The following is a 1153433-nucleotide window of genomic DNA, read 5'->3' as shown; positions in this document are numbered from 1 at the left end:
TGGCCAACACTTTGGAGTCAGAGGGTGGAGGGAATTCATTTTAATAAGCTTTCAATGTATTATTTAGAAAGAGAAGAAAGGTTGACAGCAGAAATGCTCTAATGAAGGCATCAGCCAATCTGGGTGGGATGAAAGGAAATCTTTAAAACAACAACTATACATACACCCAGTAGTTTTTTTTTACCTTTCAGTTGTGAATTGATAATACTAAATTTCTAATTCTTTGGCAGACGCTTCCCCAATTAGGAAGCAATATACAGCCTGACTCTAACAGGAGAGGGTCAATGTCACTTTGGCAAAAGCATAAAAATACTGAGTTATTGACTATTTTAAGAGAGATATAAAGCTTTATTTTGTAGACATTTTGCCTGCATGTACTAAATTCTTACCTGAATTTAATAATATTACAATTTAATAATACTATAATAATAGCACAATATTACTGTACTATTATTATTAATTACATTAATTAATTAGTAATACATTATTATAATGTAATATAATATTATATTATATGTTACACATTACATTATCTGTTATTATAATACATTACAATACAATATTATATTAATAATATTATTAAAATATTATTGTAATATGTTAAATACAATAGAATTTAATAGGATTACATAGGATGAATTTAATAATATTACAATAGGATGTAATATTACAATAATAATATTACAATAATATTACAATATTACAAGAGGACAGAAAAGAATTTTTATAATCTCAAAAGTGCCAGTTGAGCAGATTCTCAGAGATATTTGTAATGAGCACCTTCTCTTCCTTACCTGTCCCTCATTTAATACCCCCAACACTGAGAAGGAAGGGACTGTTCTGTCCCTCACCACTATCCATGTACTTCTTTTCTATCAATAACACCAGGTTTACTCTGGGGACTGCCAACCATGGGGTTCTCAGCTTGGGACTGGGTTTTGATTAGATTAAGCTAATCAGTATATGTAGTAAATTTTATTTTCCAAAGATGGCTGTTCTTCTACATGTTTTTCTAGAACCTTGTGCCCTTCCATTGAGAGGTTGGGTCTGTGTGCCCTTCTCTTAAGCCTGAGTGGGTTTTTGTGTTTCAACCAGTATAGGGTGAATTGACACTATGTGATTTCTGAGGCCAGACCATAGAAATGCCAAATGCATCTTATTTTCTTGGGACACTGATGCATCCACAGTCTGACCTTCCCGAGACCTCCATGATGTGGGCAACCCCAAACTGGCTCAGAGGAGAGGCCCCAAGACCATGTGAAGAGAGAGGCATGCCCTGCCAGCTCCCAATTTCCCTGCCCCGCGGTGTTCTAGCTTCTAGTATATCCAACTACAAGCCCATAGGGAGCCCCAAGCTGGCGTTACCCAGCTGAGTTTACCCAAATTCCTAAATCACAGAAACCATGGAAATACTTAGATGATTATTCTTTTAGTCCTTAAATTTTGGAAGGATTTGTTCCATAAGAACAGATAACCTGAACAGTATATCTCATCTCTTTGGCTGGCCATAATGATTGTTTTGGGGTGGACATGTAACCCAGTCCAGTCTAATCAGTGTAAGCATTAAGCTGTTTGCCAGGAATGATGGAACTCAAACTTTCTCTTCTCCTCTGGGCTTGGGGATGTGAGCACACAGGCTTAGTCAGATGCTGTCAGCTATCTGGTGGTAGCAAAGAGACACAGGCTGAGGGGGAAACCAACACACAAAGGAAGCAGAGCAGAGAGATCAGAGTGACATCATTGAGTCCTGAATCAAGCTGCTCCTCAACTAGAAATCATCACTGGGAATCATCTGTGGTAAAAAAAAAAAAATTCATATTTGCAAGTCACCAAACAGATTACAAAATTAGGTCTCTGCATGAGACCTATTTTATTCCTGATCCATGACCAGTCGGACATTTAGAAAACCTTCAAAGGCAGAGAGCTCACTGCTAACTTGGAGCAGACATTCTACATCCAAGAAGCTCTACCTTTGGAGTCAAGTCTGTCTTTCTGTAACAGTTTTCATGAGGCCAGCTGGGAAGTCTAAGAATGCTGTATGTAAGAAGACTAATAAACCTCAGCAAGTTCCTTTTTCAATTTTTATTTTTCCAGTTTTATTAGGATATAATTGACATACATCACTGTATAAGCTTAAGATAGACGGCATAATGGTTTGACTTACATATATTGTGAAATGATTATGACACTGAGTTCAAGGAACATCCATCATCTCATATAGTTACAATAAGAAGAAAAAGCAAAAAAAAAAAAAAAAAAAAAAAAAGGAAAGAAAGAAAAAGAAAAAAGAAAAAAGAAAAATTTTTTTCCCTTTGATGAGGACTCTTAAGATTTACTCTCTCTTTTTTTTTTTCAGAGAGAGAAAGAGCACACATGCATGAACAGGGAGTGGGGGTGGTATAGAGGAAGAGAGAAAATCTTAAGCAGGTGTCATGCTTGGCATGGAGCCTGATGTGGGGCTGGATCTTAAAACCCTGAGATTATGACCTGAGCCGAAACTAGGGGTTGGATGCTTAACAAACTGCGCCACCCAAGGGTCCCAGGATTCATTCTCTTAAAAAGCTTTTATATATTATCATTAAATAATATTAGCAATAGTCATCATCTTGTAATTTACGTCCCTAGTGCTTGTTTGTTTTATGACTAGAAGTTAGTACCTTTTGACCACCTTCCCCCAAGTCCCCCTCCCCGTACCTAGCCAACATCCTTAGGAAAGAATTTTGTGATATTCCAACTGCCAAGATGGAGATATGTGGGCTAGCTGCTATGACAGTCAACTGGATCGCCAACTGGCTGAACACTTTCTGCCTTTAAAGCACTGATTCATTGATCAAACTAAAATAGCATCAAGTAGGAGGAGCTGCTAATCTTTGATCTCCTCCTGCTGAGTGTGAAACCATGGACTTGGAGAGGCTATGGTGATCAAGCCCACAAGGGGGCATGAAGCTGGGAGGGACAACTCCATACATTAGATGAGAAATCAGGATCCTAAAATATAGTGATATGCTAAACAATCACTGAATCCAAGACAATAAATTTTAAAAGTGATAAACATAACATCCTGCCCTTTAGTCTTCTCAAAATCAGCTGTGTAAGTGTGAGAGACAAGAAAGTGACTGAGCCTGGAGGTAGCACATGGGAAGATGCAGAAATTTTACTTATCAAAAAGACTTGATGCAAGACAGAGGGTTATTTATCTACCAGAAAAGTTCCCATGATCTGAGGTTGTATCAGCAGAAGCACGGCACCCAAAATACGGCTGGTCATCCTCTTTTGTCTATGCTGGTCACACTTGTCCTGGAATACAAGGCTCGCTTTGTGGATGCCATATGTATGACAGACCAGCACATACATAGAAGCAACTGGGGTATTGGTGAGAAAACTTGAAACCTTGTCCTAAGAGAGACGGTTAAAGCCAATGGATGTTTGCCTGGAAAAGACTCTATACAATATCTGGGCTTCTGGAAAGTCTGATAAAGTCACCATTTTATCCTAATAAGCAAAATGCCCTGGGGAAAAGATTCAAAATCGCCTGCCAAGCTAGAACTTTAAAGCTCAGGCTTTTAAAATATATTAGCCGGATCTGCAGTTGTTAATCTGCCTTCATCAGCAGGGCTGGGAAATCTCTTGTGACACTGAAGGGAATGCCAGAACCATTCCCCAGAAAAAAATCACAGCGGTTTAATAATTTGCAAAATTTTCAGGTTTCTGGATCCATCTGAGGTGCACATATCCCATGCTGAGAATGGCTGATGGGAATAATAGGAGGCCAAATGGAATAATCATACATGGGTCATATCATCGGAAAGCATGCAGTCCTAGTTACATGAGGTCATCGTATTGTATTCCTTGGACTATCCATTCATTTCCTTCTGCCTGTTTTCTCTACTCCATAGAAGCAAATGTCATAAAGCTGTTGCTTGAAATTGCTAAGAGTGAAGGGGCTTCTCTTGATGGTTTGATTTCACCTTCTCACCTTCAGAGCAAAAGGCCACTTAAAGACTTTTCTTTCCCACCAATTTCCTTTCATTTACTCCTTAATACTTTTTTCATTTCCTTTTATTTTTCTTCTCTCTCACTTCTTCCTCAATAAGCAGAAGAAGCAAAAAAAAAAAAAAAAAAAAAAAAGCAGAAGAAGCAGGGATGTGGTGGTAAGGGCGTTCCAGGGTAAGGGGTAAGATCAGAGGAAGCTGGGGCCAGCTGGGGGCTCTTCATCTTCCCTTCTGACCTCTGAACCCTCCTGTTCCTGTCTGTGTGCCCTCTGCCCTCTGCTGGTCCCCATCTTCACCCCAGAATTCTGGAGTTTCTGAGACACTCAAACAGAAGCTTCCATGCAGTAGCCACACTACTTCATCATGGGAGAGATTTTGGGATTTCAAGATGGTATTCCTCATGCTGGTCTTTTTAGGACAAAATTCTGAGCTTTGATAAAATATGCTGTGATTTTAATGAAGATTATTCACTGCCTTGAATTGTAACTTTGTTTAATTAGTTGTATGCCTAGTCTGTACACAAATGGATTATAGATTTCTGATCAGCTGAGGCCTTGTGCTACATTACCTTTGTGCTTTCCCAGGAAATTGTAATGTGGCTGATTTCCCTGTCTCTGCTTGTGTAAACTATTGGCATATGCTACTCACATAATAAATGATAATACCAGGTATATATCCAAAGGAAATGAAACCAGGATGGCAAAGAAATAGTTGCACCCTCTTTTTCAGTGGGACATTATTCATAATAACCAAGACTTGAAAGTGATCTGAGTGTCCGTCAGCAGATGAATGAATAAAGATCTGCAGTGTGTGTGTGTGTGTGTGTGTGTGAGTATATAATGGGATATTGCTAAGCCACAAAAAAGAAGACATGTATGACAATGTGAATGGACCCTGAGGGCATTATGTTAGGTCAGACAGAGGAAGACAAATACTGTATGATGCTGATTTTATACAGAGTCTGAATAAGCTGAACTCGTAGAAACAGTAAAGTAGTAGTTTCCAGGAGCTGGGAAGAGGGAAAATGAGATGTTGGTTAAAGAGTACAAACTTCCATTTACAAGAAGAATACGTTCTGGGGCCCTAATGTACAGCAGAGTAATTACAGTTAATAATGCTGTTAGGGGCGCCTGGGGGGCTCAATCCATTAAATGTCTGACTCTTGATTTCTGCTCAGGTCATGATCTCAGGGTCATGAGATCAAGTCCCAGGTAGCGCACCACATTGAGAGTGGATTCTGCTTAAGATTCTCTCTCTCTGCCCCTCCCTCCCACCTGTACTCTCTCTCTCTCTCAAAAAAAAAAAAAAATACTCAGTAATATAGCTAATAACAGCTGAAAGCTAATGTTAAGAGAGTAGATCTTTAATGTTCTCAGTACACTAAGGACATGGTAATTATATGATATGGTGGCCTTGCTGGCTAATGCTATGGTGGTGATCATTTTATAACATATAAGTGTATTAAATCAGCATGCTGTACACCTCAAACCGACATAATGTTACATGTCGATTATATCTCAAGAAAGCTGGAACAAAAAAAGATGACACCAGGTGATCTGCCTCTGGATAATTGAGGATTACCTAATGATCTTAGGGACCAGGAGCCCATGCTGTGAGGTCAACTGCCAGGAGCTGAGCTTCTGTGTCACCAGCTACCTGGTGTGTAACTCTGGGAGAGTTCTGGGGCTTCTCCAGGTCTAGGTTTCTCACACATAAAATGGAAATCATATTATATAATGAGGTTTAATAAGGGTTAGGTGATATAACTTATGGAAAGCACTTAGCCCAGGGCCTGGCCCATACTCAGAAAATGTTAGTTATCATTATTTTAGTGAATGTGGTCTCTACATACCTTCTTGGGAGCCTCAAGAATTTTTAGCAGGAAGCAAAATTTGTGTTAGACTCAGTTGTGTTTGAGATGCCAGTCCTTCTGTAACTTTCTGGTACAATGCAGAAGGAATACAAATCCAAGGGAAGAAGTGAAACCACTTTGTTGAAGATTAGCTGACCATAGAATTGAAGGTCCATTTCTGGGTTCTCTATTCTGTTCCACGAATCTCTGTGTCGTTTTTTTTTTTTTTTTTTAAGATTTTATTTATGTATTCATGAGAGACACACAAAGAGAGGCAGAGACAGAGGCAGAGGGAGAAGCAGGCTCCCTGTGGGGAGCGTGATGTGAGATTCGATCCCGGTATGCTGGGTTCACGACCTGAGCCAAAGGCAGATGCTCAAACTCGGAATCACCCAGACATCCCTATGTGTCTGTTTTTGTGCCAGTACCACACTGTCTTGATGATTACAACTTTGTAATATAGCTTTAAGTCTGGCATTGTGATGCCACCAGCTTTGATTTTCCTTTTTAACATTACTTTGGCTATTCCATTTTTTTTTTCTGGCTCCATACAAATTTTAAAATTGCTTGTCCCAGTTCTGTGAAAAATGCTGGTGGTATTCTAATAGGGATTGCATCGAATGTGTAGACTGCTTTGGGTAGCAAGGCATTTTAACAATATTTGTTCTTCCAATCTATGAGCAAGGAATCTTTTTCCATTTCTTTGTTTTCCTCAATTTCTTTCATAAGTGTTCTGTAGTTTTCAGAGTACAGATCTTTTACCTCTTTGGTTAGTTTTGTTCCTAGGTATACTATGTTTTTTGTTTGTTTGTTTTGTTTTTTGTTTTTTTTGAAAAGGTAGACTTTTAGAAAATTTGAAAGGATATTGTTTTAAAAAAAGCTCATTCTTAAATAAATAATATCTAGTACTTCATCGGGACCCTACTGTTCAAAAGGCCTTCGTGAAATAACTCCCAAACAAAACACTCAACCCAAGGTTGTTTCCAGCCCAGTGGTAATGAAGCTGTGTGCAGAATTCAGGCCTCTCAAAGAGGACACTGAGTCAGGCCGAGTCAGGGCCGTTGGCAGGGCTCAGAGCCGCCAGCTAGACTCCAAAGCGGGAGTCTAAGAGGTTTTTTTCTGGGACACTCTACTTGAATTATTGTTTAATTAGACAGCACAGTAGATCTTCAGAAGAGAACAATTAATTAACATGATAAGGAGGTTATTGCACTCTTTGGACTCTATGTCGTAATTGCAATTAGTAAATTCTGACAGTCTTAACAAAAATAGCTTCCACCATTGGCAGGTATGAAGATAACTTAATTCTCCATCGGACTTCTTATTCTTTGCTGGGCAACAATACATGATTGACAAGCTATAAATGATACTGTTTTATATTATAAAAATACTAGCTTCTTTTCTTTTATTATGTTTATAGGCATTCACTGCTCGAGTCAAGGTTAGGCTTGGTAAGTGATTAAAGGCAATTTTATTACAGCAGCATGTACTTATTTTATTCTAAGAGAATAAAATGCATAAAGAGAAACAGCTTTTATCTTTGTTGCAATCTGTAAAACTGAGTTATTTTGCTGATGTAAAATACCAGTAAGTCACTTGCGGACCATGCCACCCTCTGAAAATGCCCCACACCTGCTGTTCAGAGGCGTCAGAGCTACCGCAGGTGTCAGACTCGTCCAGAGCCGAGGCAGTAAGCCACTGGCTGCTCCTGGGCAACAGGTGCATTCCCGGCCCCAGGAACCGCCCTGGGGATCTGACCTACGGGGAGCAGCGGCAGAGCAAGGCAGCACAGCCAGATGGAAGAGACCTTTCATTTAAAGGCAAAAATACCCAAATGGCTCTGTGGCACAGGTCATTTCTAGTTCCATATTCATAAGCTTGTACATGATCCCCTAACCTTAATTTCTCTTTTTCTCAAAGGGGCGGATTTGGACTGACTTGTTGAGCATGATGTCCATTATCTAGTAAGTCGAGAGAGAGCGAGAGAGATTTCTGTGGCTACATGTAAACCTGTGAAGGGTCTGCAGACGAAGGGGGGAAGAGGGCGGTGAAGGGGTCAGCCACGCCGTCTATGTGAAGGTCACCCCAGCTTCATTGTAGACCTTGAAGACCTTCTCAGTGGCGTTGACATAGGCGGCCAGTATCCTATGGTTTTTGGTGCAATTACAAACAGGATCAATTCCTTGATTTCTCTTTCTGCTGCTTAACTATTAGTGTATAGAACCACAACTGACTTCTGTGCATTGATTTTATACCATGCAACTTTGGTGAATTCCTGTATCAGTTCTAGCAATTTTTGATGGAATATTTTGGTTTTCTTTCTTTCTTTTTTTTAGAAGATTTTATTTATTTATTTGAGAGAGAGAACATGCCAGAGAGAGCACAGGCCTGTGGGGGAGGGAGAAGAGGGAGAGGCAGGCTTCCTGCTGAGCAGGAAGCCCAATGGGGGGCTCAATCCCAGGACCCTGGGATCATGACCTGAGCTAAGGCAGACGCTTAACCGACTGAGCCACCCAGGTGCCCCTCGATTAGCTAGTATCTTATTGAGAATTTTTGCATCCATTTTCACTAGGGATATTTAACTGAGGGCTGCTGGAGGGGTGGGGGGTAGGGGGATGGGATAACTGAGTGATGGGCATTAAGAAGGGTACTTGATGTAATGAGCACTGGGTGATCTCTGCAACTGATGAATCACTAAATTCTGCTCCTGACACTAATAATATACTATACATTAACTAACTTCAATTTGAATTTTAAAAAGTGAAACCTCATGGAGATCCTCCAAAAATCCAATTCTCATGAGTATCTTACAAAAAGAGAATTGAAATGACTGACTGAGTTTACCCAGTTTATTTATTTATAATCCGACTTCTGGATTTTCTTCATGTTCTGTTGACTAGATGAGCATGTTCCAATTTGTATGGTTGTTTTAAATACTATTCAGAAAAAAAAAAAATACTGTTCAGCCCTGATTTCATTTAGAACTGTCAGGTGTCCCTAAGCTGCCTTAAGCAAATAAAGCGCTCATTCCTTCCAGGCTCCCATATTCAGTTTAATACATCCCATACTCTAGGTTCACTTTCTTGCCGACATGAGCGTGCCCAGTTTTTCTGCCAGTTAAGCACTTAAGGTAAGAGAAGTCAGTGCTCAGCAGTGGGCTTGTGGTGGTTGGGCTCTGGGGGACCCAGAGCTCTATCTGATGATAATGCATGGTGGGTACAGAACTTTCCATATCTGCAGCAGTGAATCCAAGACAGTCTTTTGCATAAAGGGGATCCTGTAAAAATCTCATTTGTCTGAAAAAGGAGAGAGCTCTATCAGGGGTTTGGGTGGGGAACGTACTTTCCCTCCATCTGCAACCTGTAGAAACACCCCTGGCCTCTAGAACAGGCTCAGAAAGGGCCCTGTCTGGCCTGTGGCAACACTGGCTCCATTGGAAATAAAACCCACATGGAGAAACGTACAGAGGAAACTATTCGGGAGAGGGAACTGGGTGTGTTTCAGACGTTAAGTCTGCACAGAAAAATCTCTAGGCTTTTTTTTTTTTTTTTTTTTTAAAGAAAAACAAGCCCCTGGAAACGAACTTTTTGAGACATCATTTATGCAGGAAATCTTCCCAGAAGGGGAAAAAAAAGAAACGGAGCTAAGAAGCAATTCAAATAATAATACCCTCTCCCTATACGAGGGACAGAAATAACGACAGCAGTTGAAAAACAGAAAAGTTCACTGAAGCACAGATGGAGACCATGCATGTGCTGAGCAGAAGGCTTTGTGCTCAGTCATTGGGCCTTTCTCTCTGTGTAGACAAGGTGGCTCTGGGTATTTGCATCTCCTTGCGGCCTGCAGGCTGTGTTTGCATCTGAGATGTTTCGCTGGGCCCTGGGTGAGTTTCTTAACTTCTCTGTGCTGCTGCTTTCTTATGTATTAGATGAAGGTTCCAACAGGACCCTCTTTATAGAGGTGTTGTGAGAGTCAGCTGGTGAATAAAATCAGTCTTTCCAGCCTTATTTTCATTATCGGATACTCTGCTCCCTAACTGGTCCCCCCAGGAAAATTTAATCCCACAGGTGTGCTATCTGGAGACGTGCATGCTTGTACGGAGGCACAGCTTACACCTGGGCCAGCTTTGTTTTTTTCCATGCCCTGTCCCCCTACCCAGTGCCCGAGGATCCAGTGCACAGTAGACAGGGGGCTCGTGGAAATGTTTTTATCCCTAAGTGACTCACGCCAGGAAGAACTCAGTGAACAGAGCCCCATTCCGGGGCTTGAATGAGCATATGTGTGTAACCAGTAACTGTCTGGCTTCAGGGGACTTTCAATGAACTGTGGTGGGAGTCGTGCCTCCTGGTGGCCGTGGAGCTGTGGCTTGTGCTGACTCCCGCGGCTGGCCCTGCGCCTGGCACTACCATCTTCCTCCAGACACCCTGTGGGAGTCTGGAGTCTGGACACCTCCTCCAGGGCAGATCTTCAACGCTTATCCTCCCCGCTCCATCCTCTCAGGGTTCTGGCTCATTTTTGGTGCTCCTAAGCCCCCCGAGCTGAATTCCCTGTGCTCATAAGGCCATGCCTCCAGAATTAGAATAATGACGGTGGGCACGATGGGCACATCACAATACTGTACTGGAAATGAAACACCCCAACACATTGGAACACTGGGACAAAAGTAACCATGATCGTAACATATGCCAGAACATTTTAAAACAAGAAGTGGCCAATAAACTTGGTCAAAACTGATGGAAGAGATGTGTGTGTCTGTATAATTGTGTGGATATGTATGTTGTGTGTGTGTATGTGCATATATCTGTGCATGTATGAGTGGCGTGTGTATATGTGTGTGCATGTGTTTGTGTGTGTATGCGTGTGTTTAAAGTCATACATTCAAAATGCACTCACCCTCCCTGAGGCTGTGCTTGCATAGCTGCCTCTCACCGTGTTTAGAAGAACCCGCATCTATCACTGTCACCTCGGAACTCCTTGATGGCATTTTCCTGGGCTCTCCCCTCTGTGTTGCTCCAGAATCTCTGAAGTAAGCCCAGAAATCTGAAATTTAATCAACATCCTGAGGGAATCCTTTTGCAAAATGAAGCGTAGAACCATTGGCTCTAAGATGCCCCAGTAGTTAACTGAGTGAAAGCATGAAATCAAATTGATATGTCACACGGAAAAAACAATTCACTTGCTTATTGATTCAATGAATACTTCAGAACCTTCGTATATCCCTGCACACATTTTGCATGGTCACACTAGGAATCTTGTATCTTTAATGCACTTCAGGTCTCAGAGGCAAGAAAAGAGACAAAATTATCAAGCAAGGGACAACTGTTAACACCTCCAGGGGAGGAGTCCACCCCACCAGGAACAGTAGTCACAGATGTCAACCCCCTCCGTGGTTCAGGGTCGCCAAGAAAGGCAGGACTCACATCGGCCCTGGATGGATAATGCTTTACTCATGTGGAGGAGACACAACAAGACCAGCCACAGCTGATGTGGGGCCATGGTCTGTGCACACCTGCTTATGCTGCAGGTGGAGACCCAACACCTCTCTAGTGGATCTGTCTAAAATGCAGAAAATCGGGGCATGCCTGAAGGCCACTAGGGCACACATCTATGCGGGACAAAGGAATACAGAGTGGGTCTGAACCGGGGGAAGATACTCCCAAATAAAGAGATCAGCCTCCCACAGGCTGTGAGGGCTCCCTTACTGACTGCCTTTCAAAACAATTTGAGTATGGAAAGTGGTAGTGCATGACTCAGAAATGAGATGGAGCCCTAAGAGATTTCCAGAATCCCTTTTGGCATCTTGAAGGCTGATAGGTAGAGCCTGGGATGGGAGGAAGCCTGAAGGAAAGAGCCTGAGACCATGGCCATTGACTGGCTAAGATGGGTGAGCACGGGCAGCTGGAAAAGCCATGCCTTCCTGAGGGTTAGCAGGAACAGAGCAGGAGGGGCTTTGGGCTCCCACTAGGAGTTGGGGGGCAAGGCAGGGACAAGGTGAGGCTTGCTTGGACATTATTAGGAGTTGAATTTTGTAGCCCCAAAAGATATACTGAGTTCCTAACCCCCCTGTACTTGTAAAGCAATTAAGTTAAGATGAGGTCCTTAGTGAGGGCTTTTATCCAGTGTGACTGATGTCCATCTAAGAAGAGAATTGACACAAAGACAGACATGGACAGAGGGAAGATCATGTGAGGAGACGGGGGGACAATACCATGTGATGGCAGGTTGGAGTGATGTGTCTACAAGGATTGCTGCCGACACTAGAGGCCAAGAGAGAGGCATAGGACAGATTGTCCCCTGGAGCCTTCAAGAGAACATGGCCCTGAGGACACCTTGATTCTGGCTCTCAGCCCTCTAGAACTGGGAGAATACATTCTTATTGTTTCTGCCACCCAGTCTGTGGTGTTTCGTTGCAGTATTCCTGGGAAGGGAACATGGAGATGTTGGTGGAGCTCATCCCTTTGAAATGGGGCTATCCTCATGCTGTGTGCATGTCGAGTGACATGGGGACACTGCTGCAGCTGCAGGAGCAGGTGTCGTCATATGCGTTGGAGAAAATCCTCCTGGGTACCTTTTGTAGCATCAGCAAACTTGCTCAAGAGACAGTTATGGTCGTGACATTTACCACTCCTTCCCCTGAATATCTGTGAGAAATCACGCAAATCACGGGGCCTCTGTCCGCGGTGCCTCTGTTTTACAGTGCTTTCCTGTTTATATTCTTTTTCTCAGGCTCTACGAAGATATAATTAAAAACTCTATTTACTTTATCTTAAGGAAAACACATTTGTAAAAGACCTGTGTTTGGAAAACTGGGTGGCTCAGTCCGTTAAGCATCTGCTTTCGGCTTGGGTCATGATCCCAGGGTCCTGGGATGGAGCCCGGCCTAGGGCTCCCCGCTCAGCAGAGAGTCTGCTTCTTTCTCTCCCTCTGCTGCTCCCCCTACTTGTGCTCTCTCTTTCTCTTTCTCTCTAATAAATAAATAAAAGCTTAAAAAAATAATAAAAGACCTACGTTCAACCGAAAAGAATAACTCACAGTAAGGGGCCAAAACATAGCCTGAAACGCCTTTATAATCCGTGGCAAACAGCTGCTGTGTCTGCTGGCTCAGCACCCAGCCCTCCGGGGCGCATGGGGGGCAGCCAGGCCTGCACCTCCCCACATGGCTCAGCAGCTCTGGTGAAGTCCATTCAGAACCAGGGCCCGAAGCCAATACAGACCACCTCCAGGGAGGCAGAAGAATTTGTTATAAGTATACGAGTGGTGCTAGTTGCTCCAAGAACAGACCAAGATGCTCCAAGATGGTGCTTAGAGCATCAACAAAGCAGAAATAGAATTTTTTAAAAATCTGATACATGATTTTTCAAAAGTAAAGCGGTCAGCGGCATGGATAACGGTCCTGTGGGGCCTTTTTGTGCTGGGCTTATTGTTGAGGATGATTCTTGTCTTTAATGATTTATGCTGAGTCAAGGAGTCCCCACTCAGTCTTCGCTGGTTTGGGCCTCTCAGGTGTTAACGTGGCCCAGGTTCAGAGGGGTCCCATGGATGGGCGGCTGGCGGTGCAGGTGGGTGGGTGGGGGGCAGCAGCCAGTACCTCAGGCCTTCTTCCCGTGTGTGCTCTGCCCTGTGGGGGTCGCCTGTCTGCACAACTGTCCCCATGGATGGGTTTCCTCATGCTTGGCCCTGTTTGCATTGCACAGTGTGGTTCTTCATGTGGTATCTCTCTCTCACATATGCACAGTGTTTTAATTCTAAGCATGTAGATGGACAGAGGACCCTTTCCCTGCTGGGGCAGACCCACCGCCGACCTTCAATGAACTTCAGCCAGAGGTCGAGATGTGCACATATGGGGGAGGAAAGAGCGTGGCAGAGAAGAGTCCGACCTCCTGGATTCTGACCTTCACCCCACCCCATCTCGTTAATACATTACCACATCACGAAACCCTTCCTACCTGTTTCCTCCTCTGTCAGGTGGGGCCCAGAGGAGCATCTACCTCATGGAGTTTCTGTGATTAAATGGGCCACTGAATATACTGTGCCTGGCACCTGTAGGTACTCAGTAAATATTAGCTGGAATTGTTAAAGCTCGTAAGAGACCACTGTCACCATCTGGACCAAGGAAAGGGCAGTTCCTAGAGAGGTGTGCTAATGGCTCCAGAGGGGGCAGCTGGTCAGGGCCAGGCGTGGCAACAGTGTGAGCCGTGTTGTGGAGGGGACACTGCCCACGATCGGTGTGCAAACCATGACCAAAGGGGGAGATGGAGCGCAGGACCCAGCGGCCACGGTGGATGGGCGGAGTTTCCTTCCAGCTGTGTCGTCCCTGGATGACAGAGTCCATATGGAGGCTCTGAGAAGGTTACTGTAAAAACGTCTCCTGTCTCTTTGACCCTCGGCCTGAGTCATCCAAAGATAAGACTGTGTGGGTTGATCATGTGGGAAATGGGTTAAGAGACATTTACATCAAAAACACTTGACTCTAGAGAATTAAAGAAACCCTCCTCCTTAGCGTTGGCATCGTTGGTGTGTCTTGTTTGAGAAAGTGAGTCATGAGTGTGAGGCGGCTCTGGTGACCCACAGCTGTGTCATTGTGACCCCTCGGCGCAGGCCTCCTTCCTCTGCTGGAAGGCTTCAAAGCCTGTAGACACTCAAAGAAAGCAAAGCTTCTCTGTCTTGGAAACGGAGTAAATGCAGACTGCTGAACTTGGCTCAGGGCCGGTGACGGGGGAAAGGTCGGCTGCAAGTTCAGCCTTGTTCTAAGCATTGGAAATGCATGAGCTCCTCAATTTTTCTTTTTAATTTTTTAATTTTAATTTTTTAAAGATTTTATTTATTTATTCATGACGGACACAGAGAGAGAGGCAGAGACATAGGCAGAGGGAGAAGCAGGCTCCCTGCAGGGAGCCTGACGTGGGACTCGATCCCGGGACCCTGGGATCACAACCTGAGCAAGGCAGATGCTCAACCATTGAGCCACCCAGGTGTCCCAAGCTCCTCAGTTTTTAAGACCACTCTCCTTGGCCCATGTGTGAGGGGTGCTGAGCATACCCTGTAAATGCAGGCTCTTCCTGCCTCCCTCCAGAGGCTGCTTCCTTGCCCGATGCTTCCTCCAGTTCCACTGGGGACTTTGCCCACATATGGTACAGGCCAGTCACACTGGGACCATTGTGGAGCTGTGGCCTGGGGATGTCACCATGCTGGACTTACATGCTGGGGCAGGAACATCAGCCCAGGTTCACACTGTCTTACACGGCTGGGAGTCCTATCTCAGTGCTCCAGCTTAGGGTGAGGCCACCATGTCTTGCTGCACAAGCTCTCTGGACAGCATGCTATAATTCAAGGGACCCTGACCAGGACTGAAACCAGTTGCCCACAGTGACAACCTGCACATGAACCATACCTGATTACCTCTAGTCCCTTTCCTGAATAACCTTCTGCCTCCCTTGTCGGTGTTTCCTGGGATCCTCCCTCAAAGCCACCCACACAAAGATAAACAAGTGCCTTCTTGGGAAGCCTTCCCTGACTGTGGAGGTGAATAGTACGTGGCTGGGCCACAGTGCCCAGATGTTGGAAACACCAGTGTAGCTATTGCTGTAAAGGTGTTTCTTAGATGTGATTAGTGTTTTGTAATTAGTAAACTTTCTAGGGGTGCCTGGGTGGCTTAGTGGTTGAGCATCTGCCTTCAGCTCAGGTTGTGATCTCAGGGTCCTGGGATCAAGTCCCGGATCGAGCTCCCCAGGAGGAGCTTGCTTCTCTTCTGCCTGTGTCTCTGCCTCTCTCTCTGTGTCTCTCATGAATAAATAAATAAAATCTTAAAAAAAATAAAAGGCTTCTAGTAAATCCAATTACCCGCTGTAATATGATAGGCCTTGTCCAAAAAGCTGAAGGCCTTAAGAGCAAAGACTTGGGTCCTAGAAGAAGCAATCCTGCCTCAAGACCGGTTTTTTTTTTTTTTTTTTTTTTTTTCCAAGACCGGTTTTCTTTCAAACTATCCCAAACAGGGCTCAGTAAGGTTAGTGTCTGACTCTTGATTTAGGCTCAGGTCATGATGTCAGGGCTGTGGGATCAGGCCCTGTGTCAGACTCCACCTTCAGTGGGGAGTCTGCTATTCTCCTTCTCCCCCTTCCTCTGTCCCTTCCCCTGCTTGTGCTCTCTCTCTCTCTAAAGTAAATAAATAAATCTTTAAAAACAAAATAATCTGTCCCAAACAGTGAACTACTACTTTCTCTATGCTACCACAGCACTCACACACCCCTCTATTTGTGATTCACTTAATGTGCTCTTTTTACTTTGCACTAATATTTAATTTTGGTTTCCGTCTTTCCTGTTCTTTTAATAATCCATTGACAAATGTGCTGAGCCCCTTGAAAATAGAGATTGTCATGCTCAGCTTTGCCTCTGTGGCCCAACACAGGGCTTAACCTAAAGAAGGCACTCTATCAACATCTCCACGAACAGATGAGGGACCATGGCATTATTTGTTGTATGGAGAAAGAAGAATCCTGGACAAGGAAGCGAATGATGTCAAAGGGCCTTCTGCCTTGTGTCCGATTTAGGATCCTTGTGGATGGTCTGGATGGCTTGTGGCAGCTTTCTTCGTGGTCACTAGTACTTCTTTTATTTCGTTATCCATTCACACATGCCAGTCTCAGCTTGAAGACATCATTCGTGGTTAGCAAAGCACATGTTTCTGATGAAACCACACGTTCAGCAATTAATCTGTTGTGTTATCCACTAGCTTAGCCAGGAGGCCCCCACGAGGATGGGTGGTCTGAACAATGGGCAAGCAGGAAGGGTATCACAAATGAGTAACACAATTGAGATTTTGTTCGCCTCAGCTTCAGCTATTTATGAATGGCTGGAGACGTGAATCATGCCCCTCCTCCTCTGGTGGGACACATTTTAATGAGGAAGAACACAAGGAAGGCAGGCTCAGTCTGGGACTTGGTGTGTATGAGGCAATTTTCTAGTCTCAACTTGACTGTGTTAGAATATCTTCTCTCAGGTTCCCAAACGCACTGTTCTGAAAGCCTCAAGGGAAGTTACTTCTCCACCTGGTCTTCACCCACAACTTCTTTAAAAAATGCACCTTTCATTCCAACAGAGAAAGCATTGTGAGATTTTTTTTCCCCTAGCGAATTGCTTTTGTCTTGGGACCTGAAGCCAGAGCTCTAGTATCCTTTATTCACATGGTCCTTTCATAAACATCTGAGATTTTTTGATGCAGGTTTCTCTTGACAGCTGCGTAACTGTGCCATAGAAGAGAAAACCAAAGTACAAAATGACTGTTCCTAAAAACTGACTTGTGTTCAATTCCTGGGCCATCCAATCATTTGCTCTTATCCAAAGATGTTCATTAACAACAGCTGTTCTTGAATATTTATGACATGTCAGGTCCTATTCTAGGTGCCTTACAGGAGAGCCAATTTACACGCTCAACAAATTTGTTGTTTTCAGCCTGGGAATCGGAGGCACAGAGAAGTAAATTTTGTGGAGCCTGTACTCTCACCCCCTCTCCCCTCCTGCCAAAATGCCACTGATTGCAAAGGCTCCAGCTCTCAGTTCTCCCTTTGGAATTTTTGGCCTACATTTCCAGCTGCCTATGAGGTGCCTCCACCTGGATGTCCTAAGGTACTCTCAAAATGATCTTCCCTAGCCTGAGCACATTATCTCTCCCTGCACTCCTGCTGCTTTCCCAGAAACCAGGGCACCAGCTCTGCTTCCTCTCCCTACCTCTCCCCTCACAAGCAACCAATTCATCACTTGCTTTGCCCTTCCCCAGAATGCCTCCTTCTTACTACGCTAATGATCTCTTGCCCAATCCAGGCCACCATCTTGGTAGTTTCCACTGTTTCTAGTAGTGTGCTGGGCCATTTTCTTTTGTATTTATTTATTTACTTTTTCTAGAGAGGGAGAAAGTGTGCACAAGAGAGTGCATGCATGCATGGGGTAGGGACAGAGGGGGAGAGAGAGAATCTTTTTTTTTTTTTTAAGATTTTATTTATTTATTCATGAGAGACACACACAGAGAGAGGCAGAGACACAGGCAGAAGGAGAAGCAGGCTCCATGCAGGGACCCCGATGTGGGACTCGATCCTGGGACTCCAGGATCGCGCCCTGGGCCAAAGGCAGGTGCTAAACTGCTGAGCCACCCAGGGATCCCCCTGGAGAGAAATAATCTTAAGCAGGCCCCACAGCCAGTGCACAGCCTGATGGCAGGCTCAATCTCACAACCCTGAGATCATGACCTGAGCTGAAATCAAGAGTCAGAGGTTCAACAGGGCCATTTTTTTAAAAGCATACAAATAATAGATACATATTTATCTATTGATGCATAACAAGTCACCCCCAAATCTAGCAGTTGTAAACAACAAACATCATTTCATAGCTCCTGATGATCAGAAATCCTGAAAGAGTTTAGCTGGGGTTCTGGCTCTGAGTCTCTCATGAGGCTACTATCATCCCAGGGTGGAAGACATCAGTCCTTTGCCATGTGGGTCTCTCCATAGGAGAGTTCACAGCATGGTATCTTATTTCTCTTCTCTCAATGAGACGGAGACAAAGACAGAAACAGAGACAGAGACACAGAAAATGAGATGGAAGCCAGTCTTTTTATACCCTAATCTCAGAAATGAACTTCTTTTACTTTTGTTGTGTTCTTTTCATTAGAAGTAACTCACGAAATTCAACCCATTCTCAAAGGGAAGAGATGGAACAAGGGTGTGAATATAATGGGAGGTGGGGGATCACTGAGCCATCTTAGAGACTGCCTACCTCCCCACACCTTTGCTTAATATGTTTCACTGAGCACCCACTGACTTTAGGATGTAATTCCAATGTGATGTACAAAGCTCCAAGACGGGAAACCTGCTCACCTTCCCACATATCTTCTGTTCTTTCATATGAACACACCAGCCATACTGACTCACCAAGCTCTGTACAGGGATGCTTCCATGAACTCAGCACAAGGGAAATCATCCAAAGCCATGAGACAAACAAGAACATTCTTCTTTGTCCTCAGGATTAAGTGGCCACTTATGTGGTTATTTTAATCCAACTTTGTTTAATGATTGCAAGTTTTTTTTTAACCTTACAAAAAATAAATACAATGAATTATAAATGCCTCGCTAATCTTAAGAGATGTATGACATTTCCTTTGTAACAACTTTTACACTTAATCTCAGTTACTAAGGAGTTTATGTTTAGAAAAAGCCATTATAGAAAATGTTCCTATAAGGGCACCTGGGTGGCTCAGTTGGTTAAGCACCTGCCTTCAGCTCAGGTCATGATCCTGGGGTCCTGGGTTTGAGCCCTGTGTTGGGCCCCCTGCTCAGTGGAGAGCCAGCTTCCCCCTCTCCCTCTACTGCTCCCCCTCCTTGCGCTCTCTCTCACTCTCTCTCAAATTAATAAACAAAATCTTTAAAAAAAACAAAAAAGAAAATATGCTTATGTATAGGTTCCCATACTGAAACGGTATTGTTATTTTCTCGATGTTTAAAATACTTCCCCCAAAGATCCAGAGGATATTAATTTAAGTCTCTTTCTCCTTTCTGCCTTTTTTTTTCAGTCACTAAGATGAATATCATCATGGGAGTTCAATGTTCTCATTCCAGGCACATTGCACTTTTCTTTTTTTTAACAGAATGCAGAGAAAGTGTGCCATTTCAAGCCCCAATTCCCTGTGGCTTTTGTCCCCCTCCACAATAAATTGTACAGCTGCTCTGGAAAACTGTGTAGAGGTTCCTCAAAGAGTTAAAAATAGAGCCAACCTACGACCCAGCAATTGCACTACTGGGGATTTACCCCAAAGATACAGATGCAGTGAAAAGCTGAGACACCTACACCCCAATGCTTATAGCAGCAATGTCCACAATAGCCAAACTATGGAAGGAGCCTTGGTGTCCACTGAAAGATGAATGGATAAAGAAGATGTGGTCTCTGTATACAGTGGAATATTCCTCAGCCATTAGAAACGACGAATACCCACCATTTGCTTCGACATGGATAGAACTGGAGGGTATTATGCTGAGTGAAGTAAGTCAATTGGAGAAGAACAAACATTACATGATTTCACTCATATGGGAATATAAAAAATAGCGAAAGGGATCATAGGGGAAAGGAGAGAAAATGAGTGGAAAAAATCAGAGAGGGTGACAAAACATGAGAGACTCTTAACTCTGGGAAATGAACAAGGGGTAGTGGAAGGGGAGGTGGGAGGGGGGATGGGTTGACTGAGTGACGGGCACTGAGGGGGGCTTTTGATGGGATAAGCACTGGATGTTATACTATATGGTGGCAAGTTGAACTCCAATATAAGAGTATACGAAAAATAAATAAATAAATTGAGCAGTAAATAAAGTGAGGCAGGGAGTGGAAGTCATCTGCTTTATTGCAGGGATCTACAGAAATTTCTCAGGCAGCAAGACTCAGAGGCATGACTTGCTAATGGGGGTGCTGGTCAGGGTGAGGCATACCACACGAGGTCAGTGTAAGGCATACCAGTCAACACACATTTCTACCTACTTCTGGGGCTGCATATCCAGAAGTTGGCCTCTGGTTCTGATCTGCACTCCCTACCCTGATAGATTTGGTTTATGTTCCTTGAGGCTCTGAGGTCAGATACATTATTGTAATCCCACCTTGTATAAGGTACGCTGTTGGAAAGTGAAGGGAAGGTGGGAGTAAGCCCCAGTTTCTATTCTCAAGGAACACGGGGACAATAGGTGAGGGACCTGTGGCACTTGCCCACCCCAAAACAATACAGTAGATCCTCAAATAAAATTTCCAGGGTCCTCTTTTCTACTTTAAGTTCCTTTAGAACTTCCGACAGCCCTCAATGAGCAACTTACAACAGTGGCTTGTTGCTTGACCATTCCTTCCACCCCAGCTTCCAAAACCTCAGTGCCAGCATATCAGGCTATGTCTGCTTTGGTTTAAATAGAACATTAAAAATCTTTCCCCTAGTCTCTGTCTGCTTCTTGCTTTCTTTCACTAGGTACCATTTGTTCTAGAACTCAGAATACTGCTTGTCCCTTTGTTTAATATCATAGTTTATAATTTCCCAAGTGTTTCTTCAGAGCTACCAGATGCCTCGAACAAATCTTTTTTAGAAAGAGTGATCAGGCTCCCTTCACATGCAGTGCTGGGCTGGGGTCCCTCAAGGGTTTGGTTCAGAGTGGAGTCCTAAAGCCCCTTTTACCTGAGCTGAAGCAAGACTGGGAATGCCTTCTTGACTCCTCCAACCACACTCAGTTCAGTCTTAAATTGTCATGGATTTAAGTCAAACTTAATGGGGTGATAGAGGTTTTATATAAAGGGACTGATTTATGACTTGGGGGAGCACTAAGGGTCTATAGACATCACCTCCATGTGCCCCAGATGTGGCTGAAGCTAGAATGTGAAACTGATGGTTTGTGTGGCCTCTTGTCTGCTTTCTCCCATGAGACCCCTGACTTGGCAGTTTAGTGTAGCCTCATAGGTCTTGGCTCTGGAGTAATCAAGGCCAGAGTTTAAATTCTGTCTTTGCCATTGTAGAGTAAGTGATCTTGAGTGAGTTATTTATTTAGGATGCATTTTCTTCCTCTGTAATACAAGGATAGTACTAGAATTTACTGCAGAGTTGTGAGGATAATCTGCTATATGCAAGCAGAGCACTAAGAACAGCAACTGCCATACATAAGTCCTTAGAGTTATCCCTCATGTTAGGGGGTTGCCCAGGCCCCCCTCAGGCTTTTTTTCCCCAGGCCTAAGTCACACTTGGTGCTTCTCTTTCTATCTCACCTGAGCCCATCAATGTCTCATTCCTTCACTATGCACTCAGCTTTTCGGCAGGGAGGACAAAGCTAATAAAAAACCAGAGGTGTAGGGATCCCTGGGTGGCGCAGCAGTTTGGCTCCTGCCTTTGGCCCAGGGCGCTATCCTAGAGACCCGGGATCGAATCCCACGTCGGGCTCCCGGTGCATGGAGCCTGCTTCTCTCTCTGCCTCTCTCTCTCTCTCTCTCTCTCTCTCTGTGTGACTATCATAAATAAAAAAAAAAAAAAAGAAAAAAAACCAGAGGTGTAAATAACAAGACGCTGGACTTAGCGATGTCAACCCAAGGACATTTTATGCTACAGGACATGCTTTTAATTAAAATATTAAATTCTCTTAGTGAAAATTCAAGGAATGAGGCAGTAACAGAGTGGAGACTCATATCTCTCCTCTACAGATACCTAAGCTGTTGACTGAGGGCAACTTACTAAGTTGGGGGTCTCCTCTTTGGGAATGTGTCCTTTGTAGGGTCATGCTGGAACTAATGCAAATAAGAGGGCTTGACTGCTAGAGGTGGTCTTCTTTATAAACTCCAGAATCTATGGCATAAATGATAGGTGTTGAAGTCTTTGAGGGCAGAGTACAGATGTGTGCAATTTATTTTGAAATGAATCAAAAAAGAAGATGGGTGGAGAGATGGATAAAGGGACAGATCGATATATAGATAAAACAAGTATAATAAAATTTTAATGGTGGAATCTAGATGGTGAATTTATAGGTGTTCATCATACTTTCAATTTTACTATATGTTTGAAATTTTTATAGTAAAAAAAATTTTTAATGAGAACAAAATTGGACAATTTCACATGAATCAGAGTTTTGTAGTCTTTTTCTAAAAGAAAGACTGGAAGAGACAATTCTAGAAGAAAGAAAGTGATCACAGAATGAAAAATGATATCTGAAATACAAGAAGAATAATCTATGATTTGGGAGAAGAATGTTTGGAGTTAATGTGTTCTTAAGTCCTGAGTATTGTTTAGAGGGGTTAAGCTATTTACTTTAGACTTTGTTAATACTTCCTATCTCACAAGGTTGCTGTGGGGTTTAAATAAGTTAATATATTTTAACACTTAAAACACAGTCTGTTATATGACATTTGTTTACCATGTATATATTCATATATTATTTACATATATTTTACTACTATTATTAATATTATTTCCATTTAGCAACTATTAAAACAAAGAAAATAAAGTATATGACTTTCAGTCTTATAAAGGGTGGAAAAGGAATTAGGAAACACAGGAAGAAAAAAATCTCAATTCCAAAATGGCAAAAATGTTTAAAAAGCACAACAAAAGTGAAATAACCAGAAAGCACAAAGTAGGGAGGTAGTGAAAAATTATATATATATATATATATAATATATTTGTGATTACTGATATAGATGGACTAAACTCTCCAATTAAAAAACGAGAGATAGGCAGATAGGATAACAACAATAGTCCTTAAACCAAGGTGAGTATTTGTTATTCATAAATGACACAATTAAAACTTAAAGACATGGAAAGCAAAACAAATAAGATGGAAAAATATATACCAGGCAAATGTAAACAACAACAACAACAACAAAAAACATGCAGCTAAATTAATATCCAACATATAGACTTAAAGACAAAAAACATTAGCAATAGAAAGGATCACTACATAAAGAGTAAAATTCATTAGAAATATACAATTCTAAATTGTTTGCCTTTGATAGCATAGCTTCAAAATGTGATAGATTCACAGAAAGAAATAGAAAATTCACCATCATGGTGTGAGAATTTAATATACTCTCAATCTCAACATATATAAAAATATAGAAAAAATTGAGGGAAACCATTAGCTTGCTAGATTTAATGGAAACTTGCAGAATCAGAAATTAGGAATACACGTTTATTTCTACATTTTACACATGGGATATTTATAAAAAACTAGACTTCATGCTAAGCCATAAAGCAAATCTCAATAAATTCAAAGAACTGGAGTCGTATACAGCATATTTTTCGAAGAATTGTTTTTTAAAGATTTTATTTATTAATGTATTTATTTATGATAGATATAGAGAGGCAGAGACACAGGCTGAGAGAGAAGCAGGCTCTATGCAGGGAGCCCGACGTGGGACTCCATCCCAGGCCTCCAGGATGGTGCCCTGGGCCAAAGGCAGGCACCCAACCGCTGAGCCACCCAGGGATCCCTTTTTTGAAGAATTGTAATCAGGCATACCTGGGTGGTTGAGTGTCTGCCTTTGGCTCAGGTTGTGATCCTGGAGTCCTGGGATTGAGTCTCACATTGGGGTCCTCGCAGGGAGTCTGCTCCTCCCTCTGCCTGTGTCTCTGTCTCTCTCTGTGTCTCTCATGAATAAATAAAATCTTAAAAAAAAAAAAAAGAACTGGAATCATATACAACATATTTTTTACTAATGTGCAATTAAATTGAAATTAATATCAAAAATACAAATTAAACAACACTTAAAAATTTAAAAAGTAGGGACACCTGAGTGGCTCAGTGATTGAGCGTCTGCCTTCAGCCCCAGGCTTGATCCCGGGATTCTGGGATCGAGTCCCACGTCGGGCTCCTTGCATGGAGCCTGTTTCTCCCTCTGCCTGTGTCTCTGCTCCTCTCTCTGTGTCTCTCATGAATAAATAAATAAAAACTTAGAATAAATAAAATAAAATAGAATTTTATATCAAACATGGGATATTGTCAAAGAAATATTTTGAGATATACTTATCAAAATATGCCTTAAAAATTTGTATTAGAAAAGAAGAAAAGGGGATCTCTGGGTGGCTCAGAGGTTTAGCGCCTGCCTTTGGCCCAGGGCGCGATCCTGGAGACCCGGAATCGAGTCCCACGTCGGGCTCCCTGCATGGAGCCTGCTTCTCCCTCTGCCTGTGTCTCTGCCTCTCTCTCTCTCTCTCTCTCTGTCTCTCATGAATAAGTAAATAAAATCTTAAAAAAAAGAAGAAAAGCCGAAACCTGAGGAGCTGAGTATCCAACTTAAAAAGTTAGAAAAGTAATTCCAGAAAAAAAAATCAGAAAGAAGGAACAAACAAAAATAAATGAAGTAGGAAGTAAAGATGTATTAGAATCAACAATATCAGAAGTGATTCGTTTTTTAAAAAAAAATAATTTATTTATTTATTCATGAGAGAGAGAGAGAGAGAGAGAGAGAGAGAGTCAGAGACACAGGCAGAAGGAGAAGCAGGCTCCATGCAGGGAGCCCGATGCGGGACTCGATCCTGGGTCTCCAGGATCGCCCTTGGCTGAAGGCAGGGCTAAATCACTGAGCCACCTGGTCTGCCCTGCCCTCAGAAGAGATTCTTAAAAGAGATTAATAAAGTAGACAAACCTTTGCTGAAATTGATCAAGAAAAATATGGAGAAGCCACAAATAAAAAAATTTAATAGTAAAAGAGTAACATAAATACAGATAGAGACATACTTTTTAAAGATGTTTTTATTTATTTTAGTGGGGAGGGGCAGAGGGAGAGGGAGAGAAAGGATCTTAGGCAGGGCCCACAATCAGTGTGGAGCCCAATGTAGGGCTTAATCCCAGGACCCTGACATCACAATCTGAGGTGAAACTAAGAGTCAGACATTTAACCGACTGTGCCACCCACAGGCCCCAATTAGAACAGAGATATTGAGAAAGTACAGTGAACAATATTATACCATAAACATGAAAGTATAGATAAAATGAATGAATTTTAAGAAAGTTTGATAGTTTATCAAAATGTACACAAGGAGAAACAGAAAGCTTTGGTAATTCTATCATCATTAAATAACAATATAACAACATATTGTGTATTACATACAATACAAATCATGACTGAATTAAAGATTATAAGCTTTCCTCAAAGACCTACATGGTTTTATAGGTGAGTTCTAAAATATACTCTTAGGTAATTGTTCTTTCAATCTTAGATGAAGTCAAAGCAATTGATAAAAATTTTAAAAATGGTTAAACTAGGAGTGGAAGGAAACTTCTTTAATGATTGGTAAATGGTCTCTACTAAAATGATAGCCAGTATCATTCCCAATGGTGAAATGTTGGAGGTGTTAATTTTAAATTCAGAAACAAGACAGGTATAACACGGCCATCATGCCTCTGATAGTAGAAATCCTAACTAGCACAGTAAGAGATTGAAATTCCAAATCACAAGAACAGAAAAAGAAAAAAACTCCCAAACTATCATTACTATCAAGTGGCAGACTTCTGTCTACATTAAAAACCTCAAAAAATCAATTTATTTAAATTAAGAATGTTTTTGTAAGATGACTGGATTTAAAATCAATATAAAATATCAATTGCATTTAGAGATGTCAGCAACAATTTATAAAATATCATAAAAATAAGCTAACTACTAGAAATGAAGCACTAGAATTATTTCTAACAAAAGATGTACAAGACCTGTATGGAAATATAAATGCTATTAACAGAGATCAAAGATCTAAATAAATGGAGAGATAAAGTGTTTTTAGTTTAAAAGAGTACCCAAATGAAGAAGTCAATTGTCTCAAATACCCAACAGTTTTTCAAGGAAGATAACAGTGTTTTTCTACAATTTGGGTGGAAGACAAGGGTGCCAGAATAGTCAGGATGCCAGCAAAAAAGAAAAATAAGATTGAGGAACTTATCCAAACAGGTATTGGCTCATTGTCAATGAGAGACATACCGATCCATGGAACAGAATAGAGAACCAAAGAAATCCAGTTCCACACCTTTTCTGAATTTGAAATATGATAGAAGTGACAGTGCAGATTATTTAAAAAAAAAAAGGTGGGGGGGACTATACATAGATGCTCTTGGGACTATTAGCAACATGGAAAAAAAATGAACCCCAACCCCAACCCCAAACCATACACAAAATCAATCCCAAACACATTTAGAGGCTTCAATATGAACCAAATCACCCAGTGACTTGTTGGTCATGCTACAAGTTTTAGACCTCATTCTCTGCTCTTATTTATCTTCATTTTTCCAGTCTCATTTCCCGTGGGACTTCTCAGCATCCGGATGATCACCAGGCGGATTGTGAGTCAGCCCATCATGACTCTGTGAACTCTTTTGGTTGGAAAGTATCCCCTGCCACTGAGCCAGCACCCCTCTTCTCTGCCTAGCTCCCTACAAACTGAAGACCCTGCTGACTGTTGGGAAAAACATTCTCTGAGCAGATCTCTTGTTCAGAGACTCTCCCATCATGCATTACCCGCCCTTGGCAGAAGGATGGCTGTCACACAGCTCCACAGTTGGAGTGATCCCCGAGCCCTTTTGTAGGAGTGGGGGCTTTACAGCTTATCTGAACCAAAAGCCCTGGCTGGGCCTGTATGTGGGGACCCACCTGCCTCCTCACATCTGCCCCTGGTCATCTTTGTGGACTCTCTTTCTCTCTGTCTTCGTTTGTCTTTCCTTAAATGAGCTGTGATCACATTAGCTGATTCTCTGGGGCCACTGAGATTCATAATGAATGAAACCCACTGGAAATGTAAACCAGAAGTATCCACAGAAGCACATGGGAAAGGACAGCAGAAAATTCCACAGCCAGCTCCCCTGGTTGCCGCACTTCCACCCCGGGATTAGGTCAGCTTGACACCTGCCTCGAGAGACCCAGGGCCACAATTCATCACCATCACTAGCAAAACTAGGATCAAGATCTTTCCAGCTGCTGCCTAGGGCAGAAGTTAATACTTCTCATGTGAGCACTTTTCAAACAAAGCAAGTGGGACTCAGATTTCCTTCAAAGGCAACTCATGCAGGTACGTGCAACCTGCAACTGTGAATAACTCATTAGTCGGCAAAGGTTGAAGTTCCCGACTGGGTTCTGAGACCAATGACTTATGACCGTGATTTAGCTAAAAGAACTTTCTCTGTCCGTGGAGGAAACCTGAACAGGGAGAGTTGAGTTCAATGCGCTGAAAGGATGGCTTGGGGTCAGTGCTATGGATGAAGCAAGGGGCCCTGACAAGGAACTCTGGTCAGGCCAGGGACCAGAGGCAGGGGCTGGAGCAGGCAAGCCACTGGCAGTGTCCATCCTCAGCTTCTCATACCAAGGTCTGGGTGTATCTCACTTCTACCCCCGGCAGGTGGGTCTCAGGTGAAGGGGTTGGGCACACGGGCTGCAGTCAGCCAGACACGTTTCTCTGGGTTCTCAGCAGAAGCTGATGTTGGGAGAGTTGCTTATTCTTTCTGGGCTTCAGTTTTGTCATCTGTGAAGCGAACACAACAGTGCTGGCTTCCAAAGGGGTCATGAGGCTTCACGAGAAAAGATTCAGTACAGGGCCTGGTGCATGTTGAGTGTTTAATATTGGCAAGTTGATATATGTATCATGGGGTCAGGGTGCAATTCCATGCAGGTGCCCCTATGCCACCCCTCCTGGTGCTGTCGGGAGCCCGCTGATTCCGTCCTGGCTGCTTCTGTGTTTCTGGGTACCACACTCCTCTCCCAAAGCAGGAACACTCACACAACCTGGAAGGGTTGATACTTAGACTCAGGCCAGCTGCAAGTCCCATTATTTTAGCAGTTGGATGATGGCAAATAGCCACTTATGAGATTATATTATTTTACCATGGTCGTTTGGGAAGTTTGTTGTTAGAACTTAAAAACATTACATAGGTTCATCTCTGAAACTGATAAAAAACTATCTTCAAGGAATTAGTTATTGTAAGGACAAAAATACTCCAACATTACATGGTGAAATATCAATTTTTCAAAATGCTTTCTTTCACTCTGACTGGCCCCATTTTTGGAGAACCGTATCCACGCACAGCCTCTGTGAGGTCAGGTAGCAAGCATTCCAACATCCACATAGCAAAGATGTAAAGCCAGGGTTCCAAACACAGGCCCTACCCCAGGCTGCACGCCCCAGTCCGTGGGGAGAGGGGAGCAGGGAGCAAGGAGGGGCTGTGTACCTTACTGCTTCCAGATTCCAAGCTCTTGATTTTCCCTTTATTTCTTCTCCTAGATACTCACGGTTTTGTCTTTAAAAAAAAAAAAAAAAAAAAGATTTTATTTATTTATTTATTTATTTATTTATTTATTTGAGACACAGAAAGGGGGGGGGGCAGAGACACATGCAGAGGGAGAAGCAGGCTCCCTGTGGGGAACCCGATGCAGGACTCCATCCCCAGACTCCAGGATCACGCCCTGAGCCGAAGGCAGGCGCTGAACTGCTGAGCTACCCAGGGATCCCCTACCGGCTTTGTCTTAGTCAGAAATTAAAAGATCTGTTGAATGCACAAACTCTCAATAGTTTCCATTTGAATCTCATACAGCACGAGAGCGTGCAGGACTCAAGGTGGCTTTTTGGCCAGGCTTGGGCTGATGTACATTCAGTGCCAGTTTTCGTGATATCTCAGCCCGGTTAGTTCAAAAGCTGTGTTCTTTCTAAGTTTCTCTTGATCTGTGCATGAGTTAGTGAAGCACTGCCCTTTGTGGTAAGCTGTGAGCATCTTCTAAGACCATTGATTCAGGGGGAAGAATTCTTTGACCAGGAAAAGCACAACCCCAGGAAGCCACATGCATGGGCGCACCTTGGGGTGGTGAGTGGGGCCGCGGCCCGCAGCCTAGCCTCTCCCCGTGTTCAGTCGGCTGCATCAAGGAGGAAATTCATGTCTCAGCAAGGCTATGAGGGTTCCTGGGGCAGGGCCAGGGTCATCCTGCCTACAGTCTCATCCCATAAAAGGGAACATCACATATTTAGCAGGTGTGTTCTGCAGCCAGCTATGAGCCCTGCCTCTGGAGGCACCTGGAGGGGGAGGTGGTTCTGTGTGACTCTGAAATAGCCCAGGTCACAGGACCATCTTCACCCTGTGCACATTCCCACCCATGCAGCTCCACCCCATTAGGCAACGGTCTTACCTATCTCTCATACATTCTTACCTGGACCCTCTCAAAGTTACTCTTTGGTGCCTTGTACCCTCTTTTTCCTGGATGGAAGCAACATGGGGAGTGTATGTGCCAGGTGCCAGGTGTGGGCCATGGCTGCAGGTCCTCCCTGGTTATCCCCTCAGCCCTCACTCAGCCATGGATACCTGGACAAGGAGGGTTGGAAACCTAGGACTTCACAGGAAATCACCCCTGCCTGCAGTGTTTTCTCACACCTTTGATTTTGAACTAGAAGTTCTGTTGTGATAGGGGAGGATTTCCAAACAGAAGCTTCTCCATCAGCAGCCAAGAGATACCACAGTCACAATCCCCACCCTTGAACTCAGTTCCCTGAAGATGCAATAAGATCAGAGGGGCCAGAGAGAACCATGGCCATCCCTGCTCAGTTTCCAGTTTTGGAGCCCTGGCTCTGTGGGAAGCCTGTGGAGATCTCCAAGTGTTCCCGGACCCCTTGGTGTTGAAATGGTCAGTGGGGGGTAGAAGTGGGGTTTGCTGGAGATGCCAGGGAAAACAAGTCACCTGAGGAGGGCCAGTGTACAGCTGTGGGATTGCTGAAGAAGCCTCTGAGTGAGGAGGGCAGGAGGAATCAGCACAGCTTCCAGAAAAGCACAGGCCAGGTTCCTCCACAGCATATGACCCGTCTGAAAATAATTCATCTACGGGGTTATAAGAAAGTGAAATAGCACATGCGTGAGGAAGCATGCACAGAAATGAAGCAATTTGCTGAGAAGGGAGGGTCCTGTGAAACGTGGGTAATTATATGAAAGTTTATGATGAAAATAATAATGATTTACTGAGCACTTGCTGCTTACTAGCAACTCCCTAAGCCCTTGACATGTTTTATCCCAGAGCCTCATAAAAATGCCCAAAAGGCGAGAATTCTTATCACCCTCATTTGATGGGTGGGGAAGCTGAGGCTAAGTGAGATGGTTTAAGATCACAAAACGGCTGAGAGGCAGAGGCGGGATTTAATTTGATCTTGTTGCTCCCTGTACTGCTCACCTATTGCCTCTCCTGGGTAAATACGTTTCGTCTTTGTCAGGACTTAAAGCTCAATTGTTTGAGACTACCAATGATTTCCATTTAGTTTTTTTTTTTTTAAGATTTATTTATTTGAGAGAGAGAGACAGAGCTAAGAGTGGAGGGGCAGAAGGAGAGGGAGAGAGAAACTCAAGCAGACTCTGCACTGAGGGCAGAGCCAGTCTCGGGGTTTGATCTCAGGACCCTGAGAGTTGAAACCAGGAGTTGATCTCTTAACCAACTGGGCCACCCGGGTGCCCCGCATTTGAATCTTTTAAACAGAGCAAGAGTAGGGCACAGGGCTTGAAAAATAGGACTTTTCCCCTCTGAATCCCTCTTTTTCCCCTGAAAGAGATGAGGTCCTAAATGCATGCTCTGGAGGGGTTATTTCCACCACTCAGGCTCCTGGCTCCTGGAGCAGCCCAGGTACCAGAACTGCAGCAGATGCAAAGCCCTTAGGAGCCACCACGTACAACGTGTACTACGTACCATGTACCAACTGTGTACTATGTCTGCAGCTGCCACTAGCTTCACAGCAATGGGTTTTGTTTAACTTAGCAGGTTTCACCCATCTTGCCATGGGGAATGGCCATCATAGACATGGTTACCTGGTGTCAGAGCAGATTTATGACCATTAAGCAAAATGCTAAATGTTTGAGATAAATGAATATTTGCTTTGGGCTGGTTTTTAAATTTGGGTTTCACAATATTGGGCAAACACTCAATGAATGCAGATAGTATAAACATATAAGCTGGCTTGATCATCAGATATTGTCCCCATGTTCTTGTTGAGGAAACAGAATCTTTGACAGGTTAAAATGACTTGTCCAACATCAGAAGCTGGGAACCAGAAAGCTGATGTCTTATTTCAAACGATGATATGTTGTGTTGTTTTTTTTTTTTTAAAGTTAAAGATGATGTTATTCTAAGCCTATGACATGTGCTAATAACATGAATTAATTACAGTGAAATTCAAGAGTAGCAATTCTACAGAACTCTAGAGGCATGATTCTTAACGTATATTCTCCTTCCTTGTAAGCACCGGTAATTCTAAGTTGGACTTTCTTCTCATAGGCTCACCTCATTTAGCATGTTAACGGGTCTGACTAAGCAGCTACAAGGAACAGGTGGGGACAGGTGGGTAACATGTGCTAATTAATGCTCATTTGCCAGAAGCAGCCATGGACAAAACTGCTCCAGCAACCATGTACCATGTCCACAGGAGTGCACAGAACTAACTGACTCAATCTCTCAACAAGCCTCTTGGTCTATAGAGGCCAGGCAGTCTCTGGGTTCCTGCTGCAAATAAGTGGCTGTAAGGAGAATCCAGCTGGCTTTTTTCACTGTCATGCAAGGAAAAGGAGGGAATCAGGAAATCAGACGCGGTCAGGACCCCAAGCTCTAGCTTCTCTCCTTTCTGTCCAATATGTGAAATCCCAGTCCCAGTCCTGTGCTTTATCCCTCCACACCAATCCCACTCCTCGTGAGTGCTTATGTGTGTTTCTACAGTCCCACTGTCCATACTACTCATCTGAGCCCTTCCTTCCCATCTTGTGTGGCCATGTGATCTCTTAGGACTATGATTCATTTTGCCTTCTTATATTGCTCTTCAGTCTCTCATGGCTGTATATCCATTTGGTCCTCATGCATTGATATCTGGTCTCTTATGCCTGCATATTCATTTTGCCTTCTTGTATGATGCTACAACCTCTCGTGATGGTATACCCATCTTGCCCTTCCGAGAGAACTGTGAACAGTAGAGGGTGGTTAAAAGCCGGGCTTTGGACTTAGGGGTGACAAGACCAGCTTAGTCACAGCATTTATCAGGTTAAGACAGGGTATGTTATAGTAGCACACAGACTCGAACATTCTAGTGAATGAACACAATAACTATGGCTAGAAGATCAGACCTCTGTCAGGGTAAGGTTGCTGAAAATAGAGCCCTCTCTAGTTGGTTTATACAGGACAGAACTTATTACCCGTCTTCAAGTAGCTTAGAGAGTCACTGGGAGTGCTGAAGAAACAGATGTTATGTTCAGTTTTTAGGAACGTGTCCCAAAGGCATATTGCAGCACTGATTTTTTTTTTTTTTTTTTTAGCACTGACTTTTCAGTGATTTAGAAGCCACTGGCTCCAGAACTATGCCCCCACGATAAAGGGCCGCCACGAGGAAGAGGCAACCACAATCAGAAAATATGTGTGTCTACTGGCTCCAGTACTTGTTATGATCCACAGTAGCAAAAAGGATGCCCTGTTCCTTTTCAGTGGACACTCAAGATAATTACTAGTGCTAACACTGCTGTGTGGCTAACACTGGTGTTAAAAAACGCAAATGCCTCTTTGTGCTCACCAGCAGAAGCAGCAGATAGAAAGCTTCTATCTCACTCTCACCTTCCAGATCTCACTTGAGAACATCAGATTGTTCTTGGTCACACAGAAGACCCTGGATGCAAGAGAGTATGCAAAACGTGAACTATAGATCTCCAAACTCCAGAGCACAGATCAGTGTTCTGAAGCAGGGTGAAAATGAGAAGGAATCAGGAGTTAAAAGAGAAAAACATGCATATGTACATACAGATAGCTTCTATGGATATTTGTATGTCCTCATTTTCAATAGACTCTTATTTTCATGAGATGTCCCTCTTTATCTTTGGTAATATTCCTTGTTTTAAAGTCTACTTTGTCTAATATTAATGCAATCACACTAGTTTTTGTGTGCCTACCATTTTGCTTGGTATATCTTTGTGCCTTTATTTTTAAAATATGTCTCTTACAAACAAAAGATAGCTGGGTTTTGCTTTATAATTTCTGCCTTTTAATTGGAGTGCCTAGTCCTTTTTACTCAACACAATTTTTGGTATGGGGGATCCCTAGGTGGCGCAGCGGTTTAGCGCCTGCCTTTGGCCCAGGGCGCGATCCTGGAGACCCGGGATCGAATCCCACGTCGGGCTCCCGGTGCATGGAGCCTGCTTCTCCCTCTGCCTATGTCTCTGCCTCTCTCTCTCTCTCTGTGACTATCATAAATAAATAAAAATTAAAAAAATTAAAAAAAAAACAATTTTTGGTATGATTGGGTTTAAGTCCTGTATTTTACTTTGCATATTCTAGTACTTTTAGTCTAATAGTTATTTATCTGTTACAAAATTTAAGAAGAGAAAAAAAACCTGTCTTTTGTATTTATCCTTGTATTTAGCTTTCTTGTGTTCTTCGGTCCTTTATGTAGATCTGAGTTTCCATCTGGTGTTATTCCCATCACACTAAATAATTTCTTTTAATATTTATTGTAACAAAGATCTCTGGAAAATATATTTTCTCGGTTCTAATTTATTTGAAAATATCTCCTCCTTTTTCTCCTCCTTCTTCTAAATTTCGGAGCTTTAAAAATTCTATCGCATTGTCTTCTGGCCTCCATTATTTCTAATGAAGAGTCAGCCATTATTTGAATTGTTGTTCCTCTGAATATATGTCATTTCTTCTTGCTCCATTTTTATTTGCTCCCCATTTAAAATTTTTCTGTTTACCTCTGATTTTCAGAATTTTGACTATGATCTGCCATGGCTTGGTTGTTGGGACTTGTTGGTTCTGTAGGTTGGTGTATTTTCACCAAATCTGGGGAAATTTTGACCACACTTTCTTTTATATGCTTTTCCTCTCCCATTTTACTTTTCTCTTCTGAGACTTGATTATGTGCATGTCAGTCCACTTGATATCCCACAGATCTCTGAGGCTATTTTTGATTTGATCTTATTTCTCTGTTCTTCAGATCAGGTAATTATGGAAATGTTTTTGAGTTCACTCATTATTTCTTCCAACACATAGTCTGGTCATCCAATTAAATTTTTTTTCATTTTAGATTTTGTGTTTTTTATTTCTGGAATTTCCATTTGTTTCCATCTTATAGCTCTAATTTCTCTGCTCAGATTCCCTATTTTCTTGTTCATTAAGACTGTATTTTCCTTTGAGACTTTGAACATATTTACAACACCTGTTTTAAAGTTCTTATGTACTGGGACGCCTGGGTGGCTCAGTGGTTGAGCATCTGCCTTTGGCTCGGGCCATGATCCCAGGATTCTGGGATCGAGTCCCACATCGGGCTCCTTGAATGAAGCCTGCTTCCCCCTCTGCCTGTGTCTCTCCCTCTCTCTATCTCTCGTGAATAAATAAAATTAAAAAAAAAATAATAAAGTTCTTATGTACTAATTCTAACATCTGGGTCATTTCAGGGTCTATTTTTGTTTACTGTTTTTGTCCTTGATTGTGGGTCAAAATTTTCTGCTTCCCACATGTTTAAAAATTTTTGTTAATGTGTGGGTGACACAGCACAGGGGGCCTTTAGTTTCTAGAGTTGTACTTATACTTAAGAAATGGACTTTCTGGTACCCTAGCTGAATACCTGGGATATTATTGAGGTCTCTATGCTGATGGGGCTAGAATTTCACTGTCTTCCAGAACTTTAGTATCTCCTTCCTCTCTTAACCCTGTAGCAGATCTCTCCACTAGGGTCCTTGGAGAAAAGTGCAGGATGCTTTTGATGAAGGACTCACAGAGAAGCATCGCACAACTTCTGTCCCTTCTGCTTCTATCTGCCCTCTCCCCCAGTGCAACTCCTTTCTCTCTGATATCCTGAACCCTGAACTCAAAACTGTGTTTTCTCAGTGAGGCAGCACTGCCCTGCTCTGTTTAAGTTCTACCTTCTGATACTTAAGTTAAGAAACTGTCCTCAGTCAGAGAGCTATGGTGAATGTGGGGCTCACTTCACATATTTCCCTTCTTTCAGGGATCCTGGTTCTGCAATGTCTGTTGTTCAGTTCCTCATATGTTTGTCCATATATTATGACTGTTTATGGTGAAACAGTGAGTTTGGCCCGTTACTCCAATCTGGCTAGAAATAGAAGTTCTTCTATGTGTGTATTTGAAATGTTACAATACAGAGAAACATCAAAAAGTAAATCATTTTAAGGTAGCCCTATTAATTTTAAGCCAATCTGAGTTGAAAACACTCTGCAAGTACGTGCAGATGATATGTGAATGTTACGATTTGAGAAACTATCTAAATATAAGATATATCTACCAAGACTGTTGTACTTGGGTGTGGCAGGCAGGAAAATCCTTATGTTGCTAACAGCTCCTGGAGATTTTAGCATGAGTGGAAGGACTTCATTTTCCCATTGATATAGTTTCCAAGGATGAGGTGAATGTTTCCTTTAGTCCTAACACTAGATCATGGGTTGGCCAGACCTGCGAAGCTGGGCTGTTATAAAATTAACGACTTTAAGAGAAATTATTTAAATAGAATGAGAGTTTAAGGTGCATATAGGGAATGAAACTGCTGTTAAATTTTAGATACTAAAGGAAGTGTGATTCAAAGAGGAGACAATTATTTATTTTAGCAACTCTAACTGTATGAGGGCAAAAGTGTGACTGACATCCCAGAATACTATACAACTATCATCCAACCATTGTGAGTCATACGTGACCCCTCCAGGAAGCTCTTTATTAAATGTTCTCTTTGCTTCAGTGGTCAAATCTGGACTCTCCAGGGACAGCCTAATGGGCCAGCAACATTTCAAGCTAAAACCCAATAAATGCAATGAAACTTTAAATGAGTTCATATTTAAAGGACTAATAAAAAAGATGTGCTTGTGTTGCCAAGTACACTTAAGAAAGTCTGATCCTTGACATAGATGAAAGAAAGTGTCACTCTTAGTGGTTAATTCAATTTTTTCAGTGCCTAATTCAAATGATTATTTTCTATTAAAGTCAGCTGAGACTTTTAGCCCAGGCAGCATGTGTTATAGCAACAAATCCTGAGGGCTATTTAGGGAGTAGGCAAAAGGAGACCCTAACCTGGGCTGTGAAGACTTATTAGGGCTTAATCTGAGGCTAACATGGATGTGAGAGAATGTGTGACTTACAAAGATCATTAAAGGTGGTGGCTAAGGCTGACCTTTTGGAATCATACTGACCCAAATTACAATCCTGACTCTGACTTTGGGCAAATTAACTTGGCCTCTCTGAAAGCAGTTTCCTCATCTGTAGAATGTGGTCATAATTGCATTGGATGCTCAGAAGCCATGTGATGCTTCAATGAGATGATCATGTTTGTAAGCTCCTGAGCACAGATCTGGAAGATAATAATGCTCAATATATGGTGGAAGTTATTATGAACATGCATGTCCCATGCCTTCTCTGTGCAGTCTATAAGTCTGCACATCACTAGTAAGACAGCACATCATTAACAAAATAAAGCCAAGCACTATGGTTTCTGCATTTTGTTGAGGTGCTAGTGGATCATAGGTTAGATATGAACAAATGTTCTTTTTCCTTTGCCCCCTCCTTTTTCCCTCACTGCCATGCCTTCAGAAGATCTTTGATCTCTGCAGTAACTGTGCAGCCTCACATTCATACAGTGATTAGTTAGGATCTGTCAATGTTATTTTAAAATGCTTGTGTTGGTTGTGATATTAGCCAGACATTTGCACACACTGTTTAGGATAAGGGCAAAGCACAGTTGATTCATCCTGGAATTTGTATTGAGTGGGCAATACAAAGCTTTGTTAGTCTGAAAAAGGGGACCACCTTGGCCAATTGTTTTAGTGAACTCAAAGGATGCTCAAAGGATGCTTTCTGGAAAGTGGGAGGCTGGGAAAAGCTGATTTTAATGCTTGAAATTTATTTGCATGAGTAAACATAAACCCCAGGGATATTGACTTTATTATCCATTCATCAAATGTTTAATTAATTAATTTAACTAATATAAAATCAACAAAAGTAGTTGTATCACCTGGCCAACTTTGCAGGACTGTGAAGAATGGGAAGGGAGTGACCTCAGGGAAGTTGTCTCAAAGGTCCTTAACAATGACCCAAAGGAGATAGATTGGTCAGAGTTGTTTTTATTTGTTGTCAGTTTTCCCAATGGATCTGTTCTAGACAATGTAATGGGGTGTCTGTCCTGGCTTCTTTTGTGCTCCCTCCTTATAGGACATTGCCAGCTTCTCCATCATTCTCCCTCTATCAAGGTGATCAATAATCTCACTTCCCTGGGATCACTCTGGTTTTGAGATCTCCCTGCACCCATCCTCCATATAGTAGACTGTTCCTCTTTATTCCCCTTTCCAAAAAATTGTCCTTCAGCCTTTTCTGGCATTTTTCTGTGTGTTTAAGCAGCTCATCTGTGATAAATGAAGTATAAGTAGTACAAGAATTACCTGCCCTGCCACACAAAATGTATTCACAATTTAAGGGAAGGATATACTCCAAAGTAATGACTATGCTTCCTCAGGCAGGTGTAGATTTTTAGAGGGAGCATGTGTGGTGGTGGTGGTCACTTTTTGGGTTCCTTCAAATTGCATTCTATATTCAGCCTCACAGAGAAACACAGGCTTTGGATTCACACAAATGAGCTTCATAGTTCTAGGCCCTGGAACTATACCATGTGCTTCAGTGCAGGGTGACCCCTGTGAGTGCTGCATCCATAGGCTGAGGCCCTGAGCCAGGAAGAGGCCATTCAGGGTCAAGGAGAGATAGAGGGGGGCAAAGGAGTCCAGTAGAGATGCCATTCTGCACCCCCCCGCCCCCCAATCTCTTCCTGGGCTCAACCCCACACTGGTCACGACTCCTAGCCATATTGATGTCCTTAAGTGTGACATCACCATGCTACTGGTGGGGTTGGGAATAGGAAGCCATTGAACAATCCCACTGCAGCTGCCTGGGCTCCTCTGTAAGGAGGAGCTTACACAGACCTTAGGCTCTCCTAAGGTCTGTGTAAGGGAGCTGCCATTCACCAGGAACTGGAGGTGGAGGCCGAGTGCAGTCTTTTCCCCAATGCCCACCCTCTGAATCCTAGTGGGTATGTGAGTGCAGTGTCATGCTTCTCAAAGGGTCTGCCCCATGGTCTCCAGCACCCAGGGAACCCTTCAGGGGGAGAAATGGTGGGAGGGGTTGAGTGGGTTGAGCCATACACTGGCTGTTCTGGCCTAGAAAATCTAGGTCCCTTCTTCTTACTGGTCTCTGGAAAAAAAATATAGAATACTGAGGTACTACATAAAACCCAGCTGTGTTAGTTTTTTTGCTCCAAACTTGGTGTTTCTATGAAAGAAATAACACTGTGGTTACTCTTTGGTGGAATTGTCATTAAAGTTGTATAAGTTCTAAGACCAATAACCAGCAAGTAAATTGAAGCAGTCATCAAAAGCCTCCCAAGAAACAAAAGCCCAGGGCCAGATGGCTTCTCAGGGGAATTCTATCAAACATCTAAAGAAGAAATAATACCTATCCTACTGAAGCAGTTTCAAAAGATAGAAATGGAAAGAAAACTTCCAAACTCATTCTAGGAGGCCAGCATTACCTTGATCCTAAAATCAGACAAAGACCCCATCAAAAAGGAGAATTACAGACCAATATCCCTGATGAACATGGATGCCAAAATACTCACCAAAATACTAGTCAATAGGATCCAATAGTACATTAAAAGGATTATTCACCACAACCAAGTGGGATTTATCTATCCGTTGGATGTGGGGTGGTTCAACATTTGTAAATCAATCAATGTGATAGATCACATTAATTAAATAAAAGATAAGAACCATATGATCCTCTTAATTGATGCAGAGAAAGCATTTGACAAAATACAGCATACTTTCCTGGTTAAAACTCTTCAGCATATAGGGATAGAGGGAACATACCTCAATATCCATCTACAAAAGCCCACAGCAAATATCATTCTCAACGGGGAAAAACTCAGAGCTTTTCCCCTAAGGTCAGGAACATGACACGGATGTCCACTCTCACCATTGTTGTTTAACATTGTACTAGAAGTCCTAGCCTCAGCAATCAGACAACGAAAAGAAATAAAAGGCATTCAAATTGGCAAAGAAGTCAAACTCTCATTCTTTGCAGATGACTGTATATGGAGAACACTGTATATGGAGAACACAAAAGACTCCATCCCAAAGTGCTAGAACTAATACAGTAATTCAGCAAGGTGGCAGGATATAAAATCAATGCACAGAAGTCAGTTGCGTTTGTGCAACTGATAAGACTGAAGAAAGAGAAATTAAGGAATTGATCCCATTTGTAATTGCACCAAAATCCATAAGATACCTAGGAATAAACCTAACCAAAGAGATAAAGGATCTGTACTCTAATTACTAGAGAACACTTATGAAAGAAATTGAGGAAGACACAGAGAGATGGGAAAGCATTCCATGCTCATGGATTGAGAGAATTAATATTGTGGAAATGTCTATGATACCCAGAACAATTTACACATTCAATGCAATCTCTATCAAAATACCATGAACTTTCCTTTACAGAGTTGGAACAAATAATCCCAAGATTTGTGTGGAACCAGAAAAATCCCTGAATAACCAGAAGAATGTTGAAAAAGAAAACCAATGCTGGGAGCATCACAATGCTTGATTTCAAGCTGTATTACAAAGCTGTGATAATCAAGACAGTATGGTACTGGCACAAAAACAGACACTTAGATCAATGGAATGGAATAGAGAACCCAGAAATGGATCCTCAACTCTATGGCCAACTAATCTTCGATAAAGCAGGAAAGAATATCCACTGGAAAAAGGACAGTCTCTTCAATACATGGTGTTGGGAAAATTGGACAGCCACGTGCAGAAGAATGAAACTGGACCATTCTCTCATACCATACACAAAGATACACTCAAAATAGATGAAAGGTCTAAACGTGAGATAAGAATCCACCAAAACTCTAGAGGAGAATACAGACAGCAACCTTTTTTTTTTTTGTTTTGTTTTGTTTTGTTTTACCTCAGCCACAGCTACATCTTGCAAGACATGTCTCCAAAGACAAGGGAAACAAAAGCAGTAACGAACTATTAGGACTTCATCAAGATAAAAAGCGTCTGCACAGCCAAGGGAACAGTGAACAAAACTAAAAGGCAACCTACAGCATGGGAGAAGATATTTGCAAGTGACATATCAGATAAAGGGCTAGTATCCATGATCTATAAAGAACTTATCAAACTCAACACCCCAAAAATAAACAATCATGGGCAACAAGCACATGAAAAAAATTCCCCACATCACTTACCATCAGGGAAATACAAATCAAAACCACAATGAGATTGCACTTTACACTGGTGAGAATGGCTAAAATTAACAAGACAGGAAACAATAAATGTTGGAGAGGATGTAGAGAAAGGGTAACCCTATGGCACTCTTGGTAGGAATGTAAACTGGTATAACCATTCTGAAAAACAGTGTGGAGCTTCCTCACAAAGTTAAAAATAGAGCTACCCCACGACCCAGCAATTGCACTATTGGGTATTTACCCTAAAGATACAGATGTAGTGAAACAGTGGGACACCTGCACCCCAATGTTCATAGCAGCAATGTCCACAATAGCCAAACTGTGGAAGGAGCCTCGGTGTCCATCGAAAGATGAGTGGATAAAGAAGATGTGGTCTATATATATAATAGAATATTACTCAGCCATCAGAAAGGATGAATACTTATCATTTACACAGACATGGATGCAACTAGAGTGTATTATGCTGAATGAAATAAGTCAATCAGAGAAAGACAATCATCATATGGTTTCACTCATATGTGGAATATAATAGTGTAAGGGACCATAAGGGAAGGGGGAAAACTGGGTGGGGAAAAATCGGAGAGGAAGATAAATATGAGAGACTCCTAATTCTGGGAAACAAAGAGTTGCAGAAGGGAAGGTGGGTGGGGCTTGGGGTAATTGGGTAATGGGCACTGAGGAAGGCACTTGATGAGATGAGCACTGGGTGTTATATGTTGGCAAACTGAATTTAAATAAAAGAATAAATAAATGGCAAAAAAAAAAAAAAGGTTGTGTAAGTTCTAGATACCCTCAGTCATCTCCTCCTTTAATTGTCCTGTTATTCCCTCAGGTTGGGTCCTCAGATCATCCAGTCATGGGTTCTCTTGACCCTGCTTCATTCTTCCCTTGGGTCTCAGGACACATTTTGTTATGATATGAGCCATGCTGTCCTTGACTTTATATCTAAAACCACTCTTCAGTCACCAAGTATCTACTGGGACCCACTGAGTGCCCACCATGTTCCTCAGTCTGCTTGGGGCCCTTTACCCATCACCATGTCACATTCTGAATCTTGCGTGAAAGATGAGAAAATTTTAGAACATCACATGGTGTCATATATACCAAAATGTGCTCTTCACAGAGTGTTTTAGAAACTAGAAAAAAAGAAAATTTCCAGATGACTTCTTACTCACCTGAAGATCTGGTGAGAAGTGAGCTTGGAGGCAAAGACAACACCTGGTCAGTCAAAACTCAGCTGGTATCAGGTTTCACACGTTGGACACTTATGGAGGGAAAGGTCCTCAAGGATCAAGTCAGGACAGTGAGAGCCTGTCAATTTGTGGAGGAAAAGCTCTGATAAGAGGCAGGAGGAAAGGCAGCACTGAATCTGGCTTCCCTTCGATGTTCACCCTGAGGGCCCACTCATGGGAAGTCCCTGATCCAGACCCATGTAGTGCAAATGCCCTGGGACATTTTAAATTCCTTTTAAGAGGTCAAACCATAAATTTCTCTGTGATGTCACAAATTTCCAGAGTGAAGGAGCTCTCTCAAGTGTCTCCATCAGAAGATGTTTTTGTTGGGGCTGGAAAAACAAAGGAAAAACCATAATCATCATCACACATGGGGTTGTGTGTGAGGCTCTGTTGCCAGCCCCAGATGACACGCAGGGGCCGTGAATGAGGAGGCCAAGAGTGACCTCAGCTCTGCTCCCCTTTTTTCTCCCAGCCCAGGTCACGGGGGCTCAGGGCCTCGGCCTTGACAAGGCCATGCACTCTGAGCCCCCCAAACCCCAGCCCCAAACCACAAAGCTCCCTGTCCCAGCCTTTGAGAAGGTCAGAGGTGAAAACTTTATTGGCTCACTGTGGGACTTTCCAATTTGGAAGCCAGGATCTTCTTCCCGTATATTACAATAATAAAAAATAATTACTCCTGCTATTGAATTTTTATACTAACCACACCAGGTCCAGACATCTGCATTAAACTAAACTGTAGAACCTTTAGTGGAGAGTTTTCCACAGCTGTGAAGCTCTGCAAAAACTAGAAAATGTCCAACAGCTGCTGCAGCCACAAAACTATTACAAGAATGAAGACATTTCAAATGTAAGAGAAATGGCTGATGATGCATATCAGAGCAGCCTTAACGAATAGTAGTTTCTTTTGGCTTAAGGCTACAGAAATGAGTGATGAGCTATTAGTTGGAATTAGGAAGATAAAGTCTTTTCATTAATCATGTAGCTGATCTGAGGGAGGAGAAGAAATGGTTGGTCCTGAGTTGGATCTAGGAGATTATAACCAAATCAAGAGGCAACCTGAAAGTCATGGTACCGATTAGTAGTACTTAGTTCCTGTCAAAGAGGAAGAATCAGCTGCAAGAATTTTGGAAGGGACCTATTTTCCTGCTGTTTTTGAGTATCCAGTTTAGTGTTATGTGATGTGGGAAAGAAAGGCAAAAGAAAAAAATCATATTTCCTTACTACACATAGACCACTGACAAATCCCTAAAACAGGCAGACTGACATTCCTCTGGGAGCTCAGCTACCTTGATGTTAATATTTTGCAAAGAGCAAAAGGCAATCCTAGCTTAACATTATCCTGACCCCCTAGGATCCTGTAAGTCTACTTTAAAAATTCTTTAGAAACTTTCTTTATCTCTGCCCTCCCCCCCAACCAAGATAAACGTTGGTATCATCCCCCAAGCATATGACCCACCGATATACATCTGAAGGGTCTCCTGACTTAGGTTTTATTAGACAGTAATAAATGACTATTTCCCAATAGTAGCTAGCCCCCTCAAGGTCCCAGAAAACTTGCTTCCAAATTCCTTAAAGACTTAATCTGTCCCTAACCCCCTCCCAACTTGGAAGTATTTAATGGGCCTCTCCTCATGACCCCAGTGCAGCTCTTTCTGCCCACAGGTCCTGTCCCAGGGCTTTAATAAAACCATCTTTTTGCACTGAAGATGTCTCAAGAATTCTTTCTTGGCTGTTGGCTTTGGACCTCAACATTTTCTACGTCATTATGGAAAGTAATAAACATTACCATTACGTAATACTCTTTGTTGTAATAAATAGACATAGTGGTCATATCTTAGAGTGGGATACTTAATTAAATGGGAAATCAATTATCTTTTGTAAAGAGCATCAACTTGTAACATTTGTAGACGTGTCTCTGCCTCTCTTGCTGTATACACTCAGAGATCACCAGGCCCGTGTGGTCTGGACCGAATAGAAGTTCTCCTACCTGACTCAGCCACCCCTCTCCCACCACAAACTCCTTTCATCTTTCCAAGTTACTCTTTTCCTGGGTCCAGGAATATTATTTAGGAGGTCAGGATTCTCTGGAGAAACAGAACTAATAGTATACACACACACACACACACACACAAGCAAATGATATTTTAAGGAATGGCCTTGTGATTATGGAACTGGCTAGTCTAAAATCTGTAGGGTAGACTAGAAGGCTGGAAATTCAGGCAGAGTGGGGCCTACCCACATCATGTTGAGTAATCTTTACTTAAAGTCAACTGATCATGGATGTGGACCACATCTACAAAATACCTTCACAGTGACATCTAGACTAGTATTTGACCAAACACCTGGGCGCCATAGACCAGTCAAGCTGACCCATAAAATTAACCATCACATTTTGTATCTATTTCAAAAGCATTTCAGAACTCTTGAATTCCCAAGAGAATCTGGTCCCCATAGTCATACTTGGCTGAGCTTTGCATAGAGCCAGTGGGGTCCATGAAAAAAGGTGGGTGTGCAGGATAATATTTTTAATACTATTTCCCAAAGGTGGAATAAATGTCATGTTCCTGTGTTCAACTTCTAGCAAAATTTCCAAATTCTAGAACACTGAAAGGATACAACAAGCATGAGGGCTAGAAGGAGTATGTCACCTAAAATTTATCAACGGGTTGCTACTGCTGTGAAACCAGATTGTGGAAGTGTGAAAATCTGCCTCTCATTTGCTCCCTCACACATACTGTTCACACAATGGGACATGAGGAGACCCACTGGAGAGGGAACTCTCTTTCTGCTAAAGTCCTTTGTATGTTGAAGCCAAGGCACTGCCTGTAGAGCTATAGAGTGGCTATCTATTTGTGGAAGAGGAGCTGGTTAAGGCTTTTAGGGATTCTGTATTATGTAAAGTGCCTGCCAGTCATCAAGAGATTGGGTCACTGGCCACCAGCCAACCTGGTGCCTCTGCCTGCAGGACCCCACCCTAGTCCTTGCTCTCTGTGACTTGATCCATTTCTTGCCTGTGGAGCAGAGCTGCCAGCAGAATGGAGTTAACACAGGCCCCAGAGCTCTGAGAGGGACACTCATTACTTCTTGACTTCTGGATTATTGCATGCCAAATTGATGAAGAAAGATGATATCTGGGATTCTTTTTCTCTTTTTTGAAACAGCATAATTGTGACTCTGTTCCTTCTCTGCCTGTTGAATTTCCTCTTCTTTCCAGAGTGAGTGCAAATCCACATCTTCTGTTAAGCTTTCCTGGCCCACTTTAGTTGGGGCTAAGCCCCTTCCCTCACAACTTTTATTCTTTCTATCATCATGGTTTTTTTAGGTCAGCTAATTTTTAGGTCCAAATTTTACCTTTTCAGCAAAGTTGGAAACTCCTTGAAAGCTGAGCCCAACTGTCCCATTTATTTAAAACCTGCTGCATACTGCTCCCTCTTTCTGCAACCCCCTCATGTATGCATACATCCATACCCATCCAGGCATGTGTGCGTGCACACACACACACACACACACACAGCCCCAGACAGAGTAGAGGTTTAATTGACACTTATAAGTGGGGTTGATGGCTCACTTCACTACCTAGCACATGATAATTCAGCATATGAGAATGACAATTTTTATAGGAAAGAAGTTTACCTTTAGAGGGTTATCTTATGTGGTTTTACTACCTTAAAATTGAATTCTGTGAGCAATTCCTATGTGCCAAAGACTACCCAAGGCTCTTTTTTGTATGTTGTCGTATTAAATCTCACAACAGCCCTGAAAGATAAGGCAGGACCACGGTTCTAGCCACACATTTTATCTCTCAGTCAGCCCCAGATATCCGCAAAAAATTAAAGAAAGTCGAGGAAGGCCCTCAGACCCCCATTTCTGACCTAGTGAGAATGGCATTTAAGGTCTTTAACTCCCGTGAGGAAGCCGCAGAGCTGAAGCGACAGGCCAGACTCCAGCAGAAGGTTCAGCTACAAACCCAGGCCTTGGTAGCAGCCCTGCGGCCGGCCGGCTCCAGGAGCCAGCAGAAAGGGGGAACCACCCGCACCCCTCCGGGGGCCTGCTTCAAATGCGGGGCTGAAGGCCATTGGGCCCGTCAGTGCCCCACCCCGAGGGCACCAACCCGACCATGCCCTCTCTGCCATTTGATGGGCCACTGGAAATCCGACTGCCCTAGCCTCAGGGAATCCTCGGCGCCTCAACGCGGGGGAAGACCCGCGACGGTGAGTCCAGCCTTCCAACTGCTCGGGCTGGAGGAGACTGACGGAGCCCAGCCTCGGCCGCCCCTCTCACCCAGGCCGAGCCCAGGGCCATCCTCCAGGTAGCGGGTAAGTCCATCTCCTTTCTGCTGGATACGGGGGCTACCTATTCTGTTCTGCCTTCCTACCCGGGACCTACTCGACCCTCACCAGTCGCTGTTATGGGGATCGACGGGAACCCCTCCACTCCTAGGGCCACACCTCCCCTTACTTGTAGCCTGGATGGGTTCCCCTTCTCTCACTCATTCCTGGTGATTCCCTCATGCCCAGTGCCCCTGCTGGGTAGGGATATCCTCCAAAAGCTAGGGGCAACTATTCATTTGTCCCCCTCTCCTCCCTCCTCACCCTCAGCTCGTCTCATCCTATATCTCTCCACTCCATCTTCTCCTACCCCTGATCAATTACCCTCCGTGAACCCCCAAGTATGGTATACCTCGGAACCTGTAGTGGCCTCCCACCACCCTCCCGTCAAAATAAAACTCAAGGACGGTTCCAAGTTCCCCTCTAGACCCCAGTTCCCTATCTCCCTCCTCCATCGCCTCGGCCTCAAACCGATCATAGAACGACTAAAGCGTCAGGGACTTCTGATTCCCATAAGCTCTCCCTGTAACTCCCCCATCCTGCCGGTCCGTAAACCCTCCGGAGCTTATCGATTGGTTCAGGACCTCCGACTCATTAATGAGGCAATAGTCCCTCTCCATCCAGTAGTTCCTAACCCTTATACCCTGCTATCCCATATCCCTCCAAGCACCACTCACTTTACGGTGTTGGACCTGAAGGATGCCTTTTTTACTATTCCCCTACACCCCGATTCCTACTTTCTTTTCGCCTTCACCTGGGAAGACCCAGACACACATACCTCTGGACAATTAACCTGGACTGTCCTACCCCAGGGGTTCCGGGACAGCCCCCATATTTTTGGTCAGGCCTTGGCTGCGGATTTACAGCAATACCTCCTTAAGGCTAGTACCTTACTACAATATGTAGACGACCTCCTCTGCAGCCCTGCCCTCACCATCTCCCAGGATGACACCACCTCCCTACTTAACTTCCTAGGGAGCAAAGGGTATCAGGTCACACCCTCTAAGGCACAACTCTGCACCCCTTCGGTCACTTATCTGGGAATCCACCTGACCCCCACCTCTAAATCTCTTACCGGAGACCGTATCCGCCTCCTACGAGAGCTCCAACCCCCTCAGACGGCAGATGAAATACTTTCCTTCCTCGGGTTGGCTGGCTTCTTTAGACACTGGATTCCAAACTTTTCTATTTTGGCCCGCCCCTTATACCAAGCGGCAAAGGACACTCCCCAGGGTCCTCTCACTGATCCCTCTTCGGTCCGCCGCCTTTTTTCCAAGTTAAGAGACTGTCTCACCGCTGGGCCGATACTAACTTTGCCTGACCCTTCAAAACCATTCCACCTTTACACTGAGGAGCGGTCGGGTTCAGCTACTGGCCTTTTGGCCCAACCGGTTGGACCTACTTACCGGATTATAGCCTATCTATCTAAGCAGCTAGACAGCACCGCCCGCGGATGGCAGCCCTGCCTTAGGGCGCTCGCAGCTGCTGCCTCCTTAACTAAGGAGGCTCTCAAATTGACTTTGGGACAACCCCTCGTGGTTTACTCCCCCCATCGACTTGGGGATCTTCTTAGCCACCGATCCCTGGCCCACCTAACCCCCTCTCGTCTCCAACTCTTCCATCTGCTATTCATCGAAAACCCTCAAATCTCCCTCTCTACCTCTCCCCGCTTAAATCCTGCAACTCTGTTGCCCACACCTTCACCTACCTTTGAACCCACTCACTTCTGCCCGCAGCTCATAGAGGATCTCACCCCTCCCCACCCTGGACTCTCTGATCAGCCATTATCCAACCCTGACCGTATACTCTTTGTAGATGGCAGCTCCTTCCTGGCTGCGGATGGTCGGAGACACGCCGCCTATGCTGTAGTCACCCCAGAGACGGTAGTGGAGACAGTCCCCCTCCCAATTGGGACTACTTCCCAAAGGGCTGAACTTATAGCTCTCACCAGGGCTCTACATCTATCTAAGGGACAACGAGTCACCATCTACACCGACTCAAAATATGCCTATCTCATCGTTCATGCTCATTCCGTCCTCTGGCAGGAGCGGGGATTTTTAACCACCAAGGGGACGCCTATAGTAAATGGACCTCTCATTGCCAAATTGCTTGAGGCCCTTAGTCTGCCCACTGAGGTTGCAATCGTTCACTGTAGGGGCCATCAGACTTCTAAAGACATGGTCTCCATAGGAAATAATAAGGCCTACTCAGTGGCCAGGGAAACGGCCTTAAGTAACCCAATATCTCCCATCCTCTTCCTTAATACCCCTCATCAACCTTCCTACTCTATAAAGGAGACTCAAGCCCTCCAGGCCCTGGGAGGAAAGGCAGAAAGTAAAGGATGGATTTACATCGGAGGGAAGATTGCCCTCCCAGAAAACCTGGCCCATACCCTAATTACTGATATCCACCAATCTCTCCATATTGGCCCAAGGGCACTGAACCAGTTTCTCCAGCCCCTGTTTTACTATCCATCCCTACCTAAGGTGATTGAGGCTGTCCATAGGGCTTGTAAAACCTGCTCAGCCGTAAATGCACAGGGAGGAATCCGCAGGCCGGGGCCTAACCATCAGCTCCGAGGCCATCAGCCCGGTGAAGACTGGCAGCTGGACTTCACTCACATGCCCCGCCATAAAGCCTTTCGTTATCTACTGACTTTGGTTGATACTTTTACAGGATGGATTGAGGCATACCCCACAGCCAGAGAGACTGCAGATGTGGTGGCCACAATCCTCATCGAGCACATCATCCCGAGGTTTGGGTTATCCCGGACCCTACAGTCAGACAACGGGCCGGCATTTATCTCCAGCGTGACCCAACAGGTGGCCGAGAGCCTCAACATTACCTGGAAGCTGCACATCCCCTACCACCCTCAGTCTTCGGGTAAGGTGGAAAGGGCCAACGGGCTACTTAAGGCTCAACTCACTAAACTTACCCTGGAGACTCGCCTGTCGTGGCCCACACTGTTACCTATAGCTCTCACCAGACTCCGGGCATCCCCCCGAGGACCATCAGGTTTGAGTCCCTTTGAGTTACTGTACGGTCGGCCCTTCCTTATCAACCACAACCTCCCGGCCATTCCTCCACCTCTTTTATCCTATCTGCCTTAACTTACCCTCCTCCTGGCCCTCTTGAGAGCCCATGCCGATGCTGTCATTCCGGCCCCGACCGACAATGCCTCCGAGGAAGCCTCTCCACGAGACTTATCCCCAGGAGACCAGGTCCTTCTCAAAAATCTGCAGCCAGGCTCCCTGCAGACCCGATGGACCGGACCTCACACGGTCATCCTCACCACCCCAACCACGGCAAAATTGCTGGGACATACGGCATGGGTGCACATCAACAACCTTAAACGGGCACCCACAGGTATCGAATGGACCTCCCAGATGGTGGGACCCACCAAACTCCGCCTGGCTAGGGCTCCTTCTCATACTTCTCCTGAGCCCCCCGATCCAAGCGGTAGAATGTGATTGCATGAAAGGCAGCGGTACCTCGCGCTACTTTTCATCTTATACCCACATGCCCAGAACTTGTTACTCAGGGAAGACACCCATCACCTGTACTTCAAGACATGCCGAAGGAACCTTTTGGATGTCTAAACTTTCTCAAACCAACCGATCCCCTTGCAGCCGGTACCCCAAGACTGGTATGGTTACTTCCAAAGTTAAAGAACTCAGAGACCGAATCCAGACCAGGCGCCAGGGCTCGTCTTTCTGGGGCCTAGACCCCCACACTTGGGTAACATGGCTACTCCCTTTGGCGGGACCCCTATGCTTAATCCTTCTTCTCATCTCTGTCGCCCCTTGCTTGTTTCGATGTTTATAGGAACACCTGCAAGAACTCACCCGGGTATCTGTCAACCAACTTTTACTTCACCCATACTCTGGCCTGCCCACATCCAACTATCCCTACAACGACGCCCCACCGTCAGCAGGAAGTAGCCAGAGCAGAGTCGACGCCCCCGACACCATTATATAAAACAAAAGGTCGGAATGTTGGGGCCAGGCGGGAAGGGAAACTCCTCAAGATGGCGGATACGCCAAAATGGCTGAGGTTCCTGTCACCACCTCCACTTGGGACGACAGCTTGAGCAGACCCTTACACCTCTCCTTTGGACTTCCTCAACCGAACCCAATGCCCTTCAAACCCCAGAGGAGGAAGTCACCTTTGACTGGTCGAATGGCAATCCTTCCTTTGCATAGTGAGGGTCACTCTGACTGGTCGAATTGCAATCCTTCCTTTGCATAGTGAGGGTCACTCTGACTGGTTGGATTGCAATCCTTCCTTTGCATATGAGCCAACCAATAGGAAACCGTTCTGCCTTACAACGTTATGTAAACCCCCGACCACCTTGTCTTGGCGCGACTTCCTCGACTCACTCTCTTTCCCCCGTGAGTCGTGGAACCTCCCCGAGGGTGCCTGCAATAAAATCTGTTCCTGGACCCTCGCTTGCCTTGGCGGTCTCATTTCCGTCTAGTTACTAAAAAACTTAACACTTCATATGCACATTTTTAAAATGGCCAGCTGTGACTCAGAGTGGTTAAATAATATGCTCAAAGTCATGCAACTGATAAATGGTGGGATGAGGGTTTACACATATTTGCATTTACCAAACCATCAATGTACAAAGCACAGTGTAGGCCAGGGAAGGAAACCACAAGAAATTTTCCATCATTGAGATACACTTCCATGTGGAACAGTAGGAAAAGCATGGGTCTAGGATTTGGCCCAGGTATCTATTGGAAGTTGTACAAGCTCACATGAAATCTTAGTCATCTGAGTCTAGATTTCTTAGTCTGTAACATGGGAGTCAAAATAATTTTCCTATGCTACACATAGCATCAATTCTGCAGAAAGACTGACCATAGCTTGAGGAATTATTTAGAAGCATCTTCGATCACCTTCACGGGGCATTCTTGATTTTGCAATCTACCCAAGATACTAAAACCTATGTAAGAAGTGATACTTGTCTCTGGAAATCTTTGCATCAAACAAACAAGCATCCTACCTTCCAGAAGCTGAAAACTCAAGGTAGATGAATCCAGGACTGCTCAAGATGCATTTCTGTAGCTATGGTTCATATCAAGAACTATATCATGTGATTTTGCTCACATGTTGTCTTGCTTTCAAGCCTGCTCCTCTTCGCACCAGCCTCTTGCCCTGCTTCCTTCGCCATCATGTGCTGGCTCTGGGGACTCAGGATTCAATGTTGTCCTTTCCTGATTGGTATTTTTGGTTCTGGTCTTCAGAATACCTCCCCTATGCCACTTGATCTCCCTAAGGAATGTCTCTATGAATCACCACAAGACCCAAGTCACTTAACCTCTGGGTCTCAACTTCCCTGTTTTTAAACAGAGGAATAAAATACCCAACACATAAAATTGCAAAGACATTAAATGACAAAAAGTTTATTGTGAAAGGACCTGGTAAACTCTAAGTCACATACTAATATAATACATGACTATGCTCATTAAATTTAGTTAGCATATAGGATAAATATAGACAACCATTTGTCTTAATAAGAGTTTGGTGTCAATCTGATAGGAGGCAGGAACCCAGTAACTTCTGGAAGGCTCTGCTCTTATATTTTGAAATAAGAGTAGTAGAATTAGTGGATGCATTTAGGAAAAGGAAATGGGGAACAGACCTGTGGGTTTATAAATAGTAACAAAGTTGCATTCAGTTAGCCTCCCTTGATGGGTTGTTAAGTTAAAAACAGAAGCAAACCATGTAACAGCTCAACCATGATGGTACAAAGACCCCTAAAAGCAAAGTCCACACACAGGTTCTTGCTTACTTTAGTGTGGACCTAGCCCATAGCACGGTAAAGGTTGAGAATGGAGGGTGAAAGGATGCAGTGGGTTACAAGGCAGCCCTCTGCTTCCAAAGGAGAGACAGGAAAGAGCTTGCAAATGCTTCATGATGAGCTCTAAGTAGGAATTTGCTTGCCAGGACATTTAAAAGCAATAAATACTTGGTGAGATCCATTCAGGATGGGGTTTCTTGCAGGTATTTTACAAATCTGACAGGGGTCTCCTGCTGAGTCCCAAGCAGATCTATTCAGGTGCAAACAGTGGGGAGAAAACCCAATGGCTTAGTTCCATTTGGATTTTCAATTAACTATCAAAGCAGGGTCTTGTATTCTGAAAAGTACTGTGGACATAACTATCTGATTAAATCACTCAAGCATTCTTTTAAGTTCTATCCCACATTGGGGTTAAGTTCTAATTCTGCAAAAGTTCTAATTAAGTTCTAATTCTTTGCAAAACTGTCTATATACCATGAAACTTTAGTAACAACTTGGTAGGACTGTTGTATTTATTTGGAATGCTGTAAGCTCTAAACAACAGAACACCTGACTAAGAGGGATTTAAACCCTAAAATGGCTTAATTTTCTTACCTAATAAATTGGAAAATAAAGATCCAAGCTTAGCACAGAAGCTCAAAAAATGTCATCAAAGATGCAGACTCTGGTCTTGCCGATCCTTGGGGTATCAGCTTTTTATCCTTAGGCTCATACGTCCATGTTGCAAAATAGCAGTCACAGTTTGAACACTACTCCCCTTGCGCAGGTACATTTTTATATAAGAGAGAAAAACATGGTGAAAAAAAGGATTTCCATTTACAGTAGAGGAAGATATTTCCTAGAGGGCCCTCCAGCAGCTCCCTGCTACCATCTCATGACCAGACCTGGATCAAATAGCCACCTATAGTTGCAAACGAGTCTGGGGAAAAAGGGTACGTGGCAGAGATGAATGACTGTAGTAATTGGCCTACACCAATCATGAATCATTGTCTGGAGCTGGTCAAATTGCCACCCTGAATAAAATCATGGTTTTGTTAGCAAGGAGGAAGGCTGGAAATAAATATTGGTAGACAGAAGATTTTACCACAGCTGAATAACGCAGCTCTAAGGTTTTAAATTCCAATGGAGATACAATCACCTTTACTTGGCTACAAGTAAACTGTAGGTCCCACAGAACTAATCTCTTAGCCAGTGATAATTGTGATGGAATTTAATATTGTTTTCTTAACTACAGAATTTAAAATAACAGTAAAAGACAAAGAGTTGGTGTTATAGACCAACAATAATGAGACTGAGGGGGAATCAGTAGTCTATTATAAATATCTCGGTATATTCATAGCCATGAACAAGCTCTTCTAAATTAATCCCAAAGAATTACTCATACATTTCAATTTTGGTTATTATTCTTCAAGATAATGCAATGATAAATGTTAGTGGAATATTCCTGAGAACAAGATGGCTTGTGAATTCACAAGTGTGGAGGCATAAATATTGGCACAAGACAGGAGGAACATTTGCATAAAAACAAATGACTTCTAAAACTCTCCTGCTGGATAGCTGATCCCAGAGGTTAAGTGCTACAGGGAAATGCAGCCCAAAGAACCCAAGTGTTACTCAGGTTGTGAGTCTCAGGCATGGGATAAGATTTAGTCCCCGTATGGATACCAGGCACTTGAAAAACTGCATCTGCTTTTGGTTACACTAGTGAGCCAACAAGAAAGTAGAGACACTTAGCAAAATTCATCACTGTTATTGGAAATTCTTATTTCCCTTTGCCTTACTTTCCTTGGTTAATTTTTACTTTTCTTGCCATAGTGTATACAGCAGTTAAATCATCTCTAATCATGTCTGATGCAAGGGGTAGAATGTAAACTGATTAACCAAACAGACTCAAAAAATATATTACACATATGCTCAGTGACATTCTGAATATAAAGGAAAGTCTTTACCCCCTGCTATAGGCCATTTAAACAATTGTAAAAATTGTTCTTTGTTTATATAAAGCATACCTTAAAAAGAAATGAGAACTGTATATGTACTTTAGCATTCTACATCAAGAATGCCTAAGTGAGGGCTGTGTGATCTCATTCCTCTGCAAAACAAGGATAATTGATGAAAATGATAATGAGCAGCAAAAGCCATTTAAAATCTCTGGAAGTTTTTCTTTTCTTTTTTTACAAGATGTTATTTATTTATTCGAGAGAGAGAGAGGTAGTAGGAGAGAGCATGAGTGGGGAGGTGAGGGAGAAGCAGGCTAGCCATTGAGCAGGGAGCCCAACGTGGGACTCAATCCCAGGACCCTGAGATCATGACCTCAGCCAAAGGCAGACGCTCAACCAACTGAGCCACCCAGGTGCCCCTCTGGAAGTTTTTCTAAGGGTATGCAGCAAATGAAGAAAATTTCCTGGAGAAAATCTATCAAGAGTCTGTAAGAACATGAGAGTCTGTGGCATTTGAGCCACGACATCTCTCAGCTTCTTCAAGAAACACAAATTCTATAAAGCAGGAAATTTTGCTATGTAATATTGAATTTCCAACCTAGGTCTATATTTGGTATGTGTGATAATTGTAGAACACAAAGAAGGGTAAGGAATAAGATTACTCCTGAGACGTTTCTGTATTTCATTGGAACTAAGTTGGTATAAATCTGAGGTAGATTCTGATAAGACACGTAAACTCTAAAATAACCACTAAGCAAATAACTCAAAAAATATAGTGAAAAGTCTTTGAAGGAGTGTAAATGTTATACTAGTCAATATTTGCTTAGTGCAAAGGGAAGCAGGAAGGAGGAAAGGAAGAACAAAAAAACATGAGACATAGAGAAAACAAGGAAATGCCAGGTATAAATACAACTCTCTCTATAATATCATTAAATATAAATGGATTTTCATTGGACAATTCAATCAAGAGATAGATCATCAGATTGGATGAAGATCCAAGATCCAAGTGTATGTTGTCTGCAGGAGAAAAACCATAGATTCAATGATACAAATAGGTTACAAGTAGAAGGATGGAAAGGGATATGCTATGCAAACAGCAACCATAAGAGAACTTAGAGGCTTTACTCTGGTCAGACAAAGTTGACTTTAAAGTGAAAAACATGTTACTAAAGATAGAAAGGAACATTTTAGAATGATAAAAAGATCAATCCATTGGGAAGATACAACAATTCTGAACATACATGCACTTAGCAAAAGAGCCCCAAAACACATGAAGTAAAAACTGACAGGCTTAAGGGGTAAATAGACAAATCAACAATAACAACTAGAGACATTTATACCCAACCTTCAATAATGGATATAGAAGAACTAAGCAGAAGATAAGCAGTGAAATAGAAGATTTGAGTAACGCTTATGAACCAACTAGACCTAACAGACATCTATAAATTATAACATTCTGCCCAATAGCAGCAGATATACTTTTTTTTTTTCAGAATATAAAAAAGACCTTCCCAAATATTGGCCATATGCTAGACCACAACACAAGGCTTCATTCACTTAAAATGACTGAAGTAGAGCAAAGTCTGTTTTCTGACCACAATGGAATGCAATTAGGAATCAATAACAGAAAGAAATTTAGGAAACTAAAAAAAAAAAAAAAAAAAAGTGGAAATTAAACAACATACTCCTTAATAGCAGTGAGTCATGAGGAACTCATTAGGGAAATTAGAAAAATGCTTTCAGATGAATGAAAATGAAGACATGACATACCAAAATGTATGGGATGCAGCTAAAGCCATGCTTAGAGGGAAATGTATAGCTATAAATACCAATCATAATATAAAAGATCTCAGATTGATAACCTAATGCTCCAGCTTCAGGTACTGAAAAAGAGCAGAAATATAAACCTAAAGCAGGCAGAAGGAAGGAAGGAAGTAATAAAGATTGGAGTGGAAATTCATAAACTACAGGATATAAAAACAAGGAAGAAAGTCAACAAAACCAACAGTTGTTTCTTTGAAAAGACTGACAAATGGACAAACTTTAGCTAGAAAAGTATATGCGTTTTAAGAAAATGTGATCAACTTTCACTTTGTAACCTGGAGTCCCCTCCCTGCACATTCTCAGTTTTCTAGACAAGGTAGCGCATAGGATGAACAGCTGAAGGTCACAGCAACAGTAGTAAACGGCTGGCATGGAAAACAGCACAACCACTGCTTTTAGTGGGCTCTGTAGAACTTAGCAGGAACAAGATAGGGGACATCTGGACCCTTGGTGAACTGTTGAATCAGAACAATGTGAAGGTCCTGGCCAACTCCTAGAGTTTCTGATTTTATAAGTTTCAGCAAAATGTCCAAATTCACATACCCCAGATATGATCCCATAAATCTCTCCTAGTAAGATGTTGGGAAATATAGCACCATTTAACAATAATGCTTAAAAAAATTCCAGGGATATACAATGCTGTGATTTATTCAGTTAATTTGGCCAACATTGTTGAATGGATGCCATATGTGAATGTTTGGGTATGCAGTGTAGCCAACAGGCATGTCTTCAGGAAACACAGATACACAGCTAAGTGAGCAATATGGAGAGGAGACTGGCAGGTAGTTTGACTCCCTGGTGGTCTGGTCTTCTCTGAATATTTCAAGGACCATTAAATCATTGCTTGCCACAGCTAACAATGTCACTCTTACCCTCTTGTCCTGTTTGAGAGGAAAGCAGCATTAGTAGCTGTCACCTTCTGCGGCAGAGATCAGCCTGCTTCTTGTATGTGTCCCCAGTACCTTGTACCAAACCTGGCACACACAACAAAGGTTTTTTGGTGTAAGAACAATAGCCATGATATTTTGAGTACTTACAATGTGCCAGCCACCTGACTCCTTCTGAGTTACTCGCTTTGTGCTGGTGAGTGAGTCTTCATTATCATCATCGTCTTAACATCATCATCATCATGTATCACAGGCTGGATGCCTGATGGAATCCTGGCACATATCCTCCTTGATGTTAAAAAGGTACCTGGAATGATTCCTGGCTCAGCCATCTCCTAGCTGGGTGGCCTTGGGCAAAGTACTTAACTTCTCTGTGCTTCAGGTTCTCCTGGAAAATGGAGTGAATGCTAATACCTACCTCTAGGTTTACTTAAGAATTTAATGAGGGGTGCTCAGTCATTTAAGCATCCGCCTTCCACTCCAGTCATGATTTCAGGGTCCTAGAATGGACCCCTGCCTTGGGCTCCCTGCTCAGCGGCGAACCTGCTCCTCCCTCTCCCCCACTGCTTGCCCTGCTTGTGTTCTCTCTCTCTCTCTCTCTCTGTCAAATAAATAAATAAATAAATAAATAAATAAATAAATAAATAAAATCTTTTAAAAAAAGAATTTAATGAATTGAAACTTACAAAGCACTCAGAGTAATGTATGGCAGACAATAACATGTTTCTTTTCTTTTCTTTTTTTAAAGATTTATTTTAGAGAGAGAAAGAGAACATGCACAGGGTGAGGGAAGGGGCAGAAGGAGAGAGAGAGACTCTGCACTGAGCATGGAGCCCAGCATGGGGCTCAATCCCACACCCTGAGGATCACAAGCTGAACCAAAACTGAGAGTTGGATGCTTACCTAACTGAGCCACCCAGGCGCCCCAACACTAGGTGTTTCTTAAATAAATAGAACTAGACAGTGAGTTAAATCTCCCTTTCCTGTATGAAAAAAAATTAATTTGCTCCAAACTTCACAATTTTTCTGCCAATAACCATGAGCTTCAGCCGGAGGGCAAAGGAGAACAGATCTCAGTTTCTGATACCCCTCCTTCAGCTGAAGACTTTGTGTATCCTCAGCTAGGATTTATTCCCCCCGAACACTAGCTTGAGGATACCCCCCCAAAGCTGCGTTGCCCCAGCAGCGATGCAAACTTTTTTGCTGGCTCAGATACTTAAGCATTTTGCCAAAGCAGAAACAGCCTAATGAAACCTGACAACACAGATACTTGTGCCAATATCCTGTTGCCCCTTCTAAAAGGAAGAGACCCCAAGCAGGAAACATGGTGTCCTACTTGAGCCCCCTCCCCAGTATGGTCACTGTTTCCGTGGAACTTTCTGCAGTGTCTGCACATCTAGGACTCATCTGCCTAGGGCCTCCAGACCCACAACCTCCTGCCAGCGCTGCACCATTTCCATTTCTTCTGATCAGTATTACTACTTCAGGTACCGTGGTGGGATGCGATCAACTTTTCATACCCTCTATGCTCTGGGTAAGTTTGCTGTGGGAACATAAATGAGAGAGCAGTAAGGCCTCAATAATACCCAAAGCATATTATGCTAAATGTCATGCTCCTCAGGATGCCAGATTTAGTGAAAACAAAGACAAACAAAACCCCAAAAGGATACTCATTTGAATTTGAATTTCAGATCAACAGTAAGTAAATTTTTTAGTATAAGTATATCTCATGCAATATTTGGGAGATACTAGGGTTGTAGAAGGGGAGGTGGATGGGAGGATATGATAACTAGGTGACAGGAATTAAGGATGGCACATGACAAGATGAGCACTGGGTGTTATACTATATGCTGGCAAGTATAATTTAAATAAAATAAAAAATATTTGGAAGATACTTAACTAAAAAATTACTTGGTGTTTATCTGAAATTCATATTTAATTGAACATCCTGTAATTTATTTGGCAACTGTACATGTCCTAGGAAGGAAGAAATCCAGGAGAAGCCCTATAAGGCTAGTTAGGATTTGGTGGGGGGGACTGCCTCTCTCTATAAATGATTTTTTTTTATCATGGGACCATGTTGTCTCAGAGGTAGGGTTGTGGACTCAGCAGCTCAGAAGCAAAAGGAGAGAGGTTATACAGGGTTTCTTGTGCAAGGCAGCGTACGCCCTGTGTGACCTCAAAGTTGGACCCAAATCCCCTCTATGTGGCAGTTTAGTACTACCATTTATTTACCCCTCCGGAAGAACTGTCTTATATTTCAAAGGTACATAATTCATCTGGAATCCTCCACATTGTCAACACTCTAGCCACTCTGAAAATATAGCATGCATACTCAGCCTGGGAACCCCAAAGGGTGGGGATTTCTTTGACTTGAAGTCACCAGGATTGAGCTACAATGAAGTGATACTCATCAAAGCACAGTTATGTACTCATGCACATGCTTTTATATATTATCTTTTAAGCTTACTCTGGCTAAGGCTCGTGTATGTTACCCAAGTAATCTCAGTACCAGCCTCTGAGATGTCTCTGGAGAAAGGGGAGCAGTGTCCTGCATAATTGAGTTTGATCATAAAGGTTGTCATCTTTAGATGTCCCACGAGGGCCACAGTTAGAATTCAAAATTTAGTTATATTATACAGACAGTGAAAGATGCCTGTGGGGAGCAGGGGGTAGAGGGAAGCAGGGAGGACAGAGGAAAAAAGAGATCTGAGACAGAGACACAAATAGAAGTCGAGAAAGGATGCCCAGTACCAGGGCATCTGGGTGGTTCAGTGGTTGAGCGTCTGCCTTTGGCTCAGGTCATGATCCCAGGGTCTTGGGATCGAGTCCTGCATTGGGCTCCAGGCATGGAGCCTGCTTCTCCCTCTGCCTGTGTCTCTGCCTCTTTCTCTGTGTCTCTCATGAGTAAATAAATAAAACCTTAAACAAATAAAAATAAAAAGATGCCCAGTACCTAATTTCTCCTTAAGTTGGATGAACTTCTCTTTAACAATCAGGCTTCTCAACTTTTTAGTCTGAACTTCGAAGAACTTTGAAAAAACAAAATCAACCTAATCCAAGAATTGTTTGTGTGGAAACACAAGGAAAAGCACCACTGAAGTCAAATGGCAAACCCAGAGTGCTCTGATAGAGTGATTCGCTCTCCATATATTGATACAGGGTCCATATGTAAATCTATTTAATACATTTATCTTTTTTTTTTTTTTCAAGATTTTGGTTTGTGCAGGATGGGCTTCATGGGTGTGTGGCCTGTGCAACCACACAGCCCCAACTTGGGAGAGTCTCTTGCTTAGATGACTGCTCTGTTGTCCCAAGCCTGAAATACGTAGTAATTTTTGTACATGGGCCTCTCGTGTTCATTTTGCCCTGGGTCTTGCAAATTATGTTAGCTGTCCCACACGTGTGTGTTATCATACAAAAAAAATCAAAATAATAATTGTGTTTCCATAGAGAACTTATAACATGCCTCCTGAATTATTTAAGTATTTTCATATCTGTAACCTCAAATGGCTAGAAAGTTAGAAGACTTTTTTTTTAATGGGGAAACTGAGGCTGCAAGGGATTATGTCTCTTTCTGGCTAACACCCATTTTTCCTAAACCTCATGCTGTATTTCTCAGATTTGATTACTTCACCTTTGTGCTTCCCAGAGCTCATCTTTTCTTCTCCTCATTCCAGCTGAGGACTTAACTAAAGACGGAGGGGCTCTGAGCTCTGTTCTTGCCACTCCTCTGTGCATTAAATCGGAAGTTTTATAACCTGTGGGACTTAGGTAGCTCTTCACAGCCAATAACTTTCCAATCATCAAATTTCATTGTGGTTTGGCTGACGGCAAGCATATTTCTACCTCTTTTCTCTAGGTTGTAGAGAACAGGAGGAAAAACAAGTTAGGGATGAAGCCGGCAGGAGGAATCAAGTTTTCCTAACTCTGGCCTTCGGGTCCAGTAAGCTGGACCAACCAGGCATCAGTCACGAGCCACAGATGAGTAAAGTCGTGGTTGCAGGAGACTCGAACCTTCCGGCCACTGTCGATGTGCAGTGTTTCTGAGTTACCATTCTGGGAAGCCATGAAGAGTCTGGTCCAGCTACTTCTCGCTATTACTTTGTTTTTGGGCTCCTATAACTTGTGCTTATTTACAAATTTGTGTTCTCAATAAATGACTATTGTGGTGTAAAATATATCACAGCTTTACTTTGCCAGGATTAGGTTAAATCCGTTATTGGGACTGGTGTTTTTCGAGGTATGATGATATTATCCCAAATAATGATCAGATCTCCAGAGGTGGATGGAAGAATGAGGATTTTCCTTGTCTGTGGAACTGAATCTCTTCTATCTTGTTATCAAGCTTCTATGGCCTCAATTATATTTTCTTGTCTGTGTTGTATCTGTGTGTGTATCTGATATATACATACATATACACATCATGTATATACATATATATATATACAAACTCTCTCTATATATACATATATCACTTATACATATGGTTCTGACAAAGAAGAAGTCTCAAAAAATGTTTGCTGGATTCGAATCTATAATTAATAAGAAATACACATCTACACTTACACTGCTTGAAAAGTTTAGAAAAGAATGTGGTCATCTGTTGCCTGGCTTCCCACTGAGACTTTCTCTTCTGGGACCCCAGGGAACAGGTATCCTTCTCCTGCCTCAGCTATGGTTCTTATACATATGATTCTGATGGGGGGATAGTCTTTCAGTCCTAAAGACTTGCATCTCACCCAAGTCAGGTTAAATTTGACTGAGATACAACACCAGTGCATTGTAATGACCTACTTTCTACTTTGCAGTCCATAATATTCATTTTAGATAAATCACAAAGATTCCTATAATAAAGGCTATGCCTCTAACAAAGTAGAGATAGAGTGATCTTCCCTTTTCTTTCTTTCTTTCTTTCTTTCTTTCTTTCTTTCTTTCTTTCTTTCTTTCTTTCTTTCTTTTTTCTTTCTTTCTTTCTTTCTTTCTTTCTTTCTTTCTTTCTTTCTTTCTTTCTTTCTTTCTTTTTCTTTCTTTCTATACAAAACCCACAACTTTCTCATAGAGAAAGAAGTCTAGTGTACATGATCTGGACAGTCATTTCAATATATAAAGACAAAGACTCTCCCATCCCTAAAAGTACCCCCATTTGCCCTTATTGAGCTCTAAACTTTCCTTCTCTATTCTCAGACTTTGTTTTTTTTTTTTTTCTTTTTTTTTTTTATTATTATTATTTTTTTTTATTATTCTCAGACTTTGAAAGCAGTTCTCGGATTTTCAGGAACAATGGCAAATTTTCAAACATTCCCTCGAAAGGGTGGAGCCCTGCATTTCTCATTTATCTGCTCTCCTTACATCAGTGCATCAGCTCAATGTTTGCAACCCCAGGCATTTTTTACTGCAGTTCATTCAAGGGTGAACCAGAGATGACAGGCCCACTGGGCTATCAAGGGGAAGGCGTGAGAATCAAAGAGCAAGCAAGTGCCCTCAAGGAAGAAAGCTTGATAAAGCTTGAGAAGTCCCTGCTCTATGATTTCTATGCTTTCTACAAAGCTGTTTTATTTCCAATTCATTTTCTTACAAGTTTTGACTTTTTTGGAAAAGTCTTGCTACTTTCCTAGGAAAAGTCTCCAGGGGAGCAAGCTTTCAAAGCCTGCTGCTAAACATGTGCCAGGCTAACATGTGGAAGGGCCATTTGTTTACCAAAATGGGGTAAAGGCATAGATTGCTCCTCACCAGGCCCTATACCCCCACAGTCACTTAACAACCAGCATGGAGACTTGTGGGCGTCTAGGGAATATACTGTATTGAAGCCATTTCTTCTCTGGGATTCTTGACTGTTATTATGATGTCATGTATGTTCCTCTTGTTTTGTTCCAGATGTATAACATTAACACAAAATGTTGGAGGTCATGACAGCGCTGGGCTCCAAAAACATTATTGCTTGTCTTTTCAGCGCCAGTCCCTGGAATGACTTGCTAAAGAAGGAGCTGGCATCCATTCTAGCATTTATACAATTGGAGGTCTGGGGTGTTTGGGGTGGGCGTGGGGATGGAGTCCACTTCATTGGGGACCCCAATAATATTATAGACCTAAGAATGTGTCTAGTTCTCAAGGAAGTAGCTTATTTAACTATTACTATGGGTAAATCAAAATGGCTTTGGATTGCCTTCACAAAGTTCTGGAAGAAGGGCTATAAAATACAGTTATAGGATCGGTCAGTTGCAGAGATACTTGCATAGGTATAGAGTTGCCAAGTAGAAACATTACCAGTGTCTGACCTCCAGTTGCCCCAAGCAAAAACAGTGGGCTTTGTATGCAAGCATAGCTTCTGTACAAGTCCCTTAGACCCTTCTTCTACAGACAGCCAACCACCAGCCCCATTATTTACTGTATAGAGATTCACATATGCTGGCAGTGAAAACAGAGTGATCTCAAGAAGTCTGTGCAATAGTTATCTGTTGCTGCACAACAAAAGACCCCAAAACTTAGTAGCTTAAGCTACAATCATTCTTTATTATTTCTCACAGATTCTTGCACCAGGAATTCAGTTAGGGCACAGCAGGGCTGTCCTGTCTCTGTTCCATAATTTCTGGGGCATCAGATGGTAGGCTCAGAGACAAGGGACTGAAAATCATCTGAAGCCTCATCACTCATAGTTGATGCTGGCTGTTAGAAGGGGGCTGAGCTGGGGCTATGGGCCAGAATGTCCCCATGGGAACTCCCCATATGCCCTGGGCTTCCTCAAAACATGGTGATTGGCTTCTCAATGTGACCATCTTGAGACAAAGAGAGACCCAGGCAGACCTGTGTCATTGTCTTTTATGACCTAACCTTGGCAGGAATGCAGCATAACTTCTACTGTGTTCTATTGGCCAAGGCAGTTACAAAGGCCTGCTCTGGTTCACAGACTCCACCTCTCATTGCAGAAGTGTGAAATCACACTGTAAGAACCTATGGGTTGAAAAGTATATTGATTCAGCCACCTTTGAAAAATATAAACTATCAAGGTAGCTTCTCTGTGTATAGTGGCTTTTCTGCAGAAGTTGTGGATTTTCTATCAACATTAGCAAAAGCAGCTCCTGATCAATATTAATGGAACCCTGTGAGAGGTACAGTGACTCCATCCTCAGTGGGATGCAAGAGCCATCAGAAAGCCCAACCATTCTGTGGAAACTCTAGAAGAACTTGCTGACTGGAAAGAGAGGAGAGCTGATTGCTGGATTCTTCTCCCAGCTATGTTTTTCAATAAATATCTGGAGAGCATAGGGCTCAGCAAGTCAAGAGCCAGTGAAACTATACCATAAAAACAACAGCCCGAACGTTACTGCACTTGATGTTTCTCTAAGCACTGTCCCATCTGACTCACCAGAGAGCAAGCTGAGTGAAGTGCAGACGACTTTTCCCAGAGAGTCAACAGTAAACAGGGAAGACCCTTCTATGTCCAAGGATTTGCTCTTGAGTAGGAGGAGATGGACAACAGACAAAGCAGAATGAAAAAGTGACAGGAATGAACAGGAATATAGAGGCTCGTGATAGGAACTGTGGGAACACAAGCATAGCTAGTGGTGGAAATGTGCCCACAGTCATACTGAGCACAGCAGAGCATTTTCAGTATTCAGTGAAAACCTCTCCCAAGGATCCCTGGGTGGTGCAGCGGTTTGGTGCCTGCCTTTGGCCCAGGGCGCAATCCTGGAGACCCGGGATCAAATCCCACGTCGGGCTCCCGGTGCATGGAGCCTGCTTCTCCCTCTGCCTGTGTCTCTGCCTCTCTCTCTCTCTCTCTCTCTGTGACTATCATAAATAAATAAAAATTAAAAAAAAAAAAAGAAAGAAAACCTCTCCCAGACTCCTTGGATATGCATCAGACACAGCTAAAGTCTGTGGATGGAGGAATTCAAGTCACTGGGACCTCCTGTTGTAGCTGGTCAGGGCCTGGTCAATCAGTAGAGGTTTCTAGGCTGGGCTAGGTACTGTCTCCACTTGGGACCTGGAAGGTGTGCCAGGAGTCCTTTCAGAATAGAGAAATCAGTGGGTAACCAACAGGAAAACATGAACTTCCCTAGCTGTTTAGATCAGGAAATGAATTAAAATGATCTTTCTTTACATAGTAGATTTGGTCATGAAAAGCTAGACGTAAATGCAATCTTTGTGGATTAAATTGTATTTTAAAAGCTCTCTGACATCAGGATTAGCGAACTATTGATAATGGTTGAAGTTGAACAAATGATAAACGGGGACTCACTATACTATTTTATTTTGGTGTGTGCTTAAAAATTTCTCAAAAAAAAAAGTAAATGAGCAAATAAATAGCTGTCTTTCTGGCAGTGGATCTCTCTTTCTCCCTCTCTCCTTCTCTTAAAATGAGAACAATTAATTCTAACTAATCTTTTTTGAAAAAGTAAATTTTGCAAAAAAAAAAATATATATATATAACCTTTCAAATATATTTGGCTTTTCTAAAGCCAAGCAATAGCATATTGAAATAATTTGCAGTATTAACTCCACCTTTAATTTCTGTGATAGTTAAACAACACGAATGGGCATGTTTCTACCTATTGAGAACATATTTACGAAGTATCAGAAGGAGGCAGCAGTGTGGTTGGTGTGGTTACTCTGGAGATGTAAGATGAACTGGGGAGTTTTGGGAGTAGGGTCTGGTCCCTCTTCTCCTCCAGCAGGTCTGTAACTTGGGGCAGGTCTCCACCCATCTCTGGCCTCAGTGTTCTCAAGGAAAGGAAGAGTTCACTCTGGATCACTTCAGGAATCCTTCCTCCCAACAACGGGAAGAGGAATCTAGGGGACAAAGCATATCTGGACTGAAAATACCAAGACCACTTACAACAGAGGACAGGGAAGATGGCTTAGAATTTCCATGTCCTTGGATGAGAGTCAACGTAATACCTCAACGGCCATTCAGGATGTTCTTATCATCAGAGGCTTCTCTCTCTCCCTTGTCTCCTCATCCCTCCTCAGGCTAATGTCTTAGACAGTCTGAAAAGGAAACTGATGAAAAGATGAGTAACAGCTTCTGGCTATTGAAAATATTTCCACAATATCTTTCAATTTCTCAGATAACACAGCCTATGAACGTCATTCTTTTCATCTGGAGGAAGGGAAACAGAGCTTGTGGCAGGCCGCCACTACTTGGTGCCCTTGTGGAAAGTCTGTGCTTGGGCTCCCACCCCAGAGCTGCCTTTTCTTTTCCTTTCCCCTTGACTGATGACGGGACCTCTCTGGGGTCACTGTCCTCCTCAGCTCCTGACAAGAAACCAACCAGCGTATCTATAAAAGACAACAAGGAAATGCTCACGGCTCACAGTTGAATATGCTTAGAATTCCTTCTGGGTGGTCGCATTGTGACTTCTAATTTTTCATAAATTTTATTTATTTTGACTTTTTGGTGTTTCTGGACACTCCAATGTTTCTTCAATGATCACGCATACCGTTGTACTCAGGAAATAAACCCCAATATACACGATTTTTAAAAAATCTGTGGTTACTCCCCAGTTTAAAATCCATCACTGGTCCTTCATTGACTGTCCAACGCCTAGTGCAGAAAATGCAGATGCACCAGCCTGGCCCCTTGGCCTCTAGGACTGGGGTCCTGTAAGGACCTTACCTCCTGGTCCCCCGGCCCCTGCCCTCCGGCCATCAGGCTGCCCGCTGCTTGCACCCACGCCCAGCACCCACAAGCACCTGGCCTCTGCTCCAAGCCCTGCCATTGCCCTGCCACCACCCTGCCACCAGCGGCTCCACCTGTGTCCAAACTTCTTCTCCCTCTTGCTGGGGCAGGCCACTGTGTGCTACATGCTCCACACCTTCTTCTGGAGGCTTCTACAGCACTTCCACAGCCACCCTGTCTGCCAGCACTCTCCAGCACCCTCCGGCACCCAGGCTGTCACAGAAGCAACCTCATACTGCAGGGCACAGTGCATTTCAGGGCTATTTCTTTGCCAGCCAGGAAATGTCCTGATGCCAGGCTCAGTGTCTTTCTCTAGTTTTTGTTTTCTTTTTTGTTTTCTTGGACTTCTCAGTGTTCAGCAGTGTCAAACACACAGCAAGTGACCCATGAAATTACTGAATGTTTGGGTTTCAGGATGTCTACTCAGCAATTATAAATCACTAGAAGTCATTCCTCTCCACTCCCCCAGTAAAGGCCACTTAGGAATAAAACTACAAAGAGTGTTGCATGCAAAGGACCAACCTAAACACAAATGACTTTTTTGGGACAGACGTTACCTGAAGCAGAGTTTCTGCCTCTACTTGTGCTGCATCTGGTTTTCACCTGGAGCCCCTGCAGGCTGCAACCCAGAGAGCGGGTGACACGGATGACAGTGTTGTACGTGCATCTGTGTCCTCCACCAGCATCTTGGGGACTCTCTGACGGGTATACTGTAGGTGCTCATTCAATGCTCATAGAAGGAATGAATTTCAAACACTTAGGTAGCCTGTGAGGCAGGATGAGTTCAGTCCAAATGAATGAGGGCATTAAGCAGGGGTGCAGCGGGATCCCCTGGGGGCGGTTTGAGGCTGGGTTCCTGCACAGGACAGGGGGCACCTGATGGGGCAGGGCCTCAGAGCCACCCACTGGGCCCTGGGGTCACCTGATAGGGCAGGGCCGAGAGGCTGGAGCTCCGCGCTGGGGACTCAGCCAGGGTCCTGCCCACTAACAGTTTGAAAAATGCTTGCTTTTCTTTCTTCCCACATCAAGCTGCCGATTCTCCGTTATTTTTGAATTCTCCTTCTCTGTCCTCTCTCCAGAGCTTTGCCAGGCCCGAGACTGAAGAGTCTCAGAGCATCACCCTTTAGGAATGTGAAATGATTCTGGTCCCAACACAGCTTTGCTTAATAACACACTTTACAAATTCAGGGAGCTCGTTTGGGTAAAACAAAGTTTTTCCTTTTCGTCCGTTTTCTGCTTTCACCAAACAAATTCTAAGAAAGACTGCAACATCAGCAATTTGGCAATTTGGAACTGAAATAGAGAGTCTAGAGTCTGGAATCTCATGTCTTTCTCTGATTGAAAAAATAAAAATTCTTTGAAGTGTATAAATTTGTGCTTGGCAGTGCTTCCATCTGGCGTTGTTTCATTTTTCACAGACCAAGCCAAAGCAGGAACACTATTCCTCAACCCTTCAGCACGAAGATTTTCTGCCCTGTAAACCTTCACAAACCAGGGCAAGAGTCTTCCTGAAAAAGAGTTGTAAGCCTTCTTCCATCAAGTCTGACCACAGAGAGGAATCCCCCTAAGTGCCTCCTTCTCATCTTCCTAACCATCCTGTCCCCACCTATATACCATGGAACCCAACACCAGGCAATCAGTTAAGTGCTCTCTGAAGTATTGGGTGATGGGAAATGAGACCACGATTGATTAGGTGGCCCCTAACCTAGGTATCCCATCTCGAAAGTATCCGCTCTCTCTTTCCCGGGTGGCCCAGGCATGGGGTTGGGCTCTGCTGGGGAAGTGTGTGATTTAAATATGTGTGTTGTTTAAAGTTATTATTATTACTTTGTGATTATTTGTTATGTAGCAACAGATAGCCTTGCCTGGAATTGCCACCATTCATGGATGGACCCCAAAGATCCCATCTGGTAAAAGGACCGCAGGCCAAGGTGACATCGCCAACGTGGATTGGCCTGTACTCCAGCCCATATTCTATCCTGAATTCCTTTTGAACCAGCAATGGCAACAAGCAGGCTGTGTGGTGCATGTCTGTCCTCCAAAGGCTTCAAATTTAAGTCATATGATACTGATCATGATATGCAATGATTTGAATATCGTCCTTTGCTCCTGTTACTAACTCATTTTAAATTGATTATACTTTAATTACTCCAAGTCCTTCTTGAACAGAGGCAAATCATGTCTAATGCCCTCCCGGACATGTGAGGGCTCTGAGGTGCTATTTGGGATATGATGTCCCCAAACCCAGCCCCGAGCACAGAGTGGTTGTGGGGGATGGGAAGTAGCACTCGATCCCTATGTGTAGTGAGAGGAGCCAATGGCAGCAGATAACCAATGCAAGTAGTACTTAAAAACACACTAAAAATAACTGGGGTGATGTAATCAGGAGTGTTTTTACTGCCAATTAGGCACTAGGGAACTCCTATAAAAATATGATATTAGAAGGGAATATAATTTATTTCATAGTCACAGGTCGATGAGGCTAGAAAAGACTGGTTATTTGGGAGGTAGTTGTGAATTACTTATTTCTCAAAACTATGTCTCTTACCCCTTGCTTAGAAACACTCTTCCTTGCTTATTTTCCCATTGCCTCCTACCTGGAAGCTGATTTCCTGCCTTCCTTGTTGGATCAGTGACTCAGTTGAACCATCTTCCTGCCTTTGACTTTAGTTTCTCCAGAAAGAGTGGACTCTCATTGGCTCCTCTCACTGCACTTAGAGATCTAGTGCTGCTTCCCATCCCCCGCATGGGGATTTGAGGACATCGTATATCAAATAGCAGCACCAGGACCTCAGAGCCCTCACATGTCCGGGAGGGTGTTAGACATGGTTTGCATCTGTTCAAGAAGGACTTGGGGTAATTAAAGTATAGTCAATTTAAAATGAGTTAGTAACAGGAGCAAAGGACGATATTCAAATCATTGCATATCATGATCAGTATCATATGACTTAAATTTGAAGCCTTTGGAGGACAGACATGCACCACACAGCCTGCTTGTTGCCATTGCTGGTTCAAAAGGAATTCAGGATAGAATATGGGCTGGAGTACAGGCCAATCCACGTTGGCGATGTCACCTTGGTCTGTGGTCCTTTTACCAGATGGGATCTTTGGGGTCCATCCATGAATGGTGGCAATTCCAGGCAGGGCTCACCACAAGAATCTGGAGAAAGCCCAGGGGAGCTTTGCCATCCATCAAGCTCTACCTTCTACTGCACCATACTTTTCGACTTTCCTCAGTCTGATTAAGACCAGGGGCTAATTTCTCAATGTGTTTTTACTTGATTGGAATCCAGTAGAAGTGGAGAATTTGGATGTTTTACCTCTTGAAGTTGAAATGCTTCTACTGGCTTTTGAACTTAATTTCTGAGTTATGGTGCCTGATGGGCACTATCTTTTAAGTTGCTTTTGTGATGTTGCAAGCTCTGCTGAGACACCTTTAAGGTTTGATGAAACATTGGAGAACATTTCTATAATGAACAAAATGCTGTGTCTAGGAAATCACCCTTATTTTGTTGTCAAAAATATTTTTTTCTGTACGATTTGTTTTATATCAAAGTGCTTGGGTTAAGTTGGTTGTAAACATTAACTGTTTAGAAGGTTTTCTTTAATGCACTAGCCATTTGTATCTCCTCCTTTTAAAAGACAAAAAAACCCATATCACCACCTAGAAGTGAGGATGGAAGGATCCACGTGCAAGATCACTTTCTCATGCTTGACCTTCACACAGATGTTCTGGAACAAAGATTAAATCAGACAGTGAGGCCTGCAGAATAAATAATCTCTTCCAAGTTTTTTTTACATGGCATTTTTGGCCCTGGAAAGCTGGTTGGTTTCTAGACCAGGCTAGCTGGGTGGATCCAGGGGTTACAAATGTTGGGTTCTGCAGGATGCTGAAGATGCCACAGCCTTAGCCTGAGTATTGGGTCAGGCAACTCTCAACTCTTCTCTTCTGATAAACTTAGTCAGCAAACCCTATCTTCATACCACCCTTGGAAGATGAGCCCAGGGAAATTCTGCAGAGACTGGATGTGTTCATCTGGGGCAATAGGAAGAAAGGGGAAAGGGGAAAGGGCCAAAGGGGAAAGAAAAACTGAACTGTGTGAGCCCAAACTTCTTTCCTTGGCAGTGGGTCTCCAGGGATCTGGCCTTGGCCTGGGCTCTGGGAGCTGGCCTAGCATGGAGGAGGGTTGGGGCTATAGATCTGGAGCCAAAAATCTACATTCAGAATCAAGCAGGCAGAGAGGTGTTCATGTGGTTCAGCTGGTCAAGCACCCAATTCTTGATTTTGACTCAGGTCATGATCTTGGGGTCATAAGATCAGGCTCCGTATCGGGCTCTGTGCTCAGTGGGGAGTCTGCTTGGGATTCTTTCTCTCCTTCTTTCTCTGCCCACTCCTCTCTTTCAAATAGATAATTTTTTTTTTTTTTTTTTTTTTTTTTTTTTTTTTTTTTTTTAAGAATCAAGCAGACAGAGTAGGAATAATAAGAAGGGACTGAGCAGAAAAGTTACGACTGGGAGATTGTCACCCGGGACCCCAGCATAAGTGAGGACAAAGTCACACAGAGAAGAGAAATCAGAGCCCCAGGAGATTCTGTGAGGGACAGGGCCTCGTTAGGGCCCTGTGATCTTGTCTCTGGGGGGAGAGGGGATGTGAGGGCAAACTCAGAGCAGCAAAACCAGGGTTCCCAAGCCAAGAATGGAAATGAGACAGTTGACAAGACAGAAAGGAAGCCAGAAGTTGGTGTCACAGCCACAGTCTAGAGTTGGCAAAACAGACCAAGTTCAAGTCAGGACTGTAGTGAATAAGGTGGCCTGGTCCAAGAAGCAGTTTTAGTCTCTGCTTGCATTAATACACCAGCCAGGTCATGGTTTATGGGTAGATCAGGTATGTTACTGATAGGACCAGGGCTGGAAGGGATACGTTTAACCTGGACAGTCCCTATACAACCAACAAGGGAAAGGAATGGCAGTGGCTCAGGACAATTTCATCCCCTTGGTGGGAAAATGAAACACAAACCATAAGGCCCTCAGACCCTGGGTCTGTTGCTCCCCATTTCAGGCTCCCATTCCTGGGGGAATAGCATCGGCCTGTGGGGAGTGAGCCTTCTCTGGGGATCGCAAGGCAGAGGTTGGATTTCATACTCTGGCTTGCAGCTCTTGCAGAGGGGGCAGGCAGGTGTTGAATTCAGATATGTAGCTGACATTTACTGGAAGCCTGTTTAGTGCCTGTCATTCAGGCTGTGCCCCGGGGATGCTATCGGTGCTAGAAGGGAAACTTCTGAGCAGTGAGGGTGCAAACCTGTAGGCAAGAGAATTCATTTTTCTTTGCCAAATTTTAGCCATTTTCAAGTTTTCCTTCTTCTAGTTATATTGTTGTAAGATTTTTTTTTTTTTTTACATTTTTTTCTCCCTTGCCAGTAGGAAAATATGTGTTTCACATTTCTTTTGAATGTCATTCTCTTCTTTCACCCAAGGGCAGGGGTGGATCTGGTTTTGTGGAGCTTGGAGATTGTACAGTTTGGGAGTGGTCCTCTTTAAGAAAAAGACTATGAAATTTTAACACAAAATTAGGTGCATAAAAGTGAAATTATTAATTTGGAATGAGAAAAAGAAAGAAGTCACAATATATTATCAATTTTAAAACGCTGTCAAATATAAAACATCAGATCTAGAAACTATCACACTGTTTTTATTAATTAGTTGCCTTACTGTAATACTCTTTGACCTACATTTTTGGCTGGATAGTCCAATCATCTTTTAGCTACAATTTTTATGATATTTTCTTTAGAGAAAACCAAGAGCTACTTCAGTCTTGTCTTGAGCATGATTGTTTTACCACTGATAGGTTAGAAAAATTTCCTTTAGCTTTTCAACTCTTTTTTGATGGTGCTGTGTAAAGTTTTAGATTCATTACCAAATGTGAGAAAATCTCTATCAATTTTCCTTCCAATAGGTGCTGCTATGGACACACTCGACTTTCTGGAGTACTACTATAATTTGTGCCTTTCAAATACAGGAGTTCTGATAAATTCTATTTTGCATGATTCCCATCAAAGAAGAAAAAAGCTCCACAACACATTTCTAATTCCATACACTGCATTATGGAGTATATTCCCAGTAGGGGAAAACTTTAATCTTGAATAGGCATTGGTGAGAACTAACTCCTTGGCTCACAATTTCCAAGCCCGAAGTTGCAAAATGTACTGTGGGATAACTTCTGATTCTGTACATGTTGAGCTTTGTTTCTCTTTCACTGCCCACCTGCATCCCAGGTCAGGCACTGGATGACATTCACACTGCATTAGCCACACATGGGAAAGACTATGAGGATCTTATATATGCATATCTCCAACTCAGCTGCTCTTTGGACGAATCTCAAAAATGCCCTGGACTATCCAGTGCTACTTCTTTTTTTTTTTTTTTTTTGTATATATTTTTTTGGAGTTTGATTGGCCAACATATAGTGTAACATCCAGTGCTCATCCCATTAAGGGCCCCCCTCAGTGTCTGTCACCCAGTCACCCCATCCCCCCACCAACCTCCCCTTCCACTATCCCTTATTCGTTTCCCAGAGTTAGGAGTCTCTCTTTTATCACCCTCCAGTGTGACTTGACATTGGGGAAATGTGAAAAGGACAAGTAGAGTGCAGAGAGATGATGGTCTCGACCATGAACAGCCAAAGTATCCCACACATGCTCATTTTACCAGAAACATGTGATCTAACAACCATGTCGCTAGGGTCCACCCAGGGTTTTAGGAGAAGCTGAGCAAATGCAGAGCCCAGGGTTGATGTAACAATGTCTGGAGAATCAAATCTTCCCAAATATACTAATTTTTTAGAAGTCATGGTTTTGAGCTCCTGGATGTCATTTTTCTCCTAAAGAAGCGTTGATTTTTAATTCCTTCTCTTTGGGGCAGATTTTCTTATTTTCCTCCTTGTTTTCACAGCGGGCACTTTAGCTGGCTTCCAACATGGTGACATAAAGTGCTTTGGGCTTGTCATTAATGCTTATTATTGATATTTGAAAAGGGAAAAGTTTCCAAGTATAGTTAGTAATTGTTTAGGTTAACCCAGGACCGAAACGCGGGGAGCCAGCAGCTCACCTGCCAGCCAGGTGGCAGGCACCTTATTTCTGTATGAGCAGCTCCTGGCATGGAGTCAGGACAGTCTGCAAAGCCACGGTGATGGAGCGCACAGAGAAGGATGTTTACTCCCAGGGTTAAAGCTCAAGTCCGTTCATTTTAAATCACCAGATTAAAAAACCGTGTGAAGAATTTAAACTTCTAGTATTTCTAAAATGTTGGACAGGTTAAAAAATAGGGTGTTGGCCAGTGTATGGTTTCCTAACCCCTCCTGTTCTCACTCGTAGCTGATGACTCAGGATGCAGGGCGAACAGCATACTTGGCTCTGCATGGTATCCCGAGGGGCCTGGACTCAGGGCCAGCAAGGCAACAGTCTGGTCCCAGCCTGGCAGCTTAGAGTGGGACACAAAGTCACCTCCCCCATGGTGTAGGCTACATGGCTCCTGGGCGACCAGGAGCAGGGAAGGGAGAAGATCCAAAGCCCTCCTGGTTCTGTGGCTCCTGGTTAGAATTCAAGCCTCGTTTAAAAATCACATTCCAGTATTTCAGTTTCAGCTTCTTTCCCTCCTCCGCCTTCCCCTTCCTCCTCCCCCCTTCCCCTATCCTTTTCCCCCTTCCTCCCTCCCCTTCCCCTCTTCTTCTCCTTCCCCTTTTCCTTCTTCTTTTCCTCCTCCTTGTCTCCTCATCTCCTCCTCCTCCTTCTTTTCCTTCCCCTCTTTCTCCTTCTTCTTTGTCTTCTCCTCCCCTTCCTCCTCCTCCTCCTCCTCCTCTTCCTTCCCCTCCTCCTTCAGCTTTTAGCACCAGCACAGAAGAAAAACCTTCAGTAACTCCTTTTGGCAGCAAGAAACAGATGTTTTGTTTGTTCGAATGAGGGGGTCTTTTGAGGTAAAGTAGTTGGATATTCATTCTCCCTTCAGGGCAGGATAACAACACAGATCTTGGAAGAAAGGAAACTGTTGTCATTTAAGAACCTCCAAACAAGAAAATTCCAGACCAACTCGAGAAGGTCATTTCAGTCATCTATGGAGCATCTGCAGGTGTCTCTGGTGAGGTGTTGAGAGTGGGGATGTCTGAGGCAGCCTGTCTGGGAGGTCCTCAGCTGGAGTAGCGGAGGGAGAGCCTCCAGGAGAGCAGGGGAGAGGGAAGGGAGCCACTGGCTGTCCACAGGCCAGGTCTCCTCCTGACATGTTTGGTTTGACCTAACAATTGTGCTACATTAGCTTCTAAAATTATGAGATAGTTGCCAACATTTAAAAATTCAGAAAATTCATGCACCTTCACGTTTACTCACTCCACACACACATTTGCAATTCTATTTCCAATAATTCTTAAAAAACTTAGGTGATACTTCAACTATACTTCAATTAAAAAAAATAAACTTAGGAGAGCTAGGGACAATTGAGCCCATGTTCCTGCCTAGCTGAAGGCACATACTCCACGGTCCCCCCAATGACCGCCTGTAAACATCCCAGAGGGACCACACATGCTACCAGCCAGCCTCTGTGATCATTTGACTCGGTGACCACAGCTAGAGCCATGCTGATAGAAATATAATGCCAGTCACAGGTGCAGGCAACACAGGTAATGTACATTTTCTAGCAGCCACATTTTTAAAAAGGAGAAACAGGTAAAATTAATTTTAATAATGTATTTTATTTAACTCAACATGTCAATAATGGGATGCAATTAATATAAAAATTATTAATATGATATTTATATTCTTTAATCACATTATGGCTTCAAAACCCACCTTGACCCTCACAGCACATCTCGATTCACACTCACTCCATTGCAGATGCTGCAGGTAGGTGGAGACTGAACAGTGCTAGATTGTAGCATGCTACATGGAGGAGGCGGGCCAGCCACGGGAGGTTAGGTTGGAGAGAGGGATTGAGGCCAGATCTTGACCTCAGAGGTCTGGGTTAGGCAGAATGCTCAGCTCTGGGTGGCCTTACAGGAGGAGCTTTTGTATTTCCTTTAATCCACAGTTAGAAGCCACTGGAATTCTGTTTGGAGGCTTCTGTGCAATGTTTCAGAATTCCTTTATTTTATCTGACATTCTGACTCCCACATTTCAAGTCCATTTACTCTGGGACCGTCTTCAATGTATATGGAAAACAGCTGAGCAGATGCTTCTAGAAGTTTCCGAACTGTTTTCTTTAGAGTGTCACAGTTCTAAGGAAGGACCTCAGTGGAATGGTGTGTGGCAGCGCCAGACTGGGGACCCATCTGAGCATCAACAGGAGAAGCTTCATCAGTTTTGTATGTGGCGTGTGCAAGATTTTATTTATGGAAAGAGTTCTACTGAAAAACACTCCTTTATGATGTAATCTTCCAGAATGCATAAAATAGTCTCTTCTGTATTAGGTGTTTAAGGGTTTGGTGTGTTTCCCATTACCTTCATATGTCTTTTATGGATCCCTTTATCCTGGGTGGTCCAGTGTAAGTTGGGTACCAGACATGGTCATCATATGCTGAAGGAGGCTTTTTTTTTTTTTTTTTTTAAGATTTTATATATTTATTTAGAGAGAGACTGAGCACAAGCAGGGAGAGGGAGAGAGGGAGAGGAAGAAAGAGAATCTCAAACAGACTCCCTACTGAGCACTGAGTCCCACCCCCAGCTTGATCTCATGAACCTAAGATCATAACCTGAGCCGAAATCAAGAGTCCAACACTTAACTAACTGAGCCACCCAGGCACCCCTAAAAATATAGTTATAAGTCATGCTTTAAAAACTTCAAGGAATTATTTAGTTGCTATGTATCTTCACAAATCTCTTGTTAATAAGTGATTATGGATCTGACGGTCAATTATAAGCTTTTAAAATAAACTCCATTTTCTGTTACATAAATCTGGACAGCAGTCTTTTATAGAAACAGATTTCCCACAAAAAGGAAATGGACTATGAAGGAAGAATTGGCTCCTGAACCTTCCAATCAAACTGACCACGCTTACCCACCCCCTTTCCCCTAAAGCTGTTTGTAAGTTGATCTCTTAGCTTTCTGTTTTTATGACTTACATGGAATAAAAAGCTATGTCTCCGTCTCTAGACTGTGACCGTCTCTGACTTTACTGTGATCTGTGGTGAGAGTGGAATTCACAGAGGAACGTTCCCCGGGTGGCTACAGATGGGCTTCTCAGGACCATTTATCTGCCTATATGGCTGAGTTGTCTGCTCTCCTACTCCTTCCTCTTCTGCTTATGTGTTTCTTTTTATTTGAGTTCATAATTCATCATTCTTTACCTGCCAATCAATAGAAACATTTCCTGGTGGTTCCAAACCCAACTGCACAGCACCACGTGGCTTCTTTTATTGAATTCCTTCAATGTGAATCTGATGTGTCCAGGCAAAGCCTGTGATGGAAACCCACCCCAACCCAGTAATAGTTGCAAAGAATTCCCCAGAGTGTGTTCAGTTACAGAGCTTCTGTAAATGTCCTTGGTGTCCCTCACTGTCTTCTGAAAAGGCAAAAAAGGAAGTCAGATGTGTCGGTGAAGTAACAATGCTAATGTAATGAGGACAGGGGTGAGGAAGGTATTCTTGGGGGCTCTGAGTGGGACAGAGACTGTGCCCCAACACTAGTGTTCAGACATTTAGTCATTCATTCCAAGAAATGAACTGAGTAAGGAGCTCATTGATCCAAGAATGAAGGCACAGGGTATCTGTCAGAAAGGGGATCCAGACTGGGGAATCCATTCGGGGGAGACCTTTGAGAGGACACAAGACAGTGCTTCCATGATATCCCACTTATAACAAAGTTACTGCTGTCATTTCACCTTTGTTCTTGCATGAGAAAGTGTAGAATAATGTCAGGGAGAGTGATGCTACCTAGGAATATATTTTAATCCATTCCAAATTACATTAGAAAGTAGGTCATTTGCAAACTTTGATATTTGAATATCAACCTATTATATTCCCTGGAAATGACCCTGACAGCCCATGTCTTTCAGCACCAAGTTCAAAGGCAAAGTAGACTTCAGGAATCTGAGCAGACAAGATGGCATATTAAATGGTGATAATGAAGGGAAGTTTAATGTTGTGATTATTTGCAAAAATATGAATAAACTTAAAAGAAATGAACACAGAACGATGAAGCACAATTGAGCCAGCTATAGCAAGGAGACGTTATCCCCCTGAGCCTGACAGAAATGCTCCCTGGAGCACCTTGTGACAGGGGGGAGGGTATAAGTGCTCACTGGATTCCTGAGGGAGGGAGCTACTGTCTTTGGAGAAGCCACCAATACTCTGTGACTCAGCTCCTCCTATCTTCCAAATTGTTGCTTATAAATGCCACTGTAAGCTGAGGGCGAGGGATGATGTTCAAGCTGCTCATAGAATCCTGCTGGACAGTCAGAGAGTCAAAGGAAAATGCCTAGTATAAGCATCAGTTTCTACAGGATGGGGCTGTTCATCAGTCGGAGGACCAGGGAAATAAGGAAATCTGGCTCACTTTGAATGATCAGAATCTGAAGTAACAGAACATTCTCTCCCATGCATCACTGTAAAGCAAATGCTACTCTGATAAATGACCCACTGTGTGTTCTTTTCTGATTGCCAGACTATGAGATCCTTGAGGGAAACACCTGCCTTTTCATCTGTACATAGTTTACTACCGAGCGTTTGATATATAACAAATGCTCAACATATGTTGGTGGATTGAATAAGTGAATGTCCCAGGCCACTACTAAATTGAAACTCTTTTAACTCTCTATTTTAGCCAGAATCCTGGCCTAAAACAAGGAGTTTTTTGAAAAGAGAAACCAAATTGACTAACTTTTAGGTAGACCTATCAAGAAAAAAAGAAAGGACTCAATTAAGTAAAATTATATGTGTAAAGAGGAGACATTACAATTGATACCACAGAAATACAAAGGACCATAAGGAACCAATATGGGCCAATTACACAACAACAAATTGGAAATCCTAAAGAAATGGACACATTTGTAGAAGCATACAACCTATCAAGAATGAATCATTAAGAATGAGAAAATCTGAGCAGACTAATAACAAATAGGAGATTGAATTAGTAATCAAAAACTTCTAGGGGATCCCTGGGTGGCTCAGTGGTTTGGCGCCTGCCTTTGGCACAGGGCATGATCCTTGGGTCCCGGGATTGAGTCCTGCATCAAGCTCCTGGCATGGGGCCTGCTTCTCCCTCTGCCTGTGTCTCTGTCTCTCTCTCTCTCTCTATGTCTATCATGAATAAATAAGTAAAATCTTTAAAAAAAAAAAAAAAAAAAAAAAAAAAACAACTTCCAGCAGGGACCCTGGATGGCTCATCAGTTGAACCTTTGGCTCAGGGCATGATCCCGGAGTTTTGGGATCAGGTCCCACATCAGACTTCCTGCATGGAGCCTGCTTCTCCCTCTGCCTATGTCTCTGCCTCTCTCTCTCTCTCTCTCTCTGTCTCATGAATAAATGAATAAAATCTTAAAAACAAAAAAAAACTTCCAGCAAAAAGAGCTCCAGGATCAGATGGCTTCATAGGTGAATTCCACCAAACATTTAAGGAAGAATCAATACTGGTGCTTTTCAAACTCTTCCAAAAAACTGAAGAGAAGGGACCACTTTCAAACTCATTTTATAAAGTTAGCATTACCCTTATATTAAAACCAGATAATGATACTGCAAGAAAAGAAAACTGCAGGCCAATATCCCTGATGAATATGGATAGATGCAAAAACCCTCAACAAAACACTAGCAAACTGAATGTAACTGTACATTAAAAAAATAACATACTATGATCAAGTGAGATTTATCCATGGGAAGCAAGGATGGTTCACATATGCAAATCAATAAATGAGATATTCTACATTAGTAGAAAGAAAGATAAAAATCATGATCGGGGAGTTAAATCAGTTAATCAGTTAAATGTCTGCCTTCAGCTCAGATCATGATCCTGGGGTCCTGGGACAGAGCACCATATCAGGCTCCCTGCTCAGTGGGGAGTCTGCTTCTCTCTCTCCCTCCCCCCCTGCTCATGCCATCCCTCTCTCATAAATAAATAAATAAATAAATAAATAAATAAATAAATAGAATCTTTTTAAAAAATCACATGATGATCTCAACAGATGCAGAAAAAGCATTGGATGATTCAACATCTTTTCATGATAAAAACCCTCAACAGGGGTTGTCTGAATGGCTTAGTGGTTGAGTGTTTTCCTTCAGCTCAGGTTGTGATCCCAGGATTCTGGGATTGAGTCCCAAATCAGGCTCCCCGCAGTGAGCCTGCTTCTCCCTCTGCCTATGTCTCTGCCTCTTTCTGTGTCTCTAATGAATAAATAAATAAAATCTTAAAAAAAAAAACCCTCAACAGAGTGGATATAGAAATAATATATCTCACATAATCAAGGCCATATATGACAAGCCCACAGTTAACATCACATTCAATGGTGAAAAACTGTAAATTCTTCCTCTAAGATCACTAGGGTGCCCATTTTCATCATCTCTATTCAACATAATTTTTGAAGTCTTATCTAGAGTAATTAGACATAGAAAGAAGGAAAGACATCCAAATTGGAAAGGAGGAAGTAATTGCCTTTACTTATAGATGATATAATCTTATATAGAGAAAATCCTAAAGATTCCACCAAAAAACTGTTGGAACTAAAAAACAAATTTAGTAAAGTTTCAGGATTCAAAATCAACATATAAAAATCATTTCTACACAAGAACAATGAACTGTCTGAAAAAGAAAGAAAACAATCACATTTACAATGGCATCAAAAACAGTAACTCTTAGGCATATATTTAACCAACAAGTGAAAGATCTGTATACTGAAAATTCTAAGACATTGATGAAAAAAATGCAAAAAGATATAAATAAATGGAAAGATAACCCATGCTCATGGATCAGAGAAGTTAATGTTAAAAGATCCATATTTCCAAATCCATTTGTAGATTCAAAGCAATCCCTTCTAAAATTATGGTGGAACTTTTCACAGAATTTTTTAAAATCCTAAAATTCACATAGAACCACAGAAGACCCTGAACAGCCAAAACAAGCCTGAGGAAAAACAAACCTAGAGGCGTTACATTTCATGATTTCAAACTATTTTACAAATGGTATAGTATGGTAATAAAAATATAATGGTGCTGGCATAAAAACAGACTCATAGACCCATGGAATCAGAAATAAATCCAGGCATATACTGTCAACTAATATTTGACAAGGAAGCCAAGAATACTTAGTGGGGAAAGGGTAGTCTCTTAAATAAATGGTTTAGGAAAGTTGGATATTCACAGCAGAAGAATGAAAGTGGGAAGATAAATACAATATAAGAATATAAATAAGTATTATTTGGCCATGAGAAAGAAGGAAATCCTGCCATTTGCAGTAACATGAATAACCCTTGAAGGCATTGTGCTAAGCAAAGTAAGTCAGACAGAGAAAGAAAAGTAACGTATGATATCACTTACATGTGGAGTAGTAAAGAGCCAAACTCATAGGAACAGTAGAATGGTGGTTGTCAGGTACTGCGGGTGGTGGTGGGGGGGGTTTGTAGTGAGGGAAATGGATGGTGGTCAAAGGGTACAAACTGGTACAAACCTCCAGTTATAAGTTGGTTAAGTCCTGGGGATCATGGTGATTATACTTAACAACATTACTGTATACTTGCAAGTTGCTAAGAGTGTGAGTCTTGAATGTTCTCATCGCCATCATCACACAAAAAAGGTAATTATGTGAAGTGATAATGTATTAATTTATCGTGGTAATTATTTTGTAACATATACATGTATCAAATCATCATGTTCAACTTACATAATCTTATACATTAATTATATCTTAATAAAGCTGTAAAGAAAAGAACGGTGTAGAGCTCACCTAATAGTCAAGGTTAGAGGCATTTACAAAATTTGGGATTAAGATGCTTATTGCTATAGCTGAAATAGGAGGCAATATTCAAGATCCTGAGATTATGGGATCAAAAGATATGTTGAGAAGGTCAAGGAACCCAAATGCTAGCAGGTAGGGATCTCAGTGGGGCGTGGAAGGTTTACTTATCACAGCCAACAGGAGTGTGGACAGGTCTCTCTGTAGGTTGAACTATAATCTATGCACCTTGGTAGAACAAACTGAAGGCCTGTTGATATAACCCTGACAGCAGTGTGGACTAAAATAAATGGAATAAGCCAAGTAACAAAGCTAAGGAATTCTATGCCTGAACTTGAAAAGCATATTCTGAGTATATAAACATATAAAATATGCATGTTTATAGGACTGGGAAATTACAATAATTCATTCATTTTTACCTAAGGATTTAGGAAAATAAATTGGGTCATTTTTCAAGCTAAATTTTGGGAAAAGTAACATGCATGAGCACAGATAAATATATGACTATTTGCAACAATTTGAGGTTTGCCACAATACTTTGTAAAACTTACAGTGGTTCTGCCTTGAGGACATCATTTTTACCATGGGCTGGTGTCTTTATAGAAATGCATTGGGGGCATATATTCTTCAATAAAAGAACCACCACAAATTTGGTATGGCTTAAGTGAGTCAGTTCTTCCAGAAGCTGGGGTCTTGGACCCATGAAACTCTCTTTCCAGGCAATAAGACCTTCACACACGTAATATTCTTAATAAAATTGTAGGGCTATCATCTTTGGAGACCACATTTAAGACAGTTACAATCTTTTACCATATTTCCCTAGGAAAGACATAAAAGTCATCAATAAAATTAACCATAGAACACTTCAACCAAAAAACCTTTCAGGAAAATTATAGAGAAACCAGTAAGGTATAAAATGGATTCATAAAATGGATTCCAGCAATGCTGAACTCCTTGGTAGGATTGTTGAAATTGACCATGCTATATAAAATCTATAAGTTAAAATACAATAATGAGGACAACTGAGGGAATCAGGGCAAATGTCAGCATATTTTATATTTACATATGACATCAATAGTCACAACAATATTATTCTAAGATGTAGTAGGTTGAATTGTGTCCCTCCAAAAGATATATTGGGGTACCTGTGAATGTCCATCTTATTTGGAAAGAGTATCTGCAAATATTGTCAAATAAAGATGAGAGCATGGGATCCCTGGGTGGCGCAGCGGTTTGGCGCCTGCCTTTGGCCCAGGGCGCGATCCTGGAGACCCGGGATCGAATCCCACGTCGGGCTCCCGGTGCATAGAGCCTGCTTCTCCCTCTGCCTGTGTCTCTGCCTCTCTCTCTCTCTCTGTGACTATCATAAATAAATTTTAAAAAAAAATTAAAAAAAAAAAAGATGAGAGCATAATGGATTAGGGTGGATTCTAAATCTAATAACTGATATCCTAATAAGAAAAGGACAGAGAGGTTTAGACATGGAGACAGAACACACTTTGTAGGAAGGCCACATGAACACAGATGCAGAGGTTGGAGTGAAGCAGGTATAAGCCAAGGAGCCAGAGGATTGCTGGCAACTCCAGAAACAAGAAGAGACAGGGAAGGACTGTCCCCTAGAGGCTTCAGAGACAGCCTGGCCCTGCTGACACCTTTATTTCATACTTTTGGTCTCCAGAACCATCAGAGAATAAATGTCTTTTCCTTCAAGCCACCTAGTTTGTGGTAATTTTATTATGGCAGCTCTAGGAAATTGATACAAATGTAAACAAAAGTAATGGAAAAAACTGGTATTTCCCACTCTGTGCACAGTAAAAACCTAGAAGTCATCCTGGGCACGTCTTTCTCTAGCACTTCCCTATGTCCAATCCATGGCTGGGTAGGTCCAGTTTCTTTCTTTCTTTCTTTCTTCTTTCTTTCTTTCTTTCTTTCTTTCTTTCTTTCTTTCTTTCTTTCTTTCTTTCTTCTTTCTTTCTTTCTTTCTTCTTTCTTTTTTTCTTCTTTCTTTTTTCTTTCTTTCTTTCTTCTTTCTTTCTTCTTTTTTTTTCTTTCTTTCTTTCTTTCTTTCTTTCTTTCTTTCTTTCTTTCTCTTTCTTTCTTTCTTTCTTTCTTTCTTTCTTTCTTTCTTTCTTTCTTTCTTTCTTCTCTCTTTCTTCTTTCTTTCTTTTTTTAAATTCAATTAGCCAACATAGAGTACATACTTGGTTTCAGATGTAGTGTTCAATAATTTATCAGTTGTGTATAACATCCAGTGGTCATCACATCACATGCCCTCTTTAATGCCCATCACCCAATTGCTCCATCCCACCATCCCCATCACCTCCAGCAAATGTCAGTTTGTTTCCTGGAGTTAAGAGACTCTCATGGTTTTTCTCTCTCTCTGATGACTTCCCACTCAGTTTTCCCTCCCTTCCCCTATGATCCTCTGCAATGTTTCTGATTATCCACATATGTGTGAAACCGTATGATCATTGGCTTTTTCTGATTAGCTTATTTCACTCAGCATAATACCCTCTAGTTCCATCCATGTCAACATAAATGGTAAGTTATTTATGGGCTCCTTCCAAAGTCTGTGGACATTGCTGCTATGCACATTGGGTGCAGGTGCCCCTTTGGATCACTATATTTGTATATTTGGGGTAAATACCAAGTATTTGGTAAATACCAATTGCTGGGTTGTAGGGTAGCTCTATTTTTAACTTCTTGAGGAACCTCCACTTTGTTTTCCAGAGTGGCTGCACCAGCTTGCATTCCTACCAAACAATGTAAGAGGGTTACCCTTTCTCTGCAACCTTGCCAACAATTTGTTGTTTTCTGTCTTGTTAATTTTAGCCATTCTGGTGGTATCTCATTGTGGTTTTGATTTGTATTCCCCTGATAGCAAGTGACATGGGTGGTTTTTTCATGTGCTTGTTGCCCATGTGTAGGTCTTCTTTGAAGAATTGTCTGTTCATGTCTTCTGCCCATTTCTTGACTAGATTGTTCGTTTTTGGGGTATTGGGTTTGATAAGTTCTTTATAAATCGTGGATACTAGCCCTTTATCTGATATGTCATTTGCAAATATCTTCTCCCATTCTGTAGGTTGTCTTTTAGTTTTGTTGACTGTTTTCTTTGCTATGCAGAAGCTTTTTATCTTGATGAAGTCCCAATAGTTCATTTTTGCTTTTGTTTCCCTTGCCTTTATAGATGTGTCATGCAAGAAGTAGCTGTGGCCGAGGTAGAAAAGGTTTCTCTGTGATCTCCTCTAGGATTTTGATGGATTCCTGTTTCACATTTAGCCCTTTCATCCATTTTGAGTTTATCTTTGTGTATGGTATAGGAAAACGGTCCAGTTTCATTCTTCTGCATGTGGCTATCCAATTTTTCCAACACCATGTATTAAAGAGACTGTCCTTTTTCCAATGGATATTCTTTCCTGCTTTGTCAAAGATTAGTTGACTACAGAGTTGAGGGTCCATTTCTGGGTTCTCTAATCTGTTCCATTGCTCTAGGTGTGAGCCAGTACTATATAGTCTTGACTATTACAGCTTTGTAATATAGCTTGAAGTTTGGCATTGTGATGCCCCCACTTTGGTTTTCTTTTTCAACATTCCTTTGGCTATTCAGGGTCTTTCCTGGTTCCATACAAATTTTAGGATTATTTGCTCTAGATCTATGAAAAATGTGATGATATTTTGATAAGGATTGCATTGAATGTCTACATTGGTTCACCATTTGCAAATCAATCAGTGTGATACATCACATTAATAAAAGAAATGTGATGCTCTCAATTGATACAGAGAAAGCATATGACAAAATACAGCATCTTTTCTTTGTGTGTGTGTGTGTGTGTATGTTTTTATTGGAGTTCAATTTGCCAACAGATAGTATAACACCCAGTGCTCATCCCCTCAAGTGAAAAATATGGAATGCTTCACAAATTTACGTGTCATCCTTGCACGGGGGCCATGCTAATCTTCTCTGTATCATTCCAATTTTAGTGTATGTGCTGCTGAAGTGAGCACTACAACATCTTTTCTTGATTAAAACTCTCCACAGTGTAAGGTTAAAGGAAACATACCTCACTATTATAAAAGCCATCTACAGAAAACCCACAGTGAATATCATTCTCAGTGGGGAAAAACTGAGAGCTTTTCCCCAAAGGTCAGGTACATGATAGGGATGCCCACTCTCACCACTTTTGTTCAACATAGCACTACAAGTCCTAGCTTCAGCAATCAGACAACAAAGAGAAACAAAAGACATTCACATTGGCAGAGAAGTCAAACTCTCACTCTTCACAGATGATATGATATGTTGAAAACCCCAAAGACTCCACCCCAAAATTGCTAAAATACAGACAGCAATTCAGCAACATGCTAGGATATAAAATCAATGCACAGAAATCAGTGGCATTTCTATACACTAACAAAGAGACAGAAGAGAAATTAAGGAATCAATCCCACTTAAATTGCACCCCAAACCATAAGATACCCAGGAATAAACCTAACTAAACAGGTCTGTACTCTAATAACTACAGATCTGTACTCTAATAACTACAGAAAACTTATGAAAGAAATTGAGGAAGACTCAAAGAGATGGGAAAACATTCCATGCTCGTGGATTGGAAGAATAAATACTGTTAAAATGTCAATGGGTGGTTCCAGTTTCACCCCTACATCTGCTGACTGCTTTATTTCTCTTTCTCCCTGTCCCCTCTCCAGACTGGAGCTCAGACACCAACTCAGCTGCAGTGGCCTCTCTCAAGCTTCCTGTCCCAGAGCTTCCTCAGGCTCCAACCCTTTCTCCTGCAGCCAGGCTGACCTTAAAATGTAAATCCAATTATTCTCCCACCCACTGCCCTCCCAACCTGCCCACTCACATTTATATGGTTTTAACCATTTTGCACTTTTCACTTCTGATAGAGTAAAAATGAAAACTTGTACTGTGAATGCTGGTGCCTTGTGTGGTCTGGTTCCTTCTGGCCTCTTCCCTCATCTCTCTCTGTCCCTCACTCCCTGCTCTCAATATGTTCCAGCCTTCTTTCTGCTCCCGGATTTCTCAGAGTTGTATCCTCTCCCAGGACATTCACACATGCCTTTCCCTAGGTCTGGAGCACTCCTGCCTCCTCTCTCATGCTAGCTTTACTCCCTGTCCCTCTCACAGAGTTAGTCAATCTGCACCTGACAGGCTCACAGCAGCTCCCGAACTCTCTAACATTTGGCACAACTCATAATGGCACATTTGCGTGGTATTTGATAAGTGTCTATCTCCCATGTTGCACTGCTGCTAAGCTGTGGCCAGTTCTGTTCCCAGGGCCTGACTCAGTGCCTACTCAGAGGAGAAAATTAGCAAACTGTTACTGAATGCCTGAATCTTTTACAACCATTCAAATGCTTCTTTTGTCTACCTACCACTGTTTTTAGAAGGAAAAAACCCACAAAAGATGTACATGTATGTAGTCTTGACCCTCTTTACTATCCTTTCTCTCTCTTTTTCCATCAAATGTGAAAGAATTTGTATATGAATAACCAAAAAAAAAAAAAAAAAAAAAAAGCCCAAAAAACAAAAAACACCCAAACTGAAGAACTATCTAGCTACAGATTGCAACCCCAGGCTTGTGGGATTACTGAGTGATGAGCGCATCAATTGCAAGAAACATTTTCTCATTAGAAAAGGAAAGAGATCATGAAAAAGATCTTATCTTGTCTCTACAGCTCTTTGTAAACATTAAGCATCACAAAGCAGCAGCTCTTCACAAATGTCTGGTAGGCCTCCATGTGGGGGAGTTTTTCAACTACTTTACTGATAAGAAGATTGGCTCTGATTAAAAGTGAATAGTTCCTGAGACCCGTGGACAAAAGAAAAATAGAAAAATGTGCTTTAGGTCAGGAACAAGAGAGAGTTTCTGAAAGATGCTGACCTCCATTAAATGAGCCACGCTCACTGGGTGGTGCCTGGCGGGGCTCTGTCCCTCTCTGGTCAGGATGCATGATCCTTTCCAAACTGAGCTGGCAGTGCTCCCTCCACCCCTAAAACTTTCCTTCTAGGCTCTTCCTGAAGTGCTCTCCTGTCTAGAAGAGTGGTCCCCAAAACATCTACCTTCTCTCAGCTCAGGACAATTTGTAATTATTTGCAGGTGACTAAATGTACTCCAAACGTACGTATGTGTTGGGTGCTGTCACTTCTTGGCAGCAGCTGGAGGTACAACACAGAGAGCAGTGTGGGCCTTTTCTCCACGCTGGGGCACTGGTTCTGGGAAGAAAGACCACTGCTGGGGGGTCCTGCTGCTCCCATCCCTTCCCTGGGTCTCCAAGGCAGCTACTTCTGTCCTCAGCCATTGGCTCAGAGATGGCAACCATGATCAATCCAAGGCCCCTAGGGAGGCTAGGACATCTGTGACCATGATGAAAGGAAGGTGAAGGCCCTGGACACAAGAGGGAGCTCAACCTTGCCATTGACCCAGGGGCCTTCCAGGCCTCCCCAGCTAAGACCTCCATTTGCGGTTCTAAGGAGAGAGGGTTTCTGGGAAGGGGCTGCTGAGAGGTCTACAGGGTCAATGATTGGTTCATTTCTACCCACTATGTTGTAAAATATAGTGTCTAACAAACAATGCAGCCCACGTAGCTACAAAGCACCCCTTCACCATCCCAAACCACCTATTGCTTTGATGGCAACCTACCCAAGGGCAGCTTTGCATTTTATTTGTTGGTGGTCTTGTATTTTATTGCTTGGCTTATACCTTATATTTGCTTGATGGATGCAAATAGATATTCATCTGCTATTTGAGGTTATATAAAACATATAGGCCTATATGTTATAGGGTTTACTGCAAGGACCGAAAGGGGACAAAGAACCCCATGAGTCACTCCAAGTCCCAGGGCTTCCAAGACAGGGATTTATAGGAGAAAGAGGTTTCATGGAGGGTCAGGATGGTTGCTCAAACATATTGAGAAGCAGGCCAAGCATCTAGTGTGTGCATCTCCCTCAATCATACCAAGGAAGGGAGTCTGAGTGGGCTCCACTGCTCAGCTTTATCCAAAGACGTCTCATGTCCTGCTCGGATCCTCATTGTCTTTGGCTTGTGTACCTCTATGTCCACATGGCACCATTTTGCAAGGACCACCAGCAGCAAAAATCTCTGCTTGGAGGGGCTCTCCCCAGGAGGGAAATGTGGCCTGGCAGGTACCAACATCTAATGGAAACTTCGATTCTAGCACTTTACAAATTTTCCAATACCTTAACTCTCACAGAAAACAAAGCCAAATATCATTCTGGCAGTTCTGAATAGGAGGTAGCAGCAGCCCTAGGGATATTTGGTCAGGCGTGGGACATCTGGGATTTGAACCAGGCTCAAGATTGCTCCAAAGCCCACACTTTGTGCACAAGGCAGAGCTTCCAGAAAGCTCTACAGGCTGCCTGATGCCATCCTAGTTATTCATACATGGTCTTGTAAATCCCCACAGGATTTTTTTTTTAAGACTTTATTTATTCATGAGAGACATAGAGAGAGAGACAGAGACATAGACAGAGGGAGAAGCAGGCTCCCTGCAGGAAGCCATATGTGGGACTTGATCCCCAGACCCGGGATCATGACCTGAGCCAAAGACAGAAGCTCAACCACTTGAACTACCCAGGTGCCCCAATCCCCACAGGATTGACTGGTTGAGTTTTGTGTGGCAGCTACTTCTCAGAGTCCCAAGCTGGTGTGGGCAAAAATGAACTTTATTTTTCATAATTAGAATGATAAGATGTATTTCTGGTTCTGAGCCCCATTCAGTTAAAAGCTAAACACATCCAGACATGATTCTTGTCTCATCCTGTCTGGGAAACTCCGTGACATGTATTCCCTGCTTTTGTCCTGGCCTCATCCTCAACTCTCCACGCCCATCCCAGCTCAAGGAATCGTGATCAAATCTGGGTGCCAGGAATGAAGGCAGTAGACGCAATTACCCCAGATCATATCTCCCTTCAAATCCTTTCTGTTTTACACCCTGCTCAGTGGCTTTGGAAGTTAATAGTGAATGACTATTTTTGTTTTCTGGCCCCAAAGCAGTGGAGTGTCCTAGGCTGAGCTGTGTGGGCTGAGGTCCGGTGGGGTATGGGAGGTATACAGCAATCCTACGGTGGGGCAGGGAGGGACCAGTTGGCTGACCATGGCTGAATTCCACCCTTTCTTCAAGTCCCTGCTTAAATAACCACTTACCAGAGGTTCGTCCTGAGTGCGCCCACATGAAACAAAGCCCTGTCCCTGCCACCCATCACTCTCTCCGTGATCCCATTTTGTTTTGTTTTCTTCTCAAGGATATGTCTACTAGCATGCACAGTTATTTGCTTGCTCCTCCTCTGTCTCTAGTTACCCTCTTCTCCACAGATACTGAAATATTATCTCGACGGGTGGGCCTCCTTACCTTCTCTGCTGAATCTCTAGCACCCAGAGCAGTTATCAAGCTGAATATCAACTTTCATGACATATTTATTGAATAAATTAATGAACTGAACTCCATCAACTCTCTCACATAAATTGGTTTTACAATAAAAGTCTTCATCTTAAACAATTACTCTGTTAGTGATGTGCTGTTTATACGTCTCATTGACTCCAAGTCCACCAATACGTGAGCAGCATCCCAAGGCTTTGGCCATGGAAGGCCATCTCTCATCACGGCCCGTCAGACTTGAGGGCATTTTACTTCTCTACCACATAGCAATGAGAGAAACTAATCAATAAAACCAGTTTGTCTGTTTTTAGTCAAGTCTAGTGTCTTGCAGTGTCCAAAGGACTTAACCACCAAGTAGGTGGAAGACAATAAACAATGAGGATAAAACAGAGAAGACTCCTAGACGGTGTACAGGTTGAGAAGAGAAGCTGTTAGAAAGCTAGTTGGAAGTCTGCATTAGGAGTGGAAGTTCATCTTTTCCCATTGTCAGCCAAATATTCTTTCCCATGCTAGAAACATCTTCAAGCCAGTGCTGGTGTCAGCAGGTTACCCCAGGATTATCTGCCCATCCATATCCATGGTAAATACTGTAACTATGGAAAAATAAAGCATTCCAGTTCAAGCAACATGATTAATTTCTCTCTGTTGATAATATTTTGCATAGTTTTAAAAGATAATAGACCAACGAAATGAACAAGCAAACAGGCAAATGTTATGTAGCCATAGTTGCCAAAATCCAATACTTCAGATATGCAAACACCAAGGAGTAGCTAGATCTAAATGGGAGAATTTGAAAACATCAAGAAGAGTGCCGTACCCAGGAATCCCTCTCTGCTGGATTTCAGTTGGGCTGCATGGATTTCCTGTTACTTCTTTGATCGTCTCAATTTTTAACTTAGCAGATTCCCAAACTGGATCCCTAATATTTTCTTAGCTATTTGCTTTTAACAGCCTGTCAATCAGCAATTCTTGCTTGTCCCCCTTGACTCTGCTATTATAGAAAATTCTCCCTTTGACTTCCCACTGTTGCTTTTCTGATTGGGCTTTTATGCTGTTGCATAATCTAGTTGTATGCACTGACTAGTTTGATCTGATAAGGGTCATCTGTGCTCCACTTGACTTCAGTTTTTTAAAGTGTTCCCAGCAAGGGCATACCTGGATGGCACAATGAGTTAAGGGACTGACTCTTGGTGTCCACTCAGTCATGATTTCATATGAAGTCATGAGATTGAGTCCCATGTTGGGTTCCAGACTCAGTGTAGAGTCTGTTTGAGATTCTCTCTCTTCTTCTGCCTCTGCCCCTCCTGCTTGTGTGTTCTCTCTCTCCTTCATAAATAAATAAATAAATAAATAAATAAATAAATCTTTAAAGTAAATAAAGTGTTCTGAACAAGTATAAACTCTTTTGTCAGACAATACATTTTTGGGGCTGTATGGGAATGACCATATAGTATCAGTTGCAAACTGAATGCTCCGTGTCCATTAAGAATTTCATTTTCAAATAAGTAAAATTGATACCAAAGATAATATGATGTATTTGGAAATAGGCAGACTATTTCCCTTACTGTCTATATGTTTGACGTTAATGTTAACTCAAACCTGGCAAGAAAATACTGGTAATATCTTTACACTGTCAGCTGGCAAAAAAAGTGAATCTGGGGTGGAGGAGGTAATTTTAGCCTATGGCAAACATAAGCTTCCTTAACAATGAGGTGCCTGTTCAGCAGGGAAGTAAGTGGAGGGAAGGCAGGGGGTGAGTGGAGCCCACAGGCACAAGGACCAGAGCCCTTGGCTCTTGGTCCCTGCATCTCCTCAGAGACCAGATGTGTTAGGAAGGCCCCAAATGCACTTGACACTGTGGCTGTGAGACCTGGCACAGTTTCAGGGGGTGAGATGGAAAGGGCTTAGAAACTGTGCAGGATTTAATATAATGACTCTGGCTCTTCATCTTCTAGGATTTGATGCCCTGGATCAAACCTGATTCCCTGCTTCATCATGATTCTGGAGAAATGATGGAGCATTTATTGTCCTTAGGTCCCCTTCAGGGGAGGGAAGAGACACTCATGCTCCATTTCTGTCATTAGGAGAAGTTGCCATTCCATCAAAGGACAAGACAACCCCGGATATCTGTGTCTGTGCCAACACAACCTTGGTGCTGGAAGGAGAGTGAACAATGAAAACACAGATGTCTTAGGAACATGGGTTCATTCATTTATTAGTGCCTACACTCTTAGACTCAGACCTCACAACAAGTATGGCTTGTCTGAAATTTTAAGAGGAGAAAGAAAAGTGTTTGCTAATTACTTAGCTCTAGGCCTTCGTGCTCCCTCATGCTAGGTTATGGGCTGTGGCCAGATGTTATGCCACAGGCTTGGCTTAATTAGCATTGGAATTGCAGTTTAAAAAAAATAAAATAAAAATTTTAAGAAAAGGAATTGCAGTTAAATATAAATAGTAATTGAATTTTGAGCTAAACTAAATGAGTACATGAAATTGAGGTTACTAATAAAAGCTGAAAATTACTGATAAAAAAAAAAAAAGACTAAGAGTTTAAGAGCCTCTGTGGGCACTGGAATGAAATCAAATCAAATCTGAGTTAAACACGAGCTCAGACCTGCTCCACTCTATTGTCTCCATCTTATAATCATCCATCATAAATCATGTTGACTGCTCAAGTCAGAGTTTCAGATCCCAGGGCTCGCTATGTAAAAAGCATGGCTCCCTTGCATTAAAAGGCTAAGACAGAGAGAATGCATCTTTTTAATGAGAGAAGTCACAGAAGACAACTTTGAGTCCAGTCTTCTGACTCTCAAACTGTTCAGAGCAGCTAAAGGAAGAGAAAAGTATCAATTATGGGCTGAGTTGCATATCCCCCTCAGTCATATATTAGAATCCTAAGCCCTGGGACCTCAGAGTGTTATTTATTTGGAAATAGGGTCATTGCAGATGCAATTAAGTTAAGACAAAGCCATACTGGAGCAGAACAGGTTCCTTAATCTAATATGATCTTGTCTTTATAAAGAATGCCATGTACAGAATGGCACATACAGAGGGAAGACAACGTGAAGGCACAAGGAGACCATTGGCTACAAAGCGAGGAACCTCAGAGTTGGTCAGCAAACCACCAGAATCTAGAAGAGAAGATAGAACAGAAGTTTCCTCACAGCCCTCAGAAGGAACCAACTCTGCTCGTACTTTGATCTCAGACTTCCGGCCCCCAGAACTCTATATTTCTGTTGTGTAAGCCACCCAGTCTGTGGCATTTTGTTACAGCAGCTCTAGTGAATGGATACAGGGCCAATTTGAAAGGGTAGGGAAGCAGCCACATGGTTGGGGGGCTGTGCTACTGTGAGGTACCAAGTTCCTTTCCTGCTACCATCTCTCTCAAGTTGGAGGTTAAAGTTTGGGGTTACTGCTGGAAAGGAGCAGAAGTAACTTGGCAGTGTAGCATATTTGAGGTAATTCTTGACTTTCCTTCCCCTGTGACTCCCTGTACCCATGACTTGCCCTCCCACTGGTGACATCAATCGTGTGCTTGGTGCAGAAACCTCAGGGGAAGGGTGGATTAGCCAAGTGTAGACTCAAAGTCTTGGCTCTCAGTTTCTGACAAGAGCTGGAAGTTTGCAGGAGAGTTTTCTCTAGAAATTAATAAGCTTGACCTGGACTATAAGGAGGAAAAAGATCAAATGGAATTGAGGACGTATAATTTACATACGTGGCATGGGAAGAGCATGGGATGATGTAAGGATAGTTTTCCGCAGAAGAGAAGAGAAGAATCTCTGCCAGCCATCAGTTTGGGCTCAGATGCTAGTGAGTTCCTGAGGAAGACATTCCATTCTGCTTTGGGCCCAGCCCTTGATGATGGGAGAATGAAAACAATCTCAGAAAAGTTGGGCGTGGTGGACCTAGAGTTGGGGCACTGCTTTGTCTCTGAATGCTGAGGGGCAACAGGCCTTCTGGAAAGGCCCCTGCATGACAAGGAGCAGCTTTGATAGAGAAGAAATGGCTGTGTGGGCCGCTGAGGCAGAAGGAACCCAAGAAGGGCCCCACGCACAACTCCCATCCACCCCACCTTGGAAAGGACACGGAAGTGTTCTGTTCCTCTGAGAGGAGTGCAGGGATGCCAGGGAGATAGGCAGCAACACCACTGCAAGGGTAGATCTAGAGTTACATGCATCCCCTGGGGCGTGGGGGAGGGAAGTAATATGCAATGCTTTAATCAGGAGGCAGGTCCAGGATAGTCTCCTAGTTGAAGGTCAGAGTGGAGCAGTGGTCTGTGGTCACCTTGTAATGATTGAATCCATTCTTACTCCCTTTCCATGTCATTGCCCTCTACAAGCACAAGCACATGTCCTCTACAAATGCATGCACACAGGACCTGTGTAGAGTAGTGAGGTGGGCAGGGCTGGGGTATCATCTTATCTGAGATGGTTGTGCTGAGCTGTTTATAAAGAACCAGGCCATAGCCTCCACCAGAAGCTATGCTGTGGACCATAATGGGCACTTTCACGAACGCTTCTCCATTTCTCTTATTCCCACCATACTTCAGCAGACATGAGGAAGAGTTCCACAGACCATCCTGTATGGCTAACTGGGGCCTGTGTTTTCCCAAGTAAGTCTTAAGAAGAAAGTATATCTCTTTCTGCCTTCCCAAACTGTGAAGGATTATTGCTTATGAGCCCTTTTATGCTGTAAACCTAAGAAATGGTGAGGGATCCATGAAATTATATTTTAAAAAATTCTTCTGATCTGCAGCTTGCATACCTATCCTTTGTCCAAGCTTCTCTTTCTCCCCTGATTACAACAAATCATTGTGAGATGTGTGCACTTTTAACCCGAGATACAGGTCTTACATAGTTAAATGAACTTTGAAGATCTAGTTCACATAAATTGGATTGGAAACCAAATAAAATTTGCAGCAAATGACTATTGATGGCCTTACTAGACTGCTTCTATAGATATACTGTATGCTCCAATCTCTGCAGAGTTAGAGAAGATATTTGGGTTAAGAAGAATTTTTTTAGGCTTTATCTACCAGTTGCAAAGCCTATATCCTAGACAAAATATACTAGTAACTATGAAAACATAAATATGGCTTGCCATATATATGGACCACTTAAAGTTAATATGCATTTTGAGTGGTTTAGCAAGAAGAGGAGGATAATGTTCCCATATTATCCATAGGAAATACCATTTTGAAACTGGATTATTAACAGAATTGCAATTGTCTTTTATCTGAAAGATATTTTTGGCCAGATGCTATTAAATGTATGATCTACTGAGTCCTGAAGTTAAGAAACATAACTGGTAGTCATTTCTCACACTCAAATGGATTCCCAAATCTAGCTCACTTCCCACTGGGGAAGTAGTTTTGTTGAAGCCCAAAGCTTCCAGAAGTATTTTCAGGAATGGCCAGCTCTTGACTAAAAGTTTGAAAGAGTTATGCTCTCTTCCTTGAGTCTATTTTACAACTAGACATTGTTATACAGCCATGGTATTTCGTAAATACACACCTGTAAAATCTCAAAACTTTTATAGCAAAATGTACATCAGATATTATCTTTGCCATTTTACAAGTGATAAAACCGAGATTCACAGAGGTCAAGGAACCCACTACAAGAAACCTATACCCCTTGGAAGTGTGATGCAGACCAAGCTAGTTCAACCCCCTGATGCTTTGTCATCTCTGCAGAGCTTTCCCATTCCCAAGTTAAAAATCAAGCAGTTCTTGGGAAGAAATCTGCCTCTGGTATTTAGAGAAAGAATACCAAAACAAAAGTACTGGGTGCTTATTAATTCAATCTAGTTATGCGTATATGTGCCAAGCACTTCCTGAGTACAGTAGGGACCACACTGGTGACACGATACAGGCCCTACCACATAGAATCTTATATTTTGTGGGGAAAGGGGAGAGGGGAGTGGATATGTGAGGCTTCTACAGAAAGAACTCAAAGTTCAGATTATAATTGTCAAAAAGGGATTTATGTGGAATGCTTTGAGGGCCTGTTGGCCTTGTGTTCATAACTGTCAAAGTTGGGTGACGGGCATGTGGGGAAGACATTCATCATGCAATTCTCTTTACTTTGCTTAATAATTTCCATAGTGAAAAGTTTTACAAAATACTCTGGGGTACATGGAAGAAAGAGTTTGCATCTGTATGGAAGGCTGGGAAAATGGTTTCAAAGGAGAGGTGATAATTATGGGAAAGATTTGAAAGACGGGAAGGATCTCAATGGGTGGAGATGGATACAAGTTTGTTTCTACCATTTCCCCGGGAATGTCACTCCTGTCTCCTAATCTCATGAACCAGGCCATGTCATTGGGTTCTGTGGTAGTCCTGCCTACTTCGCTGTATCTGGCTTGGTCCGCTTAGCCCCACTGATACCAGTAGCCATAAATCGACCAGGGGAATCCAAGTGGTGACAGGTCTATTTTTGTGGTTCTGCAGAAGTTCCCCCAGATTTTGCAGAAGCCGCATCTTCCTGGTGCTGCTGAATGGAAATGGAACAAGCATTCTGTTTCAATTCAACCCATCTGGCTATATATTAGCAGAAATTCCAACTCCACTCAAATTTTCAGGAGGTTGTTTTCCGTGAGCACAGTTGCAGTTGAAACCATGTGTTCCAGCTTGACGGAAGAGGAAGCCCCCCTCACTCTGCTGGAGCTCCAATCCCCCATGCTCTACCATATTCTGTGTGGACGTCCTTCTCACTCTCTTCAGGCTCTGACCCTCACTCCTGCCCACCACCATGCTGGGCTATCTCATATCCTCTGTGGTTAGCCTCCTCGTGCTGTTCTGGATCCTAGTCCCCATGCTGGATCACTCCCACCCTGCATATATATCCCCTTCACCTGCTTAGGTTCCAGTATCCTCATTCTGGGCTTTCCTCTCCTATGGAAATACTCTTCACCTCACTCATCCTGTGACATAGATGACATCCATCATCTATGAAGCTTTACTCCCACCCATAGGATCTGACTCCTCACTTATGTGGATGCCACCCTCACTCTCTTTGGGCTCTGACTCTCCATACCAGGCTACTCCCATATAATAACACCCTCCTCATCCTCTTGAGCTGTGACATCTCACAAAAGGCCACAACTCAGACCTCCTATATGCTTCACAGACTCTAGGACTCCACTTGGACCAATTGTGGCTCCTCCACACAACATGCATGTCTACTTTGCTGAGCCTACTAGAGTGACTCTACAACTTAATTTTTCAACAAAGAAGGGAATAGAAAAGACGGAGGGTAGAACAGTCTTGGGAGATTATTTTTTGTTCTTTTTGAGGGGAAGGGTCAGAGTTACTGAAGTATAATTTGCATACACTAAAATTCACCTTTTCAGGAATACACCTCTAGGAATTTTTACTATTGGTGCAACAAGTAAACAAGTAAATATATCATCCCCCGAAATTGTTCATACCCTTTTATAGTCAATGCTTATTAGCAATGCTTTCTTTTTTAAAATTTTCTAGTGATTGTCCTAGGATTTTATACATCTTTAATTTATTGTTATGTACCTTCAAATAATATTACACACCACTCTACATACATTGTAAGAACCTCACAACAATATACTTCTAATCCCTCTCTTTATGCTTGGCACAGTGGTTGTCATTTATTTTACCTTTGTGTATGATACGAACCCAACAGCCAAGCTTTGCCTCGTATCTGTGGCAGACATTGATCAGAAGAGAGTCTTCTACCCTCAACCAGGAATAGGTCTCTACCTATATTTGTATAGAATCCTGGGCCCTGGATTATTTCCTTCCCCTCTCCAGGAATCAAGAGATTTTTTTGTGTGTTGTTATTCTATCTTTTCCACAGCAACAACAAATCTTTATCTGTGCCCTGTGGATGATACGCTTTGCTTCCCATTCCTGAGAAACTCAAGATATTTATTCCAGGAGAAAAATTCCCAGTCAAGGGACAAAACTTCAAGCCTTTGTCCTCAGGACAACAGCTCTAGCTCCCAACACCTGTGCCACTAGGGGGCGCTCTCTTTGTCTCCTAGTCTGCACCTAAGCTTTCTTGTGGGCACCCAACAGAGGTCTACAGAGGTCTGTGCATTAGTACAAACTCTACTCATATCTGGGATCTCCACAGATTCTGTACTGTCATGTTAGCCTACTGTTGGCCCTTAGAAGTTCTGTAAAACTATGGATGGTTTATTTTCACCTAATTATGTGGCAACTACCCCTTCCTCCAGTGCTTTCACATGTGAGCTACTCTGTGCATCCTGACTCTCCAGGCAAGCCTATCCTTCCTTGGATTAAGGGTTCCTTGATTGCCCTGTGAGGTCAGCTCTCTGATAAGTTCAAGAAATGCTGTGATATTACTTTTTTTCCCCCTGGATTTGTCTTATTACAGTGAGTCAATACTCTTCTAGCTTCCTACCTTCTAGGTGAAAGTAGAACTCCAAGAAGATTCTTAAAACTTGAAATGTTTTCATTAAAATTGTGTTTTTGGAGACATAATGCAAAGTTACTATTAATTATATAATGATGTGGGAGGAATTTTTAAACCTATGACCGAAAGAATCACAAGATAACAAGAAAGAATAAGACTGTATACTCTAGAATTAATTTTCTGATATGGGATAATTCTGTAAAATTACATGCATGCATAAATATGCATATAAACAATAATTGATTGATGATTTTTGGAAAGCAATACTGTTTGCTAACTTTACTTTTAATTGATGTTAATTTACTTTTATATTTAGAAATACACATCAGCATAGAATTCAACAAGACTATTTTTAAAGACACATCTAACTTCTAAATATATCCTTGTGCTATTAGAAATTGACCATTGTTTTCCATGTGAAGTACTCAGCTCCCATAATAACAAGTACCAAAGGAGAATGGAAATAATTATGTTGGAAATTGAGCTGATCTGTAGTTTTGCATGACATCTTTTATTTCTCAACATATTTTCCCAAGTCCCAAAAACTTCTTGGATAAAGCTAAAACCTCTTGAGTATATTTTGCCAAAAGTTGAACAGGAACAGGAGCTGCTACAGTTGGAAGCAAGGACTTGAATGAACCTCTCACATTCTTGCAAGAGAAAAAATTGCCCCTTTGGCTGGACCTGGGGAACATCAACTCTTCTCTTGTCACCTTGCTGGTGGTGGGTTATGGAAAATTAGGATATTCACTCTAAATCAGGGGAAAAAAGAACTTTGGCCTCTCTTTTTCCTCTTGGAACCAAATTTACCCTGGGAAGCTTCTATTTCAGACAAAGGGTTCTCCTAATGATATTCACTCTGGAGAGAGGATTAGTCCTTTTTATGGAACTTGAGCTTCTGTGGCTGACTTTGCCCCTTTGAATGTGTGGCTGACTTTGACTAAAATAAGAGATTCTTTGCTGAGCAGCTGCTCTCCTTTAATACTTCCTGGGAATCAATCAGTGTCCCCTAGAAACACTGCTTATTAGATTGTGTTTTTAAGATCCTTGTGTCTGCCCTTACTTTGTGATGTGATTCCCATCAGGCCACCAAGAAACATCAAAAGAAGATTTAACAGACCTGGTTTGACCCTACTTTCCAATAAGGGTAGAAGAGTTCCTTGGGATTCCTGTGTTCCTTCAGAGAATTAGTCTGTGTCTAGGTTTTACTTTTTGTGGATCTGTCCAATATTTAATTTTCTCCTCTAATACCTTAAAGAATTGTCCCTGATTTTCATCCTTCATCAGCGGATTCATTCCCAAATTGAGTAAGCCAAAATAAAGAACTTGAGGTCAGTTTCACTCTGGAGTTGAGGCTCTGCTTGCACCAGTAAAGAGAAAAGGGCCAGAGCCTACAGAGAAGGTTTGTTTCAACTGCCTGATTCTTCTGCTAGAAGCATCAAGCCAAATCAGACATTGCTCCCCCAGTGAAGTAGGTCTGGGAAGCCATGGACTCCTACTATCATCTCAGGGTAAACTGAGTCAAGAAGGATGAGGTTTCCTGAATGAGACATGATAGATAGCTTGTAATCCACCTGGCTTTCTCCAAGCTTGGAACCCAAACTCTCCAGGGACAAAGAAGCTCAGGTCCAATGCTGGCTTTAGGTTATGGTTCTGTCTTTAAGCACAGAAGTTGAAGATCTGATAAAGAGCACTCATTTCTCACAGGAGATCCAAAATTGTGTTGCTTAAACTCAGCCCTTTAAAAGAGTCATGTGGACACGGGTGATTAACAGCCCTGATTTGAACCTTGGATGAAAGCCTCTAGAATAAAGTTGACCCCAGTTAGAGATCTTTCTTAAGGTGGCTCTTTGCTCTTGCCCACTTATTTTTGGAAGATTGACTCTTCTTGCTGATTCTGCCTCTGCTGGTCAGCCAGGCTGGCCTTTATATTCCTGGTCTATCAGCCTCTCCGAGACTCTGGGCTAGCTCACCCAGGATGGCCCTGGCTGTGCCCTCTGTGGACTAGCTCACCCAGGGATGGCCCTGGCAGGTATGATGAGCTCTTCCAGATTATTTCAACCTAAGAGCTTCTAAGTAGCTCTGAGCCCCCCTTCCACTGGTAAAGTGGCATAGATATAATCTGAATGAAGACATAAAATGCTTCTCCTTTTTCACGCTCAAAATTATGAACTCTGGTTTCTCTCTCAGTTAAAATATATACATTTTTCTTATTACGAAGCAATAATTGTTATCATCCTATGAAAGAGAAATTATAGATGGTTCATACTCTTGAAAATTACTAGGTGAAGCTGTGCGAAATGGCGAGGTTTTCAGTAAGGTCCTCTTCAATTACTCCTCTGGGCACCTTTGGACTCATTCTGCCCGAGTTCTGGGGGTGCTCATGCAAAGAACATGCTTGTGCGGCTGATGTTAATGCCTTTTAAAACTACATTTACCTTGAGATTGTTTTTCTGCATCAATATAATCAGCCATGGAATAAAGAACTTGCTTCTAAGAAGTTTCCATTTAGCGAGTGAAACAAATAATTTGGCATTTGATAACTGCTAGTCTGAGTCCCATGAGATCTACACACATGAGCCCAAATGCCCTTCTTCTGACTTCACATGGTGTCTTTGTTCTGTATCGCCATAAAACGGACATTTGTGTTAATGAGCTTCTTAATCCTGGGCAAGTTTCATGAATGTAGGAATGTAGTATGGCTTTGATTCACATGTTCTTAAGTAATTCATAAGAGCTCTTATTTCTGAAGTCCTGGCATGGCGCTGAAGACCATGGTCTTCCCCACAACCCTGTGAGAAGGCGGGGGGGGGGGGGGTTATTACCTCTGTTCTGCACACCAGGAATTTGAGAGGCCCCTAGGAAATGAGTAAAGCCTCGAAGATGGGATAGCTGGGAAGTGGCAGCCACTGGGCTTGGTCCCCAACTAGTGCCAGGACCCAAGCTTGTGTCCTCACCCCTGTCCTTCTGGGTTTGAGCCATTACTCCCAGCTAGAACCCAGCAGCACCCCACCCACACCTTTACCCTGCTAACCTCGCAGCCTCCTGTCTCTGTGCCATTCGAATGGGGACTATCGTGGCTAATCTAGAGTTTGCCAGCCCCCACAGCACAACTCACAAGGATAAGTAAGCACCCCCGACCAAGGAGCAGGAGTGCTCCAGGGAGGCACATCTGCCTAACTATTAAGGGAGTTTCTCTCCCAAAGAGTGCGAGGTTTTCCTAGTAACTATTAAGATTCCTTTCTGGAATCCAATATGCTTGACAAATGGTCCTGGCTTCAGGCCCCCCTGACTTTCCACATGGCTGGGGTTATTTAAACTGCAGCAACAATTTAGGGATTTTATTTGGTTCCAAGCCCCCACCCCCACTCCCAGGCCCACCCCCTCCCTTGGTTCCCAACCCCTGGCTGAGGATACAAGCTGCAGGAGTCCCCTGCCACCAAGCAGAACAGGGCATCTTGTTTGCATTTGGCTGTGGGGACAGGCCCAGGACTGCGTGAGAGCCAAGGTGGAGACCCCTGAACACACTTCACAGAGGTGGGGACTTGGTTGCCTCTCTTGACAGAGTTTCAGACCCCGGCATTCTCTTTCCTGGGGAGTTCCGTTTACACAGGACTGCACGTTGTTCAGCTTGGATGCAAAGATAAAAACAAGGCTTCGTTATGCCAACCCAGGATCTGTTTTATAGCTTTCTGTAAAGAGAAAAAATCTATTTACCAGGGTTTGAGGCAAGAATGTGCCTTGAGGCTGAAGAGCAGATCCCCTAAGAGATGTTACAAGGATTTCTTTTATTGCTAAACTTTGCTTTGCTTTAAAAATCATGTACTTCTTTGAAATTTCAGCTTTTAACGTGTACACACATAGGAAGCCCATGTCATCCTTTTTCAAGGCTTGACTATCCCTTCCCCAAAGTCCCCGATTCCCACACATTCTCCAGTAGAAACCCCTTTGTCTGCAGTTTTGGTGAAGCAGTTTTTTTTTTTTTTTTTTTTTTTATGGAATCCTTTCAGAACTGCTATTTCCCTATGTGAAGGGCCCAAAGGCTAAAGGAGAGAGAAGTATGGATTAAAACTTTAAAAAAGGAAAGAAAAGTCTGTTTTCAAAGTCTTAAATATGGTTTCAAGTAGTTTGTGTCTGTTATTGTTGACAAGGCTAAACTGACCATTCACTTTCTTATTCAGGAACTCAATTAGCATACATTCTCCAGGTCAATCTGTGTGTGGTGCCCAAGGCAACCTGGAAAAACGCACCACGATGCATCCACCACGATGCATCCGGATAAATGCACCAGGATGCACCCAGCAGTGTGTAATAAATAAATAAGCAGCTGTAATAAAAGTTGTAAAATTGCAAAAAAGAGTACTTTGGTAAGTTGTCTGCAGGATGGGGATCATTGCCAATGGGTGCCAGGAGCACCCCATCCGGGTGTCCACGTGCAGCCCCTCCCAACCAGAGGCAAAGCCAGTTTTCCTCCCCTGAATTTAGGCTGCTTGGAGTCTCATTTCACCAACAGGTTCCTACCCAAGAGCCCAGACTTCAGGCCAGCCCCTTGGAAGCCAGCTGCCAGGTTGGATCGCTGGATGGTGAGAGATACAGGGAAAAATGGAAGTTGAGCCACCTACTGACCCCAATGGGGGGGGGGGGGGAGAGGAGATGAAGCATTGCTTTAAAGTCCTATCCAGTTCTTGAAGCACAGGGTGGCAGGCATCTCTTGGAGGCTCCTACGTTTCGGGGTGGCTTATCCTAGACAACAAAAGCAATATTGATGGTCACCTATAAGATATGGAGGGAGGAGAAAATACTTAACTGTATTAATTCTACCTGCATCATCTGGGAAGGCGACCAGGGCCACAGTGTGCACAGTGACAGAGAAACACCTCCGGAAATGTTGCCGTTACCAAACTTCCGACTCAGGGAGCAGACTCCTGTGTACTGACAGTGGATGGACCCTGAGGTGATGCGTGGTCCTGCCAGGTGTGGTTCTGTTCCCAGTGCCTTACGCACTAACTCATCCGGGCCTCCCACCACTCTCTGCGGCAGGTGTGCAGCTGTCATCACCTACATCTTACCAGTGGGTAAACTGAGGTAAGAAGGGGTAAGGATCTTGTCCAAAGTCAAACCAGCTAGTAAGTAGCATGGCAAGGAGTCAGCTCCAGACCCTGCAGGACCAGAGTCTAAACTTTAATAGTCTCACTGCCTGAAGCCAGGGTTCAGGATGGCAGCTCTGGCCTTGTCACATTGTAGACTTTGGCAGGTCACTTAGCTGCTCCAGGCGTAGCTTTCAAGTCTATAAAAGCAGGGAGGCATATTAAATCAGTGGTTTTCAAATTGTGACCATTGGCGCGGGCTTGGCTTTTGGGACCTGGAGAAGTAGGAGCTCGGGGTTTTCAGCTTCCAGAGGCAGGTCTCCTGGGGGCTGACTTATATGGATGGTTCCACACTACCATTCCATCAAGGGGAGGATTCTGCTGCTGAAGACACATCTAAGAACTGCCAGATTCCGAGTGATGCAATTTGATTGACTGCCCCTTCAGACCCCAGCAGCACCCCTCCTCCCACCTGGCTGACTGCTGGACCCCAGTTTCCCCATCCCACCTCAGCTTGACTGGCCCAGAGACACAGTCAGAGCACCAGCTCTGCATGGGATCCTTGCATAGGGCAGGCATTACGGGGAGATGAGGGTCCCTTCCTAGAATTTGATCTTTACCTTATCGTACCCAACCTTGGCTAGAGTGCAGTCCTATTATTCAGTATTTTGCTAAAAGGCTGCCTTCCCTGGGAGTGTGAGGTGAGAATGAAGAAGCCTCCAATATCATGTTGGGCATGGGTGGGCCAGATCCAGGGCTGGGAGGACCCTGTCTGGCCCCACAGGGATCCAATACTGGGACCCGGACTCCAGAGAACCACATTCTTTGTTTGTTGCTCTGACACTACATCATCGTGTGGCTTCCAACAAGTCACCTTACAAGGTAAAGATAATCATATCTGCTCTTTCAACTTTATGAAATAATTATAAGGAGTAAACGAGAAAAGGCAAAAGTAAATATTGTCCATACTGTGTATGATGTCATTGTTACCGCTTAAGTGGTAGTCATGAGGTACTTAGGGAAAATTCTCTTCTCCCATGAAGTGGCAGGCTTCTTTGGTTCCTGTTATTATTATTATATTTCTGCTAAGTTTAAAAATATTCATCTCATTTCAACCTATTTTTTTTTCTCGTACACTACTCATAAAAGCCAGTTCAAAGTTGTTTGGCTGCAGAGAGAAGCAATGTATTGGCATCATGATCCTAAATCAAAAGGTCAGGTGTCCTCCTACCCTCTTCTCCTTTTTGGTAAACTGAGTTATGCCTGTTCTCAGGTGCAACCTACCGCTTCAGGAGCCGCAGGTGGTGAGAAGGGGTTCAAAGCATCTGCGGGGATCCTAGAAAAAGCCCCCAAGGCAGCAACAGTGGCCAAGGCCGGCTGCCGCAGAAGGGGACTTTTATGGGTCAAAAGATTACAAGGTGGCCCCCAGCCCTGTGGTAGGGACAGTAAGACCCTGATTTCACCGGCAAGTCAGACAGCATTGGTCCTTCATGTTCTCGGAGTCATTTTGCTGGAGGAGAAGCCCCAGGCCTGCAAGGCTTGCCTCTGCGGAGGCGAGAATGCTCGTCTGGGAGACGACAAAGCTAAGGAAGTTTGTGTTGGAAGCTGGAATCGGGACACGTGTTCCTTGGCTTAGAGCAGCACCCGCAGAAGGGCGGTTGCACTGACCAAACCCCTGCCGGAGCAGCAGAAGTTAGAGCCAAAGCCTGTTGCTCTGAGGCTCACCTCCCACCGAAACATGATTTCCTATTATTTGCCCAGAAACTTCTTGTGTCTTGGAGTTGGCGAGACGGTTGTTTATCTGCTCCCATCACAACCATCTTAAGGGACCGGTGGCCGATGAGGACAGACCTTCTCCCCTGGGCCCAGAGCCAGTTTCAGGAGAGGCGGATGCCCCAGGGGTGGAGCCCTGAAGCCCTGTGGCCTTCGTCAAAGCAGACCGTCTGTTCTTCTCGCCTGTGGATCCTATTGTGGTGTGTGCTACTGGGAACTTCAGGACAGTTTTAGTCTTCTTTTACCGTGCTAAAAAGCTTTTTTTCTTTTTTTTTCTAGTTGGCATTCTGAAATACTTTACCTTGTTTAAGGTGATGTCTGGACAGTAGGTTCAAAATGCCCCTGCCCCGATCTCTTTGCTGCCTCTCCACACCCCATACTTACCCTGCTACTACATCAAGGGAGCTGACGACCCTGGAAGAAATGTCCCCAGGGTGTGTCAGGACAGTGGGAGGCGGGATGGGGGCAGCAAGTGACAGCAAAGAACAGTCCCTCATGTCCTGTGTTTCGCCTGTTGCCTCAACTCATTTTCAAATCTGAAAACTTTGCAAACGTTGCTACAGCCCCAGTTGAAAGTTTTGTCATGGGGATGAAGATGGGCCATTGATTAGAGACTCTTCTCTCTGAAGGTGGAAGGGAGGCCGTTGGGGCACCTCAATGCCATGTGGGCCTGAAGCTGGCAGGCTCTCAGCTCTGTTGCCACAGGTGGGGGGTGGGGGGCAGCTTCCACAAGACACACTCACCTCCTGGAGCTGTAGGAGAGGAGTCACACCTGAAGGGGGATCCTGAAGCAATTCGGGATGACACAAAAGCTTTGTCTGAATGTTTACTTGAAAGGCAGCTGCTAAAAATTATGTGCTCTGCTCCACAAACACCTGTGTGAGGCGTACTGTGTGCCAACGCTCGCTCAACACTTTCTAAGTGCTAACCCAGTTCTTGAGACAATCCACATGGCAAGTACTGGTTTTGTCTCCACTCCACAGAGACTGCAAACAGTGTCCAAGAGCAGAGCTCCTGAGGGGCCCCACCAGCCCCTTTTGCCCAGGCCTCAGGATGTCTGTGGGCAGAGGCCCCGACGGGGACTCCACTTTGTCATAGCCCAGCTATGGGGAGGCCTCCCCAGAGAATCAATGCCAAGCTGGGATAACCCTTGTCAGGTTTTTTATTGTGTATTAGTGACTGTGACCTTCCCATCACCACCACAGGGGCCAGCCGCCAACAAGAAGTGTCAGGTGAGCAGCAGTGCTGGTGATGGAGAGCAACCTCTTTGCTTCTTTTGGGGAGTATGAGGAAGAAGAATCGGCAAAGTAGGGCCTGTGAAGGTTTGGTTCTAATATACCCTGAATCCTCAGCTAGAAGGGTTTCCACATCTGTTTCCATTGTCAAGCTGGATGTTTGCTTTTTCTTTCTTTCTTTCTTTCTTTCTTTCTTTCTTTCTTTCTTTCTTTCTTTCTTTCTTCTTTCTTTCTTTCTTTCTTTCTTTCTTTCTTTCTTTCTTTCAGATTTATTTATTTATTTGAGAGAGAGAGAGATAACATGAGCAGGAGGGCAGTGGGAGGGAGAGAGAATGTCAAGCAGACTCCATGTCCCGTGTGGAGCCAGATTCAGAGCTGAATCTCATGACCCTGAGATCACAACCTGAGCCAAAACCAAGAGTCAAAGGCTCAACCAACTGAGCCACCCAGGGACCCCAAATCGGATGTTCTCTCCTTGTTATTTCCCACTGTTCTTCCTGGGGAAGGTCAGTCTCTGCTGTTTCCGGCTCTAATCTCGTGTACTTTGAAGCTCTGTGATTAAGAGCATAAACATTTAGGATTCTCTATCATCTTGGTCATTGGAGCCTTTACTATTATGAAATTACCTTCTTATCTCTGAGAATTTTTCATTTAAAATGGACTTTGCTTGATATTAATATAGCCTGCCCACTTCCCAGTTTTCTTTGATTAGTGTTAGCTTGGCATGTCTTCTTCTAGGCTTTCATTTACAGCATATTTGTGTCTTTATATTTAAACCGTGTTTCTTGCAAGCAGCAGAGAGTTGGGCCTTGCTGTTCAACCCCATCTGACAGCCTCTGCCTTTTCGTTGAGGCAAAACCCTTCTGAGGACTCTTCTCGCTGCTGCAGCAGGGGTGTATCTAATCTGGCAAGAGAAACAGCACCATGACCGTCCCGCATCAGCCCCAGCTGCTGTTTCCTCTACCCTGTGTGGGTCTTCTTCTCCTGCAGCTTCTGGGTTGTGTGTGCACCAGCTGATGGGTTCTCTGCAGAGCACCCGAGCAGACTCCATGGGTGGCTCGCCCTCTCTCCCTGTGAAGTCCTCCCCTCCCTGCCCTGCATCCCAAAGACTCTCAGGGCCGCACACCAGGGCGATCATGGGCCTCAGTTTGCTGGTTCCCTGTTTCTCAGGGATCATTGTCTTTTACTGCCTGACGCTTAGTGCCTTGAAAGCAATTGTTTCATATATTTTTCAGTTCTTTCATTGTTTGAGGAGGGAGGGCAAGTCTATCCCTGTTTCCTTGTCTTGTTAGAGGTGGAAGTGACCAACCTGGGCAGAACCCACCGCTCTGGATGAGCAGAGGCTGAGCGCAGACGGCAGAGGTTGAACCGGAAAGGAGTCTGATGAGCGCCCCCCCTATTCAATTTTGAAGAACAGCGTGCTATTATTTTTGAAGCAAGCCCGAAGCATTTATAAACTGAATTTGGCCACTTACTTATTAGCTATTTCCATCTCAGATTTTACTGTCTCGGTGATTTCCCTTTTCTGTGAAACATAAAGAAAATCTAAAGTCATGGGGAAAAAATATATTTTTTACAGACCCCAACAGACAAATTGATGCATAAAACCTCAAGGGTATTGGCCAAGCATGTGAATCAATCCTGGATATATCTGTTTCCCCTTATAATCGGGAGAAAATCTGCTTCATGTAGAACTACTGTCATACCTCATAACAGAACAAAATATCCATGCTATCCAAATATCCAAAATATCCAAAATATCCATCCAGTGAGAGGACATGACTCTACTGGCAACTTTCTTTATATTTAAGGATTATCTCCATGTAGAAAAAAAATGGACAATTAAATCTTTCTGCAGGGATAGGAAAAATTAGATTTGCTGCAGGTTCTCTCTTATCTCTGTTAAAAAGGAATTGAAATGTTTCTTGATTTTGTAAGGACCCCAGGGATCGGGCCTTGCTACTTGCTGCAAGAGGGAGCAGGATCCCTCTCAGAGACAAATCAGAGAGGTGTCAGGTTATAAGTACTCAGCAAACCTTACAGAGGCCGGAAGGATACTTGCAGTGGGAGCAAATTGTCTGGCATTAGGAAGAAGGAGGAGACCAGGAAATTGGAAACAAGGAGGGTCTGTACTGGGAGTAGCGATAGGAAACAGGAAAGCAATGACTCTGAGCTGTCAGAGAAGGCCTGAGCATGCTGCTGGCGGTGAGACCCAGACCATCAATCGAACTCACTCCAATTTCCTTTGTTGTTAGAAGTGAGACATGTAAACATAGTGTCTCTAAGGGTGTTTTAACTGCTCAGAACATTTGTTTAATTTAACGAGGCACCAGGTCCCAGCCATCCTCCAGCTTAGCCTTCTGTAGGGCATGATTCTCATACCACCCGATTTTGAATCATTCATTCCAACTCCAGGCAGAAGGGAAAAGATCAAACAGTGGGTGGGACCTTAGGGAGGTCTTCATCTGAGAGGGAAAACACTTCCTGTTGTCCTGCTGTTTATCAATATCCAAGACAACCTTCCTTCCCTGTGCCACAAAATGCATCTAAGACTAGACAGCTGTAGAGGCCAGATCTAGATGTGTATGGAACAGAGTTTTGGAAGAAAGCTTTATTCTCGACTCTAAAAAGAAAGCATGGGTGACTAGAATATTAAAACAATCACAGGTATAAAAAAAAGACACTGTTTAGGGTAAATTTTCTATTGCATTAGACTCCTAGATAAGTGTGTTGATTTTCATATCCCTTGAAAGATCCACTGGCAAAAGCAGCGTGTGTCTCCATCCCCGCTGCGAGTGAAGCTGATTCCCTTGGGCTGCACTATGCTGGGCTCTTCTGAAACAATGCCAGACATACTTTGTCATGGCTCAGGTCACACTTTGTCTCCTCCAACCTGCTTTGACTGGGTTTGTAGAAGTGGTTACATCCATGAGTGACCACCCTATCAAGACCACTGTAACGGCACCCCCAAAGGCTCTCAGGAGAAGCAGCTCTTCAGGAACTCACACTAAACTTTGGGCCATGCCTAATAATTTAGCTCATTTACTGGAATGAAGAAGTTGAGTGGATTTCATTAGCTGGAACTATACCCTGAGATTGCTCATGACAGTTCTCCCTAAGTGATAGTGTCTTACTTAGTAGTGCTTAGTAGTCCTCATTGCTACCAGCTCAGTACTCGTTTTTTTGAATATTCCAGAGGTGGCCTGAAGTGATTGGCAGGGAAAAGCATGAATCAGCATCAAGTGAAATCAGACCTAGTGGAAAGCTCACTAAGCAGTCATCCTTGGGGTGAAACAGACATGTCGATGTTTTGCATGCTTTTCAAAAATACTCTGACAAGTAGGACACAATTTGGGAAAAGTTCTCTCAGTAGTGAATAATGCCAAAGGAAAGACAATAAAAGTTCTAAAATTAGTAATAATCACCTAAGATGGGCAACTTGATGTAAAGACCTAAAGTAAAAGCTTTACTCATGTGATTCTGAACTTTGCAACATAAAATACATTTCAGGGAATCACTGCTTCTACCCCCAGATGTATTATTAGTGTCCACTGAGTCAGAAATAGGACAACGTTAAAAAGCAATACTTTTAAACTAATTTATATTTTGCTAATTCTAAAAACATCTACATACATTTTAAAAATATTATATGATGCATTTATTGTCCATATGGCTTTATGAACCCCATGCCCTTTGCCCAGAGTTTGGGGATAACTAGTCCATTTGATGCAACATCAATGATACTAAAAGGTTAACTATAGGAGAAAGTGAAGCCTCTGGGATTCACTTAGCTGTGGTTTCTGTAATCAGTGGTCCACTTACCTAGGTTAACTCTCAAAAAAAAAAAAAAATGATCTCTAGAGATGCACACTTTCCTCTTTGCTAACCACATTATCTTGGTTGACTTTGACCTGAAAATCCTAAAAACATTCTCTTAAATCAAAGATTGCAAGGGAATCCCAGTTCTTTAGGCAATTTGGTTTCCAGACAAGATAAGAATGGAGATTATGTTTCTAGAAGGAATCCATTTATTCCAAACCTGAGCAGATCCAAATTTGTGTTTGTCTAGACAATGCTAGGCCCTTTTACAGATAGTGCTGTAAAGTTTTATGCATAAATTGCTCTTATGAAATGGGTTTTGCCAATTATATAAATGTTTTTCTAAAAGTTAAGACATTTGTTTTGCTTTTTAAACTTCAATAACTCATATTTCAATAAGAAAACATATTTCACATAAAGCACCATTTTTCAAAAGCCTGAACATATGTAGTTATGAAAAAGTCATAGCGTGCTTTTTTGTTGATTTGTTTTATGGGTCTTAATAAAATAGCTGGTTTTTATTAAACTGCCCTAGACACTGTGGACAGGTAAGAAACCTTACTGCAGAGCTCCAGACAGGAGCCAGGGCTACCTGTGTATGGCTGACGTTAAAGCTACGCACATGGCCAGACCATTTGTATCAACCACTGAGACCATTTTCAACCACCAAGATGGTGTTGGACCATTTTGCCTATACAGCACCCTGACCGAGTCTCAAGGTGAGTTCTCAGGCATCAGGGACTCTCCCTGGGAGTTAAATGTCCCCTCGTAGACATGATCTCTTTGGAAGCACACTGAAGAAGGTCTGTTGGGGAGAAAAATATGTAAATATGTTTTCTCTCTCTCTGGGCATTGTTTGCAAGGAACGAGGAAGAAGTTGTAGATGACTGAGGGCAGGAACAAAGAGAATCTAGAATGAGGGGCTGAGAGCAGAATGAAAGGAAGCTAGGTAGAGAGAATAGGAGGAAGCAAGTAGAGGGGATGCCTAATGCAGCACCACCTTCCATGGGAAGAGGACCTCCCAAGCCACCTGAGTTCTGCTGGAGCAGGGGACACAGGGTCATGGGCATGACAGGCACCACTGGGACCCCACCCCTCAGCATGGCCAGAGCAGAAAGAGTGGGATGCCCATGCTCATATGCCACAGAGCTGCATGGGAGCGACACATGCCACAGTTGGGATTCCCTGGACTGCCATGGGAGAGCTGCCGAGTCCGCCAGAGATGTGCCTGCAAAAGCCACATCAGCAAAGGCTGGAAAGCTGAAGGCAACTGCATTGTCCCTACAAAGCAGCCAGCTGTCTCTCAGCTGCCCACTCCCACATGGGGGTCCTCGAGGGCTGGAGAAGGGGAATAAAAAGCCACTGTCACTGGATTAGGAATTGAATAGGACTCTTTTGCCACAGATCACAAAAGCCTAGGATGCTCTCTTTGGCATGGCAAACACTCACTTGTGGCCCTGCTAGTACTGTCACCTACTCTGTCCTATTTCTCTGGGGAGCATCAGGGAGAAAGCAACTCAGCTGACAGGAAAGCGGAAACCCACTTTTGTTATTTCTGTGCTGAAATATGTCATCATTTCTCCCCTTTCTTGCTACCTTGGCCCCATGGGCCCTGTGATACTGGAAAGGGCAGGGGCACCCTGACACTTAACTCCATCCTCTTCTACAGCCCTGTAACACCAGGTGTCGGAGGTTTGCAGGACAGGTGAGATCCGCTGGAGACTGTGGACACAAGAACAGGCTGGGAAGAAAGCCCTGGGCTTTAGTGGTGGTTCCCAAGGTGGAGGAAATTTCTGTAGAGTCAATGTCTTTTTTATAGCCATCCAGTTCCATCCAGTCTCCTTCTAAACGGCAGCATTTCAGAACATTAAGGCTCAGAGAGGGTAGCTGACTTCCAGGGTATCACAGAGTGTGTTCAGTGGCAGAGCTGGGGTTGGAACCTGCATCTCTCGTCTAGTTGCAGGGCTCTTTCCAACTAAGCCACTTTTTCCAAATGTGGTGAGTCTCGACAGGAGAGCTTCCCACCCCCGCCCCCCTCTCGCAGCCTCAGTGTGCATTCTCTGGTGTCTACTGTACTTCTATTCTGTTTACAGAATTTCACATCTTTGCCTGCTTTCAAGCACACAGCTTCCTGGTCCATCTCTGATTGCTCCCTTTTCACTCCTCCCAATTCTGGAATGATTTACATAATCCTTGACTGGTGGTGTTCACAATGCAAGGGCTGCCAGCCCCACAATATCACACGTAGACTCACATGCACACAGGCAACCGTGCCCACAGCTGCCACCACAGCCTCCATCACTGAACCTTGGACCTACTCAGCCATTCCAATGAGAACACTTCACTGGAGCATCAGAGGAGGGCTGTCCCCACCCCTCTCTGCATTGTCCATCTGGCAATGGGGGTGCAGCATGAGGGGGAGTGGGACAGGAAGAAGGAAGGGAGAAGATGTGGATGTAGCCTGAAATCAATGAGAAGTGGGGCTGCATGCAGACCAAAGCCACCCCCACCTCTCATCCAGATCACGGGATAGTGTCCCCCTCTTGTACACAAGCACCTCCTGATCCAGTGGTTATGATAAGGCACCAGGAAGCAGCACAGCTCAGGCGCAGTACATCAGTGGGCAAGGAAACACAGGGTATATTGTCTTTGTGGGCTTCTGCTCACAAAACTGTCTATAATCTCTGCTGCTGGGAAGCCCATTCAGTGATTAAGGGCCTTCTTTCCTTTAGTGGCTCATCCCCACCCTTCCCATCCCCTGAACCACACACGTGTCCCTGTCCGTCCTGGTCCTCCTCTGGTTAATTTCACAGCTATCGGTGGAGGGGCAGCCTCCTGCCTTTGAACATGAGCTCTGGGCTTTCCTTCCTCGTGTCACAGTCAGCCAGCTGCCAGCGAGGCCGGCTAGCAAACAGGGCGATGGAAATTCAGCTGACGAGTGGAGGAGTGCCAATATAAATTTCCCTTTTCTCGCCACAATTTTATAGAACTTTGCAAAGATGCACATCAGCACTTTTGCAAGCCTGGGCTTCCTTCTGAAAAGAATCAAGCCTGTCAAAGCTCTAAACTTTTATGCTGTTATTTTTAATGGTTTGATCAATTACCCAGCACATTATGTTCCTGTAACCCTATCCTATGCCATAAGAAGAGGGTTTAAATTCCAGAGTTCCAGAAAAGTCTGTTGGCCACATCAACCCGAGTTTTATGTAACCCACCTTTCAAGCTCAGGGACTCTTAATTACATTTTCTCTTGCATTCTCAGATACTGACCTCCTTTTATCCTGACATCTCATTACCATTTCTTTAGTATATGGGAGTACATTTAAGGCCTGGCTATACAAGGCAGCATTTCCATAAACCTTCTTTCTAGTCTTTGTTCATAATTGAATCTCCAGCAGGGAGGGCTGGCTTGCTTCAGCTGACCCATTCCATGGGATAGGACTGAAGTGAGAAAGGGTTAGCAAAGAGACAGTGCTAGATAAAAACACAAGAAGTTCTAGCAAGTTCCAAAAATGCTTTAGAGATTCTTGATTGCATTATGCCCTCTGTGGCAAAGGAAGTTACTGTGTACTTAACTTCACATTTCTGCACTTCACAGAGGAAAACTCAGAGTTTTCAAGGGGGAAAGTCGACTTCATTGTCTTGACCTTAACCCTTCAAAGTGAATCAAACAATAGTGAGTGGCTAGAACACACTTCACAACTGATCATGGAGATTTCTTTAAGTTGTAACATTTTCTCATTTAATGTGCCGAAACAAAAACTTGGCAAAAAAAACTATTTTGACTTAGACATCTTACTGGTCTTATACAAATGAGCTCCTCAAGGGCAAAACTGATGGGTCATTACCTTGTTGTGTGGACATCTCAAAAAGCAGTTTTTGTAACTGAATGGAACCTAACACCAAAGGCTGGACAATCTCCCAGATCCCAGGAAGTCACAGCATTCCTCAGCCCCTGGCCTTGACTTGCCTCCCCGTGTGTGTCACCTGACAAGGCAATACCTGCTGTCTTTCAAGACCTCCATTTTCCAGACATCTTCCTGGAGCCCCTCCCATCCTCTTGCATAGAGGAGATGTGATCACCCTGCTTGTTGAATCCCCATTGCATCCTGAGCAGTCCTGGTACCATCACATACTTAACACTGTATTGCACTTGTAACTCTACCTGTGCATTCCTCTTTCCCAAACAGGGGTTCTCAATCTCTCTACTATTGACATACTGGGCCACATTTCTTTGCTGTGGCGGCTGTCCTGTGTGTTGTGGGACTTTTTTTAAGAGACAGAGAGATAGGTCACAAGTGGGGGTGTAGGGGCAGAAGGAGAGGAGAGAGACAGAAAAAATCTTAAGCAGGCTCCATGCTGAATGCAGAGCTTGACATGGGGCTGGATCTCATGACCCTTGGACCATGACCTGAGTCAAAATTAAGAGTCAGACACCTAACTGGCTGAGCTACCCAGGTGCCCCTATTGTGGGATATTTAACATCATTGCCAGCCTCTACCCCCTAGATACTACTAGAACCCCCTCCGTTAGTAGTGACAACCAAAACTATTGTCAGACAGATGTCCCGCAAGAGGGAAACTCACCCCAGTTGAGAATCACCATTCTAGACACTAAGGTCATGGGGTGATAACAACATTTTATTTATCTTTAAATCCCTCACACCTAGCATAATCCATGCTCTATGGTGGCATTTGGTGAGTATTTGTTTAATTTTGAGAATCAAGTAAACAATATATGCTCAGACAGTATTAATACTCAACATATTTCTATTACTTTTTGCTGCTACAATTATCCGGAACTATCAGCCAATCTAAGCTACAGGTAGTGATGATGACACCTACTCAGTAATAGGGGTGAAGATTTGCTATATGGTGCAAGTGCTTAGCGCCTGTGGTGTGCAGTATTGATTGACTCTGAATTTGGGCTGGCCTCTGCAATGGGTCATGATCATTGAACCCAGACCTCTGGTGATCCTGGCTTCTGGTCTTCATCATGGTTACTGGCTTTAGTTTCTAGAGCTTGCTTCTGACTTCTGATGGCAGGCCTGACCTAGCTCTGCAGCCTCCAAACCTCTCACCTACCCTGACTGCTCTTGATCTGAACCACTGCCCATGCTTTCCTGTCCCAGTGGAGCGAGCCCATGTCCTACACTGATTTGTCTTGCCACCTTGTGGGCCCCAGAATTAAGTTCTTTGCAAGCTGTACAAAACCTGCAAGATCTCATATATTTGCCTTGGCCCTGTGTATATCTCCTAAATAGAGCCAATTGAAAACTATCTGGTTCTGTTCAACAATTGAGCTGGGGGGGCTCAGTACCATGTAAAATAACCAGACCAACTGATATTTTGGTATCTGACTGCCTTGGCGCTATGCAAACATCATCCATGACAGGATTTAGTAAAATACCTAATGAGAACTGGTGATCTAACGACTATTGCCACATTATAAAATTACCACCACAGAAACTCCACATTAACTATTCTCCTTTGAGATCCAGGCTAATGTAAGACAAATGATGAGCTAGGCTCTCAGCCTGGGCAATATTGGTCTCCAGCAGACATCTATGGCCCCTATTAAGCCATAAAACAACAAGCAGTGCCTACTCAGAGGTGTCACCTTGACAAAAGTTAAGGTAATTTGTACCTTTCTCCACTTTGCAACCTCCACTCCTAATGCTTACCCCCTTTCCCTAGTCATCATAGCAGCATGCATCCCACAATAAGGAGTATTGACATCAGTAGAGATTGGAAAATCTATCCATAAATGGGACTTTCACCCCTAAGAGCATTCCCCACACTTGGCTGTTCATTTTTTTCATTTCTTTGGCCATTTATTTATTCATCCCCTGTCTATACATTCACTTATGTGTTCATTCAGCAGACATTTATTCAATCACTGAGGTGTGCCTGCTGCTGTGCCAACACTAGCATGCTGTGGCGAGTGAGGATGATCTTGTTCCTACTCTCCTAGACTTTTGGATGAGTGGCAAAGACAAATAATAACAAATAACCATGAAAACAGAGGTACAATCAGCCCTGCAGTCAATTCTACCTCAAAGTCAGGGAAGGATTCGCTGAGGAAGCAATGCTGAAGCTACACCCTGAAGGACAGGTAGGAGTTCACTAGGCAAAGTGTCAGAACAACAGAGGCAGCTTAGAAAACATACTAATTTCTAGGAGCTGCCTTCAGCAATTCTAATTCAGAAGGTTTGAGGTGGTCCCAGAGTGGGGTATTCCTAAAGACATGCTGGAGGACTGCCTCAGTCTGTGCAGCCTTTACAAGGGGCAGGGTCCATGACCAATGAAGGCTCATCCCATCTAGGTGACACATGTTGCCTAAGAATTGGAAGCACATCCATGTGGAGACCGGGTGAAGGTAATGCAGGTTAGAATAAGCCTGATATATCCACCAGCTACAAGACCCCTCTTCCTAAGTGAAGAGCCCAAAATATTCTGATTCTCTTTGACTCTTCCCCTTTTAAAGACAATTCCCATTAAAAAAAAAAATTCTAATGCTCTTGGCCTCTAGCTCAAGTGAGCATTGTTGGTGTTGGTTTCCCATTCTGTTGGATATTGGCCAAGCTTATTTATCCTTTTGTTCTTGTTGCTACCGTTGAGTATCTGTGTGAGGCTCTGGATCCCATGTAAGAGAGCCAGTTTCTTTAGAACCCTAGTGCTTGAAAAATGTGTTATGAAAACTTATCCCAGAAAGGGAGTCCAGAGTCCTCTTTAGATATTTATGAGTGAGCAATCAAAAAGCAGATTTGGTTAAATGATTTAATTTGTCATTTTTTCCTTGTGTGATTCCAAGTTCAAATCCAGCAAGACTGAATCCACAAATAGTATGATGTAAGTAACCTGTAAAGGCTCTCCAGCACTCTCACAGCCAGGTCAAGGTCTAAACAGCTCTAGACCCTGTGAAGCAAGAATCCAATTACCAGACACCTGTTCTGCTACCATTATAGCACAAAGATTCTATTTCTCTTTATTCTTATTTTTTTTTTTACTCTTACATGTACCAGATTTAAGGAATGTAGTCAAACAGTAAGTTCCAGAGGCCTAACTCTGACATTAATGGTTCAATGAAGTGCAGAATCCAGTAAGTCCGTTTAATGGCATTATGATAAATATGGCCCCTGGAAAGTCTTTTAATGTGTTACTGAACTGGTGTCAAGAAGAAAATGTCAAAATACTAAAAATGGACTGAAGTTAACAATCTGGACTCCAAGTCCACTAGAAGTTTATTCGTTCTTCTTATTTTATATATACAGAGGTGATCTCACAGTCACATGGTAATGGGAGCAAAGTAATATGAAAACAATCAGATGGGCTGCAGAAAGGTCCAAAACCAGGACCTCGTGAGTACATGACGAAGCAAATGGCCCTGAGTGGTGCTAAGGGCTGACTATGTGCTCAATCTGCTCAAATTTTCCCTCAGGATAAATCATTTCCACAGTTTGTTATTTTTATCAATTCCCACCACAACTGTATGAATCATATCTAGCTGATTTACGTTCCTTAACATGTGTAGAGCTGGAAGGATAGCCAAAGATCCTCTCATCTAGGAGTTTTCAAAATGTGTTCTTCAAATTGGTAAAATGCCCTGCAGATGCTCCAGGGGCCTTCAGAAGACTGAGGTGGAGGCTGAGGGGAAGCGAGATGGGAGTCAGCACTCAGACTCCAAGCTTCAGTTCCAACAAGAAACATTGTGTTTTTGTTTGTCATTTTTATTAAGGTGCTGAATTTGGATCATTTTGAAAACAAATGCTTTAAAAATATTGTCTTCGCTAACCCCATCATGAAACTCAAATATATAGAAGGGTTGAGAATTGCCCATGATTATACAATTGATTAGTGGCAAAGCACAATGGAATCCTGCTCTTCTGAGTCTCAATACACTTTGCAGGTTTTGAAATTTTGATCTCGATTTCCAATTTCAAAACTCTGATTAAGCTCTCAAATGCTTCTTTGCAATAGTGTATGAATCTATGCTATGAGTTGTCCGGAAAAAATTCAGTAAAGATTCATGTTGTTTTAATTCATACTCAACTGACAAAATCTTGTAATTACCAAGCCACTTTATTTTCTTAAGCACAAAGCCTGCAGGCCCAGACCCAGATGAAATTCTCCAATTTGGAATCCATCTGAACATTTATATAATTTATTCCAGGGATGGATAAAGGTTTAGTTAACATGCCAACACTGATCGATTGGTAGTGACTAGTTGAGAAAGATCCTGGGGATACCGCTGATTACAGAGAAAATGCAGCAATGATTAGCAATGTCTGCCATGGACATGGGAGTGGAGTGTGGTATGATTGTCTTATCTGTGTCACCCCTTCTGTCCTAAGAACCACTCTTTGATTTATAAATTATCTTGAAATTTTCTCCTTTCCCTATTAGACTACAAGTTTTCAAATTTAGGGACCATGATAGAAATTCTTAACAAATTGTTATATATAAATGTAGGTGCTAATAAATATAAATCAGTGAGATGGAACTGAACCACGTTGAACTGAATCAAATCAAATTGAATTAAACGGTTTATTTCCAAGGGACATCAACATAAAACTCAGTGAGGGAGGCACATTTATCTACTCAGTGACCAAAAAGATATTTTCAGCAAGCCTTAGAAGTCAAAACATTCTATATTTCATTTAAGAATATCTCCCAACAAGTACATTTAAATTGGCCCATGATTTCCAAAATTTTTTTTGTCTGTAGGGTATCAAAGCACAGGGTCTTGGAACAAAATTAAATCCAAACAAAATTAAATGTATTTATAATTGTGCTTTCCTTGGCTGCTGAATTACCAGTAGTCATGAAAAATGGAGATGTAATTAATGGAAAATGGATTCTCTGACACTTTTTAAAAAATGATTAGAAACAGGAATGAGTTAGATCACAAAAAGAAGCCAACTCTACAGAGATTTGCAAGCATCACGAGGATAGGATGTTCTTCCCTGTAATGTTATTTTTGAGAAAATTATCCCTTCTCATACCTTTACTCTCATCTCTCCTCAAAAGCTTCCTTTCGTCTAAGCAAAGTGGAGAGTAGAGTGTGTCTGAGTCAGTTCGGGCTGTTATAACAAAATACCATGGACTGGTGGCTTAAACAACAAACATTTCCCTCTCACAGTTCTGGATGTTGGAAGTCTGAGATGCATGGTCAGGTTCTGGTGAGATTTTCACTTTCTGGCTTAAAGCCAGCCATTTTCTGGATGTGTCCTCACATGACACGGGAGAACGAGCTCTCTGGCATCTCTTCTTACAAGTGCTCCACCCTCATGACCCAATCACCTCCCAAAGGCCCTACATCCTAATACCGTCACATTGGATTAGAGAATTCTGGAGGGACACAAACATTCAATCCGTTGCACAGCATGGAAAAAATGGGGGTGAGGTGTCTAGGGCCAACCTTTAGGGCAGTCTAGCTCTTCCCAACTCATCTGATGAGGGCGCATCAGCAAAGGGGCAGAAGAGGTGAGGTCACAGAGGTGGGAGGGAAGCTGGGAGGGTGCCATGTCACAGAGGCCATGGAGAACCACCTATCCTTCCCCTTCTTGCAGTGGTGCCGGCACCCTAAAGCATCTTTCTGTGCTGAGTAGTATATGAGTCTATGCTATGAGTCGACTGGAAAAAATTCAGTAAAGCTTATTTTTGGCTTACAGATGTGTTAAATGTGCTTTGCTGCTCTTCAACATGGGTTTCAAGTACAGAATATCTCTAGGAGGAAATCTTATTTGTAGCTAATAGATATAATTCTTAGTCTAGTATATGAATAAAAGCATCACTTTTGTTTTGAGCCTAGCAGCCCCTATTCCAGTGGGTGGCAAAAACTGAATCTTAATTAATTGGATCCCCCCTCCTCTTACTCCAGGGGTTGTAGCTAAGTTCTGTGGGATATACATTGAAGCAAGCCACCATGCATGTGGGAGTGTGGCAGAGGACATACTGGTCTCGATGTTATCTGTCCAAGAGTGTCTGCTGAGATAACCATCTTCCCGACAAGTCTGAGTTAATCAACTCATGTAGGTTCCACTCATCTGACCCATTGCAGACACAGGAGCTTAGCTGTCACTTCTATCCATTGTTTTGATGCACAGGGATTATTCTGCTCCTGGCTTGGAAACCTTGGTGAAACTTGCCCTTTCTGCCTGGATTTGCTGATCCTTTCTCAAGACCCAGCCATTTGGGCAGGACTCTTGCAGGCCCAGCACATAGATTCCCTTCTCAGATTCTTCTGATCTACCCCAGGTTTTGTTGCCTTGCCAGGAAGCAGAGTGCAGGACCACTATCCAGGGGAAAGAGAAGGAAGACCAGCCATTGTCTTCAAAGCTCCTGTCCCCAATGTCTCAGTCATGCTTGAACTCTGATTCCCAGTAAAGATGCTGGAAGCACAGAGCTAGAAAATAGCATGGGCTCCATTATTCATAGCTTAATCATTAGAACTAATATCTGTGTCAGGCACGTAGCTCAATAAGTATCTATGGAATGAGTTCATACCTGAATAAATGAGTCAATATCTGCTCTCCACACCACTACACCCTCTTGAAACAATGAACACAAAAGCACCAGCCCTGCCATTTGAGGGGAAAATAGAAGAAAGAAATCTTGGGGAGGAGAGGAGAGGATAATATTTCTAAAATATTATACAATCACATGTACTTTGACCTGGGTTTGTAAGGAATTCAAAGACAAATCTCTGTATTTTAAGATTCCACTTTTAAAATAAGTTAGACATCGCCTAGAAAATAGTTTCCTGTTGACTAGGATTTATATTTAGGTGAATTGGGAGCTAATCCTAATATAAGAGGATAAATATTATCCTCTCCTCTCCTCCCCAAGATTTCTTTCTTCTATTTTCCCCTCAAATGGCAGGGCTGGTGCTTTTGTGTTCATTGTTTCAAGAGGGTGTAGTGGTGTGGAGAGCAGATATTGACTCATTTATTCAGGTATGAACTCATTCCATAGATACTTATTGAGCTACGTGCCTGACACAGATATTAGTTCTAATGATTAAGCTATGAATAATGGAGCCCATGCTATTTTCTAGCTCTGTGCTTCCAGCATCTTTACTGGGAATCAGAGTTCAAGCATGACTGAGACATTGGGGACAGGAGCTTTGAAGACAATGGCTGGTCTTCCTTCTCTTTCCCCTGGATAGTGGTCCTGCACTCTGCTTCCTGGCAAGGCAACAAAACCTGGGGTAGATCAGAAGAATCTGAGAAGGGAATCTATGTGCTGGGCCTGCAAGAGTCCTGCCCAAATGGCTGGGTCTTGAGAAAGGATCAGCAAATCCAGGCAGAAAGGGCAAGTTTCACCAAGGTTTCCAAGCCAGGAGCAGAATAATCCCTGTGCATCAAAGCAATGGATAGAAGTGACAGCTGAGCTCCTGTGTCTGCAGTAAATGTATTAAATGTGGTGAATGTAGCAAAGATTGGATGAAAAGGCCTTTACTGCTAACCAGCTGTGTGAATTCCCGGGGCTCAGATTCCTCATTTGTAAGTAAGACAGTTGGACTTTTCTTTTATTCATTCAACAAATGTTGGTTGCCTACTTAGAGCTCCAGGCACTGGGCTGGGTACAAGGATACTCGCTCCCAACTTAGAGAAGACATCAGCAGTTAAACAAACACATAGTTACAATATATGTCAGATGTAATGAAGAAGTCCAGAGGATTGTGAGGAGACCCAAGGCCCCTCCCAGCTCCAATAGTCTGATTCTGTAGTGATTTCTGTTGTTTCCATTCTGAGGTCTCCACATTCTCACAACAGGGGCTCTTTTAAGGTATTGTGGGTACCATCAGAGGCATGAAGAGATGCTGGAGTCTAGTGTCCTGCTGGAATGCCACCAAAGGCACGTCTCATGAAGTCATCTGATACATTTCTTTTCCTCAAAGCCTTACAAGGAAGATAAAAGTCAGCTGTATTTAAAATATTTTCTTGGATGAGAATGTGACATTTCTTAGAAGAACTTTCACCATTAAATTCTTCCTTGGCTGTAATCTAAATCTTTCTAGTTACATCATAAACCCATCTGTTGCTGCTTGTCCCTTTGGAGATGGAGAACACCTGGCTGTGGCCCATTATCACCACCCACAAGGCCACTCTCGAGGTCACCCCCCTCTGCCTTCTCTGCAGACATGCTACCATTTCTGTAAAGCTAACTTTGCAGGTTTCCTTGTCCTTTCCTTTAGACACTGCTCCCCCTTCCCATTCTTTCCAAATCTTCACAGGGACAAGAGCAAAACTAGGTCCAATATCTTGGACAGGCTTTCACCAAAAATAAAGAGCATTAGGTCTTAACTGTCTTCTCTGCTCCTTTTTAAACTTTGGGCAACAAATATTTCTTGATCTGCTAGATCTCAAATAACATTTATACTAGCTGGATTATTATTCATTTGCTAATATATAACCTCCTAAATACTGGCATTCAAAGTTTAAGACTTCAAAACAACATGAAAAGCCAATAATACAACCATAATCCCATCACCAGAATGGTATTGGCTTGGTAAACAGAAGGTGCTCTGGACAGGTCTATGTCACATTTCTGAGGCAATGAGCACATAAGTAAGTCATCATCTGTTTGTATTGCAACCCAAAATTTGGCCTTCAGAAATATATCCAAATCAGTTAAGACAATAAAAACAAGAGACCTTAGTTTGGCATAGATTTCATTATGAAATGCGACACTTATATTTTCTCAAAAAGTCTCTGGATAAAATCAAAATTTTTGTTAGTCTGTTTTTAAATAAAAATATACTCGAAACTTGGACGATTCTGTAGTTTCATATTATTCCTTTCCTAATTCTGCTTTACCATCCTTCTAAGGATATTAATACTGGGCAACAATGAAATTTGTAGACTTTTTTTTAAAAAATTTATTTATTTGAGAGAGAGAGAGAGCAAAAAAGAGAGAGTGTGCAAGCAGAGGGTGGGGCAGAAAGAGAGGGAGACAAGCAGACTCCCTGCTGAGCAGGGAGCCTAACATGGGGCTCAATCCCAGGACCCTGAGATCATGACCTGAGCAGAGATCAAGAATCAGATGCTTAACTGACTGAGCCACCCAGATGCCCTGAAGTTTGTAGACAGTTTTGAAGATTTCTCAAGTCAAAACAAAAGTTGTAAATAGAGGAATTGAAATTGAGTAGAAAGAAAGTATTCTTTGCTTTACAAGCTGTGCTCTACAAAGTTAAGCAGCCCTACAAACTGTGCTACACAAAATGTATAAACCTAAAGTCCTATGTGATCCATAAACACAGTAATGTCAGGTTCAAGGAGCTTAGTTTAGAGGCCAAATGCAATTTAAAAAGACTTCCACCCTTCCAGTATCTCTGAAGAATATTAAAGAAGATCTAAATACATGATTTTATACTCTAGAATCTTTACTAGATTTACTAGTAAATTTACTAGAACCTTCCCATCCCCTCCTCCCCTCAGCTGCCCCACCATCTCTGCTTCACTCATGAACTCATCCTGTAAGACTCATCCACCCGAGCTCCACGTCACTCAGCACCCACCATGCCAAGCCATGTAACCTCTCTTAATACTTACTTAATAATGTCTTAGGGAAGTTTAAGACTCAGGGGAGTCTGTGAATGTCTCACCAGTCATGTTTTTCCTGGGTCTATTAGTCAGGATTGCTTAAATCTCAAGTCTCAAAAGTCCAACTGATATATACACAGAAAGCTAAGCTATTGGCTTGTCTAACTGTGACATTACAGAGTGTGTTCCTGCAGACGTAATTAGATCCAGGTGCTCAAGCCATGTCTTCAGGAATCCATTTCTCTTCATCTCCTGATTTTCTGTGTGTGTGTGTGTGTGTGTGTGTGTGTGTGTGTGTGTGTTAGCTTTGATATGTAACAGGCTTTTTCCAGTTGGTGGCAAGATGGCCACTAGCAGCATTAGACTCATGTCCTATCGGCCTGATGACCCTGGTGGAGAGAGAGCATCTCTTTAAAAAATGTTACAGAAAGAGTGCTAGGCTTGGGGCTCATTAGCTTACTTGAATTAGGGACACCCTGACTTGTAAAGGATGATATACTCTTTTTTACCTGGCTCTTCTTATCCACCCATTCCTGGAGCCAGAAGATAGTACATCTCCAGATCAGATGGGCAGTGGATGGAATCTTGGTGGTCTCTTGGAGAAAATGGAGGAGCATTTATTTGAAAAACAAAAACAAATACTGTGGATGCCAAAACAACAGATGGAAGTTAGGATAGAACTGGCTGATCTAGGGGTAACAAATAACCTCCAAATCACAAGAAAAACCCAACAGAAGCCGATCCTTCCTCCTGCTGCACATACAGTATAAGTTGGTGGGAAGCTCTGCTCACTGTGGTCACCTAGAACCTGGGTGGTCAAGGATCCATGACAGCACTTGTCTTCACAATCCCCAAAGAGGAAGAGGAAGTGTTGGGATGCCTCACATGGGCGATGAAACACTTCTGCCTGGAGGTGATACACATCACTTTTGCTGAAAGGACTAGGAATTGCAATCCTACCAAATGCTGGGAAAGAGGAGAACCAGAATATTTAGGAAGAGCTGCAATGATAGCCACTGTCCACTTATTAATAAAACCATAATGTCTATAACAGGGAAGGACTCTGGACACTATGGACACCTTTCTGCAATGTTCACACAAGCCTTACATCCTACTGTCAGACCTGAATTGACTTCTACAGCCAAAGATGCAACTCAGAGAATGAAAACAACTCACCGGCCAGAACTCTCCTACTTTCCCCCTTAAATATGCAGGCTCTCACATTCCTACAAGGATTCTCAATGCTTTGTCATATCTGAATTTTCTCCTCACTCCAAAAGAGCAAAGAAACTTTGGAGGAAATGAGATTTAAGATTTTCCTTGCAATGCCTCCATTTGGAAGGGCCAGAGGTTCCATTTAGCTCTGTTAGCTCTCACATCTGGTCAGCAGCCAAGATGAGAGCAGCCAGTGGTTCTGGGGCATTTGAGTAACTTGGTACATTTAATGAGAAAAGTACTTTGTATATTCTAGTCTAAGTGAAAGTTAACAGTTCAATTTTACTTCAAATTTGGCAACAGGTTTTGATTATTTGAAATATGAGAAACTAATATAAAGTGGAGACTGAGTTCTTAAAAATCTTCTTTATAAACCTGTCTTCCCACATTTTTGCTTGGTGTGCAGCCTATACACTGCTACATGCATAACTATAGCAGCTCAGTCTACCTATTGTGCAACCATTTTTATAGATCATTAAGGCATCATTAAGTATAAGTGTCTAGAAAATTCTCCCAATGTTCAGGACTGGCTGCATGCTGGGTTTACAATGCTAAGGAAAGTCATACATGTAGGATTCACCCAGGATGGGTTTTGAGACCTTGTACAAGTAACTTGATTTTTCTGTAGAAACAGACCTGTGTAGCTTCATAATTCCTAGCTTACGTATGATATTTTATTTCCATATTTACAAAATTTAAGAAACTCTTTTGTGATGGCGGCAAAATTCAGGTGATTTTCTTTAATTAAGTAGGTTCTATCAGCAATATTTGATAACACATGGAAAAATCTTCCAGGATCTTGGTGGCTTTTTGGAAGAGAACGAAGCTAGAGATATCTACTTTGCACTCGTTACCACAGCAGAAAACAAGGATACTAAGTATGAATCTTTCATAAACTGAGGGCTGCCCATATTGGCCCAGATCAGAAACCAGTAAAATTAGTGAGGTCACTGTTTTAGATGGAATTAAGATTTTTGTTATTCTCCAGGTGCAAAAATGTAACTTTTGCATTTTTTTCACAAGGAAAAGACCATCTTTTGGCTCCAAGAAAATAGAATTTTAGTCAATGAGATAGAAACAGATTATCAATGTAGGGATCAAGTTTCTGTTAACAGGTGGATGGTATGCAGAAGCATAGAAAGGGGTGCACAAATGCATTTGGAGTTTTAATCAAACCCACAGCAGATGATAATTTCTCAGTGATTGATGAGCCCATAACTATGTCAGGGTTTCATCTGCCATAACATGGCAAGAGACAGGAAACAGCAGCAATCATGAACATGTGGCAGGCTGTGACAGACCATAGACCTGAGTAGAGACTGTTCATCAGATAAAAGTAGTTGCAATTTACTGAATAGTTACTATATGAAAAGCACTAAGTACAGTAAACAGGTTCTATCCGGAGCCCTCACCCTGGTCTCCTGAGGAATTATCCCAGTTTCACTCCTTCCTACTGCGTGTGTCACTTTGGGAATGTTACCTCACCACTTCTGCCTTGGATTTTGCACATACAAATGGCCTGGAACAGAATCTGGCATGATTCATTCAACTATGTGCCAGACATTGTTCCAGGCACTCAGGATACCCCAGATCCTCCCTGCCCTCTTGGTGTTTCCATTTGTGATGGCTACTTTTACACGCAGCATTGACTGAGCTTGCGGGGGCCGGGAGGGGGGCAGATATCTGGTAAAACATTACTTCTGGATGTTTGTGAGGGTGTTTCTGGAAGAGATTAGCATTTCAGTAGGTTCCCTGCGTAAGGCAGATGATCCTCAGAATATAAGTAGGTATCATCCTCATCCTTCATGGGTCTAAATAGAATAAAAGGGTAAAGAAGAGCAAAGCTGCTCTCTGTATGAGCCAGGACATCTATCTTCTCCTGTCCTCAGGCATTGAATTTCCCACTTCTTGGGCATTCAGACTCTGAATTGCACCACTAGCTTTCTTGGTTTTCCAGCCTGCAGATGACAGACCATGGAACTTCTTGGCCTCCATAATATTGTGAGTCAATTTTTATAATAAATCCATCCATCCATCTCTCCCTCCATGCATCCATCATCCATCCATATCCTATTGCTTCTGTTTCCCTGGAGAAGCCTGATTAAAACACCATTTCTGGTGTTTTAATCTGAGACTGACAGTAAATAAACATAGTGTGTTACAAGATGGTAGATGTTGTGGAAAAAAGAAAAAAGGGCAAGGTAAGGAATATATGGAGTACCTAGATGAATACAGAGGTGGACATGGGAATTTTAAATGGATAGTAGGGATAGACCACACTGAGAAGACCCATCTGAGCAAGGACTTAAAGGAGGAGAGGGAGTTAGCTTCACAGATATCTAGAAGACTATTCCAGAAAAGGGACCAGTCAGTACAAGGCAGGACTGACATGCCACGGCTCATGCTTTAGAAAGCCCTACACATCACAAACACTCTCACAAAATAAATCTATTGAAACAATGCCCAGGTGCCTGGGTCATTGGGCATCTGGTATGCAGAGCTGGCACAGTGCCACCCATAACCCCAAACATCTGCCGTTATAGCAAGCACTGTTCAGGCTCTAGGGCAATGCCTCTCCATAGGTCTTGCTGTATGTCTTTGAAACAAGAGGCAACTGTGTGCCAAAGCACCAGTGTTGGGCTGAACTTTGGCCACCATCAGAGTGCAGAGAGGCTGAGCATGTAGGGAAAAGAAAAGACAAGGTGATTAAAACGATCAAATCCTCAACATGAATGCACTAGATTCTGGAGTTTTTTGTTTTTGGGTTTTTTTTTTTTTAATGCACTGGATTTCTGCATAACAATTTTTTTTCTTTTCCCAGTGGTGTCAAATATCTATTTTTCTTTCTTCTCTTCATATTCTAATTCCTGATCTGGAGTTCTCATAGATGACTGTGGTGTTTGCAATAGTTTCACATGGAGGTTGAAGAATATTTTACAATGGTAATTCATCTGACTCCTCAGCTTGTATATATATGCATTAACAAGCATGAAGCACTGCACCAATTCTTTCCATTGACAATGAAATGTTGAATCTTAAATTACAAAATGGTAAAATTTCTATTAAAATATTCAAGCTGCCTTTATTAAAATCCCAAAATATTTTGGCTCTACTTAACTGATATTTTTTAAAAACTGTGATATTAATAATTATGTTTTACATTTTGCCTTAAACTTCAATAGATAGTTCTGAATAATTTAAGAGAAAAATGACTGCTGAAAACATGAAAAAGTTTTCAGTTTTCAATTATTTACATTTAATTTATATTTGATGAAAATGCCTTAAATTTTTATATACTTTGATTATAATCAAATGTTAATTTTTTTACATTTATTTTTCTTAAGATTTTATTTATTTATCTGAAAGAGTGAGCAAAAGTGAGAGAGAGAGAGCACAAGCTGGGGGAGAAGCAAAGGGAGAGAGAGAAGCAGGCTCCCCACTGAGCAGAGCTTGATCCCAGGACCCTGGGATCATGCCCTGAGCCAAAGGCAGACGCTTAACCAACTGAGCCACCCAGGTGCCCCTCCTTTGACTGATTTTTATAGATATACCTAATTTTACTACTTTTGTGCTTCCTACTCTTCTTATTCATAATCCTTTTTCACTCAAAAAGTCCCATTTAACTAAAGGCTGTTTTAGTGATGAAGAATTCCTTTAGCTTTTGTTTGTTTAAGAAAATTTTTATCTCTCATTTTATTCTGAATAATAGCTTTGCTGGATAGAGTATTCTTGGTTGCAGGGTTTTTCTCTTTCAGCACTTTGAATAATTCATGCCACTATCTTCTGGCCACAAAGATTCTGCCAAAAAATCAGGTGATGGCCTTAGGGGGTTTTCCTTTGATGTAACTGTTTTCTTTTCTATTGCTGCTTTTAAAATTATCTCTTTATCACTACATTTTGCCATTTTAATTACCATGTGTCTTGGTGTGGACCTCTTGGATTGATTTTGATGGGGGCTCCTTGTGCCTCATAGGTTTGGATTTCTGTTTCCTTCCCCAGATCTGGGAAATTTTTAGTTATTTCTTCTTCAAATAAATTTTCTATCCCCTTTTCTCTCTCTTCTCCTTCTGGTATCCCAATAATGTGAATGCTTGATGTTATTGTGCTTGGTGATGTTGCTGAGTTCCCTTACCTATTTTCATTTTTTATTTTTCTTTTTGCTCCTCCCTGTTCAGCTTGATTGTTTTCCATTACTCTGTCCTCCAGGTCATTGATGGGTTCTTCTGCTTCCTCTACTCTACTATTTCTTCCAGTTAGTATATTTTTAACTTCAGTTACTGAGTTCTTTGTCTCTGATTGGTTTTTATATTTTCTATCTCCTTGTTGAGGGTCTCACTGAAGTCCTCCATTCTTTTCTCCAGTCCAGTGAGTATCTTTTTTTACCATTACTTTAAATCTTTATCAGGCATAGTTCTTATCTACATTTAATTTAGGTCTCTTGCTGTGATTTTATCCTTTTCTTTCATTTGCAACATATTACTCTGTCTCTCCATTTTGTCTAACTCTGTGTCTGTTTCCATGTGTTAAGAAACTCAGCCATGTCTCTTATGTGGTGCAACGTCTCCTGTTCACCAGAACCTGGTGCTTCAGGCATGTCTCCTATGTGTGTTTCATGTGCCCTATTATTGTGGTTGAACCTCTTTAGTCTTTTGTCCAGTCATCTGCAATGGCTCTCTTTGCCTGTTGTGGCCAGGGTTTGGTCCCTGTGTCATTAACTGGCCAGTCTAGGGCCACTTTATGCTTGAGTTGAGTCAGACCACACATGTGTTAGAGCTGTGGTAGCACCAAACTGTAGGGTACTCTTCCTGTGTTGTCCCTTGAGAAGCTTTTATTGGTGGGTGGAGCCTGCACTCAGACCAGATGTCACCACCCAGCCACAGTTGAGCTGTTATGTATGATTTTCTTTCCTTCTTCCCTTGACAGGAGTCACTTTGGAGTGGTGCTGACTCCTGTTGGAGCTGCTGGCACACTGCCATTCTTGTGGGACCTTTTGGATGGACACCTGCCAAGGGTGTGTTGGAGGGGCCAGGACCACAGAAGAGTGTGGGGACAAGGCACACTGTAGACAAGCTAGGTGAAATGTTGGCACTGCAATGTTTCCTGCAGGTGTCTAAGTAGTTAGGCTGGGGGGTGGGGTGAGGAGAATAGCACCTGCCCACTCTTTTATTCTTAGAGAAGTTTCCCAAAGATCCATTCCCCTTTAGAACATGCTCTGATATTAGTAAACAAATCTCCCTCTTGTATCCCCCCTGCACTTTTCAAACTGCTGTATGTATGCTGTATCTCCATAGGCTATTTGTTGTGCTATTTCCTTAAGGGAGGGAATTCAGTTTCCTATCCTCCTCTGGCTCTCCTAGAGCTGAACCTACTGACTTTTAAGTTCCAGGTGTTAAACCCCAGTGATTGTAAGATCTCATGAAGTTAGGCCCCTCTGGTTTTCAAAGCTAAATGTTACAGGGGTTCATCTTTACAATGCCAGTCCCTCATGCTTGGGTTGCCTGATATGAGGTCTGCTCTTCTCCCCTTACCATCCTTCCCTCCTCCCCACAGATAGTGCTATGGTTGGATAGTGCTATGATCTGGAAAGATTGGGAGTGTTGCCTTGAAAAAGTTGTTTGGTATAGCCGAGTCTCTTTCCCACCTTGGAAAATAGAGCTGGTAGATCCTGTTCTATAAAGTAATGTGGAGAGGAGAGGATAACAGATTGAGGACATCCATTCTGTCTGCTGGAAAATATCTCCAAAGTTTGAGGAACTCTTCTCTTCCAAGCAATTCATTTAGGGCTGATTCCATCTCCTGGCTTCGGGGGGCTACATGGGCCTAGGTTTTCCAGGTCTACCAGTAAAGAGTCAATCCCTGGATTTTTGTTGAAACCATTGGGAAAAATCCATTTCAAATAAACCTGCTGAGTGTCCCCCCCCCAAAAAAAAGTGGTTTTTTTTTTTTAAATATTAGAAACGATTTATTAGAAAATTCTCGCCCTGAACTGGTGTAGCATGTGATATGGAAACTGCCATTTACTAAAATTGACTGGAAATACATTCATTTACAAAGTGGTCCTTGTACAAAATGTATAAAAAGCAGCTTCTGGGGTGACTTGTGCTCTGCCCTTCAATATCCCAAAATATCCCACCAGTAGCTCTGGGTACCCATTTTACAAATGGGGAAGCTGAGGCACCAAGCTGGCTCTTGCACTGGTGGTTACACAGTGCAGTGGGCGTTAGAAGCTGCCTTTCTCTGCATGGCCCAGGCTGGAGGTGATGGGGTAGAGGTTGATGGGACGGTGAGGGCAGGTCTGTGTGGTGTCTTCCCCAGTCCCTGAATCCAGGAGAGAAGGTGCTCAGGGCAGGACCACCATGTAAGTGGGGAACTTCTCAGGAGCCACCGAAGGTCTGCAAGGGACAGTCTTTGGGAGAGGCAGGGAGTTGGGTAGGTGAGAGGCCTGTGCTGCTGTGTGTTCTTTTAGTTGTGTTGACTGTGTCTCCACCCTTCCTACCCTCTTCAGGATCATTCTTTCTTTACATTTAAGTGTGGGGAGTCTGTTCTGTCATCTTCTGGTTATTTTCTTGGTTATTTACATTGATGTGGGTGTTTTATAGGTATATCCTTGAGCTGAGGTGAGCCTAGGATCCTCCTATTCCACCAACTTCCCTGGAAGTCTCCAAAAGCTATTCCTTTAAAATGATCAATCAAATTAATAAAGATATAAACAGACTAACCAAGAGAAAGAGAAGGCAAAAATTAGTCTTGTTATAAACGGATGAGAGGATACCAGTATAGACCAAGCAGATATTAAGGCAATAATAAGAGAATGCTATGAAAATTTTATGCCATGAATTTCACAACTTATGTAAAATTAATTAAGTTTTTGAAGGCACAAACCATCAAATTTTATGTTAAAAAAAACAGATTAAATTGAAGTGTCCTCTATCTACTAAAGAAATTGAATATGTAGTTAAGAACCTTCCAACAAAGAAAACTCCAGACCTAAATGGACTCATGGGAGAGTTTTATTTAACACTTAAGGAAGAAATAATAACAATTTTATGTAAATTCTTCAAGAAAATAGAAGGGGATGCAACTTTTAGAACTTATTTTATGAGGCCAGAATTACCCTGATATCAAAAGAAAATTAGAGTTCATTATCTCTCATGAACATAGATACAAGAATGGTTAACAAAAATACTAGCAAATTGAAATTATCAAAATAATAATAATATATTATATATTATATAATATATCACATAATGTATAATAATATTTATTATTATTATTCATCACGGTGAGATGGGGTTTGTCCCAGGAATGCGATAGTGATTATATATTTAAAAAGCTGATGATAAAATTCAATATATCAACAAACCAATAAAGAAAAGCTATTGAACTATCTGAGATGCAGGAAAGTTTTTGAAAAATTTAATATTCAATGTGATAATAACTCAAAGGAAACTAGAAATACAAGGGTGTATCTACAAGAGAAAGGGAATCTATAATGTTAACTTACAGCTAGCATCATACTTAGTGGTGAAACACTAAAAGCTTTCCTCCTAAAATTAGGAACAAGGCAAAGATGCCTTTTTTCATGATTCTTGTTCAACATCATACTGGAGGTCAGCCAGAGTGATAGACAAGAAAAGGAAATAAAATGTATATAAACTGAAAAGAAAGAAAGAAAACTGTCTCTATTCACAGATAGTATGACTGCTTATGTAGAAAGTCCCAAGATGTCAACCAAAATATCTCCTAAACTAATAAGTGAGTTTAGCAAGGATGAAAACACAAGGCCAACATACAAAATACACTGCAATCCTACATATTAGCAATAAACAATTGGAAGTTTTAAAAGTTTTAAAGTACCATTTATAGTAGAAAATCCAAACAGAATGTGAAATACATAAAGTCCAATAAAATATATGGAGGATTTGTATCCTGGAAACTAAAAACACTGATGAAAAAAGCAAGCAAGTTCTAAATAAATCAAAAGCTATACCGAATTCATGGATTGTGAGACTCAGTTTGTTAGGATATAAATTCTTTTCAACCCTATCTTGGACTCAATGCAGTACAAAATCTTACAAGGAATTTTTTTTTATAGAAACTGACAAACTGATTCTAAAATTTATATGGAAAGGCAAAGGATTCTGAGTAGCCAAAATAATTTTACAAAAGGACAAAGTTATACAACTCATATTACCTGATTTCAAGACTTATTCTAAAGCTACAAAATTTGTTTTCAAAGACTGTGGTATTGGCATAATGATAGGCCAAAAGACCAGCAAAATAGAACATAGAGTCCATAAATAGACCTACACATATGTGGTCAACTGGTTTTCTTTTTTTTTTTCATTTTTTAATTATTTTTTTATTGGAGTTCAATTTGCCAACATATAGCATATCACCCAGTGCTCATCCAAAGTGCTCCCCTCAGTGCCCGTCACCCAGTCACCCCCACCCCCCACCCACCTCCCCTTCCACTACCCCTTGTTTGTTTCCCAGAGTTAGGTGTCTCTCATGTTCTGTCTCCCTTTCTGATATTTCCCACTCATTTTCTCTCTTTTCCCCTTTATTCCCTTCCACTATCTTTTATCAAATGAATGAGACCATATAATGTTTGTCCTTCTCCAACTGACTTATTTCACCCAGCATAATACCCTCCAGTTCCATCCATGTTGAAGCAAAAGGTGGGTATTTGTCTTTTCTAATGGCTGAGTAATATTCCATTGTATACATATACCACAGCTTCTTTATCCATACACCTTTCGATAGACACCAATAATAACACAAAGGCAATTGAATGAAGAAATTTTTGTTTTTCAACAAATAGTGCTGGGAACATCATTGAATATACAGAAAAAAAGAAACCCATACCTGTATCTTACATAAAAATTAACTCAAATTGGTCTTTTATAGACCTAAAAGCTAAAGCTATAGTTATGAAACCACCAGAAGAAATTATAAAACTTCTAGAAGAAACTATTTGTAATTTCTTATATATTTCCCTTCAGTCATAATCCGTAAAAGAAAAAACATGATGCATTAGACTTCAGCAAGATTAAAAACTTTTGCTATACAGAAAACATTGTTAAGAGAATTAAAAAGTCAAACTATACCCTGGAAGAAAATCTACACTAATCATATGTCTGACAAAAGACCTGTTTTCAGACTATATGAGACACTTTTATGACTCAATATAAGAAAACCAACAAACTGGTTAGAAGAAATGGGTAAAATATTTTAAAAGACATTTCACCAGGGAAGATATAAGTATGGTAAATATGCACATGCAAGGATGCACAATGTCATTATACATTAAAAAAGTACAAATGAGAGACGCCTGGGTGGCTCAGTGGTTGAGTGTCTGCCCTCCACTCAGGGGAGGATCCTGGGGTTCCGGTATTGAGTCCTGCATCAGGCTCCTGACTCAGGGAGCCTGCTCCTCCCTCTGCCTATGTCTTTGCCTCTTTCTCCGTGTCTCTCATGAATAAATAAATAAAATCTTTTTTTTTTTTTTTTTAAAAAAGTACAAATGAAAACCACAGTGAGATACCACTCCACACCTGTTAGAATGGCTAAAGTTTTAAAAATAAATTGACAAGTCCAGGGCTGGCAAAGATGTAGAGAATCTGGAATTCTCATACATTACTGGTAAGAATGCAAATGGTACTGTCACTTCGGAAAAATAGTTTGACAGTTCTTACAAACTTAAACATGCATATATTTACCACATTACTAAGAAGTCTCCTCCTACAGAAATAAAAACTTATGTTCACACAAAACCTATACATGAGCATTTATAGTATGCATTCATAATCACCCCCAAATTAGAAACTAATCACATGTCCTTCACCTGATAAATGAATAATTAAACCATGACACTTATATAATGGAATAGCAACCTACCAAATTGGAGAAAATATTTGTAAGTCATATACCTGACAGGTGACTAATATCCAAAATATATAAAGAACTCACACAACTCCAAAGAAAAAACCTCCAACCCAATTAACAAGTGGACAAAGGATCTGAATAGACATTTAAAAAAAAAGATTTGTTTTTCATGAGCGACACACACACAGAGGCAGAAACATCAGCAGAGGGAGAAGCAGGCTCCCTGCAAGGAGCCCGATGAGGGACTCAGATCCCAGGATCACATCCTGGGCTGAAGACAGATGCTCAACCGCTGAGCCACCCAGGCGTTCTGACATTTTTTCTAAATAAGACATACAAATGGCCAACAGGTACATGAAAAGGTGCTCAACATTATTCATCGTTAAGGAATGAGAAAAGTAAATGAGGTACTGTCTCAAAGCTATTAGAATGGCTAGTATCCAAAAGGCAAGATATAACAAATATTGGTGATGATGTGAAGAAAAGGGGACCCTTGTGCACTGTTGTTAGGAATGGAAATTAGTGTAACCCTGTGGAAAACTGTATGGAAGTTCCTCAAAAATTTTTTTAAAATAGAAATACCATATATCCCAGTACTTTCACTTCTGGGTAGTTATCCAAAGAAAATGAAAACACTGAATTGAAAAGATATATGCATCCCTATGCTTATTGTAGCATTATTTACAATAGCCAAGATTTGAAAGCAATCTAAGTGTCCATCCATAGATGAATGGATAAACATACACAGTGGACTATTACTCAACCATAAAAAGAAGATCCTGTCATTTGTGACAACAAAATGGACCTTGAGAGCATTATACAGAATGAAATAAGTCTGACAGCAAAAGACAAACACCATATAATTTCATTTATACATGGAATCTAAATAAAATAAAACAAAACAGAAACCAAAAAGCTGAACTCAGAGATACACAGAACAGATTGGTGGTAGTTGAGAGTAGATGAAATGGGTCAAGAGTCTAAAGGTATAAATTTTCAGGTGTGAATAAATAAGTCCTAGAGATGTAAATCATGGTAACTATAGTTTAAAAAAAAGAAAATAAATAAAATCATATGGTGCTTACACACAATAGAATGTTATTCAGCCTGACGAAAGAAGGAAATTCCGCCATTAGCAACAATATGCATGAATCCAGGGGCCATTAGGCTAACTGAAATAAATCAGATACAGAAGGACAAATACTACATGACACCACTTATTTGAGGAATCTAAGAGTCAAAACCATGGAAGTAGAGAGTAGAATGGTGGGTGCCAGAGGCTGGGTGAGGAGGAAATGGAGTCAAAGTGTATAAAGTTTCAATTATGCAAGATGAATAAATCCTAGAGATATGCTGCCCAGAACAGTGCCTGTAATTACTGCTACTGTGTTGTATACTTAAGATGTTACTGAGAGGGTAGGTCTTCTGTTAAATGTTCTTATCACACACTTGCAAAATAATAATAAATAAAGAGGGTGGAGGGAACTTCTGAAGGTTATCAATATGTTTATGGTATGGATTATAGTGATGGTTTCTCAAGTATATTCTATCTCCAAACTCATCAAGTTCTATACACTAATTATATGCAATATTTTGTTTTTCCATCTTACCTTAAAATGATTTAAAAGCCAAATAATAATAATAATAATAAACAAACAAGGAATGAATCTGTATTTGGAAGTCTTTGGCACTTGGTAAGGACTTACTGAAATTAGATGAATATGAATGTGTGTATGGATGCATTAATAGTATTCACCTTGTATTTGAACTGTGAACCAATCTATACATAATCTATATACAAAATACAATCTATTTTACAACTCAATAATTACCAATTAACTCAGAAATATCCTGACTACAGATAAAACCCTAAATTAACATCAAAAAAATCTTCTGGCCTGGTCAACAAGTGTTGTACCTCCCAGGACACCATTTGTTTCTCATTAACTAGAGCATTCCCAGTGGGGAAACAGCATTTTCTAATTCACTATCAAAAACAGAACAGAATTCTGGTCATCAAATAAATATTTCCTATAAAACAAGGCGACCCAAAAATGCTGTAAATGGAATTTAGAGTCTGAAAGCAGCTGTGCTTCACATGAAACAGAACAATCAAGATGACAACACAGAGATACAAATAAATACAAAATATCTATCATATAGGTGCAATTTTCCCCAATCTTTTAAAGAAGTCCAGTTTTTCAGGTATTGTTTCAGGGTAGACCATGAACCCTGAGATAGGCATGAGCTATGTGTATTTGTTATTCATTCAACCCCCCTGGCACATATTGCTGTTGAAAATTTGTTGAATCGAAGAAGGGACAGGTCGACACATTGCTTCTAAACATCACCATGTGCTGAGGGCCCAGATGAAATTGCACCCACTCTCCCGACATTAACTTAAGTCTTAAGTTGAAGCCCTTGAAATCCTGTGTCAAAGTGAAGTGTAATGCCAGGGACTCTGCATCACTCATGCTTATTCCTGAATGAACCTCAGACCTCTACTAGAGTAGGACTACTTCCCATACAGAACTTTCAAGATCCATCTTGGAATTCATCATCAAATTCATGTTTTTTCAACTGAACCAAGTCCATAAATTTCCAAACCTTCAAAGGAGATGGTAGTGTGATGGGGCTTGTTAGGGTCTTATAGGGTGGGCAGATGGTCTGTATGGAGCCTGTGTGGAGCCAAGTGGGAGAGCAGTGAAAACAGTGTGATGGCTCCCCACTGAGTTAGGGACAGAAGGAACACAAAGCTCCTCTGAATCTGACATCACAGAAGGTGGCTGGAAAAATGGCCAAAAGTAATGCCAGGGTCAGCCCAGCCACAGGGAGAGTGGAATGTATGCTTTTCTCCTTAAATTTGACTAAACCTGTGAGGGCAACAAACACACCTCTCTCCCTTTGGCCTTAGCGGCAGTAGCACAATACCAAGTACATAGTAGTGGCTTGTGAACAAATCCTTGATAAATTGAATTAATCGAGGACCTAGTGCTGAAGAAAGCCAGAGTTGTCAACTAAACCCCCAAACTGAACACTGTTGGGGAGAAAACACTAATTTGATTCAAACTATCATCCCCCTCCCCCGCCATTCTGACCACACATCAAGGAGCCCTGAGAGTAGATTAGTTCTTGCCAAAAATCCAAACAAAGAGACATTCACAGCACAAGATGGCAAACAGGTTTGAACTTGACTGCTGGCACTGTTCAGTGAGAGAACTGGCCAGAGTGATGCCCTGGTTAAATGCAGGTTGTTGGGGTAAAACCGCCTTGATTGATTAGCTGTCTTCATGGGTCAGGGGAAGCCGAGTGGTAGCCTCTGTGCTCATATTTGTCACTCCTGTCAGTGAGTAGAATGGGACCCGTGACTCAGCGGGTGGCTTTGGCACATTATTTCAGCTTTCAGGGTCTCAGTTTCAACTCTATAATGATTTAGGTGAGATGCCTTGTGAAGTCTCTACCAGCTCCAGGAAGAGAAGGGAGTTTGAAGTCTCTTTCTATTTAAACGAGTGCTCTAAAAGTTGTCCTTAACTCATTTTTGCTAATGATATCATAACATGCTAAAAGTAACTAATGATTGTGAAAAATGAGTTATCAATTCCCAGATGTGGTGCATGCTTCTAATTTTCTGTCTTCAGTTACGCTCGGTTGCTTCCTCCACCCTATTCTCTGCTGCAGGGCCGACCTGCTTCAACCTCATCAGCCAGCTTCCTTGTCACCTGGCTTCCAGATGGGTTTGGGCAATGGGGAGCTGGCAGGAAATAGGAAGAAGTGGGAAGGAAAACAGAGGAAGCCAGGAGTGGCCCCTTGACTGAGGTCATGCTTCTCTAAAACTGGCCTTTTCTATAGACCCTCCCTCTGGATTCTGCTAGTCATTTCTTCCTCTGGCCCTTCAGACTCAGGCGCAGTCACAGCCCACTGCCACAGTATTCCTTGGGGGCCTCACCCACACCTGCATAACTACTCCCTTCCTTCAACCTCCTTGAATGATTCTAATTTGAATGTGACATCTGTTTACCATTGGAATGCTGATCCACCATCACCGTGCCTTATACAAGTTAGTAAGTCATAAATGTTTGCTTAATTGATGAAATATCTATAAGATCTGTGTCTGCTTGGATGGTTGTATCATCTTTGAAAAGGTCTGACTAAGGTTGTGGAGAATAAGGATAGAGAATTGTGAGCAAACATCCTGAACCAAAAAGCTTGGCTCTTCCCATGTGTCTCTTAATGTCTAAGCCTCACTCTTGGTGTTACTGTTGAAATCATGGTGGGTTTCACCCTCTGTACACCTATTATCTATCTATCTATCTATCTATCTATCTATCTATCTATCTATCTATCATCTATCTATCTATCATCTGTCATCTCCCTAAAGGGATAATCTGATGGATGCATTTGAGGGTCCCTACAGTCACCCTCTAGTTCCAGCATCATCCTTGTCCAATGAGACTTGGATAGGACACCTCTTTCACAAAGCTTCTTTTCTCAGAGAGGGACAACAGGTGAAAGTGTAACTTGCAGGTGCTTTGAGGAGTCCTGGCCTATCCAGTACAAGTGGACTGCAAAAGAATGAAAACAGGCCAAGGGAGGAGTAGGAAAGCAAGCAGTCAGTACAAAGACCCATCTTTAGAATCCTTTCTAGCCATGCCTTCCCCAGTCTGAGACCCAGCTTCAACCCAGACCCTCCTGCTACCTAATGTCAACTGGCCTTCTGGAAGACTAGGCTAGGAGAAGATTTTAGGGGGCTGCTATTTGCGTGGGGTTTCCTTTCCTGCTCAATTGTTCTTGCCCTTAACTGCAAGTTCTCCTGCTTTTCTGGAAAAAAGAAAGGAAACATAATAGTCTTGAGTCACCAAGTGTTTATATTCCAGGTTTTATGTTATAATGGTATATAATGCTATTACTATTATATCAGGTCTCCAATTTCCAAATGGAAAAAATTGCATAAATGAGAAACATTATCACAGAACTGGGAATAAGCTAACTGAAGACCTAGAGAAGATACTAACTGGAGACACTGGAAGAATTTCTCCATGTTAGTGAAACTTCCTTGAGAGAATGATCCTGGCCTCATATTCTTTGCCCTTTGAAAAAAGCTGAACAGAGCCAGTAGATTGAAAAAAGCAGCACACCTAGAAGAAATGCAATCAGAGGAGAGCAACAGAGAATGCATTCATCTATTCATTTGCTCATTCATTCTTTCACCAAAGACTTATTTATTGAACACCTGCTATGGGCCAGGCTCTGTGTGTGATGCCAAGACATGACAGTAAATGAAAGAGCAGATGTAGCCTCTACCTTTATGATGCTCATAATTCAGTGGTCAGTGGAGACTGATATGGCAAGTTCCCCCAAAAGATGGACATCAATTGATCTCTCTGTTTAAGGGGAGATACCCTCTGTTTTGAGAAAATTACAGAAGAGGCCTTCAGCCATCCAAACATAGAGTAAGTACCCAGTCTCTATCTGAAAGGAGAATGAGGTCTAGCTCTCTGATCTCTGGATGAAAAAGCCGGGCATCCTGGGTGGCTCAGCGGTTTAATGCTGCCTTCACCCAGGGTGTGGTCCTGGAGACCCGGGATCGAGTCCCAAGTCGGGCTCCCTGCATGGAGCCTGCTTCTCCCTCTGCCTGTGTCTCTGCCTCTCTTTCTCTCTCTCTCTCATGAATAAATAAATAAAATCTTAAAAAAAAAAAGAAAGAAAGAAAAAGAAAAAGACTCACTGTCCCTCCCCTCTTCCCTGGCGATGTCTGGGCTTGAATATGGGTGACTAGTTCAGTGAGTGGATCTGGACTGTGGTCAGCAGTCTCTTGGGTGGGACGGGATCTAGACTCCCTTCTTATGGTGTTAGGATTATAGCAACATAATCAATGAGGATAATCCTACTGCGTTCAAAGACCAGGAAATGAGTATTATTTTATTTATTTTATGTGTCAAGTCTGAGATCCCATATGCCCAGGTAGAAGCTCTTTAGGTCCAATAATTACTGGTGCTTCCTCCTACATCCCACTTTCCTTCTCTCCCAGCAAATGGTATCCTAAGTCTGTCCCAGAACAGAGCATTTGATGGGCATTTCCTGCCCCTAGCCCTCAGTTGCCTGTGACACAATCATCTTCTCTATTTATGTTCATTCACTTTTATCAGCTTACATCTGGTATACTTGTTTGCATATTTTTCATCTGCTCCATAATATATAATCTCTGTGAGGACAGGGATTGGGTGTATAGCCACAGTATCTAGAAGAAAGTTTGGCACTTATTTTGATTTTAACTGACATTAGCTAGGTGAATGAGAGAAGGAATGACTTGTTCCTAACTCTGTGTTCACTCCCAGGCCAGCACAGCTGAAGGCAAACACCCTCTTGCTCCCTGCTGTGTGTCAGTGGAAGAAGGCTCAGGATGGGGTCAGCTAGAAACCTCCAGGAGCCCAGCTCTAGTCTTAGTGGCTCACTGTAGTCATCCTCAATCTACCACAGCTCCAGGCAGGCAGGTAGGAATGGCCTGCAGGGCCCAGATACATCTACCTACCATCTTGGGGGACATATCTCCTTCTCTACTGTAACTTGCAAGGCAATCATCCTTGCCCTTGCATATCTCTTTAATATGCCTGTATTTTTTAAAAGAAAGTCAGAGGAGAAAGTTGTCTTCAGGTATTGTCGAAAGTCCCTTAAACAAAAACCGAGAACACTAGGGTGGTCTTTTGGATCCACAAAAGGAAGAACCATGTAGAGAATGGTTCAAGAAGGACACCCTGGTCAGCAGTCAAGTGTTCCAAGCCTCAAAACTGGAAAAGACTGAGCAGTGTCCACTGGGTTGAGCTACCAGAGAGACTAGGACCTGGGAGAGCTGAGTGTGAGGTGGGTCACAGAAGCCGGGGTTTGGTGGTGTTGAGACAAACATTTAGGAATGAGGTGGAGGGCCAGGGAATGGAGTGCAGGTGATTAATTTAGGGACTCAGCTCAAAGGAAAGCACAGCGTGAGAGTGGCCGAGGGGTCACCTGGGGTGGTAGAAAACATTTTTCAATTTAAATTTAAAACTTTTTTCTAAGGTGAGAAAGACTAGAGCATATCTGAATGTTGAGGAAGAGTCTTTCAAGACAAGAGGGAGGCACCACAACATAGAGATCAGGGCACTGAGCCTGGGCCTGGGGGGCATCTCAACAATAGGATGGGCATGCTGTAGGCTCATGGGAGACCAATGGCTCCCAGAAGTGAAGAGAGATGAGGAGTCTCCTGAACGAGAAGCAGCAGAGGATGCAGGTGAGTGCTGATGGGGAGTAGATGTCAGGACCCTGATAAATGTTTGTGGAAAATTGCAGGGAGCTGAAGTAATCCGAGACTGGAGGGTATGTTTTGCTCATTGATAATCTTGGACTGAAAAGTTTTGTCTCCTTAATTCCCATCTATATCTTAGCCATATGTTTACTCATTTGATGGATATTTACTGTGAGTCCACTCTGTGCAGCAGATGGGTAGGCAAGCGGTCAGAGTAGTGGCAGGATTGTTGGTGTCAGTGGGTATGTTGGGGGCAGGTGTGGGGTGCCCAGATCATGGAGCATCTTGGAGGCCATGTGAAGGACCTAGAAATTTACCCTGAAGTAGCTGGATATCTCAGATCACTGAACAAAGTGCATCCTCTCATTTCTCCAGAGCCTGGAGTAACCACCTCCCACCCCCATGGGTGTTCTGGGTCAGTTACTTCCAGGGCTTTCAGAATTTTATTTTCTTGGGACGCCTGGGTAGCTCAGTGGTTGAGTGTCAGCTTTTGGCTCAGGGCATGATTCCAGAGTTCCAGGATCGAGTCCCACATCAGGCTCCCTGCATGGAGCCTGCTTCTCCCTCTGCCTATGTCTCTGCCTCTCTCTCTGAGTGTGTCTCTCATGAATAAATAAATAAAATCTTTAAAAAAAGATTTTTTCTTTTTTTTTTTAAGATTTACTACTTGTTTGAGAGACAGAGTACATGGGGGAGGGGCAGAGGAAGAGGGAGAGACTCTCAAGCAGACTCCCTGCTGAGTACAAAGCCCAACACAGGGTTCATTCCCATGACCCTGAGATCATGACCTGAGCTGAAATCGAGAGTTGGATGCTCAATTGAGAGTTGGACGCCACCCAGGAGCCCCTCAAGAACTTTCTATCACTGGTAAATTCATTGCATCTTGTTCAGGAAGACTACGTTAACATCAGTTCATTCATCATTGGCCTGGTAACAGAAAGCTTCAGAAACACTGTGTATTGCTTTCTTATCTCTCTTCAAAATTTTAAAATTTCCTGGAGCATCTCAGACAGCAGAAGGAATGTACTCATTTTTTTCTTTAAAAACATAGGTGTGGTAGAGTGCATCTAGTCTATAATTTAATTATAAATATTTGAAATTGTTCTCAAACTTCTTTCAGTTAAGAAGGAAGGCTACCCCAACGGCAGCTAAAAGGACTAGAGATTATGAAATGTAAAGTCTTAGTGAACAATCATGAAATTTTGTGATTTCCTATGTGAAATTTTAAATGCTCAGTTGCCTTATAAAATGACTCACTTTTCTTATTTTATTTCTCATTCACCTATGTATGTTTGTCCTAAGATATCAGTCATTATCTTTTTCCACATGCAAATAGCCCCTGTGCAAGGGTAGGCATAGGCAGCCTTGTTTCCACCAGGTGACAGTCCCACATAGGAACAGCTAATTAGAGCAGCTGTTGGGCCCTTGCCCCAAATCTCCAATCAGAGCCTGGTCTGGATATTTAGAACTGGATGCCGAGGGACTTAGAGAGTTAGCTGACAGAAGCAGAGTTCCAAGGTCTTGTAGACAGATCTTTGCATACAGTGCAGCAGCTGGACACTGCACTTGTACATGGCAGCCCTGTGTGAAGCTAAGGTCTGGTGGCATTTGAGCCTCATGAGTCCAGAGAAAGCCATCTGTAGGGAAGAGAATGGGGCCAGGCATATAGAGCTCGAGAGAGAACAGACTAGAGAGAAAAGGAGGCAAGAGCAACTACTCGTCAACCTGTCAATCCCTGCAACCCCACAGTATCTTCTGCACATTACTGCCTGTTCTGAGACTGTGTGGTCCAACCTTACGTAAACCCTTGACTTAACTCTGGAGGTATTTCTATTTTTGGCCATCAAATCGTCTGTGCCTGAGAGAATGTTGCTTTTCCAATCTAGACCAAGATTTGTGTGTGTATGTGTGTGTTAAATTTATTGGCTTCCAATTTTATGTCAAATTTATTTCCCCTTTATCATAAACCCTGTGTGCTTAGCTCTCATTATGATTTTTTAAATTTTGTACATTAATAATCTTACAACTAAGATTTAAAATCATACCTTCATTCATACAAGTATGCTCTGTGGTTTCATACAATTTTATTGAGCTCAGTCTGATCTAAGAATGATTGGAAATGGATGGTTGGGAAGATACCTTGCTTTCTAAATTCCCTTATCTCCAACTGCAAAACAGTTACACCTCAAGGAGATGATTTGAAGGCATCCACAACATCCAAGATGCTACACAAGTACGGGCTAGTTGATTCTATCAGCAGAATCCTCGTACTAGAGACTAAGAGCTGATTTCTGTGCTGAGAGGAACACCATTGTAACTGCATTCGTCAGCACATTCCCAAATTCCCCAGCCCCCTGAACTGAGCAGGACACGTGGCTTGAGTAAGTCAAAGGGGAGAAAATAAGTCAAAACTCATTTGGTAGAAACTGGAAATTATGTTTTAACCAGATGGTGATAAATATGCATGAAGTCTCCCAAAGAGCTTGTCACCTCCTGAGACCTTAGCACAAACAAAGGGCTTGCCAAATGGAAAAATTGGGAACCCAGGATCCAACCACTTGGAGAGTTCAGGCGTTAGGTGCTAGAGATATTCAGAAACAAATCTAACTCCAGTAAGAGAAAATGGAACGGGCATCTATTAAGTAGTATGTGCTAGTATTTAAATTAGGACTATGCCTTTCAACCTCAAGAAAACGGGTACACAAACTTTTCCTTACAGGATAGGATAGCATTTTAGGCCTTGCAAACTACGTAATAGGGTCTCTGTCACATATTACTGGTTTTTTGCTCGTCTGTCTGCTCCGTTTACAACTCTTTCAATGTGTAGACACCGTTCTGAGCTCACAGACCGAGAAAAACAGGTGGGGGCCTCTCGTGGCGAGTTTAGATGTTTCCAGGTATACCTAAGCTTTTTGGTGATGGACATTGCGCTATTTTTTGACGAGGCCCATCTGCTAATGGACTTTTCCAAAACTTCATCACATTGAACCAAATATTCTTTTAATTTCCACTTGTACCTACTTTTGACCTCTAGAGCTGGCAAGCTCTTCTCTCTCAGAGCCTTTGAAATAGAGGAAGCCTTCTTTAGGGAACCAGTACAATAATTTCCTCCTAATTTGATACGAAATGGTTTTGAGACCTGTGCCCTCCAGATCGGACACAGAACTGGAAACTTGATGTGGCCACTGTGCACTCATTTGGACGCTTATGTAACCTACTTTGGACCGAATATCAGTAATGATACCATCTACCTATGCTTATATTCAGTGGTTGGGTTTTTTTTTTTTTTTTTTTTGGCTGCATTTTTATCTGGGGTTTGTAGTCATTTCCATCAAAAAAAAACTGCAAACATTTTTTTTTAATAGAAGTTCTGATTTCTGTAACGAAATACAGTCTAAGGATCTAGGCAGGGCTCAAAAATCATTGCACGAGTGAATGCCGGGGAATTTCTTTGTATTTCTGTGAGGTGAGCATAAACTCCTTTCTGAGGGACACATGTCCTTTAGGATGTACATGACCATACAGCCCTTCGGGGGTGAGGCAGGGAACGCGCCCTTCAGTGTGTGAGTCACAAAGGAGGTGGTGCCTGCCTTTCAGTGCTGATCTGGATCTCTGTGTCTTCCAAAGGGGGCCCCATCACCAAGACAGGCTTGTGGAACAGACCAAATGGCTCTTCTCTTGCACATGCTAATGAATTATTTATACCGGGGGAGGCACTTTCAGGAAATGTGCAATCTGCTGGTGCTCTCCCAGACGAGGGCCTCATTTTGGCATCTATTCTCTGGTCTCCGATAGCAGGCAAGTGGAGGCTGAAAGCAGACAGAAATTCGGAGGGGTGGGTGGGAGAAATGAAGGAAGCAAGCTGTGTGTTTATCAGGAAAACTCACTTCTATTTAAAGCATTGTGACATCTGTTTGAATGTTAATTTGTGTGAAAAACAAGGTTTTTAGGCCTTTTTTTTTTTTAAATAATCCCCCTTTCATGGACAAGAGCCCTAAAAGCTACTTAGAGGTTCCCATCCTGGTTTGCGAAACTGTAACACATTAGAACTGGGTATCTAATCTGTCCCCCTAAGGAATTCTAGTATCTTCCCAAGCTGTCAGAATGCTTGCATTTTCTTTACTGTGGCTTATTGTGGAAAGGGGATCGTGGAATCTGAGGAGAACATTGGTTTTCACAGCCCCATGGAAAGGACCCTGCTAAGTCACTTGTTTCCTTGGAAGTTTTCCCTTCAAACCCACCAGATACACCAGGTTGCACCTCAACACAGTACTGGCAGTGAAAGTGACCCCAGGAGGCTGGACTGCATTCTGCTATTAAATCATGCATTACTGGTACAGTCTGGGGGCCCCAGAAAAGGATATGCTTCTAGCTCATTCCCCCCACTGCGTCTCCGATGCTGAAAGCTTTATGAAAGAAAATAAAACCTTCATGCCACAGAGCTGCCTGAGGACACAAGAGAGCCAAGCACATGGAAAGGACACCATGTTTTAAAAAGAATTAGAATAAAATGTGTCTTTAAATAAATGTTCTTGTGTTGCAGTCAAAAGGGACAATATGCTCGTATTTCAAGGAGGAGATACTCGGGCAGGAAAGGGGAAAGGATTTTTCTTCAACTGGATTTTTAAATCATTTGGGACCTCAAATCTTGATTATTCTGGAAACATACTGGATATGTCCCCATAGAGGCAACTAGCCATTTTCACCCGGGTCTGGAAAGATCATCTCCTCAGGTAGAAAGCACTTGGTTTGCATTTAGGTCACTGGTGTTAACTGCTGTTACCGCCAGCTCCCCATCACTCCCAGAGTCCAGCAGCATTCGCTCCGTTGTTCTCATCACATGGAGTGCAGATTCTTTGGACGCTTCTAAAAGATGTTAATAAACAGCACCTTTGCTCCAGAAAGTCCCACACACATTTATCTAGTGAACAAATACAAATTTAGCAACTTTAATCAATGTTCTTGCAGACAAGTGAGGATATGTATATGCCTATATACATATATATAATATCAAAATTGAGAATTTACAAATATGATTTGATACATTTGGTCTAGCAGTGGGTAAGTCCGCGGAATAAATCTTAGGATATATTTCCTTTGGTGGTGTTTTTAGTAACTCAGTTCTACCGCATAGTGAGACATCTGAAGCTTAAATTCGGCTAATTTTGGAAGAGTCCAGTGAGAAAGAAGAAAGCGTGTAGCATTCCACGAAGCAAGCACAGCAAGTTTATGCTGTTCCCTGGAGACACCGATGTGTCTGAATTTTGGGCCTAAAAAGTAGGAAGCCTGCACTGAGTCAGTGGGCATCCCCTGTAGCTGTGTGTTTCTGCTGTCTCTGGAACGTGCTATTACAATCCAAACCTATGGAGAAGCCAAGTTAACAGCAACACTGAATTCTGTGTGTCGTCCAGGCCAAGAAGTAGGACTGAGTTCCCGGCTGAAGATGCTTGAAATGTGCAGTGTCCGTCACATGGCCTTGCTGGTCCCAGGGTCAGTGGGGCGGGGGACACTGTCTTTTCCTGCTCACAGTCTCTAGTGCAAGTTAGTCAAGCGGGTTGGACGGGCGAGCCCTTGGCACGATTGTCCCGTGGTTACCACTTCCCTGGAATGGAGACCCCACACTCATACCAGCCCACATAGTAGTAGGGAGTTCCAAACCCGATGTTGCCAAAGCTGACCGGCTCCTGGCGATACTGGCGGAAGTAGCCTAGAGGGTAAAAGAAAGAGAGGGAACAAAAATGGAGTCTGTGATATTGTGATTTATAATAAGAACTATATATTTGGTCTTCATCCCTGTTCCTGGCACACAGCTCCTAAAGCCCTTGTATTTCCTAAGTGATAAGAGTGGTAAAGGTATCCTGATATTCCTAACAAATCCCTTTAGACTACACCTGAGTTTATGTTAATGGGATTACTTTCAGAAAGCATCTTCGGATGGTGCATGCCTATATAAGACAGTTATCTTATATAAATTATAGTAAATAAATTATCTTATGTAAATTGAATTATATAACTATAATACATGAGATAATTATGTTACATAAATAATAATAACAAGAAACCCCAAAGCGCAAGGTTCTAAAAGCTCTAGGTTGGTGAACATGTGCTCCCAGAGAGAACATGGATGCTCTGCGTCCTTTCCCCACATTGTGCCCTTTGCAGCTCTTCCATCCAGTTGCTCCCAAATTGTACACTTTTATAATAAACTGGTACGAAGCCTAGTAAGTAAAACATTTTTTCTGAGTCCTGTGAGCTGCTCTTCCAAATTAATCGAACCCGAGAAGGGGGCAGTAGGAATCTCCAATATGTAGCCAGTAGGTCAGAAGCTCAGGTGGCATTCTGGACTTGTGACTGGCACCTGAAGTTGGTCAGGGGAGGGCGTCAGTCTTGTGGGACTGAGCCCCTAGCCTGTGTGATCTGACGCCACCTCTGGGCACAGTATCAGAACTTGTGTGAATTGTAGGACTCCCAGCTGGTGTCCAAGAATTGCTGTTGCTGTGGGGGGGAAAAAAACCCATGCTTGGAACTGATGTCACAATTGTAGCATCAGAAGTGCCCAAGCCAACAGAAAAAATTCTCATCCTTACAAACTCCATTCAAACAGAAGACCTCTGATAAATTGTTTTTATGAAAAATACTACTTCCAAATAAACACTACCATTTTACGGGAAGGGTCAATAATCCCTGAGGCTTATACCAGGCATGATTTGGAGGGATAATCCAGTCCCCACATATGTGTGACACAGGTAGGAAAGAGTTCATTAGTGCCCTATTTCTCTCTCTCCATAAAGGAAGATCATTGTAGCCGCTTGCTGTGGAGCACTCGCTGCAGGGCGGACAACTTTGGGCAAAATTCCCACTTGGTCCTCACAGCACGGAGGGCCCCCGACGTGCCTAGAACTCAAGCCTCCAGGTTTAGTTCTTGAAGTCTGTGGTAGGCTTTTAGATCTTTCAGGTAAATCTCTCAAAGGAAAGAATTTTTGAGTATTTTGAGCAACACCTCTTTGGCCCTGTTTACTCTTGCCAGATGAACAAATACCCACCATCCTACCAGGCAGCATGCTGATTAAGTAGCATCTCTGCTCAGGGCCAAAACTGTGACCATGGTCATGGAAACACAGTAAAATACAAGTAATGCTAAGTAACCAGGTCAATGCAAGATCTTGAAAAAAAATGAAGAAACATGATAGATTTTATGTGACAATGGGGCTAGGCCACGGTACCCAGATATTTGGTCAAGTATTATTCTAGATATTTCTGTAAAAGTATTTTTATATGAGATTAACCTTTCAATCGTCAGACTTTGAGTGAAGTAGGTTACTCTATAATGTGGGTGGGCCTCATCCAATCAGTTGAAGGCCCTAATGGGAAAAGATTAACCTCCCATGACAAAGTGGGTATTCTGCTAGCAGACTGCCTTCAGGTTCACACTGCAACACTGACTCTTCCTTGGGTCTCCAGCCTACTACTGGCCTGCTCTGCAGATGTTGGACTTGCCAACCACCATAATCATATGAGCTAACTCCTTAAGACATTGCTCTCTCAGTCTCTCTCTCTCTCTCTCTCTCTCTCTCTCTCTGGTTCTGTTTCTCTGGGAACTCTGACTAATATACTTACTTTACTGTTCTATTTTACCCTATCTTAATTCTTTGAAAACAAGTAATTTGTGTTTACCAAACTATAGTATTTTTTTTCCAAATTAAAAAAGTTGATAGAACATCTCATGTCTGGAAATCGCCAGATCACTGAGTTGAGTGCATAATGGAAACAGTGCTGGACTTCATTCAATTGTTCTGTTTATTTTATTTTTTTGTTTTGGCAATTGAGGGAGTTCATTAAATACTGTGAGCTGTTAACCTTTGAGATTAATATATTTGTTCTCACCCTGTGATACCATAATGAAATAGTTGCTACATTACCTACTGAAGTATATGGTAAGCTACAGTTGGTTTTCATGTTTGTTTACCTTTCCTTCTCTGTACCCATGTTCATGTCATTCTCTGCCCCCAAAGACTCTAATCTTTGCATGCCTAGTTTTCTCTATGACTCAGCCCAGACTCTACTTTTTTTCTGATAGCCTCAAGCAGCCTGCCTCCCTTGAATTCAGAGGGTGACTACAATCTGCAAAACTACCTAACAATGGGACAAATATGTGACATAACTCCTGTCATTATCTGTACTTTAAGTTGTTCACTCTTAGTTACCTTTCACATATTTATTTTCTTTTCCCAGTTATGGAGCAGGAAAGAGATTTTTCTGAGAGTAGGGACAATGTCTTATATTCCTTTTATCCCTGCCTCTCCTAGGTTCACCTCAGTTCCAGCACATGGTTGGAGTATTCTGTTGGTTCCTTATTTGTATGATTCAAAATGCTGTTAACATCCATCTTTAAATGATAAACAAAATGGTGGTTTTCCCTGTATATTAGCTGACCTCTCCCAACCCGCAGGATAGTATAATCAGGACTTTGTCTGAATTACCTTGAATGGTAGGGAGAGCTTCTACGTAGGACTGAGGCCCTGTTCTTCCATCAAGGTGTGAATCCACAAACTGGCAGTGGTCTTCCCCTCTTCCCCAGCTGTCCCCAATGCTGTAGAATGTATCTGCATAAGGGAATATCATAGGTTAGTGAGTAGTTGAGAAATATACTTTAAGAGTTTTCCCGAGCTTTGGAGAACATTTGAACTGTGTACTTAAACTTGGTGTGTCATATTTTCCATGTTGGAAAAACAGTGATAATAGCACCAATGTCAAAGTGTTGTAAAGATTCAGCAAGATCACGTATGTTAAATACTTAACAAGTCCTCAATAAATGGAAGCTATTAATATTATAGGCAATTTCAGCCTATACATGGCAGGCCTTTTATACTCCTTGGTTTTAAAAAAGGAATAGATGAAACTGTGATAGATGAAATAAATTACAAAGGGCATGAAGATCTGTAAAAAAAAATAGAAGAACCTATTTTCATACGTCACTAGAAGTGGGGGGTGTATCTGTGGCATAAGGTGCTGTCCATGGTGCTGTCCATGGTCCATGTGGTATAATGTCCTGCTGCACAGTAGGGCAGGTGTTTCTGTTGACACTGGAATACTGGAGCTGCTGTGTAACTGCTGCCAGGAATTCTGATGCAGGGGATGGAAAGTACAGTAGTGGGAGAGAAAAGAAAGAGCAGAGTGAAGCATATAGGCAGTAGATATTGGGAGAGGCATGTACATCGAGAAAGTGGAGAGTGGTAGGAAAGACTTTGTTTTGACATTGTCTTTAAAAGATCACCACTAGCAAGAGAAAAAAAAACCTATAGCAGCTGAGAAAAAGTTTTAAAAATATATGTACTAAAAATGTAAAAGGTTGCACATTTAAGAAAAAAAAAAACAAATTTGTGTAGGTGAGTGAATCAAAGCCAGCTGGGTAGAAAGGGCATTTTGAAATGTTAGTAGTTCAAGGTGTATATGGTATTGTTTTAATCCCCTCCCATAATGAAAACAATGTAATTTTTATTCAGACACAGAACAAGTAACACCATTTGTATGTTTCACCATTTACATTTTTTCTTCATAAAGGTGAAGGCAAGGAAGGAAGAGTGGTGGATTTTTCCTTGATACTTCTAGCTTACACTCATATTTATTATTATTGAATTAATGTCAAAGAAAATTGGCCTTTAAATTTTTTTTTAAGATTTTATTTATTTATTCATGAGAGACAGAGAGACAGAGAGAGAGAGAGAGGCAGAGACACAGGCAGAGGGAGAAACAGGCTTCACTCAGGAAGCCCGATGTGGGATTCGATCCCAGGTCCCCAGGATCAGGCCCTGGGCTGAAGGCAGTGCTAAACTGCTGAGCCCCCCGGGTGCCCAGCCTTTATATTTCTAACAGAATTTTGGATCTCATTTCTAAAATATAGTGGACTTTTAAAAAATTATATGTATATAAATGTATATATTTATATTTATTTATTTATATATTTCTAAGTGTCAAAGTAAAAACAAGTAACTCCAAAGTAGAGCCTGAAAAACTGATTTATGTGTGAGCCACTGTGAGATATAATGGGTCCACAGCTCAAATACAAACGTTCTGATGCACCTGTTATGTCAAGTTAGTACCAAATAAAATAAAAAATTTCCATACCTTCCCATACCACACCATTCTCAAAGACCTACCTTTCAGGTTGTCACTGAGGTAGATCTTATACCGCAGTGAATTACAAAGAACAACTCCCACAAATTTTCTATACCACGTCCGCTTCACATACTGCCGGCCGTGGCAGTCGGTGTAGCTAGGGTCATGTTTGAAAGCAAATGGGATCCAGATGGGCTCACCACCTTGACAACACAAGACACACGCACTGGGTCACAGCATTCCACGGTGTTTCGTCTCACACAAAATATCAGAAAACTTGACTTATTCATTGACCCTTCCCTCCTCTCTGGGCTTTCCCACCTTCCCAATGGGCACTCTTTCCCCTCATTCTCCTTCTTTCTTGGTCCTGAAGTACAATTAAGGAGATCCTTTTACCTGAACATATTTAGTATATTTGAATTTCTATTACAGGATTCTTAAAAGTAATAAAAACCCCTTAAGTCAAGGAAAATAAGATATAATGACATATTTGATCTTTTGGGACATGCCATCCTACCTGCTCCCTCCAGAAGTCCCTCAGCATAGACTCTTACTGTTCTCATCACTCCTAAGATCTGTCTTGAACTTAAACAACAGGGCTTTCACAGTTTGTTTGAAATACAGAGTAGAATTCTATTGCATATTTAATGCATTTGGTTATCTTTTCAGCAATTTCAATTTCATTGAATTTTCTATTAAATTTCATATGAATTCCAATATTCAATGAAATTATGTAAATAAAGTTATCGATTTTATAGCCATTGGCCACCACACAGTGGTTTCTTTTATAGATATTGGTTGCTATGGTCCTATAAAAAAATTCCCAGGTCACCCTTTTCCCTAGATCAGGATAAAGGGTACAAGGAAACCAAAGAAGTTGTCACGAAATCATAAAAATGCAAAAGTGGTCTAGCATTTCTACTTGTGAGTAGTCACAGCAATCTCATATTCAATATCCAACTTGATTACTAGAATATCAAGTTTGTCAAGAAAAGAAACTTACCTGGTGGCCTCACAACAAGCAGAGGATTGTCTGCAGAATGAAAAAGAAATAATTGACTTCACTGTCATATTTCACAACCATGTAACTGTCAAAATGTTTATTGTGACAGAGAGAGCTAACCAAAGAGCTCCCTGGAATACATACAAATGTAGTTAATTTGAACTATGCCAATGCTTTCCTTTGTTTCCTAGGAAATATCCTTTGCTAGTTAAACTGCCTTGTCATTTTATAGAAGTTGTAAGTCAATACAGTAGGATTTTGATTTAGGGTACTACAGAATAATTCAGTATTCAGCATTTTTAGAAGATGCATCTGTCTTGAGAAAACAGTTTGGTGGTTTCTTAAAAAGGTAAACATATACCTACTATAGGATCTATCTATTCCACTCCTAAGTATTTGTCCAAGAGGCATTAAAACGCATGACCATGCAAACACTTGTACAAGCATGTTCATGGCAGTTTTATTTGTAATAGCCAAGAATTAGATGTAGCTCAAATGCCTATGAACAAATGCATGGGTAAGTTATGGTACAGCCATATGACAAAATACTGCTAAGTAAAGAGAATGAACTATTGGTAATAAAATAATATGGATGGATCTCAAAATGATTTTGCTGAGTGAAAGAAGCTAGACAAAAAAGTTCATACTGCATTATTTCATTTACATAAAACTGTAGAAAGTGCAAACTAAAGTGAGAGAAAGCAGATGAGTGGTTGCCTGTTAACAGAGGAGAAGATGGGTGCATGGTGTGGGGCAGGGGAGCCGGGCTGAATAGCAGCAGTGAGTATATTGGGGTGACAGCGATGTTCACTAATTTGTGATGACAGCTTCAAGGGGGAAAACATACTTTAAAACCCACTGAGTTGGGGACGCCTGGGTGGCTCAGTGGTTGAGCGTCTGCCTTTGGCCCAGGGTGTGATCCTGGAGTCCCAGGATCGAGTCCCACATTGGGCTCCCTACATGGAGCCTGCCTCTCTCTCTGCCTACGGGCTCCCTACAAGGAGCCTGCCTCTCTCTCTGCTTATGTCTCTGCCTCTCTCTGTGTCTCTCATGAATAAATGAAAAAAATCTTAAAAAAAAAAACCCACTGAGTTGTACTCTGTACACGTGCACAGCTGATTGTAGGCCACTTGCATTTCAATAAAGCTGTATGTGAAACATCTCTATATCTTAGCCCAAGCAATGCCACTTGAGAAAATACAGTGGCACCTGGGTGGCACAGTCGGTTAAGCGTCTGACTCTTGGTTCCGACTCAGGTCACAGTCTCAGGGCTGTGAGATCAAGCCCTGCATTGGGTTCCATGCTCAGTGGGGAGTCTGCTTGAGATTCTTTCTCCCTGTGCCCCTGCCCTCCACTCTCTTTCTCTCTCTAAAAATAAATAAATAAATCTTTAAAAAGAAAGAAAATATAGAACTAGTTTGTAAGGAATTCTGCTTTAGAAAAAGTTCATTTTTATAAAATAACATGGGCCATTCTCCTTTTTTATTTAAAAAAATTATCATTGAGTAAAATTACTCTTTTTAGGCAAATATCCTATGAGTTTCAACACATGCATTGATTCATGGAACCCTACTATAATCAGGATCCAGAATATTTCTATCACCCCCAAACCTTCAGGCTATCCCTCTGTAAAGACCATTCATTCACTTCCACAGAAGAGTGGCCTTCCATTAGCTGTAAGTGTAAATGCTCATTTTGCTCTCCTGCTCTTACATTTCATTAGTCTGCCGAAAAATTTTCAAGTGCTCCAGGATGGAGGGGAGGGGAACTTACAGAACAACAGCACAACACAAACATGGAAAGTTTATCCCGTGGTGCAGCCTACGCTACACATATACATCCGCTTCATGTATTTCTATCTTTGGCAAGTGCCATAATTCAATTACCTGGCAATTTTCCTGTTGTTGACCTAACTGCTTTCAGCAGAGTTGTGCAAAGCGAAGGAGGAATTTGAACAAACTGACTGAATAAAGTGAAGATGGCCAGAGCAAATAATTGTCAAATTCCAAGTAACTGTCAAATTGTCAAATGGTGTGCATGAGGATCTCCTGGGAGCTGACTACAAAAGAGTCTTATTCAGAGGTCTGGGTGGGGGGGCCCTGGGGTTTCATCACCCACCCTTTAGAAGCCACAAAGAATAGGGTGGGTGTATGGTGGGGCTTTTCTGAGAGGGGGAGTAGAAAAGAGGGGTCTTTTCCAAATTATACTGCAGTCTCAGAAATTACATTTATATTTCTGTTCTCAGATTTTGGGACAGAATTTCTTGGTAGCTTTCTAGATTTGAATTATTTTTTTCTTATAGATTTGTATCATGTTAATTCTGATCATTGCCAAAGATCCATTCTTTTTTAAGGAAATGTAGCCATGAACACAGACACGTTTCTTACTTTAGCAAATTAACTCTTGAAAATGGTTTTCTTTGACTCTTTCTTAATTGCTAATGAGGAACACACTCCTTAAATGAAAAAAAATGAGAACACTTTTGAGGTCCTTTGTCAACATTTCCAATATGAAGCATATTCTCAGGAAAGATTTTATTTTTTTCCCACTTACTGTGATTTGGTAGATTTCAAATCATCACACTTAAAAATATCTTCCAATTATAAATGTTCTGGGGTCAAGCTACATGTGGGAAACAATCTAACCAAATAGAAGCTAGAGCAACTTTAGGGTACAGCTGGTTCAGTCGAACTTCTGAAGGGGGCCTGGCATAGAGGCATAGGTACCAGCTCCCAGTGTGACTTCCTATGTGGAAAGGCTGCTAAGCCAGGACTGGCCAGCTCTGTGCATATCGCTTCAGACCACGACCTCAGGAACATCTTACAGAAGGGCCAGAGAGCTTTTCTGTATACTAGCATCCCCCAGGGCAGAGCCATCCTCCAAGTGACACTGCTTATAAGACTGGATAGTATTCTAATTAAACTTTCCTTTTTAAGTAAAGACATCTTTATCTCCTAGTAACAGAACCATCATGGAGACCTGACTAATTGGAAGAAGCAAATGCCTCTCAGTCCCCATGACATTTATATTCTTCAGCTGTTTGTAATAAAAAAAAATTAGCTCTGCAACTAAATCTTTCACAGAGAGATTCAAACTTATCTTTCCCACATGGTTGAAAACTAGATTTTTTTCCCTTTTATTGGAATGTGACCTTTCCACTTTCCAGGCAGCTCCAGTGAAGATTACTATTAATTTTATTATCCAGATTTTAACACAGCACAAAGAAAACGATGTTTCTATTATAAAGTGATATCCAATATGAACTTATTAAATAGAAAAGTAAGAATTTTACTTCTTCAGTTTTTGTGCTATTATAGTCATGATTCCAAAGTATTTGTCTTTGAGAAAAAAGAAAAAAATGAGAATGTGAAGGCGCAGATACCTGATTCTGTAACAAATGAGACCGAAGGGCTGATGGGTCCGTAGCCATGTGGATTTTTGGCTTGAACCTTAAAATAATACCTGAAATTAGAAGAAAACATTTTTTTGAAAGAGAAGCTTGTTTAATTTCTGTGTAATAAGACAAATTCCCAAACTATTGAGCACTTACTCTGTGGCAGGGTTTGAGTGTTATTTTTTTTAACAAATGTATACATCATGGCAATTCATATTTTTGGTGGAGCTTTCTCATTTCCCAATAACTTTTTGAAATAATACAATTAATAGTATTGACTAATGTGGCTCACAGCAGCAGGAGGAGCATATCAGGCAAATAAGCCACTGGGAGAGCATATGTTCCTTAGTGCATCAAAGCTGCATGGCCCCATGCAGGCTTGTCCCTGGATGAATGCCCCTCTCATCCTGTTCTCAACCCACTTGAGTTCCGCAGCTTAGAGTCTAGAAGCTGGAGCAGCAAGACACTTACAGAGCAAAATTCACATTTAACCTAATTCTTATCACTGCACTCCATGTGAAAAAGCAGGATGTTTGACCCAGTAATGATGCAACTCGTTGTTGGCGGGAGTCGGGCAAGCCAGTCCCGACGTTGGCCTTCTCAGTGGAACTAACATGACAGTGATGTTTTGGGTGCATGCCACGTGCTATGGTTGGCTCTGGAGCTTTAAAAGTCACTGAGTTTTGAGCTTCTGTGCCTCAAGTAAAGAGAAGCAAGTCCAAGAAGTGGAAGTGGAAAAAGCCCGGAGAGCTTTTGCTGCCGGATTAATCCTTGTCTTGGAACAGAGACTGTCCTCCATCATCTAGAAGGAGACTGATAGGCCAGGCAGGTTGGGAGTCCCCAGATATCTTGCTCAGTGCTCTTAGGAGCTACAGGACAAAAAGTGGTGGCGAAATACTACTGGAGACCAACACCGCAGTTGTGACCCACTGACTATGCCAACTGTTATCTTCGTGTTTCATGTACCTCTGGGACTCCAGATATTATCTGTACTCTCGCAGTCCCAAGCTACTCACAGGTGAAGAAGAGGGTAAGAGGGTAAGAAACCCCTGCAAGTGGTGGCACTCTGCCACTTCAGAGAGCTCCTAACAAGCTTTCTCTGCCATGAGTCTTGGCACACGGGTTCTGTGCACTAATTAAAGTACACTAAATGTTCACAAGGTGAGTTATTTAATCAGAGAGCAAAGGTGTCTGTCTGTTACCCCACTGTCCTGGCACCAAGCCTCCAAAGCTCCTAAGATCATCAAGGGAGCCAGGCTTCACAGTTACACAGAGATATTTGACTTGGGGTTTGATTAAAGAGAGCCAAGAAAGGCTCATTTGGTAAATTTAGCCTTCTTTTAAGCCCTTCAAGAAAGTCATTCACATCTCATTTAGAAGAGAATCCTTTTTAAATTTCATTAAAAAAAAAAAAAAAGATATGCACAATTAAGTACATAAGAGTTTCCAAGTCTCAGTTTGCTCAGTAGTCCGTGTTTTCCCAATTATGCATACTTTATTCAGCGGTTATGGAGTTATTTAAGGCAAAATCCTGCAGGCAGTGGGTTTGGCATACGTCAATGATACTGGTCAAACTTTACAGATACTTTTTCTTTTTCCTTAAAAAGGGAAATTAAAACCTAAGGGATGACATATCCTCAGAGGCTACATGGGATATTGCTGCTGAACATTTCCTCAGCTGTTGCTTGAGTGGTCCTGACACCAGAAGGAATCAGGGCTTGACGACTCTGGAGATGGCACAGGATGCCAGACTGGGCTGACGCCTTGACTGTATCAATTCTGTCTCCCTACTGAAACCCAAGCATTCTTCTCGTCTACTTTCTCCATCCACACACTCTGTCCTCCAACAAAGTCCACAGTGGCCCAATTTCAAAGATGTATTTCCATTTGAACCTCACCTAATGTGTTAAAGCAAATTTAAATACACAATGCTGAAAAACATGAAATTATGAGGGAAAAATAAGGTTCCTATGTTCAAAACCACATTACATTTAGTTTCTTCCAGAAACCAAAATATATATCTCACACTCCGAATAATCTCTGCCTCACCCAAGTTACAAGAGCAACCCATGCCTTATCTTCTTAGATGAGCTCTTGACACCTTCTTTTGAATAACCTCCCACAGTTGAAATCTTTGTGTTTTAAGTATTGATGAAATATGCAGGTTCAGAAAGTGATCTAGGACAGAATTAGGTGAACAAGGTGTGCAATGCCCCCATAAAGTCAAAAACAACATTCAGTTATAAAGAACCAAAGCTGGTATTTTCTATTCCAGATCATCTTGAGGGGACTGACTTCTTGTGTTTCCTATAGGGACTCTGCGGTGCGTTCCTGAGAAACCCTGAGGACAGTACTAACAGGCACATGCAGCCTCCATGGAGGCTGGATGGAGGCATGGAAGAAGGTCATGGATCACTAACATGGGCCCACCAGAGCTGTTCTGCATCAGTGTAATGCAGGGAAACAATGAGCATCCTTACATCAGGCTGTTCACAGGGGTTTTGAGGAAATCTGTGGAAGAGCCATGTGTGGTCTGTGCCCCGGCCAGCACCTTCCATCAGAAGAAGGAATAATTGAGCAGGCATACCAGGGAGAAGCTACAGTAGCAGCTGCTGTTCCTAACCTGTCTATCAGGACACTGAACATGGGTGGAGGGTAGGACAGAAACTACAAGAGACTCCCAAGCCCACTGGGACCAGCCTGTCCAGTCTCCTCTCCTCCTGCTCCCACCATACTAGCTTCCTTTTCTTCCTAGAACACACCATGCTTTCGGCATCCCTTTTCTGCCCAAAGCTTGGCATCACCCCACCCACCTTCCCTAAGTTAAATGCTGCTTATCTATTTCCCCAGGGAAGCTCACCTGACTGCCCTCCAATCCCCACAAGCTCAGGAAAAAAGTCTCTCTTAGGATACTGATTGGTCAAAGTTTGTATTTGTGCTGTTGCTAAATTATCTGTCTACCAAACTGTGAGCTCCATGAGGCCTGGGCCATGGTGTATCTTACAGCCCACGCCTCCCACCCTACTGCACTCCCCCATCCCCTCCCCCTGCTGCTCCCACCCTGGGTCTGTCCTCAATGCAAAACCTGGTGCCTGGTGCAGAGCAAACTCTAAGTGCGGATTGAAGGAACGGTGGGCACTCCTCTATACCTGTTCAAATAGTGACTACACAACCATCTCCTGATATTCAAAACTCAAGATCAGCCTGGCAGCAAAAGTTGTAGAAAGAACATTGGCAGGAGGGGTAGGGTGGGGTGGGTAGCGGGGTCAGGAGAGGGGGATTCAAGTTCTACCCCAAGGCTGAGATGGGAAAGCACTGTCACTCTGCAGACAATGCAGAAAATCGAGTGTTGACCCCACTGTCTTAAATGTGTTGTTTTTGTTTGCTTTAATTAATCCATTTTTCCTCACTATTAGGGAAAAATAAAGAAAAGTATTTTCTCAGGTTCCTGTGTTGGTCCTTGCTTTTTATTTGTCAGATCCTCAAATTCATAATAGTTTGTGAATGTTCAGCTCAGGTAAGCTCACATGGCACCTCCAATGCCTGGAGAAAAGTTCTCAGCTAGTTCGGAAGTGTCTCGGTACCCATGGCTATTAACCAGTTTTTATCTCCTTTGGCACATTTCTATCGAAGGAGAGTGTTTTGTTTCAATCTTCTCCATGTTCCTACAACTATATAGGAAATGATAGGTCTCAGGCTCACAGACCCATCACTTAGAGCTCTTTGCTCCATAAATTTAGGGGTGGATGTGACCATGGGATGCTGGACTCATTTGCTTGGGCTTGAGAGAGACAATCATTAAATATTCAAGAACCTGCAGGCCCCCTGGAAGCCTGGAATTGACCATGGTGGAAGTATTTACACTACAGAAAATGGTAAGCACCATAAACCAGGGATTTTTTTTTCCCCAGAGAGCTGGTTTGCACACACACCATGCATGACCCTCACATGCTTGGTGCTTTGCTCATTTTCACCCACCAGCAGAGCTTTCCTGATGATCATTACTATCAAAACCAGATAGTGTAAAGGAGGGAATATACCCACTCTCTTTGTAACGGTGGAAACAAGCCTTGTAGCTTTTATACTGAGCGCCACGAACTCTGGCTCCTACACAGACCTCTGGCCAGCCAGCGCCACCCAGTTCAGTAAGCCATGTTTGTGCCCTTATTAGTGTGTAAAATTCACCTTTCTAAATGGTCTTAACTTCCACATCATAGAGTCTGAGTACCAGTTAACTTATATGTTTAGCAATCGCTGCCCCATTAATGTCACATATGATACACATAATTTCACAATGAAAGCTATGCTGCCTAATGCCACCATCTGCACATGGATCGGTTCTCTTTCAACACACAGAACAACTTTTCTTTCCCCAATGGTAGGGAGCATTTAGTCTCTGTAAAATCAGTAACAGGATATAAACACAATAGACTAACAACTATAATGATACAGTATTTTCTTCTAAGAGAGATATAGTGACATATGGTGCATATTCATTGATATTCCATGGGAAGTAAACAGACTACAAAATAAATCATAAAACCTTTGCATCGATCTTTTCATTTTCAACCTGAGGATACCTGTGACCACACACCCAGATCCTTCTCTGTCTCTTTCTAGTGACTGATACATCATACCTTGTGTTTGGCTTCAGGTTCTCAATGGGCAAATGAGTTACTGAGGAAGCTTGGGTGGACCACTTGTTCCTAATGAAGTCTTCATAGGATGCACTGTAAACCAGGTAACCTGCAAGTGGAGACAAAGAAGAGCCTGCTGAGCATCAAGGAAACCACATCACCCAGGAGGCATGCGTGATGGAGGAGGATGGGGAGGAGGCAATGGCACAGAAGCATTCCCTTCTGAGAGAACAGTTGAAGAACAGGAGCAAGTGCATGTTGCGTCTGGATGGGGTATAAAGTTGGTACCTTCTGGTGAATTCAGATGTGGATAACAAAATTGCACACACTTCTTGACAACTGCTGGTTCCCTACTTCTCTTCCTTCTCTTTATCTCCTACATTTCCTGGCCTTCTTCATTTCCTCAGAACTAATCACCTTGACTGACCTTGACAGCACAGAGGAAAGGGCGGCAGAAGAAAAAGTGGTGACTTCCACACAGGCATTTAAGAATTTCCTGGCAGAGATATACACAATTGTCCTTCACATGAAATGAAGGGATTGTTGATGGTGAGTGCTGTGTGTGTGTTTGTGTGTGTGTGTGTGTGTGTGTGCACATGTGTACAACTGAAAGACCCCCAGACTCTTGGTGGCCTCCTCACCCATCTGGTGAAGGCTCTCCTTTGGTTGCTAGTTGTTGAATATCTGTGACTGTCCCTGACCTCAATGTCTGGTGACAGCAGTCAGGCAGCTCTTTCTGCCCTCTTTGCTATGTATGGACGCCAGCGGGCCCCTGACACATGCTCAGCCTTCAAGGAGGCCTCAGAAGGGCCGAATGAAATTATGTCGCAGCTCAGCACCTCCTCTACATTAGTCTCCCATGTTATACACAAAGGAAGAAAACATTTGTGAGGCATTTCCTTTGTGCCAAATATTATTTTAAACACATTCAACCAAGTTTTATTTTGATTAGTTCTCTGGCTCCTAATATGTAAGCATTGATATCCCCACTTTGACACAAGAGACAACTGAGTCTTAGAGATGTTAAATATTTTAGTTCACATCCATGAATTCATTTAACAGATATTTACCATGTGCTTACTATTTGTCAGGCACTATACTCAATGCTGGAGTAAATTGATAAAATGGCAACTCATTTTATCAGAAACTGAAGGAGCAGCAGGGCAAACAGACAAGCAGAATTATACGGCTGTGATGAGAACCACAAAAGAGTAATCCATGTGCCTGGAGGGGTGTTCTGAAGGGGTTCTGAAAATAGGGCCAAACGCTGAAGGATGGAAGCACTTAAGGAGCATGATAGGAGGTAGGGAAGACTCCAGGTGGAGGGAATACCAGGAAGGAGGATAACGAGGGAGGAACCAGTAGGAGATGGTCTCAGAGAGATATGGTGGGGGAACAAGCATGAGGTGAAGCTAAGGAAACGCAGAATAAAGAAAATGGTCAGTCCCCTTGGGTCATACAGGTTTTTGCTTTTCATTCTAAAAGAAAGGGGAAGACATTACAGGGTAGCACAACCACATTGTCCTGGATGCCTCCCTCTGGTGCTGAGTGAAACAGATCAGCTATGGAGTATGGATTGGGTGGTCTAGCCAGCCAGCCACTTTTAGAATATCCAAGTGACAAGTGGCAACAGCCCAGGTTAACCTGGCAGTTAAGGTAGAGAAATGGATGGTTTCATGAGAAACTTGGAAGGTAAAATTGATAGGATTCAGTGATGAATTGAATATGGTGGGGAAAATTAAAGAAGATCTAAAGACAATCCCATGCTTACAGAAATGGGGTGGGGAGTGGAGTCATTCTCTGAGACAGGAAACCCAGATCAGCAAGTTTGGGAATAAGAAGGATCATGAGTTTGATTTTGGATATGCTGAGTCTGAGATGCTCTGGAGACATCCTGGTGATGATACCAAGTGCCGATCCCATTTTAGTGTTTGAAGCTCGGAGGAAAAGCAGGCCTAGCCTTGAGCTATAAATCAATGACTCATCTCCAGGATGAATTAAAACCATGTTCCTTGGGTGAGATACTGGACAGAGAGAGGATGGAGCAAAAAAGAAAGAGGAGTTGAGACCAAGCCTTGAGAAGTTCCAACATTTAATGTTGGGGCAAAGCAGACAAGCCTGGGAGAGAGACTCAGAGGTTGAGAGAATCAGGTCACAGGTCGAGGAGGAGGAGGAGGTCAACAGCATTGAATGCATCTAAGATGCAAGCTACTTTACTGAGCAACCTGTGACTGCTGATTACTTTCGCAAGAGCAATTTTGGTGACATAAAGAGAATGGATTGGAGTCACGCAGCTAACCAACGGCACACCGGAACTAGAAGCAGGTGTCCTGGGCCCTAAAGCCCTTTCCACACTGTTCCCCAGAGGAATTCATTCTTCTCTTTCTGAAACAAATACTGTGTGAGAACTTGTGAAGAGCTGCGGCTCTCTGCACAGGATTTCCTCCTCTGATGATGACAGTGATGTCAAGCCATGTGTGCTTATAGTGGTGCGGTACGTGACAACGGCTGGTGCTCATTTCATTTACTGATAAAGAACTCCCATTATTTCCTCCTTTAGCCTTTTGGGGTATGTTGCTTTTCCTGCGCATTGCAGGGCTGTCATGTGCTGAAATGTTCTATGGTAATCAATTTAGCAGCAGCTGGCATGGCTTTAAATTGGGAATGTCCAAGTCCCTGTAAATACCTCATCCACATTATCTATGCTAGGGGCATGAGTACCTGTGATTAGGGCCCTGAGGTTTAGTTTCAGATTAGGTGTAGGATATATGATACCAAATTTTCCAGGGAGCTTTGGACAGCTTGGGACTCACATTAATAAGAACACGTGGGAAGGGAGAAGAAATGTGTGGGGAATATCAGAAAGGGAGACAGAACGTAAAGACTGCTAACTCTGGGAAACGAACTAGGGGTGGTGGAAGGGGAGGAGGGCGGGGGGTGGGAGTGAATGGGTGACGGGCACTGGGTGTTATTCTGTATGTTAGTAAATTGAACACCAATAAAAAATAAATTAAAAAAAAAATAAACAGAAAAAAAAAAAATAAGAACACGTGGTTCCAAAACATACCCTCTATAGGGTAATACAGGAATCCCATCTGAATTAAGTCCAGAGACAGTCTTGGTCCCAGGGTTGACTCTTATACGAAGCTGGTGCACATTATGAGGTCTTTCATCACCTGTGCTGCAGGATCTGACCTTACAAGTGGCTATGTGGACTCCCTGACCATGTGTGGGATTATAGAACGTTAGAGATACAATCATATTTTGTAAGGAAGAAACCAAAGTCCAGAGAGATGAAGTAGCTAGTTCAAGGTCATACAAACCAATCTGGGACTGAGATTCAGAACTTCTGACTTCCACCCAGTACTCTTTATACTACTTCACAAGGCTTCCCTTGTGGCCTATATTTCATCCTTTTAGAAGGAGGCATTTGCATTCATCCAGCCAGCCAGCCAGCCAGCCATCTACTTATCCATCATCTATTCATCCCTTATATTCTTGATTTTCCACCTATAGATCAATGGGAACTCTGAGCATCTGCCTTGGACACACCTGTTACCACATCTCCTGGGGTGGCTTTGTCCCAGTCCACAATGACAAAGGAGTGGCAGCCTTCCACAGCGACCACAGTGATGTTGCGAGGGGGATGCTGAGGAGCAAGGTCACTCTTCCTCATGTCATTTGGAATGATTTCATCCAGGCTATCCACTTGAAAGTGATCCAGAGCATCCGTCAGAGAACATGGGGCTGATGGGTCTTTACTTAGGTATGTCACATAAGGAGCTGGAAAAGAAGAGAGATACCCAACTGTATTGTTGGAAGTTTTCTCCAGAGGCAGAATCATAATGTCTGGTCCATGGAGCAGATCCACCATTCAGTCTTTCCATGCTAGACAGAGGCTCCAAGTGCCATCAGCCCTGATGCTAAACTCAGAAACACATCCTTAGCTCTCCTTATTTGATCCACACGTTTACATCTTCCAATGTAGTAGTTTGTAAAGATCCTGTCAACTCATCAGCATCAATGACTATGTGTTCAAAGTAACTCTGAAAGACTCCCAAACTATAATTCAATGTAGTATAAGTCTGCAGCATTCTGCCTTTTGTATGCCCAGACATTTGGGAAGGTATGTGTTGGGTCCAACTAAGACTTACCTAGAGCTCTCTTGGCACCATTCACTCCCTAGACTGTCTTGGAACAAAATATACAAACAAACAAACAAAAACCTTGATCAGGATATATAGCTTCTAGCCTTCCATCCTGGGTGGCCTTCCCTAGAGCTTCAGGGATACCCATAACCATCTGGAATATTTGCACAAGGCCAGGTCTGATCAGCCTTTATAACATTACTGCTAAATACAATAAAGTTATTCATATTTATGGACAGGTTCAAGGTTTTCTACACACATTATCTCATTGGATACAATTTCTACACTCTATCCCTGGAAATAAAGCAGGACATGGACTGATATCCCATGTTTCAGCTGAGCCTACTGATGCTGAGAGGGCCCACGAAGTTAGGGTCAAAAAGGAGACTACATCCAGCCCACATCTCCTTATTATATACCCTCTTACATATAAGAAATGTCAAGGAATGGGAGCTGGGGCTTCATACATGCAAGACTCTCAAGTGCTTTTAAGTAACAATTTCTAGTACTTTCTAAATGTTCCATTGCATCTTTTGGTACAGATTCTCATTCTTGGTGGCCACTGGGGCTAAAAGCAATTTTTAGATCTTCTATTTTCCAATAATTTGCATGCAATCAGGTCTTGAGAGCCTGTCAATGGATCTAATCAGGAGGTTCTGGGGTTTAGATGAAACCACTAAAATCTTCTGTGCTACAGACATAGGACCAGCCAGACAAAAGTAAGCCTTCTGGTCTTCGGTAGAGTTCTGTGGAACAGCAAATGATAGCGCTGAAAGCATTTTCATTTCTGTCCTGGAGCCACAGAGAGGAAGACCAGAACATCCAGTGAATTCAGCCAGGCTGCTTAATGCCATGGGCCAGCATTAGCGCTTGCCTCAGGAATGCTACCTCACATTAATATTCTTGTTCTTCAAGCACATGAAATTTAGACACTCAATACTACATCTTGGCTGGCAAGAGCAGTTCTCTGCTTATGGCAGAACATTTGTTTTGGAAACAGAAAAGTGTGATATTGGTTTAAGCTGTTGCCTGTCTCCACTTGGTAATATTTTTTTCCACTTAGTAGTGTATTAATCTAACTGTCTCGTTAGTGAAGTTCATTAAGGGCATGGGAAAAGAAGACTCCCGAAGGGAGTGAAGCACAGTTTAGTGAAATAGAGTTTTCTCTCAAAATTGTTTAATAACTGAGAAAGAAGAGTAAACTTCTAGATCCCAAGTCCCCGAGGCTAATGAAAATTACAGAAACAGAAGAAAACCAGCTTTGGCTCTGTGGCACCGTAAGAAGTATCAGTAGCTCAATTCAGTAAGCTGCTCATCTTTTAGGAAGAACTTAACAATGTATAGGCAAGGCTTGGACACCCCAGCTTGGGGAAAGTTACTGGAACAAAAATAGTCATGTGTTCTGGTCCTGAGGATGTTTACGAGTGTTCCTTCCCCTTGGTCTGTACGAGGCAGCCTCTCAAAGCTCAACTCTGTTGGATACCAAACATTTTCCTGTATAATCCCCTCCCTTGACTCCTGCAGAAAGCAAGCTTATGTGCCTTCAAGCAGGACTGACTCACTGAGTCACCCCAAATGGAAACTTCACTCTGGGAAAGCTTCTGCTCCAAATGCGCTGCCTCAGCCAGGCCAAGAAATTAGTTATGCTCTTCCTCAAAGAAAAAAAGTTAAAAATCCATGTTTCTCTGATTAAGGAAGTTCTATTTACCAACAAATCGTTTCTTTCCAGCCAGATCGAACTCTTCTCCAGGAAAGGAGCTGATGGAGCCTTCCACCGGGATGACCTCGGGCACCGCAGCCGTGGTGGAGGGTCTCGTGGTGGTCGGTGGCCTGGAGGTCTCAAACTCATAATCTGAAATGATATGAAGGCTTTGCATTTGGGCCCTTCCAGAAAAGGAGCACCAGGAACAGCCAAGAGATACCATCTCAACATTCAACTCAAAACTAAAGCGCACACACATACACCCCAAAATAAATGCTGTGCCTGAACATAATCTGTTCCTAATGAAACAATATTCTTCCCACTCAGTCCCCTCAGAAAAGCAGCTGTAGATAAAAGAAAGGAAGAGGAAAAGGAAACACGTATGAGCAGAAAAATGAGGTTTTACAGTTAGAGCTGGAACCTTAGCATTCAACCGGTGTAGCATGCTCCTGTTCCTGGCCCCTGGCCATTCTCCGCCTACATAATTTTCTCTTTCAGAGCCATAAAAGATTCACATCAGAAAATAAACTTGATTTTTAAAAAATTTACCTTCTGCCTATGGGCCTCTTTGCTGGGGAGGGGGTGAGATGAATTCTATTTTAAAAACTAATCCTTTAATGTTTAAAAAAGAAAACTCTGCTCCCTTTCAACTGCTCAAGATAATAAGAAAGTAAGAAACAAGCACAGTATTTTCAAAGGTGCTAAGAAACTTTTTTCTTCTGACATCTGTTGTTTTTAAGTTAGTTTTTTTCTTAAACTGTGAGATGAGGGGCACCTGGGTGGCTCAGTGGTTGAGCATCTGTCTTTGGCTCAGATCTTGATCCTGGGGTCCTGGGATTGAGTCCTGCATCAGGCTCCCTGCAGGGAGCCTGCTTCTCCCTCCACCTAAGTCTCTGCTTCTCTCTGTGTGTCTTTCATGAATGAATAAATAAAATCTTTAAAAAAAACAACTGTGAGATGAAACCACTAATTCAAACTTCACTATGACTGCATCAAAGGTGACATTATTCTCACATTGGTGGTTTGATGGCACTGGAGCCACATATATCAGCAGACAAGGAAGAACCAAAGTGAGAATATCCTGAGTGTCAAAGGCCAGCCTTACAGTGGGGACAAGATGCCCAAGCAAAAACTGCAGACACAACTTATAAAACACACAGAACCGCCACAGAGTCATGAATAGAATAACTGCACTGGTTACATTTACTGAATGGCTGCTCCAGATTCTACCCAAGGCAATTTGCATTCTTAATCTTATAAGCTTACCCCTACTTGAAAAAATTCTGTGATAAAAAAAAAATCAATATTTCCATAGCATTACTTTTTTTTTTTTTTTTTTTTTTGAGAGAGAGAGAGAGAGAGAGAAAGTGACAGAGCATGGGCATGCTCACAAGCCAGGGGAGGGGGGGAGAGGAAGAGGCAAAGGGAAAGAGAGAATCTCAAGCAGGCTCCACACCCAGCACAGAGCCCAGCGGAGGGCTCCATCTCATGACCCTGAGATCATGACCTTACCCAAATCAAGAGTCAAATGCATAATCAACTAAGGCACCCCAGCACCCTCAGAGCACTGCATTTTTAAAAAGAAAAAATCTAATTAGAAAAGGAGAAAAAAGAGAACAATGAAAGGATCCAAGAGAGAAAGCAGAGTGATGGGTTCAACCAGTGACAGTAGAAGTTCACAAATGGCGGTGGAAGTGGAGGTCCAGACAAGCAACCCGGGAATTCCACGGTAGGGAGAGAATGAGAGCTACAGTACGGGGGCCACATTCACATATGAAGCCCACTGTTTTTCTTTGGATCAAATATGAACGGGGATGGTAACTTATAAGCTGGGTTATAGCTACCTTCCCTGAGTATTGCCATGCAGCCCAAGTTCTGAAGGAAACTCCAAAAATTGAGATCATCCACTTAGTAATCAAAATGAGAGAAACTGTGTAAAATCAGTTCATACCTTCGTCATAGATAACGTACGCCTCTTCTGTGGGCATTGCAGTGTCAGTCTCCAATCCGGAGAAATCATCTAGTGAACAAAGAGGGGTGAAAGGCTTCTTCTCAGTGGCTGGGAATTGTGCCTGGGGCACAGTGTTCAACCCCTACCATCCTTCCACAGGGGTCAGCTGCCAGGCCAGGGCCACCCAGCTTTCTCAGAAGGAAGACTTCCTCTCCTGTACTCTCAGAGAAGGTGCTCAGAACACCACCTGGGCATCAGAGGAAAGCCACCTCTCTCAGCAGCCCACTCCCCAGTATAAAGTGCCTTCTGACCTCCCCTCCACACACCGTGTCCACCTACCCACCTGCCCAGGCAGCTCTCAGGAGGCTGGCTCAGCAGGTCACAGGCCTGAGAATAGGCATTCTCAGAAAGCAGGAGAGTGGGAACTGCTGCCCAGGGTGGGGATAAAAATCCTTCAACCTGTGAGCTCCCTCGTTCATCACCCCTTCATCCTCTCTATGCACTCAATCTTGCCACAATCACATGTTCTGGAAGCAAGATGATTTTCTGCCTCTCCTACATTCTACCTTCGGGCAAATCACACCAATGTAAGTTCCCTATGATTCACTGCTTGCCTTCTAACCCCCCACCCTTTCTGGTAGGAAGCCCACAGCCCAGGGCCTGTGAGATGCCCTGACACCTGCTTCACTATTGAGATGGTGACCCTCGGTGTGTTCTGATGGGGCCAAAGGATGTCAGCAGGACAGAGATTGTAAATTACCATCTACCCTTCAGGGCTCAGACCTGTCATTTCAAGAACTATTAAGACATAATCTTTCCTTAGGTCATTCCAATGTCAATATTCTTGGATCCAAGAGGAATTACTTCTGGGTTGTTTCAAATCAGACAGTTTTCAAGTTCACACCACCCAGTTTGGGGCTATCTTGCCTTTGTTTCCTTGGATGCCATTTTCTTTTCCTTGTCAATTTAACTTTTAAGAACATAATCTTGTTTTTCTTCATTCTTGGTTCACATTTGTTTCTTTTCATTATTATTTTTAGCCAAATCAAAAAGGAATAATTGAATAAATGAATACTTTTTACATCCCAGAGTGAAAAAGAAAAGGGAAAATGATAACATTTCCTTGCTGGATTCTCTCTGTTGAGTGTAATTCCTGAGGTGCTGGAATACTGGAGTATGCACAGCAGGCCACAGAAATGATGCCTTTTACCTGCAAACTGGGATTGCCTCTTCAGAGAGTGTCGGTTAGGTCTTCTGGCAAAAGTAAACATCCTACTGAGAGATTTAGTGCTCTTTTTTTCCCTTAAGCTCAAAGTCAGGCATAATTTTCCTAAAATAGCACCATCTTAGCTCCAAGTAAAAGTAACTTCCAAATGTAAGAAAGTGTATTTTTTTAAAAATTGGCCATAAGAATTTGTCCCACCTGATTGCCATTTCGAAGCATTTGGAACTACATAAAACTAGATGCTTTCTACATCAACTCAGCGTCAATGTCAAAAGCTTCCACTTCTTCACATAAAAGAGCCACCAACATGGTAGTATGGTTCATTCTCTTGAGCAGTGTATCCAAATGGTCATGAAAAAGAATGAGTGTAAGATGTCACCAAATAATTAGGGCTTAGCTCAAGAGATATTTAACAAAACTATTTAAAAAATTCTGAGTAGAAGTTTAGAGAAAAGGTAAAAGCCATTTGAAAACCAAGGATATCTGTAAACTGTACAGTTGGTCCAGTTCCACTGAATTTTCAATTATTCTCCTTGTATTTTCTGTCTTGAGAGTGAGCTGTAGATGGGTAGAATGGTTTTCCATAATGACTGATATTTTTCTGATATTTTCTGACACATGTTCCAAGATCATGTTACAAATTATTGAAGATGTTCAGCTGGCTCAAGCATGCATGATAATCCACTGTAGAAATGGAACCTGAAAAAAAAAATCACTGACTTTTACTTCTCAATTAGAAAAATGGAGAATGCCTATAGCTTCAGATATTGCTTAGATACCTGAAGATAAGTAATTAGGTATCATGAAGAATATGAGATGAAGTAGAAAACACTGTCTCTACTGCAAGAAGTTTATTATCTAATGGGGAAGTCAGATCAAGCAAAAAGGTGTGTGTGTGTGTATGTATGAAGAGAGGGAAGTGTAAAATCAACAACTGAAAACAAGCATATAATTTACATCTGTGCTTCCAGGAATATACATAAACATATGGCATCCATAACAAATGAGGAAGTACATAAATACTGCTTGAATTCCTGGAATGACTGAATGACACCAGGTTATTCCTAGAATGTTATTTTAAAGTAGTGCTTTAAAGGAAAAGGGGTGCATGATTTAACCAGAGGAGTCAAGACTTTGATATTTGAAAAGATTATTTTAAAATTGGAGGGCTAGAAACAAAAATTTTGGACTTTGCCAGGGGAATGTAATAACAAATGGGTGACTAGGTGGGGGGTGTGGAGTAGGGGGTCTTAAACGGCAGGTATTCATTCAGTGATCACTAATGCAGGTGCTAGAACATAAGCACTATGACAATGAACATTTCAGGCTACTAGCCTGCAAAGTGCCATGGCCAAAATGTTGCTCACTAAATGCTGGCTATGTATGCCTGGAGCTCCAGCACTAATGGACTGCACTAATACAACAAAAGAGAAAGTGCATAAGGAAAACACAAACTTGAAAGCACAGTTAAGAGGCATGGAGACAGGATACAGGTAGTTCTGCAGTTCATGTGTGAGGGGGAGTCTTGGGACTGTCCCTCAGCTGACATCAGAGCCTCTTAATCTCTTTGCTTTTGGTATCATTACAGGAATTACAAAATAAATATCAAGGCCACTACGAGGTGTTTGACCAAGAAATGACAAACTCCACCGTATTTCATAGATAATGCACAGGATTTTCCAGAGTAATTGTGACTGCTTTTCATATTATAAGCGATCTTTAGAAGCTAATTCCCACTGAAGATGCCTGCTCCTTTGCTTCTATCCAACATTGGCCCTGACAAGTTTCATCCCAATGATGAATGAAGCAGGGACTCTATGTGGTAGCCCCAGGCAAGTGGAGGCTGGTGGAAGGAAGCCCAAGAAAGAATAACAATTTGAGTATTGGGCCAAAAGGGCCAGCCTAGAGATGGAGAGAATAATGCAAATGTAAGAAGTATGATGAAGGGGAGCAGATGATGGCAGAGTAGGAGGACCCCTAAGCTCCCCTTGTCCCATGAATACAACTAGATAACTATCAAATCATTCTAAATACCTCAGAAATCAACCTGAAGACTGACAGAAAAAAACTTCACAACTAAAGGGAGAGAAGAGGCCACACTGAAGAAGGTAAGAAGTGTATAGATTCAGCTTGGAAGAGAAACAGATCATGGCTACTGTGGTGGAGAGGGAGCCACCGTCACAGAGAAGGGCAAGAGACATACTAGCATGCATGGGAAAAATGAACCCCCATAGCAACTGGCTTAGAAACTGAGAAGGGCCAAATTTCGTGACTTCTAACAACCAGTGGAGCTTAAAGCCTAGAGTTTTAAAGGTCAGTGGGTTTGGCTCTGGGAGAGCCCAGAGGACATTGAAGCTGCCCTTGAAGAAAAGAATGAGCAAACAGCCATGGATATACAGCGTGGAAATAATGATCTGGAGAACACCTGGAGCACATAATGAAGAGGTTATTTACTCATCTCGGAGTGAGTCCCAGAGAGTCAGCACTCACAGAGAGACCACTCCAGGAACAAAGGAACTGTCAGGCATTATTTCCCTCCCCTGCCTATCCACATAAGCACAAGGCCACCTACAGGAAGCAGCTCACAGACACTAGCTACCAGACTTGCTTACGCCAAGCCCCACCCCCCAAACTCTGGAAGAACTGCCCTTCTGAGTCACAGATGCCTCATTCCCAGCATGACAGGCCCCCTCCACTAGAAGACCAGCCCAAACTGCCGCCAGCACCTCATCTTCTGACCCAGGAGTTTTGCAGTGCCTCAGTTCTGGCAGTGGTGGTGACAGGTCTCATTTCACAAGCAGACCAGGACATACCTGGTCGAAACTTGCCAAATTCAGGCTAGGGACCAAACACTACCTACAACAGACAAAGAGAGCTTATGTAGATGGCTGGCCTGAAGGACAAAGTGGCCAGGACACAATAGCAGTAGAGCACATACAGCCCATATTGGAGATACTCTTAGAAGTACCAGGCCCTGATGAATAGGGGATACTGCTCTGCAGGGCACTAAAGGACCTCTTCTTCATAAAGCCATTATCTTCGAGAGCAGGAGACATAGCTGACTTTCCTAATACACAGAAATAGGCAGAGAGACTTAGACAAAATGAGAAGACAGAAGAATGTGTCCCAAATGAAAGAATAGAACAAGGCCACAGCCAGAGATCTAAACAAAACAGATATAAGTAACATGCTTGATGGAGTATTTAAGGCAGTGATCATAAGGATACTCATCAGACTTGAGAAAAGAGTGGAAGACATCAGTGATACCATTAACAGGGAGATAAGAAATAACATAGCAGAGATAAAAGGCTCAATAAATGAAATGAGAAACATGCCTGATGGAAGGAGTGGCAGGCTGGAGGAAGCATTGGGATGAGTTAATAACCTAGAAGACAGAATAATGGAAAGTAATCAAGCTGAACAAAAGAGGGGAAAAAAGAATTATGCAAAGTGAGAATAAACAGGGAACTCAGTGGCTCCATCAAATGTAATAATATTTGTATTACAGGGGTCCCAGAAGAAAAGAGGTAAAAGGGGGCAGAGAATTTATTTGAAGAAATAATAGCTAAAAACTTCCCTAATCTGAGGAAGGAAACAGAAATCCAGATCCAAGAGGCACAGAGACCCTTCCTCTGCCAAAAACCAACAAAAGCAGATCTACACTTAAACATATTGTAATTAAAGTGGCAAAATTTAGTGATAAAGAAAAACTATTAAAAGCAGCAGGGAAAAGAAGACAGTTACATGGAAAGGAAATCTGATAAGGCTATCAGCAGATTTTTCAGCAGAAACTTTTCAAGCCAGAAAAGAGTGGCATGATATACTCAAAGTGTTGAGTGGGAAAAACCTGCAGCCAAGAATACTGTATCCAGTGAGGCTATCATTCAGAATAGAAGAGATAAAGAGTTTCCTAGACAAACAAAAACGAAAAGAGTTCATAACCACTAAACCAGCACTGCAAGAAATATTAAAGGGACCTCTTTGAGTGGAAAGGAATGACAGTATGAAGGTAGGAAACACAAAAGCAGTAAAAAGGAATAATTCTGTAAAAAATAAGCCAGGGAACTCACAAAATAAAATATGTAAAATATGACGCCATATATCTAAAACATGGAGGGGAGAGGAGTACAGAATGGGTTCAAACTTAAATGACCAGCAACTTAACATAGACTGCTACATGCAGATGATGTTATATATAAACCTAATGGTAACCACAAATCAAAAACCCCTAATAAATATGCAAAGAATAAAGAGAAAGAAATCCAAATATATTACTAAAGAAAACCAGTGAACATCGAAGAAAGACAAGAAAGGATCAGAGAAAATCTTCAGAAACAATCACAAAACAAGTAATAAAATGGCAATAAACATATAGCTATCAATAATTACTTTGAATGGAAAGGGACCAAATGCTTCAATCAAAAGACAAATGATGACAGAATGGATAAAAACAAGATCCATCTAAATGCTGCCTACAAGAGGCTTATTTTAGACCTAAAGACACCCGCAGATTGAAAGTTAAGGGATGGAGAAACATTTATCATGCAAATGGATATCAAAAGAAAGCCAGAATAGCAAAATTTAAATCAGATAATATAGACTTTAAAACAAAGACTATGATAAGAGACAAAGAAGGGCACTACAAATAATAAAAGGCACAATCCAATAAGAGGATACGATAATTATAAATATTTATGCACTCAACATAGGAGCACCTAAATGCATAAAACACTTAGAAACAAACACAAAGGAACTACTCAATAATAATAAAATAATAGTAAAGGACTTTTTTTTTTTTTTTAAGTAAAGGACTTTAACATCCCACTTACATCAATGGCCAGATCCTCTTAACAGAAAATCAATAAGGAAACAATGGCTTGGAATGACACTAGACCAGATGCGTTTAACAAATACATATTTAGAACATCCCACCTTAAGACAACAGAATACATATTATTTTCAAGTGCACATGGAATATTCTCCAAAACAGATCATATATTAGGCCATAAAATCAGCCTCAACAAATTAAAAAAAATTGAAATCATACCACACATTTTTTTCTGACCACAATATATGAAACTAGAAGTCCACTAGAAAGACCACAAATACATGGAGGTTAAATAACATGCTACTAAACAATGAATGGACCAACCAGGAAATAAAAGAAGAAATTTAGAAAGTACATAGAAACAAATGAAAATGAAGCATATATACACACAAAAAGAAAACACAACAGTTCAAAATCTTTGGGATGCACCCAAAGCTGTTCAGAGAGGGAAGTTTATAGCAATACAGGCCTACCTCAAGAAGCATAAAAAAAAAAAAAGTTTCAAATAAACTTATACCTAAGTGAGCTAGAAAAAAAGAAGAACAAACAAGACATAAAACTATTAGGATAAAGGAAATAATAAAGATTAAACAGAAACAAAAATAATAAAACAGATCAATGAAACCAGGAACTGGTTCTTTCAAAAGATCAACAAAATCGATAAACTTTTACCCAGATTCATAAAAAAAAGGGAGAAAGAGGACTCAAATAAATAAAATCAGACACAAAAGAGGAGGAATAATAACAAATGGTACAAAAATACAAAGGATTATAAGGGAATATTATAAAAAACTTTATGCTAACAAATTGGACAACCTAGAAGAAATGAGTAAATTCCTGGAAACATATAACTTCCCAAAACTGAATCAGAAAGAAATAGAAAATTTGAACAGACAATTACCAGCAAGGACATTAAATAAGTAATCAGAAAATTCCCAACAAACAAAAGTCCAGAACCAGATGGCTTCACAGGCAAATTCTACCAAACATTTACAAAATAGTTAACACCTATTCTCTCAAACTATTCCAAAAAATGAAAGAGGAAGGAAAACTTCTAAATGCATTCTATGAGGCCAGCATTATTCTGATATCAAAACCAGATAAAGACAGCACAAAAACAAAAAGAACTACAGGCCAATATCTCTGATGCAAAAATAGATGCAAAAATCCTCAACAAGATATTAGTAAACTGAATCCAATGATACATCTTTTAAAAAATCACTCACCATGATCAAGTGGAATTTATGCCTGGGCTGCAAGGGTGGTTCAATATTTGTAAATCCATCAACATGATATATCACATCAGCAAAAGAAAGGATATGGGCAGCCCCGGTGGCTCAGCGGTTTAGCGCCACTTTCAGCCCGTGTGATCCTGGAGACCCTGGATGGAGTCCCACTTCAGGCTCCCTGTATGGAGCCTGCTTCTCCCTCTGCCTGTGTCTCTGCCTCTCTCTCTCTCTCTCTCTCTCTCTCTCTCTGTGTGTGTGTGTGTGTGTGTCTCATGAATAAATAAATAAAATCTTTTAAAAAATAAAATAAAAATAAAATGTGTATGGAACTACAAAATATCCTGAATAGCTAAAGCAATCTTGAAAAAGAAAAGCAAGGCTGGAGACAACAGTATTCTGGACTTCAGAGTTGTCTTAATCAAAACAGTATGGTACTGGCACAAAATAGATACATAGATCAATAGAACAGAATAGGAAATCCAGAAACAAGCCCACAATCATATGGTCAATTAATCTTTGACAAAGCAGGAAAAACTATCCAATGGGAAAAAGACAGTTTCTTCAACAAATGGTGTTGAGAAAACTGGACAGCAACATGCAAAAGAATAAAACTGGACCACTTTCTTACACCACACACAAAAAGTAAATTCAAATGGATAAATGACCTAAATTTGAGATCTGAAAGCATAAATATCCTAGGAAAGAACATAGATAATAATTTCTCTGACATTGGTCATAGTAACTTTTTTTCTAGAAACGTCCCCTGAGGTAAGGGAAACCAAAGCAAACATAAACTACTGGGACTACATCAAAATAAAAAGCTTCTGCACAGCAAAGGAAACAATCAACAAAACTAAAAGGCAACCTATGGAATGGGAGAAGATATTAGCAAATGACATATCTGATAAAGGGTTAGTACCTAAGATATATAAAGAACTTCTACAACTCAACACCAAAAGAAATCCAATCAAGAGATGGGCAGAAGACATGAACAGACATTTCTCCAAAGAAGACATCCAGATGGCTAGCAGACCCATGAAAAGATGCTCATGATCACTTATCATCAAGGAAATGCAAATCAAAACCACAATGAGATATCACCCCACACCTGTCAGAATGGCTAAAATAAAAAACACAAGAAACACAGGATGTGGCCAGGATGTGGAGAAAAAGGAACCCTCGTGTACTGTTGGTGGGAATGCAAGTTGGTTAAAAATAGAAGGACTCTACAATCCTGCAATTGCAATGCTGGGTACAATCCTGCAATTGCAATACTGGGTATCTACCCAAAGAATACAAAACTAATTCAAAGGGATGCATGCACCATTATGTTTACAGCAGCATTATTTACAATAGCCTGGTACCCTGCTGGTGGGAATGTATAATGGTGCAGCCTCTAAGGAAAACAGGTTAGCTGTTCCTCCCAAAGTTAAACACAGAGTTACCATTGGACACAGAAACTCTCTTACCAAGTATATGCCCCCAGATAATTGAAAATGGTGTTTTAAAAAATTGTACACACTTCTCATAGCAGCATTATTATTACAGCCAAAAGGGGAAAACAACCCAAATGTCCAATCAATAAATGGATAACCAATAAATGGATAAAATGTACTTTACCCACACAACAGAATATTAATCAGCAGTAAAAAGAATAATGTACAGATCTGTTTTACAACATGGATGAAACTTGAATACAAATCAGGCTGAGTGAAAGAAGCCAGACATCTTGTAGGATTCCATTTATATGAAATGTCCAGAATAGACAAACCCATAGAGACAGAAAGTGGATTCGTGGTTTCCCAGGCATTAGGAGGAGGAGGGAATGAGGAACAGCAGCTGATGGATATGGGGCTTCTTTTAGGGTGATGAAATTGTTCAAGAATTTGATGGTGGTGATGGCTGCACAACTCAGTGAAAATACTAAAAACCACTAAACTGTACACTTCAGAAGGGCGAACTTTATGGTATGTGAATTAAATCTCAAAACTATAATTTAAAAATTTTAAAATAACTATGATTAGAATTAATACAAGAAAGAAAATAAATTTGTTAATGGAGCAGCGTAAATAAAAAAGGGAGATCAGCCATATGGAATATTTTTTAAAATAATAATTATCGTACATCATAACATTATATAAAGATTATATGTTCCTCTCCGTGAATTTACTTTTTTCCCAAGACTTTGTATTGATTTGTACTCATTTTGAAAATGCTGCCTAGAGGCAAATTAATAATTAACATTTGGCTACTAATTGGGCCTGGGCTCGGGAAGTGAAAGGATGACATAAGTGAAGTGAAAAACATAACCATATATCATGATTTCCCCCTCAAAAAAAAAGAAGAAACAAAAATACCGATAAAAACATGGACTTTCATGCCAAATAAAAGTCCAAAAATCCGAAGTACATGAAAAGAAGATGCCATAAGCCCTCCATAAATGTAGACCAAAGAAAATGCAAAATATTCATAATGGTTATAATTCAATCCAAATCCAATATAGTTACTCTTCTGTTTGCAATTATTAAATAAATAATTGTTCCAATTATACTTAGATTAAAAAAAAAAAACCAACACATCAATGTATGTAGAAGTAAAACGTCAAGGGAAGCACATAATATTTTCATACCAGAAATCCAAAGGTAAATTCCAATTCGTGCTCACTGGAGAAAATGATAGTGTGCGAATCTTCTTCACGATGGCCCTCCTATCAGCATGTTTCCTTGTCCTTTGGTGTCAATTTTTAGATGTGTCCAATGTTCCTGTTTATTTGGGGCTTTTCTGTGAGAAGACTGACTTCAAACAGAATTCCCATTTTGAATACAGCATTCAAGTTCAAGCTTATTACAGTCAACAGGGCTGCGTAAAGAATTCTGGGCGTGCAAAATGATTCCTGAAACGAAGCACCTTCACTCTGTATCAGCTTAAAAAGATGTAAGTTTCACAGCCTACATTGTGATTCATTTCAACCTAAGGGAAAGAAGGTGAATTTGTCTCCTCCGAGCCTGACATAGATGCAAGATGACCTCTTCCAAAGCAGCCTGAACAGAGACTAAGCCTAAAAGATGATGACTTTGCAGCTCCACGATGACCCGGCCAAAGTGTCCTTGCTTCCATTCTTCAGGGGGTACTGGCCATTTTCAGCAGGAAGACCCGGCGGGGGCAGAGGACAGTCCTGACTGGGTGCCCCACAGCAAAGGAAATAGCACAGTCCTACCCTGCTGCCCCCAGAGGCCACCTATGCAAGGATTAGCATTTTGCAAAGGGAGAACTGATGGAGAAAGTGTTCAGCTGGCAAATGCACTTAGAACATTCTACTTTTCTTGGAACTCACAAGGAGCTTATTCAATGATCTGAACAGGGACACCTGGGTGGTTGGCTCAGTGGCTGACCATCTGCCTTTGGCTCAGGTCATGATCCCAGGGTCCCGGGATCAAGTCCCACTTTGGGCTCCCCGCAGGGAGCCTGCTTTTCCCTCTGCGTATGCCTCTGCCTCTCTCTCTGTGTCTCTCATGAATAAATAAATTTTAAAAAATGATCTGAACAATCCAACAGTAAGAAATCATTAACCTTGTTTAAATCTAATCACAGAATCTTCTTTTAAAATAAAATGACATGTTGAAATCTACAAATGTCTAGTAATGCACACTTGGGGAAACGCTAGTGTATACTCGTAATGTTTCACATTTTAGCTAAATTTTTGACGTGGGTTATGATAAGGGTTGCCAGATAAAACACAGGATGACCACTTACATCTGAATTTTAAATGAACAGTAGATAATTTTTCATATTAAGTATGTCCCCTGTCATACTTTTATTTGCTAAATCTGACCACCCTGGTTGTGACACAGGACCCCTGAACGAAGCTTGGGTGACTAGAAACGCCTCTAGTTGCCATCCTACTGTGCCCCCTCCTTACCCCTCCTGGAGCCTTTGGGACCTTACTCTGAAATGCTATATGCTAGTTGCTCAGGCCACCATGACAATGAAGGCTGTTACCTTCTTCAGGGTAGCACTCTGGGAGCCCACTGGAGCCCGTTATGAGGTTGCCATCTTCATCATGCCGTTCTAGGGTCCCAGGGGGACAAGTGGGAGTGGGGGTGGTGGGTTCAGGGGTGGTGGTGGTGGTGGTGGTGGTGGTGGTGGTTGTCTGTGTAGTGGTTCGAATGGTGGTTGTTGGGCGCGTAGTGGTGGTCGTGCGGCGGGTGGTAGCAGTTGTTGGCCTCGGGGTCGTCGTGGTAGGTCGTGTGGTTGTGATGGGGGCACGGGTGGTTGTTTTGACAACCTCCAAGCCCACTAGAGGCTTCCCTCCAAGACTCAGAATAGGCTTATCCTGGGCACTGGCCAGGGGTTTGCCGTGCCGCCCCTGCCCAAAGAGGGGCAGGCCATCAGGGCTCACCACAGGGGTCCCTCCCAGATCTGAAACAAAATCAGACAAAAGCTATCTTTGGAAATCATCCAGAGAAAGTAAAAACCAACTGCAAAGCATCTTCTCAAAGTTTATGGCTTCTTAGATTTGAATCAGTAAAAAGCAAAGGAAATACTAAAAGCATATCCAGCAAGGGTAGCAGTATCTGCTGCGATCCAGAAATTTCTGGCCTTAGTATATTGTCCCTTACTCTGTATTACCTTAGATACTGTGTGAATATTTCATCAATATGCCCATTACCCTGAAACAGCTCTTAGTCTCTAGTCCGGAAAGTAATTCTTTCCTCCTCTTGACTCCTACAACTAAGGAGGAAGAGTGTTACATTGTACTCAGGGTGGCAAACTTAATCTGTCAAGGGCCAGAGAAGATAGAGGGCCAGATATTTTAAATTTCATGTCTCAGCCTCTCAATTCTGCCATTATAGGGGAAAAAAAGCATAGAGAATATACAAACAAATGAGTGTTTCTGTGTTCCAATACAACTTGGAATATGGATACAGAAATGTGAATTTCATAGAATTTTCACGTTACAAATATTATTATTCTTTGATTTTTTTTTTTTTTTTTTGCAATCATTTGAAAGTGCAAAAACTATTTTGAGCTCACAGACAGTACAAAAACAGGCAGCAGACAGGGTTTGGCCTTCATGCTGTCATTTGCTGACTCCTACTGCTCTACCCTGTCCTATCTCAAGAAGGAAGTCAAGCATCACCTTTTCTGGAGGGTGGAGTCTGTAGGGTGAGGTCTGTAGAAAGAGTAGAACTATAGCTGTATCAGGGAAAATGCTAAGCTCTTCCCCTTTGGGGTACTCCTTTCCATCTGGCTAAAAGTAACTGGATCAAGGGCCCCCATTAAAAGTGAGCAGGGGGTTGTTATTCCACAGCTAATTCAGAACACTTTTGTTGCCCTAAAACCATCCTCACTTACCCACAATAGTGCGACCGTCTCCTCCTAGTTTAATCCGAAGAGGATTTCCTTGTGAATCCTGGAGGTACCTTCCTTCTGCATTCAATACTAACCCACGATCGAGATCCACGACCTAAACCCATGACACAGATTACAGAATATTCTGAGCGTGAATCCACCTACACAAACATAGGCACGAAGCTTCCACAGAAGGAAACCATAACAGGAGTAAGAAACATTATTTTTGCCCACATCATTCACAAGGTTTAATAAGAACAAAGTGCAAAAGGGTCCCCTTTCATATGATAATTGCTTAGAGAATATATAAAGAATATATAAATTGAATATATAAATTGAGAATATATAAATTGTCTTAAGTTTCTCAAATAATGCAAAAGATGTTGAAAATACTGCTCTCATTTAGTATGCTGTGTGTAATGCTGAAAAGCAGCAAATAACTAAGTGGTCATCAGTGGAGGGAACGGATTAAATAAAATATGGCTCATCCATACAGTGGAATACTAGGGGCCAATGAGAAGGATTTGGAAATTCTGCATATATTGACATCCACTGCTATGGACTCATATTACGGACTGACCATTTTGCAGAATAAAAATATAATCAGGGTTGCTTGGGTGGCTCAATCAATTAAGCCTATGACTCTTGGTTTTAGCTCAGGTCATGATCTCGGCATCATGAGATCGAGCCCCATTTGGGCTCTGCACTCAGCACGGAGTCTACTTAGGGTTCTCTCTCTCTCTGAACTCTCTCTCTCAAATAAATAAATAAATAAAATCTTTAAAAATATTTTTTCATTTGTGTATATAACATATATTCATTTGTGTACGTAAGCTTAAAATTGCAAAGAAAAATAATCTAGATGGACATATCCCAAACTGTTAGCAGTGGTTCTCTCTGGGGAGTGGTTTGGGGTGTTTATTAGCTTAGAAATAATATTTTCCCTATATTTCTGAATTGTTTCAACTTCTTGACATGAACATGTATTGCTAGTGTATTAAAAACATGAAATGTTTCTGTCTGGCTGTTCATGTTGAAAACTGAAGTTGCTATAACAAAGACAATTTAATTTGTCATTAAATTGCCCAATACAGAATGCAGGCAAAAATTCCATATTCTAAGGAATTATAAAACTTTTGGGGTGGGGGAGAGAAGCTATTATTATCCCTGTTAGGGATAAGCTCATGCTCTACACTGGTGGTGTAATGAAAATTGCTTACAATGACATTTTGCTTTAATATACATTCTTCCTTTGTAAATTCCTGTTCCTTTGAGAAATGACAAAAATGTATCTTTTTATCAGTGACTAAAAATTTCCTGAAGTCTCTCAGTATGTCTTCCTAAAACTTACTGCCATAAACGGGAAGTTTTGACTGGGAATCCCTAGTCGTGATTCTCTGAAGAAATATTTTAAATCTGGTGAACATTTTAGTTGTTCTGCCCATTACCCTCTAACCTGCTAAAACAAACAAACAAACAAACCCTAAACAGCCCCAGGAAGTGAAAGTCATTTAGCTTAAACTATATAGAACACTAGCAGCTTTTTTTCAGCCAAACAACAATTGTTGGAAATATTCAAAAGGTGATCTGATAAAAACTGCCCATTTGATCCAGGGTTTTCTGGTTTGTTCATTTGCTTTTACCCTGCTTTCTTTTACAAAGGATTTGGGACAATTTACAGAAAAATGTGTATACACATTTGGCACCGCCTGCAGCCAGGGCGTGATTCTGGGGGCCCGGGATCGAGTCCCACATCGGGCTCTCTGCATGGTGCCTGCTTCTCCCTCTGCCTGTGTCTCTGCCTCTCTCTCTCTAGCTGTGTCTCTATGAATAAATAAATAAAATCTTTAAAAAAATATTTTAAAAAATGTGTATATTAGTTAATCAAATAATAAAAAAATAAAATAAAATGAAAGCTATCAAAGGTGGAGGAAAAGAAGTCCATTTGAGAGGCTAAGCATTGGGGCCCATGTAATTGCTGTGGGGTTGGAACATACATTTGTGTGATCTTCCTAACCAGTCAAAGCAAACAAGAAATAAAGGCCCACTTATCTTATTAGCTATGAGAAGAAAGCAAACCAATTACTCAGGAGAATAAAATAAAAGATCTTTCTGAGTACTGGAAGAAACAATATACAAGTATATTAATGTATGAGTGGTTAAAACTGGAGAAGAGAAACGAAAGACCATTTCATTTATTTCTACACAATGCCCACCATTTTTCTCTTCCCAGCAGCATGAAAACAACTGGTATGTGTAAAGAAGTTTACCCTACCCACTTTGTTCCTTGTGGGCCATTGATAATTCTTTGTCCACTTGGTTTTCCGTTACTACCAGGAAGCACTTTCCCTTCTACATTTGGACTGCCATTATAACCTACATGGCACACAAAACAAAACAATAGCAACAACAACAACAAAAAAAAACCAACAGAATCTGGTAAGTTCAACACTCCTGTAAAGTTGGCTTCATACCACACTCTAACTAGTAACATGTCATTTTGAACAGAAATACTAAACAGAATTTTAAACCAATAACTGGTATATATTAGATGACAGTCTTAAATCAGGACTTCTAAATACCAAATACGGACATCTATTAAAAGTACAATAAAGTCACAGTTTTCTGACAATATTGAGGAGAGGAGTCCAGCATAAGTAAATTTTCTCAATAAAGCTTAAGACGGTAGTGGCTATAGCGTTATTTTAGCCAGTTGGAAGATAGAGGGAAGGAAGGTTAGAAGGATCAAGAAAACTATCTCTAAAATAGACTAGATGCTGTCCTGGTCTTCCCAGCAGCTTATACTAAACCCAACATCTATTTCTAGCTGAATCAGGTCCAATCATCAATCACCAAGTGTAAATGCTCAGTGCTGACTTCTGTGGGCCTGCTTGAGAAACGTTTGCTCAGAGCAAAGTAGAAGGTCCAGTTAGCTGTGCCTTCATTTGCTGCTCTTTCTGTTCCTAGCACCTGCCCTTCCTCTTTATCTCTGCATTTCTTATCTGTTTCAGTTAGTAGAGGTCTGTTCTGGAAGCACTGTGATCCAGCCCCACCCATGGCACAAAGTATTTGGGCTTTCTGACAACTATTTGTAGGTCAGAGACTTATTTTTCTTGCTCAAATCGTTAACAAAAATTAAATATTTATTGAATTCCTGCTATCTACAAGGGAATGTGGATTTTATATCTGTTATCAGGGTCTTAGGTTTGCTTAAAATAGTCCATTTTAATAGAGAACTGACCTCTATATAGGGCATTGTTCTATGTCTTTACATTGGGCTAAACTAATAACAAAGTACAGAGTAATAAACACTAATGCATTCATTCAACAATCTTCCATTAAGTACCAATAGCATGCAAAGAGAGTGCAAGGTGTCCCTAAACCAAACGCTGACTTGGAGTAGATACTGTAGATCCCTGGGGTCTCTAATTCATTGTGTCCTCAATGTAAGTCACACATCTGCCTCTTACTCCTCCGTGTGACAATCATCTTTAACATGCATTTTCTGGAGGCTTTAAATAACATTCGCTGATTGCAATGTCTAAGTAATTCACACCCAAGACGTGAGTTTAATCGCAGGGTATGTTGAGAGTTTTTACATGCAGAATCAACAAGAACAAAATCCAGCCTACACAGGTACCCACTTCCTTACTGTGGATTCTTTGAATATAGCCTGGCAGGTAAGCAACTAAAAATAACCTAAAACACAGGAACCCTAGTATGGCATCTGTGACTCCTTTTCACAGATTAAGAGCATATGTTCGTGAATTTAAAGAGGCAGTATGCGGTGGAGGAATGGCAGAGGACGGGAGGGCTGCAGCCCCGCCACATAGCTTGTCTGACTTCTGGAACCGCTCAGATCCCTGAGTCCTAGTCTCCTCCACTGAAAACCAGGACAAACAATGCAAGAGGTGGTTAAGAGGCCGAAATCCCCTTACATCTGTAAAGCTCTTCAGCAGTGCTTGGACACAGCAGACACTCCATAACATAAAATAAAAGCCTCCCTAGAATTGCCATGAACACTACTACTGAGAACCGCAGAGAGAGTTCAAAACGAAATTACCTTGTCTGGTGGGGGATCTGGCAGGCTGGCGCGAGAGAGGGTTCCGGAATCTCGAGTTCATCATGCGCTGGCGCAAGGACAGCATAGGGGTGGTGGAGGCATGGACGGGAGGGGCGCGGGTGGTGTACCGCACCCGGGCCGGGGTGCCCACGGTGGGGCTTGGCGTGGCAGGGCTGCGGTGGGGGTGTCTGGGCGGGGCGAGTGGGGCTCTCGGGGAGCTGCCAGGAGCGGGCGGAGGGGCGCGCTTCTCCTCCTGGGGGGGGCTCACCCTGGGAGGCGCGAGCACAAGGGCAGGGTCGGTCTTGTCCTTAGCGATGTTCCCATCCACATATTTGCTGCCCCTGGGGCTGGAGGAGGGCCACTTTGGAGCAGAGGAAGACAGGGGGTCCCCATCCTTTCCTCCTTTAAAAAACATCGTGCCTTCACCCTCCTCCTCTGCCGAGACCGACTGCTGAGATTTGGCGGTCAGGGGCTCCTTTTTGGACGGTGCGCCCTGGGAGGCGCGCTCGCTCTTGCCCGCAGCCTGGGGCCCGGCTCGGCCCGGGACCCGGGGGCGGGCAACGGGGTGCGGGCGGGGGCCGCCGGGCCTCAGCAGGGAGCCCGGGGGTCTGCGGAGGTGACTGTCGCCCGCGCCCCCCGCGGGAGCCTCTGGCTGCCGGTGCTTGGGAAGGGACAGGGTGGGATCCCTGGCCCGGGCCGGGTGTGCGGGCTCCCGGGCGCCTCGGGCCTCTGCTTCGACGCTGTCGTGGTGCTTTCCGACAGATCTGGCCTCTGGGTCCTCGTCCCGACTGTGGGGAGACGTGGGGAGCACCCCTCGGGAGCTCGCCGCGTGGGGGGACTCACTGCCCCTGGCTGCGTAGGGGTCCGAGAAGGAGGCGCTGTCCTGCGCCCGGGGGTGGGGACGCGCAGCCTGGGGCAGCTCGGGCTTGGGTTTGGACAGCGGGCGCCCCACGTCCTTGCTCTGGGGGCCGCGGGGCTGCGGCTGCGACGCGGAGACGGCGGGGGAAGGCTGCCCTTCGGGAGCGGCGGCCCCGGCACCCAGGCCCTGGCCGGGGGCCATCCTCTTGGGCACGCCGGGCCCGGGGTGGTGCTGGGACCGCGTCGCCGGCCGCCTAGCGGGGGCCAGGTGCGCCTTAGGGTAGCCGCCCTCCGCACCCACTTCTGTGCTCTGCTGGACGTCCAGCGCCTTGGCGGGCAGGGGCTTGCCCTGAGGATGCGCACCTGCCACAGGCCCCGCGGATTTGGGGTTCTCCGCCAAGGGCTCCTTCTGCTGAAGGCTCGCCCCTCTCTGTGGGCCTTTCCTTAGGTGGTCCACGGCCAGGGAGGCAGGCTGCCTGGAGGAGGAAGACACGTGGTCGTTTACCACGGTGGCAGGGAGTGGCTTCTCGTCTTCTGCTTCGCTCTCTGCAGCGACCCCGTGAGAATTCACCCTCGAGTGAACTCGGGGGGACACAGTGGATGGTGGGGAGCTAGAGGGATGCAACCGGGGTCCTCGGCCGCTGCCAAACCGGCTTGGATATCTCGTGTGGGCAGCAAAGGGCTTGTTTCTGAACAAATTGAAATGTCCAGAGACAGGCGACCCTGCCGGCAGCCGCGCCCGAGAGGTGGGGGCGGTGGCCTCAGCCTGCCTGCCTCTATCTTCCGTATCATTGTCACCATCGCCATCAGAGGCATCCTCTCCCTCAGAGCCCTGTGTCCTAGAGGAGAGACCAGAAGACGAGGAAGACCTGGACTGTGATGGCACGTTGGACTTGGCGGCTGCGGCGCCGTAACCATCCTTCCAGCCCCTGGACAGTGGAGCCCCGCGGTGTGGTTCGGTGGGTGGCAGCCGAGATGACCCTCCCTGGGGCGGAGAAAGTCTCGAGGGTGGGACTGAAGCACCCGAATTGTCCTCCCTGTCCCCCAAATGGGGTGCTCTCCGCGCGGGCAAGGCTGGTTTGGTGCCGTGGTGCACGGGGCTTCTGTCCCGCAGGGCGCTGGAGGTGGCCTGGCGGCTGGGCCACAGGGCCGGCCGGGCGTGGGAGGTGCTCTTGGGAGGCAGCCTCTGGGAGGCGGCGTCCTTGGGGTCCCGGGAGCCCGCGGCTGGCTCCTCCTCCTCTTGGCCCACCGAGTCATTGTCAGTGGAGCTGGGGGGCGGGTTGGTGGAGGGCCCCGCTGAAGGGCGGCGAGGGCTGCCTTCCATGCGTATGTGGGGTGCAGACGAGGCTGGGGCTGAAGGGGACACTCCTGGCCGAGGGTAAGAAGCCAGAGACGAGCTGCCCCTGTCGATGCCCTCCTTTCGGGGCAGCCCGGGTGTCTGCACCCTCACTGGGGTCCTCCCAGGAGCAAGGACCGAGGGTACAGATCTACTTGGCAGCCTCTGCTGTGGCTTCTGGTCTTGGGTCTCTGAGGGCAATGTTGGTGGGTCCCCCGGGGAATCCGGCTCCTCCTCATCAGTGATTTCTGTTGACTGCAGATCCAAACCTTCAGTCTTCTTAGGGTGAAGCTGGGGTTTTCTGGGCACCCCGCCGTTGGCCAGTATTTTGTTCTTCAAGTCAAGAAGAGGGTTCTTGACATTTCTGCCTCGGGGAGAAACAGGCAAATGAGTGTGTTTCGAGGAAGTGGGAGCTTTGGGAGAAGTCTCCGGCTTTTTAGATTTCCAGTTATCCTCTGGATGGGTCTTCTGCTGCACATCGGACTCACCAGAACTGGCTATAATAAATTTTAAAGATTTTAGCCGTCAAAAAAAAAAAAAAAAGAAAAAAGAAAGCTGTGCAACATCAGGTGAGTATTTAAGAGGGCAGTGTGGAGGCATTTGTAATTAGTCATTATAATTAATAACTTCTCATTCTTTAGACATTGAATACATTTTCCAAATTATGGCAATCTTTTAAAGATCTTTTTTGCTTTAAGTAATGATACAGTCCCAGGAGATGTGTATTAGATTTCTATTAATGTAATCAAGTTATGTCACAGCTTATTATTTGCAGGAATTTTTCAAAGGAGTACTTTAAAGTGACCCATTGATTTTGTAAATGCAAAAATCTTATGTAGGATTTTCTTAATGTAACTGTCAGGATACTACAGATGTCTTAAGCCACTCTTAGCCATGTAGGGAAGAAATACACATAAGTTTGCTATAAAATGATGAATGTTAAATGATCTATACTTAAAAATAAATGGGGATGTGTTGTGTGTGATTTGCAAGTGATAGGGGAGCAACAAATACATAATTTGGGGGGCATTACAAAGAGTTCTCTCTTGCCCCTAACATGTCTGTACTTGTTTCCTCCTTCTTACTTAAAATTCCTTTAATAAAGTATACATTTGTAATCCCAAAATAAAGCTTAAGATTAAAAAGACTCCTGGGGTAGGCAGAGCATTATATTACATGTGCTCTATAATTTATCCTTTCCTGAGAGCAAGATTGAACCAGGGATGCTGTAAGAAGAGGGGAGTTTATATGGCAGTGGAGGACCCAGAGGAGCAAACCTCATCTATTCCAGTTTTTCCAGCACAGAACTGTATAATGTTGTGGTATACTGTGGATCCTCACAGCACACGGTTAGGGAGACAGCTACCAATATCTGATGTAAATATGGGGAAGCAGAAAAGAAAATACAGTCCAAAAATACCATGCTCCAATTTGGGAACTTATTAACCTGCTCAATCTTGATAGTTATCTTGATAATTTATATATATATATATATAAAACTCCAGTTATAAATGAGGTAACTGGAGTTCTGACTAAAGCTGCACTCCAAAATAATGGAATATAAATGAAAAATCTTAAGTGCTTTCTAGAAATTGAAAAGAGCTAACAATTAGGGCAGCCCCGGTGGCACAGCGGTTTGGCGCCGCCTGCAGCCTGGGGTGTGATCCTGGAGGCCCGGGATCGAGTCCCGCATCAGGCTCCCTGCATGGAGCCTGCTTCTCCCTCTCTCTCTGCCTGTGTCTCTGCCTCTCTCTCTCTCTCTGTGTCTATGAATAAATAAATAAAATCTTTAAAAAATTTTAAAAAAGAGCTAACAATTAAAAATGTCATGTGTATTATTACACCTGTAAAAATGTCCTTTCCCTGTCAGCATAAGCCCCAAATTACTCAGTGATATAAGATTAATCACATAATTGATACATTCATGTTACTGTAATACTGTAATAGTAATTCATGTGATAAGCAATCAATAATATTTTAGTCTCCAGGAAGACTAATTTCTAATGGGACAACAAAAATATTTTAGAACTCAACAGACAACTTTAGCCCAAAAAATCATCAACAGAGTATGATCAAAGTAACACACCACAATTAGCGGTAATGAAGAGAGACAGAGAAAGAGCCACAAACACATGATGCTTACTTGTTGGTATAGCGACAATGAAGGCTTTGGAGTGAGGCCCCAGTCCTCTCCTGTTTGCCGCCCGGATTTTGAAAAGATAGCGTTCCCCAGGCTGCAGACCATCCACTAGGGCAGAAGTAGTCTCTCCAGGATAGGTGAGGGACTTTGCTCCAAATGGTTTGAGAGCCGGGGCGTATGAAAGAATGTATTCTGAAATGATTTGGCAGACGGTTGGAAGGAGGAAAGTGAACACAGTCCTGTGTCCAGCAGACAGACTGTATGGGCAGGATGAATTAGAACGTGCATTACTAAAATTAATACTCTAGCAATGCACGCCAAGTCAGCAGCTGGAGCATAGAGACACGGTGGAAGGTGAACTAACATTCGTTCAGGCTACCAGACAGGGCCACGGAGGGAACCTGCTGGCAACTTTCCATTTTCAGCAAATTAAACATATGGAGCCCAGGAGGCCAGTCTTCATACAACATACCAAGACTATTTACACTGCGTCGGGAGTTTTTCTTCATTGTGCTTATTTACTAATTTACTATGTCAGCATTACTATAGCCCAAGTAGAAGAAGCTGCAGCAGATTTAACTGATGATGGTTGGAACTGAATCTGGAGAGCTGCCAACGCCTTTAGGACTCTCAGTGTATTGATCTGGGCTATTTTTCTTTGCACGTTAAGCCAGATAGATCTCATATTTGGGGTGTAATTTCACTTCCACAGGAATTACAATCGTGGCTTAATATACGTAGGTCAGGATATTTCACAGTATTTAAAACTGTGAGGAAAAGTTGCTGGTTCATAGATTGATGGGATGTCTAACATTTCCATCTTGAATCAGTGATGTTACATTACAAACATGTAATGCCCTTGAACTTTGAAAATCAGAGCAAATTCAGCCCAAAGAACTAATATATAGCTCCAGGTTTCTATGGAAATACTGCAACTTAAGGAAGCCATATTTTAAAACAGCATTTCCACCCTCAAGTAAAAACCGTCATGTCTGTTTTCCTCTCAATGAACTCAAGACTTACAAAACTTATCAAATTAATGTGGGTAGGAACTAACCATGAAAAAGAATTTGAATCACAGAAAAGCCAAGCAACTGTCATATTGTCTATGTTGTATGGAGAGGAGCACAGAAGACCTTTTCTCTTCCCTGAGATCTAATCTTTAATAAGCACATTAATTAAAAAACTTCAACCAAAAATGCTTTTGCAGCATTTGTCTTTAAAAAAAAAAAAACACATTCTTTTCTCTTTGAAAATGAACAAACTAGTCATTTATGATGGTCAAAACTAAGAATTAAAAGAACCCACTGTCTATAAAATTTTGCAATACAAACTTTTTTTATGAATTCAATTCATCTGGAAAAAATGTAACCATGTCAAACTATATTCTTCTATTATGTTTTATATTTGTCATATATATAAATTCCCCAGTGGGGAATTCAATTATGAATTTGCAATCCCACTACCATCCCTTTATGAAAACTGCCTGAGCAGGGTTATGATACATGAGTTCTTTTGGACACAAAAACTCAGTAGCTATTATTATTTCTAAAAATATTTCATTGACTACCAGGGAGGTTCATTCGCCAAGGAGTTATAAATATAAACTAAGATGTGGGAGAGGGAAAGAAAGCAAATAAGTAGCATGATAATAAAGTCATAAAAGGAGGAACAATTGACTTTTTTATAACTAACAAAAGTCGTCAGCCAAAAATGTCTTTATGCAATTTTCAGAATCCTTGCCAGCATCACGACAAACTGTCATAAAAAAGGATGATTAAAGGGGCCAACTAAATATGTCTTGTCTTCATTTGCTTCTGATTTATTCCACTGGAAAAAAAATGAGTAAGAACAGTACAATATATTCTTTAAAAACTGCAAAGTGAGAAAGCATTAAGTTTAGAAACTACTACTCTACAACTGCCTTCTTTAACTTCCATTGTCCTATGGAAAGACATCCTTACAGGTCCTCAAAGATAATTTACAGTCGAATACAAGAGAACCTGTTAGTTTTTTCAGTTAAGAAATTCTCAGGGCACCTGAGTGGTTCAGCCCCTTTAAGCATCTGCCTTCGGCTCAGGTCATGATAGCAGGGTCCTGGGATCGAGCCCCACATCGGGCTCCCTGCTCAGCAGGAAGTCTGTTTCTCCCTCTCCCCCTACTGGTGCTCTCTCTCTCTCTCTCTCTCTCTCAAATAAATAAATAAAATCTTTAACATATCCTTAAAGTACATCTGTATAGTCAATGTCAGGTGAAATCCTCCAGATAGCCTTCTAAAATGTCTCTGAAAAGACTTCTGGAAGGTTCTTGAATGTTTTTACACTAAAAAGAAGTAATCTGTGTTTTTATTTCATATTCTCAACAATTTTTAAATTTAAGAATAGCTGTATTTTATTCTAATTCTTTTTCATCTTTGATCTTTTTTAATTTTAAAGTCATTATTTTTCCTAACCAAAAAATATTAATTAAAAAGGCTGACAAGAAAAAAATCAATTTTTTAATTTCATTACTTGGTTTTTCAAACCCATTTTTATTATATCATTCAAGACATTTGTCATTCCACAGGGTTCCTGCTTATTCCCATGTTCCACGATCATATTGGTACAATGAAAAGACCCATAGCATGCAACACAACGTTGTTCCTTGTATGTGTAAAGGTTATGATGTCACACCCATACAATTAAAAACACCCCTCCTGAGAGCAGTACTGAAATCACTGGGATAGACTTTTCATCTTTCATCGAAAGATGGCTTTTCATCTTCATGACCACCTGGATCTTACTGACAATGAGAACCCATCATGAAGTACCCTTGTCCATTGGGTTAGCGTCCCATATACGTATGTTGCTTCCCTATTGATCTTCCAGTCACCAAGCTTGCTATTAGAACGTTGTTTATCAGAGTCAACATACACATCTCTATTTGGGGTATGTCACTCTTGTGTGCACCTGACACCTTAAATAATGAAGTTCCTACCTTTCACTTTTCCCTCGGTCTCGGGCAGTGCATCCCAAGCTACAGTGACAGCTGTAGGTTTGCCATTGACTGGCCAGACATTTAAGTTTTCAGGAGCTGTTGTCGGAGCTGCAAAAGGACAAGGACCCAAGGTTTAAACATGCCTTTATGGATATTCTGAAAGTAAGTGACAGATGGTTCCTACATATATATTTTCCACTGAAGCACTACTGTGTTCATTTTTATTACACATGACAGAAAGCTCTACACTCTCATTACTCCTTATGCAAGATAGTGATTTATGTCAGTGCTACTGACTCACGTAGCAAGTTTAGACACATCTAGGGCAATGCTTTTAGAAATTCAAAATTTCTTTCATTGTTGAATAATGAAATACATAAAGAAGATTAAAATCTAGTTCAAACTTCTTTTTAATAAAGCTTTTAAAGACATTGTTTAAGATAAAATAATTGATACAGAGCAAAATTCTCCCCCAGAATCAAACAGAAGCTCAGCCTTAGGAAAGAAGAGTACCCCCTACCCTCCAGAACCATGCATTACCCAGGGACACGCATGCATATAGCAGTGATTTATGATTATGCTATCCTGGGATGTAATGTGCTCCACATATCAGAATAACATGCTAATGAATATGGCCAGCAAAGGATAAAACATGGACCCAAGGTAATAGTTCCTGAACTTCTTTGTATTAGTACGTAGAAATAAGTCCCAGAATTAGGGTCAACATTACTTTAAAAAACCTCTCTGCTGGCTTTTATCACCATTGGCTTCTTAAACTATCTTTAAATCTTATTTTCAGAGTAATTCTCAGTTTGAAAATCCAAAGGCCATTTTAAATACAGACCAGATTCTGGTGTTCTCTGGAAGACAGACGTACTCCATTTGCCATCTCTTTCACCCTGTGAAATACGGACTGCGAATTCGTACATAGTGTCTGGAATCAGGTTCTCCACCAGCACACGTCTGTTGGAGGTCTGCTTGTGATCCCACCTTGCCAATTCCCCCTTTTCTCGATAGCGCACAGTGTACTGTCTACAAGAAAATGCAAGGCAACAATGTACCCAGTTGATCACTTTTCTGGAACTGAACACTAGGCTCCTTGCTATTTTTTTCTTTCCCATGAATAATGAATTCTGGAGGTAAGTAGAGAAATTAAAGAGAAGAAAAATCTAAGTTTTTGACTATGTTATTAAGTTAAAGAATTTATTCTCAAGTTCCAGGAAAGATGTTTAAAGTAGGCTAGGAGAGATGGAACTTACTGTGTCTTACTGCACATGAGATCAAGAGGAGATTGAGAAGGGAAGGGACAGAAGGGGGACAGCTTTGACCAGGCAAGTGCCTTCTGAGGGATGTGTGTGTATGTGTGTGCATGTATGTGGTGTGAAAAAGCAATAGCAAGAACTGAAGTTGGCCCAAGGTATCTTGGCTCTCAGGAAAAAAAAAGATAAGAAGATAAATTTCATGCCAAAGCAGGCATGTTTTCTATAGGTTCAGAAGGAAAGGCAACATATGGTTTTGAGTAAACTTATTAGCGTTGGAAGAAGCAAAAATGTGTAACAAACAGAGCAGGATAGAGGAGTTTACCAAAGAAACTATACTGTGTGATTGTCAGGGAGAGAAACAGTGGGAACAAACTTGGTAATAACAATCCCAGACATAAGACATCTACCACACTCTAAGAGTTGCAAATGACATTTATTGTATTCCTTTCCCTAGAAATTTTCTTTGCAGCCACTTGGCAGTAGAAAGTATTTGAAGCATTAACAAGGTGATATTTAATAAGTCAAGATAAGACTTTAGTTGCAGACACAGCCCAGCCCACCAGTTAATACAAGAGTCCTGCTAAAAAAACTCAAGCCCTCTTTTGTTTTCATCAAGATGTTGGGAATCAAAGTCCAGTGGTAATCAGGAAAAAACAGCTAGGAGGAGAATCACTATGAGCTTCCGGAGGTCTTTCAAAAGAAGGAGATGTCTTTTTGTTGTTGTTGTTGTTACTAACAGACAGTGACAGAAACTATATCTAATACAAATAATGGAATATATGTAAAATACATATATAATATCAATATTCCATTCCATTCATCTTTTTAAGGGACATTCACTTTTCCTGGTTGTAGATAGGTTCAAAAGTTAATACATAGTGCCCTGGTGGCCACCAAATCTTTGGCTTTCTCTTGGTAATATAAACTATTCAATCATTTAACACATAAAATTTTGATGGCTATAATAATCTACTGCTAACAAGGAATGGTGTTTTCCAGTGGCTTTTTTAAACGCAAAAATTATCTTAACCTTATGATTAGTTTTTCTTCTACTGTTATTGCAAATCAGTATAAAAATCTGAATGGCATAAACTCATGGCTTGAGGACAAAATAGTGTCTTTTGCTGTGCACATCTGAGCTAGATATAAAGCAATTCAGGCTTTGAAGGATGTCTGAAGAACTATGGTGTGGAAGGCATTCGACAAATGTCCACCTCTCTACATAAAAATCCTTCCTACTGCCATCCTTCCTGGATAACAGGAGGAAAGATAAGATTCCTTCTAAGATGAGGCCATATCTTGTGCACACAAATAGATTGTTTTGAGGCAAAACAAAACACAAATTGAAGAAACAGAATCTAGGGAATTTCCAGACACAAGATAAAACTCTGAGCAAGTGAGAGGCAAGGTTATGCTGTGTGTGTTACACACGAGGCCCTGGTAGTATCTGATCTGCAGAAAATGTGTGACCACACCTGAGATTAGCCAGTTTGTCATAGAATAGTCTGCCCTTCAGCTACAGAAGAGGCCAACATTCAGATATGTCAAGAGATACAGTCATTCAAATAAACTCATGTCTCTTCAGGGTCAGAAAAACCACATCTCTCATACTTAAAGAAATAAGGGAAAGTACCTTGATGCGACAACTTTCTTCTGTTTTTCCAAAACAGGATCCACCCAGGCTACAAGCACAGATTGGGATGACATGACCCGGACATTGATGTCTTCAGGCACGTCTAGCTCATCCTCTTCTGAAATAACAATGGGACACATTAAAGACTACTCTGCCCTGAGTTCCTCTGGCCTCCAGAGCTCATTATTCATGCTGTATAATTTTTAAATTGCTTATACTTAAGGTAGATAAAATGAAATGCATAGAAAGCTAAGCAATTGTTTGATTGGTCAATGCAGAAAAACCAAAATCTCCATTCTTGTTTTTCTTACCCATAGTCTAAGAAATGGGCAGTTTACTTGAACAGCTGACCAATTCAGTGGACATAAAGAACAGTGCAGAAGGGATGCTTTGCCTTGGTCCAAGATACTCCAAGTGACTCAGTGTTTTCTTAACACATACTGTAAGTTTCTGGGAAATAATACAATCTTTACAGGAAGCAAAAGTTTTGAGGGGAGAAAAGGTCAAGTCATGGCATTTCCTTAGCGATCATGGCATGAAATGAGGTTCTGGTTCAAACAAATGCATAAATCACATTGGGTTCAATATCCTTACATTTTAGAAAATGTGGCTCCAAGACAGATTGCAAGTTACATTGAGGCATAAAATAGAACTCAGTTTGCCAATTTCCAAGAGAATACCTCGTACTCACAAAGCCTATAGTTTCTGTCCAATCTCTACCATAAATGAAGACTTACAGGCTTTGGTTTTGCATTTTAGTCTCTTGGGGATATCGTTTGTTGTGTTTTTTCTTTTCCTGCCTCAGGGACCATGTTTCAAAAGGATATGACTTTTGCTACAAGTGGGGGGGAGGTGTAGAAATAGCCTGTTAGAAAAGCAATACAGTCACTTCTACTATAGCAGTGAACAATGAAAAATGAAAATGCAGCATCATGCATTTGAGACTTTTGTCACACAACGTAAGCAACTATAATCATTATAAAAGTAAAATGATAATATAGAAATATACATAATAATTTAATGCCTGCTCTGTCCTATAAAACTGTAATCACAAATACATTGTGAATTCATGAAAATAGCCACACTGCAGGTTGTCTCTTTAAATTGAGGCATAAGATCCAGAATAGGTATGTGTAATTTATTAAGGTGTGAGTGATATAAAAAAAAAAAATCTGTGAATGGATGGAGGAAAAAAACATCTCTTAGTAAATGACCAATGATTAGGCTATGAGCAAACCTCACTACATTTTTCTCACTCTTCTCAAGGTTATGTTTGGGAGATTTTAGCTAAAATGAAGTATGAGTGTAGAACTTGCACACTGCTTCCTCCACACTTCTCTTATTTCTCTCTGCTCAGGGTCTGCCACCAGGGCAACTGATGTGTGGGTTACGCTGTGATTTTAAATGGAGCCAAGGCTTGGCTGCACCTATTGCAGCAAATCTGCTGCAAAGGAAAGCCATTCAAGATTATAAAGAGAAATATACTTCTTCGGGAGCACACTCTCATCTCCGAGTAAAAAAGAAACGCACTCGTATCCAAGATGTGGCCAAGCCTTGGGGTTTCCTTCATACTCAATGAAATCCATGTAATTCTCACTCAGGCAGCATCATTTGGAAACAACAATGCATCCACACAGACCATGACATGAGCAGATGCATCCTTGAAAACATACCTGAAATCTTCCGTTTCGTTAGGGCAGCCCTGTAGACAGGCTGACTCTGGCCCTGTGAGTTCATGGACTGCAGGGAGACCACATACACCGACTCCGAGGCTGTGGACCAACCGGCAAGGGATGAGGCTCTGCACTTGGCTTCCCAGAACGCACACCCTCACTCTCTGCATACCCCCTCCCTTCCCATCTCGTCCTTCTGGGGTATTCCAACTTCTTCAGGACAATTAAAGATGAGACCAAGAAAATTAGAAAGTAGGCTCACTGTTATGTAAGAAAATGCAGAAGTAATTATTACTTATAATTTTTTTTAAGATTTTATTTATTTTAGAGAGAGAGAGAGAGAGCAGGAAGGGAGGGACAAAGCAAGAGGGAAAGAGTCTCAAGCAGACTCTGTGCTGAGTGTGAAGCCCGACACAGGGCTCGATACCAGGACCCTGAGATCACGACCTGAGCTGAAACCAAGAGTCAGCCGTTCAACTAACTGTACCACCCAGGCACCCTTATTACCTGTAATTCTTAGGAAAGGGGTCCTATCTCAACATCAAAGAAAGATGAACCATGTTTAAAAAATAAAATAATAATGTATTTGCCCACAGAATTCCCCCAATTTCTTTTTACCTCCAAAATAGAGAAGAGAGGTCACTCAGTTTTTTATCTGTCATCAAAAAGAAGAGAGCGAGACAAGAACAGTGAGTATATAGGTTAGCAGTCCAGAGAGGATCCTAGGCCCTTAGAAACTGAAATCCTCAGAACTGAGCCTCCAAAGATTTGCTAAGAGCAAATGTAAGAGTTTAAGCATGTCCTTTATTTCTGGATTGTTCTTTCAGTTAATTCCCTCCACTCTGCTCCCCAAATCATACACTGGGCCCACTAGTATCCAAATGAATCTAAACTTGAAAACTATATTTTGAAAAAAAAATTACAGTGATGAAATAGAACTTGAAACTTTCAAGTTACCACAGAATCTTAAAATCTGGGATCCAGATAAGACTTTGATTAAATTCCAATTTGACCTTCTTGTTTTGTAGGTAAGGACATTAAGACATGAGAAACTTGACTGATTTGCACACGGGCATGCCCTAAGAAGGACCCATAATCTTCTCTGAATCCAGAGTAGCTAATGCTTAACTCCAGGCTCTATTGACTGAGCTTTCTGCAGCAGCCTTAATCAGTTCAAGAATAAAAATGAGGCGATATGACATATTTCTTTATTTTTATTTAATTAATTAATTTTTTTGAGATAGAGTGAGCACAGGGAGGAGGGAGGGTTAGGGGGAGAGAGAAAGAATCTTAAGCAGGGTCCACACTCAGCAGGGAGCCCAACAGGGGGCTCGATCTCACAACCCTGAGATCATGACCTGAGTGGGCTCAGTCAAGAGTCAGGGTCTGACTGAGCCACCCAGGTGCCCCAATATGATATACTTCTAATGCAGATGACAACACCATCAGGTAATACCTAAGCAAATGAGCAGAGGTAACACTGAGATGGTAATGAGAGCTTGCAACACTGGAGGTCTTCCTTTAGGCATTGCAAACCTTCACAGTAATGGGAAAATAAACCTTTTGTTTTTACAAACAACATGTCAACTAAACATAAAAGGAGACCAGTGTTCAAAAACCTCACATGGAGAAACTTATTTATGTAAACTGCTGTGACCAGTCACATTTCAGGGCAAGGGGATAATATCTGACAACCTTTGAACATCCTCTATCTCTACACACACACACACACACACACACACACACACACACACACCAGGTGAAACTCATGCTGTGAATGAGTAACTTAATATTTAGGCTAAGGCTCTGATGTCTTATTCTACTATCAAATTTTAAAATGTATGTTTTATAAAGGGGAAAAATCAAGTTTGTAACACTTGGATTCAGAGAGCATCAAACTAAACTTCCAAAAAAGGGAGTCCCTTCAGGTCAATTTCTTGGTGCCATTAACAAAGGAAGCAGCCAAAGTTCAGCAAAGAACTCTACTTCTAAACTTGTGATCCAGGAACATGTATAAAGAAACTTAAAAAGCAATGGCCCATCATTTATCAAGAGCCACCAATAAAGGACTAATTTCCCACAATTGAGGTGTTTACATATTTCTGATGTATTTCTTAAAGTTCCTAGATTGTTTTTAACACCCAAATTCTTGATTTGTGAGCTCTCCACTGTAAACTTGGCCCAAGATTATCATGAAGGAAGAGTAAACCACAACAGTTCACATATCTGGGTCTGGTCTCTTGGCTATGTTGAGTATGTCCCATCAGCTCCTCATTTAGTTCCTACAAAAGCCCCATGAGGAAGCTACTCTTATGGTCTCCTTTTCAGAGAAGAGAAACCAGGCTCAGGGCGATGAGATGACCTACCCATGGTCATGGACTAGGTGGCAGGGCCAGTCTGACCCCCCAGGTTTTGCTACAGTGGGTGAAAGGGGAGGAGGGCCCAGAGCCAAGTGCTGGCTGTGGAGCAACCATCTCTTTTTCACAGAAATAATGAAGACTCACTGGAATAACAACACACTGCATTCTGGGCCCCTGATTATTGTTGGTAGTCTGGAAATAATATTTCCAAAATGAGCCCGGCATCACCAGCTCAGCGCTCCCTGAGACCCCAGGTACCACGGCCACTCTTTGCTGCCAGTGTATTGGCTCACTTCCCCAAATTCAAGTGTATGACTCAGCAGAAACTCTGGACTTCAGACTGGTGTAACTTCTGGAAGGTCCCCCAACTCATGCGCTCTTTCTTTATTACTCTTCAGCTCCCATACGAGCTCCGGTGCTTGCCATGTCCTCTGGCCTCTGGGTCCTATGGCCACCCATGCTTTCCTGGATGGGACTCGGCCCTGGGCACCCACCACAGCACTTCCTGCCTCCCAGGCCTGTTCTATTGCCTCTGCTCTCAAGACACACTCTGTGGTTTGTCTCCATGGGGGACTGCTGGGACTCCAGTTTCCCCCAAGGGGCCTGACACAGAAGATGTTCAATCACATGTGCTTCATGAATGACCGAGAGAGTAGGATTTTTGCTGACAGGACCTTGGGTCCACCTTTCTCCAAGCTTCCCTGGCCATTTTCTGTGGGCACCATGCTTTCAATGGCATCTCAGAAGTGGAATTAAAATCCTACGTAGGATAAAATGAAGACCCTGGCCTCCTATGACACAGCAGGCCCACTGTGATGTCATCCCCAGAATTCCCTGCATCCTCCCCACTATGATGGAGCCAGAATCAGGGATATTTTTTTCCTCCTCATGGCTCGGAGATCATTCATTATGGCAAGTCCAACATTTTCTTGTTTGGTGAAAATTCAAAAGCCAACATGTTGTCATGGAGACACAAGAAGCTGTGTCCATCAGGCTGGGACTGGAGCCCAGCCCTGACCTCAGTTTCCACATGGGCTCAACTTCAAGGAGCAAACAAATCCTCCTGCTTCCTTCAGGTGAGCCAGGGGTCACTACTGAGCCAGTGAAGAGACAGCAGAACCAGTCAGATGAGGAACTTGTCTGCTCTGAACAAGGTTTTGCCACATGGCATCTAATGAAACGCTCAGAACAATGAAAACCTCCCCCTGAAAACATGCTCCCTTATAGTATCAGGAATGCAGAAAGAGTGACTCTCCTCTTCTGCTGATATTCTGGATAGAATTTGGCCCAAGTCACCAAAACAGAGCCTCCAACACACATTCAGGGCAAGAGGTAAGCTTGGGAGTGAATGACCGAGGAATCTCCAGATGACTGGGCCTCTGGCTCTAGGTCTCGCTGCTAATACTGAAGCCTCACAAAGCATGTGCAGCTCTGATGTCTCCACTTTCTTCTGCAATCCCATGTGGCTTCCAGTGCACTGGAGCAGAGGTGGCTAGTCTTCTTTGGGAAGTCTGGAGTGTGAATTTTGAGATGGCTTGGATGCTATGCCCAGCAGAACACCCAGCAGACTTGTCCAAGGGTCTTCAGCAGCTGGCTGAACAGACAGCAGAATAGGATGATGACTTCTAGACCAGAAAGGGAATCCAGCCTGGCCTTCCACTAGTGTCTCCAACCAGATCAAATCGGCCCTGATCAGCACCTGCCATGCAGCCCAAGGGGCCAGCCTTGGGAGTCCTGAGAAACTGAGAGCTGCTTGTCCAAATTCCAGAATCTGTAGTCTTGCCTTGAGAGAATGGATTGTGTTCTTGGAGCACCTGGGGCACCTAGGGCAGCAGGCCTTCTTCCCACAGGCAGCCCCATTTCCACCACCACCTTTCTCACCAGGCTGTCTCCTGAGCCCCGAACTGCCGTTCATTGGTGCTGCGAGCCAGGAACCCTCACTCTGGGTTCTCCTCTCCCTCACTTCTCACATTTCTCTATCTTGTCTCCCCAGTCTCATTTCCCACCACTTGCCTGTCCCTCGTCATGTCTGACAGAAGACTTAGGTAGGTGCCACAGGCAAGACACATGTCTTGTCATGGGTGACTCTGTTCACAGCACAAACCTTCAGCTCTGTGCCCTTCTGGGCTCCTTTGCCCAGAGCCCGTCCTCCTTCCCACCTCCAGCCCACTTCACTGATGCTGGAAACTGAGCGAGGCCTGGCTAACACAAGTGAAGAGACCACCAGATCCTACTGGAGTCTTCTGGGAGGACCCAATAAATCACCCCTCCTTCCTTGCCACATACTGATCCACTTTGGAAGCGACTGAAGACTAAGCAGTGTGGCCAACATATTTATTGCTGGTATGATCTATGTTGGAGAACATGCAGCAAGTGTGCTTTCTAGTATGAGCCCCAGAACTATGCAGACTCTGCTGCCCAGCAGCCCTGGGCCCTACATGACTTAGGCCCAGAGGAGCTGAGCAGATCGTGTGCTCTCTGCAGCTTGGCTTCCCCCAGGAAGAGGACCCATAGAGGGACAACCTAGCACCTCCCGCCAAACTAATCAGGTAAGTAAGGGGACGTGAGGAGAGGGGGAGAAAACCAGGAGTTTGCAGCATCGCCTCACTCAGACCATGGCCTGCGCCACTCTCCGGGCTTATCAGTGAGTATGAGCAGCAAAGGTCAGGCCTTGCCCTGAGCTAGAACCATATGCATCATCTCTTCACGTCCCAGCAGACATGGCCAATGCTTCCTTCACCACAAAGGGTTTGCAAAAAAGGAGGAGGGCAGGCCTGATGTGCAGACTCCAGCAGCTGCCATCACATCTCATCTTGAAAGGACCCAAGGTCCAGTGTCCTGGGATCTAAGACAAAGCTTGAAAGAACAAGACGGTGAAAGCAGAGGCAAGATGAGAAAAGCATTAGCTTCCCTCCCACATCCAGAGAAACGGCCCAGCTCAAGGAACTGTTCTAACGGGTCAGGCAGCAGTTGCTGGGCACTGGGAGGGAGGCCTGGTCCTGCCACCGAAGGTTGAAAGGATGGAGGCACAGATGGAGGACACAGCAAAGAGTACAGTCGTGAGTAATCGTCAGACCTGGAAAACGAACACAGCACCTCAAATACACCTGTCTGTCACGAACGGGCTTCTAAGTATTGGCATGATGGCAAAGGTCAGCAAAACATCGGATACCAATTAACGTGAAACTCACCCAGCTTTTTAATTTCGTGTGTCCGCTCATCCCTTGTCAGTGGGACATAATTCATCTTGCGGCCACTTTCCCCGTAGCCCAGAAGGAAACCCCGCGATCTGCGTGGACTCTTGGCTCCCGACAGGCGCGGTGCCTTCCACGCAACGGACAGCCGGTCGTCTGAGGATCGGACACGGACACGCAAGGGCTTGTTGGGCACTTCCTTTTCTTAAAGAGGACATGACACAGACATTATTAAACAGTATACCCCTCAGAGTGAGCCACTGAGTATATACAGTCTGTCCGAAGACTGAGCCACAGCAATTAGCAGTTGGGCCCAAGCAGCCGGGTTTTGACAATCAATTCTAATAGGAACACTTCTCCCCCAAGGGTATCGACTCTCCACACACGTGTCCCTCCCCACATTTCAGACCAAGGGGTCTCAAGAACTTAAAGCAAAAACATGCCATTGTGAGGCTGCCAGCCAGAAATCTTGGATGTTTTATAACATTCTTTCTCATCCATTTTGCCTTCTTAAGGCCAAAATTATATATTCTCTGGTGAGAGCGAAAGGTCAGTGTAAAAATAGAGCAAATACACTTCTGGGCTCTTTATAACGGTCCTCCAGGAAGCTTTCCACTCTAAGGTTCAAAAAAGACAGGCTTTCCTTGTCTTTACAGTAAATCGCTAAGAGCTAAATACTAACTGGTTTTTGCTTTTTATCTCAATTTCTCTTACATGGCTGTTTTGCCCCTCCAGACAAATGATGCTGTCAACCCCAGTCTCTGCTCTTTCCTTCTCGTGAAATCAACGTCTAGAAATTTTCTTGCTAAATGATAATCTCAAGAAATGCCCCGATCGCTAACTTTTCCAAAGCAATGCATTCTGGTGGCCAACGCTTAGTGGTTAAAGTCTTGCTTTTATATCAGTTAAAGAGCTGATAAGTTTGGGAACAAGGGCAGGAGGGCCCCATGATGACCACACTGCCTGGACCACACTTCAGCCCTACAAGAGGGATACAGGGAGGCTAATAAGCATCTCTCCAGTTCCAGAAGCCAAGTTCTTCCCAGGTGTTGTTCTTCAACCATCTACATTGGCCCCATCATCAATTCCAACCTAATGTTTTAGACCGGAAACTTCCCAGCTAAGCAAAGACATAAAAACAAAATCTATTGTCATGAGTTAGTACAAGCTTCAATAACACAATAAATCAATCGCCATTAGAGATGGTTATTCTGAAAAGTCAGACACATCAAAAAGAATATCCTTTTGTACATCAGCTGGAGTTACCTACTCAATTATAGGGCACTCCTATTCCTAAAGGAATACCATGTTATGGTATTCAATAGAATCTTCTCCAATACAAAAAGTAGTTATTATTAAGATTTTTTGGTTTTTTGATCCAATAGTGCAGTCAAAGGATGAAGTACATGAAACTTGCCCTTGCACCTGGTGGTGTGAGTGTAAACCACTTGCCCTGGGGTTTTACTAAACTGATCTTGGTTTTGTTCCAGGTTAAGAGGTAGGCTCTCAATTTCAAGGACTAGCCTCTATAAAAATTAGGGACCACCAAGTGATTATAGAAATGATAAATATGCTCATTTATATAGTCCAAAGGAAAATAATTTGCCAAATGTGTTCAGTATTGTTAGCCCAACTCATTAATGGCACAGCATCGATGAACTGTATGAGGTCCTATATTAATCCTACAACCTGGTTATCCGTATGAGTTCCCTTCATACTTCATACACTTCATACCATGCCCCATGGTTCTAGAAAGATCCAGGCTGCCAAAACTTATTAAGTGTTTGGACTATCCACAGGTGACTGTGCCACACAGGTGGACACGAAATTTCCTTCATCAGCATGGGTCACTGATGAACAGACCTTGTGTGGGGCCTGAGGGAGAAGAATTTTTTTAAATACTGGGGAAAATGTCTTATAAAAGCCACGTATGAAAAGCAAAATCTGAATAATGAGCAGCATGCTTAGTCTCATTTATCAACAATGACATTTTAGTTTGTTTTTAAAGTTAGCAGATTGCCAGAGGACATTCATCAAAGCAAAACACATAACCAAGTTTACTTTCTCAGGAATAGTGTTTGTGTCATTTTCAGATTTGTGCGAAAGTCATGAAACAGACTTGACATGAGCCATGAGTGAGGGCATAGAAGTCAAGAGAAAATTTCACAGGAAGCAAAAACCTCTCTTCATTCTGTCTTCACAGCTTCCAAGTCATGTTTCCCTCTGTGTGCCTCCAACACAAACTGTCACCACACACACAAAATGTAGTTTTAAAAGAAGACACTCTCATGAGTCATTACACAGAGTCTCTGAGGGTGAACCACCTGAGGTTGGGGTTTGATTTCACGGGGTGCCCAGCTTTGGGCAAAGGTCAGTACTATGTTTTTAAAAAGTTTACAAAGTGAAAATGATCTCTGCCAACAACATAGGATGTTCTTTTTCTTCTATAAAAAGCTCATACCTCCTTGAAGGAACCTCTCGCTGATAAATGATGCCTGCTCAGGCTGCCACAGGCCATTTGCACTGCTTGTTTTTTGGGCAGAAATGGCAGGGTTACCACCCAACCATGGCTGCCACAGTCTATTTCCTGAGGCACAGCAACAAACAGGACACATGTCTATGGTGCTGTTACCAACTTGACTGCCCTCAGTGTTACGCCTCGCCCCATCTCTTGTCCTAAAGATGAGAGTGGCCTACGGCAACACTCTCACCACTGCAGAAAGCAACACACCAACATGGAAGTTCTGGGACGATCTTCAGCAAGATGGGCAAATGTACCGAACACACACACACACACACACACACACACAGGTCTTAAAGGGGTCAGATCAAAAATAAATTTTTGAACAGAGAGGGTATTCTCTGCCCTGTGGCTCTGCTTCAGTCCTGGGACACTTCCAGCCACACACGCCACAGTGCAAAGTGTTCCTGGAGGGCGCACCGTCACTGCTGGGCCTTGGGAACGCGGCAGGTCTCTGCTCCACACAAATAACCCCTGACACTCAACAGTAAAGTCCTGACAAAACCATAATAAGGGAAAAGATCACTGGAAAAGTGACAGGGTCCCTGAGGAAGCAGGAAGGAGTAAGATTCCAAGGACAAGGAGTTCAGTCTCAGACGGCGCAAGTTTATTGCCTGAAGTCCCCAGCCCATGGCTCTGTCTTGACCCACGCCAGGCCCGCCCCCCCAATGGCAGGGACAGTAGCTGCCCCCTCAAACTCTCCAGGCTTTCACCCCAGGCTCCAAGCTGCTGTGTTGCCACTCACATGCCAGGGCTGGAGAATGAAGCTAAGCCTACTGAGCAAGAAACTCAGGGGGGAACAGGGCCGAGGCTAGCCCCCGGCCACCAACCACACTGCCTGCCTTACAGAGCTTCACAGTTTGCCACAAGTCCTCACATAGTTAAATCGTCCTTCCAAGAACTTCCAGGTTAAGTAGGATACATGTCATAATCCCCAACAGAAAATTGAGGTTCAAAGAGATGAAGTCACTGACCCAAGGCCACAAAGCTACTAGGTGCTAAGTGGGGACCTGACTTCAAGCTCTGAGGGCCGAGTTCCGTCTTCGTCTGACTAGATGCCTTCCAGTTCTGCTCTTGCCCCACCCCGTGTGCCATCCCACCAACCACCTCTGCCAATGAAGGTGAAGCAGGTGCTGAACTGGATGAGCCCCTTACCGGGTGTGAGCATAATGCCTGGCACGGTAGGCATTAAGTGTGTGTCTGTGTGTGTGTTTGTATGTGTGTTTAAATGGACCAGACAGTACACACAGCAGGTAGCAAATGAGTAAAAGAAGGCTTCTCGCCAGACTGTTCCCACACTACACAGAGGTCACCGACTCTGAAAACCAGAGTAAGGTGAAAATGCCCCCCTCAACAAAGCCCTCTTGTCTTTCAAATCTTGGTTTTAGAAAAGCCAACCGTAAACCTTTTCCAAGTATTTTGAAAATTTCCTTTCTTTAATATTCTGAACTACGTACCATCAAACACCTTTTATGGATCTTTTATGGATCATCTGGTATTCTTCTTTTAAGCTGATGTACACATTTTAGAAAAACTATCCATATGGCGCAGATTCACTTGCCATGAAATGATTTCAGTGTTTTCTCTGAGTCATATGCGATAGCTTCACGGAAGGCCTGTGAAATCTTTCTGATAAAGCTCTGTAAGTCTTTCATCTTGAAAACAGGAAGTCACAATTGCCATGCGTAATCACATTCACACCGACCAGTGCAGGGTGTATTTTAGACTTGGCAGGACACATTCCCTCCGTTGCTGTGTTTTACAACATAATCAGGTAGCTCTTACTCAGAACTGGCCGATCACAGAAGACCTACAGCGGTTAATTACACGTTGCCTACTTGGCCGGTCAGCTGGGTGCAACAATCACCACCTGGATTACAGCAGCCCTCAGAAAGCTAGGATTAGAACATCTCTCCCGGTCTGTACTGCCAGCTATGCAAATTGGCAAATATTCTGAAATTAAATGGAATCAAAATTGGTTCTTTTCGCCAAAAAAAAGAAATAAAAAAAATCAACATGATGCTGTGCCCATCTGCAATCCAATGCTAACTGAACGTGGTTGCTTCTGCATTGGGCTTCCATAGGCACTGAAGTCCAAATCTGAGTCTAGGACTCCCTGGCTGTGTGACTTTGAGAACTTTCGCTGAAGCTCCATTTCCTCCTCTATGAAATATCTCTAGCATATTGAGTTTTATAATATAATCCACATAAAGCATTTAAAACTGTACCGGCATCCATTAAGCACAAATTAATTGCTAGATGTGTTTGTGGTTGTGATAATAATGAAACCCCTTATGTATTAGACTCACTGGATGGGTGGGCCGCCCTCTCCAGAACGTGAGCCATGGTCACACCACAGAGCTTACCTCGATGCCTTTCACACAAGGGATGCTAAAAAAAAAAAAAAAAAAAGGTGTCTCAAAGAACCAGACATAAGCAGAAGAGATGCACTATTGTCAAAAACTCTTTATGTTGATAACTGTCTCAAATATGAGGCGGTCTCATCCAGACCTCTTTTTCTACACCATAAACTGAAAGCACTATTCTTCATCAACATCTAACAATCATCAATTGCTCTGAGCAAGTCCCTATTCTTTGTTGGCATAAGAGAGTCCATAGCCACTGCTGTCCTGTGACTATTTTCCTCCACCTGGTTTCACCTAATAGGACATTCTCGTTTTCCAGCAGCTATCGCTTGATGCACGGCTCCACTGACCAATCTGACACCCAACTTTACCACCCTCCCACCTTCACAGGGACAGACAACCCTTATCCCCATCCCCGTGGCCTGAAAGGGCAGGCCTGTGTGCTTGCTGGCCTTCCATTCACCCATCCTCTGCCTCTAGCAGCTTCCCAACAATGCCCACACATCAGACCCCAAAGCAGGCAGGGACACTGGTTTGTACAGCAGGGAACAGTCCAGCCCTCGAGGCTAGACAGGTGGCCCTCACACTGCAGTATCCAACAGGGTCACCTGGAAGGCTTGTGAAAACATGTCCCAGTGCCCACCTCCATCAGGGCAGATGGGAGTCCACAGCTGATGTGCACTTTTGATGAAGAAGCATGATAAGGAAGAGGACGGAGGGCAGGAAGAGGAGAGGGAGCAAGCAAGCATTAGAGGGGTGAAGATGAACTGTGGACAGCCAGAACAGGACATAGGCTTTGCCAGCCCTACTCAAAGCATGGATTCCTGGCCAGTGACATAGGCCCAATGAATGACATTGGGCATTGGATGACATCTACTACGGGCTCCTTCCTGAGTGGGTTCTGACACATAATCTCCTGAGACACCTCTGAACACTTCACAAAACCCTCCTTCCACACACTAACATTTGTAACACTTGCTGCTCTGAAGGTTTTTTCTTTTCCAGGGAATATCCTTAATACTCTGACCACTTGGCTTTTGTGTGATATTTGGAGAGGCCCCGCTATTTAACAATAAGGAGAAAGGCTATCTCATTTCTTGATTTTAGAACAGTGTCTGTTGCCACATCACCAATCTTCATAAGTTATTGGGTCCCTACCAGGCAGAAGGCATTTGACAAACATCTTCAGCATCACCCAGTAACTTCCCATTTACAGACAAAGAAAGTGAGGCCCAGGATGGCTAAGGGGGAATTCTGAAGCCAGACGGCAGGGGTGACAAGCCAGCCCAGAACTGCGGTCTGGTGGATCTGTAGCCCTGATTCTCCCCACTTCTCTCCTTTTCAGGCTTGGGAGAAGACAGATGGTCTTAAAGGAAAAAAAAGAAAAGAAAGAAAAATAATCTTGATCTCCCCCAAGCTCACCAATGCAATTACTACTAATGTTACGGATTGTGGAAGCCCAAAGAGCCCCTTTTCTAAAATATCTAACACTAACTCTTAAAACAAAGAAGCCAACCTGAGTGCCTTTGGTCAAGCTTCTTCCTGCCCCCAGCCCCCGGACATGTCCAGTTCTTCATAGCTCTTCTCTCCTGCTCTCTGGGATCACGCAGTGATGTCTAGGTGTCACCAGATGAGGAACCACAGGGCATCCTACTCTGCATGGAGTCAAGAAAGGATGGAGTAATCACAGGCCAATCCCACAGGCTGGTGCAAGGCTGCCAGCACTTTCGCCCTCACGCGTGACACTCAAAATCCAGGAGGACTGTCTCAGAAACAAAGCAAATACTTTAAGCCATCCTGGGACCACTCCACGGAGGCCATTTGATTTTGTTTGGCTGGCTGTTTCACAAAATTGTGGAATCCCCTTATCACTTAGCAGAGCTCCTCAAACTCTTCATCAAAGGAACGGTGTCCTCCCAGGTTCTAAGAAGCCCAGCTCTTAAAGCCCCGGCACATCACCATCTTCAGTCTGGCATCCAAAGTGTCAATCAGGGGTGACTCTGACCCCAGCAGTGCTGTGAACATCAGTGAAAACTACTTCATGCAATGGATTCCACCCACACAGGACCAGGGCTGCAAAATGCCAGGTCGCCCAGGACAGGACTCTGAACAAGTTGGCCATGAAGCCCTGCCACAGGCACGAGAATGAAGAGGTACAGCAACCACTTGCAGAGGGACATGTCCCTCAGTTCTTATCGATCCTAAGCCTCTTGAGGGGTTTCTCCCTGCACTAAGCCGGTAATCTTACTGTGTAGACAGGGAGGGTCTGCTACCTTTTCGTGAGAGTGGCTCGTCTAGAAGCTAGAAGAATAGTACCAGCAACCGATATCCTCGGCCACCTGCGACGGGAGCCTGGGAGGAGCCCAGCCCTGGCCCAGCCCCACTGACATAACATGAGGGAATCAGGGAGCTTCTCCAGCTGTGGTCTCCTCCATTGGAGGTGGACAGGTGCAATCACTGGAAGCATCTGCTCTAGATCCCTCTGGGGGTGGTGTCGTCATCTCCAGAAGCACTTCCTGAGGACCCATGAGAGTCACAGAAAGCAAAGGGAGCAACAGCCCTTTCCTGATGTCCTTAGCGGCTGAAATGCAGCCATCCGGCACTTCTTCACCTCACAGCATAACATAGGGACAGCCTCGCAGACTATGGAAGCCAACACGAAGGAATGGGAAATATTCTGAGGAAAATTATGTCTCAGTTCCAAGGTTCATTTGGTTTGGTTTGTTTGTTCTAGTCTAAAGCTCTTCTGCATTGTTTTCATTCCAGAGCAGGACAGTAAGTAACACACTAGGTTTTCTGGAAATGAAGGACTTGTTTCTGGTGAGTGGCTACTGAGTAATTCAGCTTCTTACTATGATCCAACATGCCCTTTGCAAATGGAAGACCCAATTATTATACATGAATGGCTGATGGGTTAAAAGGGAGAAAGCTTGCTTTCAGGACCAACATCTGCATTCGTGATCCCATATAAGGACCGTATCCCTCTTCCACAAGCTCACAAGGCCCATGCCTGCCCTCTTTTTCACTCAGACATGAAAAGAAAAGCTCATGATGGGGATGCAGTCAGACAGTGGCCACTGGTCCCAAGATGGTGACCTCGTCAGAAGCATTGGGTTTATCAACAAGCGCTGGACGTGAAGGCAGAGTCACCTTCACTCAGGGCCACACATGTGGGGGCAGCTCATCTCTCCAGCGTTCGCCACCCTCCCTGGTGTGGAGCAGTCACTCGGGGGTCTGAAGTGGGCACCTGCCCCACACCTGAGGAAAAGGCCTCACTCCTGTCACCAGCTTCCAAGCAGCTCACTGGTGACGGGAAAATCTGTGAGCACGTACTCACATTCATCTGGGGGGAAGCACCCCAGAACGCCGCTGGGAGCCCCTCCAGTCAGCAACAGCTCCTGGTTTCCTGCCAGGGCATTTCTGTGGGGACTGGAGCCACTGAGGGCTTTGCTCCCACCCAAGAACATTCAGCTTCAGGAGAAGTCACACAGCTCCAACAGCCTCCACAGCCTACTTTTTCCTTATTGAAGAATGGGCTCAGGGCTCCTGGGTGGCTCAGTGGTTGAGCCAGAGCATGATCCCCAGGGTCCTGGGATCGAGTCCTGCATCAGGCTCCCCACAGGGGAGCCCTCCCTCTGCCTGTGTCTCTGACTCTCTCTCTCTCTGTGTCTCTCATGAATGAATGAATGAATGAATGAATGAATGAATGAAATCTTTATTTGTGTGTGTCTCTCATGAATAAATAAATAAAATATTAAAAAAAAAAAAGAATGGGCTCGAAGGTTGGGAAAGTCTACACTCTAATGTGAGAGGTGACTTTGAAGCAGGCACCCTGATAAGGATATGGGAGTCCCTGAGGAAGAAGGTGCAACCTCACAGCGGACAGATCATGCTGTGTACACATCTCGCCCCCACAGACAGCCGCCTGGAGGCATTCCAGTCCACAAATGTACCTGGTGTTATTCTAAGAATCAGAAGGCAAGAGTTAGGATCTTGATTAATGGCAGCACTGTTTTGTGGCCAACACGTTGGCCGGCCCAGGACCACCCCCAGCAGCAACAGCTCGGCTAGACAAGGGTGACCGTGACCTTTTGTCACACAGGTCTGTACCTCGCAGCATCCTAGCTCTGGTCACTGCTCACCTCCTCTGCCAGGGCACAGACACAGAGTGGAAGCAGTCTTCAATGCTTTTCTTCCTTTCCTTTCCTTTTCTTTCTTTCTTTCTTTCTTTCTTTCTTTCTTTCTTTCTTTCTTTCTTTCTTTCTTTCTTTCTTTCTTTCTTTCCTTCTTTCTTTCTTTCTTTCTTTCTTTCTTTCTTTCTTTCTTTCTTTCTTTCATTTATTCATGAGAAACACAGAGAGAGGCAGAGACACAGGCAGAGGGAGAAGCAGGCTCCCTGCAGGGAGCCCAGCGTGGGACTCGATCCCAGGACCCTGGGATCACAACCTGAGCCAAAGGCAGATGCTCAACCACTGAGCCACCCAGGCATCCCCAATGCATTTCTGTGTAACAAACATTTATGGAGCACCTACTGTGTGCTTGCCCCAGGCCATGGAGACACAGATGAGAAAATCAAAGCACCCTGCCCTTGAGGCACTCACCATCCGGGCTGTAAACCCGAAACTGATTTTTGCCCTGTAAACTGCACTTAATAAAACTCATGATTGCATGAGAGGGCTACTGAGAAAATCATGCCACAGACATTATTAATTGCCTGTTGGCCAGGATGTTAATTGAAACTAGCGTGTGAAAAGAGGACCATCTGATTATAATTAATTTAAAAACTCTGAATTGGGGTACACTTTAAGCACAAGTCTGGCACACAGCAGCTCCATGGCCTGGCTCCAGCATTATCTGACAGAGCCCCAGAGGCAGCAGCTCCGTGTGTGATTTGCCCACTGGTGGGCTACACTAGCAGCTTTTACCCAGAGTGACAACGACATATGTCAGTTTAAATAAGTTAATGGGGCCTTCTTCCTGGCTCACGTGGTGGTACTCCTGCCGTCATACACAGAGAAGGGGAGGGTGGCACAGAGAAGGGGGCCGTTGGGAGAGGTAAATCCAGTGGATCACTAGAGACAATTCTTCCTTCTGTGTACCTCTGTGTGCTCAGGCACAAATCCAACTCCCAGAAACTGCAATTCAGTGTTTCTCCCTTTACTAATATGATATTTTAGTTTGCTGATCTAAAACAGTCAGAGTAGGTTGGGAAAAAAAAAAGGCACGGAGCCATTTCTCAGGACTACAAATGGTTCCCAATTGCTTACAAAGCTTAAAATCACCCAATAAAAGTGGCAGAATCAATCTGTTTAGTGTCTTAAATTCACCAAATCTCCCAAGCTGAAAGGAACCTAGAGCCATGGCATAAAACTTAGAACCTGAGACAGTTCTTAGAAAGGAGCTTAGAAACTTCTCATTAAGTCCCAGCATTTTAAAGCTGCTGAATTTTATAGCTACAGATCCAAGAATGTGCTGGATCTGCACCCAGGGCCAGCCGTGCAGGAGTGGACTGGGTGGGGAGTATAGATGGTGACTATGGAAAGTCAGGAAAGGGCCCATCGCAGGACACCTAGGGTTAGAATCTCCACCTTACACATCATTCACATTTAAATAAGTTGGCAAGAAGATATACCTAAAGGTCAGTGCTCATTTTGATGAACTATTGATAGAAAAGAGTAGAATTTGTAATTCTAGATTATGAAATATCCATTTCTCATATGCCCATAGCTATTTCCTATGAAAGGAATGCCCTGGAAGGAATTAAAGGTGCCAAACTGGTTTGCATGGTTTCTTAATTTCATCGTTTCTATGTCAAATAATTGGACACTTTTCAACAGCAGGTATCAGCTTTTGAGGCAGGCACTAAGGGGAATAGTGAGACTCCCATGATGAACACAAACCCAGCCCTGCTTTCGGGTCTGGCCATGCATGCAAAGTAGCTTCACATGGATGAAGCCAGCCTTAAAAAGTCATGGAGACAGCAGTTCCCCTCAGAGCCAAGAGGAAGGAAGGGAGAGGAGGGTTTGGAAATCATGGGAAGTAAGAGAAGCAGTGTCATGCTGATGAACTTTATTTCCCAGGGAGGCAGAAAGCAAGGCTAGAAGCAAGAAGAGGACGGGAGGAAGGAGCTTGAGTCAAGTGGCAACATTCTGGACCAGCCAACCTATGGAAGAAGGGAATAACCTGAGTCAGGCCACATAGAACAATTGCCAAGCAGCACTGAGGACCCAGTTGGAGTTCGCAGACCAGCTGTAAGGAGTCACAATGGTACAGATCAGCTTAGCTCTTTGCTTTTCCCACAAAGCTCAGCAATTCACATGCAGGAGGAAAATCGGGGAGGTAGGGGCCCTGGTATGGGGACTAGCAGGCTGCTGAGGCTGTCCCATGGTCAGGGGAGCTGGCTGAGCAGACATGAGTGGGACCAGGATAAGACAAGAAATGAGCCAGGAGATGATTCTGGACAGTGGAAATGGGAAGAGTCTATGGACTCAAAGCCTGAGTAAGTCCAAAAGGGAGCTCAGGACAGTTAGGGAGTTGAGAAAGTGGGATGACTGTGGACAGGAGCCATTCTACCACAGGCAGCAGGTGGAGGCAGCTGGAAACCATGAGGAGAGGATGTTGCATGGGCCACCATCATGGGGGACATCCGTGTGGACAGGCCATCATGAGCCAAGCACCAACATGCTATTTGTATTTTGAGAACAACCAGAGGTCAGGGAATGGTTGGGCCACTGATACACCAGTGTTGGTTGAGAATGGCCAAGGAGAACTGTGAACTCAAGTCTAAGCTATAATTTGTCTAAAAAATGAGCAAATTTCCTGGACTAAAATATAATGTAAGAAAATACAAGGTATAAATTGGACTTTTATCTGAGTACTCTGTCTATTTTGAGCACCATTGCTTCAGGACAGCATGGATGATTAGATTTTTAGAAAACCATCACCTCGGACGCCTGGGTGGCTCAGCGGTTGAGCATTTGCCTTTGACCCAGGGAGTGATCCTGGGGTCCTGGGATTGAGTTCTACATTGGGCTCCCTGCATGGAGCCTGCTTCTCCCTCTGCCTGGGTGTCTGCCTCTCCCTGTGTGTCTCTCATGAATAAATAAAATATTTTTTTAAAAAAAGGAAAGAAAATCATCATCTTATTAAAAATACACATGATCCTATTGAGAACTAAAACTTTTCAGATGAAGAGCCTGGTGAAAGCAGAATGCCCTGCACACTGAGTCCCTGGGTTGGTGGAAGCAGAGCTGGGCCGTGGTCTTGTCCTGACCCTCGTGTCTGACTCAACACAGACCAGATGACCCCACATCCGGTCACAGAGGAAAAAGAGCTAAAACCACTTCAGAAAAGAAGTCTGCCGGGAAGGTAGATAATAAGATTCCAATATCTGAATAGACTTGGGACCTCTCTTCCCTGGGGACAAAACAAAGAGATATGGGTTTGCATCTCAACGGGAGGGATTTCACATAGAAATACAAAGAAACCGGGATCCCTGGGTGGCGCAGCGGTTTGGCGCCTGCCTTTGGCCCAGGGCACGATCCTGGAGACCCGGGATCGAGTCCCACATCGGGCTCCCGGTGCATGGAGCCTGCTTCTCCCTCTGCCTGTGTCTCTGTCTCTCTCTCTCTCTCTCTCTGTGACTATCATAAATAAAAAAAAAAAAAAAAAAAAAGAAATACAAAGAAACCTTTCAAACTAAAAGATATAAGACGAGCTGCCCAAAGCCAAAGCCAAAACTTCTGCCAAGAACTTGGCAGTTCTGCTTAGTCCTCCTACTTTCTGAGCCCTAAGGGCTTTCAGATTTGGACGAGTGGCCGTCTGAGGATCACTCAAGCCTGCCTGGCATGTTTTTCCTCCTCCTCACGCTCCCCCCAGCCAGCAGTCCTCATTCCATCTCTGCCTGGTACCACCATCTTAGCGCCTCCTGGGCTCCCCCACTTGGCTTTGTCTATACCTCAGTGTTGTTCATTTTTCAAAGAATCTATGATTCTGCGACAGGCTGAATTATGTTCCCCCTCAAACTCATATGTTGAAGTCCTGACCCTCAATTACCCCAGGATGTGACTGTCTTTGGAGACTGGGCCTTTTAAGAGGTGATTAAGTTACAATGAGGCCATTGGAATGGGCCCTACTCCCATCTGGCTGGTGTCCTTTTAAGGAGAGGACATTCAGACACCTAGAGACACCAAAAATGTGCGCTCACAGGAGGGAGACAAGCCGAAGAGAGGCCCCAGGGGAAATCAAGCCAGCTGATACCTTGATCTTGGACTTCTGGGCTCTAGAACTGTGGTATTTTGTTATATAAATATAATATATATATATTATGTATTATATATAATTACCCTCTGTGGTATTTTTTATGGCGGCCCTCATAAACTAATACAGATTATATGCATTATTTTTTGCTTACATGTTTATTGTCTTTCTTCCTCACTAGAATCCAGTCTTCGTTAAGGCAAGCCCTTGTCTGTCTTACCCACTATTGGATCTGTAGCATACAGACCTGCGCCTGGAAAGCCAATGGCACTGAATGAATGATCTAATGATTAAGGAAAGACAATGAGGTCAAGCTAGGTCCTAGCCACAAAAGGAGGTCTTCCAGAATTTGAACTGAAACTATTTCCAGCAAAGCAAAAGGATGGATTTTCCTCTGGTTTCAAATAAAATACTCAAAGAAAGTGAGATGTTACCAGTCAAAGCACTAAAGGAAACCCTTGGGGCCTTCCACCAGGAGCCAATGCCAAACCCTCCCTTTGAATGAAGATACCTGGGATTCAGAATACTTATTTTGTTTAACAGGATTGTCAATTATTAAACCATTTCTCAGAACAGCAGCAGAGCATATTTTCCAAGCCTTACAGAAGAGGCATAGATGTAAAAAAGAAAAAAAAAAGAAAAGGCATAGATGTGCATGCTGATCAGTTATTGATAACTTCTCATAAATTACTCTTATTATTTTTATTAACAATGAAATAGAATTTTTTTCTGGAGCACTGTAACCAAGTCTGTGCATTCTGGATATTCTTTTTTTAAAGATTTATTTATTTATTCATGAGAGACACACTGAGAGAGAGAGAGAGAGAGAGAGAGAGACATAGGCAGAGGGAGAAGCAGACTCCATGCAGAGAGCCCAATTTGGGACTGACTCGATCCCGGAACTCCGGGATCACACCCTGGGCTGAAGGCAGATGCTCAACCACTGAGCTACCTAGGCATCCCGGGATATTCTTTTTTTTTTTAAATTCTGCTTTATATCATATGTTGCAAATGGTTACAGCTAGCAATTTTTTCCAGTGTCTTTTAATCATAATGTATAATAAATACTGTATTCCATATTATAGAAGAGTGCTCTTTGGCACCTAGGACATACAAAGTCTCCTACAAAGAGAGGTCAAATGATTTCACAGTACATAAAACCAATAATGAGTTGGAGCAGGATTGTCTGTGAGTCCCAAGTCCCAGCATTTCTGTAATTTGTGCTCACTCAGAAAAGTTACAGACATACATACAAATACAGATACACACACACGTGTTTTTATTAAAGAAGGCATAAGAAATTACTTAAGAAAAAGCAAAAGAAAATCACTTGTTCTAAAACTACTGTCATTCAGAAAACTTTATCAGAAAAATTATAAAAAATAAAATGGTAATTTAAAATACAAGATAAGGCATTGAACATCTGTCAGTAAAAAATTTACCTGTGCCTCTTCAGGGGTGGACAATCTTGAAATAAACACCCATGCCTATTTTGCACATTTCCTAGCTGTGCTACCATCTTGGTTGCTCAATTGTCATCATCCTCTCAGATTTGACCTTGGCCTTTTGCTCTTGACCCTCTTGTCACCCTCATACACTCTCTGCTTCCACTCTCACTCTGGAGCTTGACCCCAGAATCCATGCCTGCCCCTTACTTCTCTCTTCCAACTTTCATCTCCTCACCTCTAATAGTCTCCAAGATGTCTCCCTTCCAACACCCCGTGGTTGCCGCAAGCGCAATATATTGGAAGGGAAGCACATCACCTTTCCTTGAAAGTCAGCCTCTTTTTCTGATTGTTTCATTTTTTCCACCCCTTTTTTTCAGAAAAGGGACTTTGAAACTGCCTACACCCATCAAATCTGACCGGAGATGCAGATGACAGTCATTGATGTCAAAGTACTCACCTTCCTCTCAACAACAACACCAGATTGAAGTACTTAAAAACACCGTTCATGAAAACAGTATATAGGTCCTCACCATATTGCCTTAGAGATATTATCCAACCATATTCCAAAACAACTGCATTCATTTTGCATTCTTTTTTCACCATTAATTAAATATATTCAAAAAAACATACAAGAAATATAAACACTTCTCTCAACAAGTGAAACAATATGACTAGACAACATTAACATCCCAATGGTAAAACAGACACGTATACAAATATGGAGCAGAGATGGAAGGCAAGTGCTCTAACATATCACAAAATATCCCATGCTTATAAGAAAAGAGAGAAGAACTCGATGTAACATATTAGCCAATAAAAGCCACTTCTTGGTGGATTCCATTCATTTATGCATCCACAGATAAGAACTGTAAATATCCTCATCAGGCCAGGACTGCCATCTCAACCACCATATTTGCCTGTTAACAGTGCAACAGTATCCCCAGATGTAGACGCAGACACGACCCCACACCAGAACATGAAAGAACAGTGTGAAATGAGCAACACCGGCTGGCTGCAGTCTGGGCCATCAGGTGCAGAGCAGATTGACCAAAAACCATGTGGCATGTGTGTTAGTTTAGCGATGGGAACTAAATGAAGGTGGGTGAGCACATGTGTGTGACAGAAGCACAACCCTCTTGCAAGATGGTGCTTCAGTGAAGACATGAACCGAATGAGCAAATAGTACCTGTGACGGTTTCATTAAATGGTCCTGGACCCTTAATGGGAAAACCATCAATCTGGATCCATTCACCTCCTAAATGAGGAAAATGCAACTTCATAGTTAGAAACGAGGACGACTGGATTTTCCACATTTCAGTGCAGCTCTGACGTACGTTTAATGGTCTTTTCAACAGTCCTCAAAAGGCTCCTCTTGGGCCACATCAGTAATGAGGCACCTAAGCTTTCTGGACAACACGTCTTTTTGGTCTTTTGCACATGGTTTACTCGAATGAGTACTCAAAAATTTAGAACAAAACACTAACAACAACCTACATTAAAATTACTTTAAAAGAAGGGCTAAGTCTCTCCTACTTTTCAATCTTTCAGCTTGCTATACAAGTCTAAAAGAAATGCTTGCTCAGGAACTCTTTAAAGATTCTATATTTATACAGATCTGAGAAAGGAGGGATGTTTCTCCCCATCCAAGTAACAAAAATACAGCCTCGGATTCTAGGTAAGACTTACCGGGAGGGCTTTCAGCTCTGTAAACTGGACGGCTCACTCCATTGTGGTTTTCTGCAGTAACCAGCACAAAGTACACTACCCCCGGCTCTGAAACATATGGTTTATATCAAGCCACCATTTCAAATCTCCAAGAATGACAGTTTGACTCACTAACTGTCTTCCCTATGTATAACCAAAAATAAAATTCTGAATTAAGTGACAAGTCTAACTACAGCTCTCTCGCTTTGTTTAATCAATATCACTAACATGCCTCTCATGCAACGAAAATACACCTGACCCAGAGAACACGGAATTTATTTAGCAAAGTACAAAGTACATGGCATATCTAATAAACCTGAATTCATAGTCAACAGAAAAGGCTTTTGAGCTTCTTAATGTGAAATTAATGTAGGAAATAGGAACACACTGTCCACTAACTAGGTGTTTTAGCCGATAGCATTGGTAACTGCAAATAATATCTTCCCCTGGAAGTTCCACACAGAAACCTCAAAAAAAAAAAAAAAAGTATGAAAATGTCAGTGTAACTTATAAAATTTAGCACATGGGACATCTCATCACAACACATAAAGCTTCATGAAATTTTCCCCTTCTGGCAGTAAACTACTCCCTTTACTAGGTCTCCATGTTGTCTTTGACCATTTCAACAAAAATCTAGAGAAACAACTGTTGGAACCTTGGACATGCTAATTCTGAAATAACTGGGTTTCACTTTTTTATTTGCATCTAGGGGTCAAGGTCAAACAGCCATGGTCTCTTTGGCTGAGCTCCTGAAGTCAGTGGGACAGGAAGGGAAGCCAAGAGGCCACATTATCAGGTGAATGCATCCTGAGTTTGTAGCTACAGAAAGTGAAAATCCAATAGTGCTGATTTTCCTCAAAATGAATCACTGTGAAAGGTGAGTGGAGGTGCCAATTGCTTGGAGTGAAGGTGAGCATTTGCAGGAATTAGATGGGATGGATGTTGGAGAGATAAGAGGCAAGACGGGTCATGTACATTTCTCAAGGTGAGGAGTGTTCCTGTAATGGAACTTCGGTTCTCCGGCCAGAGGCCCAGCAACAGGGACATAGTAATGCCAGCTACCAACCCTGCTGTGCTCGAGGCCAGTAGGACTTCTGTCTACTGCGGCAGGGCCTGGTGGCATTTAGGGTTTGGCACAGCCTGCCAGACTAACTGGGAAACCCTCTCTAGAGTCAGACAGAATGCAAAATCATGCTTCGCCAGGCGCTTTCTCTCTTCATTCTGAGGCTATTCGTATTTCAAAGAAATTTAATCCACATGTCTCTGATTCCCGTTAACTCATCAGTGAGTTACTTGGAATACACTATTTGATTTTCAGTGAGTTCTAGGGCTCTCTTTTTGCCTGTTTTTCTTCTCTGCAGCAATGGGAACAACCTCAGGTTTGAACTAGCAAAGATGACCCTGCTCATGCCTTTGATCCAACAGAATCTCCATTTAACCTCACTGTCAGACTTTGTAGGGTCATACTAATGTAGAAAAGATTCAGAGGAATGTATGTTTAGCTGGAACTATGAAAAAGGAAATCTGGCTTCCTTTATGTCCCTTCCATATACTTTCTGCTCCATTCCTCAGAAAGCCTAACGTTACAATGCAGGAGGTGGAGAAGAAATGTGTGTAGACCATGGCCAAGAATCTGAGGAGCCGTGAGTTGATTTTGATCCACTAAAGGGAGGCAAAAAAATGCTAACCTGGCACATGGAGACCTCGTTGTCATAATGCTGACCTGTTACTTCCTTATGATCCATTATGAGGTTGGACTGTAGAATAAATGGAATTTCAGGCTCATAGGATCAAAAAAGCAAAAGATAGGGGAAGCTCAAGGCTAAATTCAAAACCACCTACACCTGCACTTATAATATATTTAGGTAAAATTTTAAGTATTACAGACTCCCGGGATCAAATTTAATGGGGAGAACATCACATCTTTGAACCAGATGTGGCTAAGCATGACATATCACACACACCCTCAAGGGGACATATTATTTGAGTAATCTCTGATTGGTTTATAAATTAGAACTCTCAAGATTAGGCTGCAAAGTAGTCAAGTTTCTATACAACAAAGGACCAACATGTCTTCCAAAAGCACATTCAGAAACCAAAAAAGGGCCTCCTCCATCCATTTGAAGAGCTATCCAGAAATACCTGAGTTCAAGTGCAGAATGAGGAAGCCCAGAGGCAAGATAAAGGTTAAGCAACAGCCTCATGACCTTGGTTACCTGTTCCCCCAAAAAAACATGAGGTCCCTGGAGCCTGGCCACACTGTGTTTCACAAACAGCCATCCTACCTACGAAAGGGACTGAGAATGTCGGTGTACAGTTAGTTCTGACTGGGAACAAGACCAGAGTGTCACTTACCCACATCCTCAATAAGGAAGGAGTGCGTCTCGGCATTCACCTTGATGTATTTAAGACTTTTCAGTGACTTCCCATAGGCAATGTTGTAATGCTCCACAGGTCTACTGGTAGCATCTTTGGGTGGGTCCCACGTGACTTTCAGGCCCATTTTAGTGGACAGCAGTTTCACGTGCCTTGGCTTCAGTGGGTGGTCAGCTATGCAAACAGCGCAACTATCAACTTATGGGAATGGCAGACTGAGAAAAGGAATTTTTTTTTCCAATGTTCTCTGATATTATTATCAAAAGAGCAAATGACTTTTGTCTGGTCCAAAAGACTTTAAGTACAGTCATGTTTGAACATCGTTACAGTATAAGAGCAAAACAAACATACCAAACCCACAAGCTTTTATGTATTTTGGATAACTGTGGGTGGTAAATTTAAAACAAAAGTGAAACAAATCAAAACAAACTCTAGGCATTCTCTGGCTTGATTATGCTGCCTTGCTAGTGCAGGAATAACGAATTCAGAATGTGACATATTCTCCAGAGGCATTCATATATCAAATAAGCTCTTAGTGTTCTATATGGTACAGTTAGACAATATTTAAAATAGCTCCAAGAAGAACAATGTAAAATTGTCATGATGAGGACAACTATCCACTGCATCCAAGGTGAGATAACAGAAGCATTCATTTCCACAAAGAAAACAAGCCAAGATCACCAACACCTTAAAAGGAAGATAAGCCTCTGGTTTATCTGCACATAGCTAATTTAAATGTTTCCATATTTGGTCCCAGAAGAAGAAAAACAAGTTATTAAGAAACACAATTATATTTTAATCTTCAGTTATGAGGTTCCATAAAAGTATTCATGACTTTCAAAAATGACCCAAAAAAACATAACATTTGTCAAACAACATCTCTCAGCTCACATTGTAATGGATCCCACAACATTACATAGTATAAATATACGCTAAACGTTCACATAACAGTCAAATTTTAGGCAAATCTGGATCTGAAACTGTTTATTCAATGATGCAAGACACTCTCAGGAAAGAGAAAAGTAATCTTAAAAACCCAGAAACCTTTAAACTGAGTAGCATGAAGAAAAATGAATTTGGAACCTCATGGAAGAAGAGGAAGGAGGGTTTTGTGACAACACGTGGATTGGTTAGTATGTGACTTTAATACCAGGTGAAAATTCTGACCACAGATGATGCTAGCATGCATCACTCATTCCTCCCCAGACTGTCCCACTACCTCAGGAGTAAACGGATGAGAAGAGGAGAGAACACGTGCAACTCCACTCAAAGAAATCTAAGAAATGAAAAAGAAGAGAATGAACCTGATCATTTCAAAGCAGTAAAGAAAGGGGTGCCTGTTTTGGAGATAAAAGCATGTTGTCAGACTATGGGCACGAACCAAAACCTCCAAAGCTTCCCCTCCCCAATTCCAGGAATGAGGGTCCCATAAACCCACAATGGGAGAAATCATAGACCAGAAACCTAGCGCTTTATGTGAAATGTGGAGCTGAGGAGACCGTACGTGCAGCATGTTGGTGATTTTCTGGGCACTTACTAGCAATCGTGGCTACTCTCTACAATAATTCTCATGTACCCCCTCCTCACCCACAAGAAACCTGCCAGGACTTACTTAGCCAGAGGACTGGGGGTCGGTCGCTTCTCTTGGTTCCCTTTATTTCTCTCAAGGCTTCACTACAAAAACCTCTCCTCCTTCCCTTCCATCTGACTAGCTTTTTCTAGCTGTGATCCCTCTTTCCCCAGTAGCAGCACTCAATCCCAGGAACCCAATATTTCACACTGACAAGGTGTGCAAGAGCAAAGTAGGGTCCCCTCAAACTACAAAGGGATGCTCCTGGTTGGGGGGATACTCCCAAGGAAGAAAATAAATGAATGACTACGTGAACAACGTTTTTCTTTACAGTTCGATTCCAAATCTTCCTTAAGAAAAGTTAGTTCCCAGATGGACAGCTAAAACAAGAGGCCTGTGACACCCCCGCACCGTTATGTTTTTTTCTTGGGTGCTCGAGATTCCATCAGTACACAACTGCCTGGGCCTGAAAACAACGGACTTTCATTACTGATCATCTGAGAAGAAGAACAGTTGATAAATATCTTCATTGCTCTTCCCAGCTCTGCTTTGCATCTATCCTTGGACGCAGCATAGAAGAACTTCCAACTCGCATGAGAGTCCACATTCAGACGGTTGTATCTGAATACAAGCCCCGCATATGGGGAGACACTCAAAACCTCCAAGGAGCTCCAGTTAAGATGCACAAAATAAAGTGCAAGAGGGAAGGACCTCCAGGTTGCCAAAACCCAATGATTCTCATTTCACTGTGCTGACACGATCAGAGCTTCCAACTGGGTCCATGCACAAATTTGTTTGTTCTCCCACTGCCAATGATCAAGCACCATCACTGTGTCTTCACCTGATAATTGCCTGAGCCAACATTTGTCTGCTGAGAGAAAGGCCATATGGTGTGCAACTACTTTAAATGGGAGAGGACAGTGGGCAGGCAGAGGGGGCTTTGGAGTGCCCACCATCCACTGCCCACTGATCCAAGCACCAAACCCTACATGACATGAGGTGCTCAGAATACACACAACCTGGGAGGGGTCATTTTCGAACTCCATACTACAGAAGAGGAAAGAAGGCTGGGAGCAAGGAGGTTAGGGTTCACCCAGAGTCACACAGCTGCACCCGGGCAGGAGCCAAATGCAAACCCTGCTTTGTCCAGTTCCAAAGCCCGGCTTTCCCTGCCGCTCCCCACAACCCAGCTTACGGACCCTCAGAACCCACCCCTGCTCAGACATGACCTGTGATCATTGCCATTGAAAATTAATTAGGAAAAAAAATAAAAAAAGAAAAAAAAAAGAAAATTAATTAGAAAGCCACCACCCTTCTGAAACAAACTGTGAAGCCTCCATAGTTGTGTTTACCATCTTCTCCACCACACCACTTTCCTCCCTGGGGAGCACTCCTGCCCCCCCATCCCACACACACTCAGGGCAGCTTGTGCTAGGTTTTCTCATCCTCCCCTCTCTCCAGAAAGAATGGAAGAAGTGGACGAGGTGCTCTTTCAGGGGCATTTGCATTCCTATGACAAAACCTATGACCAAATGACTTTTCTAGTAGTGACATTTGAAGCCTTAGAGAGTCTCCTAACGAAGGTGATTCTTTAGCACAAAGGCCTTTGGGAGACCCGGAAATCACTTACAAAGCAGCCTTAGGGTTACTCTCCTTAAGATCTGTCCTGAATTTAAGGTTTTCCTAAGGCCTTAGGCCAATCTACCAGGACGCTTCCTCCTACCCTTTCCCCAGCACAGGCAAACTGGGTCATATGTTGGCTTGATTAGCAGATATTTCCACTCCCTGGATTGTCATCAGCTTTGCTATTTCACAGTGATGTCATTTTTGATGCTTTCTAGTGAATATCATCTGCGTCCCGCTCAGAAAGAACTAGAGGCAGAGAAGAAGAGGGGGCCTGGATAGAAAGCAGTCTGCTGCCTTGCCGGCCCCACCCAGAGCCCCTCATGCCTGAGCTCTGAGCAAACTCATCAAACCAGCATCTATCTGGGCAAGCACAAATCAATGTGCATGCACTTGGATTACTTGACAGAAAGCTTCTTCTTGGGACTAGAAATGTGACAGCACGTTCTACTCCTGATGATTGTTTTCTAGTTCTCCTGATTTCATTCCTTAAATGTAAAGTAAAGGCAGAAAAGCTGTGAAATTGGTCTCTGGGTCTGCAGATGGCCTTCTGGTTCTGTGTTGTGGAATCAGTATTCTGGGAGCATAAGGGTGAAATATGACCGAGTGATTCCTGATTTAGTCTAACTGTTCTTAGAAACTTAGAACAGACCGCCCTCTCTGCTAGAGAAATGCAGCACACAACCTTGTGTAATAGTTTTTCATATTCTTGTCTGATAAAGATGATACCAGGTACATCCTTTAAAGCTATATATCCCATGGGGCAGCCCCGGTGGCTCAGCGGTTTAGTGCCGCCTACAGCTCAGGGCGTGATCCTGGAGACCCAGGATCGAGTCCCATGTCGGGCTCCCTGCATGGAGACTGCTTCTCCCTCTGCCTGTGTCTCTGCCTCTCTCTCTCTCTCCTCTCTGTGTGTTCTCATAAATAAATAAATAAAATCTTTAAAAAAAAAAAAAAAAGCTATATATCCCATGAACTGCTTCTCTAAAAAAGAAAAAGGACAAACCCATAAGTCAATACAATAGGAATTCTATGGCCCAAGAGGGGGAATGCTGGGAGGTAGCCTCACGGAGCCTACACGACATGTTAGGGACTTGATAAACTGTTTTTTTCCTTCTCCCCAGGATGCAAAATGAGGAAATGAGCTTAAGCTGCAGCCTAAGTAATTTTAGGTTAGGTAAAAAGAATTTCCTGTCCATGTCTTTTCCCATTTCTCACCATTCAAGGCGTCTTTGAATGGAGCAGATGGAAGCTAGAAGAGTATGCTATGACTCCAGCAATTTCATACCATGACAAAGTCACTTCCATAGTTCATGCCAGTAAAGATTATCTAGATTCAAGAATATTTTGACAGGTTTCAAGTGACAGTAGTATTTTGGTGATCTTTCAGATACCCGGCAACTGCCCAGCCAGACATTTCTGAGCCACAGCTCCTATGAGACCTCTACTGGCTTGTGTGGGAACAGACATCAAGGACAGAGTCCTCACCTAGAGCTGTTATTCTGGTCCAGCTCCAAACTTTAGGTTTTATCCAAATGGGCTCTTGGAGGCCAGTTTGGTTCAAAGGTCAAAGTATGGATCCATTTCTGCTCAAAGATGGATACCAAAATTCCAATGGCTCTAGGATGTTTGCCCTTGGAAGGTCTTCAGCCTCAAGGGATTCTCCAGGACTGACAAATGCCCTCAGGATGCCACAACTAGGTTCCCAGGACCAGGCTGGCCTGCCCACCATCTGCAGGGCCCATTTCTCCCAGTGGACAGAGGCATAATATCTCATCTGCCCCTTGCTCACCTTCCCACTCTGGCATCTTTCTTGACACCAGATATTGTCCACACACCTGGTGCTCACTTAAATGGCTGATGGACTGAAGAAAAAGATGTTAGATTTCAGACTCATAAGGTCAACCAGGATTTCCAATCCAAATGTCTCTAAAGACTAGGAAGATCAAGCAAAAGGAGTAGTGTCCACTGTGTCTAAAGGTACAATTTAGTCACACTTTAGGTACAGATCAGTTCAAGGACTCATATCTCACTGCCAAACCTCCCTCAGTCCCCTGAGAGGTGTAAAGGCTCTGAAAAAAAAAAAAAACTGGCCTGGGTTCCAAGGAAAAAAAGAAGCTCCATCCCAGGATGGCCTTGGGGAGGGGAATGTGGGATGCTACATAGTCCTTGGCTACTAGGAAAACCAATGACTGCCACATGTCCAGCACTGGCTTCACCATCCCAGACCAACAGTCCCTACTGCCTATTAGATAGTCTCATGTGAGTTCCAAATGGAACATGTTTAAGGTGAAACTCAGAGTCTCACTTCTCACTACCTTGGTTCAGACATCACTGCCCATCCTTAAGTGTATAGGCATATCCATGACAATTAAAAATACATATTTTCCTAGAAAGGGAATTCCATGAAGGGCTATTTCTCAGAATAAAGGGAAGGAAGATTCAGAATCAGCTGATAAAATGAATCAATGGTAAAAGTAATCCAAAATGGACATATAGAGAAATCATGCTTTGAAGACGACTCAAAACACTAACTGGATCTATCTGGATCCATAGCGTTGTTTTTGTTTGTTTCTTTGTTTCATTTTACTTTTAAAAAAATAACATAGTGACTTCTGTTTACTCCCCTTATAGGTGAAAAATCAAAGTATCGGGTTTATTATTGGTAAGGTTACATTAGAGAGGATGGATCTAATGTGTGACCATCCCCATGCTTCCTATCTCCCTGTCCTCTTCACTTCCAGGCCCTCGGGTGAACACAGAGGGGAGAGCTGAGCCTATGGAGCAGATCCCCTCAGGGTCGCTGCCTCACAGGTGGGGAGAGAGCAACAGGCCTGAGCCACAACCCAGTGCCTTCCCACGTGGAAGCAGGAATGGAGCCTAGTGCAGCCTTCCTGCAGGAAGGCAGACCCGAAGAGGAGACTCTCATGTCTATGTCTCCTAACCCATTAATGCCATGGAGTAGGGAAAGTAGACCAATGGGGACTGGGCTCTAACCACTCACTCCTCAGATATAGCAAGCCTCAAGGAGGACAGGATAAGGACAGATACCAGAAGCCAAACATGAGAAGAAGAAAATGGAAATCCCCTGAACATCTCTGGAAGGCTATTCCCTGGCCCCAGTGGGCATGACCATTAACCTGAGGTCAAGTTGTGGCTGCCTCTTCAGAGTGAGGATCATGACCACTTGCCCACCTTCATGGGTCTCCCCAGTACTAATCACTGTCCCACTATTATCCTCCTGGGGTTACAGATGGGAGGACCCCTCCAGCCCCCAAAAGGCTCTGAAATGAGGAAGGCTCATTCTTTAGCCAACTCCAAAGCCACACTGCCCTTTAGGCTGAAAATTCACCCCTACATGTCCTTTCCCAATCCCATATTTTGTCTGGTCCATGCTCTCCAAAATAGCCCACCAGAGTTTAAGCAATGAGATGAAATGATTTCATACACATATTCTGATAATACAACACCAGCACTATAAAAATGTTCCAATTTGAAGTCCTTCTCATTTTGAAATTCCCAAGGAAAATTCAGAGTCCAAGAGTGAAGCTTTCCTGGTCTTACAGCTTACAATCTAAAGAAATTAAAGTCTAAGTTTCCTTCCACTCTAGCTTCCTGTTTTGTCTAGCACCGGCCAGAGGAGATTCATCAAGTGCCCAGATGGATCAGGACTCCCTCGGCAACTGCAGCCCCCACCATCTTTCACTGGAATGGGTGTGAATTCTTCGGAATTCCCTGAAGTCAAAATAATAAAATCCAAAGTCTTCCACTTGCCTATATTCTCAAAGAGCCCCAAGACCTTAAAGTCTCTGTGAAGCAGCAAATCCAAAATGTGCAGTATAAAGGACACATTATTTTTGTCTATCCAATGAAGCCTCCTCCAATTTTGGCAACAGACTTCTGTTCATGTGAGCTTGGATGGCTTGGAGACTTCACTGGAATCATTCTAACTGGAGCTAGACCTTGGGCACCGCCTCTGCTTTCCAGTCATGAGGCTGTGAAGGGAGCATCCTAGAATTGCTGGTGACAGCTCTCATGTCACATGGAGAAGAAACCAGAGACAGAGAGAAAGTCCACAGGCAGTTAGAGCCCTGGTTCTAGGGCTTAACCCTTAAGGCCAGCTTAACCCCTGCACTGCCCAATGTACAGCTCCACAAAGCAATGAATTCTGGGATTTAAATGAGCTAAAGTTGGGTTTCTGCCCATTGCCATCAAACCCTGATTGATTAATTAAGATCTTCTCTGAAAGTCAAAAATAACTTTTTGAAGCTACCCCAGTAATCAGTACATTTAAGTTACAACAGGCTGCCAGTGTGCAGACACACCCAAAGAAACTAAGGCAAATACCAGCCAGGGATGACTGCCATTCCTAGCTGAGTGCTCCATGCAGCCCACCCAGTCTGGCAGTCAATGCTGAGGAGCAAGAGCGGACAACCTTGGTTAAGAAGGAAACCCCCCAAAGGAATGTTAAGAGCTTTTGAAATAAACTAGTCCCTTAAAATCCCCAAAATTCTAAAATTATTTCTTAAGTATACTCAGGATTGCTCTTTAATGCAACAAAACCTTCATGTTTATGTAAGTCTCCCTACTTTGTCTTTGTTTGAAATTCAAGTTTTACTTTCCACTGGAAACCGCCAAATACTTCCCAGACTCTGAAATGAAGAAAACACAGATCTCACTGCAACCATGAGTGTTTGACCAAAAATCCAATCGATAAACCAGAAAAGGTAAGGATGTAAATGAGAGGGTAGGAATCAACGTGATCTACGTCGTGGAGACTATAATTCCAAGGAAAGGTGGAAAAATCCAGCTATTGTCTATAAGATACCAGACAGCAGAGGAATAATCACAAATATAGAAATATCCAGATGGTTGGCAACACATGGGCAAAACACTGGAACGCCCAGCCAACTTTTAATAATTTGTCAAATGGATGGAATTATATTTGCCAAATAATCATGACGCTCCCTTCAAAAACAAACAATAACAACAACAACAACAAAAATAGGGCAAGTACAGGTTGTTTTGCAATGGTGTAAGGTAAAACTGATACAAGTAAAACCTACATATGGCTGGTTGACTGCATTTTCCACCTGGAAGATTGGGGCTGGGTTGACACAGTCTGAGTCTTAAAATAATGGCCTGGCTCCTCTTCTGACATTTCACAATATGAATGGGGTTCAATAAAAGTGTTTTCCACAGTTGGCATGGCTCTCTGTGGATAACTGCTTAAAAAAATAAAACCTAGGTCTGGGAGTCTAGGTCTTTGGAGTCTTTTTTTTTTTTTTTAAGATTTTATTTATTTATTCATGAGAGACCTAGAGAGAGAGGTAGAGACATAGGCAGAGGGAGAAGCAGGCCCCCCATGGGGAGCCCGATGTGGGCCTCAGTCCCGGGACCCCAGGATCACGACCTGAGCCAAAGGCAGATGATCAACCACTGAGCCTCCCAGGTGCCCCTCTTTGGAGTCTTTAAACTTAAAAAACACTCCACAGAGCTGAAAGAACTCTGATGGAGCAAACAGAACCTCTGACCCCACCACAGGGAAGCCACACAGCACTGTCCTCACGTCAGAGAGAAACACCAAGGCAAGCAGATGTCCCGGGTCCTTTGGGGGATTGAGAGCAGCCAGGGCTCTCCAGACTCTATCCCTGGCTCACATTCCTCAAAACCCAATCCATCTTCCCCTGTCATGACGCGCTCCCCACGTTACAGGGCTACACCCCCATGCCCAACGTGTCCTGTCACGTACTCGCGCTGAGGATGTACACAAGTAGAGACTCAGATTGCCTGGGGCAGCTCTGGTTCATGACTGGAGCATCCTGGCCCTCACTGCCCGCAGTCTCCTAAGGATCAGAGGGACAAGCGAGGCCACTCGGCTCAGTGTGTGCTCTGCTCACCTCTCCCCAGCCTCAGCTAAACCTGAGTTCCCTACAGTTGTCCCCAGACCCTCAGGCATATTCCAGTATTTTGATCACAACAAAGCATCATTTCATTCAGACTAAATGGTCAAATTCACATGCGTACATGCCAATGAGCTTATAAGGGCACTAGATGGTCACTGAATACAATTGTGAATCACATTTTTTCTCCATCAGCTCAAAGAAGCCAAATGGTGAAGCCATCCAAATCTCAAAATTCAAGCCACTGGCTAAACTTAAGTAGAGTTTGTCTGGGTCTGTTTCTATCCTCTCCAGACAGTTAGCCCCGCCATCACCCGCCTCTGCCTCTGTGCAAGCATTCTCCACCTGGGGTGAGTTTCAGGTGGTCACAGGTCAAGAAAGAGGCATTCTCACAAAATTGCTCTGCTGGGTCACTGGGGGGTAGGAGGGGACAGTGTCCGAGCTGCACATAAGCTGGCCATGCCCTAGGCTGCCAGCACTCCTGTCAGGGTATGGGAACTTCCCAAGGAATGAGCTGCAATGCTGCATGGGCTATACTATAATTCTTTCCTGTGTCCCCTTCTCCTTAGGAGTTGGCCTCCAAGCCCCCACCCAAGGCCACTTACACCCAACAAAGGCTGCCATTCAAATGCTATCTCATTACCCTCAAGGGTTAATGGCTTCCTATTGGAAATTTCTGCCTAGAAGATTCTAGATTCTAGGTAGCTTGTTTTTATTGGGAAGAAAGTGAAGAGAGACCAGCAGAATGTCTATTAATATAGTTTACCTCACAGTATTCCCTTTCATTATCTTCCTTCCTCTCTGTCAATCACCTTGGGAAAGATCTATAAAGTGAAAAAACACAAAAATGGAGACAACAAAATGAAGGAGCAAGTCATATTTTCAAGACAAGCAGGAAGTGGCAAAACTATAGTCAAATTCTCCAGCCCAAAGAATACTCTTAAAGTGAATCCACCTTCTCTCTCAAGATGTCTTCTGAGATGCTATAGGTTGAATTTTTATTGTCTCTTTCAAGAATGTCCAGTTTCCTAACTAATTTGTAACAGTTTAGAACTTGCCCTGAATTCAGAAAGTGTTCATGGTAGACTCTGTGGGTTGGGTACACAAGATCCATTCCTGACTTCTTCTTCCTCCTTTGTTTTCTTCCACAATAGAAACTGGGATGCTAAATATTCATGACCCTTCAGCCTTCCAGGTAGCTAAGGGTGGTCATGTGACCAATTCTAGCCAATGACACAGATGAGAAAGTTACTACTACCACTTTTGGGGAAGCATTAGAAAGGGGTCAGGATCTGCTGTGGTGCGCTTTTGACCTTTTGCACCTTCCTGCCTTTCCCCCCTCTGGGATGTCAACATGACACCTACTGATTGATGTGCAGCCTTCTGGGAACCTGAAGTGACAAGCCTGAGTATGATGACCTGGCCTGGGATGGCAGACTGGACAAACGGAAAGTTCCTGGTTAGCCTCTCTGCTCCTGAGTTTATTGAGCAGTGAGATAAACAATTCTCCTACCTGTTTAGCCACTGTTCATCAGATACTGTGCTTCCAGTAACCCAGTACACTGCTACCTGGTATCATCATTTCTGGACCCATACAATCAAGTTACTTTTCCCCTTGATTTTCTAAATGAGAGCTGCTTTGCTTTAACTTTATTTCTGTTGTTGTTGTTAAGGGATTCACTCTGGGAATTTAATTTTGACAATGTCAATGCTTTATTTGTCAGTCTGCCACAGACTTGAGTCAGTACATCTGTCCAGAAAATGATGCAGCCAAAAATTAGAGTAAACTTAACCCACAGTGTGGGCAGAATTTGATCATTAGGATTTAGGGTTTGAAGGCTCTTGGCCATTTTGTTCAGGAACTAATATAAGCAAAAGCTACTGTTTCAGAGAAAAAACAAGAATTCTTCCCCATCTAAGCCATCAGCTTTCCAAAATGACTTAGGAAAATGGAATTGGAGGGATTCCATAGATATATTTATTTATAATAACAATAAGAAAGCAAGAGACCCTAAAGGGCAAATGCCTATGGATTGGAAAGGAATACAGGACTCATGCCTGCTGTTGACTGGCATCGGAGATCCCACTAGACACCAGTACTTTCCAGGTTTTTGTGGGATCTTTTGCACATTCTTCAAATTCAGTTCGCAACTGAGAAATAGTTTCTCAAAGAATTACCATTGTTTGCTGGTCCAGCTTAAACTCAGCCTACTATAAACTGCTTGACATGCCAGCCAAAAAAAACTCCCTGAAAATTCATTCCTTTTCCCAAAATGTGAAAGTCATTGTCTAACTATGTTAAACACTCGGGCATTACTGTCACTGAAATCACCACTCATCTTACTCAGAAAGCTCCCTGAAAAATACCCTTAGAAGACAAGCCAAGCAAATGTTGTGGAGAGGCAGGTATGAAACAGAGAAAATGAAACAGACAAGACCAGAAGCCAATGACCACATGGACCCAATGACAGCTAAGACTGCTAATAGTCATCTTTTAAGATATGCTTTAATATTTTAAAAATAAATATTTCAGATAATCCATTAATGGTTATGAATGGGCATAGGCAAATAATCTATCAATGAAGAGAAAAAAATGCTCAACACACCTCATGAGCAAGGAGTTTAAGTTTTGGAATGAGGCCATTTGTGATCAAGAAAAAACAGAGAGGGAAGTAAAGAAGAAAGGAAGTGAAAATTTGTTATATACCCATTTAGTAAGAGCCTGACATCTCATTTATTTCTGCAAGGCATATATCGAATATCTACTATGTGTCAGATTCTGAGCTAGGCATTGGGGACTTAGAGGTGATTAAAAATAATTCTATATTATCATAAGGTAATCTTGAATCTCCATAAAAATTGTATCGACTCTACTTTGGTATCCTCATTTTTATAAATTTTTATAAATGACGAAACTGAGCCTCATGGAGTTAAGTGACTCCCCAGGGGCACACAGCTACTAAGTTACAGTGGTCAAACCCAGACCAATCCAAAACCAAATACCATGCTCTTTGTACTAATCTTTGTTGCCTCTCAGTTGCAGTTATAACTAAAAGGGATAAATGTGGGCCTGGAGAAAAATCAGAACCAAAGGTATAAAACTGAAAGTTATTGAGGTGCCTGGGTGGCTCAGTCGGTTGAGTGTCCAACTCTTGATCTCAGCTCAGATCTTGATCTCACAGTTGTGAGTTGGAGCCTGCATTGGACTCTGTGCTGGGCATGGAGCCTAGTTTAAAAAAAAAAAACTACTGAAAGTTATCAGTGGCACCAAAATTCATGGAGATACATGAGGTCATGTGCTGAGTGAGCACCTATAAATATTACGAAGAGTCCAGGTTGCCAAACCTTCATCTCTTGGTCCTTGACTTATTCTATGTCCAACAGCAGCTGAGCCTTTCTCCTAGAAGTTCTCCTATCTTTCCTGTCCCCACAGTTACCTGCCTTCCAGGATATCATCCTCCCTGGTTTCTCTTCCACATCTCCTCCACCAGAATTCAAATGTTAGAGTGCTTCAGAGTCCAGCTTCTGGCCCTTCCTCTTCTCTGCATGCACTACCCTCCCTCTGTCTTTTCTCCCTCCTTACCACATCGAGTTCTTTGATTGAAAATTCCATCCATGCAATGATGGCCCCCAAATTCACAACTCTATCCCTGGCCTTTCATTTTTTTTAAGATTTTATTTATTTGAGATAATGAGACAAAGACAGCATAAGCAGGGGGAAGGGCAGAGGGAGAGAGAGAAGCAGACTCCCCACTAAGCAGGGAGCCCATCACGGGGTCCTCAATTCCAGGACCCCAAGATCATGACTTGAACCTAAGGCAGATGCTTATCCAACTGAGCCACCTAGGTTCCCCTGGCTTTTCCTTCAAGCTCCAGTGTGTCCAACAGTGTATGTGACATCTCCAGTGGGACCCAAAGAACATAGATGTCGGAAGGATGATATCTAATTTGAACTACTAGTTATAAAGAAGAGAACCAGGAAAAAAGTTCCATCATGGAGAACAGAAGTGGAGAGATTTATAGGAAGAAGGGAATGTCTGTTAGTGCCAAGTCCAATAAAGTCTGAGAAGAGTCCATTTTTCACCACGTGTAATTAGGACAGGTCCACCCCCACTCAAGTCCTCAAAGCAAATATGCCACCAAAGTTTCTCTCAGAAAATATCAAACGTAATTACTTCCTTTTCTACAACTAATCTCAAAGGACTGATAGGAGAATAAAATGTGAAAGAAAATTGTAAGGCACTCAACTAATGTGGGAGAAGGAAGAGCCATAGAGGGGCTGATGTCACCAATTCAAACCCAATAGAAAATGACCCAGCATGACTCCTAGCATGGGGGCTCTTGGTCAATTCTCTGTCCTCATGTGGCAAGACTGGGCTTGAGGTCTTCATTTTCCTCAACCTTAGGAAATAGTCTCTGAGTTAAATTTTAAAATCTTAAGAGTTGAAAGGAAATCTAGATAATCTAATCAACATCCCGTTTTCAATCTACCTATCAATTCTGTGCCTACAATGGTCTGCAGTAGTTTCAGTGATCAGACAGGTCTACCTAGTTCACTTCCCACACATTCCCCCATCTTCAAAGGTAAATTTCTGTGACTGTGTTCCTCAGCTGGGTGACACAGAGTTAGCATGCCAGATGCTGCCCTGGAAATACAAGTGAATAATTTCACGGGTGTATAAATAAGAAAGGCAGTGGTCTTCAATCTTCTGAGGGAAGCACTGTATGGGCACATGAAAAGAAGGGGAAGCATATCCGACATTTAATACCAACTTAGTGCTCTAACAATGAACGTGATCAGGGCTCAGAGGGGTAAGGAAAGGAAGTCTTTCTCGAGTTAGGATGAGCAGAGAACAAAGTATGACATTGGTGGGATTCAGGGAGGGCCTTTGCCGGAGACTTCACCCATGTGTGGGAGACCTTCCCTCATTTGTGGGAGACCTTCCCCCATGTATGGGAGACCAGGCCAGTGCTTTCCACAGCTTGAATTCTAAGAGGACATTTAATTGAGTCCTTTCTGTAACTTTAACCCAGCTTACCCTTTACACCTGAGAATGTTCTGAATTGCTTCCTATAATGATAACTCATTACAACTTCAGAGCATCAGCGGATCCCACAGAATTCATCCCAAAGACCCCTAAGTCAAAATCCTCGTGTTCTCCAAGAGATACATGTGATTAATCTGCTCAGACAATAGCCCATGTCTCACCTCCAAGATTTCTTTCTTCCTAGGTATTAGGGTCAAAATGTGGTGATTACGTGACTATAAAATAAAATCAGCCTGGGTCTCAGGGAAGTTGGGGAGCATAGTGTTCTCTGCCCTTCTTTTCTCTTCCCCTTGACTGTGGTTTGCTCAGCTATCTGTAGGTACCTATGTGGATTCTGAGCGTTATTAATCATAAGAAGGTTTCAATTCTCCCCATCTATCAGAAAATAATAGAAGGAAATCACTAGGTAAGGTGAAAAATGTTAAAAAGAAAGAAAAAAGAAAGAAGAAAGAAAGAAAGAAAGAAAGAAAGAAAGAAAGAAAGAAAGAAAGAAAAAAGAAAGAAAGAAAGAAAGAAAGAAAGAAAGAAAGAAAGAAAGAAAGAAAGAAAGAAAGAAAATAGAGCAAGGCCAGTGCATGTTACAACAGAAAAGGACATGACATTTTTTATAATATAAAGAATGTCAAAAAATTAGATATTCTATGAAGGGGAAGGCTGCCTTACCTCACCACCTAGAGGTCTCGACTAGAGACTACATTTAGATAAGAGAAAGACAGTGGTGCGTCTCAAATGTAGATGGAGTGAACATTAAAGTGTGAGGGAAAATATAGATTGAGTGAATATTAAAGTGCGGCCACCAGGCAAAGTTCTCACACTAATTTGCTGATTTCTCTTGCTAATCTTACAATTTTATGTATGTCAGTGTAAAAACATTCAGAATTTAACTCTATACCTGACAAGTAGAAGTTGATTAGAAAGTACTAGATGATCCTGTATTGCTCACATCACATTCAATGCCATAATTTATTGCTACATCAATCCCCACTTTAATATTAAGTCTTTGTATTCTATGCCTCAGAGCCTAGCATAGTCACTGGCCATAGAAGATCTGAGTTAATTACTTAATTATCTACTTTATGAATGAAGGATAGAGCCAGGCTTGATCTATGAATTAGGCCTACTGATTGTGCATAGGTCTTTGGAAATCTGGGTTGGCAGGTTGACAGTTCAGCACAGAGTACAATGCAGTGACTCATGTCTTCCTACGGCTCAACTATGGCCCACTGTTGGAAGCCGCTAGAATTCTTTCACCTACTGAAAAGGAATTGTGTTGGTAGGCATACCATATGTTGTGGGTTGAACTGTGTCTCCCCAAAAGCTATGTGGAGTGCTAATGCCCAATACCTGTGAATGTGATTTGGAAGTAGGGTTTTTGCAGTTGTAATCAAGTTAAGATGACATTATGCTTGATTAGGGTTGGCTATGATCCAGTCTGACCAATATCCTTATAAGAAGACACACAGGGATAAAACCATATGACAAGGGAGACAAGAGAATCGAGTGACACGTCTATAAGCCAGGGAACATCAAGGATTGCTGGAAACCACCAGTCGCTAAGAGGAGGCAAGGATGGATTCTTCTCTAGAGCCTTCAGACAGAGTATGACCCTGCCCTGCAGATTTCAGACTTCCAGCCTCAAAAACTATGAGAGAATAAATTTATATTGTTTAAACCCACCCCGTTTGCAGCCCTTTATATGGCAGTACTAGGAAACTAGTATCCCATGTAAATATAATTCTTCACTCCAGCTGCTTATGGACTTTCAATACAACACTCTTCAAAACTCACTGGCTGGCCTCACAGGGTTATGGTAAGAGGCAGGGCGCAACAGCAGGCTGCTGTCAGGTCATGTACATAAATATATTTAGTGTATATCACATGGGATCAACACCAAAGAAAGCACATTTAATCATTCAGCAAATATTTACTAAGCATCTACTAAGTTCCAAAGGCAGCATTCTAGGCAATGAGACTTCAGTGAATAAAACCAACAAAATGTCCTGCTCTTATGGAGCTGATTTATGGTCCAATGGAGAACAAGCAATTCTCAAATACAAAAGTAAAATAAATGAACTATCAGATGGGGCTAACGGTTGTGGAGAAAATAAAACCAGGATAAGAAGTGCTGGGGAGTAGGGGTAGGATTATACTGTTAAATTGGGGAGGAAGTGGTCATGTAAGGCCTTCTGAGATGTTGCATAAAGAATCTGAAGACAGTGAGGAAAGTACCTATAGATGCTTATGCAATGTTGTTCAGGCAAAAAAAAAAAAAAACACCCCAGTAAGTGCAAAGACACCGGAGCTGGAAGGTCCCTAGCACATTAGAGAACCAGCAAGGAAGCCAAGGAATTGGAGCTGACAGTGAGGGAGGGCATGGGATAGAAGATGGTCATGTATGGCCTTGAAAATGTTTTAGGATTTTGGTTTTTATCTAAGAGAGATGGGAAGTGACTGTGACTTCTGTGTGACATCATGCATGATGAGAATCACTGTGGCTGCAGTTTTGAGAATAGGGGGTAGGGAGAAAAGGCAGAGGCAGTGAGACCAAGGATGAGGTTCTTGCAATAATGCAGGTAAGGTGGCCTGGACCAGGGTGGCAGCAGTACTCTCCTCCTATGCCAAATTATTTACCATGACATCTCACTACATACAAAAACACTGGCAAGCTAATTGTGGTGATCTCAAGCAGAATGGGCAAAAATATTTTTTTAAAATATGCTTTTACCAATCTCAGAAGGTGACATATCATACAGTTCCATTTATATGACATTCTTGAAATGAAAAAATACATAGAAACCCACACAAGCACACAAAACTGGTAAGATGGGAATAGTCAGTGTCGATGTCAGCTTCCTGATGGACACTGCACTATAGTTACACAAGGTGTCACCATTGGGAGACACCAGGTGACAGGCACGTGAGATCTCTGAGTCATTTCTTACAATTGCATGTGACTCCAACTACCTCAGAAAACACATTTTAAAATGCTGTTTTTAGGAAATAGTCTGTTATGCCTACAGTGGAGTCCAAAACCCTGACCGTATGCTTGGGGAAACAAGCACACCAAGGTGGACTCCTGATAAATGATCACGGAAAGTATGCTCAGAAACTGAGCCACGACAAACACAACAGACCACCTGGGTCTCTGTGTCCTGCTCAAAGTGTTCTGCTTTCTAGGTGGAAGCACCTGCGTGGCACCATCACGGTCGGGAGAGACTGAGCCTTCTGTGTAGGGGATTTTATTCTATAAAATGCTGCCCCACTGAGATGGTGCCACTAAGAAGGCAGTGTGCCCCCCAGCAGCAGCCCCTGGCCGGGGTCTTTAGAAGGCCACCCTCACCTGTCTTGGCTGAGCTTGCTGCTCCCCCTGACACTAGGGGTCCCTGGCCTCTCCACCTGCCCCACACTGTGGGTTCTGGTTGCGGTGACTGGCAGTGGGATTTCACTCGCAGACAAACGTGGCGTCACCCCATATTAGCCATCACTGGGCTCCCCACCCGGCTGGCTCACTGCAATGAAACCTAGTCTAGCCACAGCCTTCTGCCAAGGACCCTACAGGCTCATCCTCCTCCACGTCCACTGGCTTAAACCTACTACCTGTCCACAACATAACAGCTGTCAGACCCTGGAACCAGTGGATGCTTAGGTGGCCCTCAGAGTGGAATGTCACTATTTAGACACTAAAAGCCTCCATAAATTATACACATTGATTTCCTCATTTCCAAGTCACCCACCGCCTGCATGAACTCCTAAAATTACTCACGTGGTTTTTTTCCCTTGGAAACCGCACTGAATTCTGTCCACAGAACCACCCTCGACCCCCAAGCCATTGTATTCAGCTGTTCAGTACTCCCATCTTAACTAGAAAGTCTACCACTCTGCCCACATGTGAAGGCATGAGTCTCCCAGTAACTTGGAACCCATTCCAAAATGGCACTGTTCTAGAACATTTCAGATAGGACTGAAGGTAAAGACAGTAGTTAGGAGCTATCAGCTTGGCCTATAATGTAATGAAGAAACCCCCAAAGCCTCAAGTAAGTAAGCAGATGTCAAAGAACCCTCTCCCCACTCCTGCCTCTACTCAGTGGCTGTGCGACCTCCCACCATGAACACACGTTCAATGGCCATGGCTACTTTGGACTATGGTCCAACTCCAGGACCGTGCTGAGCTGCCTACTGCTGACCCTTCCAGTCCTGAATGTCACCATTCTCCCAGGATGTCACTTTACAAGAGCCACCAGAGAACTCATGTTTCTTCAAATGTGTCACAAGGCTCCTCGCCCCTCTGTGCCCTCACACACGACACGGTGTTCCTCCCCCTGAAATGTCCTTCCTTGCTCTCCTTCTCTAACTAATGCCCAGTCCCCTCCTCAAAGCCCAGCTCCAACATGGCTGTCCTGGATTTCCAGTCCCATCCCCACCCAGGGACTGTCCTAACGTGCACCATCCTGTGTGCACCTCCCCTCCACCTGCCTCCACCTATGCATCTGGACAGAGGGACTACGTATTGGACTTGGTCGCTGCACCGGACATACACTGATGTTGCCGATTGAATGAATGAACGGATGGATGGCCTTTAAATGGAGACTCACACAGAGTTCGAGCCAGAGGGGCCCTTAGCCGCGTCCACAGTCCCGTCCCATCCTCTCACTTTGCAGATGAGAAACAGGCCAGCCGAATTATGACCCGCCCAAGTTCACACACTGCAAATTAGCAGCTGGCTCAGGCAAAGTGAACATGGGCGGAGAGACGTGACACTATAAAATAATCTCTCAAAAGCCAATCCCAGCCTTTACTTTTTAAAAAGACTTTATTTATGTGTTCATGAAAGACAGAGAGAGGCAGAGACAGAGGCAGAGGGAGAAGCAGGCTCCATGCAGGGAGCCCGATGTGGGACTCGATCCCAGGATCGCGGGATCACGACCTCAGCGGAAGGCAGACGCTCAACCGCTGAGCACCCAGGCGTCCCAAATCCCAGCCTTTAGAGAACACTTTTTTCTGAGACGTTCCAAACACCTTAACTAATGCTATTACAGTCTTGCCACCTGTAGGAGAGGTGAGGATCTGCCAACCGCACAGATCAACAACTGATGGCTGTCACCACTGTTCCTGGATTTAAATGGTCTCCTCTAAACAAACTTGAATTCTGGGAACCTCTGGTTCCAACACAAGGCTGACGGGCTCCGTCACAAGGATCGGACGTCCTCAGAGAACCACTGCCCCGAACACTGAGGGGCTCCTGTAATTAACAGGAGCACAGAGCACCGGTCTCAAGGGCAAGTTCTAACAGGAGCCACTAAGGAACGGACGTTGCCTCCAGTGAGGATCGTGCTTATACCCAACTGCCAAATATATTTTGTAACAGGGAATGGGTTCACTGCAACTTCATCTGAAGTTAAGCCCCTACTGGAGTTCAACACGCTTCCATGCGTGACGGGATCATTTCTCAACAGCCAACGGCAGTGTTACCGGAGCATAGACCCTGGAAGGGCCTTCTGAGCAAATCAGAAAGGTTGGTGCCAGCTCCCACCGCCAGCCCAAAGAAGAAAACGGGGGAATGAAGCGAGCACCCACACAGGAGCTGGGAGAGGCTGCAGGAAGCACAGAGGATGCGGATTCAGAAGACTGGGGGGCGAATCCTGAGATACCGCGGCCTACACGGTTGACTTGGGGAAGACCAGCCAAGTCCTGTGAACCTGCTTCCCTCCTGGTGAGGGGAGGATGCTACCAACTGCACAGGTGGCGACGGAAATCAGATGACACGACATACAGAGACATGGTAAACTCCGTGGCACTTTTAACTGCCGGTTAGTATTAAAAAGAAATTAAAGTGCACGCCGGGAGAACTCCATGGAAAAATGAAAAAAGAATTGTGTAGGTTAGACCATAGAGATTGTGATGCTGTTAGAATTTAATCATTTTCCCCACGCACAGGTTCCCTTGTCCTTCCCCGTCTTCCAGCTGCTGCAGCTCTGGGGGACCGGCAGGATGCCAGGGGGTCCCCCAGCGCCCCCGCTTCAGCTTTAGGCTCCAAGCTCCTCCTCACCAAGGATCAGCTGAAAATTACTAACAAGCCTCAGTTCCACCCTGAATGCACGATCTGTCCCCGACTTACTGTCCGAAGCTTCAATGAGGAGCAAAGCTGACAAGAGGCAGGCACTAAGGGAACCCAAAGCAGATTTCTAACTGCACATTTGTCCTAATTTTCTTATCTCCCGGGAAGCCGCAGCTGCTCGGCGCCCTGCAAGGAGGTCAGCGGGCGGTGGAACCGTCGCCAGCAGGCCAGCAGCGCCCTCTAAGGGCCGCGGAGCGCAAGCGCGGCCGCCCGCGGGGCCCGGAGGCAAAGGAAGGGGGATGGATGTCTTCCTCATGAGGTCACCTAACTTAGCTCAGTGGCACGAAGGAAGACACCTATTCAAAATTCCTAAATTCTAACCATCTGGCCCAACTGGAGAAATTTCCTTAATGAATAATCAATGATAACACAATTCCCAAAGATAGGATTAAATTCCTATTCTTTGCAACAAGACAAGGCTAAATTCTAGAAGGTAGGAAAAGACGTGGGCTTCTATGTTTAACCAGTACCCTCATCCAAATGCCCCATATGTGCTCCCTAAAACTGGCACAAGAAATAAGCAATACTTGTCCCTGCCCCCAGCTACCCAGCTCTCGTCAAAGGCACCTGAAGTTTCAGTTTTGGATGTATTTTAAGACAAATATTCTTTGGATTAACAAGTAAATATATGTATTTTTTCCTCTCTTTTATTTTTTTTAAAGCTTTATTTATTTATTTATTTATGATAGACAGAGAGAGAGAGAGAGAGAGAGAGAGAGAGAGGCAGAGACATAGGAGGAGGGAGAAGCCCGCTCCATGCCGGGAGCCCGACGTGGGACTCGAACCCGGGAATCCAGGATCGCACCCTGGGCCAAAGGCAGGCGCTAAACCACTGAGCCACCCAGATGGAGGATGGAGGATCCCTCCTCTCTTTTATTTTTATACCTTTAAATACTCTCCTCTCTATTTTCAAACTGAAAGAAGATCTCCTGATAAGAGATTTAATGATAATTTAAGAAATTCCCCCAAGTCCCCTAGGGAACAATGAAGAGAGCATTGCTCCTTAATCAGCAAAGGGTGCTGGGGTCCTTCCTGAAATGTTTGCTTCTAGACTCTCCCCCACTACCACCCTCACCCATCGGAGTAATAGAATAACAGCCCTCAATGAGGTGCACACCCCAACCCCCGGACCTGTGAATGTGTGACCTCACATGGCAAAATGGAGTTTGCAGATGTGATTGAGTGAAGGATCTGGAGATGCGGAGATTATCCTGCGTTATCCCAATGGGTCCAACATAATCACAGGGTCCTCGTCAGTGAACGAGGGAGACAGGAAGGTCAGAGTCAGAGAAGGCAATGTGTGGGTAGGAGCAGAGTGAAGGACTGCTGGCAGGGGCTGCTAGAAGAATATGGGCACCTCTAGAAGCTGGTAAAGGTAAGGATCAGATTCTCCCCAAGACCCTGCAAGAATCACAGTCCTTCATAGTAGCCCAGTGAGACCCATTTCAGACTTCTGACTTCAGAACTACATGATAATACATCTGTGTTGTCTTAAGCCACTAACTTTGTGGTAATCTGTCACAACAGTAAATAGGAAACTAATATGCCCCACACCACACTCCTCGCCTCCTCCCCTGCCTGTTTTCCAGGGAATGGGCCTCTATGACTTAACTAGAGATATGAATGGCCCTGGTAAGACGTACTGATAATGCTCTGGAACCGTCTGGTGATAACTTGCCAAGGACAGGAATTGTCACTCTGTAATTCTATTACAGCCTCTGATTCCACGGTTACAAATTATATGCTCAGTTGGTGAATTAAACAGTTCTCCCATCTGGGTGGGCTCCAGTGCACAAGATAAAAGGTAAGGGTATAGTCACCCTCTCTTCTCAAAGAGGACAGAAGTAGGAGGGAAACCCTACAGAGCTGGGTGCAGGCTGGGCCACAGGAAAGCCCCTGAGGACTTCTAGAGATGGAAGGAATCTTTCCATTCACTCAGACTAGTGGAGACTGACCAGCTGGCCCAAGGCTGGCCCCACAGCTTGTGAATGACAGTCCTGAGACTCAGAGCCAGGCATCCTGAGGGTGGCCCTACTTCCCCTCTATGCCAGTGGTTATCAACCTTCCTGCTCTCTGGATTCCTTCCTACTCTTAAATGAATGAGGAGCTCACAGAGGTTACATTTAGGTGGGTTTTATCTGCTGTTATCTACTGACCAGAAATGTAAACTAGGCACAAGTTCCTATGTGTATGTTATGCCATTTTAAAATAGCAGCAGTAAGTCACTTCACATTGACATGAAAAATCAGCATTTCCTAAAACAAGAAGAAATTGAAAAGTGGCAGTGTTTGGCACATCTCTTCAATAGGAGACAGCAGGATCTCCTCTCGCTTATGCCTTCAGTCTATTGCTATATGTTGCTGTGATTGAAATAACTGAAGAGGATGTTGGCCGGCAAGATGGCGGAAGAGTAGGGCCCCCAAATCACCTGTCCCCACAAAATTACCTAGATAACCTTCAAATCATCCTGAAAATCTATGAATTCGGCCTGAGATTTAATGAAATAACTGAAGAAAATGCAGCCTCACACAGGTCTGTAGTTGGAAAAGTGTTTTGACAGCCTTAGGAATAATTTTGGAAAAGCTTCGCTACTACACCAAAACTCATCAAGTAGCAGCTTCTGAAAGGTTAGTTGTGATGTAGAATCTGCAACCACATAAAGAATTTTTCACACTTGTTACATGAAAAACCCACCGGGTCATCTTGCACTTTGGCTGGATCTTTTAGCCAGGCAAGACTTGATAACATTATGCCTTGGTCACTTGGAAGGAATTGACTGGCTCACTTGGTTATGCAGGTCATCTAAATGCTGACACACTTTTACTTGACAATATTTAAAACATCACATTCATTTGTCTCACCACCGATATTTGTTAGAAAAGTTTTTAAGCACTGGGCAGCTTTCAAATGATGTTGGAGATGATTTGGCAAAATTCTAATTTTCATCTGAAGGCTCAAATTGTATCACTGGCAAGACATACCATCAGTTGTTTTACTAAAAGTGGCAGGCCCCTTGTTCATTTTTGAAAAGATGTCTGCCAAATACCCAAGTTTGTCTATGGTCATTCTTTCTGATAAATACGGAGCATCATGAGAAAAGAAGCTACTTCGGTTCACAACTGAAATTATCACACAAGAGCTTTTCCTCAGGATTATCAGGATTTCCCTCAGGATTTTTCTTTAGGATTGCCACAGAACTTGGGCAGCCCATAGATGTATTTTATGTCTCTTTCCTATTCCTTCACACAGAATATTAAAACAACGTGTATTCAAGGGTAGAGATTTGGTACAATTAATAACTTTTACTGTTGCATCAGGACATTCTTAATTGAAACTGGCATATCTTTTCTTCACTTCAATGACTACTAGATCATTATGGTGCCAATGCCTCAATTTACCCTAAGCACCAGTAGTTTCACCCACCAAACTTTTCTCCCTTGCTGCAAACATCAATACTGTAAAAAAAAAAAAAAAAAAAAAGGCAAATGGCATCTTAGTATTACTTTTAAAATAGTTTTGGCCTTGCAAATTCCCTGAAAGGATATTTAAGTTTCAAAGAAAAAAATTAAGGCCACCATAACCACCCAAAGATAACTGCTAGAAATGTATGTGAGTGTGCGTGTCCTTCCATTTTTAGAGACCTGTATCCTATCGGACTGGCAAGTGCCACCATAATTTCAATGGTCGCCTAGTAGTTTTTTGTAGGGATGGCATCACTTGCTTATTTTGTTTTGTTTTAATTGACCACCAAGGTAAAGGGTTTACTTAGATCTTTAATATGCCCTGCAAATCTCCTCTGTTTTAAGGCAAGTCCCTCTGAGCTGTGGTGGCCTGCCATTTAAAGTGGCTCTGGGTGCTTTCATTATAGGGATTCTGGCCCCCAAAGGTCTGGGGGTGAAGGGTAGGGGAGGGCTTGACTTGAGCAATTTTCTGGGCCCATGCATTCATTCAGCCAGAGAAGGAGCGCTGTGCCCATGGCCTTGCTGTCAGACCCAGAGTACAGTCTGGAGCAGTGACTGTAGCTATATACGGCAGGACAGGCAGGACGCCTTCCAGGGGAACAGATGAAATAAATTATGTGCCCCATGATTTCTTTCACAGCACCGGGGAGCTATCTGCAGATTCTGTTTCTTTCCTTCTATTATTTCATTTAAAGGCAGTAGATATTCATTTCGAAATGTGCTTGTCCATTTCTAGTCTGATCATCATTTTACTGCAAATCCCACGTCAACACAGTAGAGAGAAGTGCCAGCAAGCATTCCAGCTCCCACATTCCACAGCTCAGTGGATTTACAGAGCAGAAGGCAAGAGAAGGAATAGCAGGGAACATGGCAACATTTCGGGAGCTACCTCAAAGAACCCTGACTCCAGGCACACTCAGATGTAACCCATTGGGCAGGTGGCAGTGGAATCTAGCAGGAATGAAGCTGGAATCATCCTGAAGCCAGTTTAGCATTACTTCCAGTTCCAGCCCACTTTCTGAAACAAAAACTCTTTCAACATTCAGAAATTTTAATTTCGGGGGGAGGGGGGAGGAGGAAGGCATGGATTGTAGATGGGGAAGTTGAAAGGCTTTTAAAAAGCTTTATTCTTGTTAACTGCTGCACCCAAGTATTCAGCGAATGCTTTCCTAGAGATTGCTAACAGAGGAACACAAAACCTACCAGTGGCACCACCTTGGCACCCCAGCATGGGCACAAACCCGCCCCGAGTGTTAATGCAGGATGCACCCACCAAAAAGAACTGCAAGACAACGTGGCCTCCCTCCAACTTGCCCTCATTTCCCTCCTATACAAGGGCAATCAGGACACGAAATAGCATCAGAGAGCAAGTAGCCTCCCTTGGAATCACATCTGAATTTTTATAACCCAGCTGGGAGTGAATACTATCAACAAAAATGTGGACTTCTTGGATTCCTACAAACTGATGGCATAAATAAAAGCCACACCGTTTCAAGTGTGAAAAAATGCCCGCACAGGAGGTGGGAGCAAGGGGGCCGCGCCACCAAAGGCTTAGGGATGAAAAACCCCACCGCAAACTTAACTCTCTGCGGGAAACGTTCACCAAATCGGACACCAGCACGCTGGCATTTTCTGAAAAGCGCTGCTCACATTTCAGCCCCGAAAGCAAGCGTCCATCCCACCTCCAGTCAGTCTCTCGGGAAAGGGAGAGAACCCCAGGTGGGTTCTCCCACAACGCACCCCACCCCCCAAGACCCACGTCCTCTCCGAGCCGCCAAGTTGCCACCGGGAGGTACTGGCCGCTGATGCTCGGGCGCCGGGGTACCCGCCCCCCCTCCCCGGGGCCGCTCGCAGCCTTCCATCCCCGAGGGCTTCTAGAAGAGTCCTGCTTCCCTGCCTCCCCGCCTCCCTTCGGGTCCCCCGACTGCCACTTTCCATCAGGCATCCCTGCCTCGGGGCAGGTGAGCTGGAGAAGGATGCAGACGGCAAAGGAATACATCACCCCCACCTCCACCGCAACGCCCAAGGGCGGCTTGGCTTTTCTTTTCTTTTCTTTTCTTTCTCTCTATTTCTTTCTATTTCTTTTCTTTTCTTTTCTTTTCTTTCTCTCTATTTCTTTCTATTTCTTTTCTTTTCTTTTCTTTTATGTTTGTTCCTTTGTCCGAATCTCTCCGGGAAGCTGGACTCGAGTGTCCGGATTCCGGATTCCGGGGCGTTGGACGGCAAGGTTGAAACCAGGGCGCTGAGCTCGCGGGCACCAGCGCTGTCCCCGCGCCCGCCCCGGTGCGCCAGACCCGCGGCCCCCGCCCCCGCCCCCGCCGCCCGCCGCCCCCGCCCCGACCCGCGAGGGAGGAGGACGCACAGGTTGGCGACACGACGCGCACAGCACAGCGCGGGACGGCGGTCCCCGGAGCGACAGGCAGGGTGAGGGTGCACGGAGGGCGCGCAGGGAAGCGGCGGGGAGGCGCGGAGAGCCGGGCAGCGGCGCCCGGGGCTGCGCGTACCTGGAGCCCCCGCCGGGGACACGACGGGCAGCAGCGCCGCCAGGAGCAGCAGCGCCGCCCAGGGCAGCGGGCACCGCGCGCGCGGAGCCGCCCCGGCCTCGGGCGCCATCGGGAGCCCGGGGTGCGCGGCGGGCGGGCTGGCGGGTGGGCGCGGGGCGGGCGTGGGGAGCGCGAGGCGCCGCCGTCGGCCCCGCCGTCCGAGTGCGGGTGCGCGCTCTGCGCCCTGCCCGCGGCGCCCTGGCCCCCGCGCGGAGCTCTCCGCCCGCGCTCCGGACGCCGCGCTGCGGACTGAGACCCCGGGCCGCCCGCCGCGCCTTTTAGCCGCGAGCGGGCGCCCCCTGCCGGCGGCGGCACCGGGAGGCGGCGGGCCCCGGCGGGCGGGGCACCGGGGGCGCGTCCCGGCTCCGGGGGCCCGAGCTCTCCGGAACCCCGCCTGGGGGATCCGAACCTTCGGGGATCGCGGAGCGGGGGCGAAGCGGCTTGGGAAGTTCCTCGCATCGTCTAACCTGTCTCACTTGCTGCCTCCGGGAATTGGCTCCTCGCGTCGGATCGCTGCGGAGCCCGAGTGCCCGGGGGTCCCTTCAATAGATACCCCTGGTCCCAACGCTGGGGACCGGAGCCGGGTCCGTCCCTCTGCGCGCTGCGGCCTCTCCCGCGGCTCGCCCCGGCCTCCCACCCCCGCGCCCGGGAAGGGGCGCTGCGGGCCGTGGACTCCGCGGGCCCTGGCTGCGGAGGGAGCGCAGCAGCTCGTCTCAGAGGAATCGTGTTGAAGAACGGGAAGCCTCCAGCCCGGGACTGGACTGGCCTTGCTTCCTCCAGTATCCGCGGTGCTAACGCCGCTCACCTGCGGGTCCGCCCCTGCCCTCGGAAGCCTCGCCGCCCTCCAGGCGGGCCGGGAGCGCCCCCAGAGGCCGCCAGGACACCTGCGCCGCGGGGCCCACGCTGGGCGCCAGCGCAAACCTGATCCGCTCAGGCTCAGCGCCTACCCCTGGCTCAGGTCTCCATCGGGACACCCCAAAACTTGACCAGATTAATTCCCTTGTGCTCAGTCGGAGTGGGATTTCCATCCCATATAACCACTGAGTCCTGACCGGCAAGTACATCCTTCCTCGTGAAATGCACGTGCATGCCCCCGCCTCTCCACTCGGCCAGGGGCTGAGATGTTAAATGAACTCCCTGACATTTATAAGCCCAGATGCTGATTTGATTGCAAATTTGAGAGTGCGTTTCACTTTAAAGTCCTAAAAGGAAACTTCATACTTGAGGTTTAAAAAATCTAAAAAAAAAAGAAAAAAGAAAGAAAGAAAAGAAAAGAAAAAGGAAAAAAGAAAAAGAAAAAAAAAACACAAATACAAAAAATGGGGGGAAAAAAGACCTAAAAAAAAAATCTGACCCAAAGTCATAAATCTCTATCCTCAGTGTGACCACCTCAAAAATACAAGCTCTCTGAAGTATTCTTCTTCTCTATTTTTCTATTGTCCTGATAGACTTTCCTACTTTCTCCACACAATTTCTTAAACTCCTGGTTGTTGCTTCTATGTTGTTTATCAAAACAAAACAGAATGGATATCACTCTCAGGCCAAACAGACCATCAGCTATTTGGTTGTGACCCTTTCCCAGCCAGCCTCCTAGTTATTTCTCTGGCTTATTTCTAGCTGTATGAATCTGTCCATTTCCACATCACTATGTCTGGTCCTAGTTATTTTAAAAATAACCATACATTCAAAGAGTTCAACACTCTCCATACACATTGTCATGGCATTCCAATGTGGCTGGCGGGTAGATTACAATGCTCTTCTCATGTGGGTAAGGGGAAACCAAGTTCCAATCCCCATCCAGTCTACACCCCAGTATAGTTCTGAAAGTGCGTGTCTCATACCACCATTTGACATCAAATCTGGTTCCAGCTTCAGTTTGACTCATATGGCTCTTTAATTTCCTTTTTTAAGCAGCACACTTGAATATACCTATATGGTGTGACAGGAGTAGGACATGATACAATCCCCATTCCACAATGGTGATGGGCACACAGCTTCTTTTTTAAAAATATTTTATTTATTTATTCATGAGAGACACAGAGAGAGTAAGAGACATAGACAGAGGAAGAAGCAGGCTCCCTGCGGGGTGCCTAATGTGAGACTCAATCCCAGGACTCCGGGATCACGACCTCAGCCAAAGGCAGATGCTCAACACCTGAGCCACCCATGTGCCCCAGGCACATAGCTTTTAAAAGACTCTCCATGGTACAGAATGAAAGGGAGGGAGTACCCACAGCCCTTGCAATGACTGGGTTTTTTGCTGATCCAGGCACAACACAGCTGGAGAATGGATGCCATAAACAGAGGAGAAGGGACAAAGAAAAAAAAGGGGGGTGGGTAGGCGACTAGACTTCAGTTTGACATGAGGAGGGAAGATGGAGATTGCTTCTAACCAGCAATAAAATAAAATAATGCTCTACCAAACTTTTCTGGAGGAGTATCTATTTTGTTCTGATTCCCACAACAATCTTAGAGGCAGTACTCTGCTCTGACAAAGAGAAAATCAAGCCTCTGAGAGCTTAGTTTGTGTGGCTTGTCCAACCCATGCTAGTGACAGGTAAGGGCGACAGTCCCACCCTCCATCTGACTCTAGATGCACATCTTTTCCACGACACCATGGCACCTCCAGATGTCTCCCATGAGATTTTCAGCAAAAGCATCAGGATCGAAGCAGACAGTACAAGTAAAAGTATGTTTTACACGCCCCAGGTCCAGTACAGATTTATCAGAGACAACCTCTTTATCATCCAAATGGTGAGTAATTCTTGTTAGCAAACAATTGCACAATGATGTCACATTCACCTTCTTAAGGTTTGGAAGATGCAAGAGAGAGGGGTGGTTACATGTCCATAAATCCATCATTGCCTGAAACATGCTTCCTCTGGGCAGAAGTTCTGATTAGTTTCCACTGCGAAGCGGTGCCAAAGCAAGTTCTCTTTTGTGCAAATATACTAAGAATTAGTAGAACAAAAAGGATTAAGATGTCCGATACATGACCTAGCCTATGAATTGTGAAGATTCTGAGAATGTTTTGATTGCTGGAATAGGAAAGCCCACAGACCTCACCGTAAGTTTCTGTCTAGGGTCCCGGCCATTAGACAAAGATACTGTAAATGGAAGCAGCTAGATATTCCAGTTGATCACCTACCACTTGTCAATGGGCAGAGGACTCGGGCTAGATCAAGAGAAATCATCCATTAATCTATTCTTTTATATGACCTTCGTTGAACAGCTGTTTTTGCATCAAGCAGTGTGTTAGAATCTAGGGATGAAAGGTGACTGAGGCTCAGGCCGCCCCTGGCCTCAAAGAGCTTACAGTCAAAGTGAGATCGAAACACACACACAAAAATTACAATCCGGAGCATCGTGCTATTTAGGCCGTAAGGCTACAGGCATCGTTCTAAATGCCGCCTATCTCTTCTCTGACTTTATTCTCTTTCTTTTCCCAAGCAGGTCTTTAACCTTCCTTGTGTCTTCTGTAGGCAGACATCACTCAGGATACACTCACTCTAATCCAGCAGAACTAATAAGTCTAGTTTGGGGAGAAGGCTTTAGTAAGCCAGAGTACAACAGAAGCTCAAAATCTTGAGCTTCAAGCACCAGTCTTCAAGTCACAGGTGGCAGTTTGAGAAGCTGGCTCAGGCACTAGGCCAGCAAAACACTCCTGGCCTGGCCCGGCCTCCTGTCAAGAGCAGAACAGGGCTGCAGTTCCGTGGGTACTACAGAGGCACAGGCCGCAGAGCTGCCATGCACAGAGCATGTCACACCAGCCACACATGCCTCAGATCCCATGTGTGTAGGTAGGTACTCGTGCTCAAAACTATTTCTGCAGTAAGCCTTTACTGAGCTCCTACTGCATACCCGGCCTATATTCAGGGGCACAGACCTGAGGTCACCTCTGAAATGTCACGGACCAGCTGACAGCTGACAGGGGTTTTGCCATCAGCAGCCCAGCGGGCTACCCCTGGGTGAGGCACAGAAAGGCCCAGGATGATCCAGATGCCCAGCAAGACCCTTCTGTCCCCAGGAACACACACCTCTAGCTTGTAGTATTACACTACCCTGCGTGACAGGCCTGGAGAAGGTGATGAAGAACAGACCCCCACCCTCTTTCCTCCTGGGTGGCACCCTCTGTCATACTGCTGACCCCGGCACACAGTACCCATGGGCACTGTGCCAACTCCCCCCACACCTGCACCACCAAACCTGTCTTCAAGGACGTTCTTGTACCTCCTTCTAGCTGAAGTGTAAGTGACTGAGATGGCTTCAGATACTCTTAACTATAAGCATGTGGTGCTTTTCAACTCACAAGGCATGATCTCGTTCACCTTCACAAACGATGAAGGAAGAAGACACACTATTATGCCCATTTTACAGAGGTATAAACTGAGGCTATCCCCCCAGCCCATGTATATACTGTTAGTAAGCGGCAGAGCCAAAGGGCAAATCGTGATACTCCCTTTGCAAACTCAGCGCTCTCTGCGTTTTAGGCCAGTCCAAAGAACACTTCTGTGAGTTACCAGCAATAAACATCAAGGGGGGCATTTCAGACCGAGCCTCTTTTATTTACACTTTAGAAAAGGCACCATTTTTTTTGCATCAGCTTTATTTTTTTTTATTTTATTTTTTATTATTTTGTGTTTTTATTTTTATTTATTTTTTTTGGAGCTTATTATTTTTTTTATTGGAGTTCAATTTGCCAACATAGAGCATAACACCCAGTGCTCATCCTGCCAAGTGCCCCCCTCAGTGCCCATCACCCAGTCACCCCAACCCCCCGCCCACCTCCCCTTCCACTACCCTTTGTTCATTTCCCAGAGTTAGGTGTCTCTCATGTTTTGTCACCCTCGCTGATATTTTCACTCATTTTCTCTCCTTTCCCTTTATTCCCTTTCACTAATTTTTATATACCCCAAATTAATGAGACCATATAATGTTTGTCCTTTTCCGATGGAACAGAATAGAGAATCCAGAAGTGGACCCTTAACTTTATGATCAACTAATATTCGACAAAGCAGGAAAGACTATCCACTGGAAAAAAGTCTCTTCAATAAATGGTGCTGGGAAAAATGGACATCCACATGCAGAAGAATGAAACTAGACCCTTCTCTTATACCATACACAAAGATAAACTCAAAATGGATGAAAGATCTAAATGTGAGACAACATTCCATCAAAATCCTAGAGGACAACACAGGCAACACCCTTTTTGATCTTGGCCACAGCAACTTCTCGCAAGATACATCCATGAAGGCAAGAGAAACAAAAGCAAACATGAATTATTGGGACTTCATCAAGATAAGAAGCTTTTGCACAGCAAAGGATACAGTCAACAAAACTCAAAGACAACCTACAGAATGGGAGAAGACATTTGCAAATGACCTATCAGATAAAGGGCTAGTATCCAAGATCTATAAAGAACTTATGAAACTCAACAGCAAAGAAACAAACAATCCAATCATGAAATGGGCAAAAGACATGAACAGAAATCTCACAGAGGAAGACATAGACATGGCCAACACGCACATGAGAAAATGCTCCGCATCACTTGCCATCAGGGAAATACAAATCAAAACCACAATGAGATCCCACCTCACACCAGTGAGAATGGGGAAAATTAACAAGGCAGGAAACCACAAATGTTGGAGAGGATGCGGAGAAAAGGGAACCCTCTTACACTGTTGGTGGGAATGTGAACTGGTGCAGCCACTCTGGAAACTGTGTGGAGGTTCCTCAAAGAGTTAAAAATAGACCTGCCCTACGACCCAGCAATTGCACTGCTGGGGACTTACCCCAAAGATACAGATGCAATGAAACGCCGGGACACCTGCACCCCGATGTTTATAGCAGGAATGTCCACAATAGCCAAACTGTGGAAGGAGCCTCGGTGTCCATCGAAAGATGAATGGATAAAGCTGTGGTCTATGTATACAATGGAATATTAGCCATTTGCATCAGCTTTATCACCAACTCTTTCAGCCACATTTGAGAAGCAAAGGAAGCCCATTTCTTCCTACATCCTTGAGGATCTGCACAGAAGTGGCACCCAAAAAGAAACTTTCCATGATTTTGTACCATTCAAATCAGCATGCTTCTCTAATATAATTCATGAGCTATACTCAGTAATTATGTATACGATGTTCTTGAAAAGAAAAGGTGCAGTTGAGCTATTTCATGGGTTATATCCATCCCAGGAAGGAACCTCCATCCTCTGCTCTGGCTTCAAGCAGCAGCAGCCCCACAACCTCTTCCTCCTTCTAGAAGCATCCTTTCCTTGGCCCCCGACACTCAGGATTGTCCTGGCTTCTCTGCTTCTCCTATACAAAGTCTCCATCTTCTTTGCTTTCAGGGCCTTTCCGGCTCTCCATCTCTTCTCTCAGTGGAAGAACCCCCCCCCATCCCCGGGGGCTCCTGCTGCAATAACCATGCCCCCAGGCCACCAACCCTCCCTTGGTCCCCGAGTTACCAAGTCACTGTGATGCTGCCCACCACAGGGCTTTTGCACCAGCTGATCCTTTTCCCCCACTCCTTTCTGCCTTCCTTCTTATCCTTCAGGTCCTATCAAGGTCCCCCAGACCCCTGCAGGCTGGCAAAGTGCCTCCTGCCTACCCACTCGAAGCACCATATGACTTTCCTTTATGAGCCCTTCTCACAGCTGCATGTTTGCACTTCTCTGGGTGTTTATCCATAGTGCTTGACTGGAAGCCCCAGTAGGCCAGAGGCCATGCCTGGTTTCGCTCCCCTGTAGCCCAGCACTGGCATGTGACCTGACTCACACAGGGCACAGTAAACACCAGTTGAGTGCACATTAGCTGGGGGACGTCCTGAATTCAGTAGCACCAGGTTGGTAGAATGGGCATCTGCAGGAAGGAAGTGGAAGCTTGGACCTCTGTCCCTGCCACTCCACTCCTGCTCAAATCCTGACTGTACTGGACACCTTCCATGCCTAACTAGAGAGTCATTGTATCAGCAGACAGATGTCCTCACTGTCTGAGAGACACTCCTGCAAGCACAACTTAGAAAAACTAGGTTTCCTGGGGTGCCTGGGTGGCTCAGTCAGTTAAGCATCGACTCTTTTTTTTTTTTTTCCCTGCAGCACTTTATTTTCCTCACACAATGACGCGTTGCTGGGACCTAATGTTCTCACATGACAGTAGAAAACCAAAATTTGTTGTCATCTCTAAAAGAATTGAGAATTGTGTACAAAAACCTTACATAAATTAAAAGGATGGATAAATTTACAGTAGTAAATGCAAACCTTTTTCCAACTCAAGGCAATTAACCACCCACGGTGTTCTGGCAGGAAAACATCAGATAGGACAGGAAAGTGGGTCCTAAGGCTCAGACCTTCCCAACCCTGTTAGACCGGCAAGACAGAAATGACAACTGGCTCAGACTCTTGCCAGGCTCTAGAGAAATCCTGGAATAGGGGGCTCTTACACGTGAATACCCTGCACAGATCAAGAACCCGATGGTCTTGCACATTCTCCAAATCAGTAGATTTCTCTCCCATAAACACATTCTCAACCTCAGCCATGAAGTGACCGAGCCGCATGTGCTAAGGCTAAAGGGTTTAAATCAAAGATATGTACAGGGTATTAAACATATACCAAGGGAACAGTTAAGTTGGATACAAGGTCAAGATCAGCAATAAGTTCTACAATCCAGTGCTGATATCAGATACAAGCTTCAAGGACAAATTTCTTTTCAAAGGCTTCTTCCAGTTTCACGAGGCTAGCATGAGGTGTATACACTTGCCAGGGCAAACTTATACTTCGGAATTCACTCACGCAGCAAATGCTACACATCTGCGCCCAGTCCATTTAGAAGCATTTGCAGTGGACGATGGAGGGGCCCGACTCATCATACTCCTGCTTCTGAGCCACACCTGCTGGAAGGTGGACAGCGAGGCCAGCCTGGAGCCTCCGATCCACGCGGAGTACTTGCATTTGGGAGGAGCAATAATCTTGATCTTCATCGTGCTGGGGGCCAGGGCTGTGATCCCCTTCTGCATCCCATCGGCAATGCCGGGGTACATGGTGGTTCCACCAGACAGCACCGTGTTGGCATAAAGGTCCTCCCAGATTGCCACGTCACACTTCACGATGGAGTTGAAGGTGGTCTCGTGGATGCCGCAGGACTCCACACCCGGGAAGGAAGCTGGAAGAGCACCTCTGGGCAGCAGAACCACTGGACGGTGATCACCTGCCCCTCGGGCAGCTCCTAGCTCTTCTCCAGGGAGGACGAGGACGCAGCCGTGGCCACCTCCTGCTCGAAGTCCAGGGCAACGCAGCAGAGCTTCTCCTTAATGTCACGCACGATCTCCTGCTCGGCAGCGGTGGTGAAGCTGTAGCCACGCTCGGTGAGGATTGTCATGAGGTGGTGGGCCAGGCCGCGGCCAGCCAGGTCCAGACGCAGGACGGCGTGGGGCGAGGCGTACCCCTCGTCGATGGGCAGTGTGGGTGATGCCATCCCCAGAGTCCATGACGATACCAGTGGTGCGGCCAGAGGCGTACAGGGAGAGCACAGCCTAGATGGCCACGTACATGGCTGAGGTGTTGAACGTCTCGAACATGATCTGAGTCATCTTCTCATGGTTGGCCTTGGGGTTCGGGGGGGCTTCGGTCAGCAGCACGGGGTGCTCCTCAGAGGCCACGTGCAGCTCATTGTAGAAGGTGTGGTGCCAGGTCTTTTCCACGTCATCCCAGTTGATGACGATGTCATGCTCGATGGGGTACCTGAGGGTCAGGATGCCCTGCTTGGTCAGGGCCTCATCACCCACGTAAGAGTCCTTCTGGCCCATGCTCACCATCATGCCCTAGGGCTGGGGTCGCCCGATGATGGATGGGAACACAGCTCGGGGGCGCCATCCCCGGCGAAGCCCGCCCTGCACATGCAGAGCCACTGTCGAGAGCGGCGATCTCCTCTTCACGGCGATGGGCAGAGGTGGGGTCATGGTCAAGGAGAGCAAGCAGCGAGTGAGGAGCATCCGACTCTTGATCTCAGCTCACGTCATGATCTCAGGGTTGTGGGCATGAGACCGAGCCCTGCATCCGGCTCTGCACTGCGTGTAGAACCTGCTTAAGATTTTCTGTCTCCTGGGACGCCTGGATGGCTCCGCGGGTTGAGCGTCTGCCCTGGGCTCGGGTCCTGATCCCAGGATGGGGATCAAGTCTTGCATCAGGCTCCTTGGGGGGTGGGGGGGGAGTCTGCTTCTGTCTCTGGCTCTCTGTGTGTGTTTCTCATGAATAAATAAAATCTTTAAAAAAAAAAAAAAGATTTTCTCTCTCCTTTCTCTCTGCCCTTCTCTACCTTATGTCTCTCTCAAAAAAAAAATCTAGATTTCCCATCTTGGACAATCAGTGCCATGAGTTTATTAATTGCAAGAGGATACTCATTTATTATTTCCAAGGTGATGAAGGAATGGGTAACAATTAATTGTGTGACCAATTCAGTTTTCTTTATTGATGACACACATCCTGTTTGTTGTTTCTTTAATTCATTCAGCAGGTGGGTGTTGAGGGCTTTGGGGTTTGCATACACCATAATTTCTCCAATCAGATCATGTAGCTGATTTGGTATAAACAATATTAGCCTCTGCTACCAGGGAGGAGTCCATGCACTCACATAATTTAATCATCATCTTGACCAACCTGTCCTGTCAGAAAGGCAGATTTAGGGACACTCTCCACATGGTCTCCTTCTCTTCTAGTCCATGACTCAACAATTACCCAAGTATATGTCAGGTGTGGGATTTTTCATTTGTTTGTTCTTTTTCCAGAAAGTTTGTATTCCAGTTAATTCCAAATACTGGCGACTCAAAGCAGTGCTCATGTGTTGTCCCTCACAGCTCCTGTGGGTCAGGAATTCACAAGCAGTTAGGTTAGGCACTTCTAGTTGGAGATCTCTCCTGAGATGCAGTCAGAAGGTCAGCTCGGGGGCGCTGTCATCTGATGGTTGGCTGGGGCGGGAGCACCCACTTTCAAGAGGATTCACTTGCACGGCTGGAAGTTGGTGTTGCCTGTTGGCTGATGGCCTCGGTTCCTCTCCAGCTGGGCTGAGTGTCCTCAGAGCATGGCGGTTGGCATTCCCTGCACAAAACAGAGCAGAAGACCCAAGAAGAAGCAGCACAGCCTTTTATGATGAGCCCTGGAAGTCACCTACCTCCTCTTACATCACATGTTATGGGTAACCCAGACCAACCGTGATTCTGCACAGGAGGCGACTACATAAGGTGTGAAAACCAGGAGGCACAGACCATAGAGGGCTGACCTGGGGGCCAGCCACCACAGGTTGATATGGTTGCCATGTCCCCGTTTTCCTGCCAAATCCCAGGTTCACTGACCAATGGTTTATTTCTCTTTGAATCTTAACTCTAAGCTCACTGCCCTTTCTTCCAGCTGAGGCCATGCTGCTGGAAAAGGCACACCACCTGCCCAGGCCCCAGAATGCCTCCTCCACAGGGTCACAGAACTTGACAGCCTACCCTCCATTGCCTTCTCTTATTTATACTGTTGTCTCTGCTGTCTGCTGTCTGTGTGTCCCACTAACCTGTGTGCTGAACATGTTTTTTTGCTAGGTTATGACTTCCTTGTTTGCTTTTCTGGCAAGGATCCTTCTTGTGTGCTCATAAAATATGACATATATTGTAGCTTATAAATGCTGTGCAGAGGCCCATCAAGGACAGATTCCACTTGCAGCCTCATTGCATTTAGCAGGGCCCCCCATGACAGCACCCTGTGAATGGAAATGATGCAATTTCCCTCCTCACTGCTCCTGTTGGCCTGGCCACCCCTCCTCTGTACACCTCCCTTAATCTAGAAGGCTCCCACTTGTTTTTGTTTCATTTTTCACCTAATTAGTTTGCTTCAACAAATGTTTTCTTGCAGCGTGTATTCCAATCTTATGCCACCTCCTCCTGGAAGTCTTCTCTGACTAGATCCTCAAAGAATTTTTTCCTGAAAATTCCTTTAACATCTATACCTGCATCACACCATTCATAATCATGTGTTATTGCTCCTGGCTTGATGGCAAACTCCTATTCCTCTTTGGTATCCCATGGAACCATGAAGGATGTAGAGAACACACCGGGCCTTAGAAATCATTTTTAAATATCTTAATTGACCTTCAACAAACAAATATAGGAGGCACAAGCGTGAGTAAGACTCAGTGTCTGGAATGATCTTTCAGAAGAATGATATTTTGGTGGCAAATTGCACAAGGCTTAATCATGTATCATCCACTGTAACGTGTGACTCATCTACATGGTTTAGTAAACTTTATATCAAATAGAAGTTCAAATGTAGCAGTTCAAATGTGGTCACTTTGCATATTGCAATAGTTAGTAAACTCCTAAATAAGGCTAATTAATCAAGCTGGATAGTCTCTTCAGGCACTTGTTTGCATGGTTTGCAGAGCCTAACATGAAAATGTCACTGGAATGTATTTTTTAAAAGCAAGATGTCTTATTATAACTGTCGGCAAGAAAGAAAATATGTAAAGTTTCAAATATCACAAGGAAAACTTGAAACTGCTGAGCCACCAAATTAGAGCTTCTTTGAGAAGAGAGACTGCCAGAGTTCCTCAAGGGAGGATGGAGAATCTCTCTGGCAAGCATGATCCTCTGCCCACTGCCCTCACTCTCCTGCTTTGCTCTGATGTCCTTCTGCTACTAGCCCTGAGTTCCACTCACTTATTTAAGATTGAATCATTCATTCAAGATTGTATCTCTGGGGTTCCCCCCCCCTCCATTTTCCATATAAAATACACATCAGCAGAGAGTCCTTAGCCTTTTAGCTTTTCAGAATTAAGTTCCCTGAAAGCATCCACTGAATACACCCCACTTCCAGTCCAACCCTCCACCTAGAGAGCCTTCAGGGAGCCATTGGGCATGATTATACAGTTACAGCCACCACTGTCTTCTCAGGGATGTTTCCACCATGCTCCCTTTAAAACACATGGGAGCCTATAAACACATTTCACCTTTATGTGGAAGAATTATTACAGATGGGATTGGAGTGGAAAAGCCAGCAGATTGGATACAAATGAAATATAGGGGCGCCAAGTTGCTCAGTGGTTGAGTGTCTGCCTTCAGTTCTGGGCGTGATCCCGGGGTCTTGGGATTGAGTTCTGCATCAGGCTCCCCATAGGGAGCCTGCTTCTCCCTCTGCCTATGTCTCTGCCTCTCTCTCTCTCTCTGTGTGTGTCTCTTATGAATAAGTAAATAAAATCTTTACAAAAATGATAAGAAAGAAATATTACCTGACCTAAAAAGCCAGTTCAGAGTAGTACGAAAGAGAAGAAAAGAAACTCTGAGACACAGCTCCAAATCAATTAGTTCCAGAGGGAAGGATATGACTATGTGTGTGCCTGCCTGTGTGTGTGTGCATCTGTATGTGTGCATCCCTGTGTGTTTGTATGTGTGCATCTGTGTGTTTGTATGTATACATCTATGTGTATACACATAGATGTGTGTGTGCATCTGTGCATGTGTGCACGTGTGTGTGTGTGTGATGCTTAATGCACAGGAGACACAAGCTTGCTAAGCTGAAGAGATAATAAAAGGTGTCTTAAAAGAGTGAAAATTTGAGCCAGACCTTGAAATAGAGGTATTGCAAGTGGAAATGGTGATCACAGGACCTAACCAGAGATACTGAAGTGAGGAAAGAGAAAGAGAGCTTTGAGAAGTTCAGGTTGGCTGGACCAAAGGATGTGTGAAATGCATTCACAGACAGGATCTTGGGAGGTAGAATTAACAGAACATGGTATATGTGTGATGGAAAGAGGCTTTTAAGGGGCCCCATGATTAATCTTTGGGCTTACCACAAGCCAGAGACTGAATCTGAGCACTCCCAAGCCCAATATCAGCCTGGAGTACTGAGTGTCCTAAGTCAGAGACATTTTCTGCCCCTTGCAGAACCAAACACAAACCCTCTTCAAATGAAAGCATCCCCATTTTAGGCTCTCACAATTTCCACAGTCTAAGGTTAATCAGACAGGAGATCACAGACCCTATGAAAGGCTAAGTTAACAACAGATTTCTCAACAACAGGAGGTTGAAAATGGTAGAATAATATCTTCAGACTTTGAGAAAAAATAACTATAAATTTAGAATTGCATACCCAAAGAAATTATCTTTCAAGAATTTGTAAAATAAAGCCATTTTCAGATAAATAGAACTTGAGAATACGTACTACCTACAGACTTTTACTACAGAAACTTCTTTAAAAAAAAAAAAAAAAAGATTTATTTAATTATTTATTTTAGAGAGAGAGAGCAAGGGGGTGGGGGTTGCAGAGGGAAAAGGAAAGTGTGTTCCAAGCACACTTTGCTCTAAGCATGGAGCCCAAAGCAGGGCCAGATCTCACAACCCCAAGATCATGACCTTAGCCGAAATCAAACCAGGTGCCTCACTATAGAAACTTCCAAAAGTATATCAGGAAGAAAGGCATGACCTCAGAATGAAGGTCTGGGAAGCAAGAAAGAATGAAGGTCTGGGAATCAAGAAGGAATAATGAGCAAAGGAAACATTTGGAAATATGTAGGGAAACTAGACACCCATTGTATAATATAATCAAAACAATGTCTAATCATGGAGTTAAAAAAGACAACTAAAATACTGGATCACAAAAAAATGAAATGAAGTTGGTGTAATTGTGTTCAGAGGGTTAAAATAAACTTGTTCAGAGAAAGATTTGGGAAATTAATTTTGAGTTTTTCAATTAAGTATAGCAAAGTTTTAAGAGTAACAAGCAAAACTTAAAGTGTGTAGCCTTTTTCTTCTGTTTGTAACTTCTAAATCAATAGGAATGATTGCAACATTGATTTTTCAATTATGGGTGTATAAATCTGATAAAGTAGTAAATCTGTAGAAAATTTGAATAATAGAAATTTTTAAGTGTTCAGAATTTGCACAATAATGTTACACATACTGTAATTTGTAGAATGTTGCAAAACTGAAAAATATATAGCTTTAAACACCTATATTTAAAATTATAACAAGGGACAGCTGGGTGGCTCAGTCAGTTAAGCATCTGACTCTTGGTTTTGGTTCAGGTCATGATCTCAGGTTCATGGGATTGAGTCCTATGTTGGGCTCTTCACTGAGCATGGAGTCTGCTTGAGATCCTCACTCTTGCTCTCCCTCTGCCCCTCCCCCTGCTCTTGAAAGAAAGGAAAGAAAGAAAAAAAGAAAGAAAGAAAGAAAGAAAGAAAGAAAGAAAGAAAGAAAAAGAGAAAAAGTTATAAGATTGAACTTAAGCTGAATGTCCAATTAAGAAGTTAGGAGAACAAAAGGATAAATTATTTTTTTAAGATTTAATTTATTTATTAATGAGAGACACAGAGAGAGAGAGAGAGGCAGAGACACAGACAGAGGGAGAAGCAGGCACCATGCAGGGAGCCTGATGTGGGACTCAATCCCGAGACTCCAGCATCACACCAGGCACACCTTTAGCGCCAAAGGCAGGCGCTAAACTGCTGAGCCACCCAAGTATCCCCAAGAATAAATTATGTAAAGGAGAAAGTAAAGAAATGAGCAGACATTAAGGAAAAAGAACAAAGGTACAACAGAGAGTATAATCAAAAAACATTTGGGTTTATATTATATTATTGTAACCAAATCTTTAGTGAGATTTATCAAGATAAAGGGAAAGAAGTCACAATAAAGAGTAATGGGAATAAAAAAGAAACTACAACTATACAAAGAGCAGATATTAAAGGGAAAAGAGAATATTATGGATTATCATAATTGTTTGCTCATCATTATTTGATCTGTTCATAAATACAATGTTAATATATTTGAAAACTTCTATGAAATAAATTCCTGGAAAATTATAACTTACTAAACTTGACTCAAGAAGAAAGAGAAGGCCTAAATGGTCCTACAATTTTTAAAGAAGTTTAATATGTAGTTAAATATCTCCCCAAAAACAAAATAGCAGTTTAGCCAATTTTAAGAGTCAATCCAAAGAAAGATCATTCCAGTCTTCTAGAAGATGGAAATGAGGGAGTACTGCCTCAGTAACATTCTGTGAGGTTAACAGAGCCTCAATGCCAAAACTAGACAACAATGGTATGATGAAAGAAAATTGCAGATGATCTAACTTGTAAACACCAATACAAAAATCTAAATAGCAGAACAAATCAAATCCAGCCAAGTATAAGAATGAAAATATCTCTTTTCCAGATTTGCTCAATCCCAGGAATTGAGGCGAGGTTTAACATTAGAATATATGTAACTAACCACATTAATAAATTAGAGGAGAAAAACCATATGGCTTTCTCATTTGACTCAGAAAAAGTATTAGATACATGGCTTTAGGTTTAAAAAAAATCTTAAGAAACTCAAAACACAAGGGAGATTCCATGAATCTGCATACAGCAACACCTTTCTTAATTGTGAAATACGAGAAGCATGGAATGTCCACTCTCATCAGCCCACTACACTGGAGGCCTTGGCAACTAGCCTTTATTTCAAGCACTTGGCAATTTCTCTGCCTGTCAGTTGCACTGCTTGGCACATGAAAGGCAATCTTTTCCATGTATCTTAGTAACAAAACAACACAACTTTATTTGCTTAAGCAATCTTCCTTTCTAAGATCCTATAAGACACATGTTGGTAATTGATTTAATTATCTCCAGCTCCTATACATAATCTTGCAAAGCCCCTGTTCCCACATTATAATTCTCTCTCCTCTGGACATTTTCTATTCTTTAAATTTCAACAAAGGTAGTTACAGTGAGAAGAGGGGACAAAAGTCAAATGTGTACATTTTGCCCATTTATTCATGATGTGGGAAATATTTCAAGAAGTTGGTGGTCAGCATGATTCCTTTTCTCCATACTCTTTCTGGTACCTACAGTTCTTGGTGATTGTTCACTATCATTCATTCTTATGTATGGATCCCATTGTCTTTCAATAACCTGGACATTTCTCTTCACACAGAGCAATGAACTCTACCTGTATTGCTTTTAATAGTGGCATTGCCCAGTTGGAGAATCTGATTTTTTTTCATGTACCTTCAATTCAAATCACAAATTATTCTACTTCTACAGCTGGTTTTTCTAATATATATTTCAGTAAGAATAAAGTAATTGGCAAACATGATATTAATTAAAGGAACTTTTTGTAGCATGCTTGACTGTTCTTTTTGCTGGTATTTGACGATTATGTCACTATTTACAGTTGCTAAGGTGATCATGCGAGAATACTCAGTTTTAGAACACTTGGAGTCCAAGTTTGTGGCTCATAGCCTTGTGAATCACTCCACTTATAAATAAAATTAATTTGACACTGGGCCATTTCATCAACTTTACCTCTGGCAAGTTAAATACAAGCCAGTTGCATTCTAGCAATAATAAATGAGTTATTTGTTGGCCAAGCCTTTGTAGCAATTATCATTTAGCTCATTTAGAAACAGATAAAAATCACTCCACCAGGAAACCTAAGTCATATTGTATCAGGAAAATGGAATAAAAGAAACCCTCTTCTATACCACCACAGAACTGCTAAAAGCAAATCGAAATAAAATGAAGTCCAGGAGTTCCAACTATTTGTGGAGATTTAAGCTGCTACCTCGGATTGGAGGGCAACTAGAGACATTTGCCAAAATATTATGTCTTATATTCTTTATATCATCTACAAATAATAGAGACACACTCGGGCTAAATTAGGTAATAATTTAAACCAGTGTTCAAAATTCACTGGATTGAACAAAAGGTTGAATAACAAAGTCTCGAGAAAAATAGGACTCAGGAGATCTAAGGGCAGAAACATTTGACCAACTTCTATAGGACATCCCTTTTAGGACAAATCATCCCTAACCCTTTTCCAATTTGTGTCACTCTGTTCAAGAATCAAGTTCCCAGGAGGGAGTATCTGATTGGCTTAGATTGCAGGACAAATAGGCAGGATGCAGTTTCCTCTCCAGGAAGGGCAAGCATTGGCCCCTCTTTGTATTTGCTTTTAAAAAAAGCACAGTGGGGGGTACCTGGGTGGTTGAACCAGTGGCTCAGTGGTTGAGCATCTGCTTTCAGCTCAGGTCGTGATCCCAGGGTGCTGGGATTGAGTCCCTCATTGGGCTCCCCACAGGGAACCTGCTTTCTTCCCTCTGCTTATGTCTCTGTGCCTCTCTCTGTCTCTCATAAATAAATAAATAAAATCCTTAAGAAAAAAAAAAGCACAGTGGAAGACAACGATTTGAGATGCTTTCTTATTATATCTCCCTTTCCACAAAGGAAAATGAAGTGCTGTTGTCAAAAAACAGAATAACAGATAGGTAGATAAAGGCAACATGAGGTCATTGTCTTTGCAAGAGCCCCTGCACATCAGAAAATCTATTTGTCTACATCACATAGATGGTGAAAAATGTTGACTAATGGTAAAAAAGAAAATTAAAATAATAGGAATGCTCATCAATAAGGGAGTAGTTAAATTAAGTATCATACGTCCAGATGGGAAATCTGGGTTGTCACTGGTCAGTGAAATTATAGGACACAGGAAGATCTCTAACATACATCCCTCAGTGAAACAAGGGAGTTCCAGAAGAGGATGTAAAGCATAATAATGATCATGTAAAAATTTTAAAAGATGTATATGGAACAGGAAAGACTCATAAGATCTAATGAGAAAACATCCCTATTTTTGTCTTCCACCAGTCCTTTAAAATAGATACAATGGAAAAAAATAAAAATAAAAATAAAAATATATAAAAGATACAATGGGAAAAGTTCATTCTCTACGTAGGGGAGAAATTCAGGTGGTGTCATGGCCTCTGTAAACTCGTAGGTAATAAACAAATCCTGTGATTGCTTTAAGTCATAAACACAGCATCAACTCAGCAACTGGAGATGTCTGGTCCTATATATTTAAAAAAATCCCAACCTTGACTTAAATTAGATTTTCTCACAACCTGTTCATGCTGAAGCCTGGTGAACTTGGAAGCCTGCAGACCTTGAAGCTCCTTCTTCTGTTCTCCTTCTGTATGGTTTTCCAACCCTCAGCTTTCTAAAGGATTCTGACCCCTCCAGGTTCAGAAGTAGAGAATTCTTGCCTAACTGGAGATCTTGTAGGCTGGCATCATTCTCTCCTGGGTGCTTTTGGGAATACCTCACAGGCCTCCTGTAAAGCACATGCAACAAATGTTGGCTGCATTTTGTTTTTTTTTTTTTTTTTCTCTCCAGATGGCTATTCCCTCATGCTTGTTTCTTTGGGACTTGGAGCCATAGGGATTCATGTGGTTGGTATCTATTGCCCCTCTAGGTGGCCCTCATGGACACTATTGAAAATGACCCATTCTCTCTCCCATATGGTCCACATCTGGTCCTTGAGAAGCACTCATATACCCGCCTCCCACCCTCCCCACCTGCCATCTCTAGATGCGTACAGTGCACCCAGGTTCACCCTACTCCACTGCCTCTGGCTGAGAGAACCTCTTCATTTTTAGCTGTGTGTCAGAGGCTGGTCCCCTCACTCAGAAGGGCCCCATTAAAGCTCCCCCATTGGCTTGAGATAAAGGAGAATCATCTCCAAGCTCCCACCCTTAGGAGACAGGATAGATACTCAGAGCAACTTGAGTTACATCTTTTCAAACTAATCCTCCTGACAAGTACTCTCTAATCTGCAATGACCTAGCTCTACCACCCGCAGTGACCTAGCTCTTCATGTGAGCAGTTCAACCAGTTCTTGACCACCGATTTAAAAATACCTGCATAGTAATTTATATCAAATACCACTCCTTTGCCTTGTCTTTCTCTGTCTCTCTTTGTCTTTCTTTTTCACCACACACCCCTTGATCCAGTTTACCATCTTACTACTCATGCATGTGAGCAGGTGTGTGTGTATAAAGTAATAGCAAAATGTGGAAGGACATACTCTGTCTCTATCAGGATCCTGGCATCAAAACTGGATACTTTGAAAAAAATTTGATAAAAGTACAGGTGGAATTTGGGGAAAGAATAAGATTTAGCGCAATGCCCAAGACTACTAAGAGCAAGGAACTATTATAATTCCCAAGCCTGGCATAACCTGGAGAAGGTGGCTTTACGGACAAGATCACTTTGGCTTTTGGCAGAGATGCAACCAACTCATGGTAAACCAACAGGAAAGGAACAAGAGGGAATAAACACCCCGATGTCTTTCACCTTCCACATTCCCATCTCCTACAAGTGCCTCCCTTTGGCCAAGTCCAGCGAGAGGCCAGAGAGCGAAGGATCATTCATGCAGTCTGCAGAGGTCAGCCACCCAGAAGCCAGGTAGAGAAGGGTAGGGTGCAGATCAGAAGGGCAAATGGAAGCTGTGTAGAAACACATTCCAGAATGCTAATAGTATTTATCTCTCTGGAGAGAGAAGTGAAAATTGACTTTCACCTTGTAGTCTTTCTAGTTCCGTATTCTGCATTTGAATTTTTTGTAACAACCATATCTTGATGTATTCTTTTTGTAATTTTTTTTTAAGTAAAAAATACGTGGAGTAGTTATAGTCACAACTCTATGATTTTAGATCATAGATGGCGCTGTGTGTAGTATCGGTGATGCTACTCTGTGAGTTTATTAGTTTCCAGCTAATGAGCTCAGATCTAGCTCATGACTCATGCCCTCTAGCTTGTGTCACTTAGTCGAGGCTTACTAGCGCTTTGAGCTGAGTACACTCCAGCGATCCCCAGAGTCAAGCGCAGGGAATTGCGGAGTTCTCACACGGGAGTGTGACAGAAGTAGTTAGAAAAAAAAAAAAAAAGAAGAAGTAGTTAGAAATCACCCTTTGCAAGAGCAGAGTAACTGCCTCCAAGAATGTCTTGTCTGCCTCCTAATCTCTGTGACCCATGAATATGTTACCTTAGCATGAAAGAAGCCTCACAGATATGAATAAAGAATCTGAGATGGGGAAATTATTCTGGATCTTCTGGTTGGGCTCAGTGAAATCCCAAGGTCTTTAAAGGGTGGAAGAGGGGATGCCTAGATGGCTCAGTGGTTGAGCATCTGCCTTTGGCTCAGGGTGTGATCCTAGGGTCCTGGGATCGAGTCCTGCATCAGGCTCCCCATGGGGAGCTTGCTTCTCCCTCTGCCTGTGTCTCTGCCTCTCTCTGTGTGTCTCTCATGAATAAATAAATAAAATCTTAAAAATAAATAAACAAAGGGTGAAGGAGGGAAGCAACAGGAAAGTCAGAGAACAAGGTGTGACCACGGAAGTAGAGATCAGAGTGACGTGACCACAAGCCAAGGAACAGGCAGCCTCTAGAAGCTGAAAAGGCAAGGAACCGATCTGATGCTTCTGAAATTATAATCACGAATGTGCATAAGAAATCAAGGACCGAGGTTCGGTCAGAGCCAGAGCCTGAAGCCCAGGTGCTCATGCTTAGTGTGACAGTTTTTGGCTTCTTCAAACAGCAGGTAATACCAGCACTTGCAGAGTCAGGGGACACAAATAAAGACAGAGAATTTTTTAAATCTGCTTTGGTTTCTGGAAGAAATTAGATACTTGGAGCCAAAGTAGAGGAAATATTGCGGTCAGATTAAATTTGGCTAAAATGTATAGTCAGGATTAGTCCAGACTTCACCAAAGATGCAGAAGCACTTCTGAGACATCTGATAATCAGGAATGCCAATTACCATGAATCTCGGTGACTCACTCATTGACCGTTGATAGAGAGAGAAATGTAATTTAAGAAAATATTCCAGGGGGATCCCTGGGTGACTCAGGGGTTTAGTGACTGCCTTGGGTCCAGGGCATGATCCTGGAGTCCCGGGATTGAGTTCCACATTGGGCTCCCTGCATGGGGCCTGCTTCTCCCTCTGCCCCCCACCCCCTCTCTCTGTCTCTCATGAATAAATAAATAAAATCTTAAAAAAAAAAAAGAAAAAAGAAGGAAGGAAAGAAAATATTCCAAATGCAAAGTGGAAGTGCGATAATGAGCAGAATGGTCAGGTGCTCTAAAAGCTGCTTTTACCTACTTCCAATGTCACCATTAAAGCAGCCAGAGCTGCTGAGTCCAGTTTCAAAGGTTCCCAGAGACATGTTGTCCCAAATACACACAGGACACACGTCATTTCAGTTAAAGGCAAATAATCCTATGTATGGTAAAAGCCACCTGACATACCTAAGTGTATGTGGTGCACACAGGGTTACTGTCAACAGTGCATGTGTATCTTTGGGCCTCTGAAAGACTACTGGTATGAATTCCTGAAGATGAGAAGAGCATTTTCATCTTTGAATCTATAGTCTGTAACATAGTTCTCCCACAATTTGTGGGTATTTGATAGAATTTTTTTGATATAACCAAAATCTCAAAATTTATGAAGCTCCATCAAATCTGTACTGATCAAGCCAAAGCCTTCTCTCCTTTCATGTTGAAAATGAAAAATCAAAGGGAAAAAAGCAAATGAACAGCAACCTAACAATCCAAAAAAAGTAAGTGAAGTGATGAATAGAAGAATATATGGTAAATAAAAATTTATGGTTTTCCCATGCATACCAGCAATAATCTATTAACGATCAAAATATAAAGGATTCCATTTATAAAGCAATCAAGTCATAAATTATCTTAGAATAACTTTAATGAGGCCTACATATGGAAAATTGTAAACCTTTAATTAGAACTTTATTTTTTTTTAATTTTTTATTTATTTATGATAGTCACAGGAGGGGGGGGTGCAGAGACACAGGCAGAGGGAGAAGCAGGCTCCATGCACCAGGAGCCTGACGTGGGATTCGATCCCGGGTCTCCAGGATCGCGCCCTGGGCCAAAGGCAGGCGCCAAACCGCTGCGCCACCCAGGGATCCCTAATTAGAACTTTAAAAGAAGGTTTGACTAAATGTTGAAATACTTTATTCACCAAATACAAATTGCCCAGGAGCATTGGAATGTTGCTATGAATAACTGGATAGCTAGACAGGGAATTCTGTTCTCTTCCCTAGAGGTCCTGCTTCTCTGAGCAAACCCTGATTGCTACAAGGGGCTTATCAACATTGTCATCGTCAATGTCATCCTCAATATTATCAATCATAAAAGCATTGGTTTTCTCAGGTAATACTCTATGCGAGCCAAAGACTTTAAAAGGATTCATTTACTTTCTATTGACTTAATAACTAGAAAGGCAAATCTCATTCTCCCTATATTACAAATAAGAAAATAAATTGATTAACAGAAGTCCCTTAAGGAACAAGTGTCTGATGTACCCATTTTTCATTCCAAAAGTTACCACGAAGGAAAGAGGGAGGAAAGAGGGAGGAGTAACTAGCCAGGCAAACAGGTCTCCCACCTTTGTTTATCTGGAAGAAGTCAAGGGACCACCTTAGGTGGAGGGGTGGGGGGGAACATATGAGGGATTCAGTAAATCTAATGCATTTGTCTGCATAAAAATGCAATCTTTTGAATGTTTTGTTTTTAAAGGGTTGACCTCCCTCTGCTTTGTTAAACAAAATTCTTCTGATTAGTTCTAACCAGCCTTGAATTGAGGATCATTTCGCCTCAGGCAAGCTTAAAAGTAGAGCAAGTCAAAGCAAAGCATATGAGGGTGTGATTTTGCCTACGGTTTTCCTCATTTATTGATTTAAGCAACTCTTTCACTTCCCTGAAGGTCTGAGATACTAAAAGACTTTATGCAAGAAAACACCTGTGTTGCAGAGCCTCCCTGGACCCAGGAAAGCTGCACATGCTCCCTGTCACGGAGCTGCCATCTGCACCACCCATCTGTGCTTGGAGGATCTCAGCTCTTGTTTTCTGTATCACAGCTGGATTTCTCATTTCATGCCTCATCCTACCACGGTGAGGAGAAACTCATGCAACCTCATGCAATGTCAGTCAGGGTCTCCCTCCCTTTTCCCTGGAGTTGCATGTAAGTGCAGGAAGTTTAGAGGGTGAAGAGCCTTTAGGGAGGTGTCATCAGACCCTTGGTTCATCTGTTCACACAAGTTCCCCACTGAGACAGCTCCTGTCCTTGACCACACCAACCTTCGGAATGGTGGGTCTCCCTGTGGCCTGTGTCACACTTAGGACAAAAGGACCATCTGGCTGCTCCAGCACGCCACGGTAGGAGGGAGAGGCTGGCAAAGAATGCCCTGAAGATGAAAACGTGGGCCAATAGGTCTCAAATAACATCCTGCACCTGCATATTATTAACCTTTGTTCTACTCGTTTCCATCTCTCGAGCAAGAAGTGTATCCTACCAGGACGTCAGCTGGGCCTTACATCTCTATATGTGCTCACGGGTCAGCAGCGGGCCCAAAGATACACGTGCACTGTTGACAATAACCCTGTGTGCACCACATACAATTAGCTATGTCAGGTGGCTTTCACCGTATATAGGACTCATGTCTCAAGTCAAAATCCCCCAAAGTGGACCCTACGATGATTACTGTGCAAGTGATGTATTGATTCTGGCAGCAGTGCTCCTAAGGCCAACTGGGAAGCAAGGAAAGCAAGATGAAGGGGCGAGGGATGGGCAGCACAGGCTCAGTCTCAGGCCAAAGCCCCAAGGAGGGCAATTGCAGCCTGATCCTAATAAACTACTTCAGGATTGTCCCCAAGGGAGCCCTGGGTACTGAGTCTAAATCCTGGCCCCAGGACTCCCAAGGTCAGTCCTTTAAAAAGTTTGGGGGGCACCTGGGTGGCTCAGTGTTTGAGCCTCTGCCTTCGGCTCAGGTCGTGATCCCAGGGTCCTGGGATTGAGTCCCGCATCGAGCTTCCCACAGGGAGCCTGCTTCTCCCTCTGCCTGTGTTTCTGCCTCTCAGTGTCTCTCATGAGCAAATAAAAATAAAATCTTTTTCTTAAAAAAAGAAAACCACCTACATGAATTTAAGCTTATGACAGAGAAAGGGGGGAAAGTACATAGGAAAGAGTTCTAATTATCTACTTAGAATTAAGTTTCTCAGAAAGCTTTACCTCATTGAAGCAATACACAAGATAGATTTTAATTTTTAAAATATTTTTTAAATTTATTTGAGAGAAAGAGAGAGCATGAGCAGGGGCAGGGGCAGAGCAAGAGGGAGAAGCAGACTCCCTGCTGAGTAGGGAGCCTGATGTGGGGCTCGATTCTGGGAACCAGAACTGACCAAAGGCAGATACTTAACCGACTGAGTCATCCAGGTGCCCCAGGATAGATTTTATTTTTAAAATGACAATCCCTTTAATGATTTTCTGATTCCAAAAATTTTCATGCTCATTATTTTAAATGTCAGACAATACAGAAAGAAATTATGTATTTCTTCATATATATACATACATATATCTGAAGAATGGAATGTGCCCTTAAATCCTACTACTTAGGGAAAAAAATCAGTTAAAAATTTTGGTGTCTGAAAAAAAAAAAAAAAATTTTGGTGTCTGTTATTCCATATTTTTTCCATGCATAGATACATAGAGTTTTATATATATATATATATATATATATATATATATATATATGATGTATATATATCATATATATATGATATGATATGATATATTATCATATTATATGCCATATAATATATTATATATATGATATGGATTTATATCCATATATATATGGATCATGCATATATACATAGATAAACATATTCCATACATGGATACATAGAGTTTTATATATATATCCATATATATGGATCATATATATATGATCAAAAAAATGGATCAACTAGACATGTTCTGTAAATTTTAAGGCAGTAGTAAAAATTTTTCCAAAGTACTTTTCAAATTTAGATCGTAGAGGGACATCTGGGTGGCTCAGTCCATTAGGCATCCGATTCTTGATTTTGGCTTAGGTCATGATCTCAGGGTCCTGAGATCAAGCCCCTCATCCAGCTCCATGCTGAGTGTAGAGCCTGCTTAAGATTCTCTCTCTCCTCTCTCTCTCTCTGCCCCTCCCCTCCTGCACTCATGCTTGCTCTCTCTTTTTCAAAATAAAATAAAATAAAATAAAATAAAAATATATCATAGATCATAGATCTCTTTAATGTCAATAAGTAGAGGTCTACTATGCTATGTTAATGTCTGCATAGTATTTCATTGGAAGGAAAACCACAATTTTTAACTACTGCCTTATCATTGAACATGCCAATTATTTCCAACATTTTACTATTATAAACAATATTGTGATGAGCATCCCTGTAGTAACTCCTTTGTGTGCTTGGCTGAGGAGATGTCCTGCAGATCTCCCTCTCAAATTATATAACCCTACTTCCACGTGTAAGCCACCATGCTGGAGCACACAATGCCATCACCTCCTTACCCCTCTCTTGCATCTTCTAACAGACGCTTCCCTCCTTCCCTCCCCCCAATCTCTCCCTCTGAACTCTCCCTCGAGCTCTCTCTACCCTCCTCTCCTCTCTCAGCCTCTCCTCAAGGAGGAGGAAACTATCTAGGCTCTGCCTACCTCTGTGCCAACCCTAGAATAGATGCTAGACTCCAGTGGGAGGGGAATGCACCCAAGAAAAAGATTGTATTAGGAACTCTGGTTAAACATTCCTTGTATTTTCTCTTCATCTCCCAAGGAAACTCCTGCCTGCCCTTCTGGAAAACTGGCCCACATGGTTTCCCATCCCAACTGAACCTCAAGGTGGCTCCTGTCAGTATCTCATGCAGTTAGGGACTTACAAGGACACAAGAATGGCCACTTTGTCTTCAAGGGTAAAGCAAGGCAGAAGAAAGAAAGAGGAACAGAGAGAGGAGCTGAAGACGGTGGAAGGAGCAGAGAAAGAAGGGGTGGGAAGGAGGGCAGAAACCTTTCACAGAGGAGCAGGGAGCAAAATAAAGCTGCCACCTCACACCCCTCATCACCTGGAGCACTGATTACACTTAATACCCAAGCAATTTGTCCTTCCATAAATCCTCAAGCCATTTTTCTTTACAACCTCAAACAAAATTCCACTTCTGCTGCAGTGGCTGCAGGCCATAATAAATATATCTCCAGCAACTTCGGCTCACGACGTTGCCAGAATCCTGGTGCCAAATTCATCCAAAAAGAAGTTACAACCGCCTGAGCTACAAGTGTTTAAATGTGTTTTTCCTTTGACCATATAATTGGGATGAGAAAGATAACGCCCACAGAAATGTCAACACGCATCTGCAACTGAAAAAAGATGAAACAAATCATCCTTAGACTAGTCATATAAACTCACCCACATATTTTCCATTCCGCCCTGTCACTCGCACCAATAAATGCCAAAAACAGAATTGTATGACTTTCCAGTCAACTTGAAATTTTAGAAGTAAAATGGCTAGTCACCTGAGCAATAATGTGAGCCTGGCTAAAAGTAATAATCATGTGGAACCACCCTTTCTGCAAAAATGTCAAATTCCTGTAGCTGGTGGCCTCGTCTGGCCCCCCAAGCCCCACTCCAGCTCACTGTCCCATCCCAGACCACCTGTGCTCTGTGCCACTTGCTCTGGGCTGCAGACCGTCCCTTGCCTCTCTGATCGTTGGACTTGCAGCTTCACCTGCCCACCCACACCACGCGGGGCCACTGTGGGCCTCTGTTGGGCTTGTGCAACTCTGCCATTGGGTCATGGGGACCACATAGTCCTTCCCTCTGCAGCCCATCCAGACTCTAAATCCTGCCAGAGCAGAGGGGTCATGTGACATGTCTTGACCAATGGGACACCAGCAAAGGTGACAGGGCTTCTTGAAAGAGCCCAGGGCGGCTGGAGAACAAAGGATGACGTCATCCAACTGTCAACCCAGGCCCAGCTGGCCTAACCCACCCAGAGATTGGTGAGAAATGAAAAAATAAACTTGTTTAGGATAAAATGGATAATTTACACGTGAAAGGGATGAGGATTGTCTAAGTTTTCACAAACTCTGTTTCCTTGCTTACACGCTTCCTTATGTTATAGACACAGGCCCTATATCTGTAGGCCCTAGAGATATAAGGCCACACTTTTAAAAGACACTCACTGGATTTGTAGCTGATGAGCCCAAAATTAGGAAATACCACATGCTGGTGTTTGGGGATTTTGACTGGAGTCACATAACCTTTGAGAGTCTACACTGAGTCAGGAACAGCTCCTTCATGACTCTGGGGGTCCCCAGATAATGCACCACTCAATGCATGAAAAACCCCAAATCTTCCGGAAGCTGGCCACATCTCCCATGAACAAACATTTCCACATGTGCGTGCACACCTGCAGTCACACGCAACACACACGTCTGTGGCAATAGCGCTCTTGGCACATGCAGCCCTGTTGGTGACCAGGGTCAGTGGCCAACCCCAGAAAGAGGCCACTGCCTTCCTAGGAGGGCAAAGTGGACCTTGCGATGGCAGAGCAGCTGCTCGTGGAAGGGGGCCTCCACCGTAGGGACCTGGGCTCTCCCTGAGGAGCCTTGCACATGCTAAGAATGCACAAGCAGTATGTTTATCAGAGGCAGAGCTCCTCCTGGAGGCCAGCCCGAGGGTGGACCTGAGGAATACTCTGGGCCCCTTCTGGAAGATAGGAGTGGAGGCCTCAGGACGTGGACAGATGCCCTTGAAGCACCAAGGGGACTGGGTTTCATTCTCCACTTCCTGGGAGATTTTACAGAAGGGTTACTGCTGGGTGCAAAGACACAAAGGGTCTTAAGAGACACACGGCAATTGGGACAAAAGGTGATGTGTAGTATTCCAATTATTTAAAGAATGAGGAATGCCTGGGTGACTCAGTGGTTGGACGTTTGCCTTTGGTTCAGGGCATGACCCTGGAGTCCCGGGATCAAGTCCCACATCGGGCTCCCTGCAGGGAGCCTGCTTCTCCCTCTGCCTGTGTCTCTGCCTCTCTCAACCTCTCTCTCTCTCTGTCTCATGAATAAATAAAATCTTTAACAACAACAACAAAAAAGAATGCACTGTGTCTTTCCTCCAAATTTAATTATAAACTGTTCTTGGGCAAGAATCGCATGTTGTGTGTTCTGTGGTGCCAGGCAAAATGCTATGAATAGTGCTAAATACATTTTGACTTGAATCGCCAGGGAAAGGAGTACCATACCCCAAAGATTATAGATCAGCTCGCCACTGACAGAAACAAACCACAGAGTGTATCCATATCACAATAGATGTTTTTAAAAGACTTTATTTATTTATTTATTTATTTATTTATTTATTTATTTATTTATGAAAGATACAGAGAGAGAGGCAGAGACACAGCAGAGGGAGAAGCAGGCTCCATGCAGGGAGCCCGATGTGGGACTGGATCCCGGGTCTCCAGGATCACGCCCCGGGCTGAAGGGGCGCTAAACCACTGGGCAGCCCGGGCTGCCCAAAACAGATGTTTTTAAATCCAGATGATTCAGGAGGCACAGGGGAGAGAACAAGGACCGAGCATCTGAAAGCCTGATCTCTTGCGTGCAGGGCATTTCTGATTCAGCCACCACCTTCCCCCCTGGGACTCTGCGGAAGACTCACCTTGGCCTCGATTCCATCAGCTCAAAATGTGCAGCACTTGGATCACATTTAAAGGGACAGTTTGACCTCCATGGTTGGATTACTTCTTTTTTTGCTGTAATAACATGAATATGCACAAGTATAAAATAAGCTGTCAACCATTCAGGCTTGCAGCCAGCTCTTAAGTATCACCAAAGCACATTCCAAAAATAATTTTTTTTTTTTTTTTTAGTAAGCCATAACAACACCACAAGTCATAGAGCTCGGCTGGCAAAACCAAAGAAAAAAAAGTCACGTTTCTGAAAGCCCACTGGCCCTCACCTCCAAGCGAGCCGCCTGCCGCGCAGGCTCAGTGCCAGGCTGGCTTACCCTGCGGAGTGCTGCGGGCAGTCCTCCAGCTGCAGCACCTGTGTGGCCCTAGGGAGTCGGGAGCCCGAGCCTCTCTGTGCTTCCCCTGCCAGGTCAAGTGGTAGCACCTGGCACCAGCCTGACCATAAACACAAATGCAAGTGAGAAAACAAAACTGCAGGACACTGGATGATCAGAAAGTAGTCATCGCCGGGGCCCAGAGTATGCTGATGTTTTAGAGCATCTCCGAAACTCCAACAAAGTTCTAGTCGTGGAGGGAATTCCGAGGCTTTTCAGAATCAGGTCACGACACTTCCACTGGAGAAATGCGGGGGATCAAAAGCCCCTAGGGTCGGTCCTTTAAGGTTTTGCAGCCCGTTCTGTTCAAACCTAACCGCATGTGAGCCTCGGGGATACCCGGTGCAGTGCACAGACCTGCCACCAGAGGGAAATGGAGATCCATGGCGCACGGAGACCCCCTCCCTCTCCAGCCAGAGCCCTGGGCTTGGTGGCAACAGAGCTTGTTCCCTCCCGGTGGGTCCCACCCATAAAACAGTGCAACCCAGCTGTGCACGTGGCAAATGTGCAAATAATACAAATCCATTCTTTTACTCAGATAAGAGAGTTTTTATATTATTTTCTCTTCATTTATATGTATGTGTTGAACAAACTTTGAGTGCCCTCTCACAGTACAAGAAAAAGATATGCTCCCAGGATGCTGGTTGGGCACAGAATTCTGAAAGGACTTCTAACTGGAGCCGACTTGATGGTGCTCAGAGGTTCTGTCTCCAAAATTAACCAGTTGGGATCTTCACAGAGCATGTGGACTCTGCAGTCAGAGGACAAAGGACCCATGGGGAGAGGTATCTGCACCATGGGCAGCTGTGCGGAGCTGTTAGGAAATGTACTGTCTTCACAGGCCCTCTTTGACCCATGGGGAGAGGTATCTGCACCATGGGCAGCTGTGTGAGGCTGTTAGGAAATGTACCGTCTTCACAGGCCCTCTCTGTCGAAAATCATTCATTCAGCTAACAAACACTTCCAGAATACCAGCTGTGTACTCAGCATGTGGTAGACGTGTCTGGAATTTGAAAAAAAAAAAAAATGTAAGACCAGGTCCCCATCCTCAAAGAACTCACCCTGACCTAGGCGAGTAAGCAAAACTAATATGTGAGGATGGGAGAAAGAAGTACTAAACTGAGTGGTGGGGAAAATAAATGAAATAGGGGTTGAGATGAAGGGAAGACCCCCTTGTGAATCTTGAGTGAGGGGACACCTAGGGATGGCACGGGAGGGAAGGGGAATGGGGGAGATGATATCGGAAATGCACACACCTCGTAATGATGTAATGCGGCCTCATCAGACAAATCTCTATGACTACTTGACTTTCTTGAAAAGCAAAACCGAATCTTCAGTGGAAGGGAAGGGTCCCTGAGGCCTCCTGGGCTGGGGTGAAGAACCAAGGCTGCTGAGCATCAGGACCTGCACTTCAGAAGCCATCATGCCTCTGCCCTGCCTTGCAGCCTTGCCCTACATGTCTCGAGCTGTGTGGACCGTGGATGAACTCCCTCCTGTTCGTCTTGCCTAGTAAAGCACAGGATGGCATCTTCACCGTGGCCACCTGCCACCTCATGCTTCCATATCATGTGCTCTGGGTTCCCTGGAAGGGAAGAGAGTGGCCTCCCTAGGTCTCTGGGGTATTTTTTTATCTGTGCCCCCAACACAGCATCACCAGGACCCCAGCAGCTCCTCATGAACCTCCAGCTGTAGTTGCAACGTCTCTCTCTAGAACAGCCTGCAGAGCCCTCCTCCTGCTGCTTGCATCCCCTCCACCCAGGGTGCTATGCCCAGACTTCTTCTCCTCTCCTCTAGCCACAGAATAAACCTCAGCTCCATGTAGCAGGAAAGAAGTCACACATTATCTTGTTCTTCTGTGTGACCCCAGGGTTTGATCCTGATTTTTACAGGTGTTTGGGCTCCGTGAAAGGGGACGGGGGTAAAGAATCAAAACCAGTGTTTCATTCAAAATCAAAGTGTATAGAGTCAACCTGCTCCAAGAATGACTTTATGGGGCGCCTGGGCGCTCAACTGGTTATGGGTTTGACTTTTGGCTTCCGCTCAGGTCATGATCTCAGGGTCATCAGATCAAGCCCCTCATCCATCTCCACAGTCCAGAGTCTGCTTGAGATTCTTTCTCCCTCCCTCTTCCTCCCTCTCCACTCCACTCCCTACTCACACACACTCTTTCTCTCTCTCAAGTAAATAAATAAAATCTTTTTTAAAATAATGACTTTAAATGATCTAGTTTACTTATGAAGTTTTGTGTAAAGAGATAAGTCCTGCCCTGTGGGTAGAAAAGTTTGGTAATGTTTCAATTCTCAGAAATTATAGTTTCCCTTCTGTAAGCTTGCATTCCCTCATGAGCATACACCCATCCACCCTTTCAAAAAAAGAAATGGTTATGCACCTAAAAATACCAGGCTTCCTGGTAGGCCTGGAGCTACAGGGAGAAATTCAGTTCAGTCTCGATCCAAGAAAGACTTAGAATGTCATGGAATGGAGGCAGGTACATCCACAAATTATAATTCAACCAAAAGGCTTTGCACATGTGTGCTGATGTGCGTATGGATACGACAAACCACAATTAGAGACCCTCAGCATTCCATTTTCATGGTCCTGGATGTTCTTATTTCATACTGCAAGATTAAAGACAGCTGGGAGACCACTAGAGATGGAGATACCACCCTGTGGGCTCAGATAAGAAACATTCAAAGACAGGAGACTGAAGGACCACACACAAAATAAGTCATAACTAACAACATATGGTGCCCAAGGAAGGCTCTAGCAGGGATTGAGAGAAAGGGGATGCCAGGAGCTACCGGTCAAACCTGCTGCATCTTTATTCCACACGTAGGGGAAGGGGCAGGTCATGTTTATTCAAAGAGCAAAGGATGCCAAAGAGTAACTGCTATAAATACCAAAGAAGACAGGGCTCATAAATCAGAGCTGGGGATAAGCAAGCATGAAGGGAAACCAAGAAGCCGACAGCCCCGGTTCTCCAGGAGACAGATGGCTGGGGAGGAGGATCAGATTGGATATAAGTCTGTTTGGGCTGTCATGACAAAGTACCCCAGGATGGGTGCTTAAACAGCAGATATTTATGTTCTCATGATTCCAGAGTCTGGAAAGTCCAAGATCAAGGTGTCAACAGGCTTAGTTTCTTCTGAGGCCTCTCTCCCTGGCTTCTAGATGGCCACCTTCTCCTTCCTGTGTCTGCACATGGCCTTCCCTCTATGTGTCTGTGTCCTGACCTCTTCTTAGAAGGACACAGTCCAATTGGTTTAGGGCCCCTTCCATGACCTCATTTTAACTTAATCACCTTTTCAAAGACCCTCTCTCCAAATATACTCACATTCTGAGGTACTGGGGTTAGGGCTTCAATGTGCAGATTGGGTCAGGGGGGCATGATTCAGCCCCTAGCAGATGGCAACCATGAGAAGCCCCTTTTTCCAATAAATAGTGCTTTTCCTTGGGAGAGTGAGATGCCACCCAGGAGATGATTTAATGGATAACTGGAAAAGACTGGATAGAGCAGCAATCTGACCTGTGGACCTTGGCTTCCAACAAAGCACAGTTTATGGCAGGGACTTCCAGACTTATTGTCCAGACTGAATAAATGATCCCCTTCTTCTACATATTGAATGAATGTAGATACTTAATTCATAATTAAGAAAATACGAAGTGTAAAGGTTATTTTGATCTATACTAGTTTTTGTTGTTAAGGGTTTTTCTTAACACAAACAACTAATGTATTTGAATTATATCATTTCTGATTTATGACTTTGGGTACATAATAAAAATTTTTTATCTTGTGTTAAAAGTGAATCATGTTTATGATATTTAAAGACTCACTAGTTGTTTTATTAGGGAGACTTAAAAACTAATTTTTTAATCTTATTTTATTTCAATTCAATTAGTTAACATATCATGTATCATTAGTTTCAGAGGTAGAGTTCAGTGGTTCATCAGTTGCATATAACACCCAGTGTTCATTACATCACGTGCCCTCCTTATGCTCACCCAGTGGGAATGTAAGCTATAACTGTATGGAGGTTTCTCAAAAGTTAAAAATAGAGCTACCCTAAGATGCAGCAATTGCACTACTAGATATTTACCCAAAGGATTAAAAACTAATTTATTTTTTCTGTTTTTTGTATATTTTTTATTGGAGTTCAATTTGCCAACATATAGCAGATCACCCAGTGCTCATCCCGTCAAGTGCCCCCCTCAGTGCCCGTCACCCAGTCACCCCAACTTCCCACCCACCTCCCCTTCCACCACCCCTTGTTCGTTTCCCAGAGTTAGGAGTCTCTCATGTTGTGTCACCCTCTCTGATATTTCCCACTCATTTTCTCTCCTTTCCCCTTTAATCCCTTTCACTATTTTTTATATTCCCCAAATGAATGAAACTAATTTATTTTTAAAGGGTGTCTGAATCTCCATGACTGACCTCGGCAATATTATGCACAAGCAAAATTCCCATCTCAGAAGCAAAGAATATCCTAAGAGCTGGGGACAGAGTCTGATTCTTGACCTTCCTTTTGCAGAGGTAATGCAGAGGAGAAAGAACAGAAAAGATAAAGGTAAATTGAATGCACCTACCTGAATGGGAAGTTCATCTCTTTTACCTGGTATCAACACACTTAGCTTGACTTCTGATTCTGGGGGAAAATCCTACCCAAGAAGATTTTCCAAAGGAACTTCCTGCAGCCAATTGCAGGCAATCCAACTACAGAAAGAACAATCCATAATGAATTGCCAGCTTCCACTTCTTGTTGGGCCACTGAGCATTGGGAAGGGAGGTCTGGCTTCCCATGCTGTTGAGGGCCCAATGGGACCAGCAGTCAGGTGTGGATGGGGCCATCTGCAGAGATGCCATCTTCCAGGATTCCTGTGACAAAGTGGGGGATTGGTTCGGTGGCTCTCAGACATCTGGAGAGTCTGTTTACAGTGTCTGAATCAGTTGGTCTGGGTGGTGTCAGAATGTGCAGTCCTAGTAAGTCTCCAGGTGATGCTGTGGATCCAGTAACCTCACCTGGAGAAGCACTGTCCTATTGGTTCCAACGGCCTGGCCATATCTTTTCCCATTCTGCCAGCCAGTTCTTCAAAAAAAGTGCTGGGAACAACACTGCCCCTAGGTAGGGCAAGAGGTGTCTCCACTCTGGCTGCTGCTTTGGAGGCTGGTTGGCCCTTTGGCCTCTCTCTGGCTCCATCTTGAGGTCAGCCATGGGGTGGGGGGTGGGGGTGGGGTTCTATGTTTCTAGGAATTCTCTTCCATTTCTTCTAGGTTGTCCAATTTACTGGTATAAAATTGTTCATAGTAATCTCTTCAGATCATTTGTAGTTTTGTAGTATTATAGTTGCAATATCCCTTCTTTCATTTATAATTTTATTTTTTTAAGATTTTTAAAAATTGTTTATTTCAGAATGGAAAGAGAACCCAAGCATGATCAAGGAGAGGGGCAGAGGGAGAAGCAGACTCCCCACTAACAGGGAGCCCAATGTAGGGCTCAATCCCAAGATCCCAAGATCATGGCCTGAGCCAAACGCAGATGCTTAACCGACTGAGCCACCCAGGTGCCCCTATAATTTTATTTATTTGAGTCCTTACTCTATTTGTTCTTGCTAACTCTAGGTAAATAGTTGTCACTTTTGTTTATCTTTTCAAAAAAATGTAGCTCTTAGCTTCATTGATGTTTTCTATTGTTTTTCTGTCCTCTGTTTTATTGATTTTTTTATCTGATCTACTTAATTTCCCTCGTTCTTCTAACTTTGGCCTTCATTTGTTCATCTTTTTAGTTCCTTGAGGTATGAAGTCAGGTTTATTTGAATCTCTCCTTTTTCTTAACATAGGCATTTATCACTAACATTGTCCCTCAGCACTCCTTTGGTTGCATCCCATAAGTTTTGGTACATTGTATTTCCAAATCAAATCTTGGATGGCAACATTTTTTTCTTTTAGCATTTTGAACAGATAGACTGATAGACTTATGAGGTGCCCTTCTGAGTAATAAACCTCTTTCCTCATGCTGTTTTTAAAATTATCTCTTTATCTCTGATTTTTTAGTTTTATAATATGCTTGGAGAAGATCTTTTTGAGTTGTATTTATAGATTTATGACTTCCATGACCCTGGATGGCTAAATCTCTCCCCAGATTTGGGAAGTTCTCAGCTATTATTTCTTAAATAAGCTTCCTGTCCCAACCCCTTCTCCTTCTAGGACTCCAATAATTTGCAGATTTCTTCTCTTGATGACATTTCATAGTCATGTAGGTTTCTTCACCCTTTTTCATTATTTTTCTTTGTCCTCTGACTATATAACTTCTATGTTCTATCTTCTTCTACACAGATTCTTTCTTTGGCATGATCCACTCTGATGTGGATGCTCTCTTTGCATTTTCACTTCCTTCATTATATTCTTCAGCTCCAGAATTTCTGTTTGGTTCTTTTTTATGATTTCTATCTGTCAATCTTCTCATTTTGTTTTTGTAATGTTTGCCTTACTTTGTTGAATTGTCTTTCTGTGTTTTCTTGTAGGTCTCTGACTTTCCTTAATACAGGAATTTGGAATTCTTCCTCAGGTAAAGTGTAGGCTTCCATGTCTTTGGGGTTGGGTTCCTGGAAAATGATCGTGATCCTTTACTGGTGCCATGTTTCCTTGATTTTTCATATTCCTCAAAGTCTCATGTTGCTGTCTTCATATCTGAAGTAGAAGTGCTCTTCTCCAATCTTACTAACTGACATCAAGAGAGATAGTTTCCACCAACCCTACTAGGCTTTCTATGGTTACACCCATTTCCTTCTGTAGCAGAATTCTTAAGCTTGTATGCTTTCCCTCAGTGCACCAAGCCAAGTGCTGAGAGCCTACCTTTGCCTTCCCAAAGGTGGTACAAAAGCTCAAGTTTGTGCTCTCCCCTAGTCCTCAGATTTGAACTAACTTCTGCTCATGCTCACTAGGCATTTGCCAAAACTCACTCTCATTGCCACCAGGAATGCACACAGGTTGTTGGCCACAGGGTGGGGTGCATAGAGTTGAGGAGTGCCTGTGGGACAGTTGGGGGTATCTACCAGTGAGACATTCCCAGTGGCTCATGGGCAGGCTTCCTGATGGAGTCCATGACATGGTTAGTGGCATCCATGTCCCTTTGATATGATCTATTCTAAGACCTGGCTGCTATTCCAGATTCTCCCCACTGCCCAATCATGCAGCTCAGGACTCAGTACTCTGGATGGGGTGAGAGAGAAAATAGCCTCTTTCGTAGCATCCAGCACAGCCAGAGAAGGCAGGTCACCTCTCACTTCCCCCACCGGAGAAATGATGGGCCAAGGACTCTTTTGGCTTTGGGTGTGCCCCCTTGGGAGACGGGTGATGCAAGTATAGCCAAACTGTTCCTCTTACCTTCTCAAATGCGTCCAATGGATATTTTTGCTCTAATGCTGTACTGGAACCTCTCTGCTGGACTCCTGGACTTCTACAAAGGCTGCCTGTGAGATTGTCTAATTCAGTATTCTCCAGGGACCTCTGGACCATAACCCAGAGGGGCTGAAGCCAGGTCACAGGCCACTGCAGAGTCCACAGTCAACACCAAAGTCTGTATGCCCAGTACTCAATGCGGGTAGGCATTGTAGGCAAGACTTCTCCAGGTTCCCTTGCATATGATGCAAAGTCCTACATCCCACTACTGTCTATAGATGAATGCCAAATGGCTATTGTTGATATGGATCCTCTTATCTGGCCATCTTGCTGATGTCACTTCCCACAACATAGTTTTAAATTGGGGGCACCCGTGTAGCTCAGTCAGTTAAGTATCTGCCTTTGGCTCGGTCATGACCTCAGGATCCTAGGATCAAGCCCTAAGTCTCCCTCCCTGCTCTGCCTCTGCCCCTCCCTGTGTTCATCCTCTCTTTCTCTTGCTCTCTCTCTCTCTCTTAAATAAATAAATAAATAAATAAATAAATAAATAAATAAATAAATAAATAAAATCTTTAAAAATTAATAATAATTTTGGGATACCTGGGTGGCTCAGCAGTTGAGCGTCTGCCTTCAGCTCAGGGCATGATCCCTGGATCCAGGATCAAGTCCCACATAGGGCTCCTTGCAGGGAGCCTGCTTCTCCCTCTGCCTGTGTCTTTGACTCTTTCTGTGTCTCTCATGAATAAATGAATAAAATCTTTATTAAAAAAAAACATAATTTTAACTTAATTGTGAATGTCCTACATATTGAAAAATAGGCTGAAAAGACAAAATAAGATTTCACTGTTATTTGCTACCAAATTCTACACATTTACAAAAATAGTTATAAAACATGATTAACCACCCTCTGAGTAAATGACACCTGTAGGTCACACCACTTTCTGTTTATATGAAGAAAAGCTTACTTCACTGTAATGAATTGACTTTTAGGAATTAAAGATATAAATTTGCCATGAAGATTCTGGAGAGACTCACAGAACTCAAAATCAGAAAACACCTAGACTTCAGGACCCCAGCACTGCCATGAGGTTACCCCCAATTTCCCTGTCCCAGTGCTTTGCATGTCAGCCTCACATGTGGGCTCCTCTCTTTGCAGACTGGCTCCTTCCTCTTCCCCAAGACACATGGAGGGGGGTAAGTGGTTTTCTGAGGGATCCTCAACATTTCATCTCATAATCCCAATGTCCAAGAAATAATTTCTTCTCCTCATTCCACTTGCAAAATTAACAAGAAACAACTCTGTCCTAATTTGGGTCTGGTGATTATTCTTGCAGCCAGGACTGACTATGGCCAGCAGCGGTGTGAAAAAGTATTGGCCCATCCAGACCCAACCAGCCATGGCCAGTGGTGGCAGCCAGGTTGTAACATAGCTGTTCCCCACAACCATGAGGACAGACCCCAAAGAAAAGTATACAGGTAACATAGCAGAATAGACTCTTAACAGGCATGAGGCTGCATTTATTTCAGATTTATTTGCCTTTAAGTTGATAAATTGATATATTCTTCAGCAGAAAAGGTCTGGAATAGAGACTATTTATCTCAGAACTAAGTATTTGTCCCTGGTTCACTTCAGTCTCTTTTTTCCTGCACTGAAATCATTCTTGTCCTTCTACATTATTTAAAGAACATGAGAGATTAATAAGGCATGATTTTCTCAACAAGCAGCCTTAGGACAAGAGCTTCATTTTTAATAGACTCTCTGTATTTGGAAACTACTATAATAAGTTGTCTATACAAATATCGAAAGAGAAAGCCATCCTACTCTCGCTTACATGTGTGTTGCTCGTGTGTGTGGCACATAGACAAACTGAAGGCAACTAGCACATCCGCCTTGGTATAGACTGCTATCTTTATACGAAATGCAAATGCTAAATGCATTAGCAGAGACTGTGTTGTAATTTGCTGGCAAATGATGAAAGCCAATGCAAAATGAGACTGCTTAGAGAGCTTGAAGAAAGTACTGATTTTGAATCTTAGTTTATTTAGAAAATGGCAAATTTGGGGGCCAGATTATCTCCCAAGTTGCAGCTACATCTAAAATTCTGGAGGATATTCTGGGTGATTGTGACAGTTGCTGATAGAAAATCCTTGAGAAACATGTTTTCTGTTTATTGCCAATTAAAACCAATTCTGTCAAAAAGCTGATACTAAGAAAAACTCTGAAAATGTCAAGGCACTCGAGTTCCAGGGAAAAAGCAAGCCATTTATGAGAGCTTCTCTTCTTTCTGAGAGGGTTCTCTTAGCAGGGCATCTGGGTGGCTCAGCGGTTGAGCATCTGCCTTTGGCTCAGGTCATGATCCCAGGGTCCTGGGATCAAGTCCCGCATTGGGCTCTCTACAGGGCGTCTGCTTCTCCCTCTGCCTATGTCTCTGCCTCTCTCTGTGTGTCTCTCGTGAATAAATAAATAAAATCTTCAAAAAAAAAAAAAGGTTCTCTTAGCTAGGGCAAGGGAGGACAGAACCGTCTGCCTTTGTGAGGGGGGCTTGGAGTATAACCACCTGTGCACGTTCTTCAAAGCAGTGTGTCCTGGAGCCCTTTCTAGTTTATTATTCTTACATCTTCCTTTGAGCTCTGGGAGTAGATCATACAGTATGTTGTGATTAAGTGCTCTCAGAGTGATTTTTAAAGTTTAACTAAAGAGAAATGTCAACACCGAAGAGAAGTAACAAGTCCGGATTTCCAAGAAGATAAGTCTCCAAATTTTGTTTAAGATCAAGAATAATCACAGTTCTGCATATGGAGCAACAGCTCAGTGTTTGTTGATGTGAAATGATTTGTAATTTGTTAATTCATTTACAAATAATGTTCAATCCAAGTCCATGATACTCGTTGATGTTGCAGGAACTTAACCTTCCTTAAATGAAAAAAAAAACTTCAATTCATTTAAGGAGTGGAACTCTTTATAAAGAGATCCCGCCTGTAGTGGTTTTAATTTATTTGTCTTTGTTTTTGTTTTGCCTGTAGTGTTTTCTGTGAATGGATATATCTTGGAGCAGAAGGGAAAGAAAAGGAAGGACAGGGTTAAATTTAGATCACCTCAGCCAGATTTAAAGGGGCCGAGGAGCGTTTGACCTTGCCCCGGATTCAAGGCAGACAGTTTTAGAGAACTCAGCTGCTCAGCAAGAGCTAAGGAGGCAATGAGGCAATGGGTTTGTATAACCACCAGGGAGAGCAAAAGCCCAATCCCAAAAGTGAAGCGGACACATTGGGATCCTTCTATCTCAGCCATCTTATGTTCTTAGAAACAGGAACTGTATGGGTTCTTTATTCTTTGTAATTACATTTAGCAGCTGCTCTAGCCACTCAGACACTTGTTCCTGAGGCATGCGTGGATCAAATATATGCTGCATGCGGGACCCTGGGCTGACTGGATGAAGGAGCCTGCGGCTGGTGGAGGAGCCCAGTGCACAACCCATCCCAGTGCAATCAGCAGCACCAGTATGGAGGGATGATAGGTGTAAGGGGAGCATGGAAAAGGAGGCTTCCCACCTGGGAAACTGGGGAAGCTCCTAGAAGAGATGACACTGGGCCAGGTCTCACAAGCAGAGAAGAGCCTGACAGGCAGGGAACCTGGCTGCCACAGATGTGGGGCACAGGAGGAGGGTGTGCCCAGGAACAGCCTGCTGCTAGATGAAGGGCCCATGCTCCCAGGTGATGACACACCACTCTCCCTCAGGAAAGTGACACCATGGGATTTGTTTTTCATAGGCAGTCCGGCAACAACAGAGTGTGCGTTGGAAGGAGTGGAGAGCAAAGACAAGAATACCTGCTGGTCCTGATTCTATGCAACGAGAAGTGCAGGAAAGACAGGTGGAGATGGGAGCCACGGGAGGGAGAGCTTTGTGAGATGTTTTATAGGACGAATGAACACAGCTTGCTCATGGGTTACCCAGAGCGGGCAAGAGATGGGCCACCGGACATGCTCACACCTTTTGGGAATAATGGTAGACAAATTGGTTAGTAACTAAAAATTAACTGAACTGCACATTAAAAAAATTATTTTTAGAATTCAACTTTGTAAATCAGTTTATAAAAGCAAGGGTGGTGTATGGCACATAGTATCAGCAGTGTTCTAAACACCCTGATTCTGGGACACCTGGGTGGCTCAGCAGTTGAGTGCCTACCTTTGGCACAGATCATGATCTGGGATCCGGGGTCGAGTCCCACATCGGGCTCCCTGTGAGGAGCCTGCTTCTCCCTCTGCCTATGTCTCTGCCTCACTCTCTCTCTCTCTCTCTCTCAGTCTGTCTCATAAATAAATAAATAAATAAATCTAAAAAAAAAAAAAAACCACTCTGATTCCATAACAACTCTGTGGGGCAAGTACAGCCTCTACTGTCATCTTACAGATAAGAAATGAGGGCACCGAGGTTAAGGAATTTTCCCAAGTCATGGCTGGTCTTTGGCAGAGCTGGCTACAACCCTCTCAAGGCAGAGGCTATGCTATGCTCTCCTGGTCTTCTTTTCTTGGTAAATAAGAACTGGCTAGTATGAATTACTCTGTGACTTGGTAAAGCAAAACAAACCCGGCTTAAAACAGCTTGGCAATGCCCTGTAGAGTGACTGGACCACCTGACCCCACTCCATGGACCAATCATTCCACCTCGAAGCCCAGACCTTGGCCCACAGACCTGGGGCTGCCTCAAAACTGCCAGATTAGCCAAAGCCACGCTTACCTCCTCAAAGCTAACTTTCTAGCACATTGACTCCTTTTTCCAGCAGCCATCCTGTCAGTGTTGACCATGTCTTGGACAGATTGGGAGGAACAGAATCTTATCAAAATGAACCTAAGGCATAACTGACCAGTGGCTTTTTAAAGAGGCGTTTCTCAAATCAAATGCTTCTCTGATGGGTAGCGATGTAGATAATGTGTCTAAAGAGAAAAAAGAATTCAGTGTCGTGCAAGGGACATAGTTTTTATTGTTTTTTTTTAAAAAGATTTTGTTTATTTATTCATGAGAGACTTAGAGAGAGAGGGACACAGGCAGAGGGAGAAGCAGGCTCCCTGTGGAGAGCCCGATGTGGGACTCAATCCCAGGACCCTGGGATCACGACCTGAGCCAAAGGCAGATGCTCAACCACTGAGTCATCCAGGTGTCCCAGGAACATAATTTATAAATGCACATTTTTTTTAATGAGATAGAATCCACATACCAAGAAGTTGTACAATCATCACTACTACACAATCTCAGAACACTTTATCACCCCCCAAAAAATCCTCTTACCCATTAGTAGTAATTCCTCATTTCTCCCACCCGCTGACAACCCACAAATCTGCTTTCTGACATAGATTGGCCTATTCTGGGCATTTCATGTAAACAGAATCATACACTATGTGGTCTTTTATGATCGGTTTCTTTCATTTAGCACATCTTCTTTTTTGATTTTTAAAGATTTTATTCATTTATTCATGAGAGACACACAGAGAGAGGCAGAGATATAGGCAGAGGGAGGAGCAGGCTCCCTGTGGGGAGCCTGCTGTGGGACTTCATCCCAGGACCCCAGGAATCACGACCTGAGCCAAAGGCAGATGCTTAACCGCTGAGCCACCCAGGTGCCTCTAGAAGACTATTTTCAAGATTCATCCATGTTCAGCCTGTGTCAGTATTTCATTCCTTTTATGGTTGAATAATATTCCATTGTGGGGATAGACCACCCTTTGTGTATATATTCATCTGTTGATGGACATTAGGACCGTTGCATTTTTTGTCTATTGTGAATAAAGCTGCTGAGGACAGTCATAGGCAAATTTTTGTGTGGACATATATTGTCATTTCTCTTGGCTCCTTTGCCTTTATCAGCAGTGCCAGTTACCAGGCCCAGCTGACCCTCCTGACCTATTGTCAGAAGGTCAATACTAGCCTAACGTTTTGTCATGATGCCTGTCACCCACCTCATTCATCTCATCATGTGGGTATTTTCTCATGTCACATCAGCACAAGAAGAAGAGTACACAGTACAATAAGACATTGTGAGGGAGAGACCACGTTCCACATAATCTTTATTATAGTATAGTGTTATAATTGTTCTATTTTATTATGAATCTTTGTTGTTTATCTCTTAATGTGCCTGATTTATAAAGCTAACATTATCACAGGTATGTACTACAGGGAAAATATAGCATACACAGGGTTCCACATTGTCTGTGGTTTTCTGTGGTTTCAGGCATCCATGGGGGTCTTAGAAGGATCCCTCGAAGACAAGGGTGGCTACTAATTACTTAAGAGTAGAATTGCATATGGAAATAGGATGTAGTATTTAAAATGGGAAATTTAGAAGAACCCAGTAAGTTATAGACCTAGATGACTGCCTACAGCTGTCCCACTACTTACAGCTGTGTGACTTCAAGCAAACCAAGTGACTTCTCTGAATTTCCTGCTGTTTTTGTTATTTTGTATGCTAAATTTCTTCAGTGAGAACCATTTGCCTCTTCGTTGTGTGGATCAACTGTTTGAGTCTGTGTAAGTGTCTATGCTTGGTGTGCAGTTCTTGAGAGATCATCACTATACCCTATGTCAGGGAGGGTGGCCATTGACAGGGACATGCTGGGAACAGCACCCCTGCCACCCTGCAGCCCCAGAGAATCCTTTTCCTTCCCAGCCAGAAGCCCGACTAAAAATGATCTCATGAAAGGCTCTAGCTGGGATCATGCCTTAAAGAGTTAGCTTCTGAGGTAACTAGGAGAAGAAATAAATCTTTCAAGCACAGTTGTAAGCCAGAGTGAGTGATATTTTCCCCCAGGGCCTTTCCGAAAGCCCCTTATATATTACACTATTTAGGTGGCTGGCCACCCCGGCTGTGCCCAGAATGCATCTGATACATATTCTTGCCCAAGAAAACACTTCTCCTGGTGGAAATGCCCCCTGAGAGCCACTCATTAATGTGGGGATGAGGCTATGGTAGTGTTCCTACTGACGTAAACGCTAGCTAATTTACCCCCCAATACGTTTACATACAGATCTGTGTATCCATTTAACTGAACTAATACAATAAGTCCTTTAGAAGGGCCAAAAAATGTGTCCCTGCCAACTTGATTTTTTTTTAAGATTTTATTTATTTATTCATGAGAGACACAGAAAGAGAGGCAGAGACATAGGCAGAGGGAGGAGAAGCAGGCTCCATGCAAGGAGCCCAATGTGGAACTCGATCCTGTAAATCCGGGATCAGGCTCCGAGCCATGTTCAGCCTCACTTCTATCATTAAGAACTCTTGTATGCCCTGCATCCTAACGTTAGGAGTCAGCTCCATGTCAGCAGGCACACCTTGGCCGATGGCCGGCTCTGTCAACTTGCATACATTCTTAACTTGGCTGGGCTTCAGTCTCCTCACCACTACCATGGGTGGTACCATGGGGCAGTAGCAGTACCAACCTCATAGGGCTGGTAAGACGAGAAAATGGGAATTTAAGCCCCTGGGAAATATAAACCCCTGGGAAAGTGCCCGGAGCACAGGAGGTGCTCCTGAAATGTCAGCAGTTACTCACCTGAAGGCCAATTTCCACCTTGCTCCTACCTTGGAAAAGTCTGGAAAATGACCATTGATATGCTGTCGTTACCGACTCTCGCCAGTAGGGGCCACCCAACCTACACAGCTGAGGCGACGTCCCGTCCAGACGCAGCTGGGAATAGACCATGTGGCAAGTTCCACTGTGCTTCCTTCTCTCCCCACCACCTGTTTGGAAAAGGCAAAGGTGCCGCGGTGCAGATGGAAGAGCAGAAGGGCAGGCCCAGGAGCATGGGAAGAGAAGCTGGGTTTGTAGCTGGTGGTGCATATGTTGATTTTAATTCCATGGTTTCTTCCAGGATTAGCTGAAAAGCATCCACCTAGCCTAGCTGGTGTAGTCACCTCCTGAACAGGGGATATGGTCCACATGAAATCACTTTCCTTTCACCTTCCTCCACCAGCCAGATCGTTAATCTATTCCCTGGACTTGAGCATGCGATGGACCACCTGCCCCAGTCCTGCTGATATTTCTAGGTTGAGCTCACAATCCACCTCTTCCAGGAAGCCTTCCCTGATCTCCCTAGTCCAACAAACTCCTCTGCTGAGCATCTCAGAGGATGAGTGCCTTTCCACAATCAGGCACTGTCTCCAATGTTGCCTGTCAGATACTTACTTTTCATGTGACTCCCAAGGACAGGGACACACCTCATTTGTCCCCCATATAGGAGTCAGTGCAGGGTCCTGCATGGAGCTCAGTAGATACTGACCATGGAATGACCAGAGAAGGGCCAGGAGTTTGGTGGGCGTGCAAGAATGAATGGATGTTCTTTAATCTCCACCCCATACACAAAAATTCCCACTCCAAATCTGACCTTGCCCATGGGTTTGACTGATGAGCCATTCTCTCCAATGCTGTAGTCAAAATATGACAAGTACAGGCTCATACAGTCATGTCTTAGGTAGGAAGTGTGCGGTCTGAGCCTTGGGTCCCTTCCACTCTCCCAACGGCATGCATTACATTTTTCCATTGTGGTTGACCTGACTTATTTAGTATTCCATGAGATTGTTGGCTGCCGGCTCTGCATATGGGAAAACAGAGGTGCCCCTGCCCTTGGGGAATTTGCAGGTGAGCCTAAGCCAAATTGCTGAAGCTTTGCATGGAGTTTCAGTCTCCTTATCTGTAAAATGGGTGTGCCCTGTGTGTTCTCCTGCTTTCTCTCGCCCGCATCGGGAATCTGACTTTAGTTTAAGTCAGTTTCCTAAACCTTATCTCTTATGAAATGAAATACTTTGTTCTCTCATAAAAGGCAATGAACACACCAAAACCAACTGGGAGATTTCAAGGTGGGGTGGGATGAAGGGTTACTGTTCCTTTCTTCCCTCTCAAAACATTCTGATTACTTCTCTTTAGAAGGTAAAGTATTATTGTCTCAAAAATAGCATTTGAGACCCGGGCGGCTCGGTTGGTTAAGCGTCTGCCTTCAGCTCAGGTCATGATCCTGGGGTCCTGGGATCAAGCCCCACATCGGGCTCCCCGCTCCTCGGTCTGCTTCTCCCTTTCCCTCTGCCTCTCCCACCACTTTGTGCTCTCTTTCTTTCTCTCTCTCAAATAAATAAAATATTTTTTTAAAAAAACATTTGAATGAATCTATATCTCTAACACCTGCTAAGCTGTTGACCTGAATTGAACGTGTCTTAGCTGTACGTTCAGATAATACATCCCAAGGTAGGGACCATGCCCTATTATTCTGTCCAGAACCTGCCAGCACAGGGCCAGGGATTTTTTTAAGTGCAAGAAGTTGTGGGATGAAGAGATGAGGTGAATGACTGGACTGCCTGTAACCAGGACCCAGCCAGCCCGGGATTGATTCACGGCACCAACCTGCTCTCCCACAAACACGGTCTGCTGGAAACCAAACCAGCGTGATTAAACTGTCCACAGCCCGGAAGCTCAGTCCATGCTTCAGGGGAGCTGTGTGAGTGGAGAAGAAGACACGATCTATATCTGGCCGGTGACTCAGATGACTCAGAGGACTGGCCCACCGCAGAGGGCGCGGGAACATGTCTGGGCAGCACGGGAGCTGCTGGCCGCCTCTAGACCCTGGGGGCCCCCGTGAGCTGTTTCCCAGGCCCAAGGAGCCACACTTCCCTCAGCTACTGCCTGGTGCTTTTGGAAAGGGTGGCAGGAAAAGGAGGAACCCAGAGCTGGGCGACACAAGGAGGGGAAGCCAGACCTTCTCAGCCATCAGAGCACTGTTGTGGCATCGACAGACTCTCCCCTTTCCCCTCAAATAGAAACTTGGTTTCAGGAAGGGGATAAATCAGATCATTAGCCTGGAGGTCCAAATAAGTAAGCATGCCACACTCTACTGTCTGGCTCTTATCAGGGGGCGAGAGACTTGGAAAGCAAAGACTCGGGCAGCCTGGGTGGCTCAGTGGTTTAGGGCCTGCCTTCATCCCAGGGCATGATCCTGGAGTCCCAGGATCGAGTCCCGCATCAGGTTCCCTGCATGGAGCCTGCTTCTCCCTCTGCCTGTGTCTCTGCCTCTCTCTTTTTCTCTTTCTCTCTCTCTCTCTGTGTCTCTCATGAATAGATTTTTTTAAAAAAATCTTAAAAAAAAAAAAAAAGAAAGAAAGCAAAGACTCTGTTGAGCAAGACCATGTGAAGGTGTCACCAGGACATAGATGGGGGCCTCAGGAAAAAGAGGCTCCTTCCTCACTCCTAATAACCAGGCTGGTTAGAAGCCCCTTCCTTTGTCTTTTTTTCCTGGCTCAGTCACATGAGTTCTTCATGTACAGGGTCGGTGGTGCTAGAGGGAGAGCTGGCTCAGCCTCCCAGCACATCCCCTGGGGGACCTGGACTCTCAGCCCCCCTTCACCACCAGCAGCTCTGATGAGAGAAAACCTCTCTGAAGGCCTGATAGGCGAGGGAGGCCAGTTTAGGTTTCTCTCTAAGTCAGCATGACCGTTGTCTAAACTTTGTTCAAACCTAAAGCCCGATATGCAGCCTGCCACGCCTGCACTGTCTGACTGCTTTGCAAATGAGCAGTCTAAAGGAAAATCATCTTGTCCTTGACATAGGGATCAGTGCTCCCACTCCCTGCATTCCTTAACAGTCAAACTCGTGATTCCTGCCTATATGCTCATCTGTAATCTCTTGGCTTTAACAAGACGTAGAGAGTATATAACCCCTTAAAAACTATTCATTCTCTGGAGCACTTTTTCCCTGGGAAGTGCACGTTTCTGGGGCAGCTGTCCTGACTTGGCTCGAATAAGTTTCCTGTCTTACTTCCAGAGATTCTAAAAGGTTTGTTCATTTGCAGCCCAGTCTGGCCATTCACCTCCCAGTGTTCATATACATCCTGACTCCTCGATTCCCCTCTAAGTTCAGCTGAGGTCCCATCGTCCTTTATAACCTGCAGTGGCAACAAGACTGTGGGCAACGGACTTCATTTCTGCTTGACCTTGGAATGAGTTTTTGCATTGGACCATCAGGGAGTTTGATATGCAGGGATTTCTCCTAGCAGTGAGATCTAATCCTACCCCTGCAAGAACTGGGCCCTTTTCAGAACTAGATGATGAATATGGAAATCACCTCACTTGAGAAGACACTCAGTGTCTCTGCTCCTGCACCCAGGTGCCCGCAGTCATGGAAAGGGCAGCTCTCCGCTGGTGGCCTAGAAACCAAGGCTCCTGATTATGGGGGACAGACTCAGAGAGGCCTGGAGAACAAGCTTTCCTGCTTAGGCCCCTCTGGTCCCCTGGCTCCTCAGCCAGTGTAAGGAACTGATTCACAACCCCTGCTTTCATTTGGTGCAAAATGGCTCACTTTCTAGGCTAACTACAGTTCAACCACTGGGATCTGCAGAGCGTCCAGCCCTACCCCATTTGACTGCGATGGTGGGACATACCACCTAGCCAGTCACCCTGGCCACTGACTATTGGTATGAGGGTTAGGACCTCGCTGGTGGTGCATTTACTTTGAATTTACATGTAACTCCTTCTAGGCAATGGTGCAGCGTAGAAGAAGACAAGAATCTAGTTTGGTTTTATAGGTTTTATTGAGAAACAGACTTCACGTTAATGACTTGCCCTACTAGATGACAGAGCACTTGGCTCACCTGTTGGAACCTCAACAACTGTCTCCCCTGAACAAGTGCAGTAGCTCATAATGGTCTTAGGGCACCCCCTCTTGGGATTCCCAACATACCCTCTACTCTGCTGCTCAGCTGAGTTCAATCTGGTCATGCCACTATTCTATTTAAAACCTTCCATTGTTTCTTCCCATGGCTCATAGGATAAAAACCAGACAATTAATGTGACCTTGATACTTCACTAGATCTCCTCATTTTATACTATGTCTCCTCTGCCTCCCTTGTGCCCCAGCCAAATTGGCCTTCTCTTGGTTCCTCTGTCCTATTCCCTAGCTCCCACCCCAGGGCCTTTGCATATGCTATTCCCTCTACCCCTGCTTTTCTACTCACCTTCACTTCAACTCCTTCTTCAGAGTTCAGCTCAAGTGTCACTTCCTCACAAAATCCCTCCCTGACCACCAAGATAGGGGCAGGTCCCTGCACCTCATGTTTCCCAGCCTCTCACTTCTCCTCTGCAGCACTTAACTTAGTTGTGATGAGATCATGGTGCAGTCAGTTGTTTTTATCTGTGCCCCTCAGTAGAATATAAGCTTTACAAGGCAAGATGGTGTCTTGCTCATCTCTGTGATCACCACTCCTTGTATTCAGTCCCAGGGTACATAGTTATACAAATATCTGTTGAATTATTAAATGAGAGAATCGGATATGCCATGTTACAAAACATCAGTGAATTTGCTATCAAAATTCCTTCTGGACTACGAGAAAGGAAACGCCCATGCAAGCTCCAGGCATGTTACCTTCATGCTGAGAAGGGTCTAGCTGTCACCTTGGACAGCTGTCAGCCTGCAGATGGTGGAGAAGCCAGTGGCTTGCTTAAAGCCTCACTCCTCTACTCTTCCCCACTGTCCCTCATGGAAAAGCTGACCAGATCCATGTAGGGGCCTTTGGGGTGAGTGGAAGGAGAACTGATAATTTTCAAATAGTAGTGGTTCCCTAGCCTCACATCAAGAGGCCCATGAATTGTAGCATCACTGAATGAGCCCTAGTCAGGGATTCAGGGATCTGACGGGCTGCATTGGGGTCAGGGTGAGGGGAGCATTACTGTCTCTGCTCTGCCAAATGACAGGGCACTTGGCTAGCTCGACCCAATGGTCCATGCATGGAGATGCATGCCTCCTTGATGCCTACCTGACTCAAAAGGGAGCTTGTATTTCATGAGCATGTTAGTCCCTGCCAAGAACCAAACGCAGCCCACTCTGCTTTGTTCTGACAGCTCAGGAGTCTGTGGCTCAGCATTGCTCCTTGGCACCAGCTGTCAGACTGCAGAAGACTTTAGGGAAGGCATGGCCACCCACCAGCTAGGTGAAACCCTCCAAGCCAACTGCCGCCAGGGACCCTGTAAGAACAGTGAGCTCTCTAAGCAGAGGCACTGCCTGCTTCTCTTCTCATTTCACACCTGCTCCACGGTCTTTCCCTCTAGGGCACTTCCCATTGTGATTGTGCCACAAGGATGCACCATCCAGCTTATTCCCTGCTATTCGAAAGCAGTGGGCCAAAGCGTCAGGTTGCTGCCCGAATCACCCAGGTGTTGTCCGCGTGATGTGGGTATACTCCAAAAAGAACTGAAGAGGAGAGGAAAAAAAACCAGTTCACAGGGAAAATGTAGTCTATCTAAAATGTTGTTTAAAGTAAATCTTTTCTTTACTGAATTGGCCCCAAGTGGATGAGCATCAATATTCCTGTCCCTTGGGACAGCCCTGGTGGCTCAGCGGTTTAGCACCGCCTTCAGCCCAGGGCCTGATCCTGGAGACCCGGGATTGAGTCCCATGCTGGGCTCCCTGGATGGAGCCTGCTTCTCCCTCTGCCTGTGTCTCTGCCTCTGTGTGTGTGTGTGTGTGTGTGTGTGTGTGTGTCTCATGAATAAATAAATAAAATATTAAAAAAATATATTCCTGTCCCTTAACACTCTCACTCCCCTGGAGGAACTGGGTCAGAACAAGAGCTCTGAAGAGCTACCAGTTATTGGCATTTCCCAGGGGCCAGATGCTGCCTGTCCTCACCACATCGCATCATTTACCCTCAAACTCACTTGTGGAAGTGGGTACTATTATTATCCCAGTGAGATTCTGGGAGGTGGGGTAACTTGCCACACCTATCACAAGAACTGGGATCCCAGCTCAGATCTGGGTGATGCCAGTCTCAGGTCTTCCCTAAAACTCTTGGCATGGAGTGGGATTAGAGGAACCCAAGACAGCATGGCCAAGCATCCTGGGAGAATGACCAAACAGAGGCCACTCCAGCCATGGGTGGCATCTGGCAAAGCCATCTCTGTGATTATATTGTGGTTTGTCTTCTAACCCCAGGTCCCACGCTCGGGCACAAAGCCCGCATACCAGGCTGCCAGGGACACATAGAACTCATATCCTCTCAGGCACAAGTATAAGAGTATCACCAACTCTTGCAGAAGGCCCAGCTGCTGCTTGCAGAGCCCACAGGCTCCCCGCAGAGTGTTCTCTCTCCTGCTTCCTGAATGTGAAAAAGCCTGGCGGTTGTTTAGACAAGCCATTTCTGCTTTTGCACATCTGCTGAGAACATTTCAGAGGAAGTCACAGCTGTTGATGGCAGATAGGTTTTTCCCTCACTATTTGGGAATATATTTGAAAATAAACATAATACAGCCATTACCCTGATGGGTGCCTTAGAGTCACAGGTTTGACGTCATGACTTTTGTTAGAGGATGGATGAGAAATGGCAGAGCAGGAAAGGCTCCGGGGCACCATCACAGACAAAGCCTCAGGCTCCCCCAAGGCATCATCACCCAGAAGTAGTGCTAGTACTCAGCAGGCTGTGCTGGTCACTGAGCTGGGTATATGGGGTGCTCAGGAGCCAAGGAGAAGAGGGAGGAAGAGAGGGCCGACAGGGCCAGGAGCAGAGCAGAGCATTGTACTATATCCAAGGGGCTTGCTGGAGCAACACTGAACTGGGACCTTAACTGTGGTCAGTGACCCTCAGTCACAGGAGTCTGGGCACAAGTTGTGGGGAGTTAAAAGGTGGCAGAAAGTGATGGGAAAGTGATGGGAGCTTATTCTCTTTGATAGGCAGATGAAGACCACTTTCCCTAGCTCTCCAAATATAAGGGAAACTTGATGGAAAGCCTAAGGAATGCATCTGGCCCTACAGAAGAGCCAGCATGCTTGGCAGGGACCGCGGCATCCCCACACAGTATTTGTTACCTGTGCAGGCCACTCGGGAAAAGACACCCATACATCACAGGAGAGTGAGGTGTCAGCAGAAGCCCTTCGAGAGGTGTGGCTGGAGATGGTGTAAATTTACTGTCTGGGAACCAAATATCCACATACCATGATTTTTACAATCAACTTTAATGGTTAAAACTTCAAATAAATGTTTCATTGTTTCTATGGACACTAATGATCTAGTATAAGTTATCTTCACAGGAAGGAAGGATGAGAAAAATTGTGAATGGGAGCCTGGTTTAGAGAAGAGCCACATGATGGTTGATCTGGAGTAAGACTGCTGCGTGGTTAGCAATATTCAAGAAGGTAAGTGAAATTAAAGATGAGTCTGACTTTCAGTAACATAGATGGATTTCATACCCTTGCTCCATATGAGCACCCAGTATTTTCAAATGCTACTATCTGTAATCAACAAATGATGTGATTTATGTGACCAAATTGTTCTCCTTCCAAAGACAGATAAAAGAAACATGGTTACCTTGCCAATGGTTTTGTTCTCAGATGTTTAGTGTTAGGATATGCAGTGTATCTGTAAGAGCATGGAAGCACGAAACATATCAGACCCATACTGGTTGGTCTGGTCATGGGACCAAGGCTCAAGACCTTAAATTCTGGATGAGTCCAAATCATCCAGAATTTACACATTCTCTTAGGAAGGGATTCCACTGAGTGCTCTGCATACAAAGGGTGCTCAATTAGTGGCTACATTTTCTGTTCTGTTTGTCATGGTGACCACACCATCAAAATGCAAATGACAGTTTTCATATGACATTTAAAGAGTCCTGTGTGACTCAGGCTAACCACATTTTGAAAGCCTGACCCGATTTGGCTCAGAATTGGTTTCACGTCAGCCCTCAATAGCCTGGCTTCCGGCTATCAATCAGATTTACTGAGCACCTTCTGGGTACCTGGCACAAAGCTAGGCCCCAAGAGGCAAAGATGATGCAACAGTGGCCCTGCTCTCCAAGCGTTCCCAATGCAGTGGTGCTGGACAACTGACCACAGGACAGCAAGATGGGTGTTAGAGAGAGAGAGAGGTGCTGAGAGGGCCCGAGCAAGCTGCCCAAGTGTGCTCCAGGAAGTCAAAGAAGCCTTGAGTGTGGAGATGAAATCTTCACCAGCTTCCAGCAGACAAACCAGTGGGCGTTTGCCAGACAGAGTGGGGGCCACTGCAAGCAGCGAACAGACTTCCCAGTGGGCAGTGCACTGACCACCACGGCACGTCTGAGGGGCAGCAGGACACACTGTCTGACATCACAGAGCAAGATTTCCTATCACCACAAACTGGGGATGATATAGAACACCTCCACTTTCGAGGTAGGATGTTATTTGTATATTCGTGCAATTCCTATAGAAGAGTGGATCTTAAACATTTGGGGGCAGACATGGAGCCCCTTGAGAATCTGATTTAAAACAAAATAAAACTATGCCGTCTTCCCCCCATGCAGCCATTCTGGAGCCCCTCCTTAAGAAACACTTCTGGAGGGGCACCTGAGCAGCTCAGTCCTTAAGTGTCTGCCTTTGGCTCAGGTCATGATCCCAGGGTACTGGGATTGAGTTCCACATCAGGCTACCTGCTCAGTGGGGAGTCTGCTTCTCCCTCTTCCTCTGCCTCTGCCCCTCCCTCTGCTTGTGTGATCTCTCGCTCTCTCAAACAAATAAATAAAATCTGAAAGAAAGAAAGAAAGAAAGAAAGAAAGAAAGAAAGAAAGAAAGAAAAAAGAAAAAAAGAAAAGAAAAGAAAGAAGGAAAGAAAAAGGAAGGAAGGAGGGGAAGGAAGGAAGGAAGGAAGGAAGGAAGGAAGGAAGGAAGGAAAGAAAGAAAGAAAGAAAGAAAGAAAGAAAGAAAGAAAGAAAGAAAGAAAGAAAGAGAAAGAAAGAAAGAAGAAAGGAAAGGAAAGGAAAAGGAAAAGAAAAGAAAAAAAGAAAAGAAAAGAAAAGAAAAGAAAAGAAAGAAAAGAAAAAAGAAAAGAAAAGAAAAGAAAAGAAAAGAAAGAAAAAAAGAAAAGAAAAGGGGAAGGGAAGGGAGGGGAGGGGAGGGGAGGGGAGGGGAGGGAAAGGAAGGGAAGGAGGCAGGCTAGCTCCTGGAAACTGAAGTGCTTTCCAAGCCAGCTGAACCTACTGGGACCTGCCACCACAGGCACAGGTGCACCTGGCCTGATCTCCCGGCCTCTGCCTGTTTGGGATCACCCAAGTCTCTCGGACCCAACACCAGGAGAAGCGCTGCGTGGTGAAACCACCAGCAAAGCCAGCCCGGCCCAGAGCAGCCCGGCCAGGACCCAGGAGCTCAGGAGCTCAGCCAGGCCGGGGGTGGCACAGTCCTGCTTCCTGCTGCTCACCCGCCTGTGGGCGGCTCTCCGGCTCTGCTCTGGCTGGGTGTTTCCCCTGAGTCCACAGTCAGCCCTTCAGCTAAGTGTCTACCAACAGAACATTCCATCCACGGCCTTTATGCAAGTGGGAGGCTCTCTAGATGATGATCTATGAAAAGAGCGACAAAATAAACAAACACAACCAACAAAGCCCAGGTTCACAAGTAAGACTTAGGGCCTCTACCGGAGCCATTCACCCCTGCTGTTCCCCAACTCCCGGGCCTTGGGTTCCCATCTGTAAGTAGGGCTGCCTGATTCACAAGGTAGACGAGAATTAAAACCAAGTGAGGTAATGTAGGTGAAAGTACTCTGAACTCAAAACCTTCTGAAAGGCCATGCATTACTACTGTAGAAATTACTGGAGAACTGATAACATCACAGAAAAAACAACTGGCCTTTTACTAGAACCCCAAAACAAAATTTGAACTGAAAAAAAAAAAAAAGCGAGATATCCAGTAGAGAGAGAATAGTGTCTGTCATTTGTTTTAAGGTATCATACATGCTTTTATTTATTCAGTACACAATTTTAGAAAGGACAAGGATGGAGAACGACTCTCAGTCTAATTCCAGGTTGGATCGGGTACCCCCAGAACACTGGCTGGCACACTTCCCTCTTCACCCCACTGTGTCTGCTCTAGAGCAGGGTCTGGGGTGGTTCCAGCTCCCCCGGGGTTCCACCAGCTGCTGCTTTTTCCCATCACAACTCTGCCCCCTGGCTTCAAACTGGCTGTGGGGGATAAGCCAGTAAAGAACAAGACAAATCCAAAGGACCTCAGTCGAAAGCAAATTAAGCAAGGCACATAAAAGTTCAAATGTGGGGCGCCTGGGTGGCTCAGTGGTTGAGCTTCTGCCTTCTGCTCAGGGTGTGATCCCAGGGTCCTGGGATCGAGTCCCACATCGGGCTCCCTGCGGGGAGCCTGCTTCTCCCTCTGCGTTTGTCTCTGCCTCTCTCTCTGTGTCTCTCATGAATAAATAAATAAAATATTTTTTTAAAAAAAATTCAAAAGTGGTTCAGCACATTTTTGAATGCTTCATTCATTTGCTGTTCCTCATGCATTTTCCACGCACACACTACCAGGGGTGTAGAAACGAGTCTGCAATGCAGTAGCAAATACAGACTGACAAACAGGCAATAAGGTGACAGAGGTTTGCAGAGAGACCACCAGTCCACTCAGCAAGCAGTCCCTGGTTGAGGAAAGGGCATCCCAGCAAACAGCAGGAGAGGCGCCAGGGTGGCCACAGAGAGCCCTGAGAATCTCAAAGGCTCTGGGAACACTACAGGATTTTAAGCCTGAGAGTGGTTTAAGTTCATGCATTTTTAAACATCCCCCAGCTAGTTATGCAGAGGATGGAGGGGAACAGAGAATTGAGGGCAGGGCTCTAGGGCAGGGAAATGATCAGATACTATTGACATAATGCAGGCAACGTGCCACATGAGTCTAAACTTCAGCTGACAAGGAAAAGGGTAAATGAGAAATACTTAGTGGGGAGAAGTCGGACATTTGGAGACAGAAAGTCCCGACCCCAGCTCACAGCTCTGCCACTTGGTAGCTATGTGATCTGCAGATTATATTATGGGCTTAATGGTACAGGAGTGGAATGAGGAGTAAAAAGAATGAGTAAAGAGATGAACCTGGCACAGGGTAGGCACTCAAGAAACGTCAGCCCCTCTGAAGGACATGGTAGCTCATGCCAAATTTGGGGTCAAGCTTGAACATAAATAGCAAGGAAAGGGGAATGCCCAGGGTAGAGCCACGATGGAACCATCCTGTTGGGCAATGAGGCTGGCCCATGGACTTCAGGGGGAATCCACATTAAAACGTGTGCCTGGAGACAGAGCTGTGTGCCCCGTGACTCCTCTCAGAGTGACTTCAAATGCAGGTGACCCCAGGTCATGGGGTCCAGAGGATCTGCTTCTCCACTGCCTCCAAACCCCAGCCCCTAGGAGAGCTTGGGTTTGCTACCACTCAGGTCAATTCAACAGTACTCCTTCCCTTTTGCAAAGCCACCAGTAACTCAGAGACTACCTCCCTGCCGAGCCACACTTCACCGTCCTCCTTCCCCTTCTGCCAAACCCACAGACGAAGGAAAGAGTTCTCACTAAGGAAGGAGGACTAGAGTTAAGTGTTTCCTGGCTCCCTTCCGGTGAATCGCACGATCACACGATCACACGTGCGAGCCTGTTGACCACACTCTCAGGACACCCCGATGATGTTCTTCCCTTCCTGGGAAAAGTGTTGATGCCAGGAGCTGGCTGGGGAGTCTGCGGGGTGCTGGGTACCCCGGCTCCTTACCCAGGTCAGGTGCTGGGGGAGCACAGAGAGGCCGCCAGGCCAGCACTTTCACTGTGTCACCATGGGGAGCCACTAGCCGGAAATTCACCACCAGTGGAAAGATAAAGGGCAAGGTTATTTCCCTTCACCAGGTATTTGCTACATCACTCGTTTCCTATTTCAGTGCATTTTAAAAATTTCCCCTAGGGTGTGAGTGTGGAGGCACCCGTGTTGTGAAATATGGTTAGCTCGAGCTGCTTTTATTTTTCATGACGTCAGTTTGAGTGTGTGTGTGTGTGTGTGTGTGTGTGTGTGTGTGTGTGTGTGTGTAGGGAAACTAAAGCCCCAGTGAAGGCCCGTTTTACTGGGATCTCAAAGAAATGCAAAAAAAAAAAAAAAAAAAATGGGGAGCAGTTAGAGGAACAGGATTGAAAGGAGAAGGAGAAAAAAAAGTCTCCATGGAGATTATATGTGAAAGAGCACCCAGCTGAGCAGACCTCTAAAGGAACTTTACCTACTTCCTTTTACTTGTCATGTTATCTCCCTTGTTTTTTTCAAGCTCAAATGATTATCTGACAGATTTAGGTCTGTTGCTCTCAATATGGTTTATAACATCATATTAAAAATGTCAAATACTCCCCCCAAATTGCCAGAGGTTCTTAGTAAGTATCATTTGAATGTTTTCCTGTGCTCTAAATCTGCAGGTAACTAGGAGGAAGTGGGTCAGAGGTCAGAGCATGGTGCTTAAATAAATAAATTTAAATAATGCTTTAAATAAATGCTTAGAAATAGTTAACAGAATTTTGGCTTGCTGGCCCTTTAAATAATTGGCAGGAACACAGGCACACTTCCCTACATGGCATCAGTGGGTGTCTTTTTGGACACAGCATGATTTCTGTCATTCCCCACTGCTCCGATCACCCAGCTCACCCCTCTGTTTTCCCTGACTGGCCTCCCAGGCATTTGAAAACACAACCTCTGAGTTAGGCAGTGAGGCAGGCTCTGATGGCTGTAACCAGACAGACGAAGTTGTGCTCCATACTAGTGAGTTATTATCCCTCAAATATATAGAAATAATCAGGCATCTTTCCCAATGAGCTCAGAGGAAACCAAAGACGTTTATAAACAGAGCAGGGGGTTCTAGTTCCCAGCTCCTATGGTTTGAGTCTCAGTTCCGCTATCCTGACCTCTCCTACCTACATAGATTCTTAGCCATCACCAAGGGTTGAAAACCTCCTGCTTCGTGATCCATGCACCCCACCAACCACTGCGCTGGGCGTGTATCATTTCTGGACACCAGCTCATGTTGAAAGTGGGCAGGGGCAGTGGGAGGTGTGTGGTGGGTGGGAAGGTCAGAGAACAGAGTGATTCTAACAAGTCGCACCTTTTCATCAGGGAGCTCAACCCGAGACTCATGCCACATCACAGATTTCCAGAAAATATTGAATAATGACATTTTTTTGTATTTGCTTTAAATTACAGAAATGGGGGATGCCTGGGTGGCTCAGTGATGGAGCATCTACCTTCAGCTCAGGGCCTGATCCCAGAGTCCCAGAATCCAATCCCACATCAGCAATCTGGAGAGAGCCTGCTTCTCCCTCTGCCTCTCTCTCTCTCTCTCTCTCCCTTTGTGTGTCTCTCATGAATAAATAAATAAAATCTTTAAATAAATAAATTACAGAAATGGGTCCTTAAGCCCCAGCACAGCTTTATTCAAACATCACGTTTGAGGGATGCCTGGGTGGCTCAGCAGTTGAACATCTGCCTTCGGCTCAGGGCGTGGTCCCGGAGTTCCTTGATCGAGTCCCACATCCAGCTCCCTGCATAGAGCCTGCTTTTCCCTCTGCCTGTGTTTCTGCCTCTCTCTCTCTCTGTGTCTCTGTGTCTCTCATGAGTAAATAAATATTTTAAAAAACCATCACGTTTGAATTAAAGAGAAGTTCCCATGAATAAAATATTTACTTTCCAGAGTTACTACTGCTGTCTGCTGAATGAAGAAGGTGAATGGGAGCAGGAGTTAAATTAACGAGACAAGAAGGCTAAGTAGCAGGTGACCATCTGTATGGCATAATTTCAGAGCTGCTGAGAAGGGTCACCTACCTTTTCTTCCCTCCTTACATACACACACACACACGTATATACACATATACACACACAGACTTGCACACATGCCACCTGAGGTCACCCAGGGTAAATGACCAGGACGTGAACAAATTATGAACAAGCAGCAGGAACTGAGCATCGCAAGGAGAATATATTGGAGTCAAGTCATGAATTACAACTACCTGAGCCTCCCTGATCAGGTTTGTTCTGCTCTGCTGCTAAATCACTATATGGAAGGAAGCCATTCATTTAGATTCATTTGTCTCGATTTGGCAGCACACTAAACCTGACCTTTTCAACCTTCAGAGAAAACTTTTCCTAAGTAAACAAATAAGTCAGAGCTTCCCACCCTGTGCCACAAATGAGTTATGCCACTACACTGCTCGCCTCTGCCCTGGGGGAGGCCACACGCGGTCTGGGTGGGCCAGCCTCCCCTGCCTCCACTCCCCTGCCTCCGCTCACCTACTATTGGGACGTAAAGTTACTGTGTGTTGGGGTGCTGTGGCATGAAAAAGTTTGGGAACTATTGCTTGACGTTTAAACTGTCACAGAAATCCTTCACATTTTCATTACACGTGGTTGCTAGTTTATTCACTGAAGCAGGGCCAAACTACGGTTCAACCCGATTTACTGTGCTTTGTTGTAAATCCCTATTTTAAAGTTCAGGTTTTATTTTTTTTCTCTCTCTTTTTTTTAAGATTTTATTTATTCATTTATGATAGACATAGAAAGAGAGAGAGGGGCAGAGACACAGGCGGAAGGAGAAGCAGGCTCCATGCCGGGAGCCCGACGCGGGACTCGATCCCGGGGCTCCAGGGTCATGCCCCGGGCCAAAGGCAGGCGCCAAACTTCTGAGCCACCCAGGGATCCCCCTAAAGTTCAGGTTTTATTTATATTTTTAATTTTTTATTTATTTATGATAGTCACAGAGAGAGAGAGAGAGAGAGAGAGAGAGAGAGGCAGAGACACAGGCAGAGGAAGAAGCAGGCTCCATGCACCGGGAGCCCGATGTGGGATTCGATCCCGGGTCTCCAGGATCGCGCCCTGGGCCAAAGGCAGGCGCCAAACCGCTGCGCCACCCAGGGATCCCCTAAAGTTCAGGTTTTAAAAGAACAATCTGTCATTCGCCTCTTCACTGTTTTCCCTGCTAATTTCCACCTCCAATGAAGCCAAACTAGGGGTGACTTGTTTTGAGAGCAGGCTCCTCACTTACTCCCTGCCAATCAATCCGCCAGGCTTTCCTCACATTGATTCCTCCCAGAAAAAGCCTGGTGTCCCCAGCGACGCTCCAACAGCTGGAGCTGTCCCACCAGCATGTCAGCCCACCTTCCACAGCCCTGAGATGCTGACCTAGAGCCCTGAGACCCATGAGAGGCACCTCCTCCCTTTCCGGGACTGGCTGGTCATCGCCAAAGGGAGGTAGGTTGAAAGACCATCACTCTATTCCTCTGGGTTCAAAGTTCATTCCTTCCAGGTGTGCACTGCCTCACAGCACTGCATGGAGATGCCCCTCACCTGGCAAGTGAGGTTGAGAGGCCGCATCCCTCCAGGGACATCACATACCTAGTGGGGAGAAGACTACACAAGAGGTGCATAGGAAATCCGTCATCTACAATGAAATCCTACATGAACTTGACCTTTGGGTTGACTTACAGGAGTATAGTGTTTTCTCAGCAACAAATTTGAACTCAGAAATTTAGAAATTCATTAACTGAGTTAACATTAATTACCACGATAATCATTTTTCTCTTTGGGAAAATATGCAATTATACTTTTTCAATATTTGCATTAGCTTAGGGGAGGCTATGTCACCAGAGGTGCAATATTAATTTTCTTGCCTGGAGGACAACTGTATCCTTGCCGGGTCTCCTCCTTGATTTCTCTCCCACTCCCCAAAACACAGATGTGCATGTATGTATCTGTGTAAAATGTATGGGTGTTCAGGATACTTAACCAATCCAGCTCATAGTGGATCTCTGAAACAGGAGTCCCCCAACAGATCTTTACAACCGTCCTGACAGGTTTACTAGTTAACCTCATTGATGGGGCCCCAACAAGGCCTTATTCCCAGGAATCCAAGTTATTAACCCACCCCCAGAGAAGATTGAGCCTGTAAAGCAAACACCCTTCCCCAGGTAGCTGCCTTGAACTGCTTTGGGAGAGAGGGAAGGAGAAAGACCTAGTGGCCTCAACTCTACTCCCCACTTTTCACCCTCTCCCTCCTCCACTCCCCTCTTAAAATATGATATGTTCCCTCTACCCAAACTCAAAATGGAAACAAGAGTCACCCACCAACTAGGTAACTCCTACATTTCCTCTGGGAAGTGGGGAGGGAGAGGGCCAAAGACACTGATGGCATGTAAAGAATACTCACTGTGGAAGCAGCAAAGTGAGAAAGATGACCATGGGGCCAACCCAGTGGGCAGCACCCCACCCCTCATCTCTCCCTGACTGGCACTCCTCTCCCCTTGGCTTGGGGGATTCCTCTCCTCTTCCAGAAGACCAGGAAGCTTAAAAGCAATGAAAAGCATCCTCTCCTCAGGAGGAGAGCCCCTGGCCTCAGGCAGTTTCCAAGGCAGCAGCTCAAAGGAGTGGTGGCAGGAGCCACCTGGTAGACCACCAGCAGGCTTTGGGGGTGAAAGAATGTTTTGAGCCTGAGTGAGGGATACAGTGGCCCTAAGAACACACATGAGGAGCCAGGGGGTGTGACCTCCCTGACCACAAACAAACCCAAGCTGCAATTAGAATCTCGGAGCAGGGATCCCTGCGTGGCGCAGCGGTTTGGTGCCTGTCTTTGGCTCAGGGCACGATCCTGGAGACCCGGGATCGAATCCCACGTCAGGCTCCCGGTGCATGGAGCCTGCTTCTCCCTCTGCTTGTGTCTCTGCCTCTCTCTCTCTCTGTGTGACTATCATAAATAAAAAAAAAAAAAAAAAAAAGAATCTCGGAGCAATGACTATATGGAAGAAGGTCACCTTGGGAGCTGGTCAGGGTTCGACCTCTGGAAATGAATCTGCCTGCCAGCTTCTGAGTCCTTATCACACCACAATCCAGACAGCACTACACTACAGCATATCACAGAGCACGGGTTCTGGGGAACACCCACCCTCCCTGCGCACTTTCAGGAATGAGCACCTGCCCAGAACCTCACACACATCAGCTTGCTTAATTATCACGCCCATTTCACAGATGAGGGCAGTGAGGCTCATAGAGGCTGAGTGCTGCTTGCCCAAGTTCCCCAGGTGGAAATGGCAGAAACAGGCCTTCAATTGCACCACTTCCTTCCAAGTGCACCACTCTGCCAAAGGCCCCTCTCCCCGCACCCATGTCAGATCCCTCTGACGTGAGCCATGCTCCCCAGTGGCATGTGCACATCACAGGGGATTCTGTGTGGTTTTTAGAAACAGGCACAGGGAATGTCTGACAGCCTTCCAGAAACCACACTGGCACAGAGCCATCGGGACGGAAGGGGGATACGGACTTTAGGGTTGTGGGATTCCTCAGGGAAGCAGTGGGGACCCCTGAGCGAAGAAAGCTCTGATGCCCAGGGTCAGCAGCATGGTCTTCACACAAAGCATGGCCCAGAGCCATGGGACAGACCTGGGTGGCTGCTGTATCAATGGAGGAAAGGACCTATTTTGCAAGGATGACGATGACTGGAGCCACGCTGGGGGCTGGAGGAGGCTGTAGCACTGTGCTTCTGGTTTATAGCAAGAAGAGCATCTTTTGATACTTTCATTTGATTTCCTTGAAAAGTTCTATTTTTAGCTTGGGGGGGGGAAACTGCCACATTGTAAAGAGCTGCTCACCTCTACCCACCAGGATTATTTTTTCTAGATGCTTAGAGATTTCAAAGAATTCAAAACATCTGGCATCCTCCCTCTCCCCCACTTCCCCTCCTACCCCGTGTCCCTCCCGGCCTGGGATAAAAATGTTTTTCGGAGCCCCGAGAAATCCCCCGGGGGCACAAACAGCGTCGGGGAAATCCTAACCCTCTCTCGGTCTCAGCGCGGCGCTTCCCGAGAAAGGGAAGCGGCCTCTCCCCGCCCCGGGCCGCGGAGCTGCTGCGCAGGCGCGCGCCGAGCCCCGCCCCGCCCCGCCCCGCCCCGCCCCGCCCCCCCCGCCTCTCCCCCGGGCTGCGGCCGGCCCGCGGTCCCGTCCCGAGAGCGAGAGCGAGAGCGCGGGAAGGAGCGCGGGGTGTTCGTGGTCCCAGCTGCGAGCACCCCGCCGCGCACCCAGGGGCGCTGTGGGCCCCCCGGAGGCACGCGGTGCGCTGCCCCGAGGCCTCGCAGGGCCCCGCCCCGTGCCCCCTCCCTGGCCGCGGGCCGCCGCCGCCCCCCTCAGCGCCGGGCCCGAGCCTGCACCCGCGGGCTTTAAGAGGGCGGGAAGACAGGAATCCTGCTCGTGCACTTCCCGGAGGAGAATCGGGGCGACCGCGCTTGGGAAGGAGACACACTAGATAGATGCCCACGCGTTCTCCGTGGCTCCACGGCCTGGCCCTGTGACCCGCCTGCACCCTCTCCACTGGATCCTGCTCCTCCGGCCCCTGTCCCCGCTGCCCTGGCCTCCTCGCGGGCTGCCCCCCACCCCCCCACCCCCCCATGGCTCGCGCTCGCCGTTGCTTGGGGCTGTAGCTGGATGCCCAGAGCACACACTCCAGAACTGCGCTGCTGGGACTGAATCCCAGCTCTGCCGTTGACTAACCGTGACCAAAGTGCTGTGTGCCTTGGTTTCCTTGTCCGTCAAATGGGGATAAAAATGGTACCTACCTCATAGGGTGGCTTGGGATGAGGATGAGAAGAATGACATGGAGGAGGTTAGAACAGGGCTGGCACACAGGTTCTGTGCTGGCTGTGTCCTTTTTCAAGAGCTTCCCAGGAAGGGTTCTGGGGCCACAGCCTCCGCCCAAAAAGAGATGAGATCTCAATCTCCTCCACTAACCGGTTTAAACGTTAATTGTTAATAATTGATTAGCTAATCAGTACTAGCATGAGTTGAGGGTCTAGGCTCCCCAAGAAGGCATTCTGCTGCGTCCTGGCAGGGTAACGCAGAGAGCCCACGCTCTCAAGGAGCTTATGTAGCAGGAAAGTTTGTGTTTCACCAGCCCTGATGGACAAAAAGGGAAGGGATGATGACTAACTCTTTAATTTTTGTTCATTTTTTAATTAATTTTTAAAATATTTTATTTATTTATTCATGAGAGACAGAGGCAGAGACATCAGCAGAGGGAGAAGCAGGCTCCCCATGGGGAGCCCAATACGGGACCTGATCCTAGGACCCTGGGATCTCGACCTGAGCCAAAGGCAGATGCTCAACCACTGAACCCCCCAGGCACCCCCTTTTGTTGTTTTTTTTTAATTTGAAGAGTTAAACTCCTATGTGTTTGGGAAATGTATCCAACTTATCTAAATTAGTTTAGAGTAGAATGTTCTATATGTTTTTAGTATGTACTTAGTACCATATTCAAATATGTATAATGAGGAGCTATTTTAAAGAAGTTTTATTCAATTTTTATAGGACTTGATATCTGATTTTTAAAGTATTATGGGGGATCCCTGGGTGGCGCAGCGGTTTAGCGCCTGCCTTTGGCCCAGGGCGCGATCCTGGAGACCCTGGATTGAATCCCACGTCGGGCTCCAGGTGCATGGAGCCTGCTTCTCTCTCTGCCTATGTCTCTGCCTCTCTCTCTCTCTCTGTGACTATCATAAATAAATAAAAAAAATTAAAAAAAAAAAAAAAAACTTTAAAAAAAAAAAAATAAATAAATAAAGTATTATGGAACTATGAGCCACCTAGATGTGTATTATTAGCATCAGTGAGTGAAGATCTCCAACAGCCACAGAAATTTGTTTGTTTGTTTGTTTGCCACAGAAATTTATTGACAAGAACATGCCCTTTGCCTCCAAAGGAAAAATGCTTTCGGTTGCGTTTTACTATAAATAGTATGAGACACAAAGAAGTTAAGTGTATTTCATAACATGACCAGATGGTTTTGAAATCTCCTTTTACCCCAGAGGCAAGAGCAGTTCACAAGTGATAATTACTACCCTTCCCAAGACTGGCTTATATAATTCGCAGAATCCAGGGTGAAATGAAAATATGGGGTGGTGCCTTGTTCAAAGAACAGAATGTAAAACGAAGTATAAACGCCTCTGAGCATGGGGACCCCTGTGACTGCATGGGTCATGTGTCCATGAGGCTGGCTCAGTTGCCCCCTCTTACTGCTTTAATGTATTTTAATATTAACACTAATGTAATGACACATTTAAGGAACTTTTAAAAAAATATATTTTATTTATTTATTTATTCATGAGAGACACAAAGACCTAGGCCGAGGGAGAAACAAGCTCCTTGTGGAGAGCCTGATGCAGCACTCAATCCCAAGACCCCAGGATCACGACCTGAGCCGAAGGCAGATGCTCAACCACTGAGCCACCCAGGTGTCCCAAAGAACTTTAAAGTTTAACACTTTTGCTTCACATATTTACCAACATTTAACAACATTCCCTTAGCTTCACAAAAGATTTATTTCTTTTCAAAAAAAATATTTTAGAATAAAATAGATACATCTACGTTTTTTGTTTTTTTTTTTTAAAACAGCTATATAAATGCATTTCTCATGTTTTCTCTAAACTTAAATAAAGGTAATTGCTTTAGGCTGCAAATGTGACTTCAGTGTGGATTTCACTATGGGCCCTCATTCACATGTTGACACGGCCCATCCTGGCTCTCTTTTACAAAGGCTACACTATCAAACAACAGGACTGGGAAGAATTTAGATTGCTTGTTCCTATTGACTGAAATAACAGATACCTATTTATGTCCCACACTTTGCCAAAACTTACTCATCAAGACTTACCCAAAGCAGCACATTTGGAAAGAAATTTTAGGGCCACCCCAAGAGCAAAGCTGCTGAATATTGCAAACACAACAGTGTATGCTGACTTTGTACCAGGCACTGTTTGAAGCCCTTCACTGATAGTAACTTATTTAGTTCTCAAAAAAATTCCCTTCGGTTAAGAAATGACATCCCATTACTTGTGCCATAATCGAGTCTTCAAAACAAATCAACAAATCCAGCCATACTCAAAAGGAGGAAAATTAAGCTTCACATTCTGAGGGCAATATACCAAGGGAATCATCAACATACTTTTAGAAGCATCTCATTGACATACAGATTATATTTAAAACCAAAGGAGAAAAAAATAAATAAATAAATAAATAAATAAATAAAACCAAAGGAGGCCAGATAAGATCACCAAAAGAGTGAAATCAAAAAGCAAGGAAGACCAAAGAGTGAGCCTTCGGAGGCTTCAACTTCAACGTTAAAAGGTTAATTTTCTGTTTTCTAGATAGGCAAATGTGGCATGGGAGTTATGCAATTTCCCAAGGTCACCAAGTCAGCAAGGGGTGAACCTGGACCCAAGACCTAGACAGTCAGGTTTCAGAGCCTATGTGCTTCATTGCTCTGCTGCTCTGACGGAAACCACTAAGGCCCACATTCAGCGAATAAGCAGACTAATGGGAGTATATAAACTGATAGTTGCCATCTGGTCTGGTGTGTAAGATCCATGAAAACTATTTCTTTTTGGGTTCTTGGCCTCAATGTTTCTCCCCCTGGATGATGGTGCAAGGTAGGTATATAACCATTTGTTCATTTATTCAACAAATTTTGGTTGAGCATCTCTGTATGTCAGGCACAATTCTGTGAACTTGGGATAAAATAGACAAAGAATCCTGCTCTTATGGGGCTTATAGTCTGGCAAGGGGCAATATAATATAGATAAGAAACCTAATAAATGATCTAGTTATGTTCGAAAGTGCAATAGGGGAAACATAGAATTGGGTAAAAGGAATTGGCAATTCATAGCAAGAGGGGGGTCAGTTGCAATAGTGAATGGAATGGACAGTATAGGTCTCATTGCAAAAGGCAGTTCTGAGCAAACATATGAAGGAAATGAAAAACTTAGCCAAGATATCAAGGGGAAGAGCATTCCTGGCAGAGAAAACAGCAAGAGTAAAGCCCCGAAGGCTAGAGTGTGTCTTGCATGGTAAAGGAGCAGCATGGTGGGCAGTGGGGCAGGAGGGGAGGGAGTGAGAGTGGGGGCTGAGATACAGTCAGCAGGTAACAGGTGCCAGGTCAAGCAGGGCCTTGTGGGCCCTTAGGAGGACTCCGGCTCATCTTTTCTGACTGAGGGAAATGGGAAGCCATTGAAAAGATTGTAGCAGAGCAGTAATATGATCTCACTTATTTTGTTTTGTTTTGTTTTCTTTTCTTTTGTTTTTTTTTTTTTTTAAAAAGATTTATTCATTTGAGAGAGAGAGCAAGAGAGCACATGCATGGGGTTGAGGGGAGAGGAGCAGGGAGAGGAGCAGAAAGAGACAAGAAAAGAGAATCTCAAAGCAGACTCTCCACTGAGCATGGAGCCCCATGCGGGGCTTGATCCCATGACCCCAAGATCATGACCTGAGTTGAAACCAAGAGTCAGACGCCCAACTGACTGAGCCACCCAGGCACCTCTGATGTAACTTATGTTTGAAAGGAAGCACACTGGCTGGTTTGCTGCAAATAGCCTACGTCAGGGGAGATGCCAAAGGCAGAAAGGAGACCTGTTAGCAGAATACTGTAGTAATCTAGGCAAGAGACAATGGTGGCTCAGCTCAGAGAAGGTGCAGTCAATATGGTCAGAGGTGCCTGGACTCTGAACAAACCTTGGAAGTTAGGCCAATCTGCCAAATTTGAGGTAGAGTGTTAGAGAAAGAGAGATTTTTTTAAATTTTTATTTAAATTTTAGTTAGTTAACATACAGTGCAATATTGGTTTCAGAAGTAGAATTCAGTGACTCATCACTTACATACAACACCCAGTACTCATCACAACAAATGCCCTCCTTAATTCTCATCACCCATCTAGTTCATCCCCCACTTACTCCCCCTCCATTACCCCTCAGTTTTTTCTCTATCACCAAGAGTGTCTTATGGTTTGTTCCTCTCTCTCTCTCTCTCTCTTTCTCTCTCTCTCTCAGGAAACAGAGAAAGAGAAATTTAAAAGGACTAAAATTTCTTGGTCAGGGTAACCAGAAGGATGGAGTGGTCTTCCACTGCAATGGGAAAGACTGAGATGTAATGCATTCTGGACATGTGAGACCAGCAGTCCTGTTGTGTACCTGTTGAGTTTGAGATGCTTGTTAGACGTAGGGAAACAGATATGGGAGTTGACTGCATTATCTACTGCCAGGTAACAAATTACTCAAAATGTAGCAGTTTCCAACAACAATCATTTATTACCCTAAAGTGTCTGTGGTTCAGAAGACTGGGAGCCACTTAGCTGGATAGTTCTGGCTTAAAGACTGCAATCAAGGTGTTGATGAGGCTGCAGTCTCATTTGAAGGCTAGTTGGGAGAAAGATCAGCTTCTAAGTTCATTTGCATAGCTGTTGGCAGACCTCAGAAGATCCACTTCCATGTTTGCCCATGTGGCTATTGGTATAACATATATATATGTTGGTAGCTTTGGATGCTTGCCACATGGGCTTCTCACAACATGGCATCTGGCTTACCTCAAGATGAGTGATCCAAGAGACAGTGAAGAATTACTTAAAATGGAAGCCAAAGTCTTTTTATAACCCAACCTTGGTAATGACCTTCAATTACTTCTGCCATAATCTCTTCAGTAGAAGCCAATCAACAAGTCCAGTTCACACTCAAGGCTGGTGAAATTAAGCTTCACCTCTTAAGGACAGATATACTAAAGGATTCCTGGGCATATTTTTAAAGCCATCACATCTGAATACAGATTATATTTAAAGCCATGAGACCAGATAAGCTTACCAGAAGAGTGAGTATGAAAAAAAAAAAAAAAAAAGAGAGAGAGAGAGAGAAGAGGACCAAGGATAGAGTCCCAGGAGCTTTCAACCTTAAAAGGTTGGGGAGAAGATGAAGAGCTATCAAAGAAGATTCAGAATGAGAGGTTTGTCAAGTAGGAAGAAAACCAAGAGAGTGTGATGTTTTAAAACTGAGGGGAAAAGGTGCATCAGAGAAGAGAGAGTAGTCTACTCTGTCAGATGTTGCCATTAAGCAGGGTCACCATGTATCTTGGCTTGCCCAGGGCCATCCCAGCTCACTCTGGTTTTGTCCTAGTATTGTTGCTAAGAAGGCCCCTTTTCACCTTGAAATGCAGCCCAGTCTGACAATGAATTATTGAGTATGGGAGTATGTCCCATATGGACATCCCATACTCAAGTAAAGTAGCATGAGCACCAAGATTTGGGAATTGGATGAGGCAATGTAACCAGAAGGGGATCATCTAATTAGTGATTTACTGTGATACATGTATCAGCATCCTTTTCATCCAAAATACTTTTCCTATTAAAAGTTATTAAAGAGTTATGTAAAATATTAGCTAATATTAGCTAAATATAGCATGCAATAACACACCAAATTGAAATAAGATTTGATGAATCACAAAGGCAATTAGTTCACTAAATTTTAACTCTTCTCAATCACTACTTGATATAATCACAGATGACACTGAAGTCTGAGTACAGCTTTACTGCAAACTCACTTTATGAATTAGCAATCTTGAAAAAGTTATGACTATTGCAAAGCTACAGAACAGATAGACTTTCTTGTAGAAACAAAATAATTTGACAATCTGGCAAAGAACCATCTTCAATGTGATCCAAGTAGATAAAATAGAAACAGACATCCCAAGATTTTTTATAAAATCTAAGTATTTTTTTTTATCTGAGTAGTGTTCTCATTTTAACTTCAGAAGCTATGAAATGATTGTATCCATGGAGGATCCTGCCTTATAGGTATCAGCCCTCTGATTGTGGGACTCTATCTGAAGAGTCAGCTAGGGGTCATGACCACATGAACACTATAGGTGCAGTTGGGTACTGTTCATAAGAGAGTGCCATGCTGGAAAATCAGCCCACTGGGAAAAGACAGCTAGGGAGCCAGGGCATGACACAGAGGGTTGGAAACAGACCAGAAATCCAACACTTACTAAGTGGTTGCTGTAAACTCTGAAGCAGTTTACCTAGACCAGTACCTAATTTTATCTTTACAACACCCTGTATATCTGGTACTGTATTAGTCTGCTAATGTCACAAAAATAACATGGAACAGATCATCTCAAGACACAGTAGCTTACAAAAACAAGCATTTACTTGCTCATGCATGGGGAGGTCATCGAGCATTTGGCTGACACAGCTGGGCTCAGCTGGGTTTGGACGCCTATAACACGGTAAATTCAGGTGTTACCCAGTGTCTCTTATTCTTCTGGGACCTGCAAAACACTCACAGCACGTGCTTCTAACGGTGATGGCAGAAGTGTGAGACAGCACATTCAGCCTCATGAGTACGTTTAGGATCTTTGCTTGTCTCACATACACTAACATCCTCTTGTCCAAACAAGTCCAATGGCCAAGCCCAAAGTCAAGAGTCAAGGATGTACATTCTGCGCATCAGGAGACCATGTCAGAAGTGTGCATGTGTGATACTACTACTACAGGGGCGTGAAACCTGGGACTAAGAACTAAATCCAGCACAGGTGCTATCATTATCTTCATCTTAAAGATGAGGACACCAGGAGGGTTTAGAAGACTTGCCCAGAGTCCCACTTAGTGGAGACTCTAACCTTTAAACCCAAGCAGATGAGCTCCAGACCCCAAGTTCTTATGCAGGGTATCTCAACAGGAACCAAGCAAAAGCTCCTACAGGCCAGGAAAGACACATGAAAGATCAGACACAGCGTGGAAAAAAGGCCAGGGGAAGGAGCAGGCCAGAATCAGCCAAAAGGAACCCTGCCCATGCTGATCCCACATCTCCTCAGATCATTTATCCACAGGTTTATAGAGTGTTCCTGCTCTTGCCTATAAATTGGCAAATTTACACCCCCAAACAGGGAATCAGTCCTACAATCTTTTCAAAATTCCATCAGTTACCCAAAAGTTTATTCTTTTCATATTTTTTTGTTGTTTCAAGTTGTCTGCAATGAGTAAAACAAAAGTACAACTTTAAATAAAGAAATATATAAAGCTTTAGAATATAAGTGTAGTTTTTTCCCACTATTTGAGAATTGATTCATGGGAAGTTTTTCTGTTATGATTAGAACATGTTTAAATATATTTGTAGTTCACAAAATTCCAAAGGTTTTTCCCTCCACAAATATTGCTTTGGGAATTTTATTAGGACCTAAAAATCCACTCCATTTGCACGTCTAAGACAAGAATACATTTCAAGTGCTTCAAAAACTATTTGCTACATATTGGGTAACCAATTTTGTGTACAATAGATAAAAATGTAATAAAACTGATATGTTATTTTTTAGCTAATGACTACATTAAATAAATGTTTATAATAAAAAATAAGGTAGGAAACGTTCAGACTGATGAGAAGAGGTTTTTACTTTTAAAATGTTAATATTTTGATTTTTCTATTACACCAAACGGTTCCAATTTAGGCAATATTTCTTAAAATTTCAGTGAAATACAATCAGTCTTCTTCTATCAGCCAGTTTCTTACTGCTGACCAAACCAAATCATAATAGGCTAATGGATTATGAAAGAACAATTCAAAGAAAATACCATCAAAGGAGAAATGACAATCTTGTTTTAATCCCAGAATAGATCCATTTGTAATTACTTAATACATAGGTGATGCAACATTGGTACTTTCATAGAAACAAAAAGAATTCTTATGACTGATGTCATTGCACAATTGATCTCTCCACCCTGGTTGCCTGTGAAACTCATTTCTTTTCAACTGCAGATAACTGTATACACCAATTTTTATCTTTGATTTCCAAAATCTTGAAATAGAACTGTGGTCAAACTTCCGACCCTATTGTTAAAATAAATTTATTGTCTAAAAATGGGATCTCTTGTTTGACTATTGGGTATAGAACTTTAAAACTAGCCTGTTATATACTTTATATCTTATATGCAATTATTAGAAAGTAAGAGAGAGTTGCATACCATTTAACTCAGAAATTTAGAAAAGCAAAATTAAAATGCACCCTGCTGAGTAGAAAAAAGAAAAAGAAAATTTAAAACTGGAAGTAAAAGTTTTAGAATGTGAAAACAGCAACAAGAAAAGATCTAGTTTGGATAGCAAACAGCATCATAAGAATACAGGACTATGCCTGAGAAAAATGCTCAAGACCTTTATAGAGAATGTTTTTGATTCGATAGGAAATAAAGGAAGACTTCAGTTCTGGGGAGTTCTATCTTATTCATGGATGGGAAGACTCAATCTTGAAGCTTTCCTTTCCACCCCAAGTCACTGTTAATTGTTAGGCTGATCGAAATCCCCAGGGGGTTTCTTAACTAGAACTCCTTAAATTCTTAAGAATTTAAGACAAGTTTGTGAAGAAAAGCAAAGAGGGAAGACAGGCTCTACCGTCTACTGTCTACCAAAACAAACCATGAACCCACAGAAAATAGAATGGATGTCTTCGGATGGCAGGGTTGTAAATGATTGCTGTGTTGTTCTTGTATTTTAAAAGTCACCCTCTTCTGAAAAGAAAATGTACAGCTGATCTTCGACTAACACTGGTTTTGACTATGTGGGTCTACTTAGACAGGGGTCTCTCACAGTACAGTACTGTAAATGTGCTTTCTCTTTCTTATGATTTTCTTAACGTTTTCTTTTCTCAGCTTACTTTATTGCAAGAATACAGTATATAGTACATATTCATAATATGCGTTAGTAGGCTGTTTATATTATTGGTAGAGCTTCTGGTCAGCAGTACGCTATTGGTAGTTAAGTTCTGAGGGAATCAGAAGTTAGATACATGGATTTTTTGGCTTTGGGCGGGTCACTGCCCCTAACCCCTGCATTGTTCTTGGGTCAGCTGTATAAAATAAACATATCTAGGTCCTGCAGGGACAAGCAGAGGTAGGAGAGGACCTGGGGGACAACTGAGGTGATTTTCAAACACACTTAGAAACATCGGCACAGCTGACAGGTGGCCGAGCTAGGATATGATTCAGCAAGCTGAAGATGTGATTCTCTATCTAAGCCCAAGGTCACACTTCTGCAAGTTACCTAGTAATGTTTGCACCATCACACACTACATTGCCAGATGTGGAGATAGATGCAGACTTTTCCTATCAGGAGATCCCAACTTTACATTTTCACACAAACAAAATGTTGCTAAATCTTGTTGGTTATCATAAATGCAAATGCAATCCCCTTGACTAAGAAGTCAATCCTTCTCAAATGTTGTTTTTGGATGTTAATTCGAATGTCAGAGTCCTTTTTGTAAAGCATAGAACTAGTGCCATAAAAACAGGATATTTTCTTTTCTGCCACTTTGCCCCCGCCTCCCTGGCTGCTAGCTCCTGCCCAGGCACCATCATTTTCCTGCCCAGCTCAAGACAACCAGTTCTTTATCAAAAGCAATTTACTTTCTCTGCTTTTCTTGGGAGATTGGTGCTGACCTTTCTAGGTCAATCTAGACCAATCTAGTTCCTAGATTGTCTCTCGTCATTGAGGCTATCAGAGTTTGTGGTGTGCAAGCAGAGTTTTGAAGTGAATGTGAGCTTTGGAGACAGACAACAGATAGATGGTCTAAGTCCCTCTCCTGTTGCTTCTGGATTTTGTGCACATACCCACAAGTTGAAGTCATCGAGCTCCCTCGGAGGTGTGAGTAAAGGTCAGTGTGTCAAGCTCTTGGTGCTTAAAAACTAAAAGTGAATAAATTTTCAGAATAGTATGGGGTGGGGGGGACTGTAAGTAATTTAAAATTCCCATAAGGTCTTTTTTTCTTTTTTATTCTTTCAGTCACAGATTCTCTTGTTCCATGTCTGCTTTTTAGAGGGACTCCTAAATGTAAGGAGGAGGGAAAGTTGATTAGAGGGCGTACGTTCTGGTCACAAAGTGTGGGCCAGGAGAGGGGATAGGGACCAGGCAGCACTGAGGGCAGCCCCTCTTCCTCTTTCCCTTCCTCTCTGCTCTTAGGGAGCACTGCCTTAGGAAGCACTGCCAGGGATGAGGGTTAGGTTTAAAAAACAAACAAAAAGAATTATTGAGATGATTTCTTCCATCCAGTGAACACCATTACACTAACTTAGAGCAAGGTCGGAGGGAATAAGGGACTTCTCCTTTCCCAGAAGCTCAGCATGTGGCCCTTTCTACAGAAGAGAAGCCCACGACCCCCCCCCCCCCAGGCACTCCGGGTCACTCTGTGATGTAGGCAACAACAAGCCCAGCATCAACAAAGGGACCACCTCTTGCTGCGGTGCCCAAGGTGGGACAGGCCCAGAGTTTAGATGGAGTGGGACATGGGTGAGGGTTGTGGGTTATTCTTAAATTTCTTGGAGGCTCCGTGTCTCCTGTCATGTACTGTTAAAGCCTGACCAGAAATGGACCCACTGGGTATTGGTTCCATGCTGCATAGAACTTGGTCCAGTCTCTTGTTCTGTTAACACAATGAACACTGGCTGCCCATCTCTGTCCCCCAAAAGGACAGCCTAAGTTTTGGACTCTACACAGGGCCTCATGGGTCTGGGCCCAAGTGTCAGTAGTTAGTTTGGGCTAGACTCTTTTGATATAGCTAATGAAGACTGCAAAACAAAACTTAAGTAAAAATGATAAACAATGGGTCCCAAGATGCCATAACCCAGTTTTACTAAAGACACCAACTAACAGATTCATCTGAATTTGCCTTCCCCTCCTCCTCCCCTTGTAGAGCCATGTGTTCTCTGAAAGTATCATTTATGTCTCGGCGATTCAGATGTCCTACAAGAGACTTTATCCTTAAATGGTCTGGTGTTAATATTTCCTCACAGCACGTCTCTGTTCAGTTTTACTAATTGTCAAGTGTTTTCATTTTCTGCAAACTCTGAGTCCCAGAATGCTGTTCTCTGGAACCCAGGGAGACCCAGAGCAAAGCTAGGGAAGACCAAAGGGAAGGGTGATGCCCCTTTACTGGCCAAATCCCACTGTGTCTTCAATGACTTCTGACTTTCTCCAGGTGTTTTTAAGGCAGGGGGAAGGTGGGGGGGCAGTCTTCTCGCAAATGATGCCAGGGAGACAGAGAATAGAAGTGAGCAAATGAAATATAGAAGCCTACAGCCCACCACCCTCCACTTAGGTAACCTGCCCTGAAAGCTCACTCAGGGGGTGTGGACAAGGTCAAGACAGATGGCCCTCTCCAGGGAGGGCCTGAACAGTGTGGCCCAAACAAAAGCCATAACATCTTCCATCCTTTCTTTCCCCCAAATCCATGCAATGCCTAAGGCTATGCACCCCACTCCTGCCCTGCACCTCCTGCCAGGCCCTCCTCTCCTGTCTGGCAGTTGTTCTGCTCTCCCTGCCCATTTCACCTTCTAGACCCTACTTTGCTCTAAGACTATGATTCTGCCAAACAGCCCACCTCACCTTTCTCTCATCACTTCCAGTTCTCAGTGTCAAACCCCAGCTTCTGCGTGAGGCCCCCCAGGGCTGTACGGCACAGAGAACCCCTTCCTCTCCAGCCTGACACACATCTCCTGCCTCCTCCCTACCCCTAACACATGCACAGGAACACTTACAGCTTCCGAAACACCCTGTGCGCTCCCATTTCTGGGCCTCACCCTGACCCACTCCTCCACCATGAATTCCCTCGTCCCCCTACAATTGCACGAGACCCAGGCATCTCCTGAATGGGGCAGACCTCATTCACCTTGGACTCCCACAGAGCAGGCACTTGATAAACTTTCTATGGATCATTAGAGAGTTGCTGACCTGGTTAGGGGATGGAGTTCCCATCAAGTTACTGCTTCAGCTGGGACATTTCAGAATGGCCACACCACACAGGGCAGCAGCGTGGTAAAGACCTGAAGCTGAGGGCTCAGCTGGCCCTGAATCGAGCCCCATCCCTGCCTCAGAGGATGCCAGTCTTGTCCTGCACAGAATGTGAACCACAGCAGAAGCGCCACGTGGCCCTGGTGGGAAGGCTTGCAGGGGTAATGACTGGAAAATGTTTATCACCATGCCAGGCACAATAAAAGTGCCCAATAAATACCAACCTAGAAAAAAAAATGCCTGGATCCATGGAGTTCTAGTTTTCTTTTTTTTTTTTTTTTTTAGTTTATTTATTTATTTGTTTATTTATTTATTTATTTATGAGAGACACACAGAGAGAGGCAGAGATATAGGAAAAGGGAGAAGCAGACGCCCTGTGGGAAGCCCAACGTGAGACTTGATCCTAGGACCCCAGGATCACGCCCTTAGCCAAAGGCAGACGCTCAACCACTGAGCCACCCAAACTGTCCCTAGTTTTATTTTATTTTTCCTTCATCTCTCACAAATCACAATCCAACTTGAGAAGTGCTTTCTCTTTTCAGTGAGAAGGGCCAAATGCCCACTTCCTCGGTGAGACAAGGCCTGGGGGAGAGAAAGCTGTGCTGGGTCAGCAGGGCTGGAGGGTGGGCGGCCACCGTGTGGTGGGCCCCAAAATCTGAGGGCCTGGAAAAACCATGGTTTACCACAGAAACCATGACAGGACCTTCAAATTAACACCCAACCTTCCTTCCTCCCCCGGGGGCCTCCCAAGCCCCCTCAAAGGTAAGGACAGAGGCCACTGCTCCAGCAGCTAAGAAGCCCACTCTGTGGTTTGACTTTTCCTGTCCTCCCACTTGCCACAGAGTGGGCCGCGCTGCTATTACTCAGGTGCCGCTGCTGTCAGAGCTCAGAAGGGGCGGAAATCACAGGCCCCCGCAGCCTCTCACTGCTCCCTGGAGCTCCTGGCCTTGGCCTTAACTGGAGGCCAAAATGTCTTCTGCTAACACTGCTCCCTTCACTCCTGGATGCAGGAATCTTTCTCATAATTTCTTTTAAGAAAAGATGGCCCATTTTTGGTTTGTTTGGGTTTTGTTTTGTTTTGTGAAAAAAAGGGCAGCATCCTCTTCCCCTAACAACCACATCTGTTAAGAAGCAATTGCTATTATCCTATTGGGAAGAGCTTCAAAAAGTGTTCTAATAGCTATAGACAGTTTAGTACAGGCCTTAAAACCACATCTCTGCTGCACAGTGATTCCTGCCCAGTTTCTAGCATTAGAATCCTACTCATTTACCTTCCTCATCTCTTCTGGAAATCAGCTTCTCACACAGCTCTCTGCTCCCCCAAGCGCTCCCCCCCCCCAAGAAGCACCTGTAGAGGTCAGTGGTCCTTCCATCCGCTAGACAGGACCTCATTTGACTCAAGCAGGAGGCACAAAATACTTAACTCAATTTCCCAAAACAAATAAATAAATAAATTGTTCACGTGAGTGGCCATAGAGTGGTGACAGGAATGGTTGTCAATTTTTTATATTATCAATATGTTTTTGTTGAACTTAACCCTGTGCCAGACATGTCCTAGTCCCTGGGCACACACTGTGGGGCTTTCAACCTAATTGGAGAAACATGAACAACTATGCGTCATTTGTCTTCTTTGGAACAACAGTCCAAGCCTCAATAGATGCTTCAGTTAAGAGTGTGCTGGGCATAAAGACTGAGAAGGCAGTATGCCTCATCTCCATCTGGGAGCACAGCACAGCAGGGTTTTAGAGGACCTGAGAAATCCCACCATAAAGAATCTGTTTCACTATGTATCAGTCAGGATGGGCTAGGTTATGCTGCAGGAAACAAACAGCTCAAATACCTCTGTGGACCAGCAAAGGGTATTTCTTACTCATGGGACATGCCCACTGTGACTCAGCTATTGGACACAGGCTCATGGAACATGCTCGATTGCAAACATGGCTGGCCTCCATGTTAAGGGAGAAGAGATATGGTGAGCACACCTATGGTGTGGCTCGCATGACTTGAACTAATGGTGATACGGTGCTCTGTGGCAGCCTAGGGACAAAGGGATGTGATAGAGCTGGTTGGGCATGCCAGACATAGGACTCCTTCCCACAGGGAGGACCTGGTATGAAAACAGACCATAGTAGTAGTTTCTTTAGGAAGGGGCAAGTAGGTACCATCAGTCCAGAAAAAAACAAGTCAAGATCTCTCCAAAGCAATGAGGAGAAGGCAGGTGAAATAGGGGCAAGCCAAATATGGACACCCAAAAGGATGACTAAGTAGAGAGGAAGAAGTTTTTTCAGTGGGTGTCTCCAGTAGACTGTCTATAGGGAATTTAAACATAGAGGCTGGGGACTGTGATTTCAACAAGGAATACAGGATTAGCCTTTATCCTGATAGCAAGCAATAAATTCTCCCAACATCTGCTGAGACAAGCCTATACAAACAGGGAAGAGATGCCCAATGCAAATGCTCACTGAACTATTTTACAGTTTATACCACAGAAGGATAGAAAATCATCATAATATACCAGCCACGAACAAGTCTGACAGAGCAGGGGCTCTGGTTCTCTGCAGAGAACCAGAAAGGTGATTTCATATGTGGGCATCTTTGATTTTCCTCAGGGTGGGATCAGAGATTGAAGCACTGGCAGCATAGCCAGACATCCTTGGAGAACTGAGAAAGCCTGGCTCATCCACATGAGGAATCCTATACTTTTCAGTTCAGATGATCTTAAAGTCATTCTTATGAACCACATAAAGAGGGGGATAGCCAGGTCTGTCTCATCAGAAGATCACCAGGCTTATTCAGTCCTGAAAAAAATAATCAACAAACCAAAAATAAAATTTATTTAAATTGATATAGGGTCTCTACCAGAAATCTGCTACAATCATACTTAAAAGTGAAACATTAGCAGCATTCCTATTAGAGACAAACAGGAAATGGGGCTCACTATTCAATATTATATTAGCAATAGCACAAATGAAATTCAGCTACAGAACAAAGTAAGAGGCATGTGGCAGGAACAGATTCTCCCAATACCTAGTTCCACTTACTTTCACATAACAGATTTTAAGTCAGGCACATGACCACCCAGAATAAAATCTATTTCCCAGACTTTCTTGCAATGAAACCAGTGGCCATTAGCTCTAGCCAATAGAATGAGAGAGGAAGTGTCATGCAATAGCTTCTGGGAACTTCCCTTAAGAGTCAGTTCAGATGTATCCTTCTCTCACGTCTTTCTCCCATCCTACTACCTGGAACTGGATGTTGTCATCTCAGATCTAAGACTGAGGGATAGTGAGCTGGAAGGCCACTGGATCCATGAGGATTTCCCAGAACAGAGCTACCATACCAACACAGGACTACCCATCCCTGGGCATTTTATTAGAAAGAAATAAACATCCCTCTTGTTTAGGTCACTGCTATTTGAGGGTCTCTGTTACTCATAGTTGAAGAAAATCCTAAGTACTATGAGAAATAAATATCTAGATCATTTATCTTAAACAAGGGTCAGCAGATGACTGCCTCGGTGCCAAATTCAGTCAGCTGCTTGTTTTTATAAATAAACTTTTATTGAAACACAGCCCCGTTCATTTATTCACACACTGTCTATGGCTGCTTTTACACTACACTGGAGGAGTTGAGCAGTTGCACAAAGCCAAAAACATTTACTATCTGGCCCTTTACAGAAAAAGTTTATCAGCTCCTGATTTAGAAAATTCAGAAAATCAAGTGAATAAAAAGCCACTTGAACAAATAGATACAACCCAAGTTTTATGGGGAGGAAGGAGATAAAAATGAGTTGTTTAATTCATTCTATCCATGTCATCTTGAAGGGTAGTTGATCTAAATTAGAGTCTCAATCTTAAAAATCAATTGAGACCCTAAATCCTATTCAGTGTAAGCCTTGTGCAAGGGGCCTTGTAGTTACTAAAATTAAATCTGCAATCTTTATGCAGGGCAATGGTATTGTCTATGGAAAAGGCAGAGGTGATTTGGAGTCAGAAAGCCTGGGTTTCAGATCCACCTCCACTACTTATTAGCTTTTAGATTTCAGCAAAGTCCTTGCAGCCTTGATCTCCCGTGAGGACACCTCCTTGGCAAGTTAGGGCTGGGATTAAATGAGGTAACATGTGCAAAGTCACCATGCAAACTCCAACATGATGAACAAATACTGATTCCTTCACAAGTTCATCTGTGAGATTGTTACAAGTTTATATTTAATGGCATCTAAACGTGGCTTTACAGGAAAACCAGCAACCATTCCAAGCAAGTTCACAAACTCAATAGATTTTGGTTCAAACAATTACATTATGAAAAAAAGAAAAACAATTACATTATGGCCAGAAAATAACTAGATTCCAGACAGACTTAAAGTTCAAGGATGAAATGATAAGAAGATAGGAAAGATATGAAGTGAGGGAACACAAGAAAGGATGAGAGGAGAAAGTAATAAAAAGAGGGCACAGAGAAGAGGAAGACTAAAAGAAAACCCACCTGCTCAAGAGGAAGATGGGAACACTAGAGGAGGCTGGGGGGCATGGGGGCTGGGCTTTCTAGTGGCTTTCATACAAGAAGGGAATATGCATCAACAATAGCTAAACTATGGAGAGAGCTAAAATGTCCATCGAGTGATGAATGGATAAGGAAGATGTGTATAAATGTATAATGGAATATTCCTCAGCCATGAAAAAAAAAAGAAATCTTGCCATTTGCAAGGACATTGATAGAGCTAGAGGGTATTATACTAAGTGAAATGAGTCAGAGAAAAACAAATACCATGATTTCACCCATATGTGGAATTTGAGAAACAAAACAGATGAACATATAGGGGATGGAGGGAGAAGAGAGGGAAACAAACCATAAGAGACTCTTCACAACAGAGAAAAAATTGAGTGTTGATGGAGGGAGCAGGGTAGGGGGGATGGCCTAGAGGGGTGATGGGGATGAAGGAGGGCACTTGCTGTTATGAGCACTGGGTGTTGTATGTAACTGGTGAACCACAAAATCTACTCTATGTTAGAATTGCACTGTATGTTAACTAACTGGAATTTAACTTAAAATTTGAAGAAAAATACAAGTAAATAAATAAATAAATAAAAATGGGTATCTGGGTGGCACAGTTGGTTAAGCATCCAACTCTTGGTTTCTGCTCAGGTTGTGATCTCAGAGTTGTGGGATCAAGCCCAATATCTGGCTCCATGCTCAGCAAAAAGTCTGCTTGGGATTCTCTCTCCTTCTCCCTCTGCCCCTCCTGTTCATGCTCTCTCTCTCAAATAAATAATAAATAAATCTTTAAAAATAATAAATAAATAAATAAATAAATAAATAAATAAATAAATAAATAAATAAATACATACATACATACATACATACATACATAAGCGAGCTACTCTGGGAAAAAAGAAAAAAAAAAAGAGAGGAATATACTTTTTCATCTCAGGTTCATTGCATATGCTACTTCCCTCCTCTGGGACATTCTCCTTGCCTCAGCCAACCCCACCCCTACTCCTACCAATACCACCATTCTTCCACTTAGTTTCAGATCCCTCTTTCCAGAGAGGTCTTCTCTGCCACTGTATCTAATATCTGTTGAATAAAAGAATAAGTGGAATGGCAGGAAGAAGTTGCACAAGCAAATGGAGAATCTGGGTATTTACAATGTTGAATTTGGGTATTTAAGCCCCTACTGTGATGATGAGTACTGATTTACTTTTTAATAAGGTGGTACATACTCCATAAGTTATGAAGACTTCAAATATCCATAGATTTAAAAATACATAAAGTCTGACATAATGTTTTTACCTCTAGTCAGCTCCAATGAAGGCAGAGATTTTGTTTATTCCTTAACATATCAGCACCTAGCATAATTCCTGACACATGGTAGGCACTCATCAAATATCAACTGAACAGAGGAAAATGGACCAGTCTTGACAAAACTTCACCTTTTGGTCTCACCTTTTGGTTGCTTCCATTACTGCTATTCTGACTTTGGCTGCCAAGTCACAGAAGAACTAGTGCCAAAGTCATCAGAGTGCTAGAATCAGGAGCCAGACACTCTGTTTCCTATTATGTTACTTAACTACTATGTGTGTGACCAAGGGCCAAGCAGAGCTCTGCATCAAATTGTGAATATGGTGTTTCCTTTCTTCAAATAACTTTGAACCCTTCAAAGGAACACAGTGTACTCACAGATTAATTCCAAATATTGTTAATACTAAATTTTTGGTTTGTCAGATCTGAGATTTATAGATCATTTTATTTACATTTTCTTTGTATACTCTTTTCCTGTAAATGGAGGGAAAAAGACAAAAGAAAGGCACACAGGGGAATTTATAGTGCTTCTCCATGCCTGGCAACGAAAACCAAGGTTGCCTTTCACAAAAATGTGAGGCGTTTCTGGAGAAGATAGTAAATGATACTCCACCAAAATATGTCCTACCAATATTTGTTTTTGTTTTTAATTCTTTTTCTCCTCTCTCCCTCTGTAACCATTGAAGATTTCTCTACTGAATTAACTGTTAAGTGATTCTGCCAAATTTGAAATCTCTGGGAGTGTTACAGTTTGAATGTATATATCCTATTTCTGGGTTTCTAATAGAACCCTGATTTTGCTTAGGTATCCTCTCCTCCTCAGCAGCTTGTGTCCTAAGATGAAGCTCAACAACCCTCATCTGGATTTGGGATGAACTTGATTGGTCTCCCCTCCTTGTAATTGACTGGCTCAGGGATAGACATACAACACATGACTCCATTCTGGTTAATGAGAAGCCAGATGAGACATCTGGTTAAAGATGCCTGTAGATGCTTTACTAAAGGCTTCTGTGAAATACCGAATTGCTCCATAGGAACATCCCCATAAGCAATAGCATCCCACGGAAAACAACCCTTTCTAAAAGTGAGTTAGCAATCCAAATCACATTAGGAAATTACGAAAAGGGGCAACTGGCAAACACAGTAAATGGGAATGTTTGCACATCGAAACTGGTGACAATACAACAACCCAAAGAGATTCTAAATATATTTAAAACATTTAGGGAAAAAAAAAGAGAAATATATACTGTACCAAAATAGTGCAGGGGAAAAAAAAAAGATACATTAATCTCTCCCCAAAAACTCAAACAGAAAGTATACAAATTAAACAAAAAGCATGGAAATTAAGACTCAATAGGTGGATTTAATAGTAAGCTATATACAGTTGAAGAGTAGCAAATTAGAATATAGCACTAAGGAAATCACCTAAAATGTAGTTCAGAAAGATATAAAGTGTGAGGTATAAAAGGCACAGGGTAGAATCAAAGGGCCTATGTCTAATGAGAGTTCTAGAACAAGAAGATAAAAGAGAAAGATGGGGAGGTAATATTCAAGAGATAACAGTTGAGTTTCTTACAAAAGGAGGAAAGACATGTCTTCAAATTGTGTAAGTAGGCTGCATCTAGACCAGTAGAAATAAAAGCCTGTAGGCACATGGTAATAAACTTGCAGAATAGCCATGATAAAGAGGAAAATCTTAATGTTATGTGAAGGAAAACAAAACAGATGAGCTACAAAGGAATAATAATTAAACAACCAGTGAAATTCTAAGAAGCCAAAGTAGATGCTGGAGACCATGAATAATATATTTTGGATACTCAGGGGGAAACATTGTCATTACAGAAATCTAAATTCTAGCTAAATTATCATTCAAAGTTAAAATTTAAAAGCTAAATGAAGACAATTTTAGACATACATAGATGAAGAGCGTTGAGTGCCCATAGAATCTTGCTGAAAAAAATTACTAGGAGTTATACTTCGGCAGGAAGGAAATTGAATCCAAAAAGAAAGATGAAGACCCCCAAAACAATGACAGCCGAAAAAATTGGTAAAATGCCCTGCAGAATCTGAGTCTTTACTGACTGGTATAGATATCGATAATACCTAATTGTGTGTTGCTTAAAATCTGGAGGGGGAGCTCATATAATAGCTGCCAACATCACAAAAGATGGAAGAATTCAGAAAGAAGCTAAACCATTCTTGTTCAAGAAGACAGAAACAGAAATCACCTCTGGAAAATATCAGGTCAAGTACGCATGTTAAAAATCAGTGAATGGGGGCCCCTGGGTGGCTCAGTGGTTGAGCGTCTGCCTTTGGCTCAGGTCATGATCCCGGGGTCCTGGGATCAAGTCCCACTTCAGGCTCCCCAGAGGGAGCCTGCTTCTCCCTCTGCTTATGTCTCTGCCTCTGTGTGTGTGTGTGTGTGTGTGTGTGTGTGTGTGTGTCTGTATCTGGTCTCATGAATAAATAAACAAAATCTTTTTTAAAAAATCAGTGGACAGCCTCAATAATAATAAAAATAGAATGTATGCTTTCCAAATACTTGGAGGGGGAAATGAGGAGGTAAAAGAAAAGTCAATGAATTCAACACAAGGCAGGAAGGGAGGGGAAAAAAGAAGCAAAGCTTAAAGATGGAGGCAAGAGATGGGTAACCACTCCTCAAATTCACATTCCCAGCCAAATGTTGCATTATCAAAAGATGAAATTGTAAGTTAGCCTCCAACAAGATGTGTTCAAAGACATAAAGAGAAGGAAGAAAGAGAGGAAGAGACATATGAATATATGTGTGTACACTCATACACACACACAGAGCATGAGGGGAAATATGTCTGGTTTTTATAGTCTTCCTCTCTAACTGGTTAATATGTGCAACTCCTTTCCTCTGTGATCCATTCTGTCCTTCCTTTGTCTTCAACCAAGACTTCAGCTTTATGAAGTTCTCTGACCCAGTGACTCAACCTCTCCTGCTATAGTTTTTCCCCCAGGCATGAAAGTACTAAGGGACAAGCCAGAAAATCCTCTGGTTTCCAGAAATTGTCACCCCTGCCCTCATAGCACCCAAAAAAGCAAATTTCCTCTTGGTGGCTTGATGACCCATCACAGCCTGTGGGATCATGGCAAGGAAAACTCAGTGTTTCTCCTTAACTCTCACCCTGCTACCACACAACACTTCTGACACCAGATTTTTCCTACACATGCAGCAATTCTCTGTAACACCACCTGGGTATCCTACAATTCAATTCAATTTGGACACTAATTAGAGTTAGGGAAGACCCCACAGGTCAGGGGCTCAGTCATATAAGGCTGCCCTTACTTCATATGCAAATTGCAAGATCAGATTGTCACCTGGAATCAAGGTTCCAGCTACACGTTCATCTCCTCAGGTTCAATCATTTGCTAGAACGGCTCATAGGACTCAGGGAAACATTTACTTGTGTTTACTGGTTTATTAGATGATAAAGGATATGATAAAGGACACAAGTGAATAGCCAGATAGAGAAATATATAGGGCAAAGTCCGGAAAGGTACAGAGCACAGGAGCTCCTGTCTCTGTGGCATTGGGGTGCACCACCTCCCAGCATGTGGATGTGTTCACCAACCTGTGAACTCTCCAAACCCCCTGCTTTTATGGAGGCTCCATCACATGAGCATGATCAATCATTCACTTCATTCCTAGTCCCTTTCCTCTTTCCATAGGATGAGAGGTGGGGTTGAAAGTTGCATGTTTCTTTTTTTTTTTTTTTTTTTTCTTCTTTTTCGAAAGTTGCATGTTTCTAATCATGACTTGGTCCTTCTGGTGACCAGCCTCCATCTTGAGAAGGGAGCCCACCAAAAATCACTTTATAAAGATAAAAGACACTCCCAATCACCCAAGAAATCCCAAGGAATTTAGGAGCTCTGTGCCAGGAACTAGGTTCAAAAACCAAATGTTAGAACAAAAGATGCTCCTAAATGCTCTTATCACTTAGGAAATTATATAAACATTTTAGGAGCTCTGTGCTGGGAACTGGGGACAAAGACCAAAACACCTGGTTTCTCTTATTTCACAGGTAATCCCCTTCTTTTCATTTTGATTCAGTGGCATGAGGAGCCCCGGCAGGTCAGACGGCAGTCTCAACTGCTAATTCAAAGGAACCACTGTTGGGTCCCCTAGGAAAGCATCTTTCCCTTAAAAAATAAAACCTACAAGAGCTTAAATTTGGGGCAACAGAAAGCAAAAATTCTAGAAGTGTGTTATCAGGTATAATTGTGGGATTCCTGACCCATGAATACTGTCTAAGGCAGAATTCTATTTTTTCATCACTGTTTGATGTAACTCAATGAACTAGCAAGATCACATTCATTAACTAGGGAAAGTGAATCCAATTCCCTTTGACCTATTTTTCTCCCCAGCTGCATAGGCATCCCACAGTTGTTTAATCAACCCACCTAGGGAAAGCTTGCAGATAATCCAACTTTTTAATTATACCTCCCCAGCCTGAGGGGCTGCCAGTCTTGGCCTCTTGGATTTCTTAACCTATTCCCCGACAGCACAGCCATCCAATTGCCATCTTCTCTCAGCAGCGAAAGGACATCTCCTTTGCACAAAGGAATGTCTCCCCAGAATAGCAATGTAGTACTTTCCATGAGCATGTGAAAGCATCCCTCCTGGTCCCCTGAGCTGTGTATCAGTTGAAAACAACACATCATATTGAGTCAACTCTGTTTCATAACCCCTGAGTGAGGCAAGATGTCAGGCACTCCAGACAGCTTCACCAACCACCCATCACATGGAACCCTGTTCCCAGGAAAAGCCCGATTCTGTGCCTTCCCCTGCCCAGCACATCAAGTTCCTTTCACTGGAATCCATGCTTTAACGACCACATGTGAAGTGTAGCTAGAGAACAAGAAGACAGTCTGTTGTGTTGTTTCTGGCACCACATCACTACTTTATAACCATATTTCACAGCTAAAGGTTTCATCTTGTATCTTAACAAATATAAAAACAGACTTCTCAAAAAAGCCAAGAGCTGATCTGGGGGGATAAACACCCCAGCTCATCTCCCAGGAGAGAAAGCATTAACCATTTCTCAATTTCCTTTTTCCTTCATAAGAACAAAAAAGCATGACATCGTGCTGAGGGAAGTGACCTTTCATCTTGCCATTGACTGAGTTTGTAAAAAAAGGGAGAACCATGTATTTGGCTTGAAGTCTGCACAGCCACCTAGAGACAAACCAAAATAACACAAACAAAAGTACCCCCAGGCTGCTGCTCCCTGGAGAAGTGGTGGGTAAAAACTTGTCCCAAAGATTACAAAACACAGTAGGCTGGTATGTGGTGCCAGGTGGGGGCAAGAGGATATAGGAGAGGGGAGGGCAACTGTTGAAAACCACAAGCATATTTTTTAAATTTCAAATTGTAGAAGGATGGCATTGTCTCAAGAGTTTGAGTTATAAAAAATAAAACAAAACACTCAGCATCTCTTACTGCTCTTGACAGGTCACATGTGACAAAACATAACTTCTTGGAAAACATAAATGTGGGCAGCCCGGATGGCTCAGTGGTTTAGCGCCAACTTCAGCCCAGGGCCTGATCCTGGAGATCTGGGATCGAGTCCCACGTCGGGATCCCTGCATAGAGCCTGCTTCTCCCTCTGCCTGCGTCTCTGCCTCTCTCTCTCTCTCTCTCATTAATAAATAAATTAAGAAAAAAAAACCATAAATGTGCTGGAGGTTAGGCACCAAAGACCAAGTTCTAGCAAAGTCTGGGTCCTTGATGCACTCCAGCTCTCACAAAAATAAGTATAAGTTGTGGAGGAAGACTTAGATGTCTGTTTACTTCCAAAGAAACAGTATGTGATCCTATGGTATGAGTGCCATTCTTTAAAGAAAACAAATTTCCAAACGGTAAGAACCATAGATAAGTGTAGGGCAACTTTATCCTTGTTGCCAAAATGGGGATACCACTGGCCATTTGCCCTGGATCTCTGCTGTCCCAATAACCTGAGGTGCCCTGGTGGCAACGTAAGAGGGGAAAAACAAATGCAATCTTAGTTCTTATTTATTATTTCAAGCAGAAAAGTGTTGTTGCAGATCTATATATTTCAGATGGCAGGTCAGCCTGCCCTGCAAAGTAACCAGACTTTCTGCAGATGGTCAGTAGAATCTCTTTTGTTAATCTTCAGAAACATGAAAGAATTGCTACGATGACCTGCCCCTACCCTCTCTTTTGCCCTCGGCCCCTCCCTCTCTGCCAATCAGCAGTCCTCCCAATGCCCTGGCATCATCAAAGTTCGTTGTTATGTATGAGAGCTGCCATATGCTTCTGGGATGTTTGAAATATTTTGAAAACATGCAGAGGCTAAATGATATTTATGGGTCCCTTGTTTTGCCCTCACTATTTATTCCATTCTCCTTATTCTGCTCAGATCTTCTTGTCTAGATAGAACGATCCTCCTCTCCTAAATCAGAGGCAGGGAGGACCACCGCCACTCTTGGCACTGCACTCTTTCACTCCCCACCAAAGCCACCATTGTCTCCTTCCCACAGTTCTGCTGAATCCAGGTTAGGATCTTCATAGGAAAAGAGCTTGAGAAGAGTCCAGAAGCCAAGAAATATTTTGCTTCTAGGGTCCTGCACAGAATTTGTTTCTTCCTTGCTTCACAAAAATTATGTTATGGTACATGGTGTCGGCCACTAAGATTGAAGGGGAAGCTTTCAAGTTTGTCCTTGTCAGGAAGGAATGTTTCAATCATCCTGTGTACTTATGAGTCTTTTCTCATTCTTTAAAGTGCCTGGGAAGTTCCGATTTTTTCATAAGTTTTGCTTTTCATTATTACGTGCCTACTGTCTGCCTGGCCTTATGCTTTTCTTTCGATCTATCATACTATGCTTTTTATTTGTATATACAACAAAGCTGGGAATCGCCCAAGTATGATCTGAGAGGAAATGTCCTTCTGCTGACTCTTGGTGCTTTCAAAAAAAAGTAATGGAGAAGACAATAACCTTCATCTATTATTATTGCTTTTATTATCAAAACCCTTGGCCACTGAGTAGGTCACTGCATAAGAGGGGAGCTGGGTGGGGACAGTCCTCACTCAGCTCTATTAAGGATGCCATAGCCCTGGTGCTATGCCAAATCTAAAATACAAGTCCATTCTCCACTTGGAACTGGGGATCTGGTGGAAATCTCAAGTCATTTGTGTCAGTGGGTGTCATGTAAGATCAAACCCAGTGATGGCTCCTTCCTCACATGCCTCCCATCTGCAGATCCAGAAATGTTTGCTAGCACTTATGCTTTCTTTCCAAACAGTCTGAATAGATGGTTAATCAAATGACAGCTATGGATATAAAAGAAGACAAAAGGACTAAGCTTCTAAATTGGGTCTGCTCAGGGGTCTCATGAGGTGGCTGGCTCCACTTGGAGCATTTCTGCTGTACTTCAGAGTTGAACAGAGAATACAAACCAAACTCTCATTGTCTCTTATCCAGGTTTTCCAGGAGCTGCAGATTCAAACAGAAGCTGCATCTCTCTGCCTTGGGTGTGGTCTCCTGGGACAAAGAGGAAGAGCAGGATGAGAACAAAGTTGGTGACCTCTTATCAGTGGAAGAAATGCTCTCTTCTTCATCCTGGCCTCTAACCCTTGTATCATCGAGTTTCCGTGAGTGCCGCCAAGTTCCATGGCAGGTGTACAACACAAAGATCCTCAGGAAGGATCTGGTCCTTTAAGTAACTCATGAATGCTACAAGACGTTAAAATGTGAAAGCGTCCTCCTGAGAATCAATAAGGAAGGGTCTGCACTGTTATATGCACATATGCCCATAGGCATTACTATAATTATTCCCTCTTTGCTTTGGGAATGGTTGTCCATGTCAGCTACATCAAAGGGACAATAACCTCAGAAGGGGCAGTTTTCTTCCTTCAACATGGAACAGAAGGTAACGTAAATATAAGTCCATTTTGTCCTCAACATCATCATTCTTTGTGCCAGTGACCTCACAATTCACACACAGTGCCAGGTCTCCTTCCATCTCCATCCCCCATAGAAACGCGTAGCTCCAACCCGCAACTCCCTACTGGCCCAGAGACTGGCACATAGTAACACTCATAAAATACATGTTGAGTCTAATTGAATCTTTTTGGTGATTTCTGTGAAGCCTTCTTCACCTCCCCCTACCATCCATACTCACCTGTGCTCTCAGCTGACCGCCAGGAGCCACATGAGTGAGAGACCCACAGGGGCAGTGCTCCTGGGCTGCCCCCCACATCAGGTACTTAAAGGCAGACAGTCACCCTCTGTAAACATGCCTTAGCTGGCAACAGAGACTCTAAGGAATCTCTGGAGAGCCCTGGTAGAGGGGGGTCCTCTCCGTGCATTTCATCAGCCCCGTCTTTCCCTGTCTAGACAGTGCACCCTGACTCCGGTTCTCCCAGGCTGAGAAGCTCTATAGGGATTTGGAAATGGTCTAGAATATGAAGCCAAGAAGACCTACATTAGAATTCTAGCATGTACTTGCCTATTTTCCAGGGGCAAATTCCCCCACATTTCTGAGCTTTAATTTTCTCAACTGTTAAGGAAGTAATATTATACAAAGTAAAGGATTTTGAGAAGAAATAAATGAGTTGCTACCACAGACAGTTTTGAGGATTGAGGGGGAAAAAAGCAGCTTAAGTAAAATTCCGAGCACTTAGCAGGTGCGTGATACAAATGCTGGCTGCTAATTTTTTTTTTTCATGGAGGGAAAAGCCAGGTCAGTAAAGATGGGCTTCCCTGCCAAGATGATGGGTCAGATTAGAACCATTCCTCACAGTCTCTAATCTCAGTCTCTTAGGGGTGACTGGAAATTTTCCAACAACCTCCCTACTTGCTCTAAATTGCTCTGGCAAACCACTTAGTAGCAAAGTGTGGAGGAGAGTTTTGTGCTGTAGAGCAGATGCACACATCTGCGAAGAGGGCTCCCTTTGCAGCCACACAGAGGTTCAATTTATACCTGAAAGGCATGGAGTTGGGCAGCACGACTGAGACATTCAATGAGCACCGTTACATGAGAAGTAGGTCCTATGAGGCTGGTAGCCACAGATTTGGGGCTTGGCAGGAAAGGGCTGGTATTGCATCACCTCCCTTCACTTGCTGCAATATTCTAGATAAACAGTTTCTATTTTATCCTTGTGGTAGGTAATGGTGATCCCATAAACTTGGTAGGATCAGCTCACACCCACAAGGTAGGAGCCAAAGTTAACATTTGCATCCTACTCCTCTGGCAGAGAAGTTGTAGACTATTACTAACAGGCAGCAGTGTAGGTCCACAGCGCTTGCTATATGCCCAACACTACACTGAGCACTTGACACACAACACATCATCCACTTCCCTTCTGACACAGATACCTGCCCTCGTCTCACGTGAGGTAAGAGTCTTTCAAACGAGGCGTCACAGATTTTCTTTTTCCAGAAAGGCTTCCTCTAAGTCACAAAAAAAATGATTCGTCTGAGTAATGTCAGAAGTCCCACCACATCCAGTATCAGGTGACCAAGAGATGCCCCAGTGTCATGTGGGGCCCAAGGTACTGCGCCCGAGGATGGCTGCACCCTGGACCAGTTCCTTCAGCATGGCACTGGGATCCTGTGAGATCATGTAACCAGCTGCTGGTTGGTTCACTGGGATGAATTCCAGCTATCATGTCACTACCAGCCAACCAGCATATGCAGCGCTTCTTTTTATAAAAAGGAACTTGCAGGGGCACCTGGGTAGCTCAGCAGTTGAGCATCTGCCTTTGGCTCAGGTCATGATCCCGGGATCCTGGGATCAAGTCCACATCAGGCTCCCCACAGGGAGCCTGCTTCTCCCTCTGCCTATGTCTCTGCCTCACTCTCTGTGTCTCCCATAAATAAATGAATAAAATCTTTAAAAAAAGAAGGAGGGGCACCTGGGTGGCTCAGTGGTTGAGCATCTGCCTTTGGCTCAGGGCATTATCCCAGGGTCCTAGGATCCAGTCCCAGATCAGGTTCCCCGCATGGAGCCTGCTTCTCCTTCTGCCTATGTCTCTGCCTCTCTGTGTGTCTCTCATGAATAAATGAATAAAGTCAAAAAAAAAAAAAAAAGGAACTTCCAAACACTGTGTCACTGTGTTGCTCTGGGAATGAAATGAAGTAATACGTGTAAGCCTGCTAGCGCAGAGCCTGCCACAGAGAATGGAAACCGAGAGCTCTGCACCAGGACATTCCTGTCAAAAGGAGCAGCACGTGCAAAGGCAAAGGGACAGGCTGGGTGACCTGAGAACAAGGGTACACTAGTTTGCTGGGGCTGCCTTAACAAAGGACCACAGACTCCATGGCTCAAACCACAGAGACAGTGATGCCTCACAGTTCTGGAGGCTCCAAGTCTATAATCAAAGTGTCAGCAGAGTTGGTTCCTTCAGAAGGCAGCAGACCTTGATTTGTGGATGGCTGTCTTCCCTCTACATATATCTCTTTGCCTGAATTCCCCCCTTTTAAAGGACACCAGTCGTATTGGATTAGGGCCCATCCTAACGATATCACTTTGACTTGATTACTCCTGTAAATGTATTATCTCCAAAAACGGACACAATCTGAGGTCCCGGGGGTTAGGAGTGCCCCAACATATGAATTAGAGGCGGCAGGTGTGGGGGAGCAATTCAATGCTTAACCAAGGAATTGGTTTCACTGGATTGTACTGGGAGGGTTGGGGGCAGGTGGAGGGGCAGTCAGAATGAACAGGTAAGACAAAATGATCCTGAAAAGCTAGCTGGAGACCAAATCCTTTAAGTGATATTCACTGCACATCAATGTGTCATCAATACTGGACTGAGGAAATTCGAAGGGCAATAAGGTATGACCTCTGATCTTAATGGGCTGCCAGTCTGGTGAAGACAGGTCTTGAAGAGGTCATTCAAATAGCGGGCCAGGCGTGCACTTGAATAATGGAAATAATATAATAATAATAATAATAATAATAATAATAATAATAATAATTTTAATGGGAAACACAGAGGCAGGAGCCCCTCACCCAGTGCTGCCTGGAGTGTACTAGTAAGGTTGTAGTGGTGGGGGGGTACCCCAAAGTCCTGAAATGCCAGAGATGCCTCAGGGCTGGGCCAGAATTGGGTTAGCCCCCACCTGGAGGGAAGAGCAGCCTGAGTCCAAGCCTTCCCCTGAACTGATCCAGTCACTATAGGAGCATGAACTGGTCTGTGCCCTAAACCCCCCGGAGTACCTTGCAAATATTGTCAGGGCACTAAGCCTGCAGAAAGCATCACAGGAGACCCAAAGGGGAATCCAGCTAGATCTGGTAGGAGAAGGCAATGTATATCTGAGAAGACAAAACATGGTGTCAAAATTGATGGTCTCACAAGAAGATCAGATGGGATGATAGGAGAGTTCTGAAAGAGGTGGTGTATTAGTTCCCTGAGGCTGAGGTAACAAATCACCACAATCCTAGAGGCTTGAAACAACAGATATTTATTCTGTCATCATTCTAGAGGCCAGAAGGGCAAGACCAAAGTGTCGGCAGGTTGACTCCCTCTGGAGGCTCTAAGCGAGAACCTTCTGGTGGAACAGGCAATCCTTAGCATTCCTAGCTCTGCAGATGCATCAATTCAATCCCTGCCTCATCTTCACATGGCCTCCCCTCTGTGTCTCCATGTGTCTTCTATCTCTTATAAGGAACCCCTTCACTGGACTGAGGGTCTACCCTAATCCAGGGTGAGCTCATCCCAAAATCCTCCCCTTCATTACATTTGCAAAGACCACTTCCAGATGAGGACACGTTCACAGGTACTGGGAGTTAGAAACTAGACATATCTTTTTGAGGGGACACAATTCAACTCATGAGCAGCAGTTTGCCTCAAGCTGGAAGAAATAAGGGGGGATTTGGGGGTGGGAAGTGGGTAGCATCGGAGCTGGCCTAGCAGGAAGATGCAGGATTGGGCCTTTGGAGAGGTGCGGAAAGAACATTCCAGCACAGGGGCAGGAGGAGCAAAGTTTTAGAGGCAAGAGAGCACCCTTCACATCCAGAGGACACCAGCTGTGTCACAAGAGGACTGAAGGAGACTTTGTATCTGACCGTCCCTTCCTTGCGATCCTTTAAGTTGCCCCTGACATGACCCAGCCCTGAGTTCAGCCATGTGACAGAGATCTAGAACAAGGCAGCCCCCCCATTCCTTCAGTGCAATTCCAGCTTGCCCAGGTCTTGAGTTGCTCTGCTCTGACTCCCTTACAAACGTGCTCAGTGAAATGTATCCAAAGCACCTCCCTACACCTCAGCTTGACCAGGTGCTTTAAGAGTGAAAAAGTACTATTTTAATTAAGAAAACAAACCCTGGCATTTGAAGGGGGAGACTACCTTGAAATTTTAAGGTAAGGTGAGGCTGGGCATTGGGGGTGGTGGTACTCATTCCTGCCTCTTGGGTTTGTGGTAAGGAGCTTATTTGATAAAGCCTAGACAATGCTTAGAGAGCTCAGCCTACAGGATAAGGCTGGCCACAGTAGACAAGCAAAACCTAGAGGAGTTGGGGAGACCGTCTTGGGCTCTCATGTGTCACTGAGTATCTTCATTAGAAAGGTTCTAGGAGCACTGGTCCACTGGCCGTGATGGGAAGGCACAGTGTGACTTGCATGTCAGCCTGACGGATTTCTACTTTATCCTAGAGCGAGTGAGAAGCTCTTGCCTTAAAAATCAGGAAGGTCAATTTGTTCCAGATTAACGTAATGCAAAAGATGAACAAGTACTTGACACACTTGGGCAGGGTCCATACCTCATGTTGTATGCTCCTTTTTCTCCTCCTTCAGAGCATTTCAAAGCCATAGAGAAAGCAGTTGTGTCTACCAATTGGAGACACACATTTCTTTTACCACCAAAAGATAGGGTTGATACAGTCTTTAGAAAGTTGTGTTTGCAAGATGAGCCATCACTCCTAGTGGCTAAGATAATTCTTTTCAACTAGTCATATAGCTGCCAGTCATTTTGTTACCTACTTGTGCTCTTACTGTTAAAAATTTGTTAATTTCTTCTTTAAAACCCACATTTGAGTCAGACTGAGTGAACTCTGCCGTGGGCATTTCCATCACTTGACACTGAGCTTCTTAGCAATAGCCAGAGGTGGGACTTTTTGGCAAATGCTGTTTATCCATCTTTGAAATGAGACATTGATTGCAAGCAGACTTAAAAGGAAATTCCTGTAAAAGCATTTTTTCAATCATAGTCTTTGTTTTTTTTTTTTTTTTTTTTTTTCACTTGCCCATAGCTTTCTGGAAAATTCTACTTTTGACAGAATTTTCTCATCATTGTTTTCAGTATAAATTTGTTTTGTTTTTTATTCATGGAAAGTTCAGGGGGGGAAAAATCCCTTTGGTAGCTTTTGAGATACGAGAATATGAAAAAAATATACTTTTTCCAATTAAAAGAAATCTTTGGCCTTATTTTTCTTTTTAATAAAAACTTTTGCATTTGAGGACTGGAGTAGACTCTTAGCAGTTGTTCTCAGCATTGGCTCCATGTTAAAACTCCTCGAGGGGCTTTAAAAAATGTTGATGCCCGAGGTGTCTGGCTGGCTCAGTCACTGGAGCGTATGACTCTTGTGGGTTCAAGCCCCACAAGAGACTGGTGTAGAGATTACCTAAAAATAACAATTTTTTAAAAAATAAAGTCTTTATTTGGGTGTAGAAATTACTTAAAATTGGCTGTAGCAATTACTTAAACATAAAATCTTTTTTTAAAAATAAAGTTGGGTATAGAGACTACTTAAAAATAAAATCTTTTTTTTAATAAGGGTTAGATGTAGGGATTACTTTAAAAAAAATTTTAATAGTCTTTTAGAAAAAAAAATACAGATGTCTGAGTCCAAAGACTCCAGAGAAATTGGTCTGGGTCCAAGTAAGGCTCTGGAATCATCAAAAGCTGCCAGTAGCTCTGAGCACTACTGTCCTAGGACACTACCACCCCAATCTCCAAACTTGGAAAAGGATGCAGTGGTTTGGAGATTTCAGAAGGGAAAAATCAACTCTTACTGGGAGTAGTTCTTCCGGTTGAAAGAAAAATAGTTATACTTACTACTGAGTAAACCATACAACTCTGAGAAAGACTTGAAGGAAATGTAACCAGAAACCCTTCAAATCCTCCCCCGCCCTCTCCCCTCCACACACACAACTGGTCAAGGATCACTAGTATCAGGACACATCACTCCTGTTGCTCTGGTAGAGACTCATTCTCCTCACTAACATTTAAGAGGAATCTTCCTCCATCCCACTGCCATCCCCCCCACCCCCCAGCCTCAGACATTCATGTGTGTGGGCATCAAAGATTGAGAGACTCTAGAGGACCAGCTGTTTTCCCTGCTCTGTGGCCACCTTCTCTCATCATCAAGTCTTTTCCTGAACTCTTGTAAAAGTCTTCTAAATGGCTCCTCTATGGGGGTCCCTGGGATAGTCTTTTCTCTGGTCACACTAAGAAGGTGAATGCCAAGATACACCACAGAGAAGACCAGACCCAGTGCCACGTCAGAAATGTCTTCTCCCTTCTGGTGAAGTCCCCAAACTGGAACATGACTCTGCCTTCTCCTCCCTCCTGATTCTGGGCTAACACCTGGATGGGCCCAACTAGTGAAGCTGCTGCCATCTGATGACACCCTGTTGCCATTAGCTGCAAAGTCAAACCACCAGCAAACCATGCCTGCTTCATGATCACAGATGGAAATTCATGGATTCAACCAGCCTTGACTGGCTGTCCCCGACAAGCTGGCCAATGTGGAGGGAATACTGACTTTATTTATTTTCTTTACAAGATTTTTTATTGATTGATTAATAAGAGACACACAGAGAGAGAGGCAGAGACAGGCAGAGGGAGAAGCCAGCTCCCTGTGGGAAGCCCAATGTGGGACTCAATCCCAGGACCCGAGGATCATGACCTGAGCCAAAGGTAGATGCTCAACCAAATGCCCGAGAATACCAATTTTAATAAGCCACAGCCACTGCCCTCATAGAGAGAGAAGCAAACCACTGCAGGAGACATCCCCGGGGCCTGGTTATCAGCCTTGTTTGAGCATCAGGGCACCTGAAAGTCCTAAGAAAGTGTCTTGATCTCTAGGAAATGTTAATATGTTGACTGTAAAACAGCTGCATGATTTTGTACCAAATCAAATGGCATCACAGAGTAGATTTCAACAGAGACAAATGCCAGTGACAAATTTTTTTCTTTTAAAGATCTTATTTACTTATTCATGAGAGGCACAGAGAGAGTGAGAGAGAGGCAGAGGCAGAGGCAGAGGGAGAAGCAGGCTCCCTGTGGGGAGCCTGATGCAGGACTCAATCCCAGGACCCCGGGTCACGACCTGAGCCTAAGGCAGACGCTCAACCACTGAGCCACCAGGTGCCCCTATGTCAGTGACAAATTAATAATAAATATGAAGGGTGGGGCTTAAAATGAAGAAAGTTCTATCTCTCAACTTAAATTTGTCCGTGAATCAAGAAAAGACCACCTTTCTTCTGTTTATTTTTTTTCTTTTTTTTTTTTAATTTTATTTATTTATGATAGTCACACAGAGAGAGAGAGAGAGAGAGGCAGAGACACAGGCAGAGGGAGAAGCAGGCTCCATGCACCGGGAGCCCGACGTGGGATTCGATCCGGGGTCTCCAGGATCGCGCCCTGGGCCAAAGGCAGGCGCCAAACCGCTGCGCCACCCAGGGATCCCTGTTTATTTTTTTTTAAAGGTTTTATTTATTCATGAGAGACACAGAGAGAGGCAGAGACACAGGCAGAAGGAGAAGCAGGCACAGGCTCCCTGCAGGGAAGCCCCATGTGGGACTCAATCCCAGGACTGAGGGCCATGCCACTGAGCCACCCTGATGCCCTGCCTTTCTTCTGTTTAGCCACAGAACACTGGAGAGCAGTTGAGGAACACCAGGAGGCTCCCTGGGAAGACATTAGGAGCCTCTCAGCTCTTTGATGGTCACATCCACACTACACAGTTACCTTCACTGTCGCAGGACAGCCCCAGACAGGGCTCCTGTGTGATGTATGTCCCACAGATGGCTCCTTTTCTGGGGGAAAGTAGTTTCTCTATTGAAAAAAAGCAGTACAGAAAATGTGTACATATTTTACTCATTTAATGAGCTCTGAGTAAAGTCGATAATCTGTATTATAGGGCTCACTGCTGAAATGCCATGTGAACTCTCAGAGTCGGCCTTCTTTATATTTTCAACCTGACCATGATTAACACAGAACGAAGTATGCAGGAAGGCAAACAAACTACAAAACTAAAAGGGGAGAAGATGTCCTGTCTGGGACTCCTGTGGGACATGGCCAGCATCTCCCCAAGGTCCTCTTGTTGAGGTCTGGCTGTGGGATTCTGCAAGAATCTGATGTCTGCAAGAGCTGATGATTTCCTCGGGCCATTTTGTTGACAATTCCAATTTTAGGATTGCAATGTAACATTGTCTCACTGTCCCTGTACAGGCTGTTCATATTTCCTTTTTGAAACCATGTCTTGTCTCCTCCCATGGCCAGCAAAAGGTCAGAACCTCCTGCCCAGATGGCTCCAGCCATTTTTGGGGAAGGCTGTGGGAAGTCTGGCCTCTTTCTGGATAGCTTCATGGACATTGAACAAAGGTCTGTTACACTCGTTTGGGAAGAGGTTCCTTAGGCTTGAGTATGGGATGGATTCTATAACACAGTCTGTTATGTGTTGTCAGGCTTAAGCAAACACCCTCCACCCTGCTCTCAGATTTCCTAGTTATCTGCAGAAATCCCCTTGAGTTAAGAAACATCTTAACGCATCAGTGTATGTGTGTCTATCTGAAGACCTGGCTTTTTATTTGAAGTGTCTCCAATTAGAGAAAATGGGAACTAAGTGACTTTCATTTAAGGAAGTTCCATCTGCCTATCATATTAAGGAGAGTTTAAAAATGAGAAGGAAGAAAAGAACCGCCAAAAAAAAGTAATTTCCTCCTTGACAATTATTTCTGAATAGGAACTTGAGCAATCTTACCCAAGAAATTCGGAGTTTTGTCCCAGTGAACTTGCTCAGGGGTGCATAAACAGATGCCCACCCTGATGGTGCGTAGGTGGGCGCAGGGCAGTCCACTGTTGTGTATAGAGTGCTTTGCTGCCCACCCCAAGCCCACCAGGCTTCCTGCAGCTTTCCTGGTATTCACCTCCAGTGATTCAGTCTTGAGAATCTGCTGCTTCAAAAAACCTGCCATTCTCTTCCCTTCGTCTTTATCTGTAGATTTTAACATAAGGGGGAGAGCTGATAGTAATCCCTTGACAAAGAAACAAATGCAAGCATACTTTCTGTCAATGCAGAGAGAGAGAGAGAGAGAGAGAGATGTAACATATATCTCCATATATCTATCGTTCTGGGCTGAATTATGTCCCCCACCAAATTCATCTGATGAAACCCTAACTCACAGTACCATAGAATGTAACCATACACGACTTTTATAAAGTGATTAACTGAAAAACGCAGCCATTCGGATGGGCTCTGAGCCAATATGAGTGATGTCCTTATAAGAGGTTAGATGCATAAAGAGACACCAGGAATGCTCCCACACAGAGAAAAGACCAAGTGAGGACACAGGGAGAAGGCAGCCATCCGAAAGCTAAGGGGAGAAGCCCTCAGGACAAACCAACCCTGCAGACACCTTGATCATGGACTTTCAGCCTCCAGAACTATGAAAAATACATTTGTGTTGCTTAAGCCCTCCCTCCCCCCACCAGTCGGTGGTATTTTGCTGTGATAGCCCTAGGAGAGTGTGTGTGAGTGTGCGTGTGCATGTGTGCATGTATGTACCAGCACAATGTGAGGAGGTGATAAAAATGAGAGGTTAGTTGCAAGGCAAAGCCTTCTCATTGAGTTAATTCTAGACAACTGAGTCAGTGATTATGTTGCTCAGGGGAAGCCCTCTGACAAGGATGTTGAGTGAAAAGTCCCATCTTTCCTGATCCATTTGTCAATCCATGGAGTTCTGACAGGAACATTAGCTCCCCTCATTAACACTGAAGAACCAGAGACAGTTTCTGGAAGAGTTAGATTTGAATTCCAACTGTTAGAACCAAGATATACATATTGTCAGTAGCTAATAACTGGGGAAACCAAAATGATGGGATAGGATTGTGATACACACTTCCTGAGTTTGAGAACAGCATCTTTTTTTGATATGTATATGTAAAGAGAGACAGACAGAGACAGACAGACACACAGACAGACGGAGTGAATACAAATAATATCAGGACTAAATTTACAGCAGTACCCAGTTCCACCCCTCTAGTCCACAGAGAAAGTCATTCTTTTCTGGAATTAGTAAACATCCTACTCAAAGTTTTATACATTCCACCCTTCAACTTTGCATCCTGAAAATTCCCTTGTATATAATGTGTAACCCTAAGTACTGACTTTTTTTTTAACACCTACAACCAAATGATTTTTATTTTACATCTCTACAGTCTATTTTTTTTTTAAGATTTTATTTATTTATTCATGAGAGACACAGAGAGAGAGGCAGAGACATAGGCAGAGGGAGAAGCAGGTTCCCCACATGGAGCCTGATGCAGCAGTCGATCCCAGGACTCTGGGATCATAACCTGAGCCGAAGGCAGAACGCCCAACCACTGAGCCACCTAGGTGCCCCTCTACCATCTATTTTAAATTGTATCATCATGAACACACTGAAAAATGCATCAGGGGCTCTTGGTGAGAAATACCATATCATCACGGAGCTGCTTTAAAATAAAAACTCGCACAAGCAAGAGATTAAATCAGTGCTTTTTAAAATCAGTACTTTCAGTGCAATGCAAAGTTGTCCTCATGACATGAGTACAAAAGCCATGAGAACAACTGACGGAGTCATGATTTGTTTCAGGCCTCTATTCCTGGATATACACCACGCCAAAACTCAGTCTCTCAAAACAACAGCAATTTCCAATTTCCCCTGATTCTGTGGATAGCTAGGCCGCTCCTCTACTGGTTTCACGGGGCTCACTCAGATGACAGCATTCTGCTGGAGTGTCACTCAGGTCTATGGGTGGGCGTCAGCTGTGGGCTGAGAGGCCTGGCCTCTCCTCCTCTAGGAGACTACACTGGTTTCCCATGAAGCAAGGTGGAAGCTTCCAGTTCAGGAGGGGTCCAGGCTCCAGAACTTTTGCTACAATTGACTAGTCAAAGCAAGTCATGACACCAGCCCAGTTTCGAGGAGTGGGGAAGTAGACTCCATCTCTTCGTGGGAGCAGCTGCAGAGAATTTATAGCCACATTTAATCAACCACAAGACTGCAGCAGATTCAAAGTCACTCCACTTTCTCACTTGATGAGCCAAAAGGGGTGAGTCAGGGAAACAGTTCTCCTGAGCTGATGCTCGTCTGTGGAGGGAAACTGAGGCCCAGCCTTCCTTCCTAGCCAAGAATGAACCTGCTGCTTCCAAGATGGCCTTGGTGCCCACAGTTGCAGAAACAGATCCCATTATAGAATCAATCAATTATTTACCCAGAAAGTCTGAAAGTAGTTGACATCACTGGTTCTCACAACTGGCTGCACATTGGAATTCTCCAGAGAGTTTTTAAAAATACTGATGTCTGTCTGGGTTCCATCTCCAGAAATTACAATTTCACTGGTATAGAATGTGGCCTTGGTATTGGGTATTTTTAAAAGCTCCCTAGGGGGTTCTAATGTGCAGCAAAATGTGTGAAGGACCAGTGTTTAAACTTGAAACTGCCTTTTCTCAATTGGCAAGAAAGATTCAACTTATTGATTCTATCTACCTGGTCATTTGTGATGTGGAAGTGGAAAAATGATGTTATACACACACATACACACACACAGCACAGCATGTTCTGGTAGACAGTGATATAGGAAGCTTGCTTTCAAGTGTTTAAGGATTTGCAACGGGTATTCTGTGGAGAACTGAGCTCTTAATGAGGAATAAGACACCCTGTGGGCAAACAGCCGAATCTAAGTTTGAGAACAAGCTAGAGTGTCTTGTGGTCCATTTGGTTTCCTTAACCCAGGGCCACTGGAAGTGAGTCACCAACAGGGGAATACCACAATTATCTGAAAAAATAAAATAAAACTAACAAAGCCTCTATATAGTCAGGTCTTGGGACTCTAACTGAGTCAAGCTGTGGATGCCTTATCTGTCTTTGGCTACCTAGTAAAGGTGCTTGGAATTATCTGAATGCAAAAGTTTGCACCATTCCTTTGGAACAGTCCCCAACTTCTTATCTGATAAAAAACAGCATTGAGGGGCACCTCGTTGGCTCACTCCCTAGAGCATGTAATCCAGTCTCAGCTTGTGAATTGGAGGCCTATGTTCAGTGTAGAGATTACTTACAAACAAAATCTTAAAAAAACAAAATAAAAACCAGCCTTGAGTATAGCAATTGGAGTAGAAATGTGTTGAAATATCTGATAAAAGCAGAAGTATAACTTCTTCTGGGGAACCCGCCATTTTATTCATTCTTAAAAATGAACATTTGTGCACTTCCTACTGTGCTCCGGAGCTTGTCTGAGGGTGTCAGCGTGAATTTCTCCATTGTAAGGGCCTACAGGCTAATGTCAAGGCCAAGACGTAGGAGTGAGTGAAAGCCAGCAAAGTGCCAGAATATTAGAATAACTCAGTGATTACAAAAACGCCATGCAGTCATGTACACCAGTACAGCAAGACTCCAATCTGTTCGCTGTTTACTCCATCATGAGGCTTCAGCAGAAGCCTTGGCCAGACCAGCTGCAGCAGCATGGCCCTGGACCTCATCAGGAACGTAACCCGCAGGCCTCTCTCAGGCCTGCTGAATCCAATCTCTGGGATGAGGCCCACGGCCTGTGTTTCCATGAGCCCTCAGGTGACGCTGAAGTGTGCTCAAGTTTGAGCACCCCCGTATGGCACATATGAAAAAGGATCACCCTTAAAGATCTGCTAAAGATTTCACAAAAGCCATGTCTCAGAAAGGGCACTGGGGTTCAGTTTCGCAGTCTACATGGATAACATTTAAGAAAGATACAAGAATGTTTGAAAATATGTCTTGCAATTTCCTAGCATTTTGTATAATGTTTTATGACCCAAAGACAGAAGGAAAAGTCTTGTGATTCTTCTTTCTGTTGCAAGAGCCCAGAAGTCATTAGAAAGAACACTGCAGGATCCTGGTCCTTACTATCCAACACCTGAAGAAGAGGGCCATGCAGTTATGAACATCACCTATGTACATAGATGACAAGACTGCCTTCCATGGCCTAGAATAAATGTGTCTTCGCTCTATAAGACTGTTCATTTTCACTCATCTGCCTTTCTCTAAGGGAGGCTGTACCAGGATCACCAGAATCATCGGGCTTCACCTTGCCTCCTCTGTGCAAAGTCTTTTCACCTGGATCACACGTGTTTTACACGACACCCTGGGACCGGTCCTAGACTGGAATTCAGAACCAATCTGTACAATTCCAATCAGGCCAGGTTGTGGCTTCAGTGGAGTCTCCTTACCCCATCTCCCCAGGCAGGAGCTGCATGGATGCTGGCCACCCCACCCTGAACCCCAGGCCCAGGAGCCAGAGCCGCCTTTGGAGGCCATTATTGGGAGATTTTCTCAGGAGATGCCAAATAAGGCACAGTATCTAAGAAAAGGGCCACACATATTCAAAGTGACAAATAATCGTCTTTTTAAAAATTTAAACGGGAGGTAAAAGCCCTGGGTAATTTTTTTTTCTATGACAAATGAAAAAGGAACTAAGTTTAAAAAAAAGAAAAAAGAAAGAAAGAAAGAAAGCATCTCTTTAAAAGGTATTTGAGGGCAGCCTGGGTGGCTCAGCAGTTTAGCGCTGCCTTCAGCCCAGGGTGTGATCCTGGAGACCCGGGATCGAGTCCCATGTCAGGCTCCCTGCATGGAGCCTGCTTCTCCCTCTGCCTGTGTCTCTGCCTCTCTCTCTCTCTCTGTGTCTCTCATGAATAAATAAAACCTTTAAAAAAAATGTATTTGAAAGCACGAGGCTAACTAAACATTTCCCATCATTTCTACTTTTCTTGTTCAGATTTTTTACAAAGGCTGCATGTGAATTTTGTGGACTGCTAACAAAGAAACCTCACTTTTCTTAAGTTTCTCTTTTTCTCTTCAATAGCTAATCTGCTGGATTATGATGTAGTTTGGTGGTGCTCAGGGTTGCTGACATATCCTTTTTGACAATGTGTTTTCTCTCTGTAATTTTTTGAGCCAAAATGTCATCAGAAAGGGAGGACTCTTTAGTTCTCAAAGTAATATATGCAAGCAAGTTGGAGCTTTGCCCACGGCACTGTGGCATTTGTATCATCAGCAATTCACAGATTATAATCTCCTAATCTCAGAATATTTTATTTATAATTCTTCATCTTTATCTCAATAAGTAAGGAAGGCAGTTTAAGAAGAACATTTTGTTCTAGCCTCTCTTATTTTTTCAAGCCAGCTTTCTGAAAACACAGAGTTCTTCAAACATTATTTTATGCTGAGGCTATATTTTGTCTTCCAATACAGAGATAAATTAGCTATCATAAAGACCTCAGAGGCAAATTTAAAACATGTGCATCCACTGCAGAAATTCTGGCATCTGCAGGTACAGCAAAAAATTCTGCAAGACACAATGACATTCTGCAATATTTCAGGGATGCTGGGGTCCCAGCAAACCTCAGAGACATTCAGATAACCCTTGTGCAACAGCATGAGTTAAAATTTGACTGGAGGACAGCTCTTTTCCAGCTCTTTGAGGACATAGACTGGATTTAGTCTAGGCCACCTTGAGGCCTCACCTGCCCTTTGTCCCAGCCTGGGAAGGGTCAGAATGTCTCTTCCAGCCCTATCCCACACCCATAAACCTTTCTCCGAGTTTCTTAGAGGAGATGCAAGCAAGGAGTTTTACTGCTAATCTACTGTAACCAGTCACTGTATTGATGGAACTTAGCAGAGCTGGGGACTTTGCAAATTACTGAATCCCATGCCCTCATTCGATGGTGAGAGCCACTGTCCCTCAGTTCTTTATTCTAAGTCCCGGTTCCCAGGGCCCCCACAGGCTGCATGCGGTATGGAGCACAGCCCTGGGATGGTCACAAGTCCACGCATTTGCAGCAGATGGAGCTAAAAGATCTCGGATGGGCCCACCTGGGGCATGGGGCATTCCTCCTCTGTGAGGATGAGGCTTTGGTGCTTGCAGGGACAGAGAGACAGACAGTTGTGACTGCCTTCCAAGGTCATCAACATAAGTCACCATCCTGGGGGCCCGGCGCTGAGACCTCTTATCTCAGACCTCTCTTGTGTAAGAAGTCCATGGGCCCATTCCAAAGTGCTGCATCACATTAGACTACCAGTCACCAGGGCAAGGCTTGCATGGAACAGGTCCTCATTAATCACAGCCCTCGTGGACGGTCACTGTGCCATTCTGACAAAGAGAAAAGGTCTCTCTCAGAGAGGCAAGTAGTCACAGAGGCCAAGTCTCACTGCAATACCAGTAAATGTGCAGTGAGATTTTAACACTTCACTGAATAACACAATTTTAATGTGGAAAAGAATCAAAGGATAGTAGATAATGCATACCAGCCCTGTGCAGAGTACTGTGAAGGCACTCGTAAGGACAAAGGTGAAAACCGGCCCCTGCTTTCTGGAGGCACCGGGTGAGCTGCTGTTGCAGAACTGGAAAAGGGAGTTTAATTCCTTCGGGAAGAGTCTGTGGGGTTCTCTTAGAGAAGATGGGACATGAAGAGGACTCTGTAGGAGGAAAAGGTAGCTGCTCTGATAGACAAATATGTGGTGAACAGCATCCTAAGCAGGCAACAGCTTCCTCCTAGGCCTGGAGATGTAAGAGTGCACTTTTAGGGAATGATGAGAGACTCTGTGACTGACACATGACAAGTCATGGAGAGAGGAGGCATAATCAAAGAAAAGGCTGGAGATCTTTTTAATTTTTTTGTGTGCGGTAACTTGAATTTTTTCTTATTTTGTAGTAACTTGTATTAATCATTAGGTATCCAGGCAGTGGCTGATGTAGAAGTCCTCTAGGAAACTGTGACCTCTTTGGAAAAACCATCCTCTTTGCCCGAAATAGTTGCTCTCACTCTAGTTATAGAAGGTGGGGCACTGGGCAGTCAAGACGGAGAAGGGAAGAGCAGGCTTGGAATGAAGAGACTGGTTCTGGAGTTGATGTCCTACAGGCAAGATGGGTAACACTACACACACAGCAGTCAGGACTGGAGTAGTAACTGAGCTCGCTCAACAGAGAAATCACAGGGACTGACAACAGGGTTCCTCGTCTAGACAGTAACCACAGTAAAAACAAAGCCAGTTCTAGGAGAAAAATCCATTTGTGATCAGGAGCTAATAAAAGTCCTGGCATACAAAGCATCTTGACTGTGATCAGGAGCTAATAAGAGTCCTGGCATAAGAAGCATCCGTCTTGTCTATTTCTGCTTGCTAGTAAAAGCCACTTAGGTCCCTTTCCCTGTTCTGAAAACTCTTGTCACATCAGACAAGAGCTTGCTTTTCTAAGAAAATTCTTTTCTAAGAAAATTCTAAGAAAAATCTCCATGCCAGAGAGCTCAGCACTTCCCTTCCCCACCAAAGTAGGATATGGTATGTTGATGCAAGAACTAGAAACAAATGGAAAATTCTAATTTGTCAATGTAATGGTTTCTGCACATCACTGAACCTTCGGTGCTATATATTTTTAAAGATGATGTAAATTGTATTCTCTCTATGATTATTAAAGAAAGTGACAGAGGAGATTTGAAGTTTCAGGACAATGCCCTAAATCTGACTCTCTCTGCTAGGTAAGAGTTCCCTAGAAGGATTCACCAGGACTCATCTGGCATTGAATGGATAGAATAGGTCTAGACATCTTGTTTCCATTTATAAATGAATATCCCTTGAAGGATTATCCTTGAGAAACTGGAAAGAGCAAAGTTCAAACCCAGTGGTGTGACCTTGGGAGAGCTACCTGACCCATGGAGGCCCAGCTGTCACATCTACAAGCCTCAAAGAATGACATACTCAGAACATTGTTTTAGCAATTATGTGAGATAAGGTATTTGAAAATAAAATAAATTTAATGCCCTACAGTATATGGCACATAGTAGGTGTTAAGTAAATAGGTCTCACACCCTAGAATACAGAGCTAATGGATGGATGCCAAAACCCAAGGTGACGTTTAAAAGAACATTTCCTACTGGGATGATGAAGGCTCAGAGGTCTTTTCATTTCAAAAAGAGATGCTTGTTTGTTTGCTTGGGGCAGGGGTTTGGGGGCCACACGGCCTGAGTAAAGGAAGCTGAAAACTCTATCCCCCAGAATGGGATGGCACTTAAGACATGAGAGTTTTTGGTAGGTGGGTTCCCCTTTGACATAACCAGAGCCTTCTGCTGGATAGAGAAGGGCTTACTCAGGAAGGACCACGCCCTTAGCCCGGGATGACTTTGAGAACAATCATAAAGAGACAACTTGGCAGGGATGCTGCATCAACAGAAGAGGGACAGGACATTAAACTAGTTGCTCACTTAAAACCTATTCAGCCCTGAAATTCAACGTCAACAAATGTCCACACCTAGTCCCATAATACAGTCCCAGGATAAGAAAAGGAAAAAGAAGAGGAGGAGGAAGGCAACCCTGGTGGCTTAGTGGTTTAGCACCGCTTGCAGCCCGGGGTGTGATCCTGGAGACCCGGAATCGAGTCCCACGTCAGGCTCCCTGCATGGAGCCTGCTTCTCCCTCTGCCTGTGTCTCTGCCTCTCTCTCTCTGTCTCTATGAATAAATAAATAAAATCGAAGAGGAGGAGGAGAGAGGAAGAGAAAAATTAAACTAGATTACAGAAAATGTTACAACCAATATAATTTATAGCATTTGCATTTTAAACATTTCTTCTTTATAAAATGTCCAGAGTCATCACAATATCATTAACAGATAATATAAACTGTTACTACCTTTTTTCAAGAGTTGTTACTGAAATAAGCATGTTTATTTAGGTCTAATTCTTAGTCTATTTCATAATAAATTTAAATATATGATTCTCTACATAATAAAAAAAACAGTATGCCAACAACAATCAAATCTTAAAAATTCAAAAAGCTTTGGTGGGGGTACTTGGCTGGCTCAGTTGGTGGAGAACTCGACTTTTGATTTTGGGATCATGAGTTTTAAAAATGTTTTAAAAATGTTTGTTAGGGCCCATTGATGGTTAAAAGCTGAATAAAGATTTTTTTTAATACAAAAAATTTTGGGATTACATATCCAAGGGGAAATAGTACTTTTCTTATATCCAACTAACCTCATTTTTTTCCACTGTCATATTTTGATGGCTGAGTTTATAGTGAGGGACATTGGTATCATTAGAAGGACTCAGAGGAGCGCTTGTGTGGCTCAGTCAGTTGAGCATCTGACTCTTAATTTTGGTTCTGGTCATGATCTCAGGGTCATGGTATCAAGCCCCACCAGCCTTTGCACACAGTGGGGAGTTGGCCTGAGATTCATTCTCTCTCTCTCTCTCTCTCTCTCTCTTCCTTTGCCCCTCCACCTGTTTGTGCGCTCTCTCCTCTCTCTCTTAAATAAATAAATCTTAAAAAAAAAGTATACAGAATCAAAGAAAAAGGTACCAACGCTTGGGGCTTTAGAAATGCTCTTCCATACTGGAACACCTGAGTGGCTCAGTTGGTTAAAATGGAAAATAGAGTAATTTCAGGTTCCTCAAAAATGGCTGCATCCATGAGGAGAGGTAATGATGCACCACAAGTATCAGAAACTTTCTCATGGAGAGACTCCTAACTCTGGGAAACGAATAAGGGGTAGTGGAAGGGGAGGTGAGTGGGGGGATGGGTGACTGGGAGACGGGCACTGAGGGGGGCACTTGACGGGATGAATACTGGGTGTTATACTATATATTGGCAAATCAAACTCCAATAAAAAATATACAAAAAAAAAAGAGAAACTTTCTCATGTGCACAGATGTGATGTAGATCAGCAGTTCTCAAACTCTTTGGTCTCAGGAACCCTTCTCATAATCATTGACAAGTCTAAAGAGATTTAATTTATGCCAGCTATATTTACCAATATGCACCTTGGGAGAAATTAAAGCTGAGAAAAATTTAAAACAAAAGAAATGCAAGCTTGCATTCCTGTTGTATCAGGATATCTCTCATCATGTAGCTTCTGGAAAACCCCACTGTATACTCTTGAGAGAATAGAGTCAAAAAGGCAAATATTATTATAAAATAGTTCTAATTTCATGGACCCTCTTGAAAGGGTCTCAAGCAACCCCTGGGCTCCCTGCATATACTTTGAGAATTGCTTGATACAGACCAAACCTGTGAGTTTTCAAGTCTCCTAAAGGCTCCCCAGCTCGGGCTCATCAGGAAAAGAGGTAAAATGGCCTATGCCTATGCCTTCCTCCTCTTTCTCCCACTAGATGCAAATAGTTAAAAAAAAAAAAAAGAAATTAAGATTTATTTATTTATTTATTTATTTAGGGAAGGTGTTGGAGCAGAGAGAGAGAAAGAATCCCAAGCAGACCCCTCACTGAGCACAGAGCCCAAGTAGAGCTTGTTCCAAGACCCTAAGATCATGACCAGAACCAAAATCAAGAGTCGGACACTTAACCGAGTCACCCAGACAACCTTAAAAAATTTTTTTTTACATTTTATATATGAGGATTCTAGGTTCATCTTCTTTTGAATATATAATTGTATGGCAAAACAAAAACAGTTTTTAAACCACTAGTAGAACATACATTGTGGGGTATAGTGCATAATAGAAGAAAAAAATATGGTCTTCATTTGAAATATTGAGATTAAGGATCAATGCATTAGTTGTCAGAGCAGTACATACATTAAGTTTCTTAGAAAAACCCAAAAAGTATGTCAAATGAAAAAAAGTTCATGAAATATGTATTAGCACAAAGAATGACTATATGTAAATGTATTTATTCAGAAACTATTTACTGAGTATCTACTACATGCCTTCTCTAGGCTAGGTACAGCATATATGCCCTTTTTGATAATAAAAAAAAGTCAATGAGTCATTTTGAAGGTTTGTAAAGGCAGGAGGGAGGATGAAAGGTAGTAATGTGCACAGACTCTGCAGGAGCACTGTTGTAAACTCGGCTCTGTGGCAGTTTTCAGAGAGGGAGCCTCCAGCTGGAAGCCTGAATGCCACTCACCGAAACTGAGGGGACAAATTTTAACTGTTCTGTGCTTCAGTTTCCCGATGAATGCCTAATTATGACTCTCTTTTGGTATAAAGAACAATACAGCTATCAATATGGAAAAAGTCTTGGAATTAAAGCCTTCTGATGATGAATTAAGACAATGTAGTTTTAATTTTTTTGTTGAAGAAAACATACATACAGAAATGTGAACATAAGATTATCAGTGTCCAGATCAAGAGTTAGATCACTACAAAACCTTCTCTGGCCCCCAGTGGTTACTACCCACCCCAGTGGATGCTGCTATCTATCATGGCACAGATTGGCTCCTATCAGCTTAGATGACTTTGCATGCAAGATATACTCTCTTGGGATCCCTGGGTGGCGCAGCGGTTTGGCGCCTGCCTTTGGCCCAGGGCGCGATCCTGGAGACCCGGGATCGAATCCCACGTCGGGCTCCTGGGGCATGGAGCCTGCTTCTCCCTCTGCCTGTGTCTCTGTCTCTCTCTCTCTCTCTGTGTGACTATCATAAATAAATAAAAATAAAAAAAAAAAAAACAAATACAAGATATACTCTCTTGTGTCTGGCTTCTTCAGCACAACATTACATTGTGAGACCCAACCACACTGTTGGATGTAGCTAAAGACTATGCATTCTCAGGGCTATGGAACACTCCACTGTGTGAACATGTCACAATGGGTGTCACATTCTGCTCCTGAGGTTTTTGAGTCATTTTATATATAGCCTTTTAGATACAGAAAAGACCAAAGATTTTCTCATATCCAGAAGGATCCACATACGAAATTCACCATCTCCTTTCTACCTGAAATTGGTCTGATCAAAGGAATTTTTGGTCTTCCTTCCATGTCAGGATTAGAGATGGTCTAACCACAAATTAAGTATTAACAATTTGACTAAGAGTTAGGGAAAGGAGAAGGGGGTGGTTAATATGTTGGCAGTTGGCTTTAGTGGATTCTTCCTAATTTCAAAGGAAAGAGATGGGGACATTTCTCAAATAAGACAGCATGTCTGGGCTTCTTATAGGAACAGCATCCCACACCCAAAGGGTGCCAGTCAATGTCTGGTGACTGATGAACAGAGTAGATGGTGGGTGGAAAGGGAGACAGCACCCAAACAGGATACAAAACAAGCACACCTGAAATCACCACTTTACAAAATAAAATTATGTTTATTACAGAATAACACAATTTCTTATTCATACATCCCACCTGTGACATTAATCAGAGCCTTCACCTATGGGCCATATGTCATCTTTTCCACCCTTAGTAGTTTATAGATTTTTTTTTTTTTTTACTTTGAAGTGTTAGAAAAAGAAAAAGAACCAGAGCTGCCCTAAAAGGAATGAGGAAGTGAGAGCTCCCCAGTGTCTGGCTGGCTATGTCTGGGTGACAACCCATGATGTTCTTTCCGGTCTCAGTAATATTCTGAATTTCCACCTGCCCGCCCCCTCTCGTTTATAATGCAGAACACGTGAAGTTAGAGCAGTTCAGTCTTCCTCTACCGGTGGATTAGTAGGAGCAGAGTGTTTCACTGTTTCTCCCATTTTGCACGGTTCCCTGGAGATAAGAGAACGCTGGCTGGAGGCTCCCCGAGGGTAAGTACCATAAAATAACACAACTGGGAAATTAGCTAGCTAGCAAATCACTGGTCTTTGAGAGCACCTCCAAGAGAAAACAGCTGTACCCCTAAACATGCAGCAAATAAGGTTATAAAGACTCTGAGCCCCGAAAGCTCTCCTTCAGTGTGAAGCCTGCACTCTTTCAGTAAAGGAATTCTGTCAATGTTAACTTTGTTTTATGTTTACTGCAAGTAGCATCCTGAGTATAAGTTTTTTTTTTCCTCTGGGGGTAAGAGGAGCTAATCCTGCAGAACACATAATACAGTACCTGACACATAGTAAGCTTCCCCCCCGCCCAACCCCGAAAATATTAGTTATTGTGTGATTGTTAGATTATCTCTTGATCGGACGGCACTAGATGAATAACAAAGTTCGGCATGGTGAAGATATCAGGTTTAAATAATTTAGAAATAAGTGTGTTCAGGTGCTGTTCTTAATAGCCGAAGACATCTGGTAACATATCACAGACTTTAAGTGAAAATTTTTCTAATAGTTTCAGACTTTGTGTTTTGGTACTGAAATTGGCCAATTTATCATGTGTCTCCCTCCTCCCTCTCCCCCATACGACTTCTCGCAGGCAGAGCCAAGGCCCCACGGGAGCAAAATTCATCCCTGGACAGTCAGCTCAACTCTAATGAAGTTGATAAGCAGCTGCAATGTTGTACGTACCCCTCTTATATAACATAATTCATAGTTTCCAGGGTAAGAGTCAAACGATCTTTACCTAATTTAATTTTTTCTCTTTCAGTCAAAAACACTAAATGCCAATAATATGGAGACATTGATTGAATGTCAGTCAGAGGTGAGAGCGATTTTAAAAACTTTTCATCTGCACTATAAGAACATGGAAAACTTTGTTTTCATGGAATATTTTCAATTATGTAATTATCAGAGTAGAAAATTAACATCCTAAGTGTAGCTCATTAAAAACATTAATTGGGACCTTATATGATGATAATCAAGACTTTATTATTGATTCTAGAAGCTAGAAAAAATCATTGGATTTGACTAATTTTTAATATGAGTAAAATGTTCTAAGTGTATTTTGTGAGGAAAGACTGGGTAGATCTCTTCAATCATTTTTAACTAAAATAAATATTTTTTTAGGGTGATATCAAGGAACATCCTCTGTTGGCATCATGTGAGAGTGAAGATAACATTTGCCAGCTAATTGGTGAGTTTTGAAAACATACTGGTCTTTTATGTAAATGATAACAGCAAATGTTCTTGGTTTACAAAACCACAGTACTTTACTTTACTAGGAATTCTTTTTTTTAAGTGTTCTTTTAAAGACCGCAGAACATTAACACTTAAATGGCAGGCAGACTCTAGCTCTGTGGGCACCAGGTCTCTCTGACAGAACAGATCCTCTCTACAGCCAACCCTCCAGTTCTCTGAGGAGTTTTTGGTGGGGTCAGATGTCTGAGCCACTTCTGTTTTGTCCATTAAAGCAGGCATACATATGAAAGAGTTCCTTCTCCCTTTCTTCCTTCTCTCTCATGAAGAATGAATGTAGGAACCCATGAGGCAATTGTTCCTGATCTCAAATTCCCAAGAATCCTACTGTTCACTCTTCACTGTTTCCATAATGTATGTCTTATTACATAACCGCGACCCAGTTCTCCCAAACTTTAAGGACAACCAGGTCTCTCTGCATCCTCTTCCACTTGCTAGGGTAGAAACACACAGCAATGCACTTAGATAATACAGCTTTGGGGGATCCCTGGGTGGCTCAGCGGTTTAGCGCCTGCCTCTGGCCCAGGGTGTGATCCTAGAGTCCCGGGATCAAGTCCCACATCAGGCTCCCTACGTGGAACTTGCTTCTCCCTCTGCCTGTGTCTCTGCCTCTCTCTCTCTCTCTCTCTCTGTGTCTCTCGTGAATAAATTCTTAAAAAAAAAAGAAAAGAAAAAAGAAAATACAGCTTTGATATTTAGGGGGAAATAAGGCAAATAAAGGGAGAATAAAAAAAATAAGGACACATGTGAGATGCGATGCCCCTTGCACACACTTGTTCAGGGTTGTGCAAAGATAGAACCTCTTGCTCATGTTTTACTGATAATTCCCAACTGCCTGGTCTCGCTGCAAGCCTTCACACAGGAATTTGTGTCAGCCTTGTCCTCCAGCAGCCACCGGGGAAATCCTGAAGGGGGCTGCAGACTGACCGGTGTAGCTCCCTCTAGTGGCTGCTTGGTGCTAGTGCGGCTGCAAAGGCGTACTGGTTGGCCCGGCTAAGGACCTCCAGGATGATCCTGAGCAAGATTCTATTCTCTTCTGTGGCTCAATAATATTCTGCTGTGTTTATAGACATCCTCTTTATTCATTCATCTACCAATGGACTCTTCGATTGCTTCCAAATCTTGGCTATTGTAAATAATGCTGCAATAATCATAGTGGTGCATATAAATTTTTGAATTGTTTCCTTTTTCTTTGGCTAAAACCTAGCAGTAAAATTCCTGGATCATATAATATTTCTATTTTTATTTTTTGAGGAAACCCCATACTGTTTCCTATCGTCACTGAAACTAATGTAACATTCTATGTCAACTATACTTCAGTTTAAAAAAAAAAGATCTTGAGCAAGTTACTTCCTCTCCTTTTAAGTTTTGTTTTCTCCATCAGTCAAAGGAGAAAATTAAAATAATCTATTTTGCATCAGAAATACCTACCACAGTTATTAGGGTCAGTATATTGAGATGGTTGTTTGTGATCGGCTCAGCTAGGTTTTGCTGATTTTCTGTAAACAGCCACTAAAGAGTAAAAACAGGAAAGGTGGAGACTTTGAGGAACCTTGGTGTTGATATTTAGGGGCTGGTTGTTGCTCTGGTAACCATGTGGTTGCTTTTTGGGTTCATTTTTGTAGATTAAAATTCACACCCTTTGCTTTCTCAGTTTTTCAGTTTTTTAAAATTATCTGTCCCCCCACCCCCATGGCATACCATGGGTGACATTATGTGGGTGATGCATCCATTGTCATATATGGATCTTTATTAATAAGTTAATCTAATTTTTCTCTTGCCTTATTTTCTTGGCTGTAGAAATTAAGAAGAGAAAGAAGGTGCTGTCTTGGCCATTTCTCATGAGAAGGCTTTCTACTGTGTCAGATTTTCCCGGGGCTTCAGAACCAGAATTGAAAGTGCCACTATTTGATCAGCCCTTGTCAATCATCTGTGGTGAGGACGACACACTCCCCAGACCCATTCAGGTAGGTGTGCGTGTACTCCAAAACCTGCTTCAGGTTTTTGTCAGATGTGAAAAATCCCTGGGAGCTCTAAATATCATTCTCATGCTAAACTCGCTGGGGCCAATCCAGTTTTTTTCCACTTTTGGAAATGGTGTTTCCACATATGAGTGCAGTCAGGAGACTACTTGGCTGCTGACAGTCTAGAAATTAATTATGCTTTCCCTCCATTCCTCCATCCTCCTGATTTCATGGAGCTAAGAGTGCTAAAAATGTGTAGCTTCTGAAAAGTCACGATCAGAAATCCAGTGTTTATATGGAATGACTTGAAAGGAGAGAGGCCTGAAATAATCTTAGAACGTACAAAATTAGAACTTACCCAAGTTACCTCCTCTTAGAAAAACAGCAGAGTTGAGGGACACAGCTGATAGAAATGGAGCTATAAAAAATGGCATTCATGATGTCTTGTTAAGACCATGTTGGTATCATGGAGAACTTTTATGGAGAGGATGCTCTATGATGGATGAAGTTTGCCACTATTCTTATGCACCGTTTTAATACCTAAGCATAGATTTTTCATGTAGTAGTAGCAGCACATGGTTTCATATTCAATGTAAGGGTAACCTTTTCCTATTCCTACCTCTCTTTCCAACAGGATATTCTCACTATTTTGTGCCTTAAAGGACCTTCCACCGAAGGGATATTCAGGAAAGCAGCCAATGAGAAAGCCCGCAAAGAGCTAAAGGAAGATCTCAACTCGGGAGGCATGGTAGATCTGAAAAGTCTCCCCGTGCACCTCCTGGCTGCAATCTTTAAGGTGAGTTGATAGCATTGCTACCAAATAATCTCCAGTGATGTTAAGTCTCAGAAAATAAGAAATGGCTCTTCTCCCAACAAATCAAAGTAAACTGATCTTGGAGTTTAAGTTTTTTTAGTTAAGCCTTTTATCTTCTTATATAAACACTTCTGTGTCTCTGATCTCAGATTCCAACAGAAAATGATACATTAAATTCTGATGAGGAAATGCCAAGTCCATGCCTATTAAGCTGGTAGCATCTCAGATGATGGCCTTACTCTGTCCATTGTTAGCAAGTTGCTGAGAGAGATTTCCCTAGAGCAGTCAAATGCAGGAAGGAAGGGGGTGCAGCCTATGGTAGGATGATCAGAGGGCCCCTGAGCTGGACCAGACAAGGGGAAGACAAAGATGCCAGCACATTATATAATGTAACCAGGCCAAACCATTCACTTTTCATCCTCCAGGACTTCCTCAGAAGTATCCCACTGAAGCTACTTTCATGTGACCTGTTTGAAGAATGGATGGACGCCCTGGAGAGGCAGAATGAAGAGGATAGAATTGAGGCCCTGAAACAGTAAGTGGCCAGAGTCATTGCCAGGGCCCAGGCCCCCGTGGTTTCCATCTTTTGATCTTCACACAATTCCCTGAGTGTTTCAGGAAAATTGAAGTGTTTAGAGAATCAGAGTGGAATTATTTATCTACTCCCAGAATAAAAATCATGAGGTACCCTGGATATTCCTTTTAAAGTAGTTTTAGCCAAATGAAAGGAAACACTTTTTCAGAGTAGAAAGTAAATTTCAATAGTCACAAATTCCAAGAGGTGAAGGAGTCTAAAAACATAAGTAGTTCAAGAAGATATGAGACAAAAACCAAAGATGAAAGCCTCAAAACAGGCTAAATTGCCAAGTGTAGGAATTTGAGGTTAACCTAATAGATGTGTGTTCTGCAAGGCAAAAACTCCCTCATAAAACATCCCTTAAAGCATCGTGGAACAATCTGGAAAGGATTGTTTTCATCATAAAATTCCACAGCATATTGCATGTCTTAAAATTAATCAAAATGAAAAAAAATTAATCAAAATGAAAACTATATAAAAACAAATTCCAAAGACAACAAAAACCAATTACATTTGTAAATGACCTGCAACCTTTCAGCAACTAGACAATCTCAAACACCTGACTTCAACATATCAGCATTTTTGCTGGATACAATGAAAGTCTATTAGGATTGTTCTACATGGCTAAATACTTACAATGAACAGGTTATTGAATTAAGGCATTAGAGTGTCTGTCCCAAATTGAAAATCCTAAGATTACTGCAAGTTTCTTCTTAAAGACATAAAGTTCTTTCATAATACCAACTTCTTATGAGAAGTGAAAATGGCCGCTACATTAGATCACCATTGCATATTTTGAAAAAGTGAGGCTTCACACATCTTTTTTTTATCATTAGTACCAATGCTCCCGATCAAGTGCTGACTTGACCATATTTACGAATATGCCCTTAGAAACTGATTTCTTCTCCATAAAGATTTCACAGAATGGTATAAAAATGGGTCATTTTTGTGGGATGATCACAGATCAAGAAAGGCAAATGATTGTGCTCCCAAGATATCAGTCCTGCAATTTTAGAAAGACATTCTGTGTGGCTACACGAGTTACTCTACAAAACAGTTTTCAAAATGTATTCCACAATGGAGTTTGTTACAGAAGTTAAGGATTCCTAATTTAAGATCTATACAAACAACAGGCCCTGTATTGTCCTAATTATAAAGACCAGTGTCTTAGGTCTTTAAGATCTCATGGTTAACCAGTTTCATTCCACATCAATTGCCACTGGAAGTGTCTGAATGAACATTTCACCATCTTACCAATAAGAATGTACCTTCCTCATTTTGAAGGCAGTCTGCGTTAGGCAAAAATTTTCAACTTGCTCCACTAAAACCATTAGCCTCCTCTAAAATCAGCTTCCCTGAACCTCATTCCAGGGTTGCAGAGAAGCTCCCGCGGCCCAACCTCCTGCTGCTCAAGCACTTGATCTCCGTGCTCTATCTGATCAGCAAAAACTCGGAGATCAATAAGATGGATGCCAGCAATTTAGCTATCTGCATCGGACCCAACATGCTGACCCGAGAGAATGACCAACACCTGTCTTTCGAAGCCCAGAAAGACTTGAACAACAAGGTTTGTTCCAGTCTACTTCTGAGAAACTCCGAATGTATAGAAAAGCCCTTTGGTTTGGTTGGGTTTTGTTGTGTGTTTTTTTTTTTTTTTTTTTCATTTATGCATTGCACTCTGTCAGTAGTTTGGGAAACTGCTTATTTACATGAAAATTTTAGTTACTTTAGAGGTCTTTTTTTTTTTTTTTTTTTTAGTTCTCTAAAAATGTATGTCTCAAAAATAACTTTAATATATATGACTTTTACCCATTTTCTGTATGCCCTTTCCAAACACATAAAGATCTCTCGTTTGGCACATCCCTAACAGCAGATCCTCATTATATCCCCATTCTCTTCCCTCTTCCTTTAAAGAAAACTCAAAATGCCTTTAGGCTGATGACTTGCTTATTCTTCCTCACAGGTTAAGTCACTGGTGGAGTTCCTCATTGATAACTGCTTGGAAATATTTGGGGAGAACATTCCCACACACCCCAGTACTGCTTCTGATGACTCTCTGGAACACACCGACAGTTCAGGTACAAAATGTGCTCTCGACTGATTATGATCATGGGGGGAAGTTCATGCCAGTCTGCCAGTCCATGCCAGTAACATAAAGTATCTCTGGTATTTGAAGCAGAAGTCACCTGCACAAGTCACCAAACCAAATCCACAGGACACCATTAACATGGAAACTTGCTCTCAAATTTTCCCACAGTCTCCTCATTCTGCTGACACTCATTCAGCTTCCTTCTGAATCAGGAAGAACTGCCAATTTTACTAAGTTAGCTTTAGTTAGAGGGTTGTTTCCACACAGTGGGATATGGGTCCATTATAATGGAATGGATCCAACAAAAGAGCCATCCGAAAGATGAATTTTTAAATTTAAGATCAATAAATGTTCAGTGAAACATTGTTCTCTTTTCTCGTTCTCATTCTCTCGCTCATGTTTCCTTTTCCTACTTCTCTTCCACACCTTCTCTCAAACTAAGAAAGAAACAAAATTTTAATGTGACAAATTTCTTTCACATCAAGTCCCAGAGTAGCTTCACCAGATTCCCTAGCACTATACTTGATACAAGTGGGGTGAATTGTACTATATATAGTTTATTTTTCAAAGAAACTGAATCAGAAACTCAACTATCCCTTCACTTCCTCTAGACCTGTCAATGCTGCAGAATGACTCAGCCTATGACAGCAATGATCCTGACGTGGAATCCAGCGGTGCCACCAGCTCCCCAAACAGGAGGCCCCAGGTGCCCTTGGAGACGGCTGCCAGCTGGGAGTCCAGAGGCCCACAGCTTGCTTGGGAGTTGAGCCCGGAGCCCATTGTCAGCACCATAGCCGGGCTGAAAAACTCCCTCAGTGAACCAGACAGGAGCTACTCAGAGCCCAGCATGTCTTCCTCACAAGAGAGCCTGGAGAGCCAGAAAACACACCAAAAACTAACACGGAGTGAGGATGACTTCACCATGGCTCAGGCAGAGGCTCATTTGGAAAGTGAGGAGGCTGAAGACCCATTTCCAGAGGAGGTGTTTCCTGCAGTTGAAGGCAAAATCCAAAGTCCACAGGACCTGAAGGTGAAGAACTCAACTCAGGGTTTGGTGTCACTATGGGGACTAATGCCCAAAGCCATCTCCAGTGGCTCTCTGGATGCTTCCTCTGACAGCTCACCCATGGCTTCTCCTTCCAGTCCTAAAAGAAATTTCTTCACAAGACATCAGTCTTTCACAAAGACAGAGAAAAGTAAGCCCAACAGAGAAATCAAAAAACACTCCATGTCATTCTCCTTTGCCTCTCACAAAAGAGTGCTTACCAAAACCCCTAGTTGCGTGTCTGTGAAATCCAAAGGCTTTACCAGAGACCAAGTAAAGAAAGGTTTTAAAAAAGAAAGCCAGCTTGCTGGGCGAATCATTCAGGAAAACTTGTCTGAAATCCAGGGCCAAACTGCTCTAGACTTTAGCTCCAGATCCTATGCCCTCTCAGTCGAGGATGTGTTCCAGCAAGTGGATCAGAGAAGCCCTGGAAGTCCGCCATCTTATGAAGAGGCCATTAGGTGCCAGGCATTGGACCTCTCGGCCTATGGGGGCCAAACAGTTGGCAGCATGAGAGCTAGAATGCTCAGCCAGGACACTGAACTACCACCTCTCCTACCTTTTCGTCATGGAGGGAATTCAAGAAATATAGGCAGTGAAGAGCCACTTGACGGGCACAGACTATCTCCCAGGACTGAGAGTTGGGAACAGAGCAGGACTGTCCATGCTTCTGCAGAAACAATAGGACAAGTGACTGTTACAAGGAGACCAGAGCTGTACCGCCTAAGAACTCTATCTGAATCAAAACAGAAGAGTAGGCTGGACCACCTAGTGCAGCAATGTAGTCAGCCGGTCTTTGAGGCTGACCAACTCCAGTATGCTAAAGAATCCTACATTTAGGAAAGCAGACTAGACACCATGACATGGCTTGTGGTATCTCTGTAAATGTAGGACTGTATAAAGAACTGCTTTAGAATTTGTTTTCTAAAAAGTCATGAATAAGCTCCTTTCAAGAGGTTGTGTAGAGCCCTCCTCCAGGGGGCTAGCCGCACAAGGGCACCCAGGCAGTGTCTGTGCCTGCCTAAATTTGTGCAACATGTAGCAAGTGTATAAAATGTACTAGAGGCAAGGTATCAGGTGCAAAGATGTCTACGTGAGTATGTGTATATTTGTTTGTGAACTTGTGGTCAACAGCATTGCTGTTCTCTGCCTCCTGGGCACTTTTCTATGGTTAGTGTTCAAAAATAATTTTTCTTCTACTTTTATGTTGCCTCAAATCTCATGCCATTTTTCATATTTTCCACAAACCCCATTTAGAGGAAAATGTTTAAATCTCTGTTAGAACTTTATGTTCATAAGCAGCTTTGTGATAACTACTTACCATGGTAAGAAAAAGGAGCAGACTGCAAGGAACAGACTTCAGTGTTTGGAGTTATCAAAGGCATTACAGACTCCAGTAATTGAAAAGGCCACCGTTAAAATTTATGAAAAATACTTAAACAAATATGTCCTTTCAACCATCTCATTTTCAATTTGGATAGATTAGCAAAAATGCATTACATCAATATTAACTGATTTATAGCACTTTGAGTTTCTTCGTGGCTCAGTATGTCTTCTCCAACAGTGTAAATTACTTTATATACATTGGGGATCATATATAGAATTTCAATGTAATCTCACTACAATAAATTGCCTTCCTTGTTTCAAAGTAAAAAATGTTCATTCTTTACTGATATGTTGCCTTTTCTCCCTTGATTAATAGAAACCCAAGAAAAGCACTCACACATTGCTTCATTCATGATCCCAGGGTCCTGGGACTGAGTCCCACATCATGCTTCCTGCTCAGTGGGACTTCTCCCGCTCCCTCTGCCCATCCCCCCCACTCATGCATGCGTGCATGCTCTCTCTCTCTCTCTCTCTCTCAAACAAATAAAACCTTTAAAAATGGTTAAAAAATAGTATGCAAAGACAGGGTAATATAGGCAATATTTCTTGTTTCTTTATGAATTAAACTTCAGTACCTTTACAAACCTAATTTTTATGATGTTCAGGTTGCTTATTCATAAACACAATGGTAAAATATTTGTCATATATTTGAACTTTAATGTTTAATGACTAAGATATTTAACTAGGACCTTAGAGATACTAGACTTCTATTTTCCTTATTTTATCAACTTCTTTCATAAAACACTCTGTTTTTTATTTGTTCAAGAAATATTTTTGCATTGGCCAACCACTGGATGGCAAAGGCCTATTGTTCTTTTCAAAAGAGATTTATTGGTAATGTGGTACAAAGTTAAAATATAACCCAGTTCTTCAAGGCAGCATGCTCAGACCTCATGTCATTAGAAATAGTTTATTAAGCACACCAAAAGTGTGAAGATTTCAAGGGGTAGACACTCCCCTCTAACCACTAACTTCAAAAAAAGCAATCCTTTTCCAGAGTTGGACACAAAATAGTAATTGTTACAATTTTTAGCATCTACCGCGTGCCAACCACTGTTCTAAGTATTTCAGGACTAAAATAAGCATAGCGACTCCCTATTGAGAGTCAGAATTCTCATCAATAAATAAGACTTAGAAGCCTCCAATCTATTCTACTTTACAACTGACCTGACCTCTGTGGGACCCAACTCAGATCATGATAACCTGTCCTAGATTTCCTTATTTTAAGGAAGTCTGAAAGTCTTCGACCTATTGCATATAAGTAGTTGCTGGCAAACATTTATGAGCTTCTTGCAGTCAAGCAAATGTCATTAATGTTGCTGTATTTGAATAGCGGAAGAAAAGTTATGGTGACTATTTCAAATATTGCTGAGTGGTCTTCCCACATCTCTCCATGGAGTACATTGGCTTTTAGGATTGCCCTGGTTGCCAAGCCCATCAGTTGGCTAGGACTACCATAACAAAATATCACAAGTAACTTAATCTATAGAAATGTATTGTCTCACAGTTCTGGAGGCTAGAACTGAAATCAAGCTATCAGCAAGTTGGTTCTTTATGAGGGCTGCAAGGGAAGCATCTGTTCCAGGCTTCTGTCCTTGCTCATACACAGGCATCACTCTGGGTCTCTACATTGTCTTCCCTCTATGTATATCCATCCCTAAAATTCCCTTTCTTGAGGGACACCACCAGTTATATTGGATGAGGGCTCTAATGATCCATTTTACCTCCCTATAGTCACATTCTGAGATACTATGAGTTAGGACTACAACAAGTGAATGGGGGCTGGGGAAGGACACAATTCAACCCTTACACCAAGTTTCACAGAATAGTACTTCATGAGACCTTCATAATGCCAACAATTTTTAATACATCACCATAACCAGAGGGCCAAAGCTTATGGTAAGATTTGGATATTAAAATGATGCTCTAGTGAAGGACCCAGGAACACCAGAGTTCTTATCCTCCATGGACTTCCTAAGGACCACATATCACAAATATGCCTGACACCCCAATGCAAGGTGTATGGTAACATCAGTTTGGAAGTCAAAGGCTAAGTAGGGTCTTCAACCTAAATCCATGTCCAATCTCTAGCCTCTGAGCCACTAGGACTCCCCAGCATCCATGCATTACTTCCTGAGCCAAGTTTAAAAGGGACCCTGGCCCTCTTCCCGAATGAAAGATGAGAAAGCACATTCAGTCAATGTGCCCACTGGTAAAAACCCAGCATTCACTGCCCTGGAATCTGACTGAACAGACTAGAATTTCTTCCTCTTAGGAAAGATAGGGAATTTTCTCTCCTATAAAGAGGGAGAGAAATGGCCACTGCCACCTCCCACATGATACCCTGTGATTACCTGTGAAGATGTGCTGTGTCCACCCCCACCCCAACACCACTCAGGATGTGGTCCAGAATGTTGTCTTGTGGATATTAACCAAGGTTGGGTGCTTATGCTAGAGTTCAGCCAAATTGCAATCACTTTCAGAATCTAGCAAATACAATACCTGTGTTACACGGGGCCCCCAAGCAGGTGAAGTGGCAGCCATGGCCTGTGTGCTAATAAAAGAAATAATAGTGGCCACAGTGCTTCCCATGACCATAGATGAGAATGCCGAGAGCAATAAACACTATTTATCCTAATGCACTATTAAGCAATAAATTCTAGCTGCATTTTCCTGATTGTGATCTCACTGGAAGGACTGCCATGCCCTTCCTCTTGAAGGGTCAAGTAGACAGAAACCCACATCAGATGGGATCTCACATATTTTGAGTTTCTTTTTTAATTGAATTATGTAAGATCTTAACTCTTTATCTGCAAAGGGAGAACCACTGGGGAATAAACTATAAACATTTTGCTAGAGATAGAAGTGAATCACTTTTTTGGGCCATATTTTAAATCTAGACTGAGATTCTACATATCATCTACTCCAGAGTACAAAGTAAATGTGAAGGCGGAAAAATTGGTGGGATGAAGTGCTGCCCTCCTCTACTGTAGACTACAAAAAGGAGCCCCTGGGAGACAGCAAACCTGCAGAGTGCAAAGTCTTGCCAGAAAAAGGAAATGCAGAATGATACCATCTCTGTAGGAAAGGAAAGACACTGTGTTGGCACAAGGGTACATGACCCAGTTCACAGGGCCTGAGTCCACACCCCAAATGGCCTACCAAGATCAGGTACTAAACTTGTCTGAGCCTCAGTTTCTTCATCTGTAAAATGAGAGCAATCACAACACATCAGTTATGGGATGCATGTAATAGAAAATCAAGATAACAGAGTCTTAAACAAGAAGAGGGTTGTGCTCTCCATTACCAAAGAGCAGGGCAACTGGGTGGTTCAGTTGGCTAAACATCTGCTTTTGGCTCAAGTCATGATCTCAGGGTCCTGGGACCAAGTCCCACATTGGGATCCCTGTTCAGCAGGGAGTCTCTTTCTCCCTCTCCCTCTGCTCCTCTCCCCTGCTTATGCTTGCTCACTCTGTCTCTCAAATAAATGAAATCTTGAAGAAGAAAAGAAGAAAGAAGAAGGAGGAGGAGGAGCGGGGTAGGGGAAGACAGGCAGTCCAGGGCTGGCATGGCAGCTCCAGGACATCCCAGGGCCCTCAACTCATTCACAAGAGCCAGTTTCACGGGCATGGAACCTGTGCTCTCATTGAGCCCCATGCTGAGAAGGGCCCAGCACTGAGGTTAATGCTCTGCCATTGGCATTTCTTGTTATTAGTAACTATTGAACAAAGGCCCCTTACTTCCATTTTGTGCTGCCTCCTGCAAATTGAGTAGCTCATCACACTTTGTGGTCTTCCATCATTTCTGTTGGCAAGAACCTCCTCTTCCAGCCTTGACCTCCAAATTCCAGGCAGGAACATTCTGCTCAGTATCGTCAACCTACATCCCAGCAGCCAGAAGTTATTCCCATGGCTACTCTTACCCACCGAGGAGTCTAGGAAATAGTTTCTTGTAGGCACATCGCCTTCCTCAACAAAATCAGTAGGAGTGGGAACTATTAGCCCTTGACACAAAAATCAAGTAAAAGAGATCATGGATATGGTGTAACACATACTAATTTAGTTTCTCTAATAATAGAAAGCAGGATAAAACACAGATTATTTAGTATAATGAGACAACTGAAAATGTTTTATATGATTAGGGATAATACACAAACAAGGCAGATAGTAATTTTGGAGTATTTCAATCATTTATATGCACACTGTGAGAATTCTATTATATGAGTAGTTTTAAGTAAAACAAATTACTAACAAACATGAATTGACCTTCATAAAACTTAACATGTACTATTTTTATGTAAGGAATTCACAATCTAGTAGAGAAATAATACAGCCTTGAAGGCAAAGCTACATTCCAAATGAGGAATAACATAAAGTGCTATAGTAGAAATGAATAATTGCTTCACAATCCAATTAATTTTAAGATATACTTCAAATTTAAAGGTGCTTTCAGTGTGAAATTCCAGAACAACTAACAGAAGATTTCAGCCAACCGTACAACATTTAAAATAATCATGAGGAGTTCAGTCAGTTAAGCATCTGATTTCAGCTCAAGTCGTGATCTTGGAGCCCTAGGATCAAGCCCCAAGTTGGGCTCAGTGGAAAGTCTGCTTCTCTCTCTCCCTTTGTACCCCCCCTGGCTTGTGCTTTCTCTCTCAAATAAATAAAATCTTTTAAAAAATAAATCATGAGAAGTTCCTGGAAGGTGTTCATTTATGTGATTGGAGCAAATCATTCACTGTTTAGAAGGAAATAGATGATTTATTTTTTTCTATTGTTGTTGAAAAAGGCATTTCTTATCCAAAATGGTTTTGGAAAAGACAAAGTACTATGTAAGATAACTGCTGATATGTGAATGTTCATCTTTTCAAAACAACACTTCCAATCTTGTTACCTTCCTAACCAGAGCTCTCCAACGGCTTCTTTTTTTTTTTTTTAAAGATTTATTTATTTTAGAGAGAGAGAGCGCGCATATGCGAGTGGGGAAAGGGGTAGAGGAAGAGAATCTTCAGGGAGACTGCTCACTGATCACGGAGCCCGACTCAGGGCTTGATCCCACGACCCATGAGATGATGACCTGAGCCGAAACCAAGAGTCAGATGCCTAACCAACTGAGCCACCCAGGCATCCCTCCAATGGCTTCTTGATAACATTTCCACAAGTCTAAAGTCTGCCGCCTACCTACCACTCAAGGCCGACCTTTACCTAGCCCCATCCTGGGGGCCCAAACTTAGTTCTTTCCTTAACCATCCAATGAATTTCTATAAAGTTGAAACTGGTCATTTCAGAGCAAAATTGATAGATAAAACCTGATAAGTAAAACCAAAGCTGATAAATAAAATTTCAGAGAACTGATAAATAAAACCAAAGCTGGCTCTCTGAAAACACACTCCTGCCAAATCTAGGCAGCAAAAGATACATTAAAAGTACAAAACAAGAGAAATGATGATGGGACATAACAACAGAGACTGAAAATTAAAAGAATCAAAGGACTCCTTTACTGAGCTCCATGCCAGTGCATTTGAAAATGTGAATGAGACTATCCAAGTCTAGAAAAACATAATTTACCAAGGCTCCTAGGTGGCTTAGTCGGTTAAGTGCCGACTCTTGATTTCGGCTCAGGTCATTATCTCAGGGCCTTCGGATCAAGTCCCACCTCGGGCTCCATGCTCAGCGGGGAGTCTGCTTGAGATTCCCTCTCTCCCTCTCCTTCTTTCCCTCCCACTTGTGCTCTTTCAATCTCTCAAATAAATAAATCTTTAGAAGAGAAAAGAAAAATATAATTTACCAATCTAACTCCAGAAGAGAGGATCTAAACAGATGTATTTATACATGAAACAGAGAAAATTATAGATCAATCTTATGAATATCATTGCAAAAAATCCTAAATAAAATATAGTAGATGGAATGTATGAAAACCAAGTGGAGTTAGAACGGGAATGCAAGTGTAATTCAATGTGAAAGTTATTAACATAATTCATCCTTTTGGACACTTAGGGGTAAAATATAACCAGCTCCATAGATAATGAAAAATCACCCGTCAAAAATTGATCACCAGCACTGAATTTTTAAAAGATTCTTAATGAAATACAAATTGATGAACTTAAGATGTTTTCTTAAGATGTCAGTCTTAAACCAAAAGGCTGCATGGGCTTAATGAGGAAACACTAGAAACTCCCACTGAAACCAGAAAAAAGTCAAGTTGGTACTATTTCCATTAACTAACACTGTTCTGAAGGTACTATCTAAAGCAACCAGATATGGAGTGTTTGGGTGGCACACTTGGTTAAGTGGCTGACTCCTGGTTTCCGCTCAGGTCCTGTCTTCAGAGTATTGAGATCAAGCCTGATACAGAGTCCTCGGCTCAGTAGGAAGTCTGAGTGAAGATTCTCTCTCCCTCTGCCCCTCCCCACTGCGCTCATGCTCTCTCTTGCTCTCTCCCTCAAAAATAAATAAATATTTAAAAATAAAGCAACCAGGCAAGAAAGAAACCAGAGGAATATTGTAAAAGAGGAGGCAAGGCTTTCCTATTTGTAGATTATATGATTATTTGGAAAATCAAGAGAATCAATTAAAAACAAAAATCACTAGAAATAAGAAAACACATTAAGCTAGCAAGCTATGAAATTAATATACAGAAACCAAAAGTCTCCATACATACTAACAGAAAATATAATGAAAGAAAAGGCTCCAAGCCTATGAGCAACAACTGGATAAAATATCTAGGAAGAAAACAGCACAAAAACAATTTGAAAACAAATTTTAAATGTTCTTGCAGGGCAACGAAATAGAATGGAACAAAAATAGAAGGATGGACTACATTCTTAGAGAGTAAGATTCAAAATCAAGTTTTCCTAAGTTAATTTATAAACTTACTATGATCACAAGAAAAAAAAATCCAAGAGAAAGGATGTTTGTCATTGGTTCTTGTTGTTGTCACTGAAAACCACCTCTAATGAATCATTAATGCTGATAGGAAAGAGAACTCTGGAAAGAAGGATCTGTGCAGCCAGCCCTGTTTGATTTCAGCTATGCTCAGTATGTGGTCCTGGCACATGAACAGACAGCCAACCAACCAGACAGAATAGAAAGCCCAAGGATAGAGGCAGGTGCATACAGGACTTTAGCACATAATTTCAAAGCAGTGGGGAATATAAGGATATTTAATAAATGGTGTCAGTATAAATCAGCAGCCATCTGGGAAAAAGGGGAATGTCATCTCATAATACACGCCAGAATAAATTCTAGATGGCTCAAAGATTTAAATATAGGAAGTGAAAGAACCAAACTTCTAGGAGAAATAAGGGAAAATTTCTATCATCTCAGACAGGGAAAGGCATTTATAACATGACTTAAAGTCCTGACAGCATGAAAGAAAATGACAAGTTAACAAGGTTAACATCAAAAACACCTGCAAGAATAAAAACACCACAAACAAGAGACAAATGACAAACTTGGGGAAAACGTCTGCATCTCATATAACAAAAAAAGGGCTAATTTCTGTAACATATACAATATCTATAAATTGATAAGGGAAAACGCAGAACAATTCTAAAATGTGTAAAGGTTATAAACAGAAAGTGAAAAACAAACGGCTCTTACACATTTGAAAAATGCTCAAACCCACTCATTTTTTAAAAGGCAAACTAAAACTCCACTAAAACACCATTTCTCCCATCGATAGGCAAAAATGAAAAATTTAATACCACAGTGTGTTGGCAAGGCTGTGGGGAAACTATTGATTTCTGTTGAAAGTAGAAATCAATATGTCCCCTATGCCAAAATATATATTCTACCAGTATCTTTAAAATTACAAATGCCTAAATCATTCTTCTACTTCTCCCTCTAGGAATGTACTTTACAAATAAGTTTTCATGCATACAGTGTGTATGAGGATATTTGCAGTAAAAGACTGAAAATGATATAAATGCGTATCATCAGGGAATAAACTATGGTTAATTAAATTATGACATGTTCATGTAGCCATAAAATTGTCTATGCAGCTGTAAAAAGAAATGGGCAAGCTCACTGATACAAAAAGTGTCCAAGATATATTAAGTAGAAAAAAACAACATGTAGGTCAATGTGTATAGTATGCTATCATTTATCTTAAAAAAAGAAATTAATTCTAGTTTAATGTGTGGGGATGGGGAATGGGAAGTGGGAAAATGGGACCAAGAATCAGTAGAAAATATTTCAACTATACATTTCTATATTTTTGTGTTTGAATTATATGACTATTATATTTAAATATTAAATATAAAACAATGATAACTCACATTAAGTATTTATCATATGCCAACCACATTGAAAATGACCTGAGAAATACCTGTCTGGGGTTGACGTCTCCATATCTGGATAGAGCTGGAAAGTGGGTCAAAGATTTTGGAGGGCCTTGAACATTCTCCAAACTAGGATTCAAAGTAGAACAGTGGGGGCTGCCCAAGGCTTTAAGAATGTGTATTTAAGAAGATTACAGAAGGGGCACCTGGGTGGCTCAGTGGTTGAGCATCTGCCTTTGACTCACATTGTGATGGTTGTGATCCAGGGTCCTGGGATTGAGTCCTGCATCCAGGCTCCCCACAGGGAGCCTGTTTCTCCCTCTGCCTAGGTCTCTGCCTCTTTCTGTGTGTCTCTCATGAATAAATAAATCAAAACTTTAAAAAAAGAGGGGGGGTATTACATAGGATGGTTTGGAGGAAGAGCGATGTGAGGCAGGACAGCCACTTCTGAGGTTATTCCCCGAGCGTTAAGGGAGCAATTATGTTTGGTCAATAGGAAATTAGGCAGAGTAGCTGCTGCTAGAATACAGAAGGTCTAAGTGCCCAGACAATGAAGGGTGGACAGGATGTGACCAGTGGAGGGGAGGCTGGGCTCTCTGGGAGGACAAACAAGATGAATGAAGGTGGGAAGGAACAGGGTATGCGCAGGAAAAAGTGGAGACCTGCTCCTGCAAGTATGACCAAGGGTGAGAGGGTGCAGGCTCCACAGACTGGCGGCCAGGTTAAAATCTTGAAACTTACCATCTCTTTGTGCCTGCATTTTCCCATCTGCAAAGTAGTGATTACAGTATGCACAAAATATTTTATAGGACCCCAAGCACTGCTGGTGTTCAAAAAATGCCAGCTTTCTCTGGAACATAAAATTGTGGTTATTTTCCAGGAACTCGTTTGTTACATTGTTTCCCATAAATTCAAGTAAAGTATGCTGTATAAATTCAGATTCACAAAGAAAATTTTTTGAATTTCTCAATGTGATATTTTTGCTCTTTGAACACAGGAGCTTTTCAGAAGTGCAACCTAGGCAGTTCAAGCCCTTAATGTACAGAGTTCTGTATGGGAAATCCTGCAAGAGGACATGATTTCACTTGTTAGATAACAAAGGCTAGTGAACTCCTATTTAAGTAAGTGGTCCTCCACTGAATTATCTTCCATTTTTTTCTCACAGTGGAATCTGCACACTAACATCAAATACAATGTGACACAGCTTAGTATATCAGTAATTTCAAGATGATAAAATGTCTTAGAGAAAAAAATATCAAATTTCATTGAACCTGTTTTTAAGCCCAAGAAAAACAGAGAAAAGTACATGTAAAATAATAGGATATTAAAATGTTAAAAAAATAACAAGCTGTAAAGAAATTTGACAAATTTACAATGTTAATTCTTAAAGGCATTAACTCAACACATTCTCTGCATTTTCTTTTTTTAAAAAAAGATTTTATTTATTCATTAGAGACAGAGAGACAGAGGCAGGGACATAGGCAGAGGGAGAAGCAGGCTCCCCACAGGAAGTCTGATGCAGGACTCAATCCCAGGGCCCCAAGATCATGCCCTGAGCCAAAGGCAGATGCTCAACCACTGAGCCACCCAGGCACCCCAATCTCTAAATTGTTTATGTACTTCTTCTAACCCATCTACATAGTTGAAACAGGTTCCGAAGAGCACTCACTCATAAACCGGCAGGAAGAGCTGTGTCCAAAGTTCTTTATTCATGGTATATAGCGTAAGTCACTTGGATTCTGTTTCCATATGTCTATACAATTCAAATTGACCGTTATGATTAGGGAAGAGAAAGAAAAAATGAGGAAGCTATTTTTAAAAATGAAAAAATTTTAAGTTAAAAACAAGGCATGTCTTCAGTAGGGGAAGTGTTTTGACATCACTGATTAAGACAAGACTAAGGATCTGGATTACAGCCGATCCATTCTTAGGACACTTGCTTCCCTTCTTGCTTCTTCCTTCCTTCAATCCTGTATTCTATGTTCAGGAGCATGAACTAATTGGAAGGGAAAAGAGTTGGGTTGAGAACTAAAGTCTGACCCCAGCTACACTTGCTACTTTAGCAAGTGCACAAGCATCTTTGTATCTTGGTCCACTGGGATAATAAATTGTTATTCTTATAGACTTATATTTTTTAAGTCAACTTCATTAAAATACAACTTTACAATAAGCTATATCCATTAAAAATGAACACTTTGATTAATTTTGCTTATATATAAATTCATGAAAACATCACCACTGTCAAAATATGGAACACATTGTTGATACTACTTGGTATTGTCAGATTTTTTTTGGTTTAATTCATCCCAGTGGGTAGTAGGGTAGTAGTAGTAGTAGTTATAGTAGTATCTCACTGTGGTTTTAATTTGCATCTTCCACTGGCTGGTGATGTTGAGCATCTTTTCATGTATCCACTGGTCATTTGTGAAATATCCAATCCTATGCCCATTTTTTAAAAAGATTTTTACTTATTTGACACAGAAAGAGAGCACAGGCAGGGGGAGTAGCAGGCAGAAGGAGAGGGAGAAGCAGGCTCCACACTGAGCGGGGAGCCTGACATGGGGCTGGATCCCAGGACCCTGGGATCATGACATGAGCTAAAGGCAGACGCTTAAATGACTGAACCACCCAGGTACCCCATGCCCATTAAAAAAAAAAAAAAAAAACTGTTGTCTTTCTTTTTTCTTTTTCTTTTTTTTTGTGTTGTCTTTCTTTTAGGAATTGAGTTCTAAGAGTATTTTACATAATCTAGTTATAAACCCTTTGACAGATACATGTTTTGCAAATATTTTCTCCCAATCCACGGCCTTTCTTTTGGTTTTGTTTTCTTACCTATGTCTTTTGGGGAGCAAATGCTTTTCATTTTAATGAAGTCCATTCTAATTCATCTTTCCTTTGTGCTTTTCATCTTCTGTTTCACAAATCTTTTCCGTATCCAGTGTCACAAAATTTTGTTCCTTTTTTCTGTGAGAAGTTTTGTAGTTTGAGATTTAACATTTAGGTTAATGACCGTTTACACATTAATTACTATGTGTGACATGAGGTAAGAGTCAATGCATTTTTTTCCCATATGGAAAGACCACTTTTTTATTGGCATATAACATTATATTAGTTTCAGGTACATAACATAATGAGTCATTATTTGCATATATTGTGAAATGATTTCCACCATTATATTAACATCCATCACCACATATAATCACAAAATTTTTTTGTTATGAGAACTTTTAAGATCTACACTCTTAGGAACTTTCAAATACTTCCTTTCCCCATTGAATTGCCTTGTGCCTTTATAAAAAAAAATCACTATACAGGTATAGAGATACTTTTGTATTCTCTGATGTTTTGCTGATTTATTAATATATCTATCCTTTTGTTTATACTATAGTCTTGATTATTGGAACTTCATAGTAAGTCCTGCAACTTTGTTCTTCTTTTTAAAAATTATTTGGGCAATTCAAAGTCCTTTGTATCCACATAAATTTTAAAATCAGTATGTAAACTTCTAGGGATTTTTATTGAGATTGAATTTTTTTTTCATGTTTCCACTTTTTAATCAGCTCCGTGAAGGACATCTTAAAATGCTAAATGAGACACAACAGAATATTTTTTCTTCCAGTACTAAAAAATACATTCACAAATATTTTTAAGAAACTTCTCTATACTCAGGGTGGTAACCTTGAATTAAAAAAAGAAAAACCACCTCTAAACCTCTAATCGTGTCAATGATTTCTTGTATTTGCATTTGGAAATTGCTTCCTAATTGTGATAAACATTGTAGATAGACTTTTAAATGTCCCTAAACACACATTACTTGTTTTTAAAGCAGTCTAAGCCAACATTTTTTGGTCACAATCTGTAATCCTGAGAGCCCAAACTAAAAAACTGGTAAGAGGAAAAATACCCACATTTGCAATGTCCCAGGATTAGTATTTAAATGGGAGAAAATTTTAGAAATCACATGGAGCTTTCTAAAAGGTCTCTGTAACAAGCTACCTTGGGAGCTCAGTTAAAAAATAGAACTTGATGTACTAGAACAGATGTGTCAGTGCAGCTCCAAAAATCTTTATAAATACAGCTATTTGGAAGGATGATCCTGGATCAAAGTTTTATTCCTTGTGTACCTACTTTAGGTGCACATGCCTCATTTCAGTTGTCATAATTGTCTCTGTAATTTCCTCCTGAGTAGCGGTCATAACCACCCTGGCTTCTGCCACCATAGTCTCTGGACCTTCCATATCCATATCCATATCCTCCAGATCAACTGTCATATCTACCACTCCCATAGCCCTGGTCCCCTCCACCTATAGAGTAGCTGCGACCACGCCCATGGGCCCCAAAGGCACCTCCTCTAGTTCCCCTGGCTGACTTGCCCACGTGATCCACACAGATCTGGCGACCATCCAGAGACTCTCCATTCATGGCTCTCATGGTATCTGAGGCATACTCTGGATTGCTGAAGGTGATGAAACCAAAACCCCGGGATCGCTGAGTCTCCCGGTCCTTGACAACAACCACCTCAGAGATAGGACCAAAGCTGCTGAAGTGGTCTTCCAGAGCCTGCTCATTGGTGATGAAGTTCAGCCCTCCCACGAAAAGCTTCCCTTCTTCAGAAGACATGGCAATGAATTTGAGTACTGCAAATTAAGCAAAAAGCCCAGAACAGCAACCGCCGAGAAGCAGAGAGACTGCGTAAAATTGAATTAAATGTATAGATTAATTTCAGAAGAATTGATATCTTAAAATTGAGTGTTCCAATCCATGAAGATAAGGTATCTTTCCACTCATTTAAATCTTTTAAAATTTCTCTCTGCCACGTCCTGTGGTTTTCAGTGTACACCTGTTTACATTTATTTCTAAATAATCTGATTTGGGGACCTATTATAAACAGAATTGCTTTTCCATTTCATTTCACAATTTTTTTTTCCTGTTAGAGCATAATAATAGAATTGATTTTGTAAATTTTAGCTTTATATACTATGACTTTGCATATTCACTTATTACTTCTAATTGTTTTACAGATCTGCAGGGTTTTCTGTGTAAACAATTATATTAGTTGCTGTTTAAGAAAAACCCAGTCCTCCTCTTGTGTGTCTCCTTTACTCTCACACTACCACCCTCACAAAGCTTTCAACACCACATGATGGTTTTCCCCACAACAAGCAATTCTGTGATACCAGCAGGGTTTCCTACATTTTAACTCGATTCTGACACTGTCTACCTGGAGACAGCATCAGATCCTGCAGGTTTAGGGCTCAGTCCCACAAAACTGCCCCCTACTTCAAGATGCCAATTGCAAACCCTAGTAGGTCCCCAGGTTGCCTGCAGTTCTGCCTACCTTGCTACAGATCATGGTTTCCATGACCTCTTCCCCCTTTGGATTCTAGTAATTTGCTGGAGTGGCTCACAGAACTCAGGGAAACACTTACTTAGGTTAACCAGTTTATTGAAGGATGTGATAAGGGATATAGATGAACAGCCTGGTAAAGAGGTACTTAAGGTGAGGTATGGGAAGGTGCCAAGTACAGAACTTTTGTGCCCATGTAGTTGGGCTGGATTACTATCCTGGTATGCAGATATATTCACCAACCTGGAAGGTCTCTGAATCCCGTATTTTGGGAATTTTTATGGAGAATTCCTCATCTAGGTTTGTTTAATCAATCATTAATTCTATTTTTAGGCCTCCTTCTTTCTCAAGTGAATGGGCATGGGGTTGGGAATGGCTGAAAATTTTAAGTTTCCAAACATGGCTTGACTATTTCCTGTGGTCAGTCCTTATCATGGAGCCCAGCCAGAGTCACCTCATTAAAACAAAAAACATTCCTATCACTCAGGAAATTATGAGGGTTTTAAAAGCCCTATGTCAGGAACCAGATTCAAAGACCAAAGATGCTCTTAGTTCTAATACCACTCAGGAAATTGCAAGGGTTTTAGAAGCTCTGTGCCAAGAATTGGGGACAGAAACCAATATATATTTTTTCCTATTATTTCACACTGAAAATGAGGACAATTTTGCTTCCTCTTTTCCAATCTTTATCATTTCATTTCTTTTTCTTCCTCTATTGCAGTGGCTAGGACCTCCAATTCAATGTTGAGTAAACGTGACAAAAGCCTTATTCTTTATTCTGGTAGAAAATAATTTAATATTTCAACATGAATGTATGTTAACTGGAGGTTTTTCATAGATGTTCTTTATAAGTTGAAAAAGTACCTTATATTCTTTGTTTGGTGATAATTGTTCTTGTGAATGGATGTTGAATTTTGTCATATTTTTCCTCCATGTATTAAAATGATCATATGGTTTTCTCCTTTATTCTATTAATATGGCAAAATATTGATTTTCTATGTTAAGACAACTTTAAGAGTGACATCAACAAGATGGTGGAATAGTTTTCAGCACTCATACCCTCACAGAAATATTACTTAGCACAACTCTCCTTGCATAAAAATATCTTTACAAAGAAAAGATACACTGAAGTGTATCTTCACATTACTCCTGTCACCATTCCCAGCAAGACCCAGCAGCCCAGCTTGAAGACAAAAGAGAGTTGTAAAGTGTTCACTTGTCTTCTATCTTCTTTAAAAAAAAAAAAAAAAAATGTGCCATCATCGGGCCTGAAGTTTTCTCTATGAGATTTTTGGTGGTTATAGAGCTATTCAGATTTTCTGTTCCATGTTGGGTCAATTTGGTTAAGTTGTATTTTTCAAAATTGCTCAATTCATCAAAATTACTTTTTGCTGGAATCAAATTTTTCATAATCAAGTTGCTCTTATGGTCTTTCTATTATATTTAGGAATTATAGTGATAACCCTTCTTTCAATCATGATATTAGTAACTGGTGTTCTTTTTTTTTAATCAACCTAACTCAGTTTATCAGTTATGTTGAACTTTTCAACAAATAAGCTTCCAGTTCTGTTAATTTCCTCTATTGGTTAACATGTTTTATTTAATTGATTTTTGTTCTGATCTTTCTTTCCTTCTAATTTGTTTAGTTTGCTTTGTTCTTCCTTCCTGAGCTTTTTTTTTTTAAGATTTATTCATTTATTTGAGGGGGGAGGGGCAGAGGGAGAGAATCTTGAAGCTAAAATGTGGAAACACCAAGATGTCCTTGAGTGAATAAACTGTGGAATATTATTAGTACTAAAAAGAAACGACCTATGAAAAGCTGAAATGACATAGAGAACTTCACATGTACATTGCTAAGTGAAAGAAGCCAATCTAAAAAGACTACATACTATACGACTCCAACTATGTGACCTGGAAAAGACAAAACTATGGAAACTGAAAGGATCAGTGATTGCCAGAGGGTGGAAGGTTGGAGCTAGGGGAAAATGAATACACAAAACACAGAGAATTTCTAAGACAGTGAGAATACTCTGTTTGATACCTAACGATGGATACATATTATTATACATTTATCCAAATTCACAGAATGTACAACAGCAAGAGTGAACCATAATGTAAACTATGGACTTTTAGTGATGTGTAGGTTCATCAATTGTAACAAATGTACCACTCTGCTTAGGGATATTGATGATGGAGAGGCTGTGTATGTATGGAGGCAGAAGATATGTGGAAATCTCTGGGTCTCTCAATTTTTCTGTAAACCCTAAACTGCTCTAAAAAAATAATGTCTCAATAAAAATAATTAATTTTAAAAATCAGTTAGGTAAAGATGATTGATCTACATATCTATATCTTTGATACTTTTGTCTAGTTATTGTATCAATTGCTCTGTAAAAGATGTTAAAGTTTCCCACTATGATTACAATATTTTTTCATCGGGGATCCCTGGGTGGCGCAGTGGTTTGGCGCCTGCCTTTGGCCCAGGGCGCGATCCTGGAGACCCGGGATCGAATCCCACATCGGGCTCCGGTGCATGGAGCCTGCTTCTCCCTCTGCCTGTGTCTCTGCCTCTCTCTCTCTCTCTCTGTGACTATCATGAATAAATAAATAAAATCTTTAAAAAAAAAAAAAAAAAAAAAAAAAAACAATATTTTTTCATCAATTTTTGTTTTTTTTATTTAGAGTCTGTTTTAGAAGCATACATGTTTATGATTGTTGTATCATCCTAATAGAGGTTTTCTTTCATTATGTAATGTTCCTATTTATTTCTATTTATTTCTCTTTGGAAGTCTATTTTGTCTGATATTAATATAGCCACTTCAATCTTCTTATATTTTTTTTGCAGGATAGGTTTCTTCCATCCGTTTTATTTTCAGCCTTTTTGAGTCTTTATGTGTGTTCTTTCATTTGTTTTTTAAGTTGGCTCCATGTTGAACTCATGCCCCTGAGCTTAAGATCTGAGCTGAGATCAAGAGTTAGATGCTTAATCGACTGAGCCACCCCAAAACCCCGTCTTTGTTTTTCATTTAATGTTATATTTTTACTTCTAAAACTTTTACTTTATACACTTTCAATTTCTCTTATGAGATTTCCTACCTTCTCATTTATTAGGAGCGTTTTTTTTTTTTAACCCCACTGAACAGAATTATAACAGCTGCTTTAAAATTCTTGATTTTCTTCTCTCTTGAAAATAGGTCACATTATTTTGCTAAGTGAAATAAGTCAATCAGAGAAAGACTATTATCATATGGTTTCACTCATATGTGGAATACAAGAAACAGTGAAAGGGACCCTAAGGGAAGGAAAGGAAACCAAATAGGGAAAAATTAGAGAGGAAGACAAACCATGAGAGACTGTGAACTCTGGGAAACAAATTGAAGGTTACTGGGGGGAAGTGGGTGGAAGAATGGAGTAACTGGGTGACAGGCATTAAGGAGGGCATGTGATGTGATGAGTACTGGATGTTATATGCTGGCAAACTGAATTTAAATTAAAAAAATGAAAAAAGAGAAATGCAAATTTTAAGAGAAATGCAAATCAAAACAATAAAACAGGTCACATTTTCCTGCTTCTTCATATTTTGAATAGTTTTGGATTATATCCTGGACACTGTGAATGTTATTATCATCAAAACTGACTTCTGTGATACTGATCCCATCATTGTTATTTTTTAATAGGCAATTGACTTGGTTAGACTCAAACTGCAAAGCTTGCCTCACCTATGATGGCTACGTAGCAATTAAATCTCAGTTCACTACTCTACACCTTAGCTGCAAGCTGCTTTGAGCTGCCTTGTGCATGAGTAGTGTGAGGGTCAGCTAGAGACTTGGACAGAGTTCAAACACAGATTCTAGGTCACTCCTTCTCTGGGTGATCCCTCACTCTCTCCTGGTTGTGTTCCACTCTTTGATTCTTCAGGCCAGAAACATGACAGGCTTTCTACCAGAATTTTAGTCACCCACACGATCTTTGCAACCATGACCCATTCTCTGGCCAAAGCTAAACACCAGGAAACTCTCCTCCCCCAAGTTTCAATTCCTCCCTGTCTGCTTTTGTTGACTCTCCAGAGCCCCCGGTAGCTATTGATTATAGTTTGTCTAGAGTTTATAATTGCAGTTTCTGAAACAGTCTGTTAGGAGCCTGCTCCACTGTAACACTGGGTATGTTTCTTTTTTAATACTGCGTATGCATTACCCAGTGAGAAGCTCTCAACATAACATGACTGGTGTCCCTGATACCCAATAAACTTATTAAGAGATAAAATGTGATCATATCTTGGGAAATTCTTTTGGCATGTTAAATGTACTGTCAAGTAAAAGGAAGCATTTAGTCATATGTAGAAATTGACCAGTTCCCAAAGATGTAAATATGGCCCAAACAAATGTTAAGAAAAATATACTGAAGTCTTAAGGAGCCAGAAACATAGGTGAGGGGAGATGCTCACTGTAGGGTGATGGGGAGCCCATCTGGTCATTTTACTCATGACCTCAATCATTTTTATCCATGACTCTATAGCAGAAAGTGATAAGGTTTTCACCGCGATTGGAAATGAGAAAAAGTGTGGCTCGGTTCCTGGCAAATCTGTAGGTGGTATGACACTTAAATTGCATACACTTAGTTCCTAAAAAAAACTGTATACAGCAAGACTTTGATGTCTAAGTCTAAAGTTTGAAAAGACAACAAACATCCACATGCCTCAGAGTACACGGAGATTCATTCTGTTCAGGATCTTTAATTTATAAAGAAAGTTCAATAACTCCATTAAACACAGGAATTGTCTATTCAACAAACATGGCAGATCCAAGCAGCAAAACAATCTGTAAAATTGGTCCCCTCTCAAACTGCGTTTATAAACTGGAGTTGCTAAATCTAGCAGTTCTTGCCTAAGAATTTTCACAGGTGTTCATTTGCATGTGTAGGATTCCTCTTGGTTATGTAAGTTTTTCAACAAGTTGAGTCGGATTTCAAATCTAATTTGTGAACACTGGTGTCTGACTACCCATTCCCATAGCAGAGATAGTAATTATTCTACATTTCCAGCCATTCCTAGGGATTACAGAGTTAGAAAACAGAAGAGCAAAATTTTAATTCCAATCTACTAGTCCCAGCTCATATATAATTCTCAGGCTTAAAAGATGTCTTCTTACTTCACACCCTTGCCTCAGGTGTCTTCCTCATCCAACATATACAGCATCCAATGATTGGAAGCCTCATCTTCCAAATTCCACTTCGCTGTTTACCAAAACCTTCAAATTCCACCCTCTTGCCTGCCCTATAAGAAGATGTCTGTTTGCACTTGGAGTCCCCTTCTATGGTCACCATCATTACTCCTGGATGGGGTCCCATGTAGCCTTGCCAGAAGCATGGCAGGCTAGGCCCTCCCAACATCTGACTGCCTATCTTCCCAGCCCACAGCTCCAGGTGTCCCTTGCACCACCTACCCCTGCCCTGCATGCAGCTCCCACACATGTGCAAAGCACGCAAAGCCACACCTGCACCTTTGTCCATTCCAAATTCCTCTACCTGGACAATCTGCACAGTCCACACCCCACCCTACCTCTGCTGCCATGCAGATCTCATTTCTTCCTTCCCCATGTAAAACTGACCCTTCCTCTTCTGTACTCCACATTTTAATGTCCTTATGTTTTCATGTTTCTCTCCCTCTAATAGAATATAACTTGTTTGAGGGCAGAAATGGATCACATTTCTCTTTGTATTCCTCAGCCATAAAAATCATCCTCATACATGTTAAATGTTACATCTCACATCACTGTTCCATATGTTAAATGTAGCTGATGAAAGAACAGATACATAAACATGTACTCTTCATTGCAACCAGGGAGATATGACAATGGTTCCCTATACATAATTCACCTGCTTATGTCTCAGCTTTACACAAAACTTCCTCTGAAGTAGAATTTCTCCAAACCACAACCACTCATCTTTCTCCACTTCCATATTCATCAACTTCAAAGGCTCTGGGAATCAACTTTTCACTTTGATTCTTATTCCCTACTATATTCTAGATCCCAAACTCCTTGGGAGGATATTGAAGGCATTACCTTTCTGTAATGCAAACATTTACTGCGCTCCTTCTTTGTACCAGGTCCTATAACTAGATGGGGAGTTTGGGGGGCAGGGAGATTACCTCATTTAATTCTCACAACAACTCTGTGAGGTGAATATTAATACACATGTTTTTACGGATGAGAAAATTAAGTAACTTTCCCAAGGTCACATAGGTAATAAGAGATAAAGGTATCATTTGCACATAGATTAACCATTTTCTGGTGTTTTTTTTTTTAAGATTTATTTATTTATTTATTTATTTATTTATGAGAGACACAGAGAGAGAGGCAGAGACACAGGCAATGGGAGAAGCAGGCTCCCTGTGGGGAGCCTGATGCAGGATCCAATCCCAGGACCCCAGGACCACGACCTGAGCCAAAGGCATATGCTCAACCACTGAGCCACCCAGGAACTCCAACTGCCCATATTCTGAAGACACATTCTTTTTCTCCATTCCAGCATGGGGGACAAGGGACAAATATTCTAGGCTGGTTACTGGTTTTATGTCCTTCCTATAATATGTCTATTGTATTTCAAAGACTTGAAACATTTTTAAAGGCACAGAGTATTTCCCATCAAAATGGGTAAAGCTTATCTTTGACAAGAGATAAAAGCAAAGAAGCTCCTGGCTTTGAGTTAAAACCACATGTATGCAAAGGTTATTGTGTTACTCAAGACCATTTTTACTCTGTCTTTGGCTGTAAGACACCCAAGCATAGTGGGTGCAGAAGGAAGGCAGTGGAGGGGCTTCCCCAAGGAAGGATCATAGACTCATGGGCCTTTCACAATCTGCCAAAGGTGCTTCAAAAAGTGTCATTCAGGTCTCAGACCCTTTGACAAAAACAAAGGTTTTTTGAGAACAGGAAGAGTTGGGGGTTTTTTTATATCTCCTTACAAGAAATTTCCATCCGTTGCCTTTTCATTTTACTTTTCATTCAAAAGCACAGCATATTTCTATATTGAAAACTTCCTAGGAAGCAGAGAGCCATTTCTCACACTCTGAGTCAGGGTTTTGCTCTGATGAGGTAAACAGCATGCATCCTGAAAACTCTTACTAGAGAGAACCACTGAAACCTTTTAGATCAAAAGGAAATGATTTAAAAAAAAAAAAAAAAAGGAAATGACTGGTAAACACTTTGAGTCTGGGTTCTTCTGTGGCAAATGGAAAATACAGAGAAGCAGTAATCCTGAATGTTAGCATCAGGTTCAAATAACATCTCCACAGAAGAACAAGAACTGATCTGGAAATGGGCTCTTTCAAGTCAGACCCAGGTTTCAAGGGTCCTGCCACTCACACAATTTTGGAGGGCCCTCCCCATGAGAAAAAGTGACATTGAATAAATTATAAATTATAAACAAAGCTGTGGTTTATCTAACAACAGGCAAAACCTACCCCCCCAAAATTATGTGATATTTTTATTAACCACCCCCTGATACATTTCAGTAGTGCTTCTTTTTCTACAATTTTTTAGCTGCATACCCTTTTTTTTTTTTTTTTTTTGGCTGCATACCCTTTTTAATCACTTCTTCCTGTAAATATTTTGTATTATTTTTGTAGAGAGAATAAAAGTTAATCCTGGAGAGTTTTTTTTTTTTTTTTAGCTTGATTAAAATTTGGGATTCTTTTCAACATTAATAGCTCAAGAATAAATGTTAGCTTCTCAAGTCATGTTAATATAAATTTTTTTATTTTTTTATTTTATTTATTTATTTATTTATTATTTATTATTTATTTGTTTTTTAATATAAATTTTTAAGACTGTCAGATTTGGAGAAACCTTTATCAAGTTTCATACAGGAACAGTAAAATCTGGGAAATTTTCTCACAGAGTACCTACTGGCTCCATAGATTTTAGATCTTGTTTCTCTTTCACCACCCACATGCTTTCTGTACTAGGTTCTGTAAAAAGCATTCTCGTTATGTGTTCTTGTATGTGTTAAAAGCTGAGTGAGTAGGCACTGTAGCCAGCAAGAATATCTCTGGAAGCCGTTCCTACCCAAGGACAACTACCCATAGCTTACCTCTTCAGGGAAGTGACTGCAAACCACATAAGTAAATCTCAAATTAAAAGTATCCATAAATCAACTTTCCCTGGGCCCAATCCCAAAATCCCCATGGCCTCTCCAAAGGAGGTGGGTCAGAGTGGAAAGAAGAGTCTCAACTGATTGTAGTTAAAATATGTTTTGCAAATTTTATAAACTACACCATCACATGACCATTTTTTATCCTGACCCTTTCCAAAGCCTTAGGAGGGACCTCGGGAAGTGATAGGCCCTATGTGGCTCAAGCTGCCTTTACACACAGTAAAAGCCACCTCTCTGGGTTCCCTGGCTTTTCAGGCCCTCCATCTGCCACTAGTAATCAACTGAAAAAACATGCATGAGCTCAAGAACTCATCTTCCACCAGCCCCTCCATAATTGCATATACTTGTTCATTTATTTCTTACAGCAACACTGAGGAGTGCTACCCCCATGTGCAGACAGGAAACAGGCTCGAAGTCACCAGGGAGCAGAGCAGAACCCAGAGCAAACTCCCAGAAGCCCTTACTACATTCAATAGCTGCTTCCTACAGTCTTTTTTTCCCCAGAACAGAAAACATTTTAAGTATAGATATGAAGAAGGAATAAAAAAAAAAAAGTGACTTAGAGTCCTATTACCTAGATACAACCTTAGTAAGATTTTGACATTTCTACATTTTATGGAAAACAGAAATTGAAATTATTACATTAAATAAACCCATTTTTCCTCATTTTTAAAGAAACACAAGTTCCTTGTCAAAAATATGAAAAATCTTGAAGACACTAAAAACCATCTGTATTAGTTTTCTGGGGCTGCTATCCCAAAATCCAGCAAAATGGGTGGCTTAAGCAACAGAAATGTAATGGTCTCATCCTTGTGAATGCTAGAAGTCCAGCAACAAACTGTTAGTGAGGCTGCTTCCCTCTGAGGGCTGTCAGAGAGAATCAGTTCCATACCTCTCTTTAAGCTTCTGGTGGGTCACTGGCAATCTGTGGCATCCCATGGCTTTAGAAGCATCAAAGAGCACCAGGCATATTTTATTAGGGTCCCACCCTACTTCAATATGACCTCATTCTGATTTAACTCATTATATCTGCAAATATCTTGTTTCCAAAAAAAATGTCACATCAGCCGAGGGCTAGAGATTTGATGTGCAAATTTTAAGGGGACACAATTCAACCCATCACATCATCCCAAAACCTAAAAGAGAAGGAAAACCTGTGTTGGCAATTTATCATTGGAGAATTTTTTAAAGTATGGCCACAGATTATTTTACCATGGCAAGTGGGATCCGTGTCCCCTTTCCTAAGAGTCTGGGCAAGGCGATGACAGCTCTACTCAGTGATGCCAGTTCATATTCAAATCATCGGAGCCCAGGTACTAGACAGGGAGTGAAAGAGTTTCTAGATGTTTCCAGCCCCAACTGTCAAGTAATCCACAGCTGGGAGTCTTACCACCTGAGGTCCCAGACCTCACTGAGTAAAAACAAACTACCCCTACTCATCCTGTCCCAATTCCCAACCAACAGAACCTGGGAGCACAAGAAAACGGTTGCTTAAGCCATCCATTTCTGGGGGAAGCTAGTTACACAAAAATAGTACCTAGAAATGTTATGGTTCTTAGGTTTTTTTGTTTTTTTTTTTAATGTGCCTTTAAAAATATATCTCCCTAGAGTGAGTCATTGACTTCATAGATCAAAAGGAAATGATAAATTATTTATCTGATTCTTAGATTTTCTTAAAGAAATAGAAAAACACCTAAACTACATTTCTAAACATTAGCATTGTATATAATAAATAAAACGACTCCATCCATAAGGAACAAAGGGACATCCTCAAGTCTCAGGTGGAGGAAGAGACCAAGTGAAGCCTACTAATTCAACAGATGCTAACGTGGGGTTTACCAGTACTTGTACCAATTAAAAGTACAAGTCAGATAAACATCAGAGTCTTACAGATGCAGAAAACATGTGAGGCTCTTGGAAACAAAAATGTGCCACATTACTCAGCCCTCGTTTTAAGAAAGGGAGAGTGTTAGTATCTCAACAAGATAAACAGGTATGCCAACATTAACACACACCAGAACCACATCAGTTTAAGTGGTCATCAAATGATAATTCTCCTGAAAAATGGGGTAAACCATGAGGTGCAAGAAAGACACTTCCTGGAAATTGGGGGAGCCTCAGGGGGAACAGTACAGGGAGGCTCCGAAGATCAGCTTCATCCTCTAGATGCATGACCAATCAAACCACGTGCATACCAATCGAATATCTGTGTTTTGGTCCAAAGTGAGTAAGACTGGTCTTATAAATCCTGTGGATCATAATTTCCTCACTACTGAGTTGTTCATTACTGAGCTTGACTGCTCTTTTGGATAGCAGAAGTGTTCAAGCATTTTTTAAGGGACAGGATGATCCATGGTGCCTTGAAAATCTGAAAGCAAATGCTATTGCCTTGAAAGACAAAAGACTTAGCTAGAAATGAGGTGTTCCCAGCACTTTCCCCTGAAGACTATTAGATGGCTTTCCATTGTCTTCTGATCAGGAGTACTGCAGAAAACCCTAAGGCAAATGGGATTTTGATTTTTGCATAGCTAACTTGCTTCTTTTTGCCTAAGTGCTCATAAGATCTATTTCTTATATCCTTGTAATATAAAAATGTTGCCATTTGTTTTTGTTGGAATATACTGAATCCTCTCTGTCTATGTATTTAGAAAACACGTGTTAAATTAAGTTTTTAGTTGTTGCTTCTGTTTTCTGTAGCAACAGGAATCATAGGTTGACTTGTTTTCCCTTCTCCAAATATCACCTCCCATGCTGGGTCAATTTTTTTAACCTTTTCCTCTAGATTCTGAGAACCTTCCTCAGTATGGTTCTTTAAATCACTGATTCCACATTTGACAACATCCTCTAGTATTTAGATTTGAACTGTTACTGCGTCTTTAATCTTCCTTTAATCCCATATTTTTTGAGACTCTGCCTAGTGCTCTGATTCAGACATGCTGGGTTTGCAATTCCCCAAAATTCTAGGCATTCTCTCACCTCGAGGGCTTCACGTATCATACTCTTTCCCCCAGAACACTTCCCTGTCCTTGCACTTGGCAAACTTCACATTTCTCTTCTTCCTCTTCTGCTTCCTCCCTGCCCTCACCTTCCAAGAAGGGAAATAAATCCACACTTGGTGTTTATCAGCAGACACAGCATCATCATTGCCCTTGGCCTCCCTCTACCTACCAGAGTGCATCTGATCTCCCTCTCAAGCTACAACCCAGCTTGCTATACACAACTCTCATCCCCCACCCTCCTCATCCACATCCACTGCCAGACAGAAATGGGACATACCCTATCCCTGCTGCCTTGGGTGTTGTAGTTCAAAGTTGGAAGACGTTCCCCCTTCAGTTAATGCCGTTTTAAACTAGGAGTCCCTGACTCTGTCTTTTTAAACAAATCTTAGGAACTACTAATTTCAAGAAGTTTATCCTTGAACATACGTTAGAAGTCTTCGTTGTATCCATATATTATTACATTAGAGATTCTTACTGAAGGGACCTAAATACATAAGAATATGCACAGACAGCTGAGGCACATGTACAATAAAGCACAATTCCACCAATGTTATCAGACATTAGGTAATGTATTTTCAGTATTTTCAGACATTAGGTAAACTGTATGGTGAGGAGGGAGACACTAGCCTCCCAGGAAAGAGAATGGTCTCCACTTTCGAGATGTCTTCCTTTTGGCAGGTGTGGGACTTACCTTCTAGTGTCTCCATCTCCTGGATTTCAACAGAATCTCAGGGCTGAGAGATTCCAATCGTTCAATATACGAACTTGTATGAAAACTTGCTTCTGCTTCCTGCTGAGGGAATTCAGGTCATGAGAATTTATTTTCCAGTAAAATCTCACAGATAACTAAGTGACTTGTGATTCATTAATGCATATGATGTAGCAAAAACATATACTAATGGTTCTAGTTACATTTTTTTTGTTAAAAGCAACTAGCATATTTGCTTGGATTGAGAAGAAGTTAATATATATATCATATCTAGCAAGTATGCCTCTTAACATTGGTATGTATGTTCCTGAAAATTTATGTAAAAAGAGGTTTTTAGGTTAACATATATTTCAAGGGACATTTCCTTTTAGAAAAATTACATCATGAAATTTTATAAGTGAAGATTTCTTTTGAAAAATTATAACTGGGGGATCCCTGGGTGGCTCAGCAGTTTAGCGCCTGCCTTTGGCCCAGGGCGTGATCCCAGAGACCTGGGATCGAGTCCCACGTCAGGCTGCCTGTGTGGAGCCTGCTTCTCCCTCTGCCTGTGTCTCTGCCTCTCTCTCTGGTCTCTCACGAATAAATAAATAGAATTAAAAAAAAAAAAAGAAAAATTATAACTGTATTTTAATTTTTGGTAATTTTTTTTTAATCTTTCATTTCTTTAAATTAGGTGCATCTATCCCTTTATGTTAACTCTTTATAGTGTCAATTTATCAAAAAAAAAAGATAATAATGTCATAGGGTCTAATTTTAAAAATGAAAGACATGCAGACCCTAGGGTATCAGACTGCTTCAGAACTAATTTTAAAAATGAAAGACATGCAGACCCTAGGGTATCAGACTGCTTCAGAACATTTGGATTTTATTTTTTTAACTTTGAAGGTTAGTATTAACTGATATTGGCTTTCATAAATTTGAAATTCATATTCCCTTCACCAAAATCAAGGTAATTCTATGGCATCTACTTCTCCAGCTCTGCCTTCTTACCTTCTCAACCTACAGGATGTTGTCATGTGCATATCCTACAACCTTCATAGCATCAAAATGTTCTTTATTAGGCAGAGGAAGCTAGTTGGGGCCAAAGAGAAGAAAGACATCAGATAGAAGCAAAGAGAAGAGTAGGGGTGCACACATTCAAAGCCCTCCTCCCCCATAGCACCACCATTCCTGAAGCCACTTAAAACACTCCCTTCTTGGCAGGCAAGTCCCAACTGGCTTTCTACCATATGCAACCAAGAGTCTTCACTAATACAACTGCTTTATGTAACATCTATATTGCTATAAAGTTGGGCATAAACAATTTTTGTAATTTTTAATCTTATATTTACACAGCTCTTCAAAAGCATCTAAACACTGCTATACACATTCTCTTCTGATATGTAAAAATCATTGGGTGAAATGGGTAAGGCAGCATCTACCATAGAGATAGAGATACTATTTTAAACAGCAACCACACACACACAAAAAATGTTGTCTTTCATTAAGACAAAGAATCATTTAAATTTTGCCTGAGGCCATACAGCAGGTGCAAAACTGGAAATGAGCTCAAGTCTTCCGACACTACACCCAGGGCTCTACACCCACTCCCCTGGTCTGCTGAATCCTAGCCTGCTGCTCCTCACCCCCACACCTAAACACGCACACACAGCAAATATGCTACAGAGACTGGCTCTAGGAAGGAAACCTCTCCACGATGTAAATATCTACTTTCTAACTGGTCTATTTTATAAACATGATTTTGTAAAACAGCATCTCTTTATTGCAAGGTACATTTGTGCAGCTACTAGTTTACTTACTCAAAACTAATAAAGAATTAGTGACACCTTGTGGCAAAAACATATCAATTCATTCCTGTGCTACTATCACCCATTTTCACCTGACAGACTTGTCCAAAGGCCTTATTAAGTCGTTAAGCCAACAGCAAAAATTATGGAAAGAATCTAAGGTTACAGATTCTCCTCATAACTAGATCTCTCTTTGAATTACTCTACTTGGGCTTTAGGCCCCACTTCCCCAAAACCGGTTATGGTCAAGTTCACAGACACCATCCATGTGAGTAGAATCAATGGTTACTTCTCCGTTTTGATCTTACTTAAGCCCTTGTACAAATAGACCAGGTTGAGCCCACTGCTCCTGAAACCCTGGGTTTCAGCGATGCTACACTGCTTCCCTCCTACCTCTAAAGCCCTCCAAGCCCTTCCAGTGCTCATGAGTACCAAACTTATATCCCTGGCCCCAACCTTTCCACTGAACTCCAGAAACATCTCCAACCTTCCAACTTTACACCTCCATTTGATATCTAATAGCATCTCAAAATCTTGGGCCTCTTGACTTCCTGCTTCTTCAATCTCAGTAAACAATAGGATTTTCATGTTTATTTGCTCTAGTCAAAACCTTAGAGGTCATCTTTTCTTCCTCTACTCCTCCCCTCTATCTAATCAATCAGTAAGTTATCTGGATTCCTTCTCCAAAATGTCCCCAAGGCACTCCTCTCCATTTCCCCTATGTTCACCCTAACTCAAGCCATATCCCCTCTCTTAGCCACACCACCTTCCTAAACTAGTTTTACTCTCCACCTCCTACAATCTGTTCTTCATGTGATAATCGGTGATCTTTGTAAGAGAACTCAGAGAGGATCATCTTCCCACCTTAGAACCCTTGAATGGCTCCCAATAATCCCATCATCCCCATTCTACAAGGCCTCACCTGACTGGACTCCTAGCCACCTCTAAAAACTTCCAACCATTCTCCCCCTTGCTCTCCATTTTCTGACCAACAGAAGTTAACACTTCTGTTACTTAAACATGACAACTTTGCTGCTGCCTTCAGGACAGTGCACCAGCTACTCTCCTCTGCCTGTGCTGCTCCCCAACAATTTGATGTGACTGGCTCCTTCCTAGGGCATACAGGTCTCATGTTAAATACTCCCTTCGCAGCCTTTTCTAAAGCAGTGGCTAAGGCAGCACTTCCTATCCTAACACCCTGTTGTATGTTCATCAGTTTTTATGATTCCATGAAATTGTTTTCTTGCTTTTTTCAATTCATTTGCCTATCATCTGTCTCCCTTCACTAAAATGAGAGTCCCATCTATTCCTAGTTCTTACTAAGTGCCTGGAACAAGGAAGGTGCTTGATGTTTATTGGATAATAACTGTCATAGGTTCTTTCTTACTTTCTCTTACCATGCTTAGAAATATTTCATGGGCACCTGGCTGGCTCAGTCAGAAGAGTCAGCGACTCTTGATCTCAGGGTTGTGAGTTCAAGCCTCACAGATTACTTAAAAAATAATAAAATCTTTAAAAAAAAAAGAAATATTTCAGAAACTAGAGCCATTCAGTCATTTTCATACTCGAAAAGAAGCTCCTCCTTCTTTTCTTGGATAAACTGTATACCTGTGTCATTCAATCATTCATTCAATAAACTATGAAAGACAAACACTAAGCCATGTCGGAGGGCCAAAAACATGAATAGGATCCAATTCTTATGCTCAAGAAACTCCTGGCCTAGTTGTGGAGGCAAACACATCAGCAAGTTATTATAAATGCCATGTGGTAAATAAAAGATGGAAATATGATCAAGGACTATTGAGCCCCAGTTAAAGGCATCAGAAATGTGCTTCTGGAGAAAACAGGGGCTGTGGCTTAAAGAATGAGCAGAAAATTGGCTAGAAGGAATAAAAGGAAATAAATCAGAGGCAGAAAGCACAGTAATCTGCACAGTGGGACTGCTAAGGTTCAGCTACTCTTGGGGGGCAGGGAGAGGACAAGGAGAAATTAGCACAATGAGATCGGAAAAATAGGCAGCACCAGGTAGTAAAGGGCTTACATATAGCACACGCAAGGAGCTTGAACTACAGAGCAAAGAGGTTACAGAAACGTCTGAGGAGGGACCTAGCATGATCAGAGCAGCAATGCATTTAGACCATTCTGTGGTTGCGCAGAAAAGACACTCAGGCTGTCTGGATCTGGTTAGAGGCGGGTAAGAATAGTAGGTAGGGATCCAAAAAAGAGGTCTCAGAAATCAAAACAAATTTAGGAGATAAAATGGGTGTAACTTGGTGATTACTGGGGATACAGAGAATGAGAATGAGAGAGAGAGAGAGAGAGAGGGAGAAACATAGCAAGAGACGTTTAGGGATGGGAAGATAAAGAGCATAAGCTGATACTTCAGTGCATCGGTTCTAGACTCAGGCAGATATGGCTTTATATCTCAGTGTTGTCACTCACTTGCTGTACAACCTTGGTAAGTGACTTTAACTTCTTTAAAGCTGCAGTTCCCTTATAAGAACCTACCTCACAGTGTCATTGTAAAAACTAAGGGAAATCATGTGTATAAAGTGCTTGGCATATAATGTCTGCTGTATCAGAAACACCCGTTAATTACTAAGAAATTTGAAAATTATTATCTACCCACCTGGACTGGCATCGTCTACCTTTTCTATCACCATGCACGCTTCCAGACAAGCAATTGTGCATGAGGACCCATGCCTTCTTGCTTACATCATACCATCAATCCTGGCTCTCCCCAATATAATGTCCATTCTGCTCTCTCTCTCTACTCATTCCTATGAGCATACCCATTTACAATGAAATCTCTCCTTAAAAAATATAACTTTCTCTTGGCCCCATTTCCCTCTGGCTGCCATCCTGTTTCTTTCTATTCCTTTGCACCAAACCTCCCTGAGTCACAAAGTTCTTTCTTCCCATTCTCTTCTAAATCTATAACTGAACTTTGTCCTCTCCACTCCACTGCAAGCACCCTTTGCTCCATCACCAACGATCTCTACGTTGCTAGATTCAATGTTCACAGCTTGCTTGACCCATGAATTGCATTAGCCATCCTTACTCCCTTCTCCTTGAAACACTTTCATCACTCGATTTCCAGTGACCAGACTGTCTGCAATTTCTTCTGTTTCTCTGGCCACTCTTCATCTTCAAAAAATATGATGAAATACTTTCATCACTCGATTTCCAGTGACCAGACTGTCTGCAATTTCTTCTGTTTCTCTGGCCATCTTCATCATCAAAAAATAACCACTTTGTTGGTTATTTTTCATCTTTCCAGCCTCCATGCTCAAGGGCTCATGTCTTCTCTCTACACTCCTTAGCAATCTCATCAAATCTCATGGCTTTAAATTGCCTCTTTACATCATTAGCCCAAAAACTCGTATCTCTTCTCTGGACCCATCCCCCAAAGCCCCAGATTCCCATGTCAAACTGTCTCCTCAACATCTTCACTAGGATGACTAACATGCCTTTCAAGCTCAATGTACCTATGAACTTCTAATGCTCTCTCCAAAACCTGCTACTCTCCAGTGTTCCCTATAGAAGTAAATGGAAACTCCATTCTTGGCATAGCTTCTAGCCAGGACTGAGTGGTAGCTTGAATCAGACAACCCTCTTACAGGAATAACTGTAAAAACTGAAGCGAAAACTAAAATAAAAACCACATAGACTGTTTGAAGGCACTGGAGAATACCAAGGCAGTCAGGACATGAGGGACTGGGATCCCAGTGAGAAAGAAAATACATGGGAATACAGAACTCCTCCATTGCTTTTCTCCTGGGGTATTTGTTGAGTTTCAGAACAGGGCATTTCGGGGCAAGCAGAAAGCAATGGTCTAGAGTTGTCAGGAGTCTTTTGGATCTGGGGAAATAAAAATTATAGTTGAGAACAGAAGACAGAAGTCGAAGGGACAAGATCTCAGACAAAGGGGGATCACAGGGAAGTAAGCCGGACAACTTCGTTTGGCCTTTATCCTTAAGGCATTTGTTGAATTTTAAGCTCCAAGGACACTAGAAATCAAGAAACCGACACATTGCAAAGTGGCTAAGAAGGTAGGCAGCGCTTTCATTAACCTCACAGGCTTGGGAATACAAAAATGGGAGCTCAAGGTCCCCTAAAGATGAGAACCTGCTGAACACCCCAGGTTCCTAAAGGCCTATGTTCTGGGATCAGAACAAACCAGAAAGCAATCAGCCCTCCCAAAACTTGAATCCTTGATTAGTTCCTCTGCTCCCACTCTAATTGCCAGCCAGGATAAAATTAAATCCTCCAGGAAGACAGAACATCAGCCAGAGCCTCTCTGCAATTTTTTCTACACAGTATTCAACATGTACTCAAGAACTTTAGAGTGATCTTTAGCTCCTTTCTTTCTCAAGTGTCCCATTTCTAATTCATCTGTTTCTACCTTCAAAATAGGTTTGGGGATCTCTCTGACTGCATCTCAACCCTCCACTGCCTGGTCCCCAATCCAAACCACTTTCTTAGCCAGGCTAACTGTTCAATTCGGTCTGCTTCTGCCCTTGCCCCTGCTTCAGTCTATTCTCAACCCAGCAACTAGAATATAAATGCTTCTTTAAAACATTATATTTATGTCAAGGTCCTATTCAAAACCCTCTGGGTTTTTTTTTTTTAAGATTTTTTTATTTATTCATGAGAGACAGAGGGAGAGAGAGAGAGAAAAAAAAAAGAGAGAGAGAGAGAGAGAGGCAGAGACACAGGCAGAGGGAGAAGCAGGCTCCATGCAGCAGCCTGACACGGAACTCGGTCCCGGGACTCCAAGATTGTGCCCTGGGCTGAAGGCAGTGCTAAACCACTGAGCCACCTGGGTCGCCTCCTCTGGGGTTTTTAACCTCAGAGTAAAAGTTCATCTTTATGCTGACCTACAAGTCACAAGGATCTGAATTCATGAACTCTAACTTAATCTTCTAATGCTCTCCTCTGCCCCGTCCACCCTAGCCTCCTCCTTTCTTACCTTGAACACACCCGGTTTGTACCTGCCTTAGAACTTTGCACTAACTCCTTCTTGGAATCTTAGTCTCAAGTTTCTCTGCTCCACCTCCTTCACATCTTTACTCAAATGCCACCTTCTCAGTGAAGGCTTCCCTGACCAATCTAAAATCTCTAGGCCGCCACACCTCTGACACTTCCTAGCCTGCATTTTATACTTAGCTCTTAGAATTATCTAATATATAGACTCTACTCAGAGTTCTCCAAGGACCTGGGGCTTTTGAGCCTTTGAACAAGCCACTTCTGAATATGCATCCCCGGGACTCTCGCCGAGCAAAAAAACTCTATCACCCACCAAACACAATTATGATGTCACTTTCTCCTGCAGTCCTTTCAAAATTAAGTGATCAGGCCTAAAATTTTCATGCAGCGTTTACCCCTAGCACTTACTACACACCTTTAAGTCAGGATTATTTATACAATTACCTGCACGCCGGCTTTAAATCTTAATCCTCAAAGGGCAGGAGGAATCTAGATCTTAATATAATGGCTCACCATTTACCAGACACAGTTCCATTCTATGCTTATTAATACTTTTAATCCTCATCACAAGCCTTAACAGATAAATTCTACTACCCCCCCCCCCCCCATTTTACACACCAGGAAAATGAAGCACGGAAGCATTAACTTGCCAGAGGTGGTGGGGCTGACACACCGGCAGAACCTGGATTCAAATTCAGACAGAAGTTAGCCGAACTGGAGAGAATGCGAGTGCAAGTAACCGATCATTCGGGGATACATACACTTCGCAGACACAAACTGTATTTCTTTTAAACATCGCTAATACTAAAACTAAAGCACCTGCAATTCTAGGCACAGACCAGCCTCATGATGCTTCGCTCTACAGAGTCTGGGGGCCTGACAGATCAAGGTACAGGAGCCCCGAAGGGCTCTGCAAAACACCCAACCCTTTGCGAACTCAGAGGTCTGCGGGGCGGCCCCTGTGGCTCCGCAAGCCCAAAGGTCCTCCCGGGCGCCACCACAGAGCCGTAGGCGGGGGAGGGCCGCGGGGCGCGGCGAGCCCGGCTCCAGCTCTCCGCTGGGAGACGCCAGGCGGCCCTCGCCCCGCCCTGGCACGTAACAGAGCGGCGAGCCCGGCTGCCGCGTCCGCGCCAACACTGGGGAGCAGCCCCGGGGAGCGGCGCGGCGGAGCGCGCCCCTGAACCACGGGAGCACGTGTGCCCGGGAGAATGGCGCTGACACCAGCCCCGCAAAGCCAGACTCTGCAGCGGGAACGTGGGCCGCCGCGGAGCTCGTCGAGGTCCCCGAAGCCGCCAGGCCCGACGCGCTCCCGAAACAGCCCCTAACCCGCACGCACACCTGCCGCGGAAACGCCGGCCGCCGGAAACAGGAGCCGGAAGTGCCCCGGAGGGCGGGCCTTCCCGCGAAAACCGCCGGCCGGAACTGCCGCGAGGTCCCGCCCACCGGCGGAAGTGTGGGTTGCCGGGCAACCGAAGTGGGCGCCTTCGGCGGGCTCAGGGCTCCCTGGAGCAAGCCGAGCCTAGCTCCCACCTCTTGTCCCGGCAACCTCCCGCCCCGCCCGCCGTCCTTCTTGCCGCCTCTTCTAGCGTCGCGGAATCCTTGCCCTTGGCACCACGGACACGTCTCCGGCTCCCACCGCCACGTCGCGCCCACCTGCTTGAAAGCCAGTTTCCAGCCGAAGCGGAGCGACCCGGCCCCCCGCGTGGCGTCCAGGCTCTCGGGCCGCACCTCCCCCGCCATGGGCACCTACACCTACACCAGCCGGCCCCGGGCCCTGCCCTGCCAGCGCCGCCGCTACAGGGACAGCCTGACGCAGCCGTGAGTGAGCACCTGCCCCCACCGCGGCGCCGCGGGGTGCGGGCCTGCGCTGCTGCCCGGGCCCTCCCCACCACCCTGCAGAAATAAAAGATCTTCCCTAAAGAACTGCCCCGTGGCGTGGAGGCGCGAAGCCAAGGGGGCGCGGGTGGCCTCCGGCGGATAGCTCAGTGGTAGTGAGCTGCGGGCGTGATCGATTAACGTGTACGAGAAACCCCCTGCTTTCACCACGGTTGAGTCCCTTGTCCAACTGTAAGCTCCTTACTAGAGGCATCCATGCACATCTCCTCCCTGCGCCCACGGGACTGCGAAGTGGGTTTAATAACTCCCATTATGCAAATGAAGACACAGGCTACAAAGGTGTCAGAACACGATGGCATGTCCGGGATGAGAGAGCCAAGCAAAGCTCTCTCCACATCCCGTCTTTGGCCAGGAATCAGGTTATCCTTCCATGCTGGACCCCAAATTGTAGCTTTACATTAATGAGTATGTATTTGCAAATATTCAAATATCCACATTTCACTATTCGAAGTAATGTTTATGGGCCTCTCTAAAGCTTATAGTTATTTCTATAAGACTCAAATTTTGGAACCAGCAGAACTTCCCAAGAATGCAGGCTCCATGGAAGCTGGAATCTTCGTGTCTTTTGTCCACCTGGGATTGTGCCTGGCACATAGGAAGCACTCAACGCAAATTGTTGAATTAATGATTGAACACATCAGCCAAGTAACTCTTGATGCTCCTGTCAAACATTGAGTCCAAGTTCATAATTATCTCATTATAACAAATTTTTTAAAATAAATGCCCATCACTTTAAGAAAACCAAAACGGAAAATTTTAATGTATACAGGGATTATTTATATTATAAAGGCATTAAAATCGGGATCCCTGGGTGGCGCAGCGGTTTGGCGCCTGCCTTTGGCCCAGGGCGCGATCCTGGAGACCCGTGATCAAGTCCCACATCGGGCTCCCGGTGCATGGAGCCTGCTTCTCCCTCTGCCTGTGTCTCTCTCTGCCTCTCTCTCTCTCTCTCCGTGTGACTATCATGAATAAATAAATTTAAAAAGAAAAAAATTAAAAAAAAAAGCATTAAATATCCTTTTTAATCCTTTTAAGGCCATTAAACATCTTACCTTCAAAAACACTTTCTGGTGGCTCAATGGGAAATTATCAGAGAGGGAGACAAACCATGAGAAACTCTTAACTATAGGAAATAAATTGAGGGTTGCTGGAGGGGAGGTGGGGGGGTAACGGATGCTATATGCAACTGATAAATTATTGAATTCTGCATCTGAAACTAATTATGTACTATACTTTGGCTAATTGAATCTAAATTTTTAAGAAAGAATTTAAAAACCACTTCCAGAAACACTTTCTGGTGGCTTTAAGTGGCTGCTTACAAATCATTACTATTAAATTACACCAACAAATGAAATAAAATATCAATGGTGGTTCATTAGGAATGATTTTTTTCTTTTATATATATACATAGCTGGTTGATAAGTTGCAGGACCTTGCTTATATTGAAGCCATCTATTGTAAGGTCATTGGAAGGAGTATGTGTGTATTTGACTTTTCAGTTTAAAATTATCTGTAAATTATATGTAGTGGTGATTTTCCGTTTATAAAAGTAATATATGCCTGCCAGAGCAAATGAAAAGTACAAAAAAATAAAAAAAAAGATGAAAAAGGCAAATTGTCTCCCTCCCACCTTTATTCCCAGCTGCCTTAACAATCTTCTATTATTCTTTTACACCTCCATTATTGAGCATATGTATATTTATAGAGGAAGTTTATTTCCAAAATTGAATCATACTACACATTTTAATCTGCAATTAGGTTTGCCCCCTTTTTTATAACCTCTAATTCTTTTTTTCTAATTTTTTTACATATACATACACATATATATTTAAATCTATATACTTAGACTCCTGTGGCTCATGCTTGGGTACATTCTTAATACTCAACCCCTTCCCTTGTAAATTTGCTTTTTCCCTCCTGCCCCCAAGGTAAACCATGTTAATGCCCTTGAATGAATGTCTCTGGACTTTTCTCCACACTCACATGTTTATGTACAAATCTATACATACAGGTACACACAGAGATTTTTGTCTACTTCATAGCAATGCTAACATACTATACACAATTCACAACATCTTCCTTTTCTCACTTAATTCTTTGTAGAACTCCAATTATTTTTAATAGCATGATATCCCCTGGTATGAATGTACTATGCATTATTAGATTTTTCCACTATTGATAGAAATTCAGTTTGCTTCAAGTGCTTAACCACAAAGAGGAAGGTTTCAATAAACAACTTTATGTGCTCACTTTTTTATTTCTATGAAGTAGCTTCCCGGGATGGGATTGTTAGGTATATTTTTAACATGCACAGATGGAACTTTTTTTTCCTCCATCCTCATCAGCAATATGTGTTACGGATTTTTTTTCTTTTTGGCTTTTGATACTGTGAAATCAAAACCAAATTTTTTCCTCCTTATTATGTTAATTAGCACTAGGAAGGGGCACCAGGGTGGCTCAGCATTTGAGCATCTGCGTTTGGCTCAGATCCTGATCCTGGGATCCTGGGATCGAGTCCCACGTTGGGCTCTCTACAGGGAGCCTGCTTCTCCCTCTGCCTGTGTCTCTGCCTCTCTTTGTGTCTCTCATGAATAAATAAAATCTTTAAAAAAAATAGCACTAGGAGGTTTTAATCAAGTAAGCATCCTTTAGATTTTTTTCTATTTTAAAAAATCACTGAGTACAATGTATAGAGCAGATTAAGAGAAAAATGTTGTTTCAGACAGTCAAGAGACTATTACTTTTCCTAGTCCAGTTAAAATATAGTGGTAGCAATGAACAACAGATAGATATGAAAAAGATTTGGGGAGGAGAATCAATAAGACTTGCTGGACACGGGCAGTGAGGAAGAGAGAAGGATCATAGATGACTCCCAGGCTTCTAGATTAAGCCAGCTGGTTTAATGGTACCATTTAATGAAATAGGGAGCACTAAAGAAGTAACAACAAGTTGGAGTGATAATTAGTTCAATTTTGAGATTGCTTTTTAGACATCTCAGTGAGATGTCATTGAGTATATCAATTGGATTTACATTCCTGGAGCTCAAAGAAGAGTTCTGAGCTAAAGGTAAAATAAAATTGGGAGTTTTAGGTATATGGATTATGAGTAAAGCCTTGAGAATGAATGAGTTCAATGAAGGGCAAGAGACGGCCTGGCCCTGAGGAAATCCTCTGGTACTGGAGGAGTCAGTAAAAACACGCTGAGAAAGAACAGTCAGAAGTCCTAAAAAAACAGAAGACTATGATGGCATCATGGCAGCTAGGAAAGAGAATGCTTCAGTGAAGGAGTGGCCAGCTGAGCCGAACACTGCCCAGCAGTCCAGTAAGATGGGCAGTGTTACATACCTGGTTTTTAAGTAATACAAAGACAGGCTATCCAACAGTGGTTTTAATATATGATAAAAAAAAAAAAAAAAACTTACTGGGCACCTGGGTGCCTCAATTGGTTAAACCTCTGCCTTCAGCTCAGGTCATGATCCCAGGGTCCCAGAATCCAGCCCCCACATTGGGCTCCCTGCTGGAGCCTGCTTTTCCCTCTCCCTCTGCTGCTGCTCCCCCTGCTTGTGCTCTCTTGCTCTCTCTGTCAAAGAAATAAATAAAATCTTAAAAAAAAAAAAAAGGTAACTTACTACCCCTCTCAAAGTCATTTCTGGTAGAGTACTGTTATTGGTATAGGTCACTATTTGGTTTATAGCCATACACAGATGTCATGTAAAGAACCTCAAATGAAAACATCAACTATATGGTTTTCACTATTGATATTCTGATCCCCCACAATAAAAATTCTATTAAAATGTAAAAATATCATTTTTAAAATATATCTTTGAGGTTAAAGAGCAATGAGAAATTTGACTTACTTTTTAAGCCTGATTCTGTGAATCCTTTCATTCCTTGAATACAATTACTGTCAGTACTTTTAGGCAGGCCCCTTTCCAACTGTTCATTTTCACATTTATCAAGTAGTCTAACAGATTTACAGCCCTAAATCCAGCTCTGCCACTTACTAGCCAGGTAACCTAGGGCACATTCCTTTCTGAATTTCTTTCTTCTTCTGTCAGATGGGAATCATGGTTCCCAACTTGCAGCTCATTGTGAGCAATAAATAAAATACATAGAGGGCCTGGCATACAAGCATTCCATAAATGATCATCCTTTGTCATGGACGGTGCAGAAACAAAAATCTGTTTTCTTAATATTTGTGTCTTAGTCTAAATCCAATTCAAAATGAGTTGACTGCACAGCCAACACTGTAACAATAGTTATTTAGAATTTGCTATTTTACAGAGCTGAAGAACCTATACATTATGGAAACATAATGTATGACAGAAGGGTGATCCGAGGCAATACTTATGCTGTACAGACAGGACCATTGGTAAGTATAATTTGAATATTCTAACACAGAGTTTTTCAAACTATTTGTGCTAAAGGACCAGTTTGTTTGTTTAAATTTCCAATTTGCTGCAGACTAAAACAGTTACAAAATAAAATACTGACAAATTACTAGAAAAATGAAATTAAAAAAAAAAGACATGCCAAATACAAGGCTGATGATGGTGGGTGCTGGGGCACGGGCAGTGGGGGAATAGAGAATTAGTGTTTAATGAGTACAGAGGTTCAGCTTTGCAAAATGAAGAGTCTGGAGATAGATGGTGGTAATAGTTGTACAACACTGTGAACGTGCTTAATGCCACTGAATTCTACACTTAAAAATGGCTAAGATGATAAATTTTATGTGACTTTACCACAATTTTTAAAAATAATTAAAAAATACAGAAGCCCCAATATTTTATTAGATTAACAGAGCTTTGTAAAACTGCTCTAAATGTTTGTAAACTTTTACTCTCAATTTCTATAATCAGATTTTTACAGACCAGTTCAAACAGTTCACAGACAATACTCTAAGTAGCACTGGTATAACATATTTAGGATTCTTTAAATTATTTCATACTATAATACTATTTTCATTGTTTAATCAAAAATTATTTAATCCACTAAACATATTTATTGAGTTTTAGGTCCTGTGTTGAGAACCTGGGAAACAGAGATGATTAAGATGTGACATGACATTAAGAGTGATGAATTCTTGGCACAGAAATAGAAATATAGTTCAGTTCATCTATAAATACTGTATGATATATTCATGCCTAACACCACACAGTGATATATGGAATATTAGATATTCTGAAACATGTACATCAAAGCTATCTAGAAAACTCACTGAAAATATGTATGTTTCAGCCCAAACCTGGAACTACTGCATTAGAACCTTCAAGGGTTGGATACAGGAATGTTCATCATTAGAAACTTCTCCAGGCAGCTCTGGTACAGCCAGTTCAGGGACCAACATTTGAAAACAACAGCTGAAACATGCAATAGAAATATATTTTTAAGCATCATCTTCTGGCAGTAGCAGTGAGTTCTGGCACACCTAAAACTAAAGGAAAAATGAAAATCACCATATTTTGTTTTTTTAAATTAATATTGTAACGATTTGATTTTTTTTTCTTTTTAGTTCTCTAGTCAATTATTCAACAACTTACCTAAAAACTCTTTGCTGAGACTTCCAGTTCCAGACAAGCAGGAATTTGCCAATAGCCCAAGCAAAGACTGGAAGATTCTGGAGGTGTAAAAAAGGATGTGGACTGCCTAGGGACCTCAGGATTTAAGTGACATAGTGATGAGTTCCCTAAGTCTTCTTTTTATCTCCCACATATCCCATTCAGAGCACTGGAGAAGCCTGCAACCCAGAATAACCAACAGGCACAAGCCTGCTCTCTCTATCCAAAAGACTGCAGGGATGCCTGGGTGGGTGGCTCAGAAGGTTGAGCATCTGCCTTCAGCTCAGGTCATAATCCCAAGGTCCTGAGATCGAGCCCTACATAGAGCTCCCTGTTCAGTGGGGAGTCTGTTTCTCCCTGTCCTCCTGCTCATGCTCTCTCTCACTATCTCTATCTCTCTCAAATCCATAAATAAAATCCTTAAAAAAAAAAAAAAAAGACTGCAAAAGGGTAACCTAGCAGAACAGAAACTTTTTAATGACCCCTCCTCATCCAAACCCCAGTGGAAAAACTATCCTGCCCCTCCCAGTGGAGTCAGCAAGACTGAGCCGGGGAACTGGACTTCTATTCTCAAGTGGCAGCAACAACATTGAGTCACTCACTGAGTTTTCCTAGGGTGATGGCAGCAGAGTCAGGAGGGAGCTGAATTTTTTATTGTATCTAGCAGCAACAAAGAGAAACAGGTGGGATAAGGCAGTGCTAGCCAGAGTTCCACTCTTCTATACCCAACACTGGTATCAGTAGATCACAGCAAGGAGCTGAAATACTATCCCCACTAGGCACCAATAAGGTGTTACCAGTTGATCCTCTGCTTTCACATGGGGCCTAGCAGGATGCTGAACTTCCATTTCCACCCATACCTGCATGCTAAAACAAAAAGGGGTGACTCCTGCTAAAAAGATTAAATAAGATCCAGAGTTTCACATCATAATACCCCAAATTTCCAGGATACAACAAAAAAAATCACTCATCATTCCAAGAATCAAGGCAGTCACAATTTCAATGAGAAAAATCAATCAAGAGATGACCACACCAAGATGACTCAGATGTAGGAATTACCTGACAAGGATTTTAAAGCAGTAATCATAAAAAAATGTTTCAATCAAAAGTGAATAGTTATGAACATTCTAAAATGGAAAAACAATATTAGCAAAGAAATAGAAGATATACAAACGAATCAAATGGAAAATATAGAACCAAAATATACAATAACCAAAATTAAAAAGTCACAGGACAGACTCATCAAAAGTGACATAGGGAACAATCAGTGAATTCAAACTTAAATGAATGGAAATTACCCAGTTGGAACAACAGAAAATAGACCACACACACAAGCCTCATAGCTAAGGAGCAATAACAAAATATCTAACATTCATGTTATCTAAGTCTCTGGAGAAAAGGCATAGGACCGAAAAAATATTGGAAGAAATAGTGCTCGAAAATTCCATAAATTAGGCAAAAGGTAAAAACCTACAGATTTGAAAAGTCAATTGAACCCCAAGCAGGAAAAATCTAAAGAAATTCACACAAAGACACATCAAGATCAAACTTCAAAACTAAAATCAAGGGGCACCTGAATGGCTCAACTGGTGTCTGCCATTGGCTCAGATCATGATCCCAGGGTCCTGGGATATAGCCCCAAGTCGGGCTCCCTGCTCAGTAGGGAGTCTGCTTCTCCCTCTCCCTCAGCTGCTCCCCCTTCCCCCCGCTTTTGCGTTCTCTCTCTCTCTCTCTCTCTCTCTGTCTTTCTCATTCTCTCTGTGAAATAAAAAATCTTAAAAAAAAATGAAACTAAGATAAAAAAAATCTTGAAAGCAGCCAAAGACACGACACATTACCGGGAGAGGAACAATCATTTGAATAACAGTGGGTTCCTCAATGGAACAATGGAGGCCAGAAAAAAGTGGCACAGTATTTTTCAAGTCCTGAAAGAAAAGGACTATCAAGCCCTAATTCTAATCCAGTAAACATATTGTTCATGAATAAAGGGGAAATCAAGTCATTCTCAGATGAAGGAATTGTGTTTGATGGTTGAAGTAAAATTATATCATCACCTGATGTAGTGCTTAATGTATGTATATTAATATACATTAATATTTAAGATGATTATATTTTTAAGGAAAATGAGAGTATCTAAATGGAAGTAAAATTTCTGCCTTTCACATGAAGTGGTAAAATGTTGATATTAAATGTTAACTGTGATCCAGGTACATAGTATACTGTAAACCTTTTTATATTTTTAAACCTATGCAAAGAGATATAGTCAAGGTATTACAGATAAATCAAAAATGAATTCTAAAAAATGTTACAACTAATTCACAGAAGGAAAGAAAAAAAAATGAAAAACAAAGCAAAAGTAAATTGGCAGACAGCCCTAACATAACAATAGTTGCTTTAAAAGTAAATGGTCTAAAATAAGCCAGTTAGAAGACAGATAAGCAGAGTAGATAAAAAACATAACCCAACTGTATTCTGTCTACAAGAAATTCATTTCAATTACAGTGATGTAGGCAGGGCAAAAGTAAAAGGATGGGAAAAAATATACAAACTTTTAAGAAGTAGTTGTAGATATATAAATAACAGTTAAAGTAGACCCAAGGAAAACAGTATTATCAGGGACAAAGAAGGACATTACATAACGGTAAAAAGGTCACAATATACCAAGAAGATATGGCAGTCTTTAGTGTATATGCACCAAACAACAGAGTTCAAAATACATGAAGCTAAAACTGAAAGGAGAAATAGACAAGTCCACAATTTTAGTTGGGAACTTCAACATCCTTCTCTTAGAAAATCAGCAAGGGTATAGAAGAACTACACAATACCATCAACCAATAGGTTGTAATTAATATCTATACAACACTTCACCTGACAACAGAATACATAAATCTTTTAAAAAGAGAGATTTATTTATTTATTTTAGAGAGCGTGAGTAGGGGTGGGGGTACAGAGGGAGAGACAACCTCAAGCAGACTCCCCACTGAGTGCAGAGCCCAGTGTAGGGTTTCATTTCATGACTCTGAGATCACAACCTGAGCCAAAACCAAAGTCAGATGCTTAACTGACTGCACCACCCCAGGCACCCCAGAATACATACGGTTTTGAAGCACCTATGGAGTATTGACCAAGAGAAAAAAATCCTGGGTTACAAAACATCTCAATATATTTAAGATATTTGAAATTATACAGAGTATGGCTCTCTGACCATAATGGAATAATGTCTCTCAAAATTTCAAATAGAAATCAATAATAGATGATAACTGGAAAATCTTCAAACACTTGAATATTAAGCAGCATGCTTCCAAATAATCCAGAGAGGAAGTATTAAAGGGAATTTTGAAAGACTACCTAGGACTGAATGAAGATACAACGAATCAAAATTTGTGTTTCATGCCAAAACAGTGCTGAGATGGAATAAAAGACCTCAAATCAATCATCTAAGCTCCTACCTCAATGAACAGGGAAAAGATGAGAAAAATAAACCCAAAGCAAGCAGAAGGAAGAAAATAATAAAGATAAAAGCAGAAATCACTTACATTGAAAACAAAAAGAGGGGCACCTGGGTGTCTCAATCAGCTCAGTGTTGGATTCTTGATTTCAGCTCACATCATGATCTCAGGGTTATGAGATCAAGCCTAGCAACTGGCTCCATGATTAAGATTCTCTCCCCCTCCTCCCACTGCTCCTCCTCCCTATCCCCACTTGCTCTCTTTCTCTCCCTACCTCTCTCAAAAAATAAAAATAAAAATAAAAAAATAGGGGCACCTGAATGGCTCAGTTGGTTAAGTGTCAGACTCTTAGTTTTGGCTCAGGTCATGATCTCATGGGTCCTGAGACTTGAGCCTTGCTTCAGCCTGCACACTTAGTGGGGAGTCTGGTTGAAGATTCTCTCCCCTTGCCCCCTCCCACCCCACACATGCACACTCTCTCTCAAATAAATATTTTTTAAAGATGTATACAAAAACAATAGAGAAAATCAATGAAACCAAAAGCTGGTTCTCAGAATAAATAAATAAAATTGATAAACCTCTAGCAAGACTATCAAAAAAAAAAAAGAGAGAGAGAAAGAAGACACAAATAGCAAATACTAGAATGACTGTCAAGGGATATAACCATAAATCCTGCCACCATGAAAGTTTAAAGGCCATTTTTTTTATCTTTGAAAAGATCAATAAAATTGATAAACCTCTACCAAGACTAACAAAGAAAGTAAAAGAGAAGAAATAAATAAGCAAATGCCAGGGATTATGCATCTATTAAAAGAATAAAAGGATCATAATGGAACACTACAAACATACATATAAATTCAACAAACTAAATGAAATGGACTAATTCTTTAAACTATAAACTACCAAAATTCACCTAACATGAAAAAGATATTCTGAATTATCCTATAATACTAAAGAAATTGGATTTCTAATTTAAAATAAATATCCAGGCCAGATAGTTTCACTGGAAAATTCTACCATTTTTTAAAAATTCTCATTGATTTTATACAATTTACACAATTTTACAAAATCCCTTCCAGAAAACAAAAGAGGAACACTTCAGGTAATCAGTATTAACCTGATATCCAAACCAGACAAAGATACTAAAAACTATAGACCAATAGCTATCATGAATGTAGATGCAAAAATCCTCAATAAAATATTAGCAAATAGAATCCAGCACAGATTCCACACTCAGTGGGAAGTCTGCTTAAGAATCTCTCTCCCTCTACCCCTCCACACTCCACTCATGTGCTTCTCTCTCTCAAAAAAATAAATAAAATAAATGTATGATATCACAACTTCAGAAAAACTGTATACATTTAAATGACAATAGCCATTGTATTAGGGAAATGGGATTAAAGTAAGATTTAATGTTATTACATTGTCATTTCAATCAAAATGTTTTTACAATTCTAATTTTAAATATTAAATTTTTTTCATGCAAAATACTTTCATATTTCCCCTCTTTTCATATTTACCTTGAGATAAGACAGGTTAGCTGCAGAGAGTGACCACAGGATGAAATAATGATATGACATTAAGGACATCCAAACTTTGCAGAACTACTATAAATAATTATATTTTTAGTCCTTAATCAGCTATTGTTTTGTGCACTGGGACAGGTCTTTGTTTGGACTGACAATATTTTTTGTGAGCTAATATATTTTTTCAGGAATTTTGTTTAAATGAAATTCAAATTTTTAAAAAATCCTAGTGCTTTTCAATTCATTAAACAACACATTAATATGTAATGTAACTGAGTAATTACATAGTATACTAGGTTAGTAGGCATCCAAGGAATTCATGGTAAAAATGCTTGACTGAGAAAAAACAATTTATTAGGATTCTGCAGCTGTTTATTCCAGCTAATAGTCATACTTTCAAGTTATGTATGTGCTTCATCAGATAAATTTATAATTACCTGACAAAGTTCAAATAGAATTTTAATCATGAAATCACTGATAATCAGGAAGCATTTTATGACAGATGCCTTTATGCTATCGAAGAATCACTTCTGGAATGGCAGCTCCAAAAGTTTTGAAAATATTTTCTAAATTTTAGAAGCCTTTTCTCTCACTCAGCCTGGGCAGCCTGATCCTATAGAGATTCAGAGACAGCAGCAGGCTAAGAGGAGGGCTCTTGCAAGAAAACGAGCCCAAGAACAGCTCAGACCACGAACCCCCGAACCTGTGGAAGGCAGAAAGCATGTGGATGTGCAAACAGGTAATGTGACCATGCCACTGGCATCATGGCTCCTGGGTTTGCTCAGTTTTCTAAGTCTGTTCATTTTTCATTTGGCTTTTTTATTACTTATGTATCTGTTATGCCATGAATTTTATGGGGCAGCCCAGGTGGCTCAGCGGTTTAGCACCACCTTCGGCCCAGGGTGTGATCCTGGAGACCTGGGATTGAGTCCCAAGTCAGGCTCCCTGCATGGAGCCTGCTTCTCCCTCTGCCTGTGTCTCTGCCTCTCTCCTTCTCTCTCTCTCTCTCTCTCTAATTATTTATAAATAAATAAATAAATAAATAAATAAATAAATAAATAAATTTTTGTTGTTATTTATTTACTTATTTATTTAAATGATTGGACACATTAATTCTCTCTTAGCCCTTTTCACATACTTTTTTCTCAAATTGGGATTATTTCTCACTTTTTCTTTTATACACCAACATCAATCACTGCTGGACCTAGAGTAGAAGAGAGCAAGTTCTCTTTTGGCATTTTATTTCTCTTTTAAGAGGCATGAACTCATCCAGATCTGAGTCCTCTACCTCTTTCCCCAGAGCCTCTTTTCTTCTTCTTTTTATTCTTCTTCCACTGCACATACTCCCAAGGCCCCACAGACTTTCCTACTTATCTGGCTGTTCTCAGCTAGGGAGGCTTTCCTGGACCTACAGGGTCTACCTGTGTTGTCCGAATCTTGATAATCAGATAACACTTAGTGTTTTCCTTAGGCTGATGTAACTATTCAGGAATCACCTTGCACTTTGCCAAGATGGTGAGTGGCTGCAACAGTTATTTCTGGGTGGTTAGGGCAAAAGGAAGCGAACCATTCCATGCCTTTCCCACCCACCCCTACCTTGAGGCCATGTCTAGAATGCATCTGTCTGTAATTAGCCAATGTAGCCATAATTCTGCAAGAGCTAAATTTTACTGTTTCTTTATACCATCAGAATAGTAAGTGATAAAGTAACAGCCACCTTGTATTGAGTTTTCCTATATCTCAGAGACTATTCTAGTCCTCTACCTGGGTATCTCCTTTATTATTAAAGACCCTTGTGACAGATAATTATGATCCCTTTTACAGATAAAGAAACTAAGGCTCTAAGAAGATGTAACTTGACTAGGTCCTATGTTCAACATCTGACTCCAGTTCTGATGTTCTTTGCATGATACCACACTGCCCTTGCCTCACATAAATTATTCCTAAGGTGAAATTTGTCGTCATGTATCTGTTTATAATCTATAGCCTAGATATAATCAAGTAGCACAGTGATATGATGCCTAATTTTTTAAACATCCAGAAATTTTCAAATCTTTATACATTCACTATCTTAGGAGTCAGTTATATAGATGGATTATTAACTTTCCATCCCCAATTATACTTTGCATCTTACACACATCTAGGCTTCATATTCTTCTTTAGTTCCATGTTCAAGTACAAAGCTCAGTGCTTTCTCAACCTTCCTTCAATGTCCTAGTCCGACTGACTCTAGTCTTCCAAATACATAAAAATGCTTAGTACAACAGGTACTAAGAATGAATTTAATCCCACACTTCAGCACTTCCTTTTCTGATCCATTTAGTTTTGTTTTGAAGGAGCTAAAGTTTCAATGCACATATATGCCTGAAATAGACCAGAATTTCAAACTCAATGTATATGGTATTCTCTTAGAAATATACCTTGAAGAAATTGCTGACCGCATAATAGAAGTTGATATGGAATGCCAAACAGATGCATTTTTGGATAGACCACCAACACCACTCTTTATTCCTGCCAAAACTGGCAAAGATGTGGCCACCCAAATACTAGAAGGAGAGGTATAGTACATTATTTGGACTTCCTTCTATCTTCTTTATAAATAGGTAAAGTTAGGTTTAGCTAAAAGCTTACAAACCATTTCATAATCAGAAAGATTCTACTTACTGGATTTCTTTCCAAATATACCTATAATAGTTTTATACTGAAATACCATGTTCTGATTTCCCCTTTGCTGATCAGAGATAAAAATCATTAGAAATATTTTTAGAATATCTGTACTTTGATTTTTTTTATTGATATATTGATTAATATATCAATACAAGGTAAATTTGTATCAAATAAAGAAAAATAGTATCTCTGGTAGAAATTCCACTATTAGTTGCTTTTAAATTATATAGTTTTCATGTAGATAATTTCTCTGTATTAGAAAAAAAATCCTAAAATAACTACATTTTTCATGTCAATATAGAATGCATAAATAGGCCAGTCTATGAAACTGAAGAGAAGGCAATGCTTATGTGCATAATGATGTAATTGAGATTTAAGACTTATCTGAAGGAACTTGAAAGAACTGCTATTGAAATTGGGAAATAAAATAAGTCTTCACAGACTACATAGAAGGGTATATTTGCCTCCAAATCCTAAAGAGAAATCACCAAAATTCCCATTATTCATTCTTATTCCTTATTCTTCAAACTGTTAGCAAAAACAACCAGTAAAAAAGGCAAAAAAATAAGAAATATAAGAATATTTCCTTTGGGTTTCAGAGTTTGATCTTAAAATTGAGTATCAGGTTCATTTTGATGACTACATAGGTCTTTTTATAATTTTGACTGCTATTCTGTGTGCCCTGCAGGGCTATTTTGAGTTTTGGAAACTATAAGTAAAGCACCATCATGGTGTCTAGCACACAGAAGTTCCTCAATAAATAGTACCCTGTCATTACTGCTTTTCTGGATATTTTTTCTTTGAGCTTTTGGTTCATGATTAAAACTTTACATTTGCTTTGTTTTGTGTGCTTAAGCTCTTTGACTTTGATCTGGAAGTAAAACCAATGTTAGAAGTTCTGGTGGGGAAGACCATTGAGCAGTCTCTTCTGGAAGTAATGGAAGAAGAAGAGTTGGCTAACCTGAGGGCCACTCAGTATGCATATGAAGAGTTACGCAATGTTGAACTAGCTGAAGTTCAGCGACTTGAAGAGCAAGAGAGACGACACAGAGAAGAAAAAGTATAGAATTTGAGTTTTCTTTCTTAGTCTTTGACTATTTTTAACAGATTATTTTCTGAATTACATGTGGTATGTCATAGAGCTAATCTTTGCAGATACATTAGAAACAAGCTTATAGCTCAGTTATCTCCTCTTCTGTAGATCACAGATCTTTCATGCACAGAATCACATTCTTTAAATACCAGCTTACATAAATGAACCTAAATAGAGTTTCCAAAAGTTTCTAAATGTAATAAATTACATATGTCCCAACTGAAAGACATTCTTCAATACCAAGATTTCTAGTGAAGGAAATCTATTGGTTTGCCATAAATTGGTGGAAAAAAAAAAAAAAAAAAAACAGTGTAAGGGAAAAGGGGAGGAGTATATTGGGAATAGGTGGCATGAGAAAGCAAAGGATCTGGATAGAATTCTGAATTCTGGATCTTTTTCTCAGTGGCCAGGCCCCTCTCTATACCCTAGGGATCCTCCAGAACTTCATTATAGAATATAATCTTATATTCCAGGTTTTTAGAACTTTTAATAAGAAAAGTTTTAGAATCTAGTTTTTAAAATATGCCAGTAACCTTCAGTTAGGAAATACGAGGCTCAGTAATCTCTAAAGGTTTTTTAAAGGTCTTTCTGGGTCTGGAAATAATTGTTGCCCTATATTGGACACCGAATGGATAAATTATGTAGGAGTGCCTAAATATGTAAAAGAGTTCAAATAATGTCCCACAGAGTCTAACTTACTAGACTCGAGCACAGAATAGGTTAGTTGTTGGGATGTTCTACTCAATACCTAATGAAATTTTCAATTTTTCTCCAAAATGAATAATTAATTGTGTAAAGGATATAGGGTATAGGGCTTATGGTAGAGATAATGTAAATGCAAGACTATTTGTTTACAAATGTGAAAAGTGGCAAAATTAGCTTTGTTGAAAAAATCAGGGAAATCTTTATCAAAGCAAACTTGTTTATTTACTATTAGGAAATATACTATGAAAATAATGAATGCAAATCATCTAAATTTATATTTGCTTAAACTCTGAAAACAGACTTCATATGAAACTATATTAATGCTCCCACTTCCACATGGGAGAAGAGAAGATGGTTCATTAGCTTTATAGATGCACTGTGGTCTACAAGAAGCAACAACAACAAAAGAGAGGTTTTTAAGTTTCAGAGCTCAAGGAATTCAAAGAAGCATTACAAATGAAACAACTCACCCAAGTTCTTTAACTGAAGATGTCTGAGCAACTGTAATTTTCATATTAATTATAATTTATGATAATACTAATTACAAATACACATAAGTGTTATTATTCTTTGCTATTACCCATACAAATATATACATCTTGAAATTATTTTACTTAAAAATGGACCAGAAGATGAATCTTACCTAAGCTCCACCTCTTTTTTTGAATTCGATACCCAGGAGCTGCTGAAATTCATTAAAATCCTGATAAAGAATATGAACCATTAATAGATTCCTTGCTGTCCATTTTTTGATACAAATATGTGTCCAGAGTCTCCCACTCACTAGATTCAGAGTTTGGGGAGGACTTCACAGCTATGTAACCGTATGCGGTGGTGTTTTCTGTGTGCAGGAGCGTCGGAAGCAACAGCAGTGGGAGGTGGTGTACAAGCACAACGAGACCTCGCAGAAGGTTGCGGCTCGGGTGTTCGCACAGCGTTACCTGGCGGACCTCCTCCCGTCCGTGTTTGGCAGTCTCAGGGACGGTGGCTACTTCTTTGATCCCATCGAACGAGGTTCGTGGAGGTGTTGTTAGATCCCTGTGTACAATAAGCATCCTCTGAATTCTTCCAAGTAATCCCATGCCCATTTTTATTCTGAGTTGGAAACTATCCTTAAATGTTTAAAGTCAATTAAGTTGTTTTAAGTAAGAACTATTACTAATGAGAGGTAGGCATACTGTAAAGATCTTGATTTTGGATGTCAGTTTGTCTTTACTATTGGACGGATAGTAGGAAGAAATATAGACTTGATGTCAAAAATTTGAATTTGGGTCCCAGTTTCATCATCAACCAGCCATATCACCTTCAATTTCCTCAGGCTGAAATGAGGATTATTTAGGAGCTAAATGTCGTAATACGTATGGAACATGATATGTATAAGATGTGCGTAAGTGGTTGTTAATTTTTTTCTCAGCTGACTTCCTTTTCCACTCAAAAACCCTTTGGGGGCAGCAATGAAAGTCATGTATTCATTTAATTAGGTGTTCCCACTGTCTCAGGCACTGTATTAGGTGTGGAGATAAAAATAAGGAGACCTGGTCTCTGCCTTTAGAGAACTCATACCGGTCAGCCCTATCAGAGCACCTGCCCAGAACCCCCCTCAGCTAGTCCCACCATATGAAGGGTAAGTCTTGCTGTTCCTCACCCTCCTTCCTCAAGTTCAAAAGCACTTAAATACACATTGCTTTTGTATACAGGTCCTATTTCAAATGGCTAATAGTATTATGGGGCAGAGTTTAGGGATGTTAATTTTCCCTGACTACATATTCAGTTCAGTACACATACATAGAGGTCAGATTACACACAAATATTATTAGTTCACATTTATATTGTACTTTACCATTTATGTAGTATTTTCCATGCATGATAGCATTTGATCCTCCCAGTAACCCTTGGGAGTAGATAGGGAAGATTAATTCCCATTTTGCAGAAGTAGAAACTGAAACTCAGAAAAGTAAAATGCCTTCTCCCAAACAGCCAGGGAAGCCATTAGGCCTCAGACCCTGAGCCCAGATCCAGTATTCTTTCTGTGTTGCCCTGCCACCCCACCGGGGTCTAGCTAGACCTCTGTTGTTAGACACAGAGGCTGTTGTTAGACACAGAGGCTGTTTTCTTCTCGCATGAAATGCTGAAAAAGTCAACTACAGATCATTTAGAAGCTTGGAAATGAGATTCATGCCTCAGAAGAAATTATTTCTAGTCGTGAGTATAATATTCTATTACACTCTCTACTGACACTCCACTGAAAAGTAACAGATGCCACCCCCCCCAAAAAAAAAGCTGTTTTGAAACATTAAAATGTATATTATAATGGACCATAATTTTTAAACGCTCCTGTAATGGAGTAGATTTCCATTTCAGTTTGAACAAACTTACCACTAATGGGAGCACCTAGTTTTTGACTCATTTCTAGCCTTCTCAGATACTCTGACCCTTGTCCCTGACACTTGGTCAGCTTATCCTAGGCCCTGGGCTTCAGTTGGGGGGCATTTCTTCTATCAGCCTGGTTCAATTCCAGATTTGGATTGGAGTCCTGCTCCCAGACCCACATCTTCCTCCCCACTCCCCAGCCTACCTACCTACCTACCTTCTTCACACACCTCAGATTGTGTAGTTGGCGCCAAAGGCCTGGACTTCAAGGAAAACCTCATAGTTTGGAAAATACTATTTCTATTGCAATAGAAAGAAAGTGAACCAGAATATACCTAGAGAATGTAGCAAAAGTAATGCTATATAAGTCTATGTGACATTTTGTATTAAGAAAACAGTGTTGGGACGCCTGGGTGGCTCAGTGGTTGAGCATCTGCCTTTGGCTCAGGGTATGATCCTGGCGTCCCGGAATCAATTCCTGCATCAGGTTCCCTGCATGGAGCCTGCTTCCCCCTCTTCCTACATCTCTGCCTCTCTCTGTGTGTCTCTTGTGAATAAATAAATAAAACCTTAAAAAAAAAAAGAGAGAGAGAGAAAACAGTGTTGAGGAATCTTCAACATTTAGGGAGAAAGCACAGATTCTTCCTATCTATAATGATCCATAAAAATCATTATAATGATTATAATGAAATTAACTTTTTTTATTACAGATATTGAGATAGGATTCCTTCCATGGCTAATGAATGAAGTTGACAAAACCATGGAATACAATATGGTGGGAAGAACAGTGCTTGACAGTAAGCTCTTTTATTCTAATTAAAAGTCACTTCTGGGGGTCCCTGGGTGGCTCATTTGGTTAAGCATCTGACTCTTGATTTCGGCTCTGATCATGAGATTGAGCCCATGTCGGCCTCCATGCTGGGTGTAGAGCCTGCTTAATATTCTCTCTCTCTCCCTCTCCCTCTGCCTACCCCTGTACTTGTGCTCACAAGTGTGCTTGCTCTCTGTCTGTCTCATTCTCACTCCCTCTCTCTCAAAAAGAAAAAGAAGAAAAATCACTTCTAGAGTTCCTGGCTGGCTCAGTCAGTAGAGCATTGGACTCTTGATCTTGGGGTTGTAAGTTCAAGCTCCACACTGCATGTAGAGCTACTTAAAAAAATAAAATCCTTTTTTTAAAATAAATTCTTTAAAAAAAGCCATTTCTGAAATTTTTCAGCAGGAAGAATAAATAGAAGAAAGATGTTAAGTTTTACAGTTTCATTTTTAAAATTTCTTTGTCAATTATATTAACAAAGGCACAAATTTTTACCCTCAAGAATACTTTTGATTCTTATATAATTTGCTCAGAATTAATACCTTTTGTTATTACTTTATAAATAATATTCTGTTAAAACAGGCATTGACTATAATACATACTAAATGCATTAAGTGGCAGAGAAGTTAAATGTGCTGACTTTGCATAAAAATGATACAGGGAAGGGCTGAGGCCTAGGGAGTGCTTTATATGCATATGTAAGTCAGCATTATAACTAGTCAAATATGAACAATCACAGTGATTTTGCACGTCTAATTTTTCAGTGTTGATTCGTGAGGTGGTCGAGAAGAGACTGGCTATGTATGAGCATAAGGAGGACCAGCCTCCATTTGTGCAGTCTGAGGATGGGTTCAGTGGCCCCAGAGCAATGAGAGAATCCCTGATGGGTGATGAATTCCATGAACAAAGTGCATCACAGTCACAGAGGGTACTTCAGGCCAGAGACTCCCTGCAAAAAACACCAAGCAACAGAAGGTATATGGAGAATGTGTCATCCCAAGAAAGGAAGCTTACGGAAGAAGAAGATGATGAACAAACAGAAAGGAATATCTCAGGGAGAGAACTATTATAACTAAGGGGAACTCTCGAGCCACGACCACTCAGCGGCCAGGCAGCAGTGCCAGCAATCAGGTAACGATGTGTAGGTCCCCTCAGCCTATGGAAATTATGTTGTATTTACCCAACATGTTTTTTTGTCTAATGGACTGGGCAAATCAAATATGTTGAAATAATAAAACTAATTAAAAATGAAAATTCATTTATTTAATGGCAGAATATCTAGAAGCTATGTTGTACGTGTCTAATGACAAGCTGTCCCTTACCACGAATATAATTAACCAATGTATTTTCCCTTAAATTTTGTGGGTTAGGGTTTTTTTTTTTTTTTTTTTGTATCATATTTAATGTTAGGTATCGGTTTGCAGTCAGCCACTGAGCCTTTCTGCTCTGTAGGAAAACTATTTCACCTACTCCATGAAAGAACACCTTCCATCTTCAATATTTAAATAAGGCTCCAGAGATTCTGTGACTTGGTCATATGCTCTTGTCTGTTTTTTCACATTCCTGATATTATCACATTCCAGACAATACCAATAAAGCCAAAGTCCCTTCCCGCCCTTCTGCAGTTCCACTCCCATCCTCACTGTTATCATTATTATAATTAGGTATGTACCTTCTCAGCCTTTTTCAAGATATTCATACACATATATTTGAACATCGGAAGATAATACAGGTTCGTTTCTCTTTATGAAAATATAAATGTCTAGTTTGCATTTTTCACCTAACTGTATCTTAGACCTTAAGTGTTAGTACCTGTAAATCTCTCTTTAAAATACAGTAAAGCTATTATAGATTATGACTGTTATAGGGAGTTCACCTTTGACTTTTTAATCTGAACTTGTCTGAAGAGTTTACCGCACTATTGAAAATCACAGGTATTTTATCTCTAAAGTCCCATTAATCTTAAGCAATCATTGAAGTTCTCTGAAGCTTTAGGTATATATGGCTTATTTTTCTCAGCATATGTGTAGATTTATAAGCTTTCTGATTTGAAATAACTTGCAGTTATTAACACATTTATCTTAATTTCAAGTGAGGTACCAAAAATGTATCCACACTTGAAAAATGGAAAAAGAACATCTTCCTCCATTTGTAAAAAGAAACGCACTGTGTGTCTATATAGCCTTATATGGTTCTCAAACCATTTTTCCACATATTATACCAGTTTATTATTTTAACCTCCTGGCAACACATCTGAGGTATGCATGACAATATTTTATTTTTGTGTCCAACCAATGTTGTTAGGTCAGCCGGCAAATATTAGCTGCATGCTTGCAGTGTGTTGGGCACTGTTGCAGGAAGCCAGCCTAACAGATGAGCTAAATGAGGTAGGGGTCTACACAAGGAAACAGCAGCTCAAGGATTTTAAGTGATTTACTATAAGTCAAGAATCTAGTTAAGTAATGATATGGAAGCTGACCCAAATCTTCTTCCTTCTAATCTACTGTACTTTCTTGTAAACAACCTTGAGCCCTTGTGAGGTACAAAGAATAACTTTAAATAAATTATTGCATTAGTAGCACTTTAAAAATTGGAATCCCACCTGTTACTATTGCTAGGTTATTCCATGTTGTTAAAGTCTTTATGAGCAACCTGAAATATATAAGATTTTAATTTTGGCAGGAAGAGCAAGACATTTTTTTAATTGAGGTCACTGTGAATCATTATTGTTATTGATTTTAAAATACCTACAATTTGAAGAATGCTTTCAAAATGGATTAGAGGTTGATTATCTTCTACAATTCTAATCCTCTTCTACAGTACCCTAACCCATTAAACACTTTGCAGATGTTCCACTAAACATCCAGACCTGTGGTCTATAATTCCATGAATTAATTCAATTTAGTAATACGTGAAAATCTGTAGACTCCACACTGAAATTGGTTAAGCTTAACTGCCATCCTATTCAATGCTAGAGAGAAATAAAAATGATTAAAAGATTAGGTCTGGGGCGCCTGGGTGGCACAGTCAGTTAAGCATCCGAGTCATGGTTTTGGCTGAGGTCACAATCTCAGGGTCTTGCCCCAAGTCCTTCTCAAGCCCCAAGTCCTTCCCACTCCCCACTCAGCAAGGAATCTGCTTCAGATTCTCTTCCTCCCACAGCCTCTCTCCCACTTATGTTCTCTCTCTCTCTCTCTCTCTCTCTTTCTCAAATAAATAAATCTTTTTTTAAAAAAAAATAGAGATTAGGTCACTGTCCCTGTGAGAAAACGTAGAGAAACAGGTTATATATTATCTGGAGAAAAAATATTGAATGGAAACTTCAAACTGGCTTTGACATTTGCTAATACTGTTCCTGTAAGTTCTATTCCTTTCCATTGCTTCTACTAACACTAGGCTAACAGAAGCTAAATAGTAATAAAATGCATGTTATATAATAAATGTATAGAGACTGTCATCCCTCGTAGTGATGAATTCCCATATCACTAAAATAGGTCAGGGAGGTCAAAGTAATTTTCTCCATCATCACTTCCAAGCCATTCTGACTTCTGTTGAGCTGAGGGATATTGGCACAACCTGGAAAGTCACTCAGAACAGCTCAGGGGGTGCCTGGAAGCATGGACACCTGGGCTTGCTTTCTCACCTGCAAGGATATAGTTTTCACCCCACACAGAGAGGCTTGCCTTTGTAATTAAGAAAAAGAACTGCCTTATCAGTCCTGTTTTATTTTTGAAATATGGGAGGGTGGAAGACCTACAGAAAGAAAAGGTATTTGGAGATTATAATTCCTTTGAAAGTTATAATGGGGATGAGACAAGTGGCATTTTCATATCATATCAAAATGTAATGGTACCATAACCATCAAAATGTTAACAATACCCACTTCTTCTTTTCCAGAAGACTGTCATTTTCTTTTCTTTTCTTTTTAAGATTTTATTTATTTATTCATGAGAGACAGAAAGAAGCAGAGACACAGGCAGAGGGAGAAGCAGGTTCCCTGTGGGGAGCCCAATGCAGGACTCATCCCAGGACCCCGGGGATCACGACCTGAACCAAAGGCAGACGCTTAATTACTGAGTCACTCGGTGCCCCAAGAGTGTCATTTTCTTATCATGTTGTTAAAGCATATCAACCACAACAGCTATATTTATTTTTATCTGTAAGCTTAATACTCTTATGCTTCACTTACTATGAAAAATTTGGCACATTCTGCTTTTCTATTTTGTGTATAGGTGAGTTACAGAAAGTTTATATATATATTCTATAGTTCAATAGCCATAGCCATTTATCTCAATTTATTTAGCATAAAGACATTCTGGAGAGGCCCAAATGGGTTTAATTTCCCCACAGACCAATTAGCACATATTGTTTCTCAGCATTAGTTCCCAAATATAACCAGAACCAACCTCCTGGCCTGTCAAATATGTTATAAATCAGTTGTCACTATAGTGAAAAATACTGTTAATGATATTAGATTGGTACCTGTAATTCTCTCTTTGAATTGGAGGATATTTACCTTTGTGGTCTAGTGATACCAACTTTAATTTGTAATTAAAATTTAATACATTGATAGTTTAGATGATGTTTGTGTGTTTTTCATAAACCATGAAAATAATGTACCTGGAATATGTGAATTAGAAGAGACTGTAATAACACTACAAGTTTGCTCATAAATAAAATCTATGAAGATACTAAAGAGTTTGAAACTTCAGGATAGGGATGCCTAGGTGGCTCTGCAGTTGAGCATCTGCCTTCAGCTCAGGGCATGATCCCAAGTCCTGGGATCAAATCCCACATCAGGCTCCTTTCCTTGTGTGGAACCTGCTTCTCTCTCTGCCTGTGTCTCTGCCTCTCTCTCTCTCTGTCTATCATGAACAAATAAATAAAATCTTCAAAAGAGGAAAAAAAAAGAAGCTTCAGGATAAAAATATCTTGAAGATAACATTTAAATAATTTTAAATCTTTTTTGAGGAGAGTTCAAAGAATGAATAAGTTTTTATCACTATATGCATTTATAATTTTTGTAAATATTAAGTATGTTTATGGTACTTAGAGATGGTCTTTTGATTATATCGATATCCATCTTTACCACTAGGTGCCAGTAAAACTCTAAAGTTAACTTGCCTCTAGCTTCATACATGATGACCATCTGATAGACAAAGAGTTCAAAAATATAATGTATTCCTTGGAGACTCTAGACTCACACTGAATATTTTACCTTGGCCTAAGCTCATCTTCCAGTTCTGTAGGCATGCCAGTGGACTCCAAGCTGTATCTCAGACCCTGAAAATGGTAGAACTGGCCTTATCTGTCATATACCCTAGTCTTCTATCCAATACAGTATTTTTTTTTTAAGATTTTGTTTATTTATTCATGAGACACAGAAAGAGAGAGAGAGAGAGAGAGAGAGAGGCAGAGACACAGGCAGAGGGAGAAGCAGGCTCCACGCAGGGAGCCCGACATGGGACTCAATCTCGGGTCTCCAGGACCAGGCCCTGGGCTGCAGGCAGGCGCTAAACCGCTGAGCTACCCGGGCTGCCCCAATACAGTATGTTTTAATAGAGGATCATTTAGTCCTGATTTAATCACTAAGAATGGAGCTTCCACTTTATGAATGGCTCTAGAATAGTGATTCTATCTTATTTACTTTTGTTTCCCAGCCTCAGGCTTAGTCAATTACATTATTGAGTATTTCTCATTATTTGAAATTTCTCTTCTACTGAGTCAGAATCTGTCCCATTAGAGCTTGTGCTTTTTGGTCATAATCATGTCATTTGGTATGAGTATGATGCATGGAAACAGAATAATTTTATTGCTGTATCAGCCCTATCCTACTCTCCAGTAAGTTTTTCCTTTCATCCAAGTTTTTCTTTCTCTGAATGCAATGTCACCTGTCTTCCCAATTATTCCTCATATGGCATAGTTTCAGAGCTTCCTCACTTTCCATCCTGGTTACTGTTACCTCAAAACCCCTCTGTTTGTTCAACGTTATCTTAAACACGTTTCCTGGAATTAGGTATACTATTATAGATGTAATCATATATAATTGATTATAATCCTCAGCAGGGAGTACTGTGGGACTAGTCTCTCCCATATTTTAGACATCACCAATTTGCTTCCAAATTCACATATCTAGAAACCTCATTTTTAAAACATAGGAGAGAAAAATCCAAAATGATTTGTAAGCAGTCACTATGTGTCACAAAGTCCACACACTTCGCAATGGACCATCCAAAGCTATTTTAACATAATGCTAACCTATTTGGCTATTTGATTATTAACTCCACAGCATATTGGGAGTAATATATTAACAAGGAGAAAGGGTCTGCTGTGGGGGACCCAGAGGTTAACATTTTAAGAAAAAGGCAGGAAAAGAAGAGATAACTCCAAAAGCACAGCAGTCTGCGGCCAAAATTGAATGTTCCGTCTTTTCCTCCCCGGCTGCTTTAAGCTCGGCCACCATCATGAACGACACAGTAACTATCTGGACCAGGAAGTTCATGACCAACTGACTATTTCAGCAGAAACAGATAGTCATTGATGTTCTCCACCCCAGGAAGGCAACAGTACATAAGACAGAAATTCGGGAAAAACTAGCCAAAATGTACAAGACCACACCAGATGTCATATTTGTATTGGGATTCAGAACCCATTTTGGTGGTGGCAAGACAACTGGCTGTGGCATGATTTATGATTCCTTGGAATACGCAAAGAAAAATGAACCCAAACATAGACTTGCAAGACATGGCCTGTATGAGAAGAAAAAGACACCAAGAAAAAGTGCAAAGAACACAAAAACAGAATGAAGAAAGTCAGGGGGACTGCAAAAGCCAATGTTGGTGCTGGCAAAAAGAAGTGAGCTGGAGACTGGACAACAGAAGGAGTAAAGATTCTGCAGTGGCTTTATCTGTGGTGATTGTGCAGATTTTTCATGAGAGGATTAAAAAACTAAGAACGTTAAAAAAAATTGAATGTTCCTCAGCATGCCCTGAATGCATCATTATATTACAACACAGTACAGAGATTACTGTTTATGGAGGAAACAATTCTGGAATGGTGGAGGAAGGACCTCTGAAAATCTGCTCCTCTGTAGGATCAATGAGAACATAGGCAAAAATTGTCAAAAATCAACATTTTCAGAACCCTGGAAATTAACCAAAAACTTAATGAAGAACATGTATTCAAGAAAATGGCTGGATCTCAATAAGAACAGTAAGCCTTGTGACATTTAACTTGCCCTATTCCCATCTCCTTCTTCCCAGCTCCATGATAACCACAAAAACCAACAGACTCAGAACCAGTTACAGAGAAAACTAGCAGCCCATCAGCCATTAAAAAGAAGCAATACAGGCTTAGAGCTCCCCCAAAAAGCCACATCCCCAGAAAATTGTCAGTCTGGCAGCTACCTAGAAAAGTCCATTAATAGGGCTTATCTTTATTTGAGAGAGCTTGCTCAGTGAGGGAAGTCCTAACACCAGGACATTGTGTTAAAAAAAAAAAAAAAATCAGTAATTGTTTATCATTGCAGCTGCCTGAGGCGGAAGTACCTATTGGAGCAAACAGCACTCTTGGAAACCCCGGGGAATGAAATGACCATAGGGAGATTTGAAAAGGTTCAATGTATTACTGAGTATAATATATGTGTGTAGGGTGCATTGTAGGGCTGTGTGTCTGCCCAGGAGAGACATGAGAAGGCTCTAATTTCTCATCTTTGGCTGATCTTGAGGATCTGCACAAAAAGGAGTTAAAAGCTAAATCAAGGGTATAAACTGACGAAATATTGAAGGCATGTCTCAACCTACATAGAAGTCTCTTAGCAAAGGGCAAAAAAAGACTTACCAGTCCAGGGCATTTAAGGAAATCTCTGTCTAATCATTAGCTGACCAAGTAAGCTAACTGAGCTGAGACTTCAGAGGTAGCACACAGCAAAAAAAATCCAGACTTCACAGAATTTATTCAGGAAGGCCATTAAACAGGCAAACAGCAACTACAACAAACAGCAACAACAATAAAAACAGGTTGGAGAGGTGGAACAAGAATCTGATATCCAGAATTACCATATTTTCATCCTTTAAATTGTCCAAATTTCAATCAGAAAAAAGAAGACATATAAAAAAAAAAACAGGAAAGTATGGCCCCTGCAAAATTTTAAAAAACACTCAATAGAAACTATTCTTGAGAAAGTGCTTATTTTGAACTTACTGGACAAAGACATTAACTGGCTAGCAAAAATATGTTCAAAGAAGCAAAGGAAATCATCTCTAAAGAATTAAAGTATGAGAATGATGTCTCACCAGATAGTGAATATCCACAGGTTAGAAATCATTTAAGAGAGAGACAGAGAGAGAGAGAGAGAGAGATAGCCAAATAGAAATTCTGGTGTTGAAAAGTTCAATAACGGAAATGAAAAATTCACTACAGCTTCAACAGAATTGAGCTGGCAGAAGAAAGAGTCAGTGAAATTGAAGTTAAATCAACTAGAAAAACCCACTCTGAGGAACAAACAAACAAAAGAATGAAGAGAAATGAGCAGAGCCTCAGAGAAATGTGGGACACAATAAATATACTAGCAGACACATCATGGGAATCCCAGGAGAAGAAAAAGTGTAGAAAGAACGTTCAATGAAACCATGGCTGAGAATGTCCTCAATTTGATGAAAAGTCTTAATATTTACAATATTTATGTCCAAGAAATTCAATGAATTCCATATGGGATAAACTCAAGAGATCCATAATTATACACATCATAGTCGAAATGTCAGGAGACAGAAGCAGAGAGAATCTTGAGAGCAATAAGGCAAAAATAACGTATGGTGCAAGTACTCCTCAAGATTAACAGATCACTTCTTACCAGACACAATGGAGAGCAGAAGACAATGGGTATATTCAAAGAATTAAAAGAAAGAGGTTGCCATTCAAGAAGGCTTACAAAACTATTATTAAAAATAAAGGAGGAAATAGTCTGCATAGGCCTATATCAAAGAAATGGATCCACATAGGTCCACATAGGATCACTGGTGAATTCTACTAAATATGTAACAAAGAAATTATATCCGTTCTCTATGATTTCTTCAGATACCAGTGGAAGGGGCATACTTCCTAACTCATTCTATGGGACCAACATTATTCTTAACAGCAAAACCACCCAGACCTTACAAGAAAACTATAGACCACTATCTCTTATAAACCTAGTTGCCAAAATCCACAACAAATATTAGCAAATTGAGTCCAACAATGTGTAAAAAGAATTATTTACTATGACTTAGTGAGATTTACCCAAGAATGCAAAGTTAGTTTAACATTTTAATATCAACTAATCTATCACATCAGCAGTCTATAAAAGAAGTCACATGAATATATCAATAGATGCAGGAAAAGGTTTTGATAAAATTTAACACCCAGTCATGATTTAAAAAAAAAAAAAAAAAACTACACACAACTCTCAGTAAACTAGGAGCAGAGAAGAAACCCTCAACTTGAGGAATAAAAAACCATAAGTTAACATCAAAGTGAGAAACTGTAACCTTTCTCAGTGAGATCAGTCACAAAGCAATGACATCCCCTATCACCATTCCTTTTCAACATCATACTGAGAGTCCTAACTAATGCAATAAGACAAGAAAAGGAAAGATACAGATTGGGGAGGAAGAAATAAAACTGTATTTCTTCATGGTGAGGATTGTCTATGTAGAAAATCTGGGTCTGGACTTCTGGGGAAGATGGCACAGTAGGAGGACTCTAGGCTCACCTCATCCTATGCATACAACTAGATAACACTCACATAAGTATAAATAACCCCCCAAATGACCTGAAGACAGGTGGAATAACTCTATACCTAAATGTAGAGAAGAGGACACATTGAAAATGCCTGGAAAAAAATGCCTGGAAAGGCAGAGAAGTGGTCAGAAACTAAATGGACTCACGGGACTGTCCATGGGAGGGAGGGATGCCATGGGCATGGAAAGGGGAGAGAAATAGATCCCTCCACTGGGAAGCCTAAATGGGGAAGATGAATCTCTATAACATTTGGATTTGAAAACCAGAGGGACTGAATTTCATTAGTTCTTATAACCAGTGGGACTTAAAACCAGGAATTAAAAAAAAAAAAAATCAGCAGGCTTGGCTCTGCAAGAGCCAATAGGCAGAGGAAACTGAGTGAGTCCCTGCCCTCAAAGAGACAACACTACAAGCAGCCCATGGAGATACAGCATAGAAGCAGCAGTTTGAAAAGCCATACAGGAAGGAGAGCTATTTACTAATGTCAGAGTGTGTCCCAGAAGGACAGAAATCTCTGGGGAACTCCAGGAATGAAGGAACTGGCAGTCACCATTTCCCAACCCTGTCTCCCAGTGTAAACGCACAACCACTTGCAGGAATTGCTACCTAACTGGCTAGCACTGCTGCCTATTCTCCCCATGCAGTTCTTCCACCAATCCATCCCTCCAGATGACCAATCTCAGTCCCTGCATGGCATAGCCCTGCCCACAGAAGAATAGTGGCAAGCAAAGCTTGCTAGCACAAGAACCCCACCAACCTCCCCAACTATGCTTTCTCAGATCTGCCCTCTCCAAAGCACTCTTAGCCAGAGCCCATACAGGGCAGTGCCACAGGACTGGCAGTACACAAGCAGCCCCCACAGTGGCCAGCACCACTCTGAAGTGACTCCTGCCCTGGGGTGAAGGAAGGATAACCATGCCCACCAGTCAGATGGAGCCCCCAGTAGTGGGCAGGATGCAGACCACTGGTCTGACTGAAGGCCCTGCCTGCCAAGAAAAGCTTCTTGGGTGACAACAGAGGGAAAATAACTCTGGAGTTTGGTGATACTGCATCTCTGGCAAATGCCCAATCTGACTCCACTCAAGCCCAAGAGGCCCAGACTGGCCAATTAACACCACAGGGACTAAACACAGCCCTGAACATAGCTGTATTTCCTAACACAGAGAAACAGACAAAATGAGGAGACAGAGGAATGTGTTCCAAATGAAAGAAGAGGGCAAAAATCACAATAAAAGACCTAAGCAAAATGGAGATAAGTAATATGCCTGTTAGAGAATTTAAAGTAATGGTCATAAAGATACTCATTGCACGATAAAAAAGAGGGAAGGGCATCAGCGAGGCCCTTAACAATAAAATAAAAAAGAACCAATCAGGGATGAAAAACACAATAAATGAAATTTAAAATACACTACATGAAATAAATAGTACAGTAGACAAAGCAGAATAAATCAGTGGCCTGGGGAATAGAACAATGGAAAGTAACCAAGCTGAGCAGGTGAAAGAGAAATAACTATGCAAGATGAGAAAAGACTTAGGAAACTTAGTGATACCATCAAGCATAATAACATTCACATTATAGGGATCTCAGAAAGAGAAAAGAAAGAAAAGAGGACAGAAAATTTATTTGAAAAAATAATAGCTGAAAAATTCCCAAATCTAGGGAAGGAAACAGAAATCTAGATCCAGGAGGCAAAGAGATTCACCAACAAAATTGACCCAAGAAGGTCCACACCCAGACACATAGTAATTAAAAATGGCAAAAAGTAGTGATAGAGAATCTTAAAAGCAGAAGAAAGAAAGAAGAAAGAAAAAGAAAGAAAGAAAGAAAGAAAGAAAGAAAGAAAGAAAGAAAGAAAGAGAGAGAGAGAGAAAGAAGAAGAAAGAAAAAGATTACATATAAGGGAAACCTCATAAGGCTATCGCCTGACTTTTCAGCAAAAACTTTACAGGCCAGAAAGAAATGGCATGATATATTCAAAGTACTGAAAGGAAAAAAAAAAAAAAAAAGCAGGCAAGAATACTCTAACTAGCAAGACCATCATTCAGAATAGAAGGAGAAATAATTTCCTAGACAAAGAGTTAAAGGAGTTCATGATCACTAAACCAATCCTATAAGAAATATTCAAAGCGATTTTTTTGAGTGGAAAGGAAAGACCATAAGTAAGAGTAAGGCAAGTAGGAAGCACAAAATCAATAAAAAATAATCTTATATCTGGAAAAATCAGTCAAGGAACTCACAAAAGGATATAAAGTATAACACTATATGCCTAAAACATGGGAAGGAGAGGAGTAAAGAATGGGTTCAAACATAAGTGACCATCAACTTAATATAAACTGCTATACACAGAAGATGTGATATATAAACCAAATGGTAACTCTAAATCAAAAACCAGTAAATAGGGGGCACCTGGAGGTTCAGTCAGTTGAGCATCTGACTCTTGATTCTGGCTCAGGTCATGATCTCAGGGTTGAAGATCAAAGAATCAAAGTCATTATATGCATCTCTTCTGACCACAACATTATGAAATTAGAAGTCAATCACAAGAAAAATATCTAGAAAGAACACAAATACATGGAGGGTAAGTAATATGCTACTTAACAACGAATGGATCAACCAAGAAATCAACAAAGAAATAAAAAAATACACAGAGACAAATTATTTTTTTAAAGATTTTATTTATTTATTCAAGAGAGACACACAGAGAGAGGCAGAGACACAGGCAGAGGCAGGCAAAGAAGCAGGCTCCATGCAGGGAGGCTGATGCAGGACTCGATCCCGGGTCTCAAGGATCACACCTTGCACTGAAGGCAGACGCTTAACCGCTGAGCCACCCAGGCAGCCCATGGAGACAAATTAAAGTGAAAACACAATAGTCCAAAAACTTTGGGAAACAGCAAAAGCTGATCTAAGAGAAAACTTTATAACAATACAGGCCTACTTCAAAAAGCAAGGAAAGGGGATGGGTGGCGCAGCGGTCTGGCGCCTGCCTTTGGCCCAGGGCGCGATCCTGGAGACCCGGGATCGAATCCCGCATCGGGCTCCCAGTGCATGGAGCCTGCTTCTCCCTCTGCCTGTGTCTCTGCCTCTCTCTCTCTCTCTCTGTGACTATCATAAAAAAAAAAAAAGCAAGGAAAATCTCAAACAACCTAACTTTACACCTAAAGGAGCTAGAAAAAGAAGAACAAACAAAACTCATAAACCAGCAGAAGAAAGAAAATAATAAAGATTAAAGCAAAAATAAAATAGAAATGGAAAACAAATAGATCAATGAAACCAGAAGCTGGTTATTTGAAAAGATCAACAAAATTGATATTTAACCAAACTTGTCAAAAAGAGAGAGAGAGAGATGACTCAAATAAGAAAATCAGGGGGATCCCTGGGTGGCGCAGCGGTTTGGCGCCTGCCTTTGGCCCAGGGCGCGATCCTGGAGACCCGGGATCGAATCCCACGTCGGGCTCCCGGTGCATGGGGCCTGCTTCTCCCTCTGCCTGTGTCTCTGCCTCTCTCTCTCTCTCTTTCTCTCTCTCTCTGTGTGTGACTGTCATAAATAAATAAAAATAAATAAAATGAACAAAAAAAAAAAAAAAGAAAGAAAATCAGAAAGAGGAGAAATAACCGTCACAGAAATACAAAAAAGAATAGAGATGAAAAATTATATGCCACAAATTGGACAACTTAAAATAAATGGATTAATTTCTAGCAACATATAACTTTCCAAAATTGAATCAGGAAGAAATAAAATTTGAACAATTATCAGCAATGAAATTAAAATAATAATTTTTTTTAAAAACTCCCAACAAACAAAAGTCCAGGACCAGATGACTTCATAGGCAAATTGTACCAAACATTTAAAGAAGAGTTAATACCTATTCTCAAACCATTCCAACAAAAAAGAAAGGAAAATTTCCAAGTTCATTCTTTGAGGCCTGTATCACCCTGATACCAAAACCATATAAAGACGCTGCAGGGGTGCCTGAGTGGTTTATCTCTTCATCTCAGCTCAGGTCTTGTGAATTCAAGCTCCTCATTGAACTCCATGGTGGGCATGGGGCCTATTTAAAAAAGAGAGAGAGAGAGAGAACTACAAGAACTACAGGTCAATATCTGATAAACACAGATGCAAAAATTCTCAACAAAACACTAGCAGACTAAATCCAACAATACATTTTTAAAAATCACTCACCATGATTAAGTGGGATTTATCACTGGAATGCAAGGATGTTTCAATACTTGCAAATGAATCAATGTGATACATCACATTGATAAGAAAAAGGATAAAAACCATATGATCATTTCAGTAAATGCAAAAACATTTGACAAAGTACATCCATTCATGGTTAAAACCCTCAACAAAATAGGTTTAGAGGAAACATACTTCAACATAATAAAGGCCACATGTTAAAACCCTACAGGTAACATCATACTCAATGCTAAAAAAACTGAACATTTCCCCTTAAGATCAGGAATAAGACAAAGATATCCACTCTCACCACTTTTATTTAACATATGACTGAAAGTCCTAGGCACTAAGAAAAAGGAATGAAAGGCATCCAAATTGGTAAGGAAGAAGTAAAACTTTCACTATTTGCAGATGACCCAATACTATATATACAAAACTCTATAAAGATTCCACCAAAAAACTACTAGAACTGATAAACAAATTCAGAACAATTCACAGGGTACAAAATCAATGTATATAAATCCATGCCTTTCTATATACCACTAATAAAGCAACAGAAAGAGAAATTAGGAAAGTAATCCCATTTAAAATTGCACAAAAAATAATAAAATACCTTGGAATAATCTTAACCAAGGAGGTGAAAAAACTGTAATCAGAAAACTATAAAACACTGATGAAAGAAATTAAAGATGACATAAACAAATGAAAAGATATTCCATGCTCATGGATTGGAAGAATAAATATTATTAAAATGTTCATACTGCTCAAAGTAATCTATAAATTAGATGCAATCCCGGGCAGCCCGGGCTGCTCAGGCAGGTTTAGCGCTGCCTTCAGCCCAGAGCCTGATCCTGGAGACCCGGGATCGAGTCCCACGTCAGGCTCCCTGCTTGGGGCCTGCTTCTCCCTCTGCCTGTGTTTCTGCCTCCCTTTCTCCCTCAATCTGTGTGTCTCATGAATAAATTTTTAAAAAATCTTTTAAAAAAAATTTAATGCAATCCCTATCTAAACACCAACCGCATTTTTCACAGAACTAGAACCAATAATCCTAAAATTTGTATGGAACCACAAAAGTCCCTGAATAGCCAAAACAATATTGAATAAGAAAAACAAAGCTTGGTATCACAATTCCAGATTTCAGATTATACTACAAAGCTGTAATAACCAAACAGTGTGGTACTGGCACAAAAATAGATTCATAGATCACTGGAACAGTATAGAAAGCCCAGAAACAAACCTGTGATTATATAGCCAATTAATCTTTGACAAAAGAGGCAAGAATATACAATGGGAATAAGATAGTTTTGACAAAACTGGACAGACCCATGCAAAAGCATGAAACTGGACCATTTTCTTACACCATACATAAAGATAAACTAAAAAATAGATTGAATAGCTAGATAAGAGACCTGAAACCATAAGGATCCTAGATGAGAGCACAGGCAGTAATCTCTGCATCAGCTATAGCAACATTTTTCCAGGTATGTTTCCTGAGGCAAGAAAAATAAAAACAAACTATTGGGACTACATCAAAATAAAAAAGTTTCTGCATGGTGAAGAAAACAATCAACAGGGATCCCCGGGTGGTGCAGCGGTTTAGCGCCTGCCTTTGGCCCAGGGCACCATCCTGGAGACCCGGGATCGAATCCCACATCGGGCTCCCGGTGCATGGAGCCTGCTTCTCCCTCTGCCTCTCTCTCTCTCTCTCTCTGTGTGTGTGACTATCATAAATAAATAAAAATTAAAAAAAAAAAAAGAAAACAATCAACAAAACTAAAAGGGAACCTACTGAATGGGAGAAGATATGTGCAAATGACATATCTAATAAAGGCTTAGTATCCAAAATATATAAAGAACTTCTACAACTCAACACCCCAAAAACAAATAATCCAATTTAAAAATGGGCAAAAGACATGAATAGACATTTTTCCAAAAAAAAGACATACAGGTGGCCCACAAACACATGAAAAGATGCTCAACTTCACTCATCATCAGGGAAATGCAAATGAAAACTACAATGAGATATCACCTTACACCTGTCAGAATGGCTAAAACCAAAGACACAAGAACCAAGTGTTAGCAAAGATTGGAGAAAAAAGGACCCTCACACACTGTTCCTGGGAATGCAAAATGATGCATCCACTATGGAAAAAAGTGATATGACCCAGTAATTCCACTGCTAGGTTTTTACTTAAAGAATACAAAAATACAAACCCTTATGTTTATTGAACCATTATTTATAATACCCAAATTATGGAACAGCCCATGTGTCTATCAATAGATAAAAGGATAAAGAAGAAGTGAGATATATATATATATATATATATATATATATATATATATATATATATATATAATTTAGCATAAAAAAGAATGAGATTTTGCCATTTGCAGCAATGTGGATGGAACTAGAGAGTATAATACTAAGTGAAATAAGTTAAAGAGAAATACCATATGATTTCACTCATATGTGGAGCTTAAGAATGAAACAGATGAACAAAGGGAAGAAAGGTGAAAGAAAAAACAAGAAATAGACTCTTTAGAAAACAAATTGATGGTTACCAGAGGGAAGGTGGAGGGGAGATGGGCAATATAGGTGATGGGGATCAAAGAGTACACTTATCCTGATGAGCATTAAGTAATGTACAGAATTCTTGAATCATTGTATTGTATACCTGAAACTAATATAACATTATATATTAACTATACTGGAATTAAAATTAAAAACTTATTAAAAGTTAAATAAATTTTTAAAAAGAAAGAAAACCTGAGTCCCCAAAAATGTCCTAAAACTAATAACGGATTATAGCAGGGTTACGGGATACAAGATTAATATTTAAAAGTCAGTTATTTTTCTATATTCCAGGAACTAACATGCAGAATTTGAAATTAAAAACATAATACCATTTACATTAGACCTCAAAAATGAAATACTTGGGTAAAAATTTAACAAAATATAAGTTCTATATGAGGAAAACCATAAAAGTCTGACAAATAAAATCAAAGAAGAACTAAATAAATGGAGAGACATTCTATGTTGATGGATAGGAAGGCTCAATATTGTTAAGATGTCCATTCTTCCCAACTTGATCTACAGATTTAACGCAATCCCAATCAAAATCTCAGCAAATTATTCTGTGGATATCAATGAAATGTTCTCAAGTTTATATGGAAAGGGAAAAGACCCATAGGGCCAACATGATATTAAAGGATGAGAACGAAGCTGGTACTACCCACCTTCAAAATTTGCTATAGTAATCAAAATAATGTGGTATTGTCAACAGAATAATTAATAGGTCAATGGAGCAGAATAGAGAACCCAGAATAAACCCACATAAGTATAGCCAACTGACCCTGACAAAGAGCAAGAGCAATATAATGGAGAAAAGAAAGCCTTTTTAGCAAATGGTGCTGGAACAACTGGCCATCTAACTACCAAAAATGAATCTAGACACAGATGTTATACTCTTCAACTTAATATGGATCCAGACTCAAATGTAAGATGCAAAATTATAAAACTTTCTTATAACATGAGAAAATCTAGTTGACTGGAGGACTTCCCACAGAAAACAAGTATAAGCCCTGGACATGATATAAAAAGCAAATGCCTCAGTGAATTGGTGAGTGAGCAAAGCAGACAGAAGCTGATGCAGCAAAGCTCAGAGGAGGAGATGAGGGGAGCTGCACCAAGTAAGTTCCCTGTGCTCATGGCTTCTCTTCTGGGGTTCAGTGTAGTCTATGCAGAGTACATAGTCTTGGAGGGGCCACTAATTGAAAACAGCAGTCTCTTTACCCAGAAAAGCCTGAAACTATAAAATCATGGCCACCGAAGAGAATGGAGGAATCTTGGGTGGGACAAAGCACAAGAGGGTTTCACCAAAGTGCCTCCCCCATGTGTCTGAGTGACCACTGAACCATGTATGTGTGAATCAAACTCAGCAGCATATCTAAAGACAAAATAATCTGAACTGAGACTGGAGCTGTCAGATAAAACAATTGATTTTGCAATTCAAGCAGACAAGATCATTGCCTGCTGAAACAAACAAAAACAAACAAACAAAAAAGCAATGATTGTGAGAGAAAAATAACAGAATCCAGAATTTCCAGTGTAACATCTATAATGTCCAGGCTACAATAAAAAACTACCCAATCATATGAACAACCGAGAATATGGAACACATTCTCAAAAAGAGAAGAAAAGCAATGCCAGGATGTTCCAGACGCTGGGAGTAACGGACAATGATTCTAAACAGCTATGAGACCTCTCCTCAGTGAAGTCAAGTAAAACATGATTTCAGTGAGTAAAAAATAAGAAATCTCAGCAGAGAAAGGTGATTAAAGAAAGAACCAGATGAAATTCTAGAACTGAGAAATAATATCTGAAATTTTAAAATTATTGGATTGACTTATTAGATAAATGGAGATGACAGAAGAAAAAGTAAGCATCCTTGAAAAGAGATCAATAAAAAGTGGTCAGTGTGAAGAATAGAGGAAAAGAAAGAAAAATATAAGATGATAAATAAACACCGAGCAGCATAAACAGGAAAAATATGTATAGAGGATGCATCAATAGTCCAGCTTTTGAAGGCCAAAAATAAATAACAAGTCTTGAAAGCTGTTAAAAGAAAAAAACCACATTACATCCTGGGGAGCAACGGTCTAATTAACAAATGAATTCAGCTCAGAAACTATCCAGGCCAGAAGAGTATGGACCAACATTCTTAAAGTGTGAAGATAGCAATCAACCTAGATGCTATATGCTTCAAGAATGAAAATGAAACAAAGACAGTTTCAGATGAAAGACAATGAAGAATTCATCAGCCAGAAACCTACATTACCGGAAATGCTAATGTTTTAGGCTGAAAGGAAATGATACCAGGTAGAAAGTTGGGTCCTCAAAAAAATAAGGAGGATGAGAAAGGATAAAGATCTGGAGACAGGCAAAAGATGGCTTTCTTCTCTACACTTTTTCCCCTTTTAAATTCTTAGAAGTCATAGAATTGTTTTAAGCAAAATTTATCAAAATAATTTTGTCCTTGATAATCAAAAGTTAAATGGTTAGGGCGCCTGGGTGGCTCAGTTGGTTAAGCGTCTACCTTGGGCTCAGGTCATGATCTCAGGGTCATGGGATCAAGTCCCACATCAGGCTCCTTGCTCAGGCTTCTCCCTCTCCCTCTACTTCACCTCCCCATTTGTGCTCTCTCTCTCCCTCTCAAATAAATAAGTAAAAAACCTTTTTAAAAAGTTACTTGTTTATAGGGCAGCCCAGGTGGCTCAGCGGTTTAGCACTGCCTTCAGCCCTGGGCCTGATCCCGGGGATCCGGGATCAAGTCCCACATCCGGATCCCTGCATGGAGCCTGCTTCTCCCTCTGCCTGTGTCTCTGCCTCTCTCTCTCTCTCTCTCTCTCTCTCTCTCTCATGAATAAATAAATAAAATAAAAAGTTAGTTTATTTACTCAGCAAACCTGAGTAAATAAACTGAAACTAAAATAAACTTTCTCAACTCTATGTGGACACAGGTACATACCTACTATAAGCCAGGCACCATATCAAGCCTTTTGCATGCACTAGTTTCATTTGCCACCAGAGTCCTAAAAAATAAAAATCCCCTTTTTACGGGAGAGGAAATGGAGTGTGTGAGGACACAGGTGACTTGCCGATCGCTGCCCTGCTCTTGCATAGCAGAGCCGGTACCTGATTCCAGTTCTATCCAATCCTCAAGCTCTGGCTCTCAACTACTTACACTCTCCTGCCTCTGGAAAAACCAACCTATCTGGTCTAGAAGATTTGAGACACACCTGGAAATGCCTTATGAAGTGCCAGGAAAGAGATACAAAGAAGAGCCCGCAATGTTAGTGGGAGGAGACATTGCAGAGAAGGAGGGAAACCCCTCGTGAAGAAAGGGAGATTTTTAATAGGCCTTGAACAGTGGTTAGGGTCCCTGTTGGTATTAAAGTAGGAATACACAGATCGTTCTGGGGAGGGAGTATGGCTTCCACTATATTTCATGCTGGAAACAGGTGTGAAATTGGTTTAGAAAAGTCAACTGAAGCCAGTCTAGGAAACTCGGGATAAAAGGTAAGGTACAGCCACATATATGTGACATGTGTGCGCAGTGCATGCATGTGTATCTCACAACAGAAGCCCTTTGCGAAACCCCAGACACCTCATTCCTTGTAACCTCCTCCCCTTTCCTTCACATCCCCTTCTGATGCACAGGCTGCACAGGCCCTCCTACTCCCTCCACCTGCTGGTTCCTCAATCCATGGAGATCTGGGTTTTGTCTTTGTCACCCCCTAAAACTAGCCATACTATAGTCTCCAGTGGTCTCTCAAGTTTCAAATCCAGAACAATCATCTCACTGACTTCCACAGTAATGAAAGTTCCTAACCACTCCTGTCTGAAGCGGAAGTTCCTGCTTCTCAGATCTGTGTGGCCTGCTTCATGCGCTCTACTTCCTTTCTCTTACTAGTCGCTGTCCTTGGAGGTTCTCATCTTTCTTATCTCTCACGTAGCATTCCTGCCCTGCCAGCCCTACCTCCACGATCAGCACCCAGGACTTCAACCCACCCAGACTCTGATGAGACCCAGTTCTGAGTTCCCAATCTGGATATCTAACCACCTCTGGACGGATCTTTCCAGAACTGTGAAGAAGCTGAGATTTTTATCTGCTTCCTACCAGTTACGTGGATGCTGGTAAAAGACATAAAGTTAAAGGGCAGCACATTACTCACAGCAATAGCAGTACCCAGAACACCAGCATAAAGCCCCGGTTCCCACCAGCAAATGAAGGCCAGGTAAGACTCACACAAGCGATGGATTGCCTTATAGGAGAAGAGCTCTGAGTTTGGAGAATGCACATTTTTCCCATGGGCAGCAAGCCTCTTCACCGCAGAGGAAGACACTATCTTTTTCTTCAAAAGTTGTTCAAGATTTTTCAGGTTGTTTGCTATACAAACATCCCCGAAAAGACAGTCTGAAACAAAGAGCAGTCAATGCCTGCCTTGCTCTCAAGATGTACAGAAACTCAAGAGATCTAGGGAAAATGGATTGTCAACAAGTTCCATTTTGCTACCCCACTGGTCTCTTAAATTCAACACAGAGTTAAACCAAATTCATCATCATCTTCTGAATCTGTGTCTTTCAGACTTCACCATATTGGATTAATGGTATTACCAATGATTTCCTTACTTCTATACATCAGTATAAGCTAAAAGCCAAAAAAAAAAAAAAAAAAAAAAAGTACTTAGAAAATAAATCCAAATGTCTCAATGGCTTAAACACAATAAAACTTCATATTACCCTTATGTAAGACCCAGTTCAGATGTTTCTTGGAAAGTGACTCTCCTGAGCAGCTCCTTGCCAAAAAATCAATGAAGTATCCAGGTTCCTTCTGTCTTGTGACTTTTACCATTTTGTGGCTTCAGAGACTCTTTGGCCTAATCCCATGAGCAGTCATTCAACCCAACAAGGTCCCCTGTCTTACCATCTTTCTCTGGAATGTTGTAACTACCTGCTGCCAGTCTTTCATCCTGTCATTTCTACTACAGCAATCTATCAAAACTCATATCTGATTGTGTCACTTTACCCCTTAAAATCCTTCATTGTCTTACCATTCATTATGTACAAAGTATAAAGTTCAAACTCCTTAATAGAACATAGAGGCTCTTTGATCTGGCCCCTTCCTGTCTTTCCAGCCTCGTTGCCCATGACTAGACCACATGAACCCTCTGTTCTTACCAAACAATGACTAACAGTTTCCTGAGTCTTTGTTGCTCTGCTTTACTTCCCTACTTTTGCACCTGTCATTTCTCTTGCTCATAGTCATCCCCTCCACCACCACCTCTTCACACAAGTGTGCCATTTACCTACTTAGCAGACTTCTGATCCTTAAATACTCAGTTTGAATGTCCCTTCCTTGGGGCTCCAGCATTCTGGTAGTATGAAGACCACACCTAAAGAACACCAGGGGGGCAGCCCAGGTGGCTCAGAGGTTTAGCACCGCCTTCAGCCCAGGGTGTGATCCTGGAGACCCAGGATCAAGTCCCACATCAGGCTCCCTGCATGGAGCCTGCTTTTCCCTCTGCCTGTGTCTCTACCTCTCTGTCTCTGTTTCTCATGAATAAATAAAATCTTTTTAAAATAATAATAATAAAAGAAGACCTGGATAGGAAAACTTAGAGACAGGAGCAGCAACAGGGCAGAGCTTCCCCATTCTTCATCACGATCTGGGAGGGCTTACAGGAACCAAGCAGAGTTGGCATCAACCACTAAAAGGAGAAGCTCAGCCCTGCATTATTTCATGCATATGAGCAGCTACATAGTAAGGTAAGTGCCATGTCCTCCCCTGGCAAGATCTGAATCTGGGGCCCACACCTTGCAGTTGCAGCTATGTGACAGGTGGATCAGTGGCTGGAGCCCTGATCTGCCCCTCAGCATTCTATCAGGGCTGACGATACCTCCTTAAGCATTCAGCTGTAGCCAAATGCTATGGAGTAGAGTCCAGATTCCAGTGGTCCTGTTCCACACAAGGCCAACTCCATCTCTGGAAGGCCAGTCTTTGAGGATAAGTCCTGGACATGTTGACCCTTACCCTCTCAGTTCACCTTCTTAAATTCTTTTTTTTTTTAAATCTTATTTTCTTGAATTGTGGTTCTTTTTTTAAGATTTTATTTATTCATGAGAGAGGCAGAGACATAGACAGAGGGAGAAGCAGACTCCCTGCACGGAGCCTGATGTGGAACTCGATCCCAGGACCCTAGGATCATGACCTGAGCCAAAGGCAAATGCTCAACCTCTGAGCCACCCAGGCACCAAAAGATTTTATTTATTTATTTGACAGAAAGAGAGAAAGCACATGCAGGGGGAGCAGGAAGGGAGAGGGAGAGGGAAAAACAGGGTCCCCGCTGATCAGGAAGCCCCATGTGGGGCTCAATCCCAGCACCCTGAGATCATGATGGGAGCCAAAGGCAGATGCTTAGCCACCTGAGCCAACCAGGTGCCTCTTACCTTCCTAAATTCAAAGGGCACCTCATCTCATCCGTATTTCACACCATTTCTACCACAAGGACTGAGAGTCCAGTCTTGACTCCACTCTAAAGAGGTTTGCAGAACAGACCAGAGGCCATCAGATCTAGATCCAGCTAAGAAAAGAGGTCCCAGGGTCAGATCTGGCTAACTGGGAGCAGCTGCACAGAACCCACTGCTTTAGAGGGGCTCCGAACTTGATGCAATACTCTGCAGTCACTGTCTTGAAATTTTTAGTAAGTTTTTAACAAGGCTCCACATTTTCATTTTGCATAGGCCCACAAATTAATGTAGTCAGGCCTGTCCAGGGTGTCCACTGGGGTATCATAAACAACCATCCTTCTCATTCTATATGTAGAAGACTGATTTTTCTACCTCACCACTGGTGTTGATCCATATTCAACATGATGTGTTGGCCAGCAGGCAGCCATACCCTTAGCTGTCCATAGAAAGTCTGGAGTGATCCTGTTATCTAGAACCACTCTAGCCAGGGAGGCAGGACAGTCTGCCGGATCTCCAGGGCATGGGAAGTATCACCTGCTCTTTTGCCCAGCATGGCTAACAGATTGATATTACTGTCAGCATCATGACCCCCATCCAAGAATAAAGCCACTTAAGAAACTATAGTACCTCCTAAATTCCACCAGAATAATCCACCACTGCAGGAACGTTGCTCACTCACACTGGGGTCAGAGAACGGCTGCCTGGAGAGTGCCATGTATTACCACAAGGACTCGACAGCCACAGGCACCGTGATCCCCTAAGAACAGGCTGACTGGGGTCTGCAGCATTGCTCTCAACATCCTCAGATGGCATTTCTCGTCATCCTGGCAGGATGAGGATGGCCTGCTTGGCTCCAGGGCCGAAAGTCCATTGCTGGCCGTTGGTCTTACCCCAGTTTAGCCCCTATCACATGGTGTTAATGCTGTTAATTAGCCTGTTTCTACCACTAGTCTTGGACCGTGAAGACCAAGATGTGCTTTGCATTCGAATGCCCAGTATCCACACAGCAGGCACTAGCAAATGTCCACCGCATAAATAAATGGAGGCTGGCTTGGCCAGATAGTGCCAGAACTGCTTAAAGATTAACCAAGCTACTACATCAAGCTCACTTCATTTCATTGTTTTCCGTGGAGCCTTAATTTGCAGATATCCATGCTTATAATTCACCTCGACTCGTACGTCACATTTTTAGTGAATAGTGGTTGCCCGAATGACCACACCTTGTTCATTTTTGTCTTACCAACTGGGGATATTTTTGTGTCAACCTGTTTTTCATGCCTTTCCCATGGCTTTCGTTTTCCCTAGTTTCTAATATTCAGCCATGTGTTCTTATAAGATGAATCGAAAAGATATATTATGTCAGATGCTGTTACTAACATCACCTAAAAAAATTTCTTCCAAAAATAATTTTATCAGTGCAGTTAACCAATGCTTTCTTTTTTTCAGTTAAATAAAAGTAAGTCATTCCAAGCTTTACAGGCAAACATAAAATGCCACTTGGTTTAGTCTGTGTTGCCTGCATAATACAGTCATGCAGCAGGAGGGCAAACAGGACTCTGTTCTCAGAGGTTAGGCACAGACCTAAAGGCCCAGAAGAACTCAGTAGGTGGAGACTGCTTCCTTGGGTGGAAAGACACCCACATGAAGGCCCAAGGAGAGGCTGCCAGCCTTTGGCCTCTGAGGCTGTCAGAGTCAAGTCTCCTAGGGGAGGCTTGTTTGGGAGTTCCTGGCATGCTGTGCAGGGTTGAGACAGGAAAGGGGCTTCCTGCAGGCCACTCAGGAGTTGACCTGTGTTCCTTGGAGCTGGAGTTATTGCTCCTGAAGGGTTTATTGCAAACTTGAAAAAAAATATCACCAAACAATAAGAATGGGTTTATACACCATGTTACAAGTGACAAGCCCCTGTAATGAGAGCATGCAGAGACCTTGGAACGTTCTAGGGCAGGACCCACCGCTTCCCATGTTCCCATCAGCCCCACTGACCAACAGCCTGCTGACTGGGGGCATCTCATGGGCCAAAGTGCCAGCCATGGCTCAGCTGGTTGGTACACCAGGCAACCTGCAGCAGCAAGCACCCAGTACAGTTGACCCTTGAGCAATGTGGGGATTTTAGAGATGCCAACCCCCTCCCAGTCAAAAATCTATGTATAACTTTGACTAAAAACTTAATTACTAATAGTCTACTGTTAACCCATAGCCTTCCTGAAAACAGAAATAGTTGATTAACATGTACTTCGTTTGTGTTATGTATTAAATACTGTATTCTTGCAATAAAGTAAGTGAAAGAAGAAAAAATATTAAAATCATAAGGAAAATACATTTTATTGTATTGTGCTGGAAAACAATCCATGTATTAATGGACCTGCACAGTTGAAACACGTTGTTCAAGGGTCAGCTGTCCTTCTCTCACCAGCCCTGAGCGCCATTCAGAGCACACTTCTTTTAATGAGTGTCTTCAAAAGAACCATAGCCAGCTACCTCATGGGATCTTTGAGGAACTCCCAAAAGTTCTGGAGAGGAAAAGCCCAGATCATACATCCACATCCCAGGCGCCCTGACAGCAGACCACAGCCACGTGCCCTGGCAGGTTCCCTTTCCCACCCCTCAAGCCTCCAAGGAGTCAGAAATAGGTGTTGGCAGCCAGTTGAGGAGATTGAGAGAAAAGAGGAAGAGCCAGTCGCACCACCTCTGGCCCTCAGACACCCCGCTGCAGACCACTAAACCTGAAGCTGGAGGCGCCACAGAAGGGCAGAAGCTTCTAGCTGGATGAGAGTCTGGAGTTTTGACTATGGCACTGCATTAGACTCACTTGATATTAGATAAGAGGTCTAAGTACCTAAGAGTGACCCCAAAAGGGCACCTGGGTGGCTCAGTCAGTTAAGCATCTGACTCTTGATTTCAGTTCAAGTCATAATCTCAGGGTCGAGAGATCAAGCTCCTTGTGGGGCTCCATGCTCAGTAGGGAGTTTGCTTGAGACTCTCTCTCTGCCCCTCTGTCCCCTGCCCCGGCCCTGCACTTCAGTTCATGCTTGCTCGGCTCTCTCAAATAAATAAATTAAAAAAAAAAAAAAAAAAGTAACCAGAAAAGCCATAGAATCTGCCCAAGATTTCATCCAAAGAAGCAAGGAGAGGGATCCCTGGGTGGCGCAGCGGTTTGGCGCCTGCCTTTGGCCCGGGGCGCGATCCTGGAGATCCAGGATCAAGTCCCACGTCGGGCTCCCGGTGCATGGAGCCTGCTTCTCCCTCTGCCTGTGTCTCTGCCTCTCTCTCTCTCTCTGTGTGTGACTATCATTAAAAAAAAAAAAAAAAAGAAGAAGCAAGGAGAAACAGTTCCAGAGAGTGGGCTTAACAAGCCAGTGGGGGAAGCATACACCTGTCATCTACCTCCCCGCTCCGGTGACCCAGAGGAGAGGGAAATGCGTTCATTAGATGCTAGGAAGGTGGGGTGCTTCTCAGACATTGCCACACCTTCTAGCTTCTTTTGTTTCATTTCACAACTGTTTATCTTTCTCTCAACATAATCCGAAGAAAATGCAAACATAACATGTTTATAGAGCATTGAGTTTCTAAACAGACATACCACCCAGTTGCCATCTCGCCAGGATAAATCTTAGTGCTTCACCAGCCAGCAGGGTCTCTGAATTATGAGTAAAAAAACTACTATTAATCAATAGAAAATATAAGATATTGACTTCACATCTTTCATCCTGATTCTTTGTAGGTCCTTTGAGGTTTAAAAGTTTTCCCCAATGACAGGAATCCACCACATTTTGCACAATGCTAAAATAAATCAATTTAATTGAGAGAATTCTCACTATTTATCTTCAAAGAGCTCTATCTAGTTATTTTGTTTTTAAAAATCTATCAGAGGGGTGCCTGGGTGGCTCAGTTGATTAAGTGGCTACCTTTGGCTCAGGTCAGGATCCCGGGGTCCTGGGGTCCTGGGGTCCTGGGGTCCAGCTCCCTGCTCGGTGAGGAGTCTGCTTCTCCCTCTGCCCTTGCCCCTGCCCATGCTTTCTCTCTCTCTCAAATAAATAAAATCTTTTTTAAAAAATTAAAAATTTAAAAATTTAAGTAAATAAAAATCTATCAGAAAATGAGAAGGGAGTTTTGAAATATAAACTAGTAAAACTAAAAAGGCTTTCCCATATAAAGCTCAAGCCCTTTGACAGCTGGACCTAAAAGAATCACATTAAAGGCAGACGAGTTCAGAGGAGATGCAGGGCAGGCCAGCACGGTGCCTGCTTCGGTGGTAACACCACGAAAAAGCATCAATCAGTGTGCTGACAGTTCATCAGGCAATGTTAATGGCTCTGGTCTATCATCACCTGCTACTCTTGAATTTGTTTAATTCCATGCACCAAAGTAAAAAAAAAAAAAAAAAAAAAATGGGGCTTTATTTCCACGAGGTCTGCAAATTCGGCAGTATTATTGAGTAGTTGAGTAGACTAGCTCAGCCTGATGGGTCATCCAAGACCATGGTAGCACATAGTGTGTGTCTGATAAATGTCAATTTTTAATGTGAGAATAATACTGAATAAGAACTACTGCCTTGGGGCACGTTTGTTAAGCAGTTAAGTGTCTGACTTTTGGTTTCAGATCTCATTGTGATCTAGGAGTCATGGGATCAAGCCTGCCTCTTGCTCCCAGCAACACACTCAGCAGGGAGTCTCCTTGGATTCTCTCTCTCCTTCTTCCTCTGCCTCTCCCTCACTTCTTTAAAATAAAGAAATCTTAAAAACATAAAACCAAAAACCTCCTGCCTTTGACTAGACACCAGAACTGAGTTAACTATAACTTATGGCTAGATGTATTTGCTGTTGCTGCATTACCACCTCTATACACATATAAGGGAATGCCATTTGAAGTCAGCCTCTCTCAAATAATTATGCTGAGAAATAACACAGTACTTTCAAAAGATATTGAAATCATACTACTTGTTCCACGTTGGCTAATAGAAAAATTGTGTGTATCAATTTATTGTTTCTTTGCTCTTTTGTCTGGATTGTAGAAATGCTTTTATTCTGACTTCTGTATTCATGTCTGAGCAAGGATGAAATCTGGGAGGGAGGAGAAAGAAGTAATTTTTAAGAAAAGAATGATCTAAGATTTGTATTTTTTGAAGATAATTCTAGCAGAGCTTTAAAACAAATTAGCAGTAAGATTGAAAAGAGGGGGTTATAATTTCAGTTGCCTAGATAAGAGATGGGAAGGCATGAGAGGGTGAGGGTTGAAAATAAGAAACGGTCGGGAGAGACAGCGCTGAGAGATTATAGACAAGGCAAAGTCTGCAGGTTAAGAAGTTGAAAGAAGATGAACTCAAATTCAGGTGAAGAAATTGGACTAATTAATTGTTCTCTACATTTCCGTTTTTACATTTCTAAAATGGGAATGTAACAATATCTTCCCATAGGCTCATCACAAGGATTTGGTAAGAAATAGAATAGGTCTTGAGGATTCGCTCCTCCCTCCCTCGCTCCTTCTCTCCCTCTCTAAAATAAATAAGACTTAAAAAAAAAAAAAAAAGAAACAAAATAGGTCTCAAAGGCTTTGTAGTTTCAGAAGTAACCTACAAAGAGTGGTTATTATTTTCTTAATTGATTTTTTTTTAAATCCATGTGCCAAAGCAAAAGTATGTCACCAACAGATGGAGTTGATGGTCATTTGTGCAGTAAATATGCGGGTGCCATGTGTTTGCTACCTGCCAGGCACTGCTGTTCTAGACCTGACATTATAGCTGTATGGAAGAGCCCTGACCTCACAAAGCTCCTGCTCTTCTATCAAGAGTCATAGGAACAGCCTTTGGGGAGCAAACCCTGCTTCTGACAGTGGGAGGCTTGGAAGGTGGTGCCTGGGACAGAAACAGGGCAGGAATAGGAGCTGCTGGTTTGCTGGGGGCACACGGCCACTGTGGGTGTGGAGCCCATCCAGTGGGGCTGTGGGGAAACATTCCTGTGGATGCATGCGATAAGCTATGGTGGGACAGAGAAGAGCATGGGCCAGAGAAACTGGACTGGTTTGGAGGCATCATGTCATAAAGGTAAGAACTGAAAATGAAAAACTGAATGGGGCATTGGGGATTGAAGTAGAGAAATGCACAGGACAGGAGCTGCAGAGTGCAGTGAATGCACAGGAGGGAGGGAGGAGTCAGTGAAGGGAACAGGTGATATGGGGAAAAACCGGAGGAAGAAATAAGAAGGAAGAATGGAGGCTTGGACTTATTTTTTAGAGATCATTGTAAGATTCTGTTAGGCAGCCAGCCTTTCATCTTACTTTAAAATTAATTAAACTTACAAAAATCGAACTTTATACAGACTCTAGATACACATAAACTTCATCTGAGGGGTGCCTGGGTGGCTCAGATGGTTGAGCATCTGCCTTCAGCTCAGGTCATGATCCCCAAATCCTGGGATCGAGCCTCATGTTGAGTTCCCTGCTCAGTGGAGAGGCTGCTGCTCCCTCTCTCTGTGTTCTCCCCCTGTCACACTCTCTCTCTCGCTCTCAAATAAATATATAAAATCTTTTTTAAAAAAACCTGAATTTTTCACATTTTTAGATCAAAATATAATATTCATCCATAATAGAATAGTCAAGGAATATCACTCTCTAAAATGAATATCAAAACCTAACTAATTGGTTTCTGAAAAAAGTTGTCAGCAGTTCTATGATTTAGTTAATTAACATGGTGCTACATTCTCCAATTCAGGGCATAGTCCTCTAGGAGAATCTGACTACCACACCTCCCACACAGGAAAGACTGCCCAGCGGTCAGCTGCACAGTGGTTCCCCAAACACGTCCACACTCTAATCCCCAGAGCTTGTAAAGATGTTTGCTTTCGCAGGAAAAGGGACTTTGTAGCTGTGATTAAAGGAAGGATCTTGAGTTAAGGAGGGTATCCTAGGTTATCCAGGTGGGAGCAATGTCATCACAAGGGCCCTTATAAGAGAGAAACAGGAGGGCTAGAGTACGAGAAGGCCATGTGACAGTGGAAGCAGAGGTCATAGTGATATGTGGCCACAAGCCAAGGAATGCAGGCAGCCTCTGAAAGCTGAAAAGGCAGGGAAATATAGTCTCCTCAAGAGCCTCCAGAAGGAACCAACCCTGATGACACCTTAATATTAGCCAGTGGAAACTAATTTTTGGCGTCTGACCTCCAGAATAGTAAGATAATGACTACATGTTGCTCCAGAGTCACAAAGTGTGTGGTCATTCATAAGAGCAGCAGTAGGAAACTAATACACTCAAGAAACATTTTTAGAATGGTGCCTGGGTGGCTCAGTCAGTTAGCCATTTGCCTTCAGCTCAGGTCATTGATCCCAGAGTCCCAGGATCGAGCCCAGTGTGGGGCTCCCTGCTCAGTGGAGAGCCTGCTTCTCCCTCCGCCCCTCCCCCTGCTCATGCTCTCTCTTGCACTCTTGCTCTCAAATAAATAAAATCTTAAAAAAAAATTTTAGAGGAAGAGATACCTTTATTTTTTATTATTTAAGATTTTTTTAATTTTTATTTATTCATGAGAGGCACAGAGAGAGGCAGAGGGAGAAGCAGGCCCCATGCAGGGAGCCCAATGCGGGACTCGATCCCAGGTCTCCAGGATCATCGCCTGGGCTGAAGGCGGCGCTAAACCGCTGAGCCACCCGGGCTGCCCAAGATACCTTTAAAATCAGATGAGTGGGATCCCTGGGTGGCGCAGCGGTTTAGCGCCTGCCTTTGGCCCAGGGCGCGATCCTGGAGACCCGGGATCGAATCCCACGTCGGGCTCCCAGTGCATGGAGCCTGCTTCTCCCTCTGCCTGTGTCTCTGCCTCTCTCTCTCTCTCTCTCTCTGTGACTATCATAAATAAATAAAAAATTAAAAAAAAAATTAAAAAAAAAAAATCAGATGAGTAAATTGTCAATATTTCTAAAATCTCAGGGATTATTGCACAGACCATCAGAAACAAAAACAAATAACAAGAAGCAAACCTGTTCTCTGGAGTACACTAATAATTGACACGCCTACTGTCACATTGCTATTGATGGCAGGGTGATTGCCACCATCAAGTTGACTCCAGGAGAATTTTGTGCACGTGTGGCCTTAGAAACTCCTGGGTGTTGGCATTTGTTCAGATTCATACGATACCTTTTCTTCTTCCAAGTTCAAGTATTATGCAAGAACCTGACCCATTATAAATAGAAAACACTGGCTGTGCACATCAGGTCAATGATTGCTCTCTGCACCACCCCAAGCCATCAGCACAGCCTTGCAAGCAGTGGGTGCTCAGTAACTCTCTGTTCAATAAATGAGCAGTGTGAGGTGCAGCCGCTCGTGGCAGTGTGGCTACAGAAGGGGAAGGTCCATCAGTTCTCTCACTCCCCTGTCTGCAATTTGTCCACTGAGGGTCTTAACAAGAGCATCTGCTTGAAGTCTCCCCCAGTGTCTGAGTACTGTGGCTGACAGTATCATGCTGTCTCTGGTCTACTTCTCACAGTCAGAGATGGACGTAAAAGATGGTGTCAAAAATCCTCCACCACTGTCATCTGTGATCCTCTCACAAATGCCCACTTTTTAAAAATATTTTATTTATTTATAAGAGAGAGGCAGAGACATAGGCAGAGGAAGAAGCAGGCTCCCTGCAGGACTCCGGGATCATGACCTGAGCCAAAAGTAGACGCTCAACCACTGAGCCACCCAGGTACCCCAAATGCCTACTTTTTAAGTCAATATAAATGTCATTTGCCTCCTGAATGCCCTGCAAGGAGCCTTACTTGCAGCCTTACTTGCAAATGAGATGGGATTTTGCTGCTGCCATGACAGACATCTGTAACAGACACTTAACAGTGCCAAGTGCCCAAAGAAACATAAAGCCAAGAGTGTGTGAGGCTTTGTCAAGTGTGGAAAGTGATAGCTAAGCTCTCTACACATGGGATGCAGCCTCCCAAATGCCCCAGATTTAGTGAGCACCATCTTCATTCCCCTTGGTACATGGGGAACTCAGACTGCTGAAGTTAAGTAATGGGTCCCAAAGTTAGGGACACAGGATTCACACCCAGCAGGCGGCTCCAGAGGCTGCCTCCTATTAAGCTATTGGGCAGTGACAAGGCTAAGCGAATTAGGGAATAGGAAGCTTACCTCCAGAAATTATGTTTACAAGCTAATTTCCAAGAGACTTGACACTGCACTGAGAAAAAAGTTGGGTTTTCAAGATTAATTTGTCAAATGGAAAATATCCATTTGGGGGAGGTATCTGGGTGGTTCAGGGGTCACTCGCTGTCACTCGCTGGTGCTACTTTTCTGGTCATATTTAGACTGTACAGAATCTCAGAAAGTTTGTATCACTTTAAAATAAAGAGTGACTGCATTCACATACTTCAGACAGGATTTCATTAATTATAGAGCTAGTTCAATATAAATAAAGTGGGAAAATAGTTCACAGGATACTGAAATATTATATATAGTCTTCCCAGAATGTCAAAAGAACAGTTTGGTTTACATGTATGCAATGCACAAGTTCCTTTTCTTTCTCTCTCTCTTTTTTCACATTAGTATCCAATAAGTTGCTTTGCTTGGGTCTTTCCTACAGATATTTATAAACAAATATACCCCTAATTCCAAGAAAAACTTAAAATTTAAAATATTCTTAAATTTCAGATTCCCAGGGCACCTGAGTGGCTCAGTTAGGTGTCCGACTCTTGGTTTCAACTCATGTCATGATCTCAGGGGCCTGGGATCCAGCTCTGTGCTCAGCAGCGTATCTCCTCGGATTTTCTGTTTGGTCTGCATTCTAGATTTTTTCAATGAGATCACTGTCTCATGTTAAATATGATTTTTTACCTATGGTATATATCTTCACAGGAGACCTACTTTATTCAAGATCATTCTTTATCCTTTGCATCAAGAGGATTTTGACCACAACAGTCTGAATGATCTGTTTCTTTTTGGATGAGAGAAGAAGAGTCAAACAAAAACATGAAAATGTATTTTGTGGCTGAATTTTCTAGTCAATCTATAGATTATTCACAAAACCCTCTTCTTAATACTATTGTTTTCATTTGTGAGTCAGAAAAAACATAAACCACCATCCACTCTTTTTAAAATAAAGAAATGAACCAGGGGTAGTGGAAGGGGAGGTGGTCGGGGGGTTGGGGTGACTGGGTGATAGGCACTGAGGGGGGCACTTGGTGGGACCAGCACTGGGTGTTATGCTATATGTTGGTAAATTGAACTCCCATAAAAATTTTAAAAAACAAAAAGAAAACACATTATAAGAAGATAGTATCTGTGGCGCCCTGGTGGCTCGGTGGGTTGGGCATCTGCCTTCAGCTCAGGTCATGATCCCGGGGTCCTGGGATCAAGCCCCACATCCGGCTCCCTACTGAAGGGGAGCCCACTTCTCCCTCTCCTCCCTGCTTGTACTCGCTGTCACTATCTCTGTCTCTCTGTCTCTCTCAAATAAATAGCATCTTTAAAAAATAAAAAGATGGCGTTCAATAAGAAAAGGCTTAAGATCTTGCTGATCATACTCAGTGCATCTTGTAAAGGCAGATGGGGTGGCTTCTGCATTTGAAGGAAGAGCCCAGAGCATACATCACATCTATGTTGTGGGGAGAAAACAGTATCTGGTCTTTATATTTTGCTCATTTATTTCTTCCATGAATATTTATTTAGTACCTATCATGTATCAGGCTCTGTTTTTGTGGCTAGGAACACGATGGTGAACAAAACACATAAAGTTGCTGCCCTGACTTTTGCATTTCCTGGAAACAAATAAATAAAATCCAGCCCTTCTCAATGAGCAAACACCGTCAGCTGCAGTATGATCATTATGAGATACACCTGAAAGTACTTTTTGAAACAACACTTTCTTCAGTGAATACGTACTGTGTTTCAGCTAGTCTGGAGTGGGGTGGGGGATCATATTTTTAAAAGCTCCTCAAGGTACTGAAAATGCACAGATATGCACACAGTTGGAAAGCTGAAAACCTCTGAGTGTTGTTTCTTCTCTGAGCTCTTTCCTGAATGGTGGTTTCTTTACTCTCTTCTGAGTGAGAATATACCTCCCAATGTAGAAATTAAAATTCCTACAATGGAATTGGACCCAGTGAATGAGAGTAGACCAGTAGACCTTAGCAATCCTTGCCAATCTCTCAACCCCTCCAGGACAGAAGCTGGAGGGGGTTCATACCCATACGTACAATCCTGGGGAGAATACGATTACAGCAAACCCCACCTGCCTTCTCTAGCCATCTGCTACAGAAAGTGGTTAGAATATGCATGAATGAGAATTTGCGCCTGTTGGAGGGAAATGCCAAAAATGTGTCTTCTTTATAATTAAAATGACTAAAACCAATTTGTATCTTACTCACTTTGGTAATGGTAAAAACAATTTTATAAAGTTATATAAAAATATCCATTTGGGGGAGGCATCTGGGTGGTTCAGGGGTTGAGTGTCTGCCTTCTGCTCAGGTCATGGTCAGGCTCCCTGCAGGGAGCCTGCTTCTCCCTCTGCCTGTGTCTCTGTGTCTCTCATGAATAAATAAATAAAATCTTTAAAAAATATGTCCATTTTTATTCAGAAATTTAGGACATCTAGATTTTAAGAAGACAGCCACGGATTTATTTTCAGTCATGGATTTATTGCTTTAAGCAATATCACAATGGTAAAATAGTGTTATATAATAAAAATGAAGTATGAAAGCTTTGAGTTTAAATGTTATGTTTTAATTGATTAGTTTTTAGAGTGATAAATATATATATATACACACACACATACATATATATTATTCCTACAATGCTTTTTATGTCTCATACTTGCTTTGTTTGAAAATGTAATTTTAACCAGAGGTAGTTTATGAGCTTCTAAGTTGATAATATACCATAAATTGTGATGAATCTGACAGCATAGAAAAGCCTCACAGCATGTATAGTATGGCCTGAACAATCCTGACATTTACCTTATTGATTAGTAACCTCGTATCATGTCATTTTAAAACTATTTCATAAAAAAAAAACTATTTCATAAATACTCAATGCAGAATATAGCACTTTTATTTTTTTTTAAGATTATGTTTACTTCTTTGAGAGAGAGAGAGCGTGAACAGGGGGAGAGGCAGAGGGAAAAGCAGACTCCCCTCTGAGCAGCAAGCAAGACATGGGGCTCAGTCCCAGGACCCCGGGATCACAACCTGAGCCAAAGGCAGACACTTTGCCAGCTGAACCACTCAGGTACCCAGAATATAGGACTTTTAGAGACAGAATCCCTCCCTATACTTCAAGAGCTTCTGAATTAAGCAAAACTAAGTATTTTCGATTGCTGTCTAGGAGAACAAAGGAAAGGGTATAAGTCTTGATAAAAATCATTTATGCCCCTATAATCTGTTTGGAATTTGTCAGAGACCACTAATAAATTCCTTTTCTCCATGCATTCATTCCTTCGTTCCTTCTGCAAACATTTATCTGGCTCCTGGGACTTCAAGACACAAGGAGGAACAAGACAAACAGGGTCCCTGCCTCTGCAGAGCTCACACTACTGCAGTGGAACATGGTCCCTCAGAATTCAGTTTGCTTTCCTGCAAAACAAACTGGGGTGTGTCCAAACACCATAAACACGAAGAGGATTAGCCACTATCAGGCATCGAGAACTGAATTAGCAATGGTGGAGAATTTAGATTTCCTAGTAATCCTAAAGTCTGACCATCTGGAGGTAAAAAGTGGAAAGACTTGTGTAAAATTCACATTATACTGTTTAAATATCTAAAACTAGCATTAACAACAGCACTTAAGAAGGAGAATTAATTCTTTGAAGCACAATGCTGTTTAGTAAGCAGGTCTAGGAAGACATTCTTTACGGTGTTTAGAACTATCGTGGATGTTGACTGCATAACCCCCAAACCTGATCCTCCCCAGAGCCCAGGGTGAGGGAGTGTTGCGTTTCACCCATATTCCTTCGGCGTCAGTTAATTCTCTGACTGAAGAATTGATGTCACAAGACACAATACCCCACCCCTTAAACTATTCTGATCCTAACTTCAGACTGCACCAGACACCCCCCAGGAACAGAACACTTGGTCAGCACTTTGGCTGTTTTGGACCAACGAAGCTGCATCAGGTCCGCCCCACAGGATCTGGAAGCAGAGCGATTAGGCCGCCGCTGGAAGCCACTCAACCCTAAACCATTTTTCGGGGCCCCTGAGATTCTGGGAAAAAGCTTCACACAATTCATTCAGTTGAATTCAGTTTCATCGACAGTGCAAGTTTAACAAAAGATCAGTATAAGTTACCTGCTTCATCACAGGGAACACGGACAGAGGACCCAGGATGTGAGCCAAAGGGTTCCAGGGCCCTGACATGTGGGGAACACAGATAACTGAGCTTTCTGCTGCCATTTAATCCCTTGGGACCAAAGATTCTGCAACTATGCAATAATGCTCTGATAAATACATGAGTCCCTACCGATTTAAAAATAATAGAATCAATTTTATTGACTTACCCACAAGACAGTGTAATCTATACTTTTACAGCAATTTTGAAAATGTATCATTTAAAAAATATTTTTGAGTTCTTACTGTTTCTGGTACTGAATAAAAATAGTATATTTTGATAAAGAAGGTTCTTGGTCTAGCATTCTTAACTGAAACCAAAGTAACTTGCGAAAATACAAATGAGCCTTTCAGTCTCTTCTTAGGGCTTGAGGCTGAACACTGCCCGCCTTCTGTCCCTCCTCTGCGATTAGTGGCAACACACATTCTTCGTGGATGCTGTAAGGGCAATGCCAGAGGACTCTGAATGCTTAATTGGAAATCTCATTTGGTCATCCTGAATTGTTAGTGCAAAATGCTATTGACTATAATCCGCTATCACATAAGAAGGAAAACTAACAAAAGGATTATGTACGTTCCATGATCACATTCTCCATTGTGTGACCAGACAATACAGGCAACTATTTTAAACAAGGATTTTCCTGGAAAATCCAACAGCTTTACTATACATATGAATTAGGCATGTATGCATTTTGCACCGTAGAGGCACTGTACTTCTAAAAGAACACACCAAACTGTATTTTTTGTCTCTCCCTACTCACAATTCATTTAATGCTACCAAAGCTGTAGAAGAAGAAAACACTCTTATCTGATAACAAAGTCATTGTGGCTTTTCTGCTTTTGAGAAAAGTAAAAGAACAGTCCACACTTGTGAAATATAATTCTAGCATGCAGACAAAACCACTGATTTCAATACATTCATCACGTAGGTGGCAGTAGTCGAGTAACATGAGCTTGCTACCCCTGAAAAAGATTTCACTTGAATTTTAAGTTTCGACAGCTCGGTTTTCATATATATACAGTTTTCATTGTTTTGTATGGACTGTTACTTTTCTCACTGCCCTTGTTATACAAGGTGAACTTAGCTTGGATTTCCCATGCAGCCAAAGCAACTGAGGTGAGATCAATAGTTATTTTTAAAATGGTGGTCAAGGGACACCGGGTGGCTCAGTCAGTTAAGTGCCTGCCTTGGCTCAGGTCCTGATCCCAGGGTTCTGGGATCGAGCCCTGAGTCAGGCTCCTGACTCAGTGGGGAGTCTGCTTCTCCTCCTGCTTGTGCACCCGTTCTCTCTCTCTCATAAACAAAATCTTTAAGAAATAAATAAAAATGGGGGCAGCCCTGGTGGCTCAGTGGTTTAGCGCCGCCTGCAGCCCAGGGTGTGATCTTGAAGACCCTGGATCGAGTCCCACGTCGGGCTCCCTGCATGGGGCCTGCTTCTCCCTCTGCCTGTGCCTCTGGCTCTCTCTCTCTCCTCTCTGTGTATTCTCATGAATAAATAAATAAAATCTTTAAAAAAATAAAAATAAATAAAATAATAAGATAAAATAAAAATGGTAATCAGATTACCACTTCTGGCAAAACTGAGTTGTTTTCGCAACACTCCTACCAGGAAGGATTAAGAGACCCAGACAGAATATAACAAAAACGGGTTGGAAGGTATCAGAGCTCTCCCCAGCACTGAGTGTCTTCTGAGCTGAGCTCAGAAGCAGTGGGGAGCCAAGAGAAGCCCAACCTCTGGAGCCACTCACCATCAGGCAATAGTCAATTCAGAAAGCAAAAGCAGGGGCTGACAGGTGAAGAAGCCGGGCAGAGCTTTTGACCACTTCAGGGGCTTACGGAATATAACTTGCACTTCTGAGTCTAGCCCCGGGGAAGGGCCTCTGTCAGCCCTCTTGGTTTTCCATAAGGAACCCCAATGGCCAGATGCTTAGAGGAAGGATAAACCAAAAATAGACAAGTCCTAAAAAGACTAGAGCCCAATTGCAAATCACCTCAGAGATTGCAAAGGCCCAATTGCAAATCTCTGACAAAGTCAGGGTCTTTCTAGACCAGCAGCAAGAGCAAATCTTCTCTAGAGGGGAGAGAACTTCATGCAGCCTCTCAGATGGTCACTAAAAACTTTATACGTGACACCTGGCAGTCATTCAAAACTACCAGGGCAGAGGAGAAATTGGGCAAATTCCTGAACCACGTGATCAAAACGGACATCACTAAAAATGAGCCTGTCTGCGCTCCTGGGTGGCCTTAATGATGCACTGAAAGGGACACAACAACAGTCCCTTAGTATCTCTGCCAAATGAGCAGAACCTGGTTCTAGTCAAACAATCAAACCCAGATAGAGAAACCTTCCATTGGAACAACTGACCCGGCCTCACCAAAACTGTCAATGTTACAAAAACAAAGAATGGCTGAGGGAATATTTCACATTAAAAAAAATTAAAGAGACGGACAGTCCTGGTGGCTCAGCGGTTTAGCGCCACCTTTAGCCCAGGGCCTGATCCTGGAGACCCAGGATTGAGTCCCACGTCGGGCTCCCTGCATGGAGCCTGCATCACCCTCTGCCTGTGTCTCTGTGTGTCTCTCTCTCTGTGTCTCTCATGAATAAATAAAATCTTTGAAAAAAATTAAAGAAACACACACACAAAAATTAAAGAAACACGACAGCTAAATGCAAAAGGCAAACTTGGATGGGTCTGGGATGAGGAAAAATTAGAAAAGACTGCAACAAAGTACATAATGGGAAAATGGGTGAAATTCAAATATAGATTGTATTCTATTTTTTAAGATTTTATTTTTATTTATTTGAGAGAGAGTGTGAGAGTGAGAGATGTCACAGAGGGAGAGGGAGAGGGATAAGCAGACTCCCTGCTGAGCAGGGAGCCCTACCTGGGACTCAAGGATCATGACCTTAGCCAAAGGCAGATGCCCAACCGACTAAGCCACCTAGGTGCCCCTAGATCGTATTTTAGATAAAACTATGAGAGCCTCCTAACTCTCGGAAACAAACAAAGGGTTGCAGAAGGAGAGGTAGGTCAGAGGATGGGGTAACTGGATGATGGACATAAAGGAGGGCACTTGATGGGATGAGCACTTGATGTTATACTATATGTTGGCAAATTGAATTTAAATTAAAAAAAGATAAAAGTATAATATCAATACTAGAGTTCTCCAGCTTGAGTTTTGTGTTGTAGTTATGTAAGAATGGCTTTGGTCTTAAGACACATGTGATGAAGTAGTGACTGGGGGAAGGTTACGATGCCTGCAAAATATTCTCAAACATACGAAAACTATGGGTGTAATACAACCAGTACCAACAACAAGACAAGTGGTAAAATGTTAACAGCAAAATTAGGTGAAGTTTTTATTCTCTGTATTCTTCTTGCAAGTTCCCAGCAGACTTAGAATTTTTCAACATAAAAATTTTAAAGTATATAACAAACAGTGCAAATTATTTTTTTAAGATTTCATTTATTTATGAGAGACACAGAGAGAGAGAGAATGAGAGAGAAAGAGGCAGAGACACAGGCAGAGGGAGAAGCAGGCTCCATTCAGGGAACCCGACGTGGGACTCGATCCCGAGTCTCCAAGATCATGTCCTGGGCGGAAGGTGGTGATAAACGGCTGAGCCACTTGGGCTGTCCCAACCAGTGAAAATTAAATAACACTTTAAAATAACTCATGGATCAAAGAATAAATCATAGGGAATATTAGAAAATCTCTCAAACTGAGCTAAAATGAACATACAACACATCAAAAGTTGGACATTCCACTAAAGGTTATGGAAACATTTACAGCTTTAAAGGCTTAGAACAGAAAAATAAATGCCTAAAATCAATGATCTAAGCTTTGACCTTAAGATAATAGAAAAAGAGGAGCAAATTTAACTCAAACCAACAGAAAGGAAATAATAAAGATCTGGGCTGCGATTAATGAAAAAGAAAATAGAAAAACAACAGAAGAGAAAAAAGGGAAAGGTCAATGAAAACAAAAATTGGTTCTTTGGAAAAAAAAAGAAAATTGATAGATCTTTTTTAAAAATTTTGTAATTATTTATTTAAGAGAGAGAAAATGTACGCACATGAGTGGGGGGAGGGGCAGCAGGAGATGCAGACTCCCCACTGAGCAGGGAGCCCCGTTAGATTGGAGGCTCCATCCCAGAACCCTGAGATTATGATGTGAGCCACAGGCAGATGCTTAACTGACTGAGCCCCCCAAGTGCCCCAAAACTGATAGATCAAGAATAAAACAAAACAAAACAAAAAGAATAAAACAAGACACAACAAGAAATGAAGGGGAAGGCCACCACTAAACAGATCATCAAAGAAGAATATTAATGAACAACTTAAAAGTATAATAAGGAAATATTATGAAAAGTTTATGTCAACTAATTTAAGAAACTAGATGGAATGAAAAAATTCCTGGAAAGATACACCTTACCAAACACAAGAAGAAATTTTAAGATCTGAATAGACCTCTATCAAGTAAAGAATCAGGCATTCCAGAAATAGCAAGGCAGTGAGACCAAAATGGGAGTGAGCCAGAAAAATAGGAAGAGAGGGGTTTGAAGCCATAAGAGGACCGAATCTGGTTCAGCCTGGAGGGTTGTTTGCAGGATTCCATTGGCTTTCCTCTGAGTGAAATGCAGAGTTATGGCAATATTTTGAGAATAAGAATTATTAATTTATTTCAATGGCGTTTCAGCATTGCCAACTCCTTAAGAAAGAAGATTGCCCAGAGGACACAATTCCTCCCAGGTGTCCAGGCAGAAAAGGGTAAGAACAATCTGTAAGAGTTGAGAGTTTCCTTCAACAAGCCCCTTTTCCTGTCGTATGAGCCTACAATGGGATGCGAGTGCAGGGGACAGAAATGAGGCATCTCCATCAGCCATGTTGCCACTATGTGCTCCTGTGTCCCCTCCATTATCCCCACTTTGTTGACTGGTCCATAAGAAGACAGATGACCCAAAGTAGACTAATCACACACTGTCACATAGCAAGCTGAAATTTTGAAGAAGAGATAGAAAGAAGCAGAGCCTGGTGATTGCTAGTATCAGTGACATTAAAGGCAGTGCACTAAGAGAGGCCTCCGCTTATCCAGGTCTCCAGAGCCTCCTCTGGTCCTGCCCTTTTCAAAGTATAATTGTTCAAATTCCCTAAAATCTCCTGGCCTCCTTCTAGTGAATTCCCTTTCATTCAAAGTAATTACAGAGTCGGTTTCTGACACTGGAAACCCAAACAAGCTCAGCAATTACAAGTAGATTACTCCAAAGCTTAAAAACGTGAAATGCGGTGAATGCAGAAATTACTGGGGGTGAGTGACATCTTGGATGGTTGGAATAATCGTTTAAAAAGTCATTTAATAAAAAAAGAAGTCATTTAATGATCAACTCTCTACCTTCTGACATTATCTTCTCAAACATAAATGATTTTTCTAACCCCCTTTGGAGGGTTGAAGGAGTACCCCAAAGTTGGCTCACATGTATTCTCCAACACTGGTCATCCTTTCACTGTTTGTGTGCTAACACAATCTGATTTTTTTTTTTAAGATTTTATTTCTTCATTTGAGAGAAAACAGGAGCAGGGGGAGGGGCAAAGGCAGAGGGGAAAGCAGACTCCCCACCGAGTGGGGAGCCTGATGTGGGGCTCAATCCCAGGACCCTGAGATCATGATCTGCACAGAAGTCAGACACTCAAATGACTGAGCCACCCAGGGACCCCATATTTTTTATTTTATTTATTTTATATTATTTTTAGAGTGTGTGCAAAGGGGGAGGGGCAGAGAGGGAGGGAGAGAGAGAGGATCTTAAGCAGACCCTGTGCGAGCATGGAGCCCAATGTGGGGCTCCATGTCATGACCCTGAGATCATGGGCCAAGTAGAAATCAAGAATCTGATGTTTAACTGACCGAGCCACCCAGGTGTCCTGATTATATTTCTTAAAGAAATTGTTTTTTAGTAACAATAGTCTGGCTCCTACAGTTTCACATACATAACAGGAAGATATAGCCCTTGTTGTATTGTTCAGTTGGTCACAACATCATGATATGTGCCTCTCTCCACTTCTGACAAAATTAGAGTTTACACACTATTAAAAGGCTTAGTTGTATTGACTGGATAAGGAGTATGAACTAGAACATGTCATCCAAAATATACTAATTTTAGTACATCCGATTTTCACAAACCATAGCTAAGTGATTTTTACTTTATGTGTCCCCACCTACTAAATAAAGTTCATGCTATATCCATCTTCTGCCTAATTCAGCCACATCAAGTTCTGAAACATTAAAAAAATAAAGTAAATGCCATGTATGGCATAAGTGCCATTTAACATGACATGTTTAAATTTGTCACATTGAGAAAATACTACCTTTCTTATGTTCTAGGACAAGCACAAGTGGGCTAGTCTTCAGTAAAGAGAAATCCAGCACTTTCCAAACTTCCCCATAGAGAGATTTATCTTGTGAACCACACAGCTCCCCAGGTGATTCTGACTTTTATAGGTTTGGGGTGGAGCCCAGACTTTAACAACTATCAGAGTGATTGTTCTCAGGAAAGTGGGACATGACCATGGCTCTATTCCTTCTCTGTTGTCATTGCTGTCCACATCTTTGATTTTGCAGCAATTGGGTGATGTGTTCTACAAGTATCAGATCAAGCTGGTTGATACTGTTGATCAAAATTTCTTTTTTTTTTTTTTTTTGTTCCATGCAGGGAACCTGATGTGGGACTTGATCCTGAACACCAGGATCATGCCCCGAGCCAAAGGCAGATGCTCAACCGCTGAGCCACCCAGGTGTCCCTTAAAATTTCTATAATATACTGTTTATAAGTTCTATCAATTACTGAGAGGGAGTCTTAGAAATCTCCAGTTATAACTGCAGATTTTTCTATTTCTCTCTTGACTTGTCAATTTTTGCTTCATTCATTTTGAAACTTTTTCATCAGGGATATGCACATTTAGGTTTGTAGGACCGCTTTGTTTAATTGATCCTTCATCATTATAAAATTTCCAACTTTTTCTTTGGTAATAGTCCTCATCTTGAAGTCTTCTTTGTGTGATACTAATGTAATCATATCCGCTTTCTTACACTTACTGATTATATAGTACAGCTTTTCCATCCTTCAACTTTTGACTAGTCTCTTTGTTTTTTTTTTAAGATTTTATTTATTTATATATTCATGAGAGACAGAGAGAGAGAGAGAGAAGAGAGAAGCAGAGACACAGGCAGAGGGAGAAGCAGGCTCCATGCAGGGAGCTCGATGTGGGACTCCATCCCGGGACTCCAGGATCACGCCCTGGGCCAAAGGCAGGTGCTAAACCTCTGAGCCACCCAGGGGTCCCTTGACCAGTCTCTTTGTATTTAAAGTGTGTCCCTTGGGCACCTGGGTGGCTCAGTTGGTTAAGCATCTGCCTTCAGTGCAAGTCATGATCCCAGGGTTCTCGGATTGAGCCCCACATCAGACTCCCTGTCTGCTTCTCCCTCTCCCTCTGCTGCTCTCTCTCTCTCTCTCTCAAATAAATAAATAAAATCTTTCAAAAAAAGTTTTAAATAAAAAAAAAGAAAGTATGTCTCTTACACATAGCATATAGTTGAGTCTTTTTCCTTTTTTCCAACCTGACAATCTACAGATTTTAATGGAAGTTTTTATCCACTTATATCTAATGTAAATATCGTGCAGTTGGGTATGCCTATTTGTTGCTATAATTGGATTAAAGTCCACCATCTTCCTATTTGTTATCTAGTTGTACCATCTGCTTTGTTTGGTTTGTTGGTTTGGTTTGGTTTGTTTGGGTTACTCCTTTCAAGCCTTCTTTTGGGAAAAATCAAATCTTTTTTAATATTCCCTTTTAATTCCTTTCTTGTCTCTTTAGCTATACCTCTTTATTTAGTCATTATTCTGAGATTACAATAAATATACTATACTATACCATTTCCATCTGCTGTCTTTCCCTTTAACCTAAAGAACATCCTTTAGCATTTCTCATACTGTAGGGCTGCTGGTGACATCTTTCATCTTTCATCCTTCTGAAAATGCCTTTTTCTATCTCACTTTCATTTCTGAAGAGTGTTTTTACTAGATATGGAATTCTGGGATAATAAGTTTTTTTTTCCATCATGTCAGTTCATTATTTTCGACCTCTACTATTTCACGGGAGAAGATGACTATCATCTACATTGTTATTTCTCCACATGCCATACATCTTTTCACTGGGGCTGCTTATAAAGGTTTCTCTTTATCTCTAGTTTCCAACAGTTTGACTCTGATAGGCCTAGGTGTAGTTCTGTTTTTATTGAAATCCTATTTGGGGTTTCCTGAGCTACCTGGATCTATAGATACATGTTTATCTCCAAATGTAGAGGACTGAGGCCATTATATCTTTGTATAATTTTTCTGCCATTTTGCTTTTTCTTTTCCACTGGCATTCTGACTACTTGTATTTTAGGCCACTTGAAATTGCCCTACATGTCACTAAGGCTCTGCTTATTTTTCTTTAATCTGTTTTCTATTTATCCTTTGTATTTTATCATTTCTATTGATCTATTTTCAGATTCACTAACTCTTCTGCAGTCTTCTGTTGAGTAGTCAATGTTTCATTTTATATATTATATCTTTTAGTGCTAGGATTACCATTTGGTGCTTTAGAATAGTCCCATTTTTTCTGCAGAGTTTCCATGTATGCTCACCCAGAATCACTTTTACCTCTGAGTCAAGCTAGTTTTGTATCAGCTACTCAAAGTCCTTATCTGCAGCATCTAATATCAACATCTACATCAATTTGGCGTCTGTTTTTATAGACTGTTTTTTTTTCTTTCTTAAACATGGGTCACATTTTTCTGCTTCTTTGTATGTCAACTAATATTTTTATTGTATGGTAGACATTGTAAATGATTTGTCATAGGGAGTTTGAGTTATATCATCTTCTTTTATAAGATGTTTGAGTTTTATTCTGATAGGAATTTAAATTACTACTGTATCTTTTATCAGCATAGGCTAGTATTATTGTCTGTTAGAGAAGAATCTAATTTGTATTTGAACTTAGTCCTGAGGTATCACTCTTACTCTATGACATAGTTCTCACTCGCTAGGCATAGACTTTCTAGGCCTCATTTGAATGGCCAAGGGGTTTGGTTTGGTAAGTTTCCTCCATTCAGGCCAGGCTAGACCTCCAACATCTCCTATAATGTACAATCCAAGTATTACTATTCTGCTCTCAGCTCCATAACAGGCAATCTCTCTAAAGCCCTGTGGAGTCTTGCCTTGGATAGCCACAGCCTAATTCTTGTTTAAGGATTCACACAACAAATCCCCACACAAACTTCTGTCCCAAGTATCTTACATAGCTTCCTCTTCTCTACTACCCTGTTCTGTAAACTTTAGTTGCTTCTGCAGCCCAGAACACCAATCTCTGCCTCCTCATCTCAGTAAGGTCACTGCTCAGCTTGGGTTCCACCTCCCTATATAGCTGCAGGCAGAAAACCAGGTTCACTGTGAAATTCATGTTGTGTATTTCCCTTATCTCAATATTGCAGTCCTGCACAGTCTGTTTTTCAATGCCTCGAAACAGTTGACTCATGTATTCTGTTTATTATTTATAGTTGTTTTCGGCAGAAGAACAAGCCTATTGAGAGTTTCTCTTCAATGGCCAGAGGTAGAAATTCAGCAGATATGAAGATTATGATTCAAAAACAGTGGTTCTCAACCATGGCTACATACCAGAATATCCTAATGATTTTTCTGTTGTAAAAAATAATCTCTATAACCAATGTGGGGCTTATCACCTCAAGATTAAGAGTTGCATGCTCTACCAATTAAATCAGCCAGGCATCCTGATTTTTGTTTTTTAATCCTAGGGCCCCAGAGGACTTTTTACAAGCTCTCTAGATGACCTGAGGATGTAGACAAGGTTAAGAAGCAGTCTAAAGCACATCACAGTGTTTTTACTTTGGCTTCTCACTTTCATAAGTGGTGGACTTCTTGTCCTTACTTAATGCAAGTAATCCCCTCAAACACTCTGGTTTCCTTGAATAAGCCCACAGAGAGGTTTTTGACAGCTCCTTTCTATGGGACAAGGACAACTAGGGACTATGCTTTATAATAAGACTTGCTTGGTCAGCAGCTTCTGGGAACTATGCTTCCCAGTCCATGTTGACCTGATTAATAATTGACAATCATTATGACTGTTACTCTGTTTTGGAAGGTCACTTGTTTAAACTATACCATAGAGGGACACCTGGATGAGTGTGTTGAGCGCATGCCTTCAGCTCAGGTCATGATCCCAGGGTCCTGGGTTCAAGTCCCACATCAGGCTCCCCGCAGGGAGCCTGCTTCTTCTCCCTTGCCTGTGTCTCTGCTGATCTCTGTGTCTCTCATGAATAAATAAATAAATAATCTTAAAAAAAAAAACAAGAAAAATAGACTATACCATAGCTACATGTTTTAACACAACATCAGCATATAATTACTAATTGCTTTGGAAATTCTTTAGACTCAAGACTGCTCCAGTGGAACCAAGACAGCATGTTGAATTTGTATATTAGAAAGCTTTTAACTATCTATAGAACAAACTGGGTTTGTTCAAGTTGTCATCCAGGCCAATTCCCATGAATCCTAGTCATTAGCTGTGGGAGGAGGGTGGCACCTAGGGGGTAGGAGATTGAGAGCAACTTTAGAAACATACCTAGAGTAGAAGTCATCACATCACATTTTTTCTCTCATATCCTTATTAGGGGTTTTCTAAAATAATGTTTTTATTTGTTAATGGTACCAAAATGTTTTATCCTCATTAATAATATTAATATTATATGTAATACTACTAATAATATTATAGAGAGACCATTGTGATTTTAAATGTTTCATAATTTTTACAAATATTGGTTTAATACTTTATGGTACAGCACTTCAAGGGTCTGGGGTTTTTTTTTATTTTTTTATTATTTATTTATTCATGAGAGACACAGAGAGAGAGAGGCAGAGACACAGGCAGAGGGAGAAGCAGGCTCCATGCAGGGAGCCCCACGTGGGACTCGATCCTGGGTTTCCAGTATCATGCCCTGGGGCGAAGGGATGCTTTAAACCGCTGAGCCACCCAGGGTCCCTGAGGGTCTGGTTTTAAGTTCATTTTATTTCATTACTTGCATTGGATGGTTGCCTTCAGCTTAAAAAGCATCTCAAAAAGATGAATAGAACCAAATGGAAGATATCATTAACAATGTTCAATTTACAATATTCATGTATCAATCCCATTCACCAATTACATAAAGGTTTTTTGTTGAAATTCTGCTGTTAAATGTAAATCCTCTCTGATACTCCTCAATTGTTTTTGCAAACTAATAAGTTGGTGTTGCACTTTAATAATTTTAGCAAATGGTTTGAAAGCCTGAAAATTTCATTCAGGACATTTTATTTTTAAGATTTTATTTATTTATTAGAGAGAGAAGAGAGGCAGGCTCCATGCAAGGAACATGATGTGGGACTCGATCCCAGGTCTCCAGGATCACGCCCTGGGCTGAAAGCGGCGCTAAACCACAGAGCCACTGGAGCTGCCCCTATTCAGAACATTTTAAGCAGGTTAGAAATTTCTGTTTCCAACTTGTAAAATGGGAAAATACGAAAATTTAAAAAAGTGACACACATCATTTTCAATAACAAAATCACATAATGACAGAAGTTGTTCCGAACATGTGTTTTTAAAATGCTCTCTCTTAACTTTCTTTTAAAACATAATTACTGGGGATCCCTGGATGGCTCAGTTGTTTAGCGCCTGCCTTGGGCCTGAGGTGTGATCCTGGAGTCCCGGGATCGAGTCCCACATCGGGCTCCCTGCATGAAGCCTGCTTCTCTCTCTGCTCTGTGCCTCTGCCTTTCTCTCTCTCTCTGTCTCTCATGAATAAGTAAATAAAAATCTTTTTTAAAAATTTTAAATTAAATTAAAAAACATAATTACTGACATACTCAATGTTAAAATATCTCCTTTAACCATAAAGGATCAGATTAAACATTTTTTGTTTTGATTTTCAAAAATGGCCTCCAAAAATTGTATCTCTGAGAACATCCACCATGTCAGTAAACATTAGCAAATTTGGAATACTGTCTCTTTACCTAAGAACATTGTGTAACTCATCTTGAATTTCCATAACTCTTTTATGAGAGCTAGCAAGTGTCTATATGGTACAACAGATTTTCATAGTCATTTCCTAGGTCATCAAAACTTACTGCAGATTACCCTAGTTTAGATTTCCTTTTTTGCTTATTCATCCTTATTGAAGCATAATTGACATGCAATAAACAGTATCTAGTTAAGGTATACAATTTGATGAGTTTGGACATATGTCTATGTCCATGGAATCATTACCACAATCAAGATAACACATCCTTCACCCTCAAAAGGTTTCTCCCACCACTTCTAATCCATACACATCCCCCATCCTAAGGCAACCACTGATCTGCTTTCTGTCTCTGTAGATGTATTTGCATTGTCTCAATAAAGCTTTATAGACAGTGAGCCACACAGTATATACTTCTCTTTGTTTGGCTTCTCTTACTCATTGTACTCATGCTGGGGTTCATCCATGTTGTTGTATGTGTGGGAGTTGATTTTTCTCTTGGTGAGCACTGGTGTATTACATAGCTACCTCTCAATTCATCTATCTGTTCACCTGCAGATGGACTATGACCTCCTGGTCCAACCTGTACTTGAGATGTGAGCTTTTGATTTCTGTTAAATGAGTCACTCAAGATGAGAATGATAACTTACTTCCTCTTAGGTATTGGGGGAATGCCGACATCTAGAAAGTGGCGTGGGAGACATGCCAATATGTAGAGCTGATGTCAAGTGTGGCATAATAGATCTACAGATTCCCCACTTCAGCAAAATGGAACCAAGCAGCCTGAGGTTTCCCACATGGAGGAGAGCATTCTCTGGGAAGAGAGGAGCTATCTTTGAATTTGTCACTGATACCCAAGCTCAGGTACAAATTTCTCTGTTCTTCTGTGAAGTTGAGCTTTTATGTCTTCTAAAACATCTTTATATCACGAATAAAAAAAAAAAAAAGTATGTGTATGTGACAAAAATGTGAGGTCTTGCTTTATGAGATTCTTATCAAGAAATGTCTGGCTGGCAAAGTTCACATGAAAATGACCATACTTGATTTCAAATGACCTATCATGGAATAACTCCTGGGCCCCATGGAATGGACCCAGAATCAATTCATAATTCAAATGAGTAATTTGATGCAGCTGTTTCATGGTCTACCACAATAAAAGAGTAATCCTAAGAGCTCTAAAGCTATTTCTAGCACTGATCCTTACCCTAGATGGCACAATCAACTATACCTACATGTTTCCTAGGAAAAAAGCACAATTGGAAGAGGGCAGTCTCTCTGTTTGTTGTAACACCTCTGACGTAAGATATATCTCCTTACCAGAAGTTTGGTGGGCAAGCCACGGAAATTCTCCTTGCCCCAGGCAATGACACAGCGGCTAAGTAACCTGCACTCTCACAACCCAGACTTCCTGGCCATGATCTGTCCTGGGGTAGGGGGAAGAAAAGCAGGGAGAATGGGGAGGAAGGTGGAAAGGCTTCAAATGAACTGCACTGTGCGTCCCATTGTGTTCCAGCCCTATTTCTTTCTTTAGACCAAGAATTTAATTGAAAAAGAATTCTAAGGCCAACTAAGTATATATTTCAGAGCTCCTACCATTGTGCCTACACTGAAGTGATTGGGATGGGAACACAGAACAACTGGTCAGGGATGATGGCATAGCCCACCCATTTTATAAATTAAAAAAAAATTTAAAGATTTTATTTATTTATTCATGAGAGACAGAGACAGAGAATGAGAGAGAGAATGAGAGAGAGAGAGAGGCAGAGACACAGGCAGAAAAAGAAGCAGACGCCATGCAGGGAGCCCCATGTGGGACTCGATCTCAGGTCTCCAGGATCACACCCTGGGCTGAAGGCACTGCTAAACCACTGAGCCACCTGGGCTGCCCACCTACCCATTTTAAACACCCATCTGAACCACAACAGCCTTTTCCTTGTGTGCGCAAATTGTGTGTCTGAAACATCTAAGGAGAAGTTCTCAGGTTCTCAGTTTGAGATTATCTTCAAGTTTCTATAAAACAACACCACCCCTCATCCCTGCCCCAGAGTGGACTGGAGGGTCCTCCCAAATCCCCTTCCTGTGCTAACCTTCTGCGATGTCGGCAAGAGACTCGGGGGTACTGGAAACAATTCTGCAGACATTCTTTTTATTTTTGTTATTTATTTTTTGAAGATTTATTTATTTATTCATGACAGACACAGAGAGAGAAAGAGAGGTAGAGACACAGGCAGAGGGAGAAGCAGGCTCCATGCAGGGAGCCCGATGTGGGACTTGATCCCAGGTCTCTAGGATCACACCCCGGGCTGAAGGCAGCGCTAAACCGCTGAGCCACCCGGGCTGTCCAAAGACATTCTTTTTAAAGGTTATTCTCAACATTTGTTCCATGTCTACCTTTAAATCCACATACAGAATATGTCATCCCACTTTCTTCACTGCTTCATACATGCACAGCGTGGCCATTTGAACATCATGTGGCCTATTCAACTGAAAGCTGGTGCTGACTTGTTCACCTGTGTGTCCCTGGAGCCCAGTGCAGCACCTGGCACCCAGGAGGAACCTAGTAAAAGGTTACTGAATGACTGAAATGCATGGGATGGGGCGCCTGGCTGGCTCAGTCAGAGGAGCATGTGACTTGGTCTGGAGGTCATAAGTCCACGCCCCATGTTGGGTGTAGAGATTACTTAAATAAATAAAACTTAAAAAAAAAAAAAAGGAAATTCACTGGATGGATAGGTGGATGGATGGATAGATGGATGGATGGATGGACAGTCTCATCTGGAGGTATGATGACTTGGGAAAACAGCCTGGTCCTTTAGGAGGTAGAAAAAGAGAACTACTAGAATCCAATGAAAAATTAAGGAGAAGGACTGAGTGCAACTGCCCCACTGCAATTCCCCGGGGGTCTGGCCTGGGGAAGGCCTCTCTAAAGCTCATGGTTTCTGACACAAAGACCCATTCTCTGCTAGTCTGAGAGATCGCGTGTCTCCATCTTTCAGCACTCCAGTGAATTACACCCTCCAGGACGTCCAGTTTGGACTAGCTTCTACGTTTTGCCCATATGTATTCGTTTATTATGAATACACCGTATTTCAAGTGTCTAGCACAGTGCCTGGCACATAAGAGATACTCATTGCACGTTTATCGAATAAATGAGTAACATCAGAATGAGAAAGTCACTCTAAGTTTGTGGTTAAAAGCCATTACGTACTGACCATCCAACCCAGTATTTTTTGTGGTGCAGAGCATTGCCAATTTTGAAAACACAAAGCTTTAGTGTGACTTAAGTGAACTAATGACAGCAAACAGGCTCTACAAAGAAAAGAGGTTCAGTGATGGGACCAGCTGCCTGGGTGCCAGGCCGACCTTTGCTCCTTAGGAGCCCCGGTTCCCCACAAGCATGAAGGAAGTCAATTGGTAACAAAGCAGTTAGTAAAGAGCCTGGAGCATCCCACAAATACTCTGTGCCCTGTGTTTTAGTGTTTTTCTGGCTCCCTTGAATTTGCTGAAATCGTAGGCAATTACCAGGTGAAAGAAGAATGTGGGAGCTCCCACTCCCATGGTCAGTGCCACAGGTGGCATCTTAGCGAGATGTGACTCCTATGTCCCAGCCTGTAATGGTGTCATCCCTGGGGTCCATGCAAAGGAGCTGGGACGTTACTCCATCACCTCTGTCTTCAGCGGCCAGCCTGACGTCTGGACTGCTAGGAGGTAACACCCCCTAAAAAAGAACACAAAGAAGAAAGAAGTAATTCACTTGGATGACACTCAACATAGATGTCGAGTGAGAGGCCAGGTTGTTCCCAAAGGGCAAGCCAGCAAACCTGAAAAAGTAGCCTCCACCAAGCACGGGGTGCTCACCTTCACCTGTTACAGGCTTTACAGAAGGGAGCTGGAGGGCACATGCCACTTTGGTTAACAGCTGCCCCTCCCTGTTACAGATGCGTTTTCCTTCTGGAGTGGAATGTCTCATCAGACTCACTGACAATGTTTTGTGTCAAGTAAGTTATGAATTGAGCTGAAAGGTCAAGGCTGTGATGCGATGATCAGTGTAAGGAAGACCCCCAGGGAAGGGTCAGAGGCCAGGTCTAACACAATATTACACCCCTGGCATATTCAGTTCCTTAAGCGCATATCCTGGTTCCTAAGAGGCAGTCACACCCCTAAGGGCACAGAGGAAAACTCTGCAACTTCAGAACTTAAGAACAGTCGGCCACTCTTGGCCTTTGTGTAATTGCTACATCGGAAGGGAACAAACCCAACCACCAAGAGGCAACACCCTCGATTTCCCTTCCAGCAGACTTTCCAGGGCCCTAAACTCAGAACAGCTGGAATGGCCATCCGCTCGGGCTTTGGAAATCAGAGCTCCGCGGGCTCCTAGGAAATGTGCATTTTGTGTCATGGACAGGACACGGGGACGGGACACGGTGTTCCAGACCTTGGTTCTGCTCCGCATGAACAGCCGTTTTGGAGAATCGAGTGTTTCGCACTCACCACTGACACTGGGGACAGCGGGGACATTTCCGTCGGGAAAGGTTCTGAGCCGCAGAGAAGGCGAAGGGTGGAAGTCTCGGCACCAGACAGTCTCCGCTTACAAATAACGCGACCAGCGGTGGGAAAATATCACCAAATGCCATTTTAGACGTGCGAAATTCAGAAGAGGCTCAGTGCAGGAGGAAGAAGTTATTAAGATAAATGACAGAGCCATAGAAGTGGAGGGGCTGGGGATCCCTGGGTGGCTCAGCAGTTTAGCGCCTGCCTTTGGCCCAGGGCGTGATCCTGGGGTCCCAGGATCGAGTCCCACATCGGGCTCCCTGCATGGAGCCTGCTTCTCCCTCCTCCTGTGTCTCTGCCTCTCTCTATGTCTATAATAAATAAGTAAATCTTAAAAAAAAAAAAAAGAAGTGGAGGGGCTCAGATAGCAGAGGGCACAAGGAAGCCAGCAGCCTGTCTGCACAGAGAAAAGAGACCCTGCACGGCTTCCTAAATGCTGCCCCCGTGGAGAAAGTGATGGGGAACTCCAATCCCTAGAATTTCTACCAACTGCAGGCCCTTTTTTTTTTTTTTTTTTTTTAATATTTTACTCATGAACACAGAGAGAGAAAGAGAGAGAGGCAGAGAGAGAAGCAGGCTCCCTGCAAGGAGCCCGATGTGGGACTCGATCCTGGGACTCCAGGATCATGCCCTGGGCCAAAGACAGGCGCTAAACCGCTGAGCCACCCAGGGGTCCCCCTGCAGGTCCTTTAAAAGGAGGAGAAAATCTGTGCGGAGTAAAGCCCTGCCTCTCAGGCTCCCCCCCTGGGTCCCGAACACCAATACGAGGCAGGAAGGGCGCACACACTGGCAGGCAAACAGCCCTGGTGTGTATTTCCATCTCTGTTTTCTAAATCAATTAAATATGTCTTGGTCTTGAGCCACCAACCTGGCATAAAATCCCGCCCGATCTGTGCTTTGGGGATTCTCCTCTCTACGGACCCCGGGGTGTGTGTGGGCCCCACCCCGGCCCCAGGAGATCCCGAGTACTGGAGGAAGGGCCCCGTGGGCCTCAGGTGGGCCAGGTGCACACACCCCATCCCGGCTGAGCACCAGTGTGAAAATCCAAGGCAAGCATTCCGGGTCAGGCTGGCTATTGTCCGAGGGCACATGACTCAGGGGACCCACCCCAGACATTACGGGTGTGCCAGGCATAGTTCTAGAAACTCCTATGGGCCTAAACTCAAGCCCTCCCTAGCCCCCTCCCCCTGTCACGCCCCTCTTCTTGTCCAAGAAGCCCCCTCCTTCCTCTGTACTTGCGGTGGAGGACGTGTGAGAGCAATTGCACCTCTTGACTGGCCTCCCTCAACTAGAGGGGGTAAGGAGATATCACAAACCAGATGCCCAAAGGTAAAACTTTGAGTTGTTTTGTCCCCACTGAGTTTATTTGCTTTTGTTACTTGCCAACACTTTAAAAAAATCTAGAATTTTCATGTAGAAATCTAGCTCCCTATATTCTATTTAAAAATCCAGCACTCTGGAAATGCCAGGTTGGAGCTGACCAACGGCTTTCTATGGGACAAGTGTTCTCTGCTTTGCCACAATCTCCACCAGTCCCTAGTGCTGCACGGGGCTACTTCACGAGCTTACACCACCTACCTGTGAGAATTGGATTTTACACTTCTTGATGGAGGCCTTAGGACATAAATGTTTGGCTGACTTTCTGAAAACAGGAAAAGCAACAACTACATATTCCTATTTGGGAATAGGAAAAGGAGTTCTTTCAAATTTTCCAAAAAGACAAGAGAGAACACAATGTTTCAATAGCTTTTCCTGTTATTTACATACTCAGATCTAACTCGACCCATGGCAAAGCACAGCAGAAGCCTAATGCCAGCAACCACAAACTTCCCAATCACGCTTAGCACGCAGCAACTAATTTAGCCACATGTTAAAGAAAAAAATCAGGGACACCTGGGTGGCTCAGTGGTTGAGCGTCTGCCTTTGGTTCGAGGTGTGATCCCAGAGTCCTGGGATCGAGTCCCATATGGGGTTTCCTGCATGGAGCCTGCTCCTCCCTCTGCCCATGTCTCTGCCTCTCTCTCTCTGTGTCTCTCATGAATAAATAAAATCTTAAAAAAAAAAAAAAAAACAACAACAACAACCCGGGGGATCCCTGGGTGGCTCAGTGGTTTAGTGCCTGCCTTAGGCCCAGGGTGTGATCCCTGGGTCTCAGGATCCAGTCCCACATTGGGCTCCCTGCTGGGAGCCTGCTTCTCCCTCTGCCTGTGTCTCTGCCTCTGTGTGTGTGTGTGTCTCTCTCATGAATAAATAAATGAAATCTTAAAAAAAAAAAAGAAACAAATCATTCTGATACTTGTGTAAATGGTAAGGCGGACTCTCTTGAGGACTGTCTCAATAGGTGCAGAGATCACTGCAATGGGCTTTGGCAGTAGGTACAAGTGGGGATTTGCAGCCAAGGAGTCGGTGTGGGTCAGTGGATGGAAAGTTAACTAAGTGCAAACCTCAGAAAAGAGGGGGATTTGGTTGAAACAGCCAACAGGACAGGACCGTTGCTGAGGGCAGGCCGGGTGAGCCCCCCCTCCACTGTCTGGGGGCTGGTGGGCGGGGCCTGTGGTCACACGTGGAGGACACCATGTGGCCTCCCTGGGAGAGGGAGTTCTGGCTAAGCTAAGGTAGGGCTGGCAGGCCCAAGCACCTGGCCTACTTGAAAAACAGAGGAGCCAGACTAAAGTCTGGTCCTCGTCACACACACCCTCTCACAGATAGTCCTCTCCCTGGAAGACGGGAAGGACTGTCAACGGCTGGCAATGTCTCTAAAATGCCAGCCTTTTTCTTCCACAGCTCAAGGAGCCATGATGGAAGGGAAGAGCAGGGCAAACTGCCAAAGTAGCAGGGTGGGGGTCGTGAAAGGCAGCACTAGAAGTGACCAACATTGGGGCGCCTGGCTGGCTCAGTCAGTAGAGCATGTGACTCTTGACCTTGGAGTCATGAGTTTAAGCCTCAACTTGGGGTAGAGTTTACTTAAAAGAAAACAAAAATATTTTTAAGTGGCCAACATTAATAGTTTGTCCCATAGCAGGAAGGGAAGAGCTAGCCTCAAAGTGACAGGGGACAAGGACTGGGCACTGCCACGATCTACTGAGGATATGCAACCCGTACAAGTGTAATATCACAACACAACAATTGAAGGCAGGAGATTGCATCACACGTTACAGAAAAATATTAGAGTGTGGGGCTCCTGGGTGGCCCAGTCGGTGAAGTGTCTGCTTTTGGCTCAGGTCAGGATCCCGGGGTCCTGGGATTGAACCCCGCATCATCCACTGGATGATGGGAGCCCGTTTCTCCCTCTCCCTTTGTCTGCCACTCCTCCTGCTTGCGCTTTCTCTCTCTCTCAAATAAATAAATAAATCTTTTTTAATCAAAAGAATTTTTAAAAATATTAGAATGCATATAATGAAAAGGTTGTTGGGTAGTCTCCCAATATCCATCTCTTCCCTTAACCCGAATGACACAGTCCTAGATGTTCTTGGGAGTGAGTTTTCCAACATCCCTGAATCTCGAGGAAGACTTGAAAGAGGAACCGGTCTCTGATCCCCCTGGGCATCCAGCCACCAGAGGTAACCCAGCATGGAGCTCACCCCAGTGCCTTGATACAGTGAGCAAAGAGCTAGACCATAACTAGACTTGTCTGTTCCTTTTATAGGACAGGATGACAGAAGCGTGCCACTAGGTGCGGCCACTAGCGCTCTGCGTTGCCTGGACTCCCATCTATCCAGGGAAGACATTCTTTGTAGACATACTAAGTGAGCAATGCTTTTATTTTTGCCTTTGAAACATCTTTCAAATGTACAAATCTCACCTCCCAGACCCTTGAGCTGAATCGTGAAGTCTTTAGAAAGCAGCCATTCCTGACAAAAGGCACAAAGATTGACAGCTGTCCACCTTCTAGAACCCCACCCCACCACACCCCGTTGGCCAGCCTGAGGCCCTCTCCACCTCCTTCACTTCTAAACTGCAAGCTGCAGGTTTGGGGCTAGAGCATTATGGAGACCACGATCCATCACAAAGTCAGGGAAAGGAAATAGAGGATTTATTTTTTCCCCACCCCTTTACCCCCTACCCAAGTTACATGAGTTTCTAAGGCTAGAAACTGTTCTAAAGGTAAAAATCTGTTCAGATTTTTCTTGAGGAGCTAAATAGGCAAGAAACTCAAAACTCAGAAGTCCTGATACTAATAAAATGACCGAAGAAGAGTTTTCCTCTCTTCCATCTTCAGAGCCCTCTAACCCTCAAAGAAGTCCACAGAGCTGGAAAGATACAGGAGACAAAAGAGAGAGAAATCTAGGGCAGAAACAAAGAAGTGGAGAGCGTCACCACAACGTCCTTGAATGCTAAAACCAAGCCCTGATTAATCACTTTGAGTGCGAATCCCCAAATCAACTCTCTCTTTTTCATTAAAAAGGAACCATCTACCCTCTAACATTTTACAGAGCAGGTATAAAATAGAATTGAAAATGTAAATCCGAAACTGTGTCACGCCTCACCGAAGCCATAAAACCTGTAGAGAAGTGAAAGTTGCTAAAATCGGCCTCTCTGCTTCTTTGTTTAAACATTGGTGGAGGGCTGCCTAGAACCGAGCCGAGAAAGGGTGGACGTGAGCGGGGCAGGCGGCCGCTAACCGGCCGCACGTGAGAACTTGGGGGGGCAGGAGTTTGGGGCTCAGGCCAGCGGCACCTCCACCTCTCCCGGCCGCCCGCCGGGCTTTCCCCCTGCAGGGCGCCTTCCCCAGCCAAGGGCGCTTAGGAAGGTCAGCTCTGGCGAGGTTGGGCCAAAGCCCCCCAGCCTTCCTCCCGGGGGTCAGTGGCTGCTGAGCCTTTTTAGATGTTAATTTTATGATTCGCTCAAAGGCCTTCAGAAGAAAGAGGCTTTTAAGTAACGAGGGAATCAAATGGGTTTTAGGGCCTTGGCAAGCTGATTCAGATCGGTCTCTGGAAAGGTACAGAAGCATGCTGCAGAACTGGTCTGGCTTGGAGGCGAAACCACACTTAGGAGAGAATGTGTGCCACACGGGGAGGCCTCGCTTCCAGAAGGGAACGGAGCGAGGGGCCCTCTCCCAGTGTGGCTGCTTCCTCCCAAGAGACTTCTTCCCTGGCCTGGGAGACTGGAAAGAATCACCATATAAAAATGTCTATATTTGAATCATTATGATTCATAGTGACACAGTAGAAGTTCCTATGACTGAATTTAATCTATTAACGTTTCAACTAAAAACTATTTTTCCAGACGCCTGGGTGGCCCAGCCGTCGAGCATCTGCCTTTGGCTCAGGTCATGATCCCGGGGTCCCGGGATCGAGTCCCGCAGCAGGCTCCCCGCAGGGAGCCTGCTTCTCCCTCAGCCCCTGTCTCTGCCTCTCTCTGTGTGTCTCTCAACAGTAAATAAATAACATTTAGGAAGAAAGAGAAACTATTTTTCCCCAGTCTTGTCTAACACTCAGAATTTTGGATGACTTACTTTTCACCTCATGGTGGAACTTTCTTTCCATTTGCAAGATTTAAGTGTTTAGCGAGTATTTGCAGGCGAAGAGGCTGACAGCCCACCGAAGAGCCACACAAGGTGGCCAGGCACACCTAACAGCGCAGAAGGAAGGAAGTGTAGCGGGGTGCATCTGCTCGGGGTGCAGCAGAAAGGCTCAGCTGTGTCCCACCCCAGTCACCACCACAGCCCACCGTCCCACCCGCCAGAGCCTATAAAGGCAGAGGGGGGCTTAAGTGGCTTCTCTCTTCCTTTTTTTTTCTTTGTTGTTGTTTTTAATGAACTATTTCAAACATACACAATGACATAAAAAATAATGCAACCAACCCCTTTTACTCTCCCCCACCCCACAGAATAAGGAATAAAACATTTAATTTTTTAAAAAGATTTTATTCATGTATTCATAAGAGACACACACAGAGAGGCAGAGACATAGGGAGAGGGAGATGCAGGCTCCCTTCGGGGAGCCTGATGTGGGACTTGATCCTGTGACCCCAGGACCATGCCCTGAGCTGAAGGCAGCCGTCACCCAGGCGTCCCTAAAACATTTCAAAACCAGTTTCCAGCATAACTCTAACCTTAATCTGATTCTCCCTCCCTTCCAGAAGCAGCTCCTATCTTGAACTGAATTTTGCAGGGTCCCTGTCTACATAATCAACCTGAGTTGCCCCAAATGGTGTGTCAGCACCACGCTGGCTGCCCAAGTCTTGCTCTGTGCAGGCCAGCTGAAGCAATCTGCTGATAGTCCTTCCTGGAACCTGGCTGGGTGCAGAGAGGCACAGGCCAGAGCTCCCCTGGACTTCTGATCACCTGGGTGCGCTGTGCTGGGGTTTGTGAAGAGGGAGGCCCTGCAGGTCTCTGTCCAAGCACTGAGCACCCTGCCCAGAGAGCAGCAGCCCCACCCAGCTGGTCCCAGGCACTGGTTGGGGAGGTAAACAATTTCAAGGACGGTGATCCAAAGTGCAGGGACTCTCACACACGGGGACCTGGGACAGGGGCCCCACTTGCTCCAGTCTCAGCCCGGTACTGGTGTATAGTATCTATGCTTCTGCAGTTCACATCTTCCACTCAGTATCCTGAGATTTATCCATGTTGACTAGCATCACTCTAGCTCGTTCATTTTCATTGCTATTTGGTATTCCTTTATAGGAAAATACAACAATTTACTTATCCATTCTTCTGGTGATGGCAATTTCATTTGTTTCCAATTTTCCAGTATCAAAGAATGATACTTGAGATATTCCTATACGTGTTTCCTGGTCCTGAGCAAGGGCTTGTCTTACTGGATCTTATCATATCCGTATTTTTCAATGTGGTAGATATTTCCAAATTATTCTACCAAGCAGTTACTCAAGTATACTCTGAAGGTTTGCTCCTTATCCATGCCAGTAGTCGCTATCATGAGTTTGAATTTTCATCAATCTTAAGAGTATAAAATATTTGGGTTTTTTTAAAAGATTTTATTGATTTATTCATGAGAGACACACAGAGAGGCAGAGACACAGACAGAGGGAGAAGCAGATTCCCTGTGGGGAGCCTGATGCCGCACTCGATCCCAGGACCCCAGGATCATGACCTGAGCTGAAGGCTGACACTCAACCACCCAGGTACCCCTTTTTTGTGGTTTTAATATTCTTTTGCCTGATTGTTGGGAACTTTTCCCATTAATTTTCCACCTGTTTCTGTCTTGAGAAATTGCCTGTCTCTTCTATTGGGTTGTTCATCTTTGTGAGTAACATTCTTTCTTCCTGTATTTTATATAGCAATCTTCTGCTGCTAGTATTTGTGGGTAAAATAGAGGGCACATACCTTCTCCCAGTCAATGACTTGGAGTCAAATTATACCTTAATTTTGTCTTCTGATGGTGTTTTAAAATTTAATATTTTAGTCTTGTTATTTATGCTTTTTTTGTGATTTGTAAGAAGTCTTTTCTTAACATGGGATCCTAACCATGTCTTTGGTGGAAAAACGTGAAAATTTTAATCTTTTCTATTTAGATCTTTAATCTATCCTGGAACTGATTTTTGTTTGTAATATGAAGATTCAATCTTTTTAAATATATGTAAACTTCACATATTTATTAAAGATTTTATTTATTTATTTTAGAGAGCGGGGGAGGGGATAGGTAGAGGAAGAGAGAATCTTGAGCAGACACTGCGCTGAGCATGGAGCCTCACTCAGACTCAGTCTTACAACCCTGAGATCATGACCTGAGCCAAAATCAAGAACTGAATGCTTAATTGACCGAGCCACCCAGGCACCCCTAAGATTTTATTTTTAAGTAATTTCTACACCCAACATGGGGCTCGAACTCACAACCCTGAGGTCTAGAATCCCACGTTCTACTGAATGAGCCAGCCAGGTGCCCCTGAAGATTTATTCTTACTTTTTCCCATCTGATTAACCAGTTGTCTGGACCCCATCAACCTAAAAATCTGTCTTAAGAGGCATTTGATCTATCAATACTTTTTGCTAGCAGTATTAGTATTGCTAAATTTAGAATTATTTCTATTTTGCTCTTTCTTTTCCGTGCTCATTTTATGCTACTACCTTTTTTCTGCTTCTCTGCCTTATTTCATTTTAAGAAGTTTGACTTAGTTGCCCACCCCCTCCACTGGATTCAAATGTACATACTTCATTCCATGGTCCTCAATTGCTACTGGCATCAGAATCACCTGGAGAGCTTGTTAAAACACAGATTGCTGGTCTCCAGACCAGCGTCCTGATTTAGATTTCTGGTACAGAGCCCAATAACTTGCATTTCTTAAAAATTTCCAGGTGGTGCTGATAATGGTGGTCCAGGAGCCCACTTTGAGAAACACTGTTTAAATTCTATTCTCTTAATACTCAGCCTTTGCTTTTTAACATCCATAGTTAACAAAGCATAAAATTAATAAGTATCTTTGCTATTCTTCCTAAAAATATGAGGACTTTAAATATTTGAACTCTAATTTTCCTCTCTTGTGTCACACGTTTCTGTGAACCAGGATTTTTTTTTAATTTTTATTTATTTATGATAGTCACACAGAGAGAGAAAGAGAGGCAGAGACACAGGCAGAGGGAGAAGTAGGCTCCATGCACCAGGAGCCCGACGTGGGACTCAATCCCGGGTCTCCAGGACTGCACCCTGGGCCAAAGGCAGGTGCTAAACCACTGTGCCACCTAGGGATCCTGTGATCCAGGATTTTAATTTGACCTTGTCTTTTAACTCCCAAATCAGATCCCATTATTGTTTTCAGGTTGAGGTTATGAAGACCTTCACATATGCTGACCAGTTTTGTTTGCTCAGATCTCATTCTTGAGATTTCAGAACTTCCTCCTGGAATTATTTTCTTCTTGTGAATTGCACGCTTTAGTTCTCTCACTGAGGGTCTGCTGGCAGTAAATGCTCAAATTTTTTTGCTGTTACTGTTTGTTATTTTTGAATTTGTCCATTTTGTTTGTGGGAGTATTTGGGGGAAAGGGTATGAAAACATCTTTTTTGTACTCACACTCTTGAAGGATAGGTTAGCTAGACATATAATTTTTCTATTTTACCACTCACTGTGTCTCAGCATTTTGAAGGTACCAGCTCTTTCCTGCCTCCACTTGCACTCTTATCTTTGAGAAATCCGCTGTTGATCTCACTGTCACACCTTCTTAAGGCACCTGTCTTTCTGTAGCTGCATGTAGTTGTTTTTCTTCAGTGATCTCAGTACCTCTATGCTGAGTGAAGGCCTTTGTTTTATTTATTCTGTTTAGGACTCACCATTATTCCAGATTCTAAGGATTCATCACTTTGAGCAATTATAAAAAATTGTTAGACATTCTCTTGTTGAAAAGCACTTTTTACCTGTTCTCTCCATCACTCATGGAAGTTTTAGGAGAAGCATATTAGATCCTCCTGGTTTATTCTCCCTGTCTCTTCACCTCTGCTTTTTCTCCATCATTTTGTCTCTCTGTGCTGTGTTCTGGGAAATTCTTCAGCTCTAATTTGATTCTTTCTTTAGATATGTCAAATCTATTTAACCTATTTGGTGGTTGTTTTTTTTTTTTTAATTTTATTGAATATACTTTTAAGCTCTTAGATGTTCTATTTAGTGCTTTTCCAAATCAGCCTAAAGCTGATCAGTGCTATTAGAAGTTAGGATAGTAGTTACCCTTAGGAGAGATATGGGTAATGACTGGAAGGAAATATGAGGGACAGGGGGTTTGGGGTGCCGGTAATGTTCTGTTTCTTATTATGGTGCTAATTACACAGTTGTGTTCAGATTTCAAAATTTCATCAAGCTATCCACTTATAATTTGTGTACTTTTGGGTATGTATATTAATATGATTATATTCTTGTTCCTTGTACTCTTGTTCCTTTCTTGTGTATATTTTTAAATTTAACCTAACATTTGAGGCATTTTTTTTATGCTGTATTTGATAAATCCAGTATCATAAGTTCTTAGGAGTTTTTGTTAATTCTAATTTATGGTGGCCTCTTTCTTCATGTTTTTTAATTTTGGAGTGGGAGCTTATATTCTGGCATTTATCTGTAGGAATCCTATAAGGCCTAGATTGAGACTATGTCTCCCCAGAAGGATCTGCACTGCTTTTGTCAGATGCCCAGAACTGTTACCAATTCAGGCTCATAAAATTAACTTCTCAAACCACTCAGTGTAGATTCAAACCTCAAACTGCAAACCTGATATATGGTCACAAATTCCTGGAAGCTACTTTTCTTCCCCACCCAGAGCATGGGCAAAGACAAATTACCTTATACTTCTCTTTGGTAAAAGTCTGATTTTTTTTTTTTAATATATTATTCAGTCCATTCTTTCCTGGAAGCCATAGCCCTTGGTGGGGAGGGGTCTTAGAATGCTCAGGTTCATCTCCCTAATGTGCATGAGTCCCCCTCTACTAAGGCATTGTCTACCAGGCCTACATGACCATGGAAGCATCTAGGTCACCAGACTAAGTACCCCCAGCATTTGCTTACAACTGCAGTTTCCAGCTCCCATTCCATGTGTGGCTCCTGGGAGTTTCCTTGGCCTTCTTCTGACCTCAAACACACTGAAAAGGATATTCGTTACATTTAACTTAGCATTTCTAGGTATTTTGTATTTGGGTTACCCTGTTTTCACTTTGTTGTTGTTTGTTCTGATGAGTTAGCAGAGGTTCCAGCCTAGTTAACAACACAGTGTGTCTTGGAAGCTGAGCACAGGGCACTATTTTTGCTGGTGAAGCTCTAACAAACCTGGCACAGCTCAAGGGCCAGCAGTTCTGGTGGCGGTTGCCCAGCATGTAGAGTGAAGCTGATTAGGGCAAAAGCAGCAGCTCTCCGGAGGCATGAGGTTGGGGTAGTGTTCTCAGAGTCATTCCTGGAAGCCCAGCACAGATCTTGCTCCTCCAGATCTCCCAGTGATTTTGTAAGAATCTAATTCCCTTTGTCATAGCTCTTTCTCCTTAAAATAGAAAGAGTGGTTTCTTTTATCTATGACTGAACCCTGCCTAGCACAGACAGCAAGAGTCTCAAGACAGAAGTGATTAATAAACATAAAAGGGTTTGGCCATATTTGTAATTGGAGAAATGCAAATTAAAAGGATATGTTTTTAATTTTTTAAATTTTTTTTCAAAAAGATACATTTTACCTATTACATTGGCAAATATTCAAAATATGATGTCCAGTGATGGTCAAGATTTGAGGAAACAGAGACACTCTCATAAGAAGATTAATACAACTTTTCTGGATAACAAAGCTTTAAAAGTGTATACAACCTTTGACCTGGTGATTCTACTTCTTATAGTTTAACCTAGAGGAATAATCAAGTATGTGCACAAAGATTTAATTGCAAGAATATTCAATGAATCATTGTCTGTAGTTTTCTTTTTTTGGTAGTTTTTTAAAAAGGAAATTATCTCATGTTGAACAATTGAGGGCTGGTCAAATAAATTACAGCACATACATAATAGAGAACATAATCCAAACTTTGAAAAATCTGTAGTACAAGAATGCTAAAGACAAGGGAAACTGTTGCTAATGTTAAATGGAAAAACCAGTGGCAAACAGCATGCACAAGATGATCTCGTTTTTAGTAAAATAAGAAGCTAATGAAACAATATTTTCAAAATATTAGCAAATAATAAGCATCTGACAAACATTATTTTGAGCAAAGAAGCCAGAGATAAAACACCTCACTTTAAAAGAAGCCAAAATCATGTTTGCCTTGATGTGTGTGGGGTGGAGAGGATTCAGGGAAAATGGATATTGATTGGGAAGGAGCATAGGAAAACTTCTGGTTACTGGAAACATTTTATATCTTGAGCTCAAATGTGGTCATACAGGTATCCACAAATATACAACTTTATTGAGCTATGCACTGAAGATGAGTATTCTTCAAGCACCTTATTGTCTGTGTGTTAAAATTGAACGAAAAAGTAAATCATTCTGCCGGTGTGTCCTGTGCCCTGCCCTCATACTGGAGCAGATGGTTAGTCACATGCTGGTTGTCTGGAGAGAGGTGTGACAAAGAGCTAGCCTATGTGGCAGCAGCTTCTTTCAGCCCACGTTCTCCTCTGGGCTGATCCATCCTAGGGCTGTACCAGCTGCCCTGCCTGCAGAGTTCAGGAAGGAAATTCCTTAGCCATTGGATATGTCCACCTTCACACTGAGGTTTGCCTTGGTCTCTGCCCCTACCTCTATGGATGGCCCCATCTGAAACCATCCTAGGGCAAGAAAAAGGCAAAGAGAAGGAGGGTGTGCCCCAGGAGAGGAGGAGGATGGAGGTGAGAAATGGGGAGCAAGACATTGAAAGGGGGATCCCTGGGTGGCGTAGCGGTTTGGCGCCTGCCTTTGGCCCAGGGCGCGATCCTGGAGACCCCGGATCGAGTCCCACGTCGGGCTCCCGGTGCATGGAGCCTGCTTCTCCCTCTGCCTGTGTCTCTGCCTCTCTCTCTCTCTGTGACTATCATAAATAAATAAAAGAGAAAAAAAAAAGACATTGAAAGGATCTATTTCAAGGAATTACTAAGCAGGGACAGTGGTCAAATATCTCCCATTGTAAAGAAAGAAAGAAAGGAAGGAAGAAGCAGGCAGGCAGGCGAGCAGGAGCATAAAAGACTTCAAAGATGTGCAATAAAATATAATAGAGTTATGGATGCATTTTCTTTCTTTCTTTTCTTTTTCTTTTTTCTTTTTTTCAACAAATGTGTATTATTCCTGGAATAAGAAAAAGAGGGTGTTTGTGCTTTATGGTACTTAACATGTTACAGTAAGAAGTGCACAACATGTATCAGTTCCCAACAGGTCCTTTTCAATTTTGATCTTCTGTCCATCTGCCCTGGTCGTAGATTATCTCAGGTCAACCCAATCTGGTCTGTGATAATCTTGGGGAATGTATAACCTTTAGGATTGTGCAAGAAATGTGATTTTACTGGGAGTCTTTTTCTTGATAACAAATTACTGAAGATGGAGCCAAGAAAAAAAAGGTGCTCTGGCATTCATGAGCAGATGTGCTGGATTCTCTCCAGCATTACACACAAGGTGGGTCCTGAGCACAGAGCTGTGAAGGAGGGAGTGGTTACCTCACACCCCCAGGCCTTCACTTTCCATGCTCTTCCTCCCTTTAAACACTTGTTCCTAGGAAAGGCTCTATAGACACTTTCCTACTGAACTTAAAAGCACTTAGAGGGGCACCTGGATGGCTCAGTTGGTTGGGTGTCTGCCTTCGGCTCAGGTCATGATCACAGGGTCCAGGGATCAAGCCCTGAGTTGGGCTCCCTGCTCATTGGGGAGTCTGGTTCTCTCTCTCCCTCTGTACCTTCCCAGACTTGTGCTCACACTTTTTCTCTCTCAATAAGTAAATAAAATCTTGAGTGGGGGAACTTAGAGAACAGAGCCCTCAAGAGGCTCAGAATCCAAGGAGAGATTCTCTGGTTGTAGATTTCTGCAAAAAAGTCAGCTGCCACATGGGTGTTTTAATGATGGGACAAGCAGCCTCTCCCACCCACTCAGCCACTATAACCCTGACCTATTTCCCACTTACTGTTCTTACCTCACTGTTCCTGACCTGGACGGCTCGTAGTTGTTGCCACAATGTAAAATCGTATCATTGTTGATTCCGCCCCATTCTATACTCAGTTTGGTGATCACATGCTTCTGAAAAGAAAGTCTGAGGTGACCTGGGATGCCCAAGGGGCTTCTCTGCAGGAAGTGGGCCTACTGAGCGCTGGAAAGTTGCATGTAGTTGGGAGGCAAGGAGATGCAAGGGCTTGGAGGCAGGACTATGATGAAACCCATCTGGCTGGAGCAGAGAATTTAGGTGGAGTTCCTTCTGCCCAGAGGCTAGATAGAAGCTCAAGATGCATTTCCTGATAGGATGGATGGGATGGTAGGATATGGAAGAGCGGCTGATTAATGTGGATTTTATGTTGTAAGTGATAATGAGCCAAATAAATACTCTGAGCAGCCCAGTGATAAGCTGAAAACGTACTTTAGGGAGATGGATCTGTGCAGGACAGATAAGGAAGGGAGAGCTGGTGATGAGGAAGCTGGGCTGTAGGCTACTCCCCAGCAGAGAGAAGCCTTAGGGAGGCAGCCACAAAAACAGACCTTACAAAATAAGAATCACTGGATTTTAGTGCCTAATTAGATGTGAAGGGTCCACAGTAGGAAAGGACCAAAGTCAGTGCTGACATATAAACCTGGGGAAATTTGATTCACTTCCCTGCGCCTTTCCCATTAATTCATTCACTGCTCATCAATTGAACATTTACTGTGTGGCAGGCCCTATGCAAGAGCTAAAGATGAAAAAGATGGATAAGAGAGACCATGCCATGAAGTTCATAGCCTAGTGCAAGAAAAGATAGAATCTGCAGTTATAAAAATGATGTGGAGATGCAGGATGGGCAGTTGGCCCAGGCAGGAGGGTCTTTAATCCCTCATGACACATAGGGGACCATCAACATTAACACCTCCCTCCCACATTGGCTCACTTTGCCATGGCTTTTTTTTTTTTTTTTTAAGATTTTATTTATTTATTTGTTTAATTTTCTTTTATTAAGATTTTATTTAATTACTCATGACAGACTCAGAGAGAGAGAGGCAGAGACACAGGCAGAGGGATTAGCAGGCGTCATGCAGGGAGCCTGATGTGGGACTCGATCCCGCGACTCCAGGATCACATCCCAGGCTGAAGGTGGTGCTGCTGAACCGCTGAGCCACCCATGGCTTCAGATGGAAGCAAAAGGTGAAAATTCCCAAGGGGCTGGAGGTGGGGTCTTGTGTGAAGGAGAGCACTGTAAAGAGGAAGGAGGTCGAGAAACCTGCCTTCTTTTCCTGATCCCAACCATACCAGGTCGCTACACATTTGGTTAGATCCCTGCTTAGCTTCTCACGTACGTTTCTCCCACTATCCTAAAGATACTGCTGAGAATTCTGGATGTTGGAGTTGGAAAAAAAAGAATTAATATACACAACCTTATTTTGTAGATGAAGAAACTCCCCTGGCAATGTTCCGTGTTCTTCATACCTCTCTCTCCTTGCTTTCACCAACCAAACTTAACTATTCTGGGTCATTAGCAAGATAAGTGATGAATACACAATAATGTGTTAATAAATCATAGAGTGGTGTTATGAGCTGGTAATGACTTAATGTGTTTTTCCTTCTAGGGTCATATATATTTTATAACAAAGTTCTCCAATACTCTTAACAACAATGAAGCCAAGTAAAAAACGTATGCCCCTAGATGGATAGAATCATAAGGATAGGAGGAGCATAAGATAGGAGCATAAGAGGGTAAGGGGGCTATCTGCAAAAGAGAGAGAGAGAGCTTCCCCAATTTTACCTTCCAAACCCAGTTTGCTGCCTCCTTGGCTTTCTATGAATGCAGCTAACCTAATACATTCAAATTCTTCTCACATGGACCAAGCCGATGGATGTATGATCTAATCAGGAGCAAGGGCAGGTAGGAGATAACAGTCATGAAGGTAAGAGGACACCATAGAAACAAGACGGGAATGATATAATCCTCTATTCCTCTTCCCTAATATTGGGATTTGAAATAATTTCATAAGCAAAGTAAGGTATGTAATGTCAGTTGCATATCAGAGATTTAGATCAATGATGTAGGGTCAGAAACCCCAGGAAGCATCAAAAGATGGGCCCTATCTTCCCAGTGCTGACACTGATGAGCTAGGACCCACCTCCTAGGGCAGATTTACTGTGTTCTCCAGGCCTCTGGCCTGATTTCCTCTCCAAACAGTACAATGTTTCTGCTGCACCAAGGACCAGCCAAGGGGACAGAAAGGCTGAAATTCAGCTCAGGCTCAGCTCACCAAGCCCTACGTCATGACCAGGTCTACACCAGTCCAGAGTAAAGAGTACCTTTTTTTTTGTGATCTAACTAAAGAAGTGTCTGTTTCTAATTTGAACAAAGGCATAACTATCTATCTATCTATCTATCTCTTGCCTCCCTGGAGACTACAGAAGACTAAACTGATGCCTTTGTAAATAAGTAAGGTAACTTCAGTCCCTCTGAGGGCCGATGTCAAGACCATGCCAAACAAAACACAGTACTGAATTTAAAAGAACACATTGGAGAGTAATTTCCCTCATGCCTCCAAGTGTCTTGAAAATTGTCCATTGCCACCACTTCTATTCATCTCAGATAATGCAATAAGGCAAGAAAAAGAAATAAAAAGCATAAAAAGTGAACAGGGAGAAGTAAAATCATATTTATTTGTAGATAACATGATTATAAGCATAGAAGAAATAAATTTATCAAAGTCACTGTCTATAAGGCAATACTCAAAAATCAGTCATATTTCCATATATTTACAACCCAAAATTTGGAAATTAAAAAAATTGAATATCATTTATAATAGCATCAAAAACATAAATACCTAGGGTTAAATCTAATAACAAGTGCCAGATCTCTATGCTGATAACTGCAAAACATTTCTAAAAGAAATTAAAGAAAACCCAAATAGATATTCTAATATGAAGAAGGAAGAGATCCATGTAGTGGTAATGTATCTACATTTGACTTGAAGTGATAAAGTATTAGTTCTAGGGACACCTGGGTGGCTCTGTGGGTAAGCCTCTGCCTTCCGCTCAGGGCGTGATCCTGGGTTCTGGGATTGAGTCTCGCATCGGGCTCCTTGTGTGGAGCCTGCTTCTCCCTCTGCCTATGTTTCTGTCTCTCTCTCTGTCTCTCATGAATAAATAAAATCTTTTAAAAATATATTAGTTGGGCAGCCTGGGTGGCTCAGTGGTTTAGCGCCACCTTCACCTTCGGCCCAGGGCCTGATCCTGGAGACCCAGATCGAGTCCCACGTCGAGTCCCACGTCGGGCTCCCTGGATGGAGCCTGCTTCTCCCTCTGACTGTGTCTCTGCCTCTCTCTCTCTCTGTTGCTCACGAATAAAATATATATATATATATTAGTTTTAATTAGACTATGAAATGTTAAGTCTGTACATTATAATCCCTAGAACAACCATTAAAAACATACAAAGAGATACAATGAAAAATTCAATAGATAATAAAAATGAAGTGGTTGCCTGAGTGGCTCAGTTGGTTGAGTGTCCAACTCTTGATTTCAAGTCATGATCTCAGGGTGGTGGGATAGAGCCCCACACTGGCTCTAAGCTCTGCAGGAAGTCTGCTTTGGATTCTTTCCCTCTTCCCCTCCCCCTGCTTTCTCTCTCTCTCATAAATAAATAAATCTTTTTTTAAAAAAAGAAAAACAGGGGCAGCCCAGGTGGCTCAGTGGTTTAGCGTCACCTTCAGCCCAGGGCCTGATGCTGGCAACCCAGGGTCAAGTCCCATGTCATGCTCCCTGCATGGAACCTGCTTCTCTCTCTGCCTGTGTCTCTGCCTCTCTCTTTGTGTCTCTCATGAATAAATAAATAAAATCTTTAAAAATAAATAAATAAAAACATTAAAAAATTTCAGATAATCCAAAATAAGATAGGACAGAAAAAGTAAATGGTGAAAAACGGAAGAAGCAAAAAAGAAATAATTTTTTTAACTAACCTAAATCCAGACATGTCAATAACTGCATTAAATACAAATAATCTAAAAAAAAAAAAAACAAATAATCTTTTTTTTTTAAGATTTTATTTATTTATTCATGAGAGAGAGAGAGAGAGAGAGAGGCAGAGACACAGGCAGAGGGAGAAGCAGGCTCTATGCAGGGAGCCTGACATGGGACTTGATCCCAGGTCTCCAGGATCACACCCTGGGCTCAAGGCAGCGCTAAACCGCTGAGCCCCCGGGGCTGCCCAAATATAAATAATCTAAACCAGTGTCTGCGAATTTTTTCTATAAAGTACCAGATAGTAAACATTTGGAGATTTCTCAGTCATATGATCTGTGTTGCAACTACTCAAGTCTGCTTTTGTAAGGGAAAAGCTGCCAAAGAAAAGAGATTAATGAATGAGCATGGCTAAGTTTTAATAAAACTTCAGTAACCAAAACAGGCCACTAACCAGATCTAACCCACAGGCATAGTCGCAGGCCATGATCTCAACATGCAAATTAAGAGACGAGTTTCAGAATAGATGAAAATACAAAACCAGACTATATGCTGTCTGCAAAATACACACACACATACACACACACACACACTCATCTTAAGTATAATGATAGAAGTAGCTTACAAACAAAAAGATGGAAACCAATGTGCCACGCAAACACTAACCAAGGGAAAGCTGGGTGGTTAGGTTAATACCAAAGGAGACTTCAGAGCAAAAAAATGACCCAGGATAAAGAGGGACATAATGGCTGAAAGACAATTCTCTAAAAGCCCTCACGTCTCTGAACATCTTGTGAGCAGAGGCAAATGACTATCTTGGATCTTGAGTATTTTTTCAAAGATGTTTGTGCAGTAACAGCACTGGACACAGAAACCACTCCCCTCCCGCGTAAGACAGCGGCTGGTTTGCTTTCAGTCCAGTATAATAACTGCAAAGGTCAGGAAGATTTCCCGCCCATGATCAAAGATTTGGGGTTCCCTAATCCCAGGGATCATCTGCTGTGCTACAGCCCACTGCACAGGCAGGTGCCATCTGGCCCTGGTTGCATCAGCCACTGAGCAATGGGGTTCAAGGAAGTGGTGAAGAGGCTGACAGTGTGGCTACTGCTTTTGTGGCTACTAACATCCTGTGTCTTCTGCCAGCATCTATGAAACCGTGGCAGGCTAACAAGCTTGCAAGTGGGGTAAAACCTCATACCCTTTACTGTGCTTGCAAAGGATAAAAGGGTTGCCAAGATGGCACAGCCATTCTAAATGTGACAACAGAGCTTCAAAATACCTGTAGCAAAAAATGATAAAACGAAGGGGAAATGGACAAATCCAAAATGACAGGTGGGGAGTTCATTACTCCTCTCTGTGATCGATGGAACAAGTAGAAAATTAGCAAGGACACAAAACTGAAAAACACTATCAACCAATTAATATAATTGATACTTGTGAATAGATCACTTAATAACGTTCATCCTGAGAAACACTCACCAAAGTAGACCATATCCAAGGTCATAAAACAAGCCTTGATAAAGTTAAAAGAACTGAAAGAATACAAAATTTGATCTGTGACCACAATGGAAATAAATCAGAAATCAATAAGAGAAAGAGAGCTGGAAAATCTCCAAACTTAAAAATTACTCAACAATACTTCTAGTTTCAACTCTCCAGGCTTGGAGAGACCCCACATTTTCATGGGCTTTAGCTCTGGAAGCCCCACCATGCTTTCAGGCAGGGGAAGAGGAAAATTAACCATTTTGAAAAACACCCAAAGAGATCTCCATAACAAAGGGCTTCCCTCTAAGGGAGTCTTATCTGATTTGAAGGAATGGCAATTAGCCAATTCAACCCCCCCTCAAGCCTTGTCTCGGGTAAGGGGAGGGGAAAAAAAAATCCAAACACTGCTTCTGAAGGTCACTGCCCCAGGACTCAAGCCCACTAAAAACAAATTTAATGATATGATTACAGAATATCTCCCTCCCCTCACACCTTACCACCATATCGACAGGGCTCTGGTATACAGTAATAGGGATTACAATGGAGAGCGCTGGCTGCAAAACACAGACTCTAAGAAATTCTTAGGAAAGCCTAAAGACAACAGGAAAGCATTAAAAATTGAGGAAACTAGAGGAAATTTCTGGTACTTGCAGCTATAGGAAAGATTAAACACAGGCAACTCCTGGCCCGATGAACATAATTTTACCCTAAAAGCCTGATTACCCCAGTTCCTCTTACCTGATACATTATGTCTGGCTTTTAACAAAAAAAAATTACTAGGCATGTTAAAAGACAAGAAAAATTACAGTATGAAAAGACAAAGCATCAGAACCTGACTCAGAAATGACACAGAGTTTGGAACTATCACACAGGGAATTTTTAAAGTCTATAAGGAAAAAGTAGACATGTAAGAACAATAGCAATAAGCACACCATATGGCCAATCATCTTTCACAAAGATGCAAAGTTAATTCCGTGGAAGAAAGTCTTTCAGAATATATAAAGAACTCTCAAAATTCAACAGTAAGATAATAAACTTTTTTTGAAAAATATTTTATTTCTTTATTTGAGTAGGAAGCGGGAGAGAATCCCAAGAAGACTCCCTGCGGAGAGTGGGGCCTGAAGGCCCGAGCGATTCCACAACCCTGAGATCACAACCCAAACCAAAATCAAGGGTCAGCTGCTTAACCAACTAAGCCACCCAGGTGCCCCCAGCCTGTTTTTTCTTTTAATGGGGAAAAAAGGCTTGACCAGATCTTTTGTCAATATTTATCACAAAGAAGCCCATAAAATGATGTTCAACATCATTAAGCCTTTATAAAATTGCACACTAAAACCATGATGAGGGTCGCCTGGGTGGCTCAGTGGTTGCGAGACTGCCTTTGCCCAGGGCCTGATCCCAGGGTCCAGGATCGAGTCCCACATCCGGCTCCCTGCAGGGAGCCTGCTTCTCCCTCTGCCTGTGTCTCTACCTCCCTCATGGGTAAATAAATAGAATCTTTAAAAAAAGAATAAAATAAAAAACAAAATAAAACCATGATGAGGGGGTACCTCAAGGGCTCAGTCAGTTGGGCATCTGGGGTAACTGAAAGGTCCTACATCTTGCCCTGGGAGCTGGTTAAGGTGTGCACATACACACATGAGCGTTCACCTCCCTGTCCTCTTAACTGTTCAGGTGCGCAGCTGGTTATACCTGGTGGTGTGCAGGTTACACCTCAATTGGCAAAAAGGGAAGAAAGACGAAAGGATGAAGGAGAGAAGAAAGAGAATGGAGAGAATGAAAGGAAGAGACTGGGAAAAGAAGGGAGGGAAGGGACAAAGGCAGAAAGGAACACCATCACCCAGGGGCGCCTCAAAGAACGGGACCACAGCTCTACTGCCACCTGCGTTGCGTCTTAAAGATGGGGACGCTCTCAGGTTCCCAGAGCAGCCGGGACCGGGCAGAGGCTTGGATCCCGGAGGGTACGACGTCAGAGTCTTTTTTCCAAACCACCTAACAGCTCAGAGTCACCTCCTCCCGGAAAGATGACCTCGAGAAACCTTCTCCCCGTCCGGGAAGGAGGTCGACCTCCCACCCCCGCCTAGGCCGGGAGCCGGCCCCAGGGCAGGGCCGCGCCCCTCCCCCACGGGCACTTTCCCGGGCGGGACGAGGCGGGACGAGGCGGGACGAGGCGGGACGAGGCGCGCCGGCCGCACACGGGGTCGCGGTCCGCTCCTCACGCACGCCCCGTGACTGCGCACGCCGCGCGTGGCGGCCGGCGCTCCTTTCGAGTTGGGAACCAGTTAGGAAAGGAGCGGCCACTTCCACCAACGAGAGCCCAGCCGCTCGCTGGGACACAGCCCCCGGCCCCCGACCGCGCCCCCGACCGCGCCCCCGGCCCCGCCCCGCCCCGCTCCGCTCACCTGCGCGCGCAGCCCCGCCCCAGCGCGCGGCCCGGAGACCGCGGCGCCGGCCCGCACGCTTTTATACGGCGCTATTTTGGTCTCGCGGCCTGATTGGCTGGTTGCGGGTGACGACACGCTCGCGCGCCGCGGGGCGGAGCCGAGACGGGGGGAGGGGCGCTTCCGGCGGGACTGGGGAGCGCGGAGGGGGCTGCGTGTGAGCGGGCTCCGCGGCGCCGAGGCTGCGGGGGGGACTCGGGGGCGCTCCCCCCGGACCTCCGAGCCCGCTCCGTGGTCTGTCGGTTACGGTAGGGCTCAGGGAAGGAGCCTGAGAGCCGAACTGACTCGTGCTTCGGGGACGGAGCTGCCGGGCGGCGTTCGGCGTCTTACGAAGCACGTGCTGCGAGCGGCCGCGCTGCTCGGGTGCGGTCTGGTGCCCGGCCCCGCCTGTCGGCGCCCCTGCGTCCGGCTCTGCACCGCCGACCTCCGAGCCCCCGCGGTGCGTCCTGCCCGGCTCCAAGCCAGAGCTCCCGTGCCCTCGTCCCACATGCTGAGCACGCAGCCACGTCTGTCCTGTCCTGTCCTGTCCTGCTGTCTGGCTGCCCGCCCTGTCGCGCTGCATTACTTTTCTGAGTCTCGGGGTTTTTCAGTTTTCTTTTTGGTGACTGGTTCGCTGCGTCGTGGGTGAAAGTTACTGAATAAACGCCAAGGGCGGTTCACGGAAAACCCTTTTAATCCTCCCAGAGCAAAGAGGACCTTGGGGGAGCTATTGCTCCCGTCGGACGGTGACTGAGCTTGAAAGGGGTTCTGCTCCTGAGTTCTGGGCCTCCTTCCAGTCCCGTCCTGTCGCCTCTGGCTGCAAAGGCCATAAAGGCCTCTGTGATTTCCGTAGCTCACAGCCTGCATTATCATTTGTAGTTGGTGTAGAAAGAACCTAACATAGGATTGAACACGAACATCACTAATAACTATCATTAATTTCAGTGTGCTGGGCATTGCAAGTGCTTAACCGATGTTTGCTTTAAAAAAAAAGATTTTATTGATTTATTCATGAGATACAGAGAGGCAGAGACATAGGCAGAGGAAAAAGCAGGCTCCCTGGGGGGGGATCCTGATGTGGGACTCGATCCCAGGACCCCAGGGATCATACCCTGAGCCATCCAAGCCCCCCAAGAGGTGTTTTCCTTTAATCCTCATGAAATCCTCACCTATGACTTAGATACCATTCTTGTACCCATTTTACAGAAAAGGAAACTTAAGGCCCAGAGTGCTAGACTAGCTTGACCTAAGTCACATGGCAGTAGGATGGCAGTGCCGGGATTTTTACACAAGGTTGTCCCACTCCAGTGTTGGTGCCCTTCATTACTAAGTTCTGCGGTTCTTTTCACTTTGTCTTACCTAATTGGAAATTCAGTCTTAGGCTGACACAAAATTGAATTGAGATCAGTGAGTAATTGTTACAAATCCTCAGTGAGATGTTTGTCCTGTTGCTGGCTTCAGAAAAGGATTAATACTGAGGGAAAATAATGGTGCCAGATGTCTTAAAAATCTCCACTTCCTCAGATTGTATGAAACATGCAGTACAAAGTTTTTGAAAAGGTTCTGGATTCTACTGTGCTTGTCAATATGGAGACTGGACTATTCACAAAGTGGCTCACTTAGATCCACTTGGTTAGGAACCAAGAAACAAACTGGTTAGAAGAATGACTTTCAGGGACACCTGGGTGGCTCAGTTAAGTATCTGCCTTCAGCTCAGGTCATGATCTCAGAGTCCTGGGAGGGAGACCCACATCGGTCTCCCTGCTCAGTGGGGAGCCTGCTTCTCTCTCTCCCTCTTTGCTCTCTCTCACTCAAATAAATAAAATATTTTTTTTTTAAATCTTTAAATAATGACTTTCAGATATTTTTCTACACTTTACCCAAAGCTACCAGAACTACCTGATGGAAGTCCTAAGGACAGCTGACTGCTAGGAGTAATCCCCAGCCTACCACTCTCCCTCTATGCCTAATGCTATGTGAGTTTCCAAATTTCTTTTTTTTTTTTTTTTTAAGGTTTTATTTATTTATTCATGAGAGACAGAGAGAGTGAGGCAGAGAGGCAGGGACAGGGAGAGGGAGAAGCAGGTTCCTCCATGCAGGAAGCTCGATGTGGCACTCGATCACACTCTTAGCCAAAGGCAGACGCTCAACTGCTGAGCCACCCAGGCGTCCCCCAGATTTCTCTGAACCACATTTTCCTTATCTGTAGCTGACTTTGCTGCAAGGATTAAGTTAGATATGTGAAGTTCCTGTATTATTTTGTGGTGTATATGAACTGTTTAAAAAGAGTTTATTTATGAGAGAGAGCATGAGCAGGAGGGCCAGAGGGAGAGAGAGAATCCAAGCCAAAAGTACTAACCACAGAACCTGACAACCCTGAGATCCTTTTGTGGTGGATATAGATATTCAAAAATATTAGTTCTTTCTGGCCCTTTCTCTGAATGTTTAAGAAGGAAAGCACATAGCTGTGATGATTATGTCTTTATTGTTCCTTTTAGAGAGCTACATTTACCACACTGAATTTTATAGTCAGGTAGTAATTTACATTAAGACCAATCTTACCATTTATAACTTTAAACACCCTTATTGAAACTTCAGTAACATCATTTCCAAATATTAGCTTCAGGAGTATGTGGGTGGCTTGGTCAGTTAAGCATCGGTCTCTTGATTTCGGCTCAGGTCATGAGACTGACCCCGTGTCAGGCTCCACGATCAGTAGGGACTCTGCTTAGGATTCCCTCTTTCTCTCCCTCTACCTCTCCCGCCTCGTAACCATGTGCACACATGCACACACTCTCTCAAAAACAAAAAACAAATATCAGCTTCAACTTTAGTTGTGCTTGACATTCATTTAACAGTTACTGAAATCTGTTAAGTAAAAGACATCAATTATTATTTAGTAGAGCTTCTGAAACATTTCAGCAAAATAGCCTGGTTCACAAATAGGCATTAGGCATACATACTTTTATGGTAAGACCTGTTCTTTCTAACTGGTCCCAAGCTCCAATTCTGACTATAATTTTTAATGAAAATGATTTGGTCTGGCAACACCAAAAAGAAAAGGAAAACAAACACAAAAAAACTAAGAACAGAAATAGGCATTAACAAAAATTAGAGTTTTTAAAATATAGAAAGGATATTGTTCCCTTTTAAAGTCGTTCATTTTGTTAATTGATCTTGCATAATCACTTTCATCACTGCCAGTGAAAGAAATACTTTTACATCCTCTTCTCAAGTATAAGGTTATAAAATGTACTGAGTGTGTGTGTGCATATTGTGTGCTACACAATGAGAAAGCAGTGGGTATTATCTCAAAAATGCAAACTTTGCAAACCACTACACATCCTAGGTGTTTTAAGTGAACTGAGTTCCTAGAGCCTTGCAAAGCATTAAATCTAACTACATGATTTGAATTTAAGTGGAGCTATTTTCATCTAACTCAAAAAGTATGTGACTTAAGTAAGCAGCATGTACTTGACATTGGATTATTTGATTCGATCAAATGAACAACCAATTTAATAGAAAACTAATTAGACAAACCCACTTTGTTAGACTACATTATTTTATACTTTAAGAAGGTCTTTAATAGAGCTTGTATTTTCTGATGATGAGAAATTGATGTACAATTATATGTAATATATGAGAAATTAATATATAACATGTAATATACAAAGTTGGTTATGGCAAAAAACTGATGTTATTAGTTACAAAAATAGTCATATGAACTGAGCATGTGATGTGATAAATGCTGGATGCTAATGTACCTCAATATAATAGTTTTGCTTCTTTATTTTAACTCCTTTCATTGCCAACAAGAGTGATTTAAGGTGTGATTCACTCAGATTGTTTTTTGGTTCAATAAAGGGCTGTGTTTGAAAAACTGTCTATCCCTTGACTCTTACTGTTGCCCCAATACAACATCTTCTGTTGACAAAACCGAGGAACCAAAGAGTGGCAGGCAATGAAAGTGCTCTCTACTATTGTGAAACAAGTGATTACAACCTCCACCCTGGAACCTGAGCTCATGAGAATCTACATTTCAAGTGGCACGTTTGAAGCATGTGTGCATTCAGTCATTCATTCATTTATTCATTCAACAAATAATTCTTGATCTCTGTATGTATCCCAAGCATACAAATAAATCTGAATAGGTCATAGTACCCGTTCTGACTGGCTTGCAGTCTAGAAGGGATGAGAGATGAATAAACAGCTGAGAACTAATTACAATGGAGGAATTTAAGTATGTGTGCAAGGGCGTAGAGATGGAGATTGTAAGTAACACCAAGCACAAGGGCTCAGGATGTGGGGGCGTTGAGAGATGAAGGAAGTCAAAATACAACAGCCTGAGAGCCACACAAAAGCATCTGACTACCATTTTGCAGGTAGTGTGACCTAAAGGAAGTTAAGATATCAGAAAAGCTGGCTCGTAGAGTCTGCTGACTGGCTTTCCATGCTGTACTAAAGATAGAAAAATGGAGGACTCAGATCTGATGTATGGTTCTCTTCCCCCTAATATCTGCTGTCATAAGGTATTTTACTATCTCTGTTTTACCTAGGATTACAACTTCAGGGCAACTTTTGAGGTCATTAAGGAAATTGTTTTGCCAGACTTCAGTTATTGTCCTCTGATAGTGAAAAAGTGGTTCCGGTAGCCTGGGAGATAATTATCACATTTCCTACATGCAGTATTATAATATATTTAGATGTGGCCTTTTGTTTAAAAACTACAAGTTTGAGGCTTTCTCAGTGACGTTGCTCACTTTACTGTGAATTACATGGTGATGCTTTCTGCTGGCACATACTTGGGAGTTTAAAATGGCCTCATTCAAGGCCTTAGGCAGCAAGGCTGTACTACAAAATGCAACAGTCACTAAGAGGACACATTCTAATGTAAACACCATTGGTAAGATGAAGGCCAAGTGTTCCTGCCAAAAGAATCAGTAGAGCACAAGAAATGCGCACCATGGAATGAACAGCTGACATCAGCTCAGAGGCACGTGTGAGCTAGGAAAGGTGCTGGTTACTGATCTACAAGAATGGCTGTGTCCAAAGACCATGTAACTCAAAATCCAGCAGAATGAAGTATAGAAATATTCCTGGTCATTTGCTGTGCTTTGCATTGGGGAGTATTGATTATTCTCTTGATGGCAAAACTAAGGAATTATACTACACTGAGCAGAGCTGGGCAAGATGGTTCATGACAATAGCATTTTATAGCAGGAATCCTAAAAATACCTAGAACCTAGCAAGATAATCCCTTCTCTGGCTAAAGTTGGCAATCATTAGATATATTCACATAATCTTTGGTTGCAAGTTCCTTCTCCAAAGCTCACTTCAATGGCTGAGACACTGTGGTGATTGCCATGGGACTCTTGGCTAAAAGAAGATAGATTGATAGATAGATGATAGATAGATAGAGGATAGACAGATGAAAAACAGGACAGCTTCATCAGGTACATGAAAGGCCTTTTAAGGAACTAGTTCACAAAAAAAAAAAAAAAAAAAGGAACTAGTTCACACCACTAGAAACAGGTTTTTGAGATGGGCAGACTTTGAAAAAGCTTGATGTCTGGCTGTTGTCTAGAGTTTTCCTAGGCATTCTCCAAGAACTGGAGGTTTCCAAGGAGGGAGCCAGTAACAGACATTCTAGACCTGGTCACATGACAACTTACTTGCCAGTAGAAGGGTACCCTTCAGAGTAATGACTCAAAGTAATTTCGAGTTAGCTATTCAGGACTGAAGTTTCTGGTAGTAAATTGGACAACTAATTTGAAAATACTTTCACCACAAAATACCTAAAAATACTGAATAAGATAAAACAAACTTCTGTTTAGGTGCATAGCTAAACTAACAGGACATAATCATCTCAGTTAACGTAGGGCGTGGGAATTTTAGGAAGTCCTACTTCATCCCTATAGATAGTTTGTTATGAAGTTTATCTGTAAAAAGTGAAAGAAAGACATAAAATCAGAATTTCTGAAGTTACCTTCTTAAGCTGATCCCTGTTGTTGATGTTGCTTATTCTCAACTGTAAAATATATACAATACATCATATTCCCATTATAAAAGCAAAGCAAAGCACTCCTTCCTTAATAACTCAGTGCCAAAGCCCATGGGATTGGTTTCCCACACAAAAGGTGTGTCAAGAAGAGCAGTGGCCTGGCAGAGTCAGGAGATTGGCTGCAAATGTATTAAGGATAAAGGGAGTCAAGTTTCTCACTGTTGAGGAGTTACAGATGTGGAAAGAGGAGAAGCTAGAATGAACCACATAGTATTTCATTGGAACTGGAAGTATTAATATGTACTGGTGGTTTTCAATATATAGTGTGTGTGTTTGTGTGTGTGTGTGTGTGAGAGAGAGAGAGAGAGAGATTATACAGATATTTCCTACCTCTGATGATGGAGAAAGCTTAAAGCAGTGAGACCCCAATAGCAATGAGCATCCCTAACACCAAAAAGCTTGATTTCTAAAGCCCACTCACCACTAAAAGCAATCAGGTTTCCCTAATTCCAGTGTCGAGTCAGGGAAAAGTATAAGATGAACCTGGAACATTTTGTTGACCTAGAAAGTAAAGAAGCACTCAGAGTAGGATGGATATAAGTAAAAAAAAAAAAAAAAAAAAAAAGACACAGATGCTAACTTGAATAGGGCCCCACTAGCCCCACTACTGAATCTGGAACAATTCAAGTATCAAAATATGTAATGGTAGTAAGAGAATTATAAATCCACTGAATAAAATAGGAAGCCATGATTCTATTCTGAGATAGATAAACAGATAGGAAGAAAGAGACAGTTCAAAATTATAGTAGCATGCCAACAAACAAATGTAGATGGAATGATAAAATTCTGGTATGATTCTGGTAACCATCATATAATAATTTTAGCAAGAAACTTCAATGTTGCTAAACCAAGTGAAAGAGAGTTTGATGAGAAATGAGATATTTGCATAGTCTCAAATAAATTCTTATTAAAAACAAGTTCCATTAATAGTAGAAATATCTGACAGATACCAGAATCAAGTCATCAAAGTTAACCTCATGTGATGGGCTATAGTGCAGACTAGCTAAGTCCAAGAACCTCATCACACACAGGTAGTCTCCAAAATAGCACAGAGATGGCATAAAGAGTCTAGAAAGCTAATGAATCTGTTAGTGGGGTGGACCCCAAATTCTTTGCCAAGAAGCACGAAAAAGGCTTGAGGAAAATGCAGGCCAACAATGCCAAGGCCATGAGTGTTCATGCCAAGGCTATTGACGTCTTTGTAAAGCCCAAGGAGGTCAAGCCCAAGATCCCAAAAGGCATCAGCTGAAAGTTCAGCTAACTTGTCTATACTGCCCACCCTAAGCTCAGGAAGCATGCTGGTGCCCATAGCACCTAGGATCTCAACCTCTGCTGAAGAGAGACCAAGGCCAAGGCCAAGGCCAAGGTTCAAACCAGGCTTACAGCTCCACCTCTGGCTCTAGCTCTGGCTCTCTAAAGGTGTCTACCCTCCCACTTCCACCTCCCCCATCCAAAAAAGGCCCTGCAGTAGATGCTTCCATGCACCAGTGTGAAGAAAGAAGACCTGGTGTCATCCTGGGCTGCTATCCTTCTGTGCTATTTGTACAAATAACCTGAAGCAGGAGCTGTCAAAAAATAATTAATATCATTGATAATGGGGCAGATAAAACTATGTGCCCACCTGATAGGATGCACTGAGAATATGAATCATTTTTGTAAAATCCCTATCAAAATAGCCTAACCTAAATCTGAGAAAACATTAGACACACCCAAATTGAGGAACATTCTACAAATTAATTGGTCTGCAATCTTCAAAATGTCAGTGTTTTGAGAGATAAGGAAAGACTGAGCAACCATTCCAGATTGAAGGAGATGAAAGAAACTTGATAGCTAAGAGAAACGTCTACTCCTGGCATTGACCATTTGGCTGTAAAGAACATTATTCAGTTGGTGAAGCCTGAGTGGTGTTGGTGGATGTTGTGATGTCCCAGAGCTGATCTCCTGGTGTTGATGGTTAGGTTGTGGTTGCATAGAAAACCATTCTTATGTGTAGGCAATATGTACTATAATTTTTTGGAGTAAGGGGAAATCAGGCCTGCAACTTACTCTAAACTTGTTCAAGAACCAAAAAGTTCTTTGAATTAGTCTTGCAACATATTTGTATTTTTGAAATTATTTAAAATATATGAAAACCCAAGGACTTTAAGCGTGTATTAAGTTTTTACTGCAAATTCTACCATTCATTCATTAAGCCTATAGTAGGCACCTACTAGGCACTAGGAGCGATACACCATATATCCAGTCACTCTTACTCATCTGGTCTCTGCTCCCCTGAAGAAAAGGATTCTGCAGAGTTGGGCCTGGCAGCAAAAATTTACTTTTGAGATCAAGAGTCTATCAAAGTCAAAATCTACAGCACAGTGAATGCAATCCACTCATTCTTCCCATCGAAGGATTTCTCTCAAGATAAATTGAAGCTGTATTTTGGCTATCCCTTTAGGCACCCCCTTGGTATCGACAGAATGACTGTACCTCTATTTTTTTTTTTTAAATTTTTTTTTTTCATTTATTTATGATAGTCACACAGAGAGAGAGAGAGAGGCAGAGACACAGGCAGAGGGAGAAGCAGGCTCCATGCACCGGGAGCCCGACGTGGGATTCGATCCCGGGTCTCCAGGATCGCGCCCTGGGCCAAAGGCAGGCGCTAAACCGCTGCGCCACCCAGGGATCCCCTGTACCTCTATTTTTGAAGGAGAACGTGCTCTGTAGGATGCCAGAATGCCAGTGGTTAGATTAGCCAAGCATCCCCATTTATTTGTGGCCATGCTTCACATACGAAGATCATACAGTGAGGCCTACCGAACAACAATGGGGACTCCACAGTGCGATTTGTTTAGGCCCTCTGGAAGATGGTACAAGCTTGCTAAGCCTAGTATCCACTCACCACAATCATTTCCTCACCTATACCCTGAAAGAAGCACCACCAACATATAGTCTACTGAGTGTTGGTGTATGTGCAAGTACTTCACTAGATACTGCAGATCTTCCCAATAGGGGACCCCTAAGCCTCCTCTCCACGGGATCCTCCACAGCACCACCCACCTCCCATCAAGTCTCTGGCTCCCATCAGTGGAACCACCATGGTCCTCAAAAGGTCACTCTCCATTTAGATCCACTCCAGCCTCTCCTCCCCTCAGCCCTGTTCCCTCCTCCACTCTAGCCAAACTGGACTGCTGTCCTGGAAGAAGACACAGGCCTTCTTCACGGCCACCTGTTTGCCTCCACACTCTTCTATCACTGCCTGGCATGTCCTCTTCCCTCCTCTCCCTCTGGTAAACTTCCACTCAGCCCTGAAGAAACCGCCTGCCTTCGTCCATTCGGGCTGCTGTAACAAAAATATACCACAGATTGGGTGGCTTGCCAACAGCAAACATCTATTTCTCACAGTTCTGGAGGCTGGAGGTCCAAGGTCAGGGCGCCAGCACCCGTGCCGTCATGTTCTGGTGAGAGCGCACTTCCGGGTTCACAGCTGGTGCCTTCTCGCTGTGTCCTCACGTGGTGGAAGGAGTGACAGAGTTTTCTGGGGCCTCTTTTATAAGGCCACTAGTCGCCTTCATCAGGCTCTGCCCTCGAGACCTAATTAATCACAGCTCACAGGCCCCACCTCCTAGTACCATTATCTTTGGGGTTTGAGATTTTAGCATAGGAATTGGGGGCCCCATTCAGACCACAGCACAGCCCGAATGCCACCTCCTCTGTGAGGTTTTCTCACCTCTCAGAGGTAGACTCAGCCAGTCCCTCACATGGTGTGGGGCACTGAGCACTGTGTTCTCTCTTCTACCTTCATAGCCTTCAGTTTGTCAAGTGCCCATGGCCTTCAGTTTGTCAATCATCTTCAGTGGCCTGGAAACAGCCAGAGGCAGGGGCCACATTCTCTGTGGGCCCTTACACTGTCCCCAGCACAGGGTTGGCACTAAATTGTTTCAATAAGCCTCAGCTATTAACAATAACAAAACTCTGACAAGGTCTACTTACTGACTGTGGATGCTCTCCCAGGTTCTTTCCTAAATGAACCAATAAAAGCAGCTGCTAAAATGCATAGATGATCCAAGGGGGGGGGTGGCTTCTGGGAGACTTCCTCCCTCCAGTAAATGTGAGATAATTAAATTGTCATCTTGGACCAAGACCTGGCAAGAGGAAGTCCAGGGGCGGGAGGGGCTCCCAGCTGGTAAACTTTGGTCAACCAAAGGCTCCAACGTGGGAGCCTCTCTGGGTGGGAGTGGGAGTGGGAGTGGGGATGGGCTGGGGGCTGAGTAGGGGTGGGGATGGGGGCGTGATGAGGCGGGGTGGGGGTGGGGAACCACAGGAGGGTGGGGCAAGGAGAGCCAGCCCTAGTACCAGGCAGGAGAGGGGACATACAGGTTAGTGAGGACGGGAGGCCTTGTATCTCTTTACCTCTAAAACTGGGCAACATCTTTGCATGTCGGCTCAGTCCTCGAAAGAGCAGAGGAAGAGCTGGAGTAGCAGGAGGCACCAATGGCCATGCAAAAACTTCATGGGTTCACATGCAAATCATCTGAGGAAAACACAGAGCATGGTCAATTGGCCTTAAGATTGTCCTTCCCTGTTAAAGGGGAGGAGAAGAAAAATTAGAATAAAAAAACTGCCAGACTTTGGAAGATAAATCATTGCTGTTTAGACTCTGCCCATTTTCATCGCTGTTCCCAGTTGCTCTTCCAGAGGTCTGGCCTAGCTTGGGTGTGGCATTGCTGGTACCTCTCCTTTATCTCTTGGATTAGCTCTCAAAGGGAAATATTTGGGACAAATATTTGGAACTCCACCCTCTGTGAAAAGAACCTTAATGACTGTCTCCAGCACAGCTCTTGGCTGGTCATAGACGGCCAGGGAAGGTGGCATAGTGGGCCTTTGGGGTACCCAGTGTCAGGAAACTTGAAGCTAATGAATCCCCAGCCTGAATCTAGTGCACCTCAGATTAGAACATGTCCCGCTGGACCGTGGCTAAAATAGAATCTTCCCTGTAGCGACATTTCAATGTCATGGCAAGCTTTCAAGAAACTTCTTTCCACCAATCAATTAGTCTTAGGTGCCCTGAATCCTTTCTCCTGGGAGCAGGGAGAGTCTCCATCCTTCCTAGGCCCTGGACATGAGGTCTTTCTGCCTCCAGTCAAGCTGTTCACTTCTCCCATCCATTGGGAGCCATGCCCATCCATCATGAGCCAACCTGCACCTTGGGATACAAATGGAGAGAAGGGAGTGCCTGCCTCAACCAGGAGCCATCTGTTCAGGGATATGTTGGCCCAAGGCTCAGAGATAAATAGGAGACACACCACTGCTTCACTTCAGCTGTTGATGATAATAATAATAATAATAATAATAATAATAATAATAATAATAATAAAAAATATCAACAAGTATTCTATTTGTGGTTGCTTATGCCATGCCTGGTCCTGAACTAAGCACTTCATGTATCATCTTATTTCATCTTCACACCAATCCTAACAGACTGGTACTACTCTCCCCATTTCTAAGACCTGCCCCCCAGTGTCCCAGCTACTGAATGGCAGAGTCCAGTTTCCAAGCTCCTAACTGCTCCAACCCTCAACTTTTCCCCAAGGGTACCCGGCCAGCTGATCCTGGTCCTTGTACAAGGGGTAGTTGCCATTCACCGTGGAATCCGTCAGGTCACCCACCGCCTTACAAGGTGGATCTGGGGTGTCTTTACTCTCCTGCCCATCCAGTCTCAACACTAAGAGCTGTCTCAAACCCCCAGACCCCAGGAAGCCTCTCTCCAACTCCGGCAGGGCTGATCTCTACTGACCACCCTTCCCGCGTGTTCTCTAGCACCCCAATGCTTGAAGTGTGATCCGACCAAGAAAAATGCAGACTCTCAGATCTTCCCCCAAATTCACATTTAAACAAGGCTCCGGGTGACTCCGTGCTCCCAGGCTCTTTGCAATTTAGATCTTCCTCAATTAGCAATAGCTTTGAGTGGTTCTGGTTTTCTTTGTTGGTGGCCCCTTTGTCATTTTGGAGAAACTAGAAGTGGAATGTTGGTTTGCCCCAATCACTGCAGACTGTCCAAACTGCATACTGGGAATACAACTGGTAACCTGGGGTCCTTGCCCCCAGAGTGATCGCCTTATAAGCCCTGCTGAATGGCAGCCTGACATCAGTATTATCCCAAGGACTCCAGTGGCCTCTCAAACCCCACCTGCCCCTGACCTTTGTTGGGGTCCTAGGGGTACAAAAACAAGCACTCATGTACAGAGGGGCTTATAGGGCCCTGCCAGGCACTTCATGAAAGAATCGACACTTTGGTTTTTCTTTTAATGCTAAAAGAATATTCTGCCCTAGGGCTCAGACCCCACATCTCAGGTGTCCCAAGTGCCCCAGTCCTGGATGCATTCTTGGTGGCATAGCAGCGCTTAGTCAAAGAAGGAGCCACCTCCTGCGGGCTCTGGAATTTCAGAGCCCTGTTTATAAAAGAGTTTACAGGAATCCTGTGGTCTCTGCCTGGCTACAGCCATGTCCCCTGACTCATTGTTCTTCTCCAGAGCTGTCACTACCTCTTAAACAGCTCTCGCTTTTTAAAATCACCTATTTAATGTGTCCTAGCCCTTAGAGAAAAACTATATATTTACTCTTTCTCACTTCCTGTGGGAAGGGTGGGGCCCTACCGCTGCTCTTCAGCAGTTGCTATGATTCACTCTGGGAGTGAGGGCCTTTCAGCAGGGAGGGAAGTGATTTGTGTAGTCTTTGGAATGCAGGTAGGGCTGTACTTTCTGAAGTGTTTGCTGATGAAGGAGCGATGTGGAAGGCAAACTTGTTATATAAAAGCACTAGAGTGTGTGTGTGTGTGTGTGTGTGTGTGTGTGTGTGTGTATGGCAGCCTGTGTCCTGACAGCCTTTGGCAAGGCCAGAGCACCAGAATGTTCTCTCCATCATGAGAGCCAATGCCTCTCCTTGGGTGCAGCCCCAGGCTTGCCCTTGTGGGAAATGAACCTCCTCTTGGAAGATACATTTGTAGTCTGAGTGCCTTCCTGGCTCCCCACGAAGGCCAGTCCTAGGTTTTCAGGGTGCAGATCGGGCAGGGGAAGCTCTAAGGCAAGCCCAGGGAGGCTGGGCTCAACCGCAGCATAGATAGGCCTAGGCCTAGGGTAAGGACAAGGGAGCTCTGGGGGTAAGCCGCACCTGCATTCACCCGCATTTGCAAAGATCCTTGAGAGCCTCGGTGTGAGTGAACCATCAGCCCCAGCCCAGCCCAGAACAAGGCTAAGGAGAGTACAGTGTGGGAGGCAGCAGTTGGCTGGGGAGTGTACACCTGGCGTGGTGACAATTCGAGTGTTAGGACTTGCTTTTCCCCTTCTCTGTTTCAGAGGTGGTGCCATGGAAGGGTCAGGAGAGTAGAGACTGGAGCTAGCCTGTCTGGTTCCAAACTTAGTTCTGTCACATGCTGGATGCAGAGTCCTCAGGCAAGCTACTTAACCTCTCTGTATCTCAGTTTCTTCCTCTAGAAAAGAGACAATAACAGCATCCATTTCATAGGATTGTTGTGAGGATTAAGAGATTAATTCACGTAAAGAGCTTAGAGCAGTGGCCAGCGCATAATAAGTACCCGATGAATATTAACCATTATTCTTTGGGAACAAAAATCAATGTCCCAGAGGGTGGCAGGGATGGAGTAGGGCAAACATTTTAATCTTCTCAACCTAGGAGACAAAGTTCATCCAACGATTTTTCTACACAATCAAAAAGAAAAGAATGACCGGGACACATTGCCTCCCATCAGCAGGGAAGCATTTTCAGAAGATGTTGTAGTGTGGTAGCAAAAATCCTAACTCCACTCTAGAATACATTATCTTAGGAAAAAACAGTAAATCTGTAGGCTGGTTCTCAAGCCTACATACTTTCCATTTTTCGAAGTAACTTGATGGGTTCCTAAGATTAAGAGAGTATCAGCATTCTGAATCTATACCCAGGAGTTTCTGATTGCTTTTTCCACATTAAATATATGATTTTTACGTTTGAAGGAAGGACAGATCTCTAAATTAAGTGCATTTAGGGCAGCCCTGGTGGAGCAGCGGTTTGGCACTGCCTGCAGCCTGGGGTGTGATCCTGGAGACCCAGGATCGAGTCCCACGTCAGGCTCCCTGCATGGAGCCTGCTTCTTCCTCTCCCTGTGTCTCTGCCTCTCTGTGTGTATGTCTATGAATAAATAAATAAAATCTTTAAAAAAAAATTAAGTGCATTTAGATGTTTGTCTCTTTTTATGATACCTGTGAAGCCAATCCTCACCTCATTTTCAGAGCCCGCTTCAATCTCTTTAAAATCCATGTAATTAGGGGCACCTGGGTGGCTCCATGGTTGAGTGTCTGCCTTTGGCTCAGGTCATGCTCCCGGGGTCTCAGCATCGGGCTCCTCACAGGAAGCCTGCTTCTCCCTCTGCCTATGTCTCTGCCTCTTTCTCTGTGTCTCTCATGAATAAATAAATAAAAGCTTTTTTTAAAAAAATAATAAATAAATAAAATCCATGTAATTAGAAAGCACAGCTCCATATTAATCTTTGTGTGTCTATTTATCTTTCTAGTCAATGGGCATTTATTAAGCATCTACTACATGCCAACTTCTATGTTAGATGCTCTGAAGGTTATAAGGATGCAAGAGATCTAGGGTCCTATTTAGGGAAGACTAACTAGCACCCAACATATATGTACTATATTAGGACAGAATCAATAAAAGAAGAAGAAATATTGAAGACACCATGACATGTTTACATCAGGATTAGCTAACTAGTTGGGAATTATAACATCAAATCGAATAACATTTCCAAATGTAAACATGTTCTCTTTTGAGAAGCTCAAAGGCACATTCACTACTTACCTGGGGGAGTTTAGAGGCTTGGAGAGAGTGGCAGTCACAAAAACCACAGCCAGACAAACCAAACCAGGGTCATCTGCTGAGAAAAGGAAGAAACCATGTCTCCCTTAAGCAAATAATTTCTCAGGTGGCAATGGAAAGCAAATCAAAGAATTAAAAAATAGATTAGCATTCCCTTCTATAAACACTTCTACTATCATATGACAAATTAGTGTAAACTCCACATGTACTTGTATCAAGAAAATACACTGCTTTCATGAAACAAAAAAGAGCTCTCTGATTCTTCAGAGAAAAGGAATTGTTGTCACATAAAACCTGTTGCCTAGCAACAAAACAGCAACTCATCACACCTTCCTTCCAGCCATGGACACACACAGCCTCACCCTCTTGCCTGCTCATTCCTCCTGACTAACGAGTACAGGGCTCTTTTGATAGGATCTGGAGTTGGGAGGACTGGGTTTTAAGGTTCTAGTTTAAAAGCACCAATCAGTATGGAAGTTTTGAAAATTGCTAAGAATTTAATCATAGAGTCAGAGCATTTGCAAAAGCCACATACAATAAAACAAGAGGCCCATTCTGCTGGGTTCTTTTTCTTTTCTGTTTTGTTTCCAATAATGACAGTTTCTCAGGCCTGAGCCAGGGGCACCAGGGTGGTCCTCCTCCAGCCTTTAGGCTTAGTATGAAAATGGAGTCATGCAACACAGCACTTCACTTCAGACCCTAAATCCGTCAGTGAAAACCCATGTCCTTTGCAATACCAGCTTCATTTCATTGCCAAATGCTAAGTCAAATGAGCAACTCTCCTCTTTTCAAATGCCATGTATAACAGAACCATTGGACACGATGTTTGGGAGCCAGTTGCTAACCAACATTCTATAGAACAGAGTGTATTCAGTGATATGACTCATAGATAAATTACTTCACCCTCATGAACCTCAAACTGGGTGTGCCATTTGCTGCAGATTGACTCAGGGCTTAACCCTTCCAGGTATGGAGAAATCCCACTTGCCTTCTTCCCCCCATGACGTCTAATGCCTATAAATGGTGGCAGACACTGTTGGGAAGCCATGATGGGTTCACAAGAGCTACCTCATCTCAGAGCATGATGACTTGTCTCTCAATATCTGTTTCCGCTATCAGCAGGGGCACTGGTTATGGGAAAATGCAAATTCCAGCAGTTCAGCAATTAGATGCAAAAACAGGAGTAACTCATATCTAGCGACATTGGCAATTTTACAATCAAGAAAAGTTCGATATTCTTTGACTTGCCACCCCCATCCCACTTATTACCTTTTCTGAAAGACATTTAACATGTATTTTTCTCCTCAGCATCCAAGGTCTTAAATTTCTAATGCCAGCTGAAGGCCTGACTAGAAGGGAGAGGTCTGCATTCCTTACTCTGTTTATGCTCCCACCTAATTGTAAGTGTTCTCTAGTGTAAACAAACAGTGACACTATTGTGGCATCAGTATGAATGCATGCAGCCTCAGTCATTAAGGACATATTCTCCCAATTTGTTTGTGATTAACTGACTTGTCATTTTCTTCCAATCTTCTTTTCTGTGCTTAAGATCCATAACAGGAGTTCAACGTCTTGTGATAATCGCAAAGGCAAAATATTCAATCCAGGTTTTGAAGTGTTGATAGAGTCTTAATACTGTTGATGGAGGGTTGATAATTTCTGCAAGAATGAAGAAAAATCTAGAGTCCCGAGATGACCCAAGAGACTGGAGAAATACTTTTATGTCTCTTTTATGACAATCATCTTTTATGACAGTAGGCTGAGCCACTAGGCTCAGTTGGTTAAGTGTTTGCGTTCAGCTCAGGCCATGATCTCAGGGTCCTGGGATCAAGCCCCGCATTGGGTTCCCTGCTCAGTGGGGAGTGTGCTTCTCCCACTCATGAGCTTGCTTCTCCCTTCCCTCCATGAGATTGCTTTTTCTCACTATCTCTGTCTCTCTCTCACAAATAAATAAAATCTTTTTTTTTAAAAGACATTAGAGCATTTTAGGCTCACAGAAAGATTGAGATGAACATGCAGAGATTTCCCATATACCCTTTGCCCACACACATGCACAGCCTTCCTGATTATCAGCACCCCCTACCAGAGTAGAACATTTGTTGTAACAGACAAACCTACATGGACACATCATCATCATCCAAAGTCCATAGTTTATATTCGGGTTCATTCTTGGTGGTGTACATTTTATGGGTTTGGACAAGTGTACAATGATATGTATCCACCATTATAGAATCATATAGAGTAGGTTCACTCCCTAAAAATCCTCTATGCTCTACTTATTCATCCCTCCCTCCCTCACTCCCTCCCTCCCACCCGAGGGAACCACTAATCTTTTTACTGCCTCCATAGTTTTGCCTTTTTCAGAATGTCATAGGGTTGGAATTACAAAGTAGAGCCCTTTCAGATTATCTACTTTCACTTAGTGATCTGCTTTAACACTTTTCCTCATCTTTTCATGGTTTGATGGCCCGTTTCTTTTTAGTGCTGAATAATATTCCACTGTCTGGTTGTACCACACCTTATCCATTTACCTACTGAAGGACATCTTGGTTGCTTCCAAATGTTGACAACTCTAAGTAAAGCTGCTAGAAATGTTCATGTATAGGGCTTTGCATAGACATAAGTTTTCAACTCATTTGGATAAATACCATGAAGTATAATTGCTGAACCATATGGTAAAGGTATGTTTAGTTTGGTAAGAAACCGCCAAACTGTCTTCCAAAGTGGTTTGTACTATATTTCATGCCCACCAGCAATGAATGAGAGTTCCTGTTGCCCCACACCTTCACTGGTGTGGTCACTGTTTTGGATTTGGGCCATTCTAATAGGTGTGTAGTGGTTCTCATTGCTATTTTAATCTGCATTTTCCTGATGCCATATAATGTAGGGTATCTTTTCACATATTAATATCCTCTCTGGTGAAATGTCTTATAAAGGTTTTGGCCGATTTTTAAATAAGGTTGTTTATTTATTATGGATGAGGGAAAATAGTTGTAAAGGGTAATTCACGATCTTCATCAGCTAAACACCCAGATGTGTCAGCTGTGTCTGTAAACTCCATGAAGGTATCATGAAGCTCCACCTTCCAGAATGATCCTGAGGCTGGCACAGGGAGCTCAGAGGCTGAGGGCACAGTCTTGAGGACCTCTGATCTGTACCCTTCCTGCTGGATAAACCTCAGGCAAGTTACTTCACTTCTTTTATGCTCAGGTTTCTTTTCCATACAAATTAAGATCATAATATAAGGGTTTGTAGAGATTAAATAAGATAACATTGATAGTGTTGTAGCCTAGTGCCTGACACATCAGGTAAGTGCTCAGGAAACAGTACTTGTTCTTAATAAGAAGTGAACCATGGTAAGCCATTATCAAGTGAAACTGGGTTTTGAGAATAGGAGTGTTGACCAATTTGGTGGTGTGTGTGCGCTAGTTGCTAGGGCTGCCGTAACAAAATACCACAAACTAGCTGGCTTAAATAACAGAAATGTATTTTCTCACCATTCTGGAGGATGGAAACCCCAAATAAAAGTGCCAGCAGTGCTGGTTTCTTCTGATGCTTCTCTTCCTGGCTTGCAGATGGCCACCTTCTCCCTGTGTCTTACATGGTTGTCCTGTATGTATTTGCATCCAAATTTCCTCTTCTTGTAAGGACACAGGTCACATTGGATAAGAGCCCACCCTAATGACCTCATTATAACTTACCTCTCCAAAGACCCTATCTCCAAATACAGTTATATTCTGAGGTCCTGGAGGTTAGGACTTTAATATATGAATTTGAGGTGGTGGGGGCACAAGTAAATTGATAACACTTTGGGGGATCCCTGGGTGGTGCAGCGGATTAGCGCCTGCCTTTGGCCCAGGGCGCGATCCTGGAGATCCGGGATCGAATCCCACGACGGCCTCCCGGTGCATGGAGCCTGCTTCTCCCTCTGCCTATGTCTCTGCCTCTCTCTCTCTCTCTCTCTCTGTGTGACTATCATAAATAAATAAAAATTTTTAAAAAATAACACTTTGGAAAGTCTATCTAGTTTGGTTGAGCTTTTTCAGGGAAATGACATAAGCTTTGAAGAGATCAGGAAAAGGAAATCTTTCTGCTCTGCTCTACCTGCTCTGAGGTCTGCTTTCCCAAGCCTAGCGGGTGAAGGAGTCAGAGCTATAAAAGGAAGAAGCGAAACCCGCCTTGATAAATGGAGTCCTCTAACACCAACCAGCTACCAAAATCCACAGCCCCACATGTTAGCAGTTGAATTATGTTTTCCCAAATGTTACCTTAGTTGATATGGTCCTTACAGAAGTAATCAGGTTTAAAATGAGGTGTTTAGGGTGGGCTCTAACCCGATACCACTATGTTGTAAAAGGGGGAGATTTGGGCCCAAAGACACACACGAGGATGGTATAAAGGCACATTTACAAGCTGTGAGGAAGGCCTAGAACAGGTCCCTCCTGCAGTCCTCTGAAGAAACCAATCCCACTGACACCTCGAGCTAAGATTTCTAGCCTCCAGAATCGTGGGAAAATAGGTGGTTAAGCAGATACTTGGTGATGGCAGCCCCAGCAACTCAACATACCATACTTCCTTCATTTGCCTGACAGCTATCTAATCAGTTTCTATGGTGTGCCAGGGCTTCAGATACATGATGAATAATGTACATTTCCCACCATTAAGAAACTTGCAGGCTTTGGAGGGGGAAACAATCACATTAAAAAATCATTTTGGTTGGGGCACCTGGCTGGCTCAGTCTGTAGAGCGTTTGACTCTTGATCTCGGGGTCATCAGGGGTTGTGAGTCAAACCCCACATTGAGTGTGGAGTCTACTTTAAAAATAAAAAATAAAAAAATCAGGGGTGTTTGGCTGGTGCTGGCTTACTGGGTAGAGCATGTGACTCTTCATGAGTCGGGGTTGTGAGGGGTTGTGACTTTGAGCCCCCTGTCAGGGGTAGAATTTGCTTAAAAAAAAAAAACAAACACAAACTTTAATCATTTGGGTTTAATGTGGCTAGTGTTCCATTTCCTTGTTGGCCAGGAAATAGGTTTGCAGTTTTTATTCTAATTTGGTGTCAAAACACTGACTTTTGCAAAGGAGGAGTCATTCTCTGTGTGTGTGTGTGTGTGTGTGGTGGGGGGGAGGGAACATAGGCCTCCTTCAGTATCCTGCCTGCTGCCCTACACATCTAACTCCACCTCTGACCCAGCCACCCCCTAATCCTCCCCCAACACAGAATCAGTCTTTGGAAAGGCAAATCAGGTCTTGCCACAGCTCAAACCATCCCACTCCTCTCTGGCTTAAAGCATTTCAGTGATTTCCCATTTTCTAGTCATAAGTGTAACTCCCTAAAATGGCACACGCCCACACCCTGACGTGGCATCCTGGGCCAGCCATGCTGACCTTCCTCCCCCACAAGAATCTGGACTTGCTGTTCCTGCCTGAATCCCCCTTCCCTCCTCTCTTGACCTGGTCAATCTACCTCCTTCCAGATCTTGCTTATTCATCATTTCTCTTAGACAGCTTTCCTTGAACACCCAACTTAGGGCAAATCTCCTATGGTCCTCGGTAGCACCATCTACATCTACCTCCTCATCATAGTTGATATTTTTTATTTATTTGTGCAATTCTAAGCTCTATGAAGGCATATCTATATCCACTCACCATAATATCTTCAGTGCTTGGACACATAGTTGGGGCTCAATAAATATCGTTTGAATGTATCAATGAGTGAGTACTGATGCCTAGAATTTCCAATACGGGAAGCAAGATATAGTATTTGAAAAATAGTCAAGAATTAGTGAATATGAACAAAGTCAGTACACATATGAGCATTATTGTAGAAACAAACTTTTTGTCAAGTTATTTATTGTCAAGAAGGTCCTTTGCTCTGAAAATCAATTTTTTCCTATTCCATTTTGAATACATTTTCTGAACATTTACTTATTCTATATTCTATATTCACTACCTATATTCTATATTCACTACCAAATTTCTCCTATGTGTCAGAGAAATTTTAAGTAATTCTAATCCCCTCTTTTTGAAACAGTCAGATAGCAGTTGACTGGTGACAAGTTAATCGATTTCACTGCCAGACGTAAGATTTTCCCAGGCCTTCTGAATAAATTTAAATTAATTGAATACAGAATGAGTTTGAAGGACTGTAAGGCAAAGGTGCATCTGCTCCAGCGCTGATCTACCAAATGTTCGTTGGCTGGTGCTGGTGTAAAAGCATTACGCTGAGCCCGGCAGCCCAGCCCTGGAGGAGTTGGTGATCTACTGTGAGCATGTGGATTTAAACAAATATTACAGTGCAGCAAGATAAGGGCTACCAGAGGGAGTTCAAAATGCTATCAACCCCATGAGGCAGATGGAAAATGTAGGACTTGACATAATCACCTAAGCTCTCTACATTTAAAAAAAAATTTTTTTTGTTAAAGATTTATTTATTTTGAGAGAGAGAGAGCAAGGGGGTAGGAGGGGAGGCAAGGCAGAGAAGGAAGGGGTAGAAGGAGAAAATCCTTAAACAGACTCCCTGCTCAGCGCTGATTAGGGGCTCTATCTCAGGACCCCAAGATCAGGACCTGTGCTGAAATCAAGAGTTGGTTGTTTAACCCACTGAACCATCCAGGTTCCCGAACTCTTTACATTTTAATAAGAATTATGATTGGAAAAGGAAACATGCTGAATAAAATAAGACTTGATTACAGCTTGCCTGTAAGCAGAACAAATAGTTGGCATTCATCCTTCCTCACCTTTTAGAAAAAGTAAGCTAACTGCTTCCTTGCTTTGTCACTTTCCTGTGAATGCCCCTTCCGCTCCTGTCATTTCTTGTATTCCCCCCTAGCTTCCTCCCCGCAGCTAGTGCCTTTCCCCCAGGGTATAATTTTGTTTTTACTTTGTAGTTGGTCTTTTGGCACTGAGTTCCCTAAGGACAGGAACTCCTAGTCCCTAAATCACCCGACTTTGCAGTATATCCTTCTTGATTCCTGGTTTTCTTAAAAATACAAATAAACCAATTCCCTATCTAAATATTTAAGAACTCAGAATAGATGGGGAAGTCCGAATCCTAAAATACAAGTTCAATCTGTCAATTAGTTTGGAGGCTATATGACGCAGCTATCTAAACAGCATGGAAATTGGGATACAAATTAGAACTGTTAAACTTTCTTTTAGCTGTCAACATAATTTATTACTAACTGCTTCTCTTCTGACACCATTGGGTGAAACGGCTCAGGTTAGTCCAAATATCTTCCACTGATACATATTTTTAACCTGTCAGGTCCGATTAAGTTCTGATAATATTAGCAAGTAAAGCTATTATACAGTATCGGCAGTCATAATTTATAGAAAGTAGAGTTTCTTGTTATGTAATTAATCAACAAGAGACACCATGTCCTGAGAGGAGGGGTGGCTATGTGGGTGGTATAAAGGTGGACAGTAGCCTCTTTTGCTCTCTGGGTCACTGTTTCCTTGGACCCCAGGAATGATTCCTCAGCCAGTCATACAGGGAGAGTGATTTGATAAGCCAAATAGTCATTCATTTATTCAGCCAATATCTATTGACTGCCCTCTGGCAGCCAGGCACTGTTCTAGGCCCATGGGGAAACAGCAGAGAACACAGCAGAAGTTTATGTTCTAGCAAGTGAAACAGACCATAAATATGTAAACAAGCAACTATATATTCTAATGTCTGGTAGCATGAGTTGGTATGAAGAAATTAACATAGAGGAAGGGGTCAGAGCTGATGAGAGCTGATATAAGGGACCTGTTACTGACATGTCACAGTTTGGAATTTATTTTTTTATCTTTTTAAGATTTTATTTATTTCTTCATGAGAGAGGCAGAGATACAGGCAGAGAGAGAAGCAGGCTCCCTCTGGGGAGCCCGATGCAGGACTCGATCCTAGGACCTCAGGATCATGACCGGAGCTGAACGCAGATGCTCAACCACTGAGCCACTCAGGTGCCCCCAATGTTTAGAATTTAAAATGAGGGCTGTAGAAATGTTCTGTATGTCCTGACGTTTCAGTGACTATGTGATAATCCAAATGCACATCCAGGTTAAGACCAGTCACAATGATCTGCAATTAGCTGCATTTTAAAGCCATACTACTCAGAGTTCTTGGTTGTGAGGGACAAAAAACCCAACCCAAACAGGTGTAGGAAAAAAAAGGAATCTCCTACTTTGCCTAAGTGAAAACTTCAAGGGGTTGGTCAAGGGTTTTTTTTAGTTTATTGCACACCACAGAGTTATAAATAACAAATATAGAGGCTTGATGCTGAAAATATCTTATGGACACTGGAGTATTTTTCTGAAAGGAGTTGCCATGTTTATTGACCTAGGAGTTCAAATAACATCATCTGGACCACAACTTCTCTTTCTTCTCTTGGTAACGCTTTCTCCCATTTTTTCCTTCATTTTCAGCTGAGCCAAGCAGATATCCAAATAGCTGGAAGTCCCTCTGGAGGTCTCTCAAGAGTTAAAACCAAACCAAACCAAACCCAGGATTGAGTCCCACTGGAGGAATTGAAGATGTTTGCTGAAACCAATGAGTGCAGACAGGGAGACCCTATCTCTTCATTGGCCATTCTGAGGCACAGGCCCAGGCTCAGGGTGGGGTCTTGAGGCAGCCACCAAACCACATGGACCGAGGATGGGGAGTGAACAGGTCTCTAAGGCAAGCACTGGTTCTGTTACTAGAATAAGGTGGAAAGGATGTTGGGGAAATAAAATCAGGAAATGTCCAAGATCACATACAGAAACTCTACTCTTTTACACCTCCCCACACACACTAATTTCATTATTGATGTCTCAAATGACATCTTGTTATATTTTTAATCCATTAACATGATTGTGTTGTTTATAGTTCAGGGTTTCAGCCTTTAAATCCCACACCAGAATTAAAAGTGATTTATGCACCGCCTTTAAATATTATGGGATTCTATATTTGTCTATGTATTTACCCTAATCAGAGAACATTATACTTTCATATGACTTTGTGTTGCTGTACAAATCATTCATTTTAAGAGGAAAATGTGTATATGTATATAAATATATAATATATATATTTCAATCTGGCCGAGTCCTGGTATTTCAGAACCTCTGGGTTTGTTTTTGTTCTTTCTCATGGCTGTAAACAAATTTTTTTTTTTAAAGTAAGTTCCAGCATGGAACTCAACGTGGAGCTCAAACTCATAACCCTGAGATTAAGACCTCAGCTGAAGTCAAGAGTCAGGCACTTAACTGACTGAGCCACTCAGGTACCCCATGGTTTTTTTTTTTTTTTTTTTAAATAATTGCTATCTTTTCTTTTTAGCTTGAATCATTTCAGGGTGCTTTTAGTCTCTTGGATTTTTTTTCTGGAAGAATTTAGCAGAGGTAAATCCCAATCTTTATGTCTTTGAAAGACCTAACAGCAAAGGGTCTCAAATAAATTGTTTTCTCCTCAGTGCATGTCTCTTGTTGATTGCATGGCACAGAACCCCATCAAAATATAACATCCTCCAAGACACGTTCATGGTGAGCATTTGGCAGGACTATGCCCAGTGGGGTACCTTGCGGTGGCACGTCCTATTTTGGAAAGCAGAGCTCCTCGAGCCCTGGAAATTTTCTGCAAAGAAGCTTTACAACATCACTTCCTCAAAAGATTCCTGGCAGGACAGTCTCTCATTAATGCACCATGTGGAACTCAAATGGGAAACCCAACTTTCTCTAAGTCTCAGGCAGTTATGTTATTCAAACAATTATGGATTTACACAATTTGAGCTGTGGTTTTTTTTGTTTTTGTTTTTGTTTTTGTTTTTTTTTTTTTTTTAGTTTATTGCACACCACAGAGTTATAAATAACAAATATAGAGGCTTGATGCTGAAAATATCTTATGGACACTGGAGTATTTTTCTGAAAGGAGTTGCCATGTTTATTGTTTCATTATGGTGTTGTGAAGTGTATAGGTATGGGCATGTGCCAAAAGCAATATCAGTTTCCTGGATACCACCCAGTGAACATTTAGGTACTTTTTACTGCAAATTAAATGCTCTCCCAATAACCTCTGCATTTGTCATATGGTTTATTGGTGAAATTATCAAGCAGCTTTCGCTAATAATTGTCTAGGCTTCTCAGCTTAGAATCCAGCACTTTTACAACATTCTGTTAAGACAGCAGATTTCACAAGACAAGACAACCACATTCTGTGTATTGTACAGTTGCCTTACCTGGGTAAATGCAAATGCAATAAATAAATACAGAACTGGAATGGAAACTGAATGTGGCAATCGACATGATTTGGGATCCAGGCCACACTTTTTAGAGCTGGCTTTTCTATCCCTGGCTCACCTGCTTCCTACGGATTTTCTCCCTTCCCTTTATCTGGCCCTGATCTCTCTCACATAAGAAAAAAAAAAAAAGACATTGGGTACCTTTCTTATTGCCCCCAAAGAATGTGACCTCTTTATTCTTTGACCTCATCACACTTTGTAACTCTCACGGTGGTTCCCTAGATCTGTGTGGTGTTCTGGTTATCTATGCACATCCTATCCTTGCCCTCACTGGCTAGGCTGAGAGCTGTACATGTCATCATAAAACTTCTTATGTTTGCAGTGTGTCTCAGTGTTGTGCAGCACACGTGTTGTCTGATGCAATGACGTCTGACTCTTCAATGTCTGGTTCCTGGATAAAATTCCATCATTATCTTCTTTCTTGAAAATGTGCATCCCACTTTGGTATATATCTTCTTGAAGAAAGTTTTGTATAAATTTCAAGGAGCTGGTGATTTGTTTCCACAGTGGAAATATTCGTCTTGTTTAATATCTAAGGAGGCCGGGGATCCCTGGGTGGCTCAGGAGTTTAGCGCCTGTCTTTGGCCCAGGGCGGGATCCTAGAGCCCTGGGATCGAGTACCACATCGGGCTCCCGGCATGGAGCCTGTCTCTCCCTCTGCCTGTGTCTCTGCCTCTCTCTCTATGTCTATCATAAATAAATAAAATATTTTTAAAAAAAATATCTAAGGAGGCCATATGCCAGGTCAGCGTTTTTTCTTAAGAAAATCCCTGGGACACCTGGGTGGCTTAGTTGGTTAAGCATCTGCCTTCAGCTCAGGTCATGATCCCAGAGTCCTGGGATCGAGCCCTACATAAGGCTCTCTGTTCAGTGGAGAGCCTGCTTCTCCTTCTCCCTCTGCTATTTCCTCTCCCTTTGCTGCTCCTTTTCCCTCTGCTCCTCCCCCTGCTTTTACTTGCTCACTCGCTCCCCCCACCCCCTTCAGAGAAATAAATAAGATCTTTAAAAAAAAAAAAGAAAAAGAAAGAAAGAAAGAAAGGAAGGAAGGAAGGAAGGAAGGAAGGAAGGAAGAAAGAAAGAAAGAAAGAAAGAAAGAAAGAAAGAAAGAAAGAGAAAGAGAAAAGGAAATTCCTTGAAACAGAAGCATACAACTTTGGTTGTTAATGAAATTAGAGAAGATAAGGGATGCCAAATTTCATCCTATGGCAGATGGACACTGAGCCTTAGACATATTTTCCTATTTCTAATAGTACGTAATAGATTTTTCACTTCTTGTTGTAAAAATGAAAATCAAAACAAAGCAAAGCTTTACTCTGTAAATTTTGATGTGCTCTGGAAATGTATCTTCAAGGGTTGGCAACAATGGGACATAAATATTAACAGCTGGCATTTGAATCATGTTCTTATTTGATAGGGCAGATTTTATCAGTTCCACTGGATACCAGAGAAAACTGCAGTCATCGAGGTCATCCCAGCTACTCCAAGGTAGAGTTCTATTTCAGACCCAAGTCTCTGATTCCATCTCTTGCGTGATGCCCACTACCCACTCTCGCTCAGGAGAAGAATCTGGTTCCTCACAGAAATCGGGAAGAAGCCGAGAGCTGGAGGTCAGGCTCTGGTTACTGTTTTTCATTCCAGCCTGAATACAATCTCTCGGGAAGAGGCTTGGGCACCCTGGCTTCTGTCTTCCAGACCACTGTCCCTCAGCACACACCCACGTGTACACACACCCCGTCTAGAGAACAAAGAACAGGGTGTGGAGTCCCTGCCTGCCCCACCTTCACATTCCCACAGAGCCAGTCAGGATTCCGTGCTGTGAGGATAGAGGCCAGAATCCCCTGCCATCCAAGCAGGGATGGGCAGCTGCCATCATCACCTCAGCAATTCCCACGGTGCCAGGGGACAGGATAGAGTCTCGGGGCTTAGTGGCCACCGCTTCTCCCTCCCTCTGGAAAAGCTCATCAGTTCAGGGGTTCTGCAGGCCTGCCAATTTAGTAAATATTTGTTAGAGGAAGTGACTAACATGTATTTACTGAGCATCTACTCTATTCAATGTGCAATACTACTAATAATAATTACAATTTCCTGGGCACTTACTAGGTCTGTGAACGGACTCTAATAAACATCACAGTAGCTCTAGGGGTGGTGGTTATTTTATGGACGAGAAAAGACATATGGCTTAAGGACCTTGCTCAGGTTTTATGAGAGGGTGAGTGACAAACCCAGGTCTGTTTCATTCCAGAATTGCCAAGCTGTAGGCAAGGAGCTGGGGATATTGTGAAGGATGGTGGCCTGTATATAGCTCTCATTCCAGGTGTGATGGGTTGAATTGTGTCCCCCAAAAAGACATGTTGAAGTCCTAATCTCTTGCTCCCTGGGTGGCTAAGTTGGTTGAATGTCTGACCAGCTCAGGTTATGATCCCAGGGTCCCAGGACCGAGCCCCGCACCAGGCTCCTTGCTCAGCAAGGAGTCTACTTCTCCCTCTCCCTCTGCCTCTCCCCTGCTCATGTGTGATTTCTTTCTCTCTCTCAAATAAAAGGATAAAATCTTAAAAAAAAAAAAAAAATGAAGTCCTAATCCCCAGTACCTCAGATTTTGAGCTTATTTGGAAATAGGGTAATTACAGATATAATTAAGGTAAAATAAGGTCAGTTCGAAGTAGGGTGAACCCTTAATCCAACATAACTGGTGTTCCTATAAGAAGAAAAGAGACACAGAGAGAAAGCAGCCATGTGATGAGCAGGAAGGGCCTGGATGATGTGGCCACAGGCCAAGGAGTGCCCGGGCCTGCCAGAAGCCAGAGAAGGTGAGGAAGGATCTTCTCCAGAGGATTTCCAAGGGAGCCTTGATTTCAGCCTTCCGGCCTCCAGAACTGTGAGATAATAAATTTCTGTTGTTTGAAGCCACCAAGCATGTGATGCTTTGTTATGGCAGTTCCAGGAAACTAATACACCAGGTAAAACGAAGTGTTTTAATAGAGGCATGCAGCAAGTATCACAAGACTTAGTCTGCTGTATAGAAAAGCAGACTGGGAAGGCCTAGAAAGGGGAAGAGAAAAAAGCATGCTGCCTTTGCACTTATTCTTGAAGGTTAAGTAGGCTTCAGGCAGTGAAGAGGTGGGGCAGATGGGCTGAGGAGCACGCCCAGGCCCTGGAAAGGCAGCAGCCCGGGGCACAGAGGAGCCTCCGGCCAGCCTTGGGCGGGGTGAAGGCCCTGTGTAGGTGCGGCAAGGGCTGCAGAGATTGTCAGGCCGTCTGCCCCCAGCCTTGCCCGGGGGCCCCCTTCAGAAGAGGTCCAAGGTGTCTCTTCTGGGCTCAGGACCCCTCTTGCCCCTAAGCACATTTACTCTGCTGGACACGACAGCAAGCCAGCCCTGGTGCACCCCCTTTTCTGCTTGCTTAGATAAGGACCCCGCCCTGCCCTGCTCCCGGTCAACTTGCCCTGCTCAGGCTAGGAGTCAGGTCTTCTGAGCAGGGCCCTCCATTCATTTGCGGGCCCCTCCCTGGGGACTGAGTCCTCCCTCTGACCTCTAGGTCTTGAATCTTCCCTGAGTGTGGTGACTCCTTCCAAGACCTTCCACCTATGATCAGTCCCACGGAGCTGCCTGGCTGTGTCCTCTGCCCAGCTGAGCCAGCCTCTCTGGCCCCACAGCTGGCTTCATTCCAGGTCCCAGTTCTTCCTGCCTTGAGCTGGAGCCCTGAAGGTCTGGGAGCAGGAGTGTGACATGATCCAAGCCATAGCTCTAGCTGCTGTGTCAGTGCTGAACTGAAAAACAGACCACGTGGAAGCTGTGTCTGGCAGGAACGGGGTGCTTGATGAGTATCTGTAGGCTAAATGAACAGATAAAAAAGGCAACAATATGAAGATTATTATGATTATCCAGGACAGAGGTACAGAGCACCTCAAAGTGGTCTTGCCCTGTTTTAGATGCCGATGACAGCGGGACAGCAGGTCATGGGCTGTGTGATGCAGAGGGGAGAGGGAAGGCTTTCCCGTTCAATAGTCTGGCTTCAGTCCTGGAGCTCCTGTGCCTTCTGGCCACCTGCTTTGGAGAAGTGACTTCACCTCCATGCCTCAGCTTCCTCCCCATGGCACTGACCTGTGCACACCCACCTCTCAGAGCGACTAGGGAGACTGAATGTGGGCGCAGGACAGTTAAAGTTCACAGTGGCCTGCACATGGGGAAATGGGTCAGTGGGTGGTGGACCCTCTCAGCCAGACTCTAATTACTTGAAGGAAAAATCAAAGAATTGAGGCATCACTCAGGTTCTCAAGGGTCTGGGACATCTGGAGAGGGGGTTACCTGGCAGGCATGCAGACTCAGAAAATAAAATGAGGGCCAGTCTAGTGCCTTGCAGAGGATTGGCACTTACTAAGATAGTTGGGAAAACACAGACCAATTACACAAATGACCAGATCTGGGTGTGACATGAAAACGAAAAGTACAAGCCCAAAGCCAGCAGGGCTGCCCTGACACATGTTGTAGTGCCAAGACCCAGGGTCAGCACGGACCCTTGGGGCTGGCAGAGGGCTAGTGTGGTCCGAGTGGCTCTAGCTGGGGGAGAAATGGGCTGGAAACCAGGCTGGAAAACAGCAGGGGGAGTCAGGCCAGAAAAGAAGAGGCAGATCTGAGTGGAACTGTCCAGGATAAATCCAGAGGGTGTGGATGGGAAGGAGAAAAGGAGCTGTGGATGATGAAGATGTTTACAAGCAGTCTGACTGTCAAGCCGCCCGGAGTGCCTTCAGGGGTAATCTGAGCTGGGGCCTGGCTGGCAGAGCCTTGGAGTGGAAGCAAGGCTTCTTTTCCTGTTCACTCCCAGAGTCCCCTGGGGTGGAGGGGGCCAGGATGTTCTCCCAGTTATCCGCACAACAGACACGCACCGCCCCAGCCACATGCCTACGTCTCTTAGCAGCAAAGGGACCTTCTCAGATGACACAGCGCGCTGTTTTCCGTTGTTCAGAGGTCTGTGCTGCAAAGGTTCGCCACAACTATAATTGAGTAGAAGTGAACCACCACTCTGAATTCTACAACGGAACTTTTGAATTTGTAAAGAACCCATCACATTTAGTGATCAATGTGCATGCTAGAGACAAAAGTTAGGATAAAATACCCAGGTGGAGGGGTGCCTCGCTGACTCAGCCCGTACCCCTTGATCTCGGGGTTGTGAGTTTGAACCCCACATTGGGTGTAGAGATTACTTAAAGAATAAAACAAAATTAAGAAAATATATATCCGGGATGCCCCAGTGGCTCAGTTAAGTGTCCAACTCTTGATTTTGGCTCAGGTCCTGATCTCAGAGTTATGAGACGGAGCCCTGAGTCGGGCTCTATGCCCAGCTGGAGTCGGCTTAAGATTCTCACTCTCCATCTGCCCCTCTCCCTGCTTGCTCTCTTTTTTTCTCTCTCAAATAAATAAATATTTTTTAAAAATCCAAATGGAGTAGCTCAGCCTGTTCTGGACATATCCCAGCAGAGATCTTTATGAGATCCATTTATTTATAATGAGACCTCATAAAGATCCACATTAACAAAGAGGACTACCGGAGAGAAATCTGCCCTATCAGATGTGAAGTTATGCTGACCACAAATCCCCAGAGATGCCAGAACACACAGACCACCTGGCAGTCAGACCCAGTACACATGGGAACTTCAGGCAGGATAGAGGTGATGCCACCATTCAATGGGGAAAGGATGGGCCTTAAAGTGAATAAGCTGGGGAAACTGCCCCTCTGTGTGCAAAAAAATAAGACCGTGTCCCTACTTAACTGCCCGTAAGGATGGACCATGTTTCCAAAGCGGGTAGAGAGACCTACATGTGGAAGGGTGAAACTAAAAAAGTTAATGAAAGAAAATGAAGACAATGTTTTTCCAAAATAAGGAAAGAAAATACTTCTAAAATCGAGTGTTAAGGACATAAAACTATCAGGCAAGACATTAATGAATTCAAAAACAAAGAACACCATGAGCAAAATTAGTTTAGCTGATGGCGAATGTATTTGCATGGTCTAAAACTGGCAGGGGATTAATAGCCAGAAAACGTAGGAAACTCTTGCAAATGACAAGGAAACCCCTACAAAAACAGGCAAAAGAAAGGAATAATTTCCGAATAAGGAAATCCAAAAGGCCAAGGCATAGTGGAACCACTCAAATATGTTAGTAATCAGAGGAATGCAGATTAAAGCAATAATAAGGTATTTTGAAGTTATCATCATGGCACCAAGTAAGTGTGGTCGGATGAAGATGTGAGACCCTCCCACCCATGCCCTGTTGGGGAGTGCATGTGTGAGAGCCATTCTGTCATTCCCTAGTCAATTTATACATATTCAGACTTTTTTTCTAAAGATTTATTTATTTATTTATTTATTTATTTATTTATTTGGAGAAAGCAAGCCGACACGAGTGGGAGGGGCAAAGGGAGAGAGACGATCTCAAGCATATTCCCCAATGAGTGCAGATTTGCCCTCTCCGGGCTCCATCTCACGACCTGAGCTGAAACCTAGAGTGGAACATTTAACCAACTGAGCCACCCAGGTGTCCCTACATACTTAGACATTTGACTGGGGGGACCACTCATCTTGCTTAACTTTGGACAATCTTGGTTTATGCCTCTTGTCCTGGTATAATTATCAATAGTGCCCCCTTTCATTCTCTACATTGTCCTTGTTCGGGCAGCCTGGGTGGCTCAGCGGTTTGGCACCACCTTCAGCCCAGGGCGTGATCCTGGAGACCTGGAATCAAGTCCCACGTCAGGATCCCTGCATAGAACCTGCTTCTCCCTCTGCCTGTGTCTCTGTCTCTCACTTTCTCTCTCTCTCTCTCTCTGTGTCTCTCATGAATAAATAAATAAAATCTTTAAAAAATAAAAAATAAATTGTCCTTGTTCAAATCATAAATGACATGACCACTTTCCTAGGACCCAACAATTTCACCGGTGATTGTACATACCAGTGAAACACTCCAGTTCATAGAAATCTGGATGCAATATTTATGGTGTGGGCGTAACTTGAATGTCTAATCCGGGAGACCGGGCAGGTAACATGGTGGATACTCACCAGAAGGATGATGTAAGTGTGAGGAAACCCATAGCAGCACAGGTGGACAATAATAATAATAATAATAATAATAACAAAAACACATCAGAAGGAGATATAAAATCTATATCATTTTTAAAGAAGATTTTATTTTTAAGTAATCTCCATACCCAACATGGAGTCAAGAGTTGCATGCTCTACTGACTGAGCCAGCCAGGTGCCCCAAACTCATATCATTTATATAAACTAAAAGTATGTGTACACAAAACAATATACATTTCGCAGAATATATATATAAACAAAGATATGCACTAAACACATTAGGATGATAAGGGAACAGAAAATAGGAATAAAAAGGGGGTAATTATAACATTAAGAGCTGGATTCAATTCCAATAGGTGGAATCTTCTGTGAAAGATCTCTGAGGTTAAATATTCAGTGAGTCACCCATAGATACATCTTAGTTGCTACTGTTTGCTAAGAACTCTTAGTGCTACCTGGAGTTGAAAGGAAAACATTTCGATTCATCCAAACACATTGATAGAATAAAAACATTGATTGAGTTCTGCCCTGTGTCAGTCACTGAAGTGGATACCAGGAAATAAGGACAAAATGTCTTCAAGGAGCCATAACCAAGTTCCTAACTTAAATTAAAACATTTCCACTAGTGGCACCTAGGTGGCTGAGTTGGTTAAGCATCTGCCTTCAGCTCAGGTCGTGACCCCGGGGTCCTGGGATCCAGCTCTGCATCAGGCTCTCTGCTCAGCAGGGAGTCTGCTTCTCCCTCCGCCCCTATCCCCTGCTGTGCACGTGGTTGCTTCTCTCTCTTTCTTTCTCTCTCGCCAGTAAATAAATAAAATCTTTAAAAAAATATTTTGACTAATAAAAAATTCCTTTTGATGTAATTAACCATAAACATAAATATTTGGACCAAGTAAGTCTAGTCTTAAATGCTTTGAGAGTTCGCATAGTACTTAGAATGGAGTCCGATTCACTATTTAGGGGAGACTTGATTCCTCAGTAGTGCTTTTTTTTTTTTTTTAATTTTTTTTTTATTTATTTATGATAGGCACACAGTGAGAGAGAGAGAGAGACACAGGCAGAGGGAGAAGCAGGCTCCATGCACCGGGAGCCCGATGTGGGATTCGATCCCGGGTCTCCAGGATCGCGCCCTGGGCCAAAGGCAGGCGCCAAACCGCTGCGCCACCCAGGGATCCCCCCTGAGTAGTGTTTTAAAACAGGGGAGAAAAACAATAAAACGGGAGAGATATAGTGGCTGGAAATGGGTATTCTCGATGGAGAAGAGAGAGGAGCCAGAAGAGGAGGGAACAGGTGTCTTGAGGGCCGTGGGAGACATTGGAGACGATATTGGAGGAGTGGTGGGATGGAAGAGGCCAGACTCTGATATTGCAGGGATCAGAAAGAGACAGATAAGGAGCCCTACTAGCTGAGCATCTTGAAATCTTTAATGAAAAGAGGTTTCATTGTTTCAGGAAATCTTGGGAGAATCCAAGCAGGAAGTTCACGGTGCTGAAACAGCACTTGAGGGTTGACTATGGTTTTCAGCTTGTGTGGAGCAGCCTGGTTTGGGGGGGGCAGGTGGTACCCATTAGTTTGAAGGTGCTCTTCTTTCCCACCCTGGTTTTGAAACAATGGAGAGCGTTATTGTAATAAAGCCACTATTGGGAATGCAGCCTAGATCCAAGGGCAGGCAGACATCTTAAAACTGAACCACAGAATCAGATGAGTGTCCTGCCCTGCTGGAGGTGGCTCTGTACCACCACATCTACCACAAGTGTGGCCTGAAGGGGCAGAGCAGTCCTCTTTGCAGGCAGGCTATCTCCCAAGAGATAGAGAGACTAAGGGACAGCCAGCACATGACCAAATTCCTCTTCCAAGTGCACCAGTCAGAATGCATCAGGCCTCCTCTACTGAGGCAACCAGGGAGGCAGATGCATTACCCTCATGGAGTTCCCTCAGAGGGGAAGAAGTAGTCTACCTCCCATTTGAAAGTGAGGTCTTCCTCAGTTATGAGATCCTCTCAGTTGCAAGTTCTAGAAGGTTACGGCCAACCCTTGGGATAAAGGGAAGGGGACAGATAAGACCAGAATTCTGAGCTTTGGGACAGTCACAATACCTAGTTTGTCAGCATTACAATCTGTTTGATCCCTATCTGCTAGATAGTGCCCACCCTAAAGTCTACAAAACACGGGATGACAGGTTGACAACCTCAATGAACTCTGCTCTAAGACTTAACATATCTTTTTGATTGTGGTTGGGCTGTTTTGCTTTCTTTTGTAAAAACAATTTCAAAATAAATGCAAGTCTCAGGAGAGGCCTCTCTGACATACCAGCTTTGTGATAGGTGGGTCCAGGAGGAGAAACATGTTCTAGGATGGTCAGACATCTTTAGAAGAAGAAAGCTGCTTGGAATGGTGGCAGATCTGCACCCAATACCCACATGGTGTGCTAGGTTGATTCTGTGGCCTCTCGGAGCAGGTTTTGTGGCGACAGCGATGACAGATCAGAGGAGCTGGCCAATGACAAAGTGGTGGGACAGTGCCAGTCCAGATGCAAGACAGACTGTTGTGGCAAGGAAATACGCAGAAAACCAGAAGCTCCTCCTTTTTGTTAAGTGGGTATATATAAGAAGAAAGGACAGAGCTGGGGCTGGGCAGACAGCTCAGTCGGCGCCACAGCCATCTACACAGGGAGGGCCTGCCAGGGACAACGTGCACACAAAGGAGGGGACCCCTTCCCTGAACATCCCTTAAGTTATTAGCTGTGACAGACAATCCCCAAAACAGAAAGCATAACCACAAGAACTGTCTTTATGAATGTGCGGAATGGAAAGATTGGGTGGCAAGGCCTGGGGACAGCTTGTTTCCTACCACATCCAGACACACAGAGACCAGCCCCTGCCAGCAACGTCGCCTGCAGGGCAAGAGCATGTCTGCAGTGACAGCACTCTGGAGCTGAGTGGGATCTTACACGGCACCGGGTTGAACCCATATGTTCCACAGATAATAAAGCCAGTCTATGGAGCCCAAGGCAGTGGACATACCCACCCAGCCTACAGACGTGTGTTGTTTGGCTTGCAGAGTGTTTGGAAAAAAATTTTTTAACTAACTGCCAACATTTAAAAATTGGGAAAACTTGTGTTAAAATCAGGATTTCAAGCTTTTCTTGAAAGTTAGACGTGGGATAGGCCCACATTCCAGCTTGCCAACAGCCACAGGCAGAAACTGAGGGGTGGTGGCTAGGTCCTTCAGACCCTCCTGCTCCTCCTGTGAGTCTGGCTGCTTCCCCTTTAGCTGGGATGCCTGCCCTGCTAGCATTTTTGCCCATGGCATGGTCTGAAATGGTGTGCTGACAATCCCAGATCATGGCAGAGTTGGGACCAGCTCCAGGTCTTACAGTTGTCTTTGGACTCTACTACCCAGCCATCCACGCATTCCTGAATCAAATCGTTGGGGTCAGTTGAGGACCTAGTCCCGGAGGCAGCTTGGAATTGCAGATTGGCCAAGTGACAATGCCAAGTTCATGGAAATTCATGGGAAGTCTGGTAAGCCCTGAACAGCCAAAGGCCAAGTTTTATTAAGTGTGAACTTTAGGGGTTTCATCTGTCTTGCTCTCCACTGTAACCCACTGCACGACAAGAAGCAGGATCTCGATAAATATTTCTCGAATGACATACGTGATCCATGTTTCATCCTAAAGCATTGTTCAAGATGTTGTAAAGATGAGTTCATTCTGGACTCAGTCCTTTAGATATTCAGTAAGATCCAGCCAGTTCAGGTAACATTCATCACTTGCCACAAAAATTTGCCCTGTTAGCGAATGGTCTTTTTTTTTTTTTTTCCCAGATTTTATTTATTTATTTATTTATTTATTTATTTATTAATTAAAGATTTTATTTATTTATTCATGATAGTCACACAGAGAGAGAGACAGAGAGGCAGAGACACAGACAGAGGGAGAAGCAGGCTCCATGCAGGGAGCCCGATGTGGGATTCGATCCCGGGTCTCCAGGATCACGCCCTGGGCCAAAGGCAGGCGCCAAACCGCTGCGCCACCCAGGGATCCCCAGATTTTATTTATTTAAGAGAGAGGGAAACAGAGATAGCGAGAGAGAGCACAGAGACAAAGGCAGGCTCTCAGCCGACTGAGCCCCCCAGGTGCCCCAGCTTTTTTTTAACTTTCATTTTAAGTGCCAAATCTTCAGTGTACATGTCAACTCTCTAGGATCCAGACATTTCAATGCTCAATGAGAGAATGTAGTCACTACAAACACACAGAGCTCTGTGTTTGATTCAGCCCAGTAAGTATTAACTGAGCTCCTATTATGTGCAAAGTTCCATTCCAAGTACTTGAGGTAGTAAAACAGCAGACATTGGCCTTACCTTCAAGGAGCTCACAGTTTGAGTAGACAACATTCCAAGAAGATGCTAAAATCACCTCCATCATGCTGGGTATTTATAGCACATTAACCGCTTTGTTAAGCTAGCTTTTGAAAAATTGAAAAGAAAGAAAAAGAATTTCATGATGATGTAAAAATATTTATGGTTTATATATTCTGCAACCAAACACCTGATTACTAATAACTAATTTATTTGGGAGCTAGTCAGTTTTCATATTATGTGGATTTTTTTTCCATATAAAACATTAAACCATGCAGAGAGGAGACAGATCAACTTCAGAGCACGGGCTTCTCCAGGGGAGGGCTCAGTGGGCTTTCCAGCTTTCTTTTTTTTTTTTTAAATCTGAAGACAATGTGATAAAATATTATCATGTTAAATCTGGACAGTGGGTACGTAGTTGTATACTGAATTGTTTTCTGAAGATTACACTATTTTATAATTTTTACAAATTATAAAATGACACGCAGAACAGACATAATAAGCCCCTTTCCTGAGAAAACTATCATTATGAACCCAAGGCCTCAGGGCCCCTGAGGAGTGTAGATGGGTCTGTCTCTGAGCTACGTGACCCCAGTTGGCTATACTTGTGTCATTGTCTGTTCTGTGTATTATTTCTGCCTCTTTGCCATCAAGCACTGTGTCTTACGGCTGGGCTGTACCGCTGTCAGAATATCTGCTTGTACCTTGCACCCTGCCTTCTAATCTGCTGTGTCCTGGGGCAAGAGCTAATCAAACTTGTTAGAATCCCCAGTAAAATGGAATTAAAGGAAACACAGATTCTAAATAGATGAAATTTTTTTTAAAAGATTTTATTTATTTATGAGAGATATACAGAGAGAGCAGAGACATCAGAGAGATACACAGAGGGAGAAGCAGGCTCTCTGCAGAGAACCTGATGTGGGATTCAATCCCAGGACCTGGGATCATGACCTGAGCCAAAGACAGAGGCTCAACCACTGAGCCACCCAGGTGCCTCTAAATAGATGAAGTTTTTAAACATTTCTTTCCCCTACCATCATCTGTTTTCTGATGGTGTTTTGGGCACCTGGGATCTAGGTAAGTAATGTGTTTCCATGGTTATCCATCCAGGGCATAGCAGTAAGGTTATTTCTTGGAAAGAAAACTAACCTGACTACACCGGCTTTGGTACCAATCAGCTGTGTTCATTCATTTGTTTATTCAACAAATATGCACTGAACATCTACTAGGTGCCAGGCACTGTTCTAGCTACTGAGGGCATAGTGATGAACAGACAGGAGCTTCAGTCCTTGTAGGGGAGGGCGACAGAAAACAAAGGCCTAAACAAGCAAGACAGAGCAGAGAGTGTGAAGTGCTCTGAACACAGCAAACCAGGTGAAGCAGCAAGAAGGGACCTGGGGATGGCACTTCACGTGAGAAAGTTGAGATGTGCCCTCAAGGAAGGCAGTATTTGGATAAAGGCCAGGCTGGCAGAGATGAGAGAGTGGCATCCCAGGCAGAGAGAGTATCACATGTGAGGTCCCTAAAGCAGGAATGGGGTTGATGCACTCACAGAACAGAAATGCCAGGCAGCTGGAACAAGGTGAGCACAGCACCAGGGAGATGGACCTCAGATGCAGGTGGAGAAGCAGGCAGGAGGGGATCTCACAAGGCCAAGGAAACGGTGTGAATGTCATGCTAAAATCCACTGGCTAGGGTATGACACGATTTGATATATTCTGCAAAGGGTCTGGTACCTCTGCTACACTGGACGCAGAGGGATAGGGATGAAGCGGGGTCAAGGGACAAAGAGGAATTCCGGCTGGCTTCTAGGTTTGGGACCAAGCAACAGAGTTTGGCTGCTCCTGCTGTTTGCTGAGAAGGGGAAGGTTGGGAGAAGGGCAGTTTTCGACAAATCAAGAGTCCTGGAGATATCCAAGTATAAAATTGTTGCTCAGGGGAGAGGTCAGGGCTGGAAATGTTATGTAAGCCTTGGGATCAGCTGACACGACCTAGGAAGTGACTGCGCACAGGTAAGCGCCCAAGAATGGGCTCTGGGCTAAGCCTGAGGTAGGAGGTTGGGGAGAGGGCACTGGAGAGGACAGAGGGGAAAAACAAACCCTAACAACAGAATGCTCCCAGGGACTGATTCACGCGTGGAAGGCTGCTTAGGAGGAGAAGATGAGGCATAGAAGTTTGGCTCCAGGATTTAGCAAGTTGAAAGTCACTGGCATCCTGACAAGAAAAGTCTGGGTGCAGGAGTGCAGACAATTAATTTAATTTCTGTGGAGCTGCTTCCTCTGTGAAATGTGGATGATGGAAGAGATGATATTTGAGGTCTTGTCCGTTACATACTGTACAATTTTTAAACCGGATTTTTTTTTTAGATCCTCATAAAATGGGGCGTCTTGGTGCCTCAGTTGGCTAAGCATCTGCCTTGGGCTCAGGTCATGATCCCAGGGGCCTGGGATTGAGCCCCCACATTGGGCTCCCTTCTCAGCAGGGAGTCTACCTCTCCCTCTGCCCCTCCTCCTGCTTGTGCTTTCTCTTTCTCAAATAAATAAGATCTTTAAAAAAACAAAAACAAAAACAAAAAAAGAGCATCTGCCTTCAGTTTAGGTCATAATCTCAGCCAAGGTCCTGGGATTAAGCTCCAAATTGCAGGCTCCCTGCTCAGCGGAGAGTCTGCTTCTCCCTCTCTGTCCCCCCTCATGCTCTCTCTCTCCGACAAATAAGTAAAATCTTTTTTAAAAATCTCAAAATGGTCAGAGATAAGAAAAATTATAAAAGAAGCTATGCTTTTAGAGAGTTTATTAGTCAAAAAGTTGTGTGGTCACTAATACTCTCCTACATAAAACTTGTAGGGTTATTTATGTAAATTTTTAAATAAGCCAAGGAAACTTTCAAATAGAACACCGAGTGGCCAGATTTCTCAGTGGACCCAAATGATGGAAGCTGTGCCATCAAGATAGTACCAAGAGACTCCTAGTATATTGCCCTGTGAAGACCCTTAAACATTATTTCTAGACACAAGGCAGCAGCCACCTGTCAGACCGTCAGGGTTCTTACTCAAACTTTGCTCCTGAATTTTCACACAAGGTTACTGAGTCCTGAAAAATAACCTCAATCGTTGTTTGGCCAAGGGTACCCTACGTATTTCCCTATTGCCTATTGACCGCTCTGTTGAAGTGAAAGGAGCTAGAGATGGTCATACTATTTGTGAACTTTTTTTTTTTTTTTGGTTGAGATAACCTGGCACCAGTGTGGAGACTGGCTCGGGGGTGATCTCATAGGAAAGCTGCCCTCGGCTAGATCAGGGAATGGTATCTAAGACTGTTGGCTCCGGGTTTTCTTACTTCCTCCCATGATATTGATTAATAAACGTGAACAAAAACCATGGCTTAGAAAAGACAGAGGTATAATTTCACAGAAGAATTGTGAAGAGAGAGACAATAAATAATATTGTCAGGATCCTGATACATCTTAAGTCAGCTGTTCTGAAATTTTGGTATGCATCAGATTCACCTGGGGGCTTGCTAAAACCATAGAGCCCAGGGTTTACCTGAGCCTTACTGGCTTGTGATTCCTGGAGGGGGCTCCTTGAATGATTCCAAGGCAACTGAAGCTTCAGGGCCACTGTCCTAAGCAATTCTCTCTCTCTCTCTCTCTCTTTTTAATATTATTTATTTATTCATGAGAGACAGAGAGAAGCAGAGACATTGGTAGAGGGAGAAGCAAGCTCCCTGCGGGGAGCCCGAAGTGGGACTCATCCCAGCCACCTGGGGATCATAACCTGAGCCAAAGGCAGATGCTCAATCACTGAGCCACCCAGGTGCCCCTGTCCTAAGCAATTCTCATAGATGCCTTGGAATTGGTTCTTCTGTGTGTGTTGGGGAGGGCGGGGGCAGGGAAGGAGTTTAGGTCCCAATGTCAGATGAAAATAAATTACCCCTGGTAAATCCTCTTAAAACACTCATAAGATACAGCAGGAATGTTTTTGCAGAGGAAGAAAACCCTGTAGAGCAGCACGTAAGGATAATGCTTACAGTAAGACACATGAGGAATGCGTATGCAAACTATATCTTTATACTATTCTAACTTACAGGAGAAAAGTATGCCTAGAAGTCAAAATGCTCAAAAAAAAAAAAAAAGCAAAATTAAATGCTCCATTTTATGACTTAGTGACACAAAAACACCATGAAATATATATTATTAAGTCCATTTTACGGATGAAGAAGTGGGAGCTCAGTCACTTTAAAGAGATTTGCCCGAAATGATTGGCATGTCAGTAATGGAACCAAGATTCAGACTTAGTTCTGTTTGCTCTTTTCATTAAACTTTTTGAGATAACTGTAGATTCACATGTTGTAAGAATGCAATCTTTTCATTTTGATCACACTGCCAGAGGCCAGTTCTTTTTTTTTTTTTTTTTAAAGACTTTGAGATAGAGAGTGAGAGTGCACAAGTCGGAGGTGGGGAAGGGGCAGAGGGAGAAGCAGGCTCTCCACTGAGCAGGGACCTCAATGTGGGACTCAATCTCAGGACCCCGGGATTATGAACTGAGCAGACTCTTAACCCACTAAACCACCCAGATGCCCCAAGGGCCAGTTCATTTTTAAGCATTCCCCTGAAGGGTAAAGTTCAGAAATGCTTCAGAAGGTCTTGGGCCACTGCTCTTTTAAACATCTAATTTAAAAGACAATATGCTAGGGGCAGCTGGGTGGCTCAGTGGTTGAGCATCTGCCTTTGGCTCTGGGCATGATCCCGGGGTCCTGGGATGGAGTCCCGTATCAGGCTCCCCGCGGGAAGCCTGTCTCTGCCTATGTCTCTGCTTATCTCTCTGTGTCTCTCATAAATAAAAAAATAAAATCTTTAAAAGAATAAATGAAAAAAAACCTATGTGCTATAAACTGGGTAAAAAAAACAAAACACAAAAAACAATAGATCAGAAGCACAGTGTCAGGAGAGTTGGAACCAAAAATGGCTCCCAAGGCTCCAGGCAGTGATAAGGAGGGAGAGAGGGTGTGCGAGGAGGACATGTCCAATCGGAACCATTGTCACGGTAGGTTATTTAATATCTTTTCATAGTTTTTTCCTACTGCACTTACCCTTCTATCTCCATTTTAATATTAAAGTCTCTCAGAATAAACGCACTTGTCAGAATACAGGACAAAGGCCTCGGGCCTCACCGGGGCCTCTGCCCTGCTGTGGACCTGCAGCTGAGAGAGGGTCACAGGTGCCTACTGACAAGGGTTACCCCATCAGTGGTCTGTCCCTGTGGCAGGTTAGGCATTAGGAGGAAGCCCTCACTGTGTTAGGTACTTAGCATGCATGATCTCATTTAATCCCTAAAGCCCACAGAGTATCTCCATTCTACACAGCAGGAAACGGAGTCTTATTTGGTGCTTTGCCAAAGTGACCGGCTACTCTTTGTACCAGGACAGATTTAAGCCCTGTTCTAGGCATCTTACATATATTACCTCTAATCCCCATAAGGACTCCATGAAAAGGGTGCCATAATTATGCCATTTTGCAGATGCGAAAGCACTAACTTATTTAAATAACTCTCTCAGCCCAAGAAGTTAGTGGTGAGCCCAGGAAGGGAATCCAGGAGAGGCTCTGGTCTCAAGCCTGAGCCGGCATCACAACCACCTGGACGCAGGAACGCGCAGACTGCTGGGCCCCAGCCCCAGTTTCGGACTCCGGGGGCGGCCCCTGTGAATTTCCGCTTCTGCAGGTTCACAGGTGAGGTCGGAGCTGCTGGTCTGAGGACACAGCCCTAGAGTCCGCTGCCTTAGTCACTGTGCAACAAATCCCAGGGGCCACCGAAGTACACGTGTTTTTAAAAGTTCCTCTTGGGGAGCGTGTGCAAAAATTATTGAAAACGATTCCCAGAATCTCTGCCCGCGGAGATTTTACCATAGTCCGCGGTGAGTCAAGTCAGACGAGACCGCACCGTGTCCCCGACGCCGAGCGCTCGGCCGCGGGGCGCCTTCTCCGCCGAACCCGAAGGCAGGGGCGCGGCCCACGTGCGCCCCGACGCAGCGGCCCCGCCCGCGCCCCCAGCGGCCTGCCCGGGCACCCCACCGCGGCCGCCCGCGCGCCCAGCTTTTTTGACGTTATTTTGGTGTCCCTTGGCCCTCCGTGGAGCGAACGGTCTCACGCCTTAGGCGTCTGCAGCCAGAGACACCGCAGTGGGGTCAGACTCGGCCACGCTCTCGGCGAGCGGGCGCGCCCACCCGGGTCCCCGCCGCCCTGGGGGAAGCCGGCGGCGAGGGGCGCCCCGGGGCCGGGCCGCAGCCATGTTGCGCGCCGGGAGCGCCTGGCGGGGCGGGCGGGGCGGTTAGGGGCGCGGCCCCGGGACCCCGCCCCGCCGAGGACTCTCGGGAGCTCGCGCGGCGGCCGCACAGCGCGGACACACCGGCGGCGGGGAGCGCGCGGTCCTCTGCAGGCGCCGCGGGTGAGCGGGCGCGTGGCCCGGGCGGGGGGCGGCGGGCGGCGGGCGGCGGGCGGCGGGGTTCGCGCCCCGAGGGGGGCAGGTGTGGCGCGGCCGGCCGGGGGGGAGCGCGGGCCCGGAGCCGGTGGTCCTGGGAAGAGCCGCGCTCGCCCCGCCGCCTCCGGGCTCGGGGTCCCCTCGGCTCTGTCTCCGGGCGCAAGCAAGCGGCAGGTGGAGCTGAGCCTGCAGGTGTGGCCGCCCCCGCCGCTCCGGCCCGTCCGCCGTCGGCTCCGTCCCCCAAGTGCCCGCCGAGCCCGGCCGCGTGGGCGCGCGTCCTGCCCGGCCCCTCCCGCCGCGCCCGGCCCGCGGCCCTCCGGCCCCTCCGGGGCGGGGACCATTTTTAAAAAGTGTTTCTCAAAGGCTTGACGGTTGCGGTTTCAGCCGTGGGGCAAACGGTTGCTTCACAAAGTGAAACTTGGTGTCTGCTGGGCTCGGGGCTGGCTTCCTGGAAGTCCGGGGAGCACCTCGGAGGACGCCCCGCCCGCTTGCGCGTCCCCGAGTGGGGCCCCCTCCGCCGGGCCCCCTCCCCACTAGGTCCCCACCCCCCGGCCCCCTCCCCACTAGGTCCCCTCCACCCGGGCCACCTCCCTCGGGGTCTCCTCCCCACTAAGTCCCCACCCCCGGGCCCCCTCCCTCGGGGTCTCCTCCCCACTAAGTCCCCACCCCCGGGCTCCCTCCCCACTAGGTCCCCACCCCCCCGGGCCCCCACCCCCCGAGGTCCCCTCCCCACTAGGTCCCCTGCCCCGGGGCCCCTCCGCCGGGGCCCCTCCCCACTAGGTCCCCTCCACCCGGGCCCCCTCCCCTCTGGGTCCCCACCCCCCCGGGCCCCCTCCCCTCTAGGTCCCCACCCCACCCACGCCCCCTGCGCGGGCCTCCTCCCCACCAAGTCCCCACCCCGCCGGGCCCCCTCCCCCTTGCCCCGTCCCCTCCCGGCCGTCCGCGCTCCCTCCCCCGCCCCCTCCCCCGCGGGGCCCGCCCGGCCCGCCGTAATTGCAGGTTGGGCGGTGACTCAGGCGGGCGCCCGCCCGGCCGGTTCTTAAGCGGCAGCGCGGGGCGGGCGCGGAGAGTCGGGCGAGGCGGCGGCTGCGCGCGCTGAAGGGCGTCCCTCTGCTGCAGGTCCCGGGAGCGGTCTCAGCTGCTGCGGCCGAGTCGAGTTTCCAGCGGAGTGAGGAAAGCCCGCGAGGAACCCAAGATGCCGAAGCCAGTAAGCGGCCGGGACCCCGGGGCGGGGGCGGGCTTCGTGGGTCGGGGAGGGAGCTCGCGGGGGCCGCGCGCCCTGCGGTCCTTCTGTTCGGGAGCCCCCCCCCCCCCCCCCCCGCCCCAGGAGTTTATGCTCTTTTGTAAAAGAAAGTTCGGCCTGCTTGAAAACTCTATTCTATTCTAACGCCGCTCGGAAGTTTCTCAGTAAGAAGTTGTCCAGGTGACGGAGGGGCCGCTGGCTTCCGACGACGCCCGTCGGCTCGAGTCCTTGGGTGGGTCGGGACCGGACCCGCCCACGCCCTGCTCTGGGGCCTGAGCGGCCGGGCTCGGGCTCCGTCTTTCTGGCGGCAGCTGCCTGCCAGCCGCGCTCCGCGCCCCCGGGGGTGCTGGTGGCTGCAGGATCCCTGTCCCTGACAGAGGTTGGGTAGTGACCTGAGTCGCCGATGAAGGAGGGCGGCCCTGCTCTCCGGTCGTGCGCCCCGGGCCGCCTCGTAAACGTCCGCACCCGGGTCCCCTGAATCTGATTGTGTTGCTCCCAGGGTTAGATCCCCGCCCAGGCTGGGGGGGGAGGGGGGACGTTCATTTAGTGGGGGGAGCAACGCAGGTTCTTTGTGACCAGCATTTCTTGGAAAGCTGTCTGTATCTACCTGCTTTAACACAGGGGAACTGTGGCTAGATGTTGGGGAGAGGATTTGACATTTTTTTAAAGGTTTTGACTCAGGATGGAGAAGATACGTGCATTCATTACAAATTGCACTTAAAGATATAGAATTCTAGTTTTTCAAACGAGTTCGTTCTGTAGTCCATGCTAATGCATTTTCCAGCAGCAAGTCGTAGAGTCTCTAAAAGGAGTTCTTTATTAATCAAGGGTTTACTGTTAGATTAAATAAATTACTATGTTAATATGCTATCAGCTTCAGAAACCAATATAGTTTTTGTCTAGATTACATAATTAAGATGATTGATTCGTGCTGCAGAAAATGTTTTTTCCTACGCAAAACTCTTCTTTTTGTTTCACACTTGGCACATGGCACCCAGGCTTTACAATGCCTGTGATGTAAAACTGATGTAAACTCAACCAGTTACTCAGGGCACAGCCCCATGCAGCCTTTTGCTGAGCAGCCGTCAAGACGTTACCGTAGGTATTGGTTTTCTTTATTTCACTGAAAACAGGCAGAGTTTAGCTTTTAAGATATCACTCTGAAAAAAGGCAGTAAACCAGTTTCCTGTCACTGCTTTTCTTTCTCATTTCTCAAAATGATCTGTGATTTCTTTTATTCTTTTTATTGCAGTAAATATACGTAAAAATACAATTTGTTATCTTAATCATTCTTTTTTTTATTTTATTTTATTTATTTATGATAGAGAGAGAGAGAGGCAGAGACACAGGAAGAGGGAGAAGCAGGCTCCATGCACCAGGAGCCTGACGTGGGATTCGATCCCGGGTCTCCAGGATCGCGCCCTGGGCCAAAGGCAGGCGCCAAACCGCTGCGCCACCCAGGGATCCCCATCTTAATCATTCTTAAGTGTATAGTTCAGTGGCATAGGTATATTCACCACCACCATCCATCTCTACAATTTTTTATCTTTTGAAACTGAAACTCTAACCATTAAATACTAACTCCCCATCCTCTCCCCCAGCCCTTGGTACCCACCCTTATACTTCCTGTCTCTACCACTTTGACTACTCTTAAGGTCCTCATATAAGTGGAATCACACAATATGGTCCTTTTGAGACTGGCTCACATCACTAGTATACTGTCTTCAAGGTTCATCCATGTCGTAGCATGTGTTAGAATTTCCTCACTTTTTTAAGGCTCTTTTTTTTTTTTTTTTTACTACTTACGGCAGGTATATTTTAATTGTATAAAGATAGATACATTTGAATGGTTGGGGTTTTGGGCTTCTACCTGAATCCTTGAATTCAGCAGGCACAGTAATTTTGATTGATATCTAAACTGTCAGTAGACAACTAAAACAGTGTGAATGAAATATTTGCTGTTTTTTCTCAGTATTACTTCTCGAATCACCACTTGTTAGATTGGGTGTTCACTCATTTAGCAAGCATCTGTCCTGCAAGCTGTGTGCACAAGGCATGGATAGGTGAGACCAAGCTTGTCTCCGGGGAGCTTATAGTCTAGGACCCAAGCCAGAACACGCACGAATGCTGAAGTAGAAGCTGGAATACTGAGTACCACCAAAGAGGGGGAGAGGCTTAGGTCAAGTGCAACACCGTTGGGAGGAAAACCATCCCATGGGGAAATGCGTAGACTTTATTGAAGTTATCCTTCAGCTGAGAAGTTACCCTTCAGCTAAGTCTTGCTCGAGGGCTGTGGGTAGGATTTGATCAGCGTGGGTACTCCACGGGAGGCACTATTATCTGGTTTTGCTTTTCCCACAACTGTTTTGGGGCTCTACTCATGTAGACTTCCAAGGAGGAGGGTTTGAGGTCCAGAAGACACCACACCCTCTGCTCAGCTGATTGTTTGACCTTGTGGGCCCCTCTCATCTGGGGAGAGGCGCGGGGGGTTTGTGTCCAAGGATCTGGCTCAGGAAGCAGGCCTTGTGCCAGTGGTTCAGCCAAGGGTGACCTGGGGTCCTCCTTCCTCTTTACTTCTTTTTTTTTTTTTAAGTAATTTTTTTTGTAGATTGTATTTATTTATTCATGAGAGACACACACACACACAGAGAGAGAGAGAGGCAGAGGGAGAAGCAGGCTCCATGCAGGGAGCCCGACGTGGGTCTCAATCCCGGGTCTCCAGGATCAGGCCCTGGGCTGAAGGCAGCGCTAAGCCGCTGAGCCACCCGGGCTGCCCCCTCTTTACTTCTTAACTACCACACTTGCTTTCTTCATTGTGATAGGAAGGAGGCATAGGGCGGTAGAAAGGAAAACCACAGCAGTCAAGTTTAGGAATGATGCAAGCCAAGCTCTCTTAAATCTTTTCTGAGCTTAAGGGGTACTGGCAGATGCTGTAACTTCATTTCTAAAGTTTTGATGTGAAAGTTTTTAATATAAAAGATTTTTCCTTTCCGTAGGAAAACTGAAAGCATGTTCAAAATTCCACCCTGTGCCAAAATGTTAAGATAATTTCTGAGATTACTTTGCCTCTCTGGGAATATATAGCCTTTTCCACTAAATTTTTTTTCTGTACCCACTGTGGAATAAGTCCTTGTTTCTTAGCTTCATGTTGCAGGTTCCTGGTCTATAAAATGGGGCTGCTGGCAGTACCTAATTCATAATGGTACATGAGACAATTAATGTCCATTAAATATTTTAACAGACAGGATTTACTGAATCTACTGGTTCATTTTCCAGCAAACCCCCCCCCCCCCCGCCCCAATCAATTGAGGAGGACACATGGGATGTGTTTTCTGTGTATCCCTCCTTCACCGCGGGCAGATGGTGAATTAGATAGCTAAGATTTTCCCGTGTGGTGAGAAGTGCTGGCTAGGATTAGTCATTTATCATCACACTGTTTGTAAGGCACAGTGAGTCTATTTGTACATTCATCCATTAGTTCAGCAGGCATTTATGCATTATTCTGCTAGAAGTTGAGGCTACCAAGATGAGCAGACACAGAAATATTCCCTGGCGTTGTGGATTTACAGTCTGGTGATTGGAACAGACAGTAATCCTAGAATAACTTGAGTGCATATAATGGCGTTTCTGTGGTGGTTATTGGCAGAAGTGTTAGGGAAGACAGGAAGGCACCCCAGGAGGTGATGACTGTTCAAGCAATGTGAGGAATGGAGGGGTCTTTACTAGGTGAAGGAGGGAAGCCAGAGCAAAACAGCTAGAGGGAACAACTTGTACAAAGGTCCTGTGGTGGGAGGGGAGTAGGATGAGTTCAGGGTTCTAGATGAGAATGTGTATGGCTAGAGAGGAATATCAGGCCAGCTGTGCAGAGCCTAGCAGGCCATAAGAGGGCATTTTCAGGACTTAATTCAGGGGGAAACACTGAAGGGTTTTGATTGGAAGGAATTTGGCTTTTGAAAGGTCATTTCAGCTGCACTAAGAGAATCAGTAGGAGGGAGGAGGTGAAGGTGCAAGGGTAGACTCTTGGAATAGCGTGGACCATGGGAGTGTGATGCAAATGGAGAGAAGTGGATGTGTTTGGGAGCTCTTTGATAGGACTTGGTGGGTAAATTGGGTGCAGAGGGCAGAGTGTAGCTGACTTCTGGAGTCTGGCTTGCATAACTGGTTGGATGGTAGTGCCATTCACCGAGATAAGGAACCTGGAAGAAGACCAGGTGTGGAAGGGAGGGTTGAGAGTTTGGTTTGTACTTGCTGACAAATTTGTGACTGTGATCAATGAAAGGAGTCCTTGCCTTCTTCCATGTTTATAATTGCAACCTCCTAAAATACATACAAATGTCAGTATTTTTCTTAAACTACAGTGTGTTTTAAATTCACATAGACTAAAAGTAATCCAGCTTCATCACACGTGTATACTGCACACACATAAAGTTAAAAGTTAGGTTTTCATGCTTTATTCTCAAACTTTGGCATATGTAATTCTCTGGACACCTGAAGATTCCCGGGTCCCTCACAGTACTACTGAATCCCCATCTTTAGGGCCAGGTGCTTTCAGTAAGCTCTCCCCAGATGGATCTGATGGACTTTGGGAACTGCTGATTTCATAAGGAAAAGGTAGTTTATATATTCATTCCCTCGGAATCTCTGCGATGCAGGGAGGCCCTCTTGATGGGTGGGGTTGATGCCGATGGTTGTGTGTGAGCAGAGACCAGAACCCATGGTATGTTTAGGGGGACAGCAAAACCCAGTGTGATTCCAAAGCATCCATTCAGGCAAATGTTCATGCAGGCTTGGGAGTGGATATTGAGTCGCCTTCTTGAAGTTAGTTGCAACTTAAATGCCATGGGTGCCATCACTGGTATTTGGAATGTGGCTGGGGTGGGGATGAAGAAGATAACTGGATGGATCTCAAACTCCAGAAAGACAGGAGCTAAGATGTCTAATTGGATCTCTCTGATTCAAACTTATCTCTGCAGGAGTCCAGTTGCAGAGCTTAATTTGGCAGTGACCAGTGGGCTCTCTCAAATTTTGGTTTTCTTGTTTTTAAAGGGGAAATAGAGGCAGCCATTGTTCATTAAATAGCAGGGAAGAGAGATCCCATTCCTCATTCCTCTTTTTCTCTTCTGGTCTTCCACACTGGCTTCTCTGGTTAGTCACTGTCCTAAGTAGTAATGTGATTTCTAACGAAAACTTTAATCAGTTTATGAATACTTACAGTTTGGGAAAGGAAAACAATATTGCTATTCTTACTGAATTATGATTACTCTATTTTACTTAAACTTCTGGGCTTCTTTGACATTTTGAAGATTCTTAGGCTGATTCAGTATATGCCTGCTTCACCTCTGATCTGAAGCAATAAAATTCACAGCCTGCTTTTAAAATCGGTGAATGCATTTTGAGTTATTCCTAATATTTTATTTCATTTCAGTGGTAGCTACACTTAGGGGAATCCCCAGTTACTCCAGTTGGTTTTGTTTTGTTTTGCTTTGCTTTTTTTGTTGTTGTGTTTTAAGTAGGCTCCATGCCCAGGGTGGAGCCCAACCTGGGACTCTGTCTCACGACCCTAAGATCACAACTTGAGCCAAAACCAAGAGCCAGCCAGGCACCCCAGCTCCAATTAGTTTTTAAGTTAAGCACTAAATGTATGGTTGCCACTACTAATTAGAGAATATTTACTGAAGAGACTAAAAGATTGCATTATTTTCCTTCTAAGAGTCTTACCATTCATGTCTGTGGCATAAAGAATGAAGATCTTATTGTAGACTTCAGTAGTTTATTTAGTAATCTCTACATCTGATGAGGGGCTCAAACTGAGGACCCTGAGATCAGGAGTCATGTACTCTTCAACTAAGCCAGCCAGGCACTCCTAGTTGTTTTGTTCTCTTTTAGAAAAGAAATGATGCTATAATATGACTTAGAGACTTTTTTTTTTTTTTTTTAAGATTTTTATTTATTTATTAGAGACAACACAGAGGCAGAGGGAGAAGCAGGCCCCATGCAGGGAGCCTGACGAGGGTGATCCTAAGCCACCGGTGTGTCCGACTTAGAAACTTTTGGCTAAAAATGCTTAGCCCCCGTGGCCCAGCAGCCCCCATGGCCCAGCAGTTTAGCGCCACCTTCAGCCGGGGGTGTGATCCTGGAGACCTGGGATCGGGTCCCACGTTGGGCTCCCTGCATGGAGCCTGCTTCTCCCTCTGTGTGTGTCTCTGTCTCTTTCTCTGTCTTTCATAAATAAATAAAATCTTTTTTAAAAAAAGCTTAATATATAGTTAATGAACATAATTTTTCCAAATAAAAATGCAAAGCCATATAAAGAATAGTTTCATAATTTAGTATTTAACCTGTACTTTGGCAAGCTATCTAGCTTCTAGGAACCTCCATTTTGTCATCTGTAAAATGGGAGTAACATTTTTAAATGAAAAGAATTCTACATAAAATATACAAAGCTCGTGTCTATGAAATCCAAATAATATGTCTCCAGATGCCATCTGCTCTGTGTATGTCTTGTGTACGTTTTTTTCTGAAAACGTCACAAATTTTTTAATGGAAGGCATAGCCAAAACTAAGGGTTTTAGTTTCCTAGTTGCTATTAGCCAGGTAAAGTTTGTCAGTAGGCCTTTTTAAGAAAAACAGCAATGTGAAATGTATGGGTTATTTAGTGAAAGGGAACACTCTTACCTCTCTTTCTCATCCTCTATGTCTTCTAGTTGTCAGAATTCCCTGGGAGGTCATATGGGCTCCTTCCTTATTCATTGAAGTCCTGTTTTATGCCATTACATCCTAGGTGGTCGTATAAAATTAAGGTAGATTGTTACCATTAAGGGATTTTTAGTCTAATAGGGGAGTCAGATATGTAAGCAAAGAATTAAAATGCAGTATAATAAGTATGATAATGGAGCTACATAGGGAAGAAGATGAAGTGTGCCTTGGAGAGCTAGGGAAAGCTTCCCAGCCAGTGAGATGCTTAGGTGGGTGTTGAGGGGTGCATAGGAGCTCACCAGTGCATCAGAGCAGAAGGGCATTTAAGGCAGCAACAGTCAGTGGTGGTTCTATCTTGTGTTGTGAGTCACAGTCCATTCTCTAGGCTCTTCTTTCTCTCTCTCTTTTTTTTTTTTTTTTAAGATTTCATTTATTCATGAATGACACAGAGAGGAGAGGCAGAGAAAGACGCAGGCTCCCTGCAGGGAACCCAGTGTGGGACTCAATCCCAGGACCCTGGGATCACAACCAGAGCCAAAGGCAGACATTCAACCACTGAGCCACCCAGGCTTCCCTCTAGGCTCTTCTTAATACCTATAGATAAATGGTAATACTGGTTCAAAGAACATGGAAGACTGCATTAATTATATTTTTAATGTGTAATATATTTGATAAAATCAAACCTTAAAAGCAAAATGACCTTGACCCAACTTTTATTGGATCGTGGGGATCAATTGGACGTGAGGATCAAACTGTAATAGCAAGTATAGCAGATTATGCTTACCTTTTTGTTAACTTTAAAGATACTTTCCACATCCTATTTTTTTCTATATTTGCCTGAAAGTCAGTTCCTATGTCAAAAAATTGTAATCAGATATTATCATAAATAATTGTTTTTACTTTAGGATAGTATAGGTCAAGACTAAATATGACTGTGACTGGTTTTTATAGGGGCCACACACTAGGAACGGTTTTCACATTTTAAAAAAATATTTATTTATTCATGAGAGGCACACAGAGAGAGGCTGAGACACAGGTAGAGGGAGAAGCAGGCTCCATGCAGGGAGCCTGATGTGGGACTGGATCCCGGATTCCAGGATCACGACCTGAGCTGAAGGCAGACGCCCAACCACTGAGCCACCCAGGGATCCCGTGGTTTTTACACTTTTATTTATTTATTTATTTTAATTTTTATTTATTTATGATAGAGCGAGAGAGGCAGAGACACAGGCAGAGGGAGAAGCAGGCTCCATGCACCGGGAGCCCAACGTGGGATTCGATCCCGGGTCTCCAGGATCGCGCCCTGGGCCAAAGGCAGGCGCTAAACCGCTGTGCCACCCAGGGATCCCGTGGTTTTTACACTTTTAAAGAGTTGTTTAGAACAAAAGTACAGTAACATGTGACAGACACTGCAATGGCCCCCCAAAGCCTAAAATACTTATCTGGCCCTTCACAGAAAAATTTGGTAACCTCTGCTTTAGGATAAAAATAATTACTTAAATATATTCTTGTATATATTTTATGACAAAGCTAATAATATTTCCAAGCAGATCGACACCAGCTGTTCCAATTTTTAAAAATTTCTAATCAAAGAGCAAATAATCTGTTAGCCAATATTAGGTGCATCACAGGCTGTGAGCCTGGCAGGTATTGAGAAGGCTGCTGTCACCTAGGAGCAGGCACGGGTGGTGTTGAGGGAATATTTTAAACAAGGCTGGTGCTCCAGCAGATCTTTGTTGTATAGACAAAGTGGTAGTATCTTGTGTCACACTGGCTAAGCCGTTGTATGATGACAGACTTCTGGCGGACAGCAAAAGGAAGCAATTTGTATCTGATATCTGAGTTGAAAGGAGAAGATTATATAAATGAGTTGTTTTTTTAATTACTGACAATTTGAAATTAACTTTTGACGCACTATAGTCTATGTATGAATTTCTGACTGTACATAGTTTTATAATTCATTCGTTAGCTCTATCTAAAATAGAACCCCTTTCAACTGTCCACCCTTTAGTAAGTTTTATTTTACTTACTAGAACTTAGTTCTATCTATAACAGTGTTAGATACTTGGGTTTGGTTTTGTTGGGTGTGTGTGTTTGTGTGGGTTGTTTGTTTTGTTTTTTGTGATTTTCTTTGCTGGCCACAAAGCAAGATGCAAAGTGGTTAAAAAAGAAAACCATCATTACCGGCTTCAGGAACAAACTTTGCGTTCTTGCTTTATTGGCCTTATTAAATTATTGCTTATTGGTATGTAAACATGCCTGCCTCTTAGAAGCTATTCTGGGTGAGCTTCTCATGTCCCTGTGCCCGTCCCCCTTACCTGTGAAACACTGTCCAGGGGATCTAGCGCAGAGGTTATGCTGAGGCCAGGCAGGACATCCCGGCACTGGAAGCTCCTGGCCCTGTGCCTAGTGCCGAGGACAGTATATGGAGAGGAACTCAACTTGTCACTACTAAATTCTTATCTGATTAAAAACTTTTGTATTTCATGATGGGGATTCTTTTTTCTCACGTAGCCTGGTATTGCAATAGAATTTACCTTGCATTTTTGTCCCTTTACTCCCTCAATGAGCATCAGCCCCATCCCTAATGTTCACTTGTTCATTAACAATTAGAGTACCTGCTGTGTGCCAGGTTCTTAGTTCCCGGAGGTACACTTGTTGACAAAAAGGGGGAAACCCCTGCTTCCAAATCCTTAACATAAAGTCAGGGAGTGATAGCAACACTGTTGTTGGTTTTCTTCATCCAGGCTTTGCCAAAAGGTAGAGAGGCTTTTAATTCTCACTCTTTGTTGAGTGAAGAGTTAAAACCACTGGACAGACTGACCTTGTGACTGGACAGAGTGTGGTTTACTTTTGTCTGTTTGTTGTTGTTTGGTAAATCACTCATGCACTGGACAGTGAGCCAGGATACTTCTCTAAGAACTTGTTTTCAAGTAGGTTTGATGATAAGCATGTCATCCTTTGTCATACCCACATAGATTCTGTCATCATTTCTCAGATAGAGATTCAAGGAAATTAATTTTTTGAATGATATTATGGGTCTTGGATCATTACTGCATGTATAGATTTCATGAAAAATACTTCTTAGAAGGAGATCCAGCCATGTTTATTATGTTTTTAAAGAGAAAATTGAACCACAAACCACTGGGTAAAAACTTAGAACGTAAATATTATATTGGAACCACCTCTTATTTATGAAAGGCATCATGTATAATAGTAAAGTATTCTTGTTGAGGTGTCTCATTGTCTTGGTTAAATAATTATGGATATTGCTTCTTGTTGTTCAAGTATCTGCTTACATAATACATTGCTATTTGGGTGAGACTTTTAAGTGGGACTTAGATGGGGAGATAGGGTGGGGAAAACTTGATGTTTGTTAAGAAACTGGCCAAACAGGGCAGTTTGGAAATACAGTGTGATGACAAGGCTGCAGAGGGCATAAGACAATTTGAACAATTCAACTGTAAAAATATATTTTTTTAAAGATTTTATTTATTCATGAGAGGCAGAGACATAGGCAGAGGGAGAAGCAGGCTCCTTGAAGGGGGCCCGATGTGGGACTGGGTCCCCAGAACCAAAGGCAGACGCTCAACCACTGAGCCACCCAGGTGTTCCTAAAAAGATTTTTTGAGACAATGGGGGATAATTAAATATTGATTGATTTTTAAATATTAAAATGATAGAAGTACGGTGAGTGTGTAACTTACGTACTCAGTTCTTTAGGGCTATGTATTGAAGTTTTTGCAATTGAAATGGTCCTGTGGCAGCCTAAAATAAGCCAGCAAAAATTATTTTAAACTGGTGGGAAGAATTGATGAATCAAGAATGTTAGGAAGTTAATGGTGTCCAGCTGCATGAAAGTACGTGAAGAGGGGATGGTGTCCATTCTCTCTACTTTTGTGAATGTTCCAAATTTTACAAAGTAAAGTTTGTTTTATAAAGGCACATTATAGGGGTGAAAAGATGTTGTCACTTTTCCAAAAGGACAAACGTTTGAGTGTGGTGGGAGGGCAAGTGGGAAGGGACATCTCTGCTTTGGGATCTGGAGTCCCCTGGAGGGAGCCTGAGAACCCTTCGAGCTCCTGCTGAGCTGCTCTAGGAGGATCCTTGAGTAGACTCCCCCCTTTTTTTTTCTTGACGCCCCTTTTCTTGGGAGAGCTTTGGTGTTCTGATTAGATGAGTGCCTGATTTTACCCCATCTGGACTGTCTCACCTCCCACATACATATTTTACTCGAGGGAACCTCCAGTCACAATTGCAGTTCATTTGAAAACACAGAGCTGTTTATTCCTAGCTAGTTCCACTGTTTCCCACGATCTTGGCGGGAGGAGGTTGTGCAGTGCCCTTCGTGCCCCGACTGGAAATAGGTCATCGCCTCAATGGCAGCTTTTGCAGAGATGAAAATTGAAAGTGAGCATAGCAAAGTTTGGGGCATTCTGGAACAGGGTTTTGTGCAGCCAATTTGAAGGCTAGCTTTAGAGGCTGGCTTGCCATCCCCACGGGGCCTCAGGCAGGTGGGAGGGATATGGCCACAAGCACAGCAGACCTGAGCTTTTGTGTGTGTGTGTGGGGGAGCTCTTGAGTGGGCCTCTGGCCCTTACTCCCATTAATTAATTGTGTGTAGTTGTGATCTGTCTTGGACCTGACGTACTGGATCTCAACCAAGTATAAACTGAGAATTTTGTTTTTGTTTTAGTATAATTTCAGCAACACTGGGCGGTTTAAATAAGTTTTGTTGAAATTTGTTTCTGTGTGAATTTTGTAAACTTACTGATTTAGTAGGATTTTTTTAAAAAAGCTATTGGAGTCTTGCTCTGTATTTTCAAAGATGGCCAAAGTAAAGCCTTCTTGGTCAGGTTTAAATATATTTTGCCTAAGCTTCTTACAGGACAAATGTTCTGTAACAAAATATTACTGCACATGGGATTTTTTTAAAAAGATTTTGTATTTTAAAATAATCTCTATACCCAGCATGGGCTTGAACTCACAACCCCGAGATTGAGTTGCATGCTTTACAGACTGAGCCAGTCAGGTGCTCCTATTGCATATGTAATCTTAACCAGGGGCAAAGATTTATAAAGGAAATGGCACAAGATTTAAGTATGATTTAGCTTACGTGTCCTTCACTAAAACAACAGGTTAGTGAAGGAATTCCACTGCTCGGACATTACCATTTTTTGATAGTTACTCCCAACCAGGTTAGAAAGGTAAAACCCTTGAGAGACTTCTAACTTTACAAAGAAAACAGTACATTCCAAGTGGGTAGTGAAGTCTAATCTATAGGCCTTTAATTTCCTGCATTTTATGAGCCTAGAATGAAACATCATTGCAGTAGGTGATAGCCATGTTGGTCCTGTCCCTTTTGTCTTTTATGGGATCCTAAATTGGTGGATATAATTAACCTCCGTTTTCAGTGAACTAAACTGGTGAAGTATGTATGACACATCAGGCAAAACTGAAATCACATGTTACAGAATCAAGACTTCACACGCCTATTAGCTCAAGAGAAAGTGACCTTGGAGTAGGGAGAAAAGAAGGATGTAATCTGTGTCTTGGAAAGAAATTGTTTCTTCCCCTTTCCTAGGCTAGGTGTCGAAGCCTGACGGCCAGTCCAGTGCCCATATTGAATCTGCACAGAGAGTGCATGTCTTTCCTGGTGTCAGGGTGGTTCCTGCTTTTAGACTCTCACTAGAGAGCTAGTAGTTTCGAGGAATAGGATTTAAAAGCCCTTAGCCCATAGGAGGAAGCCCCAGTAGTCATCTGCACCACAGGTGAGTGGAGCTTGGGTGATAGTGAGGACCCTTCAACTTGTCAAAGCCTGAGTCCATGGACGGTGGCGAGGACTCAGCACGAAATGTTCCCAGCCCAGTTTTCAAGTTAGAGGGAACTGACCTTTTTAATGGGGCTGCTCAGAGAGTTCCTTTCTAACTGAGGTTGTGATTTTTCTCTAGTTATAATGAGTACAAACAGGACTGGTTTGTCTGCTTTTTGTCTGCTGCACTGTGAGACAGGAAGTGGGTCTGGGGGCAGGAAGTGGCTCACTTTCCAAGGCAGAAGGAGCCATTTAGAAAGACCTGGGGTTTCATTACCTGCTCCTAAAATTATGTGATGGATATCAGTTGATCTGGGCTCTTCCCTGTGTATCTATACTTTTATATAATTTTCATCCTGGAATTTGGAACAAACTTTTCAGAATTAAAAACCATTGACTTGTATTGAAAGACGCAACATTTCAGGGATAACATTTAAGAGCCATATACATATAAACAAATGTTTTTAGTAGCTGATTATCAGAAGTTGAGGCAGTTGCATACACCTTTCTGGGCCTGTTTCCTCAGCCTTTAAAAGAAAGTGATGTGATGAGCACTGGGTTTTATATGCAACTGATAAATCATTGCACGCTACATCAGAAACCATGTACTTTATGTTGGCCAATTGAATTTAAATTTTTAAAAGAGGGGAGAAAAGAGGTTGGACGAGGATAACTTTTCCCCTCACCAAGTAGCCACTTAGAATCAGCCCACAAAATAGTTGGACCTTGTCACTAGTTTAGTTGTCCTTAACAACATGTACGTTTATAAAACAAAAATATATCAAATATAACATGTAGATGAATGTAACTTTTAGGAAAGTTAAGAAAGGAGGTGAGGGATAGATATGTGGCACTTTTATGATTAAGTTACCCTCAAAATTCCTTAAAGTGGTACTGAGTTCTTTGTTAAAATGAGGTAGGTGCCCACCTCATGGTGTTACGACGCTCTTGGGGTGGGAGACAGGGGCCTCCCCCATATTTTCATGTTAAAATTTAAGCTTAAATTTCCTAAAACTAAGGACTGGTTAACTGAACTGAGAAAGTCGACTTACAGCCACTTGGTTTGTAATGGAGTTGAGCTTACTCTTTTGTCATTTAACTCTGTGATTATGACCATACTTTTCATTAGTAATTAGCACCCAGGCAAATGCTGACCAGTTACTGCTTTTTTACACCCTATCTAGAAGGAATAGGAGAGGAGGGCAGTGGTTTGCTTTAATCCAGAGTGTAATGACCCAGCCTGAGGCACTAGATTGTGGCAGTTAATTTGGTTTCTTGATAGATTCCCTCACTCTCCACCCCCCCCCCCCCCCCCCATTTCTCAGTCTTCCATTAACTGTTAGCATCAGCCAATTTTGAATTGTCCTGCTGGGGAGGTGACCACCATCAGCAGGATAGAGTATCTGGAGTCCTGTGCAGGGCACCAGCCATGTCACCCAGTCTTTCTCTGTGACTTAGTGGTTCATATTTCCAGGAATAGTGGGACCACCCATCCGTGATTCCTAGGAAGGTTATAGGAATTACTGTGAACTGTGGGCCAGCACTTTGACCTCTGTGGAAGTACTAGATAGTGGTTATTAGAGTTGTCACAAGTGTACTCTTGTCAGCCCTAACATTTGATGATTTTATTATTACTAGGCAATAAAAGGCTAGTATATTGTCCTAGTTTTGTATAACTATTTGAAAACTTTTATCGAAAGGTGAGCTTTAAAAAAAAAAAGGTGAGCTTTAGATCTGTTCTACCCATCTGTCTTCAATGGTTGCTGTGCTACAGATAAAACTATGATGCATAGAATTTTTACTGAACTGCCTGACCATTTTTGTTCTCATTAGTTCCAGACTTTTTGCATTTGCAAAGCTAGGTGACCAGTTTTCTTTGGCATCTGAAAATTTTCCAACGCCTAACAATCAAGCCAGTTTGTTCACTGCTACTCTGTCTCTTTCATCTTGAAAGAGATTATAAAATGATGCAGTTTGGTACAGTTTAGGTGTAAGAAACAGAGGCACTTGAAAGAAAACAGCAATATTGTAAGTTATTATCCATTGATTTACAGATTTGCCATTAGCAGTATTTATTAGTGAGGTGTATTTTTACTGTTATTTTCACATTATCTAAAGGTCAGTAAACCTCAAGAAGTCTGGTATTAGGAGCTAGCACTTAAACATCTATCTCTGGAATTTTAAACTTTGAGTCCAGCCTGCTCTGGGCATGTGGTGACCTGTGGCTCCCTCTGGTAGTGGGAATGTTGAAGGAGAGGAGGGAACCCAGGATGATGGTGGTGGTGCTTTTGCCAATGCAGTGTCAGGTCACTATGGCCTTTACTTCATTTAATGCAAAATCATATTTTAAAGACCTCACTTCTATTTTACTTGTCCTCTCTCTGTACTGCAGTGTTTTGCTATTTTGGTAAATACCTCCCCATAGCAACCTGTTGGTTTTCCTTTGGCCTCTCTATTCTTAAAGGAATGGTGTACAAAAAAAAAAAAAAGGAATGGTGTACAACAGGGTTGTTTCTGGACTGCCTTTCTTGAATAAAAGTTGGGGTCTAATTATGCTTATTAGAAACTATAACAATGTAAAATATGGTCAATGAATTTTCAGGGGCAGCTAGTTCTGTATAGTTTTGTTGTTCATATAAACATTGTTACTGGGAGCAGCAATGCCCATTTTAACTAAGAGAAACATTTTACATCATAGGAGGAAACAAAGTTACCTTTTCAAATAGTAGCCTTTACTTTGACCTCCTAAAAAGGGCTGGTGATATGGAGAGAGAAAAACTAAAAAATAAAATCCACTTGCCCTAATGGCTTTCCGACTTTGCTTTCTTTGGCTGAATTCATGTGTCTGCATTTCTGCACTAAGCTGATGCAGGTTTGCTAAGCTTAATGGTAATGTTTTACAGAAGCTCTCTATTTGTTAGCCAGCAAATGTGAGAGAGAACCGCTGCGTGTCATAGCTGATATTAGGATTTATTGAGTTGGAGTATTGTTCATAATGACCTGATTTTTATCTTAAAGATAAGATTAAGATCCAGAGAGACCACCAAATAGGGTACTTCTGGGATATGGAGTCTGTGGGATATGCAGGCACAGGTCTGTAACTGTACTCCAGTTTTAGTGAATGAAAATTTAACAAAGATTTTCATATGATTATATATAAATAGTAACCGTAAATGCATTAATTTTGCCAAAAGGTGCTGTGGCTTTTTGTATGTTTGGGATAGTAATCTCTTTCCCTGATGAGAGCAGTGGCTCTCCCGGGGTGGCCTCACCTGTGAGCTTGGTAGAGCTGTAGACTTACGGGCTCCATCCCAACTTACTGAGTCAGAGACTCTCTGGGCCTGGGGCCCAGAAAACTGAGTCAACAAGCTCTTCAGGTGATTCTTCTGCATGTTCAGGTTTGAGAACCACTGCCTCCAAGGAGCACTGAGGGCCCAGGGAATAGTTTATAAGGGGCAGCTGGCTGTATTTCCCCAAACCATTACTAAGAGACACAAGACTTTGTAAAACATGTCTGCTATTGCCACGTCTCTCGGTGTAGCAATGGACAGGGCTCTGGAGGCATTTGGTAATCCAGGAAAGTCTAAAATATAAAAGTAATGTTCATTTAAAATCATAAAATCATTTAATATCATATATATTGGTACCTAAATTGAGTAGCTACCTGTAGCATGCTTGGCACCATTGAAGTTCAGTGTGGAACGGAAGACTCAGCCCCTGCTTAAAATTAGGAAAAGAACATGATTTACTTGGGAGAACCCTGAGCAAGAGCCTGGGTTCTTACCTCTGCTCCTCGGTGGGACAGCTCTCAGTGCCCTTTCCTCATTTGTGGGGTGAAGTAATCACCTAGAATTCGTGATGGCTAGAAAGACTGCTGGCTTCAGGAAAATAAGCCTGGGAAAGGATTCAGAGTGTTTTCTACTGTGTTCACATTAGTTTGTTTGGCAACTGGGATCTTCTTCCTGAAGACAGTAGTTTCATTTACAACTAAAAACAGTAAATTTAAATTTAAATATTTTTTAAAATTAGTTTTCCTGAGTTGCCTGACTCAGTCACTGGAGCATGGGACTCTTGATCTTGGTTGTGGGTTCAAGCCTCACATTGGGTCTGTGGAAATTACTTAAAAATAAAACCTTTTAGGGCAGCCCAGGTGGCTCAACAGTTCAGTGCTGCCTTCAGCCCAGGGCCTGATGATCCTGGTGACCTGGGATCGAGTCCCACATCAGGCTACCTGCATGGAGCCTGCTTCTTCCTCTGCCTGTGTCTCTGTCTCTCTCTCAGTGTGGGTCTCTCATGAATAAATAAAATCTTTACAAAAAAATAAAAATAAAACTTTTTAAATAAATTCATTTTCTTTTATCTTTGTTTCCCACCAAAGAATTTTTATTCATATCAATTTGAATACCACATTATGTCAAACACCTTGTTTTCCAGCTGTTTCATATTTTACATCACTGAAGCAACATGAGCTAGTTACTAAGCTACTCAACCTGAATGTCCATCAGCTGATGAATGGATAAATAAAAGTGATGTATCTGTGCAGTGGAATATTATTTGGCAATAAAAAAGGAATGGAGCACTAGTACAGCCTAAATAGTATGAATGAATCTGGAAAACAGGATAAGTGATGGAAGGCAGTGGCAAAAGGCCACATGTTTATGAGTAGTGTCAAGAACAGGGTAATCCATGGAGACAAACCGTAGATGGGTGGTTCTCAGGGCGAGGGAGGAAGAGTATTGGGAGGGGTGACTGCTAATGGGCACCAGGTTTCTTTGAGGGAAATGAAATGCTCTAAAATTAGATAGTGGTGCTGGTTGCATAACTCTACTGAAAACCACTGAATTGCACGTTTTAAATGGGTGAATTATGTGTAAGGTATATTTCAACAAAGCTGTTATTAAAAAAAAGCACATAATGACTCAACATGAAAATCAAAATACAATAGTCTCTATTCAGTTACGTGAACCAAAATAGTATCTCAGAAAACTGTTATAACTCATTTATTATCTGTTGTGAGAATTTCTCCTTGACCCACTCCCCTGCTTCCCCCATTTGTAGGAGAATGTTTACTCTATCTACTTCCTATCAGAGCATTTCTAAGTATTTGAAAGCTCTTATCCAAATATTTGAAAGCTGTTGGAAATTGCTGAAGGGGCACCTTTGGGAGAGGGCTGGAATGTTGGAAAACAGTGTTGACATTTTGAAGTGATTATGAAAGGTCAAGCTCTCAGTGTAATCTTGGTGGTGCTTGGATAGTTCTACTCAGACTAATTTTTTAGTAAATGCAGGTGCGATAGTATTGAGACTAATCTGTTATCACTGAATCCACTGCCTGAAATTCAAACATTAGAATGCAATCATTTGTATTTCCCTTTCTATTTTAAATGGTTTTCCTGATTCTTAAGTATATAGGAAAATCTCTGTAAACTTTCTTTTCCCCCTGTAGCATTCTGGCTCCTAAAATGAGATCTGATTGCCTTGTCCAAGCAGACATACTTGCTTGTTGGCCTATAAAGTTTGTGGAGGAATTGGTCTTTTGAATGTTTCCTTCTTGTCTTGGTCTTTAGTATGGTATGAGTTTATTCTGCAAAAAGTGTGATTAGAGAGGTAATTTTAAATCAACTTTCTTTAAAGTATTTCAGAAGGAAATGGGCACTTCCTAAGACTGGATCTATTTACTCAAACAAGGGAAAGAACCAGGAGGTCCTTTGGCAGCACCAAATCCAGCAGTCATACATAGGTTAGAAAGTGAAACAGTATTTCATCGTCAGCTCTTTTTTACATCTCTCAGACTCTTAGAATGCAATTTAGGTACTATTTTGATAAACTGGGAAGATTCAGAAATCATGTTTTCCAAACTGTATTCTAAACCCTCCTGGTCCTTTGGGATATTCTGTGGGTAGACTAGTTTGGAGGATCCTGAAGAGGCCGCCATCCAGGGATTTTGTGACAAAGATATTAACATAGCAAAGACACTCAGAATTCTTTCTGTTAAGGAAACAGAACCAGCCTTAACTTGTGTGACCTCAAAATAGCCCCCTTTGTGTTACCTCTTTGCCCCCTCTCTTCTCTGAAGGTCAGATGACATTCCAGAGACCAGCACAGCCATGAACTTGGATGGTGTGAGAAGCCACTCAGATGATTTTTAAGTTCCAGAATGTTACAGTTGGGAGAATCCTTACAGATAAAACATTTTTAGTTACAGTACTTCATTTTACAAATGAGGGGAAGTGCTTTCTTCCAGATGTGGCCCACTGGGCAGGGATTGCCTAGGGAGGTAGGTCCTGGCCGCCTACCTGTGCTCAGGCCTGTGCTCATGATAGCTCAGTTATGGGGGGGAGTTAGCAGAGGGGACAGTTGATTTGTTTTAAAAGTGTAAATTGTTACTGAGTTTTTAAAAACCGGATTGTAGTTTAACACCTTTACATTCTCTTATTGGAAAATAAGATGTCAGTTGCATTGGAGCAATAAAACCTGTACTACCCTGTGTCCTGCATTTTGCCTCCTGGAAATGTGAAAATAGGTGTGAGCTTTTCTTTTTACCTATGAAAACACTCTCCTAGCCAGCTTTTAGTAGTATCACACAGCTATTTTTCTTATGAATCTTCCCAGTCCATCCACACACCTTCCTTAAGAAGGAGTCGACCCACCTATTCTCACAGTGCTACATTTGGTTGCACCCCGACATGTCCCCTTGTGCTGTTGGACTTTAGACCAAGCATTTCAGAGGCAGAAGGACCTCAGGACTTCTAGTCCAGACCCTTGGCTTGTAGTTCAGGGGGTGAGGCCCAGTGGGAGGAAGTCCTCAGGCTGCAGCACCAGCTCTCAAACCCAGGTCCCTTTGGCTGCATTCTCTTCACTGTTGCAGTGATCCCTGAGTGCAGTGGGTCCTCAGAATCTTTTGTTTGGCTTTAAAAAATATAGGTTCTTGGGCTAAGGCCCAGAAACTTTTGGGTGTTTGAAAGGCTGCTCTGGGGATTCTAGTACTTGGGCCCATTTGGAAAAAAACTATGGTGAATGAGAGCTATTCAAAGCATGTCTCTCTCTCTTGTGTTGTAAGTGACTGAAGGTCAGAGGAAGTCTGACTCCCTCTGTCCCAGGGCCATCAAGGTGCCCGGGGCACCCAGTAGGTATTTGGTCCTTGTGGAGTGAGTGAGCTCCAAGGGCATGCCAGGTGCCTGCTAGCTAGGGCTGGCTGGGAACAGTGAAATTCGTCGGCGTATGGTGTCACAGTCTTGAGCTGAGCTAATAACCCTTAAGAACAGCAAATAGAATTTTTTAGAGTAGATTATTAAGCAGAGGGAGGACAGAGACAACACTACAATTAGATTTGCATTAACTTCATTAACTAAGGCAAAGGTAGGTTTATGTGTTAAATTCCTGCATTGCATATCCTGTGCATTCTCTAGAGGTGCAGTGCATATACCTGGGGGACAGTAGTTCCAGTCATGCAAAGAAAGCACACATGGCATTTTGCTTAGTTCTAAGAGTTTTTGCTGGTAGTTTTATTTATATTTTAGAAATGAGCTTAAGTTCATTTCGATTTTTGTTTCTAAAACATTTCTTTCAGATCCTAGCAGATTTACTGACATTCTGATAATCAAAAACTCACCTGTCTTACTGAAATGAAAACACAATTTCCTTACTAAGTGAGGCTACTGGGGCAAAAAGAAGAAAGATTTTTTTTTTTTTGCGAAATATGGCCAGTGTGGAAAATAGGCATTAGATTCATTAGAACCTCATTGCCCTGGATGGTTCAGGTATCTTCATTAGTGTGTTTTCTTGACTTGGGTCTAAGACAAGTCCTCTTACTCTAAAATTCTGACACAGTATATAGCCAGAGGAAGACCTCATTATTTTTAATCTGTGGAGTTTAAAAACCTATCGTTAACACCATTATCTAAACTTATTGATGAATTCCCATTACACACAGCAGGATGCAGTTAAGTCTGGTTCCTTCTGTGTTCTAACATTTTAGAACTTTTAGTAGAACTTTCAGCATGGCTTTGTCTCAGCATGTGGAAGAAACCTGAATTATTAAACTACACTGTCATCTGCATGATGTGTGTGTGTGTGTGTATGCATGCATGCACGCTTGTGTATGTGAATGCCTGTGTATTCAGTGGAGGTATGTGAACAAAACTAAACTTTAACCATCATCATCCCCAAACAAAGCAGAGTGTTTAACAGGTTTTCAATATTTTGTTGGGCCTGAGAGAAACACTGCCTTTTGGGGTTACATTTTCAGTGACTAACTGCGTACTCTATATACACACACTCATATTACATTTTACTACGGGATTTTGTTGTCTTCAGCAGATGTTGCCTTTGATAAGAAGTGGGGTAATTACCAAGACGATAAAAATTGCAAACCACACATTCTTTCCCCCACCTTTGCATGTGGTTTGGATGTGTGTGGTGTGGTATATTTTAAGCCTGTGGACCTCTGGGGTTTTTGTGGGACCATCCTCACATTCATCATGCAGGACCCTACAAACCCACTTGATTTCTGTGGCAGCATTGCAGATAATGGGCGTCAGCTTCCATCCAAGTTCTAAAAAGATTGCTTACTATGGAAATTTAACTTTATTTTAAGAGAGATTTTATTTATTCATAAGAGGCAGGCAGAGGGAGAAGCAGGCTCCCCACTGGGAGCCCAATGCGGGACTCAATCCTAGGACCCCAGGATCATGCCCTGGACCGAAGGCAGACAGCTCAACCCCTGAGCCACCCAGGCGTCCCACTTACTATGGAAATTTAAGACAAAGATAATTAAAAAGGAGAGTTGGGGGGCGCCTGGGTGGCTCAGTCAGTTAAATACCCGACTCTTCATTTTGGCTCAGGTCATGATCTGGGTCCTGAGATCAAGCCCAGTGTCCTGTCAACCTCTGCTGGGCATGGAGCCTGTTTGTGATCTCCCTTCCCTCTCCTGCCCCTGCCACCTGTTTGCTCATGTGAGAGCTTGTATGTTTGTGTGTGTGATCCCTCTCTCTCTCAGAAAAGGAGAGTTGGGTTTTAGATACATTTTCTTAGTTGCTAAAGGTCTGATTTCTTTGAAAGCTCCTGGATAAGTGGATCAAAATGTATATAAATGGTCCATCTGAGTAAATGCTTCATTTGATTTTATTTTTTTTAAAGATTTTATGTATTTATTTGTGAGAGAGTGAGCACGAGCAGGGGGAGAAGCACTCTCTCCATTGAGTGAGGATCCTGACCTGGGGCTTGATCCTAGGACCCTGGGATCATGACCTGAGCTGAAGGCAGATGCTTAACTGGTGGAACCACCTAGGTGCCCTTGTGAATGCTTCATTTTAAACACTGATAGAGGTTTATGCTGTATTTCAGTATTTCATTTTTAAAGATCTTTAAAGTTGAAAATAATCTTAGCAGGCTTTGTAAACTCAGAACTCCTTGACCTGATGAAGGCAGTGCCCTGTTGTGGTCCTTAGTCTGGGTAGCATCCTCCCCTCTCCTCAGCATGTGGAAATGGTGTGTGTGTGGGGGGCACTTTTAGATTCCCCCAGCGACTGGGGACACCTGTGTTTAGGAGGAGGCGGGGTCATGGATGCCCTCGATAGTCTTGTAGAAGGAACGCCTGTGCCCAGCGTGCCAGTCACACCCTCTGTGCAGGGTCTAGTCTCACTTGAGACTAGGACATCGGGACTAGTGCAGGTACATGTGTACCCATGATGCGGAGCAGCTGCGCCACAGGCTGCCAACACATTGTTCCTCACGTGTTGTGTAGGTTCATGAGTCCTCTCAGCCTTTTAGCTCGGAGTGGTAGAGCATGCACTCTATGTGAGTATACATATACATCAATAAAATTGACTAGACTTTTAATTTTAGGGGCATTTTTGCAAATAAGGAAAGTCCTGATGTGTCCCCAGATCAGATCTGGGAATTACTCCTTTTGACAAGGCCAAGGGACCAAACAATGGAGAAAAACCTATTTCCTATTTGTCTGAATTGTGTTTATTATTGCAATGCCAGAAAAATTTAACCTGATCGTCAGGCTTCCCATCTCCATTTGAAGCTATGTACCAGGCTTCATGGTAGCCTGTGGGTGTTGGAGCTCACAGAAAGGATTCTCTGGGAAGGCCAGACCAACCAGAACTTGGCAGCATTGCCATGTTGGAGCAGCAGATGGCAGATGGGGTCTTCGTGGTGGCAGGTGTGGTTTATAGAGGTTAGGGAAACCGTCTCATCATGCTTAATTTTCAAGAGGTTTACTTACTACTGGCTTGTTACATCCATCCTCTTTGGTTTTTTAAGGAGTTGTATCAACTTTGAGTCAAATGTGAACCTGATCCAAACCTTAGAAATAGTCTTTTTCTATATTCCTGTTAATTAGTTTGCAGTCAGTTAATCAGCAAAGTGAATCTAAGGTCTGTATTTGTGAGCAACCCCCACCCAACCAACCCGGTTTTGGGTGTGATATATTTTTGTAGGCTTATGAATGTGTAATTGGAGCTGCATTTGTCTCCTGGAATATTTGACTTTGGGGCTGTTTTTTCATCTCTAATATGACCATAGGACCATAATTAAGAAATACCTTTTATACTTCATAACAGCCATTTTGTGATTTTAAAAAAAATTATTGCCAGCAGGAAAAGAAAGAAACTTAAGTTTTTATATCTTAATCGGAGAATTTAAAATATGGCTCATCTTCTGTGTAAGCTTGAATTCTTTAATTTGTAGACTTGATATTGGAGGGGAGACTTTTCTTGAAATCCTGGAAAATTATGCCTCATTTGTCTTTGCTGTCAGAGAACCTTTAAAATACAGTGGATTTGTGTCAGAATATTTCTTATCAGTCTTGAGGGTTAGAAGAAACAATCCATGAAGATGGATTTTTTTTTTTTTTGAAGATGGATTTTGTTCCTAGCATAGGAGCAGTGTGTGCTGAATGTGTGTCGCACACCAGCTGGACCTGTGGACCTCTGTCAGCAAAGTCTTGGCCCTGTTACTATGTAATCATGATGTCCTCATGATATTTACCTCCAAGTCAGGAAGAATTTAGGGTATATGTGTATCCAGCTACTTACATATTTCTCTTGAAAAACGTTTCTTAATCTTGAGCATTACCGTTGCTGTGTGGCTGTGGTGTTTTCCTTTGGGACAGTGATACAAAGATTTGTCAGTTTTGAGTTTTCTCAAGTGATAATTTGAAAATTACCTTGAAGTGAATTTTTTAAACTCAGTGCGAGTTAGAGACTTCTTTAAGGCTGCTCCCTCCTCACCCACGTCTCAGTGTGGTCGCCTTGTGACCTGTCCATCCCATGATACATCCATCCCCACATTTTACTTCTGTCCTCTGCCTAGAGGCTTGTAGGTTTGCAGCGCGGGGGTGTGTACCATTTTGCTTGTCATGTCTTTCATTTCTGAAGCAATTTTCCATGTTTTTACCATCTTCATAACTGGCATTTTAAATTGTGGCGGGACGTTCTCTCTGATGGGTCTTTAGTCGTCTGACCATTTCCCTTTTCACTATTTAGTTGCCTGTGTTTCTGAACATGCTGGTATATATCGCTCCTTCTCTGAATCCTCAAGGCGGCATACCACCCCACGGTGCCTTCCTTGGCTGTCATGAGGGTCAATACGAGCTGGTTAAAAAAAAAAAATACGAGCTGGTACACAGAAAACTACATTAATGGTTATCAATGTATTTTTGTAGAAAAACAGCTTAGACCAAAGTGTGAGTGTGCTTTTATTAAAGTAAATTGGGTATACCCTTGAGTCCAAGCTGTGAATGTGCGGAGACTCCTCACCCATCTATCGCCGACTACAGTGTGTGTGCATGAATGTGTGTAAGTGTGTGCATGTCGTGACAGCATGAAAATGGATGTCAGCAGGGGGAATTTACTCTTGCTGTGTTGCTAAGTAGCTTTGAGTTTTTGTGGAAGGTCCAGAAGACTTATTAGGAGGAAGGAACACTTAGTTAAGTGTAATTCATTTTGTTCTGTTTTTTGTTTTTAGATCAACGTCCGAGTTACCACCATGGATGCGGAGCTGGAGTTCGCCATCCAGCCAAATACAACAGGAAAACAGCTTTTTGATCAGGTTGGTCTCTATGAGCTTAGAGAATTCCCATTTAGGAAAAAATGTTTTTTTTTTTTTTTTTGCTAATCTGTACATTTTGCAGAATGTATTGGTTAGCTTGCTTCTTTTTGTGGAGGAGGACATTTCCCCTCCATCCAGGGGGTTCACCCATCCTAAACACTCTGCAGGAGTTCCTGTTCACACCCTTGTGAAAAGAAACATACGGAATGCTCTGAAGTCTTCTCCAGCACAGTGCCACATTCAAAAGCTCTAGCTCCCATCCACCCACCCCCAGGGGTGTTCACGGTCACCGAGCGATGTTGATGTCCTGCCATCTGGTCAGCAGGTCAGGGTGCAGTGAGGGCCAGACACTGCCTGGAATCAAGGAGGCCACAGGTTCGTCTCCAAGTGTGGCATCTGTGAGCACACTCAGGAGTCAGCAGATGATCCTCCCTAGCTTGAGCTAGGGCAACAGATCACATGTATATACTTGTGTAATTCTTCTTGAGACCTGAGGTAAATGCAGAGTTTTGATAATTGTGAGCGAGCTAGAAAGCTGTGACAACTCTTCCATGGAACAGTTCCAAGTTTGAGAACACAATCTGCTTCTCTGAGCTGAGTAAATTCTGCTCTGGGGCCAAGGATCCAAGAGGGCAACAGGAGCAGACATGAGTTTGCATTCCCTTGAGCGATAGCCTGCCTCCCTGAGAGGCCCCACTGATAGAAGTGATGTTCTATACCCTAGCACCAAACCTGGAAATTGGATTGGGTGCTGATTGGGAAATATGGGAGATAGAATTCTAGCACATTTAGAAGGTATCAGTGACTCCTTCCCATGCTTCATTGTACCTTCTTACCCCCAAAAGTGAGCACCCAGTAGGTTAATATATTCCCTGCCGCCTCGGCCCCTCATGTGTGAGCCAGCTCTAGAGCAGCCGCAGGAGCCAGCAGCGGTGCTGGGGTGTGCACGCCAGGCTTCCCCCGGGTGGACAGAGACACCTCGACTCGCCCTGTGCTGCTCTGATGAGGTCATCCCTGGCCCCGCCTTACCCGATAAGGATAAAGGCATTTACTGTTCTGGGTGAGGCTGGACTTGGGGCAAAAATCTAAAGGTTTCTCCTGAAAGATAACCAGAAGTAAGTTAAATAGAGCCAGCTGAGTGCCATATGGGTCAGTGGTTAGAACAGAAATGGGTAGGAGGCCCTCAGTCACCCCAGAGTCCTTGTCTGTAAATGAGTGCTGGGTTGTCCTCAAGCAATTTTTAGAGCAGAGATAGAAACTCTAGGTTGGATTGGGTGTGTCTCAGCCATTTAGCTGCACTTGCTTCCATTCACGTGTTGCTTCTCAGAAACTTTGTGAAGAGGCCATTAAAAGAGTCTGGTCCTTCTGCAAGATAGAACTGCTGTTTATTAGAAGATCCTTGTCTCCTTGCAGTCCTTTGGAAGGGGAGGGAGTGGAGAGAGTAGGAGAGGCCTGCCCTGTTCCTTCAAATACTTCATTCAGTGGTTCAGTTTTAATTGCACACTCATGTGCTGGGCACGGAGCTTCATACTGCATAGGATTATTTCCACTTCTTGATCCAGGGTGCCATGTTGACAGAACTCTGCATGTGCCTAAATGCTGAATAATTACATCTAGTTTGGCCTTCAGATTGGTTTTAAGCCAGGCATTTTTCTAATATTAGATGATCTGCTTACCAGTAGCATGGAGCTGTGGATTAACAGGCAGGCATACAAGAAATGGACCCTGAACTCAATCAGTAGATATGGGTTATTTAAAAAGTGCTAACCACATAAATCCAGTCAACATGCCAAGTTTTGATAAGCTCTGTATCTAAATTATTCCAAAGCTCATTAGCCCATCAACCATCCTGTTCAAGCACCTGTTGCTATTTCCTATCCCAGAAAGTCAAGCCCCTGAATCCATGTGCTAAACAAAAAGCAAGGCCACTTCCCATTTTGACCTCTGTTCCCAAGCCATGTTTCCTGCCTGAATCTCCACCAACCCCTATGACAGGTAATGAGATTCCACTACCGATCAATTACCAGAAAGAGAAGTAATGGGAGATGGATCCTGAACTTCGTCTTGGGCAACAACAACTGGAACACAAAGTTCTCTGACGGAGTTCACATTTAATTTCTTTACACTTTGGTGTATCTGTCATGAAAAATACACTTGGTGTATACAAAGATACACTTTGGTGTATCTGTCATGAAAAATACCACATAACCTGAGAGCACTAAGGCTGTATAAGTGAGGACATGAAGGCCCAGAGAGAAGAGAATTGCCCAAGGTCCTATAGCATGCTTGGTTGCTGGGGCAGAGGTTGGCTCCATGGTGTCTTAACCCTTCTTGTCTTTTTGAAGATCATTTGTCGATCCTTCCATAGCCTTCCAAGGTAGCATGTAACACAGAACATCCTACCTTCCTGTGGGTAGGTGGTCAGGATGGTTCCTCAGAGGAGCCCTAGGTGTTTCCTGGGGCTCCTTCCCCACACCCCAACCAGGTTGAGCATGTTTTCTTCTTAACGTCTTTAGAGTATGTCCTTTCTCTTTTGCTCACTTGATGACCTTTGAGGTCTGCAAAGGTGGTTCTTCGGCCAAACTACCAGTCGCTAGAATATGGTCCTTGAATGGAATAGGTTGAAAGAGACTTTAGAGGTTAGTTCGAATCTCCTACCCTATGAGTTCCTTCAGTCTCTTCTGCACAAAGTGGCCCGACCCCACCCCAGCACGCTTGCTTTATCTATGCCTAGATTCTAGTCCAGGGATCTGACCTGACAGAGGGCCTCACAGGCCAGCTGCCACATAGGCAGCCTTCCTGACAGCCGAACAATGCAATTCTGCTACCAAAGTTCCTGAGGTGATGAGAAAAGTATGACTTGGCGTGCCCATTGTTTTCCATCATCAAAGCATACGTTCCACCTGTCACTTGAGATTGAGTTAAGTGGACCTGTCCCTGCATTTTTTCCTAAAACTACCATTTAAAACACCGCTGAGGCAGAGATAAAGGAACAGACTGTACACCTGTTCACATTCTGCTTCCATGATGTTTATCAGCTTTTGGGTAAGCTAAGGACCTTAGAGGTGTGTTTTCCCAGGAATATTGGATTTCCCTTGTAAGGACTTACAGTTTGATTTTTAGAACGGACTGAAGGAAAGCAGATTAGGTTAATTCGATTGTGTCATTTTGAGGAAGACATAGGAAGAGAAGTAAGGCTTTGAAACATGCTGGAGACAGTTACCCTGGAATAATTAGGTGGAAGATTCCACGGAGACATTTGGCAGATTGGGGCATGCAGGGACAGGCTTTTCACTGAGTGAGTGAAGGTCCTGGATTATGTCCATGGCATAGTTCCAGAGTCTGTGATCCACTGCTTGAAGGGGGCTGGCCACATCATAGCAGAGGGAAAGGAGGAATCTGAGCTGTAGCCATGGAAATCAGCGAAGGTCCGACTGGGATGGGAAGGAATCAAACAGACGGGAAGTCGTTTCAAACTGGTTAGGAGCCAGGCTTAGGCTAAGGTTGGTGGATGGAGTACAAAGACTAGATTGCTTATGCACGGGGGGCTTGCCTGTACAATTGTGAAACACCCCAAGGAGGAAGGCAAGGCAGGGTTTTATATCCAAATGTTGAAATGGAGGTTTCCAGGGAGTGAGAAATTAGGATTGGTTCTAGAAAACCTGGTCTTGCCATCAGCTACCCTAACAAGACCTAGGCAGAGTTCACAGGAGACTTGGGAGCTTGCACCACACAGTCCAAGTTCTTCATATTGTTGCATGATGGAGCCCTGTCTCCCCTCTTTGGGGTGGGGGGGGGCAGTAAATGGGGAGGGTGGTCCTTCCCTGGTGTATGGTGAACAGACTCCTGGAGTTCCAACAAGCATTGCTCCCCAAGCAGATGAGAACATAGGTTCAGAGCAGGAGTTTATTTGGAATTTCAGATTTTATTTTAAGCAAGTGTTCGATACCTGATTTGTCATTTTTTAAAAGGTTTTATCTATCTATCTATCTATCTATCTATCTATCTATCTATCTATCTATCATCTATCTATTTATTTATTTATGAGAGATACACAGGCAGAGACTCAGGCAGAGGGTGAAGTAGGCTCCATGCAGGAGCCCGATGTGGGACTTGATCCCAGAACTCTGGGATCATGCCCTGAGCCGAAGGCAGATGCTCAACCACTGAGCCACCCAGGTGCCCCAGATTTGTCATTTCTCATGTGTTCAGACCTCTTGCCCTTTAAATGTGATAGAAACCATATATTTGAAGAATGACAACCTTTTTATAAAGGCATAGCATTGCATGTCATGGGATTTAAGCAATGCAGCAAAGCTCTGGGATTCAGTTGTGATGATGTCTAATAAGTGTCCCCAGCAAGTTGCTTTTCTGTTTCTAAGACACAAGAATAATCAGTGTGGGATTCTGTGTATAACGGACCACAGGAGACTTTATTTGGTACTATGGAGAATTTTATTATTTATTTTATTTATTTATTTATTTTTTTTTTGGAAGATTTTTCTTTTTTAATTTATGAGAGAGAGAGGCGCAGACACACAGGCACAGGCTCCTGCATGGAGCCTGATGGTGGGACTCAATCCCGGCTCTCCAGGATCAGGCCCTGGGCCGAAGGCAGCGCCAAACCGCTAAGCCACCTGGGCTGCTTTAGAATTTTATTATTTATTTTAAAGATTTATTCATTTGAGAATGGTCTCACTGGAAAGCAGGGGTAGGCAACCAGAGGAGACCCCAGCGTTGCCATGCTTCACTTTGGTGACTTTCACCCCCTTTTTCCCATAGGCACACCTGACAGGAGACCTTCACACCTGGGTGATGGTGGCTGGTAGTGTGCTTACTCAGCTGGTTATCTTTACTTGGGAAAGCGTGACGGAGCACAGAGGAGGAGGGATGAGAATTTTTAAGATCTTAAGATTTTGTGAGATTTAAGGTTAATTCTGAATCTGCTCAAATTGTCTGTTAACAATAAATTGTCCGTGGCTCTGGGGAGAGTAGCATCTGTTAGGAGCAGGCTCCTGTTGGGGCAGCGTAGGAGAGGCATGCTCTCCCGGCTGCTTCAGCCCCTCCCCGTCTGTCTCACACAGGTGGTGAAGACCATCGGCCTTAGGGAAGTGTGGTACTTTGGCCTCCAGTATGTGGATAATAAAGGATTTCCTACCTGGCTGAAACTTGATAAAAAGGTAAGTCAGAGTTAACTATTTACAGGCTGTTGCTTGGTTGTTGGTCTGCTCTGTTAACTTTGAAACCAGAGTACCTCACTCTGTCTTTTGTTTTTTGTTCTTGTTATTTGTGTAAAAGTTTTTATAGACAAAAAAAGGTTGCAGGTTTCCAGTAAATGGGGGATATTGGTGGGAAATTAGATCCTGGCATTTCTCCTTACTGCTCACTCATTGAGGCATATGATGGTTAATTGCTTAGCTTTTAGTTGACCTTAGTGTTTTTTTCCCCCTGATGAGATTGTTAATCTTCTAAACCATGAATCATTCACTGTTTTGTAAGAACCTGTTATTGTTTTGTTTGAACCTGTGGTAGATTATCTTCCAGCCCCAAAGACTGAATAATGCTATTAACAACTGTAAAAGCAAAGCAAAAACTTTAAATGTGTTTTCTCCACACAATTTGAAAATGTTCCCTTTCCCGACCCTGAGCCCTCCTCCCATGTTACAGTAGCAAGTCTGAGGGTTAATTAGCGATGGGAAGGGAGGGCACAGAAGTAGTTTTTAAACGGAAGGGCCATGGCCCACGGCTTGACCGGCCACAAGGACAGACACCAGGTTCGCAGGTAGGTCTCTAGGCTGCCTGCTTCTAGATTTGAGTTCTCTGGAATGGGCAGCATCTCCCCAGAGGGTAGCAGCCAGCGCTAGTGGCTTGGTGGGGCTCTAACTGGCTGCTGCTAGGCTTCCGGCTACGTGTCAGGGTAATAGGACTTTAAGTGGCCTTTTTTGGTCTTACGTCTAAAAGATAACTTTCAGAGTAAATGTTATCTTCTGAAAACTGGCCTGTACGACCCTCTTGAGCCAATGATTAGGCACCATGTTTGGGCGGTAGGTCTTGTCCGTCAGGCTTGCGAAGGGCATTTGGTTTCTATTGTCCAGGTGTCAGCACAGGAGGTCAGAAAGGAGAATCCTCTCCAGTTTAAGTTCCGGGCCAAGTTCTACCCTGAAGATGTGTCTGAGGAGCTCATCCAGGACATCACGCAGAAGCTTTTCTTCCTCCAAGTGAAGGAGGGAATTCTCAGCGATGAGATTTACTGCCCTCCTGAGACGGCAGTGCTCCTGGGCTCGTATGCAGTGCAGGCCAAGTTTGGAGACTATAATAAGGAAACGCATAAGTCTGGGTACCTCAGCTCTGAGCGGCTGATCCCACAAAGGTGAGCAAGGGGTGGCCGGCCCCGGATGAGAGCAGTGGTTGCGTCCATAAAGGGTGTGAGTGATGTATGTTAGCAGAAGCAGTCAGTGAACACAAGGGTTAAGCCCTTTGTGAGGCTGGGATTCAGCACTTCCTAATCTGTGTGTGTGCCAGCACTGCTCTGGACTGCAGTGGAGACTGACCCACCATCACCTTCCCCTAGGTGCTGATCCACTTCTGCAGGCTCTGTGACAAATGTAGCAGGAGGAGGGGACCATTCTTCATGGAATGGAAAAGCAGCTGTGTTATATACATAATCACACTTCTTAGCTTTCCCTAGGGTATAATGATTTGGCTCCATTAAATAAATCTTTATTCATTAATGGTTAAATAATTTACCCCTTTTGGAAGAAGGGTCCCTTTAAAGATATAAAATACCTTTTTAAAATTTTTCCCTCAAGACTGGATTTGTCTCTTTCTAGATTCTAAACCTTTCGGGTTGTTAACTGTCTGAAATGCTACATATTAGGAAGTAGTAACACTTTTTGTGGTGGTTTTATTTGAAAGAAAACTTAAGGTCTGCAGATGGGCAATGGCCCGCTGCTTCCTCTCATGGCTCTTTGTGGTGACAGTCCTCTGTCTTCTTCCTTTGCAATCCAGAGTCATGGACCAGCACAAGCTCACCAGGGACCAGTGGGAGGACCGGATCCAGGTGTGGCATGCGGAGCATCGCGGGATGCTCAAGTGAGTGCTGGGCAGCTCCTGCCTCTCAAACTTGTCTCCTTCTCATTGACTCCAGATAGGGCCCTTGAGGTGATTAGTTTCAGGAGCTGCCTCATGGGCCTTCAGCCCCAGTGGGGCAGAGCAGTGAAAGGTAACATGCACGGGAGGTTTTTCTTACATAAAGGCAGGTGTTCATGCCTGGAGGTAAGAAGCAGTTTAGTTTAAGCCTCAGGCCCCAAAGCCTTCTCCCTCGTTTGTTTTAGAGGAGAGAAGGTCTTGTGTCTAAAACACTTTGTTTTTTAGTCAAGGGGGCAGAAGCATCGTTCAGTATGAGGAAAACTGATCCCAAGTGAGAAACCCTTGCTATTAATATTAAGCACAAAGGAGTCATGAAGGAGGAACATGATGTGACATGAGGCTGTTAGACGTAAGAAATGGCCAGATTATCTATTGCCCTAAATTCTCATGTGCAGCATTAGCAACAATTCTCTATGATCCCCCAGCCTCAAAGTTCATTTACAGATTGGGCCTCACAGACATTGTGTCCTGCAGCTTCGTCTGTCCTGAGCATCTTTTGTGGAGGGAAATCACCCAGAGCCTAAATGGTGGCTCCCGGTAAAGCAGACAGTGGGAGTCCCTTGCAGCAGCATGTGGGCAAGACAAAGATGGTGCCTACTAATAATAATTAGAAGGAAAATCTTCTGTGTCTGGAGAAACCAGCATGAGTCAGTTCAGTTCTTCCAGAATGTCTGAAGGACATCAGTGGTCAGCGTGCAGGACAGCTAGGGCACAGGCGTGAATGGCCAGCAGAGGGACAGCAGCAAAGCCACAGCCATCAGCCTGTCCTGCCGGATGTGCCTGAGATTAACAATACTCAGTTCAGGACTCAACGCGCACTAATGACCATGCTCTTGTTCTCCCTGCTAGAGACAGCGCCATGTTGGAGTATCTGAAGATTGCTCAGGACCTGGAAATGTACGGAATCAACTATTTTGAGATAAAAAATAAGAAAGGAACAGACCTCTGGCTCGGGGTTGATGCCCTTGGACTAAACATTTATGAGAAAGACGATAAGTGAGTTGAACTTTGTAATTCTTCTCAGTTGGTGGGGTGCTGGGGTTGGAAACAGAAAAATGTCCACCATGCATGTGGTTTATTTTGAAGTATTTATCTAGTGGCTTACTGGCCCAGCATGTGAATATCCAAGGGCTTTGCAACTGTGATGTGGCCACATTGTGTCAGAGGTTGGCCTGAGGTGTGCACTGCTTCTCTCCTGTCACCACAACCTGTCCGCCAGCATGGGGCCTTTTGTTGACCCATGACCCCTCAGCCTGGAGCTGGAGGCCTGCCCTGCCCTTCCACCGAGGCCCTGCCACCCACTGCCTGAGGGCCCAGCACACCTGCAGGGACCACCCAGGCAGCCCTCACGGTGCTGGTGGCTTAGAGGTTCTGCTCATCCAACCAAGGATAGTTACATTGCTATCAGAGGACCTTAAGATTCTGTAAACAGTGGCTTATGTACAGACAATTTAGCTAAATCCTCTGAACCTGCGAGAAGTATTTAATTGCCACATGTTTGTATGTGTGGGTTGAGTAAGGTCTGCAAGAGCAAGAGCAGTGGAGAGCAAGCCAGGCCTTGCTGGCTTCTCTTGCCAGTCCCTGTGGTTACAAACACTGCAAATGTGCCTATTTTCTGCCAGGCAGCTTGATACAGAGAAAGGATTGTTCTCCTTCAGTGAGGGCAGGCTTTTTCCATGGTGGTTCCCTGTGCCTTTGAGTAATGCCTCTCCCACATTTCCTCTCATTGAACCTCCCCTCAGATGGTAATGCTCTCAGACCACCCCCAGAACCCTTGCTCTGGACTTCCTGAAGGGTGGGCCACTCCTTGGTAACAGATGATGTCACATGAAGACTCTGCCTTCAGTCTTAGCCGTGTGTCTTCTTGCCAGAATCCAGGGTACAGATATCTTTCAGTTGGGTGGGACGGGGCCCTGTGTCAGGCCTTCCTAGACCCTTCACCTAGTTCCAGAATTGGATGGAGGAGAATCACTCTCTGCTGGAAGTCATGGTTCCAGTTGGGAAAGACTGGTTACAGTACAGAGAATCATGGGAACTCCTCCGAGAACCTAGGAGTGAGTTATGGAGGACTCTTGCTTGGTTTGCTGCCTCCCCATGTGTGCTGGACCCAGTTGTAGACAAACATGAGTAGTCTTGGGAGACTCAAGAAACCAGTGTCTGGTCCTTCTGATGGCCCCGCAGTTGGAGGATGGTGGCTGGTCAGCAGGCGGTACCCATAGTGAGAATGCAGTACCCTCGTTGGAAGAGATGTGGGAAACCACCTTTGTCTCTGAACTCATTTCTTGAATGACCAGATTTTGTAACAGCCATAGCCAGGGCTGTCCCAACAGGTTTTTCTAGCTGCAGGAAATAGCCATAGGCAGGAACTTGATGATGTCAGCTTATAACTACCTCTCCAGCCCACGTAAATTGCTAATTTTTTCCAAGTGCAAATTTGAGCAGTGTCATTCAGTCTCTTCCTGTTCTTCTCCCATTCCCCCCGTTTACCACTGAAACTGGTAGTCCTCTCAAAGGGGTCTTCTCCCCAAGAAAACAGTGGGGTGTTGGGCAATCCTCACTTCCTGCCTTCTCCCTGCCCGTGAAGGCAGCCTCCTTTTCAGTTAGGAAGAAAGACCTAACCAGACATTTAATCAATCAGCAGGCCTAAGTTGTTCTCCTTTTAAGCAAATATTGACAGCTTGGTTACCAGTGTGAACAGGAGGCTGACTCAAGCCTGAGGAATGCTGAGATGACTCTTAGCTGTGTTAAGTATTGGATCACTACCCTCAGCAGTAGAGCTAACAATGGACGATTTGGTGTTCGTGGAGCATTGCTCAAGTGAGAAATCAGATCCGTTGCGTATGTCAGTTGGGCGATAAAAGACTTAGTGCACCTGCAAATAAACAAATATACCTTTATTATTCTATCTTACAATTAAATATATCCTGGTTGGGAAATATCTCCTGAGGTCCCTTTTTACTGTATACATAATAACTAAGTTTGAGAGCATGTGGGCCTGAAAGCATTTGTCTTTTTCTTTCTATAAACCCATAGATGAGAGGAGGAAGTAATAGGCAGACCCCTTCCCTGAAAGACGTAGTCAGCTTAGAAACAAAAAGTTCAGATCAGCTGTGTTAGGTGGCATCGTCAGTCCAAAACCCAAACCTACAAAGACAAAACAGAAGCATGCGCCCCTGCCGCCAAGTTCTGCAGTCCTGCGAGAACACTCCTGCCCTCCTCGGGCCCACCCCTTCCACAGTCTTCCTGGTCCTCCCAGAGCCGGCACATCAGTAGGCCCGGTAAGGGAAAGAATGCTGGAGAGACTACAGACAAGCTGGAGCCGAAACAAGGACCAGTGTCTCTTTCCCTTAAATTTCTCATGCAGAGTTGTAAATCACCTACTTTTGATTTATAGTTGTCTTATTAGCCTTACTACGTATGTAATAAGGCAGTTGTTACAGTGGTTATTATAGTATGGTGTACATATTAGCATAGTATGTATGTAGCATGTGCGTACTGTAATATATAGTACAACATAGTAAACTATATGATGTATAGTTATTAGATATATTCTATATTTAATATAATCTAATCATGTGAAATAGTTTCCACTTTCTCAAGTTATGCTCCTAGGCAGAATGTTAATTTCACCCTCTTCTCGTACTCATGTGACATCTCTGCCATAGTGGCAGTGGGTTGGTTACCTAAGAGAGGAGAGCAAAATGTAGTTCTTTTAATTTGTGTGAATTTTCTTTTATCAACTATACCAAGATCACGGTTGTCAGCTCCTCCTCTCCTTTCTGGTCTTTGGTACCCAGAATTTTCAAAAAAAGCCTAATCTCTTACAGAGACTGTTACAAGGACTGCGGTTATTTCATTGAAAGTAGCAATTTAAAAGTTCCCTCCAGACTGGCAGAGGAGAGTTTGGCTTCCATGTGCTTGGATATGTGCAAGGGTGGGGAGAGGTGTGGTGCTGGTTATGCATGGCCGGCAGCAGGCGCCTCCTGGGGGTGCGCGGGCAGAGTCCCTTGACGTGCCTGCCCTGCAGAGGGGTGGGGGGCAGGCCTTGGATTGCCCCCTGCCAAGACTGAGTCGTCACTTTGCTTTCATTATAAAAATGGAGGCTAGCCTGCAGTGTGCTTCAGCCCATCCCACCACCCCAGACCTTTTCTAAACTTTTTAAATGAAAAATTTCAGACTACAAAATGGAGAGGATTTTTATCATCACTGCCCGCATGCCTACAAAGATTCTATCCTTGGCATTTCACTACTTTTTTTTTTGTCTCTGCCCAGCTGCATGCCACTACCCTCTGGCCCTCTCTTTTTCAGGCCTGTTTCAAAGTATATCACAGACATCTGTGTACTGTCCCCAAAATGCATATTATTTATTAGAGCTCAATATATCTTTTAATATAAAATTTAAGTACAGTGAAATGGACAGTTCTTAAGTGACAGACACGTGCCTGTAAAATCTAGAATCCTGTCGAGATTGAAGAACATTATCATCAACCCCAGCATCATACTTTGAATTTAAATTTTTTTAGCCATTTATCCTTTCATTTTGAAACCATTTCAGACTTTAAAAATGTTCTAGAATGCCTAGATGTCCTTTGCCCAGCTTCCCCATGTGATAGCATCTTAGAGAATCACAGTCCATGTATCAGTTGGGAGGGTAACGTTAATACAACCCTCTTAACAATATACAGACCTGGGGCACCTTGGTGGTTCAGTGGTTGAGCGTCTGTCTTTGGCTCAGGTGGTGATCCTGGAGTCCTGGGATCAAGTTCTGAGTCGGGCTCTCCAAAGTGGGCCTGCTCCTCCCTCTATTTATGTCTCTGCCTCTCTATGTGTGTCCCTCATGAATAAATAATCCTAAAAAAAATATCCAGACCCAGTTTCCATTTTAACTATTTGTCGCTGATGACCTTTTCCTGCCCCAGGATCCCGCCCAGACTCATACCTGGACTTAGACACCTCCTCCCCAGTCTGTCTGTCATGTACCTTGACCCTTTAGAAGGACATACCGGCCGTTAACTCTCTAGGCGGTCCTTGAACTTGGTTGGATCTGTGTCATGTTTTCTCATGGTTAGATAGGAGTTTTGCGCTCGGGGCACGAATCCCACAGCAGTCTGCCACAGGCTCCTGGGGCCTCTCGTGAGGCAGCATGTTCTGTCAGAATATCTACTACTGCTGGTGGTGACTTTGGTTACTGGTCAAGGCACGATCTATGCCAGACTGCTCTGGAGTTAACTATCCTTCCCCTGTAGTCAATAAATCTATTTCAAGGAGACGCTTTGAAGCTGTGGAAATAGTTCTGTTTCTTCTACTTCATCTATTCTAGTATCCATTCAGGAGCTTTGCATGAAACAGTTGCTACTATGGTTTTTAAAAACCTGTTTGTTTGTTTTTTTAAACTTTATTTCACACATACCCGTCTACTAAACACAGCCAGTTTCTCTTCATTTATTCAGTTATTTATATTAATATGGACTCATGGATATTTTATTCTATGGGTTATAATCTATTACTATTATTATTCTGTTGTTCAAATTGTTGAGATTTACCTTGTGGATCCCTTTCAGGTTGGCTCCTGTGCCCTTTTCCTATGACTCCATTAATTAGTTTTTGAGTGCTTCTTTACTTTCTGGTACCTGAAGATGTTTGAGGATCATCTTGCACTTTCCTTGCTCCAGCTCTGGAATCTGCAATTTCTCCAAAGAGTTCTGGACTTAAAAAAAAATGCGTGGCCTCATCTCTGATCCTGCATTCATGCTTCTGAATGGCTGTAAATTGCTATGAGTTTCCAGAGTCTTAAAAAGGCAAACTTTACAGGCACTCCATGAAGCAGAGGGCTGGAGGCTATGGCGATAGGATGCCCAACCCTTGAAAGAAAGATGCCTGTCTAGCCTGAAGGTCCAGGTTTTCTAGGATCAGCAGTATTTTGAGAACCCCATATAAAGCAAGGAGCCCAAGACTAGATATTTGTCTCCTGGGCATTTTGAGAGTTGGGAATCTGGCTGCAATGGTGACCACACAGCTGAGAAATGAGCAGCAAAGTGCTCCTGTGTTAGGGAGACAGGTGCCCTGAAGCAGCAGATAGATGCCTACCTGCTGTCACTCTGATAGCCATCCCACATAAGGATGCAAGTTAAAGTCGATAATGGGACTAGGTGGTATCCTGAGTTTCCAGTGCTCAGAGGCCTGCAAACATAATGACCTCTTTGATAAGTAGCAAAGCAAGCTCCTTGCATGTTTGGCTGTGAAGCATGTTGGCCAGATGTGTCTCGGCAGTCATTGGTGATCCTGTAGGACAGAGCTATAAAAGGTGTGTGCCAAAAAGGATTGAGATTTAAAACCACAGCCTGACCAGTGCCCTGACATCATTCCTCCAGGTGTGCCTAACCACTATGTCCCAGAAGAGCCATCTGTGGGTCTTGGGTGTCCTTTCTTAGCCTTCCAAAGCCACCCCACCAACTTGACCTGGCTTAGGTTGTCATAGCAAGACTTATGTTGCCCACCACTTTTTAACTAAATATGTTGGTAGCTCATCAAGGACATCGAACAGTTGTAAAATATATGCCACCCAACATCAGAGCACCTAAGTATCATAAGCAGATCTAACAGATGTGAAAGGGAAATAGACCAGGAGAGATAAGAGGAGGGGACTTCATTTACCCCTCTTCCAGCAGTGGGCAGACATCCCAACAGAAAATGAGCATGGCAGTGCTGGACTGGAACCACACCAGGGGAGTTTCTATCCCCATCAGTGAGCAGCTGCTCTGACCGTAGCATAGAAAATCTAAGACATGATCTTTGCCATCAAAAAGCTTGCCTGCCTGGTCTTCAAAGACCAGTTCACATAGTCACAAGAGCCCTCAGGTGAGGGGCAAGGGTGTTAGAGGAGGTTGAGCTGTTCCGAAGGCTGCAGGCTCGTGGTGGGGAGGGAGGAGAATGAGCACCTCAGGCAAGGTGGGCTTGGGGGAGCGTACGTGTCCCTCAGGATGCTAAGGCTGGACTAGAAGGTCTTAGATGCTAAGTCGGCCCCTGTGTTCCAGCCTATGGAACCTGGTGTTAGCAGTTGGGAAAAGGAGAATGGATTGCCTACAAGGCAGAGAAACCAATGACTAGAAGTAGGGTTTGGGTTCTAGGGATAAGAACCCGGTGAGCCTATGGGAGATGGCATGTGAGCTGTCACAGGGTGCAGGAGTGTGCTGTGTCAGGCATTGGAGACTTTGAGATTACTGGTTGGGGTGGACCAGGCCCAGGGAGATGCCCACAGTCGAGAAGACTAATTTAACCCGGAGCTTGTTGAGGTTTCCTAGAGCTTGGACCTGACCACACTCAGACAGTTATATCATATGTCACAGTATATCATGTACTATGCTTCCTGGGTTAGCTTTATATTGTCTCAACTGGAGGTTTAAAAAAAAAATTAAGAATAGATTTGTGATGCAAGCATACATCTAACTCTCCCCCCCCCTTTTTTTTAACCCTCAGGTTGACCCCAAAGATTGGCTTTCCATGGAGTGAAATCAGGAACATCTCTTTCAATGACAAAAAGTTTGTCATTAAGCCCATCGACAAGAAGGCACCCGTAAGTTTCTGTGGATTCCAGGAAAGAATTGCAGTTTTTCATTCTTACAGCCAAACATGTCTTCAGGATAACAAATTTCTCTCTAAGATAAGCACTTCCATGGGAGGGGTTGGGGTTGGGAACCTGCTAGCAGGTTATGTTGAAGGTCAAGGACCCCTTGGGCTGTGTGATTAAGCCTTGAAGTAGAGGTACACGGGGACCGAGGTGTCCTCAACAGCTCGCTGTGTCCCTTGGCTTTCAAGTGGTCTCCCTTCCTTGGGAAGAGAGGGGCAGTTCTGAGTCACTGACCTTTGCCAAATGATGAGCATCTCACAAAATGTTGCATTTCTGGGCTTGTGAAATGTTCCTGTTCTTGTGGAAAACCATCCTACCTCAGAGGGTGTTCCCGGGGTACCCACCCTGTACCTCCCTGAACACCAGCTGTGGCACAGACAGGATTGCTACAAGCCTCGGGCCAGCATGGACTTTCAGAATGGTCTCTGCAGCTTACCTGAGTTAGGAAAAGTCAGACCTGTGTCCAGACATCACCGGTCCCCAGGGTCCCTCACTGCCTCACCTTTTCCTATGTGAATGGGCATCTCTGCTTTTTTCTGACCCCCTTCTGGGACCTCTGGCACTCTTTCTGCTGATGCTTTCTCGTTGGTACTAATGAGGAAAGTGACTTCTCATAAAGATGAGGCTGATGGGGCAGTCCTCTAGGGAGGACTTCGCTAGGAAAGGGACTTCAATTTCTGGAGTTTGAAGAATATTGACTGTGAACTAGGAACTGCAAAGACTGATATGTTACAGAAATTCATTTCTGTTCTATTGCTGATTCTGCTAACATTTAAATTTTCAACTGTTTGCTTAGAAAATTTGAGACATATGTACAAACATACTGTAGTGTGATGAAATGGGTGAGGATTTTGTTTTCTAATCAGAAATCTGATTTTAAAAAAAAAATTCTTTTTCCTTAGAGCCTGCTCTGGTTTTCACCAGAATTATAGATTGGAAGGAACTTTGTGTCTTGGTTACGGTGTAGGGCTTAGGCCAGCATAGGCTGTGGTCCAGCCCGGGGCCTTCTGGGACTGGGGCCCCCACAGGGCGGTGGGTAACCCACGTGGAAGAGCAAGTGGCACTATTATCCAGCGGCTCCTCCCCACAGATTGGTTAGTTCAGGATAAGTGAAATCAGAGGTCTTAACACTCTTCTCAAGATTATTTTCTCCTTTATTGAAATCGCTTCCTGCTGTTTGTAAATTCTTGACTCCTACTCCGTGGGTAGTTGCCCAGTTATTTACAATTAAAGCAGCATTTAGTACAGACTCTCAAGCTCCATGGAAACAGACCACATTAACAGTCAGCCCCACAGCCCGGGGGTCACAGTGTGCCCATGTTAACGTGGGCTGTGAGATGAGGGCAGTCAGGAGAGCAAGAAGATTCTGAAGGCTTGGCTAGGCTGTCATCTCCTTATAGGGTGGTGCTGAGTTTTCAGAACTGGCTTTAGATGTGTGACTGTCATAAGCAGCAAGACTGGATTGGACTGGACTATTGAAGGATTAGGTTGCGTGTGTTGGCATAAATTTAGCTTTTGAAAAGCTGCAGAATATTTCTTAAAATTCTAAACAAAAGCAATTGTAGTGCTTCTGGGTGAATTAGTTGAGCATACATTTATTATATACTAGTTTTACGTGGAACCACAGATTAAAGAGAAAATCAGAGAAGAGAGAAGCATTTGTTACATACTGCGAGTCAGGCTCTTTCCTAGGACTATGTACACAGAGTGAACAGAGCGAGGTTCCCGCTCTCACAGAGTCCACATGATAGTGGAAGATATGTGTGAACACTCGGTGCAGCTGTTGTTAGTAACAGGTCATCTCATGAAGAGATGAGAAGTGGGGCCACTGTGGCCAGTTCAGATGGTTGGAACGGGAAGGCCTAACCAAGGAGGCAGAGGTTGTCAGACTCCTGTGATGGCTGTGGGGGTTTCACAGGAGGAGCTGGTTGGAGGGAGGGAGTTCCTGTGTGCCTCGCCAGCCTTGCTCTGCTCCTTCCTTCCTCTACGGCATTGCCTAGCTTCAGGCTTTGCTCTTGGGGCAACAGAAAATCACATTTCCAAGTTTAAACTTTCCTCAGAAGATAGACAAGGAAACTCCAAAGGTCCAAGTTGGCTCACTAGTGAGGCAGGCTTGGGGAGGGCACCCCTGACCCTGGGCAGTTTCCATGGCAAGCTCACAAATGAACCATTGTCCTGTCATGTTCTCCATGACCAGGCATTTCCCGTGTAAAAGCCAGCTTCTCCTCCTGCCAGCTTGGATACTGTGGGGATGGGATCTGTAACACCGGGAATGCTCAAAGGCTGCCCCATAGTCCTATGTGGGGTTAAAACCAGCTCCTTCAGAAAAGAGCCTTTTGTTCCTATGGCCTCATGGAAGAGAGAAAAGGCCCTTGGGCAACTAGCTACCTGTTGAACGGCTTATGAAAACTATTATTTGCCTGGGAGCAGCTTTGCCCTCAGCTGTGGGGAGCCCCGGGGTGGGGCCTAGTGGGGGCCGTCCTAGAGTCTCTTGAGGCCCCTTGTTTGACAACTTCATGGCTGCTTTTAGATCTCCTTTTCTCTTGTATTAGGGACTTGGGTTCATTTCCTTGAGCTTTAGAGTTTCAGTTTTTAGGAAGTCTGTTCTCTGCCAGAGTTTAGAAAGCCTCCCCAGATCTCATTGCTGTTGTGGTTTTGCATTAGGAAGCATGGGCTAGGTCCTTGGATTTGGAAATCCTTGAATAAATATTGGTTTCAGTTTTTCTTTTTAAGTTGCAGTCAGAAAGCCTCATTCAAAGGCAGCACAGGAAATTTCCTCTGCTCCTGCCTCTTCCTCTTCTGTCCCCAGCTCGGGACAGGGCTTGTCTTGGGGCCACTGGCTGCAGTGGTGTCACTTGCAGTTTCAGCCCTTTGATGTTTCTTAAACTGACCTTGTTCTAAGGAGAAGTTGGTGCTCAACAGAGTTCCTTTGCAATGCTTAGGAACCACAGTCAACACCTACTTGGGTAGCATGCCTGTGTGGCCATAACTATTGTTTTTTCTCTTGTGTAATAGAGATGGTGTTTCTCCCAGCTCCGCAGACACTCCCTGGGAAACCCGATGACTTAATAATAAGTGTGCGAAAGCTCCACCCAGGAATTCCGTGGGCTTTGGGTTCGACAGTGCTGTCTTTCCAGCATTTCTGGAACTGATGAAAATACTGAGAAGCTACATAGGGCTTTCTGGGGCGTGTCGATTAGCTCACTGGCATGTCCTTCTGGTTTCAGAAGTCACTGTGGAACACATCACACTGTTTCTTTGTTTGAGCCATCCTCCCCCTATGACAGAGGTCAGAATCTAAATGCTAGAAGTCTCAAGTTGGGAAGGGAAAGGGGAAAAAGAAGAGGAAGCAGACTGGTATGGGTTTTTTTTTTTTAAGATTTTATTTATTTATTCAAGAGAGAGAGAGAGAGAAGGGCCCCATACAGGGAGCCCGACAGAGAGAGAGAGGGAGAGGGGAGAAGCAGGCCCCATGCCAGCAGCCCTATGTGGGACTTGATCCCGGGATCTCCAGGATCAGGCCCTGGGCTGAAGGCAGCGCTGCCCGCAGACTGGTGTTTTAAAATAACAAAAGGTTTCTAAGCCCTCTCTCCCCACCCATTCCCTACATTAATGGCAGCAGTAGCAAGAGCTAGGAGGCAAGGTTGTGTGTCGTCCTTGCCCCACACTACAGACTTCTGCACTCCTAGTCATAATGTTTTTGGGTGCCTTCATCTCTTCTGTTCCAGAAAGCTCTTAAACTAGCAGTTTCATAAAACAGCCAGCAATCCGTGAGTGAGTATCCGTGTTCCAGGCAACTCCTGTCCTGACAGACACCATTTTAAGTCCTGACAGACAGTATCTGAGTTAATCCTCTCAACAGTCCTGTTAGATTACTGTTCTCCCCACTGTGCAGCTTACGGTGTTCAGACTCAGAGAGGAAGTGACTCACTCAAGGTCACAGGCTCAGACATGGCAGTGCTGTGTAATCTCTAGCACACAGTAAATATAGGGTATTAGTTGGGTCCCAGGGATACAGACTAACAAACGCAGCCTTGCTGTCAAGATTGCTGCCCATTCAGTGGAAGATAGAGACCAAAACAAGTCAAGGAAAGTGCTGGCACCCCCATCGAGTGCAGGGGGCATAGGAGGTGTGCCAGTTACCCACGGGAGAAGGAGAGGTCATGAAGACAGGAGACGATGCCTTAATGCTGCCTTCTGAAGTGCTGCGGTCCTTGGGTCTATGAGGTTGGACATGACATCCCAAGTAACAGGGGGCTCAAAACCTATTTGAGCAAATAGGTTTGTGGGCATAAAGTGCAATTTAGGTGAACAAGGGGTAGGCTGGGGCTCCTGGGCCAGAAGCTCTGGATGTACACGTGCCTGGCCACGGTGTTTGTACCTGGTCCTGGAGCTAAACAGGCTGGTGTCAGGCGTCCAGTAGTGACTCAGTAGATGCACTAGTAGCCGTGTGGGAGGCAAAGTTTGAGGTACAGGAGACCAGAAGCTCAAATAGAAGTTGCTGCACCCCAGGCAAGACCAGGGGGCAGTGGTTCTAGGGCTGGGGGTTTCTCAAGGCCGCAAGACCTCTTGACCAGGAGAGGCTTTGCAGTCCAGCCAGAGGAGGTTCCTGTGCCCGTGTGCATGCACACCCACAAAGACATGCAGTTGCTCTGTCCCAGGGAATCCAAATCCCATGGCAGCAGGAACTTTCTGACTGGTCACCTGGAGCCCATGACTTCTCCTCGAGGTCTCTTTCTGACCCCATACTCTGTTTCGTTTATTCTTTTTTTTTTTTTTTATTCGTTTGTTCTTTTGGAGAAGTTTGTCTAGAGCTTTGTGAAGTTGGTTTGGAAGAAGAAAGCCAAAGGAAGGAGTTCCTCCTCCTTATAGTCCATCCTGTTCTATTCTGTAGGACTTCGTGTTCTATGCCCCCCGCCTTCGAATTAACAAGCGGATCCTGCAGCTCTGCATGGGGAATCACGAGCTGTACATGCGCCGCAGGAAGCCTGACACCATTGAGGTACAGCAGATGAAGGCCCAGGCCCGGGAGGAGAAGCACCAGAAGCAGCTGGAGCGGTGAGCAGGGTGGAGGCCAGCAGGACGGGGTGGTGTTCTCCCAGAACGGGCAGCCTCGTAGGGCCCGCACCATTCCCCAGGGGAGGAGCCAGGGTGACATCACCTAGCAAACACAACGGAGCTTCGGGGGGTGATGGCCTTTGGAAGTTACCGTGTGGGTCCCAAGGATCAGCCCGGGAGGGGTGTGCTCAGTGTTGACGCTGCCGCCTCCTAAGTCGGTACCATCCAGAGGATGGGCCTGGGGCCTGGACTGGGCACTGGTGATGTGTGTTGACATGGCAAGTGCCTGCCAGCATCTAGACATTGCTGTGTTGTCCCTCACCCTGTAACAGGCAGCAGCTGGAAACTGAGAAGAAGAGGCGAGAAACCGTGGAGAGAGAGAAGGAGCAGATGATGCGGGAGAAGGAGGAGCTGATGCTCAGGCTGCAGGACTATGAGGAGAAAACCAAGAAAGCAGAGAAAGGTGGGTTTGTGCCCAGTGGTTGTGTTCGCAGGGGTGCATTCCACAGCAAGGGGCAGATGGACCGTCAGCTTGCCCACAGCCAGGAACTTCGCAGGTTAAAACAAGACCCACAGCAGAGACTCGTGGCTGAGAGAACACGATGATGGGTCTTTGTGTTAAAGATATTCCTGTACTTTAGATGCTCTGCTAACTGCTTTTATGCACATTATCTTTTTTTTTATTTTCCCTTACTCCTTTGAGGCTAATACTGAGTCCTCCCCATTTTCCTGATGACAATATTAAGGGCTAGCAGGTAAAGTAATTTGCCCCAGGTCACGTGGCTAGTGAGTGCCCAAACCATGGTACATTGCCCCGTCTTACAAACCAAAAACTTGGCGAGTGGTGCAGTTTCTGCGTGTCCGCCAACACCAAGCAAGGGATCGACGGGTTCTAGGCCTTGCAAGGCTGGGGCATTGCTGTCAGGCTCTGGAGCCAGTGTGGGTAGTTGTGTAAATCTAGGGAACCCCCCCTCCTCCCCATCGTGTTCCAGGTCCTTTAACAAGACCGTAGTTGTTTCACTGGGAATGTTCTGGCACTGGGATCAATGGGCGCTTCCATGGTTTCTTTTTCTCCTTGTGTTCTCTCCAGAACTGTCAGACCAGATTCAGAGAGCCCTGCAGCTAGAGGAGGAGAGGAAGCGTGCCCAGGAGGAGGCAGAGCGTCTGGAGGCTGACCGCGTGGCCGCCCTGAGGGCCAAGGAGGAGCTGGAGAGGCAGGCAGCAGATCAGATAAAGAGCCAGGAGCAGCTGGTAGGAGCTCCCTGAGTTTCATGATGCTGAATTATGGAGAGGCTGCCTCTGGGGATGCAGAAGTGACGCCTGCCTTATGATTGTGTCTGGGGCTGTAAAATGATCTGCTTGAGAGAGTAAAGCCTGGTGGGAGGGGCTGTGCTGCTGTTTGGGCCTCGGCGGCCCTGCTGCAGGCATCCCGGGAGCTGGACGTGGTGGTCTGGGTGAGGCATGGCCTTGAGGACACGGTGGGCAGCAGGGGGCACTGCCGGCTGGGGAGGAGCGGGGGAATGAGGCCAGTCACCAAACTGTGTGGCTGTCCATTTGCAAAAGGGCTCTCCCAAAAAGCCCCAGAAATAATTTGAGCTTTGTGTGCTTTACTAGGCCGCAGAACTAGCAGAGTACACAGCGAAGATCGCTCTCTTGGAGGAGGCGCGGCGGCGCAAGGAGGACGAGGTCGAGGAGTGGCAGCACCGGGTGAGTCTGCAGGCCAGAGTCCTTGTGGGGGCACACGGCCAGAAGGCGGCCAGGGCCAGGCTGTTGGGTGGCGTAGCGAGCCTCGGGATGTTTTGCGATGCTTTACCAGTCCCAGTCGGGCTTCTTAGGCCAGAATCCCTGTAGGAATGGGCTTGCCCTGTGCGCTGGGGAGGCCGCTGTTGGATTAGCAGGGAACAAGGAGCCTCTTGTTCACTTCTACCCCTCTGCTCTGGCCGTCTCCACCCCTCTGCTCTGGAGCAGAGTTAACAAACCCCAGAGCTCCATCAGGACTAGCTCTAAATCTGGTCATGTGGGTGCCCCTAGCAACAGGCCACAGGGCCTGAAACTAGACCTCCTGCCTCTTCTGACCGCTGGTGCATACACCATGTCACCATGGAAAGATTTGGACTTGGAGGTCCCAAAACAGGGCAAGGGTCGCAGCTCTGCTCTTATGCAGCGTGATGGGGCACGTGGCCTGACCTCTCCATGCCTCCGTTTCCTTACTGCAGGTAGGGAGTAATAGCCAGCCTGTAAGGTTGCTCCGAGGACCATGCTGCAGAGAGGTTTAATAAATTGCAGCTGTAATAGGAAGAACCACATTCCACTGCAGTGTCCAGAGAGCCTGCCTCTCCAGCTGAGCCCCCCCTGCCTGCCGGGAAAAATGGTCCCCAGGGGAGCTTTGGATATATTCAGTGTAGACATCTACCAAGCTGTGGCAGCCGCCTGCCCCACCCCACTGTCCTTACCTGTGCTTCCCCATCTGTAGTGGCTCCTTCTGGGGACACCTGGTTCCTCCCTCACATCTCCTCTTAAGCTCCATCCCCCCACCCCACCCCCATGCAAGTTGGATCCTTAGGTTTTTGGAGAAAGTGTTCATTATAAAGTACGGAGTGAGAAAAAGCTGGTTGCAGAAGAGGTTCAAACTAAGCTCACCTCCAGGGACGGAGTGGTAATGAGGTGGGCATGATTGGGGATGTGTACCTAGGAGAGGTTACTGGAAGATTTAGGGGTAACAGCAGGTAGGAGGGTGCTTGAGCACAGTGCCCACAGGCAGTGAGGAGCGTCATAAATAGTGGCCACACAAGGGAAGAGGATAAAACTGCACTCTGCAATGTGATGGTGGCATTTTCTAGTGGCTGGAGGATTTTGGTTTGTTTCAAAATTAATACAATGAATATATATTAGAATTTGAGACCGAAAGAAATTAATTCTGGTTCTTAAAAAAAAAAAAAAAGTCAAGCCTGGCATGAGTTTTTCTCTTGGTGCCATGGGCACAATTGAGAACCACTCCCAGGATCCAGAGCCCCAGACTTGGAAGAGGCTGGGCAGGCCCTGCACTGGAATGCTTGTCCCCAACCATGCCCTCCCCCATCTTCCGTCCCCACCACTGGCCTCCGCTCTGGGCTGTTAGGACCCTAGTACCCAGCCCACCAGGGGAGGTGAGAGGAGTGGTGAGAGAAGGTGCAGAAGCCTTCATTTACAGAAAAGGGGATTCTTCCAAAAATGGTTTATGTGCTTTGCTCTGTGTGACAAGTTGTCACCTCTGTACTGGTTGCTTTCCAAGGCCAAGGAAGCCCAGGATGACCTGGTAAAGACCAAGGAGGAGCTGCACCTGGTGATGACTGCCCCTCCACCCCCACCGCCCCCCGTCTATGAGCCAGTGAGCTACCACGTGCAGGATAACCTGCAGGAGGAGGGCACGGAGTACACGGGCTACAGCGCTGAGCTGTCCAGCGAGGGCATCATGGATGACCGCAATGAGGAGAAGCGGATCACCGAGGCTGAGAAGAATGAGCGGGTGCAACGGCAGCTGATGGTGAGGGGGCGGTGGGGGTGTAGACAGGGTGGGGTGGGGTGGGGGGAAACCATTTCCCCCAGCTCCCGCTGCTCCTGGGTCCCCCTGAACTGTGCCACCTCCGCTTGCAGACCCTGACCAGTGAGCTGTCCCAGGCCAGAGATGAGAACAAGAGGACCCACAATGACATCATCCACAATGAGAATATGAGGCAAGGTCGGGACAAGTACAAGACGCTGCGGCAGATCCGTCAGGGCAACACCAAGCAGCGGATCGATGAGTTCGAGGCCCTGTAATGCCAGGGTGCAGGGGCTCGCTGTCAGGCTCTGGAGCCGGTGTGGGTAGTTTTGTAAATCTAGGGAACCCCCCCCTCCTCCCCCATCGTGTTCCAGGTCCTTTAACAAGACAGTAGTTGTTTCAGTGGGAATGTTCTGGCGCTGGGATCGATGGGTGCTTCCATGGTTTCTTTTTCCCAATTGTATCATAGTGCCAAACAGGCCTGATTTTATTATCACTTGTCAATCACTTCCTGTTCTGTGCTTGCAGCAGGACGGACTGAAGTAGGGAAGATGCTGTCAAGTCTGAGTTAACAAACCCCATGCTGACATGTGCGATGCGAGATATGCAGTGTGTTTAAACCACACCATGGCTTAGACTCCGTGCCATATTACTTTGTTTGGAATTGGCTCAAATTGATTTTTTTGATTTCTAGGAAGAATTCCTTTGTATATTTGTTTTTTGAGAGGTGAAAATTTTGAAAACAGACTAAAGCACTCACACACATGCACACGCGGTGATTTTTCTTGTGTTCCTTTGTACACAGAGGACACTTCAGCCTTGGACAAACTTGTTGGCTTTTTGGGTTTTTTGTTCATTTGCTTAACAGTTAGAGGGCTACATTGTTGGACTCACACCTAATTAATGATCAGCTGTAGAGAATAGTATTTATATATGTGACAATATGGGTTTGTAACATTAGTTTAAAAAAGGGAAAGTTTCATTCTGTATATTTTGTTACCTTTTACAGAATAAAAGAATTACGTATTAAAAACCATGTAACCATGGCACTTGATCTGATGTGACCTGAAGTGGTAATGAGGGGGATTAACTGCTGTAATCACATCTGTAAAAATGACTTGTCTTTGAGTGTTCTGTGTGCATGTAATTGTGCACATTTCAGTTTCCTATCTGAGCTTATTTGCAAAATATACACATGCTGTGTGGATAATTCAGACTCCAGCTATGAAGGGACTCTTCCAACCTGGTGTTGTCTCCACAAGAAGAACCCATTCTGACCTAGCCAGTTGTCTCCCTCATCCCTGCGAACCTGCTGAAACATCAGCTCTCGCTCACTTTTCATGCTCGGCTGTGTCCTCTTCCTTTTTGGGTAAGAGCTGTGTTCAGATGAACCCCACACCACAGATTTGAGAAATAAAAGATGTGCAAGGCAAGAGGTGGCAGTGGGTGTGTCCTTGCGTATTGGGGCAGGAGGGCCCCTCCTCTCTATACAGCCGGGGGGGTGGGGGGGGCAGTGCTCCGTGGGATCCTGGGTGCTGACCAACCCAAAATGGGAGTCCCTCCAGCAAGCAGAACAAGAGGGACCGAATACCTACCAGTAGTTCTCCTTCAAATGCATAGAACAAGGCCATAATTTCCACTATTTGATAAGAACAGGAGGACAGAGGTAACAAACCTTTATTCAAAGCACAGAAACCAGACAGTCTTATTTATGTAATATCAGCAAGTGCTGTGTTGAACATAAATACAGACAGGGCTATGGAAGAGGGTCCGTGCCCCGTGCCAGAGCTGCAGACAGTGTCCATGCTCCACAGGGACTGTGCCAGCCATGTGTCCACACCCATGCCTCCAGCCAACCTTCCTGCTGCAGACTGGAACTCTGGCTTCAGTGCAGGACGAGTGTCATGTCTGTCCACAGATTGGGGCTAGAAAGAACTTTCTGCCACTGGAGCTCGGACTGTGAGCACATGTCCCTGCCACCAGCTACGTTTTCCTCTGTGATGGGAGTGAAGTGACAAATTAGTGTGATGGGTGATGTGCGGGCCACCTTACCCACCCTCTTCTTTTTAAAATGACCAACTGTTTAAAAGTGTTTTTAACCTCGACTTAGGACCATTCGAAAATGCCAACCACTGATGAGGATGAGCAAGACCTTCCACCCCAACGCCATGCTCAGAACAGTACACAGCAGGCATTCATTCCTAAATACTGTGTAGCCTCAAGAGTCCAAAGCTGCTGCCTTTCATATAGTTTGAAAGGAGAAGACCTATCCTGTGGGTTGGCTCTTCAAGGGGACTGGACGATCTTAACACATTACAATGGCTACGGATTGGTGGGGTGGTCTGAGACCTGGGGCCAGGTTTGCAGACATCCGTTATAGAAAGGGGGGTTGTGTTGTGCCTTGGACAGTATTTCTTCTATTTGAGAATGAAGGGAGGGCAGAGGGAGAGGGCAACAAGCAGACTCCCTGCTGAGCAGAGAGCCTGACATAATGACCTGAGCTGAAATCACGAGTTGGATGCTCAAGCACATGAGCCCTCCCAGGTGCCCCTGGACACTGTTCAGAGGTTCTCACAGTTGGAGGTCCTGGAGATGTGTGTGGGTCTTTCTGGTTAGCACAGTGTTTGAGGGGCACCCCTAGTGGGCAGGCCCTCCCCACAGAAGGCTGTCCCCCACACAAGGCCTGCAGCACCCAGTTGAGCAGTGCTGAAAAGGCAGTGTCCCTCTGTCCCACTCTTACTGAAATAGCTTCTTAACCCAAACACATGGCAATTCAGAAAGTATTTTCCTTTAAGAAATTAATCCTTTTATGATTGACACCAGAAACAAAAGCAAATACTGTACCTGGCCCATTCTGAGGCCTGTAGTTTTTGTTTCTTTAGCAGATCTAAATCTGATCTAAATTGTTTAAATACTTGGCCGTATTACTGCTCAATTGTAGAGCAAGAGCTAGATGTGGCAATCTCCATTTACGGCAAGTTAGGCCATTTCCACGCCAGTTAAATCACCAGCCGTCGCGGAAGCCTTATTAAGTCCTTTCTGTGTCCACCACCACGAAAGATACTCGTGGAGTATAAACCATGCTACTTGGCCCCACGAAGTATCTCAGACTTACTAGAACCCAGCCTGGCTTCCCCCAGCAGGCGGTCGCTCACACCAAAGATGGCCTGGTCCCAGACGGTTAATTCCAGGCTTGACTGTCTCAGCTGGGAAGGGCTCACGCCATTGAACACGAAGGAGTGCTGCCACCGGGGACAAGCCTGCTTCTTCGCCACGGGGGACTTTAGCTTCAGTTTGTGTTGGTCTGGCAGAGTGAGACAGCTGCAGGAGGGAGACAGACCACAGTCTTCGAGTGCCCAGCCCGGCACCCTCCCCTGGCAGCGCTTGCCATCGTGAGACCCAAGGCTACATTCAAAAGAAAAATCCCGAGCCAGGAGGGAGAATGCAAATTGCCATATTGGCCATGTGACCTCTTGCAAGGATGTTTCAGATTCTGCCCCAGATGTTAAGGGTCATTTGGGATTCTAGATCATGGTGGTCGGGACAATGTTCTTGTCTTAATCCCTCCTTGGGATGCCGACCACCAGGCAACGCATAGCTTACACCTGCTACCTGGGGACCAGGACTCTGAACACACATCTCTCATTTTAACTCTGTTCTCAGGAAATAAGTTCAGAAGGGCCACAGGACTTGCCCAAGGCCCTCTGATAAGTGGCGGCATGAGGACAGGAACTCAGAGCTTGGCATAGTAAGCCATCATTTCCCATCATGTCACTGACGGAGGACACGGCAATTCTGTGTAATAATTAATGATACTTGCTTTACGTCTAGAGGTGAACACACATGTAGCCAATAAGAATGGAATAAGTGGAGTCCGTCTTCCTGTTAATCCAGGAGGAGATGCTAAGGCAAGGGCATATGTACCAACCACGCTGCTCTGTCTGAGCTCTGAGTCAGAAAATGCTGATGTAATAACAAGGACCGATAAGATCTGGGTTTCGGGTTAAAATGCAGTGTTCCAAATCTAGCCTTGGCAGGTCCAACTCCCATGAATTCTTGAAAATTGGAGTCTTTAACCCATTATGTGGGATTTTCATAGGAAAGCTAAAATACAAGTTTAAAATGGCTTATGCTCGCTATACTTTATATAGAAAGTGGAATGCTGCATATATATACAGTTTATCAGTAAATAGTTGATTGAATAGAATACTTACCCCTTAACAAAGGAGTTGAGGGTACCATCTGACCGCACAGGCAAATTCTTGGCTCCCAGCACGACCAAACAAAGCTGACCGTTGGGGGATGGCCAATCAGTCCCTGGAAGGAAAGCTGGCATTTGCTGTGAGCTCTACATCTGCACATGGCATGCATGCAATGCCACCACCCTAAAAGTGAGAGCTCAGAGAGGGTGTGGTACAGCTCTGAGCTGTAGGACAGAGAGGAAGAGGAATGTATCTGCTGTGGGGAGGCTCTGCTGGCCCTGCTCACGTGCTGTCCAACAAGGCTAGTGTGGTGACAGAATGGAGGGGTCACTAGAATTCTGGGAAGCTGCAGAGATAATAAGGGATCCAAGAAGAGGAAGGATAGAGGTTCTAGTCTAGTGCAGGGATGGTTTTTTGGCAAAGTAGGGGCCCCAAGACCTCTATTAGGGGGTGGCAGTGACCACAGAGGCTGCTGGCCCGCTGGTGGCCCCGTGAGCTCTGGCAGCAAACTTTTCCTTTTCCAAGCAAACGAGATCACTAAACACATCATGGAATTGTGTGTGCTTTCTTCACCTTCATCTCCTCCATACACTCCACTGTATTTAACCTTATGAAATGTTCTATAAAGTCGCTGAGAGCCTGTCCTTGATCCCTTCTCTTGCTGGGCAACAGCTCATGTAACCTGGGATCAAAGATGCACTCACTCAGAGCCCTGCAGGCCCCAGGGCTATGAGGTGCACTCTTGAGCCACACTCCCAACTAACACTGGTGGCCATGGGAGCACCCTCTTCCAGAGGGGTGGCAGCGGAAGGGTTTGCTCCAGAGAGGCAGTCCAAGCTGCGCCCCCTCCCCCCACCCACCCAGGAGGAAAGCCCCAGAACTGGTGTCCTAAGAGCCCTGCAAAGTGGGCACCAAAGGCCTGGCCTGCTTGGGTCCCTCATATCCCTTATAGACCATCTGTTCTACGAACCCACTGTCCAGGCTGAGTGTCAACACATCTTGGAAAGTTGCTGGAGTGTTGCAGCATTAGTGGGTTGCAGAAAGGGAATGCTCAGCCCACCTGCTGCTCCAGGCTTTGGAGACAGTGACATAATAACAGATGCACATTCTCAGGACTGGAGGCCACCTACCTTCTAGGGCCTCCTGGAACTTTCTGGGCCCTGCAGGGAAGACCAGTTTGGCCCGGACTGCTAGTTCTCCATTATTCGGAAGAATGCTGTCATCAACTTTCTCTGCCTGGGGGCAAGAGACAGAACTCAGAGGCAAGATTCCTCCGCCTCCAGAACCTTCTGGGCTCCTCTGATTGCCCCATTTCCCAACCCAACCCACCCATTCACCCCTACAAAGCCTCTGCAGGCTGGGGAGTAGCCTGGGGTAGAGTGGACATGCCCATGGTAGGACTGGCTTGTCTTCCATTTGTGGTGACTCCATTCCCACCCCAGCCGCCCACTTGGCTGCTTGGGCCAGTCTGGGGGCTCAAAGGCCCTGGCACATTCCCATAGGATGGTCCTAAGAAAACCTGCACACAGCCCGAGTCTGAAGAAAATAAAATAAAATTGAGCCCCTCCAGGTCAGTGGACTCAGCAAGAAGTCCCAGAAGAGGGTGCGGCTGGCCCCTGTCTACACCATCGTGTCTCTTCTTGGTCTCCCTGCTGCCTCCCAGGAAGGAAGCTGGCACTCAGAGGAGATAAAGCTGCCTCTACCCTCAGCTTCTGGAAAACCTGTGCTAACCCCCTGGGCCCCTCCTGTCACCAAAAGGGCAGGCCTGTAAGCAGGAGGCTCCCATCCGGGTGTTGGTGGGAGGGGTGGTCACTGTCTACTAGCTGGTGTTAGGAAGACATCTTATAGCCTGGCACCTCTGCTCTTCCTCTTGCCACCAGCCTCGTCGGCAGCTAGTCTTGAACTGCAGGGGGTCCTACAGGGAGAAGACGGGCAGGGCACCCAAGTACAGGATCCTGGGGGAAAGTACATCTGTCAGGGAAAATCATGAAGAAGGAAAATCAGAAAAGCCCTCATGGAGGAGGCGGGGTCTCCACTAAGTCTTGGGGGGAACCTTGGATAGAAGAAAGTGTTCGCAGCCGACATCCCAAGTGACGAGTGAGGACAGACTAGGCTCTGAGAAGGGGGAGCACAGGGTGCGGGGTATGGATGCGGAGGCCGTGCAGAGGAACCTAGAGGGAAGGTGGCAGGAGAGGGGGGCCAGGAGGGCTTCCAGGAGGAGACAGTAGCGGGAGATCAGAGACATTTGTCATTTCTAGGGGATGACGGAGCCCACGCTTCCTCCTCCCCCACTACCGCACATGTCCTCTCTCCCAATCTTGGATCTTGGCACAGAAAGCACAAAGCACTTTGCCCCAAGAAATGCGAACTTTCCCCCCAGGCTCTCCCCTCCCCTGCGCCTGTGAGCAGGCCCTCAATCAGCTCCTCGCTCCTGGCCGCCGTGGCCTCCCAGCGCCTGCCCCTCCCCTAGCCCCTGGCCCAGCCTGGCCACTGGGGAGTCCCAGCCAGGCAAGCACGCTGTGTCCCGGGGCCAAGGCTCCCCTGGTAGGTTGTCTTGGCTCCAATCCCTTTGAAAAGTGAGTTTTGTTTTCACGGTGGGGGTGGGGTAGCGCAGTCACCTTGGCCCTCAGCGGATACCAGCAGAAACACTGTGTCGTGCTATCTTCAAAGTCCCATGTGGCCAGAGGGATGGTCACCTCTCCAAGAAACACCCTCCGGGTGAGAGTGCCCAGGTGCCATACAGAGACCTGCAGCCACCGTGTCGCCAGCTGGGCAGGCTCCACCTCGTACTGCAAAGTCAGAGCAGCGCCAGTGAGTCTGGGTCCCTGGCCCACGGCACCCTGCACCCACAGCCCCCTGCACCCACAGCCTCTGGGAACCCACAGCCCCCTCCCCGCCGGGCCCACTAGAGCCTTCCTCCTGTAGGCTGGTGACAGTCTTGGTGTGGTCAGGGTGAGCTGAGCCAATTGGAGGGGTGGGTGGGCGGTCCCTGCTTTCTCCAACTCAGAACAACCTCTCCACCAGCCTGGCTAGGGGCAGGGGCCAAGGCTGGGCAGGGGCAAAGTCCCCTCCCACAGTCAAGATCTGTCCCCAAGGCAAGGATGAAAGTCCTCAACCAGCTGAGGTCAAGATCTGTTCCTGCTCAGGATCTGAACTTGCCTGGCCAGGGCTGTTCAAAAATACTGAAAGCTAGGATTTTTTTTGTTTTGTTTAATGTAAAACATGAGTTATTAGTGTGGGCATTTATTTGCCTAGAAGGACAAGGCCCTTGGAGGGCATGCGGGGCCTGGGCCTGCGCTCAGGGTCACAGGGAGCTGTTTCTTCACCATCCCCGCAAGACCCGCCAACCCCCCCCCCCCCCCCCCGCCCCAGGAGCCTCAGCATAGCCAGAGAACAAGAAAGCTGGTCCCCTTCTCCCTCCAGGTAAGGAGGACTAGAGGCCAAAGGCCCCAAGTGAGAGTGCTCCCCACCCCAAAGGCCAGCGTCTCAGCCAGGCTTCCCAAGAGCCTGTTCCAAGTTGTTCCTTGGATTTTCTCAACAATGAACAGAAGTTACAGTTTACTGAGCCTTTGTACCAGGCTTTTAGTTACATTGCTCCTTAGCTTCCAGAAGCATCTCCAGAGGGCAGTGCGAGCAATCACCAGTTTGCAGGGGAAACACCAGGCTCAGAGCTTGTAGCTCTCCTGGGGCACTGCATCCTGGCTCCTCCAGGTACCTGCCTGTCACACTGCAGGCCGAGACCTTCGCACCCACTCAGAGCGGCTGCATTGGTTTCCGTGAGCCTCACTGAGCACTGTTAGGTTAGTGCCCTTCCAGCTGATGAACGACAGGGAAGAGACAGGTGTGTGGAGAAGCTGTAACCTGTCTCCCTCGGCCTCCCAAACAGCCCTGTCTGCCCTGCTACATCCCCCCCCACCCAGGCCAGCAAACCCTGGGTGGCCAGGCTGCCTTCCCCACCTGCCCCTCCTCTTCTTCCCTCTGGGATTATCTGTACCCATTGTGCTCAGAAACCACATCCCTCTATCACCTTGGGCTGATTTTTAGTGGGTTTCCCTGAAGTCCATTGCCCATTTCTTTTTTTTTTTCAGTCTTTTTCTTTTTTTAAAAATTTTTATTTATTTATTCATAAGAGACACAGAGAGAGAGGCAGAGACATAGGCAGAGGGAGAAGCAGGCTCCCTGCAGAGGGCCCGATGCGGGACTCGATCCCAGGACCCTGGGATCACTTCCCGAACCAAAGGCAGATGCTCAACCACTGAGCCACCCAGGTATCCCTAATCTTTTTCTTAAAAAGATTTTTTTTAAGTAATCTCTATACCCAACATGGAGCTCAAACTCACAACCCTGAGATCAAATTTCTGCGCTCTACCCCCTGAGCCAGCCAGGCATCCGTGGCCCTTTCTGACTCTGCCCTGCATTCCTTAGTCTGTCTTTAAACTCAAAACTCACCTGGTTGTTCCCTCCACCCTGTTGCCCAGGCTGACAGCTCCTGGCACTGCACCTGCTCCCTCGGAGAAAGAGCTGTCCCTGGGAGGGCAGCTGCCCGGCCCCCACGCCCGCCCTCCTGGGGCAGTTGCGTGATCTCCATGCACCCCATGCACGGGGCAGCCCTGCTTCTCAGGGGTCCTCACACACAAGTGGCCCTCCTCTGACAAACAGGGCTATTCCTTTTGATTGAGTGAACTGCCTTTTAAGCAGACCTTTCCCCCATCACCCTGTTACGCCCACAAGGCAGTCCGTGCAGGCGGTGGGCTCACTACCCAGCCCCAGGAACACAGACAACAGCTATATGGAAGCACCCAAAGTCTCCAGGTCAAGTGTTGCGTTTCCTCCTTCCAAGGCCTCCTAAGGGGCCTTCGAGGGGGGTACCAGCACCCCTTGGAGTGCAGGAAGGCTGCCCATGGAGTGCTCTGCTTAGAAAATCTTGAGGATTGGTTTCTAGACTTTAGAATAAATGACAGACATGGATTCTCTTCAATGTACCTGGAGAGTTTCCCAGGACAACCTAAAAATCCACAAGATATTGGGTAAAATCAATGAATTAAAAGTTTAGGAGATTTCCTTGAGATTCTGCATGTATTTTAAATAAAGTGGTTAAAAGTTTAAAAATCAAACCAAATAATATCTAAAACAAACTCAATCCTCTCCTTCATCTCATTTCATAAAATGTGAACTATTTGTTTACCTGTTTAGTACACAACACCTTCATTCAACTTACAACGGGTGATTTTAGATATAACTTAAAATGTGAGAGGGGACACATAGCTTTTTAAAGCTCTTTCAGCAGGTACGTGAGCAAAACCACACCAAGACCAGGGTCTACTGACTTGCTACCAGAGGGGTCTCTGACAGCGATGCCCTGGGCCCCACCCATACCTGCTGAATCATAGCATATTTTTTTTTTGAAAAATCCTTTGAGGGAAGTCCTATGACCATAAATCTGGTGAAGGACCGCTAGTCCACCGTGAGTTAGACCTGTAATTCTGATTGCACCATAAGCCTCAGTTTTCTCGTTGGTAAGCAAAGATTCTAATACCTAGCTCAGGGGTATTTAAAGCACTTGGCCACAGCAGAGACACAGAAAACAATGGCTTTTATTATTAACCAATGGGACTCCTGCCAGATGGCCAGACAGTCCCTGGCTGGGAGTTCAGAAATACCCCTACTTGCCAAGGAAGGCAAACCAAGCCCTCTCCTTGTACAGACTTGATACATGGAATCCCTGGGCTAACCAGCCTTGACTGGGTACGTCCCTGTGCATCTGGACTGTTCTTCCAGCTTACAGCCTCCTACATCTCTGCCAGACATTGTCTCCAACTGTCCACCCTAAATTGCCATAGTCGCTCCCTATCTCTGCCCCATATCACAAATCATATGTCTTAGCACCAAAGAAAGTGAAAAACCAAACAATTCCTCTACAAAATGTTTTTCATAAGATGACTACTTTTCTTTCAGGGGTGCCGGGGTGGCTCAGTCAGTTAGGCATCTGCCTTTAGCTCAGGTTGTGATCCCAGGGTCCTGTGATCCCAAGCGCAGCATGGGGTCCCCTGCTCAGCAGGGAGCTTGCTTCTCCCTCTGCCTCTGCCCCTCCCCCTGTTCATGCACACGCTCGTGCCCTCTCATCTCAAACAAATAAAATCTTTACAAAATAAAGAGGACTACTTTTCTCATAAAATAAGAAGAAACCTAGGTGTGCCAGATGATTACAATAAAGCAGCACTTTCATGAAAGTAGTAACTCAGTAGTTCAGGATGGTCTGCTTGAGAGTACCTCTCTGAGGGTTGTAAAAATTGAACAGGACAAACCAATTTTAGAGATTGAGAGGCAGCCAGGTCCTTTTTCACCATTTTCTCAGAAATCATTAACCAAAAACCATTCTCAAGTCTGGCAGACTCTGCACTTTTCCTGTACAAAGGCTGACATTTATTTTCCACCAACTTGCCACTGATTGACAGAGCCTTACAGAAACGTATAAGTGTCTGTACTTATATTTAACTGACTCAAGACTTTGGAAGAACATTGTGCTGAACTCTGGCCCCATGTGCCCAGCCTGGGATGGAGAGACTTAGCACATGGGTATTTGTCCAGCAAGTACCTTCAAGGTCTCCTGAAAGGTTGGGTCCACTGTGTTCTTTTGGATTCCAGTCTTGCGTTTTCCCTGGGAGGATCTGTCAGGCAGCAGATAGGTCTTTACGTACCTAGTGGCCAAACACAGACGGAACAAAGTGATAGCTCAGGAAGGGGGTGAGGGGAAGGAGACGGGGGCTCAGGAGGAGGATCATATATCAGCATTTTCTTTACCCTGCTTCCCACTAGATTTGGGGTTGACAGAAAGGGCTTGGTGGCCTCCCCTGGCAGAGAACAATGCCAGCTTCTGGTTTACATGGTCTCTGGAATGTTGCTGGGGGTGTGAAGCTCCCTTGCTTTCTTCATGCCCTACGCCTAGCATCCACATCGCTCATGACCTGCCATTTGGTGAACCAGAGGCTGCGCTGTTGAGGTTCCACAGGTGGCAGATTCTCTAATCTGCCTGGATGCGGAGGTCCTGGGCCAGCTTGTCTTCCCTACACTTATCACCTCCTCCAACCCACCAAAAAAAAAAAAAAAGTGGAACTAGAAAGTATATGCCTCACCTTTTACTGTTCCCTTGTGGGGACTCTCTACCTGCATTCTGCTTATCCCCTGAAATCCTGTTCTAGACTGAGCCCTCCAGTGAGGTCCTGACACTGCCCTTTCTGGCACCTCTGGCAGCTTTAAAAAAAAATAAATTAAATAAATAAATAAATAAATAAATAAATAAATAAATAAATAAATATTCATTCATTCATTCATTCATTCATTCATTCATTCATGAGAGACACACAGAGAGAGAGGCAGAGACACAGGCACAGAGAGAAGCAGGCTCCATGCAGGGAGTCCAATGTGGGACTCAATCCTGGGACTCCAGGATCACACCCTGAGCCGAAGGCAGACGCTCAACCACTGAGCCACCCAAGCACCCCTCCTCCGGCAGCTTTAGTGATGGCAGTGATTACTGATTCTGGTAACCGTTGTATCCTGTGTTTTTATCCATTCTGACAATGTCTGCCTCTTAACTGGAGAGTCTAGATCATTTACATTGGAAGTAATTATTGATAAAGAAGGATTTGCTTCCGTCATTTGTTATTTGTTTCTGTACACCTTCTAGGTTTGGTGTCTCTCATTTACTTCAGTACTGTATTCATTCTTCTGTATTTATTCACTTTTGAAAGATTTATTTATTTATTTGAGAGAGACACTGACCTTGAGCATTCTCATGAATAGGGGGAAGGAGCAGAAGGAGAGGGAGAGAATTTCAAGCAGAGTCCCCACTGAGCACAGAGCCCTAGGCAGGGCTTGATCCCACACCTTGAGATCATGATCTGAGCCAAAATCAAGAGTCAGCTGTTAAACCAACTGAGTCACCCAGGTGTCCAATTCTTTTGTATTTAGCTGAATTTTGTGATGAAATGTTAAATTTTGATTCTCATTTCTTTTTGTATATATTCTGCTGTTTTCTTTGTGCTTACCAGGGGGATTAAATTTCATATCCTAGAGGTATAGCACTCTAATTTGAATTTATATCATCTTAACTTCAACAGCAAACAAAACTTCTGCTCCTTCATAGTGCCAGCCTCACCTCTTTGCAATGCCAAGTTTGCAGAATTACACCTTTCTACACTGGTGTGACCAAAATCACAAACTAGTCATTCTTTTAAATGCAATAGTCTTTTAAAATTAGGTCAAAAACAGAGTGTGGTGGGCAGCCCGGGTGGCTCAGCGGTTTGGTGCTGTCTTCAGCCCAGGGCCTGATCCTGGAGACCCGGGATCAAGTCCCATGTCTGGCTCCCTGCATGGAGCCTGCTTCTCCCTCTGCCTGTGTCTCTGCCTCTCTCTCCCTCTCTGTGTGTCTGTCATGAATAAATAAATAAAATCTTAAAAAATAAACAGAGTGTGGCATTACAAACCAAAGTAACAGCAATAATAAGAGACAAATAGTTTTAAAAAATATATTAATCTCTTAAGTCACATGGAAAACAAAGGTGGAAGTACATAGCACTGTTAAATAATACTAGCTTCACCTATACTAACTTCATTCACCCTGCAGGGCTCCCTCAAGCATTTATTTCTCACACAACAAAGTCCTTCACCTTTTGATTATCTGAGAATGTCTTAGTTTCTCCCTTGCTTTTGAAGCATAGTTTTGCTGGATATAGGATTCTTGGTTGACATGGGGTTTTTTTTCCCCTTTAGCACTTTAAATATATCTACTGACTGCCCTCTGGCTGCAAAGTATCTGATGAGAAATCTGCTGCAAGTCCTCCTGAGGGCTTGGATGGGAAGGGATCCCAACAACCAGAGATGCCACAATGGCCACCTGCCTCTGGGTCTGCATGTCTGGGATTAGAAGCAGAAGGGATCCCTGGATGGGAAGGGATCCCAACAACCGGAGATGCCACAATGGCCACCTGCCTCTGGGTCTGCATGTCTGGGATTAGAAGCAGCAGTCTGCTGTCAGAGCACACATCTCTGATATTTGGAGGACAAAAGCCTCTTTTTGCCCATGCTGACTCCTGTAAGCTGTGTGTAAGCTGCTCTGGGAACACTGGCATGGTTGCCTGCCATGTGGCTAGGAGCGGGGAGATGGAGAGCTGCTATTATGCTAAGAGCTGAAATTAACTGAAATTAACCCAATGTGCCATCCAAGCCTTCCACTGGAAGTTACAAGCCTTCAATAGACTGCAGTTCCAAAACAGTGCCATCAGACACCTTCTACCAGTGCAGTTGATGTCTTACAAGGGGAGACAGCTTCCTGGCACTTCCACCTGCCACCTTCCCAGAATCCTCTCTGGGCTGTTTTTCCTTTAAAAAGTATTGAGTTTTGTTCTAGGAGGCATTTCACTGACAGGAAACTCAATCTGACCCTGTCAAGGCTTGGTGTTGCTTAGGTAGGGTGAGTTGAAGTAGCCCCCACTCTGGGGTCAAGCAGCCGTACCACTGCAGCCCACTGAATGCCTGGCGGTCCAGCAGTCCCCACTCTGCCTGGTTAGAGCTCCCATCTCCCTCAGCACTGTGCCACACCCAGTGGCTCACCACCCCCAGTAACCAGGCTGTGATAGACTTCATGACATCTTGTCCTGCATATGAGCTCTGAGTATTTGGCCAAAGCTCCAGGAGGGTCCCCATGTGGATTTACAGGTCTACTTCGTGACTCATCTGCTTAATATTTGTTGAATGTTTATCATGTTCTAGACACTGTTCTGAAGGCTCACCATGGGAAAATTCAAGGAAACACCACAGCAATCCTTTGAAATAGGTTCTATTATCATCCCGTGTTACTGTGAGGTATTAGGAGATTGAATGACCTGCCTAACAAAGTCAAACCACATAAATGGTGGACCAGGGTTCAATGTCCATACTCTCAACTTCCTCACTATAGTCCTTTTGAGAATTACAAGAGGGGCACCTGGGTGGCTCAGTGGTTGAGTATCTGCCTTGGGCTCAGGGCTTGACCCAGGGGTCCTGGGATTGAGTACCGCATCAGGCTCCCCACAGAGAGCCTGCTTCTCCCTCTGCCTACGTCTCTGCCTCTTTCCATTTGTCTTACTGAATGAATAAATAATTTTTTTAAAAGAGAATTATAAGAAAGGCTCAGCATGTGTGAACAGTGACAGTCAGAATAAGTGTCTCTGATAGGACTGGTCAGGAGTCTGAAGAATGGACAGAATTATGGTTGCTACTTGTGGGAGTCGTGTAGGGAAAGTAATCACAACACAAAAATGAGGAAAGCCTCTCTTTGGAAAAAGTCAGGGGATAGCTTTGGAATAATGACTATTCCAATTTTTCTGGAGCAAAAGGTATAAGTTGGGGGAATAAAAGAAGTTAAGAAACTTCTAGGACTAGAAGGACCCTGTTACGGAGAACCATAGTGCTACAGCAATACATGTCATCCATACTGCATTGAGGAGCTACTGAAGGTTTCAGAGCAGAGGAGAGTTTGGTGAGACCAACAATCCATTTCCTTTCCCTAGCTAGTAATTAAAAACAGTGCGCTCAAAGTTTTCTGTGTAGGAAAAAAGAAAGGCAAAGATGTGATCCTCACTTGAAACCATACACAGAAAACCAATTCCAGTTCTAATGTGAAAGGATCTAAGTATGAAAAAAACTCTAATAGACAAAAATAAAGAAGGATGTCTTTATAACCTTCAGGTAGGATTTTTCTATAGACTCAAAATATAGACATTTTAAAGGAAAAGACGGATAAATTTGACATCAGATTCTCTTCAAGAAAAGCCATCATAAACAATGTTAGAAAACAAGTAAAAACTAGAATATATATATAATACATACAATCAATGAAGAGTCATATTCAAAATGGATTTTTAAAAACCCCCACATTCTTGTAAATAAACACAAAAACAACAAACAACCCAATAGAAAAATGCCAAAAGAAACAAATGGGAAGTTCACAGAAGGAGAACCCTATGTGTCTAATGCATCTATAAGACGTTGCTTATCTCTGTTAGTAATCAGGGAAATGCAAGCTAAAATGAGGAGGTATCAGTTCATATCAATTGGAAAAAATTTTTAATCTGTTCAGGATTATGTGAGATAGATTTTTGGCTTGATTTTTCCTCTATGAGAAGTCAAATTTCCCAACACCATTCATTGAAGTTCATCTTTTTCTGCACAGATTTCTAATAGTCCCTTGATCCTAGAAGTGCCCAAGTAGGCTATGGTCTGCATCTGGACTCCTGATTCTGCTCGACTGACCTCCTTATCTATCCTTGCATCAATAACCCATTGTTTAAATTACAACAGCTTCAAAATAATTCTCAATAGGTCTTTTTAGTTCTGTTCTTTTAAACAATTGTCTTGGTTATTTTGGGACTCTAACTTTCCGTATAAACTTTAGACCCAGTATGCTTTTCATCTAATGTCAAAACTTAGAAAAAGAAACTTACGGATTGCACTTTTTCTTCTTTTCCTCTCCATAGGCAAGATTCTTACAGGCCTTGATGCATATTTCTAAAGAACAGGTTTTGAAGCAATAGCGAATGGCAAACTCTATTTCTCCGCTAACATTAGCATTGTCAAAATTGCCCATCTCTGTACAAGTGCTGTTAATGCTAATTAGACTTGCCTGAAATCAAGAATAAGAGATATAATAAATTACTTCACAGTTAATTTATTTGTTGCAGTTCTGGTTTCAAGATATCAAATTAATCAAAATTCACACAAACCATACATCCTGACTCATAGTAAGTTAATAATACATCAGCTTGTATTTGCCAAAATAAGTTGCCACATATTCTGTCCTAAGGAGATGGGAATTCCTCAGAAAGTCTGGTCTTGCCCAGATACGGTGTTTGCCTAGCAATAAAGGTTACACAATCTCATTCTTTAACATAAATCAGTTGGGATGAAGTGGATTATCTCCTGTGCAATTCTGCAAAGATAAGTCTCAGGAGGGCAGATAATACTCGTGGCAGGAACAGCCGTGTGGAAAGCAGCAGAGCAGGGGTGCTAAGTACCATGATTGGGAATCAGATACAGTTGGATTCCATTTTTGTTCTGCTACTCATTAGCTGTGTCAAGGTCTAAATGGAAAAATTAATACCAGCCTCATAGGGTTATGGTAAGAAGTAAATGAATAAAATGTGTAAAGTATGTAGTCAAAGACAACAATAAATTCTGTTTAAATTTTCATGGGTGCTTAAACAAAAAATAAAACTGCCACCATAAGTTAGGATGCTGTGAGCTTCGGTGATGTAGATAAGTAGCGTGGAATGCCCGTGCCTAAAACACAACCAAACCCCTATAACACTATTAAATTTGCTTAAATATTTGTCCCATTCCCAGGCAAAAATCTCAGGGCTGATTCTATAAAAATAGGGAAGCCAGAATGATTTCCACTTCTAATTTCCAGTGAGTTCCTCCACACTGCAAAACATTGTGGGAAGAAACTAAGAAGAAAGTCTCAGGCTTTCTCTCTCATTAGAGAGAGAGCCAAACCAAACCAAACTAACAACTCATCAGAGGACCTGAACCTGAATTAACTAACACCAAGAACACAACCAATTCCACCGCATCCAGTCACGGGCTCTGATAAATGTCATCTGCCAACACCCATGCAACTGTTAGAATGGAAAACAATCTTTACTTTACATTTTCCACTCAAGAGGGCAAGGAGTGGTAAGACAGCAGGAATCCCTGACATGCAGGGAAGAGGGGATGGCAAGAGATGCTTGCAAAAGGTGTGTGCACTTTTTGCAAGCATAACAGGGGTGATGATTGCAGGGGTGAAACAAACAGTTCCAATCATTAACATGGCATTTGTCCCAGGACACCCCCGCCCTTTGGGCCATGTCAGACTAAGTTGTATTACAGCAATGTTTCTGCCTAGAACGAACAGAAAACTGAATTAAATCACAGGCAGTTTCAAGGCGTTATAGAGCTACCAAGACAGGCAGGACACAGGGCCCAAGTGAGAGAAGTGCCATGAGCCTGATGCTCTGAGTTGTGTCTTCCTCTGAGGCATCTGTCCCTGGGCAAGCAGACAGGCCTGGAGGATGGAGAAGTCAGGCCATGGGGCTCAGAAGCCAAGAGCTGGGACTCAAAAACCAGTGTCCCAGGGTCCTGAAGGCATGCTGAGCTTCAGGAGCTAAGTTCACAGAGAAAGAAACGCACCAGTGGGAGACACACTAGGTGCTTCTTTTCCATTCAAGGGATTTGCTGATTCGGAAGCTCTCACTGAGCAGCTGAAAAATGCTTTCAAGGTTCATCTTCCTGGGAAAGCCCACTACAGAGGAGGGGCTTAGTGACTTCCAGACTTTCACTGGGGACCCTTACCCTCACCCCCTAGCTTACTTCCCAGGAGTCAGAGTCAACTGCAAATGGGGTCCTCACAAAGATGGACACCCATCTTTGAGCTTGGAGTGAGCTCAATCAACACCAGGTGGGAGAAGACTGTTCACCTTCACTCTAGCTGTCTGCTCAAAGCAAAAGAACATTCTCTCTGAAAGAGGGTCACACCCACCTCCCCGTGCCACTGGAAGCTGAAAGAGCACAGGGCTCTGTTGGGTCTTGCCGTCCTCTGTATCTCCAGCACCCAGCTCCGTGCCTGGCTCATGGTAGATCCCCGGTAAATATTTATGAAGGGAGTAGAGAAAGCACTTGAAGTACTCTGATTTAGCAGGGCTCTGTGTAAATATCATGGCCTGATGGGGTACGCGGTCTTGGGTCTCAAGGAGCTACAGAATGAAGTAAGAAGACTCACTCGGGTGGTCGTCCTCATCTTAGACAACTTCCTAAGTCATTTAACTGTGGAATCCAGATGGAAACTATTTTTCAATAAAACTACAGGCAGGCAGTAGTTTAATGAACTACAATAACAATAAAATAAAATTGCTGAAAATCAAAGACAAAAAACCGTAAAGGCACAGAAAGAAAAGCTATGCTATCTTTCATGGGGGAAACAGAAAGGGTAGGAGAGGATGTGTCCCCAGCACTGGGGTGTATCACCGGGGCCATTGGCTGCATGCGGGAGGGAAGGTGGAGTAGGTGAGGTACAGGCACAGTGAGGTTAATTTTGGTATTAGGAGGATTAGACAATTCTGACCTGATTCCTTTTTTGGGGGAGGGGGGAGTGAAAAGGGATATTTGTTGAAAATGAGCAAGAGGAGCGGGGTAAAAGATCTGAGTGAGTTTTGAAAGAACTGGAAAAGGTGTGAAATGATCTGAGAGCAGGAAACTGAGCTGCCCAGAGAAACGCATCAGGCCTGGGACGGCTGGCCTATAGGTGACAAAACGGGGCAGATCTGATCCCCACACACTCACACTGGGGGGTGAGGTCCTCCCTACTGAGTGTACAGCTGTTCTGGGGTGGAGAAGGTTGCCCCTGGCGCAGCCAGCTTGCTGCAAGAATTATAATGCATCCAGAAAGCATTAGAATTACTCATCTCTCATTTCATAAGTACATTAGCGGACGTCAAAGTAGGTTGGGATCCACCCAAAAGTTGCACAGTAAATCAGAAGCGGAACTGGAAGGGAACCAAGGTGCCTAAGTCCTTGGGCTATCAGCTTACACTAGCATCTCTGAGTCATGCAGCTACTGTGCCCGCTGAGCCAGGGAAAGTATAGCCTCAGATAATGAAAGGACAGCAGAGCACATCCTTTGGTCAACCGCATCCCTGAGATCATTTATGTCTCTACCACTGTTGCCTTGGGAGGGTTTTCTAGTTCTATTTTCCTTGTAGCCAGAACAGGATCTTGGAACAAGTTGAAACATTGAGCAGCAGCCCATGGAGTCAACCAAAAGGTCCTGGTCCAGAAGAGCAATTAAGAACTCAGTCTGACTTTGATTTGAACCATTGGTGTTGGTGGGGTTTGAAGGAGAAATAAATCTGAGCAAAAGTGAAGGAGATTGACCTTCACAAAAGTGAAGGCAGGCAGAGAGCATTCAGTGACTTTCTCCAAAGGGCACAAGTTGGCTTCTGTAGCTGCAAGCAAGGCTCGATGCCCTTTTCTTTCACAAAGGCAGGAAGGAGGGGTCAACCGAAACCACAGCCACAGTTCACCCTTGAACAGCATGGGTTTGAACAATGCAGATTTTCCCAGGAAGCACAGTCCAGTTCTGCAGATGTGTTTCCCCTTCCTTATGATTTTCTTAACATTTTCTTTTCTCTAGCTTACTTTATTGTAAGAATACAGTACATTATACATATAACATTCAACATATGTGTTAATTAACTATATACGGTATTGGTAAGGCTTCCAGCCAACAGTAGGCTATGAGTTAAGTTTTGGGGGAGTTGAAAGTTATACACAAATTTTTGATGGCACAGCGGGTCAGTGCCCCTGCCCATCACGTTGTTCAAGGGTTAACTGCATTCTTTAAAAAGAAAAAAAAAAATCCTGATCCAGAAGCACACTGAGAGCACGGTTGTAGAGTGGTCAAGATGGTGGCAATGGAGCCAGAGGCTTTCATTCAGCTCTAGGTCCCGACACCTAGTGGTTGTGTGATCTTGAGCAATATTCTTACCCACTGTAGACTCAGTTTCCTTACCTGTAAAATGGGGTTCTACATCATAAGATTGGGATGAGGCTCAGTTTTGTGGTTTTAGTACATACATATATATCCCCTAAACAGTATATTGGTTAGCTTCACCTGGTCTTGGAATTTATATAATTAGAATTCCTACTGTATATATATTCCTCTACAATTGACTTTCTCTTGATATTGTTTTTTAAGATTTTAATTTATTTATTCATGAGGGACACACAGAGAGAGGCAGAAACATAGGCAGAGAGAGAAGCAGGCTCCCTCCAGGGAGCCTGATGTGGGACTTGATCCCAGGAGCCTGGGATCATGACCTGAGCCAAAGGGAGATGCTCAACCACTGAGCCACCCAGGCTCTCTGATGTTCTATATTTTAAATTCATCCATGTCATCAGATGTGGTTTGAGTTCATTTGTTGTCACTCCCAAACACTATGCCATTGGATGAATAGGTCATATTCATCCTTTTTGTTTTTTTTTAAATAAAAATACATTAATATGGGTAGGTAGCTAAACATAATACTCTTTAAAAAAAAAAATCAACGGAGCCAGGGGCGCCTGTGTGACTCAGTTGGTTAAGCATCTCTCATCTGCCTTTGGCTCAAGTCATGATCCCAGGACAGAGCTCTCCTCTGTCCCTCACCTCGTTTGTGCTCCTTATCTCTTGTTCTTGCTCTCTCTCCCTCTCTCTCTCTCAAGTAAATAATAATAAAAAAAAAATCAGTGGAGCCAGACAAGTTCAGAAATATTGACAGAAAATGAAGGATTCCCACATGCACCTCTGTGTGATGGGCAGAGTGAGCATTTTGAGCCAGTCTCTACTTAGGAGTAACCCAAATGCCATGGTGATATCCCACGTCTCAAATTTATGTTTAAAGAAAATGTATGGGAGGTTGGAGTTTTTACTTCTTTGATTAAAAATCTGCTCTCCCTCAAACTTATGCCAACCTCCATATCTGAGGAGTTCCAATGTCTACTTCATGTGCTCACTCCGGCATCACAACACCTTCTGGCAGGAAAAATGTAAACTGCATGAAAACACTGATATGAATACATTCCTTTTTAGATTTTTTTAAAACAGAAGTATAAACAAAATTAAAAACCAGACACAAACTCTGATAGGAAGTTTTCTCCTGGAGGAAGTCTAAAAAATGAATGTATGTCTTCACTAAGTTCCACTCCTTCTGATGATTGGACTTTTACTTTTTATTTTTAAAGCAAATTGTTTTTTCCCTTCCCAAACATTACATTTTTATGGGAAAAAATACAGAAAATACAGATGAGACCCCAGAAAAAAAATTAAGAAAAAAAAATCCCATCATCCAGAGTCAAATTTTGGTGTATTCCTTTCATTTGTTTTGCAATGTCTATAGTATAACCATTTTGTTTTTATAAACATATGCTACTGTAATACTATCTTATAACCTTATATCTTCATTTACCAATGTGTATTTTCTACATTAATATTCTTCAACATTTTTAATAGCTACAAGATATTCCTCTGGATAAATGCACCATAACTTATTTAACTATTGCCCTATTTTGAACATTTTACTTGCTTCTAATTTTTCAAAATGGAAACAGTTATAAGCAATGTTCCCTGGACATCCAGGTACACATTTTTGGGGCAACATTTATGATAATTTAAGAACATTTCCAGGGCACCTGGCTGGCTCAGTCGGTGGAGCATGTGGCTCTTGATCTCAGGGACATGGGTTCAGGCCCCACGTTGGTCATGGAGCCTACTTAAAAAATAATAATACTTTTTTTTAAAAAAGGATATTTCCTATAACTGAAATTGCATAATTGAAGGAAACATTTTTTTTAAAAAGATTTTATCTATTTATTCATGAGAGACAGAGAGAGGCAGAGACATAGGCAGAAGGAGAAGGAGGCTCCATGCAGAGGTTCAACCACTGAGCCACCCAGATGCCATGAATATGCATTTTAAAGATTTTTGATAGGTATAGTGAATTGCCCTCCAGCAGACCCCCCAGCAGTTTATAAGAACGCCTGCAGCCCCACAGCCTTGCCAATTCTGTCCTGTATCACTTCTAAAATTTGCTAAAATGGGGACACCTGGGTGGCACAATGGTTTAGCACCTGCCTTTGGCTCAGGGCATGGTCCTGGAGTCCCAGAATCGAGTCCCACATTGGGCTCCCTGCATGGAGCCTACTTCTCCCTCTGCCTGTGTCTATGCCTCTCTCTGTGTGTCTCTCATGAATAAATAAATAAAATCTTTAAAAGACTTTTAAAATATAAAATTTGCTAAAATGACCTCCAAACACCACTTGCTTTCACTTTTGCACTGATTCAACTACCTGGGAGGTTGAAGCTTTTCCCCAATTTATTGTCCCTTTGTATTGCTTCTTTTGTAATAAGTAGAGATTTAGAAAGCTGCTTCTGGCTCCGACTTCCTGTTTCTAGAGGATGTCAATGTCTGTCAGAACAGGCACCATCTCTGGGCTAGAAGCAATAATCAGTGTTTGCTTTGTGGGAGTTTGGTTTCCCCAAACAAACACTGCTTCAGCTAAAGGGAACAAGTGAGGATTAATCACATAAAAAGTCTACCTCGTGAGGCTAACCTGAAGGGCACAAGTCAGAGCACCCTAGGAGGAGGAGGGAGCCTTGTTGATTTGCAGTGTAGTTTGAAGAAATAACAGGGCAAGAGGAACACACTCACCCGCTTCTCCTCACCCCAGAATCATTTCCCAGCAGTCCTAAAGGTTGTCTAGGTGTGGGTCCGCCCCAGGCAAGTTTTGCAGAACCAGGGGGTGGCCGAACCATGGGTGTGGTCAGGGAACCCACTCCCTTGGAGAGTCACCAAATCTGTGGGACAGCACAGAAGGCCCGGGCTTTGACTCACGGGGCTCCCGGGTGTTGAGTCAGAGCTCCACGTTACTGTAAGGGCTCTGCAAGCTACGTCGACCTCTGTGAACCTGTCTTCCCATTTGTGAAATGGGTAATAATCTCCACCCGGCAAGATCGTTGTGCAAATGACTGATGGGGGAGCATCTGGCTCAGTGGTTCACACACAGTAGGCTTTCAATCAACAGCAGCTCTGGTAAGGAGTCATGTCACGGTCCCACAAGTTTTTTGTATTTTGTTTTTTTAATTCATGAGAGACACACAGAGAGAGGCAGAGAGAGAGGCAGAGACATAGGCAGAGGGAGAAGCAGGCTCCCTGCAGGGAGCTTGAGGCAGGACTCAATCCCAGTACCCCTGGATCATGCCCTGAGCCAAAGGCAGATGCTCAACCACTGAGCCATCCAGGTGCCCCTAGAAGCTGAGTTCTTAACCACTCTAATACACCACAAAATTAGTACATTTTGATTCTCCAAACAACCCAGTGAAATAAAAAGAACAAGCCTGATGTCCTTTCCTTGATGAGGATTCTGAAGTTTAGAGAGTCTTTGTGATTGTCTAAGATTATTTAATATGTTAAAGAGCTATGACAGTGACTTGACCCATCATCCAAGGCTCTGTCATAGCATGTATCACAGTCTTGGGCATAAAGTCAGCCTTCCTTCAATGTTTTTGAATAAACAAATGAATGACTAAAAGGCCTGCCTCTCAACAGGCCCAACCTTTGAAATATCTTGAAAAAGAAGAGCACAGTTGGAGGACCTATGCTACTTGACTTCTGACTTCCTTCAGTAATCAAGCCGGAGTGGTCTTGCCACGACACAGTGGAAAGATCAGCAGAGCAGAACAGAGAGCCCAGAAAAAGACCCACAGTCACACGGTTACTTGATTTTCAACAAAGATACCAAAGTCCATGGGGAAACGAGAGTCTTTTTTTTAGGCAAATGGGTATTCGTGCCGGAAAAGGAGCCTCAACCTACACCATTCACGACATTAATGAGTTAAAGCACAGACCTACTCATAAAAAGTAAACTTTCAGAAAGCTTCTAGAAGAAAACAGGAGGAGGTCTTCATGACTTGTGTGTAGACACGACCCAGAAATAATTGTAAGAGAAATATTTGATAAATTAGACGTCATTAAAAGTAAAAACTTCTCATCTGAAGATACCATTATTTATTATTAATTACTATCTGTGTGTATAAAAGAAAAACCATCCAAGTATAGCCAGGTTTCCCCAGCTCCCAGTGTAAGTAAAATATTACCTCTAAGTTCTATTGTCCAGTTGCAGTTCATCTCACAAGACAACAGTCCCCATCTACCTGTTCCTGCCAACCCAATGCGGCATCATGATGACAGCCATGCATCACGTGTTCAGGGAATTAGATGACACTCACGTGTCTCAAGCCTCCTGAGAATACAGCGCTGGGCGTTGGCCGGGATGAGAGATCCTCTTGCTTCAAAACAGGGTTAGTATGGCGTTTGGGACTCTCTTGATTGAGGGATTTTAGAATATCTGGTGCACTTGCCTTCTGGAAAAGGAAACACAGAATTAATGATGGAGTTTGCATCCCAGTGTGATTTTGTTCAAGTGTGGTAACTACACTAAGCAGAGCCTGCATCTATGACCTGATGGAACTCATATGCAAACTTCTGGGTGCTGAGTAAGAGAGCACACACTTCTGTTTGGATAAATGCATACACACACACACACACCCATGGGGCCCCAGCAGGCCCCAGCAAGCACTGGGATATTCATGAACAGCGGTGGGCGGATCACTTATGAAGTAATAAGTCTTAAGGAAGTCCACATTTTGACCTTAATAATGATCCCTGCATTAAATCACATGAAACACAATATTTAGCCTATCAATTGTAGCTCTAATGCACTTATAAAAAAGGGGGAAATTAATGCTTCTCAATTTTATCAAAATACTTTAATAGTCAGTACCTCTTCTATAATGTATACAGCTGTGCTTTCCAATGTGGCAGTCACCAGCTACATGTGGCTATTTAAGTTCCCATTAATTAAAAGCAAATACAATTAATAAATTTAGCTCCTCCATTGTACTCGACACATTTCAAGTGCTCAGTAACACATGGCAGTGGTTAGAAACTTCTCTTGCACGGTGTTAGCAGAGAGCCATAAACATAATGCACCAGGTCGGAAACCTCTTCCTGGTTGAAAATAGGAAGTTTGTGAATCCAGACTTTAGGTTTTGATGCCAGGTTGGAAGTGGAACTTGGAAATATAACATTTGCAAAATAGTTGCAATTTTCAGGAAGGAAAGACAGAGAATATTAGTAAACAAGTGAAAGAAGTGATTAGTTCCAGATTACTCATACTCGTTATGCTCTTGATCCCCAGAACGCCAGCTCGGTTCCATCAGACATTTGTTTAGCAATGCTATCTCTTGACCCACTGTTCTAAGTCCTGGGGTGGAAAGATGGACAAAGGAGAAGGGGAAGGAGGAGAAGACACATTGTCCAGCCTCCAGGGGCTCACCTAGATGGTCAGAAATAGATACTCCATTGAAATGGAGGCACAGGCCAAGTCAACAGGAAAGAGGAGGGGGAGAGTTTATGCAGAGGGAGCGTCAGGATGATCTTCAGGGGAAGTATGACCTGAGTGGAAGGCTGGGGAGAGACTCAAAGATGGGGCATCATGAGTGGAAGCCCCATCATGACGGTTAAATATGCAGCATGTTCCTATACCTGCCAGCGACCCATGCAACCACAGTGACTCAAGAGGCCAGATTCCTGACATGTCAGGTTGTCCAGAGAACAGACATCTTGGGGACACGAAAGAGCAGGCCCAAGAGAGGAGACAGACGGCCAGGAGAGTCGTAGAACCAAGGGGAAGATTTCAGGGATGAAAGATGTTCAAAGAGAAAAGAATACGAGAAAAGACTCACCTAAAATTAAATGCAGATTTTTAAAAATTGCCTATCAGATTAACAAATATTAAAATAGAAGGCATAACATTTAGTGCCAACAGGGGAGCTAAAAAGCGGGCTACTCCACTTTTAGTGGTCGGGTAAACTGAATAAACCCAGAAGGGCAGTTTGGCAGAATGAATTATAAGCCCTAAAAAAAGTAGCTGTGAAAAATGATATGTATTGATATGGAAGGAATTAGAATGTTAGACATTTTTAAAGCAAATTACGAAAAAGGATGTGTGGCACGATGCCATTTTTTAAAAAAAGATTTAAAGATTTAAAGATCCCCCCTGTGAGCAGGGGGAGGGGCAGAGGGAGAGGGAGAGGATCCCAAGCAACTCCCTGCTGAGCGTGGAGACTGACACAGGGCTCCATCTGACAACCTTGAGATCATGACCTGGGCTGAAACCAAGAGTCAGCTGCTTAACCATCTGAGCCACCCAGATGCCCCATGATGCCATTTTTGTAAACGAGTGTACATATGTACTCCAAGGGATCATCCTGGATCAACGCTGTGTTTGCTTTTTCTTCCCTCCTCCTCCTCCTCTCCTTCGTCTGTTTTCTAAACTCTCATTAGTGTGTAGGCATGGGTTTAATATAGATAAAAGGAATAAAGTCATTCTTATAATTAAAGAATGGAATTCTGGTCAACTGTGTCAAAGGGGACAAAGTCATTGATGAGATGATGTTCAAATTGGCCATCTCACTCTTCAATCAGGGGTGCCCAAGGGCACCCTGGGGAACAGTGTCATATTGGCAGGGGGAATGCACTGCACGGAAGCTAAGAGTGAACAGGAAGGAGGCCAAAGCAGGGCAAGGGCAGGGATATAGCAAGAGTGGAGGATGTGTTCATGGGTTTTGGCCATGATAAAGAAATGGAAGAACAGCTTGAAGGGAATCCTTCAAAAGATGCTCCTTTTACTTTTTTTAAGGTGGGGAAGATCGGGCCATATTTGCAGGTTGAAGAGAAACAAAGATAGGAAAAGCATCGAGCTGAGCAAGCAAGGTCCCAGAAGTAAGCGAGGAGGATGGGCCCAGTGCCTGGGAGGGCTCCGCCTTAGGAAGGAATGTCCATCTCTGAGGCAGAAGGACAGGATGGCTAATGATCCGGAGAAACTCCGAGTGGGAGGAAGTGGTCAGAGGGCTCTCCCTCCACAAGGCCTCCACCCTCTGAGCGCATCAGGCAATGGCCTTGGTGGATGTGGAGAATCCCATCTGAAATAGCACACAAGGCAGCCATCAGAGCAGGATACAAAGAATAATAGAGGCTAAATATTAATATAAATCTTTGGGACACTTAGGTGCTTAATACATCACCACTTAATTCCATATTCTGTAGCAACATGGTTCTCAAATTGTTAAAAAAAATTGATGACAGAAAGTTCTGAAAAGGAATGAAGAGAATTATCTTTATGTTAGCGATCACATGGCATGTCAAATTCATAGCCAGGGAAGACTGTGCTTCTAAATATGTTAGGATTCTGGAAAACCTTTAGTGAAGCTTAAGTGCAAATATAAATATTTTGAAATTATTAGAAAAGTCAGCACTCTTCTGAAGAGCATGCCTGTTTTGACTAAGGAATTAACCTGAAATAAATATTGTGTTCAACTCCTCCCTGGTAAATTGGGAAGGACCTGGATGACTTTGTCATGTTCTGTGCCCCGTTAAAGGGCATCAAGATTCAAAGAGCAACTTATCGACCTTGTCCAGGCATGTTTCCGCCCCCCGCCCCTGTAATTTTTAATGTACTTCAATAACCATCTAGTTTGGGCCAGGTTACAGAGAAAAATGATCGCCCCAAATGAGATTGCCCCAAATTCTACTCCAGACAGAATTAGTAATCTTAATATTCTATCCTGAAAGATCAACACACATTAGGCTTGATTGGATCAAATTATGGACTCCTTGAAACCAGTCTGTGCATTTGGGATTCTTCCTTTCATCTTTTTCTCCCTTTCTTTTTTCTTCCTGATCTTAAATAAGAGAAGGGGGAAGAGCCATGGCCATGCTGAGACAGCATCTGAGGTATCAGAAAATCACCGGGGTTGTGCTCAGCCAACAGGACACGCTCCGAGCCAGGAAAAATCCCAGCTGAAAGTCAGGCCCCCTCTCCTGGGACCACTCGGGGGGGGTCAAGGGCCCTCCAGTCTGAGGATCCAGGGTTTTCACAGTTGAACCCAAGGCCTCTGCCTCCCTTCCCCTCTGGCTGCTCAGCCTTGGTGTGGGCAGCAGGGAGGGAGAGAGAAGTATGCGGGGAGCGCCACACCCCGGGGCAGGTGCTTTCTTCAGATTTCAGACCTACGTGGGAAAACTTCACATAAGGGGCGCAGAATGAAAGAGAGGTTTCTTCCCCACCTGCATCCTGTTCCCTCTCCTCAGAGGTAGCTCCTCCCAACACCTTCTTGTGTTTCCTTCCTGGTTAACAGGTGCATGTCCTTACGGCCAATAGAGAGCCACGCACGTTAATGAGATGCACACTAAAACCCCACCGGGATGCGCAGAGCTCTCAGAGGACAGGGGAGAGACGACACCTCTCAAAGAGTCCTGGCCCAGGGGCACCTGGGTCGCTCAGTGGTCCAGCATCTGCCTTCCGCTCAGGTCCTGGGATCGAGTCCCACACTGGGCTCCCTGCAAGGAGCCTGCTTCTCCCTCTGCCTATGTCTCTGCCTCTCTCTGTGTGTCTCTCATGAATAAATCAGTTTTTTTTTTGTTTTTTGTTTTGTTTTGTTTTAAAAGAGTCCTGGCCCAGATGCTGCAGCGAGGGAGCATTTTCAGAACACACTGCTCACACTTAATGGGCAAAGCAGCAGCGTGGGAAGCGATCCTGAGCTCCTTTTTCAATGACCATCCCAGAGTCACCATGTGGTCTCAAGAAAGCTATCTACTATTTCTGTGCCTCAGTGTAGCCACCTGCAAAGTGGGCACTGACAACCCCTACTCCCGAAGGGCACCGCATTGGGTGCTTGATGTTGGCAAAACGTTCCAAAGTGCCCCAATGGAAATGTGAGTGTGACTTTTATGAGCTCACCAGCTAGGGCATGTGTAATTGCAGTCTGACAAATGTCCTATTTAAAGATGTACTCTTAAAAAAAAAAAAAAAAAAAAAAAAAAAAATAAAGATGTACTCTTTATATTTCAACCCCGTAATTATTTAGCATTTATAGAGCATGCCATGATTGCTGAGTACTTTATAAACATTTGGCTAAATTGCTCCTTTAAAACAGCCATATCCTAAAGAAAGGTGGGGAGAGAGAAGGCCTGTAAAAGGGAGGAAGCACGTCCTGCCAAGAGCCTGGCAGTGAACTGGATACACATGACAGAGTGTCTACATGATGGGGGTCCTTTGTCTTGGCCCTCATAGTCTTCCTCACCTCTACCTTGGAGCTCCCTTGTTTCATCAGACAAGCTGGCAATTGCCCAGCAGGCTGGTTCCACGTGGACATACAGTGGGGGAGGCCGAATGCTGCGGATGTCATGTTACAGGTCAGCTTCTAAATGCCAAAAGCTAAGCCACATCACATGGCACATGACATCAGAAACAGGAAACGTGCTGTCCACAAATTTTGTGGGCACCTCTTCCTGCAGGCATCACAGGAGTGGTGTCTGGAGCAGGCTCTGGCTGACCACCCCCCTTGGTCATCTCTTTGCTCCTATGCCCTCATCTTTCATAGCAAAAGCAATGGCACAGGCCGCACAGGGTTGTTTTAAGGATTTAAAAAGTCAAATATCTAAAGGGGTTTACATCAAAAACAGTGCCTGGTAACCTTATGAGTGTTAGCATCAGAGGGGCTTCATCCCAATTCTTTGGGCCCTCATTTGTCCTCCTGATGTGGCATATAAAGAGGAGGTTATGAGGATAGAATTTAGAACCATACAAGCCTGGACTCTAGGGACGCCTGGGTGGCTCAGTGGCTGAGCTCCTGCCTTCGGCCCAGGGTGTGATCCGTATCCTGGGATCAAGTCCCACATCGGGATCCCTGTGTGGAGCCTGCTTCTCCCTCTGCCTGCGTCTCTACCTCTCTCTCTCTCTCTCTCTCTCTCTCTCTCTCTCTGTGTCTCATGAATAAATAAATAAAATCTTAAAAAAAAAAAACCTGGACTCTACTCCTGGCTCTACATTTTATTAGCTGTATATATATTAGACAATACGGTTACCCTTTCGCTAAAGCTCAGGTTCTAGATCTTTTATTTTTTAAAAGATTTATTTATTTATTCATGAGAGACAGAGAGAGAGAGAGAGAGGCAGAGACACAGGCAGAGGGAGAAGCAGGCTCCTTGCAGGGAGCCTGACGTGGGACTCGATCCTGGATCCCGGGATCACACCTTGAGTGGTAGGCAGACACTCAACCACTGAGCCACCCAGGTGTCCCTCAGGTTCTAGATCTTTATCACGGGACTAACAATATCTATCCCAGTACTTTTGTAAGAATTAAGTGTGACTAGTATGTAACACTGCCATCATGCCCAGAACATAGTGTCTCCTAAATGTGTGCTGACATCTCCTCGACCTGTTGACCCAGAGACGGTGGCCGCGATGGTGTCTGTGCAGACCATGGGAGCCGAGAGGAGTGAACACTTGTTTGCACTTCGGCATTTCAAAGGCCTTCCAAATACATCTCACACACTCTAGATGCCTTCTCCTAAATCTAGGTCCCAAGGGCAGCAGCAGCCTCACCTGCTCACCCAGCAGCTCCTCAGAGACTCATCGGAGACTCTGCATCTCACACCTGCCCCAGATCTACTGATTCAGACTCCGCATTTCAACATTTCCGAGTGACTCACACAGGCATTCAACTTGTGAATAGCTGCTCCAGAGTTCAGCCTCCAAACCAAGACCGCCCACCACTTTCTGGTTGTGTAACCAAGGCCATGTGACTTGATCTCCGTAAGCCTCAGTTTCCCTAAATGTAAAACAAGGCCAAACGCAATAGTGTGGGGTAGTGTGAGGATAAAACGAGATGATCCGAGGAAAGCCTTGAGTGGAGTCTGGCACCCAGTAAGAAAGACTGGCAATTTAGATAGTATATTTAGATGGCTTAGGTAGCAATTTAGATGCTGTATTATCTCTGGGGATCTTTACAAGCGGCCTGTGGCCTTGGGCAGAACGAGTATTATCATTCTCATTTCACCAAGAGCATATTGATGCTCAGGGAGTTCATGTGACACACCCAAGGTAGAGGGGTCCCCAACGGAGGCAGAATTTGAAACCTTGAGCTTGTGTGTGGAAGTTCCAGCAGGAGGTGGGGCTAATCTAATCCACTTGGCTCAAGTAGTCTGGGGACATCCTGAGTAGAGCCCGCAGCTGCAGGGAAGGGGCACCTGTCCTGTTCAGCCCACCAGAGCAGTCATATTGACCCCATATTGACCCATATAGGACACCTGCTCTAGCCAGGTCACCTCAGCTGGACTACAACCCAGGTGTTCTGATTCTAAAGGCGCTTTCTGTCCTGGGCCAGAGCATCTGCTTCAGACTTGGTTAATCCTGGTGGAAAGCCAGACTAATTATTTACTTAAAAGCCTTTATTAGGTGCGCTCTCTTGTGGTTTAGATACCTGGAGAGAGCCTCCCTCGTGATTGCCCGTCATGCAGCAGTTGCGTTTTTAGTGGTTTCTAGCAGAGACCAGGAGAGATTCTAACTGGAGGGTGTTGGGAGTAGGAAAGCCTCTTGACTCTCCATGAGGGTCTTCAACCTCAGGAACCACCTGGCACATTTTGGCCCTGCAGGTGGGCCCTTTGCCTTTGGCGCAGACTTGAAGCCGGCAAGGAGTCCCAGTGGACACCTGGAAGCCCTGGGGGCTTGGCCATTAGGCAGAAGCTTTTCCCTGCTCTCAACCATTTTCCAAATAGACCCTGAAATTTGACCATCATTTGGCCAGGCCTTCCCAAGAGAGAGGGGTTCATAATTACATTTTTCGGACTGCTTAAGATAAAAGGCAAACTAAATCTATAGAGAAATGGGCTAGAAGTAGCTCTCGTGGTGGCCTGGTGGCCTTGGGGAATACCCTGGTGGTGACGTTGATGGCAGTGTCAGACTGGCTCCTTCTCTCCGTCCGGCTAGCACATTGCCTGGGACCCGTGGCTAGGAGTTGCTTGTCAGAGGTCATGTCATTCTGGGACTTGGAAAGCTCTAGAAAACAAATACAAGGGATAACAGGTGGGAGCACACAGCTTTGACAGACTCCTAGGGCCCTCCTCTGGGACTCCCTGCAACCACACTCTGAGAAACCCCAAGGTCTCTGTAGGCTAGGCTTACAGCATGGGGAGGATGACCCTGAGCTCTGGGGTCCAGGGATGTGTCCCCAGACACCGTGTGCTGGACACGGAGCACACTGCCATGCACAGCACAGATGAGCTGGATTCTCAGGGGTGATGGTGTGGCCACTTGCCTCTGTGGGCAGACAGCCACCATCAGGGTGGGAGTGCAGGGGAGGTCATCCAGCCGGGTTACTCTGTATCCTGGGCACATGCTGTGAGTACCCAGTTGTCCAAGCACCAAAAAGGCAGCCTAACAAATCAGCCAACGTCTTAGGGGTTTCTTATAAAGATTTACAAATAAATACCATTGCTTGGGACCTTTTGAGGAGAGGTGGAGGCAAATTCAGGGTACCCTTATAATTATTTTAATAAGCAAACCCTGAAAATACAACTTTTCTTGTAATGTAATACCGGTTGAGAATAAAGGTGAATAAAGTGAGAAGGAAGGAATCCACACACAGAAGCAAACAATCACCTCAAAAATGATTTTGTCCTCCAAAAATGTCTTTCCTCTTCCATGGGGTCCTTGTCTCTCTCAAAGATGACCCTGAAACTATCTTTAGAGCAGAGCCCGCTGATGGATATAATGTGGCTTATATATGCCATTTCAAATTTTCCAGTAGCCACATTTTAAAAAGAGGTAAAAATTAATTTTAACACTTTCACTTAACACAATATATCCAAAATACTGTTAAAATATATAATCAATATCAAAATTAACAAAATGTTTAATCGGCAACTGACACATAATACTAGTTTCTGGGGTACCTTACGAGATGATCACCACCCTACATCTAGTTACCACCCACCACCATGTAAGACTGTTTCAACATTACTGTGCAGTACAACTGATTTTTAAATTCTTTTTTTAAGCAGTAAATTTCTGGAATCTGGTGTGTATTTTACCCTTTATTCAGGCAGGCCACATTTCCAGAGCCATCTGCAGTTAGCATATTGGACAGCCTGGCCCCAGAGCATCCTGTCCTCTGATCCGCTCCTCGAGATGCTATTTATTAGGCATCCCCCACATGTGCTCCCGGGCATATGTCTGCAGAGCATCTCTCTTCTCTAGAGGAGAACCTCACCTGCCCCCCAAAGCCCTGGGGCATCTTCTTTCCCACCAGGATGTGTGCAACCTCTCCTCTCTGAGAGCACTGCTGTCCACACTGTCCTCAAGTCTAGCATCTGGGAACCATGGGGCATCTTTCTGTGCCCAGAAGCTAGCAGGGTCTCAGCACACACCAGGCCCTCAATGTTGACAGTGGACCTGAACTCGAATGGCCAAATTCCAGCCCAGCTATGAAGGGTGTGAGAGCCCCCAGGAGGTGAAGACCCCCCACCTTGGGGGACGGGGTCATCCCCCTGCCCTCTGTTGGGCACTCACCCCAAAGCCTATGCCTTTATCTGGTCCATTTATGTTCACAGACAAGGCAGGTGGGGGTGCCTCCTAAGCAATTCTGCTTCTAACAAGTAGGCCTGGAATCAGGTGAAAAGGAAAGGTAACAGCCCAGAATGATCCTGAAGTGAAAATCAACATTCTTATTTCCTCTTCCCCTTCTAAGGGGAGCTAGAGTGCTGGAATCTTCTAGAAATGCAGCCATGATAAAAAGGGCTGGAATTGTTCATTTATTCCAATCGGATTGGCTCCACCGGGCAACATCAGCTACCAGAGGTCGTAGCTCTGGGGCAGCTTCCCAAACTCTTTAGGGCAAGGTCCCCTCCAGCCGTCCCCCACAGATCCCAGGTGACACCAGAAAGAGGCTGTCTGCTGTACCACTTCTGTAAGAAACAGGCAGCAGAAGGGATCAAGAGGGACAGGTGCACAATAGCTCGGGACCTGAAGAAACAGGAATCAGCCCCAGCCCCGCTACGTGCCCAGAGGCAGAGGCGGGGTGCAGCGCATGCAGCCTGTGCCCTTCCCCGTGGAAGCGGCGGGAGCACCTGGAAGAGGTGGTGGGCAGACCACTCCCCCCACCCGGGGGCCCAGAAAGCTGTGTCTTTTCATCCCTGCCTCTGGGCTGAGGTCTCGGCATCCCATGAAACACCAGAGCCTGAGCAAGCGGGAAGGGGATGCAGGTTAAGGGGTTCAATCCATACCCTATGGCAGAGACTGCTCTGCTCTTTTGAATCTTTTGAATCTCCCACCCCCCGGGGACTAGCCCGGCTGTCCACCTGGGTCTGCTGATTTATACTGATGGCATCATCATACCACTCAAAGTATTAAACTGGCGAGTCTCAAACATGTGAGCCTGTGTCCAGGTGAGGCTCTGGGTACGTAAGCACACCCAAGCGTTCCCACGTGTGGGTCCCAGCATGTGCAAGAGGGCGAGCGTGACATGGGACAAGATGAAACCTGTGTCCTGCCTCGCTGGGTGTCTGGCAGAGGGATTACCAGGTCAGAGTTAATGCTGAGGCAGGATTCCGGAATACAGTGGTGGGAGGGAATTCACATAAGCCGCGTGGATTTGGGGAAGGCTGTGCTTCTAGAAAGAGACGCTGAGAAGTTTCGACAAGAGTGGCAACAGGAACAGAGCCAGCTGCTCAGAGTTCGGGCAGCTGTTAACAGTTGGAAACCCGCGTCCCGGGCTGGTGCACACAGAGGGCAGGCGTCGTCTGAACGCCCGGCAGCCTAGCGGGGTGACTTGGACCCTCCCAGCTCTATTAGCAAGCAAGTGGCACGAAATTCGAGACAGACTGTCTGGTGGGATGGTCACCTTTTGCTTGTCTGAAAAGTGGTGCTTTGATTTCAGTTGTCATGACGCAGCTCGGAAGGGCTCGAGTGGAACACAGAGGACTAATTCAAATCCAATAATGAGACCGTCTCAAGGCCAAGCGACAACGCTGAGCCCATCCAAATGCACCAGCATGGGTAGAAGCCAATCAGAAGCACCGAGAAAGGGAGTGGATGCCTGATAACCCCCAATCCCTCCTAGTGCCCAGCCTGCTCCAGGCACCTTCGCAGGCCTGAGTGGGGGGGCTCTTCTCTGGGGTTTGCAGCTTAAGATAAACAGGAAAGAATATCTGAGCAGAAAGAACATTGAAAGAGGCAAGATTCTAAGCAGTGACAGGTTTGGGTTCGGGGCATCTGCAAATCACATGATTGCGGCTCATTGAAGAAGATAAATTGACCAAGGCCAAAAGAACGGACAAGTGGTTCCATGCGAATGACAGGCTCTGGGCCCTGCCTGGCCGGAAAGCCCCCGGACTTCATTCCCTGGAGCCATCCCACCCCACTGTTTTCCTCAGTCCTGGGGAGAGGCTGTGGGGGTGCCCGGATGGGCCGCCAGGTCCGTGCCAGCTCCTCCCCAGTAGCACTGAGCTCTGGCAGGTTCGGGCCACCGTTGGGCTAAACGGGGGGCTGAGGGTCTCCTCTTCCCCCAGGAAACCGGAGGTCTGCTCTGCGGGAGGAGGGGTGAAGGGCCAGGGCTGTGGTCCCCCCAGGAGCTGGAGACTGAGGTCCCGGGCCAGGCCCCGCCCGTGGGCTTGGCTGGCCCGGCTGGCGGTGGGAAGAACACATGGACAGGCATCCACTTACTTTTCATGTGCGTGGTAACAGACAGAAACAAATTTTCCACGGACTTATTAAATCCTTTAAACTGACCAAGTTCCTGTAACTAAAACAGAGACAGAGGAGAGAGGATGAGAGTTATATTTGAAGATGCGTGTCTGCCCCAGCAGCCTTCAGGCTGCCAACCCCCAACCACGGGCAGGTGTGAGCAGAGTGCGGGGGCTCAGGGTGTGCGCAGGTGTGTGTGCATGCATGTCTGCAGAGGAGAGGGCACTGTCCTCTCAAGAGGTAGGGACTGTCTTACTCAGCTGCTTTCCTCTGAGGTCTGACACCTGGGTTTAAGGAAGGAGCGTCAGCAGGGTGTGTTGACATGACAACTATCACCTCGGGAATAATGAGCAACATTTCACTGGCTCACACTGTACTCAGCTAGACTCCTGCTCCTTTAACCTGCTCTTGCATGACCCCACCCCAACTCCACACAGAGAGGATCCACCACAGCAGAAGGCACATGACATGGTGGCCATGGGTGGTACCAGGCTCAGGGCACCAGCCTGGAGCCAAGGAGTTCGTTCCACCCCTCTAAGCAGGAGAAAGAAGAGAAACGAAGCTAAAATGACAGCAAGGGGGTCACTTTCCCCTTCAAGTCCCATTCCTCCATCCTTCCAACCATCCATTCATCCATCCATCCCTCCATTTACCTGTCCATCCATCCATCCTTCCTCCAACCACCTCTCTATCCATCCCTCCATCCATCTATTCATCCCTCCCTCCATCCCTCCCTCCCTCTTCCCACTCCTCCCACCTTCAATGCCTCCTTCCCTCCATCCCTCCACCCATCCATCCAGGAAATATGTCTTGAGCACATCCATGCTGGAACTTTGGAGGATTCAGAATCTCAAGGAGAAAGTGGAACATAATTTTGAAGATCATTCCAGGGTCTCAGTTTGAAACTGGAAAAAGAATAAATATACCCTCTCCCTCACTAGCATATGAATATGCTCTTCTATGTACAGATATAGTTACTCTCTTTAATTCACAGACTAACGATAATGAAAATAATCAAGACCATGTATTTTCATGGCACTTTATAGTTTCCAAGTACCAGCACAGACATTATTTCATTAATTTCTCACACCAGCCATGGGAAGCAAGCCAGAGGAGTATAATTATTTCTACCTACCAAGTGGGAACCCAGATAACTCCCCTAAGATGACATCGCTAATTTCTGTGGACAGAAATGGTCCTGGTCTATTTTATGTTAGAATCTATAAATACTCAAAAGATATACACAAACACACTCCCCAGGCACTCCCACACCTATGAATCATACACCTGTGGATCAACCTGTATTTACTTCTCTTATATCCCCAGAGACCCCTGACACACTGCAGCTTATTCAGAACCCCACACTCAAGGGCAAAGGGCACAGATAGGGAAGACAGCCAACAAAATGACAAAAATAAAATGGTAGGAATGTGGGGTATGGCAAGGATGTGGGATGCAGGTGAAGATATGGGGTACAGGTAGGGATGCAGGCACAGATGAGGACATGGGATACAGGTGAAGATGTGGATACAGGTAAGGATATGGGATGCAGGTGGGGATGTGGGGCATAGGTGAGGATGTGGGGTGCAGGTGGAGAAGTGGGGTGCAGGTGAGGGTGTGGGGTATAAGTGGGGAAGTGGGGTACAGGTGGTGTGGGATACAGGTGGGGACATGGGGTACAGGTGGAGATGTGGGGTACAGGTGGTAATGTGGGGTAGGGTCAGGATGTGGGATGCAAGTAGGGATGTTGGGGTGCAGGAGAGGAAGTGGGGTGCAGAGGTGAGTCATTGTTAATGCAGATGATCACATGACCCCCAAAGTATGCCAGAAGCACAGATACCAGGCAGGACCCAGCACTTCCGGCCTCCATTCTCTGCTCCCTCCATGGCCTGCTTCAGGCACAGGTGGATCCCTTTGCTCTGAAGGTCTCTGTCCAACCTTCAGACCCCCTTCTTCTTCCACTTCTCTCCCACTTCCCCTTCCCCAGGGAAGCACACAAAACAGACACATTACCCTGTGAGAGCTGCCACTGCACTGGCTCTCGCTCAGAGGAGGTGGGGTGGGAGGAACCACAGAAATTTTGCTGCCAAGGAAAAATACAGGAATAAGAAATGGGTTATGAATGATCCAACCATTAGTCTTGCAAACACACAGGACTCGCCATTATCCCATAGTTCAAGTTCTGTCTTTTTTTTTTTTTTTTTATGATAGTCACAGAGAGAGAGAGAGAGAGAGAGAGAGAGAGAGAGAGGCAGAGACACAGGCAGAGGCAGAAGCAGGCTCCACACAGGGAGCCCGATGTGGGATTTGATCCCGGGTCTCCAGGATCGCACCCTGGGCCAAATGCAGGCGCTAAACCGCTGCGCCACCCAGGGATCCCTGTCTTTTTGTTTTGTTTTGTTTTTTTACTTCTTCACATTTTAGAAGAGGATCCTGGCAGCCCTGCCTGGATCTGCTCCTCTGGGCAGGGCATTCCTGGTATCAGAATGTGGCAAATGAGCACTGAGCTGCCCCTGCTCCAGCCCTGGTGCTCCACCTGTGTTGTCTAAGGCAGCCTGGCTGCTCTGGAGCCGAGATTCCCTGCGTCGTCCCCTGTGGCAGTTGGTGATGGAGGAGAAGGAGGAGGAAAAGGAGGGGAAGGAGGAGGAGAAGGAGGAGGAGGAGGAAAAGGAGAAGGAAAAGGAGGAGGAGGAGGAGGAGGGGGAGGAGAAGGAGGAGGAGGAGGAGTAGAAGAAGGAGGAGAAGGAGGAGAAGGAGGAGGAGGAGAAGGAGGAGAAGGAGGAGGAGGAGAAGGAGGAGGAGGAGGAGGAGGAGGAGGAGAAGGAGGAGAAGAAGGAGAAGAAGGAGGAGGAGGAGGAGGAGAAGGAGGAGAAGGAGGAGAAGGAGGAGAAGAAGGAGGAGGAGGAGAAGGAGGAGGAGGAGGAGGAGAAGGAGGAGAAGGAGAAGGAGGAGAAGGAGGAGGAGAAGGAGGAGGAGAAGTCCCAAGACTGCAAAGTCTCATTCTGGGCCAAGAAAAAAGAACTGGATGGGGAGCTTTCAGTAATACTTTAATATACTTGGTGCAATCAGGTGTGTGCATTGTTGCCAGCTTCCAGAGCGCTAGGTGTTTAGGATTTTGTATCAAGAAGTTAGCATCTTGCAGACCATTCCTCACTGCTGCCAATTTTATTCCATGGATGTCTGAGATGTCAGGCACCGGGCATGATGTTGGAGATATGAATGACTCTTAAAAGCAAATGATTGGTTTAGAATTTCACTTAAAATGCCATCAAAAATAAGATCTCATTTTCTTAACCACATTTCAGGAGAATTTAAGAAATAAAACCTTTAGTGAGAAAATGCTCTGCTAGCTCCCAAGAAGGCTCTTCCTAAGAATCTGGAAATATTTCTGTTTCAATCTTTTCCAGGCACTTTATCATTAAAAAAAAAAAAAAAGAAAGAAAAAAAAAAAGTCACATTCCAAAGCAGCAACGTCTGAAAGTCAAGAGATCTAGAAGTTCTTTCAGGGTCTTTTGTTCTTCAGCCCTGGAGGGACCAGGACAGTCTGCCCTAGTACAGCACTCACCTCAGCTCCTGATAAGATTGCAAGAGCTTTGCTCCGGCTGTCCCATGTTTGCCTGGAAGAGATACCAGTAAAGGTCATTCATTAGTAAGAAGACAACCTTGGTGGTGCAAACACAGGAAGCAATCAATTAAAATTAGCAGCTTTTTCTAACGTCACTACTTCTTCTTCTTCTTAAGATTTTATTTATTTATTTATTCATGAGAGACACAGAGCAGCTGAGGCACAGGCAGAGGGAGAAGCAGGATCCATGCAGGGAGCCCCATGTGGGACTCGACCCCAGGACTCCAGGATTGCACCCACCTGAGTGGCTCAGCGATTCAGCGTCTAACATCACTTCTTGCAGTTAAAAAGTAAAAGACCATTTTGAGGTGATCGAAATGCTCTGAGGTTCGATTGTGATGGTGGTCGCACAACTCTGTAAATTTGCTAAAAATAATTAAATTATATACTTAAAGAATGGATGAAGTTTATGTTCTAAACTACATCCCACGAAAGCGGCTGTTAAAAACGCCTGCATACACACAGGCGGAGAGACCATAAATTCTGGGAATGACTCCTTTTATTAGAAGTTGACGTTGGGCTAGATTTTCTAAATCTGGAAAATTTGAAAAGTAGTCGAAGCTTCCAAGCTTCCATCTGTCCTTTGGAAACATTTAATAATTGAATGACTATATTCCTTTGAACAGTCCTTGTTATGGAGATTAAATTAATCTGTTAAAGAATGTAATCTACTTATTTCTAGTTATAGAGGCTAATAATTTCCTAAAGAAGACTATGTCTCATATAGTACTCTTTTTGTTTCAAGGAAAGGGGATTTTATGATGTACTAAGAGCCCCAAAATAGAACTCTACATGTCCATAGTCCTGTGAACACAATGTTTCCTGGCCCAGCGCTTAGGAAGAGGTTCTTCAGCCAAGCTGGGAAGCTGGAAGGCAGACTGCCTTGCCCAGGGGAGTTTCCCACCGGGCCCCACACTGCCCAACACAGAGCTGAGAACCACCAGACCTGCCATCCTAAGAGGTCCCTCTAGCTCCCCTGTTGTGTGTTTGAAGGTTTTAATCCATTCCAAAGAAAAACTTACATATACATTCGTATCTCCATAAGTCATGAAGAAGAGTAGGGGAGGGCTTTGGAAGGGGGAAGGCAAGGGTCTTTGACATCAAGGCCAAATCTTAAAACCAGGAGGAGCTGACCCCCAGTTGATCCCTAAGTGGTGCAGGCCCCAGGGCGGGGGTTCTTAACTGGAACTGGCCTCGGGGAGTGCGTGAGCTCTGAACTCATAAGTCAAAGTCTGAGTCTACCTGTCTGTGTGCCTTGCGGTGGGGAGGGGGTTCATGATGGTGTTCACCAGATTCTCAAAGGAGCCTGTGAGCCCTCCCCCGTGAAGAAATGCTTCTCTAAGGCAGATCAGAGAGGTCGCCCCAAAGGCCGAGAGCTGCCCCAGTAGAATCAGCTGGTAGTGGATGAGAGCCCACATCCGCAGGAGCCACTGGGAAGAAAACATCCAGGCCAGAAGAAAAAGAGAACCACCCTAACTGCATCGCGGCCGGGTGGTTGTCATGAAAGCAGAGCAAAACAAGGCAAAGAAAAAGAAAAATTAGTGACACTGTTTATCCACCGTGTCCCGGGTGAAAACACAGAACACCCAAGGGATGGGGAGTTCCGAGCCCTGTTGTGGGTTGGCCGGCTCGCTCACTGTGGCGGCTGGCTCCCTTCCCACTGCCTGCCTTCTGCAGACCCTCATCATCTGTCCCTGGGTTGTGGTGCCAGTGTCCCCAAGGCACAGCCACCAGCCACAACCCCTCCCACCCCCATCGATGCTATGGATCTACTGCCTAAAGCCCTTCAGTGACTCCCCCTGTCACTGCCCAAAGTCCAAGCCCCACACAGTGTCCCTGGGCCTCCACACCCCCTGTGGGCCCAGCTCTCCTGCTGGCTTCCCTCCCTGCAGGCTCCAGCAGCACCTCTTCCCACAGCCCCTCCCCAGACATTGTCTACTTACTCCCACTTACCCCCCTTTCATCTCCTGGTGCCCATTGCCTGGGCATTTCTACCTGAGACCCCTGTCTCCGTCCTGGACTTAAGCCTAGTCCCCTACACCCCATTGCCAAATACCCCTCACCCCAGGGCCCAGGGCAGGCCTGGCCACAGACGGCTCTCTGCTGTCCCCTGCTGGCTGCATCGGGCCTGGCCGGCCACACTGGGCTCTGCGACCTCTCTCTGTAAAGACCAAGTAAGTATTCTAGGCTCTCTGCAGTCTCTGTCCTCTGCCCCTGGGACAGCAGGCGTACACAATATTAGGGTTGTTGGAGGGGACGAGGCCGGGGGGGATGGGGTAACTGGGGGATGGGCATGAAGAAGGGCACACGATGTGATGAGCACACGGTGTGATGTGCAACTGATGAATCACTGAAGTCTACCCCTGACGCTAATATAAGACACTACACGTTAATTACTTGAATTTAAATAAAATTTAAAAATAAATTTTTAAAAATACAGAGCGTCTGTGCCCCAGTTAAACTTGGTGGACATTGAAATTTGAATTTCATGGCTTTTTAATGGGTTACAAACATTATTCTTTTGGCCATTCAAAAATGTAAGACCCATTCTTAACTCACAGGACATACAAAGACAGGCAGAGGGACAGGTTTGGCCCTTAGGTCCCACCGCACCCCCGTGGTGCCCGTCAGTGATGCAGAGGCCCAGGTGCACTGTGCACAACCACAGTCTGTTCACTGAAGTTTGGGAAGCGCTGCTCTGTGGCTGGGTCTGGTTCACTGTTTATTTCCATGGTAATTTTCTCCTCTATTCCCTCAGTTGTTTCTTACCAGAGGCTTCCTTAGAAAGCACTATTTACTTTCTGTTAATATAAAAATGCACCTAACAGAGGCGCCTGGGTGGCTCAGCCCATTGGTGTCCAACTCTTGGTTTCGGCTCAGGTCATGATCTCAGGGTTGAGGGACTGAGTCCCACACTGGGCTCCACACTCAGCAAGGAGTCTGCTTGAGATTCTCTCTCTCCCTCTGTCCCTCCTCCCCCTGCTCTCTCTCTTGCACAGGATTTCTCTCTCTCAAAAAAAAAAAAGTAATAAAATAACAACACACATAACTTCAGGGAGAAAATGCTGATAAAAGGGTGCCCTCTAAGGTGTCCTGAGAGGTGAGGTGCCTGGAAGCAGCGGCCCTGCTGTGCTGCTCAGGCTGCCTCATTAGGCCAGAGGCTTTGCAAAGGAGCAGCTGTGGGTCAGGGTGGGGAGCCTAGGCTTCCAGGGCACATTCTCGAAGGCACAGCTGCCATCCTCTAGCAGCTGATGTGTGCCCTGTGCTGTGTGCCACGCTCCACATGCATGTGCTTCTTGAGTGGTCACTGGGTGTCATTTCAATGTCATCAGTGAAAACTAAGCCTTAGGGACATTCTGCAACAGGCCCAAAGTCACTGTCTACAAATGACAAAACTGCCTTTTGCACCATAACTTGCCTACTGAGGGGGATACAAACAAGTTAGGGAAGAGCAGACCAGTGACTGGTACATGGGGTGGGGGTGGGGATGCGGTTACCATTCTCTCCACTTTTCTCAAGTGTGAAGATTTTCATGATAAAAAGCAAAGAGGAGGGCAGCCCAGGTGGCTCAGCAGTTTTGTTTGTTTTGTTTTTGTTTTTAAAGAATTAGATTTTTTTATTTATTAGACATAGAGAGAGAGAGAGAGAGAGAGAGAGAGGCAGAGACACAGGCAGAGGGAGAAGCAGGCTCCATGCCGGGAGCCGAACGCGGGATTCGATCCCAGGACTCCAGGATTGTGCCCTGGGCCAAAGGTAGGCACCAAACCGCCGAGCCACCCAGGGATCCCGGCTCAGCAGTTTAGTGCCTCCTTCAGCCTGGGGCGCGATCCTGGAGACCAGGGATCGAGTCCCACGTCGGGCTCCCTGCAGGGAGCCTGCTTCTCCCTCTGCCTGTGTCTCTGCCTCTCTGTGTGTGTCTCTCATGAATAAATAACATCTTAAAAAAAAAGTGAGGGGGGAAACAACCACTTATAAACCGATGGCCAACTCCCTGGAAACTCTGAGATTTCTTTTTTTTTTTTTTTTTTCTGAGATTTCTTAATTGAGAAATGCTTTCTATTTGTCACAGGTATCTCACCCTGCTTAAACCAAGAAATGAAGCCTGTGTCCCTGGGTTGGGGCATCCAGCCTGGGGTGTGAGGGCCCTCGGGGACAGAGGGGCCAGGCTGGGAGGGTGCCAGCAGTGCCTACCCGCTCCCCCTCAGGCTCCCACGTCTCTCCTAGCCCTGCCCCCTTCCCCCTCCAACCCCACTCCAGAGCACAGGAAGTGCTGTCCTTTGCTTACAGCTCACTGTCTAGGTGAATACAACAGATAATGAATGAACATCCTCGACCAGCAGCCAAGGCTGCTATGGGTTGAGTTGTATCACTTGAAAAGACATGTTGAAGTCCTCACCTTTTTTTTTTTTTTTTTAAGGTTTATTGATTTATTTTTGAGGTGGGAGAGGGGCAGAGGGAGAAGGAGAGAGAGAGAATCTCGATCAGACTCCCCGCTCAGTGGGGACCCAGACACAGGGCTCCATTCCACAACCCTGAGATCATGATCTGAGTCGGAATCAAGAGCTGGATGCTTAACAGACGGAGCCACCCAGGCTCCCCAAAGTCTTAATCTTTAGTACCTGTGACCATGACCTTATTTGGAGATAGTCTTTGCAGAGCAAGCTAAGGGGAGGTCATTAGGATAGGCCCTAATCCAATATGACTAATGCTCTTATAAAAAGGGAAAACATGGACACAGAGGTGGATGGGCACACAGGGAAGACAATGTGAAAACAGCCATGTGACAACAGAAGCAGAGACTGGAGTCATGTGTCTACAAGCCAATGGTTGTCAAGGACAGGCAGGAGGCAGCTGGAGCTATGAGAGGCAGGGAGAGACCCTACCCTGCAGCTGGCCAAGGGAGTGGCCCCTTGACATCTGAGTTTTGGCCTTCCAGCCCCCAGAATAGTGAGACAACACATTTCTGCTGTTTGAAGCCACCAATGCTTGTTCTAATAGCCAGAGGAAAAGACCTATAGAGGTCCTTTGTGATTGAGTCCCTCCCTGCCTCTCCAGGGTCACCCTCCACTATTTAGAGTATATATCACCTGTCCCATCCGTAGGTCATGGAGAAGATGCCTGGTGTCCTCTAGACTGTTCTTCCATGCTCCTCGCTCACGTGCCTTCCCACCTCAGCTGGTGCTTTCCTCTCCGGGATCCTGAGCCTGTCCTCACCCGGCTGGCCCCTTCACGGTTGCCACGCACACTTCACTAACATTCCTCTGACTGTACTGTGATTATGAGCATCTGTGTTGGTCTCCCCGACTGGACAGTGAACACTTTGAGGATACAGGTCTCGTCTTACATATCTTGGTGTCGCCAGCACCAGCAGAGGGTTTGTTGTGTGGGGTGGTGGTTACAAATACAACAGCAGCAACCAGAACTATCTTAACAATAAGCGTCAGCTCCTCATTTGAGCCATATGACCAAACACGTATGAAAAGAAGGTCACCGGGGCGCTTGGTGGGTGGTTCAGTTGATTAAGCATCCGACTCTTGATTGATTTCAGCTCAGGTCATGATCTCAGAGCTGTGAGACAAAGTCCCAGGTTGGTTCTGAGCTCAGCATGGAGTCTGCTTGAGATGTTCTCTCTCTCTCTCTCTCTCTCTCTCCATCTGCCCCTCCCCCCAACTTGAGTTTGCACGTGCTCTCTCTCCAATAAATAAATAAATCTTTTTTTAAAAAAGAGGCAGCCATCATTTTTTTTTTTCACAACTTGGCTTACATGTGCCTCACCCATTCACTCACATTCACTGAGTAGAAAACACAGGAGCACTTTACAGAGGTAAGGAAGACACAAGCTCTGCTCACACACAGGAGCTCACAGTGCTGTAGGGATCCATACCAACCACAGAGCACCTGTGGTTTCTAGATCTAATGCCAGTCCTGCAGCTGGCACAAGCATGTCTGTGACAAGTCATTATCTACCTATGCAATACTTCTTGATCTAAAAAAAAAAATAGAGTTAAGGCACCTTATATCAATTGCTCATGAAAACTCTTATAGAATGGATGCCCATCTCAGCTGGACTTCATTGTCATGCTGGTCAAGCACACTAACTGCCAAGCTGCTGGTGCCCTGGACCACTGGCCCTGCAGCAGCTGCCATGCCCTGCTACCCTAATACTTGGCACTTAGGTGACATGGTTCATGGGGAAGAAGGCACAGAATAGACTTTGTGGAACGATCCAGGGAAACTCAGCCAACCCAGCAAATCCTGTCCAGTGGCCAAGTGGCCTCATGTTCTGAACTGTGGGATCTGTGTGGGTTCTTCTTCTTCCAAGACATTACCATGAACTTCCCCTGCTACACCGAAGGACCCCCACAGCAACCCTTTGTTAGAAAAGTCATACATGACCATACAGTCGTGTGGGATCCAGCTATGGAGCTAACAGACCATCACACAGAAGGGTGGCCTGGCCCATAACCACCTCTTTGCTGCTGCCTATGCAGGGGCAATAGCATCCTAGGTAGGAAACCACACCCTGGAATTCCAGGTGTGACCCAAAGCAAAAGACAGGTGGGGCTACTCTACATGGAGCCTCCCTGGAAACAATGCAAATGTGCCCCTCCCTCAAAATACTTTTGTCTGACCCGTAGGAGTTGGTTGCAACCTATGGATTTTGTTAAAACAACTTATTTTGCTGATTCTTCCAGAAAAATCATCACATTAAGCACACAAATCTCAGATGTCTATGATGTGAACTGTACTCCCACTTAGATGTGGCTCCTTAACACAATGTTCAACCCGCACAACTGTATATGGCAGTTCTGATAGTTGGTCCACACTAGAGCTTGAGTATTTTAAATTCTAGGAGAGGCAAATAAAAGCAGGGTTTCAGAGTGGTGTTAGACAATTACAGTGTGTTTTAGGACATTTTCCTTACTAGGAAACAAAAAGTCCCTAAAACAACAAAGTTTCAAACTAATTTTTGGCTCACATGTGCAAAATGGAAAATGTCTTAAAAAATTTTGACCTAGAAATCCCTCAATATATGAAGAATCATGATATCCCATCATAGATGGTTTTGGAGCTGGACTCCAGAGCCATTTTTAAATATATTTTAGTCCTTAGAGAAGCTTTGAGCTGAAACAGCACTGGAGCCAAGCCACTACCCCAGGATGAAAGAAGACAAAGTGCACAACCATGAATCAGCAACTAATGCCTTCCAGGAGAACAAAAATTAATAATAGTAGATTTATAATCCTGCTGGCAGAAAACATCTCTCATCCGGTGTCCTTTTGCTATTAGACATTACTCTTCTGCTTAGTCACAAGAGAGAAAAAATAATTTTTTCTCTTAATTAAGCTTCCTATATTCTATCAACAGAAATTCTGGATGGCTTCCATGTTAATAACAATCACCAGGAGCTGAGCAGTAACTCTTCCACGAAGACAAGCTTAAGGCTGCTAGTTATAGCAACTGGCGCAGATTTGTTGAGGACCTGGGGACAACAGATTGCTTTCTGGTGTTCTTTGATTTTCTCTGAAAATTGAATGTAGATTTTAGGAGTCCTCTAAGCTAAAGAATTTAGATCTTAATCCCTTATCAGATATGTGATTTGCAATTATTTCCTTCCATTCCATGGGTCACCTTTATACTCTATTGACAGCATCCTTTGATATACAAGCTTTTCATTTTGCTGTAGCCTCATTTGTCCATTTACTTTCTGTTGCCTGTGGCTTTGGCATCACATCTTGAAATCACCGCCAAAGCCAATGTCTTCCTTCCCTCTGAGTTTTTCTTCTAAGAGCTTTATAGTTTTAGGTCTGTTGTCCATCCTGAGTTAATTTTTGTAGGGTGTTAGGTAGGGGTCCAACTTCGTTCTTTCACATGTGAATCTCCAGTTTTCCCAGCACCATTTACTAACAAGGCTGATCTTTCCATCTTGAATGATACGTTTAGAGTCATTTGGCTACATATTCGAGAGTTTCTTAGGGGTGCTCTAGATATTTACATTGGTCTCTTTGCCTGCCCTTATGCCAGGGCCACACTATTTGGATTACTATACCTTCATAGTAAGTTTTGAAATTGGGAAGTGTGGTTGGTATGGATCCCTACAGCACACTTTTTCTTTTTCAAGCAACAGACCAAATAACCCAATTTTATACAAGGGCATGGGACTTCGTTCAATAGACAATATAGAAGTGGCCAATCAGCACATGAAAAGATGTTCGACAACACTAATCATTAGGGAAATGCAAATCAAAACACTAATGATACAACCATATGGAAAACAGTGTGGAGGGACATTTAGGTGCTCAGTGGTTGAGCGTCTGCCTTCTGCTCAGAGTGTGATCCCAGGATGCTGGATCGAGTCCCACATCAGGCTCCCTGCGGGGAACCCGCTTCTCCCTCTGTCTATGTATCTGCCTCTTTCTGTGTGTGTCTCATGAATAAATGAATAAATCTGAAAAAAAAAAAAAAACAGTGTGGAGATTCCTTCAAAAAAAATTAAGAATGGAACTATTATATGATCTAGCAATCCCACACAGGGCATATATCTGAAGATGCAATCACTATCTCAAAGAGATAGTTGTACTCCCATGTTCATTACAACTCTGTTCACACTAGCTAAGATATGGAAACAAATTAAGTGTCCTTTAACTGATGAATGGTTAAAAAAAATGTGGTATATATTAAAATGGAATACTGGGGCACCTGGGTGGCACATTCGGTTGAGTGTCTAACTCTTGGTTTCATCTCAGGTCATGATCTCAGGGTCGTGAGATCGAGCCTTGTGTGGGGCTCCACGCTTGGTGTGGAGTCTGCTTGGGCTTCTCTCCCTCTCTCTCTCCCTCTGCCCCTCCCCCATTGCACTCTCTTCTCTAAAATGAATAAGTTCTGGGAATCTAATATATAGTCACCATGGTGATCACAATTAACAATACTGTAAGTTGCTATGAGAGCAGAGTGTTCTCACCATAATGATGGCAAAATTATAATTGTGTGATGTGAAGGATGTGTTAACAAACCTTATGTGGTAAATTTTTTGAAATATCTATATGTATCAAATCATCAAAACAAAATTCATACAGAGAATAAAATAAGTGTCAGGTTAGTAGATGCCTAATAAATACTGAGGGAATGAGTTACAAAAACACAAACACATCAGGACGCCTGGGTGGCTCAGCAGTTGAGCATCTGCCTTTGGTTCAGGGTGTGATCCTGGAGTCCCAGGACCAAGTCCCACATCAGGCTCCCTGCATGGAACCTGCTTCTCCCTCTGCCTGTGTCTCTGCCTCTCTCTGTGTGTCTCTCATGAATAAATAAATAAAATATTTTTTAAAACCCACAAACACAATGAAATACTACTTCATACCCATTGTAATGGCTATTTAAAAAAAAAAAAACAGAAAATAACAAGTATCCACATGGATACAGAGAAACTGGAACCCTATGCATTGCTAGTGGGAACATAAAATGGGCAGCCACTGTAGGGAATAGTATGGTGGTCACTCAAAAAATTAAATGTAGAATTGCCATTTGATCCAGCAATGCCACTTCTGGGTATAAACACAAAAGAACTGAAAGCAAGAAGTTGAACAGGCATTTGCACACCCATGTTCATAGCAACACTGTTCACGATAGCCAAAATGTGGGAGCTACCCCAGTACGCTTCAGATGAATAGATAAACAAAATGCAGTATATACATACAATGGAATTTCATTTAGACTTAAAAGGAAGAAAATTCTGGCACATGCTACAACACAGATTGACCTTGAAGACATCATAAGTGAAATAAGAAAGACACAAAGGACAAATATACTATGCTTCTACTTACATGAGGACCTGCTGTAGTCAAACTCATAGAGTCAGAGAGCAGAATGTGGTCACCAGGGGCTGGCTAGGAGGAAGCCCAGACAGTATGTGTTTAATGGGAAAGAGAGTGTTGGTTTTGCAAGATGAAAAAGTCCTGGAGATGGATGGTGGTGATGGTTGCACAATGTTGTGAATGTGCTTGATGCCACTGAACTCTACATTTAAAAACAGTTAAAATGGGAAATTTTATGTTATGTCTATTCTACTGCAATAAAACAATAAGCATGGAGTTCTTAAACACAAAATGATTTCTCATTTAAGTATGTATGTGTCTGGTCTCCCAAAAAAACATATTCACATAAGGAGATAACCTAATGTCCAATGGTCAAGATATTCTCTAGAAACTACCCTAATCAATAATCTGATCTCAACCTATGAACACATGAATTCTTAACTAGAGATAATTTCATCTTGGTTGCCCATTCTGTTCATAAACAGGGAAATAATGATGGTCACTAAAATGCGGTTCCATTACCAGCCTATCACATAGAGCTGAGGGCAGCACACTTTCTGCACAGAGTCAGGTTTTAAAAAGTGTAGGCTTTGCCAGCATACAATCTCTGCTACAACCACTCAACCACATTGTATTGCAAAGCCAGCCACAAATAGAAAGGATCGAGCATGGTTGTGTTCCAATAAAACTTTACATAAACAGCCAATGGGCCACATGTGGCTTGTGTGTGTTAGCTTGCTAACCCCCAACAGAGCAAGTAGTAGTAAGTAAAATAAAATACTGACTAGCCCAATAACTAGCCCATGTAATCATGCTTTCCCTCCATGTTAGAAGCAACGGATCAAAATCCAACAGCAGATAGGGAGGTAGTCATGACAAGTCAAGACCAAAAATGTAAACTGCTGAGGGTGGCCTCATCATCAAGAGGTGGGGGACAGTGGTGGAGGCAGAGACACAGAAATGGTCCTGGTAGGGAATGCTGGTGCTCAGAAAGCAGCAAGGATATTCTAAAGGCTTGGGGAGGTATTTGAGATATTTGAATACAGGGGGGCAAAAATCTGGGTTGAGTTGATGTATCCAAAGCACGTTGGACAATCTAAGCAATTCAATTTTTGAGTTGCTACTATGAACAAAACCAAAGGCATCATGAATCAAAGATGGCTAAACTCAAGAACTTGCTTTCAGAAGATTCTTACCTAGAAACACTGGATGAGAACGAATGGTTTGAAGGTCAAGGGCTTACTTCACACGGTAATCATAAAATCTGACTTGACAGTCTCTGTTCTAACTGATTTAAATGGATCACTCTGCAAATCTGTCAGGAATATGAGGAGCAATCCAATCAGTTGAGAAAAATCACTTCTAGGGCCCACACTCCCTCCTGTGAGTATGTGTTCATTTTGTCTTTCCCCTGAAGGAGAGTAGTGAGAAGGAAATATTCAGGAGATAAGATGCCAGTTTCTTTAAAATAAGACAAAGGTATATTCAAAATTATGTATACAGGAAATAAACATGATTTCATAAAGACACCCTCTCATGAATGTAAGTACACAACTAGGCACTTGATCTGTAACCTCCAGAAAGCTTTACTTAATCATCTTGGCAAAATCCACCTGTTGAATTGCATGGGTGGGAGGTCTTTACTGAGCCAGCAAGCAGAGAGGCAATGAAGGCAGGGCTTTATGGTATGGTCACCCCTATTTACTCATACCTACTTCTTTTAATTCGTGAGCCCGAGTGCTCCAGCCCCCACACAGCCAGTCCTGCTAGCTGTTCTCATAGTCCTACAATCAGATGGGCCATATCCAAGCTGCCCACTAGAAGTATAATATTCTAAAAAGTTACATGAAGAATTAAATCACATTTACTACTGGGAGGGGGTGATAAAACTTCTTCTTCTTCATGGTTATGAGACACAATATGACCCTGGTTAGCTAGATAATGGATCATTGAGACCATTATGAGAGGCTATATCAAGGTACGGCCTTCCCAAACTATTTTATTTCCCAAATACTAACAATGAAGTGTAAATCACAACAAATTGTTTATATATAATATTTAACCATTCTGAAACTTGAAAAAATATAGTAACTCGAAAAAATATAGAAACTTGAAAAAAAAATAGTATTGTCATCTTTCTGCCCTTAAACTCAAAGATCAAGTAATAAAATGTCACGGTTGTTAAAAAACAAAACCAAAGAAACCCAAAGAAAGTAAAACACACATTCACAGCAAGGAGCCAGAAGAGGGCGCTGTCTTTATAAGTTTAGCAGATGCCCCCCAAAATAAGATCAGTTTTCAGTTTTGGTTCTGTTATTAGTGATCTAGAAAAGTGTCATCATAATTGTTTACTATATTTGCTACTTTACCAGTGGCTCTCAAACTTAACATGCATAAAAACTTATTTGGGGACTTGTTAAATACACATTCTTGAGTCACACCTGGTCCCATGGGATCAGGAACTTTGAATTTGAAACAGCTTGCTGCTGATCCTGAAGCAGGGTTCCCAGAAGCCACAGTAAAAACCCTCAGTGCAGAGATGGCCAACTGCCCGAGGGTGGAGAGGCAGGAGGTGATGATACCAGATGGCTGGGTAGCTAGCTGCCTACGCAACACTCAGACCCTACAAAGGTCTCTATGTTCTGATCATTCTGATGCACCCCAGATGAACTGCAACTACGGTATACAAGGAATTATTTTAAGACAATGAAACCAAATATCAAATTCTAAAATCTTAGAGGAGGGAAAAAAGCCAGTCTATAATCAGAAAAAAAAATTAAGAAAAGCATCTATATTTTTAAAATATTTTTAAATATTTAAAATATTTTTTGTACCATCTAGCTGCAAAATGAAAAATTGGAGTTCATCTTTTCTTGCTTTTAAATCTTTTTAAGGATTGGAAAAGTAACACAACAAACTGCTACAATTAATATCAGTTATTCTTTGTTGGATTATTACTTATCCTTTGTCTACTTTCAAGGAAATTTGGGGAGCATTTACCTTAAAAGGCACATATCCAATAGAACCCTTAAAATAGGCATATAAAAAGGAAGCGGGGTGACAGAGGGCATAATGAATTCCTTTGATGGGACATGAAATTTGGCTCTAAGTTTCTGGATGCTAAAGAGGAACAGAGCTCTCTGTAGCCATAGGTATCTTCTCCCGGCTAAGTTCTAGTATTGGGTACTATTACAGAGAACATCGCCTGGGGTCTGCAAGTAGCTCCATCCTTACTTCATTCATTCACTCACTCACTTATTTACTCATAGCTCCAACCCTCAAATGATTATAGCAGAAAAGTTAGTTGACTGAATACATCTAAGAAAAAACTTATGTCAAAAAACGTAATGATTAGGTGCAGCTAACAGGATAGAGAGCTAAGAGCCTTAACATATAAAGAATGCCAGAAGGTCAAACAAGTAGGAAATATTCAACTCCACTAGTAATTAGATTAATCCAAATGAAAACAACAGTTAATTGTTTCAGACTACCCTAATGTTGTTTTTTTTTTTTTTTAAATCAAACTGATAAGGTTTGGATTGTTTTAAGAATAATCCCTACAGGTAAGGAGGGTATACCCTTCCCAGAGGCAATGTTCCTAACCTCTCATTTTATCCTTCTTTTTCTAGAAATGTTCAGAGATGTACCAAAGATTTACCTACAAAGATGTCCATTGCACTTTTATTTATTATTTTGATATTATAAACTCCCAAAAACATAATTCAAAACTGGAAGATTCCTCACTGTACAACAATAGTGATTTGGTTCAATAAATGAAGTCATGGGGATCCCTGGGTGGCTCAGCGGTTTAGCACCTGCCTTCGGCCCAGGGCATGGTCCTGGAGTCCCAGGATCCAGTCCTGCATGCGGCTCCTTGCGTGGAGCCTGCTTCTCCCTCTGCCTGTGTCTCTGCCTTTCTCTCTGTCTCTCATGAATGAATGAATGAATGAATGAATGAATGAATGAATGAATAAATAAAGTCATATTCCAACATTGGGGTAAGATGTAGTCATCTGAAATTATATTGTTGATGATGGATAGGATATGGAATAATGTTCTTCATAAATTATGTAAAGAAATAGTATAAAACTATATATACAATTGGGTCCCAATTATATAAATCTATTAGCTTGGTTCATATAAAATTGCCTTTATTCAATCATTTTTACCTAAAAACATCAATTTTTAATAGTTTAATCTCAATACTTTTAAAAATGTGTGTGCATGTGTATATATGTGTATATTTGTATATATATTCACACACACGCATAAACCCTCACAGACATAGATATTCATAGATGTTCACCAAAGAACAGAAATGATGTACACCAAAATGTTAACAAACGTTTTCAGGGTGAAGTCATTGTATTTTTAACATTATTTGTTATGCTTTTCTTTACTTCTCAAATTTTTTAAATGAATATATGTTACTTTTACATTCAGAGTCAATGTAATTTGGAATTCTGTTTCAAGGGATAGGAGTTTGTGGTGGCCAGAGCGTGGCAGGACAGCTCATGTACCCTGCCAGGGTGGTGTAAATGAGCACACACTTCCCGGAAGGCAATTTGGCAGAACATAGTTAAGCCTTTCAAGTGTTCACACATTTGACCAGTCATTCTTTTTCTTAGAATCTACCCAAACGAAATAAACAGAGATACCAAGATACCTGTACAGGATGTTCATCACAGAGTTATCTGTGATACAAAATTTTGAATACAATGATAAACTGACAAGATAGTGCATCCATCTGATATATTTTAAATATGCATTGGGACAGCTCTTAGTAGCATAAGAAAATGTTTGTGCTATATTGAATGTTAAAAGGAAGATTAAAATCTACATATGGCTTGATCATAAATCTGTTTAAAAGATTTGTAAGTCTAAGGGTGCTTGGTTGGCTCAGTCGGTGGAGCATGCAACCCTTGATCTTAGGGTTATGACTTTGAGCCCCATGTTTTGGGAGTAGAGATTATTTAAAAAGAAAAATCTTCATTTAAAAAATTTAAGTCTGGGGGAACCCCGAGTGGCTCAGCGGTTTAGCACCTGCCTTCAGCCCGGGGCGTGATCCTGGAGACCCAGGATCGAGTCCCACATTGGGCACCCTGCATGGAGCCTGCTTCTCCCTCTGCCTGTGTCTCTGCCTCTCTCTTCTCTCTCTCTCTCTCTCATGAATAAATAAATAATTTAAAAAAATTTAAGTCTGTATGTGCACACACACATGCACAACATCACCTAGAAAGAAGTCTGGAAGACAGAGAGAGAGAGAGTGTGTGTGTAATTAACAGTAGTTTGTTGAGTAGTGGATTTTTATTGACTTCTGTATACCGTTCTGAATTTCTGAAATATTCTGAAGTACATTACTTCTATAATTGGATAATGAACAATTTATTTTAAAAGGGAAAAGAAAGCTCCCTCTTTACAAAGTGGAGGCTGGAATGCGGACAGGGCAGGTGGAGTCTTGGGGACCAGGCAGGAGCTACTGCGTTAGAAGTGGGGATGAAGAGTGGGGCAAAGATTCAAGAGACTGGGGAGGCAGAAATGTCAGGATCTGCTGACTGGTTGGGGGAGGGAATCGGGTATGAGTCTTAGGTGTGTGGATTAGGATACGGCATACAGGCTAGGGTGGCCAGCTTCCTGGTGGGCTGCAGGGCCCCTGGTCTCCTGATGTATCCTATGCCATCCCTCCCACCCTGAACAGAGCAGACCTATGTCACCACAGGACACAGCAGAAATGACAGCATGTGCTTTCTGAAGCAAGGCCATAAAAGAGATTGACAGGGACAGAAAGTAGAAAGTAGAATAGAGGGGCACCTGGGTGGCTCAGTCTGTTAAGTGTCGATGTTTGGCTCAGGTCATGATCCGGGGTCCTGGGATCAAGTCCCGTGGAGGGCTCCCTCTCAGTGGGGAGTTTGCTTCTCTCCCTCCCTCTGCCCATCCATCTGCTTGTGCTCTCTCTCCCAAGTAAAGTATTTTAATCCAAAAAAAAAACAGAAGTTCCTAGGAGTTCTGCAGAGGTGAGAAAGGGGAGATATGGGAGGAGGAAGAAGTCCCGAGGATGAATGGTGCTGATGGTTATACAACAAAGTAAATGCAGCAGATGCCATTGAACTGTAGTTAAAAATGGTTAAGATGGTAAATTTTATGTTGTATATATTTGACCATAATTAAAAATAATTCAATATAAAAAGGTCGGGCTCTGTCTTTGTCTCTCTGGCCCTCCTGCCCTGGGGGAAGCCGGCCACCACGGTGAACACACCCAAGCAGCCCTGCCCAGAGGCCCCAGGGGTGGAGGACCCCAGGCCTCCTGCCATCAGCAGCACCAGCACACCTGGTATGTGCATGAACCCTGGAGAAAGCAGATCCTCCAGCTCCAGTTTCTGTCTTCAGCTGAAGGCCATATAAAGACCCTATAGAATAATACTGATTATTTTAACCCACCACATTTTGGGCAAATTTGTGGTCCAGCAATGGAAAGAGGCACAGATTTGGGCCGCCTTGCACCCTTTTGTGTCTCGAACGACCATCTCGTTTTCCAACTTCCAATCAGGATATTGAAGGTGGAAAGAGCGGCGTTCACACTGTTAGAGCAAACACTAGGTAATACGCAGAATCTCGGTCTCAAACACATGGGAGAGCAGGGGTTGCAGTGGGCTCCCCACCAGAGGTGCCAGAGAGCGGGAGGGCGGCAGTGACCCAGTGCATCGCCCCGTGACCCAGGGTCAGCTTCCTGCATTTAAACCACCGCTGGGGGCCCACAGGCTTCCTTTTTTGCCTTCTTTCCTCCAGTAACACCTGCTTCACCGATTCCCTAAATTAGATCCTCCCTGCTCAAATCCCCACGTGGTTTCTATTTTCCTAACTGGCCCTCGGCAGATACAGCGCATGGACTCGAGTCAACTCAGTTCTGTGCCACCTTGTCTGTAGAGCACAGATGTCAGTAAGGTGCAGAGCCACCTGTCCGCATGAGCCATCATCTCACCCTCGTGGCCTTTCCCTACTTGTCGCCTCCCAACCTCCACCCACCTGTGCTCACGAGACTGCTTGAGTACTGGGCCCAGCACAGCACTTTTCTTGGTCTCCCCATGCCTTCTGAGCCCACCTCGCCTACAATCAGACAGTAAGAAAATGAGACACCTCAGCATTTGAGGAAGCAATTGTAGAAGGGTCAAGAATTTGGTGTTTTCTTTTGTGCTGGTTGTTTCTTTTATACCTTGGGAGAAACAATAAAAGGATAATTTATTCTCAGGTTGACTTTCATTGTCTGCTTTTTTTTTTTTTCTTGATATTTTCATTCTGGTGGAAAGTCACTGGACAAAATAAGAAAAACCTGGGAGTTCAGGTTCATTCCTAGCCTATTCCTCTTATGTCAGGTGGCCACCATGCCAGCCTACTGCTTCCACTCACTTCTACTCACCAGAAGAGCAACCAGGGGCACCTGGGTGGCTCAGTGGTTGAGCATCTGCCTTTGGCTCAGGTGGTGATCCCAGGGCCCTGGGACTGAGCAGGGATCCTGCTTCTCCCTCTGCCTCTCTCTCTGTGTGTGTCTCATGAGTAAATAAATAAAAATCTTATTAAAAAAAAAAAGGAAGAGTGCCAGAAAGATGATGAGAAGGTAAGGAGCATGCAGATACATGCACGCACACGTGTGCACATGCATGCACACACAGCCATGTTCTGGCCTGCAAATTAATTTCCCTAATCAAAACAGTGATACTAAAACTTTCAACAGTGTATTAAAAAGTTTCCAGGACAGGTCCCTGGGAGTGGAGTTGTTATTGAGGAATTCTAGAAATTTCACTCCCTACAGTCTTACCTGAACCAGGTGAAAAAGGAGACACTACCACCTGAAGAAAACCTCAGCCCCCGACAAAAAAAGTTTTAAGTACAATCTACTCCCCAACATGGGGCTCGAACTCACAACCCCATGATCTAGAGCCACATGTCTACAGACTGAGCCAGTCAGGCACCCCAACAAAAAAGTATTTTAAAAACCCAAAGCAAAGCAATAAAACTTAGACCTCATGCTGCCATGCTTGCCTAGATTATGCCCTAAATGGGGACGACAGCCCCAGGGAGGGAAAAAAGGTGATTAGTGGAGGAAACAAATCCTAGCGTGCTCCAAAAGGCCTCAGTACATGAACAGAAAAATACCTGGGATAGTCAACTTTCATGGACAGGTAGCATTTAGGAAAAAGTGTTAACAAGGCTGGGACAGGAGAGAGGGCAGTAAGGAAAAGCATTGAGAAGCACTGTCCTAGGTGAGACCATACACACTTGCTCACTCTTTTGCTTGAGCATGCCCATTAGCACCTTACTTTCTTCCAGATTTGTAATAAGCTCTGCAGAGACATCATTCTTTCTTGAGTAAGAAGAATCAGGACTATAATCCAGAGAGAATTTAATGCCGACTGAATATCAACCTTAGTTAACAGTGCCTTTTATAAGAGCTGAACGTCAACGCTCAGACAAATGGCTTCCTTTCCTTGCCAACACATTTTGGGTTGTGGCTAAATAGCTTCTTCCTTTATCTCAAATGATCACTTTTTCCAGAAAAAAAAAAAAAAGAGGGTTTCAAGTCACCCTGTTCCCTCTAGGTCAGTCTTGGCCTCTTGTGTGCGGTCCCTGCTGTCCCACATCGCAGAGGATGTGTGTTACCACTGTGAACGAATGTGATTCACAGAACATGTGGACTCCACTTTATCTTGAGGACACATGTGTGCACCTTTGTCAGATACATTACTCTCTTGTCTGTGCAGCTCACATCCTGATGTGGCACTGCTGTTACCAAAGCACAACTAGTTTCCCTCATGGTTTCCAGTCCTAGCTACCAATTACACAGTTACATCAGCTTTGCAAACACTTTATAAGATAATCGAGGTGCCCAGACCATGTGCGTGCTTGCACTTGTTGAATCATGACAGGCCCTCACTTCCTAATCATCAATATCTGCTAAATCCTAATACCATTCACTGCCTGTAACCTTCAGTTATTCAATCATTTTAATCAAATATCATGAGCAAGGTTTCGTGCTTCGTGCTATAAGGGGCTAACACAATTTAAAAAGCACAGTTTCTGCTAATGGAAAGAAAGAGAAGTATCCAAATAATATAACATATGGCACTTTGCACAATTATGGAAAAGATGAACAAACCAGAGCTGCTGGTGTTTCAGAGGAGGAAAACCCCACTCCCACAATCAGGAAGTCTGGGAGACTCCATGGAGAGGTTAGAACTGGGGTATAGAGGGGAATACCACCAACAAAGATGCTGAGCAGTGTGGGCCAGGGGGCAGGTGCAGGAAAACAACCAAACAGAGCAGAAGGTCGAAGGGAAAGGCCTGTCTACCATGACCTGTAAAGTTTTTGTTGGTCTGTTTAAACAAACTCCATGCCCAGTGTGGAGCCCAATGTGGGGCTTGAACCCATGACCCTGAGATTAAGAACTGAACTGAGACCAAGAGTCCAACACTTAACTGACCAAGCCACCCAGCTGCCCCAACCTGTAAAGTTTTTTTATATACAAAGTCTTAACACCAAATATTTTACAACTAGGAATATATCACTTTACTTTAGAAAAAATTTTCAGAGCATTTACCTTCTGTTGGAAATTTCTTGGCTCGTTCCTCAAAGAACCATTCTCCAGTTTTTATTTTCACATTTCTGTAAAACAAGCAGAAAGGGAGCCTCAGATAGAGACGTGGTTGGTGCTGTATTTAGCTCATAAGAGGTAGGTACATAGTATCCCATAAGATTAGTCTTGCAAGGGTCCTCAGTGTTCAAATTTCTGGCCCCATCCCCTACTTTACAGACCTCCTATACAGGTTAAGTGATCCAACCAGTTAGCAGCAAAGCTGAGAGTCTCTGCTTGGGTCCATTTTACCCTATATGTAACAGGTACATGCAATGTATACATACTAACATAGGTGTGTGACCAACACATAGTATGTACATAAGTGTTTTCTGAATAAATATATAAGGATAGACAGAATTACCATCAAAATGATCAATTAATTATGTTTATGGCAGTAAATAATGGCAGGAAAGATAGTCAACAAAAAACCCGATGCTGTCTATTTAGCTAGGGGGAGATCATCCCTAGGATATGTTAAGGTTAGTTTGTGTTAACCACAAGGTTTACTAAGAGCTAAGAGACTAGCTGAGAAGTTTCCTGAAAGGACCTGAAGTGTGCTTCATGGAGATCCGGGACCTGGGTCCAAAGTGGACCACCTGAGAAATGACCTCTTCATGCAGCAGCTACTAGGGCTCATCTGCATCCCTGCATCTCCTCCAGGCTTGGTCATGTGAGGAACAGGGCCCTTTGCTCATTGCTGGAAGCCAAATCCCAAAATACCTTGTGCTCTTGACAATTCCCAAATTTCTGGAGAAACCACCCTCAATTTCAAAAACCTTGGAAATGTAGAATTGTTGACATCCATCAGGACGTAAAAAAAAAAATAAACACGCATGTGTTACAAGTTATTCACACCCTTAAAATAATGTGCCACAAAACTTGCCAATTCCCGGACGTTGAGACTTTAAGAAAAACTAAAACTTTATAAATTCTTGTCTATAAAGTATTCATCAAAATAAGTTCTCCATGAGGTTATTTTAGGCTATATATAAACTCAAATGCAGTTTTCTTAATTAATGCTTACAACTGCTGTAAATGTAAGTCAATTCACAAATATATGTTCAACTACCCGTTTTTAAAAGAAATATCCTCTTTATCTATGCAGCTCTAGTAACTGTTAGAAGACATCAACCAGCTTCTCCCCTTCATCTGATGAGAAACTGCTGTGTTCGACAATGAGTAAATAAATTGTGATTCCCAATGCTTAGTGACTAGAACAAGGGAAAAATACACAGGGCATTAATATATTGTGATAACAGAATTTTGATAACCAGTCGCTGCCATTCAGAGCCAAAATATATAAAATATTCAACTGTGATATGTCTGTAGAGAGACAGGGAAATTTTGCACCATAAAATCGAAAATCTAATCTACTAAATCAACACAAAACACTTTGGGAACTCAGCTCCTAGGAAGCTTCCCTCTGGCATGTGAAGGCAAATGGGATGAAAGCTCAGGCCAAGTGTGGAGAGATGAATGGGGCGGGCGGTGAATTCACACTCCTTGGAAGGGAGCACACCTGCACACCTGCCTGTGGGCAACTCTTCCATCTTTACCTGCAGGACAAGAGCTAACCGTGAGACAAGGAGAGTTGAGGAGCCAAATCAGAAGTGGAAGCAGGAGACCTCCATCTTTTTTTTTTTTTAATAAAAAAAAAATTTTTTTTTTAATAAAAAACACCAATTTTTTATTGGTGTTCAATTTACCAACATACAGAATAACACCCAGTGCTCATCCCGTCAAGTGACCCCTCAGTGCCCGTCACCCACTCACCCCCACCCCCCAGGAGACCTCCATCTAATAAATGAACTCCACTTCTGGACTTTTCTGCTGGTGGTAAGTGACCTTTTCGGCCAATCTACCCGGTCACACTCTGCAGCCTGTTACTCTTGGGACTAAAAGCATCCACGTATCAGACAGGGCTGGGGATGGGGCAGGGCTCGGACTTGAAGGAGGTCAGAGCTGAGAATCCAGCAGTGAGTCAAACCACAATCCCCTATGGCCAGCCAAGGCCAGCCTAAGCAATGATTCGCAAATACCCTTCATGATGCTCCCTGTCCACACCAATCCCAAGATGTAAAAAGGGGACCATTTGTTGCTCTTATCGTCTAAGAGGCGAGCAGACCTTGCAACAGCGAACCCATACATCTCTGTCCTTGTCAGGGCCAACACAGGGTAGACTGACTCACAGCAACCAGAGGAAGTGTGTATTATTTCTCCCAGATGTTTGATCAAAATCTGGCTATGAAAGCTTCCTGGAACATTTTTCTGAGCTCAGCAATAGGCTAATGCTTTTACATTCCTCAGAATCAAGACTTCTTTAAAACTTGCTCAATCAATTGACAAATACATCTCAAAGGCAAAAGCCTAGGGTTGGTGGAGACAACAGAAGCCACAGTACTACGAGAGCTGAAGCTGGCGTCTGACCTTGCCCCTGACTCTGCATGAGGACCACTGGCATAAATGCCAAGCACATGGTGCAGAGCCAGCTCTAACTACCCTTCTGGAGATTCCAGCGTCCATTTCCATAGCCTTGAACTCTGCTAACACTGTCATTTCATCAGCAAACAAGAAATAACTGTTGAAAAGCACTTGGCAAATTCCAGTATACAAACGTTCTATGATACAATGAATGGATGACCCGAACAGAAAGATCGTTTGACCTGTTACTATCAGCAAGTAGTGAGCCAAACAGGCCTGTTGGAAAGCAGTTTTATTTTGCATCTAAATTACTTGCATCTGCAGATGGTTAACTGTCCCATCCACGCTTAATATTCTTCAAAAAGTCAGCACGATGTCCCAAGAGTTGCTTAATGTATTTTCCACCACGCAATGGACAAGAAGAGGTGGAAAATTGGTCTGCAGAGTCAGGATTTTGGGAATGTCTACAGAAGCACATTTCCCTGGGCAGATCTGCTCTCCACCCAATGTCCTGATGGCCAGGACGCCTCAGGAGGGCCCTGGTGGCTCATCAGACGAATAAGCTGCAAAAAGTCCATATGAAGAAGCCAAATACTGTAAAACTGAGCAACCTCACTGCTTTGTGCTAGCTTGTCCACCTGTTTGGTAATTCCCAGCTGAAGTAGTCTTGTGCAACCATACAGTTGAATTTTTTTTTTCTTTATTTCAAGTAATCTCACGTCTAAGATAGTTTTTAGTTACAAAGCAAAACAGTGACTTTTTTTTCTGCTAGCTCTGTTGATCTGCTTTTTACAGGAAAAAAAAAAAAGACTGATTACAGTGATTAAATCCTAGGTAACTTGGGGAGGACTCAGAGAATCAAGATGAAGATAAGGAAATGATTGTATCAAGCTGCTACCACCACTTCTTGCAAAACATTAGTAACCCTCCCTCTCACTTGACCTCAGAGAGAAGACAGGAGCCCCCTGTCATACTCAGTCCTGTATTCATATCCCCCAAGTATGCCTAGGGCACATGGTAGGGGCCAGCGAAGACATGTGGATTGGTGAATGAAGAAAAATTCTCAGCTCTGTGGGAACACCCTGAGATCCGAAGAGATAAGCCGGGATCCTGCGGGCAGTGTGCATGGTCTAATGTGTGTCGGCCTCTCTAAGCACATGCGGCAGGGGCCACAGACTCAGGCACCAGGCGTAAATGATGGAAGCAAGCTGGGTGTGAGACAATAAGGTCAGGTGGGGACTGTCATGAGCTGGAGAACCTGTGGCTCATTTTAAGGCATTAAAATGATCAATGTTAGACTTCATGCAGGCCAAACACACAAGGCCCGTGGGCTATCTGCAGCCTGTTGGTCACAAGTTTGTGATTCTTGGTTTGTGACATCAGTTAACTTAGTCGACAAGAGTGAGAAAAATCCCACTGTAGCTGGACAGAGCTGCACTTGAGGCCTTGACAAGAAAAATCGGGTTAGATGTTGTGTATCACCCTATCTTCCCCAGAGATCTAAGAAGGGCCCACCACCACCAACAGAGCCACAGGAAGGGGAGAAACAAGGAAGACATACTCATTGGTAATTGTTCAACCTGAAGACACAACCGAGAACTTCTGACAACACAATGCCACCCGCCAGGAGAAAGAGTCCCAACAACTTCTCAGAGCACACAACAGTGGGAAAACCAGGGCACATTCCAGAAAGCACTTAGGCTTCAAAAACATTTAAGACCTGCTTCTAGGAGAAGGAGACCAGAAGATAGAAGGAGAAACCAGGCTGATGCCAAGAGACATCAGACTAGAACAATCTCTCTTAAAAAAAAAAAAAAGATTTTATTTATTTATACATGAGAGACACAGAGAAGCAGAGACATAGGCAGAGGGAGAAGCAGGCTCCCTGTAGGGAGCCCGATACTGGACTTGATCCCAGGACCCCCAGATCACAACCTGAGCTGAAGGTAGATGCTCAACCACTGAGCCACCCAGGTACCTTAACATCAGACTAGAACAAAGACAAATCTAGGAAACTAAGAACACAAAAGCAGAGCAAACTGTTTACCAACAAGCAGGAGCAGAATTGAGAGCCTGGAAAGCTGAACTGGTGATGCTGACTCAGTAGACGTGCTTTTCCAGAACATGAAAAGAAAAAGACATTAGATGTTGGAGGAACAGAGAACAAAGCCAACCTACATATTAAAAGTTACTTCCCCCCCCAAAAAAATAAATAAATAAAAGTTACTTCCCAAGAAGCAAGGGCAAGTGGCATAAGAGATGATCAGAGTAATCATACCCGACTGAAAAAAATGTTACTGAGGCAAAAACCAAGCAAACCTTCACCTCACACCCATTAGAGTGGCTACTATGAAAAACAAAACCAAACAAAGCAACCTAAAAATAGTAAGTGTTGATGAAGATGTGAAGAAACAGGACCCTTATGCACTGTTGGTAGGATTATAAAATGGTACAGCTATTATGGGAAATAGTATTAAAAAAATTAAACATGTAAGTACCCTACGAACCAGTAATTCCACTCCTGGGTGTATCTCCAAAAGAAATGAAAGTAGAGACTCCTAGAGATGCTTGTACACCTGCGTTCACAGCAGCACCATTCATAAAAGCTAAAAGGTAAAAGCAAACCCAAGTGTCCATCAACAAATGAACAAAATGTGACATATACACACTATGGAATATGCACCTTGGAATATAAAGTCTTAAAAAGGATGGAAACTTGCAATAAGCTACAACACGGATGAAGCTTGAGGATATTCGATGAGTGAAATGAGCCAGTCATAAAAAGACAAACACTGTATGATTCTACTTATATGTGCACCTAGAACCTGCAAATTCCTAGAGAAAGAAAATAGAATGCTGGTTTCCAGTAGGAGAAAGAAATGGGGAGTCTTTGTTTAATGGCTATAAAGTTTTAGGGCTTTTTGCTTTTTTTTAAGATTTTATTTATTTATTCATGAGAGACAGAAGACATTTTAAAGAAGCAGAGAGAGAGGCAGAAACACAGGCAGAGGGAGAAGCAGGCTCCATGAAGGGGGCCCAATGCTGGACCCGATTACGGCTTTTTGCTTTTAAGAGTTGATAGGACTTTTAAAAATTTAAATTCAACTAGTTAACATATAGTATATTATTAGTTTCAGAGGTAGAGTTCAGTGATTCATCAGTCTTACATAATACCTAATGCTCATTCCATCCATGTCCTCCTTAATGCCCATCACCCAGTTACAAAGTTTCAGTTTTGTGAGATGGAAAAGTTCTGGAGATGGATGGTGGTGATGGTTGCACAAAGATGTGAACAGACTTAGTACCACTAAACTGTAGATTGAAAAATAGCTAAGATATTAAGTTTCATGTTATATATATTTTACCACAATTAAAAATATTTTAATCTTTTAAAAGATTTATTATCTGAGAGATGTGGGGTGCTCAGTGGGGAGGGGCAGAGGGAAAGAGAGAGAAAGTCTCAAGCAGACTCCACACAGAGCCCCATACAGGGCCAATCCCATGACCATGAGATCATGACCTGAGAAGAAGCTGGATACTTAACCAACTGTACCACCCAGGTGCCCTTAAAAAAATACATATATATTTTTTTAACTATATATATATATATATATATATATATATATATATATATATATATATATACACACACACACACACACACTATATATATATATAAATATAAAACTATATATAGTTTTTTTAAACAACCAAATCCAAGGGATAGGCAGCTCAAAGGAACTTTATTCCATGAAAACAACATAGAGGAGCTCATACCCAGACATGGATGAGAAACTGGTTTTAATTATAAGTACACAGAAAAAAAAAACACACAATGTTTGTAACACATAAAAACCAGATGATCAATAAAGAAATAAAAATAAAAATAGCTTCGGATGTCTCTGTCATATTAAATTCCAAAAGACAATGAGAACACATTTCTGGAGCTCCGAGATGAAAAGGATGGGACCTAAGATTTTAAAACCCAGTGAAGTCATAGCTCATGATGGAAGGCTACAGAGGGCAACCTCAAATCTGCAATGACTCAGATCATATGCCACCCACATGCTCTTCTAGGGCAAAAAATCCTTCAAGAGGCACTTCAGTTGATTGAAAAATGAATCAAAATAAAGAACTTGCAAATTGGGAAATCCTGGTCTCAAAAGATTAGCAATGAGTGCTTGAATGTGTTAAAACTTAGAGTTGGCTTAATAATTGTAAATATAATTATAAAACCATGCAGGTGACAAAAATAATTATTGAGAGAGATATCACAGGACATAAATGTAATAATTTATAATAATGTAAATATTTCAAAATGACATGAATAGCATTTATAAAACATTTGTCTCTATGAATTTCTGTCTCTACTCTGGGTACCTCCTGTAAATAGAATCATACATTTTTCCTTCTGGCTTCACTTATCATAATATTTGTAAAGTTTATCTGTGTTTTAGCATGTATTAAAATTTCATTCTTTTTTTGTAGTTGAATAATATTCCATAACACGTATATACGACATTGTTTATCCATTCATCCATTGATGGACACTGGTTACTTCCACCTTGTGACTATTATGAATAATAATGCTGCTATGATCACTGGCTTATTATTTAATATTTGAAAGCTACAGGGTTGTTGTCAAAACCAACATTAAGGGGTGGCTGGGTGGTTCAGTTAATTAAGTATCCAACTCTTGATTTTGGTTCAGGCCACAGTCTCAGGGTCCTGGGACTGAGTCCCACATCTAGCTCCATGCTCAGCATGGAATCTGCTTGGGATTCTCTCTCTTTCTCCCTCTCCCTCTCCTACTCATGCTTTCTCTAAAATAAATAAACAAGTCTTTTTTTTTAAAAACCCCAGCATTAATATTTTCATTTTGTTATTTCAGGTAGCAGAAGGTTTTACAATATACTAGCTCTTAAGAAAATTTTAAAATGCTGACAGATCCTATTTTTAAATTTTGAGTAGGCTTCAGGCCCAGTGTGGAGCTTGAGCTCATGATCCTGAGATTGAGAGTCACATGCTCTACTGATTGGCCCCAGGATCTATCAGCATTTATTTTTATTTTATATTATTTTTTTATTTTATATTATTATTTATTTATTTATTTATTTATTTATTTTAAGATCTTATTTATTCACGAGACACAGAAAGAGAGAGGCAGAGACATATGCAGAGGGAGAAGCAGGCTCCACCCTGGGAGCCCAATACAGGACTCGATCCAGGCATTCCGGGATCATGCCCTGAGCCAAAGGCAGACATCCAATTGCTGAGCCACCCAGGTGTCCCTCTATCAGCATTTATAAGAAGATTCATATTTTAAATACTCACATTTCCGCAATCAAACTGAAAATTAACCCAGATGCATTTAACATGTAAGATTATATGTTACATAGGAGGTTATGTGCATCATACCTCCTTTTCCAAGCATAAGGCAACATAAATTTATGCCCCTAGATTATGGAGGTTTACACACAAAGTAACCGTTTCAGAGGTGGCAAAATCTAGGTTAGTCTTTGAGGATTCTGTTGAAGGTAACAGCTTCACTGCCTTGTTGGCAAGTTTTTATAATTATAAAAGTGGAAGGAATAACTGATTTCTTATCCACTGACTTCATTTCTGTAGTTATAAAAGTACTGTTCATACGGATAGCAAAGCACATAAAATTAGGCAGACATCTCTTTCCTTCTAAAGAAGCAGTTTTGCTAATTTCTTTTCTTTTTTTTTTTTTTTTTTTTTTAGATTTTATTTATTTATTCATGAGAAACACAGAGAAAAAGAGGCAGGGACAGAGGCAGAGGGAGAAGCAGGCTCCATGCAGGGAGCCCGATGTGGGACTCGATCCCCGGACCATGGGATCAAGTCCTGAGCTGAAGACAGACGCTCAACCGCTGAGCCACCCAGGTGTCCCAGCTTTGTTAAACTTAATGATTTTTTTTTTTAAAGAAATTAAGTTTGAATCTGACAAAGATATCACAACACCTAATTCCATCATCACCAAAGCATCTCAAAAACAGGGTTTCAGAAGAGTGTAACATACTGAGGCCAGCTTTAACATTAGCTAGAAATCCATGGGCAACTTTCTTTGAATGAAAATATCGATTCTAAACTATCTGCAGTGAGGGAACAGTACAGAGTTGAATCACCTAAAACCCCTAAATTCACACATGACTTCTCTTTGGCATCAGAATGCATTTTGGTCTGCTCTATGGACATGGGTATACTATTGTGGAAATTCCTATGAAAACATGACTTCAAAGGAACTACATGCCTGTCTGGGATCCCTATATCTTCCAGAACCCTTAACTCTAGCTCACAGTTAACCAAAGCAGGACCTCACCACCTCACACAAGGCGCCAGCCCAGGAAAGCAGCCTCCTCATGCTGACCTTCCCTACAGGGCAAAAGTTTCAGCTGAGCTGAGTGCAGTGACAGTGTCAAGTACGAACAAGAGAATTAATGCTACAGAAGGCTTATTTATCTCCGAGAAAGGTTTTAACAGCCAAGGCCTGTGTAACTAATCAAGTACTCATCACAGAAGAAATTTCAGCTTCAACAAAAGGAATGATATTCAAATTATTGTGAAAGCATTCCCTTTAGTAAGTACAAAATAACCTTTTCAAAAATAAACTTTTTCCCAAAATGTTCTATACATCTCCACTTTTTTACTATATGTTTTAGTAGCACAAGGCTTCAAAGAATATTAAATGTTCATTACTCCCATTTGGCCAATGGATTAAAAAAGAATGTCATGATCCTACATACAATTAGTATCTTTCATATTCCTACAGAAAGCAAAGTACATATACCTCATGAAATAGCCAAGCTATACCGTGAGGACCAAAACAGATGCCATCGCTAGGTGACAACTAAGAAGAGAAAAACTTTATTTCAAAGACCAAAAGGCTTTTCCCTTGTAAAATTGGTTTTTAGTGGCTAATCTCTTGAAAACATGCAGATGTATAACTATGTGAAATATTTGACTCAATATAGTCAACTCGTGTATACTTTTTCATGTGAAGCACATGAACACAGTCACTATCAATAATGTTAAAAAATCAGATTAGAAAAAAAGTCAGGTTTTGAAATAGAAGATAGGCAGCAAAGACATGTCACTTTGACCTTGGCACCAAGCTAAAATCCTTCCTCGCCAGCTCTCCTATACCATACCCAGCATTCACTTGGGTTTCAACATTTCGCGGAGTTAGAACTTTTAGTCATTTAAAGAGCAGAAGTATTTACAACAATGACTGCAAATTATTCCATTCTCATACATTAACTATTTGCCTTGGTGGATATGAAATGGGGATTCAGTATTTTACCAAAACATGGGATTAGGAAAATGCTGGGACTATCGGTCTGAAATTTCAAAGATTATATTTTCCAAGCTCTGGGAAGTTTTACTTTAAGGAGAAAACAAAATTGCTATAAAACTTGTCTCATAATGTCACTTGATTTTTTTTAAATTTTTATTTATTTATGATAATCAGAGAGAGAGAGAGAGGCAGAGACACAGGCCGAGGGAGAAGCAGGCTCCATGCAGGGAGCCCGACATGGGACTCGATCCCAGGTCTCTAGGACCACACCGGCACTGAAGGTGGTGCTAAACCGCTGGGCCACCGGGGTTGCCCTTTTCTTAAAAAAATATTTTTAATTTAATTTAATTTTATTTTTAATTTATTTTTTATTTTTAATTTATTTTAATTTATTTTTTTAATAATTATTTTTTATTGGTGTTCAATTTGCCAACATACAGAATAACACCCAGTGCTCATCCCGTTAAGTGCCCCCTCAGTGCCCGTCACCCATTAACCCCCACCCCCCGCCCTCCTCCCCTTCCACCACCCCTAGTTCATTTCCCAGAGTTAGGAGAGAAGAAATGGGTAGGAAATATCAGAAAGGGAGACAGAACATAAAGACTATTTTTTTATATTTTTTTTATGTCTTTGTTTTCTGAGGTCTTTCTGCTGCTTCTCTTTTGCTCTCAATTTCTTTTTGCCTCCAGCCTTAGCACTTCTTGCCCCCTTCACTGCAAAGAGTTTCCTGGGGATAGGTGGCCTTCACCTTCCCTGCCCCTGGGTCCTCCCTGTGGAACACTGGCATACTCTGGTACTGCTTTCTTTTGGGGAAGCACCTATGCTCACACCCCGTTTCCTGTGAGTTCGAGATCCAAGGTCTTCTGAGTGGCCTTTCTCCCCACAGGTGGGAGAGGGCAGAGATCTAGAAGGGGTGGGATTCAGAAGACCAGGGCTCTAGTCTAACTGACTCGCTGGCCTCGGGCTAACTACTTTATGCCTCTTAGCCTCTTGTTTCTCACCTGTAAAATTAGGATAATAATTGTAGTTGCCCCATAAGACTTTTTTTTTTTTTTTTAGATTTTTATTTATTTATGAGAGAAACAGACAGAGAGCCCGATGTGGGCCCCGATCCCAGGACCCTAGGATCACGACCTGAGCCAAAGACTGATGCTCAACCACTGAGCCACCCAGATGCCCCCCACCCCCCGCATAAGACTGTTTCGTTAAGGTTTAGATGAAACATGCTCATCCCCAAGCTGTATCCTCCTTCCCCAACTGATGCCCGTCTCCCTCTCTTCCTGACTCTTCGAGAAATACTCCAAACACACATGCTTGAAAGTCACCTAGAACTAGGTCAGCCCTCCCTCCTCTGAGCACCCAAGGACTCTTAGCAGGTCCAAGATGAATGCGCCTTGAAGCAGAAACCTCATAGGTCTCCTGGAACCTTGACACAACCCCGAGGCCAGGACGTTCCACAGGCCTTTTGCTCTGATTGCTCTGTCAATGGGTTTTGCTTTTTTAAAATTGCTATCCTACAGCTTCCCCTTTCCTGACTTAGAAAACCTCCTTCCCTCTTCCTGGTTCCACGATGGATCCACTTCTTCCCAAGGACTGGATCTGAGGCTGACAAAGCTACAGAGAGAGGAAAGCCAGAGAGGCCCACCCCCCATCCAGGACTCACTCAGTTATGATTGTCAAATATTCTAAAGTTTAACCAGCCTTTTCTCTAGGATGGGGGAGGCCAGGGTGGACCAAACCAGACAGGGAACAGAGGCTGCAAAGAAAGGGGAGAGGGAATATGTGTTGTTATAAATTATTGCCTTCTGTCCCCATACAATTTCCTGAAGCAATTTACTCCTTAATGCAATTATCTTTGGTATTTTGAAAAGCATCCTTATTTCAAAACAAGGAAGTTGGGATTTTAGAAATCACACTGTGTGTACTTGGAGGGTAGAGTTACAATAGCCAGGGCACGATGCCCTCTTGCGTTGCCTTCCTGGGAGACTGCCTCGGCCTCACCCGTCCTCCTGTTGTGATTTTTAGCTTACAATAAACTATTAGAAGACAAAAAAATGCCAAGCATTTAACCCCTTACCAGGCAATGTTTACTATTAGAGTTCGAATACAGTTGATTGAAAGGAGGGAAGAAAAGCTGAAGACCTTTCTAGACATTATTTGGAATTGTTATCTCCTCTCTCAAGAGCCCTGGTGGTGGTGCAGCTCTTAGCAGCTCCCTGTCTTTCCTTCTCAAGGGATTGAGCATGGAGCTCTTAAAGAAAGAAAAGAAAAGAAAAGAAAAGAAAAGAAAAGAAAAGAAAAGAAAAGAAAAGAAAAGAAAAGAAAAGGAAAGAAAAGAAAAGAAAAGGGAAGGGAAAAAAAGAAAGAAAGAAAGAAAGAAAGAAAGAAAGAAAGAAAGAAAGAAAGAAAGAAAGAAAGAAAGAAAGAAAGAAAGAAAGAAAGAAAGAAAGAAAAAGAGAGAGAGAGAGAAAGAAAGAAAGAAAGAAAGAAAGAAAGAAAGAAAGAAAGAAAGAAAGAAAGAAAGAAAAAGTAAAAAGCAAAGCCTGAAGGACAAAGCCTCAACCAACCAAAGGGACGTGAGTTAGCTCTGAAGTCAGCGTGACTTGGCATGCTGCCGTGGAAATAGAAGGTGTGCTGTTCAGGAGCAAAGAAATCTGGTTGAACAACTTCACTTCTCCTTGGATGAAGGATTGAAATTAGGCCTTGCAAAGGAGCAGGAAATCTGAGGACTTTAATGTCAGGAGCCCAAAAAACACAACTCTCCCAATTCAGGGGGAGAGGAAGCCCAGTCAGTGGACCTGCACCACGTGAGTGGCTCTCGGGATCTCTGTCCAAGGGCGCTCAGACATCTGCAGCAACACTTAGAAGCTGTTTTCACATCCCAAAGTCTCTGACTATTCTCCTAGACTCACACCAGACGAACATTCCCCCCTTCCCCTAAGTTCTGCAGTGCCCTTGTGCACGCTGTCCCCAACAAACAGAAACACCTGCTCTTGTGTTTTCAAGAAATCCATGACCAGCACATCCTTGCGTTGGAAAGTGGGAGCCCAAGCCAAACATGCTGTTTATCATTTTTGAAATGGGTAGTTCAATATATCAATTCCATGTTATAAATTGTTTTAAAAAACATCACAACACCAAATGATTGAAATATGTGAAGATTCAGTCCAGCACTGATAGAGAGCACACTCATTTCTTTATCCAATTATTCAGTGCAAGTCAGCTTACCTCTTTCCAAGCAGCCTTATGTAAAGCTGCATGGGATGATGTGGCATAGGAGGACCCTGAATGTACCTCCTCCCACCGACACCAAATCTGCAGCCTCATATGGAGAAACTCCCTCTGAAGAACTGAAAACCAGCTGAACTGCCCTTCCACAAGGAATGATGGAAGACCACACCCAGATGGGCAGGAGAGGCAGAGACATGGTCTTGCCAGAAGCCCCCTGGCCCCCCAGCATGGAGACCCAGAACAGGAAGGGATTTCACAAGTACAGTTTCTCCCAGAGGAGTGAAGGGTTTATGACCCATGCCAGGCACACCAACCCTTGGGACCTGCACCAGAGAGATGTGCCCCCAAAAAATCTAGCTTAGAACAACGGGACTTATGTCCAAGGAGCATGTGGTCTCACTCACATGGAGACCCGGGACAAAAGCAATCTAGACTCTAGAGCCTAGATGAAAAGCATCTAGACTCTGCGCGAAGGACATTCATTTGCTAATCTTAAGGCATCTGCCAGAGGGGTGGGGGACAGGTGGGACTCTCTCCAGAGATGAGCACCATTTCTGCAGTCTCCCTCTATCCTACTGGCATGGGCAGGCACACAGAGACATGGAACCCTCCTGCTGCCTTGCTAGGGCCAGTGGGGTGAGTGGTCCATGATATTTTCCCACTGCCTTGCTGAAGCTGGCAGGCATGTGCCTTCCTGGGGCTGGAGGGTACAAGTGGTCACAGCATTCTCCCACCGCCTTGTTGCTGCTGACAGGATGCAGAGACAACACTCTCCTGCAGCATCACTGAAGCCAGTGGCCGTGCACAGCCAAGGCATTTGCCCACTGCCTTTCTAAAGCTGGTGGGCATGCCCCATCCCTGTACTCTCCAGCTGCACTGCAAAGCCAGCAGGTGCCTGCAGCCCAAACAGTGGACACCCATTGATCACCTAGCCCTGGTGGCCAGGGGGCTTGTGTTCCTGGGCCCCACAGGACTATAATAATTACAAAGACAGTTCCTGGCAGGGTACAACCCCCAGGGTGCTGCACAGACAGTAGACCGAAGCACATCCCCAGTCTCACCATGAAGAAGTCCTATTTACTTGTCCTGGAGCTTTTTCCTGAGGGACGGACTTCCTGCTTGCCACAAAACCAGAGATTATGAAGTTGTTTCTCAGGGAACACAGGCAGAGAGACAGCATCCTCGCACTCAGCCCTGGCCTTGCCTCAACTCTCCTTAATCTCCCAGGAAGAAGCTTATACATTTGTCTAGAGCCCTGTATTTTGCAACCTTCACCCAAAGGACACCTCTGGACCTCCTAGTCTGGAGGCCAACAGAGTTTATGACTGGTCCCACAGGACTGTGTTTATTTGCACACTTTAAAAGCTGCTGCCTATGGGTCTAGCTTCCTATCGGCCTTAAACTACATTCTAACAGATCCTTCCCTTTGGAATATCCACAGGTCTTGGCACCCCAGCAGAGCCCTGTCAAGAATAAATCAGGCTAGGGATCCCTGAGTGGCTCAGTGGTTGAGCATCTGCCTTTGGCTCAGGGCATGATCCTGGGGTTCTGGAATCAAGTCCCACTTCAGGCTCCCTGTGGGGAGCCTGCTTCTCTCTCTGCCCATGTCTCTGCCTCTCTCTGTGTGTCTTTCATGAATAAATAAATAAAATCTTTAAAAAAGAGAGAGAGAGAGAGAGAGAGAGAGATTAAATCAGGCTTCCTGGGCAATCGCAAAGGTTGGAAAGAGCTAGGGTGAGGTTGAATGACAAGGTTCATCACCCACACGAGGCCACTCCTTCAAGATGGGGAGACGTTGCTTTTTGGCCTAACATGTAGAAACAGAGAGAGTCAAGCAAAAATGAAGACACAGAGAAGTATGTTCCAAATGAAAAAACAAGGTAAAATCTCAGAAAAATACCTTAATTTAACAGGGTAAGTAATCTAGCTGATAAAGAAATCAAAGTAATGGTCATAAAGATGCTGACCAGACTCAGGAGAAGCTCAGATGAATGAACAGTGAGAACTTCAACAAAGAAATGGAACACATCAGCAAGTGCCAAGCATTAGTCATAGAGCTGAAGCACACAATGGAGGGGATCCCCAGCAGACCAGATGAAGAAAAGCAGATCAGCCATCTGGAAGGCAGGGCAGTGGAGCTCACCCAAACAGAGCAGCATAAAGGAAAAAAAAAGAAGTCAAAAAAAGAGAAGAAGGAGGAGGAGGAGGAGAAGAAGGAGGAGAAGGAAGAGTAGGAGGACTAGGAGGACTAGGAGGAGGAGAAGAAGAAGAAGAAGGAGGAGGAGGAGGAGGAGGAGAAGAAGAGGAGGAGGAGGAGGAGGAGGAGGCGGTGGCGACGACGAAGACAACGACGACGACGACAGCCTCACAGGCCAATGGGACAACATCAAGTGGAATGACATTCACCTTACAAGGGCCAGGAGGAGAAGAGAGAGAGAAAGGAGCAGAAAGTTATTTGACAAAATAAAATAATGGCCGAAAAGTGCCCTCACCTAGAAGAGAAACAGACATCCAGGTCCAGGAAGCCCAGAGAATTCCAAGTAAGATGAACCCAAAGAGATCACACCAAGCACAGCCTAATTAAATGTCAAAAGCTAAAGATAAAAAGAGAATTTTAAAAGCAACAAGAGAAAAACAACTTGCTACATACAAGGGAACCCCATAAGATAATCAGCAGATTTTTCATCAGAAATTTGCAGCCAGAGGGGAGTGGGATGATGAATCCAAAGTGCTAAACAGAAAAAAGCTGCCAACCAAGAATACTCTACCCAATAAGGTTATCATTCAGAACTGAAGTACAAATCAGGAGGATGGTAACAAGATCTAGGTGCTGATCACTTTGCAATATATACAAATATCAAGTCATTATACTGTACCCCTGAGGCCAATATAATGACATATGTCAATTATACTTCAATGAAATATTTTTTAAATAAATAATGCAGGGCACCTGAGTGGCTGAGTCAGTTAAGTGTCTGACTTCTAATTTCAGTTCTGATCATGATCTCAGGGTCCTGGGATCGAGCTCCACATGGGACTCTCCACTATGCTTGGGATTCTCTCTCTCTTTCTCTCTCCCTCTCCCACTGCCTCTCCCCCTACTCATGCTCAATAAATAAATAATCTTTAAAAATAAGTAAATAGCTCTATACAGGATCACTCTAATATTCCTTATGTTGACATTCTCTGAATGAGATAAATTAAGCTCTAAGAGAACTTAGGCACCAGTTACGAAATCCAAATGAATCTTAACTTCTGGGTTAGCCTGTCCTTAGCCATTACAAACAAATATTTTTTAAATTAAAAAAAACTTTTTATGTGATAAAATGTATTATTTTTTTAAAAAAGATTTTATTTATTTAATCATGAGAGACACAGAGAGAAAGAGAGGCAGAGGCACAGGCAGAGGGAGAAGCAGGCTCCATGCAGGGAGCCCAACATGGGACTCAGTCTCGGGTTCCCAGGATTACACCCTGGGCCGAAGGTGGTACTAAACTGCTGAGCTGCCCGGGCTGTCCAAAACGTATTATTTTTTTTAAAGTTCTATCTTAAAAAAATAAAAAGTTCTATATTTACTTATTCACTTGACAGAGAGAGAGAGAGAGAGAGCATGAGCAGGGGAAGCAGCAGAGGAAGATGGAGAAGCAGGGTCCCCACTAAGCAGAGAGCCTGACAGGGGACACTATCCCAGGACCCTGGGATCATTACCTGAGCCGAAGGCAGATGCTTAATCAACTGAGCCACCCAGGTGCCCTAACATTTATTTCTAAATCACTATAGCTTCCAAGTCTAGAAAGGGAGCTTCATATTAAGCCCTCTGCCAACGATCATCACTCGAATTTGAGAAGTGACAGCTCTCTTTGTCAGCAGTTTGTGGGGGACCATCTCTGAGGCTCGAGTCCATGGGAGGAATCTTACCTGTCCTCAAAGCACACAGTACACTTCCAGGCACGGGTCTTCCTCAGGAACACTCGGCACTCAGAACACACACGGTGGCTGCAGCCCTGGCACACGGCCCCGCGGTTCAGCAGGAGCCCCAGCTCCTGGTGGCAGCGTGCACAGGAGTTCTCTCTGTACTCCTGGCTCACGTTCTTTGCTCCTTTCCACCGGAGATGCTGCAGGTGTGTTTTCAGTTTCCTGTGGCCCAAAGAGTCAGATAATAAGATATGACTACATGGAAGGGCAGACCCCAGACATGCTCCTACATGGCAAAGGCCCCAACACCAACACCATAGCATAAGAATAAAGAAGGGGCTTTGGCATCCAACACTCCTGGGTAAAACATGGTTGGCTGTGTGACTATGGATCTCATGCAATCTCTCCAGAAGGGGGCTCCGAGATTTTTCTCCACTGTGAAACAGAGATGGAAAAAAGCCTACCTCCCAGGGATGCTGGGAGGATTAAATGGCAAAGCCTAAAAAGTGTCTGGCATTGAGAAGTTAGCCACTAGTTTTGTTCTAGGCTCATCCCTCCATGCCCAAAGAGCATCATAAGGGTTAGCAAGAACAGAGAGAGGACAAAACACATGCAGAAAATGCCATCAGTTTTAATATAGAAGGCATGGAAATATCTATAATGATATGCACACCTGCTGCTGTCGTTAAGTCTCAGTAAAATTATTTAACTAATGCTACGTTTTTGCTACTGGATTTTTTTTTTTTAATGGGTGGTCAGTTCACTTCCAGTCCCTATTTCCCTGAGACAATACCCCAAGTGCCAGGGGACCTTACACTGGACCCCAAAGAGGTGTTATTAACCAGAATACTCTTTTTTGAAACATCTCTGCTAGCTACTTTATAAGAGAGAAGCCAGTCTTGAGATGCAAGTTTATGTTCATTCAACTTACAGGATTTGTTCTAGTCAGTTCCCTCTGGAAAAAAATTTCCTTACCACAGTGTCCATATTACTTTGTTTCTATTCAAAATCATGCTTCTAAATCACTGAAAGGCCTCCAATCATCAAAGACAATCCATTTTGTTCAGTGTATTATTTTTTTTAGTGGAAGAAAGTATAAGTGCATTTAGAGAGCTTTGGAATGACAGGAGAAGACAGAAAAAACACTGTAGGATCCCTGGGTGGCGCATCGGTTTGGCGCCTGCCTTTGGCCCAGGGCACGATCCTGGAGACCCTGGATCGAATCCCACGTCGGGGTTCCAATGCATGGAGCCTGCTTCTCCTTCTGCCTGTGTCTCTGCCTCTCTCTCTCTCTCTCTGTGTGACTATCATAGATAAATAAAAAATTTAAAAAAAAAAAAAAAGAAAAAACACTGTAGGGGCGCCTGGGGGGGCTCAGTTGGTTAAGCATCTGCCTTCAGCTCAGGTCGTGATCCCGGGGTCCTGAGATCGAGACCCGTTGTGGGCCCTGCTCAGTGGGGAGCCTACCTCTCCCTCCCCTCTGCTCCTTCCCCTGCTTGTGCTCCTCTCTCTTGCTCGCTTACTCTCTTCTCAAGTAAATAAAATCTCAAAAAAAAGGAAAAGAAATCACTGTATCTTTCAGATAACCCACAAATTTCTCTCATTCCTCAAGCATTTGGTTGCCCCAAATTTTATTTTATATGTATTTTTTCTCGACAGACTCTGAAAGAGTTTTGTCATTAAAACAAAATCAAAAAGCCTATTCCATGTACTTATTTTTCAAACATCTATAAACGAGGCATCGCCATTTATAAAGGTGAAACTTGACCGCTAACATCAGCAGTTTTGATCCGGTCTAGCCCTGCTTTATTAAGTGTAAACTATTATCAAATAGCGCATGGCATGTGGCTTCCAGACAGACAAGGAAAGAAACTTCCTATTGACAGATCGGTCAGAGAACAGGCTGAGCAGGTTCATATTTTATGCTCCCCCTGCCCTCAAAGCCAACTTGGAAGCAAAAGCACACAAAGAAAAAGACAGGAACGGATTGCAGTGGACCTGCTATTTCTACATTGCTTTCTTGGCTTTTCTGTGGGTCTTTGGTGACCCTCCCCCCCCACAAAAAAAAAAAAAAAAAAAAACAATTGAGGCAACCTATCACTGGAGGTCTTTCCCTTGTGAAGTATAGTAGAAGCCTAAAAATCTTCCTTTTCTTTCTTTTTTTTTTTTTTAAGTATTTTTATTTATTTATTCATGAGAGACACACAGAGAGAGAAGCAGAGACAGAGGCAGAGGGAGAAGCAGGCTCCCTGGGAGGGAGCCCAATGTGGGACTTCAACCCGGGACCCCAGGATCACAGCCTGAGCCACCCAGGTGCCCCTGAAAATCTTCCTTTGAATTAGTCCCACAAAGTAGCAAAGGGACAAGCAGCAGACAACAAACTTAGCACCAAAAGGCATTATTTTAAGTGAACGACAAAGCAGCCTCCCTTTTCCCTAATGTGGGGAGCTGAGTTATAGGGCAGGGCTACCTGGCCCCCACCCCTCACAGGGCCACTTGCAGAGGGGACGCCAGGACACCCAGTGGTCAGCAAGCAGCAGTGAGCAAGCAGGTGGCAGCAAGCCAGGTGGCAGCGGGCTGCAAGGAGGCAAAGCCCAACCCCAGAGCCAGGCACCCGTGTGGATGACAACTTACCGGATCCTTTCCTCCTCGATGTTTTGAACCGCCTGGTCTCGGTACAGGACCTGGAGGATGACCTCACGTTCCAATTCCTGGAGGGAATTCAGACTGACTTCCCGAGCCATTCCTTCTCTCGTGTGTAGACCCGAGTTGAGGGTCACTCCATGACCTGGACCACGCACCCCTGTGCTATGGGTGAGCTCAGAGTGTCCAGGAGCAGCCCTGTGTGCTTGAAAGCGCTCCTTCTCCTATTTCATTGGCAACTGTTTGGCTCGTGGCTCTTTTTTTCCTTTTTAACTGCGTCACACTCCCCAGGAGAAGAAAGTCCCAAGAGGCTGTCCGTCAGCTGGACTTGTGGCTCCCAGAGTCTCATGCCACCCAGGGGATCCTTTCCACTGGGCCCTACTGCTGCCTCTGATGGCTGTCTAAGACAAAAGCATATCTTTTTTCTGAGGTTTTTGCCAGAGAGGGTTATAAATCAGGCATGGCTCCAAGCAGATAATTTCTGCAAAGCAGAAGTGGGCCCCAATCTGAGGGAATTTACAAATGGCAGTTAGAAGAGTATTGAGGATATTTAGAAGCTAACTTTCCCCTCCAGTGCTTTCGGGTCAGCAGCAGTGGTAATTAAAAGCCCAGCCAGTTCAATGCCTGTAGGAAAGACAACAATGAAATGGCATCATTTTCCTGACTTGTGTATGTTGGCAGCATTACTTCAGAACACACAAAATGTTCCACATGGACCTTTGCACCTTCTGCCATCGTGATAATGTACGATTTTAAATTTTATTAAATTGGCCTTCTCATGTTTCTAAAAGCCACAAACTTCTAAACTTGAACTCTTCTAAAATGAATCCAGTATCTCCAGTGATTAGAGGCACAAAGGTCCATGTTTAACGCCCATCGTCCTAATTGAAAACACATTAAGAGAACTCAATGTGCTCAATGCTTAGCTATCAGTTTTACAATTCATTTCAAAACTCAAAAGAAATTTAATCAGTTGGGGATGTCTGAAGGATCATCTTACAAGCTCTATCTATCAATTATTTATGGTTTTTAATGGTTTTCAAGGATGTCTTCTGCATGGGGTCTTGTTTCTGTTTAATGCTGGTTGAAAGGTTCTTCATCCATTCTCCCTGCTTTTGTCCTCCCTCCCCCCCCCCATTGGTGACATTGGGCTCACATAACCTTCAATTTGCTCCTCCCCCCAACCAAGAAGATGGTGTTGAATTTATAAAACACTGGCTAGATGCATATCAATGAAATACAGAAAGTGTAGATCAAAGCAATATACTTTCTGCAATGCCATTTTGTTATCAAATGGACATGAATTCTTTAGTAATAAGATTTTCTTTCAATGCTTTATTTTTTTTCCTTTCAATGCTTTAGAAGCTAAACTTTTGTTGGGCTTCAACAGAAATCCACATTATATTCATTTATGATCCATAACAAATCATTAAATAAGAGGTTAATAGAGCCCTAAGCGATCATTTTCATTAAGCAGAGATTCTTAAACTTTTTTTTTCTTAATCTTTGGTAGTCTGGTGAAGCCTGTGTATTTAAATGCATAAAATAAAATACATTTAATTACAAAGGAAATCATATACCAAAACGTTTTAATATAGTAATATATATATATGTTCACTGAAGCATGATCTAGCAGTGATCTAACAACTACTATAGTTTCAAAGTAGTTATTATAAATAACATCTTGAGATAGCTGTAACATGCATTGTGGTATGAAAATATGTGTGATTTCCATTAGTGATTTCTATTAGTTAACCAGTCCTGCTAGTTCTACTGTGGTTTGATGCCTATATTCATAATGGAAAGAAATGCTAAATTTTAGTTAGAGGTAGACAAAGATCTAATCTTTTTCCCCATCCAAGTTCACAGCCCTATCAACTAAGGATTCAAGGCTTAAGGGATTCTAGATTTGTCAGTTCCTCTACTGTGGGACAAAGTTAAAATGCATGGCTCACCCAACTGCACAGGTTGCATGAATAGAAGAACAGAAAGACACAGAGCTCTGAAAGGGGCACTCTTGGCCTGTAGGCTTCAGGGAAGTACTCACCTGTGCCTGCCCTCAAAAGGCTTCCTATCTAGAAGGTGGCACAAAGCAACAGGATGCCGGCCTTTGGCCCAGGCTGGCTGATAATCACTATATGACTTGTGCAAAGCCTTGACTTGTCTTGGTCCCCAGTTTCTGGATGAACAGATGGAACTCACAGATCTTAGTTCCCAAGGCTCTGAGTCTCTGGAAAAGAGGATAGCAATACAGAATAACGTATAATCAAGTAATAAGTGGTAAGGTGCAAATTGGCCAATATGTCATCAACTTTATGAGCTTATTTCTTCTAAACCTGCCCCTTGGATCTTCTTTCTTCTTATTTATTACTGGACCGAGAACGATCCAGTTGGTCTGATTCTCAAATATTTGAAATGAAGATTTTTGCACTTGGCTCAAAACACAAGATTTGTATGCACTGAGCTTTCTTTTGATGTGGTTTTTGCACTCTGCCCTCTGGTTCTGGTCATGCAGTATGAGGTTGGAAATGATGGAAATGACGTTAATAAGTGGACTCATTGGGGGAATCCCAGCACAGGCAAATGTTCACTCATTCAGGTAGCTGGGTTTTACAGAAATACAGGATTCAATTATTACGTAAAATCAAATCCATGGCTGTGGGCTTCCAGTAGAAAGGGCCATTTTCAAGGATGAGAGGGAGTTCATCCTCCCCTCAGTGGCCATTCGCTCCTACTTACAGAAAAGTAAAATTCAGTTTGTTTCTCAGATCCATCCATCCATCCATCCAGTAAACATTTATTGAGCACCTTCTAAGCGCTATTCAAGTGCTTAGAGTACATGACTTGATTGGTGATTTACACTCTATCCCATGTATAACAAGACTATAATGTTGCTTACAATAAAAGCACATGAAGGACAATTAAAGTCAGCAGTCAGTGTGGAAATGGGAAATCATTCTACCAGGAACCTGCAGCGAAACAGTCACTGTACTTGAGCATTGGATGTATTTCTGACTGTCCTAGTAGCCAAGGCAAAACCAAACAAAATGAAACAAAACAAAACAAAAAATCAAGGTGATGTATATCATTCTGATAAATCAAAGGAAGATGAGAAGGACCTCCTCGAGATGTAAGGGGTATAGACCAAGAAAACAATTAGTCAAGCTGTGGTTCAGCAGAAGAAGCAAAATTGTGCTTGAGGTATCATTATTAAATTGATCTTAAATTAAAGCTAAGAAGCTAGCATCAAATCATAATTCATTAAAAGCATTTCAAATAGAGATCAAAACATGGTGCTTTCTAGTATTACAAGGCAACACTGGCACAAAGCACTGAAAACAAGAGGATAGTTGTTTAGTATCCATTCCCCTGTGTTTTTTATTCTTGACTTTCAGAAATTTGATTCTAGCTTCTGTAAACCTTCAGTCATCCAAGCACTTGGTTAATATTTACAAGTAAAGCCTTCTATTGTTAGATGGAAATGTACTTTTTCCTTTAACCTGCAGGGTCTGTCTCCAGATCCTCTGTAAACAAGGGGTGACTTTTGGAAATGATGCCATCGGTACTGCAGAGAGCATCACATCATGGTCATAAATTGAGACTGTTCATAGGGCATCACTTTAGGATCTTTCACAGCAAGATTTAACAGAAACCCAGACAGATGTTTTCTCTTCGGTTTCTAGCATTCTCCTAGTATCCCACCTGGCTTGGAGGTTTGGATATTCCATTTACCATGCTTAAGCCACAGCTGCTTCATCTCCTTGGGACTTGCCCAGGATTGTCATGAGGGCAGTACCACACTTACATCTTTAGCAATTTGTGGGGTGCTTTTGGTTGTCACAGTGACAAAGAACTGTCTTGCATCCCCATGCAAATGTTGACTATCTTACCAGATAATTCAATTATGAAAAAATTATAATTACCTGATAAAATGTAACTCTTATAACAACACAAGGTATATTTTGCAGGATTTTAATATACTCTGATTTTTCCAGAATGCAACTCTTGTGTAGATTGAAGGAAAACTGTACTTTGTTTCTTTTAGAGCTTTAACAAGAGCTGTTTATCATTTCAGAAAGTTGCATTACCAAAAGCACCATTGTTTGTAGTATCTGAATGACTCCTTCCACATACCGGTAACAATCTGCATTTATAAATGTCATATTGGATGTGACTCTATTTACACACACATCTGACAACTTCACTGGGTCTTCTAATGTAGTTTACATATCCAAGTACCCATTACATGGTAATTATAAGTATATAATTTATAAAGTCCTCTATTTTTCCTTTTATTGTGGTAATTGTATTGTACTAGTAATAGCGTGTAGGTAAGTTATAGTATACATGAATTCTGTTTCTGGATAGGAAAAGGTGAAATACAATATATTGCTTATAATGAAGGACCACTGAGTTTCATAGCTTTAAGGGGAGCCCAGGTGGCTCAGGCGGTTAGGCTTCTAACCCTTGATCTCAGGGTTGTGAGTTCAAGCCCCACGTTGGACTCTGCTGGGCATGGAGCCTACTTAAAAAAAGTTTTCATAGAAGATCTTCATTAGAAGGGAAGATCCAATAATTTGTAAGACCACTTACAAATTAAGCTATGTAAGTCTCTTGTTCATGTTTCAACACATTATTGGGTTTGTAGGAGAATGGGATTTGGGAAATAGAGAGGGGTTGGTGGTTGTTTTTTTGTGTTTTTGGTTCGGGGGCTCCAGTTTACAAATCTGCATAAGTAATTTCACGTCTGATTTCCAGGCTGCAATTGAGAGGTCAAGGTTCTCCTTCCAATGCAAAATATTTGAATTATTTCAGCTGCATTTTTTCAATCCTCTTCAACGGAAGTTCTGGGGCTCTTTTTGTACTTTATCCCAGTTAGGCTGGCATTTGAATTCTTAGGCATTTTGTATCAACTGCCAACTTGGGAGAGTCCACTGTGTGATCCATCTTGCAAATCACTCAAAAATGCTTCACTGAAACTGTTCTTAGCTCCTCGTCTGGTTATCCAAGACAAAGTGCCCCCAGACTCCTCGCAACAATTTACTTATTTTTAATTTTTTAAGGTTTTATTGTTGTTGTTTAGTGAACTTCCTAGTCAATAGGGTGGCAGATGGAGTCAGTAAGCAGCACAGGCCCATGGTAAACACCAAGAAAATCAGAATTTCAACCACCTCCTGGCATTAGCAGGGTGAGGTATACCTTTACAGATTCCATTTCTAGTCACCTAGTAGAAATCATGTTGGAATAGGTTTCATATTCTTTGAAACATGGATGAAACAAATATACCTCTGCCATGGATGTTTTGATTGTTGATGTTTTGAAGTAGAACACGGAAACAAAGAATTACATGAAATCTATGAAAATCAGTTTGCATGTTCCTTGCACTGTTACATATTATTGTGTAGGATGATAGTAAGAGTAAGATGAGATAATAACATCTGAAACCCTCACAAAGTGGCTAACAGAGAACTGCCGAGGTGCCCCCTGGCTTGCCCACCAATGGCTGTGAGCACCCAGGGGAATGGTAGTGACAGGACCAAATGGATGGCGAGGAAGAGGGAGATGACAACACTGGGGACAGGCTAGTCTTCATGGCAAAGGTGAGGCCTGCCGAGCCTGGGAGAGGATGAGGAGCTGGCCTGAGGAATGCAGAGGGCATCTCTCTAGGTGGGGATGTGGGATTCCTCCCCCAGCACGGGAGCCCGGCTTCCCCACTGCTCAAAAACTCCGAAGCACAAACATGGCCTTCCTGACACCCCTGATCCAGTGTCTTCCTACTTCTGCATCCTCACTTCCCAGGGAATATTCCAGTGTTCTCATGGTAGATTCCTTTGAGACTATTCCCCCAAGCACATCATGCACTTTTCCTTCTCCGTGCATTTGTTCCTGTGCATTGCACTAACTGTGTTGAATCATATCCACTACTCAGATCATGGTGGCAAGCGTATAATAAGCAGTTGATAAATGTTAGCTGCCATGATTATTGTTAGCAGTAATAGTATCATTATCATCAATATTAATCTTTCAAGGTCAGATCAATTGCTACCTAATTCAGGAACTTTGTTCTTATTTACAATCAAAATTAGTCACTCCTTTCTTATAACACCCCTCTACTTGGTATATTGCTCTATGGGGACATTGATTTCATTCTGGCTTGTAGTCCAGAGTCCTTTCTAGCAGTGACATTGGGTTTTAGGGATCCTTCACCCCCCGGCAAGTAGGTCCTTAGTGTTTGGCATGTGTTGAGAAATGCAGTGACTGTTGTGACATGCGGATTTGCTTACAAAGCAGGAAGCATGAATTTAAGCAGAGTTAGGAAGTCAGGATAGTAAGGTGAACAAGAAAGCACCCAGTTCTGAAAGCTTCAGCCTCCAGGAAACTGAAAAGTGCAGGAAAATGAGTTGTTTTGGAATTTGAGAAGTATTCCAAAAATTGTTTTTGTTTTAATGATCTCATGCAGGAAGTCACAGCCTCCTAGCTGGAGGGATGAAGCCTTCCAGATCCATTTTTCTGAGATGCGCTTATTCACTGTCCCATCCACCTGACAGGTTCTTCCATTTCATTTATTTTGTCCCAAGCAAAGAAGTCGGGCTCTGTTCTTACCCACGGGGAGCCCCAACCTCCTTTTTCCATTGCACATTTGTATTTTTGCAATGGTGTCTGCCTTTGCTTTGTAGCATTCCACCCACCGGTCTAATTACATTTAACGATGAAAAAAGGAAACCAATACCACAGCACCATTTTGAAGGAAAAATCTTCCCGCAGCCACTACAGAAGCACTCTACAAACCGTCCCATCTCCGCACAGGTCAGGGTACCGGGCAGCCTGGGATCCAACTCAGGGCATAGCCATGCCTTCTTGGGCCAGTTGCTTCACCTCTGTGAGACTCACTTCCCTTCTCTGCCTCCTTCATGGCCTGGAGAAAGCTGTCCCTGCCTCACAGGGTTGACTTGGAAATTAAATGAATCACCTAGGCAGACACAGAGCAATGGCTAGAATGAAGCAAGTGGGACTCGGTTTGTCTCCACCACAGGAAGCCCCCAAAGCAGGGGAACAGGGGATTTTGGGGGGATTGATAGGGACAAAGCAGCAGGGGTGGGGGTCCCTCCTAGATGCAGCACGGTACCGGGATCCATGTATTCCCATTTTGTCTGTATCCGGTCCCGCTGCATCCCATCCCAGTGCATCGCTGGCGTCTGGACAAGCACAACTGGGTTATGGTGCTTAGGGTGTGGGTTCAGCAATGTGGGTTCATAGGCCCTCTGTGTGCCGAGCACATGCTAGGTGTTGAGTTCGTACAATGAGTAAGACCCAATCCCTGCATTCCGCGCTCCAGCCAGGTGATGACATGTGGACAAGTAAGCCACACTGTGGTGGGATGAACATAAAAACACAAGAATGCTGGGAGGGATGCAGGATGCTCCATACGGCAGGAGCAGAAATGTCTCGGCGGGGTGGGGGGTGGTTCTTCCCAGGGACAACTTTGCCAGGAGGACAGAACAGTCAATTGTGGCTTGAAGCCACTCCTGCCTGCCTTCCCCAGCCTAACAGCAAAGCTCGACGGGCTCTCAGACCTGCCCAGGGGGCAGCACAAGAGCCGTGACACTCAGGGAGAGCAAGGAGGACAGGAAAGGGTCGGTTTTTGCTGGCAGACAGGGATCCCCTCTCCTCTCACCCCGTCACCTGTCATCACTGAGCAGGTGGTCATCAGATCACAGGCCAGAGAGCCCCCCGCCCCCCACCTGCTGGTGACGCAGGGACAGGGACAGCGGAAATGTGGCAAATTGCCGGGGCGTGTGCACAGGTCACCAGGACTGTCTGCACTGCCAGGATGTTCAAGGGAAACTGCAGAATGTTCTCAAAGCCCGAAAGCCACAGCCCTGCTACTACCGCTGGCGCACGTCATTTTGAGGGGGGGCCCAAGCCACACCACTCTGCGCTTTACCACAGCCGTTTCCTTGAGAGGCGACAGCTTGAGAACACAGCCAGGGGACTCTGCCTCGGACGCCGGCAGGGAGATCGGGGTGGTGCGACACTGTCCCTGACGCTGCATGTGACAATGTGGTCCCCTCTTGCTCCTGTGTGTTTTCCACTGTCGCAGCCACAGAGACAGCCAGTCCACGGGCATCAGACAGGGGCTGAATAAAGAACAGCTCTTGCCTCTGTGACTCCAACCCAAACCGGGTGGGGGGGGGCATTTCTGCCAAGGTGAGGCCACAGGCACGTGTGTCCAGCAGAAAATCTGACATCCGAATGGAGTGGGGTGTCAATCAACTCTTTGTATCTCTTGTCACTTCACCAGAGGTGGGTTTTCCAGGAAGCCGGTGAAGCTCAAGCTTTGGCCTCCCTCGATGGCACAGTCCTGTGCTAGGCCCCCTACCTGGTGTCCTTTCACTCCCTTAAAAAAGTCTCCACGAGTTGTCTAAACTTCAAGTCCTTAATACACGAGGTTGCACGTATGTGGAAGTCTAGAAATCTAGAAGACCCGAAGCCTACCCAACACGGGAGGAAGGGGAATGAGCACTGGAGCCTGAGAGGTCGCTGCTGTTTGCTGCTGACTCTACTTATTCTTCTTCAATCAGGTAGACATGGTGCCATCAAAACCCCCCAGAAGTGCTGTCTTAGAATCCAGGTTAAACACTGAAATAGATTTCCGCTTGTTCTACAGCTTAAACTTGACCTCCTCTTATGGAAACATAAAGAAATGAGAATTAAGATTATTACCTTGTTAGAGATCCCACTCATAATAATTGTTAAACTTTTTGTTGGACCAAAAGCAATGATTTATTTAGCACTTACTCTGGGCCAGTCTGACAAGGACTCTGCCTACATTAGTTCAGTCTTCCTTACGACACTGTGAAGCAGTATGTCCATTTTATAGATGAGGAGAGCGAGGCTTGGAGCAATTAAGTCATTTACCTAAAAGCAACACTTGAATTCGGGGCTGTTTAGCTTCAAGGCCTTATGCTTTATTTAGGCAGAAAAGCTAAGAAGTTAGAATCTCCCAGTGTCTTGGCTGAATAATCTCTTTCTTACAGCCACTCTAACTTCGTAGGAGATCCTTAACATCAAGGGCGCATTTTCCTCTCAAAATCTCTCTTCTTGCCAAGAAATACATTTGGAGGTTAAAGAAGCTTAACTAAAAGAAATTTAGATTAGACCCCAACTACCTTTCTTTTAGTTTTAAAAGTATATTTATGTTTCATGTCCAAACTAGAAATTATGGGTGATTGAAACAACCTGAATCTGTGTGGAATAGATTCAGAGCAAAACAGTAACAAATGGTACGTACACAACTTTACAAGCCACAGAAGAAAGCAAACAAAAGCAGTAAACCCAACATAAATATAAGCACAATCAAAACAAACACCTTTAAAAAAATTCACATCATATAACTTTTAGATAGTGACTTTTCTTTTTTTTTTTCTTTTTTTTGTTTGGTTTGGTTTTTACCTAAGTCTCAAAGACTTCCTCCATCCCATTTAGATTCGTACCCTACATCTTAAATGTAGGCTACTCAATAGATGAGAAGTCATCCTCTAATTTATCACTGTTTTTGTTCCCCCCTGCCTTCTCAAGGTCATTCATTTAGGAAAAATGACAATCACTGTCATCTCTACCCACCTCGCCCTCGGATCAACCTCGCCGATGGCTGGTCTGGGACACTCGCCTACCTTTGCATCGGCTGCAAGAGGAGAGAACGGGGCGCCCGCCTGTCCTGGAGAGAAGGAAGTCAATTTGTCTTCACATTGGAACAGCTGACGCGTTTCTCCTTCCTTCCTGTGGGGCTAGAGCTGAAGCAGGCAGGGTCAGGACCCGCCCCAGGGCTTCTGCAGCTGCCCCCACATCACCGGGAGCAGAGCCACCCAGAGCCACACACAGGGGATCCTGCAACCTCACGGTTCACGTCTTTCGCTGGAGGACTGACCCTGCTGACGCTCCTGAAACCCCAAACCGTTTTGCTCCTACCAAGGAAACCTCAAGAGACGCTAGACACATCAACTATTCAGATGTTTTCACATTTGCAAGGGGTTTCACATCGACCTCAGGTGTGAATGACTAACTCCATTTTGAAGAACAGCTGTGAAGTTGAGAATAACAGGCTGGCCTCAACTTTGGGGGGTAGGGGGTAAATTTCGCCAAGGTATAGCAGGCACATAGACCAGGAGGCAAATTGTAAGCACCAGCTGGATAAGTTTTCCCAAGGTGAACATACCCCTATCAAGAAATGGACCTATATGGGGCACCTGGGTGACAGGTGGTTGAGTGCTCAGTGGTTGAGCATCTGCCTTTGGCTCAGGGCGCGATCCCCGGGTCCTGGAATCGAGTCCCGCATGGGGCTCCCCGCAGGGAGCCTGCTTCTCCCTCTGCCTGTGTCTCTGCCTCTGCCTCTGCCTCTGTGTCTCTCATGAATAAATAAATGAAATCTTAAAAAAAAAAAAAAAAAGAAATGAAACTTCAGCCACCCCTCCAGGGACTACAATCCCTGCAAAGACACCTGCTACCCTGACTTCTGATGCCGGTGATCCATTGTTCTGTTTTGGCACTTTGTGTAAATGAATATATATAATATTATATATCTTTGATACCTGGCTTCTTTTGTTCAGCACGCTTCTGAGACTCACACTATTGCATGTGTTGTCGAAAACCAACCTCTGTGCTTCGGAGCCAAAATAGAACAGCAAGACAGAGTTGGGATAAAGAGGTACAAAAAGTTATATTGCTTTGTCAGACAAAGGAGGCTGCAGCAGGCTAGGACCTTCATAAAAACCCTGCAAGCCTGTTGGGAGGAAGGGCCTGGGAGTTTTATAGGGAAACAGGGAATCTAGCTGATTTTGTCAACAGTTGTGGACTTGCTGCCAGCCTCCTTTGTCCTATCATTGGCCTGGCACTGGGTTCCTGAAATAAAAGGCTAAGAAGGGAGGAAGAGAGGTATGCAGAAGGGAGGAAAGAGGTTACTCTAAAATCGAGCATTAGTGTGGCCATTTTGATTTCTGTTCAACTTGAAGTTTTTAAGCAGTTTCACATGTAGTTATAGTTTGTTTATCTTTGTTGTGGCATTAGGTTGTATGGATTTTATTTATTTTTAAAATATTTTATTTATTCATTCATGAAAGACACAAAGAGAAGTAGAGACATAGGCAGAAGGAGAAGCAGGCTCCCTGTGGGGAGCCCAAGGAGGGACTTTATCCCAGAATCCTGGGATCGCAGCCTGAGCTGATGGCAGGCCCTCAACCACTGAGCCACCCACATGTCCCAGATTGCATGGATTTAAAAAAGTTTATTCTCCTATTGATGGGCACTTGTGCTCTTCATCATCTGGGCTAGCGTGAGTGGTGCTCTTACAGACAATCTCATATGGTATCTGGGTGAATAGCCGCCCATGTCCCTGTTGGCTGTGCGCCTAGAAATGGAATTGTTAGCCTATCTGCAACATAAGTAGATGCTGCAGAATGGTCTTCCAAAGTGGAGGCGCTAACTTACACTCCTAGAAACAAGTTCCAGTTGTTCACCTCCCCAGGACGCTCGCTATTATTTGCCTAATTGTATCCATTCTGGTCGGTGTGTGTTGGTATCCCATTACGGTTTGATTTTCATTCCCTTGATATTTAGGGTAGCTGAGCAATCTGAGCATTATTTTACACGTGTATCGTTCATTTGGATATCTGCTTTGATGCAGGGCCTGTTCAAGTCTTTTCCTACTTTACTATTGGGTTATCATTGACTTATAGGAGTTCTTTAGGTATGCAGGATCGGAGTCCTCTTCAGATATCTATATTACATAGATCTTCTCCCACTCTGTGGACTTGTTTTTCCATTTTCTTACTGGGATCACTTTTGAGGATGAACGAGCATGAACTCTAATGGAGAGAATGATTCAGGCAAGTCAGAAGATGACCAAGAATAAGCTGCACTGTGTGGCCTTGGGAGTCAACGGATCTCTCTGAATAGTACTGGGCCTGAGTTTCCTCAACTGTAAATGACGTTCACTTTGATCATCCCTCTGGCTCTTCAGTTCTGAAATCTCATCCTCCTGCGGCCTGGGAATGTTGACCTGAGATGGTACATTCCACCAAGAGAGGAACAGGGGTGGGCGGGAGGGGGTTAGTGGGCTGTAACAAGACGCAAGGGTGAATTAAGAGGGCAAGCTTTTGGGTGAGACAGAGCAGAGGGACCTTGAGCAAACCATTTGGCCTTGCAGAGCCATTTTCCGGTGAGGGTCACAAGGCTTCCCTCCTAGTTTTCAAGTTCATTTTATTCATTCACAGATATTTATTGTGTACATCAGGCACTGTTGTGGTGACCATGGTTGAGGACTCCTGGTCTAAGAACATCTCTGATACAAAATAACTTATTTATTTAATAGTAGGCAACTCTTGAACTCAGGGTTATGAGTTCGAGCCCCACACTAATGTAGAGATAAGTTAAAAATAAAATCTTTATAAAAAAAAAGATGAGTGTTGAAATTGAGCAAGTATCCATTAGACCTTATCTGAAACTAAAGTGAGGTGACCTAGGGCTGACCTGGGATTAGCAGTGGAAGAGGAGAGCACCAGAACTGGTGAGTGGGAAGGAGTCAGGCAAAAAGAATGAACATGATAAATTGCCCAAGGGAAACCTTCTGAATGCTCTGCGTGGCAGTCTGTGGCCCTCTTCTTCCTTAAGTGTCCCCACCTGTAAACTCAAGCTTGTCAAGGGACTTGTTCTGGGTGACAAAATGTGAGCAGAGGTGATCCCTGCCTCTTATGAGCAGTGCCTTCTAGCCAGTACACAGGCCACAGTTTCCTGTCCCTTCCTCCTCTCTCAAGGATTCTGGTATGGAGAAGATATGGCACAGGTCGATGGTCATGTCATATGAGTGACAAAAAGAACTTTGTTGCTGTCACCCACCAAGAGTCGAGGACCATTTGTTTCTGCAGCTAACCTAGCCTATGCTGACTAATATAGTACGTGTACCTTTTTCATATACATAGAACTGAACAACTATTTAATAACTACTATAGCCTAAAAATAGGGGCGCCTAGGAGGCTCAGTTGGTTAAGTGTCTGTCTTCAGCTCAGGTTATGATCCCAGAGTCCTGGGATGGAGTCCCACATCAGGCTCCCTGCTCAGAGGGAACCCTGCTTCTCTCTCTACCCCCTACCCCCTCTTCTGTGCTCATGTGTGCTCTTTCTCTCTCTCACTGTCGGAAAAAAGAAAGAAAGAAAAGAAAGAAAGAAAGAAAGAAAGAAAGAAAGAAAGAAAGAAAGAAAGAAAGAAAGAAAGAAAGAAAGAAAGAAAGAAAAGAAAAGAAAGAAAGAAAGAAAGAAAGAAAGAAAGAAAGAAAATCTTAAAAAAGAAAATCAACCAGTCCAAAGAATTGTCAGCTGGAGGCCCCTGCTATGCCACAAGTTATCCTTTAGTTGTTGGATCTTGGCTAAGGGGTCTCAAGGATGGGGCAGAGGTATCCAGGATCAAGAGGAAGAGGGACCCAAGGAGCTCAGAGTGACAGCCATTTCCAGGTGATACAGAGGGACTGCAGTCCTACTTGCTGGTGCTTCTCAGCTGACAGCAGACCTAAGTATTGGCATTGCTTAGCTAATCTTGTTACCATGTAGTTTCTTAGCAGAGGACTCTCACTTTACATATGCATCAGCCACAAGTTTATTTTCTTCTCCACTATAGCACTAGATTCCTCAGGCCTGATGGTTTGGCACTGCCACCTTTGCCATCAAATTATTACTGACTAAGCATGACTCCGTGCTACATCTGAGTAGCATGCTCATGGGCATGGAGAAAGGCAAGAAAACTGGAACATTCACAAGATTGGATTTGGATGTGAGGGGCTGCAGCTCATAGACAACACTGTGAGACCCAGCTGTGCCTGGTAATACTCTTTCCTGGGGTGGCATGGCTATGATTATTAGGGCCACACTTGTTAAATAAAGGCACTGGCAATGCCAGTCCCCATTTTAAAGGGTTTGTATTTCAGAGACTTGATGTGAAGGAAGAAAGCTCACAACATCTGCCAACCCACGGCTAACCCCCAGGTTGACAAACAATCCGGGGATTCACTGCACTGACTTACTGCACAGAACCTAAATATTATTCTAAAATACGGCTGAAGGCCAGAGTCTTATGAGCACCTGTGGGTCAGTGTGTTTATACCTCAGTACTTATGATGGACGTTCATTCTTGGTGGATTGAGGGTACTGGAAATGGCAGCTAGCGGACTGCCAAATGCCCTAGTGATTTTAAATTCCTTAGCCCTGCAGAGTGTACATCAATTAGCCAGAATGTCACACCACATCGCTGCATTTTTCCAAGCATGACAGCGTCTCTGAGCCTAGAGATTTCAAGGCCTCCCATTTACAGAAAATTTATTTTTAAAAATTTGCCATAGAGATCGTAGCTTAGTAAACTTGGTAGTCTCAACTCCAGCTCAGAGGCTTACACAAAGTGAGTGTTCCATGTGTGTGTTCAAAGAGTGGACAAACAGTTCTGAAGGTAAACAGACCATGTATCCATTTCTAAGGCAGACTCAATAGGCCATATGCCAAGACCATTTAATGAATGTTCTTTGATAGTTAAAATTGGAGAGCAGTACCCAATGTATCGAAGCCAAAGTCATATAAAGTTTTTTTTGAAAATTCACATGTACATGTTTTCTATTGGTTTATGTACATGCTGGTGAGTTTCGGTTACAACACAAAGTCTATGTGTTACTAATGCACTATCCCAGCAGCCATTCAGGACACTCACTTGAATTAGGAAATTCCTAAAAAAGCAATTTCTTTCTTTTTAAAGATTTTATTCATTTGAGACAGAGGAATACAGAGAGAGAGAGAGAGAGAACATGAGCAAGGGGAGAAGCAGACTCCCTGCTGAGCCAGGAGCCTGATGCCTGGCTCTATGTAGGGCTCAATCCCAGGACCCAGAGATCATGACCTGAACCAAAGGCAGACGCTTAACCATCTGAGCCAAACAGGTGTCCCTGTGAAACAATTTCTAAAAGATGTCTCAAACTTCACAACATTCAAATGCAGATCATCACTCAGAACCTATTTGTTCTTGCTTTGCACATAATTCTGACACTTACCTAGTGGGCCTCCAGGTCCACGGCAGAGCAGCAAGAGAAAGTTGGAAGACAGTGAGAAGACCCTCTTGGCTCAGGAGCGCTGTGTCGAGGGGGGCCTGGAACCAGGCAGGCAGGAAAAGGACACCTACAATAGGATTTCAGGTGAAGCTGGGAATGTCAGGAAGCCAAGACAAAGAAATGTCAGAATTAGAATCATATGTGAGGCACAAGGCTGAAACACTGGGACAGGTGGGTCAAGGCCACATTTAGGAAGGGAAAAAAACTGAAAAGGAAAATGCAGTTCAGAACGGTCACTTAGATCAGGTGCCCAGGGCAGAGCAGCCTTATGTCCTTCACTGCTGGGCCTTCTGCTCGCCCACCCTCTGCTTCCCACAAGGAGGCCGAGGATTGCATCTTTCTCCACTCACAGCTCTGTGCAGTTGGGCATGAGGCAGAAGTGATGCCTGTGGGGAAACCATTCATTCATTCATTCAATCAATTTTAATGATACACCTACTTGTGCCAGGAGTAAGTGATGGGGTAGGGGACACATCAGTGAGTAAAGTGGCTTCAGCCTGCGTGGGACTTAGATTCACAGGGTAGAAACAAGGGTTTCTGATTGATTGAAAGTGAGCCTTGTAACTTAATTCTACCTCATTTCAAGGGCTTGAGGTCAGCTCTTCCTGGGGGGGGATGGGAAGTAGATTTTTTTTTTTTTTTAGCAACTGGGCTTTGGAGAGGTAAGAAGTGAGTTATTTCAAGGACATTAGTAAAACCAGAAAAAGCAGCCCTCAAAGTCAAAGACCTTAGTCTCAGAATACATGCAAACAGGTGCCTACAGTGCAGACCTTCTTGGAAAGTGCTGTACGATTACTAATTTTCAGGATGACCCCTGTATACAAGTGTCTGTTTAGGTCAGTCTGGTTAAAGCAGCCAGGAAGCGTGCAGCATTTTACAAAGTTTTCACCCAGAATGTTGGTTTTTTTAATGGTCATCAAAGAAAAAAAAAATCTCATTTATATGGAAAATTTACCTTCCCAAGGGAAGGTTTCGTTCAGAACTAAAGTTTCCTAACCCCGGATCTCCAGGAAGACTGTAAGCAATTTCTCACACGGCTCATCATATTCAGAAATCCCTTTACAATTTGTTACTACACTTCCGAACCCATTTTAATGTTCAAATTGATCCACACGGCACCAACTGGAGGGAAGGGCCGGACAGGAGAATGGCTTTTGTACATCGGTTTTGTTTTAGTTGCTGCGGCCCAGGGAGCTGCCAGCGACTGCGCGGGTTCCCACGGCAACCAAGGCGGGGAGCGCGGAGGAGGGGCGCAGCCGGAGTCCCCAGCCCGGCAGGCCGGGTGGGGGCGGGGCCCCGAGGGGGCGGGGGCGGGGCCCGAGTACGAGGGGCGGGGCCGGCGCGGGCGGGGCGGGGCGCGAGCACGAGGGGCGGGGCCTGGGCGCGCCTGCGCAGTGCGCGCTACTCCGGGGGGCGGAGGCGACGCGCAGGAGGGAAGATGGAAGACTACCAGGCCGCCGAGGAGGTAACCGCCGGGCGGGGACGGGCAGGGTGGAAGCCGAGAGCCCCTGGCGCGGGCGCGCGGCGGCAGCCAAGGGCGTGTGTGGGCTCCCGGAGCGCGTCCGGGCGTGGGCGGCCGCAGTCCCCGGCGCACACTGACGGCACCGGCGCCCTCCCCAGCGCTTCTCGGTGACCCCCGGCCTGGCCTCGGGGCGTCGGCGCCCTCCCGGGAGGGCGGGGCTCGGGGCGGGGCGGGGGCTCCCCGCGCGACGGCGGGCGCTCCGCGGGCTTCCGGGGACTTCCTGGGCGGGGCCGGGAGCTCCCCGTCTGCCCCCCCGCGCCCCGCCTCGCAGCGCCCCCGGCCGGTCCACACCCGCTGGGTCGCGAACCTGGCTCCCGCCGGCCCGCCACCCCCGACCCGGTCCACACCCGCCAGGTCCCGAACCTGGCTCCCGCCGGCCCGCCACGCCCCCGACCCGGTCCACACCCGCCGGGTCCCGAACCTGGCTCCAGCCGGCCCGCCACCCCCGACCCGGTCCACACCCGCCGGGTCCCGAACCTGGCTCCCGCCGGCCCGCCACGCCCCCGACCCGGTCCACACCCGCCGGGTCCCGAACCTGGCTCCCGCGGGCCCGCCACCCCCGACCCGGTCCACACCCGCCCGCCCTCCGCCCCCCCCCGGACCCTGCTCCAGGCAGGCGGGGCGTTGGGAGGGTGCGGTCACTGGCTCCCTGTATTCTGCGGCGGCGGCGCAGACCCCCACCCTGGACCAGGTGCTCCGCGACCACGGCTGGGGAAACCGAAGGTCATTAGGGCGCCTGCTGACTTTTAAGGCAAGACTCCAGAGTGACTTGCACGCGGGACGCGCACATACAGTCACATCTTTGAGGTCGCTGCAGTCGCAGATTCGAGGCGCAGGCCGTCTGCACAATGCACGAGTGCGCAGGGGAGCCTGCCTTTGTCCGGCCTTCCACACCTCGTTCTCAGCCTGGCTTCCGTCCACCGCCGCCACCATCACTTGTTTCATTTTCAGTTTGAGTTTGAGATGTCAGTGTGAGAACCCCTGTGTGTGGGGGAAATAATCTGCCATTGCCTCAATGTGGAAGCAGGGTAAAGCACATAATTTGCCAAGCAGAAGACATTCGGTCTAACGGTGTGCTGTTAAAATGGCTTTCCTTCAATTTAACGTGCACTCAGGGATTAGAGCTGATGGATGCTGCTATAATAGAAAGGTAGTTGCCCATTTTCTTCTTGCTAATAATTCCTGTTGAAATTGAAGTAAGTTGAGTCTTGTCAAAAATAAACTATAGATGAATTTGGTAAGGTTTGATATTTTACCATTTTTGTCTTTTTTTTTTTTTTAAGATTTCATTTATTCATTCATGAGAGACACAGTGAGAGAGAGAGAGAGAGGCAGGCTCCATGCAGGGAGCCCGATGTGGGACTCGATCCCAGGTCTCCAGGATCACGCCCTGGGCGGAAGGCAGGGACTCAACCGTTCAGCCACCCAGGCGTCCCATTTTACCATTTTTGAAACTTAGTTTGAGCAGGAATGTTTGGAGGGGAACAAAAAAAAAAAATCTAAGACTAAAGGACTGACACTAGAGTTTCAGTTTTGATCCGATTTCCTAAGTACCACACAAATGGCAGTGTTTGAATGCTGGTACAACCAAGTGGATGATTATGAGAAGACAGGGTTCAGGAGCACCTACCAAAGGAGAAAGGTTTTCCCTATAAACTAATGTAGGAGAATGGCTTGTATTATAGGAATGTCCATAAAATTTTAAAAAAAAATTGACACTGTAAGAGAAATCTCTTAGTAGCAGCATTCTAATTCAGGCTCCCAGCAATGAGGGGCCAAGGGACTTCGTTATTGCAGTTCTCACTTGGAGATCTGTGAATTGAAGGGGCTGAGCAGCATCTGTTTTACACAAGATAAAGCCCTAAGCCCCTAGGAAGAGGAGACTCAGACTTCTTTCTAGCAGGCGTGCCTTAGGTAATTACCAGCCCACGCTAGTCCCTTCTGAACTAAGCCTTTTCTGCATATCCTCTAACTTCCTGTAAAACCTGGACCTTTGTAAGACCACTCTCAACTCACTGGTCATATTCCCTTTAGAAGTTGAAACTGCCCAGTGGATTCTGTACACCTGCTCTACTTTTCTACTAAAAGTCTACTGAAATCCCCCCTCAGCCTTTTTTGTATTTTAGCCCGGGGCTTATTACACAGGGATTTTTCCAACTGGTTAAGGATCATTGGAGTCCCTTGGAAGGATCCAATAAACCTCAAGAAATCATTTACTCTGTAAGATACTGCAAATTTTCATTCGTTCGGTGGATTGGCTTTGTCTCCACAAGTATGCCTTCTGAGTACAGCAAGTGAGAGGGCTTCAGGCAGTCTGCTCTTGATCCTCCTGGAAAGAACGGGGCATCCCTCGGACAAGGCCACAGTCAGCATCCAGCAGGGACTAAAACACTGCAAAAGCTGGGCGCTCTGCCTTTATTCCACCACGATTCACAGTGACTGAGGACCTGGGCCGCTCTAGAAGGAATGTCCAGAACTAAGGACTGTTCACAGGACTCAGACAGAACTGGTACCCATTCGAGTGTACCTTATGTAAAGAGAAAACCATTTTTAAGCCCTGTCATTCGATTACAGGTGGCAGCCCCCCTCCCAGCTCATCCTGAGGCTGTGCTAGCAGCTATTCTGGTTTTGTAGTCCTGAAGTAGGACAGCATGAAGAAGGAAACAGCTATCAGGAAATAGTGTAACCATTGCATACTTAATCACTAATGGTGATTAAAAACAGAAACGTCTTGAGTTTCAAACCTCCTAATCAGTTTACCTTAGGAAAAGTGTCAGCTAATTTACACAAAAGTAACTCCTTAAACTTGTGTATTTGTTAATGATCCTAGTAGCCAACTGAAATGGAGAAAGATTGAATCTAAAGTGACCATGGCATGAGTAAAAACAAACCAAAAACCTTTAAATTATATACATATTCAGATTCCTGATTGCCTCTCACCAGCTCTGTGATCCTCCAAGAGCCACTCAGCATTTCTGAGTCTCTGTAGTGTCTTCCTTGGTAAAAGGAAGTTTAGTTCGGTTATTTCTGAGTCTTCATTTATAAATTATGTTCATTACTTAAATTGGCATTAATCAATGCATCTTTTAAAGCCATCAAATCTAACTAATTTTCTTGCTTACAGACTGCTTTTGTTGTTGATGAAGTAAGCAACATTGTAAAAGAGGTAAGAGGAAGAATACTTATTTTTAAAATGTTGATTAATGGCCTTATGAGTGAAAATAAGTGTTTTAAATACTGTCTTGGAATTGTTTCAGCTGAGCCTGTGTGTTTTGGCATTTTAAATAACAGTTTTTACTGCAGTGAATAGATAAGAATGTAGATAAGAATGTAGATAAGAATTACTTCCATATTATGTAAATTATATATTTTAAACCAGACAAGAAATTTTATATACTAGCATTATTATTGAATATTACTAAGACTTGGTTCAATGATCTTTTAACATAAAAGACTCATGGTCATGGTGTCCAAGTAAATGTTTCTGGTGTCAGATAAAGAGTGAATATAAAAAAATTGAAAAACTTTCAGTTATTTAAGACCTGGTGATCCATTTGGGGCTTACCTGCTTATTTTTCTTAAACTACGTATATAATCATTATTGACCATGGTACATCCCATAGATGATGACAGTAGAGGGCAAAACAGGATATTTGTTCTTCATTGATTTGAAGAATACATATCAAGGGGACATTAGGGACTGACCTTCAAGGATTTTACAGTGTGGGGCAGGGCCAGCCAGGCACTTACCAAATAATCACACTGGGAAATGTAAACTTGCATTTTTGTGTGGTAACTACCACCACATGTGCTAGGAGACATCTGACTCACCTGCTGAGTTTAGAGCTAGAAGCTGGAGGGCAGCCCTGGTGGCTCAGCAGTTTAGCGCCGCCTTTAGCCCAGAACCTGATCCTGGAGACCCAGGATCGAGTCCTGAGTCGGGCTTCCTGCATGGAGCCTGCACTCCCTCTGCCTGTGTCTCTGCCCCCCCCCCATGAATAAATAAATAAAATCTTTTTTAAAAAGCTAGAAGCTGGAGAATGAGTAGCAGTGGTGTTAACTCAGCAAAAAGAGGGGGCAGACATTCCAGGCAGGGCACATGTGCAAAGGCCCTGTGGTGGGACTGTGCATGGTGTGTTTGAGGGACTGACATGATGCAGATGGTCCTGGAGTAGTGCAGAGTGCTGGGGAAGCCTGGGGCAGGAATGAGGCCAGAAAGATTTTCCTTAGTCCCCTTCCCTTCCTGTGTAAATTGAGCACAGGGTGTGAAGCCATTGGCCAGAAGAAAGCCATTAGATGACCTAAGTTTATTTTTTATTATTTTTTAAAGATTTTATTTATTTAATCATGAGAGAGACACAGAGGCAGAGACATAGGCAGAGGGAGAAGCAGGCCTCCTGCGGGGAGCCCAGTGGGGGACTCAATCCCAGCACCCCAGGATCACGCCCTGAGCCAAAGGCTCAACCACTGAGCCACCCAGGTGCCCCTAGATGACCTAAGTTTAAAGTACCAGCTGAGATTATGTGTGTAATTTGGAATGGCCTCTAATGGAAATTCTTGACTAATGCCAGTGATCAAGAACCACAATCCATTTTTGTGATCAACACCAAAAAGCAAGATGATATTGTACCATATACATCATTCACCATCACACATGATTTTCTGGTTGTTGTGCAAGATCTGTAATAGTTTGCTTTGGTTTCCCTGCACACGGTGTTTCTTAGGGAACGTGGGGGTGGGGCAGGCCGGTGGCAGAGCCGGAGTGGAACTGAGAAAGTGGGGTTGGCTTATCGTGAAGGCCCCCGTGATCTCCGTGTTTTTGGCGTCACTGACTCAGTTGCCAGGCAGCAAGTGCAGTTGAACGTAGACCCTCCCAGGCCCTGTGACAGCAGGAGATAGTATTGCGGTGGTCCCCTCCATGGGCACTGGCCTCTACAACCTTTGTTCCCTCCCTCTGGAATAGGTTAATTCACTTGAGCTGTTTCAAGGATTGGGTAGTAATGTGTTTGGGTGGGTCCAGAATTGGAGGGCAGTTTTCCTCCCTCCCCGAAAAACAGCTCCTGTCACAGTGCACGTGGAGAGAGCAGCCCAAGGTAGGGGCTTAGCTTGACCAGTATCCAGATGTCTTAACAACCAGGAGTGCCTGTGTCCCTACAACCTTATTTTATGCTGAGCTGGGAAGAGCAGAACATGTCAGAGGATGAGAAGGAGCTATGACAGGAGGGATGAAGGGGAAGGAAGGCTGGCAGCTACACGAGGTGTGTTTAATGTGACTGCTCAGAGTCCCAGGGTAAATAGGTGCGACTACAAATAGTATTTTGTTCCCCAAAAGCAAGGTCACTGGGCTTATGCCCCAGACAGTAGACCCTAATCCATCTCCAGTGTGCACAGCTCCAATCCCAGGGTTGTGTCTCTGCATGTCTGAGGACAGAACTGGGCCCTCACCAAATTATTTTAGGTCATTGCTGTCATCAAAACCCAGGTCTCTGGTTTCCAGCTAGAAAGGGGTAGAGAAGGAAGCTGCTTAGAGGCAGGCGCATTGGCATCAGCAATAAATGGCCCACAAAAATCATAAAATGCTAACAGCCTAACTACACACTTGAGACGAGCAAGGGGCAGGCAGCTGCACCTGTTCCCGAATAATCTCTGAGACACACAGCATGAACCTTCACCAGGATGCAGCACAGAAAAAAGACTAGGAATTTCAGATAAAGAGAAAAATACATCATAACCTTACAATAATTTTTCTAATATATAGGGCTCCTTTTTTATTATCTGAAAAGTGCACTTAGGTTTTATGTTCCCAGAAAATATTGGATAAGTGAGGTATTTTTGAATACATGGTTATTTGCATAGGTTTGTATGTTGTCAGTTGTACAATCAAGCAATAAAGATTCCTGTGTCTGCTATATTTTAAGAAAGGAATGGGCAAAGGAAAATGTTTTCTAGCCTCAGTAGGAAAAAAAAAATTATCATCTCCAACTACGAACTGCAATAGTCAACAGTAAATTCAGTCAACATGTTTTTAAAATTTGACAGACTCTATGGAAGTGTGGATTTTTAAGAATATGTAACTTAATGAAATAGGACACTCTTAAAAGGTGTGTTTGCAGATGAGTCCTCGTGGTTACAGATGTGCTATTTCATGCAGACTGTATTGTGGCAGTTCTCATGGTGGGAGCCTCGGCACTAAGTGGAGGGTTCTGGCTGAGTTCTACCAACAGTGACCCTGTGCTTCTGTTCCAGGCTATCGAGAGTGCCATTGGTGGCAATGCCTATCAGCACAGCAAAGTGAATCAGTGGACCACAAATGTCGTAGAACAAACTTTAAGCCAACTCACCAAGCTGGGAAAGCCATTTAAATACATCGGTAATGCATTTTTGCTTCTTGTATATATTGCTGGTGGTTGTTGACATGCTGGTGAGAGGCGAGTGTGGCGGTGTGATGTCTGACCTCAAAGAAAGCACCCGGTAGGGGCAGGTCACTGTATTGTGTGCGTTGCCACCCTCCTGGCCTGTTCAGCAGCTCAGACAGTCACAGGGCGCACATCACAGCATTTCCCAGCACTTCAGATCAGATGCTTTTACAACAGGCATGTGGTGCGGGACAGGGACGGGTGTGACTTGTCACTGTCACAGGGCCAGTCTACCCCGATAGCTGTTAGCCCAAACACCAGCCACGGGTTCTTCATACATATGCTGAAAGTAGGCTAAAAGAAATGTGTGTTGCCAAGCAGATCTAATAAAAGTTTGTTTTAATTGAAGTGACCTGTGTGATTATGCAGAAGAACGGAGCGGGGTTACACACAGCGAGTTCCTGCTTCTGGGACAGCTCGACTGACGGTACGGTTCTCCACTGTCCTCTGCAGGCCTGTCGTGGGCCCTCCCTGCAGGCTCCACGTGCTCCTTGACCCTGCTGAAATCTAGAATTTTCTGAACATGTGCTCGGATGTTACAGGTCTTTGAAAGCATGTTTATTAGAGTCCCCTTTAACACTCTGTATAGGGAAGAGTCTGAGCAGCCTCATCTCTGTGCCACACAGAAGCCCAAGAAGTGAGGCTAGCGCGCCCGTCTCCCTGAGTTGAGTGCTCTGTGCCTTCTCCCCGCAGGCAGCTGCACGGTGCGCTGGGAGAACAAGACCATGTACTGCATTGTCAGCGCCTTCGGGCTGTCCATCTGACCGTCGGCGGCCCTGCCTTCCCCCTCTGCTGCGCTCGCCGCCTCTCCTGACGGCCACGGATCCGGTGAACGCTGTTCTTGTGCTCTTTCAGAGTGTCTTGTGGCGCTCTCACAACGTGGAGAAAAGGCAGGTGACTGCCCTGTTCTGTGAACGGCGCATCCCGTCAGAGGCTAGTCATCCCAGCAGCCAGGCCTGTGCTGCCACTTGTCTTAACTCTGAACATTTCTTCCCAAAGGTGCTAAAAACTGAAATCTGCTAGTTTGAAGCTTTCTCTCTCTCTGAATGACTCAGATACACTAATTTTCCATACTTTGTACTTTGGTTAGAATAATAAATTATTCCACTTTAAAGTTTGTGTTTTTCTTCATAGTCTAATACCACAAATGAATTCTTCAGTTTTCAGTAGTGACTTTAGAATCTATAGAACTGCAAAACCAAAAAGGAAGTTACAACTTGGCGTCGGTCCCCTCCAATATAAGGATTTGCTGCTTTGATGTGAGGGCCCCGGATCCTGCTGGCTTCTGGGAGCGTGCCCGCTGGTCCCTGCTCCGGCCAGAGCTCTCAGCCCCAGAGCTCTCAGCCCCACATGCTGCCATGGGGTGGGCTCCTGCCTCAGTGTTCTCCACTTGTCAGTGGCAAGCCTCCGAAAAATGTTTTAGTACTTTGGGGCTTCCAAAATGCTCTCATGATCATTTTTCAGCCACAATTAGGCCCCTATTTATAAATCCGCAAACACGTTTGGAGGTTATTGGACTGATATTTTTTATCTAAGGAGGGAGATGGGCCCCTGCCCCAGTCTGGGACCTCACCCTTTGCTCATCCACGGGCCACATTCACACAGGGATTAAGACACACTCTCATGTCCACCTGCCAAAATGAAGAATGTGCTTTGTCCTTGAAGCACTTATGCCTGAATGACCAAATTAACTCCACAAGAACAAATAAATCACATAAGGATCGAATATTTAAAATTTATTAACATTTACCAGAAAGGAAGTTTCAGAATGAAGCCATTCGCAAAGTGTAAGTTTGCCATAAATAAACATTTATTCACTTTTGACTGATACAATGATCATTCTGTGATCAGTTACTGTGCTCGACACAGTTCCAAGATCTCCTACATAGTTCTAGCTTTCCTTTTGAACTTAAAGTTTAAAGTTGTTTTTATTTTACAAATATTTACAGTCATTTTGTAAAAAGGCAGTTTTCAGTAGCAGAAAATTCTGTGTTTCACTGTGTGGGATTATAGTTACCAGTATATCAAACATGTCAAGTCAACAGCAGGGTAACAAGATGTCACAGACTAAAGCGACTTCCCTTGGGCCTGGGGAAAAGATTTGTAGCTTTCTTCCCAAAAGTCTAACCTCTAAGGCAACTGGTTTCTAAAATCTTCAAAATACATAAATATTCTTTAGTGACTTAACTAGAAATCACTAGATGTCCCTTTTTACCATCCTGTCGATGAGCTTCCATGGTTTCCTCTGTGAGGAGGATTCCAGGAAGTAAGTCACTGACCATACCGTGACCAATTCAACACAACTGTACCTTCAGTAAATAGTTCACGGAATGCTTGAGGCTGGTGACATTTGTCTTGTAACCTGCCCATTTAGTGGGCTGGGTTTACATAATGTATCTAAACTTTTATTGCAATCTGTAATTATGTACAGGAACAATCTTACAAACCTTGAATATATTTTATATATTCCCTTCTCTAGCCTTTCAAATGGGGCTGAAGAGAGAGAAAACTGCATCACTTCACTGCTGTAATGATTTAATAATAAATCAAGCAGACCTATTACCCACACGGATAATGATGCTCTCCCTAGGGAAGCTGAAATACGTACGGTCATCTTCCAGGTTCCCCTAGACTGGACCAGTGTAAAAAATTACCCAAAGATGATGTTATTCAAGCCATTACCATGGAAGAACTAAAGTCAGCCCTTTGAATTTACAATTGAAGTTTGCAAAACTTTGATACTCTCCAAGAAAAAAACAATTTTCTTGCTACTGTCTACAATTTCTGGCAGACTTTAGTGTTTTAATCTAATACCTACGGCATATATACTACATGCTAAGTGCTATATACGTTAAGCAAATCTTTACATGGAGTGCGTAATATGTTGATCTATATATGATACACCAGAGACAAGACTGAGAATGCACGATTTAACAGAGAGCCATTTTCCCCTTAAGTACTTTCTTTTATAATTTTGTTTCCAACTTAGTTACAAAAAGTAAATAAATACTCCCATATTTTCATTTCAGTGACTTGGTGCCATGAAGAATCAAGTATGAAGAGATCAGTCATCAGTTTATAATTACACTATAGGACAAAGACAAGTTTTAAAAAGTTCTAATGTATATGGCTAAATGCCTCAAGTAGTTTCCATTTGCTGATAAATAAAAGCATTCCAAATTATGGACATTTAATAATGATTAAAACGTGTAAACTATATCACATACTAGAATACATTAATCAGCACAAGTAACTTTTCATCAATTTACATAAATTATTTCTAGTTAGAAGTTGAAAAATGTGGTAACAGAAAAGTTCTTCCAATACCTTGGAGTACACGGAATCAAAAAAAAAAAAGTAATCACACCACTGAAAATGAAAAAACCACGTAGACTTGAATTACCCTTGCAGTAATACAGTTGTTTTAATCCAAACTTTTATATTTACAAGGTTTTAAAAACAAATGGAATCCATATTAAAGGTACATTATCACTAAGGTTTAAACAGAAAGATGTGAAGCCATAATGAGAAGTCTCTCATGAACCTCTCTAAGGGCCCAGCACTACCTAAAGTGAATACAATTTTTAGCTATTTGAGAGTTAATGCATAGATGAAGGAAACGTAGGTACTGCTTGCGGAGCGGAACAACCCTACCCTATGCTGCTGCATCTGCCAAGACGCCATCAATCAGGATGTTAGCCATGACCGTACGGTAACGGTTCAAGAGAGACGTTATTGTGCATTGTCAAAGGAAAAGGAAAGGAGAGCTCTATACCAGCCGTCTACACTTTGTCTTTGACAAAAAGGAACTGGCAACTCTCCAGGGCCTTCTCTGATGCCACAGATTCAGCAGCTCCAGACAACTTTTCTCTTCCCTGGCCACTGGGGAGCGGGCATGATTCCCAACAAGTGACCTTCTACCCAAAGATATGCTTTCCACAAGTCATCCAAAATGTTTTACTTCTTTCATCTGTTTCAAATGTGGAACTGAAAAAATTTTTCAAGATAAAATTTATAATAATATATCAATCCTTTGTTTAGCTTTCATTAAAAAATAAGTTTCACGGGGTGTTCTCTCTTAATGGAGTTGTAGAAATGACAGCTTATAGGAACTGTAGTGGATACCCTCTTCCCCACCCCGCACCACATCCGTTCACATTCATGTATGTATTGCTCACATGCACATGCGTGTGGACACAGGCCCTTGGAAACTATGGCAGCAAGACCTCTCCCCTGGAGCTGGCTCTTGTCATCTTACCCTTTCCTTATGAACCTCAGCCAGTCCTCCTCAGACCCCACAACACTAGTTCTGCCCAGTGGCCGTGAGGGGCTAGCACCCACCTGCCCACCATTTCCCTAATGAGCCATTGCACAGGCATTTTGGACAGGAGTTCCTAGTCACTTAGGATGCTCGGTTAGCCAGAGCGCCGGCCACTCCAGGGGGAAGGTCTGCCCCCAGGAGACAGGCACAGAAACAGGCTTCCTTTGAGTTTCAATGGTGGAAACTGGTACAGGGCAGGAAGAAAGGAGGAAAGAGGAGACCTTCACCATGCTTATGACCTCATTCATAAGGGTTTTCCATGGACTCAGAATGAGCAATTAAAAAAAAAAAAATTCACTAAAAACAGAAGTAATTACCTCCTCGCTACTAAAAATGAACTCTTTCTCATCTGAAATCTTTGAAAAGGGAATTGGCTGTTCATGCTTGTTATCAGCACCTCTCTTCTCAAATGAAGGCAGCCGCTCTAACAATTAATTTGGCCCAATGGTTAAATTTGTCCTTGGTTTTGGTATTCCTTTCAAAAATACGTAAACACAGAAGGACCAGGAATCCTCTGCTTCTGAGACCAGGCCGAACACCAGCAGTGGCAGAGGCGGTCAGGAAGCGGTGCGGCAGCAACGCGTCGGCCCGGGACTCAGTCACTCTCAGATCCTTCTTTGTACTGTGCCCGGATGGCCTGGCCGTTCTGCAGGGGCATTTCTTCATAGTCGCTCCTGTCATGAAAGAGACCCTGGATGCCATGTGGCTTTTGACAGCTCCTCATCTATTCTCTTGCACACTGATGTGCCATTCTAGCAAGAACGCCGCACATCACAGCTCTGCGTTCCCCATTTCCATAGCCTGCTGCTCCTGCCGGCTCCTCACCCCCCTCAGGCACCAGGGCCCGCCACCAGGAAGAAATGTTCCTCCTGTGGTCACTACCCATGGGAAGTGTTCAAAAAGCGGAACACCATTCAATCTAGTCAGAACAATGTGAAAAATAGAACACTGTGGGATCACAGGGCATTCCCAGGTAAAAGAAACGTCACAATGCCTTGAAAATCATTTTAGAATGATTACAACCTGTTCAGCAGACGCATAAAACCAGGCCAAATGCTCACTATCGGACAGCTTTCCGAGAGGCAGGGACTTACCCATAGATCACATCATCGTCAGAGTCATTCAGCATGGAGAATGCAGGGTTGTCTTTCAGCTGCGACTCTGAGAAACCACAAAAACATTTTTATGTTATTAGCCTGGGGAGCCAGGATGCTACAGAAAAAGGACAGGAGTCAGAGAGGGCAGGATTCAAGTCCCAGCTTCCACCGTTTATCATTTGTGGGACCTGGACAAATCTTGCCTCTCGAGCATTTTCTCACATACAGGCTGGGGCCGCATCACTACTTGGCAGGCTGGTGGGCAGAGCGCGCGGTGGAAGCTCCAGGAGGAGACAGACTCCAGGAGGGGCCCTCCATCGGGAGCTGCGATCGGCTATTATGTTCTCCCAAGTCCCAAGTGCACCTGGGAGCAGGGGCGGAAAATACCCAGGAGACCAGGAGACGCCAGCCCTGCTCCCTGCCACCCCTGGGAAGGAAGCCACTTTGTCTAGTTTCTTCATCTCAGAAGGAAGTAATTGCGCCTTCGTTAGAGTGGCTGTGAGGCATTTTGGCACTCTGGGAACTCACACAACACAGAAGTCGGGTGGTGGGCCTGAAATGCTACGCCCCTGCCCAAGTTCCAGGAAGTTCCTGCCCTTTCGGCCTGTGACAGTCTGGTTCTTCTTTGGAGGGGGGAGTGGTACACTCTGGCTTTCTGAGCAGCCATGGCATGAGTGTTCAACAGATGTGGCTTCGCATGGCTGAGGGACACGCTCGGGCTCGGATCCGCTAACAAAACACCTGTTTCCGTGCTGGGCTCTGATGACACAGCACATGCTGTGTTCTAACTACAACTCAGGGCTTACACCAAGACTTACTTCGTCTTTTTCTGCTACTGAGTTTTGGGGCCCAGCCCTGACAGGGAACCCGGGGGGTGGGTCCCGGATTGCAGTGAGGCCATCTGACCAGCCAGCCGGCCCCAGGGTGGCTTACCATACAGGGCGTTCTTCGACGGAGAGTACACAAAGGCCAAAGTGTAGAGGTAAAAGTTCAACAAGCCGTAGAAAGATAAGAATTCAGCTGGTGACACCGTCAAGGGAAATCACCAGCCCCGGAACTGGTGTCTGGCTGCCCCCTCTAAGCACCAGCAGTCCTTTCTACTGCTGACCGCCAGCGAGGACCCCACGGTGCCACAGCCCAGACAGCAGGACACCACAGGGCAAGCCCACAGCCAGAGGTTATGATAACCTTTCAAGGTCACTTGTTGATAACAGGTGCACATTGTTCTTTTCTACCCATGGAAACCTCTGGAGGTGGTGGGGCCTGATGTAATCAAGATACACACAAAGAACAGAGCCCCATGCACGCATATGGGTAAATCGAGAATGAAATGAAAAACTAGAACGGTCTATCAAACCAGTCGTTCTTAATCTTTCTTGCATTACAGACCCCCCTCTGAGAAGCCGATAAAAGGTTTGTGTGAAATCCAGCCAGTAAAATTTGAAAAATCCTGCATTAATTCTAAGGACAGGAAGAAGCCCAAGAACCTACATGAAAGGGATTAACTCTAAAGCGCCCCCTGATGGACGCCAGCAACGCCAGGGGAGCGGCAAGCTCTGGAAGCTGCCAAGCAGCCGAAGAGCTTAGTGGGAGGCAAGGAGCCTGCCTGCTGGCCTCCGGCACACTCACATCTGGGTGATGGGGAGAGACACTCAAAACGGGCTCAGCCTCTCCTTGGTGCTCTGCGGGGAGAAGTGGGCACCACAGACTGATGCCGAGTCCTGAATGGAGCCTGGATTCCTGAAGAATCCAGGGACAGGGGAGCAGGGGGGTGGGAGAGCAGCTGGGAAGTGACTCCCTCTGGAGTCGCTCCCCGGGGTGGGCCGTGGTGGGGCCCATGGCACACAGGCGCCCCAGTGACCTGCCGCTTCTGCACGGCCCTGACACACTAACCACTCCCGGCACAGCGTGGGCCTGAGACCTGTCGGCTTCCAGTGAAAAGGATATAATTCTGGTAGTGAGTTGACAGTTCAGCTACAAAATTGTCTTGTAATACTTGTGCTCCAAACCTTAAATAAAGGATGACGATGCTGAAAAGGAGGAGGAAGGACAGTGAGTAAACACAGGCGAAGAAATGGCCTCAGCTCCACAGCACTCATTCCATTCACCCCGGTCCATTCACTACAATTTCTGCCCGAACCTGGGCGCACGCGCGCGCACACACACACACACACACCCCACCCCACCCCTGCCACAGGTGTTTGGTCTCAGACCCAGGAGGGCCGCTGCTGGGACAGAAGCAGGTGGCCGCCCGCACCGGTGCCCTGAAGCACCCGCTCGGCATGGCTCCTGCCCTTCTCGCGCTGCCTTAGGTCTCCTTTCCCAGACCAGCTCCTCCCACATGACAAGGCCCTGAGGAAAGTCGGCTTCCCCCAGTCACATTCCCCTCCTCAGGCTCGGCGATTCCCACGGTGAGGGAGCATGGCACCTCTGTCCAGACAGAATGATGACACGGAGCTCCGCAGCCAAGCGGCGCTCCCCTGAGCGACTCCAGTGTCTGAACCAGCACCCTGCGCTCATCTCCCCTCCCCGTGGTCCATTCACACAGAGCCAGAGGGACCCCTAACCAACTGTAAATCGGAGCCTCCCACCTCCTGGCTTCGATCCCTCCCAAGGGTTCCCATCACCGAAAATAAACTGGGGCTCCTCCTGCTGGCGTGCAGGGCCGGACCTCACCTCTCCGGGGGGCGGCCCTCCCTCACCTCCCCTGGCACTGCTGCTCCTCTTACACTCACCCAGCCACCTGCTGTCCCCATGACTCCTCCCTCAGGCCTCAGGCCAAGTGTCTCTTCTGCAGAGACGTCCCCTCCCCATCTAAAGCAGAATCTCTCCTGCCATCATCACATAGTTTTTATTAGGGGGCTTATGCTATTTATCTACTTGTTTATCACCATCTTCCTCCATTAGAATAGCAACCCGGTGATAGGGAGGAACCTGTCGGCCTGCTGACCAGAGCACACACTCCATACACGCTTCTTGGACAAATAAATGAGTCCCCTTGAAACTTTTATGAAGAAAGACCATAAAGGCAGAATGACTTCTAAGTCAGACTCTACAGAGGTCAGTACAGGCATCTCACTCCCAAACCTGTGGACTTGGCATGAGGGTGAAGACATGTGAGGGGATGTGAGGGGTATGTGGGGTGTGTGTGTGTGGGGGGGTGTGACGGGATAGGAGAAAATGCGTGAGGGGACGTGAGAGTGTGTGAGAGGTTTGAAAGTATAAGTGTGTTTATGAGAGGCTGTGAATACGTGAGAGTATTGTGAGGTAGTGTGTGAGAGTGTGTATGGTGTGTGAAAGGGAAAGTGTGAGAAAGTGTATGAGGGGGTGTGAGGATAAGAGTGTGAGTGTGGAAGGGATGTGTGTGTGTGTGTGTGTGTGTGTGTGTGTGTGTGTGAAGGGATATGAGAAAATGCGTGAGGGGATATGAGAGTATGTGAGAGGTTTGAGAGTAAGTGTGTGTATGAGGGGGTGTGAGCATTGTGAGGTAGGGTGTGAATGTGAGAGGGAGTATGTAAGAAAGTGTGAGTGTGTGGGGGGTGGGAGAGTGAGTGTGAGGGAATGTGTGAGGGGGGTGTGAGAGAGAGGTGTGTGAGGAGTGTATGTGTAAAAGAGCATGAGGGCGTGTGAGGGAGCCTGTGTGAGAAGCAGAGATCACCTGTGCACATGTGCTGAGGAAGGGCTGCCTACAGGACACCCGCACTGCTGTTTCCAGGTGAAAGCAGATGCCGAATGGAGAGCGCTGAGATCGTGTGGTATGATGGGCAATGAGCGACTTGGATGGGAAGGGACATGGGTGCCCACGGGAGGCTAAAACTCAGGCAGCGGGGCACCCTACAGCTGCCCTACAAAACTGGCCTCTCAGAGCCCCATGTGGCTCCCAAGGAAAATAGCCGGCAGCCATTTATTTGCCACCTAAACTGCCAAAAAGAAAGGCAAGTGACTATAATCTTTCCCTCTGGACTCGGATTTTAGCAGAAAGAAGCAAACACAAACAGCCAAACAATGATTTGGCAGGCATTCACAGAAACGACCTGGTCACCTGGGCCTCACTCAGCCTCTGCAGCCTCCCACCACAGCCTTCCCCCACCCAGTGTCCTTCCCCTGGGGCCATCACGTGGTGGTTCAAAGACACCCATGGTACCGAATTCAAATACACAGTCTTCTCCTTGGAGCATCAAAAGGTCGCCAGGCACCAAGTATGAGGTATTCTAGTTCTCAACCCCACACTGGGCTGTGGCCACTCCACCCGCATGGTCCAGGGCCCGCAGGCCTCATCTACGCTTGTCATTCCCCGGGGCATTTATAACACAATGTGAGCTCTCTTGGCCACTGGGGATACTTAGTGCCTGCCCTGAGCAAGAGGCCCTCTGACCCAATGAACAGATCTGGCTAGAAATGCAGCACTGAAATTAATTCTGTGAAAGGGGAGAAAAGATATTCATGACAGGAAAATACAAATACGCTGTTTTGCTTCTTTCAAGGAATAAAGTCTTCTTACCTAATAACAAGCACTACAAAAGTCAATGCAGTCAAAAATTTTAACCTGAGATCTGAAAAAGAAAGAAATACCTCATTAAACCACTTTGGAAGTAAATTCCATTCTTACCACAGGGAGCTTAAGAAAAAAAAGACAAATAATGAACCGAGCCTCCTGAACAAAACCCCTCCTCCGTCTGAACTTTAAGCCTGTGTGCACCTGAAGCCCAGAAGACATGCGCGGTCCCACCTGCCCAGAGTCGAGGAGGTGCCCCAGGGAGACGACGGCCATTGTTACTTGGTTGTTCCAGATTGAGAGAAGGGATCCATGTGAGCAGATGACTTGCCCTAACTCGGGACTAGGAAAACCACCCTGGCCACCTCCTCTGCAAGGTACAATTCTGGGAGGATCCACCCAGGGCCCCAGGTGGCTTCCACCTCACAGGCCTCCCAGTGCTGGCCCCAAGGCACTGTCTAAAAGGCCCAGAGTCGCCCATTCAGCCCTGCTGTGGCTCCTCAGGGACCGAAGGCGCTCCTCCCCAGCAAGAGGGAGTGGGACAGGTCCCATCCAGGTCAGGCCCTTGCTGGGTGGGCTCCAACAAGAGGCCAGCTGTGCGGCCAGCTCCCAGCTTGCCTGGCCTTGGACAGTTCGTGATGGGGCACTTACCTACATAAGGCATGTGACGCAGCTCGGAACAGGCCCGCACGATCAAGAACAGAAGGTATAAAATATACACGGCTGCCACCACCATGAAGAAAATCTTCATTCCCTAGAATGACACACGATGGCAGCTGAGTAAGAACAGGCGCTCGGCCCTGCTCCTCCTTCCAACACCACGGCAAGCAGGAAAACCGAGCATCTTTACAAGGGGCCTACAGTCCTGAGGGTCTCTCCATGACAGAGAACAAGAGCGTGTTCCTCAATCAGACTCGCTGCTCAGCCTTCTGTGAGCCACGTGGCTCACCCAGGGACAGCCCCGGGCCTGCTTGGCCCCATGAGCCAGAGTCCAAGCTCCCTCTGCGGGACCCAGGATGCAGCGGGAGCTCAGCACACCAGTGCTGGCTCTGCAAGCCTCAGGCTTCCAGCATTCCCTCTAGTAACAGACACAGGCCACTGATTGAGAAGGGGACACAAAGGTGACCACAGCCACGGTGACAGCTGCCTCGCTCAAGTCCTTCCGAGTGCTGGCCAAGGGCTTTGGGTTCCTGCTCCATTCAACCTGCACGGCAACTCTTCAGCAGGGACGGCGCCACCATCCCCTTCTACAGAGGGAGAGCACGGGGACAGCAGGGGCTGGGGAGGTGGGAGGCTTGACCTGCAGGCCACTTGGGAAGCTGGCGCACTGGCCCAGGTACCCACCCTGGTGACCTAAGACCCCTGACCACTCCTCAGTTTTCACGTGAGAACCAGACAAAAGCTCCAGTGACAGATTAGCAGGAACCTATTTATCTCAATCTGGGTAGTGACACTCAACCAACAGCCCTGTAGATCTGTCACTGGGGTCTGCAGAATCTTCCCTGAGAATGTGTCAATACAGCTCTTCCCTGTCCTCTCCTTTCATGTCATGCCCCTAGAGAAGGCTTCTCTGAGGCTTACCCCCTCCCACACATGGCCCCAAGCCTTCCTGGGGTGTAGGTGCCCCGCCTCGGGTCTCCTGCAGGCCTTCCTCCCCACCCAGCACCGCCCACAGCCCTGCCCAAGGCCCCTGCCAACTTGGCGCACGGCTCCAGGCAGCTCTGCAACAGCACCGCCCTTCCCTGGCCCAGAATGCCTCCCCTCCTCTCCAGTTCCAGGTTCAGCCCCTTCCCCCAAAAAACCTATTACAGCATTAGAAGACTAAAAGACAAAGGACAAAACACAAATAGACACCTCCTCCCCTAGAAACTTGGGCCCACTGTCCCTAAGGACACAGGGACGCTGCGCACGGGTCTGTACTTACTACTAAGTTTTTTCTCCCTCACAAGGTCCTATATTCTTTGAGGGCAAAGATCATAGCACATGGCTCATAAGGCATACACTGAGCAACCTTCAAAACTCCTCAAACTTCTAAATAATGGAATGAAAGACTACCAGTGCTCCCCTGCAAAAATCTGGCTAAGAATCATGTGCTCAGACTACTCGCTATGACATGTGTGGTCTCAACACGAGCCACACATCTTTCAAGATCATCATCATTCACTAAACCTCCCTCTTTCTCAGAGGCCATTCCCATGAAGAACCACAGTTTTTATCACTTTACAGGAAGCTCTGCAAAGCATCCAGAGAAATGGTGGCGATCACCCAAGCTCAGGATTCAACTCCGTCATGCCTCTGGGATTGCCCTGCTGGGACCCATGCCTTCTAGATACCTCACAGGCTCCCTCTGGCCCCGGGGCCCCTCGCACATCCATGCCCTGGCTAGGCAGCCAGCCGTGCCCAGGAGGGGCTGCCCCGTGAGAGGCCTTGGGATGGCAATAAACCCAGAGATTTGAGGGAAAGCCACATATAGGGCCTGAGTACCATTTGCTGACCCCTGTGTAAAATAAACACTGGACCCCCTATTTGAAAGTACAAAGAATTCTAGGTTTTGGTGAGAGCAGAGCATTACCCAGGGTGCTGTGTCCTGTTGCTGCTGTGCCTACAGGCCCACACCAGCCAGCCTGGCCACACCATTTATTCTCTTGGAAACATTTCTCTACTTTAGAGAATTAAACCAACAAAATGAACAAAACAGATTTCTTAATTGCTCTACAATCCTCCTAAAATCTGATACACTTTCTGTGCTTCAACCATAAACCGAGGAATGAAGCGACAACTTCATTTTAAAAAGCTTATTTTTCATACTACTCAAACACATTCCACATTTTGTACCCATGAAACTTCTATAGTCTCCCCTAACTAGCCAGTTAGCAAAGTCATTTCAGCAGTACTATTTAAGTTACAAAATTCAGTAATTTTTAAAAATAGCAATTTAGGAAAACCCACAGCCATCACTAATAATCCTTACCTGAAAATTTCCTGTGTCAACTCGATACTGGTACATTGGATCGTGTAATTCATTAACTCTGAAAATATAGTATTGTATTATTAAAAAAAAACACACAGATTAATAACTAGCTTACTTTGCATTTTTTGCTTTCATCTGGCTTTTATTTTTTCTAAGATTTTATTTATTTGACAGACAGAGAGAGTAGGAATGGGGGCAGAGGGAAAGGGAAAAGCAGACTCCCAACTGAGCAGGGAACCCCATTGTAGGGCTTGATTCCAGGACTCTGGGATCATGACCTGAGCCGAAGGCAGATGCCAAAACGACTGAGCCACCCAGGTGCCCTTCCTTTGGCTTTTAAAGAAACTTATTAACAGCGGTGCCTAGCTGGCTCAGTGGGTAGAGCATGCGACCCTTCATCTCAGCGTCGTGAGTTCAAGCCCCAAAGGGGCTTTTATTATTTAAAAAAATAGGGGCTTTATTTAAAAAAATAAAATTTTTAAAACTTTATTAACATAAACTACTTACCAACCCATAGTAAAAGACTTTTTAAGAAGTAATTCTAAATTTCTGAGAAACCCTAAATTTCACATTGAAAATGCCTCCAGTGCTACTAAACTATTTGCCTGCAGTTGTCATTACTGTGAAGCTACAGTAATTTTGTTACAAAAAAAAAAAAATCCCTCTACTATCTCTCCTGCAATGTTACCAACTATTTTCCAGCACCTTTTCAATGGAACGTATGGGCATTGGGAATAGACGAGCACACAAAGAAAGCTATACAGAAGTAAATGCCAGTTTCCATGCAACTCATTTTAAAGTGAAACTGGGTAACTGAGTAGCTGAAGAAGCAGAGACAGGGCAGGGAGATGAGGCGGGCTGAGTGCTTGTTGCATCACTGGGCCGTGGAGTGCGACGTGCCAAGTGTCAAAACCATACCCCTGGAACAGAACTCATTTCTGCAGAAAATCCTACTTGGGTGCCTGGGGCTATGACTACATGAGGCTTCAGCGGTGGTCCCATTTTACAGAAGGACAAAACTACTAATCCCGCTAAGCGTCAGGAGCTGGTACAGGGATGGGGAGTTCACAGACACAAGCCCAAGGAGAAACTAACGTTTCTGTGGGCAGGGGCGAGCCAGGACCCATGAGCATCATTTCTACAGAAGACGATGTCTCTGCCACTTTGAAGGAGAAATCTAAAATGACATAGTCTTTTTTATTGTCCGTTTGAGACTAGAACTGTGCTACCCTTACATGCCAGTCAGGCTAAAACAAATCCTCGATTCAAGTCACACTGTCATGTCCTGAAACCCTGGTGACAGATTCTAGCTGGGTTCACAAAATACAGTAAGACTCCAGATCTGTCCTCCTTTGTCAAATGCTTCCCATGCCTAAAGTTCCACACATAATAGAATTACTCACGTCTGCCATATTCCCAGTGTGACAGAAGCCAACCACAACAGTCCGACAATGAAGAATTTGGGCAAATAGAAAGTCAAACACTTCCTTTCTCCCTAAAAATAAAAAATGGTAAGAAATGAGTTAGTAATTCTGCAAACCATTAAGTCCTAGAAGTACACACTAGATCAGAGGCACTCAAGTCATTTCTACATCCTTCTGCTGACTGGGGCTGAACACAGATTCTCCAGGAGCAGTTTATCTGCAGGAGCAGCACCAGAGCGTGGACCAGAAGGACCAGGTCCCCGGCACCCTCGGGCAGGGCTGATGCTCACCTGAACTCGTATCCCATGGTACACGCACAGCCAGAAGAGCAGCAAGGCACAAAGGAACACAGACTGGAAGAGATCGTCCAGCATGCCTGGAAACCAGCTGTTCACCAGGAAGGAGAGGGGGAAGAACGGATCTGGAATGCAACCGGCAGAAAGGCCTGGTGGAGGCAGGCTCACCCCACCCAGCCTGGGGCCTCCGTCCTCTGCGAGGGCAGAGCTCAGTCACCCTCTCCTCAGTCGGAGCCAAAGGGAGGTAGCGAACTAAAGGCGGTTTTGTTTTCCAAAAAACCTAAAAGCCAATGAACAGATTGCTCCAGTGATCATTACAGAGTGCCGTCTGCTTCCGCCATCCGCTCCTCCCCGCAGGCCTGGGAATCCCAGGGCTGCGGCTCTGGAAGCAAACGCCTTCTGAAGCAGGGGAGGAGGAACAGACGGCAGTGTTTGCCGCCTTCAGCCAAGTTCCAAGACGGCTGTGTCTGTAGCCCTTCCAGGTTTTAACTACCAAAGCAATCACTTATTCGTGCAAGCTGCCAGGCATCTGCCTCGTCCCGGTACACCACCACGCACGCGCTCTGGGGGATGCGGCCACCTGTTCCTTCAGGGGCTCCCAGGCTCTTCTGGAGACTCTGGGGCCAGACCGGCTCTAGGACACCTTGCAGCTTTAAGCTTTAAAGGGGAAAGCTCCAAAATAAAAATGGGCACCTACCATTGTAAAGCAGCAGCAGAGGCAGAAGAATGGACATCCACTTCTGCTCCATCCCCCAGTCTCGCATGGAAAACTTCCGGAGGGAATGTGCAAACAGGCACTGCAAACCAAATCAGGAACGCAAGTCACTGTTTTTGCTGACACCTTGCTTAGTACCACATTAAGCCTTCCCAGAGTGATGGTCAGCCAAACCTCCCTCTAAGTTATCCCTTGTTGCACCGACAGCTGAGAGCATTAGTGCCAACGGAGATAAGATGGTGAATCACTGGCAAGGAGCTGCAGGTAAGATGATCACAAGCTGCTCTCAGAGGGGCAGGAGGGGGTGGGGAATATAGTGGCCATAACTCCTCTGCCAAAGGGCAGAGCACCCACCCCTCCCACCTCCTCCTGGACAGACTACTTCTAACAGGTCGGCCCCGCAGGGCCACCCAGGCACCTCCCTGGGGACAGGCCACATGCTCCCAGCCATGCAACATCTGCAGATGGCACCAGGGCTCCCCGAACAAAAGCTGAGGGAATGAGGCTGGTAACCATGGTCAGAGAATGTGTGTGTTTTCAAACACGTGCCTGAAGAAGCTGTGTTGAGCCATGGGAGTTTCTTTAAAGTACTTTAAAACACTATACAATTTGTATAAAAGACCAGGAGGTTGTTTTGATATTTATTTTGTTTTTTTCTGTACTCTAACATAAGTCAATGATTTTCTAAGCAATTTGGACTTCCCAGGCTGGTGGGCCATTTCTCCCAGTCTGTGAGGCTTAGGCTCATTTCTTTAAGAACATCATGCCCTGGGTGCCAGCTCTTTGGGCCCCAGAGTGTGGCAGCAGACCTTTGGACAACAGAGATACGTCAAGAAACAGCAAGGATTTCTGCTGCCTGTAGTTCTCCACTCATCTTTTTTTTTTTTTTTTTTTAATTTTTATTTATTTATGATAGTCACAGAGAGAGAAAGAGAGAGAGGCAGAGACACAGGCAGAGGGAGAAGCAGGCTCCATGCACCAGAAGCCCGATGTGGGATTCGATCCCGGGTCTTCAGGATCACGCCCTGGGCCAAAGGCAGGCGCCAAACCGCTGCGCCACCCAGGGATCCCTCCACTCATCTTTAGTAAATTCTTTAAGGGACTCCCTGGGTGAGGCTGGGACCACCATCCCAGCTCTCCGCAGACTCCACTGTATCCCAGAGCTAAGGATGCATGCACCACATCCCAATGCTGTGTCCTCCCAGCCCACCCACACCCAGGTCCCATGTCACCACCAACTGGCACCTCTCTCACAGGTCTATCCCTGACAAGCCTACGTCCTTCTGTGTACAGTTAGACTGTGAAGCATAACGTGAGCCTTGGGTGACAACTCGAGTGGCCCCCACCACAAAGGGTGGATATATCCGAATGTTACACCCTCCATGTCAGCAAGGAGCAAGCAGCTGATAGGCAGAATGTGGCGCTGAGTACCAAGGCACACACCCTCTTCCTCCAGGATGTATGTATGTAGGTGTGTAGGTGTGTGTGTATTTATTTTCTTCTTCTAGTTTTAAATTCCCAACTTCACGGACCAGACTGGGCCCCTGTGTGATTGCTTTGCTTTAAGGGTAAGCATTCCCCGCCAAAGTTATAGGGTGCTTGTGGACACTGAACTCAGACCCCAAATGAGCCAAAAGCTTGTACTTCCAAACCCACTCATCTGAGTCCTTCCTCCTGAAAAGCCCAAAGACTGAGATCTGTTACAATTTTCCAAAGGTAAAACTGCAAGAATGTGCTATATCTGCCTGGATAAAAAGAAGGTCATTTCAACAAGGCAGGTGATATGGCATTGTCATTGCACTCTGATGAGCATTTACTTAAAAGCTGGGGATTGGGCAGCCCGGGTGGCTCAGCAGTTTAGCGCCGCCTTCAGCCCAGGGCCTGATCCTGGAGACCCGGGATTGAGTCCCATGTCAGGCTCCCTGCATGGAGCCTGCTTCTCCCTCTGCCTGTGTCTCTGCCTCTGTGTCTCTCATGAATAAAATAAATAAAATCTTTAAATAAATAAAATAAAATCTAAAAGTTGGGGATCTGTCATCACTGTAGTACTACACAGAGGTCCTTACTAACAGATGCCATGCCGCTCTTTTTGCATGACAGCATCCTAGCAGAAATACAGCATATTTGGTAATATCAGGTCAGCCCACTGGATGGAACATTTCAGCATTCAGATAAATCTCTCATGTGGTTCACACTTTTTTAAAATTTAAATTCAGGTTAGTTCACATAGAGCATAATATTGGTTTCAGGAGAATTCAGTGATTCATCACTTACAGACAATACCCGGTGCTCATCCCAACAAGTGCCATCCTCAACCTCGTCCCCCACTCAGCCTATCCCCCTGCCCACCTCCCTTCCTGGTTGTTCTCTATAGTTAAGAATCTCTTATGGTTTGCTTCCCTGGTTCACACTTTGATAATCATAATTCATAAATTAACTCTGCCTTTGGTAGGGTGCTGATGTGATCATTCAGCAAACAGAACTTACCGTGACAATGAAGGTAAGCACCACAAAGAAAAATCGGAACCAAATTTCCAACTGGGAAAATGCTGGGTCATAAGTCTTCCACTAAAATGTAAAATAGGAAAATAATTTGAAAAAAATATGCATCTAAAAGGAAGTACACCAGATTATTAATAATAGTGATCTCTAGATACAGTAACTAATTTTAAATGTTCTTTCCTTATGCCTTCTCACATGTTCTAAAATTTTAACGCTTAGTGCATTTTATTTTTATATTAAAGAATGCAGACTTTGAAAATTTTAATCACCAAGAGTTGAAAATAGTTTTAAATGGTTCATACTAATGATAAATCTGGTAGACAAATTTATTCTGTAATTACAACAAGAGCATTTGGCTCTTAAATCTCATATCAAAAAACAATGCTGTTGGGGTGCCTGCGTGGCCCCTGTCAGTTAAGTGTGTTAAATTAACTTGATTTCAGCTCGGGTCATAATCTCAGGGTCATGAGATCGAGCCCTATATCGGGCTCTGTGCTGAACATGGAGCCGAAGATTCTCTCTCCCCGTCCTCCTCTGCACCCCCACCCCACTCATACAATCTGTTTCTAAAAAAGAAAAATCAACACTGTCAATCCCCTATTAGAAAAAGCCATGCTTTCCATGAAAAGAAACAGATTTGGGCAGCCCGGGTGGCTCAGCGGTTTAGCGCCGCCTGCAGTCCGGGGCGTGATCCTGGAGACCGGGGATGGAGTCCCACGTCAGGCTCCCTGCATGGAGCCTGCTTCTCCCTCTGCCTGTGTCTCTGCCCCCCCCACCCCACCTCTCTCTCTGCCATAAATAAATAAAAAATTTTTTAAAAATTTATTAAAAAAAATAAAAATACAGACAAGTGACATTGTGCATGTCAACTACATTCAAGAAAGAACAGGAAAGAAAGAAAAAAATACATAGTACAATAAAAAAAAAAAAAAAAAACGAGAAAATCTGAACCATAACAAGTAATCCTAGATTACACAGAATTAGCAGACAAGGACAGCAAGAAGCTCAAGGAAAGTCCGAACATATGCGGTCGGGACCTGGAAGAGGAATAACAGTGGAACAGACCTTACAAAGATGAGCGAACATGGGGAAGTGACAATAAATATGATTTTAAATGAACCAGATCAAGAGTGAACAGAGAATCAGTAAGCTGTGAGACAACAGCAGGTGGCCTAAGAGTTGTGTCTTTGACCTCTAGTGGTGTGGGATGGACAAAAGGATTAAAAAAAAAAAAAAAAAAAACTTGAAGAAATAATGACCAAAACTTTTCTAAATTTAATGAGAACTATGAACTCACAAATTCAAGAACTCAAGGGTCCTAAGTAAGAGAAACAAAAAGTACACTGAGGATTTTGGAAGGTAAATCAAATTGTTTAAATAAGTAAAAGATAAGTCTTAAAAATAGGCATAGAGGGGGTGGGAGGGAAAAAGCATCTATTCAGAGGCCAATGGTAAGGAAGGACAACAGATTTCTTGCCAGAAAAATGCCAGCCAGAAGGCATTTTCAAAGTACTGTAGATAAAAGTCACCATGAAATACCACTATACGCCCACTAGGATGGCCACGATTAAAAACATGACCATACTGGGTGCTGATGAGGATGTGAGGCAACTGGGGCTCTCTCACACACTGCTGAGGGGATGTAAAGCATTACAACCACTTTGGAAGACAGTCTTGTCAGTTTCTTAAACCGTCAAACACACCTCTACCATATGACCCAGCCACTCCAAGGCTAGGTATTTACCCAAGAGACATGAAAGCACATGTCCACATGAAGATTTACTCACAGGTATTCACAATAGATTTAAAACAGCCCAAAACTGGTGACCATCTAAATGTCCCTCAACAGGTGAAAGGATAAACAGTATATGCTATATCAACACAGCAGAATATTACTCAACAAAAAGGAATGAACTAATACACCCAACAGCACCAGTTAATCTCAAAATAATTATGCTGAGTGAAAGAATTCGACTGTGAAGAATTGTATGAAGAATTGTATGACTGTGTTTATCTAAATTTTTTTTAGAGATTTATTTATTTATGAGAGAGAGAATGAGAGGTGGGTGGGGGTCAGAGGGAGAGAGAATCGCAAGCAGACTCTGCACTGAGCATGGAGCCCAATGTGGGGCTCGACATCATGACCCTGGGATCACAAACTGAGTTGCAATCACAAGTTAGATGCTTAACTGGGCGAGCCACCAAGGCATCCCGTGTTTACATAAAATTTTAAATAAATACAAATTAATCTGTAGATCAGTGGTGGTTGGAGGATGAGAAGGTAACAGGGGGAAGAGGCATGAGGAAACTTTTAGGCACTGAGGGGTATGCATAGTGTCCTTATTATGGTGATTGTTTCCCAGGTGTGTACATATGTCAAAATGGATCAAATTTTATATTTTAAATATAGTGCACTTAAATACAGTGCACTTCACTGTAGGTCAACTGTACTTGGATAAAGCCATCAAACAAAAACCAACAATTAACAATCAATGTTAATGAGAAAGCAGAGATCATGGTGATTAAGGGCACATGAATTTTGAAGTCAGAGACTCAGGATCAAATCTTAGCTCTTCTGTTTTCTAGTTGGGGAACTAGCTTAATATCACTAACCCTAAGATTTCTCTTCCATAAAATGGGGATACTATTACCTACTTTGCAGAATTATCAGAACATTTAAATAAGATGAGGTAAAAAAAAAGGTTAGCACAGTGCCTGGCATAAAGCACAAGTTCAATAGATAACAGCCACTGTCATAAATCTGAAACATAATGTAACTATTACGACATTGCTATCCTGTTTAAATTTTAAAAGGTATCATTTACAAAACAATCATGGTGGCAATTATGAGCACTGATGGGGGAGTAGCAGTGTGAATGTGATATCAAACAGAAAAAAGTATAATATGTATCTTAGTTGAAAAAACAGATTGCAAGGCACAATCAAGAAGACAAAGAAAAAGTGTTAAGTATCAGGAAAACTTCATAAAATATGTTTAAAGTGACAGTGATGAAAGTATTTGACCTTTAGGAGAGTCTAATTCTTAAGAAGGAAAATAACTAAGGACTCCCTTTATAAAGGAGAGAGATGCTGTCTTAAAACTTCTGACAGAACAGTATAAAACAACTCGCTCACTTTAAAAAAATAACACAAGAAAAGGGGATCCCTGGGTGGCTCAGTGGTTTGGCACCTGCCTTGGGCCCAGGGCGTGATCCTGGAGTCCTGGGATTGAGTCCCGCGTGGGGCTTCTTGAATGGAGCCTACTTCTCCCTCTGCCTGTGTCTCTGCCTCTGTGTGTGTCTCTCTCATGAATAAAAAAAATAACACAAGAAAACAATGCTTTCTCCAATAAATATAGCTAAACGCAAAACATGTCTTTAGTTCTGAACTAGGATTTCACAGGAGGGAGGAGGAAGATGATGAGGTGGAACTCAATCCTGGCCTTCACGGCTGTGTCCAAGCCCTGCGCTGGTGGCAGGTGCACCACAGATGCTCGAAACCGTACTGCACCCAATCCACTGTTCCTATGCTCCTGCAGCACCTTCCCCCTGTCTGTCTTGATCCAGGAAACCACCTCCACACATGGTTTCTCTCCGGGAGACTGCCTACACTAGCAGCAACTAAGAGGAATCACCTCTGGCTTCCTCTGTGACCAGACCAGACTCCCAGCTCCGTCTGGTATTCACTTGTGCCAATGGCTTGAAAAGTTGTTCTTTCCCCACCAGTGAGCCCAAGAAGACTGTGGGGAGCTCAGAGAACAGGGCCCTGGCCCCTCCACGACAGACAATGGCCCCGGTGGTGCCAGGGCTAGCAGAAGGGCCCCCGGGGATTCTATGGGACAGGTGTCCAGTGCACACGCTAGAGCCACGATTAGGACCGAGGCCACCATATGGACCTCACTGTATGGAATTCAGGGGGAGGGGGCTGTTTTAGCATTTACTTTTATTTAAGTGCGAATGTGTACATTTGAAATTAAAAAGTAAAATAAGTGAAAGGAAATAGAGTTAAATCCCAAGAAACATTCAAGCTTTAGACATTTACTTCGAAATCTTAAAGAGTCATGAATCCCTTCTCTGGCATGTGCGTCAAGATCCCCTGGCCTTCACAAAGCCACCTTTGTTCTTCCAGAGACTGGGCACACCCTGCGATACCACAAACTGACTCTGGAACAAACCTCCGCTTTAGAGCTTAGGCCACTGCTCCCTAATCCAAGTCGACAGAGTTTCGGTCTGGTTCTCCATTCATCCATTCAACATTTGTTGGGCACCTACTTTGACTATATGCAAGCAAATACAATATCAAATACTGTGCAAATGTGAAACCATGAACGTAAATAAATTCCATAACAATGCCTCCAGAACTGCTATTTTGGCAGAAGACAAATGCCTTGTGACATTCCCCCTACCCTCTGCCTGCCCCAGCCCTGTGACTAGGAAAGGCACAGGAACACACAGGGGTGGGGGCATGTCAGGGTGCAGGCTGCTCCAGGTAATGGTGCTCCCAGCAACCTTGTGCCACACTAAGCAACCCCCTGTAACTGGTTCCCAGGTTCCAAGTCACAGCCTGGGTTTACAACACTTGAAAACTCATATAAAAGACATTATACAGAAATATTTGGAGAGGGGATGCCTGGGGGGCTCGGTCATTGAGTGTCTGCCTTCCACTCAGGTCGTGATCCCAGGGTACTGGGATCGAGTTCCGCATCGGGCTCCCTGCAGGAGGCCTGCTTCTCCCTCTGCCTAGGTCTCTGCCTCACTCTCTCTCTCATGGATAAATAAAACATTAAAAAATATATTTGGAGGGGAAAAGCTTAACATTTGCTTCTGTAATTTGTCATATGAGAACAAGAGAGAGCAAGTATGACTCAAGAATCCAGTTAGTCCTTCTCAAAGTGCTGCTGGCTACTAGTCCTCTCAATTCACATGGAAACCAGAGGGTATCTACTGGACTGAAAACTGAAGGACTCAAGAAAGCATGTGCTGTTGTTTTCATCTCATCACCCAGGGAAAGGTTGTGGCTTAGGAAGAAAAAGGAGGAAATGAAATGTGATCAGGTGATGGCAGTGTCACTCAAGAACTGAACTAAAGGGCATTTAGTGGGGGGAAATGCCCTGCTCAGCTCTGGGGACACCGGAAGCTGATGGGATGTGTGTAGAGGTGTTTGAAAGGCACAGGAGAAAATGACAAGGAAATGGGTAAAAGCCACCTGCACCATGTTTAAAGTCTACATTCCACTGCATATGCAGAGCACGGCCAATGAAACAAACTTAAAAAACACAGGAGATAAGAGTATCTCTGTGCCTGCAAGACCTGGAGGGTGGCCTGGACTTGAACATGGCATCAGAGGATATGTGCAAGATGTCCTCAGAGGAACAAGAGCTGATAGAAGAGGCAGAGACAGAAGGAGTGCCGCTCCACTTCAGACAGATATGTATGTAAGGAGAAATCAATGAACCAGAAGTTCAGAATACGAGAATGAGAAAAGAAAACTTCTCAACTAAGGGTACATGGCATTAACAACAATGCCAGACAGAAGATAAAGTCCACACAGCAGGCAAGACAAGAAAAGGACCATCAAGAAAAAAAAAAAATTGAAAGAAAAGGACCATCAACCATCTAAGGATCTGCTTAAGGGCAGATGTAGTCTGCCAAAAACAGGGTGATGAACCCTTAAGGGATGCCCTCGTGATGATGCTCTCCCCTGCTAGGTTGGAGAGGCTATCAGGGTAATTTTCATCCTGAACTCGATTTCTATCAACGAGGAAGAAAACTGGCTAAAGAAACCGATGGGGACACCCACAGGCAGGTGCCTGCGTGGTTCTGACAGCCCTTAGGGAAGAGCCACAGCCACCAGCACACATGAGGAGAACAGCGAACGCAAGCCTGCAAACACCAAAGATTTCCAACAACAGCAAAAGAAACCCTCACATATCAAATTCTGTTAAAGAGGCAAGAACTGGGGCATCCCTGGGTAGCGCAGCGGTTTGGTGCCTGCCTTTGGCCCAGGGCGCGATCCTGGAGACCCGGGATCGAATCCCACATCGGGCTCCCGGTGCATGGAGCCTGCTTCTCCCTCTGCCTGTGTCTCTGCCTCTCTCTCTCTGTGTGTGACTATCATAAATAAATAAATTAATTAAAAAAAAAAAAAAGGCAAGAACTGTCTAAAGAAATGGGTGTGGATCAGCACATCCTGATGGATAGATCAGCAACCTGACGAGTTTGGATTTTTAAAGTGCGCCACATATTCACTGAAGTTTTTACTGAAAGGAAACGAACCTACGAAAACCTGTGTGTGTACCCTCAGCGTATGACTCCACACACCGTCACAGATGGAACACACCAATGCGAACAGTGTTTGGATCAAGAAATGCCATCACTGCATCCCAAAAGCCCCCCATATGCCCCTTCGAGTCACTAACTACCCGAGTGACACTAATCCTGATTTAATGGCTCAGATTCATTTTGCCTGTTCTTCTAATTTACATAAATGGAAGCACACACCGTGTGCTATTTTATATTTGGCTTATTGCCTTCAACATCATGCTTGTGAAACTAGCTGTCACCACTCCTCCTCACTACCATGCAATACTCCACGACAGGCAGGAACGTGCCACTGTGAGTGATCCTCCTACTGATGGTGCAGTTTGCAGCTACAGGTACCATGGTGCCAGGACACGCACATTGCAGTGAACGTCTTCTGGCTGAGGTATGCGCCTCTCTGCGGTAGAAGTCACACCTCCACTAGCAGAGTATAAGAGCTCCGGCTGCTCCCAGCCTTGCCAGCATTGCCATCTTCTTGGCTTTTTCAGCACAGCCATTCTGATGGATGTATAATACTATCAGTGATATACTTTTAAAATGTATTTTATTTGTTCTACTTTGTTTACTTCCAAAACGGAAATGAAGTCAGCTTGTAATAAAAAGACAAATGAGAAAGGAACAATTTTTTAAGTTTTTCAAGAGGTAAAATTGTAATGGAAGAGGGCAAACAATTAAACCTGTACCAGGATGTTAGTGACTGCCACGGTTCAGCATAAAACTTATTTCTGAAATTGCTAGCAGCTAATACCAAAAGTGAAATGTGATGAGCTAAATAGCTTGATCTAGGTCTCATAAAAGGAGTCAATAACAAATGGTCAAAAGGAATTCTGTTCGGAGGTTTAAATCGGAGTTCACAACATAATGGATACTTTCCAACAGCAATTTCATAAAAGATATAGACACACTTTCCATAAGGTTCTCTGCTTTCTTAATGCATCTCTATACACGTTTCAGACATAATACTAAACCGTGATTTTCTGAGGGAGCTTTTCCATAACTAAGCTTCTCAGAGTGAACTGCCAGACGGTATCTTAGGCTTCCCCTTTCAAATAGCAGTTGTCTTCGGAGCCTTTTTGAAAAAAAAAAAAATAGGGATCCCAGGGTAGCGCATCGGTTTGGCGCCTGCCTTTGGCCCAGGGTGCGATCCTGGAGATCCGGGATCGAATCCCACGTCGGGCTCCCGGTGCATGAAGCCTGTTTCTCCCTCTGCCTGTGTCTCTGCCCCTCTCTCTCTCTCTCTCTCTCTGTGACTATCATAAAATAAAAATTAAAAAAAAAAGAAAAAATAATTTTCTCTTCTGATTATAAAGGTAATAAAAAGCTCACTATAAAGAAACAGAAGCAAAGAAGAAATTAACCATTAATCCCACCACCCAGAGATAGCGTCTTCTAGCATTTTCTATAATAAAAAACGTTAATCAGCAGCACTTTGAATTCAGGTAGTTTTTTTTCTTTATTTAAAGATTTCATTTATTCATGAGAGACACAGAGAGAAAGGCAGAGACAAGGCAGAGGGAGGAGCGGGCTCCCTGCAGGGAGCCCGATGCAGGACTCAATCACAGGACCCCAGGATCCTGACGTGAACCAAAGGCAGACACTCAACCACTGAGCCACCAAGGTGCCCCTTCTTTTCCTTTTTTTTTTTTAAACAATAGCAGTCTGTGCTATCTGTTCTATTTTGTGACCAGTTTATTATTTTAATAGCTGCAGAAAAATTTAACCAGAATTCTAGTGAATTATAGATTGCTCCCAACTTCCTGCTATGAAAAATATAAATCTTCGTATACTTTTCTAATTGTTTTGTTAGAATAAATTCAAAGTAGAGTTACTAGGTCAAAAAGAATATGCACGTAGAGGCTCTGATACACTAACAAACTGCTCCCAACACTGAAATCAATTTATACCCCATTAACCTGTATGGAAGAGTTTGTATCCTTGCATCTTACTAATCCTAGATGTCATTTTTCTTGCAGGTGTTTTACCATTTGCCAGGTTAAAAAAAAAAAAAGCATTCTTTTTTGAATTCTCTGACTCATCGGTTTATAGCAAGGATACACATCATTTTACAAGCCTGTTGGCCATTTGAATGTCTCCATCTGTGAAGTGCTATGGTGTTACCCTTCAATTCGACCCATATATATTTATTACAAGCCTCGCTGTTGCCAGGCACACTGTTGGGTACTGGGAATAGAGAAATGTGCAAAAGTGGAGAAAAATCTTAGGTAACAACCCTGTAGATCCCAGGGGTCCCCTGTATCAGCATTCTAGATGCTGAAGAGCACTACCAAGAATGATGCCCTGACCGATGGCATCATTCCAGGTGAGCTGTTCCGATGGCAACTTCCTTGCTGCGCCCTCCAGTGAAACCACATCACCTGCTTTCTTGAGCAACAGTGGAATGACGTGTACCAAGTTTATCTAAAATATGGACCAAATTACCTAGGAATAACTCTAAGAGGAAATAAACAGAAAAGAAGGAAAGAGGGAACCTCAATCAAAACGAGCCATGTTGGGCAGCCCCGGTGGCTCAGCGGTTTAGCACTGCCTGCAGCCCAGGGTGTGATCCTGGAGACCCGGGATCGAGTCCCACGTTGGGCTCCCTGCATGGAGCCTGCTTCTCCCTCTGCCTGTGTCTCTGCTTCTCTCTCTCCTCTCTGTGTATTCTCATGAATAAATAAATAAAATCTTTAAAAAAAAAAAAAAAGAGCCATGTAATAGGGTCGCAGTGGACTGAGCCTACGAGGAAAGTTACTGAGAACTCTGAGAAAGGCTTTTAGGGGACAAAGCTCCCATAAAGATGGAAAGGAGAGGTCCCCTGTCTGAGAAACATGGTGCTCTTTGCTCTCTGCATTCTTGATTCAGGGTAATTCTAAAATAGCAAAGTCTCAAACACAGATGGTTAGCACAGGATGGAATCAGCGTGCCTGGGCTCAGAGCATCTGTCTCAGACCCTAGCAGGGTTCAACCTCTGCATCATGAACTTGAGGACGCAGGCACGATGCTGGCCAGATGTTCTGAGGACAAAGCTCTAGGAAATCTTCAATACCACAAAGAATACAATCCAGATTCAAATTCAAAAGTTCAGAAGAGGCTGGACCCAGAGGCCAAAACCGGTGAAAAGAAATTCAAGAGTGAAGTGTAACATCTGAGTGGTGTCTGAGAATTGTTACAAACCAACCACAGAAGCAGAGAATCAAAAAGACCAGACTTAACAGCAGTTATGGAGGAAAAAGTCTGAGGGGCATTTAGCAATTGGCAGAACACAAGCCGACAGGTGACGCCGCTGCCAGAGGAGCCGGCTGTCTGGCTCCAGCCACACCTGGAAAGCCACCTGCTCCTTCTGTTCCTTCTACTTCACAAGCAGCCACTCCTCAGTCAGGCTGCCTGGGGCAGTCCCGAGAGGGAGATCTGGAGCCCGAGGGGTCCAGAAGCCACCCCCAGGGCCATGTGAAGGAAAGGAGGAACCTCAATGGGGCTGAGACAACATTTTTAAATGTCTGCAGAACTATCATGTAGATAAAGAATAAAACTCATCTTAGGTAGTCTGGAGACAGAACATGGAAAAAAAAAAGTAATATGAATATTAACAACAGGTGCCATTTGCTGAGCGCCTGCCTACAATGAGCAGGCATGGTACATGATCCCCAAACCCAGCCAAACTCCAGCCCTCCCCCCCGGAAAATGGGGACCACCAGTGCCACCACAGAGGTAGGCCATATGAGACAGTCCATGTCAAGCACATGGAAGAGGGCCTACACATCAAAACCTCTCAGTAGAGGGCACCCATCAGTCCAAATAAAAACCTACAGGTGAATGCTCAGTGGCATAAAATGGAAAAGAACCCAAATGCCCATCAACCGATGAGCAGACACACAAAATGGAGTCTACCCACACGTGAAATACTCAGCAAAGCATGAGGTGCTGACACCCTCAAAAGCACAGACGAACTCTGAAAATACTACATGTAATGAAAGAAGTCTGCCACAAAAGACCACATACAGATGAATCCATTCACACAAAATGTCCAGAACAGGCAAATCCAAGAGACAGAGACAAGGTGAGGGACTTCTCAGCACCTGGGGATAGTGGGGAGGGTGGGGGAGCCACTGCTACCAGGCTTCTCCTAGGGGATGGGAGTTGTAGCTCAGGAGAGCACCAACTTTTCAAAAGGAACCCATGACCACCTTCATACAATTGGCACAGCTTTATGAAGCAGCTGTTTACAGATATGGAAACAGGCTCAACAACACTCAGTTGCAGAGGATGTGCCAGGATCCACACCAGCGCAGACCCGCACTCCTGGTCACTACGCTGGTTATTCTGTGGAATGAGCGAGTGGAAGAAACAAAGAGGCTGGTTTCAGCAGGATGCAGGACAGCAGAACAGTGGAATCTCACAGTGACAGCAGCACCCACCCCTCACCAGAGGTCCTACTGGGGCCTGAGAGCAGCTCCCAGGGCTGGCGAAGGGGGTCCCACTGTGTTCTTCTTCTACCAGGACGGTGGTTCACCAGATACTCTTACTGACCTTCCAACTGGAAGGCAATTCTCTGTCCTCTCTGTTCTAAATCTCAGGACACCACAAAGGGTTTCCAATTTCATACTGTTTCTTGAAGTTATACTTGGTTCCATATATTTAAGAAATTATGGTTTCCTTATAGTTTTTAAAAACTGTACATCTTCCATTGTTCAAAACAACATGATTTCAATGCTGAGATTAATTTCAGTCATTTTATAGAAAGATGGGATCTAAACAAACAAGCACTGTAAACACTGAAGCCAGCTGGTATACTCACCGTGAAGTTCATTTCCTTGATGGGTACCTTCAGGTGTTCAAATCCCACAATCACGGTATACTGAGTGTAATTTAAGTAGCCAAGATGAGCCACAATAATTTCTGCACACTTCTGCAAAGATGCAAGGAAGAGCTGTGTCTTTAAAGCAAGCATGACTGGCTCCCCCACCAACTGACCCATGAAGTAACACATTTCAACAACAGATGAGCAGAACTAACCATCTCCAGGGAACTTGCCAGAGCCCAGAAAAATTCAGATGGCAGCCAAAAACAATTCTTAGAAAGAAAGAACCAAATGGATATTTTTGGAAACAAATAATAAATGATTTGCAATCATTAGAATCTTTCTACTTTGGATGATTCAAAATAATGAATGTCACTTGCATAAAAAATGTTAACAGTACAACACAAACCTGACATTTGCACAAATACACTAGGGGGGCAAGGGGAGTGCGAGTTAAGACACAACAAATCAGACCTGAGCTCACTCTCCTCCCTGCTCACTTGCACAGCTGCTGCATGATACCTAGAGTGACTGTGCCCCGTCATTCCCAGTGCCTGTCCTTCCCTACGCAGAGCCCCTGCAGCCTCTGTGAGGAGGTCAGGTCCATCCCAAGGCAGAGACTACAGGAACAACGGCTAGTATGATTACCCAGGTGTGTGTGCTCACTGCCTGCCAAGAGCCCCTGTCTCCTGTCTTGTGCAGTTAGGAACTGCGTCCCCTCTACTTCAGCGTGGCCAGGGCGGTGAGCCCTCAACCTGGATGCAGATGTGTCCTCAGCGGCTGGGCAGGCAGTGACCTAGGTGCAGCGACACCACCTAGCACTCCACTGGGAAGTTCTCTCACAGTCCGACAGAACAGTCTCTGGGTGGCACTTGTGAGAGCTATGGCTGTGAACAGGCCAGTCACCCCTACTGTTGACCAAAGGCTCCCCAAGTCAGGAATGTCTGAGGTCAGAGTAGGAAAACAGATCTGGGTATACATAGGAAGCCTTAAAAAGATAAGAGGACAACTGGCAGGCAGGGGTGCTGACCTAGAGGACAGGTAAGAAGTCAGAAGAGGTGAGTATGCGTGTTGCCCCTGGTCTCAGCAAAACCAAGTCCACCACCGTTCCTGACAGTCGGGTCACAGGAGGACACATGGAGACAGGAGCAGCTAAGTACTGAGCATGATCAGGAACGAAGGGGATCGCATTAGTGAATGTATTCATGCTGTACAGAGGACTACTTCTTAGAAGTGTGGACTCTTCGGGGGATGTTCGAATAACAACACAGTTATATCTCAGCCTACATATATCTTCAAATTTAAAAAACTACAGTGAGACCACCTGCCGATGTGTTTGTGTGTGTGGGATGGTTCTCAGTTCAAGCCACGGTTTGCACATGGATCACTACATGCCCCTACAAATCGCTCGGTGAGAGCACAGCATTCTCACCTGCCTGGTGTGGACCACTTGCTACCCGAGGCAAACAGCACTTTCTCTTTAGATCAAAACAGAGGTTGTATTAAGGGTGGTCAATATCTCTATAACATAAAAGTCCCATCTTTTTTTAGGTCAGGGCAGTGCTCCTGGGAGGGCTGGGAAGGGGCCTGCACAGAGAGAGAACAGAAAAGAGAAGTCTCCAAGGATGACACTGTAGAGATGGAAGTAGGGCCACCAATGGGAGGGGAGACAAGGCACAAAAGTGCCACCATCAAGGTGCAGTGTTCGGGCGCTGCCAAGGAGCTATGCTGCAGACAGGCAGCCTTGTGGGCAGCCTGGCGCTATTCGAGGTAAAGGCTTCAGACAGGGTGACTGAGTTGTCCTAGCTGGCCTGAGACTTGCCCCGGTTTAACACAAATCCCCCATCCTGGGAAACTCTTTGGTCCTCGCAAACCAGAAGGACCAGTCGCAGTAGCCTTACAATAACATCACTGACTGCCCTTCATCATCACCCACTCGGTGAGAGAAAGAGGAAAGCCAGGGGCCGAAGTACCAGCCGAATCTGGACTCCAGTCTGCCTGGGAGTGGAGGCCACCGCCGGTGCACAAACACCTAAGGCTCTCACACACTGTATTTGACTTGATTCTAAGCCACTTACAAGGATGGTCAGGGAGGGCGTGACCCCACATTGCAGACGAGGAAAACACATTTCAGAGGCTGGCCCGGCCCTCTTCCTGTGGGTGACCAATAGAGGCAGAGAGAGTCGGTCACTTGCGGGGCTTCCCGAGCAACACCTGCCCAGGCCCACGACGCAGACCCAGTGGGTGGAGCAGCTGATTGGGTCTGGGAGCTGCTGCCTCGGGATCTTCAAGCAGATGACAGAAGGAGACCCCAGACAGGGGTTACCCTCCAACAGGAACCCTTCCCCACCTGAATCCTTTCCTGCCAGGACAAACGGGCCTGCTATTTCACTGTTCTGGACCAGGCGGTGCATGGCTGCTAAGGGTACAAGCTCTAAGAATCATATAGCATGGGCTGAAATCCTGGCCCCCATCTCACCATGTGAGTCACCTCGAGCAAGGGCTCTGATCTCTCTGGGCCTCAGTTTCCTCTCGTGTACAAGGGGGGGTCTGATAACAGGGCCTGCTCTGTGGGCCTGCCCCAGGGACGGAAGGACACCTGAATGTCCAGAAAGCCTGGCAAGAGGCCTGTCAGGGAAACCACTTTCCTAACCCTACAATCCACGTGTTCTCTTTTCTGGTGTTCCCCACGTCCTCTATGCCACCCACGACCGGCTTAGTCCTTGGGGGCCTCCCTGTTGTACACAGAACAGTCCCAGTTCCAGTGACTCAGGATTCTGACAGAATATGGTGCCAAAAAAACCAAGAGCAAGGGCTCCTTTCTCACTTCTGATCACCAGGTTTCTCTATCCCATAACCACATACTGCTCTCTGAAGGAGACACTCACACAAGTAGGCCACTCTTTCTACGAGGCCTGGGCCTCCAGAGGTAGACCAAGGCATCAATCACAGGGCTGGAAACCCGAAGCCCTGGCAATTCAGAACGACCACAGAGCAGCCACAGACCTTCACAGGCGACAAGCAGCCCGTGAACAGCCATGTGTAGACACACTAGGCTGTACACAAATAGTAAAAACAGACCTTATATGTGTGTGTGAGAACGTGTGCACATGTGTAAGGCTGTAAGAATTTATAAGGGTATCACTGTATAAAGTTAGGTGAGGGTTCCGTGCCATCACTAGTATGATTCAATTATTTTACTTAAGAAAGCAGATATGTAACAGGGCAGCATGATAATCGGCAACTGTTCCAAGACACTCACCCCCGCACAGGTGAGGGTCCTTGTCCGATTGTGAACTTTGTTATGAATGAACATGGTGGTCCCATCTTGAGCTACACCGTCAACTTTAACAGTCATGAGGAAGCTCGTCTGAATGGATGTTTCTACAAAAGAAATTCAGGGTCAGAGACCACATCACACTTGCAAAACTAAGTACCCAGAAGGGTCCTCCAACTGCCTCAGCCTCAGCATATTTGAAAACCTCACACTTGTCAGCAAAGTAAAGCCATTCCATATGCTCTACTTCCAACGTGTTACCCAGGGGCCCATGTAAAAACTGACTTTACAGGTTCATCAGTTTTGGTTCACCAAAGGATAAGTATTTCATGGCTAATGAAAGTTTATTTTTTAATTTCCCACATAAGATTTTAACTTTATACTAAAATAAATTTAGATTTCTTATTTTTCTGATTATATAATTTATTATTTTGTTTTTATGCTCATTGTTTTTAAAAAAAATCAGAACAAAAAAATACAAAGATATATTAAATATTAAACACTTATAATCCCACCACCCAGAGATAACCATATGATTAACATGTTGTGTCCATCTTCCCAGACCATTTTCTAGGCATACAAACACACAATGATGCCAAATTTATTTATGTTTTTAAAAATGTTACAAAAAGGGGTTAAGTTTTTGGTAATACATTTTTTCTTCACTTAATTTACTGTGGTCATGGGGTTATCTTTCCAAATTCTTTCTAAACCAAAGCACCTCATCTGAATCACATGATACAGAAAATAAAGTGGGTGACCATTTCCTCAGGTCTCTCCAGACAGCACATAACTAGTACTGCTCCAGAAGAGCAGAACTGAGGCTTTACAGACTGGGATGCTTCAGAGCAGGTTTCTCAGCCTCAGCAGCACTGATATTTTGAAGCCAGATAATCCTTGGCTGTGGGGCTGTTGCAAGCACTGCAGGATGTTCAGCAGCAGCCCTGGTCCTTCATCCTCTAGATACTAGTAGCACTCCTCCACCCCAATGGTGACAACGGCCCAAGTATCTGTCCCTAGGGGACAGAATCATTGCCACAGGGGCATCAGAACTTAATCCTCTCCTGAACCCCATGGAAGAAGGCTGCCCCAACAGCACCTATACCATACACCCACTGAGCTAAGCTGACTGGCGCTCCCTGAACATTGAATCCTAACTTTCTCTGGAAGACAATGGCAGACATTTAGAGGGTTTCCAATTTGTTGCTATCATAAAGAAAAATGAGCATCCTTGGGATCCATCTTTGAGCACTCGTTCAAAGATTTTAAAGCTCTCTCAGTCTTTAAGATATGGTGCTTTGTACAAAGAAAAATGGTTCTGAAATGTCAGGCTTCATACCTTTTGATTGATCCAGCTCCACAACACATGTCAGCCATAGTTGCTGATTATATGTAGACAGTGGATTTGAAAGTATTTGAATTGGCTTCAGCTAAGGCAAAAAGAAAAAAAGTTAAGTAATCCATTTGACCTTTTCATTAAGTCTACCAAATACCTCCTCTTAATGTACAAAATTTACATTTAGTAAAAAAGGTCTGTGTTAGCTTTGAAACAGAAACAGGTAGTTTTCCTTTAGACAATATAAGTAGAATTCTGCTTTCCAGAAAAATTAAAGATCAATTTTCTATTGCAATCTCCTCTGTCTCTTGAAGACCTCTAAACAGGCAATGTCCACTACCCACAGCCCTGGGACCATAGGCCTACTTAATAGCAAAAAAAAGCCATCCTGGAGAAAAAAATTAAAAGTACCATGATGAGACATATTATAAGATAATAAAGGACACCAAGCCTATATTTTCATGTTCACAAGAATCATTTCCTCAGTACTAGTATGCCTGGTCTGTTGCTATTTGAGGTGTATTGTTTTCAGCTTTTGGAAAGTCTTAATGCTCTGGAGAAAAAAAATTAGAAGGGACATATTGCCAATGATACTTCTGAAATGTGTGCTGAGAACTATACTACTGGCTTCTAGCAGCCATGGGATAGAGAGAGAACATTGTTTAAGAGCCCATCCATGGCCAAAGAAATGCAGTATTTGAATGCACAGTCTTTGAACGTAAGTATGTAGTATCTGTGTTTTAGTGCTGGTGGAAACTCCATGACTGAAGGCTTGCCCAAAGCCACGAGCATTGAAACCTACCAGAGGATGGTCTATCATCTTTCAGAAGGGAGTCTGATCTTTTGGGAGCAAGTCCGTTTGGTGGGACAGCTGCTATTTTCAGTGTCAAAAGAAAAAGGACTTACATCTGGAGACAAAGAAATTTTAAAAGACCCAACTGTGGTCAGGAAACCCCATGGGGCACCTCTTCAAATCAGATATCCTCAGGGCAAGAGGTAAAGAAAATAAAGAAATGTAAATGTCAGCAGACTAACCAGAGGGCCCTTTTAAACTAACAAGAGTAAGAAGAATTAAAAGGTTAAGTTTTAGGACATTTTCCTCCTTTTGCTTTTTTGAAAATCGTAAAGGTAAAAATCTTCCAGAGAGCTAGGAGAAGGAAGACAGGGATGTTTGGGGTCAAATAATCTGGTTTAAACATGTTATGGTGCCATGAGAACATAGGACAATTGCATTCAGTTTATAAATAAAGATATGATGTCTGAAATGCAGAACAGGAAAAGGGTTTAGTTGTTTGGGCTCTCACAAGTTAGCATTTATTAAAGATTACTGAAATTCTCCAATTGGATGGACCTTTGTTTTTCTCTAAAGATGTTGAAAAATCAACCACATTATAAAAGAAAAAAAAGAAAGAAAGAAAAAGGGTTTTTTCATTTAAACTGAGTTCATACCAATCCTGGAGGCACCTGGGTGGCTTAGTCGGTTAATCATCTGCCTTCGGCTCAGGTCATAATCCCAGGGTCCTGGGATGGAGCCCCACATCAGGCTCCCTGCTCAGTGGGCAGCCTACTTCTCCCTCTGCCTCTGCCTCTCCCCCCACTTGTGTGCCTGCTCTTTCTTCCTCAAATTAAAAAATAAAATTAAAAAACCCTGTTCCTGTTAGAAACCCAAAGTGGAGACCACATTAACTTGAGTAAATATAGTAAGAAATCATCAGATGCCTCCGGGAGCAGTGTTGGAACTTCATGTCTAGTAAGAGTTGTGGGTGTGATGCATCAGGGTGAGTCAATGGGCATCTGGAAAAGAACTGCTGTTCCCCAGGTTGACAGCACCATCCTCTCCAGTGCTGTGCTATTACAGTGGCAGAGAAGGTCCTTCTGGCAAACAAGAGCCCAGAGGGGAGGAAAAAAAAAAAAAAAAAAACAAGAGCCCAGAGGCCAGCAGTGACAGTGCTAGGAGACACGTGTGTTGCCCAAGCAGCAAGCTTAGCAAGGGTGGTGCACCCCAGGGACCCTCTGAGCAGGACCATTTCTGAATGACCCGGAAGGTTATAGGGCCCTGCTAGCCACCCCTTCGACCCAGTCTTACCTTTTTACTATTATTTAGTGAAAAATTAGCTGCAGAAGTCTGGATCACTTTGGGCCCTAAAAGTGTAACAGAGAAGGAGAAAAGCAGGTTATATCTATAATTAATTTGTTGATTGTTTTTTCAAATGTCAAGAAAGATTCACGCCTCATGTACAGATGTTATTTTCCTGGTCTGTCCTTAGGGGACAGAAACACACAAAACACACACCACACCCACTCTGCTGCATTCCCAACACAGGTGAACACAGTGTGACCATCACACCCTGTTTGTGGTTCACACGGGATCTATATGCCAAAACCTCTCCTTCACCTCCAATGAGTGTTCACTTTCTAGTACTCAGATCCAAGAAACTATCCATGATACAGATGTCATCTACATATTTTGTAAAGTATAAAGATTTCTGCTAAAAAATGAAGTCACATTTATCTGTTCATCTGGTTAATCCAGTCTTCCAAAAATATTTATTAAGCTCAAGATATAAAAAAGCATAAAATGTATGAATGTATACCCAAAGCTTTTTCCTGAAATAATAGATATATAAGCTTCATGGAATCATACAATGTAACTTTTCAGAGCTTCTGCTTCAAAGGAAAGCAGTGTGAAGCAGATTTTAATTTAACATAATCTGTTCTAAAATCACTCTCAGCTGTGATGCTAGTTTGCTGGGCCGCCTCAGTGACCAAGGAGCCTCCATTTAGAGGAAATACATGAGCATGCACATGAGTATGTAACAAGTTCATAACCAATGCAGCGACATGTGTTCAGAACGCATTCATGAATGCTGAGGAAGCTGTCCCTGAGTGGGAAGGAGGTCTGCACCCACAGCGAGGCTTATTTTAAACAGATCCACAATATGAGCAAACCCCTGTTCCAAAAATAAGGCAGTCTGCTTTCTCAGAAAGAACCAAGAACTAGGAGTCAGAAAAGTCTAGACTGTAGTCTTAGCTAACTTGGCTTTCCAAATGTGTTTTCACATTTGCAAATGAGGATGACTGACCCAGTGGTTGCTAAGGGTCCACTCCCATTCCGAAATCCTCATAAGGTTACCAGAGGACTTAGGATGGTAATTTTGTGTCAATTTGACTGGGCTGTGGGTTGCCCAGATATCTGGCTAAAGGTGATTCTGTTTCTGTGAGGGTGTTTCTGGATGAGATTCACATTTGAAGCAGTAGACAGAGGAAAGCAGACTGCCCTGGCCAATGTGGGTGGGCCTCATCCAAATGGTTGAAGGCCTAAACAGAGCAAAAGGCTGAGTAAGGGGATTATCTGCTCTCTGTCTTCAAGCTGCTATTCATGTTTCCAGACACAGACTGGACCTCATTCAGCTCTCCTGTGCCTCTAGATTGCCAACTACAGATCTTGGAACTTCTCAGCCTCCATAATCATGTGGGCCAGTTCCTTATAATAAATCTCTCTCTCAGGGCAGCCCCGGTGGCTCAGCGGTTTAGCTCCACCTTCGGCCTGGGGTGTGATCCTGGAGACCCAGGATTGAGTCCCATGTCAGGCTCCCTGCATGGAGCCTGCTTCTCCCTCTGCCTGTGTCTCTGCCCCTCTCTCTCTCTCTCTCTCTCTCTCTCTCTCTCCGTCTCTCATGAATGAATAAATAAAATATTTAAAAAATAATAATAAATCTCTCTCTCCCCTCCACCTCTGCCCCTCTCTTTTCCTCCCTCCCTCTCTCCATCTCCATATTCATACCTCCTGTTGGTTCAGTTTCTGACTAACACAGAATTCGGTACGAAGAGTGGTTACAGAGGAAGAGTTCTTTAATATTGGTTCTGGGGTTTCTGGAATTGGTTCTCTAATCTGATTAGGTATAAAGATAATAACAACTCTATGTCCAGTAGTAAAGACAACACTGGTAGTTCATGAAAACATGCAAAATATCCCCACTGGATATTTCTAATCAACCACTTCTAAGGAAGAGCTAAGTGACTATGGCATTTTAGAATATTTTTAGAAAACAAAGAATGAGGTTGGCCGGTTGTTCCTAATGTCCCTGGACAAAGTGGTTTAAAAAAAAAAAAAAGGCAAGCTCAGGGGTTTGAATTCTCAGATCCAATGCTGTATAAAAGACCTGACAGCTTCTGCGCACCCTGACAGAGACCCTTATCTCCTGCAGCCACAGAGATGAGTGCTGAAAGTCAAGCCCAGAATCTTATCCTGCAGCTGGCTGAATGACAACACAAGCTGAACACCAGCCTCGCAGGCTGCTTCAATATTCAAGTGACGGCACTGGCTGGGGAGTGGCATGATCCTGGCCTGCGAACGTGCGGGAAGATCCTGACGGAGTTGGGGGCACAGAGCTACTAAATTTTGATGCATTTTCTTGGTCACTGGAAGAGTTCTCCCCATTCCCAGAAGTAGCCTTTCCAACTCCTTTTGAGGTGGAAAGCCTGCTTTACCTAAGGAGACGGTCTGAGGGCTATGAAGAACGATGCAGATTGTGCTCAGCAACCTGCCCTCTCTGCTTCTAGAACAATAACTAGGCTCAAGTCCCAGCAGGCCCCCAAAGGTGAAGTACAAAGTATGACCCATGAGGAGATGCACTACACTCCAAAGGAACTACTTGAATTTTTCTGATTTATACAGAGAGAAATCCAGGAGACACGTGTGGGAATGAATACTAAGGGTGTGGGAAAACGTGGAAGTAACATAAAGCTGGATTGGGCTGAGTTTGTGGATGTGGCCTCACTAAGCAGAGACTCTGCATTGCATGCTGGAGCTCAAGGAGTTAGGAAGGGCTCTAACAGTGGATTGGCTGGTTAAAACATGGACCCAAAGTTGGTCCCCAGCAAGCAAATCAGAAATGCCACACCTGCCTTGATTTAATGGAAATTCAGAGGCTTAGGGAGACCGGAACATTGAGGCAGATTTGTCATTTAAGGTTGGGTAGGAGATTCCAGGACACAGAGCTTTTACCACTACTATGAGGAATAAATTTCTGAGGGGGCCCAGCATCCTTAAAGAGCTCTGTAACTGCCTCACTCTGTAGGCCAGACCTTGCAGTAGGAACCGCAGTCACTCAACCTGGGAAACAAAGTGCAGTGTAAGTAACTGGATCCCGGGAGCGGTGGGGCCTAGCAGTGGCACTCACCCGGCAAAAGCAAGGTGGGTTTGGTTACTGTAATGGACAAGACAGTCAAAGCAACAATCAGAAGAGTCTGATTTGCACAGACCTGTGGTGCTGGTTCGCTATGACATTCCTAGAAGTGAAATACACAGGAAGCCTACTAAAGTCTGACTTGACCTGTGTAAGCAGAAAAGTATAAATCAAGTGAATTAAAGTCTAACCTGAATCATAAAAAGAGAGTCACAGCCAATCAAGTTTCCAGATTTAAGCCACTTTACAGATCCAAACCCTATGAATAAAGGAAGACTGGGTCCCCTTAAGAAAGCACCCCAATACACTGCAAAAATGTAGATTGCTCATCATTCTCCCAAAGGAACCTACAGCCCCCCTCCTTTTTTTTTTACCAAGATAACTTCATTCTGGGGAAAAGGAAATACATGTTGGGATCCCCTAGACACTGGCTCTGAATTGATCCCAATTTTCAGAGACCCAAAACATCACTGTAGTCCACTCATCAGAGTAATCAATGGGGTTTTAGCTCAAGTACATGTCACAATGGCCCCAGTAGGTCCCTGAACCCATCCTATGGCTCAATCCCCAGTTCCAGAATGCATATTGCAATAGATATGGGCAGTAGCTGGCAAAACCTCCACACTGATTCCCTGACTTATGGGGTGAGGGCGATTATGGTGGGAAAGGCCAAATGGAAGTCACCAGGACAGCCTCTACCTACAAAAATACAATCAAAACCAGTAGCACATTCCTAGACCACAGACATCCATGTTCCTATTGAGAACTTGAAAGATTCCCACCACATCTCCATTCAGCTCGCCTACCTGGCCTGGGGGGAGGGAAGGTAGATCTTGGAGAGGACAGTGGACCACCATAAGCTTCATCAGGTGGTGATTACAACTATAGCTACTATATCAGCTTGAGCAAATTCACACATCCTCTGGTACCTGATATTCAGCTACTGATCTGGAAAATACTATTTTCTTCATCCTTGAGAATAAGGCCCACTAGAAGCCGGGCCAGCAATACACCTACACTATCCTACCTCAACAGCATGTCAACTCTCCAGCCCTATATCATAATTTAGTTTGCACAGACCTTGGTTATCTTTCCCTTCCACAACCTATCATCCTGGTCCATCACATTGATGGTGTTATGCTGACTGGACTTAGTGAGCAAGAAGAAGCAACTACTCTAAACTCATTGTTAAGACACCTGCATGTCAGAGGATAGGAAATAAATCTGGTTAAAATTCAGGGGCCTTCTACCCCAGTGAAATTTCCAGGGGTCCCATGGTGTGCACCATGTAGAGCTATCCCTTCTAAGATGAAAGATAAACTGTTGTATTTGGCTGACACTACAACCAAAACAGAGGCACAATGCCTAGTGGGCCTCACCTCTTTGCATTTTGGAGGTAACATGTTCTTTTTTGTATGATACTCCGGCCTATTTATCTAGTAACCCAAAAAGGTGCAAGCTTTGAGTGGGGCCCAGAATAAGAGAAGGCTCTCCAACAGGTCCAGGCTGCCATCCAAGCTGCCTACTGTGGGGGCCATATGATCTGGCACATATAAGGTGTCTAAAATGTCAGAAGATAGGGATGCCATTTGGAGCCTTTGGCAGGGCTCTATAGATGAATCTTCATGTAGGCTCTTGGGACTTTGGAGCACAGCCTTGCCCTTCTCCATAGATAAATATTCTTCTTAGAAGACACAGCTCTTGGCTTGTTATTGAGCCTTAGTAGAGACTAAACGCTTACCCACAAGCCCAAGTTACCGTGAGAACTGAGCCGCCCATCATGAACTGGGTGTTATCTGACCCATGGGCCATGAAGTTGGGCATGCATGGCAGCATTCCATCATCAAATGGAAGCAGTATATATGTGGTCAGGCCCGAGAAGACCCTATGGGCACAAAAAAATCTCTCTCTATTGGAATCTACACATATCTTATTTCTTATTGGTGTGTTTCTCTGGAGAATCCTAATACCAGTACCTGCTGGGAAGAAGGAAAGGGATGTGGGAATCCTGACTTTTTTTATCTCAACCTGAGCGCATCACCTCATTTTTGCAAGAATGGAAAAGGCTGACTATAATCACGGACATTTGCGACAGACAGTGGATTAGGGAAACAAGAGTTGGCTGAGGTCCCATGGGAGTCCAATCATGAGGCTGTCAATGCTTTTCCTACCAATCTTCAAAGGACAGTTATGAAAATCGAGTAAGATGACTGATATATCCTGTGCCAGAATTAATGTAACTTATTCCTTGGTGACATCACAGGAAGGCAAAGAGGAGGCTGGCTACAGCTGCTATTGTCACCATGACGTTCATCATCAGCAGGCAAACAGCACCTAAACTACCACCCTCACCCCCAGCTTCATGGGGCCAGTCGTCAGCTCAGGACCAGTTGAGGTTAAGACACTAGCCATTGGAGGCACAAGTGCCTCTGGGACAGGCTAAGCCTAAAATGTCATCCATACTTTAATATGAAATGCTGTAATTAAATAAACACCTGCCAGAAACCATGCTCACTAAATATGATATTTAAAAGGGAAAGAAGAAACAACCTACACAGGTTCTGGTTTCCTACCCCCGGATAGGGCTGAAGAGACTGGGTTGTTGGGAACCTTATGAAAACGGGCCAACTTCTTTGGTTCTGGTTTTCCATCTATGTGAAATAGGGTTGGACCGGATGATTGCAGAGGCATTTTTGAAGCTAAAATCATTATGGTGTCTCTCCCACTCATATTACATGCTATGAAACCCCAAGGCACCTGGGGCCCTGAACACAAGGCCAAAGCCAATCTGCAGGCTCCCTCCCACCGAGAGTTCAGGGCATCATCAGAGCAGCCTCCCGGCTCCCACTTGGTCAGCCCAGGCTTGTCTCATGCCCCACCACAACCCAAGAATGTGCTGCCCTGGATAGTTTACATGGCCTGTGGCCCACATCAGCCAGTGTGTCCTGGACTCCCTAGAGCCCAGGCTGGGTCCTGAGCACAGGAGCCTCTATAGAAACATTTGACTGTCCAATAAAAGGTATGCAGTCAGGGCCACCTGGTGCTGCCAAGTTAACCTCAAGCCCTGGCTGCTATGAGGGGCAAGACTAGGGTCACCCCTTGCCCAGTGGGTTCAGAATGAAGCGGCGCTTCACCCTCCACCATAGGGCCCTTAGCAGGAGACAGAAAGTGGGTAGAGTTTGCCCGGTCTCTAAAAACATGCACCAGGGTAACTATAAATGATAAAATGGCCAAGAACTGCAACTTACCTCTGATCCCAACGAAGACGGTCAGGCCAAAACAGACGAAGAAGACAACAAACACGAGGACAAAGTGGCGCTTGGAGAGCGTGTACAGCCGCATGGGTGCCAACCTGCAGAGAAGACAGTGGGTGAGGGTCAGGCAGCGGTGGTGGAGTCCACAGGAGGCCCCTTCCCAAACCAGCAACATCCCCAGGCTGCGTCTGGCTACCCCCTCCCCACCTCAGAAGCGGACCTACTCTAAACCCAGGTGACCCGCCTGACAAAACTGCCCACGTAACCTGGGTGACTACTACAGGGCGGGTGACTCTCCGGGGCATCAGGGGTGGACTGCCACCCTTTCCGTATGGGACCAGCCAGACCCCACTCCTCACAGCACGACAGCATGCTATGGCTTCAGGGCCCACCAAGGGCACGTTTCACCACACCACACACACGGTAGCTGAGCCCCCTCTACATGCCCCCACCTTCAGCGGCCAGAGGGGAGACCAAATGCGCAGAGGACCCTGGCCCCCTCACACAAACATGCAGCCTGAACTGTTAGCTGGCACAATCAAGCCCAGACTGGGAACTGTAGGGCCACCAGCACGCATTTTCCTACCCGGTTCTCCAGTAGCCCACAACTTTGTTCCTCCTGTCCAGGGTTCCTTCAACCCCTCACCTGCGTCAGCTCAGCCTGACCTTCGCTGTGGGGTTTGCTGTGGATGCAACTGAGCAGGCTGCCCGCACTCTTCTATGACTTACACCAGTGTGGAGAGCAAGACATGATGTACACACGTGTGCGTGGCTGCGCTCGGATTCAACCCTCCCACAGAGAGGCGGCGGGCCAGGCTTGGCCTGCAAGCAGCCGATCCCGCCTTATAACCTAAAGAGGAGGCCCATAAATCCAAAGAGACGAGAATGGGAGGGGAGGTTTGGTTTTGCTTTTTACATTTTTTTTTATTCCTCTGGCATTCCCTGGTCCTGGGAGCTGAGGAGGAGGAGGAATTTCTCCTGCCTCAGGAACAGCACACACACACCCAGGGACAGGGAAAACCAGGCTTAGAACTGAAACGGAAGGAAAGGTTATCTGCTTTAAGGTGTTGTGTGCACGCAATCTCTCCTTCCACGGCTGCAGATTCCAGCTCCTGAGCAGGAAATCAGCTGGACAATATCTGGGAGCAAAGGTTGGGGCCCATAAGCCACCTTTGCTCAGACGTGGCTTTGCTGATTCCCCAGCCGGCTCTCCCCAGCAGGACCCATCAGGCCTTGGGCCAATGAACCCCGGGCTCCGTGTCACCGTGGTTCACAGAATGACGGCATCAGTGAAGAGATGAAGGAAGGAGTGCCTCTGTCTTTGTCCTGGGGACACAGGTCCAAAGGCCAACCCACAAATGACCCTGCTCTGCAAGAGAAATGAGAGCCAGTGGATTAAGAAGGCTAACCCCAACTCTGATTTCAGAACCTAAAGTTTTGTGTGGGCTTTTTAAGATTTATTTATTTTAGAGAGTGAATGAGTGAGAGAAAGTACGAGGGGAGAGGGGGGGCAGCAGAGAGAGAGAATCTCCAGCCGACTCCCAGCTGAGTGTAGAGCCTGATACAGGGCTCGAACTCATCACTCAGATCACGATCTGAGGCAAAACCCAGAGTTGAACACTTAACTGAGCCACCCGGGTGCCCCTGGACCCTAAAGATTCTAAGAGGCCTGAAAGCTTTAAAATATTAGAGCCAGAAAGGACCTCAGGGAGGAAGCCCAACCCGTTCAACTTACACACAGGGACAACATCAGAGCTCTGTCCCTTGGCAGGAACTGCCGGTCCCCAGGAAGGAGGCTCAGCAAGCAGGAAGAGCTGAGGGGACCCGCCTCCACGACTGTGCTTCTGGGGAAAGCCCTGTGGGAGCGGGGCCGGCACCAGAACAAGGTCCTCTTTGTCGTGGCTCTGCTGTCCCCAGGTGTGGAGGCTAATAACGCAGTCCCTCCGCACAGCCTGCAGAAGGGAGACTTCTGTGCAGCTGCGCGGGCGTTTTCACTTTGAAAACACATTACACAAAGCTAAATGGACTAGCTGTGGGGAAAAGGCCGAGAAAGTCTGTGGTTCACGGGACCACGCCAACATGGCTCTCTCGGGTGTGACAGAGCCTCGGTGCGGAGACGCCGGCATGGGGGGAGGCTGGGGGAGGGCCACGCAGGCACTCTACTATCTTTACCACTCTTCTGTCAATCTCGTCATTTAAACATTAAACGCCTAGTCACGTACGGTGCCCCACTCTGCCGCTCTCGGGGCGACGTGCCCCCCCACCCCGTGCTGAGGCTCTGAGGGGCGCCGAGGGCTCCCGGCACAGGTGAGAGCCCAGGAGAGGTTACTCAGAAGCAGAGAAAAACAGAATAATTATATTTAAATCTTGATATCTAAGACGCACTATTAATTAAAACACATCCTCGCTGACTTGTCAGAGAAGCAGCGCGGCGGAAAGCGCAAGGCCGAGTGCCTGCGGCCGTGCCCACCCGGGGGCGCTGTGCAAACCCCCCTCTGGGCTCAGTACAAGCCCAGTGTTCCCCCCTTCCTTAAAACGGCCACTTAGCATCCAATGTATTACAGATTTTCCTGGTTTAGAAATCAGGCCTCACCCAACTCAGCGGAAGAGAGACACCGAGATAGCAAAGCAAGTGCCCTGCCCGCGGAAACGTCCCCGGGCACAACCCCGTCCCCGCCCCAGGCTGCGGGGCATCGGCGGGGCATCGCGCCGCCTTTCTGCTGCCTGCAGGTTCCTGCTGAGCAGACCTTTCCAGGTGTCCTCACGCCGGGGGGTCTGGGGTCCAGAGACCCCTTCCAGTCACGAGGGACAGTGGGCCAGGGCCAATGCCAAGACAGCTCGGTTCCGCATGACTGCGCCACCTCCCCAGGGCTCCTTCTGCTCTCAACTTCGCATCTAAAAACTTTGAAGCGCTTCGCCAAAAATCTAGAGACTTCTAAAACCTCGGGAATATCTTCCTAGTCGAGACAAATCACAGGTCTACAGTATTGTTCAGTCAAAGTAGCAAAACCGTTAAGATGCCAACACGAAGACAGGAGCAGTGGCAGTAGCAGCGGAGGGTAGAGCCCCCCTCCCACCACCACCCCAGCTGGTCTAGCTTCACATCTCCTGGTCCCAGCTGTCCCACAACCACTTCCTGCCCAAATCAGTCATTTCTCTGCCCACTTCCCACTTCACCTCCCACCTGAAACACCAATGTGTTTCTAACAACCCAGCTGACCTAAATTAACCGGCAGCCCAAGCAAGTCTCCGTGACAGCCCTGACGCCCTAGGATCAGGCCACCAACAGAAGGAATGTTCTGTAAACGCTCAGAGGCAAGATATGTGATGCAGAAAAGGCACGCAGGCCGGTACCAGGAGGCCTCTGACCCAGCAGCCTCTGTCCCCCGCCCCTTCTGGTAGACTCTCCAGCCCCAGGGGGATCCCCCGCTTCCTCCTCCCCACCTCCAGGAACCGTCCCCAAGCCTTTGCCTGGCCCCTGATGCCATTCTGAGGCAGTGTCCCCCAGGACGCTTTCACTTAGGACTCCACACCATTCTACGGTCAATAAGTTTAAAACTGAACCCATTAAAGCATAAAACAGCAAATGAAAAAGCTGTTTCCACTCCCCATTTCCTGCCTCTACACTTTCTCCACATCCTGAAACCTTGGAGTCACCTCTGCGGATGCCGGTCCCTCCCTCACCCCGCTGCTGCAGCTGGCCAGGAAGGGGGCGCCGGGCCGAGTCCAGCGGCCTGGGCCCCCCACCACTCCTGGAACGGTCACCGCACCAGCCTCCCCGACGCGTCCTCCGCGGCGCTGGACCTGCTGCCCTGCTGCCCCACACAGGAGGCCTCTGGCTCCTCACAGCCACTCCGTCAAGGCTCAACTCCCCCTCATGGCTTCCCAGGTCCCCCCAAACCCGTACCCATGACTCCTACCATGCGGCACGTAAGCCTGGCGAAGCACGACCTGCGGTGGTCATCATGCTGCCTTCCGAGGAAGGTCCGACCCCTTCCAGAACCCCCAGATGAGGGCTCAGGCTGAGGGGCACTCAAACCAAGCATCCGAATCCGATGCCTACATTGTTTCCCACCATGGTCGAGCTGGACTCCAGACCAGCCCCTGCGTACACCGCCCTCCCGACGGGAGACCTCTCTCTCTTCCCCGCCAAATCACTGAAATCGAAATCACCTGTAAGTCCCACCTCCTCCAGGAAGCCCTTCCTCCTCTCGTGGTCTCCCCCGTTAAAGACCTCCCCAGCACACAGGGCCCGCGTGGCCGAGCGCCTGGAGACCGACGGCCTATCTGCATGGATGCCAGACCCACGGAAACACCTATCAACTCTCATTTGTTACCTCGGAAGTGTTCATGTCCTTCCCTCAAACTGGTGTCAGCTACTAGGGAGCAGGGAGAGGACTCCCCCTTTCCCCAAACAGCCCAGCTGAGTCACACACAGCAGCTGGTGGAACCTTCTCCCTGGATAACCAGAGCAGGAAGGCCTCGAGCAAAACCCTGCCAGCTCAGGACAGCTGTCCCTCCTTTCTCCTCTCAAGGGGACCCACACGCCAGTCTTCCCTCCAGGCCCATGTCTCTTTTTACACACAGGCTCTCTGCAGCCGGACCGACGTCATCACGGTCTTGCTGGGACACAGCTGCACGGTACTGCCCTTTACTCTCTTCCCTGTTCAGCTCTGCTCCCTGTGACCTCCTCCTATGTCAGGCTTTAGAGACGCTGCAGGTGCGAACAATTCCACGCTCACAGCTGAGCCCCAGACTGCCAGGAAAGGCTACTTGACACCACCCTGGGATATCCAGTAGGCAGCTCGAGTGTGACGCGTCCAAAGCCAGACTCTGGATCTTCTGCTGACCCTGTCTGCAGTGTTCCCCTCCCCGGGAAGTGGCCTCTCCAACCTTCCAGCGGCTCAGGCCCAGGACTCAGCAGTCCTCTGGGACCTGTGTCTTCCCCTCACTCCCCACGTCTATGATACTCAAAATGTAGAGTTTCGGTCCTCCTCAGCTCTCCAGTCAGGCCTGCCATGTGTCACTGGACTGCAGCAGCCTTCCCTGGCCTTCCTGCTTCTGGCCTTGGCACTGCACCCCTCCCTCCACCCAGCTGCCCTGGAAGCCAGGTGTGTTTACTCTTAATCCAGAACTCTCCAGTGGCTTCTCTACCACTGCGAGTGATAGCCAGACACTTCGCAACCGATTGTCACTGGCACGCCTGTGACATGTTTACGTGTGTTTCTCTGGAGACAACTCTCCCACCGTAATTCCCCACTTTTCTAAAGATGGAGCAGGAGCTGGGGAATCCCTGGGTAGCTCAGTGGTTTGGCATCTACCTTCAGCCCAGGGCGTGATCCTGGGGTCCCGAGATCAAGTCCCACATCGAGCTCCTTGCATGGAGCCTGCTTCTCTCTCTGCCTGTGTCTCTGCTTCTCTCTCTGTGTGTCTCTCATGAATAAATGAATAAAATCTTAAAAAAAAAAAAAAAAGGAGATGAAGGGGTTTTCTCTGGGGCAGGGCATAAGTCCCTGGCTGTCTGTCCCCTCCTCCCCCGCTCCCCTACCAGGGGGACTAGCCTCACTCTCCCAGGCCGCCCTCCCTGCCCCCCCCCCCCCCCCAGTGAACAGCAGAGCCTGAGGGAAACCAGCCAGGCCCTTTGAGAGGTTTCCGGGCCTAATGCAGGGAAGACTGGGAGGGAAGAGCCCCCCCCTCCTCCCCCACTGGCCATGTCTCCGATGGGCAGGGCTGTGCAGGTAAGTGCTGTCCAAGGGGCTGCGGCCACACCCCATGGAAGAAGGTGGACACTGCAGCAGGCCAGGGCCAAGAGCCAAAGACGGAAACTGCTCAGGCCACCGGGGCCACGGAGCCGCAAAATTAACCCTGGACACCCCTGTGTTTAAGCCACTTTTCATGACTATTCTACTGAAACTAAAAGCTTCCCCTTTGATACACCTACCGAAAAAAAGAAAACAAAAACCACAATTAAAAATGAAACTCAGGTCCCTAAGTCACAGAGCTATATAGAAACTTCTCAGTTCAAAGCACCTGGGACTGTCCTGTCAGAATGTGAGACCGTGGGGGGGGTGGGGATCCCTGGGTGGCTCAGCGGTTTAGCGCCGCCTTCGGCTCAGGGCCTGATCCTGGGGCCCCCGGGATCAAGTCCCACGTCAGGCTCCCTGCATGGAGCCTGCTTCTCCCTCTGCCAGTGTCTCTGCCCCACCCCACCTCTCTCTCTCTCTCTCTGTGCCTCTCATGAATAAATAAACAAAATCTTAAAAAAAAAAAAAAAAAGAATGTGAGACGGGCACCACCCATCCTCGTCACAGAGACGCTGGCCTTCCTACTTCTATGGACAGTCACTGAGTCCCTCCCCTCCCTCCAGCCCCAGGCACCCATCCGGCCCAGCCAGGGGCCTGCCTCCCATGAGGCTTCCCCCAACCTCTCTGAGAAGGCCATTGTCTCCTCAGGTGCAGGACAGGAGGCTCATGCCCGTTCCCAGATTTTATTTATTTATTTTTTTAATTCATGAGAGACACAGAGACACAGGCAGAGGGAGAAGCAGACTCCCCGTAGGGAGCCCAACGTGGGACTCGATCCCGATCCCGGGTCTCCAGGGTCACGCCCCGGGCAGAAGAGGGCACTAAATCGCTGAGCCACCCGGGCTAACCTCATTCCCAGATTTCACTGCGGGTGACAACTATTCACAGGCTCCCCCCAAGCCCCCAACCCGGAGTGCCACCTCTGGCCTCTCGATGCCCAGCGCTGAGCCTTACAAAGGGCAGGTCATGAACTAGAGATGCCTGAGCCCAATCACTACTGATTCCTTCCATTTGTATCCATTTGTCCCTGGCTTTACTCTGGTTTTTCCATGTTCTAATATTCACCCTGCTATGATCAAGTAGAGACCACTAAATGGCAGGCACACTTCCAACTTTTTCTCCCACTGTTGTTTTTTTAATGCTTTGTATGGCCCTTACCTTTGCCCTCTGGGTCTGGGAACTGGCCAGAGCAGCTCCAGGCAAGTGCCTTCCCCTCGGCCCACACCCTCAGTCAGGGCCCTGCTCGGCCGGCTGGAAAGCCAGTGTCCCCATTAGGGCTGCGAGCGCTCCAGAACTGCTGCAGCCAACATTACTTTCCCGCTAGACACTTCCCCTCCCACACAGGCCCCATAAGAGCTGATAAAACAGCACTAGAGACAAACCATGGGGGAGGCACACACTCAATGAGCCCCTTTATGGGCCTGGGGCAGAACAACCCGGACATGGACAGAAGCGGCAGAGCAGAAAATTCGAGAAAACACCTCAGGGCGCTTTCAGGGATGCGGATGAAGATGGGATGGAAGATCTCAGCCTGTCACAGAACCCAGTGAAGGCCAGCACCGCGGGGAAGGCAGGAGAAAACAGCAGCCAGGAGGCTCAAGCACTTCTATAAATACGGATTTTATCTGGTCTCATCAAGTCACGATACAGCAGGTAGGTAAAACTGAGAATATTTCTGAATCACAGATTTTGCTGCGTGTTCAATGCATTCCCAGATTTCGCACTCTAGAATTTAAAAATTAGCATCTGGGGGGTGGGAAGGGACTTTCAATCTCTCAATGCATTCGCATGTTTCAAGCAAAGATTTTGTTTTTCTTTCATCATCTGTATAAAAATAATCTCTTCTCCCGTGGCCCAACGCGCTGGCCTGCGGCCTGTCAGCCTGGCTTCAAATCCCGCCTCCCTGGACTTTCGAGGCCGACAATGATACTTAGGCTAGAGCACTCTCAGGGCCCCAGCGCGCTCGCCTGTAGATCGGAGACAGAGTACCCCCCAAGGGCCGTTGGGGGGCATAAACAAAAGCATGAAGAGCCCAGGACAGTGCAGCACACACCCAGGAAGAACTCAGGCTCGTTACAGAAGTAATAGTTCTTTTTTCCCCTTCTTTTTCTTTAAAAACAAAAACAAAAAAAACCCTGTTTTCATCCTACCAATCCCTGAGGATCCACAATGTAGTGCCTCCCTCCTCTAGCTCCAGAACTCAACCAACTGAAGAAAGGGGCCGACATCCTCCCATAAGCACGGGTATTTTTTTTTTTTTAAGATTTTATTTATTTATTCATGATAGTCACAGAGAGAGAGAGAGGGGCAGAGACACAGGCAGAGAGAGAAGCAGGCTCCATGCAGGGAGCCCGACGTGGGATTCGATCCCGGGTCTCCAGGATCGCGCCCTGGGCCAAAGGCAGGCGCCAAACCGCTGCGCCACCCAGGGATCCCCATAAGCACGGGTATTATCAGCCCTTCTACACACTGGAAAAGAGAGGCCCGGGGTGGGGAGGGGTAGTCTTCGCTGCTGAGGCCCAGTCAGCAGGAGGTGGAGGTGGGATCTGAACCCCCGAGGTCAGAGGCAGGAAGGAGGCCCGCCATGCTCTCACTCTCACTCTTTGGCTCCCTCACAAAAATCCTTCCTTTTGAAACCTACCACTGAATGGGTTTTGAAAAGAAGAACTCGAAGGGGAAGAACAGAAGAAGAAACGCTGACATTTCGATCGGTGAAATATGTTGAATATATCTGAATATATTCCAATTTCAAACTTGAATAGATCACAAATAATTGATCATTACCCTAATCAAAAAAGCCACTAGGCAAACACTCAAGGCCCGACGACCTCAATACAGATTTTAATGAACAAGATGCTCCTCCACGCTCCTCAAGGAACCATGAATTCATATGTATCCTCGCCAGGCTGCAAGCCCATGACTGGCACCCAGGAGCACGGTAGTTAGGCCACTGATTACCCCTCCCAGGGCAAAGAGAGCAAGGAAGCCGGCCACACACTGGCCAGCTCAGGCAAGGTGCCAGCCAACAGCAGCACCCTGGCCCAGCTCCAGGCAGCGCATCCGGTGGTGAAGCGGCTGGGATCCGAAGGCAGATCGCCAGGCTGGAAGGCCTTCCACCATGACCAGCAGGATGACCCGGGGTGGGCCACTCTCTTCTCAGGACTGCTGCTCTCTGAGCTATAGAATTCAGAACACTGAGCTGCCCCGCCGCCCAAGTTGCTGTGATCATTAAATGGGCTATTACTTAAAAGCCCTTGTTAAGTGCTTGGTCACTGCCACCTGTTACTGAGAGGTGGCAGCGTTTATGTCACGAACATGGGCTCTGGAGCCAACTACTCAGGCTTCAGTCTCAGCCCTCTGATGTGTACTGTGACCTTGGAAGACTCATGTGACTCCTCCGCACCTCAGTGTTGTCATCTGTAACAATGGGAATGCTAAGAGAAACGTCTTCATGGGGAGAATAGCTGTGAGGATCACATGAAGTGGGGCACAGAAGGTACTCACAGGAGTATCTGGTACAGGGTAAGTACTTATTTTTTTATTAGCTCTACAGATCATTTTGGTTCAGAAAAAAAAAAAAGGTCCCTAAGAGACGCAATCATAAAAAACTCTGTAGTTACAAGAATAGGATACTGACCAGGCCTGGTGTCCCCTCAAGCACTGTGCCACTCGGAAGGCCCGGGACACAGAACCACAACAAGGTTGGTGCTGATTTATTTGTGCCATCCCTTCATTGCTGACAGAAGAGGAGTCTACTTAATACACTTCTACACTTAAAAGCACCCAGGATGAAAGAGACATACATAAAACATGCTCTTTAAAAACTGGTTGTAGGGCAGCCCGGGTGGCTCAGCAGTTTAGCGCCGCCTTCAGCCCAGGGCGTGATCCTGGAGACCTGGGATCGAGTCCCACGTCAGGCTCCCTGCATGGAGCCTGCTTCTCCCTCTGCCTCTGTGTGTGTGTGTGTGTGTGTCATGAATAAATAAATAAAATCTATTCTTAAAAAAATAAATAAAAACTGGTTGTAAATATCAAGGAACACACACAAAACACCCACCATATTTGAGTCTGCAGAGTAATGCAAGAGCAAAGCAACAGTTGAACCTGAGGAATCTCAAATACGTGCGGGGCTGCGGCTCAAACAGGAAGTCACGGTAGCAAAGGTCTGAGACACGCTCTGCTCTGCTCGGCTCTAGACCGGCCTCTCCTCCTGAACCCCCAGCACCTGTCACTTCCTTGGCATTATCAGAAGAGGAGCAGAGTTTGCAGGAAACCTCAGCTTAGAACTTTAAGAACCAGGAACTCTTTATCCTGACTGGTTTTGATAGCAATCTCTCCTGCTCTTTTGAAAAGAATAGGCCGGGCTGCATGTGCGCAGGGAGGGCAGGGAGGTCAAGCAGGCCCTGCTCTCAGCCCCCACCCCCTAAGCCGCCCTCCCCCAGGGGCTCTTTGCTCCTCTGTGCTCCCCCACCTCATTCATTCTCTGGCTTCTCTTCCCGCTCCTGTTACTTCTCAGCTTTCTCACCATGGGGGTCTCTGTCACATCTGGTAATGAGAGCACTGTGGCCCCACCAGGCGCCTGAATCCAGTACATGCCTCAGATCCTCAGGCTTGTTTTCTCCTAAGATTTTTATGTGTGCCAAAGGCTTTTTCTGACTTCCACTTCTTTCATGTCATCTTGAACGCTACACAATGGTGGCTGCCTGGCCTCACAGAGACCCACATCCCACCACCCCGGCCCCTGGCTCAACAGAACCCCACATGGCTTCTAGAAGAACATCATGCAGCCTACTGTGCCACAGCAGGAGAAACCTGAATGCCCCACTAAGATCCTTCATTCAAACTGTGGCTTTACAAGTCCTCCTTTGGTTAAGAGCTCCCACTTGGGCTAGTCCCCCATCACGTAGCAGCACCGGATTTCCCCAGGAGACCCACGCCCCTTCAAGCCCTCAGCCTCTCTTGTCTCCGAAAGAGATCCACCCCCCTACACCACCCAGGGCTGCTGTGCTGCGTGGACCCAAGGAGACCGGCTACGTGAGGGAAACTGAAACATGCGAGTTGCCACTGTGACCCAGGGTCACAAGGCACAACTCCAGAAGGCAACCTCACGCGCATTCCAAGCATACTACTGACGTCCACCACGAATGAATGGTGCCTCTGGAGCCGCGCGGGGTGGGTACAGCCAACACCCTGCTGCCTGGGGGTTAACGAAAAGAAAGACCCTTAAAACATCCACCTAGGACTGACATGTAGCGCCACCCTGGCTTGCCGTGCTGAAGGGATCAACCAAAGTCCAAGCCTTCTGAGGAAGCAGGAGGCAAAAGGCCTTCCCTCCGTCACATGTGTTTGCGTCCTGGCATCCCCGTCCCCTCTTCTCTGCTCTTCTCTGCGGCGCCTCTACAGCAGCCAGCACACAGGAGAGCCCCCGGGCCTTCCCCCGGCGGGGGAGCCTGCGCTGGCCACTCCTGCCACGACGCCCCTGCAGGCGCACAGGCTCCAGGCATCCTCCTCTGGGACTTCTGACGTTTTTGCAACTCAGGCGCTCAACTTCTGATCTTCTCTCTCTCTTTTCCCGGATGTCCCCTGGGAGGCACCCAGGTGACTCGGCTGCGTCAAAGGCCGGCTTTAGGGATGGCGTCTACGGGGCCCTGGACAGGTTTTTCCACATAAAGTCCCTGAACTTCACAGAGGAAATAAGGCCCAAAGTCAGCAAATTAAAAGTCCTAAAACTCCGTGTCCCGGAGATCTGCGCGGCCGGCGCGGGCTCCCGACGTGCCGGCATCATCCCAAGGCCACGGAGAGCGCGTCTCTCCCCCAGAGCTGGGCTAGGGCGCAAAGGCCGAGCGGGGTGCTCGGGCTCCTAACGGCTGCGGACAGGTCAGCGGCCGCGCGCGGGGTGCGCAGGGCGGGCGGTGGGGGGCTCGGGAGGCCGCTCCGGCAGCAGCAACCCCGGGCGCGCGGGGCGCGGGCTGCGGGGGAGCCGGGCCAAAGCCGGCCTCGGGGGCCCGCCCGCGGTGCGCTCCGGCCGCCCCCGCCCCCGCCGCCGCCCCGCGAGGCCCCCGCGCCGCTCCCCCCGGGTACGAGCGCCACGTGCGGGGAGGGCCCGGCGTCGGGGCTCCCGCGGCTGCCGCGAGCCCGCCCCCGCCCCCGCCCCCGCCCCCGCCCCCGCCCGCGGCCAGGAGAAGCCCGCCCGGCACTCACGGTTCCATCGCCGCGCCCCGAGCCCCCCGCGCCGCACAGGAGCCGCGGCAGCCGCAGCCCGAGCGACAGCGGCCGGGAGCCCCGGCCCCGTGGATCTCGTCAGAGCGCGACGCGCCGCCCGGTCACGTGCGCGGAAGCGACCGCGCGGCTGCGGGCGGGGCGGGGGGGAGGGGGAGGGGGCTGGGGCGCGGGCGGCCGCGGGAGGACCCGGGACCGGGGCGCGGGGCGAGGGCGAGGGCGAGGGCGGCCGGGGGCACGGCCCGGGGGCGCGGGGGTGCAGGCGGCAGGGGCCGGGGCGAAGGCGGGGTGCGGCCGGGGGCGCGGCGGGGGGCGCGGGGGGGGGACCCGGGGGCGGGGCGAGGGCGGGCCCCGGGCGGGGGCGGGGCTGGGGCGTGGGGGGCGGGGTGAGGACCGAGACCGGGCCACGGGGCGAGGGCGGGGCCGCGGCAGGGGCCAGGGTGACAGTGGGGGCGGGAGCAGGTGGGGTGCAGCCAGGCGCGGGGCAGGGTACGGGAGGGGGGCGCACTCTCCCGCTCACTGGCTCCATAGGAGGCGCCTCTACCTGGGCTGCGCCCCAAGAGCACGGAGGTGGGCCTCGAGCTGTGGGTGGGCTCAGTCTAGGGTTGACTAGTTGAATGAATGAATGAATGAACGAACGAACGAACGAACGACTTGACTCTTACTGGCCGAGGAGACGGCACATTAAAACCTTCACCCTGTGGCTTCCGGGGTCCTAATCAGGACATGAGTCCAGGAGCGCCCTACAGTTGTGTGAAAGGCACTATAGGTGTCAGCCTTTTTCTGGGGAGAAGATCTATAACTTTCCAAATTCTCAAAGTTAAGTTTGTGACCCAAAGAGCTTAAAAGCCAGAGCAAACCTCTGACACCGCCCAAGTGATGCCAGGAGACCTTTCCAGGCTCTTTGTGGTCGTTTCTGCAACCCTCTACTAGAGCATGCAGATTTTCCATCGCTGGTGCAAGCACAGGACCCCCAGGAAGCATGCAGGTGTGGATCCCACACCCCACATCCCACAGAGCTGAAAACATCGCCGATGGTGCAAACCTGGGTCCTGCTAAGGTGCTGAATAGGAGCAAGTGTCAGGGGCCAATCCTGTTCAAGTTTTCTCTACAGTGTGAAGAGATCAGCTGACCAAAAGCACTTTCTCCATCTAAGATCTTCGCTCACGGTCCTAAATTTCTGTAATCAAGAATAGAGGGTAGCCACGGTTTTGGATATTTCCAAGATTCCCCGGAGCATTTGTCAAAATGTCCCCTGTCCCCTTATTGCTATGGGTTTAAAGTCGAACTGAATGAGGAAAATAAACGACTCAAGCTTTCTTCCTAATGTTTCCTTGTTCATGTGCTAAGCTGCCAACGAGCTTGTTGGTGTTGGCAGGAGGACACCAACAGGAACAGGATTCGGTTCCTGCCCTCAGCAAACTTACAGGCAAGGTCAGTTACCAAAAGTAACAAGCACAGATCGCTACGGTGGCAGGGAGGAAGAGCACCCAACGCACCTGGGATGGGATTGGACTGGACAGGAGAGCGAATGCTCAATGTCTGGGCTGATCTGGAGATGGGAGGGGCTCGAGAAATTGGGGAAAAACTGGGGGGAAGCGGGGGACACCAGGCAAAACAACAGACTGAATACTGAGTAATAATGACAAAGTCCATGACCACTCTGAATTCTAAACAACAACTCTTAAAAGAATGACAACAGCGAGCCTGGGTGGCTCAGTGGTTGAGTGTCAACCACTTTGGCTCAGGGTGTGATCCCTGGGTCTTGGGATCGAATCCCACATCGGGCTCCCTGCAGGAAGCCTGCTTCTCCCTCTGCCTGTGTCTCTGCCTCTGTGTCTCTCATGAATAAAAAAAAAATCTTTTTAAAAATGACAACAAAAGATTATTCCTCTGATCCTTTTCGTAGACAGTTGGAGGAAAAGGGGTCTTCACGGCAGCAAGGCCAGGGAACCTAAACATCAGTGCTTGCAGGTCAGGCAGGTAACAGGGCAGAGGCCAGGTGGGCGCTGTGCAGCAGAGCGTGCATCATCTAAAGGGGCTGCACTCAGCCCTTTGAAAGACTCTGACTTCAGATACAACTTTCATGTGACTCCTTCCAAGTCTAAAGTATTGGAAACTAATTTTAAAAAATATTTTGAACTCCAAGAGGACTAAACCAAACACATTTGTGTCTGCACTTCCCCGGAGGCAGCCAGTTTTCACCTCCAATCTGGGGCAGTCTTTTCTGGTGTAGAAACGCCTACTCCAGAGACTGTGCCAGCTGCCTGGCCTCTGCTGAGACGCCCCACAGACCCCTTGCTGTTTTCATTATGGCTCCAGGTTTGAAAAAGAGTTGACATCTTTGAGACCCAAACCCCCTCCTGGTAACTACTTGACATCAGTCCTCCCTTGATCTGCTGCCCAGCATCACTTAGATCCTTCTCGTTTTCATTTATGTGCTCTTCCAACACTGAGTGCCCGGTGTGTGCTAGGCACTCCCCTCAGCTCTGGAAACACAAGGCGAATACTTGAGACAATCCCCGTCCACCTGGAATTTATCTTCTGGTGGAGGACACAGCCCCCAGATAATAACCAAATAATGACACAGTTAAAACTGTGATGGAAAAGGAACAGAAGGATCCCTGGGTGGCTTAGCGGTTTAGCGTCTGCCTTTGGCCCAAGGCGTGATCCTGGAGACCCAGGATCGAGTCCCACATCAGGCTCCCTGCATGGAGCCTGCTTCTCCCTCTGCCTGTGTCTCTGCCTCTCTCTCTCTCTCTCTCCTCTCTCTCTCTTTCTCTCATGAATAAATAAATAAAATCTTGAAAGAAAGAAGAAAGAAAGAAAGAAGAAAGAAAGAAAGAAAGAAAGAAAGAAAGAAAGAAAGAAAGAAAGAAAGAAAGAAAGAAAGAAAGAAAGAAAGAAAAAAGGAACAGAAAGGCACAATGATAGTGTATATGACGAGGGGAGAGGCACCCAGCACATCCCAGGCCCTTTCTTGGAGAAAGTGTGTCTAACCTGTCAGCCGTCCCTCACAGGAAGTTCCTCCAGTTCACCTCCAGGCCCCCTCCTCTGAGATCCTTCTGTTCAACAAGCTTCCCCTCTAAGCTCAGAATGGAACACATTTCAGATGAGGTCTGTACCAGCCTGAGAATGAGTTGATATTATGGCAGCTTCCGCCCATTCAGCTCGTTATTCCATTCTCCTGACGCCTCCTGGGCTCGGGGTCGTGCCTTCCAGTGAGAAGAACCAGCAATTACTGATCACCTGTGAACCCGAAGGCCTGAACAAATAAATTCTCTTAGGAACCTGAGGAGTTATCCATAGTCATTATCCTCATTCTCCAAATAGGAAACTGAGGCCTTAAAGAGAGTTTGTGATTTTCTCAGGGGTACTGGTAAGAACCTAGGTTGACCTGGCCCCAAGTCCATGCTCTTCCAGTGTTGGGGTCCCAAGTGTTGAAGAATGTGACAGGGTCAGAGTGACCATCAAAGACCAGGAGCATACAAGCCATTAGGTATATATAGTCTCTCTAACCTCAGAGGCACGCAGCCCACATTTATCAACTTATTTGTTCTTATTTTTAAAGCCTTCTAAAATCCATCTTTATAATGTTTTGCAGGATTCCCCAGTAATCCCATTTAATTGGGAGACTTGGACCAGTATGTCAGTGAGTATATACGTACCTGAAACCTAGCCTTGTTTCAAGAAAGATCAAAAAGTCTGAAATTAGATTAGTCTGATAGCACGTATTCTTAGAAAAAAACCCACTTATGCCTAACGTTCATTTCATTTTCTAAGGGCCTGCAAACCATCCATTTAAATCATTTTCTCCAAAATTGGACCAAAGTCAAGTCCACCAGTCTGTACTTTGCTGACTCCCACTCACTGCTGTTTTTCAAGGCCAACGCAACAGCTCAAGCGGCTTATCTGCAAATGTTCTTGATACCCTAGGAAATTAGTTGTCTACTCCAGGACACTCAAACTCACTTCCTAATTTAACAATGAACATTTGTCTAGCATATTGTAGATATACTGTAGTGATCCCCTTATGCCTTTTTATAATAATCAACAGTGGCTAACATCGAATACTCATGCTCTAGTTGGGCCTGGAGTTAAATAGGAAGGAAACAAATGGCTTACTGCGATTCTCTCTAATGCATCGTGTGAGTTGCTCAGGCTGTAGTAACAAAATACCGTAGACTAAATCGCTTCCACAGTAAGTTTTTTCTCACAGTTCTAGAGGCTACTAGTCCGAGATCAAGGTTCTGGTTGATTTCGCATCTGGTGAGGACTCTCTTCCTGGCTTGCAGACAGCCACCTTCTGGCTGTGTCCTCACATGACTTTTCCTTGATGCATGTGTGAAAGAAGAGACAGCAGGAGCTCTTTGGCATCTTTTTTTTTTCTTTAAAAACACCTTTAATTTTAGTTTTTTTTAACGAATGTATTTATTTATTTGACAGAGAAAAAGAGCACCAGCAGGGGGTGAAGCTCAGAGAGAGAGAAAGAGAGAGAGAGAGAGAGAGAGAGAGAGAAGCAGGCTCCCTGCTGAGTGGGGAGCCCAATGGCAGACCCTCAACCGACTGACCCACCCAGGCACCCCTCTGGCATCTCTTCTAATAAGAATGTATTGCAATCCCTTCGGATCAGGGCCCAACCCTTATGACCTCATTAAACCTAACTACTTCCTTACTCCAAATTTAGCCACAGTGGGAGGGTCAGAGCTGAAAAATATGAAAGTAGCTGAGGGGGTTTGGGGTAGGGTCACAAACATTCCATCCCTGACACGACCAAATGGAAGATTTCTTAAAAAGGAAATCTATCTACATATTCAGTGCAGAGAATATGGAATTTAGGACCAAGGACTCTGATTGCCTATTCTTTGTTCCAAGGCAGGAAATTCTCAGTCTGGACTCTCCCTTGAGCTTGATTGTAGTTGATGACAGTTGACGTTAGTGACATGTCTTGGCCTGGGTTTCAACAGCTCCTGGACACCGACTTCCAGCTGACTCATCCTCTCTGCAGTAAGCAGAGCAGAACTAAGGTATTTCTGTCAGGGCTTGGTTGTCTCACCACACTGCTTTCCCCACAACCTCCTCCTGTCATTTGCAGGAGGGCTCATGCCTTTCTGGCCCACTTGTTGGCACCAAACGTGGGAGCTGACTTTTCACTGTCTTCTTGACTCCTGAGAACTGATCAGTAGAAGCAACGGTCTACCTCTTATTGGTTCCAAAGCTTTATCTTCTTATCAAGTTTAGTAATGCCAGAACACAGACATTCAGCTCGGTGGTTACTGACAATATAAGACTGTAGGTTTTGCTTTCTTATCATTGTACTTGTTCCCATGGTTTACTGCTGTGTAACAAACTACCCCCAACACATAACAGCTGTATTAGTTATCTGTTGCTGCATAACAAATTTTTTAAATTTTATTTATTCATGAGAGAAACAGAGAGAGAGAGAGGCAGAGACATGGGCAGAGGGAGAAGCAAGCTTCATGTAGGGAGCCCGATGTGGGACTCGAACCCAGGAATCCAGGATCACACCCTGAGCCAAAGGCTGACACCCAAACGCTGAGCCACCCAGGTGTCCTGCTGCATAACAAATTACCTCAGAACTTTGTGCCCCGAAACAAGAACATGTATTATCTTGTGTTTACTGTGTGCGGTCTATATGGATAGATGTTTTGTGACTTGTCTTAACTGACCACCTGGACCTGCATGCACACAGGCAGGCTAAGAAATGTTATTTGTGAGACCCGTGCTGTGTGAATAACCTTAGGAGCCTGGTTGTTTGAAATATATCATCTGGCCTCCAGGTCAGAACTGGCCCTTCTGTTCTGGATGTCAAGAGCTATACATCTTGCCTCACATCCCCTCCTGTTCTGGGCTGGGCTGGCCTCCTTGAATGGAATCCCAGAGGGGAGGCAGACACACATAGCCCAGGTTCCTTGAAAATATAGAAACACGGAAACAGAAATGCAGCTCGCTCCAAACCACACAAATGTTTGTTTTCAAACCCAGTTATTTGCCCTATAAATGTGTCCCTTATGGGGATGGTCAGTTGGAAGTATCACCTGAGGGGAGGGTGCTCCACCCAGGCCCCTCAACTCAGACTCCAGTTTGGCTGTTTCCATGGGACTTCCCCTGCTGATGAGGTTGGATGTTGTAAGTACCCGATTTGACGTAACTTTGCCTTATTCTCATTTATTGCCTATTATTACCTTCATCTATATGCAGATTATTTCCTTTTTCTGTTTCTATTAGGTTTCTATAATAATAATAAAGTTTTCTTTCCTTTTTGAAACTGAAACACAGCTGTTCTGAATGAATCTTTTGTTCAGAACAGCGGGTCAGGAATCCAGGTGCCATTAACTGGTTCCTTTGGCTCAGGCTCTCGTTCAAGCTGTAGGCACTGTGTCATCTGGGGCTGAAGTTATCCTCAAGATTAGCCTGGGGAAGGATCCACCTCCATACCCATGCTCGTGGTTGTTGGCAGGATCTAGTGCCTCATGGACTATTGGGTGGAGGCCACTCTCAGTTCCTTGCCATTTGGGGCTTTCCACCGGGCAGCTTCTGACATGGCAGCTTTGCCTCATCCGAGTGAGTGAGTGGTAAGAACCAGACAGTGAGGGCAAGACGGAAGTCATTTAATCTCATAAGTGACATTCCATTGCTTTTACTCTACTCTTTTCTTTAGAAGCAAATCACAGGTCGACCCAACACTCAAGAGGTGGGGATCATGCAAGGATGTAAATAACAGGAGGTGGGGATCCCTGGAACCATTTTAGATGGCACCTACCATGGTGACTTGAAACAAAACAGTTTACTATCTCTCATGGTCCTGGGTGTTGATAAGCTCAGATGAATGGTTCTTGCTGGGGGCCTCCCTGAATGCAGGCAGATGGCAACTGGGGCTGCAGTCATCGGAAGGCTTCACTGTGCTGGACATCCAAAATGCATCCTTTTGTATGTCTTGTGCCTGAGCTGGGGAGGCTGGAAAGCAGAGGGCCAGCCAAGCAGTCTTTCCCATGTGGCTTCTCCCATGGTTAGCTTGGGCTTCCTCACAGGTCTCCAGAAAGTCAGACCTCGAACATGTGGCTAGTTTCTCCTAGAATGGTGGCTCTGAGGCATCAAAGCAGAAGCTGCAGAGTTTCCTGTGACCTAGCCTCAGGCATTACTCAGCATCACTACCACCACATTCTGTTGGTCAAAGGACAGCCAGAGCCAGCCCAGATCCAAGGGCAAGAGACAACCAATGAGCATGAACCCTGGGAGGGGTGGTTCCCTGGGGTACCATCTTTGAAGACTAGTTTCCATAATCTTGTGACATAATTCTTGCTTCCTCCCTATTCTTCATCCCCAAAGGTAAGATAACTGCATGCAACTCTCAGAGTCACCATAAAGTTTACTATTATGCTAAGGAGTTTACACACATGATCTCATTCTATCCGGTTAGCACCTCTGAAACAAATGCCCTCTTTTCCCTTGGTACCCATGGGTTTCTAGTACTTGCAATAATGAAGCACAGTGAGTAGAAGCAGGAACACCTTGCCTGTGCCTGCCCCTGGCCCTCACACACTCTCGCAGGGCACAGTCCTTGCTCATGGGCCCCACTGCTTCCACTCACCAGGAGTGTGGCCAGCATACCAATACCCTTCACCTTCTCTGCCTTTGGGAATTTAGGATTTTTTAAAGTACTGGTCTCCATTTACTTGGCTGAAACATGTCTCTATCTTATTCTTAGCATTTGAGCGGCACTGCATGAACCAGGCTAACACCATTTTGAACAAATCCAACCTGATGACCGGTCTGTGACCTGAGACCTTGAGCATAGCACCCCCCCCCCACCGCCAATGCTTTCCTTTTGCTTAACCACACCCCAAAGTACACCCTGAGGCAAAATGTTCTTGACTTGCCCTGGAGCTATTGGCCATGACACACACCTGCTCTCAAGCTCTGTGCTCCTGATCTCCCGGGCTACAGAAGCAGCAGATCTTCAGGGAGGTGGGGTAGCAGTCTTAGGATCTCAGGGTATGCTTCTGTCCATGCCCTAAACAAACCACTTCTTTCTCCTCAGCCTTTGGAGGTCACTTTGCCATGCTTCCCTTTCAGGAAACAAGTACCATTCCACTACTGTCCCCTGGGACTTCCCTGCTGCTGGCCTCCATTCGTCCTCACCTTTCCAGGGACTGGCACTAAGCCCAAGACAGACAGATACCCAACACGTGTCCTGAATGAAAGAGAGGTGGGGCTGTTAGATGACTGGCAGTGGACCGGTGTGTTTTGTCTGAGTTTCCAGGATAGGGGGACATGTCCCCACGGAAGGAAAGGGCAGGAGTTGCCAGGGCAGTGAGTGTGTCGTTCAGAGGCAGGAGGCTGAGTGTGCGCCTCCTTCTATAGGGGATCAACGGATCCTGGTTTTCCTGAGACTTTGCAAGTTCGAGTAGTGGAAGCCCCAATCCCCCGGGTCCTGCAGCCCCAAGTGAACTTGGACAGCCAGAATGCATGCTACTCCTGGCCTGCATCTCTTCTGCGAGTTACTGGGCAAAACTGTCTTCATGCTCAAGAACACCTTAGTTGGCTTCCCTTAGTTGGAATCTGAGGCACAAATTTCCATGTAAATTTTAGGAGAAGCTTGGAGAGAGAATGGAGGCATGGGCTCAGGAGAGCAGCTTCGAGGGAGTGCAAGCTGTCCCTGGCTTCATTATCCACACATCGAGTTGCTCCGCCTTGCAGGAGAGCTCGGGAGAGATTGCCAGAAACTTCCATATCTGGAAAGATCTGTTGGTTCTATCCGTGGGTCAGAATCTGACCTACACATCTAGGCTATACTCCAGGCCCCTGCAGGCAGCTGCTGGGGAGCCAGGGCCTGCGGGCACCAGTCCAGCCGATGTGGGGTGAACCAGCCCCCCTGTCCATCCATCCGTCGGCGGTGGTGCAGAGGTGGCGGAGATGGGAACTCCGTGAACCTTTCTCAGGACAGCTCAGGTGGGGAAGCAGGGCCATGGGCCACCGAGGGGAGGATGGGAAGACATGGCCAGGGCCCAGGGGCTCTGAGGACTTGTCAGCTTGACCCACTACAAAGAGGTAGAGAAAGTTTGAAATCATTGTTGCAAAGGCTGGGGAAGGTGAGCGTCCTGGGAAAACCTAGCAGGACTCGGGGGCTTCGTGGGAGCCCCAGCTGACGTCTCGAATCTCACATTAATGATGACTTCTCCTGAGGCCTGCCTGGGTGACCTCCTCCCACAAACGAGCAGCACAAGCACAGAGAAGGCAGTCTTGGTACTGAGCAGAGACCGGGGGCCCGGTGGCAGCGAGGACAAAGGGCAGAGGCACAAATTAGTTTAGGGACAATGGCTCCCAAGGTGTGTTGAGGTCAGAATCAGTGGGAGAGCTTTAAAAAAACACAGTATCCAGGCTGAACCCCAAACCAATTAAATCAGAATCCGGAGTAGGGCTTGGGCTTCCGTGTTGTTAAAGCTCTCAAAAGGATTCCAGTGCACAGCAGACTTGGCAACCAGTGGTTTGGGGGCATTGGGGAGAGATTGGAAATCCAAGCTGAATCGGTTCCAGCTCCTTCCTGAGATCCAGTAGCGTCTGTGCCCTTTGATTCTGTAAATTATCTCTGTATCTTTGTAATAAATTCCTTCTTTTGGGCTGAAATTAATACTTGCAAGCAATAGTCTTTTTAAAAAAAAAAAAGATTTACTTATTTATTTCAGAAATAGAGCAAGCATGGTGGATGGGGACTGGGGGTGGGGGGCAGAAGGAGAGGGACAAGCAGACTCCATGCTGAGCACAGAGCCTGATGCGGGGACTCCATCCCACAACCTTGAGATCATGACCTGAGCAAAACCGATGGACACTTAACCAACTGGGCCACCCAGGCGCCCCGCTATCAACAGTCATAAACACTGTGGTACCATCTCTCTATAAAGTGACAACTAATGCCTCCGGGTGTCCCTGGCATGGCCCTTGACAATAAGAACTACATACAGTGAAGTCATCATTCCTATGGCGACCTGAAGCCTGAAGGAATGGTGTTTGATTTTGCATTTCACCCTACAGGAAGCTGAGGATGGTCTGCCATAAGAACACCAGGTCTGGAGCTTCTGGATCATTCCAAATTGCTCGCCCTTTCCAAATGGACTCTTAGGGAATCTTTGTTGCCCTGAATCAAAACTGAGGGCTCTTTTCACCCAAGAGCATGGGGTCATCCATCAGAGATGCTAGACAGATAAACCCATCTCCTGCACACTTCCTTCTAGTGACTTGCTGGAGCATTTTCAGGTAGAAAATGCATACTCTTTGTGCATTTCCTTCTGATTATAGTTTGTTTTGTTTTGTTTTGTTTTTTGTTAAGGGTTTTATTTCTCTATTTGAGATAGATTGAGAGTGTGTGTGAGCATGACTGGGAAGAGAGGCAGAGAGGCAGAGGGAGAAGCAGGCTCCTCACTGAGCAGGGAGCCTGACGTGGGGCTGGATCCCAGGACCCTAGGATCACGATCTGAGCTGAAGGCGGTTGCTTAACCGACAGAGCCACTGAGGCACCCCCGTATTTTTGGGTTTTAAGTTATAAAAGCATGTAAGGTATGACCAAGGAACTCCATTTCAGATTAGGAAAGGAAGTACCACAAAATAGTGGTAATTTGTAGAAGTACCTTGAGGTTCTCCTGTCCTGGGGGGCTCCCCTCTGACAACCAGGGCCCTGTGGCAACAAGGCTGCTCTCTTCAGGGAAGAGGGTGGACTAGGGGGAAGGCAAGGACAACAGGGGAAGGAGAATGCTGGACAAAGGAGGGAAAACCGCCTTCCAGAGTGGAGAAGGTCAAGGGCGTGTCTTCCGTCACCTCTCCCCAGGATGCTGACGGTGACCCCAGGACGCTGGTGGTGACCCCTACATGCACACACCCTGTTCCCAGGGACAGTGCAGCTGCAGAGCCTCAGACTCAGCCTCCCCAGCCAGCTTCAGCTGGAGTCACACTTCTGGGGACACCAACTTTGATATTTCTGAGACTGAAGGTCTCCCAGGACACTGGACTTTCAGTGCTAAAGCCAGGGCAATTTGGTCACCCTCCCTCGGACCCAACAGCTCCTCACAAACTGGTTTACCACAACGGAGGGCTGGGCGGGGCCTAGGTCCTATGCTCACACTCCATGCCCTCCTTCACCCCATGGCACACACATCCACACGCATGTATATCACACCCCATGCACACACCACACACGCGCACCACACATCCCATACACATACACATCACACACAGCACACAGCACACATGCACACCATACACATACTCCCTCATATGCACACCGTATACACACACAGACCATACACATTCCACATACACACCACACACCATACCATGCACACTGGATGTATACCATACACACACATATACCACACATGCCACCTTTCCCAACTTGAACTTCATAAAGTTCAGGCAGCTCAGGTGATGCTGAGAAGACTGTAGTCGCCTCTGCTGGGGAGGCCATCGCTGGGCGCCCCCTTCAGCCCCACAGCCCCACTCCTGCTCTGCAATCTTGGTTTTATTTTATTTATTTTTTAAAAGATTTTATTTATTCATGACAGACACAGAGAGAGAGAGAGAGAGAGAGAGATTGAGGCAGAGACACACAGGCAGAGGGAGAAGCAGGCCCCATGCAGGGAGCCTGACATGGGACTCGATCCAGGGTCCCCAGGATCACACCCTGGGTTGAAGGTGGTGCTAAACCGCTGAGCCCCCCGGGCTGCCTGGTCTTGGTTTTAGAGCCAGCAGGAATCTGCGGTCGTTTTCTGAGATGTGCAGACCTGATTTCCAAGATGGTAGCAGCAGAGACAAGCCAAGACTTGGTCCTCCTGTCTCTTCTTCATCAAACAGTCAGCTGTTAGTTTAGAGCATACTCAGAGGGGGATCTAAATCCACAGCCCTGTGTCAACACACAGGCAGGCCTCTTCAAGGAGAGCCTGTTACGGGTCCAATTGTGTTCCACAGAGATGCTGAAGTCTTGACACCCCCCACCCCATGCGTGACTGTGGCCTTATTTGGAAATAGGGTCTTTGCAGATGATCAAGTTAAGATGAGGTCAAGGATGGGCCCTGATCCATTACGTCTGGTGTCCTTATGACAAGGGGAAGTTTGGATGCAGAGACAGACGGGCCCAGAGGGAAGACACTGAGAAACGATGAGCGGCCGCATATGAGCCAAGGAATAGCTGAGGCCCCCAGAAGCTGCAAGAGAGGCCTGGATCCGGCTTCGGATGTCCCGCCCCGGCTCAGAGGCCTGTTCTCATCTGGCAAATGACACTCCTCTCTACTGCAAGAGCTGAGTCATTGCTGCAGCTGACTGATGACTGACCCCAGAGAACAATCGGCTGTTACGACGTGCTCTGCTCTCCAGGAAAAGAAGATCTTTATCATTTCCTCCCGATTCAGAGCAAGATGTAGCTTGCTTTAAAGAAAAAAAGAACGAAACAACTCTGCTGCATGGGCCAAAGTTCAGCTTACCCGAAGGCACATGTAAAAATAACTAAGCTTCGATGAGCCACCAGTAAGAGTTCGGACAAGCATACGCACGTCTGCTGTCTAAACCACGGGTGCCATACGTGGGCCAGTGGTCAATTCAAGGCCTTTGGGATGTCCCTGAAGCACAGACTTGTACAATCTGGAAACAGCGAATGATAAATGAAACAAAACACCACGAGATGGGCCTGCGGATACTATATATTAACTGATCTTTCCTTCGTGGCTTAAATCCCACTTGGTGATGGTGCCTGGTGTATAACCCCTTCTTCTCTAATCCTGTTGCTGGCTTCAGTTTGCTGGTGTTTTGTCTTGTCTGAGAACTGTTCTGTCCACGAGAGATACTGGTCTGTGGGGTTCTTATTGATGTCTTTGGCTTGGTGTCAGGGAAACTGTCTCTTCAAATTCATCAGTACATACACTTATCTCATGGCATTCTCTTATAGTCCTTCATTTTCCTGCAAGTTGGATAGCCATGTTCCCTCTTTTATTCCTGATTTCAGTAACTTGCATCTTCTTCCTTTTTTTCTTGCTTGGTCTAGCTAAGCTAAAGTCTTGTCAAAACAGCCTATCTTTTCATAGAACCAACTTTTAGGGATGCTTGGGTGGCTCAGTTGAACTTCTGCCTTTGACTCAGGTCATGATTCCAGGTTCCTGGGATCGAATCCTGTATTGGGCTCCCCTTGGGGAGCCTGCTTCTCCCTCTATGTCTCTGTCTCTCTGTGTCGCTCATGAATAAATAAAATCTTTAAAAAAAAAAAAAAAGAACCAACTTTTAGTTTTATTCATTTCCCTATTGCTTCCATATTTTTCTTTAATTAATCTTTACCATAATCTTTATTGTTTTCCTTCTGCTTGCTTTGCTTTTTTAGTTTTCTTTTTTCTTCCCCAATGTTTTAAGGTGGAAGGTTAACTATTGATTTGAGCTCTTTCTTCTTATTTAATGGGGGCATTTACAGCTATAAATTTCCCTCTGAGCACTGCTTTAGATCCATCCCAGGTGTTCTGATATATAGTGTTTTTATTTCATTCATCTCAAAATCCTAATTTCTTTTATGATTCATCTTTCACCAATTGATTATTTCGGAGCATGTTGCTTAATTTCCACATGTTGGGGGATTTCCCAAATTTCTTCCTGTAATTGATGTCTGATTTCACTCCATGGTAGTTAAAGAACTTCCTTTTATTTCAGTCCTTTTAAATTTATTACATCCTGTCTCACAGATGAGTATATGATCTATCCTGGAGAACGCACTCCATGTACACCTGAGAAGAATTCCTATTCTGCTGTAGTTGGGCACAGTAGTCTATGGATTTATACTGCGTCTAGTTGGTTAATATTGCTGTTCAAGCCTTCTATTTCTTTGTCAAACTCCTAGCTAGTTTTTCCATCCATCATTGAAAGCAGGTATTGAATACTCCAACTATTATTTTTTAATCTTCTACTTCTCCCTTCAACTGTTAGCTTTTGCTTCATGTATTTTGGGTTCTGTTGTTTGTTGCATATAAGTTTACAGTTGTTAATCTTCCTAATGGATTGATCCTTTTATCATTATAGAATATTCCTCTTTATCTCTAGTAACATGTTTTGTTTTAAAAGCTATTTTACCTGATAGCGGTTTAGTCACACCAGCTTTTCTAAGTTTGCTGTTTGCATGACATATATTTTTCTATCCTTTTACTTTCAACTTGTATCTTAGAATCTAAAATGTATTTTCTGTAGATGGGATATGATGGGATCTTGCTTATTATCTTATCTGACAACCTCTGCCTCTTGATGGATTTTGTTTCGTCATTGATACAGCTGGAGTCATGCCTACCATCTTACTTTTTATCGTCTATATGTCTCATGTCCATATATGTCTATATGTCTCATGTTCCTCTAGTCCTCCTTTACTGTTTTCTTTTGCATTAAATGAATATTTTCTATTGTAAATTTTAATATCTTTAAAATTTTTCCACTATATACTATTAGTCATTTTCCTGGGGGTTGCTCCAGAGCAAGCAATTCCCAATTTTACTGGAACTCACATGAAACTCTTCAGTTCATAGCTTCGACCTATTAAAAACTGGGACAAAACATGCCTGCCTGTAATTTAGTGAAATCTCTCCTGTTCTCATTCATTCATTCATGCTTTTCATGTAGTGCATGTTAGGTGAGCACCTATTGCGTGATATACTTTGTAACAGGTGCTCATAACATAGAGACAGGTAAGACATGACTTTACCATAAAGAAGAGGGCTAGGGGGCCCTTGGGGCAGAACAGAATCAAAGAGGGGATTTATATGTACAGATGATGTTGCTCAGCAGCAGGAGGAGGGAGTCTCGAGGTCAGAGGACTCTGAAGAGCAGCAACAGTTTGGGGTCTTTTATAGCCACAGGGTTTGCAAATCTATGGCTAGCAGACGTTGAGTGCTATTTCACAGGTATACAAAACAGACAGACTCCAAACGGCTAAAAATATGCATATTGGGGCTATTTGTAAAGCAACTGGGTTTACCATTATGTATATGCAAAAATATGCATATTGGGTATATATGCATACACAAAATATGCATATTGAGGCTATATGTAAAGCAACTAGAAATTTGAGTTAGGCACCAATAGGAGTGAGTTTAGGCACCTGCTATGAAATAAGTGAAGAAACAAACACCGTGGGAGCCAACATACAGGGGCCATCCTTAATTCATTTATATGACAATATGGTAGGGGGAAGAAGGCAGACCAACATATGTTGAAGAAGACAGTGTGGTTGTGTTTTGTTGCTGCTGTTGTTGTTTTTAAGATTTTACTTATTTAATTTTGAGAGACACACAGAGAGAGGAAGAGACACAGGCAGAGAGAAGCAGGCTCCCTCTGGGGAGCCCAATGTGGGACTCGATCCCGGGACCCTGGGATCATGCCCTGAGCCTAAGGCAGACACTCAACCACTGAGCCACCCAAGTGTTCCAAAGACAGTGCGGTTGTACCCAAGGAGGCTGGGCTGAAGGAAATTTGGTCCAAGAGCCGTAAGCATTTAAGAAGGTGTCAGAGTTGAGAGCTGAGACATGACCAGAGAGGATAACTGATGGAACAAGGTCCCAGAGCAAGGGAAGGGAAAGCAGTCAGGAGTCGTGGGGGGGAGGGGTGCTGCCCTGGGAGGGCTGCACGAAGGCCTGGGTAGGTCTGAGGGCAGCTGACCTGTCCTGGTGCCCACCCCTGACCCCTCATCCATGTGTTTGTCTTGTCGAGTCCTTGGACCAGGGCCCTTCTGGGGCCTGCATCTAGTCCCAAACAGAAAACCAGCCTTTCTCATGGAACCAGTTTTGTACATGACTCTAAGTTCTCAAGCATGCAAGTTTAATGAAATTATTTTTATACCTTTGAAGTGATGAAAATAAAGAAGCTAGTTCTAAAACTACAGTTTCGGGCAGCCCCAGTGACGCAGCGGTTTAGCGCCACCTGCAACCTGGGGTGTGATCCTGGAGACCTGGGATCGAGTCCCGCGTCGGGCTCCCTGCATGGAGCCTGCTTCTCCCTTTGCTTGTGTCTCTGCCTCTCTCTCTCTCTCTGAATAAATAAATTAAAAATCTTTAAAAAATTAAAAAATAAAAAATAAATAAAACTACAGTCTCATCAGAGATACTTACCATTTCCTCCCACCAACAAAGATACAAAAGACAGAGATCAGTATGCTAATTACAATGAGTTGTCACCAATAACTTGAAAACAAGGAGAAATGTTAGCCGGCTGAAACATTAACATTAAAATCAGTGCAGATGGGTTATTAACATTAAAGCCAGTACATATAAGCAGGTTTGCCTTAAATGGAAAAAATGGGGGTGCCTGAGTGGTTCAGTCAATTAAGCATCTTCCTTTGGCTGAGGTCGTGATTCTGGGGTCCTGGGATCGAGTTCTGCATCCGGCTCCCTGCTCCGTGGGGAGACTGCTTCTCCCTCTGTCTCTACCTCTCTCCCCCTCTCTCTCTCTCTTTATATCTCTCATGAATAAATAAAATGTTTTTTTTTTTAATGGAAAAATTGGTTCCTAGACCTTGAAATTGCCTTTAACCTGAAGAGATGCATTAACCTAAAAAGGGAGGTTGGTCAGCCTACAAAGGTGGAAAAAGCCAAGGTGATTGGAGCAGAGCAGAGCCACCGAGCTCTGTGTAGGGGAGGAGCCTTAACTGGTGATATCCAGTATTCCTGCCCTGATGGCAAGCCCGTTCTGTTGAGATGGATGCACCAGGCTCTGTCAGCTTAATGCTCTTAAACATTCCACTCACCCCTCTTGGGTTCTCCATCCTGGCTGAGATCCAGCCCAGGCCAATTAAATCAGAGTTCTCCAGGGTAGGGCCTGGGCATTTGTCTTTTTAAAAGCTCTCCCAAGTGATTCTGATGTGCAGCTAGTATTGAGAATCCCTTGATCTAACTAATTCCCTGGGCTGTGATGCCATGCCCACCGTTATCTGTGTTCTCATGGATCTGCATCAGCCAATTACATAAACTGGCATTCTGATTCTGTACATTAGTCTAGGGCTTAGTTAATGAAATAACATGAGAAACAAAGTATGGGTCAGCAAAATGGCCAATCACAAATTCGCCAAGAGCGGAGCAATAAAGGACCATATCTCTTGTCCTTCACTTTTCTTTAGCTCCTTACAGTTTATTTCATGGGCAGGGTTGACTGCATGCTTGGCTTCCATTCCCCACGTCTGCTTCCTAACAGAACTCCAACTGGGCTCCACACTCTACCTCTCCTCCCTTGAGGACATAGGCCTTGGAGAAATTGGCTCCACTCTCAGCTCCTGGGGTGCTCTGATTTGTCTGTCTATTTCCATCCTAGGAGTTCAAGAAAAGGAGCTCAATGCCATCAGTGAGACAAAGGAATTGGTTTTCTTTTAAACTTTCTACTGAAGCGTGGTACACATATGGAAAAGGTGATGAAACTATACACATTAGTTTGATAGAGGTTCACAAACTGCATATACCTGTGTAACCAGCACCCAGATCAAGAAGCAAAATATGACCAGCAGCCAGAAAAACCTTTTCTGCCCTCTTCCACTCACTGTTCCTTCAAGGATAACCACTAACCGGACTTCCAACAGAATAGGGTCATTCTGCTTGTTATATACTTTTTTTTATGTAAGTAGAATCAAATAGTATATACTGTGTCTGGCTTCTTTTGCTCACATTATGTGTGTGTGAGACTCATTTTTATTGTGTATAGTTGTAAGTTGCTTACTTTCATTGCTGTATATTTGATGGTGGAATAAGCCAAATTTATCCATTCTACTGTTGATGAGTATTTGGCTGGTTTCCAATTTAGGAGTTTTACAAATTATGCTGCTATAAACATTTCAGTCCTTGTCTGTTGAGGACACGGAGATGCATTTCTGTAGGGTAAATACCTAAGAAGGATTACTGGGTCAAAGGGAATATATAGGTTCAACTTTGAGAGATACAGTCAAATGGTCTTCCATTTGGACCCAGATGGGACTGGACCAATTTACCCTCCCATCTGCAGTATATGAAAGTTCCATGTCATTTATCAACACATGTCTGTCTTCTTCTTGTTACCATTTTGGGTGGGGATAGAGATGAGATTCAGGGAGTTTTGCTGTAGTCTTCAAATTATCCCTTTAGAGGAAGCCAGCCCATTCTCCCCATGAATGTGAATGAGAAGCAATAGCCAAAATGATTATTAGGTCAATTGGGGCCAATTGCCACCAAGTTAAAAAGAAAGGACTTGATGACATCATTGAGGTGCTGGGTCACCAAACAACTCAATCCGTTACCTCTCAGCTGCTTTGGTTATTCTGTGGTCTGTACTGGAAAGCATCTTCAGTGTTTTTTCAAAAGCACTTGAGTCTATCACATCCTTGCTTTATTTTTCTGATGTGGAAACTGATCATCAGTGAAATATAATGATTACCCCAAGGCCACAGAGTTGGCAAAGGGTAGAGCTGAGACTTAGAGCCAGGATTTCAGACCCAGCCTATTGCTCTTCCACCTACTGCCCCTTCCTAGCAGGAAGTACCACTGTCATCTCTCAGTTTGTGCAAGTGACTGTGAGTCTTTTGATCACATAGCTGCCATTTGCCAATGGTGCCAAATTACACAGCCAATATGCCAATAGCCATGCCAGCTAATGGAGGGACCAACCACATTTTGCAAATGGGCATTAGCAGCTGCACCTCCTCCGAGGAAACTGTCAGCCACATGAGGCAAGGCCCTGGTCCTCCAGGGGAAAAAGCACTGGTGCCTTTTAGTCATAAATCACTAATGAGGACACGAAGACAGTGAGAAAAGCAGGAGCAAAAATTATAGTAGCAAGTTCATCTTCCAGCTAAGCAGGTACAAGAGCTGTAACTATCAGCTTCCCAACTTGGAAACCCAAGAATATTTCACCTAGTTTTGTAAACGTGCAAACCACTGATATAAAAATTCAATGGAGCAATGGAAAATAGTTCAATGACCTAAAACATCTCCTCACTATAAACTAGTTTTTGTGATTCAGCCCAACCACTCTGTCAACACACAATATTATAAGGCATTCTGCAGCTGACTTGTTCTCGTGGTGGGGGGTTGAGTGGTGGGTGGTGGTGGGGGTGCCAGAATTCATCACTTTCCCCTTCCAAAAATGTTAAGTTCATGGTCTTCAAGATCCAAATCAACTAGCAGAGTAGCTCCTAGAGCATCGGTTCAGATGTTTGCTGGGAAAGGAGACTGGATTATACATTAAAAATAAGATTTAAAACTATCTGTGTTTTGTTTGTTTTTACCATGCTGTCAGGTAGTATAGGCAGCCAAACTACTCATGGGTTCATAGTGGAATTCTAATGAAATTCATACTTCTTAGTCTAGCATTCAAGGCTCTATATGACCTGGCCTGCCCTTTTCTCTGACCATGTTGGTCTTCTGTCTATTCCTTGAACATGTAGTAGTCCCCTCTTATCCATGGGTTTGCCTTACATGGCCACTTCAGTCACCTGCAGGCCAGAAGCAGATACTCCTCCTTCTGAAATATGGTCAGCAGGTCAATAATAGCCTAATGCTACATCACAATGCCTATGTCGTTCCCCTCACTTCATCTCACCACACAGGCATTTTATTGTCTCACATTATCACAAGAAGAAGGGTGAGGACAGGGTTGCCTGGGTGGCTCAGTCAAAGTATCTGACTCTTGGTTTCAGCTCAGGTCATGATCTCATGGGTCACGAGAGCGAGTCCTACAGTGTCAGCCTCCATGCTCAGCAGGGAGTCTGCTTGAAGATTTTCTCCCTCTGCCCCTGCCCCCACTTGCGCACATTCTCTCTCTCTCAAATAAATAAATATATCTTTTTTTTAAAAGAAGAGTTCAGTAGAGTAAGATATTTTGAGAGAGACCACATTCACACAATCTTGATTATATTATTATAATTGTTATATTTTATTATTAGTTGTTAATCTCTTACTGTGATTAATTTATAAATTAAACTTTGTCATATGGACATGGTATGGATAGGAAAAATCATAGTATACCTAAGATTCAATATTATCTGTGGTTTCAGGCATCCACTGGGGGTCTTAGAACATAACCCTTGCAATGAAGGGGGACTACAGTACCATGTTTTTATGGCCTCGGGGCCTTTGCACTTACTTCCTCTTCTAGAACTTTCTTCCCTAGGTCACTGTCTAGTGAGCGAGTCATTTTTCATTCTTAGTCAAATGTCAACTTCTCCAAGAGCCTTCTTCCACCACTTTCTCTGAAGTAGCACCCCTATCAGTCTTTATCACGGCACCTGGTTTATGAGCTTCCTAGCACTCATTGTGACATGTAATCACTTGTTTATTACCTATAAGCTCCATGACAACAAGAGCCCTGTATCTCCTGCATTCCAACACTTGGAATGGCAGCAGTACCTCCAACATAGGAGGTACTCAATGACTATTGGTTGGATAAATGAGTGAATGAATAAAGGATGATCCAGTTGTGAATTAACCAGTGCTGTGGCTTTGTTCTCTTTGCTACCTGAATTAAGACCATTTAGCTATCCACTGGATCCTTTGCCAAATAAATGTTCCCAAGACAATAAAATACAGAGAAAAAAAGAGTGGGGAGAAATCAATGGGAAAGGAGACTGGATTATACATTAGAAATAAGATTTAAAACTGTGTTTTGTTTGTTTGTTTTTACCATGCTGTCAGGTGTCCTGGGGGGCTACATGAGGCAGATTGAGCTCATCCATAGCCACACCATAGGATCTTGGAATGACGTATTTTTTTTAAATGGGCTTTTCCATTTTTCGTGAACAATATATTGGCCAGTCCCTGAGAAGCCACTGGACTTTTGAAAAGATCCAATAAGTGTGATTCACGTTTTTCTGACGTGTATTAGAATATATGACTACTAGGGTACACTGTACAAAAACGAGTATCACCACTTCAGAGATAGCTGTGCAATCACTGCCCATCCTGAAGCAGAGTGAGAACATCATGACTAGAATTCTCACCTTCCACAAACCTTCCGGTTCAAGCTCCCCATTTCACAGATGAGGAAGCTTGCAAAGTAGAGTTAGTAGCTAACTTTCTCAGGGTCACGAGCTACTGAGGAGCAAGACCAACCTCAGCCCCAGACTCCACACTCCAGATAGGGTCCTTTCAGGACACAACACATCAGCTAAGCCCAACCACGACCAAAGGAGCCGGGCTCCCAACAGAACAGCCAAGACCAGTAGGGGCGGGTGCCCTGCTGCAAGAGCCTGCGCCCCCCTCCCCCCAGCTCTCACCTTGGCCACACCGGAGAGGGTGCCAGAGATGAACACAGACAAGCCCAGACCAACAAGCCCTTGGGGTGCGTGCGGAAACATGACCTCCCACAGCATCTTCACCGAGGTGCGGCGCAGCCCCGAGGCCATCAGCCCCCAACGCTCAGGAGCACCCCAGCCTCAGAGATTTTTCACCCAAAGCCAAGGCCTGAGTACCTCAAAAGAGAGGCCATGGCCCTCCCTGCCTGACGCTGGAGGAGGAGTGATCCTCTCCCCAAACCAGGACTCTACGCCTGAACACGACCGTGGGGGTGGGGGCGGGGGAGTGACTGGAAAGGAGGAAGAGAGGGAGGAGCAAAGCAGCGCCTAACGCCCGTGGGTCCCCAGCCCCGGCTTTGAGCATCTCGGCTCAGGGTTCCAGAGAATGAAAACAGCTCTTCAGCCCAGCTCCCCGACTGGAACCCGCAACCTGCCCGCCCTCCCCGCCCCCCCACCCTGGGCTCGACACCCGCCGCGGGGAGGGGGCGGCCCAGGGGCGGGGCCCGGCCAGGCCCGGAGCGCGCCCAGGTCCCGGGGTGGGGGGGGTGAGCCCGAGGCCCCGGTGTGGCCCCCTCCCCGCGGCCCGGCCCGCCGGCGCCCGCCCGCGCCTACCTGTAGTAGCGGTCATCTCTGAACGGCGTGAGGTCCTCTCTGAGCTCGCGGTACGCCTCCTGGAGCCGCTTGCACAGGTGCTTGAGCTCGCTGCAGAGCGGGGGCTCGAAGGCCGGGTACTCCGCGTCCATGCCCGCGCCGCGCCCGCGCTCCCGCCGCTCCGCCCTCGGTACTGCTCCCCTCGCCCCTCTCTCCCCAGCTCCCGAGACCGGGGCCCCCAGCGCACTGGGCGGGACCGCCGAGGAGGAGGAGGAGCAGGTGGCGGGGGAAGTGGGGAGGGGGCGCGGAGGAAGGTGGGGCGGGCGCGCTCAGGGCGCCGCGGCGAGACGCGGGGAGCCGGGCCTGCGGGGGTGCGGACGGGGCCCGCCCCCGAGCCGCGGGGCCTAGGGAGGGGGCCGTGCCGCGCCCATCGGCCGCCGCCCAAGAAGGAGCCGGGAGGGGGCGGGGGGCACCCAGCGCAAGGTCATCTGCCGCCCGGACAAAAATATGAAGGGCCGTCCTCGCTACTGCTCGTTTTGGGAAAAGGAAGCAACTGGAGATGACAGGAAAAGAGAATAATGGGGCTCGGAGGAGGACTGAACTGGCCCAAGGCCGGAGCCGGCTCCCACGTTCAGCACCATGGACAGCCCCAGCCCCCCTTCCTCCTTGGGTTCCACTTGGCCTAACGCAAAAACATTTAAAACTAAGCCAATCATGGTTATGTCATACGAAACGTTTTTAACGATAAAAGAATGTGTCCAAATGGTCCAAATGAGAGAACTCTTCCCACACATTCTGTAACCACTGTGGGGGAGGAGGGGAGGGTGGATGGGCAAGGGAGTTTCTCATCCTCTACAAGCTCAACACTTGAGTATGAAATTAAAACTCACAAATCAACACGTCTTCCATGGGACTATCTATCTAAAGATGGTGATGGTGTCATCTCTTGTGGATTTTTACAATAATAAATGAGGAAACAATTGTTCCTCATGAGATCAGTGTGTTTCCACCTGAATGCAGGACGGGTTTGCCTGCGGGGTCGATCTTGCATGCATTGGAGAAATGTTTTACAAAGGTACATTTGGGGGGGCCTCGCTTACACTATTAAGTATAAATTATAGAAAATGGTCTCAGGAATCTGTATTTTTCAAAGCACCCCAGGTGAATCTAATCATCACTCACGTTTACATATTCCCAGAATTCCCATGCTATACTCTAATTTCACCTACTCTTCCTTGCACCTTTTTTTTTTTTAATTTTTTTTTTTATTTTTTTATGATAGTCACAGAGAGAGAGAGAGAGAGAGAGGCAGAGACATAGGCAGAGGGAGAAGCAGGCTCCAAGCACCGGAAGCCCGACGTGGGATTCGATCCCGGGTCTACCAGGATCACGCCCTGGGCCAAAGGCAGGCGCTAAACCGCTGCGCCACCCAGGGATCCCTCCTTGCACCTTTTTATCCTCATTTTTATTTATTTTTAAAAATTTATTTATTTATTTATCCATGAGAGAGAGAGAGAGAGAGAGGCAGAGACACAGGCAGAGGGAGAAGCAGGCTCCCTGCAGGGAGCCCAATGTGGGACTTGATCTGGGCTGAAGGCGGTGCTAAACCACTGAGCCACCTGGGCTGCCCAGCAAGGTCTTTTTTATTACTTAGTTGTCTATGTACTAATCATTAATTCAACTTCAGATCCCCCAAAATCGCCTAACTCCCCTCTTGAGATATTCAGGCACATGGCGCATTCATTCCATCAGTTTCATCTTTGTGAAATCTCTCCTTGGCCTTCTGACCAGCTCTGGACTGGCTGCCCTATGCTCGGTACATGGCTCCTATCTAAGCAATCACTGCACCACCATCCTGGGGATCCTCTTCCCACATCTGTTTGGATCCAATGTCTTTCTCTTTATTGATGGTGCATGTCTTGGAGGTCCTTGGAAGGCCCATTGACATCACTTCCTCTGCATCCTATAGGTCAAAGCAGTAGAGGTTCAGCCCAGATTCAGTGGGGTTAAAATGCCCATTCACCCTTACAGCAGCAGCATTATGCCCAAAGGAGAGGAGGGGACTTGTTCAGGGCTCTCTTTGAAGATTGTCTTTTATTTCCTGCTGCCCTGCCCATGTTTATGGCCAATGGGTCCCAGTCCAGATACCCTCTATTTTATAGTCCTAGGGAATCAACTTCTAGTTTCCTGTCAGTGTTAGAGAATGAAAATTTAGTTGCACAGAGCAGAAAAATGGGGAGATTTAGCTGCTTCTCAGACTTGTGATCTATCCTTCTGTTTTTGTTTTTTCTTTAAATTATGGTACAACATACATAAAACGTGCAACTTGAAGTGTATAGGTTACCCAATTTTTATGTATGCATTCATCCATGTAACCACCACCAACATGAAGATATAGGATACCTCAGAAGGCTCCGTCTGTCCTTTTACAGCCACCTCTCTCCCAGTGGTAACTGCTGTTCTGGCTTCTATCACTATTCTGCTTGTTTTTTTTAAAATATTATATGGATAGAATCATACAGTTTACATTCTTCTGTGTTTGGCTTTGTTTGCTGAATATTATGTCTGTGAAATTTCTTGTGTTGTTTCCTATAGCAGTAGTTTTTTGGTCTTGTTTTTGTTTTTGTTGCTATGCAGCATGTCAGTGTTTGGATATAGAACAATTTATTGATTCTACTGCTGCCAGTTTTTAGTTATTATGAATATGAACATTCTTGTACATGTTTTTTGGGGGAGTATATGCACTATTTTACTTGGGTTTATACTTAGTAATGGAATCACTGGGTGATAGATTAGGTATAGAGTTGGCTTTAGTATATATGGCCATACTGTTTTCCAAAATGGTTGTGCCATTTTATGTTTCTACCAGCAATGTTCAAGAGTTCCAGTTGCTCATGTCCTTGCTAATCTTCATTTCATCTGTCTTTTCCTTATGGTCTGTGGTGGTCCATCCTCCTGATTTTTGCCCCATCTTTTCATTCACTTCCAAAGATGCTTGTGCTGCTGGTTCCTGAAGCATTTGAGACATCTATGGTGTGGGTTGGGCTTTCCTCACTGCCATTGAAGGATCTAGGTTTTGATATCTATTCCTTTTTTCCTTATGATTTGCAAAATTTTGTTGCTATTATTTCCTCTTCCATTCTCCTTGTCTTTATGGGCTTATGAGGTTTTTTTAATCTCCCCCCCCCCTTTTTTACTGACTTTTCTGGGGTTTTCATGAGGTTTCAATAAAAGTAATATGTGTTCAATCCCCCACCTTCATTTTGGCCATGTCTTATTAACAATATTATTCTGGTGTTCACCTCAGATAGGCACTTAAAAAGTGTTTGTTGAATGCCATCAAGTTATTCCTTCTACTTTTTCAACTCATCAAAAGGATCATTATCTTGTGATGCTGTTACATAACAGAGGGGAAAAAAAGCATGTTCGTTCAGTTGTGGCAAAGAGCAGAGGCTCAAATTAGACAAGTGACACTTTCTTAGCAATATGAACTTGTGTTGAATACTTAATATCTCTAAATTTTGATCCCTTTCATGCATAAAACAAGGATGATAATAGCGGCTGCCTGGAATTTGTGGGAAGGATTATGTAGAGCACTTAATACAGCAACTGATCTATAGTAAGTGCTAATTAATGGTTAACTCCTTCAGGGGTATTTACATATTTCCTCTCCCATCACCGCTGATATCCATGCTTTCTCTCTCTCTCTCTTTTTTTAAATTTATTTGTTAATTCAAAAGAGAGAGAGTGCACAAACAGGAAAGGCAGAGGCGGGATCAATGAGAATCTCAAGCAGACTCCAATGCTGAGTGCGGAGGAGCCAGGCAATGATGTAGGGTTCAATCTAAGAACCATGAGATCATGACCTGAGCTGAAACCAATAGTTGGATGCTTTATCCACTGAGCCACCCAGGTGCCACTCCCAACCCCCACTTTCTCATTTTAAAAACGTATAGAGCATAGAGAAGCTTAGGCAAGAGAATGATATATATTACTGAGAAATAATCACTGTTAACATTTTTTAAAACAGATTTTATGTCTTTGAGAGAGAGAGAATAAGAGCATGAGCAGGTGGGGAGGGAGAAGCAGGGAAGAGGGTGAAGCTGATTCCCAGCTGAGCAGGGAGCTTGACAAGGGTTCAATCCCAGGACCCTGAGATCATGACCTGAAGTGAAGGCATATACTTAACTGAGTGAGCCACCCTGGTGCCCCTATTGTTGACATTTTGAAATGTCCAGGACGTTGGTCAATTCTATTCAAATAATCCATTAATCCCACTCCTATCCAATCTCCCTTTAATTTATGCAGATGTCACCAACTCTCACTTGCCCCTCTGCTTATTCAACTTCTTACTTAGGAATAAGAACACTGGATGACGGGCACTGAGGGGGCACTTGACAGGATGAACACTGGGTGTTATGCTATATGTTGGCAAATCGAACTCCAATAAAAAATATACAAAAAAAAAACACCCGATATTTCTCCAAAGAGGACATACAGATGGCCAACAGACACATGAAAAGATGCTCAACATCACTCATCATCAGGGAAATACAAATCAAAACTACAGTGAGGTACTATCCATTAGGATAGCTAAAATCAAAAACACAAGAAATAAGAAGTGTTGGTAAGGATGTGGAAAAAAAGGAATCTTCATGCACTAATGGTGGAAATGTAAATTTGTGCAGCCATTATGGGAAACAGTATGGAGATTCCCCCAAAAGATTAAAAATAGAAATACCATATGACCCAATAATTCCACTACTGGGTATTTACCAAAAGAAAATAAAAGCATCAATTCAAAAAGAAAAAAAAAGAATAAGACAGAACAAAAACTCACCTTCAAGCCAAGGCAGTGTGTGTATGAATGGCCTCACTCCTTTTGTTTCCCAGTCCTGGAGCATCTTTCCTTACAATCTAGCACATCTGCAAGATACAAATTACTTTCCAAATGCCATACCTATGGCTTTCTATTATTCCCTATAACTCTGTTTTCCCCTCATTCTTTAGCATTTTACAAAACTGGAACAATATCATATAAATCATTTGGAATCCTGCTTATTCAGTAATGAATACAGTGACCCATCATTTTCCAAACTCTTCTTAAATATCATTTAAAATTTTGGAAGTGTTCTAGCTCAGGGACGTACTTAACCATTCCCCTATTCTTGGCCATTTTGTTCCTTTGGTTCTTTTGCTATTGTAAGTAATGCTGCAATGAACATCTTTATACACAAATCTTTTCATTTCAAGTTCTATCTTTTAATCAGAAATGAAATTACTGAGTCAAAAAGAATATAAATGTTAAAGAAAAAACATCTTGACCACTCAAAATTTCAAACATATAGGGAGAAGAATTAATAAACCTATGTACTTATCAATCAGCTCCAAGATGGGAATTGGCATTTTAAAGAAGATGCTTGCTAAATCAAAATAATAAATGTCTAATGGTGAAATTTAGGGCAGCAACTATTGGTATAATCTGTGTTTGAAAGAAGGCACTCTTTTCTAGCAGAGACCTTCTGTTAATGTCTTTCAAATCACACAAAGCAGGTAACCACTTGCTCTATCTACGCTTGCCTCTTTTTCCTTGAAAATAGTGTTGGCCACAAGGCAGGTGTTCAATAAATACTGCTGATTGATTGAATAACATAACACTCCTTGAACTTTACCTAGAGATGGACATCCAGCCAGGAATAAGAGAGACTAAATGGAGTTATGCAAACAGCAGTGAAAATTAGCTAGGAGGCATAGGGAAAGTCAGATGGCGATCATTTTATTAATATCTAATTTTTAATAAAATCACAGTGAACTCAAATACACTTTAGGAAGTTGAGTCAAGATAAAGTCATGTAAGAGTATGTACAAAACCATAAGCTTTCTTTCCACTAGACAACACTCAAGCCTCATGTTCAGGATGGGAAATCAAACAGTAGGTCTCACTCACTGATGCAGGCTGACAAGTTATCATAAAACCATCAACTACAAATGTTGCCTTGAAGACTCTTAATAAGTTACCAGGCTCCTTTTATTATTTGGTTAAATCTGATGAAAATATCCACTACCCTTACAGGGTAGACCTCTAAGACTTACATCTTTGGGGTCTATTTACATGTGTCTTTTCTACTAGAATATCAACTCCTAGAAGGCTGGAACTAGTATTTACTCAATTTAAAAATTTTGTTGACAGTTTCCTTTACTGTGGAAAAGCTCTTTAGTTTGATGTATCACAAGAGTTTACTTTGCTTTTGTTTCCCTTGCCTGAGAAGACATATCCAGAAAAAAAGTTGCTAAGGCTGATGTCCAGGAGATTACTGCTTTTTTTTTTTTTTTTTGAGATATATGGTTTCAGGTATTACATTTAGGTCTTTAATACATTTGAGTTTATTTTTGTGTATGGTGTAAGAAAGTGGTCCACTTTCACTCTTTTGCATGTAGCTGAGAGACTAATGGTCCCAGCACCATTTATTGAAGAGACTCTCTTTATTTCCTCATTGCATATTCTTGCCTCCTTTATCATAGATTGATTAGGCATACAAGTGTGGGTTTATTTCTGGGCTCCTTATTCTGTTTCACTGATTTCTGTGTCTATTTTTGTGCCAGTACCATACTGTTTTTATTACTAGATTTTGTAGTAGATCTTGAGATCTGGGAGTGTAATACCTCCAGCTTTGTTCTTCTTTCTCAAGATAGCTTTGGTTATTAGGGGTCTTTTGTGATTCCACATAAGTTTTAGGATTGTTTGTTCTGGTTCTGTGAAGAATATTATTGGTAGTTTTTTTTTTATTGGTAGTTTGATATGGATTACATTGAGTCTGTAGATTGCTTTGGATAGTATGGACATATTACCAATATTAATTCTTCCAGTTCATGAGCACAGAATATGTTTCCATCTGTTTGTTCCATCTTCCATTCCTTTCATTAGTGTCTTATAGTGTTCAGAGTATAGGTCTTTCACCTGCTTGGTAAAATTTATTCCCAGGTATTTTATTATTTTGATGTAATTGCAAGTGGGATTGTTTTCTCAATTTCTCTTTCTGTTACTTGATTATTTAGTCCATAAAAATGTAGATTTCTGTATAATAATTTTGTATCTGCACCTTTACTGAACTCCTTTATTAGTTCTAATAGTTTTTTGGTGGAGTCTTCAGGGTTTTCTATATATAGTATCATGTCATCTGCAAATAGTGACAGTTTTACTCCTGCCTTACCAATTTGGATGCCTATATATAAATATACATATATATATATTTGGCCTGATTGTTGTATTTAGGACTTCCAGTACTATGTTCAATAAAAGTAGTAAAAGTAGATATCCTTGTCTTGTTCCTGATCTTAGAAAGAAAGCTTTCAGTTCTTCTTGAGTATGATGCCAGCTGTATGTTTGTCATATATGGCCTTTATTATGTTGAGGTATATTCCCTCTAAACCCACTTTGTTGACAGTTTTTATCATAAACATATGTTACAAATTACAAAGTATTTGTCAAATACTTTTTCCTGCATGTATTGAGATGATCATTTACCTTTTATCATTTATTTTGTTAATGTGGCATATCACACTGATTTATTCATGAATATTGAACCATACTTGCATCCCTGGTTTAAGTCCCACTTGATATTAATTGTTAAATTAGGTTTGCTAATATTTTGTTGAGGACTTTTGCATCTATGTTCTTAAGGGATATTGGCCTGTAGTTTTCTTTTGTTGTTGTGTGTCCTTGTCTGATGTTAGTATCAGGGTCATGCTGGCCTCATAGAATAAATTTGGAAGTCATCCTTCCTTTGCTATTTTTTGGAATTGTTTGAAAAGAATAGACATTAACTCTCTTTAAATGTTTGGTAGACGGGCACCTGAGTGACTCAGTCATTTGAGCTTTGACTCTTGATTTCAGCTCAGGTCATGATCTCAGGGTCTTGGGATCTAGCCCCATGGTGGGCTCAGCACTCAGTGGGGAGTCTGCTTGAGATTTTCTTCTCCTCCCTCTGCTCCTCCTCCCCACCCCACTTCCATGTGCACCATCTCTCTCTCTCTCTCTCTCTCTCTCAAATAAATAAAATCTTTTAAAAATTTTTTTAATGTTTGATAGAATTCCTCTGAGAATCCATTTGGTCCTAGATTTTTGTTTGTTCAGAGTTGATTACCAATTCAATTTTGTTAATGGTAATAAGTCTTTTTCGGTTTTCTATTTATTCCTGTTTTAGTCTTAGAAGAGTGTATGTATCCAGGAATTTATTCATTTCTATTAGATTGTCCAATTATAGGCATATAGCTTTTCATAGTAGTCTCTTACAATCCTTTATATTCCTATGGAGTCAGTTGTTACTTTTCTTCTTTCATTTCTGATATAAATGCTTTCATTTTTTGAGAAGTCTGGCTAAAGGTTTACCAATGTTGTTTATCTTTTCAAAGATAAACATTTCATTTATCTTTTTTAAAAAAATATTTTATTTATTTATTCATGAGAGACACAGAGAAAGAGGCAGAGACATAGGCAGAGGGAGAGGGAGAGACAGGCTCCTCCCAGGGAGCCCTATATGGGACTTGATCCCAGGACTCCAGGACCATGCTCTGAGCCAAAGGCAGACACTCAACCACTAAGCTACCCAGGCATCCCTCATTGATCTTTTTTTTTTTTTTTTTTTTTAGTCTCTATTCCATTTATTTCTGCTCTGATCTTTATTATTTCCTTCCTTCTACTAACTTCAGTTTTTGTTTGTTCTTGATGGAGGCCTGTATCACTATAAATGTCCCTCTTAAAATTGCTTTTGCTGCGTTCCAAAAATTTTGAACATTTGTGTTTCCATTTTCACTTGTCTTCAGTTATTTTTTTAATTTCTTCTTTGATTTCTTCCTTGACTCATTGGTTGTTTAGTAGAATGAGGCTTAGCCTCAAAATGTTTATTTTTTTTACAGGTTTTTTTTTTTCATAATTGATTTCTGTTTTTATACCATTGTGGTCAGGAAAGATGCTTGATGTGATTGATTTCAATCTTCTTAAGTTATTGAGATTTGTTTTGTGGCCTAACATGTGATCTATCTTGGAGAATGTTCCATGTATGCTGGAAAAGAATGTCTATTCTGCTGGTTTGGGATAGACTACTGTTCTGTATACATCTGTTAAGTCCATCTGGTCTAATATGTCATTCAAAGCCACTGTTTTCTTATTGGTTTTCTATCTGAATGATCTATTCATTGATATAAGTGGAGTGTTAAAGCCACCTACTATTATTCTGTTATTGTCTGCCCCAATGTTCAATTAAAAATCAAGATCATGCTAAGGAGGTTTTGAATAATATTTGAGGCCAGCAACTTTTATACATTGTCTAAGTGAAATACATTGTCCAACTAAATAAAAATTAAGTGAATAGATAGCTTGTAAATTTTCATGGTTTTGATGCATCTTTAAAATGTGTTGGTAGCAAAAAAGAAGAAATGCCACTTAAAATTAATCCTTTGCATCCCTGACTGTTTGAAATATGAAATTATAAGAGACCTCAGAGTTATACACATTTACATTTTGTACAGATTTTCCTGTAGTTACTGGCTTATTTATTGATTAGTTTTTAAAGGGCATTGTTTCTTTAGAGGACATAGGGACTTTGCAAAGAATAAATCAAAAATACTCTTCAGATAATTTTCATCTTTTGAGAGGGATTAAATAAAGGAAAGCCATCAGAAAATCTTACTAGAAGATTAGGTGGGGAGGGCAATGACTGTGGTTGGTATGAGTAATTATTGCTAAATCAAAGTCATGCAGTTCTTTCTCTGCTCTTCAAGAAAGCATGCAATGTTTCTTCTTTTTCTGGTTCTTAACTGAGATATTTCCTGGATACGCTACTAATGGTAGTTTTATTACCAACAGCTATAATAACAGGCCCATTTATTGAGCATGTACTGTGGGCTAGACACTGTAAAAAGCACTTGATGGCATTGTCATACACAATAATCTCAACAGTTTTAAGAGCTGGTATTTTAGTCATGTTCTCCAGAGAATCAGTACCAACTGGAGCTGATAGGTAGATAGGTGATAGATGATAGATAGATAGATAGATAGATAGATAGATAGATAGATAGATAGATGATAGATAGACAATGAGGAATTGGCTCACATAATTATGGAAGCTGAGAAGTCCCACAATTTGCCTTCTGTAAGCTGGAGACCCAGGAAAGCTGATGGTGTGGTTCCAGTCTGTGTCCAAAGGCTTAAGCAGCATGAAAACCAATGGTATAAGTCTAAGTTTGAGGGCCAGAGAAGATAAGATGCCCAGCTCAAACAGTAAGGCAGAAAAATGGGGAAAATTCTCCCTTCTCTGACTTCTGTTCTATTCAGGCTCTGAACAGATTGGATGATGCTTACCCACACTGGGAAGGGCATTGTACTTTACTAAGCCTACTGATTCAAATGCTAATCTCATCCAGAAATAATGTTTAATTTGGGTGCCCCCATGGCCAGTCAATGTGACACAAACAATTAACCATCACAGATAGCTACTACTATCATCAGAATTTTGAAATATTTGATGCAACTCCTTTATAGGAGTTGCATATATGCTCATAATTCCACCGTAAGTAATAGTAATGGTATTTGATCCCAGATCTCTGAATTCAGAAAACTCACTTTTACTCAGTATATGGTACAGCCTGGGGATGCCTGGGTGGCTCAGCAGTTGAGCGTCTGCCTTTGGCCCAGGACGTGATTCCGGGGTTTTGGGATCGAGTCCCACATCAGGCTCCCTGCGAGGAGCCTGCTTCTCCCTCTGCTTATGTCTCTGCCTCTCTCCCTGTGTCTCTCATGAATAAATGAATAAAATCTAAAAAAAATATGGTACAGCCTCTACTGAGGCACCCAATTTAAAGACCAATTGTGTTTGAAGAATGAGGTATTAAAAAATTAAAAGCTCTATTAAAAAAAAAAGGTCTGTTTCCCTGATTTCATGTAGCATCAGACAACCCATTGAAGATATTCCTTATATTTAAAGACAAGTGAACCTAAAACTTCTAGAGTCTTGTCACAGTTCTGATAGATAGTAATATTCATACATATGTATTCACAAATAGTAGTATTCATATCCTCCAGCCTGCCAGTCTCATGCCAGTGCCTCCAATTGACTGAATCTGACAGGAAGCCAGAGAACAAGGGAGCCCAGGTGATGCAGTCAATAGATGGCAGCCTTCTGGGACTCAAAAGTAGACAGCAGAGATGGGAAGAGCATGGATCTGGGGAGGGAGGCAAAGAGAGAACAGCCAGCACACTGTGCTCACAGAATTTTCCTCTGGTGTCAATAAATCTATGAAGTTTGCTGCTTGAGGATAGAAAGTTGATATGAGAGAATAAAACCCAGCCCCAAGAGTGGCTTCAGCTGAGAGGGAAGCGTGGTAGTTGACCCAGGGCAGCACTGGGAGCCAACAGGGAGAATTACTGTCCCCTTTCACAGGTTTGTGCTAGAGCATTGGACGAGGACACTTGAGGGGATAAACACTGTGTGTTATACTATATGTTGGCAAATTGAATTTAAATTTAAAAAATGTAAAAAAATAATAAAATTCAAAAAATAAAATAAAGATAAGGCTTATGATCCACTGAATATAATACTAGACCAACACTGTGGAGGATAAGGAAGTTGAGGCCCAACATGATTAAGCAGCTAATACAAGATAGCACCGTTGGATAGACCAGTTGAGACACTGTCATCTTGTGTCCTGATGCAGGTAATCTGCCTATCTTTTTCTAAAAAGATCTTGAAGCACGTCTAGTCCCATGAGACTATGGCCATCACCAGATGCTTCTGGAAACCTCACACAAAGCCACAATTTTTTTTACATTTATTTTAACATAATTTCAGCCACAAGCCATGTAAAAATGAACCATGTCTTATACCAAAATTAGTAGTCGTCCTTTGTGGTGAATGAACTACGTCAGGGAAATTTTATGTAATTGTGTTTTATAGAAGGGCTAGCTCTCTGGAATCACTGAGAGACACTGGTGGGCAAGGAGGTGATATAGGAATTGCCACCACCCATGCAGCTGTCAGGGTAGCCCCATGATTACCTTGTAGGAGAGGGCAGCATTTTGAAGTCAGTGTGTAGTGCCAAGATAAGCTTTCATAGAAAGCATATAAAGAGGAAAGAAATAGCATTGGTCTAGCTATGTTTTGGCTGGTCACTTGTAAGTAACAATTTTGAAATATCTAGAGCAGTAAAAATTTACTTCCACCAAAGTTTAATATAAGTGCCATTGACCCATCTGTCCTTACACAGCCGAGACTCAGAAATGGACTCATGGGTGTCATCAGCTGAGATGTCCACTGGCAGGATCACAAACTCTGATTTCACCACTTTTGTCAAGTGAGATTCTGGGCTCAGAGATAAGTCACATAATACACATGAAATTCCCTGGCTTTGTGGTTTGCTGATCATTTCTCATCAACCATCACCAGCTCTCTAATTCCACGTCTCACATGAAATGCTCAGGTCACTCATCAGAATCCACTGCTGGCTACACAAGTAACATTGGACAATAGATAGATCTTGATCTTTCTGTTGAGCATAGGGGCAGAATGGGGGCACTTTGCTTTTATTTTAATCTTAGCAAACGTTATATACCCATTTGTCCCAGACATTAAGAGATACTGGAAGGCAAAAGTTGAGTAAGAATCAGTTCATGCCTACTAGTGTGGAACACACACGTAAAGGGATCCAAACAATGTGATGACGTCTACAGCAGAGTAAGTCCAGGGTACGTGAACTGAGAAAGACTTCACCGAGGAGGTAATGCCTGTGTTTAAAAATGAGGAATGAAGGGCGGAGTGGAAAAGGAGAGGAGGAATTCCAAGCAGGGGGACAGTACATACAGCAGAGCACATGTGAGAGTGATGTGTTAAGGAACCAGTAATAACTGAGATGGGTGGATTAGAGGGCTTGCTTTGGAGTGGCAAGAGAGGAGTCTGGTCATGAAGGCAGAGGACAGACCATAGGGCACATCTAGATTATGGTACAGAGTTTGAGCATTGTCCTGAATGCAGTGGGAGTCACTTAAGGACTTTGGGTTTGAGAGTGACTGGATTAAGTGAGTTTCAGAAAGAAGGTCCCTGGGGAGCAGGAGAACAGAAGAGAGTTAAGGGGATGAGGTAGGAGACTTACAGTTGCCCAGGTAAAAAGTGATGTTGGCCAGAACCAGTGGGGGTGAAACACAGAGGATAATCACTGTCAAGACATTTAGAAGGTGGAATTCACAAGACTGGAATCTGAGTAGGAAAGGAGGAGATATCTGGGGAGATCCATTTATTTGGCTTGGGTGTGGTGGTGCAGTGCCAGTCATTGGAATGATGGTGCCCAATTTGGCTTTGGGCACCCCAGATGAGCAGAACTCATGGGCTGTACCAGAGGTGAAATTGTGTTTCTAGTCCTCTTACTTTGATCAAATGCAGGCAGTGTGGCCTGATGCTCTAGTCCCATTATCTCATCACGGTAAGGCATGATAATATACACCTTCAGTTGACTCCGTCTAAAGACAACTTGACTGTTTTTCTTATGACACATAATATGATTGAGTAGACACTGTATTGAGAGATGTATTCCTGTTGTCACTTTCAAGGTTTGGAGGGAGGTCCATTTTCTCTTGTAGGATTGACAGCATTCCTCTGCTTCTGCCCTTTGCCTTCCCTGGAGGTGGAGAGGAATCAATGCATCACCAACTAGAGATCTGTCCTCTGCTTGGTCTGGTTCTTCTCAGCTTCATTTTAGCCCCCACTTGTCACTATGGGGCATTTGTGAAACACATCCTGCTCCAGAGGCCCCTCAAGGTGCAGGCTTGCTTAGTTTGTCTATTCCTCACATGTTCCCAAACCTACAAGCAGTTGGGCAATTAATGTGATATCAAGACCCACACGGGGTGTGCGGACAGCTTGCTGCAGCCCCCAGAGCTGTTGGGAGTTGGCCTTTTGCTTTCGTCTGAGCTAAGGCTTCTCATCACTGCAGAGCGTCTGCTGTTCTCCAGCTCCTGCTGGGGATGCCTTAGTCTGCCCTTCATTAAAAAATAATTTTTCCCCCTAGATCTTTTCACTTTTTTCTCTCCTAATTATGTTACACATCTTGGCTTTTGTACCAGTGTGTTTGGTTCTTACAGCCATCACGAACTAGGTCTTTGTGGTCATCAGGTCACATTGTGCTAAGTGTTGTCTGGTTCTTCAGCTTTTTTTCTCCTAGTGCCTCCCCAACCACAGCTCAGTGCTCTTCTAGCTGTGGGGATAGCTAAATGCCACTTTCGGATAAGCCTCACAATGCCAGATGGATCACGCTTAGGCCAATAGCCTGGGGATGTTGTATGTTGAACCAGACAGAATTGCCAATAGTCAATCATCTGACCCTCAAAAAAGACTCTGGTTCACATCAATCTAGCAGAATTGGTTCATTTTTAATAATTAACTCTATACCCAGATTATATTGCATACTTATTCACAATTATTTCATCACAGAAATTAAGATTCAGTAGAAAATACTCTTTCCTTTCTCCCAGTCATGCATATCTTAGCTCACTAATTAATTTGTGCTATATCTTTGCTGACATGGACACGTCAAAATTTAATTCCAGAAATGCATTTTCCTTTAGCTGCTCATTCATACTCGCTTTATCTCGATATTATAGATGGTCAGTTCATCACTAGGAGCCATGGTAGGTAAATGCCAACCATAGCATTTGTACTTGTAAGCATAGACTTACCTGCCTTCTTAACACTTCATTATCTTATCCATAAAGTTCTACCCAAGCGATTGAACAGTGGCCACCATTTAATTTAGACTAATCAATGTACAGGTGTTTAATTTGACGTTATTTAAACACTAGTATTCTGAGAAACAAAATACTTATTATCCTGTAGTTTTTGTTTCTGATATAATGGAAATGCATTTCTAAATGATCACTAAAACACAAAAAGAAGCATATTTATATAACAGTTTTAAATTTCCCTTCCCTTTCTCTCTTTGGCTTTTATTAAGTTATGAATTTATCAAAGTATCTTATTAGAGAATGTAGCTTAGCATTTTTTTCTCCCCAGATGTGTATTATCTAATTATTTTACAAAAATATAAACTTTACCTCTGAATCAATTTCTCCCAGAGGAGAGAGAATGCATAAGAAATAAATCTGCCTGAATTACATTTATTCAACAAATATTTATTGAAGCTTATGGGCCTGGCACTAATTGCAGGAAAGTGTTCTGGGAGTTGGTACTGGGCTTCTGAAGCAGTACCTTCTTACCTAATTAAGAGATACCCAACTTGAATTGAGCCAGGGCTCCTCAGAGCCACTTGGGCTCCTGGAAGAGCCTCCCTCCCATCCTGACAGCCTCGGGCAGGACTACACCCAAATTGGTAACTTGTTTCTAGCTGTAGAAAAACTTAGGGTAATTTACCTTGTTTCTCCTCTTGCTTGAAACTAAGCGTGAACAATTCCAAATCAACAATAATTTGTCTAAGTAGGTGAAATAAATGGGACTCTGAGAGTAATCTTAAGCATTGGGCTGGCCTGCCTATTTTCCCGAGTTAACCCCAAAAAAGGAAATTCACACTTCAGTAATTAAATGCTGGTTACATGTGATTTGTCGGTTGAAATACCAATTTACTAGAGGGAAGGAGAAGGGAAAGGAAATGAAATGAGCCAGGAATTTCTTAAGTCAGGTGGCCTAGGAGTTTCCTTTTGGATCTTGTCCTTGTCTTATTTGGATACTAGCTTTACCGGGCTTGGGGAGAGTGTTTCCTCTTAAAAATATATTTCAAGCAGTGTCTGAGCGTCTCAGTCGGTTACCCATCCAACTCCTGATTTCGACTCAGGTCATGATCTTGGGTGGTGAGATCAAACCCCACGTTGGGCTCCATGCTCATCAAGGAGTGTGCTTGAGATTCTCTCTCTTCCTCTGCCCATCCTCCCCCAAAAGAAAAATTATTTCTTGAAGCATTTATATGAGAGAGGAGGGAGAAGTTGCTTGAAATTTGATGGTACTTCTCAGTAGAACTATTTGGCTTGACATTTTCTTTGTAGGAAGCTTTCCTACTAATGATTACATTTCTAAATTTTCACATCTAATGGCATACAACTGTTCATAGTATTCGTACTCTCTTAGCTTTTGAAAATCTCTATCTGAAGTCACGTCTCATTTCCATTCCTGATACTGTCTATACTGTGCTTCCTCTTTTTTCTTCATACATCATGCTGGGTATTTGTCTAACTTATCCATATTTTCTAAGAACTAACATTTGAAATCATGGACCTTATTGAATATATTTTTGGTTTTTATGTTTATTAAATTCTATTATTTTTGCTTCCTTATCCTTCTTTTAATAAAAGTTTTCTGTTGCTTTTTCCCTCAATGTCTGAAGATGTGTATTTGCCCACTAATTTTCAGTTTTTATTCTTATATAAAAATAAGCATTTAAGACTATAAATTTATCTCCAATTTTCATGGCATTTCACAAGTTTTGATTCATTATCATTCATTATCATTTTAAATGCATTTCAAAATTTCACACATTTACATAGTTTTGTCTATTTATTGATTTATATCTTAATTGCATTGTATTCTTTTTTTTCTTTTTTTTTTTTTTAAGTAGGCTCCATCCCCAGCAGGATGGGCATGCAGGGCCCAAACTCAGAACACTGAGACCAAGGCCTGAGCTGAGATTAAGAGTCGGCTGCTCAACCAACTGAGCCACCCAAGCACCTTGCATTGTGTTCTAAGAACATAGTCTACATGGTACAGATTGTTTTTTAACTTTGCTGGAACTTGCTTTATGGCCTAATGTATGATTGATTTTTATAAATGTTTCATGTGTGTTTCAAAGATTTTGTATTCTCTAGTTGTTGAGTGCCAAGTTTTATTTATGTCCATGGAATTTAGCTTTTGGTTGTTATGCCAATCTATAATTGAAAGAAGTTATGTTCAAAGCTCCCACCACAATCGTGGATTTGCCAATGAATTCCTATAGTTCTATTAATTTTTGCTTTATATATTTTGAGGCTGTTTAAAACCTTCATTATAGAAGTTTTCACCCATTTTTACTCACTCCTTGTCCAAGTATCCACCACCCCTCACTCAGCTTCAGTTATCAACATTCTGTTATTTTTGCTTCATCTGTTCACAATTTTGTTTCTGGGATATTTTTCTAAATTATATAATATTTTATTTATTTATTCAAGGCAGAAACACAGGCAGAGGGAGACACAGGCTCCATGCAGGGAGCCTGACATGGGACTCGATCCCGGGTCTCCAGGATCACACCCTGGGCTGAAGGCGGCCCTAAACCGCTGAGTCACCTGGGCTGCCGGTTTCTGGGATATTTTAAAGCAAATCCCAGATGTAACATTTCATTCTGATACTTTGTTTCTTTAGACAAAGACTTAACACATAAAAGCAAAATATGCTGAGGCCACTGTGTTAAGCACCTGTAAGTGAAGAATCACCGTCTTAGTGAGTTCAATCTCCATGGTTTTCAGGTTCTCCTTTGGGAAGCTGACCCAGCTCACTCTTTTCTGGTAGAAACAGTCATGGTGTATGAAGCATTTGCTATTATTTCCTATATATTACTGGGTGCTCAGTAAGTGTCTGTGATAACTACTTAACCACTGGAATCATTAGAAGTGGCCTTGGGAAGTCATGCTTGTTCACAACAGCTGGCAACCCTGTAGGATAAAATATTTTGGCAAGGCCCCAAAATCTTAATATTATCCTTGTTCTTTCCCTGCCATTCTGAGTACCTGGCAGAACTAAACAGAGCCTTTGGCAGTTTTGGGAAAGAGGGTAATAGGGTGAAAGAGTTGATAAATAATATAGCCAAATAATAATATTTGCCAAATAATATTTGGCATCAAATCCAGGCATACAGCTATACTTTCTAATTCATACTGGAATTCTGCGGAATGAGACATTGCCATGACAAGTGGTCTGTCAGATGGGTCGTAGATAGGCCCTATTTCGTGTCCTTTGTATATAATAAGACCTACCATGTTCCAGGCACTGGGCACTCTCATGCAGTCCAAAAGTAGTCAGGACATGTATTGCTATTCGTATTCATCCTAATGAATGCCTGAGTATAACAGGAGATGTGGTCTGAAGGAATGTAACAAAAAACTTGATCTAGACTAGGGCTAGAGAAGGCTCTTCTGCAACCATGCATGGTCTAGAGGAGCTCTGAAGGATGAGTTGTTAAAGCTCAACTAGGGCAGGCAGTAAGAGAAGCTTGGACAGGGCCAGTGTGATGAGGACCTTGCAGAGAAGGGTAGAGTTCTAGACCACAAAACCGTGGGGAAAGTGAGGACAGCTGAGGTTGGAAGAGCAGTCAGGTGCAGGTAAAGGGTTTGGTCTTTATCCTAATGATAATGATGAGAGGGGTAATGATGCACTGTTCTCAGCACTTCACAGATGCCCATCTCATCCTCAAAACCGTCCTATTCAATGGGTGCCATATTGTTCTCATTCTGCAGCTGGGGAAACACATGCAGAACTGCCACATAATCTTGCCTCAAGTCACCCAGCTAGCGTGCAACACAGCCATGCAGGCTGGAGGAGATGCCTGTCATCACCATGCTTGACTGCCATCAAGGGGTGTTAAGCTGAGGAATGATGCAAAAACAAGTTGTTTTGTTTTTAAATTAAGAAAACCACCTTAGGGGTGCCTGGCTAGCTCAGTCAGTTGAGCATGTGACTCTTGATCTCGGGGTTGTGGTTTGAGCCCCAAGTTGGGGGTGATTACTTTAAAAAACAAAATCTTCAAAAAAAGAAAGAAAAGGGGAAAAAATGAAGCACACCCTAGCTGCTGAATGGAGAGTTGTCTGGGGGTACTAGGGAGCAGGAAGACCAGCTTGGAGGTTCGTGAAGAGGGCTAGGTGAGAGGCCATGGGGCTGGCTTGTACTACAGTGGGGAAGCAGCAGAGAGTAGGGGAGAAATGGGTGGGACGTGGTGGCATACAGCTATGGAAAAGGAAGGGAGCCGTCAAGGCTGGCTTCTCACTGGCGCAGCCGTGAGCCCTGCATGGGGCTCCAGAACCCCAGGATGAGTTGGTCTGGGAGAGAAGGGGATTCCGCAGAGTCCAGTAGACAGAGAACTGGCTGGGACCATATGCTCTGTGGGGCGGGGCTGTGTCCACTTCATTCATTCACCGCGGGACGACCTGTCTCAACAAGTGTCATAGTGGTTGGTATGTAGTAGGCAGCCCTTAAATATTTGCCGAATTAATGGAAAGACAACAGAAACATCTACGTCCTGAACCCGTCAGCTGAGTAACAATCCCCACACCTTGGGCTAGTTCTGCTTTCTGAAACACAACATGGGCAACCAGGGAGGACATGGAGTCTGCTAGATGGTTACACTTTCAAAAGTCTTGAGAGTCAACTGCCAAACGGTCATCATTAAATATTAGATCGCTACTTACCGTGTGTCTCTTTCCAGCTCTTCATTCAGTGACACATGTTGGTTGCATCAAATTGGCGCTGGTGGGAATACTTAGACCGTGGAAATCAGTAAAAGCCATAAATCAAGGGTTGATTTTGTTTTATTGTTTCAAGCTCTAGACTTAGAAAGTGATGGAGATAATGTTAATAACTCAGTTTAAATTGAAAAGTGTGTTGTGTCCATTGGCATTACATTGTGAATAGCATAAAAAATTGAGGAAATTTTCTTCAAATATTTGAAAACTATTATTCAATTTAGCAAAGGAATTGCTCATGTCTCCAATGATAAGTCAAGGTTCTGACACTTCACTGGACATGCATCTTTTGTTGTTTCACTTCTGTCTTGCTCATAAATGTAAATGAAAGTATCACCCAACGTTTATGTCAGAACTACGCCTGTTTGCCAACTGCACCTGTAGATTCGGCTATGGATGCAAGCATTTGGCAAAAATCAACAAAAGCATTCTGTGAGAATCAACTGGCTACATGGAATCATAATGAAGAGTATTGCTTATTTTATTATTTGTAATTGTGTCACACACCTTTTATGCCATTTACCATTTAAAATTTATTACAATTTATATGCTTACACATGTATATTCATGCATTCAGAGTTTTGTTTCTGGAGAGCTGGTTGCTAAACATTTTGCCAGGATGCCATTGCATTCAACCCTTAGCTGAAAGTACCATTCTCATCAAAACAGTAGGGTTCAGGAGACAATAGCCCAACAACAGGCTCACTGCTTAGGCAGAGGTAGAGATAATTATGTTTACCCAGCAGCAAGTACATGGGCAGGCTGGATTACTTAAATGGGAGCCCACGGAAGTCAAGAGTTCTGAAAAAGCTGCCATTTACGTTTTACACAGCTTCTACTGAGATGCTTGCAGGTCCAGTGACTGGATCAGTAGAGGATTAGATGCTCTATGAATTTCTGGAAACAGGGCACCTTTAATAGTAACGTGCTGCCACGCTCTCTCAGAGTTGCCTCCATCTCTCCCTCCTCCAGTGGGATTCAGAATCCGTTTTCTTCCTCAAGATGCTACTACTCTATAGAGGTGGGAAAATTCTTATTTAAAGATTTCAAAAGCAAGCGGCTTGGTAACAGCACAGCCTTGTTATGGGGTGAACAGGATTTCCCTGGACTAATCTCTATCAGTAAAGAGATTCATTGTTCCATTTCTGCCACAGAAATTTTGGAAGCTTTCAAGAGCTCACTGTGAGCATTGTAGGCAGTTTTTGTGTTCCTTGGGAGTGAACTCAGGCGGCAAAACTAAAATGGGGTTTGCAATAAAATGGTAATGTAGCTAGAATAGCGTTTCTATTTCTTCATCATCTTTCTTACATCACCTCTAGTGGCTCCCGTGTTTTCCCCATTACTATTGTTTCTGAAAGGCACATAGTTCACTGCGCCTTTTCCATGTTTGTGAATTCAAATTAGAAACAGGGGCAAGATGCATGACTCTGGGCAGCATTTGTTACTCCTGGTGTATTTAAAAGTAGAATTATGCAGTGGTGAGACAATGTTACTAATGTCGATTAATGTGTTGTTCAGTAGGGGTAGGTTCTGATGAGGCTAAAATTCAAGAAAATTAGAAATTTGCTTCTTTAAACTGAGGGACTGAATATATAAATGGACAATGGCCAGACCATCGCTAAAAACTGATGTACAATCTACAGGAATCATTGTAGAAAGCCAGCTTGGTCGAAGTCAGGTTGCTCTCTCCAGCAACGACTCAGGAAGTCACACAAACAACTCTGTAAAAATTGGCCCCAAATCGTCAGGACTTGATTAATAACACCACTTCTAATTTTTGTCCCTGCTTCTAATTTAGGAGCAGCCCAGCAGAGTCAGCTACGCACTGCTAAGCAACCACATGGAAGCCCTGCTCCTGGGCAGCTTGCTCTAGCTTCCTGACCAACAGCCTCCGTCAACACCCACCTGAGCCATTCCTTCTTTCCCTGAGAAGCCTTCCCACCTTGCCTGCTTCCGAGTCTCTACTCAAACGCATGTGATGCTATAGCAAGCACTGAGTAAGTAGCCTTCGCTTGTCCTTGTAGGGTTGGGTCTTTATTTCCACACAGGTGAAGAAAGAACCTCCGGATCATCTTCAGGTAACCCTGGTCCCTGGGCTGTCTCCCTGGAACCAATGTACAGATGTCAGCATCTCTCCAGTGGCACTTTTTGGGGCCCTCACCACCAGGCATCCCCAGGGAGGCCCTCACCAGGGCCTTGGGAGCCTCCCAGGAAAACACAGTGAAGCCGGGTCCCCCTTACATTCAGGAGTCCCTTGGTGGCTGCCAGCTTTGAGGGGCTCCCAGGGGACGTTATTTGCTATCTGACTTTTAAATCAGATGAATATTCTCAAACCTTGGATCTCTATTTTTGGCAACTGAAATGACAATTTTTTTTTTTCAAGAGCTCAGAAGAGAGCTACCCGGCCACGTGGAGTTTCATATATGACCACATTCCTGTATATGAACTCCTAACCCCTGGAGGGCACAGACCTCAGCATGGTGCTCAGCGCAATCCTTAGGCTTCAACTCAGATGAATGCCTGCTTGACTTTCAAGGGTTCTCCTCTCTAAATTGAGGGAAAGATGTCTAGGATCCCGAATTAAATGGGAGGCAAAACCTCAAAGTATTAATTAGGAACAGAAAATGAGCTAGGTCGGAATGAGTCTGGCGTCCCCAGTCTGCTGTTTAAAGAAGATTATATTCACATAAATTAGAAATACATATTGAACTAGCCAAACGTTTGCATTTTGGTTGGCTGTGGTGGACAAGAGTTCATTTCTGTTTCAATCAGTTTGGCTTTGGGAGAAAGTACACTGTAAAAACAAAATCACACAACCTGACACCTTTACAGTTCAGCGAACATGCTTCAGACTCAAGCCAGGGTCTGGTCTCTCTTATCTACTTGAGCAGAAGCAAAGTCGATCTTTTATTCTAGCAGAAGAGGGAGGAAAGAAATCTGCCTTAGGTTTTCCATGAAGTTCACAGATGCACAGAATTCTGAAGTTGGGAAGAGTTTGGAGAACAACAGTCCAGTTTCACAAAGCCTATTTATTCCCTGGGCCATTGGTCTGATATGCTGCTCCGTTAGCATAGGATTCCAAGGGCAGAGAAGTTTGGGAAACACGGCGCTGCATTCCTTTCCTTCCCCTCGGTGGTCACTAGGCACACAGCATGTTAGCATACTGAAGTTAAGGAAGCCTGTTTCCCTTCATCGGTGTGCGAGGTTACTGTGGAAATATGGCATGGGTCTTGGGAAAGATTTAGTCCAAACTCATTTTTTAGTTAAGCAACATGAAGCCCAGAGTTGAGTGTGGCCTGCCAAAGTCACACACTCTTGGTGACAGACCCAGGACATGCTCCCTGATCTGGCTTTCATAGTACCCCTATCCTGCCTCTCCACGATCGCACGGCCGGTGACTCACCCATTCTGCTATTCCCATTGATCTGAAATCCTTACCACATGGTTCGTGGAGTATGATCACTACTTGACGCAAGTACTGGTGACCCGGCCTTTCCCGAGGGCTTTCCACTCAAGCTTGGTTTCAGCGAGAACTCTCCTCCAAAGGCACCCACACACAGGCAGATTGTGTGTGTAGTACTGTTTGTTAAGGAGATAAATACTTTAGAAGTTTTTTAATAAAATTGAAATCTATTACAAGAAAAATGGGTTGATGCCCAAATCCTGCTGGTTTGCCCCTATCCATAGGGCTAACTCGGTCCAAGCAACATGGAGGACCTCCCGGTGGAGGTGGCCAGGCATGCACCAGCGCTGAGGGAGGCTGGGGCATTTGGGCGGCCAGGCCCATCGCAGAGCACTTTTACCACTTCTGTGGGGAGGAGGGAGCCTGGAACACTTCACAGCATAAGGAGACCTGACGGGAGACCTCTGCGCAGGATGGTTTGGGTCGGGCCCCTCTCTCATGCAAGCCATCTGCTCTGCTCATGTGGGAAGGTCAGAGATCAACTCTCTCCTTCTTTTAGGAGGATGGCTGGTGTGGGAAATTCTGAGGATACTGTCCTTTCTAGTTCTCCTCTTTGACTGGACCCCTTTCCAAGCACTCTGTTGCTGGCCCTTCTGTCCTGTGTCATTCCCCCCAAGTCCAGGCAGGTCTTTCTTGCTGACAGCTCACGTTCCATGATGAAAAGTCAGCTGAACTGGAGAGTTTGCCTTTCAGATGACCTGATATGCAAGGGCAGGGGTCTGGACAAGACAAACACGATGTTTGGAGCATCGTATCCCTCATGGGAGACTGACCACAAGGATAAAGGGAGCTGAAAGCAGCTGTCTTGGACAGTGCGCAGCCCTGCCCTGGGTTTTGGTGCAGTCTCTGTTTTCCTGGAAGGGCAGGTTTCCATGCCAGGTACTGGCTTCCACTCACCAGGAGTCAGTACTTGTTCTGTCACTTATGAAGCTCACAGGAGGCCTTTCCATGAGGAGCTGTGGTTTGGCTGCTCTGAGATTTGCTCCTGGTTGCTCTTTCAACCCTGCCTGGATTTGAGCAAAGTCACTTATGATCATCTACCTGGATTTTCCCTACCTCTTAACTGGGACCAAACCTTCTTCCCACAAAGGGTTGAAGAAGAGGGAATTATGATGTCACAAGAGTGTACTTTATCTCTGTGGCTTGCAGAACTCACTGTTGTTATGGAGTTGGGTTGTTGGTATAATTTTTACCTTTGTTTTATTTTGGGGTACAACACTGTATAGCCATGCTCTCTTGTGTTGTGCCATGTCGATAGAGGACTCTAGCTAATTAAATTATTTTGAGCCGTATCTCTACAGTGTTCTGAGAAAAGAAAAAAGTCTCTTGGCTGTACCAATCTGGCTGTTGTTTACAAGTTATGTTTTTGAATACAAGCTTATTAGTTCTTTATTCCAGAATGATTATTCACATTTTTCAAGCACAATCTCAAGAGACCCACACCATGAAAAATACAACTCTAAGAGCTGAGATGGATGGGTTAGCAGAGCTGGTACCCTGTGCTGTCATCTCAACCTGCGAGGGCGGCAATGTGGCTGTGGGGTCTCGGCAGGATGAGGAGTTTCACCTTCACTGCTTCTGGCCACTGACGGACAAAACCCACCCAGTGCACCACACACAGCTCAGGAACTGAGCGGGTTGTTGGAATGTGGTGTGGTCAAGAGGTGGCTGTGGTCTGGTTGATGGTTTCCTGGGGACGTTGCCATCTGGGAACGGTTTGTGGAGAAATTTGTCTGATCCCCTCAGAAGTGTGTGGCACCCACTATCCCTCAGTCTCTCAGGAGTTCATCTGTGGGAGTGGGTGTTGGAAAAGAATGCCTAAGATGGGGCAGAGATCCCCCGAGAGTTCAGCAAATTGAATGCTATGCAGCTTTTAGGGCATATTCCCTTCCCAACTGGCTTGGGATCCAGGGTCATCAGATGAACCAAGTGGTGCTTGTTTCTTCCAAGCCGCTGGACATGAAGACTTGGTTGGGGTTGGTCATTCCAATGGAATGAGTGGAGACAGTCTCTTCCTGTCAGAGGAATGTTTTCTCTCAAAACTTAAGGAAGCTCAACTTCATACTGGTAAGCAACCACAATCCTAGGACTTCAGAGACTATTGTAGTTAATGCAGGTACTGAGGAAAGCAGGACTCAGAGGACCCCATAGGGTTCAAGTACACAAAGAAATGAGTTATCAAAGACAATCCTTCTCCTTACAAGAGTCCATGACATGTTTCCATCTCAAGTGCTGTGATGTCTGGGCTGCTTGCTTTTTTGCTGGAGAAAGAAAATGTAATACTGGTAGAGACCTGGTTCCATAATACGGGACAGGAAAAGAATAGAGATTAAAGCATTTCTCTTTTTAATGACAGGGACTGCACCCCCCACCCCCGGGTGAAGTGCAAGAGTTTGATAGCTGGTTCACAGAAGACCCTCAAGATGACACCTGTGGAGGTAGGAAATAGTGAATCAATTCGTGAGAAAGAAGAAACCACAGGCCACTTGAATGAGTTTGAGGCCAAATCTAAAGGAGACACAGTGACTCTCAATTCCCTGCACATGATGGGAAATGGTGGCAGGACTGGCCATCCTCTATTTTAGAGAAAAGCGGAAAGAGAAAGTACGGAGTTCTCTCCACATCCTAGTGGGTAAAGTGGCTGGCACGCTTGAGAAAGCAACCTCATTAGTTTGAGATACTGCTATGGGGCCAGACTTTATCATCCAAACTGCCCCCATCTTGTCTGGGGGCGATGAGCTACCATCATGCATGCACTGAAAATGCTGCATAACCACTGCACTCAGAGTGTCTGGAATAGGGCAGAAGCTAAATGGCAAATGGGGTATTGAATTGCCAATTACCTCACTTTGGGGAAAATAATAGAGTTCATATGGCAAAAAGTGCTTTGCAAAGTACTTGGACAGTGTCCTGAGAGGTGGCTGATGTTTAATAAATTCATTAAATTAGGAACAAGTCTTGAAACTGCACTGAAGGCTCCCATTCCCATTCGAGAGATGTGTTGGGAGGGGTGGCTCTGACATCACTGAACGCCAGAGAACCCACTCATTGTAGAGCAAGGTGAGGTGAAAGCAGGAGATCCAAAAAGAAGAAACAGAAGAGGGGATGGAAAAGTATTTTTCTCACCTGACCTCTAGTTTCCTGCTGGAGTCCTGCTCCTACCCCTCTATGATTCGAAGCTACTGATGTAACAGGAATGTTAGGCAGGTTTAATAAGCAACCCCATTCTCCACGTGGATGGCAGTTACATATTTAGTGCACCGAGCGAAATGTTTCTAAGATATGCTGAGAGAGAAAAGCACACAAACCCGCTCCTTTGTGACACCCGGTGAGTGACAGAGCCTATGGGCTGGGCTGCATGTGCAACTTACTGCCGACTCAGAAATGGGCATTCCCTCTCGGCTGTTGGATGAGCTCATCTGTCGCCTGATGGGTGAGGGCAGCCCACCTATGTTGCCTGTTTTTGCAGAAGACAAAGTGTAAGTAGCTCATAGCTCATTACAGGCAAATCATCATGAAACGCCAGAGTAGAAGCTGGGAATAAAGTAGGTCTGTTCATTAATGTGACCTAGAAATCTTGGATTCTAGTTCATAATTGGTTTTTGTCTATGGAATCCAGAAGTCATTTTAACCTTTTAATGCTTCAATTTTCTTCTGAAAGGAAGGCACAAGACATCCACTTTATAATGGAATGTAGAGACTTAGCTGTGCATTCTCGGAACAGTGGGATGTAATCTCCATGAAGCAATCATTTCTCTGCAGTGAGTTTTTGGGGGACTAGAGTATGAGAGCTAAACTGATCCCTTATTCTTTCAGAAAAGAACACTGAGTGGAAGGATAAACAGAAAGCATCCTATTTATAAATAAATGGAAGGGATTTACTAAATTTTCTTACCAGAACTTTAAAAATCACCTCTGGAAACACTGACTTACAATAAATGGTCCCAAAGTTAACATGGGGCTGGTGGAGAAGACAATCCTACATGTGGGTCCTTAGCACAGGTACAGATACAGCCTGGCCATCGGGGTTTAGGTCCCTTGTGGTTTTTTGAGGGGAGGGAAAAAGGGAGTTTGTTTTTGACCAGGTTCCTTGCTACCTGGATTAACTAATGAAGATAGAATGAATATTAACTTGAAGTTCACAAATTTTCATAATACAATATATTTTGATTTTTAGACATAATTAAGGTCTTTTAGCATCGTATAACTACTACTATTTAAAGCGCAGATTTATAGTTCTGTGATTATTTTAAAACTTCAATGCGTAAGAGTTGACAGTGGTTTTGGTTATCTCCTAAAGCCTGAGTGATCACATTTATTTTTATTCTGAAAAAATGCAAAGGGTAGCTCTGTGAATGGGCATATGAACTACAGTGTTTCAGATGAGCATCTGATGGCCTCCGAGTCTCTGTCTTGCTCAAAGGGAAGTCAGAAGGAAAGCTAGAGCAGAGCAAGGAGGTGCGCTACAACTCACCAGAATAAGAACAGGTATATTAGCACTGATAGTAGAGTCACTCGAAACCTGCTTTTATCATTTCCTACAAAGTAACAGAGAAGGTGTCAATGTATCTAACATCTCTGACCTTGTAGGTGCTATGACAGATGCATCCTGAATTTTGTCTTTAGAACACAAGAAAAACAAAACTAACTCATCAAGAAGACAGCATGACCTTTGAACTCTCAAAAAACAGCAACAATGGTAAGGATCCCAGGGTGTGCAGGTAACGCTGGCAGTAACCCCAGGGATCAATGAGAGGATGGGAGGATGGTGGCTCATGCCAATAGAGAGCAGTGATACCTTCTCAGGGGACTCAAGACTCATCCCTGAATTCCGAACACAAGTTAATTTTTTTTTTTTTTGATCTGCAAAATTTTATTAAGCAATAGCTGGACAACTTTTACAACTTCAAATCATCAAGAAAAAAATAAGGAGATAATCCATCTCAGTAATAAAGACAGAAAATAATTTGGACAAACCACGTCATTTTGAATGCAAACCATTAATGCCTTCTAGAATACCTCCCCATCTAATACACAAAATACATCAGAAGAGAGGCAAATAAGGGCGAGCTTGTTAGAATGCAAGTGTGTATCTCAACAGATCTTGTTTGGAAAGTAAAACAAAGCAGGATGCTGAAATTGAAAAACAAACAAAGCAACACTGGAGGGACTGAGGTGCACAAAGCAGCGGCGCTATTCCCAAGGTTTGGATAAGAACATGCTGGTGGTCTGGTTTGGTCTGGGACCTGTGCACCTGCATCGTGCACTTACATTTAAAAAAAAAAAAAAAAAAAGGAAAAAAAGGAAATGCCAGTAGTAACAAACTCAGAAATTATGTCCAAATTTACAGTACCAAAATAATGCATTTATAAACAAATGCAAAAACAATACCCCTTTGGTAAATGATACAGTGCCTTTTTCAGTCAAACGCATAACCCATGCTTTTCTACAATATGAAAAAAAATTTATCTACAACAAACAACAGGATCTTAGAACCCTACCCCTCCCCTTTAAAAGAACTTGTAAACAGAAAATATTGGTACAAGTTACAAGAAAATTGCACAAAGCCATAGAAATGAAAAAAAAAGTAAGCCACGACCCTTCAGATTTTCATCAGCCGGAGCGAAGGAAATACAGATGGTGACGAGATCCGAGATCCGAGTTGTGTGCTATTACAAAATCCCAGGAACTCAAACATTTTTGATACATTTTGTCTTAACGAACTTGTTCACAACTATTGACTTGGCCAGTGGATAGACCGCCCACACAGGGACACGATGGGTTCCTTTCAAAACAATCTTTTCAACTTGAAGATAGTGTCACACTGTTGAACACACTTAAGAATTCAAACCAGCCTGGGCATGTACTCCTTTGTTCTTTTCTCAACCCACTCTATAGTTTTTGGGGGCAAATGGTGACTTACTTTCAGGCTGTTCTCTAGGGTGTCCATGGAGCAGGACACACACATGGGGAGGTTCCTGTGTCTTACCTGGAATAGGTGCTTTTGTGTGATTTTATGCAAACAGGGTTCCAAAAGCAGTTGTTTCTAGAGGTGAACCTGCTAAAGATTATTTTATGCATGGGTATACACTCATGAGATAGCTCATTAATGCTGGAAAAGAAAGATTTCTCTATAAAAGGCAATTATTTTGAAACATACCTTCCAAGTTTGTGGAATGAGGAAATGGTCACATTTTGAGCCCTCAGGCTATTAAAGCTGGATGGGAGTTTAGAATTTTGGTCAGGCTACGTCGTCCCCCTCATTTCACAGACAAATAGAGGCTGGCGGAGCAGGTCTGACCCCAGAGTCAGGAGGATTACAGGATGCATATATGTGTTTTTGCATATCTTCGTGGGACATGCAACCAGGGGGCAATGGACATGGGGGCAAAAGGCTAACCTGCAAAACCCTGATTCATACTGCCATTAGGCCTTGACATTTTCCTGCTTCCCCGGCACTGATTTTTCTTAGAAAGGTACATTCAGTGCATATACTGTACACAAATCTATGCCTTTGGTTTGATGAGGTTAGAGTTTAAACAAATTTAATATTGGTTTTATGTTTTTTTATGCACTACTTCCCTCAAAAAGGCATGGATTCTTTATGTAGTTGACTAGGCTAATGCCTTTAGCGGTTCGATGAGGTATCTCAATATTTGTAAGTTGCTATTAATAAGCATGAAGTGTGTAGAATTCTGCTGTTTAAAAGTACTGATTTTAGTAGTATTTAATAAATTGAGACGGAATGAAAACGATCTTTAAAATAAGTGAAACCATCACTGTCACCTTAAGAGATACCACATCACAGGCGCTGCAGACACGTAAGAATGAGTTGCATGAGACAGCTTCTTCCTTCGGGCCAGAGTACAGAGTGGGCGGCTGCTGCTCCTCAGGTATGCACACCTCCTCAGACCAGGCTTCTGTCTCCACGTGCCCAACAGGCCTTCTGGAGAGTGAGCCCAGAATTTAGAGAGTTCAGTTACTTGCTACAAACACTGACCTTCTCTTCACACATATATTTGTGCAGTTTTTGTTCCAAGGATTTACCCTCTATTTGTTCTTAGGAAGAAAAGTTCTAAAATGTAATTTTGCATGGTCTCTGTATCTTAAGAACCAACCTTAATTTGGAAAGCGGACACTTACTGACAATAATGCCTTCCTTTGCTGCCATCCTTCCTCTTCATTTCATTCATAGCACCTTCTATTTTTAGTTAAAAATAAAATGTTCAAAAGAAGGGGCAATATTATTTTAGGATATGTCATCTCAAAGAAATCTGCTCTGTATATAATCAATGCCAAAGGATGCAAAAAAAAAAAAAAAAAAAAAAAGCCCCAACCAAAACAAAACCTACTTTTAAAGGATTAATAGGAATTTTTTCCCAATTAGAAAAGTTACAAATTGTCCAGCAGAAAAAACACCTTCTATCATATCCTCTTTATTTCTCACAGCAAAATATGCTGCTACCAAATAACTCATTACAAACACACTATTTTTCTAAATAAATAAAATGGGCATAACTCACCAGTACAGAGTAACAAAATAATTCCTAAGAACACTATTAAAGCAAGATAAATAATTATCTCTTGGACAACAAAACAGGGGAACTGCATTTAAATTATTTTAGAAATAGGCCATAACCATTATTGCACAACTAATAATAAGCATTGAAACATCTTACCAAGCTACAGAAACTCCTATAAAAGAATTATATAATTCTGAATACACTGCTAAATTCTTTCTTGAAGAATTTACCCACAAAGAATCAGGTTCAATATTTTAAAATATAAGATGGAAAACTCTGATGTTAGCTGGGAGATGTCCTCATCTGTGTTTCTTCAGGGTTTGGAGAGAATGGTGAGTGATATCGTCTTGCTATGGGGTAAGGAACGGGCCAGTTTCTTCTCTAGTTTTTAAACCAAAACAAGGAATGTAAAAATACATATTTTCAAAAGACTTTTCTATAGTGTCTTTCATTTGTCTGCTCCAAACACAATCCCAATTGAGGACCCTCTGCCAGTAGACAGCTCCTGGGCTCCTGCCCTAAAAACATCACAGGTGTGGGTAGCTGGCAACAGTGAGCTGGGCTTTGTTATCAGGGCTGGATGCTGCCCAAGGTGTTCCCTAGGGAGGAGGAGGAGGAGGAGGAGGAGGGAAAAGATCACCTCAGGGGATTTTCTGTTTTTTTTTTTTTTTTTTAAATCAACCAGCTATCTAAAGTACTATAATTTTAATAATGTGTTCCCAGTGGCTTATCTCCTCAGTGAACAGTCTGTACAGTTAATAAAGAACACTTTTTCCTCCTAGATATAATTGAGGGACTTTTTTTCAAAGAGATGACTATACCTCTGTGTTTTAATACCCTGGCAAATGCTTACAATTTTGTTACATTTCTAAACTATAAGAAAACATTTCTGGTCAACTGAATTTTAATTTGGCTGAGAAGAAAGGCGTGCTTTCAAATCAGTATCCTCAGCATTTTTAGAGAGAGAAAGTGTGGCGATACCCTTACCCACTGTGAGAGACCAGGTCTTCTGCCACACTTTCCAGATTAAACAATAAAAGGGGAAGGGGACAAGGCTGCTTTTCAGAGAGTGAGCACCTAGTGACTCACCAGGGCACTAGGTGACAAGGTCGCTACCTCACCACATGCCAGGATCTTTCCATTTTGTCTCTTGCCTTCTCCCGAAGGCAATCACCACTGAATCTATGGAATCTTGGCATAGGATTGTCAGGGTGGAGTCTTCAATGTAAACATCCTCCAAAGGGAAGCACAGCCCTTGTACTATTTTAAGTCACACTGTGTAAACCACCCACGTGTCCATGTGCAGGAGCTCCTTCCTTATCTGCCACCCCGCCCCATCGGCACGAGCAAATTCTGTTTATACCTGGTCAGAGCACCCCTGTACAAAGCCTACTCCTACTAGTTAAACACAGGGCATTTGCCACAATACCCATCATTGGTCAAGTCACCTTTGGGGAAGTAACATTACAAACGTGAATGAAATGGCCCCCTATGAGAACCTGTACCTTTGGGACTTTTGGTTGTCTTTTTTTTTTTAAAGAGTTTTTTTTTTTTTTTTTTTTTCCCACACTAGTGGTTATGGTAAGAACGAGTCATAAAGCTAGATGTGTGGAGAATGAAAATAATGCACACTCCCTAGTCTCAAAGAACAGCAGGCGGGAAGGTGGTCCACCTTCCTTCCAAAGGGCCCCTTGTCCTGGCATCTGACAGAAGCACACACAGTGGGACATTACCACAGCAACTACGTTTCCTAAAGAACACCAGGTGCCTTGCACCCTTTGCTTCCACATACCACACTTCTGTATTCTTTCGTTTTTTTTTTGTTTTGTTTTTTTTTTAAAAAAAAAGAAGAAGAGAAACAAAGGATTATAAAAGCCCAAACAAACAACAACAACTAAAGGTCAGTCTGTCTCCCGGGCCTGACAGATTTTTCCAGTTTTGTCCGTGTCTTCTGGCCCCAATCACCTGGGGCCCCGGGTGACTCCTCAAGCATCATCGCTGACTAGGCTTCTCTCTTCACCCGACACCAGTCTTTTCACTTCAGGCGCTGGGTCACGTTGGCCAGGGCAACTGCGAAGGCCTGCACAGCTGAGAAGGGGTACTGGAAGTCTAAAATGTACGCGTTGCCATCAATCCTCCCAAACTGCATCACCTGGGGTGGGGTTGGGGCGGGCAGAGAAGCAAAGACATGAAAAGAAAACAAAGTGGGAAACACAAACACATCAGGGTGGCTCCCGAGGGAGGGAGTCGGCACAGTCCAGGAGGCAAGTTTGCCAACCAAAGTGACTCTGGATCAAGCTTATTCATCTAACTATGAGTTTGTCAGAAATAAAAGGTGTGTGTGTGGGGGGAAACATATTCAACCTGCAGTGGAAAAATACTGAGCAAAAATTCAGAGCATGGAAAGCTCCCGAGGTCAAATAAAATGGTTTCCTTACCCAGGAAACAGAGAAGAGAAAAAGTATAAGAAAGACTCCATAGGCTAATAGATGGCTAAGAGACACATCAATCATTATGGTCAAATGTCACTGCTCAGAGATAATACAACACAGTCCACCACCTTCCCCTGGCACTCCATCTCCTGAGCCTGCCTTCCTTGGTCATTTCAGTACTTAGTGTGACCACATGTTACCATCTAACACTATATTATATACATATATTTGTTTGTTTATGGTCTTTCTTCATTTTTGGTAAACTCCACGAGGACAGTGATTTTCTCTATTTTCCTCATTGCTCTATTTCAGCATTTGGAACAAGGCCGGCAAACTCTCTGAAGGGCTGATGACAAACATTTTAGGCTTTATAGGTTACAGGGTCTTTGCCACAACTCTCTCTTGTAGGACAAAAGCAGCCTTAGACAATATTTAAGTGAGTGGGCATGACTGTGTTCTAATAAAACTTTATTTATAAAAAGAAGCAGCAGTTCGGATTGGTCTGTGGGTCACCATTTACCGACTTCTGGTTTAGAAGACTGCCAACAAGTAGCAGGTGCTCAATAGGTATTTGTTGAGTGAACTAATGAAAATGAGATTTAAATACGAGAGGTGAAGGGAATTCCCAGGGTGGGGAAGAGGTGTAGTGCCAGAACAACAGTTATGCAGCAGGGTTAAAGTTACCATTTCTGGTTGCAGCAGGAAAAACTGACAAGTCACCCAGTGTGTAATGTAACACAAGGGGATTTACATTATGCCAGAGAATCAAGGGAATGACTTAGTAATAAAGACAAAGAAATGAGCAAACACTGGCTAATTATTATGTCTAGGGAAAAGAAAACTATACAATAAAAAAGGAAATATAATTAAGCCATAATACATGGCTCAGCTATAAATCGTAAATCATTAGCATAATGAGATAACCAATGACTCTACACAAACGAAGAAAAAGGGGAAGTTCACGTGAGTATGTGTGGTGGTGGGGGTGAAGAAAACAAACCCTCACATTCCTCAGGAAGAAGTCGATATGTGATGTAAAAAACCGAAAAATCAATAAACAGAAGTGAGAACATGTCCTTTAGAAAGGGAGTGTCAAATGCCAGAAAAAACAGCTGGGGAGCACACGACAGGGAGAGCATGGTTTGGGGGTGGGCCAGGGGCTGGGCAGGAGCCTACTGGTTCTCCTCCTGGATCTCGCAGAATCATTTAACTTTTAAAAAATCAGTACGTGAGTGGTTTTGATGAAAAGTAAATAAAAGCTAGCAATAAGCACACCGTAAGTTATAACCATGACTGGCCCCACTTAAGAGGTATCAGTTGTTTTCTGTATTTCTCATTGGCTCCTAGAAGGCCAAAGCACTGATACCCTTCACCAGGTTTTTATTTTTATTTTTTAAAGGTTTTATTTATTTACGAGAGAGAGAGAGAAAGAGAGAGAGAGAGGGGCAGAGACACAAAGGCAGAGGGAGAAGCAGGCTCCATGCAGGGAGCCCGATGTGGGACCCGATCCCAGGGTCCCCAGGATCACGCCCTGGGCCAAAGGCAGGCGCCAAACCACTGAGCCACCCAGGGATCCCCCTCCCCCCGCCCCCCCCCCGCCTTCACCAGGTTTTTAAAAACCCCCAGAGACCAGTCAAGACCAGAAAGCAGGCATTCTGGGCAGGCCCTGAGACATGCTTTCTTACCTGCCGCCCCTCCAGCTCAATCTGGAAGTTCTTTGCCGACTCCTGGGTCACCCGCCCCCCGAAGTCCAGCTGGTACACCTGGGTGGCCTCATTCCAGAGAGGCTGCTTGTTGGCCATGACGTACACGAAGCCCTGGCTGCCCAGCCGCCCATCTTCCTTCTCACTGGCTTTCCGGCACTTGAACTCTTCTAGCTCACTGGCCGTCCTCAGGCTCCTCTTGCTCTTCCAGCCTTTCTTGCTGCCCTGGCTCTGGTTCATCAGCTCATCCCCGCTGATGAACAGCTCAGGCTCGCTCTCGGAGCTGTCCTGGAACTCATTCGTCTTATTCAATTTCTTTGACTTCAGTTGGTCTTTCTGACTCTTCACTTTCTTCTTCTCCCTCCCCAGGCGGGGGCTGGAGATCAGGGAATTAAAGTCACTCAAAGTCCTTGCCTCCTTCTTCACTTTGCCCTCAGTGATGGCCTGAACATTTCCTTCCTCGGCACGGCTGTCCAGGCGTTTCCGGTTCTTCTTTCCGAACTTCTCTGTCCGCTGGGGGACTGGACTTTCTGTCAGGGAGAGGACTTCTTGGAAGTTGTCTGTGGTCTCTACCATCACCTCTGTACCCAAGTGGCTTTGGAGGTCGGTGGGCGGTGGGGACACGAGGGGCTTCTCCACCACCAAGTGTGCCTTGGGGGGCAGAGTGCCCTGGGGGTTCTGCACAGGCGGGCAAGGGCTGTAGGAATTCCAGGGGTGCAAGGCGATAGGTGGCAGCTGTAAACTTGAGCAGGTGCTGCTTCCTGGATACATGGGGGGCAAGGTGCAGTAGGAGAGGCTGGGTGGGTAGCCTGGCTGTAGGACCACTGTGGACTCCTGTGGTGCAAACTGCGTTGGGGACAGGGCATCTTTTGGGGAGCAGGGAGTCTGCACTCCTGGCATAGGGGGTGCGTTATAGCTTCCTGGATACGGCATTCCCATCCCATAGCCTGTTTGGAACGTGGCAGTAGGACTGGCGGGAGACTTCGGCGAGACAAAGGGCACTCGGGACACGTCCAGGTGCTGGCTCTGACCTACTATAAGAGGGGACAGTTTCAGGGGGTGGGGCACTGCAGTCTGGGCTGTCCTTTCCTGAGGGACCCAAATGTCCTCCCCCAGCACAGGGTCCCACTGGTAAGGGGGTGGCCGTTTCACGGCCACAGCAGCTTCGCTCAGCGTGGGGTGCCTCAAGGGCTTCTCTACCGGACAGTGCTGGGCCAGTGCCTCATCCTCAGTGAAGGCCGAGTTAACGTAGTCGGCGCGGTCGCGGCCTCCATCCGGCGGGCTCAGAAGGCTGTAGGATGACTGCGAGGTCAGGGGTGAGGTGCTGGCGGCGTGTGCCAGGCCTGATCCCGGCTGCACGCCCCCCGTACCCGCGCCGGGCTCGGGCCGCCCCGCGCTGCCACCGCTGCTGCACTGGCTGCAGGTATACAGGGCGGGCGGGGGCCGCGCCGGGAACTGCGCCGCGCCCTTGGGCTTGGGCGGGTGCTGCGGCGGGGCCCGCGGAGGCTCGGCCAGCTGCGCTGCCTTGAGCGCCACCTCACGGTTGTTCCTGCGCAGCGTGGCGTGGATGAGACTGTCAGGCCTCTGGGCAGCGCCCCGGCCGGACATGAGCGGGCCAGCGATTTCGGGGTACGGGGGTGGGTCTCCTGTCGGGATGGAGTAGCGTGGGACTGTCAAGCGGTTCAGGGTTGCACTGGTGCAGGGTTGGGGGACCTTCTTCTCAGTGGCAGTGAGCCTCAGGGTGGCTGAACTGCCAGGGCCGGGGAGAGTGTAGGTGTTCTGGGAGCAGAGCATCCGCGTCCGAGGCCGGCACACCTCTTCCACGTTGCCGCTGCTGTCAAAGGTGGTGATCCTCTCATAGCCCAGGGGCGTCTGGTAGTGTGCCGCTGTGGGGTACAGTGAAAAGTCACCCTTCTTCAGGCACGTGTCCACTGGGGGCTGCGGGGGCGGCAGCGGGGGTGGGGGTGCTGCTGTGGTTGGGGCAGCGGGGATGGTTCCCGGGTAGGGAGGTGGAGGGTTCATCTTCGCCACCTGGACCTCCTGTGGGGCACTGAACACCACTGCGTCCCCTTCGGCAGCCAGCTGAGCCACTGGCCGCAGGGCCTTGGCAGCCTTCTGCAAGTGGTCATGGTCTCGGTCTCCATGGTCCACCACCGACAGCTGGATCGCCCCCTGTGCCGGCGGCGGCAGGGACAACTGAGCAGGGTTCGGGATGATGCGGCCCATCTCCACACCTCCAAAGATCACCTGGCCAGGGTTGGAGTAGCGGTTGGAGATTGGGTACTGGGTAGTGCTGTCACTTCCGTGCTCAGATGTCCCTACTGCAGTGGTCTGATTGGTTAGGACATCCAGCTGCACATTCTGATTGGCCAGCAGGGACTGTACCAAGCCTATGCTCTGAGTGGGGGACATGGCTTGCGCTGAGCTGTGGATGGGTGCTATAGGGATGTTCACGGTGCAGGGTGGATTGTTCTCAGGTACACCAGATGTTCCCGTCACTGGAAGGAAAGAAAAATGGACTGCTTACAAAACAGTGCCATGAAACTGGGTCATAATAAGTAATACATCTCAACTCATCCAGTCCTTTTTGCATACAAAATGCAATTGTTATAGACAGAGATGTGTTTGCTTGGGGAAAGCCAGACCTTTCACACAAGTTATATATAAAGTTTCTCTAAGGTTTCTGGAAGGTGTACACAGGTAATTTGTGAGTTCTGCAGGACAGCTTGGTTGTCCATTGGTTAAGGGCACTGTCAAAGCTTTTCAATGAATAAACTTTTGAACTTTCTGAATTTGGTACCTAAATGGTACCCTGGCAAATACCACTTTTTTTTTAATTTAAAATTTTTTTATTTTTAAATACTTAACTGTTTAAAGATGATTTTTACTCTTGAATTCATAAAATAGCCCACTCTTTCATGCAGGAAGAGAGCTACTGTATGGTATGATACTTCATTGAGCATTCAGAATGCCTAGGGTCCTGGGTAGGTTTATCCACAATTATGGATTGGTCAATATGGGAAATGTCACACAGCAGATGTGTATCTGAAGTACATATGTAAATTAAGTTTTTGTAAAGAGAATCATGTAAAATGCAGTAGAGATACCAATGAAAAAATCTTCTGGCAAATAAGCATTATTAGGGAAGGATCATTTCCTAATTTTTCTGTTTTAGCATTTCAAACAGTATGTAAGGTACAGCCACCCTCTGTAAAACACTGTAAATATATCCTATTTGTACACAGAGGGGATTTAATGAAGTATGAATGTGAGCAATGATCTACAGACCACATGCAGGTGCTCAGAGTACCACTGGGCATTGGCAATGAGAATTGCTCATTTGGGCCTTTTAAGTGCCGTGGCAACTAGTACATGAGCAGGAAGCAGGATTTAACTAGCTAATTGCAAAGGCTGTCTGATCTTTTACCAGAACTACAGAATGAAGGCTGCTAGTTCATCAAAAGCTAAGCCCACCCTTGGTGCCTGTCACAGATTCTCCCCTCCTTGGGGCCTTCTAGTGAGATCTAACTATCTCCTGGTTACATGAATCTAGGTCCTGTCTCAAGTTTTTTATTATTCCTGTTCAGATCCCTCCTCCAGATGTTCACTCATCTGCAAGGAGTTCTGAGGGCAGGTGTCTTCCCTGCTAAAGAGAAGAATCTGTCACCAGCATTATGTGCAAGCCCTGAGACAAAATGCTCCCCACTCTGCCTGGGAAGCCCAGACAGGAGGAGCAGCACAAGGGCTGACCATTAGGGGGAGCTGTGTTAGTCACCATCTGGAAGCACAGGGAGGGCGTGATAGAGAAAGTATAAAAGATACTTCTGAATCCAAGATTCTGAAATTGTAGGAAACGTGCTATAAAGGTCTTCACCAAACTGCAGGTTTATATGGTTGCAAAACCTTGCTGATTAGGACTTGGATAATCTAGAACACCTGCTACACCTATGAGGGCTATACCACTGGAGAACCAAGATGGCTAATTGTCAGAAAGTCCTATACAAATAATTTTACAGGTGAAGAAGGTAAACAACTGGGCTAAGAGAAGGTAAACAGCTCCCCCAAGTTCAGAGCCTGAGCTGGTATGTGTGTCCTTCCCTTTCCTGGGGAGGACCGTAGTCCTGTTCTAGGACCACCAAATAAAGAAGTCAGTGGCTCATGTAGGATTCCTCTGGCTCAGAAACCAGAGACTTTCAGAACCCTGTTTGGTTCTAAGTAGAGAAGTCTTCCTATCTATAAAATTACAGGTAGGTATTTTTTGAGAACAGTTACATAGAAATAACTGGCAGACTACTTAGAAATCATTGTACTGTTGATCAAAACAGGATCCCCTCCTCCTAGAAAACACTTAAATTAATATGCTACAGATATTTGAAAATTTGGATACTGGGACTTTAAAAGCTTGTACTGGATTTCAACCTTTAACTCAGATCAGGCTTCTGTACACTGAGATGTGCATTGCACACCGGGAGAGAGATGGGTGAACGTTAAAGGCTTTCTGTCCCGGAGATGGGGCAGGGTTGAGACACTGGGTTCTGTGGGTGCTGCAGGACCACTGAGTGATGCTGCTCTCTAGGCAGGGGCTGGAAGGATGGGGGCTAGCCTAGGGCCAACGAGAGCCGGTGTTAGTTCTGATTTTGTGGAATTCTCATCAGTCCTGGTAACTTCTCTAACGGGGCACATAACTCAGGATTACTGTGAAGATAAAACAAGATGGTAGAGTGTTCTGTGGACATGAGCTATCATGGCCACCAGCGTCGTCCTTGCTCCGGTAGCTCCCCTCAAAGCTTGGAGACAGCATGACCTTTTTCCCGTGATGTGCCACCACACCCACCAACTGAGGAAGTTCTATATTTTTTTTCTAAACCAAGGCGGCAGGCACAGACTGACACATGGTAATCTCCACTACTTACCACTCTGTTCCCGTCACGACCCCCTAAGAACACACCTGGTAAATCATCTTCATCTTCACTGAAAACATTTGGGTTGAAGACAGGTAAATTAACATAGTCCATGGAAATCTTCCGGACCTCTGGGAGATAGATGGTCATCTGCCGCGGCTGGAGATGCAGGAGGCTGGTTTTATAGATTACTGGTGGGAAGGAGGAAAGCACATTAACAGGGACATGCATGAGGGGAGAGTCACAAGAAGAGAAGTGGGGGTGCGGGTCCCTGCCCGCAGAAGACAGATGTGCACAGGCAGGGGATAGTCATCTCCCTCCCATAAACTGCCGGCCACCCCAGCCGTGCTTTAGATTTCCAGTCACTTTGCCAAGTGGTCTATCTACAGAACCACACATTTCAAATGCCAAAAACCTGTCCTAGACTTACATGCTTTTCTGGAATGAGCTGGGAGAGGATATATCTATTTTTTTAAAGCCTCATTTACAGTCAGAATTGTAATTTAGTAAAAACAGTTGAGATGAGCAGAGTGCCAAGCTCAGGGGGATCTGTAGCAACCCAAGAGATGGGTGACACGGGTCAGGACAGAATAAGTCCCTTTACTTGGGACTGGGTTTCTTGTCTTCCTGACTTTCAACTTCAGTTTCATGATTGGGATAGAGATTTAGGGAACTTCCACACTGTTTCTTTACATGCTAAGATTTTATTTCATCAGCATGGACATTTAAGACAATGCCTGGATGGCAACTCAAATATTTAGAGGAGACAAAATCGGTTAAAAACCATGAATCTGAATTTAGGTTTCGTGGTAGGTTAGAGTCAGGATGAAACTGTGCCATCGACTTTTATGTTTAATACAACTCCCTGTGTGGTAAGTAGAAATTCTTGAATTATTGTCATTCTCCTGTTTTGTGAAACTCTGCTGGTGCCCAGTGGTCTGCTGGCTGGCACTCCATGGCCCAGCAAGCCTTCCCTGGTGCAATGCTCTCTATAAGGCCTGGCTTGGGTTGCTGTGGGCTCAGACAACTTTTCCAATAAGACACGGGCCTTATTTATGTGTTCACCTCTCTTGCCCACAAAAAAGAATATGAATTGTGGCTTAAAATTCTGGGTGGTTCTCTACAGCTAAGGAATTAATGCATTAAAATGCTATTCTTTGGTGTTCAGCCTGATTTAAAAAAAAAAGTCAAATTTAAAATCTCAGGAGGGGGCAGCCTGGGTGGCTCAGCGGTTTAGCACCACCTTCAGCCCCGGGTGTGATCCTGGAGACCCGGGATTGAGTCCCATGTCAGGCTTCCTGCGTGGAGCCTGCTTCTCTCTTTGCCTATGTCTCTGCCTCTCTTTCTCTTTCTCTCTGTGTCTCTCATGAATAAATAAATAAAATCTTAAAAAAAAAATCTCAGGAGGGATTAAAAAAATAACATCAGTTGCCTCCAGGGGGAAGAAAATTAGGTGGCCAGAGGTGAAGAGGAGAGTTTTACTGTATACTGCATTTCAAATCTTTTCAATTTTGAATTTATTCTATATTTTTTAAATGGGGAGAGCAAAAAATCAAAAACAAAATTTCATGGGCCAGATAATTCTAATTGAAGGAAACAAACTATCCAATATAAAATATATCCAACAGTACTCACTTTTGAATCCATTAGAGTGTCAGAGATTATTTAATAGGGTGCCACATGTAACATATCTTCTAGAATCCAAGAGATAGGGATCAAGTGGAAAATTCTCTTAGCTTGACAAATGAATAGTAATAGCTAAAATGCTCTTTTTAAAAAATGGTCAGTGATTAGGACAATGGTTTCACTGTAGTCCTACAGAAAGATTTTATCCTGGGCATTTGAATTCCTCGTACTGGAGCACTATGTACCTTGAAGGCACATATAGGCTCTCCTGTCTCAAGGTGCTTGTGGACTTAACATGTGGATCTATTCAACATCCAGAAGGGAAAGATGTATGAAGACTCCATTCCTCTTTTCAGTGTATACTACAGTTCTCAGCATATGGATGGGAGTAAGAAAATACTCATCCCATGGTGATTAGAATCCCCTGGTGCACATTACTGAAGTGTGTAACTAGTTTAAAAAGCATATCCTACACTAAATGATAAAAATACAGTCAAGGTAAAACAGGTAACTTTGTGGTATTAAAACTGTGAGTTAATACATAAGATTATTTGTAACCTATATTCAGAAGAAAATATCAGAGTTTAAGATGTAAAATAAGAGATCAAAATGAATGTAACCTAGGAATAAATGTTTGCATAGCTTACTATGTTATTAAGGGTGTTAAAAAAAAGTCTTACTATTTGATTCATTTTACTGTTTTCATTATCATCATGTACACAAATTCTGAAAACCACTAACTTTCTCAAACTTAATGTCTGAAAGCTTCATAAAACCAACCTAAGTATTTACCTTAAAAAAAAAAAAAAAAAAGAATCCCCTTGTGCATCAGCAGGGCATGGCTGCCTTACTGAAGAATATGCTTTTGTGGTCATCAGAGCCATTCCAGGTTGTTGAAAATATTACAAGAGATTTCTTTGCATTATGTGTAGGGACAGCCTATTGTTAATTTCCTAAGCCAGTTTTTTTTTTAAGATTTTATTTATTTATTCGTTTGAGACAGAGAGAGAGAGAGAGAGAGAGAGAGAGAGAGAGAGGCGGAGACACAGGCAGAAGGACAAGCAGGCTCCATGCAGGGAGCCTGAGATGGGACTGGATCCTAGGTCTCCAGGATCAGGCCTTGGGCTGAAGGTGGCGCTAAACTGCTGGGCCACTTGGGCTGCCCTTCTAAGGCAGTTTTATGTTTTACTTTTACTCTTTTTCTTTGATCTGAGAAACCTCAAAATGAAAAACCTGAATGCAGCACAATTTAATAAGTCTCTTAAGATACACATAGGGCATAGGTCTTCGTAACATCTGGTTTGCAAGAATTAATTAATTAATTAATTATTTAATTTTAAAGATTTTATTTATTTATTCATGAGAGACACAGAGAGGCAGAGACACAGGCAGAGGGAGAAGCAGGCTCCCTGCAGGGAGCCCAACGTGGGACTCGATCCCGGGACTCCAGGATCATGTTCCAGACCAAAGGCAGGTACTAAACCGCTGAGCCACCCAGGCGCCCCAAGAATTATTTAATTGAAAGGATCTAACCGTGTCTGGAACAACTCTAATAGGCAGATTCTGATTTTGTCAAAAGCCATTTTAGCAGGTTATGCAGAGCCATTCAATATGGGACCACCACCCACAGTCAAGCCTAGCCTTCCACAGGGATATGTGTATGCCAAATGATGAGGCCATCTAGCAAGGCTGGGGGAGAAGGGTGGGCAGCACATGACCTCAGCCCACCCAGGATGTGCCTATTGGCATGAAGCTGCTTTGAAAAGGACCTTCTGTCATTTCATTCCTTCACCATCCCCAAGTAGACAGGACACATTAGTTCTACTCATTTGAGCAGGAGTACAGAAAAGAATGGAATGTCAGGTTCTAGCCTAGCTTTTACTCCCTTGATTTTTTTTTTCCTTCAGTGTCTCAAACTTCTCAAGGAAACAATATTTATCCAGGACTTCTAGGTGAAATCTATAAGGATTTACCACAAAGAGCCATATTAACAGCCAGCTTCTTACAATCTTTAATGCTTTCTCCTCAACCTTCTGATGCCAGAACCTAAAGATACTGGTACCAAAACCTGCCTGCAGTGAAAGGCCAGAAATAAAAATAACAGAAACCTATCAAATCTTTGTTAGAGATTGCAGCTGGTTTCAGTCTTTTCCTAAGTCAGGGCTTATATAAAAAAATTGAAAGCCCTGCTGGCAAAAAACCAATTTGAGTAATAATTCTAACTTTCGTGAAATTACAGTGGGTAGAGTCAAAGTTTAGAGGTAAATAAAGTACATGTTAATCTTCTGGTGCCATAACAGCTCATCTGAATGGTCTTTTTTAGTCTCAGTTCCAGTTTGGAGAACAGGCAGAGAAGAGGACATGGTTTTTACCTGCACCGAGGTTGGTTGGCAGGAAAGCAGCCAACCCCACAATCTTAAACTTGGTTCCCCAGATATTAGACGTGACCTGAGCAAGATAGTTGTGCTGTGGGGAAAAAAAAAAGGAAAAAAAAATCACAATCTATTTTCATATTTTCTGTTATCACTTAGGAACTAAGAAAGCTAACATTTTTGCTGTAAAAAGTCACAGGTGGGAACTGCTAGAAATACTTTCTCTGTATCATTCTAGCCTCTTTAAGACCAGAAGCTAACTAGAACATGTCAGGCATGTGTTTCTCAATGGGGGTTCACTGAGCTGAGATTCGCAGGTTGGGAGCAAGGATGATGTGTCCCAGTGTACTCGTGTGTATAGGTGAAAGAAGTCACAAAGGTGAATCTGGGCACATTTTTCTTCACCTCTTCTTTCCCCCGCAATCACTGAACTAGAGAGGGTATACCTAGCTCTGAATCCATTCTTACCCTTGGTATTTCTCCTGGAAATACCAGTTGTGCTGGTATCAGTTTGAACACAAACTACCCAATTATGTTTCCTCATTCAGATCAATTAAAAAAATTTTTTAAAAGTTTATCAGTATGTTTAAACCATATGTGAATATTTGTGTATAAGAGCAATAGCAAAGATGAATAAAATACAGCTCCTCAAAGAGCTTAGAACCCAATGGAGGATATAGGCTTACAATTATTTGCAGATAAGGAAGTCACTGAGAAATATTATAAGGGAGTTACAAACAAGATGCTTTGGGATTGCTGTGGCTGAGCCAGGGAAGGAAACCTGTGCAACAGAGGCCAAGTTCTACCTGGAAGCATGCTGGTAGAAACAAGGAGACAGAGAGGGTGAGCCAGGTGACCCTGGTGACCCAGGCACAGCAAATGCACAAAAGCAGAAAGAGGCCAGTCAACAGTAAGGCTGTGGTGCCTATAGGGCATCGAGGGGGACCAGGATGGAGAGACAGGCAGAGTCACCAAAGGGTCAGAAATGGCTTGAGGGAGCAGAGGAGAGAAGTGTGGATATGTCTCAACCAGAGCTGCCTGTGAAAAGACTCACGTGGCAAGAGAGGGGTGTCTGAGGTGGAAAGGAGGTCCTGGGTGATAGGGTAGTCCTGGGGGACCAAAGGGCTGTGGGGGCAAGGAAGTCAAGCTCTGGTTCTCTATGCTCTGGACCTGGAATGGCAGTGACAGGCAGGGAGCCTGGGGTGGTGAGTATAGGTGTGACGTACCGAGGGCTCAGCCCCCATACAGGCATACACTGAGGAGGGGACAAAGGGCAAGGAAGCATCAGACACATGGAACTGGCACGGGCCCCAGGTGCTACCTGAGTGATGTCTTCAAAGGGAAACTCTCTTCGAGTCAGGCTGGGCGAGCCAATGGAGGGCTTGCGCATTGGCAACCGGGGAGACCGGGACATCTCCTGAGCAGCCCGGGATAGCTTGGGAGACTTGCGGGCCTCAATGTTGATCCTGTGGACACAAGGCCGGGAGGGTCAGGCCCACAGGGGCAGAGGCACCCACTGCCTCAGCCCTCTCCTCCGCGCTCTGGCAGCCACCGTGGGTGCCACGTCCCCAGGGGCCAGGCCCCTTTATCCGAGCCTCTCCTGCCTGCTCTTGCCTTGTGAATATGAAGAAAGAACAGAATTGCATATTGAGTAATATATATTAAAAATACAGAGAGATTAGACCAAGTGAGTCATTTATAAGGAACCTCAGAGAATTAACTGTGGTTCGCTTTCTACTGGCTAGTAGATAAATTTAGTAATGTCCACATGCCTTCTGCATGTGGGAAAACAGCAGGTAGGAAGAGCCATTTCTCACTTTATACTTTATGACGATTTACAATTGCTACCACAATGTTAGGATTTCAACAGACTTATCTAGCCTTTTACCAGATACAATATTTAAATAAAATCTGTGTATCTACATTTTTTCTGCTGCCTCTTGATCCTACATTCTATCTCTGGTCTTTAGTTCCTCTGTAACACAGGGACACGTGTTAATGCTGGTCTACCTCACGAAAAATGCTAGAAAAATGCATATGTTAAGGTTGATGGAAGTCAGTGAGAGAAAAGCATGGAGCCTCACATATACTGCTTGAGAGTTTGATACCGAGACTCCCAAAGTCTGGGTGGACATTGGGACCGAGCTGGTTAAAGCCCTGTACAGGGACAATCAGTCTGGTTGCTGTGTGTAGGAGGATTCAACACAGGGAAAAACAGAAGGAAGGAGGACAGCCCCAGAGACGCCACATCCAGGAACTTTGAAGGGACATTTACGGGCAAAAGATTTGATTGCTTCCAGGTTAAATGTTCTCCTTTAATAAACGGGAGAGCTGAAACACTGTAGAAGTGTAGGAAAGTTCATAATTTTATTTGCAATTTTAATAAGCTTAGAATAAAGGTGAAAAAATCAATCAAACTGCTTGAGCGGCTGGATATCTATATGGGAAATACACCATACACAAAAATTAATCAGAGACTGAAGTATGAAAGCTAACACTACAAAGTTTCTGGAAAAGAACAAAAGAAAGTCTTTATGACCTAAGGGTAGACAAAGATTTCCTAAATAGGACAGAAAAAGCACTAATCATAAAAGAAGAAATTCATATTGTATTAGATCACATACGTGGCAGTTGGTATCTCTGCCAAAAGATTCACAGATAGAATACATAAAGAATCTTGCAACCTGAAGAGAGAAAAACTCAATAAGAAATGGGCAAAACATTTCACAGACACTTCACAAAAGAGGAGATCCAAATGGCCAATAAGCATATGAAAAATTGGTTAGCATCAGCAATCACTAGAGATGCTGATACCCCAACATGTCCACCAGAATGGATAAAATTATTTTCTAACAATGACAGTACAACTGGGCGCTGCTGGCAGGAACTCCAAACAGTGCAAGCACCTGGGAATACTGTTTGGCAGTTTCCAATAAAGTTAACGTGTGCTATGGCCCAGCATCTCCCCTCCTAGGTCTATACCCTGGATAAATGGGCACACGTGTCCACAAAAAGTCTTGTATAAGAACGTCTACAATGGTTTTATTTATAATAGCCCCAAACTGGAAACTACCAAAGAGCAACCATTGGTAAAAAGCATAAACAAATTGGAAATCACCGAGCAAAGAAAGAAAAACTACCGACACACACAACACAAATGAATCTCAGTCATTATCTTGAGCAAAAAAAGTCAAATAAAAAAGGGGTGTGTATTGTTTGGTGCCATTTATGTGAAGTTCAAGAAAAGTAAAACTAGCCTGTGGTGACAGAAGTTTCCACAGTGATTGCTCTGGGGCGTGGGGATAGAATGGGAAGGGGCACGCGGAACTTTTCAGGGTGATGGAAATGTTATCTTCAACTGGATGGTAGATACTCTGCTTTATCAACTGCACAGTAAATCACGTCTTTGAGGTCTGGGCAGGTAGTGTCTGCACATGACTTAAATCTCAATTTTGCAGAGCATCACAGAATTCTGGAGCTAAAGAGAACTTAGTGAAGATCTGGCCCAGCCTTTACCTTCTATAGATACAGAAACTGGCACCGGGGTCATGGATCCCGTCCAGGTTATACCTGAGGTCATAGAGCCTTCGAAAGTGGAGCCAGGAGTGGAGGGGGCTCTTAACTATCCGCTCTTAATTTTCTGCCATTTTTGAGGACAACCCTTTGGCATATGAATTTTTTTTAGTTTATGATTTATTTCCAATTATAGCATTGTAGGGTATTTAATTTGGCATTCTTTCCAATGCCCTACATACATCACACTCACTGTAAAACCTTCTTGCTTTTCTCAAACTGGGAGAGCAAACGAGCAAGCCAGGGCTATGGCCACCCCATGCCGCCCACTGTTAGTACAGACCCTGAGGAGTTCTGAGGGCTTAGCAAACTTCCTAGGGGTGCATTTTTCTATCCAGAGGAGAGAAGAAAGGAAAGTTGTCATTGTCACTGGCAAACCTTCCAGATGAAAGGCACAGGGATGCCCTCTTGCAGGGCTCTTCTGGTGTCGGCGTCAATGGGATTCTGCTGCAGATATGACGCAGACAGCCGCAGCAGCACAGATGAGGAAGAACAGCCCTGGGGAAGGGGATGGGGGTGGTGAGATTACCTTGGGAGTTTGGGTGACTTGCTAGCTCGGGAGATTTTGGGGGATTTCTTGGCAGCCCAGTCGTCACTCAGTTCTACGTCACTGGAGTCCGAGCAGTTGCAGCTGTCCAGCATGGCGGAGATCAAGCTGTTTCCGTAGATTTCATCTGGTGAGACACAACCAGCAGAGTCTGAAAGTGCTATCAGTTAGACAGTAATGAGGATCATTATCACTGGAAACTCCAGGACGGATCGACTCTACAGGCCAGCATGTTAAGTTCAGAGGTTGAAAGAGAAAGCACCAGAGTATGGTTTCCCTTTAAAGTTTTTATGCTGTAACATTTTCTAAGCAAAAGGAGGCAATAACTTCTACTGTTATCAAAGCAGGCACGGAATTTCAGTGCCTCTGGAACGTACAGAATAGTCTGGCAGTGTTTACTGCGCCAAAAGCGGGAACTTCCCGCACACCAGGCATCCATCTGGGTTCACATGGGTTTGCAGGCAGCCGGGGGACCCAGGCCCAGCAAGGGGCTTGCTGACTCATGGGCTCCTCAAGAACCTGTTTCTGACCTGAGGCCTCCCAAGGCCTCTGCTGGTTTTGGGCCTGCTCTGGACTAGAGACCTGACAGGTTGGGTCCACTGTGGGGACTCCCAGAAGTTTATGCTGGCCTCCTTCGAGCAGTAGCTGGAAGGTAGTGCTGTGCAGGAGGCCTGTCTGTGGCAGCCCTGGGCTCTACTGGGGGTGCCTGAACATAAGTCGCTTGAGACAATTTTCACCATCGGCCACCAGGCAGAAGGCTGAAGATGGTGTGCACAGAGGTTGGGCCACGATGAAACTGCAGAATAGATGAAGGTCATGTCTGACACTTCCTTGAGAACCTTCTCCTTTGCTGCCTCCCTCCCACTCCTCACGTCCCTTCACTCCCCAAACCCTGTTCTGCCTTCACTGTAGGTACCTCAGCTTCAGAATCACTTTGTTTTGCTGACAAAACCCTCATTCCCTCAAGGCTCCAAGAATCTTGCCAGGTCATAAAAAAGCTGAATTGTCCAACTGCAATGAAATAACTTATGGACTTTGAGTTTATCATTCAAAAGAGCTGTTTACATTTGAAAGGATGAGTTTGCTAATATGTTTCTGAACATATGGAGTGGACATCTGTGACAGGGACCGATCGGAGGCCCCTGGAGGCAGAGGAGAATGGCTTGGTATGCTACCTGGAAGCAGGCTGGTATAGGCCCACATCACCCTCTTCTTCAACTACTTCCCTATCAGAAGGCATGACCTGCAAATACAGCAAGCTAGGGTGGTGTCACCTGAGTTTGGTCAGATAAAAAGGCTTAATTCACATGCCCTGAGTAGCGCTTTATGTAAACCTGAGGAATCACTTAGTCAAAAGATTCCTGGACATGGTTCCAGAAAGCATGTAAATCCACAGAAAACTCGTGTGTGCTCATAAGCACAGAGCCCATTCACCGGCCTGAGGAAATTCAGTTATGTGCTGTTCACTCGGCTCCTGACCTACTGGCTAATCCACAATTTCACAGCTGCTATATGGCAGGCCATTTGCTTATTTCCTTTACTCATGTCCTACTCCTTTTGGGCTGCTGAAACCAAATGCTACAGACTGGGTTACTTCCAACCACAGAAACTTAGGTGTCTGTTCTGGAGGCTAAGGTCGGAGATGAGGGTGCCAGCATGATCAGGTCCTGACCTGCAGTCAGCCACCCTGTCGCAGTGTGCTCACATGGCCTCTCCTTAAGAGTGTGTCTGTAGAGACAAAGATCTCTACCTCTTTTCCTACAAGGCCACCAATCCCCCTGGAGTAAGACTCTACCCTGACAGCCTCATTGCACCTTCATCACTCCCTGAAAGCCCTGTCTCCAAATACAGTAGCATTGCAGGAAAGGGCTTCAACATATAAATTTTTTTTTAAAGATTTTATTTATTTATTTATGAGAGACACACAGAGAGAGGCAGAAACATTGGCAGAGAGAGAAGCAGGCTCCATGTAGGGAACCTGATGTAGGACTTGATCTTGGGACTCCAGGATCACACCCTGGGCGGAAGGCAGTGCTCAACTGCTGAGCCACCCAGGCATCCCCAGCATATGAATTTCTAGGAGGACAAAAGCTCTAAGGATTCCTTTTAGAAAATCGTAGATATTTGCTAAAAACAAAAACAAAAAAACCACTCTCAGTTACAGAAATACAGACTGGTAATTTTGAGGAGGGTGTCTGTTCAGTTGCCTGGAGAACACCTACAACAGCAGGTCACAGGCTCTGGGAGCCCAAATGGCAGCTGGGTGTCGGCAGCTGTAGACTTGGAGGCCTCGCTGGATGGGGATAAAGGGCAGGCCTGGCAACCTGTATTTAGATAAAAACCTCAGGTGATCGGTGGGCAGGTGGCCCTTGGGCTGCATTCTGAGAAGTAATGACGTGCAGGCTTGAAACAGTTAATGAGCTCACGAGAAATTCCCGACTACCCGAAGTCAGGACTCGTCCTCCTCTGAGCCCGTTTACACGTACCATTTGGTTGGCAATTACTCATATTTGCCTTGTGACATGGCTTCTATTTTTGTCTTGAGGTATTAAAATCTTGACATTTTTACTGAACTTTTCAAGTGTTAAGTTGCCTTGTCACCCAAAAGGGTTTATAAACTCCCTGAAAGCAGGGAAAGCAGAGACACCCTGGTGTGGCCTCATAAGCACTGGGGACTCAGAGACCACAGACCAAGGGAGCATGGAATACACACTGGTGATCTGCTGCTGGGCTTTATAACTTTTTGATTCTCTTCACTACAAAAATAAAACGTCCTATTTCCCAGAGGACTGCAAGCACTTAAGTCTGTCTGCGTTTTATATGAGCTGGACGTGAACGGTAAGGAGACGCTGGCACTGGGACGGGGCCAGGCTCCTGGCTGGCACGGAGTCTGGGAGGCTGCAGCCTCTGCGCCCTACAGCACTCCTGGCCTGCTTCTTCTGTCCTATTTTTAGTGGGGAATTTAGGCACCCAGGACAGAAGCAAGCTCTTCATGTCCGTTCCCTTCAACATTCAGTCTGAGTACAGGTTTTATAAACTTGTGCACATGGTGGGGAGCCTTAGAGACCACGATCTCCTTCCTGGAGAAGGCGACCCCATGTACACCTACCCCACCCTCTCCAGGCACTGCTCCTCACCGACTGCCCTCCTCCCTTCCCCTTCAAGGGCGGCACCCACTGCTCTCCTATTCTCCTCTCTTGCCCTGCTTCCTTCTGAATCTTGTCTCCCCTCCTTTCTACCCAACTCCTTACTAGCCTTCAGTTCTACTCACTCTTGGTACTAGTTCAGTGTGTGAATCAAAAGACAAACAAATGGACTAATATCCAATATGTTCAAGTACAGATTTACTGCTCTCAATTTTATACAGTAACACAGACAGCAGAATGCAGCCAGAGATGTTGAAGGAATAATGAAGAACAGATAGAGGTGGGGCAACGGTATGAAATATGTGAGTGAGCAAGCACACCAGGTTGAAAGAACCCACCACACTGTGACACCAGCATATCACCATGGCTTCAGGGATATGAGGGGCAGAGACCAGTGTGACCAGTGGGAGAAAGAGGAGTGAGAAGTGGAGAGGAGTGTGCATCCAGGAAACAAATCCCTTTCAACTCAGGTTGTGTCAAGGTCAGGTGCTTGCCAGGCACCAGGGTACAGAGAGGACTCAGTTCTCTCTGTCCAGGCCCTCAGGATGCAGAGGGGCAGACAGAGCCTGGCACAATGACCAGCAGCAGCCCGAGTGATGGGCGACTGACACAGGAGGCAGTGTTTCTTGCTGTGAGGAGCAGGGTTTCACAGGGGGCAGCAGAACGTCTGAGCTGGCAAATACTGCTGGTGGGGGCACATGGCCTCAGCCGTCACTCCGTCACTGGCTTAGGACACTGGGCAAGCATCCATGGTACAAAGGGAAACAGCAAAGCCCCTTTTCTCCAGAGGCTCACAGTCTAGGACGGCAGAGACAAGCATGCAGCAAGTGGCCGGAATACACCTAGCGAATAACCAAGATCAGTACAGGAGAGGGTTCTTAGAAGGGAAGAGTGATTTATCAGGTCAAAATCTTTATGGATGCGCAAGGAATCTTCCTTGGTAATCAGCTAAAAAGCAGCTCACAGTGGATTAGTAAGGAGCAGAAGTAAGATTCTAGCAGGAGGCTGAGGAATGGGCTGAAGATCTGGAGCTTTTAATTCTATCACTTGCTCTGGGAGGGCAGAGATGTACCTCACTATTAATTTGGAGCTTGTCTCAACAGTAATGAAGGCCCTTGGTAACACCTGATAAGAAACTAAAAGAGGAATCTATAGATCCCAGAAAGCCTGTGCCAGCTTCCCCCTGGCGGATAGCTGAGGTCTCCCCTATCCTGTGGCCGCAATCACATGAAGTCTTACAGAATGCTGGTAAAAACCCATCAGAAAGTACATGTAGAGAATAACAGAGAATAGCTTCAATACAGTTTTGGAAACCACGCAGCTTACATTTCGTAAGTAGGCACTGTCTTTGACTGGCTGTCAGGAATACTATTCCTCACCCACACCTAAAAACAAGGTCTTAGGCTCTCTGGTGTGGAGGCCCACCTGATTTGCTATCTGTCCGGGGATCCATGATGACGAACTCTGGCCGCAGCTTGCTGATGCGCCGCCCCTTGAGGATGGGCACGAGCCCACCCAGGTACTCCAGGTAGAGGGTGTAGCACGGACCGCCCACCTCTGGGTCATCCTCCGTGCGCTTCATGGTACAGTGCAGACGCTCATTGCCCGCGGAGGGGTAGCTGACAAAGTCTCTCATGTTGTTGGGATCTGGAATTGGGGGCTGGAGGCAGGACAAGGAAAGGAAAGAGCATGGACATCAGTGGTTACTACAACAGAGTACTGGCTGGTAGCTTCGGGAGGGTTAACCATGTGTTGTGGAACAGCAATTCTTAACTGTGGGTGCACATAAGAATCTCCTAGGAGCTTGAAAAAAGTCCTTAAGCTAGGATCCCACCTCAAACAATGAAACTGGAATCTTGAGGGCAGGGGGCTGGGCAGGTATGTTTTTCAAAAACTCCCTGTGTGATTTTAATGTGCAGCTGGAGTTGAGAATCAATTGGTACATGACCGAGATTGTAAAGCAATTTGAAAAAACATCACAACAGAATCTAAAACTGATTCTTTGGGGAAAAAGTCACCTTGAACAAGTCAATCTGATACTCAGAAGCAGAGACAGAATACAGACAAGAGAATGCAAGAAAGAATGTAAGGTGCAGAGGCCCTAAGGTTAGTGGGAAGACCCGCACTTGAACCACAGCTGGCAGACCTATGGCACACACCACCAATGAACACATTAATTCTCAAGTTACTGTCCATGTAAAGGACGAGTGACAGCGTGTGCTGAGGGCGGTGGCGGGGGGGGGGGGCGGTCACCCCTCGTCAGCATATGGCTCAATCTTCAGGACAGGGCTCAATCTGACCATTTCTGTAGCTAGCAATGGAACAAGCTACTCAAACTTCTAGGAATGGGTTTCCCATCTTTCTGAAGCATCTGCCAGGAAGGCAGGATTAAACAAGGCAGGCTGATCATCAGAATGGCATGGCAATCAACCTCTGAATATGGCCTTTGCTGCGAGAAAGCTTATGCCCCTCATACAAGGTGAGTCTCTGGTGGATACTAGTGGTGCCAGGGACAGACCACGCTTGGAGCATTTATCACCCAGATACTCTTAGCCAAGGAGAAGCAGACATGACTTTTGCAAGCTGGCTCTCGGATTCTTGCTCACCTTCTCTGACTCTGCCTTTCTGGACAGCCCTCTGGGAGAAGGGAGCCAAGGGGAAGAGGAAGTGAAGAAGGAGGGTGGACAGACTTTACCTTGATGGTAGGGATGAAGGCGGTGGAGAGGTAAGAGCAAAGGCGGGGGGGCAACGTCAGCTTGCTGACGTCCTTGTCTTCTCGAAGGGCGCTGGCGATGGCCTGCTGGCACAGCAGCTGCAGGCTGGACACACGGTGCTCCACGCGCACCACATATAGGGCTGGTCCCGAAGCCATCAGCAGCCGCGAGTCCCGGTGTCCCCAGCAGATGGAGACGATGGGGCGCTGCCAGGAAGTGAAGGAGGCTACACTTAGGCTTTGCTTTGTTCTTGTGGTAAAGTACATAAGACCTTGCACGCATATGTCAAACAAAATAAACTGACCAAATAGTTTCAGAGAATATTGGTTTTAAAAATGATAGACAATGAAATACTACATCACAGAAATTCAGCATTCTCATTGGAAAACAGTCGGGTCCCCAGGACAGAATGCAAAACACTGGAATTGTTTTGCAAAGTTCTTTTATGCGTATTGTCTCATTTGATTTAGTGCCATAAAACCCAACTTATCTCTGTGTAATGATGTCTCTATTAGAAGATGCACTTACCTTGGGGTACAGTAACTCACATTCCTTACTGAAACTCTGGTTATCTGGATCCCTGAGAAACCAGTGGTCACTCCTGTGGCTTGGGGAGGTGGTGAGGAGGTAGACCAGAAGCCCTTCCCTTCTGTCTCAACAAGGAGCATTTCTAAGTGAAATCGACCCTGCAGCTAGACTCACATGCTGTGTGACCTGGGGAATGCTATACAGCCCTAGGATATCTCCCATGTTCTCAGGAGTGAAATGGGAGCTGTGAGGACTAAAGGAGAGAGATGTCAAAGGTGTTTCTGAGACCTGTCATAGGCTATCACCCACAGACCCTGAATCACAGGCACCCTCAGCTGCCCTCGAGCTAAGGGCCAGAGGAAGAAAGCAGAAAGCTATTGGGGAAGAAGACAGTGGCGGGGGGACATGCAGTTCTAGCAGTGGCCATTTCTGGGAGTTGCGGCTACCACTGCTTTGAAAGGATAAGCTGAAATCCAAATATGGAAGTCAGAAACTAGTTGTATTAAACAAACTCCAAGGCTCAGGGGTATGAGCTAAGTAATATCCACCACGGAAGAAAGGAGGAGGTGGAGGGCTGTGACCAGGAAGCCAAGGGAGAATTGGTTCATTCCTGTCCAACTGGATGGGGCTCTAATTTAGGGAAGTCTTGAGGGACTGCAAAGATCAGAAGTGGGGTGTCAGGTCTATTACAGGAGTGATGGGAGCAGAATTTTCACAACACTTTAGTGACAATGAAGACACTTGCTTAAAATAGCCTCCAGGGTCAGCTAATCCTGGTTTCAACTTCAAAACAAAACACAGGCTGAAGATAACTCCATCTTCTCTTTACAACTCTGTGAGCCCGGGCAGGGTGGGTTGGGACCAGAGCCATGGCCCCTGGAGGAGGACCATGGAGCTGGGAACTCAAGTATGCGGGTGTCCAGAGTACTTCCACTTGGGCCTCCATACAAGAGGATCCCACATGTGGGGCAGACCCCACAGAAGGCTGGTTAATTTAGAGTAAGCCGTAATTACTATCAGAGACAAAGTAGATAATGCACAACCCTCCGTAAGTGCAGGTTATATATTTATCTTCCTGTCCCCTCTGTCCCGCCTTCTGCATTTCATATTAGCAGTTAATACATGTTTTGGGAGGATCTTACATAAAATCATCTTTATGATAAGTATTTGTCTCTTGTATCTTTGTACAAAGAAATTTAAACCACTTACGCAGACTTTCAAAGTGTATGAAAATTCTCTCTTACAGCTTCATGAGCACATACAGCATCTCATTTCATCCTTTCACTCCTGCCATGTAGGTCACTACTCCCATTTACCACACCAGGAACTTGACACTCAGAGAGGATAAGTGCCTTGCTACAGTGAATATCCAGGGAAGCCATCATTCTTACCCACTTCCCTTCAACCCCACCACTTGTGCTCACTCTACAAGGTGCTCCCTTCTCTGGTCCATATAGCACACCACCACCTATAGAGTGTATAATGCCCCATGAACAAATTAAACTGTTGGTCACAAATAAAGTAAGAGACCCAAATTGTCCCTTAATCCATCCAGTCAAGGCTATTTTACTCAGAAACCAGCTGGATAATATGTCTGTAGAAGAGGCAAATAGAAGGAGAAACAGGCTACATCATTAGCAAATGGACAATGACCAGGATGATTCATTATGGCAGAAAAGAATCCGAAGATCACATGGACCCCAAGTGGAGATAAATTAGCCAGAGGTGCTGTTAGGTGCATGAGACAGCAAGAGGACGGCCCGTCTGGAAGGTGGGGAAGGAGACTGTGCTACCACTCTGCGCATGGCATCCATGAGGAAACACACTTCTCCACAAGGAGGACTGAAAGGCTGGAAAGGGTGAAAACCAGAACTCAGAGCACAGAGCAGGAGGTATGCGGCCTGTGGAAGCGACCCCTTCGGGGGCTCCACGGGGGAGCTGTCATCCAGAGCAGATTACTGGGAAGTACTGAGAATGCCAACAGGGATTTACAGCACAGTAATCTGGGATGAGCATTCACTTACTTGCCCACATCAGTAATTGTCTGTCTCAGTAAAGGGGAGATTTATGCTCATGTAAGTTATTTTTATAGCATATACTCTCTGTAAGATGATAAAATAGCAAAATAAATACTGGTGCCTTTCTATACTAAATTTTAAGGATATTATTAGAGAAATAAAGAAGAATTTACAGACAGTGGGAGCTGATTCTCTTGTCTGAAGGTCTGAGGTCTCCCTGATGTGGGGAAATTGATTACTGTAATTCCCACTGAGGAGAGAAGAGTGACAGTGGGCCATGACCTCAGGATACCTTTAAGTCCTGTAAGCCTGTAGAAAGACTAGATAACTATTTATTTGAAAGCTGCTAAGAGACTGCATCTTAAATGTTCTTCCCATGAAAAAGAAACGGCAATTACATGTTGTGATAGAGGTGTTAGTGAACCTTATGATGGCAATCCTATTGCCATACATAAGTGTATCAGATCCACACTTGTATACTTGAAATTTACACAACCTTCGTGTCAACTCAACAGAGTTGGAAATAAACAAATGAGAAACCACTCATGAAATCCTCTTATATCTTTTTAAATATTTTTACACCGTTTTTATATGTCACTTTACATTATTAAAGTCTCCTTTCCTTTTGATGCTGACTTTTCAGTACTGCTTACAGGGACTCCAGCCTACAAATGGACTGTTGTAAGGCAAGTGCACATGCCTGCAGACATACAGGGTGGGGTGTGTGGTGTCTCAATTCAGCTGCCACCCAATCAGTGATTTCTGCCCTCTGACACCTAGGATCTGCGGCGCCAGCAGAGCATGAATCCACTGTCTGCCTGCCCACAGCCCTCACCCACAGAGCACCATCCTCCCTAAGAACTGCCCACCAACCAGGATTAGCTACAGAAGAGAAACGTACCAAATGTTTAATTCCAGTAAACCTGGGAATAGATAAGAGTGCACACTAACACAACTCCCACAGCTGAATGCTTTTGTTTGAACAGCTGCTGTCTGCTAGGGAAAAACTCAGCCATAAATCTGTGGACTTAATCTTTCTCTCAAATCACACAAAATGACAATTTTTAGAACCGATGGCTAGAACTGTGAAGTTGGTAACATTCAAATCTTAATTTGTGTGGGAAGTTCACATACTTTGCATGTCTAAATCCAAGGCAAAAGGACAAGAAGATGATCTACATTTCAGGGAGCATCGGTGTGGCAGGAATCTAGTGCTTTAGTGCGTTTGAGGGAACAAGGGGAGGCATTACTCAGCTGGAGAGAGATGCTATTTGTATGGAGCTTTGGTGAGTGGTTAACACACAGTCGAGTTGTGTCTTTCCCTGTCTCACCATCTGATACCGAGCCCATGAGGGAGCAGGTCAGTCTGCTCCTTGGCTACAGAGTGAGGATTGTACTAGTAAGTGGTCAGCTTCAGCTCCCCTGACACATGAAGCCTTATTTCCTGCTGCTATACAACAGCCACCACACACTCATCCAGTCACTTCTTCATCTGTGGAGCCATCAGTTATTCAGTTAATGATTTGTTAGATGTACACAATGGGTCAGACACACTCTTAAGTGTTGGGGACCAACTCTGAACAAAGTAAGCTTCCTGCTCTCATGGAGCTGCCACTCTGAGGTGGGACAGGGAGCAAGATGCACATCTGATCCTCTGATATGGACTATCTGATCACGTCAGGTAGTGAGGCAGGGCAGAAGGGGCTTGTGAGAGAGCAAGGGGGTCGTTTCAGACAGTGTGGAGGACAGAAGACCGCTCCAACAAGGTAGTTTCAGCAGAGGCCTGACTGAGGTGGGAGTTTATTTATTTGGAAACATTGAAAGCTTCCTCACTGCACTGCTATTTTTGTATCTGCAGTGAGCTGCATGGAGTCCTCTAAGAATTTAAGAGGAATAAAAAACAGGATCTTCTTTCCATATTAAAGATAAGCTGCTCAAGCAAGTGAAAAGACAACAGAAAACCAAAAGGGTCAAAGCCAGGAGGCATCTGGCTGTCATAAGGAGGAACCACAAGGCTGTCTGAACCCACAGTTTCTGGCTGACGAGGACCTTGGGCTGAGAACCAGGGATAGGGCCCACTGAGGCATCCGGTCCTATGGGTGTCAGAGCACCCTCCTGGTCTCCCACAGTTGCTGCAGCTCTGCCCCTTCTTTCTGCAGCTCCCCTAGACAGTGGGATGATCTCAGTCTTAGAGGAAATGTACTTCAAATGTCTAATATCTAATATTTGAAGGGGATGTCTAATGTTTGTACAGGTGTGTACAAAGGGAATGTCTGATGTGTATACAAGGAAGGAAAGTTTTCTAGAACAGTTCACTTTTAAATAGACCAAGTTGAGACCAGTTACCATCAAACTATGTTGGCTGGAGCCATGGACAGTTGTGAATGTTAAGCTATAATGAGTTGGCCACTGACTAAGGTATAGTAGTAAAAGCTAGCTCAGCATTCAGGCACCCACATTTCAGTTTTAAAAGAGCATACCATTCTTGTATCCTGAAAGCAGACAAACCCAGGAAGGGCCTTCTCATCTATTTATAGCAAACCAAGGAGAAAGCACTCCTGGGGCAGCTTCGTAAGAATAGGCACAGTGAGTCCCCAACCAAAGGGGGCAATGTACACCTTTGCTAATGGACTCTCCTGGAGTAGAGTCGATTCGATCACCATAAAGGCAATCTCTCATTTCATTTTTCGTTTCCATACCACCTTTTCCTCTCCCTTCTTGGTTTTTAATCCAGATATCTTATATCAACAACTAAACCTTACAAAATATAAGCTGACTCTGCTAACAGACCTTTCATGCAAAAAAAAATTCATAAAGCTGAAGCAAAACCAATCAAACAACCAAAACCCCAAACCCAAATTACTACGTTTTGCAAACTTCAATCAGTAATGCTAACTCTAAAAAATCCGTTGTCAGATTTACAGATACGCAATTACATATAGCTGGTCACAGAAATAGCTAATGAGGTAAATTACAGAATTTTCAATTACAACAGGTAGAAAGGAAAGGAAAATAAATTGCAGTATATTTCCTTATAAGAGCTTCAGCCACTGGCATTGCTGTTATGAGTAAATCAGGAGAATCAATTTTAAAGCTGAGGTTACCGCAAGTTTGTGCCCAGCAACAGCTTTGTACGCAATAACCTACAATCTAATTAACTTGGAAATAAATTATCCAATCTAAATTGCATTTAGTTCTTTCTATAAACAGCCCAATAAATTTCCTAACTTCCTTCCTAAATGTCCCTGCCTTTGGACAACTTGAATAGCATAGCACAGAAAACATGTGATTTTAGAATCATTACAGAAAAAAATTAGGTTGGTGCTATCTATATAATTAATGTTGATTTTTAAATAGCTTCATTATTTAGCTTTATAATATTGAGGCAATTTTTTCAATGGTTGAAACAGATCCCCAAATGAAAAAAAGAATAATGTACTAAAATGCTGAGACACTATATGGGTATTTTTCCTCAAAGGAAGATAAGCTAAGCTCCCCTCTTATCTCTGAGCTCCAATCAGTTAAAATTCAACACCTATTGCTAGTTTCACATTACAGTTGATGAGAACGTCTGCAATGGCTGAGGCCGCTCAACCTCTACCATATTTTAGGCACAGTGACGATCAGAGAAATGGAAGACAATGTGGTCTTTGACTTCAAGAATATAAGTAGACAAAAAGTGTATTAAGTATCAGAAATATCAAACATCCCAACGGGATGCTTCACAGAGAAGCAGTCATTGGCACTTTACAAAAGGAAGTAACTGGGTTAGCATTAAGGATGATGGATTTCCCCATGCTGAGATTCCTTCTACATTCCTTGTAGAAGGAACAGAATATTAGCAGGAGGGGTATCCTGAGTCAGACAGAATAGTGGACAATTCTGAATGTACCTGGAGTTTGTTTCAGCACTTCAATTCACAAATATTCTAGTAAATGTAAAAGCCTTATTAACTGAGAAAGAGCTGGAAAGTCCCACCCTCTCTTACACTTATATTTTTAGTTAGGCTAGGGTCAGAAAAGGCAGCATGATATCTGACTGAGAAGGCACCTAGCCTACTGGTTCAAACTATCAACAGAAAGAATTAAAGAAAGCATATGTTCACAACTGTTCATAAATCAATCCACCAAGCAAATATTTACTGAGCACTTATAGGCAATGAACTGGCAGTTTCAGTTTTGTAAGATGAAAAAGTTCTGGAGATTGGCTAATGTACTGAAATGTACACTTAAAAATTATTTAAAATGGTAAATTGTAAGTCAAGTGTATTTTTCACAAATAAAAAAAAATATATTTAAATAATGAATGTCTACAACTAATTACAAATTTCCCCAAATCAGGTATATCTGCCTCTTTGAGCTGGGTAAGGTTAGGATGTAAGACTCTAGAGTTTGTTATCACCCCTGTCAATCTTCAACTCACTGTCAGGCCCATCTCCATTATACCCCACTAAGAATTTCATCCTCCGGGGCAGCCCAGGTGGCTCAGCGGTTTAGTGCCACCTTCAGCCCGGGGTGTGATCCTGGAGACCTGGGATTGAATCCCATGTCAGGCACCTTGTGTGGAGCCTGCTTCTCCCTTTGCCTGTGTCTCTGCCTCTCTCTCTCTCTCAGTGTCTCTCATGAGTAAATAAATAAAATCTTTAAAAAAAAAAAAAAAAGAATTTCATCCTCCATGAAAGCTGATCCAGATAAGAAGTGAACTGATCTAAAGATCTCTGGAAAATAAAAATAAGAAACGGCTACCTGTGCATACTTTCCTAAAGATCTTTAAGCCTTTTTTTTTTTTTTTTTTAAGATTTTCATTTATTTATTCATGAGACACAGAGAGAGAAAGAGGCAGAGACACAGGCAGAGGGAGAAGCAGGCTCCATGCAGAAAGCCTGATGTGGGACTCGATCCCAGGACTCCAGGACCACACCTGAGCCAAAGGCAGACACTCAATTGCTGAGCCACCCAGGCATCCCAGATCTTTAAGCCTTTTTACCTACTGTTTAATAATAACTTAGTTCAAATGTAAAAGTCATTACTGGCATAAAAACCAAAGTCAGAAAGAATAAATGAAGATTCAGCACACACTTCTTTAAGTTTCTAATTTCTACTTTGGACTGATAATAAACAGCAGCTCACTGTTTACTCACTGTCCACTCTTTTGAGTGGAGAATGTTAAGAAAGTATTCTGGTTAAAGGCAAAAACTTCTTTCTCCCTTATTTTTTCTGGTTTATACTCCATAATTTAATTAAGGTCAAAGAAAGACTAAAATCTGTTGAAGATAATTACAGTAAGGAAAACCAACTTTCAGTATTTAATGGAGTTCAGCATCACAATGAATGTCTTGACACACATCCTTACTTGCACAAGCGTGTCCAGAGTGAAGATGTGTTCCCCCCGGACATTGTAGAACTTGACCATAGCATTCTTCAGAAGTGGGCCATTGGGGAGGTCACCAAGCTGAGTTTGCCGTTCCATACCAGCGACGGCCAAGAGGTCTCCCTGTGTGCACCACTGGGTCACCACCTCTGAAATCACAAAGAAAATGGTCAGCACGATGACATGACCCTCCCTGAACTGTCATATAAGTGGTTTAGAAAACAGAGCTGCTTAGCAAATACGAGGTGGTTCTTCTGCTTTTTCTCATGAAGACAACAGCTACTCATTTCTCTGAAGATAATACAGACTCTGCTTAAACAGGTGTCTGTTACGGGATGGCGAGCGCAGCTCCTCTGAAACACAACTCTACCAGGTAAGACCACATATGATGAAGCCAGCATGTTAAAGGTCTAACTCCTTTAGACCTTTAGAGTGTGAGAGCACAGGTAAGATGACTAAATCTATGGCTCTCTCTCTCCTGCTTGTGCCTCCATCCCTAGAGCAGACTCCGGGGTTTACAGATGCAAAAAGTCAAGAGTAAAGTCTAAGATTCTATTCATTTGATTTCTGTGCACTCTTGGGCAGATAAGGTTCAGATAAAGGACATAACTGCATATGAAGGCCTTGACTTTTATTCCACATTGGGATGTTGTGGGGGCTTAGAAAAGAAGATAAACACTTCTGTTGGATGGGAGTGTTGTCAGAAATGTTCACTCTGGAGAACCTATAAGCCATTTCAGTACCTATAAAAAATGTCTATGAAATAGTCTAATCCCAACATAAGCAATTTACTTATTCTGGCTGGTAAAACAAGCTATTCGTACTAATAGGATTATAGCATAGTTCTTCCCCATCAAGACTTGAGAACCCTATCTGGCTCTTACAGAGTCTGCTGAAATCCAGAAGTCAGAGGTCTCTCTGAGAAAGGCTGGCCGGAGCCTAAAGGTGCTCTGTCACGAAAGGACGAACTTCAGAGCCAGGTTTAGAAGCCAGCAGTGCCTGCGCCTCATTAGGTCACATGCGACCCCCACAGCGTTCTCTTAGTCACATGCAATGCCAATTTTGACACTAATAACAGCACATTCCGAGGTCTCCAGTGTTCCTGACCTCCTCTGAAAACCGGACAGCAGTCGGGGGACAGGATGGCTCCCACATCCCTGGAAGTGAGAGCTTGTGTATCAAGTGAGCCACTGAAAGCTGGAGACGGAGGCAGCAGAGGACTGAGTGAAGGCAGTTACAGATAACCACAAACTGAAAAACACTCTACAATCTGAGATAGTGAAAACATTGGTAAAAGGAGTTTTTTTCTTTTCCTTTTAAAAGGATATGAAGAAGGTTACATACAAACCAGGAAATGAAAAATAACTTAAAAGAATCAATTAAATATCCTGGTGTGTAAGATCTAAAACGAGACAAGAGGGGGAAGCTTGAGGATGTGTGCACATACTTCAGTATGCAATAGAAACCGAAAAGGCTCAGGGGTTCCACTAAGAAGTCGGCTGTGATCATGAAACTGAAATGACCTTCTCCAGGTTATAGTTTTTGGCAGCACAAAGATGTCAAAAAGAGGAGCAGCTAACACTGACACATACAGAAGACAAAAGCACAGAGCCTGTCGTCGTTCAGGACACAAGCAGCACTGTGGCTCTGCACAGGTGAAGAGGCCAGCACCCAACTCCCAAGGCTCCTCCACCAGCCTGCTTCAGTCAGGGAATGAATGAGTGACATACCTGTACCACTCTTTGTGCTATTTACTTATTTTAATAAGATTCTTTGAATCCTGCTACTCAGTAGTTTTTCCCAACAGAAAAGTGGGCTGCTGCCCCTGCAGGGCTGGCCCGGACACATAGTCCATTCAGACACTGCTCAAAGACTAAAGGCTCTGCCCCCAATGCTGGCGCCCTTGGTCCCAGGTAAGCCTGAGTCCACATATCCCCATGCAGATGACTGGGGATTTCTTTAGCGCAGTTACCAAGTTATAGTGAGGCAGCTATGGTCGCTGTGGGGAAGCTGTTCTTTAAAAAAAAAGAACAAGTTCCATGGGAATAACTCCATTTCTTGTTCTGTTCATTACACAACCAATAGCATCAAGTGCTGCAGCAACATGTATAGCCCTGTGACATGCAGCATAAGCCACTCCTGATGTATATACAATGGGCACACAGTCACCAGGGGAAATAATCTTTCCAGAAAACCCTGACACAAAGAATTCAGGAGTGAAATTAAGAAAGAAAAACTGGATTTGTTCAGTGTCAGCCAGGGGTGTGTGAGTACTTCCAGAGGGACTGAATTCCTAGGGCAGGAGTTTAAAATTCTCATAAATTACTACAGAATGAAAGAAATATTCACTTTCTAGATTTCATTATGATAAAGAAGGATACAGAAGCCTAGATGTGGTCAGAATCTTTTCTGTCCCAGAAAGTTTTTGAAGCTATGTCCATCTTATGTTAGAATATAAAATAATCCCCAATACCGTTGCCCAATCTTTCAGTAATGATTTTACAATTTTTAAACCTCTAAAAATTCACTTTAAAATACAAGCCAGAAAGAACAAACTAATGCTTTATTTAGTAATCCTCTTTTCACTTTTCCTAAGGCTCTTAGCAGTGGGTCTCTGGGCATGTGTGTGAAGTTACAAGGCACAAAAGAGGCTCATCTTCGTAAAGTACCAATTTTTCTTGGTGACTTTTTTTTAAGGTAATCTCTATGCCCACTCTATGCTCAGGGCTCAAACTCACAACCCCAAAATTATGTCATATGCTCTACTGGCTGAACCAGCCAAGCATCCCTTTACTGATGATTTTGAGGTGTTTGTCGATTTTTAGTCTCTTAAACATTTTACACACACAAAAATTAACATAGGCACACTATTTTACTTTAGTCAGACTGTCTTACAGATCTTTTATGCCTGGAGGGTCAAAATTTTACATACAGTAAGCAATGAGAAAATTTGGTGCTTTTGTGTTAACAAGAGTCCCTTGTGTGGGATTAGTGCTGGGTCAAAAAGAGGCAGCCAAGTATTCCTGGAGAAAGAACAGTGCTCTTATTAAACACCACATGTATTTGACCTGCTAGCTAGAAGTCTGGGGTTCACAGGGGCCTTTGTTCCTTGGATATCTATGTTGATGAGTCACCTTTTTATTAGTCACTAGATATATGTGTACTTGCATTTGTGTACATGGATTGTGCACTGAGAAGGCGAAAGTGATGAGCACATGAACAAAGTAGGAAAGTGTGTGATGGTAAAATAACACGTACTTTTTTTTTTCTTTAATAACAGTGCTTCTGGTGAGTGTACTAAGGACAGAACAACATTGGCACATACTCAATGAGGATGATGGGTACAACCTCTATCAGTCAGAACTACCAGAGGAGACAGGACCACTGACCAAAACCATTCTACTTCAAAATCAAAATCCCCTCTTGACTTTCTTAGTATATTCTACGCAGTGACAAAAGGAGGAAATTCTGTATAGCAAAGGAAATAAAACCTAGGAGTTTAAATTCTTTGATTTTAAAACAAATGTGTGGTGAAACGACCAGTGCCTTTGAGAGCTTTACTTTACTATATACAAGAGAGGAACTGGCTAGGTCAGAGAATTTCTGAGCTTATCATTCTACTGTTTTTCCTTGAAGGGTAGCAGAATATGCCACTTTGAAATATGCCATACTGGCATAAAAACTATTTTGAGCTAAGCAGCAGCAGATACAAAAAAAGCTCTCTCCTCCCCTCTGCTAAAAAGCAGGATGTAAATTTGGGAAGGCCCCCCCTCCCCCCCTCCCCCCACCTCGCCCTCTGACCAGGAAGGACAGAAGTTAATACTGGAGATATCTCTAGATCCTTATCAGCCCACAGATAGGACCAGGAGAATCTATATGACAAATTTCAGGAAGGAGCCCTATCTTCCACTAGACCTCTATATGTTTACCTTCCTACAGTTTGCTGTCCTAGAAACTTTAAGTCCTTTCCCTTTGTTTTGTCACTTCTCCATAAACAGATTATTCTTTTGTTAACATGCTTTATAAGCCCAAGTTCTACCCACCCCTTTGAGTTACTCATCTCTGAACATTTTCACTGGTAAGTACAATGCACGTGCTAATAAACTTGTTTTTTTTTTTTAAACTTGTTTCTTTTTCACCTGTTAATCTGTCTTTTGTCAGTCTAATTTACAGGGTCACAGTCAGAGAACCAAAGATTTCTAGAGGGAAAAGTCTTTCCTCCCCTACATTATCAAGGAAGAGATAGTAACAACAAAGGATAAAATCCCCAGATAAGGTGAGCTAATTTATGGTTCACTGTGTGATAAATAGAAGTCCTCAAAGTTGGGATACTATGTAGATTTTTTCTTTAAGGTAGAATTTCCTCAGTTTCCACAGGTAAGCAAGATAGCAAAGAATTTGAAAAATTTGCTATATAAAGAATACAATGGAAGGAGTATAAGCATGCTATTTTCAGTCCTGCTCAGATACACAGTAGGGAACAAAGTTCAGGACTCCAGGACTAGAGGCAAGTTCTGATGAAATTAATCAACTTGGTTAAAGGTTTAAAAAAAGTTTTCTCTTTTAAGATTTTATTTGAGAGAGAGGGAGAGAGAGAGAGAGAGAGAGCGCGTGTGCACAAGTGATAGGGAGGGGCAAAGGACTCCCCGCTGGGCGAGGAGTCCAATGCGGGGCTGGATCCAGGACTCTGAGATCATGACCGCAGCCAAAGGTAGATGTTTAACTGACTGAGCCACCCAGGAGTCCCTAAAAATAGAATTTCTAAAGAAGAGCTTGGATTACTAACTATATGTGAGAATTTATGATGACTATCCTGCAGTTTGGCTCCACAAAGGTCAAAACCTTCAGAAAAGAACACAGAGAAGCCCAAGGAATTTAAGTTCACCATCACTACACACATACGCACACACACACACACACACATAATACTCAGCTTTTAAAGGAGCCCATTTGTGTATGTGTATAAACACAGACTTCTGCAAAGTCCATGTCCCTCAGGAATTTAAAGACGAAGTAATTCCTTACAATTATAGTTTTGAGACAAAATGGGACATTCATAAAAGGGAGTAGAACTTCTAAAAATATACAATTTTAAAATAGAATACATACTTGGGGGTGTGCAGACAGGTATAACACATTACAGGCAATCAACAGTTAAGTATATGGACTTGTGGTCTCTACAGGCCTGTGAGTCTTGAATCATTCAGGCAAGAAGCACCTGCTCCAACTCTCTGGTTTGAGGGTCAGTTCTGAATGACAGGGGCAAGCTGAACTGCAGTTTTGGGTTTGCCCTTGACCTTCCATTTAGAGTATAGTGGGTCCCTTTATTTTTATTTATTTATTTAAAAAAATATTTTCTTTTCCTTTTTTTTTCCCAAAGATTTTATTTATTTACTCATGAGAGACACAGAGAGGGAGAGAGAGAGAAAGGCAGAGACACAGGCAGAGGGAGAGGCAGGCTCCATGCAGGGAGCCCAACATGGACTCGATCCCGGGTCTCCAGGATCAGGCCCTGGGCTGAAGGCGGCACTAAACCGCTGAGCCACCCGTGCTGCCCAGTGGGTCCCTTTAACTTTGAGACCAGAGGCAGTCCAGAAATTCCTACATCGCACCATTTAATCCTGAAGAGACAGAACCGTTTTTCCAAAGAACTCATCAGGGTCACAACATAAGTAAATATCCTCAAACTGCAAAATTCAGAACGCACCAAATGCCTACAGACAGCGATTTTCTTGAGATAACAGATGTCTTAACATCTGTCAGGAAAGTGTCAGCACTTGGAGGCTGATGTTTGCATCAGTGTCTCAGTCTGGCAACTGTAGAACCTCCGTAGTTTGCTGAGGTAACTTTACCACACAACGATCAGTTCCTTAATGAGTCTCAAAATAACCGGGGCCCTTGTGAGGCTGTGCTGTGTGTGATCTGCAGCTGCAGATACTGTACAGGTATAATGTCAGCCAGAGGCAAACACCACACACCTGAAAAAGGATAATTCTTGTCGTGGTAGGAAAAGAACAGAAAGACGAAGACCATCAGGAGTCCCTGGGTATCGGCTTGTCAGATAAGCAGAGAAGCGAAAGGAAATGGCTTTCATTCACAGACTCCATTAAGCCTGGAAGAGGTCACTGCAGAGGGACGGGCACGGATAAGTAATGGGTGTAGGATGCCCACTGGAAGGCAAATGCACACAGGGCAGATGTGTGGGCCTGGGGTCACATGCGGCCTTCTGTACCTTTCAGCCCCGAGCGGATGACAGTAGGAGACAAGTCATCATAGTTGTTCATCAAGCTGATGTCCCCCGAGGTGAAGCTGACAGTGAGCAGAGGCTTGATGTTCTGCACCGGGATGGGATATGCTGCTGGACCATCTGCCGGGACAAAAGGGCTGAGTGAAGAGAAGGCGATGCACACGTGACCCACATCCAGAGCATGCTACTGCAGTCTTGTAGCCAGTCTGAGAAACTGCCTGATATTGCAGATCAGACTCTGGACTGGGATGTCACTGAGTAAGGCAACATTTGCTATGACTCAGGAACGACACAAGGCCATCAGAGGGATGCTTCCCAGAGAACTCTGGAATGAGAAGCAGGGTGGGGACAGTGAGCCCTGGAGGTACCAACTGGGGTCCCTTGGGCTCTGTTGTATGGTGGTGAGAATATATGTGAAAAGATTATTAACTTGTGTATTAATGTGTCATGTTTCTACTAATGTGTAACCATAAATAATTTTAATGTCATAACGTGTAAGGATGGTAAGAGGGATGAAAATGGTATCTTAATCCTGGTCCAATGCACAGAGAAAAGTTGCTTTTCAATGCTATTTCTCTTTCATTGAACATTATAGGAAATGAGGAGCCACAGCAGCCACCATGAGTTCTTTGTTAAGTGTTTATCATGAGACACCCCCAAATCTGGAGAGAAGGCCAAGGTGGGATGTGTCTCATAAAGAATTCTGCTATACCTACCATACACAGCCAGTATGAAGAAAATTCTGCTTTGTAAGTTCAAGGAGTACTTGTGGATGCTAAGGATGCTGTGATGGGTCATGTTCTGGAATTCTCCACATGTTTCAAAAGTAAAAGTCAGTCCTTTCCACAGGCCAGGATAAATCAGGGTTCTTTCTGAAGAATCCCAGAGGCCTCACACCCATGCTGAGTTCATCTCTGGCAGTCATGCAGATTGGGCCGGCCTGACATCCACACACTCAGCCCCCACTCAGCCTCACTTGTGGAGCATTCCCAGTTGTGACTTTCCTTTGCTTCACTTTAAGATGCTGTAGGTACCTACCTCTATGTGCAAATTCCCTAGGCCATCAAGAAAAACCCTGTTATGTGAAAGGCAAATCCCAATCTTCCTCCAAATTGCCCCATGGCTCTAAGAAGGGAAATAGGTTAGAGAGGCAGCCAGGAACTAAATTCTATTCTTGGACTTATTCTGAACCCGCTTTATAAACTTGGGTCTCTGGATCTTCCTATTTGTTTCTTCCTATTATATATACATGGGGCTAAGTAAACTTGCATTCAATAAAGCTCTGTTTTAAAAGTATGCTGAAAAGTACCCAATGTTGTAAGACACTGACTTTATTACTACGAGGCTGGAGAAATGATCAACACCTCACTCAGGGCTAGGGTCCTACTAGGAAAAGGTACAGTTATTTCTCAAATGGAAGTACTCTCTCTTCCCCCAAGCTCCACCCATCCTGAAACAGTACCAAGCATCTGAAGTTTCCTTCATGTGCAAACACTGTCTTCTCCTCCAACAAATGACTAAATGAATATGTGCTGTCTCTGGGAAGCATCATGTATTATATCATGTCTGGGACAGAAGACGACAAAATGAGAGCACTCCAAGCACCAATGGAGATAGATGCTGTTGGGCGGGGGGGGACAAAATTAAAGAATATTCTTTAGACCAGCCCTTCATAGGATGAACATGCTCACAGGCACAAGGAAGGGAGAAACCGTCTAGCCTGTCGAGGGCGCTCAGTGAGCAGCGCGAACACAGCTGTGCATGCTGAGAACAGAAATACTGCAGCTGTATAACCACGTCTAATCTGCCACGATTTCATAACACATTTTCCTTTAAAAAAAGAGGTATGGAGTATTGGGGACGAGCCCAAACCCTGAGCAGACCAGCGCTGAATGCTGCTGTTGGTGATGGGCAGCGTGACCATCAAAGGCTTCTGCCAGTGTGTGGATGAGGATGAGTGTGTGTGTGTGTGTGTGTGTATGGGGGAGGTCTCTCATACAGTTGAGGGATAAAACATACTGCGAAGGTGAAGGAGGCTGGAATCTGAAATTACCCCCATTGAGAGCCTGAAACTTTTCCTTGCTGCTCCAGATCTTAAAGAATTGTTTGGCAATGGATCTAATCTAACCATTTGAGGCTTATGGGGGCAGGAGACAGGTTCTCCTGAACTGAGAAAAGAAAGTTTTCGTCTGAAATAAAGACGACGGAGCACGGATGGCAGCCCAGCATACTGGCCTGCATTACGGGCAGAACTAATCCTTTTCTCACATAACTAAAGCTACAGGCTTTAATGACATTAGGGATTTCGAACACCACAGATTAAGTTATAGTAATAGCACAGCATTTCTCATCTCCAGCTCTCTTTATTCTCATTAAGCAGCTAAGACCCACAACACCCCAGGGACACAGAAAGAGTCATTTCATGTCTAGTGAAACCTAAGCCAATGGAGCTTCATCAACCTGCGCGGTGATTCTGAGAAAAGGGAAGGCAGAGGGAAGATAGCCGAATCAAGACCCAGACGTTCCGCCATCCTGCCTTGCGCATCTCCAAGGCCCTCCTGGTATGTCAGGGTGCCATGCAGTATGGTGCACCTTCGCCCTCCCTCCTCCTCCTGCTGGCTACCTTGGGGCGGGGAGTAGTCGTCCGAGTCGGTGTCGCTCTCACTGCTGTCCTCCACCAGGAAGGCAGGGTAGTTCCAGGACATGCTGAGGATGCCATCAGACTCGTGCAGGAGGACGTGGGCCAGCATCCTGCCATGACAGTCCATGACGATCACCTGCCCATCAGCCGTGCCAAACAGCACCTGCAAGCAAGGATCGGGACCCTTGATGGACGAGGAGAAAGGGCTGCAGTTTCTGGCAAACCCTGTCACCTCAACTTGCTTAGAAGGATAAAACGTATTTAGGACTAAAAAAACAGAGCAGTTAAGTAACTGAGGCGATACACAAAGCATTAAGCACCAGAAACTTAGCTGGCTATTATTGCAAGAATTTTAGTCCTCTAATATCAAAATGTGACTAATGGTAAAATAAACATATTTGTTAGGTTGTATGGATATTTACAAATGATATCAGCAAAATCACTGCCTTACTTTTTGTGGGTTTTGTTTGTATGTTTGGGTTTTTTGGTTGGAGAAGGAGGGTTAAGAAGATGATATGTATTTTTCTTGAAAAAAAAAAGCAACAGTAGCAAAGGTTCAGTAAGAATTGCTCAAATTTAGAAGAAAAACTTCAGCTGTGTGTCTGACAAAAGAGAAAATATATTTGGTTATATAAGCAGGTTATCTAACCACATTTGGAAAGAAGAGGCTCTTGAAATAGTTTGTCTAATGTTTTATTTAACTAAGAATAATACTGGTATTAATGTATTAATTAATCATTAAGGTTCTAATGTATTAACAGTATTAACACATTCATTGAGCGTTTACTTTGTGCTAAGCACTATACTAAGAGCTTTACCTCATGTGTTGCCAAAATAATCCTGGGAGGTAAGTACCAGCATTGTCGATAATGGAGCTCAGATGGGCCTGACACCTTGGTGTGTGGAGGAAGGGCTGCCCCAAGGAGTCCCCCTCACTTCACCTGGCCCTGGAGCACACACGCAGGAACATGCTGCGGGTGTGGGCAAACACACGGTCAGAGTTAAAGCATGGAGAGGGCAAAGAAAGGGTTAACCCCCATCCATCAGTGCAACAGAGAAGCATCTCACAGCCGCTAGAAGTCCCTGGCATGAGTTGTGCATTCTAGCTGGTTCATTCATGAATGACACCAAGGGGGTGAACCAAGGGGAACCTTGGGGCCATGGAAAGGAGGAGCTCCCCAAGAATATAACATGTTCTCTTCTGCTCTGTGTGTGTGGCTCTGTACTTTCTCCATCTGTTGGCATATTTTTTAATTTTTAAAGGATTTTTATTTATTTATTCATTCATGAGAGATAGAGTCAGGGACACAGGCAGAGGGAGAAGCAGGCTCGCTGTGGGGAACCCGATGTGGGACTTGATCCTGGACCCTGGGATCATGCCCTGAGCCGAAGGTAGATGCTCAACCACCCAGGCATCCCACATCTGTTGACATTTAAAACTTTTTCTTTTATGTTTACTGAGATCTGTGCATCCATCAGCAATGATTGTAACAAGCATGCAGATTCTTTCCATTTTATAGATGTAAAAACAACTTGAGAAGTCAGGTCAGTTGATAAGCCCATTAAGTGATCAGGCCACTGGGCTATCTTACTGGAAAGACTAGGATTTACACAAAGGTAAAGTTATTTAGAGCTTATTAGGTCCTTGCCTCTTTTTGCTAAGATTTGGACATTAAACTCCTTGGGAGCAAAGACTATCCACAGCTGTTCCTCTTGTACCTAACAGCTTTGGGTACAGAGGGCACTTAATAGTATTTACTGTTAAATGAAGGAAAGTCAGAGACCATCAAAAGGCATTTTTAGGACATAAATCCTGATGATTAAGACAGGTGAATTGCAAAGGGATGATATATTTCATTTAAGTAGTAAAAAGCTCACAGAATTTATAGATCTGTTTTTGAATGAACTGACTGTCCATCAAATACTCCTTTAAACATGTCTACATTTTAATGACTGGGGAAAAAAGGGGCTAAATCGGGGCAGTGAGGAATCTATTACTGCACTTGGCTTAAAGAAAAAACAAACTACTAGGAATACGATGAAACATTGTATAAGTTGAATTTTTGGCTGCCAATGGAGAAAGGAGTATCGGCTGGCCTGTCTGCCAAGACCTCAGTGATACAGGCTCGGAGATGCAGGACTAGGGTTCCCATATCCTCCTTCATTTGCTCATGTATGTTTTGAAGAACGGCTATGAATCTTGGTGCTGCATGAAGGAGTTATTTTATCACTAATGACTTTTGTTTCTAATAAAGATAGCTTGTTAGCAGGCCACAGCCAACCGTTCTTCCTCACAAGTACTCACAAGTACTATGCATCAATCCCAAACCAGTTCCCACCCTCCATCCCCCATTATAGGTTCACATTACCCTATCATCTTCCACTGGCGCACACTCATCACTACTTTCACTTATTGCACCATTGTTTGATTTCTGTCTGGCTTGCATGCTTATAAGCTTTTCAGGGCATGGCCGATGTGCGCTCTGCTCACTCCTATCTCCCCAGGGCCTGTCAGAGTAGATGACACATGACAGGAAGTGCTTGTGAAGGAAGGGAGGAAAGGCCTCTGCTTTGAAGTATCTTTTGAGTAATGTTCACATTTTTCCATTTTGGAGAAGAACAGATATCAGACAATAGAACAGACATCTAATTTCTGAATAGAAGAGGATGGGTGATTTAGTGAGGCATCAGTGTGCAACATTACACTAATGCCAGCCCCCAAATTCTCCACCATGAATCACTCCCAACTACAGCTCTCCTGGGAAGATAACACACTATTAAGATCAGAGGGAAGGGGAAAAGCAGTGGTAACAGCCTAGTTGTCAAGCAGTGATGGAGGAAGTTACTCTGTTTGGGAACAAGCCTGTCACAGATAACTGGAGAACACTGATACAACATGAAATCAGATTTTTAAAAATCTCTATTTCAAGTTCTTTTCATGCCTAATCACTTCCAATGAGACAAAGCTTATGTGAGTGAAGGACTTTAAGAGAACAAGGCAGAAAAGTCTAATAATAATGAATACACAGTAGGTACATGCACCCATCTCTGTTTCCACTCCTTCATGCTGGTGCTCAAGATAGGCTGGTGCTGGCTCCTTCTTCCCAGATCTGTCTCCTCTTCTAAGCATGGCTTCAGGCTATCTTCCCTCTCTAGGAGATCACAGTTGTGTCCATGGCCTCAAAGGCCCTATTCAGGGCTGTCTCTCTGCTCAGGCCTCTCCCCTATGTTCCAGACTCCTGCATCGGATATTTCCTACCTGACCCCTACCCCTGGATGTGCCAAAGGCCCTTCAGAACCAACATGTCCCAGATGAAAAGCATAACTTCATCCTTTCCCCAACCTACACACACACATACACACACACACACACACACACACACACACACACAGAGTCAGATTGTCTTACAGCAAAGACTATGGCTTTTTATCTCCCATATCTAGTATAGTGTCTGGTATGGAACAGGCATTGAGATATCACGTGTGAAGGCTCTGGGGACCCACTACATGGAATGGAATTAATCTAATTCTAACCATGGCCCCCCCAGTATCCCTCAATTTCGCTGTTTTCGCATGCCTGTCTTTCGAATTGAACCATGAGTTTCTGCAGGACAGGTCTGCACCCCAGGTTCTCAAACGCTGCCTGTCATGAGCAGACACTCAGAGACTATTAGCAAATGTATTTCTGCCCAAAGCTTTGTTTGGTATTTGCCCAGTCTACCTATAAATGAAACAAAAACCGGGATCCCTGGGTGGCGCAGTGGTTTGGCGCCTGCCTTTGGCCCAGGGCGCGATCCTGGAGACCTGGGATCAAATCCCACGTCGGGCTCCCGGTGTATGGAGCCTGCTTCTCCCTCTGCCTATGTCTCTGTCTCTCTCTCTCTGTGTGACTATCATAAATAAATTAAAATCTTTAAAAAAAAATAAATGAAACAAAAACCTTTTTCCTTTCTTTTTTAAACTATAAACCAATACTCAAATCTTCCATAAAACTGGCCTATAAAATACTTTCAATAATGGATTAAATAAATTTCTGTCTCATATTTTTTTTGTTTTCTCTGTTGCATTGCAGGCTTCATGTAGGGGCCTGGACGATACTCCCTTTGTCATATGTACCAAGAATGAGACAAGCTGGTAGAAACCTGGGGCCCTCAGGCCATACCCATTCAATGGCTCCCCCTCATTGCAGGCAGTGTTTAATATCAGTGTTCTCCATTCTAAATTATTTTTAGATGTAATTATTTAAAAATATTACACAATTATGACCAGCAATTTAAAACGAACCAAGCCACGAGCCAAAGGTGGTTCGAAGACGTAAAATCAGTCAGAAGATTTACATTTGGAGCCAGCGATAATATCTCATAAGTACTTTTATTTTTGGAAACTGGTATTCATCTACATTTTTGAATAAAAACCATATTAGGAAATTTCAACTATAAAAATACAAGCTTCTATAAATGTTCACCTCTTTTGTAGTAGAGTTTAACTAGCAACCAATTTAACTAGTTCCAGAAGAAGCTGACCTTTTTGTCCATTTATTTTTCCTTTGTGATTTAAGCTAAGGGAGCAGATAACAAAGTGATTACATGCTCCTCCTAGTAACGTCAGCCCTACTGGTGGCAAATGTCTAAATGTGCCACTGCAGAGAGAGGAAGGAAGGGAAAAAATATGATGTCCCTTTGCATTTAGAAGGAATCTTCTGTTCAGAGACGTCACTGAAGTAAAATTTTATTTTTGAAGGACCTCTCAAAAAAAAAAAAAAATCAAAAAAAAAAAAAAAATGAAGGACCTCTCAGTTGGAGGTTCAGACCACTAGTTTTCAAATGCTTCAAGGCCAGATTTGAATATTTTACAACTAAAGAGAGTCACTGAAATCAGACCATTGTAAATGACAATTCCTCAACTGATTAACAGATTATTTCCTGGTTCTTTGAAAAAAGGATGAAATGTAATTTCACAGTTGACTATAACAATCATTTCTCTCTCTCTCTCTCTTTTTTTAGAGGGAGAAGGGCAGATGGAGAGGGAGAGAGAATCTTAAGCAGGCTCCATGCCCAGTGTAGAGCCCAATGCTGGGCTCGATCTCACAACCCTGAAATCATCATCTGGGCCGAAATCAAGAATCAGATGCTAAACTGACTGAGCCACCCAGGTGCCCCAACAATCATTTCTAGAACAGACATTTGAGACTTATTCTGATAAATATGGGAAAGAAATCTCACCAAAAATATATACAATAAAAAACTATCTTTTGGCTAAACATGTAATTTTGATCATTTCATTGCTTTACTGCAGAATAACCACTTATAAACTAACTCATAAAGATGACACACTATCCTGTTTAAAGAGTTTCAGAGAAGGAAATATTCTATCTGCCTCAGGCATCATTTTTAATGTTAAAGAGTTCTTGTTGCTAGAACATTCTTCCCTAAGCCTTTCAGGCTCCATTTTTAAGTTTACTCACCCTTATAAGATGCACACACATGGTTTCGGGGCAAGGAGGGGAATGGTCTGAGTGTAAGATTAATTAAAACACACATTTAACTTGGCTATCTCCAGAAGGATATATAGTAACTGGAAATACCAATTACCTCTGGGGAACAGAAGTGGGTAGCCTAGGCATAGCAGAGGAAAGGGGATTTTTCATCATATACCACTTTTAACATTAAAATTTTCAAACTATGTGAATATACTATTTAAAATATATTTAAGTATGTTCTGAATGAGGTAGAGAAAAATACAGCTTTGTAGCAGATCTTTGGAATAGGGTGAAAATGCCTAGTGCAACCACTCACCACCACATGGTCCTTGGGGGTAAATATGTAATTTTAATTTGGGAAGGGGATGCTAAGTGACACTGGAATCTGCTTAGCCTGTTTGGTAAGACTGCCTGAATCTGTTGGGGGAAACGCCTTTTCCTTTGCAAAGGACACCTTTTCCTTTGGCCAGGTTATCTGGCTCTATTTTAGTTCTTAACTACTTATGTAATTTTAAATTCATCATTTACTTTCCTGAATGTTGGTCTCCTCTGTCAGCTGAAAAAGTTTATTAAATGAGCTCTCAGATCCTTTTCTGTTTTAAAATGCTCTAAGTTTTAAAAATATATCCAAATATATTTCTTAATATTTGAAAATAGTAATTTCTTCCTGTGGCTACTAACAAACTTCTCCAACAAAAGGACTAAGACAGCCCAGGTGGCTCAGCGGTTTAGCACTGCCTTCAGCCTGGGTTGTGATCCTGGAGACCTGGAATCGAGTCCCGCATCGGGCTCCCTGCATGGAGCCTGCTTCTCCCTCTGCCTGTGTCTCTTGCCTCTCTCTCCCTGTGTCTCTCATGAATAAATACATTTTTAAAAAATCTTAAAAAAAAAAGAAAGGCCTAAGACAAAATGACTTCTGAAATGACACTGAGGAGAGTAAAAGTCTCTGACTTGGCAGTAGCTGTTGGGATACACAGTAATGGGGGCTGACCTAATGGCACCTGTGACTGATGTCAAAAATAAACAAAACTAGAAACTATTTAAGGAGGTAAGAACAGACTTTAACCAGTTTCAGCATGAACTGAACTCAACTTCCATCTGTTCAGAGGTGACTGAGCATTTCAATGGGGGTGGGCAGGGGGTGCTGTTGAGCAGAGTAAGAAGTAGAAATATACAAAAGTGGAAGGCGAGGTTTCTCAGTGTGACTGGGCTACCTGGACTTGCTAACTGATGCTTACTGAAGTTGGGGTCCTACATACCCAGAGACTAGGTTATAGGGGCACTACTGTCAGGAACAAACAATAGATTTTTTTGGAAACCTTGACCTCTCCCAGGCAAGAAGTTAAGGGGGCTGGAGTTGTCATCTCTAGCAACACAGCCTTGAGTTGACAGAAACTATGCTAGTGTTTGTTCAAGTCTCTTAGACTGTGTGTGTGTGTGCACACATGTGTATGAAATCATTTGTGATGAGAACTCAGTTTTACAGGCCAAGATTGAGGCCTAGTCAAGAAGAGGGCTCAGAAGTTAATCAAGAGAGTGTCATTGGTAGCAGCATATATGTCACCTCTCCTCAATATGACACAAGGATATATTTAATGCCAAGGGCAGGGCTGTCAAGAGCAGCAATGCATTTGGGATTCAGGAATGCTACAGGGAAAGCTGAGAAGCTTAATTTTATAGTTCAGCCATATGAACAAACATTGGCATTCATACAAGGATTCTGCATCAAACCACAGCCACCACTGTGCTGTGGTATTGATAAAGGCCTATGAAGAAAACAGAACACTGAACAAGAAACAGATTTCCAAATAAATTTAGACCTTCAATACATTAAGGTGGTAAAAAAAAACTTAACACCATCAAGTGAGTTCTACACCATCAAGTTTTTAAGTGTACAATACAGTCTTGTTAAGTACAGGCTCAATGTTATCCAGCAGATCTCTAGAGTTTAATCATCTCGCATAACAAACTTTAATACTCATTGAACAGCAACTTCTTGTTTTCCCCTCCCTCCAGCCCTGGACAACCATCATTCCACTATCTCCTTCCATGAGTTTGACTATTTTAGATACCTCACTTAAGTGAGATCATGTGGTATTTGGCCTTCAGTGACCAGAATATTTCACTTAGGATAATATTCTTAAGGATTATCCATGTTTTATCCAGTCCTCCTTTTTAAGGATAATATTCCACTGTGTATATGAACAAAACACATTTTGTTTACCCTTTCACTCACTGATGGACATTTATGTTGTTTCCCCATCTTGGCTACTGTGAATAATGCTGCAGTGAACATAGTTGTGCAAATATCTCTTCAAGACCCTGGTTTCAACTCTTTTGGATAAATACCTGAAAGAACTTTGGGATAACTGCATTGCATGGGTAGTTCAATTTTTTATTTTTTTGAGGAACCTCCATGCTGTTTTCCATAGCTACAACATTTTACAATCCCATTAAAAGCATAAAGAGTTCCAATTTCTCCACATCCTAGCCAACATTTGTCTTTTTTTTTTTTTTTTACAATAGTACTCTTAACAGGTGGTATCTAATTGTGGTTTTGATTTCCATTTCTCTGATGATTAGGAATGTTAAGCATCTTTCATTTACTTGTTGGAGAAATGTGTATTCAAGTCCTTTGTGTATTCTTAATCTGGCTATTTAAATTTTTTTTGTTGTTGTTATTTAATTGAAGGGGTGCCTTTTATATTTTGGATATTAACTGCTTATCACATACAGTTTGCAAATATTTTCTCCCATTCTCAAGGTTGCCTTTTCATTCTGTTGTTTTCTATGCCGTGCAGAAACTTTTTAGTTTCATGTATCCCACTTGACTAATTTTACTTTTGCTGCCTATGCTTTTGGTGTCATAACCAAAAAAATCATTGCCAACACCAATAACATGAAGTTTCCCAATGTTTTCCTCTTGGAGTTTTACAGTTTCAGGTCTTGAGTTTAAATCTTGAATCCAGTCTGAGTTTTGTATACGCTGTAAGACAAGAGTCCAATTTCATTCTTTTGTATATGAATGTATTTATCTTAGAGCCATATGTTGATGAGATTATCCTTTCCTCACTGTATATTCTTGCCAGCCTTGTTGGAAGACAGTTGACCACATATGCATTGGTTAATTTCTGGGCTCTCTATTCTGTTTCACTGGTTTCTATGCTTGTATTTATCCCAGTACCACACTGTTTTATTTAATGTAACTCTGTAATGTATTTTGAAATCAGGAAGTGTGATTCGTACAGCTTTGTTCTTCTCAAAACAGTTTTGGCTATTTCAGGTCCTTTGTGGTTCCATTTGAATTTTAGGATTGTTTTTTTCATCTCTGTAAAAAATGCCACTGGGATTTTGATATGGATTGTGCTAAATCTGTAGATTGCTTTGTGTAGTATGGATATTTTAACAATATTAAGTCTTCTTTCAGTCCATGAACATGATATATTTCCCATTTATTTGTGTGGTCTTTAATTTCTTTCATTACTGTTTAGTAGTTTTCCCTGTAAGTCTTCCACCTCCTTGGTTAAATTTATTCATATTTTTTGATGCTATTGCACATATGGATTGTTTTCTTCATTTCCTTTTCAGATAGTTCATTGCTAGTATATAAAAATGCAACTGATTTTTGTATACTGATTTTGTATCTTGCAACTTTACTGAATTTGTTTATTCTAACAGGTTTGTGTTTGTATGTGTATGTGTATGTGTGTGTGTGTGTGTGTGTGTGTGTACCCTTTAGGGTTTTCTACCTTTAAGATCGTATCATTTGTTAACAGATATTTTTACATTTTCCTTTCCTATTTGAATGTCTTTTCCTTTTCTTGCCTAGTTGCTCTAAAATTTGCAGTACTATATTGAATAGAAATGGATAGAGTGTTCGTCTTTGTCTTGTTCCTGATCCCAGAGCAAAACTTTCAGTTTTTCACCATTAAGCATGATATTAGCCATGGGATCTTCATATGTGGCCTTTTTTATGTTGAAGTAATTCCTTTCTAATATTAGTTTAGATTTTTTTTTAATTTTGTCAAATGTTTTTTTCTATGTCTTTGAGAGGGATCATGCGGTTCTTATCCTATATTGTTAATGTGGGGTATCACATTAGTTGATTTTCATATGTTGAACATCCTTGCCTACCAGAAATAAATCCCACTTGATTACTGTATATGATCCTTTTTACTTGCTGCTTAATTCAGTTTACTAGTATTCTGTTGAGGATTTTTGCATTTATATTCATCAGGGATATTGGTCTATAATTTTCTTTTCTTACAGTGCCTTTGTCAAGCTTTGGTATCAGGGTAATGCTAGCCTCTTAAAATAAGTTTGGAAGTGTTCCCTGCTCTTCAAGTTTTTGGAAGAGAGAGAGAAAGAATGGTGTTAATTCTTTAAATGTTTGGCAGAATTTACCAATTAAGCCATCTGGCCCTGGCATGTTCTTTCTTGTGAGATTTTTGATTACCGATTCAATCTAGTTGCTAGTTATAGGTCTGCTCAGATTTTCTTTTTCTTCATGATTCAATCTTGGTAAGTTATATGTTTCTAGGAATTTATACGTTTCTTCTAGGTTATCCAATTTGTTGGCATGGAATTGTTTATAATAATCTCTAATGATCCTTTCTATTACTTTCTATCACTAATTATGTGACATTAGTTACAATATCTCCTCTTTCATTTTTTTTTATTTATTTAAGATTTTTAAGCAATCTCTGCACCCAATGTGGAACTCGAACTTATAACCCAGAGATCAAGAGTTGCATGTTCTACTGACTGAGACAGCCAGGCAACCCTTCCTCTTTCATATCTGATTTTACTTGAATCATCTCCTTTACTTAGGGTTTTAACAATTTTGTTGATCTTTTTTAAAAAAAATCAACTCTTAGGTTTTTTTTTCTATTGTTTTTTTATTTTCCATTTCATTTTATTTTTGCTCTAAGTCTTAGTATTTCTTTCCTTCTGCTAACTTAGGCTAAGTTTCTTCTTTTTCTAGTTCCTTGAGATATAAAGTTAGATTGTTTGAAATCTTTCTTCTTTTTGCATGGTCAGTATTTATTACTTATATATATTTCCCTTTTAGTATAACTTTTGCTACATCCCATAAGTTTTGGCATGTTGTGTTTTCATTTTCATTAGTTTTAGGTATTTTCTAATTTTCCTTTATTTCTTCATTGGCCCATTTGGTTAATCAAGGGTGCGTTCTTAAATTTATACATATTTTTTAATTTTCCAGCATTACTTCTAATATTCATTTCTAGTTTCCTTCCATTGTGATTGAAAAGGATACCTGATGTAATTTCAATTTTCTTAAATTAGTTAAGATTCATTTTGTGACCCAACACATGATCTACCTTAGAGAATGTTTCTTGTGTGCTTCAAAAGACTGTATATTCTGCTTCCTTTGGGTGAAATATTCTGTATATATCTGTTAGGTCCACTTGGTTTATAGTGTTGTTAAAATCCACTGCTTCTTTACCAATTTTCTGTCTGGATATACTATCCTGTATTGAAAGTGGAGTAGTGAAGTCTCCTACCATTACTATATATATTGCTGCTTGTTTCTCTTTTCAGTTCTATCAATGTTTACTTTATATATTTAGTGTTTTATATATTTAGGTTATTTGATGTTACATGCATATATATTTATAATTGTTCGATCTTCCAGGCGAATTAACCCTTTTTCCATTATATAATGTCTGTCTTTGTCTCTTGTGACAGTTTCTGACTTAAAGTCTATTTTGTCTGACAAATACAGTCATCCCTGCTCTCTTTTGGCTAAGGGATGCAGGGAGCTATCTTTTCCCATTCTTTTATTTTGGGGATACATATCTTAAATCTAAAGAGAGTATCTTGTAGGAAACATACAGTTGGGCTTCGTTTTTTTGATTTTTGTTTTTTAATCCATTCAACTATTCCACGTCTTTTTACTGGGTAGTTTAATTCGTTTACATTTAAAGTAATAATTGAAAGGATAGAACTTACTATTGCCATCTTGTTAATTGTTTTATGCCAGTCTTACAGTCCTTTTGTCCTTCTTTTCCTCTCTTGCTCACTCTGCATTGGGCCAGGGGAAGGGACTGTTGTGAGTACTGCCACCCTAATTCAAACCACTATCTTAGTTCTCAGTGGCACCCAGGCATCCTGCTAGCCCTTTGAGATCAGTGAGACAGAAGCCAGAAAAAATCAGAATGCTGAACATATGGTTCAGTTCTTTCCTTTCCTTTCCTTCCTGAGGCATCCCCCATTTCATTCTTAAATTAAGTTGTTCAATGCAAATTTCAAGAAAGGTTTTTTTCATTTAATGTATTTTATAATTTATTTATACTGAGTGTTCTATACAGTGATTCATCAATTATCTGAATCCAGATATAACAAAGAGCAATTTAATTTTTACACATCTTTTTTTTTACACATCTTAATTACCATTGTCAGTTAACCAAAATAGCATTGACAAAAAAGTATAAACATAGTAGCTGCACCTGTTTGCTAAAGAAATCTATTTTCTCTTATGAAGAGTTCAACAGAACTTCCAGAATAACAAAATGGAAAAATCTAAAAAACTAAACAGTATCAACAGTTGCATAAAGATAGCCATGAAGGGTAAGAGGCATCTCCTGACTTCCCTTCCTAAGTATGTTTCTATTATTTTCTTTGTTATTCATATCCTCCCTCCCTGTCTAGTTTGGCAAAAATCATTCCTATATATGTCCCCTTTGGGGCTTAAAATAAAATGGGCTTCCCTTTTGCAGTACACACACTACTGAAAAGTCATGGGAAAATCTAATGGGGAGGCGAGGAAAAAAAATCACCTTTTCCACCCTTTCCAATCACCCTTTAGATTAAATCTAATTTCAAAGCTGTTTCCAGAAACTGCTAGGTAGGAGCTCTACTGCATAGGTCCTTTACTTACTTACAGTTCACTCATGATTAAGGGTCTTCAGCATAGGAATGAATCACTAAGGCATTATTCTAGTGAGTTGGTGGATATTAAAAATGATAAATAATTTGAGTACAAGAGCTTATGTCAGAGAGAGCTCCATGTTTCTTTCTTATTGTGTTGAGCTTTCAAGTCTTCCCAGTGAAGCTAAAACTGATATAGTACCTATAATGACTACCTTAAAAGACCAGGAGGAGGACCAGGGGCAGTCAATGGAGTCACTTCAAACACCAGCACTTAACGGGCCCAGGAAAGGGAAATATTTCCTCAGGGTGAATAAAAAACTCCTTGCAGATAATATATTGCGGTTCTTTTTAATTTGGTTTTGTTAAGTTTGACTTTTATTCTGTCAAAGAGCTGTCCTCAACTATGAGGTAGTCATTACTTGTATGTCAGATATCAGCCATTTACTTTTCACTTATAAAACTGTGATAGCAACACCACTTTTTTAGCTGAGAAACAAAGACCTACATGACTTTTTAAAGCTTCCTTTAGAAATTGTTTCCTATGTTATAGTGCAAGACACAGAAAAACTTCACAATGAATACCCCTCTCCTCTGTGCAACACATGTCCTTCTTTAAAGCCACAGGCTAATCTAAGTACCAGACAAGTGATTTACTTCAATCTGACAAGAGCCTTCTTCAAAGTAAACAGGCCGTGTGAGCACGGCTCTGTGGTTACCGAAGGAAATGCCATGTTCTAAAAGGGTTTATAATGAAGTAAGTCAAGCTATTGGGGATTTACCTTAAGGACAGCAAATTCAAAAAAAGAATAAAAGGATAAAAGGCAAATGTGGCAAAATATGTGGGTTCTTTGTTCTATTTATTTTTGATGTGCTACTGATTTTTTAATAATCAAAATTTAAAGATTACCTAGCTTAAAAACCCTCCAGAATTATTTATCACTTAGAACACTTCTGGAGAGTTAGCAAATCTTGAGTCCTATGTTGGTACTTCAATCATAACCTTATACATAAAAAGTAAATGAATAATTACTGTTTTCAATTGATTAATGTGTTAATATTTTTTCAATGTAGGTCATAAAAACAGCTTTCATTTGATAGATACTACCGAGTTCTGACGGGTACTTTTAGTGATTTTTCTCATTGTTGTCCCCATCATGGCACCAGCAGGATTTAAAGGTGGTGGAAAAACACTGCTGGATTTGGGATCACCAATCACATTAGCAGATGTGGAGGGACTACATTTTGTGAAAAAACTCCTTTCAGCTGCTGAGAAGAGACTTGGGATCTAGACTTTGAATCCAAAAGCAAAAAGAATATGCTTTCTCTCTTCTTAGGTCAAAGAACACAAAACCAAAACAGTAACATCAGAACAGAGGCTAGAGGAGATGATGTCACCCCACTTATACCTGCAGGTGCTAAATCTGAAAAAAAAAAAAAAAAAAAAAGAAGCTCTTACCGTGGGGTTAGGACTGATCCAGACTTCTACTTTATTTTAAATCATGGTTGAAACTGCCTAAGTATTAGGTCTATTTTATTACTTAAGACCTTTTTTGTTTTTTAAAATATTTATTTACTTAATTGAGAGAGAGCAGGTGTGCAAACCTGAGCCAGGGCAGGGACAGAGGGAAAGAATCTCCAGCAGACTCCCCGCCAAGTGTGGAGTGCTCTATCTCACAAACCCGAGATGATGACCTGAGCTGAAACCAAGAGTCCGATGCTTAAATGACTATGTCACCCAGGTGCCCCAGGACCTCCTTCTTTGATTTATTTATTTACTTTAAAGATTTAATTTATTTATTCTGTAGAGAGAGAGGCAGAGACAGAGGGAGAAGGAGGCTCCTCGCAGGGAGCCTGATGCAGGACTTAATCCCTGAACCGGGATCATGCCCTGAGCTGAAGGCATACGCTCAACCACTGAGCCACCCAGGTGTCCCAAGACCTCCTACTTTTAAATAAAAGTTTTAGTGTTTATAAACAAACATTACCTCTAATCATGGAGAATTATGTCTAGACATTTAGCAAAAAGATATATTGAGTAAAAAATTCTCATTTCACACCAAATTAAAATTTAAAATTCAAAATTTGAAGTATAGTTTCTACTAAATGTATATTGCCTTTGCACCATTATAATGTCAAAGTATCAAGTCAAACCATCGTAAGTTGGGGACCATCTATACATACTCTGGAGAAGAAAGTGTATTTTTAAAGCTCTAGTTCTCTTTCCTTTATCATATGGGAAATTGTGCTCTTGATGTATTTTCTAAGTTCATGATAATCACATATATCTCTGCTGTATTATTTATTTTTAAAAGATTTTATTGGGATCCCTGGGTGGCACAGTGGTTTGGCGCCTGCCTTTGGCCCAGGGCGCGATTCTGGAGACCCGGGATCGAATCCCACATCGGGCTCCCGGTGCATGGAGCCTGCTTCTCCCTCTGCCTGTGTCTCTGCCTCTCTCTCTCTCTCTGTGACTATCATAAATACATTAAAAAAATTGAAAAAAAAAAAGATTTTATTTATTTATTCATGAGAGACATAGAGAAAAAGAGAGAGAGAGACAGAGAGAGCGCGCGCGAGAGAGCAGCAGAGGGAGAAGCAGGCTCCATGCAGGGAGCCCGAGGTGGGAGGTGGGACTTGATCCCAGGTCTTCAGGATCAGGCCCTGGGCTGAAGGTGGCGCTAAACCGCTGAGCCACCTGGGCTGCCCTCTGCTGTATAATTTAATCATGGTTTGCATCTTTCATCACCTGTATAAACTTTATGAAGTAATTATAGGTATTTCTAAAATTGATAAACAATAAGCATTTGTTTTTATGATTTAAAAAAATACTGACTTGTGTCCTCATTAAAGGCAATGAGGCTTAAAGTTTCCTTCTTGGGCTGTAAACTACCTAATGTAATTCTAGGATGTTCATCATGAATATGTGTCAGAGGCACACTGGATAAGGAGAGAATTTCAGAATTGTAACACAGAAAAAGTCTATTGGCTCAGGATAAATTAAAAAATTGTCATTACTACAGAGTAAAGAAAAGATGGAGAGAGGTAAAGAGGGGACAGATATGACACAGGAAGAAAAGGTGAAAACAAGTCTGAGGTCAGGTGGTCTGTGAAGATGTCATCGATTCTATCCTGCTGTCCTTAGGTAGCACGGCACGGGCAGCATGCCAGGAAACACGAACATGTCATCTTGCAAAGGCTTTCATCCAAAGACATCACGTGTATTTTCTTGGCAGGGTATCCTAATATCTAATAATTCTGAGCTGGGTTTTCTACACCATGGGTTGGGATTAAACTGACAATGATTCACATTCAGAAACTGCTTTTGGATTTGAGTAGGAAGGAGAATTCAGACATTAGGATCCCCATTCAAACTGCTTTCTAAAGGAAGGATAACCGTATAGCCTGAAAAATAAAAAACAAACAAAAGATACCTGAATCTAATCAGTCATAACTAATGAAATCTCCACACCAAATGGAAATCTTCCATCTTCCATCTACCATCCACTGGTAGATGTGAAAACCCCCTCAAATTTAAGACTTTTCTGTATAAAATAGTTTATTTTCTGTATAAAAGTGAATAAAAGAAAAGAAAAAAAAAGTGAATAAAAGAAAACCTAGTGCTGAGTCCTCCCAGGGCAGGGTATGCGGGCTAAACCAGGAATTCCTCCTGTGTGTGTGGTACTTGGGGATGGATGGGTAGCGAATATGGCAACTCCTTAGGCAAGGCCATGGACTTAATCATCTCCAGGCAGAAAGAGGAGGGAAGCTGCAACTTCAGGGAAAACATTCTTCCCTTACTCACTGCATGCCTACATTACTGCCCTAAGGAGTCCTGGCTACAGGGAAGAATGAGGCGTGGTCCCTGCCCTCACACACTGTAAGGAAAAAACACCAACAGTTACAAGATGTGGAAAATGTTACAAAATGCCCTCTCAGTACAGAGAAGGAGCTCCTGCAACACCAGAGCCAGGGAGCCAGAAATGACTGAACCTCTGCCTGGCTGGGGAAGAGAGGAAGGCAGCGACCTATACAGAGGTGACGTCTGTGTTAGGTCTTCAAGGACAGGTGGAACTTCCCTGGACAGACAAGGGGCAAGAGAAGGAGGAACAGCATAAGCAAAGTCAGGAAAGCATCTGAATTTAGGAAATCATAATAGTCCCCTGTGGCTAGTGTGTAGGGGAACAGGGGCCAGAGAGGTGGCTACTAAGTTATGTGGGGTCACCTGATGACCTGGACACCTTCCCAAACCCTCGAATACCAGTAATGTGTGTGAAACTTTAACAGAGAACTGGAGACAGGAGGTCAGTGGATAGAGAAGCCAACTTCTAGCCACTGGAGAGCAGATGGATGGTAAGTGACCAAACAGACCCGGGCAAGCTGAAGCCCAAATGTACAGCAAAGAAGAAGACAAGGAGTAAGCTGGTTTGTGCCAGAGAAGCCAAAGGCCTTTCTGAGAGTGGAGGTGAGGGTGGGGAGAAGACAGGAGGATTGGGTGGAAGTCCTGAAGAACAGGCAACCCCCCACACATCCTCTCTTATGCAAAGACAGAAGTGGCGCGCCTGTCTGGCCCTCTGGAGGGGCTGAACAGAAGTCCAGGGTGGGGGTGACACAGACACAGCGCTGAGGCCCACAGTAAAAGCTCAGCAACTCAGGGCCAGAAATGAGCCCACCCGGGTCACCAGGTGAGGAACACATAGAAGGACAGATCCAGTCACAGCCCCACAGCAAAGCCCGTTAGTTAAGAGCAGACCCCCCACAACTAGTATCCAGATCATGTTTTAGTCTCCACCTTTTTAAATATGAGTAGATGAGCAATGACAACTAGACATTTGAGAAAAGCATCTGATATGAAAACGAGAAGCCAAAACAATGCCAAAAAGAACCTGAAGGAAAAAGACAATGAAGAATACAGAAAGATACTTCAAAACCTCCAATTAATATCTTTGTGTTGTTTCATCCTCCATGAAATAATATGATGCTAGTTTTTTAAATTTTAAATTTTATTTTTTAATTTAAATTCAGTTAGCCAAAATACAGTGATGCTGTTATAAAAAAGATCAGAAAAGAAAAAAAGAGCTCCTAAAAATTGAAAATAACATTAATTTTTTAATAGTCAAAAAAAACTTGGAAGATACAGCTGAGGATAGCCTCTGGAAAGGCAAAGGATAAGCAGGCAAAGAAAAGAAATTAAAACCAAATCATCAGTCTAGGAGGACAACATCTGAGTAATAAGATTTCCAGAAGGGTAGAAAAGAAAATAGCAAAGAGCTGAAAGGACAGGCTGCAAAAGGGTTGCTGTGTCCCAGCTATATAATCGTCTGGAAATTTTCAACTGGAAGATATGCTCCATTAAGATACAAATAAAGGCGTGTGACCCCAGAAATAGGGGCTCCCTTACCAGAGGAGAGAAGGGAACCTACACACAGGGTGCCAGCTGTGCTGCTGGGGCAGAGGGCCGAGCACCCCAGGAGGGACAGTGCCAGAAAACCACCTCCCGAGGGGTGGAATACGTTCAGAGAAGATTTCTAGTATTTTTGTAGGGGGAGGGGAAGGGTGTGTAGGAACTAATCTGTGACTGGTACACAGACAACTAAGCAATAAGTAAGGCGACGTTACTAACCATGGGCCAATCACAACTAAGCAATAAGTAAGGCGACGTTACTAACCATGGGCCAATCTAACAGCACATGAGGCAGGAAATGCAACCCTGGTTCTGTGCACCAGTCACCTGTGAATCACACCATAAGCGCAGAAGACGGATGGCCTGGGGCGGCAGGGGCTCACTGGGAGGTGGGGTGCGGGCAGGGGACGCTGAGGAGGCAAGGGGCACACCAAAAGAGCCAGCTTCTCGCTTCCCAGGGGGGAAGTCAGTAAAGAACACCTGAGTCCAAGACATCAAGATCTGACTGAACAAGCCCATAATTCAGAAATAGGGAGACAAACACAGAGAGTTACAAGTGGCTGCCACAGGGGCTGGGAATCAGGGAGCAGGAGGGACAGCACCAGGAACTAAAAGGTGCTGGTGTTTTGTTTGTTTTTTAAATTTTTCATGATAAACCAAGTAGTACTATTTGACTTTTAAGAACTGCAGCTTTTTAATTTAATAAACCTTAGTAAAAATAAATAGAATGTTAGAGAGGGACCAGACTCCTACATTTATATGACAGATTTTCCCTAAAAAACGAAATGTAAAACATCATCCCAGTTTCATATCTAAAACAGACAGAGGCAGACTTGCCCTGGGATATGGTCTGGGTGTTCCTGGACCCCTCCTCCCTGAAGCTCTCTCCATCTCCTGCCCCAGGGGGGCAGCTCCACAGAAGTCTGTGAGGAACACAGTCTACAAGCCAGTGCTGCAGGCAAAGGGAGATTTTTTTTAAAATTTTTTATTTATTTATGATAGTCACAGAGAGAGAGAGAGGCAGAGACACAGGCAGAGGGAGATGCAGGCTCCTTGCAGGGAGCCTGATGCAGGACTTGATCCCAAGACTCCGGGATCATGCCCTGAGTCAAAGGCAGATGCTCAACCACTGAGCCACCCAGGCGTCCCAAAGGAGATCTCTAAGTAACTTCAAAGATTTGAAGTCACTCATTCTTTTGCTCCTGAGAAGCCAGGAAAGAGGCAGCCCAGTGTGGCAGAAGCAGCCACTGACAGATGGAAGAAATCAGCCAGAGAACTAAGCTGAGGAAGAGTAGTGATGGCAAGAGCCTGCAAGTCACTAAATCCAGCAGCCCTATTACATATTATAGAATGCAAGGTGTCTGAGTTTAAATACTTTCATGTAAGCTGAATGAACCACCGTTAGCATCTAAATATAAATAAATAATTCCTGACACCAAAGGATTTAAAAAGTGGAATAAGAAAAAAAAAAAAGGAATAAGGACACCTGGGTGACTCAGTGGTTAAGCATCTGCCTTTGGCTCACGTCGTGATCCCTGGGTCGTGGGATTGAGACCTACATTGGGCTGCCTGCGGGAACCTGCTTCTCCCTCTGCTTATGTCTCTGCTTCTCTGTGTCTCTCATGAACAAATAAATAAAATCTTATACAAAAAAGAAAAAAAGAAGTGGAATCACAAGGCCTTGGTGACTAAGTGGAGGGTGAAGGTAAGGAAGACGCCAAGTCCAGGATAATTCCCGGGTTGGTTGTACATGGTCAGCAACAGAGGATGGGGCAGGGAGGAACACTGATAGGCTAGGTTGGAATCATGTGGATTTGAGTAGGGTCCAGGAAGCCAGTGCTTAGCATGAGGGACAGGAAGGTGGATGGTGCATGTCGCTCACAACTGGGGGAGCCTACGTACTCAGGTGGAAGCTGATAGGCTGTGGCAGTGGGAGAAATCGCCCCAAGGAGAGGAAAAAGGGGAAACAGCCAACATTGGAGCCCTAGACAAGTGAACCAGGTGAGAAGAAGGAATGAACACAGGAGCCCAAGGTGGATGTGTCGGCAAAGGCAGTGGCTGAGAAGGCTTCCAAGAGCAGGGTATGAAGGACCATACTGGGAAGAGGCAAGACAAGGCTGGAACAGGGACTGGATCTGGCAACCTAAGGCCTCGCTGCCAGCTGGGGGGAGAGCACTGTGCAGAAACCATGAGGCCTAGATCTGCGGACTGGGGTCACAGACACCTCAGCTGGAGTTGTGGGGAGCAGCGGGGAAGGCAATGTGAAACCCTATGCTGCTTGGAAAAGAGGCTTCACTCAAGGAAAGAGCTCTGCAGCTCTGGGGGCCTGGGGAGAGAACAGGTCTGCCAGAGTAGAAAGCAGGAGCAGCTGCAAAGAAAAGCCAACAGTGAGGACTGAGATCCCTGAAAAGACCCACTGAGTCAGGGAGGAAGCTGCAAGGCCTGGATGAACCACATGGCATTTGCACATCATCCTTGCGCATACGCCATGCTAATCCTCTCTGCATCATTCCAATGTTATTAGTATACGCTGTGCTGCCAAAGTGAGCACTGGGTGAACCGCACATCATCTGATCTGGGGTCAGCGCTATGAGTGACAATGGGTGTTGCTGACTTCCCTCAAGTATACACAGCTTGATGCCTTGGGATCCCCTTAAAATAAATCCAGGTGGTTTAGACACCCAAGCTATGCATGTGCCGCAGTCCAGGGGCTGTAGTGGATAAGGGGTAACCAGGAAGAGGAAAAGACAAACTGCCACCCTGAGAAGCCATTCTCTGCAGACCTCCTTGAGTCTTCAGCAGGAGGGTGTTCCTGGGAGCTTTCTTCTTGCAAGATGTTCCCTCAAGAAGGGTGGGAACTAGAGTTTTCTTCCTGTACTGGTTTAGGTGTGCTCTTCCTTTTCTAACCTAAATTCCTCAGATGTGAGTCTGAGGCTTGTTCCTCTGTCCCATCTTCCATGGACACAGATCCACTACTCTTCACTGTTCCAGGAGAACATGTCTAAACACACTGGGTCATGTGCTGGCATCTCTACCTTTCCTGATGGAAATGCACCTCAACTTCTCAACAACCTTCTCTGGTTCAAAGGCTCTCCAAGTGAACTGATGTTCACCTAAGACTCAGAGAATGCTGGATGGACATGTGGAAATGTGAATGTCTCAAAGCACTTTCCTATACCAAGAGGCATAGCGTTCTCCCAGACTCCTGGAGAGCGCAGAGGGAACTAAGCATTCTCCTCCTACACACTGCTGTGATGCTGGGTGTTTCCTAGTAATGGCAAGAGCTTCATTTCTGCATTACTCTTAATCATCCTTAGGACCCATAGAAATTTTTTCCCCAGTCATATTTATATTTATTTCTCTGACATTTTCTATTTATATCATTTGCTTTTTCTTCCAAGCCCCACAAAGACTGTTCTATTTATAAATACATCTCAAGTTTATCAAGCTGAATTTATAGAAGTGTCTTTCTGTGAATTTCCTATTCTTCAAAATACTTTTTGAAGACTCTTTATTTTTTATGAGGCTGTTATAGACTGAATGTTTGTATCCCACTTGAAATTCATGTGCAGTAGCCCTAACCCCTAATGTGACAGTATTTGGAGATAGAGCCTGTAAAGAGGTAAAGTTAAACGAGGTCATAAAGATAGGGCCCTAAACTAAGAGAACTGGTGTTCTTATATAAAGAGGAAGAGTTACTGGGGATGAGCACACAGAGGAAAAGCCATGTGAGGACACAGGAAGATGGTAGCCACCTGCAAGCCAAGGAGAGAGTCTTCAAGAGCAACCAAGCCTGAAAAAAAAAAAAGAGCAACCAAGCCTGCCAACACCTGATCTTGACTTCCATCTACTAGAACTGTGAGAGATAAATGCCTGATGTTTAAGATCTCCAGCCTGTAGAATTCTGTATGGCAGCCTGAGGAGACTAAGACAGTCTTCACCTACTATATAAACTCCAGGTAGGACCACATTCCCTTCTTGCAATTTACTGGAAGATAAGTTTCCTCATCTGAAATGAAACATATCACCTGAAAAAATTCACCAGAAGTATAGAAGAAATTAAAAGCATGCTATGAAAAAGTTGTTTTTACAAAGGTTCCACCAGACTCAGCTCCCCTCCTATTGGGATAATGAGACATTATATGTCTTTTAACGTGGCTCAGTGTGAATGACAGGGTATCACCTATTAACTATTGTTACCCAAACTGTTTAATCCAAATCTAATCTCAACCTCACTTCCAGGTGACAGAAAATAACAGAGGCTAATAGAAGTTAAATAATACTATGGGTATGGGTAAACAATGCTACAAGTCTAGAGTGTGAATATTCTACAAAGTATCCACGCTAAACTGGTTAGAAAGGCAACATCATTAAAAAAAAATTTTTTTTTCTAGACTGAAGACATAAACAATTGCTGTACATAACCTGGATCCCAGTTCCAAATACAAAAAAAAAAAAGAAAAAAGAAAAAAAAAGAAAAAGAAAGAGAGAGAGAGAGAGAGAGAGAAAGGGAAGGAAGGAAGGAAGGAAGGAAGGAAGGAAGGAAGGAAGGAAGGAAGGAGAAAGAAAGAAAGAAAGAAAGAAAGAAAGAAAGAAAGAAAGAAAGAAAGAAAGAAAGAAAGAAGAGAGAGAAAGAAAAGAAAAGAAAAGAAAAGAAAAGAAAAGAAAAGAAAAGAAAAAAGACAAGACCTACAAAACACATTCTTGTAACAATTGGGGAGGTGTGAAGTAGCCTGGATACCTGCTACTTTGTTGGGGGTGATAATGTAGGAGAATGATTTTATTCTTACAACAAGCATGTTGAAAATATTTCAGTGACGTGCACAATGTCTACAACTTATTTTCAAAAATAGTACTGCAAAAACTGTATGGATGTAGGGAGAGAAAGAGGAGGAAGGGAGGGAGGTGGGGAAGAGGAGGAGAGTGCGCACATATAGCAAAACACTAGGCGCTGAATTTAAGGCAGGTATGTATATAAGGCAGGTTTCTTTTCTGTAATGTTGGGGATGATTATACCAAATGTCACTTCTAGACTGTCTAGATGAAGAATCTGAAGGACGAAGGAAGAGTTCATGCATGGAATCCTATGAGCTCCCAACATTCTATGCAAAGTGATAAATACAATCACACATGTACATATACACATTTTTCCAGGAAAAGGGTTCCCAATTTCCATCTGATATTTGAAGTAGTCTACAATCCCCGAAAGGGTATAGAAATGCCACTCTAAACCGAAGAAAATATACAGGTAGGAAAATAGCTAGACTCTCAAACTCACTTGTAAAATAATACTGCTTATATTTTTAAAAGTTAGGAAGCAATCTAAAATCCTATATGCTCAGGACTCTCTCAAGATATGAGGCAGAGGCTTTGTCCTGGATGACGGTTTTACTCCAGGTCAAGTGCAGGAGGTTCTCCAGGAGAAGGGAAGAGACAGACTGAGATGGAGGAGGCATAGCTTTAAACACCAGCTCCCAATGTAAGAGCTCAAGGCACTACATTTCAAATTGTCTTCATACTCTTTCCTCATTAATAATTTTCAAACCAAGCAAGAGATATGAAAGAGTGACATAGAGGAAGGAATTTTATTTTTCATGTCTCAGCTCAAATATGATGAGTATCCCATACATCTTTTCTCTACTTTAAATTCTTAGAAGGACCCTCATTGCTTCAGGGGTCTGCAACCTTTCTCAAAGGCAGTGAATGAAGCACTTTCCTTGAATGAGAGCTACCCATTAGCCCCAAATACAGGACCAGTAAAAGCAGACCTTCAGAAAGAGGTTGTGGGCTGGGAGACCAATCATCAGCTAAAGCTACATTCTGGTCCTGCAGACAGGTCTACAGAGACAAGGAGCTGCAGCCCATCTGCACTCCGTCACGCCCATGACACCCAGCAGCTCTCCTGGGACACAGCACAGGATATTTGTGCGTCTGTCTCCTCATCTGGCCCCCAGCATCTCAAGGACAGGTGCCAAGTCCTCCCTACTGTGGCCCCAGCATGTTACTCCAGGTATGCTATCTCTTGGGAACATTGGCAGGCATGGCTCATCAGGGGCTTGTGACATAAGCCTCCCAGATTCCATCCCTCAATGCAAGGGAAGAATGGGAAGCCAAAACTTCCACTTAGACATTTTTAAGTGCTTTCACAAGTGTTCCCTCATTTGATCATTACAAAAACCCCAGGAAACAGGCAGGAAATCATTCACACCTCTCATCACAGAGGAGGAAACCTGCAGGGAGAGGTGTCTGTGCAAGGCTGCAGCAGACTTCTCAGAGCAGACTCTAGGGACAGTAAACATCTACAAAACCACAACGTCACAATGAATGCAAATGCTTCGTATAGTTACACATATATGCTCCTAGATACTTAGGAGCCTCAGAGCCATTGAAGAAACTTCGAGTTGTGACTGTTTCTTTGTAGCTCTCATAACAGAAATTTTGAGAAGAAAGAGAAAGTATTGACCATTGGGAAAAAAAAATGGAAACATGGAATGTTTATGATTGGTGGAAAGCAATTCAAAAAAGAAAGAAGGAAATTCAAAAAATGGGAAAAAGTTATGGTTCCTTATTATACCACTTACTTTTACCAATATTAAGCTAAAATCTCTGCTATGAAACGTCCTGGCATTTTATGGATTTTGTTGTCCCTGGAAAACACAAGCTTTATACTTACAAAAGTTTTACCTGGTCAACTTTTTATTTTATTTTATTTTTTAAAGATTTTATTTATTCATGAGAGACACAGACAGGGAGAGAGAGAGGCACAGACACAGGCAGAGGGAGAAGCAGGCTCCATGCAGGGAGCCCTACGCAGGACTAGATCCCAGGTCTCCAGGATCAGGCCCTGGGGTGAAGGTGGCGCTAAACCGCTAAGCCACCTGGGCTGCCCCAACTTTTTAATTTAAAAAATGAATTACCAACACATAACTTTATTAGGTTATTATATATTATTTTATCATGAAAGTAGAACAGATACATTAAAGAAAAATTTAAAACTGGGTTTAGAAAATGAACCAAAAGTTCATCACTGTAAAACAGCCTACTCATGGCATTTTGTCTCCTTCCAGGTCTTTCTAGCATGTGGATGGGTTTCTTTTGGTTGTTTTATTACATAGTAATCATATCACATACCCTATTTCATATCCTGATTTTTTTTCCTCAACATTATATCATAAGAGCTCTTCCAGATTATACCACTGTCTTCATAACTACAACCTACAACTTTCTCTATAATCCTTTTGGTGGTAATACCACAATTTACTCAACCATTTTATTTTTAGACAAATAGGCTGTTGCCAAATTTTTACTATCATAAATAATCCTCTAAGAACTATAACTTCTATTTTCTTCCCTTTTGTTTCTTTTAAATAAGTTCCTAAAGTCTATCACTAGACCAAGGTGGGCAATTTTTAGGACTTTTGAAATATTCTCCCAAATTGCTTACCCAAAGGTCTAATACACATTATTACCAGTAATGAATAAGAATCCTTGGATTGAACTCTTATCATTAACCAGTGTATCATCTGTATAATTTTATTATTTTTTGCAAATAAGTGAAACTATACCCTCACCATATTATTTTGCATTTTTCTCCTGAAAATGCATACTTTTCTACCATATGAATACTGACTAGTTGAATTACTTTGGTGAATCATTATGTCTACTATGCCTTTACCAACTGGTGATTTATGTAGATTTAAAAGCATATTTGTATGAATATTTTCTATAATTAAAACGTTAACTCAATGTTTACCATATCGACAGGAAATATGATTTCTCCAACCTATGGTTCAATTATAGTTGTTATTTTAATTTTGACCTGGACATGTTCTTTGTTCTTCACCTTAGTGATTCTTTAAGAGGCTTCTGAGCCAGCTTCCCCTAGCCCCAACCCTTCCCTGTGGATCTATATGCAATTCATTTCATCCTCTGCTCACACAGTTTTAAAATTTTACACCTGTATTCAAGAGGCTTTACCTGTTGGTCATCAGGAGTCCATATGCCACATGTGATTTGACTTTCCAAGTTGATTTCAGATGACCAGTGTCTTTGTCCGCTGACAGAACCAACCAGGACAAACCCATCTCGATATGAAATAAGTGCTTGAGTCCCATCATGGCTCCACGTGAAATCACTCACCTTTGAGACACACAGAGACAAAAGGTGTCAATTTGTAATCTGAAAGGGAAAGCACTTTTATTAAAGACTATAGTCATTAACTTAGCCTTTGGCTATGAGTCAGCCAGCTTCAAAGAGAACAATATATAAAATACATTTTATATTTTAACACAAATATATAATATAAAAGATACCATTTGAAAAGCAAGTGTCAATGCAGTGGTAAGTGCTTCACACATGTTAGTTCTTTAAGCCTTGTTCGTGGGAGGTGTTATCATGTCCATTTTATGGAGAAAACAGACACAGAGAGGATAAATAACTTCTCCTTGATTACACACAGCTGGTGAAAGGCTGCATCAAGAATGACCCAGGGTTTTATGGATCCAATGTCCTTGCTTTTTGCCATTGTTCTATGGCCTCCCACCTACAGTAACAGAGTCTCCATTAGTGTCTCTGGGTCACTTATCAAAATGGTAAAGTTCTCAGTTTCTGATTATCTAACTTTCTCAATCTTCCTAACAATATTCCCTTAATCAAAATGAAAAAAAAAAAAAAAAACCTAACTGGAAAAATTACACATACTTACCAAATGCGTTTTTATTGCATTTATGCAAGTAACCACATTTTAAAAATCTTTTAATCTACTATTGTAGTGAATTACTTCTATGGATTTCCTTAAATTATACTACTCTTGCATGCCTAGAAGCAGCTCAACTTGGAGGTGAAATACTGTCTTTTATAGACACAGTGGAAGTTGGTTTACTAATGAGTTTAGAATTTCTACAATCGTATTCATGAGTGAAATAAAATTATGATTGGCTTTTTTTGTAATGTCTTTGTCTAGATTTATCAAGGTTATGTTGATTTCTCAGAATGAGCTGGAGAGTACTTCCTCTTGTTCCACTGCCTGAAGGAATTTGTATAAACTGGGACTGCCTGTTGCTTGAAAGTTTGGTATAACATGGCTATAAAACCATCTGTCTCAATTTTTTTGTGGGAAGATTTTTAACTACTGCTTCAGTTTACTTAATAGTTTTAGTACTAGTCAAGCATTTAAGCTTTTTATTTCTTCTTGAGTCAGTTCTATTAAATTATTTAAAATTTTTTTCCAGTTTATGTAAGTTTTCCAAACTGTTCGCAAGGGATCCCTGGGTGGCGCAGTGGTTTGGCGCCTGCCTTTGGCCCGGGGCGCGATCCTGGAGACCCGGGATCGAATCCCACATCGGGCTCCCAGCATGGAGCCTGCTTCTCCCTCTGCCTGTGTCTCTGCCTCTCTGCCTCTCTCTTTGTGACTATCATGAATAAATAAATAAAATCTTTAAAAAAAAAAACAAAAAACAAAAAACAAAAAACAAAAAAAAAACCAAACTGTTTGCAAGTAGTTGCTGATCGTATTATCTTTTTAAAAATTAACTTTACTGAGGTATAATTTACATATAATAAACAAAGTTCCCCTGAGAAGTCAATCCCCTACCCTCACCCTTGGTCCAAGGCAACCAGTGATTTAATTTCTCTCACTAGCTGCTTATTCTTGAATTTTACATGAATGGAACTATATATACTATGTTCACTTTTGCGTATGGCTGCTTTTACTCAGCACAATGGTTTGAGAGTATTCTAAATTCTTGTGTGCATCAGCAGCTCACTCCTTTTCACACGAGTAGTATTTCATTGTATAAATATATTACAACTTATTTAGCTACCCAAATTGCCAGGCATTTAGGTTGTTTCCAGTATTTGGCTATTATAAAATTGCTATGAGCATTCATGTTCAAGACTTTTTGTAGAAACATGGTTTCATTTCTCTTGAGTAGGTAAATATGCAAGAGTGGAATTAACCGCTGGATCATTTGGTAAGTGTGTGTTTAACTGCATAAGAAATTATCAAACTGTTTTCCAAAGTGGTAATGCCTTTTTAAACTCCCAGCAGTGTATGAGAATACCAGCAGGTCCACTCCTCACTAACCCTTGGTGTTGTCGGTCTTTTATTTTAGCTATTCTAGTTGTATGTAGCGATAGAACACTGTGCTCTTAATTTGCATTTCTTCAATGTAGTCAGGTTGAGCATCATTTCACATGCTTATTGATCATTTGCATATCATCACTTGGGACATGTCTCTTCAAATCCCTTGCTATGTGTATCTATTCCCTTATTCACTCATATATATGTGTTTTATGTGTGTGTATAAATATATAGATGTATATACTAGGTCTACATACATATGAATGTAAGTTTTCAACCTTATTATTGATATAATCCTTTATCAGATATGTATGCTGCAAATAATTTCTCTTACTCTGGGGCTCTTCTTTTTCTTTTTTAAAGATTTTTATTTATTTATTCATGAGAGACACAGGAGAGAGAGGCAGAGACATAGGCAGAGGGAGAAGCAGATTCTCTGCAGGGGAGCCTGATGTGGGACTCGATCCCAGGACCCCAGGATCACGACCTGGGCCAAAAGCAGACACTCCACCACCCAGATGCCACCTGCTTTTCTTTCTCTTTTCTTTTTCTTTTTTTTTTTTTTAAAGATTTTATTTATTTATTCATAGAGACACAGAGAGAGAGAGAGAGGCAGAGACACAGGCAGAGGGAGAAGCAGGCTCCATGCAACAAGCCCGACGTGGGACTCGATCCCGGGTCTCCAGGATCACACCCCAGGCTGCAGGCGGCGCTAAACCGCTGTGCCACCGGGGCTGCCCCTGCTTTTCTTTTTCTTAACAGCAGCTTTCAAAAAGTAAAAGTCTGAGTTTGGAAGTTTTCCTTCATTTCTATTTTCTGGGATAGTTTGATAAAAATATTTATTTTTTTTAAATTTATTTATTTATGAGAGAGAGAGAGAGAGAGAGAGAGAGAGACATAGGCAGAGGGAGAAGCAGGCTCCATGCACCGGGAGCCCGATGTGGGATTCAATCCCAGGTCTCCAGGATTGCACCCTGGGCCAAAGGTAGGCGCCAAACCGCTGCGCCACCCAGGGATCCCTGATAAAAATATTTAAAGAAGAGTATTAAAACTCGTCTTTAAATGCTTGATAGAATTCCTCTGTGAAGCCAACCGGCCCTGGGTTTTTGTTTGTTGGAGTATTTTTTATTATGGATTCAATTTCTTTGCTGGTTATCAGACTGTTTAAATTTTCTATTTCTTCCTGTTTCAGTTTTGGTAGTTTATGTTTCTAGAAATTTGTCCGTTTCTTCCATTTGTCCAAGTTTTTCATAATCTTCTAATTGTTTATATTTCTATGGTGTTAGTTTTTGTCTTCTCTCATTGTAATTTTATTTACTCTACCAAGCCCTTTCTCTTTTCTTTTTGGGAAGTCTGGCTAGGTGTTTAACAATTTTTTTTCAAAGAACAAGCTCCTGGTTTCCTTGCTTTGTTCCATTGTTTTTTGTTTTCACATGTGTGAAGTTCACATGTGTGAAGCACTTAGCAATGCACTGACACTTGCTTTTCAAATGGTATCATTTATTTCTGCTCTAATCTTTATTATTTCCCTTCTGCTCGCTTTAGGCTTCAATAGCTGTTCTTTTTCCAGGTCCTTCAGGTGTACGGTTGTTTGAGATTTTTCTTACTTGGCCTGTATTGCTATATAGTGCCCTCTTAGGAGTTCTTTGGCTGCAAACTCAAAGGTTCTGGATCATCATGTTTTCATTTTCATTTATTTCTATGTATTTTTTAATTTCTTCTTTAATTTCCTGGTTGACACATTCATTCTTTAGTAGCATGTTATTCAACCTCCATGTATTTGTGGTCTTTCCAAATTTTTTCTTATACCTGACTTCAAGTTTCATAGTGTTATGGTCAAAATATATGTGTTGCATGATCTCAATTTTTTTGTACCTATCGAGGCCTGATTTGTCATCTAGTATGTGATCTACTCTGGAGAATGTCCCATGTGCACTTGAAAAGAATGTGTATTCTGCTGCTTTAGGATGAAATGTTCTGAATATATCTGTTAATCCCATCTGGTCCAGTGTGTCATTCCAAGCCATTGTTTCCTTGTTGATTTTCTGCTTAAATGATCTGTTCATTGATGTAAGTGGTTGTTAAAGTCCCCTACTATTACTGTATTATTATCAATGAGTTCCTTTATGTTTGTTATTGTTTTATATATTTGGATGCTTCCAAGTTGGGTGCATAAATATTTACAATTGTTACATCGTCTTGTTGGATAGCCTCTTTTTATTATGATATAGTGCCCTACTTCAACTCTTGTTACGGTCTTTGGTTTAAAATCTAGTTTGTTTGATATAAGCATTGCTACTCTGGCTTTGACATCATTTGCATCATAAATCTTCTCTGTTCCCTCACTTTCAACCTGCAAGTATCTTTAGGTCTAAAATTAATCTCTTGTAGGCAACATATAGATGGGTCTTATTTTTCATGCATTTTGATACCCTAGGTTTTCTGATTGGAGCATTTTCTTTTTAAGTATTTTATTTATTTACTTATGACAGAGAGAGAGAGAGGCAGAGACACAGGCAGAGGGAGAAGCAGGCTCTATGCAGGGAGCCCGATGCAGGACTCGATCCTCGGTCTCCAGGATCACACCCTGGGTTGATGGCGGCACCAAACTGCTGGGCCACCGGGGCTGCCCTGGAGCATTTTTAAAAAAGATTTTATTCATTTATTCATGAGAGACACAGAGAGAGAGAGAGAGGTGCAGACACAGGCAGAGGGAGAAGCAGGCTCCTTGCAAGGAGCCCAATGTGGGACTCGATCCTGGATCCTGGGATCACCCCCTGAGCCAAAGGCAGACACTCAACCGCTGAGGCATCCAGGTGTCCCTGATTGGAGCATTTAATCCACTCACATTCAGTGTAATTATTGATAGATAGGTACTTAGTGCCATTCTATTACTTGTTTTGTTGTTTCTGAAGATTTTCTCTTGTCTTTTCTAGTCTCTGTCACTTTTGATGCTTCCTCCCCATTTAGAGAATCTCCTTTCATATTTCTTACAAGACTGGTTTAGTGGTTACAAACTCTTCTAGTTTTTGTTTGTCTGGGAAGCTCTATCTGCCTTCTATTCTGAATGATAGTCTTGTTGGATTGAGTATTCTTGACAGCAGATTTTTCTCATTCAGCATGTTGAACATATCATGTCACTTTCTTCTGGCTTGCAAAGTTTCTGTGGAGAGATCTGCTACTAACCTTATGGGTCTTTTCCTTTTCAGTTAGGGACTTCTTTTGTCTCACTGTATGCTGTATGCACTCGGCTGCTGTGATTTGGCTGCTCTATCCCTCAGGTCCTTCTACAGAGGCTCGCCTTGCTTACAATGGACAGTGTTTGGATCTTGGCCAGAGTGTGGTGAGTTTTAAGTAGGTGTACTCTAACGTGCTTGTTAATGAGACCAGATGCTACTTCCACTAGAAAAGAGGCCTTGTAGAACTCTATGGTGGGTAGACACGGTGTGTGTGTGGGTTTCTGCTGATCTTCTGGGGAAAGGGCCCAGTTTGCTGGCCATTAGGGACATTTGCCCAAAAAAAACAGTACCAACACAGCACAGGGGGCAGGACTTGGTGTAAAGAGGTTAGTCAAGCAGTGTTGGCACTATGCTATTTACTGAGGTTGGTTTATACAGAGAAGCAGGGGAGGGGGAATGGGCATCAGCCAGCATCTTTGTCCTGGGAGGGGGAGTCTGTGCTTGCTGCTCTCAGGGAAGCCCTGCCAGAAGAGCACATCATTTCCTATCGTGTCCTAGGCATTTTTCATATCTCTGTTTTCACATGGTCTGTCTCCAGATTGCTTGACTGCCTGGAGCAGTGCAGTGCACTTTGGGCTCTATCCCAGCCAAACCAACTGACTTTTCAAACTCTAAACTTTAGGGACCTGGTGAGGGAAACCTGCATGGGTCTCCTGGGGGAGGGCCTGACTGTGCTGGGATGATGCAGGTTTGACCCAGAAGGGCAGTCATGCCAGAGCACAAGGGTATGGGATTTGGAGCAAAGCAGGCTACAGAGCCAGTGTCCGGGTTAGCCACCCTCAGCAGGTGTCTCTGAGCTTATGCTGAGGGGTGGGGAGGGAAATGGGACCTGTCAGCTTTTTTGTCCCTGGAGAGGCAATGCCAGCTCTCATCAATACGCTGCAAGAAGAAGGGATAGTCTCTCTCTGTGCCTCTTAGGTGAGCCTCAGATCCTGCCATCTGTCCTGGGCTACCTGCCTGCCTGCTCTGCAGGAGGAGGGCAGCACCCTCAGGGCTCTATCCAGCCATGCCACAACCTCTAAAACTTCAGTCTTTGAGCCCCCTGGTTGCAGAAAATCATGAAAACCAGTCCCTCCCATTTTCCCAGCCAATGGCTTGGGAGAAGTGTTCTCTTTGTATGGTCCACTCTCCTCTTTCCCATTTTTCACTACAACCAGTCTCTCTCACCTCTGCAGCACCAGCAATCTGTTTCTACTCCAAACCATGTCTCCACACTTCCTATCTTTCTTGATGTGGCCTCTTCTAATTGTGTAGTTTATTCTGTCAGTCCTCAGGCTGATTTCTTGGGTATTCAAAATGATTTGATTGATAGTGATTTAGCTGTGTTCGAGGGATGAGGCAAGCCTAGGGTCCTCCTGCTACACTACTATCTTAGCTCCACCCCATCACTACTGTATTTATTGAAAAAAACCCCATGTATAACTGGCCCTGTGCAGTTCAAACTGCAGTTGTTTAAGGGTCAACTACATGTATAAATATCAAATTGTTATTCTGTATACCTGAAACAAAAATTGTTATATGTCAGTTACATTTCAATTAAAAAAAATATGACTATTGTTGCCCCCACTGAATTATCTTTTAAGTACCTTTGATTACCTGGTAATATCTATAGTTATGCCTACCTTTCCATTCATAAAACTGTTTTAAGTTGCTTTTACTTGGAAATGTTTAACTTTCTTTAAAATTGTTGACATTACTGGATATATGATATTTCAGATAAAAATAAATGGACAAACACTAAAAGACAAAAGGACATGAACATCTACTGTTTTCCCAGCAGGTGTTATAGTTTGTGTTCAGTGGTTAGCATGTCTCCACCATGACAATGGCATGGATTTGTGAGACAGTTCTTGAACAGCTGGTCTGAGGTTACTGAAAAAAGTTGTTTGCTTAGGGTAAACTCAAAACCTTGGTTTCACTGACCCTGTGTTTCAACTAACTACACTAGTTTTTCTTAAGAAACTTAAACACATTTTTTAGAGATAACACACTAATTCTGCTATAAAATTTAAAGTCTTTGCATTTTGCAAAAGTAATGCCATTTATTTATATGTACTCTCACTAATTTATCTTGGGAGAGATTTATACTCTTTTTAAAAAGATTTCTTTTTAGAAATTATCTTACTAGAGGGTGGAAGGGTATGGCCAGTGAAAAGAAGCTTCCCCAAGACATCACCAGTCATGCTGTCAGAGAAAATGATAACAAAGGATGTTTCCATGAACTCATTGGGTTTATTAAATTAGGTCAACATAGAGTGATAAGAATATGCCACAATTGGAAAAAGAGAGACAAGGGAACTGATACCTAGTGCTGTAAAGAAAATAAGCAGGAAGCCCTCCTCCTTCTGGTTGCCTTTGGATGGCAGAGGGCTATGTGCTCTTGCCTCACTAAGCACGTCATCAGACATGGATTAACTGCGTCTGAGCACCAGCCTGGTCAGATCTCAGCCCGAGGCAGTTTTCATCACAACGGCCAATGGCTGTGTGGGGCACAGCCATCCTTGGTGACTAATCCTATACAATAACGCATGCACTGTTCCAGACTCACTTTTGAAATAAAGGATTCATAATCATTTCCCGAAAAGGAAATTGTTAAAGCATCACTTAGCTTTTGCCAAATGTTTGATTCCTTTGTGACAGTGCAAGTCAAACTGTGCAACATGGTGTCAGTTCCTCTCAAAGTATTATTTTTCTCTGAGTAGATTTCAAGGATCCTCCTCTCCCAAGCCACATAACTGTCCTTCCTCCTGCCAGGTACTGTTTCAGGTACACAGACAGCCACTACTTTAACCAGTGATTCATTGTCACCAAGGCACGATGTTTCTTCACTCAGGTAAGTTCTGATGCAACACAATTCAAAGCAACCAAACCTTCCTCAGATAGAAGCATTTACTGCTGATAACTGCTCAGTGGGTTTCAAGGTTTGCAGAATCAGAGTTCCAAGCGGCACAATTAAATAAAAATCCACATCAGATTACATATAGTGATTACTTTTCAAACATGGCAGAGACAGGCATTTGTAAAATTCTAGGAGCTTCCAAGTGTTCTATGGTTCCTGTAAGTTTATTCACCTGCAGGTCCAAATTCGTCCTTCCTTTCTTATTTCTAAAATGTTTTGTCCCAAGTTCTCAATGAAAGGAAAAGCTGAGGAATATGGTGGTAGTGGAAATCACACAGCTGCTATATGGAAATGACAGAAGGTTCCGTCCTCAGAGATTGCCGTCAGGAGAAAACAGTGTGGTGGTAGCGATGCTTGGCTGGTGGGGCTGGACTCTTTAATGGTAATGAAGTCTGAGTTCTTTTGGATATACTATGAATATATGCATTTCTGCTACAGAGAAAAAAGCTTCATGTCTGGGAAGGAGACAGTGTGACAGAGATTATCTGAACTCAAACCTAGGCTCAAATTCTGCTTTACTACCCATGAACTTCATTGGGCAACTTACTCAACTTCCCTGACCTGAGACTGGCATCTGCCCAGTAGGGTTCCTGTGGAGACTGAGTGACAACATATGAAAACGACAGGAACTTAGAGTTTGTCCTAGCTCTTCTTCATAGTCTTTCTCAGTGCAATGCTTTAGAGACTTTCAGTCGTCCAAAGTCTGAAGGCAAGTCTGACTCGATCACTGAGGAAAAAGAGTTCCCACTCTGGTGAAAGGAGAATTAGAGCATTTTAGAGACCCTTACAGGAGAATTCAGAGAAGTCCCCACTTTGCAGAAAACCACAAAGTGCTGCTGCCTCAAGGCCGAAAGCAGTCTTGGTGAAGACATCATGACAACTATCTATTTATATATTTAATTTTTAAGAGCTATATCAGTAATTTAAAAAATTTTTTTTAAGTTCAATTTGCCAACATATAGTATTAACATCTAGTGTTCATCTCATTGTGTGTCCTCCTTAATATCCATCACCCAGTTACCCCATTCCCCCACCCACCCTCTCTTCTGCAACCCTTTGTTTCCTAGAGTTAGGAGTCTTTCATGGTTTGTCTTCCTCTCGAATATTCCCCACTCAGTTCCCCCCTTCCCTTATGGTCCCTTTCACTATTTCTTATATTCCACATATGAGTGAAACCATATAATTGTCTTTCTCCAACTAACTTATTTCACTCAGCATAATACTCTCCAGTTCCATCCATGTCAATGTAAATGATAAGTATTCACCCTTTCTGATGGCTGAGTAATATTCCATTGTGTATATATACCACATCTTTATCCATTCATCTGTCAAAGGACATTATGGCTGCTTCCACAGCTTGGCTACTGTAGACAATGCTGCTATGAATTGAAAACTGGAGTGCAGGTGTCCCTTCATTTCACTACATCTGTATCTTTGGGATAAATACCCAGTGACTATTTTTTTTTAAAGAGTTTATTTATTTATTCATTTATTTAAGAGAGAGGGCACACTTAAGTTGGGGGAGGAGCAGAAGAGGAGGGGCAGAGGGAGAGAATCTCAAGCAGACTCCCTACTGAGAGCCCAACACAGGGCCCCGACCTCTCAACCTCACATCACGACCTGAGCCAAAACCAAGAGTCAGATGCTCAACCAAGTGAGCCACCCAGGTGCCCCAACATTATGGCTGCTATTTAAGGGCAGGTACATTCTGTGGTCAGGGGCTACGAGGTCGTAGTCCCTCATTACACTATAGGCACTACAGCAATATGTGATGACAAATACCAAGTACAGACAGTGTCAGAAGTATTTACTATATTTAATCTTATTTAATCCCTCCAGTGATCCTCTAAGACAGGCAGCATTAGAGTCCCTATGCTACAAATGAAAAGACTGAGACACAGAACCTAAGTATCTCCTACTAAGAAGTCACAGAGTGAGACTCTTGGTCTGTGTGGTCTGACTCTGGAGCTCTTGCTCTTGACCCACAATGTCTACCCTCCGCGAAGCATGAACTTCTCATGGTCATAGGGATTTCCACCTCTGTGGCTCTATTTCAAGATGGCCTGTTAGAGTAACAGGGTAGGTTCTACTTCCTTTCACTCCATGGAGGTATACAGGGAACAGGTAAGGCCTTTTCATAGTCAGTCAAAATTATTACATTTCCTCTACCAAATAGACTCACACAAAAGAGAATGTTCTATTTTACCCAGAGGTAGATTTGTCTTCTGTGAGGATAACTTACAAAGACCCTTCGCGTAACAGTAACTGCTAATAGTATCTTTGTTCCTTGTAATTCTGTGTCAGTTCACTGGGCATATCTTTAAAACTGGGAAGCTCATAGCTTATTTAAACAACAGATGGGAGCAAAGAGAGTGAGAATCCACTTCCTGAGAAATGTATAAGAAAGGCAGTCACAGAGAAACCATTCCTGGAGTGGTAAAACAGTCTAAGAAAGCCCTCATGGAGAAAGGTCCCCTGAGGACTTTGTTCTGAAGCCACAGTTCTGTTAAATCCTCAGGATGCGACATGTGTCCTTAATTTCACGAGACGAGACGAGGAGCTCCATGTGGCCCATCATCACAGGGGGAAGAGAGAAGAGCCAGATCTGTACCATAAACCAGAAGAATCTCTGGAGCAGCTTTAAAAATAGCACAGCTCAGCAGGGAGTCCCTGGAGCGCCTGTTCTCCTCAGAGCAGAAACAAATTTGTATCAGAAAGGAAGAGCTGAGGGATGACAACAGGTGGCCACGCTAATTGAAACCTGACAGAAGAGAGTGTTAAAAACTCAGCTTGACGAGTAGGTTGTGAGAACAGTTCTTGTGGAGCTCCCTGCTAGAGAACTATGAAGATTACAACACAGGGAAGATACCTTTCAAAGGGAGCAAAAAAGTGATATGCCATAAGCACTTCAGAGGATCCAAATTTAACATGTCATCACAACAATGAATGGTAAAAAATGATTTCACAGATTTAATTAAAGCTTAAAACTTGGGAGAGTTCTCATAACAGCAGAATAGTTGAATAGAGAAGTATGATCTTTCTCTTTTTATAAAGTGATATACTCAAGAGGAATGAAAAGCAGGATTCTAGTTTTATTTATTTCCACTCCACCTATTTCTAGAAAAAGCTTCCACTTGCCCAGGAATACGTGCTCGGCATTCTCTCTCCAGCAATGTCTCACTGGAAGAGGCTCCTGCCCACTCACCTGAGCCCCTCGGTCGTTGACCAATTCCACAGACCACCTCCCTTCGTACTGAATCCACACAAATATCCCTCCATCTGCGTCACACGTGGCCAGCTTCTGGTATGGCTCATTCCACCTCACCAGCACAACCTAGAAAATAACCAAGAAGATATTTACCACAGGGAATGAAGCAGTGGGCCAGGACTATGTCTCTAAGGAGACAGACTTCAGAACTAAAGGGAAGTCATTGTCAAGGGGAATGAATGGCTGAAGGCAGGTGTGGGGATTAGCAGAGGGGAAAGGACACAGTCCACAGGTGGTGGAATTACAGGGAACCAGACCCTCCCATGACAAAGCTTCCTGACATATGGCAGACACCTGAGCAAACAATAAACTGTGGCACAAAAATGCCCATTGCCCAAAAAACAGAAAAGACCCAGAGCCCATCCAGACCCAGTCCTGCCTCTCACAAGTCCAAGAATAATAGTTCAGCATTTAAACAATTCAGAAAAAATACAGTTGAAATGTCTAAGCTATTTACTACTTATCACAGAGGAAATACAAAGAAATTATAAGCTTCAAAATTTGTGAGTATAACAACTTAATTTTTTAATTTGAAAAATGATCCTGGACAAATCACTTTCATCTTTCTCAACTATCACTCCCTCATTCAAAAGGTGGACCTTCTGTAGGTGGTTTGTGGGATTAGGTAAATGCCCAAGGAGCCTGAAGGCAGGGCTCACAGAGCCCAGTAAAACCTGTAAGTACATACACAGGACTGACTGTGAAGTGGTCCTGGAAGCCCATGAACCACAAAACCAACACCCTGCCTTCACTGTGGTAAACATTCCCCAAGTGTTCACCGGCCTATGCTGGTGATCATGAGGAATTCATTCAGTCAGACATTCAGTTTGTAATTCCTAGGTTCACACTGTGTGACACTCTATGACCAATGCCCAGGCGGGGAACACTAGACCCCATGCTGGGGAAGTTTAAAGTCCATCTGGGAGTCAGAATATCCACTGATGCACAGACATATACTAATGAGTGTCAGCCAAATGAGCACTGTCATTAACCAGCAAGAGCACAGCTGCTATTTGTAAAAAAGATCTGAATCTCCCATCTCCCTCCAAGACTTCATGTCCAGTAAAACAACCCTGGTGAACATGCAGCACCTGTATAAATGGTCTCCATGTGTCCTGTGTCCAAACTACAGGCTAACACAAAAGTGCTTTTGCCTCTCAAACGTGTGTCATGGGCACACCGGATTTTAAGTCTTTCAGTTGATTTTCAGGTACCAGAGAGCTGGAGAGGCCTCCAGCTTTGGTTGGCCACACTTGGTGGCATCAGCACTTGTTGCAAGATGCGTAATAAAATTCAAGAGGAAATTATTACCCCCCTGAAAGGATATTGTAGCTCTTTTTGAAACCTCTGCAAAAAATCAAAGATGGTTGTAAGGTTGCAACCCTTTGAGACCCGGTGATCACCAGACAAATCTCACCTAGTTGATGGCTTCCCCTGCCAGAGTCAGCTTTCATGGGTGCGGGTGCCAACCACACCCTCAGCGGCCCCAATCCCATTTTCTCTTTGCTGGCCCTGCTGCCTCACTCTGCTCACAACTCCACAAGCACAGCATGTCCTCCATCTCCTCCAGAACTACTGGCTTACACGCACGCCTCCCCACTGAGCTATGCCCCTGGAAAGGGACAGAGGTGAGCCCATCTTTGAATCCTGACACACAGTCATTCTGAATGTATTATGTCAAAGAGTGATATATAATTAGAAGTTATGATCCTTACTCAATTATATCTTTGAATTTTTTTTATATCTTTGAATTATAAAAGATTATTAAAAACTATGTCCAGAAGGTTATTTTCAAGGTCCAACAGCCAGCACTGTCTGCCTCCCTCCCTATTATGAAGTGTAGGTGCTGAGGAGATTAAGACTTTTCTGCACTCAGGGAGTTCAGTTCACTAAACAGACATAATATAGCGCTCTAAATGCAGTTACAGAGTTGTGAACATACAAAGGAGGGGGTCTTAATACAGGTGGATTAGGGAAGGGGGACAAATCCAGATTGATTTTTTAAAGTCCAGTTTCTTATATTCTCTATTTAAAAAATAAATAAAAATAAATTCTTTATCCAAATTACTGATAGAAGTTTTAAAAAAAGCCCAGTAATATCATCAACAATAAGAGTCTCTAGATGACACTGAATGTGTCATAAAATTTATAATTTCCAAACAGTTAGTAAAGGCCAACTTCATACACTTCTTTCAGATCCAATGATGATTTGTCCCAAGCACAGCAATCCACAAACATGTGTGTGGCTACAATTTGGTTCTTAAAGACATACATTCATTGTTTAAGCCCACAATCACTAATGTACTTCAGAATGGCCACCACAGGAGGGAATATGACAAATAAGTGCAGTTTTTAAATTATTTCCTTAGGTTAACACAGAGCCCATTCATCTGCTATGACCTCCCTAGAGATAACATTTGATGACAAGATATCTTATTGTACAAAATAAATATTGGCCACATTTTCTATACTTCTGCCTTTCTGCCTTTAACATCCATTGCCAGATATGATTTAATATTAAGTTAGCATCAATAACAAAACCCTTCTTCTTCATGAAAACAGCCTGCGGAGTCATAGCATGACACAGACACAAAAGAGCAAAAGCAAAAAAATATTTTAGTTATTTTTTACTTTACAGATTCCTTGGTCTTATGACAACACAGTAGTAGTTGTTGAATAAAAGAAAGGGTTTACAGATTCAATTTCATCTTTTTGTAATTCTTGATCAGTGCAGATGCAGCAGGAGACGAAAACGTAGTCCCCACTCACACACCTTTGCTGTGAATTCTAACCAGTGTAGCTAAATAGGTGAGTAGCGCCCCTAAATTAGAGAATAGAAATCTTTCCAGTGATTCTTGGTTTAAAAATAAAGTCAAACCACTAATGTTGTTTGCCTGGATTAGAATTCTCATTTCCTTTCTCGTCTACAATTCATAGCAGCTCGCCTTATCTCCCAGCAGCTTATTTCCTGTTCTCCAAATCCTTCCAGTCTGGTTGGCAATGTCAGGACATACCAGAGCACTGAGAAACTACCAACCAGGGGTCCAGTCACCCACATTATGTGGCGGGGTGCTCAGCCTCTGCCCAGGCATTCTGAGGCAGAGCTCCCCTTCTCTTTTAAAGGAAATGGGGCTCCAGTTTACTCTGGGCACAAAAGAGGTAGGGTGTTAAGGGCACTAGCTGAAGGGTGTGTTCTACTAAAAAGTCAGAAGATAAGCTAAATATTAACGCAGGTTTTTGATTATTCAAGAAAATGCAAGCCTGTTGCTCTCTCATTTCATAGCTATTAATTGCTATTGCTATTAATAAATATTTCTTGAGGACTATTAAAGGTACAAAAATCTACATTAAAAATATGGCAGGTCTGATGATGGTCTATTTGGGATATAATCTAATGTTCTAAATAAGTCACTTCATTTCCTACACCCCATCTATTTTTAGGGAGAATACACAAGTGTTAGTTAACCCATCTCAAGGATGTTCATCTTTTCAGGCAGAAACCCTTCAAATGATGTTGGGAGATATGTATAATTATATTTTATAGAAATATACAGGAAATCACCTCAATGAATGACCAGTACCACCAATGTTTGGAAATATTTCCCTCAACCTAAACAGAATGTAATTTGATGAAAGCTAAATATAAATAGATCAAGTAATAAATCCCTGTGATTATCACCATTCAGTTCTTCTTATTCCGTAATTTTTGTTAAGGGAAACAGAAATAAGTTCAATTGTGCCAGTTTATGTTTAAATACATTTAGTAAAACAAAACGAGTTTTAGAAACGATATAAACTTTAGATACATTTAGTCATTCTAACAAAGAACCAAAAGCTTCTTAAAACAGAAGCTGGAAAAAACTCAACAGGCACAGTGGTTTTCCAGCCTGATGCCCACCAGCACAAAGATCCTTGAATGGCTCTGGTGGGAGCGCAGACTCTGGATCCGAGTTCTGGCCTTGCCGCTCACCAGGGCAACCTGCTGACTGGCTTGGGGTCCTCTTCTGCCCATGGGGTAACAGCAGCACATCCTTCTAATGTGTGTGAGGAGTATGTTGAGAAAGGACGTTAGCGTGGTGCCAGACACAGGGCAAACACCTGCTCAGTGAGAGCTCCAGGTTATTCAAGTGTGAGCTAAAACTTTCAGAATATAGAGACTAGTTCAGCACAGTATTTATGTGTATAGTTTCCTCTTCTTTGACAGACGATAAATGGTTGGAAAGTCAGTCCCTCTTCCCAGACCTACCTCCTGCGGCTTGCCCCACCTAATTCTGTACCTAACAAATAACTACCACCACACACTTTCTGGCACCTTTGGCGTAAAATAACCCTCTGCCCTTTGACACTGATGGGAATGCCTTCATTCCAACAGTTCTCTCTTAAAAAAAAAAAAAGAAAAAAAAAAGATTTTATTTATTTATTCATGAGACACACACAGAGAGAGGCAGAGACACAGGCAGGGGAGAAGCAGGCTCCCCACAAGGGGCCTGATGTGGGACTCGATCCCGGATCCCAGGATCATGCCCTGAGCCAAAGGCAGACACTCAACCGCTGAGCCACTCAGGCGTCCCTCCAACAGCTCCCTCTTGCCACTACTGCAGTACCTTCTACACTGCTCACGCTCTGCATTTACTCCCTCAAACATCTCAGTTCCTCATCGGCTGAGAATTTCTTTGCTTTCATGTTCCTGGAGCCCAGCACTGCGCCAGGCACACAGTAGGCATTCTACAAATCTTTCTAAACTAAACTATTCCTGAATGGTGATCAGCCATATTTCTGTAGATTTAATTATATTCTCTCTCAACAATAAGATGTTAAGATTAGTTCAAATGAGGGGAACTGGGGGGCTTAGGTCATGATCCCAGGGTCCTGGGATTGAGCCCCACTTCAGGCTCCATGCTCAGTAGGGAGTCTGCTTCTCCATCCTGCCCTATGCTCATGTTCTCTCTTGCTCTCAAATAAATAAATAAGATCTTTAAAAAAATCAAGTTAAGGCTAATTCAAATGAGACTGCTTTGGTAACGGCTTGTGACAAAAATTCACAAAATTCATACAATTCATCCACTTAAAATGTACAATTCCATGGTTTTACTCTATCTATAGAGCTGTGCAACCATGATCACAATAAGTTTTAGAACATCTTCACTGACCCCCAATAGGACCTCCAGCCCTAGACAATCACTAATTTTCCCTCCGTCTTTACTGATTTGTCTATCTGGACATTTCATATAAATGGAATCATACAATATGCAGCCTTCTGTGCCTGGCTTCTTTCACTCATCATGTTTTCAAGGTTTATCCATGCTGTAAACATACAACAGTATTTACTTCATTTATATGGCCAAATAATATTCCATTGTGTGGACACATCACACTGTATCCATATACTCACTCAGCTGATAAACATCTGGGTTGTTCCCATCATTTGGGTATTATGAATATTTCTATGAATATTTCTATACAAGTCTTTGTATGGACACGTGTTTTCCTCTTTTGGGGTATATGCCTGGGAGTGGAGTTGCTGGGGCAAATGATAATTCTATGTTTACCTTCTTGAGGAACAGTTTTCCAAAGTGGCCACACTAACTTACATTCCCAGCACCACTAGGGTGGTGAAGATTCCAATTTCTCCATATTCTTTTCAACACTGCTATCGTGTCTTTTTTAGTATAGCCATCCTAGTGAATATGAAGTGGTTGTGATTTGCATTTTTCTGATGGCTAATGACGTTGAGCATCTTTTCAAGTGCTTATTGGGCATTTATGTATCTTTTCTGAAGAAACGTCTATTCAGATTGTTGGCCCTTTTTTATTCAGTTGTCTTTTTTTCTTATTGAGCAGGGGAAGTTTTTCTCATTAAATCCACTGAAACACCGACAGTATTTTTAAAAAACTTCAACTTTTATTTCTACATAATCTTACCTCTCTCACTTAAATGTCCACAATCCAGTCCTCATTCATGCATTCATTCAGTTTGTCAACAAAGAACTCCAGAAGGAAATGTAGCAAAGACAATAAAGGAATTCAGAGAACACAGGGCTGAGGTCAGAGCCTGGAATCCAGGGACCATGGGGCCTCCACACGGTTCTGAACGGGAATGTGTTAGGGGATGACTTTCTCAGGTCCAGCCTCTCTAAGACACTCCCCAGGAAACTCATAGCTACACCTTTCTTCCTGATGTTTTCCAAATCTTCTTGTTAGGAAATAACACATCTTTTCATTAGATAGCATTTATATTTTTCAGGCAGGGCTGCATTATGAAAAATGACTCTACCAGGTCTCCTGATAGAAATGCAAAACACCATCTCGGCCTTCTCATCCACTCAGTGGCCGTAGCAGTCTTCCATAAAAGTGATATATTAAAGCAATCTATAGGAAATCCAACATGTAGCCCCTTCATCTCCTGACCACTTTCAGGCACCGATTTGTACATACCTCAAAATTCAGTGGCAAGAATACTCTGGATGGCTCTAACTTCCATCCTTTCCCATTCAATCTCAGCTGCCAATTTCTGAGCAGAAATTTTACTGGAAAGGATGTTCAATCACAAACACTACTGACTGAGGTTTCAAAGCCCTTACCATGAGGAACTAGCATGTTTTTTTCCAGCATCATGTCCCACTTACCTCACGTAAATCTTGGTGAAGACGGGAGTTATTGGCTTTAGCCAATTTAGTGCTAACACAATGATTCAGTTTCACAACGAAGAAAGGGAGGTTAATGCGGTGAAGCAGCCTCCCTGAGATCACATAGCATGTTCAAGATAGGTAAGGGTCCAGGCAGAGCTGCAGTCTCCTTGCCTATTCTGGGCACTTGTCTCCATTCCCAAGGTCAAACAAACTGGCCCGTAGTCATCTAACACTCGGGACCACCTGAGTGCTGCTCACCGGAACACACACAGATGGAAGAGATGCCCTGCCCTCAAGGAGCACATGAGGTACTGCTCAGAGAAGCCATCTCATTTTTTCTTTCTTAATAAGCATGTACTCTTGCTTTCACACCTCTGAGATGCATACATTTCTGAAAAACAACTTTTATAAAAAGTTCTAGTTCTGATAGAAGAAAACAAAAACTATACTAAGAAGCAATAAACTAAAATGTTAGCATTGGGGGATTACATCTTCCCCCACATTTTGCCACAATGAACAAATTCCAGCTTCTCATTCTCCCTTGATGGGAAATTTGAACCATTTCTTTTAGCAGTAATAATAATCAATACTTTGCATCCTTTCCCTATACATTAGCTTATTTTATCTTTGCAAGTATCTTAGAAGAAGGTATTACCATTAATATAACCTCTCCATTTTACAGATTAAAGAGTGAGAGAAGGTGGAAAATTCTCCAGACTTCTTCTTCTTTTTTTTTTTTTTTTATTGGGCAGTATTTATAATATATATAAAAGTTTTTTTTTTAATTCACCTCAAAGTATTCTCCTCATTCAGCTTAGGAAAATACTAGCAGGACTATTTGAATAACCCTGTGTGTTTTTCCCACACCTCAGCCCTTCCTCCTCTAAGAAAAAACTGCTTTCTTGGGTAATTCATGTTTTTAATTCACAAGCATTGTTATATTTATATATTATATAAATGTATCTTCACATACTTTCTTTTTAAATTTTAAATATTTCAGAAAAATTTTAGCATATACCACAGAAATGCAACTGGGATGATAACCTTCCATATGCCACCATCCAGCTTCAAAATGAACATTTATGCATGTTTTTAAGCTTTAAAAAAACTGTTTTTTAACTCAGTGTCATGTTGTGAGGTTCACCCCTGGAGGACAGCTCTAACTCATTTATATTCACTGTGTGAATACACAATTTATTTATTCATTCTCTAGCTGATAAACATTTAGGCTGTCTTCCTTTTTCCTTCCTGCTTTTGCTAGCGATGCTGCTTCTAGACACTCTGCTGCCAGCCCCCCTGTGAGCAAGGGCAGTTGGGGTAAGTGGATTAAAGGTCACATGCACCTCCACCTTTCCAGAGCTCCCAGGTTAACTTCCACAGAGCCCAGAATGGTTTATGACCTATCAGCTCTTCACCTTCACCTTATATACTCACTACCATTGATAATGCCAGCCCCTTCAATTCTTTCCAATCCAACAGGTGTAAAATGATGTATCTCGCTTCTGGTTTTTATCAATCTCCACAGACTTAGTCTCTCCAGCTTGGGACTTCTTAGTTTCTTGCTCTGATAAGACACACCATGGTTGTTTCCTTCTCTCCGGTCTCCTCCACTGGGCTCGGGTGAAATAACTACTCCATGCCATGCCATTTCCCCACCAACTCTACCTGCCTTTGTGATTTCCTCCAAGGAGCAAGTGGTCTTGTGGATCCCGTAGTTACTACCAGGCATCTGCACCACCACCTACACTGTGAGGGCTGAGAGCAGGGCAGGCATAGCTAGTGCCCTTGAGAAGCATATACTGAAGCCCCTGGGAGACTGGGACAGGCTAGGAAGGTGGCTGATTCTGGCTGGCCAAAAGACGTGAGCCACTGAGGGTAAATTCAGGTAATTCCTGTGTATTCCTCTTCATTCCTTGTTCACAACGTGCTCTGGCTTGAAAAGTGAATTCTGCAGGGCTCACATGCCTGCAGAGGCCCTGAGACGGAGGCCACCTTGAGGTTGCCAAGGGGCAGCTGTGGCTTTAGATGGACTGATCTGGAAAGAGGCTGTAAAATCCAAACAGCTGACCCCAATGGGGCCACAAAGGGGCCTCTCCCACATGGACCTGCAGGTAAGCCCTGAGGCGGCTGGACAGCAAAACTAAGGGCTCTCTCCCGGGCTGCTGCCAGTGGGTCTCCTCCTCCACCCCTGGTGTGCTCATCACTTCCCTGAGCCTGGGCAAGGGAGGCAGCTACTTCCTGTCTGACACAGCACACAGACTCAGTGCCCGTCAGATGGGGCAGGGGACAGCAAGAGCACTCCTGCTGTGGGGACAGCTGCTACTGTGAGGCAGGCCCATACTGTCTGGAAAGGGGAGGTTTTGTTGTGGGAAAAGGACGAATGATAGCTAGCTACCACTAAATAGGGTGCTCTTCTCACTCCTCAAGAAACCCTCTATAACTTGGCATTTAGAGTCAGAGCCTGAGAAAAGGATTCTCTGCACTTAATGGTTTACTAGGGTGTTTCCTGAGTGCTTGAAGGAAGGGGTGTTGGTTGGGGACCCGCTGACTTGTCCTGATCCCAGGAGGGCTCTAAGGCATGAACTGCACCATAGGTGGTCCCACTTTGAGGCAGGGGGCAGCCTCTGTGTTCCCGTGGGTGCCAGCCTTGGCTGTTCTTCCCTCTCCATCCTCTGCTGGGGAGTGCCAGGGCTGGGTCATGACCCTTCTCTCTTCACCCTACATGATTTCCTAGTAATCTAGTCTCATCTTTATAGATTCTTTTTTTCTTTTTAATTTTTATTTATTTATGATAGTCAGAGAGAGAGAGAGAGAGAGAGAGAGAGAGAGAGGCAGAGACATAGAGGGAGAAGCAGGCTCCATGCACCGGGAGCCCGACGTGGGATTCAATCCTGGGTCTCCAGGATCGCGCCCTGGGCCAAAGGCAGGCGCTATACCGCTGCGCCACCCAGGGATCCCTCTAGTCTCATCTTTAAATCCAAGCATCAAGGACCTCCAATTCTTACTTTCAATCCCTTACTCCGCATCCTATCCAAGATCTCTACTTGGATGCCTAACAGACAACAAACTTAGTATCTCCCTAATGGTTCTCTGGACTGATCTTCCTGTAAGGCTGCTTCTCCTTAGTGCTCTTCACTCACATGAATGACCCCATCTGCTGCGTGAATCATAAACAGCCAAGCAGACTCCCTTCCCTGCCCCTCAGGGTCATAAACTGTGTGGGGCAGAGACATAGTGCTGATCCCCAAGCTAAGGCCAGGCTTCACATGGTGCTCATGTCCCCTCTGTTGTGGCGAAATAGTAAACCGAAGAAAAACAGTCAGTGTAAGACAGATCACTCTCAGCTTGATCTTTACCTCCCCAGTTCTAACAGTGGTAGTACAATATGTTTTTTAGATATGACTTTAACACTCATAAAAAAGAATTCCCTTGCCTAACTAGAAACTACAGAAACTCAAAGGAAGGAATTATAAATGCATTTGAAGACACTGATGCAATATATAAATATTAGTTCTTAAAGTTATTGCCAAAGGGTAAACAATTTGATCGATCTCTAAATAAACTTTAAATTTTAGATGAGTTTTAGATTTATGGAATAATCACAAAGATAACAGAGGTCCCACATGCTCCACAGCTAGGCCCCAATTACTAAATCTTGCATTAGTGTATTTGTCACTATCAGCTGACCAATATAGATAATTATGGACTAAAATCCAGACTTTATTCAACTTTCATTAATTTTAACCTAGTGTCCTTTATCTGTTCTTGGATCCCATCCAGAATACTGTATTTCATTGTCATGTCTCCTTAGGCTCCTCTTGACTATGACAGTTTTTCTGGCTTTCCTTGTTTTTGGTGACGGTGACAGTTTTAAGGAGGACTCATGAGGTATTTTGTTGAATACCCCTCAATTGAGATTTCTCTGATGTTTTCCCATTCTAGGGAACAGTTAAGGGTTTGGGAAGGATGACCATGGAGGTGAAGTGCCATTCCCATCACATCATTGGTTTATACTCTCAATATGACTTGCAAATGTTGGTATTAGCTTTATTCACCTGGCTGAAGTAGCATTTGTCAGGTTTCTTCACTGTCAAGTTACTCTTTCCTCCTTCCTCTTTCCACACTGTACTCTTTGGAAGGAAGTGACCATAGGCAGCCTACACTTAAGGAGTAGTGAATTATGCTCCACCTCCTTGAGGGAGGGGTATCTACATAAATTATTTATAACTTCCCTGCCTGGGAGATCTGCCTATTCTTCTCCATTTATTTAGTTATTTTATCAGTATGGACACATGGATAATTACTTTATAGTTTGGGTTATAATCTGTTACTATTCATTTATTTTGTTGCTCAAATTTTTCCAGCTTTGTCCACTGGGAACTATTTCAGTTGGCTCTTGTATCCCTTTGACATACTATCATCATTGTATATATTTGTTTTTTTTTGAGTATCACACCTTACTTTCTTACACTGCATAATGCTCTAGATTCATAGTTTATACTTCCTGTTCCAGTTCTTGAACTACATATTTCTTCATGGAGTATGGTTCCTTTTATTAGAAAATGGTATGAGAAACCAAGATGTGAGTGCTAAACCAAGATCTAGATGTGCTCATTATTGCTAGAATGGGTAAACAGCTTTTGATATAAAAAAAAATCAACATGTTACAAGCCTAGGACATCTAGTTATTCCAGAAGGCAAGGCAAATATTAAAAGGCCTAGAACTTGGGGTGCCTTGGTGGCTTGATCAGGTAAGAATCCAACTCTTCATTTCAGCTCAGGTCTTGATCTCAGGGTTGTGGGATCAAGCCCTGCATCAAGCTCCATGGTGGGTGTGAAGCCTGCTTAAGATTCTCTCTCTCCCTCTCCTGCTCCTTCCCCCACTCCCTAAAAGGCTAAAGGTCTCTGAAGGGTTTCTACTGACCAAGGATGGGACATTTTGAGAATAAAAAAAAAATTAATACAAGGCATCAAGACAATTATGCTAAAATTCATGTATGCTAAAATCCATTAGTTCATGATCTCAAAAAACAAAACAAAACAAAATAATCCTCACTGTTAACCTCTGAAGAATGGTATAAGAACATATTACTCTGAAAATGGGTAAGCAAAGGGAAAAAAAAACAAACCTACACTTAGCCTGCCATTACTTGCAAACAATACCCCATAACAACTAGTTAACAAGGCAAATTTTTCTTGGTACGAGTATTCTAGTTAATAAAGAAGAAATGACAAAATTAGGATATCAGCATTTTGCAAGTACTACTGAAACAATGCCTCTAGGCAATGATTGTTAATGTCACTAAAATCATTAGGTAGAAGACTGATGAGACTATAGTATGAATATCCAAATAAAGACCCTTAACAAATTGATCAATTTTAACATCACAAAAAGGCAGAAAATCATATATACCTCCTGATGGCATACACGACATTCCCCATAAATTAGTACAAGAAAACCCCTCAAACTATAAGTTCCTAGACCTGTACAACTAGTATAAAAAAGTACAAAACACAGAAAAACATATCAAACAACCTCCTGAGGGGTTGTCATTAGGAAAATCTATTTACCTCATAGAATTTCTCATGTTTTGGATTTTCCTGATGCGAGGAAAACAATAAAGAGATGAGGAATCTATAGATTAAAAGATTTTTAAAAAGCATATTAACCTAATGCATGTAATGGACATTGTCCGGATCTGACTCTTACAAGTCAAAAACAAGAACAACCCAATCTTTTCTAAAAGGTAAAAGAGTTGGGGTGTCTGTGTGGCTCAGTCAGTTAAGTATGTGACTCTTGATCTCAGTTCAGGTCTTAATCCAGGGTCATGAGTTCAAGCCCCACGTTGAGCTCCATACTAGGTGAGGAGCCTCCTTAAATGAAAAAATGAAAAAAAGGTACAAGAGTTGAACAGACTTTTTACCAAAGAAAATATACAAATGGAAAATGAACATTAAAAGATGCTCAATATCATTAGTCTCTAGGAAATGCTAACTATAAGCACAGTAAGACAACTTGATACCTACTAAAATGACTAACATTAACTTCTGAGAATACTTTGCACTTCTGTGTTCAAATCCCAGCTTTTTTAAGTTCATCCTTGTACTCTACTGATATAAATAAAGGAAATATAATACCTGTTCTTCTGGTGTAAGTTTTTTTTTTTTTTTAAGGTTTTATTTATTTATTTGAGAGTAAGAGAGAGCAGGCAAGTGGGGAGGAATGGGGGACGGGGAAGGGACAAGCAGACTCTGTGCAGAGCTCCATCCGTGGACCAAGATCATGACCTGAGCCAAAACCAAGTTAGATTAGATGTTCAACCAACTGAGCCACCCCACCCATCTCCAGTGTAAATTTCGTTCAGTATTGTCAGGTCCAAGAGTGTCTTCCAATAGAAACACTAATGGTCTTGATTTTCTCCTGGTGGTGACAGAAAGCCACTTCAGGCTGTTATTGTTTTTAAAATACGTATACTTTATATAGATATCAGATAATTGTGATACATATTATACACAAAGTACTAAGAGTATTCTTTTTGAGGCTTAAGGCTGTATTTTAGTTAATATCCATTTAATCCTACAATAATGTGCCAGACAGTGCATCTCAGAAAGGGAATGACAAATATACCAGAATTATAAGGTTTAGGGGCTGAGGGGATAGATGAGATTTGAAAAAACATATTAAGTATAATTGCTTTAATTTGCTTTTAAAAATGTATTATTGAAATATAGAAAAAAAAGAAATATAGTAACATGCTTTAATAGATTTTTAGTCATTTCCTTTTATTATTTTTTAAAGATCTTATTCATTTATTCATGAGAGACACAGAGAGAGAGGCAGAGACACAGGCAGAGGGAGAATCGGGCTCCATGCAGGGAGCCCAACGTGGGATTCAATCCCGGGTCTCCAGGATCACGCCCTGGGCCGAAGGCCGCACTAAACCGCTGCACCACCTGGGCTGCCCAAGTCATCTCCTTTTAAAGTTCAAATTAATATTAAAGGAAGACGTAAGAGCTTTACTTTTAAAAAAGACATGAGTTTTAAGAAACGCTGGCTATCACATGGAACTAAACGTTACTTGTAAAATGGTAATTTACATGCATACACAGCTCAAAACTAGTGTCACATGCATCAATTTCAATTAAAACATTTTACTACTATTTTCTTGTACTCATATTTATCACTTCCCCAAAAAACAATTGTGAAACTATCTCACTGCATACCTTCAAATTAATTCCTCAATAAATAACACACATATCAGTTGGTAAGACAGACACAGTATCTGAAAAAAATTGAAAATGGAAAAGAGTGTGCTAAAATAAATTCTAACAGGTGTAGCATCTCACGTGATTTCAAGTTAGTATTCTGAATAAAAAGCATTAATCCCATAAAAATTAGCAAGTCATTGCTTTCTTAAAGTCATTATTGTCTACTAGCAAATGATACTCCCCACTCCTTACATTTAGATTTGATTCTAAGTTGTAGCAGGGATTCCAACTCAAATGAAGATCTTCACACAAACCTGGACTAGACGTAGGTAGTGTTAATTTAAACCAACAGATCTGTTAGTTTCCACAATATAACTCATACATTTTATTTACTCTTGAATTCTTTAAAACTCTTCTCAGTCTCTATAATAAATACAGAAAAGCATAAACTAAATTGTCAACCCACCATATTCACGGAATTTCAAGACATGCCAGAAAGCATCATCTGTTCTTTTCATCATACCTTGTGTTATCTAAGCTCCTGCTAAATCATATTTAGGATTCAAAATGTTCCATTCTAAAACAAGGGAGTGAACGTCCTACGCTTGGAAGGAAGTGGATAGATTACAAAAGGATCTGATTCTCAAAAGGACCCCATGGAACATAGTACCTGCAGCAGGCACTATCATCTTCACTTTGCCAAAAAAGGAAACAGATTCAGAGGGATGAATTGGCCTAAAGTACCCAATCAGCAAGGGGCAGAGCAGGGGCTAGGAGCCAGGTATTTCCATTTCTGGCCCGGGATTGTTTCCCTTCTCTAAAAATAAAGGAAGGCAGAATCACTTGACAATTCTGTTATTTGGGAACAACTACTCATCCTAGGAAAACTACTGTATTTGTGAGGAATGCTTAAATTGTTTGAATTAGAAAACTGAAATTTCTGGTATAGAACTTTTGATCATCCAAAATGAGCTATACAAAAATGTTCTGAAAAAACAAACAAACAAACAAACAAACAAAATAGAAAAAACCTCAGGGCAGAACTAGGAGACGTCAGCACAAATTAAAGCAGCTTGGTGTTTACTAAAGAAAGAGAACCTCCTAACAAGGAGTGCTGTCCATTAATGAAAGGGGCTATCTCCAACAAGAGCCAGGGCACACCGAATAGGGCTGAAGCAGAGGCCTGACAGCACTGCCAAGGTGACCTGTAGGTAGTGCACCTACCTGGGGGAGGTTTGCTGGGTTAGAATGAAAGGATTCGCATGTCACCACCCAACTCCAAGACTGCAAATCAACATTAACTGTGCTCCTGACATCAGTGATGATATGGCCTCAAGAACAACAAAAAAAGCCAATCTTAAGCTCATAAGCATGCTCAACTTCTACTACATTTGCCAAAGGGATATTCAATTATTTAAAAAATATTTTTTATTTATCTATTTGAGAGAGAGAGAAGCAGGCTTCCCACTGCAGGAAGTCTGACATGGGGCTTGATCTCAGGACCCTGGGATCATGACCGAAGCAGAAGGCAGACACGTAACAGACTGAGCCACTCAGGCACCTCAAGGGAAATCCAATTTTTCAAAAAAGATTATTTATTAATCTGACAGAGAGTGTGTGCATGCGTGCACACACGCTCGTGAGGGAGAAAGCAGGCTCTTCACTGAGCAGACAGCCCAAAAATGTCAGGCTTGATTTCAGGACCTCTGAGATCATGACCTGAGCCGAAGGCAGACACTTAACTGACTGAGCCACTCAGGTGCCCTGGGAAATTCAATTATTAAAGTTAAATTCAATTAACTTGGCTACTTCGATTAAAAATTTATATTTTAAACATAATAATCTTGTCAACCAGGTGTGTACTATAGTCATCGTTTACATTTAATCTACTATATTAATTTTCAAGATGTTCAATTCTCAGAGCAGTTAAGACAGCAGGATTTTCAACATCCTGATCTTTAAAATCCCTCCCTTTTAGCCCAGCACATCTAGCATTTGGTCAGGAAATGGCACTGCTCCAAACAAACACACTGCTGCCACCTTTGATCTGTAGCCAAATTTGCTTGGCTAGCAGCTGAAGATAGAACTTTAGCTCATCATCTGACAGCCCAACTATCAACGCAGCCCCAAGCATGCCTCTCAACTCCAAGTGAGCAGAGCAAAGCCAGAAGAGAGAACCTGTTCTCAGCTGACAACAGAAAATCTGAGTGCTAATCTGAACTTTAGCATTCTGCTTCTTCATTTTGTTTGAAATATCAAGACGGCCTAGTAATTTCTAAGGAATCTTTTAGATCTAGTATGTTAGGAAAAGATCTAGTATGTTAGGTTCTATCTGGTCAAGTACTAAACACATATAACATGCCTGTTTCTGACTGCAATATCCTGCCAACTCCTAAATATTTGCCACCTAAGAAAAAAATCTAGCACATACATCATGGGATGTATATGGGTGGGGCAGGAGGTGGGTGGGGAGATGATGGGAGAGGGGAGAAGTCAATGGATATTGGAGTAAGATTTCAACTGAAAGTTGGTATGCTATTTGTTAATAATTAATTCAAGAGTTACATATAAATTAAGTTTCTATGCATCATATCACATTGCCTGTGATGGTTATCTTTCTGTGTCAAGTTGATGGGGCCCCTCTGGATTCTGGAAGCAACATATTCTTCATTTGGATGTGATACTCTGGACTATTTACCTAGTGACCCAAAAAGCTGCTAGTCTGGAGTGGGACCCAGAACAAGAGACTACACAACAGGTCCAGGCTGCTGTGCAAGCTGCTCTGCTCTCAGGCAGGGGCCATAGGTTCCAGCACATTCAATGGCACCTGAAATGTCACAGCAGACAGGGATCCCGTCTGGAGCCTTTGGCAGGGCCCTAGAGGTGAGGAATAAAGCAGGCTCTTAGGATTCTGGAGCAAAGCCTTGCCACCCCCCCTCCAGATAACTACTCTCCTGTGAGAAACAGCTCTTGGCCTTAGTGAAGCCTAAATGCTTATCCATGGGCCCCAAGTTAGGCGGTGACACCCGAGCTGCCCATTGTAAAACTGGGTATTATCTGACCCATCGGGCCATGAAGTTGGGCACACATGGCAGCACTCCACCATCAAACGGAAGTGGTACATATATGATCAGGCCCGAGCAGGCCCTATGGGCACAAAGAAGTTACCCAAATGCCCACGGTCCCCACTACTGCTACATCATCTTCTCTCTCTCTCGTAGCCTGACCTGTGGCTGCGTGGAGAGTTCTCAAAGATCAGCTGACAGAGGGAGAGAAGACTCGGGCCCGGTTTATAGATGGTTCTGCAAGGTCTTCAGACACCACCTGAAGCAGACAGCCCCAGCACCACAGCCCCTCCCCAGGAATCCCTAAAGGACATGGTGAAGGGAAATCCTCCCAGTGGGCAGAACATCGAGCAGTGCACTGTGCAGGCTGTTCACTTCGCTTGGGAAGAGAAATGGCCTCGGGGGTGATGATCTATCCATTCTTGGGCTGTGGCCACAGTTTGGCTGGATTGTCAGATACCTGAAATCAACTGGACTACTAGTGAGAGAGAAATCTGGGGAAGTGGAATGTGGATAGACCCGTCCTCAAAAAAGTGAAGATATTTGTGTCCCATAAATGCCCACCAAAGGGAGACCTCGGCAGAAGAGGATTTTAATAATCAAGTGGATAGGATGATTCATTCTGTGGAGACCAGTCAGTCTCTCTCTCCAGCCTCCCCAGTCACATCCCGGTGGGTTCATGAACAAAGTGCCATGGTGGCAGGGATGGAGGTTATGCGTGGGCTCAGCAACATACACTCCGCTCACCAAGGCTGACCTGGCCATGGCCACTGCTGAGTGCCCAATCTGCCAGCAACAGAGACTAACACTGAGCCCCAATATTGTGCCATTACCCCAGGGAGATCTGCCAGCTACCTGGTGGCAAGTTGATTACACTGGACTGCTGCCATCGTGGAAGGGGAAGTATTTTGGTCTTACTGAAACAGACATTCTGGATATGGATTTGCCTTCCCTGAACACAGTGTTTGAGTAAAAACTACCAACCACGGATTTGTAGAATGCCTTATCCACCACCATGGTATTCCACATTGCACTATTCTGATGAAGAAACTCACTTTACAGAGGGCCCATAATCATGAAATTCACTGGTCTTACCATGTTCCACATCATCCTAAAGTAACCAGTTCGACAAAAAGTGAAATGGACTTTTGAGGGCTCAGTTACAGTGCCAGAGAGGTGGCAATACCTCACAGGGCTGGGACAAGGTTCTTTAAGAGGTTATGGATGCTCTGAATGAGTGTCCAACATATGGTGCTGTTTCACCCCCAGAGCCAGGATTCACAGTCCAGGAATCGAGGAGTAGAAATGATAGTGGCACCATACACTGTTACCTCTAGTGAAGCACCAGCAAAATACTGCTTTCTATTTCCACAACCTCATGTTCTGCTGCTTCCGAAGACAAGAATGCTGCCACCAGGAAACACAACAATCCCACTAAACTGGAGGTGAAGATGGCCACCCAGCCAGTCTTGGGCTCCTTATGCCTAGGAATCGACAGGGACAGAAGGGAGTTCTTGTGCCAGCTGGGTGACTGGTCCTCACTACCAGGGGGAAGTGAGCTGCTACACAGTGGAAGGGTGAAGGGGAGGAGGAGGATGTCCTATTGGTTCTGGCTCGGCAGAACCATGACTAATACACTGCCTAACGTCAGAATCACAAACACACTTTGTTCTAAATTTCTGACTGCTCCCCATCTGGCTCAATATTTATGCTTTAAGTTAAAATACCTTAAAATTTTTGTCAAATATTTATTATAATTTCCCCCCTTTAATCTTTTTTTTCTAACTATGAAAGTAGTAAATATACACAAAGCAAAATTCAGACATTACAGAAAAAACTAACAGAAAATGCCTTGAAATTCAGTACTTCCAAAATGACTGTCTTAACTATTAGGCACATTCCTCCAGATTCATATTTTCTGTTCCTTGTTGAACAGACAGATGTACATGATACTTTAATACAAATAAATGTGCAGTCATCCTCCCCTAAGTGCTGGCTAGGTTCCTCACATCCCCTCCCAGGGACTGCATTCCCTGTCAACATCTCTGCACACATGAATATGTTTTCAAATGATTTCCCATTTCTGTATTTTGTATTTAAGATAACCCACACACTCAGGGGCAGAAAGCACACTCTTCCCCCATCTCTCCCCACATCAGAGCCCCCCCACCCCACCCTACCCCCGGTACTAGGTAGCCTCCTTAGTAAAAGTTCCTAATTAACCAACTCGGGCATCCTGGAGGAAACTGACACGAGCCGCCCTTAGTGATACCACTGCGTGATATCACTAAGGGCGGCTAGATCCTTGGATAGTTTTCAGTAGATCCTTGGATAGTTTTCCTAAAGGGCTGTCCCAACGGAGAGCTCCTCGGGGCTCCTGGAGCTGGCATGGCTTTTGATTAGATGAGAGCCCGTAAGGGAGGGCAGGGCTTCCCAGCATTCTCAACTGGCAGCAGCATGAAGGCACGAGCCAGCTGTTACTGATTGCCATCTGGGAGCACATCAGTAACAGCATACACAGAGGACCAACTTCCATGTGTAAGCTGTAGCTGAGCTGACCTCCCACAGGAAGCTTCCCTTGCCCACGTGCCTGGTGCTCCATCTCTCAGCTACCCTCCAACCCAGCCAAGTTCCCCTGGGGTATACCATGCTAGGCCGTCCCTACCCCAGGGGCAATGTTCAGCAATGTCAACAGTATTGAAGTGGAAAAGATAGTGCATGACAGAGTCACGGGTCGTTTGTTTTTGTTTTTGTTTTTGTTTTCCTTTTATTCAGTCGGTAAATATTGTTGACCATGCTTACTGTTACAAAACTGTAGCACAAACATTGTGGATAATAAAGAATGGTTATGTGTGAGAAAACAGGAGTTAAGATGGGGTCCTTCTGTACAGGAAGTCATGGTCATCAAAATGAATTGAAATTTCTTTCACTTCCCAGTTTAAAAAGTGGGGGGTGGGGGAAGACTTCACCATTTTAAATATTATTGTTGGAATCTCCTTGATGCCTTGAAAACAGCATTTCAGTTTTTTAAAGGCATGGTTATTAAGAAGAAAATGCCATATGCTAGACATGAATCAGGAGCGCCTGGGTGGATCAGTCAGTTAGGCATCTGCTTTTGGCTCAGGTCATGGTCCCAGGGTCCTGGGATCGAGCCCTTCATCAGGTTCCCTGCTCAGTGGAGAGCCTGCTTCTCCCTCTCCCTGTGCTTCTCCTTCTCCCTGTGCTGTTCCCTCTGCTTGTGGTCTGTCAAATAAAAAAATAAAATCTTAAAAAAAAAAAAAAAAGGAAGACAAATCATCTACAGGAGGTCAACTCAGAACTAGGTTTTAAGTGATATCTGTGCTTCTGAAGCTCCTGGTAGCTCAAAAGAATTTTATTTAACTTGTCCTCATGATATCCATGGTCTTCAAAACTTTCTCGTAAGTCAGTGAACATTTTGCATATAAGACAAAATACTCAAAAGTTTTATCGAAGGCCTTTCCGTGATTTCTGCAGAGCTGGCACTGAGATTCAGGCTTCTAAGTAACAGTCCAGAACACGACACTGCTTTTGAGTGATTAGTTTCAACCACAATGAGATACAGATTGAGATTGAGGCACTTTTACAAAAATCAGATGGTCACTCAGAATTATAAAGGAGTCATGTACATTTGAAAAAAATGAAACAAATAGAAGACGAGAGTGTGGAGGTACAGTCTGGAGGTACAGTCCCCATGTCCTAGGGCATTTCCACATACAGTGAAAGTTTGAAGATGAGCACTTGAAATGAAATACCTGAGAAGGCCTGGCTCAGGCCACCTACAGATGAGAGGATGAGTCATTAAGGGAATGAGAGCTGCCCCTCTACATTCTCGCCTGCACCCTAGAGCAGGGCTTCAGGCCACAGGGGCACTTCCCAATGAAAGAGGCCCCCCATAGCTCCGCCTCTTGTCACTCACCACTGTCTGACATTTGCTTTTTATTTTGGGGGTTGTGAGATACTTCAAACTTAACAGCCCAGAACAAGGTCAACAGATAAAAGTAAATAGTGCAGACACACACACTCGCTATGTTTTATGCAGTACTTGTTCGTTTCCAGGGAAAAACAGCAACTACCTATAGCTTTTTTCAATCCAGAGGCCTTAGTTTCTGCTTACTTCAATTCACAGCTGAGAACACCATATTGTTCCATCATGTTTCTGTGCGAAGAACTGAAATGTCATCATTCTTTTTAAGTTATACAATACAGAGAAGTACACAAGATAAATATGAGTCTTAAGGGAAAAAAACCCCAGTTGTGCTTCTTATCAAATTCAAGTATGAGTCTTTCATACTTCGAAAGGCTAGGAATGAAATTCTGAATTACCAAAACTATTATCAGGATGATATAAGTCATTTCCAATTCAATTCTTTCCAAGTACTGGGTTGGTGAGACCACAGAATTAATATGCAAGTGATACTGGCTATGTCTTAATTAAAATGTATAAGAGAGGGATGCCTGGGTGACTCAGTCAGTTAATCAATTGACTTGATTTTGGCTCAGGTCATGATCTCAAGGTCCTGGGATCCAGCCCCAAGTCAGGTTCCATGCTCAGCAGCGAGTCTGCTTGAGGATTCTTCATCCCCTCCCCTTGCATTTTCTCTCTTTCTCTCATATAAATATATAAATCTTTTTTAAAAATGTATAAGAGGTACTGGAGGAGCCCAAAGTACTTCTTACATTTATGGAGCATTTACTCTATGCTAGACACCACGCTGGAGCCAGAGAGAGAGCTAAGTACAGCACTTGGCTCACATACCCAGAAGTGCTCTGGACAGGGAGACTAGCAGGTAAATACTCAACAGTGAGCTCTGCACGAGATGCTAGGATAAATATACACAGAGAGCTCTGGGAGCAGCACAGAGAAAATGTGGGAAGCTTCCTTAGTCACATGTCTCTTCAAGAAAGGCATTTTTAGCTGTCTCCAACCACGGAGAGCCAGGAGGACTTCAGCACTCTGTGCTAAAACCCGAATTGTCTAGACTTCCTTCAACAGGCAAGAGACTTCCCTCCTGCCCAGTGCTCCTTTTTAGAGTGAGAACTGGGGTGGGCTTGCTAATAGCCGCAAAGAGAACATTTTTACACATTCTCGGACGTATTTAACACTCAGGGTTCCCCACTTAAAATATATCTTAGTGTTTAATTTTCTGTTCTGTTTCTGTGCTTCTACAGTGTAACTTAATACTGGCTTCCAGTCAATAATCTGAGTTACCTGAATTCTTTCTTAACCTAAATTCCATTTTAGCAACTATGTAATTGCATTTAGTCCTATGTTACCATTTATTAAAGCTTCACTTTTTTCCCATTATTTCATACATATCTGTAGCCTGTTGATAGATGCAAACATCAATTCTTTTTGCTTCAATTTTTTAAAAAGATTTTATTTATTTATTCATGAGAGGCACAGAGACAGAGAGAGAAGCAGAGACACAGGCAGAGGGAGAAGCAGGCTCCATGCAGGGAGCCAGACGTGGGACTCGATCCCGGGTCTCCAGGATCAGGCCCTGGGCTGAAGGCGGCGCTAAACCGCTGAGCTACCTGGGCTGTCCAACATCAATTCTTTTTGAAGGAAATTATCAAAGCCAGCTCGGATGGTCAAAGAATTCAGCCACCTCTAAACCAAAAACAGGGAGTCAACTGTATTCCATCACAAGTACTAATAATCAAGAGGGACATGCGACTAACCTCCCTGAGCCTCAATTCCTTCATCTGTAAAACAGGAAGACCAGCACCTGAGAGATAGCTGCAAAGAGTAAAACTGCTATAGAGAATAATAATCATCATTCCTTCTGGATTCACCAGAACTGGGTGTACAGCACATTTCATTTAATCCTCATGCAAAACTGCTAGGGGGTCATTAGGACTACCCCGGTTGTAAAACTGAGAGAACAGTGGTTAGAAGTGCTCATTAATTTGCCCCAAATCTCTGCAAGTGGGTACAGAGCCAGGGAGGACACCGGTCGGTCAGACTCCAAAACCCATGCTACATACAAAAATTAACTCAAAATGGATTCAAGACTTGAATTTATGACCTGAAACCATAGAACTCCTAGAACAGAACATGGGCAGTAAGCTTTTTTACAGCAGCCTTGGTGATGATTTTTTGGATTTGATTTTAAAAACCAGGGCAACAAAAGTAAGAACAAGTAAATAGGACATCAAACTAAAAAGATTTTGCACAGCAGAGGAGGTCATTAATACAATGAAAGGCAACCTGTTGAATGGGAGAAATATCTGCAAATCATGTACCTAACAAGGGGTTAATATCCAAAATATATAAACTCCTACAACTCAACAGCAAAAAAAAATAATAAAAAATTAAAATTAAAATTTTAAAAAAAGGATATCTAATTAAAAAACAAGCAGAAGATCTGAATAGATATTTTTTCCAAAGAGCCACAGATGGCCAATGGACACATGAAAAGGTGCTCCACATCGCTACTCATCAGAGAAATGCAAATCAAAACCACACTGAGATGTCACCTTATACCTGTTATAATGGCTAGACTCAGAATGACAAGAAATAACAAGTACTGACAAGGATGTGGAGAAAAGGGAACCCTTGGGCGCTGTTGGTGGGAATGCCAACTGGTGCAGACATGATGGGAAATAGTATAGTGGTTCTTCAAAAAATTAAAAATAGAATTATCATATAATCCAGCAACTGTCCTTCTGAGTAGTTATTTGAAGAAAAAGAAAACACTAATTCAAAAAGAAAAACTACACTTCTATGTTTACTGTAGCACTATTTGTAGCAGCCAAGATATGGAAATAAGGCTAAGTGTCCATTGATGGATGAATGAACAAAGACGATACTGTACATATACAATGGAATACTATTCAGTCCCCTAGCCCCCAAGAATAAAGCCTTGCCATTTTTGACAACAGGGATAGACCTTGAGGGTATTATGTGAAATAAGTCAGTTGGAGAAAGACAAATATCATATGACCTCACCTACATGTGGAATTAAAACAACAGCAATAATACAGAAGCACTACAGAAACAGAGAACAGATGAGTGTTGGCCATGGGACTGCTCGGTGGGCAAAATAGATGGAGAGGGTCAAAAGGTACACCAACTTCCAATTACAAAGTCATAGGGATGTAATGTACAGCCTGTGACTATAGTTAATAATACTGTGTTGCCTATTTGAAAGTGGGTAAGAGAACAGATATTAAAAGTCCCGAGACACACAAAAAGGGTTTTTTGTACTATACACAGCAATGGATGTTAACTAGGCTTATCGTGGTGATCATTTCACGATATATACAGGTACTGAATCATCATGTTGTATATATGAAACTAGTATGTCAGTTATACCTCAATAAAAAAATCTCCCCATTAATTTACTTCACTAACCTTAGAAAAGCTTATAAATAAAATTCTTTAATCTGGTAAACTTTATCAAAATGGCATTTCTTAATAAATTAACACAGTTAAATGCTGATTAGTAACTACTGTATCTGTTGAACATAATCCATAATGTACACCTGAGGCTGCCAGACTGTTCGGCAACATCTGTAAAATGCTAGGGCCATCCTTCTCCAGTCCTAGAATCTGAGAAACCTGGTTAGAATTACCCACAGTGACAAGGCTGACAAGCAAGCCAGAGAGAGAAGATAAAAACTCTCACTTTCAACTCCTTTTGGACTATCCTTTCATCAAAATCCACATAAAAGTTAAAGAGCTCTGAGTATAATGTAAGGGTTTCAAGTTCAGATGCTAAAGTCAAACAAATTTGCAAGAATATACTAACTTGTGGCTTTGAATAAGCCCCATCCACAGAGAGAGATGATGAGGAAGAAATTTAAGTACCTGACACACAGAATGATCTGAATGAATGTGTTTATGATCTCTTACAGGAACACCCACAGAGCGCCAGACCTCCCCAGGGCAGGACGTGCCAGGCGCTCTCGGGCAGTGTGCTCTGAGGCCAGCATCCACCGCCATGAGTTCGCACACTTTGCCTGGCAAACCCTAGGTGACTGCATGTGGTCCTCGTCCAGCACCATGGGCATCGCCTGAGAGCCTGTAGAATGCAGAGTACCAGCTGAACTCTGACCCAGGGAATTAGAATCCACATGTCACAGGTATTTCCTACATGTGCATGTAAGTGTGAGGCAGTGTACTACAGGAGAACTCAAAGTCCACATCAGCGGCTGTCATGTCACATGAAACGGTAGAGCAGTTCACCGAGGAGCAAAGGCAGGTGCATCCTTCTGCAGGTCGCCGTAGTACCTACTCAGCATCAGTAAAAAGGTCCCAGATGAAGGCTGCTAAGGGCACATTTAAGCTCATGGGGCCATTCCTTGCCAAGTATCAGCCCATCTTCTCTTTAGCCCTTTCTCGTTACTTCAAAAGTCCTGGGACAAACTGCCAGCTGCTCAGATTCTCAAAAAATTAGGGATCACTCTAGACAACAACAAAACCGCGGCAGAGGAAAACTGCTATTTCCAAAGCAAACATCAATGCCCATAAGAGGAAGGAGGCAGCAGGGACATAGCTAGGCTCACACACCCACATGCGCACCTGCACACACTTGTCTAGGATGTTTCCTACTCTCTGCCTGACAGTGGGAAGGCAGAAATTGCCTGAGCCTCAGACTAAGACACTGGCTTGCCAATGAGGGAGTAGCCAGGTCAACATATCTTTTTGTTTGTTTGTTACCAAAACAAATGTCAGTTCACTGAGAGGACATGCTGGCTTTGTAATTTTGTTAAGCTACTTAAAATAAGAAAATTCAATATGAGAAGTGTCCTAATGGAAAACTTTCATTGAGTCTGTTCAGGTGGTTTCACAAATGAGAAGTGTTTTGTCTTGCTCTGGCAGGAGGGTAAGCATCAGCTGAGTACCCATATAAGTTGCTGTCTGCTATGGTTACCCCTCTGTGAAAGGCACTCTTTTTCTAGGAGAAGAAGAAGCATTTATACTAATGTGCCCTCTGGCCTCCTCATATAAGGATAGCCCTCAAAAACCTCAGTGGATAGGTACTAAGCCAGTGACCCGGAGGGAGCTACATGAAGTCTGGCACTACTCAGTGGTCACAATGGGTGTTTGGGAGGCAGAAAGTGAGCTTGCAAACCAGGAGCCTGTGTGCTACAGCTTAGGCTGGAGAAATGGTGAAAGCCTTCCTACACGTGGTCTCTAGGTAATCTGTGTGTTGATCTTGCACTGACTGATTAAAGACTGCAAGTTCCAAAAGCATCAGCCCTAGTATCTGCTGAAGAAGGTAGAAGGACTTTGACTATTGTGTTGGGGGCACTAGGTACCTGTAAAGTCACAACTCTGATGGGGTTCAGGTCATACTACTCCCAAATATGGCACATTAACATACTGAATTTATTTTTTTTAAAAGATATTATTTCTTTTATTCATGAGAGACATAGAAAGGCAGAGACATAGGCAGAGGGAGAAGCAGGCTCCCTGCAGGGAGCCTGATGCGGGACTCAATCCCAGGACCCTGGGATCATGAGCTCTAGGTGAAGGCAGCTGCTCAACCACTGACTTATCCAGGTGCCCCCATATGAAAATTTTAAATTGAAGGCATCTGAAAAATGGCGGGTGCAGAAAAGACCTTCTGACCTTCTCCCCATGAAGGCGGTCATGGGAGAGGTGCCCTCCCTATGCCCACAGGACAGAAGCATCCTTATCTCTGAAGATGGAAGAATGTGAGAGGAATCTGAACACATAGGCTAAATTTCCTCCAGTTAACTACACTGAGCTCAAGGCCCACTGCTTTCCACTCTTCATCAAACTTAGCTTTCAAAACATAGGTTTAATCACTTCTTTAGGGCTTATTTCCTTAGAAAGACTCTTCTGCCATGTAAAACTTACATTAAATAAAACCTATATGCTCTTCTCTTATTAATCTGTCCTTGTTAAGAGATCCAGCTGGGAATTTAAGATGGGTAGAAGACAACTATTTATCTTCCATACCATCCACTGGGCTGCTAGGGCCTGAGGGTATAAGGCCCAGCACAAATACCTGATTGTATTCTGGGGCTAGATCTGCCTACCAATGCCCTGCATAACATCTATATATTTTGGACTTTCAGAATATTGACTTTCAAATTTTCATAATAAATGAAAAAAACAGGGGCCACCAGTGTTTACTGCAGTAACACCACTGCAAATCCCTGTCTAAAAGCAGGCCTAAAATAGCACAGGTTTATTTCTTGATCAGGCTTCATATCCACACTGTCTTCACATAGCTGGGCTGGCACAGCCTCTAGGACCTGTGTCATCACCAACTCCAGGGGAAGTGGGAAGGGGGAGTGGGAAATCAGGCAGAGCTTCTCAGGTTCTGCACATACTCCACTGGACAAGGCGAGCTAACTGAAAACATTTAACTTGAGGAGAAAGGGGAAGGGCGATCCTGCTGTGTCCCTGGACGGAGAACTGAGGTGTTATGTGCCAGCGCAGTAGTTACCGCTCTTGCCCAGATCCCAGAAGGCACTTTGGACTCCAGCCTGGGCTGACCCATGCCTCTCAGGGTTACGCTGAGACACATATGTCCACACTCAGGGCAGTCTCCATTGTCTGTCAAAATGAACAGCACCCTTGCTCCAGGATTCTTCAAGTACTATTTCCCATGGACTCCTTCTGGTTGGTCTCCACTTGGTTGTCAGTGTCCACCTAAAATTCATCTTATTGTTGAAAATACTGCCCCTGCTGAGCCAACACATTCTCACTTTTCCTAATTACATCAGCTATTCAATCCTATCATGAACCACTTTCTTCAATACCTAGTCAATGTAATGTAAAAACAAAGCAGCCTGACACCATACCACCTCCAACTGTGCTCCCATCAGATTACAGACACAAAGCAGGCTCAACCAATTTTTCCAGGATTCTGAATGTCTGTGCTTAAGAAAAATATGTGTACGTTTCTTGTAGGGAAGTTAAAACAATTAAGTTTTTTTAAGGAAAAAAAAAACCTCTCTTACTTGTGACAAATATACTTAAGTGAACTATCTTAAATTACATCACCATGTATGTGTATGTTTATACACAAAGGCAGTCTGCAAGGAGATAGCCCAGTGTAAGCAATGGTTATCTCTAGGAGATGGGATTACAAAAGGTCTCCATATTCTTCCTGGTATGCATTTTTTACAAAATAAAAAGATTTTTAAATTTCATACATATGATTACATAAAAATTAGAAAAACTATTAAATTTGGCTCCTTTAGTGTAGTTTCAAAGGATCTAGTTCATAATTATGAATTCCTTTTCTATATGGAGTTGACCCTTGAACAACATGGGGGTTAGGAGTACTAACCTCCTGTGCAGTCAAAAACCCACGTGTAACTTTTTTTTTAAAGATTATATTTATTTTTTTGACAGAGATAGAGATAGAGATAGAGATAGAGACAGAGATAGGCAGAGACACAGGCAGAGGGAGAAGCAGGCTCCATGCAGAAAGCCTGATGTGGGATTCAATCCCAGGACTCCAGGGTCACGCCCTGGGCCGAAGTCAGGCGCTAAACCAAGGATCCCCCCACGTGTAACTTTTGAGTCACTTAAAGCTTAACTACTAATAGCCTATTGTTGATCAGAACACTTACTGATAACATATTTGATTAACACATATTTTATATATGTATTATATACTGTATTCTTACAATAAAGAAAACATTAAGAAAATTGTAAGTGAAAATACATTTACAGTACTGCACTGTATTTATAAAAAAAAGAAAAAAGTCTGCATCTAAGTGACCCACACAGTTCAAACCCATGTTGTTCAAGGTTTAGCTGTGTTACCTCTTCAACTCTTTTTAAAGTGTTGTACCTGATATAAAGAAAGCAAAAGTTGATTACCACAGTACCCACTTGATTTGTAAAAATGAACCTGTCTCAAAAGAGGCACACAGAATTAAGCTTTCTGCAAATGTTTCTTAATCATCTGACTGAACTGCCTAAAAGCAAGGATGATTCTTGGCAAGAATATACAAGTGATGAAGTCGGCATGAGAACGAGACAAAAGGGAAGAGAGAAGCAGGCTCCGCTCTTTCCATGACAGATGTGACAGGATGGGCTAGAGGAAGGAGAGGAGATGCCACTAATAGTAGTAACAACGGCAGCAGCTGAGGGCACCAGGTCAGCACTCTGTCTGGGCTCTTGGCTAACCATATCGCATGCATTTTCTCATTTACATTGGAGGATCACTCTACTAGAAGAACCATTATTACCCTTACTTTTAGCAATGAGAATATGGAGCAGAGGAAGATGTCACAATCTGCCCAAGGCCTCACAGCTGCCATGGGCCAGAGCCATGATGCGAAACCAGCAATCTGTATACCTCACCCATATCACATTTCGGGTCAACTCCAGGAGGACTGAGCAAAGTAGAGAAATATCAAACCACAGCATATCCATTGTACTACAGAGTTGTACAGGTATAACATCTTTAAACACTGACAATTTTCCAAGCTTCGAGGCAACAGTAGAAAATCAAAGAAAAACAGCAAACCTACTATAGAGACATATGCATGCTCCTGTTCAGATTCGCAATGGACACCCCAGCTTCTCTGTGTATAGCTCTCCTGTATTCCACAAGGGAGGGAGTGACTCCTCACCCACTCATGAGCTTGTGCCAGTGTGCCACATCACTGTGCCTCCCTGCCAGCTGGCTACAGGAAGGATCCTCACACAGGCTGCCCAACCAGGCCTTCCACACAAATGCTCAAGGTGACTGCTCCTAGGAGAATGTGACATGGCAGCCCTGGGGGACAGAGTGTCTATCTTCCACCTGGCTCTGTGAGTTGTTGGTGTCATAGAAGCCCGGGGCTATCAAAAAACACTTACTGTGTACTTACTGTGTCTCTTCAACAAGTGGTGCTGGAGGCACCTGGTTGGCTGCTCAGTTGGTCAAGCAACTGCCTTCAGCTCAGATCATGAGCTCCAGGTCCTGGGATCGAGACTCACATTGGGCTTCCTGCTCAGTGGGAAGTCTACTTCTCCCTCTCTCTCTGCCTTCCCCTACCACCCAACTTGTGCGCGCGCACTCTCTCTCTCTCTCTCTCTGTCTCTCGAATAAATAAATAAAATCTTTAAATAAAAACAACAACAGGGGATCCCTGGGTGGCTCAGTGGTTTGGCGCCTGCCTTCGGCCCAGGGCTTTATCCTGGAGCCCTGGGATCAAGTCCCACATCGGGCTCCCCACATGGAGCCTGCTTCTCCCTCTGCCTGTGTCTCTGCCTCTCTCTCTCCTTTTCTGTGCCTCTCATGAATAAATAAAATCTTTAAATAAATAAATAAATAAAAACAACAAAAAACAAGTGGTGTTGAGAAAACTGGACAGCTATATGCAAAAGAATAAAACTAGACCACTTTCTTACAGCACACACAAAAATAAATTCAAAATGTTTTAAAGATCTAAATATAAGACATGAAACCATTAAAATCCTAAAAGAACATTGGCAGTAACTTCTTTGACATTGGCCATAGCAACTTCTTCAATATATGTCTTCTGAGGCAAGAGAAACAAAAGCAAAAATAAACTACTGGGGCTATATCAAAATTAAAAACTTCTGCACAGCAAAGGAAATAATCAACAAAACTAAAAGGCAACCTTGGAATAAAAGATATGTGCAAATGACATAGCTGATAAAGGGCTAGTATCCAAAAAATATAAAGAACTTAAAAACTCAACACCAAAAAACCAAATAACCCGATTAAAAAATGAAAAGAGGGATCCCTGGGTGGCTCAGCGGTTTAGCGCCTGCCTTTGGCCCAGGGCGCGATCCTGGAATCCCCGAATCGAGTCCCATGTCGGGCTCCCGGTGCATGGAGCCTGCTTCTCCCTCCTCCTGTGTCTCTGCCTCTCTCCCTCTATGTCTATCATGAATAAATAAATAAATATATCTTTTTAAAAAAAATGAGAAGACACGAACAGACATTTCTCCAAAGAAGACATATGATAGCTAAAAGACACATTATTACTTTTTCTTTTTTAAAAAGATTTTATTTATTCATTCATGAGAGACAGAGAGAGAGAGAGAGAGAGAGAGGCAAAGACACAGGCAGAGGGAGAAGCAGGCTCCATGCGGGGAGCCCGACGTGGGACTTGATCCAGGTCTCCAGGATCAGGCCCTGGGCTGAAGGTGGCACTAAACCTCTGAGCCACCCGGGCTGCCCTTTTTTTTTTTTCATTATTATTATTCTAAGCGAAACAAATCAGTCAGAAAAAGACAAATACTATATGATTTCACTCATAGGTGGAATTTAAGAAATAAAACAAACAAGGGCAAAAATTAAGAGACACACACACACACATAAAAAGCAAGAAACAGACTCAACTACAGAAAAGACCCTCCTGGTCACCAGAGGGGAGGAGGTTAGGGAGCTGCAGGAAACAGGTGATGGGGACTAAGGAGGGGACTTGCTGTAATGAGCATAGGTTGTTGTATGGAATTTTACACTGAAACTAATATAACACTGTATGTTAACTAACTGAAATTAAAATAAGAACTTAAAAGAGCAGCAAGAAATAACAAAAAAGGGGGATTGCAATGAAAAAAACCCCATATACTGTGGAAGAAACCGTGGAACAAAATATAATCAACACATAGAGAAAGCAGGGCTGAAGAAACCACCTAAGTGTGCAGACCCAGGGCATTTCAGTTACGAGGGGTAATAATCTTCTATTTTTGGTTAAGGTGAGATTTATCCAACTCGCAACCAAAAGAAATATAACTAATGCTGACTGAAACTGCTAAATTAGTAAATTTAAAAGTTAAACAAGAAAAAAATGTGTCTATCAAATATAACAAAGAAGAGAAAATGGCACATAAATAAATTAGGGGAAATGCTAATTTTCCTAGTAAGCAAAGAAATACAAATTTAAACAGATCGGTTGGGTGGCAGTATGGGATAGTGACTGGTTTGCCCATCCCATCGTGTTCCCTTAGTCAGGACTGGCCAACAAGATGGAATCAGAAATCTGCTGAAACCACCTCATCCCGCCTTCTCCTGCCTTTACCCTTCATGTGGTGGAGTGAGCAGCAGCCAGCTTGTGACCAGGAGGAAAAGGCCAAGAAAACTACAGATTTTCCTCAGATTCTGAAAAATGACAGTAGCCACTTGCCTTGCGGCTTCCTATAATGTGATTCAAATTCCTAATTTATGTAAGTTACAGTTAGGTAGATACTGTTATTTCATCCAACAGGTATTACTGAGTGCCTGCCACATTCCAGGCACTAGTCTAGGCTCTAGGAGTACAGAGTGAACACAACAGAGAAAGCCTGCCCTTGTGGAGCTTCCTACACCACAAAGGAAAGCAGGACAGGTAATACAAAGTGTTTATTCACAAGCAACAATAACAACAAAAGGTAATTGTAAGATCCATATCCAGCCCTGGCAAAGACACTGCTACCCTCAAACAGCAATTCATACTGGAAAGTGAGCAGGCTGCGTGCATCAACGATGTCTATTCCCACCCCTCAGTGTCCCTAACCCAGGAATTCCAGGTCCTCTACACCATGTGTGGAAATACATCTGGAAGCCACTGCCATCCAGTATTTCTAGTCTATTTTAAATATTATCTTAAGGAGAAACACAGTGTTGATAAGAGAAAAATACATTGAAAAGTATTCACCAAATTTGCCTTTGTATGTTTAAATTTCCTAACAGAGCCCTCATAAATTACAGATGATTCTAAACAATTGCTACTGATTACTTGGCTTAAATCACAACTCCTTAATCCTTGTCTGGGGGCATGAGGTTCTTTATACGTGCAATTACTAAAAGGAAACAGAATGATGGATATAATGACCTTGCTGTACACAGGCTGCACTTGTTAATTAAGTTTTTCAAGATATATCCATAGTACCCCATTTCATAATAAAATACTTCTTTATAGTTTTCGTTTTAAATTTTACAGAAAGAAACAAATAAGCAGTACTCTTATCCCCTACCTGCCTCCTAATCATCAATATACACACAAATACTACACAAGGAAAGAAATCTTTATAACATTAAAGTTGTGTCCACCCTATTTATTATAAATATTTCTCTTTTATTCCTATATTAAACATAGTACCCATGCAAAATAAAATAAATATACTTTGCTGAATGAAATTCTACAGTCTCGGGATCCCTGGGTGGCACAGCGGTTTGGCGCCTGCCTTTGGCCTAGGGCACGATCCTGGAGACCCAGGATCGATTCCCACGTCGGGCTCCCGGTGCATGGAGCCTGCTTCTCTCTGCCTGTGTCTCTGCCTCTCTTTCTCTCTCTGTGACTTTCATAAATAAATAAAAATAAAAAAATAATAATAATATTTGAAATTCTACAGTCTTGAGTTTTCAATTTCCACAAAACCGTAAATGGTGTGCTTTTCTCCTCTCGATCATCTGACTTTCCAATTACTTGGTATACAGGCTGTGATCTTAGCATGCTGTTAGCTCCTTTTCCTGCTGTGATCTGATTTTCCATCTGCTGGGCATAGTAATGACTTTTCCTTATCTAGGAAACTGTCATATAAACCCCGTCCTATGTATGGTCTCTGAAGACACTTCCACTTACAAATGTATTTGATGAAATGAAGTATAAAGACTGACAGGCCCAATGTACCCTACGGCCAACCTTGTTTAAACGAGGCATAAACACTTTGCTACATAAAGTCAGCATTTGGAAGAAGTCAACAGTGCAAATAACACAGCTATTTGTAGATACTGCTGCCTAGCTAGGAGTACACTGACATACTGTGGAACCGACAAAATTCTGATAAAACAAATTGGAATTCAGGTTGTTACTTTTTTTTGAAGATGCTAACAAATCAATACAGATAAAACAAACATTCACCAGTATGTGGCTAAATAATTAAATGATGGTACATGCATTCATTTGAATAACAATCTTTTTCTCTTTTTTCTCCTCTCTCTTTAGTGTACTGACAAGAAAAGAAGTTCACATATAGTTAATGTACATGAAAAAAAGCAAGCTGCTCATCAGGTATACATGATTCAATTCTGTGTTACAAAAAGCCATGTTCATTTATATGCATGGTACGTGTCTTTTTTCCTGTTCCTGTGTGCACAGAAAAGTTCATGATGAATACCCCACTGCTAGCAATGGTTGCTTCTCCAGATACTGGAGAGGACATCTCACTTCATATATTTCTTTATTTCTTATTATGCACAGGAATGACTTACATGATTAAACATGCTTTGACACTATTAAAACTAAATAAAACTACCTTGTCTAATTGCTAGTGCACATGCACAGTTTTTGTTCAACAAACCTGAGCCAGGCTATCTTCTCCCCAAATACTCTAACCTTAAACCAAAGGGTCTTTCCACACATGAAGGGTGAGGGTTACCATTGGGCTCTAGAAATCTACAAATCCATACTGATAAACAGAAATCTTATCAAAAGCAATGTTTGCCAGCTCCAAGGAAAGAACCACATCATATGAATCATACACCCCTTTACGGTATTTTGCAATTAATTATTTTAATTAAAGCCTAAGAGATAATTTGTATAATAAAATCCTTAAATCCACTTTTATTGATCTCCACATAAAAACTTGTGTTTATATATTATATATATATTATATACATACATAAAGAAGTACAAGGAAAAAATATGCTGTCTCACTTTCATCTCAGGCAAAAAATTTTTAATTGGTTTTAGTTGCAGGATTTAATGAGAAAATTAAATCCTTTGCCTATTAAATTGCTTTCCTTTTTTTTTAAGATTTTATTTATTTATTCATGAAAGACACATGCACACACAGAGAGGCAGAGACATAGGCAGAGGGAGAAGCAGGCTCCACACAGGGAGCCTGATATGAGACTCGATCCCAGGATTCCAGGATCACGCCCTAGGCCAAAGGCAGGTGCTAAACCACTCAGCCACCCAGGTATCCCAGTAAATTATTTTCAACAAAAACATACAGCTGGCAAAATTATAAAATTTCTTACTTTGGCTCATATATCTCTGAAATATAAATCAGTAAGCCCATCATCTTGAGCTGAGACATTCTTTTTGAAAGCTCAGATAAGGGATTAGAGATACTGGACAGTGACACAGGCCTCAGTTCTCCATAGGAAGTCTTGGTGTCCACCATGGTGAACTGCCTAGGGCAGGAAGTATCACTTTCGCTGTCACCACAAAACTCAGTCAAGTCTGTGCTGTGTAGTTCACAGTAAGATATCAATTATAATACTGACCATAATTTAGAGTTGATTTACTTTGATGACTTCAGAAACCTATTTTTTTAAACACAAAATTTATTTTTGGGGTGACTATTTATTAAACAAAAACCATTTATGCTTGTGCAGAAACCATACCTGTGATGAGGACTTTGTTTGATTCATTAGAAAATGAGGTCATTATTTTTCTCTAAGCATCTTATATGATGGATAAGACCAATTTTATCACCACTCTTCTATACAAATAAAATTTTAAGGCTAATTATTTGCTAGTTAAGCCCAGAAATTACGAAGTCCTGTACTGTATGAATAGATGGAATTTGGCAATTTGCTATGAGAAGCAGAAAACAGAAAAGATATCATTATTTAACCATTTTAGATACTTGAATCTCTTAAAGCAGTAATTCTCCCCAAGTAACTGTGAATAAGTACTAGATAAGACAGTGCAATTAACTATAGAATTCATTAGTTGAGGGAGTGAGTTTGAGGTGTTCACATGTACATTCATGAATATGAATTTGACTATGAAAACTAAGTTAAAGTTGCAAAGATTTAAAAAGGCAAGGCACTAAAAAAGATTTCAGTTGAATTAATAAGGGTGATACAACCACCAAAAACCAGAGAAAATTATTTAGAGAGAATAAGCACACTGTTAGCTTTCCTTTCCTGATGGCTTTAGAGCCCTTCTCATAATAAGTGGTTGTAACCATTAAGTACACGAAAACATCAAGTAGGTGAATTTTACGATATGTGAACTATATCTCAGTTAAACCTAGAAAATAACAACAAACATGTCTGTGCATATGTATGCTTATGTGTGTAAGAAAGACAAGCTGCAATCCCATCAAAACCTCTTGAGTAAAATATTGGCAGTGCTGGGTTTCACAGTAAGTAGCACATACTCTGTGTAATGGAAAAACATCACAGTATCCACGTAGTGAATATATGGGAAAACTATTCAGTGGTTAACATGCTACTAAGAAATTATATGCTTTAAGTAAAATATTTAAGGTTTTTATCATTTTTTAATGATTCCCTATTTGAGGCAACTTTTCTCCTTTTTTTTGGATTAATCAACTACCTACCAGTCCAATCCCTTCAATAAGGACATCTATTGGGCAAGTACTTGATCTATCCAGTAAGTACTTAAGACATATGTATGACACACAGGTGATCATTTATACATAAAGCATATAGCAATTCTAATACTCTAGACAAAACATGGTCTTCAAATTTTGAATTGTTCTTTGGTGTAATACAATGAACTCTCACAAAAGCTTTAATTGACAGAACAATAAAAATATCTCCATATTTAATATAATGGTAACATGATTTCTTCTCTGCTTTAGCCCCTACATGCTCAGCCCACTCTGCCAATTGCACTGCATGCAGAGATTTTATCCTCTGCATTAACATTTTTCCATTTGACTTTGCCCCCAAATCTGCATATTTCTGTAATCATTTTGAGATGAAAGAACCAGAAAATAAGCAAATTCTTCCTCAATTGTCAAAGTTTTAGGACAACTAACATTGTGTGCTACATATAATCCTAAGCACTTTTCAGGTATTAACTCATTTAGTCCTCTTAACAGCTCTATGAGACAGCAACTACTTTGAACAAGAATACAGAAAAGAGAGAAGTTTAGGAACTTGCCCAAGATCATTCAGCTAATAAATGGCTAACCCAGATTTCTAACCCAGGTGGTCTGACTTACATCTAGTACTTAACCATTACAGTATACTATTTACTTTCTGAATAAGGAATGTCCCATCTGAACTTTGTAGCTATTATCAAACTACAGTCAAGGAATTAAGGGTTCCTTCTTATACATGAAATAAATTACATTTATAATTACATTGTTTTGTTTGAAAAATGAATTTTTAACATATATTAAAGTAGTAAAAAGAAAATTTACTACATTCTTTCTATTAGTACCTATGAACATTTTATGCAAAGGTTACTCTTCTGAAACAGGACCAGAGTACATATCTATTAGTACTCTAGTAAATGTCATTTTGTTACCATGAAAGATTGGATATCTTCCAAATTATTTCTAATTAAAAAGGGTTTTTTTGTTGTTGTTGTTAAATTTGAAGAAGTCACTGCTTTATTAAGGTTTGAGCTCTGAAATTCCAAATTTATTATTCTAATTCAGAAACCAAGCTTATCTGGTTTGTAATTTCTAATGTAACTATTAATAGGGATAGTGATCTGAAAGTTGTGGGTAAGCTTAAATAAAATGATATGGGTTGAATATTTCAGCTAGATAACTACAATCTTATAATCAAGATATTATATAACATATTTGCGAACTTCTCCTGACTGACATAAGCCAAGCCATATGGTACCATATCTGATGGCAAGACTTATGTGGTGAAGAAGGGAGAATAAAAACTAACCCTAAATAAGGAACTTTATGTAACCAAGCACTATACGAAATGATATATATAATACATAATTATATAATGTATGTTGACATACCATGTGTATATAATTTTATGTGTGTATATATGTCTTATTCCATAGATATATATTTAATCCTCACAGCTCTTTGAGGCAGGTGATATTACCATTTCATGGAAAAATCTAAGGTTCCAAGAGTAGCCTGCCCAAGGTGACACATTATTACTAAACTAAAAGGCAGGATTTGAAGCCAGAGTCTGCTGACTCTAGAAGCCATGCACTTTCTGCCCCAATGTGTTCCTTGTTTTGAACAAAACCACCTGGTCAGCTATCATCTATCGAAAACCTAATTAAAGGGGGCACAGAGCTGGAAGCCCTGACTGGAGAGAGGTGATATATAATGGTAGCCAGATGCAACAGAAAGTAAGAGTCTTAGAATGTTCTGCATGTAATGAACTGTCATCCTAAGCCCCTGATATCTTTACCAAGATGATAACTAGAGGTGGGGGTGGGGGTGGGGGTGCTGGAGGCCAGCAGGTGATGAGGCACTGTTTCTGGTTTTTTTTCTTGGTAATTAGAGTGCTAAACTCAGAACCTATATTCACATCAGCAACCCACTGAGGCAGATGAGAGCAACCACTTTCCAGATCAAAGCATCTCTCTATTTTAGCCAACCAACTCTTAACCCAAATAAAAGCCTGACTTTGGTGCTAGGTACTGAGAGATACAATCTAGAATTAATTTCAGAATTTCTAAAGCCACCTGTGGGAAGTTCACCAAGCAGATAGTTTTTCTGCAGTCGCTTCATGTTAAATACTCCAAACATTTGTGAGGTGAGCCCTTCCTTGGCCTGTGCTCTAAACCAACAAGCCCCTCAGTGCACAAGCCCCAAAATGTCTTGCTGCGAGAATCCATTAGCCACAACTAACAAGGACACATTCAGGTCTGACACCTCAGACAGAGGCATATCCAACTGCTCATCCCGGTTAGGGCGATAATGTTGCCTTGACCTGATTCAGACAGCTGTCTAATGACCTGTCAAGTAAATTAAAATGCTTGGACTGAAGAAAGGACCAACCACTGCCAACTATTAAGAAGATAAGGAAGTTTTTTATTTTTTTATTTATTTTATTTGTTTTTAAGATTTTATTTATGAGAGAGAGAGAGAGAGAGAGAGAGAGGGAGAGAGGCAGAGACACAGGCAGAGGGAGAAGCAGACTCCATGCAGGGAGCCTAATATGGGACTGGATCCCGGGACTCCAGGATCACACCCTGGGCCGCTGAGCCACCCAAGTATCCCCAATAGGGAAGTGTTTTAAAAAGAAAGGAGGAGTGTCTGGGTGCTCAGTTGCTGAGCATCCGACTCTTGATTTTGGCTCAGGTCATGATCTCAGCGCTGGATGTAAAGCCTGCTTAGGATTCTCTCTCCCCCTCTTCCTCTAACCCCTCTCCCACTCCACAGGAAAGTTAAACAAGCATATAGTTCTTATACGAAAAGTCAAACTTCAAAATTAAATTACCTTGTCATAATGTGTACTGCACTCACTGAATAAAAGAATTGGTTTTAGAAGTTAGAAAACACTGTGTTCAGAATCTGAGATGGTATGTTTTAAAGAAACAGAATATTACAGTCTAAGCAACCTCTGCCGGACCCACCTCTTCTACCCTACAGTTTTGTGATAGTATCTCGTTCTGCAGCATGGATCCTCACCCACTTACTCCCTGCCAAATCCAGCTATTCTTTTATTCTCATTTTCTTCCAAAGCCTTTTCCAAGCCACATTTAACTCCTAAAAGAGAAGCGCATGGGTGGCTTAGTTAAGTGTCTGCCTTTGGCTCAGGTCATGATCCTGGGGTTCTGGAATTGAGCTCCCAAGTCGAGTTGGGCTCCCTGCTCAGTGGGGAGCCTGCTTCTCCCTCTTCCTCTGCCCCTCCCCCCACTCGTACACTCTCTCTCTCTCAAGTAAAATCTTTATTAAAAAAAGTAACTCCTAGAAGAAAGTCTGAGTCACCCACTTTGGAACTCTTTAACAAGGAGTTCACCAAGTGTGCAATCAGCCCTGCTCAAAGTTATCATTTAATCTCGAAGATCACATACCGCCGATTCCCATTGATGGTCTGTAGTAAGCACACCACTCCTGCATTATATCTCTGCACTATGTGCCTTGAGAAGCCATCCTCTGGTTTCTACCCCGGCTGGACCCACACACTCCGAGAGGCCTGCCTCTGCCCTCCTGCATCCCTCAGACCTTTCAAGTACAGCTCAAAGCATAGTTCCCAGGAGCTGTGACCTCCCCTATCAGCCCCAGCCCAGGTGTGGGTTAGTTATCTGTCCCTCCTATAATCCTTATTCATCTTTCTAAAAGCTTTATCTCTGAGTTAGTTCTCCATGACCTTAAAAATAGGCACTACTCTAACCGAAATAATGTTAAATCCACACCTTGATAATAAGACCTAAAATATGGTTAAATTGTTGTGTGTGCCACTTTTACTTGAATCATTCCATTATAATCCTCACAGTAGTACTATAAAAGTAGATACAAATATCCCCATGTTACACGCAGGGAAACAGGACACACCATGTAATAGAACTCACAAAATAAAATTTCAACATCACTGACACTTATCAAATGTACACTGGGTAGGTAGTGGTATTGTATTCTATGCTAGAGTAAGGTGGCAGGAAGCACTCCAGATCAGAGGTTACAAGACTGGGTTTGAATTTAGTTTCCACAAATTAATGATGATAGAACTTTGAGGCAGGTGCTGAGCAGACAGGATGGGTGGCATTTAGTCCCAGATTCAACAAAATCTGCCAAACTGCTCCAGCAAATGCTTCTTATGACCCACTAGTAGCTAAATTGGCTGTGACCTTGATCCTTGACTCTAAGTTCTCACTCCATTTTCAGCACTGCTTCCTTTGCCTCTTGGAGCTTCCTTTTCAACTTCCCAAGATTAATGATATTATGGTATTTGACTCACTTACGTGAAAAGGACATTGCTCTAATTAATATGTCAACCCTTGCTGTACTGACATCTCAACTTCCCAAATAAATGCCAGACTTAGCTATCCACAAGTCTCCTGGCATGCAAAGAGATAGTGAGTGATGAAAGGGGACTGTTATTATTCCAGGCTTACTGAGCTGCATGTCCTACATCACATTATTGAAAGTATCTCATTTCATCTCTGTTGCAGACCCATGAGGTAGAACTTGTCTATTAATCATCACTTCAGAGATGAGAACCTAGCTCAGAGATTGAATGTAGTTTTACCAAAAAGAAACTAGTAAGGAATGGGAGACCAAAGATTCAAACCCTAGTCTGCTGGACTCCAAAGCTCTTTCTTGCCCACTCGGCTGCCTAGAGGAATTTGGCAAATGGAGAAGAGTGGGGGGGGGGGGGGCATTCCATTATCCTCTTATAGGGGCAGATCTATAGTATTGGAACGTTTGTCTTCCCATTTAACCACAAGGGAAAGTCCCCGTAACTTCACAGGGCACTGAAACCAATTTCCTGTGCTCCAATTCTCAAGGATTAGCAGGTACAAGAGACCGTGGGCAGAGCCCAAAACTAAACAGATATAGGTATATATAAATTTTCCCAACCCCAGAGCAGTCACTCAGTCAGATGAATTCCTAGAAATCTGTTTCTTAAAGTCTTCCCATGGCAGTTTAATACAAGAGAGCACAATGCCACCTCTGGAAGCTTCTGATGAACACCAGAGACCTTGGTGTCTAAGCCTCAAGCTGCAGCCACGTCCCCACCTCCTCCTTCTATTCCTGCGTTTCCTACAGACATGCGCAGACATGCGTGTCTACTGTGCCAGATGCCAGAGATAGAAAAGCAAACAGCATGGGTTACCTACCTCAGAAGAGCTTCCTGTCTAGTAAGGGACATCTACACGCAAACAAATAATTGCATTGCAATTCGTTCTACCTGAAACCTCATAAGGAGAATTTAAATATTTATAATTTGAGCTTTTAGAAAGATAGATGGAACTATACTATTATCTTTAAGAACAAATACACCTGAGTCTTCCTGGTAACAAGTGGCGGCTCCTGCAGCTCAGGATACAGAGTTCATCCTGCACAGGAAGCCAAAGATTCAGTTACTTCATCCTCACGTTCTAAAATGTGCCCCACAACATTCAATCATCAAGCCCAGAAAAGAAGAGGAAAATAAAAAGCAGAGTCCTACATTTGGAATATAAGTCCACCATCAATTACCCATAATTCTGAACTCATCTCTGAAAATCTATTGCTTTTCACTAACTCATTTAATGACAAAACCTGAGCTGACTTATTTGGCTACAAAATTCGTCTTGAACTGGCACAAGGCTCTATGAAGCCTTTATTTATACCATTTAGTGAACTTTCCCAAAATGCTATTTGATTACAAGGTGATGTTCCAGTCACATAAGGAGTCTTTCACACCCTAAATGGTATGTTCATCATACACCTTCAAAAATCCAAAACATCAGAATTCAAGAACAGAGTCTCAGATAAAATGATGGTGCTGTGTTTGCTTTCTGGAGGCATGGAGGAAGTCAGAAATCAGGGAGACACTACTCTAAAAGAGAAAACTCACTGTCAAGTAAAAACATGTGCCTACCTTCCTGTCTGCAGTCCTTGCCCCAAATCACCAAGAATGAGTTCCAGGGTGTACCTGCAGGAAGCCATCTCTGACTCTAATTCCCTGTGTCATCACAGGGTTCTGAGTGGCCCTTCACCTGGCCTACCCAACTTGCTGCTAGCCAAGCCATGTCTAATTTCCTCACCACACAAGAGCCTCAGGGCAAGCACATTGTTGCCTCCATTTTTCGGTCTGGAGCCTGGGTTCTTATCAAATAAAAAATTAGGGGAACCTGGGTGGCTCAGTCAGTTAAGTGTCTACCTTCAGCTTAAGTCATGATCCTGGGGTCCTGAGATTAAGCCCCATGTCAGGCTCCCTGCTCAGCGGGGAGTCTGCTTCTCCATCTCCTTCCTGCTCATACTCTTGCTATCTCTGTTATTTATCTCAAATAAATAAATAAAATCTTTAAAAAAATCATTTGTGTGGCTCCCAAATTCTGAGTCATTCCAACTTCTCATACAAACCACCTTACCCAACTGCTTTTTCCTTCAGAGCAATACTGACTAAAACCTGGTCAGGAGCATTTCTTCTAGAATTCTGTTTTGCTTGGAAGTTGTAAGACAGAACCAAGTGAGCTATTTAAGGCCTGGCTGCTAAACATAGAAAGGCCATCTTAGGGCCGAGAAATATTTGTTCAGCATAACTGCTTCCTAGCTCTGTGGCACTGCCAGACCGGTACGCTTCGGGTGCTGGGAAGGGGCTATGCCGGGAGCCTGACAAACCCTGGTGGAGCCCCAAGGGATCTTCCAATCTCAACTGACCACAGTTGCAACACAGACCAAAGATTAAAGTAGTAAAACGTCTGCTGATAAGACCTTAAAGTAAATTAAACCAAGAAGCTTCTCCATTTTTATCTTCAAACTCCTTAAGATCTAGAAGATACCTTTTTAAAACCTCCTTTTCCTTAAGATCTTAAATCATATCCATCACCAAGTCCTGTTCATTTTTCTTTTAAATAATACTTGCATTTCCCACTCTCTATTCCTATTGCCACCACCTCAATCTAGCCCCTGATCCCATCCTTTTAGCACCCCTAGGTGATCTCATCCAATCTAGTGGCTTTTTCTCAAGTGGTTTTAAATATTACTTATATACAGATTACTCCAAATTTTCATCTCCAGTCTCAATTTCCTCTCTGAACTCTAGACTTCTTTGTCAATGCCCCAAACATGGCACTCATCTTTCCTGCCTCAGTAAACATCCTTGCAGCTGTCATCCCAGAAGCTCTAAGTTCTCTCTTTCTCTCTCACATCTCAGTAAATTCTGTCATTTGTGCCTTCATTTCTTTTTATTCGGGGGGGGGGGGGAGAGAGAGAGAGAGGGAGAGAAGAGAGGGAAGGGAAGGGAAGGGAAGGGAAGGGAAGGGAAGGGAAGGGAAGGGAAGGGAAGGGAAGGGAAGGGAAGGGAAGGGAAGGGAAGGGAACTCACACTGGAGGGAGAGGGAGAGAGAATCCAAAGCAGACCCGGAGTTGAGCACAGAGCCCGACACAGGGCTCAATCTCCTGACTCTAATAACATGACTGAGCCGAAACCAAGAGTCAGACGCCCAACCAAGTAAGCCACCCAGGAGCCCCCTACCTTCAAAATATGTCCCAAATGTAGCCACTCCCACTGTCATCACATATGCCACCAGCTTGGTTTCTCGCCTAGATAACTCCAGAGCCCCCAACTGGTCTCCGTGGTCCACCTTGGTCCCCCAGAGGCCAGTTTATTTGCCAAGAGTGGTAAGAGTTTCTGATCTCCTCCCTCAGAGAGTGAAATTACTCATGGTTCCACTTACCACTCTCTCTCGGGCCCTGATTTCTCCAGGTCCAAATTTCCAATTAAATACAAATTCACTTCCACTTGGATAACCTAGACACCTCTAACTTGGCATTTCCAAACTGAAATTACCTTCCCTCTAAAACGGCCCACCATCCTAGTCCCTCCAGCTTTGTACATGATATCACCAGACTTCCCAAATAGAAACCCTGGAGTTACTCCTTTAAGTCCCAGTGCACTTGGCACATATTTCTACTGTACTACTTGAGGCAGATGCAAAATGGCCACAGTTCATCTTTGCAGTGTAACTCTGCACAGTCACTCCCATCAGGAGGGAAAGCCTATTTACCTCTTCCTTGAATCTGGTCTTGCCCTGAAACTGTGGCCAACAGAACACTGTGCAAAAGAGGAAGAGTCAATCCCAAGCCTTGGCCTCAAGAGATCCTGAACACTTCTGCCTCTCTCAGAATCCTGCATGTTGTCATGAAAACAAGTCCAGACCAGCCTGCTGGATGAAGGACATGTGGACTGGCTGCCTCTATCATACCAAATGATAGCCCACCAGGCCACAGAGTAGAGCTGCCTTGCCGCCTGCAGCTGACCACAGATAGATGAGTGGGTCTAGACAAAACCAGAAGAACCACTCTGCTTATACATAGTAACATAGTACTGGGCATGTAGTAGACATGTGATAAATACTTCATTAATAAACTGATTTCACGCTTTACACAAGAAGCTCAAATGGCTTCCTACCACCCATTAACATTTCAACTACTCTCATGTAGTAATAATTTCAAAAAATCCTACCATCGGGATCCCTGGGTGGCGCAGCGGTTTAGCGCCTGCCTTTGGCCCAGGGCGCGATCCTGGAGACCCGGGATCGAATCCCACGTCGGGCTCCCAGTGCATGGAGCCTGCTTCTCCCTCTGCCTATGTCTCTGCCTCTCTCTCTCTCTCTCTCTCTCTCTGTGACTATCATAAATAAAAAAAAAAAAAAAAAAAAAAAAAAATCCTACCATCTCACCTATCCCATATTACATAATATCATATACTATCTCAATTAGAAAGCATTCAGATATAAGCCATAGAAACCTGAGAAATAAGGAAAAAAGTTTTTCCTTTCTGCCATGTGAGGTGACAATGAAAAGTCAGTAGTCTGTGACCTGGAAGAGGGCTGTGACCAGAACCTGTCCTATTTCCTTTATTTTGTAAGGTACACCTGGGTTGTTGCAACCTGCTTAATCCAAACATCCTTTCCTTGAAAAGCATTAAAGTCACTCAGACAGTATTACCATGTAGGGATCAACTGTGAAATTTAAGTGGAACTGAACAAACTGTTTTTCAAGAATTTCCCAAACTGTCAAGCCCAGTAATGGCATTCCAGCATGATCCAAGTGCAAAGCCATCAGAGACGATGAAGATATGGTGCGCTCTACACTCCTGCAACTGATGCAGTCTCTGTGGCCGCAGCTAGCCTTGGCCTTCTTATCCCGAGGCTCCCCCAAGAAAAGCTCCACTTGGGAGCCGGGACAGCTGGACATGAAGAGCATTTGTTCCTTCACTCCACACTGGATGCCTGAACAAGTCTGCTTAGTAGCCCATGTCTCAGTTCCCCATGGGACAGAGTGGGCACAGTACATCCCTCCAAGAGCTGCTGAGAGGGTTCAGTAGTACAGGTATAGTGCTCAGCACAGTGCCTGGAAGGCAGTGAGAACTATGCTATAGCTATGTTAAGTGTAAATTATTATTGTTGCAATTCCTCTTACCACATTAGACTACATTTTCCATTAAAGAACTTTCTCTGTAAGCACGGACTTAGCATTTATTTACAGGTAAGCTCTGTACTCTGTTCATTACCTGTTTTAATCTTCAGGTTCTTCCTGTCTAAGCAGCATCAAGCTGGTAGACCTTGTTCATTATCAGTAATGCATCCTGATGCCAAATGCTACCCAGTTTCCATTATTACTATATGAAAATAATCTAAATATCAGCTTGATTTCCTAGTTCTTTGATATTTGTGTCTAATGTTTTCTAATTTACTACAGTGTGAGTTCCTTTTTCAGAATGTAATGAAGCAGCAAAAACAAAAATGAAGCCATACAGTACATATTATATTTATTGGTAATAAAAAAGACACTGTAGAAATATGGTGCCTGGGATGAGATACTCAAAGTCCTAAAGGGAAAAGAAATGTCAAGATTATTGCAGATGGGGGCCAAGTTCCATATGCATTAGAAACATTTTTATCTTAAAAATAAGGTTAGCTAGAGTGTATAAGATGTTCGTCTTTGAGAGTTCATTTCTATTATTAGGAACAATAATGCTCAAACATTACTGAAGCACTCCAGGACCTTCCCAATTATCTCACACTACTAAGATTTTCAAAATACAAACAAATGCTTAATTCAACTGAATCTTTAAAAAGTATGCCACACTGCACTTTTAGCAGAGTATTGCAATGTCAGAAAAACCAACAATAGTATTTCTGCTATTATGTAATCCAATGGGTTCTGGGGTTCAATGTTAACAGCTTTATAAAAAAAAGTTCCATATCTATAGTTGCCTGTTGTAATTTTTCTGCCTTGGTGGAGACAGAGAAGAAGAGAGTCAAAATCCTCAGGCAGTGTGGTTCTTCTGAATGTTTGATCAGTCCCTGCCTGTTTTATGACTGTGGAATTTGTTTTTTTATTTAAGTCACCCAACACAGCTTTCTTTTTTTTTTCTTTCTTTCTTTTTTTTTTTTTTTAATTAGCAGATAGAATGGAATTGTGGAGTGTGTGGGTTTCTTTTTTTTTACTTTCTATTTTTGAAATTAGAAAACAATAGGGGATTCAAATCAACTCTGGAAACTGAGCAGAGCTAGTGCTCCTGGCTATAATTTATCAAAGGGACTTTTATTTTAACGAAGTATTTAGCCTTAAATAGAGGTAGAGTATATTTGTGCCAGGCTAAGGAACTAAGTAAACACTCTGTTGTCATTTTTCTTATAGCCTCTAACTTAGAGCAAGTTAGTAAAATGTGAGATGGACCTCTAACTAATAAATAACCTAAAAATTACTACTGAGTGCTTGCTATGTGCCAGGCACTATATTTTTTAGATAAATGCCATTTAATCATCCAGTAACTCTGAAATTTGAATGTTATTACCCTGTACCAATTGCGATTTTGTCATCTGACATATGTGACAAGAGACTAACGAAAGCCAAAAAGTACATTTCTTGGCTCACACAGCAAGGAGCCTAGCCAGGGGCCAGGACAGAGGAGCTTCAGAGGTTGCCGGTTCCATGCTTCCTCCATGCTGGCTTCATCTCCAGCTCCAAACCTCACATGTTCTTTCAATGGGAAAGAAAAAGAATTTTGTTCTTAGAAACGCTACCAGAAGTCAGAATACCCCATTCCTGAGCCAATCACTGCTGACTAGAGAACTCCAAAGCATAGGCCTAGGTCATCAGACCACCCGTGGCCACCCTGGAACCTGAGTAGGAACTCTGGCAGAAAAGGTGTGCCTGGCAGGATACTGGATGTCCCACACATCCAATGTCTACCCCTGTTCCTCATTTCCTGAAAGAAAAAAAAAAAACAAGACTTAGAGACTTTAAATAAATTGCCTAAAGCCAGAGCTACTATCTGACTCTACCAACATCTTGTTACCACTGCATCATTTACCACAATCAGAGGCAAATAATGGTTACCAGCTGCTCGTATATCCTCCAGGAGGCAGTCTATGCATACAGAAGTATACATTTATGGTTTACCAACACCAGATGACAGCGTCATCTGCTCTGCACCTTGCTTTTAAAAACATACTAGAAACTCCATCAGCTCCCACCTTTAAAAGTCTCAAGTGAAGATGTCCTGATATAAGATACAATGAAGTTATTCACCAAGATAGACACTCGAAGTCTCAGGATCCCATTCTTGCCTCTTGGCCTCCTCCCATGGCCAAGGCTAATTCACAGCCTCTCAACACTCAATTTTCCTCTCTTGTAAAATGACAATCATCACAAAGCCATTATAACAAAATAAGAAGCTGCACAAAAATAAGAACTATCTTAAGATTAAAATCATGGCCTTTCAATGAAAATCGATTTGAATTTTTAAAATTGATTCAAGTAACATATGAAGGGAGATGCTTCTTGAAATGCAGCACCATATTTTCTACCATGGTTCTCTGGCACTATAAAATAACAAGTACCTTTGAAAGAGATAAAACTACATCATAGCACATTTTCTTGCAAGGTTACAGTCATGGAGAGACACACAACACCATAACAAGCATTCTTTGTACTACAGTGAATGAAGAAAAATCTCCTAAACACCATACAAATCCTGCAAAGACAAAAACTTATTTAAAATTGAACTGTAGGGGATCCCTGGGTGGCTCAGCGGTTCGGTGCCTGCCTTGGCCCAGGGCGTGATCCTGGGGACCCGGGATCGAGTCCCATGTCGGGCTCCCTGCATGGAGCCTGCTTCTCCCTCTGCCTGTGTCTCTGCCTCTCTCTGTGTGTGTGTGTGTGTGTATCTCATGAGTAAATAAATAAAATATTTTTAAAAAATAATAAAATTAAAAAAAATAAAATTGAACTCTTTGTCCCAGAGACAACTAAATACTTTTTATATGTTTTGAAAAAGAGTATGTGTGTGTGTCTTTTAATGACAAAGATACTGACACACACCATGCCCAAGTCATGCATCCTGAAGCTGTTTCTGCAGTGGCAATATGAGGATCCCTTCCTCTTCTGGAACCAAAGCTCTGCGTTCAGAAAACTGAAAGCAATTAATTGGCCAACCCAGAGGCTACAGCAATACTCTCCTCTCTCCAACAGAGTGTTTTAACCAACTGGGCCAATTAGCCCAATTTACAAATGCCATCAAAGACTATTAGAGATGGGTTCCTGATATGCTTTAAACATAAGACAGACGGCATAGGAGACACTGTTCAAAAGGGCAAATATTACACTGAATTCAAGCAAATTGAAGGAGACAACTCAATCCTGTTACAAATCATTTCATCATTAACAATCATAATTCTTCATGTTAAAATTCTAATCATTCATAAGTAGTCTTTTATTTTAAAGACAAACCAATATAGAGGCAATAGAATCATCAAAAGCAAATCCATGGACAGCTCAAACCCTGTGAGATTTGATACATCACTTTTTGGGGGCCACTTTGAGGGCCTGATGTTCTAAAGATCTGAAAGCAACCTGTGTATGCCAGCGACTTCGGGGGTAAGAGAGGGCAGGCACAGGCCTCTGGTCCCAGCAGCACCACCTTCTCCGCGCAGGTTCACTAAGGAGCCCGTCCTCTTCCGCCATGATCACCTCCGTCTTGCCTTCCCCCCTAATGTCAGGCCCTCACTCCCTTTTCTCTAATAGCAGCTCATTCCCTACAACTGCAGTCATCTACAACTCCTTCTCTACTGAGCTTAACAACAAGAGAATCGCTGAGAACCATCAGAGTGGAATCAAATTCCTATTTCTTCAGAATTTAATTCTTAAGATTTTATTTATTCATGAGAGACAGAGACACAGACACAGGCAGAGGGAGAAGCAGGCTCCTCACAGAGAGCCAGATGCGGGACTTGATCCCTGGATCTGGGATCACTCCCTGAGCTGAAGGCAGATCCTCAACCACTGAGCCACCCAGGCGTCCCTTCCTCAGAATTTCTGCCCACCAAATTTAGTCAGGAATGGTTAAATATCATTCTTATTAAAGTGGAGGGAGCTCTTCAGTTTATGTTCAACCTTACAGGTCTATTTTTTAAAACAGATTCTGCACCTCCAGTTTTAAACAGATACCCCACGGCTACTTCCTAAGTTGTTTATTTTTTAAAAAATGTTAACTGCAATTTTGGCAGCTCTACATTAAACATTATTTGTAAAACATAAACTAACAGCTTTAGTGATCATCCATGAACAGACCTCAGAAGCTTGTAGAAAAGTAAATTCCACCTCCTTCTAACAATTACCTCTCTTCTGTTCCTGCTCAAGTCCCCTTTAGGCTGTGCTAGAATAGTCAGACTGCTAGAAACCTGTTACTGATTCCTAGTTGAAAATGAAAACATGTCACAGTTTTGGTTTTTTTTTTTTTTTAGATTTTATTTATTTATTCATGAGAGACACAGAGAGGCAGAGACACAGGCAGAAGGAGAAGCAGGCTCCCTATGGGTAGTCCGATGCAGAACCCAATCCCAGGACCCCGGGATCACTCCCTGAGCCAAAGGCAGACACTCTCCAACTGAGTCACCCAAGTGCCCCAACAAATCCTAGTTCTTAAGCTGTTTCTGGAAGCACCCAGATCTCTGAAGTCATGCCAGAGGCAAGGAAATGTATGTGGGGAGAGACTGGAGATAGCAACCAGCTCCATTCCTACAGCTATGTGATCTCTGGGCCAATGAGAACCAAGACCAAACTCTCTTATGGTTTAGAAAGGTTTTAGTTTTCTTTCCTTCAAAAACAAAGTCCAGTGTGAAAAAAAATAATAACTGGAAAGGCAAATAACAATTGGAAAAGCTTCTGCAGAGGCCACACCACTTTGGACCCTCTTTGAGGTCAATAATTCATGAGCTTGTCTTGCCCAGATCTGTAGGGACTGGAAAGTGATTGGGATGACTGTGCTGCGCCAAACACATGACTCCACAGGTAACCTCTCTTGTTGCCTAGAACCTATGGGGAAGTTCGAATTTTTGGAGCTGTGAGGGACCTTCAGGATGATTTAGTAAAAGTGAAGAAACTAAGACACAGAATTTCCAGGCAGGATGCCTTGTGAATTCAGGCTTTAAATATTACTCACTACTACAAATGACAGCAATAATAAATAAAATATCTTTAGGAAGAAAGGAAGTGGGGTGGGTGGAGGAAGGAAGATATTCATGTTTACAAACAAGAGAAACAAGAAACATGAACAGAAACAGCTGGCAACAGAGACTGAAGTCACAGCTATACTGTTCAGAAACAGGAAGAAGCCTGGAGCAGAACCAGCAGCCAAAGGCTCATGGGTGCCTACAGTTCCGGACAGTGTAGGTGGAGGTAAATGGTTCAGATCAAGACTCACCTCACTGCACGAATGAACCCCAGGGGCTGGATGAAGAGCCCTTTCCCTGTTGACAGAAATGGAAAAGGCTTCTGTGACCAATGCTGAAGACTACAGCTGAGGTAAAGCCAACATCTGGAATGGCCGCAGGGAGCAGAGAGCTTGCCACCAAAATCTGGCCGGACCTAGATTTGCCTCACCCTCATCAAAAGAGGCAGGAGCCTGAACCTCCAATTAAGACGTGCTAAGTGAAGGGCCTGGGTGAGCTGGAGATAACAGCAGACCCACAACACAGGGAGAGGTAAGGGCAGAGAGGGACCACGCCTCCCACGTAATATAGTGGGGGGTACTCACTTCAAGAAAGATTGGTACAGGCTTGACAGTCAGATGGACTCACTCCAGACCAAATGAAAATGTGGCCAGCTGAAGGGGACTATGATATAAATGTGGTAAAACCTTCAGAGGTACTAAAGAAAAATACCCTGCACCCCATTTTTTAAAACAAAACCAGTCTGATAGTGAATCAAGAGGTAGATTTGAAAAGAAAAGTCCACTTGAAATCCTAGAAATGAAAAATGTGGTCACTGATTAAAAATTCAGGAGATAGGAGGAACTTCACACCAGGCACAAAGAGAAAACCAGTAAACTAAATCCTACTCAGAGCAGGAAAAAAGAGCTAAGGCACCCACAGACGAGGGAAGGAACAAAACAGGTAGATAAAGAATACACATCCCTCTAACAGCATTTCTGGAAACAATGCTAGAAGGAATGGTAGGTAACAATATTAGAACTAATGCTAAACATTTCCAGAACTGAAGACATGAATCTTGATGCTGAAAGCTCACGGCAAGTGCCATGCAGACCAGACAAAAATAAATCTGCTCCTAGGTGGGCTGCAGTAAGGCTGGGAAACAGCAAGGAGAAAGTGTTGAAGAAAAGATGGAGCAAAAGTGGAAAAAAAAAAAAAAAAGAGTTAAAAGAGGATGATAATAAAGCTGGCAGCAGACTTCTCAACAGCAACAAGGAATACCAGAAGGCGATGAAATCATATACTCCCAGTTCTGAGGGAAAAGCTCTGTGAATCTAGCATGAATAAAGATGAAAAACGGTATTTCCTGAAACATAAAAATGGGGTCTACCTTCCACAGGCAGTTACCAGAAGAAGGGCTAAAGGTTGCAGAGTTCAACAAAAGTAATTTTAAAAACCCAAAGAGAAGGAAAGGAGTACAAGACACTAACAGGGAGAATGAAAGACTTTTCTCGGATTTCGTTAGTAGTGGCTGAAACAGACTTCAATTCAGTATTCTTTCCTCTAAACTAACTCTGTGCCTCTGAATTTTTCAATTTTACATTGTTATTTCTAACTTCCAGTCAGATATAAAATCACACGTTGACAGCTCCTATTATTATTTTTCACAACATTCAGATTCTTTATCTCTCCTTTCTAAATTTAAAAGCTCCCCTGCAATGTGATTACAATGAAGAACACCAAGAGAAGTTATTTACTGGTCATTTCACTTACTGTGCATTTCATCGTCAATTACCTGGTCCTCAGCAGTATGTTCCATTTCTTCCATATTTAACACAGATTCATGATTTTTTTCCCACCTATTTATTATTTAAAAAGGATTTTATTTATTTATTCATGAAAGAGACATGGAAAGAGAGGCAGAGACATAGGCAGAGGAAGAAGCAGGCTCCTGGTGGGGAGTGTGATACGGACTCGATCCCAGGACCCCAGGATCACGCCCTGAGTCTCAGGTAGACTCTCAACTGCTGAGCCATCCAGGTGCCCCTTTATCACCTGTTTTAAAAGGTGAAGTTATAAGTAATTCCTAATTGTCTTTGATTTGCACCTAAATGAAGAGAAACTGTGTATCTCTAAACAAAGCTGCAGGACGCCTGGGTGGCTCAGCAGTTGAGTGTCTGCCTTTGGCTCAGGGCGTGATCCTGGAATCCTGCATGGAGCCTGCTTCTCCCCCTGCCTATGTCTCTGCCTCTCTCTCTCTCTCTCTCTCTTTCATGAATAAATAAATAAAATCTTTAAAAAAATAAGTAAAAATAAACAAAGCTGCAATTTTCTTTTAATGTGACGTTATTTCACTATTTTAATATGCATTCTTCATTAAAGTAAAATTTTGCAAATACCAATTGGGTACTGACTTAAAAACAAAAACACATGTGACTATTTTATCTTTAATTCAAATGGAAATAAAGACTGAAATAAGAATAGATGAAAATCTAGCTAGCACTCTAGTGAATAAAAAATACAGGTGACTCCAAAGATGTAACAGCAACTCATATACAAATATTGGTTCTTTTGCACAAGCTAATTTACATTAACATGTTCCCTAAAAAAGTTATCTCAGAATCTCCACATCTGGATCCAAGGGCAATCCTCCTATTTTCGGGCTTGGTAAATTCTCTGTAACCTTGTACATTTAGCCAGCAGGGCTACAGTTTTCCATGATAAAACAGGCAATAAAAGGAATACTAATTTCAAACAGCAAATAGCTGGAAAACACACCCTGACCCTCATGCAGAGACTGTGACTTTGTAGCTGACTTCCCTCAAGACAAATATTTACTACACAACACTTTTTGTGTATGTGTGAAATGCAGATTTAGACAATCTACCACCCCAGGCACCAAAGACTTGAGAGAAGTATATATACAATTCTGAAAATCCCCCAATGCTGACAGTCCAGATCTGGACAGACACCAAACGCAGTCTGTCTGTTGTACTGTCAGGAACTACAACAATATCAGACTTCACTGGAACAAGCTTGGTGTTTTCTATAAAGGATCACTTGGCAGGACATACTGGAAGCCAGTCTGTGGTCAGAGTCAGTACAAATTACCAAGAGTGCGGGTTCATATCCCTGGGCAAGAGCTGATGCTACTCAACTGTTATTTTTAGACACAGGACAGTTATGCAACAGAGCTATTTCAATGATGCTATGGGACCTTCTGTGTAGAATCCAATAAAAGTAATCTAAACCACTTTTTCAACTATCAGAGAAATTTTCAAAGCTGCAGAGCTTGAATATTCTTGAGGCAAAATGAATAAGCCCCCTAAAATTTTTATGATTACTGTAAAATGTTCTAAGCCATAAGGAAAACTAGATGGAACAGGCAGAGACTCATCTCTAAGTTAAACCTCAAAAATCAGGAGGAAGTTGGTAGAACTTGGAGGAGTACGTGCTCTATTAGAAAAAATGCAATACACATAAAAGTCACAACAGACAGCAGATTCCTCAGGTGCCAAGAACTCACATTTTATTCCATACATTTCTACAGAGTTCAGGTCTTTTTTTTTTTTAAGATTTATTTATTTATTCATGAGAGACACAGACTGGGAGAGAGAGAAAGAGACATAGAGGGAAAAGCAGGCTTCTCGCACGGAGCCCAAGGCAGGACTCGATCCTGGATCCTGGGATCAGGACCTGAGCCAAAAGCAGGTGCCCAATGCTGAGCCACCCAGGCGTCCCTAGAGTTCAGGTCTTTATGAGGAGAATGTACACATGTTAACGCAAAAAAAAAAAAAAAAAAAAAAGATACTAAGCAGCTTGCATCTCTAAAAGAGGAAAACATTTAAAATGCTAACTGATTTGAGGAACAAGCTATAAGATAGGGATTCACTTTTGATTAAATGAAATATTAATACTAATTCATCAATTATGGAAAAACTAATGAAATGCCTGATAATCTGGAACACACTGACAAAATGGGCTTTTGAGATTCTCTTTCAAGGATCTAAGGTTCATCTCGTTCAATGCTAAAGGGCAACACACCACTTTCAAAGAGTGAAAATTTTTTTTTAGTTTTATGAAAACTATAATTAAATACAACGCTACTCAAATAATTAATAGATATACTGTTAATAGCAATGGGCAAGTTACTCTTGATCCTCTGCTTAAAAACCTCCAACAGTCCAAAAACAACAGTAACAAAAAAAACAAACAAAACCTCCAACAGTTCTATTCTCAGAGTAAAAGGCACAATTCATGGCCACAGCGACAAGGTGGGGGAGGGGAACTAAATCGAACAGTACTGTTGTAGGGCTCCTGTATTTGACCAGAAGTGATTCACTGTTAAAGTATATTGTGATAAGTTCAAGATGAATGTATAATCCTGAGAACAATAACTAAAAAAATACATCAAAGAAATAGAACTGAAAACCAACAGAAAGGTTAAACAGATGTATGAAATAAAAATTCTGGTTAACACAAAAAGCAGGAGGTTCAAAGGAACCAAAAAAGGGGGTAAGACAAATAGAAAACAGCAAAATGGCAGCCCTAAGTCCAACCACATCAGTAATTATGTGTAATTCTGCCAACAGTAAAATAAATGCGGTAACAGGCTGATTTCTGTGGGAGTTGGGGGGGAAGGAGGGAGATGACAACATAGCTAAACTTCTTGCTAGACTTCTTTATTGAATAGGGTTTCACTTACTAAAGTCTATTTTACCTGCTCAGAGCCTGTGAGATATTATTCTTATAATCTTCCATGTCTTCCAGCATTCATTAAACATACGAGCAACAAAATCTGCCAAATAAATATTAATGATTTCTTTCTTCCCCTTCTACCCAATTTGCTAGTTATTGCTACCCACTCATTCTGTAACACAACCCAATTCTTCATAAATGCAACATCCCAGCTGCTGCTGTTGCATGCCAACAATATTTCTTTTAATTTAATCTTCTACATCACTCAGAAAGATAGCTATCAACCTGGAAATGACTCCGAAGGCACATGATACATAATAATTACATCCTCTTGGGCAGACACCGATACTCCCATCACGAGAGACTGTTGAGAAGGTGAGTTGCGGGTCTGTCATTTCTTGGAGGTCTCTGGTTCCACTGAACCCTACCAAACACTCACTCCTAGATAGAAAGAAGGACATCGAGAATGCAGAGTAGGGTAACAGGAGCAAAGCTGTGCAGAAGCAACAAACAGTGCTTGTTGTCTTTCATCTTGACTAGCCTATAGAAGGTACTTCTTTTACTGCAACAAACAGTGCTGCTCCTTAGCCCACAGGCACCTTGCATCAGCATGAAATCTATAATCCCCGTCATGTATGGCTACACTGGCCTCACATTTTCAGAGTGAAAGGGGAAGGATAGGGGAAATACACAAAGACTTCAATTCTTTTAACAAAATCAAAACATTAGTTTTGACCCTAGGTCCAATGGTGCCTAACAATCACCAGGTCCCCGAGGCCAGATGAAATGAACAAGCAAAAAGGGCAAAAGTTGAACAAACCAAAAGATAATCTGTAGGGCCCAAGCCCACAGAGCAGCTCATCACATAATTAGACAAAAATGTAAATCTTTTGTGCCAAAATCTATTTAACTAAGAAGAGAGCATAAATTCTGGGTGTTTAAGACATTTAGTTTAAAAAATAATTAGTTTATAAGTTAGACATATCATCTGCCTTTGATATATATACCTAGGAAGAAATAAACCAATACCTACCTATCTTCCTATGAAAAGCTATCTTACAACAGATCACATTTTACTCCTTACTCTTACCAAAGAATCTGTACTAAAGAGAAACGTGCATATAATGAATGACCCTTGCCTACCGTGTAAAGATCCTATGGCTTGGACTAGCACTTGCTTCTGGAACTGGCCCAGCTCTCCCCAGGCCCCCATCCAACACCAGCTGCTTGTCTTCTCACATCCCCTACCAGTGTCTAGGTTGGCATGACTTGGTTTCTATTCTTCAGTTAGGAAACTACCACCTATCAAGATCCAATTCAAACATACTGCTTTTGAAGTGTTCTCTGACATGATATCGAAGTCAGAGATGATATTGAAGTTATCACAGTGCTTTCAGTCTTTCATTACTCTAAAATTTTTCATGAGTTGTAGATTACTGGTTTACATATGTGTCACCCACCCTCAAGTAAGAGCCCTGTGAGTACAGAACCATTTCTCCATAGATCTTTTTCTACCCCATGCTAAGGAGATATGACTAGCCTATAGAAGGTACTTCTTTTACTGCAAGAACCAATAAAGTCACTTGTTATCTCTCGTTACCCCTAAGGATACTGAGAAATGGTTCGTCCTGAAGTTCTCCGTAAAACAGGTGCTAACTGCCTAGGCAAGGCATAAATCCGCATGAGTCAATTTTTCCCAAGTGGACCAATTCAATTAAATAAAGTTTTCCTTTGCCCCTCCCTCTCTCATAAACAACACATACTACCATAAGGACTGACAGGTTTGTTTACATAAATAAAATACCTTAGCAGAGCGAGGGGAGAGCATTCTGAGCACCATAAATAAAAAACACACTTAAAACACACACACAAAATCATTTTTGCCTCTAAGTACAGTTCATACATCTGTATTGTTATCTTAATTTAACAAAGTCTAGTTTAAAACAACTTATCAAAGTTTCGTGGGTTCAATCACCGTCCCTCACACACGCACCCCCAATATGGTTTCACAAAGAAGATCTCGAGAAATACCTCTCTGGGCGGCATGGGAAAGGTTGAAAAGACTGAAAATCCAGGTATTTGCTAGACTTATAACAATCATAAAAACAAGTGACATTTGTGTGGTTTAAAAATTTTAAACTGTTTTGGTTAGGTCCTCCTACTTAATGCCTAGGGCATTCCAATGTTGTTGGCAGGACAGGCATAATCATAATCTAGCTCCCAGAAGTGAGCACTAGGGGCAGAAGGGTAAGTGATACAACCAAGTTCACCTCATTACTTAACTAAGTGGTATAACTGGGACTTCAACCTTAAAGGATCCAGGAAACCTATGCTGTCTGAATACAGCATGTAAATGAGGTCCTAAGTTTTACAGAGAAAAAAATGAAGAGGTCAGAGAGTCCAGTAAGCAGCAAGGATGGACATAAAAGCTTTCTGCCTGGCTTAGCCCAACAACCCAGCAATTGGAAAAGGCCAGGCATGCAGGAATTCCTGGTACAACGGGGTTATGCAGTGCTCACTGCAGAGCAGGGCCAGGCCTCAAACCAGAGAAACATTTTAGGTTCCAGGAGACATTTCTTTTTCTGGGCACAGGATCACAGCAAAAGGTGCAACTCTCCTGGCCAGTAAAAACAACAGCAAAAACCACATCTTTATCCACTAATCTGTTAGAATTGCTGGTATCTGGGGTCCTATGAGCTTCCTGTGGTCACAGTTAATGTAGATCAGCAGATGTGCTTTAGATGCCAATACGGATTCCTGGGAAAGACAATGTTCTCAGGGAGGTCCTCAGATCAGAAGCTAAGATTTACATTTCAAATGCCTGTTAAAAGACAGACCACAAACAAATGACTCTGGCCTAATGGCTCAGATTTAAGTCCGACATAAACCCTATGCCCAGTTCTGCTGGGCAACACCAACTGCTAATCCTTCCATGTATTTTCATTATAGAAAGCATATTCTCAGGAGAAGATGGATAAAAGGGGCCAAAGGGAACAAACTTCAGTCATCAAATGAGTAAGTTCTGGGAATGTAAAAGGCAGCATGGTGGCATAGTCAATACTACATCACACAGTTGAAAGTTCTAAGAGAGTAGATCTTAAAAGTTCTCACCACCAAAAAAAAAAAAAAAAAATCTGTTAACTCTGTAAGGTGACAGTTATGTTCATTAATCTTATTATGGGTACTAATCATTTTGCAACATATCCACATATGAAATCATACATTCTATACCCTAAACTTACACAACTTGTTAATTACATCTCAATAAAGCTGGGAATAAAAAAAAGAAAAGAAAAAGAAAACATATTCTCTTCAAACAAAAGGCTCTAATTTCTAGCCAAACAAATCTTGATTCGGGGAGTCACAAAGTCAATCACAAATACAACTCCTACCAATCTGAGCTCCAGTGTGTATGGGTCCCAGAGCACACAGGGCCCATCACGCCCACTAGATGATGATGCTCTGTGCTCTCTGGGAACCAGGACTACAGATGGATGCCATATCCCACAGCTTGCAAAGTGATGCCTCTTAGTAACCGGATTAAAGAATATGTTAATCTGATTATGTAACTATTGTGTACATTAGTGATAGAAACCCGCCTTTCTGAAACACTGGGCATGCTAGAGACCACAGCCTGCGGTCAGCACTGCCCTGGGCTTTCTGCTCTCAAGGCTTAACTCCACCCAGCTGCCCTTCATTCAGCTTTGGCCCGGTCCCTTTCCTGCTTCCGAGGAGCCATCTCAAGGCTTCACCATGCTCTCTACGCCGGCTAGTCTACTTGTCCCCCTGCCTTCTATCCCCACACAGATACTTGTGCATCCAACCTGACACTTCAATGCTCTGCTTTTAAAGAAATGAGAGACAGGTTTTCTCCTTGTGTCAAAGTCTGACCCACCGGTCTCAGAGGACTTGCCCACCCATTGCCTCTACCTAAAACCTGGCCTTTGCCACCAGAGCCCCTCAACCTACAAAAAAAAAAAAAAAAAAAAAAAGATAAAAGGCCCTTGAAGTTGTTAAGATTTAGACCCTGACTCCCCCAACCTCCTGCCGTTTCTCTGGGCCCATCACAGCCAAAGTTCCTGGCAAGGACATCCTGCCTTTTTCTCTTGCACCCTGTCAGCCATCTCACTTCAACACCCCCAGACAACTGTGATGTCAGTGAAAAACAATATCCTCAAAGCTGCTAACCCCTATGTTCCCATCGTTGACACCTTTGCAGCAAGTAAAACTTCAGCCACCTTGGCGCCATGGAATCCTCTTTCTGGGATTCATGTCACTGTCCTCTGGTTCATCTCCACCCCTAACCACTAGTATTCTCTCTCCCCCAAGGTTCCTCTTCCTTCCCCTGTCCTTCAAAGTTGGTGTCCCCAGATCTCTTTCTCTGGCGACTCTTCATGCTTGGCATAGACAATCTTATCCACCCCTGGAATTTCAACCACAACCTAAACCCTACTAACTTTACCCCGATGGTTACTTATCTTTGGCCCAGGCCTCCCTCTTGATCCTGAATTTTTAAAAATCAGTTTTATTGAGGTATTATTTACATACAATAAAATACACACATTAAAGTATCTTTCAATGAATTTTGGCCACAATCAAGATTCCATCACCCCAAATATCCTAATGTACCCCAACCCACTCAATCCCTCCAGACAACCACTGATCTGCTTTTAGACACTAAAAATTAGATTTGTCTCTTCGAGAGTTTCATTTAAATGGAATCATGCACTTATATGTAATCATACATTTATATGTAATCATCTGTGTCTTCTTCACTCAGGATAATGTTCTTGAGATTTATCCATGTTGCTTTGTATAGAAATTTGCCTGAACTTTTAACAGACATCCTACCTGATCCTCAAATGCAACAAGTCTCAAAATGAAGTTGACATTATTTATCTTAGTCACATCTGTTCATAAATTCTGAGCTCCTCATTGCTTGCCATCCACATCAAACCTGTCAGTATTCCCATAATTTGCCCTCTTTATTCCCATCACTACAGCCAGAGCAAACTTGTGCCTAGAGTCGGCAAAAGCCTGAAGTCTGGCCCTCCGTCCCTCTTCTTCTGCAAGTCAGAACCTATACTACACACACAGAGCTTCTGTAAATGTGTTTTACAAAAATGCCTTCAGCTGTTCCCATGAGATAATATTATTCCAACAAAGGAATAACATTATCCCTTCCTTGGTACACACGGCCCCACTCACTCTACAATATGCTCACTCTTGAGCAAACAAGTCTCCTCACAAACTTCTATTTACCCTTCAAAACCACTTATAATCCAGCCACTCTGAACCATCCCCTGAAGAATTCAGTCACATTCTCTTCACTGCTGCCAAAACACCACATACACACACTTCTATCCAACTACTCTCTCACCGTATGGCGATTATACTTATACCTGACAACAAGCGTCCTTTATTCATATTTGTCACCAAGTCACCCCAACTAGTATTTTGGTGTTTGTTTGTTTCCAGTGATGAAGTAAGAGAAAATTGACACTCTAAGGCTAAGTTTGCCTATTACACACATTCCAAGTCTGTCCTAGAAGACAGAGTTTTGTACTTGTTCATGGTGATACCATTGTGCAAATGTGCTAACACAGAATGGAAAATGCTGGCCTATTAGTACACCAGAATGTGCACTTCACTTGCTTAGTAATGACATCATGCAGTTGGATACTGTCCAAATGCCTTAGAGACAAACTAAAAAGTTAAAACACAGAAAAGCTACACACACTTTTGCTTCTATCCTCGCTAGTCCACTCATTCTCTCTGTCAACTAACAATTATTAAATACCTTTCTCTAATAAGAAGTGGAAATACTGGGGAAAATAAAGACAATAATCCTCTAGTAAAATCCTTAAGGTAGAGAGGTTAAAAAATAACTCCAAAATTCCAGAGGTGCTCTGAAAAAAACACAGTGGTGAAGAACCCCAATGGGCCTTCAGGGCCAAGGACACAACATCTCCTGGGTCAGCAGGAAGATACCCCTGAAGATTCTAGAGTCAGCTTCAACAGCAACTACTGCGGCTAATTCAGAGAGGATGTTGTTCTCTGACATTCTTAACAAGTGCCCACATAAAACCACTTCAGAGAATCTCAAAGTCAAAGGCTTCATTTAGAAGAGTTTATTGTTCAAGAATTCACATTGTTTCAATCTCCAAAAAACCCTAAATTTTTAGCACTTCTGGGGACTTTAAGAATGATCTATTCTCAGGGTGCCTGGTTGGCTCAGTTGATTGAACATCCGACTCCTGGTTTTGGCTCAGGTCATGATCTCAGGGTCCTAAAATTGAACTCCTGGAAAGGGAGGTGGGTGGGAGGTGGGGGTAACTGGGTGATGGGCACTGAGGGGGGCACTTGATGGGATAAGCACTGGGTGTTATGCTATATGTTGGCAAATTGAACTCCAATAAAAATAAATAAATAAATAAATAAAATCGAGCCCCACTTCAGGCTTCACACTCAGCAGGGAGTCTACTTGAGGATTCTCTTTCCCCCTCTGCCCCTCCCCCTGCTCTAGCTCTCCCTCTAAAGCAAACAAACAAATAAATATTTTAAATAGAAAGAATGATCTATTCTCAGGGATCTGTAATAAAAACAGAAAATGCTCATACCACTATATTTGAACATGTCTTAACACTCCTCCTTATCTGTCTCTCCACCAACAGCATTCCATAAAGAGATGCCTGAATTAATTAGAGAAGCTGTAAACTTATATCTGCAAGGTAAAAAGGTATTTTCAGGTAGAGTAGAAAAGAACACATCGCACATTTTACTAAGCACACTAATTTCAAGTTACAAAGAGGACTGTAATATATATACATACTGAATATGTTTATTGTTCCATGGCTCCAAAATTTTAAGAAATTATCCAGAGCTATAGGATTTGGAAATAAAATTGTAAAGCAATCACATTCACAGTAAGAGTAATTTGGGGGAATTAAATTAAAGTAGGATATAAGCAATCTATTTAAAGAAAATTATAAAGCCCTAATGACAGATAAAGACAGACAAATGGAGAGATACATGAGGATTCTATCTGGAATACTAAATATAGCAATGGAGACATGTGCCCAGTTAATATGCAGGTCTGAAGCATTATCAAACTCTCAGTGGAAGACTATTGGCAAAGCCACAGGAGGTGGGGATGGGAGATGCAGACGCATGACTGGAGCCAGGCAGTCTGGGAGGCAGATGGACCACACACCACAGATCAACATCAATTTCTTAGCTGGCTCACCCTTATTTGGGGCCAAAATGTCTTTTTTCATAGCTAGAACCTGCTCCCTGCAGCCCTATTAGGAATAAAAAAAAATGATAGTAAAATTTATCAGAAAAAATAAGTAGACATAAATACCAAAGGATATTCTGAAAGGAAAAAATCTTATCTGTCTTTCCTTTGTTGTTTAAGCAATAAAAATTTAGAACAGAGAGGTTTATGTACTTGTTTTACCTGCAAAATTGAAGCTAAATATGATTGTTAGAGATACAGAGGGTATAATTAAAGATAGAACAGGTTATTTTTTTAAGTACTCAATATTTTTAATGGGTGGAGAAAACAATTTTAAATATAACATATAAATACTGGTATGTCCCCATAATAAACAATCAATATCAGTCAACACAGATGACAAAACATTATCTTAAAAATTTTCAACCAAATTAATGAAGAAATAAAAACTGAAGCCACAATATCCTACTTTAAACCCCTTAATTAGCTGCAAAAAAATTAACACTCCATATGATCTAGAATTTCTAGACTCCACAAGTCTTCAAAGTATCTGGTGTTCATCATTTTGCCAACCCTTCTGGAAATACACAACAAACATTTAGATTACTCAAACTGGTAATCCTGCTAAATCTCACTTTTGAGACTGGAGCTCCAAAAAACAATCTTGATAGAATTTATACAAAGACAGTAACACTATTTTGACACTATTTACACTAAAAAAAAAACTTGGAAATACTTTTTAAATGCCCTCAGTGAATGAATGTTTATATAAAGAATGGTATAGCTCTATGAAAAGATGCTACTGAATCATTACAAACAACAAATGAAGTTTTACTAATGCAGACAATCCTGATTTGCATGAGGTAGCTCATCTGTGAGTTCAAAAATATGACACTGGCTCACAGTTATAAAAAGGAGCTTGCCCCGTAAGACTTCTTCCAGAAATGCCACCATCTCTTAAGAACACAACCCATGTAACCATACATTGTAAATGAAACAGTACCATTTGAAGTTAATAGCAAGGCCTACTCTCACTGTTGCTAATTTGTGTAAGCAGGTGGCTGAGTCTCCTCCGCTCAGGAAGTGAAATTAAATCTTGCACAGCCTCTGCCTCAAGAACTGGAGAACAGACCTGATGTAGAGCTAGAGGAGCAAAACACAAACACCACCACAAGAACCACTCACCCTGGTCCACAGGCTGAGCGAGGCAGAACAGGTCCTGACTGAGAGAACCAGCTTGACCAAGCATCCAATCTTTGCCCCTATTCTGGTTTTTCATCAAGGAGCCTAAGTGTGAGCATGTGTGGCTCAGTACCACACAACTCAGGACCATGTGATGTACATAAAAACACAAGTGCAAAGTACCAAAAGGGCAGGTGCACACCCACCAAGCTTTGTGAAAGCAGACACAAACATGAAAAAAGACTGTAATATAAGATCATGCATACAGTCAGGTTTTGGGATTCACAACATTATTTAGGTTAATTATGCCATTATTAAGTGACCCAACTGTTAAAAGCATCTCAGCAAGGGGAGGGACTCTTAAGTGTACTGTATAAAACATAAATGTTCACATGACAGAGTAAATCAAGAAAGAAATCCAGCTAGAAGAGTTTGCATTTTATATCAATTTAGAAAACCTTCTAGATTCTTAATCACAGTGGTAATACAATCCAAATGTTATTTCAAGGAAAAAAAGTTAATTGTGGTAGGCAAGAAAGCTGGAGAAGAGATAACTTGTGGCTTGGTCAGGGAAGCCCCTCGGAGGAATCAACCTTCAATAACAGGGCATTCTATTCGAAAAAAGGCACCCACTGGATTGAGGGGCTGTGGGACTCAGGCCCTGGCCCTCAGGACATAGAAGGAGGCGTAGAACGAGGTCAGTTCACAGACTACTCCAGGGAGGACAGGAGGAAGTCAGAGGAAAGGGCAGGTCAGGAGCTACCCTAGTCAGAAGGGTAAAAGAATCTCCTAATGCTTGGAAACGATATTCTGTTCACTGTGTGGACTATAGGAAAGTCCAGAGTAGAAGCAGATGACCAGTTAGGTCAGTGCAATAATCCAAACCAAAGACCACAGTGGCTCAGACCAGGGTTAGCCATAGAATGAGAAGTAGTAATTGGATTAAGAATGTATGCGTATATTTTATATATTTATTATTATACAGTCTTATATATGTGTATATACCTATATACATATATATGTATAATTATGCATGTTTATGGATCTATATTACTCTTTAAATAAAGTTCTCAGGACGCCTGGGTGGCTCACTCAGTTAAGCATCAATGTCTTGGTTTCAGCTCAGGTTATGATCTCAGGGTTAGGGGATCAAGCCCTGCATTGGGCACTGAGCTCAACAGGGAGTCTGCTAGAGATTCTCTCTCTGCCCCCCGACACCACACATGCACGCTCTCTCAAATAAATAAAATTCTAATGTATATGAAATATGGAGATCTATACTTTTCAATTAGTTATATGCAATAATATCTAATGAACTAACAAATTACACTCAAAATAAGCCTGTTGTAATGATTAAGATGGCACTTTGGAATATGGAAGGGCCAGGGATCATATTATTCATGCCAATTACCCTTGCAGTGCAGGACAATAAGGATTTTCAATTTGCTTAAAGCTATTTAACCATATTTTACTGTAATGGTTTATTTTAGGGAAAAAGTGCAACAAATAACTACTTGCTAAGGAAAAAATACTCTACATGACATTTCTACATTCTGGGATTTTATAACTGAACTTTATCTTGCATGTTTGCTACAAATGTGATTACATTTTACATCCAAACTTTGAACAAAAAATGTGGACATACATTAAACTTAAAGTCCAATGCCAAATTAGCTGGTAGCAAAGAGCAAAGAATTACGGAATCAAATTATTCCTGTCATAAAGAAAGGGCAAAAATGTAAGCTTATTTGTATTTTAGAAAGAAAGGAAAGGAGTAGCTGAAGAGATTTTGCTCCAGCCAAAGCTAAAAGTCTGGACCAGTCTTAAATCACTAAAGTAAATGCTGGGCCTAAGTAAGTCTTTAGAACCCAAAATAGTGGACCTTTTAAGGACTAAAAGAAGCCCACACAGATCCTTTACCTTTCTGATAAGCTAGACAGAGTGATAAAAATAGTTCATACACTTCACTTTATTGGTATTTTCTCTATGCATTTCATTAGTATTTTTATTTTTAAGTGAAACTACTTGTCCTGACCGATCAAAACAAAACAAAAAGCCAATGAAAAACCTTTAGTTTTTTTCATCATGGCCCCTCCCAGCATTAACTCATGTTTTACTTGGTTAGAAACACAAAAAAGTAAAAGTGTAAGAACAATAATCCAACCAGCCAAAGTGGTGAAGCTAAATCACAACACTGTTTAGGACCCGTTTGCATGAGCTCTGTTCTCACTTCACCCTTGGAAAAGAACTGGAGCAACACTCATAGAGCACAGACAAAGTCCAAACTCACTCACAAGCAGCTCCCAGGTAAGCACACCTATGGCACACAATCTGTGCACAACTCCCACCCCTCCTGAAGTCAACTATGAGCTTTGGACAACCTTAACACACCACGACCTCAGAACCCATCTCGCTTTGCTTCTGCTGCTCCAGAGGGTCCACTTTCCCCAACCCCCATGGGCTGGTCCTGGTGGGGCAGCCCTGGAGGAAGTGGGCCTGGCAGCAGTTCTACAGATAAATCACAGTAAACCACCGTTGTGATTATTGTATTGGATGATAATTATGAAAGAGTATTCCTAAATTTAATGGTTTGGGCCCAAGCATACTGTTTAGTTTTAATCTCACTGTTCACTATAGAAAGCCTAGGAGTTATTTACTGAGTATCTTCTCAGGGTCAAACACTAAACTAGATATTTTCTGTAGGAAATAAACATACATTATCCCATTTAATCCTCATGATAGCCCTACATGATTTTATAATCCTTGCCTCATAGCTAAAACACCATGTTGAAGATGATACAATCACTAAGTAATGAAACCCAGATTTGCTACAAGGTCAGTCTAACTCCAAATCCTACATCCTTTATACCATGGTGTCTGTAATCTACTCTTTCAGAAAATCAGTAATATGGACAATGCACAGGTGGTCTTAACACTTTCATTTGAAGGTATCAAATATAAAATTTAATACACATATTATAGGGATCCCTGGGTGGCTCAGCGGTTTAGCGCCTGCCTTCGGCCCAGGGCGTGATCCTGGAGTCCCAGGATCGAGTCCCGTAACAGACTCCTTACGTGGAGCCTGCTTCTCCCTCTGCCTGTGTCTCTGCTTCTCTGTGTGTCTCTCATGAATAAATAAATAAAAATCTTTAAAAATAAAATAAAATAAAGATATTTTAAAAAATAAAATAAAACACATATAATTAGTTCTGTCATTATTCTAGGAACCCAGTATGCTAGGACACCAAGCTAGCTATATAATTACTTCCCCAAATGAATCAGCCATATGGAGATATTTTCCCTCCACAAACAACCTGGGCTATATAAACAAAACACTAGTTTTCAGGATTTAGGTCTAACGTGTGTGTAAATGAACAACAAAGTTAAGATGTGACTCACGTCGATAAATAATACATGCTTATGTAAATTAATTTTTAAGTGAAGTAGTTTCTTCAGCAAACTTCCAAAATAGGGATAGCTTTAAAATTCATGAATTGTTCAGTCTTACTTTATCTGTGCCATTTCTAGCAACTCAGCTGTCCTTCAAAGGCTCTAACTCAGGGAGCATAAACCAGATGATGTGCATATCCCCATACCTCACAGCAGGCAAAGGGTTCTCTGTGTGGCAAGCAGTACAAAACACGAGCCGTGAGTGCGGCAGAGTCACCGAGTACTGGAGTGAGAGGGCCCTTGGGGAAAACAGGTCCAAACAGTGGGATGCTTTAGGAAAAGGTAGGACCAAGTGGAATCCTGAAACCTGAACCGTCCTTCCCAGTGATGGAAGAGAGAAGGGAACTCACCACAGGAAGGTCAGAGGTGGGAATGAGACAGCACAGTCACAGAAAGCACTGGGCCATGTGCTTGTGGTGAAAGATTCTGGGAATGAGGCCAGGCTACTCTATGGACCCTCTTCCTTCCTCCAAGAGGAAGCCATTTGCACCCAATCCTTTTTTTTTTTTTTTTTTAAGATTTTATTGATTTATTCATGAGAGATGGAGAGAGAGAGAGGCAGAGACACAGGCAGAGGGAGAAGCAGACTCCATGCAAGGAGCCCGATGTGGAACTCAATCCTGGGACTCCAGGATCACGTCCTGGGCCGAAGGCAGGCGCTAAACTGCTGAGCCACCCAGGCGGCCCAACACCCAATCTTTACATGTGTGCATGCATGTGAGTGCCCTTCCCTGCCCTCACTACCCACACCCGAGACACACACACAGGACGAATGCACGCACTGAAGAAGGTAGTGGAGAAGATACTCAGTGACTCAGGGACAAACTTAAGAGAATAAAACTAAATTAATGGGATCTACTCAGTAAACATGATCTGTACTCAATGGTTCCCAGTGGCCATAAACTGAATGTCAACACTACTGTTTGAGGTTGCTGAATCTAGCGGCTGAGTAAATATAAAACAATTCTGATCAACTTTCCCAGGAAAACGCATTTTCACTAGTCACCAAATTACCAAGGTTGCAGTGTACTCCACCAAATAAAATGAAGATCTCTTGAGCATGCCTACTAGTGGCTACTATAGTTTCCACAGCATGTTGGAGGGTTCACCAGAGGGTAAGCAGTTGTCCTCATGGTCCAGGTCACACTACACTCCTGCTTCTGTCCTCACAGTGAGCGTCATTCATCATCCAGGGGCAGATTGACCTCAACCGAGCTCACTTAGCCACTGGATTAATGTTCCCTGAGTTCCATGATCCCTCTTAGGATAATCCTCACAGGGGAGATCACAAAGTAAGGCAATGCTCCCACAGTCAGGAGGAAACTGTCACAGTCAAGGCCTATCTCAAAAGTCATGTTGGAGATGTTCTATGATCATCCCTCCACCTCCAAAGTCCCCTCTTTTTCCATCTCTGGTCCTTCCATGGTCCTGACTCTCCCTCAGGGCAGTGATTCGAGTCCCAAAGCAAACCTTACCTTGCAGACCACTGGACTCCTCTCTCCCCCACAGAAAGTACAACAGAAAATGGCCAACTCAATGTCACAGTATCACAGCACTCCTATTATATGGAGATGCAGAACACTCAACACCCCCAGGGGACCTGGAGCTCAGCATCAATGCCTTGGGGTAGTTATAATTCAGCAGCTCTCTTGTGGCCCTGACCTGGACCAGAGAGAGCTCACAGGCAGAGTCAATGGGTCTGCTGCCCAAAAATGTCCAAAATAAGGTGAATTACCATGGTTCTTCACCAAATTATGTTTCCTTTAAACATGTAATCTTAAGTGTCCATTTTTATTGTTCATCACCCTTAATAATAAGATTTGTATTGAAATCTCCTGCCAGGTGCTCCTACAACTGCATGGATTTTCTCTATCATAACGGCACCACCACAACCACCACCACCGCTGCTTCCACTGCCACCACCAACCACCACAGCCACCACCACAGAGGCTGGAGGCAGATAGTGGTTACTGCTAACTCCATTCATTCTCTGCTCCTCGGGTAAAGGCTTGATCTTCCCCTGGGACCACCATGTCCTACTGTTAGTCTACTTACTAGAAAAGGGATGACTCCATCCACCCCTGGCTCAGGCCTTGTCAATCAGAGCACTGTCTCTCTTTGCCCCCAATGTCTCATTCAGGTTTAGGCCTATGATCAGGTCCACATAGTAAGAGTCAAGCCCAGCACTTTTATTGGGGAAGAGCAGTCTGTCTTTCTCACTGGCATAAGAACTGGGAGATTATTAGCCTGAGGAATAAGCCTGCCTGTGAAGCCAGCACAGAGTGGAGAGACAGAAAGACACCAGATCCCAAGGGACCAAGCCATGACTCAAAGCTGATATCCTTTTAGTGTTTTTAGTTCCATAACCCAAATACATTCCTTTTACTAACTGCTTAAATCAATATTAACAGTGAGTTTCCTGTACTTGCAACCAAATACATCATAGTTAATAAAATTTGTGTTAGTCTTATTTATCCCTAAAATCATAGCACTTAGCATGGTAGCACACGGAAGAGGCTTAGTGTTTTTCAGATGAGTTGAATGAAAACTTAGTCAAAGTATTTTATATAGGTATTTTTTTTAAATGTCAACAGTAAATCAATTGCTACAATTCATTGTCTCTAGGAAACAAATATGACAAGTTGACTTTCCAGGTATAAATCTGTTCTAGAAAAGAAGCTTTCCATTTACACGGTTATTATAAACCCACAGAACTTAAATAAATTTCATAGTACATGAAAGTCTTGGCCTTTTCTTCTATATTAAGCTAAATCTATGACAATCGTTGGCTGTTATGTGGCAACATAAATTATTTTGTACTTTTGATCATTAAAAAAGAGATGTGGGCTACTTCAAGAGAACATCTGGCTCTGGGTCACATCTTTGAAAATTTAATTGGCTTTTTTTCCACGTAAGAAAAATAAGATAGCTGCTCAACAACAGGGCCAAATGTTCCTAATAAATGTCATACCAGCTAAGAATGGATTCTCTTTTAATAATTAAATACTCCATTCTTCAGACATGAAGGAAATCCCATGATATAAATGAAACAGCAAAACATAAGCTGGGGGTGGGGAGGCTGGGGTTTCAATATGAATTCATTACCATATTTTGAATTGTTTTGCAAGTTGCTTGGATAGGTCTGTAAGGATCAAGCTACACTTTCACCTAATTCTTTCTGCACCCAACAATGCATTTTCATGACCTCTGGTGATAGTTATGGATGGATATAATTTAGGGCCATGAAACAAAGTCAAGTAACTGGTCTATATGGTAATAAACTTGAAATTAATTTAAGGCCTACCTCAATGTCCCTCAGCCCCTAGAACTGATTTTCCCTTCTAGAACTAAGCCATATCAAGAAGAAACACACTATTTCCCATTTATTTTAAGGTGCCAAAGGCAAGTCCCAGCTCCAGTGGAGTTTACTCACAAAATGACAAAATGTCAAGTACCAATCAACTTATCTGAACAGTGCTCTTAAGACCAAAAATTTTCAGAAGAAGGTGGATATTTGGTTAAAAAGGGGGTGGAGGGCAGCAAAGACTCAATTGCTTAGATGTAAACTCAAGTTTGTAGATGTAACCATTAAATATATTAAAAGTAGGAAAAAAAAGAAAACTGGAATTTTTTGGAACCTGGGAGCTGGAAAAGTTCTTAAAGATCACCTGATTTTTAAGGGCGAAGAAAATTAAAGGTCAGAAAGTAGTTGGCCCAGAGACACACATGCAGAGACTATTTGAACTGTACCAGAACCCCAGCTACCTCCTGCTTATTCTGGTCCATCATCACATGGGGAGTTTTAGAGAAATGATGATGGCTCAGCATCAACTGACTGCTCCCTGGCACTGTCTTCTTTTTTCCCTGTATGAAAATGATTCACAACATTATTTTCAATTACTCAGTAAGAGAAGGGAATCTGCTCCCTCCTAGCCTTTGGACTGCTGTGAGCTCATTAGGAGAGGGGGGCCTTTCACAGAACAGAACTCTCTACAGAGAAAGGACATGAGGACCTATTTCTTAAATCCTCTGCCTGTCCCCCACACAAAGGTAATCAGCATCCCAAGTCTCTCCTCAGTGAGGATCAGAGAACAAGCTAAGAAGTATGGCCTGTAAAACCTCTCTCAAGGTAACCTAGGCCCTCAGGTCAGAGAAAGCTCTGAGAGGCTGAGAAACCTGGGCAAAATGCACCATAGAATCATGGAGAAACCACCCAAAAAACAAAATGACCAATAAACAGACAAGAATCTCAGGCAAAGGAGACTCCTCTTATGGATAACTCAAAATAGACAAATCAAACAGTTTTTAAAAAATGAATTATACTCTCACCACTGTAACTGACTGAAATTCTAACTTTACCTGGATGGTAATCTTGTTCTTTAGTTTGCCCATTTGCTGGAGTTTAAAACCAAACTGCCTGGCAGGTCTAAGAGTGTTTAATTACCATTTGTCCTATCATAAGAAAGCCATGAATGAAGAGATTCCATAACAAGTACAAAATATATATTGATTTTCTTACTAGTAATAATCTGTTATGAGTTTTTACCTGAACCTAAAGAAAATATGAGTAAATTCATCTATAACTGAGGTATAGAAAAAGGCTTTCTAATTATGACTCAAAATCCAGATGCAATAAAAGACTGATAAATTTAATAAGATAAAAAGTTTTTAGAAATTTGTACAGCAAAAAAATATAAAAAATTAAAAATAAAAAAATTAGCAAAGTCAAAAGACAAGAGAGAAAACATGCGTATCACAAATAAAAGACTAATGTCCCCAACAAAGAACTTTTAAAATTTGAAGAAGGCAAAATGATTTAAAATCCTATAGAAAAATAGACAAAAGATGTGACTACACAACTCATAAGATATAAAAATGGTCTTTAAATATTTGAAAACATGTTCAACTACACTTATTATAATAAAAGATATTCAAATTAGAAGTATACTGAGGTACCATTTCTTATCTAGCAGATTGGCAAAAGTTTAAAAGATAATACACTCTGTTGGTGAAGCTGTGGGAGAAAAGGTATTTTCATACATTGCTGGTAGGAATGCAAAATAGTTCTACCATTATGGAAGGGAGTTTGGCAATATATAACAAAACTACATATGTTTTCACATTTCATCTCAGCAATCCTACATCTAAGAACTTCTCCTGAAGATACATCTCCAATAATATGAAAATACATATGCACAAGTGATTCACTGCAGCATTATTTATAATTATAAACTACAGGAAATTCCCTATATTCGTTGGCATATATAAGGCTGTTGGAATAAACTGGCACATACACACAGTGGAGAACCGTGGGCTGTAAAAGGGGCTGTGGACTATCTGCATGAGTGGACATGAAGTCACCTCCAGATGTTAAATGAAAAAGCAAAATATAAAAAAGCACATGTGTATATTATGTGTGTGTGTGTATACACTGGGGGTGGTTTGGAACTGTACACACATATATACACACATATATACAACACATATACACATGTATATATATATACACACACAGACACGTATATATACACATATATATACACACACACACATATATATACACATATACCCCTAAAACTAATGATGTCAATTATATCTCAATAAAGCAGGTAAAAAATGCATATATATTATGCTCTTTTGTCAAAGAAAAAAGAGGAAAGAAGAAAACATTATAAATACATAGAGACCCTTCTTTTTATAGAAGGCTAACAAAAATCAGAAGGTAACAAAGTATTTATAAGGTGGGTAGAGAGGATGGAAGAGATAAGGGAATGAGTGTCAGTTCTCTGATAATACTTCTTTACATGTTTTTCCTTTTCAATGCAGGTTAATGTTCTACATATGCAAAATGAAATAAAGTCAACAAGAACAGAAAGAGGGAAAACCCAAAAATGAAAACAAAACTGAAACAAATAAACCCAACTGTATTTCAGATGAATTACTTAACTAAACTGAAGAAAAAGTAGAGAGGAATAAATTCAAACAATTTAAGAACATGAATAGTTGCCTATTTGCCCCTAGTATGGGGGTAGGTGGCATGCAGGGAAGCCCTGCAAGCAGATTCTGAGCTCTTCTCTTAGTCGGCTTGGTGGCCATAACATAAAACCATGAGCTGAATGGCTTAAACAACCAAAATTTTCTCTCTCACAATTCTAGAGGCTGAAAATCCAAGTTCAAAGTGCCCAGCAAGGTAGGTCTCATAAGGAGGCATCTTCTGTTGGCTTGTAGATAGTCAACATCTCACTGTGTGTTCACTTGATCTCTGTGTGCTAAAGGGAGCACAAGCTCTCTGGTGTATCGTCTTACAAGGGCACTAATTCCATCATGAGAGCCTCACTCCACAGCCTCACCTAACCCTAATCACCTCCCTAAGTCTCCATCTCCAAATACTATATCCCATGGCAGTTAAAGCTTCAATATATGAATTTTGGGGAGACACATTCAGTCCATAACATCTTTTAAGTAGGTGTGTTTTTGTATTAGTACAGGTGAAGAAATCCTTAAACTATTTCAGATGTATTATGAGACTGAGCAAACTATGGAAGAAAAATACCAATATGAAATGGAGGAAGCCACTGGGGGTGGTTTGGAACTGGAAATATTGGTATAAAGTCATGACTTCTAAATATATATATGTGCCTTTATGTGTGCATATATGCATGTGTATGTATGTGTGTGTCAGTATATCACCTCTCAGTTCCAAATGCACCCTTCAATCTCTGCTCACATCAGGCATTTTCTCCTTTAATGTCATCGTGATGTTAAGCTTTTTTAGTAGAGGGCACTTAAGGGCCATCATAGGAGGAAGAAAATTCCCAAGGGCCTTGAGGGTGGGGCTAAGGAAATCTATAGAAACTACCACAGCCACTGGCTCAGAACACAGTCCCTCTTGTGACCTCCTGGCCTTTGGCTAGTGACATTTCTGTAGTCCCCTCAACACAGAAACCAGAGCCTCTGCCACCTGTTCTCCGAGTTGTCCATGGCCTGAAAGGTCACACACTTCATGGCTATTCCTTCTGAAAGCCCCTTCCTCCAAGCTCCCATGTGGCCTATTCACTTTGAGAGCCTTCTGCCTCCAGACTCCTCCTGCAGAACACACCATCAGCTGTTCCTCTGACCACTCTCCAAAGGGTTGTTTATTGCTTGCCTTCAGACCTGCTCCAGTCTGGCTAAGGCAACAAACTTCTCTGCTATCTGCTGGGATGAACCACACCTTTGCCAGTGAGATCTGAAGCAAGCTTGTCTTTCCTTGGGTCCTCACTCTCAGTCCTAGGGTCCCATAGAGTTTCTTTGAATCTACTGTAACTCTTTTATCAGTTAGTAATGTTTATGTTAAACTTTCCCTGTTTAATCTACCGGGTGGTCTCTGTCTCCTGGCTGATTCAGACCTCTACAGTACTTATATTTGTAGGTATGCATCCACTGAAAAGGGCCCAGTGGCAACAAAACCCCAGCAGCAATGATCAAATCTAGAGGCCAGATCTTGGCTTCTAATACCATACTCCCTGACTCTACCAAAGCAGAATTTCTTTTCAGAGAAATGACTGTTTCCAGACCTGGAGCAGGGTAAGTACAAGATAAGGCTGGAATATCTTGTTATGTACCAAAGTAGAAAGGCATCCCCAGTGGTTGGAGTGTATCAAAACAACACAGCAGCCTGAAGGAGCCTCCAAGACTAAATCTGGAATGATCTGAGCAAAACTGGGTATAATTAAGTTTAATAAGCATTGAAGAAAAAAACTGAGTTCAGAAAATGGAGTTCAAGAAAAATCCATGAGCTCACACTGGTAACAGACAGGATGGGTAGATGGATGGATGTACTTACACACAGGATATCTGTATATGCAGGGAGGACTAGAGTTAAAAATCACCATTTTGCAACCATCACAGTAAAGACTGGTTCAAGCAAGAAGCAATGGATAATCAACCCATGTAGGAAATTCCAGTAAGGAAGAGGATATGTATATTGCTTTAAAGTATCCTCCTACTGACTGCCTGTAAATGCAAGGGGAAAACACAGTAACTGCACAGCAAGAAGATCTGGTCAAAATTAATATCAGCAATGAAGGGCAGACAGACACTGTGACACTCTGAGAAAGACACAATATCCAATATCACTTATGGAGGATTCAGTTGGGGATTATTAACCTGAATTTAATAATAATAAAAATCAGGCAAACTCCAAATGCAGAACATTCTATTAAAGAGGAGGAGGAGTGTTCTTCCAAAATGTCAATGTCATAAAAGACAAAAAACAAAAACAAAAACAAAAACCGAAGAACTGTTCCAGATCAAAGGGGCTTAAAGACATGTAGGTAATAAGTGAATGCCATATATGATCCTAAACTGGATACCGTACTAGGGGGAAAAAATGACAAGTGGAACATGGACAGTACGTTAAAGTACTGAACTAATGTTAAATTTCCTTAAGTTGGTAACTGTACTACTATGGTTATATGCCAGAATGTTCTTATTATTAGTAAATATATACACTGAAATATTTCAGGATAAAAGATCAAGGTATATATTCTCAAATTATTTGGGAGGGACACACACGTCATGGGAGGGAACGGAGGGCTAAAGGGAAGGAAGGAGCACAAATGAGAAATGAGTACAGGTTAACAATAGGTGATTTTCAGTACAGACTGAGTGTTCTTTTTACTTTCTTGCAACTTTGACGTAAGTTCGAAATTATTTCCCTGTAAAAAGATTTTAGAATGTCTTTTAACTAAGATTCTAAGACATACATTAAAAACTTCTCTGGAGTAAGCATGCAGCACTGCCACAATACTCAAAACATTGTTGTCCAAAACTACATAATCCAAATAGTAGCCACTAGCCAGCCACATGTGGCAAATGAGCACTTGAGATGTGGCTAATTCAAACTGAGATGTATCAGATTTCAAAGATTTCATGTGAAAAAAAGAATGTAAAGTTATCTCATTAATAGTTTTTATACTGATTACAGGTTGAAACAACACCTTAGATATATTGATTTATATAAAACATTATTAATTTCATCTGTTTTTTATTTTAATGTAGCTACTAAAAATTTAAAATTACATATATGGCTCATATCATAATTCTATTGCACACTGCTGATCTAATAATAATATACTTTTTTAAAGAGGTATATTCTCAGGTGCATGCGCAGCTGTCAGCTAAGCATCTGCCTTCAGCTCAAACCATGATCTCAGGGTAATGGGATTGAGCCCCATGTTGAGCTCCCTGCTTGGTGGGGAGCCTGCTTCTTCCTCTCCTTCTGCCCCTCCCTCCTGCTCATGCATATGTGCTCTCTTTCTCAAAGAAATAAATAAAACTTTTAAAAAATAAATAAATAAAGAGGTACCGGCCTCTCTTTCCCTTAGTATGTCATTACTAGGGGAAAATGTCAATTTACGTGACAGATCCTAACTACCTTAATATAATTTCAATCTTGGAAGTAAGGCAGATAATTAGGCTTTTTAAAGGCATAATTAAGGCAAAAGAAAATTTCAAGACCTAGAAGACAGGAAAGAGCTCTTTGGTTGTGTTATTTAGGTAATTCTCTAATTAGTCACAAATGCATCTAGAGCAAATTCTTGAAGAGGGGTAAAATAAAATCTAAAACCATGAAAATATCAAGGGAAATAGACAATAGCTGATTTTTTATATTTCCATCTTCAAACTCTGAGTAAAATGAATAAAATCGACTTCCTGAGTCCTAAGCATTAACTTATAGCATCTTATCAACAAAGCCATTAAACATTTATTTCTGTTACCAAGAAGTTCTCAAGAGACCTTACTGACAACCATATTATTTCCAAGGTTATTTATTTTTCTATTTTAAGGCTCTGATGAACGAACATGCCCTTAAACTCTAAAACCTAAGCAAAGAAAGAGAACAGGAAGACAGACAAAACTGGTTCTTGTCTTGAGCACTGTTATGGGGTCACATGCAGCAGGAAGGGGTTGGAGGTGAGCTTCGACAGGAGGGTTACTCCAGGACAAAGAAAGGCCCCTGGGATGGAGACCATTTCCTCTGTATTTAGTAGACCAAATCTAAGTAGGCCAAGTGGAAAAAACAACAAATGCCAGTAAAGATTCCATAAAACAGCAACAATGAGGAAGAGAAACCAAATGTAAGTTGCCAGAAGGTACAACAAAAACACCCAGCAGTATAATCTTGGGCAAAACGCACAGGCATGTTTGTTTTGGAAGTTCAGAGTCAAGCATGTGGGTGGACCCAATTACAAATACCAAACTGCGGCACAGCACAGATTCTCGTGTTCTCTCTCCCCTCCCACACCCTCTAGGCCCAGCCCAGACCATATCCCAGAGAGATGACTTTACTCAACTTTAGACACAAACCTATTAGAATATGATACCAACTGCCCAGTGCACTATGGATCCATTCCTGCATCACACCTACATTCTCCCTGCCGAAGGACCAATAGGTGGCTTCATGACACCTGAGGCCATGAGGCAGGTTCTGTGAACTCAGATGGAAGTAGGCAAGGATGAGTGAGCTCTGCTTAAAGTCAAGAATGCCTCACAGATAAGGATACAATACAGATGAGGTGACCAATGTTCCAGAATCCCAAACCTATAATAAAACTACTGACATGAGCCCAGCCTCCCTCCTAGCAAGAAGTCCCACCCTGCTCCTAATCCTTCACCTGCCTCCCACCTCACATTCCATTCCCATATTTTGCAATCACTAGGCCACTTCTCAGCAGAGAGGCCACGGCTCCACTGTTTTAGCCTTGGAAGGAAATGCAGATGGGTACAACACCCAGGGATGACAGTGAGTCTAATTATAATTAAGTAAGAATAAAGACTTAATGAGCTCTTTCACGTACACTGTGGATTCGAACTTCGGTCACCACTTTAGGAAGCAGGTGTCACTGTTCCCTTCCAGACAGAATGCAACCACAGCACAGAGACAGTCTGGCTAAAGAATCCATAGGTTCACTTATTCATAAATCATGAACACAGAATCTATAGTTGGGGAAATATTTATTTGTTCAGAATTTCAGTAGTAATCTCATTCACTCTCATTGTGACATGATGTAGCTCGAAGCTGCTTCCCTAAGAGGCTATTACCAAAAAAATTATTGCCTTGTATCCACATCCCTCCCTCTCTCTCTCTAGCAAAAATACACCCAAAAGACTGTGTTTTCCATGTGTCTAAGTTACTTGCAGACATGATTATTTCTATTAGGAGAAAAAAATTAAAACAAATTGCTAAAGGAAAAAAATAATGCCATCAGTTTGACAAATTCTATTTTAATTTTATTTATTTATTTGAGACAGAGAGGAGAGAGAGAGAAAGAGAGGGCACAAACAGGGTGCAAGGGGATGGTTGGGAGGGGCAGAGGAAGAAGCAGGCTCCCCGCTGAGCAGGGAGCCCATGGAGGGCTTGATCTCAGGACCCTGGGATCAGGACCTGAGCTGAAGGCAGACACTTAATGACTGAGCCACCCAGGTGCCCTGACAAATTCTATTTTCTTAATAAAATATAACTCCATTATATTCTGGGTTTTGTTTGGGGGGATAGAAACTGTATTTAATGCTTTTAAGAACCTTCAAAAATATCTTAACAGGAGATTTCCAATTTAAGATGTCAAACTAAAGATGATCCTAATCTTTGTCTTAGAAATTACTTTATAGGGGTGCCTGGGTGGCTAAATGGGTTAAGTGATGACAGACTTGTTTTTGGCTCAGGTCATGATCTCTTAATCTAGAGATCTGCACAGCTCAGTGGGGGTCTGCTTCCCCTCTGCCCCTGTCCCTGAATTTTCTTCTCTTTCTCAAATAAATAAATAAATAAATAAATAAATAAATAAATAAATCTTTAAGAAAAAAAAAGAAAGAAATCACTTCACAAGAAAATAAAGAAAGAAATCATTTCACAACAAGGAGCATGAAAACAAACACAAAGGCCATCTTCCACAATGCCCAAATCACAGCATATGAAGACAGAAAATGGATAAGGAGTGGTAAATGAATTTCTAAAACAGAGCAAGGCCAAACTGAGTGTCTGCAGAGAGATGTCCAGAAGCAGAAAACCCAGAACGATTCAGGCATGAGCGCAGGTGCTGAGAGAAAAGCCACACACAAGTCACTGCAGCACAGGCAGGCCATCAGGAGATGCTCCTGCCCTCAGAGCACTCCAGAGGTTTACAGGCAGACCTCTCCCTCACAGTGTCAGACAGTGAGAGCTCGTCCTCCTAGCCACAGAGAGTACCCCTGGGGACCTGACACAGTGAAGATGGTGACAGGGACTAAACCTCTGGTGATTTTCCCAAAGGTTAAGAGTATGGAATCTGAGGGGCTCCTGGTTCAGTCTCAACTCTGTCAATTAGATATGTCACCTGGGCAAGGTCTTTAACCACTCTGTATATCAGTTCCTTCAGTTATAAAATGGGATAATAACAGTTTCAAAATCAGAGAGTTGATGTCAAGATTAAATGAGCTAAAGCTCTTAGAATGGCGTCTCACACACAGCAAGCACTAAAATACTCCCCCTCCTATCACTCCCTCTTCCCCAGCACACATGTGTGCATACACACACATATATACATACACACACACACACACATACACACACATCCTTAGCTTTTGGAATGCCAGCAGCAAAAGTAAATTCACAGGCATGTGACTGGAAGGGCCTTATCTAAAGAAACTGAGTAATCCCAGAGAAGTATGCTTGGATGTTGACATCTGGCAGTTAGCAAAAAAACAGTCAGTTCTCCCCAGATTATTCCACAGTAAAATCCACCAGCTGAAAGAACCTCCCATGTACATATACACAGAGGTGCCAAACAGCTTTACAGTACATTACTTTTAAACATCATTGTGAAATTTCAGAATATCTATGATAAAGAGCAGATGCCAAAACTTCCAGATTTTTTTTAACAGATCACATATAGAGGACTTAGAATAATAATAGCCAATTTATAAAGCCCTCATGATATACCAGGCACTACTCTAAATGCTTTACATATAATCATTCAAACCTTAAAACAAACCTACAGGAGTAGGTTTCATTTCACAAATGAGAAGATAAACAGAAGAGAGAAATTAAATAATATACTTAAAGCTAGGATTCAGAGTCTAGCTTCAGGGCCTTAACTACTATTTTGTTTCTAAATAATAACTCTCCAACTCTAAAACTATGGAAAAATACCTTCAAAATTCAGGAGGTACTAACCTAGAAATCTATACCTAGACAATCAGTCAACAGTGAATGAAGAATTAAGACACTTTTACATGTACAAGTCTTGAAATTCATGACTTGCAAATTCTTTCTTAGGAAGATCTGGTGATTATGCTCCAACAAAAGAATGAATTAAACCAAGAAAGAAAAGATACAAGGTCAAAGAAACAAGAGATAAAGCAGAAGAGGCAAAGGAAATTCTCAAGGTGATGATAAAAGGGAAGTTCAGGAAGTCACCTGGGCAGGAGGCCCATAGAGCTACCAACCCAAGAGGAGCAGGAGGACAAAGGACTCCCAGATGGAGGTCTCCAGGAAAAAAACAAAAACAAAATGAACTGATTGTCTTATTGGTTTGAACATATAGAAACATACTGACGACACTGGAAGATTCACAGTAGGTAAAGAAACCAAACCACTAAGAAAAATAAGACTTTTTATATCACAAAGGAAAAAAATGCTGAACAGTAAAGGAAATATAATCATAGTATCCTACCTGATTTGCCTGGGCACAATACTGACACAGTTTAAATAATCTCAACACTGAATAATGAGTTAACCAATAATGACAGAGCAAAATGTGATGATTACCTTGCAGGGCAAGGTCGGGCTGAGTAGTCAAGGAAGGGAGAGCTAAATCTCCACCAGCCAAGATAGGAAAGAAGCCAACAGACAAATTCCCAAAACTGATTAATCCAATAGGTAATAATATAAGCCTTTGGTGAACAGCCAGGAGAGGAAGCAGGGGAAGGGGAAAGAAGTTAGAACAGAGCTATTTTTCATGATTAGCATTTACCAACTTGGAAGTGTTACTGCAATAAAGATGAACTCGCACTACTGAGCTCTCCTGTAAAAATAGATAAGCCAGTTTAGGTGAAACAAAACTCTAAACTTAATATACAAAAATAGTCCTATTTCTGCCACTTTGCTAGAATAGTTCCTGTTCAAAATAACAATTCGTAAGACAAATTTAACAGAGCTGTTTCTCAAATACACCTTACATCTATAATAACTGGTTACATTCTTATCACAAGAGTGTTACTAGAGCCATTCACACACTATCATGGTATCACAGTGACATGTTTATTAGACACTAGTTCTTGAAGACTATTATTTCCATAATAAATTTTATTAAAATTATAAATAAACACAATAGTATATGTTATAAATATATTAATAAACATTAAAATAATCAAATAAATTCCATAATAAATTAAGGCAATGCTGTCAACTCAGTTTTCCACATTGGTGGATAAATGCACTGAACTGAATGATTATTTTTATACTCACATTTGATTTTTTCAAACTTTTTTTTTTTTTTTTTTTTATTCATGAGAGAGACAGAGACACAGGCAGAGGGAGAAGCAGGCTCCATGCAGGGAGCCCAATGTGGGACTTGATCCCAGGATTCCAGGATTACCCCCTGAGCCAAAGGTAGACGCTCAACCGCTGAGCCACCCAGGTGTCCCTCAAAACTTCTTTTTGAATACAACAGTCTTCTAATGGTTTGGGGATGTAACCCAAACCAAAAGCAGCGCCCCTTTCATCCCACAAGCATTCATCCCTATTGCTTTTTCATTATGCCTACTCAGGGTCCAGTCTTCCCAGCCCACACAGCTCTAATACCTCACCAACCCCTTCACCATCCAACACACAGTCATTTATATAACTCTGTTTCTCTGATCACTAGAGTTCACCTCTTTTGAAGCAGTAGCTTACAGAAGGAAAAACAGATAGGAATCTTTTACAAGGTATGCCATCATCATCTATCTCTCCACCTTGGACAATTTCCAAAACATCTCTGAGCCTCAGATTCTTCAATTGGGTAGAGGAATAAAACAGAGCTGCAAAGAACTGTTTGTTACAAGGCATAAACAAAATAACAGATAGCAAACACATAGAAAATTTGGCCAAAGAACACATGGCAACTGTCACCAACATTATTTCCATGCAAACCATATCCATCCTCTGACACACGGGTCACCTGGGCAGGAACTGCTCCTTGGTGGTTTTGGAGCCAAACCTCAGCAGTAGCCAGTTGACAGGGGACTCTCAAGTGTGTACAGAGCCCAAAGGGGCTCCGAGATCCAGCTTACGCCCCAGAAAGCATCACCAGCCACTCACCAGTCACTTGTGGCCCAAGGCATCACCCTCTGCTCTAGTGCAACACTCTGTACCCCAGCACATACGCCACCCAGGTTTCTAAGTCTACTCTAAAAAAAGAAGATACATTTCTCATCAAGAAAATTAAGTTAACTATGGCTACAATCAGCTACTATATTTTTAAATACACATTTACTTCATTCATATATTGCTCCATCTCCCAGTCTCACTGAAGATCCTTATCCCATTTTTCCCCCTTCCAGAAAATCTTTAATACTAATGCTGGAAGATAAAAATGGATTAATAACCAAACACTAGTAGGTAAACGTTATTGTTTTAAATTCCCTTCCAGCATATAAAATTAGGTAAATACACATTGTTTGTTTCATTATTATTATAGTACAAGTTTATCTGAAACAATGTAAGAAAGGCTGAGGGACTGAAGTTTTGCAATTCATATCTTTAATTATATACATATAATTAAACTTTCAGATCTCTTGTGCATGCCACCAAGGCCCCAAATTCCATAAGGTAGCCCTAAGATGCTTCTGCCCCCATTTGCACCTGCAGGGTGATTCTAAAGAGGGCTTTCCCCAATTGACTGCTGTGTAGTGTACATTTGTGTGTGTGCAGTAAGTATAGAGGTATTTATAAAACATAATTCCTTGAATAAAACCATTTTTTTCATATGAAAAAATCAAATTCAAACGAAGTTTTTTATACAGCCATAACTTTCCTAATTATGGGGGGGGGGTGCATAAAATGGCATTATCACTTTGGGAAATTGGTGATTTCTACTAACCCTATGCCTGTACTGGGACTTGGAAATTCCACTGTGCATGCACAGATCCATAAAAAGACACAAACTTTATAAAAGGTTTAGCCGTAACAGCCAAAGACTGGAAGCAACCCAAATGCCCATCAATACAGGAATGGAAAAACTATGGTTTCTTCCTTGAATGGAAAACTAACATCAATCAAAAAGAACAAGTTAACAGCACACACAACAGGGACAAATCTCACAAATACGACAATGAGTGAGAAAAGCCAGACACAAAGGGTATATGATGAATTTATATTAAGTTCAAGCACAAGCACAACTTATGTGGGTGACCTCTCAGCAGGGTGGACAGCCTGCGAAGGGGCAGCAGGTACTTGTGAGGGGTGATGGAAATGTTCTACATCTTCATCTGGTTGGAGATTACATGGGTGAATGCACATGTGAATAATCATTGAGAGGTAAGCCTAAGATTAATACATTTATTGTATATATACTTCAAGAATATTCTCCCTCTTTTACAACTACTTAGTAACTATGCATGGACATTTTATAATGGATTCCTCCTAAGAAAACACACAAATAAGGTAGCTGACAGGGAAACATGAATACTATTAACATGCTATGCAAGTACATCTCTTATTTTAAACACAGTACCTAACTCTTCAACACTGCTTAATAAATACCAGTTGAATGAATTTCACAGGTAGTAATAACACTGTTTAGGTTTTAGAAGCTCAGGGGAACCCATATATTTGCATAGACAGCATAATATCCTCAATACAACACACCCAACAGATATGAAAAACCATGGCTCTTCACCAGTTAATCATCTCTGTCACCTCTGTTTAATTCCTTTGTTCTGCACCTCCATGTACAAGAAATACATGGTAGGAATTAAATTACCACCCAGAGCGAGGTGGATATTCACCATGTAAGGTGGAGACAACACCACTTTCATTGTTTACAGTCCCAATCTCACACAGGGGCAGTGACTCTTTGCTCTGCATACAGGGTGACCAAAAAACGCTGAGCGCATGACACGTTGGTGGAGATTATCTAACCTCAAGTCACGCTGGTGTTCCCTGCCAGTGGGCTGCCCACTGCTGGGAAAGGAGAGTGAGGGTGTCCAAGAGGACAGACACGCTCAGAGAGGGACACAGCCACGTTCCCACTGGGACAGAGAAGACGGAATTCATGGTTTGAAAAGTCTCCTTGACAGCAAGTTGAGAAAACGAAGCAAAGCAAATTTTGAACCCACAGGGAGAGGCTTCAAGAATACCCCCAGCAGCGATCAGACAAGAAGCGTGGCAAAAGCCCAGCTCACCTCGCTATTGTGACCCCGCAGATTGAAGTTTATCCGCTGTGGAGTGTTCCGGTCCCGGCGGCAGTGGCTGGAGGTGAAGGTCACCCCAACAACGCCCCGGCCATTGCCTGTGGCCAGCCAGCCCTCCTCATAGTAGCGCCTGCGGCACACGGGCTTCTCCTTCTCGCTCTTGGGCACGCGCCCCTTCCAGGACAGGCAGAGGATATTGGAGTCACTACAAAGGACAGGCCCATGTTCCACCGCTGCATACATACTTTTTGTCAGTTAACTGTTTTATTTAAAAAGTAATGCTGAATGCCGAGAAACCAATTCTTTTCACTGACCAACTTGACTGATTTAATTTTTGTGGTTGGCTTGTGTCGTCTTCCCAGACCCCTTTTAATTAAGACTGACCCCTAATTACAAGGTCAGTATTGTATAAAGATCCACCAAATGCATAGTGAAAAAATTCCTCTAGAAAAGATGATGGCAGTCTGCTAGGAAAAGGGAATGCTTTAAAAACAACATGCGTCCATTTTTATTTTCAAGTCCTTAGAGGAAGAACGTCATTAACACTTGCTGACCAAGAAACGGGGTTTTCTTCTTTTCACTCAACTTGGTTATTCTCATTCAGCCTGAGATTCCAGTTTAGTGTAATATGATTCCAGAGACAAAGGGTTGCAAATACATAGATTTCAAGTAACTTAAGGCTTTAAAGAATCCCTCGAGCTGGAATTTCCTCTTCAAAAGTTCAGATGCAGAGACTGAACACGTGGGATCATCTTCCTTCTGAAACCACCCTCTGGCATGTTTTCTCAACTAGACAAATTTCTGCTGCTGAAGCTGAAAAAGATTGCATAAAGGGAAAAAAAGGCACACAAACCGTGCAAAACAGACCAGAGTTTGTGCAGACAGCAGTCCAAGTTCAGGAAGAAAAAAAGACTCTCCCCACTGTTCAGAACCAGAAACTTCCCACCTCAGGGCCTGTCCTGGCTTCCCAGCAGGCAGGCTACTGTGTCCTGAGGGAGAGTGGGGCTCCATCTGACTGGCCCTCCACAGACCGATGCACTCCTTGGTGCCATAGAGGCAGAGAGAGAAAACCCCTTCACTTGCAGAACCAGAAGGTTCTAAAGCTCTTTAAGTGGCAAAAGTGTTTGCCTTGGGTGAATCCTAAATCCTCTTGCTGACAAAACCAAGCCTCACTACAGGATTTTGTCTCTTTTACCCGTCTCTTTCCTAACCTCCTCTATTGGCTTCTCCCCTTTCTGCTCCTAAGGATCACATATTTTTTCCATCTTTAATAAAAAGACTAATCGCAGAATTAAGTCCAACAAGTACTCTTCCTCCTATATGCAAGTCTTCTTGGCCTCAAAAGGGAAGAGAATCCCTTAAAATAAAAATACAGGCAAGAGTCGGGTTCTTCCACACTGTTTCCTTAAAGAGTCAGCATGTTCTGCTGATGGGCGCTCTCCTGCTCACATTCAGAGACTGCTTCCAAATGCCACATGTACAGTCCAAGGGAAAAGAAGCTTTGCTTGGATGTTCCTTGATATTTATTTTGTAAATACTGGTTTCAACTACTACTTTAAAATATTATCCTATAGATACGGGAAAGGAAAAGGGAAATCATAAATTAAAATTTCAAGAATACAGTTAATACAGTTAACTGAAAAAGGCAAAGGAACCAGTTCATTGTTCAAATTTGTCCCATCACACCTGACCTTGCTTTCCTGAAGTCATATATACAGCCAGAGTTACTTTTCAGTCTAGGGGTTTGAAGTCTGTCCAAATCACCAAAACCACTGGAAAATAAAGTGCAAAACCCACTGCATGATCCTGCCTGTGCTGCTTGAAACCACACTTCTCCCCTGGCCACCTTCTCACTTAGTTTCTTCTTTAAACTGGAGAGGTATTTTTGAGGCTTGAACTGTGCAAGTTTTTTTTTTCTTCTTTTTGCAAACTTTCTTTACCCGTGAAGACCATGTGGAAAACTGACCATTAGTGACATATTTTTCTCCCCGGGCTCCTGAGCCCAGTAGTATCAAGTTGCTCCATCTGATTCTTAAATTAATTTTCATCAGTTGTAAAACTCTTCAAGTGTGCACGAGAATGAGCCTGTCTTCTCGTGTAAACGTGTATGTGTACAAAGAAGGTCTTAGATATACACAGACATATGCTCTTCGATGGGCACCAAAGCGTCCGTCTTCCCAGTCATTTCAGAAACCATCTGATGAATCACAGCTTGAAGGCCCTGGAGTCTTACAAATCTGTAAAACAAAACAGGATATTAAAAAAAAAAAAAAAAAACTAACACACTGAAGAAGAGAGGTTCTAACTGAGTAACTGCCATAACTGAAACTGGGAGACCCCATCTTTACACTCACTTACATACATACATACACACACACATACATACATATGCATACACACACATACACACACCCTCCCAAGAGAGCTACTGATTGCTCAAATTCAAACAATAAAAGGGTACACCTAGGCAGCTCATTGACAACATACAACATAAGGAGTTCGAATGCCATGCAGTGATTATTCAATCTGCCAGTAGCTGGACATACCTGAATGAAATCATCCCCTCCATTCTCCCACACTGTGCTATCTATCTAAGACTCTGGGTTCTGCATGTGCAACTCTATCCTTCCAGGGACCATCACCCTACTTAAGTGGGCAACCTCCAAAAGGAGACTCCAGAGGCTCAGGCAAGTTACCTGAATTGGTTTTTTTCACTATGCTAAATGCTGTTGCCTAAAGACAAAAGAAGCAAGGGCCTTTAAAATGGTCTCTATCCGGGATTGCTGGCAGGTCCAGAGCAAAGAATAGCTGTTTTCATAGTTATTAAGCTGTCTACTAGTGATACAGTCCTAGAGAATCTAACTCCAGCAAATCTGCCCTCTCTTCCTTCCTACTGCCAATAGTCCAGGCCTGAATCACATCCACAAAAACACTGGACGACGCAGTCCCTAACTTCCCCACACCATCCCACCTTCCAGAGGGCCCTCACGGTGACCTTTTCTAAATTTTCAAGGCTACTTGGAGAACCTAGGCTGCTCTCCCCTGGCCTCGGCAATACCCTAGAGGGCTAGTTCAACAGCTTAGCTCCACCCAAAACACCTGCCACTGAAAAAGTAGGGCCAGTATTTGCATTTCTAACCAGTTCCACAAAGATAGATATTAATGCTGCTTTGAGAACATCTGGTCTATAAGATCAGACCCAAAAAGACCCTTCTCTTTTCTGGCCTCCAAGTCTGGCCTTGCCTGTGTTACATTGTTGAATCTGGCCACTCCCTGCCCCCCCAAAGTACTGTGTCCTTCCTCTCCTTCATGTCTCCACTCCTTTCCAAGCCCCAACACACTCCTTTTAAACCCCACCTACAATAGCACCTGTCCTGTGAAGCCTCCCAGAGCACCTTGCACTAACTTCTGTTACAGCACTCATCACACTGCATTCAAACACTCTTTTTCTATGTTCATAGAGGCTGGGAACCCATCTTTCTCAATCCTGGCAGAGAGTTCAGTACAAACTAGGTATTCAAGGAAAAGTTTACAGGAGGCAGGCAGGAGCAGAGCAGCAGCTACACAATTTCCTTGAGATATTCTAATTCAGATGAGTCATTATACATATTTTGTATGAACCTATAAATTAAAGCCACTAAATTCCCTCAGGAATTCTTTCAAGGAAGCACCTATACCTGAGGGGGGTAAAGTAAAAACAAATGCTATAAAATTCAAATTAACACCACATTCTTCCTCCTAAAATGCTAATACCATTGTATAATATAGCCTTAGTCCATGTTCTGACTTGGCAGCCACAGATGGGAAAAGCAGACACAACTTCTCAAGACCCAGCTATATAGACATAGGTTTTAAACTATTTAACAGCATAATCCATGATTATTAAAGCATCCACACTATATATGACTGTGTAAGCTGTCAAACCCCTGAAATCCTCCTAGGGGATCTATAAGGTCAAAATTGTTTTCATAATAACACTAAGACATTATTTACTATATTGAAAATTGTATCAATGGTGCCAAAGCAACAGTATGTCAAACTCAGCTCATTAGCACCAGTGAAGGCACTGGTACCCAAATGTACCAGTACTCATTAGGGTTTTTTTTTAAATGCCAGCTTCAATTAAGAATATCCTTGATGCAAGGGTGCCTGGGTGGCTCAGTCAGTTGAGCATCCAAATCTTGATTCTGGCTCTAGTCATGATCTCAGGGTTATGCAATCAAGCCCTGTTGCACTCAACGGGGAGTCTGCTTGAGATTCTCTCCTTCTCCCTGTCCTTCACCCCCGTCTCTTTCTCTCCTTAAATAATAAATATGAGGTGCCTCGGTGGCACAGGTGGTTAAGCATCCAACTCTTGGTTTCAGCTCAAATTGAGACTTCAGGGTGGTGAGACTGAGCACCCCCTAGGGCTCTGGTCTCAGCATGGAGTCTGCTTGACAGTCTCTCTCCCACTCCCTCTGCTCCTCCCATTCGTGCTTTCTCTCTCTCTAAAATAAATAAATAAGGGGGAGCATCTGCCTTCAGCTCAGGTCATGATCACAGGGTCCCAGGATCAAGCCCTGTATCAGGCTTCCTGCTCGAGGGGAAGTCTGTTTTTCCCTCTCCCTCTGCCCTTCCCCCTGGCTTGTTTTTTTTTTTTTTTTTTTTTTCTCTCTCTCAATATTTTTTATTTTTTTTGTTTTTTTTTCAATTTTTTAAAAATAAATAAGAAATCTTTAAATAATAAAGAAAATAATAAATCTTTTTTTAAAAGATTATTTATTTATTCATGAGACACAGAGAGAGAGAGAGGCAGAGACACAGGCAGAGGGAGAAGCAGGTTCCCTGCGGGGAGCCCAATGTAGGACTCAATCCCTAAACCCTGGGATCTCATTGAGCCAAAGGCAGATGCTCAACTACTGAGCCACCCAGGTGCCCCAGTAAATCTTTTTAAGAAAAGAACATGCTTTTTTCTTAAGATTTTATTTATTTAAAAGAGAGAGAATACAAGGAGGGGGAGGAGCAGCAGAGGGAGCAGGAAAAGCAGGCTCCTGGCCAAAGAGGGACCTGGGGCTCGATTCCAGAACCCTGGGATCATGACCTGAGCCAAAGGCAGACGTCTAACCGAGTGAGCCACCCAAATGCCCCAAGAAAGGATACTCTTGATGTAGGACAAATTATTAATTGTATTAAGTCTCAACCATTAGTACATGGTTGGTTAATATTCTGTGTCTCAAGTACACAGAAAGCATCCCTACTGATTACTGAAGTTCAAGGGTGACCTTGGAAAAAGCACTTGTGCTATAGTTTAAACTACAAACTGAAATGATGTTTTTTTGCATGGAATACCATGTTTACTGGAAAGAATGAATGACAAATTATGGTAATTCAGGCGTGGGTCTTTTTGGCAGACATTATCTCAAACACAAAGGGAGCATGTCACTTTAAGAAAACTGACAGTTTTTGCTGCCTATAAAGAAAAGTTGAGCACTCAAGTTAAAATCAGAATTTTGGGTTTGAAAACCACTGTCTATCACTATAAGCTTGATAGTTCCCCAAGATTTAAAGATATTCTGGATGCGACTGGAAGTAACATTAACAAATGTGTATTTTTATATTGTATTTCATATTTCATAGTGTGTCAGTATTTGGAAGATTCACATAACTTGGTGAACCACTATTTTCCAAATGACCAATTCATGATGACACAAATTATGCTAGAGCAAAAAAAGCCACTGAGGTGCAAGAAAGACAAAAGGATTTTAATCTAACCAAGTACAAAAAATTCACCAATTACACTTAAAATTCCACATTACTACTAGCCTTTAAAAAATTACCACTTGTTAAGTTTTAATATAGCAGCAAAAAAATCCAAGATTATCTGAAAAGATTATTAAAATATTTCTTCCTTTTCCAACTACATATCTGTATGGTCAGATTTTCTTCATATATTTTAACAAAAACAGCATATTGCAACAGATTGAATGCAGAAAGAGATAGGAGAAGCCAGCTATCTTTTACTAAGACATTAAAGATATTTTGCCAAAATGTAAAATAATGCCACTCTTCTTAGTAAATGTTTTTAGTTAAAAAATACAGTTTTTTCATTTGAAACATATTTAAAACATTTAGTAGTTTATTTTTAAATGAATTAGTAATTTTTAAAAATTTCTCAGTTTTAATTTCTAGTGTAAATATCAATAGCTAACACACATATAAACAAAAGCACTTGTGGGTCTCCAACAATTTTTAAGACTATGAAGAGGCCCTGAGACTAGAAAGTTTGAAAACCACCAATATACGCTAGCTCTCCAAAATGTAAGCCTTAAATAACTATTATACTTAAGTATGTAGGATAAATTTCTGTAGTAAAAGCACAGACATAAGTGTTTCATTAAAATTATAAAAGTTAAGAACCATAGCCACATATATAAAAAATGTCATATTACTTTATGATGACCCCAATGAATAATGGATACAAAAATCTAACAAAATAGCATCACAATTGTAATGTCTTAATTACTGAAAGGCTAGCACCAATTATAGTACTACACTGACAGAAATCAACAGTGTTGCACACTTCCCTTCTTTTAGTCTTGTTTACTCACGAGGGTGAGAAAATGAAGCTATAACTGATCAGCTTCTGAGAGGATCAGCTTCTTACTTTTACACTCCTAAGTAAAAGGGGTCTGGTATAGATTAACAGAAAGATAAATAGAAAGAATAAAAAGCAACTATTCAACTGAAACCAGGGACTCCAACAGTATTTTACCACCATGTTCACAAGATCCCAAAGTGGAAGCCACCCCACTGTCAACAGACAGATGAACAGATAAAATGTGGTCTGTACCTACAATAGAATATGACTCAGGCTTAAGAAGGAAGAACTTTCTTGGGCACCTGGGTGGCTCAGTCGGTTAAGTGTCTGACTTTTTATTTAGGCTCAGGTCATGATCTCATATGGTCGTTGAGACTGAGCTCCTCAGAAGATTCTCTTTCTCCCTCTCCCTCCACCCCTCCCCAACCTTCCCCAACCCTCCCCACCCCTCACATAAGCACATGCTCTCAAAACAAGAAGAAAGAGAAGAAAGAAAGAAAGAAAGAAAGAAAGAAAGAAAGAAAGAAAGAAAGAAAGAAAGAAAGAAAGAGAACGAACTTTCTGTTGGACACGCCACAACATGGATGAACCCTGAAGACATTATGCTCAATGAAATAACAAGGCAGTCACATAAGGACAAATCTTCTAAATACACTTTTATGAAGTACCTAGAAGAGTCAAGTTTATAGAGATCAAAAGTAGAATGGCAGCCACCAGGGGTTGAGGGTGAGAGGGCTGGAGAGCTGTTATCTCATGGGTACAGCATTCCAGTCTGGGATGATGAAAAAATTTTTAGAGATGGCCAGTGGCGATGGCTGCAAATAATGTGACTGTCCTTAAGGCCACTGAGTTGTATACTTTAAAGTGACTAAAATGGTAAGTTTTGCTACGTATATTTTACCTTCATTTTAAAATCAAGTAAATTAAGAAAAGCAAATACTCAAAGTCTTTCAATAACAGATTGAAAGTAAATACTCCTAAATTTGGCTTTATGTTTTTTACCCTAAACACTGTAATACAGACCCAGACCTGCTTCTGGTAATTACAGCTTATTTTCAGACTAGTCCTATAAATCACTGAAAAATCCATCCCTGCTTTTTTGGAGATTACAATTTTAAATAATATGTGTGTCTGACTGAATTACTAACTGACAGTGGCACCAGAGTCTGTAAACTTAGAATAAGATTCCCACTCTAACTTTCCATACTATCCAGTTCTTAATGACAAATTACAAGTCCCAGAATTCGGAAAAGTACAATTGAGGGACAGAATGGTACATTCTCTAGGAAAGGAAATCTTGCAGGAATAAGACACTCCCAGATTAATCAATCAACAAACCTTAACTGAATATTTTATGCAAAAGTCCCCTGTACTGCATTCTCTGCCTCCCCTGTTTGTAATTAGATACTTTATTTTCCAGATAGAGTTATTTTCACTCTAGTTTATTTTGTTCTGATTTCTACTTTTTACCAACATGGATAAAATTCACTAGAGGGAGAGGTAAGGAGAAAAACAAATCTTTTATTTCTTGATCATTTGCATTAATGTTAGAGATCAGAGATAAAATAAATTAGGAAAGATATTTTCCATTGCCACAATTTTAACAGAAATATATTCACTAGGGATGCCTGGGTGGCTCAGTCGTTTAGCATCTGCCTTTGGCTCAGGGCATGATCCCAGGGTCTGGGATCAAGTTCCGCATGAGGCTCCTTGTGGGGAGTCTGCTTTTCCCTCTGCCTCTCTCTCTCTCTTTTTCTCTCTCTCTCTCTCTCGTTCTGTCTCTCGTGAATAGATAAATAAATAAATCTTAAAAAAAGAAATGTATTCACTAAAAGTTATAAGAATGCAAGCAGTCCAGAGTATTAGGACTACTGAAGACATGAGTACTCTGCAAACAGGGATTCCACTCTTGAATGTGTGCACTAGACACATTCCTCACCAGTACTCCCTGAGAAAGACACACAGACATTCACAGCTGTAGTAGCAGCAACTCTTACATTAGCCAAAATAATGAAACCAACCCGAATGGACAGAATATGTCAGATTCAAACAAGAGAATCCTATATATAGCAATGTCAATGAACACACCATAGAACAATGGGTGAATTTCACAAACATAATGTTAAGCAAAGAGATCCCATGAAAAAATACCTACAATATAAATCCACTGATATAAAGTCCAAAACAAGTGAAACTAATTTTATCAGCTAAGACTGCATATACAGACAGTATAGCTAAAATTTTAAAAGCCAGGAAAATACAACATAAAGCAGCACAGTGGTGACCTCCAGGAGCTGACTGTGAATGGGAAGAGGCACGCACACAGGGGTGTTGCTGGGGTGCTGGCAATAGTCCACATTCTGATTGGGGTGGTGGTTACAGGGTGCTCACTCTGTAATTACTCTGACCTATATGTCAGACACATTCTACATGTATGATGATATCTCACAATAAGGTTTAATAAGCTATGAACTATATTAGGCACCAATCCTTTGGGATTTTTAGAAAAAAATTAAATCAGTAAGAATTTTTAAAAATTATTATATACCACCTTAATGAGTACTCTCCCAATCTAGAAAATCCCAATAAAATACCAAAGACACTGATTTAGTTCTCAAACTAAGGGGGCTTTGGCAAAGAAAACGCATATGAAGAGTAACGAATAGAGATAAAATTTCAGAACAACGTTCTATTTCATTCTAAAGGATAAAAATTTAAAAGAGTGGTTAAACAGAAGATTGAGATGAGAAGCAAAGGTCAATTTCAGTAGGCAAAATATATAGATGTTAGATGAATACAAAGCAGAGAGAAAAACCCAGTAAAAATTTTTGAATAAAATGTTCCAAAGCTTAAGTTTTTGATTACAGAGTTGTTTGGGGATGGAAGAAAAAGAAAGGAAAATGAGTATTCCTAAGTAATGATGAAATTAAACCCATCCCAATTTCTACTTGAAGGGCAGCAGCTCTGGCGTCCTCCTTGTCAAACGTCTCAGACTCAGCTCTACTGCCCGGGTGGCTCTCCCCATGCTTTTCCCTGGCTGCCCCCTTTCCACAGCTGGTAGCAGACCCTGAACTCTACATTTCTTCTGAACTAAAGTAACTACAATGACCTACCTCTAATTACAGTCACTCCATTCCCTGGGGAATCTTCCAGAACCCACAAATATCCACCTAGCCCAAGGCAGTTCTAACTGGTTCCTAATTAGTTTCATTAGCTGCCTAGAAGCTAGTTCAAATTTGCCTTCTAAGACTGCCTTCTAAGGCAGGGATACTCTCAGAAGTGACTTGTCACATGGCTACCTACATATGAACAACTACATACGTGAAAACCTCCCAACACCGATACAAAGATAATGAAGTTCAATCATGATCTAATATATTTATCGTGTTGTCATTTTCCAGCCCTGACTTCTCAAAACATGCCAGTCAGATCATGAAGACGTGTGTGCTGGTTATGCTCAGGCTTATTCAAAAGATGCATGCTTATTACAAGTGTATTCATATCCAGTCATTTTTCCATTGACTTGAACCATAAATTTGAGAGATGCAATCCTCAAAAAACTTCTGTCTTGTTCAAAACGGCACTGGTTCCTCTAGATGTAATACACCAAAGCACTGTGCAAACTCACATGGCAAGGGTTTTCTCTGCCTGAGGTAGAGCTATCTTTCTACTTAATTCATCATACCTACTAAAAAACAAACTCCTACACTCCAATTTTTATCTCACCTACAGTACCCATCAGTACTGCATTTAAGTAAGTAGTGTCCAACAAGGCACCAAGCATGCTACAGAGCCCCGTCTTCTAAGAAACAGGGAAATAAATGCTGCCTGGCGAGGTTCTCTGTACTGACTCTGGGTCAACACCAGTCACTCAGAACCTGGGTGTCTTGAAAGCCTGAGGCTGACAAGCACTGAAGCACATGTGAGTTAAAAGTTCAGGGGAGGAAGCTAGGGGTTTGTATTCAGAGAACAGCAAAGAGGTACATTTTCAGGGAAAACTACTCCCTATTTACTTTCTGTACCTGATTTCAACAGCCAATTCTTTTTTTTTTTTTTTAAGATCTTATTTATTTATTCATGAGAGACACAGAAAGAGAGAGGCAGAGACACAGGCAGAGGGAGAAACAGACTCCACACAGGGAGGCCGATGTGGGACTCGATCCTGGGACTCCGGGACCACGCCCCGAGCCAAAGGCAGACGCTGAAACAGCTGAGCCACCCAAGCATCCCAACAGCCAGTTCTAAAAACATGAACATCTAATAGAGGAGGATATGAAGGCTGTAAGACAAACCACTTGATGACCAGTTTCAAATGAGAATGGGACCCAGATACTTCTAAGAGTGAATCTATACCTGAAACCTTGTTGTCGAAATATTGTGGTACCATATATAGTGCTTATTAGTATCAAAAGTCATATGCCTTACTTAAAAATGGTGAGTATTTCATTTCTCAAAATGATAAAGACTGAAAGAAATGATAATTCCCAGTGCCACATAAGGTGTAAAGAAATGGGAAACCAATTTGGCGATATAATTCAAAAGACTTAAAATGTTGCAAGCCTTTTAATTCAGCAATTCTACTTCTGCAAATTTCTCATAAGAAAATAATGTTAAATCGTGCAAAGACTTATCTATAAGGATTTCCAACACAGCATTTTCATATATATTGATTCAGTAAGTGTGCTGGTACAGACATAAAACAAAATACTATGCAACCACTAGTAATCATATTGTAGAACCATGGAATGGCATGGAAACACATTCTCAATAACATAAGTAAAAGTAAAATTACAGGTTATACTTCCAGGATCCTCTGAAAGGCCTGCCCACAACTATATTACTAGATCTTGGGTAAATTACAACAGACAAAATTTTTTGTTGGGCTTGTAGGAAAGTATGAGAAATCTCCAAGGAAGGCACATACATACAAACTATAAGAAAGCCAGGGTTATCTGGCAAACGTACATATAAGACACATAAATGTCCAGAATTATCATTAAATGCTGGTATGTCATTATATTTCATTATAATGCAAATATAAACACTGGAATCAGAATTAGGATTTCTCATCATCCCAGTTTGCCCAGAACTGTTCTAGTTTTACATTCAAAGTCCCATGTCCCAGGAAATCCCTCTGTCCTGGGCAAACCAGACGTCATCCTATGAGATACCCAAACTTTGGTCCAACCTCAAGGTGGAGAAACCAAATCACACACATTCTGCAGAGCCCACAAAGGAGGCTAATGCTGTCTCAGACTTCTAGTACTCTATGATTCTGGGTTGGAGCAAATGCAAATCTGCCTGCACGAAAACATTCCCAATTTAGGACCTAAGGATTCCCACAGATGAGATTCAACCAAAAATCAGTTACCATCAAAAATTACCAAACATAAAAAAGAAAAGAAGTCATCATAAGTTGTCTGTAGAAACAACAAATTAAGATCTCTTAGACTTCAGCAAGTGAAATGAACATAAACAGAATTTAAAATAATTCAAGTTTAGACTTTAGGTTTGAATTTCTGGGTTCCGGTTTGCCATAAAAGAAGCCTAGAAATCATCACTCTGTCCTAATAACAAGTAAAAAGCTAAACAAACAGAAAAATCAACTCTTCTTAGATCTGTAAGAAAAGTGATTCATGGGGCAAACCACATTGCCGAAAACTGTAAAGTCCAAAAGGCTAATGTGAAGAATTACATTTATTAGAGCAGAAATGGGTAAGCTACAACCTCTATGGAAACCAGCCCCAAGGTAGGGAAATCTGAACTGTAACTGACAGACTGCTGGAAGTTCACTGTGGTCAAGTTTGAGAGATAAAAACTTCAGGAGGACCCAGCCATCAGGGCCCTAGACTCTTACAACTTTTACCTCCAGGAACTCACTAGAACCTCACAGTAAATTTCAGAGGAAAATCCTCTGTGTTTCCAGCAAAGGAAAGGAAAAAGGAATCATTTTGAAATATACTACAGCAGGGGATCCCTGGGTGGCGCAGCGGTTTGGCGCCTGCCTTTGGCCCAGGGCGCGATCCTGGAGACCCGGGATCGAATCCCACATCGGGCTCCCGGTGCATGGAGCCTGCTTCTCCCTCTGCCTGTGTCTCTGCCTCTCTCTCTCTCACTGTGTGCCTATCATAAATAAAAAAAAAAAAAAAAAGAAATATACTACAGCATTCTGTTCTTAACAAGGTCTGCTTTTAGGAAAAACTACTTAACCAAGGTATAACCAATCAGGATTTTATCAGAACCCAACTGATCTAGGGGGAGAGAAACACCCAACTCCAGCCCATTCCAGCCATCCCATCCCACCTAAGAGGGATAAGGGAAACAGAAAAATATGTGAAGCCAATCCAGAGGCAAAGGCCCACTAAAAGATTGAGAGTCAAAATTCTGGGGATGTAATACACAGCACAGTAAGTGTATTTAACACTGTGTTATATACTTGACAACCGTTGAAAGTAAATCTTTTCGCCATGAAGAATAAATGGTTAATTATGTGAGGTGATGCAGGTGTTAACCCCACTGTGGTGATCATTTTGTGATATATAAGTGTATATTGTGTTATGCACCTTAAACTTATACAATGTTGTATATCAAACATATCTTAACACATTGAGAAAAAAAAAGAAACTCAGAAGAAAAGGGGAGAAAGAAACAGAGAAATTTTGGGGAGTGATAGAACTGTTCCATGTTTTGATATGGGGGTGGTTACACAACTGTTTACATTTGTCAAAACGGACATAACTGTGGGAGTGCCTAGCTGGCTTCAGGCAGAAGATCTCGGGGTCATGAGTTCAAGCCCCACACTGGGTGTGCAGCCTACTTTTAAAAAAGAAAGCATAGAACTATACACTAAAAAGGGTACTTTACATATTTTTTTAAAGATTTGAGAGAGAGAGCACACAAGCAAAGGGAGGGGCAGAGGAGAAGAGAGAGAGACTCAAGGAAACTCCATGCTGAGCACAGAGCCCAACACAGGGCTTGATCCCAGGACCCTGAGATCATACCTGAGCTGCAATCAAGAGTCACATGCTCAAATGACTGAGCCACTCACGCACCCTGAGTACTTTGCATATTTTTAAAAATAGTATTGGGTACACTGTAAATGCTACACATTACTAGTGATTATTAGCATTGCTGCTGTTATATACCAGGCATTAGGATGGGTGCCTTAAAGACAATTATAAGTATAGATCTGGTCCCACCTTCAAGGATCCTGCAGTCCAATGGTAAAGATTAGGCATTAACCATATAATTATGGCTATGAAAAATGCCATAAGGAAGAGAACTATAATGTTCTGAAACTGTAATCTGATGGAAAAACAGATGTTAAATATGTGAAGAAAGGATGGAAGCAGCAAGGGCAGATATCCATGCAAGTGAGATAGCATGTACAAAGACCATGGCAGAAAAGAAAACAGTATTTTGAAAAAACTCAAAAAGAACATTATTATGACATCTGGTCACACACATATCTACAATGAGTTATCACTTCACAGTAATTAGGATGGTTAGTATCCCAAAAAAAGTGTCAGCAAGGATGTGAAGAAATTGTACTGTTGGTAGGACTGCAAAATGGTAGAAGTGCTATGGAAAATAGTATGGAGGTTCCTCAGAAGAGTACCATAAGATCCAGCAATTCTACTTCTAGGTATATTCCCCAAAAAACTGAAAGCAGTACCTTGAAGAGAGATTTCTACATCCATGTTCACAGAAACATTATGTATAATAGCCAAGAGGTAAGAAGGAACCCCAGTGGCCCATCAGATGAATGGATAAATAAAACATAGCATATACATATAAAGGCGTATACATATAAAGGCATACTATTTGGCCTTAAAAAGGAAGGAAATTCTGACATATGATGAACCTTGAGGGCATTATGCTAAGTAAAACAAACTACTCACAAAAAGACAAATTATCCCATTTATATAAGGTACCTAGAGTAGTCAAACTCACAGAAACAGAAAGTACAATGGTGACTGCCAGGAGCTAGGCGGAGGGAGGAAAGAGAGGTTGTTGTCTACTGGGTACAGTTTCGGTTTTACAAGATGAAATAATTCTAGAGACTGGCTGCACAACAATGTGAATATATTTAACACTACTGAACTATACACCTTAGACATGGTTAAGATGGCATATTTTGTTATGCATTTTTCACAATTAAAAAAAGTATATGTTCACACACCCACACACAGACTCAGATGTAATCATATCACTACAGAATGCTTCGCCCCACCCATACCTTACCACCTATTTACAATTTTAACTAGTATATCACATCCCATTATCAAGAGAAAATTACAAGACATATTAAATAACAAAAAACAAAATTGAAGAGGCAGAGCATCATAACCAGACTCAGAAATGGCAGAGAGGCTGGAATTATCAGACCAGAAAGTTAAAATAACAATGATTAATACACTAAAGGCTCTAACAGATAAAATAGCATAAAAGAACAGATAAGCAATATACGCAAAGACCTGGAAATTAAAGAAAAAAGAAAAAAGAAAAAGCAACAAAAAAGAGACACCACAATCAAAAACACTGAGGAAACAAACACTGTAACAGAAATGAAGAAATGAAGCCCTTGATGGGCTTATTTGTAGAACTGGACACAGCAGAGGAAGGAATCACTTTACTTAAGACTATCTCAGTAGATAGAAACCACCAAAACTCTAAAGCAAACAAAAAAGACTGAAAGAAAACAGCATATCCGAAAATAGTGGGACAGCTACAAAAGGCATACCATACACATACAGGAATACTAGAAGAAGAAAGAGAGAAGGGAACAGAAGGAATATCTGAAACAATAAAGCCAGGATTATATGCCAAATTAATGTCAGACACCAAAGCAGAGATTTGGGAAGCTCAGAGAACACCAAGGAGGGAAAATGCCCCCAAAGCCATACCTAGGCATCACTTTCAAACTTCATAAATTCAAATATAAAGGAAAAAAATCCTGAAGGAAACCTGAAGGGAAAAAACACCTCACCCATAAAGTAAGATAAAATCTATACTTCTCCTCAGAGAAAAATCTATACTTCTCTCACATAAGTGAGAGTGAAGAGAGTGAAGTGAAATATTTAATGTCTTAAGACCCACTAACCTAGAATTCTGTACCCTGTGAACTTACCCCCAAAAGTGAAAGACAAAGACTTCTCGGACAAATAAAATTGAGGAAATCTGTCACCAGTAGACATACCTTACAAGAAATATTAAAAGAAGTTCCTTACAGAGAAGGAAAGTGATACAGGTCAGAAACTCAAACCTACGTAAAGAAAGAGAATCAAAGAAAGAAGAAGTAAAGGTAAAATTAAAACTTTAAGTTTTTATACTCTTAATTGATCTAACAGATGTTTGTTCATAGTTAATACCAAAAATGCATTCAATTACGTATGTGTGAAAAAATATATATGCTTACTTAAAAGGGAAATGAATGACAGCAGTGATACAAGGGACATGGGGAAGGAATTAGGATTACTTTGTCATTATAAAGTATTAAAACTACTCATGAAGTAGTATAATGTTATTTGAAAGTGGACTTAGGTTACTTATAAACATACATAGCAAACTCTAAGGAAACCACTAAAAAAAAAGTAAAGACAGGTATAACTGATATGCTAAAAGGAAAAAGAATCATATAAAATGCTCAAAACCATAAAAGACAGAAAAAGATTGGAAGACCAAAAAAACAAGGTCAAAGGACAAGGGCAACAAATACAAAACAGTAAGAAATAGGAAAATATTTTTTTTTTGAAATAGGAAAATATTAATGCAACTATCAATAATCACTGTGAACATCAACGGTCTAAATGTACCAATTAAAAGACACAGTTGTCAGAGTGGAGCAAGCAAACAAGAAACTTATTTTAAATATATTAGACACATATAAATTAAAAATACATGGATAAAAACATTTCATGCCAACACTAATAAAAAGAAAGTGAGAGTACCTGCTCAGACAAAGCAGACTTCAAAATAAGGGAAGGTACCAGGACATTAAATAAGGGTATTATGTAATGTAATGATAAAGCATCAAATCCCCCAAAAGACATCATGTGTTATGTACCTAACAACAGAGCATCAAATTACATGAGGCAAAAATGGTAACATTGCAAAGATAAAGTGATGAATCCACTATTATACTGCAGACTTCAAAAACCCTCTATCAGAAATAGACACATCCAGCAGGCAGAGAATCAGCAAGGATACAGTTGGAATTCAACATTACCATCAACCAAATGGATATAATAAACATCTATAGACTATTTTACCCAGCAAACCAGAATACACATTCTTCTCAAGTTCACATGGAACACTCAATGATATATACCACTTTCTGGGCCATAAAACACATCACAACAAATTTCAAAGAATAGAAATCATATAATTTCTGCTCTCAATCTACAATGAAATTAAACTAGAAAATAACAAAAGAAAGCTGGAAAGTCTCAAAATACCTGGAAATTAAACAATACATTTCTAGTGACACATGGATCATAGAAGACATCTCAATAGAAATTTGAAAAAAAAGAAAAAGAAATTTGAAAATATTCTGAACTAAATGAAAATGAAAACACAACTTAAAATTTATGAAATGCAGTGAAAATAGTGCTTACGTGGAAACTTATAGCATTGGATGCATATATTAATGATCTAAAATCAATCATCTAGGCTTCTACCTTAGGAAACTAGAAAAAGAAAAGGAAATTAAATCCACAGGAAACACAAGAAAAGAAATAATATGAATTAGAGCAGAAATTAGTGAATACCAACAATAGTAAATCAATGGAGAAAACTCAACAAAACTAAAAACTTGTTTTTTTAAAAAGATCAATAAAATTGAATGCCTCTAGGAGCACCTGGGTGGCTCAGTCAGTTAAGCATCTGCCTTCAGCTCAGATCATGATCCCCTGGATCCTGAGTTTGAGCCCCAAGTCAGGCGCCCTGCTCAGCAAGGAGTCTACTTCTCCCTCTCCCTCTGCCCCTACCCACTTATGTGCGCTCTCTCTCTCTCTCTCTAATAAAAAAATAAAATCCTTAAAAAAAATTTGATGCCTCTAGCCTGGCTAATAAAAAAAAGAGAGAGAGAAAGAGAGAAGACACAAATTACTAATATTAGAAGTAAAAGAGGGGACATCACTACAGGTCCCACGGACATTAAAACGATAATCAAGGATTACTATGAACAACTCCATGCCCACAAATTTGATAATCTAGATGATATAAACTAATTCCTTGAAAGACACAATCTGTGAAAACTTATACAAAAAAAGAAACAATCTGGGACACCTGGGTGGCTCAGTGGTTTAGAGCCTGCTTCTCTCTCTGCCTGTGTCTCTGCCTCTCTCTCTCTGTGTCTCTCATAAAGTAAATAAATAAATCTTTAAAAAAGAAACAATCTGACTAGTTCTATACCTATTTAAGAAATGGAATTAGTAATTAAGAACATTGCAAAAGAGAAAGCACCAGGCCCAGGTGGGTTCATTATATCAGTTTCTGTAACCTCTTTCATCAGGTGATAGAAGCAAAGAGAATACTTCCTAACTCATTCTATCTAGAGCTATCAAGTACTCCAAGACCCTTATACTGTTCAAGAGAGTGGTTAAAATGCTGATTAACTTCACACTTGATTAGTTTAGGTAAGCATGGTGAAATTTAAAGGGTAATCACTAAAAGACCAGAAACAAAAGTGGGAAGGGGTCAGTGGAAGATACTACATCTCAAATCAGTCCCCTAATAAGAAGAAAAAGAAAAGGCAGAATAAAATAAAAGAGATGGTAGAAATGTGTGTGTGTGTGTATGTGTGTGTGTGTATATATATAAATGTATATATACATATATACAAAAATGTATATATATAGTACTGCACAGTATATACAGTACAGTACTATATACAACACCACATGCAGTACCATACTATATTTATTAAAAAAAAATCCATATTTTCATCTGCCCTCTCAATTCCAAGCTGAAAAAAAAAAAGGTAAACATTCAGAAGATGTGAACATCACAATTAACAAACTCAGACAAAGGGCACCTGGGTGGCCCAGTTGGCTGGGTGTCAGACTCTTGGTTCCAGCTCAGGTAATGATCAGAGTGGTGAGATCAAGCCCCATATCTTTTGGGCTTGTGAACTCAGTGGGGAGACTGCCTCTCACTCTTTCTGCCCCTCCCCCTGCTCACACGCATGCTCTCTCTAAAATAAAATCTTTAAACAAACAAACTTGGTCAAAATGAACATATATAGAAACTTCTATCCAATTCAGAGGATGCATATTCTTTCCAAGCACAGAAAACATTAACAAAAATTTACTACATAAAGTCAGTCTCAACATATTTCAAAGAATAAGTATCACAGAGACTTATTATATGACTTAAAGCTATTAAGTGCCCCAAAAAACCATTAAGTTATAGTGATTACAAAAATATAAACTATAAAACCACATGCTAGAAATTTTTTAACAAAGTTAAGAAACACATTTCTAAATAACTTCTGAAACAAAAGAAAAAATCATAGTGGAAAGTTTATAATACTGAATATTAATTAATATACACCAAAACATGACCAGAAAGTATACTTTGTAGGAAATTTATTTCCTTAAGTGCTTATGACAGAAAAAAACAAAAAGAAATGTTGTAAATTAAGGAGCTAAATGTTCAATTAAAAACTACAGCATAAGGAAGGAGGGAGCCGGGGAGCGCGGCCAGGGGAGCAGCCGTGCCGGAATCGGCCGGGGGGAGTCGGAGGGAACGGAACCAGCGCCGAGCGGAACCTGCGGGGGCGGAGGCGGCGGCTGCGGCGGCGGAGCTGGGAGCAGGAACAGGATCAAGTTCTCCACACCCGGGACCAAGCCAAAACCAGACTCCCACTGCCCCCACTTGAGCCCTCCTATCCTCAGAAAGTGGTTGCTGGTGATCATGGGTAATATCTTTGGAAACCTTCTGAAAAGCCTGATTGGGAAGAAGGAGATGCGCATCCTGATGGTGGGCCTGGATGCTGCAGGAAAGACCACCATCCTGTATAAGCTGAAACTGGGGGAGATCGTTACCACCATCCCTACCATTGGGTTCAACGTGGAGACAGTGGAATACAAGAATATCAGCTTCACAGTTTGGGATGTGGGTGGCCAGGACAAGATTCGACCTCTCTGGAGACACTACTTCCAGAACACCCAAGGGTTGATATTTGTGGTCGACAGCAATGATCGGGAGCGAGTAAATGAGGCCCGGGAGGAGCTGATGAGGATGCTGGCAGAGGATGAGCTCCGGGATGCAGTGCTCCTTGTCTTTGCAAACAAACAGGATTTGCCTAATGCTATGAACGCTGCTGAGATCACAGACAAGTTGGGCCTGCATTCCCTGCGTCACCGCAACTGGTACATTCAGGCCACCTGTGCCACCAGCGGGGACGGGCTGTACGAAGGCCTGGACTGGCTGGCCAATCAGCTCAAAAACAAGAAGTGAGAGCCAGGCAGCCCTTTCCGACCACCCCACCCACCCCTGACATACCTACTGTCTCCCTGCCCCAGCCCTGCCCCAACCCTGCCCCTTCCTTCCCGTTGCCAGTGTGGCCAGGGCCCTGGGTATCATGTCCGCATGCCCAACAAGAGCCTTGCCTCTCCTGCTTCCCCTCTGCTCCCCTGTCCATGACCAGTCCCCAGTTGCTGTTCTGATGATGAATCATTCCAATTTATCAGATTTAAAACAAAAAAAAAAAAAAAAAAAAAACTACAGCATAGGGGCAGCCCAAGTGGCTCAGGGGTTTAGCCTTCAGCCCAGGGCATGAGATCCTGGAGTCCCAGGATCGAGTCCCATGTCAGGCTCCCTGTATGGAGCCTGCTTCTCCCTCTGCCTGTGTCTCTGCCTCTCTCTCTCTCTCTCTCTCTCGTGTGTCTCTCATGAATGAATAAATAAAATCTTAAAAAAAAAAAAAAAAACTACAGCATAAAGCAAAAGATAGTGCAGGAAGGAGATGATAAAGATAAAAACAGAAACTCATAAAATGGAAAAAAAGTAACATTAGAGGGGCTAAACCAAGCCAAATGTTGACTCTTCAAAAAAAAAAGTAATCAGACACAAACCTTTGGCAAGATAAAAGAGAAGAAGCACAAATAATAGTGTAAACAGAAAAGGGATGTAACTGTAGATATAGTGAAGATTTTTTTTAAAGATTTATTTTTTATTTATTTATAATAGACATAGAGAGAGAGAGAGAGAGAGAGAGGCAGAGACACAGGCAGAGGGAGAAGCAGGCTCCATGCCAGGAGCCTGACGCGGGACTCGATCCCGGGACTCCAGGATCGCGCCCTGGGCCAAAGGCAGACGCGAAACCGCTGAGCCACCCAGGGATCCCCTATAGTGAAGATTAAAAAGATAAAACAATATCATGAACAATTTGATGTGAAAAAATTTGATAACATATGAAGCAAACTCCTGGCAACATAATTCAACAAAACTAACTCAAGAAGAAAGAAAGTTTAAACTACTCCATAATCATTGCAGAAAATGACTCAGTTTAAAATCAGCCCACAAAGAAAACAGCAGGTCCAGATATTCTACAGATAAGTTCTACCAACATTCAAGGAACAGACCACAGCAGTATGACAGAAACTCCTCCAGAGAACAGAAGTTGTAATACCCACAACTAATTCTATGAGGCTACTATACTTTGATATCAAATCAAATATGGAGAGTGGAAGAATGGAAAATTAAAGGCAATTATCACTCATTAGTAAGATACAAAATTCCTAAACTGAGCATTAAATCAAAAGACATATAAAGAAAATTGTGATCAAATTGGGTTCATTGAAGGAATAGCATGCATCACAGCACCTGAACTCATCTCTGCCTAAGAACACCCTCCCGAGCCTGTCACTTAGGGCTCTTCACAGAATGACTCCATCCCTATCTTTTCAGCCCATCTTCCACCTTTGAGCTCTAAAACTTATGCTCCTTTTAAAGTATCCTTTCTGCTTGTACACCAAGCCCTAAACTTATCCTGCTGATTACAAAGCTCATTCCAAATCCCCCCAATTTTGGCCATCTTTCCAGATGCCTCTTCAAAAACACCCACTCCATACATCCCTGCCAGCCTCTCCCTACTGGGTGTGGACTTCTTTAATCTTGGCAGTATACTTTCCTATCTTTCTTAAGTTATTCATTCAATTCTCCGCCATACTGTAGGTATCTGAATCCCTGTATTTCCCACCAGCTTGGGCATTAAATGAACTGGATCTAATAGCTCAAGAACTCTGTGAAACATTTTGAAGCAGAGAGAGACATGGAGATATAAAGGAGAAATTAGGGGCGCCTGGATAGCTAAGTCGGTTAAACAGCTGACTTTGGCTCAGGTCGTGATCCCGGTCTCCTGTAATAGAGTCTCACATCTGGCTCCCTGTTCAGCAGGAAGTCTGCTTCTCCTTCTCCCTCTGCTCTTCACCCTACTCCCACTCATGCTCTCTCCCTCTCGAATAAGTAAATAACATCTTAAAAAAAAAAAAAAAAAAAAAAAGGAGAAAATAAGAGAAATGGAGGACAATTTAATTGGAATTCCGAAAAGGTAAGAAAAGAGAAAATGGAAAAGATCTGATAACATAATCACAGATTTGCCAGAATTGATGGAAGATCCACACTTGATTAGTTTAGGTGAGCATGGTGAAATTTAAAGGGAAATCACTAAAAGACCAGGAACAAAGGTGAGAAGAGGTTGAGGGAAGACACTACATCTCAAATCAATCCCCTGATAAGAAGAAAAAGAAAAGACAGAATAAAATAAAAGAGATGATAGAAATGCAAATGTATCAGTAATCACAACATATCAATGATTTAAAAATCTATCCTTCACAGTTAAAAGTATCAGATTACCCAAAGAAAAAATACAGTAAACCTCCCAATGCAGTCAAAAACCCACATGTAACTTTTGACTCCGCAAAAACTTAACTACTAATAGCCTACTATTAACTGGAAGATTTATTGATAATATAAACATATTATATTATTATAACTGGACATATATTTTGTGTGTTATATATATTACATACTGTATCCTTACAATAAAATAAGTTAAAGAAAATGTTCACCCTACTGTAGGTATCTGAGTCCCTATATTCCTCATTAGCTTGGGCGTTACTTAAGGGTAAGGACTTTTAGATGCCAAGGTATTTTTTTACAGTGTATACATCAACAAATGTATGTTCAATTTAATAAAAGTCCTTTTATTTGTATATGGTGTTAAATGTTTTCCCTTAGGAGCTATGATCCTGTATAGCAATAAAAATGCTTTCTCAATGATATTATAATTTTTTTTTTTTAAAATAGGCCAGTTAAGTACAGGAAGTCTTTCCACTGCCATGGGCAGAGATAAACAGATTCATGCACGCACAACTCTGGTCACAGTAATGCTACACAGTTTAATACACTTCATTCACCCTGTAATTTGAATCCAGATCTGTCTGGATCCCAAACCTGTATACCTCCAGTCTGCCTTCCTAAAACTTTTGCCCTGATCTATCTTTCTTATCATGCTGTGAATCTTCTGAGAGAGGGAAATATGCCTTCTCACTGAATCTCCAGACCTACATAACAACTCAATATTTGCTAAGGGAATGACAATTAAATGTAGGAAGAAGCCCAACATACAAAACCTTCCAAGAGTAAGTCTGTGCACTCACAAACTCACAAAATAAACTGAAAACCCTAAATGGTAAATCACAGGTTCTATTATATTCACTATCCTCTGATTAAAAAGGGAACTGCTTGTTTTGGAAATCTTTCCATTAAAAAACTGCAAATTTGGAGGCTCTTAAAAGGCTAGTAAGTTCCAGTCACCTAAACATTAGTCTTGATACAGCACTGATATAGTCATAATAGTAAATATGTCAAATATAATTATATTTGAAATAAAATTTGTTTTGACCTACTAATATACTTATTTATTTATTTATTTATTTATTTATTTGGGGGGCATGCATGCATATGGGGCTGAGGGGCACAGGGAAAGAATCTCAAGCAGACTCCCCACTGAGCGGGGAACTCCACTCAAAGCTCAAACTCATGACCCTGAGATCATGACCTGAGCTGAAATCAAGAAATCCAAGAGTTAGGGAAGTCTGGGTGGCTCAGTGGTTGAGAGTCTGCCTTTCGCTCAGGTCGTGATCCCAGAGGCCCAGAATGGAATCCTGCATTAGTCTCCCTGGAGGGAGCCTGCTTCTCCCTCTGCCTATGTCTCTGCCTTTCTCTCTGTGTCTCTCGTGAATGAATAAAATCTTTGAAAAAAAAAAGAAAGCAAGCAATCAAGAGTCAGATGCTCAACTGACTGGGCCACTTAGGCACCCTTAATAAATACCATTACAATGTGGGCTTCAAAGTAGCTAAAAATGTCCCCAAGCTCCTATCAGTGACCACTTGCAGTGTTCAGGCGGTATCACCACAGTGAAGTTTACCATGAATACCAGTAATACAGGATCTTTTTCACAGATGAATGTCAACGCAGCACACTCAAACCAGTTATGGTCTAGCACATTATCAAGAATAAACAGATTTAGGTGCAGTGAAGAAATTACCCTCCTGGTCATGGCTACAGAGGAAACACAAAATATAAATACTTTCCTTCATAAAAAAGAAGAAAAATAAAAATAACTGCCAGGGAAAAATAAAGTATGTGGCAAAACAACTGTACATTAGTTCCACTACCACATTCCTTATTCCTGGAAATTATTTTATGTGTATAAAACAGATACAAATTATTTTAGTAAATCTGAATATTAATATGTCTTTTGGATTCTTAAAGCTTACTAAGCTTATTGCAATACTAACATAAATTTCAGTAAAATTTTTAACTTGCAACTTGAAGTTCTTTCCAAAGAAACTGAATTGGATTATAATAGATAATAGCAATTTGTTATTTTTCTTAATTTTTACAGCCAAATATTTTCATGAATACCTATTTATTGTTAAACAAAAATGAAAACAAAGCACCAATTTACATCATGATGAGTAAATCTGTTTTCACATCTGCTGCCATCTTTTTTGCTTGCAAAAATAATCCCCTGGCACTTTCATGTTTTTCATATAGAAAGGGCTCAAATGGATGGCTGAAATGCAGCCAGCAACTGCACAGAGAAGAGTCCTGGCTCTGGCCCAGCCTCAGATGGGTTCTATGGGAGGGATAACTTCCAAGTGATTCCTCCCTGGTTCCAATGGTAAGCGGGAGTGCCTGACCCTCAGCCAACAGATGGACAGCGCAGACACAGAAAGTGGGCGCGACTGTTCTTGGAGGCTTTGCAGTGGGGCAGAGGGCGGGGCAGAGGGCAGAGAGGCCAGGGACCAGAGCTAACTGATGACCCAGTGCCTGCCCTTACAAATGGACACATCTGCAGTTGTAAACATGTGCCTGGGGCTACAGAAGCCGTTGCGGGGTGTCAGTAATTTCCAGCACGAGAGAGAGCCTCAGCTTAGTGAACAGCACTTATAAACATGCCTGGCACCGAATGAATGAGCAGTCCTGGACTGTAAAGAAAACTGCTCCAGAAAACCAGGTAGGAATCATCTCAGCCATCAGGCACACAGAGAGCAAAATACACACATCTATTTCATAAATGGCCAGCAAACGTATTTTATTTTTGCTTTGTCAAAACTCTCATAAGGATCATAATGACTTTTCTGAACAGAAATATTTTTATAACAATAAAAAAACTCATAACAATGGCATTACACATTTAATCAAGCCACAGTAAATGAATACTATAAAACACCTATCAAGTAACCAACCAAAGACTAGATAATATAAAGTTAATATAAAAACACAAAATCTGGGATCCCTTGGTGGCGCAGCGGTTTAGCGCCTGCCTTTGCCCCAGGGCGCGATCCTGGAGACCCGGGATCGAATCCCACGTCGGGCTCCCGGTGCATGGAGCCTGCTTCTCCCTCTGCCTATGTCTCTGCCTCTCTCTCTCTCTCTCTCTCTCTCTCTCTCTGTGTGTGACTATCATAAATAAATAAAAATTAAAAAAAAAAAACACAAAATCTGGTCCCTGGACTTATTAAACAGTTCACAATCTAGCCATGGAAGCAAAACTAATAAACATGAAATGATCATAGAACAATTAATAGTGAAAATGTGGGAGCCTGTATGGGCTTGGACAATCAAAGATCTCATGGAGTCAAACCAGCAGAAGAAAAGCATTTGAGCTGAAAATCAGGAGGACTGAGTCTCTGTACTATTTGTGACTATCTGAGGGATGGAGAAGGAAGAACAGGACCATTTGTGGTAGATGTCAAAGCTCCCCTATGAGGTAGGTATTACCCCCATTCTACAGACAAGGAAACTGAAATTCATATCTTAGGCAGATTACTTGCCTACTGTGGTCTCCGTTTTTTCATTGTAAAATAAACATAAATCAATCGCTTTCAAACTGGGACTAACCAAGCACCAAAGTTTTCTGGCAGTGACTCAGAGCCCTCAAGTGGGCATAGCCCTGAGCCAGATGTACCAAATCCTCTGGTCAAAAGCCAATTCCCATTCCCCATGGGAAATATTTTGCTGTCATAACCCCAGCACTAAGAATAGTACCTACTATATATTGAGTGATACATAAAAACTTGAGGAATGAATGAATAGATGGGACAAATGGCACCCCACAATCAACTCTAACGTGACTCTCATTCATGGTGGCTCATTTCCTTATATGTTTAGTAATGTTCTGTTGTTTGTTCATATTCCGGAGCTCTTAATCAGTGGGTTGACTGCATCATTTTTTGGGTTTGTTTTTTAAAATTTTATTTATTCATGACATACACGGAGAGAGAGGCAGAAACACAGGCAGAGGGAGAAGCAGGCTCTCTGCAGGAAACCTGATGTGGGACTCAATCCCCAGACCCTGGGTTCACTTGCTGAGCCAAAGGCAGACACTCCACCACTAAGCCACCCAGGCATCCCTGAGTGTGTCATTCTTTCAAAGCAGATTTGTGTTTAGTCCTTCTAAGCCCTTGGGTGCTTCCAGCCCAGAAGTATTGAGAAGAGTTTCTAGTCTGCAGTTGTCTAGACCATGTAGGTAACATAAATTCAAATCCTAAACCAAACTGGTTCATAAAATGCTTTAAAAAAAAAAAAAAAAAAGCTTCCTCCCTTTGCTAATGGGTGTTCTCTCCCCACCTTCAGCCCTAGCCTCGCTCTTCAAAGAGGTTCTAATGAAACTCCATATCCCTGAACTCCAGGTACCTGGTATCAGCAGAGCTCCCCTCCATGTCCCCTCCCACTCTTCCTCTTTCTCTCAGGAATGCTCACTCTTCATTCTCTTTTTCCCCACTTGTGAGTTTCTCACTTTCTTGCAAAAAAAAAAAATGATAAAAGGATGTTTATTTTATCTTCTCCAGTATTTCTACTGGAAGAGTTCAAAGCAGGAAGGCTTTCCAGAATACCCGGTCAGCCTCATTTCCAGGAACAGGGGGCCAAGGATAGTCTACCACCTACCACCTTCAGGTGTAGGTTTAGACATCATCCCCACGGTGAGCAAGGGCTGAAACCAGGTAAGCAGTCAAAGTAGGAGATAGCCAGCATGGGTGAGGGAAACACAGAAGCCAACAGGAGAGCTAGGATTAGCTAGAACGGAGGCCAACCTTTGGTGTGGCAAGGAAAGACCGGCAGGGACAGTAGACAAAAGCAGCTGACTTCATAATAATAAAGAAACCAACCTGAACTTAGGAAAGAAGTTCTGAAGGATAACTGGACGGCAGAGAATACAATGGTTATATTTACTAGACTGCCACCAATTAAAGAGGACAGTTCAGGAACATAGTACTCTCTCATGAATTTACAAAAAAAATTCATGACAAGTCCACAGATCCAAACTTAGATCCAATTCAGGTAGGAGGTATGGCAGAGAATAGGAGAAAAGCAGGAGATATGACAGTGGAAATGAAGTACAGGAAACGAGATGAAGCGGACGTTCCATTATTGGAAACAAGTTACCAGTTGTGCTATGCTACTGGAAGATTCAGAGCACAGGCCAAATCCTGTCACATTCTACATCAAGGAGCTATTTTACACAGGAATTTGGTTATTCACATTGGGGAATAAGTGGAGCATCACCAAAGACTTGGAAACTCTTTTTACTTCGATTCAATGATTATTGAATGTAGCCAGGCAAACTGCTTCAAGATTTTTTTATTATTTCCTTTTATTGTAACAATAACCACAAGTGGGAAATAGTTACTAGTCGGTAAAATAAAGTTCAAGGAAGCTGAATAAGGACCCACAGTTACACCACTACATCTTAGCACTTATAGATCCATACCTTCATAGATTTTCATGTAATATAACATTCTACATATGAAACAGTTAAAAACAGTTTCTCAAAACAGTTTCTCAATTTTGAATTCTGAGAAATGGCTGATATGTAATGGGATTCATCAAGAAAGGTATCTGTGTCCCTGAAAGTTCTAGATACTTGCTTCCCACAGGTGTGGTTGCAATAATACTACCAAGAATGAAAAATGGAAGGGAAAATTCAGTAAATTTGTAGTACTGCTGAATAAGTGTACAAATAAAACATGAGAAAATATATCAGGAATTTAAATCTCCACTGTTCTTGTATCTGATCAGTAGAGTAACACTTCCTCAGAAAACTGTACTACTTCAAATAAAAGAGTAGACAGATACTGGGTAGCAGGAAAAAGGATAATGATCCAAATCTTCCCTTAAACTACATTTCAATTAAGGCCTGTAATCATCGCTGGAGATAATGAATATGAGTCTTGGGTTCAGGCAATGATTTATGTCACCCAGGTTCTCAGAAAGGATTCATAATCATTTATCAAAAGCTTGGCTTTTAGAAGAAAGAGATCAGCTCTATTTCCTTCAAGTTCTTACTCCACAATCTTAAGATCTTAAATAAAGTAGTATGTATCCACATAAATTTGGAGATACTCAGCAAGACCAGGATGAAATAAGAAAGAAAAATTGGGGTGCCCAGGTAGCTCAGTCAGGCATCCAACTCTTGATCTCAGCTCAGGGCTCAAATCTTGATCTCAGGGTTATGATTTCAAGCCCTGCATTCAGGCCCCCGGGAAGCCTACTTAAAAAAAGAAAGAAAAGAAAAATTGACCAGAATTAACAGGAAAAAAAGCTTGTAGTACCAACAGGCATAAACTCAAAACAAGTACTTAATGACTAATGAATATGTACTTTGTATTAATGAATCTATTAAAAATATGACTCTCTCCAGAAAAAAAAGCACGTTATAAAAAGCACATACAAAATAAGTAAGATTATTTACCATCTTATAAAACAATTTTACAAGGAGAAACAGTTAAGAAATTGGAGACAGTAAAAATGTTAACACTAAGCACAAAAAACTTGGCCTTCAATCAAGGCTACAGGACACTCATGATAGCTTACATAAATCTTATTATTAGAAATGAAGAACCTGTCTAGTTACCCAGGAAAGACAACTTTCCCTAGTACTCAATGCTGAAAAAGTGTCAACATTAAAGCACTACAGGAGAGCCTCTGGATGATGGAAAAGATAACGTCTACAACAACCTCACACAAATGCAGAACAGGATTTATAATTATTTCCAAGAGCAAGCATGAATAAAATTTTAACATTAATGGGTAATTCTGGAAAAGCAATTGTTTGAGGGCTAGGATAATATGGTCCAAAATGTACTATAGATAGAACAGAGAACATGCCCTTCCCATTGTTCCTAAAAAGGAAGACTCTCAATCAAACTAGTTAATGCACAAAATTAATGGCTCTATGTATGAGGTACAGGTATGTACTCCATCTCCCTGCCTCCCACTGTTTACCTATGAAATGTTGCCACCTGTCCCTGTCATCCCTTTGGGCTGATGAAAGAATAAAAATCAGGATGGGAAAAAAAAAGACCCATTTAAACTGGTTCTATAAATAAGTAAATTAAGGCAGGGACTTCAATCTAGTAGTCCAAATTCTGAATTACCTCTCTCAGATACTAGTAAAATGCAAGGAAACAAATAAGATTGTTTCTTTCTCTTTTGTCTTTTGTAATATCCTTCACAGAACATTCCCAAGCTGAGGCAGCTCAACCTGGCCCCATATGATGATCCACTTCACTCCCAGTTACTTTACCCAAAGAATTGGGAGCATGAAGGATTCAAAGTGGCTATTTTTTCTCAGATTTAACAGAAGATATTTGTTGCTGCTTCTTTTTAAATAAAGTTTTTTTTAATTTTTATTTATTTATGATAGTCAGAGAGAGAGAGAGAGAGAGAGAGAGAGGCAGAGACATAGGCAGAGGAAGAAGCAGGCTCCATGCACCGGGAGTCCGATGTGGGATTCGATTCCGGGTCTCCAGGATCACGCCCTGGGCCAAAGGCAGGCGCTAAACTGCTGCGCCACCCAGGGATCCCAAATAAAGTATTTTTTAAATAAAAATTAGTTAAACCCATTTACCCATACATTTGTCCATCTACTCATTCACTGAACAAACACTTGACTGCCCTACATCCTAGTCTCTGTGCTAAACAGTGGAGAAACTATGAATATAACACAGCCCTGACTTTCTAATTTAGATGACAAATGACAGTGTTTCTCCCAATTTCAACAGTTAAAATGTGTACTGCACGATAAGAATGTACCTTTCAAATACCATTAGAATGTAAGAATGTCTCTGCAAACCTGAAGATGGCTCAGGGCTTCAAATACAAAATCATATCTTCAATTAATCACCTGACTCTGGCTACTTTCATAAGGACAGCTGGGCTTTCAACTCTGTCCCAAAGCCAGCAGAGATTGAGCCAATAGCTTTCACAGCTACAGAGGCAGTGAGGGCCACCACCTAAGTGGGAAATCAAATTGTCCAGGGGGTTCTTCTATGGTTTTCTCCTTTGGTGTGAAGTGGTTTTTAATCCACTGAAGAATTTCTATTAGAACTCAGTCTTTATAATAAAAATAAAATTTACATTCAGGCAGTCTCTCATTCCAAAATGTTAAGAAAATGGGACTCCTGGTGAAGAAAACAAAGAAAAGATGACTTTAAATAACCAGAGAGGATAAGGTAATAAATGACCAGTGTTTAACAAAAATAAAAAAGTAGGGCACCAGGATGGCTCAGCTGGTTGAGCATTCACCTCTTGGTTTCAGCTCAGGTCAGGATCTCAGGGTCGTGAGATCGAGCCCCATATGGGGCTCCATGCCCAGCAGGGAGTCTGCTTGGGATTCCCTCCCTCCCTCTCCCTCGTCCCCATATGCATGCTCACACACCACCTCTCTCTCAAATATGTCTTAAAAAAAAAAAAAAAAAGCAATACCCTCCCCCGAAAATACAATGGCATAAAAAGCATATTCATTCAATTAGTCTATTTCATAACGTCTCAGGTTTCCTTCCTTTAAATGTATTCATATTAGTCTTGCCACCATGAGACTAATGTTATACTACGGTTCTAATTAAAATTCACACTGAGGCTTGCCTTTCAACAACAAACATCCAAACTGATAAATAAGGAAGGAAAAGAAAAAAGAATATGTAAGAAAAATATGCCATTCTCTTACTTACAGAATTGCCCATTTTGACTCCTTGGTTAGCTGAGAAAGTCAAACTCTTAACACCTACCATGATGCATCTCCTGCCATCCATGTAGTTAATACCACACAATTAGCTTGGTCATAAAGAGGCATTACCTAACATGATTCTAAAATAACAGCCATAGTCTCTTACTTTTTTTTTTTTTTACCTGAATGACTTTTCAGGTGGAGAGTTCACATGCTAAATTCCAAGCCAAGCCAAGAATCAAGTGTTCACAGCTACCTGAGAAGCTCTTGGAAGAAAATGCCCAGGTCTGCAGTATGTCTCAGGAAGAACACAGGAAGGTCCACATCATTCTAAGGGCAGGGGAAGGAGACAGGCAAAGGATACTGCCCCAGTTATACTAGTGTCAAATGACTGGGCTGGGAGAGGGAGATTACCCATTTTCTTTTCTTTTTTATTACAATTATCTGAAGTTAAACATCGATGAAGTCATTTGAGACTAATTCTTTGCACAGTTTAAATAAAACATGTGTTCAAAGATTCCTCACACACATAGAAAAGGTATCATTCACTTAGAATATTACTACCAAACTCTGTATTATTATCTTCCCATGACATTAATATCATAATATACCAGAGAAGGGAAAAGAATGCATCTTTCTATCAGACCTGAGCTAAATCATGGAAAAATATTAAAGCAACTTACACGTAAATTTAATGGTATCTTCTAAAAGTTTCAATGACAGTAGAAATATATCTAAGATTTAAATTCTTAACATTAATTATTTTACATTATCAAAAATCATGTCCAGTCCTCTGTATGCCATTTCCCTCAGACTACCCCAGAGTCTTGTGTAAAGGAAGGGTGAACTCACCCACACAACTCCCTAATACAGATCTGTGATTGATGTCTGAATCTTCTAACAGTGCCCCCACAGAAAGTGGGGCTTCCATAAGAGTGCAATTAGATGTTTAAAAGGGGAAAAAAATCAGGACCAAATAAATACTGGTTGCATCTATTACAAACAAAATAGAGTAGTAAAACAGGTAAAGTGATCAAGAAGAAAAAACTCTGTCAGAACAACTGTTCTTCTAAACCTATGATATAAAAATTTTCTCAAATGAGGCCAGGCAAAAAGTGTTATCAAAGTAACATCTCACTTTTTCCTAGGAGAGACCTAAGCATAGATCTTTAAAATTAAGCACTTCAATCAATTCAATCAACAAAAGCAAAAAACCATCTTTTAGTTCTAATAATAAAAACACCTTTTGGAAAGTACTGGATCATTTACATTCAAAGTAAGGGGTCAAAAAATCTATTTTACTTTTCATTTCCCCACTACACACTCCAAAATATACTATATGAAAACAACCAAAAGAAAAGGTGAGGTGCTGAACTTGGTTCTTTCTTCACAAAGCGGTACTGTCAATATAGCTCACTGTATTATACACCAAGATGGGACACTTTAAGGAGTCTCAAAGGAGCTGTCTCAAAGGAACTGTGAAAACAGACCCTACCGTTCCCCAACACTGCATCTAAAATAAATATAGTGCAGCTCACCTGACTATCAACAGATTTAAGATCCTTTAAAGCTCTGTCACTCCATGCCAGGAATGATAAATTTAGCACTAAAGGAAGGGAGCCCAAACCTGCCTCCACATCTTGCTGAGAAGACCCAACAGCAAGAAGGGCCCCCGTTTCAAAGGAAGCGGAGAGAGATGCAGGAATCAGGTGACAGAGGTGACAGGATGGTCTGAGTGAGGAAAGCAGAACTCAAGCTTGAAATTGCCCAGAAAGACCGCCAAGATTACTGCTTCCAGAAAAAGAAAAGAAAGGATATTCCTGGTGCCCACATGAAGAAGCGAGTGCTTTCAGGATCTCTGCATTGCTGAAATATACTCTCCACAGCCTGGGAATCATTCTAAGGTATCCTGGCATAAGGTCTGATGTTCAGGGTACAAAGTGACAGCTTTCACAAAAAAGCCAAAACCACTCTGCAGGCCACCAGAAAGAGTAACCAGGCCTAGTGTGACACTAGAAGTGAGATCCTATGCAACCCACACTGAGCTGTCCCACAGAGGACAGGTGGAGGCCAGCTGTTGTTCCTGCCACAGTAGCCAAGGCCAGTCCTTGCTTCTGGGGGCCCTAGCACAAACTTCCCCAATTAATCCATACACTACATGGTTAAAATCTGTTTGTCGGTGGACTGTTCAGAACTTTAAGAAGTTCTAAAAGAGGCAATGCCTTAAGTACTATCACTGCTACACAGGTTAGTCCATAAATGCATTTGAACCCACAATGTACTGGAGTCATAACACCACCAGTACTTTCTCCAACAATATACTCTTTTTTTTTTTCCAATAATATACTCTTTATAGTCTATGAAGAATCTCATTTCTCTGACCTCCCCAACTGAGGGGTGGTTAAAGGTGACATTCGGAACCAGGAAATGCCAGGCAAACAAAAGTGCTGCTTAACACCCATTGTTTTCCAGTTATTCCAAATTTAAGAAGAGTAAACACTTGGGAAGGGTATCCTAGGGCAGGAGTACTGCCAAGATGGGACCATCTGTGCTGGCTTGCTGTTACCTGTCTAAATCATGAGCTTGGGACCAGAGAACAGTTGAAGCAGTCATTAACTAGGGTCATGTTTACCCTTCCATTGTCAACTAAGAACATACTGTTTCTGTTGCTTTAGAAGAAAGGTCTCCCTAGTTCATTACAGTCATTATTTCTGCTCAGTAAGAGATAATGTGCTTCAATTGGAAAAGTATGTGCGAATGCCACACTCCTACATCTCCTAGCAGGGGCCCATCCGCATTCAATACTTTCACAGACAGAGAATGACAGTTCTTTGGAAGTCACAGGGTCTTAAATAAGCTGACAATTTATTGTCCTCCACAACAGAACTACAAACAAGATGTTAATTTCCTAACAGTTATTGCCTGTTTATTAAAATTAGCCCAAATCCCATCTTTTTGCTTACTCCAGGGATGTGCATAAGGCACATTTCCTTGAACTTCATTCTGAGAGAATTAGTACTGAGAAAAGTAAAAGTAAAACTTGCCATTAAAGTACTTGTATAGCTAAGGTGGTTCCCGAAGAACACTAGGGACAGTGACACAGAGCACAGAGGGATGCGGCACAGTGGTGGGTGGGTGAGGACGGGGGAAGGGCATAAAGAGAAAGATACAGGGATGCCTGGATGGCTCAGCGACTGAGCACCTGCCTTCGGCCTAGGGCATGATCCTGGAGCCCCAGGATCAAGTCCCGTGTCAGGCTCCCTACATGGAGCCTGCTTCTCTCTCTGCCTGTGTCTCTGCCATTCTCTCTGTCTCTCATGAATAAATAATAAATAGAAATCTTAAAAAAAAAAAGTTCATCCCTTCTAAAAAAAAAAAAAAAAAAAAGAGAGAGACAGAGAGCTACAGAGGGACGCCTGGGTGGCTCAGCAGCTTAGAGCAGTTTGGCACCTGCCTTCAGCCCAGAGCGTGATCCTGGAGACCCCGGATCGAGTCCCACTTCGGGCTCCCTGCGGGATCAAATCCCACATCGGGCTCTCCACAGCCTGCTTCTCTCTCTGCCTGTGTCTCTGCCTCTCTCTCGAATAAATAAATAAAACCTTCTTTTAAAAAAGAGAGAGCTACAGAACATTGTGACTGTGACTATCCAAATGTCTTGACTTGGCGCTCGATTTGTAAATCAATATCAGGAGAAACAGAGCTGGTGACAGATTGGGATCTCAAAGGTCACCTTATCCAATGGTGTCCATTGGTAGGGACATGGCCAAACACTGGGAGGCTCTTCAATATGGGTGAGAGCACCCCTGCCCACAAAAATGCCAGCGCCATCAAGCTTGGCAGCAGTGGTCTCCCAAGGGCCAAGTTCTGCGGTGCATGAAGAAGATGGGTAACAGTAAGAGTGAAGTAACAGAAATTGCAGATGTAAATGTCCTGGGACTCTTGCAGATTGGGTGCCCCAGAAGAGGTAGAACTGCACAAGCATTCTACGAGGATTCTACAGAGGATTCAACCCTTTTGATTTTTTTTAAATTTTTATTTATTTATGATGGTCACACAGAGAGAGAGAGAGAGAGAGAGAGAGAGAGAGAGAGGCAGAGACATAGGCAGAGGGAGAAGCAGGCTCCATGCACCGGGAGCCTGACGTGGGATTCGATCCTGGGTCTCCAGGATCACGCCCTGGGCCAAAGGCAGGCACCAAACCGCTGCGCCACCCAGGGATCCCTACCCTTTTGAAAATTAGAACACATTTTCTGAAAAAGTTAGGGAAAAATTAGCTTTCTATTGTGGCCTAAAATTTAACCCATATTTACTTCTTTCAACAAGTATTTATTGAGCTCTAGTTATCCAGGAACTTGTAGTCTAACAGCAAGAGGGAAGAGACACATAAAGTTCTCGCCTGGGTGGTGAGGGCTGCACAAAGGAGAAAGCAGAGCCTTACAAGGGGTGGTACAGAAGGTCCTCTGAGGAGGGACAGCAACACAGACCAAAGAAGTGACACAGCCAGGGTGTGCCAGGGTGAAGAGGCAGGGAAGACTGGCACACACAAGGACATGAAAAAAGACCAGGTGACCACAGAGCAGAAAGCGAGGGGACAGGATAAAGTTTGGGGAGGCCTCGTCGGCCCCAGAAGGGATCTCATCTCTGACTGCAGTGGGAAGTGTCTGAACAGTGCTAAGCAGTGGACTGGAATGTTCTGATTTCCATGTCAGGACTGGCACTGCTGGATGGGGTCAGAGGGGAAGTGGAAGGAGAAGCAGGAGGCTGCAGTGATCCAGGGCCGAGGTGAAGGACCTGAGCGAAACTGCCCTCTCATCAGAGGAGAAGAGATCATCCTGGCACTGTGTTGTGGAGTCAAAATCGACAGAACTTCTGAGGAACCAGATGCAGGGGAGGAAACAGAGGAGTGGCCACCTCATGTGTGCACAGTGTGTGTGCACAGTGTGTGCACCATGTGTGATGACGCTAAAATGCAGTCTCTACCGAGATTGTATTCCCAGCTCCACCACTTCCTGGCCAAGGGACCCTGAGTGCTGTGGGCAGTAACTCTGTCTCTGCTTCAGTTTCTGACACTATTAATCAGGGAGAGTAACAGAATCTACCTAGGATTTGCTGTGAGAATTCAATGAGGTGGTATTTAGAACATACTTACTACAGTGCCTGGTAGACACCAGGAGCTATATAATCTATTCTTACCATTACCATCATCTACCTCACGGCACTGTTATTAGAACTAAATAGACTGAGTCAATTCATGTAATGCCTTTAAGGAAGTGCCTGGCCCATAATACTCTCAATAAATGTCAGCCCTTATTGCTATCATCACAAATGATTCCCAATTGGTGGTGGCAATGATTGAGGCGAAGAACAGAACGGGGAGGGGGCTGCTCAGAAAAGGTCCAGAGGGCCTATGGAAGAGGTTGTGTTTGGTGTGCTTTTAAGTCTGCAGTGTCCATGAGGCATCCAAATATCGAGGTCAAGCAAGCTGGACATCTGAATCTTAACCTCAGAGGGCAAGTCTGGACTAGAGATACTAACCCAAGAGTGATTCACACGAAGAGGAGTTTACAGAAAATGATGAGCTTGGTGAGGGAGAAAATTAAGGTGAGGAGACAGAGTCTAGCGGTGAATCCTATGGCATTCCCAACATCCCAAGTCAGGTGAAGGTAAAGGAGGCAGCAGAGGACACTGACAAAGAACAGTGCAGAGGAGGAGAAAAGCCAATAGGGAGTGGGCTCCTAAGAATACTACCTTCCTAAAGGATGATCACACTGGAAGTAGCCACATGGATCTTAACAAGAGCATCTTTAACGTCTTACATATTCACTTCAGCTTTACCTAACTTTCGTTTACAACACTACGAAAGAACATGTGCTTCAAGAGCGATGTGCAGTGGGGGAAACTCTGACCTGCGAGTCAAGAGACCAAAGTCCGTGCTCCAGTGAGGTCGTGGGTAAGTCCCCCAACAGAAAGGGCATTCATTCATTCCTCCACAGGTAAAATGACAAGGTTCGACCAGGTTCCCAAACACAGGTCACGGGCTCCCTATGTGTCTAAAACCCAATAATCAATGCCCATAGCTATTTTTTCAATATTTAAAACATGTACTGATCGTTGCTTAACCTTTTAGCTAAGATCAAGTGTAAAATGTGCTGAGAACTACACATTCACCTCAGGTAAAGTCACACAAACAAAAAACTGGCACACTTCTGTTTCTGGTTGAAATTATAACTAAGTGTAGTAACACTTGTAAAGCTGGGAAGTAGTCATGGTTAAGAAGGGAGACTCTGGAGTCTGAATGCCTGACTTCAAATGCTCGCTCCATCACTTACAACTCACTGCCTGTATGCTGTTTAACAACACAAGGTCTCAGTTTCCCCCTCTGTGAAATGGGGATTGTAACAGTGCCTATCTCATAGAGTAGAGGAAGGTTTTAATTCATTAGTCCATGAAACATCTCAGCAGGAACTCTCTGCTGGCCCTCCTCCCTCTTGACTGTTCTTTGTTAATCTCCTCTGCTGGCTCCTCCACCCTAGCCTAACCTGGAATGTGGGGGCTCCATAGGGCTCACCACCACCAGATCCTCTTCTCCATCTCTATCCTCTCCCTCGCTGGGCTCATCATGAAACATACAATTACGCACTGAACAAACAGGAATTGTTAATGCCATTATCCTATACTAAACAAAAGATATTAGCTATTAATAAGATCACATTTCTGGGGGCAATGAAGAAAAATAATAAAAAGAATATGATGGTGAAAATGTGGGTGATCATTGGTAACTCCAGACTCAAAAATTCTTCTTATAGATGCCTGAGACCCATTTGCCATCCTATTGCAGGAAACTCGGCACCTCAATTAAAATCTAGCAGGTAAGGCTTTACTCCCTACTAGACAATATAACTTCCATGAGGTCAGCATTACACATCTGATTTACTGACAGCATATGATCAGTGACTGGTGAACAAGTCCCTTGGTACTTACACTTACCCCCGAACTCCTAAATTCCATTCCTGAATTTCTAATTTGGAAATTAAAGATTCTAAAATTTTTTTGTAAACACTTTTAAAGGTTCCCTTGCACAGGATCCCTGGGTGGCTCAGCAGTTTAGCGCCTGCCTTCGGCCCAGGGCGTGATCCTGGAGTCCCGGGACTGAGTCCCACGTTGGGCTCCCTGCATGGAGCCTGCTTCTCCCTCTGCCTGTGCCTCTGCCTCTCACTCTCTCTGTCTCTCTGTCTCTCATGAATAAATAAATAAAATCTTAAAAAAAAAAAAAAAAAAAAAGGTTCCCCTGCATGAGTGCCCTGCAAGTGCTTCTAAGATCCTACACCACCTGCTTTCCCCCACCCCCAACCCTTTGTTTCACCTCAAGCCAAATTCTACAGATTTTCACATGGAGCTTTCTAAAAAGTTTCTCTGGCACAGATTCATTCTCAGTGCTTTCTAACTTTAAAACCCAACTTCTGAGATCCTTGGGTGGCTCAGCGGTTTAGCGCCTGACTTCGGCCCAGGGCATGATCCTGGAGTCCTGGGATCAAGTCCCACATTGGGCTCCCTGTATGGAGCCTGCTTCTCCCTCTGCCTGTGTCTCTGCCTCTCTCTCTGTCTCTCATGAATGAATGAATGAATGAATGAATGAATGAATAAATAAATAAATAATCTTTAAAAATAAATAAATAAAACCCAAATTTTCAGAACATTTTACTTTACTTTGGGAAGATAATCATACCTGAATCAAAGCTTTCAAAATTTCTAAAGAGCAAAAAAACCAAACCAAAACAAAAAACCCACAAACTCTGAACTACAAAAGACAAAGCATATATGAAACATTTCAGTGCCTTTCCTCCTCTTAAATGACTCGTGACACAATCCTGAGGAAACAGGACCAAAATAGCTACCCATCTGACTAGATTTCAAATGTTTTCTTGATTACCACATGATAAGCAACAATTGATAACAAAACAAAACAGGACAGAGGAGAGACTACCGAAAAACTGCTTATATTAAATAAACCTATTACATTTTGTGTTTACCAGAAGGTATATAAACGGAGACAAAAGTGAAGGTAGCTCCAAAAGCTGCCATATGTAAGCACCATGAAGGCTGGGGTAAATTAGCTCTAATTCATGAGACATTTCATCAGTGAAGGACCCAGATTTTCAGGAAGAAATTCTGAAAGCTTAGGAAGACATTAAAAAAAAAAAAAAAAAAAAAAAGGCAAGCATCAAATCAATAGATGATATATGCTAATTTTAGCTGCAGGAGACCAAAGTGAAGTGTGAAATGAGGAAAACAGCCAAGGGTCACTCGTGCAAGAAATGTCCACTGAGTGCCCAGCACAGGCTCAGGCACAGGGCTGCAGACTAGCGTTTTGGAGCTCCTTGCAGGGTGGGAGAAGACGGAAGAAACATAAACTTCAGTACTATCAGATAAATTCTCTCATCAATGGCCAACAGAGTGCTCTTGGGCAGAGCTAACGGAATCTTGATTAAATGACTGGCCCTTGACAACACAAAGCCAGTGAAAGATCTTATGAAGACTGTGCAACAGCAAAGCAAAAAACAGAGCTCAAACTTCGGCAAAACCCACACAAATTTACTGACAAAAACTATACTGACAACAATGTCCCAACAATGACATGGAAGCAACCCAAGTGTCTATACACACACACACACACACACACACACACACACACACACAGGAATATTATTCAGCCTTAAAAAAGAATGAAATTCTGACCTGTGTTACAATACAGATACACCCCGAAGGGCATTGTGCTAAGTGAAATAGGCCAGTCACAAAAAGACAAATACCGTATGATTCCACTTAACTGAGATACTTAGTGTAGTCAAAATCATAAGAGTGATGGCTGACCGAGGTTTGGCGGGCGTTGAGGGTGATAACTCTTTAATTGGTATAGAGTTTCAGTTTTACAAAATGAAAACCGTGATGAAGATGGATGATATGATGGTTGCACAACCTTATGAATGTATTTAATGCCACTGACCTGTACATTTAAATATGATTAAGATGATAAATTCCATGTTATGTATATTTTACAAAAAATTTTAATATTCCAATAATGAAGACATTATAATAATCTAAAACAAAGTTAAATCAGGATTCTGCAGATACAATAGAAGGCTCAGATCTGGGTGGCAATTTCAAGAGAAAATAAATGAAATTATACTGCCAAGGTAAGGAAAAAGCCTTAATGGTGTGCATTAGAATTAGAGTATTCAATCAATATCAATGCTCTGTATTTGAGACTTGCTATCTAACTTCATAATTATTAGCCTTTTCAAAATCCCAGATTTTTCTTTTTCAACCTATGTCTTTCCACATATAAACAAGAGAATAGGCTTTAGGAATACAGAATAAAGAAGACAAACCCTTCAAGACCATGATGGTAGTTTGGTGGCAGCGGTCAGGCTGCCAGGGTGTGCAGGCTGGGTCAAACTCCTGAGCTGGTGACTTTTCGTGCAAGTTTCCTATGAAGCAGGATAGTTGGGAGGATTAAGTAAATATATGGAAAGAACTTGAAATACCTACCTATCTGGCACGTAATTATAACTGATAAATGTTAGACACTCCTGTTACAATTTTATTTCTATTCTATCCATTAAGCAACTTTTAAAATCTGAAGTAAACTATTAAAATAATATGTTAAAACAATCATCATTCACCCTGATTCAACTTAAAAATTAAGAGACAAAATATTATGGAGGGGAGGTAAATTTATCTCTAATTAAAATTAAAGTCTACCGAAATCTTTTTGACAATTCCTACAGAATGGCCTTAACATGCTGATGAACCGCTGTGGAGGGAGGACGCGTCGAGCAACTAACTGGTGACTTCTACGCTACTAAGGACCCACTTTTCATCTTTCTCCACATTCACCTTCTCCCTGTGAGACAGGAAAATGCCCATTTTACAAATAACTAAACCAAGGCTCAAAGAGTTTAAGTGAAGCTTATCAAAATTCCCCAGGCTGTTAATGACAGAGTTAAGATCTGATATCTGACTCCAAGCCCATCTTTTTCCACCAAACTGTGCTGCTAGGATTAACAACAGTAATTTCCATTCTACAGCCGTGTTGCTTTGCAATACAGAGGGCAAGTTGTGTATAATTATTTGATGAGAACTACACAATGTATGAAGCTAGGCCAACTCTGCCCGTTCTCATGGACTCTAGAATTTCTAGAGGAAATAATAAATGACCAAACCCAGATTTAATGTTAAAATGACAGAACCATAGATTAGGAAGAGACTTCCCAATATTCTAGTTACTCAACACTGGTGAGGATATGGAGAAGGCACACACTCCAATTCTAGCCCATCTTTCCAAAAAGCAGTTTGGTAATAGGCAAAAAGTAAGTAAAGCCCACAGTGCTAAAGGCACTGGCTAAGGAGAGGAGTAAGCCAAAGATGTTCACCAACAGTACTACTTGACATAACTCTAGATATTCCAGGAAGTGCATTATGACAGGAAAAAAGAAAGAAGTCACATAAAAAAGCAAAGAGCCAAAGTCATCCTTATTTGTAAATATTTTTCCATCTGGAAAACCCAACAGAATTGAATGAAATTAGTACTATTAAGAGAATTCAGTACAATGGGAAAAAACACACACACACACAAGAATAAGTGACACAAAAAACCATCTGTAGTAAACTGAGGAATTTCTAAAAGGTCAGACTCCTAGAAAAGTACCAAAGGGCCTTACGCAGGCTGGGCAAAGGCAAACACACCTCTTCCCGCTGAAGGGATTTAGGGAACAGCCATCCACCCCAGGCCAGTGAGGGAAATGGGAATTTGACTGGGCAGGCCGGCCTGTACAGCCTCCACAGCAGGGGCACAACACTTAGGGTAACCCTGGACCCCTACAGCAGCGGGCTGGCCTGCAAGGCCTAGCACTGCAGAAGCAAGAACTCAAAATGAAGAACCCTCTTCTGGCCTCTTAGGGTCTACACTCCCCCTCAGTCTAACTAACAACAGGCTAAGAAGCAGAGAAGCCTGCCCTTTCCTCTGTGTGAAGCTAGGATGGCTTCTCCTATCACTCCGTGGCTTTGGTTTTCTGTTTGACATGCCAACCTGGACGCAAGATTTTTGAGGGCAAGACTCCCACCTCTCATCATAGTTCTGTGTTCACAGACATGCCAGTGATCGATAACAATGAAAACAGGAAGAGATACCAATTTTTCCCTGGAGGAACCACTAGGTCTTGTAACAATTATACTCTCAGCATTGTAACTGTATCGTTCTTGAAGACTGGTATGATCGTTCATCAGCCCAGACCCTTTGTGAATACTGTCTAGAATCAGTTCTACTAGTGAAACATCAGTCATTGCTGGCATCTGTAAACCACTGCATTCTGCTCCCACTGAGGCAACACTGAGTTAAGAATTCTTTAGATGGTCCTTCCTCACTAAACAAACTAAGGCATATTTATGTAAAATGCAGAATAATGCATTCTATTTAGCACACATCTAAATTCTCGTCATCTAAAAGTTCAGCCTAAATTTGAACTGAGTAAAGAGCGAACATGAGCATGAGTGTTAGTATAATCCATTCAAAAGAAAAAACCCGGAAGGATTAAAAAAATAGACAATATTTATCACATCTTTATTTTTTAAAGATTTTATTTATTTATTTATTTATTTATTTATTTATTTATTTATTTTATTTATTTATTTTTAAGACAGAGGGGGAGAGAGAGAGCACAAGTGGGAAGGGGGTCAGAGGGAGAGGGAAATGCGGGGCTTGGTCTCAGAACCCTGAGATCATGGTCCATGTCGAAGGCAGACACTTAACCCACTGAGCCACCCAGGTGCCCCACATCTTTATTTTAAACCAGTCCCAAATTAGAAACAATACAAACACTCCGTAATAGCCAAACACTGAAGTATCATTTATATGCTTGACAGAGTATCAGTCTTCAAAAAAGTATAATTACCCAAGTGTCCATCAACAGATGAATGAATAAACAAAGTGTGCCATATACATGCAATGAAATATCAGCCTTAAAAAGGAAGGAAACTCTGACACATGCTCCAACATGGATGAACTTTGAAGACCTAAGTGAAATAAGCCAGTCATAAAAAAAAAGACATTTGGTGTGCAATTCCATTTATATGAGGCATCTAGAGTAATCGAGCTCATAGACACAGAAAGTACAATGGTGGCTGCCAGGGGCGGGAGTGGGAGGGGAAGGGGGAATTATTGTTTAACAGGCACAGAGCTTCAGCTCTGAAAGACAAAAAGAGTTCTGGGAGATGGATGGTGATGATGGCAGTTGCAAAACAATGTGAATGTCCTTACAGCCAATGAACTGTATGCTTTAAAACAGTTAAAATGATACATTTCATTTTATATATATCACAATAAAACAGTATAATTATGAAGAACATAGAAACATGAAAAATACTTAAGCCATGTTAAATTTTAAAAAGCACACAAAACAATTTTTTTTAAAAAGATTTATTTGAGAGAGGGAGCACACAAAGGCAGGAAAGATAGAGGGAGAGGTGAGAGACTCTCAAGCAGACTCCCTGCTGAGCATGGAGCCCAACACAGGGCTTGATCTCAAGACCCTGAGATCACAACCTGAACAGAAACCAAGCATCAGTTGCTCAACTGAATGCACCACCCAGGAACCCCAAAGGTATCTGTAGTCTTGATTAAAAATATGAAAAAAATATATATATGAGAATAGGATTCAAAAGTAAGCTCTGGTGAAGAGCTGTAATACTGGTGGAGAGTAGGGGATTTTCCTCCATTGTACTATAATATTTTACTGGGGTTTTTTTTATGCTTAAACTTCTAAAAACATCAAAAACCAGCATAGTAGATAGAATACCAAGAGAGCAAAGCCACAGTGTCTGTAACCACAAAGTTCCCTCATCCGTTTACTCCTTTTCCATTCACCCAATCCTAAATTCAGGACAAAACAAAAAGGTTTTATAGAGTGCTTAATACCTAGGGGATGGGCAATGACCTAAGAACTGGTAGGTAGCTCTGGGTGCACAGAAAGGATTTAATTTTCGTCAGTTTCCTTCTTATTTTCATTTTAAAGTTTAAGAAAAAAGCCAGTATTTGCCTTTCTTGAGCCAAAATTTTCTATCAACATAACTTCCTTCTTAGTCGTTACTTTTAAGCTATCTCAACTCTTTTGTGGGAGAAGTCGAGTCTAAAAAAGTAAATTACGTTCTCATCAAGTAAAATCTCTTGTAAGCTGGACAGGCAAGGACATGAGATGGAAAAGAACCAGGCCAGGAATCAAGCAATCAGAAGAGAGGATCTGGTCGGCTCCGTTGGCTAGTGGCTGGGAGGCCTCAAGTGGTGCACAACTTCTCCAAACTCAAGTGTCCCATCTGTATACACGCAGACTATTGCTCCACGCTTCATCAACAAATACGGATCAAAAGTGACATTCATAAAAATGCTCTGAAGAATGTAACATGCTTTGTCAACTAAAAGGTGATGCCTTGTCAAATTCACCATATTAACTTGATCTTCTGTGCTGCCAGGTACTACATGAAATTAGTCTTTTCATAGTCTTTTCTGTTTTTACATTATTACTTCTAACTTGTCATTTTGAAGACACCGAGTCTCCCTAGCCCTCAGAGTTCCCTGGCTCTGCATTTTTGATGAGAGAAGTACAGCTCAAGGCTTTCTATTTAAGATCTGACATTTCAGGGGCATCCCCCATAGCGTGTGGAAAGAAGCCCACAGAAGAGCAGAGAGGTCAGGTGAGATAAAGGGCTTCCCACGACCTACATGTAACACTCTCAATTTTCATTCAATAGCAGGGCTCTTCCAGGACTATTTTAGAATAGCACTTGGCTTTTAAATCCTTTAAAGCAGTAATAAATGTTTCCTACCCTTTTGAAGGTAGGAAATTCAGCAGAGGAAGAGGCATGTAAGAGCAGCCATCCAGAGGGTGGTCTTCCATTGTAGCCATGTTTATTCAGTGCTAATCATGCCCTCCCCCCTCAACTCCAGTAACATGGCATACACACACCCCACATGTTCTGGGGAGAGAAAGCTGAGTTTTAATCTGATGTATACTATAACCCAAATGGGTTAAAAAAATCACTTTTACAACGATGTGCAAACAAAGTAGATCGTGCACATTTGGGAAGATGATAAACCAACAGGTTTATAAATTACCAAATTCTCAAATGACACTAATTTCCAAAACTATCAGGCCACTCTTCTTTACTTTGCAATCACTAAGTGATACTGTCAAATCTCTTTGGATTATTACACATAGGTTCACAACTCACACAGAATACTGAATCCCAAGCAGCCTGGGTGGCTTAGCGGTTTAGCGCTGCCTTCAGCCTAGGGTCTATGGATCCAGTCCCGCGTCAGACTCTCTGTGTGGAGCCTGTTTCTCCTTCTGCCTGTGTCTGTGCCTGTGTGTGTGTGTGTGTGTCTTTCATGAGTAAATAAATAAAATCTTTAGAAAAAAAAAAAGAAGAAGAATACTGAATCCTAATTCAATTCCAACTCACAGAGGGTTCTCGAATTCGTATATGGAATCTATGTAACCAGACAACTAAAAATAGGACAACCTCAGAAATCAGTGGAGTGCATGACCTTCCAATGACCTGGAGACCCCAACAATATAATGACTGTAAGGATGAACAATCCACTGATACTTTTTTTTTAATTCCAGTGTAGTTAATATACAGTGTTATATTAGTTTCAGGTGTACAATATAGAGATTCGACACTTCTAAAGATCACCCTCATACATCTTGATTTAAGTGAATATGATGCAGGAAGATTCAAATTCACAAAGTTAAACTAGTGAATTTTAGAAAAAAATTACAGAAGGATTTCTTCTGATAATAAGCTCTCCCTATGCATTTAAAATATTTTATTTATACTCAAGTTTTCAGAAATATGTCTCCCGGATCAAGCTACCCTGCTTGATTAAACTTTGATCACAATTTCTCTGAGTTCAACCAATGTGGATATGAAAATGAGCTATAATGCATTCTACTAAAAAGACATTTAATTTTAGAAAAAGTAATTTTGGAATTTATTTAGCAGGTTCATCTCCTCAACTTACAGGTTTTTTTTGTTGGTAATGGAAGCAGCTTTTTTTTTTTTTTTTTAATTTTATTTATTCATTAGAGATGGAGAGAGAGAGGCAAAGACATAGGCAGAGGGAAAAGTAGGCTCAATGCAGGGAACCTGATGTGGGACTCGATCCCAGGACCCCGGGATCACAACCTGAGCCAAAGGCAGACACTCAACCACTGAGCCACTCAGGTACCCTGGTAGCAGCGTTTTGATGGTAGCATCATTTTGGTTTAGTTTTGGGCTTTATTGTTTCATTTTGCTTTAAATTTTAACACATAGTTTAGGTGGTTTCACAGCCTGGGTCATTTCATAACTATTAATACTTCTTGTAAACTGTAGCAGGGAAGTCCTTTCTGCTAAACCTCAATGCCTCATCAACTGCCCCATGTCCTCCCACAACTTATCATGAGTGTCACCATTTTCCGTGACCACTCTCAGTTCTTCCTAAGAAATTCTGGAACATAGAGAAAATAGTCTCTCTCTAGATATTTGGATTAATATGGAAAACATGAGTGTTGGTGGCCATGTCTGCCACAGTGACCAAAGAATAGAGAAGGAATAGAGAATGTTGGTCTTTGACAGAAGAGAGTAACTCAGAACCATGGAGGGAAGCTAAGAGAGGGGGATAGAGGGAAGGAAAGAATCAACAGGACCATTCATGGAGTGTCCCAATCTCTGGATCCTGATCTGAGACCCAGTTGCTTCCCTGCCAAGATTGCAGTATGCAACTCAGAAAGTTTCCACTAAGTTCCCTTTTTTTGTTTAAGTTCACTTAGGTCCCTTTGACTTGTAACCAACAAACCTCAAACTAATAGAGGGCTCTCCAGTCCTTTCTGTTGACTGTTCTGAAAAAAGCAAGACAGAAACTTACAAGTGACAGACTGAACCCAGCAGGGTCCAAAGCCAGGAGACAGCAGGTGCCACCCTGGACCTTGCTTCTCTGGCAGGGGTTAAAAGGGATAACTCCAACCTCACACCACCTCACCAGGCAACCACAGTTCAGTTCCTGTAGTTAACACGGCAAGTTATGCTAGGTTAAAGGAGTAGTGAGTTGTTCTCTATTCCACACCTTTGTTTTAAAATATAAATCAGGAGACAGCTGCTTTTAGGACACCACTGAAAACCACTGTGCCTGGACAGAAGAGCCTCCCAGAGCAAGAGGAGCAAACCAAACCCAAAGAAATGGGGGCACAGCACCTCCATTCCACCTACCCAGCTCCCATCTGGAAAGGAAATACAGGGCAGTGGTTGAGCATCTACCTTCGGCTCAGGGCCTGATTCCGAGATCCAGGATGGAGTCCCACATTGGGCTCCTTACAGGAAACCTGCTTCTCCCTCTGCCTGTGTCTCTGTCTCTGTCTCTCTCTCATGAATAAATAAAATATTAAAAAAAAAAAAAGAAAGAAAGAAAGAAAGGAAGTATAGTCCAGCTTAAAGTCCAAAGGGACATCACATTAGGCAGAGCATGCTGATGATTTTATAAATATATTTGATACACAGAAAAGAAGCATTCACTGTTTTTTTCCACTGTTTTTTAAATATGTCAAAGTACTTGCTAAAAAACATCATGATGGTTATACAACAGTATCAATGTACTTAAAGCCACTGAACTGTACACTTTAAAATGATTAAAATTATAAATGTTATTAATTATATCTTACAACTTAAAATTTTTGGGAAAAAAAAAAAAAAAAAACAAAACCATGACACATTTAAAGAGTTACAGAGACAGACTGAACCCCTTCAGGGGCAAACACTATGCACAGTATCACACGTGAGTCATGTGAGTAATGTATTTCCTTGCCATGGGAAACTCAGTACAGAACTGAAACTGATTTGAATGGTCAGTCCGGGTGGGCAGAAGAGAGCTGTGGTTTTTCAGAGGGTGGGGGTGGAGACTGTTGAACCTAAGCAGCCATCTCCTGAAATAAGTAATAATGAAAAATCACTACATACAGTCTTATTTCCCCCCACCTCCTAACACATGAACAGCATGGTCTTAACATTACTAATTCCTAAGTATTTCAACATAAACTCCTCAGAAGCCACTGCTGGTTTCCTATCAGCCACAAACAGATGGCAACCCAGAAGAGTCCTGTTCCCATTATGCCAACTTGGCGGGAGGCTCACCTGCCACTACCTGAAACATGGATCCCTCCCACTTGTACACAGAAGGTTCCCAAACACAACTAAAATCCTGCCCGGATGCCCACTGATCAGCATCCTTAAAAGCATGGGGGGGAAGTCTCATTACAACTCCACTAATTAATAAACATAGGGAGGGACTACATCACATCCTAATATAATTACAGGAACACTGCAGCTTTCATTGCACTTCCACTCTATGGTTCAGGCAGGTTCCCCGCCTGCTTACACTGGGATGTAATCCAGTTTTGCTAATATATCCATATGTATGAGAATCAGAGCAGATCTTATTATAACGAACCTGGAGAAAAACCTTTGGAGATGCTAAAAGTTCAATTTCAGATACATTAATGCATTCCTAAAATTTTATTTACAATGAAACCATCTATACTGCTTTTGTAACCCCAACACAGATTTCTTGGCTGCAATTTTTTAACTTAAATGATTCAAACCCTAAGAGAATGACAGACATTCATTCACAAATTATGCCTAAATTAAAACACATGAAAGCTGCCTGTGTGTGTTCTTGCCTCTGTGTGTGTGTGCGCATGTATGTGTGTGTGTGTGTGTACTGGCAAGGAGGAAGAAAAGAATCTGGATTATTTACTTCATGAGATTCCTAGCAGAGATGCTCTTCTGTGCTTTCTGGATGTACCTGCTAATCAGCAGGGCCTTTAGCCACTGACTACTCCTTGCCTGCTCAAGTCAAACTTCACTCTTTGGAATGTTAAACCAAGATTTTCTTCAGCAGGAGCAGCTCAATGCCTTCCTGCCTCACCTTTCAATGTATTTAAATCCTTCAATGGCTCTGCTCTTGCAAATAAACCAAAATCCTTAAACATCGGATACAAGGCCCAGCATGAACAGGAATCTCTCCCACCAAGGCCTCTGCCATTTCCTCAGGGAAGCCATCTCTGACCCTCTGACTAGATCAAGTTCTACCTTTATATCCTGTATTTCTCCTTCCTGGTATGAATGTATCAATCAAGAGAGCAAGCAATCCATGGATCTGATAACTACTGCATAAATTAGCATGTCATTAGGTACAAGTAACCAACCATCCCAACTCAAATTGCCCAATCAATGAGAAAACTTATTTTACATAACAAGTCAAAAGCAATGATGGTGGTAGGCTCTGAAGAGTTTTCTGTGTTTTCTTGGCTCTGACTCCTCTCATGCACTAGCTTCATGTTCAGATTGTAGTAAAATAACTGTCACAGTTGTAGGCATCACAACCAAATAACAGTTTTCAGAGGAAAAGGGCTATCTAGTGTAGCCATTTTAAGGTTGACATGTTTTCCAGAATCTCCTGGCAGACCTCCCTCACATTTCATTGGCCAGGATCAGGTCTCTTGCTTACCCTCCAGCAATTACCTACAGCAAATGGGACCAGCATGAGGGGCTGAACACATCAGGATTTACCCCTGCACTGAGAATGGATCACTTTCTCTGCAGTTACATGGGGACAGGGGTCTATACAAAACCCAACCCCATTACTAAGGAAGAAGGGAAGAAAAGATGGCAGACAAGCACTCAGCAGGTCTGCTAATTACCAATCTGGGATATACGCTCTGGTCACCAACATCATGCAAGACTGCCAACAGAAAACCTCCACCAGCCTCACCTGCAGTGCATCTATATAACTGAGAAGACTGGCTTGGAGGGGAGGCCACAGAGTAGCAAGGGGGTAAAAGAAAGGCCACAGGGGACTTTCAGCTGGTACAGACTCAAGCCCCAAGACTTCTGCTTAAATTATATGATTACAGGCAAGTCCGTTGGCCTCAGTTTCCTCATAAAATAAGAAAATATGTGCTTAATATAATGTACAAGGTTGTTGTAAAGAGCAAATAAAATGGCATACGGACATATGGACAAATGCTTTGTAAACTATGTGCTATGCATATGTAAGCAATTATTATTTGCAATGGAAAGTCACAAGTCACTGAGAAGAACTCTGGAAAAAAAAAAAAAGGCGGCTGACTCTTATCTGGCCAAACACAAGAGGGTACAATCTACTAAAGGACGCTCTGCTTTAAAAATTATATACCTACTGATTTACCCGTGGCTTGGTTAGAGACTTTCCAATACCATCAACTGATTCTAACAGTTGGGATGGATTAGAGCAACACTACAGAAACTGTCTCCCAGGCCTATAGAAAACCAAAGGCAATGTCCTCCTCTCTGCTCCTTCACTGATCTCTCCTCCTTAAGCGAGATCTCATGTTCTCACTGCTTTCTAGATGGAAAGGCAGGGTAGGGTTGTTTTCCAAGCCAGAAAAGATTAAGAAAATTTAAGCTAGGAGAAGGAAGACTGATTTGAACGCACAAGCAGAAGCTCCACATTAGCCATGAGAAAGCTCAGCCTAACTCGCACTAACATACTTGAGCCTAACAGACAATGAGTGCAAGGGCATCTAAGGCCTCCCTGCTAATGCTGTTTTTGTCAAGCAGTGGAGGCATGAAGCCATGATCCCCAGCCTGCCCTCTCCACCTTTTAACTCTGTTCATCTGTCTCCACTTAAGACCAGGGTAGAGACGGGCACAGAAACCACGGAGATTTTCAGACCTTTCTATAGAGTAAGACACACAATCTTCTGTGCCAACCACATTTTCCCCCTTTAGCTACAACACACATCATGTGGGCAGAAAGTCAGAAGGCCGGTCGTGCCTCACACCAACATTCTGAAGGCTGAAAGTAGTGATATTCTGGGTTTACCTTGATGTCTAGAACATAAAAAACTTCCTCACAGGAAGGGTCCTTTCTCTCCCAGAGTTAAAAATCCACGATATACCATGACTTTCCACTCTGGTCCAGGGAAAGAAGAATGAGGTAAGAGCGTGGGAGCAAAGACACACGAGGGAGTTAGCAGGAAGAGAGAAGGGAAGCAGCACTGTCAGTGTAGACACGGTGAGAAGCAAAGCCAGGCCCAGAGTTGCACATGGCCCACATGTGCACCACCAAGCCCTGGCCAGGCCGTCTGCTCCCCAGGGGCAGATGTGTCTTACAAGACCAGTAATCAAGACTATCCTCCAGCCAAATCCCACATACGTGTGAAAGGACTGTAAACGTTCCTCACAAACGTGCTGTAAGTACAACTATGCTAAGACGCGTGTTGCCATTTGGAGCCTGCCTCTTTAAAACCCACCCCAGGTAATACAACATAAGGGCCCAAAGAAGGACATTGGTGAAAACACTGATGAAATCTAAAAGAAGTTGACAGTTTAGTTAATAATGATGTACCGGCATACTAGTTTTGACAAATGTTCTGTAGTTACATAGCATTTTACATTAGAGGAAGCTGGGTGAAGGGCATACAGGAACTCTCTGTACTATTCTTGTACCTTGTCTGTAAATCCAAAATTATTCCAAAATAAAAAGCTTATTTTAAAAAGTTTTCAATACCTGTCTGCTTAAAAATGAGAGGGAAAAAAAAATGCTCCATGGAAAACTTTCTAAGCAAACCATCAAAGTCAAAACGTGGAAAAAAGATTGGTAGACTTGAATACATAGAAAACTTAAAACTTTTATACATCAAAATATGTCATGAACAGATTAAGAGCTGAAAGGCAACCAACAAACTGGGAAAATATAACACACACAAAAGAAAAAGGGTTAGTATCCATAACACAGTAAATTTTTTTTAAAGAGTTATTTTAGAGAGAGAGCTTGTGCATGCACACCTGGACAAGGAGGAGAGGAGTAGAGGGGAAGGGGAGTACCAGAGGGGGACTGAGGGAGAAAATCTCAAGGAGACTCCACACTGAGCATGGAGCCCCAGGGCTCCATCCTACATGGAGATCATGACCTGAGCTGCAATGAAGAATGGGAAGCTTTTTTTTTTTAAGATTTTATTTATTTATTCATGAGAGACACAGAGAGAGAGAGAAGCAGAGACACAGGCAGAGGGAGAAGCAGGCTCCAAGCAGGGAGCCCCATGTGGGACTTGATCCCAGGACTCCAGAATCACGTCCTGGGCCAAAGGCAGGTACTAAATTGCTGAGCAAAAAAACAAAACAAAACAAACAAAAAAAAGTGTGCAAAGATCTTACAACAGGGCAAACCAGACTCAAAACTCCTGTACCAGCCAATCAGGTATACAGAAAAAAGAAAACAGAAAAGCCTTTGCCACAGGTGAGCAGACACCTTCTACTTAGAGCCCCATTATAATTGAACTTCTAGAGACTCACAAAGAAAAAGCATCTTTTTAAATAAAATGCAGTTACATCTAGGGGCACGTGGATGGCTCAGTAGGTTGAGTGTCTGACTCTTGATTTCAGCTCAGGTCATGATCTCAGGGTCGTGAGACTGAGCCCCACATCGGATTCCATGCTGGGCATGGAGCCCATTCAGGATTCTCTCCCTCTCTCCCTCTGCCCTTCCCCACCCACTCCCATTCCTCTCTTAAAAAAAAAAAAAACAAAATCCAGTTACATCTAACTCAGAAGCTTATATTCAAACCAATCTATCTTAGTAATTTATGGGGGGTTTTTTCTGTTTTTAAATTTAGAATGGACTGAGAATTCAAAGAGAGAAGAGAGGAGTCTTCCCTCATCCATCCTCAAGGGACACATTCCAACACTCCAATGGATGCCTCAAATTGCAAATGGTTCTGAACCCTATTTGTATTTTTCTTTCCTGCATGTACTTACCTGTGATAAAGTCTGATTTATAAATCAGGCACAGGGGATCCCTGGGTGGCTCAGCAGTTTAGCACCTGCCTTTGGCCCAGGGTGCGATTCTGGAGTCCCGGGATCAAGTCCCACATCAGGCTCCCGGCATGGAGCTTGCTTTGCCTTCTACCTGTGTCTCTGCCTCTCTCTCTCTCTATGTCTATCATAAATAAATAAATAGATAGATAGATAGATAGATAGATAGATAGATAGATAGATAGATAAATCTTTAAAAAAATAAATCTGGCACAGTAAGAAATAAACAATAATAGTGAAATAGAACAATTATAACAATATACTCTAACAAAGGTTATGTAAATGTGATCTCTTTCCTTCTCTCTGGAAAGATCTTGTACTAGTTTCACCCTACTTGTTCTGATGATGTGAGATGCTACAATGCTACATGATGACGTGAATGACTCAGGCACTGTGATGGAGCCTTAGGCTACCACTGATGTTCTGGTGTTACATCAGAAGGATCATCTATTTCCACACTGCAGGTGACAGTGGGTAACTGAAACCACAGAAAGCAAAACTGTGGATAAGGGAGGACTACTGTCTTTTTTTTTTTTTTAAAGATTTTATTATGTACACAAGAGCGGTAGGAGGAACTAAGCAGACTCCCCACTGAACAGGGTGCCCAATGTGGGACTCAATCCCAGGACCCTGGGATCACAACCTGAGCCAAAGGCAAATGCTTTAACTGACTGAGCCACCCAGGCACCCCAGAACTACTATACTTCTTTTGATATGCCAATATACATATCATTCATATTAAGTCAGAGTTAAAATATTAAGGATTAATATTAGCCATATTATTATATTAAAAATTAAGTAAGCAGAAAGTTGTAAGTCTCATGCAACACTGAAGTTCCACATATAAAATATAGAAGCCAAGAAACAAAATGTTTTTCACACAGAAAAAAGTGTGACCGTGATTAAAACTACTGGACTAAAAATTCAGTAGTTCAAAGTTTGCATCCCCGTTGATTGTCTTCTCCCAAAATCCCCAGGCAGATCTCTATTACCTTGTTTCCATGGAGTTTCCCACACTATAAGATAGTTTACTTCTCAAAATCATAGGATGTGGTAACAATACTTAAGGCCAGTTAGACACAAAATGAAGAGAAACGGTTTAAACCAAATCCTAGCTTCTGGAAGCTCATTCATGATCTAATTTGTGAATAAGTCCAGACTCCCCAGCATGCCTCCCTCTCCAGACATTTCACCCTGGGTCCACTTTATCACTCATTAGCATCAAAGAAGGTTCAACTTCAAACCAATTTTGCTAGTTAACAATGCAGGAAAAGGTTTGATACTAACAGAATAAAATTAAAAAGTTGAAGTAACCGGCTTAAATTAACTTCACAGATTATTAGCATCTTTCACATGGCAGTGCTTATTCAATCTCCCACAAAAAGTTCTGGCTGTCTTATTATATAATATATGTCTTATTCTGCCAGGAAACAAATTGATTCCCCAAAATCAAGCACAAGCCACCTTTCTGTGTTGCGTGAAAAACAAAGAACTTTACCATCTAAACAGAGGGGAAGGAAAGCCAAAGATAAGGCATTTGTAAAATCATTAGTAGGTCAAGGAGACCATAGTTACATGCAACATACAAAACACTAGGAGAAGGAAAACAGTGTGACATCTCTGTTCTCTCAGAATTAAAAAAGACCATTTCTGAACCATAAGCTCAACCTTGAGACTTCTTTATTTATTCACAATAAACTTACATTATATTCACAGAAAACTGATTTCAAAACATCTCATAAACACTACTGCTTCTATATATGCCTCTGTAAGGGAAAGCATTTTTAGCCTAGGAGGGACCTACAATGGTACTTAATGCTTCTCTAGCATTTCTAGCACATAAATACACATAAGATGTAAGTACTATTCAGTACACTTTTTCACAAAATTTTTCAAAACATTAATTTTAATTGATGAAAAACAAATATTTCATAGAGCAATGAAATTATGTGGCTTGTTAATGTTAACAATTAACATTGTTAATGTTAATTAGTTAAAATTAAAAGCTGACATAATTAGATAAAACTGAATTATGAGTTTGTGGACTCCATCTATCAGTACTTCACTCTCCACTGGTAACACAGTCCTGACCGTCACAGTCATTACAATGGTGAGGAGCAGGGAGATGCAAAATCAAACACAATAAGGGCGCCATAAATCCAAAAGGGCTGGGAATTGATGCTCTAGTAAGCTGTAACGGATAGATTCTGGGCAGCACCCCAATCCTATACTACTTAATTTATTCCCAAGTCCCTTAGAATCAAAGCTGGGTAAGGAGACAAAATAATACGCATGCCACTCTCCTTCTCATTTCTGTCACAGTATTTAAAATTATTACTAATGGAATAAGATACGCAAACAGAGCTAGCTATCTTCTGCTAAGAGCTATGTTTTTATCCAAGCATTTCAAATTATTACAGAATTTATTATTCAGTTATCAGAAAATTAGCCCAGAAAAGTTCACTTTTACAGAGAAAACACAAGACAGGGTTTCTCATTTCACAAGAAAAGACAAGAAAAATGAAAAAGGTTCAAACTATTTGTAAGGGCTGGAAAAACTCAAGTGACTTGAGCGCAAACAACATTCGTCTACCTGGCTATGCCTTTCTCTAAGTTAAACACAGGTATCATTTTTTGAAGACATTCCCCACTCATTTGACAAATGTCGACAAATAGTTAAATTTTCTGGTTAACAGTTCGCACAGTAACTCTAGCTGCCTAAAATGTCAGCTTTGGTTGACCAGGGTTTTCATTCACAGCATATGCCCAACTTCTTATGATGCATGTTTTGATATTCCAACCACTGGGGCTGAATCTGTCCATCTGGTTTTACGGCAAAGCGGGTTGTCTGAAGCTTAAAAAGTTGATTATGTACAAAGATAATCCTACATATTCTCAGCATATGGTAACATCAACCACTGATCAACTTTTCAGGAATAAGAAAGTCATCCCAGGACTGACTGCTCAGCCTGGACCTCTGACACTACTATTTAGTCACGATGCTCAATAACAATGCCATGTGGTTTCCCAGGGACATATATTCTTAATAGCCCAAAATAAAGGAAAATAATGTAGAAGACAACAAATGTGTACTGAAAAAGAGTTTTCTACAAAAGACTCCTGATTTCCCTTGCCAGACACTGAAAATTACATACACACACAAATCAGGAGTAAATGCCTCAGAAGTTTAATCTTCCTTTTGTCATTTCCAAGAAACTGGTAAAGGAAACATTCGGTAAGATGAAAGAACTCAGTGACATCTGTCTGTAACATTTAAGTGGAATTTGAAAACATTGAGAAAAGGTTGTTGAAAGTAGATACAAGAGCCTTTAGAACCCAATGTTCCAACCATTAACTAGCTGGATCAACAGCAGAGACTTAAAAGGTTGAGACTTTTGTCATAAAAATTATTCATTCAAAAGGTCAAAGTCGGGACACTTGGCTGGCTCAGTCAGTAGAGCATGCAACTCTTGATCTCAGGGTTATGAGTTCGAGCCCCAGGATGCAGAGGTTACTTAAAAATCTAAAAAAAAAAAAAAAAAAAAAAGTTAAAAAGGCCAACTTCTGGGACGTCTGGGTGCTCAGTTAGTTAAGCATCTGCCTTCAGCTCAGGTCATGATCCCAGGGTCCCAGGATCGAGCTCCACGTCATACATAAAAAAGCCAATACGACAAAAACTTTAACCCTGTGGCTCTACTGTGGCCATTCCAAGCTGGGAGGAGATACCCACATGTCAAGACTACAAAAAGAACCCAGAAATAACTGTAACAACATAACACCTTATACTATGCCTTTCCAAACCCTTTCACATCCATTAAGATCTAAAATTGAGTCTTTCATATTTCAAAGAAAATAAATTGTAGTGTGTGCTATCTTTCTCAGAGCTCTTCCTTTTTTTTTTTTTTTAAGATTTTATTTATTTATTCATGAGAGACACACAGAGAGAGGCAGAGACATAGGCAGAGGGAGAAGCAGGTTCCCTGTGGGGGGCCTGATGCAGGACTTGATCCCAGGACCCCAGGATCACGACCTAAGCCGAAGACAGATGTTCAACCTGTGAGCCACCCAGGTGCCCCTCTCAGATTCTTTCACACCCATACTGACTCTAGTTGTGCTTTTGACTAAAAATAACCAACAGGGAGAAAGCTGTTCAAATAAGTCTATATTACCTGCAGAGCACCTCTGCACACCTAGAGATTAATTCACAACTCACTACAACCTACTACACCATTACTACTGGAGGATGTCCATAAACATTACTTTTCAATTCTATTCTTAAAATTCTCTTTCAAGGGTGGGTATCATTGACACCACACAAGCACAAGACTTTTCTATTCCTGTTCACTGAAATCAGAGAAATATATTTGATCCTGAATTAACCACATTAAAGGGAAAATAGCATAACTCTTAAAATCCATAAGTAACCCCAAAATATTAATTTCAACCCAATGTTTTCTATGAAAGCAAGAAACCAGATAGAATTGACCCACTGGTATAGGTCCTATCATGCCAAAATGGAATGGTTAGGGGAAAAGAAAGACCAAGCTTATCAGAGTTTGCAGTCATTTATGGACACGTTGGTAATTAATTCAACATTTTTGAGCAAAGAATTTATTTAATGTTAGCTAAGTATGTAGTGGCATTTATCTGTCTTCTTAGAAAGTTATTCCCCTTTCTTTAGCTAAAAGCACCCCAACTTTGCTTCTGACTCCTGCATTCCATAGGTTTTTGTGAAACTAACAGCAATCAGACACATACACACAAACACACACACTCACAGCAAACTACCCAAATTTGGCCAATTATATTCCCCCTCTCCAGGAAAACTGAATCTTATTACACAAGAATGAAACCAGTTGGTGCAGTCTTTGAGACATGGCAACCAAAACAGACCAACCAAAGCCTAGAGATCCTCAGAGGGCTGGTTCTTGGCATCCGAAGCCTAGTTGTACAGCGTTTTCTATGCCTATATATTATGGAAGTGCTACACCTACAGTTCTGTAACCTACCTTTTTAAATCAATAATATGTCGTAGGCATCTTTCCAGACTGGAAACAGTATAGATTCATATCATTATTTTCAGTGGTTTCATGGAATGGAAGTACCATAATCTATTTAATCAATTCCTTCCTCAAAATTATTTACTATATAATTATATATAGTAAGTAGTTCTTTATTATTATTTAAATATTTTACTTATTTATTTATTCATGAGACAGAGAGGCAGAGATACAAGTAGAGGGAGAAGCAGGCTCCCTGTGGGGAACCTGATGAGGGACTTGATCCCAGGACCCGGGGATCATGACCTGAGCTGAAGGCAGACACTCAACTACTGAGCCACTCAGGTGCCACTTTTTTATTACATACATATATATTTTCTAACTTTTCCTATTATGTATTTCTTTAGGATAAATTCCTAAATATGAATTTGCTAGATTAAATGCTATGTAAGTTTTACATTTTGATACATAATAGCAGCTATTTAGAATGAGGCATCAATTTACATCTCCACTAGAACAGAGAGTACACATTTCCCTTCATCTTCACCAGCACTGGAAATTACTATCTGCCTTATTCCTCTTTCAAACCGAGAAATGCCCAAATATTAAGACTATCAAGAGAAGTTACAGAAGAATCATAATAATATAATACTTTACATATACTATGCTTTACCAAATCAAGTCACATCTAATAAGGTGTAAATTGAGCCTGAATAATATTACCAATACATTAAAAATGGTGTCTTAGTTGGCTCAGGTGGTCATAACAAAATAGCATAGACTGATTGGCATAAACAGCAAAAATTTATTTCACACAGTTCTGAAAGCTGGAAGTCCAAGACTGAAATGCCAGCAAGGTAGGTTTCATTCTGAGGCCTCTCCTTTAGTTTGTAGATGGTTGCCATCTGGCCATGTGCTCATATGACCTCTTCTTTGGGCATAACTGGGCCAGGGATCACCAAGGTCTCCGGTGTCTCTTCTTACAAGGGCACTAATCCTATCCTGAGAGCTCCACCCTCATGATCTCACCTAACCCTAATTACCTCTCAAAGTCTCCATCTCCAAACACCATTACACTGCAGGTTAGGGCTTCAACACATGAATTTGGGAAAGACACCTTCAGTTCATAACAAATGGCATCTTATCACTGTTTTTCATTTCATTTCATTAATTACTAGTGAAATTGCAAATTTTAATGTTTATTGGTCATTGATTTTTCCTTTTAAAAATGGTCTGTTCTGATTCCAAATCTGGAATAGAAAGGGTACAAGATGAGCCTGGAACATTTCGTCATAGCAAAAAGCAAAGAAGCTACTATATGTTATTAGAGGCATGTCATAAGGACTTGGAGCCAACCTGACTAAGCCTTAGTCACAAAGATAGGACAATTTGAGCATCAAAAGGAAACTAACTGAAATGGACTGAAATATACCATAAATGATAAAACAGAGGTATTCATAAAGATACTCAAAAAGAGAGAGAAAAAAACCTCAGCTGTCACCAATGCAAGATGCAAGGGAAATAATAACTCATGATTTTGTAAAGTGGCAAACAAAGGGGAAAATAGACAACTTCCCCACCCTTCCTGTATAATCTATACCTCAGAGTGAGCCCTATATATTCTTTCATACAGCAAAATATACCACCATTGTAACATTATCTGGGAAATAAAAACATCATCTGCATCATCCGCAAATTTCAAAAAGGTGTACCCTACATCACAATCCACATGCAAGGGAAATGACCCAGCAAGGATATAACATATATATTACCTTTATCCCCTCTGGACCCTATATTTTTTAAAGGTACTGTGCACTAAATAACTCATTTCCCTGTTTTAACATAGGTATATACGATCTCCAGTGATTAAGTGTTCCTGAGCATCATGAAATTATCATGATTGTTAACATTCTGTATAAAATTTAGAATATTCATCAACAAAATGTGGTCCATACACGTATGTATGTGACACATTTGTATACTAATGGGGCATTTATTAATCAGCCTTAAAAGGGACAGAAATTCTGACACATGCTACAACGTGGATGAACCTTGAAGACATGCTAAGTGAAGTAAGCCAGTCACAAAAGGACGAATACTGTATGACTGCACTTATGTGAGGGGCTCAAAGTAGTCAAACTCAGAGAGAGAAAGTGGAAGGTTGATTGCCAGGGGTCCAGGGAGAAGGGAATGAGAAGTTATTGTTTAACAGGTACAACGCTTCAGTGCAGGAAGATGAAAGTTCTGGCCATGAACAGTGGTGATGGCTACACAACAATGTGAATGTACTAATGCCACGGAACTGTTAAGATGATAAATGTTATATGTATATTTTGCCACACAAACAACAGTATCTTTGGTATGTTAAAATTGAGTAACTGAACATTATCCCAGCCAAATTAAAAGAAATTTTACATTTTAATTACATATTCCCTGCTGTGTCAGCAGTCTCCCTGGGCAAATGAACAATTTCAGGAAGGTAATACTGAAAATACTTCACAGATTCCTAAAGAGGAGCCAATGCAATAACTAAACCAAAGTATTTCCTAACAGAAGTTTAACTCAATTTTTAATGAGTTTTTGTGAATCACATGCATAGCTGGCCCACTCAATCTATCTTCAATCTTTCTCCACATACGGAAAAGAACAGGAGGGAGACTGCAATTGATATTGCAAGTGCAGTGGAACAGATGAAGAATAATGTCTTAGCTTCACCATGCACATGGTAGGCACTCAATAAACATGCCTGATTTCGGATACTCAGTAAAACCAAGAGAAAACCTGGGCTTCACTTTCTGTCCCAGACACTAGCTAGTGAGAAGGCAGACATTCCACTCAAAGGAAGGCCACTGTCTCTCTACTTCTTCCATTACTTCCATTACCATGTATCCTTATATAGGTCAAAGAATTTTTTTTTTTTTTTAACTCAGAGTTTGGGTGGGAAAAACGCGTGAATAACCAAACTACCACTCTTATAGCTCCATATGAAAACAGAAAGTCAGTCCAACATGACACACACATCTTTTCTAAATGAAGTCAATTTTAAAGTATACAGTAGAAAATACATTATTATTATTTCTCAGGCACAGGAAGCAATGCTGGCTTCCTACTCTTGTATCCTGAGAGCTCCACTGTATTAGAAATTTTCCCCATATGATTTCCTCTAACTCAGGTCTACATACTTCTAACTCTAGAGGTCAACCACCTTCCCCCATCACATGAAGATCCTGCTACTTTCACAGCCCTTACTAAAATAGAGCACTTAAAATTCTTAAAGAAAATTCACGTCTTCAAATAACTCTTTCCTACAAATTAAGTACTATTCTTTAAACTGAGGAACTAAACACTAGATTTGGCTTTTCACAATTTATTCATATATTCATTTCCACGATAGTAAATATCAAGAAAAGAAGGGGGGGGGGTCGCCTGAGGTCCTCCAGGTCTTAATGTGGCTATCATTGCAAAATGTTGGGATCAGCTCCCAATATGCCCCACCAGACGGCCAGGAGTCTGGGCAGCTAGCTGCTCTCTGGATTGCAGTGTGGCTCTGTGCAAGGTGCCCTGTCACTTCACATCCATCACGACCTCAAATCCCAGCTATCTGGTGCTGCCGGGCCTGGTGATGAGCCCTCTCCGGGACCACAGCACCATTCCCACGGGCCCCGAGGGCCAAAACTAAATTCCAGTTACTAACAAATGGAAACCCAAGACACAAAGAAGCAGAAATAAAGGGACCCCCGCAAAGATAAGATTTTTGCATTCCTCAAAACCTTAGAAATGAATGTTCTTTCTCTGTGCTTTTTCAAAAACCTGTCTACTGGGAGTCCTGGAGTGCCAAATAGAAAGAGAAGAGCCCCCAACTAAATACAGAAATCCAGGAAACAGTTCCCTGCAAGGGAAGCTGACTGTCCCCAGGAAGAGAAGTGTGTCGGAAGACTTTCTGATCAGCAATTAGCGATTTAGCAGGTATTTAGCAGGTAAGTCGCATCCATCCCCGGGAGGACCGTGTCACCCTCATTTCCTTCCACAAAGCCAGGTGGCCCTCACCTTTCCAACCTTGAAGTGATGTGGCGAGGAAAAGTCAGACACCTCTCCCTGCTGCTGGCCCAAGCGGGTCCAACTTCAGAGCCAGCACCATGCACTTTGTTTTTAAGCGCAGGGAAAAGAGGAAGGGTTGGTATTCTGAGCGGAATCTCCGTTGATTTGCCAGAGGAAACCGTACAGACCAGACAGCAGAAGCGCCAGCGTTTCCATGCAGCTGCCACGACAGGTGACCGGGCCGCTCTGCAGACGCCCCGCACGCTCGGGGCTTCGCCGAGGTGGGGCGGGAAGGGAGGGCACAGCCTGGAGGACGGAAGGTGGGCAGGGGCAGGGGCAGGGGCAGGGGCAGGGGCAGGGGGGAAATCCACTCCGTCCGCACGCTGCGGGTGGGGGTGGGAGGAAGAGGAGGAGCACAGCCCCGTCTCCCCGGGGAAACCGTTTTAAGGGATCTTCTCTCTCCACAATTAAGAAGAAGAAGAAAAAATGGCTCCGAGCCAAACGCCTCCTGATTTACACACACACGCACACCAAGCTCTATTTCGCCCCATTTTCCTGTACGCTGAAACAAAAGGCGAACACGGCTCAACAGCAGGCAGCGCCGCCCGGAGCCCGCCGTCCGCGCCCCCGGGAGAGCCCACCCGAGGCGGCCCGCCCGCCGCCGCCGCCGCCGCCGCCGCCCCCCGCCCCCCGCCCGAGGACCGGCCTCCCGCCCGGCCGGGCCGCCGCCGCCCTCCCCGCCCGCCGCCGCCGCCGCCGCCGCCCGCCGCGCCCCCCGCCCGCGCCCCCCGCCCGCGCGCGCACACGGGCCTGGCCGGCGCCGGGGGCCGCGAGCCCACCTCGAGGGGCGGGCGCCCGGCCGGGCTCGGGAGGGCGCTGCCGGCGGCGCCGGGGCCCGCCGCCTCCTCGCCGCGGAGGGCGGCAGCGCGCGGCCCCGGCGCCCGTGACAGCGGCCCCGCGCCCGCCTCACCTCCTAGCGCCCGTGGCGGCGGCCCCGCGCTCCTCCGCGCCTCTCCGCCTCCGCCTCCAGCAGCCCCGCGCCGCCGCCGCCGCCGCCGCCGCCGCCGCCGCCGCCGCCGCCGCCGCCGCCTCCCCCCGCCCCGCGTCTCGACCGAGTCTCCGCCTCCCTCGGCCGCCGCCGCCGCCGCTGGGCCCGGCTCCGCGCCACGTGACCGCGCCACGTGACCCGGCGCGGCTGGCAGGCGCCTCCCCGGCCGGCCTCGCGCCCTCGCGCGCTGGGGACCCGCGCCCCGCCGGTGGACGCCCGCCCCGCCCCGCCCCGCCCCGCCCGGCCCCCCGCCGCCCGCCGCCCGCCGCCCGCCCGCCGCCACCTGCTCGCGCTCGCCTCCGCCCCGCTGCGCTCGCCCGAGCGCACACTCACGCGTGCACACACCGGCGCTCACGCGCGTGCACACGCGCAGCTCGCCGTCCTCGCCGTGCAGGGCTGCTTCCCAGCCTGCTCCCACGAGGAAAACAAAGTAGTCGGCTCTGCGCCCCCCCGACCTGAGAAATCCTGCCCACCCCGCAACGCGACGGCGGGCGCCCTGCCCCGGCCCGCCCTGGGCCCGCCCTGGGCCCGCCCTGAGCCCGCAGCGGGCGGGCGTCCCACCGCGTCCCAAGTTGGAGCCACCGGGAAGCGCCGAGGCGACCGTCGTCCCAGAGTCTCCGGCGGTGATCTTGGACCTCAGTGTCTGCTGTTCGGTTGGTCTTACAGGGAAGAGACCAGACGGCGTCGTTTCAACAGAGAGAATTCACTGCTCTTCTTCGCCACCGCATTGATGTCGTGCCAGGAACGGAAACTTTGTGCATCCATCCTGCGTTTTCCGTCGTGGACAAAGAAATAGCATCACTGATTGTGTGATTGTTCCTATATGTATACTTAAAAAAAATTTTTTTTTAAAGTCCAAGCAGACAAGATTGGGATGCCCTGGAGGGCTCGGCTCAGTCCGTTAATCTGGGACACTGGATCTCAGCTCAGGTCTTGATCTCAGGGTCCCGAGTTCAAGCCCCCTGTCGGGCTCGGCACAGGGCTGGGCTGGGCGTGGAGCCTACTTGTAAAAATTAACTAATTTAAAAAAAAATAATAAATCAGCATTCTTTCTTCCATAAGGCATCAAAGTCCTATGTAGTTAAGTGTAGTAGACACTCTTGGCGTAGATTCTGCACTTTTTTCTATTTTGCCTATTTGCCAAATTTTTAAATCGGCTTCAGATTTAAGAATTCTTGCTTCTGTGAATTTCTGGTTGTCAGGAAAAAAGGGGGGGGGCAGATTGGACAACGTGTCCTTCATTTCTGAAATTCCATGCCTATGATTTCACGAATTTTAGAAAGTGCTACCTAGAGTTCTTTTTAATTTTATAAAAGGTGATTTTTAAATGACAGTATTTGCCTCCTGCATGTGTGCGCATAATATAATACATTAAGTATTTATATCAGCATTATTTGATAATATTTTATAAGCATCCCTGAAGTTAATTTTGAGACCTTTAAGAAATAAAGCTATATTTAGGTCTTAGAGTACTATAAACATAGAAGATAGTCTTCACTCAATTCAAGGTAATAGTCATTCATAATAGTGACTATTCATAATAGTCCTTATGCTTCAACTATCGAGTCAGTATTACACCTAAGGTGAGGAAACTAAAGGAGTCGTTCAGTATGTGGTCCTTACCACAACATGTACAACCTCTAAATAGAACTACTTTAAAATATATACATGACATATTTTTAAGCGTCTGTCTTTTTCACACGCAGACAGAAACTGGGATCAGCAAGCAGGGTCTGGAACAAATCAGGAAAAGTCTGGTCCTTACTGTCAGACTGGTAAACGTCAGCAGCAGAAGGGATCAGAGATGAAACATGCACTTGAAGAACTTCCTTGACCTAACAAATGCAATCTGTAAAACAGCATGAGAAAGATTTAACAAATACCCATCAGGACGAAGCAATTCTCTCCTCTGCAAAATGAAAAAGCATTAACCTTGAAACCACCCTCCCCATAACAAAGTTTTCCCCAGGGACCCATGTGTATAGACTCTTTTATCCAAGCACTTCTGGGCACGCATACAGCCAACTCTCTGCAAAACTATAAAGGTCCTCGAGTTTATTTTCTGCCTCTGTGGATTCCCACAGCGTCTGTGCTCACATGAATGGTCTTCGGAGCAACCGTCTTCATCGCAGTCCTGCTTCTACCACTTTTGAACAAGTGATTACGAGAACAGCATGCCTAACGCTGTTTCTTTAACCATACATTCAAACAATATCTACCTCACAGGGCTGTTGAAAGAATTAAATGAAATAATTTATGCAAAGTACTTAGCATAGTGCTTGATGCATAATAGTTAATCAAAAATCCTCAGATTTATTACATGCTCACCGCAGGACAAACACAGTACCTTGTTGGTCTTATTTTTACTTATTGTCTCTGTTCCCTGTTACTCTTCATGGAAGCCCTCCATACCCCCCCCCCCCCCCGCCAAACCCCACCATCATGCAATTAGCAGTCTATTACTCTCTCTGCCTTGTCAATCTGTTGTGAATCTGCATTTTGAGCTTTTTAAAAAAGCTTCTAACTATAAAATGAAAATGATTGCCTCTAGTTTAGAAATCTGAGGCAACAAGGAATCTTTTGGAAGGAGATGTGGTGATAAGCACCCTTTGAGGTCCTGTTAGGTCAACAATTTCCATTTTGTGGTGCTTGTTGGGTCATTTTGTTGTGTTGTGTGTTTTATTTTGTTTGTATCTGTCATGTTTCAATATTAGAAGATCTCGCAACACCTTTGAAGAATTAAACCAGTCCACAATAATTGTTAAATGATAATTATTAAAAGAAAGTGTCTCTCGTATGGCATTCATGACCTCACTCTATTGACTGACTGTCCTTCTGCTCTAGGTTCCAGTTTGGAAAAACCTTCTTCCTACCCTGCCCAAGCTCCCAAAAGTTCTGAGAAATATGTGACCTTCTTTAAAGTTATGCAATCCTTACTTCTGCCTTGGGTCACGCTATGAGGTCCAAGCTCAAACTGGATCTGATAAGCATCTTGGTAACAGTATAATAACTTGGTTGTGACATAAATATTTTACATTCAATATTTGGCTGCACACCCCTGTGCTACTCTACGGCTGAGCCTGAAGGCACAAGGGATTAAAAGTCACAACCAGGTGCCTGAATTGGTCTCTGCCCTTCTCTCTCCAATTTCTGGGCTTGCCCCTTGCCCATCACATCACTGAAAGACATGTAAATACTGACAATCCAAAACTCCTCTCCTTCAACCACTCTCCTGCCTCCTTCTCACCCAGCATCTCTGGTCACATCTTCCCTCTCTCCTGGCCACAACATCATTCTGAGTGCAAAGTTTCTGCTCGTTCAAGCTCTTCAACCACCAAGACATTGGCACGAGGATCAGGAAACTGGATCCTAGATAGAGAGAGCCAGAAGGTGTCCATGACAAAGAAGCTAGAGCTTTTGGAGAATAAGATCAAGCCTTATCAACAGATAAGTCTGTTAATGTGTCCTGAGAACCAAAAATGCCAGTGCCAGCTTAGGCTTCATTGTGGAGATTCAGCATCAGAATAAGGAAAGAAATGCCCGTGGTCCCAGCCACCTCCAGACTGCTTCCCATGGTTCTGGGTACTAACACAGTCACATTTTAAGAAGGACATTGGGGACGCCTGGGTGGCTCAGCAGTTGAGTGTCTGCCTTTGGCTCAGGGTGTGATCCTGGAGTCCCAGGATACAGTCCCACATCGGGCTCCCTGCAGGGAGCCTGCTACTCCCTCTACCCATGTCTCTGCCTTTCATGAATAAATAAAATCACTTTTTAAAAATCTAGATGTTTATTGATAAGTTGCAGTAAACTCATGAAGGGTGATGAGTATGGTGAGGACTCTAGAAGCTATATTTCAATGTTGTACGGTTTTATATATAGCTGCGGAAGAAAATAGGAATGTTTAACCTGAAAAAAAAAAGCCAGAAGACGATGCTGGTGAACTTTATATGTTGTTAAATTCCTTTTTAATTATTTATTAAGCACCTTACTTTGGACTGAGCACATTCTGAATCAAGAGCCAGTGTGTGTGGGTTTCCAGGAGTGGGATTTGGTTCCGATCTGGAACCATCGGGGAAGTGGTGACCTTGCAAACTGGCAATCTCCTAAAAGTGCCTCAACTCTGGATGTGCAGCATTAGTCTCTGGAAAGGAGGAGTGACCTGTAAAAGTGACCTATAACCTTCCTCCATGAGGCTCAACGGTAAGGCCTAACTAGTTGGCCCCAAGCTGGGAGGCCTCTGATATGAAGGCTCTGATAGGGAGAGCAGAGCCGATGGCACCCCCAGCCTGCTCCTGGGGCTGCCCACTGGGAAGCTGGCATGGACATCCATGGCTGCGCCAGACCAGTTTTGACCTAAACCTCAGGAGGCTGACTGCCCTCTGGGAAGCTGCCGGGAGTGAGAGCCACGGAGCTGGCAGCTGAGGGCTGTGATGTTTGGGACTAAAGACAGTTAGCTAAAGCAGAATGTAGTAGAACTGACTTCACTCAAATATCAAACTCCTGAAACGTGTTGGTCTTATTTGTTATTCTGTTACACATAACCTGTTCCTTATATTTTGGTTTTGATTTGTTTGTTTTAACTATCACATAGAAGACGCAGTCAGCTGACACAGTCAGCTTCTGAAATAGGTGTGCTCACAGGGCCTAGGTTATCTTTGTACCATGACTTGCTGACCAGGGGAGCTTGGGCACATCCCTCCATCTCTGGCCTCCATTCCTCAGGCTGCGGGGTGTGGAGGGGATCTTGTCTCTCATTGTCCTTTCCAATTCCAAAGTTTTCTTAGCTCTTTGGATGAAATTCACTAATAGAAATTTAAAGGGCTCTTTCCTATCCTGTGGCTTCTCTATAGTCTGGAATATTCATACCAACCTCTTATGAGGAGTATTTCATTTTACTAAGCCCTGTGGAAGTGAAGAATGAGGTTACCTGCAAGGCAGTCTAGGGCTTGGGCACACACAGTTTTAGACCTCAGTAGACTTCTTAAAATGTAAATAGGAAAGTGAGTTTTCTACACTTCTCCCTGTAGCTGGTAGACATGCCCAGCTACATTTACTTTCTCTACTTCTGATTCATTCAATTTATACTTCCCAAGCTAGGAAGACTGTAGAAGAAGAAAGACAGGGCATTTCAAAATTACATTTTTATCTCTACACAAACCTTTCCTTTTTTAAAAAGATTTTTATTTATTCATAAGAAACACAGAGAGAGAGGCAAGACATAGGCAGAGGGAGAAGCAGGCTCCCCACAGGGAGCCTGATGAGGGACTTAATCCCAAGACCCCCAGGATCTCGACCTGAGCCGAAGACAGATGCTCAACTGCTGAGCCACTCAGGTGTTCCAATCCTTTCCTTTTTCCATCCCTTCTCCTTTGCCTTCCTTTTTCTTCCCTTGACCATGAATCAAATACATACTTGATAACCAGTAAAAAGTCACTAATGGGACCAATGTTCAGGGATTTCTCTATTTTGGGAGGAACCTTCCATGAATTTTCTGAGAATATAAGTATAGCAAATACCGTTGGCTGTAACAACAGCCATCTCCCCTCTTGAGTGTTACTGAAATGCAATTTATTAAGCTATTCTTGCTCCCCATCCCAGGGTGTTCAAGGAAGCTTGGCCACCACCCTCACCCTGGCCCCATTCCCTTGCTAGTCTAAGTCAGTGGTTCTCACAGTGGGTCCCCCGGACTGTGACAAGCAGCAGTGCCACCATTGCAAGGGAATTGTTACAAATGCACATTCTCAGGATCCACCCCAAACTTCTTGAATCAGAAACACTGGAGTTGGGGGCTTAGCAACTTTAATAGATTCTGTTGTATATGATTCTGATGCATACAAAAAATCATTGGCATAAGCCAATCCTGCCAATTCAATCTTCTTTCCTTAGAAATCAGCAAGTGATCCAGTTCTGGTCAATTAAGCACAGGGGTAGTCTGCTAGGGGAAGCCTTTTGGAAACAGCTTTTTAGCTCTTAAAAAGAAACATAAGGACCCCCCTTTTCAGGGGGTCTGTGGAGTCTGTTTTCATAATACTACCAAGATATCATTTGCATTTATACTCACATTGTCTCATTAATGTACACTGGTCTTTTCCAGAGGTTACATGATGTGTGATCTCACGCAGACAGTGCAGAAGCAGATATGAGAACCTATTCTATTAACCTGTTCTCTATTAAGCTAGACATAACCGAGCCTTGTAAAAAATGTAAAACAATGCCAGTCACTACATTTGTTTTGGAAAACAGTGGTTTTCTTTTTCATAAAAATGTGTGATTTACATTAACACATAAAGGTTTATTAGTATTATAAATACATTAATAAATATTTTTACATTTTCTCAATTTTAATTTATAAAATGGTAAACATCAATAGACATAACCTACATTAAAAAAACAACAACAAAATTTGTCTGAGGTCCTTAATTCTTGAGTGTAAAGGAAAGAAGACCTGAGGAAGTCTGAGAGCAGCTTCTCCCCACAAGGTTGTGGGTGGCTGGGGCTGTTGCTGCCATCTTGTGACCATGAGAGGCACCCACCCACAAGGCGAGGAGGGTGGGGCCCAGAGAACTGGTTCATGAGGTCCACTTGACCCTCTGAAGACCCAACCCTGGTGTGTATCCTACACACCTTCACTATCTTGAAACTTCTTATTCTCTGAGATGATAAATCCTTTTATTGCTTAAGCAGCTTTAGGTCCAGTTTCCTTTTACAGACTGAAAAATCCCTACCAATCTCTTTCTAACCATTGTAATTTACATTTAGCTCTGAGGACCTCCATGGCTTTTTATATCCATTTCATTTATGCTGTCATAAACAATATTCACGCCATAAATATATGATGTTAACAGAAATCAATAGTTCTCTAAAAGCATATGCAAAAACCAAGCAAAATACAATGAAGATATAATAGAACCCTTACACACTTAGGAAAGTAGACCTTTTGATTAAGACTATATGCTTAAAACTTTGGAATTCCTATTTTTAAAAAAGATTTTATTCACTGTATTTCATTGTGAGAGAGCGAGCACGAGAGTGGGGAACAGAGGGAGAGGGAGAGAGAGAAACTCAAGCAGACTCCTCACTGAGCACAGAGCCTCACAGGGCTGTGGCTCGATTTCACAACCATGAGATCATGACCTGAGGGAAATCAAGAGTTGAATGCTCCACCAACCCAGCCACCCATGTGCCCCTGTAATTCCAATTTTGTACTTATGTCAATTTTATGTTAATGTTAATGCTAGCCATTTTCAGTCTAACTCAATAAAAAGCTTAAATTTTATTTTTCAATTTTTATCTTTTTAAAAAAGTTTTTATTTATTTGACAGAGAGAGAGAAAGAGAGAGCACAATCAGGGGAGCAGCAGGCAGAAGGAGAGAGAGAAGCAGACTCCCTGCTAAGCAGGGAGCTGGAGGCGGGGCTCGATCCCAGGACCCAAGGCAAAGGCAGTCGCCCAACCAACTAAGCCACCCAGGTGCCCCAAAAGCTTAGATTTTTTAACTGCAAATTCTGAGATTCATACTATGATAAAAGTGATGTTTACCAATAGAACTAGTAGCAACAAATACCAAGTTATACCTATATAATTAAACATGGCTCCAAAGAGAATCACTTATTAGAAACTCAGTAACTTTTGTTACATTAAAAAAAAAAAAAGAACTTTTTGTTTGTTCCTCAGAGAGGAAGAACATCTCTGAAAGACTTAAGTATTTAAGAATTGGATTACAGAAGAGGTCAGTACCAGCAATGATTTACCTGCACTTTATCTACCTTACGGCTGCAAAATAATACAAGAGTTTGGGATGTTATAGCAGAGATGGCTAATCCTCTGCCCAAAACCCTTCCATTGGACAGTTTTAACTAGGCAGGCAGCCTCTAGGGACTTCAGCTCAGGATGACATTTCCTAGCTTCCTGCCCTCCTTGCTCCATCCTAGGTGGGGCCCTATGACTAATGCATGCCAGTGGAATATGAGAAGAAATCATGGGTGTTGCTTCTGGTCAAGGCAGTTAAATGAGTGCACTTCTCCATCCTGTGTCTTCCCCTGGCTGCCAGCTACATGCAAAGAGCTTGAGGCCTCAGGAAACAAAGCCACTAGATGTAAACAGCCTGGATTTCTGAATCAGTCCTAATGGCGAGCTGACTGCCAACAAGAAATGCCTACAAAAGATTGCTAAAGGAGTACAAAACAAGTTTCATTTTGTTAAGCCTCTGAAAAATCCAGCCAATGTTAACATAGATTCTAAGCTATTTTAAAGCACTGAAGCTCTAAGTAGGCATCAGAAAAGTTTTTGACCTTAGGAGAAAAAAGAACAATCTTGTGTTTACTATTGTATCTCCATCTCTAGCGCCTAGAATAGTGCTAGGTAATGCTTAATTTTCAGTGACTACTTGAATGAATGAATAAATAATTGAATGGATGGATGAGTAATAGATACACAAATTAGGTATTTATGTGAAAACTTATAGTTTATTTTTATTCTTTTAAAGACTTTTTTTAAAGATTTTATTTATTTATTCATGATAGAGAGAGAGAAGGAGAGACAGAGTCAGAGACACAGGCAGAGGGAGAAGCAGGCTCCCTGAAAGGAGCCCGATGTGGGACTCAATCCTGGGACTCCAGGGTCACACCCTGAACCTAAGGCAGATGCTCAACTGCTGAGCCACCCAGGCGTCCCAGAAAACTTATAGTTTAGAATAAAATAACATTAAATTTTTGGAGGAAATCTTTTTCCCAGATATTTGTGGGAAAGGCTCATTATTTTAACTAGTATTTATTTCTGTCAATTATTGGTGAGAATATAACATATGATAGAGAAAGTTTAGCTTGGAAAGGTAATTGGACTAGTTTTGTCTTGATATTCTCTGATTTATGAAAGTGATTATATCTACTAATTAAGGGTTCTATATTTAGCTATTTTAATAATGAGTATATTTTTAGATTTTTGAATTCTTATTTTAAGAAGTGAAAATAGATGACATAAGAAATCCATATCTCTAAATGGTTTTCAAATTACATACCGAAGTAGTCATTCTAAATCAAGTACATATAATTATAGGCAAGGTATCCTCCAAGAAATTATAAGTTTATGGAATTCTGACCTTACAACCCTAAGCACATATTGTGATAATAATGAATATCAGTTGGTAAGACAGTAAGAAAAATATTTGTTTTTGATATTAGTTTTAAGAAAAACTGTGATACTATATGAGAAATTTCAGGGGGTGAGAGAGAAAATATATGGTTGATATTCATTCATTTCACTAAAGTAGAATTCTTTTTTTCCCCTAAGATTTCATTTACTCATTTGAGACAGAGAAGTAGAAACTGTGAGTGGGGGAACCCTGGGTGGCTCAGCGGTTTAGCGCCTGCCTTTGGCCCGGGGCACGATCCTGGAGTCCTGGGATCGAGTCCCACTCGGGCTCCCCGCATGGAGCCTGCTTCTCCCTCCTCCTGTGTCTCTGCCTCTCTCTCTCTTTTTCTCTCTCTATCATAAATAAATAAATAAATCTTTAAAAAAAAAAAAAAAAAAGAAAGTGTCAGTGAAGGAGAGGCAGAGGCAGAGGGAGAGGGAGAGGGAGAAGCAGGCTCCCTGCTGATGACATGGGGCTTCATCTCAGGACCAGGAGATAGTGACCAGAACTAAAGGCAGACATTGAAGCAGCTGAGTCACCCAGGCGCCCCTAAAGTAGAACTCTAAATATTAATTTTATTTGTGTTAATAAAACCAGAAGATGGAGTAGGAAGTTGGCCTAGAAAAATAAGACAACACAAAGTCTGCAGGTTAAATGTTTTGGATTTTTTTTTTTTTTTAAGATTTTATTTACTTACTCATGAGAGAGAGAGGCAGAGACACAGGCAGAGGGAAAAGCAGGCTCTGCACAGGGAGCCTGATCTGGGACTCGATCATGAGACTCTGGGATAATGCCCTGAGCCCAAGGCAGACGCTCAACTGCTGAGCCACACAGACATCTTTAAATAGTTTTCCTAGAGGTGATTCTTTTTAAAATATACAAATATGGGGCACCGGAGTGGTTCAGTCAGTTAAGCGTCTGACTCTTGATTTTGCCTCAGGTCACGATCTCAGGGTTGTAGGATGGAGACCAGTGTCAGGCTCTGTGTGGAGCATGGAGCCTGCTTGAGATTCTCTTTCCTTCTCCCTCTGCCCCTTCCTACTCGCACTCTCTCACACTAAAAAAAAACAAAACAAAAACAAAAACCAAAAACACATTTGTGGCATGTAAATAAATATATATATATGTATTTGTGTTAAATGGTTAAATGTTAAATATTTTCTGCTAACTTTCCCCAATCTCCTGAGCAATAGAAGAGATGCTATGGAGTAGACTAGTTGCCTAGCAACCCAAAATTAGTGAGACATGTCCCCTTTCATTGACTTGATTTTAAATCAAGCTCTTCAAGGGGAACTATTGAGATGAATGACAAAAATATAAAACTCATAATGCTAGCACCATGCAATGGATTTTAGGAACAAAGCTCTATATGTACTCCATATAGTAGGATATTGAGGTTGGTTTGGAAAATATTAATTTTAGTTTGGAATATTCTATCTTTTCCTGGTGAAGATTAAACTTACCTAAAATGGCTCCTACTGGGGAATCTAAATGGCTCAGTTGGAAGAGCGTGCAACTCTTGATCTCAATCATAGGTTGGAGTCTTACGTTGGGTATAGAGGTTACTAAAAAAAGCCAAAATTTAAAAATAAATGAATAAATAAATAATAAAATGGCTGCTTCTAAAGTAGTAACTATTTGAAGAAATGGATATATTAATTAGCTTCAAATGTGGTGATTACTGTATACATATATAATCATCAAATTGTACGTACATGGGACGCCTGGGTAGCTCAGCATTTGAGTGTTGCTTTCAGCTCAGGGTGTGATTCCGGAGTCCTAGGATCCAGTCCCACATTGGGCTCGTAGCAGGGAGCCTGCTTTTCCCTCTGCCTATATCTCTTGCCTTCCCGCTGTACCTCTCATGAAAAAAATAAATAAAATCTTTTAAAAATTGTACATGTATAGCCATTGAATTGTACACCTTATATATGATTCTTAATTGTCAAATATACTTCAATTAAAAAAAAAAACAACCCTGCCTTCTAAAGACTACACAGGTAAAGACCAAGTCAAAAGAAATTAGGGAAAATGTTTTGAATTTAACAAAATTAAAACACAATAACAAAAAATGACTCTTGCTGATGAAGACATGGCTCTCCAGTCTCTGTGTAGGGTTTATTTGTTGTTGTTGTTGTTGTTGTTGTTGTTGTTTTAAATAGTATTGGGATGCTTGGGTGGCTCAGTGGTCGAGGGTCTACCATTGGCTCAGGGCGTGATCCCAGAATCCCGGAATTAAGTCCCACATCGGGCTCACTTAATGGAGCCTGCTTCTCCTCCCTCTGCCTGTCTCTGCCTCTCTCTGTGTGTCTCTTGTGAATAAATAAATTTAAAATCTTTCAAAAAAATAGTAAAGGAAGTATAGAAACAAAAGAGTAAATATGAGGTCTCAGGCCAACCTTTGTAAAACCTTCTATGTGGTGGTTTCCAAAGAAAGAAAAAATATGCAAGGATACCATTTGTAACCCCCCAATGTGGGTGTTTATGAAGTAGAAAATTATACTTTTTTTGCAACACAAGGTAAATGCATTACTTTTCTGGTAGAAATTAAGTCTGAAATCCAAATCAAGTTCACTTATTCCAATATACTGCTTCTAAGAAGAAACAATATATTTTGTACCAGCATTTTATTTCACTAACATGACACAAGAAGCAAAGGGAAGACAAATTCTAGGGTATGGAAGGTCTGGATCCCCAAAGCAGAGACAGAAACAGGTGTCTGCACTTTTAAAATGCTTGGTCAGAGCTCCTCCTACTGGAATAATTTAGTACCATCCTGTCGGACTCCTGGTCAAGAGTCACAGTTTTCACGGCTATAACACAGTGTTACATAGCCTATAAATCACATCACATATTCCTTCTTTATGGCAGGCGAAACATTTCCCATTGTGATTTGTAAAAATCCATATCACAACTTCCATTTACCTTACAACTGATATGTACACTGAGATTTTGGTTACATAGAACTTAAGACCTGCCTTGGAGAATTCTAAGTGTTTATTCATTTAACCCTCACAACCACTATATGAGAGAGGGATTGCTCTCCCCTTGCTGTCATGGCTGAGGAAACGGAGAACATGTATAGGTCTATTTTCTAGGTATTTGATATTTTTAATGCTATTGTAAAGGCATTTCTAAAATTTCATTTTCAATTTTTATTGCTTCTATATAATATATGCTGCTAATTTATATATATAATTGATTTTTGTTTATTGATCTAGTATCCTAGGAATTTGCTAAATTCAATTGTCAGTTGCCTTTTTTAAAGATTTCATGAAGTTTTCAACATACACAATCATGTTGTCTGTGAATACAACACTTTTACTTCCTCCTTTGCAATCTGTGTACCTGTCAGTTCTTTTTCTTGACTTACAGCACTAGCTAGGACTTCCAGCACAATGTTGAATAGAAATAGTAAAACTAATGTCCTTACCTTGTTTCCAATTTTAAGGCAGAAACACACAGTCTTTCGCCATTGTATGTTAATTGTAGTTATTCCGATAGATGCAATTATCAGATTGAGGAAGGTCCCATGGTTTTCTAATTTGTGGAGAGTTTTTATCACGAATGAGTGTTAAACTTTGTCACTTTTTCAGCATATATTTGGTGATCATATGGTTTTTCTCCTCTATTCTGTTAATATAGTGAGTTATGAGTTACACCGATTGACTTTTGAATATTAAACTAACCTTGGTCAATTGGTCATGAGGTATTATCCTTATTACATAGTCCAGATTTTATACCTGTTTTTCTATATATATCTATATCTTTCTTACCTTACTATATATAGTTAGATTCCACTGAATAATAATTTTGTAAGTATCTCTTTTCATGAGAGAGTTTGGTTGATAATTTTTCTAATAATATTAGTTCAGATTTGCTTCCAGGTTATGTTGGCCTCATGAAATGAATTGGGAGGTATTCTCTCCTATACTATTTTCTCAAAGTGCTTAACAAAGGTATCATTTTTTCTTTAAATGTGTGATAGAATTTCAGTTGGACCTGGAGTTTTATTTGTGGGAAGATCTTTGATTAAACATTCAATTCATTACAGTCTCCTTTAAATGTTCAAGTGGCAGGAATAGTATAAGGCGTTCAGCTTTCCTATCTTATCTTGTGTAAGTTTTGATAAATTGTATTTTTTTCAAGGAATTTGTTGTTGTTGTTGTTTTAAATAGTAAAGGGAGTATTGGGAATGCCTGGGTGGCATCTAAGTTTTTATTTTTTTTAAACAGTTTTTTAAAAAAGATTTTTATTTATTTATTCATGAGAGACACAGAAAGAGAGGGGCAGAGACACAGGCAGAGGGAGAAGCAGGCTCCATGCAGGGAGCCTGACGTGGGACTTGATCCCAGGTCTCCAAGATCAGACCCTGGGCTGAAGGTGGCGCTAAACCACTGAGCCACCCGGGCTGCCCGCATCTAAGTTTTCAAATTGATTGACATAAAGTTCTTGTAATTTTCCTTATTAAGCTTTTAATATCTGTAAGATCCATTTGCTCTTTCATTCTTGATATTTCTTTTTTTTTTAAGATTTTATTTATTTATTTGATAGAGCACTCCTGCAAGCACACAAGCAGGGGGAGCAGGAGAGAGCGAAGCAGGCTCCCCACCTGAGCAGAGAGCCTGCTGGGGGCTCGAGCCCAGGAACCTGAGATCATGACCTGAGCAGAAGGTAGATGCTTAACCAACAGAAGCACCCAGGCCCCCTGCTATTCCTGATATTTCTAATTTACATTTTTTTCTCTCATTTGAAATGTGTGAGACTTGTTTTATGAGCCTGCGTATGCTTTATCTTGGTGGCTGTTGCATGTGTACTTAAAAAAGTATGTGTGTGCCCACCCTTCATTTTATTGCACTTTGCTTTATTCATTTATTGTGCTTTGCAGATGTTGCATTTTTTACAAACTGAATGTTTATGACAGCCCTGCATCAGCACCATTTTTACAACAGCATTTACTCACAGTGTATCTCTGTGTCACATTTCAGTAATTCTTGCAATATTTCAAACTTTTGCATTATTATTATAACTATTATGGTAGTCTGTGATGTTGCTCCTGTGATTGCTTTGGGGCGCTACAAATCATGCACATATAAGATAGCAAACTTAATTAATAAATGTTGTGTGTGTTCTGATTTCTCCATTGATAGGCCATCCCCCATCTTTTTTTTTTTTTTTAAAGAAGGTATAATGTGATCCTTTTTTTTTCTTTTTTTTTCTTTTTTTTTTTTTAGGATTTTATTTATTTACTCATGAGAGACAGAGAGAGAGAGAGGCAGAGACACAGGCAGAGAGAGAAGCTGGCTCCATGCAGGGAGCCCAATGTGGGACTTGATCCCAGGTCTCCAGGATCACACCCTGGACTGAAGTTGGCGCTAAACCGCTGAGCCACCTGGGCTGCCCCGTCCCCCATCTTCTTTCCTCTGCTCGGGCCTCTCTATTTTCTGGGACACAATATCATTGAAATCAGATCACTTACTGACCTTGCAGTGTCCTCTACATGTTCAAGTGACAGGAAGAGTTGCACTCACTTTAAATCAAAAGCTAGTAATGAAGGCATGTGGAAAGCAGAGATGGGCTTAAAGCTAGGCTTCTTGTGATGAACACTTAGCCAAGTAGTGAGTGCAAAGGAAAAGTTCTTGAAGGAAATAAAAAGCCCTGCTTCAGGGCTATTTTTCTGAATAAGAAGAAAGTGAAGGGATCCCTGGGTGGCGCAGCAGTTTAGCGCCTGCCTTTGGCCCAGGGCGCGATCCTGGAGACCCAGGATCGAATCCCACGTCGGGCTCCCGGGGGAATGGAGCCTGCTTCTCCCTCTGCCATGTCTCTGCCTCTCTCTCTCTCTCTCTCTCTCTCTGTGACTATCATAAATAAATAAAAAACAAAAAAACTTAAAAAAAAAAAAAAGAAGAAAGTGAAACAGCCTTATTGCTGATATGGAAAAAGGTGTAATGGTCTGGGTAGACGATCAAACCAGCCACATTCCCTTAAGCCAAAAGTTGATCCAGAGCGAGGACCTGACTCTCTTCACTTCTGTGAAGGCTGAGAGGGGTGAATAAGCTGCAGAAGAAAAGTCTGAAGCTGGCAGAGGTGAGTTCATGAGGTTTAAGGAAGGAAGCTGTGTCCATGATATAGTGCAGAGTGAAGCAGCAAGTGCTAATGTAGAAGCTGCAGCAAGTTATCCAGAAGATCTAGCTAAGACAGATCATGAAGGTGGCTCCACTAAACAACTGATTTTCAGTGTAGACAAAACAGCCTTCTATTGGAAGAAGAAGCCATCCAGGACTTTCATAGGTAGAGAAGTCAATGCCTGGCCTCAACGTTTTTTTAATTAATTAATTAATTAATTAATTTATTTATTTATTTATTGCAGAGACAAAAAAAATTTATTCCCTATCATTTAATTAAAGAACAGTATTTTTTATGTTGAAAATAATTTTTATTTTTGATACCTTTTTTCTTTAGTAAAGTAGTCCTGGAAGTATTTCTTTTTTTTTTAATAAAATAATTTTTTATTGGTGTTCAATTTACCAACATACAGAATAACACCCAGTGCTCATCCTGTCAAGTGTCCCCCTCAGTGCCCGTCACCCACTCACCCCTACCCCCCGCCCTCCTCCCCTTCCACCACCCCTAGTTTGTTTTCCAGAGTTAGGAGTCTTTATGTTCTGTCTCCCTTTCTGATATTTCTCACACATTTCTTCTCCCTTCCCTTATATTCCCTTTCACTATTATTTATATTCCCCAAATGAATGAGAACATATAATGTTTGTCCTTCTCCGATTGACTTACTTCACTCAGCATAATACCCTCCAGTTCCATCCACGTTGAAGCAAATGGTGGGTATTTGTCATTTCTAATGGCTGAGGAATATTCCATTGTATACATAGACCACATCTTCTTTATCCATTCATCTTTCGTTGGACACCGAGGCTCCTTCCACAGTTTGGCTATTGTGGACATTGCTGCTAGAAACATCGGGGTGCAGGTGTCCCGGCGTTTCATTGCATCTGAATCTTTGGGGTAAATCCCCAACAGTGCAATTGCTGGGTCATAGGGCAGGTCTATTTTTAACTCTTTGAGGAACCTCCACACAGTTTTCCAGAGTGGCTGCACCAGTTCACATTCCCACCAACAGTGTAAGAGGGTTCCCTTTTCTCCGCATCCTCTCCAACATTTGTGGTTTCCTGCCTTGTTAATTTTCCCCATTCTCACTGGTGTGAGGTGGTATCTCATTGTGGTTTTGATTTGTATTTCCCTGATGGCAAGTGATGCAGAGCATTTTCTCATGTGCATGTTGGCCATGTCTATGTCTTCCTCTGTGAGATTTCTGTTCATGTCTTTTGCCCATTTCATGATTGGATTGTTTGTTTCTTTGGTGTTGAGTTTAAGAAGTTCTTTATAGATCTTGGAAACTAGCCCTTTATCTGATACGTCATTTGCAAATATCTTCTCCCATTCTGTAGGTTGTCTTTTAGTTTTGTTGACTGTATCCTTTGCTGTGCAAAAGCTTCTTATCTTGATGAAGTCCCAAATAGTTCATTTTTGCTTTTGTTTCTTTTGCCTTCGTGGATGTATCTTGCAAGAAGTTACTGTGGCCAAGTTCAAAAAGGGTGTTGCCTGTGTTCTCCTCTAGGATTTGGATGGAATCTTGTCTCACATTTAGATCTTTCATCCATTTTGAGTTTATCTTTGTGTATGGTGAAAGAGAGTGGTCTAGTTTCATTCTTCTGCATGTGGATGTCCAATTTTCCCAGCACCATTTATTGAAGAGACTGTCTTTCTTCCAATGGATAGTCCTTCCTCCTTTATCGAATATTAGTTGACCATAAAGTTCAGGGTCCACTTCTGGGTTCTCTATTCTGTTCCATTGATCTATGTGTCTCTTTTTGTGCCAGTACCACACTGTCTTGATGACCACAGCTTTGTAGTACAACCTGAAATCTGGCATTGTGATGCCCCCAGATATGGCTTTCTTTTTTAAAATTCCCCTGGCTATTCGGGGTCTTTTCAGATTCCACACAAATCTTAAAATTTAAAAAAAAATTTTTTTTAAATTTATTTATGATAGTCACACAGAGAGAGAGACAGAGGCAGAGACACAAGCAGAGGGAGAAGCAGGCTCCATGCACCGGGAGCCCCACGTGGGATTCGATCCCGGGTCTCCAGGATCGCACCCTGGGCCAAAGGCAGGCGCCAAACCGCTGCGCTACCCAGGGATCCCAGATTCCACACAAATCTTAAAATAATTTGTTCTAACTCTCTGAAGAAAGTCCATGGTATTTTGATAGGGATTGCATTAAACGTGTAAATTGCCCTGGGTAACATTGACATTTTCACAATATTAATCCTTCCAATCCATGAGCATGGAGTATTTTTCCATCTCTTTGTGTCTTCCTCAATTTCTTTCAGAAGTGTTCTATAGTTTTGAGGGTATAGATCCTTTACCTCTTTGGTTAGGTTTATTCCTAGGTATCTTATGCTTTTGGGTGCAATTGTAAATGGGATTGACTCCTTAATTTCTCTTTCTTCAGTCTCATTGTTAGTGTATAGAAATGCCATTGATTTCTGGGCATTGATTTTGTATCCTGCCATGCTACCAAATTGCTGTATGAGTTCTAGCAATCTTGGGGTGGAGGCTTTTGGGTTTTCTATGTAGAGTATCATGTCATCGGCGAAGAGGGAGAGTTTGACTTCTTCTTTGCCAATTCGAATGCCTTTAATGTCTTTTTGTTGTCTGATTGCTGAGGCTAGGACTTCCAATAGTATGTTGAATAGCAGTGGTGAGAGTGGACATCCCTGTCTTGTTCCTGATCTTAGGGGAAAGGCTCCCAGTGCTTCCCCATTGAGAATGATATTTGCTGTGGGCTTTTCGTAGATGGCTTTTAAGATGTCGAGGAATGTTCCCTCTATCCCTACACTCTGAAGAGTTTTGATCAGGAATGGATGCTGTATTTTGTCAAATGCTTTCTCTGCATCTAATGAGAGGATCATATGGTTCTTGGTTTTTCTCTTGCTGATATGATGAATCACATTGATTGTTTTACGAGTGTTGAACCAGCCTTGTGTCCCGGGGATAAATCCTACTTGGTCATGGTAAATAATTTTCTTAATGTGTTGTTGGATCCTATTGGCTAGTATCTTGTTGAGAATTTTTGCATCCATGTTCATCAGGGATATTGGTCTGTAATTCTCCTTTTTGGTGGGGTCTTTGTCTGGTTTTGGAATTAAGGTGATGCTGGCCTCATAGAACGAATTTGGAAGTACTCCATCTCTTTCTATCTTTCCAAACAGCTTTAGTAGAATAGGTATGATTTCTTCTTTAAATGTTTGATAGAATTCCCCTGGGAAGCCATCTGGCCCTGGACTCTCGTGTCTTGGGAGGTTTTTGATGACTGCTTCAATTTCCTCCCTGGTTATTGGCCTGTTCAGGTTTTCTATTTTTTCCTGTTCCAGTTTTGGAACATAAATCCAGTTTGTGGCTTTCCAGGAATGCGTCCATTTCTTCTAGATTGGCTAATTTATTGGCGTATAGCTGTTCATAATATGTTTTTAAAATCGTTTGTATTTCCTTGGTGTTGGTAGTGATCTCTCCTCATTCATGATTTTATTAATTTGAGTCTCCTCTCTCTTCTTTTTAATAAGGTTGGCTAATGGTTTATCTATCTTATTAATTCTTTCAAAGAACCAACTCCTGGTTCTGTTGATCTGTTCCACAGTTCTTCTGGTCTCGATTTCATTGAGTTCTGCTCGGATTTTAATTAACTCTCTTCTTCTGCTGGGCGTGGGGTCCATTTGCTGTTTTTTCTCTAGCTCCTTTATGTGTAAGGTTAGCTTTTGTATTTGAGTTCTTTCCAGTTTTTGAATGGATGCTTGTATTGCGAAGTATTTCCCCCTTAGGACTGCTTTTGCTGCATCCCAAAGATTTTGAACAGTTGTATCTTCATTCTCATTAAGAATGAATCTTTGCATGAATCTTTTTAATTCTTCCTTAATTTCCTGGTTGACCCTTTCATCTTTTAGCAGGAGGGTCCTTAACCTCCACGTGTTTGAGGTCCTTCCAAACTTCTTGTTGCGATTTAGTTCTAATTTCAAGGCATTATGGTCTGAGAATATGCAGGGGACGATCCCAATCTTTTGGTATTGGTTCAGACCCGATTTGTGACCCAGTATGTGGTCTATTCTGGAGAAAGTTCCATGTGCACTTGAGAAGAATGTGTATTCAGTTGAGTTTGGATGTAAAGTTCTGTAGATATCTGTGAAATCCATCTGGTCCAGTGTATCATTTAAAGCTCTCGTTTCTTTGGAGATGTTGTGCTTAGAAGACCTATCGAGGGTAGAAAGAGCTAGATTGAAGTCACCAAGTATAAGTGTATTATTATCTAAGTATTTCTTCACTTTGGTTATTAATTGGTTTAAATATTTGGCAGCTCCCACATTCGGGGCATATATATTGAGGATTGTTAAGTCCTCTTGTTGGATAGATCCTTTAAGTATGAGATAGTGTCCCTCTTCATCTCTCACTACAGTCTTCGGGGTAAATTTTAGTTTATCTGGTATAAGGATGGCTACCCCTGCTTTCTTTTGAGGACCATTTGAATGGTAAATGGTTCTCCAACCTTTTATTTTCAGGTTGTAGGTGTCCTTCTGTCTAAAATGAGTCTCTTATAGACAGCAAATAGATGGGTCCTGCTTTTTTATCCAGTCTGAAACCCTGTGCCTTTTGATGGGGTCATTAAGCCCGTTCACATTCAGAGTTACTATTGACAGATATGAGTTTAGTGTCATCATAATATCTATTCAGTCCTTGTTTTTGTGGATTGTTGCACTGAACTTCTTCTTAAAGGGGAATTTTAAGAGTCCCCCTTAAAATTTCTTGCAGAGCTGGTTTGGAGGTCACATATTCTTTCAGTTCCTGCCTGTCTTGGAAGCTCTTTATCTCTCCTTCCATTTTTGGCTTCAACGTTTTAAAGAACAGGCTGATTCTAGGGGCTAATGCAGCTGGTGAAGCCAATGCTCACCAACTTTTCCAAAAATTCTAAAGGGCCCTTAATAATTACACTAAATCCATTTTGCCCATACTCTATAAATGGAATGACAAAGCCTAGATGACTGCACATCTGCTCACAACATGGTTTACTGAATATTTTAAGCTCACTGCTGGGACCTTCTGCTCAGAAAAAAGATTCTTTTCAAAATACTGTTGTTCATTGACAATGCACCTGGTCACCCAAGAGGTCCAATGGAGATGTACAATGAGATTACTGTTGCTTTTATGCCTCTTAATACAACATTCACTCTGTAGCTCATGCATCGAAGAGTAATTTTGACTTTCAAGCCTTATTATTGAAGAAATCCATTTTATAAACCTATAGCTGCCACAGATAGTAATGATGGATTTGGGCGAAGCAAATTGAAAACCTTCTAGAAAGGCTTTATCATCCTAGATGCTACTCAGAACATTGGTGATTCATGGAAAGAGGTTCAAAATACCAACATTAATAGGAGTTTGGAAGAAGTTAATTCCCATCTTCATGGATGACTTTGAAGTGTTCACAACCTCACTGCAGATGTGGTGGAAATAGCAAGAGAACTAGAATTAGAAGTGGAGCCTGAATATGTGATTGAATCGCTGCAATCTCACGATGACATTTGGACAGATGAGTTGCTTCTGACGGATGAGCAAAGAAAATGCTTTCTGGAGATGGAATCTGCCTGGTAAAGATGCTTTGACGATTGTTGAAATGACAACAAAGGATTTGGAGTATGATATAACTTAGTTAATAAAGGAATAGCAGGGTTCCAATTTTAAATGATATTCTACTGTGGGTAAAATGCTACCAAACAGCATCACATGCCACAGAGAAATAGTTTGTGAAAGGAAGAGTCAATAAATGCAGCAAGCGTCATTGTTGTCTTATTTTAAGAAATTGCCACAGCCACCCCACCCTTCAGCAACCACCACCCTGATCAGTCAGCCACCATCAATATGGAAGAAAGGCCCTCCACCAATAAAAAAATCATGACTCACAAAAGCTCAGATGATAGTTAACATGTTTTTAACAATATACTATTTTTAAATTAATGTCTTTTTAAAGACAAAATGATATTGCATTCTTTTTTTTTTTTGTATTGCTTTCTTAATAGACTACAATATAGGGTAAACATAGCTTCTGTATGTCTTGTGAAACCAAGAAGTTCACTTGACTTACTTTCTTGCAATATTTGCTTTACTGTGGTGGTCTGGAACTGAAGCTGCCCTATCTCTAAGGTATACCTGTACTCTGCATTTGTCAGGTGAAGTATTCTATAAATACCAAATAGGTTAAGAGTGTCATTCAAATCTTCTTTTTTTTTTTTTTAAAGATTTTATTTATTTATTCATGACAGTCACACAGAGAGAGAGAGAGGAAGAGACATAGGCAGAGGGAGAAGCAGGCTCCATGCAGGGAGCCCGACGTGGGATTTGATCCCGGGTCTCCAGGATCGCGCCCTGGGCCAAAGGCAGGCGCCAAACCGCTGCGCCACCCAGGGATCCCACAAATCTTCTATATCCTTATTCATCTTAAACTTTCTGTGCTCTGACTTCAATCGGCCATTTATCCAAAGAAGCAGAGTTCTTAAAAAAAAAAAGATTAACTGGTTGAGCAAAGAAGTAAATATATAGAAAATATTAGGACCCAGGTTTCTTGCCATCTGAGAAGGGATTTACAAACACAGAAAGGGAGAAAGTAGAAAGAACATAGGAATGTTGAACTGGAATTAGAATGTTATAAATTCAGGGTACCTGGGTGGTTAAACGACAGACTCTTGGTTTCGGCTCAGGTCCTGATCTAAGGATCAGAGGATCAAAGCCTGCATTGGGCTCCATGCTCAGTGGGAAGTCTGCTTGAGATTCTCTCGCTCTCTCCTCCTTTCCCTTGCCCCCCTTGCACCCTCTGTCCACACACTCTCTGTCAAATAAATGAATAAAAAATAAGATAAAAATTCATGAATATATATACAACCTACACACATATATTTATTTCTAAATTTCATAATACAAATTTTATAACCAGATAGTCCTAAAAATAGCTGTAGAGGTATTTTTTTTTAAAGATTTTATTTATTTATTCATGAGAGACACACACAGAGAGAGAGAGAGAGAGAGAGAGAGGCAGAGACACAGGCAGAGGGAGAAGCAGGCTCCATGCAGGGAACCTGACATGGGACTCGATCCCGGGTCTCCAGGATCACACCCTGGGCTGAAGGCAGTGCTAAACCGCTGAGCCACCCAGGCTGCCCAGCTGTAGATGTATTTACAAAATTTCCTATCTCTGTCTCCAGAAAGGGCCCAGGAAGCAATGACAGTCTGTAGCCAAAGCACCAGATGTTGGTTTCAGATGCTATCCTGTTCTTTGCTCAACCAGTTAATTTATTTGCTCAATGTAGCCAATCTCCCCACCACTCTCTCCAGTATCTCCCCCTAACTACCTCTGCACTCCTCCCTCTACTGCTCAGTTTACTCTTCCACCAAAGCCTCTGCATGACCTTCTTTCCTTGTTCCCCCATGTCCTCAGCCACCAGGGCATCAGTTACGTCTCTGTATGACTTCTGATTCCTCTACCATGACACTTCCTCTGGAACTCAGGGGAATTCTGCGCTCTGGGCTCCATGTGGTGCTCCCTCGCTCTTGTTGCCTCACTTCCTCCAATGCCAAAGTTTCTGTGCCAGGAGGGAAGGGAAAAAGAGGATGGGAAAGGAAAAAAGAAAAGAAAGAAAATTGTAAGGTTTTTCATATTTGTCCATGTATTGACTTTCTCTAGTGTTTTTCATTCTTTCCAGTAGATCTGGGCTTTCCTTTGGTATCATTTTTCCTCAACCTGAAGAATATATCTTAAGATTTCTTGAAATACAGGTCTGCTGATGACAATTCTCCCAGCTTTTGTCTGTCTGAAAATGTCTTTATTTTGACTTAATTGATTTTTTTTTTAAGAGAAAGGGAAGAGGAGGAGGAGCAGAGGGAGAGAATCTTAAGCATGCTCCACGCCCAGTGCAGTCTGATGTGGGGCTCAGTCTCACAAACCTGAGATCATGACCTGAGCTGAAATCAAGAGTCAGAGGCTTAACTGACTGAGCCACCCAGGCACCCCTTGATTTCAATTTTGAAAGATATTTTTAGAATAACAATTTGACTGTTCTTTCACTTTCCACAATTTATTTTTTTTTATTTTTTAAAGATTTTATTTACTTATTCATGACACACACACACAGAAAGAGAGAGAGAGAGAGAGAGAGAGAGAGAGAGAGAGAGAGGCAGAGACAGGCAGAAGGAGAAGCAGGGTCCGTGCAGGGAGCCCAACGTGGGACTTGATCCCAGGACTCCAGGATCACACCCCAGGCCAAAGGCAGGCGCTAAACTGCTGAGCCACTCAGGGATTCCTACTTTCCACAATTTAAAGATGTATTTCTATTGTCTTCTGGTCTCCATTTTTTCTGATGATGTATGTAATGAGTATTTTGTTCCTCTGACTGCTATTTTTAAAGTAAGATTTTATTTATTTATTTGAGAGAGATAGAGCTCATGCACAAACAAGCAGGGGGGAGAAGCAGAAGGAGAGGGAGAAGCAGACTTCCCTTGAGCAGGGAACCCGAATCCCACTTGATCTCGGGACTCCAAGATCCTGATCCAAGTCCAAGGCTACCACTCAACTGACTGAGCCACCCAGGCGCTTCGGTCTTGCAATGGAGCCCTGAGTTGGGCTTGCTGAGCATGGAGCTTGCTCAAGAAACTCTCTCTGCCCTCTCTCACCCCTGCTCATGTGTACTTATACACTCAGTCTCTTTCTCTTAAAAAAAAAAAAAAAAAGTGGGGGCAGTCCCAGTGGCTTAGCGGTTTAGCGCCCCCTTCGGCCAGTGGTGTGATCCTGGAGTCCCGGAATCAAGTTCCACGTCGGGCTCCCTGCATGGAGCCTGCTTCTCCCTCTGCCTGTGTCTCTGCCTCTCTCTCTGTGTGTCTCTCATGAATTAAAAAAAAAAAAAAAGTGGTAATTGCATTTGGGAGGAAAGAGGATTGATTAACTTATTCACTAAGACAAGCAAGGGAAGAATTAGGGAAGAAGATGGGTTTGATTTTGGAATGTATAAGCTGAATCCACACAGATGAAAAAACTCAGTAGCACAAGGACATATGGTTCACTTCAGAAGAAAAAAAAACGAGGGCAGCTATATGCATTTGGAATTTAGTACAAGGGAGGTAGCTATAGTTTTGACTATTTCCTCCTGAGTTTTATCTGGATATGACTTTGCCTATTTAATTCTGGTGGTCTTAATATTTTTCTTACAAGCTTGGGTGAGTTTACTTTATATTACTGTCTGTCATATTAGCCAAAAATCAGATGTCCCTTTAAACCTATACTTTCTATCTCAATACTTTCATGTTGAGGAAAACAAAGGCTTAATAATTAGTGTTGTCTATGGAGACAATAAGTTATATGAGCTGCAAATATGGAGAACGAGATAGGAAATAGCTACTAACATATTTTAGCCAAAAAAGCAGGAGAGATGAAGATTTATGGTACACATCTTACACTCAGCCACAGAACAAAGCAACATAGAATGGCACCAGTACAAGGCATAGAATCATAGCTGTTGTTCATCAAGTTGAATCATGTGTTCTCAATCAAGGGGTAGGTAGCATATAATGAAGATAGGAGTTTATGGAGTAGCCGGAGTCGTACACAGTAACACAACAAACTACAACTTGCTCCCTGGAGCCTAATCTTTCTTTCATGGTGTCCTTGTCTTCACATAGCAATGCTACTTGGACATTTGCCTCATTTTTACTTCCCTCCTCCAGTGGTGTCTTTGTTTGTTGCTCCAGTGGGCTCTAATGCTATGGAAGCTTTAGACAATGAAGACATAGGACCAAAGACCACTTGCATTTTATTTTTTAAAGGATTTATTTATTTGAGAGAGAGAACATGAGCTGGCGGGGGCGAGGGGATAGAATCTCAGACTTGCCCTCAGCAGGTATTCTAACAACCCTAAGGTCATGACCTTAGCTGAAATCAAGAGTTGGATACTTAACCATTTGAACCACCCAGGCGCCCCCAAATGCAATTACTGTCAACTCAACTTCCTGGTACCTTTGCTCCATTGCAACCTTGGTAGCTGAGATTTTCCACTTGGTCTGCTGAGACAACTTCTCAACCAGATCGTCTGTCTCCAGTCTACACCACTCCAGTCCATTTTCCATATTCCTACCAATGGCCCCTTGGGCCCTTTTTAATAGGTATCAGAAACAAACAGAATAAATGAAAATATTTCACTTAAAAATTTCTGTGGCTTCCATTGCCTACTGGATGGAATTCAGACATTCTATGTTGTAAAAATACAACATCCTGCCAGATCTCCCCCTCCCCCTCATTCTCCTAAATACAGCTTACCTGTCCCTAATCTTACTAAATAGCCTGTAGTTCTTTGAACATGACACACTTCTGAGCACCTCATCATTTTGCCTATATTGTTCTTTATGCTTGAAACCTCTCTCCCATCCTGTTGCCTGATAAAACTACTCGTCTTTTAAGTTTCAGCATGAGTGCCACTCTTCTGTGAAGTTTCAGGCAAAATTAGACGTTCCCAGGGCACCTGGGTGGCTCAGTAGGTTAAGTGTCTGACTTGTGATTTTGGCTCACATATGATTTCAGGGTCCTGGGGTTGAGACCCACATTGGGTTCTGTGCTTAGTGGGCAGTCAGTTTGAGGATTCTCTCCCTCTATCTCTGCTCCTCCCCTTGCTTGGTCTTGCACGAGTGCTCTTTCTCTTTTAAATAAATGGATAAAACTTTTAAAAATTTTTTAAATATTTTATTTATTTATTTGAGAGAGAGAGAGAGAGAGCAAGAGAGATTACAGAGGGAGAGGAAGAGGGAAAAGCAGATTTGCCACTGAGCAGGGAGTGACATGGGGCTTGATCCCAGGACTCTGAGACCATGATCTGAGCAGAAGACAGATGCCCAACTGACTGAGCCACCCAGGTGCCCCTGGATAAATCTTTTATTATAAAAGAAAAAAGAATGAGATGTTCCCATCTCTCATACAGCATGATATAAGTTTATGGTATTTATCGTGTTGTCATCTCTTTCTTGCACTGGAGTCTAAGCTCTGTGGCAGCAAGGATTTTGTTTTTATCTCTCCAAGCCCTCATCAGTCCCTAATACACTGGCTGTTTGTCATATGATGAAATGAAGATATTCTGGTTGGTGTACTGTGAAACTAGTATGCTTAGAAGCTGCTGGTGGCACTATCAGAGGGTAACATCATTTTGGAAAGCAGTTTAGAAACATGTATCAAGACATATCAAAAATATTAATATTTAAACCCAGTGACTGTACATCTAAGAATATTTCTTAAGGAAATAATACTACTTTTTTTATAATTTATTCATCATTGTATTATTTAGACACTTGAAATACTGGAAACCACCTAAAATCTAACCATAGCTAAATGGCCAAATAAATTAGGGCATATGAAGATACACTGCAGTCAATAAAATCTATTCTTTTTAAAGCTTTTTAAAAAAGATTTATTTATTTATTCATGAGAGACATAGAGAGAGAGGGGCAGAGACACACAGGCAGAGGGAAAACCAGGCTCCATGCAGGGAGCCCAACGTGGGACTTGATCCTGGGTCTCCAGGATTCCACCCTGGGCTGAAGGCGGCACTAAACCTCTGAGCCACCTGGGCTGCCCAAATCTATTCTTTTTAAAGGGAATATTGGGCATAGAGAATTGTTTATAATACCACTGGATACACATTTGTATACATGCTACAGTTACAATGGTTTCCCAAGGGCTGCTCCAGGACTAGAAATTGGGTTGCCCTAAGAGTAGATCTGCTGCTAAAATTGTCTGGGACAGGCAAAGCTAGCAACTTAACTTGAGTGCAAACTAATATCCTTTAAGGAAAACAAAGTCAGAAGCCAGAAGGTACAATTGCCTAGTTTGGAAAGTCACAAGGCAATCTTATTTTTTTTTAATATTTTATTTATTTATTCATGAGAGACACAGAGAGGCAGAGAAACAGGCAGAGGGAGAAGCAGGCTCCATGCAAGGAGCCTGATGTGGTACTAGATTCCAGGACCTCCGGATCCTGAGCCGAAGGCAGACGTCCAACCTCTGAGCCACCCAGGCATCCCGTCAATGTAATCTTAAAAAGTGGGATCAGTGGGGCACCTGGCTGGCTCAGTTGGTAGAGTATGTGACTCTTGATCTCTGGGTTATAAATTTGAGCCCCACGTTGGGTACAGAGATTACTTTAAAATACTTAAAAACAAAGGGCAAAGGGAGGATCAGTGGCTGTCATGAAGGCAGCATGGGTAATATCAGAAAGGAGAGTTCAGGCACTTGCTGTGAACGCTGTTGGTCTTGTGAGGCCTTGAAGTTGAGATGACTTACAGCACAGGGTGACGGCACACCGTAATCAAGGTGACATATGCATAATGGACAAAGGACCCAAATTCCACCCTCCAGGTGAAGGCAGAGAGGAAATTGTTCTGGATTATACCATTTGGTGAAAGTAGAGTTTAGGTGAGATGGGTTTGGGATTGAGCTGAAAGGGAAATGTTTCCAAGTCAGCAGCCTGCAGATGGACTTGGGGGAGAAAGTGGGGTGGCATCCAGGAGGTGTGGTGAGGGGCAGGGGTGTTACAAGCTGGGACAGGGGCCTAAGTTGTTTGTTTACATATCACTAAATTTAAAAAGCAGGGACAATAAGAAGACACCCACATGTAGAAAGTGTGTGAATGAGTTGGGCAGAGCCCACACTAAAGTGCAGGTTATCTTAAGGCCAGTTTGGACTCTAGTTTCTAGAATGTGGTCCATCTTCCCTAAATGCATGGCCTGGGATGTGTCAGTGGGCCTGAGGATGTCCACAGAGCTGTAGAGCACACTCCAGATCTCCAGGAAATCCATTAAAGTGCTTATTTTGGCTGGATTAGGATGGTGAGGTTTTGGCACATATTTTTTTATTTTCATGTTACTTATTGCTTTTTAAATAAAATTTTAAAAATTTAATTTATTTGAGAGAGTGTGTGCATGCATGCACAAACGGGGGAGGGGGAGGGGCAAAAGGAGAGATAAAGGGACAGACTTCCCTCAGCCTGGAGCCCAACCTGGGGCTCGATGCGGGGCTCGATCCCAGGACCCTGAGATCATGACCGGAGCCCAACTCAGACGCTCAACTGACTGAGCCATCTAGGTGCCCCATGGTATACTGCCTTTAAAAGGGGAAAATGAACATCTAAAAGTAAGAAGCAGGGATCCCTGGGTGGCGCAGCGGTTTGGCGCCTGCCTTTGGCCCAGGGCGCGATCCTGGAGACCCGGGATCGAATCCCACATCAGGCTCCCGGTGCATGGAGCCTGCTTCTCCCTCTGCCTATGTCTCTGCCTCTCTCTCTCTCTCTCTGTATGACTATCATAAATAAAAAAATAAATAAAAAAATAAAAAAAATAAAAAAAAAAGTAAGAAGCAAACATCTAATGAATCTAGATGCAAAAATGGTAAATTCTGCTATAGAATTTGTGTATGATTAGGAAATTAAGTGCTTTACTTGTCTGGCTTGGCTGGAGGGAACTTGAGTGATCTGGTAGACAGTCACCTGAATGTCCTGTCACACATTGTCATTTCCTTCTGTGCTGAGGGTTTCCAGGTCACTACTTACAGTTGTGAAGTCCTAGGGAAGAAGGGTCACCTCTTTCTTCACCCAAAGGCATTGACCAGTAGCAAAGCCTGGCACCTACCACCTCTTGCCAAGTCCCCCAAAGGCACTGGACAAGGCAGCTCCGTCCTTCTCATCTGCAAAGTGAGGCATCTCAGAATTCCTTTTGAATTTTTCTTTTAATTTTTTTTATTTTTTTATTTATTTATGATAGTCACACAGAGAGAGAGAGGCAGAGACACAGGCAGAGGGAGAAGCAGGCTCCATGCACCGGGAGCGCGACGTGGGATTCGATCCGGGTCTCCAGGATTGCGCCCTGGGCCAAAGGCAGGCGCCAAACCGCTGCGCCACCCAGGGATCCCTGAATTTCTTTTACTAACATACCTTTGGCCCTATTTCTCGTGGAGTAATGAGTCTGGCTTTGTTCTGGTGAAGGTGTATTTGCTCCTCTGTGGACTGGGTGACATTATAAAGCTTCTTCACAGTAACACCATCCCCATATCACGTGTCTTTAATCCTGGTGTTTCTCCCCAGATTGGGGTGGTAGCAGAAGGGGCAGTTTCAGGTCACATGCATGACCAGCTCTAGAGCGATCAACAACCACATGATGAGTGCTGGGAAGACCCTCACTGACCCCCTAATCTGCTCTTTGGGTGGTTCCCCTAGTCAGTTTTTAAATCTTCTCCCTTGACCCAGAGTGGCTCCATCCTGCCAGTTCTCCAACTTTGATATGTGTAAGAATCATCTGGGAAACTCATGAAGATGAGATTCTGATTAAGTTTGGAGTAGGCTCCAAGGTGAGGTTGGAGCCCTTGTTCACGGCCTTCCAGATCCCTAAGACAGAGGCTGAGAAGGAACTGGGAGCTCTCAGGGTACTTCCTCCAGTGTGGGTCTCTGCTTCTCAGAACAGATTGTGGACTCATTGGGGTATCCTAGAGCACTAGCTTAGCAGCCACCCAAATTCGGCTTTCAGGGGGGAAAGAGGCCACGAGCGTGGTCAATCTGAGGCTCTCGCTTCGCAAGGAGAGCAGGTGCAGGGGAAGAGGGAGAGGAAGCATTTTGTTAAGTTGAGGTCATGGAGTCAGGGGGCTGTGGGAGTGCCGAGGGTTCTGAAGGGTTGCTTGCCTGGAGACTATCGGGTAAGAAAAAACCAGGCACTTCCTGAACCTGAGGTATAATTATTTTAAAATGACCTCAACTGGCTTCTCATGCATTTAGAATTTGGAAGCTCTTCTATAGGGTTTTGCCACCTGGCCATGTGTGGATCTCACGATCAGCTGTTAGAACTAATATTAAAAAAAACTTGAAGAGCAAATGTGCCAAATTGCCTTTTTTCTTCCCAAAGATAAATGTCATGGGAGTAAATGAGATGGTAGGAATCACGAGACAGAATAAACTCCTGTTCTTCTTATGAGCTTTACTAAATACTTTATTGGACTTCATCTGGGTTTTAAGAAAACAAAAATCATTAAGATCTACAAAGGACTCATACTTTTCCACATTATCCCTTCCTCATATTATCACTCTACATTAATCCTTCCTAAGAATACAATTTAGAAGACATAACTGGTTAACTTCATCAGAATTAGAATACCAAGCCTGTTTACCTTGCTGTGTTAGTATTTTTGGCTGGTTCTGCTTAATTATCACTGAGTGTTGTTCCTTTCTGGCATCTGCAAGGCTTTTATTTTCATTTTATTTATTTATTTATTTATTTATTTATTTATTTATTATTATTATTTTTAATTTTTTTGTATTTATTTATGATAGTCACACAGAGAGAGAGAGGCAGAGGCACAGGCAGAGGGAGAAGCAGGCTCCATGCACCGGGAGCCTGTCGTGGGATTCGATCCCCAGTCTCGAGGATCGCGCCTTGGGCCAAAGGCAAGCGCTAAACCGCTGCGCCACCCAGGGATCCCCTTATTTTCATTTTAGAATTTCCAACACTGATATATAAATCAAAACAGCCACTTAACAGAGAGGAAGGGTATTGCTCATAACATTTTACTACTTGTAAAATGTTAGATTAATTAAAGTCCTAAAATATGTTGCATGAATATTTGTTCTTCTTTTAAATTTTTTTAATTTGTTCTTAAGAATGGTTACCTTTGCCAAATTCTTGGGTTTGAACTTGGATATTGAAGTTTCGGTGACTTTAAGATTTAATACTTACTAGACCTATGTCAGGAACAGGGATGCCAAGAGAATTTCATATATATATTTTTTCTTCCTAACTATACACCAATCAAATGATCCATTGATAGGTCAATTGGTGTATTTGTGCATAGCCTGTAATACAAAACAAAACAAGTTTGGGTTTAGCTTTGCAGGGAGGGGAGTATATATGTCATAAAGCAATCAGTTCTAGAAACATGAGAATTAAATACTTCATAATGATAAAGTATGGGATATTAATAATGAACCCTTATCTTTGAAAGGGAGACTGAAGTTTTGTTGCATTTAAATGTTGGAAGACAAATACATATAACACATATATGATGTTCGTAACCCATCCACATGGCCATAGTCTTTACTCCATTAAAATTTTTTCTTTCACTTTTATTGTTACCTATGCTAATTGTAGGAAATACAGATAAACAATCACCTGTACTCTCATCCAGGTGGAGCTGTGTTTATAATTTCACACTCCTTTCTTTGCATAAACACATACACTCAAATAAATGGTCTGAGTCAAAAGTATTTCTCTCAATGAAATGTTAACACTCTGATAATTGGAAACCGATTATGATTATGTAGTTTTGTCAGGTGAATCTGACACTGAAGGGGAAATCAGACTTTTGAGAAAGAAAAGTGAACGTCTCAACATTTTTTCAAGATTAATGGATTACATACCTCTTAACATTTGACATTTTTTAAAAATTTATTTATGATAGTCACAGAGAGAGAGAGAGAGGCAGAGACATAGGCAGAGGGAGAAGCAGGCTCCATGCACCGGGAGCCCGATGTGGGATTCGATCCCGGGTCTCCAGGATCGCGCCCTGGGCCAAAGGCAAGCGCTAAACCGCTGCGCCACCCAGGGATCCCCAATATTTGACATTTTAATGAAATTTAAGCATGTTCTGTACTAGAACACTGCCACAGATGCTGGTCGCACCAAATGCTTCCATGGGCTTCTGTCACAAAAGGAAAGGTGAATAATGTCAGCTATGATATGAAGAATGAAACAGGGTATAATGGAATGGTATTTTTCACTTTGTGATATATTTTCATGGGCAGCCTGGGTGGCTCGGCAGTTTAGCACTGCCTTCAGCCCAGGGTGTGATCCTGGAGACCCGGGATCGAGTCTCACGTCGGGCTCCTTCCATGGAACCTGCTTCTCCCTCTGCCTGTCTCTCTCTCTCTCTCTCTGTCTCTCATGAATAAATAAATAAAATCTTAAATAAAAAAAAAATTGAGGCAGGGACGCCTGGGTGGCTCAGTCTGTTGAGCATCTGAATCTTGGTTTCAGCTCAAGTCAGGAACTCAGTGTTGTGAGATCCACCCCCGCATGGGATGCTGCACTCAGTGTAGAGTCCGCATGTCCCTCTCCCTCCCCCTCACTTTCTCTCTCTCAAATAAATAAATAAATCCTTTCTAAAAAAAAAAAAAAGGTTTGAGGCTGTACTACCTACTTTCTCCAGAAATTAGAAATTTATAAATTTACATAGAAATCTTCACAATTTAAGATTATTCTTTTTCATTATGTACCCACAATGACCAAGCATGTTGTCTCTGGTTCTAGAATAGAGCTGAACAAGAGGACAACCACGAACAACCATGACAATCCTATGCTTTGACCACTGTCTTCTGCTGACCAAATGTCAGGTCAGAGGGTGGCCTGATCAGAATGGGATTTTTTTTTTAAAGATTTTATTTATTTATTCATGAGAGACACATAGAAAGAGGCAGAGACATAGGCAGAGGGAGAAGCAGGCTCCCTGCAGGCAGGCTGATGTGGGACTCAATCCCAGGACCCTGGGATCACAACCTGAGCCAAAGGCAGAGACGCTCAACCACTGAGCCACTCAGGTGCCCCCAGGATGGGATTAAAACAAAGTAGTGAATGCTCCCAAGGAAGATCTGCAGAGAGACATAGCAACAGGATGGCTCTCATTTTATTTTTATCTACATAACCAGACCCTATGCCTCTGAAATTAGGGTATGTGCCCTCTTGGGAAGTACACTGTAAGGTGCTAGAGAATACATGTATGTCACAGGATAAACATACCACATCTGTCTCAGAACATCAATCTTTCTCAAAAGTTTGGAAGAGTTTTGAATGTTTGTATTTTAGTTACAGGCACATGCAAGCAAATAACTGAATTCTGCTCTCCATGTTGCTAAATGAGGACTAAACCTGTCTTGTTTTATATATCCTGAGTTTGTTATATGGTATCTGGCATTCAGTGGGTGTGCAATAAATATTTGTTGAATGAATGAAAAAAGCATGGATTTTTTTTAAAAAAAGATTTTATTTATTTATTCACGAGAGACACAGAGAGAGAGAGACAGAGACACAGGCAGAGGGAGAAGCAGGTTCCCCGCAGGGAGCCCAATATGGGACTCCATCCCGGACCCTGGGATCACATCCTGAGCTGAAAGCAGATGCTCAACTGCTGAGCCACCCACGCGTCCCAAAGCATGGTTATTAATTGGATTTTATTGTATTCTAATGGTTTTAGAGAATTTGGTGAAGGTATTGTACCTCATGATTGTAAATTAGCTGGTTTTGGTGAACACCTCCATGCGCTGTCCACTCCATCCACGTAGTTACCTGTTAGACCTATACAATGCAACTGTTTTCCTGGCCGCAGCTGGCTGGGCCAACAGGCCCTTCCTTCCTAGGAAATGAGGCGCTGGACCAAGAAGTCTTAGCATCAGTCTGGCAGGAATTTTGAATGGACAGATATGAACCTAACAGATATGGGCCACCATGTTCGCTCTTGAATTCAAGAGTGAGAAGCAGAGAAAGTTGATCCTCAGCTGGAAGAAGGAAGGTGTGCTTAGAGAGGGGCCAGATCTTTGATTTTAGCTCACACATGAAGCTCAACTGCATCCTGTTATCAGACACACCTCATAATAAATTCCTCTTTATTTTGGTTTAATCTAACTGAAGATTAACTTCAGTTAATTAGAACTAAGAGATAAGTTTCCAAGCTGGTGAGGAAACCTTCAAACTGTTTAGTGCTTATATATTATTACCTACATTTCTCATTTTCTCACCAACTATTAAATGTCAAAACTGAGATTCAAATATAGAATTCTTGATATCAATATCCATGCTATTAACCATTACCCTGTATAATTTATTGAAACATATGTAGGCATATTATGCACTAAAAGAAAATACTCACATTTTAAAACTTTAATGAAAACCTTCAAGGATATACAAAAGCAGACAGGACATCGTGATGGCCTTAGTGAGCCGTCACTCAGCTTGGACATGTTGTCACCTGTCTTGGTTCACCGAGCCCCATCCCCACCCCACCATAGTTAAAATCATACAATCTTATGTTATTATGGTCCACTTATCACAACTGAAAAACCAGCTTTGGTAATTATTACCTGAATTGTACTTTACACAGATTTTCTTAGTTTTTACCTAATACCCCTCTCCTATTCCAGATCCCATTTTCACATTTACTCATGTCTCCTTAGTGTCTTGCCGTCTGTAACTTCTTATTCTTACCTTCTCATTTTTTTTTTTTTTTAAGGAAGAAGACTACAGAGGTGAAGTACCCTTCTTATCACATCATTTTAGGGGTACATACTCTCCACCTGACTTGTGTCCGATGTTAATCCTGATTACTTGGCTAATGTTAATCCTGAATACTTACAGGTTGCTTCTCTGTCCAGTTACTTTCTAATTCTGCCCAAATCTGTTCTCTGGAAGCAAGTCACTAAGTGCAGCCCACACTCATGATAGGGGATTAAGCTCCACATGGACTGGAAAGCATCTATATTAATTATGTGGAATTCTTCCCCCATCCCCATGATTTTAAAAGCTGAGAATCATGGATCTAAGCCAGTTATAATTATTCCATTCTTTGCCAGTCAGTGGTCTAGGGAAGAACATGTGGGAAGATTCTAGGAAAGAACTTTCTCCCTTATAAAAAGAAACAGTTACACCAGAAGGAAGTTTTTCCTTATTTTGTCTGCAGACAAGTGGAGCCTTCCTTTCTGTTTGGGCTGCTGTGAACATATATAACCCTTGGGGCAACGGCCACCATCTTGCAACCATGAGGCAATAAGCCAGGAATGAAAAGCCGACATTAGGATGGCAGAGTAGAAGGTTGAAACCCCCTGGAACTGCCTCCAGGCTTATTATATAGGACAATTAAACTTCTTTATTGCTTAAGTCACTCTTAGTTGGTGTTTTGTTACTTGAAGTAAAAAACATTTCTAACTGATCCATGGTGCCTCATCCATCTTTATTATAACTGTGTCTGACAACTCTCAAGGTTGCCCCAAAATTCTGACACTGGAGGAAAAAAAAATGTTAGTATGACTACTTCATAGTGGCAAAATTTGATGAATGTTTATAAAAAAATGAAGACTGTGGGATGCCTGGGTGCCTCAGTGTTGAGCGTCTGCCTTTGGCTCAGGGCATTATCCCGGGATTTGGGATCGGGTCCCACATCAGCTTCCTACCAGGGAGCCTGCTTCTCTTCTCTGCCTACATTTCTGCCTATCTCTCTGTCTCTCTCATGAATGAATAAATAAAATCTTAAAAAAAAAAAAAGATTGTGATCGAGGAAGAACACAAATGGGACTTCAATTCTGTGACTTTTATTTCTTTTAAATACTCAATTAAATATGGATCTTAACATTGAGTGGTACAGATGTTATGTGATTTAGTCTGTTTATGTCTGCTTGAATGCTTTCACACAAAGGATAAAAGAAATGAGAAATTTGGAAGGAAAAGTCAAGATAAGAAATTAAAAACCACAGCTAAAATAACACACTACATGCGTGTATTTTAGGACCTACACAGTTTCTAAGGGCAGTAAACTAATTCATTCCTTAGCAGTGTCCACAAGATTAAAAAACAAAATATAACAGGAAGAATGCATATTTGCTCTTGCTAAGTACTGAGGGTACCCCCCATTCTCAGTCAATGACTGGGTGAAAGACTTTGGTACTCAAGTATGACCTGCCGCAGGAACAGCAGCACTGACATCACCTGGGAGCTTGCTAGAAATGCAGAATGTCAGGCCCCAGCACAGATGTGCTCAAGGAGAATTTGCATTTTAGCAAGAGGGAGAAATGGCACCCTGAAGTGTGACAAGCCTAAATACAGAAGCAGCATTCACTAGCCTATCTGCCCAGATCATGACAAAAATGATTTTATTCTGGAAATTTTCCAGAGCAGCTTTTAGACCAATCAACTCAATATAGCCACAGTTAAAGTTTTTTTTTTTTTTTTTTTTAAAGATTTTATTTATTCATTCATGATAGACAGCGTGAGGCAGAGACACAGGCAGAGGGAGAAGCAGGGTCCATGCAGGGAGCCCGATGCGGGACTCAATCCCGGGACTCCAGGATTGCGCCCTGGGCCAAAGGCAGGCGCTAAACCGCTGAGCCACCCAGGGATCCCCCACAGTTAAGATTTTTGTTTTTTTTTTAGTTAAAGGTTTTAAACACATAATGAACATTTGCTTTTTAGACAAGAGAACTTCTACTAAAATTTGCAAGATGCATTAATTGCAAATTATAGCTGCAAACATCATATGACTTCATGTTTTTAAGACAAAAGACTAGCTCCTCCATTCCATGTCCTATGGGAAGTTCATCAAAATTTCTGTGAATTCTTTGTAACACTATATGGATTTTGTTTACACCTTTCATAGTCCTGCCTTTGCTATTTTTCTGAGAAACTAAACTTTTTTTAAAAAAAGATTTTATTAGGGGATCCTTGGGTGTCTCAGCGTTTTGGTGCCTGCCTTTGGCCCAGGGTGCAATCCTGAAGTCCCGGGATCGAGTCCTCCACGTCAGGCTCCCGGCATGAAGCCTGCTTCTCCCTCCTCCTGTGTCTCTGCCTCTCTCTATCATAAATAAGTAAATAAATCTTTTTTAAAAAAGATTTTATTATTTGAGAGAAAGAGAGCATATGCACAAGGAACAGAGCAGAGGGACAAACAGACTCCCTAGGGAATGCAGAGCCTCATATGGGGCTCAATCTCACCACTCCAAGATCACGACCTGAGCCTAAATCAAGAGTTGGACGCTTAGCCAACTAAGCCATGCAGGCACCCAGATTTCTCTCTCTCTCTCTCTTTTTTTTTTTTTTTTTTTTTTTTTTTTTTAGATTTCTCTTGATTTAACAAAATCACAGATGTCCAGAGACCTTGGGTGAGAGCAAGTGTTTCTGATGGTTTTGGGAAGACAGAGCAGTGACTATTATAATTATGTAAACAAGTTAACACTGAACATTAGACATCCTTTCAGAAAGACTCTGCTTAAGGACTGATATATTGGGACACCTGGGTGGCTCAGAGGTTAAGTGCCTGCCTTCAGCCCAGGGCGTGATCCTGGGATCCAGGATCAAATCCCACATCGGGCTCCCTGCATGGAGTCTGCTTCTTTCTCTGCCTATGTCTCTGCCTCTCTCTGTGTTTCTCATGAATAAATAAATAAAATCTAAAAAAAAAAAAGAATTGATATATTGACATAGCTTAATATTTCATTAAAAAAATTCTGCTACATGGTAAATAGTAAATAAACAAAAGACTAAAGTATCTTGCAGTGAATTTATTGCTACCATTACTTTCCTCAACCAAAGGATCTAAACATAGCTAACCACTCTCAGTAGTAAGATACTCCAACTATTTGGGGAATTTTTTTTTTTTTTTAGATTTTATTTATTTATTCATTAGAGAGAGAGAGAGAGAGAGGCAGAGACATAGGCAGAGGGAGAAGCAGGTTCCATGTAGGGAGCTTGAAGTGGGACTCGATCCAGGGACTCCAGGATCATGCCCTGGGCCAAAGGCAGGCGCTAAACTACTGAGCCACTCAGGCGTCCCAGGCAATCAGTTATTTAATTACTCGATTTTAACAAAAGCTGCTTCCTTGCTGGATAGGTTCAGCCATTTCCTTGGCAGTATAAGGGAACAGCTATGCTGGTAGATTAGCCTTCTGAAAACCAAACAGGACCCCAAAACAAAACCTACTCAAAGCCTCCATTGCACACACACGCTAAGGGTTCTCAGCTCTGTACGTTAGAAACATCAGGGAAGGGATCCCTGGGTGGCGCAGTGGTTTGGCGCCTGCCTCTGGCCCGGGGCGCGATCCTGGAGACCCGGGATCGAGTCCCACATCGGGCTCCCGGTGCATGGAGCCTGCTTCTCCCTCTGTCTGTGTCTCTGCCTCTCTCTTTCTCTCTGTGACTATCAAAAATAAATAAAAATTAAAAAAAAAAAAAAGAAAGAAACATCAGGGAAACCTTTAAAAAATGGTGATGTTTGGGTCCCATCCCAGAAAAATTAAATCTGAAAACTGGGGGGCTAAGGACAGGTATCCAAAGTTTTTAATATGCTCCCATGTAATTCTAATGTGCTCGAGAAATTCGAAGAAAAACTCCTCTGAAACAGAAATGCTACTTCATATTTTTATTTATTTAAATTCAATTAGCCAATATATAGTACATCAATTTTAAATGTAATGTTCAATAATTCATCAGTTGCATATAATACCCAGTGTTAATCACATCATGTGTCCTCCTCAATGCTACTTCATATTTTTCATGAAAGATCATGAAAATGAAAAAGTGTCAAAGCAGTGTGATCTCACTGGGATAGGGGACTGTTCTTACACTCTTAGAAAATGGTTGAAGATTGTCATCAAATTTTATTTTTTTTTTAAAAAAAATTATTTATTTATTCATGAGAGACAGAGACAGAGAGAGAGAGAGAGAGGCAGAGACACAGGCAGAGGGAGAAGCAGGCTCCATGCAGGGAGCCTGATGTGAGACTCGATCCTGGGTCTCCAGGATCATGCCCTGGGCCGAAGGCGGTGCTAAACCGCTGAGCTACCCAGGCTGCCCTGTCACCAAATTTTAATTGGGGCATTCCTGAGTAGCGGGATTTTGGATGAGTTATATTTTCTTCCTTTGCTTCCCTTTCCAACCTACCCGCAATGAGTGTGTATTGCTCGGGGAAAAAGATAACCTCAATTAAACAAAAGGCTGTGACAAGATTAAAGAGAGCAAAAGCACAGCAGCCACGATAAAGTCCAAGTTGGAAGCAGTAGGAAGCAGCTTTTCATTAAAGTGAAATCAAGTTTAGTGACAAATTTGAAAGGCATTCCTGGAACAGAGAACTAAAAAAGCAATGAAATGACAAAACATAGAAGCGTTAATCACAAAGAATTAGCTAATGAGTAGCTGTTTCTAAAGAAAACAAACAGAAGCAAGAAAACTGTCACCGAAATTCATTTATTCAAGAACCCTCCCCAAAGCAAAATAAACGAAGCATGTTGATTGAGATCAGAAGATTCACATATGCCAGGCAAAATTAACCAGGGATAGACACCATGGTCCAGTTTTAAAATTGTAAAGAAATAAACGATACAGAAGAACAAACTAACAACAACAAAAAAGGGAGTGATTGAGAGCCAGTTAGAAAAAGAACAGGTTAAAGAAAGCAAGAGAAAGGAATTGGGAGAAATCCACAAGTTTAAAGTAGAAAAAGTCACTCAGAAGAATAAAATCCAAACTGGATTCAGTAAATGTCTGAGGTCAATGAGAAAAACGGTCCAGTTTTGATGAAAATGGATTATGATCCAGGAATTCTAGACAAGACTAAACATCTTTCAAGCAAGAAGGCAAAGAGAAGAATGGTCTGGAAAGAGGACTCCAACCATCTCCACTTTGACCTCAGTCTATACTTTTTTTGTTTTTGTTTCTTTGATCAGGTCTTTATTTAAAATTAGCTGTCCAGGGCAGCCCGGGTGGCTCAGCGGTTTAGCGCCACCTTCAGCCCAGGGCCTGATCCTGGAGACCTGGGATTGAGCCCTGTGTTGGGCTCCCTGTATGGAGCCTGCTTCTCCCTCTGCCTGTGTCTCTGCCTCTCTCTCTCTCTGTGTCTCTCATGAATAAACAAAATCTTTTAAAAAAAAATTAGCTGTCTAAAATTATTTGATTTTTATGGAATAAACAAATATAAATTTTTAGGCAGCAGGTTTCTTCTCTTCCGTGGTGGGTTTCTTTTCTGCAGGTTTCTTGTCAGCTGCTGGTTTCTTGGTAGCTGCAGCCTTTTTTCCTACCAAAGATTTCTTCGGCTTTTTCACACCAACAGCCTTCTTTCCTTTCTTCCCTACCATGGGCTTCTTGCCTGGAACCCCCTTCTCATCTGATTTGGCTTTTAAGGCTGCTGCCACCTTATCCATCTGGAGTTTGATTCTTGGCCTGGTGAAGAATGGTGTTCTGGCGCATGGTCTTTGCATACGGGTTTAGCTTCAACATGATTCTTAGGTTTTTCAGTGGATTCTTCTTCAGGACTCTACGATGAATCTTCTTGCATGGTGCTCGGAGGGCTTTTGGATCTCTGGGCTTTTCAAGACTCTGCTAAGGTCTGTATTAAGCATCTTATGCATCGGAAGGTTGTAGTTACTCTTGAGGGAGGCAGCCTTACGCCAAGTACCATAAGGATCATCTAACTTGAGGAAAGCACTTTCAGTCTGAATGCAGAAATGTCCCACAAGCCCACCAGGAGCAAGTTTCAGAACGTTCAGTCTGCTTACGTTAAGTAAAGTAATTCCAGGGATGTTTCTGAAGGCCTTGATGATACCACTGTCTTCACTGTAGATGATGCAGGGTCCCCTGGGCTGGATATGACGCTGGTTTCTCATTTTGCCCTTGCCAGCTCTCATTCACTGAGAGGCATAGATCTTTTTGATATCATTCCAGGCTTTAAGTTAAGAAGCAAAACAGCCTCCTTGGTCTTCTTGTAGCCTTCAACTTTATCTTCAACCACCAAATAGAAGTTCAGGAACTTCCTTAATATGATGACCTTTAGACATGACCAGTGCTGGTAAGGCTGAGGCAGCCAGGCCAGAGCAGATGGCATATCGCTTTTGTGTTGTGTTTACTCGGCAGTGCCAATGGCACCAGGTTTTGGTTGGTGCAAACATGCAGCCTCCACGACACATATTTCCAAAAGCACCCTGGCCAGAATGGTGAGTCCCACCGTCTCGAACTCTGGGAATTCGACCCACAGCTCTGCCAGTACCCCAAGACTCAGCATTGGTTTGATGACCTGCTAATTTACTGACAGCATATGGCTGGCTGTTGTTTTTGGCACAAGTTGGTGTGAACAGAGTTCATGATATTGGGTTGAATGGGAGCCTTAAACACAGCAGGCAAACTAACATTTTTGCCAGATGATTCCCTCTTTTCGGAGTACACAGATATTAACAGATGAGTACACGCCATCGCAGGGAGAGGAGAGGGCCACATTCCTCTCAACCCGGCGGCTCCTATAGGCCAGTCTATACTTTCTAATTAAATTCTTATTTCCAGCTTATCTCTTAGCTTGGGTGAAAGACCTGGCCAGCAGAGCATCCTGTGGTGGGAAATGAAACTGCCCCCCTGAAGAACAGGGACTGCCAGGAGGCAAGACCCCAAGGCAATGATCAACCTGACCTGTGCCGCTCACCTGCACAAACCCAGTGACCTTTGTCCCACATTCTCCTTCTATGAACCCAGAAGTATTTTCAACACTTTACAGACACTCCTTGAGATGTCAGTCTGCCGTCTTTCCCAGTGTTGGCCTCACTGAAATTAATTCCTTTCTTGTTTCACCACTGTCTCTCTGCCTTTGGACTTTGTCAACAGCCAGTATCTAGTTAGGAACCCCCAGAACCAGGGACTCTTGCACCCTTGGGCCCTGCGTAGTCTTGGAAAAATCAACTATTTGGATATTTCCCAACAAGGTTTAAGTTGCTCAAGAGACAGCTACAAGGTCAGTAAAGGTAGTGGGCCCTCAGTATGTTGTCTACTCAATGCTCATTTTCTAAGAATTACCACCTCCACCATGTGCTCATTCTCACTGCATTGATTACACAGAAATGTAAAAAAAAAAAAAGTGCGTGTGGGGTGGGCAGGTGCTGAAATGTACCCCCATCACCACTTCACTGTGCTTCTCTAGATTCAAAGTAACTAAACTTCAGAACCATCTGCTTTACACGTTAACTTAAAATCATCCAAACCATCTTTGAGGACAGGTATTTCTGTTTTTAGAGAAATTTAATGACCTGTCCAAGATCCCAGAGCTAGCAAGCAGGGAGCAGACATCTGGATGCAGGTGGTCTCTTAATCCTTTCCTAAGTGAGAACTGTGTCCTTAAAAAAGCTTAGTAACCTTACCAATAGATCTTGCAGTGCTATCTTCTCTGCAAATGAAGAAGAGCTACATACATGTGAGAATGTTTATTGACTACATTTGCAAACGGCATCATTTTTTCATCTTTAAAATATATCCTCTTCCTATCTGTTAAGATAGGAGAATGTTAAGAGAATGAACTCAGTATTCTACTTAAATCATGTCAGAATTTTTAGTTTCTTTAGAAATGAGGTCTACTGTATAACTACAAACTAAATACACTACCACTTTTCAGAAAATAATAAAGTTATGTCAAGCCACTTGTTACAGCTAATGTTCAACAATACAATCATTAATAATTTTGATTACCCACCTATGTCTATCAGCAATAAAGGGGAGTAGTAGCCTTTGTTGCCTATTATCAGAAGCGTTCAGCTACTGTCCGCCAAAACTGACTCCTCAATACACATTTTTACATTAACTGTGATGCATACTTAGGATGCCTGCCTGGAATTTTAAAATAATCACATTAAATTTCATAAGAAAATCAAGGTTTAAGGAATTAAGAATTTTTCACCTGAAACAGTTATTTAAGAAAAATGAAAACAAAAAAACCACCTTAATCAAGAAGTTGGAAGTTGGGGGTGCCTGGGTGATTCAGTGGTTGAATGTCTGCCTTTGGCTCAGGCTATGGTCCTGGGGTCCTGGGATTGAGTCCCACATCAGGCTCCCCTTGGGGAGCCTGCTTGTCCCTCTGTCTCTGCCCCTCTCTGTGCATCTCATGAATAAATAAATAAAAAAAAAAGAAGTTGGAAGTTGTTATAACTGAGTATCACGATTTTAGTTCAAGGATTGTCTGTGATTGGTCACCAAATTTCCATTAATTAAAACGATTTTTTGGAGTTAAAACAATTTAATACTACCTTTACACAATATTCAGGACCTTATTTTTAAAAGACAGCAGTCAATTTCTCCACTACCAAACAGCCTGCAGTTCTTGTTCTCAACATCTTAGTGTGCCAAATCAAATAATGTCAATCAGATTCCAAGGAGAGTCTAGATAAAATGTCACTCGGTTATGTCCTATTCTCTGGTAGTTGGGACACATTAACTAAACAGCTCCAAGTGGGCTTCCTAGTGTCACAATGTCCCATCTTTCTTAATGCGGTGTCCAGAGAGATATTTTACATTTGCTTCAGTATGACTTCTTAAAAAATGAGAGCTGAGAGGGCCACCTGGGTGGTTCAGTCAGTTTAGCTTTCAGCCTTTCAGCTCAGGTCATCATCTCAGGCTCAGTGAGGAATCGGTTTTTCTCTCCCTCTTCCTTTGCCTCTCCCCCCACTTCTGCGTGCATGCTCTCTCTCTCATAAATAAAATCTTTGGAAAAAAATAAAAAATGAGAGAAATGAGAGTTGATGAAAAATTTTCCTTCACATAAGACTCTTCGCATTCACTGTAAAATATTTTTTTCTCCATACCTTTTAAACAAGGATTCTAAGAAAAATTTAAGGTTTCATGTTATTTTTTTTAAAGATTTTATTTATTCATGAGAGACAGAGAAGGGGGGGGGGGAGAGAGAGAGAAGCAGAGACACAGGCAAAGGGAGAAGCAGGCTCCACGCAGGGAACCAGACTCGGGACTCGATCCTAGATCTCCAGGATCACGCCCTGGGCTGAAGGTGGCACTAAACCGCTTAGCTACCCGGGCTGCCCAAGGTTTCATGTTAATAAAGGTATAAGATGATAGATACTGGAGATTTATTTGAAATTGATTTAGATATGCCTGAAATACGAGATGCAATAACATTTTAATACAGTTGGAAATTCTAAAGAAATGTATTTTCTACTCAACAAATTTTAATACCAAATTTACCAATAATATAACAAAATTGTTTGCATTGTTAAATGAGAATCAAAATTCTGCGAATTGATTTATGTTGGTGGGAATCATGATAGATGGGGAATTATATTATATTCCAAGATCCCTGGTGGATGCTTAAAACCACAGGAAGTATTGAGCCCTGTATACATTGTGTTTTTTCCTATATGCACATGCCTATGACAAAGTTTAATTTATAAATTAGACACAGTAAGAGATTAAGAACAATTATTATTAGTATTAATAAACTGTAATAAAGGTTATGTGAATATGGTCTCTCAAATTATTTTATTGTACTGTCATTACCCTCTTTCCTTTTTTTTTTTTTTTTAATATTTTATTTATTTATTCATGAGAGACACAGGCAGAGGGAGAAGCAGACTCCATGCAGGGAGCCTGACATGGGACTCGATCCCAGGTCTCCAGGATCATGCCCTGGGCTGAAGGTGGCACTAAACTGCTGAGCCACCGGGGCTGCCCACCCTCTTTCCTCTTATAGGATCCTCATGAGATGATAAAATGCCCACATGATGTGATGAAGCGATATTAATGATGTAGGCATTGTGATAGTATCAGGTTACTATTGACCTTCTGACAACAGTGAGGAGAGTCATCTGCTTCTAGACCTTGGCTGACTGTGGAGAGCAAAATTGCAGATAAGGGAGGACCTACTGTACCAAGCAGTGGAAATGTCCAGCTTGAGTGAGTGAAAATGGTACACAGGGGCTTTGAGTAAGTACACCATGGGAGGGGAAAAAAACTGGGTTTGATAGAATTCCACATAGCATCACAGAAGTCCTCTTCTTTCTTAGAAGAAAATCTCATCCCTGGGAACCTATCCTAGTTAACACTATCTTCAGGAAGGGAAGCAAAGCTCCTATTGGAGTTATTATTTCTGCCTCCAATCAATCATAAAACCATATGCAATAGATCTTATCCTAATCATGCCACTTCCCATAAGACTCAATTTATTTCTATCTACTCCTTCTTCCCTTTCTTTAAAACTGATTTTTTTTTTTTTTTAAACAAAAAAACACTTGCCCTGATGGGAAAGGAAAATGTGACTAAAAAAGTTTGAACAAGGAAAAGCTAAAGCTTGCAAGGCACCATGTCCCTTTACCATTTGGTTATTTCTTCCACACTTCTTTTTTTTTTTTTTTTTTTTTTAAGTAGGCTCCATGCCCAGTGTGGAGCCCAATAAGGGGCTTGAACTCATGATCCTGAGACAAGAGTCGGACGCTTAAATGAGCTGCCCAGGCAGCCCAAGCCCTCTGTACTTTTAAAACTGTATTTTTAGGGAAATGCAAAGTGTAGCTTACATTAATGTTCCATGGTTCTCTTTCCTACCTTCTTCATCAATAAAGCTGGCCAGTATCCAGATATTATTTATAAAGACATAAATATTACCAAAGGTCCCACCTTGGTATACTTACCTAAATAATTGATGTGAAGTTTCTAATTAGAACAGAACACCACCCAGATTATAAAATTCTATAATTATTAGCAGGAACAAGCAAACAAACACCTAGATTAAACTGAAAAATGCATATTCCATTAAATTCTTAATGCATTAAATTGGTATTAAAAAGGTAGGAAAACCATTTATATTTATATTTTAATGTAGGATAGTAAAAGTCAAATTACAGACAATCATTAAAGTTTTTTTTCTTTTTTTTTTTTTAAATTCTAGGGTACATGTACCGAAAAAACAACAAGAAAATCATTTCAAGGACTTTTTTCTGAACAAATGACATCACAGTTTTTCCCATAATATGCGACTAAGCAGCTAAGTCTAATCTGTCATGTAGGACACTGAATAGTGACAGTCTCTCACATTTGCTACTTGTAATTCCTAAGTGGTCAATATTGAGTACTTTCACTTCTGGGTAAGAGAAAAAGCATTTTGGTCCATTAATTCACCTACTCGCTCCTGGAGGACATTAACCAACTCTGCTATAACAAAGACATGAGTGTCATCAATGTCTTGAATGATGAACTTCTTCCCTAAGGCATTTGATTCATCCAAGTACAGCAGAAACTGCTTCATGGCAGGGTCACTGCAGAGACAAACACATGATAATGACACATTGTGTTATCAAATTATACCTAAGCAATTAGAATTGGGCATGCAGAATTTTTAGGATAACTCAAAAAGTTCTAAACTGTTAACTCAATCCGTCATTCCCTCTGTCTCAAGCATTAATGATTTGTAGACATAACTTCATTTTATTTTTTATTTTTTTCATGACTTCATTTTAGAACTGTTCCTTTAAGTTTTAGAGAAAGAGGCCAATGAGAAGATTTTAAAAGAGTAATTTGTCACTGACAAGTGAACAAATAATGTTCAGAGGTTTGTAGTTAATAGGGCCTAAAACCACAGCTCCCTTAACTGATTTAAAAAATGAATTTCCTTACTTGCCCATGACCATTACACTTAAGAAGACAATAGATTTTTCACTATCTTGCCAGTGAAAAATTTAATTTACAAAACCAGTTTAACAGTCACTGTGATAAAGTAGGGTGTACAGCAAAAGTCTGATCTTTTTTTTTTTTTTTTTTTTTTAAATTTATGATAGTCACACAGAGAGAGAGAGAGAGAGGCAGAGACACAGGCAGAGGGAGAAGCAGTCTCCATGCACCGGGAACCCGACGTGGGATTCAATCCCAGGTCTCCAGGATCACGCCCTGGGCCAAAGGCAGGCGTCAAACCGCTGCGCCACCCAGGGATCCCGCAAAAGTCAGATCTGAATTCAATCCCAGCTTTATCACTTGTGTGACCTTACTATGTACTTAATCTCTAAAGCCTCAAAATGAGCCCACATAACAGAACTGTTATTAACAGTTTATTAATTAAAAGAGAATAATTAAGTTATTCTCCTTTAAATTAAAAGAGAGTAATTCCAAAGACGGTGTTTGGCTTGCAGTAGGTTCTCAGTTTTTCTTCCTTCCTTAAAATTCTGAACTTCCTAAATTTGAACTCACTTAGAATCTTTTTTTAAAAAAAATATTTATTCATGAGAGAGAGAGAGAGAGAGAGAGAGAGAGAGAGGCAGAGACACAGGTAGAGGGAGAAGCAGGCTCCATGCAGAGAGCCTGATGCAGGACTCAATCCCGGGACTCCAGGATCATGCCTTGGGCCGAAGGCAGGTGCTAAACCACTGAGCCACCCAAGGATCCCCTCACTCAGAATCTTTAAAGGAAATCCTACCAAAATCTTCTTCAGGATACTGAGCTCAAAGAACAGATACAAATTCTATTTATTTGTGATTTTTAGTTTGGAATGAATAGAATAAGTCACAAGGAAAAGAGAGATCCAAATTCTAGGATTTACATGGGATGCCTGGGTGGGTCAGTTGGTTAAGTGTCCAACTCTTAATTTCAGGTCAGGTCATGATCTCAGGGTCCTGGAACCAAGCCCCATGTTGGGCTTTGTGCTCAGTGTAGAGTCTGCTTAAGGATTCTCTCTTTTTCCTCTGCCCCTCCCCCCAGAGAATGTGCACATGCTCTTGCTCTCTCAAATAAGCACATAAACCTAAAAAAACCCCAAACAAACCCCAAATTTATAGACCTTACAGAAACATATCTCTGCTGTAAAAACCCTGAATCACAACAAAGAACACTCTTTAGACCTAATGTACAATAATGTGTTTAGCAAAAGATGAATATAAAAATGTCAAGTTGCAGTTTTTTTTAAATCTTAGAGAAAATGTAACTTCATAAAATCTTATGGTTTCTTAAGGAATGACAACATCCATTACAAAGATGACTGAATTCAAAAGAGGTCAGTGTAATTACCTAAAAACATAAAAACAAGTTTTACTTCTTTCAAGTACAAACTAGGTATAAGTGAAGCTAACAAAGGTAAAGGATTTATTTCAATCAGTAAATGAGTATGGTTCATGGCATATTAACTGTTAATAAAGTCAAGTCTTTCTGAAAAGATGATTTTAATTATTTTCAGTAACTTATCATTACAATGATTTTTAAACAATTTACTACACTATAAAATGATGTGAATAAATAAATAAGCCTGCCCACATCAGAACTGACACATTTTAAAATTTAGTTTGTCATCTTACACTTAAGTTCAGAACACTTAGGTTATGCTTGTCCACTTAGGTTGGGCAAAATTCAGTCATAGTCTATGGTTGCAGTATTAGAATGACTATTCTAATGTACAGAATTGATTGGTTCAGAAGTAAATTTGATACTTAAAGCTTTATTCATTCATTCAATAAATATTTACTGAGCACCTGTCATATGCTAGGCACTACTCTGGTCCTAGGTATCCAGCAGTGAACAAAGTAACTCAGAATCCTGTTACAGAGCTTGCATTCTACTGGTAGTGTACACACACACACACACACACACACACACACACAGCAGGGAAGTAGGATGAAAAATGGCAGTGGTGAGAGTGATAGGATCTTGTAAGTCTGAACAGGGAAAGCCTTACTGAGCAGTGAGTGACATCTGAACAAACAGGAGGAGGTAGTAAGCAAGGCGGGTAGACTCAGGCAAGAACATTTTAGGCAGAGTGAATGGCAAGGCCGTGGGGGGGGGGGGCGGTGACTAGAGGGCATAGAAGTGGGAGATGAGGTCAGAAAGTTAGTAACGGCTAGATCAGATCACATAGGGCCTCGGAGGTGATTTTAGCAAGTTTGGTTTTTACTGAATGACATGATTTAACTTATAAATTGACTTCAATTTTAAATATAAAGATCATACTGCCTGCAGGGTTAAGAGAAGACTGTAGGTATTGAAGGCAGGGGTAAAAACAGGGAGACAGATCAGAAGATGACTAAAGTAACCCAGGTAAGAGACGATAATAGTTTGGACCTATGTGGTAACAGTGAAATGATGAGAGTGAAATGGATTCTAGATATACAAAGAATACAAAGCCAACATAATTTGCTGAGACTAGACTCCAGCTTGAAAGAGAATAATTAAGGAGACTCCCAACATTTTCAGTCAGAGCAAATGAAAAGGAAGTAAGAACAGGTTTGCTGGGAAGATCAAGAGTTGGGTTTTAGGCATGTTACATTTGAGATGCGTACCGGCACCCAAGTGAAGAAAGTGAGTAGGAAGGTGGATATACAATTCTGGATTTCATTAGCTAAGTCCAGACTGAAGAGAAAAAATCAGTCCTCAAGCCCCGACAAGGGAGTGAACATAGCTACAGAGAAGAGACCAAGGACCAAGCACCAGTCTCAACAATATCAAAAGGTTAAGAAGAAAAGGACAAATCAACAAAGTAGATTATAAAGCAGTGACCACTGAGGTAGAAAGAAAACCCTGAGTCCTGGAAGGTAAGTGAACAAAGGACATTCAGGAAGAGGAAGCAATCCACTGTGTCAGGTACTGGGAACAGGTATAGTAAGATAAGGATTGAGATTTAAGTGCCAAGGGGACTCACTTATGTGCTTTAAATTAGCATGTTGGGGTTTTTAAATTTTTTGCCATTTGCCTACTATCCTTGCTAATTTAACCATCTCTTGTAACAACTGTACAACATATTATTTTTCTTTAAATTGCCTTTAAATCTTGGGGATCCCTGGGTGGCTCAGCAGTTTAGCGCCTGCCTTCAGCCCAGGGCATGGTCCTGTAGTCCCAGGATCAAGTCCTGCATTGGGCTCCCCGCATGAAGCCTGCTTCTCCCTCAGCCTGTGTCTCTGCCTCTCTCTATCTCTCTGTCTCTCATGAATAAATCAAATCTTAAAAAAAAATTGCCTTTAAATCAACTTTTTAAGCTTAACCTGGTATGAATCACTAGTCATCCAGACATGTTTTTTTTCCTCAAATAAACTGGTCATATAAAAACAATTTTTGTCTTCCCCCTCTCTTTTGTGTTCTACTACAAATCAGCTTGAACATCAGTGGCATTCCCCATATCTGGGGAAACACTACTAATGGACAAATGAGATACTTAAAAAGTAAGTGGTCGGTGAGAGACTGAATTTACTCCTTCCATTATTAATCACCTCAATGACATTTTTTGAAAGAAAACAGAAATCATTTTGAGACTGAATTCTCTAGCATGTATCTGAAATATAATTTATAATGATTCAAAAGGACAAAATTTAAGAGACTTTTGTTATGAAATATTAAGGGAACTAGAGTATTTTGCCTGAATACAGGGCTATTTATTCTACTTCCTCATGTAGAGAGTCTATGGAAAGAGAACCTGCTGGCAAGAAAAGAAAAACAAAACCAGGTACCCATAGACATACTTGAAGTTCTGAGATCAGGGCTAATGAGTAGGAAAAACGTGTCTTTGACCTGGAGATATGAAGGGTAGATAGCAATCAGCTCCTTCCTACATAACCTGAGTATAACTCCTGTAAAACATAATTCTAAAAAATTATTATACCACAAAGGCTCTACTAAGATGATGTAGTTAGCTGTAAAACAGATCATGGACTTCACTGGTCACCTGCATTATCCATTCTGTCAGAATGATAATCTTGGCTCTGTCAACAGTAAATATCCTTCCTGATAATAATTAGCTAAGAGGTACAATTACCTAAAAAATCTTAAATTCTCCAAATTCTGTATGTCCTAAGAACAGAATGTTTTAGAAAATTGTTACTGAACATGAAATGGCTTTAAGTTTATTACCTTCTTATAAGCATTTTCCAAAGTGTTTTTGGAATAAGGGTATTGTCCAGCTTGAGATATAGGTACCTTTAATAGGGTCCAGCATACTGTAGGTGCTCAATAAATATTTGAAATGGGTAGGGTCTTAAGAGAAAGAAAGGGCCACCACAGGGGACACTGAGCTAACCAGAATAACAGTCCCAAGTTCCCAATATGACCTACCATAGGTTTATTGTTAAAAACAAAACAAAACAAAACATGATGCTAACGTACTAGACTCAGCCTAACCCCCAAGCCCCAGCTCAGTCAACTTAAATATGTATATTACCTACTTCTATCCCCATTAAAGGATTTGCTGTTACAAAAATATTTGTTATTGCTAACCTGTGTATATGATATTCTAAGCATATACATACATACTTTTTAAAAAACTTAATACAATATTATGCTTAGTTTTGTGTTAGTCTACATCAGGCTTAGTAGCTTGGGCTCTGAAGCCAGAATACTATGGTTTAGAATCCCATCTTAGCAGCTTTGTAATCCTGAGCAATTAATTTCTGTGCCTTAATTTCTGTATCTATAAAATTGGGATAATAATACCTGTATCTCATAGGATTGTTGTGAGAACCGAATATTACCAAGTGCTTAGTATAGTATCCAATAAATGCTCAGTGTCATTTCAGGAAGGCATTCAGCCTTTTTTATTTAATGTTGTATTACACAGTATCATTGCCCTATAATACTTAAAATGTTTTCAAGTATTTTAATTGCTACATTATTTGATTATAAAATATCACAATCAATGCTTTATTTTTTGGCTTTTAAAGTTATTTTAATTCCAGTTAACATATAGTATAATAGTTTCAGACGAACATTATAGTGATTCAACATTTCCATTTAATGGCTGGTGCTTATCACAAGTGTACTTCCTACTCTCCATCACCATCAGTTTGTTCTCTATAATTAAGGGTCTTTTTCCTGATTCATCTTGCTTTTTTCCACTTTGCTTATTTCTTAAATTTCACGAATGAAGTCATACAGTATTTATCTTTCTCTGACTGAATTATTTTGCTTAGCATTATAGCCTCTAGCTCCAGCTTCTATACTTTATTAACACATTCAATTACCAACATTTATTTAAGATTTGAGAGAGTGTACATGCATGCTAGCACATGCAGCAGGGAGGGACAGAGAGAGAGAATCAGAGAATCTCAAGCAGACTCCATGCTGAGCAGGGAACCCCAACAAAGCGGGGCTAGATCTCTCAACCCTGAGATGACAACCTGAGCTGATATCAAGAGTCAAATGATTAACCAACTGAGCCACCCAGATGCTCCTCAATCTCCTACATTTTTATCCACAGTTCTGATATTTCCTTAGGGTCATTTCTTTAGGATAAACTTCTAGAAATGGAATTATTGTGTCAAACCATATAAAAGCTCAAAAAACCTATTACAAATTGCTTTCTAGATCAGCTGCTGAAGACAGTACTTCTATTATTCATATCGATAGCTCGGTGAGAGCCCGCTCTTTAAAAACTAAGACTGGGCACCTGGGTGGCTCAGGCTATGATCCCAGGGTCCTGGAGTCGAGGCCATCATTGGGCTCTTTGCTCAGCAGGGAGTCTGCATCTCCCTCTCCCTCTGCCTGCCACTCTCCGTGCTTGTGCTGTGCCAAATAAATAAATAAAATCTTAAAAACAACAACTAAGACTGGAAGCCAATAGTCACTTCATTTAAAAGCTATTTTGATGTAACTAGCCAAAAAGGAAGTTTGGTGGACAAACCGTTTTCATACTGAAACTTGAATCCAAGTTATCAGAATCTACTCTTATATCCACTATTATCACTGTGGTAACAAGAGAAGCTCTAAAAGGAACATTAGTAACATAGGATTTAGACTGAGATTACATTCCTTGACTCAATTCTGTTGACAAAATTCATCTAGTAAACAAATATTTACTAAATATCTCCGGTATATATTTTAGGCACTGTTCTGAGTAGCCAGGAAACTTCAGTGAATATGGCCCTTCTGAGAAGCAGAGGCTCACAAGAGATAATATAAATGCTGTGAAAGAACAGAATAATGATTAAGACTGGTTTTGCCTTAGTTATTTGCTTCTCATATACAATACAGGTTTAGATGCCAAGCCTAAAAGGGTAAGCTGGTCTAATACCACCTATTTCTCCAGATTCTTTGCTATTATGCTGTAAACTAGTTGGAATTTGCACCTCTGCAACAAATCTTCCTTATGGAAGCACTTGCCAAACCAGGTGTAATAACTGTCACACCTGGGGTCTGCTCTAGCACCTGCGATTTGTTGGGATATGCTACTTGCTTTGATATTGCTGCGCTTGGCTAAATTCGGGAAAAGGCTTAGTGTGAGGCTGGCAGTTGATAGTGGTGGATCCCAACAAAGAGGAAGTTTTCACCAATCTCATTTTGATATAAAAACACAAATTTATAAACAAAAGAACTTCAATTTAGCTTTAGATTTTGGTATTTGATAAAATAAGCCTTTGAGGAAAGCATCCTCTCCTATCCCAGTACCTTTTTTCCAATTCACCGATAGTTGGGCCTTAATGGCCATTAATATGATTTGCTTCTTTCTTATAGACTCCTAACCAGTTAAAAGGAATGGACAGACACGAAATTTAAATATGGCAATAGGTGAAGGCATTCTAAGGCAGGTGTCAAATTAAGACTCCCCTCTTGAATGAGGCCATACACACCTGAGCAGTATTTTGCTGGCTGCCTGAACAGAGTAAGTGGAACAGCACTATCTATGCTATTATAGATGACCTTCGATGGTAAAAAGGCTGGAATTTGGAAAGAATCACTGGAATAATGGAAGTAGTTTTAGGAGATTGAGTGTTTTGCCTATAAACTCCAGACCTGTCAAATTCATACTCCAGTACACCTAAAGGCTCGCTCCACATAATCTATGGGGATTATGAATAAACAGATACTATATTACTAAGGAATCTTCTCTTTGGCATCAAATACAGACATGAAGGAAGCTGAAGGACTTTTCCAATTACCACCCCAACATGTACATCTGATTGTGGAGTACCCAACAGCCCTGACCATGTCCTTCATGAATCTGTTATTTCTTAGGGCTCAACTCTTTTTGGAAGATATAATCTTTGGGAAGACAGTTATCCTTTTGAAAAATTGTGCAGGCTACACTTTAGAATTCACCTTGAAGGAAAAAATTAAAGTTTCACAAGGATAGTGTACATCTGCAAAATAAAATTTTAGTGGTTCTAGTGCAAAACAATTCTCCAGAGGAAAACTGATGATCACACTTAAGCCAATTAAGTGCTTCTCAAACTTAAAATGTTTCTTAATAAGTTTCTTCGCATACACAATTCTAATTAGGAGATTTAGGGTGAAGTCTGAAAATTTACATTTCTAACAAGTTCCAGATGATACTGGTGCTGCTAGTCTGGGGATTACATAGAAAAGCAAAGTGATAGTGGGCCGTTAGAACCCAGGTAGAATTCAGAGGTTTGATTACATGATAGCAAACCAGGCAGGCAGCTCAGCAAATCAAGAAACTAACACCTCAGCTCCTCTTACAAATCTGTACTCTGTCCTCAAAGCTACACTGAAAGCCTACCGCTGAGATTTTAATGAGTCTCCTACAGTTCCGCTCTTTAAAATGCAGTCCACCCACGATAATTTTTCAAATTACAGACTTAACACAATCCCAATCATCATGCCAAAAGGATTCAGACAAACTAAATTATTCTAAGTTTATTCTTGAATAGGCAACAATGACAAAGAATGCATATGGGACAGGATTAATCAAAGTAGAAGGAGAGTGAAGCAAAGATAAAAGAGGTATCATCTATCATTAGAGAAGGGAATAAATGGTGTGAAACAATTGTTCAACCAATAAAAGCGAATTCAGATCTTTACCAAATATGCCCCTCCTCCCAATAGAGTCTAGATAAATGAAATGTAACGTCAACAAAAACTAAAATACAAAAATCTTGTTACAAGAGAGATTTATTAAATCCAGAGGTGAAGATCAAAGAGTCAGAAGAAACAAAAGGGGGAAAACTGATAGCTGACATTATGTATCCTTTGTGTTTAAAAAACAAAACAAAATAAATAAAAATCTTTAAAACAAAACAAAACAAAATGGGGACACCTGGGTGGCTCAGCGGTTTAGTGCCTGTCTTTGGCCCAGGGTGTGATTCCAGGGTCCCAGGATCGAGTCCTGTATTGGGCTCCCTGCATGGAGCCTGCTTCTCCCTCTGCCTGTGTCTCTGCCTTTCTGTCTGTCTCTCATAAATAAATAAAATCTTAAAAACAAAACAAAACCAAAAAAGCATTCAAAGACCAGTGAGGAAAACGTTTCTATTAGTTACAACAAAGTTTTAGGAAAAATAAAATAAAAAATTAGCCTACAAGTTTTTCAAAAGAAAACAGCACATGTGTTTCGAACTTAATGGGTGGGATCCGGATCCTGTCCCCTCACTTTCCCAAATGTTTACCTCTAAGCAGTTTAGTCTTATCAACATACATTCTAGTCTCTCACACTAAAACCAAAATAACAAGAATCAGAGACCCTTATTACATCCTTCCTCAGTTATCAACCAATTTCTCCACTCCATTGCTCAATTATTACAACAAAACTTCTCCAAAGAGTCTCCACTTCCTCACCTTCTTTTCCCTTTCCAAAGTACTCCAATCTGTTTATCCTGCCTCTCCACTAAAACAGCTCTCATAGCTGAACAGCTCTTCAAAGGAAGGAAGGAAGAAATCATTGACTTCCAGTTTTTCATCCTATTCCACTTCTCATCATCACTGGACATGGCCCACTTACCTTCGCGAAACCTTCCCTCTTAGCTTCCCTCCTATATCACTGGCTCTTTTCTTGTCTTTGTTGTGTCTCTATCCAAACATTAAATCTGCACTGCTCACTACTGGGCACTTGAAATGTGGCCGGCCTGTGGGATGGGCTGTAAAAGTGAACTCCACACTGGATTTTGAAGCTGTGGTATGAAAAAAAACTTAGCAGAATTTTGAAATCTTAGTACAAACTTTGAAGATTTAGAACATGTTGAAATATCTTGGACACACTGGGTTAAATAAAACATTAATATCAGGTGCTTCAATTAAGTCTTAATGTGGCTACTAGAAGACTTAAGCCTACACATGTGGCTTACATTATATTTCTATAGGACAATGCTATTCTATTTTTTTCTTTAAAGATTTTATTTATTCATGAGAGACGGACATAGGCAGAGGGAGAAGCAGGCTCCCTGCAGGAGCCTGATGTGGGACTTGATCCAGGATCCTGGGATCATGCTCTGAGTTGAAGGCAGACGCTCAACCATAGAGCCACCCAGTCGTCCCTGTTCTATTATTTTTTTTAAAGACTTTATTTATTTATTCATGACAGACACAGAGAGGTAGAGGGAGAGAAGTAGGCTCCCCGTGGGGAACCTGATGTGGGACTCGATCTCAGGACCCAGGGATCACGACGTGAGCTGAAGGCAGACACTCAACCACTGAGCCACCCAGGTACCCCACAGGACAATGCTGCTCTAAATGCCAGAAGTATCCTACAGTTTGGTTTTGCTCCTCCCGCAGCCCTGCTATCAACAAGAAGTAGAGACTGAGCAAGGACTGGTCCAATAGTTCAGGTTTTCAGACTGTCTAACACAAAGTCCTACATAGCTTGCTTTGAGAAATTCAATGCTGCCCATTAAGGTTTCTAGCTTCCATTAAATGTGTGCCTAGTGTAAACCTTCCATTAGCTCTTGATTTGCTTACTCTTTCAAGACTAGTTTGTGATGATGAAGACATAGGCAGACTCTAAATTTTAAGTCACTGATTGGAGGACAATACCAGGGCTGCTCCCCTAAAGAGCACTGATCTAAAAAATACACTGCTCTGGACCAACACGTGTTGGAAATGCGTCAATTATATTAACTGGACTGAGACCTTGAAATCTGGTACCAGGAAGAAAGGTAGCAACAAAATCTCTCCCACATACTACATAAGAAAAATAAAGTTAAGAAAGCTAAAAGACTGGATTTATTTAGGTCTTGAAACAAAAATATGGATTTTAGATGAGGTACACATACATCAAGATTCAATATGGAGATTTAAATTGCATTAAGTATCAAAAACTACTAACCATTCTATCAGCACTCCTTTCAAGACGTTGACCATCTTTTCCCCAGTCTAGAAGGTGCAGCTGACCTTTAAACGGCTAATAAAAGAGGTAAGGTGACAATAAATTAAAAAACACCCTTATACTTTGGAGATTTGCCTCTGAAAGGAGGCAAAGTTGTTAAATGTCAGATTAAACGTTTAAGTCTGTGAAAAACATCGGGCTAACATGAGGTAAACATAGATATTCTGATTTTTAAAATGAAAATGAGACTATCGGGATGTCAATGGAGAAATCTTCCCTCCAAAGGCCACCCATTAAAAAAAAAAATACTAAAAATAATAAAAGCAAGCAGCCTATATCTCCACGCCCGCGTACCCAATCCAGCTTTAGAACAGGAGTCACGAGATTTCCATTCCCACCCAGGATAATGATAAAAGATAAGATTCCGGGAGGCAGAAGTCACGTAATGGCAGCCGTGAAAGGTATGGCGAGGCCGAACACTGTCATCTCACTGATACGATAGAGCGAAGAGACCAAGCCATCGCTTCGGGGCAAGAAATTAAAAAAAAAAAAAAAGAGAGAGAGAGAGAGAGAATCCACGTCTCCAGCTCTTGTGTTTTTTTACCTCGTAAACCAGGCTCCCCAGTGGCATGCCCTAGGAGGAAAATCTCCCTCGCAGCGGGCGCAGCTTACCCCTTGAACTTCCACACCCGGCCCGAGCCCGGGCCTCCAGTAAGGAGATGCGCGAAGCACTGCGGGACGGCCCGCGGCCTCCGCAGGAAGGGCCCCGAGGCGGTGCGGGATGCCGCCCTGCACCCCAGCACCCGCAGGAGGCCCCCGGGTCTCCTCCTCCCCTCCCCACTTTCCTCCGGAGCCCTCGGCTTCCCCCGCACCCCACTTCCCCGCTCGCGGGGAGAGCCGACACCACATACCTCGCTCTCTCTCCCCGCCGAAGCTGCAGCACGTCGGCCCAGTCAGGAGTCCCTGCGCCGGCTACGTCATCGGCCAGCGACGCGCTTGTGGGCGGGGCGCGCTGGCGGGAGGCGGGGCGCCAGTCGGGCCGAGGGGGCGGGGCGCGACGCGACGGGGGCGGGATCACGTGCCGTCGGTCGCCGGCCCGGGGGCTCAGGCTGGAGCGGCGGCGGAGGGTGGGCTCCCTGCCGACGGGCGCGGCGGTGAGCCGCCGAGGGCTGGCCGAGGCCGCGTGCCGGCAGGTAGGAAGCGGAGTCCGGGCTCGCGGGGGCGGGCGAGGGCGTGGGCGAGGCGGGCCCGGCGGGGAGCGAGGAGGGCGGCGCGGGGGCGCGGCCCCCGGCGGCCCCGCTGACCCGAGCGGCTCGCCACCTGCCGCCGGGCGGAGGGCCTCTCGGAGCGCCGGCCGCCCGGCTCCTCCTCGGCCGCTGCCCAGCTCTGGTTTCTGTGTGAGGCCCGGAAATCACCTGCGGGGCCGTGAGCCCCGACTGCCCGGTCGCGGAAAGGTGATAAGGAGCAGGCAACAGTCTCATTCAGAGGGGAGCCTGCCCGACCACGGCGTGCAGCTCCGACCCGAAAGGATGCATAGATCGGGTGCTGACGGGTTTTTAAGCCGCGAACGGTCACGTTAAGACCCCAGAGGGTTCCAAAATTAGTCCTTTCCTCAGATTTTGATGTGTAGTCTAATAGGGCTCTCTGTTTAATTATTTGTTGCTACTGGAGGTACGAGGTTATTGCTTAGGTTCCTTAGGTTAAATTGTACTTACCCAATTAAGCTAACGCTGCAGATTAGCGCTTCTGGTGCTTCTGCGATTTATGAACCCAGCTCTTACATTCATTTCCCGTTTTCTAGCCCTCATTCCCCCCCCCCCCTTTGGTTTCCGTATTATTGGTTCTGCGCTCGCCCTAGGTATGATTCATACAAAGTGTTTTTTTTTTATATTTTTTAGAATTTTTTTTATTTTTAAAATTTTTCTAGTATGATCAACATAGAATGTAACGTTAGTTTCAGGTGTGTGATATAAAGATTCAGCAATTCCATGCATTACCTATTGCTCCTCACTGTAAGTGTACCCTTTTTTAAATTTTATTTATTTATGAGACAGAAAGAGAGAGGCAGAGACACAGGCAGAGGGAGAAGCAGGCTCCATGCAGGGAGCCCGACGTGGGACTCGATCCCTGGTCTCCAGGATCACGCCCTGGGCTGAAGGCGGGCGCTAAACCGCTGAGCCACCCGGGCTGCCCTTTTTTCTTGTTTCTTAAATCCCCACACAGGAGGGAAATCTTAGAGTATTTATCTTTGACTGACTTATTTCACTTAACATTGCAATCTTTAGATCCGTCTGTATTTAAAATGGCAAGATTCCATTCCTATTTAAGGCTGAGTGATAGTCCATTGCATATGTAGATCGTGCTTGCTTTTCCATTCATCCATGGATACACACTTGGGCTGCTTCTGTATCTTGGCTATTGTAAATAACGCTGCAATAAACATAAGGGGTGCTTGTATCTTTTTGAATTAATGTTTTCATTTACTTTGGGTAAATACCCAGTAGAGGAATTACTAGATTGTGTGGTAATTCTTTAATTTTTTGAGGAACTTCTATACTGGTTTCCACCGTGGCTGCACCAGCTTTCATTCCCACCAACAGCGCACAAGGGTTTCTTTTTTCCCACATCCTTGTCAGCACTTGTTATTTCCAAGTATCTCTTTCTTCCTTTTCTTTCTTTCATGCGCTCTCCTCCTTGACCGTCTCAGTAACTTGTCACTCTTGTGCCCCGGTGCTGTCCTGAGGCCTACACATTAATCACCTGTGAGTAATCTAAGCACTTCCTCTTAAACTGAGCTAGTTCTTTCACCATGACTTCAGAACCTGCCTTCCTGTGTTTCTCTGAATTATCCAGATTTAAAATCCTCATCCATTTATTCAGCAAACATTTTTGTGCACCTGGTATGTGCCAGACACTGTTCTAGACACTGGGAATACAGTGATGAACAAGTAATTACAGTAGGGGGAGGAAGATCCCAAAATCAGTTAACAAGAAGGTAGATGGTGATGTAATAAAGAGTGATTAGAAAGGCTACTTTGTTTAAAGGGTGTCAGAATGGCCTTCAGAGCCCCCAAATTATATAACTTAGGTAGGCTCTGGGGAGGAACATGCAAAATAGGTGCAGTATTTATCTGGAAAAGTAAACTAACATAAATAGCTAAGAAAAGTTTAGACATACTGTATCAAAATATAAAACTACAGCATTCAAAACAGTGTGATAGTAGTATGAGACAGAACAATGTAATAGAATAAACATCCCAGAAGCATAACAAAAATATGTGTGTATATGTGTAGGCATACATATACATGAATTGGTAAAGTAAGGGGAAAGAGCACAAATCATAGGAAAGGGAAATATTACTCAATGGTGAGAAAAATGACCTTAAGGAAGAGTTCATTGTTCTTTTTTTAAATTTTATTTTATTTATTCATGAGAGACACAGAGAGGCAGAGACACAGGCAGAGGGAGAAGCAGGCTCCCTTCAGGGAGCCGGATGTGGGACTGGATCCCAGGATCTTGGGATCACAACCCAAGCCAAAGGCAGACCCTCAACCACTAAGCCACTCACGCGCCCCCAGGAAGATTTCTGAATTAAAAAATAACATCTCCGTACCAGCAATAACTAGGAATTTTAATTTAAAAAGGTATTTGTAATAGTATTCAAAACTAAAGGTATCTAGAAATAGATCAAACTAAAATTGTATAGTCCTCTAGGGAAGGAATTACAGTGTTCTATTGAAACATATAACAGAAGACCCAAGTAAATGAAGAGATACACCTTATTCATGGGTTGAAAGACTCAATATATAAAGGTGTCAGTTTTCCTCCATTCTACAAATTCATCGGAATTCCAATTAAAATAGCACATAATTTTTCATGGAACTTGACATGCTGAACCTAAAATATATGGAAAGCCAAAGGACTAAGAATGGCTAAATCAATTTTATAAAAAAGATTAAATGAAGTCCCTTCTTCCCAGATATCAAAACTTAATATGAAGCCATAATAATTAAGACTACTTAAGTATTAATTACTATAGTGTTGGTTCAGGGATAGAAAAGTGGTCAGATGGAATAGAATAGAAAGCCTAGAAACACACCCAGATAAATATGGGAGCTTAGTATACCATTAAGTGGTATTCTAAAACGGGGGGACGCACTAAATGTTCACTAAATGTTGAAATACATGGTATCCATATAGAATGAAGACTAAATTAGAGTCCTGTTTCTGTCCAAACAGAAATTTCCAGATGGATTAAGGACTTCAGTGCAAAGGACATCTATATAATATTTAGAAAAATATATGGGAGGCTATAGTTTACAGAAAAGGTTTTTTTCACATAGAATTTACCATTTTAGCCACTTTTAGGTGTATAGTTTGGTGGCATTTATGTTCTTGTGTAACTGTCACTACTGTCTATTTCCAGAACTTTTTCATCTCTCTGGGAAGGATTTCATAAGTTACAAAAAGCACACTGAGGGTGCTATTGAATTATTTCAAATGAGAGATGATGGTGATTTGAACTAGAGGGGTAACCGTAAAGATGAAGAAAGGTAGATGGATTGAGGATGTATTTAGATGGCAGAGAGCAGGGATTGTGCATGGTTTGGACAGGACCCTGGGATCATGACCTGAGCTGAAGGCAGGCGCTTAACCGACTGAGCTACCCAGGTGCCCTAATAGGTAGGCAGGCCATAGCTGGTGTGGCAGCAGCTCCATGATCACCAGGGACTTGGGCTCTTCTTTGCTGCTGTTCTGCCAGTGTAGAATGCTACCTCGTGGTTGAAATGGCTGCTTGAATTCAAACTGCCTCCTGCACATAGCAAGAAGGAAAAGGAAAAGGTACTCTTAAGGATACTTCGAAGAAGTTGCATGTGACATATCCACATATAGCCCGTTAACTGGTTTTTGATCAGTGATCACACTTCACTAGAGAGAAAAATAGTTAATATAGTCTTTATTCAGCTATCTATATGCCCAGCTACAATTCAGGTGTTTTAGTAATAAGAATGAAGAGGAAATTGGATGTTTTGTTATAGTTTGTTTTTTTCTGCAACCAGGGCAATGAAGCTACCATTGTGAAAGCTCTGGTGACTTCCCTGTTGTTAAATTTAATGGAGTTTTTGAGTATTTGTTTCATTTGGTATTCATAATCTCCCCTTTCTTACTTTCTGTGTCCTCAGAATTTCTCCTCTGTTTTCCACTTAAAATGAGTATTTCACATTTAATGCAATCACAGTCATAATCCCAAAGGCTTTTTATTTTTTATTTTTAAATTTTTTTAGATTTATTTATTTATTTATTTATTTATTTATTTGTTTGTTTATTTATTTATTTATGATAGACCTAGAGAGAGAGAGGCAGAGACACACAGGAGGGAGAAGCAGGCTCCATGCCGGGAGCCCAATGTGGGACTCGATCCCGGGACTCCAGGATCGCGCCCTGGGCCAGAGGTAGGCGCTAAACCACCCAGGGATCCCCCAAAGGCTTTTTAAAATTAGCAATTGACAAGCTGACTTTAAAATTATATGAAAGTACCAAAGACCTAGAATAGTCAGTCTTGAAAAGGAAGAACAAAACCAGAGAATTTGTACTATCTAGCTTAAAGATTTATTATAGAACTCTAATCAAGATGGTATGGTATTTACATAAATATAAACAGAGATGAATGAAATGGAATAGAGTCCAGAGACATGCCCATACTTAGAGACAGTTGATTTTCAATTTTTTTTAAAGATTTTATTTATTTATTCATGAGAAACACACACACACACACACACACACACAGAGGCAGAGACACAGGCAGAGAGAGAAGTAGACTCCATGCAGGAAGCTCGATGTGGAACTCAATCCTGGATCCCAGGATCACACTCTGGGCCGAAGGCAGACACCCAACTGCTAAGCCACCCAGGTGTCCTGACAGTTGATTTTCAAACAAGGCACAAATCAGTTGAGTGAGGAAAGTAAAATGTTTTCAACAAATAATGCTGAAACTATTGAATATCATGTTGGGGGGGGGGGGAACCAAACCTTTTTAACCCAATACACAAAAATTAATTTGAGATGGATCAAAGACCTAGAAGTAAAAGGTAAAACAAACTTCTAGGAGAATTTCTGTGACTTTGAGGTAGGCAGCAATATCTAAGACAGGACACAGAATGCAGTAGCAGTAGAAGAAAAGTTTGATAAAAGAGACATGAATATAAAACTTTCATCAAAATGTATCTTTAAGAAAGTGAATAGACAAGTGACAGACTAGGAGAAGATATTTGTAGTGTATATGTACATTTATCTGATAAAGAATTTGTTTCCAGAGTGAATAAAGAGCTGATAGCTCATTTATATTTTTTAAAAAGATTTTATTTATTCATGAGAGAGGCAGAGGTACAGGCAGAGGGAGAAGCAGGCTCGCTGTGGGCAGCCTGATGTGGGACTCGATCCCAGGACCCTAGGATCATGCCCTGTGTCAAAGGCAATCTGCTCAACCACTTAGCCACCCAGGTGCCCCGATAACTCATTTAAAACACCAACGGTCCAAATTAAAAATGGCTGAAAGACTTGAACAGACACTTCATACAAAAATAAATGTAGGGATCCCTGGGTGGCGCAGTGGTTTGGCGCCTGCCTTTGGCCCAGGGCGCGATCCTGGAGACCCGGGATCAAATCCCACATCAGGCTCCTGGTGCATGGAGCCTGCTTCTCCCTCTGCCTATGTCTCTCTCTCTCTCTCTGTGACTATCATAAATAAAAAAAATTAAAAAAAATGTAAATGGCTGACATGAATATGAAAAAGTGCTTGACATCATTTTCCGGGAATTCCAAATTAAAAACACAAGGAGATACTACCATGTACTCACTAAAATGGCTAAAACCAAAAAGGCTGACATCATCAAGTATTGGTGAGGATGTGGAACAACTGGAACTCTCATACTCCCTCCTTATTGGTTGCAGTGTGAAATGGTACAATCATGTTGGAAAAATATCTGGCAGTGTCTTACAAAGTTAAACATATATCTGCCCTATGACCCAGCAGCTCCACTCCTAGGTACTTACCCAAAATAAATGAAAAACGAAAACCTCTATAAAAAGTGTCGTATCAGAATTCTCATAGTAGCTTACGGTAGGCGGAATACTGACCACTGCCTGAAGTTGTCCATGCCCAAATCCCTGGGACCTATGGATATGTTATGTTATGTGGCAAGAAAGGACTTTGCGGATAGCATTAAAGTTTTAGAACTTAAGCTAGGGAGATTATTTTAGATTATCTGAAAGAGCCTAATATAATCACATGGATCCTTAAAGTAGAATAGGAGAGCAGAAGAGCCAGAATAAAAGGCAATGTGAAAAGGATGAACTGTTGCTGGTTCTGAGCTGTAGAAGGCTACCTGCAAAGACCAGAAGGTGGCACCCAGAAAACAACTAGCAAGGAAACCAGGACCTCACTCTGACAGCTGCATGGAACTGAATTCTGCTAACACCCTGAAAGAGCCTGGAATTGAGTTCTCACTCAGAGCTTTCAATAAGTAATGCAGCCCTGCTAACATCTTGGTTGCAGCCTTATGAGACTAAAAACAGAAATTCAATCTAAAATAGTGCCTAAAGCCAAATTCTTCAGTAGAAAAGCTGAGGGGAAGATAAAGGGTGTGTGTGTGGGGGGTGGGGGCGCCTGTGTTCTAGTAGCTTGAAGCCACATAGGGGGAAGTTCATTAAATGCTAACAAGTGCTTTTCAAAAAATAAAAATAAAATAGTGCCTTAGAATCTGCATTTTCATAATCTGATAATCCTAAAATGCATTTTTAGAAGGATTTTTTTATACACTATTCTTCAATAAATTCACCTCAACAAATAGTTTCAGTTAATGATATGTGCTACTGACTCAAATCTGTATAGCTTAGACCTGTCTGCTGAACCCATATAATTTAATGGACATCTTCTGTGAATATTTTAAAGGAACCTTACTCTTAGCATATGAAATTGGGATTTATCCTTCCCAAATTAATTTCTGTTCCTGTATTTCCCTAAGTTGGTAAATGTTACCTGTATAACCCCTGTATACCCCAGTATTCCAAACCAGAAACTGAGAACTATAACCATCTCCCTGTTATTCATTATTCTCCACCTTTTTCAAGTGGTTATTAGAATCTGTTTTCTTAATAGTTTCTAAATCTGTTAGGTCATTTTTCTCAGAGCTGCTGCTTTATTTTATTTTTTTTTTTAAGATTTTATTCATTCATGAGAAAGAGAGAGAGGCAGAGACATAGGCAGAGGGAGAAGCAGGCTTCTCATGGGGAGCCCGATATGGGACTTGATCCCAGGACCCCAGGATCATGACCTGAGCCCAAAGGTAGATGCTCAACCACTGAGCCACCCAGGCATCCCAGAGCGGCTGCTTTATTTTATTTTATTTTATTTTATTTTATTTTATTTTATTTTATTTTATTTTATTATTTTTTTAAGATTTATTTATTTATTTATGATAGAGAGAGAAAGAGAGAGGCAGAGACACAGGAGGAGGGAGAAGCAGGCTCCATGCTGGGAGCCCGACGTGGGACTCGATCCCAGGACTCCAGGATCGGGCCCTGGGCCAAAGGTAGGCGCTAAACCGCTGAGCCACCCAGGGATCCCAGAGCGGCTGCTTTAAATCAAGTACACGTTTCTCCTTGATTATCATTAAAGGCGTCTCTATTAGTTTTCGCCACTGCTGCTTTGGCTTTTCTCCAGACTATTCGCAGTCTTGTCAAGTTTAAAAAAATTTTTTTACCATGTTACTCCATTTCTTAAGGTTAATCCCCCAACAGCTTCCTATAATTCAAGGTAAACTTCAGACTCCTTAATTTAGCTATAAGGGACTTTAATGGTTTACTGCTATGTTAGTAATCAACAGAATGAGCTGACATAAAGTCGGAAAGGAGAAGACCTGAAAAACACTACCAACCAACTTGATTTAGTAGACATTTGTACCCTCTGCCCCAAAACAACTGAATGTACATTCAAGTCCATATGAAACATTCACCAAGAGAGACCATATTCTGTGCCATAGAACAAACCAAATTTTAAAAAAATTGAAAATATAAAAAGCCTTTTCTCCAGCCACAGTGGAATTAAGCTAAAAATCAGAGATACCTGGAAGTAACCAAATATTTGGAAATTAGCACACTTCTAAATATTCTGTGGGTCAAAAAGGAAGTCAATATAATAATTGGGTCAACATACAGATTAATGAAACAATATGTAGTAGTAGACATGTATACACATGGCCATGACACAATTATTTTTTAGCAAGGATGCAAAGGCAATTAAATGAGGAAATGCTAGTCTTTTCAACAAATGATTCTGAAAAAATTGCATATTTATTTGTAAAAAAATTGCATATTTATTTGTAAAAAGAACAACTCTGGCCAATACTTTTCACCCTATACAAAAATTCACTTAGAATGGATTATATAAATCTAAATGTAAAAACCTAAAACTGTAAATCTTGTAAGGAAAGCTATAGGGGACTATCTTGGTGACCTTGAGTTAGGCAAGGATTTCTTTTATGCAACAGCAAAAGCATTCATAAAGTAAAGATGGATTAATTTGACTTTGTCAAAATTGAGAATTTTTGCTTTCTAAAAACACAGTTAAGAGAATGAAAGGACAAGCCATAGACTGGAAGAAAATATTTGCAAATTGTATATCTAACAAAGATCTTTTTTTTTTTTTTTTTAACAAAGATCTTTTATCCAGAATATATACAGTATTCCCAAAACTCAGTAAGAAAACAATCTTTTTTTTAAAAAGATTTATTTGTTTGTTTGTTTGTTTATTTATTTATTTATTTATTTATGATAGACATAGAGAGAGGGAGAGAGAGGCAAAGACACAGGGGGAGGGAGAAGCAGGCTCCATGCCAGGAGCCTGACGTGGGACTTGATCCCGGGACTCCAGGATCGCGCCCCGGACCAAAGGCATGTGCTAAACCGCTGAGCCACCCAGGGATCCTCAACAAACAATCTTATTAAAAACGGGCAAAAGATTTTGATATACTCTTCACTAAAGAATAGAGATGGCAGATACAAAATATGGAAAGAGCCCAGGTGTCCATTGATGGATGGATAAAGAAGATGTGATTTTATATATATATATATATATATATATATATATATATATATATAAATTTTTTTTTAAGATTTATTTATTCAGAGAGAGAGAGAGAGAAAGGCAGAGACACAGGCAGAGGCAGAAGCAGGCTCCATGCAGGAAGCCTGATGTGGGACTCGATCCTGGTCTCCAGGATCACACCCCAGGCTGCAGGAGGTGCCAAACCGCTGCGCCACCGGGGCTGCCCGTGTGTGTGTGTACACACATATATATGTGTATATATATATGTATATGTATATACATATATATGTATATGTATGTATATGTATGTACGTATGTATGTATATGTATGTATATGTATGTACATATGTATGTATATATGTATATGTATACATACATACATATATGTATACACACACACAATGAAATATCACTCAACCATCAAAAAAGAATGAAATCTTGCCATTTGTAACGAGGTGGATAGAACTAGAGGGTATTATGCCAGTGAAATAAGTCAGAGAAAGACATACCAAATGATTTCACTAATTGTGGAATTTGAGAAACAAAACAAATGAACATAGGCGAAGGGAAGGAAAAGTAAAATGAGAAAAACAGGAAGGGAGGCAAACCATAAGAGACTTAACTATAGGAAACAAACTGAGGGTTGCTGGAGGGAAGTTGGATGAGAAGATGGGGTAATTGGATGATGGGCATTAAGGAGAGCTCTTGATGTAATATACAACTATGAATCACTAAATTCTACCCCTGAAACTGAATAATACACTAAATGTTAACTAAATTCAATTTAAATAATTTTTTTTAAAAAAAGTAAAAAGGGAAAAAATAGAGGTGACAGATAAACACATGAAAAGGTGTTCAATATCATTGATCATTGATGAGATGCAAGTTAAATCTATAATGAGCTATTACTACACACCTGTTAGAATGAATAAAATAAAAGCAACTGACCATATCAAGTATGAATGAAGTTACAGAACATCTGGAACTCCAATAATTTATTGGTGGAATACAGAATGGTACATCCGGTTTGGAAAAGTTTGGCAGTTTCTTATAAAGTTAAAATAGATTTATGTTTGACTCACATCTAGATTATTACCCAAGTGAAATGAAATTTTATGTTCATACAAAAAAAAACTGTATGCAAATGTTTATAGCTGAAACAACCCAAATATCCCTCAGCTGGGGAATGTATAAACAAACCAGTAATATCCATGTATGGAATAATACTAGCCAGTAAAAAGAATGAATTACTGATATAACAACACAGATAATTCTCAATTGCTTTTGCTAAGTAAAGGAAATCAGACTTATAGGCTACATTCTGTATGTTTCCATTTATATGACATTCTTGCAAAGGTAAAACTAGGGTCAGGAAAACAAATCAGTGGTTTCCAAAACTGGTATCAAAGAGATTTGATAACAAAAGGGCACAAAAATGTTTGGATTGGTAAGAGTGTTTTTATATTTTGGTTTGATTGCATTTGTCAAAGCTTTGGAACTGAACATTTAACAGGGTATTATCATATCTAAATCACCTTAAAATGAAAAACAATGTGTATGAACAAAATTGTTACTTTTCCTCTGAAACTGAGAACAATTTTTAAGAGATACTGATTTAGACAATGAGGAATTATTGAAAGATTTGAAGCAAGGAAAAATGTGCTTAGATTTAAAAAATTACTTTTACTTCCAGGCAGAACCCTCTGCTTCTTTCACATACATGAAAACTTTAGTTAAAATGTAATAGAACTTGGAATTGTGAGAAGGAGGAGAAAAAGAAACTCAGAAGAAAGTCATAGCACTGAGGGAAGGTTGAAGAATTTACAGGATTATTAGAAACTGATGGAGAACTTAATTACTTGGACTTACCACACATGTAGTGTTAAAGATGATACCGAAAGGCATATACCTTCAAGGAGATAGGGATTAGAAGATTTCTTCCCATTAGACTATAGAAATAGCGTTGGAAACTTTACCAGGAACATGAAAGAGTGGAAATTGGAACTCTAAGTATACACCACTTATGTTTGTGGGGTTTGAATTGACACTGTCTTTATAATGCTAGGAATCCAAGTTGAGAAATCTGTAAATTAGTAATACCTTTTATATTTTGAGAAAATTTGGAAGTCTGCTATGGCTCAGAGCATATAGGACTCCTGTAGAAAATATTCCCACTGAAGATGACCTCTTAATCAAAGATTACAAAAAATTTAAGCAAACAGATTACCAAAAAGGATAACCAGCCCTAATTATTAGAAATAGTAGTTCCAACAGACAAACTTTATACTATGTTTAAAGTGTAAAGGAAGGTTTAGAAACCATATGTATCAGTTAGCTATTTGTTGCATTTTAAACTACCCCAAAGCCAAATAGCTAAAACAATCTTTTTATTATTGCTTCCCAGTCTAAAGGTTAGAAATGAGGTTTGTAGGGTCAGCTAGGAGTGAATTAGTCTGGGATGGCCTCACATGCCTGGCAGTTGGTGCTTTCAGTTAGTATTGGTTGCTGGACTAATCGGGATATTGGGCAACATTTCTCTTATCATCCAGCAGACTAATGTGGGCACCTTCACATGGTGGTCATGGGTTCCCAAGAGCAGCAATAACGGAAGCCTCAATGCAAGTGCATCTCAGGTCTCTGCCTGCATCATTTTTTCTACGATCTTATGGCCAAAGTCAGGTATAAGGCCAGTCCAGAGTCAGTATAGGAGTTTACTACCAAAAAACATGGAAATAGGAAAAGGAATAACTTGTGGCCACTTAAGAAACTCTGCCATACTGGAAGACAAAAACAGAATAGTGTGTCAAAAGAGCAGACAAGTATGAAGGTGAGCCAACTAGAAATTTTAGAAATTAAAAAAGTTAGTGAAATAGTGAATAGAGTGAATGGCAGGCTAACTACAGCTAAAAAACACAATTCATGAATTGGAAGATAGATTTGGGGCTCTTTCTTACTCCATGTCAGAGAGAAAAAGGAAGAAAGTATGGAAGAAATTGAAGTTTATAAAACAGAATAAGAAAGTCTAACATACATTTAATAGGAGATCAGAAGGAAAAAATTGAATGAAGGACAAAGTGATAATTGTCCTGAATATTGCAGAAATGAAGAAAATTACAAGTTCTTAAGATTGAAGGAACACACCAGATCTTGAGCAGGATGTATAAAAACAAACGCATACCCAGACATAAAAGTAGAAAAGTTTAAGAATATCAAAAACAGATTTTAAAACTACCAGATGGGGGTGCCTGGGTGGCTCAGTCAGTTAAGTGTCTGCTTTCAGCTCAGGTCGTGATCTCTGGGTCCTGGGATTGAGCCCCACATCAGGCTCCCAGCTTAGTGGGGAGTTTGTCTCTCCCTCCTCTTCTGCCTCTCCTCCACTTAGGTGTGTGCTCTCTTTCTCTCAAATGAATAAAGAAAATCTTCTTAAAAAATTTTAAAAACCCTTGCCAGGTGGAATATAATAATCATGATCACAATAAATAACATTTATTAAGCACTTAACTTGAAATAGGTACTGTTCTATGTGCTTTACGTGTTTTAGCTCATATAATATTGATAATAACCTTTTAAACTAGTCCTAAACGAAAGTGAGACACAGAGGTTAATTAACTAGCCCATAATCCTATGCCTGGTTGTATTTTAAAATATACCCAGGATTTTGTTTTAATCATGTATTTTAAGATGGCAGAGGTGACTGCATTAAGAGAAGAGCTTATTATTATTTATAGTCCCCAAGAGGAGGGGCTACACTACACTATATAGGACCACATGGAGAAGGGTCAGGATTGGTCAGGGGTAAAATTTAGGGGAAACCATGGGCCAGAGCCTTTGTTATGGTATTTGTGGGAAGGAATGGATGAGATAATAGGCAAACTGAACAAGTTTAGGATTGGATAGTTTGAATAATTTTGATAGGTTCTAGGCTATAAAGGTGGTTCCTAGTTATTTGATACTTGGTCCTGCATTGATACAGGGCAGAGAGAATATTGACTTGGTGTGTGATAGGGAGGTGTTTGAGAGTAGACTATAATAGATTGGTTGGCTTGCATATGAAAGATGTACTATAAGCAAGTTTAAAATTTCTAGAAATTAGCCAAATCTGGAAGAGGTAGTCACCTGGGTACTGAGGACCTCAAAATGTCAAAGTATTATAAAACATACAGTCAGTACAGGTTGTTAGGGGAGCTGAATTTGACACTAGGGAGTATGGTTCTACGGAGAACATTCTTAACCTCTTTATTATTTTTGCCTATGAAGAAACAAAAATTAGGCTTGCAGTGGATTTCTCATGAGCAACAAGAAATAAGAGATGAAATATCAGTGGAAATATTATTAATGTGCTGGAGGAAACCACCTGTTAATCTAGAATTCTAAACCCAGCTAACTATGTTTTAAGAAAGAGATTGAAATATAACATATTCAAGCACTGGGTGTTATTCTGTATGTTGGTAAATTGAACACCAATAAAAAATAAATTTATTTTAAAAAAAAGAAAGAAATTCAGACATGCTAAGATTGAGAGTGCTAACTACATGTAGGTCTTTATGAAAGAACTACCAAAAGATATAACTTCATCATGAGAGATTTGAACCCAGAAGGAAGTTGTAGAGGTAAAAACCAATGGTAAGGAAAGAAATTGGCAAAAATGTTGGTAGATACTTAGACTGCTTTTAAAAACAACTCATTCGGAAGGATACAGCATTGCTTAAAGTTACACTTTATATAGCATGTTTAAAATGCAGTTATTTTCTTAAAAAATAGTATAGCTTTAAACCAGTTAAAGGATAGTAAAACTTGATCTATCCAATGCACAATAAATGTAAATGGGTTAATCTATTAAAAGACAGTTTTGAAATTCAATATAAATGATACCAAAAGATTATAAGCATGATCGGGAAAAATATGATAGTTAAATACTTGTTAAGGAAATACTGTTATTATATGAAATAGAATTTAAGGCAATAAATATTAATAACAAGGATGCATATATGATGATGAATCGGGTGGTATGGTCCTAATCATGAATTTGCACATACATAATGACATCTTTTCACATCATGACAAATGATAGTATTCATTTGACTCACCGATTGGGGAGTTCTGCAATAGAGTGTAAGATATATGAAGGCAAGGACATAGTTTTCATGCTTATTGCTATGTCTCTAGTGCCTAGAACACTCCTGGTTCATAGGGACTTAGAGAAATAGTTGTTGAATGAATATATAATTTAAAGAAATAATGGATACCTACAAGGGGAAGTTGACAAATGCACAAGCCACTATGAAGGTTGTTAAAAACCTCTCTCAGGTGCTGTGTAGATCATAGAGACAAAGATTAGTAAGACTATGGAAACTTAACAACACAATTAACAAACTTGTTATAATGAATATAACTAAATTCTGCCATAAGTAAGAATAAGTTTGTGTGATACATTTATAGCTGTTGATTAATACCAGGTAGCAAAACAAGTCTCCGCAATTCCAAAAAATATGAGCTACCTAATACCATAATAATAATAATAATAATAAATCTTTAGAAATTTCATATGTTTGGAAACTAAAAACAACCCTAAACAACCCATGGATTGGAGGCAGTCATGGTGGCAATATCAGGACTTGTGAAATTTAGGTAAAGCAAAATTTAAAGGTGAATTTATCATCTTAAATTCATTTATGAAAGATTAAGAAATGTTCCTAATATATTTGTTATGCATTATTTTAAAGAAGTTAAGAAAAGGACAGAATGAACCGAAAGAAAGAAATAATGAAGAGTAGAAATAGAAAATAAAATAGAGATGATTCGCAAAACCAATAGATAATAAAAAATACATGTTTCAATTAATAAATTTCTACAAGATTGCTCAAAAGTTAAAAAAAAGCACAAATAAGCAATGCCAAGAACACAAAAAGTAGGCAATTTTAGGCATGAAAAACTAAAATAGCATAAACAATTTTATGCTAATGATTTAAAAAACTTGAGTACCTATTTTCTTGAAAAATGGATATTATCAAGACAAATTCAAAAAGAGGAAAATCCAAATAAAACAGTTATAAACCAATGCTAAGTAAAATAAAAGTTTATTAAACAATTGAAACACTCATTGGATATTGGATGATATTTGTTTTGACATATGGTAGTTAATTTTTTAAGGAAATACAAGGTTAAGTTATTAGATATTTTGGATTTGCTTCAAGATAAAGGGGTGGGGTGGTGATGGAAAATGAATGTGGTTTTTGGTATAGCTTTCCCTGTTCAATCCAGTAGCCACATGTAGCTATTTAAATTAAAAATAAATAAGATAAGGACACCTGAGTGGCTCAAGTGGTTGAGCTCAAGCGGTTGAGCCTTTGGCTCAGAAGTTCCAGGATCGCGTCCCGCATCGGGCTCCTGTATGGAGCCTGCTTCTCCCTCTGCCTATGTCTCTGTGTCTCTCTGTGTCTTTCATGAATAAATAAATAAACATCTTTAAAAAAATAAGATAAAAATTTTAGTTCCTTAATCACACTCTGTATTTTCTCACTGGTAGTACAGATATAGGAAATATCTATCATATAGAAATTTATTTGGACAGAGAGGGTATAGATGAAACAAAATTGGCCACGTGTTGATTTTTGAAGCTGATGGGATTCTCTTGATTTCTCTCTCTACATTTTATACATTTGTGTATGTATTTCCCATGAAAGGAAAAAACAGAAAGGAAAAATGTTTGACCCTTGTGAAGAAAATTACAAAAGACCTAAAAAAAAATTAAAGATGTAACTTTTCATGAATGGAGGGACTCCATATAAAATCAGTTCTTCCCAAATGAATCAGTAAATTCAATTCAGTTCCAATCAAAATCCGGTAACCGAGATAATCCTAAATAGAATGGGATGGGAATGCTCACTCTAGAAGCCTAAGACTTATTTTAAGGATACTTATTTTAGGGATGCCTGGGTGACTCGGTGGTTGGGCATCTGCCTTTGGCTTAGGGTGTGATCCTGGGATCTGGGATCGGGTCCTGAATCAGGCTCCTTGTGGGGAGCCTGCTTCTCCCTCTGTCTGTGTCTGTGCGCCTCTCTCTCTCTCTTTCTCTCTCTCTGTGTGTGTCTCTCTCATGAATAAATAAATAAAATCTTAAAAAATACTTATTTTAATTCTCACTCCCAGACAAGTGAGGGATGGAAGGTTATTTGGGGCTGGAGAGCTGAGAAGTCATTAAGAACTCTGAGGAAATAGAGAGTAAGAAATAGAGCCTTTTTTTTTTTTTTGAAAATTTATTTTTTAATTTTTTAAAAGATTTTTATTTACTTATTTATGAGAGAGAGAGAGAGAGAGAGAGAAAGTGGCAGAGACACAGGCAGAGGAAGAAGCAGGCTCCATGCAGGGACAGGGAGCCTGATGTGGGACTCGATCCTGGGACTCCAGGATCATGCCCTGGGCCGAAAGCAGCTCTAAACCACTGAGCCACCCGGGGTTCCCCATACCAGTGAGAATGGTGAAAATAAACAAGACAGCAAACAACAAATGTTGGAGAGGATGTAGAGAAAGAGGAACCCTCTTGCACTGTTGGTGGGAATGTGAACTGGTGCAGCCACTCTGGAAAACTGTGTGGAGGTTCCTCAAAGAGTTAAAAATCGAACTGCCCTATGACCCAGCAATTGCACTGCTGGGGATTTAACCCAAAGATACAGATGCAGTGAAACACCAGAACACCTGCACCCCGATGTTTATAGCAGCAATGTCCACGATAGCCAAACTGTGGAAGGAGCCTTCGGTAGCCATTGAAAGATGAATGGATAAAGAAGATGTGGTTTATGTATACAATGGAATATTACTCAGCCATTAGAAACGACAAATACCCACCATTTGCTTCACCGTGGATGGAACTGGAGGGTATTATGCTGAGTGAAATAGGTCAATCGGAGAAGGATAAACATTATATGGTCTCATTCATTTGGGGAATATAAAATTTAGTGAATGGGAATAAAGGGGAAAGGAGAGAAAATGAGTGAAAATATCAGTGAGGGTGACAAAACATGAAAGACACCTAACTCTGGGAAACGAAGAAGGGGTAGTGGAAAGAGAGGTGGGTGGGGATGGGGTGGGGTGACTGGCTGATGGGCACTGAGCGGGGTACTTGGTGGGATGAGCACCGGGTGTTATACTATATGTTGGCAAACTGAACTCCAGTAAGAATGAAGCTAGTTAAGAGCTGGCTTCAAGACATACTTAAAAAAAAAAAAGAAAAAAAGAAAGAAATGGAGCCTTTTATTCTGGAGAGAGCTGCAAAGGTGATGTCATCTAGGAAACCCAGAAGGAAATTAGTTGAGGACCTAGTTCCAGTAGATTTAGATTTATTTTCAGGATTTAGTAGGAAGGAAGCATACTACGGTGGTGGCGAGTGAGGGATGTTTAAGTTAACAATATGAAGCTTTTTAGGCCAGAGAAGTAATAGCAAAGAGTGTTTGTATAATGTTTTATATAGTTAATTGCTTTTGTGGTGTCAGGATTGAAAGAAGCAATAGGTACTTTTGTTTTCCTTAAGTTGTCCTGTAGTAAAATGCAAATCTATAAACAAATTCAAAGTAGTTTACATTGGATTCTATCCTGGTTTCATGAACATCTACTTCATTGCAGTCCTCACCAGTATTCTTATGTCTCATGGATACCTATTAAACAAGTGAGAAATGAAGAAACAATGACCTTTAAAACAGTGACCTTTATAAGTTTACCTCTTGCTGAAACCGGTTTGTTTAGTCACCAATTGATGCGCTGGAATTACAAGAAAAAACATAAAAGCTTTTTATTTTGTGTTATCTCTCTCTCTCTTTTTTTTTTCCTCTCTTTTTAAGTAGGCACCACGCCCCATGTGGAGCCCAACGTGGAACTTGAACTCAACCCTGAGATCAAGACCTGAGCTGAGATCAAGAGTCGGGTGCTTAACTGACTGAGCCATCCAGGTGCCCCTATTTTGTGTTTTCTCCAACATATTTTTTAATATATATATATCTCATTTATTGTGTATACACACACACACACACACACACACACACCAAGTAATTTCCCCTTTATCTGTGTAAAGCTGCTAGGACTTTATATATGTTGAACCAAAAGATCTTTTCTCACATGAATCCCTCAATACACTTTTCTTCTTTTCCTTTGTAGCAAAAACAAAAGAAAATAAGTCTTATCCAAAGACAATCTGATATGATTCTAGAATACTGAGTTGTTCTAGAAACCATTGCATCATATTTCGATCATCTTTACTCAATGAAGTAGTTGAGCGACAGTTCTTCTCTGGTAGGATGCCAACAGTTAACAAAGATTTGAAACTTTGTTGGTTATCATCCTGAAGGAGCTAGAGGAGAGCTAAATACCTCCATGGGTTCTAAGTATGTCTTTCATTTTGAGCGTTTTTCATTTCTGTAGGGCCTTCAGTCATCAAAGGTAAATATAAATATCTATTTATCTCTATGTATATATATATTTTTAAAGATACTAAATTTTTTTAAATTCATATATTGACATTCTGGTTAATAATCGATGTCTTCTTGGTTCCTAATAATTGTTCACAGTTGCACTTAGTTTGGAGAAGAATAACAAGATACTATTCTAACAAGATACTATTCTAATATGTTTTTTTTAAGGATGAAATTTTTTTAATGGAAAAGTTTTTTCCCGGTCTTGAAAAATCTAACTCTCTAGATAATCCACTGTGATTGTGGCATGTTCTTATAGTCAAATGTTTTTAATTAGCTGTCAAGTTAAATTTGTTACAATTGTTCTAAATACATAGAATGTCCCTGGCCGCTTATTGTCTCATCTGCTGCAGAAGAATAGGAACCTCAATTCCTCCACTCAAAAGTATCACATACTGGAGAGATATCAGTGAGTACAGTTTAAACAGTATTTCTTAAAGAAACATTGATAGAATTATGGCCGAGTTTCCCACATGGCCCACAAAAACTTAATCCATGATAAATTTCAGAATTGTTTCTGTCTTTTTGTACTAATAGTGCACCCCAAATTTGTAGGCCCAGAGCCATGCATACCCCTGTTTTTGGGAATCTTGTCTTCTATATGTTTCCTGTCAGATTCAGGCTCATCCTTTTTTTTTCTTTTTTTTTTTAAGATTTTATTTATTTGAGAGAATAGAGAGAGTGTGTGCACAAGCAGGGGGAGCAGCAGGGAGAAGGAGAAGGAGAGGGGGAGGGAGCTCAACTTGCTCCCACTGAGCAGGGAGCCAGATGTGGGGCTTGATCCCAAGACCCCGGGATCAGGACCTGAGCTGAAGGCAGAAGGCCGACACTTACCAACTGAGCCACCCAGGTGCCCTGAGGCTCATCCTTTCAAACTCAAATATCATTACATTCTCATTCATTATTAAGCTTCTGTGAAACAAGGTGCCAGGCAACAAGGTGCCAGGCACGTGTATTAGGTTCTGGGAATTCACCAATGGGCAAAGAAGATGTTGTGCTTGTCCTGTGGGAGGTTAGGATCTAGTGCTGATCTACTATCTTTACTTGTAAATATTTGCCTTATTTATTCCTCACCTTAATTTGTAAAAGAGAAGACAATCATCTTTCATTCATTTGGCAAATTATTTATTCACTATCTACTATATGCCAGGTACTATTCTAGGCCCTGAGGATACAATATGGATTACGACAGAGTCCCTGTTTTCATGGAGTTTCTGTTTGTTCTTTAAGATCTTTTTTTTAGGATAGATCCTTTTCATATAGAAAATTCTGTGATTTTGTATTTTAAATATAAAAGAAGGGTTGGAACAAAGAAAGGAGCTTTTCTTCTCTCATTTGTAAAGAACAAAAATGTGAATTTAGGATAGGACAGAAGGCTGTGAGACTATATTCTGTTCCCAGGGCCCAGTGAAAAAGAAACCTAACAAGTAGAGAAGGAAACAAGATGCTCCCAGGGCCCACAGGGTTGGGCCAGGGATGCAGGGAAGTCTAGGAAGCCACGTTAGAAGGAAAAACATCCCAGAGAAGTTGCAGTCACGAAGCTCTGTTGCAACTTCTGATCTCATCCCTGCAGACCTCCCAGAACTGTCCCCTTCCCAGTTCTGGAACCATTACTATGGTCTTGGAGTTTGGGAGGAATGTTCATCTCCCTTGCCTGATATATAGAGAGGTTGATCGAGGAGAGTTCCTTATCCCTTTGTAGGGAGGATAAATGTGTTCTCAGTAGTCTAAGTCGAAACTCTGACAAAGGGCTACTTCTACACATCCAATAAGTTAAAGATTATATAGGTTTTGCAGGCAGGTAGCAGTATCTGACAATTACGGGGTAATGATTCCATAAAGGTTGTCTTCAGTGCGTGTAATAGAAATTTAACTGCAGTGGTTTAAATTAGTAAAATTTTCATTTTTTCTTATGTAACAGGATGTCAAGATAGAGACAGTTTAAAGTAGGAACCACAGTTTAGCAATTCTTCTGTCTTCTTGCTACGTTATCTTTATTGTCCTCATGGTCACAAGATAGTCACTAAATCTCTAGACTTTAAGAAGGGAGAAAGGCCAAAAGCCATCTTACGAAGTTTTGTCTTTTTATTTGGGGAGGGACTACTACTTACAGGCTTTCATATATATCTGATGGGCTACAACTGTGTTGCACAGCCAACCCTAACTGCAAGAGTCAGGAATTTGTGAATACTTTTAGATAGTAATTAGGTTGTGTTAATAAGGATTAAGGGCCTTACATATATTGAACAGCCAGCTAGCTGTGTCTTCCACTAGGAGGGTTTTTTTTTTTTTTTAATATTAAAAAAAAAGAGTTTTCTAAGTTCCAAACAAAAAAAATTATAAGTAAACTCATAGAATGTAACCAGTATTTTTAATGGGACTATATACATATGGCGCTTAACTACCAACTGTAACATAATTCCTTTGGAAGAGTCATTTTGTGTCCCTTCTTCACAAACAGTATCATCCTAGTAGTGATAGAATTCTTCCCATTCCCTTATTTAATTGGTTGTGAACTAGAAGGAGTCAGAAGACAAGTTAGCTTCATGACTGTTGCATTCAGTGGAAGCACTGTAGGCCTGTCAACATCAGCGTTGCAGTAGCACTACAGTCTCTATTGATTTGTTGGGGATGACAGAGTAAGAGATACAAGAAGGGTAGAAGAGTAGGAAGTGAGAATGAGTGTGAAATACAGAATATATTTTTGTACCCAGTGCTTATTGGTTCGTTTGTCTGTGTCTAAGGATAGGAAGCCTTGTGTTGATAGTAATTAATCATATTCATGGAAAAATATCAGTAACTTTTTATCTAATTATATAATACAGGTAGAGACACTGTTGCGTATTTCCTGTCACATTTTAAAATGAAAACTTATCGTACTGACCTTTTTTCTTTCTTTTTGAAGGAAATATAATAAAGTTTACTGGATCACTTATTTTAGGGTAAGTGTCAGCTATGAAATATTAATTGGCTTCTTTGTACTAATGGAAATCTCAATGGAAGTGATTTTACGAGCATGGGGTGGCAAATACGTATAAATTTTGGAATTAGACAAGTGAGTTAATCACTGGTTTTACCACTTCAGTGTTGTCTTGATTCAGTTACTTTACTGCCTGAGAAGTGTCTTATCTTGGATCCAAGGGTGCGATAGGGATTCTATCTACTGGGCACTGTTGGTCTGAGGATAGCACTTGACCTATACAGAGCAGGTGCTCACTAATTAGCTTTCACATACCCAAAATCACATCTTGTAGGTTCTAAAGTGGATCGGAAAGGTAAAAATTAACAGTAGCCAAAATTAGTTTTGAAAACCCTTTAAATCACCATAGAGCTCTCATGAAAGAAAATTGAGGCTGACCAAGAAAACCAGCAGATTGATGTTTTCCATCTCATGCTCTTCAGAAGTGCATGCTTAATGAATGGAGTGACCATCTTCCCTTATTTTTTAAAGCGGAGTGTATATGTTAATATGTGTCTAATACTATTCTACTGTGTTTGTTAATACTACTTTTTTTCACTATTACATGTATGAGATGATTATATATATATATACACACACACACACATACATATGTAACTCTTAGATGCTGAAATGATAAAGGAGATGCATTTGGCATTTTATACAGATGCATACACTTCTCCATGACACTAATGTAGACAAAACATAGATGACTTTTCCCTTTGAATCATTCCAGGCAAAAGATACAGTTTTTTTTTTTAAAGGATTTTTTTTTAAGACCTTTATTTATTTATTCATGAGAGACACAGAGAGAGAGAGAGAGAGAGAGAGGCAGAGAGACAGGCAGAGGGAGAAGCAGGCTCCAGGCAGGGAGCCCGACGTGGGACTCCATCCCAGGTCTCCAGGATCACGCCCTGGGCTGAAGGCGGCGCTAAACCGCCGAGCCACCCAGGCTGCCCTCCAGGCAAAAGATATAGTAATGTATTTTGTCTGTTTCATGATTATAGTCAGGAATGTAATGAAAGTTAATAACATAATTTCTAGTAAAGAATTTTGCCTTTCATGGAAAGCACAGTAAAAATATTGAATGCATTTGCTCTTTTTGGGTGCTCAGCTAGTTCTCCGAGAAAGGAGAGGATTCTTGAGAGCCTTCTATTGTGGTGCTGGCCAGTGTCTGCCTCTTCTGTCTTACGTGCTTTAACTTTAGAGTGTAAGTCAAAGGTCAGGAGAATGCTTAGTATAACTGATGTTACTAAGCCCTGAATCCAGACACTGCAGCTTTTGTGTCTGGATTTAGGGAATATGTAGGTCAGTCTGACAAGGAAAAAAACCTCTCACTTTGAGTGCATAACAAAGAATGTTGTATTTCACATCTAAAAATTAACTTTAGGCATAGCTTTTAGGAGATGGAAGTACCTATTGGCTAAACTTTGTAGAAAACAGTTTGGCAGTATCTAATAAAGTTGCATAGTATGTATACTGCCCAACAGTCTAATTCTCCTTCTAGCTGAGAATCCTAGAGGAACATACATGTGTACAGTGTAATTGTATAAAATGTGTAACAGGATTGTTTATGATGGATTTAAACTAGCAATTCCCTAAATGCCCATCTATGGTAAAAGGTAGGTTGTGGTATATCCATCAATCGCTGAGTCACATACCATATAGAAATATAAATGTGTGAACCACTGATACGTGTAACACTGTAAATGAATCTCACAAACAAGAGGCTGAGCAAAGAATATTTACATTGTGATTCCATTCTGATGAAGTCCAGAGACAGACAAAACTAAACTCTGTTGTTGCATGTATAGATGACAAACTAAAGAGAAACAAGGACATTATTGTAATAAAAGTCAAAGTAATAATTAGCTAAAGAGATGAGAGACTGGGTCAGGATCAGAAGGGACACCCTGTGGGCTTCTGGGGTACTGATCTATGTTTGTCTAGATATTCTAATTATTATTATTAATTAAAGGGAAAGTGTGTGCATACATTTATACATATGTATATAAATATGGTATATGCTATATGTACATTATGGTGTGTATATTATGTTTCCCAATAAGAAGAATGAAAAATTCCATGACAAAAAGCTTAATAAGAAAGACTGGCTCAATCATTAGGGTATATGCTGAGGAGATTTGTGTTTGTTATGGGGTGCACATTGATAGTGTATATAAAACTTCCATTCAAAAAACATTTCACTCAGTGTTTACTAAGCACTTATTTTTCCCATCCTTTTTTGGAAAATTCTGCCTTTTAACCTTTTTTCACCATTTGTAGCAAATGTTAATTTCAATCTATAGGTTTAAGACCTCACCTATTGTGCAGATTGAGCCATTCAGTTTATGTGATACTTGGTAATCTAAGGAGCTCCATAATCAATGTAATTCTGTTATTATGTCATGTAAAAAAAAAAAAAGTGGCTCTTGTGTTACTGTTAGATCATGTATTTATGATGATTTTTTTGTTTCTTTTTAAGTGGTTCTTTATTTCTTACATATGAAATTCTGGCCCTGAAGAAGTCTTTGACATTAGATACTCAAGTAGTAGAAAGAGAAAAAATGAAGTCCTATATATATCTGCAAACAGTTTCTTTAGATAAAAGAGAGAATTATGGTAAGTTTATGGTAAAGTCATCCTACTTCTGTGAAAAATGGAAGCTAATTATTAAATTTTAAAACGAGTATTTAAAACATGATATTAACAAGGTAGGTTCAGCTAATTTTAAGAGTCAACAAATCCTGTGAGAACCAAGTTCCTAAAGAATCATTGAAGACCAAACTTTGGACTTCCATATTTAATTCAGTTTTGCGACTCTCCTGTAACCTAGTGATATGAAGACTAGCTGACTATTTTAGTCTAAACTTAGAATTCCACACTTTAGTGGAGGTCAATTTAGAGGCTGGCCCTCAATTTGGCAAGTATAAAAACATGATTTTGTCACTTAGCTTAGACATATTTTTGCTTCAAGGGATTTATTCATGCCAACTAAAATCATGACATGGATTCATAAATCTGGATACCAACTTATTAACAGAGGGGAAAAAGTCTGTCATAGAGGCTGGAAAACCTGGTTTTACTAGTCGGAACATTCTTCTTCTCTGTGTTTAGGTCACAAGGAAACCTAATTAGTAACCAGACAGTTGCTTGATGAACATGAACTTTTAGAGCAGAGGCATATCTTTTCATCAAGGTATGGGTAGCATGGTGAGTCACTACCTTTGACTTACAGCTGCCTGGTCCTACGTTGTTGGCCAAAATAACCTTCCCCTGTTACTACATTATGTTATCTCAGTGGGACAGGTTCTACTCTTCCTTTTCTAAAAACAGCTGTGTATATCACCATCTGTCCTATTTATATTTACTGTCTTACCCGATGTGTTACAATTTCAATTACACAGATAATTTTTATAGTTTACAAGTTATCCATTTGGCAAAGCTTCATCTCCATAGTAGGGCATCTCCAAATTTCAGTTTGAGAAGGGCTATTGTTGAGGGACAATTTCCTGAATGTAGCTAATTGTATGTTGCATATGAGGATTTTGTTAGTTTAACTTAGTGTTTTTGTTTTTGTTTAGTTTTTTACTCTTTTCCTGACTTGGAGAGCAATCTTACTTTGGGATCTAGAGCTCTGTGTTCACATAGTGGTTTTAATTGTTTTGATAGTGACACTAAAAGAAAAAAATGCGATTTTATATTTTTTGAAAAAATTAGAGTTTCTACATTTTTTTTCTCTAAAGTAGTGGAGGATAGCATTAAGAGTATATACTTGGTTTTATCTAAATTTGTAATCATTTTAGGAATCACCTACCAGGCAAGAAAAGAGCTTCACAAAGCAGTAAGAAACCTATTGGCAACATCAGCCAAGATACTGCGGGGCCCATTTGCTGGTATGTGTCAAATATTTAACGTAGAATCTTTATCAATAATCTGAAAGTCATTTCATGATCAGCTTCAGATCTTTTTTTCCCATTTCTTATACTGCCATTTATTATAGCTATGGAAATTGAATGATATTCTCTTGGGCTATATTTAATTCTGGGGTGATTTTAATTTTGATATCTTGGACAATTTTAGTTTTCTTCCCTCACTTTATGGATGTATTGTTGCTAGATAGCTGTGAATAAATATTGAGACTAAGTATACCCTTTTCTCTTGATGAGTGCTTTAAGATTTTAAATTTGTTAGAAAATCACTCCCATGCTTTCTCATAATGAGAATATCGCATCAATAATGTAGATTTTATAATCAAACAAATCAACAAGGTAGAGCTAGCTATGAAAGAGCTTACTTGATCGCTTTAAAAAGTTGACATAAAAAAAAAAAGTTGACATCATGAAAAAGTAAGGTGAGAAAATTTTCAAGAATTAAAAGATACCAAAGAGACTTAATCAAATCCTGATTTTAAAGAACTACTCTGAAGGTATTTTTTGAACACTTGGAGAAATTTGAATATGAAGTTAGTCTTGATTTTTAGATGATATTAGGAGATTTTCATTAGTATTCTTGGGTGTTATAATGGCATTGTGAGTATATAGGAGAATGCAGGCTTATTCTTAGGAGAGGCAGATATGACTAAGAAATGTTATGTCTGCAACTTCCTTTCACGTGGTTTAGAAAAATACATGTACATACAGATTAAGTAAATATGGAAAAATAATAAAATTTATTAAATAGAATATAAACATATAAATGTATTATTCTTTTAATTTTTCCATATGTTCGATATTTTTCATAGTAAAAAATTTTTTAGGGAAAAAGCAACAACAAAAAAAGGACCATGTTGTGAAAGCAACATAGTACATAAAACAAAAGCATATAATAACATACATAAAAAATATAGCAATATGACAGAACCAAGAACAAACCTGTCAGTCATTATCAATACCTGGAAATGGATTTCAGTCTCTTATTGTAGAAACTGATAAATTACTATCTTAAATAAGTAGGAGGATAATATGTTGCTTCAACTATTCACACTGTTTACGATGTCTTGTTCTTTTTTCTTTTTGCAAAGACACCTTTAGTACAGTTGATGTAGAGGATCATGAATGCGCTGTGTGGTTGCTCCTGAGGAAGAGCCAGTCGGGTGATAGAGCAGCACGATTGCAGGCTGTGCAGGAAATGTCAGAGACCCATCACTGGCAAGGTAATGAGGCCCTCCAAGAATCTGCTGCACTGCCAGCTCGCTTCTGATTTCTGATGTAAAGGGAAGGAAAGGAGGTGTCATGGAAGGAAAATAATTCAGGAAGTCTTAATATTAGAATTTTAAAAAGAAACTCCAGTGATATAGAAAGTAGAAAACCTGCTGGCCTGGTAGCCACATGTGTTTGGTAAGAACAGGCTCAAAAGTGAGGAAGATATATTTGTGTAACTTGCTACCAGAATAGAGTTTACTTTAGATAAACTCTTGGTGCTGATAGTTATAGCCTAATATTGTATTTTCATTTTCTTTTGGTTCCTATTTAACAAAATATATTGTAATTGCTTGCTGTACTGTATAGTGAGACTTGTTTTTACTTTGACAATCTACTTGGATATAATACTAATAATTAGTATTTGTGTGTATATTGTTTTTAAAGGAAGATTTAAAATATTTAATTGTATTTAAAAATTGCAAGTTCTGCACTAAAAGTACATGAACAGGAATTTAGATCTACTCTGATTATAGTACAGGGACTAAAGTATACTTTATTACTAAGATGACTATCTTATAAAAAGGGGTGAATAAGAAATATTTTCAGAGAAAAGTATCAGAATAAGATCTGTCTCCATACAAGTTGACTGGTGGCTATAATTATAAAAACATACATGTATTATATAACCTTTAAGCTTGCTTACTGTGAGTGAAGATGAATAAAAATCCTTAAAAAAAATCTACCTTCTGAAAAAAAATTTTAAAAAACTACCTTCTGGGTGCTGGGTGGCTCAGTTAAGCGTCTGCTTTCAGCCCAGGTCGTGATCTCAGGGTCCTGGGATTGAGCCCCGCATCAGACTCTCTGCTCAGTGGAGAGTCTGCTTCTCCCTCTGCACTTTCCTCCTGTTCATGTACCTGCTCACTCACTCTCTCTCAAAACAAACAAACAAACAAACAAACAAACAAAAAAACTGCCTTCCAGGACTCCAGTTTGGAGTTACTATATGAGAAAAATCAGAGTTAGAGCCCAGGCATGTAGATTTGGGCAAAGTTCCCCATTTGATCTTTTTTTTTTTTTTTTTAAAGATTTTGTTTATTCATGAGAGACAGGCAGAGACACAGGCAGAGGGAGAAGCAGGAGAAGCAGGTAGCCTGACGTGGGACTCGATCCCAGGTCTCTAGGATCACTCCCTGGGCTGAAGGCAGTGCTGAACTGCTGAGCCACCTGGGCTGCCCTCTCATTTTATCTTAAAGAACTCACTCAGGTTATGAACTGACATTATTAAAAATGATGTCTGCTTCAGTGGTTGCAGTTTTGTTTTTGATACATAGCTTAGTCTATTTGGGCTGCTATAACACAATACCATAGACTGGGTGGCTTATAAACAATAGAGATTTATTTCTTATAGTTCTATAGGCTAGGAATCCAAGATCATAGTGCTAGCAGACTTGGTGTCTTGTGAGGACCTGTTTCCTGGCTCATAGATGACTGGCTTTTCATTGTGTCCTCATGTAGCAGAGGGGCCATGGGATCCTCTGAGTCTCTGGGCAGTAATACCAGTCATGGGGGCTCCCAAATGTTCCCACCTCCACATATCATGACATTGGGAATTAGGTTTCAACATATGAATCTGGTGGTGGGAGGGAGACACAGTCATTCAAAGCAATACATAAAGGCTGGAATGGTTAAATTGTGAAGGCTAAAATAAAGTACCAGCATCTGGAACCTTAGATTATTCATGGACATCATGGGATGCAAAGTACTACACTATACTAGGGACAGTAGATCTCAGTGCGACATTGGGTTTCTTGAGTAGTGATCAAAACAGTTTTTAAACACTAGAATTATTACAAAGAAAAGGAAAAGTTAAATTGGTTTTGACCTATCAATTTTTACATTTGAAGTTCAGTTCTCCAAAAAGGTTAATTGGAGCGAGATATGCCTACATATATGTTGAGGAGGATTGTAAATGCAGTTGTAATTGTGGAAAGAGACTTGGGAAATTTTGAATCACAAACTTGTGGTTTAAAAATTAAATTGTTCATTTAATTCTTGAGATATCTGTAAGCTAATCTGGGCGCTGACAACATACTTTTACAATAGATTACCAGTATAGGATAATTGCTCAAGCCTGTGATCTGAGAACTCTTATTGGTTTGGCACGAAGCAAAGAGAGTGATCTTCGCTTTTTTCTCCCACCACCTCCTTTGCCATCCTTAAAAGAAGTAAGTAAATAAAAATAATCCAGTGAGTGAAAAATAGATTAATATATCATCTTCACTTTGGGTGTAAAGTAAATTTAGTTCAAAAAGCAGTCTGTTGGTTACTTTTCACAATCTGGTAAACTACATGTTAACCTGAAATTGTAGTTTCTATGCAAAGATTTCTTGATTTATCAGGAGATGTTGTTTCTCTGGTGTTATTTTCCCCTTTGGGGCATAGGGAGTCTCTATACACCAGAGCGTAACTTCATAGCCAGTCAACATCGAAGAATTTCTCCCTTGTTCTAATATTTTTTTCCCTTGTTCTAATATTGATGTAGTTTTTCTCAACCTCAACACTACTGACATGTTGAGCCAGATAATTCTTTGTTGTTGAAGGTTGTTCTGTACATTATAGGGTGCTTAGCAGCATCTCTATTTCTGCTCACTGGATGCTAGTAGCATCCCTTCAGTCATAACAACCGAAACTGTCTCCAGATATTGCTGAGTGTTTTCTGGGATGCAGAAAGGCCTGAGAGAGCTATTACATGTAGATATTAATGTGTCACTCTGCATAGGTTTTTATTAACCACTACACGTAGATATTAAAGTATTACTCCACATAGATGTTAATTACTAACCACTAATAGGTATTAGAGTATGCTTCTTAGGCACCTTTCCTAGAAAATGAAAATCTGAAAAATTGCAATGAATTATTGAAAAATAGAAAAGTGAATATGCTAGGTATAAATTATTAGAGAAAATCAGAAATGAGTTCTGGATTTTAGAAGCAAGATTTATTTAGAAAGAGTGTAGTCATTTTGAATCAGTAGCTAAACTTTTAGTAGGGCTTTCAGAATGAGGTAGCAGACACAGAAGAATTGTAAATGCAGTTGTAATTGTGAAACAATTACAGAACTCAAAATTAAGTGATTCTCTATATACCTGGGTGGGCAACAGTTTTCAAGACCAAAAGTACTAATTTATCTCTGCCCTCCTGTTTTGTCTTGTTTTGTTTTAAAGGCTTTGGTTCTTTGGGTGGTTTTGTTGTAGTCATTTGTTGAGCTTAATTATGAATAATATCTTTTCCTTTTATTCCAGGATTCTTCCATTGAAGAAGAGCTCAGACAGTTGCTGGCTTCTTTACCTCAAACGGAGCTTGATGAGTGTATCCAGTATTTTACATCTTTGGCTCTGAGTGAAAGCAGTCAAAGTCTAGCTGCTCAGAAGGTTAGCTCATTTATTCTTTCAGTAAATATTTTGGAGTGCCTGCCCACCCTTTCTAGGATATTGTGCCAGGGCCTATCACTTAGAACCTTAGAATAGTCTTCCTTCTGAGAACAGAATAAACATGTTGACTCTTGGTTGTGTTCCAGGCATTGTTACGGACTATGTGGAGAGAGGTAAGTAAACAGAGTCATAGAGAGCCCTCACTCTGCTTAAGAAGTCACGTTAGGCACCATGGAGGTGACTCTGAAGTTACATCTTGAAGAATGAATAGATAGTAATTTACAAGGTTTTAAATATCACTATATGCTACTGATGCCTAAAGCAGTGTCTCTGATCTTACATTCTAACCCAAGCTCTAGATCTGAATATTCAGCCTCCGATGTGGTGTCTCTGCTTAGATCGGTAATCGTTGTCCCAGACTCAGCATGTTGAGCCCACCTCTCCCTCTGCTAAGTTCTTCTCCTTTAGTCTTTCCATCTGAGTAAATGGCACAGCATCTACCTACTTTCTTAAGCTAAAGGATAGGAATTCCTGTTCCTTCTGCATTCAGCCAATCCACAGTTCCTGCAAGCTGTCCCTTCAGATACAGCTTGAGTCTGTTTGCCTCACTATCTGCACTGTAACCACTTCCCCAGCTGTCGTCATCTCTTTCTCATGCTGTCCTGTTCTTTCATCTCGGCTCTGTTCTTGCTGTCACTTAAAAAATAATTTTAAAGTCTCTTTCAGAGTCTTCTATTTCAGTTTATTGATGTCTTAATTACTGTTTGTGGTGACATTGACTCTCAGATTGTGGGTTAACATGGGTGAAGTATTTTTACTGTGAGTTTGACTTTAGCCAAATGGATTGTTTTCTGTGGGAGTCCTGAGCACCTTGGATTGTAAATTGGTCCTTGCAGAGCAGTTTTTGTGTTTACTTCTGTTGGATACATCAGGAGTTTCACTCTTACTGGACTAGTTTGGTATTAATTCCCTAGTTTGGGATTTCTATGTCACATAGGGAGTATAAATTCAGATGTAAAGTTTGTGTAGTGGCAAATGGTGTGCAAACAAGGAGACTGAGCACAGATCAGAAGGGCACAGTTCAGCATGCTCAGCTTACGTGCCATCTTGTCAGAGCTCTCAAAGTGCTACTCAGGGTCTTTAACACCTTTGGAGTAAGACTCTCTTCACACATGAGAACCATCCTGATTGAGGAGTTTATGTTCTCTCCCCCTACATTCCCTTCTCACACTGCTTTAGCTGTAGGCTGATTCACTAGATGTAAATAACTGGCATACATAGCAGAAGGCTTCATCTACGTGAATCAGAGCACAGTATCCTGAATGCAGCATCCGAAATTTACTCCAACTCCAGCCTGCCCGAGGGCGGTTACTGAAATCCATTATTTTTGCAGTATCATCTCAGCAAGTTTTTTGTCTTCATAAAATATCTGTCTCTAAGAGAAATTAAAACAAATTACTGTCACTATTACTACAACAACCGTATAATCTACTCAGAGGAAAGTATTTTATCAGTAAAACAAATTATAGTAGCATATATTCTCTTGCCAATTTAATGATTTGTCTTTTTCTCATTTGAGCCAGGAGGGGACAAATTAACAACGTATCAGTAGAAAATGACTTCTCTACTATACTTTATATAATTTCCCCATTTGGTCCATGCCTTGAAATCTCTCCAGTGACTTGTCATCATAATTTTCTTTTTGATGCTCAGAATGCCACTGCCTGGCCCACTAGAGCTCTTTGTTTCAGCTGACCTTATTGTCACTTTTAATTCAGTCCCCAAGGTGGCTACAAAAAATACCTTGTTTTCTGATGGTAAGATGTCTCTGGCCCTTCTTGAATCTTCCCACCTTCCAACATGAATTGGTTGCTCCTCAAAGGTGACCTGGTACTTCTTAGTGGAGAATAGTATTAGAGTCCAGGACCAAGGCCTCAGGGGTATACTCTGTATTGTTCTACATGAAGATAGACCCCTAGCAACTGAAGTAACAGAGCAGAGCAATTGTGTTTCTTAAATGTTCTTAAAAATCATGATATTTCCAGTTAAACTAGTTTTCTTTTTTTAAAGTAACAGCTTTATTGAGCTACAATTCACATTTTATAAAATTTGCCATTTAAAAATGCATAATTTGGGCACCTGAGTGGCTCATTCGGTTAAGCATCTGCCTTTGGCTCAGGTCATGATCCTAGGGCCCTGGTATTGAGTCCCATATTGGGTTCCCTGTTTAGCAGGGAGTCTACTTCTCCCTCTACCCACCTCCTCACTCATACTCTCTCTTTCAAATAAATAAAATCTTAAAAAAATTAAAAAATAAATATGTATAATTTATTGGGTTTTTATATACTCAGAGACTTGTGCAACCATCACCATTAATTCCAGAACATTTTTGTCATCCCCAAAAGAAATTTGAACCCATTAGCAGTCGCTCTTTATTCCCCCTGCCCCAGTACTGGTGCCACTATTATATTCCCATTCTCTATGAATTAGCCTGTTCTGGATATTTCACATAAAGGGTACCATCTAATATGTTAGTAATATGTTACCTTTTGTGTCTGACTTTTGAAGGTTCATCCATGTTGTAGCATGTATTGGTACTTCTTTCCTTTTTATGGCCAGTAATATTCCAGTGTATGGATAGATGCCATTTTGTTTATCCATTCATCAGTTGATGGATATTTAGGTTGTTTCTACTTCTTGGCTATTATGAATAATACCGCTGTGAATATCTGAGTACAAGTTTTTGTGTGGGTATATGGTTTTAATTCTTTTGGATATGTACCTAGGAGTGGGTCATATGGTAACTCTGTGTTTAACTTTTTGAAGGGCTTCCAAAATATTTTCCACAGCAGCTGCACCATTTCACATTCCTACTAGCAACATATGAGGGTTTCAATTTCTCCACATACTTGCCAACACTTGTTACCCATCTTTTTTATTATGAGCCACCTCATTATGTGTGAAGTAACATCTTCATTCTGGTTTTGATTTGCATTTTTCCTAATGACTAATGATGTTGAACACTCTTCTGTGTGCTTATTAGTTATTTATTTACCCTCTTTGAGAAGTGTCTTCAAATCCTTTGCCCATTTTTTAATTGGGTTACTTGTCTTATTATTATTGTAAAAATTTTTATATATTTTGGATATAAATTCCTTATCAGATAGATTATTTGCAAATATTTCTCCTATTCTGCAAGTTTTTTCACTTTTTGGATAGTGTAGCACAAACATTTTTAATTGTGAAGTCCAGTGTATGCATTTTTTTCTTTTGTTGCTTGTCCTGCACAAACATTTTTAATTGTAGCACAAACATTTGTAGCACAAACATTTTTGTAGCACAAACATTTTTAATTGTGAAGTCCAGTGTATGCATTTTTTTCTTTTGTTGCTTGTCCTGCTGGTGTCCTGAAGACCATGCACCTGTCATTCTGAGTAATTTATCTATATCCTTCCCTTTTCACCTGGGAGCCAGAGAGTATAGCCTTACTTTCAGCAGGTCTTGTCCAACTTCTGATAGTTTCATCTTGGGACCAGATTGTTTATCAACAGAGCAGTGGGCACAGTGGGGTGGAAATGCCTCCCTGTTCTCTGCCATAGGCATCCCACTGACTTCTGTACCCCTGCTGTCACTCACTTACTTCTCTCCTTGTTCCAATGCCAGAGCTCCTGGCACCTGGCCTGATGTTTTTCTTTTTCAGTACAATCGATTTTCTTTTGCTTATTACTATTTAGTTGTCATCCCCCTAACTTTTATAGTGTTCTATCATCTACAGCATTTTTAAACATTTTGCTAAGTCAAGCGAAAGAAAGTGGTTTAATAGACTATGCTACCTCTTTTCTGCCGAGAAGTCATGGCCTCAGCAGCTTAAAGAATATCTTAGTCTGCATGGACCCTGGGGGTTGTGTGTGTGTGTGTGTACATGTATGTGTGTTCATAATTAACATATACTATGTGTGCATGTTTTAACATTTACTACCTTGGAGAGGCTGTGGGTTTCCTGCCACCTGAGATGTCCCACACATCTCAGTTGGCTTATTTTTATTTATTTTTTAAGATTTTATTTATTTGAGAGAGAGGGAAAGGGAGCAGGGGGAGGAGCAGAGGGAGAAGAAGCAGACTCCCCACTGAGCAGGAAGCTCAGCTCAGAACTCCATCCCAGGACCCTGAGATCATGCATGACCTGAGCCAAAGGCAGATGCTTAACTGACTGGACCACCCAGGTGCCCTCAGTTGGCTTATTCTCCTAAACATAGTGATGTCTGAAAAAGTAATTCATATGACCTTTTAATTGTATTGACTTGACATTATTCCAATTCAGTATATTTAGGTATCATAGATCATGGTGGAAATGATGAAACTGATTCTGACTCAAAACATCTCCATTCTACTGGGCAGACCACATACACACATAGATCTATCCTTTAAGCAGAAATTTCAGAAGGAAATTGTTTCTGGTACTTAAAAAAAAATGAATGCTTTGGCTTTAATGAAGTACTTTTGATTTTTCAGTTGGAAGATTCTTTTTTCACCATGACTTGACTCCCTGTCCTCTGAACACTTTTTTTTATTTTTTTATTTTTATTTTTTCAAGAGAATAGTAAATCGTTTATTGATTACACATGATAATGGACAATACACAAGCTTTAATCCCATCTATAATTTTATCTGATACCATAGTTCAATTTAGATATATTGCATAGGATGTACCAACAATCATAATAACCAAATAAACTCCAGGACTTTGCTTGGGTGACCCTTTTAATGGTGAACTCCAGGTCACAACACATTAACTGTCAGTTCAACCACACCAAGGTTTGTGGAGACAATGGCTTCTGTGCCCAAGCAGGTTGCAAATAAATTTCGAGTGGAACCTGGCATCACCCTGAAGGAATTCTAACTTCACACTGTTGGGGTAGTTTACCAAGATGGCTTCAGAGTAGACTAACTTTACACAGCACATTTAAAAAAAGACACATTTATTCAGCGTCATGATCAGACTATTACATTTAGCAATCAACAGCATGGGTGCAAAAAAAAATCTACATTAAAACCCTTTGTTGGAATGCTTTACACTTTCCACAGAACAGAAACTAAAATAACCTGTTATACAATTAGTCACAAATACAGTCCTCGAGTTTTTTGCCCATACACATGAGTATTGTCTAAAACATGTCTTCTTTGTAGCAGCTAGGCCCTGCCACCACTGTGCTTGGCTGAGTTCACAAATCTGTTGTAACCTGTAGCTTCCCTGTCACTTCTCTGGTGCTCCTCTCCTGCTAAGCTTTGTTTCCTGGCAGTAATTAAAACCTTCTGCCACTGCCATAGCTGCTGCTGCTGCTGGAACCGCCATAGTCACCTTGGTTTCATGGTTTGGCAAAGTATTGGCCTCCACCACCATAGGGGCCAGAGCTTCTGCCTCCAAAATTTCCTCCTTTCATGGGTCCAAAATTTGAGGATTGATTGTTGTAATTGCCAAAATCGTTATAGCTTCCGCCACCTCCAAAGTTGCTTCCGTCATTACCAAATCCGTTATAGCCATCCCCACTGCCACCGTATCCACCACCACCTCGACTGCCACCGAAGCCACCTCGACCACTGAAGTTCCCTCCACGACCAAAGTTGTCATTCCCACCAAAACCACCTCCACGACCACCACCAAAGTTTCCAGAACCACTTCGGCCTCTTTGGCTGGACAAAGCACTAGCCATCTCTTACTTCGATAGGGCTTTCCTTACTTCACAGTTGTGGCCATTCACAGTATGGTATTTTTGAATGACAATCTTGTCTACAGAGTCATGGTCGTCAAAGGTCACAAAAGCGAAACCTCTCTTTTTGCCACTGCCTCGGTCAGTCATGATCTCAATCACTTCAATTTTCCCATACTGTTCAAAATAATCTCTTAGATGAACACTTTTTTAAAAAAAAGATTTTATTTATTCATGAGAAACTGAGAGAGAGAGAGAGAGACAGGCAGAGGGAGAAGCAGGCTCCATGCAGGGAGCCTGACGTGGGACTCGATCCCGGAACTCCAGGACCATGCCCTGGGCCAAAGGCAGGTGCTAAACTGCTGAGCCACCCAGGGATCCCCTGAACACTTTTAAAAAAGTTTTTATTTAAATTCCAGTTAGTTACTATACAGTATAATATTAGTTTCAGGTGTAAAATATAGTGATTCAGCACTTCCATGCATCACCCAGTGCTCATTATGAGTGCACTCCTTAATCCCCATCACCTATTTCCTGCAACCCCACCTCCCACCTTCCCTATGGTAACCATCAGTGTGTGCTCTAGAATTAAGAGTCTATTTCTTAGTTTACCTCTCTTTTTTTCTTTCCCTTTGTTTATTTTGTTTCTTAAATTCTATTTATGAGTGAGATCATATACTATTTGTCTTTCTCTGACTTATTTTGCTTAGCATTATACTCTCTAGCTCCATTTACATTGTTGCAAATGGCAAGATCTCATATTTTTTTAAAGATTTTATTTATTCACGAAAGACACAGAGAGAAGCAGAGACATAGGCAGAAGCAGGCTGCCTTTGGGGAGCCCGATGCAGGACTCAATCCCAGGACCCTGTGATCACAACCTGAGCTAAAGGCAGATGCTCAACCACTGAGCCACCCAGGTGCCCTGAGATCTCATCTTTTTGGAAGGCTGAATAATATTCCGTGTCTACAGCCCACATTTTTTTTATTCATCAGTTGATGGACACGTGAGCTGTTCCATAGTTTGGCTATTGTAGTTAAGGCTGCTGTAAACATTGAGGTACATATATCCCTTTGAATTAGTATTTTTGTATTCTTTGGGTAAATGCCTAGTGCAATTGCTAGATCATAGAATAGTTCTAGCTTTAACTTTTTGAGGAGCCGCCTATATACTGTTCTCCAGAGTAGCTGCACCAGTTTGCATTCCCAGTAACAGTGCAGGAGGGTTCCCCTTTCTCTCCATCCTCTCCAACACCTGTTTCTTGTGTTGTTGATTTTGGCCCCTTTGACAGGTGTGAGGTGATACCTCATTGTAGTTTTGAGTTACATTTCCCTGATGAGTGATATTGAGCATGTTTTCATGAATCTGTTGGCCATTTGTATGTATTCTTTGGGAAAATGTCTATTCATGTTTTTTGCCCATTTTAATTGGATTATTTCTTTTTTAGGTGTTGAGTTTCATAAGTCTTTATAATTTTGGATAGTAGCCCTTTATCAGATATATCATTTGCAAATATCTTCTCCTGTTTTGTAGGTTGCCTTTTAGTTTTGTTGATTGTTTCCTTTGCTGTGCAGAAGGTTTTTATTTTGATGAAGTCCCAATAGTTTATTTTTGCTTTTGTTTGCCTTGCCTCAGCAGACATATAGTAAGAAGTTGTTATGGCCAGTGTCAGAGTTACTGCCTGTGTTCTGCTTTAGAATCTTAATGGTTTCATGTCTTACATCTAGTTCTTTTAACCTATTTTGAATTTATTTTTGTTTGTGGTATAAGAAAGTAGCCTAGTTTCATTCTTTTGCATGTTGCTCTCCCCAACACCATTTGTTGAAGAGACTCTTTCCCATTGGATATTCTTTTTTGCTTTATTGAAGATTAATGATTATATAGTTGTGGGTTCATTTTTGGGTTTTCTATTCTGATCCATTGATCTATGTATTTATTTTTTGTGCCAGTACCATACTGTCTAGATCACTACAGCTTTATAATATAACTTGAAATCCAGAATTGTATTCCCTTTGGCTTTGCTTTTCTTTTTTCAAGGTTGCTTTGGCTACTTGAGGTCTTTTGTCATTCCATACAAATTTTAGGATTGTTTGTTCTAGCTCTGTGAGAAATGCTGTTGGTATTTTGATAGGGATTGCAGTAAGTGTGTAGATCACTTTGGGTAATATAGACATTTTAACAACATTTGTTCTTCTAATCCTTAGGCATGGAATGTCTTTTCGTTTCTTTATGTCCTCTTCAGTTTCTTTCATTAGTGTTTTATAGTTTTCAGAGTATAGGTCTTTCACCTCTTTAGTTAGGTTTATTCAGCAAGGAAGAAGTAGAACTTTCACTATTTGCAAATGACATGATATTCTATATGGAAAACCCAAAATTCTCCACCAAAAAAATTGCTAGAACTGATACATGAATTCATTAAAGTTGCAGGATGCAAAATCAATGCATAGAAAAATCTGTTGCATTTCTATTCACAATAATGAAGTAGAAGAAAGAGAAATTAAAGAGTCAATCCCATTTACAGTAATACTAAAACCAGTAAGATACCTGGGAATAAACCTAACCAAGGAGATGAATGCTTTAAAAAACAAACAAACAAAAAGGGGATGCCTGGGTGTTTCAGTGGTTGAGTGTCTGCCTTTGGCCCAGGGCGTGATCCTGGAGTCCCAGGATTGAGTCCCACATTGGGCTTCCTGCATAGAGCCTGCTTCTCCTTCTACCTATGTCTCTGCCTCTCTCTCTGTGTCTTTCATGAATACATAGATAAAATCTAAAAAAAAAAAAAAAAAAAACAGAATAAAACAAAAAGTAGCACATCTTTAACATTAAAGAAAAAAAACATTTAGTTTCAGTTCTGAGGCCCCATCTCATCAGACAATAAGCAACTCCATCTTAGTTGTTCTTGTTCTCATCTCCCCACCCTCACCTCTTTTCCCCTCTCCTGCTATTTAGTCAGGCTTCTCAGATTTTTTACTTACCAAGAAGTTGGGAGTGAAGAGATAGGAGGGGTGTCCTTCTGGTTTTTAGAGATCTGCCAAAGCTGCCTTGTGACAGTCTCTGGGCACCATTCAAGAGGCAATATGCTGCTTCTTTACAAAACTACCTGCTCAGGAGGTTACTTAGCCTCAGCAGATAATCTACACAGCTGTTTGGTTTTAGAGCAGGGCTTCTTAACCTTTGTATACCATGGACCCCCTTTGATGTTTAGTAAAGTCTGTGAACTCATTTCTAGATGCATAAAACACAATACATAGGATTACAAAGGAAACCAATTATAGTGAAATACTGTTATCAAAAATAATTTTTGTGGTATAATACATACGGTTCTTATTAATGCATTAAATAATACATTTAAAAAGGAAAGTTAGAGTTTCTTTTAAAATATTTTAACTTATTTTGAAATAATTTTAAACTTCAAGAATTGCAGAAGTAATACACTTCCCTAAGATTCACCAGTTATTAAAATTTTGTCCCATTGTTTTCTGATCTCCCACTTACTCCCCATCTCTATAGATATATTTTATATGTCTCTTACACACATTTACTATTTTCCTCCATGAACCATTTCAGAGTCGGATGTAGAAATGACATCTTATTAACTCTAAAGACTTAAGTGTGTGTTTCCTGACAACATGGACATTCTGAGCTATGACCACAGTACAGGTATCAAACTCAGAAAATTAACATTGGTAGACTACTGTTATCTAATATAGACTCCATGTTTGAATTTTGCCAAGTATTCCAGTAATTCTTTTATGGCAGCTTATTGTTTGTTTTTGTTTGTTTATTTGTTTTTTTTTTTAAAGATTTTATTTGTTTATTCACAAGAGACACAGGCAAAGGGAGAAGCAGACTCCATGCAGGGAGCCCGATGCAGGACTCAATCCAGGGACCCCAAGATTACACCTTGGGCTGAAGGCAGCGCTAAACTGCGGAACCATCTGGGCTGCCCCGCTTGTTTTTTTTTGTGGGGTTTTTTGTTTTTTTGTAAATCTGATCCAGGTCTAGGAAGAAACCTTGGATTTGGTGGTCATTGCATTTGGTTTTATCTAGAACAATGCTTCAGCTTTTCTCAACCTTCATGTCATTAACATTTTTGAAGAATACAGAGTAGCAGTTTGCAGAATGTCTTTAGTTTAGTTTATCTCATGTGTCCTCAGGATTAGATTCAGCTTTCGCATTTATCACATGAACACAAAGTAGGTGATTTATGTCCTTCCCAGTGTGCTGCATCCAGAAGCACATGATGCCAGTTGGTCCCCTTATTGCTGATGCTAACTTGCCAGGTTTCTCTGTTTTGTTTTGTTTTTTAAAGATTTTATTTATTTATTTGACAGAGAGCACGCCCAAGGAGGGGGAGCAGCAGGCAGAGGGAGAGGGAGAAGTAGGCCCCTCAGACCAGGGAGCCCAATGTGGGACTTGATCCCAGGACCCCAGGATCATGACCTGTGCTGAAGGCAGATGCTTAACCCACGAAGCCACCCAGGTGCCCCCTTTTCTCTGCTTTAACGTTAATATGTTTTGTTTGTAATGATTATAGGATCTGAGGGAGGAGGGGATGTTTGAGACTGTTAGGCTGTCCTCTTCAAACTGTCAGCCAATAGTTTCAGTATCCTTCAAATGAATTGTGCCTGATAATGGTTATTCTTGGATGGTTGCAAAATGGTGATCTCTCACCCTCAACTCTGATACTCCCTCTTTACTTCTATATACTGTTAAGGAAAAACTTTCCTTCTTCCTTCCTTCCTTCCTACCTGATCCATGGACTAGGGGCTCATGGATTATTGTTTTATTCCCTAGATTATAACCAGTACTACTGTTATTCATAGTGTCTTGAGATTTGGTGTGGGAACCCCTTCAGGTTGCCTCTCATGTGTTTTGGAGTTGTCTCCATTATTTTTTGAGTACCTCCTTATTTTCTGGCATTAGAAAATGTTCCATGCTCATCTTAAACTTTCTCTGCTCCAGCTCTGGTGTCAGCTGAATCTTTAGGAAGCCCTGGTTCCTCCTAGGACCAGTGGTTGTTAGAAACCAACTTTTGGGTATAAGCTTGCTCTTTGCTACTGGTGTTGCTCTTAGACCTTTTCAGTGGACAGTTGGGGAAATTTTCAGTTTTGTATGGATCAATTCAAAGTGTAAATTAGGCTTTTTAAAGAAATCAGTGTGAATGCTGTTGTGGCTTGGCTGAATAAGAGTGCTAAACTGATGACTAGTCTGTCCATGTATGGGTCTCAAATAACTGCTGGTGAGTGGACACTGGATAGCAGTGTCAATTCTGGGCCACCAGTACCAGGACCACCAGCAGTAGGTCTTCAAAGGAATAATGATCCTAATGTTATTTTCAAAAAGCTGCAGCAAATGAGATGTGATAGGAAAATATCTGCACTTTCTATTGTTGTGCCCAAGATTGCGAATCCGAGAAACCACCAAGGAGCCAACACCGATGCAAACACACGAGGGTTTATTTACAAGCTCGAGCTTGGGTCCAAGTATACCTGACACAGTGGAGCAGGGACTTGGACCCCGAGACTAAGAGGCGTAGCAGCTTTATAGGGGCCAGTGGCCCATGGGATACACAGAAAGTTGCACAGTCATGTCGGTCCACACGCAGGTGGCCAATTGAATTACATTTTACCCTATAGTATCCATTTGAGCTGGCCTATTACTTTGGTCAGAATTGGCAAGCAGTTTTGGTGGGCACAAAGCAGGGTTACGTTGTTATGAGCCGATTTCCAATTAGGGTGTGCCCAGCAGTTTGACTAGGGTGGGGCAGCGCCTTAAGCAATAAGCAGGTCATGTGGGGGTCATACAGGAGGTGGCAGGTGTAGCACAAAATGGAGTTAGTCCTGCTCTGCTTGTCCAGGGGTAGGGGATTTTTGTTAAATTTCCTGGGTCCCACATCTATACTGATAGAGTTACATAGATTGCTACTGTTACTATGGTTTATTGTCTGTGTTTATAATTGAAAGCAATGCAGAATTTCTGTTAGATGTCAGGAAGATAAAGACGTAACATTTTCTCATCAAGTATATGCCCTCTGTAACCTGAATTCTGTCTACTTCAGGCATTTAAAGATGACCCTGGATTGGCAATTCCTGTTTTAGAATGAACACGTTTCTGAGCCCAGTTGGTTTGCACAAATTGCAGAGTTCTGAGGTTGTAAGTTTTTCATATAGAAATACCAGAGATTTACACAAATTTTAAAACAAAGGGACCTGCAATTAGAAGCAGTATTGGGCAGCCTGGGTGGCTCAGCAGTTTAGCACCACCTTCAGCCCAGGGCATGTGATCCAGGAGACCAGGTATCAAGTCCCATGTCGAGCTCCCTGCATGGAGCCTGCTTCTCCCTCTGCCTGTGTCTCTGCCCCCCTCTCTCTCTCTCTCTCTGTCTCATGAAAAAATAAATAAAATCTTAAAAAAAAAAAAAAAGGCAGTATCAAAACTCTCTGTACCCCCTGCTCCCCACCCACCCTGGCATGATCTGCCTTCCCTCCTCTTGTTCCTTCTGTCATTGGGATAACTGGGTTAGAAAGAGCAAAATCACTTTCTAGCTTTGTGAGTGACCCTTGGCCTGCCACCATCCCAGATGTTACCATCAAGATCATTCCTTCTTTGGTGTCAGGATCCAGCTTTCAGTCTCTATTACCATCTAGATGCTTCCAATCAGTCAGCTTGTCCCTAGTTTCTACCTTTCTTAGAGGACCTCAGGTGTCTGTGACCCTGCAGAACATTTGAAAATTTTAGATTGTGCTTTATTTTTCATCTAACATGACAAGCTGCCTGGAGTCAAGGAAACAGTTGATATAGTGCATTGAAATGATTTCCCATCACAAAGCTTTTGTGGTCTTGGCTTAAGGACAGTCCAGCTAAAATTCTGCCATTTTAGTATTATCATTTGCCCCTGTAGTTTCAGAGTCTCTGAAATCGCTTTAACCATTAGGGTCTGAAGTCCTTGCATCAAGACACTTCTAACACTGATCTGGATAAGCATAGCAATGATTATGATTGAGAGAAAGACACTGACTTGGTTTAAGGATGGGAGATTTTTTTAATGACAGAGGGTTTGGAAAACTACAAAGATGTTTACACAAAACAGGAAACTGTGAAGCTTGCTTTCACATGGTTGGACAGGTTTCCATGCTCCTGCAGTTCTCCATGATGCACAGCTGTGCATTGATTCTTTGTTGGAATGAACCCATTATTGTCATCTGCAAACTCCCCACACCTACCCTCCCCTCAACTTTGGTTGTGAATAAATCTGCTCATCAGTGTAAGTAACAGAGAAAGCAAACAGCTTATTTCTAAGTGTTTCTAGAAGAGCAGATAATAATTTTCAGATGTCACATTCCTTAGCAGCCCTTGGCTTCAGCTTACCTGAATCTGTATCTTCGCTGCTTTTCTGAGTATCCCCTCCCTCATGCTCACTATGCTCCAGCCATAGTGAACTTGCTAAGTATTTATCTACTCATGTTCTCCATTCCTTGAACTTGCTAAGTATTTATCTACTCATGTTCTCTCTGCCTGGGATTCTCTGCTACTAACTTGTCATATAGCTGACTCTTCATCCTTCATCTCTCAGTTTGTCAACTCCTCATAGAGACCTTCCTCTTTATCTCAAATGTTTATTGCATTTATTGCCCTTTATGGCATTTATCCCATTGTGTAATTATGCTATGTATTTATTTGTTTGATTACTTAATCTTCTCTCTTCAGTAGTCTATAATAATCTCCACAGTACCAAATACAGCCTCCCACACAATATGTTCTCAATAAATATTTATGGAATAATGAATGAATGAATTATGACATTGTTACAAGAACCAGCTGCGCACAAACTTACACATACTAAGTAATAACTGGCATATTTCTATTATGAATTAAAGTATTTTTGTATCACAGACAAAAATGGAAGTAACTCTACAGATATTATTTAATTGGAGTCTAGGTTATATGGTAGGAAAATATCCATTAGGTACTAAGTAATTTGACTGTTATAAACTTGTTGAGATGCATTTGAAAAATATCACATAAATCCACAGTAATGTTATGTCTCATTGGGTATCATAATAAAAAATTTTTACATAAAATGCTTTGTTACACATATGATTAGTATATAATATGGATATAAATTCTTCAGTAACTTTATTAGTTGATTTTTTATTTTATGCATTATTATTATTATTGCCTTTTAATTTTTATACCTTACCTTTATTACTGTTTTTAACATTATCATTCTTTCTTCCTTTTCCTCTGCATTTCTCTAAGCCTTAAGAAATTGTTTTTTAGTTGCACATATGGAATTTGATGCGTGGCGTTTCTTAAATTTTTACAAATTTATGTAACCTTGCTCTATCTTAATCTAGTGATAAAACAGTAAGCTATGTATATTTATTTTCATGTTACAAATTAGAATATGATCTATATGACTACACCATGAGTTCATACCTTTTATTTATTCCTTTTTGCTTGTGCTTTTTACTACCACACAATTTGCCAGTTCATAAATAGCTTAGAAGCTTTGCCAATGAGGTTGGATTTGGAACTGTATTCTTATATCCTACTTAGGAAATTATCAAGAAAAACACAAAATCCTAGGTAATTTTTTTCCTCCTTCCTTTTATTTTCTTGGAGCATTTAGCTTAGAAAGAGGTCAGATGATTTGAGGGTGTAAAGTAAGAGGGATTTGGGGAAGGTAGGTTGTGGTGGGAGATCTTTAAGAAAAGTTCCCCATCCCCCAGAGCCCACCAGTTCACTGTTTGCCCTTATCCCTACTAGAGGAGAGCGTGACTCTCAATGAGTTAGGCCCTTCCCAGCCCTCTATTTAAAGGGCGTAAATGTTTAAGATCTAAGCATGCTTAAACTTGGATAAACAGAATGTTACATCAGAGAGGATAGTATGAGTAAATATTACAGAATGGCCAAACATTTTGAATGTTTACTAGGTTCATTGAACAGTGGGTCCTGTAAGTTAACTCAAAATGCAGAAACTTTTGGATTGTATTTCCTATAGGAAACAGTGGGCTTTCTAGACACATTTTTGAAAAACATTACTTTGTAGTTGAGCTGTTTTGCCAGCAGGTGGCCTGTATACACACAGTTGTGCCCCTCATTTAAATACGAAGTGCTTTAAAGTAGATATAATAATAAGTCTTCCCTCCATCCCTTTCATGTCCCCCACCCAGCACGCGCGGGCACACATACACACATACACACTCATGTAATTTTTCATATTCTTACACAAATGGTAGCATACAATACATTCTTCTGCCCCTTTTTCTCACTTAAGGGTTCATCTTGGAGATTCATGTATATCAAAATATGAGGAGACTCAAAGATTTTATGTTCATAGAGCATTCCATTGTACAGTGGTCCCATCATTACTTAACCAGCCTCCTGTTGATGGCAGTAGGTAGTTTCAGTCTTTTGTGCTTAACAACAATGCTGCAATGAACAAAGCTGAACCTGTATCACTTTGCCTGTGCGTGTCTCTATGGATTGTTGAAGGGCACGGAGGCTTGCAGTGTCCCTGATTTGTCCTTCACAGAAGTAGCAGAGCAATAGGAGTGCCTGCTTCCGTACCCTTCTGATAGATGAGAGCTGTGTTTTCTCATATAGTTTACTATGCATGCCTCTCATTAGGAATACTGTTGAGCATTGTGTCATAGATTCCCTTTTCTAGGAACTTTCTATTTATGACTGTTGTTCTTTTTTCCATAGCATCGTTGGTATTTTTGTCAATGATTTGTAGGGGATTTTTGTATACTTAGTGACATTACCATTTGATCTGTGATTAAGAGTTGAAATTTTCTTTTCCCAGTTTATTCTTATATTTTACTATTATAGCTAGTTCACATTGCCATACTGTCTCATGCTGTTCTTAGCTCTTCTGTTTATTCTTCCATATGAACTTGAATTTCAGGTTAGGAAGAATTAAAAGCTCTCTGATCATTGTTATCAGTTATCTTCATTTAAAATTTTTCCATTAATGCCTTTTCTCTTTATTATTTTGATTAATAGACTTCAAATAGACTCCACTAGTATCATCTGACAGTAGAACATTATGGTCAACACTGGGCTTTTCTTACTTGATAAAGAATTGTGTGTTAGTCTTCATACTTTCAGAGAAGAGGATACAGAGGAAAGAAGTAAGAAAGACATAAAGATAGCCTCTTCTAGAAATGATTCCTTATGTTTTCTGTTCTAGTAAGCAACAATTTGCATAACTAGTTCTCTTTCAGCTTCCAAAATATGTTGTGTATATAGCTCAAGGATTTTTTTTTTTTTTTTTTTTTTGTCAAACAAAAAATAAGAGTCACTCTTTTCAGTAAACATTTTAATTATCTTTCAGGGTGGCTTATGGTGTTTTGGAGGAAATGGACTTCCTTATGCTGAAAGTTTTGGAGAAGTTCCTTCAGCTACAGTGGAAATGTTCTGCTTAGAAGCTTTGGTAAAACATTCTGAGGTAACTTACGTTTTCAGAATGTAGTTTAGTTTTTATGATCATAATGAAAAAATTGTACATGTTGGTTCATTCAAGGGAAGTAATCCTCATTTTTTGTAAAAGAAAAAAAGCTTTTTGCTTGTTTTAAAATTTCTGCTTTTTCCCCCATTTAATTATTAGAATTGATAGTCATGATATAGCACAATACATATTTGATAATTTTGCCAAGTATTTCTAAAAATGTATTTAATCTTACTTGGACATAAAAAAGCAATCCATTGTCTCAATATGGCATTGACCTTTGAATTATACTTTTACTGCCCTTCTCAGATCATTTTTACAAATATTACCAAGTAGTTAATTTTCAGTAAAACATCTGCCAGAAATGTAGCAATATAGAAAAGAAGTAAATTCGGTGACCATACTCTTGAATTTTAACCAGCACAAGTATTAGTGGTTTTTAATTTTTTTGGCACTTATGACAACTTTCCTTTCATGATCATAGTTTGATTTTATTTATTTGTTTAAGATTTTATTTGAGAGAGAGAGAGGTGGGGAGATGGGGCAGAGGGAGAGAAAGACTCTCAAGCAGACTCCATGGTAAGAGCAGAGCTTGACACAAGGCTCGAACTCATGACCCTGAGATCCTGACCTGAACTGAAATCGAGAGTCAGATGCCCAACCAGCTGAGCCATCCAGGTGCCCCCTGGTGACTTTTTGATTTTAAAAAGAAAAAAGCAACAAACTTTTTGGTGCTCAAACATGAATGTATAAAAATCACTCAGGAAGTATACTTTAAAGTACATATTTCCTGATCACCTCTAACAGTTTTAATTTAGTAGATGTGGGCTTTTGTCCAGAAATTTGCATTTGTAATAGGCATTCTTGGTGAGGCTGTTGGAAGTGGTTCATCCCACATCATGAGAAACCCCATCCTAGAGAATTTAAACTCTCCAGTTTAATTTTGCAATCCATTAGACATGGCTGAAGCATTTTTGGTTGGGGTACCTGGCTGGCTCAGTGGTTGTCTGTCTTTGGCTCAGGTTGTGATCCTGGGGTCCTGGGATCGAGTCCCGCATCAGGCTCCCTGCAGGGAGCCTGCTTCTCTCTCTGCCTATGTCTCTGCTTCTCTGTGTCTCTCTCATGAACAAATAAATAAAATCTTTTTTTTAAAAAGCCCAGCATTTTGGTCATTTCCAGTTTCCACCAGTGGAGTTAGGAATCGAGTACAAAGCAGAGGTATTAGCATTGTAGTTCAAAAGGGCACGTGGGAAAACAAGCTTGAGTTTTTGCAACTTAAGACTAGTTTCTGAAGCAATAGATGCATCTTCAGTGGAAAGTGCATAGAATACCTTTCCAGAAACTTCTAAAGTCATTACATATTTCACTGACATATGTCTAAAAGGCATACTTTTCAATGTACTAAAAATATGATAAAATTCAATAAAAATTTAGAGAATAGGGATTGTTACATATATGTGACATGGTATCATGTCAGTGAGTACAATTAGTGATGGGAAGAGGCCAAGGCCGTGCCAATGACCTTGGCACACTGTGAAGACTTTCCATAATATTACATATTTCCTTTGGCTTTCTTTTATTTCTTTTCTCCATTAAAAATCCATATCCCGTTTTATTTCTTTTTTGTTTTACCACTTTAAACATCTTAAAAGATCTTTCTCTTTAAATATTTTTCTGACTCCTCTGAGTTTTAGGAGAGCCCCATAGCTGTGGGCTTGTGTGGGGTGGTGTGCCGACTGCAGATGGTACTTATCTCTGGGAGTTCTTATATGCAGAAGCAAAATCTGCTACTTGCATGGGGTTTTTCTTCCTGTTAACACGTGGCAAGTTTTTCAAGCATAGAGAACCTTTTTAAGTTAGCTTCAAGCTATCCAAAGTATCACTATAAATTGAAACATTTGTATAATAATGACATTGTCAGGTTACACATCCCACCAATAGATAAGCAGAGTAACTTTAAGAATAAAAATTTCAGAAGTCCTGGTGAGATATGCCTTAGTTGCTTCAGTGATTTTTTTTTAAAAGATTTTTTTTATTTATTCATGAGAGACACAGAGAGACAGAGAGAGGCAGGGACACAGACAGAGGGAGAAGCAGGCTCCATGCAAGGAGCCTGATGTGGGACTCGATCCTGGAACTCCAGGATCACGCCCTGGGCTGAAGTTAGGCGCTAAACTGCTGAGCCACCCAGGCGTCCCAAGTTTCAGTAATTTTTAAGCACCTCTCACATAGATGGGGATTTGCTTATTTATTCAAGTAAGCTGAGATGGGAGTTGTAGGTGGGCCTCTGTCCTTGAGCAGGAAAGAGTCCCCAGGCGGTGCCGTCAGCATGCTGTGTCACCTGGCTAGTGAATTTGTGCAACATAAAGTGAGCTTTCATTAATTTATTGTACTAGATATCTACACATTGTGATAAAATTGAAGCAAATGGAGGCTTACAGCTACTTCAGAGGCTGTACCAGCTGCACAAGGATTGTCCTAAAGTACAAAGAAATATAATGCGTATCATTGGAAATATGGCTTTGAATGAACATCTTCATTCTACTATAGTTCGCTCAGGTAACGCCTTTACATAGTGAGTATTTTGGGTCTGGTCCTTTATTCTTCTTCCACCCCCACCCCTCATGATATGTTAATTTTTTTATAGACTTAAGACTTTGCTTAGGGTTACTTAAGGATCCTTAGAGCATGTCATTTTAATAGGGGTACAGAATTGTTTGAGACATGTGCATCATCCACACCTAATATAATCGGTATATGGACAATCAGTCACAGGAGAACAGTTTTTGCCATGATGACCATCTAATTGTTTATATCATTTTTGCTACAGCGTGGTTAACCAGGAGGTATACTCAGAGTATAATTAGTGATTTTCCCCCTTGCACCTTATAAATTGCTGGTAGGAAGATCATTAAGACCATGCATATATCCTGTTCCTCATTTATTTCCTGCCTTATCTAGTCTTTAGCATGATGGTTGCAAAATGATAATTTTTTTTTTTTTTTTTTTTTTTTTTTTTACTGCAGCATGCCTTCCCTGTGTGCTTTTTCAGTATCTGGCATTTTTTTTGTAAGCAGGAGCCCTTCTCTCTCCTTCCATCTGTCTCCTTCCTTTCTTCCTTCCTGTCTCTCTCTCCTACCCTCTCCCATCAGTATGAGCACAGAGATTCCTGCTTTGTTTTTTTTTTTTTTTTTTTTTTTAATGGTTTATATCTGTAGTTAACATTTGATGCCAGATTGTCTCTGTTTTGGTTAGTGGGAGCCCAACAAACTGGCTCCCCATGTCCTTGCAATATGCCAACCTCATTTTGGGAGGAATTCGAATGAGATGTTCCAGGCTCATCTCTGAGGAGAAATGCAGATAGATTTTAGTGCAGATAGATTAATAGAGACCAGGATCTGGATGCTTGGTGTGCTTATTGGTTCTGGAGTGTCTTTCAGTAGAGAAAGCAAGATGATATATACAAATACACAGAAACACAAATATGCATACATACGTGCACATAGACCTTGTATATGTTCGTATTTATTAGAAACTAATTTACATTTTTCTTATGTTTCTCTGTTTTTTTTTTTTTACATTTAAGAGAATTTTGATCAGTAGGAGTTTTTAATGAAGTCTCATTCAGGGATCAAACTTTCTCTATAAAGTACTACTTACTGTGGGTTTTATTTGTTCCATCTTTTTAGATTCTTAAGGTAGAAACTTAGATCACTGATTTTAACTTCTTGTTTCAGTTATCTGTTGCTGTGTATCAAAGACAAAATTCATTGGTTAAAATAGTAGTCATATATTTTTCTCATGAATCTGAAACTCGGGCAGGATTTGGTAGTGGAAGATAGACTTTCAAGATTTCTTGCTTAATTACCTGGCTCGCAAACTGGTACTGTTTACCAGCTGGGACTGGGAACATTGACTCCTTTCCACGTGCACCTCTCCATGCAGCTTGGGCTTTCCTTAAAGCGTAATGGCTAGGTTTCGGGGCAAACATCCCGAGAGAGCACCAGATATAAGCTCTTTTCTTTTTATAATCAAGCATTGGAAGTCATTTCTGCCATGATCTATTGATTAGAAGCTAGTCACTAAGGCTGGCTCATATTCAAAGGGAGGAGTTTTGGAAGGGGTTTGACTCATCACCTCTTGATGGAAAATAGTGTCAAAGAATTTGAAGACATGTTTTCAGGTCACTACAATTTAGTATTTAAAATGGTAAATTTCCTCTAACCTGCTTTAGATACATCCCTCACATTTTGGATAATATTATATTTTCATCGTTATTCAGTTTGACATGTTTTCTATTTGTGAATTTTTCTTTGTCTCACGATTACTTAAAAGTGTGCTGCATAGTTTATAAATATTAAGGGTTTTCTAGATATCCTATGTCTCTGATTTCTAATTTAATATTTTATGTGTTCAGAGAATGTACCTTATAAGATTTTAGTCTTTGGAAGTTTATTGAGACTTACTTGATGGCTTGTGGTATGGTTGGTCTGTCATGGTGAATGTTCTGTGTGCCCTTGAAAAGAATGAGTGCTCTCTAGTTGTTGGGTGAAGTGTTATACATAAGAAACCACATTGACTGATGGTATTGCTCAAATCTTCTATAGGTCTTTATTGAGTTTTGTCTAGTTCTATGAACTACTGAGAGATATGTTAAATTTTTAAACTGTGATTATGAGTTTATCTGTTTTTCCCTTTAGTTCTGCCAGGTTTTCTTCCTGGTAAATTATTCGTTTTTTAAGTGATGTCTCTACCACTGGGGACACTCCTTTTCTGTAAGTGTACTTCATCTGGTGTTAAAATAGCCAACTACCTTTTTGTTTTTCTTTTGAAAACATTTTAATTATTGAAGTATAATTGACATAAAATGCTGTTAGTTTCAGGTATATAACATAGTGATTTGACAATTCTATACATTATGAAATGCTCACCATAAGTGTAGTTATCATGCATCACTGTACAACATTATTATAATATTATTGGTCATATTCCTTTTGCTGTACTTTTGATCTCTATGACTGACTTATTTATTTATTTATTTTTATTTTATTTTATTTTATTTTATGATAGTCACACACACACACAGAGAGGCAGAGACACAGGCAGAGGGAGAAGCAGGCTCCATGCACCGGGAGCCCGACGTGGGATTCGATCCCGGGTCTCCAGGATCGCGCCCTGGGCCAAAGGCAGGCACCAAACCTTCAGGGATCCTGACTTATTTATTTTATACCTAGAAGTCTGTACCTCTTAACCCCCTTTACCTATTTTATTCAGCCCCCCCTCCCCTCCCATATGGCAACCACTAGTTTATTCTCTGTAGGAGTCTATTTCTTTTTTTTTTTTAATTTTTTTTTTATTATTTATTCATGATAGTCATAGAGAGAGGAGAGAGAGGCAGAGACACAGGCAGAGGGAGAAGCGGGCTCCATGCTGGGAGCCCGACGCAGGACTTGATCCCGGCACTCCGGGATCACGCCCTGGGCCAAAGGCAGGTGCTAAACCGCTGAGCCACCCAGGGATCCCTGTATGAGTCTGTTTCTATGGGAGTGTTTTGTTTTGTTTTTTGGATTCCAGGTAGAAGTGAAACATATGGTATTTGTGGTTTTCTTTCTGATTATTTCACAATTATTTCACTTTCTGATTATTTCACTGATTATTATTTCACTCATAATACTGTATTATGTCTATCCAAATTTCTGTTTGTCATAAATGGAAAGAACTCATTCTTTTTTATGGCTGAGTGATAGTCCATTACACACACACACACACCCCTTTATCCATTGATGTATACAGGTTGTTTCCATCTCTTGGCTCTTATAGAAAATGCTACAGTAGGCATAGGGGTGCTTATTTCTTTTTGAATTAGTTTTTTCATTTTCTTTGCTCTTTTTTTTTTTTTTTTTTAAGATTTTATTTATTTATTTATTCATGAGAGACACAGGCAGAGGGAGAAGCAGGCTCCATGCAGGGAGCCTGACGTGGAACTCGATCCCAGGACTCCAGGATCATGCCCTGGGCCAAAGGCAGGTGCTAAACTGCTGAGCCACCCAGGGATCCTGTTTTTTCATTTTCTTTGGATAAATACCTAGTAGTGGAATTCCAGGATTGTATGGTATTTCGATTTTTAAGTTTTTGAGGAACTCTATTCTGTTTTCAACAGTGACTGTATCAATTTATATTCCCACCACCAGCATGCAGGGGCTCCTTTTTCTCTACATCCTCACTAACACTTGTTATTTCTTGTCTTTTTGATTCTAGCCATTCTGACTGGTGTGAAGAGATAATCTCATCATGGTTTGGGGTTTTTTGTTTTGGTTTGGTGTTTTATTTTTGTTTTTTTTTTTTAAGTTTTTATTTATTAGAGAGGAAGAGCACAAGAGCGTGGGGAGGGAGAAGCAGACTGACTCCCTGCTGATCAGGGAGCCTGATGTGGAACTTGATCCCCAGATGGTGAAATCATAACCTGAGCCGAAGGCAGAGGCTTAACCAACTGAGCCACCTAGGCGCCCCTCCTTGTGGTTTTGTTTTGTTTTATTTTAAGATTTTATTTATTCATGAGAGACAGAGAGAGAGAGAGAGAGGCAGAGACATAGAGGGAGAAGCAGGTTCCTCTCAGGGAGCCTGATGTAGGACTTGATCCCGCCCTGAGCCAGTCAGACACCCAACCGCAAAGCCATCCAGGAGTCCCATGGTTTTGATTTTCATTTCCCTAATGATCACACTGGCTTTTTCTTCTGTTTGCTATTTGCATTACCAGTCTTTTATCTTTGCCCTTTCTTTTGCTTTCATTTTTCTATGACTTTATTTTTTTTTTAATTTTTTTTTTTTAATTTTTATTTATTTATGATAGTCACAGAGAGAGAAAGAGAGAGAGGCAGAGACATAGGCAGAGGGAGAAGCAGGCTCCATGCACCGGAAGCCCGATGTGGGATTCGATCCCGGGTCTCCAGGATTGCGCCCTGGGCCAAAGGCAGGCGCCAAACCGCTGCGCCACCCAGGGATCCCTTTTCTATGACTTTAAAAATAAGTGCCATGTTTTATAGACAGCAGATAGGTACATCTTTTTAAAAAATCTAGTTTGATCCTTTTAATTGGAATGGTTTGTTTCTTTACCTCTAATGTAGTTATGAATATTGTTTCCTTTTTTCCCTCCTTTACTGACTTTTTTGGTTATTTGAGTGTCTTTTACATTGCTTTGTCTCCTCCTTTGGGTTTTTATATAGCATTATTTATGTATTTTTTTATTGATGGTATCCTTATGACAGTCTGTCTTGAATTATTATTATGCTATCTTATATATAGTGTGAGATTCTTACAACAGTGTAATTCACTTTCTGCCCCTTGCCATCCTCTGTGGTATTGTCATAATGTATTTTACTCCTACATATGTTATAGACTTTGTGATACATTGTTGTTATTTTTAACAGTCAAATGATATTTTTAAAGACTATAAGGAAAAATATTTTTTTGAAAGATTTTATTTATGAGAGACACACAGAGAGAGGCAGAGACATAGATGGAGGGAGAAGTAGGCTCCCTGTGGGGAGCCCAGTGTGGGACTCAGTCCCAGGACCCTGGGATCATGACCTGAGCTAAGGCAGACACTCAACCACTGAGCCACCCAGGTACCCCGAAAAGTCTTTTTTATTTGCACATTTATAATATCCAGTGTTCTTCCTTCTGTTCTATTTATCTACATGTACATCTGATACCATCTCCCTTCAGCCTAAAGACCTGGGTCTGCTGGACAAATCCTCTCACCTTTCATTTTCTGGAAGTCTTAACTTTGCCTTTGATTATCCCAGGAAAGATTTTCCATGGATAAAGAATTGTGTTGACAGTGTGCTATTTTTTTCTGGTAGCACTTTAAAACTCATTCCATTCTCTCCTAATCACTGCTGTCTGATGAGAAGTCTCTTACTGCCACTTTGGTTCTCCTTTATGTACCTTGTCGTTTTCTCTCTGGCTTGAGTTTTTATGTTTGGTTTTTAGCAGTTTGTGAAGTGTTTGGTTCCTTTTTTGTATTATGCCGCTCAGGGAGCCAAGCTGACTGAATCAGTGGGTTGATGTTTTTGATCAAATTTGGAAAATTTCTAGCCATCTTAAAATACTTTTTCTTATTTCCTTTCTGCTCTTTTTTTCCTTTTGGGATCTCAGTCATGGATATTCGATCTCTTGATTCTGTTCCACAAGTTGTTGAGAATCTCTTCATTTCTTTTCAAAAAATTTTTTTTCTTTCTGTGTTTTACTTTGGATAATTTCTGTTGACTTATCTTCAGTTTCTTTAATGGAATAGCACCTTGATCAAATCAGTATTTTATTTTAAAACAACAACAACAACACACAAAATACTTCCCTTAACTGGATCCTGGCTCTATCCCAAGCCTTCCATTCTCTTCCATCCAGCCCATTGAATGTCTTGGTCTCTCAGTTCCTTGGCCTTCTCATCTTCATTTGCTTCCTTCTCCATTCCTGATTGTCTAGTACTCCATTCCCGTGCCATACCTGGACCTAGTCACTGCCTGAAACCACCTCACCTATAAAGTCAGTACTTCATCTCTCAGCGCACATCCTCCTCTCATTCAAGCTTGTCTTTGCATCTGCTCTCCCAGGAACCAGTTTCATTCTCTCCAGGAATCTATCTGTGGACCCTTTTGTTTTCTCCCAACTTCTCAGTCCCTTTTGTTCTCCACTTCAGCTATATGTCCAAGCTGCATCATTTCACTAATGTTCCCCCTAGTGTCCAAGTACTCCCTCTCCCTTCCATCCTTTGAGCATTCCCTTGGTCAAGACCCCAGCACTAGGGAAAACCTGCCGTCTGCTGCTGTGGCTGAGCACAGGATCATTGCAGGTCAGTCGTCACCTTCAATGTCACACAACAGTCCTGTTTCTCCAGTCAGCATGTCTTAGTCCTAGCAATGATGATTTAAACCTCCTCCACCTTCCTCAGACCTTCCACAGATTCTGTCCTCTCAGCAGATGACCTCTCCTCCTTTAATGAGACAGCTGAAACCCTGAAAGGAATTTCCCTAGTTTCCCACTACCAAAACCAAACCAGTCTTCTCCTTTTCTGCTCCTGATGATAGGAAAAGGGACATCTCTTGTGAGACCTCCAGCTATGCCTGGCTCCTGGCTCCTTTCACTGGCTCGGGAATTGCTGGTCTTCTAATCTGTGTAGTCAGCAGCTCCCTCTCAATGGGACTCTGATTAATACAGGTTAGGGGAGGGATCCCTGGGTGGCGCAGTGGTTTAGCACCTGCCTTTGGCCCAGGGCGTGATCCTGGAGACCCGGGATTGAATCCCACGTCAGGCTCCCGGTGCATGGAGCCTGCTTCTCCCTCTGCCTGTGTCTCTGCCTCTCTCTCTCTCTCTCTGTGACTATCATAAAAAAAAAAAAAAAAAAATACAGGTTAGGGGACAATGTGAAAAACAACCTAAGTTCTTGACACCGTATCACCCCAGTTTTTCACCCTCTCTTCTGCTTATCCATTTATGTCTAAACTTTTCAAAGAGTAACCTATACTTCTTTTTGCTCAGTTCTCATTATTTCTGAACATTTGTTCGAATTCTGCTGCCTTACCTTGTTGTATTTTTTCTTTAGAGACTTGCATCTTTATATATATATATATATATACACACACACACACACACACACACATACCTATTAAGATATAGATCTTAATAGTATCAGATCCGTAACTTTTTACCATTCAGATTTACAAAAGTTAAAAAGATTGGTAATATTCACTGCTGGTGAGGGTGTGTGAAAACTGTTCCTCTCATATATTGTTAGTGAGGCTTTAAATTGATTCAGTTTTGGGCAGCCCCTGTGGCGTAGCAGTTTGGCACCGCCTGCAGCCTGGGGTGTGAACCTGGAGACCCAGGATTGAATCCCACGTCGGGTTTCCTGTGTGGAGCCTGCTTCTCCCTCTGCCTGGGTCTCTGCTCCTCTCTCTCTGTCTCTATGAATAAATAAAATCTTTTAAAAAAATAAATTGAGTTTTTTGATAGGCACTTAGCACTATTAAAAGAATGTATATAGCATTTGACCTAGTAATAATACTACTAGTAGTCTCTCCTACCTAAATACTCATGGATGTTCTTAAAGATTTGTGTATGGGGCACCCGGGTGGCTTAGTGGTTGAGTGTCTGCCTTTGGTTCAGGTCGTGATCCCAGGGTACTGGGATCAAGTCCTGTATCAGCTCCATCCGGGGAGCCTGCTTCTCCCTCTGCTATGTCTCTGTGTGTCTCTCATGAATAAATAAGATCTTGAAAAAAAAAAAAAAGATTTGAGGATAAAAATATTTATTGGACTCTTGTTTGTGGTATGGAAAAATGGAAACAACCTAAATGTCTGCCAGTAGGAATAATGGTTAAGTAAACAATGGTATACTCAAATTATGTTAAATTCAATAGTTGGAAAGTCGAGGAATGTGAAGAGCATTCCAAGACACAATGCTGAAGTATCAGATCCAGTCACAGAATAGTAGGAATAGTAAAATTCTGTTTAGGCAAAAAAAAAAAAAAGAAAGAAAAAAAAAGTATATAGAGCTATAGTGTATATATGTAGAAGTTATAGGTATATGACCGAATTTTTAAAAAGGTTTTGAAAGGTCACCACCAAACTTTAGTTACTTTTGAGGTTATAAATGGAATTGGGAAATGATGGGAGTGCCAAAGTAGGGAGTGCTAAATGCTGGTTTTTGAAAATTATTTTTATAATTATGATTCAGATATTACAGAATTTAAAAACACTGAATCTTAAAGACACAAGTTTTCCAAGGTGTTTTTGATGTTTTGTAAAAGGTGAAGCATCTCAGGCATTGTGAAAATACTTTGTCAACCAGAAAAAGCCATAGAAATGGCTTATGCCATGATTTCTCTCGTGTTTCCTTTCTTGGGATTCCATTAAAAATAAAGTCATATTTTTGTATGTATAACAGTGATATGCCTGTAAATCTCTACAGATAGATTTTTACAACTTTCTTATATTGTTATTATAAAGCTTACTTTAACACATTTGGAAGGGGCATTTTTTGATATTACAAATTTGAATATTGTTAAAGAATGATTGGGCCTGAAATTTCTTTTGGATTATCATCACACTGATATTCAGCACTTTGGCCACAGAGCATAAGAGGAGGACATAGGGATAATTGTTTTGTACTGAGTGCCACTGGCTTTGGTAAGGGCAGTTTTTATATGGATTAATTTATTAGGACCTTCTTCCAGCCCACGGAGCCAAGTAATTTGACTAGGTTCCACAATAAGTAAGTAGGAGACAGAAATTTTGAGTCTACATCTCTGCCCTCAAGGCCCATGTTGTGTTATTGTAAATTATATAATACGGGAATAGATCCAGTGGTAAGTACTTCAGAGAACATAGAAACGGCAAAAAAAGTTAAACCCATGTTTTTACAGAGCCCTCTCCAAATCCAACTCCTTTCTAAGATTATAACTATTAATTTGGTGCCTCTTTACAGACGCGCGCACACACACACACATGCATGCATGTGTTTTGATACATATTTAAGTGGTTTTAAGTAACAAAAACAAAAAAATAAATGAAGTCATACTGCACATGGTATGACTTTGTCTTTATAAAAATAATGATTCCAGGGTGCTTGTCTGGCTTAGTAGGTAGAGCATGTGACTCTTGATCTCTGGGTTGTGAGTTCAAGCCCCACTGGGTGTAGAGATTACTTGAATAAACTTTAAAAACAATCCATACTGTACAGTATAATCCCATGCTGTTGAAGAGAAAAAGTACATACAAGGTATACAGTATGTATATGTTAGGGGAACCTGGCTGGCTGAGTCTGTGGAGCATGCAACTCTTGATCTCTGGGTCTTAAATTAGAGCCCTACAGAGGGGGTGGAGCTTACTTAAAAAGTCATTGAGAAATCAAATAGCTGTCAAATACTGTGAATCTCTGAGGTGAGAAAAAAAATATGTTTCCTTCCTGAACCTCGTATTTTACAGACTTTCATATATCAAGCAAGCTCATTATTTTTGTAATATTCTTTTTAAAATTTAAATCTAATCAATATATACTGTTATTTTAGTTTCAGGTGTATAATGATTCATACATTCTATATTACTCGGTGCTCATTGTGACAAGTGTCCTCTTAATCCCCATCACCTATTTCCCCTATCCCATAACATCCTCCCTTCTGGCAACCAGCAGTTTGTTCTCTGTAAGAGTCTGTTTTATGTTTGTCTCTTTGTTTCTTTCATTTCTTAAATTTCACATATGAGTGAAATCCTGTGGTATTGGTCTTTGACTTATTTCACTTAGCATAATATTGTCTGGATCCATCCGTGTTGTTAGAAATGGCAAAGTTGCATTCTTTTTTAAGGCTGGGCACTATTCAACTGCATATATATATATACCACAACCTTATCCCATTCATCTGTGGATGGACACTTGGGTTGTTTCCACATCTTACTCTTCCATATTGTAAATAATGCTGCAGTAAACATAGGGGTGCATATATCCCTTGAATTAGTGTTTTTGTTTTCTTTCTTTCATTTTCTCCCAGTAGAGGAATTACTAGATCACATGGTAATTCTGTTTTTATTTTTTGAAGAACCTCCATACTGTTTTCCATAGTGGATTGTACCAGCTTACATTCCTTTTTTTCCCACATCCTCGCCAACACTTGTTAATTCTAAGTAAGCTCATTATTAAGAAATCATTTCTTATGTGCATTAAAGGCTGCTAATATGTCTGACAATGAGGATGAAATAACTAGAATTAAAACTGAGTTTAGTAATTCTCACTAAAAGCAGAATATCATTATTGATGACATCTCTAGTAATTGCAACTTTTGTTAGATTTTCTAAAAAAAGAAAATGGCTCTTAAACCCCTCACACCTTCTTTGAGACCCCCCCTCCCCCCACCCCCCACCTACAGGTACCTGGCTTGGGACATCATGTGCTGTGAAAGCCAGAGGACTTTAGGGCAGAATGGAGTTGGAGTATTCTTTATTTTCTGTGAGACAGACACCAGAGTCTGTGTTTCTCCTGACACTTTTAGTCAGAAACCGCTCACAGTCCCAGATGGAGTAGTGTGGGTATTGAGGGGGTTTGCTCTCTTTACCAGGTTGGGTTTCAATACTGGCAGAGGCAATGAAGTCTCAACGCATTATGGAGGCCTCACATGCTGCCAGAACCCTGGCTAATCTAGACCGAGAGACTATGCAAGAAAAATACCAGGATGGCGTGTACGTGCTACACCCCCAGTATCGCACAAGGTAAGAAAGCACGCAGTCACTTTGTCTCCTGTGGGGACATAAAGCCTACAGGGCTTATCATTTTACTTTATGTCTACATAATTCAGCTGTAAATACCTTACAAATAATCCCGATAACCTTATTTACTGATACAGTTTGTCCATAACAACTTCAGAAGAATTTCGGGCTATTGTGGAAGTATGGAACTAGCTAAATCAATCGGCGTGATTTTACACCAAGGGCTATTCTTCAGGAAGATGGCGCTCACCTCTTGTAATGTGGTCCCCCTTAAACTTTGTAACATGTAGTTCTTTGTTTGACTACTTGTTTCCTGTAGATCTGAGTTAATAGCTGATTTGGATTGTAGAGGTTGGTCTGCATGGGAGAAGATAGGACATTCTATGCAGACAACCATGTTATATTAGCCTGGTTCTAGAACTCAGAAGGACTGGACAAAGTTTATGCAAAGTATAAAATCGTTCACTGGAAGAAGTAAGTTGTAATAAATTTGACTCCTGTTCCTTTTTAAGATTATTTCTGCTCACCATTTCCAGCTGTATCATTGCTGAGATAAATAAATATAGAAAGGACCACAATGAAAAATTACCTATTTCTTGGATTTTTCTCAGGCACTTTAAAGTAATACTTCAGAAAATAGCAAAAACATTTAATTGAGAAATGGATTGTGTGGTTAATTCCAATTTTATAGATAAAATGATATGGAAATGTTTTTTATATGTGTTGCATAATTGTGTACTAAAATAGCTTACAAGTCGTATGCATCTACAGTTTGTAAAAATGTTGTTATCTAGGAACATTTGGGTGGCTCAGTGGTTTAAGTGTTTGAGTCTTCATTTTGGTTCGGGTTATGATCTCAAGGTCATCAGATTGAGCCTTATATCAGATTTTACGTTGGGCATGGAGTCTGCTTAAGATTCTCTCTCTCTTAACCTCTGCCCCTGCCTCCAACTAAAACAAAAAGAGTCATATCTAAAGACTATGAATTACTTTAAAATCTCACATCTTTTTTTTTTTTTTTTTTTTAAGATTTATTTGAGAAAGAGTGTGTGTGTGCTAGCAGGGGGGGGGGAGAGAGAGATAGGGACAATCTCAAGCAGGATTCCTGCTGAGCATGGAGCTGTACATGGGGCTCAATTCCTCAATCCTAACATGATCGGAGCCAAAATCAAGAGTCGGATCCTTACCTGACTGAGCTACCCAGGTGCCCCTAAATCTCATTTCTGATAAACATTTCCCTGATAAGTTTTTAAAAATCTCTGTGTATACTCAGTTTTGAAACTACTCTAGGATATTCCTAATTAGTTTCTTAAATACTTTTATTGATTTGTGGAATATTCTCATGAAATTCTTTGGAGGGCAGTCTATGACATATGTTACTTCATTGGTCATTAAACTCATTACAGTTGATTTTGGTTGGTCTGCTTGGCTAGGGCTAGATCTAGCTCCATTTTTACAGAGAGTGCACACTTCATATATGTCTTTGCCAAAACTCCTCACAGGGTTCCAAAGTACCCTGTGCTTATAGGCTTGCTTTCATGGTTTTATTTTTCTGTCATGTGAACTTGCTAAGTACCATCCACAGAATACCATGTAGATTCTTAACAAAGCAGTAATGCATTTATTCTGCTTCTTTTTAAAACTCTCTCCCCTATCAGTCAGCCCATTAAAGCAGATGTCCTTTTTATTCATGGCCTTATGGGAGCAGCATTCAAAACATGGCGCCAGCAGGACACTGAACAGGTTTTAACTGAGAAGATTTTAGAGGATGAAGGCAGGTATACAACGTGTTGGCCCAAGGTAAGGAAGTCCTAACTTTGCTAGGCCACCTTCTTCATGACACACTCTACCATCTCTGGCTGTTGATTTTGATTTGCTTATTTTTCTCTTTTTATGGGATTTCTCCTCCATGCAGTTTTCCTGTCCCTTAAGGACAATTGTAGTATGTTCATGAGCAGCTGGGCTTGTCATCCTGCCTTCTGTTGTGTAATTTCTTGTTAGGATGTGGGCTATAACTTTATTTTTATTTTTTTTAAACCTTAGAACATTTTTTTTTTAAGATTTTATTCATTTACTCATGAAAGACACAGAGAGTGAGAGAATCAGAGACATAGGCAGAGGGAGAAACAGGCTCAATGCAGGGAGCCCGATGTGGAACATGATCCCAGGTCTCTGGGATCACAACCTGAGCCGAAGGCAGACGCCCAACCACTGAGCCACCCAGGCGTCCCTGGGCTATATTTATTTTTATTTATTTTTTTTAAAGGTTTTGTTTATTCATGAGAGACACGGAGAGAGAGGCAGAGACACAGGCAGAGGGAGAAGCAGGCTCCACGCAGGGAGCCCGATGTGGGACTCGATCCCAAGACCCCAGGATCATGCCCTGAGCCAAAGGCAGATGCTCAACCGCTGAGCCACTCAGGCATCCCTGGACTATAACTTTAAAAGAATATTTCATTGAGTAAAAAATGGGCAAGGACCCATTTTTAGTTCACTCCTATTAAAAATGTAACAAATAATACATTCATAATAGTTAGCTCGTTCTGTGATTTTAATAATTATAACAATAGGAATACTTTGAAGAAATAATTCTACTTTGGATTTCCTTAGTGATATTTCTTCTAAGAGCCTTAACTCTGGGATCAACACATTGAATACAGTGTACCTAAAGCTCAGTGAAAATGGATATGTGTGTAGTTTCCAGGGCTTTGTACCACCATAGCTTTTTCACCTTCATGGAGGCTTATCCCACAGAGAGAATGGTTTACATTTTGTCTCTGACAACACTTAATTGTGGAAAGTATGATCGGCCTAAGGTCCAGAGATGGAACTGTGACTAAGTATCTGAGTTCTCAGCTCGAATCTCCAACCATCAGGCTGTACGGTCTGTCCTAGGTCATAACTTTCTATGAAATGCTTTCTAAAAGCCAATTTGATCTGGAGTCCAAAAACTCCTTGCTTTTGGCTATAGCACATTAAAACTGAAAATATTCTCTTGAACCTCTCATTGGCTTTATGCTATAAATATTGATGCCTCGTTATGACCAGAAACATAAAAAGATAAAATGCTGGAACTGATTTTCTAGTCACCTTTTAACTTTATTCCAATGTAATGTTTAATAGTCATCAGTATCATAGTGGCCTTTAGTTACAGGTGTCAATCACTAGGAAACAACAGGAGCAGTGGAAATTCACATGTGTTGTTTTGTACCTTTTATTTTGTGTAGACATGGTTGGCAAGAGACTGTCCTGCTCTCCGAATTATATCTGTGGAGTATGATACCAGCCTTAGCGACTGGAGAACGAGGTGTCCTATGGAAAGGTAACAGAGAGGATGCTGTGGACTCAGAGCAAGGCCCAGGGTCCAGGCCACAAGTGGACCCTCAGGGGTGGAGGGGAGCTTTATCTTTTGATACGACAAACAGAATTTTATTATGAAAAGCCTAACCTTTTTTCTCTTCTATAAGGACTTAATAACATGTAAACAATGAAATAGTATAAGGTTTAGATTAGATGTAGTGTCAGTGTTGGCCTCCTAAAGTGGTTCATTTATAACTATTCTAGTAATAAGGACTGTGGATTCTATAGCAAAATCTCCTTTACTCCCAGAAGTAAATGTGAGGCTTTTTGCTTTTGTGTTCACAAGTATATATTGGCTATAGGAAGCAAAGGAAAAGATGCTGTGTAATGCAGGCTGCCTGTGTCACTTGTATATCTTATGTGTCAATTGTATATATAAGAAGAAGAGCTCTGGGACCTAGAGTAACTGATTCTACTTTTGACCCACTGTGTCATCTTAGACAAGTCATCTCACTTGTCTGGGAAGCTTGGTCTGCAAATTGAGAGCATTGGTCTGAATCACTGTTAGGAAGCTGAGTGCTGTCTGCGAATGGCCCCCATGTAGGTGCTGGAGGAAGTGTTCTCCGGGGTCTTTCCTTATTGCAGCCAAAAGGAGCTTTGACAAACTGTTACTGCAAGGAGAGGATTTTATAGATAAACAGTTTGAAATTATCAGACTAGATAGTTTTGAAGTTCCCTTTTAGCTTGAAAATTACTTTTTAATTTATAAAGATTTTTATTTATTTATTCATGAGAAACACAGAAAGAGAGAGAGGCAGAGACACAGGCAGAGGGAGAAGCAGGCTCCATGCAGGGGGCCTGATGTGAGACTTGCGGCAGGATCAGGCCCTGGGCTGAAGGCAGCCCTAAACTGCTGAGCCACCCAAACCCTGCTTGTATAGTAAATGAATGGCTTGTCCTGGACCTACGTATTCCGTTTTGCCAGTGTGACTAAGTTAGAAATGGGGAATGAGCAGCTGTAGAAATCAGACAGAGTAGGGATGATCCTGACCCCAAAATGTTATATGTGGTATTGGCCCAATAAAAGCTCTTGCCTCAAAAACTTGGATAGTAAAATTAGGGCAGGAAGCAGGATGCAGAATCAATAACTTCCTATCATGTCTGCCGTTTTCATTTTGTTTAGAAAGTCCATCGCATTCAGGAGCAACGAACTTCTAAGGAAGCTCAGAGCTGCCGGTGTTGGAGATAGGCCAGTCATTTGGGTATCACATAGCATGGGAGGTATGTCTCATTTTTGTGAAGCCAGCACTGTGAGGTTATTCAGCTAGTGGGGCTAACCTGTTACCGCAGCTCCCTGGTTCACTTAATTCTGGCCCCCTTTCCCTCTAAATTAATGTTTTTGGATACAGTGAAGAGATTTTAGATTACTACTTTGCTTCTATGCCAATTATTTTTCCACAAGGGGACCACTAGTAACAAACCATGTCGAAGGAACATGCGTTTGACAATGTGTAATACTTGCATGTAGCAATAATCAGTAAACATCAGAAGCGGTGCCTGCTAAGGGGGAGGTGTGATGGCAGATATCTGCTCTTTGGTTCTGTCATGCACTTGCTAGGTGTCATCTGCTTCTCCCAGCCCACTCCTCGCGAGAGTGGTCACCATCTGCCGTCGAGAGGGCCTTGCTACAGCCTCTGGCCTCTTCTATCTGATGAAATGCTCAGGATTGCAGATTCTGCCTTGGGGCTTTTTGCTGAGGGAGAGGTAGTTGCAGCCCTCTGGGTCCACAGAGATCCACTGTTACCATCCAAGTGACCTTTGTGTTGCATTATCAGCTTCAAGCCCAGGGTGGGGGGGATGGAAGAGTTGATGTCTTCCTAGATGCATTTTCCTACAGAAGCTTTGTTTTCCATGGTGGATAAGCTTCATGGTACTCTTTTTTGAATAATTAGTACTGTCCTAATGGTGTGGGGGCAAGATGGGAGAGCCTGGGTGCTGCAGATTTACTTCATTGGTGGACACCCAACATAGCATTACTTAATATTCCATGGGACAGTGTATCCTGTGATATGAGATCTGTCTTTCAGCTGAGTTTCTAGAATCTTACCTATTTGTATGCATCTCGTTTGCATTTGTATGCATTTCCCAACCCCCTTGTTTTAGATTAATGGAGGGAAGAAAAACAGCTTATGCATTGTTTTTCTTTGTATGGCTAGGTCTTCTTGTCAAAAAAATGCTGTTGGAAGCCTCCAAGAAGCCAGAAATGAGTGCTGTTATAAACAATACCAGAGGAATTATTTTTTATAGCGTCCCTCATCATGGATCCCATCTGGCTGAATACTCTGTTAATATTCGCTATCTTCTGTTTCCCTCTTTGGAAGTCAAAGAACTCAGCAAGGGTAATATTTACCTTCTGTCATGGAGGGAATTGGGATTATATTAATATCCATTATACAGGAGAAGGAGAAAAAGAAGACAGTTTCTAACTTTACTGTATTATCCCACTTTATTATTTGTATACAAATTGTGTTTAGACTATCACAGAAAATTTTTAGTTTGGGCTTGATTTTTCTGATACCCTTCCTTAAGCCATTATTTGCTCAAATTAATAATTTTAATACTGTCTTAAGTATTTAAAATTTTAAGAATTATTCCAAATTACCAAGGAACTGCTTTTTTCCCAGGAGTTTGGAAAATCAGCTATTAAAATATAAACAAACAAGATTTTCAGGGTATTAAGTATAATGTACTTACTTATTTTGATTAATAAACATTTTCTGTGTTTCTGGAACCCCTGTTAATCGATTTGGAACCCCTGGCTGAGCCTTTAATATGCCAGTTGTCTTTTCGTATTTATTTTCTTTCTTTTGCTTTATGGAGAGTTACTTTTATCTTCTAAACCTTCTATTTGAACCTTATTTTTTGCAGTCAAGTTTTATTTTCCAGAAACTCTTTCTTGTTCTCTGATTCTTTTGAAATCATTCTAATGATATGATTAGTTTTTCCTTAAAGTTCCTTTGTCTCTTCACTGAGTTCTGTGTCTTCTGTGCCCAGGTTTTTTGATTACCCACTGGGTCTCTTTCAGTTGTAAGCTATCCTCTAGTATGGGTCTAGAGGCTCTAGTATGTCTAGTATGTCTTGGTTGCCTTTATCCAGTTGAGAATGGGGGGACAGGCACTCTGTGATTATAGACAGGCCTTGCCGATGGGAAGCTGTGCTTTAGGGTGATGGTGCCATCACTCTGAGGGACCCCAGTCCAACATACTACATGGCCCCACATGTATCCGGTCAGCCAATAACATGTGGAACCTCTCCCTCTGCCTGCTGGCCTCTATCAATCAGTTCTGATGTGGCTACAGCTTTTTACTCTCATCTTAATGGCTTCTTAGGAAGGAGAGAAAATAAGTTATTATCTTGAATCAGAACCCTAATTTTCTCTTTAGTACATTTTATTATGAATTGGGTAAACAGAATTTGTCACAATCTTGTTTTCTGTAATTTTAATTTTACAGATTCTCCTGCACTTAAAACACTACAGGATGACTTTCTGGAGTTTGCTAAAGACAAAAATTTCCAGGTGCTGAATTTTGTAGAAACACTGCCAACTTACATTGGTAGCATGATTAAACTGCATGTGGTACCCGTGGAATCAGCAGGTATTCCCTCTTTTGAAATTTGTTTGCTATTAGATGCTTAGTTGGTGGTACCTAGTTTAATTATAAACAACCCACTTATATATTCAGCTTCTCAGTTTTAGGAGACAGTTATATGAAGATCTAGACTTTATTATTCTTTTCAGCTATAGATTAAAATTTCCCTGCCAACATACAACCATGGCACTACTCCTCCCTTCCTTCATTTAACTGGCCAGCTAGCAGAGGTTAATTGGCTGCCCCTAACTTAGCCATCACAGTAAGTGCTGTTGAATTAAGGTAAGAATAGACAACTTTTCTATCAGCTAGAGTGAAAGGAGTATTTCATTTAACAGACTGAGAATTGATTTGTTAAAGCTTTCTACATGCAGCTAAAGGTTTGGAAGCTTTAGTAAATGGAAGATCATATTGTTTTAACATTAGTTTTTTTCCATTGGAATCTTAGATGGGGAATAGTCAAGCAACAATTTCTTTTATAAACCTGAGGTTGAAGGAAATAACCAATACCTGTTACTGTAGTATATTAGGCTCTTTGAGGTAGGGCCCAAATCTTAATTCTCTTTATAGCCTCCTATATTACTCCATATGTAGTAGATAACCCACACATTTCCTTCATTGGAATGCTTTTCTCTCACCTGGCCAACCCATTTACCTCTGAGGCAATGTTAGGTGCTATCCTGGTGGCACTTGGCCATACTGAGAGCTCTCAGGGACAGAGTGCATCTGGAGTGCCTGCCAATTGGTTCTAAAACCTGTATAAGTTTTCCTAACTCCATTATGCATTATCTAAATAAAATGAAAGATGTAATACTCTGTAGTATAACTTAAATAGGCTTTCACCACAAAGTAATATGCTGTAGGGTAAGGAGTTACTATTTAGTAGTTGAAGAACTTAAAAAAAAAGACTGGAAACTTGAAGCAAAAGTAAAGATATTGTGGACCAGCTGTTTCTAGCAACAGAGCCTTGTAATTCTGTCTGCCCTTTATTTGGGGTCACGAGGAGGCTTGTCTTCCTTCATAACCATGACCTGTATTCCTTACCTGGCTGTCCTCACCAGGACCTCGTGTCACTTTGATCCAGGTGGACTTTGTTAGGCTGAAACTGCAGAACCTCCACTCAGTCCCTCAAGCACTAAATCATCTCCCCCACCCCCACCGCCCGGCAGAGTAAAGAATAGATCCTTTTTTTTTTTTTTCTTTAGAGTAAAGAATAGATCCTATGTGAGACATTCCCACTCTTGTCATCAGGATAAGGGAGCTCATTATGAAGTATAATAACATAAATACTAGGAGAAAAGGTGGTTAAAAGAAGCTTGAAATAATTTAGTAATGTCATGCATGTATATAAAGGTTTTGAAGATGATACTGTTCAGATTCTGTTATTAAATTAGAAATAGGGATTGCTGGGTGGCTCAGTGGTTTAGCGTCTGCCTTTGGCCCAGGATCCTAGAGTCCCGGGATTGGGTCCCACGTCGGGCTCCTGGCATGGAGCCTGCTTCTCCCTCCTCCTGTGTCTATCATAAATAAATAAATAAATAAATCTTTAAAAAAAATAAATAAATTAGAAATAGCCCAGAACACATATGAAGAATTTATGAAAAGCATAAATTTATACCTACTGAGAATCTGTTCTTGTGAGAGTAGTCACATGTAGCTTAGCTATGGTCAAACTTCCAGGTCTGTATCTTTTTTGAATCCCTTATCACAACCAAATCACCATTTGGAACTACCTATTTATCTTTCAATATTGACAGGGGAAGGGTATATTTTTACATAGATTTTATTGACATTTTTGTTTTCTTCAGATTTAGGCATTGGAGATCTAATTCCTGTGGACGTTGACCATTTGAACATTTGTAAGCCAAAGAAAAAGGATGCTTTTTTATACCAGCGTACCTTACAATTCATCTGTGAAACTTTAGCCAAAGACCTTGAAAACTGAGTTCTCTTCTTCCATTTTGCAAGAAACTTGGTGTTCTTTTTCTCTTGCTAAGCTCTAAGCAATCATGCAAACACAGGCGCTATGGCATCAATGTGGTCTGGAGCATGTTGCAGGAAACAGAATATTGTTCTCACTTCATGCCCTGTAAAGCACAAACACTGGATTCTTTTGATTTAAAAGAAATTCCATGTGTGCTAGCTTATGTTTTGCAGTGTTGTCCCTTGTGCAAGGAACAAACTGCTATGGATAGAAAATGCCTTTGTCATCCGTGACTGTCTCCAGCTCATGGCAGGAGGAACACTGATGGTTTCTAAAGGGAGAACAATCATCACCTTCCATAAAAATGCCATTTGGAGGGTATCTAGACTAGAGAGGAGACTTAACTAGAATATAAAGGCTTTTTGTTCTGGATATCCATGTGCTGTAAATTTAAAAAAAATATATCTCTGTAAACCTTTGTCTCACATGTTACCTTTGTCAGACCTATTGTCATCCATGGGTCAATTCCTTATAAGTTTTTATTTTCATACTACTGAGAACAAATACTTCTCTTTTTAAAAGAATTGTAGCCTATAGTAATTCTTTCGAGACTATAGCTACCTATACTTATAATTTTTCCCAGATAAGGATAAAGTAGCTAATCCATTATTGATCAGAGTCTGAAATAAAACTATTCTAAGCCATTATATTATACTAGCAATACTTACTATCAAGATTCTCTGATTCTCTTTAGCTAAATAATGTATACCTTTCTTTCATGCTCATTTGAAAGTTGTATCAATTGACCTTGAGCATGTGAGAAATAGGAAGTCGTGGGATGCCTGGCTGGCTCAGTTAATAAGACTGTAACTCTTGATCTGGGGGTCGTGAATTCTAGCCCCACATTGGGTGTAGAGATTGCTTAAAAATAAAATCTTTAAGAAAAAAAAAAGGAAATAGGAAAGCATGTTGATGACTTATTTTTAAATAGCATTATTGGGATGCCTGGGTGGCTCAGCGATTGAGCATCTGCCTTCGGCTCAGGGCATGATCCCAGAGTTCCGGGATGGAGTCCCACATCGAGCTCCCTGCAAGGAGCCTGCTTCTCCCTCTGCTTATCTCTGCCTCTTTCTCTGTGTCTCTCGTGAATAAATAAATAAAGTCTTTTTGAAAAATAATTTAAATAACAGCATTATTAAGATAGAAATCACATACCATAAAATTCACCCTTTTAGTATTATGCTGAGTGAAGTAAGTCAGTCGGAGAAGGACAAACATTATATGTTCTCATTCATTTGGGGAATATAAATAATAGTGAAAGGGAATATAAGGGAAGGGAGAAGAAATGTGTGGGAAATATCAGAAAGGGAGACAGAACGTAAAGACTGCTAACTCTGGGAAACGAACTAGGGGTGGTAGAAGGGGAGGAGGGCGGGGGGTGGGAGTGAATGGGTGACGGGCACTGGGTGTTATTCTGTATGTTAGTAAATTGAACACCAATAAAAAATAAATTAAAAAAAAAAATTCACCCTTTTAAATATAGTGTTGTACAACCTTCCCCATTATCTAATTTCAGAACATTTCATCATCCCCCAAATTAAGTTATACCCATTAGCAATCATTCCTTACCTCCTTTCCTCAGCCCTTGGCAAACACTAATCTACTTCCTCTATGAATTTGACTATTATGGACATTTCATATAAATGGAAATCATACAATATGTGGCCCTTTGTGTCTGGCTTCTTTTTCTTAGCCTGTTTTCAGGGTTCATTTATGATGTTGCGTGTATCAGAACCTCATTCCTTTTTATGGTCAAATATTCAGTTGTGTGGAGATATACCCATTTGATTATGCATTCATCAGCTGATAGATATTTCTGTTCTTTCTGTTTTTTGGCTATTATGAATAATGCTGCTGTAAACATTTATGTACAAGTTTTTATGTGGACATGTTTTCCATTCTCTTGGATATATACTAAGAGTGGAATTGCTGGGTCCTGTTAAACCTGTCTTTAGCATTTTGAAGATGGTAGACACTTGTAGAATGGGATAGTCAAAGCTAAAACTGGAGTATAGCATTTGAAGGTAAACTGAGGTTATCAGTAAACCCTATCAACATTTGTTTAATTATGCAGCAAACAAGTGACTTAACCACTTGTTTTATTATGTAGATACAGTGAATATACCAATTAGCTCACAACAGTAAGTAAGCTAACAATAAGTACTAGCTAATGGATGCCTGTTTGCATATCTTAAAGGTGCTGCCTTAGGCTCAGGCTACTTGATCCTCACTGGAGACTGGAGAGGTAGAAGGGAGGCATATCTACATTCTCCCTCTGGCCCATTCCAGGTCATTGGTGTCTCCCTGGAAGAACCTTGTGCATGTATTGTGACCTGGCTTTTGTGGGTGCTACCCAGGGAATGCACCCCTCGAATGCCTGACTTTGGTGGCCATCAGAACCTGTGTTTGCAGGTCCCTCAGCATGTAGCAAACAAACATTCAGGGCCCACCACAGAGGCAGTAGGCAGAAACACCCATCTCCCAGTCTTTCCCTGAAAGAAATCTATTTACAACTTTAAAAGTCCAGCTTTTAGTCAGCCTGCCTCTAGGTACTGACAGATCCTCCTCCCTTTTGGAACATTGACAGGTTTTGGCAGAGCCTCCAACTGGTGGCAAACACTAAGAACAAAGAAGGTGGCTTGGATAGTCACAAAGGTTTGAGAGAGAATCAAGAGCTCAGACTGAATGACAAATTTCATCTCCTAAATAAGACCACTCTGTCAATACTGGGAGAAGTGGGTGTTTTACTTAATGCACAGAAATCAACAGTGATGAGGAAAATGATTAAACAGAAGAATATAGAAGATGAAACTTAAGAAACAGACCTTTGCATGAGCAAAGTGAGAATTTCAACATAGGCCTAGAATATATAAGCATTTACCAAACAAATTATAAAGCTGGAAAATATAAACTGGCAAATCCAATAGCGTGTTTGTTTCAATGACAGACTAGATTGTGTGGAAGAAAGGATCAACAAACTCAAAGATGGCAGGAATTTATCCAATCAGAGGACCAAAAAGAATAAATGCATTATAGGGTTCCTTAAAAGAGAAAGGGGCAGAGAGCTTATTCAAAGAAATAATTGCTGAATTCTTCCCCAACCAGGAAACCCAGAGAATATCAAATAAAATGAATCCAAACATACCCATACCAAGATACATTATAATTAAATTGCCAAAAGTTAAAGATCAGAGAATCTTAAGAGTAGCAAGAGAAAATGGTTATATACAAGGGAACCCCATAATACTGTTGGCAGATTTTTCTGCAGAAACTTTGCAGGCCAGAAGAGAATGGTGTAATCAAAGTGCTGAAAGAAAAAAATTGGCAATCAAGAATACCTGGCAAAATTCTTCAGAATTGAAGAAGAGATAAAGAGTTTTCCAGACAAGCAAAAGCTGAAGGAGTTCATCGCCACTAGACCAGCCTTACTCGAGATGTTCAGGGAATCCTTCAAGCAGAAATGAAAGGATGCTGTTAGTAACAGGAAAACATGAAAGTATAAATCTCACTGGTAAGGGTAAATATATGATTAAATTCAGAACACACTAATAATGTAATAGTGGCGGGTAAATCACTTATAAATCTAATATGAAGGCAAAAGGCAAAAGTACTAAACTACAATTTGTTAATGGATATACAAGATCTGAATATGTAATTTGTGACATCAAAAGCAAAATGGGTGTAAAAATAGCTTTAGTAGACATTTGAACTTAGTTTAAAATAAATGTTTTATGTAAGCTTCATAGTAATCTGAATGCAAAAACTTAAATATATAACAGAGAAAGGAAAACAATTAGACATGGACTTACTGTTGCCATTTTATTAACCATTACTTTAAATGTAAATGGACTGAATTCTCCAAGCAAAAGACAGAGTCACTGAGTATATTTAATAAAACCAAACTATAGCTGCCTATAAGACACTCACAGACTGCAAGTGAAGAGATAGAGATTTTTTTTTAAGATTTTATTTATTCATGAGAGACAGAGAGAGAGAGAGAGGCAGAGACACAGGCAGAGGGAGAAGCAGGCTCCATGCAGGGAGCCTGACATGGGACTCGATCCCGGAACTCCAGGACCATGCCCTGGGCCAAAGGCAGGCACTAAACTGGCTGAGCCACCCATGGATCCCAAGATGGAGATATTTGATACAAATGGAAACCAGAAAGCAGGAGTAGCTTTTTTTTATATTAGACAAAATAGACTTAAAGCCAAAGACTGTAATTAGGGACAACTTGACGGGATGAGCACTGGATGTTATGCTATATGTTGGCAAATTGAACTCCAATAAAAGAAATGTACAAAAAGAAAGTTATATAATAAAAGGGTCAATCCAAAAACATATATTTGTAAATATTTGCATACCCAACATAGCATGTAAATATATGAAACAAATATTAACACACCTGAAGAGTAAAAAACCCGGTAATAGGAACTTTAGTACCCTGCTTTTCAATAATGTATACATCATCCAGACAGAAGTTAATAAACATTGGACTTAAATGACATCAGGCCAGACGGACTTAATAGATAATTACAGAACATTCCATCCAACAATAGCAGAATACGCATTGTTCTCAAGTGCATGTAGAACATTCTCCAGGATAGATGATACATTAGGCCACAAAACAAGTCAATAAATTTAAGAAGACTGAAATCTATCAAGCATCTTTACTGACTACAGTGGTGTGAAACTAGAAATCAATGAAAAGAAGGAAACTGGAAAATTCACAAATATGTGGAGATTAAACATGCAGCTGAATAAGCAATGGGTTAAAGAAAAAAATAAAAAATACCTTGAGACAAATCAAAATGGAAATACAACATACCAAAACTCAAGGAATGTAGCAAAACCATTTCTAAGAGGGAAGTTTACAGCAACAAATGCCTACAACTAAGAAAAAAAGATTTCAAACAACCTAACTTTGTCTTAAGTAACCAGAAAAAAACACCCAACTATGCCCAAAGTTAGTAAAGGAAAGAAAAATCACAATGGGAATACATGAAATAGATTCTCAAAAGATAATAGAGGGGTACCTGGGTGGCTCAGTTGGTTAAGTGTCTGACTCGATATCAACTTGGGTCTTGTTCTCAGGTTCATGAGTTCAAGCACCACGTTGGGGTCCATGAAAAATAATAGAAAATATCAGTGAATCTGAGCTGGATTTTGAAAAGGTAAAACAAACTAGCTACCCTACCCAAGATAAACAAAAGGGAGAGGACCCAAATAAAATTAGAAATGAAAGAGGAGGCCCTTGAATAGCCCTCTAATGAAGAGCAGCAGCCATGGCTCTGTGCTACCTTACAGCCTCAACAAGCTCCACAAAGTGAATGTGAGCAAGCTGAGACACAACCACTGCTACAGGCGCACACCAAGTTCATGTGGAACATCTGAGAAGTGTGTGGCATCACTACATACTATGGAGCTGCTCAGTCTCCAAGGACAAATGGGCCCTCAGGTTCATCAAGAAAAGGGTGGGAACATACATCCATGCCAAGAAGAGACAGGAGCTGAGCAACATCCTGGAAACTATAAGAAAAGTGGCAGCCAAGAAGGACTGAACCCCTCCCCTCTAAGTAATAAAGCCTTTTTTGGAACTTAAAAAAAAAAAAAAAAGGAGTGAAAGACATTACAACTAACAACACAAATACTGAGAATCATGAGACTAATAGGAACAATATTTATGAATATAGTGGACAACCCAGAAGAAACAGATAAAATCCTAGACATATAATCTACTATAACTGAATTGTGAAGGAATAGAAAATCTGCACAGTCCAATTACTAGTAAAGAGATTGAATCAGTAGTCAAAAAAAAATCCAATAAAGAAAAGTCCTGGACCAGATCATTTCTTTGATGAATCTACCAAATATTTAAAGAAGAATTAATACTAATCCCTCTCAAACTCTTCCAAAAAATAGAAGAGGGAATACTTCCAAATTCATGAGGCCAGCATTACCCTGAAGTAAAACCTGACAAGAACCACATCCCTGATGAAATAGATGTAAAAATGCTCTGCAAAATATATTAGCCAACTGAATTCAACAGTATAATAGAAAGATCATACACCATGATCAAGTGGAATTTATTCCAAGGATTTGAGATGGTTCAACATCTGCAAATCAATCAATGTGGTATACCACACTGACAAAATGAAGAAAAAGCATTCAAAAAATTTGACAATTCATGATAAAAACTCTCAACAATGTGGCTATAGAGGGAACATACCTCACCTTAATATGACAACCCCAAAGATAACATCGTGAAAAGCTGAAATCATTTCCTCTAAGATCAGGAACAAGAGTGCCCACACTCTTGCCACGTTTTCTTGCCACTTTTTATTCAGCATAGGATTGGATGGCCTAACCAGAGTGCTTAGGCAAGAAAAAAGTAATCTGAATTGTAAAGGAAGAAGTAAAACTGTTTCTATTGGCAGACAACATTTTATTTAGAAAACTCTATAAGGACTTTACCAAAAAAACTTATAAATTAATTCAGTAAAGTTGCAGGATACAAAATCAATATACAAAAAAAAAATCAGGTTTCTATACATCAATAAACTATTAGAATTTAAGAAAACAATCCCATTCACAATTGCATCAAAAAATAACTAAGGACTAAATTTAAACAAGGAGGTGAAAGATCTGTACACTAAAAACTGTAGGACATTGATGTAAGAAATAGACACAATAAATGAAAGATATTCCATGCTTATGTGCTGGAAGACTTAGTATTATTAAAATGTCCTTACTATCCAAAGCAACCTACAGTTTCAGTGCAGTCCCCATCAAAATTCAAATGGCATTTTCCCCCTCAGAACTAGAAGAAACAATCCTAAAATTCTTGTGGAACTAGAAAAGACCCCAAAGAGCAAAAGCAATTTTGAGAAAAAGAAACAAGGCAGCACACTTCCTGATTTCAAACTATGTTACAAAGCTGTAGTAACCAAAACAGCATGATATTGGGATAAAAAGACAATAGATAATAGAATAGGGAGCCCAGAAATAAAGCTGTACATATATGGTCAATTTATGGAAAAGAAGCCAAGAATATATTGTTGGGAAAGGATAGTCTCTTCAATGAGTGATGGGAAAATTGGACAGCCACATGCAAAAGAATGGAACTGAACCACTATCTACACCATACACAAAAATCAACTCAAAATAAAGACTTGAACCTTAAACCATAAAACTCCTAGAAGGAAATATAGCTGATAACCATCTTAACATTAATCTTGGCAATGATTTTTTGGATTTGATGCCAAAAACAAAGGCAACAGAAGCAAAACAAAAACCAACTGGCACATTAAACCAAAAGGCTTCTGCACAGCAAAGGAACCATCAACTAAATGAAAAGGCAGCCTACGGAATGGGAGGAAATATTTGCAAATCATAAACTTGATATGGGGTTAATATCTAAAATATATAAAGAATGCATACAACTTAATAGTAAATATCAATTTGACTTTAAAATGGGTATTTTTCCAAGGAAAACATGAATGACTGACAGGTATATGAAAAGGTGCTCAATATCATTAGTCATCAGCTCAAATCAAATTCAAATAAAAACCAAAAAAAAAAAAAAAAAAAAAAAAAAAATTCAAATAAAAACCACAATCAAATATCCTTTCATGATTATAGGATGGTTAACATGAAGAGATGAGAGATAGCAAGTGTTGGCAAGGATGTAGAGGAAATGGAACACTTGTGCACTGTTGGCTGGAATGTAAATTATGTGGCCACTGAAAAGAAAACTACCATATGACCCAGCAATCTCATTTCTGCGTAAATATCCAAAGGAAGTGAAAACAGGATATTGAAGAGGTATCTGCACTCCCATGTTTATTACAGCATTACTCACAATAGGTAAGATAAGGAGACAACTAAAGTGTCTATTAACATATGAATAAAGATTTGGTATATACATATGATGGAATATTATTCAGCCATAAGAAAAGAGGAAATCCTGCCATTTGTGACAACATGGGTGGAACTTGAGGGCATTATGCTAACTGAAGTAAGCCAGCCAGGAAAACACAAATGGCCTATGGTATCACTTATATGTGGATCTTTAAAAAAAAAAAAAAAAAAAAGGAAAGAAAGAAAGAAAAAAGTAAAACTCAGAAACAGTAGAAAAGTGGTTTGCCAGGGGCTAAAGGAGGAAATAGGAAGAGGTTGGTAAAAAGGTACAAACTTTCAGCTATTAAAAAAATATACATACTTTCAGCTATAAGGTGAATAAGGTCTGAGGATCTACTGTAAAACAGTGACTATAATTGACAACACTGTAATATATAATTCAAATTTGCTATGAGTTAAATTTCAATATTCTCACATACACATACAAATGATATATGAGGTGATAAATGTGTTAACTAGATGGGGAAAATCCTTTCACATGTATTTATATCAGATCACAAGTGTATTTTATTTTAGTTTTATATGTCAACTATATCTCAATAGAGCTGAAATTAATTTTATTAAAAGAATTTTAAACATTTGAAAGCCTAAGAATTGTATATTCTGTTTATCCTCAAGTCCATTTCTTCTATTTCAAACAATTCATTATATTCCTTCAAACAGGACTCTTTTCAGTTGTTTTGACCCTTCTTTCCCATATATGATTAACTACCAAAAGGTGTCTAGTCTCAAAAAATACCAGAATCCTTTTCCATTTTGACTGGCACAGTCTTCAGTTTAGGTTTTCACATTTGGCCTGGAATATAGTAACTTCCTAGTTGGCTTCTCATTTTAATAATAAAATAGAACTGTAATTCAGTGAACATTTACTGAGTTCTTGTATACCAAGTGTTGCTTTACATAAGAATATGAGGTAGATTTAATCCATTTCCTATCAAAATTCCAATGGCATATTTCAC

At 42.7% G+C, this 1153433-nt stretch overlaps 12 protein-coding genes, 8 long non-coding RNA genes, 1 other non-coding gene and 4 pseudogenes across 57 annotated transcripts; 10 read left to right on the top strand and 15 right to left on the bottom strand.

Moving 5' to 3' along the window:
- Positions 1–85125: 85125 nt before the first annotated feature.
- Positions 85126–85232, bottom strand: LOC144289688 (U6 spliceosomal RNA). The gene has a single exon (XR_013357572.1). It is a non-coding gene; the product is annotated as a U6 spliceosomal RNA (small nuclear RNA).
- A 61585-nt stretch (positions 85233–146817) lies between these two features.
- On the bottom strand, positions 146818–247988 carry FNDC1 (fibronectin type III domain containing 1). Its single transcript, XM_077898825.1, has 23 exons — positions 247880–247988; positions 221635–221829; positions 219262–219348; positions 218762–218830; positions 202979–203185; positions 197428–197526; positions 195755–195872; positions 193704–193891; positions 192860–192967; positions 189887–190075; positions 185550–188240; positions 183762–183862; positions 181490–181601; positions 180134–180553; positions 168853–168921; positions 166908–167051; positions 164604–164834; positions 161052–161160; positions 156403–156482; positions 153021–153050; positions 152059–152220; positions 150382–150504; positions 146818–147608 (listed from the first exon to the last, which is right to left on the bottom strand). Exons 1-23 carry the CDS (start codon positions 247986–247988, stop codon positions 147493–147495), a joined length of 5757 nt encoding a protein of 1918 aa, XP_077754951.1. The 3' UTR covers positions 146818–147492.
- On the top strand, positions 200618–203656 carry LOC144314553 (uncharacterized). Its single transcript, XR_013380435.1, has 2 exons — positions 200618–202336; positions 202506–203656. It is a non-coding gene; the product is annotated as an uncharacterized LOC144314553 (long non-coding RNA).
- A 5689-nt stretch (positions 247989–253677) lies between the features above and the next one.
- Positions 253678–256753, bottom strand: LOC144314520 (actin, cytoplasmic 2 pseudogene; annotated as a pseudogene).
- Positions 256754–341599: 84846 nt separating this feature from the next.
- LOC144314529 (uncharacterized) lies at positions 341600–400848 on the bottom strand. Of its 6 annotated transcripts, none has more exons than XM_077898770.1 (10): positions 400222–400838; positions 400021–400084; positions 393617–393697; positions 392609–392707; positions 378250–378381; positions 370877–371015; positions 369639–369690; positions 345247–345480; positions 344232–344318; positions 341600–341880 (listed from the first exon to the last, which is right to left on the bottom strand). In XM_077898770.1, the coding sequence occupies exons 6-10, from the start codon at positions 370994–370996 to the stop codon at positions 341762–341764; spliced, it is 612 nt and encodes a 203-aa protein (XP_077754896.1). In that variant the 5' UTR covers positions 370997–371015; positions 378250–378381; positions 392609–392707; positions 393617–393697; positions 400021–400084; positions 400222–400838; the 3' UTR covers positions 341600–341761. The 6 variants fall into 6 exon arrangements, with proteins under 6 accessions (XP_077754896.1, XP_077754939.1, XP_077754917.1 ...); XM_077898813.1 differs by having other exon boundaries at positions 345413–345480; positions 400222–400836; XM_077898791.1 differs by lacking the exons at positions 369639–369690; positions 370877–371015; positions 378250–378381 and having other exon boundaries at positions 392609–392710; positions 400222–400845.
- TAGAP (T cell activation RhoGTPase activating protein) lies at positions 357137–367406 on the top strand. Of its 2 annotated transcripts, XM_077898737.1 has the most exons (11): positions 357137–357285; positions 357873–358001; positions 358603–358686; positions 358774–358827; positions 359133–359199; positions 361062–361228; positions 361860–362021; positions 362465–362574; positions 363988–364183; positions 364580–364694; positions 365317–367406. In XM_077898737.1, the coding sequence occupies exons 3-11, from the start codon at positions 358660–358662 to the stop codon at positions 366588–366590; spliced, it is 2172 nt and encodes a 723-aa protein (XP_077754863.1). In that variant the 5' UTR covers positions 357137–357285; positions 357873–358001; positions 358603–358659; the 3' UTR covers positions 366591–367406. The 2 variants fall into 2 exon arrangements, with proteins under 2 accessions (XP_077754863.1, XP_077754874.1); XM_077898748.1 differs by lacking the exon at positions 357137–357285 and having other exon boundaries at positions 357328–358001.
- RSPH3 (radial spoke head 3) lies at positions 400502–420733 on the top strand (the record flags this gene model as incomplete). Its single annotated transcript, XM_077899584.1, has 8 exons — positions 400502–401220; positions 405582–405669; positions 412428–412569; positions 414243–414388; positions 415354–415557; positions 417147–417309; positions 419376–419462; positions 420244–420733. Coding segments are annotated over 8 exons (1857 nt in total), but the record flags the coding sequence as incomplete, so codon positions are not given.
- A 5210-nt stretch (positions 420734–425943) lies between these two features.
- LOC144284683 (small ribosomal subunit protein eS24 pseudogene) lies at positions 425944–426446 on the top strand (annotated as a pseudogene).
- Positions 426447–483470: 57024 nt separating this feature from the next.
- LOC144314509 (uncharacterized) lies at positions 483471–493858 on the bottom strand. 2 transcript variants are annotated; one of them, XR_013380412.1, is made up of 3 exons: positions 493789–493858; positions 485918–489272; positions 483471–484828 (listed from the first exon to the last, which is right to left on the bottom strand). It is a non-coding gene; the product is annotated as an uncharacterized LOC144314509 (long non-coding RNA). The 2 variants fall into 2 exon arrangements; XR_013380411.1 differs by lacking the exon at positions 493789–493858 and having other exon boundaries at positions 485918–493711.
- A 1912-nt stretch (positions 493859–495770) lies between these two features.
- LOC144314515 (uncharacterized) lies at positions 495771–508981 on the bottom strand. The gene is made up of 4 exons (XR_013380413.1): positions 508709–508981; positions 504263–504383; positions 503843–503871; positions 495771–496024 (listed from the first exon to the last, which is right to left on the bottom strand). It is a non-coding gene; the product is annotated as an uncharacterized LOC144314515 (long non-coding RNA).
- A 74-nt stretch (positions 508982–509055) lies between these two features.
- Positions 509056–517743, top strand: LOC144284636 (uncharacterized). 2 transcript variants are annotated; one of them, XR_013353090.1, is made up of 3 exons: positions 509056–509693; positions 511792–511907; positions 517137–517743. It is a non-coding gene; the product is annotated as an uncharacterized LOC144284636 (long non-coding RNA). The 2 variants fall into 2 exon arrangements; XR_013353102.1 differs by having other exon boundaries at positions 511748–511907.
- Positions 517744–521936: 4193 nt separating this feature from the next.
- Positions 521937–536753, bottom strand: LOC144314501 (uncharacterized). Of its 2 annotated transcripts, none has more exons than XR_013380399.1 (3): positions 535878–536753; positions 530422–530525; positions 521937–522817 (listed from the first exon to the last, which is right to left on the bottom strand). It is a non-coding gene; the product is annotated as an uncharacterized LOC144314501 (long non-coding RNA). The 2 variants fall into 2 exon arrangements; XR_013380398.1 differs by having other exon boundaries at positions 536317–536751.
- On the top strand, positions 536723–587488 carry EZR (ezrin). Its single transcript, XM_077898683.1, has 14 exons — positions 536723–536857; positions 538010–538097; positions 562618–562701; positions 567786–567881; positions 568797–569071; positions 569710–569793; positions 570700–570846; positions 577327–577423; positions 582372–582535; positions 582868–582998; positions 583626–583786; positions 584150–584242; positions 585807–586058; positions 586169–587488. Exons 2-14 carry the CDS (start codon positions 538086–538088, stop codon positions 586331–586333), a joined length of 1761 nt encoding a protein of 586 aa, XP_077754809.1. The 5' UTR covers positions 536723–536857; positions 538010–538085; the 3' UTR covers positions 586334–587488.
- Positions 568828–580847, bottom strand: LOC144314506 (uncharacterized). Its single transcript, XR_013380403.1, has 2 exons — positions 580369–580847; positions 568828–572722 (listed from the first exon to the last, which is right to left on the bottom strand). It is a non-coding gene; the product is annotated as an uncharacterized LOC144314506 (long non-coding RNA).
- Positions 587489–587714: 226 nt separating the features above from the next.
- On the bottom strand, positions 587715–680428 carry SYTL3 (synaptotagmin like 3). 7 transcript variants are annotated; one of them, XM_077898663.1, is made up of 19 exons: positions 680140–680428; positions 679128–679274; positions 673723–673842; positions 666096–666278; positions 664040–664672; positions 661409–661627; positions 644485–644549; positions 625017–625068; positions 623465–623534; positions 621431–621509; positions 617643–617767; positions 610098–610229; positions 601741–601919; positions 596853–596955; positions 592876–593046; positions 591388–591493; positions 590270–590384; positions 589171–589376; positions 587715–588050 (listed from the first exon to the last, which is right to left on the bottom strand). In XM_077898663.1, the coding sequence occupies exons 5-19, from the start codon at positions 664147–664149 to the stop codon at positions 587941–587943; spliced, it is 1842 nt and encodes a 613-aa protein (XP_077754789.1). In that variant the 5' UTR covers positions 664150–664672; positions 666096–666278; positions 673723–673842; positions 679128–679274; positions 680140–680428; the 3' UTR covers positions 587715–587940. The 7 variants fall into 7 exon arrangements, with proteins under 7 accessions (XP_077754789.1, XP_077754742.1, XP_077754752.1 ...); XM_077898616.1 differs by having other exon boundaries at positions 610098–610232; positions 680140–680424; XM_077898626.1 differs by having other exon boundaries at positions 610098–610232; positions 679128–679251; positions 680140–680424.
- Positions 680429–680544: 116 nt separating this feature from the next.
- On the top strand, positions 680545–688236 carry DYNLT1 (dynein light chain Tctex-type 1). The gene is made up of 5 exons (XM_077898589.1): positions 680545–680649; positions 683831–683872; positions 686953–687076; positions 687472–687549; positions 687816–688236. Exons 1-5 carry the CDS (start codon positions 680623–680625, stop codon positions 687884–687886), a joined length of 342 nt encoding a protein of 113 aa, XP_077754715.1. The 5' UTR covers positions 680545–680622; the 3' UTR covers positions 687887–688236.
- Positions 688237–688910: 674 nt separating this feature from the next.
- On the bottom strand, positions 688911–763213 carry TMEM181 (transmembrane protein 181). Of its 5 annotated transcripts, none has more exons than XM_077898551.1 (17): positions 763027–763213; positions 729112–729215; positions 722761–722816; positions 720678–720768; positions 719324–719445; positions 716059–716169; positions 704929–705009; positions 702424–702523; positions 701721–701851; positions 701410–701501; positions 700007–700064; positions 697687–697789; positions 697042–697093; positions 694488–694570; positions 693474–693563; positions 692538–692604; positions 688911–692117 (listed from the first exon to the last, which is right to left on the bottom strand). In XM_077898551.1, the coding sequence occupies exons 1-17, from the start codon at positions 763155–763157 to the stop codon at positions 692039–692041; spliced, it is 1551 nt and encodes a 516-aa protein (XP_077754677.1). In that variant the 5' UTR covers positions 763158–763213; the 3' UTR covers positions 688911–692038. The 5 variants fall into 5 exon arrangements, with proteins under 5 accessions (XP_077754677.1, XP_077754678.1, XP_077754694.1 ...); XM_077898552.1 differs by lacking the exon at positions 763027–763213 and adding an exon at positions 741123–741251; XM_077898568.1 differs by lacking the exon at positions 763027–763213 and adding an exon at positions 740158–740781.
- LOC144314467 (uncharacterized) lies at positions 762976–794095 on the top strand. Of its 2 annotated transcripts, XR_013380388.1 has the most exons (4): positions 762976–763103; positions 784284–784482; positions 788305–789427; positions 790539–794095. It is a non-coding gene; the product is annotated as an uncharacterized LOC144314467 (long non-coding RNA). The 2 variants fall into 2 exon arrangements; XR_013380389.1 differs by lacking the exons at positions 762976–763103; positions 784284–784482 and adding an exon at positions 786976–788015.
- On the bottom strand, positions 793369–1018340 carry TULP4 (TUB like protein 4). 5 transcript variants are annotated; one of them, XM_077898530.1, is made up of 17 exons: positions 1018245–1018291; positions 1017284–1017836; positions 955179–957424; positions 870488–870616; positions 859041–859202; positions 833272–833452; positions 830634–830768; positions 824384–824550; positions 816467–816691; positions 815197–815431; positions 810608–810752; positions 809130–809189; positions 807827–807971; positions 806506–806599; positions 802555–802698; positions 797589–800104; positions 793369–795623 (listed from the first exon to the last, which is right to left on the bottom strand). In XM_077898530.1, exons 3-17 carry the CDS (start codon positions 955428–955430, stop codon positions 795507–795509), a joined length of 4707 nt encoding a protein of 1568 aa, XP_077754656.1. In that variant the 5' UTR covers positions 955431–957424; positions 1017284–1017836; positions 1018245–1018291; the 3' UTR covers positions 793369–795506. The 5 variants fall into 5 exon arrangements, with proteins under 5 accessions (XP_077754656.1, XP_077754639.1, XP_077754650.1 ...); XM_077898513.1 differs by lacking the exon at positions 1017284–1017836 and having other exon boundaries at positions 1018245–1018340; XM_077898524.1 differs by lacking the exons at positions 1017284–1017836; positions 1018245–1018291 and adding an exon at positions 995684–995782.
- Positions 853501–853614, bottom strand: LOC144289429 (U6 spliceosomal RNA; annotated as a pseudogene).
- LOC144314430 (ADP-ribosylation factor 3) lies at positions 974448–975270 on the top strand. Its single transcript, XM_077898504.1, has one exon. It carries the CDS (start codon positions 974683–974685, stop codon positions 975226–975228), a length of 546 nt encoding a protein of 181 aa, XP_077754630.1. The 5' UTR covers positions 974448–974682; the 3' UTR covers positions 975229–975270.
- A 37470-nt stretch (positions 1018341–1055810) lies between the features above and the next one.
- On the bottom strand, positions 1055811–1063798 carry LOC144314406 (large ribosomal subunit protein uL4 pseudogene; annotated as a pseudogene).
- A 144-nt stretch (positions 1063799–1063942) lies between these two features.
- On the bottom strand, positions 1063943–1076153 carry GTF2H5 (general transcription factor IIH subunit 5). 3 transcript variants are annotated; one of them, XM_077898473.1, is made up of 3 exons: positions 1076007–1076153; positions 1075096–1075170; positions 1063943–1064398 (listed from the first exon to the last, which is right to left on the bottom strand). In XM_077898473.1, the coding sequence occupies exons 2-3, from the start codon at positions 1075128–1075130 to the stop codon at positions 1064218–1064220; spliced, it is 216 nt and encodes a 71-aa protein (XP_077754599.1). In that variant the 5' UTR covers positions 1075131–1075170; positions 1076007–1076153; the 3' UTR covers positions 1063943–1064217. The 3 variants fall into 3 exon arrangements, with proteins under 3 accessions (XP_077754599.1, XP_077754605.1, XP_077754615.1); XM_077898479.1 differs by lacking the exon at positions 1076007–1076153 and adding an exon at positions 1075768–1075925; XM_077898489.1 differs by lacking the exon at positions 1076007–1076153 and adding an exon at positions 1075700–1075916.
- Position 1076154: 1 nt separating this feature from the next.
- Positions 1076155–1145672, top strand: SERAC1 (serine active site containing 1). Of its 11 annotated transcripts, none has more exons than XM_077898397.1 (20): positions 1076155–1076288; positions 1083582–1083687; positions 1094039–1094143; positions 1094349–1094630; positions 1094980–1095071; positions 1097568–1097604; positions 1100107–1100243; positions 1101428–1101517; positions 1102645–1102776; positions 1104869–1104990; positions 1106068–1106196; positions 1122251–1122364; positions 1124761–1124923; positions 1135473–1135623; positions 1137279–1137420; positions 1138848–1138942; positions 1140104–1140201; positions 1141137–1141319; positions 1142433–1142576; positions 1144379–1145672. In XM_077898397.1, exons 4-20 carry the CDS (start codon positions 1094578–1094580, stop codon positions 1144513–1144515), a joined length of 2019 nt encoding a protein of 672 aa, XP_077754523.1. In that variant the 5' UTR covers positions 1076155–1076288; positions 1083582–1083687; positions 1094039–1094143; positions 1094349–1094577; the 3' UTR covers positions 1144516–1145672. The 11 variants fall into 11 exon arrangements, with proteins under 11 accessions (XP_077754523.1, XP_077754524.1, XP_077754553.1 ...); XM_077898398.1 differs by having other exon boundaries at positions 1094036–1094143; XM_077898399.1 differs by having other exon boundaries at positions 1076170–1076288; positions 1083578–1083687.
- Positions 1078715–1094384, bottom strand: LOC144314425 (uncharacterized). Its single transcript, XR_013380308.1, has 3 exons — positions 1094237–1094384; positions 1093916–1093955; positions 1078715–1079909 (listed from the first exon to the last, which is right to left on the bottom strand). It is a non-coding gene; the product is annotated as an uncharacterized LOC144314425 (long non-coding RNA).
- Positions 1145673–1153433: the final 7761 nt, after the last annotated feature.

The sequence above is a fragment of the Canis aureus genome, chromosome 1 (genome assembly GCF_053574225.1).
Source record: "Canis aureus isolate CA01 chromosome 1, VMU_Caureus_v.1.0, whole genome shotgun sequence".
NCBI lineage: Eukaryota > Metazoa > Chordata > Mammalia > Carnivora > Canidae > Canis > Canis aureus.
The sequence above is the reverse complement of the archived record's forward strand: the minus strand, read 5'-3'. Positions and strand labels throughout refer to the sequence as shown.

Coding starts and splice junctions, on each gene's coding strand:
- FNDC1 (XM_077898825.1), bottom strand. CDS start 247,988: ATGGCGCCCGAGGCCGGGGCGGCTCCGCGCGCGCGGTGCCCGCTGCCC. Junction 192,968..193,703: donor CCAGAGAACACCAGAATCTG/GTCTGTATTTAA, acceptor GTCCTTTTGCAG/CTCCGACAACAGCTCCTGAA. Junction 153,051..156,402: donor CTCATTTGTTACAGAATCAG/GTATCTGCGCCT, acceptor TTCATTCTGCAG/ACAATCCTCTGCTTGTTGTG.
- TAGAP (XM_077898737.1), top strand. CDS start 358,660: ATGAAGTTGATAAGCAGCTGCAATGTT. Junction 358,687..358,773: donor TGATAAGCAGCTGCAATGTT/GTACGTACCCCT, acceptor TTTCTCTTTCAG/TCAAAAACACTAAATGCCAA. Junction 359,200..361,061: donor TAACATTTGCCAGCTAATTG/GTGAGTTTTGAA, acceptor TCTTGGCTGTAG/AAATTAAGAAGAGAAAGAAG.
- LOC144314529 (XM_077898770.1), bottom strand. CDS start 370,996: ATGTTCCTGCCTGGAATTTGGAGGTCAAGGCTGGAAGAGGAGGTTCTT. Junction 369,691..370,876: donor GGAGGCAGCACAAAATGGAA/GTAAGGGGCCTT, acceptor TTCTTTTATTAG/CACACAGGCCATGGCTGCCA. Junction 341,881..344,231: donor GCTGTCCTGCGACAGTGAAG/GTAACTGTGTAG, acceptor TGTTATTTTTAG/GTAATCTCTACACCAGTCTC.
- EZR (XM_077898683.1), top strand. Junction 567,882..568,796: donor GGCTGAAACTTGATAAAAAG/GTAAGTCAGAGT, acceptor TCTATTGTCCAG/GTGTCAGCACAGGAGGTCAG. Junction 582,999..583,625: donor AACCAAGAAAGCAGAGAAAG/GTGGGTTTGTGC, acceptor TGTTCTCTCCAG/AACTGTCAGACCAGATTCAG.
- SYTL3 (XM_077898616.1), bottom strand. CDS start 664,149: ATGGCTCGGGAAGTCAGTCTGAATTCCCTCCAGGAATTGGAACGTGAG. Junction 596,956..601,740: donor AAGAAGAAAAAGTGCAATCC/GTAAGTTTCTTT, acceptor TTTGGCCACTAG/GTACGTAAAGACCTATCTGC. Junction 591,494..592,875: donor GGTATCCGCTGAGGGCCAAG/GTGACTGCGCTA, acceptor TCTTGCCCCCAG/GCAGAGAAAGTTGATGACAG.
- DYNLT1 (XM_077898589.1), top strand. CDS start 680,623: ATGGAAGACTACCAGGCCGCCGAGGAG. Junction 683,873..686,952: donor TAAGCAACATTGTAAAAGAG/GTAAGAGGAAGA, acceptor CTTCTGTTCCAG/GCTATCGAGAGTGCCATTGG. Junction 687,077..687,471: donor AAAGCCATTTAAATACATCG/GTAATGCATTTT, acceptor TTTTAATTGAAG/TGACCTGTGTGATTATGCAG.
- TMEM181 (XM_077898551.1), bottom strand. CDS start 763,157: ATGGACGCGGAGTACCCGGCCTTCGAGCCCCCGCTCTGCAGCGAGCTC. Junction 702,524..704,928: donor TGCTTACCTTCATTGTCACG/GTAAGTTCTGTT, acceptor TTTGGTTTGCAG/TGCCTGTTTGCACATTCCCT. Junction 701,852..702,423: donor TCTGCTGCTGCTTTACAATG/GTAGGTGCCCAT, acceptor GTTGCATTCCAG/ATCCGTTCTTCCCCCTCTCC.
- TULP4 (XM_077898513.1), bottom strand. CDS start 955,430: ATGTATGCAGCGGTGGAACATGGGCCTGTCCTTTGTAGTGACTCCAAT. Junction 870,617..955,178: donor TGCGGGGTCACAATAGCGAG/GTGAGCTGGGCT, acceptor GTTATTTTCTAG/GTTGTGCTGGTGAGGTGGAA. Junction 800,105..802,554: donor AGATGAAGATGATTTACCAG/GTGTGTTCTTAG, acceptor CTTTCCTTCCAG/TGACGGGAACATCTGGTGTA.
- LOC144314430 (XM_077898504.1), top strand. CDS start 974,683: ATGGGTAATATCTTTGGAAACCTTCTGAAAAGCCTGATTGGGAAGAAG.
- GTF2H5 (XM_077898473.1), bottom strand. CDS start 1,075,130: ATGGTCAACGTCTTGAAAGGAGTGCTGATAGAATG. Junction 1,064,399..1,075,095: donor AAAGGAGTGCTGATAGAATG/GTTAGTAGTTTT, acceptor TTGTCTCTGCAG/TGACCCTGCCATGAAGCAGT.
- SERAC1 (XM_077898397.1), top strand. CDS start 1,094,578: ATGTCTTTCATTTTGAGCGTTTTTCATTTCTGTAGGGCCTTCAGTCAT. Junction 1,095,072..1,097,567: donor CACATACTGGAGAGATATCA/GTGAGTACAGTT, acceptor TTCTTTTTGAAG/GAAATATAATAAAGTTTACT. Junction 1,135,624..1,137,278: donor CACCCCCAGTATCGCACAAG/GTAAGAAAGCAC, acceptor CTCCCCTATCAG/TCAGCCCATTAAAGCAGATG.